Raw genomic sequence first — 1,086,216 nt, forward strand, 5'->3', positions numbered from 1 at the left:
CTGAACCTAATGAAAACCATATGGGGTGATTGCCTCTCGGAGACCATTTTTTATGTACATACGTTTTGTCTCATGTATAATTTTCTTTGTTTGCGAAGATTTTAAGTAATCATACAATAAAATGATGATGATGATGATAATACAGAAAGTCAATAAAAATATTTGTGCCAGAAATCAAACGGTGCTCAGATTGCACAATCAATACTCAATGTAAACTTAACAGAGTCAATGATCTTTGGCTAGGCATAGGCCAACTCTACAGCTAACCAAATTAGGGAAATACGTGTGTAGGGAGAAACACATGCGGGCAAAATACATAAGTGCAAAAAGGACCAAAATAATTTGGAAAAATAAAATAACTCGGGTTACAGGTCACTAACTCTAAAGAAAATATACGCCAACATTGTAGGAAGGTAGCCTCTTTCTAGCCTTGTTACCCTCACTTTTGGCCTGTTTGTGAGTATATGTCAAGGTGTTTTTACTGTCTCACTGGGATCCTGCTAGCCAGGGCCCAGTGCCCATAGTGAAAACACTATGTTGTCAGTATGTTTGATATGTGTCACTGTGATCCTGCTAGCCAGGACCCCAGTGCTCATAAGTTTGTGGCCTATATGTGTTCCCTGTGTGGTGCCTAACTGTATCACTGAGGGTCTGCTAACCAGAACCTCATTGTTTATGCTCTCTCTTTGCTTTAAAATTGTCACTGCAGGCTAGTGACTAATTTACCCAATTTTCATTGGCACACTGGAACACTCTTATAATTCCCTTGTATATGGTACCTAGGTACCTAGGGTATTGGGGTTCCAGGAGATCCCTATGGGCTGCAGCATTTCTTTTGCCACACATAAGGAGCTCAGACAATTCTTACACAGCACTGCCACTGCAGCCTGAGTGAAATAACGGCCATGTTATTTCACAGCCATTTTCACTGCACATAGGTAACTTATAAGTCACCTATATGTCTAACCCTCACTTGGTAAAGGTTAGGTGCCAAGTTACTTAGTGTGTGGGCACCCTGGCACTAGCCAAGGTGCTCCCACATTGTTAAGGGCAAACGCCCCGGACTTTGTGAGTGCGGGGACATCATTACACATGTGCACTGCATATAGGTCACTACCTATATGTAGCGTCACAATGGTAACTCCGAACATGGCCATGTAACATGTCTAGGATCATGGAATTGTCACCCCAATACCATTCTGGTATTGGGGGGACACTTTTATGCATCCCTGGGTCACTAGCATAGAACCCGGGTACTGCCAGACTGCCTTTCCAGGGTCTCTACTGCAACTGCTGCTGCCAACCCCTCAGACAGGTTTCTGCCCCCCTGGGGCCTGGGCAGCCCAGTCCCAGGAAGCCTCCCCCAACCTCTGGAAATGCTTTGATGGGCACATATGGTGCCCATCTCTGCATAAGCCAGCCTACATCGGTTCAGGGATCCCCCAGCCCTGCTCTGGCGTGAAACTGGACAAAGGAAAGGGGAGTGACCACTCCCCTGAACTGCACCTCCCAGGGGAGGTGCCCAGAGCTCCTCCAGTGTGTCCCAGACCTCTGCCATCTTGGATTCAGAGCTGTTGGGGCACAATGGACAGCTCTGAGTGGCCAGTGCCAGCAGGTGACATCAGAGACCCCTCCTGATAGGTGCATACCTCTTTCAGTAGCCAAGCCTCCTTTCTTAGTAGCCAAACCTCCTTTTTTGGCTATTTAGGGTCTCTCCTCTGGGCTATTCCTCAGATAACGAATGCAAGAGCTCACCAGAGTTCCTCTGCACTTCCCTCGTCGACTTCTGCCAAGGATCGACTGCTGACTGCTCCAGGACGCCTGAAAAACTGCAACAAAGTAGCAAGACGACTACCAGCAACATTGTAGCGCCTCATCCTGCAGGCTTTCTCAACTGTTTCCTGGTGGTGCATGCTCTGAGGGCTGTCTGCCTTCACCCTGCACTGGAAGCCAAGAAGAAATCTCCCGTGGGTCGACGGAATCTTCCCCCTGCTAACGCAGGCACCACACTTCTGCATCACTGGTCCTCTGGGTCCCCTCTCATCCTGACGAGCATGGTCCCTGGAACACAGGAGCTGGGTCCAAGTGTCTCCAACAGTACAGTGGCCCTTCTGTCTAAATTTGGTAGAGGTAAGTCCTTGCCTCCCCACGCCAGACAGCAAACCTGTGTACTGCATGATTTGCAGCTGCTCCAGCTTCTGTGCACTATTCAGGACTTCCTTTGTGCACAGCCTAGCCTGGGTCCCCAGCACTCCATCCTGCATTGCCCAACGCGCTGCGTTGGACTCTGACGTCGTGGGACCCTCCTTTGTGACACTGAGTTGACCGCTGTCCTCAGATCTTCTAAGTGCCTGTTCCGGTACTTCTGCGGGTGCTGCCTGGTTCTGTGGGGGCTCTCTGAGTTGCTAAGCGCCCCCTCTGTCTCCTCCTCCAAGGGGCAACATCCTGGTCCTTTTTGGGCCCCAGCAGCACCCAAAATCCTCAGCCGCAACTCTTGCAGCTAGCAAGGCTTGTTTGCGGTATTTCTGCATGGAAACACTTCTGCAACCTCCAGCACACCGTGGGACATCTTCTCACCAAAGGGGAAGTTCCTGGCACCATCCATTGTTGCAGAATCTTCAGCTTCTTTCACCAGAGGCAGCCCTTTTGCACCTTCATCTGGGGTTTAGTGGGCTCCTACCCCCCTGGACACTTGCGTGAATCTTGGACTTGGTCCCCCTTCTTTTACAGGTCCTCCGGTCCAAGAATCAGTTTTCAGTGCTTTGGTAGCAGTTGTGGTTTTTACAGAATCCCCTATCACGTCTATACTGTCTTTCTGGAGTAGTAGGGTAACTTTACTCCTACTTTTCAGGGTCTTGGGGTGGGGTATTTTGGACACCCTTACTGTTTTCTCACAGTCCAGTGACCCTCTACAATCTCCCATAGGCCTGGGGTTCATTCTTGATTTGCATTCCACTTTTGGAGTATATGGTTTGTGTTGCCCCTAGGCCTATGTCTACCTATTGCATCCTATTACATTACTGTTACTTACCTGTTTTGGGTTTGTGTACATATAATTTGTGTATATTACTTACCTCCTGAGTGAGGGTATCCTCTGAGATACTTTTGGCATATTTTCACTAAAATAAAGTACCTTTATTTTTAGTAACTCTGAGTATTGTGTTTTCTTATGATATTGTGCTAAATGATATAAGTGGTATAGTAGGAGCTTTGCATGTCTCCTAGTTCAGCCTAAGCTGCTTTGCCATAGCTACCTCTAACAGCCTAAGCTGCTAGAAACACCTCTATTCTACTAATAAGGGATAGCTGGACCTGGCACAAGGTGTAAGTACCACAAGGTACCCACTATAAGCCAGGCCAGCCTCCTACAAACATGGTGGAGTTTCTAATCCAAAAGGGCATTTCAAGGGGCATTGTCAAAAGGCAGAGAGGAAGATACCTCTCCAAGGGAAACTGCATTCAGGGACTCTTCATCAGCAAAGCATCTGATCAGCAAGGTATCTGCAAGCATCAGGAAAATGTCTGTCTCTGACCAAGACATGACTGGGACGCTTTCTACGCGAAGATCGAATATCTAATGCAATATTAATTCACATAAAACGTTCCGATTTGTCTAAGGTGTCAGTTCATATTATGTTGAAGAGGCATCGTCCAATTAAACTGACCACCAGACTACAGGTTGCAACAGTTTGACATTTTCCCAAGTCTGTCATGGGAACATCTCTCTTCCGTGTGAATCCAGACAGGTTGAAACATTTCTGTACGATTGAAGTCCAGGTTCCTGTACTACAAAGTTCTGAAGGACAAATGTGTATGGCTCTTCTACAGTTAAACAAAATACTTTTTTACAAACGGGTCTTTTCTTCTCATGGGAACAAAATCTGAACGGAGACTTCATGTTATGAAAAAAATATTCAATACTTTTACATGACTGCAAAATGCAAGCTCTGTAGGCCACAGTTATGCTAACACAAGGAAAATATAAAATGCACTTGATTGGTAAAACATACATAATAAGCAAACGTATAAATTCAGCATTAATAATATTTCATCATTACTTAATTTATTTTAAATAGAAAACCTTTGTTATTTCTTTGTTATTTAGTTATATTAGGTATAGCAGAGAAGTGCATTTTTCTCACTTGCCCATATTTTCAAAGTCATTAATCTTTCATCAAACACAATAAATTCAAATTTGTTTCTATAAACACTAGTAGTTTAGAGTCTAAATTACATTTTAACATCAATTTTAAGCTTCTAGCAGGTGATTTAATTAAAAACGCACCTATGTCGAACTGTAAAATACAAGCAAACTGCACATATAAAATGCGTGTCAGTGCAGCTTTCTACCCTAGTTCTTCTCTCATTTATGTTTAGAAACTTAAACTTGTCACAGTCGAATGACTTTAGTGACACGAGGGACAGAGCCAAAATGTACGTTCTATGAAGAGCGAATGAGAAGTTATGTGTCAGGAGAGAGAGGCCAGGTTTAGTTTTAGGAGTAAGCTCATCACGAAAAGAGGTCAGAATGAGTCAGTGTTTAGGAGTGAGAGGGGATGTGCTAAGAAAGGTTAGTTGGATATGTCTAGAGGTTCTGGACAGTGACTATAGGTTCCAGACAGGGGGTTAGAGAGGGAGAGGGTGGAGAAAAGGTTTTGGCTGCCTCTGGGGTCTATGGATCAGTGGGCTCTACAGTCAGGAGCAGTCTAGAGGGGTGGTTTGCTACCACAACACCACCATTCGAGGTTGATGATGTTCAGCGGTCCCTGTCAGGTTATTTTATGACCTGAGCATAACAGCAAGGAGTGAGGAGACAGTTTATAGTAGCCTCTCTGACACTGAAGGAAAACACAATTTCTAGACTTATGCCACCAGAAAACGTGGCTGAATGGTGAGTGTCTCATTGTGGGGTTTGTGATGGGGACAAACTGGGGGTGAGTGGGAATGGGAGGCATGAGGATGATGCTTTGTCCCTAGATTTTGAGGATAAATGAGAGGAGGTGGAAAAATGTGAGATTACAGACACTGGGGTGTTAATGGGTAACTGGAGAAATTTGAGGTGTGTAGGGATGTGTCTAACACTGGTGGTGTGGTGGTAGGCTCAGTGTATTACAAATGTCAAGGGTGGACAAGGCACCACTGATGATGCAAACAGAGAAGAGAAGATAGTTGGAAGAGTGAGGAAGCCATTATGAATTGGGATGAGAACGCCGAACCAGTTGTAAAAAGGCATGAGGAAATGGTGGTCGTTCTGGGATACAGGGGCCTCTCAAGTTAAAAAGTGTGAGTTGAAATTGGTGGGGGTGGGTGACGGGGTTGCGGAGACAGTAAAAAAAGGTTTATAGCTGTGTGAAGGAAGCTCAAAAAGGGACAAAGGATACAAAAGAAGATGAGAAGGAAAAAGAAGTAGAAACAGAATGGGTAAGGATAAAAGAATACCTTATAAGGACTTTATCAATGTCTTTGGGGGCTCACTTATTGGAAAAATGAAGGGAAAAATCTGTACATACGAGGCTGCATGTTCAAAAGGATCTACATGATTTACACAGAACTTTTTTTTTTTTAATAAACACCTTCATTGATTTTGTGCTGTAACAACTTAATAACAGGTCACATTTACACCTTTGATATGTCATAATTGCATTATTCCAGACAGGCCTTCAACAGAGCATTCCCTTGACACGTATATTCCAGGAAGTTCTACATTTAGCTGTCAATGTCATGCTCCCGAGACAACTCATTATTAGACACCATAAAATCATCTCTGTTTACCCCACACTTTGTTATACCTGAGTGGATTCCCTTGCATCTCCTAAACCAGTTTTTCTTTCTGAGCACACAAGTCCACCCCTTGTCTCCACCAGGTGAGCATTGGTGCTGCCTCCGAACTCCAGTTGGCAGCTATGTCACGCTTTGCAACCAGGAATGCTGTCCCCAGGAAGGCACGGGCCGCCCTGATACTCCCCACTCCTCCAAGGACATCCAAAAGTATTGGTAGCAGGGCCATCTCCACAGCCAGTACTCTGGAACGTTCATCTGTCACCGCTCGCCAGTAGGCCTCTATGCATGGGCAGGCCCACACCATGTGATAAAAGTCTGCTTTAGGTTGTGAACAACAAGGGCATGTGGAGTCAGGTTGAAGACCCGCCTTTTGCATTCTATCCGAGATAAGGTATGCAGCATGCAAGTAATATGTCTTCACCAAACGGAGGCGGAAGGCTATGGTCAGGCTCCTTGGGGCCATCAAGGCATCCCGCCAGCCCTCCTCCTCCATACACACCAACCAACCCTCCCATCGCTCTCCGAGAGTCATGAGTGGTTTCGCCGTATTGGTGATAAGGGTACAATATATTTGGGACACCACGCCCTTGCCTAACCCACCCATCAGGACCTTCACCTCTGCTGGGCTCAAATCAGGGAGGATCGTACCAGCCTGGATGTGTGAACTCAGTGCATGCTGTAGCTGCTGGTATTTATGGAACTGTGCCTTAGAGAGAGAGTATTGCTGTTGCAGTTCCTGAAAGCATGTGAGAGTCCACCCAGACATCCCCCAGCAGCAAAATGCCTATGTTATCCCATTTATAGAACCCATCCAAAGTGGAGACTTCACGGAGCCATGTTCCCCGCCACAGTGGGGTCTGCTGGGTGAGGTTTGCCCACCACCCTGTTTCTTGCTGCGCTGCTCTCCATCCCGTAAGTACCATCTTCATCACTTGAGGAATTTCCTTGGGAAGGTGGGAGCCATATAGTAGTCCTACGAGCTTGGGGAAACCCATGGTCAGGAGTTCAATCTTGTAGGCTGGGTCTGAGCATCTGCCTCCCAACCAGTCATTAAGTAGCAGCAGCTGTGTGGCTAGATAACATAAATACAGGTTAGACATTCCCAGTCCCCCTTCATGTATGTCACGCTGACAATTGTGGAGTGCAAGTCGTGGGCGGGAATTATACCACAGGAATTGTTGCGCCACTGAGTCCATTTCTTTGAACCATTGCTTGGGGAGCTGATAGGGGACATTCTGGAGAAGGTAAAGAAAGAGAAGTAGAATCATCATCTTATATAAGGCTATTCTCCCCAGGACATTAAGGGGTAGGGTCTGCCACCTCTTGAGGTCGTCTTTGATCTTCTGGGTGAGCGGTGTTATGTTAAGGGACCATGCTAGTTTGGGCAATAAGGCAACAGGTATCAGAAGCTATTGCGCCAAATAGGGATATTCTCCTGCCAATCATAACATTCCCTCGCTGGGTGCAACTGGACCAGTACAGATTTTCTAGGGTTAAGGACCAGGCCCGAGACATCGAAGAATAGTTTTATTAGTTATAGACATCGGGGTCCACTACTGACTGGGTTGGTCAAATAGAGGAGTACATTGTCTGCATACAAGGCGATGCGGTCCTCTCGTCCGGTGGGCCAGGCCCAACCATTAACCGGTGGGTCGTCTTTTATGATTTTCGCCAGCAGTTTAATCGCTAAGGGGAAAAGAAGTGGGGATAGCAGACATCCCTGGTGGGTCCCACAGCAGATAGGAAAGAGGTCTGAGACTACTCCATTTATCGTGTACAGGTTGGAGTAAAGGAGTTGCACCAGTCTCCGATACCTAGGGCCAATCCCTGGTTTTATTAGCACCTTGAATCAAATATATTTTTGAAGTCTATAAGGTGCAGCGCCAAGTGTGGGGACAGAGAACGGCAGAAGGCCAGAGCCGCATGGAGCCACCGGAGGCAGTGCAGGGTACCTGTAATTGGCATGAATCCGCATTGATCTGGGTGCATTGGGGGGGGGGGGGGGGCAGTACCTTATTTAGCCTATTGGCCAGTATTGTGGAGAAAATGTTTCTTTTAGTATTGAAGAGCGAAACGGGGCGGTAGGCAGAGCAATGCACTAATTGCGGGTGAGACTTCTGGATCACTACAATTGCGGCTTGGTTTAGGTCTGAGGGGAAATTCCCTGTCTGCTCAGCCTCGGCATACAGGTCCAACAAATGTGGGTCTAGGAGATCTCCATACTTACATACTTATTGTAAAGCTCCACCGGAAAACCGTTGGGTCCCAGAGTCTTACCTGGGGTCAGCGCTGAGATAGCCTCCCTGATTTCTGCCAGTGTTATGGGTTCATCTAGGTTCTTTTTTTTTTCCCACGGCAGAGATTCTGGGGAGAGACACGTCGCAAAGCAGTGGGGCCTCTCTTTCGACTGGGGTCACGCCCAATCGGCGTAAAGCCCCGCATGGTAGGTGGCAAAGACTTAGGCGATAGTCCAGGCCATCTTACAAGAGCTGCCCAAGGCATCAATGATTTCGTGGACAATTCTACCAGCTAGGGGTCGGGATGCCAGCCAGTGCAGTACTTTGCTATTCTTATCTCCCCAGCCATATATTTGGGTGGTCGAGGCACGCCACATGTGCTTTTTACAAAGTACTTATGTCATTTTGTAGAATAAGTAACTCTCTTTAAACTGCTTATAGTTACGATTTAAAAAGAACAACAAAAAGAAGAAAAAAAAACAATAAGTGAAACACATTGGTAAGTGCAATTGAAAACACCTGGGCAGACAAAAGGGACCCAGTGGCCTTCCAAGACTAAAAGGAGGCTCAAATATTTGAAATGCAAAAAGAACAGATGATGGACGGAATGCTGAACAATGTAAACATTCACCCGCAGTCACAAAGATCTGGGTTTAATCCATCGTTTTTTTTGCTCACTATGCCACCCCAGTTTGGACCCACCCATATGCAAATCAGTCTTGACCCTGTTCCTCATGGGAACAGTCCAGCCCGAACTGTCAAGCCAGGTCCTCCCCTGACCGGAAACAAGCATCCTAGTACCGGTTTCAGGGTATCACCTTTCATCAGCTAGGCTAGCTTTAATCCAGTGGTCCAAACTGGGGCCTTAGTCTACCTGGGAATGGATGCCAAGAAATTTGGCACTCATTCTTTCAAGGTTGGAGTGGCTTCCGAAGCAGCACAATTACGGTGATTTAAGTTCATGCTGTTTGTTTCTTTTCCCAGTATGGTTCTGTGTCTTTTTTTTTGCATAAGGGGCCTGGAGGCCGACAAAACAGTAAATTGGACAGTTGGACACTCTCTAATTTGGTGGGCAGCGAAGTCTGCTGACAGCTGTTCTTGGGGCCGCGCACTGAGCTGCCGAGTAGTAGGCATGAAGTTCTTTGGTGGGTTAAGTGTGGAATACGATGGGCGCAGCTATTGCCCTTCCTGAAGGAACTGTTCGTAGAGAGGGGATGTCCTGATCTTTTAATTATCCACTTGGGACAAATTGACTTAATCCAGCTGTCGGGTTTGTCATTATTGAAAGCCAGGAAGGAGGATGTGACAAGGATTTGTCAGTTATGGGCAGTCTCCTGCGTTGCATGGACTGCATTTGTGACCTGGTGACATTGGTATGATGCAATTAAGCATTCTACGGAGGATAAAGCAGGAAGACAACTTAATAGAGTGATTCAAGTTTTAACCCATAAGCATATTAAGAAAGGGGATGTGTGTTCCTTTAGCACAAATGGTGTGTTCATTTATCTGTGTTCTATAATGCGAATTATCTGATGGTGTTGTGGGAGCTCTGTCCATGTTATAAGAAGAAAAGGTTTGGTGTAAATGAGTTTGGTTGCATGGGGCAGGTGAGTTTTTTTCTGTTGTGAGGAAACTTTAGGGGTGGGTGTGGCAGGAAAATCACTTTGCAGGGTTTTTCTGGGTGGCATTAGACGAGGGATAGGGAGTCACGAGTGGGCATATCCACCCTTTGTTTGGAGGGGAGCACAGAGCAGGGCATGTTGGGACAACCCTGGAGGCTGTTGCAGCATGTAACGCTTGAGAGATGGAAGAGTTTGGTGGCATGCTTGGGTGACGTGGCTGTACCAAGAATGGGTGTGAGATACGAAACGGAGAAGGAAAGGGGCATGTGTGAGTTGTTGGGGTGAATTTGGTATATTGAGGGGAACTTTAAGGCAGGGAGATTTACTAGGTTGTTTACTATGTATTAGTAAAGATTGTTTTTTTTAAAATATTTATATGATGATATTGAAGTTGAATTACTACAGACCTGTATTAATAAAGTTTATTTTTCATGACAAGATGGTCTGTGGTGAATATGCAATCTTGCACAATGGTGGACTGGGAAGTGGGGGGGCTAAGGGCAATAGGCCAGTCTATCTCTCTGGGTAATTTGGGCAAGTGGAACAAACCACAGAGCCCTTGACCAGGATAGGTTAGTTAAGTCAGGGAGGGAGGGGTTTGCCAGGTAATATTTATAGGGTGTGGGTGAAGGGCCAGGGTGACCCTTGATTCATCGTACATTTGAGAGTAGGTGTGTTACAGGCAGTGCTTGAAATGGAAAAATAGAACCTGCATGTTTCTGAGAAGTGCTGGTACTCCCCAATTAAAAGTATTGCGTTTTTCTTGAGAAGTGCAGGTACTGCTGGAGTGTGACTTTTGTAATCAATATTAACATGAAACGCTTGCGATATAATGTGTAATGAAGCCGCATAGAAGATGTATTAACCTAGAGAAAAAATAATGTACGCGTTTCAAATGTGCCCACGGGGAGTGGCCACCAATGTATACGATGATTAATGAAACTGACTAATAATGAATTAACAATGTACTAATGTATGATTTTGTATTAGAATTAAGAACTATGTATTAAGGCTTTTGCTAAATTAATCACTAGGCCTTAGTTAGCAAGGGTCTGGGCCTAGCTGCCTGGTCTCATATTAATTGTATTTTCCTAACGTGCAATGTGCTACTTTCCTGAAGGACTAGAAGCTGTACTTTTCCAGATGGTAGAGATATGTGTGTAGCCGTAGTAAATTCTTTCTCATGGGACCCGACTTGCTCAAGGAGACATTCTTGCCGAATGCAACAGTGTAATTCGTAACAAGTGCAAGGTCGCCTGGACTAGGAGAAGACAGTGGAACTACTGACTGAAGCAACAAGTGTAACTTTTCTTACCTGACATTCCACCTGTTGAAGACGTCAATCACAGGAACCAAATCAACTGCATGAGAACTGTCTTAGGTGAAAATTCTACTAAGGTGTGTGATAGATTATTGGACAGAGATAACGATGCACCAAATATTGCCAATGGGAAATTAGAGACTTGTTCGACGACTTTGATATAAAGGCATGATCCGTGGAGAAACCAGCACTACTTTGCCCTTTACTGAGCCATTCTTGCCATTACCTTGCCGTTACTTTGAGAGACTTTTGTCTATTACTCTAAACCATCCTCTTTGCCTGATATTTACTTCTCCTCCTTATGAGGGAAGAGCCTCTTTCTTAACTATGCCCTGCTGAGACTTACCTGTTCTATCCTGGCTGATGGTGAATCGACTGATGTCCTTTGGATGAAGACTGACGCTGTATGCTGACCCATTTGAATGGGTAACTATCTGATGATATATTGTAATTGTCTGTTTGCTTTTTCTTTCTAGGCACCAACTGCTTTTTTGATAGAGGCCATAGTTAGATGTTTTTCCAAATTAGTGGTTGCTAAATTGTTTTGCATGAAGCCCAACATGCTGATGCTAATTTGAGGTTAGTTAAGGAGTTCACTAAACTGACGCAAATAGACAACTGACTAGATTTTTGCTTTGTTGAATAATGTACTAAATGAAACTCTGCTAAAAGCTGATTCATGTTAACGTTGTGCTTTGTTCTAATGTTCATGATCTATGCTTTGATAAAGTCTTACTCGAGTTGCCAGATTATAGTGGTTTTAATGTGCTTATTGATATTGCAACTAATAAATATGATGTTTGTTTGTAACTAATAGAGAATAAATATCCTAAATCTTACTAGATTTGTGTGGTTATTCATGGCCGCAGAGTCAAGGTGCGTTTAATTCTTATTACATGTTATTGACTAGCTCTATTGATTAGTATTGATGAATATTGATGAGGTTATTGTCTTATTGATTGCAATGCTAAACGGATATATCGTTCTGGGAAGTACCCAAACGTGGTCAAAAGATTAATTGGCCTAAAACGAGTCCCCTTGTAAGTTAAATTATTAAGGTTTGACCGCGTTATCAGTTCTCACTCTCGCAAAATAAAAAAGTGCTGGTACTCAGTACCGGACAGTACTGGCCCATTTAAAGCACTGGTTACATGGAATTCCTGAGGGAAGGTTTAAATGTTGATCCGCCCACCTGCCCTGACCTCTGGAGGCAACATAGAGGCACGTAGAGCAACTTTAAGAGTTTTTTGAAACCTTCGTAATGTGGGGTAGTTGCCAGCGAAGGACTGCTGCACTTCTATCTTTAGGTCAGAGGTAGATGGGGAGTCACGAGTGGGTGCATCACCCCTTGAAGGGGTGGGAACACAGAGAAAGGGTCTGTGGGGAGAACTTTGTGAACAGTTGCAGCATGTTAAGCTTGAGCGATTTAAGATATTTGGGGCATGCTTGGATGAAGTGGTTGTAGCACGAATGGGCGGGAGATACAAAACAGAGAAGGAATTGGGGCGTGTGAGGTCTTGGGGATTAATTTGGTATATTTGAATGGAACTTTAATACATATTAGTCAGGCTTGGGGGAGTTGATATGCATATGATGGTACTGAATTTGAATTACTACAGTCCTGTCCTAATAAAGTGGCATTTTTCACAAGCTGGCCTGTGGCGAATGTGTAATCTTGGTGAATGAGTAATCTTGCAAAATGAGTTACTGGAAGAAACATTTTATTTGAACTTCCACAGCAGGAACTGACACCCGCATCATTTCAGCTCCCCGTCTGTCTGACCTGCCCCCTCGGAAGTTTCTTCCGCAACTGTTTTCCTTGACCTGCATCCATTTCGCCGGAGGAGCTAGAGCAGAACTCAAGACTTCCCACAGTCATGGTATATTGTCATTCATTCTGAACTGTCAGTCGCTACGCTGCATTCAGACTGCTTGTGATCTGGTTGCATGTTCTTCGGTCATAATCCAGTGCTTCGATGTAACAGTCTCTCTCTCTGCTGGCGCTAGTTTGGCTAATTTCCCAGTTTAACTCATGTTTAGAATATTTGAGGGCGGTGTAAATCAGTTTAAGAGGTTAATCATTTACTGTTCTCTCTCCAGTCTGACAATATTTTAGGGAACGTTAAAGACTGCCTGAAGCCAATGAATCCAGGGATCTCTCTTCAGCACGGGCAGTTCTGCACCGACGGAGGCTCGGTGATTGCTGCTCCTCGGTGCTGATGCCCACTCTGCACTCCGCTCTTGATGGAGGGGCGGGGTTAACAGAGAGCTGTCAGCCGCGCAGAAACAATTCTTCTAGAAGCGGGCGGAGCGTCGAGCAGTCTGGTCTGGCTCAGGGCGCCGAAGACCTGCGTTGCCTTTAAGGGGCTGGTAGAGAGGAGGAGGAATGGGCGGTTTGGGCAGGGGCAAAGGAGGAGGAGGGTAAAAGGAATTAATTTGCGGTGTAGGAGGAGGTGGCCGGGCGCCATTTCCTGGGAGATTTCCATCTCTTTCCCTGTCTGGAGTTTGAGCCGGTAGCATCTGTTGCCGACGGGAGTCGAAGGGTCTCTCTCAGCACAAGCTGCCTCAAGGAGCCCCTAGCTGGGACCTCTCACGCCGCCTGGGCCATACCCACCTTAGAGGTAAGAGGTATGGGCAAGGGAGGTGCGGAATTAAGAGCGCCCCGCTGTGACTTTTCTCTACAGGTTGCAAATTGCTAAAGTCTGCTTGCTCCTTTAGATCCGATAACCGGCAAGTCAGCAGGCCCCACCCACCCTGTAGTGCATGCTCATCCCTGGAAACCACTTCGGCCTCCCCATCCTCAGGACAGTGTGCCACCGCAACTTTTCACGTGTATTGATGAGCGTGTGCACTGTTGTCCTTGAAGCTATAGTGATCTCGCAGAGTCTCTGCCCTACTTTCCCAGGACAAGCACGGTGTAATTAGTGGACGCGTCCTCGTCCACCCAGTGCAGGCTCAGGGAAGACTGCGAGGCTGTTGTCTGAGATGCAGCAGGCGTGACTGTCCTCGAAAGACTTCCCTTTGCCGAATCCGGAGGAGGCAGCACCTGCATTTCTGGCACCCTGTTTAAAGAGGAGTGCAACTGGCGCCAGTGCTCTCCTATGCATCGGCAGTACAGGAGAAACACACCCTGCTCGAAAATACAAGCACCCAAAATCCGAACAGTCTTTTTATTTTTTTGCTTCTTGATTCATTGCTTTGTGAACAGTTTGTTTCAAATGTGTTTCGCTTCTATGTATCGTTTGGAAAAGTATGGGATTTTTATTGATGAAATCTGAACCGTATCTCTTTATATTTAATGTGCCAGTGCATCAGTTTGCTTCTATCGATGCCTTGTGCTTTATCTGAGTGGGAGATGTATGAAGTAGTTTGAACATTTATATTCTATTTCTATCCAAACCGTCTTACAGTATGCATTAAATTGGTTTTAATAACTACCATTCACATGCACTCCAGTAGCAAATTTGACAGGTGGTGTTTCATTTTACTGCAGCATCGATTGGTCCACAGCAGTGAAACTGTTTTAGTTAATCTAGAATGATAACATGTGTATACTGACATGTAATCACGTTAAAAAAGGTACAGACCCTTTTAAATTGTGGGGGGAAATTGTTGTTTGCAACCTTTCTGTTTCGGCATATCATCTCTGCACTGAATAACACTTAGTAAATGTTGAAGCAGAAAATGACTAGCCGTTGTCTCTGTAAAAACTGTATGGAGGTAAAGACTTGGTTCTTGTCATACTTGGTGCGGGCCTAGTTTGGATTGCTAGCCCCCTGGGACCAGTGGACAAGACAAAGACACACCTCTTTTTTTTATTTTTTTAACAGTGACTGCATCCCATCTTTTATCTTTTTACAGTCCTGCTCCGTGTCTAGCTATAGTGCTGCATTTCCAAGATCCACTAACCTAGTACTAGTGCACTTGTGCAGGCAAATACAGTTTGAGGCAACCAATTAGCTTAACGTGTGTGTGATTTTTATATATTTTTCAAAGCGCTGGTCATAACTGTGGCCCATTTTTAAATATGCTGCTGTTCGCTTATAGCCTGTTTGTCGCGCTAGAGTGCCAAACATTCACAGATACGATATCTATTCTTAGATGCGTAGCGGCCCATTCCCTCTGTTAAGTTGACTGCTAATGCCCTTACTTGACACAGCTTCGTGAAAGGTGAACAAAACACTAGGTACAAGATTTTTAACTTTTCTTCCTAAGTGGTGATGCAAAGATCAATTCCACATAACATGTTCAGTGTTACTGGGTAATTTACAGTGCTAAGACAGTTTAACGAACTATCAATTGGTAATAGTTATCATCACCATAATCTAACCTTTCTAATAATTATTTGATAACAATTTTTTGTGTGGACTTGAATCAACCTAGCAGGTGCTTGATTTTGCGAATGCAGCCACTCTGTTACGCTTATCGTCATTCAGTGATGGCCCCTTTTCTGTATGATAGCAAGCGTCAACTCGGTATGCCAGCTTTGATATGTAATTTTGTACCAGACTCTTCATAGCTTTATTAGGTAACGTTCTCTTTATTAATGTTTAAATCTTTAGAAAGTAACCATTGTTGATTTCAGCCTTTCATACAAAAAGTCCTGTAAGTAATTACATTTCTCAATGGTTTAGAACCAACAGTTGTACCAAACGACCAATATTAATAATACTGGATTCTATGAGACGTGATCCTTTTCTTATTCCATGTAATTTATGTGCGTTAATTCGAAATGATCCTTTGTAAAAAAAAAAACTACTAGGGTGCAATTGCAGATACCTCATCCTCTGCATATAGTGCATTGCGTGATATCCTGTTTAGTGGCTCTAACGCTTCTTTTGGCCACACTTCATTCAAGTTAGCTTATAGGTTCACTGCTTCTTCTTATCTGCGTTAAACCAGCAAAAGCATTTTTTTTTTTTTTTGACCATGTTTGTGTCATGGTAGTTGTCTGCTCTTTAGCATTGGAAACTTTGCTGGCAACCTTGTCAGAGGTTGAAAACACGGAGGGTCTGGTACTCCTCTGCAACCTCTCAGAATTAAAATGGAACAGTAGCTTTGTAGAACAAATGACCTCACATATTTTATTGATTGCATGATGTGCCTCCCCCTGACATTTGAAAGACAAGTATTCCTTAAGCATGGTAGAAGTGAATGTTTTTTGTTTTTTTTTTTCCCCACTGCGTGTCTTGTTTTGACATGCCTTTTGTAACACTTTTGTTGTGGGAGCTGCCAGACCCTCACCATTGTAGCAAACACCAGCAAAAAGGTAAAAAAAAAGTTTTGGTCTCAAAAAGCACACATTGCCACCAGTGGCATAACAAAAGCCTTGCAGGTCCCCTCCAGGCACCCCCCTGAGCACAGCACCTGCCCTTAGTGAGTCTAGAGGGGGACCCACCATGTTATTTGCAGGGGGGGGGAAGGGCCTTCTTGTTTTGTTATGCCACTGATTGTCACAGTAGTTCCTGATACTGAACAAAACTACTTTGTGTGCCAATATGCTCCTTGTGGAAGAGCAGAATGCGATCACTCAGAATAAAGCCAGCCAATAGATAGAGAAATAGAAGTTTAATAAAAACAAAATGTCTGTTAACACAGACCTAATTAGGGACCCAATTCTTAAAGAAAGTGAGATAAGTGCACCCATGATATGTCTTTGAATTAGTGGCTTTCATGAATTCCATAGAACTTAGAGAAGGAGACCAGGAAATTGTACTCATAGAAAATATTTGTGAACTGTATCTTGGCATGAGGAAAAATGCATGTGTAGATTTTCTCATGTAAAAATCTATTTAGCATTTACAAGTTCACTTTCCCTCCATCCACGTTTTTCCAACCCTGGAAAAAATTAGACTTCTGCCTTTGTCAGGAGTAAATTTCCAACCTTTCTCATTACGGGAAATAATCAGAGAAGAGCTGGTGAAAATCCTTAAAACATGCACGCTAGTTGGTTTGCAGACTCAAAGGCATTCGAGCTCTGGAACTATTGCTTAATTCTTCCTCCAGCCCCAATATGTAGATCTGTGGAAAAGTGGCAAAATTCGGAAATTGCTATAGTAGGGACTGAAATTGTAAATATTCAAACCCCACCATAGTAGTAGTCCTGGCATAATTGGAGAGGCTATTATTCAAGATCTTACGTAATGAGGTTGCTGCTGTAACTTGTCACTGCACTACATGGCACCAAAGAGTCGTGTGTGTGTGTGTGTGTGTGTGTGTGTGTGTGTGTATATATATATATATATATATATATATATATATATATATATATATATATATATATATATTTTTTTTTTTTCAGGACAGGTAGATTTAAGAAGCAACCTGGAAAAAAGAAACACATGGGTAGTAAGGGTAAAAGATGCCGCACTTCTAGGCAGTAAAACAATAATTTTTAACAGATATATGAACAAGAGCAAAGTCTCGTGCAACCTGGCCCGGTGCCCTACTACCCAGAAGGCACCAAAACGGGTATCCGAGTACCCAAGGACAAAACTGGAACAATTTGGCCAAAGCACACAGAATATAATGTCCAATAGTGTGGCAAGGATGAAAATCCCTGACGGTGTGTTGGAGGTTAGAGGAAGTATGAGGTTGAAGAAAAGTCTTGAGTCTTGTTAGTAGATGATGCCTTTAACTGAGAGTAGTATGGCTGCCTGAGCAGCAGCAGGTGGGTTAGACGCTCCTAGACTGCTTATCGCGCCTCTCCGCCCGGCTTCTTTAAGGTTTTGACTCATGGCTTATCAGGGCCTGCTATTCCTGCTTTAACCTACGTGCTCAACACCTAACCCACCTGCTGCTGCTCAGGCAGCCATACTACTCTCAGTTTTACTAATCCAATAAGATCAATTTCACCTATTCTAGCCCACATAGTTGAGTATTATCTACCACTCTGGCCGGACTGCCCAGCCTTGATGAAGTCACCTGTGTGATGAAACACGTGTTGGCTGTTTATCTATGATGGTATTATGTTCTCTTACACCCACGAATAAAGTTTATATTGCTTTTTCTTGTTTGAGTTGGTCATTCTATGTCCCTGAGAACTATGCTCCTGAATTCTTTTACATCAGGATTTGTGGTAAGTCGACTACACTTGTGGCCTCTAGTATTTTTTTTCAGTCATACTTCGCTTTATCAGTGTGTGACTTTATAAAATATCTTCTTGCTTCAAGGACTAGATGCATCAGAAACTCACTTGACGTATGGAAAAACACACTTGTCCCATTGGGTTCCATGTAATGAGTTGAAAAATGACAGCTGCATTCTTAGTATATCAGGGCAATGATAATTTCGTCTCTGATAATGCCACAATTAATATTATCTTAGGGTTTGGATTTTAGTTCGGCTCTGATCATGCAACTTACTGAATATACCAGGGTTGTATTTATCTAAAAATATTATGGGCTAGCTAACCATCTAAGTTTGGCTTACTCACACAAATGTTCATTTTCTATTCATGAAAGGATTTAGTCTCATGAATATTTATCGCGAAGCACATATACTCACAAGGTTTGAAAGTTGTTGTTCCAATGCTGGAATGCCCCTGGAGTATGAGTGCACCCACAGACTTCCGTGTTTAAGGTTATTTGCCAACTTCTCTCTGATCCATTCACGCCCAGCAAATATACTGCTCTCAAGTGTTAAAGTAAAACGGTGGAAAGGGAGTTTATCCATGGAGGGCAATATTTTTCCATACATGTTTTAACAATTTAATTGGCATTTGCTCTGTAGGTTCCTGTTTACACATGTATCTTTTAAATGGAATTCAGAATATTTGGTAGGAGTAGGCTTGGAAATTTGCACTTGTAAGTTTCCAGGTTTACTTTTTTGTAATCTTATCAATTCCACAAAGGTAATAATTCTGCATCAATGCAAGTTCCTTGACCTGGAGGGGAACTTATGTGATTTTTCTATTAAAATTAGGCCCACATTAGTGGTACACTTATTTCAAACGCATGTATTTAAATGATGCTTTAGAGAAATGGTATTTAAAGCTGGCCTAAAAATAACCATAGTTTAGTACAACGGTCTTTGACCTTCATATTTTGTTTTATGAATTTGAAAATATTTTTTACTACATTGTTTGCTTACAAAATAAAATCCTTCTGTAGATGTTCAGTTTTGCAAACGTGTTGCCTTTTTATATTGAAATCTGCCATTAGTCCAATCTGTGCTTTGAACTCTGTATTTCTTGGAGCACTAAACCGAACAGTAGGCTTTGTGTTACACATATGGATATGTTACGTGTTTTAGTAGCAGACAGTCCAGATTCCCTTCAGTCATTCTGCAGCACTGTGTAAACTGGGAGCGAAAGGGTTTGTGCTGCAGTGTATTTAGCCTACTTGTCTCTTGGAAAAAATAAACTTGGAGACCTTCACATCAAACAATAAGTCTTGACCATTGGGTGATAGGGATTCTACATCCCTGCTTTGTACATTTTGCAGGTGAAAAGTTAGGGATGTGAAGGAAAAAATTGTGTTCCCTTTCTATTGTAATATTGACCTTCCTTCTTTTGTTAGTTGTATTTTGATCACACTTAACTATGTAAAGTCCTTTTCTTAATCACTTCATAGCATAATATGACTGTGCAATATCGCTCAGCCCTTAACCTCCATAATCAACCTTCCAAACATCTTCATAAACACTATATTGTTCACTTACCTACCTAAATGTTGACTTCACATAACCCTCCCACCACCTTTCCCTGTCTCTACTCACCCTCTTCTCTACATCCTGTGTCAAATCTTTATTTTACCTGCTTGACTAATGAGACAGCTGTACTGCCTCACCTCACTTATGGAATTGGCAGCAATACTTACTGGAGAACCAACTGGAACACAATCACTCGAGACTGGAAAAATATAACTAGCAAACCACTAGGTCACCACCCATCACTTCGTTAAACCAACACTCTTCACTGCTGCAAACTGACAGGAGATATTTCTGAACTGCAACACTGTGCTGTCTTGCCAGGAAAAATGTCAGCATGAAAAAGTATCTCCAGCCACTGTTCAACAGTGCCCATACAGGTCTGTGCATTATTTGCAACCATCAGCTAAATCTCCCAGTGCACTCCTTTGGTGGTCACCTCAGGTAGAGTTCGCCATAAAGCAATTACCAGTGATGCTGACTGTTGCCTTGAAAAGTGAGACTTCAGGAATGTGACCCTGTACAATGCGTTCAGCCACACTCCTGCATCTGCACATAGAGGATTTCTTTAAACCTCCCAATTTCTAAGGTAATGTATAAGACATTGGAATGCATACAAACCACCTTTCATGCTGCTTGTCAAAGTGAGCTCTTTGTGCAACAACCAATCACATGCCATCTAACTCCATTCTACACCTTTTCAACACGAAGACTTGGTTGGGCAGTGGTGCCCTATTTTACGCCATTCTATCCCAAAGGAATACATGGACTGCTACAGTTATCGCTTATGCAAGAAAAGGTGTGAAGGAACAGCGAGCGCTGGCATCATCCAAGGCCATGCGCCTCCAGAGTGCAAGTTTTTATTGATGCGTAGTGCACCCAATACACTCTTTCTCTGCCTCCTCCCTAGTCATCTGCTTACCACCTCCTTGCAACAAAGGACAATAACTTTCGTAACTCTTCTAGTGTTCTGTTTTGAACATATTCATTGACCACCAATACCCAAGATTCTTTGGTGACCTCAACACCTCGTTTTACAAGCTGAAACTACATCAGACCCCATTACTCATTTCTAACCTCTCTTTGACCTCCTCCAGCCTATTTCTGAGAGAACTCGTACTGCAGAACATACTTTTGTTGCATTCAGAGTTTTCAAAAAGCTAATCTCTGTAACTGGAAGGGACTTGATAGCATGGAGTAAATATCTCCCCATCAGCTTTGATCTCGGTATCCCAGTTGGGCCTTCTCGCCCCACATTCCTCCCAAACCAGTTCACAGACCAGACTGTGCAAAATCAGATCTTGGACACATTTATGGGCCAAACCATCTGCTAAACAAACACACAAAAGCTGATGTGAGGAACACATTCAATAAATGTTACCACTTGGCATCACCGGTGGTAGCATTCTAACCAGTCGTTCTTTCACCTAAGCCCATTCAAATTTAAAATATTTTAAACCTTGCATAACCACTTGATTTGCCCGAGTTATCAGGGGGGAAACCACATCCAGGGAGGAACTAAATTAGTCTGGGGAGTACTTCAGCTTTCGCCAGAACATTAATGGTTTTAATTGGGCCTTGTGGATCATGGCTTCCCCGTCCAGGTCATGATGAAGTGGTATTAAGGGGGTGTATTTTGTAAGATTAGTTAATGCTCTTAAACCATGTTCTCTGCCATCCCCAATTATATCACATCAGCATTACCCCACACCTCAGCCCAAAAAAGGGCACTGCTCTCAGCCTTGGCCCTATAAGACTGTAAAGCAGGTGAGATATACATAAATCGAGATGACTGGTTAAATCTAAGAAAGGCAGCAAAGTGCTGTGAGATTCAAGCTACTCCCCTCGACCTGGGACAACCATTACATAGAGCTAATTAACTTGATTCCTAAATAAATAAATTCAGAAACCTTATCCAGCAAACTGGCATCCAGCAGGATAGAACCCCTAAACAAGCTGTGGGTTCTGATGACCATGAATTTTGTTTTAGAGTGATTAATCACCAGGTCCGGTCAGAACAGAAAGCTGCAGACTTATCCGTTGGAAGCCACTAATGGTCTTTGACATCAATGAAGTGCCATCAGCAAATAATAGGAGAGGGAACTTAAATCCCGCCAGAGGCAGGGCATCATCTTGGGGTACATCTAGATGGTAGGCCACTTGGTTAAGGTATAACGAAAATAGGGTTGGGGCTAGAATGCTCCTTTGGCGAACTCCTCTGAAAATAGGGATACGTTCAGTAAGCTCACCACCTCGAACCCATCTGACTTGGGCTTATGTATCATCATATAAACAGACCAAAATGTTCCAAAGACTGTTGGGGATGGCATTATTTTTAAGGACCTCCCACAACTTTTCACGCGGTACAAGATCAAATGCGGACTTTTGGTCTTCGAAGATCAGATGTAGATGCGTCTTTTTTGTATAAGAACGGTCTAGATTAATAAAAAACTAAAAACTTGATCAATTGTACTTGCGCCTTTGCAAAACCCCGCATGGAAAGGAGAGAGGGCCTGATTGTCTTCGATCCACTCTTCCAGTTCCCCTAGGATTTGCTTAGCAAAGACCTTTTGGGCAACATCGATAAGGCTGATCGACCTGTAATTTAGGGGAGAATCCTGCACACCCTTTTTAAAGATAAGGATAATTTCGGCAGCCTTCCAGCTAGATGGAATGCTGCCCCCCCCCCCCACCCCCTTTAAAAATTAACTTTAATAAGAAATTAAAATACACAGCCCAGCCCTCGGTCAGTAAGAAAGAGATCACCTCTGACACCATCCGGCCCTGCCGCTTTACCTGGAGCAATTGCTTTTATTGCTCTGAAGTCACTCAATTCCATCCTAAGGTGTGTTGTTGCAGTAGGAGAGCCCTTTCAGCATTAACCCGGGGTATCTGCTTGTAAAGATTAGAGAAGTGTCTATGCTATACCTCCGGGGAAAGGAATTCGCCTGCAGCTTACTAGGACATTGGTCCTGGTTGGCCACCACTTTACAGAATCTTTCTGCATGACAGCTTTTATTTTTATTTTTTTATATATATTTATTCTCATATAAGGGACTCCCACTCCCTCCATGCTCTCAGTTGAACCAGTAGCATCATACGTGGACACATTGCACCTTAACCAGTGCTTGAGGTCAGGTCAGTTGTAATGGATTATACAGTGTGCATGTTCTAGCAGCTGGAAGCCTTCTGGTAATCGCATGCTTAACTTGTAACCAATTACTGTAGCCCTTAATGACTTACACAGGCTCCCAATGACCAGAACAATATCCTTTTAAGTTCTCTGTTCATTGCTCAGTTGACGATAAATAAAAATTACTTCTTTTTTCAAACCTCCAGACATACTGCCAAAGAACGACCGAAATCAGGAAGGCACTACTCCTGACCATACACACTTATTAGGAAAACGCAACTTTGTAACTTCCTCCTGAGGAAAAAATAACATGCTTGCTGGCAGTTCATCAAGGTGATGCACACCATTAATCAGTGGCTACTACACGAGCCCCTGTGTCCCATGTAGTTAGTACAACACGTGTGTTTTCACCTTAAACCGATCGCCACGTTGAGCCATAAGATTCAGTAGGCATGCTCTAGGCTGCTTTAGAGACCACCCAGACATCTAAGACAACCGTATATGCACACAATAGGAAGACAAATTACAGATCCTGTTTTACAAAAATTGTTAATATTTACACAATCTACTTGCCTGTTGTCACCCATGTTTATTGGTGTAAAGTGCAGTGTTCAGTTCTCCACAGCACTATTTGGTAAAATGCATGTGTTTAAATGTGAGTTTATGTACTTCTCTCAGGTCTCCTTTAAAGCTGTATTATTGTAATGTTAAACAGTCTGTACTCTTCAGTCTGTTACAAAGACTTGAGCTTTATTGCTTTATCATAGGATGAAATATAGAAATAACTTGTTGGAAATGTGTTTGTTTTTTTTTGGCTGTCTCTGTGAAGGTAAACACATTGAAACCTTGTGGCACTGTTAAGTATTTGAAAGGAGATACACGTCTGGTCCTTGGGCCAGAAAGCAGTAAGACAAGCCACAACTGAAGCTAATGGAGCAAGAATGTACAAAACAAGCTGGTGTAATTGCACGAGTGTGGTGGGAAAACTTGTCATTTGGACAACTGAAAGGTAGTTAAACTGTACATTGAAAATTACTAGTTGGAGTGATCTCCTTGTAGATGATGATCTTAAAGCATTTGTTTTCATTTGAAGCCGAGTTATTTACATCAGTTCATTAAAGTTCAAGCTTGCTCCAGGGGTTATCAAGGTCTTTCAAATGACAGATTAAATTGTTCGACTTCTGGAAAACTATTGTCAAAATATCTTCCTTCCTTTGTCAGGATTGCGCATAGAAAGTCGGTTGCGTTTTGGTAGGCTTGAATCAAAATTAGTCCAATGACCTCTAAATTAGAAATGGACATAAATACACATCTTTCCAGTGTATCTGTGCTCATGTAGCACATAGACCGTCTGGCTTTCAGCTAATTGCCTTTTGATCTTAGCCACATTTATGTGTAATCCTTTTTGATAAGATTTGATTTTCGGTCTCTTTGTGGTCTGATGAGAATACATTTCCCATTTGGATGCACTTACCAGAAGAAAGTGGAACAGAAGACTTTGAATTGATGTTGGATTTACCTGGCACATTTTCAGTTTGGATTATGAAATGTTGTGAGGCAAGTCTAGACTGAACAGTTTTGTTTCTTAAATTTTGGCCAGGTGGATGACTTGTGCAATGGGCATGTCTGAATATAAATATGAGATTAGTGCGCACTTTGAATGTTCAAACGCTGATCAATTTAGCTCCAGCAATGGAGAAGTTTTAGTGCCTCTCTGATGCAGATGTAAGTAGTCCAGGGTCTGTAATCGTCCAATCGTGTTTATTCAGCAGTGGAAACAATCCTGTGTACAAAGCTGTCCAATACGCTCCATCAGATTGCCATGGGGGTTATCTGTCAAAATGCTGCTCTTGACATGGGGTAATCTCTCCAGTGAGTTAGAGGAGACAGGGTAGCACCTTCTGCAAAGACCTCTGTAACCTGCAAGGCACATGAATGAGGTGTGGTAGATGGAGGAGGTGAAAGGACTTGAAGGTGTATGTAGTGGAGAAGTTGTGTATGACTCGAGGACAGAAAGCTGTGAACAGTGGAAGTGAGTCAGAAGAGTTTCTTGGCTGGTACCTGGGTGCCTGTTTTCCCTGCAGGCCACCGGAATTGTGTCAAGAGTAAGGTGGGGAGGAATGGTATTTTTACTTGGAAAAAAAAAAAAAACTCCTTGAGGTAGGTAATGTTCTTGGAGGACATAAGATGGTGCAATATAGCCAGCGTGAACATAGAACGGGGTTTGGCAGTTTAGTCTGTGTGTTTACCATCATGAAATGGAGGTGTTTTTGTCCTTGCACTCGGCCTACCAGCAACCCGTTGCTCGGGGTACTGCTCCAAGCTCCATCAGAACATCTCCATGACATGCTCATAAGTAAGGATGCCAGTTTAGCATGATGCAGTTGTTTAGGTTTGTGTGTGTAAATATTTTTACTTGTTGCTTGCACCATAAGAAAGATGTTTTTTAAATAGTGAAAAGATTGTGTGTATTTGGTAAGAACATGTGTATCTGATACAGACATCTAGTTGCAGATTTCTTACCTTAGAATTGCCCTCAGGCGTCCGTCTGGATCTGGAGAATTTTCTTGAGTAGTACCATTGCTTGCTGTTAAGTGACGTTGATCAGCTCTGCGTCTGGCATTCTCTGCGCCGGATATGACGTCGCAGGACCTATATAGGTGCTCCTCGGCACGGTGACGCCAGTTGTTTTCTTTCCGCTCCAGCCTAGTGCTGATCCAAAGATGAACTACCCCTCAGTCATTTTTGATTGCTCTTTTGACTTTGTTGATTATTTTTTGATGTTAACACTCCTGGTGCACAAAGGATATCTGGGTGTAAGACTGGGTTCAAGCCCTGCGGATCGTGCCATCGGGCAGTGTCCGTAACGGAACCATACCTTATGTGCCTGTGGTGTCTCTAGCATGACCAGAAGTCGTGCTCTGAGTGCCAGGCCATGAATCCAAAAGCTTTGGGGGAGCGGTCCCTAAAGTGCCCTTCAGCCCCGCGCTGGGCTCTGTGTAGGTCCTAATCTCAGTCAAGAGGAAAGTTCCAAGTATGGTTGTGGGAGCCCCTCCTTCATCGTCATCCCACTCAAAGTCCTCAGGACAATCTGTTAACTCAAGGAACAAGAAGAAGTCGAAGAAGAATGTGTTCTCCAACTTCACCCACTCTGTCAGCTGACGAAGGAAAAGGAGCATTGTCTTGCTAGGTCTCTGTCCACTGCTGCGTCTGGGTCAGTTCCGCGTCTCCCTGGGAACCAGGGTGACCCCTGCCCAACTGAAGGAATCTTCTGAGGCCCTGCTCCTCATCTTTGGACATTCTGACTCCTGGAGTGCCTTAGGACCTGCTGCTCTGGGTAAGAAGGGACCCCCCTCAGGTTGCTTTCCAGGGGGTACCCATGGATCCGTTCCTGGATTCAAACGGGCTTCGGTCGCACCACCTCGACCTTCACCCCCCCCCCCCACCAGTTCCTCATTCTCGCCCAATCCTCCTGCAACATCCAACAGGGGCCTTGCTGCCTATGTTAGATCCTGACCCTTATTCCTTTAGCGTTGGGGCACAGTGAGGAATGGGAGGGGTCGTTAGCCTGGATACTTCCCCTGACGCTGGCATGCTTTCTTCTTCTACTATGGCTACGGATGAGGGAACGTCCTATTCCATGGTGGTGCAAAGAGCGGGCGAAGTCCTGGGCCTTCAGCTGCCTTTGGCAATCAGGACTAACTTTATGACAGAGGTTCTTCAGCCTGGGGTTTCGTCCTCTGAACCTCAGTTGCCCTTCAATGAAGCCTTTACGGATGTCCTATTCGGTACCTGGTTCAAACCCAGCACGGGTGCCCCTGTGAGCAGTACTATTGCCAGCAGCCATAAACCTGCTCCAGCTGACCCAGCGTTCCTGATGCAACATCCCTTCCCTGATTGGTTATCGAAGCCTCTACATCTCCGGGTGCGTTCCCTTCTGCACCCCCAGAAGGGGAATCCATGAGGCTTACTCCAGTCTGGCATTGCGGTCAGTGAGTACCGCATGCCTTTTGGGCCTTTAATCCCACACGTTGTGGGATACAGTTGTGCAAGTGCTGCCAAAGGTCCTGGAGGAGGCCCAGGCTGTACCCTCTCAAGGTGTTGCTGATGGGAGAATTGCAGCAAAGTTCAGTCAGATGTGGACTGGACACAACCAACTCACTGGGCAGAGAGGTTGCAATGATGGTGGCCCCGAGTCGCTATGTCTGGTTGAGGATATCAGTCTCTTCAGGGGAAGTCCAAGCTCATCTTCTAGACATGCCCTTTTGATGGCACCCGTTGCTTCGGAGACAAAGCAGGCTTGAGAGCTTCAAGGATTCTCGTGCTACAGGCAGGCCTTTGGAGGAAAGGAAATGAGGGGCAGCTGTGACACCTAGTCTACTTATTGCCCCTTTTGTGACTACAGAGGAGGTGACCCACCATGTCTGTTTACCTTCAGCCACCATGCCACACTTGCTGCCCAGCCTCCGCGCGGCAGCATATGTGGGATCCATTGTCCTCGATCGTTGAGCCAGCAGTCTGGCCAGTCAACAGCAACCCCCCCCCACTCCCCCCCCCATCCCATTACCCCCTTGCCCCACTCCTACCCCAACCATGCTGTTGCCTCCAAACCTTCATAGACTTAGGATTTCTCACCAGAGGCCAGTTAAAGGCAAGATTCGCCATCACCTGCTGGCAGTCCACCACATCAAGCAGGTGGGTTTTGCAGATAGTCCGAAGGGGCTACTCCCTCCCCTTCAAGGCTACTCCTCCATCCATGCCACCATCATCCTACGATTGGATGATAGAGGATCACTTGGCACTTGGTCGCCAGGCGGTTATGAGACTCTTGGCCAAGGGAGCCATAGAGAGGGTTCCTGTGCCATAAGTAGGTCGTGGCTGCTATTCCCGCTTTTTTCTGGTGTCCAAAAATGACAAGGGCATTCGTCTCTCAATCTTCCTCGAAATGCTCACTCTGGCTCAGGTTTTCTCTGCCCTGGACCACGGAGACTGGATGGTAGCATTAGACTTGCAGGGCGCTTACTTCCATATTCCTGTCCTTCCTGCCCACGGACATTACTTGTGGTTTTACGGTAGGCCACGAATACTTTCGGTTCTCTGTGCTCTCCTATGGCCTTACCAGCACCCCTCAGTTGTTTACCACCTCTCAAATGGAAGGTAGTGCAGGTGTTCACGGACAACACCACCTGCGTGTGGCACTGCAGCAAGCAGGTCGGAGTTGCAGCTTGGACCCTTTGTCAAGAGGCTCTGCACCTCTGGACGTAGCTGGAACTGTCAAATGCACATATTTGCAGATACTTACAAATGCATTTACAAAGGAGTTTGACACGGAGAGCCGGAGTGAAAAATCAATGACCAAAGGTCTGTTTATTTTTGCTGCAGCAAAGAGGACAGGTTTACCACTGGCATCCCAGGCCCGAAGTAAAGTGTGCTGACATAAAGCGTTTAACAGTGATATTTATACTCATACATCAAAGGATACATAAAATGTGTAACTAATGATATACGTCATACAGATATTTTTAAGGAGTTAATCAGTATCCACACACTTGTTCCATTCCCAGCCTTGTCCTTGCCTCCCTTCTGCAGCTGCCTGACTCCCCACATTCTTGAGACCCTTCAAAGGATTACGTTGTTCAAAGGTATAGATATCAGCCTTTCCCTCCCCAAAATACCACAGCCGAGGTCAGTTAGTTATGTGAACACACAATTATAATGAATACAGTGCCCCAGTTAGGGAAAGAAACCAGCTGCAAACCCATGGCGTGGAACCAGGCTTATTTTACCTAAACAAATATACATAAGATAACATATGTGATAGACAGTGCGTTCAGAGACAACAAAAGCTCAAACTTACACGTGTAAAAGAAACGAAGCAATTCAAAATGAATTCTAACAATCGACCCTTTTTGAGTTTTTTTTCTTCTGAACATAATAAACGTTTGAATAGTTCTAAATTTCCTCATATATGTTGAATTTTACTCCCACTTCATTGAAATTTGCATTCATGGGGACATAAACAACCGATGGGTATGAGCAACCAGTATCTGCAGTGAGGACAGTGGGGTCAATAGCCATTAGGGAAGTTATCTCTTCTCTCTGCATCATAGCTCGATTGGTTTCTAGTATTTTCACTGGCGGAAGTTTACACAATTTTAAACAGGAACAGAGAGCAGGTAAGCACTGCACTAATAAACAACTTAATACAATAGCTATTATTATAAAAAGTATGTCTTTAAACAACCAGCCCCACCCCCCAAACCAAGACCATAACCATGATAAAGTCCAATCGCCTCCTTCATATTGGCCCCCCTTTTCAAATACCTGTACTGCTTCTTTTATTTTCCCAATATCCAATTCTATCTCTGATGACTTGTTGACGAAATAACAGCACTTTTGCTGGTACTGATGTTGGATTAAAACACATACTCCTCCTTGTTGTACTGTAATCAAGTCTAGGGCAAGCCGATTTTGTATCGCCAATTGGGCTGCAGAGTTTATCTCTACCTGTATACTTCCTATGGCCTCTCTGGTGGCATTAAATGCAATGGCTAATTCAGCTGACATATTCATCATTGCCAGTTGCAAATCGAAAATTCCAAATCCGGGAATAAGAACATGTAATACTTGAAATACCCAGTTCTTTCGCTCCTCCAGTATGGGTGTCCCTCGTTTGTACCTATGTGCAAAACTCCCCATGTTAAGGGGCTGGGAAGATGATATATTTGATATCACAGTAATGTTGGGTGCCAAATATGCCAGTGAACATATCCCTTCCCAGTTTAGAGGCAGTACTTTATATGCAGTTCTTCCACATACGAAGTACATGCCTCCCTGGATTTGTGAATTTATAATGCTGTATTTTATTCGAGGCAATCCTACACCCTCTGGGGTGTCATGCTCAGAATTATTGCAATATTTGTAATCTTCCCAGATTGTATTTAGCAATGATACATTTGCCCAGGGTGCAACATATGAACATCTAGCCGTCCAGAGGGGGCCAAGGAAAACCCGGGACAATATTACAGGTGAATTTTTCCCATTTCTATCTTGTTCTCTGGAGGGATCATATAACAATCCTTCTGGATCTACTAGAATCTCATTTTCTCCCACAGTCAGGTTCCAATAATTCACAGTGTAATTTTGATGAGTCCCATTAATTAACGCTGTCCAATTTCTGTCTATTTTCTCCTCTCCTTCAAGATCCCAATTCCCTGTTTTTATATCAAATAACAAAGTGTAAACACACTGTTCAGGAGGGATCTTTCCCATGTATTTTGCCTCTGGGTTTTGCCCATAAAAATAGGTACCAAAACATATGGGAAACATTTTAAGTGTGGCATTCTCTCCAGGCATCGGGGAGAGCTTGTATTCTGCCTGGGTATTAGGGAGCACCGCACACCTAGGGTACCATTGATATTCTTGTTGGTCACATCTCCAAGTGGTATTTGGTACAAGACACACTTCCCCTCTTTCATATTCGCTTGGTGATACTGGTACTTCATAAAGGCCTATAGGATCCTCGGGGTGTCTAGACAAGTGCCGGCAAATCCAACAGTCAGTGAGACTTAATGTCTCCGCTAATTTTCCATGAACCTTTATCAATGGATGTAAGGTAGGATTTTGCAACAATGATGCAACACCACTGGACATTATACATATTAACATAAGGGTCACTAGGTACTTCATTATGGTTTTGTAGAAATAGTTATAAGGCCACTCTTCCCTATTCTCTAGAGGGATATTTGTCCTGCCAAATGGATATATCTTCATAATTTTATTGTGCTCTTCTCCTTGGTCCTACAACTTTTCTATGATACCGTTTTACTCGTCTCAACCGCCTACGCGTGTTCAAAAATATACTCACACAATTACCAAATATGTAAATGCAAAATATTGATATCACTATACTAATAATCATATACGTATAGATACAGATAAGTAAATTTTTCCTTCAATGTTCACACCCACTAGGGTTCAGCACCGCCGTGCTTTACACTCTAGCAGTTAGGCTGCACTGGTTGGTCCAGGACAATAGAGGTTGGCTTGATCCTAGGTCCCTTAGCTTCTCCTTTTCAAGTTTTAACTCCTGGTGAGTCTCAACTCCCAGTGAGTAAGTCGCAATACTTCAAAGTTAGTCTTCAGTATAGTTTGTCAGTTTCGTTCAGTGTCTCAGCAAAATGAGGGCGGAGGCCAGCAATTTTCAACCAGATTAGTGATGTGCTTGGGTATTAAACAGAAAAAGGGCACCTTTCTTTTTTTTTTTTTTTACCGCTGGGACTACAAACCGCACCAACCCTAATGGCTGGCCGCTTCCGTAGAACTGGTACTTGTTTTTTTTTTTTTTTTTCTTTCTCGCCAGTCACAGAACTGTTAACTCCATTTACCCACTGATTGAATAGCGTTGCACAAGCTGCATCCCACTATACTTGTGTTCTCGTTGAGACAATTGTTCTGACCAATGTTCTGGTGTCGTTGCACAGGCTAGTCACCCGTGTTCATGCTGGAATTTTAGTCATCACAGTCATTTACAACCTCGTCGCCCAAAGTGTGCGTAACAACAGTGAGGATAGCTCGTTTTAATGCTGGTACATCAATGGCATCGGAAATGCCGGTGGCGGTGAAAGCGGGGAACTGTATTTCACAAAGGCAGGCGTGCCGTATTCTGCTGAGCAAAGGATTCCTTGGCCATTCAGAAGAGACCTCAGTTTGCAATTCCAAGCTAGGAGCTATCAGGGTGATGTAAATGTAGCTTTTCGTAGGGGTCACCACCTTACGCACCTTCAAAATTCTGTTCATTTGGATGGGCGAGGACGCAGGTTGTATCAATGAGTTTGTTGATCTTCAAACAGCAACTCTTCGTCACTGGGCTGCTGTGTCACCGCAGGAGCAGAAGTAGCACTTGAAACCTGTGGAGGTGTTTCCTGTCTCCCTACTTCGCTGTAATCAGGAGACAATGGTAATTCTGCTGTTAGAGTACTCTGTAGTGGAATTGGTGCACGCTTACAGTGGCTAGCATGTATCCAGTTTTTCCTTCCTTCCACTTTCACCGCTGTCTGTGTTGCAAGCAGTACCTGGGCTGGCCCCCGCCACCTGGGCTGAAGACTGTTGGTTCTTTGAAAATTCTTTGTCATAAGCCAATCCCCTGGCTTAAAAGGGTGACCAGGGCCTTCAAGAGGAGTCGGTAGGCTGGCCTTGACCTGTTGGTGGATCAAACGCAAATCTTTAGTCAATTGTTTACAGTAATCTACAAACAAAGGATATTGCACTTCAGAAAGCTTCTTTGGTCGTGGTACCCCCCAGATATTGGCTGGCCTCCCCATGACAACTTCATAGGGGGATAATCGTGACTTGCTACTGGCAGTCATCCTGATGGACATTAATGCTAGGGGCAAAGCATCTGGCCATTTTAAGTTGGTCTCAGCACAAATCTTAGCTATTTTGCTCTTCAAGGTGTAATTATACCTTTCTACAAGGCCCGCTGATTGTGGGTGATTTGCAGCATGAAATCGATGTTTGATGTTAAGGGCGGTACAGACCTTCTCCATTACCTCATTAGAAAAATGACTGCCATTGTCACTCCAGACTAATCGTGGCAAGGCGTATCTAGGAAAATATTCTTTTAGTAATATTTTGGCGGTAGAGAGAGCACCATTGTCTTTTAACGGGTAGGCCTCTATCCATTTTGAAAACATGCATACTACCACTAACACGTATTTCAGTTTGTTACACGGTTCCATGTGGATAAAATCCATCTGTATAGCTTCAAAAGGGAGATCAGGAGGGGCAAAGTGACCAGGGGGCGTAGGGGTCCCTTTTCCTGCATTGTGCACTGCACACACCATACAACTTTTAACCAGGTTATTAGCAGCTTTGGATATCAGAGGATTACTCCAAACATGGTCCAAAGTTGTCTTGATGCCTTGGGCACTGATGTGTGCAGGACTGTGGGCCATAGTAACCATAGCGTGTACATAGCAATTAGGTAACATCCATCTTCTTCTGTCTGTGTCATCTGTGTAACAACCCTCACTGTCTAGTCTACCGTTCTTCTCCCACTGTTCCCTTTCCTCTGCTGTTGCTTCTGCTTGAATATCTCTCACACACTGCATGGTATTTTCTAATACTTCGTACTGGGGCTCTCCCTTGATGCTACTCTCAACATATGCATTGTCAAATGGTGCTCGTGCTGTTGCTTTCGCTGTAGCATCTGCAAAAGCATTTCCTCGTCCTATATCATCAGTAATTTTTTTGTGGGCACTACACTTAATGATTGCGACCTGACGGGGCAGACTGAGAGCAGTCAAAAGTGTCACAATCAAGTTGCCATGCTGGATGGTAGTGCCATGTGACGTGATAAAGCCTCTATTCGCCCAGAGTCGCCCAAAATTATGAGCTACTCCAAACGCATATTGGCTATCAGTGTAGATGTTAACACTAAGATGTTCACTTATTTCACAAGCTCTGGTGAGGGCAATTAATTCTGCAGCCTGTGCCGAATTTTGCGGGATTCTATGAGATTCAACCACTGTTTTGACTGTGGTGACGGCATAGGCTGCAGTGGTCGTACCATCTGGTAACTTGAAGCAAGACCCATCTACAAACAGCTCTCCCTGTGGGTCAAATAGGGGAGTGTCTGTCAAGTCTACCCGTCCCTTAGTTTCTTCCTCAGTGGCAAAAATGCAATTATGATCAAATTCCACATTGTCCTGAGGGAGGGGTAGTAACGTAGCTGGGTTCAAGACATTGCACCGCTTCAAAGTAATATTTGGACTGAACAATGTTAATTCGTAACCCGTTAGACGAGCACTGGTGAGGTGCTGCGTCTGTGTCTTGTTTAACAAAATATCAACGGCATGAGGAACCATCACAGTGAGCGGATTGCCACCAACAAACCCTTCACTTTGTTTCACCGCAGCTGCTGCAGAAGCCACTCCTCTAAGACAAGTAGGCAAAGCTTGCGCCACAGTGTCCAAGGTGGAAGAGAAGTATGCACAAGGGCGTTGTCTCCCACCTTGGGCCTGTGTCAAAACAGACAATGTACAGCCATGCTTTTCATGCACAAATAAAACAAATGGTTTGCTGTAATCCGGATTACCCAATACAGGAGCAGAGCACATCGCCTTTTTTAATTCTTGAAAAGCCTCCTCACATTTGTCAGTCCAAGGTACAGGAGAGGGCACATCTGAAAGTGTCAGAGCAGTCAATGGTTTTGCTATAAGTGAAAAATTTGGAATCCACTGTCTGCAAAAAGATGTAAATCCCAAAAATGCTCGGACTTCAGAAGGGGTGCGTGGTGCAGTCATTGTATGAACCAATTTAATTCTGTCTGGATGTAATCTCCTTCCCTCCTTAGAGAGGAGGTGTCCTAGATAGGTGACCTCCTCTCTACAATACTGCAATTTTGGAAGGGACACCTTATGGCCCAGAGGTGCTAAATGATGTAATAATGCAACAGTATCAGTCTTACATTGTGTCATGGAATCTGAGGCAATTAAAATATCATCAATGTACTGCAACAACGCAGAGCCTGTAGGTGGATTGAATTGGTCTAATTGACGTTTAAGACATTGACTATATATGCTCGGGGACTCAACAAAGCCCTGTGGAATTCTTGTCATCGCGAATGATCTACCAAAAATCGCAAAGCTAAACAAATATTGAGATTCTTCGGCAATTGGAATGCTAAAGAAAGCATTCTTCAAATCGATTACGGTGAAAAAACACGCAGAGGGTGGGATCATGGTGAAAAGACTATTCATGTCTGGGACCACGGGAAACTGGGGAATTACTATTTTATTAATTTCTCGGAGATCAATAACTAATCGATATACTGTGTTATCAGTAAATGATTGCTCACCATCTAATCTATTAGCATCATTTCGTTTCTTTACAACAGGAAGGATTGGACTGTTACATGGGCTGCTTACTATTTCCTTTATGACACCTGCATGCACAAGATCAGATATGACTGCCTTGAGCCCTTTTTCGCTTGATTTAGGTAATTTGTATTGAGGCACACGAGGTAACCGGGCACCTGGTTTGATTTTTATTACAATAGGGTCGATATCCATAATGCCTACATCATTCTTGCCTTTGGCCCATAAGCGAGGGTCTATTTCCTGTAGCTCTGGGGGTAAGTCGTATTCCTGTGAGAACATGCACCGAGTTGGGGAAACACTATCCATAGTTACATAGACACCATCCATTGAACAGTGAATAACTGCATTTAATTTCTTTAACAAATCTAATGCAAACAAGTTTTCATTGCAACCTGATGTTAAAGAGAGTGGCGTGTGTACTGTAAATGGGCCTACAGTTACTCTCATAGGTGTTGAGATGGGGCTCACCACGGGGATTCCAGAAATCCCAATTGATGTGGTATGAAGCCCAGACAGGGGAGCCCCGGGGACTGCAGAATGTGCAATAGATGTTCTGGTGGCACCAGTATCTAGAAGAAACTTATGGCCCTCTCCTTCGATTTTTACATCAATGTAGGGACCATTTTGATCTACAGGAATACTTACTCGCCCCTGGCCCTGTCTGTGGCTGTCCTAATAATTGTAGGATTCAGAAAAGAAATCATCAGCATAATATTGTCGTTCAAATGCATTGTCAAAAATATTAGTGTTACGCGGGACCTGATTCTCATTCTGCGAATTCTGATCAGTTCTACCTCTTCCTCGTCCTCGTGCATTACCTGCCGCGTTCCCTCTATGAAGTGACATACTTTGCCTTCCTTCCAGTAATGGGCAAGTATCACGCCAATGTCCATCCTGCTTACAGTAGGCACATTGGTTGATATTTAATCGGCGGTCTTGGGGTGGTGCAGATGCACCTCGGCCTCGACCCCTTCCCCGTCCCCTTGGTGGGCCACCCCTTTGCTGAGGGGTTGCATCCCGCTGAGGGTATGCCTGCTGTAATAATACCTTTTTCTTCAATTCTTTTACTGACTTCTCATTCTTTTCTAATTCTTCCTTGTACCTGCTCTCATAGTATTGTGCCATCTGCAAAATCTCTGCCTGTCCCTTCGTCATCCACGAACTCTCTGTTGCTTTTAATTTTTGTGATATTTCAGGTAGAAGGCCATTAACAAAGCGTTCTACAAATAGTGTGACACCTGTTACGGTGGCGAGGTCTTGACCGCTAAAATCTATGAACGCTTGTTCAATTCGAGTAAAATAATCTGGGACATCTTCACCTATTTTCTGTTTATAAGTGGCAAGCTTTCCCCAATCCACAGTCTGAAGAGGTATAACAGTTTCTAACTTAGTCAATATCCGATTAGGTAAATCTAAAATATCCTGATGCGGCAGGGTTCCTGGTGCCCTTTGTGCTTCATGTGCTTCTAAACCCCCCCATGTATTTCCCAAAGTAGGTGCATCATCTACTCTTCTAATTTTATGCCAAACTTCAGGACCCAATAAAACACCAAAAAAATAGTCAATGTCTTTGAGTGTCATGGTTGTGGTGGAAATGGCAGTTCTAAGGTCCCGATAGAATCCAGCTGGATTCTTTCGAGGGTCTGGCAAGTCTTTCTTTATAGCCATTACCTCCTCCCTTTTCCATGGTATATGAACAAATTGGGCCACCGGCACGGGAGCTGGTTGTCCGGCGGCAGCTGCTGCTGCGACTGCAGCTGCAGTGGGCATATCAGGGTGCACTTCCCTCATTGGGTACCCCTTGTCATATCTATTTAGAACATCTTCCCTGGCTATGACACAAATGCGTACTCCCTCATTTATGCTGCTACTATCAAGAATACAAGCCCTACTGTCCCGCCATAATTGGTTTAATTCTTGTTCATAAGGGAGAGGGGTAGAATCTGTAATGCAAGACTTCCAATCCCTCTCCAATTTTTCAATCATATACAACAGTGCTAATTGCTGTCCAAAATGTGACATCTGTTGTATTGTGTCCATAATATCGGTGTGGGTGTAAATAAGATGTGACATCCAGTTATCTGACTGATCCTTGATAACCCGTTTTTCCCAATCCCCAATAGTGGAGCGGGTACCAGGGGGCGAAATCGACTTCATAGGTGTGCTCCATATGGGTGAAAGTGAGTGAGTGGCTGTGCACCGTCGGCGTTGTCCATTTGGGGTATTAGGGGCAGGGGACATTATTGGTAACCTTGCAGTGTTGGCTGGTAGTGGTGGGGCAGGTGGCGGAGGGATTAGGACTTGGGCTACTTGGGTGGCTTGAGCTAGAGGCTGTGGTGGCTGTGGCACATGCTGCTGTAGTGGTGCACCTGGATTTCCCAAATTGTGCCCTTGCCCTTGCTGCTGTTGCTGTGCCCCCATGATAGGTTGGGCTACTGCAGGGGGTGTGTAAGGTGGAGGTGCAGTAGGGCTATTATCTAATAGCTGTAGCATTACCTCATCTTCCTCTAATGCATGTTTGGGTTCTGTTGGCTTTGATACATAACTTCCCTCCACCTGGGCCCTATGGACTCTATCTTCAGACTCAATTCTTTTCTGGGTTTGGGAATGGTGGTACAGGGCGGCTTTCTGCATGATGGTTCTCCGGTTCTCCTTCTCTAACAGTTTATCTGACTTCGTTTTTCTTTTGGTGGCCTCAATTTCCCATTTTCTGTATACTTCAAACATATGTTGTCTAGCCTTTTTATGAAACAAACATTCCTGTAGGTAGGTTAGTTTCTTTAAATCAAAAGACCCATCCTCCGGCCACTGGAGGTCAGGACAATGTCTAGTATATTTGCGCCATATACTATTATACAAATTATTCTCTAAACCATAATCCTTTAACATGTCCCACCCTGGTGTTCCCTCTTTTGGAATGGGTTGCTTTTTATCTAAACGTGGCACATGATTTCGGCGAAAACAAAGACATAACCCTTGCCAACATTTCTTATTTCCCATATCTAACCTTTTAATTTGTTCAAAATGCAACACGCACCAAATTTCAAAATGCAACCTGCACCGAAAAAAAAAAAAAACCCTTTTTCAAATGTGCACCAAAGAAAACCTTTTCAAATATTTACCAACTTACAAATTGCTCCAGGCCTGGGCAAATTACTCAAACAAGAAAAACACATGTAATACAAATTGTCAAATGGTACCTTGTACAAATGCAAATTTACCAAGAACTAATCATTCCCAAAAATGATAAGTTATCCAAAAACAATTATTCTCTCAAATGCAAGTCAAAGCAGACAAATAGCCAGCGAGGAACAGTCTTACCTGACTATCTGCTTTTTCCTGGATTTCTCTCCGGCCGCCCGTGTCAGACTAATCCGTCAAGATAAACACCGATGTTTCAGAGACTTCGCTGGGACATCATGAGAAAACGGGGGGGAAACCTGCCCGGTGGATAAGATGCAGCTGCTTCAGAAACTAAGTCTTTGTGCAGGGGCCCCTGGAATCTACACCTCCGGAACGGCGTCCCCCCACTGGCAGCACGTCTCGTGACAGAGCTACTGAAGATATCCACTGGAAGGTCCCTTTTCGGGCGCCAAATTGTCAAATGCACATATTTGCAGATACTTACAAATGCATTTACAAAGGAGTTTGACACGGAGAGCCGGAGTGAAAAATCAATGACCAAAGGTCTGTTTATTTTTGCTGCAGCAAAGAGGACAGGTTTACCACTGGCATCCCAGGCCCGAAGTAAAGTGTGCTGACATAAAGCGTTTAACAGTGATATTTATACTCATACATCAAAGGATACATAAAATGTGTAACTAATGATATACGTCATACAGATATTTTTAAGGAGTTAATCAGTATCCACACACTTGTTCCATTCCCAGCCTTGTCCTTGCCTCCCTTCTGCAGCTGCCTGACTCCCCACATTCTTGAGACCCTTCAAAGGATTACGTTGTTCAAAGGTATAGATATCAGCCTTTCCCTCCCCAAAATACCACAGCCGAGGTCAGTTAGTTATGTGAACACACAATTATAATGAATACAGTGCCCCAGTTAGGGAAAGAAACCAGCTGCAAACCCATGGCGTGGAACCAGGCTTATTTTACCTAAACAAATATACATAAGATAACATATGTGATAGACAGTGCGTTCAGAGACAACAAAAGCTCAAACTTACACGTGTAAAAGAAACGAAGCAATTCAAAATGAATTCTAACAGAACAGCAGGGCATATATCTGGTGGTTCAACCTCTGGCGGGCTCCTTGAACGTCAGAGCAGATGAACCCAGCCGACAATGCTCCGTCAACCACGAATGGCCTCTCCCTCCTGAGGTGGCGCAAGGTCTCTTTCAGCAGTCGGGACAGCATTAGTTTGATGTGTTCACCTTTGCAGAGAACGCGCAATGTCAGCAGTATTGCGTGTTGGAGTTTCCTAGGTGGCACTCGCTCAACAACGCTCTGTGTCAAGTGGAGCTCAGGCCTCCTGTATGCCTTTCCGTCCATACCGCTTCTGCCCAGATTTCTCAAGAAGATAAAAAAAATCAAGGCCCAAGTAATCAATGTGGCGCTGGACTCTGCACGAAGAGTCTGGTATCCCAAGCTATTGAGCATGACCATCAATCTTCCATCCAGGCTGCCCCTTTTGGAGCAGGGGAGGGTTCTCCACCCAAACCTGTCCAGTCTCCTCCTTCTTGCGTGGAGATTGAGCAGCGGTAGTTGACAGATGCAACCTTCCTCCCGAAGACTGTATTGTTGTTTTGGTAGTTGGGGGTCCCTGCACCAAAACGGTGTATGCCTGTCATCTGAAAAAATTTGTGGCATGGTGCACCGAGACACCTGTTGCTCGTACCAGAGAGTTCCAGTGGATGATCAACTCTTTGTTAGTTATGTGGGTGCGAAGAAAGGTTGGGCAGTGTAGAAGAGATCCATCTCCAGTTGGGTTGTACTTTGCAATAAAATGTGCTACGCATTGGCTAAGAAACACACTGAAGGCTTACGTGCACATTCTACCAGAGCTAAAGCTGCAACCACTGCGTTAGCACGCAGTTCCAGTCCCGGACAGCTGTCGGGTGTGTTTCATAGCCTCCCATTATCTTAATGTGACTACTGGATTTGGGCAGCAGAATCGGTTGCACTGTGGGGGACTGAGTCTGAACCCACTACAGGTGACACCTGTCGGCCTAATCCGGGTTTTGTTCCGGCTAACTAGTAGTACCTCATCTCTACCCAAGAGCAGGGATGATTGGGCAACACAGGCAGCGTGGGAGCGAAGGGCATGCTTACCTTAGAGCGACGCAACAAAGCAGTCCAAGCACGTGCAGTACACGTTTCGGTGTCCACTCTTTGCATTCTAGGCATGGAGGGATTCCCAAGTACTCTGGACAGACCATCCGGCCACATCTAGTCACTCTCAGGCGCAAGGTGCGGTAAGTACCGAATGTGGAGCAGCCAATAATACGCAAAGTGCGCCTGCGCGCAGTAATAATACTGCTCCAAGTCCGGAGCAGCAAGCCCACCCAGTTCAAAAGGTAACGTCAGCTTCTCCCATGCATTCCAGGCTGTTTACCGGCCCATACCAAGCGGACCAAAGCAGAGTGAAGACACCGCAGGAAAGCCATGGGGAGGAGAAGAGGAAGGCTAACAAACAGATATAGAAATGTAGGCAGCACCACCATTTTAGCAATAGCAATACGTCCAATAAGCAAAAGTGGTAACGCCTCGACTTTATCCTCCAACCACGAGACAGCCTTCCCATAGTTGGCCCGCCAGAGCGCCTCTATGTCGCAGCTCAACCAAACCCCCAGATAACATACTGGGTCTCTCGACCAACCGATTGGGTACCGGGAAGGAAAGTCCACCACCTGCGAAGACGAGGGCATCACCACTGGTTAGGACCAGTTAATCCCGATCCCCAAAACTGAGCCAAATTGCACAATTTCATCCAGCAAAATGTCTAAATTCTTCAGCGGCTTGCGAACGTACAAGGCGATATCGTCAGCGTACATAGAGATCAATATAGGCCGCTGACGAAACAGCAGTCCCCTGTCATTATGATGTTGTCTTAGCCACGCCGCAAGAGGTTCCATCGCCACAGCAAAGAGTAACTGGGACAGAGGGCACCCCTGCCGAGTTCCCCGAGCCACCGGGAAGGGATCCGAAACACTTCCATTCAAGCGGAGTCTGGCAGTGGGGACCGAATATAACCAGCAAATAATTTTTTATAAAGCGCACACTCAACCCAACTCTAGCAAGCAGGTACTCTCAAGCCATCGAATCGAAAGCCTTGGTAGTGTCCAGAAACACTGCAGCCGCATCCCCTGCAGGCTCCATAGAGCTTGCGACAGCAAAAAATGTAGGCAAGTTGAGAGGTGGACCTGCCAGGCACATACCCGGACTGATCTGGCAATACCAACTTCGGGAGCAGCGGCTGTAGCCGCGCTGCAATCATCTTGGCCAAGATTTTATTGTCTGTGTTGATCATGGAGAGGGGGCGATACGAGTCACAGCAATACGGATCCTTGCCGGGTTTAAGTATCGTTACAATCAAAGCCTCCTGAAGTGATGCGGGCAAATGCCCAGTCTCCATATACTCTGCATACACCTCCAAGAGGTGAGGAGCAAGAATGTCAGAATACTAGTTATAAAACGCAGGAGTCGGTCCACCCAGTCCTGGGGACTTGTATCCAGGCAAACTGCGGATCACAGCAGCGACCTCTTCAACAGAAAAAGGAGCGTCAAGATAAAAGTGGTGCGCATCATCAAACCAAAGCAGAGCAATCTCTGAAAAGTAAGTCTGAGCCGCATCCCGGTCCAACCCAGCAGGTGCTGCATAAAATTTGTGAAGAACTCAGTAAAAACCTCCATAACACCCTTCGACCCAGCCACACACTCACCAGTCGCACTGTCAATTTCAGTCACAATTGCTGGTCCATGGCCTGCGCAGCATGCTCGCCAACGTACGTCCGGCCCCCTCCCCCTCTCCATAATGCCGCGCCCTGTCGTACCTCCCCAAAAAACAAATCTCCCGAAGAGAGGCCTCCTCATTTAAGGACACAGCCCCTCTCAGCTCCGCCAGCGCCGCACCTGACCACTCCGACACAAAGCGTCGCTCCAAAGCAGCTATCCTCCCCTCCAGATCCGCCAATTCCCGGCATAGCGACCTCAGCACACCGTGCTGCTTCGAGAGACACACTCCCATAAGGTGCCAGCCGAGCTCACAGATCCGCAGTTCTTGGCAAAGAAGTGTACAATGGCCTCACGTACCTCCCTGATCCCGAAGCGCCCCATGGGGCAACCGCCACAGGAAAGAGCGATCTAACCCGCATGGCATCATCAATATTAAGTTAACCGGCAAGTGATCTGACAATGCGCACGCCATATGATCCACCGACCAGAGCTCCACGTCTCTGGTGCCCAGCCAACGGTCAATGCGGGACCAGCTGTTGTGAACATAATTAACACACGTGCCTTCCCTTGCAGAGCCATGCTTTATCCTCCACAAATCCACCAAAGCACCCTCATCCATCACAGCCGACAGTGCTTTGTTCGCCGCAACATGCTGCACCCTGGCCGCACTCTCGCGGTCCACTGCAGAATCCAATATTGCATTGAAATCCCCACCCCAAATCACTGCACTGCTGCCCAGCGACTCCACCAATCTCCAGAGCACACGAAAGAACTCAGGGTCATCTGTATTGGGACCATAAACTGAGACCAGCCTACAAGCTCTATAGAGCAGCGTGCCGCCCAGCAGGAAGTATCTGCCACCGGGATCAGCGATGACTTTCTGAGCAACAGTATTGCCACCCCACGAGCATAGCGCGAATACACCGAGCAGTGATATTCATCAACCCACCAACCTTCAGCCTATCCTGCGTTGACCCCACTAGATGAGTCTCCTGCAGCATGCATATATCGATATCACGACGGTTAACATAAGCAGACATGAGGCGCACCTTTCGGCCATCATTCAAGCCACGCACGTTCCAAGTCCTACAACGAACCGTTGTCCTACTTCTCGTCTCCATCGCAGCTGCCTGTCAAGAGAGTAGTACATCAGCCACACCTCACACTGCCCGCCAGAAGCAATCAAGTCGGGGGGGAAAAAAGAGAAGGGCACAGAGAAGAAAGTAACCAAACATTAACCCCATCCCCCACCCACACTGATTTCCAGACCCCCCCCCCCCCCCCCCCCAAACGCATCAGAACAGAAATCCCCTCTTCCCCAAGCAACAAAAAAAACATTTTATAATGAAGGACTCATCCGAAGAGCGAGAGCCAGGCCACCCATCCCTCTTTCCAAAAGAGGCAGGGAAAGGGAGGGCAAAGGGCCTTACGAACAAACAGTACATCCGAGCTGCCAAAAAGTCAAAAGACACGTCTCATAGGCCCCCTCCTGGTGAACTGTAGCATAGCCATGGCCTATGATGTCATTGTCACTCGCACGCTCAGACCCAGAACCATCTGGGCCCGAAACTTCTAGGCACCGTCCTGGCAAACTTGGCTGCCAGCTTGGGGTCAGTAAAGAAAAGCAACTTCCCCTCATGCTGTACTTCTAGTTTGGCTGGATATAGTAGAGAATTTTGCACCAGTCTGGCAGAGCGTACGCTTAATCGGCGCAAAGGGCGCGACGCGCAGCCTGTACACCAGGGGTGTAAGCCGCATAAAAGTTAAGTTCAATGTTTTTGTTTACCACTGGACTCCGCCCCCGAGCCAGCCGAAGAACAGCATCCTTGCCCTGGTAGTTCAGTAGGTGGGCAATTATGGGACGCAGCGGGGTACCGGGGTTTGGGGTAAGGACCCAAGGACCTATGAACCCTTTTGACCACCAACAGCAGGGAAAGTTCTCCAGGAAAAAGTTCAGCGAGCATTCCTTGTACAAAGTCCACCATGCGACCCATAACTGTTGACTCTGGTAGACCAATTATACGTATGTTGTTGCGGCGGGACCGAGCCTCCAGATCTTTATTCTTATTGCGAATAACTTCCAATAAGCGCTCCATTTGTGACAGTTGTTCTCTGTCTCCATTGCGTTGGTCCTCTAAATCTGAAGTCCGTGACTCCAGATGTTCAAATCTGGGGTCCTGTTCGCCCACCCAAGCCTTAATGCTGTCTAGCTGCTCTGTTATATGGTCAAGCTTTGCATCTATACATGCAAGGCTGCTCTTAAGGTCCAGGAACATAGCCCTGATCGAGGAGTCCGAGCTCCTCCCCCCACGGGCTCATCACCATACAGGCAGGCTGCTGAGCCACCCATCCTCTTTCCATCCGCGAAGGAGAGCTTAGCTTGCTTCTGCTCAGTTTTGCCCATGCTCGACATCCCACCAGGGCGGAAGACCATGCACCACCTACGACCAGAGCAGGAGGCCCCAGTTCAGAGAATCCAGGAGCCAGAGGACCACCCCACAAGCCCAAAATGGTGGTTAAAAAGCTAGTCCCAGCCGCACCCCCCAAGCAGAACCGGTGATGAGCTGCCAGGAACCCGACCAGCCAGGCGGCCCCACCAAGCATGCCAGCCCGGGCGGGAGAAACCCCCCAGCAGCCATGAGGCCGCGGTCCAACTGGACTTCCGGTCAGTCCTCGGGAAGGAGACCATATAGCGCCCCACCTTATCCCCTCCCCCGTGCCGGCCGCCGCCAGCCCTGAGGGGCAGCACGCAAGGCGAGGCAAGCCCGTCTCCGCACCTGGCCGTGCCACGCGGCTAGGCCCAAGTCTGGGGAGTTCATCAAAGACGGCCCACCCCGGGACAAGCCGCCAGAATAAAAGACGGCACCCGGGCCTCAGGAGAGGCCAAGGTCAATTCACAAAGTCCAACTGCCGCTCGAACAGGATAAATTAGCAGATTCGGCCCTAAGGCCGGCAGACCCACACGGAGTGATGGCCATCTTGCCGGTAGGCCAGGCCACGCCCCAACCATAAACAAGTACTTACCTGCAAAGTAAACTCTCATAACTTCCAATTTAATTCCACTGTTTATGACCTGTTAATTCTCTTTCACTAAAGTCATATTGGGTGGGCGGCATGTGCGAGAATATGACCAGGCAAAATTCTATTTTATGTAGGTGGGTGGTTCTGTTAGGCAATCTCCCCACCCTATTTCTATAGAAAACCTGATAGGTTATCTTGAAAGGGGAGTATTCAGGCCTGAATGAACAGGTCTCCTGTGAAGTCCACAAATCAAGTGATTCTTGTCTCCAGAACGATCTCATTGTACACCGCTCAACTAGTGGCGACTGGTGACTTTTGAAAGGGATTTGGCAGGTAGAAGTTTAAAATGCTTAAAAGGACGGTTAATATTTTATAAATAAAATGTGCCCTAGTCATTCTGCAATGTAGAGGTGATAAGGGCACATTCTATTTATTAAGCATTTACCCCCGTTATGCTGGCAAAAATAAACATTGTCTTAGCTTGGGCGGACATCTAGATTCACCACACCTTCAGCTTGCAGCAACTGCAAACACCGAGATTCAATTCTCCAGCACCGTGCTGCCTCCTTGTAAATATGTGCCTGCTGATTCTTCAGAAAGTAAGCACCCCAGCCAGCCCATGCACTGCTTTAATATTGCTTATAGTGGGGAAACTGCATAAAAGCAGTGACAGGTTTAGCTGGGTCAGCCAAATACAATGCTCTGTTGGAAAACTATAGGGGATGTACCTCTGCTGTTCAAACTCCCTCGTTTATTACTTCTAGAAGCCTGTTAGACTGGCCATAGCAAAAACACTGGCCAATCTGATCTGCACAGTTCAGTTGACCCTGGCTCAGGTGCCCCTCAAAGTCACAATCGATTTGAGAGTGAGAGACCTATAGCCTCACCCCTAATGGGGGTTAAAATTAGCAGCAGTACGGGGAGGGAGTATTTAAGGGAAAATAATGAATCATTTCAAGTGTGGGGGGTTTGCAGTAAGGGTTCAACACCCCGTGGAGAAAACACCCCTACTCTGATATCTACCAGTCACTGGACTCGTTTAGCTGAGTGTCCAAGGAGGAAAACTAAATGGTGTCATCTTGAGTCCAGCACACGGTTGTAAAGAGTTTGGGAAAGCTATACAAGTATTATGCAGAAAACGTCTAGTAGCATCTCTTGTGCCATGTAGTGTTTGCTAAAGGCCAGCTTGTTTTAGGACTCCGTCATTGTTTGACAGTGTCCCCATTTCCTGTAGGTGTTTTGCCTACTCTGATACTCCAAGCGTGGAAAAAAAAAAAAAAAAAAAAAAGGAAAGTTAACAGCTAAACCGTTTCTATCCAGTCACTTCAATATATTAAATCTTGATCAAAAAGTCAAATGCTATTGGTTCTCCTAGGCCTTATGACAGCTACCTGAGGCTCAAAAGGATAACTTTCGTGCACCTTTAGCACAATTGCTGTGCTAACTCCAGCTCCTTCCGGTTTGTGAATGTAAGTTTTGGTTGTCTGAGGATGCCTTTGGGACTTGGCCTACATTCATTGGTTTTTGTGAGCGTATATACCTTTGAAATTAAGATAAACGTACTGGAGAAGACTACACTAAGTTCTCTAAAGTCCACTCCCAAAATTACGAAGGGCTTAAGGATTTGTTGCAAGGGTACAATGTGGCACATGTCCAGTTCATTATTATGAGCAGTCGTGTCACTGTAAAACACTTGTCATATGATGAACAAATCCTCTGTAGTTTGCTTGCCATGTTCGTCCTTCATCAGAACATTGCACCCAGCACTACACACATGGGTCATATTTGCTATGTTTTATGTATCTCTCATACTTTGACCATCTGCCGTCCACCTACATGATATCACTGTGAAAACAAACTAGGCTAAGATTTACTACCCATTTGTGTCCCTCTTTTTCAAAGCGCTGACTAATTCAGTATGAGAGCCAGGTGAAACTTTACGAACACCTCCACATGACGGCCATCTGATGCTGAGGAAGACATGTCTTTCATGTGCCGTTAGTGCACTTACAGTGCCAAATCCAGCTCCTGCCACTTTGTGAATATAAGATGTGGAGTGTTTGAAAATACCTTTGGGACTTGGCCTACGTTCTTTGAACTGCGTGAGCATATCTTCCAAACTAGGGGAATTAATTTGAAAGGCTACTTACCCAGTCAAGTAGTGGCCCATGTAGGGTTAGTATTCATACAAAGCCATTGTAAGATTCACACGGTCAGTATGATAGCCTCACGTAAGTCTATTTTCTACAACTTCACTTTTGTATGGAAGAAAGTAAAGCACATTAGAAACATAAGCTTTGCTGATTTGGGCACTGGGAACAAGAATGACTTGCCAGCCTCTTTCCTTGCATAGAGCAACTCTACATCAACGACCTGGTTGACTTTCTAGGTGTTCAAGGCACGCTATAGGCAAAGTAACTGTCTGGCAGCCTTGCAACACCTTTTGTAGCAGATGAAGTAGAGGCTACTGCTTCTGCATCATTAAGACTATCCATTATGACCACTAAACGTCAAGGAAAGACCATGTTCTTTCCCTGCTGGCCTGATGGTAGACAACATGCTAAATTGAATGTTGCCAACTGGATAGGGTGGGTAAATGACTTCTTATATCATGTGAGTTTTACTACTCACATTGTATGGCCGAAGTCCCTAAACATTTATCCATTCCGCCCATGTACTTGTTGTAATCCCGTAAACAGGTAGGCTTGTGAACATCTACAAACTTGCCCTCAATCCACGTCCGGGAATGAGTGCGTGTACATCCTGCCAGTCTGAAGATTTGACTGCGAGACGTTCACTGGAAATTGAAGGAGCTTGTTTGGAACTTCTTACAAACAAGCTCTGACCGGAATCCTTTGCAGCAACAACAAACTATTTCATGCCACAGTGCCAGCTTTGCAAATTATGCTGAACAGCATGATTCGTATGTTATTGGACAAGCTTTCATACAACCTTAACACTGATCCCTAGCATTGAAGGGAAACCTGTGGTATTTATTTTTTCTTTTTTAGTGGAATTCTTCCTTTCATATACTCTCAATCTGTATATATAAGCAGAAGAGCTCTCACACCGCATACACATTTTGATGCCTTAATGAGCTTTTTTGGTATGCACTGCGTCATCCGGCCTTTATACAGGATGAAGGACCCCCTAACAGCTGTATATTTTAAAGCAATATACATCTCTGGAAACCTTCCAGAGAAATGTTCCATGACTGGCCGAATTGTAAACAGCCTGTCATGGTCTAGAGGGTACTGGGGGTAATACAGAAGAATTATCATTGAAATGCTGCATATGATGCAGAATCAAAAATCAAGCTGTGCTCATGACTGGTGCAAGGCTGAGTGTCCAAACCATGTGTGTAGTCCCTTTGGACTTTATGCTTGATTGTTGCCCTATTACCGTGTTGACAATTAGGCCCAGAGTATTTTTTCAACTGCCCGAGCGAAATGAGGGTCCACATGTGTGCTCTAGAGTGATGACCAAGAGTGCCTCCATGCTCTCTCAGAAACTCTTGCAACGCAAATTTTGTTTGGTGCATAGTTTCCTCAAGGAATTCGACGTCCTGAAAGAAATGGACATAGTCAATAGGCATTCGATTTTCAGTATTGATTTTACATCCTGTGTGTGCAGTGAATTGGGGAAATTGTGTGTTGCCGAAAAATATACTGTTTGTTTTCGGTGCTGTACTTGCTAGCTCTTTAGTTTGTGCTCCCCTGATATTGTCTCTTCACTGCATAGGTTGTGTTTGCAAAAGGACATCACAACTGCCATGACCATGTTCCTCAGAGTTATTGGAAGACGAGCCATCGGATGTAACTCTACTGAGTTTTAATTAAAAAAAAAAAAAGAAAATGCTGCCCGATTCTGCTCCATTTTCCTCTCCTTCTATTGTTGTCTCAGTTTCAGATCTTGCATTAAAGCTGCCCTCCCCTACTCAAATTAGGACCTGGCAAACAGTCACCTACAAGGACACCATCTCTGACTACCTATAACCTGTCTCCATATGAAATACTATGTTCTGCGTAGAAGGCCGATATAAGCTAACAAATCAGTGAGTGGATGAGTGATATGTCAAAGACGTGGAAAAGCAAAAAAGTACTTGGTTCTAGGTTTTGTGATCCAAAAAACTTTTCCAAATATTTTCTCACAAATACGCTAAAAAAACAACAACAACAAAAAACAACTATTACTTCGACTTGCCACTTCTGCAGTACCACAGTAAATGCCATGAGACTAAAGGTGAGTTTGTTCCAGCCACTGTTCATTTATGATGGCACTCACAGGGTTGCCACCTTTCTTCTTTAAAAAATAAATAAAAAATACTGGGAGTTTAATTGACGTTCTGCAGTTCAGGATAACATTCTGCAGTTCAGGAACAGCCAACAGCTGGCTAAATAAATATAAATGAATGTAAAATTGACAGGATTCATTTTTTTTAAAACAAAGCAATTTATGTTTTCCTGCTGGAGTATCCAATAACTTTGAGTTCCTGCTACTTGCTGTAAGATTCTTCAACGCCTTGCCAGGTATAGCTCTATATAAATGCTGTCATAATGCTATACCATACGTGGCAACGTTTTGCTTTGAAACTGGAAAGAGGGCAATTTGTGTGTATATGCGGGGGGAGGTTCTTTTCACTATTAATTTACATAGCAGAGAAGAACATTTTAGGCAGTAGACGGCTAAAATAAAGCCATTTCCGAGTCAGACAAGGACAGAACCTAGGCCTGGACACCACAATAAGTGTTTGCGGTTGGCAAAGCCAGTAGGTTGGGTGTTGGCTGCCAGTCTTTTGGCTTTGTCAATGCTTGTTTTGTCATGGCTTTTGCAAAACGTTGTTGCTGGGGGAAGCTGCCTGGCAAGTGTTTTAAAAAAAAAAAAAAAAAAAAAAACATCTGCAAGTGGTGGCGGCTGACATTTGAAAGTTGTGGGGCGTAAAAGTTGGGTACGAGTGTTTTTTCCTGAGCGTGCAAACCAAGCATGGCCAACAGAAAGGGTTCTCATCCCGAGAAATTTGTGGCAAATGGTGCATTTTAAAACACACTTTTTTAAAGCAAGGAGGCTTATAAAGCAATTGAGAATGTGTATTCTTGAACTATTTGAACACCTTAAAAATTTCCCATATTTTACTGCATTAAATATGTTCAACAGTTACTGTAGTGTACAGATTGTACAGTACACTGAAACTATGGAAATGTCGCACGCAAGCAATCTGAAAACCCAGAGAAGGCAAATTCAGTTGTTTCAAATGTGAATGTCGCTGTCTACAGTTCTGAACAGCTTTCCCTTCAAGACTCATTATTTATGCTTACTTTTGCTGTGGCACTCCAGCATTCAGTCATGACCACGAAGAAAACCATTTAAGCTCAACATGTCTTCACAACAATAAAACCAGTAATTAACAGGGCTTTCAGTTGCAACAACAAAGATGTTCGGACAAATGCTAGTACTGGATGTTTTCCCTAGCAGTCATAAAAATAAATTCTCATCGCTTTTCGAGACTCGTTATGGTATGGTGCCCACTGTCCATTACGACTTCTAACCAGAGAGATGACGAGAGTTGGTTGTGCCCCTGTGGTCACTGTATTTGTCTTGCATATTGTCTGTCCGTATTCTGTTAGGGGAAATAGCTGGGAGACCCTCACCATCACTTGCGTAGCTGCTTAGAGGACAAGCTGCCTTCCAGGAGATGTACACCTTCTGAAACATGCACCACCCATCAAACACACAGGGTCCCAGCTATGCACATGCATTTTAACCCCCGGGGGGGCAGAAACCTCTAGGTGCCATGGCTAATTTCTTGTCTTTTTTGTGTGTTTTTTTTTTTTTTTTTTTTTTTTTTTTTTTTTTTTAAGGGTCGCTCCCCTGGAGGGGGATATTGTATTTAGCCCATTTCTGCCCGCTTTGGTGGCAGATCGGCCGATTTTAGGTCACTAGGCACCAGGGATCTTCTTCCCCTTTTTTTTTTTTTTTTGCGCCGTCACGCAAGGGGAGTGACCCCGTAGGCATGGGTCGCTCCCCAGGGGGATTGGGGGGAACATTTATTTTAGGCCGTTTCTGGTCCCCCCTGGGGCCCGCTGACCTAGTGGCCAAAATCCACAGGTAGGCACTGTTTTCGGTGAAAAAATTTGATGTGTCCATGTTGTGTTTTGGGCCATTTCCTTTCGTGGGCGCTAGGCCTACCCACACAAGTGAGGTACCATTTTTATCTGGAGACTTGGGGGAACGCTGGGTAGAAGGAAATTTGTGGCTCCTCTCAGATTCCAGAACTTTCTGTCCCCAAAATGTGAGGAAAATGTGTTTGTGTTTTGTTTAAGCCAAATTTTGAGGTTTGCAAAGGATTCTGGGTAACAGAACCTGGTCCGAGTCCCACAAGTCACCCCATCTTGGATTCCCCTAGGTCTCTAGTTTTAAAAAATGCACAGGTTTGGTTAGTTTCCCTATGTGCCGGCTGAGCTAGAGGCCAAAATCTACAGGTAGGCACTTAGAAAAAAGCACCTCTGTTTTCTGTCAAAAAATGGGATGTGTCCACGTTGTGTTTTGGGGCATTTCCCATTGCGGGCGCTAGGCCTAACCATACAAGTGAGGTATCATTTTTATCGGGAGACTTGGGGGAACATAGAATAGCAAAACAAGTGTTATTGCCCCTTGTCTTTCTCTACATTTGTTCCTTCCAAATATAAGAGCGTGTGTAAAAAAGATGTCTATTTGAGAAATGCCCTGTAATTCACATGCTAGTATGGGCACCCCGGAATTCAGAGATGTGCAAATAACCACTGCTCCTCAACACCTTATCTTCTGCCCATTTTGGAAATACAAAGGTTTTCTTGATAGCTATTTTTCACTCTTTATATTTCAGCAAATGAATTGCTGTATACCCGGTATAGAATGAAAACCCAATGCAGGGTGCAGGTCATTTATTGGCTCTGGGTACCTAGAGTTCTTGATGAACCTACAAGCCCTATATATCCCCGCAACCACAAGAGTCCAGCAGACGTAACGGTATATTGCTTTAAAAAAATCTGACATTGCAGGAAAAAGTTACAGAGTAAAACGTAGAGAAAAATTGCAGTTTTTTCACCTCAATTTCAATATTTATTTATTTTCTGTTATTTTCTGTAGGAAACCCTTGTAGGATCTACACAAATTACCCCTTGCTGAATTCAGGATTTTGTCTACTTTTTAGAAATGTTTCGGTTTCTGGGATCCAACATTGGTTTCGTGCCCATTTCTGTCACTGACTGGAAGGAGGCTGCAAGCACAAAAAATCGTAAAAATGGGGTATGTCCCAATAAAATGCCAAAATTGTGTTGAAAAATTGGGTTTTCTGATTCAAGTCTGCCTGTTCCTGAAAGCTGAGAAGCTGGTGATTTTAGCACTGCAAACCTTTTGTTTATGCCATTTTCAGGGGGAAAAAAAACAAGTCTTCGTCTGCAGCCCCTTGTTCCCATATTTTTTTTAACTGTATTTTGGCTTATTTCTTAGCCTCCTTCTGGGGAACCCACAAAGTCTGGGTACCTCTAGAATCCCTAGGATGTTGGGGGAAAAAAAGACGACGCAAATTTGGCGTGGGTAGCTTGTGTGAACAAAACGTTATGAGGGCCTAAGCGCGAACTGCCCCAAATCGCCAAAAAAAGGCTCGGCACAGGAGGGGGAAAAGGCCTGGCAGCGAAGGGGTTTTGCGATCTGTCTAGCCCAGAGTTCCATCTAGTGCCACAGATACAAACCTGCTCTGATGTCTGTGGCGTTAAGGGCAGAATTGATCACTTTGAAACTGGTTTTGAGTCCTGGCACCGGCTGTGAGTCTGGGCAAATCACAACCTCACATTACACAAGATCACATACATTTTTAGATAGTAACTGCTATGTTCTGCTGCAGAGCAGCGAGCGGTACCTATCTGAACAAAGGCACTTGCCCCCTTAGTCCCATGCATCCACTGCACTCTTTCAGAAATGCCCTGGACTGATCTGTGGCCCCAGGGGGCAGTTCTTCTATAGACTAGTTGAGGCAGCAGCCCAAAAGCACTGCTAATAGTAAGCACCAAATTGCAAGAAAACTGCATGTTGGTGAACGTGGAGGATTCCATTGGAAAATGCAAGTTTGCCTCTAAAATCCTTGCAACGTCATTGGGAGGTGTAACGCAGTTCGCTCCCCGCCAGCCGGCCTCCCTACAAAATATGGCGAGGAGACAAAGATGCCCTAATACAAGAACCCGCAGTGAGCAGGCCCTCATGAGCTACATCGTGTTAGGGGGCTTAAATTCCAGATGTCTATTTACTGCAACCTGTGCCCACAATCTGGGACGTAATATCAGTGCTATTTTATTGCACGTTCTTTCACTTCGATGTCAGATAAAGAGAGAATATTGGGCGGTGCTTGGGAGTCTCTCTCTCTCTCTCTCTCTCTCTCTCTCTCTCTCTCTCTCTCTCTCTCTCTCTCTCTCTCTCTCTCTCTCTCTCTCTCTCTCGTCTTCTCTCTCTCTCTCTCTCGTCTTCTCTTTCTCTCTCTCTCTCTCGCTCGTCTTCTCTCTCTCTCTCTCGCTCGTCTTCTCTCTCTCTCGCGCTCGTCTTCTCTCTCTCTCTCGCGCTCGCTCTCTCTCACTCTCTCTCGCTCTCGCTCTCTCTCGTCTTTGCTCTCTCTCTCGTCTTTGCTCTCGCTCTCGCTCTCTCTCGTCTTTGCTCTCTCTCTCGTCTTTGCTCTCTCTCTCGCTCTCTCTCTCGTCTTTGCTCGCTCTCGCTCTCTCTCTCGTCTTTGCTCTCTCTCGCTCTCTCTCTCGTCTTTGCTCTCTCTCGCTCTCTCTCTCGTCTTTGCTCTCGTCTTCGCTCTCTCTCTCTCTCGTCTTTGCTCTCGTCTTCGCTTTCTCTCTCTCTCGTCTTTGCTCTCTCTCGCGCTCTCTCTCGTCTTTGCGCTCTCGCGCTCTCTCTCGTCTTTGCGCGCTCTCTCTCGTCTTTGCGCTCTCTCGCGCTCTCTCTAGTCTTTGCGCGCTCTCTCTCGTCTTTGCGCTCTCTCGCGCTCTCTCTCGTCTTTGCGCTCTCTCGCGCTCTCTCTCGTCTTTGCGCTCTCTCGCGCTCTCTCTCGTCTTTGCGCTCTCTCGCGCTCTCTCTCGTCTTTGCGCTCTCTCTCGTCTTTGCGCTCTCTCTCGTCTTTGCGCTCTCTCTCGTCTTTGCGCGCTCTCTCTCGTCTTTGCGCGCTCTCTCTCGCTCTCTCGCGCTCTCTCGCGCTCTCTCGCGCTCTCTCGCGCTCTCTCGTCTTTGCGCGCTCTCGCGCTCTCTCGTCTTTGCGCGCTCTCGCGCTCTCTTGTCTTTGAGCGCTCTCGCGCTCTCTCGTCTTTGCGCGCTCTCGCGCTCTCTCTCGTCTTTGCGCGCTCTCGCGCTCTCTCTCGTCTTTGCGCGCTCTCGCGCTCTCTCTCGTCTTTGAGCGCTCTCGCGCTCTCTCTCGTCTTTGAGCGCTCTCTCTCGTCTTTGCTCTCTCTCGCGCTCTCTCTCGTCTTTGCTCTCACGCTCTCTCACGCGCTCTCTCGCGCTCTCTCGCGCTCTCTCGCGCTCTCTCTCGTCTTTGCGCTCTCTCGCGCTCTCTCTCGTCTTTGCGCTCTCTCGCGCTCTCTCTCGTCTTTGCGCTCTCTCTCGTCTTTGCGCTCTCTCGCGCTCTCTCTCGTCTTTGCGCGCTCTCTCTCGTCTTTGCGCGCTCTCTCTCGTCTTTGCGCGCTCTCTCTCGTCTTTGCGCGCTCTCTCTCGTCTTTGCGCGCTCTCTCTCGTCTTTGCGCTCTCCCTCGCGCTCTCTCTCGTCTTTGCGCTCTCCCTCGCGCTCTCTCTCGTCTTTGCGCTCTCCCTCGCGCTCTCTCTCGTCTTTGCGCTCTCCCTCGCGCTCTCTCTCGTCTTTGCGCTCTCCCTCGCGCTCTCTCTCGTCTTTGCGCTCTCCCTCGCGCTCTCTCTCGTCTTTGCGCTCTCCCTCGCGCTCTCTCTCGTCTTTGCGCTCTCTCTCGCGCTCTCTCTCGTCTTTGCGCTCTCTCTCGCGCTCTCTCTCGTCTTTGCGCTCTCTCTCGCGCTCTCTCTCGTCTTTGCGCTCTCTCTCGCGCTCTCTCTCGTCTTTGCGCTCTCTCGCGCTCTCTCTCGTCTTTGCGCTCTCTCGCGCTCTCTCTCGTCTTTGCGCTCTCTCGCGCTCTCTCTCGTCTTTGCGCTCTCTCTCGTCTTTGCGCTCTCTCTCGTCTTTGCGCGCTCTCTCTCGTCTTTGCGCGCTCTCTCTCGTCTTTGCGCGCTCTCTCGCGCTCTCTCGCGCTCTCTCGCGCTCTCTCGCGCTCTCTCGCGCTCTCTCGCGCTCTCTCGCGCTCTCTCGCGCTCTCTCGCTCTCTCGTCTTTGCGCGCTCTCGCGCTCTCTCGTCTTTGCGCGCTCTCGCGCTCTCTCTCGTCTTTGAGCGCTCTCGCGCTCTCTCTCGTCTTTGAGCGCTCTCGCGCTCTCTCTCGTCTTTGAGCGCTCTCGCGCTCTCTCTCGTCTTTGAGCGCTCTCTCTCGTCTTTGCTCTCTCTCGCGCTCTCTCTCGTCTTTGCTCTCACGCTCTCTCACGCGCTCTCTCGCGCTCTCTCGCGCTCTCTCTCGTCTTTGCGCTCTCTCGCGCTCTCTCTCGTCTTTGCGCTCTCTCGCGCTCTCTCTCGTCTTTGCGCTCTCTCGCGCTCTCTCTCGTCTTTGCGCTCTCTCTCGTCTTTGCGCTCTCTCGCGCTCTCTCTCGTCTTTGCGCGCTCTCTCTCGTCTTTGCGCGCTCTCTCTCGACTTTGCGCGCTCTCTCTCGTCTTTGCGCGCTCTCTCTCGTCTTTGCGCTCTCCCTCGCGCTCTCTCTCGTCTTTGCGCTCTCCCTCGCGCTCTCTCTCGTCTTTGCGCTCTCCCTCGCGCTCTCTCTCGTCTTTGCGCTCTCTCTCGCGCTCTCTCTCGTCTTTGCGCTCTCTCTCGCGCTCTCTCTCGTCTTTGCGCTCTCTCTCGCGCTCTCTCTCGTCTTTGCGCTCTCTCTCGCGCTCTCTCTCGTCTTTGCGCTCTCTCGCGCTCTCTCGTCTTTGCGCTCTCTCGCGCTCTCTCGTCTTTGCGCTCTCTCTCGTGCTCTCTCTCGCGCTCTCTCTCGTCTTTGCGCGCTCTCTCTCGTCTTTGCGCGCTCTCTCTCGTCTTTGCGCGCTCTCTCTCGTCTTTGCGCGCTCTCTCTCGTCTTTGCGCGCTCTCTCTCGTCTTTGCGCGCTCTCTCTCGTCTTTGCGCTCTCTCTCGCGCTCTCTCTCGTCTTTGCGCTCTCTCTCTCTCGTCTTTGCGCTCTCGCGCTCTCTCGAGCTCTCTCTCGTCTTTGCGCGCTCTCTCTCGTCTTTGCGCTCTCGCGCTCTCTCTCGCGCTCTCTCTCGTCTTTGCGCGCTCTCTCTCGTCGTTGCGCTCTCGCGCTCTCTCGTTCTCTCTCGTCTTTGCGCTCTCTCTCGTTCTCTCTCGTCTTTGCGCTCTCTCTCGCGCTCTCTCTCTCGTCTTTGCGCTCTCTCTCGCGCTCTCTCTCGTCTTTGCGCTCTCTCTCGCGCGCTCTCTCGTCTTTGCGCTCTCTCTCGCGCTCTCTCTCGTCTTTGCGCTCTCTCTCGTCTTTGCGCTCTCTCGTCTTTGCGCTCTCTCGCGCTCTCTCGTCTTTGCGCTCTCTCTCGTCTTTGCGCTCTCTCGCGCTCTCTCTCGTCTTTGCGCTCTCTCTCGTCTTTGCTCTCTCTCTCGCTCTCTCTCGCGCTCTCTCGCTCTCTCTCGCGCTCTCTCGCGCTCTCTCGCGCTCTCTCGCGCTCTCTCTCGTCTTTGCGCTCTCGCGCTCTCTCTCGTCTTTGCGCGCTCTCTCGTCTTTGCTCTCTCTCTCGCGCTCTCTCGCGCTCTCTCGCGCTCTCTCGCGCTCTCTCGCGCTCTCGCGCTCTCTCGTCTTTGCGCGCTCTCGCGCTCTCTCGTCTTTGCGCGCTCTCGCGCTCTCTCTCGTCTTTGAGCGCTCTCGCGCTCTCTCTCGTCTTTGAGCGCTCTCGCGCTCTCTCTCGTCTTTGAGCGCTCTCGCGCTCTCTCTCGTCTTTGCGCGCTCTCTCGTCGTTGCTCTCTTGCGCTCTCTCTCGTTCTCTCTCGTCTTTGCGCTCTCTCTCGTTCTCTCTCGTCTTTGCGCTCTCTCTCGTTCTCTCTCGTCTTTGCGCTCTCTCTCGTTCTCTCTCGTCTTTGCGCTCTCTCTCGTTCTCTCTCGTCTTTGCGCTCTCTCGCGCTCTCTCTCGTCTTTGCGCTCTCTCGCGCTCTCTCTCGTCTTTGCGCTCTCTCTCGCGCTCTCTCTCGTCTTTGCGCTCTCTCTCGCGCTCTCTCTCTCGTCTTTGCGCTCTCTCGCGCGCTCTCTCTCGTCTTTGCGCTCTCTCGCGCTCTCTCTCGTCTTTGCGCTCTCTCGCGCTCTCTCTCGTCTTTGCGCTCTCTCGCGCTCTCTCTCGTCTTTGCGCTCTCTCGCGCTCTCTCTCGTCTTTGCGCTCTCTCGCGCTCTCTCTCGTCTTTGCGCTCTCTCGCGCTCTCTCTCGTCTTTGCGCTCTCTCTCGTCTTTGCGCTCTCTCTCGCGCTCTCTCGTCTTTGCGCTCTCTCTCTCTCTCGCGCTCTCTCTCGCGCTCTCTCTCGTCTTTGCGCTCTCTCGCGCTCTCTCTCGTCTTTGCGCTCTCTCGCGCTCTCTCGTCTTTGCGCTCTCTCGCGCTCTCTCGTCTTTGCGCTCTCTCGCGCTCTCTCTCGTCTTTGCGCTCTCTCGCGCTCTCTCTCGTCTTTGCGCTCTCTCGCGCTCTCTCTCGTCTTTGCGCTCTCTCGCGCTCTCTCTCGTCTTTGCGCTCTCTCGCGCTCTCTCTCGTCTTTGCGCTCTCTCGCGCTCTCTCTCGTCTTTGCGCTCTCTCGCGCTCTCTCGTCTTTGCGCTCTCTCTCTCGCGCTCTCTCTCGCGCTCTCTCTCGTCTTTGCGCTCTCTCGCGCTCTCTCTCGTCTTTGCGCTCTCTCTCGCGCTCTCTCTCGCGCTCTCTCTCGTCTTTGCGCTCTCTCTCGCGCTCTCTCTCGTCTTTGCGCTCTCTCTCGCGCTCTCTCTCGTCTTTGCGCTCTCTCTCGCTCTCTCTCGTCTTTGCGCTCTCTCTCGCGCTCTCTCTCGTCTTTGCGCTCTCTCTCGCGCTCTCTCTCGTCTTTGCGCTCTCTCTCGCGCTCTCTCTCGTCTTTGCGCTCTCTCTCGCGCTCTCTCTCGTCGTTGCGCTCTCTCTCGCGCTCTCTCTCGTCGTTGCGCTCTCTCTCGCGCTCTCTCGTTCTCTCTCGTCGTTGCGCTCTCTCTCGCGCTCTCTCTCGTCTTTGCGCTCTCTCTCGTCTTTGCGCTCTCTCTCGTCGTTGCGCTCTCTCTCGTCGTTGCGCTCTCTCTCGTCGTTGCGCTCTCTCTCGCGCTCTCTCTCTCGCTCTCTCTCGTCTTTGCGCTCTCTCTCGCGCTCTCTCTCGCGCTCTCTCTCGTCTTTGCGCTCTCTCTCGCGCTCTCTCTCGTCTTTGCGCTCTCTCGCGCTCTCTCTCGTCTTTGCGCTCTCTCGCGCTCTCTCTCGTCGTTGCGCTCTCTCTCGCGCTCTCTCGTTCTCTCTCGTCGTTGCGCTCTCTCTCGCGCTCTCTCTCGTCTTTGCGCTCTCTCTCGTCTTTGCGCTCTCTCTCGTCTTTGAGCTCTCTCTCGTCGTTGCGCTCTCTCTCTCGCTCTCTCGTCGTTGCGCTCTCTCTCGCGCTCTCTCTCGCTCTCTCTCGTCTTTGCGCTCTCTCGCGCTCTCTCTCGTCTTTGCCCTCTCTCGCGCTCTCTCTCGTCTTTGCGCTCTCTCTCGTCTTCTCTCTCTCGTCTTCTCTCTCTCGTCTTCTCTCTCTCTCGCTCTCTCTCGCTCTCTCTCGCTCTCTCTCGCTCTCTCTCGCTCTCTCTCGCTCTCTCGCTCTCTCGCTCTCTCTCTCTCTCTCGCTCTCGCTCTCGCTAGCTCGCTCTCTCTCTCGCTCGCTCTCTCTCTCTCTCTCTCTCTCTCTCTCTCTCTCGTCTTGGCTCGCTCTCGCTCTCTCTCTCTCTCGTCTTGGCTCGCTCTCGCTCTCTCTCTCTCTCGTCTTGGCTCGCTCTCGCTCTCTCTCTCTCTCGTCTTGGCTCGCTCTCGCTCTCTCTCTCTCTCGTCTTGGCTCGCTCTCGCTCTCTCTCTCTCTCGTCTTGGCTCGCTCTCTCTCTCTCTCGTCTTGGCTCGCTCTCGCGCTCTCTCTCGTCTTGGCTCGCTCTCGCGCTCTCTCTCGTCTTGGCTCGCTCTCTCTCTCTCGTCTTGGCTCGCTCTCGCGCTCTCTCTCGTCTTGGCTCGCTCTCTCTCGTCTTGGCTCTCTCTCGCGCTCTCTCTCGTCTTGGCTCGCTCGCGCTCTCTCTCGTCTTGGCTCGCTCGCGCTCTCTCTCGTCTTGGCTCGCTCGCGCTCTCTCTCTCGTCTTGGCTCGCTCGCGCTCTCTCTCTCGTCTTGGCTCGCTCGCGCTCTCTCTCGTCTTGGCTCGCTCGCGCTCTCTCTCGTCTTGGCTCGCTCGCGCTCTCTCTCGTCTTGGCTCGCTCGCGCTCTCTCTCTCGTCTTGGCTCGCTCGCGCTCTCTCTCTCGTCTTGGCTCGCTCGCGCTCTCTCTCTCGTCTTGGCTCGCTCGCGCTCTCTCTCTCGTCTTGGCTCGCTCGCGCTCTCTCTCTCGTCTTGGCTCGCTCGCGCTCTCTCTCTCGTCTTGGCTCGCTCGCGCTCTCTCTCTCTCGTCTTTGCGCTCTCTCTCTCGTCTTGGCTCGCTCGCGCTCTCTCTCTCTCGTCTTTGCGCTCTCTCTCTCTCGTCTTTGCTCGCTCTCTCTCTCGTCTTTGCGCTCTCTCTCTCGTCTTTGCGCTCTCTCTCTCTCGTCTTTGCGCTCTCTCTCTCTCTCGTCTTTGCTCGCTCTCTCTCTCTCGTCTTTGCGCTCTCTCTCTCTCGTCTTTGCTCGCTCTCTCTCTCTCGTCTTTGCGCTCTCTCTCTCTCGTCTTTGCTCGCTCTCTCTCTCTCGTCTTTGCTCGCTCTCTCTCTCTCGTCTTTGCTCGCTCTCTCTCTCTCGTCTTTGCTCGCTCTCTCTCTCTCGTCTTTGCTCGCTCTCTCTCTCTCGTCTTTGCTCGCTCTCTCTCTCGTCTTTGCTCGCTCTCTCGTCTTTGCTCGCTCTCTCTCTCGTCTTTGCTCGCTCTCTCTCTCGTCTTTGCTCGCTCTCTCTCTCGTCTTTGCTCGCTCTCTCTCTCGTCTTTGCTCGCTCTCTCTCTCGTCTTTGCTCGCTCTCTCTCTCGTCTTTGCTCGCTCTCTCTCTCTCTCGTCTTCTCGCTCTCTCTCTCTCTCGTCTTCTCGCTCTCTCTCTCTCTCGTCTTCTCGCTCTCTCTCTCTCTCGTCTTCTCGCTCTCTCTCTCTCTCGTCTTCTCGCTCTCTCTCTCTCTCGTCTTCTCGCTCTCTCTCTCTCTCGTCTTCTCTCTCTCTCGTCTTCTCTCTCTCTCGTCTTCTCGCTCTCTCGTCTTCTCGCTCTCTCGTCTTCTCGCTCTCTCGTCTTCTCGCTCTCTCTCGTCTTGGCTCGCTCGCGCTCTCTCTCTCGTCTTGGCTCGCTCGCGCTCTCTCTCTCGTCTTGGCTCGCTCGCGCTCTCTCTCTCGTCTTGGCTCGCTCGCGCTCTCTCTCTCGTCTTTGCGCTCTCTCTCTCTCTCGTCTTTGCGCTCTCTCTCTCTCTCGTCTTTGCGCTCTCTCTCTCTCTCGTCTTTGCGATCTCGCTCTCTCTCTCGTCTTTGCGATCTCGCTCTCTCTCTCGTCTTTGCGATCTCGCTCTCTCTCTCGTCTTTGCGATCTCGCTCTCTCTCTCGTCTTTGCGATCTCGCTCTCTCTCTCGTCTTTGCGATCTCGCTCTCTCTCTCGTCTTTGCGATCTCGCTCTCTCTCTCGTCTTTGCGATCTCGCTCTCTCTCTCGTCTTTGCGATCTCGCTCTCTCTCTCGTCTTTGCGATCTCGCTCTCTCTCTCGTCTTCTCGCTCTCTCGTCTTCTCGCTCTCTCTCTCGCTCTCTCGTCTTCTCGCCTTAAGTAGTCTGGCCTCCCCCTGCCAACGCAACATCAGCCAATTGATTGCAAAGTACACTGTGCATCTATAGCAGGCATCCATGGCACAATTAATGAGTACTTTCTTCATAATCTTTACCTGTGCACATTCTGTGAATGTCAGGCTGCATGCTTGTGCAAATACCGATGTGTACATGCTCAAAAGTGGTACTATCTAGGCACCGAGACTGCTGTCTGGTCGAGTTTGGATGAAATTTCTAGTTCACGCTGACAAGAATCTAACAAATGCAGCAGCTGCTTTAGTGCTCTTTTCAGCATGAGAGAAGCGTTAGGATTTGATGGAGCAGGCTAACCCAGCGCTCCTTTTGAGACTGGGGCCCTGCCCCATTCCCTAGCTGTTGTTTTAACATGACTGTTGGATAGGTGCGGGCAGAAGTGCATGTATTGGGCTGACTGTCCGTCGCAAGACAGCCGGCCAATCCGACGTGTGTACTCCGCACTTTACATCTCATCCCTGCTGCTTCTGCTCTGCTGATCAATCTGAGAATCGTCTCACTCTCGCACATGCTGGTGGCATGCACAAACTAATAACAAGCATTTACAATGCGACGGGTCTCGCGTTTGCTCATGTTAGAGCTGATCGCGTTGTAAACTCTTAACCCGACTTTTCACCTATCGGGCAAAAGTGCATTTATGTACATTACCCCGAAAAAGTGAAATCAAGTATGTAAAGCGCTCGACCTCTGCCAAGCGAAATCGCGCTCTAAATTAAAGAAAAAAAAGTGCGCGAGCCTTGCATGTTTTCTGTACTTGGTCGCTGCGCTCGAGGAGGGCTTGTCACTGGAAAAGGCATGACCTATGCGTGCCTTCGACTAATGAAAGCAAGCAGATTTTATTAGGAACCAATAAAAAGCACTGACGTGAAGTTGACGGGGCTCCGAGCCCTTTTCTAAATACAAAAGAGTCTCCCTGCGATACGCATGCACGAGCGCATGCAACGCAGGCTCGACCCTAAAAATGGTAATGAGACCATATTATTTACGTTGGTTTACTTCTGCGCTTGCAGCAGGTGGGCGACGCTTCTCCGCCAAAATTGAGGATCCAAGACTGGTGTTAAGAAGCACACATCGCCATGGTAGGCTGGAAATGAAAAATCCTACTTCGATAATGGCTTCTTTAGAAAGAGCTGGGGGCAGTCACTCACAGTATAGCAAACAAATGACTGAAATGGGCTGACCATTGCTCCATCCTGTATGATGAAAGCTGTGGGTGAATGGATGAAGAGGGCTGGATACTAGATTTAGTAAAATCAATAAAACATGGCTAATGCAAGACCTAAAAAGAATGCCGTATTTGTAGACCGGGGCAGTTTGGAATTTTATAGACACATGCAGTATAGGTATGGAAGACTGCATGCATTTTAGCTTGCTGTAGATGATATTGAGTATATCAACAGTAAAATCCTGCGCTTCAAAATATATGTAGACATACAGCTGTATAAATAGGTTTGTTTTTCCTGTAGTTGCCCGATCGCTCTCACCTTGGGGACTGGATTGCTCTCGCAGGGTAAAAAAAATAAAATCTCTTTTACAAATTAAAATGTATACACCCCATCCTTTAAAATGGTTGGTCCATATGCCATTTGGGTCACTCCTAACCTCCTGCTGATTGCGACCTCCCCCCAGTCCCGCCACCCCCTGGAACTAAGTTCCTAAAGTCACAGAAAATCAATGTGTATTTTAAGGGGGGGGGGGTCAACCAGTGTGTCAGAGGGGCCATTCCCAACCCCCAAACAAACACTTGTTGGGGTCTAGTAGATTCCGCCATTGCACGCACGTGATCCACAAGCAAGAATTAGTTTGAGGAAGACACCGCTGGAAAGGGGATGCTATCCCCGTTCCAGCAATCCCTCCATTAAAGGGTCTGTGAATCCCTGCTGGACAGGCAGGAAGAAACTTGGCTTCTTCTTCCTCATTGTTCTTGAGGTTGGGGTTTGTACGAGGGAGCATTAGGTCACTGTGAGGGGGGGCAGCCCCCCTCCCCATCCCACACTCAACCCAAACATTTCTGAAAAATAGAGATCTGGAGGAGTCCAGGTTGTTATGCTGCGTGTGGATCTCACAAAGTTTTCTTATCCACAGTGCCCTGCAATCATCCTACTTTTGTCTGAAATGGCACATTTTGTTTGCATTTCTGTGATGTAAAGCTCCAGAATCAGCAGGAATCCACAACATTCCTACCATCTAGTGTTCCTCCACTTATCTTGATAAAAGTGCTACCCCACTTGTGTGACTTGGCTTAGCACCTTCGATGGGCACTAATCAAATTGGGCTCAATGAGAGGGGCTGCACAAGACTCCCCTGGGTGCCTAGTTTCCAGAAATGTTTGGGTTTGGTAGGTTTCCCCAGGTGGAGGCTGACCTGAGCCCGAAAACGGCAGTCATTCAGCATAGATGTAGAAAGATATAGGGACTTAGCCCAACTCTGCTACCCATATGTATGAAAAAAAAAAAACTTCTAATATCAGTTTTGAAGTCATTTTGAAAGCTTTGGCCAATATTCTAGCACCAGTATTCAGGCACTGATATGGAACAGCCGATATTAACACATTTTGGACTGGGAGTATTATTCTACTCCGGCACAAAAAAGTAAAAATAAAAATAAAACTGCAACACTAAAGACAGGTTGCTCTATCAAACGCTATAGGCATGATATTTGCAAAGAACATACTTGCAGGTCTCAGGTCAGGTTGAAGTGGAGAATATTTTGCCGCAGGGTTTTAGCCTTTTCAACTGCTTTTGACTACGTGGATGGCCCCCTTTTTGTGAGGAACAATTGGCATGGCTGGGAATCCCTCAGATTCTTGAAATTTTAACTGTCAACGTGGTGCAAAGTCTTGTTGGGGGGAAAAAATTGGGGGTGGTCTTATTTGATTCAGACTGAGAACGGATTGAAACAAAGATGCATACTGGTTGGTTCCCTTACCCTTTTCTCTTTATATAAGCAACTTGCCCAATCATTTTATTTTTATTAGCAGCTTTCTTCCTTAATAAGAAAATTTGAAGTGCTATTCTTTTATATTTTGACAATTTGAATTTATTAGGTCTCACTCTGGCTTACAGAGAAATTGCATTGTTTTATATGACTACACTACGACGTTTTCTTAAAGTTAATGTGCAGAAAAGCATAATTATGTATTTTGATTCTAGGAAGAACAGGTCCTTTTACTGGAAATTGGAGGATAACATATTAAGTCAATAGAAAACCTACCCAAAATTAGGTAGAATCTTATCACAAAACCATGATGCAAAGCTCCACATTGCACATGTATATTCCAAGGCTTTATGTAGTGGAGCAATAAATACTTTCTATAAAGTCATTTGTAAAAGGCACTTTATACATTTCATAAAACTGTAGAAGGCCAAAATTCCATGTACATTGTCTTCTGGGACAGAATATACAGCTTTTTGAAATAGGATTTTCCCCTCAGCATGAGTTAAAGATCAATATGTTATTTTGTTACTGAAGCACATAACACGCTAGTTCAGGCTCTGTGTTTAGAATTGGGAGTTCTGAGTACCTATGTTTAATTCTGTGCTGATGTAGGGGGATATAATATTTTACATTCTAAACGAGGAATCCTAACTTACGTTTTAAAGGAAGAGCTGCTTTCTGAGAAAGTGTCAAATGTTGTTAAACAAAATTTATATCCTGCTTTATCTACTTTGTGAATACCTTTTGAACTATTTATTAACTCAGAAATATAGCCATCTTAGACTTCCTTTAAAAGGAAACCAACTTTAATCTGAATAAAATACTTTGTTTTTCATTGAAAAAATACAATCATTGTAAACACACCATTATTTGGTATGATGCAATCATAATCATCAATGGCTACTGGTCATGATGTCAGAAGAACTATGTTTATGCTACGAGCAGATAAATTGCTTATAGCAGCTGTTTTAGGAGCTTGGAGTCATGGACTCGTGTTGAACTCCGAATCTGCCCTTTGTGTAACAATGAAATGTAGAATCTGGATCCCATATTTTGAAGGTGCCCAGATCTAGCTCAGATGGTGGATACCACTCGGAGAGATAAATATAAAAGAAAAAAAAAAGTGAGGAAGCAATAAAGGAGCAGGTGGGGGGAGTGATAGATGTGTAGGTCAATAAAAACTGCATTTTCAATGCAACAGGTCTCGCATTTGCTCGAGTTAGAGCTATTAGCGTTGTAAAGGGAAAAAACGCAGCACGATCGCACTATGTAAAATACAGCGTGATCGCACTGCGTGGAAAATAAACAGATAAAGTAGTCCGGACCCCAGGCTGAAAACATAAAAACTTATGTTTTTAGTAGTTTACTGGTGCTGTGTAGGTGGGCTAAACACAGGAAAAGGCATGACATATGCATGTCTTTCACAAATGAAAGCAAGCGGATTTTAAAAGGCAGGCCCACGAACCAATGTAAGTGACGGACGTGACATGGGCATGGTTTGAAGCCCAAAGAGACATTACAGAATGGACAGAGCGCTTTGTGCGCGCCCACAATTAAGCTACAGTCTGGGAGAAGGGTGCAAAACTGAGCGTGTGGTGGGGAGTATCCGATTGGAGAAGCAGTACATGAGAGAGACAGTAAATTGGAGGAGGAAAACAGAGCACTAGGGCGGGTATTTCGAGGATCGAAAGCAGCATGCAAGGGAGAGAGCTGCAAAACACATACTCTCATGGAGTGATTAGAGAGAAAAGCATCTTTCTACGTTGGAGAAGGAGAAGCCATCCAGTTAAAAAGCTGGTTTAGAGGCTGTGCTCCAGGGGCAGGACAAACAGGAGGAGGAGGCGAGCCATCAAAAAAGAAGTGATCAAATGAGTGAAATAGCCAATCAGTAGTAAGCAGTGGGTGGTTCCAAGCACACTACATTTTTGGTATGGTTCACATGTCCCCACAAACCACTAAAATGGGTCTGCTAGGCGAGACCGTAAAATTGCCAGTAGGCTTTATTTCTTGGCCACAATTTACCACTAAACTGCACTCTGTGGTATGCAAACTATCTAGTTCATTGTAATTTTAGATACAAACTCCCCTTTTTACGGTGTATCTTGTATAAACTGGTGGATAATCAAGTTGGAAATAACATTTGAAATGAGTGACATTTCAGCAGCTGCTTACCAGTCATCTTTTGCTATATGCATTTCAGTCTTGCCGCTCATGGAATTGTCTCTTTTTTTCGACCTTATTCAAATTAAATTAAATTAATGTATGTAGATGTTTTAATTGATCTCAGAGCTACCTGTATCCTTGTAGTTTCGATGGTGGCTCTGGCCACAGTTGTATGTTGAGGTGTCACCCCTGCCTTCCTCACTTCAGTTACCTATCTTAGTTTACCCTCTCCCCTGATCCTCAAGACCATTTTCGCTCTGCTCACATCTTCTTGGTGCACCACCGCACCCCCCCCCCCCTTTTTTTTCTTCCCAGAACTAGCTGGTGTCCTGGTAGAAGTCCCCACTGCCTTTTCCACCAGTAAAGGTCCCGTCCTCGCATGCGTCATCGAATGACTGAAAGTTAGCAACCAAAACCAGACTGATTAAGACCTGAATGTTATGTCACCAATCCGTACAGATCACATGGCCTATGTAGTGCCCATCTTTGAAAGGACTTTGCACCCATATATTACTGTGAAAAAAATCATCAAGAACACATTTTATTCAGGAAAAAAAGTAAACCGAAGGTATTTCTGTTTCCATCTAATGTAGCAATTATTTGCCTTCTGCAATAGAATAAAAATCAAAATGTTATGTCAGTCCACATGTGGAATGCACACCATTGAATGATTATTCCCACCAGCAAACACTGTCATACACTTCCCCACACACTTTGGCACACGCTATTGAAGTTGTTTTTATCATTTAGAAGACCTTGCCATGTGGGTAGTCCAGTTTGCACAGGGTGAAGCGTCTAATCTCTCACAAGTCCTTGTAAGGATAGTGTCTTTCTCTTGTTTCCGCCCTCTCTCTCTCTCTCGCACACACACACAGCAGTAAGCTTGTACTGCAGCTGCAAATTCTTAACTTGTTCTGTATGCAGTGACACATCAATGGCGTGTGTTGTAGCACTTCATGAGAAAATCGTGCATTGCTGCTTCAACTACTGTGTGTGAGGAAACACGCGTTACTGCTTAGTCGGTTGTACCTATTGTGTTTCCCTGTCTACCTTGCACTGCTCCTGCTGCAACAACCAGTCCTGTATCTGTACTTATGTTATGGAAGCTGCCTCTGTTGCCCACATTAAGTTTGTGTTTTGTGTAGGCGTTACTTAAAAAAATAAATAAAAGAAAATGGCCAGACAGAAGTCGGACAATTGGGTTGGCTAATGCCGGTCAAGAATTATTTTAATCGATTGCCAGAAAGTAGACCTAATAGGAGCAGCTCTGCCCTGTTGGTAATAGAATGTAACAGTTTCTGTACCTTTCTGGCCCATACTTCCATAAATTATTGCGGTGTCATAGAACTGTACATAAGGGATTGGTCTTCTACCAAACTCGGGGTTTTAAAAAAAAATAAAAAAATCACCCTTTAAAAGATAAAAGGCCGATTGAAACTTGTAACTTTCAGATCTGTGCATTGGGTCTATTTGATCATTCGTCTATCAATAGATCCTGCAATTCTTTTGGAAAATATTTAATACACAATTTTATTTTAGAAGAACATACTTTTATAAAAGCCACTGTGCTATGCATAACGTTTGGATAACGTTTTACATACTATATTAAAACGTGCTTTAATTACTGTTTAACATCAGTTTTTCCACTTTTACGCACTGTACAGAAATGATGTTGGTAAAAGCCAATTTATTGGAACTCACTTTGAAAGGATGAAGGGCAGAATTGGTCCAGCCGGCTTGCTTGATAAAGCGAATGGTTTTCTATTGAAGTTAAGAGCTTGCCCGTAGAAACCTTGAAAATTAAAACCAATCTTCTCCAATCCGAATTTTTTTTTTTTCAATTTCTCCCTTTTCATTTAGTCTAACTGTATTTTTCTTACGTTTCTACAATTTACTAACCTGATAACAATTCGACCTGCCACTGCTTTATTGATTAAGTAGACTTTTTCTGCGTGCACAGTTACGTACATTTCTCGAATCAGACGGTGCTTTATCATGTCTTTCTTGGACCCAAATACCCATATAACTTCATCTGAGGCAGTATGTCGAAAGTTGGGAAACTGAGGTTGGGACATTTCTAGTTCTCAGGAGCTTTGTTTGTTTTTGGGGGTTTTCTCAGACAGTAAGGCACGCCAAACGTGGTAATTGAAATAGAAAACCAGTGTCTGTGCATCTGTATATAAATATGCATTTACCACATACCAATGGCAAAGATATTAGTAAAACGAGCTGTTCAGCAAGGCTCTCGCAAAGAGCCCTCACGATCTTTCTGTGACCACAAGGCTTGGGAGGTCTGTTCCCAATGCACTTAAGATCCCCTTGTCCCTGCTGGAGGTTCATGAGTGGACATGACTCTTACGGTTGATTTGTTATGGTGCCTCTCTGTATGAGTGAGGCTTAGCTATCCTGGTTCAGTTGCCACCTTCATTTTGATTGTAGGCAAACCTAATCCTCAACTTCTTAAGCTGTCCAGATGCCCAGTCAACCACTGCTGCTTCAGTCAATTGATTTTCATAAAGATATCATTTGAATCTGTGGTCAGTGTGTTGTCCTTTTAATTTGACCATAGCAGGTCTCGGAGTACGAAATTAAGTTGACAACTTGTTAATTTTGTGAACTCATTTCGATGCTTTTAGAGTATTCATATCTGTTCTCCTTCACTAGCATCTAGATAGGAATCCGAATGACTCGTGCTAGCCAGTTCTCTTGTGTTAGCAAATTTACCTCTCTCCCATGTTTCTCTTGCCTGTTTTTATGTACAGCATTCTTATCGTCCCAGGGTCATTGCCCTGCGTTATGACGTCAGATAAATAAGTGACGCGGGGCCCAGTTGCAATTGTGAATATGTGCTTTCTCTCTTTTCAAGCTTAATGGAGGAGCTGGACCGTGTAGGAAGCGAGCCTTGTGTAAGCCTCGAGGGTCTGAAAGATGAAGCCACAAAGTCATCAGTGGTTGCAGTCCGACTTAGAACAACTGACTAGCGTGGAAATTGGGAGAAATATGGCTGCTTTTTGTTCTGCTGTTCCCCTGCTACTGAGTAATCTGCCTTTGGTACCCTGAAATTTATGCCCTTCTAAGCATTTATTTTCCAAAGATGTTAAGCATGCATTCCTTCCTAGTCACCCTTGGGTCTGCTTCTGTGAAATTTATCGTCATTTAGTGCTGCACCGAGTTTCAAATTATGTGTATTTTAAGATGTCTCCCTCCCTCCCTCTTTTCATCGAGCAATGTTCTACTTTTCTCAATAACGTGCCACTCCGTTATTGTTCAGTAAATTGTGATAATCGCTCAGAATTTGAGATCCCTATGGAAAGTGGGAACATTTACTGCTGGAGTGGCAGGTAAAATGTTGCCTGTAACTATAAACAGGTCGACGGACATTACTGCAGAGACTCTTCCCTTTAGCCGGGCCCCGCTGTCAGCACCGTTCCCCCACTGCCTGCTGGGAAGGCTTTTACATTGTGCACAGCAGGTTCTGACCCCTTCCCCATGAGCCCCTGGCCCAGGGTTTTCACTAACCACGCTGTCTGGAACTTCATGAGTGAAGGCATGAGACTGCATCGCTTTCTAAGATGGCAGATTTAAAGCGTTAGGTTTTCTGTCGTAACCCCCCCGCCCCCCCCACCCCCCCGCCACCTTGACCACTTGTCTTTGCAGGAAAATGTTCTCTGCCTGCTAGGCACCAGCACAACCCTAACAATTTTTAAACTTATTTCCCCGCCCGTGGCAATATATAACTAATATAACACTGAGTGAAGGCTCAGCTGAAAGCAGTGCATTGCTTTCAGCCAGCATTTAAGCAGTTTGCTTAATTTTTTTAATAAGCTGCATCACTGGAATTGTGTGGCAATTGAGAACCAAGTTATTTTTCACTTGTACTTTTTTGGTTTTATTGAGGCCAACTCTAAAAACCATAAAATAAGATAGAACATTGATACTTCTCAGCGCTCACCAGTTTAACCAGCGCAAACGCCAGCTCTGTATGACAAACTCATAATGCATCCATATTTGAAAGATAGGACACAGATTTAACAGTTGAAGCGAGATGAGTCCACAAATAGAAACCTGTTAAGTAAAAATGCATTGTCCATCAATAGCCCTAATTTCTGGCATGAACCTTTATTTAAGCCAGCAAGGTTCCCGAATAAAGACAAAAATTGATGCAGTATCTGGATACTAAAAACTTTCTTGTTATAACACCACAAGCTGTATGCTTGCCAAAGACCTAATGTTAATTTACAGTGGGTTTACAGCTCACACATGGCTCAAGTTTGGTTGGCTTTCTTGTGATTCTTATTTGGTTGCTCCTTGTTCAGTGGCTTGCCTGCCTTCCTTTTTAGGGTTGAGCACGCAAAGCGCTCTCCCTGTGGACCTTCTACGGGCTTGTAACCATGCCAATGTCAAGCCCATCAGTTTGGCTGGTTCGTGGGCTTGCCTTTTAAAATTCGCTTGATTTGATTAGTGGAAGGCGTGCATACGTCATGCCTTTTCTGGTGTTTAGCCCTCCTCTGGCGCACCGGCCAACTTCTGAAAACATACAAGGCTCTATGTTTTCCATGTGGTTTCTGGACTATCTTTTCTCTTTATTTTGTAGGCAGCGAGATCTCGCTGGGCAGTAGTGGCGCGCTTTACATTACATCAACCCTGTTACATGGCTAATTGCACTTTAGTAGTGACATGGATAGTTGCACTTTTGTCGATACGTTTCACTGCAAAAAAACTTCTGTTTCCTTTTGCTTCGTGCTCATGGCGGCCGTCGGCTTACTTATGTGAAACTATTTATCTTTTCATTTTCAGTTCATGTGGCAAGAAAAGTCCAGTTATTAGTTTACAACACTAATAGCTCTAACTCAAGCAAACGCGAGACCCATTGCATTGCAAATGCCTGTCTTGTTTGTCCCTCACCTGGAGCATTGCCGCTTTCCAATCCCTTTGATTGGTTGACTTGTTGCCTTTCACGGCTTGCATTTAGGAAACTACTTTTTAGGTTCGAGCCTGCAACGACCTGCAAGACATTGTTGGGTTCAGTAAAGGGCTTGGAAACCCGCCTGTTGCTCACCATTTGTTGGTGTGCGTGGTACTCTTCTTTACAGCCTCATAATTTGTCAAGGCATGTCTGACATTTCCATCCTTTTGTATGGAGCAGGGATCAACCACCAGTTGATTTCAACCTAATTAGTAGTGCCTGTCCGCTGCTCCAGACGTGTCTAGGTTCTATTTTGTCATAACTTCCAGTTCCCTGCAAACAGAAGCCTTGTGACTGGCAAAAAAACAAAATTGCAAAGTTTCATTTTTTTTTAAAGCTAACTTTATTTTAAGTCCTCTTTCCTCAGTCTCCACTCATGTTGTTGTGTGTTTTTTTTTTTTTTTAATAGGGGGTCCATTGCATTACAAATGCTTGTCTTCTTCTTCTTCTTCCAGCACTCCAACAAAGTGCTTTTTTTTTTTTTTTTTTTTTACTCTCTCCCTAATGTGCTGCTTTCAGCCACTACAAATACCTGCCGCCAATGTTCCCTCTAAGGTGCGCGCCTGGGTGGCCTCGCACACCGCAATCAATCTCCGCACAGGGGGCACACTGGAGTGCGCATTTCAAAGGACAGACCTTAAAGGTCTAATTTGCTAAATCTGTCAGAGGAGCAATAAAACAAAGGAGGTGAATTAAACATGAAAGGCAATCATTTGCATCTGTGGATGGGGCAATCTCCATCGTATTTGGCAGCATTTAACTTTTATTACAGTCCAGGACACAAAGACAAACGCTGCCAAATACGACAAAGATCATCCCATTATCTGGTGCAAATGATTACTTTTAAATATTTTCAGGGCTCTTGCAGGGGCGCTTCCCGTTTAATTTGTTTGCTTTCCCACCTGTACAAAACTTTGGTTTTAATAACTTATCCTGTGTAATTGTGGAAATCGTTCTCACTGTAGGGTAAAGCCTGTTTTTCTAAAATAATCTCATTCTGTGTTTTCTAATGTGTTAGCAATAAAAGTTAAAGATTGTCATTTTGGAAAAGGTGGCTGCAAGATTATTCACTGTATGCACAGAGAGGCTTGTCAAAATTTGCTGATTCTCTTCAAATTCCCTGCACACTACAGTAAGATTACTATTTCCACAGTTTCCTTTTTTTAACATGGGATCCCAAACCTTTGTACAAGTGGGTGAGCTGACAAATTAAAGGGGAGAGCCTATGCAAGAGTCCAGCCCTGAACATATTTAGCAGGGAAAGTCTACATCAAATGTCAAGTAAATATGATAAAAACCTCTAAAAAAAACTCAAAATGTGTATTTATTTAACATATGGAAGTTTTGACATTAATAATCAGATTATAGCACTGTTGAGAAGTACTTCATTTAAACATATACAATGAGTGAACTAGGAGGCAAAGCAATTTTCATGTGAACCCTGTATGTGGCTCAGGTAATTGAGCAATAATATAGTCTACTAAATCAAACATAGGTTTCTGTACAACTGATGTTCTGAACTCGCATATTGGAAAGTGCTTTTTTTACGCAATATTGAAGAAAAAAGTTTTGCTAAAATAAAATATTTCCGTAAGATCACACAATTTAAATGGGGGAAGCCACAATTTATTGAGGGTTCCTGGTGTCCATTTGTACAAATTAGGCAGTAAATTGGTATCTGTTTGACTTTTCTTATGTTAAAGCTTTCTCTTTACCTCTTTGTGCACTTTTCTGCAGTTTTCATATCGCACGAACATGATCCAAAGGTATTGGAGCAATTTACATGTGCACCAGTTACATTGTACAGTGTCACCATTCATTGATTATAGGCATGGGAAGATTAAGTGATTTGCCCAGAATCAGAAAATAATAAGTTTACTCTGAGATTTGAATCTGATTCCCCTGCTCCAAAGTCAACAACTCTGTTTATAACGTAACATCCAGGGTACAGGGAAGGGAGGCAGACAGACAGAAGCCGAGCTTCCATAAGAACCTTGAGCTAAGCCAGAACCTGGCTTCAGGCTCGAGTTTCAGTGATTCCTCCACCTATAATATTTTGTAAACATTTAATTACACTAGAAGCTACAATTCTTAGTTTAACCACCCAATAAACACAAACTGTATTCAGATTTAAATATTGTTATTTATCTTAATGTTCTCTCCTTTTTCTCAGTATTGTATATTTCTATTTGCCCTTTGTCAGTCTCTTTGTAAAGCACTCTGATGCCTGTTGAACCTTGTGTATGCTACACAAAGCTACAAAAATAAAAGCATGCACTTTTTAAGACCAAACAAAAAAATGATTCAAATTTTTTATACTAGTGGGGCATTGAATTCTACATTACTACATCACCTAAAAGCGTTACTTAGCTGGTCTGATAGAAAGGTTCAGAATTTATCATTGAGTTTTCAGTGCTCTAATAGCATATTTCTACATGTTTAGTAGTACCACATTCTCTTCATTGTCATGTTTTTAAAACAAAACAGAGAGGGAGAGAATGTATAAGTATTTGTATGACATTGCAGCACAGTTTGGTATTTCATATTATGACATTCCGAACATTTCCACTGCGGATCAGAGTCTGATTCAGTTTTGGAGAGTTATGCTGTCAGTAAGTAGCATGCAGGTGTAAGTTCTTATTCACTGTTACTTTTGGTGACCGGGTGAGACTGGAGTGCTATGCCATCTAAGGTTCAGGTGACACCCTGAACATGTTGCCTACAGTACTTGGTTGCTAGACCATGTAGAGGGTTATTTGGGGAAGAGCGTAAGAAGTTGAGTCTGTGCTCTGGGGGTGTCGCAGAAAGAAGCCTGGGTAGGGGACAAGCTGCAGTGAATTAGGAAAGGACCATGTTAAATTTAACAAAACTCCTTTCTGGATCTTCTGTTGGACTGCAAAGAATGGATTATTGCATTAGCTGCATGAGACCCTCTCTGAAATGTCACTGCTACCTATTTTAATTTAGACAATACAGTTATATTTTAAATATTATTATTCTAAGTTACCATTTGGTTAATTTGTGTAAATAATTAAATTATTTTACCCGACCATCCAAGAGATAACAGGCTTGCTTGCATTATGAATAATGGGAAGTTCCATTTGCACACACATCTCCAAATAATGTGCACAAAGTCACTGCACTGCCGCTCACCAAACAAAACAATTAGAGGGAACACTGCCTGCCGCCACTCTGGTCTGTAAAAGCACGACAACGTGGATATTTTTGTTGTGATAAGACTGAAGAGTACATTTCAATGGTTGTTAATATTTTGTCTCCTGCATTTCACATACAGCATGAAAGTACAAGCTTTAGCACCCATTGCCTTTTATGGTTTTGGGGAAAGGGCCATCTGCTGTACTCAGCTGAAGTGTGAGGCAAAATGTGTACTTAACATGGCACTTCTCCAGTAGGCTCGTATCTCTGCTCTCTGGGTTGCTATGGAGGACCAAACGACTGAATCCTGTGGAAAATAAATTTGGCCTAAGTAAGCATTTCCCTTTATTTTGTGACTCTGCCTTATTTATTTTACATTTTGTTAAGAGCCTCCAGAGCGAAAAGTATTTGGAGAAAAACATGCCATTTGTAAAGCTTGACAAAGTTGAATTCTAGGTAGTTTCGAGATCACCAAAACATGTGCTTGCCTTTCCTCCAGTATTTTGATTATTTGTCTTACTTTTTTTCAAACCATATTTTACCTACAAGCTTTGGAATCCAGTAGCTCTGCACTTGACATATAAAGGCAAAACCTAACTGCTTTGTCGTTGCTCATTTTAAACTGTTACCTTATGTAATCTGTACTATTATTTGAATACCATGCAGCCTCTGAAACAAATTCATATAAAAAAAGTAGGGCTATGCAATCCCGTAAAATAACTTGAATTTTCATTTTGACTACTTAGGAGCAAGGAAAAAGGTGAAAATGGTAACAGGGAGTGTTTTGCGGCAAGAATCCTGACTCATTAAGTGGACTCTAAAGTAGTTGTGGGTTACTCCTGTCTTGGGTGTAATTTACAGTTGAATAACCAAGCATGATTGACTAAACACAAACCTTTTTTTCTGAAGGTATGTTCGTCTTACTTGAGTAAGACACAAACACACTTGGACATTCGTAGCCATAGTTAAAACGTTTTGGACTTCATAAATCTTTTCTCGGTGCGTAAGCCTGTCTTTTATTCCTGGAAATATAAATGCAGGTTGCACCAAGGTTTTCACTAATACACAAGTACTCACAGAGAATACTGTATGAATGGTATCTGATTATTTATTGGATAATTTATACCAGTGGCTGGAGAAGTAAGGCACAACTACTCCTAGAAAAAGCTTTGTGCATTGGGCCCAGTGAATCTAATTTTCCATGTATTGGCCATCAACATTTTGGGAACATTCAGCACTGCATATGAATCCTCATAAAGATTACAAATGATACATTTTGAGTAAATGACCCAGATGCTCAGTATACAGCATATATAATACTCAGCACTAAAAATGTAAATGTATCTCCTAAACGGAAACTGCAGTACATAATGCTGAAACATCAGGAGATAGGAAAAAACCTAAATAGAAAAACGTTTGGTAGCAGTGGTCACAGAAATGCACATCTAAAGGGCATAGTTTGGGTCAAAGTAATTGTCATACCTGGGTAAGTTGAATAGAATGTGGTGCTCTCCTGGTATTCTACACTCTGCTACCACAGGGTGTGCCCTGATTGTGGGGCCAAAATCGTTCACAATCTAAACATTACTACGGAAAATCACAACAAAACACGCATCACGTGTAGTTCTTCAATAGATCAGTCATCCCTGACTGTTTCAGTAATCTAAGTGATTTATTTAAAAATGTCCCTAGGGTTCATAATGTTTTAAAATTCTATTCAAAAGCTGGCAGTCGACACATGTTTTGTCTTTAGGCATCTTTTTGAAGGCTTGATTTAATGTTCTAGAATTTGTATCATGAGGTATAGAAAGAATCTTTAAAGAAGTATTTAAGGATAACTTGGTTTATGCCATTTTGCAACACACTATTTCAAGTCTTAAGAGGGGGTTGGTCTAGGTATGTTGCTACGTTTTAACATCAAACAGTATTGGTACTAGGAAGCGTTGTAAACCTGTCGCCAATTTCACGTTCCAGATTAAGTGCAGGAATATTAACAGAGATCGGCCGTGATAAGCCCATCCACACAGGGATAATTTTCCTACTCAAGAACTACAGGTGACATGTGCCTCAGTGTCATTTTCCATCCCAGATAAAAGCCTTTTGGGCAAGTACATGGTGACGGTATTTGCAGATGATCTGTGCTTCAACCACAACATTCTGAAGCTTTGCCTGCAGGTTTGAACTGGTCTTGCAGATCACACTAGATGTCAATAGCAAGCAGGACAGCGCAAGGCAAGGGCAGCTGCCCACAGCCCCGCACTCAGACCTCCAACATGGGACCCCTTGCCAGTGGTTCCCTTGACTTGGGACTTGCACCTATTCTTCAGCACTGTTAGGCCCAAGGGAGGGGCACTTATCTCCTGGGCCTCTCAGCCACGTGTAGCACTACCATAAATAGGGTAAGTGGCCCTTAGGAATGACGAGCAGCTTTTACTATTTCACCCCTTGATGAGCCGTGAAAGAGATGCTTGTCCATGGGGTGGGGTGGGGTGTTGCCGCACAGTAGAGGTCCTGCACCATGAAGGTTCAGGATCATCTTCAACTTCTAGGATGCAAATAGGGTTGCCATTTTTCGAAGAGCAAAATACAGGCCACTTGTTGTTTTTAGAAGTCTGCAAAGGCCGGGACACAATATTAAATCTCGCTTTAAAGAAAACCAAATGTATTAATTTGTCACTAGAAGTTTCTGCCTTTGTTTACCTTAATTATTACTCGAAGATCAAACGCAGCTGTAGGACACATTTACATGTGTTTTCTGTTTTGATTATGTACAGATAATGGCTAAAAATAACAGCTTTAGGTGATTTGCTTATTTTTGTACATGCCAGGACATGAAACGGAGCAGATTTGGACAGTAAACCAGCCAGGTGGCAACCATAGATGCAAATAGCCTTGAGTGAGAAATTAAACCTATTTTTTTTTGCCGTTCTGTATAGTGCAACCCGACCCAAGGGTATTGTAGCACTTTACATGAGAACCGGTTAAATTAAACAAGGACATTTTCTTTTTTTAAGCACAGGGAATGTTAAGTGATTTGCCTAGAATCACAGGATCTTGAGCTGACACCAAGACTGGAACCTGGTTCCCGAGTTACAAAGTCAGCAGCTCTAGCTGTAAAGCCACATCCTGGTTAAACTTGGGGTGGCAAAAAAGAAAAAACACGCACCTCCTATTAAGATTCCAACACTGAAGTCCCTATAATGATTATTTAGGCGTCAAGCATGAACGTATACAGACAACGCAATTACTCAACATGATTATTTTTATTTTCATGTATGCATTAACTATCATTATATCGCTATCACAAAAAGATGGACCAACATTATTAATTCCCATAAAAAAAAACGCATACCTACATACTCTCCTCATTCTTGCCAATTAAAAAAGCTGTAAAAACATAGATGGCCTAATGGTTATTACTTCCATGCCCCTTCCCTGATAGGAAAAACTGTAAAATAGATTTTTAAATTTTTTGGATAGGTAATTTTCAAATATGACTCAAGGCATTGTATATTCATAAAAAATCTTTTTTGTATTATTGAGTCAATCCTAATGTATTGTTCACCTGTTTCGATGAATCGTTCTCCAAATGCCTTTCGTTTTATTGAATATATATTGAAGGATTTAAGAGGAGAAGCATCTCAGTCATATCCGGCCAAGGATCGTGCCGACCAGGGGGTCACATACCTTCCTCAGGGCACAATATTCGTATTTGATGTTAAAAATTGCACACAGGGAAATCTGGTCCTATCTTTAGCATATCTATAACCAAATGATATAAAGCCAAGATGACTATTTGCCTGATCAAAGTCCTATTTAGATTACTGTATCTTCAACCATACTAATTAATGAGGTAGATATGTGTGTGTGTGTGTGTATATGTGTGTGTGTGTGTGTGTGTGTGTGTGTATATATATATATATATATATATATATATATATATATATATATTCGCTTCATTTCACGGCAAACCAACACGTGAATCCTGTTCATGATCCGAAAAAAGTGACGTATGACGGACTCCTACTTATATGGTGCTCTCCCAATTAAAAAAAAGGATCCCAATATTTCATGCTCAAAGATCAATATTAATGAAGAGGAAAAAGAGATCTGGTAAAGAAAAAGTAACAAAGACTGAAAGAGAGAGAAAGAACAAATCTAACTGAAGAAAAAGGGAAGGGATGGAAAGAAACAGACGTGTAATGGCTCACCTATTGCCCCTTTGCAGTAAAGGTCTTATTCAGAGTGGCAAACTCCATTAGTTGCCACCCACTGAGGCTTCTAATTCAAGCCAATAAGGATCTAGGAACAGAAATAGAAATATAAATATATTGATCTTACTATTCCACTTCTTAGTTCACACCCTCTTTGTAGATTGGGGGAACCTAGACATCCACAACAGATATGCCAACATTTGTCCCAACAAAATTCCTCAATCTCTAGGACTCCACGTATAACATACTTAAAAAAAAAAAAAAAAAAGTGTTCATTCACTCAAGTTATTGCGTACCCTGGAACTGTAAAGTTCAACGGGATGGAGAACGGTGATAATTGAGTTATGCCATATTAGAGAAATATTTTGAATGGTGAAAACCGGCCCTTGAGCATCTCCGCTGTACGTCAAATCAGCGAAAAGCTCCTTCAGCTGGTGGAATATAGTCCGCGAGTCCTCTCGTCAGGCAGTATAGCAAACCTTTGAATAAGCGACAGAGCTCTACATGTTCTGTAGTTAAGTTGTCTCATATGGGAAGAATAATAATTCTAACAGTGATATCCGGCTTATCGGTCTCCCAGCCTTGCGCCATATCCCCACCTCCTAGTATCATTTCCGCGCACAGACTTTAGCCGTCTGATCAATATGACACACTCACTCAGTCCTCACCTATCAAACACCTTCACAGGGGTTCCAGAGGAGCGGGAGGGTGGGCAAAGCAGCTCCAGTCAGCAAAATCGAATCCCCAAGTCCTCTCGTTGGGCAACACGCCATCTCCCTTTCACGCCACCTCTCTGAGAAACAGCTTTGCCCAACGCCAAGCAGGCATATATTTGATCTCACCTGGTATCTATCAGAGAAGGTAGTAGAAATAGAAGGGGGTCTGCGTCGTGTTTCCCATGAAAAGTGGGAAACTGGACAGCCATATTTAAAGAGGAGATGTAAAAGGAAAGGGGCTATGATTTGAATAAAATGCCCTTTATAGGTGAACTAAGTTATTGGGTGGAAAATTCGATTTTACTCTTAATTTTGGGTCTCCATTACCATTCAATTATAGAAGATGTTTATCTTTTAGATACCCCATATCATCATGTTTCTCATGGGTAGAAGATGTTTATATGTTTAGTATCCCAGATACCACCTTAATTTGTAAATCTCGCTACTCGACCTACTTGAGGTATGCAGGGACTCTAAGGCAATCATGAGGCACTGGTCCAAGCTACATTTAAGTGCCTATAGCATCTCCCTTGGAATACATTTCACAAAATGTTGTCTAAATTTAAAATGTTTTCTCCCAAGGAATCCGGTCATTAAGACCTTTCTCTACAGAATCCAGAAAGAAAATCCATAAAGAAAATCTTGGGGTGGCAGGCAGAAGCCATATGAAAGCTTGTCTCTTTATGGACTTGCGGTTCAAACTGGACCTTGAGCGGAGTCTGAGCTGGGAGTATGCCTTTGGGTTCTGTTTCTCACATTAAGGCTGTTTCAAAGTGCTGCCGTATTGTCATATCAGTGGATGAGGCACAGGGAGAATATTATTTCTCCAGGATGAAACAGTTTGTTAAAATAGTAGACCTAGGACTGCAGTACAGTGCTACTTGGTATAAAGGCTATATATTTGCCACTGTACTGTATTTAGGTGACTATTAAACATGATTGAGCATCTCCCTTCTCTCAGGAAATATTGAGTACATTTTTATAAATCTCAGTGACTAGCAGTTTTTTACCTTGAGTCAAAGTACTCTGGGAGCAGCAGAACCAGTGGAATTGTGGCAGGAGAGAGTCTGGGATTGGTAAATTATGCACCAGTAAAAGGCATATTATGCGGCATAATTAGCACATTTTATGAAAGTATTACTTCATTATATTGTCATTTGTGCACTTGTTAACACTGCCTGGTCATTGGTTGCCCTTAATTAGTACCAGTTTGGATACCAGGGTTTATTTTCTAAACTTGTCGCTCAAAATTTGCAATTGCGAGCAGTCAAGGCTTACTCCAGGAGGATTAGAAATCAAATCTAGTATGAAGAGTAATCACGCTGGCTAAACTCCATCTCCAGCTGAGTAAACTTTTAACATGTCCTGTTTTAGAGGGGGTGGATTTAGAATGAAACCCCAAAAATCAGCTATGTGACTTAGTTCCCCTGCTCCCCAATAAACCTCTTCCAAAGTCTCTGCACACAAAATGCGTCTCCACACATGCCGTGTTTCTCTAAGGGCATAAATTGTCCTGTGAAGTTATAATGGAAATTGGCCACTCCACTTGGATCTTGCAGCGATGTCTGGGGAACATGTCTTTGAAGGGAAGGGATTCTCCTTCCCTGGGTCTAGCAGTCCCAGACCATGGATGTAAAGCCCAGGGCAGTGAGGCAACACTCCCATGGGCCTCACAGCTGTGGATCATGGTGGGGTGGTCCATCGGAGGGAACATCCTTCCCTTGGGCTTGCAGTGCTACACTATTGTTGTGAGACCAATGGTAAAGGGCTCTCCTATCCTGGGTTCCCTCTCCTGGGCCTCACAGCACTATACTATGGTTGTGAGGCATAGGGGAGAGGAGGCCCCTACCCTATGTCTCGTAGTCATGGTGTAGCATTGCTAAGCCATGGGGAGTGCCTCTTTTCCCTGGGCCTTGTAGTCATGCTTATGTGCTGCGAGGTCCATTGGTTAGTAGGCTCCCTCATCTAATCTTTTCAGTGCTACACCATGCCTGAGAGTACCAGGAGGTTGGGGGTGCCTCATGTTGGCCCATCCCCGGGCCCTATTGAAACTGTCTCACAGCTCTGTACCATGTCTCTGTGCATAGGTCAGTGTTCAGGTCCATGTCCTATGATATCATTTCCTGTGATTTTACTTTGAATGCAAATTAGAGGGGCCTAGCTCATTCCCTGTCTGCCCAGGCATAGCCATTGGTCAGGAGTATAGCCATCAATAGTGCAGCAGGTGCAGTGGGTCTGGGTCCAAGGGTATTAAAGGCTCAGTGTTCCTAAATAATGGCTTTATTTTTCTGTGCAGCCAGTGAGCAAGATTGGGGGACCACTTTTATTTTGCACCAGGACCCATGGCACCATTGCTGTGCTACTTGCCTCTTGTCCATCGGCATTGCAGTCATATTCCAGAGTTGTGAGGCCTGGGACAGGCCCTCCCTCGGGCATTGCAGCTGCCGTAGTTGGACACTCAGGGGAGGAGGCACCAGTCTATGAGAGGTGTGGCCTATTTCGGGGCTTCGGTCAGGGGTGTAGATATCAGTAGTGCAGCAGTTGCAGTGGCACCAGGGCTTATGGATGTTCTGGACCCAATGCACCCAGATTATGGCTGTTTTTTACTGTCTGGCATCATTTTCTTGCATCAAGGCCAATGGCTGCATTACTGTGCCACTGGTCCCTTCTCTCATGCACTGCCCAGCCATAATCCTGAGTTGTGAAGGGCAGGAAAGGTCCATCTTCCCCTAGGCCTACCGTCCATAGCCCATTGCTGGGAGGGTGCCTGCTGTTCTTGGTCTTACAGCACTGGTCTGTGGCTGGTCCATGGCTGCCCGAGGGCAAGAGGCCCCTCTGAAGGGCATAGCTATCAATAGTGCAACGGGACCGTGGCCTTATGGAGTTATGAGTCTAGTGCCCACAAATTATGGCTGCATTTTACTGTCCACAAAAAGTGATCGATGGAATGCTTGAATTAATCTGAGCAACTAGTAATTACTCAGGCTTCATCCCACTCCATTTGCACACCATGGCACCTAAGTTTGGATCCAGCCGTATGCAATCCGTCTTGACCCTGCTCCAAAGGGAATAGTCCAGACCTGACCCAAGACACAACAACCCATGACAAGTGTTGCCTTAATTAAGGCTCATCAGTCTGGTACAGCTTAGTCCCAGTGATCGTGAACACAGACCCACGTCTGGGCATACCCAACCCACTTACGGCTACTCAATAAAGTATACAAAAAAGTGAAGGATGGAATGCTTGAATTGATGTCAACCACTGCTGAGGTCTCCTATGGTAAATTGAGGATCTCCTTGGGTGCCTCGCCCAAATTAGAAGACCTCTGCTTACACCATTTGTCTCTATATTCTGTGCACTTCCAATTTGAGAGATTTTACTTCGCTGATGAGGCCCTGATATTTTGTTCTATATTATTATATCCCTAGAAGTTCTAGGGAAAGGTTTTGCTTTTTGCTGTTTTTTAGACATGAAAATATGATCCATGTTGTTACAATACTACCCAGACACAACCCTAGAGGGCTGGCTTCTCTTCCATGGGTCTTGCAGCTATAGCCAACACTGAGGCCCAAGGAAATGGACGAGTTAGTAAACCTGGCTTGCAGCATTATTTAATTGCATTTAAACATGTGTTCAAAATTAGGAGAAATCAAATCAGAAGAGCTGTATCTCAATTCTGTTAACTGAATCTGCAGCATACTAATTTACAAGATGAAATACATTCTGGAACCATATAAGCGTATACTAATAATTAGTATTGCTACATTTAAAGGCTTCAAGGGATGTTAAGGGTGTTGTAACCATGGCATGAAAGACTATTAGCCTACAAATGATTGTATTCTGATAGTGTAGTTTTTGGTATTTTTCACTGGCTATGGTAATACATTTAACATAAATCAAACTACTCTGTTCCACTATTTTATTTGCTTTCATATCTTTCTTCCACATTCCGTATCTTGCTCTGGGTATCTGGGAAACCATCTTGGAACTTTAATCCACACTGGCCACCTGAAGGGCATTCTACATGCTGCAGCATGCCTTGCACGAATAAATATGACCCCATCATAACTCCACTGGTCCTCCTTGCTGGCCCGTATCATCTTCAAGCTCTGCTGTGTTATCTGCACAGATATCACAATGCTTTTACGTCCACAAACCCGCTAGCTTTCCCATCTCTATTCAATTGTATGCTTGTCGTTGACCCTGTACAGTGCTCTCCTGCTTTTGGCTAAGTTTGCAATGCACGACTGACACCCATGCCTTCTAGGAGACAAGCTTGCCATCTCAAGTGACTTGCCACACACAGCAAGGACACCTTCAGCCAGAAGAAGGTGATGCTGTGCTAAAAAAAGAATAAGCAAGAAAAAGGCATTTCCCCATCTATGCCCCAAAGATCTGGGATGTTATTTCCGTATTCATCCGGACAGCCGAAGTTAACTCCAATTTAGGAAGTGGCAAATACTTCACTTCTTTAAAAATAAAAAAATAAATAATGGTCATGATCCACAAACCATCTGTTCCTATGTCACGTTGACTGTGTCTTTTATCCTGTACAGTGCTTAGCAGTCTTTCAGCTTGGTTTGCGCCATATAAATACCGCATACACATACATATCTAATACACTAACTTGGAAACAAATTGTTAATATTAGATTGAATTTACAAGTTTCGGAGAGACATAGGCAAAACTTTTCAATCCAGTGTGTCTAATGTAATGTATTTCCATTCAATTTAAGTGTAAAATATATGTGCTTATGTTGTTAATGTTAATATTTATGTTTTTGATTTCCTTTCTGCCTGGGGCCCCAGAAGACCTTAGACCAGTCCTTATAGCGAGCACTCAATTCTAAGCCACCTTGGCTGCTCAGCATTGTGCCAGTTTAACACATAAGATTTGAAACCTCTTCTTATCTGGGTGTTTTTTTTCTAGTGAGTGCACTACATGTGGTTTCTTTAATTACATTTTTAGATCGAGCTCGCAGGTGCTCGGATTTGTAATATATCTGTGGGATTTTAACCACACCCACCGCCTACCCATCATTATCACTCCTTCATGGGCTTGCCTTTCAAAAATCCTTTATCATTGGTAAATGCTTTACCTTTGTCCCTCTTTCGGGCAGTTTGGTTACCGTCTTGGACATCGACCCTGTTACATGGCTAATTGTGGGATTGCTGATATGTTTGACTGCAAGCAAACTTTTTTTCCTTTTGTGTCTCCTTCGCGCTCATGCTCACTGCAGCCATGGCGCTTTGAATCGGCTTGCCTATGTTAGCTGTTTTTGTTTTCATTTTTAATTTAAGTGGCAAGAAAAGTTCAGTTAGGAATTTACAACGTTACCAGCTCGAACTCCAGCAAATGCGAGACCCATTGCGTTGCAAATGCTTATTGTATTTAATGCCTGCTCTTCCATAGCAAGCCAATACCTCATACACTGAGGGCAATACTTAACGAACAAAGATTATAGCAAAGAACTTGTAAACTTATCGATTAGATTTGTGGTTTTAAGCTGTTTCTTTATCTGCTCTCCTCTGTTCTCTAAGGGTGTGATTTTGATTTTTTTTTTTTTTAACAGAGCTATTGGGATGTTTGGTTCTTGATAGGGTTAACAAAAGGAGGCATGGGTTAGGTACAGGGTATTCATTGTTGATCAAAGGGAGTTGCAGATCAGTGCAGGTCATGGAACACATGTTTTTGTACTTTTTGTAACTAGATGTTTCTCTTTTTATAGTTGAAAATAATGCTAACCAAAAATTGCATTTTAGCAGGTTGTGAATTATGCACATTCAAGAGTTAGGTTTTAAACCGATTAGGCAGTACTGTTGCTCTCCAACACAATTCTATATTCTCCTGGAAGAATTTATCAACATGTGGGCCAGGTCAGCTCTGCGCCAGGTAAAGAATAACATTTACTGACCCGTTTGTTTAATGTGTAGTTGCCACATCGGTGCAGAGGTAGGGTGAAAGTGATTTATTTCATATTTTTGCAGAATTCATACTTGTAGTACTTTCATCATAAAGAGTCAAACCTCTTTCAATAATTTCACATGTGTTTCCTTTAATTTAGTTAAGATGTTGAGGTTTTTCCGTCGTACACTGGGGCGCCGGTCCATGCGCAAGCATGCTGAAAAAGAACGACTACGAGAGGCACAGAGAGCTGCAACACACATTCCTGCTGCAGGAGATGCCAAATCCATAATCACATGTAGAGTCTCCCTGCTAGATGGAACAGACGTCAGTGTGGATCTGCCGGTAAGCATGCAAAGTCAACCTTTTTGAGTTGCTACACCTTCTCTCTTGTGACAGTTTAATGTTTTTAAATGCTCCTCTTAGGCCTCTTTCAGAGCTCAAATTGATTACAGTTCTTGAATAGACATGCGTGGAATAACTTGTGTGTGCTGATTGAAGCCTTTGTTGAAAGTTTGATAAAGTGCCTTGTCAACTAGAGATTTCTAAGCTCAGGCGACAGTCATAGAAGCCTTGAGAGTCGAGCAAAGAGACACACACGGTAATGGAGAATTTAGCAAAAGAAAAGTGCTTTAAGTTCATGGGCAAACATTCTTACTTTGCCTTATCTAAGTCAGGCATCATACCAAATAGTCGTGATAGGAGTGTAAAGTGATGGACATCGTGATGCAGGCAACTGTGCTGTAGCCCACAATATTAGTTTTGTTCATGCGTTTTGATGAGGTCCAGATATTTATGCAATCTGGAAATTGATCAAGGAAAAAGATTGAAAACGGGAAGGATAAGGCTGTTATCTTCCATAACTGAAACTTGTTAAATGCAGACCGATCAGTCACTTACCCGTTCATACAGTGATGGATGGGCATGTCTGTCAACTGTTTTGGTGGGGGATGCGGTCTGGGGAGGTGCAAGATGGCAGATGTACTCTAGCGGTACGCCTGTTCGGAGCCTGAAAATCCTTCACCTCTCGAGAAATATTGAGAGCCCAGAGCCTGACTCGTAGCACCGGGGGTGCCTGTTGGTGCTGGGCACTCGGCAGTTGCAAGAAGGGCAGACGCGATGTTGTGCCGGGATTATCATCTGGGAGGGGGTGGGGGGTAGTTGCTGCTATCTGCCATTACAGCCTGCTTACACGGCCACTACAGAGTTCCTTGTGGGCCTGGGTGGGGTGTGTAGGGGTGGGTCAGACTGGCAGCCCTAGCAACCACCTTCCCACCCATCCCAACACCGGTATGTTGTACCAGTCAGACACTCGCAGTGGCAGGTGGCGTGGGGAAGGGCTACAGCTGTAGTGTATCGGGGCCCTGGGTTTACCTCCAGATGCAGAAAGTACTTTCCAGGTGTAGGTGCAATCCTTTGCGATTCAAGAGGCTTACCGTGTGCATTAATCAGGAAATGTACAAATCCTAATGTGTCACTGCTAAATGCCACCATCTTTCACTGGATGCTGCTGAACTTTTGGCGATGAGGCCCTGTCTGTAGTTTTGGAGTGCCGGGGGGGGGTTGGAAGGGGAAAGAGATGCAGCATGGTGACTGTGGTACCTCAACGGAATAGATTTCTCCTTTAGCAGAGGCCACCATCGAGGGACACCCTTGTAGACTCACCTGAAACAACCCAGCTGGGCCTCCACCCCAAAGACGCATGCCATCAACCAAAGCTATGCACCTTGTCCTCATGGTGGCCCAGTGTGGGGCAAGACTACTTGTGCCTCACAGGCTGGACGCTGCCTGAGCTTGTGGCTGGGTAGGAAGTGTGGTCTCCAACCTGTCGACTGTACTCATAAGACTGAGCCGATTTATCACTCCAGATCTCCCAGAGCTGTACTCCTTTCTCTTTTTGACCTGTCGATGTCCGCGCTGGCAGAGTGATCTGTGAATCTGTGAGAGTCCTCTGCCAACTCATTGGGTGCCCAGCATTGGCAGAGCCCTTGATGGGAATGTTGTCTGAAAAACTGGACTTGATACTCTGTGCGATTGTGAACACCAGGTCAGATCTTGGGAACAAAGTGGACGCAATGGCATTTCTGCTGGGATTTTTTTTGTGACTATCTGCACAGGTTCTCAGATAGTTTTAAAAAAAAACCAAAAAAAAGAAACCTCTGAGTTAGCAAGACCTCCAGTCCGAGATAGTGGATTTTAGTAAATAGGTTACCGGACTCGCAGACGAGGTCCAATACATGGCGGGCAATGTAGGAGACGTAGAGGGGCATTCTAGATGTAACACTGTTCGCATTATAGTGCTTCCAGAAGGTGCAGAGGGCACCAATCCTACCACTTTCATTACAACTTGGCTTGTTGCGCCTGCAGCCTCTCTCCTCACTCTGTAACAGGCACAACGGGTACATGCCCATCACGCAAGGGGTGGACCCCTTTGGCTAATTATAGCTTCAATACTGAACTTCAGATATAGACTAAATCCTCTGCAGTACAAAAAAGATATGCTACGTAACCTTTGAAAACGCACATATACGAGTCTTCCTGCTTTACACTGATGCAATCCAAAGTCAGCGGTCTTCGTTCTGGAGTGTCAAACAGCAGTTGAGAAACCTTGGACTAAAGTGCTCACTGCTGTTTCCCGCTACATTGAAGGTGATTGTAAAACCACTGACTTTTTGTTTCACAGAATCCAATGACACGTGGGTCTCTGAGCAACAACACCCTGTGTCAGCAGTGGACAATGACTGCCTTTTGTATTAACCCAAAGCCTCCCTCTATCAAACATGATATGCGCTTGGTGCACCATCTAACTGGCTGACATCCAGTGCACCCTCACTACTCACAAGGCTGTTGCGCTGCAAGAGGATATTAGCCCTCACCACTGCGTCTCAACTTCAGAAATCTGAGATGCACTGTCCCCTGATGACTCTGACAGCGCTTCTTCACACTCTGAATCAGGAACATTGCAAATAAGCACTGCATCTATAATTCCACCCTTGATAATGCCTCAAACCACTGGCGACATAATTTGACCTATTGCACAGCTTGCACTTCGCTTTTGGGAGAGCCTACGTTGGTTATATACATTCCACCACTGCAACCCACATCCATGTTACACCCTCATATTGTTAGCATCCACCATCATCTGGGACAGCAATGGATGCTCCTAAACCGATTCAGCCTTGTGCGCTTAAACTGCCAAATAATCCTTCTTAATAATAGGCGGGCGGACTGGGTCATTGTGTTGGACACAGAACATCTGGTGCATGAACACTACTAAAAAATTATAATCAAGACGAGCATACCGTAAGCGCAGGGGAGCGCACATCGCCGCCTTATAGGACACCTACCTTGGTAATGGGGAGGATCATAGGATGCAGAAGTGGGAGGATGTTAGGGTACAGAAATGCTGGAGGTTACAGTGCTACTGCACGGTTCAATCTGCTTTGCAAGGGGACAATAATTTGCATCAGACCCTCAGACCTTTTTAAATACATAGACGTGCTGACAGACATGGAGGGGTACTGTGTGTTTGGTAGCATCTATTAGCCGAACACGGGTAAACTGCAGTTCTTGGATCTGTCTGTGCAACAGGTCTCACCTCTCCGGAATATTCGGCAGAAATTTTAACTGCGTATGAGACACTGCACTTGATAGGTGACATCCTCCCTTCCTTCGAGCACCCACATTTTGTGACAAACACCATCTCACACATCATCTGTCCCACCAGTTACTGGTAGACCGCTAGGAGAGTCTCCACCATGGCGATCTAAATGAACAGCTTCCTAAGCCGCCATGCCACACAGATGTTGGTGATTAATGCTGAACTCCAAGGTAGGCCTGTTTCTGATCACAGCCCCTTGCTCCACCAACTCTCCTATCAATGAAAGTCACCTATTAATGGTCCTGACCTGGAGGTTTCATCCAGCTGCCCTGGAGGACCAGCCCCTTTACCCGACCCTCTGTGAAACTATAACCCATTACCTATCTGAAAACAGTAACACAGCCTCCACACGTTTCATAGAATGGGATGGCCTTGGGGTTAGTGGGCATTATATGCACACACTTTTTGGGGCACGTGGAACAATCCGCCAAGAATTAAACCAACCATAAGACTCCTTGCATGGCCTGGGAAAAGCTGCTGTGATAGATGAACAGGCCCAGGACGAACTATTCACCTTACAGGAACACCATGCACAGGTGACGGAATCCTTACCCTGCATGTATTATTATGCACACCACGCTAAGGTACACGCAGAGGGGGGACAAACTGGGGTGCTTACTTGCGTGGCTAAGGTAAGATGCTGTCACCTTTGCCATCTTTCTCTTTCTGGAAAATATAGCATGCTCTCAGGAAGCCATGCACTGATCATTATGCACCCACTATCGAGCATTGCACTGTTCTATGGACTCTCCATGGTGCCCTGTTGATGAGGACTTCACCTCCATATCACCCTGCCTGTCAAGCAAAGGGACTCTCTAGATTGCCCAGTCACAGAAAGAGAAATCCCTAGCGCCATATGCAACTCTTCAACTTGCAAAACCCCAGGCATCAACAGACTGCTAATAGAAATTGACAAGACCTGTGACGATCCACTGATCCCAAAGCTGGCAGAAGTGTACAATTATGTCGCAGTATTCTGGTATCTATAACCATCTGGGTAAGGCCCTTCTAGTGTCTCATCCTAAACCACAGTACAAGCCACTTTAGGTCTCCTCTTACTGGCCATGTCGGTCAGCCATTACAAGATCCTTAGCAAAACACTAACAATGATACTGCTGGAAGCAATGCCCTCTTGGTCCACCCTGACCAAAATGGCTTTATTCTTGGTAGATCCTCAACCCTCAATATACGCTGGTTACACAGAAGAAGGTGCCACAGCATTAGACTTACTCAGCTTGCTTGATTTTGGTCTAGAAAAGGTCCATGCTGGACTGGAACCTTATCTTCACAGTTTTACAGGAGGTGGGCCTGCTGGGCCTAGGGAAACGGGATGCTAAGGCTACTGTGCTTTGAACCAACAGCAAAAGTGAAGATTGGTCTGTTGATCTCTGACCCATTCCCGGTGGGTAAAGGTACACGATTGGGGTGGCCTCTTTAGTCACTGCTTTTTTGCATTGGCTGTTGAGCACTTCAATCATTGCTTCCGCCAGTCGGGCAGAACCTGGGGCATACTGATTGCTGATGAGATACATGCAGTCACACTCTACTCAGATGGTGTTTTGATATGTGGTGATATTTGTGAGGGACGGGCGGACATCACGGCCATACTGGGGTCTTTCAGAACTGCCTAAGGACTGAAGGTCAATTGGCACAAAACAATATTATTTCCACCCCATACACCACATAGTGGTAAATGGCCAAAAGACCAAGTGGGAACTCTCCACATTCCAATACCTAGGTATCCGTGTATATCGTGGCAGCCAGGAATTGTTGGACTGCAGTTTATTGATGGCGATGTCTTCTCTAAGGCCTCAAATCGCATTATGGTGCTACCTCTGCCTGACAGAGCAAACCCAGGGTGCCCTCTCCAAGATGGTTATGCTGCCAAGACTTCTTTACTATTTCGCCAACTTGCTAATCCCCGTAACTTCTTCCGCACTATGCTGGAAGATTTGATCTGGATCAGTGGGTGGCTTGGAGTTGCCTAAATCAAGCTGTAACTTCTTACAGAAAAGGGTGTGTAGGGGCCTCAATATTTGCACATTACTATCTGGTAGCACAGCTCCAGTGGTCGCCTGTTTGCTGGACGGCAGCAATTTGTCTGAGGTGGGCAATAGCGATGGGCAGAAATCCCGGACTATCGCAAGGGAACTTTTTCCCCTGAAATCCGTATTGCCAACGCCCTCAAACAAGCTGCTACAGATGCCCCATAGCTGCTATGACAGTGTCCTGCGAGCTGCCTCATTGTAACACCATATATTCCTGAGATTCTGCTGCAGAGTATTTGCATGTTTCAGCCAGTCATTGGGTGAGAGGCTGTTGGGGGTTCATTGGAGGGAGCGGGATTAACTAACACAGATGATTAACTCCTGGGTAGAGCCCTAATCCGCTTTGATCTCTTATCCGAGCAAACGGGTCTACCACCGGGAGTGTGGTTGAGGAATCGCAACACTGAGCTGTCCGCCCACCCATTGCTGCAGGTACTTTTCAGCATTGTAACTTTCCGGAGGCTTGTCTCCTGCATTGCTGGAGCCATCCCAAACTGATCCTTTGGCGATACTCCACTTAAAATGCTAACATGACATGGGCTGTCTCTGGCACAAAAAGAATGGGACAAAGCAGTTTCATACCCACACAGTCTTTCGTAATGGACAATTTCAATACGTACAGCATAACATATGGCACAATGCTTGTTTGACCGCGGCCACGATCCACAACATTATCAAACTGCCCACGTTGCCACGCCTCACAAGCTGATTCATGTTCTGTTCTTGCTCTTTGATCCAGAACACATGGACAGAAGTTTCTACAGTTCTCTCCTTTACCACTGGTCAAAGTGAATTGAATTGCATCGAGAGCTGCATACTAGTGCTCCACAAGTAACAGAAAATCGGGAAGGTGAGGCTGACTAATTAATTCCTTCATCTAGCACTGTGATTGGGTAGGCGGACTATTACAGTGAGACTGCAGGCATCGTCCTTGCCTGGGGTCACCCAGGGGTAGGACACGGTGGTCCAGTGGGCAGGTAGTGTCAGAGTCGCTGCATCATGAGGCGGTGCAACGTCTTTGTAAATACCCTGTTGTGTCTGCATGGGACACGATTTGTTCCTCGTGTTCAAAAACACTAGACCTTTCTGTCCTATTCCATCACTCGTCAAACTGAACACCCCTCCTTCGATGGTGCTAATCACTCGATCATAGCCTCCTAATGGTTTGGGTGCTACATACCTGCAGGCGAACACACTTGAAATCTGACACTCCCATGTTTTTAACCTCACGTTTATAACCTGGTTGTTACAGTAACAAAAAAAAGTATTACACACTGTAGGAAGTTGGCTCTGTATATACTATTTCAAAGTAAGAAATAGGGTGCACAGAGTCCAAGGGTTCCCCTTAGAGGTAAGATAGTGGAAAAAAGAGATAATTCTAATGCTCTATTTTGTGGTAATGTGGTTGAGCAGTAGGCTTATCAGAGGGTAGTGTTAAGCATTTGTTGTACACACAGGCAATAAATGAGGAACACACACTCAGACTTACTCCAGGCCAGTAGGTTTTTATATAGGAAAATATATTTTCTTAGTTTATTTTAAGAACCACAGGTTCAGGATTTACAAGTAATACTTCAAATGAAAGGTATTTCACTGAGGTATTTTAGGAACTTTGAATCATCACAAAAGCATGTACAGTTTTGACAACAATGGCAATAAGCTATTTTAAAAGTGGACACTGCAAAAATCAACAGTTCCTGGGGGACGTAAGTAATTGTTACACAGTTCACAGGTAAGTAAAACACTTACAGGGTTCAATGTTGGTTCCAAGGTAGCCCACCGTTGGGGGTTCAAGGCAACCCCAAAGGTACCACACCAGCAACTCCGGGCCGGTCAGGTGCAGAGGTCAAAGAGGTGCCCAAAACACACAGGCTTGAATGGAGAACAGGGGTGCCCCGGTTCCACTCTGTCAGCAGGTAAGTACCCGCGTCCTGGGGGGGGGCAGACCAGGGGGGTTTTGTAGGGCACAGGTGGGGACACAAGCAGGCACCGAAAGTACACCCTCAGCGGCACAGGGGCGGCCGGGTGCAGAGTGCATACAGGGTTTTGTATTGAAACCAATGGGGAGACCCAGGGGTGTCTTCAACGATGCAGGCAGGCATGGGGGGGGGGGGGAGGGGGGCTCCTCGGGGTAGCCACCACCTGGACTAGGCAGAGGGTCGCCGGGGGGGTCGCTCCTGCACTGGAGTTCGGTTCCTTCAGGTCCTGGGGGCTGCGGGTGCAGTGTTGGTTCCAGGCTTGGGTCCCTTGTTACAGGCAGTCGCGGTCAGGGGGGATCCTCTGGATTTCCTCTGCAGGCGTCGCTGTGGGGGCTCGGTGGGGGGGGGGGGGGACAACTCTAGCTACTCACGGGCCTGCAGTCGCCGGGGAGTCCTCCCTGTAGTGTTGGTTTTTCACAGGTCGAGCTGGGGGGCGTCGGGTGCAGAGTAGAAAGTCTCACGCTTCCGGCGGGAAACGTGAAGTCCTTAAAGTTGCTTCTTTGTTGCAGGATGTTGAACAGGGCCGCTGTTCACTGGAGTTTCTTGGTCCTTGGTTGCAGGGCAGTCCTCTGAAGCTTCAGAGGTCGCTGGTCCCTGTTGGATGCGTCGCTGTTGCAATTTTCTTCGAAGTTGGGAGACAGGCCGGTAGGGCTGGGGCCAAAGCAGTTGTCGTCTCCGTCTTCACTGCAGGACTTCAGGTCAGCAGTCCTCCTTCTTTAGGTTGCAGGAATCTGATTTCCTGGGATCTGGGGTGCCCCTAAATACTGAATTTAGGGGTGTGTTTAGGTCTGGGGGGCAGTAGCCAATGGCTACTGTCCTTGAGGGTGGTTACACCCTCCTTGTGCCTCCTCCCTGAGGGGAGGGGGGCACATCCCTATTCCTATTGGGGGAATCCTCCAAAACCAAGATGGAGGATTTCTAAAGGCAGGGGTCACCTCAGCCCAGGACACCTTAGGGGCTGTTCTGACTGGTGGGTGACTCCTTGTTTTCTCATTATCTCCCCTGGACTTGCTGCCAAAAGTGGGGGCTGTGTCCAGGGGGTGGGCATCTCCACTAGCTGGAGTGCCCTGGGGCATTGTAACATGAAGCCTGAGCCTTTGAGGCTCACTGCTAGGTGTTACAGTTCCTGCAGGGGGGAGGTGTGAAGCACCTCCAGCCAGAGCAGGCTTTTGTTTCTGTCTTCAGAGAGCACAAAGACTCTCACCCCAGGGGGTCAGAAACTCGTCTCTCAGCAGCAGGCTGGCACAGACCAGTCAGCCCTGCACTGAAGGATTGGGTAAAATACAGGGGGCATCTCTAAGATGCCCTCTGTGTGTTTTTTAATAAATCCAACACTGGCATAAGTGCGGGTTTATTATTCTGAGAAGTTTGATACCAAACTTCCAAGTATTCAGTGTAGCCATTATGGAGCTGGGGAGTTCGTTTTTGACAAACCCCCAGACCATATACTTAATATGGCCACACTGGACTTACAATGTCTAAGAATGGACTTGGACACAGTAGGGGCATATTGCTCATGCAGCTATGCCCTCACCTGTGGTATAGTGCACCCTGCCTTAGGGCTGTAAGGCCTGCTAGAGGGTGTCTTACCTATGCCACAGGCAGTATTATGTGGGCATGGCATCCTGAGGGGGATGCCATGTCGACTTTGCCTGTTTCTCCCCACCAACACGCACAATCTACAATGGCACTATGCATGTGTTAGGTGAGGGGGGGGGGGTCCCTTAGGGTGGCACAACATATGCTGCAGCCATTAGGGACCTTCCCTGGTCACAGGGCCCTTGGTACTTTTTTTTTTTTTTTACATCTGTGTGCCAGAGATGTGGCAATTGTGGAAACAATGGTACATTTTAGGTGAAAGAACACTGGTGCTGGGGCCTGGTAAGCAGGGTCCCAGCACACTTCTCAGTCAAGTCAGCATCAGGCAAAAAGTGGGGGATAACTGCAACAGGGAGCCACACACTCACACTCACACTCACTTTCGACTCGTCACATGAGTGTCTGTGTACCTCTTTCATGGATATGTATAGCTAAAAACTTCTTAAACTATATGGGTAATCAGGTTTTTTTTGGGGGGGTAGAGGCTTGTTTGTGGTTCCCCCCACCCCCTTATTTATTTTTTTAAAACAAAATAATTTCAAGTGGAGGTCTTAATGAGGGTCGCAATTGTCCTTTTTCATAAAACTTTTTTGTTTTTGATTTTGTGATATATTTGATACAGCTTTATTGTAAAGGTCATTAAGTTATGAAACTGTATACTCTTATCACTTGTTTATTATAGATTATGTATTTGACACTCAGCGTCTTTACCAGTACACGTTTCAAGGTATTCCCTCGTGGGTCATCAAAAATTCTTGTTTATTTGAACAACCTCTGATTTTATAGATTTGTTTGTCTATGTTTGAACACCAATTCATGCCCATCAATAATCTTTTGTAAGTGGGAGCAGTCTCTGGTCTCTGTTGTGCAGTGCTCTTGGCCAACAGTGCCCCAAGGCTGACGAGGGTCTCCACTCATGCTATGACCATCTTCCTCCATTCTAGACAGAAATTCGGTGGGTATCTCGAACACTAGGCAGAGTATGTATAATCTTGAGCAAAAGTATCACAGTAATTGAGTCCGTCCTTGCCATATGAATACCATTGGCCACATTCTCTTGGAGTCTTTAGAAGGCTGTAAGCTCCCCGTCCTCCAGAGTCATCTGGCTGTAATAAACTTTTTGTACAGTTTTAAGTTCTACTAGTTGTGTGAAACAGTCTTTCTTCCAGCATGTCCTCAGTGCTGACACATGTCGTTGAGAGTTGGGAACGAGAGTGAAATAACATTGAAATTTACCCAAACCCTCAAAGTCATCAAAAGTGCTTCCTAGGGCTGAATTCGGGGAGATCCCACAATAGTGATTGGTAACTCTTGTGTGTATGTCTTACCCGAAGAGGAGAAAAGAACTGTTTTATGGAGGTCAGATTCTTACTGAGTTGTAGCAGAGGTTTTCATGTGACTGCTGTCCTGTACATCATCCAAATTGAATATCAGTATTCGGCCTTGCGTACTAAATACCTCTAGTTGTGTAGTTTATGCCAAAACATACGTGTTGCCATGGCAGAGTTTCTTGTGTAATTCTCCCTACCTGACAGACTTCGAAGGGCCTTCGACCAACAGACCACTCTAGTTTTGGTAACTGTGGGAAAGATCTTGAAATTGGAGGCCAATAGAAAAGATTTATCACCCACATCTCAGCCACCAAATTTCAGTGAGCTGGAATCTCCTGTGTCACCATAAAGCATGGTCACCTTTTTCTCGCCCCCACTGAACTTGTTGTGAATTGCAAAGAAGATCACAATGATGAGATGTGAGAATACATAACAGTGCCTAAGATTGAGAGGTGGAAAAAGATTAAGTTGACATGTGACAGTGTGATTGTGTACCAATCTAAGTTTTGCATCTAATGCATAGATTGCCAATCAAATTGCCCACTGTTGGGTTACCAGTAAGAAGCCCCTCTGTGCATCTGTCTTGTGGATGTTTTCCACTGCTGTCCTCCTGCCCTTGTATTCTTGGCAAGCCTGTAGTGCTGCTGAGCCACCAACATGCAAGTTTTTCTGGAAACTTCAATTTATTATGGGGAATCTGTTTCGTCAACAAATGCAATAGAAGCGTTTCTCACATGAGTTGGGCCTGTAACCATTTTCCTAATACCTTAGTGTTGTACCATTTTAGTAGGAAAAATCTAATCTGAAAAGTTAATGAGACAACAAAGTTATAGATTAGATTTTTAAGAGAATAAAAAGAATTATGAGGTACAACCTAAATTACTTGCTAAATGGTGGATTTTCTTCATTTTGATGTGTTCTTTGGCTTTAACAATGTATTTATTACCCAAGAAGGTAGATAGGTTTGTCTGAAAATCAAATATGGGGTAATGCGTACCTCGTATCAGCAGGCTCACCCTACAGTTAGTCATTTAGGCCCGTTAACGAAATCGTAATGCACTTTTGACAACTGCTGGAGGAAGAAAAATTTGTTTGATCCGTACAATAAAAATCATATACAAGTGATCCGCACTTTTGCTTTATGACTTAACGTTTTAGGACCTTTTCTAAATAAATATTACAGTAACACTTAAACTGGGAAGTGTATTTTATTTAATTTGGTTGCTTAAGTGCTGGAGATATGTATGGGGCCATCAAATGAGTGGTATTCTTTCCACTTTGACTTACTGTAGTCAAGTCGTACCACCCAACCAATATCCCAAAATCAGTTACCTTACCGGCGAACAAAAGGCTATCTGCTAAGGCTGTAAGATGGAAAAACGTCTTCTCGTTTGCATGAATTGCGTACAGTGAATAACTGTGGTTAAAAAAATCTAATTTTTCAGGTCATTTGAGCTCAGGAAATACTTTAATCAGGAACAGGGAGTACTTTTTTGCTCCCTAAGAAATGCTTTTAATTCCAGTTTATGACAGTTGGGACTAAAACTAGTCTGTGTTCTTGTTTAGTCATAAATTATAATTTTCATTGCGGTGTGTCTTTTTGGTTATTTCGATTGATGTAGCTTTAGTTAAAATATACCCACCCTAAATCAAAAGAAACCATCTTACCGTGTGCTGCTCCCTTAATGGATGCTGTGGACCTCTCCCACTCTCCTGGTCAATGATGTTCCTCTAGCTTTTTACCTATAAATAAACCTGACTGTTGTTATCTGGGTGTGTTCTGTAGGTTTTGAACTAACGTCATCATGTGCAACAGCATGCCTAGAGACCAGCTTGAATACTTGGGCCCCGATTATCATTCTGATGTGTGGTGTGCAGCAGTAAACCTTTGGTCCACTCTCTGCTACAAGTGACAGGGTGCAAGTTGAACTGCGAGTAGTGAGACAACCTCCACTGACCTTGGATCTTAAATCTCCCTGTTATTACTTGTTTTATTGACGGAGGTACATTTATACAGTCCCTTAGCTGGCCTGGTGTTTACACTTTCTGATGGACGGGTATGGACAGTAGAGTGTATATGAGGACAGGAAGTGACTGAATCATGTGAAAAGTAATGGGTGTTCGATGTTAGAAAGGCAAAGCGAAGGAGTACTATTAATTGTTAAGCCTGTGTTCAATTAAATATGTAATTAAATTCTGAAAAGGCATCCAAGTAGTTACACCTGTATGACAAGTTAATGAATTTACTCTTTATGCTGCGCTCTTTACAATAATGCTATTATGTGCAATTTTTTTGCATCTTTAATAAAAAAATCATTACAAACTATCTAATCAAAATTCCCAATTAAAAATCATAATGAAGTAATAGACAAAATGGCTATAGATACTGAACAGAATTAAATTTATACAGCAGATTGACCTGTAAAAATCACCAGGCACAGTAAGGAATTTGGTTTGTTTTTAGTAAATTAATTGAGTGACATATTATATATATCTATTATACATATATTTTTTTTTTTACAAGTTTGGTGGCTGGGTGATTGAAGTGAAGGATTCTTAAAACAAACAACTTATCTGCGGGACCATATATTCACAGCCAAAAATAGCTGTTTTAACAATGTAACTTTTCTTGAATGAGAAGTAGGCATAAGCATAGAATATGACTTAAGGTTGCCTTCCCCCGGTCAACTTTAGCAAAAGTGTTAACACTGGTCTGAACCTAGGACATTTGTGACAAACACTTTAAAGGAAATATGCCTAATATTTAAGATTTTATGGAACTCAGCAGCGTATGCGTAACTGGCCAGGACTGATGTGAAAATTATCTGATATATATATATATATATATATATATATATATATATGTTCGATGGCATGTGTAGCTGCAGATACACATGCTTTGCACATCCCGCCATCTAGTGTTGGGCTCCGAGTGTTACAAGTTGTTTTTCTTCAAAGAAGTCTTTTTGAGTCACAAGATCGAGGGACTCCTCCCCTTTCGGCTCCATTGCGCATGGGCGTCGACTCCCTTAGATTGTTTTCTTTCCGCCATCGGGTTCGGACGTGTTCCTTTTCGCTCCGCGTTTCGGTTCGGAAAAATAGTTCGAATCTCGGAAAATTCGATGGTATTGTTTGCGTTCAGTATCGGGTTAGTTACAACAGATCGACACTGAATTTTGAAGAGCTCCGGTGGCCCTTTGGGGTTTTCGATCCCCCGTCGGGGCCTGGTCGGCCCGACCACATGTCTCTTCAAGGCTAATAGAACGAACCCCATTCCGCTTCTGCCCCAAATGTGTCAACAAGTATCCTTATACAGATCAGCATCTGGTCTGTAACTTGTGTTTGTCTCCAGAACACAAAGAAGATACTTGTGAAGCCTGTCGAGCGTTTCGGTCAAGGAAGACATTAAGAGACCGAATAGCGAGAAGACTACAGATGATGTTGGCGCCGACAGGACAAAAACACTTGGAGGAGGAAGAAGAAACCTTCTCCATTGAGGATTCGGACTCGGACGAGGTCGATCTCGAACAGACGCCGAAAACCGTGAGTAAGTCGTCAACACACAAAACTCACGGGAAGACCACTAAAGCCCAGGGGACGCCACCGCCAGCATGCCATGGCTTAACCCGAAAAATAGGTGACCGATCATTGGCACCGAAAAAGGGCACGCATGTTTCGAAGACATCCGACTCCGGTCGAGATACCGGCACAGAGCAGACTCTACCCCGAGACAGTGGGTCAGAGCAAGTTTGGCACCGAGAGACCGGAACGGCGAAAATTTAAAAAAAGTGACGTCCGAGCCGAAAAAGACTGCCGAAAAAGTTTCCATACCGAAACATCCGGCCTCGGAACCGAAAACAAGTTCCTACACAGAGGAACAGGGACTGTCCTCACAAATGCAAGGACATAGGTTCGGACAAGAACTAGAGTCAATGGAGCCAGACTACACTCGGAGAAGGCTCCACATCCAAAAGGACACAGGGAAGATAAGTACTCTTCTCCCAATTAGGATGAAAAGAAGACTTGCCTTTCAAGAAAAAGACAAGCAGCCACTGGCAAAGGTGGCAAGACAAGTAACCCCGCCACCATCTCCACCACGCTCAATGCAGACATCACTGGTAGCCACTCCACCACTGATGCAGTCCCCAACTCTTACTACAATGAGTCAGGATGATCCCGACACATGGGATCTTTATGATGCACCAGTATCAGATAACAGCCCAGACTGTTATCCAGCGAGACCGTCGCCACCTGAGGACAGTACAGCCTACACACAGGTGGTGGCAAGAGCAGCGGCGTTTCATAATGTCACCCTGCATGCAGAGCCTATTGAGGATGACTTTTTATTTAACACACTATCCTCCACACATAACCAATACCAGAGTCTCCCTATGCTACCTGGAATGCTAAAACACTCCAAACAGGTGTTTCAGGAGCCTGTGAAGGGCAGGGCCATAACTCCAAGGGTGGAGAAGAAATACAAGCCGCCGCCAACAGACCCTGTATACATCACGCAGCAATTAACACCAGACTCTGTGGTAGTAGGGGCAGCTCGCAAGAGAGCGAACTCGCACACCTCAGGAGACGCACCACCTCCAGACAAGGAGAGTCACAAGTTCGACGCTGCGGGGAAAAGGGTTGCAGCACAAGCGGCCAACCAATGGCGCATTGCCAACTGACAGGCATTGCTGGTGAGATATGATAGGGCTCATTGGGACGAAATGCAACATTTCATTGAAAACTTGCCCAAAGAGTTCAAAAAAAGGGCACAACAGGTGGTGGAGGAAGGACAGAGTATCTCGAACAATCAGATACGCTCGGCAATGGATGCAGCAGATACAGCTGCTAGGACAGTAAATACAGCAGTGACCATAAGGAGACATGCATGGCTGCGTACATCAGGATTCAAGCTGGAAATACAACAAGCCGTGCTGAATATGCCATTTAACGGACAGCAGTTGTTTGGGCCGGAGGTGGGCACTGCTATCGAAAAACTTAAAAAGGACACTGATGCGGCCAAAGCCATGGGCGCACTCTACTCCCCACAGAGCAGAGGCACATTTCGTAAAACACAGTTTCGAGGGGGGTTTCGAGGACAAAGCACGGAACCCACAACCTCACAAACAAGGCCCACTTATCAGAGCCAATATCAGCGGGGAAGTTTTCGGGGACAATATAGAGGGGGCCAATTCCAAAAGAGTAGAGGGAAGTTCCAAAGTCCCAAAACTCCTCAAAACAAGCAGTGACTTGGACGTCACAAATGCCCAACACAACACCTGTAGGGGGGAGACTAACCAAGTTCTACAAACATTGGGAGGAAATAACAACAGACACTTGGGTCCTAGCAATTATCTAGCATGGTTATTGCATAGAATTTCTCAAATTCCCTCCAAATGTCCCACAGAAAACACACAATTTGTCAAAACAGCACATGAATCTTCTAGAACTAGAGGTCCAAGCATTGTTACAAAAAGATGCAATTGAACTGGTACCAATTCATCAGAGAGGAACAGGAGTTTACTCGCTGTACTTTCTCATACCCGAAAAGGACAAAACTCTAAGACCTATATTAGATCTCCGAACATTAAATATCTACATCAGATCACTTTCACATGGTGACATTACAGGACGTAATCCCATTGCTCAAACAACAAGACTACATGACAACACTAGACCTAAAGGATGCATACTTCCTTATACCGATACATCCTTCACACAGAAAGTACTTAAAGTTAGTATTCCAAGAGGTACATTATCAATTCAAAGTGTTGGCATTCGGGATAACAACTGCGCCAAGAGTTTTTTTACAAAATGCCTGGCAGTAGTGGCTGCTCATATCAGGAGGTAGCAAATACATGTGTTCCCGTACCTAGACAATTGGTTAATCAAAACCAACACGCAAGAACGGTGTTCACAACACACAAAGTATGTCATAGAAACCCTCCACAAACTAGGTTTCTCACTCAACTACACAAAGTCACACCTTCAGCCGTGTCAAACACAGCAATACTTAGGGGCGACAATCAACACATCAAAAGGGATTGCCACTCCAAGTCCACAAAGGGTACAGGCATTTCACAATGTAATACAGGCCATGTATCCAAAACAAAAAATACAAGTCAAGATGGTGATGAAACTACTAGGCATGATGTCATCATGCATAGCCATTGTCCCAAACGCGAGGTTGCACATGCGGCCCTTACAACAGTTCCTAGCATCACAATGGTCACAGGCACAGGGTCAACTTCTAGATCTAGTGTTGATAGACCGCCAAACATACATCTCGCTTCAATGGTGGAACAATATAAATTTAAACCAAGGGCCACCTTTCCAAGACCCAGTGCCTCAATACGTAATAACAACAGATGCCTCCATGATAGGGTGGGGAGCACACCTCAGTCAACACAGCATCCAAGGACAATGGGACACTCAGCAGAGACAGTTTCACATAAATCACTTAGAATTACTGGCAGTATTTCTAGCGTTGAAGGCATTTCAACCCATAATAAGCCACAAACACATTCTTGTCAAAACAGACAACATGACAACGATGTATTATCTGAACAAACAGGGAGGAACACACTCAACACAATTGTGTCTCCTGGCACAGAGAATATGGCATTGGGCGATTCCCAACCACATTCGCCTAATAGCACAGTTTATTCCAGTGATTCAGAATCAGTTAGCAGACAATCTCTCTCGGGATCACCAACAGATCCACGAATGGGAGATTCACCCCCAAATACTAAACACTTACTTCTAAAGATGGGGAACGCCACAAATAGACCTATTTGCAACAAAAGAAAACGCAAAATGCCAAAACTTCGCATCCAGGTACCCACAAGATCAATCTCGGGGCAATGCGTTATGGATGAGTTGGTCAGGGATATTTGCATACGCTTTTCCCCCTCTCCCACTCCTTCCGTATCTAGTAAACAAATTGAGTCCAAACAAACTCAAACTCATACTAATAGCACCAAACTGGGCAAGACAACCTTGGTACACAACACTACTAGACCTCTCAGTAGTGCCTCATATCAAGCTTCCAAACAGACCAGATCTGTTAACTCAACACAAACAAAAGATCAGGCATCCAAATCCAGCATCACTGAATCTAGCAATTTGGCTCCTGAAGTCTTAGAATTCGGACATCTAGACCTTACACAAGAATGTCTGGAGGTCATAAAACAAGCAAGGAAACAAACCACAAGACATTGCTATGCAAATAAGTAGAAAAGATGTCTTTATTATTGCCATAATAATCAAATTCAGCCATTACACGCATCTGCTAAAGACATCGTAAGCTACGTACTACATTTACAAAAGTAAAAGCTAGCTTTTTCATCCATTATAATACATCTTACCGCAATTTCAGCTTATCTGCAAATTATGCACTCAACTTCATTATTTAGGATCCCAGTCATAAAAGCATTTATGGAGGGCCTAAAAAGAATTATCCCACCAAGAACGCCACCAGTTCCTTCGTGGAACCTTAACATTGTCTTAACACAACTCATGGGTCCACCTTTTCAACCCATGCACTCATGTGAGATACAATATTTAACATGGAAAGTAGCGTTTCTCATTGCCATCACATCTCTAAGAAGAGTAAGTGAAATACAGGCATTTACCATACAAGAACCCTTTATTCAGAAACACAAGCATAAAGTAGTTTTACGAACTAATCGAAAATTCTTACCAAAAGTCATGTCACCGTTTCACTTAAATCAAACAGTAGAACTACCATTGTTCTTTCCAGAACCAGATTCTGTAACTGAAAGAGCACTATATACATTAGACATCAAAAGAGCTTTAATGTACTATATTGATAGAACAAAACAAATACGGAAAACAACACAACTGTTCGTTGCTTTTCAAAAACCTCATACAGGGAATCCAATATCCAAACAAGGCATTGCCAGATGGATAGTTAAATGTATTCAAACCTGTTATCTCAAAGCAAAAAGAGAACTGCCTATAACACCAAAGGCACATTCAACTAGGAAGAAAGGTGGTACTATGGCCCTTCTAGGAAACATTCCAATGACTGAAATATGTAAGGCAGCCACATGGTCTACGCCTCATACGTTTACCAAACATTATTGCGTGGATGTGTTAACAACACAACAAGCCACATTAGGACAAGCAGTACTACGAACTTTATTTCAAACAACTTCAGCTCCTACAGGCTGAGCCACCGCTTTTGGGGAGATAACTGCTTACTAGTCTATGCAAAGCATGTGTATCTGCAGCTACACATGCCATCGAACGGAAAATGTCACTTACCCAGTGTACATCTGTTCGTGGCATGAGACGCTGCAGATTCACATGTCACATGTCACTTACACTGGGTAAGTGACATTTTCCATATATATATATATATATATATATATATATATATATAATATATTATTTTTATATTTTTTTTTTTTATTACATGCTTAGTTTATCTTCTATTAGAAGGATGCTTCTTTTGTTTCAGAAGCTCATGGTTTTAAGTGATCTGGTTGTCAAAACCCATTGCTGCTGTGCTTTTACCATTAGTAGTACCGGATGTAGACAGTTTGGAGATCCTATTATTTGTAAAGACCCTAACTGGGTGTCATTGCAATAGTGAAATGGTCAACAGGGCAATAACAGTATGAGGGCTTAGGAGATGCAGCTAAAACATAAAAAGAGGAACTTGCAAGACCGCAATCCTAGATCAGTCGTAAAACTCGAGGATTGTGACCTAGATCTTTAAGAAGATATAAGTGGCAAGTCCATTTGAGGTGAGGTGTCAAGATGGTATTGAAGCAATAAGTCACTAAAATTTTTCATTATTGAGAAGATCTGGTTTTAGAAAAATGTGTTAAATGTGCTTTCGCATTAGAGAGTGAAATCAAACACATGTGCCTCTAAGTGGTGTTTGACTTAAAGCGATCTTGATGGAAGCCACATTAAAATTTTCTCCTTGGCATTTTTTTTTTTGTTGTTGTAAGGATTGTATGTTCATGTTGAATCATTAACAGTAGCCTTTTTAAAGAAATAAGAAAGCAAAAACACGTGCCCTTGGTGTAGACCTCAACTCAAGTGCCATGAAAGCATTAGTGACAGTCACTTATAGTTGTATGTTGAAGTGTGTTCTGATCTGCTCAAGCATTATGAAGCACGGTGGTGGGTATTGTGTGGATCTTGAACTATTGGTATATAGGGGTCTGGAGGATAGCTTGGACTTAAAGTGCTCAATTGTGCATCTATTAAGAGCACCATTTACTTAATTCTCGCTAGAGCTTAGCAGGGTTCATGTGTGCACTGTACAATAAAGAAGCAAACTCACTGGGTATTTACTCAATGTTTAAATCTGCCTCTAAGAAGGGATTCAATATATAGAAAATGTTTGTAGTCTCATTTATTGCAGTGGAAGATTTTTGGTGGTCACAGCACGGACCTTTTGCTCATTCTGTAGTTATTTTAAGATGAAATCCAATGAGAATCTGGGTTACTGGTTGAAGGGAGATGAAAGGCTACTCGTGCAGCTACCACTATTCTTGTCAGGGTGAGGCACAAGCAAACCCCAAATTAACCTGCGCTCAACCTCCTTTTAGCTTGCACAGAAGTGTCAGGCGTAACTTGAAGATAATGTGTAAAATATTTATGCAGCACTTCAAATAGTAGTAAAGTAAAATCACAAGAAAAATCCTACACCAATTTTAAAACATAAAGCAGAAATGATTAAATAAATTAAGCCCAAAATGACGACAAATCCAGTTGGTAGAACCAGAGATATGCACTTTTAAATATCTAAGTGAGAATATCACCAAAAAGCCTAGAGCTCTAATTGCAGCTATCTGGGCGTTTGAAACCGGGAAAAAATTCACACGTTCAGGCCTACCGCAATGAAGCACGTGTAAGATGCATGAACCTGGTTAGTCCAACTGAAAAATTACGTTTTTAGCCTAGCACAAAGAGTGCCATTCACGGTGGAGAGGTTCTGCGAGGAACATGAGTGTTCATGGACTGTGTGTACTATCATGAGAAGATCCTGTTGTCGTCACATGTGGTCGAGGTGAGGGAACTTGGCATTGGCGGGGCTGTGCAAGTGACAAGGTTTTAGCACCAACAAACCTCTTCACAGTGGCTCAGCTTCACTGAGGTCACACCAAGAGTCCAGGACCTGAGTGGCACCACTTGGAAGGGGCAGGGTGTCAGGGGATTGTTCCAGCTGCATCGGAGTTATGGTTAAGGTGATCAGGAGCCTGTTATGTCACGGTGGGTCTGAACAGAAGGCCAGCAGACTAGCCTTTGGCTATCGCTCTGGGAGCGCTGGTTTCAGGTGCAGGTGTAATCCCTCCGATTCGAGCAGCAGCCTAGCAGGGCAGCAGTCCTTTCAGCAGCACAGCAGTGCTTACTGGCAGAGCAGTCACAGGTTCAAACGTGTACTGAAGGGGTGGTACCTGAGGTGCAGTATTTATACCCAGCTGTGCCTTTGAAGTGGAGGAGTCTGGGAGGGGAGAGTTTCCAGAGGATTCCCTTTAAAGTGCACAAGTGTCCTGCCTCCCCTAGCCTTGATCCAGGCTAACTACTCTAGGTATGCAGACCTTTTGTATGGAGACTGGACACAGCCTATTAATGTGCAATTAGAGCTATGCCATTCTACGCCCTTCTATCCTGCCAGTAATGGCCAATCCAGGCACACCTAAGCTAAGCTCTCTATTGTGTGTGGCTATCTAGGAGGAATACACAAAGACCAACAGCAAACTACATGCTGTCATGTGAGCCAGAATCAGGCTGCAGATACTTAATGGCTAAGACAAAAAAAAAAGGCAGATTTCTAAAAGTGCCATTTTAAAAATTGTAATTTAAAATCTAATTTTACCGTAAGAGAGATGTTTTCAATACAGCTTTTCACTATCAGAACATGTAAAACTTGAAAGTAAATGTCCAACTTTTTAAATACAATGCATCCTGCCTTATGGGCTGTTAAGGGCCTACCGTAGAGGGGTACTTTATAAGTATTGATAAAGGTTTAGTCCTGGCAGGAGGTGTATCTTTCCAGTTTAAACTGCACACACAGGCTGTAATGACAGGCTTGAGACATGTTTAAAAGGCTGCATAAGTGGGTGGCACAATCAGTGCTGCAGGCCACTGGTTGTATTTAATGTACAAACCTAGGGCACAGGTAGCGTCACTTTATGGGCGTACAAGTAAATTCAGTATGCCATTTGGATTTAAGCCAGTTCTGCCATGTTATAAGGAGAGAGCACCAACGCTTAACCACTAGTTAGCAGTGGTAAAGTGTGCAGCGTCCAAAGGCAAGCAAAAACTAAGAAAAACAGGAGATTCATTTTTTTTTCCTTCCCATTTTCTCCCCTATCCCACAGTTAGACTCCGCTTTGAAGAAAGCTGTCACCATTTGGCGTTTTGTCACCACTGGGAGCAGTCATTACCTGTATACCTTTTTTTTTTTTTTTTTTTTTTTTTTTCCATTTCATAATAATGTGTAAAAAGTTCATTAGAGAATGATCGGCATTACATAGTTATACATCACGAATGATCTAATGAAAGAATCCTATAATCCTGTTCCATTTAACCTATGCTATGTGAAAATATTAGCTACTGTAAACATGTCTTAACGATTCAGATCCTTGACCAGCAACCACACAAATTGATTTATTGGGAAGCACAATATTATTCAATATTAACTCCTTCCCTTCCTTTGTCAAGTTTTTTTTGGCTATTTGGGGCAGTTTGTGCTTAGGCCCTCATAACTTTTTGTTCACATAAGCTACGCATGCCAAAATTGCGTCCTTTTTTTTTTCCAACATCCTAGGGATTCTAGGGGTACCCAGACTTTGTGGGTTCCCCTGAAGGAGACCAAGAAATTATCCAAAATACAATGAAGATTTTTTTTTTTTCAATTAAATGGAGAAAAAAGGGCTGCAGAAGGCGGCTCGTGGTGTTTTCCCTGAAAATGGCATCAGCACAGGGTTTGCGGTGTCAAGATCACCATCTTCCCAGCTTTCAGGAACAGGCAGACTTGAATTAGAAAACCCAATTTTTCAACACAATTTTGACATTTTACTGGGACATACCCCATTTTGACTATTTTTTTTTTGGTGCTTTCAGCCTCCTTTCAGTTAGTGACCGAAATGGGTGAGAATCCAATGCTGGATCCCAGAAGGCTAAACATTTCTGAAAAGTAGACAAAAATCTGAATTCAGCAAGGGGTCATTTGTGTAGATCCTACAAGTGTTTCCTACAGAAAATAACAGCTGAAATAAAAAAATATTGAAATTGAGGTGAAAAAAACAGCCATTTTTCTCCACGTTTTACTCTATCTTTTTCCTGCGATGTCAGATTTTTTTAAAGCAATATACAGTTACGCCCGCTGGACTCTTCTGGTCGCGGGGATATATAGGGCTTGTAGGTTCATCAAGAACCCTAGGTACACAGAGCCAATAAATGAGCTGCACCTTGCAATGGGTTTTTATTCTATACCGGGTATACAGCAATTCATTTGATGAAATATATAAAAAGTGAAAAATAGGTATCAAGAAAACCTTTGTATTTCCAAAATGGCCACAAGATAAGGTGTTGAGAAGCAGTGGTTATTTGCACATCTCTGAATTCCGGGGTGCCCATACTAGAATGTGAATTACAGGGCATTTCTCAAATAGATGTCTTTTTTACACACTGTCTTACATTTGGAAGGAAAAAATGTAGAGAAAGGCAAGGGGCAATAACACTTGTTTTGCTATTCTGTGTCGTTTCCCCCCCCTCCCACCCCCTCCCCCATGTCTCCCAATAAAAATGGCACCTCACTTGTGTGGATAGGCCTAGCACCCGCGACAGGAAATGCCCCAAAACACAACGTGGACACATTTTCACAAAGAAAACAGAGCTGTTTTTTGCAAAGTGCCTAGCTGTGGATTTTGGCGTGTAGCTCAGCCGGCACCTAGGGAAACCTAGCAAACCTGCGCAGTTTTGAAAACTAGACACCTAGGGGAATCCAAGATGGGTTGACTTGTGGGGCTCTGACCAGGTTCTGTTACCCGGAATCCTTTGCAAACCTCAAAAGTTGGCCAAAAAACCACTTTTTCCTCTCATTTCGGTGACAGAAAGTTCTGGAATCTGAGAGGAGCCTGAAATTTCCTTCCACCCAGCGTTCCCCCAAGTCTCCCGATTTAAAAAAAAAAAAACAAAAAAAAAATGGTACCTCACCTTTGTGGGTAGGCCTACTGCCCGCGAAAGGAAATGCCCCAAAACACCATCTGGACACATCAAAATGATCAAATACAAAACTACCTCTTTTTGCAGGGGGGCACCTGCGTTTTTGGTCCTGGGCTCAGCAGCCTTCTAGGGAAACCTACCAAACCCAGACATTTCTGAAAACTAGACACCCAAGGGAGTCCAGTGAGGTGTGACTTGCGTGGATCCCCCAATGTTTTCTTACCCAGAATCCTCAGCAAAGCCAGCACTTCACATCAACATCACATTCTACTCCCAAATCAATCTCCTACACAGAGTCACAATTAGTTATCTCCAATCCCATCTCTAGCTGCTTCAGATACAACCTTATCGAGGCACGTTTCTCAATACACAATTGGATCTAGAGTTGCTCAGTTCAACCCATCTTCAAACTTTATACTCATTGATTTCTCAGTTAACAGAAAACCATTCATACACAGTGAAGACTTTCATGCACCTCCTTGGGATGATTGCATCTTGTATTGCCATTGTACCTCATGCCAGACTTCACATGCGTCCTCTTCAACAGTGTCTGTCTTGCCAGTGGTCTCGAGCACAGGGTCAACTGGAAGATCTAGTTTTGTTGGACCACCAAGCTCATCGTTCTCTGCAATTGTGGAATACCACAAACCTTATGGAAGGGCGGCCCTTTTTCGCCCCTGTGCCTCAGATCATTCTCACTACAGATTCATCACAGTTGTGGAGCTCATCTCCACAACCTTTCAGTGCAAGGCCTATGGAATATCACTCAGCAGTCCTTACACATCAGTCACCTTCGATTGCAGTCTTCCTAGCAATGAAGGCGTACCTTCCACACTTGCAATGCAAGTAGTGATAGTATGTACAGACAACTTGACCGCCATGTACGATCTTCAAAACTGGGGGAGTGAGAGTGGAGGGCTCACATTCATCTCAGCTGACCCATCTTGCACAGACAATATGGAAATGGGCATTTTATCACCACTTTCACATAGTGGCACAGTATCTCACTGGAACGGACAATCAGTTTGCAGACCTACTCATCAGGATGCAGTAACAAATCCACAGATGGGGATGCCACACCCAAGTCCTCCAACAGTACTTTCTAAAGTGGGGAACAACTCCAATAGACCTATAGCCACCTTGCAAAACTCAAAATGCCAAAACTTCACATCCAAGTAACCTCCGTCCAAGAGCAATGCTTTATGGATAAATTGATCAAGGATTTTTGTTTACTCTTTTCTGCCTCTCACTCATCAGAATCCAGGACAAATAAGACCTCCAGACCCCAAGTCACTCAACCTAGCAATATGGCTCCTGAGGTCTTTGAGTTTGGATATTTACAACTACCGCAAGAACGAAGAGGCATTCTTAAAGAACTAAATAATGTTCTGCAACAAAGTGGAAACGCTTTGTCTGCAACTGCTAACTGAAAAACATTGACCCTCTCAAGCCAACCGTTCAAGAGATTATTTGTTACTTACTGCATTTACAAAAAGCTAATTTAGCTTACACTTTGATTTCATTTAGCGGCTATAGCTGCCTATCTTCAAAACAGCGTACTTCTTTATTCAGGATTCCCGTCATTAAGGTATTGATGGAAAGGCTTAAGAGTAATTCCACCCAGGGTCCCTCCAGCACCATCCTGGAACCTTAAGATTGTTTGCACTAGGCTCATGGGTTCCCTTTTTGAGGCACTACATTTGTGTCCCTTACGGTTCCTACCATGGAAGGTAGTTTTTCTAGTGGCTAACACTTCCTTTTAGACGTGTCTGTGAACTCCAGGCTTAACCCTGGAAGAACCGTTCTTTCAGATTCACAAAGATAAAGTAGTTCTTCGAAGTATTTTCTGTGGGCAGGATGGATGGGTATGTGAAAATACGCATCCTTGAGGTCTAAGGCTGTCATGAAATCTTGTTTTTGTAGTATTGGATGACATCCTGTAAAGTTACCATGTGAAAATGTTCTGACAGGATGTAAAGACCGATGGGCCTGAGGTATAATATTGGCCTGAGGGTGCCATCTTTTTGGGGAATTAGAAAGTATAGTGAATAAACTCCTGTTCCTATCTAAGACTGTGGAACTAACTCTATTGCTTGTTTGAGTAGTAGAGATTTGACCTCTTCTTGTAACAGAATTGTGTGTTCTGTGGTTAGTTTGTGAAACCTTGGTGGAATAGTTGGAGGGGTGTTTATCAATTCTAGGCAATAACCATTGTGGATAATTGATAGCACCCAGTTGTCTGTGGTAATATTTTGTCAATGTGTGTGGAACTGCTGTAGTCTTCCCCCCACAGGAGAGGTGTGGAGTGGAAGGGAGTGAGGGAAGTCACACTATTGGGTGTTTTACGGCTGCTTAGAGGTCTGGAATTTCCCTCTATTTTTGGAATATTGTCCTCTATATGTGCCCCTAAAATCAGCTTGTTGGTATTGTGTTTGGTAGGCTGGTTTTGTTTGAGAGGTTGTTGCCTCTGAGGTCTGAAACCACCTTGAAACTGAAGCTTACGAAATTAACCCCTATATGGTGTAGAATAGAGTGCACCCATTTCTTTTGCTGTGTCGGAGTCTTTTCGTAGTTTCCCAATTACGGTGTCTACTTCTGGTCCAAAAAGATGTTTTTTGGTCGAAAGGCATGTTTAACTCAGCTTGCTGTATTTCCGGTTTGAATCCAGAAGACCGGAGCCATGCATGTCTATGTGTAGTGACTGCTGTGTTGACACTCCTAGCAGCAGTGTCTGCTGCACCCAGGGCAGATCTTATTTGGCTGTTTGATGGGTTGCCCTTCCTCCACTACTTGTTGTTCCCTTTTTGCTGGTGCTCTTTGGGAAGATGCTGGATTATATCTTGCATCTTGTCTCAATGGGCTCTGTCATAACGAGCTATTAGTGCTTGTGAGTTGGCTATCCTCCACTGGTTTGCTGCTTGGGACACAACTCTTTTCCCTGCAGCATTGAATTTCCTGCTTTCCTTATCAGGAGGGGTGCATCTCTTGAAGACTGACTATTGCCCTCTACCTGGCAGCACTAACTACTACAGAATCAGGTGTTACCTGATCAGTGATAAAATTAGGGTCAGATGGTGTAGGTTTGTATTTCGTTTCTATTCTAGGTGTTATAATGCGTGACTTTACTGGTTCCTTAAAAATCTGATCTGCAAGTTTCACCATGCCTGGGAGCATTGGGAGGCATTGGTACCTAGAATGAGTTGAAGATAGTGTTGAATAAAAAATCCTCTTCTAGTGGCTCCGTATGCATAGCAACTCTATGATAGGCTGCATCCCTAGCGATGACTTGGTTATATACAGTACTATCCTCGGGTGGTGATGGTTTAGAGGGGTAGCTCTCTGGATCATTACTTGGGATGGGATCAGGGTCATAAAGATCCCATGGATCCATAGTGTCCTGTTGTGAATCATATGAATGAGAGGGCAAATGCATTGGTGTAGGGCTGGTGGGAGGAGAGGCAGGTAGGTGTGGAGAATGATGAGGAGAAGACCGAGGAGGGGGTGGTTTCTCCTTCTGTTTTGGCACTTTAGCTGGAGTCTACATAGTGTCCAATTCCTCCTGAAATGCTATCTTCCTCTTTGTTTTTAAAGGAGGTGCTGTGAGAATTCTCCCCGTTTCTTTATGGATGTGGGTCCTGGGTTGCCTTTCATCCATAATTTCCATGTTGTTCCTCTGACTCCTCTTCTGAGGTTTTGTGGCTTTCTTTGTCTTTTCGAAAGTCTATTCGCCTCTGTATATGTTGACTTTTTTTTGGCTCCGAAGCGTGTTTTTTTTTTCTTTTCTGGATCGAAAAAGATGAGGACAAGGATGTTTTCGGCTCCGAAACAGGTTTTCTTATTTTCGACTCCGAAAATTGGTGTTTGCCGGAGTCTGAAACTGAGCCTTTTGTTGTTTGAGGTTTTCGGAAGAGTGGCCTTTTTTGGTGCCGAACTGGGGGGGCGGGGGATTCAGTCACCGACTGTCTTTTTTTGGGCCGAGCCATGGCCTTCCGGCAGTAGCGTACCCAAGGCCTTTGGTTTTTTCTTTTGTGAGGGTGCAGGGGCAGACGTACTCACATGTTGTCCGGTTGTGACTCGTCTGTCTTCCTCCGATTCCTGCTCCGACTCCGAATCTTGGACTGAGACTGCTCTCTGCATTAATTCTTTCTCTTCTACGTCGAAATGTTCTCCGCTCTTCAATGCCATATCGAGCCTTCTTGCTCTTCTGTCTCTTGAAGTCTTTTTCGATCGGAAGAATCGACAGGCTTCACAATTTTCCTCCAGATAGTCTGGAGAAAGGCAGAGGTTGCAAACCAGATGCTGGTCTGTATATGGGTACTTCACATGGCACCGCTGGCAAAATCGTAATGGAGTCAGATTCATGAGGATCTCCACGCGGTCAGCCCGCGTTGGGTGCGCGTGCCCACCCGAAGGGCGAACAAAGTTGTTTTGACGGTACTGCTGTGTCAATGGAAGATTATAAATCCGATTGATGCAATACTGTCGAAATGAAGGTTTTTAAAGTTTTCCAAATCAAATTCTCGGAGCGAGAAGGAAACACGTCCGAACCCAACGGCGGAAAGAAAACAATCTAACAATGGAGTAGATCCATGCGCAATGTAACCAAAGAGGAGTCGTCACTCGATCCCGTGACTCAAAAAAGACTTCTTTGAAGAAAAACAACTTGTAACACTCCGAGCCCAACACTAGATGGTGGACTAATGTACAGCATGTGATTCTGCAACAGAACATGCCATGAACAGATGTACACTGGATAAGTGACATTATAATGTGTGTGTGTGTGTGTGTGTATATGTGTGTGTGTGTGTGTGTGTGTGTGTGTGTGTGTGTGTGTGTGTGTATATATATATCACCAGTTCAGGAAAACTAAACTACTTTTTGTGCCCTTTTTAATGCCCCACAAAGGAAACCCTATATCAAAAGCTAGTATAGCTAAGTGGATAGTCCAAGTGTATTCAAACTTGCTATGTTACTGCAAAACAAAACTTACCTCTCGCACCCAGAGTGCACGCTACTAAGAAGACGGATGCTTTAATGGCTTTCATAGGGAACATACCTATAGCAGATATTTGTAAAGCAGATACATGGTCTACATCACATACCTTTACAAAACACTAATGTATAGATGTACTAGCAAGGCAACAAGCCAATGTTGGCCAGGCAGTACTTGCAGCACGTTTTCAAACAATTGCAACTCCCACACGCTAGCCACTGCTTTTTAGAGGGACTGCTTTTTAGTGCATGCACAGCATGTGTATCTACAGCCACCCATGCCATCAAACGGAAAATGTTACTTACCAGTAAACTTCTGTTTGTGGCATGTAGTGCTATAAATTCACATGCACCCGCCCTCCTCCCTGGACACCTGCAACTGTTGAAGTTATGTTGATATGTAAATATTTTACATATGTAGATGTATCGCATGGACATCTTTCTCGCTTACTCTTTCCACACTACTTCACTCACCCGCCTACGGAGAAAACAGTCTAACCAAGGATTCATATCCATGTGTGCTGTCACCATGAGGAGGAGTCCCTCGATCCCGATACTTGAAAAACATTCTTCGAAGACAAACAACTTGTACTACCTCAAACCCGACACTAGATGCGACCTTATGCACAGCATGTGAATTTACTGCACTACATGCCACAAACAGATGTCTGCTGGTAAGTAACATTTTCCTTTTGCATTTTGCCAATGTTTATTTTGGTGAGGGCCCGGCAACGCCCGCCACCATTACGTTTGTTGTTGTTATTGGTTACAGTGATTTTTCAATTAAGATTATTTTGGGGAAATACTAGCTTGCTGTAACTCATTTTACTAAATGATGCTTCATAGAAATGGAACCCAAAATTTCATAGAAGTTAAGCAAAACTTTTTTTTTTTTTTTTTTTTTTTTCCAGAGTTGCATTTTATGAGCATTTTACTTAGAAAACAAATAATCACTCTTGCTTTCAAGCTTATGCAAATATCTGCGTCTAATCAGAGAGCATTCTGGGAGTATTGTACGTAACCTATGATTGTTAAACGTAGCAAACATGTCTACACAATTGTTTTTGATGGAACCATTATCAGTAGTACAGTCAGAACTTACAACATTTTCTCAGAGTGCTCACCCTAATAATAAAGGCTTTGCATTACTGAACCATAAATACAAGTTCAAATAGCATTCACATATGGGCACAAATATTATCTTGGCTGCAGACAGTGCCCTTCCGTGAGCCATAATGTGGTACTGTAAACTTGCAGCTAAAGGGTTGGTGCTGCAGGGGTTTGGCCTACTTGTCCTAAGGACAAAATAGACATTAAAACGTGTCCTTGACCCAAAACAATATGTCCTAGGTTTCGGGCTATTGGAATTCCACACCCCTGTACCCTTTTTTTAATCTGTTTCATGTCTGACCACCATATTGAAATTATGAAAAGCAGTTCCTACATCTCCTTAGTACTGCGATTTGAGCTTGGGAGTGGTGTCTTAAAGTCTTCACACCTGCCACTCCTGTCTGCACCTAATTCTGTGTATCAATCTCCACCACCGTTAGATAGTAAGCTCTGAAACATCAGATCTTACCCTTTCATAGTTTGGGGTTTCTCTTTACCTCTGATTAAATCAGCCAGGCCAGGTGTGACCTTGAGGAGCTAAAGTTTGCTGTCCCTTAGAGTAATTTTCACTGGTGAACATCTGCCATTATAGATAGCCACTGTTGTTTCAATTGCCATCTTGTTTGAGCTGAGGTTGACAGATGTCTCTTCTTGGTCTTGATTTCTGGGGCCTTTGTCTACATTTGGGTCGCTGTTCCCCTTATTTGTTTTCTCTGGTCTCCTGCTTTCAGCCAACCTACAGGCATTTTTCTGATCCTCAAAAAGACAGCATGCTGCTGTTGGTTATTATTTAGAGGCATGCTGTGAACTAAAGCACAAATATGACCCTTATGTCTCATAATTTGTGATTTAATCCCAGGAAAGTGGGCCTCTGATGATGCACTGCTGCAGTATAATTTAGGAAGTCCATGACCTTTTGTGATTGAGATCAAGTTTTACTAATACATTAGTGGCATAAAAGTTAGCATATGGCGACTTACAGACCTTCATTTAAATGTCTTACAGAGAAATGAACAGGAGATGTAAATTGTGCACATTTTGTATTATGATGGACAATGTTACCTCCATTTGATATTGTGTTTTACCGTGAAAGATGTGCATTTATATGCGAGTGAACTACTGACATGAATTAATAGTAAAAGTATTATTCTTAGAGGAATAGTAGAAATGAAGTATATTATGAGTATTAAACTAACATGAATTAATCATACTTATACTGATTTGAATGAATTTATTAACATGAGTGACGTATGCAGAGAAGTAAATGCACATTTAAACAGTTTCTAATGTCACCTGATTACAATTAAATTATGTGCTTTGCATATTTGCTTCACATTTTAAGGTGCGCAGTAGGATTTATATGTTAATAGAATTAATATGTATTTAGGCTTTCTTAGCTAGACTAGGCCTGAAGATTCATTTTTGCAGAAGTAGAGTGAAAGTACCAATTCATTCTCTTTTCTTTGACCTGAATTAAATCCCAGGTTGCTGATGTCTTGGTGAATGGCCTTTTGTATTAAAGACCAAGAACGTGTCTTGACAAATGTAAAAATATTTGTTCTAGCTGTCGAACAAGACAGGAAGTCTTATTAATTTTACATGTGAAATGTTAGCTCACAAGATGATTGTGTGGGAAAGAATGGTAAAGTTGCAATTGACTGAGAAATGTTGGCGGAACTGTATGAATTAATTTAGATAACTTTGCATCTTGCCTGAGAAAATCCAGAATAGTTGCAAACCTAATGTACGTCTACAGTTCTAATTGAATGTTGGTTAGTATGCTCAAGATGAGCCCACACAGTCAACCAATCAGAGCCTAACGGACATTTCTAGTTAGGGAGAGACTTTTGTAACGTTTAGGGAGTCTGTGCATTCTTCCTGGGGTACTCGTGCTGTCACCTCATGTTCCTCGCCAAGTCTTCTGACACATTTATTCTTTGTTATTACTTTCCCTTTTAGTCTTGCATGTCCCGTCATTTATGCTGTTCAGTACTAATAGATCCAATAAGATCTGAACTGCTGACCTGCCGTATGTGCCGCTTGTGTTTTGCACTGCCCTTGATGCTGCTGTCTATTAATGCTAAGAAACTGTGAACGACTAATCGTTCCTGTCTGCTGTCTCATGAGGAAAGGTATAATTTATAATGTGGTTTCTTGTTTTCTTTTCAGATTAGATGATTACACCAGTGTGTGTTTTTTTTTTTTGTGTTATCCTAGTTAGATGGTTTTTCCAAATGATTTCTTTTTTTTTTTTTTTTTTTTTTTTTGCCTGTTCCCATAGATGCAAGCCTAAAAATTCTTATTAGGGACAAGGATGGCCCAGCTCTGAAAACGGACCGTTATTTAATTGAATTTTGATGCTTCACTGATGTCGCAATCACTTTACAATTTGATTTTTAATGTGCATATTATAATTCTGTTAATTTGTGATGTCCTCTTTGGAGTGTTTAATAGCATTGATGTTTAGTAGGCTTAATCTTTTTTGACATTTTGGTCAGCCTATGGTTTTCATGTTTGTTTAACTTAAAAATAGGGACAGGTGTTTTGTAGGTGATGGAGCTCAGAGTCACACCAAAGATATAAACACAATAAATCTGTGCAACCGTGCCTCTGGCAGGTGAGATCCATCTAACTCCCCCCACCAACCCATAAGAGGGGGTCAGCAACATTATATAATAGTCCAAGTCACACGTTTCCAATAAAAAAAAAAAAGTCCATGCCAGTCTTTTTATATATTCTCCAATCAGTGTTGCTTTATTTCTTGTTGTGAAGTTCTCTTCGGATCAATACAATCACAGATCCTCACAATTTCTGTCACTGTTTCAGATGTTTCAGCCTACACGTGTTTCATCAAGCGAGAAACAATTTAAAGTTTTTGCTAGTTAAGTCCAACAGAAACGCTTTGGAATAGCATACACCTTCTGTTTGAACTAGGGAACTTGAATAGTCAGAGTCCATGTCCAGTACAGTACAAGAGTAGGTAAGCCGAACTTTGTCATTGGGGCAGCCACGCTGTCCCTTTTTTCAATGTTGTGACTTTTAACATTGAGCCAGAAATGGTGAGTGGATAGAAGATTAATAGGGGTACATGCACAAACAAAAACGTAAAACATCTTTAGCAAGATAAGACATGCATTTACACAGTTAGCGATCATGCTCTTTATTATGGTTAATATGCTATTTGATTGCGTGTGGACAGAAGACGTTTCGAGCATTTACGCACGAATGCGTAAAACATTCTTTTTCAACTAAGATATGCATGTAATCGGGTAGCGATCATGGTCATTATTATGGTTGGTATTCTATTTGATGTTTTGGTTGTTAAGGATCACGTAATCATATTTCTTTATTCATGATAATTTTAATTATAATTTCTCTTTTACTCATGTAATTCCAGTAGTAAGAAATGTGTGATTATACATACGGTCTCCAATGAATTACGAATGGTAACACTGAGGATATGGATAATAGTCAAATAACATGCCGCAGGACGGTACAATTTGGTTGTACACTTGCATGTATTTCAGATTCCACTCAATTTTGAGACCAGCACTTTCTGCCACTTGCTTTTCCAAGGTGAATTTGCACTTTTATATGTCCCGTCTTTCTTAGAGAATATTTTTCTCCTCAAGATATTGGGAATTAATTCCTCCTGTTTTGATGCTGATGACTCATGTGCTATGATGAACGTTTGTTTTATGGGTCTAGGGTTTCCACATGTATTAGCTTTCTCTGAAATGCTGGCACAAATTTGGTGAATGGAATGTACATCTTTTTATGGTTTACATGTAGAGTTTACAATGACAGTTATATATGTATGTTACCTTTTAGCCCTGACGAAGTCTCAGCGACTATTCTCGCTTGACGACACACATAACGGCTGAAACAGTGACTGAAATTGTGAGGAACTGTGATTGTCTTGATCAGAAGAGAACTTCACAACATGAAATAAAGCAAAACTGAATTGGAGAATATATAAAAAAGACTGGCATGGACGTTTCTTGAATTGGGAACGTGTTCCTTGGACTAACATATAAAACGTTTATAACTTAGTTTAGCACACCATTCACTTAACATTGACTTTGTGGTTGTAATAAAGCTATGAAACTTAATTCAATTTGGAGTTTGATTCTGTGTTTGAATTAGTCATGCTGTTTAAGTTTGTCTGTTTTTCTCATTTTATTGATTTAGGTTGAATTAATCCTATTACCTTACTCCTCAGTGAGCCCGGAGATCCTATCAACTTCTAATAGGTGGGGATAAGTTATGGTGTCTCATCAGAGCGTGTGCAATTTCTGAACCTGAGGCGGGAATTAGACCTCAGCGAGTGTTGCAGCATAAGCATATTAAATTCCAAAATATCCCACCCTCCTTGCTTTCTGTTGGAGTACATCTCTGTCCCTGTAGTTGAGGAACATTGCAATCACTGGCTTGGGAGGGGCCCCTGGTGAAGGTATGCTTAATAGTACCTTGTAGGCTTTCACTGTGAAGAACCCTGGAAAGTCCCTATGGTGCAACATTTTGTGAACGTAAAGTTTCCAGATATGTTACCATGCCCTACTATTTCAAATATTCTGGTGGTCTAACCATTCATACATTGTTTCTCAAAGACCTACCCTTCAAATCTTTTGCTCTCGTTTCTCCTAGAAATCAAATCCTTTCAGTGAGTTTTCAGCTCATTATGTATTTTTTTTTTTTTCTATACATATATTGTTCCATAGCTGTTGCTTGTGTTTATTTTTGTCAGTTAGTTTCCATCAAGCCCAGACCAACATGTATTACTGAACCCCTTTTGTTTTCAAGGGCCTTCCCTGTGGCAGAAACTGCTACCATTATATCTAGGTTGGCTTAGCTATTTGATTATGTTCAATTGCCCATTGTGTTTTTCTAACTGCTTTCCTGCCATATTTGTCTTATACTTTGGAAATTGGTGATCTGGTATTTGCTTATTTTCTGCAGTGATTCCCATTTACATGATTGCCCTGCATCATTTTGCAATGTGATTGTTCAGGTCTGACACTTTAAACTGTTATTATCTGTTAATGTGTGGGGCCATGCTCCCTAGTCAGCCTTTAAGCAGTGGCGAAGGGTATAGCTGCTTCTCTCAAGGTCTTATGTGATCTCATTGTGGCCGGGGAGCCACGGATGCAGAGGAACATTCACACCCAATCCTATTCACATTGAGCAATCACACAGGCAGTCTCTTGAAAGCTGTTTTTACTACAACTCATTGATAACTTCATGTTAGATTTTATTTTTTTCCATTTGCTGCTCTCGTCTCCATCAAACCATATCTCCAGCTGTCCCCATTTCCTCCCTGCTATCCACTCCTTTCAGGTGGCTTGCCGTGCCCCTAGCCACCCAATGCGTGCTCCTCCTGATTTCTAATCGTGACACTCTTCCACTTCACTGACTTCACAGCCACTTCCTTGTCTTGTGCTCTTCAGTTGTGGGTTGTGTACTGTACCCAGCTGAGCCTGACCCACTGATTACTGCAACTTCCCCCTTCTTCCACTCTTTTGTCCTGTCACCTGTTGAACAGAGCCCCCGCTCATCTCAGCATTCAGATCTTGTGGCTGCCATCTTGTTTCTAGAAAGGTGTTATGGTTCAAGAATCCCTGTAATTTGCTAAGACTTCTCTGCCATTGTTGCTGGTCAAAATGCGCCTTTTAAGCAAGAGACTCATCTTAAACCAGCTTTAATTGGCCACATACCCTCGTAGCTAACTTTAGTGCATAACTCCCTATTCACTGTTGGCAAAAGCCAGGGATTGCCAGATAAGCAGTCAGTGTCTCAAGAGTCCAGTTTGACTCTTCAATCGCAGTCAAGTGTTTTAGCGTTGCAACGCTCTCAGCAGCAAGATCCCAGGGGCCAATGGGATCGAAACAAGTCTTTTACACTCTGATAAGAGTGAAGCATGCTCCTGGTAACCTGTGGCTCACCACTATTTGCTGTCAATGACCTCTGGCCTGAACAGCATGGCACAAGTATTCCTGACAGCCCCTCCTGGCATATGTGGTTGCTGAACAGCTGCCACATAAGGCTTCAACCCTTACAGCACAGCAGTCTTTAATACTGGGGCTCCTCAGGTATATGGGATCGCTGATTTAGTCCTGCACACGAGGAATGACCCGATCAGTGCAGCAGCTGATATTTCACATCTTGCACAAAGAGTCCACTCGAAAGGGTTACCCACTGGACCTTGCGCCCTCCAACACTTGCCTCTTCCTCACAGGCCAGACTGATCTTGGCAAGCAGGCCGACCCTGGTGGTCCAGCTCCAGGGCAGGTGGTCTTTGATTCCCTGGGTGATGTCCTCTCACCCAGAGGGGACACTAGCAGCCCTTGACCCCAGTTCAGGTCATAAGCAGAAGTCTTGAAGAGCTTCGCCCTCCTCACACAAACTATCTGACTGTTTGGCAGATAATAATGTTTGGTGGATGAACCTCCCCTTCTTTCAGTCCACTTCTAGACACCAAATGTAGTCTAGAGTCTAAGTCTTTTGAAATTTTATGTTGAGGTTCTGCTTTTTTTTAAAGTATCTTCTTCTCTGTTCCCTCTTTCTTGAAAAGCAGTTTGTCAAACCAGGCGTGTCTCCAAAGCTGATAGTCCCATAGCATGTGCTATGGAAGAGACTACAGTTTGCAGCTGGATGTCAGCCACAGTGATGTTTCAAAAGGTTAACCCAGCGGTCCCAGTCCTACACTTTGGTTCTCCTGTAAGGTCCATCTCCTTCTCGACTTGCCATGTCCTCTTCCATGTGACCTCTCAATGAATTGAATAGCACCCTCTGAAGTGTACTGGGAAGGCCTGGTTACCCCCCCCCCCCCCCCCCCCAGCTATGTGTCCCATCCATCTTAGAGGAATGCAGCAATCTACAAATCTGTCTTGGTAGCGGGGGGGGCTCTATCTACCACCACTCCATGTTTCACCATGGAGGCCTGGAACAACCAAATTGGAACCCACAACCCTCAATGTATTGTACTATCCACAAGCACACATATACTGTACTGTAACCTCAAGGTACTGCACCAGTCACAGGCACACATACAACCAGTATATACACTTACCATGCACTCACTTCACAGTTCTGTATCCTTTATGTAGTGTACCACTCTCATGCACACATACATCCAACACATGCATTTAACATAGTCTCACTGCATCCTTCCTGTATTGCCCCACTCAGAGGAGCATATACGTTGAGCAAGTCCATCTAACATGCACGCACTGAATCCTTCATGTATTGTATCACTCACAGGCACACATACAGATAGCACATGCATTTATCTTGCATGCACTGCGCAGCACTACATTACTCATTTATTTTCTCACTCATAGGCACATGCTTACACCATGCACACACTATTCAGTGCTGAATTATCCCTGTATGGCACCATCCCCAGGCATGCATACGCTCAACACAGATGCAATTCTTCTGCACTGGGCAGCACTTCATGCAAACCTGATGTAGGCCAGTCGAGAGTTAAACACACAGCAGTGAAACCTTTAAAAAGTGAATCAGCTTGTAGGTCTCCCTCCAGTGCCACAGGTTAAAAAGAATCTGTTCACTCCTACTGATCACTCCACTATATGCTGCTGCTGCCACTGTTCTCGCACAGTTTAACTCCTGGTGAAGGCAATAACCTTCCACCATTGAGGGTAGCGCTTTGAGCTCCTCTCCCAGTCTGACAAGGCGCAATCTGTAAGACAGGCCTTTGTCATGGCGCACACAAGTTTTGTTTTTGCCTCTGACAATCAAAATTAGCATTGCGGATCCAGATATCAGTACATTTGAACACTGGGTGCCCCTCCGTTGAAGAGGACTTTCCGCCCCAAACACCTGTCTATCTACTAGACCAATATTACTTTGTGGGAAAGTAATATGCAGTGGTTGTAGGACCAAATATGTGGTGGTGTCAAAAATGTTGTAATCTAATTCAGGAACTGGAAATTACAGTGCTTCCACTATACCGACTCTGATAACTCTGATAACTTGGCTTCTTAATGTTCACAGTTGAAAAGAGAAGCTCCTTTAAAAGGACGCCTGTAAAGTTTAAGTACAATATACCGTTAAAATAACCCTCCTCCTATGTCAGACTCTCAGTAATTATAAAATCCCTGATTAATACCTACTTTTAAATATTATGTATAATGTAACCCAAACAGCAGCACTACCACATGTAAAAGCAAGAATAATTAAAATGTCTGATCGCCCCCTATGTCAATAACTCTGAGTAATTATGAATTTCCTGAATAATACCTACTATTAATCATTATTTATAATGTAATCCAAACAGCAGTATTACCATTTGTAAAAGCACGAAAAATAAAAATGTCAGCCTACAGCACCTCTTATAAATTTCGCTTGAAATGTTTGATCTCCGTCGACCTGTGAAAACTCAGAGCAGGATCAACACATTGATTGGGTAGGGGTTCATACTAATACCTGGGTCTTATTTGTATAGGCCTTCCAAGCACTTTGCATCTCTTTACTCCTTTTACGTTTCAGGTTTAGTTCTGGATAGACAACATATGTGTCCATATAACACACAGTGTTAGTGCTTGCACAGTGACATCCTAGCACACTAAGTGAAATATATTGTATTGTCAGTGATGCTTGGCGTAACGTTTTAAATCACATTTCCTGTTGTTTGGGCCTTTAGCTACTGAATAAAGTGTGGGGGCTGCGCTTTATCGGCGTAGAGCCTGTTTTTATGTGCCTGTTAAAAAAAAAAAAAAAAAAAAAAAAAAACGTGAATTGAACCCGACATTTCTGTGAGGCTGGGCATATTTTTGGATACCACTGCTCAGAAAAAGGCAATTATGATTTTTATTTTCTTGGAAAACGATCCAAAGTTAACAACATAACGCACTAATGCCGTTTGATATGTTTGTTTGTAACATAGGTTTTCATGCATACTTATGTAGCAGCCAAGCGCTATGTTATGTTCTAGGCGTGCTTTTCCCTGGCTGTTTGCATTTGCCATTGTGATTCACACGCAGTGCACCGCATGCTGGGTTTGTTTTGTGCCGGGTAGTCCCTCTCCGTAGACTCCTTCCTTAGCCCCCCTCCCGTGACGTCACCTAGCAGCTCCGATCTTTGTAGCTTTAATTCAAGCCAACCTCTGTGCTATCAGCGTGCCACCCTTCGCGTGACCCTGTAGGTTAACTTAGCTCCCGTCTCGGGCATTATGTGCCCATAGCTCTCATCTATCCAGGCGAGCTTTGTATGATCAGGAAGGGAGCTCCAGTACCCACCCACATTGTCTGTACTATTTGGGTGCTCTCCTGGCTGGCTGCGGTTTGCGTCTCCGCATTCTGGCTCTGGTGGTACTTTGCTTCCTGGAGCGCACACTCGCCCTCCTTTCCCACTGCCCTCATGTCGGCCAGTTCTCTGCTTCACAGTGATGCTCTGTCCTGTGTTGTCTATCAGCCGTTCCTTGCCTCCCGGCCACCGTGCCCTGTCCCGCTCAGATAAATTCACTGCCAGTTCAGCTCCAACGCAAATTCGTTTTCACATTTGAAGAGCCTTATAACGATTGTAACGGTTCCCACACTTTCAAAATGATGACCCGAGTGCTCCCACAGCTTTCCAGCTCGTGGGTGCACTTTATTATTGTGTCTGTGGGATAAACGCCTGAGTCGGCTATACCAGTAGTACAGCCTGCAAGCTTCTCGGAGCAGTGTCCTGCTGCTGAGCTGTGCGTTTAAGCTGCACTTTCAGATGGGTTTCCTCTCGGCTGTGCAAGAACTGCATGTTATCGGCTTCCGCATGCCGTACACGTTTTGTGTGAGGAATTCTGGTTTCGACACTCTCCAGTCGTGAAAAAAGTAGATAAAGTGGTGGAATGTTGGACGCTCAACAAACGAAGCGTTCATAAAGTGGAAAAATAGCATTTCCGGGATTAAGTATGAGTGCTGGAGACTTTAAAGATTTGTGGTAAGCAGTGGCTAAGGCAACATCTTGTCACTGTGGTAGATATTTCCTCCTGGAGGCACACCAGCAGCCTCCTCTGCGGCCCAATTTCCATAAAAACGCATTAATCGTTGCATTGGAGGAGGCTTAGATGAACGCGGTTGCGTGGTTCATAAATTCTGATGAGTACCTAATCAAATGTATGCTGTTGGTATTTTTCAGTGAAATTCTCGGTTGCTTGTTGGTACTGCACACAGTGCTCTGGAGTATGCATGGTTGAACTAGACAGTATCCCCCAACCCGCCCACGATGAAGTATGGAAGTTTACTGTTTATCGTTCCTTTCTGGTACGGCACGAGCTAAAGCTCTGGAGAGCAGTACATTTGCGCGTCTCCAGTGTAGAAAGATCTTTAGATTGTTTGAATTCCCATAATTTACAAGATTGTATCTATCCACGTTTAAAGAAGGAACACGCCCTCTCATGGAGTGTCCATTTTTCCCGCCCTTGCTCTTAAATTATAGCTGCGGGTAATCCGTCATGCAAGTGTATTGTCTGCATGTCCCGAACTGCAAACACAGAATTGTAATTTTTCCCTCAAGCAGATTTCTCCAGGTAAGACCTTGAGGATTTGGTGCACCAGTAATACTGTGGGTCAGTGTTAATTCTGCAACCAGGTTGACACGTTCTGAATGTCCTTATTTATGTATATTTGCTGCGGTTCAAAGGCACGAATTATTTAAAGTTTGTTCTTTACTTTGTGTAACAGACCAAAATGTGCGTTAAACTTTTTGTCGCACTTGCTAATGTATTATTCAAACATTTCTGCTGAAATCTAGTGTTGGTGTTAAACCACTTGTACGTTACTGATTGATTTTGCACCACGTGAATTGGGTTTTGTGCATGAAGCCAAGTAGTCCTAGCGCTGAAGTCTTACTGAGATCTGTCTGAAGAGCTCTTTATTGTAATGGTCGGAAGTTCTACAAAGCCGTTCATGTTGAAGTGGCTGACTCTGGAAGCGCTTTGGTAGATCTCTCCAGGGCTAAGGTTTTGGTCCACGTTTTGTAACTTTTTAATTTTTTAACTAGTTTTCAATCCCTAGAGGTCCGTCTTTGCCTTTCAGCTGCTAGAGTGTGCTGTCCAGCAGATGTGTGTCCCTCCTAGCTTTCCTCACAGTCCGAGGTGAGCTTCCTTTTCTGAAAGGATTTACTCTTGTTTTCCTTAATATATCAACTTTGGGTAGAAATCCATGTCCGAAAAACGTGTTATCAGCGTGGTTTGTATCGCGTTATGAATTTGGGGGTTTGGCAGGAAAATTAAACGAATTCTGCCCTCACATTTGTAACGGGACACTGCTCGGTATTATTGTGGTGATGTCTCAAGTGACTGCAGCTGGGGTGTCCTTACTACGTGGAGTGGCTGAAGGATGTGACACGTATGGATTAAGCGCTCCTTTCCCAGCTGAGGCAGGTCAGCATGTTTTCCACTGATTAGGCCTGTTCCCAGCAGTAAGATAACAGTGACTAAATATAGCTTCAAGCAACTGAATTTCTAAAACAGTTAGAGCCATCGTTGGTGAAGATAAAAATGTGCGCCCTAGAGGAGACCAGTATAACTCGGAACTTTTTTGGGATAATTCAGGTGACGCATCCCACTTTTCTGAAAGGCGTTTATATCATGCACTTTGTTCACAATGTAAAAATTGTGTTATGCTCAGTTAGTTTAGGCAGACGCTTTGTATCAACTTGAAATATGCAGTCTGCTACCAGATTCTGAAAACTGGTTGTGTATGTAGCAACATGTAAGTAGCAAAAAGTATCATAGCTTTCTGGTTAGCATGAATATCTGTACTGAAAATGAAATTATGAAATTAAGCGACGTTTACACTGTGCACACTATTTCATTGTGTTTTACCTGGATGGGACAATGGATATGATGGGTTCGAACTTAAAACCAAGAAAACATTTACTACACTTTTTTTTAATTAACCTTGCGCCCTGCTTTTCAATGTGGCCCGAGGATCTCCCCACCACTATCTTCCCCCAAATCATATTTCTATGCCTTATTTTGAAAGTTTTGGAGCCACTTCTATATCTTATACTAGCAATCCACCATATAAGGAATAGGTGTAATCCAGGCACACTTAAACGCCATGAAAAGTGGCATTTATTTTTGAGTAGTCTACGCTAGACTGCCGAGCATGTTCAGAGGACGTGGTCATTTTTTATATCTGCTTCTCGGAAACCTCATCATGATCCGATAATGGCAGAAAGCTTTCCACTTCCGGAAAGGAGATGGAGCAGTGTAACAATTGAAACCTTTGGCTTGCAGAAACCGCATGTCTAAATTTTACTTCGTTCATTAGTGACAACATCGGAGGCTACTTTCCCCAAGTTTGACCATCAGCTATGTGTCCTCAGAGTAAGTGCAGACTAATTCGATCCCAGCAACTGATGCCAATTGGACACTGAACAAAATGAATGACCGCCTTTCGAAGCACATCACGGTTTGAAAGGTAGACCTAGCTGAACCTTCAGAATGCTGCTAACTGATGTCACACAGTGCCCAGTTCGCTCCTTGTAGCTCTATCTTAATGCACACCATAAGCTAGTCTTAGCTTACGGTGCTCTGTATCAGAAGCAACTGACTTGTCTAATAAATAGAGAATCCTGGCAGCCGACTCATGTGTCCATAGTACTTTCACCCCATCAGCCAGGGCTGTTTAATTACAACAGAAGCCTCACTGTTTTTGTGTGTGCATGTTTTTTTTTGTTGTTGTTTTTTTTTGTTTAATTTTTACTCCGCAGACCTTCTACCCCACGTTTACTCCTTTTCTGGTACGAGGGAGGCTAGTGGTTGGTCAACTGCACTACATCTTATGTAGAGAGAGGTGTGTGTGTGTGTTTTTTTTTTTTTTTTTAAGAACAGTTTGAAAGCTACATTTCATGGTCAGAATTACTCTTTTCAGGGTGATTTACACTCCTATTAGATATAGTCTGAGTAGTGTTCTTGTAAATGTGTTGGTGAGCATCTTTTATGTACATCATCCAATACATGAGCAAATCTGTTTTTTTCTTATGTTTGAGAACAGGTAAACATAACTAACGAATGCTGTTGGTGAATTGAAAAGGGTGGTTAACAAAGCGGGTGGGAGTTACAAAACGATGAGTGGAATGGGGATGGGTGGTGGAAGCAGCGAATGATTGGAGGATGGTAAAGCAACAGGGAGGACCTGAGGGGACAAGGGATGTGATGGAGGGAGAAAACACATGCACTCCCATGGAGTGCTGAAAGGAAACGCAACAAACATTTTATGAAGCTAGTGAGGTCTAGCATTGTCAAACATGCAAAATTGTCTTTATTATTTTTTGCAAGCCTACGCCAACAGAGAGGGGAAATATGAAAATAAAGTAGTTACAGAGCAGCCCAGGTGTCGAAGTGCAGTCATTTGAGCTGCCTCTTCCCGTGGAATCAGGCTAAACGCATTCACTCACAGCACAGCCAATAAATTAAGTGAGCTGACCCATTGTTCCATGCTGTATTCTTTGGGAATGTAGATGTTTTGTGCATTTATGTTTGTTGAATATTAACAAAGAGCATCATTTGGATCTACACTCTAATTCATACAAATACACTCATCTGTTTGTCATAAATGATGATGCAGGGTAAACCGTAGTATAGGTGGAACAGGATAAGATTAACTCACAAGGTAGGAGTCTCAGTTTACAGGTAGACTATGTTTTGAAGGTAGCAGAAAGGCCACTGGGAGCAGTATCCTTGCTGCTCAGCAAACAGGATAAGATTTATTCACAAGATTCTGGTTGCAGGTAGAAATGTTATGAAGGTAGCAGAAAGGCCCCATCAGGAGCAGCATACTTGCTGCTCACCCATGCCTTCCAACTGATACTCACTCAAGTCATGCACATAGCAGCATTCTGTTACATCACAGTCCAGTGGCTGAGCAGCAGGGGACATATAACAAGGGAGAAAATGCATGACATAGAAATGAGGATACCACACGGAAGTTATTGTCCTCAAAAAGATTTTGATATGACTTGTTAATAATACTTTTTTTTGGCTTAGGCTAACTAGGCTTCAGCTCCATCTTGTTCCAAATGGATGCCTTACCCTACATGTCTGGTTATTATTTATTTTGTAAATAGTGAAGCAAAGCTATGTTTGTTTATTTACGATTGCCATTCTCATAGAAGAGTCTCTAACATTGGCTCAGTAATATAACGTTCCTTCAAGTGTTTTTCTGCTTGCTTGCAGTGTTGCGTTCATTCATAATAGTTCACATTGTGAGATAGTGCTTAGAGGTGGTAAAGTAGAGTGACACTAATTATTTTTATGCTCTGATTTGCTTAAATTGTATTCTTTTGCGCACAATATGATGAGTCTGTAGATTTCATTATTTTCTCCAAGAAGCTTTCCTATAAAAACTCCCAAATTTGAGTGTGAGCCATAGACCTTTCCAATGCTTCTAGGGATGCTCTCCAATTTCTTACTGATTTTGCAGCTTTTTGGGACCTGCAATATTTTTTTTTCGTACTATTCTGCTGTGCTCTATTACTGAGAGCCTTCTTAATAATGACCTAACATAATTGCACGTTGTCATTTTCGTATTGTACCTATTGGATTTTTTGTGACAACTTTTCTAAATATTCTAATTCTCCCCCAATGGTTACTTATTGAGCCTGTCCTTCCTTAATTGACTGTATTTTTAATGTGTTTTGCACCTTCTCTTGAGACACGTTATCTTACGAAATTGAGGGTTACCACTGTCACTGGTCCACCCACCTGTGGATGGGCTCTTTAGTTGTCCTTTGGGAGGGGGTAAGGTTTTAGGTGTTCACAGCACCCAAATGTGGAAGAAAAATGTGAATGACATTTGAACAGACCAGTGGATGAAGTGGGCTGACTGAAAAACTTCTTATGTTTTTTGGAAAACATGAGGCTGGTTAGACAGCTAAAGTTGCCTCTAGGCCAGGCCTAAACAGTACATACCTTCATGTGTTTAATGAAAGGATAAGTCGTCCAGTCACTGAGGAACAAAGATTGAAGCCATGGCTGCTCCTGATTTGTACCAATAAGGCACATCTGATTGATGAGAAAGCTGCCAGAATTTGTTTTAGTTTTGTGTAGCTATGCTTCGCTGTGTTTTACAAAGGGATCTGTACTACACATGAGTCATGTGACCCTCAAAAGAAGGTTCAAATCAGCAAAGAGTACAAGACTGAATTTCCTCTGAACTAATTGGAGGTAAGCCCTCTTTAAATCGAAAGCACAGCTTTCTGGTTTGCTAAAGAAATCTTGGAGACATTCAGAATTCTTTCCTGGGAATGCAGTCCGTTTGTTGCTTATCATTGGCTTTTTGGTTTGTAATTCACATTTTCTGGCATTCTATTTGCTAGCTTTATTTTTTTACGCTGTCCAAGTTCAGTTTGTCCCTCCCAAGGAGAAAAACCTTTTCACACTACCTCTCCTTGTATTCTTCATGCGTGCTCCTTTCTGCAAATAGGCCTGCAAATCTTGTTCTTATCTTGTCACATTGGCTCTGCATTCAGGTAGACATCAGATGTCAGGCTCTGTCATCTGAGGGACCTTGGCACTTAGGTTGCTTTTTATGACTTCAAAGTGAAAGGATTTATGTCCCAATCTTGCCGTATACTGGAGAAGAGAATATATATATATTTTTTTCTAGCAAACAACATTTAAACCGTGAAAGCATTTCAGAATCTATCGGAATTAGCAAAGCACCCATGAAGCACATTTTTTTGTTGATTCTGGAAAGTGTTTGAAGCAAATATTTTAATACAATCAAAATTAATCACTACACTAGGTGATGCCATTTTCACACATTGTTTGTGTGCTGTATAGTTTTAGCAGTAAAACAGTATGTCTGTGCAAATGTAATGTTCATTTCAATAGAAAATGTGTTGTCTGTAATGGGAGTGTGCCACCACACTATGCAGGCTCCACTCTACACCGCACTAGTGTAAGCCACTCCACTATACAACTCCAGTTTACGCCACTCCATGCCACACTGCGCTCTAAACCACTACACTTTATGCCAGTTCACTCTACTCTGTACCACTCCACTTACCTGCACTCTGCCAAGCCACTGTCCGCCACTGTAGTCTACCCTGCACCACTCCATGCCACTTCACTCTACTCTGAAATAATCTACTCTGTACTATTGTAGTCTACATTACTCTACACCACTGCACTCGAATCCAATGTCATCTACATCACTCTACACCACTGCATTCTGTCATACTACTCTGCCACTACACTGTATGCTGCTCTGCTCTGTGCCACTCTACCCCACTGCATTTTATGTCACTGCACTTCAATATTCACCACTCTAAATTTGCACCACTACATTCTGTGATGCTGCACTGTATGCCGCTGAATTCTGTGCTGCTGCGCCCTACGCTGCTGCCCTCTACACCACTCCACTGCATGCTACTGCACTCTACTCTGTGCCACTGCACTCTGCAACACTGTACTCCGCTCTGCTGCACTCTACACCACTTACCACTCTGCTGTATACCAATACACTATGCCACTGAACTCTACCCTCTTTACTCTGCACTACTACATTCCATACTTTACTATGCAACAGTCTGGCACTGCTGTCTGCCACTCTACTTTGCATCACTGTACTCTACACCACTCTACTCAATTGCACACTACTATGCAACACTCTAATCTGGGCCCCTGCATTCTAGAAAACACTGCATTGTGCGCCTCTGAATTCTATGCTGGCACGCCAATGCGCTCTAAATCAGTCCACTTTACTCAATGCCACTTCACTGTATGCCACTGCACTACATCCCAATGCATTCTAAGCCACTTTGCTCTACACCACTCTACACTAATGCACTCTGACACTGCTCTGCAGCACTGCTCTCTACGCCACTGAACTTTACACCACTCTAGTCTGCAACACTGTATTCTGTGCCAATGCACTCTACACAATTCTGCGCTGCATCACTCCACTCTGTGCCACTATACTCTACTGACCACCACTCTAATCCACTCTACACCACTCCTCTCTGTACCACTGTAATCTACGCCACTTCACTCTGCTATGCAACACTAATCTACGCTGCTGCACTCTGCGCCACTATACTCTGCAACACTACACCAATGCACTCTACTCTGCGCCACTCCACTGTACGCAACTGACACGGTCCGTCATCTCTGACACTCTAATCCACTCTTTGCCATTTCACTCTGACACTCCACACCACTCGCTTCTATACCACTTTTAGCCCTGTTGAACAGCAGCCCCACTGGTGTACATCATGGCTAAAACACATTGGCAAAGCAAGTAGCTCTTTCATATGAGATCTACTGGCTTGACCACTGCATGTTTTCTTAGGTGGGGGGGGGGGGGTCATTTAAGGTGTATTGGTATTTACATTCACTGACACAGGCCTGACAATGGCTTGCTTATCTGTTGCACAATGGGTAAAGGGTATGCTTCTTGGGAAACAATGGCACCACAAGGGAGGTGCTACAGGGAGATAAAACATGGTGGAAATTCCGTTTGATCAGCTGTTTTTTGTGCAGAATACGCCTAAGGGAGTGTGGATTTTTGGGCACCTCTGCTGCTATGAAGAACATTCCAGTTTACTTAATTTGTGTTTTGTAACTGTTTATTGACGTCTAATGTTAATTGGTTCTGAAGGTATTTCATTTACTAGTGCAATTTCCGTTTTTTTCCCCTCTGGACATCCGTAGTAAAGTGTTCAGAAATCCCTTTGATGAAGCTGGATCCACTGTTAACAACCTGAAGCTATAAATGCAGTTTCTACAAGCGAAATGGCAGCTGGTAACATTTTGAATGAAGAACTCCAACCTCTCGTTTGCTTAACCTAGCCTGGCAGTGAACACATACAGTGTGACAAAGTCTTCTATTTCTCTCCCCACTCGATGTTAATTTGGAATACGTATCATGGTCGGAAACCTAAAACAGTTCCCACACTCTATTTTACCTCACTGCCCGGCCAAGCATGGCTGCCCAGTGCGTAGTACCTGGCTTTAGCACCTGTCACCTTAATTTTCATCTGAAAGCTGTGTGACTGTGGATGAAAACCAGTGATTACACAATAGTTTCGGGATAATTTATTCAGGATTGTGACATTTATTAAAATATCTATTTGTCCACTGGATGAGTTGCTTTATAATTCTACTTATCCTGTAAAAAATAAAAACACTTGTCGCGTTGTTGCCATGTAGTGCAGCGATAAATGAAGGCGGTAATCTCATTGTACAAGTATTGATACTTGCCTCTCTGATTATGCCACTATTCTGATTATGCTAGAATTCAAATCCTACTATAATAGGGTGTGATTTCTAGTGATTCCTGCATTTTGCCACCTTTCCACAGAGCTACATACTGAGGCAGGAGGGTAACATTAAGCTATAGTTCCAGGTTTGGAATGTGCTTTGGAGTCTGTGCAAACCTACTAAATTGCATGTTTTAGGCGTTTTTACTAGCTCTTCTTTAATCTTTTCCCATACTGAGAAAGGTTGAGCATTCAGTCTTGGTCAGGGCAGAAACTTCTTCCAACCAGTTGTCGGAGGGAAAGTGAACTTGTAAACCTTCAACAGATTTTTCGCATGAGTAAATCTACACCTTCATATTTGATTTTGTAATGCAGTTCACAAATATTATCTAGGAGTACGATTTCCTGGCCTGCTTCTGTAAAATGTGAATTTTTTAAAGTTGTAAATCTGCACTAATGCAAAGGCATATAACATGGGTGCAGTGCACTTTTTTGAGTTGATTTATAATTTGGGCCCCTAATTAGGTCTTGGGTTAAGCAAGTAATTTTTGTTGTTGTTTTTTCTTTTTAAACATTCTGTCTCTCTCTTACCATCTGTAGACTGACTTCACTGTGAGTGGCAGCATTCTGCTCTTTCACAAGGAGCATATCTGCACACAAAGTAGTTTTTTCAATGCTAGAGACTACTGTAGCAATGCGTGCTTTTTTTAAACAAATAAAAACTATAAAATTGCTTTTGCAAACGCTTGTTATAATGCTAAGGGCCTGAAGGCTCCCACAGCAATAAAGTTTTACAAAAACTATGACACACATAGACAAAACAAAAAGGCTGACCGCCAGTGTCTGATCTATTGGTTTTGCTAGTGATTGTTTTTCATGTTTCCCATAATCTTGTTGAAACTGGTTGCATTGATTTTACCATATTTTTGGGAACTACTAGCACACATGAACATATTTTAGTGGATGATGCTTCAGAGAAATGGTACCTCAAATTTCATAGTGGTTTAGCAAAACATTTTTTTTCCTAGTTGCATATTTTTTTTTTACGAACATATAATTTGAAAGCAAAGACTCATCAATCTAACTTTTAGGCTTTTGCAAATATTTGCATCTAATCAGAGAGTATTCTGGCAGTACTATACGTAGCCTCATGTTAAAATTTGCAAACCTATGTTCACATTTCTATACTGGGACCAGTGTCAGAAGTGCAGTCCGAGCTTACAACATTTCCTTAGAGTGCTCACCCTAATAATAAAGGCTTTGCATTAATGAACCATAAATACAAGTTCAAACATCATCAACATATGGACACAAATATTACCTGAACTGCAAACAATGCCCTGCCTTGATCCATAATGATATACTGTAAACTGGCAGCCAAAGGATTTGCACTGCAGGGGTTGGGCCTACTTGTCCCAAGGACAAAACAAACATGAAGACCTGTTGTCCGTGACCTCAAACTTCGTCCTGGGAGTGGAGCTATAGTAATTCCACATCCCTGATAATGGTTCAGGGTGGATTAAAGGAGACGAGGTTGGTGTAAAGGGAGTGTGAACAGCAGTATTTTAGCGTTCCTTCCTTTCTTAGGTTGAAGCCTGCCAGAAAATGCAATTGTCTGGTAGGAGGGACATGTTGAGGACCTGCTGCAAGCTGTCCTAGCAATGCATTTCGCCCCTTGCTTACCTTATGGCTTTGCTTTTAACATCAAGATTTGCTTACTTTCTGTTCGCTGACTGTTTTTCTTTAGCCCATCCTGCTTGGTTTGTCTAATTTGCTCCTTGCATTCTTGCACAAGTGCTTGGTTTCCAGAAACTATTTTTTTGTGAATCACTCCATAAAATAGCATATTTTATCTCTTTCCCTTGTATGCCTTTCTCCCCTCCCCTCCTGTTGTCTAACTTCCTCGCTGCAGTGTGCTTCTGTGCAAACCCAACCAGCATTCCTCCTTTATCTCGTTTTTTTTTTTTTGGAGTCTTGTTTTTAGCATGAACTTAGAACTTTATGTGAGCACCAGTTACATTACAAATTGTCACATTCCCATTTTTTTTAAGCCACAGAGATATTATGTGATTAACCCAGAATTACAGGATGTTGAGCCGAGAATCTAACCTTCTTCCCCAGCCTTAAACTTCGCAGCTCTGACCGTAACGCCACTACTGCTTTGTTTCAACCCTTCTTATGACAATTATTATTATTATTATTTTTTTTAAACTCGCTTTTTTAAAGTCTATTTAAACTAACTGATCGGTAAATTAAAAACAAACACTAACTGAAAATCAAAACATTTTTCCTTTTTTTTTTTTGCACTGTAGACCTGTATTTTGATTGTTGGAAATTGTTCATTGTAGTGTATTCACTCAAATGTGTAAATCATGACCCCTCTGATACGGTTTGTATATTCTGGGACAGTGGCAGGGCTTGCAGCTCCTCACCTGACACCTAATTCACCAAATGTCCTAAAACCAGGCTTTAGCAACCGAGTGTCCATCCCTTCAGTTATACTGATTGCCTGTAAAGTGCCTAGATTGTGTTAGGTGTCTGCACTCTGGCACATGTAGTGTTTATTCTTCTCAATTTAGTACTGTTTCCGGCGAGAGGAGGGGTAGAGCACAGACGTTATGTAATGTTCAGTTCGTTTTTGCATCTAGTCTGCTTTGTAAAACGTATGTACATTTCATGCTTTTGGCAATCGTGAGACCAAATAATTATAACTTTTCACAACAAAGGTGTCAGTTATGTACCCCCTTTTGTCGATGGGAACACAATTGCACGTCCACACGGCACAGCCAGTCTAACCGTGTTAACGTACTGCGGTTTCTAGCAGCACATTCCCCTTAACCTTTTGCGGTTGTGGTCTCTCACATCTAAAATGAAATCCTCAAGCAGTGAGTTTTTTTTACAGCGAAACAGAAAAAACAATGCCAAAGCACTAGTGAAAATCATTCAATTTATAGTTCAGCCAGTATTTTCATTGCCTCTACCCTGAAAAATACTAGGGGTGTAACTTCTATTGGTGCAGCAGATGCAGTGGGCTCCTTCCCTTCCCTTCCCTGCACGCGGGCTTAAGACACACTGGTTATGCTACTGAATGACACTGATCTCTTGTGATCTGTGTGCCTTTAACTCTGGTGGGGATCTCAACTTGATTTCCAAGCTATTGATCAGCAGATTATCGAAACAAGCAAAGGATCCATATTTGCCCACCTGTTCTGGGTATTTTCAGACTTCCCTAAATGACCCTGAAATCTGGCACATGAGGGTAATTTTTTAGGTCTCACCTACCAGAGAGCTTCTAGTTTGTAGGCGAACGCCTCATATGGCTCATACCAAAATAAGTCAGCCTATTTCTTACCACTGGTTGGCTTTATTGTTGGTCATACTTTCTTGCTTCTTATGCAAAGGTTTAACTTATTCCTCTTGCGATTGTCTCTCCTCTGGATCATATCCCCTTTACCATACTTTTGATTGGTTGACTTGTATCCTTACACTATTCAAATTTAAGGATCTATTTTTTTCTTTGTATTTTCAGCACTCCATTAGAGTGCACATTTCCTAGCTCTCTCCCTTGTATGTTACTTCTCACCACAAATGAACCGCATCCACATTGCCCCCACTTCCCCCACTTCCTTGCTGCTTTTCTCTACTGATCCTTATTTTTACTTGATTCTCTACCAACCCACGGCCTAAATCTCTCTTCCAGATGCTCCCTCTGCTCACTCCAGTTGCGTACCCCATCCATTCCTTCATTGTTCCCCACCCTTCACTATCCATAAAGTGCTTTATTGTTTGAGGGCCTGACAGCTCCCATTTGCAGCTAAGCCATTCAGCTTTAAAAAAAATATTTTTGTGTAAGTCAACATTTTTTTTTTTTTTTTTTTTTTAATTTACTGCTACTAATGGAGTCCCCCATCTTCGATCTTTAAATAAATAAATAGTATGTTTGGTGGTACATGCACACGCCTACTGAATCATGCAGCAAAATGGGCATGATGCTCATGGACGCAGTGCTTAACTTGATCTCTTTTCTTTTTAGGTCCGTTGATTCTGTTTCGCATAGGCAAAATACATTTTGCAAAACCAATGTGCCACATAGGCAAGACCTATTGACTTTGCCAATGCTTTTTTTTTTTTTACCCTCATGCTGGTAAAGCCAAGAACCGCAGATCAGGACCAAGGATGCAACTAAATTGCCACACCCTATTTGATTTCTGTCATTGCCCTTACATGGCATAACACTGAATCTGTCAACAAATTATATAGATAATCCCTTACAAGAGATATTCTAGTTTACAATTTTACAACGTCCTCTGCACCGAAAATTATTTTGCAAAACAATTTCTTGTGAATGCATAATGATAATATTGTTACCCTGTTTTAATATGGGTCCGGCTATCACTGTGTTCTAAATGTAAAGTACAATCATCTGTCGACTAAATATAAAATAAAGTGTCCATTAGGCATGGAATTTACTGCTGTAAACGGTAGCATCCATAGCTGCCTCTACTAGTCCTGTTGTGCACTGTACGACTTTAGGGTAGGGGTCAGTTGCAGTTGGCCTCCAAGAGCGCTAGGGAGCTGCTCCACCAGCAAATGGCTGTCCCTCGCCAAGTACTTTCTAGTGCTGATATATTGATATTTGTAAAGTGAGTGAATACCTTAAGGTGCCTCAGCGCTGGCGTCTGCAGTGTACTGTACTGAGGCAACAAGAATATTAGAAAAATCATAGGGGAAGTGAAAACAGCCAGGTTTTAAGATGTTTTCTAAAGCATGTCCGATTTGGCTGACATTTGTGATGCCAAGGCAGATTGTTCCAGAGATGGCAGGTGGAGTACACCAAGCTACTACCACCCCATTACATGTTATTGATTTTTGGAACAATGACTGTCTTAGAGGCTGCTGAATGCAAAGATCTTGGTATGTACCATGTGAATTTCTTCCTCGGGTTCTCAGGGCCTATGCCATGTAGAGGTTTATGTGCCAAGCAGAAAGCCTGTGGAGCTCAACTAATGCTTTCAAAACTGACTTAAACTTAGGAATTCTCTTGACGGACGGCTGCATTCTGCAGTATCTGAAGCTTCTTTAGTGAGCCAGATACAGGACATTACAATAATCTAGCCTGGACAAGACTACTACAGTGAAGACTGATTTATGTAAGGGAATGGAGTAAATGATAGGATTTTTATCAGAATTATTAATGGAAAGAAACAGGATGAAGTAAGTTTATTATTAATCAGATTGATAAAAGAGAGTTTGTAATCCGAATTCCTGACTTTATATACTGGAGTGGGAGGGAGGCCCAAAGTCTGAGGCTACCAGGATTAGTTTGAAAAAGAAGTGTCCTTGCCAAAGATGAGAACCTCTGTTTTCTCAGAATTGAACTTGAAGGTGGGGTTGCTCATCCAGTTAACGACTAGCTATCAAAACAATGTGCAACTTCAACTGTCACTAGAGATCAACTCTGCAATTTCAGTGTTGTTAGCATAGACAATTGACGAGAAACGGAAAGAGCAGATCAACCTGGCTAAATCGGCCACATATATGTTGAAAAGTGTAGTGCTCGGTGATGACCCCTGAGGGATTCCACAAGGCAAGGAGAAAGATTTTGAAACCAATTTCCCAAGGGCGACAGACTGTTCTGTTGGTGAGAAATGAGCACAGGAGATTTTGTTTTCATGTAAAAGTTAAACCTCTTGTCAGCAGCAGAGGGGGCTCCACTGTCTCTATTTGTATTGCACATGTTGGGCTATGGCTGCACAGCCCAGCCTCACACATTTACAGTACGTAACTGACCTGCTGCACTAGCCTAAAGAAGTACAGCATGTCAACAGAAGGAGATAAGGGGCTTGTCAATCATGCGCCCACATGCCCAAACAGAAGCTGGAATAGTGAAGGTGGGTCTGCCTTCAACTCTATCCCTACTTCTGATTGGTTAGAAGGTCTCTGCTAGAATAAGGTACTGGTTTCTTCTGAGATGGTATTTGCAGCACTCTTGCTTGCAGTGAAGACCTTGTGTGTTGGTACGTTTCATAGTTTGTGTTTGTGTGCGTGTGCATGTTTATGTATGTATCCGTGTGTGCAAGCCTGTAAGTGTATGTATAATTGTGTGTCATTGAAATTGGCAGGCCAGGGCTCTGATCTTCATTCAAAAGTCACTATTTTGAGTCTTCAATATTGGGTTTCAATTTGGTTGTCCCCAAATCTCTTACAACAGAGGTTCTTCTAGTTACACGAACTCCATGGAAAGAGGGCTGGACTTTCATTGTCATCAGGGAACCTTTCTCTGTGACAGAAATCATTCTACTAGAAATGAGCGCACCAAATGTGGGGGGGGAGAACATCTACCAGAGCAGCACAAAAGTAGCAAGTACGGTAAAGTCAGAGCCAGCATGACATGACTGGGTCGAAGCAGAAAGGCTGCGCCATTGGTGCAGATCAGCACTCAGATTATAGTTCTAGCAAAAAGTGCTTTAGTTGTGGGGATTTAGAGACCACCGAGCTTTCACACGCAAAAGTAAATGCATAGATCTACTCAGATGAGAGAGTGCAGAAAATGGTGTGTGTATAACCATTACATGGATTTCTTTTAAACTCCCACATGCATAGATCTTTTTCTCCATTGTGGGCTCCTTTGATCTACCAGTTTAGTCCTGGTATGTCATACTTGGACAGGCAATAAGAGTGAGCGTACTATTAATGGCACTGGATAGTCCATATCTACCGATTATTGAAGTGCACAAATAGCCCGCTTAACTTGTGCTTGGCTCACTTCTACCGGCTGCACTGATGAAAAAACTCTGTGTAGCTCACAGTACTTCTGATGGGCCATAAGAAAGTAAACCGTAAACCATAAACACATGGTTTAAAGCAGTGGTTCCCAACCTTTTGATTTCTGTGGACCCCCACTTTAACATTAATGGAACCCCCACTGAATCATCATGGGAATCCCGGGCCCCCCCTCTGAGTCATTACTGAAAGCTGGGGACCTAATTTGTCAATATTTGTTAAAATTTTTTAATTTTCTAGGCTCTCGCGGACCCCCTGAGAAGGCTTCGCAGACCCCCAGGGGTCCCCGGACCACTGGTTGGGAACCACTGGTTTAAAGGGTTAGATCCATTCGAGGTAAATAAAATCTCAACCCATGAATATGCCATTATGTATATGAAAAGAGTCACTGGGTTACAACTGATGCTGAAGAAGTGCGCCCAAATTTTACTAATGGGTTCTGTACGTTTACAGGCATGTTGTACCTTGAACCACATGCTTGACCTCCAGCCATGGGCCTCATACTCACCACCAAAGTAACTAGATATTAGTCCTACTGAGTAAATGTAATAAATGAAATAGGCCTCAACAACAATTTTCACGTTTTTCTAGAATTTGCAGTTAGATTTTCCATGTGTTAATTGGGGTGCATAGTCTCCTTTTTAATTATTGTACGAAGCAAGTGACTCATAGCAAGAAGAGAAAAGTCAGATCTAATTGATTTTACAACTCTGATTCAATAACATTCCACGTGAGCATTGTCCTAATCTGTATCCTAGCAGGCACGTTTGGCACATCTAAAACGATTAAGCTGCTTTCAACGGCTATCCACTTAAAAATAGATGGCTACGTGAGTTAACACTTTGCACTGGCCTTTATTATCAGTCACAAGTTCACATGCCATTAAGACCAATGTACCCTTTCATCCTCCTGAGGTTGGTAGATTGGGTACCGGTAAACTGGATAAAAATGAAGTGGAGAACCTATAATTAAAAGCACTTAGAATCTTCAGACGTATGCTGTGGTGTGCTAACTAGCCTTAGTGCCTCCACCAGAGGCCTCGCTAATTCTGTGAAACACCAAGGGGCCGAGAACAGACTGAGGGGAAGCACTGTAAACTTGAAAATTTCGCTTCTCCAAGTGAACTGCAGAAAGCATCAGCGAGGAGCAAATACCATAGCTGTCAAGTAGGCGTCCTTCAAATCCAATCTGTGTGTCCAATAAGTTCTGCTGGGAGATTTCCCTGTCAAGTTATAGTGTATACCTTCAGTTTTAGAGTGGCAATAGATAAACCAGCCATTAAACTCCTGGAGGTTGACCACCCCACTCTATCACAAGGAGCATATCTGCACACACATTTTTTCTCAGTGACAGACTGCTGTGGCAATGTGTGCTTTTTGAGACCAAAAAATCTTATTGCTTTTTGTCAATGCTTGTTATAATGGTGAGGGCCTGCCACAACAATAACGATTTATAAAAACCATGTCCAAACACATGCATTGATAAAAACCAAAAGGCGGACCACCAATGTCAGACATATTGGCTTTAGTAATGATTATATATTTTCATGTTTCCCATAATCTTGTTGAAACTTGTTGCACTGATTTTCCGTTGAGTATTTCTGGCAGTACTAGCATCCAGCAACACATTTTAGTAGATGATGCTTCAAAGAAATTCTGCCTAAAATTTCACAGAAGTTTAGCAAAAAATATTTTCCTAGTTGCATGTTTTGTGAACATTTAATTTAAAAGCAAAGACCCATCAATCTTATTTTCAGGCTTCTGCAAGTATTTGCATCTAATCAAAGAGCATTCTGGGAGCATTAGCCTCATATTGTGAAACTTTGCAAACTTGAGTTCAGCATTTTTATACTGGGACTTCTGTCAGCAGTGCTTTCCGAGCTTAAGGCTTTGCATTATTAAACCATAAAAAGAAGTTCGAACAGCATTAGCATATGGACACTAATATTACCTTAACTGCAGACAATGCCCTTCCCTGATCCATAATGTGGTACTGTAAACTGGCAGCCAAAGGGTTTGTGCTGCAGGGGGTTGGGGCTACTTGTCCCAAGTGGGGACAAACTAAACATGAAACTTTGTTGTCCTTGACCCCAAACAGTATGTATTGGGAGTAGGGCTATAGGATTTCTACACACCTGTAGATATTTTATTAAATTCCACACCCCTGATTAGATTCCCATATAGTCACACTAACAGCTCATTATTCTTTTGCTGATTTTCTTTTATTCATTTATTCCATTGAATACCTTCTTATGATTACCCACCTATTTTACAGGTGATGTGCTCTTGAGGTTTCCCCTCAGGAATGACAGTCACCAAAACAGTTTTATCCTTGTTAAGGGCCAGTTCTTTCTCTGTCCTGAGAATTTGCTTACCACTCCTTTCTCCCATGCATATTGTGATGCCTCTAAATGAACATAAAGTAAATGAAATGAGTGGAGCTGCTGCTCAGGGCCCTTGTTAATTTTGGAGGCTTAAAGATAGCATTAACTCTTATTTCTTAAAAGCCTGCCGGCAGTGCATGAACAAAATCCAGTCAACAATTGGCCTTTTCAGTTTTCTGCCACGCCTTGGCGGTGTGCGGACAATGTTGTCGACATACTGATGGGACCTCTGCTGGGAGCCCGAGAATGAACACTCTTCCCCCCCCCCCCCCCCCAGTTCATTCTGCTATATATTTCTAATGGCCCTGATGATGCCTCTATAAGGGAATTTGGAAATGTACTTGGTCATAGCTGACATTTTACCCACATCTTGTTTGAAAACTAGATTTAGAGCAACTTAAACTAGTCCGACAAGTAGGTAATGAGATTTTTTCAGTCTTTGACCTTATTTGATGCTTTGTATTCCCAAACGAACTGGGCAGGTTTTGATGAAGGCTAGCTATAGATTTAGTTGGAGCTGGTTGGTGGATGTTCCTAAGTTTGCATTATGTAGTGATGCATTTTTCTTGATTTAGGACATTGAATAATTTTTTCAGTATTTGGAATAACGCAGGCACATCTGCAGGTACCATATCCATTACTGGTGGTGTAGACTTGCTGTTAGTATTTCAAACCACACTAAGCTTTGCATTGCAAAACCTAAGGATTGTTAAACCCTTGAGAAGCATGCAAGAATCTTCCATAAGGAGAAACCAGAACTAGTGATGTACTATATTCTGTAGGAGTGTCATAGCGAGTACAAGTTTAAAAAAAGAAAAACCTGCACATCGCAAAGTACTGTTAGAAATCTTACGCGGGTATGGCCTTGCCATGCAAATTTAGAGGTAACACTCTTAACAGGTTGTGCATAGCCTGAGAGAGACATCACACCAACACTTGTTAGTGCCTGACCCACGATGAGTATCTCGAGCTCTCAGTGCAGTATCTTCTTGCTTGTACAGTACACTGCACAGTTATTATTACTGCTAAGGAAAAGTCCTCAACCACATATTGTAAACAACGTGGACGTTTCCCACGCAAGCGTTAGCACGCTTGCCTAAACAATGCATGGCTGGTTCTGTGCGTTACCACGCATGTGCTGAACTATGCATGTGGTTAAGACAAGAAACAGCCATGCTTTAAGGAGAGGACGTGGTGAGGTAAGTGGGGCTGGGGTGGGGGGGCTTGGTATTTGTTTAAGGAATTAGGGTGGGGCTTGGGCTAGGGGCGGGAGTGACGAAGTCAGTGGGGCTGGGGCAGGAGTGGGGGTGGATTGAGGGATTCGGTGGGTGGCGGTTGGGAGGGTTGGGAGCTGTTTGTTTTGTTTTTTTGTTAAGGGGTGGGGTGTTTAGATGGGGGAATTGGGTTGGGGCGGAAGTGACGCAGTGAGTGGGGCTGGGGTGGGGAGTGGATTAAGGAATTGGGGTGGGTGGGGAACTGGGGGTGGGCTATTTTTTTTTTTTTTTTTTAAGGGGTTGGGGTATTAAGGAATTAGGGGGGGTGGTTGGACTAGTGGCTGGAGTGACCTGGTGAGGTGAGTGTGCAGGGGTGAGGTGGTGGAGTAAGGGATTGGGGTAGGTGGGAAGCGGGGGCTTTTTTTTTGGGGGGGGGCAGGGTGGGGGGGTTTGCTATCTTTTATTATTTAGGGTGGGGGGCGGGGTAGTTTATTTTTAAAGGGGGTGGGGAAGGTTTATGGAAGGGAGGAGAGAAGAGGAGTAAGGATCAGGAGAGGCTGCTGTGAAGTAAGTGGGATTGGGGCTGGGTTGGTGGGTAGTTTTTAGCTGTGGGGGCAAATTTAGGGCTTAGGGTGTGTGTTGGGTGTCAGGGTACTTTAGCTTTAGTTTTAAGGGGTGGGGGGTGGCCTTTTTTTTTTTTTTTTTTTTTTTTCTTTTACGGCTCGGTCGGTGGGGTTTAGGGTAATTTAGTTTTTGGGGGAACCATACATGGCTTCATCATACAACCTTGCTGCTAACACGTGCTGCACAGTTTCAAAACTGCATTTCATCATTCTAGGGATACGTGCGGTTAGTTGCGTGGCCTAACCAAGTAATGGGTTCTCATTTGCCCTCCACTGGTAACCAAACACTCATTGTAGCGGAGAAGAGCAATCCAAGGTCTACTCAAGGGAGGTGGTGTGGTTTGCTAATCACCATTCGCTGGCATGCCACAATAACACTCACTAAATAATCGTCCAATCTGTGTCTGTGCTTTTTTTCCTTTGAAAAACAAAAAGTACATTTATATATTTATATTTATATATATATATATATATATATATATATATATATATATATATATATATATATGTTCAATGGCATGTGTAGCTGCAGATACACATGCTTTGCACATCCCGCCATCTAGTGTTGGGCTCGGAGTGTTACAAGTTGTTTTTCTTCGAAGAAGTCTTTTTGAGTCACGAGATCGAGGGACTCCTCCCCTTTCGGCTCCATTGCGCATGGGTGTCGACTCCATCTTAGATTGTTTTCTTTCCGCCATCTGGTTCGGACGTGTTCCTTTTTGCTCCGTGTTTTGGTTCAGAAAGTTAGTGAAAATCTCGGAAAATTCGACGGTATTGTTTGCGTTCGGTATCGGGTTAGTGACAACAGATCGACACTGAATTTTGAAGAGCTCCGGCGGCCCTTCGCGGTTTTCGAATCCCCGGCGGGGCCTGGTCGGCCCGACCACGTGCATCTTCAAGGCTAATGGATCGGACCCCATTCCGCTTCTGCCCCGAATGTCACAACAAGTATTCTTATACAGATCAGCATCTGGTCTGTAATTTGTGTTTGTCTCCAGAACACAAGGAGGATACCTGTGAAGCCTGTCGAGCGTTTCGGTCCAGGAAGACCTTAAGGGACCGAAGAGCAAGAAGACTACAGATGGCGTCGGTGCCGACAGGACAAAAACACATGGAGGAAGAAGAGGAAACCTTCTCCATTGAGGATTCGGACTCGGAAGAGGTCGATCCTGAACAGACGCCGAAAACAGTGAGTAAGACGTCGATACACAATACTCACGCAAAGACCACTAAAGCCCAGGGGACGCCACTGCCGGCAGGCCATGGCTTAACCCGAAAAATAGGTGACCGAGCATCGGCACCGAAAAAGGGCATGCATGTGCCGAAGTCATCCGACTCCGGTCGAGATACCGGCACAGAGCAGACTCGACACCGGGTCAGAGCAATCTCGGCACCGAGAGAGCGGCACCGAAACAAGTCGGCACCGAGAGATCACAATGCCGAAGAGCAAAAAAGTGTCATCTGAACCAAAAAAAGCAGCTGAAAAGGTTTCGGTACCGAAACATCCGGCCTCGGAACCGAAAACAAGTTCCTACACAGAGGAACAAGGGCTGTCCTCACAAATGCAAACACATAGATTTGGACAAGAGCTAGAGACAGTGGAGCCAGATTACACCCAAAGAAGGCTCCACATTCAAAAGGAGACAGGGAAGATCAGTACTCTCCATCCAATACGAATGAAACGGAAACTTACCTTCCAAGAGAAAGACAAGCTGCCACAGGCAAAGGTGGCAAGACAAGTAAGCCCGCCACCATCACCACAACCATCTCCTGTAGCCACTCCACCAATGATTCAGTCCCCAACTCATACAGGGATGAGTCAGGATGATCCAGACGCGTGGGATCTTTATGATGCGCTAGTGTTGGATAACAGTCCCGACTGTTATCCAGCTAGACCATCACCACCTGAGGACAGTACCGCCTACACACGTGGTGTCCAGAGCAGCAGCGTTTCATAATGTCAGCCTGCATGCAGAGCCAATTGAAGACGACTTTCTATTTAACACACTGTCCTCCACACATAGCCAGTACCAGAGCCTCCCCATGCTACCTGGAATGCTAAAACACTCCAAACAAGTGTTTGAGGAGCCTGTCAAAGGAAGGGCCATTACTCCAAGGGTGGAGAAAAAATATAAACCGCCACCAACAGACCCTGTGTACAGCACACAACAGTTAACACCAGACTCAGTGGTAGTAGGGGCAGCGCGCAAGAGGGTGAACTCACACACCTCAGGAGATGCACCACCTCCAGACAAGGAGAGTCGTAAGTTCGAAGCAGCGGGGAAAAGCGTGGCGGCACAAGCAGCCACCCAGTGGCTCATTGCCAACTCACAGGCCTTGTTAGCGAGATATGATAGGGCTCATTGGGAAGAAATGCAACATTTTATAGAACATTTGCCCAAGGAGTTCCAAAAGAGAGCACAACAAGTGGTGGAGGAAGGACAGAGTATCTCGAACAATCAGATACGGTCAGCAATGGATGCAACAGGCACAGCTGCTAGGACTGTAAATACAGCAGTAACAATACGGAGACGTGCATGGCTGCGTACATCTGGATTCAAGCCGGAAATACAACAAGCCGTGCTGAATATGCCATTTAACGGACAGCAGTTGTTTGGGCCGGAGGTGGACACGGCTATCGAAAAACCTAAAAAGGACACGGATACGGCCAAAGCCATGGGCGCACTCCACTCCCCACAGAACAGAGGCACATTTAGGAAATCACAGTTTCGAGGGGGGTTTCAAGGACAAAGCACAGAACCAACAACCTCACAAACCAGGCCCACTTATCAGAGCCAATACCAGCGGGGAAGTTTTCGGGGACAATATAAAGGGGGACAGTTCCCAAAAAGTAGAGGGAAGTTCCAAAGTCCCAAAACTCCACAAAATAAACAGTGACTTCGATGTCACAAATCCCCAACACATAACACTAGTGGGGGGGAGACTAACCAAGTTCTACAAAAACTGGGAGGAAATAACAACAGACACGTGGGTCCTAGCCATTATCCAGCATGGTTATTGCATAGAATTTCTAGAATTCCCTCCAAATGTCCCACCGAAAACACACAACATTTCAAAACAACACATGGATCTTCTACAACTGGAGGTCCAAGCGTTGTTGCAAAAAGATGCAATAGAGTTGGTACCAATTCATCAGAGAGGAAGAGGAGTTTACTCACTGTACTTTCTCATACCCAAAAAAGACAAAACTCTAAGACCTATATTAGATCTCAGAACATTAAATATCTACATCAAATCAGATCACTTTCGCATGGTGACACTGCAGGACGTAATCCCATTGCTCAAACCACAAGATTACATGACAACACTAGACCTAAAGGATGCGTACTTCCATACACCGATACATCCTTCACACAGAAAGTACTTAAGGTTTGTATTCCAAGGAGTACATTACCAATTCAGAGTGTTGCCATTCGGGATAACAACTGCGCCAAGAGTTTTTACAAAATGCCTGGCAGTAGTGGCTGCTCATATCAGAAGACAGCAAATACATGTGTTCCCGTACCTAGACGATTGGTTCATAAAAACCAACACGCAGGAACGGTGCTCATAACACACGAAGTATGTCATAGAAACCCTTCACAAACTAGGTTTCTCACTCAACTACAACAAGTCACACCTTCAGCCGTGTCAAATACAACAAAACTTAGGAGCGACAATCAACACAACAAAAGGGATTGCCACTCCAAGTCCACAAAGGGTACAGGCATTTCACAATGTAATACAGGCCATGCACCCAAATCAAAAGATACAAGTCAAGATAGTGATGAAACTACTAGGCATGATGTCTTCATGCATAGCCGTTGTCCCAAACGCAAGATTGCACATGCGACCCTTACAACAGTGCCTAGCATCACAATGGTTACAGGCACAGGGTCAGCTTCAAGATCTAGTGTTGATAGACCGCCAAACATACACCTCACTTCAATGGTGGAACACTATAAATTTAAACAAAGGGTGGCCTTTTCAAGACCTAGTTCCTCAGTACGTAATAACAACAGATGCCTCCATGATAGGGTGGGGAGCACACCTCAACCAACACAGCATCCAAGGACAATGGGACACTCAACAGAGACAGTTTTCACCTAAATCACTTAGAAGTACTGGCAGTATTCCTAGCGCTGAAAGCATTTCAACCTATGATAATCCACAAACACATTCTTGTCAAGACAGACAACATGACAACGATGTATTACCTGAACAAACAGGGAGGAACACACTCAACACAATTGTGTCTCCTGGCACAGAAAATATGGCATTGGGCGATTTCACAACCACATTCGCCTAATAGCGCAGTTCATTCCAGGAATTCAGAACCAGCTAGCAGACCATCTCTCTCGGGATCACCAACAGATCCACAATGGGAGATTCAACCCCAAATACTAAACACTTACTTCCAAAGATGGGGAACACCACAAATAGACCTATTTGCAACAAAAGAAAACGCAAAATGCCAAAACTTCGCATCCAGGTACCCACAGGATCAGTCTCAGGGCAATGCGTTATGGATGAGTTGGTCAGGGATATTTGCATACGCTTTTCCCCCTCTCCCACTCCTTCCATATCTAGTAAACAAATTGAGTCAAACAAACTCAAACTCATACTAATAGCACCAATTTGAGCAAGACAACCTTGGTACACAACACTACTAGACCTCTCAGTAGTGCCTCATGTCAAACTACCAAACAGACCAGATCTGTTAACTCATGACAAACAATAGATCAGACACCCAAATCCAGCATCGCTGAATCTAGCAATTTGGCTCCTGAAGTCTTAGAATTCGGACATCTAGACCTCACACAGGAATGTATGGAGGTCATAAAACAAGCTAGAAAACCAACCACAAGACATTGCTATGCAATAAGTGGAAAAGATTTGTTTATTACTGCCATAATAAACAAATTCAACCCTTACATGCATCTGCTAAAGACATCGCCAGCTACCTACTGCACTTACAAAAGTCAAAGCTAGCTTTTTCATCCATTAAAAGTAGCATTTCTAATTGCCATCACATCTCTAAGAAGAGTAAGTGAAATTCAGGCATTTACCATACAAGAACCCTTTATTCAGATACACAAGCATAAAGTAGTTTTACGAACAAATCCTAAGTTCTTACCAAAAGTCATATCACCGTTCCACTTAAATCAAACAGTAGAACTACCAGTGTTCTTTCCAGAACCAGATTCTGTAGCTGAAAGAGCACTACATACATTACACATCAAAAGAGCATTAATGTACTACATTGACAGAACAAAACAAATTCGAAAAACAAAACAACTGTTCATTGCTTTTCAAAAACCTCATACAGGGAACCCAATATCCAAACAAGGCATTGCCAGATGGATAGTTAAATGCATTCAAACCTGTTATTTCAAAGCAAAAAGAGAACTGCCTAGAACACCAAAGGCACACAACTAGAAAGAAAGGTGCTACAATGGCTTTTCTAGGAAACATTCCAATGACTGAAATATGTAAGGCAGCCACATGGTCTACGCCTCATACGTTTACCAAGCATTACTGCTTGGATGTGTTAACAACACAACAAGCCACAGTAGGACAAGCAGTACTACGAACTTTATTTCAAACAACTTCAGCTCCTACAGGCTGAGCCGCCGCTTTTGGGGAGAGAACTGCTTACTAGTCTATGCAAAGCATGTGTATCTGCAGCTACACATGCCATCGAACGGAAAATGTCACTTACCCAGTGTACATCTGTTCATGGCATGGGACGCTGCAGATTCACATGCGCCCGCCCGCCCCCTGGGAGCCTGTAGCTGTTTGAAGTTGATCATGAACATTTGTAAATTTGTAAATATATCGCTTTAAACCACATTATGTACATACATATTTACTCAATTGCATGGGCACTAATACTATAATACACAACTCCTACCTCACCCTCTGGGGGGAAAACAATCTAAGATGGAGTCGACGCCCATGCGCAATGGAGCCAAAAGGGGAGGAGTCCCTCGATCTCGTGACTCGAAAAGGCTTCTTCGAAGAAAAACAACTTGTAACACTCCGAGCCCAACACTAGATGGCGGGATGTGCAAAGCATGTGAATCTGCAGCGTCCCATGCCACGAACACATTGCATGATCACTTTTGACCCCCAGAGCGGTCAAGATTAAGAAACCACATGTCAAAAAACATCATTTTAGGAGTAAACGCTATAAGGAAATATAACCATACGTGAATGCACTTACTACATTTAATAAAGCATATGCACTTTGAACACTGTCAACATTATTATTTCAATTAAGTATTTACAAAGGAACTTCCTACGGGTCTGTGTGCTTTTATTGCATTTTCATCCATTGAAAATGCAATTTTAAAAACAAACCCTAGAGTAATTTCCATTATCGCACAACATGTAACCAAAGACTTCACCCCTAGAGGGCATTGTATAAGGTATCTTTATTTAGACACCTGCAGGCCACAATAACTGTAGCTGTGGACTAGTGGGTACAGTACTCGCAGCTGTAGAGCACATGCTCCTAAAACTGAAAGCAGATTCTGGGCTGATCCTTCTTTTTTGGGACCCTCTATATTTATTGCCTACACAGTCATGAAATTTTTTTGGGGAGGCTGGACTTTTGGTATGGGTGGTGGTGCCTCAGCCATCTTGGCTCCCCACAAATGTGCAACATTGGAAAAACGCTGCAGGGCATTAAGGGGCGCTCTTCCGGAGCAGTGAATATTTAATGAGCGTCTCTCCCGCTATACCAGCGGGAGCTGTTGCTTTTCTTGACGTTTGTATTTATTTTTATTTTTTTCCTGCCATGCGCCCTCGCGCTGCACAGCTGTTTCTCTTTAATTGGTGTGCGCGGACCAGCATGCGCACAGACATGCCTCCTGATATCAGGGGCAGTTGAGGTACTCTAACCCTTGCCCCGACAGCACCCAGAGCAAGCAGCACTCCTCTTTGTCGTGGAAGCCGACAGGTTTGTTCTGCCATACCATGCCCTCTCCACACTTTTGGGCACTCTTAGCTTCTGGTTGCGCGGCCTTGCCACCGGGAACACTTTCCTCAGGTCTCCTGGCTTATAAGATGGCAAACTTTGCAGGGGGCTGGTTCCACTGGCTTTCTGTGCCAGCCTTTGTCCTCCGTTTGCTCAGGAGCTTTTTTCCTCCTTGGCGCAGAAGCCTGGTCTTAACCCAAACTAGATCTCAGGGTGTGTAAGGGGACCATCTACCCTTGTCCTGGGGAGATCCCCACTGGTACTGGTGGTAATTGTAGTCCAAGTCCATAGTCCAGGTCAAGGGGTTCCTCCTTCCAGTTGTCCAAGGCTGCTGCCTTCAGTCCCTGTGTCCAACAGAAAAAAACACAACCAAGAGAGCTTGTCTCCTTGCACAAGAATATTTATTTGGGGGCAGAAGGTTTTGGTAGCGAGGCACTTCTGACCTATCCTGTGGGGGCACATCATCTCTCCGCCCCTGTCCTCCTGCACAGCCACCTGGGACATTTTGAAATGGCATCACCCAGGAGTCACTAGTTACGCCTTCTATTGGGAGGCGTCAACTTCGTCCCTTGCTGACATCATCACTACCAGGGCCTTCCCTACCAAATCTTCAAAGGGAGCCTCCTCCTCTTGTCTACAGAGGTCTTGGCTCCCTCCTTTGTTAGGTGGGCTTAAGCAGGCGCATCCCTGGCACAGTGTGACAGATGATTGATGCAGATAATTTCACTCATCTCTTTCCTTCTCAGGAGATGAGTGAAGCACTGTTAAATGTTCCCTTTGTGTGGGGAGACCTTTGTTCCTGTTGCTGGGGAGTATGGTAATTAACTTGGCACAATAGGGTGACAAAAGGCCTGGGATGTGATTCTGAGCTGTGCCAGAGAAATATGACAATTCTTGATGAACCTTAGGATGCACAGACATTTTTATGGCACTTACAAAATTGATTTTCTCGCACCGGTTTCATGCCAATTTGATTAAATCTGATAATCTCTGGCGAAGCCTGTATTAAGGTTTGTAAAGGCTCCATCTATTTAATGAGCGGCTCTCCCGCTATACCAGCGGGAGCTGTTGCTTTTCTTGACGTTTGTATTTCTTTTTTTTTTTTCCTGCCATGCGGCCTCGCGCTGCACAGCTGTTTCTCTTTAATTGGTGTGCGCGGACCAGCATGCGCACAGACATGCCTCCTGATATCAGGGGCAGTTGAGGTACTCTAACCCTTGCCCTGACAGCACCCAGAGCAAGCAGCACTCCTCTTTGTTGTGGAAGCCGACAGGTTTGTTCTGCCATACCCTGCCCTCTCCACACTTTTGGGCACTCTTAGCTTCTGGTTGCACGGCCTAGAGGGGACAACTTAAAGCATTTACCAACAACAAGGGGTTTTTTTTTATTTATTTTTTTAAAGGCTGGCCCAGGAACCAGTGAATGTGATGGGCATGGTTAAAGCCTACAAACCAGATTACAAGATGTCAACAAGAGCAGCTTCCTAAAAATACAAGAGAAACAAAAATGATGGAGTTCTCTGTGTTACTTATCAGAGTCATCTAGAGTCCTGTTTATCTTCAGCCACTAAAGCCTTCTAAAATATGGGCTAGGCTCATTAGTCTACGACCAATGGTTCTGCCATGCCTTTTACTGAAAGGTAGCTCATATTTGAACTCTCTTGTCCTTAACCAGTTCATAAACCATCTCTGTTGCCTGTTTTTGTTAACTCTATCTTTCTTTTGGGTGGGAGTTGCCAAGCCTTTAGTTAATTAAGCTTACTTTGATACCCAGCTGTTTCCCGCCCACTATGAGCTGTACAACTGGTGCAGTGGCCCCAAACTACCACTTCAAGTTCCCCAACCAAATGGCCTCTGTTACAAATGGGATTCCTGGTGGGCTAGGGTAGGCACCTAAGCCAGGCAGGAACCGCCACTCTTGTCAGGGTAAGGGAGTTACACATCCAAGATAATCACCTCTCACCCCCTGGGTAGCTTGGCACGAGCAGTCAGTCTTATCCCAGAGGCAATGTGTAAAGCGCTAGCACAGCACACACAACCTAGAGACACAATAAAAACACCACAAAGTTATATTAAAAAATACTGTATTGAAAAAAACATCAATAGACTAAAAACGAGATGTATCAGTGGTATTCTGCTGCACAGGTAGTTGTCAGATTATCATGTAGGGTACGTATAATCTGCAAAACAAGCAGTTGTCTGGTCATCACACAGATTTAGTATTCTGCCAAACAAGCAGTTACCAGGTCATCATCACCATAATAAATGCACATAAAATTAATCATTCCTACATGTCATAAATCATACGAACATTACTCACCCTCCCTAGTACATATCATCTAGGCCCTGGGAATTTGTCACCAAACAAGGCAAGAATGATATAGTCCAGAAAGTTCTGTCCTGAACTACAGGGTAAGTTCTGTGGGGTAAATGAAAACATATCCTGGGGGTAAAGAACAAATACACTGGGGAATCGCCCCTTGGTCCCTCTTACAAGAGAACCACAGCGCAACTGTGTTTTTTCAGCATGAAATAAGATTATCCAGAACCCCTCCATCTAAGACACCTTGCACGCACAGGTTACAGCGCTTGGTGTATCTTTTTAAGGGGTTCGCAGAAGCTCCTTGGGATGCTGGGCAGGCACGGGACCTCCTAGGGTTTCCTCTCCATCCTGCCAGCTGTAAAATTGCTGCCGAAAAGATGCATAGAGGGCCTTACCCTTAAAAAACAATGCAGCCTGGCGGTGCGGTGAGCCTCCTGGCTCAGGCCGCGGCAGTGATTCCTCAAAAGGATTATACCCGCTTGTGCCCCAGGGGCACTGCAGGGAGCGCACTCGCCCATGCTGCATCCCAGAGCTCCCTACAACCGTTCCTACATCGGGGTGGGGGGAGCACAAACAAGATGGCTTGGTGCTTCCTTGCACATGGGGCAGCAAAAGTTGAGATCTAGCGCTCTTCACGCGCAGTAATAAAATAATAAAGTACTTCTTCAAGCACTGTAGCTCATAGAGTGCTCTCCACACGTTTAACAGGGGCCAGGGGCACTCCACTTGTGCCCAGCAGATGAAAGCACACCAAAGAAACAGAAATGCAAGGGGGCACACCACCCAGCCCCTGGAGACAGCTGCAGGGGCACAAAGCCGCAGGGCTCAGGCAACCAGGCCAGCCCGAGGGTCCAGAAAAAAGCAGTGGCAGTCCCTCTATTGTCCTAGCTGGTCACAGGTCAGCAGAACAGCAGAGCAGTCCCAATGTGTTTCCTGGCACGCCTTCCAGAAGCATCTAGGGTTCAGTCCATCAGTGTCTGTCTCAGCTGGGACAAAGTTAGGGAACAGGCTGGCAGCAAGGCAACAAGCAGAAAAGCAATCCAGATGAGTCCTTTGGGCCACTCTGTAAACACCAGGCAGCAGGGCAACAAAAGGAGAGCAGTCCAGATGAGTCCTTTGTGCAGTCCAGCAGTCTCTCTGGCAGAAGTTTGGTCCCCGTTCCAAAAGTGCTCGGAAAATCGGGGGAGCAAAAGCCCTTCTTCTTATACTCAAAAATACCTTTGTTAAGGGGTAATTTCAAAGGAGTCCTTTGAAGTCAAACACCATACCCTTTCAACCCAGCCCTGTCTCCAAACATCAGTAGGGGGTAATCAGTCCATTGTATGGGGCAGGACACAGCCTTATCACATGTAAGGTGTGAACGACCCTCTCTCTCCCCGGCTCAGGAAGACTCACTATGCAGATGCCTTTTCGGTCACATCCAGCCCCTCCTGTGTGATGGCTATTTGGAAAGTATGCACCAATGGAGCGGTCACTCAGCCCCAGGCGTGGATTTGGGCTGCAAAGCTCCTGTCAAAAGGACAGAGAAATGCCCACTTTCTAAAAGTGGCATTTCTACAGCGATAATAAAAAATCCACCTTCACCAATAAGCAGGAATTCTCACTACCATTTCAAACATACTAAACATGCCCACGCTATTCCTCATAGATCAAAAGATACCACATAGACATATGTTAGAGCATTTCCAATGCAATCCTGTGAGAGGAGAAGCACTCAAAGTAGTAAGAAACTAAATAAGTTGTTTGTTACTACTTTGACATGTCACACAACAAGGCACATGGCTTATCTCTTACCTACAAGGCATGCCCATAGGGCTAGTGCCTACCTTAGGGGTGATGTGTGTAGTAAAGTGGGAGTTCCAGGCATAGCAAGTAAATTTAGATGCCAGATCCATGTGGCAGTAAACTGCACATGCAGGCCCTGCAGTGGCAGGCCCGAAGCAGGTATTGAAAGGCTACTTCTGTGGGTGGCGCAAGCTGTGTTGCAGGCCCACTATTAGCATTTAATTTACAGGCCTTGGGCATAAGAGATACCACTATACAAGGGACTTACAGGTAAATTAAATGTGCCAATCAGGTGTAAGTCAATCATACCAAGTTTAGAAGGGAGAACACATGCACTTCAGCACCGATCAGCTGTGATAAAGTGCCCAGAGTCCTAGAGCCAACAAAAAGAGGTCAGAAAAGCAGAAGGAGGGAGGAAGGTAAAAAGTCTGGGCACGACCCTGTGAAAAGGGCCAGGTCCAACAGCTTCTATGAAAACTGACAAGATGATTAGGTTATTTTTGCATAAAAGTGTAAAACTCATGATCTTGTAGCCAACCCTTATAAAATGTCCAGCAACTGACATAATAGCTGGAGCCCAAAAGGCTGTTTATATTATGACCGGAAAATCATATGGCAGCCGAGGGCTATTTCGGCAGCGCATGGTCCTCTACCAGATTTTTAACAAGGTAGGTTTTTAAACATTCAGTACAGTCAGAGACAGAAGGTCTGTAAAGCTATTCAGACAATCGGTCCACCACGGATACAGTGTTTTAAATTAAATGGGAAGCAACTGGAAGGCAACCAGTTGAATGCTGGAGCAGCAGTTCTATACCATTATATTATTGGGCCTCTTTTTTAATGTTCTCAGCGTACTAAATAGGATATATTTTTGCCACAGAATTACATCCAGTTCATTGTAACTCTTTGTTTATCCAGCCATGCACAGAATCTTTGGCAATTATTGTGCGGGGCATATGATAACTTATTTCCATTTTTGTTTGTGTGCAGTTAGTTTAATATCTCCTCATAGCCCCGTTTCCCCCACAGTGCATCCTCTCTTCTCTGGTCGTATCGCAGGAGAGCCACCCAAGTATAGATGATTGTGTTTCTTTTAATTTGATTAGGTCTGCATTCCAGTGAGAAGGGTGGGGGTGAGAAAGCCTTTACAGGAGTTCACAATTAGCCTCTTTTCAAGTAATACGGCTAAAACCATTAGTTAATTTGAGCCAGTGGTTTCCGGTGCACTTATTTTTTAGGGCTGGCACTTACTTTTGTGCATCAGGCATTTACTGCGAGCAAAGGACACACATGGGAAAGACCGAGCAAAAGAAAAACGGTCAAAAACATCACAAAGGGAGAAAACAGAAAGCTGCAAGAGTGAGCTAAAGGGGCATGAAGTGGCTGTAAATGGATTAAAGAGGCCTGAGATGGCTTCAGGATTACGCTGCCTCACTATTCCGTTCTCGCACATTTAATTGCAGCGGTCGTGTGTTTCAGAGGAAGGCTTTGGGCACCGGCACGTTTTTATTTACAAATTAAGCACTAGCTAAAACAATAAATGTATCTTTATAGTCATTATGGTTAGTTTTCCTCTTACCCGATATCAGTCCTACAAGACTTGTTACGCAATCGATGCGTGCTTGTTAGTAAATCATTAAATGTGAGATGCTTCCCTCCTGTGGTTCAAGTAAGCGTCTATTTTGCTGCACCTGTACCAGTAATGGGGGGTGTTAACCCAAATTAAGCCGATGCACTTATTTGTATGTGAGGCTGTAATAGCCTGAATTTACTCTTACATTTAACATCCGTTGACAGCAGTCTTGCATGTAGCTGAGCCCTCGCCTGCTTTCACTGGTGAGATCTATCTGTAGATAGCAGTTACACGTTTTACCCTGGTGGTGTGCACTTTAGGATATGCCTTTTAGGAGTTTCATGAGCTTCCTTGAGACTACCACTGTTTTCCCAGCACCAGGTATTATATTTGTTCAGGGTTATGGACTATTTTTAGCAGGCCACTCACTGTTCGAGTCTTAATGTAATTCATACCCCACCTCCCCAAATAAACTGTTTCTTCCAAGTCCTCAAAACGAAATAATGTGACTACTCCAAACCTAGCAGTACATTTACTTTATAGCATTCCTGCATGTACCTTATATTTTTTTTAAAGCATTGGAACATTCTACAGTCTGTTTTTCCTCCCAGAGTCCCAAATCCTTTAGTTTCACTTTGCAGCATTCGTCCATACCTCTTGGAGGACTCCACTCTCCCAAAACGGCTGCACAATGGGGTCGTTGTAGCAGTGTCCCCTTTATACATTATGCGAGACCCGCTCTACCTGGTTGTGTTTTTTCCCATAAAAAGGCACAAATGTTAATGCTCCTGTGCTTTATCAGGCTTTTCCACAGACCTAATAGGGTCCTAACCCGCCATTAATGGGTGCACCGAAACGTTGATTGGACGTTTAATTAGATATTTCTTCAGCAATGTCGTGGGCATTCGAGTTGCCCATGATTGTGGCCAGACAGCTGGCGTTTATTGCAAAAGCATTTCCCCGATCCAATTATCCAGATTAAAAAGCTCTTACTGTATTGTAGAAATAATTTTCTGTAAGCCGTTACCTTTCATGTAAGTCGACGTTCCAGCTCGTGTATTAGCTGAGGTAATAACTTTGCAAGATTTTCAATTTGCCTTTGATGGTTAAGTAAAGTTGCCATTATTTATATAGAACGCTTCTGCCACATCCATGCCCCCTAGTGCTTTCGGAGTCTGGGAACACTTTCAGCATGTTTCTAGGATTTCTCGTCGACCCCAGTCCAGTTGTTCTGCCTTTGTGTTTGGATAGGGAGGGTTGATTTGTTCAGTATATTTTGTAAGTGATTCTTTTTCCCATGCTTTATTGGGGTGAATTTTTAGCTACTGTTGTAATGAATAACAAACGATTACTTTGTTTGAAGAATGTGTTGTTGTAAGCTGAAAAAATTGGTATCCGAATATGAAATTACTTGTATATACATAAGGAAATCATGGTTGCTCATATAACATGCTTATATGAGATTTTTTTTGTTTGTTTCGCTGTCGATTTGTTTGAAAATTAAATCAATTGTTCCTTTTTATAAGCTGAAGTAATTATAAAAAACTTTGAAGGAATTAGTGGCGACATAATTACAAAGGTCTGCATGTCTTTTAAATAGGTCTTGATTTGTGGTGAGTGAGGGTATTCGCTGTTTGTATTATTTCGAAGTAGGTGATTGCCTTCAGTTTAGGCCTTGCTATATCTAGAATCACCACCACGATATGCTTCCTAGTTCCGTGATTATGGAAATTCCTTCCTTGTTTAGGACTTGCGTGGCTCTGGGAGTTACACAAGAAAATAGCCAACTTTCCAAACTCTGTTCAAACCTGGCATATCCACCCATCTCCTCGTTGATTGCTTCCTGCTACAGTGAGGCTCCTGGACCCGTCCACCACTTGACCCAGAAGGTTGTTATTTGATACATGCATGCAGTTTTACATTACCAGCTCTCCTTCTCATCCACCATAGCCTTTATTCGCTCAACAAACTACATCAGAGGAGTGTATATTCTGGGCTGTCATTGCCTTCCCAGTCACACCCCTTGAGTTTTGCTCAGTGGAGTGCTGCTGAAACAGCTTTTGCCTGGTGTACTTGCTCTGCATCTTATAGCTAGATCACCATATCCCCAGTTAAATAAATAAAAGTGCAGAAGAGAGTTTTTCTAAGTTGCTCTGCTGTTGGACACCTGCATCTTCCAAGTTATTTCCTTCAAAACCGTCCCGGTATAGATTGTACTAGAAGTCAAATAGATACATGGGACAGGAAAGCCATAGGTGGCTGGGGTTAAGTATTTCAAACTGCATCATTCTACCCAGCTATCTGAAAAAAAAAAAACATAAATGTCCAAGAGGTGCTGTAGTTTGATCTCGGTGACACTTTACTCCGACTCAGAACAAGTGGAAACACTTGTAGAAGATAAGAGTGCCACCTGAGGAAGCACCAGAGGCTGCAGTCAGTATTTGCTAGATGGCCACTCTAAGCCTCATTATGAGTTTTGACGCCTGCCAAATTCTTTGGGTCGAAGACCGCTACTCCGGTCTTCCCTCCCGCTGGCCCTATTATGAGTTTCTCGCTGGGCCAGCGGGCAGAAACATCGTAATTAAGCCAGCTGCAATTTTGCCGCGCATAGAGTGCGACTGCACCAGTTGCTCTTTTCACTGCCTGTAAATCAGGCAAAAGATGGTTGACACAGAAGTCGTAATCCCTATGGCAGCACGTAGTGTGGAGGTCAGACCTCCACTTTAGCGGTGATCTGACAGTCATCGCAAGTGTGGCGTTAAGACCACCACACTCGTAATGAGGGCCTAGGTGTATTACCAACTTTAAACCTAGAACTCAGGAAGCAGTAGCCAATTCTTAGAAAACTGATTCTGAACTATTGACTCTGCAACACTCTAAAACAATAGAACAAATCTGTGTACTTTCATCATTGTTTGAAAAAAGTGTTTGTTTCCTGACTTCGTGTACTGGTTCTTTCTGCATAGCGCCCAGAACGTTCGCCAACATTCTTTAATTGTAAATCTGATGTTCTTTGGGGGGCGGGGGTGTGGCTTCGGGCGTCAAGATGGTGGTCGCACTTTGCGACTACTCCAGACCCCTCCGTCATATCGTGAAAGCCCTTTGTCCCTCGTCCCAGTTGTATCCAAGAAAATTGTGGCCCATCCTGGAGATGCAAAGAAGAACCTACGATGCAGAAGGTGGCTGACTGAGGTGTAGAGTGGCAGAAGCGGCGGCTGTCGGGCCGGGCTGTAGAGCCTGATTGGGTTGTGGGCTTGAGGAGCGGATCATGTGCGCGCGACCCCAAATTAGGACGACAGCCACTGAAGAGGGGTGTGCCTGGTAAGAGCAGTGTGCTGAGGAGGAGTTCCTGGTGAAAGAGGTGACAAAAGGAGCGGGGGCCCAGGGCGCCGTCTGGACCCATCTGCCAGTGAGGAGCGGCTGACCACGGTTGAGGGCTGCCGCTGCAAGGAGAAGAGTGGGCCTCTCCCCCCAGGAGGTGAGGAGAGGTGCGTGGAAGAGCCTATGTGGGCTGAGAAGCCTGGGAGCTGGAGGAGCAGCGGCCGCTGGGCCGGGCCGTCTTGAGGCAGCTAGCAGAAGTAGGGAGGAAAAGGTTCTCGCGCCGGCAGCCCAGGTCTGAGGCCACCGGGAGAACAGAGTGCGACTGATGACAGGGGTGAGTGGGCAAGGCGGGCCCCCGACAGGAGAAGTACCTGAGGAGGTCGAGACCCGGGTGAGGTCACCAGCCGAGAGCCAGGTGATGACCGGTGCAGAAGGTGAGCTCGCCAGCTCTTGGGGTCGGCCGGGCTGCGGCTGTCCTATGCGACCAAAGAGAGACGTGCAGGCCTGGATGAAGCAGAGAGCAGGGGAGAGGGGTCTCCAGTGAGAAGAAGTGATGAAGTAGGGCCTGGCCCTTGTGGCACACCCAAAGGCTGGAGGGAGCAGTGTAAACCCCACGCCTGAGGGGTTCAGCCCAGGCTGTGCATGGAGGGGCTAGTGCCCATCGGGTTGAAAAGATGAGACCGAGTGGCCGGGGCCGGGGTTGTGAGATGAGCACGGGCTTCAGCGACACTCCACGGGCTGGCGTCTGAGGTGAAGTGTGACCAGTAGAGATCCTGAGACAACTGCATCTATCTGGAAAGAGGAATTAGGTGGGGGCCACAGCAGGTAGTGATCCAAGTTGGAAGTATAAAGGGCAGGTAGAGAGATGCCTCCGTGGCTGGACTGGGCGACTAGGCCGGCCCGACCCACGAGCAACCACGGGCACGGAGAAGTACGGGTTGGAACGGGTGCCAGTGAGACTGGGAATAGCGCCACATGCCTGGCGATGAAGACGCTCAGTAAGCTGACCGTAGGGACAGGGGACAAACTGAAAGCTAGGCGACCCCTAGCGAAAATATTCACGAATGAGAAGAGGGGCCGAGAGGCCGAGTGACTGACTCTGGTGCTTGATGCACACTCTCCGGGCACCTGCTGATCTCCCTGTCGGAGTGTTTCTGGCCCCTAACATGGGGAAGACAAGTGCTAAGCAACCTCCCGCAACACAGCAATGAATTGATCAATATGCCACTTACTCCAACCCCCAAGGGGCCGGTGCTCTGACCTCTCGAGCACCGTCAGTGGAGGGACTGGACACTATCCTCCAAGCGATTCAATCCTCGCAACAGGCAATTGAGACCAAAATAGGCAAAGTGAGCGAAGATGTTGGCTGGCTCCGACAAGACCTCCAGATGGCAGTAGGTCGTATTAAGGAAGCTGAAGACTGGGTGTCTACGATTGAAGACGAGATAGTGGACCTCAAATCCAAGGTGGCCCAGTTGCTGACACGTACAGGAGAACTTCACCATAGAGCCGAGTACGCAGAAAACCGATCCCGGCGCAATAATTTGTGATTTGTGGGATTTCTGGAGGGTGCGGAGGGGGACCAAACAGCCGAATTCTTGGAGACTTGGATCTGGTCCTGGGTGCCAGAGTCAAAGTTGTCCTCTTGGTTTGCAATTGACTGAGCACATTGAACACTGGCACCCAAGCCTCTGCCAGGTTGGCAGCGGAGGCCGATCATTGCCAGATTCCTCCATTCTAAATACAAAACTTGGTGAGGCGAGGAAACAACCCGAGGTCTGTGGGAAAATTACAAAATTCTGATTTGGCCAGACTATACAAGAGAGGTACAAACCAAGCACCGCTCATACGAATCAGTGAAGCAGAAACTAAGAGCAATGCAGCTGCCCTACATGCTGTTGTTCCCTGCATGCCTCAAGGTCCTTTTCATAGACAAGTCCTTTTTCTTTGAGACACTGGGCTTCTCCCTCGGTTGGGAACTCTCGGCCACTCAGAAGAGACAACTCCCCGAGTCTAAATCAATGGCGGGGCGCACAGTATCTCGCTGTAGGCAGCAGCTTACAGAACCAGGACTCCCCGGGGCGGGGCCGGATGGATCCATGTCTCCCTCTAAGTCAGCTACGAAGGCCGCATGGAGCGTGGACAGGACCTGTCGACGCTGGAGGATGACCACTTGAGCCAAACCCCCTCGCTAACTTGACACAATGCAACCGATGTCCTTGATATGCTATGAAGTGTCGAAAGGGAGAACTTTTAATTCTGAGCCACTACTAGAAGCGGGTAGTGGCAGTCTTGCAGAACTCTGGCTCCACTCCCAATATGGATATTTGGGTTAAGGGGTCTTTGTTATGTTTTGGGGCAACAGATGCTTCGGGGGTAGACGTATGGGGTGGGGGTAGTTGGGAGGGGTTTGAAGGGGTTGGTTTTAACGTTTTGTACTTACTGTGTTTTAGCTGTGTTAACCTTCTTTTTTTGCATATGGTTGCGTCCCATCCCTATGTTCACATAACTGACATGCCTGCCCGAGCGAGATGCCCCACCCGCTGGCCCCCCTCTCTGGGATGCTAGTGCGCTTAAAGCCCTAAATATATCTGAATATGGCTTCTTTGCATGCCACTGGACTTCTTATCAAAGTCATCTTGTGGACAAGATCAAGAGATCTGTGGCTTTTAGTGCTCTTCGCCGCTCTGCCTCCTCGGGGTGTTGCTTCAGGAAACACACTTGCTGGGCACGTGTTGCCTGATGCTGTTGTGTAGCGGATTTCCCCACCGCTCAATGCCCTTTGTGATCACTGCAACCAAGACTGATTGACTGGGGCGTTAGGTTGCAGTGACGTTGCCCACCCCCCACCAGGGGCACTCTCACCCTTCCTAATGAATAGTGGTGTGACGTTCCCTGGGCTTGACAATCCTGTGACTTCAATGCTGTTTTGTGCCCTGAGACTGTGAGGTGTGGCTGACATGGCACCCCAGAGTGCGAGCGCACACACACTCTCTCACACACACTCTCTCACACACTCTCTCACACACTCTCTCACACACACTCTCACACACACACTCTCACACACACACACACACACACACACACACACACACACTCTCCCTCTCTCCCTCTCTCCCTTGCCACCATGGTGATACTTCGACAGGGAGTCTGATCATGCATCACTCTTGATGAAGATGAAGGACACTGGCTGGGCTGAGTGCCCTATGTAACGAATAAATGCCTGGTACCTTCAAGACAAAACTTATGTCCAAGCCATGCAGGGGGAGGGTCACACACTATTTCGAGCACAGTACTGGCACCGTGCAATTGGCGGGTGTATCATGGGCTGCCTGCAAGGCCACCATCTGGGGACACTCTAGGCATCATCTCTGAATGCGGGGGAGGAACCAGCAGGTGGCTGACCTTAAAACTCGGGAGCTGCGCCTGGAAATGCAGCTCTCACCCCCTAACCACGTAGCCCCAGCAGGCAACTGCGCTTGATCCGAGAGGAAATCTGTCCCCTTACGCTTGAGTCAACCAAGCACATATGGCGCGCCTCGGTGGCCCGCATATATAGGTGGGGTGATAAGAATGGTAAGCTACTGCACTGGCTGGCATCTCTGCCTCTGCTTGGTAGAATTGTCCCTGAATTAATTACTGACTCAGGTGTCCACTGTAAGATGCCCCATTATATCGCACAGGCCTTTGCAGAGTACTATGCCAGACTGTATGCAGAGCGGCTGTGACCCCAGGTAGAGTGGGAAAATCCCCTGTTGCATGACATATCCTTTCCAGGCCTCTCGGTTGCGTGGAGAGAGAAATTAGACAAACCCATAGCACTGGAAGATATTGGAGAGGCGATATCTGCTCTGGCCTTGCGTAAAACCCCAGGCCCGAACGGTTTTCCAGTGGAACTTTGCCGCTAATGTAGCGACCTCTTGGCACGTCACCTGTTAAATCTGTATGCCGAGGGAGAGCGAACCAGGAGCTTCCCCTCGGACCTTGATCAGGCCACCATTGTAGTGATTCTGAAATCCCAGGCACCCTCGACCTCATGTGCGGCCTACCACCCCATCTCGCTCCTAAACACTGAAATAAAAATTCTAGCTACAATATTGGCTAGTAGACTGAAGAAGGTACTACTCTCCTAATTCACCGAGATTAATGTGGGTTCATGCCGGGCAGAAGTAACTGGCATTGCCTTAGGCGGCTTCATGCAGCACTGGCGCGCCGCCATTTCCCCACCCCCCCACACACACACACCTAACGTTATTCCTCATAGACTTTGAGAAAGCATTTGATACAATGGACTGGTCGTATCTTTCCCAGGTACTCAAAGGCAGGGATAGGCCCTAGGTTTCGAGGGTTAGTGTGACTCCTCTATTCTAAACCAACAGCTCGGGTACAAGTTAACGGGGTGATCTCTGACCCTTTCAGCATCCGTCTGGGAACCCATCGGGGATGCCCACAATCACCTCTTCTCTTTGCCCTTGTGATCGAACCCCTGGCGAAGGTCATAAAGGAAGACCCACTCATCAAGGGGTGCGGTTGGTCCCCAGGGTGGGATGATCACATTGCTTTGTATGCGGACGACGTACTCATTTACCTATCTGACCCGGCAAGCATTAGACCCTGATGCCTACAGCTGTTGTAGCTTTTTTCGGAGGCCTCGGTCCTGACTATCAACCCAGGCAAGCCAGTGTTGGTCCCGCTGTATCCAGCCAGAGACTGCTACGACTGGCAGGATAGTTTCCCCATTAAGAGCAAAAGCTTCCGATACCTGGGGATCAATGTGGCCCTCTTGCCCGAGTTGGGATGGACACCTAATGTTACAGCACTGTGGGAAGCTGGCTCTGTATATACCATATCAAAATGAGATATAGTGTGCAGAGTCCAGGGGTTCCCCAAGAGGCTTGACGGAGGCAATAATAGATGATACTAATGCCCTATTTGTGGTAGTGTGGTCGAGCAGTTAGGCTTATCAGAGGGTGGTGTTAAACATTTGTTTTACACACACAAGCAATAAGTGAAAACACACACTCGATGACCTCAATGACTTAACTCCAGACCATTAGGTTTTTATATAGAAAAGTGTTTTTTTGTTAAATTATTTCTAGAACCACAAGATTCAGTTCAGAAATAATTACTGTTGCAGGTAAGTACTCAACACAGATATCAATATAACTTTGTTTCACCTTAGTAAAGAAAACAGTTTTTAACTAAACAGAGAATATGTATTTCAAAAGTGGGCACAGTGCATTTTCAGGACAGGTCCTGGGGGAAGAAAATAAATTACAGCTTTAGAGGTAAGTAGACGACTTAGAGTTCCAGTGTCTGGGTTATAGGTAGTCCACCATTTGAGGTTCAAGTTAACTCCAAACACCCACCACCAGCAACACAGGGCCAGCTGGTTGCAGAGATCAAAGTTGAGCAATTTTAACTGGGCTCCTATGGAGACTGGGTAATCTAAATTTGGTCTGCCAGCAGGTAAGTACCTGCGGCTCAGAGGGCAGACCAGGGAGGACTATAGGAGCACTGGAGGGGTCCCAAATAGGCACCAATGCCACACTCTCAGTGGCACTGGGAGGGCCGGTTGCAAGGTGCAAACAGGGCATTGGGTTTCCAATGAAACTCTGAGAGGACCCTGGGGAGTCACTAAGGTGCTGCAGGCGAGGTGCAGGGGGGTGTCTTGGTGTAGGAGGCTGGACTGGCTTGTAGTGAGTACCAAGGGGTACTTACACCTTGCACCAGGCCCAGGTATCCGTTATTAGTGTATAGGGTGTCTAGCAGCTTAGGCTGATAGATAATGGTAGTTTAGCAGAGCAGCTTAGGCTGAACTAGGAGACGAGTGAAGCTCCTACAGTACCACTAGTGTCATATGCACAATATCATAAGAAAACACAATACACAGATATACTAAAAATAAAGGTACTTTATTTTTATGACAATATGCCAAAAGTATCTCAGTGAGTACCCTCAGTATGAGGATAGCAAATATACACAAGATATATGTACACAATACCAAAAATATGCAGTATAGTATTAGAAAACAGTGCAAACAATGTATAGTTACAATAGGATGCAATGGGGACACATAGGGATAGGGGCAACACAAACCATATACTCCAAAAGTGGAATGCGAACCACGAATGGACCCCAAACCTATGTGACCTTGTAGAGGGTCGCTGGGACTATTAGAAAATAGTACGGGTTAGAAAAATAGCCCACCCCAAGACCCTGAAAAGTGAGTGCAAAGTGCACTAAAGTTCCCCAAAGGACATAGAAGTCGTGATAGGGGAATTCTGCAGGAAAGACACAAACCAGCAATGCAACAACGATGGATTTCCAGTCGAGGGTATCTGTGGAACAAGGGGACCAAGTCCAAAAGTCACAAGTAAGTCGGAGATGGGCAGATGCCCAGGAAATGTCAGCTGTGGGTGCAAAGAAGCTGCTACTGGACAGTAGAGGCTGAGGATTCTGCAGGAACGACAGGGACTAGAGACTTCCCCTTTGGAGGATGGATCCCCCACGCCGTGGAGAGTCGTGCAGAAGTGTTTTCCTGAAGAAAGACCGCCAACAAGCCTTGCTAGCTGCAAGTCGTGCGGTTAGCGTTTTTGGATGCTGCTGTGGCCCAGGAGGGACCAGGATGTCGCCAATTGCGTCTGGGGACAGAGGGGGCGTCGAGCAAGACAAGGACCCCTCTCAGAAGCAGGCAGCACCCGCAGAAGTGCCAGAACAGGCACTACGAAGAGGAGTGAAACGGTGCTCACCCGAAGTCGCACAAAGGAGTCCCACGTCGCCGGAGACCAACTTAGAAAGTCGTGCAATGCAGGTTAGAGTGCCATGGACCCAGGCTTGGCTGTGCACAAAGGATTTCCGCCGGAAGTGCACAGAGGCCGGAGTAGCTGCAAAAGGCGCGGTTCCCAGCAATGCAGTCTGGCGTGTGGAGGCAAGGACTTACCTCCACCAAACTTGGACTGAAGAGTCACTGGACTGTGGGAGGAGTCACTTGGACAGAGTTGCTGGATTCAAGGGACCTCGCTCGTCGTGCTGAGAGGAGACCCAGGGTACCGGTGATGCAGTTCTTTGGTGCCTGCGGTTGCAGGGGGACGTTTCCGTCGGCCCACTGGAGATTTCTTCGGAGCTTCTAGTGCAGAGAGGAGGCAGACTACCCCCACAGCATGCACCACCAGGAAAACAGTCGAGAAGGCGGCAGGATCAGCGTTACAGAGTTGCAGTAGTCGTCTTTGCTACTTTGTTGCAGTTTTGCAGGCTTCCAGCGCGGTCAGCAGTCGATTCCTTGGCAGAAGGTGAAGAGAGAGATGCAGAGGAACTCTGATGAGCTCTTGCATTCGTTATCTACCGAAATCCCCAAAGCAGAGACCCTAAATAGCCAGAAAAGAGGGTTTGGCTACTTAGGAGAGAAGATAGGCTAGCAACACCTGAAGGAGCCTATCAGAAGGAGCCTCTGACGTCACCTGCTGGCCCTGGCCACTCGGAGCAGTCCAGTGTGCCAGCAGCACCTCTGTTTCCAAGATGGCAGAGGTCTGGAGCACACTGGAGGAGCTCTGGGCACGTCCCAGGGGAGGTGCAGGGGAGTGGTCACTCCCCTTTCCTTTGTCCAGTTTCGCGCCAGAGCAGGGCTGAGGGGTCCCTGAACCGGTGTAGACTGGCTTATGCAGAAATGGGCACCATCTGTGCCCATGAAAGCATTTCCAGAGGCTGGGGGAGGCTACTCCTCCCCTGCCTTCACACCATATTCCAAAGGGAGAGGGTGTAACACCCTCTCTCAGAGGAAGTCCTTTGTTCTGCCATCCTGGGCCAAGCCTGGCTGGACCCCAGGAGGGCAGAAACCTGTGAGGGGTTGGCAGCAGCTGCAGTGGAACCCCTGAAAAGGCAGTTTGGCAGTACCAGGGTCTGTGCTACAGACCACTGGGATCATGGGATTGTGCCAACTATGCCAGGATGGCATAGAGGGGGCAATTCCATGATCATATACATGTTACATGGCCATATTCGGAGTTACCATTGTGAAGCTACACATAGGTAGTGACCTATGTGTAGTGCACGTGTGTAATGGTGTCCCCGCACTCACAAAGTCCGGGGAATTTGCCCTGAACAATGTGGGGGCACCTTGGCTAGTGCCAGGGTGCCCACACACTAAGTAACTTTGCACCTAACCTTTACCAGGTAAAGGTTAGACATATAGGTGACTTATAAGTTACTTAAGTGCAGTGGTAAATGGCTGTGAAATAACGTGGACGTTATTTCACTCAGGCTGCAGTGGCAGGCCTGTGTAAGAATTGTCAGAGCTCCCTATGGGTGGCAAAAGAAATGCTGCAGCCCATAGGGATCTCCTGGAACCCCAAATACCCTGGGTACTTCAGTACCATATACTAGGGAATTATAAGGGTGTTCCAGTAAGCCAATGTAAATTGGTAAAATTGGTCACTAGCCTGTTAGTGACAATTTGAAAGAAATGAGAGAGCATAACCACTGAGGTTCTGGATAGCAGAGCCTCAGTGAGACAGTTAGTCATAACACAGGTAACACATTCAGGGCACACTTATGAGCACTGGGGCCCTGGCTGGCAGGGTCCCAGTGACACATACAACTAAAACAACGTATATACAGTGAAAAATGGGGGTAACATGCCAGGCAAGATGGTACTTTCCTACACTTGGGCACACCATCAGTCGGACAGGGAAGAGGGCCGCCTGTTGATCGTTGCTATACCAGGTGTCGAATTCTCCAAGGCCTGGGGGCTGCGGTTGCAGTGGGTCCTTTGGCATCGGTTATCTTCGTCCAGGGCAGTCACGGTCAGGGGAGGTCCTCGGGACCTCCTCTGCAGGCGTTGTCATGGAGGGGTAGAAAGGCCAACCCAGGGTGGGCTCTTGGTCACCATCGCCTGGGGGTCCTCTCTTGGTCAGTTGGGCCACCTGGACTTTGGCCGTGGGCGTCGGGTGCAGAGTGGTTAGGATTCACGCTTCTGGAGTGAGGTGGGAGTCCTTCAGAAGAGGTTTCTTCTTATGTTTTTCTTTGGACAGGGCCGCTGTCCTCAGAAGTTCTTGATCCTCTGTGATGCTGGCAGTCCTCTGAACGTTTTTCAGAGTTTGCTGGACCTGCAGGATGCGTTGCTTTTCTTCTGCAGGTTCTTTGAAGCAGGAGACAGGCCGGTATGGCTGGGGCCAGGGTTGTTGTCTCCTTTCCTTCTCTGCTTCCGCTGAGCAGTCCTTCTTGTGAGGTCATCAGGAATCTCTCTCTGGGTTCAGGGAGCCCTTAAATACAAGATTTAGGGGCGTTTTAGGGTTAGAGGGCAGTAGCCAATGGCTACTGTCCCTAAGGGTGGCTACACCCTCCTTCTGTCCTCTCCCTTTGGGGAGGGGGGGTACATTTCTCTCCCTATTGGCCCTGATCCTCCAAGATCTGAGGTTTATGCAAGGAGGGTGTCACTTCAGCTCTGGACACCTTAGGGGTGGTCCTGGCTAAGGTGGGGACTCCTCCTTGTTTTTCCTAGTTATCGCTCTGGACTTGCCACCAAAATTGGGGGCTTTGTCTGGGGGCTGGGCATCTCCACTAGCTGGTGTGCCCTGGGGCATTGTAACATGAAGCCTGAGCCTTTGAGGCTCACCGCTAGGTGTTGCAGATCCTGCAGGGGGGAGGTGTGAAGCACCTCCACCCAGTGCAGGATTTGTTTCTGGCCTCAGAGCACAAAGGCTCTCACCCCAGGGGGTCACAAACTCATCTGCTAGTGGTATGCTGGCACATCCTAGTCAGTCCCACACTAGAGGATTAAGTAAGTTACAGGGGGCATCTCGAAGATGCCCTCTGTGTACATTTTTTAATACATCTCACACTGGCATCAGTGTGGATTTATTATTCTGAGAAGTTTGATACCAAATTTCCCAATATTCAATGTAGCCATTATGGAACTGTGGAGTTTGTTTTTTGGCAAACTCCCAGACCATATACTTAATGTGGCCACATTGTACTTACCATGTCTAAGAATGGACTTAGATACTGTAGGGGCATATTGCTCATGCAGCTATGGCCTTACCTGTGGTAGAGTGCACACTGCCTTAGGGCTTTAAGGCCTGCTACAGGAGTGATATGGGCATGCTTAGACGTGGGTCCCGTGCTTCCCATGCCACTGGATTCAAGCTAGCCTGGCTGATGAAGTGTGAAACCCCGAAACCGGTCCCAGGATGCTTGTTTCCAGTCCAGGGAAGACCTGGCCTGGCAATTCGGGCTGGACTGTTCCCATGGGGAACAGGGTCAAGACTGATTTGCATATGGCTGGGTCCAAACTGGAATGGCATGGGCAGCAAAAAAAGGATGGATTTAGGCCCAGATCTCTGTTCTGGGGGTTAATGTTTGACACTGTTTAGCATTCTTTTTGTATTATGGGTTTATCAGCAGCTTACAAGCCTGCCTGTTGCTTAACATTGGTTGGTTTTTGCGCTCTTATTTGCTAGTTTCTTATTCTATGGCTTTCTTTGTCCCAGGTTGCCCATCTTATGTTGGTTCCTCTCCATGAGCCTACACTATTTTATAGAATTCTTCCACTGCTCACTTTAAAGGATTTTTTTTTTTTTTTTTAAGCACTCCATGAGAGAGCTTGTGTTTACCAGCGGTCTCACTTGTGGGCTTCTCTCCTCCCAGGCTCCATGTTGCCCTCTCATACAGGTATGCTTCTCCCCTGCAGTAGTTTGCTTCTGTCTGTACAGCATGAACGAAAGGCTTTTGGGGAGCCAATAGGGCTCTACTGCGACCAACTGGCTTTGCCAGTGCTTGTTGTAATATCCTATTACCACATCTTCTACTCGTATAAACCCGGACACCAAGACTGATCTCACTACCTAAAATGTATTCTGTTCGGAAAAGAAAAAAAAACACGAATTGTCCTTTTGACATGCTCACCAAATCCTTCCAGTCGGCCAACAGTGGCACCTCTATCAGGTGATCTACCGGGGGAAGGGGGGTCGTTTTTCATTGCAGTACTACACCCTAGAATCCACTGCCTGATTGCATCTTCTCAGAGGCTAGTGCACTCCAATTTAGCCACCGCCCAGGAAGCCGACCTTTCTCATCAAGTCTATTTACTTGTATTTATTTTGTTTATTCTCGTTTGTATCAAACCATAATGTCTTGATAAATTAATTAACAATGTTACTGGGGACATTTTTGTTGAATCCTTAAGTGTTTATTTCTAGTATCATTACTGCTTCCTGAATATTGCTAGTCATTGCAGTTTTAACATTTGGTATTGTTTGCCTTTAAACATGATGCATATAAAACCCGCATGTGGCACGGTTACTGACTGCACAACACCCCTGTCCCCTGCTTCAGAGCACTGACCCTGGCCTCATTTGTTCATCACACTCTTCATCTTAGATCCTAACATAATTAATGCTCGTTCGCCGGCTCAGGAGTGAAATTTAAAGAAAGTTGTGTAAAAATTGTATGAATGTAGCAGAACTTCTCAATCTATTTACACACTTTACGCCTGAGGTGCAACATCAGTAGGCTTGGAAAACCACATATTGTTAAAGTGCAATTTGATAATTTATTCCATGAATTTCCACAAATGTGTTTACTCTAACAAATCTGTGATCATTTTGAAATATTATCAGTATTATACCTATGAATACTTTTTATATTTAAACTTCTTGTAATGTAGCTTCTAGAGGCAGAGCAAATGCCGAGGGATACTTCCACAATCGACCGGCAAGCGTAACTGCAGTTTAACTGACTCAAAGGTCGGGGTCCTGGCTACCTGGGGATGTGGGAGGCATTGCACGGCAGCCCACGTTAATGTTTGGCCCCTCAAATGACCCAAGCACCAAAGAGGTTCCTGCAAAAAACTATGTTAATTTAAACGAACTGCTCCCTCCATTGAATGTATGTAATGTGGGTCAAAAAGCACAGTGCCTGCCTTCACATTTGCTGCTTCATTTGTTAACTAATTCCGCGCTGCAGAGATAATTTTAGGAGCTCCACTAATGCCTGGTTCAGGTCTTAATTGTGACCAGGGAAGAAAACATAAGCTGTCGTTCAAAATAACACGCACTGACGAGAACACTGGTCGGGTATGTTTTCTATAATCAACCTTTATCTGTAACTTTTTTTTTTTTTCTGAACTGGGAAACATTTTTCTCCGTGGAAAATCCCTTTCCCAAAATACTATCGCATTGTTGGAGTTGATCCCAGGCCGATTATCACCTTTGGGAGAGATTTTCTCCTGACACTACAGGAGTTCATCTTTGGCTGTTTCCAGAGCATTAATGGGTTCGAAAAAAGTCCTCCTATATTGACGAAGTTTTCATTTAAAAACATTCCAGGGCATCCCCGCCCTTAAATGCCATTCCATGCCCATGCTATATGATTTACTTACTAACAGTAGTACACTGTAGTGAGCGAAAGTACACTAGTAAATAAATAGCCCACTGTAGGGGCACATTTTGTGACTATCTTGAAGACATTAATCAACCCATTTTCAAATGTAAGTTTATTTACATGTGCAAACGGCTTTGACAGTGGGCCCCATGGAGTGCTCAGAAACAGACTAAGATGAAGCGATACATGGTAACTGAAACTTTTATATTGTTTGTGAGAAGTATTGGAGAGCCAGTGATTATATGGATAAGGCATCTTCAGATTGCTTCACGCTCCTGAACAGGTCTGATCACACTGATGGCCAAAGGTGAAAGCTAACAATACTAGTCGTCAGGGTTGCGGTAAGTTTTAAGGTGAAATTACCAGTATTTCCATGTTGGGCTGGTAAGTGTGGCTGCTTTAAGAGTACTTCTTAAGTGTGACAACTACCATTTTAGTGTGATTAAAACAAATACTTATCGGCAAGGACAGTAGCAATGTTTCTCAGAAGGCCTCGTTCTTTCAGGGTGCAATGCCTTTAAAAGCTAGTCTGAAAGTCCTGCTGTAGATTTAATGACACGATATTAGTAGTCACATTTAAGAACCCAAGACCTGAAAGGGCATATTCTGAGCTCCCCTATGAACAACCACTTAGGGTATGGCAAGCAAGAGTTTCTAGTATGAAAATATTGCACGTTTATTTGACAGCTCCAGCCTACAGTCTTTGTAAGAGGTCTGGTCTCTTGTTGAATTTATCCTGATGGGTTATTGCACCTGCTCAAGAGATGTTTATTTTGTTTGCAAAATCTAGGTTGCGATCGGGGTGAGATTGTTTGTTAGGCTAATGAGCCTGCTATAGATTGTATGGTATAAATAATGGCATGTGTCAGTGTTATGAATTTGAAAACCCCATATATAACCTTCTATTTCATGGAAGGCCTGCTATACCGGACTATCTATCTTTAATATCCAGATAACTTTTCGAGGGTCACCACACCGTGGAATCCTCATCATTACCTTTGAGCCTGAAAGTAATTGTATTATAATTGACTTCTCAAAGTTTTTGTACATTACCAGCTAACCTTTTGTGATTTTTAAACACCATATTATAAGCTCTATGAAGTATGGAAGTATATCACTGCTTTTTACATTGATTGTATTTAATGACTCCTTTGAAATTAAGATTTTAATGTTTGTAAATTTTATTTTTATAAAAATGTCATGTACTTCATTGCTATTGATGAACCATGCTATTTTTTTTTGCATGAGTAAAATTTTTAATTGTTTAAACAATAAAAGAAATAGATTCATTGATGTACTTTGTTCCTGTCCACACTGATTGATTCAATTAACCAAGTGAGATTTATTTTTGATGCATTAGTTGCTGAAATATACAGCATACGTGTTTGAAGTGCAGCTTAGGAAATGTTCCTAAAAATAGCTCACTATTGGTACTACACACCAGCTCGGTTGGCCACATGGAGGCCGGGCAGGGATCCTAATTGCTGGAGACACCGTGGCCAAGTTGGTACCTAAAAACATCTTCTCTGCTACTTTCCCAAAATACAGAAGTTCTGGACAGATGTCTTCACAGACATTGACATAATGTATGACACTACGTTATCTAAATTTCCTAGTTGTATCCTTTTAGGCTTCCCGAATATTTTGATCTATCCACTGAAATCTGGGAGAGGGCGGGCTATAAAGTAGATTGACTTGCAGCTAAGCAGGTTTTGCTACCCCGCTGGGGTACTGATGCTCTACCGTAGGAACTCCTGGGGATGGAGAAACTTGCGGAGTGACTAACCACTCTCTACCACAATTCGATGAAACTTGGGGTCCCGGTATACAGTTCTTATCTGGTGAGTTCCAGGAGTTAATAAGTCCTATCTTTGCGTAATGCGATTCACACACTCAACCCTTTCAAGTGACTGATCCAATCCAAATTTGCTCTGTTTGCTCTCTTCCTGGAGAGTAGTGGGTGCCTTATCATGCAACGCTTGGGTCTGACGAGCCTGCTCCTTTTTGCCCATCCCTTCCTTTCCTTTCAACACTCTTGACTGTTTCTCAAGGGTGTTATTGGTTTCATAGGCCTGTGTATGTAGATGTAATTTGTTGTAGTTTTCTCAGACTAAAACAAATAAAACCGAGTTAAGCCATAAAGGTGAAGCTCTGTTATGGAAGTGATTGGGTTTCTAGGGTACTTGGCAACCACTTAACTGCTTCATACCTGACCTTTAGATGCACCTATAGGAATGCTGAACAATACCCCTTAAAGTAAATATTTTCCCTTTATAGTGTATATAGCCAGTTCTAATGCTTTCTACCTTCACCACTCAGAGAAGCACATGTCGTTTTGACTGGTGCTTTTGAACAGATGTAATTGAACTATTAATCAGCTGACGCACCTTCACAGTAAAACTAATTGTGGGGCCTGCCTCCTAAACCCCACACGCTGTAAAATTGCATTTAAATTACATTTAGGTTTCACTTATTTTCTCTAAGGTCATTGATGGATACACTCAAAGCTACCTGTAAACTTGTTTTTCATTAGAGGTAGTGCAGGTAAACTGTGCCCACACAATTGGGTGCAGTGGTGGAGTTGGGAACCTTCACCCTTTGCGTGGACAGATGAGGTTTTCAGCCTTTTCTTGAATTGAAGTTTATCCCGTCAGGCCCTCCAGGAGCAATTATTTCCTGAAACAGAATGTCCTCATTAGTACATCCTCCAGAATAAATTGCTTACTTCAGAGGCTAGACGTCCACCACCTCAAGTAACTGGTCGACGATGGGGTGTCTCCCACTTAAGGGCAGTTCCTATAAAAAAAATATTTAAAAAACGATCAAGCTTTGCTTTTCATGAAATTGAAGAAATGAGGGGGAAAAAAAGCAGCATGTCAACTGATACAGAGCCATTACATATCAACCGATGGTAGAGGTAGATCTTAAAATGTTTGACAATTCCTTCAAATAAAATAACACAAAAATTAACAAAGCATTAAAAACTGTTTGCTTTAAAGCCGTGCACACAGTACAGATTTCCCTACAAATACCAGCAGTGCTTAATTTGAGTAGGTGGGGGCCACAGGCACTTTTCTTTGGGGACCAGCACTTGTTCTCTGTAAATGTCTGATGCCAAAAAATGAGGTGGGGGGGAATAAAGCTGAAAGACTGAGGAAGAGAAGAGAGATGTCGTCATAAAGGAAGAAAGCAGGAACCTACAAAGTAATATAAAGGGGCAGGGAGTGTCTGGCAGTGGATTAAGAGGCGTGAGTTGAATTCAGGAATACACAGCCATTTAGTTGCACTGGACGTGGGCTGCTGAGCAGAGCTTTGGGTACTGGCGCTCATTCATCAAACTAAGCACTGAATACCAGGAACAGCATACACCCTAGCACCCTTTTTTAATGATGGCCATGCCCCTCTAGTCTTATATTTCTGGCTGTATGCATGTCAAGGGTACAGTGGTATCGAGTCTGTGTAAACCTCTAAGCATTTCCTTTGGAACTGGATGAGGCAAATGTTCATGGAATCAAACAATTGCACTTTGTGAGCAGTGGAATGATTTTTTTAGTTGTTTTCTGATCTAAGATTCTGATGTTACATCATATGGTCTCTTGAATTTATTTATTTATGACCGTTAATGGTGATTGCCACAGGAATTTATGATCCAAGGTGAAGACCATATACCTGTAAGCTTGAACTGTTGGAAGTGGTATCTTGCCAAATACCCTTTTTAGCTAAATGGTTTTTTTTTTTCATTCCTCAGTGTCATAACTTGGGTCCTATTGTTTCAAACCACTAAATAATTATTATATTAACCTTTTGGAACCATACTGTTTTTAAAATAATAATAATAATCTATGGGTTGTTCCAGCATAACCATGTAGTGTAGGTAGTATAATTCAGGTATGTACCACAAAACGTTGGCATAAACAACTTAGCACACACCTTCTCTTTTCAGTCACTAATATAGATGTTAAATAAGGTAAAGGCACGCATACATCCGTACCTCACACCATGTGAGAACTTTATCTAATATAGTGAGCCATTCCTCAGTAGTTTTAACTTTTGACCAAGTTTTAGTATGCACCTGGTGGAGAATATTCACTTTCCACAACGGTGCAGTCCTTGTTTACCTCCTTGGACGACAACCTATATATTCTGGTTCCCTTTATGAAATTCCACAGTAAGTGTCAGATAACGTGCAGTGGCGTAGTTGACTTCACCAAGAGGTGTCCACTCATCATAATTTGTGCAACTGCATTGTGCGTAGCACATCACAAAATGGAAACTTGGAAATCATTATGTTGGTTGTTACCTAGACAAGCAAGTGACTTATTACCATTCTGAAAAATCTTTCAGAGCAGAGCATTAGTCCTGGGTGCCCTCTACAAAGGAATGCGAACTGCACCTCTCAATCGTGAATGGAAATATTATAACTCGTCTTTTGTGACTCCACATAGCCAAAACCATTATTGTCTCACCAGTCGGACCCACTAAAGCAGGATTTCTTACTCTTTCCCTTCCCCTGCTTAGTAAGCTCATTATATTATCAGTCTAACATTTTGGTACGAGGACAGCAGTATCCCTTTTGCCCAAAAATTACTTGTTCATACGCCGTTGACAATGCAATGATCTCTCAACTTAATCTAGTGGTTTATGGGATGACATCACTGGGCTTCAGGTGTTAGTATATCAGTCACTGATTTATTTATTTTTCTTTCTTTCTTTTTTTTTTTTTTTTTTATTTTTTTTTTATTTTTTTTTTTTACAATTACTCTTTATTTTATTTTTTCTTGATAAAATGTTTCTTATTCTGCAGAGACCGTTCAGCCTAAAAACATTTTACAGATGGACTCAAACTAGTTAAGTGTTAGTAATACAAATTTCAAACATTTAATTATTTTAATCATCCACTCAGAGATTGCACCCTCTTATTCCACCCAGTTTTCTCAATACCTCAAATCAGTACTGAAGAGCACCACTGAGTTGAAATGTCAGCACATCTATGAACCTTTAAGCCATAGTTCCGCAAGGTTAACCAATGTTTTGACATATTGGTTCCACAGTGCAGTTCAAGGTATCCTGCTCTGTAACGCCTATCGGAGCCCAACTGCATTCTGGTGCGTTTGCCCTTCATGGGGATCATGATTTGATAAAAAAGTCAGGGCTTAATTGGGAATTGGTTTCTAACACAGTAAGCAGCTGGAATACAGATGTTATAGCGAAGAGACGTGGTATAACGGCTGATGGTTACTTGTGCATGAAACATCCTCCTCTTCTGACCTAGTGGACTTAAATGGCAGTCGAAAGAGCGCATGATGTAATTAGTGAGATCAGTTAAGAGAGTGTTGTTAGGAGTTGCATTGGCAGGAGTGAAAGACCTCCTCACTGGGCATTTAATGGCTGGTTGGGAAACGAGGGGGGATCAGAGATTCATTAACAGAGCATATGTAAATGGTATGTATGAGGGTAAACACTGTATACTCTAGTTCTGAATGAAGTTGAAGAGGCCCATGGGCAGCCTATTGGTTCTATTTATGAAAAACTGAAAAAGGTGGTTTAACAAACTTGTCTAATGTTCTCCTCCCTTTGATTGTTGACAGAAAAAAGCTAAAGGCCAGGAGCTGTTTGATCAAATCATGTTGTATTTGGATCTGATCGAGAAGGATTACTTTGGGCTCCGGTTCATGGATTCAGCACAAGTAGCGGTAAGTATAGTTGCTGAGCACTGGACTATAGATGCACGGTTATTTGGATATAAGTAACATTATGGTGAAATACATTTTGCCAGGATTTTAGATTCCACTTGTGTTTTGCTTTCTAATTCTAAACGATTTTAGCAGGCTAAGCACATTAGGTGCTGATACGTTAAGATGTACCTGACTTACTACAACAATGCATGGACATTACAATTCTGCAGCAAGTCTTCCCTCTTCCAAGAAAGGTATTGCCAGAATTGAAGAATTTAAGACAGTTGCTGTGCTTGTCTCTTGCGCCTTGAAAATATTTTTTCTGCTCAAACTATAAGCAAATCACTTGCTGTGAATATAAATGGACAACATGTCTTTTGAGTGGCCTTACTTTTATGCATCTGTTCTTTACAGTGACTTTTTTTGTTTGGCACATTCCAGAGATTCAGACTAGTAGTAGATGGAAGGCAATTCATTTTGAGGATAGACTGGTTTTAGTGTTGCGTTGCCTTTATCATCTCTAGTCAATAATTCTTGGTTTAAAAAATCTAGGGAAATATTTCAGTTCATTATGAAATGCCTTGGCATATCTTATTATAAACCTTTAGTGTTGTGAAATCTGTATTTGCAACGAGATATGAATGAACAGAATTAGCTATGATTGATTTTTTTGGGCAAGATGATCATTAATGCTTAGCTAGATATCGCATTTGGGAGCCTTTTCTTTCGTGAATGCGTTCTAGGCTATTAGCTGGCTCGGGAAGATTAGTTTTAAAGTGGCAATGTGTCATGGGGTGAACACATCCAGTTTTTTTGTCTGACATAGTTTTGAAATATTGCAATTCAGTTGCATAGTTATACAAACAGGTTTGTCCCTTATTTTTTCTTATCTTGTATGGTTAGTTCATGTACCGCGAGCTTGATTTATGTAATTAAATGATTGGATTATCGTTATTGCCTTGCAGTGGGATAACAACCTGTCTTATAAATTTGCAGAAATATGAAACAAGTGGCAGTACAGCACATGGCCTCCCACTGTTTCTCTCTGCATGCCCCTCCTTTTTTTTTTCTTGCTTTTGGACAGCTTGGCGACTGTCGGGAAACTATGAGATGACTGTCTGTTCCACGGCTGCTCCTTCTTTATCTGCTTCGGAGGAGGTTTCTTGGTGTTTGCAAAAGATCACCTGCATCACATTTTCTTAACAGAAGTATTGGGCTTTACCTGCGTGTTGTTTTGTTAGTCTACTTTCAGTGGCTGACGTTTGCAAGACCTACATAGGGCATTGGCACTTATGTCATTTTATCAGCTGGTTACTCCATCAGGGTGAGATTAAGTACCTGTATGGTGTATTCAGATTTGTGCTGCAGGAGACCTTGGCATTTTCAAATGCCAAAGACCTTTACAATGTAGAGGCATCAAGCACGGAAAACAATAGTATTGTCCGGGAGAGTGCCACCTTCTGTGATTCTTCCTTTCTGTTAGACATTCATGGGGATTATCCTTTCCTAATATGAAATTTCATGCTCTGAAGTAAGACTCCTTGGATACGAAAAAACTATTTACAGTTATGAAGTTCATGGTGTTTAGGGGGAAAACACAGTCTGGATTCCAGGCTTCTGTTAGATCACATTTCAGAACTAGTTCTATAAAGTGTTTATAGTTCCAACCTATATCTCTTCTTGCAGGTTTAATGGGCCACTGCTGGAAGACCCTGATAAACGCCACCAGCCAATTTCCTTCCTGCAATCCTAGTACAACTCTGGTACCAATTCACAAGATTAACCAAGCAAAGCACATTTCCATTGGAAAAGATCCATGGATAACTCTTAAGTTCTCAAAGTTAAATTGGTAAAAAGACCCACTTTCCTTGAGCATCTGAAAAGCATAAACGTATGAAGGGTGATAGTAAACTATCATCCCTTCATTGCATATTACCTTCTGTATATTGCCCAACCTTATAGTTTTTTGTAAAGAATTGGAGACTTTGGTGTTAACCTAAATGTTTTTTACTATTGGAATATGTCTAGAACTAAGTCAGTTGTTGGCAAGAAAATGTAATTGTCATAAAAGCCTTTTGTGGACCACTAGGTTTACTCTTCAACCACTTTAGATGGCAGTATATATTTTATTTAATATAAAATATATACTGCCATCTAAAGTGGTTGAAGAGTAAATATATATATATATATATATATATGTATATATATATATATATATATATATATATATATATATAAAATATGCTTTTTCATGAAACTTTCCAAACGCAAATTTACCCAACTCAGATCATTCTTGTAAGGTTTCGGGGTAGTCTGTCAAGCCGTTGCTAAATAAAAAGGGGTGTGTTCAAAAACATTTCTTAGTTTCCAAAACACATTTTGGGAAGCGATACAGACAAAACAGCTGAATGGAATTACATCAAATTGAGCAGAAAGTCAGAATTTTACTTGGTGTGCTTTTCACGAGTTGGTGTAAGTCTGGTCAGCTGTATTGAAGAAATGAACTTTTAACAGATGATTGAATGGTTCAAAAATGTGAATGTGGATGGTTGGTCCCATAGGACTAGCACAATACAAAATTTAAAAAGCAAGGGGTTTCTGATTTGCCAAGAGGGGTGTTTTTTTTTTTTTTTTTCTTCCTACGGTCTACCTTTTTGCTGCTGCAGGAACCGAGCAATATAATTGACTGGTTGCAACTGGAAGTAAAATGCACAAGCTTTTCTGGGTGACACTTACACAGTCCTGCGATACCAAGGCTGTGATGCTCGATCGCAGGAGTACTTCTGTTCTGCCCAAAAAAAAAAAAAATTATATATATATATATATATATACACACATACGTACATACACACACTTATGTGGAGGGAGCCATTGGGGGGGACTATTGGGATTGGGGACTGTGAAGGTTTGTACTCAGTTTTGTACGTAGGATCTGGCAAGAGGCCACCCTGTGCTCCTGACACCTGCTGTGCATTGTTGAAGAGTGCTCCCAGCGAGTGGTTTGCTGCTCCTGGGAGGTTGTGTTCCGGGCCTCGCCATGCATGGTAGTGGGGTTCACCTCTCCCGGGGGTGGGAGCAGGTTGTCAACAGCTGTTCTCAGCACAAGAATTTGGTCATCTGATTTAAAAAAAAAAAAAAAAAAAAAAGAGAGAAAAAAAAATGCGGCAGGGGTTTGTTGCCCGTGGTGGGGTTGGGGCCAGGACCTGGCCTGTGACCATGCATCCAGGGGTAGAGGGATGGGTCTTTGGAGGGGCTTGTGGTGGATTAAGCCAACTCCTTTCCTCCACAGGCCATGGCCTGTGACGAACCCACTGCTTCTCACAGCCAGGAATCAAAGCTTATTGTGATATTGTTGGGTGTTGATATAATACAAAAACTAATGTTTAAAAACATAAGACCACTGAAATTCACCATTTAGTTTATTGCGCTAGCTATAACATGAACCCCTAATATGTCCTACTTATGACGTCACATATTGCATCACTTATGACATATTACATTATTGAGGTCCTTTACTCATTGGTTCAAATGACTTCACTGACGTCCTTCAGCAGATATGACTGTTTACTATAAGCTTTTCATATTGGAAGGTGTCTACCTAGATACATGTAGAACCAGTTTTCCATAACCTCTGGAGAACCAATGGGTGTAAGCATGTTCTGACACAACTGCAAGCCCTCTGTGTGGTACTCCTTAAAGAACCCAGGTAAATTCTGAAAAGTTTATATAAAACGTGGAAGCATTTCACCTACATCAGATAATATTACTTAATTGAGAGATTATTAAAAGTGAAAGTTTTTAAACATGCATTTAGAAACATTCCTGTCTGACAATGCAAGGTTGTTTCTCATGAATAGTAAAGAGCCCTATTGTATAATGTCAGTTTCATCTCGGTGTCCTTGAGCTTGTTTCATGAGGACCTGAGGACTGAACGTAAAGCAGTACCATTGTTTAACAGCCTGGTTCTCATGAGAACTATGGAAATCATCTCATACCATGAGAAGGAATGCAGATTGCAGTGAGTGATCTACATTTGTTAAACTATTGGATTGTCATGGAAAGGAGAGACATCTTCTCACCAAACCTGGGAAATTAGATGTTGCAAACTCGACTTGTGCCTTAATTCCTATTGGACCTTGCGCTTTTTGCGTAATGTGGACTCAGCAAATTAACTAATAAAGTTGTTTAGAGTATTTTAATTAAGGGGAGGACTTGTAAGTTTCAGTGAGAGTCCCCTATAGAATCTTGGTCTGTCAACTTGCCCCTTGGATGTTTTCCTTACTTTCATGTGCAGCCCATGTTCTGCACTTTCCCCTGATGGTACTTCCAATGGGCTTTACTGATGACAAAACTGAATTCGATGTTGGGCCTAGGAGAGGTATATTCCAATGGATATGTTATTTTCCCTTGACATGCTTTTCTTGAGCAGAATTAGCATACTCCCAACTGCCTCTTTTGTTCTAGTTAATTTAACTTTGCCCGAGATAGATGACTTTCCAAATTATTTCTGTCTTGGCTTTTGACTTTTGCCCGCGTGTGTTAGCCCAACCCACACATGCTGGTCCTAATTTGTCTAGAAGTGGGGAGAACCTATGTCCAAATCCTGAATTACAATTCTTTGTAATCTGATTTGACTAATGTATTCACAGTATGATTTAAAGAATGTTTCTCTGTCTCACATTATCTCTTTATTAATGAATATGCATTATTTTCCTTGAATGTCTAATACTGTTGATGTTGAGTAGATTACACATGTTTCTTAGGTTTGGTCAACACATAGTGTTTATTTACCTTTACAATTTGCTTTTGGGCAGTATTTGCATAACTCTGTGGTTATAAAATAAAGCTTTGAAACTTTTTATTGAGTGGATCATTCTTCCGTGGCCACATGGGTCATGGTGTTTACATTTGTTTGAGTTTGAATTGATTGTATATGGCTACCACACTCTTCACAGGGTCAAAAGATGCCATCGACATCAGGGAAGCTTTTTTGAATCCTGTGAAGGATGAGAAAAATGTGTTAGCAAATCTAGTAGCAGAGGGACTGTTTAATCTCACGAAGAGGGAAACCATTGATTTGGATTAGTGTTAAGGGTGACAGATTTGGTAAAGGAGTTTTTCTGTGGATAGTTGAGGTTAATGATGTTGAGCATTGTTGAGCAAGGATTTGCGCTGTGTTGCTTTTACTATAAATTTTACTATAAATTGCGGTGAAATGTGATGTTGTGAGGTGATTGTGGAGTCATACTCTAAGACATTGTAGTGCTTTGTGCTAAAAAAAATGTCAGCAGTTGTTGGTGACTGGTCCATCTAGGCCTAAGACTCTGGAGTAACACACAGGTGTATGGAGACACTTGGTTCATTTATTGTCTGCAGTGAGGTATTGGTCGTGAGGCTCCATTGACCGTAACAGCACTTTTCTTTAAGTGAGTGTGAGTTGTTGGTTAATATTAGGTGAATCCTGAGTGCACGTGAAGGATCCATATAAAACAGGGTGAGCTTTGCTCCACATCAAAGCGTTTGAGTCCTACCCGTAGTGAGCAGACAGATATATATATATATATATTTTTTTTTTTTGCTTTTTTGTTTTTTTTCTAGTGCTCGCAGGGAGTGTGACGTCAGTTGAGCCACGTTGAGATTGGTTGTTTAGTTAGAAAGCCGGGTACATAGTGGTGGACAATGTTGCATTGCCATTGATTAAGAAGAGCTTGTGAAAAAAATTGTGGGATTGAAATTACTTTCTGGTTTCGTTGAAATTCATATTATTGAGTGAAATTAGTGTAAAAAAAGAATTTTTTAAAGCTTTAAGAAGTGCGCTGAGAGATGTTTATTCCATTTAGGGAGGGTGAACAGACCTCACCGGAAGGGAAACCAGCATATGAAGTGGCAGAGGCAAGAGGCGTTTGAGCATGCATTTGGGTTAGACAGTGGTGTAGGATCACTGAGAAAGGTTTATTGACTTTTCCATGTTATGGAACCCTTAATTTGAGAATTTTAGAAAATTTGAGGAGAATGTTGTGCTAATTAAAGCCTCCTCCTTTACCCACCCAAATTGAAGCTCTTGCTATTTGGTAACTTGGTGCTAGACAAAAAGAAACAGCAACATTTCAGAACAGAATGAGGAGAGCAGACACTAGCAGAAGGTAAATGGGTTGAGGAACAGAAAATGTGGAAAGGAGAGATGTTAGATGGGCTGAGAATGTTTCTAGCTATTACAGAAGAAGTTGTTGGGAGTGTAGGAGGCTGGCTCAGTATATGGTGTACACCTATGATGTGGCACCCTGTAACTGAGCGCAGACAACCCTTAGTTATAGTGAATAGGTGTCCAGATAGCAGAAGCTCTCTAAGGGTAGCTGTGGTGAGCAGCAAAAGCTCATCTAGGAGGAGTGTAAAGCACTTGCAATACTGCAATAGTCAGTCAGTAACTCTCACACAAGAAAGAACCACACCAGGTGTTGCAAAAAATGGTGTACTTTTTTTTTTAAACATTTTTTTTATAGCACTACGGCTATGCTAACATTGGTATTTCTCCAACTGGAGATATCTTCACCCAAAATATGCACTTAAAAACAAACAGAAATAGAATAGAAATACATGGGGTCCTATGGGTTGGGGGGGTGGGTTGCAAGCCGTATACTAAAGTTATGTAAGAATGGAGGTGCCCAACCCGGGTAAGTGTGTTAGAATCCCAGGGGCTGGAGGAGCAAGAAGGTACCAGAAATCCCACAAGTGCCAGAGTGCAAAGTCATCATTGAGACGGGTGTCCCATAGGCTAACAGAGGACTGTTGCGGTTAGATTTAGTTTTTTTATGGATTCAAGACCCTTCCCAGTGGACCCCGAGGAAACCAGTTGGCACAAAGAAGTTTGGAGAGTTCCCCCACACGTGGATACCCAGAAGACTGGAGTATCGGCACCTGGGTGCCCAGGTACATAAGGGTGAATTGGCATTGGACACCCTCGGAGTCTATGGAAACCTCGGTTGTCCAGCTGCTGTTGTGACTAGTGGACCAGAACGGTGGAACTCAAAGGCGGACATGATTAACTTGAAAAAGAATGGGACTGTGTCAAGACCACTCAGATGTGCAGATGGGCTATGCCCACCCACTTGGAAGTGAAGTTCCTACAGGACGGTGAAGGAAGGAGTCCCGCTGCAGAGTCCAGGGGTGCAGGAAATCCTTGGGGTCACCCACGAGCTGTTCCATGTGAGTTGCCATATCACAGGATGGTCAGTGGCCAGCATGGTCACCAACAAGCTTTGGCAAACGCAAATAGATGAATACAAGAAGGTCACCAACAAGCTTTGGCAAACGCAAATAGATGAATACAAGAAGATTGTAGGTTTTTGAGGACCAGCAAGGTCCTAATGACTCGACCTTTAGACAGTCAGTCAGGGCAGGCTTTCAGCAGGGAGAAAAGCCAGCTGGAGTCGGAGAAGCCCCAATGAGTGACCCACTGGCAGCAGGCACAGGGTTTCTCAGGGACGCCTCAGCAGGACAAGAAAATAGGAGTCCATGTTGCAGGAGCTGCAGAGTGGAAGCTGATCTTTGAGTTGCAGAGTGCTGGAGGCCGGGGCTTCTTGGAGCCTGAATATCTCCTGTAGGAAGATCCAACAAGCCTTGGCAAGAGCAACAGTCGCAGTGCACACGGGTTTAATTTCAGTGACTGGAGCAAGGACCCACCATCTCCCAAGATGATCAGAAGACAAGGGGGATCCAGAGAGGACCAGAGAACCACCCCCTGTGAGCAGAGCCTTTTCGTTGTCCGTGGGACAGCAGGGTCCACCAGCCGGTCGTTGTTTTGAGGTGCCTGTGAAGGCAGGGGAGTGACTCCTTCACTCCAAGAAAGATTGCTTCTTGGGTGCAAACCGAGTCCTCGTCACCCTGGAGGATGCACAGCCACGAATGTTGCAGAAATCTGCAGGAGCTGGAGAAGCAATGTTTCACTGGGAGCCCTCCCAGCAGGATACAGTCTTGTTTCAGTTCCAAAAGCAGACCACCAGTGGTTCTGGAGGCCAGCAGCAGACAATGTCTTGCAGAGTTCCTTTAAGAGTCTTGCTCGACGAATCTGAGGACCCACCCCTCAGGGGGTTGGGGGAGCATTAAGTAAAGCTAAAAAGGGGGTTGGTCACTCTCTGTAGTGACCCACCTATCAGAGGGGGTCAGGGACGTCATATACCTGGCCAAACCAGTCAGATGCTCCCAGGGCCTCTGCCTACCTTGTTTCTAAGACGGCAGAATCAACTGGCCACCTGGCAGAGTTCTGTGCACCTCCCTAAGGAAGGAACTGGACAGGTGGGTGGTCACTCCCCTTTCCTTTGTGTGGTTTCACTCCAGAGCGGGAACCTGGAATTCCTGAACTGGTGCAAACTGAGCTATGCAAGGAGGGCACCAAATGTGCCCTTCAAAGCAGTCTGGTGGCACTCAAAGACCATCTCACCCCAGCCCAGAGACATCTATTTCAAAGGGAGAGGTGGTCACGCCTCTCCCTTCAAGGAAATCCCTTGCTCTGCCTTTCCCTGCTTGAGTTAGGCTCTTCAGCAGGAGGGCAGACAGTGTCGGGGGAGGGCAGCAGCGTGGGCTGGCAGCCAAGGCTATACAGGCATAACTGGGGGAAATTCTGTAAGGAACCCCCAGAGTACATGGAATCATGCAACTTGCACTAGGATCGGTGTAGTTGCAGGGTTCCAACATGTTTGATAGCAAATATGCCTAGGTTCAGAGAAACCATTATGTAGTAGGACCACTTGTGTTGACCAGTGTCCATTACATACTTTGAGGTGGCCTCCCCGCACTTAGAAAGGCCTGGAATTGGGGTCTGTAGGGGTACCTCTGCTCATGCAGCAGTACCCTCACACTTAAGATAAGAACATGCACCCTGCCCTTGAGCTGAAGGGCCTACCAGGGGGTGACTTATAGTGTCCAAGTGCAGTAACTGTGATATAAGGCAAGCCATATATCCAGTGTGAAAGGCGAGTGCATCATTTCACGCAGACTACAACGGCAGGCCTGCAGACATAGTTTTCAAGGGCTCCCATTAGTGGAATAATACATGCTGCAGCCAATGGAAGAACCCTGGTGTACCAATGCCCTGGGTACCTTAGTCCCATATACTAGGGACTTACATGGGTGCACCAGTATGCCAATTTTGGAGTGCACAAGCTTACCAGCAACCACATTTTGTAAAGAGAGCACAGACAACCAGGTTCCTTATTAGCAGAATCCCAGTGTACTACAGTGTAAACACACTGGCTCCAGGCAAACATTAGAAGGGTTCTGCAAACAGAACCCAGCTCCCTACAAAGAGTACAAAACCTCAAACGAAAAAGAAGCAGACAGAAAAGACAGAGCAGACAGCAAATAAGGGTAAAAAGACAGCTACACATGAGAGTGACTCAGAAGATGAGTTTATAAATCAATTTTTAATGATTTGTCCCATGCCATATCATTTGGTTGACAGATCAGTTATTAGCTCTGAATGTGCCAACAGCTCCAGTTTCACAAAGTTCGATTGAGCTATCCTCAACTACACCTGTCAGTTCAGTGATACAGGTGCCCATAATTTATACACAAATTCCTGTTGTTAGCACAGCAATTTACAAGCCCGGTTCTGAATCAGGTAATGCCAAGTACAAAAATTATTCAGATGGGGACTACACCTAATGTGACAGCACCTTTGCAAAATTTTAATCAGAACCAGACTATGCCCATGTATAATCCAGTACAGACAAACCCAAGTATTTCCCAGAATCAATCAGGGCAGGCTTTCGGTACACTATTAACAGGTCAAAGTGCTGGGATGTCAATTACTCAGTCAGACAAATTTGACAGGACCAGGTGCATTGAAAGTCCCTCTAACCATAGGTCCAGTTGTTCCATTGTGTGCTTTAGGTAATTCTGTAATTAACCTTCAGACTCCAAATCCCGTATCTACATGAGTGTCACCATATTAAATACAGTGATCAGTATATTCAGCTAATTTGGATGTGGAGGTTATCTTTTTTTTGTCCCAACTTAAACTCCTACACAAATTGAAAATTCTAGCCAGGTGGTAAACCAGTCAGGACCAATAGCAGAGATGTCCTCAGGGAACTCCAATTCCCCACATGCTCACACCAGATCAGATTGGCAGTATATATTGCACTACCCCACAAAATATGACCGAGAGGAGTAATATTTGTTTGCAGGGTTTTTCAGCACAACAGTTAAAGGAGTAGTTAGACAATCTGAGTAAAAGAGGAGCAACAACTAAAGTAAACAACAGTGTCAGAAGAGACCCCAGAAAGAGACCAGACAGTGAATGTGCCCAGATTAAAATTAGAATTAAATGATTTAACTGAGGGAACACTTGAGCTAGAAAGATTGGAATTGTATAATAAAGAAGAACTGCTTTTTATATGCAAATGTGTCATAAACCATGCAGGACTGATTTATGAGAAATTGGCTGAAAAATATGATGTAGATTTAGAAAAGTCAAAGCCTTTAAGAAGGAGTTACAGATTAGAATGCAGTTCCAAAGACATTGCAAACATGAGATCACCCGGCACAAGGATGCACATGAAGAAACTAATTTTGGACATTCGAACATGGGGAGCATTAGATAAATGGGAAGGAAGATGGACAAAGGAACGATAGAATAAGAAAGCAAAGCAGAATTTGCCTCTGGCTGGAGGAAATCAAGCTGATAGTGTAAAAATGTTGCCAATGAGGGAGATTCCAGGTGGAGGTTATGTACATGTCCCTTGGAGCGGAAGTGACATATTGTCATTCATAAATGATTACCCGAGATTGAAGGAGAAACCAGTAGAATGTTATAAGCAAACAGAGAGGTTTGTGAAACTTTCAAAATGGCTGTGGGAAGATTTGAATACTTTAACATAGTTATTCCAGTGGATGTGTGGGTTGAGAGGTAGATGAGTGTTGCTTGTCCAACTCATGAACCGCTGAGAGATCCAGTAACAGGTGCGATGTCTGAAGAGGTGATTAAAGGGTATTACAAACTGATTGAGTTCCTGGAAGACAAAGTTTCCCCAAAAGATGTTGATTGGCATAAGATTGACAGGACAGCACAAGAAACAAAGGAGTTGATTCATGCCTATTATGAGAGATTGTTTCATGCATTCAAACAGCATAGCGGGTCAGAAGTTATTGAGCCGAAAGACATAAGACATTTTGTGTTAGATTCTTGCAAGAATTTAAACCTGAAATTGGCAACTTGATTCAGGATCATTTGATTTGTTGGCAGAATAAACTGATTGAAGTACTGCAGTGTGCTCGGTACTGTAGTGAGGAAATTGAGTTGAAACAGAAAGCGTTTAAGAAGAAATTGATGGTGATGAAAATTAAATCTGCCTAGACAGCAACACAGAGTCCGCGAATGATGGTGAACACTAGTGGGATGCAAGAGGTGCAACTGCAGGGTAACTGTGTTTCCGTTTAGAGGTAGAGGACGTGGTGTTCGGATAGACCAGAGTGGTAATGCGTTGATGTTCAGTCAATGAAAAAACTGAGTCCATGTCATGCTTGCAAATGTTTTGGGTGTTGGAAGCAGGGGGTGTCCATACAGTAATGTGAATAATTTGGTGAAGAATGGTGGTGTTGATCAGACTGTGGACAATAGCTAAGTTCAAATTCAAAGAATCCAAAGACCCTGAAGTCAAAATGTGACAGTTCCTACTGAATTATAACAGATGCATGTCCCCCAACAGATTCAAGTCCCTCCGCAAATGCAGGTTCCGCAAGCCCCAATTCAACAGCAGTAAGTGATGGTTCCTCAGCAAAACATGATTCAGAGAGCAACTACAAACGTGAATCAGTAACACTGTACTCCTTAATTGATTTTAGTGAGGAGGAGGTTTCAGAAACATAACAGTGAAAAAAAACGCTGAGGAAGAATGCATGTTAGCAGCATCTTTACAGGTGGATCAATGTGGTCCCTATTTAAATGCCAGTGTTATGGACACAATGTTTCATTCCTTGGTGACACTGGAGCAACATGTTTCACTGTCAGAACCACAGAAGTACCAAAATGAGCCACTGTCAGGAAGAAGAGTTCAGGAGGTAGGAGTAGCAAATCCGCAGTTAATTAACTTGATTACAGAACATACCCAGTTAAAATAGGGCCATTTGAGGACCGACACCAATTTGTTGTTTGCTATTCAAGTTTTGTGAGCTTGGTAGGACGCCCTATTACCACTGCATTTAGAGTATTTAATAAAAATGAGAGGTTTTTAAACATGAAATTAGAAACATTTCTGCCCCTTCCCGGATGACAGTGCTATTGGTGAACGAGGAAGCTAGTCAGGGGTCATTTGTACAATATATGTGGGCTAAATTCTTATAATGCATGGTGCAAAAGTTTATTACATCAAAGTTTTTTTTTTTTTTTTTTTGTACAGCACACATGCTTAAGTCACATGTTTGAAGGTGCTGTCATGTGATAATGAAGGAAAAAAAGGAAAAAGAAGGGTCAGTGAAATAAAAGATTTGCCTAGGATCACACTATTTGAGACCAATGTTTGGTCAGCAGCATTACGGTTAGGTCGAGTAAATTAAGTCAGAAGAAAGACCTGATGGTCTGATTACATTTTTATTATTTATTTTTCTAACCTTGCTTATGAATAGGGCTGTGAACTCAGTCGGACACGGCCCATACTACCTGAACAGAGGAACTGATCACTGGATACATCCGAGGCCATAACCTGCCCAGGATAGCAATGTGGTTTTAGTTAATACTCATTGGTCTCAAGCAGAGTTCTACTCCTGCAGGACCCTTAACACACCAGTGGCTTTACTACGAATGCATTATTTATTCATTTGTGCCTGGTAACTGGAGTTACTGGGCCCATCAGTATTGAGTATAGTGCTGCTCGTTGGTATTCCTTCCCATCGAAGAAGTACACCTGCTGAATTTGCTGATTCCCAGAAAACACAACTCCTTGCTATTTCCTTGCCTCCTCCAGAGAGTGTGATTACCTGAGATTTTTCCGCACCATTTGTAATAGTGATCTTCGTGACAAATTAAGACCGAATTTATGGACAATTTAACGTGAGGGGAGGTTCTTTTTCCTGAAAGGAATCTCAGCAGAATGGTCTCCTGGCAAAGGGTTGAGCTGAAGTGGCATTCCACACAGTTACATAATTGCTCATCATTAGCAGTCGCCTAGTAAGGGAAATGGTACCCCGCCCTTCATGTATATAGCAAGAGGGCACTCTACATACATTGCCTACATACACTACATTTACAGCTGTGCTAGACGAGTAAAATACTTGGCGCACCTCACGTGGCCTGGGATTTACGCATGACTGATTGGAAAAAAAAATGGTTGGAGGGTGCAACTCTCTTTAGGCCCAACAGCATCCAGTGAGAATCGCGACTGTAGCCCGATGCCCAATAGCTGCTAGGTTGTGTGACTTGCACTGTTTTACAAATCTTCATATTCCGGTGCTTTCTAGAAAGCCCCTTTACTATTTCCCATTCACCCCGTTAATTTGCTTGGTAGGATTACTTACTTTATTCTGACCGTTACCTCGTTACTCTTCTGTTGAGTATCCCGGAAGGTGGCCTTCTTTCTGTGACTAGAACCGTTCTGTTCACTTGATAATGGTACTGTTTTTTGCCACCGCATACCAGCTGCTTGATGGTAGCAGTGGTTGGGCAGAAACCTGTTTTTTAGATAGACTTCTGGAATTTCAAGGTTTGCCCTGTTACTACCAGGAGAGCTTGTGCGGGTGATTATTTTTACGATTAAAGGTAACTCCTTGATCCCTTGACAATTCGTTCTGAACGAGGAGTATGTGATCAGCTATTGTGGTATACTCTACATTAATGACGCTATATAAAGTATGTTTGTTGGCCATTTTCTTGTTTACTACCTACTTGTAGTTCTGTTTTCTAATCGGATTTAGTGGGTGGATTATTGTGAAAGAACTAACACACGATGCGATTTTAGTTTTACTATCTTTGTTTTGTACAAAAAAGGTTTAATTAAAAAATGCAATATTTTAAAAAGCCAGTGCTTTGCTTTCGCACAGCACGTGGTGCAGTGATGACCAGAGCACTTGTGCACTTTTTTCTGTAGTCATTCACACAAACATGCCTTTTGTTTTCTACATATTTTGCAGTATGTCCGTTTTGCTTGGGGAAACAAACGGGTTAATTCAGTAAAACATAATCGGCTTACATAATATGCCAATTCACCTTTTAGGTCTTATCGGTCCTCTGTGCCATTGGTTTAGCTTTAATCAGTCCTAGCCCTGCACTAAAAATAGCTAATATTTAATCTGTTGCACAGTCATGTGCCATTACACTATTTTTCTAAGCGTTTAATTTCGTAGAGCCTCTCTGGTAGGGAATGAGCGCTTCCTAGCTTCTGTTCCTTACTGTACCAGTCTCCGAAACTAGCACTTTGCCCCCTCCCGCAGGAATGCGGAGGAGATGAAAGAAAACAGAACCGAGTTGGAGAAACATCAGCAGTTTCTCCGAAAATACCCATTCAGAAACCTGCGTCCCTCAAACTCCCCTTCCTCCTTTCTCACCCTCCTCATTCCAGCACAGCACACCCTCCCATTTCCATTGCGCTAATCTCCAGCACAGCTGCAAGTTCTCAGCATTGCTCTTCACGGAGGAGGCGTGGTCTGTGGCCAGATCCACAGCGCCTCCTCCGCACGGGCAGTGTTGTGTGACAAAGTGAGTAACGGGGTAGCACTGGGACAGAAAATAGGCCTGGGCACCAAAGTTTAAGTGGCCCGCATTAGTGAAGTAGATGGTTATAAAAGTGGCCCATGTATGGAAAATTGCATGGATTTGAGCTTGTCCCATCCACGGTTTGTTTTAATATCGAGGAAATCAACAGTAAAAACCAGCCCAGCAGCCCTTAAAACAGGCCCACAAAAAAAAACATAATAGGGACCATATACTGACTTGTCAGACCAGCCCACCAGGCACTGCCTGCTTGCCTTATATATATAGGCCAGTCAGGTATGAGAGGTGACCTTTTACCTAAATCCGTCAATAAGCTCATTATTAAAGTTGGTTCATGCCAACTTTACAAATAGTTGGTATTAAGTATAATTTGGTTTAAGGCGCAAAGGTTTTGGGGGTTAAACTGTCTATTTCAATAGCATGAATGTTACCATTCGACTTCACTAAGCTTACTATTGAGGCTTCACAGTGACATGTATTTTAAATGTGTACGCACTGACACATTTTAAATGTGTATTTTGCTTGTAGGTCACAGTTTGCTATTGATGCCTGTTTAATCGTGTGCTAGAAGGTTAACGTTGATGTTAAAATATTATTTAGACTCCAAACTAATAGCAATAGCTTATGTAGAACTGAATTAGCATTCTTATTGTTTAGTGAAAGATTAATCAATCAATGAATCAGGTAATTTATAAAGCGTGCTACTCACCAGTCAGGGTCTCAAGGCGCTTGAGGGGGGGGGGGCTACTGGTCGATTAGCCATCTCTTGAGGCGTTTCCTGAAAGACGGGAGGTACTGGGTCTGGCGTAGATGGAGTGGTAGGGAGTTCCAGGTCTTGGCGGCAAGGGGAGAGAAAGATCTTCCGGCGGTGGTGCGGCGACTGCGGGGGACGGAGGCGAGGGCGAGGCTGGTGGACGGGGGGGTGGAAGGTGAGTCTGTCGTTAAGGTAGGCCAGACCTGTGTTGTGGAGGGCTTTGTGTGCTTGGGTGAGGAGTTTGAAGGTAATCCTCTTCGATACGGGTATCCAGTGTAGGTCTCTGAGGTGGGCAGAGATGTAGTTGTGGCGTGGGACGTTGAGGATGAGTCAGGCGGAGGTGTTTTGGATACGTTGCATTTTCTTTTGTAGTCTGGCCGTGGTTCCTGCATAGAGTGCGTTGCCGAAGTCCAGTCGGCTGCTGACTAGGGCTTTCTGGTTTCGACGGGAATCCACTTGAAAATCCTGCGGAGCATGCAGAGGGTGTTGTAGCAGGAGGAGGAGACTGCATTGACCTGCGTCATGCTGAGTGCTGAGTCCAGGATGATTCCCAGGTTACGTACTTGGGTGGTGGGCGCGGCTCCAAGGGAGGTAGGCCACCAGGAGTCGTTCCAGGCGGACGGGCTGCTGCCGAGGATGAGGATCTGTTTCATCTGTGTTTAGCTTGAGGTGGCTTGATTCGATGTAGTTGGCGATGGCGTGAAGTCCATTGTGGAGGTCTTTCGTGAGGGAGATGATCAGCTGGGTGTCATCTGCGTTGATGTGGTGGGCTCGTGCGATATTGGTGAGAGGAGCCATGTAAACGTTGAAGAGTGTTGGGCTAAGGGAGGAACCCTGGGGGACTCCACAGATGGTTTTGGAGGACTTGGACGGGTAGGGCGGAAGGCGGACTCTCTGGGTTCTGCCGGAGAGGAAAGAAGAGATCCAGACGAGTGCCTTATTGCGGATCCCGGCATTGTGGAGGCGTGTTCGAAGGGTGTGGTGACAGACGGTGTTGAAGGCTGCGGAGAGGTCCAGAAGGATGAGTGCTGCGCTTTCTCCTTCGTCGAGCATGGTTCTGATGTCATCTGTGGCAGCAATGAGTGCTGTCTCCGTGCTGTGGTTCTTGCGAAACCCGGATTGGGAGGAATTGAGCGCTTTGCTGTCTTCCAGGAAACAGGATAGTTGGCGGTTCATGATTTTTTCAATGACCTTCGAAGGGAAGGGAAAGAGGGAGAGGGGCCGGTAGTTTTTGGGGTCGTCTGGATCCGCTTTGGGTTTCTTCAACAGTGCGTTGACGTCGGCGTGTTTCCATCTTTCCGGGTAGGTGGCTGTCTCGAGGGAGCTGTTGATGATGGTGCAGAGGTGGGGGGCGATGATGTCGCTGGCTTTGTTGAAGATCTGGTGTGGGCAGAGGTCCAAGGGGGAGCCGGAGTGGATAGAGGCCATGGTGTTGATGGTGTCGTCATTGTTGACGAGGGTCCAGGACCATAGAGGGCTGGTGTTTCTTGGTGCGTTGAAAGAGTAACAACTTTGAAAATGAATGAAAGTGAGAAAATGCACTTCTCTTATACTTAATGTAATGCAATAACGACGTTTTTGCAATTTTTATAATGAAATGTTTTACTTACGTTGCTATATTAATGATGAATGAGTTTGCGTAGCAGGTGTTTTTATTAACAAGTATTTTTTCCAATGCATTTTATAGTTTCTTGCATTAGCATAACTAAGACCTACAGTTCGTGCATTTCACATTCATGTAGATGTGTTAAATTGTTTTTTTTCATATTGTGAAGTCTAACTTCAATTTTATTTTCCATGAGAAGCAAAGTCCTACTTGTAAAAGCCCATTGTCTAACCATGGACAATAAGCTTATTTGGCCTTGAAAAGTATATATTGCAGTAACATGGCATAGTTTTTTTTTTTTTTTAACTGTTTGTACTCACACTCAGAACTGAGATGATCCCATGGTAAAAACCTGTGAACCAAACTAACTGTTGCAAAGTGAAGTTGCCAATTAATTCTTATTGGATAGTGTTTCTTTAGCGTGACCCGAAGTGATGTCAGTGAACCAATCGGAACGTTATGGGATTTGAAATATCAATGGATTTGGAACTTTAGTCAGCCTTCAGAAGTTTGAGTTCCCCAGATGTCTCCTGATGCTTGCAGACGTCTTGCTGACCTGATGCTTTGCTGAGGAAGATTCCTTGAATGCCGTACCTCTTGGAGAGATAGCTTCCTCTCTGCCACTTGCCGCAGCCCCTTGAAATGTCATTTTAGGTTAGACTCTCCACTATGCTGATGCTTACTTAGTTTTTTCTTTAGTGTCCATAGTTATTCTATTTTGCCAAATAGTTTTTGTCCTTTTGGTATTTTTATATTTTTTCCACGTGTTACTCACTGCACATGTATGTCCCTAATTTGATTAGCTGTAGGGTTGACTTATGCCCAGCAAATGATTATAGACTTGATTGAATTTGAATTGACTAAATGATTGTACAATCTGAGCACCACATTATTTATGTCTCAGATAGTTTTGTTAACACTCATTCTTCTTGAATGCTTAGTTTTGTTAATGTTCGCCTAAATTTATTTCATCGCCTCTGGCAGCCCTGGTGATTATGTATCTTTATAACTTGGTTTTACGCATAGTCTACATCAGTGCTCCCCAACCTTTTTATCGCAGCGGACCGGTAAATGTTTGATAATTTTACCGTGGCCCGCTTGTTTTGATTGCAATGCTCTGCGCCTCGGCCGCCCGCCACAGTGAAATTATTTGAAGTTCCTCGGGCGGCCCGGTGGCGATTTATCCACGGACCGGCACCGGACCGCGGCCCGGGGGTTGGGGAACACTGGTCTACATGACTTTGAGCTTGTGTTTGTAATAAAGCTTTGAACTAGATTCCTGATTGGAGTTTTCTTTCTGTGGCCACGTGGGTCATGGTGTTAAAATTATTGGGGTGGTATTGAAGTAATTATTTGCAGTTCACCACATATTTTACTGGGTCAAAACATTTGTCGACCTCTGTGCATTTAATTCCTGTGAAGGATGAAAAATGCATTCACATGCATATTTACATGTGGGAGCAAATATGACTTGGCAATTCTTTGCAAATGGTGGTGTTGTAAAATTCCAGACCAATTATGATAGTAGTCCTATTCGGGTGCAGTAGAAAATCATCCCATCTTAATCTGGAGCATTTTAAAGGGCAATATGATCACAATATTATGTCCATTAATGTAGGGAAAAAAGATTCTCACTTTAAAAAGTTTAAATTGAGTTATATACATAGTAAACGCTACTAGGTATACGGTATAGCTCGAAGTGCCTCTTCATTCACTTGTGAGTTAGGTGCTCGTTACCTATGTCCCCATCCCATTCATTACTCATGAGGTGAATTCACCTCCTGAGACAGAAAAAAAGAACAGGAAATGCTTGAAAAAAGTGTCCATCCCATAGACAATAGCATATAAGGGTACACGTTACCCCACATTCCTCCTGTTCTTTCTTCTATCTTTCTCAAGACTAGAACTAAGGATGTTCGGCTCCCACCAGGTAGGAGTCCGCATTTAGGAATAACTCACCCGATGGTGGCCTCTTTTTGTATTAGGCACTGGGAGAAGAGAGGTGTGATGTTCCTTCATCATACGGACTTGCTAGGTGTTTACCGACGCTACGAATATGGACACGGAAAGAGCAGGGCTTCTTCCAGATTATTCGCCATGCATTCACGGGACCAAGGGATGAGCACACGTGTGTGATCCTGGAAATTGGGGCAGGGAAAGTACTTCAAGCTGCGTGTCGTGGTAAGTCTGCTTAGTGTTGTGTTTTTTTTTTTTTTTTTTTAATGTGTTGAGCTACTTCGATGATGGTGGATTCTACATATTTGACATTTAATTTGATATTTGATTTCTGCTCTGGGTCATGGACATTTGGTTGCTCCCTAGAATGGATAAACATTTCCTGTAAAAGGAGGCTTGTTGAGTCCTCCTCCATCAGTGATTCTTAAGTCTTTCCTCCTCCAAAGCGAGCTGCTAGGGAGGGGTAGGATGAGCGCTTCAGAAGGCTTATCAAGGAGATGCTGCTGGAACTTAATGTGCCAAAAGTGCTGCCAGGCCAGTTTTTGGGGAAGGTTCTGCCGATGTGTCCTCTTTCCGACAATGAGCAGCCTGAGCATAGGGGAAAGTATATTAGTAAAGACTTGCTCCCTGAGCGTCTGGTGCGTTTGAAACAAAACGAGGTTTCAGTGTGAAGAAGCTCCTGAACTATCTTCATTAGGTTGTGGCCTTTTCTGACAGTTTCAGCAATCTGTGCAGATGGATTTCCATTTGCATCTGGATGTCATGGGAGGTTTGCACAGAGAATGGCAGGACCCTGCATAGGATTTCCCTGCTGAGATTTATGACTAAATAGTATCAGGTTACAGATATGCAGACGGTCTTGCCTGATTCGATCCGGATTGATCCTTTTGTTGCCTAGTCTGGTGGCGTGCGCTTTTCTGACTGAAGACTGTTATTCGAGATCTTACTGATGAGGTTGATTCCTCCTTGAAAAAGATTTACTCTGGAGCCACCTAGCCTTGAAAGCCTGCATCTATGGCACTTAGGTGTCACAGTCCTTAACATCTGATATTTTTAGGTACTTTTTGAGGCAGTGGGAGAGGGGACTGAATGTTCTTCCTTGCTAGAGAGCATTGAACAGTAGGTTAAATACATGTCCAACATTTATTTCTTGTGTGGACTGGGCCACTTCTCTTTCATGTGGGATGTCAGCTGCTGCTCGCAATTTGTTTCTCAAAGATTGGTGTACGGATTCTGGCCAAGACTCTTATATGCCACACCTGCCCTTTAAGGGGTCCCACCTGTTTGGAGCTCATCATGATTCCAAGTTGCATAAACTCTTTAAGAAGAAGAAGCACTCCTCTCATCTCAAACAGGCATCCTTTCCCCCTTCAGCTAAGGCATTCTTGGTTCGTTAGTCCTCCTTGTCACCAATATCCTGGCAAAGAGAGCAGGTTTTGCCCCAGGAAGTTCAGGAGAAGCCAAAATTTCCAAAGAAACGAAGCTCATGACTATCAAAGAGATGGCCTGCCCTGATCTGAGGCAGGCTTTGTTTCTTTCGCACTGCCTGGATTAAGTCCACTTTAGACTCTTGGGTGTTGTCGATGATCCGTTTAGGTTACCGGAAATAGTTTGTGTCCCTTCCTCTGGATTAAGGAATGAGACCAACCCCTTGGCCATCTTGAAAGGAGAAGAGGCTTGCAATTCAGGAGAAAGCTGCAGCCCTATTGCAGAAGGAAGGCAATTTTAGAGGTTTCCTTTTTTATCCAGAGATTGAGGGTTCTATTCCATCATCTTTCTGGTTCAGAAGGTCACGGGTGGATTTGGGATGGCGTTGGACCTCAAGAATCTAAACCAGTTTGCACAAACTACTGCATTCAAGATGGAGTTACTTCAGAGGATTATTCTGTTGGTGTGCAGGGACCGTTGAATGGTCACCTTGGATCTTCAGAATGCCTACTTCCATGTGCCGATGTACCCAGTTCACCTGCAGTATCTATGCTTCTGTATCAACAACATTAATTATTAGCTCAATATACTGCCATTTGGTCTGAAGTCAGTTTCATGTGTCTTTTTACAAAGGTGGTGATCCCTCTGGTGGCATCTCTCCATCTCAATAATTGGCTTCTGTGGATATTGGAGACAGTGCTAGTTCAGGAGCATGGATTCCTGCTCAAATGGGACAAGTGTCAATGTCAGCTTGCACTTGAGAGTTATCTTCATAGGGGCTTGTTTCAGGGCTGACTTGAACAAGGTGTTTCTTCCAACCATTGCAGACAAATCTGTAGTAGGGATCCAATTACCATTCAGTTGGGGGCACTCAGGGCAGGGATACACGTCCATCACCATGCAAGATACTTTTCTATCCCAATAAGCCCTGCCTCCATCCTCCTCACTTAACTTTGTTTTCTAACGCTGTAGTCACAGGATTGCAGGCAATAAACATACTCTGATGGGGAAGCTGTTTCATCCTCTACCTTGTACTATGCTAAATCAGAAACCCCCATAATGGATCCCACTGCCTTCAGTATTCAGCCTAATATTCTCAGAGCACTGCTTCCATATCTGTATCACACAATCACTGTGCAAACATTCATTCAACATACAGACAGAATGCCAGTGCAAAAGTCTAGCTCATCATATGTTATTGGAACGTTATGTGAGGGAGTCAGTAGACCACACACTCACTGACACAGAAAAAAGGCTGGTCACACTATAACCTTAAATATAGTAGATTGCCACTAAAACTTTAGATGAATCACTTTTGATGTAGACACCAGTCCACTGTCTGCTCCAAGGTCATGCTCGGAATTCCCCTTCAGATGACAAGACAGGTGCTAGACCTCTGATTGTCAAGGACAAACCAAGGCCTTTGCGCACTGCTAGATTACCACGAGGCTAAGGGCCAAAGAAAAATCTGGATACTACAGTTGCATGCAGACACACACTAGGCCCATTAACCGTGCAAGGGTCAATCCTGTCCTAACCGCTGCACAGTAACTAGCACCCTGGTTGGCCATCGCTGAATGGTATTGTACATATATCATTGTAGTGATAGGTTGCTACCATGTTGCTTCTAGTCACAGTAGCAGTCATAAAATGGTAAAACAGTGACACATTATGGACATTAGCTTTGCAAGATTGTCACCCTTTTTTAAAATTAATTTTCTTATCAAGAAATTGTTCTATAATATAACATAAATTAAGAAAGAAAACATCTAATTACTCAACAAATGGCTTTTAAAGATAATGTTTGACCACAACATTGGTCTCTCTATATGCTTAAAATGAACACAGAGCGAGACACATGTATTTAAAAATCGTTTTTTTGAGGTTATTTAACAAAAAAGCAATTCAATAAAATGTGCTTCATATCAAATTTTAAGTTCAAGCTACAGAAACAAAGCCCATTTGCTGTTTGAATTGAAACATAAACTTGAACTGTTTGAATTAGACTTTTAAGGCCTTTTCCATGCAGCACTAAATCTATTGTCAGTCAAAGTTTCTTCCCGAAAATCTTGATCAGGAAGAAGGCTCGTAAAGTGAAAATTAAGTCAGCCCATAACAAATAAGAATGGTGCAATGCAGCCTTTCCTCTTAAGATAACACATCTGCGCTCATGCCTTTCAAACTAAATGAGGATATGATCACCTGTTCCAGTTTCTCATTGCTTCATTTCAACATGATTCTGTTGGTTAATGTGACAAGCCTGTGGTCAAGTCCATAGGTCTGATCTGTTTGTTAAAGAATTTTATGCCGCAAGTAGTATGCCTGATTTAATAATTATGAAAAGGATATATGAAAGTCAGTAGTGTATATTGTCATCACAGTGCACTTAAGCATGTAGATATGATTTTGCTATGTGGAATCTCATAGATTACCATAGTAGGCCATGAATTTTGGTTTTGGTTACACAATGTGACAAGCCTTCAGGCAAAAGATTTGTATTTTCAGAATCCTTGTTATGCCATTTTAGGAAAGGTTTGTATTTTTTGTTAACTGTAATGTACATATTTGGAATTTCTTGACCAAGAGGTTCCTTGTGGAAAACGTTATGCGGAATACAATAGACCTGTGTTGGTTATGGGGGCAAACCAGTGATAAAGCCCATGCGCCTGATTGTGTTACAGGAATAAGATATGTCAGAAGCCCTTGGTCTAATCTTTTTTTATTAATAAACGTGTTAACAAACAATGTTGGGATGGGAAGTCTTCTACATAGCTCTGGAAAATGTGCTTCCCAGTCCTATGTTGATCTCCTGACAAGTCACATGAAAGTACTGTAGGTTTTCTTGAACTCTACCTCTGTGAACATGATAATCATGCATACCCAGTTAGGGTCTTCTCGTTTATATGGCTTGAGACCCTTGAGCTTGGCTGAGGGCAAAGAGGCATGTATAGTGCACCATTCTTTTGTAGAGACTGGCTACTGCCCTTTCTACAGAGGTTGTTTTAGACTGACAGTGGTGGCAGCATTAGTCTTTACTTGGGGGTGGGTGCTCCCTAATGGCAGTCTGTACAGTTTCCCTTACCTGGGTTCTTTCTCCCTCAGTGGGATGTGTGTATAGGAAACCAATGGGTTCAGTGGGTGAGGATGGTGAGACGTTGTTTAATGTGAACCGAACTGGTATCTTTATGCTAGGCATTCCATCTCCATGTGCTTCTCCCTATTATTAGAAGATGCTTGGTGGGTTGGGCTGTGCCCTAGCTTTGTGTTTAGCTAAGACTTACTCTGCTAGGAGACCGTCTCCCTTTCTGTAGAGTGATAATAAGAGCATCTTGGTCTGGAGTTAATTAAAATGTCTCTCTGGCGGATAGGACAGCCAGGTACCAGGCGAGTGGGTGAGCAACCCTCACACGGACTGATCAGACTGATCACGCATTGAACATGCAGAAAATTTGCCCCAGGATTGGAGGGGCACTCAGGATAGAAAATAGCAGGCCCTCCGATTGGATTGATCTGTCACTCGGAATAAATCTGCCTCATCGACCATTCAAGGAGGTTCTCTTTTCTCATAAGGTGGTCGCTGAGATTTTGGAGTGGAGTCCAAAGGTTGGATTGCTATTCTTTTTTCAGATCTGGTTTTAGGGTTTATACTTGGAAGGTGTCTGACGGATTACATGCAAAAGGAATTTTGACAGTCTGACGAAAGGCAGTGTTGTGGCAGCACCATTGCCCTACAACAGCACATCGTGAGCATATGGGTGATTAATTCGTGAAAGAACCAGTGATGATGCCTTAGTTAGTTACTTCAAGAACATTGAATAGGAGAGTGGCTCTATCCCTAAGGGAAGACAACAGATGGTGGGAACCCTGCATTGTGCTTCTGCTTTTCCAGAATTTTTGTGGAGCGTGATCTAACCCGGCCTGACACCGGTACAGAAGACTGGGCATGGATTGCGGCATCAGTCAAAATCCATATTTTAAAGAGTTGGACATGTAGCACAACTGGCCAACAATTGAAACCTGTGTTAGTGGTTGTCATTGTAATATAAATTACACATAAGTAGTGCAAGTTCAGAGATGTGAAACAAGTCAGAACAGAACCTGATTGATCTCAGATTCAGACAGGTAGATTCAAGTGCAGTCTGTTAGCTATAGTCTTAGCCGGTAACTTTGCATCAGTTTTTGAGAGAAATAAGATGGGATGAGCTGCAGTAGTGGGAGGCCTTGCAGCGATTCAGAATTAAAATTATCAAGGTCTGGCTCATGTAAGTGAGATGGTTACCACTTTCAAGACTTACAAGTATGACAGTTGAAAAGTTAATTGGGCTCTTGGCGGGTGGTTCAGAGGTTTGCAAATAAATATAAATGTATAGAAGAATTCCTAGACAGCTGTGTGTAGTATTCTCTGTCCCCCAGTTCTCTCCAGGCCCAAGCTGGTGTTCGAAATGCCGTGAGTGAATGATGTATTAGAATGTTGGTGTGGAGGGGAACTAGGAGACAGGGACTGTTGGAGGGAGGGCGGGGCCCTGACAGAACCTACCTGTTGTTGCTATAACCTAGGGGCCTAACATTAAATGCATAACTTCAGGGGCGGCTCCTTCATTAGGGCAGAGGAGCGTTGCCCACCCTGCCAGCAGTGCCAGCTGCAATACCATTTCAAGAAAGACAAAAAACTGTGTTTATTATCATTTACTTGAAAAGGGGAGGCACATTGGGGGTGACAAGCAATTGAGGGGAGTGCACAGAGCAAAACACGCATGTACAGTAGGCTTTCTCCAGCCCGGCAACACAGTGGTAAAGAGGCGCGGCAGAGGAGATAAGTGTGTTTTTTTTTAATTTTTTTTTTTTTAATTGAATTATTTATGTTGCTTGCCCTCAGCAGGAGGTTAATTACCAAAAAAATTTCAACTCTTAACTTATGCATTGTAAAATTCTGTGGTTTATTGTTAAGACTCATCTATTGCACTCAAAATTTTAAAATGCATTTAGTCAGTAAAGATCAACCTCCAAAACAGCCACCATGTATCGAGATCATACTCTTTTTAAAGGCTGTTAAAATATAAATGAAATATACAGCACATCGAAGTGTTGACATTGTATAAAGACATTTTATTTAAAACTGTATCCATATAACTCTAATCCATTAAAAACAAATCAAAATGAGTCCACTATCCATAGTAACAAAAAGACTGAGTAACATTGTATGTATGTGTGTGTGTGTGTGTGTGTGTGTGTGTGTGTGTGTGTGTGTGTGTGTATGTATATATATGTGTATATATATATAATCTCGTGTATAAATGTCAGAACCAAATTGTTTGTCTTCATACCAACGGATAAATTGGATGATCAAATAATAACGCATGGCGTGTCACATCCTAGAAATGTCCACAAATTTCGGTTATCAAATCACTATCTTTAAAGCTCTCATTCGCTCTACATCTACACATCACATTTACACTTTATTTCAGTAGCCTTCAACTATGAAGATGTATAGCTCTTCTAGACGTGAATCTTGTATTACTTCATTAAGACCTCATCAGTTCCTTTATCACAGTAAGTTTACAGAACCCTTTTTTCTCACCTTTTATGCATATTTGAAACCAATTATTTGTCTTAGCACCAGGCCAATAGCTTTGAAAATTAATTATAATATATATAACTTATAAGGAACAATTGTGTGCTTTTCTATCTCACTCTTTGTAAAGACACCAAACTATCATTGTACTGCAGCGGTATAAAGGGGCTAGAACACGGGCAGTAATGTAGCCTAACATTTCATAAAAGGAATCCTATTCTATTGGTAAACTCGGATGCAATTTAGTATAACATAAAGCAAACAATAGCTAAGCCTGATACAATGCAAGAAGGAGGGGGACCAACCACCTGGATTATCGAAGAGATCATTAGGGGCATCCTCACATCTCTCTGATTCCCTCATTCTCAGACTAACACGCTTGGAGAAGATTGAAGAAAAACTAACTCATGTTTGGTCTCTGGGGAGGGTAGACATTCTAATCTATTGTCAATTAGAGAGGAGGGCAACTTTCCTACCACCTCTTCCCCTAATGCGGCTTCATTTGCATAGTGGTGTGGTTGTGACGGATAAGACAGGGCCTGATTACGACCTTGGTGGAGGGGATTACCCTGTCCCAGAAGAGATTGCTTTTACAAGTCCCATAGAATATAATGGGACTTGTGGCACAGCAGGCAGGATATCCGTCACATTTGGGCCCCTTAGTGTTTTAAATCCACCTCCATCAGGGGATCTGTCCTCACAGGGGCTCAGCTGACTTGGAGGGGGGAATAATTCTAGGGTGAAGTCCTTTAACTCCCACAGATCATTCAATTGGGATAATGAAGACTGGGACCAAGCTTTGGCATCACGGGGTCCATTAAGCAAACCTGCCAGCTTCTCCACAGTTCACACCCCCTCTTCCTATATTGCAGCATCCTCTCCAAGCATCCCTGTATGTGATGATACTCAAAGGTGACCCCCTACTGAAGCAGGAAACAAGGGAGGACCATGACCATCTGCTAAACCAGGTGGTACACTGGATAAATGGGAGAAAGAGGGCCCTAGTCTATTACTCAACCGGGTCAACTTCGTAGAAGAGTGGGCTTGGTAGGTATTGTTATCAATTTTAAAGACAGGACAGTTACTAAGGGTGTTTTGGCAAGGATCCACTTCTCTAGGCAACCACCCACAGAAATAGAGGAACTACTGTTGGGCTGCTTCTATAGACCGCAGAGGCTCATACCTTTAGCTCCTATGTCCACCTGCTACCCGGAACCCATTTCGAACACTTTCTTGCCTCATGCAGAGCTGGGTCAACAGGAATGACTTCCTGGCCGACCTTCCTCCTCCCCAGGACCGGGTAAAAACTGCTATCAAATGGAATATTGCTGGCCTGATTAATAAAATGGACTTGGAGGACTGGGTAAAAAAATGTCAAGAGTTCCTGGATAGTATGCATCCAAGAGACATGGTCGACGAATCCAGTAAATGTTAATGGCCTGTCCTTCTGCACTGCTGCAGTGCCTGCCAGATTGGGAAGGGCTAAGGGAGGCCTACAAACTCTTGTGTCCACTAGTTGTTTCCCAGAAGCAAAGGCCAACTCCTTAACATCCCCGTACTACCAAATTATACTGTTTTCTTTAGAAGGTAACCCCAAAATTCTAGTTATTAATTTCTAGAACCATGTTTTTGATGTAGTTAAATCTCTTGAAAGCGATCTTAACTTCCTTTAACGGTCAAGTAATAACTATTATATAATTGGGGCCAGGGACTTTAACATCACGGCATGCTCCAGATAGGTCTGTGGGTTTAACAATACTAGGGGAAACGCTATGGCTCATTTTATTCACAACCCTTATAAAATGGTACTTAATATCTAATTATGAAATATAATCCAATGAAAATCCACCATGCAGGAAAAAGAGAACATTACACCATCTGGTATGAGCGGTACCAAAATTAAGTGGGCTGATGTGGATCCCTATAGCTTTTTAAAATACTTAGTTACGGAAAACATGGACCTCTTCCTAATAGGTCTTGCACTAGAAGACAACCTTTAAGAGTCCAGGGACGCACATATGTAAATTTCAAACTAAATCAATCGATTGTTGACTGGGAAGCCAAAAGGCCAAAATTTTGAGGGTCGAGGGTGATTTCATCACGAATGCTCAAGAGCAGGGAGGCATTTCATGGACTTATTACACCAGCAGCCGAGGGACCCCCTTGGGGTGTGGGAAGCTAGTGCAACCTATAATTCAAAGAAAGAAAGAACTGCAAAAGGACGCCTGAGAGAACCTATTACAGGCCACAGAAACCAAGGATAGTACCTTGTTTTGGCAAACAATTGACGCCGCCTCACTGTTCGTCAAGGGGAACGTGTCCTGACTTTGAATCCTCTATTACACCAGCGCAATGGGTAGCCTGCTTTAGCACGATATTTTCTTGCACAAAAGTAAATGAGGTAAGCCAATTGCCTCTAGCAGCCCAATAAATATCCGCTATGGTTTTTACATTGGAGAAAGTGACGAGTGATTTATAAAAGTCTGAAGGGAAAGGCCCCTGGACCAGAAGGGATACCAATGGACATTTATAAATCAAATGAGACCCTATGGGCCCCACTGTTGACTAAAACTTTAAATGTGGCAGGAGGAATCCCCATCCTGGTTGCTATCACTCATCGTTCCCTCAGGGCTAAAGTCTATTTTGGGACTAAGGGAGAAGAGCTCATTTCACCTCCCCCCTGTTAGAGATAGGGAGAGGTATAAGGAAAGGGTTGTGTTATAGCTCCCTTCCCCTTTTTCCTATATATAAATGGTGTGAGTACGCAATGCAGGCAGTAGGTGCAGTAACCCCTACAGTCGGGAGGTGTCAAATTCCCATTCTGCTGACGATGCAGCTATTTTAGCCTTAACTACAAGAAATCTGCAAAATCTGATGAATAGTTTCTGTGATTATATAAAAGAGATTTGAAAATAAATATAGTTAAAACCTCCATTATGTGTTGCAGCCAAACAAGGGGCAGGCCAAATATCTTCCATAACATTCAACTATCTAGGGATACAGCTCTCTTTAAATTTAGATTGGAAACAACATAAAGAGATGTGTATATCCAATATGATTAGAAATAATTTAGTTTTTTGTAGGTTTGCTACCAAGTTAGGCTCCAGAACTATCAGAGAAATGCGAGCCCTATAAGGTGCTAAAACCATTTCAAAAGATACATATTGTGCAGTTATCTGGGGGTGAGAGATAATAAAACCGTTCAGAAGCAACAGAACAAGGTTCTCAGGGGACATCTATCCGTCCCCCGCTCGATGCCAGACTCCGTTATCCATTGGGAATTGGGTTTGGACTTCCTTGTGGATAGGTTAGAATGCGTCCCCCCCGCCTCCTTTTATGGCCCTCCGTATGGTCTAAGGAGGAACCCATTTCACCAGATCAGTCATTATGGGACTGTTTTGGCCTTGACCACCCCACTAAAATCCCTTGGCTGCAGTATGTCAGGCATAAGTTGAAGTGTCTAGGACAGACTGAGAGGGATCCCTGGGTGCCACTGAAGTCCATCATAGGGTATCGTAAAAAAAAATAATCTAAGGATTCACTCATTCAGAATCTGTCATGAGAACCGGGATCAGAGAGACGCTCTTAAGATATCTGTAGGTAGTTATCTTGCTTTGAACGGATGCAAACAGTACCTTATTTTTACACACAATACCCACCACAAATACTCTTGACGCTTCCATCTCCTCATCTTTCACCATATGGTTTAATTCCCCATCAAGGATGGGTGGGTCCCCTTGCGATAATAAATCAGAGCAGACCTCTAGGCATATTGTTATTTTTTGCAGATTTTACTTGGCATACAGGAAATTGTATTTTAAACCACTTTTTTAAATGGAGAATTTTATATCACCAGGTTTTTAAATTTCTATACGACTTGAAAGATACCTCTGTATGTCATCTGGAAGCCCTGTTCTTACCTAAGGTGCTTTATACTAGGGATCAATTCAACATGACGGAAAAGGCGCTGATTTAGCTTAGATTCTAGGCAACGTTCTTGAGGAAAAAGGTTTTTAGTTGATTTTAGTCATAGGGTTTCAAAATTTAGTTATAACTTTGAGTTGTAAGTATGGATGTTTTATAAATTTATTTTCGTAATTTTCCTAATGAAATTAATGTCTATTTGGTTTAGACCAAAAACCCTAAAAGCAAAGTTACTTGAAACAAATAATATAGATCTTGTATCATTTTATTAACACGTTATCACTTTCTTTATCACAGTAAGTTTACACAATCCTTTTAGCTCTCCTTTTATGCATGTTCGAAACCAATTATTTGTCTTGGCACCAGGTCAATAGTATTGAATGTTAATAATATATTAACTTTTAAATACCAGACATCAGCATTTTACTGTGATAAGAACAACAATGCGTTTTTCTACCTCATTCTTCAATCTTATAAAGACACCACACTATGATTGTACTTCAGTGGTTCCAAAGAAGTAGAATATGAGCAGCCATGCAGCCTAACATTTCATTTAAGGAATAATGTATAATATTCTATTGGTCAAACTTGGTTGCAATTTAGTATAACATAAAGCAAAGCACTTACTTTGAACACGAAAGATTCCAGAGTCCCTTATGAAGACCCCTCTCTCTAACTAGAACATTTTGTTGCAGTGCTCTCCTGATGTTCTGTGTACCTGCACCACCATGAGATTAATTCTGCATGGGATGTAATGCCATTTGGAGTGTTATTCGTATAGGTACACTAGTTTGAACCAGCGGTTGAGTGGAGAAGTAGTTGCCTTGATGGGATATTCTGTACATATATATGTAACTTATAACGGAACCTGATGTTATTAAACATACCCTAATCTCTGAATAAAGAAGCTACCTTTTTGTAATGCGGAGTCCAGACTAATAACTGTGCTTTGAAGACTGCACCAGTCACTGCCTTCCAGGACTCCTCAGGGGTATGTCATGAGACATTTTGCTTAAATGCTATTTCCTCAGTTCAGGTTTCAAAGCGGAGTACACTGGGCGTTGGGTAAAAGCAGTTTTTTTCCTGCTCGGGGAAACTATTTTTCCTGCTTCTGTACCCTCCTCCACTAAACACTGACGATCTTCCATTTGTTAAACCCTCCGCAGGTGTTTTATTATAGCCCTTTCCTGCTCCGAAGACCCAGGTAAAGAAAAGGGTCTAAGAGGGGTCTGTGAATGGCCACGCTCACAAGTTTGCCTCGCTCAAGTTGCTGTTTTGAAAAAAATGTTAAGTGTTGCTCTTTGAATTCATTGTACTCCTGAAACTGCTTCTAAGGCAGGCAGTGACTTATTTACACATTTGCTTCTGGAATGCTTTTTACACTCTTGCTTATGACGATTCAGTACTTAGTTTGGTCTTGCATGACATTTTGGTTCCTACACAGTTCTAAAGGGAATCAAACACTTTGAGTTCAAGCTTTCTGTGTTACATAAATCAGTACAGTACTTCAGAGACTGTCCTCTGCTTTATTTTCTTAGTTGAAATAACTATTTCCATTTTTACTTCTTTCAGCATTGGCTGGACAACACCAAAAGCATCAAAAAACAAGTAAAAAGTAAGTCTTCTCCAAAGTATTCCCCATTATCTGTTGCAGGAACCTCTTGGCCGCAACTGTTGACATACATTGATAGGTTTCATAAATCCTCAGATCACAAAAGTTTAATGGCTTATGTCAATGAATTCTCTGTGCCTCTTGAATGTAAAAATATATGGCAAGTAGGTAGGCACGATACTGATGGGAGTGCTGATGTCGGAGAACAGACTGCATAATCTTGTAAGTGCCTGTATTCTGTGTTACATATATTTTATATGCAAGTTTCCATGCATGTGAGTGCCTGAGTTGCATATACCTCTTGCGCCTGTTACAATGCATTCATCTTTAGGCTATCGTCATTGTCTTTATCAGTAGTGTTCAGGAGTTAGACAGTGATTTGTTGCAAGTGAACAGTTGTTTACAGGCAAAGAAAATCAAATTGAAGCATGCCTGTTCAAGAAGCTATAAAACACCTGTTTGTTTGCTTTAGACCACAAATTCTTTAATGGCAATAGCAGACACAGATATGAGCTAAAATGTTTGCTAGCAGAAAAAGGGATCTGAGGATGCGGTCACCTACAAGAGGATTATTGGGTTATGATGAATGCCACAGTGAGTCATATCTTCCCTACCCTTGGTTCATGCACAAAGATAAAACTTTATGTATTTGTTTAAAGAAATTTATAAATCCAACCATTAAATCATGTAGTAAAACCCAATTTATGAATGTAAAACAGCTTCAATCTGTAAAACTGTTACTTACAGCTAAGTAACTATTTTCTTACTAGAGTGTTCCCCACTCTTCTCTGCAGTAACCTTTTGTCCACAACGGTAAAAAAAAAATGTTGTCCTCCAGCCATTAACAGCTTTTCCTCCTGCCCCAACCCCACCAAGCCCTCTCCTAGATACTTTCTACCCAGAGCCAGCATTCTCTTCCACCCTGATTGAATTAATGGTGGATTCGTAGTTATCACTAGAAACATTTTTTTATATGCATCTGTTGTGTGTCCAATCGGGTTTTCATTTCAAATGTCAGAGGAAGGGCAAATGTATATTTAGCTTGAGGAGAGAGTTTACGATTGAGTGCTCTAATGTGGACACAAACTGTAAACTTCTGGTCTTTTCTTGTTGTGTGCATGAAACTTAATTAAGCTTGCTTTAAATTTTGGCCTGGGTATGGCGCTAGAAAATATCTGATCTTAACAGCGTTCAGAAAATATCCAAGTCAGCATAAACGTGGAATTTTGAAGATGTTGTAAATAAACATTAATTAGAGCAATCAAAAACCATTTTATTAAGTTATTGGAGTTTTGGGGCTGATTTTATAATTAAAGCATGGCTAATATAACCTAATTAATGCAAATGTAAGAGCAACTCCCATTTGTTCTTTAGTCGGGTCTCATCATAAATTAGGGGCTACAAAGACGTGATCTTTTATTTCACAGTATCTGCAACAAACCATTAAAGTTATTACTTAATGTATTTAGTGTTAATGGTGTACGTCCTCCCACAGTTTGTTTGTTTTTGAGATTTTGTCAAATCATAATTTAGCGGGTTACCAGTACACAGTGACTTTCTAAATACTGCAAACGGGAAGAAAGTTTAAAACCTCTCTAGGGAAAAACATAGCAAATGTGGTATTTTATTAAATGAAAATGAAATGTTAAGGATATGGCAGATTATAGACCGAATGGAAGTAAGGTTAACTGGCAAAAGGGCTGCCATCAATATTTTGGGTTGTAAATGCCAAATCTTTAATTTTGGCTCCCCAAATAACCTTTGGTTATATATACAAAACTCACATTTAAAAAGAAAGCAGGGGGTCTGTATTCAAATTTAGCAGTAAGGAATACAATTCAAAATCTTGATATGAATTGGCAAGCTCGGAGTTCTGGGCACTGTATCTTACCCTGAATTACTGATTAGTGTTCTCACCCAGTGTGGAGACCTGACCTTGTGCAGAACACACCAATACCATTGCGAAAACATCTAGCTGCTTGCCAGTGGATGAACCAATCTAATGGAATATAACTCCCTAATTCAATAATTGGAAAGAAAAAAAAAATAATGACAATATCAGAATGGGAACAATTGCGCAGAAATGGAGTCCAGGTTGGTCTTCTCAACAATGCCAGAGTGCAGCTGCTATTATTGCGGAAAAAAAATATTTGTTTTGATAAAAATCATTACAGTATTATAAAAGCACATGAATAAAATTGTCATTTTAAAAAAACAAAAGTACATAAAATGTTAAAAATATTGAGATTTAGATGGATGTTTTCCTGTACATCTACTATAGAAGATTTACTGTACCTGCAATTGAGTTGAATATATGGGGCATATAAGCACACAATCACTGCTAAGCCTCCAGTTCTATTGTTCATCGCAATAAAAAGTGGTTTAAGGGGACAACCTATTTCCTGCTTAAAATTGGGGCATAGGAATAACATTTCCTAAATGCAAATAGCACAATCTACAAAATGGATTAGGACCTTTTGTCATCTGTGGTAAAGTTCTGTTTCTTAATAGAAACTTACCAATTTGATGTTGTATCTGTGTTAGATTTGGTTTAATTCTATAGGTTTAACACATTTATTCCTGAACGGAGCAGCTTGTATGAATTGATATTCCATGCGTGGGACTGTTTAGAGAAGAGAGTTTATCTTCATTGCCATCTTCATTTATTTTTTTAGTTAGCTATGGATTTTTGTTTAAACCCAAAGATCTTCTAATTGCAGTAAATCATATCTTTAATTTTTTTAAGGTGTGCGTTGTTTTGATATTTCATACCAGTTATAATGTCTCAATGTGTTGATATTAGTGTTTTTTATGTTATTCAGTAGTTTGACGAATGCTAATTTTCTTTCTATCAACGGATTGCATAGCACAAATCTCAACCTTATCTAGCATTGGGAGGTGTTCAGTAGTAGGCAGAAAGTATTTCTATACAATTTTACAGTTGTTGTTTTCAGGACTTGGGCAAATGTGTGTTGTAGCATATTTAATCCTCCGCAGGAATCGCATGCTCACTGAGGTCGATGGACCTTTTGACCCAGTAAGTAATGTGGTTGAACCATCAACAAAATTTCAATATCCGCGTAAACTATTTGGACACCATGACTAATGTGCCACAGAAGGAAAACTCCAGTCAGAAATAAAGTTAAAAGATTTATTATAAACATAAGCTCAATGTCATAAGGACAGTGCGTACAACCAAGTTACAAAGATACATAATCAGCAAGGGTTGCCCAATATGTCAAAATGAATTCAGGCAAACTAATATTAATAAAGCTAAGCATTAAAGAAGAATAAGACATAACATCAGTAAGAATATCTGGGACACTAATATATCGAGTTGCTCAGAGTTAACAATCATCGTTCAAGTTTGAGTTAACAGAGTCAATCATTGGCTGGGCTCAGGTCAAACCTAGAGCTAACCAAATTAGGGACGTATTTGTGTGGGTAAAGCACAAGCGGACAAAATACAATTAGTACAAAAAAGGCAAAAATAATGTGAAAAAAGATAATTTTGGACTACAGGTCACTAACTAAATTTGGTAAAGATAAGTGGAAAGGGTCAGCATCTCAGAAGCTCAGTCAAGTGTTTTCTTAAAGGAGAAAATAAGAGGATTTCTGAATCTAAAAAGGGCATTTCAAAGGTAAGGGCAATTGGCAGAGAGAAAGATACCTCTCCAAGGGTACAGCATTCAAGGAATCTTCATCAGGTCAACCAGGCATCTGCAAACGTCTGTGTCTACATAGGTCTGCTCAAGAAAATGACGCAGACTCCTCATGACTGATCAAAGGTCAAATGTCCAATATTTAAGACTTAACCAAACATTTGGATTAGTCAAAAGTATTAGTTCATGTCACGCTGAATAAACATCATCCGATGGAAAATAATTGTATGGCTCCAAATTGAAACAGTCCAATTTCTTCCCAGGTCTGTCATGAGAATATCTCTCTTCCATGTACATCCAACCAGGGTTGATATTTTTTTTATACAAGTTCATTCCATGTTCCTGCAATGTTCTGTTTCCAAGGACAAATGAATACGTCTTTCCATGTTTAAACACATTATTTAAAAAAATGATAATAATTCAACACTTATACGTGACTGCAAAATGCAAGCTCTGCAGGCCTCACATATGCTAACACAATCACATTAATTCATTTAATATGTTTTAGTGAAATACATGTAATATGCAAACGTATAAATTCAGCATTAAAGTTTAATCAATATAAATAATCCATTACAAAATAGGTAAAACTTTGTTACTGAATTTCATGACGTACAGCAGAGAAGTGCATTTTTCTCAATTTGCACACATTTTTAAACTCATTAATAATTTACCAATCAGAACAAATTCAATATTGTTTCTATATGCCCTGTTAGTCTAGAGTCTAAATTACATTTTAACATTTATACTCCTAACGTGACTTAATTCAAAAGGAACCTAAGTTAAACTCTGAAATTCAAGCAATTGCATATTTAAATTGTGTGTCTGTACAGCTTTCTCTGTTAGTATTTCACTCTTAAACTTTCATCGACTTAAACTGTCACATCTTGATAAGTTTTGTGACACGAGGGATATTGCTAAATTTTAAGCTCTATATGGTGCTTGACCACAAGTTAAAGCTGTCTCTAATGTTCAAGAGAGTACTATGATTTGAAAGCTAAGGTCAATTAATTGGCTTAAGTTAAGAGGGCTTTGTGCTCCAAAAAAGGAACTGTGATGATCAAACATTATGCCTGATGTAAGTGAAATTGCATTTCAACCATTTTTTAGTAATAAACCAGGTACCTTGCTTTTTAATTTTCAGCCCTATTACTATCAAATTTGTTTTTTCAAGGTTGAGTTCCAGTTTATCTTTGAAACAATAATTTTCCAATTTGTTGAGTACTCTTTGTAGGCCTTGGGAATGTGGAATTAAATACAATAGCTACTTGTCCATGAGTCATAAATCTACGTGTCCTCTAAAATATCCTTTTGATGCCATGTAGTGCGACGGCAACTCAGGAATCTCATTATATAAGAGCTCTGATAATAGCCTCTTTGATTAGGGCTTGAATATTAATAATTTCCTTCTTTTACCACCTTTCTGCAGATCTACCTACTGGGGCTGGAGGAAGCAGTAATTAATAGTTTCAGGTCTGGAATGCCATTGAGTCTGTGCAAGCCTACTAACTCGAATGTTTTAAGGATTTTCACCAGCTTGTCTCTAAACTTTTCCCATACTCAGAAAGGTGGGAAATTTATTACTGGCAGGGGCAGAAGTGGAAGTTTTTCAAGGGTTGGTGGGGAGAGAAAGGGAACTTGTAAACACTCAAATGTTTTCGAATGAGCAAATCTACACATGCAGATTTGCTCGTGCTAGAATACAGTGTACAAATATTTTCCAGGTGTATTATTTCGTGGTCTACTTCTGTAAATTTTTAATGAGAGCCATAACTCTGCACTAATACAAAGACATATCCCTTGGGTGCACTTATGTGACTTTCTTTAAGAATTGGGCCACTCTCTATTCATCTGTCTGCTGGCTTTACTGTCAGTGATAGCATTCTGCTCTTCCACAGGGAGCATATTGGCACACAAAGTAGTTTTGTTCAGTGCTACTTTGTCAAATAGCCTAATAATAAAGGCTTTGCATTAATGAACCATTAATACAAGTTAGAACAACATTAACATATGGACACAAATCTTAACTCAACTTCAGACAATTATTTTCCCTGTAAACTGGCAGGCAAAGGGTTTCTGCTGCGGGGGGTTTTGGGCCTACTTCTCCCAAGGAAAAAATAAACATGAACATTTGTTGTCCTTGACCTAAAAAAAATATGTCCTGGGCATCTGGCTATAGGAATTCTACACCCCTGAGACCTTTTGGGTCTTTGCTCATTAGTATGGTGTTCTCCCTACATTACAATATGCGGACGTAGATTTGACCTAATTTTGGAGAGTCCACAGTACTTTATTTGTAAAACAAGGAATGCTGATGCCCAAATCTCTGCTGCTCCCGTAGTCTGCTCTATTAAATATCCATGCGCCAAATCCCATATCTTGAATTTACCTCCGGCCTCTCTAATCCACTAGTATCTATTTATCTCTTTCTTGCTGGTCCTTGCTTTCTACCTTTGTGACTGTTTTATCGTCCTTCTCTTCGTCATTTCTTATTTGTGTGTGTTATTTCTCTCTTGGTCCATATCTGATTAGAAAAAATCAGTGCTGGTTCCCAAAAATAAGTCCCTGTGGGCCCCACTAGCAACCATCAGCTCAACTTAAGGATAACATGTTACTTTATTTGGGACCTCATTAAGGTCAGCGATAAAACTTTTAAAGACTGATCGGGCAGGTACCCATTCTTGTTTTTGGTATGGATTTTTCGAGATACAACACCCTGGCTTCCAGTTGTGATTCTAACCCATGTTGGAGAGGAAATTAAATGTGAAGACATTGTGCCACCTTGGACACTCGTAGTAAACTGTACAAAATTAATATGTGGTGAAATGGCAGTGAAGGCCCAAACTTTGGGCTGACGCCAGAGAAGTGAGTTCCCTGGAAAACCTGTGTTTGTGAGCTTGAAGGAATTCATGATCTTAAGCACACAAGAACCTATTCTGTTGTCCCAGAAAATTACAAACGTGTTTGAAGAATGGTAGTGGTGAGATTGAATTAGCTTAGGGTATAGAAGAACTCACAAGAGACCTTAGGAGGGGAGTGATTAGCAACACCAAAAATACACCTGCATTCAAGAGTAGGAAATAGTTTAAGCATTGTTAGAACTGCAATATGAATGTCCAAGAAATAGATCAAAGGTTTAAAGGTCACCAGTGATGTGATTTTGTTACCAGTATGTAATTGCTAAACATTTTAGGAACCTATTGTAATTGTTGGTACTGCTATATAAGTGCCTGCCTGTGAAGCATTAAATTGAGACCAGCTGTCTACCTGTGTGGAGATAGCTAATCTCTCTACCGCAACAGTAAAAAGCGGTGTTATACCCTGCCAAGAGGAGCTTGTCTTTTTTTTCCTACGTTTTCACGCAACACCCACATGCTGTGTATAAAAGTTAAATAGTCTTCAATATCCATGAGTGAATCAGCCATTTGGTAGTTTTGCTCAAAGCATGTTTTTTCAAAGGCAGATATAAGGTTGATGAAGCTAGTGCAGTCACTCCCAACCTGTGGTCCAGGGCCCCTGGGGGTCCGCAAAGCTTCCTCAGGGGGTCCGCGACTGCTTAGAAATGTAAATAATATAGACAGATTACGTCCCTAGCTTTCAGTAATGACCTGGGGGCGGGGGGGCTCGTCCCCAGATTCCAATAATGATTCAGTGGGGGTCCCTGGGTCCCAGTAATGATAAAGTGGGGGTCCTAAGAAGTCAAAAGGTTGGGAACCACTGAGCTAGTGTATAGGATTGCTTTTATTAACAAGAGTCTTTGAGGTTAGATTTGAGAGGGTGGTGATGTTTTGAGCTGTTTCAGTGCCTCACGGGAAGACTGTCTTTGAGTAGAAGTATATTTAGGTCGTCTCTCCATTATTCCAAGTCTTGCTATGTGGGGCTTTGCAAATATTTTGCTTCAATCTCCAGTAGTGTGAATAGTTGGTAAGTTGTGGTGTTTGTGCGGAAAAGATTGGACCAGAAACCGAGACTGGCTTTAAAAAGGGCAGTTTGGAGACCGCTTGGGCTAAAGGCACTATCTTTTCTACCCTTTTTAATTTGCTCAAAATTCTTTGTACTAGTTTTTACAAGGGCCACCGATTATTCAATGTGACTAGTTTGTATTATTTGAACAGTCTTGGAAGTCGCTGTTTCACAAGGAGTTTGCATATTGACAGTCCAAAACTAACTGTAAAAATTAAATCCACCTATCTGGTAATATTTTGCAATTGCATTAATGTATGGTTGTGTACCAGCTGCTGGTTAAATAACACTCAGCTTGACTGTGTTCAGAATGAATGCAGTGTTTAATGCGGTCTCTTTTTTTCCAGCTGATTCTGGTATTGACTTGTCTATAGTATGCAAGAGTTCTGTGTGCAAAAATTCCTGATGTGCATCAGTCTTTTTGTGTTAGAGAGAGTTCTAAGAAATCAGTCTCCCCTCTTGTTTCACTTTGCACAAAAGAATCGGGCTTTCTTTTACCAGCTTTGCCTAACCCTCAAACGTGCACTTTTCACATTGAATTCTGAGACTATTTGAAAATGAATATTAGACTTTTCAAAACTTCACATCCGATATCCCATCTGCAAAATGAAGTAGACTTTCTCAAAGTTACTTTAACTGGGCTCTCCTCTTGTCTTCTCGCGTTGGTTTTCTGTCTATTGCATTTAATGCTTTGGGAGATATATAGATAAATAACTGTTATGCCTTGGGCACTGAGCACTGCAGTTCCATACTCGCGTTTCCCCCCATAACAGCCTAAATCTCTGCAACTAAACCCTTAGGAGGATACATGGTTTAAAGCCTGTTTATATTAGGAAGTCATTAACTGCTTTTCTGGAATCCTCTGTGTTTCCTTTTCTGTCTGTTTACCAGGAAGATGTGGAACTGGATTACATCCTCACTCTCTGTTCCAAAGGATGGGTGCAATAGTTCCCTTCGGCTGCGTCCCAATCCTAGATTCCTGGAATTCCGGTTACGTCACTTCCAGTCCTAGTACAAAGGGCTGTTGAATTCAGCAGAAGGTGTACTACGGTGCAGCTGACACTATTTTTCGAGATTTTATTCACCCCTGTTTTTCTTGTGAATTTGTCTTGAATTTAGGTCGCCTGCAAATCTCCTCATTCCTTGCTCTCCAATCCACTCTTTGGATTGTTTGATCTTCATATGACTCTGGAGGGTTTCTCCTTTAGGGCTTTCCTCTTTGTTTCTTGTCAGCACTGGCATACTATCCATTGTTTACTCTGTGTTATTGTGTCTACAGGAAGGGGTCACACCAACATCAGGCACCACTTAAATAAAAATAGAAGCCACAGTCCAGTTCAAATTATTTGGTCTATAACAAAGTTCGTGGAAACAGAAACGAAAATACCAGGTGTTCAACACTTCAAACTTTTAACAACTTGTTGAATAGTGAATATTTCCCCCAGTTTTATTCAATTTCTAACAATCAGTGACATAAACATCTAAGAATGAGATTTAGTTTTAGAAGACCACTTTTTGTCGTTTCCAGGCATAGAAAACAATTAACTTGCATAAAGAACATTATGTCCTGAGTTTACATACCTTGTAGTTGTATAAGGAATTACGTGGGTACTATGACATAAGATTAATTCTATTACTTGAATTACATCACCACAATGGCAGATTTGTTTCCCAAGCTAAGAAGTTTGGGGTTGATCCAGATGTACCTATTTATTGCCTTTTCTAGTAAGTGTTAAGAAATCAAGCCATCTGTGTAGTCCCCAAGCTTCCCATATTTTGCAGTCTTTCTGTGGGTCATCGCTAGTTTGATATAGCTGTGCCACCAGTCATACAGTGGTCTAACCCCTCGACCTAGTACTTCGTACTAGGTGCAACAGTGCACCACTTATGCATGATTTCTCTTTTGGCCATATTTAAGAGTACCAATAGTATATACCTATTGTCATCAGTTGGAGCAGGGAAATTTCCACTTTGTATATGCGAAGAGCATGCATCACTACCTCACGTTTAATGAAATGTAGTGTTTTGACTCCCACCTCTACTCGTATGACAATCATGCATGCAATCTAAGGCCACTGTCACTTTGCTGGACTGTAAATACTTGACAGTGGTGGTCGCAACACCAGTTTTAGTAAGGGCAAACAGTTTTACGTGTTGCTAGCAAGGGAAGGGGCCTACTTGCATCTCCCAGCCTTTTCATTTTGTCGAACAGTCGCCTACCACCAGGTTTGCCACCCATCTGTGTGGACTGGATGGTACATGTGTAAACTTATCTTACATGTACCAGAAGTGCATGGTGTGTGTGTGGTGCTTGTGGCCATGGCAACACTGGCTTCCATTTTACATGCCACAAAGATCAGTGGTACCAAAGATGAAGGGATAGAAAGACGAGGCAGATGATGTGAATTGAAAGTCTGTTTTAGATGTTCCAAGGATCATTGCAGTGTGCCAGTCTCTCTAATCTCACCATACCTTCCCCCACCTTTCCCAGTTAACAGATAGCTGAGTGGACCAGCCAGCATAACTTTTGTACCCCCGTTTTGGATGTCTTATGGAAGGAGACTACCATAACCCCCCCCCCCCCAGGAGTACGCCTCCGTTCTCTCACTTGAGAAAAACCATGGCTGGACCAGTCTCCATGGAAAATTTAGAATTGCCCAGAATAGGTCGCAGAATTGAAAATTGAAATGCCGGGATACAAACATTCGAGTTGTATCATGGGTCTACATTGTACAGTAAAAGGTCTGTGCCTGCAAGATGATATCTTTGCTTCAATTTGGAGTGGGTACCTAGCTTGTTTGGGTTGTAGTTTGAGAGTGGGTCACAGGAAGAAATACAAGACTCTTGTCTGCAAGTACCACACCCTCAACTCTGTCTCCTTTTTACCTGGCACTGCAGCTAGTGACCAGATTGGCAGTGCCAGTGCTCCAGGTGTAAGAGTATAAACCTGTCAACTGTGTTGGGATAGAGCCTACATTCTCTCCTCTGGGTGGGCCACGCTAGATGCACACAATCCGATTGGTGTGTCCCTGCTGACAGTGACGCCATGAGCAGCACCCTTCCTCCAGCTACCCACATGAACTTTGGCTGGACATGCAGGTACTGTGACTATTGCACCCAGACGAGGAGGGTGGATTCAAATAACCTATTGAGACTAACACGTGGCTGTTGAGTGAAATTAAGCTTTAAGTGCTACATGTAGTACCTAAAGATTCCCAAACAGCAAAGCAGAAGGCCAGTGTACTTTTACAGGCAGAGACTGACCCTGTGAGCACTGTGGGTACTGTTCCGATTAGGACGGTAAGAATAGGAATTATCCATCGGGGGTTAGGTCAGTGTTTCTGTTGTTGTGTACATTTTTATAAACCAAAGTACTGGCTGAACAGAGATTTGTTAAGTTTTGTTTGATATGCAAGTGATGAGTCTCTCACCCAACACCACCTTACTGAGTAAAACATGGACTGCTCGATTGGTGATGAGTTATGGGTACAGTAGCAGATATAATTTCTAGGGCATCAGTGGTAAACGTCTCTGATTCACACAAATTGAGCCCTGTAACCCCTTGGCTGCCCTAGGACTCCTGACCCATTTCCCACTGTGGCATGGTCAGTATTATGCAGGACTATCTTGCCAGCAGTGGGTGGGAACCCTGGCTCAGCCTGTTGGCTACTGCTGACAATGTGCAATGTCAGCACTTTTGAATAGACTACTCATCTACTGCGTGCCTTTGCACTGCTACCGCTCCTGCACTGTGTTCTGAAGAAGACCAGGAATCTCTGGGCCCAAGTCATCATAGTGTTTCTGGATTGGGCAAGGAGAATGTGGTCCCTAGAATTCCTAGGCATGATCCTCTGCTCTCTAGCCACCCTTGTGCTTTGAGAGTATCTTCTGGTGCAACAACACCAGCATAGAGAAGAAGTGGCAGGAGCTACCCACTATCCCTTTCCACTCTCCATCCTGAAGTTGTTGATGTTATCCTTGCTGCCAGGCGTCCCTCTACAATGTGTCTGTATGTTGGACCCTGTGACAAATTTGTGGTTTCTGTAGCAGGGGACTATTGCAAGCCAAACTGTGTAATGTTTTGCTGTTCATTTTGTCTTTGGCCGAACAAGGGCTTGCAGTGGGCATGGTTAAAGCTTTTTTAGTGGCCCTTTCAGACTTTTTTGTGTTTACCAGATCAACTGTCCTTATTCAAATCACCTTTTGTGATACAACTTCTCAGAGGTTTGACCCACATGTTTCCTCCTAACCCCATTGTCATGCCAAAGTGGGACCCTAATATGGACGTTACTTTTCTTATGTGTACCTGTTTTGAGCCATGCATAGCTATCCTCTGTCGCCTTCAGATGAAGACCGTCTCTCTCATCGGGATAACCTCACCTAGTCGCTTGAGGGAGCTTTAAGCTTTGTCAGTCCAGCTGACCCACACCGTCGTCTTTCTAGGCAAATTGGTGCAGAGGACTAAAAGGGCATTTCTGCTGGCATCCATCACTCTACTTACCTTTTTTGCCCTAACACCACACCTCGAAGAAGTAGGTTGGACTGCCTCGCTTGGACTCCAAAAAAGCAAGCCGCTTCTTCATCAGTCATACCCACGACCATTGGGTCGACGATTTGCGGTGTTCGACATGTCAGACATTGCACTGCGGATAAGGACTTTGTCCAGATGGCTAGTCTTCTGCATTAAGACCTACTACGCAGGGGCAAAGAAGCAGCCCCAGAAGGATTGAGGACCTGTTCAACCAGGACCAAGGTTGCTACCACTGCAATGGCATGCGGGGTACCTGTCATACAGCAACATTGGTATAGGTGCACACGTCCACAAAACACCACTGTCTTGAAAGGCATGTCTGACAAGAAGGGCCTTTTGGCCATTTTGGGCCTGCAGGACTTTTTGTTCTGAGTCATTCTGCAGACCCAGGACTTAAGGAGGTGGTACTTTTATATATATTCTAAGGTAGAAAAATCTGCAGTTAGAAATATCTATCAAAAGAACACAAGTTACTTATTTTTGGTAACTTTGTTACTGATGGCTACTCTATCTAATGGCAAATTCCTCAATGCTGTCCTACTTCCCTGTTCGGTGGAATGATTTCTTTTTCCATTTCAGAAGGTACCAAAATAGAGATATGCACACTGATTTGAACAGTTTAATTTTTGGTTCTGGTCTCCTCGTCTGAGGACGGTGTTAAGAAAGAGACTGACGTAAGCACTCTTGGGTGGACCCTCATTGTGGTCCCAATTGTCACTTCTGGGATGGAGCCAAGTCAACGTGGAGACGCTGGACTCTACCTACCAGTGTGCAGGGGCTATACTGAAAAGTTTTCTTGATTCAGTCTGGTGTCTGGGAATATTCTAAAGGTGAGTAATCTATGGTTAAATAGGGTATGCACCAGAAGGAGCGTCATTTAGCTGAACATTGAATAAAGGTTCAAGATTTGCAGGTGTCCCTAACTTTTCATACATTTGCACGCCTAGTTTGAGTCCACTAGGTGATTGTATGCACATTGGTGTAGATTTATTTAGAATTTATTACCACAATACAATCTTTTAGATCCGTGGTAAAATCGTATCTGCTCTGAATACAGATTAACATCACGTGCTACTACCAGAAAATTAAGAGTTTCAGAATAAGCTGTTAGTAGCAGGAGCTGTGGTTTTAGCGTTCTCAAGTGTTCAAGGATTCTTCTGTAAACTATCAAGATGTTCATATTTAGCATGATTTTTTTCTTGTGTATTGGTGTTAAGTTTGGGCATGACTACGTTTTTATTGTGCTGCAATCACTTTTCCTCTAAGCTTCCTCCTTTTTGTTTTAAGACCATTTTCTTCAGATTTTATCTTTCATAAAGCAGAAGATGCAATTTGAGGAAATTCTATCTGGTTAGAAGAGAATGCTGAAGATGAAAAAAGTGATGTCTTGCTGGTCTCCATAAGCTTATTGCTACCTCTTTTTCCCAATAAATAGTCCTTTCTTTATTTTTTAATAACCTTTATTTTTCATTGTCATGTAACAAACAGCAGTTCGAGAATCACTGTACACAGTACTTAATCGTGGTGGATAGGACAGACATTCAGCCACTTAACACTCCAGACTATCTCCAGCACCCCAGGCTGGCTTGCTGTCCACCAAGTTTGAGAACAGTCCACCCTAGCACTGCTGTAGGTAACTATCCCCTCCATCTGTATTTGTCGTCACCACACTTGTATTGGATCATCTTTATCAGTGGACTCCATTTCTGCATGCGGATCTAGAAACTCTTCACACATCCCTCCATACCTGAAGGTCATCCTGCAGTTTTTCATCATGTCTGCTCTTAGTGTACCTCCTCTGCTAGTGCCCACTCTTGTACATCCCTGTACCACAGTTACTGTGGGGTTGCAATGTCCCGTCCATGTGATGGTTAATCTATGCCAGACAAATACTAGTGCCAACTGTCGAAATGTATAGACCGTCTTACGACCCTTTGGTCTCTTAATGAAGGCCAGTAAACAGTGCGCTTTTCAATTCGTACATGCTTAGACCTCTTTAAATCAGTCACTGCCTGAATGCAGTAGTTCTGTCTGGCATTGCCAGGTACACCCGCTAGTAATGTAGCATGGGCAGCTGTCCAGTCTGGTGTCACGCAGTGGAGGCTTTGGTGGTTGGGGGGGGGGGGGGGGGGGGGGGTTGGGTTTGGCAAGTAAGTCCTATTGAGAGTTGTTGCGCACACCTTGAAGCAGACATTTCAGGATACTGTATGGGTGGGTTTCTGCAAATGTCAGTCCAAACCCTGTTTTCTAGTGGGGATTCCCATGCAGCATGTGCACTAAGTAGGGGACCAGCCACGTCCATTCTTATTCCCCTGTACAGAAGTGTAATCCGGTGTCACCCTGCCCCTCATGACAGTAAGATGTCCTGCGTATGTATGGTCGGTGGTGTGTTGGGATAAGAGGGTCAGGTCAGTTTGGCCACCTATGTTAGTCCAGAGTAGTGCAGGAAGTGCCCGGGCACAAGCTCAAAGTCCTTGCAGGTTTGTTTGAATAACATGAAATACTGGCCTGGATTAAAGTTCCCAAACCGGGCACTACCGCCTTCTCTCCAAGCCTAAAAAATACATATTTTCCATAATTTGCCGCACCGGCACCATTATCCAAATAAAAGTTCTGGTTGGAATATGCGTGCTTCAGTACCATTTCAGCAAAGCTTTGCCATATTTGTGCTGTCTGTGTTCCAGAAGGCCACTGACTTCTGTGGGGCATCAAGGGCCCTCTCCATATTAAGACTTAGCTGCTATCTTTCGGTACGAGCCACCTGCATCCCCAGATATTGAAAGTGTCCCATCTCCCAATGCAGTCCCAGGTTTGGGAGACTATCTAGTGGTCTACCAACCAGTTCAGCCAGGGGGAATAGCCAAGATTTGTTTCAATTGACGCGGACTCTGGACAGGTTCCCAAACTCATCCAGGAGTTGCAACAGCATGGGCAACGCTACACGCGGGGAAGCAAGATAGAAAAGCACGACATCCGCATATAGTGATATTATGTGGCAATTACTTTCTAGTCCTATTCCCAGTTCCAAAGTCTCTGGTGCACCCAAGTTGCCAGGGGTTCTATGGCTATCGCAAACAGAAGCAGAGATATGGGACAGTCTTGCAATGTCACTTGTTCCAGTGTTTACATCTCTGACCGGCTTTGACTCACGCACTCTCGCAATGGGGTGTAAGCATTTTGGGATGGCAGCCTCAGTCCACCGTGTTGAAGGCCTTTGCTAGATCGGCGAAGACCACCATCAGCTCCTCATTATGTGACTCCACCTCATGTAGGACACGCCCAAGATGTTTAAGTTTAATTTCCGCATTGATCATAGTGAGCGGCCTATAGGCAGTGGGATCATACTCATTGCCAGCTGGCTAAGGGAACTGTTGGACTTTTGCTTATGCAGGGTCATCCCCAGTCTTTTTGCCTCCTGCCTCCTATTTTTTTCTGACCTGTTGCTGTTGGCTTTTCAACTCTGAGCAATTTACCACTGCTAACCAGTGCTAAAGTGCATAAGCTCTCTGTGTAAATTGTATGTAATTGGTTTATCCATGATTGGCATATTTGTTTTACTGTTAAGTCCTTAGTAAAGTGCACTAGAGGTGCCTAGGGCCTGTAAATCAAATGTTACTAGTGGGCCTGCAGCACTGGTTGTGCCACCCACATAAGTAACCCTGTAATCATGTCTCAGACCTGCCACTGCAGTGTCTGTGTGTGTGTGTATTTTTACACTGTAAATTCGACTTGGCAAGTGTACCCACTTGCCAGGACTAATCCTTCCCTTTTCTTAAATGTGAGGCACCCCTAAGGTAGGCCCTAGGTAGCCCCAAGGGCAGGGTGCAGTGTATGGATAAGGTAGGACATATAGTAATGTGGTTTATATGTCCTGACAGTGAAATACTGCCAACTTCGTTTTTCACTGTTGCAAGGCCTGTCTCTCTCATAGGATAACATGGGGGCTACCTTTAAATATGATTAAAGTGTAGATTTCCCTAGAGAGTCGATGGACATGTGGAGTTTGGGGTCCCTGAACTCACAATTTAAAAATACATCTTTTAGTAAAGTTGATTTTGACATTGTGCGTTTGAAAATGCCACTTTTAGAAAGTGAGCATTTTCTCGCTTAAACCATTCTGTGACTCTGCCTTGTTTGTGGATTCTCTGTCTGGGTCGGTTTGACAGTTGGGTTGTTTTTCACCTTGCACTAGACAGTGACACAAAGGGAGCTGGGGTGTAACCTGCATTTCTTGATTAGCCATCTCTGCTAGGAGGGAGGGGTGGAGTGGTCACTCATCTGAAAGGACTGTGCCTGCCTCTGACAATGCCGGCTCCAACCCCCTGGTGTGTGTCTGAGGCCTTGCCTGGGCAAGGCAGGATTTCACAAGTAGGTGTGAGTCCCCTTTGAAGAAAGGTGACTTCAAAGACTAAAATGGTATAAGAAGGGCCCCCAAATCTACAGACTTTAGAAACACTTCTGGAACCAAGAGGAACCTCTACCTGGAGAAGAGCTGATAGCTGAGGAAGAAGTGCTGCCCTGCCTGTGACTGCTTTGTGGAGCTTTCCTGCAGTGCTGCTTCTGCCAGAGTAAGAGGGCAAAGACTGGACTTTGTGTGCCTTCCATCTTGTGAAGAAATCTCCAAGGGCTTGATGTAGAACTTGCCTCATGTTGTTTGAAGTCTCAGGGACAGCAAAGACTTTTCTCTGCCAAGCACCTGGAGTCTCTGGAGAGACTCCTGCTCTGACAAGTGGTGCCCTATCCAGTCCCTGGGCCCTTGAAAAGAAAGCTGGTGGAAATCCAAGGAAATAGACTTCGGACGACTCCGGACCGATGCCGCTGCTGAATCCGGTAACGCCGCCTGCACCCGACGCTGTGACCTTCGCTGGATCGCGACGGTCTTTGCAGTCCTGATGCCGCAGCAGCCCCGCTGAAGTCAGCAACTCCGTGGAAGTCGCCGCACCACGTTGTGACCGACGCCGCTCGAAGTGCGTGGATTCAACGTTTCGCACAGACGCCGCAATCCCAGACTTCGCGCATCGGCTTGTTTTCTCTCTTCACCAAAGGTACTGTACTTTGGGGTCTACACGACTCCGTGTCCGGCGCCGCTGGTGTCGGCTTGTTGGGAACGACTCTGTCCCGACGCCGTGTTAACATCTCATCGAAGCATTTTTGTTTCTAAGCACTGTTTTTGAGTTTAATCCCAAAAAATTCATAACTTGACTTGTGTAAGTCGGATTTTTGTCGTTTTGGTCTTGTTTTGTTTAGATAAATATTTCCTATTTTTCTAAACCGGTGTTGTCATTTTGTAGTGTTTTCATTAAGTTACTGTGTGTGTTGGTACAAATACTTTACACCTAGCGCTCTGAAGTTAAGCCTACTGCTCTGCCAAGCTACCAAGGGGGTAAGCAGGGGTTAGCTGAGGGTGATTCTCTTTTACCCTGACTAGAGTGAGGGTCCTTGCTTGAACAGGGGGTAACCTGACTGTCAACCAAAGACCCCATTTCTAACAGGAACATACAAATCTCTCCATCCCTCATTGATGGAGGCAGTACCCAGCTTTCGTGTGCCTCCAAAAAGGACCTCCAGGAGACTTTGCATAACCGTCCCAGAGAACACCTGATAGAACTCGGCAGGAAAGCCATTGTTGCCTGTTGTCTTTGCCCTATGGGAGCAGAGTGTAGTTCCTCCAGGCCGATCGAGGTGGACAGTGACTCTGCAGCAAGCAGTGCGAGTTGCAGGAGGCCCAGACCCTCCAAGAATGGTACATAGTGAGTCTGTATTATGCCAGGGTCTGCAGTATATATGCGCCATAAATGCTGCTGAAATCGCCCCACCACCCTGCCCCTGGTGGTAACCCTGGTGCCATCCATCATTGTCAGGTGCATAGTTAGTGGTGGTGGGTGCTCCCTACAAAGTATCCGGGCAGTAAACCAACCAGGCTTATTCCCTTTTTCGTGCAGTTACGGTCTGAATTGTTTAGGGGTTTATATATCTAGTCTGTCCCACTATTCATCTTTGAACTGTCTGCACCCTGCAATGTGTGTTGGAGTGAGATTGCTCCTCGGCCTGTAGCGAGGCCAGTGCTGCCTCCTCCCTACCTAGCTGCTGCTGGAGCTGCCTACATACTCTGTAAGTTAAACCCATACATGTGCCCCTCAACACCGCTTGTAGAGCCTCCCATTCAATGGCCCTACTGGTCGTGGTACCCCAGTAAATTGCCATGTAGTTCGACAATGCCTGTGAGAGTGCCTCCCTTCTAACTGAATCCTCCAGAATGTCCGCCAGCATCCTCCAGGACCTAGCCTCTTGTGCAGTTCCCCCCTATTTCACTGCACAACTGACTGGGGAATGATCCAACAGGAAGTATAGTAGATGACTCACCTCAATGTCCTCCACCCGCGGGAGTCCTATCAGCCACCTGTCTAGTCTGCTGTATGTCGATGTGTGGCAGAATAACAGGTGTACACCCATTGTGCCGGGTGTCTCACCCATCAAATATCTTTGATACCAATGTTTTGCATCACCCCACGAAGCACAGTTGGCATTCAAATTTTGGTACCCAAATGCCTTGTCCAGGTTGAGGTCCAATATACTGTTAGTCTCCCAGCCACAGTAGTGGTGTGTCCGACATCATGTGTTAATACTTCTTGGATGTTGTGGAAGTAGGTGGGGGGGGTCATCATTGTTCGAGGCATAGGTATTCAATATGGTCATGTCACGTCCGTCCAAATTCCCCTGAAGCAGGGCAAACGACCTCCTGGGTCAGCCTCCATATACGTGAGGGAGAACGGGTCCCCAAGGAAATCCAGATTAATGTGCTGCTGGCGTATGTTGAGTAGGAGAAATTAAATACTTATCCTTCCATCTTTTTGGCTAGGCGTGTGGCACCCGCATAGTCTAGTTTTTTCCAGTAGGCAGACTATAGTGATTTAATGCCAATTTAAAAAAAAAAAAAAAAACATTAAAATAAATGCAGGACCCTGTACCCCCTGGTATATGTTCCTAATACTCTGATGTTCACATCAGAAGTCTCAAGTCAGCCCCCATCATGGTGCATGACTTTGTGAAATGGCCTCCCTCCTCCACACCATGTGTTTCCCCACCCCTGACTGCTGGAAACTTTGCATAACAAAACCCTCTTCCTTCCCACAGACAAACACAGTTCAGTCGTGCGGCTTTCAATCCCCATCCCACACATGTGCCAGGACATGCACAGCTTTCCAACCAATCCAACAGGGACTGGCTAACTCACTCCACCGGTCAGCTTCCTGGCCAAACATTCTCCTTCAAGTGAAACAGAACTGTATCTGATCATCCCAGAGCCTGTTCTACCAGCAGTCACCTTTGCCCAGTCTAATTCCTGTCTGCAATTTACTGTGACCTGGTGGGCAGCTCATCGAGGCTGATCATCCTGTGGACACACATTGCGGTCAGACCCCACTTCAGCTCCCCAAGCCACCACTCATAAGCCCCCCCACCCCAATAATGCAGCAACACACTGTCATACAACTTCAGCGATAAGGCATCCACTCTCCCACACCGATATCGCCACTCCCCACATCATGTGTCGCCAGTGTTTTTGGTACAAAGGCCGGTGTGGGGCTCAAGGTCCCCGTCTCAGTTCCATCAGCCGCTTGCAGCATGTCGACATCCTGCACGATCCCCTGTGTCTCCATTGTGCTTAACTGCATGGTGCCATCCTCTTGGCCCAGGACTCTCTGGTCCACCAGCAGAGTGGTGTTAGGATCATCTCTAGCCAGGTCGCAATGTTGAGGCACCCCACCAGCTTGAGTGCCCCAGAGTCACTTTTGACTTGATCCTTTGTGTAATGGCATCACCTCTTTGGATTTCCAGCCACTCCAACATCTACCCTGGGCTGTCGAAGAAATGGGCCTTCCCCTGAGCTATGAGCTTCAGTTTCTCGGATACTGTAGCATATACTGAAGTTGAAGGACCCTCAGTTTTTGTCTGACTGTAATAAAGGACTTTTGTTGCTCCTGCATCTGCTTGGTATAGTCTGGGTAAATGGTTATCATGCTGTTGCCGAAGTGTGGGACTGGCGGCTTGCTGGCTGCCTGAAGGACGCCGTCCCTGTCACAATAGTTGAGGACTTTGGCTATAATGTTTTTCGGTGGAGCCAGCGGTGGCGGCACCAGTGCTCTGTGCACTCTTTCCACCACAAAGAAGTTGGAGAGCCCTGTGGATTTGAGTGCATTGTGCACCCAGTCCTCAACAAAATTTTCAGCGGAGCACACCTCTGCTCGCTTAGGAAATACCAGGACTCTGATGTTGCTGTGCTGGAAGCAGCCCTCCACATCTTCTGTTCGCTGTTACAGTTCCTTCGTGATGTGGTTATCTGGGCCATTTGGCGTTTGAAAGCAACCACCTCCCCCTGCAGATCGAAAACCATACCCTCAGCAGTCGCAACTTTGTACGTGACCTTCCATAGGTCCATCTGAAATAAATTCACGGTCTCTGTCTTGTGTTCTAGTGTGGTTCTTGATCCCTTTATAGCTTTCTGCTCGGGAGATCTCTTTGTCCCTTTCTGGTGCCTCCCCTACATCACTCGGTCCTTTCTGCCTTGTTATTCTTTGGGTGGGGTAACACAATGTGGTATATTGGCTTATGGTGTTCGCTTGGTTTGTGCCAGCCAGCTTGTCTTTGCCCATGATGCACTGAGAAGGACAGACCTCCCCACCTCAAGCCACGATCGGAGTTGACACCTATCCACACGTGCCTCCAGGGGTGCAGAACTATTTCTGTTCCTCCTGCTATTTCCCCAGCTCCAGGCATCTGGAGCAGGCAAGGCAGGGCAGTCCCACTTGTCAATGGGAGGCTTCAGTGCAGCCCATTCCAATCTTGCAACCACGCTTGTGCGCTCCTTGCAGTGCGGATTCAATACCACTGCGTCTGGTACACCGATAATCAAGTGAGGACAGTGGTGGACTGGGAGGGGACAAAAATTAACAGACCACACCCTTAGGTGCCCCGCTGCGTCCCCAGAGAGGAAGAAGAGGCTCCTGACAACTCTGTGCACAGCTAGAAGGTTCAAACTGCAAGTGTCCGGTAGTGATGTCTTTGGACCGTGGTATATCTTATGGCAGTCGTCCACCCAAAGGTGTTTGGGGGTACCCTCCAGGAAGTCCTTCTGATAGCACTAGCAGGGCTCAAGACAGTCTCGACCAATCTGTCCTCAACTGCCTCTCAGGTCCTCTTCCCCCTTGAATGAAGGTACCACATGCAGTCTGTATTATAGCTGTAGACCTTTGTCCTCTCTGTGAGCTATTGAGGAGTATAACAAGTAACACAAATAGATGATGACACTCACCAATCTGAGTTAAATCCATCGTTCTTTTGCTCACCATGCCACCCCAGTTTGGACCCAGCTGTATGCAAATCAGTCTTGACCCTGCTCCCCATGGGAACAGTCCAGCCTAAACTAACAGGCCAGGCCCTCCCTGGACCAGATAAAAGCATCCTAGGACCAGCTTCACGGTATCACTCCTCATCAGCCAGTCTAGCTTGAATCTGTGGTAACTTGGCGAGTAAAATAACAATGGATTAAACCTAGATCTGTGACTATGGGTGAGTGTTTGAAAAGTTTCAACACTTCGCCCATGATTTTATTTTGTGATGTGAGTGTTACAAAGACCCTGTGAAGAACATCCAAGCAAGTGGTGATGTCTGGGCAGGCATCCGGACACTCCCCTCCCCCGCCCCCCCCAAGAAACTCACCAGTGCTGCAGCAGATTCTACTTCATGGCAGCCAGTCTCCTACCTGGGCATCACGGCCACTGGTTCAGGCCCGCCCAGAAGGACTGAGGTGAGGTGAGGTGGATGCCGCTGTCTTTGATGACAGACAAGCCGCCTTTAAATCCGCGAACAGAGCCGCACTTGTCGTTCAGTTGCCCACAATCTGCAGGCTCACAGTGGTAGGTCCTCAGGATGCCCCCACAGGCCTGCTGTCCTATGCAGGGCAACAATGCCTCCCTGCACTTGACCAGGTCCCTTTACTGGCCGCGTTGTCTGGTGAGGCCGGGCCTCAGTGCTGTTAAGGTAGTTCGCTGCAGCAGTTACAGCACTTCCACCAGGTTGGTAGATCGGGCCTGCTAGCCCCCTGAAGGAATCCAATTCTCCCATATCTGGGGCCACCTCCTGCTCTGTTGCTTGATCTGTCATGCGGCCGCCGGGGTGGAGATCTGGGCCTCACCTCTAGTTTGTGTGTGCTTGGCGGGTCAGAACAGTGGCTCCTCTCCCACTTGGCACCCTCACCTTGCTGGCCAGCAGCAGCCGATCCCCAGTGCTGACGCTGGGCTTGTCTGAGTGCTTCAGTCTGCCTGCCTGATGTTCAGGCTGACTGTGGGGGTTAGACTTTTGTCTCTGCCCATTGTGGTGTAGGCCTCATCCATATCCAAGGGACGGCCAGCTCTGCTTACAAGGTCAGGACCTATTGCGGCCACCTCTCTTTTCTATTTCCTTGATCAGGATTGTACAGTATTAAATTAAAGGGCTCGCCAGGAACTCTGGGGCTTGAGTCCTGTCAGCCATGTTACCAGGGCACGGCCGTTAAATGGTCCTTCTTAGGTAAACGTTCCTACCTGTTATTAGTACCCAGAATCAATGACCGTGCCTAGTAAATCATCCTCTCCCGCATGTTGTGGCCTTTTCAGGAACTCTTAAGTCCAGCTTAGGTGACGTATGTCTCCGGGCATAACAGATGCAGTTGGTAGTGGTAATTCCAAATTAGCTTTCTCTTTTACCTCCATCCTACAGGTAAGCATCAAATTGTTGCCACTCCTAGGCTTTCTGCGAGGGCCTTGCATGCCTTCGGCATTAGCTCTGTCTTTAAGTTGACATATAGTTTTGAAGGAGTGAGATAACTGCAGTTTGTTTTCATCTAAAGTAAAGCATTTAGGCCCCCATTACTTATTGTAGGAGGATAATGTGTTCTGTTCTGAGCATGTAACGAAGAGGAAGCACATATGTTCTCCTGGTTGGCATGACAACTTGACCGTTTTACTTTTTTATTTTTAAACACTCATCCTTTCCAGCTGCATGACACGAAGTTGAAACTTACATACCCCTTTGGCAAAAAAAGCCTTAGTCTTTGGTTCTCTGAACAAGAGGTATCATCATTGTCACTAGAAGTCTTGTCTAAAAAATTTAGTCAAAGCTCATGAGCAAGGCTTTTTGAAGATGTGAATACCATCAGGATATGTCTGGGCAATAACGTTTGTTGGTTACTGTAGCCACCTTTGATGTAGCAGTTATTTTAGTACTGTCCCGCATGTCACAGTGATCCATTTATGACAGTTTATGCATTGTTAGTTAATGCACTAATAGTTTGAATGTAGAGACTGAGACGCCATGTTAACATGTATTTGCCTTAGACTACTCACTGAAACCTAGATGGTATTAAAAAAAAATTGCATGTTTGAAGAGTTGAAGAGTTTTTTTTTTTTTTTTAGATGAGATAGTAGAATTTGTATACATAGATTATGTTTACATGTGTTTTTCAACTTGGACTGGCAGAGGAAATAATTTGACATACATTTCCACCAATCTCCCTTCAACTAAACCAACTGAACTAAATATTCAACTGATTTCCTCACCCTTCCCACCCTCGGTAATTTTCCTATGCACAGAAGATCAGGATTTCTGAGCGCTAGGCATAGAAAACAAACTATCCTTCCCAAATTTACGAATCACAGATTACCCCCTTGCTGGGATGGGGTCCTGTCCCTCTGCGTACCTTCATATTTAAGCAAAACTTTCCTCTCTGGCTAAGCCAGCAAAGCGTCCTGTGCGTTTGTATCTTTTCTAGTTTTCCGTATGTGAGCTTCTTCCGCACCCGCCCTCTTAATCATATTTGACGCCCATGCTTCTCTAGTTGGGGCTGGTGAACTGAACTAGGGAATTGCAATGCAGAGCATTGGCCCCAGAAGGACATCGTGCCTACTGAGTTTCTTTTGCAGGTTCCCCGGAAGAAGACCTAGGAGGCATTTCTCAATAGTTTGCTGTATCTCCCATCCCGCAGCTCCCCTCAGCTGGAAAAGAACGTTTGTCCAATATTTTAGCAGGGCAGGATAATACCACACCAGATTAATAAAATCTGCAACCTTCGCATGAAACCTCCGGCATCTCTGGTCTCTAGAGGGGTGTAGAAGCATGTAGGCACTTAGGGGAGAGGTAGGTCATGTGTATGTAATTGTATTGTATCTGTTTAAATCAGTTACATTCTGCCACCCCTTTCATGGCTGCATGTATATTTGTCCAGTCTCGTGGGGTCAGAGGGCTCACGATGTGTTTTTGCCATGTGCTTTCTATGGATAGTGGTTGTGCCCTTTTGTTCAGCGCACAGCGCTCAGTATAAGTGTTATTATGCTGTGTCCCCTGCCTTCGCCAGAAGAGTAACTAGAGTTTGAGGCTGCTCTGGGGTGTCTGTAAATGAAGGCCACAGCTTACTGGTCGTCGCTGCTTTCTTTGCATACTGTAGGAAGTGACTGCTACCTAGATTAAATGACTTTTGTACCTCTTGTAATAAATCTGTCTACCGGGTAAAAGTCATTCAGCACTATGCATCCCCCTTACTGCCATCTGGCCACAGTCATTGTGGGTGCTATCTGTGCAAAGGAGGATAAAGTCCAAATATCCATGTCAGGGGCATAAGGTACCCTTTAAAGCATCTCTCTGACTACCCTCTCCCATATTCTTCCCATAAAGTGGATTACATATGGAAATGTGTGTGGTATTCTGTCTCCCTGCATCAGCAGTTCCCCCAGTTGCCATCACTCGTGTAAGCCCTCCAGCTTTGTCTGTTCCCAGTTCTGCTCACCATCCAAACAGTGTACAGCATGCTGTAGTTGTGTGGCCATGTAGTACATTTCAAGGTCTGGTACTTTTAGGCTGCCCTTTTCCCACTCTCGTCTGAGGGTGGATAAGATTACTCTGCATCTTTTGCTCTGCCATAGTTGTTCCATTACTAACTTGTCCAGCACCTTGAAGACGGCTCTCTGGATTTTGTAAAAGGAGCCTTGCATCACATATAGACATTTTGTTAGTACTACAATTTTCAAAAGCGCTATTTTCCCCCATCAAAGATAGATGTAGGGTGTTCCAAAACTGTATGGTGGGTTTTAGTCCTGCCATTACCCACCCCCATGTTGAGGTTGTAGAATTGCTTCTCCTGATAGGCGATGTGGAGGCCCAAATACCGAACTCCCTTTAACTGCCAGGGCAGGACCGCCACTGGCAAGATCTCCAGGAGGCAATCTGTCAGGCTCCCTAATGGGAACAAGTCCTGAGAACTCCCAGATTCTTGCATGACACTCAGGAAGATCAGACCGGATCAATCGGGTTGTCTCAAATATACCATGGTGTCATCCACATACAGCGATACTGTACGTTCTGTAGCACCCACTATTATTCCCCATCCTCGGAGGGTCTGTTGAAGTCAACACGCCAGAGCTCTATGACTATGGCAAAAATTAAGGGAGAGGGGGGACATCCGTGTCTGGTACCGCACTTTAAGACTAACTCTTCTGAGACAGTGCCCGTTCCGAGACTCGCCAGCAGACGTGCATAAAGCAACTTCATCCAGTTTATGTAGGGGGCACCAAGTCCCACTCTCTCCAACACCCTCCACACATACTCCCAATGAAGGGAGTCAAAAGCCTGTTAAATATCAAAGAAGGCCAGTGCATAGCATCCCTCCTGGGCTTGCAGTGTATGTATCACATGTGCCAAGTGCCGCAGGTTGTGTGAGATGTTCCTACGGGGAATAAACCCTTACTAATCCTTGTGTATCAGACGTGGGAGATACAGGAAAAGGCGGGATGCCAAAACATGATTTAGGAGCTTAAAGTCTATGTTCAGCATTGATAGAGGACGGTACGACCCTGACTAGGTAGTCCCTTCCCGGCTTAGGGATCAAAAAATCAGGACTTCACTCATTGAAGGAGAGAGTTCCCGTTATTCGTATGCCTCGGCATAAACTCCAGCCAATTAATCCAACAGTATAGCTGGGAAATATTTATAAAATTCTGTTGGCAGGCTATCCCTTCCCGGTGCCTTTTCCATTTTCATGGACTTCAGTGACACTAAAAGTTCCTGTTTCTTAATCTGGTCTCCCAGCATCTTTTGTTTTTCCTGGGATAAGGATGGCAACAGGAGCCGACTCAAATAGTTTGACATTTTCCTCCAGTTCTCCCGGTAAATATGGCAGCTCATATACTGTATGCATATGTTTGGCAAATGCATCATTTATGGCTTGTTGTCACATGACACCTTAGGCACTTATTCCCTGATTGGCTAAACTGTAGGGTTTTCCCTTGTCCAAATTTGCTAAACTTGGATGGTTTGAACTGCCTTAATGTTTATTAAAACTGAACACAGTCTGCTTTCAGTGCACTAGATACTCTTATAGATGTTTTGTATCGTATTTTTTGAATACCCAGTTTTCTTAATGTTAGTTTGCTAAAACTTTTTTCATTGCCTTTGTCAGCCCTTGGTGATACTGTGCCTGGAGAATTGTCTACATGACTTGGAACTTAAGTTTGTAATAAAAATGTGTTGTTTGGTTTTCCACAACCTTATGCTGGGATTAAATATCTGTTGACCTCGTCGAGCATTGATTCCATTTTGAGTTTTCCAAATAATTACATAATTGCCAAGAAGGTTCACCAACAACAAGGTACATGTAACTTTAAAAGGATGTATGATTTTTATTTGAGACCTACAGTAATATTGTAATTAGTGGTATTGTGCTGAACCCTATAACTGTGCAGCAATAATAATCCATTGTTAATGTGATGCTTTTTTTGCAAAACATGGATATGGTCATCTGATGCCAACCCTATATTTTTTTTGTATCATTTTTTCTTTTAGTTGGCCCACCATACTGCCTTCATCTGCGTGTGAAATTCTACTCCTCTGAACCAAACAATCTTCGGGAAGAGCTGACAAGGTACCAAATGCTGATTTCAGACCGGTTACGCGTATGTTGTTACTGTCCAAACCTGGACCTGCTTGGAGCCCTTTTATGGTTCTCATCTCCCTACTGTTTGGCTGAGATTGGTCTTTGCAAGCCTGATATTAATGTGTCCACTCAGTCTTCAGCTTTTGAATAGTCCTCATACACTGAACACAGCTGTGTCCATGTCATTCTTGGGCATATCAATACCACTATACTGTAGAATGTGCTACATAGTGTGCACCCTTTCATCGAGACTTTCCCCAGGTTCTGGGGATGCCATATTGAGAGAGTAGTGAAGAATGCCTGTTGTATTCGATTCCCTTAAGGAAGTGAATGGAACATAATACCTTTGAAATCAGTCTGGTTAAAGTAGAAGAGAACTGCAGTTCAATTATGATGTAAGACTTGAACCCTCCGTCCCCTTATGCATTTAAACGAGAATGTTGAGCTAGCTGTACATGAGAAATAGGGTTGAAATAACACGGATGGATCAAGGGGAAGAGTTACTGTTAACATGAAGCGTGTCTTCTCTTTAGCGTTCAAACTAAAATCGGAAACAACGAGATCATGTGACTGGAAAATAAAACAAGGGAACAGGGCATAACTGCTCAACTTAACTCAGTGGCAAAACTCTACCTTGTTATCTAAGTTTTGTAGAGAGTTTTCATCCGACAAGCTGTGAACAAGTGAAGATACACTAAAGTACACAATTAGGCTAGGGCTGGAATAGAAGTAAAAACGCAGCTGCTGTTTGCCTTAATGTGCTAAATCGATGATCCCACCTGCTGTTTACCTGCCTGTAATGAATTGCAAAATATCCTGCTGAAGACATATAAGTGAGCCACTGTCTTTTATGGTTTTTAAATATGAATAGGGTGCTACATTGGATTGTCTTTTTGTAGCAGTGTGATGTATTGTTAACCTGTTTAATTTCTCCAGTTAATTGATGTTGTTTGTCAATTGTATTTCCAAATAGATTGCAATGTTTGTTCTTTGCTTTGATATTGAAAAATCGCAGTTCCAAAGAATCTTAAATTGTGAATAGGATTTATCTGTTAGTCATTTTTGGTAATTTTATTAAACTCCATACGCTGCTTGTAGGACCATATATAATGATGGAAGATGATAAAGGAAGAGTAACTGAAAGTTAACGAGGCAACGAATTGCACCTTGTTACTGTATCCACAGTTCACTTTTCAGTGCTTTTGGGGGGGATATGGCCAAGAAAAGATCTGTTGGGGTGGAGGTGAGAGCATCGTAATTTTTGACTGATTTAGTCTTACCGGATGGTAATCTTTCTGTATTGGTGTATGATGTAACATTAAGTGGTGGGAGAAACAGGTTGTCTTTAAAGCTGCTGATTGCATTGGTTACTCACTTGAGTAGAAGGGAAAAGAAGCAGGAGATATTACATTTTTTTGCCTATCAATGCTTTGTGGTAAACTGCTCTTGATATTCAAATTAACGTCGTTTAAATCTCTCTGCCATTTGAAGGACTTTGTCTTCATTTACATTCTAGATTCAATTTAATAAACACCAGCAAGACTTTGAGCTGTTTCAGACAGTAGGTCATCAACTATCCATGACTTCTTTATCAGGAGAGCAAAGTTTCGCTGCAGTAACAAAGGACAAAAAAGAGGGATCCTCAAGAAAAACAAATGTTGCAGGGAAGGTATATGACATTGTGGAGTAGCAGCAGTGACGCAAAGATTAACAGCTGAAGTTAATGGATTCAGTTAATCCGTTCACAAGGATGGTCACAAATAGCAGTCAGAGACATAAAGGCACATACAGAGAACAAAATAGCCAAACGTATGGAACATTTTTAGAAGTCCCTAATTTAGATGTGTTTCTGAAATGACACTGCTGGACAACTGTAGAGAGGTGGGGGAATGTTTTCAAGTGGAGTAGGATAAGGTTGAATTACCCTGGCAATACACTCATAAAGATTGAAAGTGCTGATGAACCCCTACGAATGGACAACAGACTGAACTTGTAATCAGGGTTTAGTGCTATCACATTCATATGTGTTTGTTATTGTGCTGGCAAACCATCAGTGGTAAGCCATATGGTACCAAGTGATGGAATGTATAAACTCTTATTAGGAGCTTGCAGCAAGTTTGCTCAGTCCCTCATGTACACTGGAGAGTTTTGGAGTACTGGAGAAAAGGCAGGTGTACGTTGGCAAACTTTTTTATGGATGTTTGGAAATCAATTGAACAGCTACTCCGATAGAGACTTCTAGAAGCAAATTCCTTACTTTAAAATTACCCCCAGGGTTTTTTTCATGAGCAGCTTCCCTCTGGTGCCTCAAGGGCCATGCACTCCAAGACCTTGAGGGAGCCCTCTCTCAAGCTCCCTGCTGCTCGACGTGTGACGGTCTTGATCCCAGTCGAAAGGAAGGTTCACAGAGGCCAAGATCTTTGTCTCACTTAAAGTTTTCTTTGGGTAAGTTTCACAAGTGCAAGACGAAATCGAAGAGGTCTTTGACTTTACCATGTCCGTTGATGTCATGCAGCGAGATTAATCGTTCTAGGATTGGCTCCACGGTTGAGCCTCCCCAAGTTTCTGGGACCCAGAGCTACCTTTACCCACTTTGCAAGTTCTATGAGGCCATGCATTTTAAATGTGGGTGGCCCTTACCTGCTGGTTCTCCCAAGGGCTCCAGTGGTTTGGGAGGGGTTGGATGGGGGAGCTGGGGTTTGGAAGTTGCAGGGGGGCCTTCTAATTCTTCTCCAGCTGTTCCACACCTGGCTCCTGTCAGACCCCTTGGATCCACAGATGGATCCAGACTGGCTCTGCTCTTACAACTTTGACCTTCCCTGGTGTTGGTCCTGATGCTTCTGGCGGTGCCATCTCCATTCTCATCCCCAGCTCCGACACACAGCCGTAGGTGTATCACCATTTGGCGATTCCTGTGCCGACTGGACCCATGCCATCCTGAACATGCCTGTGCTTTATTCTTATGGGCTACAACTTGGCCAGGGTTGGGAGGGGTTTCTGGACCCTGATGAATACCAGCCCCTAGACCCCAATCTAGCCAGGTGTGAGGAATTGGTGGAAGCCAGTGAACTGGACCTCTCCAGATACTGTCATGGTCTCGGGGGAGGGAACCTTATTTGCTGTGGTGGTGAGGAGAGCGTCTGAGATCCTGGACCTTAACCTACCCTCAGTAGCAGTCAGCAGTGCTACATCCCGGGAGTGACCCCCTCAGACTCGCTTCTCCCATTTAATGAAGCCATCACTGATGTTGTGCTTGAGACTTGGTCCAAACCCAGTATAGGTGGTCATGTGAACAGGATAATTGCCTGCTGTCACCGCCTCACCCCAGGGGAGCCAAACTTCCTCAAGCAACAGCCTACCCTGAAGAGCATGGTGGTCCAAGCCTCCACCTCCCATGTAAATCCTGGCACATTCTCTGCTAGTCCACCGGTTAGGGAATCCAAGAGGCTGGTCACCTTAAGAAAGAAAATGTTTTCTTCCACCAACCTGGTACTGCATTCACATTCACGGAGTTCCTTTTGGGCCTGTTACTTCCACGCACAATGGGATTAGGTGGCACAGGTGCAGCTCATGGCCCCAGAGGAGGCCTAGGCCATACTTTCCCAAGCTATGTCCGACGGGAAAGATGCAGCAAAGTTCATGATTAAATGTGAGCCGGATACAACCAACCTGCTTGACAGAGCACTTTCTCCATAATTGGCCTTTTGGCAACATGCCAGGATGAGATTGACTGGCTTCTCTGAGGATGTCCAAGCATTGCTTATGGACATGTTCTTTGATGGCTCCCGTCTCTTCGGAGTCGAGGCAGACACAGTGCTGGAGCGCTTTAAGGATAGCAGAGCTACGACAAGGTTTTTGGACTTTTCCTGGCTCCCTCAACAACCCCCGTCCACCTTCCGCTCCTTTTGTGGCCACAGATGGGACTTCGAGCCATTGCTTTGCTTGTCCGCCACCATGAAGCGCAAGCTTTACAAACCCTGTGTGGTTGAGGTACCCACAGACCCCATTGTTCGGGGAGGCGGAAGTCAGGCCAGTCCACCACTCCCCCAGACGCGGCAACCTACAAGCCCCTTTAGTTTGCTCTCTTACCATCATGGGAACGCAGTGGGTGGCAGGATATGCCATCACATGTCCCACTGGATGCCTATAACATCACAATGATGAGTTCTTAAGATTGCCCGAAGGGGCTAATCCTTCCTCTTCATAATTACTCCTCTACCAGTGCCACCCACTTGTGACAGGCTGATGGAGGAGTATCTGACTTTGCTCTGCCATGAAGTGACATCTCTGTTGGCCATGGGAGCCATAGAGAGGGTGCTGACGCCAGGTGGTTGTCTTTGCTATTCCTACTACTTTCTGGTGCCCAAGAAGGATGTAGGCCTTTGTCCTATCTTAGACCTGCTCCCTCTCAATTTTTTACTCAAAGGAAAAGTTCAAAATGCTCACGTCCTGTCGACCGTGGACCCAGGGAACTGGATGGTAATGTTGGACAGTCTCATCCTGCCTACCCACAGGCGTTACCTGTGGTTCACAGTAGACACCAAGATCTTTCAGTTCGCTGCTCGCTGTGCTCCTTTTGGCGTTACCAGCGGCTCTAGTGTTTCACCAAGTCGATGACCGTGGGTGCAGCTTATCTGTGGATTTTAGGGGTGCCTGTTCTCGACGAGAACTGCAGAATATAAGTAATGGTGGCTAATGAACCATGATTCAGTAGCAGATCCCTCTTCGTTCCCCAACCAGATCGGACAGTGGTGACAGATGTGTCACTCCTGGGATGGGGCAGCGATCTGGGAGAGGAAGAGATCAAGAGGCTTCTGGTCTCCGGTGGAACCCAGAGTCCACATCAACCTACTGGAGCTCTGGGTGATCTGGCTGGCGTTGAAAGCCTTTTTACCCTCTATCAAAGGGAAGGCTATTGCTGGTGTTCATGGACCCCACCACTACCATTTGGTATTGCAACAAACAGGGTTGGGTGTGGTGGGGTTGTGGACCCTTTGTCAAGAGACCCTGCGTCTCTGGGCATGACTGGAACGTTGGGGCATTTCCTTGGTGGTACAACACATGGTGGGTTTTCTCAACGGCCAGGTGGACAAACTCAGTTTAAGATGCCTAGTGGATCATAAATGGCATCTCCATCTCGAGATGATGCAAGGTCTTTTACAGCAGTGGGGAGAACCTTGGTTAGATGTTTGCCTCCGCCAAGAACACCCAGTATCAGTGGTTTTGTACACTGGGGTTTCCAGGGTGGCTCTTGCTTCAAGACGCTTTTTGTCTGGAGTGGTGCTCAGACCTCCTGTATGCCATTCCACTCATACAACTCCTGCCCATAGTTCTTAAGAAGATCAGGAACAACTGGGCTCAAGCCACCCTTGTGGCTCTGGACTGGGCTCGGAGAGTTTGGTATCCTGAGCTGTTGACCATGATCATCAGTCCTCCAATCAGGCTGCCCTATCAGGAGGATTCTGTCGCAGGATCAGGGGAAGGTTCTCCACCGAACCAGTTGACACTCCACCTTCATGCATAAAGATTGAGCGACAACAGTTGACAGGTTTCGACCTTCCGCCCGAAGTCTGTAATGTTATCTTGGCAGCCAGCTGTTCCTGTATACGCCTGCCATTGGGGCAAGTTTGCGGTGTGTTTGCAGAGAAACCTATTGACCCTCTCTCTGCTCTTCTCTATCGGGTCCTTCTCTTCATCCTTTCTCTCGCTCTGGGCACCCTAAAGGTCTAACTTTCCGCCATCTTAGCTTTTCGGCGGTTACCAGATCAGTCCTCTTTCTTGAAATATCCTGTTGTAAATAGTTTCTTAGGACTGCAACACATTTTATCAACTTTGCACTTCATCATGCCTCAGTGGGACTTTAATCATGTCCTAACTTTTGGTTTTGTAATGGACGCTCCGTTTGAGTCATTAAACAAGTGTACCCTCAGACTCATTACCATCAAGACAGTCTTCCTGGTGGAAGTAAGAGCTTCCCGGAGGGTCAGTGAGCCTCAGGCTTTGTCACCCAATTCCCCATACTTTAACATCTACCCAGACAAGCTGATACTAAGCACTAGGGCCTCCTTTCTGCTGAAAGTAGTTGGTCCTTTTCATGTAGACCAGTCCATCATTCCACCTACTTTTTATGCCCAAACACATTGTTTCAAGGAAGGGAAGTGACTTCACTGTCTGGACCCAAAAGGAGCATTGTCGTTCTACCTTGACTACACAAGAGTTCTGGGTGGACAACCAACTCTTTGTGGGATATTCCGGAGCAAGGAAGGAAAAGGACGTGCAGGAACAGATCATCTTCTGATGGATCGTATTCTGCATTAAGAACTGCTATGCATTGGCCAGGAAGCAACCGCCTAAGGGTTTGTGTGCTGTTTCCACCAGATCTAAGGCTGTGACCACCGTGTTAGCACGCAGAGTTCTGATCCTCGACATCTGGGAGGCAGCAACATATACAAAACACTGCTGCCTTTACAGTCTGGTCTGTCGGGACATGCACTTTGCTTGTTTGGTCCTGCAAGACTTTAGTGTGAAAAAGTTTCATAGACCCCTTTCTCGGGCGGTGTTGCTTGAGCATCTATACTTAGGTAAGGAATCTGCGGCTAAAAGTCTATCAGTTACTTCCCTCCCTTCAGTAATGCCTTATCTGGTAAAGAGACTATCTACCTGCAGATTCCTTACTGCCACACCCATCCTTTTCGCTCTGCGAATGGATTTCTAGGGACAGGGCTGTTCCCCTTTCAGGGCCCTAGTTTTCCACACCAGTGGTCAGTGTGCTTAATGGCTCAGTGCTCCTGGCATGGAAAGTCACAAAATAAAAACGTCATCTCCCTGGGTTGGCATCTTTGTAGGCACCCCCACGCATGTCGCTTCCGGATCAGACAGTTCCACGTAGAGCCGATCAATAGCACTTACTGGAGTCCAGGGGTATTGCTCACGAAAACATTTCTGGATCCAGTCTGATGCCTGGGAATAATTCTAAGGTAAGGAGTCTACAGCTAGGTAGGGTTTCTATCAGATAAGGAGTTACCAAAGGTAAATAACTTGTTCTTCAATTATTACATCATGTAAAGCAGTTTGTGAGCTATAATGTGCAGTGTAAAATATGAATGACATTAACAATAGACAAGGAGCCACAAGGTTCATATTGTGTACTGAAAGTAACCTTATCTCTTGGGCTTGGTGTGCTTTAGAAATGGATATTTACATAACATAACCTAGGTGGAATTAGCCTAGAAGGGACAAGTTGGTTAGAGATCGGCTGTCTGTTGTGTAAGTTTCCTAGGAGGACTGAAGCATGCAAGTCCCATTTTCTGCTAATCAATACACTTTTGCCACAGAAGCTTAGCTTGTCCCCCCAAAAAATTGTTTAATTTGTAAAGAGAATATGTGGCCTTATTGCACAATTGTTTCCGGCCAAGGCATGATTTTGAGGCTCATAAAAGGGTGCTAGATTGTCCTTGGCACAGGAATGACAGTAAGTGAAGGAGGGCATACCAGAAGACAATTCACTAGATCCCACTTGGAAGCGCTGGAAAGATGGGTTTGAAGTGCAATGTTGTGGTTGACCGTAATCCAGCATTTTACAATGTGAGAAAGATGATGATTTCTTGTGAATAGTGGGTCTGAAGGCTACACACTTCCACATATGATTAATGGAAAGGACCTGCATTTTATAGTATGCCTGAAACACTACCAGTATAAAATACTACTATTTGGTATTGCAGCCATTGCCATTACACACCTGAAGAATAAATACTGTATATGTGTATTCATGTTTATACAAGTGGAAAATGGTGCAGTGTGAGGAATAGGTGAGAAGAGCAATACTGTATTTGTCTGGGTTTCACAGTTCACAAGAAGAAAGCAGTTTTACAACTCTTGCCAGAGGTAAAGTACCTGAAGGCAAACATATAGACTTGAATGGTAATTCAAGTATCTCTTACATAGGAAGAATTGTGTATTCACGATGACGAGATCTCCGACAATGAAGAAGGTTATACAAGTATTGTGTATAATATCATGCATTCAAGCTGTCTCACATTACAGAAACTGGGATGTGGGTGTTAATGGAAGTCTTAAGTCCCACAAGAAGTGTATTTAGACCAAGGTGCTACAGATGTGCTCAAATTAAGGTCAGTAAAGTGAACTTTAACATCATTCAGAAGGGCGATTATGAACAAGATGGAGCTGATCAAGTCAAACAACATATCACACAGTATTATGTAGGAAACATGGGCTCAATCCCATGAGTTGTTGACTTGTGCTTAGAAAAAGATGTTGGGTAGCTTACTTTGTATGGGGAAATCAGACAATTTAGCAGATAAACTGTGGACACTTCAAGGAAGTCTGCAGGAATTTAATAGCTCTTTATGATTTATCTATTTCAGAACCCAACTCGACTTGTGTAATTTTAATTCCAGGGTTTGGCAATGATGAATGAACTTGATGAATTTTATTCATACATTTAATGTTTTAAGTTATCAACTTTTGCAACCAATATAAACTTTTTAAAAGTTGTAGTCATGAAAAACACTTCTTGGTTTTCTGTTGAAATAAATACCCAAACGTTTCACCAGGTGAGTTATTCAGAGTATCAAAAATGTGCACTGCCTCATTTCACACTTTCTGTAGATATCAGCACTTAGAAAATATGATCTTTAGGCCTAGAAAAAAGCATATTTCTGACATTCTGTTACCATCTTTCTCAGTTTACCAGGAAGGCTCCTAGGATCGGGCAGAAAAAGGTGTGAAAAGATATGATCATATCCTGCAGTAGAACATGAAAATGGTTTAATATATTGATGCATAAACAGAAGTTGTTAACAGACTGATGTTAAGTAGTTGTTGTATTTGTGCATTTCAGGAAAGGAATTGGCTTAGCCTTCAAGAACTGAAAATTTAGTACTGCGTAGAAGTGATCTTACACAGTGAACCACTTTTGAGAATTTTGCTGATGCAGGCCTTGCTGAATGGGTGTCCTTCAAACAATAACCTCCTCATCTTAGAAATAATTTAGAGTAGTCCCTCCATTTGACATGAAGTATGGTTGATACATGAGCATACTTGATGGAAGCACACATTTCGAGTGGGATCCGTCAAAGCAAAGACTTAGGCATATGCAATTTGAAAAAAAAAATTGGCAGTGTCTGACACTTCAAAAGTTGGCCTTGCGCACATCCCTAGATTGATAAATTTAACATAAATGTAATGTATATATGGTATGGGACTTATTCCTTTGTTATATTGTAAAGTTTACATTTGGTCTACAGCTTTTGGCAGTCCTGACATGGGGATGGGAGTTTGGGTGACAGGTTGTTTCACACAAGAAAAGTCAATAACAGTGTTGACGGAGACTGGGATGTTGAACTGTCTGTGGGCCAACTGATGGAGAAGAGGGAAGACGATATACCAAATATGGCAACACATTTGACAGATTCCTGCCCCATATATAGCATTATGACTTAGAACGTATGGTGTATGGCTACGTCTAAATGCCACCAGGTGTACTACCTACGAATCAGGCAGATCCACATAGCGTACTTGAAAGAAGCCAACATGACTACCACAAAGCTTATTATACTCAACCACTGCTGGAGAGGTCAGATTGTTGGCACCTCCTATTTGGCATACGCACAGGGAGTACTTCTCTGGGTGGCGTAGGCAATGCAGTTGGCAATTCGTATGTAAGATGGTGGGCTCTGAAGGACACTGTTGTGGTGAAAGGGTCACTAGATGGAGCATCAATCACATGAGTGGTGCTGGCCAATTGCAATTTGTAGACAAGCTTCCCCCCACAATGATAGACGACCTGAATGTGCCAAAGAAATGAGGAGGGGACTTTAACTGTGCACACCACATTACTTTGGATATGTTACTCCACCTATTACACAGTACTTCAGGAGCCATAATTGCACACATCTTTGTAGACTGGCTGGGACACAGCCGCCAGCTGAGCATGTGGTGCTCTGTGCGTCCGTGCATCCCCTCCCAAGGGACTATACATTATTTTCATCAGTCGACCAATACATGTTCAAATGGTCTTTTCCTCTGTAATTCTAACAAAGTGCTGTTTGTTTCAGCCATTGAATATTTAGGCTTCATGCTTTCCAACAGTCCCCTCAAGATGACGATACACTGGGTAGATGGCGCGTTCCTGTACGCACCTGGAGGTTTTACACACACCGCACACCATACACACACCCCTACTCCCCCACACACACACCTTCTCTCTCTTTTCTCTTTCTCTTCCTTTCTCGCTTTCTTTCCTTCTTTCTTTCGCTCTTTCTTTCTTTCTCTTTCGCGCTCTGCCTCCCTCTTTCGCGCTCTGCCTCCCTCTTTCGCGCTCTGCCTCCCTCTTTCGCGCTCTGCCTCCCTCTTTCGCGCTCTGCCTCCCTCTTTCGCGCTCTGCCTCCCTCTTTCTCTTTCTCGCTCACTTTTTCTTTCTCGCTCACTTTTTCTTTCTCGCTCACTTTTTCTCTTTCTCGCTCACTTTTTCTCTTTCTCGCTCACTTTTTCTCTTTCTCGCTCACTTTTTCTCTTTCTCGCTCACTTTTTCTCTTTCTCGCTCACTTTTTCTCTTTCTCGCTCACTTTTTCTGTCTCTTTTCTGTCTCTTTTCTGTCTCTTTTCTGTCTCTTTTCTGTCTCTTTTCTGTCTCTTTTCTGTCTCTTTTCTGTCTCTTTTCTCTCTCTTTTCTCTCTCTTTTCTCTCTCTTTTCTCTCTCTTTTCTCTCTCTTTTCTCTCTCTTCTCTCTCTTTTCTCTCTCTTTTCTCTCTCTTTTCTCTCTCTTCTCTCTCTCTTCTCTCTCTTTTCTCTCTCTTTTCTCTCTCTTTTCTCTCTCTTTTCTCTCTCTTTTCTCTCTCTTTTCTCTCTCTTTTCTCTCTCTTCTCTCTCTTTTCTCTCTCTTTTCTCTCTCTTTTCTCTCTCTTTTCTCTCTCTTTTCTCTCTCTTTTCTCTCTCTTTTCTCTCTCTTTTCTCTCTCTTTTCTCTCTCTTTTCTCTCTCTTTTCTCTCTCTTTTCTCTCTCTTTTCTCTCTCTTTTCTCTCTCTTTTCTCTCTCTTTTCTCTCTCTTCTCTCTCTCTTTTCTCTCTCTCTTTTCTCTCTTTTCTCTTTCTTCCTTGGCTGTAGCGCTCAGACGCTGATAAACCAAAAATGAATGCTGTCAGAGACCAGACTGGAGAAATTCATAACACACAGGCAGACTTTTTCAGTTACTACAGCTTCTTATATAAGGAGAGGGAGAGCCTCTATTATAAGACTACTCAGATAGGTTACCAATCCCGTGACTTGACCCCTTACAATGCCACTCTCTTGATGAACTGTTGATGAGGTCAGGCTTGTAATTCACCAAATGGCACACAGGAAAAGCCCAGGGACAGATGAGCTTCTTCTTGAGTTTTACTCAATCTGTTGGATGATCCTTGCCCTAAGGCTACTCCAGATGTTTCAGATTGCAAGAGATAATAGTGATTTACCCACATCCTTGTGGACATGCTGATTGTGGTCCTTTCTAAACTAAACCGTGATCCACTGCAAGTGTGCTCCTACAGGCTGCTCTTCCTTTTGCATATGGACTGTAAGATCCTTGGAAAGATAGTCACAAATCAGTTGACGCCGGTCTCTTAACGCGCTGGCACACCACGACCAGAATGGCTTTATCCCAGGAAGGAATACGTTTCTCAATCTGAGGAATCTTTTACCTTGTGAAAAACTCTCAGATCTAGCACCACATACAGAGCTATCCGTAGACATCGTAAAAGCCTTTGATATGATGGGCTGACTCTTCTTACAGGGGCTCCTACTCCGAATAGGACTGGGACCCTTAGACATTGCAGTGTATTGACTTTTTGTATGCTGACCCAGTCGCACGGGTAGAGAAGTTTAAGCATGTTTTTTGGGTTGACATGGGCACCAGGCAGTCGCCTGCTCTCACAGATTATAGTCACTCTGGCAGGCTTCTTTAAGCAACAGGGCACACAATGGGGGGGGGGGGGATACCTAGTGGAAACATGTGGATAGCAGTCTTGCTCTATATAGACAGTTCCCTGGTGTATCTCAGACGTATGCAGGGACCTGCTCCAGGTGAAGGAAGTGCTGGACTCATTTGGAGCAATCTCTGGCTTGAAACTGAACTGGGTGAAGTCTTGCCTGTGTCCTCTGCGAAGACTCTATGGAACAAGAGCATGAGGCTCTCCACCACTTAGGTTTAATGTGGCAACATTACTTCTTCAGATATCAGTTGGTAAATGTCTATCATTCAGATGACGATTTAGAGCAAAAGAACCCGGGGGTGGTGGTGACTGGCGTGCACAACCTGGTGCTTACTTCAGCTACAGCACGGAGGGACTCAACAGTGGGATGCATGGACGCATAGCTAGACAAATTGGCGACAAAGCCATACAAGTGTCACCTTGAGGCCCTGCCCCACCAACTGCTATGCTGTTAAATGGCTTTTTTCAATAGCTGACAAACAAGCATATGTAATCACGTACTGGATCTTGGTGCCCTACATCCCACCCTCGTGCACAGTGACCAAAGCGTTACTGCTTTGAACCCAACCCATGTGCTCACAATGACTCCCTCCCCCATCCGAACAACATTGTGACACTTAGTGCTTCTATGCCCTCCCACGGACGGACGATAGATAGATTTCACTGGATTTGTGTTCTGTTTATGCCCTGTTTAAAGGAAGGAAAATTGTTTAGGTTATTATGAAACACAGATGTTGATCCTGATAAACTAATACTTGGGCAGTCCTACTACTATCTCCCACCGACCATGAAGGCTGGTGGAGAACATAACTGAACAACTTTGGTAACCAGAGGCATATGGGATCACGCATTAGATATATGTTAGGAAATATATATATATGCTCTGTATCTTAGTATTACTGTACTACAAACCCACACCATGCTTCTAACTTTGTGTGTTCACTTCAAAAATTCAAAAGAGACTATGTGGAGGGCACATACTAGTTCAGCATGTAAAGACAACTGTTTAGTAACGTTTCAACAAGTAGTTAAGGGCAAAACTAACAACAAATCAGGAATATCAAAGTGGAGTGCAATCACTTAAGTCATCGAAGTAGTCAAAAGACGATTTCAGCTACATTTATCTGTAATACCCATTTACTAGACTATTGCAGGCCAGCTACCATCTGTGGCCGACCTCTTTTTCATGGGAAACTCTGGTCCTATGTGCTGTATGTCGAATTCATATTAAAGAAACGAAAGTACGATACTGTACTTTTGGAACTTGATAGGTTGATTTAATTAAGGATGACGTTTAGAACTAAAGGCTGGCTTCAACAAAACTCTTGAATGTTAGCATCACTACAAACAGCCCATAGTCTACACCCTGTATTACTTATTGCAAGAAATACTTTATACGATTCTTCATACGCCCACTAAATGACAGGATTTATGCACCAGCTACCGCAAACCTTTCATTAGTGTTTTAAAGTAGATTGTGTTTTTTTTTTTTTTTTTTTTTTAAATCTTATACAAGCTGCATTATTCTCCAGACCTCACTCTTGTTGCTGGACTGCTATGTTGGCACAACTTAGAAGTCCTACCTTGTCCTGGTTTGATACCTAATTCTGTTGGTGGTTCCTTGTGATGTTTAATTTTCACATTGCTCGGCTCTTGTAATTTAATCTTTTTGTTCCTTTATCTCTAGGTATTTGTTTGTTCTCCAGTTGAAGCAAGATATTTTAAGTGGCAAGTAAGTTATTCCTATGCACGTTTTTCTGCTTTTTGATTTATTTTATACTACTGAATTTCAGATGAAGTCCTGGATCGTCTAGCTTACAGGGATAATTAAGATGTAGATTTGTTTTGTTTTTAAGTAATGACTGTTTTGTATGTCTATGCAGTTGAGGACCAAAGGCTGGTGGTAGAGTACAAAAAACTTGCTCAGTCCATTCCATGTTTAAAATGGAGCAAGACAAGGCCAACTGAAGCCCTTTGCTAGTGGAGGTTGCTTCAGTATTCCTCAAACATCACGGGTCATATTGCTGAAGAGGTGGGTTGTGTTTAAACTATAAACTATATTTTGAGTTTTGAAAACAAAAAACCATGTAAACGTTACTAGACATCTTGTACAGCAAGATGCTGTGCGTAACATATTAAAGCAAAAGTAGGCTAATGGGAGTGATACTAAAAGATTGTTTTTTTTTTCTCAGTCCTTCAAACACCTACATATTTTCTGAAAATAAGTCCACAGTAGGGGTTAGATAAATCCCCAAAATGTTTTAATAGGCTATCCATTATTTTCACAATATTTCAGTAGGTAATGGGAATTGGTGTATTTACTAAAAGAGAAGGGCTGTTGCTGAAAATATTCCATAATATTGTCTCAGTGCTGTTTTGAGCAGCTCCTGTCCTTTATCATTTGTTTACATTTCACTTAGCATAGAGGCCTATGGAGCAAGCCTGCCTTCCAGAAAAGCTGATCCAAAATTAGAAACCTAGTGTTTGTTTTAAAATCCAATTGTATGTGTTTTTCTATTACTCTTCTCCCTGAATTGATTCATGTTTGGCCTATGGGTAACTTAGAGGGCATGGGTGTGTCATTGTTTATGGATGATTGGAGCAACTTGTCTGGAAGGCAAGTCCATTCCCTAGGTTTTTATGCAACTTGGAGAGCGCCGAATTCTAACGTAAACTAAAGTTAAAGGGATATGTAATGTTATCAATTCACAGACTACTTACCTTCTGGAAGTGGCCCACTTTAGCCTATTTATTCTAGAGCCTCTCTTTAGATCTCGTGTTCTCTCCCTCCGATTGATAAAAACACAACCAGGTGGACATCACATGTATCAAAATGATAAAATTACTGTAATTTGAATGAACTACTTAAGACTTTAACTACATCTGACCACAGGGGCCTTACACCCCGAACAGTTACTCTGTGTGTTCACTTTTTTCCCAACATGAGTTTGTCTTTCTGATTCAGACCAATGTTTCACATTTGCAGTGTCTGTGTCTTGACCATCCCAATCAGTCAGACTGTGACCACACCATGGCATATACCCACATGAAAAACATAATCCACCACATCCAAGATAAAAAATAATCTGTTTCGGTCAAGCCTTTTTTGTTTTCTTATACTTAAAGATGAAACTCTATTTTGCAGCCTTGAAAAAACCTCAAGCCTGCTTGCCATGAGTGGGTGAAATTTGTGTTGGCTGTAATACTCTGGTACAGAAAAAACAAGAATTAAAGAACTCAACAACAAAATATGCAGCCTAATCGTCAATTCTTTATACTGTATATATTGGTTTGTGGTGATCTCATTTCTCAATTGGTTATTATATCCTGATGTAAAATTCTTAATGCAGACATTCCCTTCCTTATCCTTAAACTATAAAAAGTTTCCTAGAAGGAGTAAAAAAGAGAAACACTCAAGGTAGGCACCCATGTACATCTGGAACTTAACCATAGTGCTCACTAGTGAAAGGACCATTTGAATCTGTCACAAGGCTGATCTAAAATTTCTAACTCTAAAGACAGTCTTTGGGTAGCAGTCACATCAGTCCAGTTTGTAGAGCCTGTGAGCTACAAGAACTTGCCACTCGGGTATCATTACTTAAAAATACATAAGGACAGGGTGTTTATGAGAATCACCCCACATTTTCTTCTCAAAGTGGTGTCACTGTCATGTTACTCAAACTATAAAGCTATCAGCTATTTTTAAACAGCCAAAATCATTTACTAAAAGCCTTGCACATGCTAGACATCTGGAGAGTGGTCATGTTCTACCTTAAGGAAACAAAACATTTAAGAAAGGAAAAGCAGTCTGTCTTCCTTGCACCAAAAAGAAAAGGGATTCCACTGTCAAAGGGAACCATTGCACAAAGGATACTGCAGTCAATTCGAACATGCTACTGCAAGGTAGACCCGACTCTAGTGGAGAAACTTAAAGCACGCTTTACGAGAATGAAGGGAACAATCCTAGCTTTTCCGTCAAGTATTTCCATCAAAGAAGTCTGTATGGCATCTACCTGGTTCTCCATTGCACAACTTCAATAAACATTATTACTTAGACATTTAAGTGGAAAAAGGAAGATTAGTTAGGACACAAAGTGCTAAAAGACATTTTTACAAGTACTCATTAATGTCTAGCCAGCCATCTTAAAGGAGACGCATATAGCTACAAAATCAATGTGCAGCTTGTGAAATCTAGAAATGATTCTGACTGCAGGTTACTTATCTGTAGCAGTAGTTAAGCATCATGAAAATTATTTTGATTGTCATGCTTTGTATTGTCCGGAATTCACTTATTTTGGAGCAAAAAAACAACTAATTACACTTGCTATGAAGTGTTAAGACTACAGCAGAATATGGTGTTTCTTTATTGTATGGCAGGCTGGCCGTTGCCTGGAATCCCAACTGTTTCCGCTTCGTATTTCAAGTTATAAATAACTTGATTTGGTTTATACAAAAACATATACGTTTCACAAACCCATCAAACAAAAATGTTAATCGTCTAGTACATGAAACTAACATTGTTTATTAAATTTATATTAAATCATGTGAACCAAATTCTAATGCTTTATTATAAAATCTAATAATTAAACCATTCAATAAATCTACGTTGAGAGAATAATTTAATCACTTAGACTTTGAGTTTGACACTAGATTATGTCAACAATTGAATGCATTTGAAACGAGCATTTGCAATACAATGGGTCGCGCGTTTGCTAGAGTAAGAGCTATTAGGGTTGTAATCTCCTAACCAGACTTTTCTTGCCACGTAACTGAAAAGTAATACAGTTTCACAAGAGAGACGATTTAAAGCGCCACACCATGAGCGTGAAGGTGACTAATCAACAAAAAGACCGGTCTGGTGTCAGCTTTGCATGGTAATAATGTTTTTTTAAAACTGTGTAAAACCTTGAATTTGTGAAGGAGCGCTAGGATAAACAGTAGAATGAAACTGGTAGTCATTAAAAGGGCTCTATTACTGCCCAGCGAGATAGCGCTGCCAATGAAATAAAGAGAAAAAGTAGTCCAGAAACCATATGGAAACCATGGAGCCTCTTAGGTTTTCAGTCTTTAGCCAGTGCTTTCGAGGAGGGCTAAACACCGGAAAAGGCATGACCTAAGCATGCCTTTTTCTAATGAAATGAAACTAATTTTAAAAGACAAGCCTACGAACCAAAGAAAGTGATGGGCATGACCTGTGTTAGTGCGTCAGACCTTAATAAGTAAACTTACAAGGGGACGCAAATAGGTTGATTAACCTTTTGACTCGCAGTTAAGATGTTTCCACCATAGATCCAGTACATGCATATCAATAATTAATAACACCAATAATCAATAGAAGTCAGTTATTATCACACACCATGATCCTTCAGTCATGAATAGCCACACCTTTTTAGTAAGTTAGAATATTTATTTCCCTTTATTAACAATGCTATAGTCACGTAAGATAATCTCAAAATCAAATGATAAACATACAGAAACATCAGTGGCTGCCCAAAGCTGCGAAAGAAACGTAATCTAATCAAGGCTTGAATAGTTACACTTTCTAAGGTTATGGTGCAAAGTAATAACAAGAACAGTTGTGCAAACGATATCACATACATTTATATTCAGCAAAGGAAAGACATTGACTTTTACTCCCTATAGAAGACTCATCAGTGAGGATCCTTCTCTAACAGATTAGCATTAGCATGTTGGGCTTCATGCAAAAAACTTTAGTCAACACAAATTTAGAAAACATTTACCTATGGCTCCATCAAAATAGTGCATTTGGAAAAAAAGAAAGAAAAAGCAAATAGCATAACAAAACACATGCGTAACAGTATACCTCTCCTCAGTGGATCGGCAAGCTAAGATAGTGTTCGTCATCAGGACATCATTTTGGTCAGCAGGACATCAGGATTCAGCATCAAAGTTCAGGAAATGTAGTCTTTAAACAATTCAAAAGAATAGAGGTAAGTTGGCTCATTTCTGCACACTGTTAACGATAACAGACTTTTTAATGCTCCCAAAAACCTAGTGTGTGCCATTATCGGCTCAGGGACCTTTTATTAAAATGTACCATCTGCCTGACTTAGTCTATGATGCTATAGAATCATTGGTGCCAACCCTGCCTCTTGGTATTGAGTTCTCTTTCAAAGAAGTGGGCAAAGCAATTCAGTCCAATCCTGCGAATAAAGCCCAGGCCTGGGTGGGGTGCCTGTGAATCTATACAAGTTGGAGGTGGTCAGTTTCACTCTCAGATTCCTGTGTGATTGGCAGGTTCATCCTTAATAGATTAATGTTGTGGGTCACTGATAAACGTATTATTTCTGCTGTGCAGTGTGGGCTTAGAGCTGGATTGGGCACGCAGGAGCAGTCCCTCAAACTGCATTTCCTAATAAGTAAATATACAATAACCAGAAGGAGCCCTGTTTATTTAGCCTTCGTGGATCTCTTGTGTGCATTTGACAGTGTGGTCAAATCTAAATTATGGGCCATGTTAGAGCCCCTGGGGGTTAAAAGTGATTTGCTGTCTAATTTTTTTTTTATTTATTTTTTACAAGCACTTTATTTATATGTTACATCATCTGTTTGCATTCACCGTTAGGCCTGAATCTTTGTGTTTTGGTTTAGGACGAGGAGTGCGGCATGGGTGTGTCTTGACGCCTGTTCATTTTTATTATATGTTAATGGACTATACTCAATCTTAGCTAGTAAGGGAGGGGATATGCCAATCGTGAATGGTCTGCCTGTCCCTTTCCTATATGTGGATGATGCAGTTTTAATGTCTTAGGCCTAGCCACCAATTGAAAAAAAAAAAAAAACTTTATGGCTTTGTGCCCAGAAAATCTTAAGTCATGATGCATTGCGCTCCATGGTACCCCTATAACAAGAACGCATGAGTTTACTTTTCTGGGGTCACATTTGACTCACAGGGGCTGGTGTGCCTTGCCCAGAGAATATTGAAGTTTTGACACTCCTTTGGCTTTTTGTTTAGCATAGCCTCAAAAACTGAAAAAAGAACCTATTGTGCCACTCAGATATTTACAAAAAAGAGAGTGCCTATCTATCCTAACTTATGGCTCTGGGCTGTGGTACTACAAATCTGATTAAAGCTTGCAGGATGAGAAAAATAGACTGTGCAGGTGGATCCTTGATGTCCCACCTAGGTCTTTAACATATTCTTTCCATGAAGAACTTAGGCTGCTCTTCATCGAGGACTCTATTAAGCTGGCCTCTTTAAATTTGTGTTGTTTCATCTGGTGTAATCCAGAGGCTAGTTTTAATAGGGGGATCATTACTGATTGCCTCTCATGCAACAGGGGTCATTATATCCTTTATTTAAGATATATTAAGGATGTCTCTAGTCAGTTAGAGGCACCCTCTATTTTTAGGTCGAGCATGCAAGCGGGTTGACCTGTTTGTAAGTATTGTTGTCTTTTAATCACATCATGCCCATCACTTTCACTCGTGGGCTTGGCTTTCAAAAATCATGTGTTGTAATTGGTAAATGCTTTGTTTGTCTTTCCTTGAGGCTGTTTTTGTCACTCCTTGCAAACTGCCCCTTTTACATGGATTATTGCACGATTGCCAGTATACTTCAGTGTCTGCGAACTATTGTTTTCCATTTGTCTCCCCCCTATGTACTGCATGACGCCCATGGCGGTCCCAGCGAATGAGCACAACAGCGGGAACTCAATCAGTGGTATTGGAGCGCTGCTCATATTGTTCACAGTTACCTAATCAGAGTCATTTCTTGTGGCTTTCCCCTTAAAAGACTTGAACTTGGTAAATGCTTTGCGTAAAACAGAAATCCTCAAACCCAAAGCGGCTCTCTCGGCACAGAGAGCTGATACTACAATATTTACTGCGCTTGGGAAAACTTGATCCATAATGGTTTGCAAGCATTCTTTTTCACAAAATGTTGCCAAAAACAGCCTGTAGTGGTCCTAGGACAATGGAACCACCACCAAAATGTTCAACACAACTTGCCCTTGATGTCTGTCATCTTTGGGTCCCTAGTATGTTAGAGGGGACCCCAAATTAATAACTCCTCCCGCCTTTCAGTGTCTTTTTAAACATTATCTTGGCTAGAACTTTTGTTTTTCATCTGGAAATAACTAGTGTTTTAAAGGCCTTGCTTGTAATATAATTGTTATAGGCCTGCTATCTTTGAAAATATGTAATGCACTATGCCTTCTATGGTTACTTTGCATTATTTATTGCTATTTTCTTTTTGCATTATTTATTGCCATTTTCTTTTTGTGTGATTGTGCAGTCTTGGGGCTAACTATATACGTATATGACAATATTTCTTACAAATGCTATTTTCACTGTGATGTCTTCTAGTGGCTGTTCTAAGCATTACAGTCGTATCAATACATTAAAATGTTCATCAAATGGAACTTTGCCCCATAGTGCTTTGCAGGGCATAACTTTTACAAAACACTTTTGTTCATAACTCAGCCCGTTGTGGTCCTAAGACAATGGGACCACCTTCAAAGCATTGATCACAGTGTGCTCATTCTGTCTACATCATCTCTGGGCCCGCACACGATGTATGTTAGTGGGGACTCCAAAATAACCCCCCACCCCCGAGCATTCAATGTCTTTTAAACTTTCTCATGGCTAGAACTTTCATTTTATAGCTATGAGACGTTTTAGCTAGGAGAAGTTTTGTTTTAAATGTCTTGTTTGTAATCTCATTCTAGTAGGCCTGCTAGCCTTGAAAATGCTCTTTAGGGGCTAAGTATATGGTTACGCTGCATTACTTTCGCTTGTTCAGTTTTAAGGGGGTTGTGTCCTCTAGGGGCTAACAATATGGTTACATGACCATGTTTCTTACTAATGATATTTTTGTTATGTTGCCCCATAGGACTGTTTTGACTATTACTCCCTAATGCCAGAAATGTATTTCTGATAAAGGTTTATATGATAATTGTATGTGTTAATAATCTCTCCTTATTACAATTATGACCATGATTCAGGCCAACTTAACATCCTTATTACACAATGACTGTTTGAACACTCTTGATGTGACCCTTCTAGTTAATTTCTCCTCTTTGGCTGTCTTATGTCTTTTTTGGGGAATTGTGTTAGCCAGCCAGCAACTCTGATGGTGGGGTGGTGAAAGTGGTTTTCTATTGTAATTAGCATGGCAGATTTAATTTTAGATGCCAAATGGCAACATTTTCATTTTTTTGCTGCAGTTAGAGGAAGAGGGTAAATGGAAGTGTTTTAGTTATATGCAAATCAACTGGAATTATATGGCAGGAAAAGACTAAATTATGAGGCATGGATGACTAGTTTATGGGGCAAGGAAAGTCCAGCTATGAACTTAGAATGCCAATAGCTCTAACTCAAGCAAATGCGAGACCTATTGCATTGCAAATGCTTGTTTCAATTCCTGACAACTTAAACATTGCGGACAAATGCTGGGTTAAATCAAGTTTTATGGAGGTCAGGAAAGAGAAAAATGAGTGGGTTGAATTACGGAAGCCTACTAATAGAGTACTTATTGATCCAAATTGTTCCAGGTTTAGAGCTGTATCTTAAAATTGTACCTAATACCTGGGGCGAGTTACCTCTGACAAGATTGAGGTTTGGTTTAATTATATGTCAGCTGTCCTTTCCCTTGGGCGAATTTGCAGCAAAAGCTATCATTATCTGCCATTGCAAAGAGAATACTTTGCTAACTTTGGTGCACTTTGTATTTTCTTTTTCCAAAGTTGATTGTATTTATACCGAATAGGTTTCTTAATTCTGTTACTTAGGAGCACCTTGTTGACTAGATGCTCCTTGGTGTTATCATATTTACTGATGCTTCCAATCAATCAGTCATTTGATTTATAAAGCGCTCCATGTACCCGTGAGGGTTTCAAGTCGGGGGGGTTGGGGAGGGTTGCTGTTACTGATCGAAGAGCCAGGTCTTGAGGAGTCTTCTGAAAGTGAGTAGGTCTTGGGTCTGTCGCAGGTTGGTGGGGAGGGTGTTCCAGGTTTTGGCGGCGAGGTATGAGAAGGATCTGCCGCTGGAGGTCTTTCTTCAGATGCGGGGAACGAGGGCGAGGTTAGAGGAGCGGAGTTGACGGGTGGGGGTGTAGAAGCTGAGTCTGTTGTTCAGGTAGGCTGGTCTGGTGTCGTGGAGCGCTTTGTGAGCGTGGGTAAGAAGCTTGAAAGTGATGCTCTTGTCCACGGGGAGCAAGTGAAGGTTTCTCAGGTGGTGGGGGATGTGGTTGTGGTGGGGTACGTCGAGGATCAGGACCTCCGTCTTGTCGGAGTTCAGTTTCAGATGGCTTCTTCTCATCCATTCGGCGATGGATTTCAGTCCCTCGTGGAGGTCGATTTTGGCGGTGCGCGGGTCTTTGGTCAGTGAGAGGATGAGCTGGGTGTTGTCGGCGTAGGTGAGAATGTTGAGGTTGTGTTGTTGGGCCACTTGTGCGAGGGGGCCATGTAGATGTTGAACAGCGTCGGGCTGAGGGATGAGCCTTGGGGGATGCTGCAGATGTCGGTGGCTTCGGAGCAGGGGGGGGGGGAAGGCGGACTCTGTGTTCTTTTCCTTGAATTCTGATTTCGTGGAGGCGTGATTTCAGGGTGTGGTGGCAGACTGTGTCAAAGGCGGCAGATAGGTCCAGTAGGATGAGGGCTGATGTCGTCTGTGGCGGCGAGGAGGGCGGTCTCAGTGCTGTGGTTTCGTCTGAAGCCGGACTGGGAGGGGTCCAGGATATCGTTGTCTTCGAGGTGGCTGGTTAGTTGTGTGTTGATGATTTTTTCAATCACCTTTGCTGGGAAAGGGAGCAGGGAGATGGGTCGGAAGTTCTTGAGGTCGTTGGGGTCTGCTTTGGGCTTCTTGAGGAGGGCGCGGATTTCGGCGTGTTTCCATCTTTCCGGCAATGTTGCTTATTCGAAGGAGATGTTGATGACCTTCTGTAGTTGGGGGGCGATGGTGGAGTCGGCTTTGTTGTATACGTGGTGGGGGCAGGGGTCTGAAGGAGATCCGGAGTGGATGGAGTTCATGATCTTGCGTGTCTCTGTGTCATTGACATTGGTCCAGGAGGTCAGGCGGTTTGCGCAGGTGGAGTGTTCGGGGTGGGGTCTGGCGTGTGAGTGGCGTTGAAGCTGTCGTGGATGTTGGTGATCTTCCGGGGAAAAAGTGGACAGTGTGTTGCAGAGTTCTTGGGATGGAGGGATGGCGTTGGCGTTGGGGTTGGGGTTGGAGAGTTCTTTCACGATGCTGAAGAGCTCTTTGCAGTTGTGTGCGTTGTTGTCCAGGCGGTCTTTGAAGTGGGATCGTTTGGCTTGTCTGATGAGTTGGTGGTGCTTGCGGGTGCCGTCCTTGTGGGCTGTGAGGCTGTCAGGTGTGCGTTTGAGTAGCCATTCCTTTTTTAGCTTCCGGCAGTCCCGTTTGGAGTTTAGGAGCTCGTCAGTGAACCAGGTGGCTCTTTTTCTGGTTTGGTTGTCGGTGGATTTCTTGAGTGGCACTAGGGTGTTGGCGCAATCGTTGATCCATAGAGTGAGGTTGTGGGTGGTGGTGTCTGGGTCAGGGGTGGGTTCTGGGCGAGGGTGTTGGTAAGCTGGTCTTCCGTGACTTTGCTCCAGCATCGGCGGGGTGGTTGTTGGGTGCAATGGTGCTCAGTATGTTTCTTGTAAGTGAAGTGGATGCAGTGGTGGTCGGTCCAGTGGCGTACGGTGGTATGGTTGAAGGTGATGTGGGTGCTTGAGGAGAAGATGGGATCAAGCGTGTGGCCAGCGATGTCATTGGTGTGTTGACGAGTTGTCTGAGGCCATGGTTGGTGAGGTTGTCGATCAGAGTAGTAGAGTTGGTGTCGTTGTTGTTCTCCAGGTGGAAATTTAGGTCCCCGAGGAGGCTATAATCCGTTGAGGTGAGTGCGTGGGTGCTGGTGAGGTCGGCAAGGGATTCGCTGAATGGTGCTCGTGGTCCGGGGGGGTCTGTAGATGAGCGTTCCTGTGAGAGTGGTGTTTGGGTCGGTGTGGATGCGGAAGTGTAGGTGTTCGGCGGTCTTGAGGTAGTCGTCAGTGTGGGTGTCGACCTTGAGGGTGGATTTGTGGGCAATGGCTATTCCTCCTCCGATTCCGTTGGTGTGGTCCCTACGGATGATCATGTTGCCCTCTGGGATGGCTATTGCGATGTCGGGCGCCGAGGAGTCGTTCCACCAGGTTTCGGTCAGGAAGGCTACGTCTGGGGTGGTGGATTCGAGAAGGTCCCAGAGCTCGATGGTGTGCTTGCGTGCGGAGCGAGTATTGAGGAGTATGCAGTGTAGGTGGTTAGCTTCGGTCTTTGTTGGTTTCGTTGTTCTGTCGCAGGTGAATCTGCAGGTGCGGCATGAGAAGGGTCCGTTGGTGTTCCCCGGTGAGGACTGAAAGCATGCTGTGATGCGGCCAGGATTGAGGGCGTTGAGTTGGTCGGCCGTGTAGCGGTGTCTGGAGGTGCAGGGGTATCGCGGACCTGGGGGGGTGGGGTGGCGCTGGGCGCGGATGGGCGCAGACGGGCTTGCCTCCGGCGCGTCCGCTGCGCGGATGCGCAGCAACCGCCATTAAAAAGGGAGGGGGGAGGAAGGAGCAGCTGGGAGGTGGGAGGGAGTGGCGAATGGGGGCGCGAGGGGGGCGGGCCGCAGGGAGGCAGCGGCGGGGAAAACTGCTCAGAGAGAGCCGGCAAGGGGAGCGCACAAGGGGCAAAAGCGGCAGAAAAAAATGGAAAAAAGGCACAGAAGGGAAACTGAGAAATGAACAGCACACTAATTTATAGCACCGAGAACAAGTCACAAAAACATGAACGGCACACTAATTCAAGGCACAGAAAACGGGTCACAATAACAAGAACATCACAATAATTCAAGACAAAGAGAATAAGTCACAATAACTTAAATGGCACAAGGTCTAGTGAATCTTACCAGAGCCCACTAGACACCAGGGATGAGGCGCAGGCGGATGCCTGCGGGTGGAGGAGGGCCTCGAACACGCGAGCGGCATCGTGTGCGGGGTCAAGGACAAGGGCACAGCTTGGTGGTGCTGCGGACGTGGGCGAGCGATCTTCTGACCAAAAGCAGGTCAGGGGTCGCTCACCCTCGACGCGCAGTGTCGGCCATTAAGAAGGGAGGGGGAGGAAGGAGCAGCTGGGAGGCGCGAAGGAGTGGCGAATGGGGGCGCGAGGGGGGCGGGCCGCAGGGAGGCAGCTGCGGGGAAAACTGCTCAGAGAGCCGGCAAGGGGAGCGCACCACGGGCAAAAGCGGCAGAAAAAAATGAAAAAAGGTACACAATGGAAACTGAGTAATGAACGGCACACTAATTTATAGCACAGAGAACAAGTCACAATAACTTAAACGGCACAAGGCAGAGGTCTAGTGACGCTTACCAGAGCCCACTAGACACTAGGGAGGAGGCGCAGGCGGATGCCTGCGGGTGGAGGAGGGCCTCGAACACGCGGCTTGGTGGTGCTGCGGACGTGGGGGAGCGATCTCCTGACCAAAAGCAGGTCAGAGGTCGCTCCCTCCCGCACCTGAAATATTTGTATGCACCACACCTTTCTTAAATTTAGTCTTTGGAGACGGTCTTTATAGTTTTGGCTATCGTTTTAGATTGCCAAATATCCATTTTAAACAGATTACCTTTGGAATTGCTATTTATTGTCCTTTTTGGATTATTGATGTGATAATGTGCTTCTATGATTATTTCTTGTAATGATCATTTAATGATCCAGTGAAGCTATTGAATTTATTTTATGGTTAAGAAGTTTTTTTTTTTTTTAATGTGTTGAAAAAAATTCACAAGATGAAAAAAATCAATTAAGCCTCAAGTTGGTTTACTTAATTGTGCATTCGGTTTTGAACAACCGTAAACTCAAAAGTATTTTTTTCACAACAAGTTGTACCACACTGATGATGGAGTGAAAGAAAAGTGTATAAGATTTGACCATAAGATGGTTTAGTGAGTTAAGCAGTTGCTGTTCTGACATCAGTTCGAATTGAGAAGCTACATTTCGCTTCCATACTAAGGAGGTTGGTGAATGTAGTATTGTACCATTGGATAGTAGTAACACCCATTATTTGGGCTTCGAAGCTGGATAGACTGTTGTATGAAGCACTGTGTAAAAATACAATTTATTATGAACAACAATTTTCTTCTAGACGGGTTAGTAAGTTTTAGGAAAACTCATGGTTTTGAAATTGGTTACTCATGGTGAGTATTGGTGTATGTGTTTAACTGGAGGTAAATGGTGTGCAACAATAAAAACCTTGACTTTTGTTTTCAAGGACTTAAGGGTGGGTCAATAATAGGGACTGTAGACACATGGTGGACGCCAATATTTAGTGCAAACCACGTTTGCAGACAATATTAAGCTTACCAGTAAATACCATTTGTATAGATGTGCCTACTCTTGTTTGCCTGTTGCCTGTGCCTCAGGCTGAATTTGAGGAGTTATTAAAAAATGTATGTTTGTATTTTATTAAGTCTTGTTTTTGTTTTTTGTTTTAAGGTTGGAGTGCCCATTTGACACAGCAGTTCAACTAGCAGCATATTCCTTACAAGGTAAATTAATTTATCTGCCAGAGGATAATGTTTTTTATGTCCACCTTCTCAATGATGGGCTGAGAGGTTGTTTTAAAGAGGTTTTCTGATTGCTTAACTTGGTGTTTTCTGGCGTTTACAACTATTGAAAGCAATACAAGAGGCGTTATCCTTTTGAGAAACACAGACTGCATTTATTAGCCATTTTCAATCTAGGAACCAAAACTAGTATGAAAATTACTCATAATTGCATGATGTCTTTTTACTTTTCCCTGGAGCAGAGTGATATTTGATCGTCAATGCCTGATCAGGGAATATTTTTATACAGTGATTTGTGGTCTTGAGCGTATTTATAGATAAAAATAATTGTTAATTTTCAGGCTACTTTTTTCTATTTGCTGTAGGCTTAAAAGAATATCCTATCATTTGTCATTTAGTTGCTGTGGCAGAGAAAAGCTTGCTCCTTCTATCCAGCTAGGGAAACAGACGTTTTAAAACGGTGTTTAAAACTCAATTGTTTATTTTTTTTGTTTTTAAAGATTGGGACAGGCCGGTAACCCATTTTTATTTATTTTTAGCGGCTGGGCCATCAACAAAAAAAAAAGTTGCTCACAGTGTGGTGTCCAGTCGTTAATCAAAGAGCTGTAGGATACATAGGCAAGGTGGCAAGAAGCAGAGGAATTCTTGTCTGGAATTGGTCTGGGAGGGTGCCAAGTCACAGTGAACTTCTTTTCCATGAGTGTGAGAGAGGACATGCCAAAATCTATTGATCCACAGTGCTAATGCAGGGGCCTCTTTTTCTGACTAAAGACAGTGATAAGTTGTTTTGATGCTCATGTCATGTAGTTAAGGGTTATTTAGTTGGAGCCTGCCATACGCTTTAACTGAGTGGGCTGCAGGCCTAAAAGTAGCATAGAAGGGTCTGCCGGGATAGGGATGCCTAGCGTGTTTTTAATGTGGCCTAAGATTTCCTTTCAGAATGTTTGGATCTCTATGCAGGACTACCAGATGTGCAAGAAATCTCCCGCCACTTGGCTGCAGTGCCAGCATAGGGCGGAGGTTGTAGGAAACATTTTGTTGAGCTGAAGCATTTTTGGATACCATTGGTACATTATCTTATATGCGTTTTCCCCGTGAGGGATTCTTCTATGTGTTTTGGCTAAGTCTCAATAGTTCCTCCCACTGGTTAGTTGTTATGGGGGTTCCCACTGAGGTTTCCCAGCAAGTTTGAGACGGGTCTGTAGAGGCAGGTTTGCAATCTTGCAATGCCAGATATCTTTTTTTTATTTTATTTGATTTTTTTAACGAGTTGACCATTTTCTTAAATGGTGTTAGGATTCGAGCAGCAGCTAGGGCAGAGGAGGGTGTAGGGCCCAATGACATAGTTAAAAGTATTAGAAGTGCGGTATTTTGGATAGATGATATTCAGTTTTGTATTGATTTAATGCCCCCCCCCCCTCCTCCTCCTCCCCCTTAAAGAGATCGCTTGTTGCCCTTCTTTTGCCTAGCTCCTACTCAGGCAAAGAAGTTGGGACAAGCGCTAGTGTGTTCGGAGTTCTGAGCAGTCATGGTGTGAGGGGAGGAGGAAGTGGAAAGTACCAATTCTATAGCAAACTCTGACATGCTCTTAGGTAAACATGGCTAGTCAATTGCAGCCTGATTTCCTTTTTTTTTTTTTTTTTTTAGAAAAACAAATGATCTGGTATTTGTTTTTATGTAACAGTTCATATTTTGTCACTTCACAAGTATAGGCCTGACTACAAGTTGTGTAGCACTGGGTTAATTATACCATGTGGTAAATCTGCACCATATTGTGAAATTACGAGCAAAACCCCACGGAATGGCGGGAATGAGTTATACTAATGCCCTTCACATAACAAGGGATGTTCTACAATGCAGTTACACATGAGAACTCTGCCAAGGACCTCCCATTGTGGGTTAGACTAACACATTTTAGTACTGGTGTCGACATCACTGCACTGAAATGAGTTAATCACGCATCCATAGAATTCCAACCACCTGAGACACGCTGTAAAAACCTCTGCTGAAACTGCATCACTAGTCTTAATGTTAATACATGCTCTGTTATCCATTGGACGAATCAATCAACAGATAAGCTAATACCACACCGGACTTCTTGTCAGAACAATTCTGGGCCTCAAGCAGTCAGTGCCCATAGCCCCTTGTGGATCCGGGGGCGGCTCCCTGCCTGATGTTATTCTCCCGGCAAGGCACATTGCCTTCTTGCTCTTGACCGCCCAGGGTCTGACAGTCCAGCGTTGGACTTATTGACAGAGGCACCTGGCAGCTTTGATTTTCTTTGCCACACCAGCAGCTTTAGCGATATTTCCAGAATCACAGTCCAGATAAGCCAGATGAGCACCACAAAGCGCCAGTTTTATACTCTGGGAGCAGTGGTGGTCAATAAAACGTGCTGCGGACACAGTGCTGCGCTAGCCGCTGCCTAAGTTATCCATTAAGTGGACCATGTATGGAACTCCAGAGGTATCTTGGTACCACCAGATGTCACCAGCACCACCATCCTGCCCTGGGCCTTGCGACTGGCTGCACCTCCTACATGAGTCGGTGGAATGCTCTGGTCGGTAGTGGTGGGAAATCCATCCCCAAGGAACTGCCAGATTCCACCACTTTAAGAATCTCTTGGCTGCATGTGTTGAGTAACAGTTGAATGAGTTGTAGGTGGGGCGTGGGCCTGCCGTTTAGGTTTGGAGAAAATAAGTTACAATGGAAGCCCTCTTTAGTAGTGGGTGAAAGACTGGCATTATGGTTTGAGTTTGTGCTATGTAACACTTTAAATAAATTAAAAATCAGGTCAAGCTGCGCTAAGGAGGAATGGTGGGTAGCCCTGCAGACTAAAGCGTCATTATCACAATTCACCCATCTTTCACATCTGTATCAAACTGATGCTGCTGCCTAGAAAGAGTACACCGAGAGAGACAGAGGCTAGAGAAGTGAGCAAGGCAGGAGCTGCACTGAAAGAGGGGAGGTGAAGTAAGGGTGAGAGGGAAAGGAGGGGCATAATGAGAGAATGACAGTAGACAGATGAAAGTAAGTACAATGGAGACAGGAAGACAAATGTGAGAGTGTAAAGAAGGGAGCGAAAAAGGGTTAGAAAACGAGTAAGACAAAAACAACTAGAGAGGGTTTAAGAGAATAGTGGGGAAGAGAAACATACAATAGGAGAAAGATCGAAAAGAGAGACTGAGTGAGACATCATAGGATAAAGGGAGAATGTCAAAGTTGTTGAGCGGGAAGGAGAGAAATGAGGCATAAAATAGGAAGAGAGTTAAAGTAGAGGGACACAGCATCACTGCCTGAACTAGAATGCCCTCCATTAAAGCATTGGAGGACAATTTGCATCCCTGCCGCTTAAAGGTAGCATTGGAGAAGAGGGGTGCAAGTGGAGCTGTTTTCATAGCCAGACTTGCACCACAGTCGGGGAGAGTAATTATCTCACTTGGCTCTTCCCCTCACCCATTACATGATTGTTGTGTCATATCAGTCTTTTAGATCACCACCAGTGGCCCAGATTATTGTACTGTTGGCAATTGAGTGCCAACAAGTTTAAACTGGCCACACACATGGTGGAGCATCTTATATGTGCTCTAAACAAGGTAGACTGAGCTTTTCACCCTAGCAGAAGGGTTGGAAAATAATCTAAACAACTCTTGCAGTCAGCGTTTAAATTTACTGTGTGACCAATGTTGCCACACAAGGAAAACCCAAGGCCAAATAAAGTTAGAGTTGTATTGCAATTTCAAACAAGTTAATGTAGTTAATTCTTAGGACAGGGTTATAAAGATAAATTACCATTAGCTGTCCCAAGTGTTGGAACAATCGAAGCTTAACTAACATCCAACAAACTAAGCACACTAACAAAGTAAAACAGAACAGAAGTATCAAGATTTGGTAAATAGGGAATAAACTTCGACCATTTCTTCTAAACAGTTGCATTAGTTCAATCACTTAGTTCTTAAGCAATAGGATCTCTTAAAACTACAAGTTCCAATTTGGCTTGTGCTGAGCTACAAGACTTGAGGATGAAGAATTAAGAAAAAAAAAAAAAGCGATAAAGGACAAAATGAATTTGGAAAACCAACATCTGGGGCAGGATAAAGCTGACTAAAGTTGGCAAAAAGTGAGTAAAAACGGAAGGAGTCGGCATGTCAGAAGCTCAGTCAAGAGTCTTCTCATGGTTTCGAGAGAAATCTATCTCAGCATTAGGGGAAGTATGGGGTAAGGGCAAATGGTCTGTACCTCTCCAAGTCCAAGGACTGAGCTGAATGCCACTGCTCCACCAACGGAACGGTAAAATTAAAGTCCAAAGTCAAAGATGATTTTTCCATGGACCATATTGCATGAACAAGAAGGTTGGGTTGTCCTATCGTAATCCATCACACAACAGTCACTTGAAACATCAGGGAAGATTCTCATTACCAACATGGGGAAGGCATCCATCTTTTTTCTCCTGCATGTCTTTGCAACATTATACAGTGTCCATATTCACAGTTCCTCAGTGTACCAACGTCAAGGTTACTTTCTCTGGGTCACTATGCGTAAAACAATAGAACTGTTTCCAAGCTGACATTCTATGGAAATTAAGTCTGAAAGAAATGAGACCTTAGCAAGAATAACTGAACATTTTTCTACACATTTTAGAGAACAAGGCTTTGCAGGCCTCACATAGGCAAACTATAACAAATTAAAATGACACCTTCATTTTTTATTCAGGGGAGATATAACATTCAAAATCATGAATTCATCATTAATAAATCTTGTTAATGTTCATGGTAGTGATTTTAAAATCCAATCGGTTTGTTAGCACATTTCATTAGATACAATGGAGAACAATATTTTCGACTTAAACGTGTAACATTTGAAACATTTTCTTCTAGAAATTCATTATCATTTTACTGTAAACTATTAATTAACATCATAAAGAAACACATGGAATCAGATTAATGATTATACATGAAGTTTTAGGGCTATACAACATCATGTTAGATCACTATTCTACAGTGAATGCACATTGATTAGGCTTTCAGTGCACCACTTCACAGTTAACTTGTTAGAATTCCAATAAATAAAAGCCAAATATGGTGTCACATAGATGGCCCCTGTACCGTCAAAGTAGCAAGAGCATTTCTGCTACATCACACTTTAAAAACACCAGCCTGGTTTCATGGATGAGTGAGGAAGGATCAGAAGGTGAGGCCACTTAACTGGACAAGACATAGACCAGACTAGCTTACAGCCATTGCAGCAATCAGGGAAGCCAACCAGGCCTCTGAGCAATACAGGAGACATCTCCTGTAGCTCACTTGCCCCCCTGCTACCAGAGAACCCAGGCAAAGAGCTCTCTGGCTCAGCCTGGCACTGCATTGACAAGTTCTTCTAATGGCACACTTCAGAATCCACAAGCACTGGAGTGCAGAGTGGGGCCCTGGACATCATAGCTTAAAGGGCGAAGTATTCTGTAACTATTTTAGTATTTGATGTTCTGTGTTTATTTCAGTTTATGGTGGCACAATTGTTTTACAGTGAGATCATTTTAAAAAGCATTAGTAGGTTAGTGGTCTCCCATTTTAGGTGTTTTCAGGTGTTTTGCAGCTTTTCAAGATGTTTAGACCTTGCTATTGCTGAGAAGTGTGTAATTTCTGATATTTATTGCGTTCCATGTACTTAGTTTGATATTACTTGTTGGAAGAAAGTCACTCCAAGTGACTCACATTTGGTCTTTAAATGTCACTAGTAAGCACACTAAAATCACGGAAATGTCACACATAAGCATTCTGAAAACTTGGCAGCTGTGCACACCGCTTGGCTTGACTGGTTGTTCTGGGGACTTGAAAGTAATGTCTGATGGCTACGTGGTTTTTCTGAGGTTAGTGTGAAATAATTCGGACCTAACTACTCTCCGTCAGATTAGGTTACTAATGCATGATCACAGTTAAATGTATACTCTATTAGTATGTTTCGTGCTAATCCCTACCAATTCCCCCAACCGGCCAACGCGCCTAAGGGCTATGTTTATCATTTTGCTTAATTTGCTCATTCTCTGCAGCGAAGCCCGTAAATCGCATTTAATGGCGGCCAAAAGTCATTAGCCAAGGCTCTAGAAAACACTTAGTCTTGCGGTTCACCTGCAAAATGGTAACGAGTTGATGAAAACGAGGTGACTTGAAACAGAGTGGAATCATGGAACGTACACAAATTTCAAAATGTAGCTTTGAAAGCTGCTGGAATTTGTAATTATCTAGTGGGGAAAGGATTTCGAGGGACGAAAATGACAATCTAATTGCTTTTTGTCGTATTACATTAGAGTATCAAAGAAGAGATTACGTTATTCGTGTGACATTTGTTTAGTACAGCATTTATTTTCCAGAACTGTGAACCTGCTCATAATTCCAAACCGTGTTCGTGAAAAGTCGCTTTAATCTCCAGTGTTGGCTGGACGCCAGCAGAGCAGATTGCTGTTTTTTTTCAAGTGACCCGGAAACTAAAACTGAGAGGGCAGAGTTGCTTTCTTATTTGGTAACGGGTGCTGAGAGAGAAAAATGAAATCCACAGACTTCATTTTGTTTTTTGGATTGGTCATAAAAACTATTCTACATCTGATAAGATTTGGGTCCTTATAAATGCGAACTGTCAGTAACCTCTCCAAATGAGCGCACATTTCGGGAGCGTTCCAAGAACATTCTTCTGAATCGCTTTTATGAAGATATTTTCTTGCAGATATAGATAGGGCAAAGGAGAGACCAGTAATCCAGTTCTTTAAGATGGGGCTGCACGATGCATAGTTTGTCCTTCAGTGCAGTAACGCGTCAGTACTACACAAGGTGAGGATACTGAGAGGCCTAGCCGTGAGAGGCTGGAAGTCGGCATTGTCTTCCTCAGCTTTATACCTGCAGGTCAAGGCAGATGTGAGCAGCTTGCCACCTTGTGTACCTCATCGTTTTACTACCATGGCAATAAAGATTTTTACCATCTCCTTTGTACCGAAGGTAGCTTATTTAGGAGGTTAGTTAACATTTATTTCTGGAGCGTTTCTTAAGGTTTTAGGACTTTAAAGTGCCGGAAATCTAGCACACTGAAAACATCAGTGTCATTCTCTTGTTGAAACCCTCATCTAAGAGTTTTCCATTTAAATAGTGTGGGGAAGTTCCCCTTTTCTTCACTACCACATACCTTTTTATACTTGTTCCTTCCTTCCATTTAATTCTTCTCTTATTGGAACAGTTATGACGTTTCGACAATAAACTAGGACATTTCTTCCATTTTATTATGGCCTCTATCGTCTTGCTTGTACTCTGGGTTTAACTCAACACAGTTTGCAACATATTGCCCTGGAAGAGACACATCGCTAGCTCCTGCATCACTTATTAACCGTGCTTTCTTTACGTATTGGTGGGGTGTGACACAGCTTTTGTGATATCTGCAGTTGAGTCTCCACAGCCCCAGCACGTCAGAGATGTGATCTTGCCTTAGCGGGGATTCTTGTATCTCAAATGTTGTGTATAATCATCAAATACCCTCTGCCATTGGTCATATAGACCTTTGTTAGCGAACATGCAGGATAGATAAGAAGCTATCATTTACATTTGTTACCATAACAGTGAACACCAACTGGAACTTCACAGGAAACGACAAAGAGAATTGGAATGTGTTTAAAAGGAATTTATTAACACATTAGTTTAAGTAACTCATTAGTTCAGTACAGTAAGTTTTTTTAATTGTTTGTCATCATTTCAGATTCAGAAAATCTAAAAGTTTGTATTGCAAAATGATAAAATAGCTAATTGGCAATGATTACGAATAGAATGCAGAATATAACGCAAGTGTTGTTCATAAAGGAAAATCCCTAACCTAAATTAAACAAGGCTGTTCGAGAGTGGCATTTTATTTTAAGCAAAGTAAGGTTAACTTCAGGGAAAACCAAATGAAGGTTTCTAATGAGAGAATAGGAATGCATAGGCATGAAGCCTTAGCACTCAGGCATGGGAGAGTAGAGGATGAAAGACTTCTCGGCTCAGTCAGAAGGCATCTCTAAGATCTGCCTTCTCCTAGCCTAGGAGAACACATGTATAATTCAACAAAACTCTAATTGAACATTGCATCTTGACTTTCATTTCAGGAACCAATCATTCTGTTCCAAAGGCTTGGAGCAGGTAAACTCCCCAGTTTCTCACTTCTTTACAGTGGTTCGTACACAGCTATGTCCTTGTTTCAATACTTTTTACAGAATCTTGTGTCTCAGACAGCTCTCCCACGAGTCACCTGGCAACTTCCTTGCCTCCCAGTGTGAACCTTTCTGTCAGTTGAAAAATACAAAACATATGCATATTTACTACCTAACAGAAGGCTTCTGGAAAATGACAGGATCTGAAGAGGGAAGAAAGAGAAACATTTCTTGTGCAATACAGGTACATGAAAATGTAAACACGATGTGCTATTTCACCTTTCATTAGGTCTATGTTCTCAATTCTGTGCTCTTGCTCTATGTTCTAAACGTTCTAGAAAATGGCCATTGGGAGTTGGAGAGGTGAGGCAGCTGGTAGGAGGGCAAAGTTATTTTCTGGAATAAAGACCATCTTTTCTACTTGCTCTTTCTGCCCCTTGTTTATGAATACACCACACAGGCCCTTTAGCCTCAACTCTTAAAATCAACATTCAAAATGGAATCTGTTGTTATGCTTCCTTAATTCATTACAACATGTTAACTCAAGTGTTTGCTTATGATGGCTAACTGGGATTACCTACTACAAGTTTTGGGTTAGATGTGTATGTTTTTAACTTTATAAATTGAATTTTGTTAATACATTTACTTAGTAAAATTAGAAATTTCGCTCGACAAATCTCTGCTTTCAGTTCTGCAAGTTTGACTTCAGGGAGCCAGGTGTGCAGGTGGTCTTTTATGGAGCAGTGCTGCCTGCACAATAGCGAGTCGCTTTTCATCCTGGAAGTGCATCCCAACCTTACTGAGATGCCAGGAAGCTAGGTGTAGTGGATCTTATTTTTAATGTGAATCAGGTGTTTATCTCAGCCTTCTGGCTTGCAGGTCTGTGCCCCGTCACACAGTGACTTTTAACCTACTTAGCCAGCTCTGTTTTAGCACATTCATTTAATTATTTCTTCCAAGATGTCTGCTATGTTCATAGTTAGGAAGATGTTTTGATTTCACGTTATCTCTGTGAAGACGTCACTATCAGCGTCAAAGACAACTGATATGCATAGGTATTCACAACATGTCCCTTTTCCACTTGTGTGACAGGAATATGATGTACTTTTGGAGGGAATTGTTTATGTAATTGCCGCCCCAAGCATGCTTCCTCATCTATCATTTGGGAACATACCTGCGTCAGGGGTTCCTACAGGGGGTCCTACAAAATCTGGATAAATACATCTCATGCAGACAGGGTTATCAGAGAGATTCCTACTAGATGCCATCAAAGCTATCTATGCTACATGTCGCTTTGATGCAGACCTAGCCTTTGTGTCCCACCAGAGTCCGACTTACAGACCTCATTCCAAGGTAACGAGGGTTGTGGCTGCTTCTCATGAACATGGTATTGAAAGATAAGGTTTAACACACCTAGCTTTCTTTAGGTTGGAGATTAGGTTCTCCATACTAGGGTATTAGTGCTTATTTCACATATTGTTATTGCAAGATGGTTGGGGGGGTATCTTAATAATCACAACTCATTTTTACAATTCTGTTTCTTGCATTGTTCATTATCCTAATCATTGCAGCCCATGCATTTTACAGTAGATTGCACTCTTGTTAATAAAACCTATTGAAAACTTTACTGCATCTCCTTCATTGCCTGTTTGTGACTGAGACTTATTGTTCATGTGAGAAACTAATAATCTTTTAACCATGACTTCCCTGAGATGTCGCATTCTTGAGTTCATGCGTAAAGGCTGCAAAAAAAATCCCTTTTTACTGTTTGGGTTTTAGTGAAGTATTGCTTGTGAGCCAGGAGGGTTGGGCTGACAGTTGCGACTTGTTGTAGGAATGGTCTAGCCACCTACAAACAAAAGTGCTGTCATCCCTAAACCCGCAGTCTTGCCCAGAACAAGAGTCCAACTATGACATGGCACCACCAACAATGATGTTTTGGCACGAATTCACGGATGCTTCAAGTATCTCTGTCTCACACACAACATGTACCCTAAGTACCATTATACAGAGTCGCCTGTGGTCTTTGGGAAAATCCTCCACATCTGAAAAGGGAGCACCTAACTAGGCTGTAGGTTGTTCGAGATCCAACTCTTAAAAGGACTTCCTCCTCATTTGGTGTTCTGTCTCTTTACTCTTTTCATTATATGGCTAACGCCAGACATTCCTGTGAATGTCTGACATGCATTAACACTATATCTGATTGGGCATGGCTTAAGAGATGAGGGCAGGGATGTCACATTCATAGTAGAAGCTAATGAAGCTTACCAAACAAACATTTTTGTTCCTGGGTCACCCTTCCTGAGAACATACACATTCCATACATAAATAGAAACGTACCGCAGCAGTACCATGTTACATTCTCTACTCATCTAGCGAATGATACCGCTCTAGCTACATGTCCCATTCAGTGAGATGGTTTACTCTGATGTAATATGACTCATGTGGTCTCTTCTTCAACATCTTCATGTTGTGCAGGGGACATGGAAGTGTCAGGGGTGGATACACCCGGAGCCCTTAAACAGTCAACCAGATGATCAGTTCCTGAATTTTTCAGGAGTATATTGTCCTTTCACCACCTCTATATACAATACTCGCTGTTCTATTTCTGCCCATACCAACAATGTCTTTTTTTTTTTTTTCCATCAGTCTACACACGGACCTCTGGTAGCCTTCCAATGCATTGTTATGTCTTGTTTAGTTAGAATGAGAGCAAAGTCTAGGCATTTTGTAGTTAGTTTTAGTGTGGGCGCGGGAAACCCCCCAGTAGGTCATTCATAGGATTCGTCGCAATCTGTCTCTCCGTCACCTCATTTCTACAGTGGAATACTCCCACCCAAAAGCTCATCATCTACGGGCAGGCGCACATCACGTGAAAACGATTAGCTTTTAGTTCTGAACAGTGAGGGCAACAAATATTTTCTGCATGGATCATTCGCTCTATTCTACCAGGAGTGAGATAAGCTCTGTGCAGTATAAAGGAATGTATTAATTTAAAACGGGCATTCCTAGATATTGTATTTGTGTGTGATAAGATGGAGGACCATTTTATTTCATCTGAGAGGCCAAGATCACCTTCCCATTTAAGGCTCAGGGCATCCAGCGGGAGTAGTATGTCCGCCTGTGATGCATTGTGCAGTTGTGCGACTGCTTTGACCCTGCCACTTATAGTACACAATGTCTGGCAGCCCAAGTTAAGTTTGGGCTCTAAAGGCCCTGTTTCCCAATGCCATCTAATTTTAGTGGTTAGTGTTCTTTGTAGCTGGAATTGTCCATAATTGTCTGTCAGGACATCAAAGGGCATAAGGTGTCCATCTCTGTATAGGTCTCCCAGGGTGGCAATACCTTGTTCCTCCCATTTCAACACCCCCTTTAGATTCTGTCCTCCCAGCAAGGTTACCAAGCATCTCAACGGGACGTCAGGTGCGTAAAGAGATGTTGTCTGAGTACGCTGCAGACCTCATAGCTAGCAGCAACATATTACTTGTAATTCTGCAGTGTCGCTGGAGGAAGCCAGTTTGGGTGCTATCAAGATGCAAAGTAGTGCGAGGTAGGCAGGGACACCGTGGGGTACAACTCCATCCGTCAGCTGAATGCATTGAGCAATTGTGCAAACCATTGGAGTTGACCCGCCAAGTAATTTAGTTCCATGTCCGGGGCAGCTAGTCTCCCCTCCCATATAGGGCGCTGCAACTTGCTTAAAGCTACTCTGCGCCTACTCTTCTCTCTCTCCCCAGCTTCCCCCCCCCCCCCCCCCCCCAAAATGTGTTCAAGTAATATTGTGTTTAATTCCTGGAAGATGGATATTGGAAGGAAAATTGGTAGTGTAGAAAAGAAATAAAGCAGCCCTGGTAAAACCACCATTTTAGTTACTACAGTGCAGCCTGCTACTGACAGTGGGAGTGTTTTCCAGAATGTCACATTTCCTCTGTTTCCTGACTGCTGCACCCATATTCCCCATCTGCAAGTCACCTGGGTCATGATAAATTTGCACTCCAAGATAACGGAATGTGTGCTCCTCCCATTTTAAACCCTGTAAGTCACGTGGTGTGGATGTGTGACGATGCAATGGCAAGATGAGACTTTTGCCAGTTTATGCGGGGGTCTGATAATGTCCCAAAGTGTTAGAGTAGCGAGATAGCACCCCTCCGGTCTAAGTATGATTTACAGAAGAAAAGGATCATATCATCCACATATAGTGCTATTTTATGCAGTTGCCTATGTATTAACCCATCATAGTGATTTCCCACTCTGGCTGTGTGTACTAACCTTTACTGCAAATAGAAGGGGGTGAGGGGGCAACCCTGTCTCGTACCCCGGCCCACTATATAAGATTCTGAAATTGTTCTCATTTTAACGCAGGCTGTGGGTTCAGTATGCAGAAGGTTGGTCCATCTTATGAATCCTTGTCCCAATCCCATCTTATCCAGAGCCCTGTATGAATAGTCCCATCTCAGGCTATCAGACGCCTTTTCCTTGTTGACTGCTATTAGCTTTGCTCCTTCCATCTCTGGATGCTGAGGACTCAGGAGGGAGGCAAGGCGTTGAATGTTGGTGGCTGTATTATGGTTCGGGATGAAGCCAGTCTGATCTGAATGGAACAGGTTAGGCATGTGTGGGTGAAGGCTCAGGATCCTATATAGGATTTTGTAATCCATAATCAGCATGGACAAGGGGCAATACGACTGCACCTCCGTAGCTGGTTTGCCTGGTTTCAGTTACGGTACTACTAAGGCCTCCCTTATCAGGGATAGATAACCTCTCTCCAGTGCCTCAATATAAAGCCCTAACAATCTAGGAGATTACTCAGTACAAGATGTGCCATAGAACTACACTGGGATTGCATGTGCGCCAGGCAACTTACCTCTAAGTTTTGACAGCTGCTCTAACCTCTGAGATGGTGATCGGCCCTCCTAGGTCCTGCATGTCTTCCTCTTGGAAGCGTGGAAGGTTTCCCATCTTTAGGAGCCACAGGTGGGTTGGGAGGAAGGTCTGCCCCAGGTTGTGCATATAGGTAAGTGTTATACTCAGCAAATCTATCATTTAACATCAGTTTGACACAACCATTTGCGGTGTCTAGTTCTAATATCAGGAAGTTGTGGGGGGCTGAGGTCACCAACCATGCAAATAGAGTTCCAACCTTGACCGTCTCAACATGCTCTTGTGTTCTGTAAGATTTATAGTAAAAAATCACAGCATCTCTATTAAAGTTACGACCCCCTCTTTTGCTTCTAACTATCGCAGAGCCAGGGCAGGGTCTGCTGGCCTTTCACATTTCAACTCACAAAGAGTCTTTTCCTTGTTCTCAATTTACTGAACCAGAGTACACCTAACCCTCGCCACTTTTGATATGCGCCTGCCTCTGATTACTGTTTTAAAAGCTTCCCATTCTGTTAACCGGGTGGAGGTGGACACTGAGTTCTCTGAAAAAGTAGCCCTTTATGGCCACTTGGATAGTCTGGGAAACACTGTATCATCTAGGTTTTCTACTCTTAGTTGTCAGGTCGGTATACACGGGTGCTCTCTCTGCCATGCTAATAACAGTAGAGGGTTGTGATCAGACACCGTCCTGCATAAATACTCCGATGACTGTGCAGTACTGTGGACAGCAGGTTTAGTCAGGAATGAATCAAGCCTAACATGAAAGTCATGTAGCCTTGAGTAAAAGGAGTACTCCACAAATCCCCAATCATTTTGCCAGTCTCTGAATAATTTGGCTGCTCATGTTCCTTGGGAGGTATTCAGAGGAGGATGCGATCTGTCAAGGATAGTGTCTGATAAACGGTTGTAGTCTCCTCCCAGTATTATTGCTTGTGTCAGGAATGGGACCATAATCCCTGAACGCCTAGTGAGGAAGGTTCCCTGATCATAGTTGGGTGCATATATTCTCACTATTGTAAGGTCCTGCCCTGCTAATTGTCCAGAAATAAGGACATAATGGCCTTCCAGGTCATTCAGTTCTGTCGTAGCTCAAAAAGGTACCCCTGGACAAACCCATATGAGAACCCACTCAGCAAATGCAGTATAAGTTGTAGCAGATAGTTGGCGTTTCCATGGTCTCTTAAGCATGTCATGTTATTGGGCCGTAAGGTGAGTCTCCTGGATCAACACTATGTGGCTCGCTCTCCTCTTTAGGTATGACTGTATCTTGTACTGTTTTGCCATACTATTAAGCCCCCAAACATTCCAGCAGATAAAATTATATGTTAGGGAAATTGCCATGGGGACATAGGACCAGTCTTACCCAGGGTGATACGAAAGAGGCCTCCGTCTCGGGCTTGATGCAGTTAGATCATGTAGAAGCATGTGTAGACATAAGTGTAGAACAACTCAGCTTTCGCAACCTCAAATCCCATTAATGACAGTGATAGTGGAGTACCATCTCCTCAGACAATTTCATCTGAAGTTCCAGGTGTCATCACCGGCAGCTGGTCCTCAGAGTCATTAGAGAAGATCAAGGTGCGTTCCTAGTCTGAAGCATTGTCTGTGTTGCTCATTCCCTGGGACGGGATCCGGCTGGGTGCACCCACTGCGGCTGCCACTTCCACTGGTCTACTATGCTCTTGCAAGGCTTGGCTGTGTTGGAGCAGCATTACTCCTTTCCCTTGCAGCTCTCCGATCTTTCTGTTTGCTCTTAGGGTCTGGTTTATCGGGTTCTGTAGAGGCTCTCATCGGGGTTGAGTCCAGCCATTACCAGAGTTGTTGTGGGGTTTGTCTAAAAAAAAAAAAGTCTTGCCATCATGCGTTACTTGGAGTTTTGCTCGAAATAAAAAAGCATACAGGATTCCCAATGATCCCAGCCTCTGTTTCTGGACTTCCTTGGTAAAGTCTGGAAATATCATTACACAGTTACTTTCTACCTGGATTTTAGTTTTCTGTCATGCTTGAGATAAAATAGTCTCGGTTCTTAAAGTACAAGAGTTTGGCTATGAGTGGCAGGGGTGGCGGTCTGGTTGGCACACTGTGGGTATGCTTTAGGGGGTAATAGGGGAAAAGACCCTTAGTGGCAAAGTTGTCACAGATCCACTGCTCCAAAAGGTCTGTCATGTCTGTTCTCGGCCCCGTCAATTCTTTCAGGTACGCCGATTATTATAATATTACTCCTCTTAGTTCTCTTTCTGAGTCTTCTGCTCGGGCCACCAGCGATTTCACTTTGCATTCCAATGTGCTCATGCGCTCCCTGATTTGGTGGACATCAGATGCTGCGCTTTCTAGGGTACGCTCCGTTGAGGAGACTTGGCCTGTTAGCCTTCTGTGATCATCTTGTAAAATCCCCAAATCCGTTGCTAATGTATCAATTTTGCGTTCCAGCACCTCCCTGGAAGCCGCTATGGCCTGCAAAATGGTGTCCAAAGTCGTTTCGTTTGGCTGACCAGGGTGAGCGTACAAGGTGGGTACTGCATCTGTGGAGCCCGGCGAACGCCATCCTTTTGAACCCTCCCCCCTGCTCTGTGCCGCCTTTCTTTTTCAACGCTTTGCCATGCTGTTGGAGTGGTACGGTGTTGTAGCACTTCATTGAATTCGGTATGGTGGGTTAGCGATCTTCAATGTGTGCTATAAACTTCTAATTCTCATATATGTTGAGCTCATTTACTCGTGGTGGTGTCCCCCCCCCCCACACCCACCCCCCCCTCCTCCAGCTCAGAGCGCCCGATCTCCCCAGTGTTAATCAGTATGGTAGCAGTAACAGATTTGGAGTAATCTTCCAGAGCAGCGCAAAATTGGACAGCCGGCAGCAGTTATGTTGTATTTCTCAACTAGGGTCATTTTCCCTCCTCCTGGCAGTTTAAGTTTGGGAAGGCACAGCCTCCAGGGCCTCCAAGCGCAGGGCTCACCGAGGCTCTGTATCAACCCTTGCACGATTACTCCTTTGGTGGGGGGGTCCAGCCGTTCCTGCTACAGAGCCACACCACCTCGCAGGGCCACAGCAAGGTCCACTTCTTCCGCCTTCACCCCTTGCTGTTGAACATCAAATCAGCTGGGCCTCGCACCTCCTGTCTCAAGCGCTCTGGTCAGGGGGTATCCCAGGCAGGTCCCGTCCCCAGTCACCAGCTCTGGGCTGCCTGTCTGCTGCTGTGCTCCCCCCAAGCCAGGGGAGGGGGGGGGGAGAAGGTAGAGGGCTCACATTCCCCCCCGCTACTGGCCCCCCGCTGGCTGTCTGTCCACCACCAGGCGCCACCCTTTGTGTCCGAGGCCTCCGGGCACGCTGCACTTTTCAGCCTGGGGAACTCACTATATGGGGCCAGAGACGTGCCACCACTTCTTCAAATCCTCAGACGGCACCAACCCTCGGGGATATCTGTTGCCAGCAGGAAAGCAAGATTTACAGCAAACTGCAATTTGCATGCTACTCCATTTGTGTCAGGCCACACCCCCTCTCTTCTCAATAATACTTAGTAACATTAAAGGGAAAGTGGTAGCGTTGGCTATACACCAGCAGCTTTGAGAGATTCCACACTTCAAACAGGAGAAACAGCTACCGAAAATCATTTCTGATACTTATACTAGTATAGGATGGGATAGTTTGGGATCCAAGTGGAAAAAACCTGAGATAGAGTACCATCCCTAAGAAAGGTACCAAACAAGCATAGGAGGGATAAACACAAGCAAATTAAGGGCTGTCTAAGTCAGAGAGCAGACTCTCCACATCTGGAGGATTCTGAAAGGAGATATAATTTCCGAAATAGATAAAAACTCCTCACAGATATACTGATTCACATCCCTCTTGTTCCTTTCAGGGCGCACAGGATAGATGTAGTGAGAGTGGGCCAGTCAGAGCAGCATCCTGACTACGTGAAAAGAAGACTCCTCGCGGTCTTGAGATAACAAAGAAGATGAGTCCCAAAACAAAAGCCACAGTTAAAAAAATAAATAAAAAAAATAATATGGCAGCACTTTCAATTAAAAATGCCAGTAAAGTTGAGAACATTGCTGAAGAACAAGACGTGAGCTGTGACACTACTGGACATCATGGCAAAAGTCACAATATGTTGCTAGAGTCTGAAAGATCATCTGGATGCGACGAGAAGTAGTGACTTTATTGCAGGTGAGACTGCAGGTCGGACGCGTTCTCCCACCAGACAAGGTTTGATTTAAATTTCCAAATTGAGGGAGACAAACAGCGCACCATTAGTGTAATATTCTGGGAATAACTTAGTTGTGATATCCTATTGGCCAAAATAGACTAGCCTCCTGAACACGTCCTTAACTCCCGCATGAGGAAGATGTAATTTTGCCTTCTTTCTCCGATCTTGTTCCAGAAGCTGTAAAACACGCCTACGCTATCAAATGTGCTTTAGTGCAGGCACCTGTGTAATACTGCAACCATGTAGGTTGGGATAAGGCTTCTCCTTACAATGTAACACCGGTTAGGTATACATACCAGCCTCAGTCCCAATATCTTGTTAAACACAAAGCCAAAGCTCCAGTGAGGGAGATCCTCACTCAGCTTGAGTACTAGGGGGTGATTGAGCCCTGTGTCTCTGTAACGAATAACCCATTATTCCCCATTTCAAAACCTGACCATTCATATAGAATAGTCTTTAGATTACAGACACTTAGTTATAAACCCACATACGCAACACAAAATACACACAACACTAATCAACAATATAGTGCGTAAAAAATACAAAACAACCTTGGAGAGCTCAAATGCTTTTTTCTGCCAAAACTTAGTACACAAAACTCGGGACCTGAGTGCATTGTCATTTGGCTCACAAAAATGCTTCTGCAGTTTTCCGCAGGGCTACAAAACAGCCGAGGGCTGTTCTCAGCTCGTGTAACATACATTTTGTATGATATTTATCCTGAGACATTCTCATACGTGGATGACATCTATCTTACAGTTGACCTCAGCATTGATCTTGTCAGGGTCGATCGGATTGATTTGGGATTCGCAGCCATAGGTTACAAATTCAATTTCAGAAAAATTAAAATAGCCTTTCTCAGTGTATTGTTCCTGGGATATGAGCTATCAAACACGGGCATGAGCCTGGTCCCCCACTTTGTAAAAATTAAACAAAAATGTGCTCAACTCCAGCCACCAAATACTATCAAGAAACTACAGTCCTTACTTGGTTTCTTCAACTTTGGCAGAACTTACATTCCTGACTATGTATTAAATCACGGAGTGGCTTTGTGCGTGGTGCAGTCAGATTTCTCTAGTAGACACTTGACAGTAGAATCCGCATGCATCCTTGGAGGATTGCAACAGGATATGCCAGAAGCAAGACACACATGTGACAACAAAACAAATTTGGTCATCAGAATAATTGCTGGTGTCATTGGGTTCACTGATGTCACCTTTAGTGAAGGCGACAGAATGCCCATAACATATAAATCACATTTAGAATCCCATTGCAGAACAATGCTTTGCACCCACTGTAAAAAAAAATCTAACTGCAGTACAGATGGCTGTCATCAAAGAGAGGCCTCGTGCCCAAGGAAAACGCATTAGCCTGGTGCCAACCTTAGAGGCAGTCACCAAAGCAAGCTTTAACTAATGCAAATGCATTACATCCACGTTGGATTCAATGGGCAACCTCCCTGACTGCCACCGATGTTGATTACATCTTTGATCCAAAACTTCAAACACAATAATTTCTCCAATGCAAACAGGAGTACCCCGCACCTCTTGATATCTTGCCACTTGACAGATACCACACTGTCATTTACACTGATGGTTCAGCACAACCAGCTGTAGGTATTAAACATCAGTATTCAGCCGTTTGTGAGCCGTGAACGGAGTGATGAAGGATGGTATATTCCACCCTCACAATAACTACACAGACCCTGGGGAAATGCACAGCTCAGCTGGCTGAACTTAAAGCCCTTATATTAGAGCTAGAACATACGGATCCAGGACAACTCGCATTGTTTGTGATTCATACTACTGTGTCCAGTCCTACAATGGTGATCTTAATCATTGGCGAATGAACGGGTTCATAGAATCAAAAGGGTACACCATAAATCACAGAACTCTGTGGTCGAGGGTGGCTGATCTTAAGGATAAGCTACCTAATGTTCTTGTAGTTCATACATTGGGCCACCAACATGTAGGTGCACAGGTTATTGGCAATACTGTGGCTGGTGAATTGGCCAAATCAGCAGTAGCTACGGCTTCTGTTGCTGAAGTGATTCGTTCTCAGACAAATTGGATAATGACATTTTGGCCGCTGTCCCCACACTGGCTAAATTCAATAATTAGCGGTCCTTCCTAAACATCACTGAGGAAGAAATGAATGCAAATGTTCAGACTGCTACCTATAATTCTTCACTTTCCTGGCCCGGTGGGTGGTTATTGGGTGCCAGGTGAGTTTTGTTCATTCCTCAGGGGGTTTGAAGATTAGCCGGCCAGACCCTCGCTTTGTCTCAGGTCAACCCTCTGGTATAGTTACCACGTACAGTGTGGGTAAACTGTGGCAACAATAGTTACAGATTAAAACCTATGCAGCAGTTAAAGAAAATCTTAGTATGCTATCTAAAGACATAAACTTAAAAACTTTCTAGTTAGGTCCCAGAAAGCCATGCTCTAAACAAATCCTGTATACAATAAATAATGGGATCTGGAAGCGTTCTCAAATGGAACAGCTGCACATTTAAGGCAGATAGATAAAGAAAATTTGGAAACGGCTTTAGCTGTTGTCAGTAATGGCATGAACACTGTCCAACAGAATATACTTCCTTAATAACAGTGTCATCTGTGATAGACATCATTCAGAATGACATGTCCTTTTTACACTATGGACAAAGTCAACCGCATTCCATCATGCAGTTAGGTTTGCCACTACAGATTCTGAAAAATGGAAGCGTTCCATGGAAATATATAATGGTAGTGACTTGTTTGTTGCTTTTAATTTATCCTGGGAACAACAGACAATGACTAAAAGGAAAGCGAGTTTCACCACGTGTCATATAGAAAAGTTGGCTTTCACGTTTGGAGAAAGTCCATCAACAGAATGGCTCATACATGGCATAAATCTGCCCATTTCCACCTTTTGTTTTTCAAAATGCTTGAAACATCTTGCCAGGGGCAGATATGAGCAGCTAGGCGATAGCTATATTAAAGAAGAGTGGGAGTTGCCCTTTGAATGTAAGTGTCTGAACAGCGGAACAGAAGTCTTTCTCAGCAGAAGCGAATGTTAGACTACTGTTAGTCATTCAGTTATTAGCAAACAGGTGTCTCTTCATGGCCTTTGCTATGCTGTGTCGCAAACTAGGCCTGTTTTCTGAAGGGTATTCCTCTCCCTTTGATTCGTCCTGCATTTCATGTTCTTCTGAATGGCAGTTGTGTTCCTGAACAAACAGAAATGTTGCGGTATGAGACCAGGAATTGCCTATGCCATTTCAGTCTTCAAGATTGTAACTTGTTGCGGACGTGTTTTATTTCCTTCCCCAACAAAACAGGTAAGAGTAGCAGAAATGTGGCCTTACATTGATACTACTAATGTAAATTATGACCAGCTGAGCAAACTAAAGGTGCTACTGTTCCAGAAAAACGTTGCATTGGCATCTGCTAGAGAGCCGCATACTCTTCAGTCGAAATACAGTCCCTACTAAATACAAACTTCCTCAAGCACATTGGTGAGTTGGTATCCAGAATATTCAACCCTTTCAGTTTACCGGGATTGTGTACTTCTTTTAGGCGGTCAGGTCTAGATTCATGTCTATCTTCCAGACTGACGTAGGAGTCATTTCTTCAGCCATCCATTCACTCTTTTCAAGTGTGTTTGGCGGTTATCCTGTGACTTTGGCCTTGATCAGCAGGATACTGCTGCTGTTGTTCCTGATACTCAGCGGTTGTGCCTTCCCAGCTAAGCTGAGTACTGGAGCTACCACCACCAGCCCAGCTCTGCCGTAATTGCATGGTGTGGTTTTTTGGTGCTCTGTTGCTGGAAGAATTGGAGCATGATTGGTCACTTTCATTCCGACCAGTCTTATGGTGTGTGCAACCAGTCTTTCATTGCACCTGGTGCCTCTTTAAACATTTACCTTCACTGTGTCCTGCTGTTCCACCAGTGCCTCCTATAGACCGTGAAATGCTTATGTTCCCGATGAGGGTTCATTCAAGGTTGTGCCCTATGAGACCGAGGCTCATTTGCAAGGCCACGTACGAGCCGACCTTGGTGGACTGTCTAGCTCGTTCAGGCACTTGGATGGGGCTGCCCTCGCGGGTGAGTCTGTGCTTGAGGCTGCTGCGCAGTACTGCTCCGTGGATCAGTCTGCCAATCCGGTCATCGATCTAACATCTGACGATGTGGATTCATTCCTGGATGCCCTTCCTTTCAATTACTTTGGAGACATTTTTCAAGATCATGACTATTGTTAGATGAATTTGACCACTGGCTTTATTCTAAAATTTCCACATCATGCCAAAAATGGCCTTTTGATCAAATTAGCTTTGGCCTGCTGTGCTTGTCATGATCAACAGTTTATCTCTCTTTGTATGTTTTCACTATTTTAACTAGTTTTAAATTAGATTTTAATAGTATTTTAACAATATTTTAGTTTCATTTTAGTTCAGAGCATTTGAGCTTGGGCTCACGCACCTTCTCAGGCGTCATCACTGTGGTGTCCTACTTGTTCCGGCAATGGGGAGGGTGTAGTGGATCCTATTTAGTTTTAATGGGAATCAGAAATTTAGCTTAGCCTTCTGGCTTGCAGGCCTGTGCCCCTGTCACCTAGTGATTATCTACTTAGCCTGCTCAGTTTTAGCTCATTTATTTAATTTCTTCCAAGATGTCTCCTATGTTTATAGTTAGGAAGATGTTTTGATTTCACTTTAGCAGTGTCACTCTGTGAAGGCGTCACTGTCAGCGTCAGACAAGTGATATACACAGGTATTCACATCATGTCCCTTTCCCACTTACGTGAGACAGGGACATGATGTACTTTTGGAGGGAATTGTTTGTGTAATTACCGCCCCAAGCAATGCTCCCTTATCTATTGTTTGGGAACATACCTACCTCAGGGGTCCTACAAGATCTGTATAAATACATCTCACGCAGACAGGGTTATCAGAGGGATTCCTACCAGATGCCCTCAACGTGATCTATGCTACACGTTGCCTTGATGCAGACCTAGCCTTCGTGTCCCCACAGAGTATGACCTAGAGACCACATTCCATGGTAATGAGAGTTGGGGAGGGGGCTTCTCGTGGACATGACACTGGAAAATTAGATTTAACACACCTAGCTCTCTTTAGGTTGGAGATTATTTTCTACATGGTAGGGTATTAGGGCCTATTTCACATTTCATGTTATTGCAAGATGGTTGGGGTCTTTATATTGACGAGTACTCATTTTTTTACAATTCTGTTTCTTGCATTGTTCTTTATCCTAATCATTGCAGCCCGTCCATTTTACAGTAGATTGCAGTCTTGTTAAAAAAAAATCTATTGAAAACTTTACTGCATATGCTTCATTGCCTGTGTGTGACTGAGACTTATTCCTCATGTGAGAAAAGGATAATCTCAGTTCGCACTCTTGTCCATGCTAAAAGGCTGCCAGAAATCACCTTTAAGTGTGTGTTTTTGGTGAGGTACTGCTTGTGAGCCGGGAGGGTTGGGCCGGCAGTTGCGACTTGTTTTAAGATTGGCCTAGTTGCCTACAAACAAAAGTGCTCTCATCCCTAAACCATCAGTCTTGCCCAGAGCAAGAGTCCAACTACGACAGTAGGGATGGCCAATGTTTCCAGAGCTAACAAGCATTGACAAAGCTGGTGTACCTGGATTATAATAGGTGGATGATGTCATGCATGGATGAGTTCAGGAATGGTTTCCTCTGTCAGTCTGCTCTTTGGATCAGTCTTCTGTTCTGAGGGAGAGTTGTTTATGATTGCTAAAAATATGAAGCCAGTTACAAAAAAATGAGCAAACACTCATAAGCTGCATGCTTTTCAAGTGGATTTGGATACAAACCCAGTCTGTGTACACCCTGTTTACTGCGTCTCCATCTCATTGCATAGCTAGAAACTTAGATTGAGCAACATCACTTTTTAGGTAGGTTATCTTAAAACCTAAATACTTACCACCTGACTTTCAGGGTAGAATTGGACAATAAGTCTGGTGGTGTCTTTATTGTCACTGCCTTTAAGGAGTTTGTGCTTCCTCTTACTTGGTTACTTGGAATAGTTTTCAACAGATATTAAGAACACTTTGATATTGAGGATGTTGCCTTTTTTTTGCAATACTGGTTTTGCAGCGTGAATCTTTTCTGGATTCACATGCTGTGTATTATTTCGCCATCTAGTGGTTGGTTCCCAAACGTACTCCTTGTTTTAGTCCTCTCTTGCTTTTAGGTTTTCTTTTTTTTTCTTTTTTCCTCCAACAGTCCCCACCTTTTGGTGTTTGTTCCAGTGTCCTCTAAAATCAAACGCTCACCCCGGTTCCCACTCTTGGTCACTATCTTCAGATTCTTTTTTTTCTACCATCTGGTGTGGAAGCATCTTGAAGGTCTCCAAATACCAAGAGGAAGAAGTAAAGTGGGATTTTTGTTGAGGGAAAACATAGAAGATGGCCAAAGTGAATTAAGGGCGTTTTACCAAAAGGTTCCACCGAATTACAGCAAAAAACATAAAGTATAAACTGCATGAAGGAGAGGAGAATGCGCGGACTTGGAGCTCCCGGCTCTTCGTGAAATGGAAAAGATACCATTTCATTTCTGCCTAGAGTGCTACCATAAATTCACACAAAGGGACATCCAGCAGGTGTGCAATCTCTACCTGCCAACTGACAACAGGTCTGGTTCCTACAAGGCATGCTCATTGATGAAACCCAAAATGCTGAAGAGTAGAGAGAAACAAAGACGGCACACTACACAATGCAGGAGCAGAATCAAGCAGCTACACTCAAATCTGGGTCTATCAGGTAAAGAAGAGGGTAACACTGCCAAAAAACAAACCGAGAGGGCTCTGACACCGAAAGAGTTATCAAAGACATCAGAAAAGAACACAAGAGACCGAAGGAGAAATGCGAACAGGTATCGCCGGGGGGAAAAAAAAAAAAAAAAAAAACCCAGCTGGCGCTACCACAGCTGAAAAGTCGACACCAAAAAAGAGAGCAGCGCCTACATTGAAATTGACTGCAAGAAAAGACAGCTTGAAGCCAAAATGGCCACAATCCTTCAAAAGAAGACATTTGATGCCTCCCACCAAGGATTTCGTATACCATTGAAACCTCTGACAGAATGCACACAGGAGGATAAAGATTTGTGAGTACTGGAAGCCCCTTTGACACCAGAGGTGCAATAGGAGGAGGAACAAGAGCTTTTCTACGTGGAAGAGGACACAGAAGGACATGGGTCGTACCAAGACGTTGAAGAGTCAGAAGGTGTTGAAGAGCAGTGGCAAGACCTTGAGGCAGATTCACCTAAGGAAGTTGTAGACACTAATCCTTCAAGGCGGTCGCCTCTGGATCATGTTAGCTTGTACAATCAGCTGGTTAAGAACGCAGAAGAACGGAACAGAGTCCAACTGGATAAGGAAAAGTCACAAGCATGTTTCCTACTAGAGACACTGTTACTCTGTCAAAATAAGTCAATTCCTTGCAGTGCTCCCAAGCATCTTGGATCAGGGGAGGGATGCATTCAAAGAGTCAGCAATCTGTAGGTCAGTGACACCCAGGGTCGAGAAAAAATACAAATATTCCTACAAGGACCCACTATACATTCTGGGCTATGCGGTAGGGGATTCCATTGTTATATGGTTCCTGTGAATTAAGTAGGACTGCACATTTGGTCAGGGTGGAATTGAGAATATGGGGACTCATATACCATCAGTATGTGCTGACACAATTCCTAGTTAGCTCACAGTGCCCCCACCTGAGCCCCTAACCTTGCATAAACCGATTTGCGCCAGTTCAGAAACCCCTAGTTCCCTCTACGGCACAAAACTGCACAAAGGACAAGGATGTGACACCCCCCCCCAACCCGAACCTCTGGTTCCAGATACTGCGTGAAACTGCCCAAAGGACAAGGAAGTAGTGACTCCACACCTCTGCACCCTCCCCCCGTTCAGCTCCTCCCCTAAGAAGGTGCACAGAGCTCTGCCAGGTGGCAGCTTGATTCTGCCATCTTGGAAACAGGATGGACAGAGGCCCCTGAGAGCATCTCACTGGTTAGGCCAGGTAGATGACGTCCCTGACCCCCTCTGACAGGTGGGTCACTTCAGAGAGTGAGCAGCCCCCTTTTATAGTTATTTAAGGCATCCTCATGGGTGGGTTCTCCAATTCGTCGAGCAAGACTCTCCGAGGAACTCTCTAAGATATCTTCTGCTTCTGGCCTCTGGAACCGCTGCTGATCTGCTTTGGAACCAAAATATATGTGCTTCTGGTGGGAAGGCTCCCATTGCAATGTTGCTTTTCTGGATCCTGCAAGAATTCTGCAACATCTAAGGCTGTGCATTCCCGAGGATCACAAGGACTCTGTTAGCACCTGGAAGCACTAAAGAATCGCCCTTGGAATGAAGGAGTCACTCCCCTGCATCTGCAGGCACCTCAAGACAATGTCGACCGGCTGGTGGGGTCTGCTGTCCCAAGGACATCTGAAGATATTGCTTCACATGTGGTGTCTGTGACCTCCGCTGGGCCCTGCTTGTCTTCTAACCAACTTGGGAGACTGAGGGCCCCTGCTTCTGCCACTAGACTGGATCCCAAATGCACTGCAGCTGTTGCACTTGCCAAGGCTTGTTGACTCCCCTTCCACGAGATATGCAGGCACCAAGGGCCTCCAGCACTCTGCAACTCGAATATCAGTCCCTATCCTGCAACTCCTGCCACATGGTGCTTCTGTTTTGTTGTGCTGGTGAGGCCTCCTTGTAACTCCCTGTGTCCGTCACCTATGGTTTACTCGTGAGGGCTCCATCGACTTCTGCTGGCCTTCCAGCGTGCTGAGGGAGAGCCCTGTCTCCCTCTCAAGGGTAGAGTCTCCTGAACCTTGGTGGTCCCCAAAACTTTGCAAATACTTCTTCAGCTCCTGCTTGCATTTGGCTGTGCTTGTTGGTGACCTAGCTGGTCACCGACCCATCTACAATCAGGTGACTGAGGGGCAGCTCCTAGGCAACTGCTGGGATCCTCTGAAACTCCTGGACCCAGCAGCTGGACTTCGCCTTCCACCGATTTGCAGGAACTTCACCTTCAGGAGGGTGGGCATTGCAACATGCACCGCCTCGGTGCCTCCAAGGATGCTGGACTCTGTTCCCTTACTTTGCAGGTCTTCCACGTCCGGGATCTGTCCCTGGGTTCCACTGGCCTGGTGCATGGGTCGTGATAGAAGCTCGACAATCCGAGGCATCCAATGACTTTATAGAGAGTCCCTTCTGCATCTGGGTTCCCTGGTTTTAGGTACTCTGTCTTCGGGGTATCCTGGGATGGAGGTCCTCTCCAACCTTCCAATGGTCTGCTGGTTTCCTCGGGGTCCACTGGGGAGGGTCCTAAATTCCTCAAACTCCAACCACTACTCTCTGTGTTCCCCTATGGGACGACTGGGTCAGTAACTACCTTGCACCTGGGTGCTGGGGACACTTATAGTACTTACCTCTGGTGTTTCTATCTGCCTCCAGCCCCTAGCTAACTACCAAACCTACCCTGGTTGGGTTCACTATTTCACATTCCACTTTTTTAATTATACTGTTCGATCCTCCCATAGGGCCCTTATGTATTTCTATGGTATTTCTGATGGTTATTTGGTGTGTATATTGTGTGTAGCAAATGGAGCTATACCTATCTCAGTCTAATAGTAGTACTGTAATAAAGTAGCCTTTATATTTGCAATACTTGTGTGGTTCTTCCTTGTGAGTGAATTAGTTGTGAGTGAGTTTCTGTCTGGCTACTGTGGTACTGCAAGTGCTTTGCGTTCCTCCTGGATAAGCTTCAGCTGCTCACCTCAGCTACCCCTAGAGTTATTGCTATCTGGACACTTACTATCACTAAGGGTTGCCTGGCCTCAGTATAGAATGCCACACCATAAACTGAGCCAGACTTCTATAATATGCCAGGAACCAGTCTGATATATAGAACAGGTTATTGTCCTTTGCAGGATGGTGGTCGTGTCTGCAGGGCTGCATCTCAATCATAGTACAGTGGATTCCAGGATAATCCCAGCATAAGTGCTTCTCTGCCGAATGTAGCATAGTGGCAGTTTATATAATTAAGGCACTGTTCATATTGCACTGTCAAAGGTGCAGAGCTGATGTAATGGTTTGTCCTGATGCTTAGAGCTGTCTCCACCGAACAATCTGAATACAAGGGCATCATGCTGTGTGCCTAGCCTTGGACAGAGAAAAGATTACATTACATCAACGCTTACTAGGAGTAAGCAGCATGTACAATGTGTTCTCAGTACATATAGTGCAAGTGTAAAAATGTAAAGTCGTCATCAGAAAAAGTTGGCAAGCTAAAATATGAATTCTAAATTAAAGACTCAGCGTGGGCCCAAACATGCTTCCCCACACCTTCATTGTAGCCACTGTCAGGAAGCGAGCAAATATTCCAGCCACCTCCGGTCCACCTTCTGGTAAAGAAAGTAGAAGGATAGAAATGGTGGGAAGGAAATTTGGAAGAGGAGGAGCAACACAGTGGCACGTGGCAAATTCAGGTGCCCTGATAAACAGGTATGCCTGTCAGAACTGGTCAAAATGACAAAGTTAATAAAACACCTGCCAGAACAATATAAAAAAATAAGGAACGTTGCCAACACATGCTTAAAGTCAGCATTGAATGTTGTGGTCACAGCAATGAGACAACTGGTAACTGGAACTATCCTGAGGCAACATGCGTGGCTAAGAATCTCTGGGTTAAAAAATGAGGCGCAGGACAACATCACCACCCCTTTCAATGGAGAACATCTGTTTGGTAATGCAGCCGATGACGCACTGCAACAAATTAAAAAGGATAACGACACTGCCAACTCGATGGGATCCCCACAGTTTAGGGGCCATCAGAGAAGGGGAGCTACACCATTAGAAAACCAACAGGAAGAGTGGAGTTTCAAACCCTGTCAACACCCCAAACCTTCCAGCACACATGCCAGGCGCAGACAGCAACACCTCAGTGGCAATTCCACGTCCCACAGAGACAGGCCATTCATTGGTGAGGGAGGGGAGAATCCAGTCATCAAAAGGAGTGGCAACAACAAACAAGTGCCTTACTACAGTTGGGCTTCTACTTGCACACAAACACCTTCGGGGGAAAGAATAGGAGACTTCCTCCAGGTGTAGAGAGAGGTCACATAGGACAAATGGATCCTAAGCATAATTTAACCCCAGCCATTGCATAAAATTAGAATAACACCCACTAACTCGGGGCTTTAAACACAACACCCACACAAAGGAAGAAGTTGCTTATCTTCAAAAGCAAGCAAAAGAGCTGCTACAAAATAAAGTAATAGAAAATGTAAAAATAAGAGCGCAACCAAGGAGTTTACTCAACATAATACCTTATTCTGAAAGCGGACTGTAGGAAGCTGGCCATGTGTGTGGTGGGCACCTAGGGTACTTACACCTTATACCAGATCTGAGTATCCCCTCTCAGTGAAGTATAGGCAGTGTCTGGAAGCCAGGCTCTCTAGCGGTGGCTGTGGATGAGCAGCCAAGGCTCATCTAGGAGATAAGCAAAGCTCATGCAATACCACTACAGCCACACAGTACTCACACACAAGAAAGAAAACACTTGGTTGTACAAAAATCACAATACTTTACTTTTGGAACACAGTATCCGGAAATACTAGAGGCACCCCTACAATAGGAGGTAAGTAAATACTATATATATATATATATAGGCTAATAAACAGTAAGAGGCATCAACTGGTTAGAAAACAGTGTAGAATAGCAATAAGCAATAGTAGCTCTAGGGGGAGCCCAAACCATACACTAAAAGTGGAATGCGAACACAGGGCCCGACCTAGGTAAGTAAGTTGTGTAGTGGGTAGCTGGGAGTACTAGGAAACCACACAGGTAAGTAATGCAGTATCCTCCAGCGACCAGGAATGCAGGAGTAAAACAATATTTCCTGAAAACCACCCCAAAGGATGAAAAGAAAGAAAAGACACCCTGAACAGCCTGCAAGAAATTAGCAGTGAAAAACAAGATGGAGACCTGTGGGGAGAGAGGACCAAGTCCAGAAGTGTCTCTGGAGTCCAGGGGGAGTAGGAGATACTACCCACTCAGAGGTACCTTTTGGAATTGGTCGACAAAGAAGGAAGACAGGTCGGCACTGCAGCACAGAAGCTGAGAAGTTCCTGATGCGTGCAAAAGGTGTTCCACTCCGGAAGCTGGATTGCAGATGGATGTCTGTGAAGGATTTCCACCAACAAGCCTTGGTAAAGGCACATTTGCGGTTGGAGGAAAAGAGATGCTGCTGGGGGCCAGCAAGGTTCAGGAGGACTGTAACCCAGGAGGGTGAGTCACATCGGACCCTCCGCGTCGCAAAAGGCCCCAGGAGCAGAGGCAGCACCCACAGATGTTCCAGAGGACAGGGACACAGAAGTCGCTGTGCAGCCAACGCAGCACCACAGAAGTTGCTCCCATGTCGCCGGAGGATGTCTCAGAGTCCCAGGAGTTGCAAGAGGGAGTGCTGGAGCTACACGTTGCCTGAAGTTGCCCTTTGAGGTGAAGCAAAAAAGCCTTGGCGACTGCAAAGGATGAGGTTCACGGGGTGCTGTCTTGCATGGAGGGGAAAGGACTTACCACCACCAAAGTGTGACAGCTGATCAAGAGGACCTAAGGAAACTCTCCGGACCTCCACCCGTGATGCAGGACCCACATCACTCAGGATGAGGGGAGATCCACCCATCCGGTCATCAATGCAGCCAGGTACCTGTAGTTACAGGGGAGTGATGCCTTCACCCCAATGGAGATTCCTTCTTCTTGTGCAGGCTGAAGAGTTGCAGTCTTCTGAGGATACACGGCTGGGGAAATGTTGCAGAGCTGGCAGAAATTCTGGATACAATGTTGTAGTGTGTGTTCTCGTGGATCTGCAGCTTGTAGGTTCCTGGAGGGTCAAGTCACGGTTCCTGAGGCCAGAAGTAAAAGCAGAGGTAGCAGAGGAGTCCTGCTGGAGTCTTGCAAGCTGAATCGGAGGACCCACCCCAGAGGAAGACCCTATACTGCTCGAAGAGGGTGCTTGGTCACCTAACCAGGTAACTACCTATCAGATGGTGCCTCTGACATCTCCTGCCTGACCTGGCCACTCAGATGTTCCCAGAGTTCCCTGCCAACCGTGAAATCAAGATGGCAGAACCCAGGGACCCTCTGGAGTAGCTCTGGGCACCACCCCTGGGGTGGTGATGGACAGGGGAGTGGTCACTCCCCTTTCATTTGTCCAGTTTTGCGCCAGGGTAGGGACTGGTGCTCCCTGAACCAGTGTTGACTGGTTTATTCTCAGAGGGTACCAAATGTGCCCTTCAAAGCAAACCAGTGGCTTGGGGAGGCTACCGCTCCCAAGCCAGTTAGACCGATTTCCAAAGGGAGAGGGTGTTACCTCCTTCTCCCAAAGAAATACTTTGTCCTTCCTGGGCTTGATCAGCTCAAACAGCAGGAGGGCAGAAACCTGTCTGAGGGATGGCAGCAGCTGGGCTACCCGGGTAACTCTAAGACTGGTGGTAGCAATGCTGGGGGTCCTCTAAGGAGCCCCTAGAGTGCATGGAATCATACTTCCAATACTTTCAACAGTATTGGGGTATGATTCCAACATGTTTGACACCAACCATGCACAGGTTCAGAGTTACCATTATGTAGCTGTTCATAGGTAGTGATCTATGTCCAGTACACATAAAATGGCATCCCGCACTCACAAAGTTAAGTAAAATGGGTCTGGAGTTCATGGTTCACCTCTGCTATTGCAGGGGTGCCCTCACACACAGGTACCTGCACCCTGCCCTCTGGGCTGAGAGGGCCTACCATAGGGGTGACTTAGTGACCTGGTGCAGTGGCCTGTAGTGAAACTAGGTGCGTGCACCCGGTTCACGCAGACTGCAATGGAAGGCCTGCAGAACTCTTTACATGGGCTCCTTACTGGTGGCAGAATAACTGCTGCTGCCCATAGTGATCCCCTGGAACCCCAACGCCCTGGGTACCTAGGTACCATATACCAGAGACTTACATGAGGCACCAGTATGCCGATTGTGGGGAGAAAAGGTTACTAGCAACCAAATATAGAGGAGAGAGCATACTCAATGATGTCCTGGTTAGAAGGATCCCAGTGAACACAGTCAACCACACTGACAACAGGCAAAAAATAGGGGTAACCAAGCCAAGAAAGAGGGCACTTTCCTACACTGACAAATCACTTTGGCCCATAGTAGACCTCTGCTTCCTAAAAATGTTCAGAAGACAACTGAGGTTCAAAATGACAACTTTGCATAAGATTGTCCATCGGCTGCAAAAGGGGGAGTACATGGAAATCAGACTTAAAGGACACCTGTCCGCACATTCCAATCTCTGACAGTGAGGACTGTGTGGAGATTAAGAATGATGGTTTCCTGCATCCCTCTAATACCACATGTGAGGCTTCACATCAGACCGATCCAGGAGTGTGCCTAAAACCAATGGTCACAGGTGACGGGCAGTCGGGAAAATCTGGTGGTTGTCATGCAGACAGTTCAGGAGGAAAGGAGATGGTGGAACAAAGCAAGTCTAATTGCTGGAAGGCCTTTCATGATGCCAAGTCCAACAGTGACCATCACCACGGACGCCTCACATATGGGATAGGAAACTTATATGGAGAAACGCCACATGAGAGGATTAATGAAACCACAAGAATCAGTTCAAGACATACATTTACTGGAGTTGAAGACCAGGTTCTTGGCATTAAAAGCCCTTCAGGAACATTTGTGGAACAAAGAACAAATTCAAATGGACAGTACAACAATGATATTCTATCTTGACAGACGAGTGGGGGAAAAAATTATTTCTCAAGACTAGTGCAACAGAAATGGAGATGGACCATTCAGAGACAAATTACAGTAACCATGATAATATATACCAGGTGTAGACAATGGGGACGCAGACAAACTGAGCAGATCAGTTCCCACTCGTGTGAGACGGATGCTTAATCAGACAGTGATAAAGAAAGTGTTCATAGGGTGGGAAACTGCAGAAATTGACCTATTCACACCAGAAAATGCAATATACCAATACTTCACATGAAGTCACCCATACAGTCACTCCTTGGGAATGTGCTGTTGATAGACTGGTCAGAGAAATGTGCTTATGCTTTTCCCCAGATCCCACTAATCTCAATGGTGATCAAAAAATGCAGGTAGTCGCGGATCACACTCATGCTGGCAGCTTTTCAGTGGGCAAGACAAACTTGGTACTCAGATCTAATAGAGATGGCACACAGCATCCAGAAACTGCCAGTATCACACAACCTGCTCTCCATGCAAAGAAGAAAGATTATTTATCAAGAACAAACACATTGAGTCTAACAACGTGGCTTCTGAAGACATAAACTTTTGTCATCTGAGAAAGCCTGAACAAGCAACAACAATCCTCAAAAGCATGAAGTCCAACAATCTGGAAATGTTGGACACCAAACGGGAAAGATGTGCAGGATGGTGCTAGAGGTCTGGTTTGCTTCTAGCGTACACATGAAACTTCAGTTATCAGATATCTTGCACACCTGTTAAGAGAAGGCCTAACTTGTGTGTCATTAAAAGTACATCCGGCAACAATAGTAGCCTACACAAGGGGATGCATAAGGAGAAGTTTTTTCACTGCCACACTAATCAAATGTTTTCTGGAAGGGGCCAAAGAATAGCACCGTCAGGGAGTGTGCTCACACCCACGTGGAACCTTTGTGTGGTACTGACACAGTTGATGAGAGACCACTTTGAGATAATCTGTAAGGCCACCTTGAAATTAATCATGCTAAAACTGCGTTTCTAACTGCCACGACATCGCTTCGCAGTGTAAGTGAGCTACAAGCACTCACCATACAGGAACCGTACATGCAAATACACAAAGACAGGTAGTCATGAGGACTGACCCATGTTTCCCCCTGAAGGTCATATCACACTTCCACATAAATGCTACAAACTCAGTGCACATCATGTAAATCCAGAAAAGATTCATGCTGCAAAACAAATGGTTATTTACCTGTGGAAGTAGTTTTGCAGTTTAAAGAAGTTTCCGGATTCACATGCGTCCCACCTTCCTCCCTGGAAAATTGTCCGAGTCAAGTAAATAAGAGGCATTTAAAAAAGGGTACATCCAAAGGAAACTCAAGGAACATTAAATAATACAAACATGGGGGTAGTGAGTCAAATCTGAGCGTGGCGGTCAACAGTGGTTGTCGGGAGACTGGAACAAACACCAAAAGCAGAAAAGGACAAGGAGAAGGTTCTAGATGATGGAATAGTGTATGTGATGTGAATCCAGAAAATTCTTCAAGTTGCAAACTTGATCTTACAGGTAAGTAACCATTTTGTTAGTTTTTAGGTTTTGCCTGAAACGGTCCTCATGGTTGTCGTCAAAATCTTTTGTCACCATAAAAGCTTAAACACTGTCTTAAAGCCTTGCCCTTACTTACGATTGATTGGCTTTGTCACTCTTGTTTCCTTGCTTCTCATTGGTCAGCACTTGTTACTCGCCTCCTACTTTCTACTGGGCATTCAAGTGCTTGTCCATTCCATGGAGCATGGACCAAGTACAGTTTCCTGCCTGCTGCCAGAGTCCTTCCACTGGCTGTACACTTCTGCAAATACTTTTTCAAAAAGCATTTTTGTGTGTGCATATTCTATATGAGTTTAAGGCTTTAGCCCTCCCTTCCTCCTGCCAGTCATGCTCTTGCCCTCTGTTTGTGCTCTCGTTGTTCCCTCCCTCCTCCACACAACCTTGCGTTGCTCGCCACATCCCACTCCCCTCTGTTGTGTTGATGCTCACATCTCCTCCCCCACACTTTCATCATGTTGCTTGAAAAACTCGGACCCCTCCTGCCCTCCTTGCTGTTGCTGATCCCTCCTCTCCCACTTCTCCTTGGTGTTGCTTGATTCCCACCTCCCCTTTCTCCCTCCCCAAGTCCACTGTATTGCTTAACCGCCCCAACACAGTTCCTCTTGCACTCTCCAAACACCCCTGTCTCCTGCAAAAAACATTGAACAAAGCCAAATAACTCCTGGATGTGAGTGCTGTTTTGGTTTGTTTTTTAAAATGTTTTTAGACACATGGCACAGCAACGTGGGCTGCTGTGCAACATGGCCAGCAGAAAAAAAAAGCTGTGATGTGGTCAACAATAGTCGTCAGTGTTTTTGTGTTTTTTTTTTTTAAATCACTTCAAGCCATGTTTTACAGAAGCCTGTGCTGCTGTGCAATGTGTATATATAAAAAATATTGACAAAGCCAATAGAACTTGCATAGACTTGTTTTGAAATGCTACAGGAACAGGGCAAGGGATTTTAGACAAGTGAAACATGTTGACGTTTTGTTCCAGAACACGGAGTAAAAAAAAATAAAAAATGAGTTCCTTCATTTGTGCACTATATTCTAAGGTATCTTTAAAGGGAACTGACATTTGATCAATTTGTTTACCCGTTAAGGTTTTACTGTACACTTTGGAGGCAAGTAACAGTCTAATATGAGCAACTATCTGGAAAATAGGGTTACATCTGCTTGATTATATGGCTGTGAGGTGTGGAGCAGGGTACCCGTAGACGCTTTTGAGTTGATATTTTTAACAAGTGCCTTAGGAGTCTTGAATAATGAAATCAGTAATGTGGCGAAGAGAATAGAAGTAAAAAACGCATGTAATCTCAGGTGCTGTATTGACGTCTTATAACCTCTCTGGGCTGGGTGTTTCTGATGTGGACAAGCAAGCTGGGGCGTTAAGTATTCTGAATGTTTAGAGAGCCTTTGTTAATTGAATCAGCTGCTCTTTCCCTATTGTAGTATTCCTGCCCAAGGGATGAAAAAACATAACATTCCCCGCACTACGCCCTTAAAGCTTACGCTTGCTACCTACTCCTCCACTGGGACCGGTGTTGTGTCCTCACAACGAGACTACTGACAGTAACAGAGAGGAGATTAAGCTCAGTTGAGATATTTGTTAAAAATGTATTTGACAGGGTTTCTCTTTAAGGGACATTGAATCTATGTTACTTAATCTGACTGATTTAGTGACTGACATGAAGCCATCTTGTTCTACAGGACTGCATAATGTAGTTCATTAGGATGAGAAGATGTGAGGGGGTAATTAAGAATTGGCTCAGTTGTGTAACATCTCTTATGCACAGAGTTGTATAGCGGAGAAGTTAGAGGGGTTTTACTGTGTGGGAAGTATCTGAGCGTTGCAACTGACTCCCTCTATATATGTAATGTGACTTTCCCTACTGTTTGTTTTCCCCCCTCTCCTACCCCTGCACTATATCCTCCCTTGCAGATCTCATTACATTTACCCCCAGATGTTATCCCTTTTGTCATTCTTCTCAAGGAAGTTCATATTCTCCGAGCTGACACGAAGGAATAATGGCATGCTTTAAAAACACGTTTATTTCCATTGGCTCATGACATTTGATGGACATGTCCTTTGTTTTTATGAGGAAATCATCATAGTCAGAAGGATGTGATGGGTGGCTAACAGATGCAGAGAGAGAGAGAGCCAGGGTAACCGTATTGTGGTTAATTGCAGAGAGCTCTGCGTGGTTGCCAGGGTTGGGCTATCAGTTTTAATTTCAGATAAGCTTCCAGGTAAAATATTGTGGGTTGGCATGGATTATCCTCACTAGCAGTTGGTGTGTTTGGTCGCAATGACACATGTAACAGCTTGGCATTAATATTTGCAATAACCAGTTGGACCATCATAACTGACTCCGTTGTAAAGTCATCAATTCGATGAAATGGAACCATATATAGTGTAATACGTAAAATAGCGAAATCCTTTGTTTTAGAAAGAATTAATTTTTTTGCGTTCTACTGGTGGCCTTAAGGTCTCACTAAGCATTCTCTCTCCATGTATGTTGCCAGAAATCTGGGTGTTAAATTTGATACTGACCAAACTTTTCACCACCAAGTTATCGCTGTTGCAGGAAACTGTTTCCCAGTGATCAAGGATCTAAGAATATTTTTTGAACTTATCCCTCTAGAAGCTAAGAAAACAGTGGCCTATCACTTCCAGGATTGACTATTGCAACAGTCTTTACCTTGGTTCAGATAAGTGCCTGGTCAGGAAGCATCAGGTAATTCAAAAATCTGCAGTATGACTTGTACTTATACTTGGATCGCTAAAAGATCAAGGGAGCTTCACCAGCTTCCAGTAGAAAAATAGATTTTTTAAATCACCAACATCCGTTTTTAGAGCTGTTTACCAGTCTGGGCCAAAATTTCCTTTTGCTCGTTTCACACTATATGTTCCCCTAGAATTCTGCAATCGTCAGATGCCAAGCTTTTAGCAATTCCCAAGTTCAGGTTGCAGAACTAGAGCTAGATGTTTCTCTGTAGTTGGAGCAAAGGTGTGTAATCAGCTTACTCTTTCCTTGAGGGAAGATTAAAATGTTACCATCTTTAAAAAGCTCTAAGACCTGACTTTTCTCTCAGGCATAATTTGTGATTTCGGAACTTGACATTGTGGATTCTGTGCCGCGATGCCCCTCGGGGGAAGGGAGGGACTTGTACCCCTCAAATTTCAAATAGTTAACATATTATAATTGCTTTGGATCACGGTTTGGGAAAACACAGATACTAAGAGAAATTACTGCTCTAGGAGATTATAATGCACACCTTTGCAATCTCCCTTTCAAATTAGGATGTAGTATCTTAATTTAGTTGGGGGATGAGCAATCCATTGTCATAGTGACTTTAGAGTGTTTGACACCAGAATTTGCCCCTCTTCTTTCTTGGCACCAACCTTTACTAAAAATAGGATTTGGCGAAATATATTGTTTCTGAGGATTTGTGTTCTTTTTGCTTTGGTCTTTCTGGTTTAATAAATTCTGCCAGTGACCTATTGTCCTTCTGCCATGGGCACAGTATGACAGGTAGCAGAGAGGCTACCAGAGCTTGCAGTAGACCATGAAATGGGGGTCTCGCTCAAATGCACAAATATAAAGAGCTTTTGATTACTGACCGATAAGGTAGAGTTTTGAGATGTCTGAACGTTCAAGTGAAAGCCTCAGTAATTCTGAGTTTGATTCCGTTTGTGAAAGGACAAAGGCGTTTATGGGCAGTTTAGCACACACTTTGATGCAAAAAAATCAGCAAGTTTGACTCTAAATACTCCATAGTGCTGAAGAACGTTATGAGAACATTAAAACAAAGTCTACATGTTCTGACTGAGATTAAAGCATGCAGAACTGAATATAAATACACTCTACAGATCAGCAGGAAAGCAAGGGGGAAAATGTGTCAGCACGACCTTTACACCGATGACTCCTTTTTATTAGCTTGAGTGATGTTCGGGCTGCTGAAGCTGCTTGATTAGTTTGATGATTTTAGTAATGATTCAGACCTTCAAGCGAGATCTGTGGTCTCATGATAACAAAAACATGCCCACGTTCAATTAGTAGCACTGCGCACCTTCAACTACTTGGTGTTGCCTATGGATTGTGAATTTATTTGGCGCCATCTTCGAACATGTTAGGCGACGGCAGTTTGAGAGGTCACCTGAAGCAGTATCCAGGTGTGCCTCTAAATTACGCTTGAACCCCCTTGAAATGGTTGCAGCAAGACAAATGCTTGTCATGTTGAGCTCTGGAGCCGTATGCCTTCTTAAGACGATTGCTGGCTGTTTCACATAGTTGTGCCACTAGATTATTCGGACGCAGGTGTAACCTATTTAGAGGCTAGCAATAAATAATGCTCCTTAGCGTTATGGCAGTTTATTATGTCCGAGCCCGGGACAAGCTTCAACCATGCAGTGATTGTTGACTTGAGTTTCTATTATGGTCCCTGGGCTCCCTGGTTGAATTTCTTTAAAACATTCTGTGATTCTCTAAGTAAATTAGAGCTAATTACGAGTCTGGAAGGTATTAATTAATCTGTGAACTACACTTCAAAATCTCAATTTATGAATGGTGTGGTAAACTAAGGGAAACAAAATATTTTTTGTAAACAATCATTGTGAGCTCATTCTCCGCTTTCCACTACCAGTGCTGTATAACCGTACCTTGCACATGTAAGTAATACCAAACATAGATTTATCTTTTCTTGTTAAATATAGTTAAGTTTTTAGTTACTTTTCGGAAAGATGGTTTTTGGAAGGAGCAGTTATGACCTTGCCATGCGCTCAAGGTTCTTAAGTCCACGCTTGTTTTTTTCCGTCTATTTTATACAGGACTGAAACAAATCGGTTTTAGTACCTTTTTATTCTGTATTATGAATAGCAGACTGTCGGGATTTGCACCTATTTGTATCTACTTCATTTGTGCACATATTCTATCTGTGCAGATGTGTATGGTTTCGCTTTGCAGTATATTAGAATCGGGAGAGTCATGACAAAGAAAACAGCATGGTATTTATTACTGTGATGGGTAATTTGATCTCGAATGAGTCTGTGATATGTCACTACGCAATATTTCCTGATTGTTGCCATTGCTGTAAATGAATTACGTTACATTAGTCGTGATTTATTATAGGCCTTTTTTTTAATTAAAATATATATTTTAATTGTTATATATTTTGTTTATGCTTCTTTTTTGGCTCTTTCTTGCAGAATAACGTATTTTCTGACATTGAGTTGATATGAAACGCGTCAGCCCTTAGAGTAGAATTATGCAGTGTGCCTCAGGGACTTGGTTTGTGATTTACTTAAATGCAAGAGACATAGTTAATAAAAAAAAAAAATGCAACACGTAATTTTGAGTCATTACTGGGATAAGGACACTGCACGTTTTTATTGCGGTGTTAAACAAGCTTTAGAGAAACAGCCCTATACAGCCTAAGTGCCATCCCCCAAAGCAATACCAACACTTGGGAGAGCCAGTTTGAAACCACACTCGGTGAAAAATATGTGCAGTTGGAAAGGTAATGAAAAGGTCTCATTTGTGTAACTTTGAACGGCGTTGTAAGTCAGATCTCACACCTTTAAATACTGTGTGGAAGCGATTTATTAAGCCTATATTGTTGCAGAGTAACATGAAAGAAACACTAGTTGTCTTGTTAACTGCATGAATTCTGGAAAATATGGGTGCAGTGGCGCAATTTAGGATTTGAGCCTTAAGTTGGAGCTATAATCTACATTGTGTGATAGGTTGCTGTAAATAATAAGGTGGCTTAGTAAGTGGAGCAATAATAAATCGCTGTACAAACCAGCAGTATCTCAGAATGTGATAACTGATGGATTAATTATATTTAGGGTTGCAGTCTATTGGCTCATACCATGAAATAATTGTTGGTTAAAACGATCTTAATTATTTTGTAATGTAGTCTTTGAGGTATTTGCTTCCTCAAACTACGATCTTTTGTTATTAAGATGCCGGAGACTGATTTTGTACATTTGTTTATTTGTAGCTGAACTTGGTGACTTTGAACCTGCTGAGCATCCACCTGACCTTGTGTCGGAATTCCGGTTTGTGCCTGACCAGTCAGAGGAGATGGAACTGACTATACTAGAGAAATGGAAGGAGTTCAGGTATGGCATACATTGGTCTTGGAATACCCTGACTTTTTTTCTATTACTAACTATATGCATTTTTATATTTGTTGATATTGCAGAGACCCTACTTTTAGTCAACAAATAAAAAATTCATTTGCATGATTATTCATGTTTTTCTTTCTCTAAGAACTGACCTTCCCTTTTCAGAACAGATGTGTCGGGGACTGGCTTTTGTTCCTGACACAGACTACTTTCAAATATGTTCAACCATTTCAGATGCATTTTGCTGTGGTTGGAGCGCAGAACTATGCTACAGTGGACATGATTCCAGCAAAACGAGCAAGTAACCAGTAGAAAATATGTAGTAACACCCTTACGAAATATTTAAAAGAAGCTCTGTTTTTACGCTGGGAATATATTCATAAAATGGTGTCCATAAATGATAAAACTTTATTTATCTAAAAGTGTAGGTTGGTGGGACGTCTGAGGTTATTCCCAATAGAATGGGACAATATGTCAGGGATGAGATGCAAAAGTTCCCGCAATATGTCCCGCCGGAACACCAAAAAAGGGCTTAGCAGGTAGTTGCAGAAAAACAGGTTATCTCCAATAACCAGATTAGATCCGTCCTAGATGCAGCAGACACCGCAGCTAGGAGTATTAACACTAGCTTAATAATCAGGAGTCGTGCCTGGTTGGGGTCCTCTGGATTCTAACCGGAGGTGCAACAAACGGTCCTTAATACTCAGCTTAACAAACAGCAGTTATTTGGACTAGAGGTGGATACCACCATCGAAAAATTAAAAAAGGACTCGGACACAGCCAAGGCCATGGGTGCCCTTTACGCAACAGGTGTTTGGGGTACTTTAAGAAGGCCACAATTCAGAGGGGGGTTTAAACCCCAAACTTCAGAGGCCTCTACGTCCCAACTAAAGCAACAACAACAATATTACTCTAGATCAGCGATACTCAAAGTATGGCCCGCGGGCCTTATGAGGTCTCTCTGACCTTTACATGCAGCCCCTGGGGCAACAGGAGCACTGGGCAGCTATTTGCTCGACTCCGCACTAAAAAAAATATTAAATACACACATAATAAATACACACACAATCATTTATTTCAAACTTAATTGGTGTTTAAGAAAGAAAGTAACTAGGGACTCCTGCACTTAACTTTAGAAACGCCTTCATTTTTAAAGACATCTTGCAGCATAAGTGTAAAACTAAGGCAGTCTCTTCAAAATTAAAAAAGTATATTTAGTTAACATGCAGAACCTTTTCATCTTAGTACAATTTATTTTATCAGTGCATTGAGATGTATTCATTTAAAAGTGATTGTTTTCAAACATAAATTTGGAAACATTAATTATTCCCTTTACCCTGAGAATACCACCAATAGTAAATTAAAGAGGCAAGTCACTTGGTATGTGCACTTTATGGGCGGCCTGGGTTCCTATCATACATAAACAACATTATAGTTTATGAAATCAAACATAGAAGCAGGTTTTGTGCAGCTCTCACCATGAATCATGTATTTCGAGGTCATCTTAAATGTGATAATGCAGAAAAAGGAGGGAAAGTGACACTAAACATTTGCCTAGGATCACACAATTTGGAAAAGTGGGTAAGCTGGGATTAATTCCAGGTTTTCTGGTTTCCCATTGTTTATTTCAGCCACTAGATGTATATCCTACACCTACCTTGCCACCAATCCCCCTAGCCACCCCACCCGACCGCCACTGCCCTGGCATCAATGCGGCCCCCAGGCACGTCACAGACCAAACTTTTGTCCCCTGGGAAAATGTTTGCGAGTACCCATGCTCTAGATGATTTTTCAAAGGATCCTATAGAGGACACAACTTTAGAGGTAGGGGGAAATCCACTGCCACAAGAGGTGTCTCCACCTCATCAAAGCAGTGACTTCCTCAGCATCCCCACACAGCACACACACATCTCCTGTGGGAGGAAGACTGCAACACTTCTACCATCAGTGGCACAACATTACATCAGATCAATGGGTACTGTCAATTATCCACAATGGTTATTGCCTAGTTGCCTAGAGCTCATGTCCACTCCACCAAATATTCCCTCTCACCCAAGCTTTCTCCAGAACACCTTGTTCTGTTAAAACAAGAGGTACAATCACTTCTACTCAAAGGTGCAATAGAGGTAGTACCTATAACTCAACAAGGGACAGGAGTATATTCTCTATACTTCCTCATACCAAAGAAGGATGGCACTCTAGGACCAATCCTCGATCTCAGACCCCTCAATCAGTACGTTCTCTTAGAGCACTTCCACATGGTCACTCTTCAGGATGTCATCCCTTTACTACAAAAACAGGACTACATGACAGCATTAGATCTAAAAGATGCTTACTTCAATACTCCCTTATATCCAGCACACCGCAAAAACTTAAGGTTTGTGATAGCAGGCAAGCACTACCAATTCAAAGTGCTACCCTTTGTTTTAACAGCACCAGTGGTATTTACCAAATGCCTATCAGTGGTTGCAGCATACCTCAGAAGACAGTATATATGTCTTTCCCTATCTGGGCGACTGACTCATAAAAGCCAGCACCATTCAAACCTGTCAACAACACACACACAAATGCAATCAATACCCCACACAGTCTAGGGTTCACAATCAGTTACTAGAAATCTCACTTTCAGCCTGCACAAATAACAACATATCTGGGAGCAGTTCTGAGCAGTCAACCAGCATTGGCTTACCCAAACCCACAAAGAATTCAAGCATTCCACAGTCTCATATCTCAGCTACAATACAATCAAACTTACACATGAAGGTTTATTATGAAACTATAGGGAATGATGGCATTGTGCTTATCAATAGTGCCCAATGCACTTCTAAACAGGAGACCCCTACAACAGTGTCTTTCATAACAATGGTGTAGGGAAAATGGCTCCCTGTTGCAGTTACCTCCCACGTTTTGCCTGATATTGATGCTGACTTGACTGAGAAGTGTGCTGGGACCCTGCTAACCAGGCCCCAGCACCAGTGTTCTTTCACTAAAAATGTACCACTGTTTCAACAATTGGCACACCCCTGGCACACAGATAAGTCCCTTGTAAAAGGTACCAGTGGTACCAAGGGCCCTGTGACCAGGGAAGGTCTCTAAGGGCTGCCGCATGTGTTGTACCATCCTTAGGGACAACTCACCTAACACATGCACACTGCCATTGCAGATTGTGTGTGTTGGTGGGGAGAAAAAGGAAAAGTCGACATGGCATCCCCCTCAGGGTGCCATGCACACAGAATACTGCCTGTGGCATAGGTAAGTCACCCCTCTAGCAGGCCTTACAGCCCTAAGGCAGGGTGCACTATACCACAGGTGAGGGCATAGCTGCATGAGCAATATGCCCCTACAGTGTCTAAATCCATTCTTAGACATTGTAAGTACAGTGTGGCCATATTAAGTATATGGTCTGGGGGTTTGTCAAAAACAAACTCCACAGCTCCATAATGGCTACACGGAATACTGGGAAGTTTGTTATCGAACTTCTCAGAATAATAAACCCACACTGATGCCAGTGTTGTATTTATTACAAAATGCACATCAAGGACATATTAGAAGATGCCCCCTGTAATTTACCCAATCCTTCAGTTTAGGACTGACTGGTCAGTGCCAGCCTGCCACTGAGACGAGTTTCTGCTCACCTGGGATGAGCACTTTTGTGCTCTCTGAGGACAGAAACAAAGCCTGCTCTGGGTGGAGGTGCTTCTCACCTCCCCCTGAAGGAACTGTATAACCTGGCGGTGACCCTCAAAGGCTCACCCCTTTTGTTCCAGTGCCCCAGAGCATCCCAGCTAGTGGAGATGCCCGTCCCTCCGGCCACTGCCCCCACTTTTGGCGGCAAGGCTGGAGGAGATAATGAGAAAAACAAGTAGTCGTCGTCCACCAGTCACCTGCTTTTAGAAATCCTCCATCTTGAGTTTGGAGGATTCCCCAATAGGATTAGGGATGTGCTCCCCCTCCCCCCACACACACGCACACACAGGGAGGAGGTACAAAGAGGGCTACTGCCCTCCCAGACCTAAACACACCCCTAAATTCAGTATTTAGGGGCACCCAGATCCCAGGAAATCAGATTCCTGCAACGTGAAGGAACACAACCTCAAGAAACAAGAAGGACTGCTGACCTACAAGCCTGCAGGGAAAACGGATGACAACTGCTTTGACCCCAGCCCTACTGGCCTGTCTTCAGAGGACCAAGAAACTCCAGTGAGCAGCGGCCCTGCTCAAAACCAGCTACTTCTTTGCAACAAAGAAGCCACTTTCAAAGACTGCACGTTTCCCGTCTGTATCGTGAGACTCCACACTCTGCACTCGGCTTGAGATCCAGAGAACAAACACCACAGGAAGGACTCCCCGGCGACTGCGAGCCCATGAGTAGCCAGAGACGGACCGCCCAGAACCCCCACAGCAACACCTTCAGAGAGAATTCAGAGGCTCCCCCTAACCACGACTGCCTGTAATAAGGGACCTGACGCCTGGAACCAACACTGCACCTGCAGCCCCCAGGACCTGAAAGAACCAAACCTCAGCGCAGGAGTGACACCCAGGCGACCCTCTGCCTAGCCCAGGTGGTGGCTGTCCCGAGAAGCCCCCCCTGTGCCTGCCTGCACCGCTAGAATGACCCCCGGGTCACTCCATTGAATCCTGTTCAAAACCCGATGCCTGCTTTTGCACACTGCACCCGGCCGCCCCTGTGCCGCTGAGGGTGGGTTTTGTGTTCCTACTTGTATTTCTCCCCCCCCACCCCCAAGTGCTGTACAAAATGCTTAACACTACCCTCTGATAAGCCTACTGCTCGACCACACTACCACAAAATAGAGCATTAGAATGATCTAATTTTGCCACTATCTTACCTCTAAGGGGAACCCTTGGACTCTGTGCACACTTTCGTACATTGAAATAGTATATACAGAGCTAACTTCCTACAAATGGTCTGAGTCACGGTCAACTGTTGGACCGCCAGACTTGCAACTCTCTGCAATGGTGGAATCACACCAATTTATCAAAAGGGCTGCCATTTCAGGACCCTGTGCCACAAATACTTCAATGACAGGTTGGGGAGCCCATCTCATCAATCTTACTATACAGGGAGAATGGGACTCAATCCAGCAGATTTACCACCTAACCACTTGGAATTTCTGGCAGTGTTCTTAGCACTCAAAGCATTCCAGCCACAGATCACACACAAGACAGTGTTAATAAGGACAGACAACATGACAACGATGTATTATCTGCAAAAACAGTGGGCGGGGGTGGACACTCATCCCAATTGTCCCTTCTAGTACAGACAATTTGGAAGTAGACAATTCACAGTCGCTTTCACCTACTTGCAGATAATATCCCAGGGATACACAACCAATTGGCGGACCTCTTAAGCTGGACGCAGCAACAAAAACATAAATGGGAGATTAACCCACAAGTAATACAACAGTGCTTTCATATGTGGGGAACTTCAAACACAGACCTTTTCGCAACAAGCATAAACGCAAAATGCCCAGACGTCTCATCCAGATACTCACACCATTGATCCAAGGGCAATGCTCTATGCAACAATTGGTTAGGGATATACGCTTTTCCCTCTCTCACTAATTCTATTTCTGGTCAACAAGATCGTCACACGTCCCTCACTATGATACTCCTACATGGGCACGTCAACACAGGTACACAACCCTGTTGGATCTATCTGTAGTACCACATCACAAACTCCCAAACAGACCAGACCTGTTGACTCATAACAAAGGTCAAATCAGGCATCCCAATCCCAGTATGCTCAACCTGGCGATTTGGCTCCTGAGGTCATAGTTTGGTTATCTACAGCTTCCATCAGAACGTATGGACATTCGGAAGGAAGCACGTAAACCTACAACCAGGCAGTGCTATGCAGGTGAATGGAAACGTTTTGTATATTACTGTCAACCCTAAAACATTGATCCACTTAAAGCATCAGTACATGAAATTGTATGTTATTTGCTTTACTTACAAAAAGGATATTGTGCATATTTGTAGGAAGTTGGCTCTGTATGTGCTATTTCAAAGTAAGGAATAGCATGCACAGAGTCCAAGGGTTCCCCTTAGAGGTAAAATAGTGGTAAAAAGAGATAATACTAATGCTCTATTTTGTGGTAGTGTGGTCGAGCAGTAGGCTTATCCAAGGAGTAGTGTTAAGCATTTGTTGTACATACACATAGACAATAAATGAGGTACACACACTCAGAGACAAATCCAGCCAATAGGTTTTGTTATAGAAAAATATATTTTCTTAGTTTATTTTAAGAACCACAGGTTCAAATTTAACATGTAATATCTTGTTTGAAAGGTATTGCAGGTAAGTACATTAGGAACTTTGAATCATTTCAATTGCATGTATACTTTTCAAGTTATTCACAAATCGCTATTTTAAAAGTGGACACTTAGTGCAATTTTCACAGTTCCTGGGGGAGGTAAGTTTTTGTTAGTTTTACCAGGTAAGTAAGACACTTACAGGGTTCAGTTCTTGGTCCAAGGTAGCCCACCGTTGGGGGTTCAGAGCAACCCCAAAGTGACCACACCAGCAGCTCCGGGCCGGTCAGGTGCAGAGTTCAAAGTGGTGCCCAAAACGCATAGGCTCCAATGGAGAGAAGGGGGTGCCCCGGTTCCAGTCTGCCAGCAGGTAAGTACCCGCGTCTTCGGAGGGCAGACCAGGGGGGTTTTGTAGGGCACCGGGGGGGACACAAGCCCACACAGAAATTTCACCCTCAGCGGCGCGGGGGCGGCCAGGTGCAGTGTTAGAACAAGCGTTGGGTTCGCAATGGAAGTCAATGAGAGATCAAGGGATCTCTTCAGCGCTGCAGGCAGGCAAGGGGGGGCTTCCTCGGGGAAACCTCCACTTGGGCAAGGGAGAGGGACTCCTGGGGGTCACTTCTGCAATGAAAGTCCGGTCCTTCAGGTCCTGGGGGCTGCGGGTGCAGGGTCTTTTCCAGGCGTCGGGACTTAGGTTTCAGCGAGTCGCGGTCAGGGGAAGCCTCGGGATTCCCTCTGCAGGCGGCGCTGTGGGGGCTCAGGGGGGACAGGTTTTGGTACTCACAGTCGTAGAGTAGTCCGGGGGTCCTCCCTGAGGTGTTGGTTCTCCACCAGCCGATTCGGGGTCGCCGGGTGCAGTGTTGCAAGTCTCACGCTTCTTGCGGGGAGATTGCAGGGTTCTTTAAAGCTGCTCCTTTGGATAAAGTTGCAGTCTTTTTGGAGCAGGTCCGCTGTCCTCGGGAGTTTCTTGTCGTCGTCGAAGCAGGGCAGTCCTCAGAGGATTCAGAGGTCGCTGGTCCCTTTGGAAGGCGTCGCTGGAGCAGAGTTCTTTGGAAGGCAGGAGACAGGCCGGTGAGTTTCTGGAGCCAAGGCAGTTGTTGTCTTCTGGTCTTCCTCTGCAGGGGTTTTCAGCTAGGCAGTCCTTCTTGTTGTTGCAGGAATCTAAATCTTTAGGTTCAGGGAAGCCCTTAAGTACTAAATTTAAGGGCGTGTTTAGGTCTGGAGGGTTAGTAGCCAATGGCTACTAGCCCTGAGGGTGGGTACACCCTCTTTGTGCCTCCTCCCAAGGGGAGGGGGTCACAATCCTAACCCTATTGGGGGAATCCTCCATCTGCAAGATGGAGGATTTCTAAAAGTTAGTCACCTCAGCTCAGGACACCTTAGGGGCTGTCCTGACTGGCCAGTGACTCCTCCTTGTTATTCTCATTATTTTCTCCGGCCTTGCCGCCAAAAGTGGGGGCCGGGGCCGGAGGGGGCGGGCAACTCCACTAGCTGGAGTGTCCTGCGGTGCTGTGACAAAGGGGTGAGCCTTTGAGGCTCACCGCCAGGTGTTACAGCTCCTGCCTGGGGGAGGTGTTAGCATCTCCACCCAGTGCAGGCTTTGTTACTGGCCTCAGAGTGACAAAGGCACTCTCCCCATGGGGCCAGCAACATGTCTCTAGTGTGGCAGGCTGCTGGAACTAGTCAGCCTACACAGACAGTCGGTTAAGTTTCAGGGGGCACCTCTAAGGTGCCCTCTGGGGTGTATTTTGCAATAAAATGTACACTGGCATCAGTGTGCATTTATTGTGCTGAGAAGTTTGATACCAAACTTCTCAGTTTTCAGTGTAGCCATTATGGTGCTGTGGAGTTCGTGCAAAACAGACTCCCAGACCATATACTCTTATGGCTACCCTGCACTTACAATGTCTAAGGTTTTGTTTAGACACTGTAGGGGTACCATGCTCATGCACTGGTACCCTCACCTATGGTATAGTGCACCCTGCCTTAGGGCTGTAAGGCCTGCTAGAGGGGTGGCTGACCTATACTTGCATAGGCAGTGAGAGGCTGGCATGGCACCCTGAGGGGAGTGCCATGTCGACTTACTCGTTTTGTTCTCACTAGCACACACAAGCTGGCAAGCAGTGTGTCTGTGCTGAGTGAGAGGTCTCCAGGGTGGCATAAGACCTTCCTTGGCATCAGGGCCCTTGGTACTAGAAGTACCAGTTACAAGGGACTTATCTGGATGCCAGGGTCTGCCAATTGTGGATACAAAAGTACAGGTTAGGGAAAGAACACTGGTGCTGGGGCCTGGTTAGCAGGCCTCAGCACACTTTCAATTCAAAACATAGCATCAGCAAAGGCAAAAAGTCAGGGGGTAACCATGCCAAGGAGGCATTTCCTTACAATATTCATCTATTAAAATTCATTTAACAGCAATATCAGCCTCCCTCCAAAACAGCATACTTCTCTGTTTAGAATTCCTGTCATAAAAGCTTTTATGGAAGGCCTTAAGAGTTACTCCACTTAGAGTTCCACCAGCTCCTGCCTGGAATCTTAACATTGTGCTCACAAAGCTTATGGGTCCACCATTTGAACCCTTGCATTCTTACGCTCTTCAAATGCTCTCATGGAAAGTTGCTTTCCTGGTAGCACTTACTTCCTTAAGGAGTTAGGGAAATTCAAGCATTCACCTTAGAAGAACCTTTCTTCCAAATTCACAAACACAAAATAGTACTTAGGACAAATCCAAAATTTCTACCCAAAGTAGTTTCACCATTTTACATCAGTCAGTGGAATTTCCAGGCTTCTTTCTACCACCAGATTCAGTTGCTGAAAGAGCTCTCCATACTCTTGATCTCAAAAGAGCTCTCGTATTATATAGAAAAAAAGAAAAGATTTTAGAAAATGTAAACTACTTTTTGTGGCTTTTCAACAGCTTCATAAGGGTAATCCTATTTCAAAGCAAGGAGTGGCCAGATGGATAGTAAAGTGTATTCAAACTTGCTATCTTAAAGCTAAAAGGCAACTATTAGTAACTCCTAAAGCACATTCTACTAGAAAGAACAGAGCTTCAATGGCATTCTTAGGAAATATACCAATGGCAGACATATGCAAAGCAGCTACATGGTCCACACCACACACATTTACTAAACACTACTGTGTGAATGTGCTATCTCGCCAACAAGCAAATGCTGGTCAAGCAGTGCTTAAAACACTATTTCAAACTACTCCAACTGCTACAGGCTAGCCACCGCTTATTTTAGGAGGGGACTGCTTTTCAGTCTATGCAAAGCATGTGGAGTTGCAGCTACGCATACCATTGAATATAAATGTCACTTACCAAGTGTACATCTGTAAGTGGCGTGTAGTGCTGCAGATTTACATGCGCCCTCCCTCCTCCTCGGAAGCCTGTAGTCGTTGTGGTACTTTATGTAAATATGTATATACATTGCATGGACATCTTCTTTTCTTATTATATATGTACATATACATTTCTTCACTCCTTAATTCACCCTCCTGCGGGAAAACAATCCAACAAAGGACTCAGTGCTCATGTGCACTAGCACTGAGAGTAGTCGTCACTCGCTCTCGTCACTCGCTCTCGTCACTCGCTCTCGTCACTCGCTCTCGTCACTCGCTCTCGTCACTCGCTCTCGTCACTCGCTCTCGTCACTCGATCTTGTTTCTTCGAAGAAAAACAACTTGAAACACTCTGAGCCCAACACTAGATGGTTGACTTAAAGCATGTGAACCTGCAGCACTATATGCCACAAACAGATGTACACTGGATAAGTGATATATATGTGTGTGTGTGTTTGTTTATATATATATATATATATATATATATATATATATATATATATTCCACACTTGAGTCCATTTGGGTCATTAAGGTTTATGTTTTACAAATGGGTAATCTGTATTAAAGTAAGATTTGTGCAATTATCCACATGGTAACCAGTATAAATTATAGAGTGTTATGATGGAGAGTCCAATTGTAAAACAAATTGTTGGTAATAGTGATTGGGATTTAACATAGCGATCATGTGATATCTATGAGGGAAAACAAAATGGCGAATAAGAAGTTGATGAAGGTGGCAACGCCGAAACGCGTTCTTTCCTTTTGTGGCAATAAACCCGGATGAATTAAAATGCCCGCAGAGTGCTGTCTTTCTCTTTACCAAGGGAATCAAGTGTGGAATTACAAGCGAGGTAGCGCTCGGTAGCAGACGAGCACCGCTGACGTTTTGGAGCAGGATCGGCACGCTATCAGGAAGTTTATATATATATATATATATATATATATATATAATCATACGTAATATATACATTTGTTAAGTAGACCTAAAGAATATCTATATGTCTTTAAACTAAAGGATATGTATTTGTATAAGTAATTGCACATATCCAAATACATATAATCAAATTATAAATGTTTTCATACCCAGGGATAGGCTGTACATTTGTGTTTGAGTATAGTGGTTCTGTAGGAAAGAGGCAGCTCTTGAGTAGTGTTCTGAAGATAGTTATGAGTGGATCTTAGGTTTAGGGGTAGTGAATTACTTAGTTTGGCTCCTTGAATAGAGAAAGATGAACCACCCATTGGTTATTTATTCTTGTATGCAGGAGTTTTGAGCCAAAGTGCCAATCTCGAGATGAGGTTCTTTTGTTGAATGTATTTTTTGATTTTATCCCTGGTGAAAAGTGGTCCTGTTCCATGTCTTGCTTTGTGGGTGATACAAAGCAGCTTGAAGGTGGATCTTCTGCAACTAGTAGTCCGGGTAAGGCCCGCAAGACGAGGGAAATAAAGGTTTGTAACTTTACATGCAGGAGTAGTCTGGCAGCAGAATTCTGAATTATGTAGTATTTTCATAGTTGATAAAGATGATCCATTGTAGAGGCCATTGGCATAGTTAAGTTTAGACCGAACAAGATGGAACAAAAGAGATAGTAAGTAGCATTGACTTCGTGTGTAAATCCTATCTGGGAGAACATGCAGCCGAGAGTTTTCATAGTAACAAAGCTTGATCTTGCTACCTTATCCACTTGGACATTCATTGATAGTTTGATGTCCATGGTAAACCCAAGGTTTCTTACTTCTTGTGATCCCTGATTGTCAGGTAAGGCACTGAGTAGGTCATAATTTTTCCAATCACCGCATGTGAATATTTCCGTTTTGTAAGTGTCCAATTTGAGACCGCTCTGTCATCCACTGATCAACAGCCCTGAGACAACTGAAGATTTGTGAATTTCCAATGTCTTTGGGGCTTTCCAAATTAAGAAGTATTTGTCTGTCATCTGCATATTTATAGAATGTGAGCTGAAATTCAGTGATTATTGACTGTAATAACTTCTTGTAGATATGAAAAGCATAGGTGAATTGATAGTGTTAGGGGAGCCTTGTTTTTGTGAAATATGGTTTGCCTGAGAAAGAGGGAGTACGGCTGACATTCTGTTTTGAAGGAATGGTGTGATCCAGTCGAGAGCAGTCCCCTCTTTGTCATCTTTGTAGAGACTTCGGATTACAATGTTATGGTCATCTGTGTGGAAGGCAGCTGGGAGATCTAAGAGAGGTAGTGCAGCTACCCGGTTCCAGTCTACTGTGTTTATGGGTCATCTCAGATGGCGATTAGCGCATATTCTGTGCCTCTTCCTGGGCAGAATCCTGTTTGGACGTCAATGTACCGAGTTTTCTTCAATGAATTGTGACATCTGGGTGAATGTTGCTCTTTCCATCAGTCTGCCCAGGAAAAATCCATTTGTATTTGGTCTGTAGTTGTTGGGGGTCATGTGGGTCAAGTTTTATTTTATTTATTTTTTGTTTTAAATGAGTGTTTGTATGCCTTTTTGTAAGTCTTCTGGAAATATTACTGTAGTTAAATAATTATTGATGAGTCTTCTTAATGCTGTGGCAAGAGAGGTAGTTAAAAAAGTTCTTGAAGATTTGTGGTGGACAAGGGTCAGAAGGGCTGCCAGCTGGCCTGCTTGCTTTGACAAGATTCATTAATTCACTTTGTGTTTGTTGTTTGAAGGAATGCAGAAGCTGGATTGGGATTGTTGGAAACGGGTTGGTGCTGGTGGTTTGACTTTGTTTTAAATACAAGTCTAACATGTCCGCTTTGGTTGTGTAATGATTTGCTAATTTGTCAGCAAATTCTTGTATAATGGGATGAGCTGCTTTTATGAAATTCTTATTTGCACATTTAGCCTTTTGAATTCTGTCTGAATAGTACAGATTTCTCTTCTTTTGTTTCAGTATTCACTTTATACTCTGGTAACTTTGGAAAGGTGAATTTTGTCTTGATTGCTTTTTGTTTTGAGTCAGGTGTGTTGCTGCTTTGCAATTAGTTGTTTTATCTTCTTTAGTTCTGCATTCCTCCAAGGTACTTGTTTTATTGTGTTCTGTTAAATTGTTCTTAGTGGTATTAGTAGATCAAAAGATTCCTGGAACCACTCATAAAGCTTTTGAACAAAATGTATTGTGTCTAGATAAGCATTGGATGTTCGTTCTGTTTATAAGTATCCAAAATTGAGTTTGTTCTGCATTTGATAGGTAGATGCAAGTAAGGTGGCCATGGGTGTGTTGATTTGTGGTGTTTTGTGTTGGAAAGCTACCAGATGTTAGTCTGGCACATGACTGGAGTAATCTTTTAACAAGGTAACTAGTTCTGGATTTGCAAACAATGTCATATAGGAAGTGTCCAGAAATGTGTTTGTGGATGATCTGATGTAGATTGAGAGTGTCTAGGTCAGTTATGTTAGTTTTTGGATGAGGCATATTGGGTCTGTCAAACACTTTTAGCACAAAGTAGGCATTGTCATTAATTCCTTTACTAGTAAGGAGCTGTTTACAACTTTCTTTACACCATGGGCATTCTACAACCCACAATTTATCCAAACATGCAAGTTTGACTGTACTCACTCCAGACAGTTTGAGTATTAAAATGTCACTGGTGACAGATGTCTCCTACATAAATACCAGAAGTGACATAATTATAGGAAAAACTAAAACTCTACAAAAAGCTCTGGGGTGAAGAACTTTTACAGGAAAGCCACGAACATGAAGAATTGGTGAGCCAAGATGTAGGTTGCACTCTTCAGAGTGAGGGAAGCGCTACTCTGATGAGGTCAGTCAATAGGATATTCTTAGCCCTCCAGTGGCTGATGAGGCTCATTTCTCAAGTCCTCACCCAGCTGTTCTGTAAAATCATCTTGGCCTTGGTACCATAACTGGGTAAGAATCTCTTGGGTTGGGATAATCCATACAAAGTGGAGAATGCCAGCATATGGTTCCGTCACGACTGACTAGAATGTCAAAAGCAGACTGGTTTTAGACTTCGCCTTTTAGCCAATATTGTCACGGCAGAAAGACTAACAATACTGCTTCATATAAAAGAAATGCTATCTCCAGGTCGTTCTTTCTCAGAGTACAAATCGGGACTTGAAAAATCTACTCACCCACTCGCTGTGGTGAGTCATATTTTATCAGGGCCAACTATCTTTAGGGCCTATGGGTCCTTGCTGGTGAGAGAGCTTGAGCTGACAAAGGACAGGTGTTCTTTTCATTCAGAAAGTAAATGAGCAATAAAGATACCTTTACATCAGGTCAAGTCTAAGCTGATGTCTTCTTACAAATTATATTTTACTTTTCTTTCTATTATTGCAAATTAAGAGGATTTTGTAAAGTGAACTGTCTGACAAGGCAGTCTGTAGGATGTCAAATCTTTCTAACCCATTTAAATAGCTTGTAAATGAACTGTACAAACATTTTGTTAAATGGCAGTTAGGAAAACCTGTGTTTTGTAATTCTGAAGTGTAATGGAAACAATGGTTTTAATAGTATCAAAACAATCCAAACGCTTTATTTGGTTATGTAGAAATATTTCCTGAAAACAGATTTCCGCACATCGTTTGTATATATTGTTTTCTTCTTAGCAAACGTTTGAGGTTTGCAGAGGATTCTGGGGAACAGAACCCAGTGAGCCCCACAAGTCAACCCTTCCAGGATTCCCTTAGGTGTCTAGTTTTAAGAAAAATGCACAGGTTTAGTAGATTTCCCTAGGTGCCGTCTGAGCTAGAGGCCAAAATTTACAGCTAGGCACTTTGATTTAAAAAAAAATACGTTTTCATTAGAAAAACGTTGTGTCCACGTTGTATTTTGGGGCATTTCCTGTCGCGGGCCCTAGGCCTACCCACACAAGTGGGGTTGAATTTTTATTGGGAGACTTGGGGGAACACAGAATAGAAGAACAAGTGTTATTGCCAGTTGTCTTTCTCTAAATTCTTTCCTTCCAATGTAAGACAGGTGTGTAAGAAAGACGACATTTTGACAAATGCCCTGTAATTCACAATGCTAGTATGGTGTAATGCTATATGTATTTAATCACTGTCTCCATCTTGACCATTGACTCCCATTTTGTGCTGTGCTTAGCTTTACACACCGTCATGTAAATTGTTGAGCTCTGTGATCATTATTTCACTGCTGTGGTTATTTTCAGAATTTAACTTGTGTTACTGCCTTTGAAATAAAAGCTCATGTTATTGTCTCTTTGCATGAAACTTGAGAAATGTCTTAAATTCATTACTCAGCAGACTAAGAGTGCTGCATTCTTGGCATTCCTTTTGTCTCCTTAGTCTGAGGTAGAGCAGAACATATGGGGGACCCCCAAATCCAGATTTGGCAAATAACTACTGCTTCTAAACTCCTTATCTTGTGCCCATTTTGGAAATACAAAGGTGTCATTGATACCTATTTTTCACTCTTTATATTTGACCAAATGAATTGCTGTGTTTGATGGTATGTGTAGCTGCAGATACACATGCTGTGCATTATCCTGCCATCTAGTGTTGGGCTCAGTGTTACAAGTTGTTTTTCTTCGAAGAAGTCGTTTCGAGTCACGAGACCGAGGGACTCCTCCCTTTCGGCTCCATTGCGCATGAGCCTCGACTCCATCTTAGATTGTTTGCTTTCCGCCATCGGGTTCGGACATGTTCCTCTTCGCTCAGTATTTCAAATCGGGAAAGTTAGCTAATTATCGAAAATGTTACTGTATCGTTCGTGTTCGGTACCGGTTTAGTGTTAGGATATCGACACCGATAGAAGAAGCGCTCCGGCGGCCCTTTGGGGCTTCCGCTCTTCAGCAGGGCCTGGTAGGCCCGACCGCGTCCATCAATGAAACTAATGGACTGGACCCCCTTCCGCTTCTGCCCGAATTGCCATGCGAAGTATCCTTATACAGACCAACACTTGGTCTGTAACCTGTGTCTATCACCGGAACACAGGGAGGATACCTGCGAGGCCTGCCGGGCATTTAGATCGAAAAAAGACCCTACGCGATCGAAGAGTCAGAAGACTGCAAATGGCGTTGACACCGACAGAACAGATCGACGTCGAGGAGGAGGAAAGAATCTCCATACAAGGGACAGACTCGGACGACTCCGAAAGTGAGCTACCGACAACATCTCAGAAAACTGAGTAAAACTGCCCTTTCCAAGACTCACTCCAAGATCATAAAGGCCAAGGGGATGCCACCGCCAACAGGCCATGGCTTTACCCATCAAAAACCTTGACCAACCATCGGCCACGAAAAAGGCCTCACAACTGCCGAAAACATCCGACTCTGGTCGAGATTCCGGCTCCGAACGATCTCGACTCCGAGATTCGACACACCCAAAGTAAAGAAATTTGTTTCGGAAACGAAAAAGACTGTTTCCAAACCTTCAGTACCGAAAAAGGCAGCCTCGGAGCCGAAAGTAGGCTCTTACACGGAAGAGCATGGACTATCCAGCCAAATGCAACAACATAGATTTGAGCAGGAAATAAGTATGGGGGAACCAGACCATACTCAAAGGAGACTGCACATCCAGAAAGAGACTGGCAAAATTCAAACTCTTCCTCCAATTAAAAGAAAGCTGGCATTTCAAGGGTCAGAAATGCAGCCATAGGCAAAAGTGGCTAGAGACAAAACACCACCACCAAAGTTTTCGCCACAGCCTTCTCCACTACATTCGCCACAGCTGTCCCCAGTAACAACACCCCCAATGCAGTCACCAACACATATGGGGATGACGCAGGATGACCTGGATGCTTGGGACTTGTATGATGCACCGGTCTCTGATAACAGTCCAGATTGTTACCCGGCGAGGCTGTCCCCTCCAGAGGACAGCACTGCATACACGCAGGTGTTATCAAGAGCAGCTGCATTCCACAATGTAGCAATGCATTCGGAGCCAATAGAGGATGACTTCCTATTTAACACCTTGGCATCCACCCACAGTTCCTACCAAAGTCTGCCAATGCTCCCAGGCATGCTCAAGCACGCAAAACAAGTCTTCCAGGACCCTGTGAAAGGCAGAGCTATCACGCCTAGGGTGGAGAAAAAATACAAACCTCCCCCAACAGACCCTGTGTTTATAACACAGCAACTGACACCAGATTCGGTGGTCGTGGGAGCAGCAAGGAAGAGGGCAAAATCCCAATCATCAGGAGACGCACCACTGCCCGACATGGAAAGTCGGAAGTTCGATGCTGCGGCAAACGAGTGGCAGCAGAAGCAGCCAATCGATGGCGAATTGCAAACTCGCAAGCTCTACTGGCTCGCTACGACAGGGCACACTGGGACGAGATGCAACATATAATACAGCACTTTCCCAAGGAACACCAGAAACGTGACCATCAGGTTGTTGAAGGACAAGCAATTTCCAACAACCAGATAAGGTCTGCACTGGACTCTGCAGACACAGCAGCAAGGACAGTGAACACTGCAGTAACCATTCGCAGGCATGCATGGTTACGGAGCTCAGGTTTTAAACCGGCAATCCAGCAAGCTGTGTTTAAATATGCCTTTTAACCAGGAACAATTGTTTGGGCCGGAGGTGGACATGGCATTTGAGAAACTAAAAAGGGACACACGGCCAAAGCCATGGACGCGCTCCACAAAGCAGAGGCACTTTTAGAAGGCCACAGTTTAGAGGGGGGTTTCGTACCCAAACCCCAGAGCCTTCCACCTCACAAGCCAGACCCACCTATCAGGGGCAGTACCAGAGAGGAGGGTTTTGAGGCTCTTACAGGGGTGGTCAATTCCCATGAGCAAGGGGAAAATTCCAAACCCCTAAAACAACTCCAGCCAAACAGTTACTTCAATGTCACAAACCCCCAACACTTAACACCAGTGGGGGGGGAGACTTACTGCATCCTACAAAAACTGGACAAACATAACTACGGACGCATGGGTCCTAGCCATTATCCAACATGGTTATTGCATAGAATTCATAAATTTCCCACCAGATGTGCCCCCAAGAGCACACAATATGTCCAAAAAACACTTAGATCTGTTACAACTAGAAGTCCAAGCATTGTTACAAAAACAAGCAATAGAACTAGTACCCAACCATCAAAAAGGAACAGGTGTCTACTCCCTATATTTCCTTATTCCAAAGAAAGACAAAACGTTGAGACCCATATTAGACCTCAGAACGCTGAATCTCTACATCAAATCAAATCACTTCCACATGGTAACACTTCAAGACGTGATTCCCTTGCTCAAAAAACAGGACTACATGTCAACGTTAGATCTCAACGATGCATATTTCCACATACCCATACATCCTTCTCACAGGAAATACTTAAGGTTTGTAATCCAGGGCGTGCATTACCAATTCAAGGTGTTACCGTTCGGGATAACAACATCCCCAAGGGTATTCACAAAATGTCTTGCAGTAGTAGCCGCTCATATAAGGAGACAGCACATGCACGTATTCCCATACGGTTAATAAAAACAGCACTCAGCAACAGTGTCTTCTTCACACGCAATACGTTATAGAAACTCTACATAAACTAGGGTTTTCTATAAATTACCAAAAATCACCTCTGCAACCATCCCAGATACAACAGTACTTGGGAGCAACACTCAACACACAAAAGGCGATTGACACTCAAAGTCCGCAAAGGATACAAGCTTTCCAAAATATAGCATTAAACATGCAGCCAAACCAACACTACCAGGTGAAGTTTGTAATGAAACTTCTAGGCATGATGTCTTCATGCATAGCCATTGTCCCAAACGCAAGACTACACATGCGGCCCTTACAACAGTGCCTAGCAAAACAATGGACACAAGCACAGGGTCAACTCCAAGATCTAGTGTTGATAGACTGCCAGTGACACTTCTCGTTTCAAAGGTGGAACCCTATAAATTTAAAACAAGGGCGGCCATTCCAAGACCCAGTGCCTCAATACGTGATCACAACAGATGCTTCCATGATGGGGTGGGGAGCATACCTCAACCAGCACAGTATACAGGGACAATGGGACATTCAACAAAAACAACTGCACATAAATCAGTTAGAACTGTTAACAGTGTTTCTAGCATTGAAAGCATTTCAACCACTGATAGCCCACAAACACATTATTGTCAAAACAGACAACATGACAACAATGTATTACCTCAACAAACAAGGAGGGACACACTCGTCACAACTGTGCCTCTTAGCACAAATAAATTTGGCATTGGGTGATTCACAATCACATTTGCCTAATAGCACAATACATCCCAGGCATTCAAAACCAGTTAGCCGACAATCTCAGTCGAGATCACCAACAAACACACAAATGGGAAATTCATCCCCAGATCCTACAAGATTACTTTCGATGCTGGGGAACACCAAAAATAGACCTATTCGCAAAAAAAGAAAATGCAAAATGCCAAAACTTTGCGTCCAGGTACCCACACCCTCTGTCCAAGGGCAATGCGTTATGGATCAGTTGGTCAGGGATATTTGCTCACGCTTTTCCCCGTCTCCCACTCATTCCTTATCTGGTAAACAAACTGAGTCAAAACAGACTCAAACTACTACTCATAGCACCAACCTGGGCTCGCCAACTGTAGTACACAACACTGCTGGACCTATCAGTAGTACCTCACGTCAAATTACCAAATAGGCCAGATCTGTTAACTCAACACAAACAACAGGTCAGACACCCGAATCCAGCATCGCGCAATCTGGCTCCTGAAGTCTTAGAATTTAGACACTTAGACCGTACACAAGAATGTATGGAGGTCCTTAAACAAGCTAGGAAACCTACTACAAGACATTGTTATGCAAACAAATGGAAAAGATTTGTTTACTACTGCCACAATAATCAAATTCAACCACTCCATGCTTCTGCAAAGAACATTGTAAGTTACTTATTACACTTACAAAAGTCTGAACTAGCATTCTCTTCTATTAGGCAGATATTGCTGTGAGATGTATTCTATCTGCAGATTACACATTCTACATCGCTTTTTAGAATCCCAGTTATCAAAGCATTTATGGAGGGATTAAAGAGAATCATACCCCCGAGAACACCACCAGTACCTTCGTGGAACCTTAACATCGTATTAACACGACTCATGGGACCACCATTTAAACCCATGCACTCTTGTGAAATGTAATAGCTACTAGGAAGGCTACCTTCCAAGTTAAGTATCACATCTCTTAGAAGAGTAAGTGAGATACAAGCATTCACGATACAAGAACCCTTTATACAAATACATAAACATAAAGTGGTTCTCCGTACAAATCCCAAAAGTTATATCACCATTCCACCTAAGCCAAACAGTGGAACTCCCAGTCTTCTTTCCACAACCAGACTCAGTAGCCGAAAGAGCCTTACATACATTAGACCTAAAAAGAGCACTAATCTATTACATTGACAGAACAAAACTGTTTCGCAAAACAAAACAATTGTTTGTAACCTTCCGAAAACCTCGTGCAGGAAATCCTATATCCAAACAAGGCATTGCCAGATGGATAGTGAAATGTATTCAAACTTGCTATATTAAAAGCAAAACGAGATCTACCTATTACACCAAGAGCGCATTCCACTAGGAAAAAAGGCGCCACTGATTTTCATTATGAATATGTTTTTTGGAAATACCAGCATGCATCAATACATCTTACTAAATAATGCTTCAAAGAAATTGTACCTAAAATTTCACAGTAGTTTAGCAAAACATTTTGTTCCGAGTTGCCTTTTTCTGTGAACGTCTTTTGACAGCAGAGAATCCTCAATCTTGCTTTCAGACTTCTGCAAATACTTGCATTTAATCAGAAAGCATTTTGGGAGTTTCATACATAGCCTCTTATTGTTTCACTTTGCAAACGTGTACACTTTTCTTTTCATTTTTTTTTTTTTTTTTTCCTGGAACCACAGTCAATAGTGCAGTCCGAGCATACAACATTTGTTTACAGCTCTCATCCTAATGATAAAGGCTTTGCAATAATGAACCATAATGTTCTATAATGTGGTAATGTAAAGTGGCAGCCAAAGGTTTAGTGCTACATGGGGTTTGGCCTACTTGTCTCAAGGACAAAGTAAACATAAAATGTTGTTCTTGGCCTCAAACAATATGTCCTGGGCATCAGGCTATAGTAATTTCACACCATTTCTTCATCCAGTTTAACTGGCTCAATATATTATGCAGTCTGTCAGCGAAGTCTGGACAGACTGACCTTTCGTATCAGAGAAACACCTTCTATCTGCATCCCAGGCAAGAGCACACCTCCCTCACATCAAAAAGGCCAGAAGCTAAGGATGCTTCATCTAGTACCTTGCAGCCAGGACCTGGAATGACCTCCCGCAAGACCTCAGAACCTCTCCCACCCTCATGGTCTTCTGAAGTAACCTCAAGATATGGCTCTTGCAAACACAGGCATGATCTCTTCCTCCCCATTCAGGTTGGCAAGAGAAGTCTGGACACATCTGACTGCACCATTGAATAAGTGAGCACCAGAGAACATCCTAGTTAACAAACAAAAGACCCCAGATCAACCTTATATAAGCCAAATCTCTATGTATGTATGCATGCACGCCTCTTAGATGTGGTCATGTGGCTTCATATTTATATATTTTCCTCTCACTGCACAGAAGTAGAAAAATAGCTAATCTCCACAAACCTCATCAAATCACCACTATTTGACTAATCCTATTCCTATTCTAAAATATCCCCTGCCTCCTCTTTGACTAATTCCTAAGCTCTTGTACTACTCTGAACTCTCAAATAACCCTTCCCAAACTCTTCCCTCTTGTATCCATCCTTTATCCTGTCCATCCAATTAACATGCTCTAACTCCTCCTAAACCTCTTATAATTCTATGAGCTCCCAAATAATCCTTTCAAAATTCTTCTCTCCTCTATCCATCCTCTGTCCTATTCATCCAATTAGCAGGCTTGCATGTCTACCATTCCTAGTAACAATTTATATTTCCCTCTACAAATCCACCACTAATCCACCTTTGGGCTCCAGGGTAGCGTGCTACTCACCAAAAGCACGTCTGTGACTTGTCAGGAGTAATATGCTCTGTATTCATACATTGCAATATGTTTAGGTCACCATGAATGCATAGGTTGGAGTGTAGTGTCATCAGGTTTGAAACTGTGTCTGAGAATGTTGCATTGCTAGCTGGTGGTCTGTAAAGGAGGAGGAAGCTACTGGAAGTTGATGGTTTGCATCTGTTGATGAGGACCTCACAACCTTGTATGTAAATGTTGTCCGCTTTAGTGAGATTTGTTTCCTTGACTATAACAGCTAGTCCACCTCCCCTTTTGCCTATACACTTTTGTGTGACATTTTGGTAGCCCGGAGGAATGGCTTCATGCAACACTGGAGCCATGTCGTTTACTAACCACGATTCAGTTGTGAAGAGTAAGTCAGGTTGTGTCAGTGAGTAGGTCCTAGATGTGCTTGTTTTTAGAGAGTGATCAGGCATTGCTTAGTAGGTAGTCTATAGATTGTGTTTTGATGGTGTGACTTTATTTTTTAGAAGTGAGAAGTATTCTTTGCACTTATAGAAGGTGTATTATTAGTGCTGGCATTAACTGTATGAGGATAGGAATAGTATCGGAATCCCCATCCAGCTTAGAAGGCATGTGTAGGTGGTCGAGATGGTGGTTGAGAGTGAGTTGGTGAGCTATGTTTTTGTAGAGTAGTATTGTTGTCTGTCTAGTAGAAAAGAAGATGTGAAGTTGTAAAAGGTGGCATGTTTATTTTGTTTGTGTCTGTTTGGAGTGGAAAGTGTATTGGTTAAGGATGGTGGGGGACGCATGTGGGTTATGTTTTAAGGCTCTAAATTGTGCCATGGATGAAAGAGTGCATGAGAGTTGTGTTGGGGAATTTGTGGTAGGTGTTGATGAAGATAGAGAATTTGTGTGTAAAGATGGTTTAGAATCTGTATTTGTCTAGTCATGATGGTGGTAGTGGGTTTATGTTTCTATTTTGTATCTGAATATAGTATGACATTGTGAGATTTTGATGTGCTGGTGTGTGTGTTTTGTTTTTGTGAAGTTATTAAGATTGAGGTATTGATATAGTGAATTTCTGTAAATGATAAGTGTATAAGTACTGTTGGTGAGTGGAAGTTGAATGGTAAAGAGGGTGGTGATGTGCATTGGAAAAGAGTGTAAATGGTGTGTGTGAGAGGAGATGGACAGGAGGTATGAGTGTTTGAGTTGGATTTGATAGCTGGAAGAGATATGTGGTGAAGTGTAAGGTTTGTTTGGTTGTATTTGTTAAAAACTAGGAGGAGGGTGTTGGTGGATGATAATAGGGAGGGTTGAGTATAGGTTTGGTGGTGGTGGAAAGAGGTCTGTTAAAAGCAAGCAGAGGATAGAGCTGGTCTTTTGTATGAACAGGGAGTGTGTTTTAAGGGATTAAGGCTGTGTATAATGTGGGTTTGTCAGTGATGTGATATTGGAAAAGGACAGAATGGTGGTTTGTGAGTGGTGCTGTTGTATGGGAGTTGGGGGCAGAAGGGTGTATAGGTGTGGGTTGTGGGGGTTTGCTATGGTTGTCAAATTGAAATGTGGATAGGGTTTGTTTGTGGTAAATGAGTAGTGTGCATTTGATGAGTGCTATGTATGAGGATATTGATGGGTTGAGGTGTTGGCTGGTAAATGGTAAAAAAAGGTAAAAGGGCACCATTTCTGGACCTAGGCCAGACCCAGCCGAAACTGGCACAGACAGGCAACTGCCCCTAGCCTCGATGCCCGGGCTAAGATGCCCGGAGCCCTAGAGTTAAATAACTGAGGTCAGGTGACCTTTGGCCAGTAGGAGCTCTAGCCCCATATACTAGAACAAAGGGGCGGCCTGGCCCTATCCCCCAATAACAGCCGTAACACCCAATCAGAACCCAAACCAAAAGCCCAGGATAAAAAAAAAAAAAAACCTAGCCCTAGGAACCAAACAGAACCTTAGCCCTATAGGCCAACCAGATCTCAAACCCTAAATCCAATAGAAGCCCTAGAAATCAATCAGAACCTTAGCCCTATCAGCCAATCAGATCTCAAACCCTACGCCCTAAATCCAATAGAAATCCTCACTGTAGGAAAGTCACTCATTTTGGCATGGTGGCCCCCACTTTTTGCCTGTCTATCAGTGTGCTTAGACTGTCTTCAGTGGGATCCTGGTAACCAGGACCCCAGTGGTAGTGCTCTCTCCTCTAAATGTGGTTGCTTTGGTACCCTTCATACCCCACAATTGACATACTGGTGTACCCCTGTAAATCCCTAGTATATGGTACTTAGGTTGCCAGGGCATTGGTACACCAGGGTTTCCCCATGGGCTGCTTCATGTATTATGCCACCCATGGGAGCACATTGCAAACTGTGTCTGCAGGCCAGGCATTGCAGCCTGCTTGAAAAGGTGCATGCACCCTTTCACTGCTGGTCACTGCACCAGGTCACTGTCACCCCTAAGGCAGGCCCTCCTGGCCCAGGGGGCAGGTTCCTGTGTGTGAGGGCACCCCTGCTTGAGCAGAGGTGCCCCTATGAACTCCAGTTCCAATACACTGGACTTAGTACACTGGCAAAACGGCTTTCCCGCACTTACGGTGTACCTGTGGTCCAGATACATAATGGTAACTCCGAACCGGGGCATGGTTGGTATCAGACATGTCAGAATCATACACCAATACTATACAAATACAATACAGTTGCCCGTATGATTCCATGCACTCTGAGGGCTTGTCAAAGGGACCCCCTGTATCACTCCTACCAATCTTCCAGAGTTTGCGGGCAGCTGACGCTGCTGCAGCCCCTCAGACAGGTTTCTGCTCTCCTGTTGCTTGACCAGCTCAAGCATGGGAAGGCAGAGCACGATTTCCTGTGGGAGAGGGGATGCAACACCTTCTACCTTGGAAATAGGTGTTACAAGTTTGGGGAGGGATAGCATATTCCACTCCACTGGCTTGCTTTGAAGGGCACATATGGTGCCCTCTTTGCATAATCTGGTTTGCACCAGTCCAGGGACCCCACGTCACTGCTCTGGCGTGAAACCACACAAAGGAAAGTGGAGTGACCACTCCCCTGTCCATCACCACCCCAGGGTATTGCCCAGAGCTCCTCCAGGTGGCCACTTGATTTTTCCATCTTGGAAACAAGATGTAAAGAGGCCCCTGGGGATCTGGTTGGTCAGGACAGGTGACTGACGTTGGTGACATCCTTTTGATCAGTGGTCATCATGCAGAGTGGCCAAGCCCCCTGTTAGGACTTTTTAGGGTCTCCCTTGCAGGTGGGACCCCAGTTTTTGGCGTGCAAGACTCCACCAGGACACCTCTGCATCGACCTCTTCTCCTCCTGGCCACTGGAACCGCTGCTCGACTTCACAGGAACCAAGCCTCTCTCTGCAGGACTGAACCCCTGTGCACTGCAACTCTTGCAGGAACCAAGGCTTGTTGATTACTGCTCCGAGGGATCTTCAGGCTCCAAGTAGCCCGACCTCTAGCACTTCATCCTTGCAAGGACAGTCTTTCCTCTGCTGTTCCAGTGACGTGGGACTCCTCTCCAGGTGTGCTGACTGGGCCTCACTGCAACTTACTGTGCCTGCTGCCAGTGGGTTCCCTGTGGGGGCAACAACTGCTTCTGATGGCTCTCCTGACTGCTGAGGGTCAGCCCGGACTCCTCCAAGGGTTGAGTCCCCTGGGCCCTGCTGGTCCTCTTCTCAGCAAATTCTCGTCTGCCCAGTTTGCGTTTGCCAAGGCTTGTTGGTGGTCCTCATGACCCAGCATGGGACAACTTCTGCATGACTTCAGGGGCTCCTCTTCAGCTTCTGGGCTTTACAGCTGGCCTCCTTCATCCACTGTTGACCCGGATCTTCAACCACAAAAGGGTGGGTAGTGGCTCCCGCTTCACCTGGACACTCCTACATGGACTGGACTCTGTCTTTCTTTTGCAGGCCCTCTTCACCCAGAATCAACCATTGGGTTCCACTGGACTGGTCCTGTTCTTGCAAACCTCCTTAACCAAGTCCCCTTGTTATGGGAAGACCAGATAACTTACCTCTGCTCTCTCGGTCACTGGGGGTCATCTAGGTACTCACCTCTTGGGGTCCCGAGTTCTCCTTGCTGCCTTCTAACTATCCCACATCCTTGGGTGGGGGACCTAACTTTTCATTCCACTATTTTAGTATAGGGCCCTAGCTATTTTCTGCACTTTCTTGCCAATGCCTGTTATTTGTCTATGCTAATTCCTAATACTGATTGTGTGTATATATAGTGTGTGCTTGCCTCCAGTTTGTAGACTACCTATAAGTAATATAGTTCAGTGTTACTGTGATAAAGTACCTTTATTTTTTTTAACCCTTTGTGGTTCCTTTCATTGGACATAAGCTACTGTGTGACTACTGTGGTAGTGCAAGTGCTTTACACTCCTAGTTAAGTCTTGGTTGCTCACCACAGCTAACACTAGAGCCCTGGCTTTCTAGACACTGTTTCACTAACAGGGGTTGCCTGGACCCAGTATAAAGTGCAAACACCATAGGTGTCCACCGCACACCAGGCCAGCTTCCTACACTGGCTCTAGGAATCACTCAGAACCTTATCCCTGTCAGCCAATCAGATCTCAAAACATGAGCCCTATGTCCAATAAAAACCCTGGCCCTGGGAGCCAGTCCGAGCACATATGCATCGAACAGTAAGAAAATTGTATAAGGGGCATGTGACCTTAAGCACAAGCTGGTGTGCAGGGGAGCAAGGAGGTGCTCCTGAAGTCAGAATCTCATTTGGTAGAGACAGGTTCAGTCTACACTTTGTAGTTCCTGTTCAACTCTGGAGGTAAGGCCCAAAGCTAAAGCCACTAAAATAGCGCTATGTAAGTAAATGGTATAGTTCTGTAGCCAAAAGGCATCTGTGTCGTGCATGTCCCTTCAAAAGATCTGTGCCACTTCCTCTCTACAAAACCACAGTCTTTTGGCACCCCAGCTCACGTGTGCCAAACACCAGTGGTAGTCTACTTAGTTTTCTTGTCTCCCTCTTCACCTAGTGTTCTGAATTTTGAGCCGGAGATCTAAGATTAACACAGCTGTTTGGGTGCCCGCAAATGAGAAAACGTATACAACCATATAAGATAATACACACCAATGGTGTGTTTTGAGGGGGGTCACATGTCTGATCTAACGCCCACTTTTTCTAGGTACTTGTTCCAGGTGTTGTAGGGATTCCTGCTTGCTACATTGTGGTTAAGTGTGGATAGCAAGTCATTTTCTGCATACATCCATTTCTTTTTTTATAACCAACATTTTATTTATTTTGATTAGCAACCAATGGAACCATACAGTACAGACTGTCATCTACAACTGTATTAGCAAGGAAGGTGTTTATTCTTAACTTTTGTATTATGCACATAAGATTTTCTTCAGCTGAAGCACATTTAGCCCAGTTTCATCCTACAATATCAGAGGTGGCTTGTCATTATAGGCACTAGGGCTCTGCCTCTGTCCTTTTTTCAAAGCATGATGAGTGTCTGTGAGACTGAAGAAATGTCAGCCTGACCGATATATTCTCACTATGTCAGGGAGCTAGGTGCATTACATGTGCTAATGCTCAGGTGCCTGGCAGCCTCAGTCAAGCTTTTCTTGGCTGGAGATTTCACAGCACTGAGGATAGTGACCTCATCAGCACAGCAAAGACCTGTAAGGTCCTCCCCTTATTGTCGAGGGGGGCGCGTCACTGAGTGTCAGCACTTGGATATTTCAGGTATAAGCCCTGAAGTGGCCAGGGCTCACTGCCTATATGGAAATGCTTCTTTTTGTATGGTCACACCCAAGTTTCTTGACACATGCTGCTGATTTTGTGACTTTGAGAGTGCAGTGAGGCCTGCTAACCAGACATCAGTGTTCTGACTCTAAAGTGTATGTCAAATTGTTTGTACCCATTTGGAATAGGCTAACCTAACTGTAAGTCCCTAGGAAATGGTACCTGGTATTCAGAGCATGTAGGTTAGGGGGTACCACAGTGCCTGTAGCACTGTTTGTACCACCCTGTAGGTCCCCGAAGTAAACCATGTTTCCCAGTGCACCACTGCATATTGGTAGAGCAGTCATGAACTGCTAGCCTGACTTTGCCCTTGAAAGCAAGGGCAAAGCCACCACTTCCATATGACATCTGTGTAATTCTGGTAGGCTTATTACACTGTAAAGGCACAGTGCAACATATGACACAGACAGGACGTGTACTTTGACTGTCCTAACAATAAAAAAAAAAACTACTGTTTAACTGAGGAGAAACTTGGTTGCCAGTTTGGCGAGTACAGGGTTTCACGCAGATGTCTCACTGTGCTAACTCCTGATCGGTTTGCCCAAAGTGGGCTCTTCTAGGTATCAAGCAACTTGTAACATTTACCATTATTTGTTTCTCAAGTCGAAAGTAATGTAACTTGTTGCAGGGTGCAGCTTTAGTAAAGCTACCACTTTGTTGCCCTTAAAACTCCTGTGCATTCCCGGGCACTCATGGAGTCTGTTCCAAGAGAAAGCTTTCTGCCCTCCTGGAGAGACGTGCCATTGACTCTCAGGAATGAGAACATTAAAGGATTGCATGCCAGGGAGGTGTTAATTCCCTCCTTTAGGATGGCACTTAAATGTTAGCCACAAAAGGCAGGCTTTGAAGGGGAAGCTGCCTTTGAAGGGCAGATATACCACACCAAAGAGGAGGGACTGCCTCATTTTTTTAGACAAACAGGCTGGCGTGAGGAGCAGAGAGGGAAACCATTCCCCAAACAGCATTCTCCAGTGTGTAGCACTGAGGTTAGCACACCCTGGGGTAGGCTAGTGGGGTCTGAACACTGAGACAGGGGGCTTGCCGTCTTGGGAGTGGGCAGAATGGTGCATCCTGGGATAGTCAGATGCCACACTCCACAGGAAGTGGTCACCAGGTGTGAAGGAACCTGGTAGCCTATTAGCAACCAACCACATCCTACCCGGAGGGCACTTCCCAAGCATAAAGGGGGCATCCCTGGCACACATATCTCAAATCTCAACCGACTTGGAAGATGGACTGGAGAAGGACTGCCCTTCTGCACAGAGGGACCAGCAAAGAGAGGCTGTGCCAACCAAGACTTCACTTGATGGCTAACGCAGAGGGGGACGGTGCCTTTCGTGTCCTGCTCATGGAGAAGCGGTCTCCAGGGCTCATTCAAGACAAGAGAACTCCAAGGTCCAACTGACTGGTCTCCTGTTTGCAGTATAAGGACACAGCAGCTGAAGAAGCCTGCTGGAGAAAGTTGGTAGCCCAACTTCAAGTCACAACCACCGCCGTTGTGCAGCACAGAGAATCAAGACCCAACGCACCGAGTTACACACAAATTTGATGAACCCAGGAGTGCTGTCCACAGGGCTGGCTTTAGGGTGCAGTCACTCCTGGGGCTGACGTGTTGTGGGGCACTTTGTTTAAAAAAATAATTATTAGTTTAAAACCATATGAACATATTTGTGTGTGCAGCAGTTTTCTGGCAACAATAAAAATGTTAAGATAACTATGGTGATTATTGCTGCTACTAGTGAGAGATCAGTATTTCGTCTATTGGCAGTTTTGATTTATCATAAAGTAGCATGGAGGGTTAAAGTGCCTGTTGCAAAAAAAGTATACCATGCAGAACACAGAACTGAGAGTGAGAACTAAGAGTAGCACTATGAAAAAGTGGAATGTATAGTAGAGAGAGGATATGGAGAGATGAGGTGCACTGTTGTAGAGAGCTAGAATGGGAATTTATAGAGGAGGAGATCATGTGGGGCAACCAAAAAAGACTGTCTCACTGGGTGCCGCCAGCGGTAAAGCCGGCCCTGGCTTGAATTTTGTTTTAACAGCTGTTTTTATTGGCATGTTGTCCAAATTACAACACTAGGCAAAAGGCTTGCCAAGAGAACTAGGGGGAATAGTCAAACCGTCAGTGAATACATTACAGTACATAGTTGAGCAACATGCCACCACCCCCACAAAAACCATTGATCAACCAAATGTCCAATAACTCCAGTCTCTCCAAGGCACATGGGCTAGGTGTGTGTGTGTGTGTGTGTGGGGGGGGGGGGTGGGCAGGTCGCCAGGTGGGCTAGCAGCATCATCAGATGAGTTTGGGAATGTCATCCCCCAGCAAATCCCCCAGTAGTGGCCTGCTGGGGAGGGTTATCTCTTGGTCTTAGATATATCAGCAATGGTTCCCAAATGTTTTTATGGGCAGGAACTCAGTGGCATAAGCTCCCAAAATGCAGAGAGCTGTTCCTGGCAATATGTTGCGTCTTGAAGCTAAGTCTCAGCTTTCAGTGTCAGCTGTCTCCCCCAGTTTATCGCCACCCAACGCATGGCCAGGAGCATAAGTAGAGCGGTAAGGTGCCAAGACTCAGGGGGAGCGTCCATTACATATCCCAGAAGGCATACTAATGGCGTCTGCATCAGAAGGTGACTAGTAATCTGGTGCAGGGTTACAAATACTTCAGTCCAGAAACCCACCAATCTGACACTCCCAGGCAAGGTGTAGGAAGGTGGCCCGCAGGGCATGGCGGGGCAGACAGTGGTCATCATCGGCAAGGCCCATGCAAAGCACCTGCAGTGGGGTGTGACAGTCGATGGAAGAATTTAAAGTGGATAAGCTGGAGCCTATAGTTGGGTGAAAGGGCTGCTAGTTGTCCATAGCAGTATGACCACTGTGCGTCAGTGTTGTGTGGGTCTGTGTCAAGGGCCCAGGCCACTGGGATGTGCACTAGCTCCTTGTCTTGCATATTGAAATAGTCATGTGACAGATTTACCGCTCAACAGGTGGCCCTAAGTTGATGATATAGAAAGATGTCTAGTACTTGGGACTGGGTGGTTTCGTTGGCCACAAACAAGACTAGAAAGTTACATCTGTGGTATATGTTCGCGAATGTAGTGAGATGACGCTTAAGAGCTTGCACTCCGGTGCCATCATCCTGCACTGGTGGGAGCGTGAGGTTGTGCGCTAAAGGAATAAAGGGAGCGTAGATGCCAGAAAGCAGAATGTGGTGTCTCCTGCCATCCCCCGTCCACGGGACACACTGCACCTTCTGTCTTTGATTGCTTTTAGTGCTGGTAGAGGTTAGTGGCCAAGGGGCAGAGGCCTTCCCAATCCACCACTACTGCTGTGTGAGGCTGGAAGCTTGTGGGATGTAGTCAAAAGTGAATATATTGTGCCTGTGTGCATGGTGCATATAGTCATGTCAGGGGCAGCCAGACCTATTGCCGGAACCGCAGGATAAGCATCTCCTTGGCAATCTGTGGCTGCTACCTGCCCATACTAGTGTTCAAAGGTTGGAGTGTAGGCATTTGAGGAAAAGGGAGGTCAGTGGTATCTGCAAATTGAGGAATAGGTACAAGAATTTGGGTAATACTACCGTTTTACAATTGCAGTACTCCCCATAACTGACAGTGGTAACCAGATCTCAGCCCGTAGCTCTTCCTCCAGCCACTCCATGACCTGGTCATAATTGCCTCTCCAGAGTTCATCCAGGTCATGGCTGAGCCATGTTCCCAAGTACCGTACCGGTTTGGATGCTCATTGCAGTGGGTATTCCAATTCGAATAACTGTTTGCTGGCAGTTAGTGGGAATAGAATGGATTTGGCCCAGTTGATGTGGATGCCTGAGCGGCCCCCCAAATCTGATGACTGCGAATGTGCAGGGCATGATTGTTCAGAGCTCGGGACATAAAATGTCATATCGGCCACATACATGGACACGATCAGCAGTCGGGCTGTGAAATTAAGGCCTTTATGGGCGTGGTGCTGCAGAAGGTGAGCGACACGCGGCTTCAAAGCCATGACGAATAAGACCAAGGTAATGGACATCTGTGTCTGGTCCCATGAGTGACCAGAAATGGATTTGACAGCATCCCATTGAGCTGAAGGCAGGTCGTCGGGGAGACACAAGAGTTGTATCAGGCTGATAAAGCGCACACTGATCCCAATGAGTATGGAATAAGTATGGCCACTCTGAGTCATACACCTTTTTGGCGTCAAGCAGTGCAGTACTAGCAGTGAGCTGGGAGTTAACGGTATGCATGAGGGCAATCATTGTACATGGGGTCTGTGAAGTGGAGGGACCCAACACAAAACCCAGCTGCTCTGGACGGGCAACTTCTGGTAGCAGTAGGAGTAGACAATTAGTTAAGAGTTTGGTGAGAATTTTGTTATCTGCTTTGATCATTGAGAGTGGCCTATGAGTTGCTTCGGTTGTCTGGCTTAAGTACTGTCACTAGAACCTCTTCTCTCAAGGGTGGCTGCAGCATTCCAGTCTCCAATTAGTCTTTGTACGTTGCCAGGAGATGCGGGGCCAAGAGTGCTTCATACTCTCTGGAAGGAGGTGGTGAGGCTGTTGAGGCTTAGCACCTTATCAGTGGGAACACCCTGTCTGACCTGGAGGAGTTTCAAGGTGAGGCAGTGGGTGCGACCAAGCCAGACCAACTGGGATTGTAGGCCAGTTCCTCTGCGGCCGAGACCGTCAGTGTGCTGTAGAGCCGAGAATAGGAGGAGGCCATAGTATTCAATAGTCCAGTGGGGTGATCTGTCGCTCCAGTCCACAGCATATTAGCTAGCATCTTAATGGAACAGTCACCTTCTCAGTAATGGCATGCAGCTGCCTCCCGGTGCAGATACTGTCTCTCTTTGGGCCTTTTTGTTGTATTCCAGCAGTTTTTCACAGATTGCCATCATAGTAGATGTGCCTTTCATGGCATAGTATTCTAATTCCAGGGACTGAAGGCCCCCTTCAGACATAGCGAGTTGGGTCTGGATCGCCGCAAGAATGCTTAGTGATACAAACGCCATGGGTTACAACCTTAAAGACCTCACATTGTTGACTGGGAGGATACTGATCCCTTGTTTGTGGCAAAGTAGTCATCACACAAGTTGAAAGGGGCCAACTGCCAGGTAAAAGCCGGTGAGATGGCCAGCGGCGGAGGATCTCCAGCAGAATAGCGATTCCTCACCTCAAGGTGGGCTGTTTGGCTACAGCTTGAGGAGCCCCTGCGAGTGTTCTATTTCTTCTGTGTTTCCCTGTTCCTGCTTTTTGTTTCCTTGTAGCGCACTAGGCACAAGGTGGTGTCTGGTTCCTGTGCTCCTGTCCAAGTTGGTTGCCATCTTAGGTCAGTTCCGCCGGTTTTAATTGATACTATGGTTTCTTTCTGCACGTTTATTTTCTCATTATTGTTTTCTTTCTGCGTGTTTATTTATTATTATTATTTTAGCTATTTCACTTTATTATCCAGGTATCTCCACCTGGCAGGGTAGCCTACCTGGTAGGAGTGGAGTTTTGAGACTCAGTTCAGTTTTTATTCGAAAACCCCCAAACACCCCACTCTCTGCCTCCTGCTCCTCCCCCCAGTCTCCCGAGATCCTCAATAGCCACGACCTCCTGTATGCGGGCTACTTAATCATGACTGCTGCTTAGATGATTCCTCACCTCAAGGTGGGCTGTTTGGCTTCAGCTTGAGTAGCATCTGAGTGGTCTCGCAATTTCTGCTTGGTTTCTCTGTGTCTGCTTTTTGTTTCCTTGTAGTGCCAAAGGCACAGGGAGGGGTCTGGCTCCTGTTCCGGTTGGCAGCCATCTTAGGGCAGCCCCCCTGGTTTAAATTGTTTTTATGGTTTCTTTCTGCACGTTTATTTCTTGATTATTATTTTAGTTATTCCACTTTATTTTCCCGGTGTCTCCACCTGGCAGGGTAGCCTACCAGGTAGGAGTGGCGTTTTGGGACTCCGTTCAGCTTTTATTTTCCTCCTTCCCCAACCCCCCCTCCCCCAGTCTTCACAGATCCTGCCACACTGTTTCTACGCCCTTCTGTAGGCAGGCTGCTTAATCATGATAGCTGCACAGATGCACGTAGCGGGCGCTCCAAAGGGGTGCCAAAGGCAAACCCATCTGTGCCCATCAGTACCTGGAAGGCGCTAGGGTCAGGACCCTTGCCCGTTCAGCATCCTCCACCTTGCGCTACACGACAAACTAGATCTGCCTACTGGCCTCAGCCATTGCTTAAATCTGTAAACATACTATGGATCTTGCCAAAGATGACTCAAGGTGCATGAAGTGTGGTTTTACGCTCTCAAACTTTACTACCATGTGACCCAAGGACAGTAGTGCAGGCCATTCTGCCCACATAGCACGATGCTACCTTCTGAACTGTTGCTCCTTACCGAAAAGCATGTTGGAGATTTATAATTTCTCGGTAGACCACCAGCTGGACGCATTCTTTCTTCCCAGTCAGCCCCCGATATTTTCTAGGCCATTCCACAAGATTATGCTATTAGGATGCGCAATAGACCTTCTGAAAGGGAAGGGGTAATTGTGGATATTTTTAAACAGCATATTCCCTGCATTGTATCTGTAACAGAGATCACTAGCTGCAAAGCCGCCTTTTTTCACTGTTTCCATCCAGGACCTGCACCATAGCAGGTATCCTGATTTATAATCCTCCTGGTCCCAGTGACTCAGTTTTCCGCTGCACTAGCTGAAGTTGTTTCTGCTTAAGCAATACGCTACTCTAACTTTCTCATTTTAGGTGATCTCAACTTACAGTTTAAAGATGCTACTTGGTGATCGGCAGCCTCCCTTATATAAGATCTGAATGTTCGATGGCAGGTGTATACTGCAGATACACATGCTATGCATAGGTCCTGCTATCTAGTGTTTGATCTCGGAGTGTTACAAGTTGTTTTTCTTCGAAGAAGTCTTTTCGAGTCACAGGATAAAGTGACTCCTCCTCTTCGGCTCCATTGTGCATTGGCATTGACTCCATCTTAGATTGTTTTCTTTCCGCCATCGGGTTTGGACGTGTTTCTTTTCGCTCCGGTAGTTAAAGTCGGAAAAGTTCTAAAAACTCTCTACTTCGTCGGTATTGTTTTGATCGCGTATCATCTCACATCAACACTTTGGTACAGGCGGATCCAACTTCTTTACTCGCCCTCTGGGGCACCCGCACCCAACTCGGGCCTCATCGGACCGACCACGTGTTAGCCTCATGGACCGACCCCATTTTGCTTTTGTCCTCGGTGCCATGCCAAGTTCCCATCTACAGACCAACATCTCGTCTGTAACATCTGTCTATCTCCAGACCATCTAAAGGATACTTGCAAGGCCTGCAGATCCTTCAGCTCAAAGAAGACTCAATGAGACAGAAGAGCGTAAAGGTTGGAAATGGTGTTGAGAAGCACTGAACGTCTCGTAGTGGAGGAAGAGGAGATTATGCACACCGCAGTCTCCGTCCGAGGGTCCGATTCCGAGCAGGAGTCCGAGGACGACAGACCGGTCACAGCGGGTAGCACACGAGTGCTCCTGCCCCTGTCCAATCCAAGCCCAAACACAAGGCCTCTGGAACGCCACTGCCAGAAGGCCATGGCTCCACCCGCAAAAAACGTCCGGTGACCAAGCAACAACTTCGGCACCGAGCAAGGCCACGCCACCGAAGCCTTCGGACTCGAGCCGAAGCACAGGCTCCGAAACAGGCAAACCCCAACCCATTGAGTCGAAGCCTCGAAAATCCCTTTCGGAACAGAGGCCAACATCCACTCCCGGCCTTTCGATCCCGAGAAAACCGGCTTCGGAGCCGAAAAGACCCATCTACACAGAGGAGCATGGACTTTCAAAACAACTTAAAGAAAGCCATAGATTTTCGGTGGAACTCACACAAATGGAGAAAGTTGATGAAGGCAGGCCAGAATTCATATTCATAAAGACACTGGCAAGATTCTAACTGCACCTCCTCTGAAAACTGAGAGGAAGCTAGCCTTTCAAGGACAATTGAACACTGATCAGCCACCAGCTAAAGTGCAGAGGCCTAAGCAAAAAACTCCACCTCCACAATTTTCACCTCATCAGTCTCCTCCTCATTCTCCTCACCTGACTGTTTCTCCACCTACTACTCCTACACCTGCACAGTCTCCAGTACACTCTGCCGATTCACAACACAACAATGTCGACCCATGGGATCTCTATGATCCAGATCCCATTTCCGATAATAGCCCAGACTGCTATCCTTCCAAACCATCACCACCAGAAGATAGCAGTGCATACACTCAGGGTCCGGCTAGGGCAGCATCATACCACAACATAGCCATGCACAACAAGCCTTTTGAGGATGATTTTCTCTTTAATACATTATCCTCCACTCACACTACTTATCAGTCCGTTCCTGTGCTTCCAGGCACGTTGAAACACGCACATCAAATTTTTCAAGAGCCAGTCATAGCTAGGATCATCACTCCCAGAGTGGAGGAAAAATATAAACCACCTCCCTCTGACCCGGCATTCATTACCCAACGACTACCTCCTGATTCTGTAGTTGTCAGTGCAGCAAGGAAAAGGGCCAACTCCCGGTCATCTGGTGATGCCCCACCACCAGACAAGGAGAGCAGGAAATTCGATGCTGCTGGCAAAAGAGTAGCATTGCAAGCAGCTAATCCATGGAGAATAGCCAACTCCCAAGTACTACTGGCTAGGTATGATAGGGCCCACTGGGACGAGATAAGATATCATCCAGCATCTCCCCAAAGATCAACAAAAGAGGGCACATCAAATAGTCGAGGAAGGGCAGGCTATTACTAACAACCAGATTAGGTCAGCTCAATAATCAGCAGACACAGCAGCTAGGAAATCAATACTGCTGTTACCATTCGGAAACATGCATGGCTTCGGTCGTCAGGGTTTAAACCAGAAATCCAGCAGGCTGTTCTTAACATGCCATTCAATGAGAAACCGCTTTTTGGCCCTGAAGTTGATATGGCCATTGAAAAAATGAAGAAAGACTCCGACACCGCTAAAGCCATGGGTGCCCTGTATACTACACAATACAGAGGTTAATTTCGAAAGCCTCAATACAGGGATGGTTTTAGAGCACAAACATCTGAGGCATCCACCTCACAATCCAAACCATCTTAACAGCCTCAGTACCAACGAGGTGGGTTTAGAGGAACTTATAAAGGCCAATTCCCCAGAGGTAGGGGAAAATATCAGCCAACAAAACAAACCTCACATACAAAACATTGACTCACTCCACATCTTCCCTCATCACACTTCACCTGTGGGAGGAAGACTGCAAATGTTTCACAAAAATTGGTTACCCATTACAACAGACAATTGGGTATTATCCATTATCCGCAATGATTACTGCATAGGATTGGCACAGATTCCTCCAGATATACCTCCAAAACCACATAAACTCTCCTCCCAACACATCTCCATGTTGCAAGAAGTACAGTCACTATTACTCAAACAAGCCATAGAGCTTGTACCACAACATCAATTAGGAACAGGGGTTTACTCCCTGTACTTCCTTATTCTCAAAAAAGATGGAACCTTGAGACCAGTACTAGATCTCAGAACTCTCCATCTTTTCATCCTATCAGAACACGTTCACATGGTAACACTACAGGATGTAGTCCCACTGCTACAACAAGATTTCATGGCAACATTAGACCTCAAGGAGGCATATTTTCACATACTCATCCATCCAGTGCACAGAAAATATCTCAGGTTTGTAATACAAGGAAAACATTACCAGTTCAAAGTGTTACCCTTCAGGATAACAGCTCCCAGAGTATTTACAAAATGCCTGGCGGTAGTTGCAGCCTACCTAAGAAGGAAACACATCCATGTCTTTCAATATCTCGACCACTGGCTAATAAAATCCAACAGTCATACACAGTGTCAAAACCATACACATTATGTAATACAAACCCTACACACTCTAGGGTTCTCTATAAGCTACCAAAAATCCCACATGCAACCGGCGCAAATTCAACAGTATTTAGGAGCCACTCTAAATACGCAAACAGCACTTGCAAGCCCGAGTCCACAAAGGATACAAACATTCCACAATGTATTGGCACAAATTCAGTCAAACCAACAGTACATAGTCATGAAACTGTTGGGCATGATGGCATCATGCATCATCATTGTCCCAAATGCAAGATAAACATGCAGCCCTTACAACAGTGCCTTGCAAAACAATGGTCACAAACACACGGTCAACTTCAAGATCTAGTGTTGATAGACCGCCAAACACGCATATCGCTTCAGTGGTGGAATTCCACAAATTTAAACAAAGGACGGCCATTTCAAGACCCTGTGCCTCAAACCACACTTACAACAGATGCATCAATGATTGGATGGGGAGCACACCTCAACATTCACAACATTCAAGGACAATGGGACAACAAACACAAACATCTTCACATAAATCACCTAGAATTGCTAGCTGTATTCCTAGCACTCAAAGCCTTTCAACCTCTTCTTGTTCACAAACACATTCTGATCAAAACAGACAACATGACTACAGTGTATTACCTAAACAACAAGAAGGGACCCACTCATCGCAGCTGTCCCTTCTAGCACAAAAGATTTGGCATTGGGCAATACACAACAACATTCACCTTGTAGCACAATATATTCCGGGGATAAACAACCAATTAGCAGATGTTCTCAGCCGAGATCATCAACAAACACCCGAGTGGGAAATTCATCCCCAAGTGCTTCAAAGATACTTTCATCAATGGGGAACACCAGACATAGACCTATTCGCCACCAGCGAAAATACAAAATGTCAAAACTTCGGATCCAGGTTCCCACACCCTATATCCAAGGGCAATGCTCTATGGATCAACTGGCCAGGGATATTTGCTTACGCTTTTCCCCCCTCTCCTGCTAATTCCATTTCTAGTCAACAAACTGCGGCAAAACAAACTCAGACTCATACTTATAGCACCAACGTGGGCACGTCAACCATGGTACACGACACTGTTAGATCTGTCAGTAGTACCACACATCAAACTGCCCAACAGACCAGATCGGTTAACACAAAACAGACAATTGATCAGGCATTCAGATCCAGCAGTACTCAATCTAGCGATTTGGCTCCTGAAGTCTTAGAGTTTTGATATCTACATCTTCCAACATAATGTATGGAAGTAATTAAACAGGCTAGAAAACCCACTACCAGGCAGTGTTATTTTTCAAACAAATGGAAAAGGTTTGTGTTTTACTGTCAATCCAAACAGATTGCCCCTCTTTCACCATCAGTACAAGACATTGTAGGTTACTTGCATCATCTGCAAAAAGCAAATTTAGCCTTTTTGCCCATCAAAATACATCTCACTGCTATTTCAGCGTATTTGCAAAATATACCACGCACCTTTCTATTTAGAGTCCCTGTTATCAAAGGCTTCATTGAAGGACTAAAACATGTCATACCACCAAGAACACCCCCAGTGCATTCATGGAATTGAAATATTGTACTCACACGACTCATGGGGTCCACCATTTGAACCTATGCATTTATGTCAGATTCAGTACCTAACATGGAAAGTAGCATTCCTAGTTGCAATTAATTCATTAAGGAGAGTTAGTGAAATACAAGCTTTCACTATTGAGCAACCGTTCATACAAGTACACAAACATAAAGTAGTACTTCAGACAAACCCCAAATTTCTACCTAAGGTGATTTCACCGTTTCATATCAAACAAACAGTGGAACTCCCGGTCTTCTTCCCACAGCCAGACTCTGTAGCAGAAAGAGTGCTACATACATTAGACATTAAAAGAGCTATGATGTATTACATGATAGAACTAAATCATTTACGAAAACCAAACAGTTATTTGTGGTGTTCCAAAAAATACATACTGGTAATCCTATCTCAAAACAAGGACAAGCTAGATGGATAGTAAGGTGTATCCAAACGTGTTACCTAAAAGCCAAAAGGCAGCTATTAGTAACACCAAAAGCACATTCCAACAGGAAAAAAGGAGCAACAATGGCATTTTTAGGAAATATACCAATGACAGAAATCTGCAAAGCAGCCACTTGGTCAACACCCCATACATTTACCAAGCATTACTGTGTAGATGAGTTAGCAACACAACAAGCCACAGTAGGACAGACTGTACTAAGAACACTATTTCAAACAACTTCAACTCCTGCAGGCTGACCACCGCTTATGGGAGGAAAACTGCTTTGTAGTCTATGCATAGCATGTGTATCTGCAGCTACACATGCCATTGAGTGGAAAATGTCACTTACCCAGTGTACATTTGTTTGTGGCATGTTCCGCTCTCCCGCCTCCCCGGGAGCCTGTAGCTGTTTAAGTTAAAACATTCATTTGTACATATGTATATATATCTCTATTCCATTTGCATGGACATCTCTTTTCTTTACACTCGATCACTTCTACCTTACCCTCTGTGGGAAAACAATCTAAAATGGAGTTGATGCCTATACGCAGTGGAGCCGAAGAGGAGTCACTCGATCCCGTGACTCGAAAAGACTTCCCCGAAGAAAAACAACTTGTAACACTCCGAGCCCAACACTAGATGGCAGGACTTATGCATAGCATGTGATTCTGCAGCGAAACATGCCACAAATAGATGTACCCTGGGTAAGTGACATTTTCCATTTTGCAGTTCAGTTAACTGGTCCAGGGGTCTACACATCAACAGGGTCATATTTTGGACCCTATTTTGCTAATTTTACCAGTATAGGTGTTGCTTCCCCCATGCAGGTAGAGTGGTCAGACCATTTTGTTCTCCCCTTGCAATTGCCCCTGGGTCCCCCAGCACCTGTGCTGCCAGAAATGTGATGCCTAATAAGTCGGAAATGGTCCAAGGTCACCCTAGCTGCCTTTACGACTGCCTTGAGTTCCAATCCTCTGTTTCTCAAAGACTGCGTCAACCTAGCCAACACGAAGTAGAAACTTGGGTTTGTGGGGCTCTTGATAGCATTGCTCCCCTAATGAGCTGTGAAGCTGCTTACTCTAAGCCTTCATTGGAATGTTTCAGCGCTGAACTGTTGACTATGAAAAAGTCCTGTACATGCCTCAAGTGTATATGGGGTAGGAACTATTGTACTGCTGATAAAGCTAACTACCTTAAGTCATTAAAAGAAAATCACAAACATATCAGATGCACGTTCTGTCAATTTTATGCCTAGAGGGTTGAGCAAGCCAAGAATTCGTTGTGGGACCTTTTTCCAGCTAGTGAATTCTTTGTCCTGCTTAGAGCGGGTCTCCCAGTCTACTAGCCCCTTAGTTAACAATTGCAATTTAATTGGGCATTTTTTTTCTTACATAAGAGCTCTAAGATTTATGCTTCCTTCCCTAAAGTAGGGAGTGAGGTCTCAAGTCCTGCCATTTGGTCTTTACCCCCCAACTCTGCAGATGGTTACATAGCATAAACAGTCTATCTTTGATAGATTTACAAGCCCTTCTGCCTAAAGTAAAATCTAGGTCACTTCTAGACCCAGCCCAGCTGAGGATATTGGAGCGCGGTAGGAAAGTCATTCTGCCATTACTGTGCGAGCTATTTAACTGGTCCTTTAGTTCAGGTCAGCTCCCTTCTAAATGAAAACATGCCACCATTGTACTTTTCTTGAAGAAACCTACATTAGATACCACCAAACCAGTGCCCTTTAGGCCTATATCCCTTCTTTCTTTCTTTTCCAAGATAGCGCAAAAACATGTTGATGTACAGCTGATGAACCTTATTAAAGACAAACTGCTTTTGCATGAGACCCAACCTGGATTTCGCTCAGTTCAGCACAGAATCTGCACTGCTACTCGCCTCAGAGTCTCTTTAAGATGCATTGTGGATGAGGGAAAGACGGCTGCTCTGGTAATGCTAGACCTGAGTTCAGCATTTGCTGCTGTAACCCACAGGCTCCTTCTTGAATGACTCTGGCGGTGCAGTGTTGGAGTTCTTGCCTTGAGGTGACTGGCATGCTTTCTGCAAAATCACACTTTACAGATGATTCAACCGCCATGCTCATCTGAGGTCTTATCTCTGCAACAGGGGGTGCCACAGGGCTCCGCTTTAAGCCTGACTATATTCAGGTTTTGTATGCACCCTTTTGCTGATGTCATTGAATGCTTTCACCTTAAAATTGTATTATATGCAGATGATGCTCAATTAATCATCACCGTGACAGGATGAGGGAACCTCTGCAGCCAACTTTACTTCATGCTTGCTAGTGCTAGCAAACTGGATGGATCATAGTTGTCTTAAATTTAATGAGGAAAAAAAACAAGGTTCTGGTTATAGGTAAACAGCCTTAAATTTGGTCTTCTGCTTGGTAGCCTGGCACTTTGGACTGATTTCAGTCCCTAAACAGAGTTAAAAATCCCTGCATCTGCTTCGACAACACACTCTCTTGTGACAAGCTCTGTTGGTGTTGAGGTTGGATTATTGCAACATGCTGTATCTCAGAGACAAGCAGAGCAGCATACGGAGGCTCATAAAGGTCCAAAACACGGCAGCCCGGTTGTTGCTGAGCATTCCTAGATTTTCTCCAACTGGGCCAGCTCTGGTGAAACTATACTGGCTTACTGTAAAGGAAAGACTTCCTTTTAAAGGCCTATGCTTTTGCCACCAGATCTTGAATTTGAAAGGCCCCTGCTATCTTCACTTCTTGCTTTAGCCCTATCATCCTAGTAGATGACTCCGATCTTAGGGAACTTCTCTCACTGTGATCATGAGAGTAGAAAGTGTGCGAATAGGTGCTCGCTCTTTCAGTTTTCTGGCCGCCTAATTTTGGAATTCTCTTCCTGTTGACTTGGGGCAGGAACTTTCAGATTTAGCCTTTTGTAAGTAAACTCAAAACATGGTTCTTTAACAATCTTTCTAGGCCTCAGAAATATGGGACCACAGGGGATCTGGAATCCTAGGGCAGGTACACTCTGAGTGGAGTAACCAGACGCTCGCCAAATTTGCCATTACATCATTTGCTAACATAAGATAGGGTCATGGTCCGATATGGTGCGGGGTAGATGTGCAGCAGTGGCAGCTCAGGTGAGGACATCCTAAGTGACCAGTCAGTAATCTGCGCACAACCACACACCCCACACCACCGTAATGCATGTACCTTCGGCGCTAGGCGCTTGGGTCATGCGCAAGATGTCAGTGAGGTAAATGTTGTCATGAGTGGGTGAAGTTGAAGCCACCGCAGTGTGGGTGTTGGGGCTTTCGAGGTGCACCAGAGAGGTTTACACCGTGATTGAGGACCATGGCGAGCACAACAGCCAGATCCTGTCTGTTAGCTGGTTCGAGCCCAGGGAATCAGATTCATGCATCGGTCAGCAGAGCCCTGTTAAACAGCAGCCATCTTGTTGCTGGGCTCTCTAGCACCCCCAGAGCGCTGCCTCCCAATGCTGTCCGAGTTCATGGGTTCCTCAGCAAGTGAGTTACCAATCTAGGATGGATTGGCCTGTGATCACAACATTTGGTGACTGGTAGTCAGTGGCAACTGGACTTTGGCTAGACCAGAGAGGACCTTGTTGGGACATTCACCCTTCTACCAGGAAACCCTCACCATCTCCGTGGACCAAGGTATCACTGCAGGAAGACCCCTTTTGACAGTGTTGCATCCACAGCATCTTCAGCATCCTTCATCCCTTGCATCAGGACCACTCCTTACTAATCCATTGCAATGTGGAAAAGGGCCACGGACTGCTTGTTCTTAGAATGTTACTGCCCTTGAGGCCCTTGCTGATCCCCCTTGACTAGCCCCCTTCTGGAGTTGGTAGCTCTAAGTACTTCTGACGACTACATTGACTTTTACCAAAATTTTCCTTGAGAAAGGTTTTGTGTCCAGTTCATTGACTTTGCCAAGGCTTGTACGTGGTTGAGTGAAATAGCTTTGATTTATATTTGCTTATAATAGCAGTATCTCGGGAACCTTCCAGTGGATCTTTTTTGTTATAATGTCTAAATTGTTATAAAAAAATAGTCTATTTTTATAAACTGGTGTTGGAGTTTTTGAGTGCTGTTGATTTCTTAATTACACCTGTGCCTGCGTGTAAGTCTTATTGCTCAGTACCACAGCTACCCAGGACTGAGCTGAGGGTTTGGCAGACAAAACCTAAGGGTTCTAAAAGAGTTTGAGTGCATTACACGGTAAGGTTGCAGAACCATATCGTAAAATTTGCCCTATTTCTTCACACTATCAGTGACACTTCCTCACATAGTAGGGCGGGGTCAGCAATTCTCATTGACTCCATGCAACTCTCTGACTAGTTAGGGAAGGACCCCCTCTCATTGGCTGACCCATGACAAGGTCAGACAACGAGGAGTCAGAAAGATCTTCCACACATCTTCCCTCCCCGAAGCCGCCAGCAACTTCTGAGGCCTTTGTGAGTCTTGTTGCCACCAAGTGGTTCTGTGTCAGTGTTGCAACCTAGTAAGTGCTTATTGAACATTGTAGGTGTGGTGTATGTATTTGTGCATGTGTGCAGTGTGTGGTGTATATATGCTTGCGAATGGTGTGTGTGTGTGCTTGCCTGTGAATGTGATAGGGGTGTGTGTGTGTGTGTGTGTATGTGAATGTGGGTGGGCTGATGTGAGTACTTGTGGGTAGATGGGTGGGTGTGAACATGTGCGTGCCCACCCAACTACTCATCCATTTTACAAGCCACCACTGTACCTTAAAAAGCGCAAGGTAACTTTTCACCATTTGTCATTCGCAAGAAGGCGATAAGCTGATGTGCACTCTGTCAAACAAACATCTGAAATACAATTTGAGTACAATTATAAAAAGGCTATTGTCATTTTTGCTTCCTTTTAACCTGTGCACCAATCAATATCAGAGCAGCTCACAGTCAATAGCTGTTAATTGTCTACGCAGTGTTGGTGAATTCCAGGTACTTGCAGTTGAAGAAGTCTTCTTTACAGATAATTCAAGATAAAACGGTAATGAGAACACCCTCATAATTTGTTCTAAAGGTGCTTCTGGCTTTTCATAATAATTAAACTATATATTTATCAGTGTTTAAAAAAAATAATCCAGGAAAGCCTTACAGAAGTTAGTTGATAGTAATTGTTTTGCTATGTGGACTGGAATCCATTTTTGGGTTAAAGGCAGCATTTTGTTTTTCCTGTGACTTGCAAGGTTTAGGTAAGATGGTCTCAAAGGTTACATTCACTGTATGGATTGTAGAGGCATTCTAATCATCTTAGACATTGGCAGGCAACACGTGTAACAAGCCAAGCCATTTTCATCTACAGAGAAAAGTACTTCTTTAGCATGCATATGGAACGTGCTTTAACAGTTCTATGTGAAACCACGTGGTCATCTGTACGTAATAACTGAAGGTTTTAGTGTCCGTATTCAGTCCCACTAAGGGTGGCAGTACTCATTCAGAGTTTCACCATTTATCAACTCCTGCTCACTCTTCACACACATCCACAGGAGGGATACCGGTTCTATACAGTTACTGTAGAGCATGTGATTCTAGAGTAGGTTCACGGTGCAAAGGAAGATTTACTTACAAGGAGCAGACATTTTGCAGTATGAGACTAACCTAGGTTCACGTATAATCTTTCCACCTCCTTGGCGAAACAGTGTGTGCAAATTCAAGGACACATTTAACATTAACATTTGATTATCAAAAGAGAAAAAAGGTAGTTTAAGATGATGGTCATCTGGGTACGCTTTGCAAGTTTATTGTAGTTATGTGGCATGGTTGGCACCCAAAATGTAAACAAAATTTGAGCCAGTACTTACATGACTTATTTGAGATAGAAAACGTTTTTTTTTTGTTTTCAGAGGACAGATGCCTGAAGAAGCAGAAACAAATTATTTGAACAAAGCCAAATGGCTTGAAATGTATGGTGTGGACATGCATGTAGTGAAGGTGAGTACGCTTGAAGTGGTTGAAACGGCGATTAAGACCACACAAGTAGTCCCCTCCACAATACTTTTTTTAAATTCACTCTTGTGTGTTTGGGACAGCCTCCCACTCAAAGTTTAGTTTTCTTTGTCTTCATTCATTTTAATCAGTAATCGGATATGCGATTAATAATCCCTGTTGTATTTGGTGTTAAATGTAGACCGGGAGCATTTGCCTTATTCCTATCCTGGTGGAGCATAAATGTACAGGCTGCTTACTCCATGCGAGGGCATAAACGTGGTGCCCTTTAGGAGAGTCTTCTGTCGAATATGGCAATAGAAAGTTTCAGAAGGTTTCCCTTTCATATGGCTCAGTGTATTCTGTATTGTTGATTGATGCGACTGTGCTCTGTTTTCCCTTTAAAAAACGTACCAGTAAACGTCCTAGCCTCTTTGAAAAAGCAGGCAGAATGAGGCTCATAGATGGATCCCTGTGGTAAAACAGAAGCTTGGGTTCATATGATGAGGCCCATGCAGCAACAACGGTTAAATGTGTCCCTTCCTCACTAGAGCACCATGCACTGCACTAAAATTATTCATTGATTGTCTGTTGTAGCAAGAATATTTCAAGAATTCATTGTGTAAAGATTGATGTAAATAATGCATGAAACCCTTATTTACCAGGCCCGAGACGGAAACGATTACCACCTGGGACTCACCCCAACAGGAGTGCTGGTTTTTGAAGGGGAGACAAAAATTGGATTATTTTTCTGGTAAGTGTAGCTCAATTGATAATGGCTTAGCCTGAGTATTGTAGTTCTTTGTCATGTCTTCATGCATTTGTGGGCATGTATTGATACCATATTTTGATGAAGTCATCTTAATTATTCAAAGTTTAAGTACCAGAACTACGACCGTACTGAAATATATTGGAAAACGGTGAATATCTGTGACTAAAATTGACTTGCTGGTGTCATTCTCTGAGATTTTTTTGAAGGGCCAGGCTTTTTGTATTGAGCTCTTATGTTGTGGAGCTTTGGCAATAATCACTTCCAATAAACAACCCATTTGGTGAAGTATGCCAGAGAATAGTCAGCTTGGTTGTTAGCATGATGCAGTGAAGAGTTTGCTTCGATGAGCATCTTAAGCCAATATTCTAGTAAGATCACACCTCTCAACAAACCAGTGTCATTTTGATTTTTACCCAAGGAGACGGCCTGATATATACTACATTCTTGTATGCTGTTCTGTTTTTCAAATTAAAAAGGTATTATGTAACCTTAATTTGCGCAGTGCTTTTGGAATTTCCGAAGGCACACTGAATCCACAAGTATGTGGCACAACTACCCTATCCAGCTGATCCTGGCTTTGGAGGAACCAGCTCTGAGTCTAGAGTGCAGGCTTTACCTCAATGCTGTCCTCACCCTCTGCTCAGTCTTCTTCTTGGATCCTTTTAGTGGGGTGCAAAAGGCTAGAAAGCCAATAAGTCTGCTTCCATCACCACTCCTACTGACCATAGGGTGCTGCTTCCAATTCCCGAAGACGAACCTTCCGCACCAGTCTTCCTGTGTCAAACAGCATAATGTGTTATGATCCAGGTGCCAGTCTTTTGGACCATTCCATACAACTCAATTTTGGTCTTCAGGAATGGGTAATCACTCAAGCCGTTTAACAATATGCAGTCACCTTTATAGATTTGCACATAGATACCTCCTAGAAACCAAACAGGTTCCAGAGTTCAAGGAAACCTGCAGTCCGACAAATGGTTACCATGCAGTCATGGCCAAGGGGAGGGAAGTAAAGCATATACATGTATTGGCTGCATTGCACAGTGTAAACCCAGAAAACCTGGGACTAATCCCAGCTTCCCAACTTTCCCAAAATGTGTGACCCTAGGCAATTGTTTTATTCCACTCTCCCTCCATTACCACATATAATAGGACTCGAAATATAGGACTTCAGGATGCACGCTGTACTAAACTCTCATGTATTTGATTTAATAAGCTATAAAGTGTGTGAATGATAGGAACCAAGGCCACCCAAAGGGTCACCTCGCACATGACTTGCCTCTTAGGTCACTATTGGTATTGTTGCTGAGGTAGGGAAAGTATGAATGTTCCTAAATTCACATTAAAAAAATGATCACTTAAAAAAATAAAAAAATAAAACCAATTATCAGTGCACTGATGTAATTTATTTACTTCGGAAAAACAGTTCTGCATGCTAACGAAATGCATGTTTAATCAACTAACAAAATCTACAACAGAATAAAGCTGACATTGTCACAGCAAATTTCTTAGCGCCATTCAAGTGACCCTAACAAAACTACTTCCGGTGTTCCAGCCTGTGAAGGTACTACTTCACATATTTCATCACTCTGTCATCCTTGTGTTCTGGGTCCTAAAATTGAGCCGTTCCCCTTTTCCTAAGACAATAACTAGCATTTGAAGACGTTACTTTTTAGAGAGAACAGACAACTTCAGTGCCCCATGTCCCCTTCCTGGTGCTGTATCAGGTGGGCCAGTTCTCTTTTAGGAATGCTTTGTCGACACTACAATCACAGGGCCCAGGTGACAGTCAGTGAATGTATGGAAGGACTATTCTCAACAGCTGACAGGACTGGATGGATCTAGAGGGAGGACATTTGCTTAATGATACAAAACTAACACTGCCAGTGCAGGACATTGATATCTGTTCTCCTCTTTTCTCCTGTGTCTTTAGTCTGAAAGTTGAAAATGTAGCTGCTGTTGAGGTAGTCATTCAGAGCAGTGTATTCAGTGTAAACAATCTTTCTCGAGAAGCAAACTTTCAAACTTTGAGTCGATCTTCATAGTTAAAGCGCCAAGAAGTTCAGAAAGGTTCTATGAAAACTTGAAAAGTAAGGGATCAGGTATCTGAAAATACTGCATCAAAAGTCATAGCCATCATTAACACCAATGTCAAGACCAGCTGATTAGTGATTTCCACAACTCAAGGGTAGATGCATAATAACTCTTATGATCTTGCTACTTTCAGCCCAGATTTTATTTTCATTACCTTCAATGGTATGGGAGAACAGCTCATTAGTCTTCCAAGCTATGCTTCTTTACCCCCTCAAAAGAGCGTGATGTGCTCTGATTTGAACTACTGGGTGAATATGCAGCTCATTGAGGTGAACAGGTAGATTATTGGTACAGACTGTTCGCTCCACAGTGACAGAGAAGAATTGACGGAAACAAGTGATGCAGACATAGTGAAGGCCCCTAAAGATAGTTTGCATAAGGAGAGTCTGCAAACTTGATTATTTGCTGTGCCCCTCAAGGAAACACCACACCCTTTCCCTTGATACCGAGCCTAGGGAGAGGTCTGCAGGGAAGGAACTTAGATCAGAAAAAAAGTTGGAAAATTAGGAAGGTACTCAATGCAAAGCTACACATTCTGTATAAGGTCGAGTTAAAACCAGACAGATTTCTTTCTTCCCTGTATTCTGAAAGTGGAAGGACTGACGAGTCTAAAGAGAAAGAGAAGTGTTCATGAGGGCCCCATACCACTCTGACTAGTCTGCAATAGGTTGAAATGGTGTATGCTGTTTTAGGTGCATCAAAGAAGCCTAATCTGAAGGGAATAACAAAGGAAATAGGCACGTGTACATCAAGATGTGTTCACGTTACTGCCTCTCAAGCAATGTTTGTAGCTAGCAAGAGTCCCATAACAAGACCAGTGAGTTATGTAGAGAAGCTTTACTTCAATAGTAAGTTCAGCCTCAGTACATGAGGCAGGCCACACAATGCTTTTTCAGATGCTGAATACAATATTAAAGAAGGCAAGACATTCAAAACTCACGAGAAGCGATCATCTCCCTTCTGAATGTACAAATACAGCAGCACATCAAGGCAAAACAAGAACACTTTGCTGGTAGATTGTCGAATTGGGCAGTTCAGAAAATAAATCCGTAACAAAATAGTGAATTCAGTTTCAACAAAAGAAGTCTCTTCGATCCGAAGCAAACAGGTATATTATGAGAACAGGTCTTACAGCTCTGACATAGTTTGTTGGGATCAGACTCATGCGAGGTGTTTTCTAATCTCATCAGTTTAGGAAGTTGTTTTTCCTTATTTTAGTGTGTCACGTCAGTTTGCATTTTCGCTCTCTAACCTTCACTTGTATTTCCAAACTATTTTACCAAATCGTTTAAAGTAGAGAAATATTTTCCTTTCAGATCTTTTCTGGCATGTCTGTGGAGACTCAGCAAAGCATTATTAATAGCGGGAGTAGTAATACATCGTTTTAGTCATTAAAAACCATAAACATCAAAATACTCAGTCTCAGAATAATTTAGAAAAAGCGTTTTGCGAATAATCATTTCATAACACAGCTACATGCAAAATAACGAGTAAAGTGCAATAGTGCATGCACCCTGTCATGATTTATCATGAGCCAGTATGAAATGCAAAGGCAGTAAATCCTGATGCTTCCGTACATCCCACAGTGCCGTCGCACTGATACAGCCTTACATGGCCCTATGCTGTGGGCAGAATTACGCGTCAAGTGCAACAGTGCTGATGTTTAGTCAAGGGACTTGTCCAAATACGTTGGGGCAGCTATCAAACATGGCAAAAGAGGGACCCAAGAAACGCAGTTCATCCATTATCATTAATAGCAGAAGTACCATGACATCTGTAGTGACTATGGCAGAGCAGCCTTTAAATTAATATTCAAATGGGGTTATGTGTGTTGCTAACATTAAATCACATTTTTCAAAAGGCAAAAGTGGAAATTCTAATTTATTTTTATTTTTTTTACATTTTTCTTCGGGTATCAGTCACTTGGCGTACAATGCAAACCACGGCACCAGGATTGAGTAGGTTTTAGGGGGTCAGCAGCAGGCTATGGCCCCCATAACAGGATGGGGGTGGGTTTGAGCAGTAGACCACGGGGACAATAGAAATGCACAAATTCCTATACAAAAGTTTAAATGATCAGAGAATCCTGTGTGTTTGTGTTTGGCTGTTTGTTATCCATTATATTACTCAGGCCAGTGTTTTTCCTCGTCACAAGTGAATTACCTTAAAGTAATTTTATACAATGTCAGTGGGTTGTATGACACCATTAGAAGGCATCTGGGGCTGGGGTGATTTTAAATCCAAATCCTTCTGTTACCTTATTTGGGAGATCTGTAATGGGGAGGCCATAAGATCTTCCTGTCTGAGGCCACACTCAAAGGGGTTGCTATATGGTTTTCTAAGCACTTGGAAGTAAAGAATTTAACCTTGGAATCAGATAGTAAATGGTGCTGATGCGTGGGTGATTTGTTCGATGACCTCAAAATGTTATACTTTGGTTAACTGTTAAGCCTAATCAAGAGCGTTCTACAGCTTTTAAACGATTTTCTTCTTTAACTATACTGCTAAATAGTGAATTAATAATTTTTGGAGACTAACTTTAGATACTCCAACTGTGAATAGAAAGCAGATCAACCCCAAAGTTTTCAGCTTGATAACTAGCATTAAAAACATTGGATTTCATCAAACCTTGGTGACCAGTTTACCCCAAAGTCAAGGAATTTACCTGTACATTTTTGCGATTCACGTCCACTGCTGGGACTGTTTTTTTTTTTTTTTTTTTTTTTTTTTTTAATGTTATTTATTTCCAAACATCTTTTCAAATCATGCAGCACTTAAAAAAGAACTAGTCTCATTTTTAACAAGTCCTCAGAATTACAGGAGATAGATTAATTAACTGCTAAAGGACGAACAGTTTTCAGAATAACAGGACAGCATCTTTTTTCAACACTTTGGAATGGTTTTATATCAACTGTTCGAGGTAGAATTGTATCAAAGTACCTTGAGTTCTCAAAAGTAAAAGTAAAAAAAACAAAAAACAAAAAAAAACATTTTTGAGCATAGGAGGGTGCACCATATGTGCTCAGAATACCTGTATTCTTTCTGCCCTACAGGTAGGAAGCTGGGAAGCCGCAAAGAGTGCTTTGAAATGTTTGCTACAAAGATCAGGTGACTAAGGTGCCACTTTATCTCAACAGTGATATCAAGAGGAAGAATCCACTGAAAAAATTGTTACTTTGGTCAGCAAAAAAAGTTACAAGAATACATTAAAAATACCTATTTATTTGAGTAAAGCAGTGACAACTGACGCATAAGAGTCATATAATATTCTTGGACCTTTACAAAAACATCTACCAGGCAGAAACTTCCATGGCCAAGGAAGTAGTAGACTGGTTTGTAACACAGTCCCCTTTCCTCAGACATTGAAAATGAATGTAGCAGAAATGCTCTTCTAAGTATGAAATGGAATTATTACCAGAATTTCCCAGTGGGAAAGCCTGCGGAGAAAATGGAAACCCTGCTGAGTTTTTTTATAAAACATTTTCAGACATATCATGTCCTTATCTAAGCCACTTAATAGATTGCTGACGAAGGCAGTATTCAAACTTCGTTCCATTTTGGCATTGTGGCCTGCATTCTGAAACTGAGGAAGCAAGCAGAAGATGCGCTTTCCTGCTCACCATTAACCTTGTTAAGCAGTGACTACCAACTTGTTAAGAAAGCATTCAAAACAAGGATCGCCATGCAGGTTGCTGTAATAGCAGACAGGGTTAAGAATATCTCTGTTCCCAGACATTGGCTGTTTATCAATTATTCAATTACGTCCTTAACTCTTTTTTTCAAAGAAGCAGAACCTGGTGGCAGTTAAACTATTGAACACTGAGAATGCCTTTGACCTTGTGAGCTGGGTAACCTTATTAATCATTCTGAATGTATTCCGTATTCCTTCCCAGGTTACAAGGTTCTTGGCTTGCCTCTTTGGCAACTCAAAAGCCTCTATCGTGGTTAATTCAATCATAGCAGCTACCATAAAAATTGCCAGAAGTACTAAACAAGAATGTCCCATCCCACAAATGTGCTTGTTTTGTTTATAGAGCCAGTAGCCATCACCATTTCAACTCATTGTCTAGATAGTTCCTGTCATCGATTTTATTTGGTGATGGCAGTGTATTATTCTTGAAGGTAGACCAGGCAAAAACCTAACGTACATTAGATCAGATAATTCAGTCTTCAACATTAGGTGGATACAGAATTAACCATCAAAGTTTAGGGATCTCTGTTCAGTGCGTCCACTGAGGTTTTGCTCTTTATTATACCTGTTGGCTATTTGCAGAACCGCTAAAGATAATTCAGAATTATTATCAATACAAATTATGCTGACCTTTGAATTATATATTGCGTTGAAAGCAGTAAATAGGCATTAGAAAGGCTGGGTTGTGACCCTGTTTTGTAAATGATTGGTAGCTTCAATTTAAAAAGTCCACAATCTCTAAAAAAAAAAAAAGCAACAAAAAAAAAAAGCAAAAAAAAAACCTTTTTCAGTAGTTTGACAGTTCATTCTCACAGTTCACGTGGCAAAATAAGCACAATATCACTCCCAAACATAAATTATATTATTTTTCAGCTTTTGCTGCCTACTGTATTAAATTAATTGGGAAACGAATGGAAGACCAGCTGACTTGCTATTCTTACCTCAAAAAACGTTCTGTTGACAGGTGGTGAAATTTTGGCATTGCCCATACCTCAAATGTCTGTGTAAAAACTAGAGATGAGCCTATGAGCTAATAATTGAGCTTATAAGCCGGTTTGGGCTGTCATTTACACAAATGATCAAATCTTATGGTAGTCTGAATTCAAATTTAATAAAAATGAGGGATTCTGTGACTTGGTAGAATTGCTCCTTAATAATATTCATTGGGGGTATAGAGTTTTAGTATAGACATGTACAGAAGGTTTTTTTTTTTTATTCCTGTGGGAGTCCATTATAATATAGCTAAAAAATGGGGGAATTTGCAATTATATGATCTAGTGTTCCACAGGTTGTCAAGTTGATACTGTTGAAGATTAACAGCATATGGTTTGAACTCATCTCAAACTTTTGGTTTGCATTTTTAGATGCTCAAGTCAAAAATGGGACGAGAATTTCCCCCCAGATCCCGTAGTTGGATTACTGGGCTAAACATATTGCCCGCTTGTGGAGAGTTGCACGAATGTTCAAATTGATATCAGTATTAGGAGAAAGTTCTGTTATTACCAAACATTGTAAATCTCCCTGTTCACCATCTCTTGATAATGGCAGAAGGGAATGCTTAAGGCTCGATTAAATGAGTCTGTATGCACAGTACACATTTGAGAAGGTGTTAAGTTGGAAAGTGCATAGCTACAACCTTTTATGAACTACAGTTGCTACTAAAGTTTTTTTTTAATACTTTATCTTATTGTTTCATGATAATTGAAATGTTGCTCTCATATACTTTATAATAAAATTTCGTTTTTTCCCTAAAAATAATTTTTTGTTTACAGTAATCATAAAAATAAATGCTAAAACAAAAAAAAAAAAAAAAAAAATACAGGTGGGGTGTGGGAAAGAAATCTCCAAGGGTGTTCATTCAAACAACTGTTTGGTTCTACCATAGAGACGTGTTTGGATTAGAGGTGAACATCACAGCACTGAGTAGCTTTAGAGCAAGGCCTAGTCTTCTTAATTTCCTGCCCTGCAGAAATCGACAGTAACAGATGGGCCAACCTGTGCAGTTGTCTTCACTTCCTCCACAATTGTAAAATTATCCATGAAATGGTAGTCCTCCTTTTTAAGGCCTTGTGGCCATCCAGCCACAGTGGGTGTTGCTCCTCTGTAGAACAACAGATTTTTCTGTAAATTGTCCTCATGGATGTATGTAGTCCTACATCTCTATGGTGTGGCTTTGTGACATGCTGCATCAGGGTGTCCATACATGCCTTCTGTGGCTTGAGAAGCTCAGGGTTAGGTTACGATGAGTGATTCTAGTGGCTCTTGCTTTGCCTTTCCAAGTCTGGTTCTTGGATTTGCACAATCTACTGCAGGGTGACACCAACTGCTCAATTCAGCTTGTGTGTATGGTTCTTGTGATATAGTCTTAGCACAGCTGGGTCTCTCTGCAGAGAATCTGGCTTCTTGGAAGTGTTCCTTGAGAGATCAATAGAAGGACAGATTGCTGAGATTCTACTATATGGTGCTTGCAAAGGAGACCAGCTAACATGTTTACTGGTTGAATAATTATTTTTTACATCAAATCATATGGTTGAAACTGGGGCTCCAGTGGGTGCTTGCAAGATAACTCTTGCGGAATAAAATTATCCTGGAAAGTCTTTTGCCAAGTACGCTCATGGGCCTGATTCATCTGTTTTCTTTAAATCACTCAAGTCTCTTGAAACCTCACTTTTTTTCAGGCCAGGCTTACACAAAAACGTATTCAAACATAAACTTGGTGTGATCAGAAGCTTCATTTATGGAAAACCTATTTCGTGATAGCCATAATGTTGGCCAAGCACATAGGAGATGCAAGCCTTTTAGAAGCAATCACAGTATTACACCAGTATTAGGTGGTCATGAGGACTCATCCTTTGTCACAAAAAATATTTCACAATTCAACATGAATGAGGAGTTTGTTGTTCAGCCATTCCTTATACACCTTCATGCCTGACTCTACCAAACCATGATATCTGGTATGCTTTGTGCACCTGAGTTCTGATGACTATCCATGTGTAACTTTTGAAGACAGTGATGAAAGCCAAGCACCTGGGCCTTTGCCAAATGGTGAATATCATGTATGACCCCTTCTTATTGTTGTCCAGGCAAAATCCATCAAGCCCAAGGTGGCTTTTTCCGAGCACGTTCATGTTGGAGGTATATATCATGCAGATATTTTGATATACATTTTGCCAACACCACAGTTCTGAAGGTTTCCCTTGAGCAAGTCTTGGTTGAGCCATCCTGTTTCTGCAGGCCTGTGATGTGCTGTACAGTCTTGTCCTCCTCACATTATCATTCACACTTGCTTTGAAACCTACCCTAGAGAAAAAACATGACAGAGCATGGGCATACCTTTGGTACACAGAAAGACTCCCTTCTCCACCTGCCTCCTAAACCCCCGTACCATCCCCCCCCAAGAAAAGAGCTGACACAGCGAGTGAACTGTGCACAGGTGAATCTGTGGCACCATTGTCCAAAGCACAGTTTGAAAAGCTTTTTGTAGTACCTCTATTATTAGTTAAGTTACCCATAAGGTTGACATGGACAAGAGCCTACAGGGAATGAGCACTGGAGTCACAATGAAGATACTATGGGGATCCACATCCAATAAATCGAATTGTACTTCTGGGTTTAGGGACAATGACCTGAGTTGATCTTTATCTCTAGATTCAACAATTTCTTCAATGTCCTTGGCTAAACTACGTTATGGTACAATTTCCTGTTTGCTGATGTTGTTTCCTAGATAATTTATTGAATCGATTTCAGATATGGATTTTTCTTTGGTCATGTTAAAACATGGTTTCCCAAAAGTATGTTCCTTATTTGTTTTGGTGAATACAAAAATGCTGCCTTGAAAGTATAACACATTTTTTCTTTCTTATATATAGATCATGCATAAGCCTTTGAAACACCACATATATTGTTTTATAGCAATATGCTCCCTCTGGTGGTATAAAGGAAATAGAATGTTTAATTTCATCATGTAAAGCAATTGGTGGTATGCACTGGAGAGATCTAAAGTGGAAAACAGTGGCACCATTTACCATTGAAAACATTTATCCAGTTTTAGGTAATGGATGGTGATCCACCGAAACAGCATCATTTAGATGTCTCAAATCTACAAATAGCCTTTTTTTTTTCTATTAGACTTGTGGACTGCAACCTCAGGTGATAACCACTCTGACGACTGTTTCTTCTATTTATGTTCTTCTTACATAGTATGCCTAACTCTCCCTTTAATACTGATGGCATAGACATGGAAATGCTCCTTACCTTATTGACTTGAGGTATGGCATTTTCTTTTTAAAAATTATCTTGTGAATAAATGTTTTAAACAAACCTAACTAAAAAGCAAAAACCTTTGGAATTCAATTTTCCCATTCTAAGGCATTCTGATTGTTAACTTGTAAAATCAAATCCTCGTTGTTAGTCAATATAACTTTATTCTGTTGCTTCCATCATAAAGTACATACATTAAACATGAACAAACAAACAAAATCACCTTTTTATCCATAAAAGTGCATAGATTAAACACAAACAACTTAGAAATCATGATTTAAGAGAAGTATTGGTTGTTTTCAACCAAAAAGGGCATTGATCAAACATAGATAAGCTTGAAACCACCTTTTATGACCCACCATAAAATGCATGTAGTGAAAATCAAGAATGAGCTTGAAATCTCCGTTTAAAACTTGAGGTGCATGTTCAATAAAATTGCAGAACTATTGTGTGGAGGAGCCATTAAAATTAACTAATGCATTAAGACCTGAGTTATTGACATTCTTTGTGAGCCGACGAGTGCTGACTCTTAGTTTCTGGTCCTACATCTTTATTTGTATTGACTGTACACATACCTATGAGATGTGTTTCTGACGATGTACTGAAAAGCAGCCAGTCCATAAGGCTTTGGTTTTCATTAGAACCCTGATCACCTTCCCGACTGCTAGGGAGCATTTTGGAGTAGGGTATTTACTGTGGTAAAAATGTTGCTCTTCTGCACACCAATGAGATTGACGTGCCGGCCAGCCAGGTTATAACTGCTTTCCTACAAGTATGTATGTTCAACACCAAGAATGTTGGTTTAAGTAGTACCTTCCTGTAATCCAAGACTCTTGGGCACATGCACATTAGGTGGCTGAGTGATTCAAGCTTGTAGCCACATAAGCGGCAGTTTAGCTGTGTATTCGCGCCCTTCCATTATGGGAGAAGGTCCTTGGAGTAAAAAAAAGCTGAATTTGATGAGCATGAATTGCTGTTTTGCAGCTTGATGCAAGTGTTTGGCAATATATGCTTGTGGTTTCAAATTGGAATAAGAATTCAGCACAGCCCATGCGTGTCTCCGCTTTACGAGGATGTTCCTATCTAATATGAATGACTGCTGCTTTGATGTGAGGTGGCAAATCTTAACAAATGAGGTGTGTCCCATCTTGCTGACCCATGCTTCTTGTAGCTCTAGTTCTACAAGAGCTTTCTCTAGGTAAGCGCCCCAGTAGTTGGCTTGTTTTTTCTCCATTTGGGATTTTATCTCGAGCCAACATAAACTGTTCAAGGTTCCACTTTCAGCGGCGCAAAGTTTCCAGCACAGTTTCACAAAGGAGTTTCATTGTTGGAATTTCTGATATTGGAGGCCAAATTCCAGACGTACCTGAATGGGGGAAGAAACTTTGGAGCAACAAAAAACTGCTTTGTAGGCCTTTGTTTGCAGCTAATTTAAGATGGTGATTTCCTTATCATGCCATATTTCGAGGCCATACGTCAAAGAAAGTAGGAATTGAGCCGCCATCACTGTAAATAGATGGCTGTATGATGAACCGCACAATTTCTTTTTCAAAAGCTTAAAGGCAAATATTAAAGACTGAGATTTTGCCAGTAGTGAAATGGGGTGGTTGGTGAACTGTGGCCGATCCACGATGACTCCCAGATATTTGTCTCAACCTGCTGCCCTTTAATAAATCACATGTATGCCTTGTATTTGGAGTCTACTAGCCACACTACTTTTGTTTTCCGCAAATTTAGCTCTAGTCCTTGCTGCTCAATATAACTGAAGAGGCCATTGATCAGTCTTTGTAGGCCAAGTGGAGTTTGAATTATGACTGTTGTCTGTGTGCTGCAGGCACACTATCTTTTCTTTGGCCAAGATGGGAGGTTGGTAGTCTACTTCTATCGGGTAGGTGTTCAGATAGGCTAAATATAAATTAAATAGGTACGGGTCCTGGACGCAGCCTTGTTTCAGGCCAGTTCTGGTTCAAAATTTTGAGGTAGCTCTGCTGCTGCCACCAATTTTCACCTCGGCCCACCTATCACTGTATAGGGCACTGATTACATTGAGCATTTTCCCTGGCATGTCCCATGCGTCCAGTTTTCCCCAAAGGTGGTCAAGCGGTACTCAATCTAATGCTGATTTGAGGTCAATGAAACAGTCAAACAGCCTAGTTTGTTTCCTCATAGCATTTTCTGTCAATATGTCCAAAGTTACCAAGTTGGTTACTGTTCCCATGCCAGCCTTAATCCTTTTTGGTTTTTAGGTACAAGACATTTCTTCCCTGGCCAGGCTAAAAGATCTTGTAAAATGCAGGATGCATACAGTTTGGCTTCCACGTCTGTTAAGGCTATTAGCCTATATTTTTCTGGTGAGGTGTGGCTGCTGTTTTTATATATTGGGTGGAAAATGATCCCCTTCCAAGACGTTGGAACGATATTCCAAGAGTAGATGTGGTCAGAGAGGTCAGAGACTACCCACGTTGCTCAAAAAGCTGGGTGATGCGTAAACAGTGCATTGGGTAGACTGTTGTGTCCAGCTGCTCCCTCTATCGTCAGTTTTTTATGGTCCCCTCTACCTGTGTTGTATCTGTTAGTCTCTCTGTGACTGCTGGTCCTTGTGAGCTTATGATCTCCTGGGTCTGCAGGTGTCGATTTTCTCCAGTGTTCACCTCTGGTGCTGGGTGAGGTATACATATCTCTCACGTACACTGTCCAGGCTTCCTCTGCAATCCCTGCTTTTTGGTGACAGCCTGACCCTTCGTTAAGTTGATAATTATTCCCCAGAAGATTCTACTTTTGGGATGTTTTCTAGACCAAAGCACTTTTACCCACAGCTTCTCAATGTATCAGCTTTTTGCCAGCCGGCAGTTTAAAAATAAATAAAAATCCTCCCTTGTTGAGAGCAAATACGTTGTTTCAATTTTGTTGCCTTTCTTTACATTTGTTGTTAACCTTCTTATCACTCTAGCAATTTTCTGTTAGCTTTTGCACATTTGCCTGTTGAACCAAGGTTTGCTGCCTCTTGGCTTCTTGTTCTTAGTTCCCTAGAACTTCCTATGTTGGACCTATTTTGCTGGGAAGTTTATTTGTAGGACCTTTATTAGAGCAGACCATAACTGGAGGCACTGATCCTCTTATATTCCCCGTGTTTATTTCTGTGCCCATAGACCATATCTATAAGTTGGTCTATATTGTCTCCTCACCATCCTAATCTGTTTAGGTTGTGGCTTTCCGGTCTTTGGATCAACGCGACTGTTTTGCAAGTTTAATGCTATTTTAGATTACATTTTAGAACTTGTGAAATGTGGTTGCTTTTGTGACGTGGGTGAATTTTTTAAAAATAGCTCGCCAAAGGCAGTGTTTCCTCACTTACAAGAGTATAATCTATTGTTGATTGCTGCTTTCCGCTTAAATAAGTTAGTGCTGCAGGGCTGCCTTCATGTGATTTGCCCTTCAGAATCGTGAGCCCTTGAGCTCCCAGTTGTTTCTACAGTTTGGCAGCTGAGAGTACCGCTTGAGTCTTCCCATTTTTCAAGACGTTCCCAACCAGATTGATGTTAAAATCCCCAGAGAGAAACATTAGCTCATTCTGATTCAAATTTTGCAGCAGCTTTACTAGGTGCATGAGTGTCGCTGTTCTATCTTGCTTTCTTGCCCTTTCAGGGTGAAGATATATGTTTATTATAAGCAGGCTTGGGCTCACTGCTGCTTCCATTTGACTTTCAAATTTTATGTCTTGGATCCAGTTTACGCCTGAATCGATTTCTTTCGATGACCACTTATACTTTGTTGAAATGGAAATGGACATGCCTCCCCTTGGATGACCATAGTTTGAGATCATTTCTGCTGGTATTTGGTACTCCTGAAAGCCTACTGAGGGTTTTGACGTTATGGGCCATGTTTTTTGTAGTAAAATTACGTCAAATTTTTGAAAGAATTATATTGTCTCGTCATGCAACAAAAACCGTGGACGTTCTACGAGCAAATGTTAATATGCTCTTGTTTTCCTGTTGGCCATGTTGAGACGGTGGAAAGACTATCCTCTTTTTTGCCGCATGGCGACATCTGGATCAGCAGGAATCCAAGATTTTTGGTATCCAGGTCCAGTCCTGCATGACTTCTGCCTTGGAATTCTGCTGGGCCTGTCTGTGCCCATCTTTGGCTGGAGATAGAGACATTCTTACTAACGGTTCGGGTGTGGAACTTCTTGCTTCCCGCAAAACTGATTTGGGGTCTTTCTATGTAGATAAAGGCACGGGTGACCGCATCCTTTGTAACAGGGGGGTATGGATATTTGGGTGGTTGTCTTTTTAAAGTGTTCTCGAGGTTTCAAATGATGGAGTGAATGTACAGATCAGATCCATAATTTTAGTTGATTTCCTTGTTGTTAGTGTTAACTTGGTTTGTTGCCGATTGTCTATTGGTCAAAATTTCACTGTTAGCAAATCTGATAATTTGATTCCTCTTAATTCCGGAACCTCCCTTAACAGCCTCAGCAGGTTGTCCCTATTCAGAGTATCATGACTGTCTTGGCAGGGGGATGGGGGGGTTGGGTGGGAGGCTTACCGGTCTTTGGATCAAGTCAGCTGTTTTGCAAGTTTAATGCAACTTTAGATTAATTTTTAGAACTTGTGGAAAGTGATCGCTTTTGTGACGTGGGTGAATTTTAAGAGCTCACCAGAGACAGTGCGTCATCACTTACAATAGTATAATCTCTTGTTAATTGCTGCTTTCTGCTTAGATATTTTATTGTTTCTGGGTTGTCTTCATGTGACTTGCCGTTCAGAATCGCAAGCCCTTGAACTCCCAGTTGCATCTGTAGTTTGGCGGCTGCGAGTATCCCTCAAGTCATCCCATTTTTCAAGGCGTTCTTAACCAGATTGATGTTAAAATCCCTGTTAATTTTGTTAGTTTATGATATTGTGATGGGTGACTGGAGGAGTTTGCATCTGTGTGAGGTTAGACCTTTGGCTCCGTTCTCATGACCTGACAAGGGATTAACCATTGAGGTTAGTTTGGGAAACATTGTTTGACTTAAGTTTTGTAATGGAGTTGGGCGGCTCTTAAGGCCTTTATTTCCTTGTGCTGATTTCTGCCCTGCTGAGAGGTTACCAGAACTGCTTCCTGATCATTCCTTTATTGCATGTTTTGAGAGGAGGCTGTGAGGGGACCTCTGTTGTGGCCAGGGGGCTGGAGAAATATTGTTTTGCATTCTAGAGTTTGTAATAAATCAGAGTTATCCAATATTGACAACAAGTGAGACCAGGAGCCATAATTGTGGGTTTCCGGAGCTCCTTTGCTAAGATGGCGGTCTATTGTCATGTTACCATGCCACTTTTTGTTCTTCCTTAAAAACATCACCTTTGTCCCCCTCGCTGACATTCAAAGCCCTATTATTTTCTGCTGGTTTGTTTGTTCTCTGTGGCGGGGTGCTTACGTGTACCTGGGCGCTCACCTGTATTAATTTCCCTTGTATGCTGGGTCCCTGCTGGGTTCAAGTGCCTGCATTGTCTTCTTCCCCAGACTGCAACAGCTGGGGCATACTTATCCCCGGGAATTCTCAGTGGGTTTATTTGTTCCAAGGGCCTAATTTGTGGGAGCTTACATCAATGTTGGTTTTCTGTGGGATGATTGGGTAGGGTAAACCAGGTACCTCCTTTGGCATAACATATATTGTGGCCAATGGGTCTTGTAGAAAAGAGAATTTCTGCTTATGATTTATTTTTCCAAAATAGGAAACAAGCAGTTCAGGAAGTGGTACAGCAACTAGCCATTCTTTTTGTGTCTGTTTTTTACAAGAGCCAGTATCTTTTGGTGAGACTCGCCTGCGTGACTTGCAGGTTGGTGGCTGGCGAGACTTCCCAGATCTCATTCTTTTCCATGTACACGGTTTGTGTTAACTGCTGTTGCTACTGCAATTGATGGCCCCAATTCTCTTGGTGAGCCTGTTACAGGCTTTTTTTTGTGGTAGTGATTTTGTCTATATATCTTCCTGGTCTGTTTTCAGGGATGTGGCTCTGTTAGTTGATGTGGTCTGCAGATCTGTTCCTTTTTCCTTTTTTGCGGTTGACTACACCGACACACCTCCTCGTGGCTGTCCACCACAAAGGAGAGGCAGGGGCACTCAGTGTTCTGTGGCCAATAGCAAATACTTGCTGGTTGAAAGTTGTAGGCCCAGAGCCCTAGGGGATGCTTGTGGCAAGCAGGCTTAGGTGAGCCAGCATTGTGGGGGGCGATTCAACAGCTGAGTCGAGGAGCTTGCCCACCTTCACAAGCCACACCCAGGCCTGGCTGGGCCGCTTCCATGGATCCGGGCCCTACCCTGGGGCTCGAATGTCCTGTACAGTGGGAACTAACCAGTGTGACCTCTCCCTCGCAGCTTCCTCTTTCCCCAGTTATCCTCGCTTGTCTGAGGCTTGCTACTGGGCTAGGACTGAACTTGGTCCAGCTAAAATGACACTGAACTTGTTCTGATTAAAATTACGATGAAAGCTCCTGCCCTATCTGTCACAGCCAACTATTGCTGTGCCTGCGTCGAGCTCAAGCTCTTGGACTGCATTCTGCTCAGTGCACAGTGCTCCTAGGAGCTCCCCCGCGCTCATCCACCAAGACCGCCACGTTCCAGGTTCCGGTTACCAAGCACTGTGGGACAGGAGGCAGGGGCGGAGGAGCAGAGCACGGGCACAGGCAGGTGCACAGCGCAAGGTGTGCAGGGTTCAAAACATAAGGGGAGCGAGGCTTGAGTTTCCTGGATATGATCAGAGTTTTACCAAGTTGCGTTTCTTTCTTGGCTACTTGACTTGCTGCAACTACTCTGTCTCAGTCGTGATCCCACACCTGGCCCGCCTTGAACTTGGCCTACTTTCTGTCAGTGAGCTCACAGTAACGTTTCCGGCTATCCTTGAATCCAGTAGCTAGCAGCAGTAGTGGGTCGTGGCAGGCTTTGCGGCTTCGGCTTCCACACTCAGTGCATTGGGACGTCTCAGCAGCATCTCGCCCTCGCAATCTGTCAAGTGCTGGCAGTATTCACTTCATCAGTGATTGTCTAACTCACGATTGTGGGGGTGGGTTCAGTGCATACACCATCAGTGCCTGTGTTACGTGTAGTGTAGGAAATCCTCATAGGTTATTACTTGAATAGGATGATTTGGATTTAAAGTGATCATGAGATCTTTGTTGCGGCCTTACTAAAATACAGGACTCTTCCTTAGCAACATATATGTTTGTTTCAATGCCTTTCTCTCTCTAACTCAGTTAATTTCATTAAACATTATTTGATTTTTGGTCAAATCATAAAAGTGTACATTTCATTAACTAGCATTCAGCTAAACATTTGTGAGGAACTTAGAGAAATACACAAAAACAGTCAATAATGAAATAATAACCAAAAATGCCATAATTGTCGTAGTAAAGCTGGAGCCTATAGTTCTGTACTTGGTGACTTATAGATAGAACACCAGACAAAAAATAGTAAACAAAAAAATACGTTTTGGGTGTCGCTGAAGTAGAGATATGCAGGTCTAATCTGTCTTAATTGTTCAAAAAGCAGAAAAGGCTTAATACATTTATATTGGAGATTGTAAAACTTCAGGCAAATGAGCAATACATGCATAGTGTCCCAGATTGACATGTTATCGCAGTTGCAAGCAGGCAGATTAGATGGTTTTACAGACCCCCTTCGGGAACAAGAGCTGATGAAATATGTCCAACCTCAAGAATGGCAAGAAGCGACGTTGCCAACTAGGCATGTCCAAGAGGAGGTAGGGCTCAAATCCTGCTTACAGATTTAACCAGGACGTAATTGTGCATGGTCTGCTTTGCTAAAATGTAGAGTTCTCCTGATCGGCTGCTGTCGTCTGAGGGAAGGCCTGCTTGACCCACGCAAGATCACTTTCAAAATGTCCCCTGGGGTGGTAAATAATCCAGGTCGCCCTAGATCCTGAAAAGTTTTCGTGATACATTTTAACCACAGGACGTGGGCTACTTTATCTAAAAGAAAATAGCCCTAGGGAAAGGAGCCTGCTAAAATGTAATTCTTACTTATACCATACAGAATACCACAATAAAAGCGAGTGAACACGCATAAAATCTGTAATGAAAGACATGCCTCGTTCCTAGTGGATCATTTTGGTGGCAGCTTGCTGGCCCACAGCCAGTAGGTTTCTCAAACGTGTTTTCAATAACCTGGACATGATCAGTGTTTTCATACCCCTTAATTTCACCGCCAAAGGTGGCCATCAGGATGCTTTTAGTCCTGCATATATCTAATAAAAGTTTAGAGGGCTTATGCCCAATGCATCTGGCAAAGTTGTGTAACCCTGAGATGGCCCTTAGTAAAATCCCCCCATTTTCTTGTGATTAGAGGTTTCCATCTGAAACCCAGGTTAAGTAGCAGGCCCATATAAGAAGACTTTTCCAATCTAGATAGAAGTTGAACCTGTGCTGCCAGACTGCAGGAGTGTGTGTTTTTTGGGGCCCACCACCATAAAATATGATTTCTTAAAATTAGTAGATAAATCTAGACTATTCATAAAATTAATAAATGTATCTAACAGTCGTTGGAGGCTCTTAGCTGTACGAGCAATTAAAATTGTATCATTGGCATTTAAGAGTACTGGAATCGCTCTTCTGCCAACTTTAGAAACATCAGAGGCATTGTCTATGAACACCACCTCTAACCGATTTTGCATACATGATAAAAGAAAAAGAGCCAGAATGCAGCCCTGCTGGAAACCTTTTTTTAGTTCAAAGGACTGAATGCATTTACCATTAGGTCCGAATTTAACCACCCCTGTTAGGCCACTGTGTAAGTCCCTCATAAAGGAGACAAGTTTGTTATCCACCCCAAAGGACACCAGCTCAGTCCATCGCATGTCTTTGTTAACAGTCAGAGGCTGAGCCAAGGTACATAAAGGCCAGGTGAACAGAACCACTGGCCCTGATATCAGAAGAGGCCGTTCTAAATTCTGCTAAACTGTACCTCTCCCGGGCCTAAACCTATATGGAAGGTCAGCGATAATTTCCTTCTCATTAGCTGAGGTGGTGTGCCTCACCAGAATGACTTACCCTATAATTTTTACTTCATCGTTGACCAGGGATATTGTCCTGCAGGGGTGTGCAATTCCTATAACCTGACACCCAGGACCTATTGTTTGGGGTCAAGGATAGCAGGTTTTCATGTTTATTTTGTCCTAAGGACAAGAAGGCCCAGGGATGTGGAATTCCGATCGCCCGACACATCTTGTTTGGGGTCAAGGGCAACAAGTTTTTATGTTTACTTTGTCCTTGGGACAACTAGGCCCAACCCTCTGCAGCACAAACCCTTTGGCTGCCTGTTTACAGAGAGTGGAACGCTCTGCAGTTGAGGTAATGTGTTTCCAAAACATAATGCTGTTCGTACTTGAATTTATGGTTCATTATTTGAAAGCCTTCATTATTAGGGTGAGTGTTGTAAATAAATATTTGAAGGTCACACTTCACTACTAACGTTGGTTCCAGTAGAAAAAAAAAAAAAAAACGTGTATACACATGTTTGAAAAGTTTAGGCTATGAGGCTAAGTATAATGCTCCCAGAATGCTCTCCGATTAGATGCAAATGAAGTGTCATTTAGTAAAATGTGTTGATGCATGCTAGTATTTCCCAAAAATATTTCTAATGGGAAATCAGTGTAACCATTTTCAACACGAATATGGGAAGCATGAAAATAAACAAACACTGACAAAGCCAACTGGTCTGACACATTTTTATAAGTCTTTTAGTTTCATCAATGCGTGTCTTGTTTTGACATGGCTTTTGTAACACTTTATTGTTGTGGGAGCTACCAGGCCTTCAACATTGTAACAAACACTGGCAAAAACCACCCTAAAAGTTTTTGAATTCTGAAAGCACACGTTGCCACCAGTGGCATAACAAAGGCCCGCAGCCGCCCTCCAGGGGGGGGGGCCCTTCAGCACAGCACCTGCCCTGAGTGATTCTGGAGAGGGGCACCCTCCAGTTTTGTTATGTCACTGATTGCCACTGTAGTTCCTGACACTGAACAAAACTACTTTGTGTGCCAATATGCTCCTTGTGGAAGAGCAGAATGCGATCACTCACAGTAAAGCCAGCCGAAAGAGAGAGAAATAGAAGTTTAATAAAAACAAAATGTCTTTGTTAACACCAGACCTAATTAGGGGCCAAGACCCACATGTAGGTAGCTTTTTGCATGTCGCAAACAGCGACTTTCGCTGCTTGCGACGTGCAAAAAGCACATTGCGATGCACAAACCCAGTTTTGCGATACAGTAACCTGGTTACCGAATCGCAAAACGGGTTTGCGACTCGCAATTAGGAATGGGTGTTCCCTTCTTAATTGCGACTCGCAGTGCAATGTAGGATTGTTTTGTGACCGCGGGCGCAATCCAATGGCAGTTTGCACCCATTTCAAATGGGTGCTAACACTTTCGCAAAAGGGAAGGGGTCCCTTTGGGACCCCTTCCCCATTGTGAATGTCACTGTAAACATTTTTTCAGAGCAGGCAGTGGTCATGCGGACCACTGCCTGCTCTGAAAAAATGAAACGAAAACGTTTCATTTTTCATTTTTGTAATGCATCTCGTTTTCCTTTAAGGAAGCATTCACAGACATGGTGGTCTGCTGTCTTCAGCAGGCCGCCATCCCTGTGAGGGCCGCTATTCGCAAGGGGGTCGCAAATTGCGATCCGCCTCATGATTATTCACTAGGTGGGCATTTGCGAAGCCCTTGCGAATCACAGATGGTGTCAGGGACACCATCCTACATTCGGATTTGCGAGTCGCTCTGACTCGCAATTTGTGGGTCGCAAATCTGAGCCTACCTACATGTGGCCCCAAATTCTTAAAGAATGTCACAAAAGTGCACCCATGGTATATGTCGTACCCCTATAAAATATTTGTGAACTGTATTTTAGCATGGGTAAATACGCATGTGTAGATTTGCTCATGTGAAAAGTTTATTGAGCATTTGCAAGTTCATTTTCCCTCCGGCCACTTTCTTCCCAACCCTGGAAGAAGTTCTAATTCTGCCATTGTCAGGAGTAAATGTCCAACCTTTCTTATTATGGGAAAATATTAGAGAGAAGCTGGTGAAAATCTTTAAAACATGCAGGTTAGTAGGTTTGCAGACTCAAAGGCATTCCAGCCCTAGAGCTATTGCTTACTGCTTCCTCCAGCCCCAGTATGCAGATCTGCAGAAAGGTGGCAAAATAAGGAAATTGCTACAGTAGGGATTGAAACTGCAAGTATTCAAGCCCTACTATGGTAGTAGCCTTGGCATAATCAGAGAGGCTATTATCAGAGTTCTTACATAATGAGATTGCTGCCATAATTTGTCGCCACACTACATGGCACCAAAGGGACAAGTAGATCTTTTTACAGGACAAGTAGATTTGAGAAGCAACCTGTCCCCTGGACAAGTAGATATTTTAATAAATTCCACACCCCTGAGGCCCAACACTCTGCAGCACAAAGCCTTTGACTGCCAGTTTACAGTACCTCATTATGGATCAGGGAAGGGCACTGTCTACAGTTAAGCTAATATTTAGGTCCTAATGTTATGGTTCATTAATACAAAGCCTTTATTATTATAAATAAGGAAATGCAAGCTCGGATTGCACTACTGAGTAGTTTTATTATAAAAAAGTGTACAGACATTTGCAAAGTTTATCAATATTAAGCTATGTGTAATGCTCCCAGAATGCTCTCTGATCAGATGCAGTTATTTGAAGAAGCTTGAAAGCAAAATTGATTCTTTGCTTTCAAAATAAGTTTCATTGAAGAAGGCAACTAGGATAAAACATTTTGCTAAACTATTGTGAAACTTAAAGTAGCGTTTTTTTAGAAGCATTATTTAGTTAAATATGTTGATGCATGCTAAAATGGAGAATAATGAAAAATCAGTGTAATTATTTTTAACAAGATTATGGGATACATGAAAGTAAGCAAGCATCGGCAAAGCCAATAGGTCAAACACTGATGGCTAGTCTTTTTTGTTTTGTCAATCCGTGTCTGGTTTTGACATGGTTTTAGTCAACTTTTATTGTTGTGGAAGCTGCCGTGCCCACACCAATATAACAAACATTGGGAAAAAGAAAAAATATTTTTTGATCTCAAAAACTGCACATTTTTCACTATTCCCTGGCTCTGAACAAAGCTACTTTGTGTGCAGATATTCTACTTGTGAAAACACAGAATGCTGTTACTCACAGTAAGGCCAGCCAATTGATAGACAATTTCATATAATTTTAATGAAAGCAAAACGTTCTCGGTTAACATCAGACCTACTTAGGGGTCCAATTCTTAAATAAAGTCACAAAAGTGCATCCATGGAATATGTTCTTGCATTAATAGTGATTTATGGCTTTCATGAAATCACGAGAATTTAAAGAAGTAGGCTACAATTCCTAGAATTTTTCTGTAAACTGAATTTTGGCACCAGCAAATGTGAATGTGTAGATTTGCTCATTCAAATATCTGTTGAGCCGTTAACAAGTTCACTTTCCTCTAACCACTTTTTTTCCCCCAACCCTGGAAGATATTTTACTTCTGCCCTTGTTGTGTGTACATTTTCATCCTTTATCAGTATAGCAAAAGATAAGATGAGAACTGTTGAATCCCCCCACCCCCCCAAAAAAAACAAAAAAACATGCAAGTTAGCAGGTTTGCACAGATTCAAAAGGGCATCCCATCCCTGGAACTGTTGCTCATCGCTACTTCCAGCCCCAGTATGTGATCTGTGGAGAGATGGCAAAAGAAGGAAGTTGCTAGTATTCAAACTGTACTTTAGTATGATCCCTGGCAAAATCATAAAGGGTATTATCAGAGTTCTTATGTAATGAAATTGCTTCCATAATTGGCATTAAAGGGACAACTGGAGTTTTTTTTACAGGACAAGTAGATTTATGAGGCAGCCTGTCCCATGGACAAGTAGATATTTTGTTAAATTCCACACCCCTACCCAGCCTGTAGCATGCAGGATCTGCCTGGTCTCCTTTTTTTAATACAGGGTCTATTACTGACCGCTTCCAGGCCTGTGGCTGCGGACCTCTGATGGCTGCCATTTAAATGGCGAGTTAAAACGGGGGCTCAGAGCCCCCCTTATAATTTTAATAGGTCATCCATAACCCTGTTAGGGTGAAGCAGAGACTCCGATCACTCAGTCATAGAAGGCTGAGAAGTGGTTTACCCAGGCGTCAGCAGGGACAGAGACCCCTGGCCCGGCAGCCTTTCTTCTTTAAAAAAAAAAAAAATTGGAGTGGGTAAGAACCCCCCAAAACGTGGTGCTATGCTTTGATGTGCTGGCTGCTACCAGGCCACTTAACACATCGTTCTTAAGCTGTAGCTTCCTGTTAGCTACTGCTGCTTTATAACCTGATGTACACTTTTAGACCTCATCTCCATCTTGTGGGGGTACTTTAAGTGTTGTCAGGAGATACTCCTTCACCCTAAAGCAGGTTTACTCAACAGGCTGCAGGGTTTGGGTGGAACTCTTAATCCTTGGTTGGTAAGTGGTTTATATACTTGCAGATGGAGTCAAAAGCTGTAAGAATGTGGGCATCTAAGGTCTCATCAAGACAAATTCTAAGCTCATAACAACAACATATTAGCATTGAATTCCCCAGGAATAATATCTCCTAATTTGATCCTATGTCCACTGTCTTTGGTGGTGAGTAAGGTTTTATAGCGATCACTTATACCCCAGGGCTTATTCTCTCATGTAAAAATAGCGATCAGGGGATTGCAGTAGCTATTTGGATTCCATTCCGGGGTAAAAATTTAAGAGAAGAAAAAAGGCCCCTGACTACAAAAGTATAATCAATAATAATCCAACTCTAGGCCCCCTAAAGGTGGGAACACCCTTTGTGCGCTTAAGTGCTTGTATTGACTAAATAAATTAAAATTAGCAACTAGGTCATCTAGCATGTTTCCTTGAGTGGAATGCTTAACATGAATCTGTTCCACAGGAAAAACCTCTGAGTCCTTGGGGTCATATAAAAAGCAGCCCCTAGACAGATGTAAAGTCCCTAAACACAATCAACTCAATCTGTGAGTGGGAGGAGAAAAAAAACGCTTCTATAAACCTACCCACGTCATCCAAAACCTCTAAATTCTTTCACATGAATAGGATTGTAGATGTTAATGCAAAATTGGTTAGATGATGATCATAATTCAGTAAAACACCTGGAAAATGCGGGACATTGGTGGGAATCATCTAGGTGTTGCAGACAAAGCCTATTTTCATGAGTGTAGGTAGGCCCCCTTTAGCTCAGCCCCTTCGGGATGGAATGCCCTTTATACCAAAAGGCGCATATCCTTCTAGACAAAGTTCCCCTTAGAGTCTCATGAAGATTAATGATGTATGATTTGAAAAAAGGTATTAATTCAGGGTCCCAGGATATGCCCTGAACCCTTACTATATTCCAGCTCAGGACCTTTAGCAATCTCAAGGTCCTGCTATCATTTTAGTTAGGCAGAACGGGGTTAACCAGTTAAGATCCCAGTCAATCTTGCTCATTTAACCCATTTAGAGCTTCAAATTGATTATGCAGGGGTATAGAATGACTCTGTATCTGAGCTGTGTTAAATCTTACCACCATCCTGGAAGCAAAAATTGTTTGCTTCTAGCAAACTCCTCAGTCACCCCAAGAGGTTTATTTAAAAAAAAAAGGGGGGAAGCCCAGTGATTGAGCTAGGGGAAGAAGGGAGGGATGAAAATGCCCTCAGACTAGAACCCACCCTAAACAGATTAACAAAATTGACCACAATACAGTCACCGTCAATAGCCTTAAGACTGTTCCCAATCCATCCCTTTCTCCAAATTATTATTTCTTCAAATAGCTGCTGAAGGTTGAGAAATCTCCCTACTAGCCAATAGACTACCTCGTTTTTAGCATGGATGTAGGATTCTGCTTTAGTCTGTTTCAATGGAGGTACATTGGCCGTTCTAATACGTAGGGTGTACATGCTGGAGAGAGTTTGATGACCACCTTATTGGATGATAAGAGCCTGATGAGGAGGGAGCAGTAATTCCAGATGCCTGGGGTTGATATTACTGACAGACCCCAACCTAGAATCCTCCCCCCAGGGTAGTGTGGGCAGTGGATTAGCTACAGCCTGATTAGCTGTACTAGAAAGCGAGGTAGGGACTGAGGAAGGGGTTACTAAAGAGAGTCTTTTTGAACTGGAGGGTACCAGCTGGGCATGAGATAACCCAACCTCTTTATCAAGGGTACACACCATTCCTTCCAGTTTAGAAACTCTTAATACAAGGGCATCTAGGAGCCATATGACATTTCTTTCCATTTTTGAAAAAATCCTGAGATAGATTTTTCCCTTTCTACTGAGGTTCTACCCCTTTTCCTTCCTTCCACCTTTGTTTGGTTGGTATATTATCCATTGGAGATGTCCCCCTGGTGTTTTTTAGCCTCGACCCATCATCTAACACCCCAGACCCTCAACCTCTTCCCTGTTTATTCGAAGGCCTCGACCGAATAGTTGGTCTGCAGTGGGGAGGTTGGCCTGATTCAGGGGGTCAAGATGGAGTGACATATAACAGGGGGCTTTGACTTGGCTGGCACAGCAGCATCAGGACCATTAGAAGTGTAGCCAGTGATGGGGTGGTGCCTGAAGCCTGTTTGGTTTGAACAAATGGTTCCTCTACACTGGAGATTTCCTCTGTGAGTGCACCCAATGCACTAGTCAAGAAGGATATGCTATTTGTCCTGGGATGCTTATCCCTCATTAGTTGACACTACTTTCCTTTTGTCCATGTTTATTGTCTTGTGTGTCTTGGGGGAAAGGCAAGAGAGAACACTGATACAGATGGAACACAAAGTCCCCTGAAGTTTCCTGAGTCTGAGTGTGCTTGTGAGTTCCATTGCAGCAGTTGTCAAGCCCCCAAGCTTCTATTACTCAAAGTTGATTCGAAATATCCTAAAAATCAATTGGCTTGTTACCAAAACCCACCAATTTTATGTTTGGGGATAACTGTTTCACATAAAGGTAATAAGGCATCACCTATCAAAGTGTACTTTGGTTCTGAATTCGCCATGACCTGATCTTCTTTGCCACCAATGTGTACTGCACAGAATGGCACGTCTTTTCTGATTTCTTTTATTTTGTATACACCTAAAAAGTACTCTTCCGGAACTTAGCTATTCTCATGCATGACCTATCTGATTTGACTCGATGTATCCTTCTTGGCACTCACACTAAAGTTTTTGCTTGTGTTCTTGCTCCTACACAACCTAGCATAATGTCCTTGCCTTTAGAATATCTGCACACTTGACCACTTACAGGAGAAATCCTCTCATTGGATGCATGTCCAGGCAACCCACATTTAAAACAGACATAGGCCCTCATTCTGACCCTGGCGGTCAAAGACCGCCAGGGCGGAGGACCGCGGGAGCACCGCCGACAGGCGGGCGGTGCTCCAATGGGGATTCCGACCGCGGCGGTAAAGCCGCGGTCGGACCGGCACCACTGGCGGGCTCCCGCCAGTGTACCGCCGCCCCATTGAATCCTCCACGGCGGCGCAGCTTGCTGCACCGCCGCGGGGATTCCGACCCCCCCTACCGCCATCCAGATCCCGGCGGTCCGACCGCCGGGATCCGGATGGCGGTAGGGGGGGTCGCGGGGCTCCTGGGGGCCCCTGCAGTGCCCATGCCACTGGCATGGGCATTGCAGGGGCCCCCGTAAGAGGGCCCCTACATGTATTTCACTGTCTGCTGCGCAGACAGTGAAATACGCGACGGGTGCAACTGCACCCGTCGCACAGCTTCCACTCCGCCGGCTCGATTCCGAGCCGGCTTCATCGTGGAAGCCTCTTTCCCGCTGGGCTGGCGGGTGGTCTGAAGGCGACCGCCCGCCAGCCCAGCGGGAAAGTCAGAATTACCGCCGCGGTCTTTCGACCGCGGAACGGTAACCTGACGGCGGGACTTTGGCGGGCGGCCTCCGCCGCCCGCCAAGGTCAGAATGAGGGCCATAGTCTTTTTTTGTATAATGCTATTTAACCACATATAGTGATCTTGGGGTTTAGTTGTAAATCACCTTCTATTTTTACCAACATCTTTTTTTTCATACTACATGTATTTCCTCAGCCGCTTTATGGGATAGTTGCTTCATACCCAGCTTCATTTCATCGAACGTCTGTGCAATATCTATTGCCTTCTCTAGTGTTAGGTCATCTATCAATAGCATTTTTTCCTGTAACTTGGGGGTCAGACGTCTTATGTACCATTTGATTGCAAATCATTTGGTCTCAAAAAGCACCATAATTATATTTTGAAGACAACACCATTAATTGATATAAGCATCTGTTGATTCATTAGGTAGTTGACTGCTCCCTAAGAATGTGTGTAGCAACTGTTTCATTGACTTATTTTTTATATAAGCTGTTGAACTGTTTTATTTCAGTCTCATACACGTCTGGTGGTTCATCTTCAACATCTAAAACTAATGGTGGTAGACAATTCAACACCAGACACCCTTCTGGACCAGAACACAGTGTGCTTCAATATAGAACATTTGTGTTTATCAGTTTACACAACCCCACCAATGGATTCTAAATAGGCCTCAAAACCCTCATTCTCTTGACCCCAGTCTAATGTTGGTTCCCCATTATTCACTAAAAATGCTGGTGGTGCAGTGGGTCACTCCATGAAGATGACAAATACTACTAAATATACCAATTTGTTAAACTTATCTAATGTTGATGTACACAAAAAGAAAAAAAATATTTATCCATAGATTACTATGCACAAAACCAACATGTTATATAATTTATACTCATAATGATGTGCAAATTACCACTTTGTATCTTCATTCAACTGTCAATATGGCCGGCAGCCTGCACATGCAAGTGCACACATTATCATGGTAGTGTTCATAAGGTAGGCAAATCATAGCTCAATGTCTGCACCATCCTCAAATTCCCACCACCTTGAATTGTCAGTGTTTCATCACACCACTGGTCCCACAGTAGCTAGGTAGAGCGGCTCCTCCCTGCTCGGACGTTGAGACTTGCTCTCCACAGGCAGACTCAACACTTCGCCTCACACTCCATCTCTCTTTTAGCTCCGTGTGCTGACTTCAACACAGCTTCCCCGCATGCTTGCTTTGTGAGCTGTGCTATAACTAACAAAAGTACCTCCCAAATACCTCATGCCTGTAATAATGCAGTGGTGAGGCGAACTTAGCAACTGGCAAAGTGATCCACACTTCCACCAGGGATCCTCATGTTGCCTTGACAGAAGTGAGGAAATTTCAGCCCCGCAAGGCTCCAGGCTTCTTTCCATTTGACATGCTCATTGACAGTCTGGAGATCCACATCCAGTAAATCCAGTTGATATGTCCGGGATCAGGTAAGCAAGTTTGTTCCAGATTGAAATTAACTTCTTAGTAGAAAAGCCTGGACCAACTGACTCCACTGGAATTTCAGTATGAATTTTACATTGTCATTCCACACTGAGATTCCAACTGAGACACCACAGATACCTTCATCCTTTTGTATGTTTTAGCAGTTAGTCGTGCCTCTAAACAGCTACCATCTACTTTGCCACAATACCCCCCCCCCCCTGCTCTTAGCATTGACTTCTCTAAACTTGCTCCTCCTTCATAATCATTTGAATAGTCCTTTGTAGGTGCTAATTTGGTAAACTACTGTTATTATAAGGTTTTCTTAGGTAAGAAACTACTGAAGAAGCCCACACAGATGGTGGAAGAAACAAAAGCTCCATATAAAGGGCACAGGTAAATTGAACTGGTTTTCAAATTGTCCTGAAATTACAGAAAGTTGAAGCTTTTATGACAGTTACAAGCTGACTGTTCCATGCATTGGTGACACAGAAATGACCCAATCCCCAGCTATTACTTTCCTGATATGCTGAACTATCAGCAGGTGTCATTTTATGATTGAAGTGATAGAGTAAGAGCATATTTCAGAAGCATTCTTTGAAGAAACACTGATCCATAGATTGAACTGCTTTGACAATTCCATAGACATTAAAATAGATTATTTTTTAAATAGGAAGGCAGCGCAGCAGACAATGCATGGTGACATGATAAAGTATGTTTTTGCCTACAATTTAGGGCCAATCTAGAAGCCACTTTTTAGATCAATGTATTTTCCTAAGGAGATTGCATCAAAGGCTTATCTGGAGAAAATGACCAGTGTCCATGTACAAGGAACACATACAGAACACTACATATAGGTCTCCTAAAATATCTAAAATGTAAGCTACATACTTCAAGAAGTGAGAGGAACTGTGGAAGCAAAACAAGCCTTCTAGTAGAGACACAAAACCAGGAACTCGGATAATGAAATCAGCGTTCTAATGCAAAGCTTTGAGATTGAGGAACCAACTTATGAAGACTGATCCCCAAGCCCCCCCCCCCCCAATCTTTGTTTGGAAATATCCTAAAACCCACATTTTCAAATTAAACCTATGTAGGCACTTCGATGTCTGCATTTGTTACTGTTTTGCTCTCTAACAAGAAAAAATGTATTGGCATCTTTTCATACATGGTGAAGCCCCAAAAAAATGATTTAATATTGTGTTATGTATTCAATGACAAGCAAACGGTTTAAAACGGAGTTAGGATTCTGGCTCAGATATGCAAAACCGCTGAAATGGTATGCCACAGAGACATTGCATGCCATAACTTGCCTGCCATATTTAACTCTTGCTTGACTATCTCTTTAGGTCTGGCATTAGCCAATTCCTTTTGACTTTACAAAACAATTAAATATATATGCTTACACATATGGGGCTTTCAGCCAAGTCTCTTAATCCATTGGTCTGTTGTTCCATTCACATTTTGCTTCCGTCCAGTACAGTATATAGAATGGGGCAATGGGTCGGCCTACTTAAGCCACTGGTTAACTTAATTTTGAGGGACTACATTTTGCTCTCACCAAGAACACATCCACACATAAGCTAGTCCCCTTCAGTGCCAGTGTTTTTGTTTTTACTTTAGAATTACCTTTGTGCTTAACGCCTGATATGATTGTAGGACATGTCTGATGCACAATTCATCTTTCTCAGATCCCATTTCCTACCAGTACTGTTGTAAATGTATGTTCGATGGCATCTGTCGCTGTAGATACGCATGTTCTGCAATAGCTCGCCATCTGGTGTTGGGCCGGAGTGTTACAAGTTGTTTTTCTTCGAAGAAGTCTTTCGAGTCACGGGACCGAGTGACTCCTCCTTTTGTCTCCATTGCGCATGGGCGTCGACTCCATCTTCGATTGTTTTTTTTCCGCCATCGGGTTCTGACGTGTTCCTGTCGCTCCGAGTTTCGGAACGGAAAAAATAGTTAATTTCGGAAGATTTTCGTCGGTATTGTTGCGTTCGGGATCGGCGTACTTAGATTCCACACCGCATCGAAGATCGAAGAGCTCCGGTGCCCTTCGGGGTAGTTTTTCGATCCTCCGTCGGGGGCCTGGTCGGCCCGACCGCGTGCTGAAGAACGCCGATGGAACGGACCCCGTTCCGTTTCTGCCCCAAATGCCACAATAAATACCCCTACACAGACCAACACTTGGTCTGCAACCTGTGCCTGTCACCTGAGCACAGCGAAGACACCTGCGAGGCCTGTCGTGCGTTCCGGTCCCGAAAAACACTCCGAGACCGTCGAGCCAGAAGACTTCAAATGGCGTCCGCACCGACAGCCCAACGGGAGTTCGAGGAACAAGAAGAGGAAGGTACCTTCTCGATCCAAGACTCAGACTCCGAAGGATTCGACGATACACAAACCGTGAGTAAGACGTCGAAAACCACACAAAGAAACATTTACAAGGCCCAGGGGACGCCACTGCCACCAGGCCATGGCTCGACCCATAAATTCGGTGACCGACCGTCGGCACCGAAAAAGGCCCAAACAGTGCCGAGATCGTCCGACTCCGGTCGAGACACCGGCACGCAGCCTTCTCGGGACCGAGAAAGTGCTGGAGACAAGCCTCGACACCGAGATGCCGGTGTGGACACGTCTCGACGCCGAGACAGAGGCACCGAAACAGATCGACGCCGAGAGGTTTCGGCCCCGAAAAGGAAAAAAGTCACCTCGGAGCCGAAAAAACACGCAGACAAGGTTTCGATGCCGAAACAAACTGCAAGCGACCCAGCTTCAGGCTCTTATACAGAAGAGCACTCGCTAACCTCCCAAATGCAAAAGCATAGGTTTGAGGAAGAGCTACAAGCAACTGATGTGGACCATACGCAAAAGCGTATCTTCATTCAGCAGGGAACAGGAAAAATAAGCACCCTTCCCCCCCATTAGGAGAAAGAGAAGGTTGGAGTTCCAGACGGAACAAGCACCACAACCAAAAGTGGTGAAAAGAGTTACACCACCACCCTCTCCTCCGCCCGTGATTAACGTTTCACCAGCACAAACGCCATCACACTCCCCAGCTCACACCACCATGAGCCAGGGTGACCAAGATCAGGACGCATGGGACCTATACGACGCCCCAGTGTCAGATAACAGCCCAGAGGCATACCCTACAAAACCATCTCCACCAGAAGACAGCACCGCGTACTCTCAGGTGGTGGCTAGAGCAGCACAATTTCACAACGTAAGCCTCCACTCAGAACAGGTCGAGGATGATTTCTTGTTCAACACACTCTCCTCCACCCACAGCTCCTACCAAAGCCTGCCTATGCTCCCTGGTATGCTCCGGCACGCAAAAGACATATTTAAGGACCCGGTCAAAAGTAGGGCAATCACACCAAGGGTGGAAAAAAAGTATAAGCCGCCTCCTACGGACCCGGTTTTCATCACAACACAGCTGCCACCAGACTCTGTTGTTGTAGGAGCAGCTAGGAAAAGGGCCAACTCTCACACATCTGGAGATGCACCACCCCCAGATAAAGAAAGCCGCAAGTTCGATGCAGCTGGTAAGAGAGTCGCAGCACAAGCTGCAAACCAGTGGCGCATCGCGAACTCCCAGGCACTACTTGCGCGCTATGACAGAGCCCACTGGGACGAGATGCAACATCTCATTGAACATCTGCCCAAAGACTTCCAAAATAGGGCAAAACAAGTGGTTGAGGAGGGACAGACCATCTCCAACAACCAGATACGTTCCTCCATGGACGCTGCAGATACAGCTGCACGGACAATTAATACATCTGTAACTATCAGAAGGCATGCATGGCTCCGAACGTCTGGATTTAAACCAGAGATTCAACAAGCAGTTCTCAATATGCCTTTTAATGAAAAAGAACTGTTCGGTCCAGAAGTGGACACAGCGATTGAGAAACTCAAAAAAGATACAGACACTGCCAAAGCCATGGGCGCACTCTACTCCCCGCAGAGCAGAGGGAATTACAGCACATTCCGTAAAACGCCCTTTCGAGGGGGGTTTCGGGGTCAAAGCACACAAGCCAGCACCTCACAAGCAACACCGTCCACTTACCAGGGACAGTATAGAGGAGGTTTTCGGGGACAATATAGAGGAGGGCAATTCCCTAGAAATAGAGGGAGATTTCAAAGCCCCAAAACCCCTACTACTAAACAATGACTCACATGTCACTCACCCCCTCCACACAACACCAGTGGGGGGAAGAATAGGTCATTATTACAAAGCATGGGAGGAAATCACTACAGACACTTGGGTTCTAGCAATTATCCAACATGGTTATTGCATAGAATTTCTACAATTCCCTCCAAACATACCACCAAAAGCACAAAATTTAACAACACACCATTCCAATCTCCTGGAGATAGAAGTGCAGGCACTATTGCAAAAGAATGCAATCGAATTAGTGCCAAACACACAAATAAACACAGGAGTTTACTCACTGTACTTTCTGATACCAAAGAAGGACAAAACGCTGAGACCAATCCTAGACCTCAGAGTAGTGAACACTTTCATCAAATCAGACCACTTCCACATGGTCACACTACAAGAAGTATTGCCATTGCTAAAACTGCACGACTACATGGCAACTTTAGACCTCAAGGATGCTTATTTCCATATACCAATACACCCATCGCACAGGAAATACCTAAGGTTTGTATTCAAAGGAATACATTACCAATTCAAGGTACTGCCTTTCGGATTAACAACCGCACCAAGAGTCTTTACCAAATGTCTAGCAGTGGTCGCAGCACACATAAGAAGGCAGCAAATACATGTGTTCCCATATCTAGACGACTGGCTAATCAAGGCCCATTCGTTAATAGAGTGCTCAAATCACACAAATCATATCATACAAACCCTCTTCAAACTAGGGTTCACCGTCAATTTCACAAAATCCAAAATTCTGCCACGCAAGGTACAACAATACCTGGGAGCCATAATAGACACATCAAAAGGAGTAGCCACTCCAAGTCCACAAAGAATTAAAAATTTCAACACCATCATACAACGCATGTATCCAACACAAAAGATACAGGCAAAGATGGTATTACAACTCCTAGGCATGATGTCATCATGCATAGCCATTGTCCCAAACGCAAGACTGCACATGAGGCCCTTACAACAATGCCTAGCATCACAGTGGTCTCAAGCACAGGGTCACCTTCTAGATCTGGTGTTAATAGACCGCCAAACTTACCTCTCGCTTCTGTGGTGGAACAACATAAATTTAAACAAGGGGCGGCCTTTCCAAGACCCAGTGCCACAATACGTAATAACAACAGATGCTTCCATGACAGGGTGGGGAGCACACCTCAATCAACACAGCATACAAGGACAATGGAACATACATCAAACAAAACTGCATATCAATCACCTAGAACTTCTAGCAGTTTTTCAAGCACTAAAAGCTTTCCAACCAATAATAGTTCACAAATACATTCTCGTCAAAACAGACAACATGACAACAATGTATTATCTAAACAAGCAGGGAGGGACGCACTCCACGCAGTTAAGTCTGCTAGCACAAAAAATTTGGCATTGGGCAATTCACAACCAAATTCGCCTAATTGCACAGTTTATACCAGGGATACAAAATCAACTCGCAGACAATCTCTCTCGAGATCACCAACAGGTCCACGAATGGGAAATTCACCCCCAAATACTGAACACTTATTTCAAACTCTGGGGAACACCTCAGATAGACTTGTTTGCGACAAGGGAGAACGCAAAATGCCAAAACTTCGCATCCAGATACCCACACAAACAATCCCAAGGCAATGCCCTATGGATGAACTGGTCAGGGATATTTGCTTACGCTTTTCCTCCTCTCCCTCTCCTTCCTTACCTGGTAAACAAACTCAGTCAAAGCAAACTCAAACTCATATTGATAGCACCAACTTGGGCAAGGCAACCCTGGTACACAACGCTGCTAGACCTATCAGTGGTACCCTGCATCAAATTGCCCAACAGGCCAGATCTGTTGACACAGCACAACCAAAAGATCAGACACCCAGATCCAGCATCGCTGAATCTAGCAATCTGGCTCCTGAAATCCTAGAATTCGGACACTTACAACTTACCCAAGAATGTATGGAAGTCATAAAACAAGCAAGAAGGCCATCCACCAGGCACTGCTATGCAAGTAAATGGAAGAGGTTTGTTTGCTACTGCCATATTAATCAAATACAACCATTACACACAACTCCAGAACATGTAGTGGGTTACTTGCTTCACTTACAAAAATCTAACCTAGCTTTCTCTTCCATTAAGATTCACCTTGCAGCAATATCTGCATACCTGCAGACTACCTATTCAACTTCCCTATATAAAATACCAGTCATTAAAGCATTCATGGAGGGCCTTAGGAGAATTATACCACCAAGAACACCACCTGTTCCTTCATGGAACCTAAATGTTGTCCTAACTAGACTTATGGGTCCACCTTTTGAACCCATGCACTCCTGCGACATACAGTTCCTAACCTGGAAGGTGGCATTTCTCATCGCCATTACTTCCCTGAGAAGAGTAAGCGAGATTCAGGCGTTTACTATACAGGAACCTTTTATACAACTATACAAAAATAAAGTCGTCCTAAGGACCAATCCTAAATTTTTGCCAAAGGTTATTTCACCGTTCCATCTAAATCAAACAGTGGAACTTCCAGTGTTCTTTCCACAGCCAGATACCGTAGCTGAAAGGGCACTACATACATTAGATGTCAAAAGAGCATTAATGTATTACATTGACAGAACAAAGAACATCAGAAAGACTAAACAACTCTTTATTGCATTTCAAAAACCTCATGCAGGAAACCCAATTTCAAAACAAGGTATAGCCAGATGGATAGTTAAATGCATCCAAATCTGCTACCTTAAAGCTAAACGACAGCTGCCCATTACACCAAGGGCACACTCAACCAGAAAGAAAGGTGCTACCATGGCCTTTCTAGGAAACATCCCAATGCAAGAAATATGTAAGGCAGCCACATGGTCTACGCCTCACACATTCACCAAGCACTACTGTGTAGACGTGTTATCCGCACAACAAGCCACAGTAGGTCAAGCTGTATTAAGGACATTATTTCAGACTACTTCCACTCCTACAGGCTGATCCACCGCTTTTGGGGAAATAACTGCTTACTAGTCTATTGCAGAACATGCGTATCTACAGCGACAGATGCCATCGAACTGAAAATGTCACTTACCCAGTGTACATCTGTTCGTGGCATCAGTCGCACTAGATTTGCATGTGCCCACCCGCCTCCCCGGGAGCCTGTAGCAGTTTGGAAGTTACCTTCAATTATTTATATATGTATCATCTCAACCTTAAATAGGTGCATACTTAGTCACTCCATTGCATGGGCACTATTACTACAATTCAACTCCTACCTCACCCTCTGCGGGGAAAAACAATCGAAGATGGAGTCGACGCCCATGCGCAATGGAGACAAAAGGAGGAGTCACTCGGTCCCGTGACTCGAAAGACTTCTTCGAAGAAAAACAACTTGTAACACTCCGGCCCAACACCAGATGGCGAGCTATTGCAGAACATGCAAATCTACTGCGACTGATGCCACGAACAGATGTACACTGGGTAAGTGACATTTTCATTTTGGAATTTGTTTGCTTTTCTGACTGATGCTATTTCACAGCATACCAGATGGTGACAGTTGAAACTGTTCTGAATTTGTTGACTATTAAATCCTCTGTTTCCTTTCTTTTTTTCTTATCCTTTCTGACCTTTTCTTAGTTCTTTAACTTTCTTTCTTTCCCTCTTTTTGCTTTTTCGTGAATTTTCTCCTTCAACTCTTACCTACTTGTATTCTTGCCTCTTTTGTTTACTTCGTTCCCTTTTGTGTCTTTTTCCTTCCTTTTCTTTTTCTCTTGCTTCCTTTCATTCTTGCTTTCTCTCCTGCCTTTTTCTTCTTTCTTTCTTGCTTTATTCCCTTGCCTTTCTTTACTTTTGTTCTCCGTATTCCCCTTTATTTCTCTTCTTTCTTTTCCTTGCCTTCATTTATTCTTCCATTTCTTTCCTTCTTTTGTTCTCTCATTTTTTCTTTGTTGCTCTTATTTCTTTTTCCTTTCTCTCATTTTCTTTCTTCCTTTCTTTCATTCTTTCTCTCAATTTGTCTTTCTTTCTCTAGCTATGCCAGTACGATTGACAGAGGGGTGTTTTGTGCATGGCAAGTGATGCGAATTACAGTGTGTGTTGACCATTGCATACCATAACTAGTGAATTTTACTTTTTTGTGTTTGAGCCAGAACCATAACTCAGTTTTAACTGCATTTTTTTCAATGAAATGTGCTACACTTTATTGCCAACCCCAGCTACATACAGTCATCAGCCAAGTGTACCGGGTTGGCAGCAAGGTCTTGATAGCAACCAAGCCCTGCTTCCAACCCACCAGTGGTGGATAACCACTTCCACACCAATGTCAGGGGTTGGCCACAGAGAATGATCTGCAACCAGGTCCTGCACTAAACACCCACTATGCACAGCCCCTGATGTGCATATCCTTTGGCTCCTTCCCCTCTTATTTTTTCATATGCCTCTTGGTTTCTCTTACCCCTTTTTGTCCGGTAAAAGTTGTGAATTGAATCATTCACTTTTTTCATCATTGCAGCTCAGTTACTGGAGTTCTCCACACCTCTGGGTTCCCCTTCCTCCACCCTGTAATCAGACACTGGTTATAATACCAGATTTATTTTCCCCCACAGTGCTGAATTCAAAATCAATTTGCAATTCTAACGACAATTGTACAGTCCTTTAACAGCCAATCGTATTTGTGAAAAAAGTCATATTTGATTGACCTCAGTGACGAATCACTAAATTGGGGCAAGAAACAAAAGAAATCTGCAAAAGCATGAACTCTCTCTAGCCCATGTGGCACCTTTTTTCTAATGCCTATTTTTCGAATGACTGAATTCATTTTCAGAAAACCAAGAAAATAATTCTTTCTGAGTCAAGTTGTACTTTCATGACAAGTATGTTGTAAATCCGTTCAGCCGTTGCTAATAAAAACAGACAACATGACAACCATGTATTACCTCAACAAACAGGGCGGGACACATTAATCTCAACTGTCCCTACTAGCCCAAACAATAAGGAAATGGGCAATTCACAATCACATTAATCTATTAGCACAATACATTCCAGGGATAGACAATCAGCTGGCAGATCTCCTAAGCAGGAATCACCAACAAACTCACGAAAGGGAGATTCACTCCCAAGTACTTCAAAAGTACTTTGAAAAGTGGGGAACACCAGAAATAGACCTATTTGCAACTAACAAAAACGCAAAATGCCAAACTTTGCATCCAGACACCCACATCCTCTATCCTAGGGCAATGCTCTATGGATCAGTTGGTCAGGGATATTTGCTTACGCTTTTCCCCCTCTCCCACTCCTTCCATTTCTGGTCAGCAAACTATGTCAAACATCACTCACCATGATACTCATAGCCCCAACATGGGCACGTCAGCATTGGTACACAACACTCCTAGATCTGTCTGTAGTACCTCATTCCAAACTCCCAAACAGACCAGATTTGTTAACACAGAACAAAAGTCAAATCAGGCACCCAAACTCCAGTGCTCTCAATCTAGCGATTTGGCTCCTGAAGTCATAGAATTTTGTTACCTAAAGCGTCCATCAGAATGTATGGAAGTAATTAAACAAGGATGTAAACCTATTACTAGACAATGTTACGCAAACAAATGGAAAATATTTGTCTACCACTGTCAATCTAAAAACACTGAGCCACTTACAGCATCTATACAAGATATTGTATGCTATTTATTTCATTTGCAGAAATCAAATTTAGCTTTCTCATCCATCAAAATCCACCTCACTGCAATATCTGCTTACTTACTAACTATTCAACACACTTCTTTATTCAGAGTTCCTGTTGTTAAAGCCTTCATGGAAGGATTAAAACGCATTATTCCACCCAGAACACCACCTGTTCCTTCTTGGAATTTAAATATTGTGCTTACCAGACTCCTGGGCCCACCTTTTGAACCCAGGCACTCTTGTCAAATTAAATTTGTACAATGGAAAGTTGCCTTCCTTGTAGCTATTACTTCTTTAATAAGGGTTAGTGAAATACAAGCGTCACTCTTGAAGAACCTTTTTTCCAAGTACACAAACATAAAGTTGTACTTAGAACTAATCCAAACTTTCTACCAAAGTAGTATCTCCTTTTCACATCAACCAAACAGTGGAATTGCCAGTCTTCTTTCCACAGCCAGACTCTGTGTCCCGCCCTGCTTGTTGTGGCAAAAAGAGCTCTTTATACTCTAGATCTCAAAAGAGCTCTTGTGTACTATATACAGAGAGAACTAATGATTTTAGAAAAACAACTTTTTGCTGCTTTTCACCAACCACATAAAGGCAATCCTATATCAAAACAAGGATTAGCAAAGATGGATTGTTTAGATGCATATTAACATGCTATGTGAAAGCAAAAAATACAACTTTTAATCACTCCTAAAGCACATTCTACAAGAAAGAAAGGTGCGTCAATGGCATTTTTAGGAAACATACCAATGGCTGATATATGTAAAGCAACCACATGGTCAACTCCTCATACATTTACAAAACACTACTGTGTAGATGTTCCTTCACGGCAACAAGCAACTGTAGGTCAAGCTGTTTTAAGAACACTATTTCAAATAACTTCAACTCCCAACAGGCTATCCCACCGCTATTTTTATGAGGACTAACTGCTATGTAGTCTATGCATAGCATGTGTATCTGCAGCTACACGTCACAAACTGAAAATGTCACTTACCCAGTGTACATCTGTTTGTGGCATGTTCCGCTGCAGATTCACATGCACCCTCCCACCTCCCCAGGAGCCTGTAGTTGTTTAAGTTAACAACACTTGTACATATGTGTGTGTGTGTGTATATATATATATATATATATGTGTGTATATATATATATATGTTCAATGGCATGTGTAGCTGCAAATACACATGCTGTGCACTGTTCCTGCCATCTAGTGTTGGGCTCGGAGTGTTACAAGTTGTTTTTCTTCGAAGAAGTCTTTTCGAGTCACGGACCGAGTGACTCCTCCCTTTCGGCTCCATTGCGCATGGGCGTCGACTCCATCTTTGATTGTTTTCTTTCTGCCATCGGTTTCGGACTTGTTCCTCTTCGCTCCGTATTTCTAATCGGGAAACTTAGAAAATCATCGAAAATCGTCTGTATTGTTTACGTTCAGGACCGGTTTAGTTTCATCACATCGGCACCGACAACAAGACCGTTTCGGCGGCCCTTCGGGGCTTCCGCACTTCACGAGGCCTGGTCTGCCCGACCACACACGTTGTCGAAGACTAATGGACCGGACCCCCTTCTGCTTCTGTCCCAAGTGTCAGGCCAAGTATCCTTATACAGACCAGCATCGGGTCTGTAACCTGTTTTTATCACCCAAACACAGAGAGGATACTTTTGAGGCCTGCTGAGCGTTTCGATCCGAGAAGACTTTAAGGGATCGACGCGCAAGATGACTACAGATGGCGTCGAAGCCAAAACATCTCGACGTCGAAGAAGAAGAGATGCGGATATCCATCCAAGGATCGGACTCGGATGAATCCGACGGTGATTGACCTTCGGCGGCGCAAAAAGTGAGTACATCTGCCCCGTCCCACACCCAAGGTCAATACAAAAAACTAAAGGCCACGGGGACGCCACTGCCTGAAGGCCATGGCTCCACCCACAGAAAAGAAGGTGACCATTAACATTGGCACCGAAAAAGGCCAAAATTTTGCTGAAGACTTCCGACTCCGGTCGAGAAACTGGCACCGAAAAAAGTCAGCATCAAGTAATCGACCAAAAAAGACAATTTCGATGGGAATTTAGGTACCGGAAAAAAAACTGTTTCGGAGCCGAAACGGTCTTCCTACACTGAAAAGCAAGGGCGCTCTCTGCAGCTCAAAGAAAAACACAGATTTGAGCAAGAACTGGATTTAGAAGAGCTTGAACAAACACAGCAAAGGTTAGAAATCCAGAAAGACACAGGGAAGATACAAACCATCCCTCCGCTCAAGTCAAAAAGAAAACTGGCTTTTCATGAGACTGAACAACCAAAAGCCAAAGTGGTTAGAGAAAGGTCACCACCCCCACATTTTTCATCACAAACATCCCCACTCCAATCACCACAATTGTCACCAGTTGGTACACCAATGGCACAGTCACCCACACATACTGGGATGACTCAAGACGATGAGGACCCCTGGGATCTATACGACCCACCTATATCGGACAACCGCCCAGAGTGTTATGCGACAAAACCTTCCCCACCAGAGGACAGTACGTCCTACACACAGGTACTGGCCAGAGCAGCAACATTCCACATCGTAACAATACACTCTGAACCAGTGGAGGATGACTTCCTGTTTAACAGTCTGGCATTCACGCATGCATCGTACCAAAGTTTACCTATGTTACCGGGCATTCTTAAACATGCACAACAGGTCTTTCAAGAACCTGTAAAAGGGAGAGCCATCACGCCAAAGGTCGAAAAGAAATATAAACCGCCCCGTCGGACCCAGTGTTTATTACTCAACAGCTCCCTCCGGACTCAGTGGTTGTGGAGGCTGCAAGGAAAAGGGCAAATTCACAATCAGTGGATGTGCCACCCCCCTGATCAGGATAGTCGAAAATTCGACACAGGAGGGGAAAAAAGTGCCATCGCAAGCAGCCAATCAGTGGCGAATCGCCAACCCACAAGCCCTACTTGCCCGCTACGACAGGGCACATTGGGACGAGATGCAAGACATCATCCAGTACTTGCCTAAAGAACACCAAAAATGTACCCAACAAGTGGTTGAAGAAGGACAGGCCATATCAAACAACCAAATACGGTCTGCCCTGGACTCTGCTGATACAGCAGCACGGACTGTCAATACAGTAGTAACAATTAGAAGGCATGCATGGCTTCGAAGTTCTGGGTTTAAACCAGAGATACAACAGGCGGTATTGAATATGCCGTTTAATCAACATCAGGTGTTCGGGCCGGAAGTGGATACCGCAATAGAGAAAATTAAAAAAGACACGGACACGGCCAAAGCCATGGGCGCGCTCTACTCCTCACAGTACAGAGGGACATTTAGGAAACCACAATTTAGGGGAGGGTTTAGACAACAACCATCAGAACCATCCACCTCCCAAACAAAACCCACCTACCAGTCTCTGTACCAGAGAGGGGGGTTTCGTGGTTCCTACAGAGGACAGTTCCCAAGAGGAAGATGGAAATTCCAGCCTGCCAAGCCAAGCCCTAGCAAGCAGTGACTTCAGTGTCGCACTTCCCCCAACATATATCACCGGTGGGGGGGAGATTACCCAAATACTACCACAATTGGACACACATTACCACAGACACGTGGGTCCTATCAATTATACTACATGGTTACTGCATAGAGTTTACAACATTCCCTCCAGATGTTCCCCCAAGACCGCACAAAATGTCTCTACAACACTTAGACCTATTACAGATAGAGGTCCTAGCACTGCTAGCAAAAGAAGCAATCGAGCTAGTACCCTATCACCAAAAACGAACAGGCGTTTACTCCCTGTATTTCCTTATCCCGAAAAAAGACAAAACGTTAAGGCCTATATTAGATCTCAGAACATTGAATCTCTTCATCAAATCAGATCATTTCCACATGGTAACACTTCAGGACGTAGTTCCCTTACTAAAACAAGGGGAATACATGGCAACACTGGATCTCAAGGATGCGTATTTTCACATACCCATCCATCCATCTCACAGGAAATACCTCAGGTTTGTAATACAAGGCAGACATTACCAATTCAAGGTGTCGCCGTTCGGAATAACAACAGCCCCCAGGGTATTTACAAAATGCCTAGCGGTTGTAGCAGCTCACATAAGGAGACATCACATGCACGTAGTCCCATATCTGGACGATTGGCTAATAAAAGGCAACACTAAACGACAATGTCACGTTCACACGCAATACGTTATAGATACTCTCCACAAACTAGGGTTTTCTATAAATTACCAAAAATCACATTTACAACCATCCCAAAAACAACAATACTTTGGAGCAACACTAAACACACAAAGAGCAATTGCCACCCTGACTCCACAAAGAGTTCAGTCGTTTCAAAATATAACATCAAGCATGCAACCAAACCAACACTACACGGTCAGGTTTGTGATGAAACTACTAGGCATGATGTCCTCATGCATAGCTATTGTCCCAGTTGTAAGACTACACATGCGTCCCTTACAACAGTGCCTAGCAAAACAATGGACGCAGGCACAGGGTCAACTCCAAGATCTAGTGTTGATAGACCGCCAAACACACTCTACGCTTCAATGGTGGAACCCTGTAAATTTAAACAAAGGGCGGCCTTTTCGAGACCCAGTGCCTCACGCCATTATCACAACAGACGCTTCCATGATTGGGTGGGGAGCACACCTCAACAATCACAGCATACAAGGTCAATGGGATGGCCAGCAAAAACTATTTCACATAAATCACTTAGAACTGTTAGCAGTCTTTTTAGCACTAAAAGCCTTTCAACCCCTTCTAGCCCACAAACACATTCTTGTCAAAACAGACAATATGACAACAATGTATTATCTAAACAAACAGGGGGGGACACACTCCTCACAGCTGTGTCTCTTAGCACAAAACATTTGGCATTGGGCAATTAACAACATTCGCCTCATAGCACAATATATACCAGGCATTCAAAATCAGTTAGCCGACAATCTCATTCGAGATCACCAGCAAACTCACAAGTGGGAAATACATCCCCAGATTCTACAAGATCACTTCCACCACTGGGGGGCCAAGCATAGATCTGTTTGCAACAAAAGAAAACGCAAAATGCCAAAACTTCGCGTCCAGATACCCACACCCTCAGTCCAAGGGCAATGCTCTGTGGATCAGCTGGTCAGGGATATTTGTTTGCCTTTTTCTCCCTCTCTCGCTCATTCCTTATCTGGTCCACAAACTGAGTCAAAACCAACTCAAACTAATACTTATCGCACCAACGTGGGCTCGCCAACCTTAGTACACCACACTGTTGGACCGATCTGTGGTACCCCACATCAAACTACCAAACAGACCAGATCTGTTAACACAACACAGCCAACAGATCAGACACCCGAATCCAGCATCGCTCAACCTAGCAATCTGGCTCCTGAAGTCTTAGAATTTGGATATCTAAACCTTTCCAAAGAGTGTATGGAGGTCATTAAACAAGCAAGAAAACCCACAACAAGACATTGTTACGCTAACAAATGGAAAAGGTTTGTTTGCTACTGCCAGGCTAATCAAATGATGTCATTAGACACCTCCACACAAAACATTATAAGTTATTTACTACACTTACAAAAGTCCAATCTAACCTTCTCTTCCATTAAAATACATCTCACTGCAATATCTGCTTATCTGCAGATTAAACATACAAAATCGCTTTTTAGAATCCCAGTTATTAAAGCCTTTATGGAAGGACTAAAAAGAATCATACCCCTAAGGACACCACCAGTACCTTCGTGGAATCTTAATATTGTATTAACACGACTCATGGGCCCACCATTTGAACCCATGCATTCTTGTCAAATCCAATTTTTGACTTGGAAAGTAGCTTTTCTAATAGCCATCACTTTACTTAGAAGAGTTAGTGAAATACAGGCGTTTACTGTTCAAGACCCCTTTATACAAATACATAAACAAAAAGTGGTTCTCCATACAAATCCACAATTTTTACCAAAAGTCATATCACTGTTCCATCTAAACCAAACTGTGCAACTCCCAGTCTTCTTTCCACAACCAGACTCAGTAGCTGAAAGGGCATTGCATACATTAGACATAAAAAGAGCGCTAATGTATTACATTGACAGAACGAAACAATTTCGTAAAACAAAACAATTGTTTGTAGCTTTCCAAAAACCTCATGCAGGTAACCCTATATCCAAACAGGGCATTGCCAGATGGATAGTTAAATGCATTCAAACCGGTTACCTTAAAGCTAAAAGAGAATTACCCATTACACCAAGGGCACACTCCACTAGAAAGAAAAGCGCCACTATGGCTTTTCTTGGTAATATACCAAGGACTGAGATTTGTAAGGCAGCCACCTGGTCTATGCCCCATACATTTACTAAGCATTACTGGGTAGATGTGTTAGCAACGCAACAAGCCACAGTAGGACAGTCTGTATTTAGAACATTATTTCAAACAACTTCAACTCCTACGGGCTGACCACCGCTTTTGGGGAGATTACTGCTTTGTACTCTATGCAAAGCATGTGTTTCTGCAGCTACACATGCCATTGAACAGAAAATGTCACTTACCCAGTGTACATCTGTTTGTGGCATGATACGCTGCAGATTCACATGCGCCCTCCCCCCTCCCCGGGAGCCTGTAGCTGTTTTAGTTGCATGTAAATTGTAAATAAATATTCTTTTACTACACACTATGTACATACATTTCTACTCCATTGCATGGGAACCTCTAGTATCCTTACTTACCAACTCCTACCTCACCCTTTGTGGGGAAAACAATCTAAGATGGAGTCGACACCCATGCGCAATGGAGCCGAAAGGGAGGAGTCACTCGGTCCCGTGACTCGAAAAGACTTCTTTGAAGAAAAACAACTTGTAACACTCCAAGCCCAACACTAGATGGCAGGAACAGAGCATAGCATGTGAATCTGCAGCGTATCATGCCACGAACAGATGTACACTAGGTAAGTGACATTTTTATATATATATATATATATATATATATATATATATATATATATATATATTTGATGGCATGTGTAGCTGCAGATACACATGCTGTGCACATCCCGCCATCTGGTGTTGGGCTCGGAGTGTTACAAGTTGTTTTTCTTCGAAGAAGTCTTTTCGAGTCACGAGACTGAGGGACTCCTCCCATTTCGACTCCATTGTGCATGGGCGTCGACTCCATCTTAGATTGTTTTTTTTCCGCCATCGGGTTCGGACGTGTTCCTTTTCGCTCCGTGTTTCGGGTCGGAAAGTTAGTCAGAATCTCGGAAAAATCGTCGGTATTGTTTGCGTTCGGTATCTGGTTAGTTACAACAGATCGACACCGAATAAAGAAGAGCTCCGGTGGCCCTTTGGTTTTTTTTTCGATCCCAGTCAGGGCCCGGTCGGCCCGGCCAGGTGTCTCTTCAAGGCTGATGGAACGGACCCCATTCCGCTTCTGTCCAAAATGCCATAACAAGTATCCATATACAGATCAACACCTGGTCTGTAACTTGTGTTTGTCACCAGAACACAAGGAGGATCCTTGTGAGGCCTGTCGAGCGTTTCGGTCCAGGAAGACACTCAGGGACCGAAGAGCAAGAAGACTGCAAATGGCGTCGACGCCGACAGGACAAGGGTGTTTCGAGGAGGAGGAAGAAACATTCTCCACCCAGGATTCGGACTCGGAGGAGATCGATCCCGAAGAAACGCCGAAAACCGTGAGTAAGACGTCGAAACAAAGAACTCACGAGAAGACCGCTAAAGCCCAGGGGACGCCACCCCCAACAGGCCATGGCTTAACCCGAAAAATAAGTGACCGTCCATCGGCACCGAAAAAGGGCGAGCTGGTGTCAAAGTCATCCGACTCCGGTCGAGATACTGGCACACAGCAATCTCGGGCCCGAGAGAGTGGCTCCGAGAAGATTCGGCATCGAGACATCGGCACCGAAATGGGTCGGCACCGAGAGGGCATGACGCCGAAAGTAAAGAAGGTTTCGTCCGAGCCAAAAAAAGCAGCCGAAAAGGTTTCGGTACCGAAACATCCGGCCTCGGAACCGAAAATAAGTTCCAATTCAGAGGAACAAGGACTGTCCTCACAAAAGAAGAGACACAGATTTGAACAAGAATTAGAGACAATAGAGCCAGATCACACACAAAGGCGGCTCTTTATTCAAAAAGATACGGGGAAAATCAGCACTCTTCCTCCAATCAAAATGAAACGTAAACTTGCCTTCCAAGACCAGGACAAACAGCCACACGCAAAGGTGGCTAAACAAGTAACACCACCACCATCCCCACATCACTCTCCGCAACCATCACCGGTAGCCACTCCACCAATGATGCAATCCCCAACTCATACGGGAATGAGTCAAAATGACCCTGACGCATGGGACCTTTATGACGCACCAGTGTCAGATAATAGTCCTGAATGCTATCCAGCGAGACCATCGCCACCAGAGGATAGTACAGGCTACGCTCAAGTGGTATCGAAAGCAGCGGCATTTCACAATGTCAGCCTTCATTCAGAACCCATTGAAGACGACTTTCTTTTTAATACACTGTCGTCTACACACAGTCAATATCAAAGTATTCCGATGTTACCCGGAATGCTAAAACACTCCAAACAAGTGTTTGAGGAGCCTGTCAAAGGGAGAGCCATTACTCCAAGAATAGATAAAAAATATAAACCGCCACCAACAGACCCAGTGTACATCACACAACAGCTAACACCAGACTCTGTTGTAGTGGGAGCAGCGCGCAAAAGAGCCAACTCTCATACTTCAGGAGATGCACCACCTCCAGATAAAGAAAGTAGAAAATGTTATGCTGCAGGCAAAAGGGTGGCGGCACAGGCAGTAAACCAGTGGCGTATTGCAAATTCGCAAGCTTTGTTAGCCAGATATGATAGGGCCCATTGGGATGAGATGCAACACTTTATTGAACATTTACCAAAAGAGTTCCAAAAAAGAGCGCAGCAAGTGGTAGAAGAGGGACAGAGTATCTCCAATAATCCGATACGGTCAGCAATGGATGCTGCAGACACAGCTGCTAGAACTGTCAACACAGCAGTAACAATAAGGAGACATGCATGGCTGCGTACATCAGGATTTAAACCAGAGATACAGCAAGCTGTGCTGAATATGCCATTCAACGGACAGCAGTTGTTTGGGCCGGAGGTGGACACTGCAATAGAAAAACTTAGACACTGATACGGCCAAAGCCATGGGCGCACTCTACTCCCCGCAGAGCAGAGGCACATTTCGAAAGACACAATTTTGAGGGGGGTTTTGGGGGCAAACCACAGAAGCCACAACCTCACAAACAAAGCCCACTTACCAGAGCCAGTATCAGCGGGGAGGTTTTCGGGGACAATATAGAGGAGGACAATTTCAAAGAAATAGAGGAAAGTTCCAAAGTCCCAAAACTCCTCCAAACAAACAGTGACTTCAAGGTCACAAATTCCCAAGACATAACACCTGTGGGGGGGAGACTAACCAAGTTTTACACACATTGAGAGGAAACAACAAAAGACACTTGGGTCTTAGCAATTATCCAGCATGGTTATTGCATAGAATTTCTCAAATTCCCGCCAAACGTCCCACCGAAAACACACAGTATGTCAAAACAACATATAGATCTTCTAGGACTAGAAGTTCAGGCATTGCTACAGAAAGAAGCAATAGAATTAGTACCAAGACAACAATTAAACACAGGAGTTTACTCACTTTACTTTCTGATACCCAAAAAAGACAAGAGTCTGAGACCTATACTAGATCTCAGAACATTAAATACCTACATCAAATCAGACCACTTTCACATGGTTACTTTACAAGACGTAATCCCACTGTCAAACAACAAGACTACATGACAACACTAGACCTAAAGGATGCATATTTCCATATACCAATACATCCTTCACACAGAAAGTACCTAAGGTTTGTATTCCAAGGGATACATTACCAATTCAAAGTGTTGCCATTCGGAATAACAACTGCGCCAAGAGTTTTTACAAGATGCTTGGCAGTAGTAGCTGCACATATCAGAAGGCAGCAAATACATGTATTCCCGTACCTGGACGATTGGTTAATCAAAACCAACATGCTAAGACGGTGTTCACAACACACAAAATATGTCATAGAAATCCTACACAAACTAGGTTTCTCAATCAACTACGCAAAGTCACACCTTCTGCCGTGTCAAACACAGCAATACTTAGGAGCGACAATCAACACAGCAAAAGGGATTGCCACTCCAAGTCCACAAAGAGTTCAAACATTTCACAATGTAATACAGGCCATGTATCCAAAACAAAGGATACAAGTCAAAATGGTAATGAAACTACTAGGCATGATGTCTTCATGCATAGCCATTGTCCCAAATGCAAGGTTGCACATGCAGCCCTTACAACAGTGCCTAGCATCACAATGGTCACAAGCACAGGGTCAGCTTCTAGATCTGGTGTTGATAGACCGCCAAACATACATCTCGCTTCAGTGGTGGAACAGTATAAATTTAAACCAAGGGCGGCCTTTTCAAGACCCAGTGCCACAATGCGTAATAACGACAGATGCATCCATGATAGGGGGGGGGGAGCACACCTCAATCAACACCGCATCCAAGGACAATGGGACATACAGCAAAGACAGTTTCACATAAATCACTTAGAACTGTTAGCGTTTTTTCTAGCGCTGAAAGCATTTCAACCCATAATAACCCACAAATACATTCTTGCCAAAACAGACAACATGACAACAATGTATTACCTAAACAAACAGGGAGGGACACACTCAACACAGTTGTGTCTCCTGACACAGAAAATATGGCATTGGGTGATTCACAACCACATTCGCCTAATAGCACAATTTATTCCAGGAATTCAGAATCAGTTAGCAGACAATCTCTCTCGGGATCCCCAACAGATCCACGAATGGGAGATTCACTCCCAAATACTGAACACTTGCTTCCAAATTTGGGGAACACCACAAATAGATCTATTTGCAACAAAGGAAAACTCAAAATGCCAAAACTTCGCATCCAGGTACCCACAACATCAGTCTCAGGGCAATGCGCTATGGATGAACTTGTCAGGGATATTTGCGTATGCTTTTCCCCCTCTCCCACTCCTTCCATATCTAGTAAACAAGTTGAGTCAAAACAAACTCAAACTCATACTAATAGCACCAACATGGGCAAGGCAACCTTGGTACACAACACTACTAGACCTTTCAGTAGTACCTCATCTCAAACTACCAAACAAACCAGATCTGTTAACACAACACAAACAACAGATCAGACATCCAAATCCAGCATCGCTGAATCTAGCAATTTGGCTCCTGAAATCCTAGAATTCGGACACTTAGACCTCACACAAGAATCTATGGTGGTCATAAGACAAGCTAGGAAGCCTACCACTAGACACTGCTATGCAAATAAATGGAAAAGATTTGTTTATTACTGCCATAATAATCAAATTCAACCCTTACACGCATCTGCAAAAGATATAGTAGAATACTTACTACATTTGCAAAAGTCAAAACTAGCTTTCTCTTCCATAAAGATACATCTTACTTCAATTTCAGCTTACCTGCAAATTACGCACTCAACTTCATTATTTAGGATACCAGTCATAAAAGCGTTTATGGAAGGCCTAAAGAGAATTATACCACCAAGAACACCACCAGTTCCTTCATGGAACCTCAACATTGTCTTAACACGACTCATGGGTCCGCCTTTTGAGCCCATGCACTCTTGTGAAATGCAATACTTAACGTGGAAAGTTGCATTTTTGATTGCTATCACATCTCTAAGAAGGGTGAGTGAAATTCAAGCATTTACCATACAAGAACCATTTATTCAAATACACAAGAATAAAGTAGTTCTACGGACAAATCCAACATTTTTACCAAAAGTTATGTCACAGTTCCACTTGAATCAAACGGTAGAATTACCAGTGTTCTTCCCACAGCCAGATTCTGTAGCTGAAAGAGCACTACATACATTAGACCTCAATAGAGCGCTAATGTACTACATTGACAGAACAAAACTAATTCGAAAAACAAAACAACTATTTATTGCCTTTCAAAAACCTCATACAGGAAATCCAATTTCAAAACAAGGCATTGCTAGGTGGATAGTTAAGTGTATTCAAACCTGCTATCTTAAAGCAAAGAGAGAGCTGCCTATTACACCAAAGGCACACTCAACCAGAAAGAAAGGTGCTACCATGGCCTTTCTAGGAAATATTCCAATGAACGAAATATGTAAAGCAGCAACATGGTCTACGCCTCATACATTTACCAAACACTACTGTGTAGATGTGTTAACTTCACAACAAGCCACAGTAGGTCAAGCTGTACCAAGAACATTGTTTCAAACAACTTCAACTCCTACAGGCTGAACCACTGCTTTTGGGGAAATAACTGCTTACTAGTCTATGCACAGCATGTGTATCTGCAGCTACACATGCCATCGAACGGAAAATGTCACTTACCCAGTGTACATCTGTTCGTGGCGTTAGTCGCTGCAGATTCACATGCGCCCACCCGCCTCCCCGGGAGCCTGTAGCCGTTTAGAAGTTGAGCTTGAACATTTGTAAATTTGTAAATATATTACTTTAAACTTCATTATGTACATACATATTCACTCCATTGCATGGGCACTATTTCTAGCATACACAACTCCTACCTCACCCTCTGCGGGGAAAACAATCTAAGATGGAGTCGACACCCATGCGCAATGGAGTCGAAATGGGAGGAGTCCCTCCATCTCGTGACTCAAAGACTTCTTCAAAGAAAAGCAACTTGTAACACTCCGAGCCCAACACCAGATGGCGGGATGTGCACAGCATGTGAATCTGCAGCGACTAATGCCACGAACAGATGTACACTGGGTAAGTGACATTTTCCATATATATATATAATTGCATTAGCATGGACATCTCTTTTCTTTTTCACCTGTATACTTTATCACTCCTACCTTACTCTCTGCGGGAAAACAATCTAACATGGAGTCGATGCCCATGCGCAATGGAACCGAAGAGGAGGAGTCACTCGTGACTCACACTTCTTTGAAGAAAAACAACTTGTAACACCTCGAGCCCAACACTAGATGAGATGGCAGAAGTATAATGCACAGCATGTGAATCTGCAGCGGAACATGCCACAAACAGATGTGCACTGGGTAAGTGACATTTTATATATATATATATATCTCCAGCAACCTTCCCAAATCCTTTCACAGCGGCGAAGGAACAAAGCGGCACCACATACCAACAGGATTATCTTCTTTTCATTTTATTATACTCCACCAGCAGTGCAAAATTAAAGACAGCGGACTTGTTTCGGTGTTTCGCCTTCAACTGGACAATAGAGACCATACCAAATACATATGAGATCTAGATTGCACCAACTTCCTGACTTTAATAATTGGTTGTGTGTGTGTATGTGTATGTGTGTGTGTGTGTGTGTATGTATATATATATATATATATATATATATATATGTTCAATGGCATGTGTAGCTGCAGATACACATGCTATGCACAGGTCCTGCCATCTAGTGTTGGGCTCGGAGTGTTACAAGTTGTTTTTATGCTAATTGGTTATCAACTACTAATGCATTTGCAGAAAGTTGTTATCTCCTTTTTATGCCTTAAAGTGCAGCTGTTTTGTCAAGTGTATTCAGTGCCTATATGTGGAGCGCTATTAGAGGAGGTATATATCAAAACATGGCTTGGCAACCGCCATTGTGTGTAATACTCATTGCCTATAAAGTGCAAATCAATTTGGTATCTCAATTCTCAAAATAGTTTCTTAATTCCACTAGACTAATGTGTAGAGGTTCAAAAAAGTGCCTTCCTCGCCTGTAGCATTTGACCAAAGACATTCTCATAGCATCTCTAACATGCCAGTACAGTAAGAGAACCATATTAGGTTGCACACAGTTCCAATATTCCAGCAACTCCCCAACATAAAGCGTTGGTGCATATGTCTGAAACATCATACATATTCCCTGTGCATCTCCATACTTTTGACATCATAATTAAAAGTGCAAATGTGTTATATTGCAAACTTTCACTATTTGATTCCACCGGTTTCAAATGTTTAACATTATCATAAAAAGTACCATATATTGCCAGCATCACTTTCACTCATCTCCTTAGGTCTAACCTCTCAAATGAGATGCTCTTGTTCCCATGTATTGCAAACATAAATTACTTTCATCTCCATTGATCTCTTCAAAAAGTGCTGAGTGCCTATTTTTTCCAGAAAAATTTGTGTCCATATTTATTATTGAACACAAGTCCTAAAATTCTGTTTTTAATGTAATTAACATTAAACAACTAGTATCCCCATAAAAGAATCTGCAATTCTGCATCCAAGTTGTGTCCTAGAGGGTCTGCAGTTCCCATTAAAATCAGTCTGGATTCCTTTATCCTCAGTGCTAACTCTTGATTGCCACCTCTTTTTCCTGCTCTGATATGTTTAATTCCATAGTTCTTTTGTGTTTCCTTCATTTTTCTCCCAAAAGGTTTGGCTGTTGTGTAGGTAAAAATCTTGTGTTTTGCTTTTTTTTTAATGGCCTGTAGATTTGAAAGAATCCTGTGTTTTACCTTGTTTGTTATTTTCCCCACATAGTTTTTTTAGCAGCTATGTTGTAATAAATAGGTTGCATAATTTGTTTCACGTGTGATATGTTCTTTAATCTTTTGTTGTGTTTATAGTTCATATGTTGTCCTGTGTATCCCATGTTTATGTCCCCTACATTTTGGACTCTTCCGAAATCAGGGTTGGCTTAGTTCGTTTTTGTTAGGCAGTTCCACAGAGGGCATATGGCTTTGTGTCAATATATCCCCCAGAGATGCAACTTTTCTGTATGTTATCCTTGGATGCTCTGTGAGGATTTCATAAAATTTTTCATCTAGCTGTACAATTTTCCAATTATTTTGGATCATTTTCTTCAAATCTAGATGTTTGACATTATAGTCAATGGTCATTGTCTTTCTTCAGTTCTTTGTTGCGAATTAACAATAATTCCTCTCTTGTTTTTGCCCTGGCTCTATCCATGGAATTGGGAGAACTTAAGTAGGGTACCCTTTCTGTTCAAACCTGATATACATTTCTTTAACCTTGTCCTCAAAATCTACCATTTTCGAGCAGTTCCATTTCACTCCACTTTAGAGTTTTGGGGTGCCCACTGTTGGCATGCAATATGCTATTACATGAGGTTGCTTTACAGTAAAGTTTGCTGCATACTTTCATGTCTTTGATGTACATTTCAATATCTAGTGTGGGTGAATCTTAGATTATATTCGTTATTACTTGGGGACAATATGAAACTTTTAAGGCCGTATCATTACCCACCCAAATAATAAATAGATCATCAATGAATCTCTACCACAATTGTACATGTTCCAACAAATTTAGATTTGCATTAGTCCAAACCTCCTCTGCTTTCCAGTATCCCAATAGTAGGGTATGTGGGTTCAAAAGATGTCCCCATTGCACTTCCCTGCTTCTGCAGCTAATATATACAATTAAACATGAAGATATTATGTGTTAAGCAAAATTCCAACATCTCCAGTGATCGGTGTAACTTTCTGGCCTTGCTTTCAAAAAGTACTTCATTGCTGTAAGTCCATCACTGTGTTGGATCGATGTGTATATTGAGGCCACGTCTGTTGTTGCGATCAAGTATTTCTCCTTCCATGGAATTTCCTAGGTCGTATTTTGAAAATCCATAGTCTCTCAGATATGACGATAATTCTGTTACTTATTCAAATAAAAATGTATCAATGAATCTCTGTGTTCTCTAGTAGAGACCCTATTGAGCCTACAATCGGGCAGCCTGGTGGATTCTTTGAGTTCTTGTGCATCTTGGTAGGAAGTAGATGGTGATACAAGCGGATACTCAGTTTAAAAATATTTATAATCACACATTCTAGTAGTTCTTGATGATATTCTGTTGTCAGTTACTTCATTGGATTCTCATTTAGCCTCATATAGAGTTGTTAGATTTTCACTTGTTTTTCTGTTTCTGACATATACTTGGTGTGGTCTTGGATCACTATAGATACACCCTTGTCAGAGGCCTTGATCGCTATTTGTTGATCTTCCTTTAAACCTCCTATGGTTTTTGTTTCCTTATAGGTTTGATTGTCATTTTTTGTGTTTTTTTTACGGGCTGAATGGATGATATCTTATACTACTATTTCTTGAAATAGATCAGTTTTATTTCCAGATGCCGTCTGTGAGCAAAAATGTGACTGAGACTTGCAGCCACTTTTCCCTGATTTCCAGGTTATCACTACGTTCTGACAGAATTGTATATCTGGTGTATTCTGCAGGGACTCTTCTTTTCAGATCCTCAGATTCTTCTTCCAGTGCTGTCAGCACTTTCAAGTCAGGCAAATCATTAATTGTTATTATCAATTCCTTTATGTTGTCTGTTTCTCTTTCTTTAAGTCTTCCAGGATGTGCCAAAAGGTATTTCTTTAGTTTTAATTTCTGTGAGAACTTGTATTAATTTATTTTTATACTTGCAAGATCTAATTCAGCATCAGGGCAAAAAACAAGCCCCTGTATAACACCATTATTTGCTTCTCACACAGAATTTTAGAAGAGAAGTTGATTACCAGGTTCTCCTCCATCAGTTTTTTTTTTTTTGCTTAACTTTACTTTTTTTTCACCTCCTGGTTTTCTTCCTCCATCTTCTCTTGCTTCTCAGTATCTTGATTTCCCTGTCCATCTGTCTATTTTGGGGGCCCTTCATTTCCCCCTTATTGTTATACACATTTGAAATACTCATATCTCCAGAAAAGTCCAAGTTGATGGCAGAGCGGTCCTCATCTGTAGAGCCGATTTCCAAGCTATCAATAGTTTCTGGTGTCTCTTCATTTCCAAAGGTTGTGTTCATGGTATCCCTATTTCTCATGACATCAAACCTTCTCACAAATGTATAAATGCTTCCATCTGTGTAGTCTATTCAGGCTCTATTACATTTATTGCTTTTTTTCATTTCTACATCTGCCTCATGTGTTGATTTTCGTTTTAATTTGCTCCATGGCTTCCTTTTATTCTGCATTGGTTTTATATTTGTCCAGCTCCTGTTCTAATTCTTGAAATTACCTTTTACAGTTTCCTCTCAGCGTGTATACGTTTTCATTCATTTAAGTGAGCATGCCGTTCTGCCATTTTGCCAAATCTTAATCAGGTCTTCATCTAGATAGGCAATTCTTAATTAAGCCTCTTGATATTTTCTTGTGTTCAGTGTATTTTTGCAATGCAGTCGTCTCCCACTACTTGTTTCTGTCATGCGTGCATTCTCTAATTCTTTAATGATTTTATTCATAGTCCTCAGTTATTTTCAGTTTTTAGCCATTTATATTTATTTATTTTTTGTCGCCATCATTCAAAAGTTTACTTGCTGTTTGAGCCCTTGTCATTCTTCTATCTGACTTTTTTGTAGAGGGACTCAGACTTTACTTTTTACTGAGCTGTAATTTTTTATTTTTTTTATTGTTGTGTATAGGTAAGTCCGTTGCATTGCTAGCTCAGCTGTCCCTATCCTTCATTTCCTTTTTGTTTCAGTACATATATTCATTTTCGACAGTGGAGTCACTGGGAATATGCCCAAACTGCTCATGCCTTCAGGCACAGTATTATGCTTCAATTGTGCTCTTTGTTATGCTGTGTTCATCCAGTGAGTTTCCCTCATTAGAAGCAAGAGTTAGACCCCCTGTCCACCCCCCCTCTGAGGTGTAAGATGCAACGCTTCACCCTGCTTACCAATTAACCGGCGGCCTTGCTCACTGCTTACCGGTTATACTTCATTCCCATTCAGGTACGTTTACAGCAGTGGCGGTAGCCACTCTGTAGTTAGTTAAGGTGACCAGAGATAGATTTTTTTATATTTTTGACCCTTAATAATTTTGTACTTGTTTGAGGAATTTCCTCTAAACTTAACAGACCTACTGCCCCTGTTTCTGTCTTGTAGTCCTTCAGGTTTGTGAGGTTTCATCAAGGGGATGCAAAGAAAAAAGGGGGTCCCAAAACAAGTCTAACATCTAATTCATGTTGCATAGATTTTTGTATTTTGTGTTGTGTGAAATCAGTGATTTTTACAAGTTTTAGAAGGATTGTATATAATGGTGCGCAGTTGATTCTTTGGGGGTATTGCAGGCAAATAGGGTAAGTATTTATACTTTTTAAGTGTTTTAAATTTTGGTGGATCTGTGGCTTTAGTACTGCAGTACTACCAATGTATATAGTGATTACAAGTCTGATTGGCTAATAAGTGCCTTTTCTAAGTTAAAGGCAGCCATGTTGTTTTCAACTAGATTTGCCTCGTTCTGCGTTATGTCTTTCAGTCTCAGTAAGTGATAGGCTTGGTATTTTTCCCATACACATTACCACTTTATTAAAGTGGTTATAGGTAGGGAAAAATATTTATACATTTAAATATATATATTTTAAAATACATATTTCCGCTGTACTACTGTGACACCCCAAACAAAAAATTCCAGAATTGTGAATATACTATGACACTACATTTTATAAACATAGCGTGCTAAAGTGTATTTTCAATTTTTAACATATTTAAATATGTACCAAAACGTATACAGAGTAGCACACTAATTACTAAAAATTACCGCTCTACTTTAAAAAAGAAATGCAGTTCATAGTACACTGCTATAAAAACAATTGATAGAAAATGTTAACTGTACAGAATTTATTTGGGGTACTGCAATACTACAAAGTTCTCCGTATTTAAAAACACAAAATACAGAAATGGTTCAATATTATGTTTTCCCTATTACCACTTTACCAAAATCTTAATAGTTAGGCCAAAAAATAGCATGCCTAATACTTACCTACATTAGAAGGCGCAATGCAGAACACGGGCAAAGTGTACCTAAAAACAACATAGCTGCGTTCATCCTTTCTAAAGCCAATGACTAGCCGATCAGCTAATGGCTTCTAATCTCTGCACTGTGTTACTATCGCAAAATACCCCCATATTTCTTTAAGTAATATGACAACCGATATCACCAAGTTTAATTATGTTAAAACCTATAAATTAGTTGCACTACTTAACTAAACTGCACAAAATAATCTTCTGGGCACTAAAATATGTAATCCTGGTACATTAAAACAAAACGCTACTGGTGTTTTTTTTTTTTTTTTGCAACAGAAAATACAAACGTGTATATGAATTAGATTGCATTTAAACACATTTTGGGACCCGCTTTTTTTCCTTGGATTCCCTTAACTAAACATCGTGATACTTTTACTCCTTCCGCAACAAAACTGGTGGAACAAGTCTGCTAAATTTTGTGGACAGCAAAGGGGTCCAACTTTTTAAGGGACTACATTTTAAAAAATTCATAAGTTGATTATATGTACATATTTATGAACAAACAGTTAACCTATTACTATTGAATTAGAGTGGTAATACTTAATAGCAGTAAAACGTAATACTTAACAATATGTAACACCATAAGTCGTAAGTCAGCAAAACACGGACTGCACAATAATGCACATTTGTGATAAAAAGACATGTCTGATTTTTACGTTTGGTAAACGCAGCAGTAAACCAATCACATATGCAGTTGTGAGACCCATGTGCCATGTTATAACATGAACTTAGCACGGTATACCATAGCACAATATATAAGTACGTTTTATATGCCTTGCAGGTTTAACATTTTTTACAATATTTACATATACAACTAGAAAATGTACATATTATAATATATTTTGCATATATAAAATTGACAGCTTTTCACACACTTTAACGCTGAGTTTCCTTTAATTTATACTCTTCACTTTACGTCACTCTACTGTGTAACAATTCACTTTAGGGCATACAGCTGTATGCTACTCCACTTTACGACCCACCAGTGTACACCAGTATATTGTACACTAATCTATGGTTCGTTAGTCCACTTTACTCCTCTGAACTCCACTGTACTTCACTCCAGTCTACACCACTAGACTCTACGATATACTGTTCACTACTGTATTCTGTCACACTTTTGTGTATGACAGTTTCTGAACACCCCCCTACGTTACTGCTCGCAACTGTATAGTATTCATTGTACGCATTTCCATTTTAATGCTGTAACACTTCACAAGAATAGATTCTGCAACATTTCACTGTACATTACTAGACGCTATGCTTATATAATTAACCCTATTCCTTTGTACAATACTCTACTTTACGGTACCAAAATATGCCACTCCGTGTACATTGGAAGATTTAACACCACTAAATTAAACACTGAAGACTACTCAATTCTATGCTATTCTGATGTATAGCACTACACTTTATGCTAGTCCCGCATATGCCTTTGCTTTGTACCCTATTGCACTGTACCCCCACTGTAGTGAATGATATTCGACTCTGCACCACTGCACTGTAAGGCACTCCAATATACACCACTCCAATTTTAGTTTGCAACACTAAACTGTACCACACTCAACTTTACGTAAGCCCAATGTACACCACTAAGCTTTACACCACTCCGCTGTATGATAATTCACTGTACTCTACTCCAGTGTACGCTGTTCCACTTTGGTGCAGTGGAGTGGTGTACTGTCGACTGTGCTGCTCAATTGTACGCTATTTCAGTATGCAATATTAAAATATATGCTCCTGCTGTGTACAACACTCCAATTTATAACACTCCCCGGTATGCCATCATACAGTGAACTCGAATGAACTCTACAATATTTACAGAACATAACTCCACTTTACCACACTCCACTCTGCTTTCCCACTGTATACCACGGTAGTGTATGACACTACACTGTATACCACTCTAGTATATGCCATTGTACTGTATCCTAATTCACTCTGCCACTCCATTGTATGCCATTCCATGGTATGCCACTCCAGTATACCTGATTGCACTTTACTCCACTATGCCACAATAGACTGTAGTATAGTACACTTTACAACACTATCCCCCAGTATATTGTACCACACTCCACTGCACAAAATTAAACTGGACGAATATTCCAAATTTGTTACTAATAGAAAAACCATTGACATTCACAATAAAAAAGGTTAAAGATAAGTTATAGTTAGGAAAACGTTATATATGTTTGTTATACAAACTCAACTTAAACTACACACACTTTAGAAATCCTAAGTTATATTTTAAATTTACCATTTATGCACCACTTTCAATTGAATGTCATACTTATTGCTCACATTTATAATTGTACACCACCTTAAAATGTATATAACTTGTGCACCTGCGTACAGTCTTCTCAACTCACTCGCCACATAACATTAACTATAACTTGCCCCTTACCATACACTCCCAAATTACATAATTTCAGATAACATAAGTGTTATTGATGCAATCATTTCACATGTTTTAACTTCTATAATACACAAAGATATAGATAGGGAATGGAGAAGGGGTGAGTTATGGTTAGTGTAGTATGGCAAGTGAGGTGAGAAGATTGTGTACCGAGGTGCACAAGTTATATGAAGTTTCTTAAATTACATCCTTGATGACATTTTAAAGAACATCGTGATGGCATCATAGTAATGTACACCATAAAGTTACTGAGTGTACACATGTGGGCCCATAGCATGGAAATAACTTAAGTCTTGGAGGCAAGTCTGATTTGTGCATCTTGAAAGTTATCTGTTGGATTGTTTACAAATCATCAAAGTTTGGGGTGCAGTTAGAACTCAGTGTTAAACAAGGTAAAGGCTAAATGCACCTGATGTGGATGGCAAATGTATATTTTAGAGTAGGCTGTGGGATTAAAGCCAAAACATGTTGCAAAACATCTGTGAGAAAGGCCAAAGCTTATGTTAGCAATCGATTATCCACTTGCCAATATGTAGGCACAGTTGTAATATAGTGCTATAGACAAATACTATTTAGCAAGGATATTTTACAAGGTGTGGATATTTCTTCTCAGAACTTAGTCAAGACTTTGAGGCATTTCAGATAGTTAAATTATGCAGAATATAGGGATGTGCCCAAGGGAGGTATTTTGTCTTACACTGGTGCTTAAGCATGTCTCTGAGGTTATTACATAATGTATTTTACTAATCTACAGAGGGTCCTCCGTGGCAAATGTATATTTATCAATCTCTTGAATTAAACTTGTAAGTCACATGCATTCTTTAATAGGGTAATCCTATTAAGGTAATTGGAAGATTTGTGTTTTTTCAGTGAATTTTAGGTTTTTTTAAGGTAAGACCTTATTACCATACCTAACTAAAACATCACTTTGTATTTTTCAGTGCATTTCTGTGTTTGTTTGATCATGTGCATCCAACTCCCCCTGCTGTGCAGAGTTCCCTGCAGATTCCCAACCCACATTTTGTATATATCTTTTTTAAACCTACTATAGGGGGTACTCTCTACGTACCTGCTGCTCAAGCTTCACCCACAGGTACCACGCACAGTACCTTGCAAGCTTCCCCGTGGAAGCTTGCATGGTACTGCACTACTATGGGAGTGAAATGTACGTTGTGAGCACCATGGAAGTTCCACAGTAGTTCATAGGAGGACTGCATTGGGTTCTTCAGGAGCACCATGTTACCCATGGCACAATTGTGTGTGCACTCATTTTTTTATTTTTAACAAAAGTTGGCAGACTGGTGTGGGTGTTTGGGATGGATCTTTTTCAGTATCTACTCCCCCTCCCCCAGAGTGTCTGAGGACCAGGGTGTCCCTAACTTGCCTCCTTATAGTACTTTATGAAAATAGGTTCATGGCACGTGGACCAATTCACAGTGCCCTGTAATGATGGGTGCAACATTTCCTTCTTGGTTGTTGCCAGGCAGTCTGATGGCTTGATACTAAGGGAGCAAGACTATTTGATGGGAGAAAAAGCTCCCTTGACCAAACAGGGGGCTCTTTTTTTTTTAATTAACTTTATCTGTAGACCATCCTTCTAGAAATGCCAAACTTTTTAACACCTTAAAGCCCCACCTGAGCACCCCTGTAAATTTTAAATGGCTAAACAAATTTAAACCTAATAACAATAAATATGCTTTCTAATTAAGGTTCTAACTATTTGCCAGTTTTGGTGTAATTCCATTTAGATGTTTTTTCTGTATGAAAAAGCAAAACTTTTCTGGGCCCTCGCTTGATGGATTTGTGTTTAACTTATCATGAAGGAGCTGAGCTGAACTAACTTCTTCTGTGAAACATTTTGTCTAGGTTCATCAAATGGTGCTAGTTGTTAACAAAACAAAAAAATCTTACTATGGAAACTCTTACCTAAAAATAACTGTACCAGGGTGACTAACACTGTGATATAGCAATTCGATTTTTATAGAACGCTTTATAACACACTTCTGCATGTTTCTGAGCACTGGAAAATACCATGTATTGTTAATAACCACTCATGGTACTCAGTTTACCAACCTTCAGAAGGATGGAAGGCTGAGTTGACCTTGTCAAGATTCAAGCTTCTGATGTGATGGTCTCTGCTTTGCTCGATGGAGAAGTAAATAAACTAAATCTAATAAAAATGGCAAAAACCAAGGTGAAGGGTGGCAACAAACAGGCTTAGGGAGGGCAGGGATGTGAGGGAGAGTCACACATGGAAAGGAGAGTAAGAAAAAGCAGGCATTCCCTTGGAGTGTTAATCTCAGAAAAGAAAAAGTAGTTCCCTGAACGTGAACAGTCAAAAGATACATGATATCCGGTAAAAAGGAATGTAAAGGAGCTGTGCTGTATGGGAGGAATAAACACAAAAAGAGAAAGGAAAGGATTTCAATAAGAAGTGAGCAAAGTAAATTGACCGAACATCAAACCAGTGGTAAACAATATACTGGCCTAAGGTCCCTTCCAATTATTGGCCCTGTTCACAATCGGTCTTTAAAAAGATGATCTGGAAGCTTTATGAAGAGGATACCTAAAAGATATCTTCAGAAGGATGACTATAGGCTTAACTTGAAGTACAGCACAGAATAGTTTTAGTAAGTGCATTTGGATGTATTGGAAGTAAGGGCTGTGGAGCTAAAAATTTAACCACAAATAAAATGGAATAAAGAGTATCTGGATGTACGCAAAATGAGGACAGAACTGGATGCACATCACAATGACAGGTCTTTCAAAGATATATGGCTGCACTGCATGGAATAAGTGGATGGTGATAATTAATGCCACATGATCAGAAGGCGTTTTGGACTGAAATAAACGGACTTTGTGAAAATATTATTTCACACTGATTTATTTATTTTTTAATTTGGGGATTTTTTTGTATTGTGCTATCAAAGTACTTTTGTATGTTAAAGTATTCCCTTTTTGTTACAGCCGCTATAGGATATTTGTGCAGTCCCTTAGCGTATTCTCGGGATAGTGCCCTGTTGTTGGCCTGCGCCCAGGTACTCATGGAGAATAGCCAGCCAGGGTGAGGGAATTGGAAGATTTCCATTTGCCTGTAAGCAAGTAGTGTTGCTAGACCTATGAAACGAGCAGTGGCCCTGTTTTTCTTGGTGCGGTGCAACTGGTCCAGTAAGCAAGTTCACTAGTTATGCGGTATTGTCTCCCCTGCTTCTGGCCAGGGGGGCTGGGATCTCGCACTAGTACTTGGAGAGCAAAGGGCACAACCAGAACATCTGGAGTAAGGCTGCATCTATTATGTGGCATCGTGGACAGGCTGTGTCAGTGCACAAGAATTCCATGTCAGGGGTGTAAGGATAATGAATAACCCCTGATGAAGGGCAAAACCAGAAATGTAAGCAGTTATAAAAATATACCAAATTATGTTGTAATTTATTTTTGCCCAAATAATTTTGGCTAAATGTACGTTGAAATATTTAGCAAATGTAAAAAAAAAAACTAAAGCAACCTAAACCAAGAATGTTATTGTTTGAGTTTGTGCATGTGTACTGGGGTAAAAAAATCCTCTTAGTATACTTTACGAAATCAGCCTATAAAGTCTGAACAAGCACCTGTAGAAACCAGGAAGAGAATAGATCTGTAACATAATATGTATTACTGTAGTTAGGAAATTGTAAATGCCCTCTTCTCAGTGGTAGCATGAAGTACCTTCATTTGTATGACCGAACAGAAGTAAATCACATTCACTGACCTAAAGTCCCATAAAGCTGGGCAGTAGTTTCACTACAAAACCTAGTATTTTTTCATTTGTAACGGCCTGCACCTGCCCTAATCTAACGCATAATTCTTTTTAATCAGTTCACGTCATTCACAAGGACCTCCACCATCATTCAGTATGGTTTACTAGGGCACATACTTTATTTTTATTGGTTAATATAGAACAAATATAAATGTGAGCTCGTATTGATATCATGTATGATGAATATACATGATCACCTATGGCTACACGCCTAGTGAATATCAGTTGCCCTACCATGCAGTTTTCTACGCTAGCAAGTCTTCCTCCAGGAAAAATGTCAGATCTACAAAGTAAACCGTGAGTAAATTACACGAATGTTGTGAACAATATGAGGTGTTTTGAGAAGTCTGCACCCAGTTGTTTCTGTGTTGGTGAGTGGTATGTCATGGCCACATAAATAAAACTGAAATTCGATTTAATGTGTCTGCTATGGCCTTAGAGCCCGCTGAAGTGGGCTCTACTGGCCATTAAAGACCCGCTCCAGCGTTTGGTGAGGGCCTTCAACAAGGGAGCATGACTTTAATTGCTGGGATAGCCCAGCTATGAATGGCTATAAGGCTATTAGAACAAAGTCCTCACAGAGCCAGAGCGAATTGAAAATTACCTCAGGCTCCTTTGTTTACAGCTGTAGTTGCACAGCAGGAGAGCCAATACTACAATATTCACGTACTCTAGAAACTCCCCCTATAATGCTTTGCGGGGCATTTCTTTTTCAAAAGATTGTTTGCCCATAACTCAGCATGTGGTGGCTCTAACAATAGGACCACCATCCAAATATTCAGCACAATGCACTCTTTCTGTCTAGAGCCTCTATGGGTCCTCACATTAGGTTGGGGCTGTGGGGGGAGCAAAATATTACCTCTCCCATCATTCAATGTCTTATTAAGTTCTCTTATGGCTGTAACTATGGTTTTAAGGTTGGAAGTAGTTTGTGTTTTAAGGGCCTTGTTTGTAATAATAATGCAGTAGACCTGAAAATGTGTAAGGCACTATGCTCTCTAGGGGCTATATTTATGGCTATGCTGCATTATTTCCTGCCATTCTGTTTTCATGTCTTTATGCCCTCTAGGGGCTGACTGTATGTGGTTACATGACCATGTTTCTTACAAATATTTTTATAGTAGGGCCCTCTAGGGGTGGTTCTGATCATTACAGTCAAGATAGTACAATAGTTGCTGCACTAGTAAACTCAACCTATAATGCTTTGCGGGGCATTCCTTTTACAAAACATTTTCGCCCATAACTCACTGCACAACCTGCTCTTTCTGTCTAGAGCATCTTTGGGTCCCCAGCACTAGGTTGGGGGGGACCCCAAAATAATATTAAAAATGTAATTAATAGCAATATGTGCATTTTTGTTGCAGGTAAATGTAAGTGTTTGTTATATGCAGGGTATTATGTGGTAGAGAGGACCATTTTATATCACAAGAAAAGTTGTTATGCATTTACAGCGCTAATAGCTCTGTAAGCATCTTAAGCAAATGTGAGACATGCATTGAAAATGCTTGTTTCTTTTGCAGACATGTCTACTGTCAGTAGTCTCATGGCTAGGGTGTCAGTAAATTTGTTTTGATTTCTCTAGGTAAACAGTCACTTCTTGAGGCTTTATACAGGGCTAACTGCTTCATGACTCATTTCATGTGTGGGAGTAGGTCCCTCATACCTTTCTTTTGTAGCTGAGGTTACTGTGCTTAACTTTGCTTCCCTGACAGATGTACACAACAGTATCCTATCCTTGTTAGAGTTGACATGTGTTCCGAAATGCAGCTTATGCATTACTAGAGGAGAATGGGGTGCATCCTAGTGGGCTTATTGTGCCAACAGGCAATTAGCAAGGTTTCTTTTGGAGTTTTGTCTTTTATGTTCTTCGTTATCAAACATCCTGAGTTTTTTTTTTTTTAGCAATTCAGTAGACAGTTGTTTCCCATTTGATTGACTTGTTACTGTGGGGGCTGTTTTAGCTAACCTCTGTCCTCCTACCAAGTTTGTATAGGTCTCTGTGTAATACCATATGAACTGTGCTTGATGGGTGTATATATAGATCCCTCTTGTGACATTCTTCAGCACTTCCCAATCTATATGTATATCTACTACAGAACCTGTGTTTCCTTAGAGGTTAGTAGCTATAGATTCTCTTATTGTTCCCCCCTGAAGGCTTCATCAAGCAGACAACAGTTCGGAATGCATGTGCAAGGGCTTCCAAAGTTCAGAGTCCTCACTAAAGGTTTGTGGTCTGAAAGAGTTTTGTTGAGATAATATGTGGGGTGCGTCTGTGCAGGTCTGTGGCACAGAGGAAAAGTTGTAATCTAGTAAGGAAATCATAAATGTGTTTAATATCAATATTTTCTGTCAGCTTGCTGAATTTCTCTCCCGATTTACCCGAGGTTTCCTCCTTCTGCCCAGCCCTTTATGTAGCTGTCATTCTACCCATTGGAATTGGGGTGCCTAGACCTGTCCATAGATTCATTTGTTATGCATCTAAAATCCCAGAAAATCATAGGTGTGCTACTAACACCTTATATGGGAAGCAATAGTCTAGAAATTAAGATTTTATTCTGGTGGGGGCACATATACAGAGGATTACTGACATATTGCCTTCGGCTATCCCTTCAATTAACATAAATCTTCTGTACTCGTGTTTTCTGCTGGGTGGAAAGAGTTTTCTCTGCCTGATGCATAATAAGACCCCTCTTGTGGTTATGATGTGTACTTGTCCTCTCCATTTCTTTCTCCACTTAACGTCCTCTGAACTCAGGTGTGTTTCTTGTAACTGGGCGGCATGTGAAACCCCCCCCTATCAAGTAAGCGCAGACCCTGTGTGTGATGTACAAGTTCTTGAGACCTTTTACATTCCAAGTCAGAAAGGTGTATCTGGTAAATATAGCCATTAAAACGTGATCAGCCTTGCTACCTCCCAGATGCGTTGTCACCCCCTACATTCCATAATTAAAGGCACTAGACCACACCAGATATTTTTGACTTGCATATTTTCTGACTAGACGTTCCTCCATGTTGTTTTCCCTGGGCATCATACACAGTGATTAGTATTCTAGACGAGACTCCCCTTACAATTTCAACTAGAACTCCTCCTCCACTCTACCTGGAAAAGCATTCTAAACCAGTTCCAGGTTGCCATACATGTCGTAAACACTTGTTGAGGGAATGACTAACTTATCGCTCGGCCTAAGGCCAGTCTGTCCAGCTAGTACCAGAAGAGTCACCCTTTTCCAGCACCCTATTATCAATTTGTCAAATTTGTTTGTTTTTTGCCACCCGCCTATCACCATCAGTTTGTTCTTTATTGAAGCACATCCTCTATAGATCTAGGTGTGATATGGGAGTTTCCCCTCTGTCTGACTTGTAGTCCTCGGAGTGTGAGGTGGCCTCTGAGGTATTTGAATTGGAATTGATGAAAGCAGCAAGTCTGTGAGTTTGCTTGCCTCGGAAACTACAACACATCTTTATAATATTTCGCCATGTTTGGGCACCTGGTATGTTGTGTTTGCCATTTGTGCCTTCTCCTGTGCTGTATTTGAAACCAATTGTCCTAGCGCTTTCTGTGTGTGGCTGCCCATTGTGTAATCACTTATAAACTTCAGTTGAGTTAACGAAAAAGTTAGATTTCTCACCATCTAGGAACTTTCAATTTATCTTTGAAGGGCAATATTTATCGGAGGTGAACTGCAGGCTCTGACTCCTTGGATCCAGAGACGAAAATCCAGCTAAATGCCCAGTATTGTGACTAGATTCCTGACAGTTTGGGTCTGACTGGGACAGAAGATAGGTCTGGACACCAACTTTAAAGTGATACCCATTAGCAAGTCTGATAGCTAAAAAAGTAGCCCACATTTGCAAATCACGGTTGTTTAAAACTTGTGAGGAAAAGCTGTATAGGTGATTTGCAGCGTATGTGACTACATGCGTTTGTGCTAACTTCTGGCAATATTTGTGGGAGTGTTAAGGAAATAAAAGTAAAAACCGGCACATCAGAGCAGAAAGCAGGCCCACAAACAGCCAAAAGCAGCCTACACATTGACTGTGAGAGAGGCCCTTCGTGCACTGCATGATTGCCCTGAATGCCTGTCTGGCCCGGCGATGAGACAGTTCCCTTGCTTTCAGGAGCTCCCTTTTTCAGTCAGACGTGCATTCCTGGCAACATCGAGGCCAGGTGCTATCTCAGGAGCCGTGCTGCGATCCGAACAGAGGCTATCTCTCTTAAACTAGGCTTCCGGCCTCCTAGATTTCCCCACCCTTGAATTATTATTTTTTAATTTAACCTGTTTATTGTTTTCAGCAATGAAGAAAACACCGGTATGTGCACCACATGATGATCACTTCGTATAAATTGTAAAACAAGTGCCTCCCATACCATGAGAGCTGGTCAAGGAATTGTAAATAAATAGAAATTCCATTGTACAGTTACAGATATGAATTCCAATTCTGCTTATAATCCCACGAATATCCCCAATTCTTGGTATGCTTTTTATTTTGTTTAAATAGAATCCACGTCTCTGCTTACCAGTTCTTCAAACATGGCACAGTAGTACATCTTTTTTTCCATTCTCTTATCGAGTCAGCCACTTCTGGTTGCCAGTGCTTGGCAGTGTCTCTCCTGGCTAGTAACTGAGCCCACGTCGACAATAGTTCTAACATTATGTGAGCACCACCATTCATCCATTATACCCAGTTATCACCATTTTAGAGTTCACAGCAATTACTAGTTGCACTACCTCTCCCCAGGTGTTCGAGCCACTTGCCAGTATTGGGAAACATTCAGACACTTCTAATCACATTCAAATATGTGGCCCTGGAAATGTTATACATTTTGCCACAAGGGTCTTGAATTTTACCTATTTTCCATAGTTGCTCTGGGTTATAATACAATTCATGAATGTGTTTGCACTGAATCAGTCTGAGGGGAGAGAATATTGCCAATGTTCTTGCTGCCATTGTGGCTTATACCCTTTCTTGCTCATTCAAAGGGCCCACATCTTCCTTCCTTTTTTAATTTTAAATTAATTGTGGAATCTATGGAGTTAACCAATAATGAACATTACTTTTGATATACCATAATCTCCTCATTCCTCTACTACTAGTTTGTCCTCTAAGGGAGTTCAGTCAGACACCACTCTTAAGGTGCTACAGTAATGTTTGAGGACGTGCTTCAATTTTAGATACCTATAGAACTTGGATATATGAGGCGGAGTTGATTTAGTTAATTCAGCGTATCATTTTATATTATGGGACCAAATATCCCCCAAAGTGGAGATACTGATCAAATCCCATGCCTGAAGCCCAGTCAATTGAACTGTATATACTAGCCATGTTCCTTTCCTAATAGAGTGGTCTTCGTTAAGGTGTTGTGCTGCTTATGTTTCATTGCTTCATGCCAGCAAATTAACAGACTCCTGGTAACTGAGGGCAAAGCATGTGGTACAGTCGTACTGTACAAAATCACATAGTATTTATTTAGGATATCTAGTTCCATTCTTAAATCAGTCATGCCTTTCTCCATGCAGCCAGTCCTCTATTGGGATAAGTTGTGCAGCCCAGTAATACAATTTTTCTGCCCAACCTAGGTCTGTGTTCATACATACCCTGCCTACATTTAGCAAAGTAGGCTTGCAGGGTTTTATTATCCCACAAAAATGCTGCAATCCTAGGCAGAAGGCTCCTAAAAAAAAAGTGAGTGGTAGTATAAAGGGATAATTTTGCAACAAATTTACAAATCATAGAAGAGTAATCTCTTTAAACACAGTCCATCCTTTAATCGACAGTGGCAAAGTTGAAGATATCTTGCTTTAACTTATCAAAATAGGCGGTGAGAGAATGTTCAACTCCCAACACATGTGATACCTCAGTGTAATCTCCATGCCTAAGTAACACAAGTGAACCCCTAGTTCTCTCACAACCGCATCTCCCCGGCAATGGGGATGCCTTACAAAAGATGCACATGGGTAACTTTATTCTAATTTAATTTCTGTCAGAAGCGACGCCATACATTTTTAAGATGTCTATAATGTGTGGGATGTAAGTATTCATGTTGCTGCTCAAATAGGAGCATATCTACCGCATATAAGAGTACTCTGTCCTGCCACCAGGCCAAAGCAAACCCTTATCAGTGCATTGACTCACAAAAAGTCTAATCAGACGCTCCAAAGCATCAAACAACAACATGACAAGGCCACAAACCGTCCCAAAACAATGTTTGAATTTGTCAAAAATCAGACTAGTAGGAAAATTAATTTCCTTTTATCTGAGAATTTAATTATGAGAATGTAACTCTGCCCCGTTGCGATGTGTGCCTCCTTCTTTATTGAGAAAGTAAAAGTAATTGACACTGATATCCAAAACACTGTAATGCTCTTAACTATCGATGCCCCTCTACCTTACTTCCCCATAATTCAGAGAGAACACCCTGAAAACCCCTCCCCTACACTAAAAAACAATGCTTCTTGGTCCATCTTTAAAACTCTGGACGAATCTGACATCTTACAACCATTATCTTCTGTGAAATACTCTAACCACTTCAACGATCCCTTACCCTCCAAACTTCTCAATAAGATCAGACACTCCCGGCTTCCCTTATGGACCAGGATTATCAACACTTATCGAACACAAGGCTCCATACCAGGTTGTCTGAAAAATGGCTAGGTTACCCCTATATTAAAAAGAACCCAGCTTTGACCAGTCAAATCCTACCAACTACTGACCTATCTCCAATATACCAACTTTGGCCAAGCTCAAGGAAAAATGCGTACATCGACAACTATACAATCACATAGAGCAATTCCAGCTCATAGACCAATGCTTGTTACAGGCTGGATCACAGTACCAAAACTGCCTTGGTCCATATAGTCGATAATGCCATGAAATTTCTCAACCAGAATGAATCGTACTTATTAATCCTGCTTGTTCTATCAGCTGTGTTTCACACAGTTAAACACGAGTACCTTATGAACCGCCTAGAATGCAGGATGTCTCTCTCTGGTCCCATGTTAAAATCGTCTCTTTAATTGTGCACAACAGATCTCAAAGAGTTATGATCAACCATGCTCTATTCATCCCAACGTCAGTCACGATTGGTGTCCCTCCAGGCTCTTCACTCTCCCCCACCCTATTCAACCTGTCATGGAACCCTTGCCTGAAATCATCAAAATCTTTAACATCTCATGACTTGTGAGCTGCTGATACCCAACTCTACTGAAAATAGCCTCTCCTGAAAATATCAGCATCCTCTAAAACACCCTGACAAAAATTCAGGATTGGCTGACTCATAACCACCTCAAACTGAATGTTTTAAAAACTAAATTCCTCCAAATCACTCCACCCAACCACACTCCTAAAATCAAAGAATGTCTCTCTCATCGAACGGCCTGGAACTCTACCCTCTTCAAAGTCTTTAAGAAATAATCTTGGACAATCACATTTCAATGCAGGATTACATCAGCGTTGCAACCAGGGGTGCCAACTACCAATGGCACGCACTAAGGAAATTTAAAACTTTGAGATCTCAAGACAGCAGTACAAGCACTCCAAACTAGATTATGGTAGTGCTACCCTTGTGGGACTATCAAAAGCAAAACTGGCACCTCTGAAGGCAATCTTTAACGCAGCAGCTCAGCTCATCACAAGCTCAAAATAAACACACAAAAAACCAATCACATTACCCCGGACTTTAAAGCACTGAACTGGCTACCTTATGAGTCAAAGATCCATCTAAAAATAGCTTGCTTGACACATAGCTCTTCACCACAACATTCCAGCTTACTTGGCTAAGAAAACTCATCCTATCAGGTGAAAAAAATAACTTTATGAAGCACAGGCTCCATTATACTGAAGCCCTACAAATTAAAAAAACAACAACAAAAAAACAGAACCTACAAGTGTTCCTTCTCCGGAATTGCCCCTAAACTTTGGAATTCGCATACACCTCGGAGAAGATCCAACCCTTCAACTGCCCTCTTCAAATAAAAACTAAAGCAACTACTTCTGAACAGAGTCCTTTCCCAGTGAAGATGCAACCTTCCCAGGCTTTAACTTCCATATTTGACCATTCCACAAGACTATGACCATTCCGAACACGACGGTCAACTTGCTTTCTTGTAGTTACTTTGTTGTTCTACATTTTTATAGTCTTGTATGTTTACCTTTTGCTTTCCTGATGTACAGTGCTCTGATACTAGGTAGGGTCAGGTTCCCACTATATAAAACTAAATAAATAAACTATTTGCTCAAGGGTTCTATCACTAATGCAGGCAGAAAGGCTCCAAGCAAGCAACCCTTGAGGGACCCCCTCTTGATGGGAAACTGATCGGAAACCACCCCATTCGCCGGCACCTAGGCCCGAGGGATGTTATATAAAGTTTCCATGTATCGAAGAAATCGTAGACCAATATTCATTCACTATAACAATTGAAACATAAAGGGGCAATAAATCATATCAAAGACTTTCTATCTAGTAGTTGGTGGCCACTGTCATCGCCCACATGTTGTGCATGAGCCAACAGAGCCTGGTGCTCCTCTTGGGCACAAAGCCATTTTTATCCTCTTGGACAAACGTACGGATCGCTCCAGACAACTTAGTCACAAAAACCTAACCATGGTTTTTGTCTCTATATTAATAAGAGAAATGGGAAGATATGCCCTTCACTCATCAAAGGGTTTATCCTGTTTAAATATAACTAAAATTGTGGTCTCTCGAAGATCATGTGGGAGCTTTTTGTTATTATGGGCTCCATAGAATAAATCTAAAAGATGGGTAGTCAGAAGCGACCCCCTTGGATTTGTGTGGGGGGTGCTGAAGTGGGTCCAGCGCGGATGTAAAATAAGGATGATAATCTTGTCACGCTGTGGGCGTTGGCGTAGCTAAAACAAACTGAATTTTATTCCATCAGTTGAAGGCCGCATCTCACTGTGGCAAATTATTGATTAAATCACCGTTTTAAACAAGTAAATATGAACAAAATGTTTATTATTATCCTCTATAGGCATGGACTTTTCCGAAAGTAAAACCTACATTACACAAACTTGACATTATTTGTTTATGTAGCATTTTAAATTGGTCTTAGCAAGAGTAAAATAAAACATCTCCACCCACAAGGAGTATTCAGTGCTCTGATTTTATTTTTGCAATAGCTTCTGAATGGATTAGTTACCGAAAGTTGAGTAAATATGAGGCATGTGGCCAGTAATTCAGTTCAAGTGTAGAAGTTCAATAGAAACAATTAGTGACAATGTGAAAAATGGGAAATGCCCATGAAGGACTAATGTTGATGAAAAGTAGATACATTCCTTGTTAAATTAAAGAGCTGTCCTGGAGACACCAGCTAGTTTACTCTGGCTCCTCGGGGTAGAGGGCTCTAAACTTTGCTGCTACAAACATGGCCAAATCAAGCACGTCTGTCCCTCAAGCCGAAATTGTATTTGTTTAAAATTGCTTTGGAGTTAAGAGAATGGGAAAAAAGTGTATCAGTAATTATTATTATTTTTTATAACGATATTTTATTGATTTTGCAGGAGGAAAAAGGTTAAAGAAACATACACTTATTAACAAGGTGCCAACATGGCGCCTAACAGTAGTCTGTCTCAAGTCCCGGTTCCCAGGCACCGCAATGCAAATAAGAGTCACACATTGCCTAAAGTGGTTGCTGCGGCCTCCCACTTCCCCCATACACTATCATATTTATTTGGACATCCTCTGGCCTCGTATACCAGTTTTTCCCGGTGTGCACACCAATCCAACCCCGTCTCCATTTAGTAAGTGCTGGGGCGCATCTGGCTTTCCAGTCCACCATTATGTCCCTCTTAGCTACCAGGCATGCCATCCCAAGGAATGCTCGATCTGATCTTCTCAGGCCAGTGTCTCCCATGATCCCCAATAAGAGGGGTAGTGGTTCCCTTTCTATGTTTTCCTGTAGGACTCCTGAGATCTCTTGTACGATCACTCCCCAGTAGGGCGTTATAGTTGGACATGTGCATACCAGGTGAAAACAATCGGCTGCGGGGTTCATGCATCGCGGGCACTCCGCTGAGGGATTGGAGGCCTGCCCGGTGTAGGTTGGTTGGTGTGAGGTAGGCTCTGTGAAGGTAAAAGGTCTGTATTAACCGGAAGCGGGTGACCATTGTCAGGGTACGGGGGGCTATCAGTGCTTCACTCCAGTCCATCTCAACCATGGGGCCCACCCATCCCTCCCATCTCTGGCGGGGCCCCTCTAGGGGGCATGTTGTATTGGCGATCAAAGCACGGTATATCTGGGAAACACCTCCCTTACCCAGATTCCCCATCAGTACCTTCGCCTCCATGGGGCTATGTTCAGGTATGTTGTCCCCAGCCTGTACGTGTACTAGCAGGGCGTGGCGGAGCTGGAGATATTTATGAAATTGTGTCTTGTTTAAGGAGAAGAGTTTTTGGAGGTCTTCGAATGATCGCATATGTGACCCCTCCCATACATCACCCAGAGTAGAGATGCCTATATTATCCCACTTCTGAAAGCCCTCCAAGTTCGCCACCTCCCTTAGGTGTCTCCCATGCCACAGCGGGGTCTGCTGGGTAATGCGTCCCCACCACCCGACAGTCTCTGGGCCACCTGCCAACCCAGTAAAGTCACTTTGGTCACGTCTGGGATGTCCCGCGAGATCGGGCCTCCGTACAGGATATCGAAGATCCGCGGGTAGCCCAGCGACCGGAGCTCCAGCCGATATGCCGGGTCTGACCACCCACCCCCCACCCAATCATTGATCACAAGCAAGTGCATCGCGTGGAGATAATAATGGGTGTTGGACATGCCCAGCCTCCCGTCGTAAATGTGTCTTTGACAGGTTTTAAGCGTGACCAGCGGACGGGTGTCGTTCCACATAAATTGACGCGCCAGTGAATCCATCTTACCAAACCATCAGTAATTAGAATGTGTTATTGCATGTACAACTTGCTTCTCAAAGCCATTCACAAACAAGCATGAGCGACAGAATGAACAGTTTTTCATTCTAAAAGTTGACAGTGAACCTTCCTGTCTGTCTGCATAGTACAGTATACGTTCTGTAACACTGTTGGTCTGTGCCCCGGATCTGTGATGTATCTGAGGTGTTGCTTCAGAATAATCGATGAAGTGGCCTGACAGGCACAATAGAAGTTGATTTCATTGCTAATGACTTCTAAATGATCATTACAGAAGTATGCAATAATAATTATCGAAAAGGTGTGATGGCAGACAAGGTAAGGTTGAGACAACCTAGTGGTTAGTGTTTAGGAGGTGTAATGAACAATAGTGCGAAAGTAAGTACTAATAAAAATAAGTCCACTTTAAAAGAAAAAAATAAATACTGTTGATTTGTAAATTAACCTCACCGTTTAAGGTGTGTGTTTTCTGTACCTCTGAACCTTCCTGTATGACTCTGGGTCTTCTCTTCTCCTACATGTCAGTGTGTAGTTCTAATCCTTTAATTATTTCTCTCTCTCATGTGTATGAATTGTATGTCAACATTGTGCTTTCTTTCCTGATAAAGGCCTAAAATAACACGCCTGGACTTCAAAAAGAGCAAACTGACGCTAGTCGTGGTGGAGGACGATGAACAGGTGGGTATCACCTTTTTCTAGAGAGGGATGAGTTTTGACTTTGTGTTTTGGTAGTAGCTTTTTTAAGAGTAGGGGGTGAGGTTTGACCATGTATTTTGCAGCTTTTCAACTTGGAGATTTCTCTTGTGCTGTTGGCTTTTTTTTCCTTTTTGGAACTACGGTTATCCACCTGGCAAAATGTTTTAGCGGCTGAATTCTTTGCATCAAATACCCCCAATGTGGTGTAGCTGATATCAGCAGAGTTATTAAACTATGTTGCCTTCCCTGTTAGTACTGATAACGCCCTCTTGATTGTTTGCAGCTGGTTTATTTTGGCCTTATTACCCACCTTGTGTTTTCCACAGACCCCCCCCCCCCCCCCCCCCCACCCCCACCCCTTATTCCATTCCTTTCCCATTATCTCCCTATTTTTCCTACATACCATTGTTTTTAGAGCTGGGGGACACTTCTCTTCTTCTTTTAAAATAATTTTTCCCTTCTTGCATTTTCCTACTTTTGTGCACTTTTTTTTGCAAACTGCTTTGATGATTGTTAAATAATACGTATGTACCGCTTTGTATCCCAGAGGTCTCCTGGTGCTTTTCATATTCTCATTTCTTCTCGTAAATCTTTACCTGCGCTACCTTTGTCTCCATACCTCTTTCTTTCCCCTTTTATATTAGATTGCTGTTCTTAACTGAGATTTGCTAAAGGGTCCACCGCTCTTTATTTATTTAAATGTCTTATTTTTTTTATGTCTGGTGTTAGTAAAGACCTTTTGATCTTACTAAAATATGTATAAAATACTCACATATAAGGACTTTCAGCCATCTCTTTTTATCTCTAGGTGTTTTGTTGTCATTCACATTTTGCTTCCCCCACTACATGGTTCAGCCTACTTGAGCCACTGGTTAACTTCACTTTGAGTGACTGCATTTTGCTCTTTCACAAAGAGCACATCCGAACACAAGCTATTTCCCTTCAGTGCCACTGTTCTTTGTTTTTACTTCATAATTACGTTAGTGTTCCTTTGTTTAAAGCCTAATGAGATAGCAGGACGCTTCTGGTGCATTTTATGTGATTTCCATGAAAAATGCTGTGAATGACTGGACACAAGTGAATGTTTGAATCTTTTTAACTTTAATGGGATAGTAGACGGTTTCTTAAAAAAACAAAAAGGAAAAAAAAAAAGCTTTCCACGTTTACCACTGAGCTATGTGTCTAGTGGATTGACATTAACTTTACAGCTGAAAACCCTTAATCTGATAGCTATAGCAAAAACATCGGTTTCTGATTTGGTTAGTATCATCAGAGGTTGTGGATTAGTCCAAAATGCACTGAAGAAATTTTCAGCTTCTTAGTGTGCTTTTGGATCTTGATCTAAATGTTTAAGTTTGTCAGGCATGCTAAGGTGACCATGCGCTAGGTCTGGCTCTGTAGTTCAAACTTTCTGGCCCAGGAGAAAAATCTGAATCATTGTGCTTCAGCCAAAATTTGGGTGAATTTAGAGTCTCTTTAAAAGTTGGCAGTAAAATCACAGAAGGTGTGGATACTATAGCTGGCATACCTTGACCACACCTTTAGGCTTCATGGTACAGTTGGTTCCTTGAATGTTGGGATCAACAAAAGAGTCATAGAAATGGGTTGTGGGAAATAGAAAATGTTATAAATTCTAGAAATCAGGAATGCTTCCAAAGGTGTCCCAGACTGGCTGCATCTGAATAAGACTTTCGTTTGTCACATAGTGGTCGGACAGAAATCGATCTATGTACCATTTCCTTCCAGTTGAAAAAACGTAACTAGCGATATTTTTCGCTATTTCCCACTAGTTAATTATTCAAACCTGCCTCTGGTTGAGTCATAACTTTGACACTTTTTTTTTATAACGCAGTTCTCATGCATTTGTCACCCTGTTCCTTGCACAAAAACATGATTGTTAATGAGAACTATTATGAATGAGAATTCATTGGGAAGTACTGAAGGGGACTTGTATCCCCCTCTGGTCATGAACAGTGACGTGCAGAAGAGTTCCTTCTGGTGAACAGCGACCTTTCACAGCGAGGTTATTCAACCCGCTCAATGCCTCCAGTGTTCTGTCTAATTTCGGAGGTAGAACAGATATGCACTTTGAGGAATAAGCAAAGTAAGCCAAAATACTGTAGCCTAGTCGTGGAGTGAAGCTGATGGTAATTAAGAAATGAGTTATGAAATTGAGACTTAACTGAATCTGATAGCGGATGGCAAGAAATACTGGATAATGTTCGTGCAATGCATAACCCGCTGACGAGCTTGGAAATGTGTAGAGTTGATGAGCACACATGGAGAGATGATACAGGTATGCGTTTATGGTGCTCTGCTTCAGACGTGTTCCCATTATTGACTTGTAAAGGTTCCCGGAAGCCACTCTTTGTAATATTTGGACCAGGTTTCGAGATGTAGATGTTAGTGTCCCGTCTGTTCTTGAAAATATTAAACAAAAGCATTCAGTTCAAAACATTACTTTAGGTACAGAAAATGGATTCTACATAGACTCTTCCCTATGATACAAACTATTTTTCAGTAATAATTTGAAACGCACATGATGTAAAAGGGAAGTAGCCTGCACCCTCACCAACTAGCACACTTGTAGCATTACTCCACAGCAAGAGCCGGTCTGTTGGTTGTTGATGGTGAGCTCTTTAAGCAGGGTTACATTTTTTGAGTCCCTGAAGATTTTGGCAACATGTTTTTCGGAAAAATATGGTAACTCTGCAGAGAATCTAAACTTTACATAAACCCTGAATGGTGGATATTGAGACAGAAAAATTCTCCGCATCATAAAGGAAATGTACCCCTGGGCCCTGAGTGCCCAACTGTACCATTGCCTGGAGCCCTGATGTTGATTTGTTTTTCTGTAATAAGTAAACCTAGATCATATGAGTGCGCCATGACATACGATTGCGGTTTTGTTGGATCGGGAGGGTCACCCAGAGTGCTACGTTAATAGTGGTGGATGGCTACAGCCTGCACCATAAAATAAGCATCACAAGCGCAGTGGTGGCAGCATAAGTGTAGTAATCAGCACGAGTGAACCGGTCCTTTTCATCCTGTGTCACTGGAGTAAGGCCTGCAGCGCCTTCACTTCACTTTTTTTTTTATTTTATTTTTAAAGTTGTGCTGCTGTGTGCTTACCTCACCTCTTGGTGTACGTTTGTTACATGTAGAGTGCCTTGTAGCACAGGAGTAGTGACACTACCATGGATATATGTATGCCTCAGAAGGGCACATAACAGGGATAGAGCAAGCACTGTGTAGTGCATGAATGGTTAGTGCAAGTACTGAATGTTTGTATGCCTGCAAGGAATAAATCACATGAGATGTAGTGCTGCGCAATGTATGCGCGATAAAAGCATGTGCTGGGTTGCTAGAACTACAGTACACAAAGACTGAAGTGGTGTGCAGCATGCAAATGATGAGTGTGTGTGTGCGTGCTGGCAGTGTGTGTGTTTGTAGTGGCACAATGCATGGTGATAACGGTATTTGTGGATATGCGTGTTGTGAAAGTACACGGAGAGTAAAGTGTCCCTGCTTTAGTAAATTCCATGGAGGACCCTGGGTTCCATTTTGGGAAGCCCAGACCTGCTTGGGAAAGACATGAGGAGTAGAGTAATCCTCCCAGGCAGATTTGTTATTACTGCATTCCAAGTAAGTTGGGTAGGGCACACTGGAGGAAGGGAGAAAGACTCTTCCTTTACACTTCAAAAGGCTGCTCTTTGATTCAGTGATGGCTCACCAGGTAGGGGCATGTACACATCTCAGGAAGGAGATGGTGCTGGTAAAGGAATCATAAGGATACCGCTGGACAACCAGTAGTAACCTTTTGATGCACATATCACTGTGTCTGACACCCATGTGTGAACTCTTGCCACTCATACAAACTGTGTCAGCCTCGTGTATTTCCTTCTGTGAGAGACTGCTTTTCTAGAAGGGGAAAAAGAAAAGTGTACATTTCAAAAGAACCAGAACCCCAATGTAAAGCTAAAAGGACTCTGACCCCTAAATCACATTTGGTTTCTGGAAATAGACTAAGACGACGCGGTCGAGCCCCCCAAAATTTGTAATCTGCCAAACCTCTGATGGGCTGTGTGAGGCGGGGAAGCCCTGCAAGATTTCTACCTGTGAGCAGGACTGTGGTCCAAGACCTTCTAGTCTCCCTGGTCGATGAGGGGCCATTACCCAGGGAAACCAAGACCACCTGCTCTGGAGCCCCAGCACCTAACTGCTTGCGAAGAATAGTGTGCCCTGTGAGTAAGAGAGCATTGGAGGGAGGTCCAGTGGGGAACCCTGCCGAGAAGACTCCCGGTTTGAGGAGTCGGCTGTGCCCTGAAAGTGTTGTTGCTTGTGTGCAGGATCAAATCGATGACCTCCATATGCCAAAAGAGGGCTTCCGTGAATTTAGTGCTGTGCGGGGATTGTAAAAAAAAAAAAAAAAAGCTTGTACTGCCTCGTTACAGTGACCTTGTATGCCAGGAGGTGCTTTGAGAGGAGTTTGCTCCAGCGTTGGGACTCAGTTAGGAGGACGAAGATCACCCCCCTTCCTCCATGTGTGGGGAAGCCAACAGAAGCCAGGAGGACCTCCGATCAAGGTTGAATTTGGTTGCACCGCTCAGAAGAGTGCATACTGGGTGCTGCTTAATGTTCCACCTGCTTATCCACTCAGGTGTGCTGAAGTGGAGCATTGCAAGTGTCCACGGTCGGGACACCTGCTGAAACACTAAACGCTTCATTGCTGGAGCAAGTTAGACTTGATACATGCCTCTTAGGCCCCAGGCACTCTGCTAAAGGTGCTACAGCACCATAGGCATTTTTGACTGTTTCCTAAGAGTCCGAGTGGACTCTTAAGTAAGGCGTACTAGTGAGTGTTCCCTGGACGTGGCCACCAGTGTATGGGAAATAACCCTAAACACATTAAAAGGAAGAGGATGGGACAGGGATTTGCTATTAAAACACTGGAGCCCTGACCACAAAGGGATTGTGCTGTTGGTTACAAATGTCATAATACTTTGAATGCACAGTTAGAAATAAAGTACTTCTTTTTAATAATAAAACAAGTTTTAGACTGAACAATAATTGACATCACTGAGTGCATTTTAAGTTGAGTCGTGCTCACTAACCTGTATCTTCACTCACTCACCCGAAAGAACCCTTTGACTACCCGTCTACAGCTACCAATGAGTGTCAATGGCAGGAGGCATACTTGGCCCAGTTGCTCAGGATCCATAGTAAGTAGGGCCTCTGAAAACCAGGAGTAAAGGCCTTAGCCACCATGGCTGGGGCCCAGTAGACCCTGTGTGCCGTGTGGCCCTCTCAAATGGGTTCTGACAGTGGGGTACAAAGATCTAGGACATGAGAAATGTGTAGGTGAGGACTATGAATGAATGATTAATAGGTTGAATGATTAATAGCAATGTTTTTCTTCCTCGCTTTAGCTTGACTCCATATATTTTAGGGGCTGTGTTAGGAGTCCCGTCTTTGCTGTCAGTGTTTCTTCCCTTTCTCTTTGCTCACGTTTTCTTGGTTTGCCACCTATCAAGTATGAGCTGTTTTAGTTTTGTCACTTAGCATTTCACACACTCCTTCTCACTTCTGCAATGGTGCAGCTTGCCTCAAGATGGCTGTGTTCATCTGAGGTTTTCATCTGGACTCCGGTACTTTTGGGCTTCTAACTTGGCTGGGGACATTCTGTGGTTAGTGCATCCTGGAATCATGCTGAGAAAGTGGCTTTTGAGCAACAAGAGTTCATAGTGAGTCTGTCAAAGATGTAATGTTGAACGTCTCTTCTCCAGATGTCAAGGCTCTAAACATAAACCACAGAAAGATGCTGTTTCAAGCTAGGTTATGCCTCCTAGCAAGTTCTGTAAGGAATGGGATGGTAAAGGGTGATACCTCGATTGCATTGTAGGGGCATATCATTTGCTTAGTACTCTCATAAATGTCTTGTGTTGGCCAGATAGAATAAGCACAACACTAGTGCAGTGGGATTCCCTGGTGTTGTCTGTATAGAATAAGAACTTTTCAGTGGAATACCCTGGTAAGGGCTCAAGTAGGTCATCTCTTGATCTTTCCCTTTTGGGAGCAGCACTCAACCCTTTAATCCAGACCTCCTTGAGGTAGAGACATTACATTCTGGCTCCGTGCGCAATCCATTAGGGAAGAGCTACTTTCCATAACTTGTTCGTCAGATTTCAATTGGTGCAGGGTCAGGTCTTCCAGTGCACAAGATAGTGAATATGTGGTCATGTCCACTATTTTAGTTATTGGTTTACTTGGCGCTTGCTCCTGTCAATTCCAATAAATTCTACAGCACAAAACAGGCAGCACTTCATCTACGATGACCACGTCACACACTTTACTTATCCTCTGTAATGTTTCTACTATCTATGTAAGTGCTCTTTGGCTTTGTCAGGCTTTAAATATAAGAAGGTATAAATATGTTGTTATGCTTTCTGTGATGGGCATATAAATCCCAACCCTTTACTGAAATTTTGGTAAAATTTCTAATTCTTTCATTTCATTTTGCTGCCGGTTTCAGGGTAAAGAGCAGGAGCACACCTTTGTCTTCAGGATGGAGCACCCTAAAGCTTGCAAGCACTTGTGGAAATGTGCTGTTGAACATCATGCTTTCTTCAGGCTCCGTGGCCCGGTGCAAAAAAGTATGAGTGGTCCTGGATTCATCCGCCTTGGATCACGTTTCCGTTACAGGTTAGTTGTATGTTGCATTAGCCATAGAAACTTATGATGAAGGAAGGGAAACAGGAGAACAGTGTTATAGAAGGAAGAGGGTGACGAATGGATTGCAGGATGCAAAAGAGTCGAAGATATGGAGGTTACCAGCATTCAATAATGAAGTCAAGGATGTGTGAGGATGTTCTAGAAAGGGGATACTAAGACCAGGAGGTAATGAGATGCTTGAACAGCAGGAGAAAGGGAGTGGAATGATAATGTTGAAGAAAAGATTGACAGAATAGAAAGGAAAAAAGTACAAATTATGGATTTTGGGGGGGTGGGGGTGGAGGTCAGTGTGTAAAATGGGGACATGAGCATTAGCTAAAGAATCAGATGTGTATGTGAAATTGACTTCCAGGTTCCTTCTTTCATGAATAAGCATCTCATCCAACCCTGATGTTTCCTGTTCTTCCATATATTTTAAAGCTCAGCATTTAGAAAAGAGAAATTACCTGAATGGAAAGGAAAAACAAAACTGGGTGCACTACTCTCACCTAACATAGAAACATTTGGGGGCAGTGGGTAAAGCAAAGATTGCCTGATGGATTTCTTACTTGACTTGACACTGTTCATGCAGTTACTAGAATTGAGTTTGTCCTTCGTCAGTGGGTACGATACTTTAAATGTGGGCATGCTGACACCACAGCCCTTGTGGGTGAATTGTGTGCTTGCTGTTATGCCAGGCAATGTGCTTTCTTCCCCTGATAAGTTGTTGATCTCTGGGGTGCACTTGCGCTCTAGTTGTGGCACAGAAACCTGAGAACCTTGTTTGCCAGAGCCCATAAATTGAAGTTGTTATATTCTAATGCAGAAGGGCAAATATCCTGAAAGATTTGTCCAGATGTAGACCGTACTGTGTGCACCAACAATGGTCAATACTAAAGAAATTCAACTAAAGTAAGTGTTGTGCACTGCATTTACTACAGTTCACTCAGGTGAATTGTGTTCTTGTATGCCAGGCAGTTTGCTCCCTTCTCCATGTTTTGATTGTCTCCTTCTCATTTCACCCTCATGTTGCAACTGTTGACAGTTCCCGCTTTATTTTTCATCACTCCTGTAAATTTGTGTTTGATGGCATGTGTGGCTGTAGATACACATGCCTTGCATACTCCTGCCATCTAGTGTTGGGTAAAGAAGTGTGCAAGATATTTTTTTTCAAGTCACGAGGTAGTGACTCCTCCACTTTATGTTAATGCGCACAAGCATCAACTCCATTGTTGGATTGTTTTCTTTCTGCTGTCGGGCTTGGTCGTGTATCATTGTGCTCTGGGTGAAGACCGCTTTTGACTCCTTTCTGCTCGTGATCCACTCTTACCCACACCAATATTATCGAACACCTTCCCACCTTTGTGTTTCAAAATCGGAAAACCTTTGCGTGCTGAACTGATGCGCTCAAACAAAGGCCCTTTTGCAACCTCTGTTTGTCTCCAGACCACAGACAAGAGGACTAGGAGAGTTGCCAGTCGTTTTGGTCCAGAAGAACTCTGAGACCAAAGGGCAAGTTGCATTGAGATACAGGGGCGAGTGGTTGACGACCCGCCCAACATCTTCAGAGACCAGGATGTTGAAGAAGGAACTCCATGAGGTCTATACGGCAGAAAAGAGGCTTTTTCCATGTAGGGCTCCAACTCCAAATTAGAAATAAACCTAGAGATGCAGGATCTTCCACCTGGTCAGAGTACTGAGAGTGCTGATGTCCCTGTCCTGCCACTTTAAAAAACACATTCAGCTCTTGCTGAACATAAGGCTCTCAGGCTACCACTGCCAACGGGCCATGGTCAACACTGAAAATCTGATTCAGATGCCATACCCTGACCAATCACTGAAACACCAGCCAAAGCCAGACACTTTTTGTTGGCTAGCTGACCAGCTCCACCTTCGGGACTGACTACTTCGGCACCAAAAAAATAAATCCATCTTGGCTCCAAAGATTTTGAAATCTGCACCAAGATATTTCTCGGGTACTTCCGTGGACCATTTCTCCACAAGATGCAGGACAAGCTTAATGCCCATGAGAGGCAAATCAAATACAGCCTCACACTGGGTCGATTCTGGCTAAGACTGTGGTTTCTGCTCCGAATCTTCTTTGGATAGGCCGTTGATCTGCAAGTGCCAACCGAGAAGACTAAGATTGTTCCTGACTTGTACCCTGCTTAACCTTTTCCTCCTGATGACACCACCTCCCATCAGGAGCCTATTAGCAGGGCTGCAACAGACCATCAGGTACCACTCCACAAATAACATATTGAGGAATGTGTTCTGTTTTAAACTCTTTCCACAACACAGGGCAACACAATATCTTGCTATGCTCAAGGGTGTGCTATGATATGCTGGTGATATTTTTAAAGATCCTGCATCACAACGTATTATCACTCCTAGGGTCGATTATTTATCTAAAAAATAAAATAAAAAAAAACATATATATATATATATATATTTATCTATATATATCTCCTCACATTCTGCCCCTATTTATATGAGTAGACAAATTCAACCTGACTCTCTAGTTGTCCCAATGCCTATAAACGGGCTAAGCTGCCAGTGATCACTCCAGATAAGGAGAGTAAGCTTATTGATGCTTCTGGGAAAAGAGTTGCAGGACAGTCCGCCAATCACTCATGTATTGCTAATACCACAGGGTTATTAGCTGGATACAATTGTGCCCACTGGGATGAAATGAATGAACTCCTCCAACACCTCCTAGGGGAGCATAGAAAGAGGGGAGGAAATTGTAGCTGAGGGACAGCTCATTTCTAACACTTCAGTTAGGTGTGCCCTAGACTCTGCAGACACAACTGCCAGGGGCATTAACACCAGGTTTTTGTTGCGCCCCCATGCCTGACTGCACATATGTGTTTTCAAGCAAGAAGCCCAGCAGAGCCTCTTATATGTCCCCTTTGAGGTCCATTTTGAACCTCATGGTAACCATGCTCTTGAGAAAAAGAAAAAAAATACTGAGGTTGCAAAGTCCATGGGTGCACTACTAAGCCGGCCAAAGCTGGGCTCGGCCAAACCCTTTGGCTCCTTTTTTTTGCAGCCAACTTAATTAGTTCTCTTACATTGGTGAGACCATTTACCCTGAAGGTAAGATCTGATGGGGAAAAGGAAATCCACAGTGTTCTCCACCAAGGATCACCCATTAACTACCACCATCACAAGTTGTTTTACAACTTCTATGGGAGGGCTCAACAGTGAGATTGATTTGCATAGAGAATTGGCTGGGGGACACAAAAAAGCTCTGTTAATGAACCTGATTACTGGCACTATGGAGGGGTCCCTCACATCAAGCCTTGTTGTGAATAATGATGTAATTTTTGTAGATTGTAAAACGTTTATGTAACTGCAACCCAGTGATTGATTTTAATAATACTCAAAATGATTGTAATGAAAATGTAAGCCCTTCATCAGTAAAAAAGTCACAAGTAATACTAGATCTACAGCTACTTGTTCCAAAAAACTAGCAAGTACCATGAATGCTGCTCCTGCACAAAGGGTCCCTTTAGATGGTATGTGAAGGGTTTCCCTTGGGAAGAGCCCTCACTTGTGATGCTCGTTATGTCATGGAGACATCCTTGAAGAAAATCTTCAATCCAGTACTTGTGGTTCTTAGAGTATTGGTTACTTACTGAAAACTCTTGCTGATCAAAGGAATACCAAGGGGCTTGATAAGGCTAAAGGCCTTATTATCTGCACACAAACACAAAATGCTGGAACCACCTCTGATGGGCTTACTGTTTCGTCACAGTGGTCATAGGAGTAACAAAGTCTACTTGGGACCTACCAACTTTGCTTTATTGTGCAACAATGCCTCCGATATAAATGTAACTACCACCTCTGCAGCTTGAGATATGATCAGTGCCCTGGCGATAAAGGCAAAATTAGGACAGGTCAAGACCGTAAACAGAAAGAGAGATTGGATCTGAGAAGGGATCTCCAGATACCACCTGAAGCCACCCTGCGGGTGATAGTTCTAAAAAAAAAAATGCTCTACCCCTTCATCCTGGCCAGGCCGAGGATAATTCCCAAATTAAAAAATAAAGTAGTACATTGGTTGGCAAAAGTCATCAGATTTGTACAGCTGTGAAAACCTTTTTGGAAACATAATTAATATGCAAAGTGGGTTTAATCAAACTCAAAAGAGGGTTTGGGGTATTCCATTGTTATCAACTTAAGGACTGAATTTGTTGCTGGGTTGTTGTTGGAAAGGCTGTCCTCTTTAGTTTTCCCAGAAGAAATATGGCCGTACCCTTGCACTGTTTATACAGACCAGTTGTCACAAGGATATTGGAAGTTCCCTATTTAGGAGGCCCCTGTTTTTAGACCTCATGAGATATCAAAATGTAACCGTTTGTCACCTCTTAAACAAGTCGACTGACTGTCTGACATAGTGATTTCTTTGGGTTATGGTCCATGGTCTGGGCAACCAGAGGTCACAAATTCCATGTTTGATATTGAAGAACAACCACCTCTTGAGGACATTTATGTGGATAGAATCATTTCTCCCCTAAGATAGTGTGTCAGTGCTGAAGAAACAACAGAGTCCTTGAGAGGGGAGACCTTGCGCATAGTCCCTATAGTGGTTGAGCAGTCAGAAACGATCACTAATAACATCAACTCTTGTTGAAGCATTTCACACTGGGTCAAAGTCAGATATTGCGGTACAACTGGTAGAACCTAATCATGATTCTATACCAGATGTTGGTGTACACCCTGCTGAACTTAAATATGATTTTAAATGTATGTTCTGGAATGTGGCTGGCCTTCTTAGTAAGATGGAGATTGCTGACTGGAATAAATAAAGGATTTTAATTGTATCGTCTACAATCGACTCGGGTCTGTGAAAAAGTACACTTTGACGGGGCATCATTGAGGTGGTTTGTTAACTTTGATTTCAACAACTTTAGCTAGGAAGATTATTAAAAGCACCTCAACTCTCCCCTCATTTTCAAATTATCAACCTTATACATAAAACTAGGGAAATGCTCGTTATTGTCAATTTTTATCATAACTTCATCTGCAGCAATATAAATATAGCTGTTTCCCTCAAACCGACCATTAGTAATATCTTGAGTGAGCCCAACATCATCTTTATTTTATTCAGAGGGGGGACTTTAATTGTAGGCTGTGCCCAATTTCTGTCTGTGGGGCAATGTGTTGTGATAGAGGACTACTCCCATTTGGAACATAACCCCTGCTGAGAGATTTTTAACTCTATTCTGAATACGTTCTCTCTTTCTTACTATTAATCTTAAAGCTCACTCTGTAACAGCACTTTACTTAAACAGGAAGAGGACTGGGGCAGTCCTATTGATTTCATTGCGCTTTCTCAGCACTGCAAGCCTAAAGCCACTGATTTTTCAATTCTGCAAAAAAAATTAAGTGATCACTATCCTTTAATTTGATAAGGTAATGCGAAGCAACCAGGTACATATACCACTATGCCAATAATATGTAACAAAAATAAGGGCATCCTATGTAAATGAGCCAGTGGGGATTCCGGGGCTATATTGGAGGACTTAGTAGAGAGAAGCAGGGATCAGGTAATTGTTCTCTTGGGTAGTAAACTAGAACCCAAGCTTATGCTGCAGGTTTTTTTGGCAAAATCTTTCATACTGTCACTGACATTTTGATAATTGAGGGAAGGGCCAGAGAACCCATGTTTTGAAGGTGGTTTGATGGCATTTGTTCAGAGGCACATAGAAAACGTATTCGAAAGTGAAGCAAGTGCCTCGTTTTATGGGGTTGGTGAGACTCTTCAGGCAAAATTACAAACAAGCTATTCTGCACAGGAAGGAGGCTACTAGGCATGAAGCATGGGTAAACATTACATGAAGCAAGCATAAAGAATGATACATGCCTTGTCTGGAAACATTTTGATGCCCCTTATTTTGGAGATAATCACAACACACCCATTGATGCTACAGTTTCACCACATAAATGTGTTGAGCGCTTTTCCAACGTATATGGTAGTCATGTTCAATCTGAGGGCCACCTGGAGGCTTTGTTACGTAAACCGTCTGGGCACTGTCTGGAGCTAACACTACCAACTCCTAAAGAGGTAAGGCACACATTAAAACAGCATGCTAGAAACCAGGCCTCCGGTCACGATGGGGTGCAAGTTGATCTCTTTCTGGGAAAGTTTGGTTATGGGCCCAATTACTTATGATTATCCTGGGGAGTGCTGTTATTGATGGCCTACCAAAATCATGGTTAAACTTCATTATAGTTTCTATATTTAAAAAGGGTGACAGAGAAGACCCCCTATACTACTGCCCGATTTCCTTAATCGACACAACAAGTAAACTCATGGGTGGGACAATATTGAATCGGCTGGAAACCTTGGTGGATATAGAGGGCAGATTCTCTAATGTACAGTATGGAGTCACACATGGCCTTAGCACTGTGGAGCAGGGTCTTAGTCTCCACTTGGTCATCAGCAAATATACGGTGGCAAAGAATGGTAGTCTTCACTTAGCTTTCATATATTTAACCTCCACTTTTGACTGGGCAGATAGAGGGAAACGCTGACATTAAAGGATAGAAATGGGCATAGAAAAAGCATTAGCTCACTTCCTAGCCCAGCTGCACAAAGATGTCACAGGATGTGTAAGGTAAGGGACAAATGGAGAATGCACTGCTTCCATTTAAATGAAGCGTGGAGTGAGGCAAGGTTGTGTATTGGCACCATTTTTATTCTGCCTATATATAAATGATGTAGACTGATGCCTTATCCTTGAGGCTGATACACTGAGATTCCAGAAAACTTCCTGCCATGCTGTATGCTGATGATTGCATGCTAATGTCAGCAACTGGTGTGGGCTTACAGAAACTGTTGAACAAGTTTGTCCTGTTTGAGTGTTTTGGCATTAAAACAAATGCCGCTCAAGCACACTTCATGGTGGGAGGGAACACAAGTTCCATCCTGAGACCACACTACATTAATGGTGAAAAACTTCTTTATGTCCCAACATTCACTTATCTAGGCGTACTCTTTGACCAAAAAAGCACATGGTCACATTTAATTAAGGTCGGGAGGTTGTTTTGACGACACCAGTGAGGCCCTCTTTAGATATGCAAGGAAGCTTAGCTGCAAAGCCTTGGATGATAATATTAACATTAATACTGCCAGTTGCTGTTCCACTGTAATATCTGGAGTCGTGGTTTGGGGATATGAGGATGCTTCCAGTCTACAGGTTGGTGAAAGCTATTCTTGAGAAGGGTTTTTTCTGTTCCCAACAGCCTTCTCATATTTCTTTGTCATACGGAGCTAGGTCAAGGGAGTTTAGAAGATTAAGCTCGCACCTCTCATGTTACGGCATTCAGTCTGATCCAAACACAAAAGCCTTCTCGATTAAGAATTAATTAATGGCTGTCTATGCACTGATAATGCATACAGCATCCTGTGACTGAGACATGTAAAAACCCAACTTGCCATGCTAGGGAGAGCGGACTGCTTTCACACCCTACAACATATTGCCTCCTTCAAGTACCAGCTGAAACCATGATTTCCTAACTACATGTAAAAGGCTGAAAGAATGTAAGGAAATGTGAAACAAGAGGTTGGCTGTCGACCTCCCACTAGTAACTACAGATTTAATGGAACCCTATCTTTTGTTCCCATTCCAGCTTTCACAAAGATTTTATTTAAAAAGGTTCAGGTTTAACATAGCCCATTTTTTGGTTGCATACCCTAGCAATGCGTATCTTGATTCTGGACATGATCTTTGCCCTTGTGACATATTCGACACAGACTGTCACATTTTCTTTTTTTGCTGCTCTTACGAAAGAATTTTGAATTCCGTTGTTGAGGACTCTGATCATTAGACGATGTAGGTCAGCATTGTTTTAGTTGCAGCTTTACAGACTGAATATATTTGTAGAAAGATTTATGAATTGATTGTCGCAGACCTGAGATTGAGAAACCTAGGAGGGAAATAAGTGCCCCCACGGTAGAATGCAGTAGTAATTTCTGATCAAATCTGTTACACCAGAATGTTTAATGTACAAGTTATTTTATGATTTTAGCTAAGAGGGAAGCCATTCGGCTGGGTTTTTGATAATTATGAATATTTTGAATATATTAGTTGATTTTATCTTCACAGGGCACTTTTGATCTTAAGTGGCGGGAGGGACATGTTTGATCGAGTCTGCAGTAATTAGGAGCAGTTTGGTTTTTGCTTACATTTGCGCATAACACTTTGTTGTCTTAAATATTGAGGTGCCCTGTTGGGAAGAGGGAAATGCTGCAGTTCATAGCGCATGTTTAACCATGCGCTATGAATTTTAAAGAGACTGCTGTTTTCTATGATTGAAGTATATGGATTTGTTATTTTAATATGAAACAGTTTGCTGTGAGGTAATGTAGCGCTGATTTTTGTGTGTAAGTTCTTTTATGGTTTTTAACCTATTAAAGATTGATGATCTGACCAAGATAGAGAAATGTAGGCAAACTCACAATTTTGTGATCAATATTCTCCCTTAAATAGACTGGAGTAGTCTAGTCCAATGTGCAATCCGATCCTCTAAACAGGCAATCACTACACCATAATTCTCCTGTCAGAGCTCCTCCATATAAATACTGATCAAGATCATCAAATATTTAAGCACACAACTGACCCGTTTCAAGAGGAAACCTATATCAAATCATGATGTAGCAAGCATCTAGGTAAGGGTTCAGATATGTCCCATTTAAAGGTTACCTCGTCAGACTACCAAACGTAAGAAATTACTGTAACACTGATTGACCCCAGGCTCTTGAACGTCGATGATGACATTGTCAACTTACTTTGAGTCTACAAGTCTCTGATATGTTGAACTCCGTCTACACTCAGCATGGTGCTGTTGAAGCCAGACCACCAGTGGTTCCTTGACTATAGCAAGTAACAAGACAGTGGGCATCCCTGTTGGGGCCCCCAGCTGATTAAGAAAGCCTACAAGACAAAACTTTTTTATATGCACTGTTGGCTAGGCAGAACGCAACCTGGTCCACTGGAGGAAGTTCAGGGCTAAGGCCAGTCCTGAAAAGCAGGGACACTAGATACATCCACTTCAGCCAGTCAACAGGCTTGATGGCATCAAAACATAGCCCACATCCGAAGCTCAGGAGACAGCGAGTGAAGCACAGCGAACAGGGCACACAGACTATGTGCAGTGGTTCTTCTGGGCATGAACCCAGACTGATCCTTCTGGACAATATTGGGAAGAAGTGGGAGCAGTCTCTCAGTGAGAAATCTGGCCAGGATTTTTTTCTGTTAAACAGCTGCCGATATGTGTCAGAGTGGCTAGAAGTTTTGCTGCATTCGAATATCGTAAACAATAATGTCTCCCTCACAGATAGGGGTGCACAGCAGCCCTGACCTCTCAAACATAGCTTTCAAGTGAAGAGCCAAGATCTCAGCATATTCTTTATATAACTGATTGGTAAGACCATCCAGTCCTGGAGCCCTGCCACTGGGCATGCTACGTATGGTGCAGACGTTAACCTCCTCATTGAATGCCATATCAAGGTACCATCTGTAAACGTTGTCCAACTACAGAAATTGATTTGAATCAAAGTATTCAGTCACCTCATCTAGGAAAACAGTGAGGTTGAATCAGTACATTGTAGCATAATACTTAACCATTGCATGCATAATGTCTCTGGTGGAATGATACAACTGTCCCTAGTCATTCAAAAGGTCAGTAATTTAAAAACTGTACTGTTTTGTTTCTTAAGCAGAGACACTAGGATTATACCAGCCCTGACTCACTCCCCAATAGATCGTCGCAATGGCCTCTTTGTGTAAATAGTGAGTTTCCCTCTCAGCATTGCCATTATAGTGAGAACGTTTGCTGTGTAGCCGAGCTAGGATCCGTGCCTCATTGGAGATGAAGTATTGGGACTCGAGCCCCTCAATTCTTGCTCCAGTCACACAAGGTGCACTCTCAAATCCCATTGGACCATCAACTCTTTTGACAAACCTGTTCTGCGAATCTAGGCCTTAAATTGGCCCCAGAGCACTCCTGGGGGCTCTACAGACTGAATGTTATTAGCAAAAAAACTCTATAATGTTGGTTTTGATTGCGGGCGTAAAGATAGGGTCATTAAGTGTGCTCAATAGAAGCCTCCAGGTTAAAGGCACGCTCATCCACGTCTGCCAGTTCTAGTACCAGCTTAATAGGGCTGTGGTCGGAGAGTGTTCGAGGCATATATTCTGTTCACTTAGTCCAGATGCTGACATCTTTTGAAAGTAACCAATTTTCCATACACAAGTACGCGTTACAATAATGCCCTCAATAGTTTTGCGGTGCCTTTTGCACCATGTGTCAACTAGTTTAATGGGTCAGGATGGCATGTAGTTGCACAAATGCATATGGATGTGGCCTGGGTTTTGACGGGGATTTGTCATCATCCTGATTCAGCACTACATAAAAGCGCACTCCCCATCCCTCACCTAAGCTCGGGCCAGTGCTTCTCTTTTGCCCACGAGGATGACATGCAAAATAAAGTACCTCCCGCACTATTGCTAATAAAAAGTAATAGTTTGTGTAGAAAGCTGGCCTGATGTGTTGTGGGTACCCAAGGTACTTGCACCTTATACCAGGTCCAGCTATCCCCTCTTAGTGAAGTGTAGGCAGTGTCTAGAAGCCAGACTCTCTAGAGGTAGCAGTGGATAAGCAGCCAAGGCTTGTCTAGGAGACATGCAAAGCTCATGCAATACTGCTGTAGTCACACAGCACTTGAAAGAAAACACTCACTCACACAAAAATAAAGGTACTTTATTTTTGGAACACAGTACCACAAATTATTAGAAGGGCAGTCCTCCAATAGGAGGTAAGTAATACACTAAATAGATATATACACTAGTAATCAGAAATAGGCATAGAAAAGGTTAGACAACAGTGCAAATGGCAATAACCAATAGTGACCCTAGTGGGAGCACGAACCATATACTAAAAAAATGGAATGTGAACACAGGACCCCCACCTAGTTAAGTGGAATGTGTAGAGGGGAGCTGGGAGTACTAGAAAACCACAGGTATGTAACCCAGTATGCGACCAGGAAAGCAGGAGTAAATCACAGGATTTTCCCCAAACCACCCAAAAGGAGGAAAAGAAGAAGACGTCCTGAAAAAGACTGCAAGAAAACCTGCGGTGGATTCCTGAAGAAAGAAGACCTGTCGAGAGAGGGGACGCAGTCCAAGAGTCACAATGGAGTCTAGGAGGAGTAGGCGCTACTCCCCACCCAGCTGTACTTGCAGGAGTTGGTCGATGGCGATGAAGAACATGTCAGCACTGGAGCCCTGGAGCCGGAGAAGAGTTCCTGGTGGATGCAGAAGATGTCCCACGCTGGAGTGAAGATTGCAGATGGGTGTCAGTGCAGGAATTCCACCAACAAGCCTAGGCAAAGGCAAACTGGCGATTAGTGAAAAACTGTTGCTGCCAGGGATCAGCAAGACGCAGGAGGACCCAAGCCAGGAGGAGGAGTCACAGGGGACCCTCAGCATCACAGAGAGTCCACAGGAGCAGAGGCAGCACCCACTGGAAGTCCTGCATGATGGGGAGACAGAACTTGCAGAAGGAGCCCATGCAGCACTACAAAAGAGGATCTTGCGCTGCTGGAGAACCACGCAGGAGGCTGTGCTTTGCTGGAAGGAGTGCTGGGGGCTGGAGCTGCATGTCGCCTGAAGATCCCTTGGAGAGGTCAACAAGCCATGGGAGGTGCAAAAGACGCAGTGCATGAGGGTACTGTCTTGCGTGGGCAAAGGCTTACCTCCACCAAAGTTGGATAGTTGGCAGAGAGGACCAAGAGGACTACTCTGGACCACCACCCGTGATGCGGGATCTACACAGCTCAAGATTAGGGGAGATCCACGCAGCCGGTCGTCATTTGCTGTAGGTGCCTTCAGTTGCAAGGGAGTGACTCCTTCACTCCAAGGGGATACCTTCTTCTTGTGGAGGCTGAAGAGTTGCTGTCTTCTGAGGCTGCATGGGCAGGGAAATGTTGCAAAGCTGGCAGGATTCGTGGAAACAAGGTTGCAGAAGAGACTTCTTCGTTGCTTGGAGCATTGTCGGTTCTTGGAGGGTCCAGTCGCAATTCCAGTGGCCAGAATTCGAAGTGGGGGTTGCCGAGGAATCCTGCTGAAGTCTTGCAAGCCAAATCTGAGGACCCACCCAAGAGAGACCTTAAATAGCCCTGAAAGGGGGATTGGCCACCTAACTAGGCAAGTACGTATCAGGAGGGGGCTCGGACGTCACCTGCCTAGACTGGCCACTCAGATGCTCCTAAGGTCGCCTTCCAACCTTTGAAACAAGATGGCAGCACCCAGGGAACCTCTGGAGGATCTGTGAGCACCACCCCTGCGGTGGACAGGGGAGTAGTCGGTGCCCTTTCCTTTTTCCAGTTTTGTGCCAGAGCAGGGACTGGGGGTCCCTGAACCGGTGTGGAATGATTTATGCGCAGAGTGCACCAAATGTGCCCTTCAAAGCATACTAGTGGCTTGAGGAGGCTACCCCTCTCAAGGCAGTCACACCTATTTCCAAAGGGAGAAGGTGTTCCCTCCCTCTTCCAAAGGAAAGCCTTTGTTCTGCCTTTCTGGGCTTGATCAGTCAAGCAGCAGGAGGGCAGAAACCTGTCTGAGGAGTGGCAGCAGCTTGGGCTGCCCGAAAAAGCCTGTAAGACTGTTGGTAGCAATGCTGGGGGTCCTCTAAGAATACCCCAGAGTGCATGGAATCATATTTTCAATACTTGCAACAGTATTGGGGTGTGATTCTGACATGTTTGATACCAAACATGTCTAGGTAGGAAGTCTCCATTATGTGGTAGTGACCTATGTCCAATACATGCGTAAAATAGCATCCCTGCACTCACAAAGTCCAGGAAAATTGATAGTGTGTGGGTGCACCTCTGCTAGTTCAGGGGTGCCCTCACACACACACACACGCACCCTGCCCTCTGGGCTGAGAGGGCCTACCATAGGGGTGACTTACAGTGACCTGGTGCAGTGACCTGTAGTGAAAATGGGTGCATACACCTGTTTCATGCAGACTGCAATGGCAGACCTGCAGAACCCTTTGCACGGGCTCCCTATGGGTGGCAGAATAACTGCTGCAGCTCATAGGAATCCCCTGGAACCCCAGTGCCCTGGGTACCTTGGTACTATATACTACGGACTTACATGAGGGGACCAGTATGCCAATTGTGGAAAGAAAAAGGTACAGTGTACAGGAAAGAGCATAACTACTGGGGTCCTGGCTAGCAGGTTATCAGGTTTAGGAGGAGTATGTTGCAACATGTGCTTCACCAGTGCAATCGACTTGCAGTCTGTCCTAGGAGTGTTCCCTAAAGTGTGGAGCTCCTGGAGCAGTTTAATGCCAACATTGTGCCTCCTGAAATGCCTTACCTTTTGCCGGTCGCTCATACATCGTATGTTCCACAACATCTGCATTACTGCGGTGATCCTCAAGTCTAGCTCAGGGAGCCAGATCACCCATATAAGGATAGAGCAGAAGCATTTCCTTCAGTTCCAGCTGTACATACACAGACATTACACCAACACAGAGTACAAAAAGTATTTCAAGCTGTGATAAGATCTGTAATAACAGCAGTAACAGAAATCTCCCACCCTCCTCCACTTAACACCTCGAACCCATTGAAGTCAAAGCCCAACCCATTAATATACTAATTAGGACATTCAAATCCTTCCTTTAGAAATACCAATGGAGGTCAAGTGAGAACCATTCTGGGGAAGCGCAGTGAGATGGGCGAACCTCAGGTCACAAGAAAATCGAGAACAAATATTAAACCCTATATCCAAGGCTATATCTGTGAAGAACAGATAATGGGCAAATTCTAACAACCGGTGCAGCAGATTCCAGATCTGCCGGGAAATAAATGTCATATCTAGAAGCAAATCCATTTGTGAGCAGCAGCATAAGTAATAGCGCGCCACTCTAGGTTGTCAGCAAGAGCTAATCTTCCAGGTTAACTAAAGGCCATGCAACATGCACGTATTTTGATTTTTTGACAGATCTTGTTAAAGTTTCAAGTGAAGCATGTGAGTATTTTTTTTTATTTGTTTGTCATCACGGAGGTGATTCACAGGGCTGTCAGCAGTCGTCTTGCCCTAGTTTGTGGACATTTGGTACTGTCTGTTTCATAACTTAAAAGTTTGCTTACCTTGGAGTCAGTAAAATGCATTTTTCCCTGGACAGTGACCCATTATTTAGCTGGATACATAAGGTCGTTGGGCAGCCCCTCTTTTATCAGCAGTTTCTTTGTAGATACAAACTCTAAGTCCACTCTTAACAGTCAGTGAAGTCAAGTTAGATGCAGATTTTGCTTCCCCGAGGCTGAGTATCTCTCATCTTTCTCAGACGCAAGCTCATATCTTTGACTGTAGTGGAGGATCTGGGCAGTAATCTGCCTCGCCAGTGCCTCAGTAGCAGGCAAGGGCCCAGCCAACAATGGGTGTGCTCATTTGAGAATAGGCTTTGAAATGCGAAGCCCTTATTCTGAAGGTTTGTATTTCACGCTTTCATGTAATCTGGAGCCCCTGTAGCTGGAGCTTCTGAACCCCCGGCTGCCATTGAAACCACATAACATGCCCAGGCATAACACACTGCAAGGAGGAGAAAAGAGCGGTCTACCCATCCCAACACTGCTGGAGCTTAAACATGGCATCAGCTTGCAGTAAAGCATTTTACATTCATTGCGCATAGGTCATGTCTCACCCGCTGATGGTTTCATGAAACAATTGAATTTCCCATATATTTAACTTTCTAATCTCTAGTAGGCAGTTTAACTAAAACGACCCGACAAGACGAATAAAAGTAAGTCAATCTGTCACTCAGCAGCAGAAAATCCATTTAGAGTTCATCAAGAATCACAAAATTCCGTCAAATGGTTGTAATTATTCAGAATAAGTGTCAAACAAATTGTCGGAGGAGGAGGGGAAGCCATGGGCTTTGGCTTACGCTGGGAGACGGCCATGAATGCATCTCTGCACACAAAAGATGGATTTCTTCAAGTCTGTCGGCAGAGGAGGAGGGAAAGCGGTGGGCGTTGGCTCACAGAGAGTACAGAATAAACAAGAATCACAAGAGGCTCACATACAGGGTTGTACAGCCCTTAGTTCTGCTGTTCCCCAAGGCTGAGCTGCAAAAAAAAAAAAAAAAGATTAAAAAAAAGCTAAATATATATGTGTTCGATGGCATGTGTAGCTGCAGATACACATGCTGTGCACAGTCCGCCGTCTGGTGTTAGGCTCGGAGTGTTACAAGTTGTTTTTCTTCGAAGAAGTCTTTTCGAGTCACGAGACCGAGGGACTCCTCCCATTTCGATTCCATTGCGCATGGGCGTCGACTCCATCTTAGATTGTTTTTTTTCCGCCATCGGGTTCGGACGTGTTCCTTTTCACTCCGTGTTTCGGGTCGGAAAGTTAGTTAGGATCTCGGAAAAAAACGTCAGTATTGTTTGCATTCGGTATCGGGTTAGTTAAAACAAATCGACACCGAATTTTGAAGAGCTCCGGTGGCCCTTCGGGGTTTTTTCGATCCCCCGTCGGGGCCTGGTCGGCCCGGCCACGTGCGACTTCAAGGCTGATGGAACGGACCCCATTCCGCTTCTGCCCAAAATGCCATAACAAGTATCCGTATACGGATCAGCATCTGGTCTGTAACTTGTGCTTGTCCCCTGAGCACAAGGAGGATACTTGTGAAGCCTGTCGAGCGTTTCGGTCGAGGAAGACGCTGAGAGACCGAAGAGCCAGGAGACTACAAATGGCGTCCACGCCGACAGGTCAAGAACGTTTCGAGGAGGAAGAAGAGGCTTTCTCCGTCCACGAGTCGGATTCTGAAGAACTCGACGCCGAAGAAACACCCAAAACCGTGAGTAAGACGTTGAAAATCAACTCACGAGAAGTCCACAAAAGCCCAGGGGACGCCACCGCCAACAGGCCATGGCTTAACCCGAAAACTAGGTGACCGATCTAAGGCACCGAAAAAGAGCATGCTGGTGTCGAAGTCATCCGACTCCGGTCGAGATACCGCCACACAGCTATCTCGGAGCCGAGACAGCGGCTCCGAGAAACTTCGGCACAGAGACAGCGGCACCGAAGAATTTCGGCACCGAGACACCACGCCGAAAGCAAAGAAGGTTTCTTCGGAGCCTAAAAAGACTTCCGAAAAGGTTTCGGTTCCGAAACATCCAGCCTCGGAGCCGAAAACTAGTTCCTATACAGAGGAACAAGGATTAACCTCCCAATTACATAGATTTGGAGAGGAGCTTCAAGCTGTAGAGCCTGACTACAAGCAAAGGAGGCTTCATATTCATGAGGACACAGCGAAGATAACCACTCTTCCCCCAATCAAAATTAAAAGGAAACTTGCCTTTCAACAAAAGGACAAGCAACCACAAGCAAAGGTGGCAAGGAAAACAACTCCACCACCTTCTCCACCACCATCAACACATGCATCACCACCAACAACTCCACCACTGATGCACTCCCCAGCTCATACCACAATGAGTCAGGATGATCCCGATGCATGGGACCTTTACGATGCTCCAGTGTCTGACAACAGCCCAGACTCCTATCCTACAAAACCGTCACCACCTGAGGACAGTACATCCTACTCACAGGTGGTCGCAAGGGCAGCCGAATTTCACAACGTCACCCAACATTCTGAACCAATTGAGGATGACTTTCTCTTTAACACCCTATCCTCCACCCATAGCCAGTACCAAAGCCTTCCCATGCTCCCAGGAATGCTAAGACATTCAAAACAAATATTTCAGGATCCTGTTAAAGGCAGAGCCATAACTCCAAGGGTGGAGAAAAAGTACAAGCCACCGCCAACAGATCCAATCTATATTACAACACAACTAACACCAGATTCAGTAGTTGTCGGGGCAGCTCGTAAGAGAGCCAACTCTCATACCTCAGGAGACGCACCACCTCCAGACAAGGAGAGCCGCAAATTTGATGCTGCGGGAAAAAGGGTTGCAGCACAAGCAGCAAATCAATGGTGTATTGCCAATTCACAAGCACTTTTTTGGCAAGATACGACAGAGCTCATTGGGATGAAATGCAACATTTCATCGAACACTTACCCAAGGAGTTCCAAAAAAGAGCGCAACAGGTGGTGGAAGAGGGACAAAGTATCTAAAATAATCAGATACGGTCTTCCATGGATGCAGCAGATACAGCTGCAAGGACAATAAACACTGCAATCACGATACGAAGGCACGCATGGCTGCGCACTTCAGGGTTCAAGCCGGAAATCCAACAAGCTGTGCTCAATATGCCATTTAATGAACAGCAATTGTTTGGGCTGGAGGTAGACACTGCCATTGAGAAACTCAAAAAAGACACCGATACAGCCAAAGCCATGGGCGCACTCTACTCCCCGCAGAGCAGAGGCACATTTCGGAAAACACCTTTTCGGGGAGGGTTTCGAGGTCAACCCACAGAAACCACAACCTCACAAACAAGGCCTACTTACCAGGGTCAAAATCTGAGGGGAGGTTTTCGGGGGCAATATAGAGGGGGCCAATTCCCAAGAAATCGAGGAAAATTCCAAGGCCCCAAAACTCCTCAAAATAAACAGTGACTCACAAGTCACACAACCCCATCACATAACACCTGTGGGGGGAAGACTAAGCCAATTTTACAAACTTTGGGAGGAAATAACAGACACTTGGGTCTTAGCAATTATCCAGCAAGGTTATTGCATAGAATTTCTCCAAATCCCTCCAAACGTCCCACCGAAAACACACAATATGTCAAAACAACATATAGATCTTCTAGGACTAGAGGTTCAAGCATTGCTACAAAAGGACGCAATAGAATTAGTACCAAATCAACAAAAAAACACAGGGGTTTACTCACTGTACTTTCTAATACCCAAAAAGGACAAAACTCTGAGACCAATACTAGATCTCAGAACACTAAATACCTACATCAAATCAGACCACTTTCACATGGTCACGTTACAAGACGTAATCCCACTGCTCAAACAGCAAGACTACATGACAACATTAGATCTAAAAGATGCGTATTTCCATATACCAATACATCCTTCACACAGGAAATACCTAAGGTTCGTATTCCAAGGAATACATTACCAATTCAAAGTGTTGCCATTCGGAATAACAACTGCGCCAAGAGTTTTTACAAAATGCCTGGCAGTAGTAGCTGCACATATCAGAAGGCAGCAAATACATGTGTTCCCGTACTTAGACGACTGGTTAATCAAAACCAACACGCTAAAACAGTTTTCACGGCACACAAAATATGTCCTACAAACCCTTCACAAGCTAGGTTTCTCCATCAACTACGCGAAGTCACACCTTTTGCCGTGTCAAACACAGCAATAATTAGGAGCGACAATCAACACAGCAAAGGGGATTGCCACTCCAAGTCCACAAAGGGTTCAAGCATTTCACAAGGTAATACAGGCCATGTATCCAACACAAAAGATACAAGTCAGAATGGTAATGAAACTCCTAGGCATGATGTCTTCATGCATAGCCATTGTCCCAAACGCAAGATTGCACATGCGGCCCTTACAACAGTGCCTAGCATCACAATGGTCACAAGCACAGGGTCAACTTCTAGATCTGGGATTGATAGACCGCCACACATACATCTCGCTTCTATGGTGGAACAGTACAAATTTAAACCGAGGGCGGCCTTTCCAAGACCCAGTGCCACAATACGTCATAAGGACAGATGCTTCCATGACAGGGTGGGGAGCACACCTCAATCAACACAGCATCCAAGGACAATGGGACATACATCAGCAGTTTCACATAAATCACTTAGAAATTTTAGCAGTATTTCTGGCGCTGAAAGCATTTCAACCCATAATAACCCAAAAATACATTCTTGTCAAAACAGACAACATGACAACGATGTATTATCTAAACAAACAAGGAGGAACACACTCGACACAGTTGTGCCTCCTAACACAAAAAATATGGCATTGGGCGATTCACAACCACATTCGCCTAATAGCACAATTTATTCCAGGGATTCAGAACCAGTTGGCAGACAATCTCTCTCGAGATCACCAACAAACCCACGAATGGGAAATTCACCCCCAAATACTAAACAATTACTTTCAAATTTGGGGGATACCTCAAATAGATCTATTTGCAACAAAGGAAAACTCAAAATGCCAAAACTTCACATCCAGGTACCCACAAGATCAATCCCAAGGCAATGCTCTATGGATGAACTGGTCAGGGATCTTTGCGTACGCTTTTGCCCCTCTCCCTCTCCTTCCATATCTAGTAAACAGGTTGAGTCAAAACAAACTCAAACTTCTACTAATAGCACCAACATGGGCAAGGCAACCTTGGTACACAACACTACTAGACCTGTCAGTAGTACCTCATGTCAAACTACCCAACAGACCAGATCTGTTAACCCAACACAAACAACAGATCAGACATCCAAATCCAGCATCTTTGAATCTAGCAATTTGGCTCCTAAAATCCTAGAATTCGGACACTTAGACCTCACACAAGAATGTATGGAGGTCATAAGACAAGCTAGGAAACCTACCACTAGACACTGCTATGCAAATAAGTGGAAAAGATTCGTGTATTATTGCCAGAATAATCAAATTCAGCCATTACACGCATCTCCAAAAGATATAGTAGGATATTTACTACATTTGCAAAAATCAAATCTAGCTTTCTCTTCCATAAAGATACATCTCACCGCAATATCAGCTTACCTGCAAATTACTCATTCAACTTCACTATTTAGAATACCAGTCATTAAAGCGTTTATGGAAGGCTTAAAGAGAATCATACCACCAAGAACACCACCTGTTCCTTCATGGAACCTCAACATTGTCTTAACAAGACTCATGGGTCCACCTTTCGAGCCCATGCATTCTTGTAAAATGCAATACTTAACGTGAAAAGTTGCATTTTTGATTGCCATCACGTCTCTAAGAAGAGTGAGTGAGATTCAAGCATTTACCATACAAGAACCATTTATTCAAATACATAAAAATAAAGTAGTTCTAAGGACAAATCCAAACTTTTTACCAAAGGTTATCTCACCATTCCACTTAAATCAAACAGTAGAATTACCAGTGTTCTTCCCACAGCCAGATTCTGTAGCTGAAAGAGCACTACATACATTAGACATCAAAAGAGCACTAATGTACTACATTGACAGAACAAAACTAATTAGAAAAACAAAACAACTATTTATTGCCTTTCAAAAACCTCACACAGGTAATCCACTTTCAAAACAAGGCATTGCTAGATGGATAGTTAGGTGTATTCAAACCTGCTATCTTAAAGCAAAGAGAGAGCTGCCTATTACACCAAAGGCACACTCAACCAGAAAGAAAGGTGCTACCATGGCCTTTCTAGGAAATATTCCAATGAACGAAATATGTAAAGCAGCAACATGGTCTACGCCTCATACATTTACCAAGCACTACTGTGTAGATGTGTTAACTGCACAACAAGCCACAGTAGGTCAAGCTGTACTAAGAACATTATTTCAAACTACTTCAACTCCTACAGGCTGAACCACCGCTTTTGGGGAGATAACTGCTTACTAGTCTATGCACAGCATGTGTATCTGCAGCTACACATGCCATCGAACGGAAAATGTCACTTACCCAGTGTACATCTGTTCGTGGCATTAGTCGCTGCAGATTCACATGCGCCCACCCGCCTCCCCAGGAGCCTGTAGCCGTTAAGAAGTAGATCTTGAACATTTGTAAATATATTACTTTAACCTTTATTATGTACATATGTATTCATTCCATTGCATGGGCACTATTACTAACATACAGAACTCCTACCTCACCCTCTGCGGGGAAAACAATCTAAGATGGAGTCGACGCCCATGCGCAATGGAATCGAAATGGGAGGAGTCCCTCGGTCTCGTGACTCGAAAAGACTTCTTCGAAGAAAAACAACTTGTAACACTCCGAGCCCAACACCAGACGGCGGACTGTGCACAGCATGTGAATCTGCAGTGACTAATGCCACGGACAGATGTACACTGGGTAAGTGACATTTTCCGTATATATATATATATATATATATATATATATATATATATATATATATATATATATATATATATATATATATATTTATATATATATATATATATATATATATATATATATATTCAATGGCATGTGTCGCTGCAGATACACATGCTGTGCAATATCCTGCCATCTAGTGTTGGGCTCAGAGTGTTACAAGTTGTTTTTCTTTGAAGAAGTATTTTCTAGTCACAAGACCGAGGGACTCCTCCCCTTTCGGCTCCATTGCGCATGGGCGTCGACTCCATCTTAGATTGTTTTCTTTCCGCCATCGGGTTCGGACGTGTTCCTTTTCGCTCCGTGTTTCAGTTCGGAAAAGTTAGTTAACAATCGGAAAATTAGACGGTATTGTTTGCGCTCGGTATCGGGTTAGTATTAGCACATCGACACCGAAGAAAAGAGCAGCTCCGGCAGCCCTTCGGGGCTTCCACTCCCCGGCGGGGCCTGGTCGGCCCAACCGCGTGCGTCTTCAAGGCTCATGGAACGGACCCCATTCCGCTTCTGCCCCGAATGCCACACTAAGTATCCTTATACAGACCAGCATTTGGTCTGTAATTTGTGTTTGTCCCCCGAACACAAAGAAGGATACCTGCGAGGCCTGTCGGGCATTTCGGTCGAAGAAGACGCTACGGGACCGGAGAGCTCGAAGGCTTCAAATGGCGTAGACGCTGGCTGGACACCCTGATGTCGAAGAAGAGAAGACATTCTCCATTCCTGACTCGGACGAGCCCGAGAGTGAGCAGCCGGCGAATCAACAAACCGTGAGTAAAACAGCCCCGGCCAAAACTCACTCAAAAATTATGAAAGCCCAGGGGACGCCACCACCAACAGGCCATGGCTTTACCCGTAAGCACGGTGACCAAGCATCGGCACCGATAAAGGGCACACACCAGCCGAAGACATCCGACTCCGGTCGAGATACCAGCACAGAGTATACTCAGCACAGAGATACCGGCTCCGACCAAACTCGACACAGAGAGATCGGCACCCCTGAAAACTAAAAAAGTTGCTTCGGAGCCGAAAAAGACTGCTGAAAAGGTTTCGGTGCCGAAACATCCAGCCTCGGAGCCGAAACAAAGCTCCTATACCGACGAACAAGGCCTTTCCTCACAACTACAAGGCCACAAGTTTGGACAAGAACTAGAGATGGGAGAGCAAGACTATACACAGAGGAGGCTCCATATACAGAAGGACACGGGGAAAATAAGAACTCTTCCCCCAATTAAAGTGAAGCGGAAACTCGCTTTCCATGAAACGGAAAAGCAGCCAAAAGCAAAGGTGGCTAAAGAAAAAACACCACCACGTTTTTCACCACAGCCATCGCCACCGCACTCACCACAACTGTCCCCAATTGCAACACCCCCAAGGATGCAATCACCAACGCACACAGGGATGAGCCAAGATTACCCAGATGCATGGGATCTGTATGATGCACCAGTATCTGATAATATTCCGGATTGCTACCCGGCAAGACCATCACCACCAGAAGACAGTACTGCTTACATGCAGGTGGATTCCAGGGCAGCTACTTTTCATAACGTAGCACTGCATTCCGAACCTATAGAGGAAGACTTCTGTCATCAACACATAGCCAATACCAAAGTTTGCCTATGTTACCAGGCATGTTAAAACACGCTAAACAGGTGTTTCAAGATCCAGTCAAAGGCAGAGCCATCACACCTAGGGTGGAGAAGTACAAACCTCTCCCTACGGACCCGGTGTACATTACGCAACAGCTAACTCCTAACTCTGGTAGTAGGAGCAGCCCGGAAAAGGGCAAAATCACAGACTTCTGGGGATGCACCACCACCCAACAAAGAAAGTTGAAAGTTTAATGCAGCGGGGAAAAGGGTGGCAGCACAGGCAGCCAATCAATGGCGAATTGCCAATTCGCAAGCTTAATTGGCAAGATACGACAGGGCAAATTGGGACAAAATGCAACATTTCATTGAACACCTTCCCAAAGAGTTTCAGAAGCATGCCCAACAGGTTGTGGAGGAGGGCCAAAGTATCTCCAACAACCAAATAAGATCGGCTATGGACTCAGCAGACACAGCCACCAGAACAGTAAACACAGCGGTCACCATTCGGAGACACGCATGGCTACGCACCTCCGGATTTAAGCCAGAGATCCAGCAGGCTGTACTGAATATGCCTTTGAATGGAAAACAATTGTTTGGGCCGGAGGTGGACACAGCTATTGAGAAGCTAAAGAAAGACACTGACACGGCCAAAGCCATGGGCGCGCTCTACTCTCCACACAGCAGAGGCACCTTTAGGAAGCCACTCTTTAGAGGGGGGTTTCCGGCCCAACAAACAGAGCCTTCTACCTCACAGGCCAGACCCACATACCAGGGCCAATACCAAAGAGGAGGCTTTCGGGGACAATATAGGGGTGGACAGTTCCCTAAAACAAGAGGGAAATTCCAAAGCCCAAAAACCCCACAAACTAAACAGTGACTCCAACGTCACAAATCACCAACACAACACCAGTGGGGGGGAGACTCGCAGATTATTACCAAAATTGGAAACACACCACTACGGACTCGTGGGTCCTAGCCATTATCCAACATGGTTATTGCATAGCATTCCTACAATTACCACCAAATGTGCCTCCAAAAGCACACAACATGTCCATACAGCACTTGGATCTATTACAACTAGAAGTCCAAGCGTTGTTACAAAAAGATGCAATAGAACTAGTACCCAACCATCAGAAAGGAACAGGCGTTTACTCCCTGTATTTCATAATACCAAAAAAGGACAAAACACTGAGACCCATCTCAGAACACTAAGGCCCTCATTCTGACCTTGGCGGGCGGCGGAGGCCGCCCGCCAAAGTCCCGCCGTCAGATTACCGTTCCGCGGTCGAAAGACCGCGGCGGTAATTCTGACTTTCCCGCTGGGCTGGCGGGCGGTCGCCTTCAGACCGCCCGCCAGCCCAGCGGGAAAGAGGCTTCCACTATGAAGCCGGCTCGGAATCGAGCCGGCGGAGTGGAAGCTGTGCGACGGGTGCAGTTGCACCCGTCGCGTATTTCACTGTCTGCGCGGCAGACAGTGAAATACATGTAGGGGCCCTCTTACGGGGGCCCCTGCAATGCCCATGCCAGTGGCATGGGCACTGCAGGGGCCCCCAGGGGCCCCGCGACACCCCCTACCGCCATCCGGATCCCGGCGGTCGGACCGCCGGGATCTGGATGGCGGTAGGGGGTGTCAGAATCCCCGCGGCGGTGCAGCAAGCTGCGCCGCCGTGGAGGATTCTATGGGGCGGCGGTACACTGGCGGGAGCCCGCCAGTGGTGCCAGTCCGACCGCGGCTTTACCGCCGCGGTCGGAATCCCCTTCGGAGCACCGCCGGCCTGTCGGCGGTGCTCCCGCGGTCCTCCGCCCTGGCGGTCAAAGACCGCCAGGGTCAGAATGACCACCTAAATCTTTACATCAAATCAGATCACTTTCACATGGTGACACTTCAAGACGTGATTCCCTTGCTCAAACAACAGGACTACATGTCAACATTAGATCTCAAGGATGCTTACTGCCACATACCCAACATCCTTCCCACAGGAAATACTTAAGGTTTGTAATCCAAGGAGTACATTACCAATTCAAAGTGTTACCGTTCGGGATAACAACAGCACCAAGAGTATTCACAAAATGCCTTGCGGTTGTAGCTGCACATATCAGGAGACAGCACATACACGTATTCCCTTACCTAGACGATCGGTTAATAAAAACCAGCACTCAGCAGCAGTGTCTTCATCACACAAAATACGTCATAGAAACCCTTCACAAGCTAGGGTTCTCAATAAACTACCAAAAATCATATTTACAACCGTGTCAAATACAACAATACTAAGGAGCAACAATCAACACACAAAAAGGGATTGCCACTCCAAGTCCACAAAGGGTACAAGCATTCAAAAACGTAATACTAAACATGCACCCAAACCAACACTATCAAATGAGGTTTGTGATGAAACTTCTAGGCATGATGTCTTCATGCATAGCCATTGTCCCAAACGCAAGACTACACATGCGGCCCTTACAACAGTGCCTAGCAACACAATGGACACAAGCACAGGGTCAATTTCAAGATCTAGTGCTGATAGACCGCCAAACACACTCCTCGCTTCAATGGTGGAATCCTATACATTTAAACCAAGGGCAGCCATTCCAAGACCCTGTGCCTCAATACGTGATCACAACAGATGCTTCCATGGTAGGGTGGGGAGCACACCTCAACCAGCACAGCATACAGGGACAATGGGGCGCTCAACAAAGCCAGCTTCATATAAATCATCTAGAACTACTAGCAGTGTTTCTAGCATTGAAAGCATTCCACAAACACATTCTTGTCAAAACAGACAACATGACAACAATGTATTACATAAACAAACAAGGAGGGACACACTCATCACAGCTGTGTCTCTTAGCACAAAAGATTTGGCATTGGCGATTCACAATCATATTCGCCTAATAGCACAGTACATCCCAGGAATTCAAAACCAGTTAGCTGACAATCTCAGTCGAGATCACCAACAAATCCACGAATGGGAAATTCATCCCCAGATACTACAAACTTACTTTCAAAACTGGGGAACACCACTAATAGACCTATTCGCAACAAAAGAAAATGCAAAATGCCAAAACTTCGCGGCCAGGTACCCACACCCTCACTCCAAGGGCAATGCATTATGGACGAGTTGGTCAGGGATATTTGCTTACGCTTTTCCCCCTCTCCCACTCCTTCCGTATCTAGTAAACAAATTGAGTCAAAACAAACTCAAACTAATACTAGTAGCACCAACTTGGGCTCGCCAACCATGGTACACAACACTACTAGATCTGTCAGTAGTACCTCATATCAAACTACCAAACAGACCAGATCTGTTAACTCAACACAAACAACAGATCAGACACCCGAATCCAGCATCGCTCAATCTAGCAATCTGGCTCCTGAAGTCTTAGAATTTGGACATTTAGACCTTACACAAGAATGTACGGAGGTCATTAAACAAGCTAGTAAACCTAGTACAAGACATTGTTACGCAAATAAATGGAAAAGATTTGTTTATTACTGCCATAATAATCAAATTCAACCACTACATGCGTCCACAAAAAACATTGTAAGCTACTTATTACACTTATAAAAATCTAAGCTAGCTTTTTCGTCCAATAAAATACATCTCACAGCAATATCTGCCTATCTGCAGATTACACATTCAACATCACTCTTTAGAATCCCAGTCATAAAAGTATTTATGGAGGGTCTAAGGAGAATCATACCCCCAAGAACACCACCAGTTCCCTCATTGAACCTCAATATTGTATTAACACGACTCATGGGTCCACCATTTGAACCCATGCACTCTTGTGAGATGCATTACTTAACCTGGAAAGTAGCCTTCCTAATAGCTATCACATCTCTTAGAAAAGTAAGTGAAATACAAGCATTTACCATACAAGAACCCTTTATACAAATACACAAACATAAAGTGGTTCTAGGCACAAATCCCAAATTTTTACTAAAAGTTATATCACCGTTCCACCTAAATCAAACTGTGGAACTCCCAGTCTTTTTTCCACAACCAGACTCAGTAGCCGAAAGGGCATTACATACATTAGACATCAAAAGGGCACTAATGTATTACATTGACAGAACAAAACAATTTCACAAAACAATTGTTTGTAGCCTTTCAAAAACCTCATGCAGGAAATCCAATATCCAAACAAGGCATTGCCAGATGGATAGTTAAGTGTATTCAAACTTGCTATGTTAAAGCAAAAAGAAAACCTGCCTATTACACCGAAGGCACACTCCACTAGAAAGAAAGGCCCACAATGTCCTTTCTAGGAAATATACCTATGATGGAAATCTGTAAGGCCGCCACATGGTCTACGCCTCATACATTCACAAAACATTACTGTGTGGATGTGTTAACAACACAACAAGCCACAGTAGGACAGGCAGTATTACGAACATTATTTCGAACAACTTCAACTCCTACAGGCTAAACCACCGCTTTTGGGGAGATAACTGCTTACTAGTCTATGCACAGCATGTGTATCTGCAGCTACACATGCCATCGAACGGAAAATGTCACTTACCCAGTGTACATCTGTTCGTGGCATGAGATGCTGCAGATTCACATGCGCCCTCCTGCCTCCCCGGGAGCCTGTAGCCGTTACAAGTTGATGAAAATTATATGTTGATAAAACTTGTACATTTTGTAAATATATATCACTTTTAGACACATTATGTACATACATACTTACTCCATTGCATGGGCACTATTACTATATACACAACTCCTACCTCACCCTCTGCGGGAAAAACAATCTAAGATGGAGTCAACGCCCATGCGCAATGGAGCCGAAAGGGGAGGAGTCCCTCGGTCTCGTGACTCGAAAAGACTTCTTCGAAGAAAAACAACTTGTAACACTCTGAGCCCAACACTAGATGGCAGGATAATGCACAACATGTGAATCTGCAGCGTCTAATGCCACGAACAGATGTACACTGGGTAAGTGACATTTTATATATATATATAGTGTGAAAACGTAAAACAAATGACCCACCGGTAAAAGCCTACATGTAACTGGGGCTGTCCCATTGACTTGGGTAACACACCAAAAGGAGGAACAATTGTAAACAACTGCCCACAGAAAAGCGAGGATTTTTGAAGGGCACTCAAAGGAACAAATTACAAGAGGTGGGCGTGTCTATGCCCACAGATAAGATACACCATGCCTCGTAGCTGCAGCACATGCGCCGCCTTGGTGTGACATAAAAATGACTTTGTCCTCAACCTAGGTCTCTATTTATCCAATAGCGATGAATTCAGGTAGAGACAGAATTCTGATGTTTCTTTTGTAGTGGGCCTCCAGGTCCTCATTCTTGCCCTTATTAACCTCCAGCCCTTTATCCAAATGTAGCGTTAGTTCATTACACACTATAACCATCATCCCCAGTGTCTGACACTCTCAGTTCAAGTTAGCATAGGCGACCCTCATGCTTATTAGTCATCCAATTCAGCCTGTCGGTCTGGATGTCCATTGTGGAGTTAATAGCGCACAAACAGTCATATTTCTGCTAGCAGAGCTTTTATGTTTGGGTTTGCGCCAGCCTCATCAGAGTCTGTGTCGGGGGACTTGTCTCGAACCACATCCATACTGTCAGTCCACAGGTAATTTGTTTTCCTCAAAAGAGAAGCTCCGCTCAGTTTCCCCCATGTCGAGGTTGGCAGCCTGCTCAGAGTGAGGAGCCGCCTTCCCTGCCAGGGTCATTTCCAGGTCTGCACCCTCTTGTGACTCCAGCTGTTGCCCACCTCTGGTTCTCAGGCAAGTGGCAGGTTCCTCCTCCCCACTCTGATTTTGCATACCGGGTGCTACCTCAGCCTGCATTCCTTTTAGCGTGGACTGCCACATTAACAAAGTTAGGCTGCACACCACATCCTGGTTTCCTGGCCGCCAACGTTCCTTTTTCAAAGTGAAGGGTGGCGGCAAACCGGCTCGCAGGTCATCCTCCCCCTCAGGGATGCACCTCTATCTTGGATGCAGTGGGTTGGTTGGCAAAGTGGATGAATTTTGATCAGTTTTTCTGCCTGGCTGGCAGAGCCTCTCAAAGTGTTGCTCAACTTGCTGCTTGGCTTCGTAGTTACCGATCGAAGAGACCCATGCTTTACACAGCGGTTGAGCTGGTGAATATGGGTGGGGCAGTGCATTATGCTGCTTCCATTCGGAGCTGTATTATGAGAACACAAAGTTTTGTTAACACAGTTAAATCCGTGCTCTGTAATAAAAGATGGGAGTATGACAAGTCGATAAGCCAGTTTCACAGTGAACACAACACAGTAGCCTGAATCTGTAAATATTTTCCAGTTGCTTATATCCTCTTAGTCTCAAAAGACACAATTTATTGTAGCCAAGAGTGGGTTTCGAAAGAGGCTGCTACGTTTTTTGGCCTTCGTAGAAGCAGATGAGTCGGTCATGCACAATTACATTTCAATCGGGAAGTTGCACAGCAAAGTCTGTTTGCCGCTGGCCTGCCCCCATGCAGACCTGACTATACAGAGGCAGACTCTTAAGTGATGATAATCGTATACCGCTCCCTCCCATAATCTTGGTTTCACCTATGTCAAGAGATCCTTTGTAGTCACGTCTGGCACATCTGTTAGCATCCGCACGGGGTGATAGCAGAGTGACTAAGTAAATGGCACCATATGTATTATGATTTTTTTTTTTTTTTTTGCTCAATTTGAAAGAATCCATTGAAGATACGTAAGTTTCATGCATATAGTCTGTCTCAACAGGTTTGATTCTTTCAGTGAGTAAGATATTGGTTTCACTCAATTGTACTTAGAATAAGTAAGCAGAATATCAAGATTTGTTTAATACATAGTTGAAAGTTCACGCTTCCAGATGGTCCATTGTTCTTTTGTTACATATATATCTACACATGGTCTGTTGGAAAGGAGATCTCTAGTCATGAGTTTGTAGTAGAGAGCAAAGCATTTGGTTTCTAAGCTGCTCAACCTTGGTGCTGCCTTACTATCATTCTTTGCATTTAGTCTAACAATCAAACTTATAAGCTTGTAAAGGGTGGACAATTTGCAGTACCGTGACCTCCGTCATTTCGTCTGCCCAAAGGCTGTCATTAGTTGTAAATAAATCTAAAGCCAGGTATCTTTTTCCTTCACACACCAGACAAAAATTTACATAAAATAATATAACATGGCTCTTTCACAGGTCAATGTGTTGTAGAATTAACTATGGGTGGTGAGGATCCAAACACGAAGAGCAATTCTAAAGCATACTCTACCATTAAGGATGGTTAGACTTCAATGCTACTGATACAAGAAGTACCGTTGGATTTGAGTAAAGACTACAAAAAGGAGAAAAAATGTTAAAAATAAAATAATAAAAAAATAACACACCTTATCGTTATGTAGTAGACCTCAAGTTTTTATATGACTGCAGATCAGTTTTCCATTAAAGGCTACCTTCAACTGTTCCTTTTGGCTTTTTACCCACTCACAACTTTACTTTTTTTCTTTTTAATAAGTGGTAAAACAGAATATCAAACCACAAAGTCCAGTAAAACCAGACGGTCTGCCACATTTGAAAGAAGACCCAGTAAGCGGTATTCACGAAGGACGTTGCAGATGAAAGGTATGGATGACTGCAGCAATTAACCACATTTTACTTTTATGAGTTAAGTGATGAGGAACTTCTTAAATTGCCCCATTTTGCTTTTCTGTTGCTCATGCTTTTTCGTCTGTGACAGGTGGGTGGGGGGGCTAGGAATGTAACACTACTTATTTTGGTCCCACAATTGGTAATGAGCAGAATGCAATAAATTATAGGGCAGAAAAGTGTGAAAAATGCGGTAGTAAAAGTCACCACCAACATTTATATCTTTAGAATAGTTAAAAACGTAGAAGTAAAACTTTGGAATTTTTACTATTACTATGTATGAGAATTGTTCATTGACGTATATTAATAATTACAATAATTTCTCTGTTTCTTCATCCCTAACCCTAAACCTTTTCCCCTTACAGAATGTCTGTGATGTTCATGGAGGATAACCCCAGTATACCTCTAGTGCCTCCTGTGGCTCCATTTTTTCCTCACTTTTTTTTTTTTTTTAAACACCATTACCTTACTTAACTCTAACCTTAAATCTAATCCGTCCTTAAACCAATGTAAATTCAGACCTAATCCGGAACCAACCATAATCCTTTCAGTTACACCCTCCTAATCTTTAACCCATCCCCTGAGGTTTACTTAACCCTCCCTATCTCTTACCATAATGTTTACCTTGCCCCGACTAAGCACTTGTTACAATAAATCATGCCTGTGGTAATATCTCACTTTACTTTTACTTCCTAAATTGTAACATAAAGTTCTTCCTTACCCTGTCCTTAACTCCTGTATTTGTCAGTACTTTTCAACTACTTTGTACGTTCTGCTTTTATGGCTCTACATTTCATTTTTCTATCTTGTATCTCATTTCAACTGCAAATCTAATAATGACATCAAAACAGAGAGTTACCAGTCAGTTGAGGACCCCACATTCCATATAGACTGGTCTCATACTGAATCCACTTCATCCTGGCTATACTGACCTGATTATCCTACCCCCTATTCCTGCCCCAGAAATGACTATCATTTCTTGTATCTTTAATATCTTCTCTTGGACTTCTCTAAAATGGATCACTGTTTTGGCAGTGTGGACAGATTGATTCCAAGCTCTATAGATTTAATGAACAATACAGCATTTTCAGACCAACACAAATAACGTGCTTTTTGAGGGGCTTTTTAACTTTACATCAGTGAAAATATGAGAATGATTTCAAATACAACAATTGAACATAGATGAGGAGTGCAGAAGGCAAAAAGTGGTGTAGTTTTGAAATATTGTTATATCAAGTTACAATGTTTGGGAAGAGTTTGAAGCATACATTTCAGAACTCTGTAAATGGGCCTAATTTCTCTCGCTTATTCCAAGAAAAGACTGTAGTGCTGTACAACAAATTCTCTAACCAGTTTCAATGGCTTCCGTATCTGCTTTCAAATTTACTGTGGGTTTCTAATCGGTTCTTATTTCCTCACTTTATAATCTATTACTTAATGCAGTTTCCTGCTAATATGCTGGCATTTGTTGTTGCAACAAAGATGTAGCTTCGTAATGAGATTTCCAGAAGGGAAAAGTGGTAAATGTTAAAGAATTGCACATATTGAAATTCAAAAAGAGCTTTCAGAGTTATCAAGTACATTTTTGTACTTAATACAGCTCTTTATTTCGCACTTATTTTTACAGATTGACTGATTTATATCTGTATACCGTCTTTATTGTTTCTTGTGTTTGTTTATTTTCCCTCCTATTTTTATTTGGGTGGCTAGTTGTATTTATTATTTTAAAGATTTCAGTTTGTGGATTTTATTTTTTGTACCAAATTCAATTTTCTCTAGTGCCCATGAAAGAATTGGCTGTGATCTCAGCTGATAGGTGCCTGGAAGTAACCATAACGTTTAAATACTTCCATTTAAATTAATCTATGCCATGCCCTTATGAAACCTGTCAAAGAACTCAGTCTTTGTGTAGAATACATTAGCAAACTGGGAAAGGTTACTGTATCTAGTTAAGACGGAACAGTCTGACGTTAGAACATCAGTGTGTCTATTCAGCAACAGAAATAAGAGGAGAGATAGGGTGGTCGATTTTCAAGTTTGTTGATGGAGAAGAAAAATTGGTAGCCTTTGCATCACGCTCCCTTAAGGGTGGTGAAGTATATAACTTTGTGACTTTGTGACTAAGCCCAAGGTGCTTGCTTTTTTTGGTTCATAAATCACTTTGGTCTTCTTATGGGGTCTTGGTTTTGCAATGAGAAAGGACCATAGATTCCATGTGCACTCTCTCCTGTAAGTGTGCTGAAGACATCACCCCAAGAATTAAAAGGTGGTGGAGAAGTTAGAGGGTTATAATTTCCATGTGGATTATCTGCTTGAGATTTGTAATAAAGCTGTCAGTTGCTTCTCAGGTCTGGCTCTGGAAAGGACTGGTGGTGTTGCTGGAATGTGAGGAGTGCTGTGATTCTGTTTTGGTTCGACCAGACTCTGCTTGTGTCAGCTGCTTGATGTTGTGTTCTGGAGCCTGGAATAAAGCTCCTTACACAATTTTGGTGTGGTATGCTTTTGGAGGACTCATCACAGCAGCTACACGCCAAAATGGAGTATCCAAAGAGCTGTCTAGTAAAAGGCCCAAGCGGTGTTAAGCAGTTGGAACCCTTATACAAACACCCAAGCCCTGTATTTTCTTTTCCCATTTTAGTAGCAGTGCTTCCAGTGAAGGGTCGAATGACCAACAGCCACTGTAGCAACCCCTGTCTTCAGCAGAGGTGGTCATGTATACCGAGAATATTGAACATGTTACTGGGTACTCCACCATTACTATATGGGGAAGAAATAAAATGATTGTGCTTTTCCCAGTCGGATCTTTGTTGAGCTACTGGTCACAGGGCATTTTGAAGTTACTAGTTCATTGCCTTAATCTTGACTGTGTATTAAAGCTTCTAGGTGGATCTTAGCATGCACCATGTTCTCTTTCGTTCCATGACTAAAGTAGTGCAATGTCATTTCTAGTGACGTCATTAGGATGATTTGTAACTTTGAATCTCAAAAAAATAAGTCCTACTTCTTTTTAGTCACTATGTTGGAAAAGATGGTTGTATAAAAATCTCCTGCTCATCAGTGTCTCATTACTTGAGCTAGACGTATTTTGTCAAAAAAATCGTTTGCGACGCAATAGATTTTGAAATGTGATTGTTAATCGTTAGAAAGGAGCTGAGCATACAATGCATGTCTTCAGTAATACTGTCAGGTGCGAATCACAGTTCTGCATTAAGTGAGACCAAAAAGATTACCCTTGAAACGCCCCTCTGAAGAAACCATTGGCTGGGACAGGAACCCCAACTAGCAAGATTGGTCAAATGGGACCTAAATGGCATATCTGAACAGGGGGGGATCTCATATGAAGTCATTTCAGTAGCAGAAGGTAGAATTCTATTTTTAGTATTCAGTTTGATTGGTTCCTGCAACTTCTCCACACCCTGGTGTCCTATAGGGCCTCTTTTGGGGGACACTCCTGAGTACACCACAGCAGAGGACAAAATATTGATGGGGCCTTGTGAAGAGGCATTTTCAATATTTACAAATCACTAGTCATTAATTCACTGGACTTATCCATCCCTTTGAAAGCTAGCTCGGAATGGGCAGTGGGCCCCAGGAAGGATAGCGAGTTGAGGTAGGCCTGGATCGTATTGCCCTATGATTATGAAGTATTGGGCTGCTATCTTTAATAACCTTTTGTGTATTTTGAAAAGACCCCTTGATCACACACCACAAATTGCAATTATGAGTCTCCTGGTGGATTTAGGTGGTGAGAGATGGGGGCGCTCCCTCTTGGGGCTAGGCAACCTGATCGCCAAAACGGAAGTAGCATGTGCTTGGAACTCTGCTAATCTGCCTGCACTGACCACTTGGTGGGGTGCAGTCGACTGGTGTGTGAAAATAGAGGAACTTCTGTGGCACGATATGCCCCCAAAAACATGAGAAAATCGGTGGTGAAAGGTGGTTCTATTACGTGCCCGAATGATGATGATAATAAATTGTATTGTATAGTGCTCACTACCCCCTGACAATGCATCAAAGTGCTTTACGAACAGTAGCACGCTACCAGGGAGCCTACATGTTATTGGTCAGTCCATTGGTTATTGGGGTTAGTATTGCATGCTCATTCCATGCATTCAGTCCAGTTTCTTTGTGGTGCATTGTTGACGTAGATGTGAGTATTAGAGGGGGCTATGTGATGCACAATCACTAGCTGGAATTAATTAATAGATAATGTTGTGGTTTCCAAAGACCATTAAGGCAGATAGGCATGAGATTTTACATCAACTTGTATACAGAAGAGGGAGACTGAAGGTAGAAAGAAACAGGTGTCCATTTAAAAAAACATAATGTGATGGAATGTCAGTTTTTCATGCAGGATTTTAGGGAATATAACGGGTCGAGAATTTTTGCATGCAATTTGTGGATGTAAAACTGTTGAAAGAAACAGTTTTAAATGCTGTACCAAGGAAATGTAGTTTACACAATCTTTCTAGAGGCAATCCCTGAGGTAACAGATACTTCTCACAGTAAAAAAAGGAAGCATATTGCTTGTTGAGACCTCTTTACTTCAAGCAGTGTGACAAATAAGAGCCTTTTTTAATATACCCACTACAGTATAATTAATACTATAAAGTATTTAGTTAACGCAAATTATATACACCATAAACAATATATAATACAAAAATATTATTTAAACACTGACCAACTTAAAAATATAACAAAGCAATTGATAGACTCATTGCAGCAACCACTAGCGTAGTCACTGCTTGTTTTTGGCCCATTCCATGTCTGGTTCGGAAGGTGCTGTCCCCTGCATCCACCTGAAGAGCACCTCCACAGAAAAGACACCATGTTCAGCAGAATAGATGTGTCTAGGGTCACCTCCCCCTCTCAGGACCTACCTTTCCTCGCAGTGGTTCACACTTTGCCATAAACAATTATCAGTGAGATGCCATGAACTGTCTGCTTATTAATTGTAATGTACTTTGTTGCTTGCACTGTAATGTTTGTTGTGATATAGATAAATTGGTTTATAAACAAATATTTACCTTAATACTTTCTCAAAGTTTGTTTTCATTCAAATAGATGTTCTCCTATCCTTTTTTTTTTTTTTTTTTTTGCCCTCATCTCACTAATCCGTGCCAATAAAGAAAGGATCCACTACTCTTTGACCCCAAGTGTATAGCCCCCCAGTATCAACGGGCCACTCCACCTGGCGCTCTGTTCCATGGATCCCCCTATCACCTTGGCTAATCCTTCCCCTCTAACCGCCTAGTGCCCTACATGGGCAATAGGCCTAGATGCGCAGAAGGGGGGATCAGGTATAATCATCGGCCTTCAGAACCAAACTAAACACCTCCTATCAAGTAGAAGTTTGACAAACATTTTCCCATCCCAACCAAAAAATCTCTTTTACTAATAGGCCCGGCTCTGTCCAACTTAAATAATAAATCTACCGAGTTCTGCCACTCCTGCACTGTAGGAGGTAGTGAGCATATCCATTTATAACACATTTGCTGCCGGGCTGCAAGCATCAAAACAAACAAAAGACATTGCTGTGTTTGGTCTTTCAGATCGCAAACCCCAAATAAAACTAGAACAGAATTCAAAGCTATTTCTTCGCCAAATACCTTATTTAGGACATTCTGCACGGCTTCCCAAAAGTTAGCTAAACTGGGACAATCCCAAAACATATGAATATCATCCGCATTTGGGTCATCACATCATGGACAGTTTTTCTAAATTTTGCCAATACGGGATAGCCTTACTGGAGCCAGTACACTCTGTGCAAAGTAAACAGATGATTCCTCCTCATTGCCGCTGATTTAACAGCGGACCAAAGAATTGAACATGACTTTTGCCACAACTATATTATATCCATGGTTGGAAAATCCTCTCCCCACTTCTGGAGGGGGGGGGATCCTCCTCAGCTGCCTCCAACAAGGTTTGATACCAAAACGCAATTTCTTTAAGTAAAGGTCTCTGAATTAATTTCTCCTCCCAATAGGATCTACCAATTTCCCCTTCTTGTAACGATCTAATCCAACTAGCCAACTGATAATATTTAAATTTAGAAACTGACCCCCCGCTCTCTCCAAAAATGTCACCAATGGAATCAACTTCACACCCTCTATAATCTGTCCCCACCGTAGTACCCCACTCGCTTTTAGTGGAATTGATAATTTGTCAAGGAGACATACCGGGGTACCAGGTGAATCCCAAATTGGGGCTAGTCCAGAATAATAAGCTATCCCTAGTAGATAACGAATCTGTAGCCAGATCTTACAGGCCTGCCGTGGAATCTTAAGTCTAACTTTTTTTTAAAACCTTGGATGACCAAATTTATTTTAACAAAAAACTCGCCCCTTCCTCCACGTGTGCTGTCAGAGCTTCCCACATTGGGGTATATTCTGACTTTTTATTTAAAAGAATTCTACTATTCTTAAATTGAAAAGCCAAGTAATACTTGCAGAAATCAGCTGTTGCTAACCCCCCCCCCATTCCTTCTTCTTACACAGCTTTTTCCAGGATATCCTTATTCCATTATGTGCCCAGACAAACGAAGACAAATCTCCCTGCAGTTTGGTAAACCACTTACCCTTGAATTCTAAGGGGATAGCATTAAATAAAGTACATTTTGTCAAAATTATCATTTTCAAAATATTGGATCTACCTATTAGAGAGGGAGAGCCGCCCATGTTCTAAGGAGTTTTAGTCTCAAGGTGGACTTTCTCAAAGTTTATCCTTGCTAGGTCGCCCAAATCTTTTATAATCTGAACTCCTAAATATCTAATCTCTTGTTTAACTAACGGGGATTCATATGACATATTCCAACACGTAATCTCCGTCTTCTCAACATTGACATTATAACCTGACATTTTACCAAAACCTTCTATCACCAAATTTATTGGGGGGAGTGAAAAAGAAAGATCCCTAGTATAAATCATCAGATCGTCTGCGTACAATGCAACTTTCTTCTCCCAACTCTTGTACTGAAAGGAAAGGATTTCCCCGTTGTCTCTAAGCAATTTTGCAAGAGGCTCAATATATAAATCAAATAGAGGAGATAAGGGACAACCCTGACGTGTCTCGCTTTAAGAATGCCTACTTCTTGTGATAGCACATCATTAATCAAGATTCTCGCTGTTGGTGACCTATATAGCTCTTTAACTGCTCTAATAAAAGTGGTCCCTAATCCAAACCTCTCCATTACCACCTGCAGAAATAGCCAATTTACCTGATCAAATGCCTTAGCTGCGTCAAAAGTTAATATTGCCAGAGGGAGCCTCTCTGCTAAGGCCAAGTCCATTGCCGCCAGCAAGTCATGCACTAGTTCCTTTAGCTGTCTACCTTTAATAAACCCCTTCTGATCTGGATGAACTAATCCAGGAATGACTTTCCCCAGTCTTTTAGATAACAAACTTGTATACATTTTATAATCCGAATCTAGTAATGAAATAGGCCGATAAGAAGAACACTGTGTTGGATCTTTACAGGGTTTCAAAATCAAACAAATTACAGCCTCAGCCCAAGAACTCGGTGCATGCCCCCGTTCCAGAAACATATAGTTAAACAGTTTCAATAGAACCGGCATTAGTTCTTCCCTTAGTGCCAAATACAACTCGTTCGGGAGGTTATCTGGGCCAGATGCCTTTCCTCTCTTCAAACCCTTAAAAACTTCAGTTAATTCCATCCCAGTTAACTCTCCTTCTAACAAATGTAGTGCTGAGTTCTCCAGACACGGCAATCTAACTTTAGTCAAAAAATCCCTAATCTGCTCCTCAAGAGTTCCGCAACTCATCGGAATACAAGGTTTGAAAAAGGGAGACAAAAGCAGCTTCTATCTCTGACCTTTCTACACAAATCTGCCCAGTGACCTCGGACCTTATTGAAGGGATATGTTTCTTTGAGTGATCTGACTTTACTTTCCAAGCTAATAATTTACTACATCCTTCCCCGTATTCATAATGCGCATACTGACTAGCTTCCCATTTCTTCCTTTCTTGGCTTTCTAAAAAACACTCTAAATTCAAATATGCTTTTTCATATTGCTGCTCTAGTATCCTTAATTGAACCTTACTCTCCATTTTCTGTGCGGCCTGTATGGACTCCTGCAGAGTTGCCATTCTGGTCTCAATATTGCGTAATTTCTCTCTTTCCTCCCTACGCCTAAATGCAGCCAAGCTAATCAATCTTCCCCTAATATAGGCTTTGTATGCATCCCATACTAATTTGCAAACTAGCTGAACCCTGATTCAACTCAAAAAACTCCCTTGTGTCTTTTCTTAGTATCTCAATTATCAAGTCATTCAATAATAATGAACAGCTTATTTTACACCGAAGCCCAGGAACTTGCACCATGAGGGAGAGATACAACCTAACAACCGCATCATCTGAAAGATGTGCTGGGGCATGCGCTATATAGGAAACATTCCCTATCAGGCTATTTTGCAATACATTTTTTTTTTTAAAAAAAAATCTATTCTGGACCTGTGCCCATATTTCTTATTATAAAAAGTAAATCTGCTTCCCCCCCCCCTCTTTAACCTGCCACACATCGACAAGCCCCAAATCAATTATCGTCTGTTTAATCATTGACCTACTTCTAGGGGAATTAGCCGTCGCCCGGGTGGTGGATTTGTCCAGCTCCAAATTCAACAATATATTGAAGTCCCCTCCTAACACAACCGTATGCTTAGTTTTCAAAAGAAGATTATATAATTCTATAAACGGGGTAAAATCATCCGTATTGGGGCCATAATAGCCTGCAATCGTAAGCCATAGACCAAAAAAAACACACCTCAACCACCACCCATCTACCCTTTGAATCAACCTGCACATCACCTATACATAACCCCTTAGTTATTTTCTCTTTAAAAAGAATAGCGACGCCTTTGATCGGGCACAATTGATTAGTCACCATCCCCCGGGAGATCCACCGTGTACTTTTAAACACCTTTTCCCATTCTTCTTGTAAGAGATGCGTCTCTTGTAGAATAATCACATCCTCATCCTCCTGTCTAAGAAACTCCAAAATCTTTCTTCTTCTACACTCGACCCTTAACCCGTTGATATTCCATGAAATTATTTTTAGGAATAAACCCTCCTGTTTACCCATCCTCTAGAGAAACTTGTTGAATCCTCCCCTTCTTTATTTGTGAAAAACCCATTCTGAGGACTTTCATATTTTTATCTCCCCCCCCCCCTCCAATGCCCCCACACCCAAAACAACACACTCCCCACACCACACCAAACCCCCTCATACCCCTAACCCACCCACCCGTGGGAACCCTCCTTTCTTTTAATTGGACAACCATAGATATCCCGTAGAGCGCTCCGTGCACCGGGCTGTATCCAATCATACCAACATTATAACATTATTGCGACAACTTCATCTGTTCTATAAAGGCCCTAACCTCCTCTGGATCTCTTATGTTATGGGTTTTATTCTGCCACATAATCCGCAGGGCCGCGGGAAATCTCAACTGCACTGTTGCCCCCAAGGAACGAAGCTCTTGCATTAATATCCCCAGCTCCCACTGTCTGTCCAAGGTCCCTCTAGAAACATCTGACCGTATCCTGATGGACCAGTCATCTTTAACAAAATTACCCACCTTCAAAGCCTCAGACAAAATCTTTTCTTTTATTGAATAAGTGGCAAAATTCACTAGGATTCTTCTAGGGGATTTCCTACCCGCGTTCTTTTTGAACGGATCTCGATGTATTCTATGAATATCATCCTCCAGATGTGCTAAACCTGGCATTGTATCTTTTATCAGTGAAACCATGTATCCCTTGAGATCCGCTCCTTCCGTCCACTCCGGGACTCCAAGAACCCTAATATTGTTTCTTCTCATGTTATTCTCCAAAAACTCTAACTTATCCTGTAGGGTCCTCTCCCCACGTTTAAAATGCAAGATATCTTGAGAGTTGGCCAACACCTGACCTTTTTGCTGATCCATGGCCTCCTCGCCAACCCGATCTGTTAACTGATTAATCTTAGTCTCCAAAACCATACATGCTTCCTGTATCTTAGCTTGATTGCTCTCGGAAATCTCAAACTTTTCCCTGATCTCCTTCGTGAGGGAAAGCAAAAGTTCATAAACAACCTCATTGCTGGGCTCTGCAGGGGCCGAGGCGTTTGGCTCAAAAGGGGGACCCTGTAAGAGCAAGGAATCTTCCCTGCCCCTTGAAAAGCCACCCCTTATTTGAGAGATCTGGGCCATCTGCACCTCACACTTCTCCAGGGACTCCTGTTCCAATGCCTCTGGGCCCCCTAAGGCCAATTGTGCTTCCATAGGTGCAGGAGGAATCTCACTTACCTCCTCCACCCCTGACTGGAAATATTTAGTTATTGAGCCTAGGGTAGCACTTTTTCCTCCAGAGTCACCGCCTGTATAGTTCTCAAACTCCCCCAGACTCCCCTTTACTCAAGATTGGCCCCTCCTTTTGGTTAAGCATACATTGTCCACGGTTATAATATTCTCCAGCCCCCGAGATCCAGGCTTACCTTTTCGTGTTGCCTCAAGCTTGCCAGCGCCTACCTGAGGACCTTTCAAATAATGCTTAACCAGTGATATTAATTCTGATCCAAATGTCTCTCCTCCTTGCTTCTCTTCTTCTGTTAAATCGGCTCCAGAAAGTGTTCTTGGGCCTCGAAGGCTGCACCTAGAGGTGTAGCGTCTCCCTTGACGCACACCCCTTACAGCCTCGTTCAACACATGAGATGGGATGAGAACTCCAACGCCTCTCTCCAAATGCAGACGGGGACATGGCGGCCAGCTAGGCAGCTGAGCCGCGAGCGCTTTGCACAGGGGTGAGCTGACGCGACACACCAGGGGAAGAGGAGGGGCTTGCCGGGCGCGCCGAGTCCGTGCTAGTACCGGCGGCTCCCACGGGAGCCCGGTTTGTTTGTGGATTACTGTTGATCCTCGTTTCTTTCTTTCTTTTTTTTAAATTTTTTTTTTAATCATCTAATCTTATGCGCCAAGGAACTCTGGCTACCTGACATTAGCTGTTGGGCCTATTGGGATTTATGGATTTATGGACAATGCAGAGAATACATCTCTTACAAACATTTGGTATTTTACTTATGTAGAGCCTCCTTTCAAGGTGGCACAAGATTAAAGATCATTGCGCATTTGAGTTAGTGGCAGACTCCAAGGCGAGCCTGGCCATTTTGGGGGGGGCTTTTTGAACTTTTTTTTACTTTTTTGCTCTTTCTCTTTTCCTACACAGCGGGAGGTTAAAACCACGGCAAAACAATTCTGGCCTACACCTATGTTGCGGCCGCTGCTGCGGCAGAGAGAAGCGCAATTGATGTTCTCCTATCCTTGTTTTATTTTACATGTGTTTATCCAAGTTGATCAAACTAAGAAGTCACTGTTGCAGAGACTTGATGCCTGGTGAGGCCTAAGCACAGTAACCTAGCGAGTTTGCAGTTAAATAATCACCAAAATGCCCAGTTCATTCCTTGAGAGCTATAGGATGCTAAAGGTAGGAGGTGTCAACGTCCTTTCCCTCCTACCTCTTATGCAGTCTCATTGCCTCTTTACATTTGCAGCTGTAAACTGTTCGTATGTCAGTAAAGTGCTCCCTTTCAAATTTGCTGTAGTTATGAGGTGATTCTATTTAAATAATAATACAAAGCCATTGGTTATATTAACGACCAGATAGGCAAATGTTAATCAGCTTTGCGTTATAGTTCGCAATATTTTCTCATGCATTGTAAACCAACGTGACCAAAATATTTGTTGATCACAGAACTTTTTCTGTTTTGTTTGTAAAGAGTTCACAATCCCATGGTATGTTCTCTTTCTGAAGAACAAAGACTTCGATGTTTTTTTTTTTTTTTTTGTTAAACTCCCAGTACTAGTGAGCTTTGAGTTTATGAACCTGATTAACTCGTTTGTATGTTATTTGTTGTCTAATGTCTAGATTGAATAATTCAAATATCTCAAATCTTCTGGTTGCTCGATCGCCCCGTTTGCAAGTAAAAACTGTTAGAGGAATAATTTAGGACATCAAACGTTTAAGCACCTAGCTTTGTCTGCTTCATAATTTCTTCATTTATAAAACTGAATGACCATTTCATTTTTTTTTTAACAGCACATACTTCCAGACCCGATGTGACCAGGTATTTATTTATTCATTTATTTTACTGCTTTCTTAAACAGGTTCACATTAAACTTAATTATTATATCGCTATAACACAAAACCAGAGAATGGTGACATTTAGGTGGGTCGGATGGGAGACTTCGAAACTGGCGGATTGGTCGTGTAGGTCACAGTGGTCTTGTAAACTAACATTCATCATTCTTTTTAAGCACAGCTTAAATAGGTGGATCTTTGGTTATTATTTTTAAAGAGGCTTATTGAGCTGTGTAGTGGGGAGACTGAAGACTCCAGAGACACATATTTCTGATGGATACATATAACTGCAGGTGCCTGACCTTTTAAATTACCTTAGGCACAAGACTGAATCCGGAATTTATTTCTGTAACAATTCTGGCGTATTGGTGTATTGCACAATGGGAAACCTGGGTGGCCTCTTCCTGCCTCCAGAAGTCATGGCAAAGAGCTGTATATTGGCTCCACTCCTGCCTGCTGACAAAGGTTTCTTTTTTCCCCCCATGTCTTCACACAGGTCTGTAAGTGTACTACATTTTTTTTTTTGGTGTTTAGACTTCCAAAATATCTACTACGACAGAGTGCAATTGGGAGTCTGTCTCCTCCAAAGACAATAGGCTTTAAACTATGCTGCACTAGCCTTAAACAGATGTCGGTCATGGATCCGTAGGATGCCTACCTATGGTGCTTAGGCTTCAAACATGACTCGAAGTCCAGCGACAAATGCTCCCTGTTGCACTCTAAGGCTATCAAGGAGTGTAAGTCGCAGTTGTATCTCACTGAACGCAAGAAGTGAGGTTGGTCACTTTCACAGTCCTGCTACAAATCCAAGTCCTACTGTGGGCCTTCAGCTCCGGGTAAGTTCAAGACAAAGTCAAAAGCCAAAACTTGATGCAAACACAAATGAGAGCCCACCAATCCCGCTCCAGGGGCTGTTATGCAGTTGTCGTTCCATGGATCTGCCTCCACCGACATCGTCCCACACCGATCCCATTCGACAGTTGGAGCTGATGCATCACAAACTTCCTAGGACATCGGCTCTGCAACAGGTAGAGGACTTCTACAGATCTTTTCTGTAATTTTTTTCAGATTAATCCGTGTCCACCTGGAGTCTCTTGGCACCCATATTTCTGTTAGGGCCTCTAGTGGGACTTCCAGTGGTTGGCCCTTCGCCTCCAGTGACTGACCCCTTCAGTCAGTATTTCGACACATTTGACCAAGGTCATACCCATTCCAGCTGATTTGGAACTGACCTTGTCTCAAAGACAAGGGTTCTAGATCCTACTCTGCCAGTTTGAGATCCAAAGCAGTTTGTCTAGATCTCGACCAGTGTCACGTTAAAGTACCAAAGCCTAACTCTTGGTCTAGGAAGACTCCCCTATAATACACTATCCTTGACACTAGTATTATGGATGGCCGAAGGCTATTTTTGGATCTGATACGGATACTGTATGGGGCATTTAGCATGTTCCCCATGATGAATGCAATGATGAGGCGCCAAATAGTTTGTTCTTCCTCACTGCACTGATGCTGGTTTATACCTACAAAATGTGATTGGCCTTGACACCATTCTTGAGACTGATTTGAACTAGCCATTGGGCCCTACTGAAGAGAGCACCTTTTTTGCTGTGGTATATCGCAAAGCTGCAGAGGTGTTAACTACAATTGCTTACTATAGAGACTCGGGCAAATTTGCTTACAGAAATTTGCAGAAAAGGTCCTTCAACTTTTGAACTGGTATTGCCCTTCGATGAGGCCTCAATGGCAGCCTGGTCCTAGCCTTTTTCCACATTGGCAGTGAGACAAGCTGTTGCTAGGTGCCATAGCCTCGCCTGGGAGACTTCGACTTCCTGGCACTGTCTGATGCCTCAAAGCCTAGTTGTACATCCAGGGCCAGTAAGGGACAGGATTTTTTTTTGTCTGTCTGGATAGCATTGAGTTCCTTCAGTTAGGTGGGTCTTAAGTTACTCAAAGTGATTACATTCCCCTGTTTCTAGTTACTCATCCTTGTGTGCCTCCCTTCTTTGCTCAGACTTTGGTGGGCCATATCGCCATTCCCTAAGAAGAATAAAAACTGCTTGCCCTAGGGGTAATAGAGATCCCCCAAGACAGAGGGGAGCAAAGGCTGCTACTCCAGGTATCTTCATGGTCCCCAATTAGATGGCAGGCTGAGACACATCCTAGTTATTTGGTTTCTGAATTCCTTCCTTTGGAAGGGAAAATTCAAAGTACAGGCTGTGGCCCAGGTCCTCTGTGCTCTAGAGTCTGTTGATAGGATGTTTCCTTAGTCTTGCAGGATCTGTACTTCCCTGAGACTGTCCTGCAGTCCCACAAGCATTTCTTCCACTGCGCTGTAGGGCCAGAACATTTTCAATTCATTGTCCTGCCCTTCTGCCTCACTTTAGCCCCTCATATGTTCACAAAGGCAGTGGCAGTGTCAGACTCCTCTTTCAAGGTCGGGAGTTCACATGTTCTCATACCATTACAACAGGCTGTTGAAGGCTGGCTCACCAGTCTGTTGAAGACTACCTACAGTTGGTGCTCTTGGTGCTATCTTCCTTGGCTTTCAAAGCCTTTCTGACTTTATTAAGGACGTTCAGGTATGATCCCAATGCTTCAGGCTCCTTCCTGGTTCCGGCCTGAATAGTTCTGAGATCTTATTGTCTCCAGGCCTCATGCAGCTTTCTAGTGGCTCGAGGCTGTTGGCACATACAGGTTCTCCTGTGGAGCCTCAATCTGTAAAGGGCTCAACAGTAGTGGCAGGAGTATCTCAGACAGCATCCATGTTTCAGACGAGGCAGCTTGAGACATTCAATTGTGGATGAAGGATGCCAACTTGACACATGGTGACTGATGTATTATCTCTGGTTTGGGGAGGCCACCTAAATGAATTGGAGATCAGAGGCTTATGGTTTCTGGTAAAGCAGAGGCACCACATAAGTCTTTTAGAGCTATGTGCCGTCATGCTGGCCCTCAAGGCCTTTCTGCCTTCCGTCAACGTTGGCCTGTTCCAAATCTCACAGACATTGCAACCTCCATGTGGTTCTGCAGCCAGCAGGGCAGTGTTTGGGTCTCATGTGTTCTGCTAGAGTTTGCTCAGGCTGTGGCAATGGCTGGACCTACAGTCGTCACCTTACCCGCCATCATCTGGCATGATCTCTTGACACAAGGGCAGACAAACTCGGGGTTTAAAGCAGACCAGGAGTGGTGTCTGCAGTTGCATGTAGTTTACCCACTGCTTTGGGTAACTCTTTCTGCCACCGCAGAGAACACTAAGCGTTGTGCTTTTGCACCTTGGAGTTTCTGCCTCTGCGCTCCATGGGAGATGGGTTCCATTTTCTTTCAACTCCTCTCTGCCACGTGTTCCTCAATCAGTTCATTTGTAGAGCGTGTGCTGTCGCCCCTAGTGGTCTCTGGGTACTTTGGTGCTGTGTCTCTGTTGAAAAGCCAGATCTTGAGTTTTTTTCCTGAACTCTGTTAAGGAGAGTGCTGTTTGGAGGTGCGGGTGTAGGGAGTTTCAGGTCTTGGCGGCAATGTAGGAGAAGAGCAGCCTCTGGTGCTGTGGAGGTGGTTGAGGGTGTGTGTGAGGGTCAGAGGTGGAGCGCATGTGTCTTCCGGGCTGGTGGAAGTTCAGAGTGGTTGATATAAGATGGTCCTTGATTGTGTTGATGTTTTAGGCATGCATGAAGATCTTGAATTGACATCTCTTCTGGATCGGGAGCCAGTGGAGGTGATGTGGGGGAGATGAGTCAGATTGGGTAGGTCCAGGATAAGTCTGGCTGCGGTGTTCTGTATGGTCTGGAGTCTTCTGAGGAGTTGGGTGGATAGTTCGGTGAAGAGCGTTGCAGTAGCCCAGGCGGCTGGAGACGAGTTTCTTTGTGATTGGTTTTTCTGGTGTTGATGGGGATCCATCTGAAGATTTTGCGAAGCATGCGGAGGGTGTTAATCATGAGGAGGCAACTTTGTTGATTCATTGTTTCATTGCCATATGGCTGTCAAGAATGATGCACAGGTTGCATGCCTGGATTGTTGGTGTGGGCCTGGGTCTGAGTTCTGCTGTCCACCAGCTGTGGTCCCAATATGGTGGAGTTCTTACCGCAGATCAGTATTTCTGTTTTGTCAGAGTTAATCTTGAGGCAGCTGTCTCTCATCCATTTGATTACATCTGTCATGGCTCTGCGGAAGTTGGTTTTGGCATTGATTGGGTCTTGTATAAGGGAGAGGATGAGTTGAGTGTCATCAGTGTAGGGGATTGTTGAGGACATGGAATCGAACAGCGTTTGCGAGGGGTGTCATGTAAATTTTGAACAGGGTGGGGCTGAGAGAGGATCCCTGGGGTACTTTGCAGGTGATTTCCTTGGGTGCGAAGGAGAAGGGAGGCAGACAAAAGCTCTGTTTCGTCCTGAGAGAAAGGAGATGATCCAATTGAGGGTGTTTTGCTGTATGCTGATGGTGTGGAGTTGGTCCTGCCTTTTCTGCAGCTCCCTGCATTATGAAGGTGGTCAGTAGGATCCCGGATCATCTCATCCTGCTTGCTATGGATTGGGCTCAGAGAATCAGGTACTCAGATTTGCTTGAGTCTGAGCATCTGCCATCCACTCTTCCTCTTCAAGTGGACCTACTGTCCTAATAACAGGACAAGGTTTTACCTGCGAAGTTCCCCAACCTATAATTCTAATTGAGAAGATTTGCGGAACCAGCTGAATGCCTCTGATCTTTTCATGGAAGTGTTATTGGATTTGAAAAAGCACCTATCCCCCCTTCATAGTTGGGTATATTGGTGCTGAAGATTGAGCAGCAGCAGTTGTCCGCTCTTGGCCTTCCTCCCGAAGTCTGTAACATAATCTTGGCAGTCAGGTGTCCCTCCACCAAAATGGTATGTTATTGGAAGAGATTTGTGGCATGATGCACTGACCACACTGTTGACCCACTTTCTGCTCTTCTCTCCGAGGTCCTGCTCTCTGAGGTCATTTTACTTGCCCAGCAGGCTCTGCTCTGGGCATCATTAAGAGATGTTTGTCTGCTATTTCTGCTTTTTTGCAGTTGAATGATCAGTCTTTCTTGTTAAGGTGTTGTATTGTACATAGGTTCCTTAAAGGTCTTATATATCATTTTCCTTCATCTCCATTCATTATGCCCTAATGGGATCTGAAATGGGTTCTGACCTTTCCGATGTAGGCTTCTTTTGAACCTCTCCACAATTGTCCTCTAAGGCTTCTCACTTTCGAAACAGCCTTCCTTGTGGCAATTACATCAGCCCGCAGAGTGAGAGAGCTTGCAGGTATTATCTAATCTGCCCTACCTTTCTATCTATCCTGAGAAAGTGGTACTTCGCATTAGGGCCTCTTTTCTGCCAACAGCGGTTACAGCGTTTGATATAGGGCAGTCCATCACCTTGCCTACCTTTTTTACACATCCCCACATTCTTTTAAGAAAGAGGTAGAGGAGAGACTCCAATGCCTGGACCCAAAAAGAGTGTTTGTGTTCTACCTTGATCATACAAAATAGGTCCAGGTGGATGACCATATCTTTGTAGGGCATGTGGGTGCGAAAAAAGGTCAGGCATTGCAGAAGCAGACAATCTCCAGATGGGTAGCACTGTACATTATGATGTGCTATGCAGTGGCCAAAAAGCAACCCTGATTGTTGGTGTGTTCATTCTTCCCAAGCTAAAGCCTTAACCACTGCATTAGCTCAAGGAGTTCCGGTCCTTGACATCTGTCAGACAGCAGTGTGGGCATCACTTCACACATTTACCAAACACTACTGCCTGGACAGTCACTCCATATGGAAGGGCCCTTTGCCCGCACAGTCCTACAAGTCTTTCTCGTCTGAACTGTTCGCAAACCCACCTCCTAGGATGGTATTGCTTGTGTATCTATTCAAAGATAAGGAATCTGCAGCTTGAAATCTCTATCAAATGGTCAAGTTACTGACTTTCGGTAACACCTTATCTGGTAGAGACTATATCTAGCTGCCGATTCCTTACCAACCCACTCATCCTCCCCGCTCAGCTAACTGATTTTTAGAGGCAGGGACTCCTTTCTAGGGCCTTTGTTTTGCTGCGCAGGCTGTCTGTGTTCTTAATGGCTCTGTGCTTCTGGCATGGAAAGTTGTGACAAGAAACTGACAGCGCAGCTGAGGAGAGGTCTATATAGGATCCGCAATGTCGTATCAGGTGCAGATGATGAAGACGACAAACATGGAGCTGATCAATGCCACCTAACGACGCTCCGGGTACTGCTCACGAAAAACGTTTAATTTCCAGTATGACGCCTGAAGAGAATTCAAAGGTAAGGAAGCTTCAGCTTCATGTAGTCTCTACTTGCTGAAGGTAAGTAACTTGTCTGACGTCGACATGTGGCAGGCTATATAGGTGGCATCCATTCTCACTGACATCTGTTTCTTTCTGGACTACCAGTTACAGATCTGGACCTACCTCTCATTTCTTTTGAGAGTATCTTTTTCACCTTTTTAACATTTTTTACAGTATGCATGAGATAGTGTCAAGTTCCTAATCTAACCACGTGGAAATGTCACAAACTCATTTCTGTGACTGACCGCACTTGGTTGACCTGTGGGGCCTAAGATCAGACAACAAACATTTTAGCATTTGCATATCTTATGGCAGCAATCTGTATCAGTCTTTTGTTTTAAGCTCTCTTCGATAGTCCAGATAAAACCAACTGTTCAATGGCATGTGTGGCTCTAGTTACACGTGCTCTGCATACTACTCCCATCTAGTGTTGGATCTGGATGTGTTCAAGTTGTTTTTCTTCAAAGGAGTCTCAAGTCACAAGGCAGTGACTCTCACTCTTGGTAATATTGTGCATAGGCATCAACTCCATTGTTAGATTGTTTTCTTTCAGCCATCCGGTTCGGATGTGCTCTGGTTCAAGACCATTTTTGGGTCCCCTTCGGTTCTTTGTTAACCTCTATACCTATCGGTATTGTTTTCATTTACGTTCCACCTTGGTCTTTCTAAAACAGAAGCAATTATTTAGATTGTCAATTCGACGTTCTCCAGGTCCCGGCCTTTGGGCCTTCTTTCTCATCTCATCAGCTACAACGAACGATGCACTGCTAATGGACCGAACTCCTTTTTGATTCTGTCCCAACTGCCATGCGAAATACCTGCATGCAGAACTCCATCAGATGTGCAACTCATGTCCGTCTCCTGACCACAATGAAGAAAACTAGGCCTTTCGATCTTTCCGATCAAAGAAAATGTTGCAGGTCCATTAGCCTGTCAGAAAGAATTGCAGCAAAAAGTAATGGAAGCGACAACCAACATCTTTGGCCATCATGATATCTAACAGGCAGAGGAGGAACTGCACGAGGCCTCTGCAACTGAGGAGGAGGCCCTTTCCATACCAGGCTGTGATTCCGACATAATTTACAGATGCAGGACCTTCCTTCAGAACAGTGAGAGACAATTGGTTCTGATTAAACTTTGGCTCCTGGGCCACCACTACCTACTGGTCATCGTAGGCACTGAACATGTGCTAAGAATGCCCAACCCTTGGGCCTAGCACCGAAAGCCAAGCCAAAATCACCTACCACCAGACCAAGCCCACCAATCTCTGTGCCGAGCCGACCATCTGCCTCATCAGCTCTGAGCACCCCAGCTTCTGCCACTTCAGTTCTGACCACCTCTGCACCAAAACAAAGACCAAGTTCGGCACCAAAACCTTCCATTTCGGCACCAGAACTGATCCTCAAGACCATGAAGGAAAGGCTCAATCTGAAGCAAAAGAAAATACATATTCAACCTTATACTGGTCGGATTTTTGCAAAGGCAGTCCGCTCCTACTCCATTGATGCAGCAGCTTTCTTTGACAAGGATGTCGCACTACGTGTACCTCCTAAGCAAAAGGACATTTAAACCAGTCCTCTATTGCCACCTTTGCCTACTTCTCCTCCACCACCTCCTCCACCTCCCTCACCATCTTTTTCACCACATCATTGTTAGTGATATAGGAGGCATTACTCTACAGGGCTCTCCTACAGTCTTAAGCTGGGGATCAGGGGGAGGGGATGATATTGACCAACAACCCATAGATCAATGGGACAACTACAACATTGACTTAAACCACCCCCTCCAGGGGACAATAACCCAGAATTAATCTCCCCCCAGATGATGCTACATCCTTTCAGGAACTGATAGCTAGGGCTGCCGCATAGCATGAGGGACCCCCTGCACAAAGACCCTATTGAGGATGACTTTCTCTTTGAGATGCTTTCTTCTACCACTGGGGCATGCCAATAACTGCCTGTGTCCGCCACTCAGATGAGTGCAGGCGCGTATTATTACACAGAGTGGATAAGAAACACTAATCTGCACCCTCAGACCCACCCTATATCAAGCACCAACTCCTCCCAGACTGCCTGTTGGTATCTACTGCCCATAAGATGGCTAATTCTCAGACATCAGCAGATGCCTCTCCACCCAATAAGGAGTCTAACTAAACTCATTGATGCCTGGGGGGGGGGGGGAGGGGGGGAGAGGAGGCAGCAGCACAGGCAGCCAACCATTGGCGAATTGCCAAACCCAAGGGTTGTTGGGGAGGTACAAAAGAGCCCATTGGGATGAAACAGGGGAACTCCTCCAACATCTCCCTGAGGAGTACAAGAAAAGAAGCCACCAGATTGTCCAGGATGGTAAGCTAATTAGAAATAATTTTATCAGATGTGCCCTCAATGCAGCAGACAGCTGTTAGGGTCATATGTCTGCAACACACTCAGACCATTCTACATCTTTGTCAGCTGGAGTATACAATCAACATACAAAAGTCACACCTACATCCTTCACAGATTCAACCTTCTCTGGGGGCTATGCTCTGCACACAATTGAGATAAGCCTATCCAGATACAGCCAGAATTCACATTGCACCGCTGCTACATCAATTTCACCCAAATCAACACAACAGTCAGAACAGTCCAAAGAACTTCAGGCATGATGGCATCTTGTATTGCATTAGTGTCATATGCCAGACTACGTATGTGGCTAGTCAATGGTCTCAGTCACAGGGTCATTTACATGATCTAGTGTTGGTAGACAGCTGAACACATCTCTCTCTGCAGTGGTGGAACACACAGACTATCAAAGGGGCGTTCGTTCCTAACCCTGTTCCCCCAGATCATTCTGACAGTGGATGCATCTCACAGGATGGGGTGCACCCCTACAGGACCTCACAGTCCAGGGTCTCTGGGACACCAAAGTCTACTCGTCAACTACCTAGAGCTTCAGGCAGTTCACTTAGCATTAAAAGAATTTCTGTTTCACTTGACAGGCTAGGTTGTCTTGGTTCAGACAGACAACACAACAGCCATGTTCTGTTTACAAAAATGAGGGGAGGGGGCCGGCACACTCGAACTATTGAAGGGCAATGCTGTATGGACTAACTGGTCGGGGACATTTGCCTTTGCTTTTCCACCTCTCTCACTTATTCCGTTTGTTGTCGGAAGCTCAGGCAAACCTCTCACCCTCATTCTGGTAGCTCATAATTGGTCTCGATACCCATGTTTCACCATCCTACTTGAGCTCTCAGTAGTGCCGCATGTGAAACTTCCCCTCAACCCAGAACTTCTTACTCAGAATAATGGAGAAGTCAGGTACCCAAATCCAAAGGAACTCAACTATGCGATTTGCCTCCTGATGTCACAGAATTCAGATACTCAAATCACCAACCGGAATGCTTGACCATTCTCAAGGAAGCATGTAAGCCCACATCCAGGGAGTGTTATGCTGCTAAGTGGAAAAGATTTTTTTTTTTTACTGCTATGATAAAAAACGTTGTCCAACTTCGATGTAAAGGTTCAAAATATTGTCCATCTGCTTAATTTGCAGACTTCTGGCCTTGCGTACACTTCAGTAAGCCTGCATTTAGCTGCAGTATCTGCCTACTTGCAAAACATACATTTATCAATGTTTAAAGTACCGGTCATTAGAAGGCCTTAAAATAGTAATTCCACCCAGGGTTCTCCCTGTACCTGCTTGAAATCTCAACATTGTACTTACCAGACTCATGGGTTCACCATTCGAACCCTTGAATAACTGCCCCTTGAGTTTCTATCTTGGGAGATAGCCTTTTTAGTAGCAATCACTTCACTTAGAAGGATCATTGAGCTCAAGGCTCTAACCTTGGAAGAAAGTTTCCTTCATCTACACAGAGAGATGGTGATCTATCTAACTAACCCACAATCCCTACCAAAGGTAGTTTCCCCTTCCACCTAAATCAGTCAGTTGAATTATCTGTCTTTTTTTCTGCAACTTGAATCAGTTGCAGAAAGGTCACTTCATAGATTAGAAGTTAAGAGCATTAATGTACTATATCAACAGAACTAAAGAATTCCATAAAACCAAACAACTCTTTGTGGCCTTTTTGCCCACTCACATAGGAAAGCCCATATCAAAACCGGGTGTTTCCAGATGGATAATTAAATGCGTTCAGACATGTTATGCCAAAGCTAAAAGATTTTGCCCACACCTCTTCTTGTTTTTTTAATTTTTGTTTTTGTTCAGTACCCAAGAAAATACAGGTATAATTCATCAGAGTAAACAATCATGATATATCGCAAAAAGCATTTACCCAAGTATGCAATACCGCTATACAGTCATTTCCTGTTAGCTAACCATTCACCCAGTACCCCACATATATCTTGCCCTTTACGTCTCCCTCTTTTCCCTTTTGAATCATACAGGGCTTGTTCCAACTGAAATATTGCCAGGAGGCGATTTAGCCAATTTTGATATGTGGGGGCCATTTGATCCAGCCATGCGAAGAAATACCCAATCGATACACTGACATAGCTATGAAGATAAACTTGGAGGCAGATGACTCACTTAACTCCGAAACCCTGAGTATGACAACCCCAGGTGTTAATTCGATTTCTAATTTGGCAACCTCTTTAATAAACTGACCCACTTTAGTGTGCAAATTCACCAGCTTCGTGCAGGTGGCGAACCTATGAATTACATCCACTCCATGTAGCTGACATCTTGGGCAGTGCACCCCCTCTACCCGTCCCCTTTGCGCTAGTTTCCCAGGCGTAGTATACAGATCGACATTTTTTTTATAATGTTGTGCCTGAAGGGATGCTGAGATCAGGGAGGTCCGCGCTAACTCAAGAGACTTCTAAAAATCCTCCTCTTCCACATTCAACTTATCACACCACTTTTTGCTATACTTAGCCAGATCCTTGGGTAAATCGTCAGTCAATCTAGCATATATTGATCGTATCGTAATCTTATCAGAGGAGATCATCATCTCTAATAAAGGATTCTTTACAAACCCCGCTGCCCGCCGGTTTTCCGGAAAACAAAATTCCTTACTTGTAAATATTTAAAAAAGCCCCTTTGGGCTAAACCAAATTTCCCATGAAGATTTTTAAATGTGGTGATTGTAGAACCCTCAATAAAATCACCTAATCTTTGTATCCCCTGTTGATTCCACCTTTCCATGATATTATCTCGGAAAATCTCGGGGTAATATATCTACCGAGTCCAAATTTCTTCCGCCAAGGACCCCAGGCTTTGAAAGCAGCATTTAGAACTTTAAACCGAACCTTCTTAAAATAGCTGGGCTCCAAGAGTGTGAGCAATGCCCCACTTGCAGATGGGCCGATTAATAGCTCGTAAGTACTCGGGACATACTCCCCATTGTTTACCAGGCATCCGTTTTTAAACCGAGGTTGCATATACTGCATTGCAGCTGCCATCTGATACAACTTAAAGTTGGGAAGAGACCATCCGCCTTTTCCCTTGGTAATGTCATATTTACTAGCTCTACGTATCTTACCATACGACCAGACAAACCACATCCAATTTCCTAAACCAAGATTTCTCAAATTCCAATGGGATAGCCCGAAATAAATATAGCACTTTAGGGAGGAACATCATTTTTATCATATTGCACCGCCCCATAATTGTCCAATGTAAATTGTTCCATCTACAAAAATTTTACCTGGCATCATCTATATTAGGCTCAAGATTGATCTGGACAATCCCCTCTAGCTGGGGTCGGATATCAATCCCTAAATAGACCGCGTGTTCTACTTTTCGTGCATCCGAGGAACTGCAGTGTTCATTAAAAACTATCGGAGTCTTATCTTCATTAAGAAGATAGCCCAAGACTGCCCCCAAATTTTCTGCAGCGCCCTCGATTTCTTTAAGGGCAAGATCCGGGTTGGCGGTAATAACTGCAACATTGTCTGCGTAAGGCAGAATTTTTGTTGCCCAACCATAGCGAACGACTGGCTGAACATTACCATTCATTTCCAAAAACCACAGAAAGGGATCTAAGTATAATGCAAATAATAGGGGTGAACATGGGCAGCCTTGCTGTGTTCCCCGTTTGATCCTAAAGGCATGTGAATAGTCTCCCCCAATCTGTATTCTAGCCCTTGGTTTCTTATATAAAGCTTTGACAGCTGTAATAAATCTTCCTCCTAGGCCATATACCTGCAAAGTGTCCCACAGATACTCCCAGTTGACTCTGTCAAATGCTTTTTCAGCGTCCAGCAGAATCATAGCCATGGGCTCTGCTGCTATATGCGTAGCATCAAACAACGCTATCACCCTTCTAATATGATCAGTTGTGTCCCTACCGGGGACAAACCCATGTTGATTATGACTGACCAATTTGCTAACACACACAGACAATAGGGTCACAAATATTTTAGAGTAAACTTTCGCATCACTATTTATAAGGGTGATTGGACAATACGAGCTTAGACTAGTCTGGTTCCTGCCTTTCTTTAAAAACACTACAATATTAGCAGAACCCCAGGACAGAGGGGGATTACCCCCTTGCTGTACATGAATCATCAGTTTCAACAGCACTGCTAAGAGCATATTCTTAAAACATTTATATAGCTCTAAGGGAATACCATCCGACCCTACAGCCTTCCCTTTTGGAAGTGATTCAAGCACATCTAACAATACTTCCATTGTCACCTCCTGTCCCAGTGTTGTTGGATCCTCTGTAGTAATCCGATCACCCCGAGTCACCCTCGATGCGAGTTGCCTGGATGCCTTACCAGACTGGTGTCACTTCCGGGCCTGGCTATGAAGTAAAGTGGCTTCTTCGCTATGGTTGTGCAGAAGGTGGTGGATGTTCTTAATTTCCAGCTTCTCATCCACAATGTGAAGACCAGTATTTTGATGGAGGTGTTTTAACTTAGCCAAAACAGTTCTGTGTCCCTTTTCCCTTTTAATGAGGCACTTAAAGACACACTTTGGTTATCTGGGCCAACCCCTGTCGAGCCCTTTGACGACTACCATCTGTTTCGAGACCAAGCAGATTCAACAATGAAGCACTTTGAAGACAGTAGGGCCAACTGCACTTTCCCATTGTATTTCTGCGCCCTAGGACAGCTGCACCATCAGCTTCTACCCATCCTTGGCCATAGTAGCGGCTTTCAAATCAGCCAGTGCAGCATGACCCCCTGTGGCTTTGTATATACTATATCAAAATGAGATATAATTTGCACAGAGTCTAGGGGTTCCCCAGGAGGCTTGACAGAGGCAATAATAGATAATACTAATGCTCTATTTGTGGTAGTGTGGTCGAGCAGTTAGGATATCTGAAGGTAGTGTTAAACATTTGTTGGACACACACAAGAAATAAGTGAAAACATACACTCAGTAACTTAACTCCAGGCCAATAGGTTTCTATATAGAAAAATATACTTTTATAATTTTTAATTGATTTTTAGAACCACAAGATTCATTTAGCAGGTAATTACATTAAATGAAAGGTACTTTGCATAGTAATACTTAGAACTTTGAATGCAATCAACAACATGCACAGTTTTCTTTAAAATGGCAAAAAATCTATTTTAAAAGTGGACACAGTGCAATTTTCAACAGTTCCTGGGGGAGGTAAGTAAATTAGTTTTTGAGATAAGTAACAAACTTACGGGTTCAATCTCCAGGGCATAGGTAGCCCACCGTTGGGGGGGGTCAAGATAACCTCAAACACCCAGCAACACAGGGCTGGTTAGGTGCAGAGATCAAACAGGACCCAAAATAACAGAGACAGGGGGTACTCTGGTCTGCTTGCTGGTAAGTACCCCCATTGTTGGAGAGCAGACCAGGGGGGGTTTGAAGGAGCACTGGAGGGGCCCCAAGTAGGCACAAAAACCACACCCTCAGTGGCACAGGGGCTGCTGGGTGCAGTGTGCAAACAGGGCATCAGATTCTCAATAGAACTCTTTGGAGGGACCTGGGGGTCACTTAGGCGCTGCAGGCAGGGCAATGTTGAGGGCTGCATGCTGGTTGTTGCTGCACCAGTGATCGGTTTCTCTTGGGCCTGGGGGGGGTGTAGGGCTTCTCCAGGCAACGGATATCTTTGTCCTTGTTCAGAGTATTTGGGACTTGCGCTTCTGGAGTGAGGCGGGAGTCCCTTTAACTATGGTTTCTTTGTCTTCTTGTTGGGCAGGTCTGCTGTCCACTGGAGGTGCTTGGTCCTCGGTGATGCAGGCAGTCCCCTGGAGGGTTTTCAGGAGTTGTTGGTCCTGCAGAATGTGTTGCTTCTTCTTTTGCAGCTTTTTGAAGCAGGAGACGGGCCGGTAGGGCGGAGGCTGAGTCAGTTGTCTCCTCCTCTTCTCAGTGGGGTTTTCAGCTCAGCAGTCCTTTTTAGGGTCGAGCCTGCGTTGCATGCGCTCGCGCATGCGTATCGCAGCGAGACGCTTTAGGGTTTAGAAAAGGGCTCAGAGCCCTGTCGACGTCGCATCAGTGTTTTTAATTGGTTTATGAGCTTGCCTATTAAAATCTGCTTGCTTTCATTAGCCGAAGGCATGCATAAGTCATGCCTTTTCCGGTGGCTAGCCCTCCTCGAGCGCATCGAGCAAGTACAGAAAACATGCGAGGCTCGCTGTTTTCGGTCCGGCTCGTGGACTACTTTTTCTCTATTTTACTAGCGCGATTTCGCTTGGCTGAAGTCGAGCGCTTTACACAGTTAATTGCACTTTTTCAGGTTAGGTGCATAAATGCACTTTTGCCGATAGGTGAAAAGTCGGGTTAGGAGTTTACAACGCTATCAGCTCTAACATGAGCAAACGCGAGACCCGTTGTATAGCAAATGCTTGTTTCTTGAGGTCGTCAGGAAATCTGAAGAGCTGGGTTCAGGGTCGCCCCTAAATACTAAATTTAGGGGTGTGTTAGGGTCATGGGGCAGTAGCCAATGGCCTCTGCCCACCCTCCTTGTGCCCAACTTGCTCTGGGAAGGGGGGGCACATCCTTATCTCTATTGGCCCTAATCCTCCAAAGCAAGATGGAGGATTTCTCAAGGAGTGGGTGACTTCAGCTCTGAACACCTTGGGGGTGGTCCTGGTGAGAGGGGTGACTCCTCCTTGTTTTTCTCATTATCCCTTCTGGACTTGCCGCCGAAAGTGGGGGCTTGTCCGGGGGGCGGGCATCTCCACTGGCTGGAGTACCCTGGGGCGCTGTAACGCCAGGCTTGAACCTTTGAGGCTCACCGCCAGGTGTTACAGTTCCTGCAGGGGGAGGTGTGAAGCACTTCCACCCAGGACAGGCTTTGTTTCTGACCACAGAGTGCACAAAGGCACTCGCCCTCATGTGGTCAGAAACTCGTCTGGAAGTGCCAGGCTGGCATAGACCAGTCAGCAGTACACTAGCAGTTGGGCTAACATGCAGGGGGCATCTCTAAGATACCCTCTGTGTGTATTTTCAATACATTTCACACTGGCATCAGTGTGGGTTTATTGTGTTGAGAAGTTTGATACCAAACGTCCCAGTATTCAGTGTATCCATTATGGAGTTGTGGAATTTGTAATGACAAACTCCCAGACGGAATACTCAGTATGGCTACTCTGCACTTACCATGTCTAAGAATGGACTTAGACACTGTAGGGGCATAGTGTTCATGAAGCTATGCCCTCACCTGTGGTTTAGTACACCCTGCCTTAGGGCTGTAAGGCCTTCTAGATGGGTGACTTACCTATGCCACAGGCAGTGGTTGGTAGGCATGGCACTCTGAGGGGAGTGCCATGTCGACTTTGTCTTTTCTCCCCACCAGCACACACAAGCTGCAAGGCAGTGTGCATGTACTGAGTGAGGGATCCCTTAGGGTAGCATAATGCATGCTGCAGCCCTTAGGGACCTTCCCTGGCCTCAGGACCCTTGGTACCAGGGGTACCTTTTACAAGGGACTTAAATGTGTGCCAGGGCTGTGCCAATTATGGAAACAAAGGTAAAGTTTGAGGGAAAGAACACTGGTGCTGGGACCTGGTTAGCAGGGTCCTGGCACACTTCCAATCAAAGCTGGCATCAACACTAGGCAAAAAGAGGGGTGTGACCATGCCAAGAGTGTCATTTTCCTACCCCACCCCCCTTATTTTTTCATGCCTGTGGTTCCCACCGAACACATAACAAATAAGGGCAGTGTGCAGCCGAGTCTCCTGCTCAGCCAGTTGCCACAGCTACCAAACTTTTTCAGCGTGCCTTTTTCAGAACACAGCCACCTTGCTGGAGACAGGATGCAACATTTTCTGACCAGGTGACAGCTGATAACTTTGGACAACTGTGTCCTGCATATCGTCACATGGTTACTCTGTTTCATTCCTCTAGCCTCCTGACACAACGTCCACCATCCCCAGCACAGCTGATGGAGGATGAGTTATCCATGTTAAAGCAGGAAGTGGACACTCTCTTGTTCATAGGAGGCGTAGAGAGTGGTGTGCAGACTCTGAAAGTGGGACACAGATGCTATTACCGCTACATCTTGGTGCTGAAAAAAAGTGGTGGCCACCTTGATCTCCACCCTCTCAATGCGTTCCTAGGGAATAACAAATTCAAGATGCTCACCTTGGCCCGGGTCTTGTAAGTCCTCAGCCTTGGAGACTGGATGGTGGTGGTGGGCCTGTGGGAAACTTATTACCATTCCCCATAGGTACTACCTACAGTTCACGGTGGGCCATGAGCATTTGCAGTTCATCAGGCTCTCCTTCGGCCTCACCAGCACCCCTTGGGTGTTCACAAAAGTGATGGTGGGGTTTTCAACACATCTTTGGAAGTGAGTGATCCCAGTTGTCCCCTATCTCTACAAATGGCTGTTGAAGACCAGCTGTCCCTAGGCAGTGGTCACCCACCTAGGGACAATGGTATACCTTCTAACATTGTTGAGGTTCAATATTAACATAGCAAAGTCAATCACCAAGTCACACTGGACTCCTTCTCAGTCTCTCGTGTTCATCAGAGATATATTGGACACAATGCAGTTTTGCATCAATCCCCTGGGGCAGTGTATCCAGAGCATTCAAGCTATGATCCAGATGTTTCATCCTCTTTCCTGGATCCCAGTGAGGATGACTCCGAGGCGGCTGGGAACTTTGGCCTTCTGCATCCTGCTGGTCAAACTCGCTAGATGGCATATTTAGACTCTGGAATGGGAAAAGAAGTCCCAGTAGGCACAGCACCAGAGGTGCTTTCCAATCTGGTCTAGATTTTGGATGAGACTGCCACAGATCTGCATCTGCTGTGCTCGCTGCCAGATCAAGATTGAGTTAGCATCAGTCCCCTCTCCTTACCCCACCCAGAGCTCACAGTGGAGACTTATACCTCACTTCTGTGTTGGACAGCGATTTGAAAGAGAGGGAGATAAGAGGTATTGGGTCTCTGGCAGAGACCGAATTCCATATCAACCTCTTGGAGTGGAAAGCCAACCTTTTGCCATTAAGTCTTTCTGCCATCCATCAAAGGGAAACTAGTGCAGGTGCTCACAGACAACAACACCCAGCTAAATAGTACTGCAACAAGCAGGGTGGGGTGGTAGACCCCGTGGCAGCAGGTTTACTGTCTGGGTGTGTCTAGGCAGTCAAGGAATTTTTCTGCTGCCATCCCACCTGGCTAGCATCATCATCATTTGACTTTATTTTGGTAAGTAAAAACATACCATAAAAGTACAATGTGCATCAACATTTTTTAAAGAGCAAAAGAACACTGAAGATATAAACACAGTAAAAAAGTTAGAAAGATTAGAAGAAAATTTAAAGTCCAAACAAAAGAAACAAGGTGTGTGTCTCCTAATAATAAAAAAATTCTACTCAACGAGAGACCAGTTCCATAAATCCATAAATAGTCAATAGTATCGTGAACCATTATCGATATGCAACAAATTGAAAGCTAAAAGCATACATCCAAGTTCAATAAATATACATAAATAAATCTAAGAATTAGCTACCCAGTCTTGTTCCTTAAAATTGCTAATCTAAAACACCAGATTGATTTGAGAAATTTTGCCACTGGTAAAACTATCTGGATGGATGAATCCGATTTTTAAATTCTCTCAACATGAAAACAAGACCTTGCACCTATGTGTTTGCAAAGTGGGATGATCCAAAGAGCTCTTTGTTTGTAGTATGCATAGCAGTGAAAGAAAACATGTGAAACAGACTCTTCACTTTTGCAACCCATCGGGCAGAACTTAGATCTATTGATGGAACTGGACCACTTATGCGTTAGGGAGCACAAAGGGAGCGACCCTATTCTAAACCTAATAAAAAGGGCAAGTGGTGATAACGTTACGTCCATAAAGGGCTCAAATTCATAATGGCATTTGACTGATAAATAATTGTCAGACATAGACAACAGGACAATCTTGGCAAATTGAACAATCTGGACATTGTGCCAAAAAGCATCCTTCAGCAGCTGAACAGCGTTTTTAGGAATGGAGGAAGGATCCTGCCAATAGGACCCTAGGCCGAGATAAGTGAAGGATTGTTCGACGAAGGCGCACCATTTGGTTTTGATAATAGGATTACGGCCCACCAATTTAAGAAGCCCACAACGAAATGGAGTAAGGGAGTCTGTTGTCCATAGCCGAATCCAGAACAACAGGGGCCTTAAAGCAGCAATCTGCGAAATTGAGAAAAGGTTTAGGTCCATTTGGATGGGCAGAGATGGTGTGCTGGAGGGAACTTTTAGCAGCATTTTCAAGAACTGATTTTCTGCCCTTGCCAGATTCGCCAAATTACAGTGGCCCCCAAAGTTCAGCACCATATAGAGATTCCCCCCCCCCCCCTCCCCCCCACCCCCCGGCTTGAGATTTGTATATTTCAAGGGCAGGGGACATTGCAAATTTGGGCGATCTAGAGGCAAATCTTACAATGCCACCCGTCCTTTGCTTCAGGCATAGTAAAGATTTCTGGCGATGGGCATGCCAAAGATGAGTCTTCCAATTTAATGCCTAAATAATCAAAAGTGCCCAATCTTTCCAAGGGCGTACCTTCTAAATATACAGGCCTCTTCATTTTACGCCTGGTATCCCCAAAGACCACATATTTTGTTTTTGCTGAATTAATTTCCAACCCATGGTCGTTGCAAAATGCCGTAAATTTAGAGAGCAGTCTGGAAAGGCCCGTAGCAGTATGCGAGAGTAGCAAGATATTGTCCGCAAACAAAAGACAGGGGAGCTTCTGCCCACCCAAGCTTGGGGCATCACCATGGCAGTCTGAGAGGTATGGAATACATGCATTAATAAACAGAAGGAACGGGGTAGGCGCAAGAACGCACCCCTGTCTCACACCACAGGCTTTTGGAAAAGCTGGGGTCAGATCACCGGCCAGACCCCAGCGAACTTTGGCACAGTTATCAGAGTAAAGATCTTTGATAATGTTGATCATGGAACCCGGGACTCCAGTATTACTTAGGACCTCCCAGAGCTTAGTGCGCGGGATGAGGTTGAACGCAGATTTCAAATCAACAAAGGCCACAAATAAATGGCCTGGGTCTGCGTCTACGATCTTCCACTTGATAGTAAATCGGAAGACCTGGTCGATGGTACTGACCTTGTCCCTAAATCCAGCCTGGAGATGGCTTAAACCCTGATTTTTCCTTATCCATTGTTTTAGTCTGGATAGCAACTGGAAAGACAATATTTTCTGCAAGTTGTCTAATAGGCTAATGGGTCTATAATTCCCTGGGGAGCTCTTATCTCCTTTTTTATGAATGGGGACAATAATTGCCATCTTCCACGAGTCCGGGTTAGATCGAGTTGCCATGGCAGTATTCGATACCCTATTAATGTACAGAGTCCATACGGATAAATCTGATTTATACAGATCCGAGGGGATACTGTCTGGGCCGGGAGCCTTCCCTGTTCTTTGTGCACAAATTGCCAGCTCTGTTTCTTTTAAAGTAAAGGGCGGCACAGCAGGATGGCACAATAAAGAATCTGTAAAAATAATGTCAGAATCCGGCCAAGAGCCGTACAGTTCCCCAAAGTGGGAGAGCTAAGTTTCTGCATCAATGTGGCATTCAGGAATAGATGACAGGGCAGGATCTCTACGTGAAACCAGCATCCAAAAAAGTTTGGCATCACGAGCACTGGCCGCCTCCGCCAGACAATCCCATACATTTTCCTCATATTTGAGTTTAGATAACTTGCGAGTAGAAACGTAGGTTCGATGGCATCTGTTGCTGTAGATACACATGTTGTGCGTAGCCCGCCATCTGGTGTTGGGTCGGAGTGTTACAAGTTGTTTTTCTTCGAAGAAGTCTTTCGAGTCACGGGACCGAGGGACTCCTCCTCTTTGTCTCCATTGCGCATGGGCGTCGACTCCATCTTCGATTGTTTTCTTTCCGCCATCGGGTTCGGACGTGTTCCTTTCGCTCCGGGTTTCAGAACGGAAAGTTAGCTCAAAATCGGAAAATTACGTCGGTATTGTTGCGTTCGGGATCGGGTTAGCTAGCATCAACATCGAATCGTTAAGATCTCCGTTGCCCTTCGGGGTAGTTTTCGATCCCCCGTCGGGGCCTGGTCGGCCCGACCGCGTGTGACATCGACGCTGATGGAACGGACCCCGTTCCGATTCTGTCCTAAATGCCACAACAAATACCCATATACAGACCAACATTCGGTCTGTAACCTGTGCCTGTCGCCCGAGCACAGGGAAGAAACTTGTGAGGCCTGTCGTGCGTTCCGGTCCCGAAAAACGCTCCGTGACCGACGAGCCAGAAGACTGCAAATGGCGTCCACGCCGACAGGACACCGAGAGTTCGAGGAACAAGAAGAAGTAGAAGCCTTCTCGATCCATGAATCGGACTCCGACGAATTCGACGACCATGAAACAGGGAGTAAGACGTCGAAGGTAGCACACAAGAAAACTGACAAGGCCCAGGGGACGCCATTGCCATCAGGCCATGGCTCAACCCATAAAATCGGTGACGACCATCGGCACCGAAGAAGGCCGAAATAGTGCCGAGATCGTCCGACTCGGGTCGAGACACAGGCACCCAGCCATCTCGGGACCGAGATAGTGCTGCCGACAAAGATCGACGCCGAGATAGCGGAGCCGAAGCTGCTCGACGCAGAGACAGCGGCACCGAGGAGGATCGACGCCGAGAGGGTTCGACTCCGAAAAAGAGAAAAGTCGCCTCGGAGCCGAAAAAGAGCGTGGACATAGTTTTGGTGCCAAAACGACCCGCAACCGAGCCAACTACCGGTTCCTATTCAGAGGAACAATCACTGTCCTCTCAAATGCGAAAGCATAGATTCGAGGAAGAATTACAATCCACCGAGGTGGACCACACTCAAAAACGGATTTTTATACAGAGCGGAACAGGGAAAATAAGCAACCTTCCCCCTATTAGGAGGAAGAGGAGACTTGAATTCCAACAAGAACAAGCACCACAAACAAAACTGGTGAAGAAGGTAACTCTGCCACCCTCTTCTCCACCTGTAGCTCACATTTCACCGGCACAGACTCCGTCACATTCACCGGCTCACACCACCTTAAGCCAAGATGACCAGGACCAAGATGCTTGGGACTTATACGACGCCCCAGTGTCAGACAACAGTCCAGAGGCGTATCCTACAAAGCCCTCACCACCAGAAGACAGCACAGCATATTCACAAGTGGTGGCTAGAGCAGCAGAGTTCCATAACGTGTCTCTACACTCGGAGCCTGTTGAGGATGACTTCCTTTTCAACACCCTCTCCTCCACACATAGCACCTACCAAAGCCTGCCTATGCTCCCAGGAATGCTAAGGCACGCAAAGGACATATTCAAAGAGCCTGTCAAGAGTAGGGCAATAACACCGAGGGTGGAAAAGAAATATAAAGCACCTCCCACAGACCCAGCTTTCATCACCTCACAACTGCCACCAGATTCGGTTGTGGTAGTTTGCTCGCAAGAGAGCAAACTCTCACACATCGGGCGATGCACCACCCCCGGATAAGGAGAGCCGCAAGTTCGATGCAGCCGGTAAAAGGGTCGCAGTACAGGCTGCAAACCAGTGGCGCATCGCTAACTCTCAAGCGCTCCTAGCGCGATATGACAGAGCCCACTGGGACGAGATGCAACCTCATTGAGCATCTACCCAAAGATCTACAAAAGAGGGCGAAACAAGTGGTTGAGGAGGGACAAAACATCTCCAATAACCAGATACGCTCCTCTATGAACGCAGCGGACACAGCAGCAAGAACAATTAACACGGCAGTAACCATACGAAGGCACGCGTGGCTACGAACATCTGGTTTTAAACCGGAGATACAGCAGGCGGTGCTCAATATGCCATTCAATGAGCAACAATTGTTCGGACCTGAAGTGGACACGGCAATTGAGAAGCTAAAAAAGGACACTGACACTGCAAAAGCCATAGGCGCGCTCTACTCCCCGCAGAGCAGAGGCACTTTCAACACCTTCCGCAAGACAACCTTTAGAGGGGGGTTTCGGGGTCAAGCCACACAAGCCAGTACCTCACATTCAACACCGTCCACCTACCAGGGACAGTACCAAAGGGGAGGCTTTCGGGGCCAATACAGAGGAGGACAATTCCCTAGAAGCAGGGGAAAATTTCAAAGCCCCAAAACACCTACAACCAAACAGTGACTCACACGTCACTCATCCCCTCCACACAACACCAGTGGGGGGAAGAATAAGTCAGTATTACCAAGCGTGGGAGAAAATAGCAACAGACACTTGGGTCTTAGCAATTATCCAACATGGTTATTGCATAGAATTTCTACAAATCCCTCCAAACATACCACCAAAAACACAGAATATATCAAAACAACATTCGGACCTCCTAGAAATAGAAGTTCAAGCATTACTGCAAAAGAACGCAATAGAACTGGTACCAGATACACAAACAAATACAGGGGTTTACTCACTGTACTTTCTAATACCAAAGAAGGACAAAACACTGAGACCAATCCTAGACCTCAGAACACTAAACACATACATCAAATCAGAACACTTTCACATGGTCACGCTACAGGAAGTGTTACCATTGCTAAAGCAACAAGATTACATGACAACCTTAGATCTCAAAGACGCGTATTTCCACATACCAATACATCCGTCGCACAGAAAATACCTAAGGTTCGTATTCAAAGGAATACATTACCAATTCAAAGTATTGCCGTTCGGTTTAACAACCGCACCAAGAGTCTTCACAAAATGCCTAGCAGTAGTGGCTGCACACATCAGAAGGCAGCAAATACACGTATTCCCGTATCTAGACGACTGGCTAATCAAGACCGACTCACTGACAAGGTGCTCACACCACACAGATCAGGTCATATAAACCCTCTACAAACTCGGTTTCACCATCAACTATGCGAAATCACACATTCTGCCGTGCAAAGTACAACAATACCTAGGAGCGACAATAGACACAACGAGGGGAATAGCCACTCCAAGTCCACAAAGGGTTCAAAATTTCCAAAAGATTATACAACGCATGTATCCAACACAAAAAATACAGGCGAAGATGATATTACAACTCCTAGTTGATGTCCTCATGCATAGCCATTGTCCCGAACGCAAGACTGCACATGAGGCCCTTACAACAGTGCCTAGCATCACAATGGTCACAAGCACAGGGTCGCCTTCTAGATCTGGTGTTGATAGACCGCCTAACATACCTCTCGCTTCTATGGTGGAACAATATAAATTTAAACAAAGGGCGGCCTTTCCAAGACCCAGTGCCACAATACGTGATAGCAACAGATGCTTCCATGACAGGGTGGGGAGCACACCTCAATCAACACAGCATACAAGGACAATGGGATGTACATAAAAAAAAGCTGCATATAAATCACCTCGAACTACTAGCAGTTTTCCAAGCATTAAAAGCATTTCAACCAATCATAACTCACAAATACATTCTTGTCAAAACGGACAACATGACAACAGCCTTCTAGCACAAAACATATGGCAATGGGCAATTCTCAACTACATTCGCCTAATAGCACAGTTTATTCCAGGAAGCCAGAATCAACTTGCAGACAATCTCTCTCAAATTCACCAGCAAGTCCACGAATGGGAAATTCACCCCCAAATTCTAAACGCTTACTTCAAACTTTGGGGAACACCTCAAATAGACTTATTTGCAACAAAAGAGAACGCAAAATGCCAAAACTTCGCATCCAGATACCCACACAGGCAGTCTCAAGGCAATGCCCTATGGATGAACTGGTCAGGGATATTTGCATACGCTTTTCCCCCTCTCCCTCTCCTTCCATATCTAGTAAACAAATTGAGTCAAAACAAACTCAAACTCATACTGATAGCACCAACATGGGCAAGGCAACCCTGGTACACAACACTGCTAGACCTATCAGTAGTACCCCACGTCAAATTGCCCAACAAGCCAGATCTGTTAACACAACACAAACAACAGATCAGACATCCAAATCCAGCATCGCTGAATCTAGCAATCTGGCTCCTGAAATCCTAGAATTCGGACACTTAGACCTTACCCAAGAATGTATGAAAGTCATAAAGCAAGCTAGAAGACCATCCACTAGACACTGCTATGCAAGCAAATGGAAAAGGTTTGTTTGCTACTGCCATCATACTCAAATTCAACCATTACACGCATCTCCAAAGGATGTAGTGGGTTACTTATTACACTTACAAAAATCAAACCTGGCTTTCTCGTCCATTAAGATACACCTTGCAGCCATATCTGCATACCTGCAGATTACCCATTCAAATTCACTATTTAGGGTACCTGTCATTAAAGCATTTATGGAGGGCCTAAAAAGAATTATTCCACCAAGGACACCACCCGTTCCTTCATGGAACCTCAACGTTGTCTTAACAAGACTCATGGGTCCACCTTTTGAACCCATGCATTCTTGCGAAATACAATTCCTAACCTGGAAAGTTGCATTTCTCATCGCCATCACATCTCTAAGAAGAGTAAGTGAAATTCAGGCGTTTACAATACAAGAACCTTTTATCCAACTACACAAAAATAAAGTAGTCCTAAGGACCAATTCTAAATTTTTGCCAAAGGTTATTTCACCGTTCCACCTAAATCAAACGGTAGAGCTACCAGTGTTCTTCCCACAGCCAGATTCCATAGCTGAAAGGGCACTACATACATTAAACGTCAAAAGAGCACTAATGTACTACATCGACAGAACTAAAAACATCAGAAAAACTAAACAACTGTTTATTGCATTCCACAAACCTCACGCAGGAAACCCAATATCAAAACAGGGTATAGCCAGATGGATAGTTAAGTGCATCCAAATCTGCTACCTTAAAGCAAAAAGACAGCTGCCCATTACACCAAGGGCACACTCAACCAGAAAGAAAGGCGCTACCATGGCCTTCCTAGGGAATATTCCAATGCACGAAATATGTAAGGCAGCCACATGGTCTACGCCTCACACATTTACCAAGCACTACTGTGTAGACGTGCTATCCGCACAACAAGCCACAGTAGGTCAAGCCGTACTAAGAACCTTATTTCAGACTACTTCCACTCCTACAGGCTGAGCCACCACTTTTGGGGAGATAACTGCTTACTAGTCTATGCACAACATGTGTATCTACAGCGACAGATGCCATCGAACTGAAAATGTCACTTACCCAGTGTACATCTGTTCGTGGCATCAGTCGCTGAAGATTCACATGTGCCCACCCACCTCCCCGGGAGCCTGTAGCCGTTTGGAAGTTAGCTTCAACTTTGTACATTTGTAAATATATTAAATCCTAAATAGGTACATACTTATTCACTCCATTGCATGGGCACTATTACTAACAAACAACTCCTACCTCACCCTCTGCGGGGAAAACAATCGAAGATGGAGTCGACGCCCATGCGCAATGGAGACAAAGAGGAGGAGTCCCTCGGTCCCGTGACTCGAAAGACTTCTTCGAAGAAAAACAACTTGTAACACTCCGACCCAACACCAGATGGCGGGCTATGCACAACATGTGAATCTTCAGCTACAGATGCCACGAACAGATGTACACTGGGTAAGTGACATTTTCATTTCTTCTCGCATGTATAATAGCATCCTGGTTCTTTAACTTTAGACAGAAGGCTCTTTGCCTCCCGGCACTTCTTATCAAACCATTTGCAATTGGATACAGAGGGTTTCCTTTGGGTTATAGGAGATTTAGTAAAAAGCTCCTTAAGGTCCGCAAAGAGAGCTACATGGGAAGACATAACTTCTGAGGAAGATAATACAATAAAATCATCAAAGAGCTGGTGACAGGATACCAAGGCGCAGAGCTTATCGTTAAGCAGATTGGATTTCAAAAACGAAGGCCATCTCACCACACGCCTATTGCTGGACAATTCCAGCAAGTCATTGGGAGCATCCGGAACGTGGGGCGGTGCGTGCTCTGTAAATAGAGCTGCATTGTATACAATTTGTAAAGGGGCGTGGTCACTAGTACGCCAATAACCCACCTCTACATTAAATATAAAATGGCAAACTCGTAGATCAAAGATGGCGTAATCCAGAATACTGCTATAGCATCCTCTAAAAAAGGTAGGTCTAACAGGATTGTCATTTGGAAATCGGCTATTTCCAAAGCGAAGGCCATATGTTACTGCAAGATCTATTATCTGCGACACCCTAGGGGGAGGAATAAGTGGCGTTGATTTGAATTAAAAGCGGGGGAACATTCCACACTTCATCTTCAGCCCGAGTAGACTCTGCGAAAGCAGAGTCTAGTTCAATTTGAACATTAAGATCACCTGCATTAATGACACAATATTTAAAATGGAGTTCAGATAGAAGATTATGCAGCAGATGGATAGTGTCAGACTTTGATTAGAGGGGCCTGGTCTGTTATAGATATTAATGCATAACACAGGAGTACCTGAATTTGGCCATATTGTTATTGCTAGGATGTCATGTCGACAGCAATTTCCTTTACCCTGCCCACCTCAGACAGCTTAACCCAGGTACATAGTCCCCCAATCGCCCTTCCCCTAGGAGACTGAATCGCCTTTTTAGCAAAAGAACAATAGCCTTGCCTATACACACAATCCGTTGCCCAGGTTTCCTGAAACATGCAGATGGAGAAAGATTCGACATAAGCCCCCCACTCAGAATCAGACAATTTACTCTTAATGCTAGCCCCTTGAATGCCAGAAGGGACGAACAAAGCATTTGGTGTCTGTCAGATCACAAATAGCAGTCACATCTGGAGGTGGTGCAGGGTAATTTCTGCATATTTGGAAAACCCTACCTCAATCTTTTTGTGCTCGCAAAAAACACACAATGTCAGCAGTTACATATGTTTGAGTTTCCAAGATATTGCTCACTCTGAACCACTTTCCACATATAGTGGAACTCTGGACTCCTGTGTGCCTTCCAGCTAATAGCTCTCCTGCTCCACATTCTGACTAATAAAGACTAACTGGGCCTTGATTGGGTACAGAGAGCATGGTATCCTGAACTCCTGGGCATGAGCATCTGTACTCAGATTAGGCTGCCTCTTCAGGAGAACCTTCTGTCGTAACAGCAGGGTAGGGTTCTTCCCCTGAACCTGCACACTCTACACCTCCATACTTGAAGATTGAGAAGTGACAATTGAGTGCTTTAGACCTTCTTCCCAAAGCAGTTGATGTCATCTTGGCAGGCAGGTGCCCCTCATCCAAGTCTATGTATGCCTGCCGTTGGGATTAGTTTGTGGCCGGGTGTGCTTCCATACAGATAGACCCACTTCATGCCAAAACTCCGAAGCTTGCTTTGTGTTGTTGGTAGCCCAACATGGCCTTGTTTTGGGCACTGTTAAAGGTAGGCTCTTTTGATCTTTTACAGTTGCTGGATCAGCCTTTGTTATTCAAATCATCACTTGTGATACTTTTCCTCAAAAGGGATTTAAATCTGGTCCTCACATTCCTCATATGTGCACAATTTGAGAATCTACACGGATGTTCCCTCAGGCTCCTGACCCTCAAGACAATTTTTCTTGTCTCTGTGTAGCATTGGCTAGGTGAATGAGTGTTACAAGCCCTGCCTGTCAACCCACCGTGCCTGTCAACCCACCCTACACCACTTTCGAACCAGACAAGCAAGTTCTGCAGACTCAGGCATCCTTCCTTCTGAAGATAGTGATCCCCTTTCATGTGAGACAGAGCATTACTCTTCCGGCGTTCTTTGCTCCGCCTCACCCCTTTAAGTAGGAGAAGGAGAAAATTTACCAGCTGGAATCGAAAATGGCTCCCAGTTTCTACTTTCATGGTAGCTGAGAATACTGACTTGATAATAAGCTGTTTGTTGGATTCACAGGAGCAAATAAAGCACGGCAGTGCAGAAAAGAATCATCTTGCGCTGGGTCGTACTTTTCATTAAGATCTGCTACGCTCTTTCCAAAAAACAGCTCTCTGCTGTTTGCAGGCTCATTGTATTAGAGCAAGGCTGCTACTACTGTGTTGGCATGTTCAGTGCGTGTTCTGGACATTTGTCAGGTTGCTATTTGGGTATGCCTCCATATGTTTTTACGTCTGGAGGAATGTAAAAAGGGAATCTAGGGTTAGGCAGAGCATAACCCAAGGCAAGTGGCTTGTTCAACAGTTTTTCTTGATTCGTCTGGTACAGAACATTAATTTAGTATCCAAGCTTAAAGCCTAGCACATTTGCGTACCTGGTCAGGAAGCAGCTTGGTTTAGACCAAACCAGACACAAATAAGCTTTGCATTGGTACGTTGTGCCTTTATATAGAATTTTAAGGTTCGATGGCATCTGTCGCTGTAGATACGCATGTTTTGCAATAGCTCGCCATCTGGTGTTGGGCCGGAGTGTTACAAGTTGTTTTTCTTCTAAGAAGTCTTTCGAGTCACGGGACCGAGTGACTCCTCCTTTTGTCTCCATTGCGCATGGGCGTCGACTCCATCTTCGATTGTTTTTTTTCCGCCATCGGGTTCGGACGTGTTCCTGTCGCTCCGAGTTTCGGAACGGAAAGATAGCTAATTTCGGAAGATTTTCGTCGGTATTGTTGCGTTCGGGATCGGCGTAGTTAGATTCAACACCGCGTCGAAGGATCGAAGAGCTCCGGTGCCCTTCGGGGTAGTTTTTTCGATCCCCCGTCGGGGCCTGGTCGGCCCGACCGCGTGCTGAAGAACGCCGATGGAACGGACCCCGTTCCGTTTCTGCCCCAAATGCCACAATAAATACCCCTATACAGACCAACACTTGGTCTGTAACCTGTGCCTGTCACCTGAGCACAGTGAAGACACCTGCGAGGCCTGTCGTGCGTTCCGGTCCCGAAAAACACTCCGAGACCGTCGAGCCAGAAGACTTCAGATGGCGTCCGTGCCGACAGCCCACCGAGAGTTCGAGGAACAAGAAGAGGAAGGTACCTTCTCGATCCAAGACTCAGACTCCGAAGGATTCGACGATACACAAACCGTGAGTAAGACGTTGAAAACCACTCAGAGGAAGATTTACAAGGCCCAGGGGACGCCACTGCCACCAGGCCATGGCTCCACCCATAAATTCGGTGACCGACCGTCTGCACCGAAAAAGGCCCAAACAGTGCCGAGATCGTCCGACTCCGGTCGAGACACCGGCACGCAGCCTTCTCGGGACCGAGAAAGTGCTGGAGACAAGCATCGACACCGAGATGCCGGTGTAGACACGGCTCGACGCCGAGACAGCGGCCCGAAGAAGATCGGCGCCGAGAGGTTTCGGCCCCGAAAAAGAAAAAAGTCACCTCGGAGCCGAAAAGGGACGCAGACAAAGTTTCGGTCCCGAAACAAACTGCAACCGACCCAGCTTCAGGCTCTTATACAGAAGAGCACTCGCTAACCTCCCAAATGCAAAAGCATAGGTTTGAGGAAGAGCTACAATCAACTGATGTGGACCATACGCAAAAGCGTATTTTCATACAGCAGGGGACAGGAAAAATAAGCACCCTTCCCCCTATTAAAAGAAAGAGAAGGTTGGAGTTCCAAACTGAACAGACACCACAACCGAAAGTGGTGAAAAGAGTTACCCCACCACCCTCTCCTCTGCCCGTGATTAACGTCTCACCAGCACAAACTCCATCACACTCCCCAGCTCACACCACCATGAGCCAGGGTGACCAAGATCAAGACGCATGGGACCTATACGACGCCCCAGTGTCAGATAACAGTCCGGAGGCATACCCTACGAAGCCATCTCCACCAGAGGACAGCACTGCGTATTCTCAAGTGGTGGCTAGAGCAGCACAATTTCACAATGTAAGCCTCCACTCAGAACAGGTCGAGGATTATTTTTTATTCAACACACTCTCCTCCACCCACAGCTCATACCAAAGCCTGCCTATGCTCCCTGGTATGCTCCGGCACGCAAAAGAAATCTTTAAGGAGCCGGTCAAAAGTAGGGCAATCACACCAAGGGTGGAAAAAAAGTATAAGGCGCCTCCTACAGTCCCGGTTTTCATCACTACATAGCTGCCACCAGACTCTGTCGTTGTAGGAGCAGCTAGAAAAAGGGCCAACTCCCACACATCTGGAGATGCACCACCCCCAGATAAAGAAAGCCGCAAGTTCGATGCAGCTGGTAAGAGAGTAGCAGCACAAGCTGCAAACCAGTGGCGCATCGCGAACTCCCAGGCACTACTTGCGCGCTATGACAGGGCCCATTGGGATGAGATGCAACATCTCATTGAACATCTGCCCAAGGACCTACAAAATAGGGCAAAACAAGTGGTTGAGGGAGGGACAGACCATTTCCAACAACCAGATCCGCTCCTCCATGGACGCTGCAGACACAGCTGCACGGACAATTAATACATCTGTAACTATCAGAAGGCATGCATGGCTCCGAACATCTGGATTTAAACCAGAGATTCAGCAAGCAGTTCTCAATATGCCTTTTAACGAAAAAGAACTGTTCGGTCCAGAAGTGGACACAGCGATTGAGAAACTCAAAAAAGACACGGACACTGCCAAAGCCATGGGCGCACTCTACTCCCCGCAGAGCAGAGGGAATTACAGCACATTCCGTAAAACACCCTTTAGAGGGGGGTTTCGGGGTCAGAGCACACAAGCCAGCACCTCACAAGCAACACCGTCCAGTTACCAGGGACAGTATAGAGGAGGTTTTCGGGGACAATATAGAGGAGGGCAATTCTCTAGAAATAGAGGAAGATTTCAAAGCCCCAAAACCCCTACTACTAAACAGTGACTCACATGTCACTCACCCCCTCCACACAACACCAGTGGGGGGAAGAATAGGTCATTATTACAAAGCATGGGAGGAAATCACTACAGACACTTGGGTTCTAGCAATTATCCAACATGGTTATTGCATAGAATTTCTACAATTCCCTCCAAACATACCACCAAAAGCACAGAATTTGACAAAACATCATTCAAATCTCCTGGAGATAGAAGTGCAGGCACTATTGCAAAAGAATGCAATCGAATTAGTGCCAAACACACAAATAAACACAGGACTTTACTCACTGTACTTTCTGATACCAAAGAAAGACAAAACGCTGAGACCAATCCTAGACCTCAGAGTAGTGAACACTTTCATCAAATCAGACCACTTTCACATGGTCACACTACAAGAAGTATTACCATTGCTAAAACTACACGACTACATGGCAACTTTAGACCTCAAGGATGCTTATTTCCATATACCAATACACCCATCGCACAGGAAATACCTAAGGTTTGTATTCAAAGGAATACATTACCAATTCAAGGTACTGCCTTTCGGATTAACAACCGCACCAAGAGTCTTTACCAAATGTCTAGCGGTAGTCGCTGCACACATAAGAAGGCAGCAAATACATGTGTTCCCATATCTGGACGACTGGCTAATCAAGGCCCATTCGTTAATAGAGTGCTCAAATCACACAAATCATATCATACAAACCCTCTTCAAACTAGGGTTCACCGTCAACTTCACAAAATCCAACATTCTGCCGCGCAAGGTACAACAATACCTAGGAGCCATAATAGACACATCAAAAGGAGTAGCCACTCCAAGTCCCCAAAGAATTCAAAATTTCAACACCATCATACAACGCATGTATCCAACACAAAGGATACAAGCAAAGATGGTATTACAACTCCTAGGCATGATGTCTTCATGCATAGCCATTGTCCCAAACGCAAGACTGCACATGAGGCCCTTACAACAGTGCCTAGCATCACAGTGGTCTCAAGCACAGGGTCATCTTCTAGATCTGGTGTTAATAGACCGCCAAACTTACCTCTCGCTTCTGTGGTGGAACAACATAAATTTAAACAAGGGGCGGCCTTTCCAAGACCCAGTGCCACAATACGTAATAACAGATGCTTCCATGACAGGGTGGGGAGCACACCTCGAGCAACACAGCATTCAAGGACAATGGGACGTACATCAAACAAAACTGCATATAAATCACCTAGAACTTCTAGCAGTTTTTCAAGCACTAAAAGCTTTCCAACCAATAATAGTTCACAAATACATTCTCGTCAAAACAGACATGACAACAATGTATTACCTAAACAAGCAAGGGGGGACGCACTCCACGCAGTTAAGCCTGCTAGCACAAAAGATTTGGCGTTGGGCAATTCACAACCAAATTCGCCTAATAGCACAATTAATACCAGGGATCCAAAATCAACTCGCAGACAATCTCTCTCGAGATCACCAACAGGTCCACGAATGGGAAATTCACCCCCAAATTCTGAACACTTATTTCAAACTCTGGGGAACACCTCAGATAGACTTGTTTGCGACAAAGGAGAACGCAAAATGCCAAAACTTCGCATCCAGATACCCACACAAACAGTCCCAAGGCAATGCCCTATGGATGAACTGGTCAGGGATATTTGCTTACGCTTTTCCTCCTCTCCCTCTCCTTCCTTACCTGGTAAACAAACTCAGTCAAAACAAACTCAAACTCATATTAATAGCACCAACTTGGGCAAGGCAACCCTGGTACACAACGCTGCTAGACCTATCAGTAGTACCCTGCATCAAATTGCCCAACAGGCCAGATCTGTTGACACAACACAACCAAAAGATCAAACACCCAGATCCAGCATCGCTGAATCTAGCAATCTGGCTCCTGAAATCCTAGAATTCGGGCACTTACAACTTACCCAAGAATGTATGGAAGTCATAAAGCAAGCCAGAAGGCCATCCACCAGGCACTGCTATGCAAGTAAATGGAAGAGGTTTGTCTGCTACTGCCATATTAATCAAATACAACCATTACACACAACTCCAGAACATGTAGTGGGTTACTTGCTTCACTTACAAAAATCTAACCTGGCTTTCTCTTCCATTAAAATACACCTTGCAGCAATATCTGCATACCTGCAGACTACCTATTCAACTTCCCTATATAAGATACCAGTCATTAAAGCATTCATGGAGGGCCTTAGGAGAATTATACCACCAAGAACACCACCTGTTCCTTCATGGAACCTAAATGTTGTCCTAACTAGACTTATGGGTCCACCTTTTGAACCCATGCACTCCTGCGAAATACAGTTCCTAACCTGGAAGGTGGCATTTCTCATCGCCATTACTTCCCTAAGAAGAGTAAGCGAGATTCAGGCGTTTACAATACAGGAACCTTTTATACAACTACACAAGAATAAGGTCGTCCTAAGGACCAATCCTAAATTTTTGCCAAAGGTTATTTCACCGTTCCATCTAAATCAAACAGTGGAACTTCCAGTTTCTTTCCACAGCCAGATACCGTAGCTGAAAGGGCACTACATACATTAGATGTCAAAAGAGCATTGATGTATTACATTGACAGAACAAAGAACATCAGAAAGACTAAACAACTATTTATTGCATTTCAAAAACCTCATGCAGGAAACCCAATATCAAAGCAAGGTATAGCCAGATTGATAGTTAAATGCATCCAAATCTGCTACCTTAAAGCTAAACGACAGCTGCCCATTACACCAAGGGCACACTCAACCAGAAAGAAAGGTGCTACCATGGCCTTTCTAGGAAACATCCCAATGCAAGAAATATGTAAGGCAGCCACATGGTCTACGCCTCACACATTCACCAAGCACTACTGTGTAGACGTGTTATCTGCACAACAAGCCACAGTAGGTCAAGCCGTATTAAGAACATTATTTCAAACTACTTCCACTCCTACAGGCTGATCCACCGCTTTTGGGGAAATAACTGCTTACTAGTCTATGCAAACATGCGTATCTACAGCGACAGATGCCATCGAACTGAAAATGTCACTTACCCAGTGTACATCTGTTCGTGGCATCAGTCGCAGTAGATTCGCATGTGCCCACCCGCCTCCCCGGGAGCCTGTAGCAGTTTGGAAGTTACCTTCAACTATTTGTATCATCTCAACCTTAAGTAGGTACATACTTAGTCACTCCATTGCATGGTCACTATTACTACAATTCAACTCCTACCTCACCCTCTGCGGGGAAAAACAATCGAAGATGGAGTCGACGCCCATGCGCAATGGAGACAAAAGGAGGAGTCACTCGGTCCCGTGACTCGAAAGACTTCTTCGAAGAAAAACAACTTGTAACACTCCGGCCCAACACCAGATGGCGAGCTATTGCAAAACATGCGAATCTACTGCGACTGATGCCACGAACAGATGTACACTGGGTAAGTGACATTTTCATTATCTGTCCTATGAAAAATTTGCTGGAAATGAAGCTCCACTGACAAAGATGGTTAATGCAGCCTTCACGTGTACCACATACAGGGCCACGTGAAGGCTGCCCGCACCAGACACTACAAAAGTTTGATAGTAAAAATAGATTAGGTGTAAAATCTTCTGTCTGTAAGAAAAATGGCGAGTTGTCCTGAGAGAAGGGGAATCCTGTGATTCCTTTGCTAAAATCAGAAGTAAGGCCCTGCAGGTCATGTACTAAACTATAGCATTTACAGGGATGCGACCTAGACTATTGTTTTACTGGCACCCAGTTTACAGCTTTTATTCTTACGTTTGTTGTTCTGCCTCACTCTTTCATTAATAAACTTTACAATTATATAAATTAAATCTTTTTGAGGTACCACAGTTTGGTATTGTTACTCTTTGTGCATGGCATTTTCATCCTGCACTTAAAATGGGCATTTTATTATCACATCATCTTGTTTATGTACATTTAGCATCGTTTGTTCAATTTTCACTTGTCCAGTATGATGAGATTCAGCTCGTAAATATAGTAGTACCTCATAAAAGGCATGCACAGTAGTCACAGCTATAGATTATATGCGACAGTAATGCAAGCTTTGGAGAGCAGAATATGCCTGCACTCATTGGAAAATCTGTTTTGTTGCTTTTTTCCCATAGTTTTCAAAACAATGCAGTCACACAAAATAACGGCTCACAAGTAAGTCCAGTGAGTAGTACAGTTGAATGCAAATATATCAGGTTGGCGTCTTATTAGTTAAATAATATATTGCTTTTGTTTGCTGCCTAAGGCCTTTAATGTAAAACCAACACTGCCGGTGGTGAATGCCATCCCCTCTACACCTGTGCTCGTGGAAATTGAAACACTGAAGAGGAGTCCGGGAGCCAGCCAAAAGGAGAAAAAATGGTTTGTAGGCATGTTTACTTTCTGCGCCCTTTGTCTCCAATTGATCAGTATTTCTCTTTGATTTTTAAAAAAGAGTGAAATCACAAATAGAAATCAACTACTGCTTTTACTCTTTATTAAATGTGATTCCCTCTTGAAATGCTTGTTAAATTTGGGCCGTGCTGCTTTCTTTCTTAACTGCCAATCAGTTGATAATCAAGTAACGATTTTCCCAACCTGTTACTGTTTAGTTAATGGAATCTGCTAGTGGCCGTCGTCTGTTGCTATCTGTTCATGGGTAATCTCTTTCTGCTGCTTGGTGAAAGGGCTCTTCTTTTCAGTCTTCTGAAGATGATTTTCTCATGATCACATTCTGTCCAGTCCTGCAAGGTACTTGCTGGAATAGTAAATGCCTTGGTTCTGAATGTTTGACAAATTTGACCTATAAGACATACCCCAAATGTCTGCAGGTGTATGGTTTCTGCTAGCGATGCTGATTTTGGCATAGAAGACTGAAATCCAACTTAGTTGTAAGCAATGTGAATTTAAAAGTCATGAGTGTGTAAAGCTGTGCAAGATTCTACCCAGCCTGGTGTAGACTGTTGCATCACCTATTGACTTATAAAGCATTTAAACTGCTGCACATTTGGCCTTCTTTTTGTGGTAGAGGCATTTGGGTCAAAAGACATTACTACTTCACGAAGATGTTGTTGCACCAAATTAATCTTGCACAATGAATGTTCCTGTTTTTTGAATGAAAGCAACATATTGAATGCTGTAGGATGATAATAATCATTTGTTTTCATAGTGCTTCATACTTTACAGCTGCCGTTTTATGTACTGTAACAGGTATGACTTGCCCAATTTAATGGTATCTAATTTATCCATAGCGTAAGGGTTGGCGGATTGGTAGGTGTACAGGGATTCAAATTTGTGGCCTGCAGGTCACAGTAGATGTCCGTAGTAAAATTAATGGACCACCTTTTTAAGAAACTAACATTTACAAATCTCAAATAGCTTGCTGCAGTTTATTTTAACTTTGATTGTTATGCAAGATCTTCCTCACCCCTCAATCTTGAAAACCACATTCAGAAAAAAGCAGGAATAGCTGTATGTGTTCTGTGACTGTATTGCAGTATTTAGAAGTTGTGATGAAGGCAGGTAAACTCTTCAACCACGCTTTGTTTATGAAAGTGAGCTTGAATTGAACACAGCAAGGTAAAGCAGGGCTGGTAGTGGGATTTCGCTGCACTGCTTGCTGGTATGTTTACTCAGTTGCTGCATGCCTTTTCTCTTACGCATGTTGTTCTTCGTGATGATTTCTATCAAGCTCAATTAGGTTTGAGGTGCTTTGATCATTTTAGAGGTGTTCTTTGCACCCATTATGCCCATTTTTGCTGAATCCATTGGTTTGATGGCATGTGTGGCTGTAGATACACATGGTCTGTATACTCCTGTCATCTAGTGTTGGGTCCGGCGTGTTGCAAATTGTTTTTCTAAGAAGAAACATTTTTCAGAGTCACGGGAGTGAATGATTCCTCCTTCTCGGTAATACTGTGCATGGGCATTGACTCCTTTGTTATATTTTTTTTCTCTCCGCCATCTGGTTTGGATGTGTCTCTTCGCTCTGTCTTTTTACTCGATCTGGTTTGAAATCTTTGTTTTTGTCTTCTCTTTATCAATCGTGTTGTTTCTTGATTGCGTATTTCCATCTTTGCATTCGTCTCCACTTGCCAGTCTGGGCACCAACCATGCGGCGTCCGGGGCATCCTCGCCTGTTTGAGCTTACCTCATCACGCAGCATCAAAGATTATGCTTAACTGATGGAATGAACCCCGTTTTGTTTCTTTCCTCTGTGCCATTCAAAATTTCCCTAAACGTGTGTCTCTCCCCCGCCCCACCAGGAAGCTCCCTTCATTTCCTGAAAATCCTTCCAGTCGAAGAAGACCCTTTGGACCTGAAGAGCTTGTCAATTGGAACTGGCGCACAAGACTCTGGATGACACCCCAGACATCTTTGGGGAAGAGTATGCTCAGGTGGTGCCGGAACAAGAGGAGATTTTTGATCCAGGACTCAAACACCGAAGTGCAGTTGGACATCGAAAGCCATGAGTTAGCATCTGCACTAACTGTGAGTACTGTGGCACCTCCTACCCCACTGCAAGACTACAAGAAAGCCCTTGCAGAGGTTGCTGGACCGCCACTGCCACCAGGCCATGGCCGGATCCGAAAAACTATTTTTGCTCTCCTGCCTTCCAGCTCGTCTCCAAAAATAGCCAAGACAAAAAAAAGTATTTGGCTTAGACCTCAGACACCTCGGTCTGAGACATCTTTGTCATCTTGGTCCGAACTTTCTCTGAGTACTTCAGCTCAGAGCTGACCAGCTACCACGCCCACTTCTGATCTGACCAAATTGCACCGACCAAAAACTTTGGTGCCGAAAATCACAGAACAGAGAACATCGGAGCAAGGAGACTCTAGCCAGTCTCCAGCTACGTCTTCACCTGTGTAACCCATTTAGAAGACAATGGATGCTCGCAATTGCCGCTTCCATATCAGGGGGGACGGGCGCATAATTGCTTCCCCCCTGTACTTTTCAAGAGGAAACTGTCCTTCCAAGAGACTATGGACACGTCCCCACCTCTAAAGAAGGTTGCGAAGTACAAGGCTGCCACTACACCTCACAAGCCTTCTCCACTGCCTCCTCCTCCACCTAATGCTTCTCCTCCACCTCTCTCCGTTCATCACTCACCTGCCTCACCTACTGCAGGGAAATGTACACCTTAGGGATCCCCTGTACTCACTGGGGAAGATTTGATGGGACACAGCAGGTCCTCATTTCATATTGACCAATGAACCAGATTTGAACCCCCATCACTCTCCCCACCAGAGGATAGTACATCCTACCAACAGGTAGTGGCAAAGGCAGCTGTCATCCACTATGTAGAGCTGCACAGGGGGCCCCATTGAACAGGAATTCCTGTTGGGTACCCTTATGTCTACCTGTAGGGATAGCCAGTTTCTCCCTATACTAACTGGCATGCTTTGTCACTCGGACAACATTTTTAAAGAGCCCATCTGCTCTAGGGTTAACACCCCTAGAGATTATATAAAAATAGAAGCCGGCTCCCTCAAATCCAGTATACATTAGGTCACCGGTCCCTTCAGAGTCTGTAGTAGCCACCACTGCACGACAACATGCCAATAGCCAGGCCACAGGGGACTTTACTCCTCCTGATGAGGGTAAGAAGTGAGCTGCTGCCAGTAAAAGAGTGGCTGCACAGGCAGTTAACCAATGGTGTAGTGCCAATTCACAGGCCTTACTAGCCAGGTATGACCAGGCTCACTGGGATAAAATGGAGGACCTCCTCCAGATTCTCCCAGATAAACACTGCAAAAGGGGACAGCAAATTGTTGCTGAGGGGCAAACGATTACAAACCACTCCATATGCTGTGCCCTAGAAGCAGTTACAGCTGCATTAATACCACTGTTTTGATAAAGAGGCACGCATGGCTTTAATGCTCTGGATTAAAACCAAAGTTCCGGCAAGCGGTGCTTAACATGCCCTTTGATAAGGAGTATCTTTTTGTCCCTCAAGTGGATTCTACCCTTGAGAATCTGAAACAAGACAGACACACCAAATGCCATGGGTGCTCTACAGTCCCCCACACAAAGGGACACTTCATCGCCCCACCTTCAGAGGTGGTTACAGATCAACAACTTCTGCAGCGTCTACCTCCCAACACAGCCAGCCTTTAACCTCCTTTTCTAATGGTTTCTTTAGGGGGTCCTACAGAGGCAATAAAAAGGACAGAGGTAAGAGCACTACCTCCTGAGGCTCTACCTCTGCTGCAAAGCAGTAACTACCTCAGTGTTTCCCCTGCCCACAAACACACTTGTCGGGGGACGACTTCAACATTTTCATCCAGAACGGGTCAACATCTCCACGGATCAATGGGTCCTTTGCATTAGCGAACATGGTTATTGCTTGGAACTAATTACCACTCCTCCAAACATTCCCCCACGCTCTCACAGACTATCCCACAGGCACCTCATCCTTCTAAAGCAAGAGATTCAATTGCTGCTTCTCAAAGGAGCCATCAAGCCTGTTCCTTTACAACACCAGGGATCAGGAGTATACTCCCTACATTTCCTCATTCCCAAAAAGGACTGCTCTCTCAGGCCAATTCTGGACCTCAGACCATTAAACCACTACATTCTCTCGGAACACTTTCATATGGTTACTCTTCAAGACGTTATTCTACTTCTACAACAAGGCGACTTTGATGGCCCTAGATCTAAAGGATGCCTACTTCCAAATTTCCATCAACCCTGCACACTGAAAATACCTAAGATTTGTGGTTGCAGGCAAACATTAACAGTTTAAAGTCTCGCCTTTCGGAGTCACACTGCTCCCAGAGTTCTCACAAATTGCTTAGCAGTAATTGCCCTACACCGCAGAAGACAAAACATACACATGTTCCCTTACCTAGATGACTGACTCATAAAAGCCAGCACGCTAGTGCAGTGTCTATCACACTCAGATGACAGTGGACGTGCTTCACACACTCGGATTTACAATCAACTTTGTCAAATCCAATCTCCAACCCCTTTAGATACAACCCTATTGAGGAGTTGTTCTCAATGCAGAGTTGGGGCTAGCACACCCCAATCTGGCTTAGGTTTACAGTTTTCATTCTCTTCTCCCCCAGCTTCAGGAGAAGTGTACATACACAGTCAGGTCTATCACGCACCTGTCAGGGATGATGTTCCCTTGTGTTGTCATTGTTCTCCCATTCCAGATTCCACATACATCTCCTACCGCACTGCCTATCTTGTCAGTGGTCTCTGTCACAGGGTCAGAGTAAAAATCTAGTAATGTTAGACCGCCATACTCACCGCTCGGCAATGGTGGAACACCACCAACCTGTTGAACGGACTGCCTTTTTTCAGACCTTGTGCCTCAGGTCATTCTGACCACAGATGACTTTTTCGCTGCTTCACAAAGGCAGTCCAATATCCAAAAACAGCATAGCTAACTGGATAGTAAAATGTATACAAACAAGCTATGCTAAAGCAAAGAGACCGTTACCTGTTACTCCTAGAGCACATACTACTAGGAAAATAGGAGCCACTATGGCTTCTATTGGAAACATACCTATAAATCAAATTTGTAAGGCAGCTACATGTTCTACACCACATGCATTCACAAAGCATTACTCTGTGAATGTACTAGCATGTCCGCAAGCCAATGTAGATCAAGCTGTGCTATGAACACTTTTCCAGTCAACTGTAATTCCCACAGGCTAGCCACTGCTTTTATAGATGAACTGCATTACAGTCCATGTAGAGGATGTGTATCTACAGCTACCTATGCCATTGAACAGAAAATGTTAATTACCCAGTAAGCATCTGTACATGGCATATAGTGCTGTACACTGACATGTACCCTCGCTCCTCTCTGGATGGCTGTGGCCTTTCCAGTTACTTTATATTTGAATATACTTGTACATATGTAGTTACATTTTCATGGACATCTTTCTCTATACTTCCTCTACACTCCTTTTGTCACCTGCCTGTGGGAAAACAATCTAACAAAGGAGTCAATGCGTTTGTGCAGTATCACGGAGACGGAGGAGTCGCTCGATCCTGTGACTCGGAAAAATGCTTCTTCGAAGAAAAACAACTTGCAACTCTCCAGACCCAACACCTTAATAGCAGCAGTATGCTGAACATGTCACAAACAGATGCTTACTGGGTAAGTAACATTTTCCTTATGAAGACCAAGGGTCTGCTGCCCGGACTATGTTGATGGAGCTGTGGGTTACAATTCAGCAGGTGAAAGTATATTTCTCTCTGAATGTATAAATAGTTCACCGTGATGTGCCAATATCATTGTTCATTGGTATAGTAGGGAATTTCCTCATTTAACCTTAGGCATCGGCCACCCATGAATAAAACTAGATGGCCAGAACTAAGCCCTTGCTTTTCTGGATGATACCTTAAACATAGTTGCAGATTTGATCACACAGAAACCTTGCTTGGCTCTATTCACAGCCAGATATTCGAAGGTAATTCCAAGCAAAAGGTTCTACTGAGCAAAACTGTTAGTCAGAGGGATATTTCTGCCATGCTGACACTGAATTTGCTGTCAGCAGAGTCTGGCCTTTTGAGCATTCAACTACAGGATCGATTCTGTTGGACTAAATTGGAGATTGGCATGCACATGCAATGTCTGCCCTTAAAATTTGCTTAGGAACTCAGTTTGTACTTCTTAAGATGTGCACCTCATACCTGCAAGACATTCTTGAACTCAGTAGCTAGTGGTAGGGTGCCAGAGAACTGGAAAAAGGCAGATGTGGTTTTATTTATTATTGTTTTTTTTACAAAAGTAAAACTCTTGACCCTGGAGGTTGCCAGTTTGTAAAATGTTTTTCAACTGATATGTGAATTAATCATCCTAAAAGGGCTGATTCAATGCCAGAGTTTCAGAATAAAAAGACTGGCCATGTAAATTATTTCCGTTTACTTTAATTTCATATTTAATATCTTGGTTGGATAGCATGAAAATATTGCATAAATCTGACACTATGGAGCTACGTTGGACACTCCAGGGCTACAGCGCTGGTCTGCTGCAGGTATTATTGCAAAGTGAAGCACATGGGGGCGCATAACCATTGAGTACTGAAGTGTATTTGATTGTAGAATACAAAGGCCTGATTACAGCCTGGGCGGAAGGGATTATTCCGTCACAAACGTGACGGATATCTGTCCTGCCGTTTATGGAACGTGTAATATGGCAGAAGGAATTATCAGTCACGATTGTGACAGAGTAATCCTCTCCACCAAGGTAGTAATCAGGCCCTAGGTATCTAACCGCCTAAAATACTGAAATATCAATCATACTAAACTGGGGGTATTGTTCTGTGTTGGTCATCACGGTGTAAAACATATTGGTACGTAGAGCTTGGGTGCTTAAAATACACATAATGTAACATGTTTAGTCTTTGACAGGATGAGAAGCAATACGACAAAACCTAAATGACTCTTAAAAAAAATTATAACTAGAATGCTAAAGCTATTAAAATGACTTCTGGTGTACGTGGTAAAGTTTTGCATAAAGGGCAAACACCCTCAAAGCAGTTGTGTACTGAAACGAGCTCCATTTGAGATGGTTGGAACCTAATTACGTTAAAGATTCAAATATATAGTTCTGCAGTGTGGTGCAAAGAACATCTTTAGAAATATTTTAACTCATATGGGCATTCCATGACAAAACCGCTGTACTGATACCAATATTGCATGACCTACTTTAATAAAGCAAATTTTATGTTTTATGCTCAACAAAATCGCATTGAATCTTCTGGAAATGCACACTTTCCAGAATCTGATCATATGTGTTTGCTTTATCTTCATTTGAAGCAATAGTGTGCGATTCCAAGAGGAATCTGCTTTTTTTTTATTTTTAAATCTTGATAACTCTTCAATGAGAAAAGATTGCAGAAAGGTTGAGTCCTTCGGGGAATGGTAATGTAAATGCTTTCTGTACAACACTCCACACCTACAATCTTCTTTAAGTGTCTGAGAAAATCGGGGATTATTTTTCTTTATGCCAATTTACAAAAGAATCAGTTATTAAAAAAGAGCAGCTGTAAAAGGCATGCATTTTAGGCTCTGTAATCGATGGATGAATGTATGATCAGGTTCTTGAATCATTCTCTGCTCCTTAAAGTCTCCATGGAAAATGTAAAGATGTTTTTGTACTGTTGCACCCTTTGCCCTTACATTTTTACGTTTGCTGTTCCTTTCTGTTTTCTCTTACATAACACCTTATTTTAAAACCCTTGTGTGTTTTTATGGGTGGAGTCCAAAGAAGTGGTGTTTGATAACATTGTTTTCACAAACTTCAGTAATCTGATTACACCTCCCCTCCACCTAACTCCCTTTTTGTGCTAGACTGCTATCATTTGACCAAATAGACCACACCCTTTGTCAAATAATAACAACATTTCTCTTGTCTCACAGCTTGAGGTCAGCCAGTACTTGTGATGTAAATGAAAACAGCATCTTGCCATCTTTATCTCCTAATATAAAACTTAGTGACCTGATTGCCTGAAAGTAATGCTATTAGTGTGTTTCATCGCTGACCGTAGGGGTTTCTCCATTGATACTGCACTGGTACATAATCATTTTCTAAAAACAGTTTTCTATTAGCGCATTGTAGGAAGCTTGGTCTGTACGGTATATCAAAATGAGATAGTGTGCACAGAGTCCTGGGGTTCCCCAGAGGCTTAACAGAGGCTAAAGTAGATAATACTAATGCTCACTTTTTGTGGTAGTGTGGACGAGCAGTTAAGCTTATCAGAGGGTAGTGCACAGCATTTGTTGTACACATAGTCAATAAATAATGCACACACTTAATGACTAACTCCAGGCCAATGTATGTATATTGGAAAAATATATTTTGTTACTTTGTCTAGAACCAAAAGGATCTTATTGCTGGTAAGTAAATTTGCAAGTAAGTATCAAGCATATGTATCAAAGACACTTTGCTTGGATTTTGCAAATAAAACTGTTTACAGGCAAGTAACACTTTTCATTTTTAAAAGATGACAGTGCAATTTTCAGAACAGTCTGGGGTGGGGGGGAAGAGGGGGTAGAGAGTATTAGTGTAGTTTTGAGGTAAGTACTTGACTTACAGTAAAAGTCTCTCGGTGGGTTAGGATGTCCACTGGTCGGGCTTCAGGATGACCCCAAACTTGCACCATCAGCAACACGGGCCGGCCAGATGCAGAGGTCAAAGTTGAAGTTGTATTTAGAATGGGATCCTATAGAGACTGGGTGCACTTGGAAGCAGATCTGCTAGCAGGTAAGTACCCATGAATTCAGAGGGCAGACCTGGGGGTTTTAGGTGAGCAACGTGGGTGGCATAGGTCAGCACCAAACACACACCTTCAGCAGCACTGGGGCAGCCAGGTGCAAACACATCAGGCTCCCAGTGCTTTTCAAGAGAGGGACCACGGGGGGGTCACAAAGATGCTGCAGGCTGGTTCTGGGAAACTACAGCCTGGACAAGGAGGAGGGCCGCCTGCTGAACATTGCTGGACCGGTGGTCAGATTCCCGGAGGCCAGGGAACTGCGGGTGTAGGGGTACCTTTAGGCATTGGGAATCTCCTGGGGACCTGGTCTGGACCGGTGGGCTACCTATACACAGGCAGTGGGCATCTGAAGCAGAGTGGGCAGGACTCGCTGATCCAGGGTGGTTCTGGAGTCCTTTTCGTGGTTCCTTGTGGAGAGGGCTGCTGTCATCAGGAGTTCTTGGTTCCTCTAGTGGGCAGGCAGTCCTCTGGTGGTTTGGAGAGGTCGCTGGTCCTGCAGGATGCACTGCCTTCTGGTAGCAGGGCTTCTAAAGCTGCAGGCAGGCCAGTAGGGCTGGGGCCAATTCGGTTGGTGTCCAGAGTCGTCTTTGCTGGGGTCGGCTTAGCAGTCCTTCTCTTTGCTACTTTCTTTCTTCTTGTTGAGGGTGCCAGGAATCTGGGGAAGTAGGTTCAGGGGAGCCCTTAAATCCTAGATTTTGGGGCATTACGGAGGTCAGTGGGCACTAGCCAATGGCTACTGTCCCTGAAGGTGGCTACACCCTTTCTGTGCCTTCTCCCTTTTGGGGGAGGAGGGTATGGGGGGCGGGGGAGCACTCCTAACCCTATTGGTCCCTGTCCCCCAAACCAAGATGGAGGATTCTGCAGGGAGGGGGTTCACTTTAGCTCTGGACACCTTAGTGGTGGTCATAGCTGGAGTCGTCACCTTCCGCCTCTTTTACCTAATTTTCCCACCGGACTTTAAGTCAAAAGTGTGGCTTTGTCTGGGGGGTGGGCATCTCCACTAGCTGGAGTGCCCTGGGGCACTGTACCAGGACGCCTGAGCCTTTGAGGCTCACCATAGTTCCTGCAGGGGGAGGTGTGAACCACCTCCACCAGGAGCAGGCTTGTTTCTGACCTCAGTGCACAAAGCCTCTCAACTCATGAGGTCAGAAACCTGTCTTTTAGTTGCAGGCTGGCACAGACTGGTCAATCTTTACACTAAATGGTTGGTTAAAATACATAAGGCATCTCTAAGATGTTTGGTGTGCATTTTACCATAAATCCAACACTGGCATCAGTGTGTGTTTATTGTGCTGAGAAGTTTGATACCAAACTTTCCAGTCTTCAGTGACACCATAATCTAGCTGTGGAGTTCATAATGACAAACTCCCAGCCCATGTGCTTGATATGGCTACTCTGCACTTAAAATGTATAAGAATGAACTTAGACACTGTTAGGGCATTTTGCTTATGCAGATATGCCCTCACCTGTGGTTTAGTGCACCCTGCCTTAGGCCTGTAAGGCCTGTTAGAGGGGTGACTGAACTATTCCACAGGCAGTGTTTTGTAGGCATGGCACCCTTAGACGGGTGCCATGTCGGCTCTGACTTTTTCTCCCCACCTGCACACACAATCTGCAATGGCAGTGTGCATGTGCTTGGTGAGGGGTCCCTTGCGGTGGCATAATACATGCTGCAGCCTGTAGGGATCCTCCCTGGTCACAGACCCCTTGGTACCACTGACACCTTTTACAAGGAACTTATCTGTGTTCCAGAGGCGTGCCATTTGTGGAAGCAGTGGTACAATTTTAGGGAAAGGACACTGGTGCTAAGGCCTGGTTAGCAGGTGCAACATAGCTGTATTGAGTATATGGGGTGGGAGTTTGTCATTACGAACTCCCCAGCTCTGTAATGTCTTCAGGTATCAAACTTCTCAGCACAATAAACCCACACTGATGTCAGTGTTGGATTTATTGGAGAATGCACCCAGAGAGCATCTTAGAGATGCCCCCTGTAGGTTAGCCAAGCTGCTAGCGCAGGACTGACCAGTCTGTGCCAGCCTGCCACTTCCAGATGAGTTTCTGACCACATGGGTTGAGAGGCTTTGTGTCCTCTGTGGCCAGAAACAAAGCCTCCAGTGGGTAGAGGTGCTTCACCCCTACCCCTGCAGGAACTGCAACACCTGGTGGCGAGTCTCAAAGGTTCGGGCCTCTTGTTAGTGCCCCAGGGCATTCCAGCTAGTGGAGTTGCCCACCCCCTGGACAAAGCCCCACTTTTGGCAGCAAGTCGGTGGGATAATTAGGGAAAACAAGGATGAGTTGGGACTACCCCTAGGGAGGACCCTTCTCCATCTTGGTTTGGAGGACAGGGACCAACAGGGTTAGGTCTGTGTCCCCCTCCCCAAAGGGAGTGGAAACTGGAAGAGTGTAGTCCAAATCGGGGACAGTAGCCATTGGCTTCTGCCCACTGACCCCTGTAAAGCCCCTAAGTCCAGGATTTAAGGGCTCTCTTGAACCTACCTCGTCAGATACATGGCGACCTCACAAGACGAAAGAAGGACTGCTAAGCTGAATCCCAGCAGAGAAGAATGAAGACTCAAAGTGGCGTGGCACCAGCCATACTGGCCTGTCTCCGGCTTTTAAAGCCCTGCGAGAAGAAGGCGATGTATCCTGCAGGACCAGGGACCTCTGAAAAGCCTTAAGAGGACTGCCTGCAACCCAGAGGACCAAGAACTCCCAAGGACAGCGGCCCTGTCCAAGAAGAAACTCCCTCCAAGGACTCCAGATTGTCCCCGGATCCCTGAGTCCTGTCCACTCTGCGCCAGATGCCCACAGCCCGTGTCCAGGTGGCCAAACTGACTGGAGTTGGTCCCCAGGCGATTCTGAGCAAGAACCCGCCCTGGGTTGACCTCTCCTCTCCACGGCAACGACGCCTGCAGCCTGAATCCGGAGGACCCCCCCACGACCACAACAGAACCAGACAAAGATTTCCCATGCCAAAAGGTTCCAAGGCACCCGCAGCCCCCTGGCCTTGGGGAATCCGAGCTTCCATGCAGCAATGTCCTGCCGGCAGCCCTCCTCCTTGTCCAGCCTTTGGGTTCCCAGAACTAACCCCCTAGGCTTCACCTGCAGCATCTTTGTGACCCCGGGGTCTCCCTATAGGAAAGCATTGGAAGCCCGACGCTGTGTTTGCACCCTGCACCTGGTTGCACCAGCGCCGCTGAGGGTGTGTCTCTGTTGCTGACTTATGGCCCCTCCAGTGCACCTTTATTCTTCCCAGGTCTGCCTCCAGAAAACGTAGGTACTTGCTTGTAAGCAGGCCAGATTCCGAGTGCCCCCAGTCTCCATAGGAGCCCATGTCAAATTGACTTCAACTTTTACCTCTGCACCCGGCCGGCCCAGTGATGTGGGTGGTGAGTGTTTAGGATTCATTTGAACCCCCACCTCTGGACACCCTACCTTCGGTGACTGGAACTGTAAGTCTTGTACTTACCTTGAAACTTCTAAATGTTCTTCCCCCCCCTAGAACTGATTCTGAAAGTTGCACTGTCAACTTTTAAAACAGATTACTATATATTCAATAACCGTATAAGTTGCCAATTTGAAACTGTGGTATTGATACATGTTATATATTTACTTGCAAATGTACTTACCTGCAACTTGAATTTTGTGGCTCTAGAAATAAAGTAACAAAATATGTTTTGCTATATAAAAACCATTGGCCTGGAGTTAATCATTGACTGTATGCTTCATTTATTTCCTGTGTGTGTACAACAAATGGTTTGCATCACCCTCTAAAAGCCTAACTGCTCGACCACACTATCACAAAAGAAGAGCATTATTATTATCTACTTTAGCCTCTGTTAAGCGTCTGGGGAACCCCTGGACTCTGTGCACACTATATCTCATGTTGATATTATGTACAGAGCCAGCTTCCTACAGTTACCATGACTGATAGAGTCCTTCTTTAAGTATATTAAAGTAGACTCTCTGGCAATGGTTCACCTTTCTGTAAGCTATTGTGTGATTATTTAAAAAATATATATATATATATATATATATATATAATGAACTGAGATCCCTGTTCCTTTTTTTTCTTTGTCCTCCACTTGCATTCTGTGTGGCATAACAAAGCATGTTCAATTCTTATGGATGTCCTTAAAGACATGAAATTAAGTCCTCTACTATGAATTTATAGAAAGGGCAAATCTTTTTGGTACAGTCGATCTGTTTAGAGTCTAAAAGTCTCATTCCATATAGACGTGCAGTTTGATGTTTAGTAAACTATTTTAGGATCCTTTTCCTTAGTTTATATTTTTCTATAGATATATTGAGTAAAATTGTTATTTGCAATTGCACACTTTTTCATCTAAACAAAAGTTCACTTTTGTGGCAGTCATACACACATCTCGTATAGTTGACAACGTTTTTGATGTGGCAACCTCATTGTCTTCTCACTCGACTTGGCCACAGTCTGATTTCATGTACGTCTGGTTTGTGGTGATCTTGTGACTTGGGTGCAAAATACATTGATTTAGGTCCTGCTTTCCCTTTCTCTGAGCTCAGCTTTTACTCTTGCTAATATGTTACATATTTTGACCGTATTTGTTGGATTTCATTTATTGAAGATCATGTTATTGAGGTCTAATGTGTTAAATAACTGCGTAGTCATGTGTGGTAAACAGATCATTTCAACAAATTTAGAACAGAGGAAATTTGTGTTCCTATCTTGGGGTCCACAATCAACCTAGTTAAAACATCTGACATTTGTGTTTTGATTTGAGGCCTGATGCCCATGCACAATAAACTTTTACCTTGACTGATGAGTGCCACAATATTCTCTCATTGGAGAAAAAAATGTAACTACATTTCTTCTCTGGACTTCACAAAATTAGTGCACAAAGCACACTCTCAAATCCCTTTGAACAACTGTCTGTTCAGTTTTTCTGACCTCTTTCTGCCTTTTTTCCTCCTTTCTGGTGTTTACTCACTCTTTACACAATACTAACTGTACTCCTAATAATCCAGGCCACCTGGCGCCGGCAGCATTGGTCAGCATGGTGGAAACACGTGGACCACTGAAGCCCCATCCTCTTCCCTGGCTTACAATAGAAACTACTCTCATTTCGTCCATGAGCGTAACATGAAAAATGCAGGACTTCCCAAGAATGAGTTTGGTATTACTTTGGAGAGACCCATGACTGATCTATAACATCAGCCATTTTGACGCTTTGAACATTGCTCTACTAATCTACAATGTAACTGCCAAGGTTTTGAGTTTGTAAACCGCAATCTGGAGACTGGAACAGAAATGAAGACCAGCCATTCCTACAAACGGCCTCCTGAAGGATCTCCTTAAGCTGTGTTCATTAAGAAGTGTTGCTCTGCATCAGTATTTAGTTTTTATCCATAGAGTGGAAACAAGTTATGCAACTGTTATCCTTGAAGTTACTACAGCAACTTTGTACTCTCTCCGCTTGCCATGTTACAGTCAAAGGAAAATGTCTTATTTTCAATGAAGTTGCTTTTTTCTTTTACCACCAATTACAGGCACTACTGCAAAGGAAATTGTTTTGAGATTGTGCTTTGCATATTCCTAATCCTCGTGGTTTTGAAAGCATCATCTCTAGAAAAAGTGGCTGCATCAGCTATCAATCTCATGCAGTTGTTAAAGGGGAAAGTGCTGTTGTATGACTCTGCCAATGTCCTTGCACATAACCTCTGCTTTAGGGTTATGCCTACCACACTAATTATTTTCTTTTATTGTGCTCTTACAATATGTTAAATAACATTATTTTTTTTTAAGCATGACTATGGAGAACACTAAAGTATACCATGGCTTGGATTGAGCCACCATAGCTGTTTTTATTCTGCCATATTTGTAGTACATGTTTTCAACTGTTTGGGTCATGCCAGATTTGCTGACTAGTGATTAACCATTCTGTAAAGGATTTTTTTCTAGCATATGGTGGGATTGTACGTGAGTTCCTAGTGTGGCATGAGCATCTGATGTCCAAAGGCTGAGGCGATTGTGAAGCTTGGTACCTAGTAACAGGTTAGTAGAGGAAATGGATACCTCCCTTCTCAGAGTAAACTCCATATTTGGATCTGCTCTGTATATGATAAGATGGTGTTCTTAAATGCCTTTCAAAACAAATCTTATTCCCGACAAATACACATTCTGCTTAACCTGTTCTGTGGTTCATGCCCTCAGCTACAGATATAAAATATCTGGTGTAAGTATTTGGAGAACATCCCTGCAAGTATAGCCTCCCTTTATTGTGCAGAAAACATCCATAAAGCAGCGGTGTGTAAAGTTCCCTCTATCACAATTTTTTAAATATGGGTAGTTCTACCTGTGTTTTATTTGAAGAGGCAAGGTTTTATCTTTTTTTTTTTGTTTTGTGGTGAGGTGTAGTCTCTAAGATTCTGATCTGTAAATTGTTACCTACCGTCAACCTGATATATGTTTAGCAAGCATGTTTTTTTTTTTTTTTTGTATAACACGTTTTATTAGCTCTTGGACAATCTCTGGGGTGTTGAACATCTGAGGATGTCCTTATTATCAAAAAGTTTTAGTTTTGAGGTCAGACATTTACCAGAGGGCATGCACTTCCACTATTTCTGAATATGCTAGTTTTTCTTCTGCTCCTGAGGACGACATGTATTTCCACCTCCTGAAGCTGTTGTGATTCTAAATGGTTGGTCTGTATTTCCATACAGTTTAGGTTTAAAACTTTTTTTATTTAACAGTGAAAAGTTGGAAGCAAAATTATCACAGCAAGCTTGGTCAAGTTACCCATCTTTCATATGTCACATCTCAGAGAGACCTACATCTAAACGATAATTACAGCTTCCACTCAAATGAAAGACAGTATGTAGATCATTGTATCTTGAGGGCCCAGATCAGGTCTGTGCATCAGCTCAATTTGTCCTGTTAAGGCACAGCAAAGTGCATTCTTGTACTTTTGACTTTTGAAGTCCAGCAATATCAGGATCTTAGTCTCTGACAGTGTGGCCCCTACTTCTCTGCTGCTGGAGTTTGATGGCCTCTGTTGGAGGAATTGTTTAGTTCTGTGATAGTGGGTCTGGCACAGACCTCCCCACCCCCACACCACACACAATTCTCAATGGGGTTTTACACCACTTTTCAAACTCCCAAAATACAAATGCATACATACTTACTCTTTAAACAACACTACATCACTGCGTTAACTGTCCATAACCCAGCTACCTCTGCTGTTACTCATTAACGTCATGCTGGTCTCTGACCCCGTACAGCTCCCTGCTGCATTTTGGCTTGGTTTTCACTGTGGAAATATTTTATACATATGCATTTCACTATAGAATTTAACATTTCCTAGCATCTTAATAGGAAGTATCCATTGTAATAAGGACATGGAGACAAGGATCATGCACAGATCTTTAATTATTTTCTCCTGCAGCACTTCAAAGATCATCAAACATAACAAAGAAAGAAAGAAAACATCTTGAAACTTGATTTTCCACAACCAGGATATTACCTCATAAACCACAAATGAAAGCTACTCGATAGTTGTAATGAGGCGAAGATGGAAAATGGTTCAGGGCTGAGTTGACATAGCAAAGCTAGGAATATCTAGGTTCTGGCAGCTTAAATAAACTAATTCATTAATGAAGCCAACTAATGAGGGTATGTTCTCTAGCTGGGGAACAATCCAGTGAAAGAATGACCAACCAAAATATCTGACTGGAATGATCTGATATTAATGTTTGCCAAGCTGGTCTCTGCCATTTCTACCAGGAAATTTCCTATGTGCTAACAAGGCCTGTTCCCTACAGGATGATAGTCAAAGACTACACCTAGACCCTCTTCCCCAAGCACACCTGTACCTTTCAGCCATACTGCGCCCCCTAGCCCTTCCAGAAAGTGCCTCTACCTTCCCCAAAATTCCCTGGAGCTACCAGTAATTTTACTACCCCTCCACGCATGGAAACATCTGATACCAGCTACTTTGACTGTCCTGCTTATCTGTCAGGATGTTCCAATCAATAATTTATAAAGCGCGCTATGTACCCGTTAGGGTTTCGAGGCGCTACGGGGGGGGGGGGTGCTGCTATCGTTCGAAGAGCCATGTCTTGAGGAGTCTCCTGAAGGTGAGGAGGTCCTGGGTCTGGCGTAGTGAGGTAGTGAGGTCGGGAGTGCGTTCCAGGTCTTGTCGGCGAGGTAGGAGAAGGATCTGCCGCCAGAGGTCTTGCGCTGGATTCGGGGGACGATGGCGAGGGCAAGGTTGGCAGAGCATAGGTGACGTGAGGGAATGTAGAAGTTGAGTCTGGTGTTCAGGTAGGTGGGTCTGGTGTCGTGTAGAGCCTTGTGTGCGTGGGTGAGGAGTTTAAAGGTGATCCTCTTGTCCACGGGGAGTTTCCAAGGCAAGAGAAGGACTGTAGAATCCCAAAGCAGTTCCAGTCGGACTGGAAAACAAACTTGAGCTGTCCATAGAGTAGTAACCAGTACCCTGTTCACCTCCTGCCTTCTCATGTGCCACCACTGTAGGAAAAGGCATGATTGCAACTCTTCTCTCAATTCTTCAGCAAGATGTCCAGAGCATCTGGATGTCAACTGAAGTACTTTGAGAGCTGGCAGAAAGATTGGAGGCTCATTAAGCTGTTTGAAGGCTGGGTCCAGCATCTAATTTCTTGACTCTTGTAGATGTCTGGAGTCCTTGGAATCCAGAATGTTTTCTGCCGCCACAGAGATTCATTTGATGTGTGGAAAAAAGTCTTGACCAACTCTGCCAGCATTTTTGTCTTTGTATCTCTGAGGCAGTTGACATATCTGAATGCTTAGGCGTTGTCCATTTCTCAGAGGGCACAGTAAGCCACCTTGTTATTTGCCAGGTATTTCACCAGAAAGGAGGCAAACCCCCAAAATGCTACTAACTGGGTGGGCGTCAACTCCAATTGAAATAGTTTAAAAAGCTTACCCCTTAAAGGAGATTGATTGTGTACACCAGATGAGTTCTTAGACATACCCGAGACTGATCCAGCAAAAGGAGATTTTTTAAGGTAAATGGTCTATATCAGACTTCTGGCCCTGAGGAACTCCTCCACTGGCTTAACAAGGTTGGTTAAGCGCCAGGGTGCTGATGAAAGGGCAAATGAAATAATCTTCAATAAGAGACCTGAGACTGCCAGCGAAACTGAAGGATCTGATGATTGGGTCCAAAGATGGTCACTGTAACATAGGTCTCCTTCAGGTCAATCCTGACTATTCTTTCGTTTGTATGAAGGAATCTCAGAGTAGTTAGACTAAGCACTCACATTGAAAATGCTGAGGTTCATTACTCGACAGTCCCTTTTCCTTCTTTTGGACCAAGAACATGTTGTTCAAACAGATTCAGCGATGGAGGCTAAAAAGTATGCTCCATCCTTTAGCCTCCAGTTCCTCCGCTTCTCACTCTGAGCCTGCATTCTTCTTGTCAAAACCCAGGTTGAGGCCACGTACACTGCCTTGGGTAACCATGAAACTGTATAGAATCAAACAACTGTTGGCAGCACCCAGGTGTCTCCTGCTGTTGTGTGCCGGTGGGAAGGGAGTAGGTCAACCTTTGCCCCAGTTTTAGTTGAGGGAGAGGGAAATTGTTTCCCAAAAGTTTCCTAGGTGCCAAGGCTGTTCTTCTGATGCCCCTCTGGGCTGCACTTGCAGCAACCCCCTCTGTCAGGAAAGAAGTCTCTGATATGCTTATTTTGGTGGAAGTTTCCTCTTTTGTATCCTGAGCCTTTTGGGAACCTTGGAAGTTGGCCTTGCCACTGTAGCGCCACCAGCCTGCCAAATATTTTAGGCCCCAAGTAATTGCATATAGAGTAAACCCGGTGGTTAAAGGCCACATTGCTCTCCAAGGCGGGCTGTTATACTCAGCTGTGACCTTTATCAAGGCTTTTACGAATTATGTTGGTGACATAGTGGGACGTCTTGTCAGCTGGGACCAGTTCCAAGAAGCTTGGGTGGTTAAAGGCCCATGGTTCAAGATTGTATGAGTTGTGGACAGGTCCTACGAGAGCTCGGACGCCTCTCAGTATATAACATTTGCTGCTGGGTGGCAAGGACACAGTTCATTCTTTAAAAGTTAAAAGTTCTAAAATGCAACCCTGTTATCTCCCTCGTCAGCCCTCTGTAGTGTGGCTAGAGGTCACAGGTTGTATATGCTCTTCAAGAAAATATCCCTAAGGAAATCAAAGTTGTTGGAATGAGAAGCATCATCCTTTTGCATTTCACATTTCCTTTGGGTGGTAACTTAGGGCGTTTTATGTCCCCGCAGTTCCAGAAATCCCAGGATCATGAGAGGTTCCCCAACCCTCTGGAACTCCCTTCACCATCCCTGGATGGGTTTCAGAGCATCTAGTTGCCAAGAACTGAAGTTGCCTTCCCTAGGCCTCATGGGCCTTGAACTCTGTCCTCACTGAGGATTAATTTTCCTCGGGGATGTTCCTATCTGTGAGGTAGAAATACCTCCTCCTATACAACTTTATACAGGCTGCAATTTGGAAGCTCAGCTATGGAGACCTGAGTAATAATTTTGGTCAGGAGAACTAGAGGTCAGTTGAATTCCTTTCAGCAGAAGCAATTCTTGCACCATCAGAATGCCCTTTTAATTGATAGGGCTAGATTGCCCTCTTAAGGTGTCAAGTTTGCATGAGACACACCTCCTGTACAGACCCCTGAGGATGTTCTAGAGTAAATCCTGCAGGGCAATGAGCAACTAACCGTCAAGTGAATCAAATAATTTTCAGATCTCCTCAATAAAGTCTGCTCTTTGGCCATTGCACACATCTTTCATTTGTCAGCAATGAGTGCCGCCAACAGCAAGGAAAAACCAGATGTGAGTGTAGCAAAGTGCCAACTGTCTGCTCTTGGTCCTCACCACAGTCTTGGAACTAAAACTCTTGGAGGGGAGTCCTCTAGAGTTTTGGAGTCTTCTAGAGTCGAGCATCTGCCCCCCTTGCCCCCCACCAACTCTCAACATTACAGGAGGAACAGTGGAAGTTGGTAGGGGGCGGGTATGTTAAAGAATCATGTGAAAAGGATCACAGGTGGTCGAGTCTGATCCACTACGTCTCAGCAGGGACCGTAGCGCAAACTCTATATTCAACTAAAGGAGCCAGAAGAGTACTTAACTAAATAAGACAGGCTGCTTTGTGATGCACTGGATAATATGGAATATGATATTGTGAGACTGTGAGCTACTTTTTCATGTCCGGACCTTCTAGTTTCTTCCTGAGTTCTGAAAGTCCCTGAAAACCTGGCTATATGGCTAATCAACTGGACCATGCTAGGGCCTGGATACCCTCACAGGCATCCAGAAGCTCTCTACAAATCTGATTGATTGATATGTGATTGGTGCTTTTATTACTGATTTAGGATGATTTGTGCTGTTACGTGGTGTTGATCGGATCCGCATCCGTCAACATCAATGTCTGTTCCAGAAATGACTGTGCAGGTCCTATATGGGTGCCTCCCTGGTTTGCTGAAGTCCGCTCTTTTCTTTCCGTGCCAGTTAGCGCTGATCCAAAGAGAGCTACCCCTTAGTCACTTTTTGACTGACCTTTTTTCATCTTTGTCAAAGATTGTTTGTGTTTTCTGCTCCTGGTGCGTTGAGGATATCCTCATTTAAGTCATTGGGCGACGGATCTGCACCTCGTGTGTCTTTGGTGCCTGGGGCATGACCATGACCCGAAGTTGTGCTCTGAGAGTTAGGCCGTCCATCTGAAGGCTTAGAGGGAGAGGTCTCTGAAGCTGATGGCGGCCTGATGCTCGACTCTGCAAGTCGAGTTCCTGGTCGAGCGAAAGGTCCCAGAATCGGTTGCAGAGTCCTCCATCGTTGTCATCCCACTCCAAGTCCTTGGGACGATCAGGTAAGTTAAGGCACAAGGAGAGCAAGAAGCCGAAGCGTAGTTCGACTTCTCATCCATTGGCTGAAGAGGGAGTGTTGGGGCTCTAGGCCTCATTCCGAGGAACTTGTGTTTTGGCAGAGACTGCTCCTCCCTGAGTTTCTGGGAGCCACCCAGGCCCAACTTATGAGGCCATACAACTCATTTTTTGACAGCCCAACTCTTCTGGAGTCCCTTTGGGTCCCATAGAGTCGGAAGGGACCCCTACAGGTTCCATGCCAACAGGTTCGGCCTTGATACCAGGGGTACCCAATGATTCAGTCCTTGATTGGGACCAGCATCGCTCGTACCACCTCGATCTTCCCAAACACCAGTCCCGATGCAGACGCTTCTGGATGCCATCTCCATTCTCACTGCAGACTCTGACATGGAGCCGGATGGGCGTCTTACGACACTGACAGGAGCCTTGCCTCTTTTGTCAGATCTTGAGCCCCTGTCTTATGGGCTAGGTTATGGTGAAGAATGGAAGGGGTTGGTGGGCCCTCGAGAATATCAGCTCCAAGACCCTATGGACTGGTGTACAGAATTGAGTGAAGCCAGCGGACTGATTACTTCTCCAGATACTGCCATGCTTTCTCCTCCTGTTGTGGCTACGGACAAGGGGCCTTCCTACTCAATGGTGATGAGAAGAACAGCTGGGGTCTTGGACCTCGAGTTGGCTTCAGTGGCAGTCAGGACCAACCTCCTGACTGAGGTGCTTCAGGCTGTGGTTTCCTCCTTTGAACCCATGCACACCCCTTCATTGAAGCCCTTACGGATGTCCTACTGGGTACCTGGTCCAAACCCAGCACAGTGGTTCCTGTGGGACAATTGCATGCCACCATGGCCCTGCTCCAGGAGACCCAAACTTTCTGACGCAACACCCTACTCCCGAGAATTTGGTCTTCCAGACCTCCACTTCCGAAGGCGCGTTCCCTTCTGCACCTCCGGATAGGTGATCCAAATGTTTGGATACACTTGTGAAGATTATTTTTTCTTCCGCCAGCCTATCACTGCATCACTGTGAACACCTCATGCCTTTTGGCCCATTATTCCCACCCGCCGTGGGATACGATAGCGCAGGTGCTGTACAGGTCCTGTAGGAGTCCAGGGCTGTACTCTCTGAGGCAGTTGCCTATTGGAGAGACGCCGCAAAGTTCACTATGTTGTGGACTGGGCCCGACCGACTCGCTGAGCAGAGAGGTTTAGTCGACAGTAGCCCTGAGGTGCCATGCCTGGCTGAAAACATCTGACTTTTTGGGTGATTCCCAGGCTACCTAGATGGACATGTCCTTTGATGGCGCCAGTCTTTTCGGAGACAAGTCAGACCCGGCCCTCGAGCATTTCAAGGATTCTCATGGTACCCCCAGGTCCTGGGGCTTCAGGCGCCCCTCATCTTACCCCAATCTGCCTTTCGCCCCTTTCATGGCTACAAGAAGGGCCTCCAAACGTGTCCATTCCTGGCCAGACCCCTTGCTGTGTGTGCTGTCCAGCCTCTGCATGGCTGAGGATATGGGCTCGACCAACCTCGTGGGTCAGGGAGCCAACAATGTGTCCAATCCAATGACCCCCATCTCTACCCCCCCCAAACACACACACACACACACACACAGACACCCACACTCCTTCCCCACAACACCCTCTATGCCTTCCTAGTCTGACTCCTCACCAAGGGCCAGTTGGAGACAGAAGGAGAAGTTCAAAATACTTACTCTGGCTCAGATTTTATCTGCCCTGGGCACAGGAGACTGAATGATAGTGTTGGACTTGCACAACACTTATTTTCTTATTCCTGTCCTGCCTGCCCACAGAGGTTACTTGTTGTTCATGGTAGGCCATGAGCATTTTCAGTTCACCTTGCCCCCCCCTAAGGCCTTACCATCACCCCTCAGGTGTTCACCAAGGTGGTGGCGATGGTCGCAGCTCATTTGTGCAAATCAGAGGTTTAAGTCTTCATCTATATTGAAGATTGGCTGTTGAAGGCGGGCTTGCCCTAGGCTGTCATCTCCCAATTCCAGGCTACAGCGGTTTTCCTGCATTCCCTGGGGTTCACTATAAATGTGCCAGAGTCACACCTGACTCCCTCTAAGATGCTCCCTTTCATCAGAGCAGTTCTGGACACAGTGCAGTTTCACAATTATCCTCCTGAGTGGCGAGTCTAGGATATTCAGGCTATGATATTGATGTTTCGGCTTCTACCCTGCAGTTCGGTGAGAATGACTGAGGCTTTTAGGCCTCATGGCCTCCTGCATCCTGCTGGTGACACATGCCAAATGGCATATGCGGCTCTGCAGTGAGACCTGAAGTTTCAATGTGCGCAAAATCAAGTGAATCTCTCCGACAAGGTCCAGATCTCGGAGGGAACCGCACAAGATCTGCCATGGTGGTTAACGTCCATCGATTGGGTCAGAGGTGGATCCCTCTCCCTTCCCCAATGACATCTGACAATAGTGACAGATGTGTCACTCCTGGGATGGGGCAGCCATCTGGGAGAGATGGAAATCAGAGGTGTCTCATCTCTGGCAGAGTCTGGACTTCATATCAACCTGTTGGAGCTCTGTGCGATCCAGTTATCATTGAAGGCATTTTTACCCCCGTCAAGGGGGAAGGTGGTGCAGGGGTTCACGGACAACAGCATCACCATGTGGTACGGCAACAAGCAGGGTGGGTGGGGGGTCATAGACTTCTGTCAAGAGGCTCTGTGTCTCTGGACATTGCTGGAACAGCAGGGCATATCCCCGGTGGTACAACATGTTGCGGGTCTCCCAGAACACCAGAGCAGACTAACTCAGTTGAAAAGGTCTACCAGATCACTAATGGTGTCTCCATCCGGAGGTGGCAAAAGGTCTTATTCAGCAGCACGAAGGGTCTTCATTAGAGCGGTTTGCCTCCGCAGAGAATGCAGTGTCAGCAGTTTTGCATGTTAGAGTTTCCAAGGCAGCAATCGCTCCGAGACACTTTTTTGTCTCGAGTGGAACTCTGGCCTCCTGGACACCTTTCCACCCATACCACTTCTGCCCAGAGTTCTCAAGCGGATCAAGAAAGACGGGGCCCAAGCAATCCTTGTGGCTCTTAACAGGGCACAGAGAGTCTGGTATCCCGAGCTGTTGAGCTTGTCCATCGATTCTCCGTTCAGACTGCCACTTCGGGAGGATCTTCTGTCATAGCAGTAGGGGAGGGTTCTCTACACGAATCGGTCCACTCTCCACTTTCTTGCATGGCGATTGAGTGGCTGCAGGTGACAGCTTTTGACCTTTTGCCCAAAGTCTGTAACGTTATCTTGGCATCCATGCTTCCCTCCACCAAAACGGTATATGCTTGTGGTAAGAAATGGGTGGCATGGTGCACAGGCTAGTCTGTTGACCCCCTTTCTGCTCCTCTCTCTGAGGTTCTGTTGTTTATACTCCTTGGTCTAGCGTGGCTCTGCTGTGGGTGCACTCAAAGGTTATTTGCCTGCAATTTCTGCTTTTTAGAGTTTGTCTGATCAACCTTCTTTAAGTCCCCTATTGTACATAGGTTCCTTAAAGGCCTGACACATGTTTCCTCAATCCCCATTCATTTTACCCCAGTGGGATTTTAATGTAGCTTTGACCTTTCTGTTGTGTGCTCCTTTTGAGCCTCTCTCTACAATTGTCCTCTCATGCTTCTCACTTTGCAAACAGCCTTCCTTGTGGCCATTAGATCTGCCCGCAGGGTGAGTGAGCTGCAGGAATTGTCATCTAAGCTGCCCTACCTTTCCATCTATCCTGACAGTGATGCTGTGCACTTGGGCCTCCATTCTACCAAAAGTGGTTACGGCCTTGTATGTGTACCAATCTGTCACCTTGCCTACTTTTCCCGCACCTCACATCTTTCTAAGGAAGAGGAGAGACTCCACTGCCTTAATCCAAAAAATAGCTTTGGCATTCTACCTTGATCGTCTAAGAGTTGCGGGTGGAAGATCAACTCTTTGTTGATTATGTGGGTGTGAAGAAAGGTTGGGCGATGCAGAAGCAGACCATCTCCAGTTGGGTCAAGATCTGCATTAACATCTGCTACATGCTGGCCAAAAAGCAACCACCTGAAGGTTTGTGTGCTCCTTCTACCCAAGCTACAGCTGCAACCACTGCGTTAGCACGTGGAGTTTCAGTCCTTGACATCTTTCAGGCGGCAACATGGGCTTCGTTGCACACATTTATCAAACCCTACTGCCTGGACAGTCAGGTTTGTAGGGACGGGTACTTTGCCTGTTCGGTCCTGCAGGACTTTCTAGTATGATCTTGGTTCGCAGACCCACCTCCATGAATGTTATTGCTTGGGTATCTATTCAAAGGTAAGGAATCTGTAACTAAAAGTCGCTATTGGTTTAACAGGTTACCTATCTTTGGTAACACCTTATCTAGTAGACACACATTCTAGTTGGAGATTCCTTAAGGATCCACCCATCCTCCCCGCTCTGCGAACTGATTTCTAGAGACTTGGTCTTCTCTTTCGGGGCCTTAGTTTTGACACACCAGCAGTCTGTGTTATTCATGGTTCTGAGCTTCTGGAGTGGAAAGTCATAGAAAAGACTCTGACCCAGCGTGCCGGGTTGGTGCCTCATTTCCAGTGCAGATTGCACTAACTATGAACACGGAGCTGATCGATGCAACCTAATGACCCGAAGTTTTACTGCTCAGAAAATTCTCCAGATAAAACTGATGCTTGGGGGAAATTCAAGGATTCAAGGATTTAAGTAAGGAATCTGCAACTAGAATATTTCTCTACCAGATAAGGCGTTACCGAAGGTAAGTAACTTGTTCATTCTGTTTGATCATAGAACTTCTGCTGTAGGAAATAGAGAGATGCATAATCCTCACCTCTAACCTTGGCAAGGGACTTGTTGTGGAGTTCCTTGATTCTCTGAAATGGCTGCAGCAGGTCGCTGTATCTTGTTCTCTGAGAGTGAGAAATCAAGTATTCATATTGTAGCTGCCCTTCGTGTTCTAGGCCCGCCACATCCCAGTCAATGCTCCACATTTTTGCACTGTCTTTTAAAACATAATATTTCATCACTTTCTCACTGTTGAGCTCTACCATGGCCTTGAGCTGTGAAGACTTTTTTCTTACCCTGGATGAGGGTCTCCATTCAGCTAATCCTTGTTTGCAGTTTCTCAAAGAGAGCTTCCATTTTAAACACCCCCTTGTCTGGCGTACCCACTAAGGCACATGACTTTTCTAACAGTCCATTATTAGAGCTTCTCCAGTCTATGAAGTGGGTTACTCTGTGATCCTCTTGTTCTTCTCAATTTAGAGATATGCTCATACTCTTAGTGCTTTGAGTAAAAGAAAACGTCTTGCTTATCGTTAGTGCCTTTGTTTTTGTTTTCTTTTTTTTTTAATAAACATCTTTATTTGTAACCTAATTGGGACCCACTGATTGATCTGCAATGGGTGATCAATATAAAAAAGTGAAATAATGGTGAAACTGCATCTGAATCGTTTACAGTCACAGGAAGAAAATCATAAGACCGAACAACAAACAAAAAAATGTATCACCTGGGTGTTGCTGTTCAGTTCTCTATGAATCTTTTATTTACGCTTTAAAGTTGCTAAAGCAAGTAAATGTAATGTGCCATAAGTAATATGCTTGCACACTTAACTCTTCAGTGGTCCAGTCTGGTATCACTGCAGCATTAAAGTTCAGAACAACGGCTATTGTTACAAATAGGGCATATTTGGATCCTTAACTCTATGCTGAGCTTTTGCAGATGTCCTTTTTGATAAGGTGGTAAATATTCAGCCATTCACCACTCCTGGACATGTTCCTGTGCCCTTATTTTTAACCATAAGAATATTTTCTACAGGGATCAACTTTTTCATTTGTTTGCTGTGCATCTTCACTGATGTGGTACTCAGGACATGTGTAAATTTAGGCTTCTGAATCGATTCATTTGACTTTCTATCAATCAGGCTAGCTATTTAAAGGACACATAAGATTGTTGGTAGTATCACAAGATTTTAATGGATGTCAAGTTAGAAGACCCACGCTACTAGACTGGTGTATGCTCCTAACAAATTTGTAACTGAACAGCAGGTCCAACATTTTAATATTTCATATCTAAGATGTCAGATTGCATTCATACAAGTAAATAAATCTGTACTGGTTTTGAAAACCTGGTCATTGATTGTATATACACCTTTTCTGGTTAGGGGTCATATTCTTCCTAGGATTCGTTTGCATAATTCAAGTTCTACTCAAATAGTAGAACCACAATTTCTTTACAGCTGTTTGTGTTTTCGGAGTGAAATTATCAGTGAAAAAAACAGTTGAAAGTTAGATTAAGACGAAAAAGAATGGGTGCAACCCAGTGAGGACAAAATTGTTTACTATAGCGGTTTGTTCTGCAGGAACAATAGGCCTGATGTGTGTGAAGGCACCTTACTTGTGCCACCTTAATACTGGTAGTACCAGCAAAACTGGCTCTGCTGACTCTTGGACTGTGGCAACCAAGTTTGTATGATTCTGACCGCTTTGATCAAGTTTTATCTATTTTACGGTGATTTTTAATTTGTACTGCTGATGTTAATGAATTGCCTATGATGGGGATATTATTTACTTTTTGAACAGGGCTGCTATTCAAAGGAATATTTGAGACCTTTTGCACTTTACCTTTTAAAACTGTTATATTATTTTGTTGGTTTTACACTCTTAAATATGCTACTCTTCATGTGTAAAGAGTGCGCCAGCGATGACAACTATTTTTTTTCTCCTGGTAGACAACTAAAGGGTATACAATATAGTTGTCCATGAATGTTCTCACCCGTCACCTCTCTGAAAGGACCCATGCCATTGACTCACGGTGTGAGTGCACTAATCGCCTGCTGCAGGCGCGCTAAAGGCAAGCCTATCCGTGCCCATATGTCGGTCATGTGGCCAGTACCACACACACTATTGGGTTCTTCCCAATATTTGTACATGTAGATAGAGCCTCATATTCTTTTGGCAAGCTACTCCAGCTTAGTCCCTCCTTCACTGATTGTGGGAAACTGCTTGGAGGATCTTGGATGCACAAATCTTGTTGTTGTAAGGAGCATATCTTGCTATCCCAAAAATGCACAAAGACAGTAGACCACCACCAGGATGTCCCATAGTCTCAGGCATAGGCCCTATTCTGGAGCCTCTTTCCCATTTTCAGACTTCTTCCTTCACCCATTAGTTCAACATACATCACCCTATCTAAAAGATACAAGAGATCTTTTATTACACTTGAGAGGTCAACATTTTGATTCGACTGTGATCTGCTTGTACGACTTGATGTCGAAAGCCACTATACTAGCCTCCCACAAGATGCAACACTGCAGACTATTGAAGACTTTCTTTTTCAGGAGGAATGGAATTAAAGCACCCATCAACACTTTGTGTTAGAATGCTGTAGAATCCAATTGACAGATTTGTTTTTTTAAATGCAAAGATCAGAAATACCTCATGACCCACGGAACATGAATGGGTAGCACCTTTGTGCCATGTCTGGCGGGGTATATGTGAGTTAATTCGAAGGCAATCATGTGTTAAGTACATCTAATCCCTACAAACAAAATATTCAACTTTTGAAGCGATTCATAGACAACATCTTGATTATCTGGAGAGGCTCCACAGACACAGTAACAGAAATTTTAAGCTGGCTGAATACTAGAGCCCAATTTTTGAAATTCATGTGCACTATGCATAACTTGACATTGGATTTCTAGATGTCACTATTATTGGAGAAGAGATGACATTGAAAACTAAAACGTTTTGTAAACTTACAGCAAAGAACAGTTTGTTGCTATTTGACAGTTTCCATCCACGTTCCCTTGAGAGAAAATTTGCCTTAAACTCAATTCTTAGGGATTCGAGAAATTGCAGTAACATAGAGTTTAAGATCCAGGTGAGGGGGACCTTACCACCAAACTGGAGGAGAGAAATTACCCATCAATGATTGTGGAGAAGTGCTGAAAACTTGCAAGAAACCAGCATCCGTAATGTCTCCTAGAACCGTCATTGAGGCACACAGATGAAAACATACTCAAATGTGTTAGCACATATTCTGAAATATTTAAAAATATAATAAATAAACACTGGAACAGTATAGCATGAGGACATTTGAAATGACCAAAACTAAGATTTGCTTTCAAAAGAAATAAGAACGTACGGGATAATTTGGTACACACACGCCCAAAGAGAGCGCATAAGCACCCAACCACAGTTCTGTTTAATTGGGACCATCAACCCATCATTGTCCACTATCCATGTGGCTCATGCAGTGTTTGCCACTTAACGAAAGTCACCAAAACTATCAGGCTGGCTGAGAATCTGGAATGAGCATTGGGGAAACACACCAATTATAATTCCACGCATTTAATATACGTGATTACATGGCCATGGCAGCTAAGATACATTGGTATGACGAGTAGAAAAATAAAAGTGTGCATAGGGGTGCATCACAGTCATATTAGATGTCAGAAATGAGCAGTCATTTTTTGGCAGCAAAGCACACGGACAATGAGATGGAGTAGATTATACTTGAAATGTTAGATGGAAAAAAGGACAATGTCGACCAGGTTCTTTCAGAGGTGGGTATAGCGATTGAGGACCTTTGACGATTAATACATCCCTTGGCTTTCATTTGCCCAATGATACACATACCTGAGACGGGCCAGGTGATAACAGCTCCCTAGGACCACATAGGGATACTGTAAGCCTCCCTTAGAGAGCTGTTTTTACTACTTCAATTATTTCAGTGACACTCTTGTAGTAATCACTGGGACCAGAGTCTTATCAGAGAACAGCCCAAGAACTCTACGTTTTGTTTTCTGAGTAGGGAGTACTTTCTCAGTCTGGTACATCGGAAATGTTATATACAAATACTTTAAAATTATTTTTAGTCTCAAGAATGTTAAAGCATCAGCACTTATAATATGAAATATTAATGCTGAACACATTTTTTTCAAGCTTAGGGAATATAGATGTTGAATATATTGTTGAAGTTTAAGAACCAGTCATGTTTGAGAGTCAGCTGTGACTGTTTTTTTTTTTCTTCAAAGCAGACATGTGGAACACAACACTATTTTGACCACATTTAGCTAGTTTTCATTAGGAAGTCTAGGCCACCATACCAGTGCTGAGTGCTTGGCTGGGAAGTCCTTTTTCATTGTCTGACTTTACCCAGTAGAGCTGCAGGACACTTATCATCGTTGTGCAAACATTTGGCTGTTTTTCTTTTTTTCGGCTAACTGTGCCTGTACACCCTGGCTTCACATTTTTTACTAATTGGTTTGAGCTTTCTGTATTTAACCACAGCCACCTTCGCAATCCTTTTCACTTGGATCAGGATGGCATTACAGATCTTTGGAAGATTTTGATTGCTTCTCCAAAAGTAAATCTTCTCCTTACATTTGGACTTTTTAAAGGCTTCCTTTAAAGTCCAAACATCTATCTCAACACATAACTATTATGTGTGTATATATGTAATTTCCTACAGATAGAGGCCTTTACCTGTGGTGGTATGGAGGGAAAGCTCCCACTGAGGTATTTAAACCTAGCTTTTTGTATGTAGTTTCTCTGTCTATATTTTCCATTTTGACTGTTGTAGACCACCATCAGATGGCTCATGTTATCTGTGGACTCTACTCAACCAAGTTGACACCCTAACTGCCACTTATTCCTTTAAAAAAAAAAAAAAAAAAGCTTTTTGTTAAGTCAATAAATGCACATTAAAAAAATGGGTAATGACACCCTTATCTGATAGAGACTTCTAGTTGCAGATTCCTTACCTTGGAACTTACCCCAGGCGTCACTGGAACCGGAGATTTTTCTTCGAGCAATACCCTTGCATGTCGTTAGGTGGCATCGGTCGACTCCACGGGCATCGTTGGCATCAGTCTCTGTGATGACATTGGGAGAAGTAAATAGATGCAGCCTCAGCAGAGTGACATCAGTTCTTTTCTTTCTGCGCCACATACTGATCCATAGAGAGCTGCCCTGGTCATTTTTTTGACTGCTTCGACTTTTTATTGTGATTTTGGTGAAGTTTTGGTGCATCAAGATGCCCCGAAGACCAGATTCAAATCTTGCGAGGACTGTCACCGCTTGATGTCGATGACTGATCCGCATCAGGTCTGTTTGTGGTGCTCCGAGTGCTGGTCCATGCACCTGAAGGCCTTGAGGGAGCAGTCTCTCAAGCTTATGATGTCCCGGCGCTTGACTCTGCATGTCTCGAGACCGTTCGCGGATCCACCACCACTCTTCGTCGTCTAAGTTTTTGGATCACGGTAAGAAGAAGAAAAAGAAGTCAAATCTCATCACCCTTCAACTTCACCCTGTCGCTTGGCTGATGCAATGCAGGAGGAAAGTCAACGCTCTAGGCCTCTGTCCTCGGAGCCTGCTTTTGGGTCCTCTCCACACCCCCCAAGTTTCCAGGAGCCACAACGACCCCTGCCCAATTAAAGGAATTCTATGAGGCTATGCGCCTCAATTTTGGGAGTTCGACCCTGCTATGGTGCCTTTGGGCCCAAGGTGTTTTGTTGGAGTGCCTTCGGGTTCTGCACCCACGGCTCTGGCCACCGAGGTCTCCTCCGGATCAGTACCGATGCCGGTCATACCATTAGTCAGACCTTCCCCGGCCCGAGTTTGACTTTCGCACTTCCGACGCCGCCTCCTTCTTTGATGGGGCCTATTAACCCCAGGTTGGATTCTGACCCTTATTCTTTTGAGTATGATTATGAGGAAGGATTGGAGAGGTTCCTGAACCCTTATGAATACCAGGATGATCTTAACATGGACTGGGCACAGGAGTTGGGCGAGGCCAGCGGTCTGGATACCTCTTCAGACGCTGGCATGCTGTCTCCTCCTATCGTGGCTATGGCGGAGGGAGCTATTTATTCCATTGTGGTCAGTAGGGCGGGCGGCTGAGGTCCTCTACCTTGAGCTGCCTACTGTTCAGGTCTAATCTCCTGACTGAGGTGCTTCAACCAGGGGCTTCCACCTCTGACCCTCTCCTTCCATTCAGTGAAGCCCTCACTGATGTCCTTTTGGGTGCTTGGTCCAGACCCAGCACAGGGGCTCCTGTGAACAGGACAATTGCATGCAGCCATCTTCCCGCCCCGAACAAACCTAAATTCCTGTCCCAACACCCCACGTCTGAGAGCCTTGTTATCCAGGCATCCTCATCCTCTGGCGCATTTCTTTCTGCACCTCCAGATTGGGAATCAAAAAGACTGGACCAATTTGGGGAGAAGTTGTTTCCTTCCCCCAGTGTAGCACTACGATCATTGAACACTGCATGCCTTTTGGGTCGTTATACTCCCTCTCTGTCGGATACGGTCGTGCAAGTCTTGCCGCAGATACCAGGGGAGGCCCATGCTAGCATCTCCCAAGCTGTTACTGATGGGAGAGAGGCGGCAAAGTTCACTATCAAATGTGGGCTGGACACGACCAACTCTCTGGGTAGATCGGTTGCGACGACGGCCTTGAGGTGCCACGCCTGGTTGAGAACATCTGGTTTCTTAGGGGATGTCCAACAGACCCTTATGGACATGTCCTTTGATGGCACCCGTCTCTTTGGAGACAAGGCGGTCTCTGTGCTTGAGAGGTTCAAGGACTCCCGGGCTACGGTTCAGTCCCTCGGTCTTTCGACTGCTCCTCGTCCTCAACAGTCCACCTTTCGCCCCTTTCGTGGCCATAGACGGGGCTCCCTGTTGTCATTTTCCCAGCCAACGTACCACATATGTGGGTTCCACCCATGCGTGGCCATGAGACAGGGAACCAGAGGTTTGCCCAGTCCGCCCCTGCTGCAGCCCCCAAACCCTCCTAGTTCGTTGGCAGCAGGATTCACCATCACCTGCCCCACTGGGAATCATTCACTATGAACTGGTGGGTTTTGCAGATACTCCCAGCCATGCCTCCACCATACAGCCGTATAACGGAGGATCATTTGGCACTTCCCCGCCAGGAAGTCGTGGCTCTCTTGGCCAAGGGAGCCATAAAGAGGGTCCCTGCGCCAGAAGTAGGCTGTGGTTATTACCGCTACTTTCTGGTGCCCAAAAAAGACAAGGGCTTACGTCCTATCCTAGACCTTCAGGCCCTCAATCTCTAGCTCGAGAAGGAGAAATTCAGAATGCTCACACAGGCTCAAGTCCTGTCTGCCTTGGACCCAGGAGTCTGGATGGTAGCGTTGGACTTGCAGGATGCTTATTTCCATAGCCTTGTTTGCCTGCCCACAGACGTTACCTACGATTTGTGGTAGGTCACAGGCACTTTAAATTTATTGTGCTTCCCTCAGGCCTTACCCGTGCCCCATAGGTGTTCACTAAAGTGATTGCGGTGGTAGCAGCTCATCTGTGCAGGTTGGGGGTTTCAGTCTTCCCCTACTTTGACGCCTGGCATTCATTATAAACATTATGAAGTCACACCTGACTCCCTCTCAGATGCTCCCTTTCATCAGAGCTGTTCTGGACCCAGTTCAGTTTCGGGCCTATCCTCCACGAAAGTGAGTCCAGTATATTCTGTCTGTGATTACAATCTTTCAGCCTCTATCCTGGATTTGGTGAGAATGGCTCTCAGGCTGCTGGGCCTCATGGCCTCCTTCAGTCTGCTAGTGACACATGCCAGATGGCATATGTGGGCTCTGCAGTGGGACTTGAAGTTCCAGTGGGCGCAGCATCAGGGAAATCTCTCGGACATGGTCTAGATCTCAGAGGGGACTGCGAAAGACCTGCAGTGGAGGCTTTCAAATCTGCACTGGGTCAACAGCAGATCCCTCTCCCTTCCCAACCAGATCTGTCAAAAGTGACGGATGCGTCACTTCTGGGATGGGGCTGCCACATGGGACAGGTGGAGCTCAGCGGACTCTGCAGAGGAAAGGAACAATTGATTCTTTCATTTTGAAAAACCTAGTGAGATGTGTGGGGAAAATGGCTCCCTGTTGTAGATACCCCCCACTTGTTGCCTGATATTGATGCTGACTTGACTGAGAAGTGTGCTTGGGACCCTGCTAACCAGGCCCCAGCACCAGTGTTCTTTCACTAGAAATGTACCATTGTTTCCACAATTGGCACACCTCTGGCACACAGATAAGTCCCTTGTAAAAGGTACCAGTGGTACCAACGGCCATGTGACCAGGGAAGGTCCTGAAGGGCTGCAGCATGTTTCACCACCCTAAGGGACCCCTCACCTAGCACATGCACAATGCCATTGCAGATTGTGTGTATTGATGGGGAGAAAAAGCAAAAGTCAACATGGCATCCCCCTCAGGATGTAGCCACCCTCAAGGACAGTAGCCATTGGCTGCTGCCCCCTGACCTAAACACACCCCTAAATTCAGTTTTTAGGGGCGACCCTGAACCCATGAAATCAGATTCCTGCAACCTGAAACAAGGACTGCTGACCTGAAAGCCCCGCAGAGACGACTGAGACACCAACTGACTTGGCCCCAGCCCTACCTGCCTGTCTCCAGACTCAAAGAACCTGCACAGCGATGCATCCGACAGGGACCAGCAACAACTGAGGACTCAGAAGACTGCCCTGAACCCGAAGGACCAAGAAACTCCTGAGAACAGCGGCACTGTTAAAAAACAGCAACAATTTTGCAGTTTTCTTACAACTTCCAAAGAACTCTCTCTTCCTGCCAGAAGCGTGAAACTTCTCACTTTGCACCCGACGCCCCCAGCTCGAGCTCCAGAGAACTAACACCACAGAGAGGACTCCCAGGCGACTACCACAACGTGAGTAACCTGAGTCTACCCCCCTGCACCCACACAGCGACGCCTGCAGAGAGGATCCAGAGGCTCCCCCTGACCATGACTGCCTGGTAACAAGGAACCCGACGCCTAGTCCAAGCACTGCACCCGCAGCCTCCAGGACCAAGAGGAACCACCTTCCAGTGCAGGAGTGATCAACAGACGGCCCTCTTCCAAGCCCTGTCGGTGGCTGACCTGAGAAGCCCCCTTGTGCCCTGCATTCATCGCCTGAGTGACCCCTGGGTCCCTCCAGTGCTTTCAACAGCAAACCCGATGCCTAGTTAGCACACTGCACCCAGCCACCTCTGTGCCTCTGATGGAGTGTTTTGTGCGCCTGTTTGTCCCCCTCCCCACCCACAAGGCTCTACAAAACCTTCCTGGTCTGCTCCCCGAGGACGCAGGTACTTACCTGCCAGAAGACCGTAACTGGAGCACCCCTGTTCCCCATAGGTGCCTATGTGTTTTAGGCCCTGCTTTGACCTCTGCACCTGACTGGCCCTGTGTTGATGGTGCGGTGACTTTGGGGTTGCCCTGAACCACCAACGGTGAGCTGCCTATGCCCAGGAGACCAACTGTGTTCCCCCCGGGAACTGTTGATTTTTGCACTGTGTACACTTATTGCCATTTTAACTAAAACTGATTGTACTACTGCTTTGAATCAAAGTTCTATACATACCTGTGTAAAGTACCTTGCATTTTATCTACTTACCTCAAATCTTGAATCTTGTGGTTCTTAAAATAAATGAAGAAAATATATTTTTCTATTTAAAAACTATTGGCCTGGAGTTAGTCTTTGAGTGTGTGTTCCTCATTTATTGCCTGTGTGTGTACAAGAAATGCTTAACACTACCCTCTCATAAGCCTACTGCTCGACCACACTACCACAAATTAGAGCATTAGTATTATCTAATTTTGCCACTGTCAACCTCTAAGGGGAACCCGTGGACTCTGTGCACACTATCTCTCACTTTGAGATAGTATATACAGAGCCAACTTCCTACAAGATGGTTCTGTTGGCTAGTGCCATTGAGTTGTTAAACGAGGTTTGTGCTGTTGAATCATCATATAGATGCGTGTATGTATGTTGTGGTACTTCTATGGTACAAACCTATCAAAAAGGCAGATGAGCGCTGTGCCGGGTCAATGACAAGTGTAAAGTCAGAGTGATGAGAAGGGTAGGTGTCTTGTCGAATATCAGTTAATGCATTGTTTGAAAAGAGTCTTTTTTTCACTTTCCTAAGTTAGAGCTGCAGTTAGGTAGCCCTTTTGTATATGGGAATGTTTTTTTATGTCCTGGATGCACAGCTGAAAAAGGCTTGCTTCTTTGTTTTGATTTTTTTTTTTACACTTATTTTTCTGGTAATGTCCTGGCTTACAATGTGGTGAGGAGTCCGAGAGATGGTGAGCTGTGTATGCATTGTAAGCAGGGGGTTCTGGTTATAATGGCCTTGTAAATGATGCACCTGGTCTTGAAGATCAGCAAGGGGAGCCAGTGGAGTTCCATCAGTATGGAATGTCGGTCAATAAAGTGCATTTGTATTACTTGTTCTTGTTCGACAGAAAGAAATACTGCCACTGTGTTCCGATTCAGGTCTGCATCCTTGCCTACTTCAAAATCATGTCTACTAAGTCTTATTCTTCTGTAGTAATTGTATAAGAGCCAACATATGATAACCTTGAGGATATGAAGGTTAAAGGCTCAGTTTAGTACCTCCTTATACTTCAAGTTGGAAGTAGGCTCTTCAATGAAGTTTATTACTTGGATTATCCTGAAAAAATTGAAAGGAAGAATAAAAAGCGTAATTTTTGTATCCCCTTGTTATTCCCATGTCATCATAAGCAGTTTTATGCTGCCTTACTGTACACACTATAGGCTGTGACTTGTGAGCACATTAAATTTTCTTTTTATTTGTTAATGAGGAGTTAGCCTTTAACAGTTAACTTGTTATTCTAGAGGAATATTTGACAATGGTATTTAACTTGCCATATTCAAATTCATATGTTTTTAATTTTATGCAAGAAAATAGTAAATAGAATATTTCCTGCGTTTAGACAAATTCCTTAACACAGTAATGGGCCAGTAGCTTCTTTTCACATGTTCGTGCATGTTCTCCACTGTCCCACCAATGTTATGGGAAACGATTCTCTGAAATTTGTTAATAGGTGGAAAGTATAACCACCAGTTCTAATATGAAGCCAAGATGTATATTTTCAAGGTCTTTGATTCAGGGTGTAGGTGTGTACAATTTAGAGGAGAGACTTTGAAATAGATGTCAAGCACTTGAGTGCTGAAAGTATTTCTGAAGTTTGCGTGTGTTAATTTATTTTGCATCTCTTGTTAAATATTTATGGAATTTCTAAGTGGTGTAGTTGAAAATGTTTGCTAAATGCACAGCACATTTTATTACTCCACAATGCTCTGCTATTCAGAATTCAGACAATAGCTTTTGTTGGATTCCTGAGTTTTAAGTGATTGTTACCCTTTTCAGAGCACCATTGAGTTTTCCTGAAGCTCTACAAGTTGCTTAGAAAGTTTACTTGATAAGCACAAGCCTACAGTAAAATGTACATTTTGCTTCAGCTCATAACATTGAATTTGTTCTGTTACTTCCATAAAAGATCTATAACGAAAAGCCTTTTTATTTAAACTGATTTGTGTCCAGTATTTTTTCTAATATTACCAGTGGTGCGGTTATGTCGAAGTATGGGTGTGATGCTAATCTACATAACTTACTTGCATGGGTCCTCAGTATTCTGGATGATTAAGGACCTTATTTAGATATCGCCGGATGGCTTACTCCGTCACAATGGTGATGGATATCCTATCCGCTGAAATCTAAATTCAATAAAAAAAATGATGGGATTTTGATTTCAGCGTGCGGGATATCCTTCACGGTTGTGACGGAGTAACCCATCTGCCAGTATCTAAATCGGGCCCCAAATTTTTAAATAACTTACCAGTCTTCTTGCTGTACTTTCTATCCTCTTAGTTCTCGATGAGGATAGGATGAAAGCACAAACGCACCTTTAATCATTCTTCCCAGACTTTTTCTTTACTGCTGCAGTCATTTTTCTTCTAAGCCTCTTGCTCCCAAATAATGTTATACTGGGGAGAATGGAGTGATTGACAACAGAAGGCCTAAAGCAGGGCTGTGTATTGGCCCCAACTCTTTTAACCTGTTTCTGACAGATCTTCCACATCATTTACACCAGGTAAATACCCACACACCAAAATTGTGAGGATTTGGGACATCAAACCTCATATATGCAGATAATTTGGTCTTAAAAGTAGGCTAAACGTTGGACTGCAACGGCTCTTGAACACAACTTTGGACTAATAAAAATGGGCTAACCATTAATATGTAAAAGACCAGAACACTCATTTTCCAAGGGAAAAAGCGGGAAAAATATGATTGGGCCCTGGGCACTGAAAAAGCTGAACAAACAGATGTGTATAAATATCTGAGAGTCCTCTTAATCTCCAATGGAAGATTTGCTGCCCAAATTGAAGAAGTAATAAAAAAAAAAGGTAAAGCGCTTGGAGCTGGCCTTGGACTGCTCCAAAAGAAAATGAAAGGCTCCTTTTTCAGTCTGATACTACAGGTGGCCCAAGAAGGAGTCCTGTCTTTGTTAGCCTACGGGAGTGAGGCCCAGAGGGGCTGTGACAGTGGATGCTCAGCCTTACAGTCTTAAGAATTTGTAAGACAGTTTTCCGTCTCCTGAAGCACGTGTCCCCAATGCAAATCTGAATGGAATTTTACCTGATTAAACAAATCTTGGGTAGACAGGCGGCTTTTGTGAACTGCAGCCAAAACCTTAAACTTTGAAAGAGGGTAACTTACGTCATCATCACTGGATGGAAATACAGATGAGGATCAGATCATTTATGAGGAACTACCTATAAAGAGTACTCGTCACTTTAGACCTTTTGTCTATCTGGCTCCAGATATTGAGCCGTAATGAGGTGGAAAAAAAACCCAATACCAAAATAGTGTCGCTACTGGAAGACAAACAGGATTTGGCAAGATAAGACATGGATGGTTGATTCTCAGAAAATATAAGAAACCATCTCCTCAAAACTACTTAGCTTTAACTTATAGTTATCAGACAAAGGAGTGTTTCCAAAAATGTAGGTTCGGTGTGTGAGAAAGTAGCCTCTTTCTAGTATCACTTTGGTGACTGAAAACCTAGTGCATCCTGAACAACACATCATTGGACAACAGTATAAAATTATTGATGTCCATAACTCCACTAAGTTTCTTCCCTTAGCTATAATTCAGTTTAGTTGGGGTGGAGTTACTGGCCCTAAGCAGGTGGTGGTATCACCTAGCTTACCTGTAGACTGTCTCTTAGGTAATGACCTAGAGGCCTCAGGTTGGGCTGATGTAGAGTTTTATGCCCATGCAGCCATGCTGGGCATCCCAGAGGAATTGTTCCCTCTCATTTCTACTGAAATGAAAAAGTAAAGGAGAGAAGGCCTGAAAACTCAGGATCCCTCTCCATCAACAGGTAAAAAGGGTATCACAGTATCCCCTAACCACCCTACCATTCAGGATACAATTCCTGTGTTGGGAGAAACCTCTCCTGGGGTGGCACCTGTTCCAAGGGAATCATCAGTTGGCAAAACTGTACTCCCTGAGGTAGAAGTACCTCTCTGTGGGATAACTAACATTGGTGAGAAAAAGAGCACCATTTTAGTTGACATGGAGCATCCCTCCAACCCTCCCAGAGAAACTTTAGTGCAGAAAACCTGCACTGCCTCACAACACTTAGGACAGCATCCCTGCCCTAGTGTGGAGCTCATAGGACAGCATCCCTGCCCTGCTCCAACTCAAGAGAAACAGCATCCCTGTTCTCTCTTCCAGCCATATGGACAAAGTTTTTGCCCAGCTATGGCTTTATTGAGACAGCATCCCTGTCTGGCATTTCCATCATTACAAATAGGTTCAGTGGATAATTCCCACTGCTCTAAACTAGAACTTACTGATAGAAACTCTGAAAATACATCTTCACATTGTTGCTTAGCTAAAAATCTTCAAACAGGGTGGTTTACATCCCCACAGGGAAGTAACCATATAGTGGATGATAAAGGGAGTAACCAGTCTATTGCAGAGCTACTCTCTACTTATCACCACTTAGACAATAAAGTCTCAACTGGCCAAGGTTAGCCTTATTGTCCTTCGTTTGGGGGGGGGGGTTGTGTGAGAAAGTAGCCTCTTTCTAGCCTTGTTACCCCCACTTTTGGCCTGTTTGTGAGTGTATGTCAGGGTGTTTTCACTGTCTCACTTGGATCCTGCTAGCCAGGGCCCAGTGCTCATAGTGAAAACCCTATGTTTTCAGTATGTTTGTTATGTGTCACTGGGACCCTGCTAGCCAGGACCCCAGTGCTCATAAGTTTGTGGCCTATATGTATGTGTTCCCTGTGTGGTGCCTAACTGTCTCACTGAGGCTCTACTAACCAGAACCTCAGTGGTTATGCTCTCTCATTTCTTTCAAATTGTCACTAACAGGCTAGTGACCAATTTTACCAATTTACATTGGCTTACTGGAACACCCTTATAATTCCCCAGTATATGGTACTGAGGTACCCAGGGTATTGGGATTCCAGGAGATCCCTATGGGCTGCAGCATTTCTTTTGCCACCCATAGGGAGCTCTGACAATTCTTACACAGGCCTGTCACTGCAGCCTGAGTGAAATAACGTCCACGTTATTTCACAGCCATTTTACACTGCACTTAAGTAACTTATAAGTCACCTATATGTCTAACCTTTACCTGGTAAAGGTTAGGTGCAAAGTTACTTAGTGTGAGGGCACCCTGGCACTAGCCAAGGTGCCCCCACATTGTTCAGGGCCAATTCCCCGGACTTTGTGAGTGCGGGGACACCATTACATGCGTGGACTACATATAGGTCACTACCTATATGTGGCTTCACAATGGTAACTCCAAATATGGCCATGTAACATGTCTATGATCATGGAATTGCCCCCTCTATGCCATCCTGGCATAGTTGGCACAATCCCATGATCCCAGTGGTCTGTAGCACAGACCCTGGTACTGCCAAACTGCCTTTCCTGAGGTTTCACTGCAGCTGCTGCTGCTGCCAACCCCTCAGACAGGTTTCTGCCCTCCTGGGGTCAAGCCAGGCTTGTCCCAGGATGGCAGAACAAAGGACTTCCTCTGAGAGAGGGTGTTACACCCTCTCCCTTTGGAAAATGGTGTGAAGGCAGGGGAGGAGTAGCCTCCCCCAGCCTCTGGAAATGCTTTCTTGGGCACAGATGTGCCCAGTTCTGCATAAGCCAGTCTACACCGGTTCAGGGACCCCTTAGCCCTGCTCTGGCGCGAAACTGGACAAAGGAAAGGGGAGTGACCACTCCCCTGACCTGCACCTCCCCTGGGAGGTGTCCAGAGCTCCTCCAGTGTGCTCCAGACCTCTGCCATCTTGGAAACAGAGGTGCTGCTGGCACACTGGACTGCTCTGAGTGGCCAGTGCCAGCAGGTGACGTCAGAGACTCCTTCTGATAGGCTCCTTCAGGTGTTGCTAGCCTATCCTCTCTCCTAGGTAGCCAAACCCTCTTTTCTGGCTATTTAGGGTCTCTGTCTCTGGGGAAACTTTAGATAACGAATGCAAGAGCTCATCAGAGTTCCTCTGCATCTCTCTCTTCACCTTCTGCCAAGGAATCGACTGCTGACCGCGCTGGAAGCCTGCAAAACTGCAACATAGTAGCAAAGACGACTACTGCAACTCTGTAACGCTGATCCTGCCGCCTTCTCAACTGTTTTCCTGGTGGTGCATGCTGTGGGGGTAGTCTGCCTCCTCTCTGCACTAGAAGCTCCGAAGAAATCTCCCGTGGGTCGACGGAATCTTCCCCCTGCAACCGCAGGCACCAAAAAGCTGCATTACCGGTCCCTTGGGTCTCCTCTCAGCACGACGAGCGAGGTCCCTTGAATCCAGCAACTCTGTCCAAGTGACTCCCACAGTCCAGTGACTCTTCAGTCCAAGTTTGGTGGAGGTAAGTCCTTGCCTCCCCACGCCAGACTGCATTGCTGGGAACCGCGACTTTTGCAGCTACTCCGGCCCCTGTGCACTTCCGGCGGAAATCCTTTGTGCACAGCCAAGCCTGGGTCCACGGCACTCTAACCTGCATTGCACGACTTTCTAAGTTGGTCTCCGGCGACGTGGGACTCCTTTGTGTAACTTCGGGTGAGCACCGTTTCACGCATCCTCGTAGTGCCTGTTTCTGGCACTTCTCCGGGTGCTACCTGCTGCTGAGAGGGCTCCTTGGCTTGCTCGACGTCCCCTCTCTCTCCTGACGCAATTTGCGACATCCTGGTCCTTCCTGGGCCATAGCAGCATCCAAAAACGCTTACCGCACGATTTGCAGTTGCAAGGCTTGTTGGCGGTCTTTCGGCGGGAAAACACTTCTGCACGACTCTCCACGGTGAGAGGGATCCGTCCACCAAAGGGGAAGTCTCTAGCCCTTTTCGTTCCTGCAGAAACCTCAGCTTCTTCTGTCCAGTAGAAGCTTCTTTGCACCCACAGCTGGCATTTCCTGGGCATATGCCCATCTCCGACTTGCTTGTGACTTTTGGACTTGGTCCCCTTGTTCCACAGGTACCCTAGATTGGAAATCCATCGTTGTTGCATTGTTGGTTTGTGTCTTTCCTGCATTATTCCTCTATCACGACTTCTATGTCCTTGGGGGAACTTTAGTGCACTTTGCACTCACTTTTCAGGGTCTTGGGGAGGGTTATTTTTCTAACTCTCACTATTTTCTAATAGTCCCAGCGACCCTCTACAAGGTCACATAGGTTTGGGGTCCATTCGTGGTTCGCATTCCACTTTTGGAGTATATGGTTTGTGTTGCCCCTATCCCTATGTGTCCCCATTCCATCCTATTGTAACTATACATTGTTTGCACTGTTTTCTAAGACTATACTGCATATTTTTGGTATTGTGTACATATATCTTGTGTATATGTCCTATCCTCTCACTGAGGGTACACTCTGAGTTACTTTGGCATATTGTCATAAAAATAAAGTACCTTTATTTTTAGTATAACTGTGTATTGTGTTTTCTTATGATATTGTGCAAGTGACACTTGTGGTACTGTAGGAGCTTCACTCGTCTCCTAGTTCAGCCTAAGCTGCTCTGCTAAGCTACCATTTTCTATCAGCCTAAGCTGCTAGACACCCTATACACTAATAGGGGATAACTGGGCCTGGTGCAAGGTGCAAGTACCCCTTGGTACTCACTACAAGCCAGTCCAGCCTCCTACACGGTGTCATCCCAGTTCTAGAGCACTATCCACCATGGCGAAGAAAGGAGCATGCGAAACAATGCAGACTGCGGCGAAGCATCGGAGAGCCTCATTCATGTAATGAGCCTTTGTAAAGCGGTCTTTAATGAACGTTGCAAAATGTAGCATAAGGAGTTTGTGAAGAGGAATGAGAACCTGCAGAGGGGCTGCGGTTGCATGTTTTAACCCGGTCAAAATTTCTCAAGGGTGTGGGGAAGAAAATTGACCACAAAACCAAGAAAGTAGCAGTGGGGCACAACATTTTTAAGCAACCTGTAGTTTCAGTTTAATGATGTTTTGTTTTCGAAGCTTGTTGGGGAACTAGCTTGCTTTGTGATAGTTTTAAGAAAATGAAAGATGATTTTAAATGAATGCTATGTTATGTTTTTTCTTGTGGTGAATAAATTATATTGCAATGGTTTTTATTAACTAAGCAAATAAACTTGAACTTGGGTGGTTGGGTGCTGTGGAGGGTCTGTTTATATTCGATGTCAAGTTGCAACTATTCCATTTTCATGTGAGCAGTAGAAACCTTGCTATTTCTGTTTTTAAAAGTTTTTCTGTTATTTGTGTTTGCAGTTGCACATTATTCTGAACATCATTCCATTTACTACTGAACTAGTGATTGCATTCCTGTTACTTTCCTTCCATCTGCTATAAACACATAGGGTGCCTAGTTAACATTTATTGTATACAAATTGTTATTTACAATTGTAAGGTTAATGAGCCCACAACCATTTATTGTTTTTCAAATCACACCTTTATGTAATCACTTAAAAACACGAGCACATTCAACTAGCTAATTGAAAGTTTTTGGAATGTTGTATCTGCCCTGTGTGAGTGTCCAACCACTCGTTCATATTCTCCACAGGATCGCCTTAGAGCTCTGCATGCCAGTCTCTCAACTTCAAATGTTAGGCATACTTCTGTTTAAGTTTTGGGTCTGGCATCCGAACACCTTGAGTTTGCTTAATTAAGTTTAAAGGCAGGCTAGTATGGTGAACTGAAATTAAAATAGCAAGTATTCTTAATCCTTCAGCAGGATATGCAAATTCAGGATTCATGGTACAATGTACATTTCACAATCCCGGTTGGATTGGTGGCTTATATGCAAACCCAATACCAAAAAGTTATGATGGACTAATTCCTAACTGCAACTCACAGTGGAAAAATAGTTTGAGGCATGTGTGGCTGTATATATACATGCTTTGCATACTACTGCCATCTACTGTTGGATCCGGATGTGTGCAGGTTTTGCACAAGTTAGTGACTTTTCCTTCTTGGTAATACTGCGTGTGAACATCTGCTCTATTGTGAGATTGTTTTCTCTCCACCGGCTGGTTTGGACGTGTGCGTTCATGCTCAGTCGAGACTGTCCTCTGATCTCACTTTGTTCTATATCTCCTTACCATCCGTATTGTTATTGATTGTGTTTCTCGTCTCAGTGCTTCAGACCGTCGAGTTGATGTAACTCAGAGGACTTCGCCTTTCAGGGCCTTCGAACTCATTCTCCTGTGAAATCTCCATACAATGCCCTTCTGGGGAAGGAATTTACGGCCATTCCATTTCTACCTGTGTTGTTACAAAAACAAAATACCCACGAACCAGCTCCCATCAGGTCTGTAACCTGTCTCTCTCCTGATCACAGGGAGGCAAGGTCAGCTCACAATCCAACCTGGAGTTGAAGTTTGAATAACCAACGCAACCCTGGATTCTTGTGCGGTGTGTACAGTACCCCCAGCCCCACAGCCTCGAATTGTTAAGTCAAAAGGACTGACGCCCCCAGATCAAGAGGCTTTCAGACCACCACTGCTTGCAGGCTATGGTAGTCATCGAGAATCAAATTTAGACACCCACCTTTCGGCTCGTAGCCGAATCATGGTTTTACCAAACCTGAAACCATGGCTGCGATCTTCAGAGCTGAAACACAAACTCTGCTTGGAGCCAAAACCTTCGAAGTCGACACCCAAAAAGAATATTGAGGCAACAGTGGAGCCTATTCTCTACAACCTACAAGAGAAATAGATACAGATCCAACCCAAAACTGGACAGATGGCAGCTAATCCTTTGCCTTCTCTGCCACCATCTTCCAAAAATCAATTGTTTTTTCAAGAGACTTTGGATGTCCCTATTCCACTGAAACCCAAAAAGATGGACAAAGCCACTAGACCTTTGCCTCCGCTGCCACCACCACCTCCTCCACTACCACTACCAGACATGCCCTCTTCACCACCCTTATGCCTCCCCTCAGGGATCCCCGGGGGATGGTACTGGATACCCCGGTGATGGGACCGGTCCCCCTGATACTGGGGCCGACTCTTGTCATGTACCACCAGACTCTGACCCCCAGGACTCTTGACACTCCTGAGAAACAGACCCAGTCTTGTACCCTGCACGCCCAGCACCTCCTGATAAGCCCACCACATACCCATAGCTAGGAACTCATAGCTAGGGCAGCTACATTCAGGGCGTTCTGCTTCATAAGGAACCTCTGGAAAAGGGTTTCCTATTTGAGACACTATCCTCCACATCCAGAGGCATTCAGTACCTGCCTGTGCTCAAGGGGATGCTACGCCACATGGACGACCTATACAAGAAGTCAGTTAGGGGTCATATAATTACTCCCTGGTTTGACGAGAAATAGAGATCCTCTCCCTCAGACCCTTCTACATTGGAGGGTAAGCACCCCCTGATTCCTTAGTTGTCACCAGTATTAGGAAAAGAGCCAACACCGAAGCATCTGGCTGTACCCAGCCACCTGACAAGATAAGTAAAATTGACGCAGCGGGGAAAAGGGCTGCAGCTTAGTCCGCAGACCAGTGGTGCATTTGAACTAGATCGTGTTCCGTGACCTCGCTCACTGGGATGAGATGGAGTAGCTCCTCCAACGTCTCCCAGATAAGCAGAGGAAACGGGGACAGGAACAAGTTGCAGGGGGGAAACTCAGTCTGTGCAACTTTCACAACTATCAAAACATATGGAAATGTGCTCTGCTTCACAACATTCCCCTAATACCAGGGTATTTCCCAGCCACAGGCTTTGCAGACCTGCTAAGCAGGATGCAACACCAAATCTACGATTGGGAACTGCACACACAATTCCTACTTCCATATTTCCAGAGGTAGGGGTTCCCTTTTTGCAACTGCAGAAAACTCAAAATGCCCAAACTTTGCCTCCAGTTTCCCACACCCACTATCCCAGGGCAACTCACTATGGATGAGTCAGTCGGGGATATTTGCCTACTCTTTTCCTCATCTCCCTCTCTTTCAATTTCTGGTTTGGAAGCTACAGCAGAAGTCTCACATTGACTCTTGTAGATCCCACCTGGGCTCGTCAACCCTGGTTCCCTACACTACTTGACCTCTCTGTAGTTCTCCACGAGAAGCTCCCGAACAGGCTGAATATTCTCACTCAGAATTATGGAGAAATCAGGCACCCAGATCCTAAAACTCTCAACCTAGCAATTTGACTCCTGAGGTCATAATTTGGTTACCTTAATTTGCCACCAGGCTGTGGACATTTTTACAGAAGCCCATAGACATACCACTAGAGCTTGCGATGCAGTAAAGTGGAAATGTTTTGTCTGCTGCTTTCACTCAAAACAAATTGACCCTTTCAAAGACACTGTACAAGACATTGTCTGCTACCTGCTTCAATTACGAAAGGCTGGATTAGCGTTCACATCTATAGGATTACATCTTGCTGCAGTGGCTGCCTGTCTCCAAAAAAGGCAGCACCTTTTTTTTGTTCGAGGTACCAGTGATTAAAGCCTTCATGGAGGAGATTTAGAGTTATTCCACCATGGATTCCACTCACACCTTCATCTAACCTTAATTTGGTTGACACAAGTCTCATGGGTTCCCCAGTCGAACCCCCGCACTCATGCACCCTTCAATTCCTTTCTTGGAAGATGGCCTTTTTTCGTTTCTGTCACTTACCTTACACATGTTGGTGAGCTCCAGACTTTAACCTTGGAAGAACTGTTCCTTCAACTACATAGTGGTTCTCTGCACCACACCTATATTTCTCCCTAAAGTGTTTTCTCAATTTCACCTCAACCAATGGATTGAGTTACCAATTTTTTTCCCCACAACCAGATTCTCTTGCGGAAAGAGCTCTTTATACATTAGATGTTAACAGAGCCCTCATGGTCTATATTGATAGAACTAAAACTTTCAGAGCAGCGAAACCACTTCTTGTTGCTTTTTCACCTCCATATATCCAAATTGGGCATAGTCATATGGATAGGAGAATGCATTCAAACTTGTTATGCGAAAGCCAAAAGACCTTTACGTACTTCTCCCAGAGCACACTCTACAAGGAAAAGGGAGCACCCCTGGCTTTTCTAGGGAACATTCCCATAGCTGTCATATGTAAAGCAGCTACATGGTCCACACTGTACGCCTTCACAAAACCTGTGGATGTTTAAGCACGCCAACAAGCCAATGTAGGTATCGACAGTGCTACATACTCTTTTTCAAACAACTGCAACACCCACAGATTAGCCACCTCTAATGAGCTGGACTGCTTTACAGTCTATGCAGAGCATGTGTAACTACACCCACACATGCCTCAAACAGAATGTTACCCTGAAAGCTTCTGTTTGTGGCATGAAGTGCTGCAGATTCACATGCACCCACCATCCTCCCCGGACACCTGTGGCAGTTTATTCTACTCTTTCTCACATGAACATCTCATAACTTACATTTACTCAACACTCTATTCTTTCCCTCTTACGGAAAGCAGTCTAACAATGGAGTTGATGCCCATGCGCATTATCACTGAGAAGGAGGAGTCACTCCTTCCTTGTGACTCGAAAGCCTTTCTTAGAAGAAAAACAACCTGCACACACCCATAGCCAGCACTAGATGGCAGGGGTATGCAGAGCACCATCTAAATCTACAGGACTGCATGCCACGAACAGATGCTTACAGGGTAAGTAACATGTACCTTATATTAAAAATCTACTTGAAGAAATAAACTCAATTCAGTGGAATGCACAAGATGATGTAACCAAGCACAGTCACCTGAGTCTTGCTGAAAACTCTCACTTTAGCCCACCTAATATTGTGCTAGAGTTACATTTCTTTGTCATGCAAAAGATAGACTATTTATTATAAGATTTCTTTATTATTGTCAAGCATGGTTCTTTCAGTCAGTTCCCAGAATTATCTGCAGCATGAATTACAGTAGCTGACCATTGCATGTCCTTGTCAGGAAGGGAAGAAGGATTAGATATTTGAAACATGTTTTCAGTGTCTCAGTAAATGAAAATAAAGTTGGGCCTGTAGTATATTTCCATCACTATTGTAGGAAGCTGGCTCTGTATATACTATATCAAAATGAGATATAGTGTGCACTGAGTCCAGGGGTTCCCCAGTAGTTTGACAGTGGCTTAAATAGATAATACTAATGCTCTATTTGTGTGGTAGTGTCTTCGAGCAGTTAGGCTTATCAGTGGGTAGTGTTAAGCATTTGTTGTACACACACAAGCAATAGCTCAATGACTTAACTCCAGACCAATAGGATTTTATATAGAAAAATGTTTTGTTAATTTATTTCTAGAACCACAAGATTCAGTTTGCAGGTAAGTACATAAAATAAAAGGTACTTTGCATATATATGATCAGGACTTTGAATAGACTCAACAATGTTTACAGTTTTTCTTAAAATGGCTAAAAGCTATTTCAAAAGTGGACACTGCATTTTTCAACAGTTCCTTGGGGAAGGAAAGATATTACAGTTTTGCAGGTAAGTATATAACTTAAAGTTCTGATCACCAGGGCGTATGTAATCCGTCGTTGGGGGTTCAAGTTAAGCCCAAACACCCACCACCAGCAACACAGCCGGTCGGGTGCAGAGGTCAAAGAGGCACCAAATTAACGTGGGCTCCTATGGGGACAAGGGTCACATAGAACTTGGTCTGCTGGCAGGTAAAAACCCGTGATTTCGGAGGGCAGACGGGGGCAGGTAGGAGGGTGCGTTCAAGAGATCACTCGAGGGGGGGGGGGGCAATTAGCATGTAGGCACCAAACGCACATCCCCAGCGGCACTAGGGCGGCCGGGTGCAGGGTGCAAACAGGGCATCTGGTATTCAATGCAAATCTGAGGGGACCCCGCTGCAGATGAGGTCCAGTGGGGCTTCTCGGGCAAACTACCGGCTGGGCAGGGAGGAGGGCCGCGTGCTGGTCGATGCTGCACTGGGGGGTCAATTTCTCCAAGGCCTGGGGGCTGAGGTGCAGTGGTTCTTCAGGCGTCGGTTATCTTCGCCTGGAGCTTGCAGTCGGGGGGGGGGGGGGGTGTCCTCGGGATTCCCTCTGCAGGCGTCATCGTGGAGAGATTAACCCAGGGTAGGCTCTTGCTCCCAGTCACCAGGGGACCCCTTCCTGCAGGGTGGACCACCTGGACACGGGCCGTGGGTGTCTGGTGTAGAGGGGTCAGGACTCGCGCATCTGGAGTGAGGTGAGTGTCCTTGGTTGTAGGTTTCTTCAGATAGAGCTGCTGTCCTCTGGAGTTCTTTGTTCTTGGGTGCAGGGCAGTCCTCTGGAGTTGGCAGAGGTCGCTGGGCCTGCTGGACATGTCGCTAGTCTTTTTGCAGGTTCTCTGAAGCAGGAGACAGGCCGGTAGGGAAGGGGCCAAAGCAGATGTCATCTTCTGTCTTCTCTGCTGGGGGTTTGAGCCTAGCAGTCCTTGTTGGTCATCAGGAATCTTGTGAGCTGGGTTCAGGGAGGCCCGTAAATCCTAGATTTAAGTGCGTGGTAGGGTCAGGGGGCAGTAGCCAATGGCTACTTTCCCTGAGGGTGGCTATACCCTCCTTGTGCTCACTTTGTTTGGGGAGGGGGGCACATTCCTATCCCTATTGGTCCCTGTCCTCCAAACCAAGATGGAAGATTCTGCAGGGAGGGGGGGTCACCTCAGCTCTGGACACCTTAGGGGTGGTCCTGGCTGGGGTGGACACTCCTCCCTGTTTTCCGCCGGACTTGCCACCAATAGTGCAGCTTTGTACAGTGGGGTGGGCATCTCAACTAGCTGGAGTGCCCTGGGGCGCTGTAACCGAAGGCTTGAGCTTTTGAGGCTCACCGCCAGGTGTTACAGTTCCTGCAGGGGAGGTGTGAAGCACCTCCACCCAGGATAGGCTTTGTTTCTGACCCCAGAGTGCACAAATGCGGTCATGTGGTCAGAAACTTGTCTGAAAGTGGTAGGCGGGCACAGACCGGTCAGTCCTACACTAGCAGTTGGGCTAACATATAGGAGACATCTCTAAGATGCCCTCTTTGTGTATTTTTCAATTAATCCCACACTGGCATCATTGTGGGTTAATTGTGCTGAGAAGTTTGATACCAAACTTCTCAGTATTCAGTGAAGCCATTATTGTGCTGTGGAGTTCGTAATGACAAACTCCCAGACTGAATACTCAGTATGGCTACACTGCACTTACAATGTCTAAGAAAGGACTTACACACTGTAGGGGCATAGTGCTCATGCAGCTATGCCCTCACCTGTGATAAAGTGCACCTGCCTTAGGGCTGTAATGCCTGCTAGAGGGGTGACTTACCTATGCCACAGGTAGTGGGTTGTGGGCATGGCACCCTGAGAGGGGTGCCATGTCGGCTTTGACTTTTTCTCCCCACTAGCACACACAATCTGCAATGGCAGTGTGCATGAGCTGAGTGAGGGGTCCCCTAGGGTGGCATAATGCATGCTGCAGCCCTTATAGCCATTCCCTGGCCACAGGGCCCTGGGTACCATGGGTACCTTTTACAAGGGAGTTAACTGTGTGCCAGGGCTGTTCCAATTGTGTAAATAGGGGTACAGTTTGGGGAAATAACACTCTGCTGCTAGGGCCTGGTTAGCAGGGTCTCAACACACTTTCAATCAAAGTTGGCACTAACACTAGGCAAAAGGTAGGGCGGTAGCCATGCCAACAGTGGCACTTTCCTCCAACTATAAAATGAACCATCAACACTTTAATAAGTCCTCTTTGCTGCACAGTTCAGCATACTGACTTTCTGTGTGAGCCTGGCACATTGCAAAGTAAATGTTCCTCCTGAGTAATTTACTTAGCTTTGAATCACTTGAGAATGTTATTCTCCACTTAAATTGTACCTTGCTATGTAAGTTCTAAGGAAATTAAGCAAATAGTTTGTTAGTACTCCAGGAATGTATAAGAATTGGTTAAGCAGTATACATCTGTGCAGCCTGACTCAGAGGAGAGTATATATGAGATAATTATTGAATGATATTTGACCTGTCCTTGCAAATACAGCTCCAAAATCTATCAATTTTACCATTATTCAGCGCCATTTGAAATATTTTGATATCCTTTTTATGAAGGCCACTGGATATTTTATAGATACATTTTTTTGAGATTTTAGCATAAAGACAGAACACAATACATTTATGCATGTAAGGCATCTCAAATGATAGTGCACAGTAGGTTATCCATAACACTTGTAGTACATAACATGGAGGAGAAAAAAGGAAGATCCTGCCAGGGCCCCAGCATGCATTCTCCTCCCATTTCCCCATCACACATCAGCCACAAAATCACAAGGCTATTCATAAAGCTGGAACATCAGCTGTCTATGGGGGGGGGCCTGTGTAGTGTCCAATCATGTGGGGTTGAAATTGTCAGTATATTTGGATATATGTGTGTAGCGTGTCAGGAGGAGGGGGGATGGTACCTCCCTACGGGTGCCTGCCACATCAGTCGCTGGAGAGGGGATTGATCTCTTGCTCGTCATCCGGTACATTGCCTGCCAACCCTTCCAGCATGTCCTTCCACTCCTCCAAATCACTCTCTGCATTATCATTGTTACGCACCCTACGCAATCTACTTTCCTCAGCCTCTGCCCACTCCATGCAGTCTGTATTCCATTTATCCTATCTCAGCCTCTCCGAGCTGGCCCAGTGTATAGTTATGCGGCGCCGCACAAACACCAGTCCCAACTGCGCTATCAATATCATTTTGTCCCCCCCCCCTTTTTGGGTAAGGGTAGCAGGCTCAGGATGCAATGGTGAGCTAAGGATCCCACCATGTATGCCGTTACCCTATCAATTGCCAGCCCTACTTCATCCCACAATTGTCTGATTGTTGCATACTCCCATGCCACATGTCCAAACTCAGCCGGTGTTGTGTTGCACCTGGCGCAACAGGCCAGACACCATGGGTATGCTTTGTGTAAGCTCATTGGGGTAAGGTAAGCCCTGTGTATGAAGTAGAATGGCACAAGCTGAAAACCAGCATTACTGGCCACCTCTCGAACCTGCAAAAGGGTTCTGTGCCATTCTCCATCTGTAAGGGAGATCTTCAGTAATTCATCCCAGGCTGCGCAGCTGCGGATGAGACTAGTATGCCTATCGCTGTTCAGAGCGTTAAGGCAAGAGATACCACCTCTGGATGAACCAGGGTCTATAAGCAATTGCAGTGCCAAGGATTGTCTTGGTTCATCCGGGCGCGAGGTCCATATTTCTTGCACAGTGCAAGATATGCTCCAATATTGTAGAAATTGCAGTTTACTGCATACTTGATAATGGAGTTCTACGATGTCGCCAAGGTACAGGTTGCCTTCATTATGGCAGCCGCCTGTCATCCACGGCATAAAGTCCATAACTTCCCAGAGGTGTTGAAATGGTGGTAGCCAACCGAGTGGAAGAAGTCTAGCATATGGGGCGTGCTGGAGAATAATGCAGACCACCCTCTCCCACACTTGTCATCTGTTCAACTATAAGCGGTGCCTGTTCTGGTAAGTCTCTCCCACTCATCAAGAGTTGAGGCAGCTGGTGTGTTCCAGTGGATCCAGATAGCAAGTCTTTCTCCCAATTGGGATTGTTGTCACACCATAGTACGGCATGTTGCAGTCTCCCCGCGAAGTAATACAACTGGAAATCGGGGAGTCCGAGGCCCCCCTGTTCCATATCTAATTTTAGGATTTCGAGATGAACTCTGCTCCATTTGCCCGTCCAGACGAATTTCACAAAATGTCATCTATTTGCATAAACACCGATGCCGGCAAGGAACAAAACGAATTTTGCATAATGTATATACAGCGCTGCAGCAGGACCATCTTACTCAGAGCTATTCTGTCCATAACAGACAGCGGCAGCCTTGTCCAGAACCAGACGGATTAATGTAAGCCTTCCAGCAATCTACCCATATTGAGCTCGTATTGCATGTGCGGTTCGTGTGCAATCAGCAGGCCAAGATATGGAAATTGCTGCAACTCCCATGGGCCTACGGGAACAGTATTGTTTTGCGGCGGTTGACCACAAGCCCCGACACCCTCCATTACCTCTAACCGCTGTGGGATTGACCGTTCCGCACCCTACACATATACCAATGTATCATCAGCATACATAGACAAAATGTGGGTCTGGTCTCCTACCTGTATTCTCCCCACTCTTGTCTGCTCCATAAGGTATATCGCCAAGGGCTCTGTGGCCAGGGCAAATAGGAGTGGAGAGAGTGGGCAACCTTCATATCCACATTAAGCATTAAAAGTGGCCTATATGAGCTTTTATCAGCGGGGTCCTTTTCTGGTTTCGGGATCATGATTATAAGTTTCCCTCGTGTGTGTGTGGGGGTGGGGGGAGGAGGGGCAATGCCCAATTCTTTTGCCTCCAGTATGGTCTTGAGCAGGGAACGGAGTAGGCTGGCGGCATACCTCTTATAGTATTCTACCGGGAGACCGTCTGGCCCCAGAGACTTGTCATGGGCCATATCCCCAAGGGTATCCCCCAGCTCTTTCAACATAGGATCCACACCCAGTGCCACCGCCTGTTCCCTTGTTAGCCGCGGAAGTTGCAGCTGAGCTAGGAATCACAACATTTCAGCTCTGTCAACATCTCCTGGGGCTGAATACACCTGAGCCAGATGGACGCACAGCAGGTTCTCTGTAGCCCCCTGTTCCATTACCTGGACTCCATTGGGACCGTTAAGAGCCAGTATGAGGGGTGGCGGACGCTCCCTTTTAAGTAACCAGGCTAACATACCGCCCAGTCTGTCTCCCTCTCTATTCAAGTTCTGTCAGAAGTCTTTCCAGACATAGCAGTCCAATCTGTCCCAAATGGCTGCCACCTTTCTATAGAGGCCTCCTGCTTCATTCCCTTCAGTTCCCCTAAGCTCGCATTGCATTTCTGCAAGTTGCCCCTCTGCTGTTCCCAACTCCTTTTCCAGTGTCTTTCAAATACCATATGTTTTACTAAGGCGGACTGCTCGTGCCACAACCTTATATGCCCCCCACTCTGCGCCTCGCGTGCTCGCAGTGTTCCAATTTATATCAAACTTCCCACAGAGAGCCTCCCTCATATCCATTAGGTGTAATTTAGACATAGTGTTGCGCAATCATGCCATCTTATGAGGCTTTGTGCCCATTCACGGAGAGTCTATCTTGCTGACCATCTAAGATGCAATTAAAATCTCCTGCCCAATCGTAGGTAACCCCATGTACGGTTTTAGTTAAGTGGCAAGTGCAGTGAAAAATTCCCCGTTATCTGTATTGGGAGCATACACATTTAGCAGGCATATTTCCCCACCATCTAGCAATCCATGCAGCAGCATGTATCTCCCAGCGACTTCAAGCACATGTCCCTGCAGTTGGAAGGGGGTGCTCGGGGCCACCCACATATATAAACACTCCTCGAGCATATGAGGAATAGGTAGAGGAGTAAAGTCCCCGCCATTTTTTTTTCTTAAAGTTTTTGGACCTCGAGCTCCAGCAGGTGCGTTTCTTTAAGAACCACTATATTGGTCTGTTATCTCAAGGTATGTGTGAGTCCGGGATCTTTTCTGATTCATTCTAACTGTAATATTCATTACACAAGTGGTACCATACATTCCTTCATCTGTTGGACTCCTGCACCTGGCTCCCCACCTCCAACCATGTGGCATATTTTTGTTCCTCCTGTGCACATATTTTTCCAGAAACATCAACATAACATAAACCCCCACCCCTCTGGTAAACATTCTGAAACATAACTTGTGTTTTCCCAACCCTCAGTAGAGCCCAGCCCTCTTAAACAGAAACACTAAACTTCTCCAGGCCAGCTATGTATATCGGGGTCTAGAGGGAGCAAGCTCCATGTAATGTGTAACTGCAAGGAGGAAGAGGCGGTCCAACACTAGTGCGGCCCACTCCTCCTCCCTTCAGACCCACTACACTCTTAGGATTCCTAAGAGAAGAGTGAAGGATACAGAGGAGATTTAATCTGAACAACAAGAGCTGCAGCGGATAGGAGAAAACAAAGTGTCAACTTTGAGGGTTAACAAAATGGAAAATTCAAAGAGAGAGCATATATGGCCCCCATGTTACTTTGGCCCCCTCAGATCCCTCCCCACAATAACCTATACCTGCCATTGTGCCTCCCTATACTCCAATGCCATCTAGGAAGGAACCAAACTGTTGACCATCACCAAGCATGTAGTCAGGGTGGCATTATTGTAATCAGTAGTAATCTGCATCATCCATTGTATCTTCCCGTACAGGTGGTTGTCTTTCATGTAGGCGCATCACTGCTATCAATGCTGTCTACACTCCTCCACTCCGTCTCCACCTGTGACCGCAAGGGACTGCTCTGTCGGGTCGCTGCCCCCTCAAGTGACCCAGTGCAGGTGACTCACTCAACCAGAGCCCTCTCCTCCTCCCTCTCCACCCTTTGCGATTCAAGAAACAAGGAGCCATCTGGGTGCACTACTATCCTCTCTTCAGTAGGGGGTGAATTTCCTCCATCTCCGGCTGCGCCTGCGGGTTGAAGTTCCTGTGGGGTTGAGGCACTTGCCCGAAGATGGAGAGCAGCCAATGCTTCGTGCTGGTATCCGGTCCCACTCATGCACCTCCAACCAGTCCCAGGCATTCTCTGGTGTCAAAAGTGCATGCGGCCCTCGTGAAGTATCTTTAGTTTAGCAGGGTACCGAAGCATATATTTCAGTCCCATGGCTTTGTTTTTGCTTCACCCCACTGTAGGATTGTCTCTTATCTGCACTGCTCTGGTATAATCTAGGTAGATCGAGTAATGCAGTTCTCATACTGCGGATCTCCATGTGTACGAATCACATGTAGAATCTCATCCTGGTCTTTATGATTGAGCAAACGCTCTATAACAGTGCGTGGGGGTGCTCCTGACAAGGAGGGTGGAGCCAAGGACCTATGGGCTCATTCCATTGCAAAACAAATCAGTGAGATTTGAAATTGGGAGGGGTTGATGTAATCCAGTCTTCCAGAAAGGCCTCTGGCCTGTTCACCTCTTTCCTCTCAAGGAAGTCTACGAACCTGAGGTTGTTTCTACGGAATCTACTCTGTCTCCTCGATGCAGGCCTTAATTGCCTTTGAGCGGGCTTCAAGAGCCGTCACTGTGGCTTCAAGTGTTGCCATCTCGTCTTGCAGTTCGGTCACCTGCCTTTCTGTTTCTGTTGACCTCTCAGCCACCTTATGTAGGTCAGCCCGGAGTAGATTCACAACTAGTGCAATGGTGTTGATTTTCGTTTGCGTTGGACTAGGGCACTTCTGGCAGCTCTCTACCGCTGTCCTCTGCTGCTCCGCTGGCTACCACTCCACTTCATCAGGCCTGAGCCCGTCACGGCTAGCATTCGCTGATCCGGGGCGAGGAAGTCCAGGGGCGTCAGGATAATGCAGGATTATTGCACTCAGGGCAGGGCGCTGTTAGTGCTGCCATTCGGCCATCTTGCTGGCCACGCCCCCCTGGATATTTTATATTCTATAACAATTCTAAAGTGACTTACTTGGTTTTGCTAGCTTCTCCAAAAAGGATTAGGTAGATGGCTTATTTGTATTAGCTCTGATCACTGACCATACAAGTAGGTTATTTCTGACCATACCACTAGAGTTCGTATCAATGATTAAACTTTTGTCAGTGATGTAGTGAAAATGATTAGTACCCTGCTTCCTCGACCAACTTGGAGGGATGCCACTATATTGTGAAAATGTGTACCTATAACATTGTTAGCAAGTAAATTCTGTTAAAAACTGGCATGGCCTCATAAGAGGAGTGACAGTTTGTCTAACAATAAACACATTCACATTTGTGTTACTTTCTGTGCTCACCAAACTATTACAGAATCAGTCAGGGTTTTTAGCGCACACATCAGATCAAAGGACTAACTAGTGGTCTCCTCAAAACATAGTGTGTGAAGTGGGGGGGTATGAAGAACCCAATTGGTGTACAACAAGCCCAAGAATACTTTGTGCATTTTAGCTCTTATGCCACTGTGGTGGTTTGCAAGGGTAGTTACCCCAAATTTAAGAGGTCTACACTTCCATACTCTTGTGAGAAAGTTACTCTGTCACCTTGTTTGATTTCGTAAAAGTAGATGGAATTTGACCTCATACCTTGAACAAGCATTGGCAAAGTCACTGGGTCTCCGTTATACAAGACCTTTGTTTTGCCATGTTGTACACCAGTGTGGCTCCTGTTCAGCTTGGCTAAACGTTAGTGGTGTGGAGTGGGGGAGTAGAGTAAAGTGGATTTGTCAGAATATTGTAAAGTGGAGTAAAAGACTGAGTGTCGTAGAGTTGAGTATAGAGAAGAAGGATGTTGTGGCAGAGTGGGGTGGAGTGGGTTAAAATGGATAGAGTTCTTGGGGTGGATTGGACTGGAGTAAAATGTCGATTGGGGTGGCTTGAGTGGAGGGGTTCATTGTGGTGGATTGAAAAGGGATTAGGTGGACGGGATTGGGGTGATAGTGCTGGGGTTGGAGTGGGGTGGATTGGATTGGAGTGGACTAGTTTGGAGTGGACTGGATTGAGGTGGACTGGAGAGGGGTGGAGGGGGGTGGATTGGGGTGGGGTGGATTGGATTGGATTGGGGTGGACTGGATTGGATTGGACTGGATTGGATTGGGGTGGGGTGGACTAGAATGGAGTGGGGTGGACTGTAATGGATTGGCGTGGGGTGGACTGGATTGGCGTGGGGTGGACTGGATTGGCATGGGGTGGACTGGACTGGACTGGATTGGCATGGGGTGGACTGGATTGGGGTGGATTGGCGTGGGGTGGTGTGGGTTAGATTGGGGTGGTTTAGATTGATTGGGCTGGGGTGTGGTGGATTGGACAAGGGTGAATTGGTGTGGGGTAAGTTGCATGGGGGTGAGGTGGCCTGAACTGGGATAGGGTGGGTTGAAGTGGGGTGGATTGTGTTGGAGTGGGGTAGTCTGGATGGATTGGACTGGGCTGCTGTAGACTGAATTGCAAAGGGGTGGGCTGGGTTGTAGTAGAGCGTGGTGGATTGAAGTGGAGTTAGGTGGATTAAAGTTGGGTGGATTGGAGTGGATTGAAATGGGTTGCAGTGGATTGGATTGGGGGGGTTGTACTGGACTTGGATGAATTGGACTGGGTTGGATTTCATTGAAGTGAGGTAGATTGGATTGGCATGGCATGGGGTGGACTGCAGTGGGATGTATCGGAGTGGATTGAGGTGGATTAGGGTGTGGATGGGGTGGATTGAATTGAGTGGGTTGGGTTAGTGTGTGGAATGGGTGGATTGGATGGGGTGGATTGGTTTGGGTGTAGTGGATTGTGGTTGATTTGACTGAAGTGGGTTAGATTGGATTGGAGTGGGGTTGGGTTGCTTGGACTGGAGAGCGGTGTAATGGATTGAAGTGGGGAAGATTAAGGTTGTTTGGAGTGGGATGGATTTGACTGGAGTAGGGTGAATTAATGTGGACTAGATTGTATTGGAGTAGGTTGGATTGTATTGGAGTGGGGTGGACTGTATTCTAGTGGGGTGGATTGGGTAGCGGTGGACTTGATCGGGGTGGGCTCGGTGGGTTGGATTGGAGTGGGCTCGGTGGGTTGGATTGGAGTGGGCTCGGTGGGTTGGATTGGAGTGGGCTCGGTGGGTTGGATTGGAGTGGGCTCGGTGGGTTGGATTGGAGTGGGCTCGGTGGGTTGGATTGGAGTGGGCTCGGTGGGTTGGATTGGAGTGGGCTCGGTGGGTTGGATTGGAGTGGGCTCGGTGGGTTGGATTGGTGTAGGGTGGGTTGGATTGGTGTAGGGTGGGTTGGATTGGTGTAGGGTGGATTGGATTAGTGTAAGGCAGATGCTTTTGGATTGGCGTAGGTTGTTTGGCATTATAGTAGGGCAGATTGGAGTGGGGCAGGTTTAAATGGATTGGAGTGGGGCAGGTTTAAATGGATTGGAGTGGGGCAGGTTTAAATGGATTGGAGTGGGGCAGGTTTAAATGGATTGGAGTGGGGCAGGTTTAAATGGATTGGAGTGGGGCAGGTTTAAATGGATTGGAGTGGGGCAGGTTTAAATGGATTGGAGTGGGGCAGGTTTAAATGGATTGGAGTGGGGCAGGTTTAAATGGATTGGAGTGGGGCAGGTTTAAATGGATTGGAGTGGGGCAGGTTTAAATGGATTGGAGTGGGGCAGGTTTAAATGGATTGGAGTGGGGCAGGTTTAAATGGATTGGAGTGGGGCAGGTTTAAATGGATTGGATTAAAGTAGGGCAGATTTAAATGGATTGAAGTAGGGCAGATTTAAATGGATTGAAGTAGGGCAGATTTAAATGGATTGAAGTAGGGCAGATTTAAATGGATTGAAGTAGGGCAGATTTAAATGGATTGAAGTAGGGCAGATTTAAATGGATTGAAGTAGGGCAGATTTAAATGGATTGAAGTAGGGCAGATTTAAATGGATTGAAGTAGGGCAGATTTAATTGGATTGAAGTAGGGCAGATTTAATTGGATTGAAGTAGGGCAGATTTAATTGGATTGAAGTAGGGCAGATTTAATTGGATTGAAGTAGGGCAGATTTAATTGGATTGAAGTAGGGCAGATTTAATTGGATTGAAGTAGGGCAGATTGTTTTGGATTGAAGTAGGGCAGATTGTTTTGGATTGAAGTAGGGCAGATTGTTTTGGATTGAAGTAGGGCAGATTGTTTTGGATTGAAGTAGGGCAGATTGAACTGGGGCAGATTATTTTGGATGGGAGTGGGGCTGGTTGTTTTGAATTGGAGGGGGGCAGATTGGAGTGGGCTGGATTGGAGTCGGGTGGAGGGTTGGTGTGGGGTTTATTGGATGGGAAAGGGGTGTATTGGAGTGGGGTGAAATGGGATGGCTTAGGGTGAGGTGGATTAGAGTGGGGCGTATTGTTTTGGATTGGAGTGGGCAGACTGTTTTTGATTGTGGTGGGGCAGATGGGAGTGGAGCAGGCTGGAGTTAGCACATTGTTTTGGATTGCAGTGGGGCAGATTGTTTTGGATTGGAGTGGAGCAGATTGCAGTGGGACAGATTGTTTTTATTAGAGGGGGCCATTTGGAATGGTGCTGATTGTTTTGGAGTGGGGTAGATTATTTTTGATTAGAGGGCCACTAGAAGTTAAAAAGAACAAAATAGTACCTGGATCAAGTTGGGAGCAGCAGAAGGGCATTAATTACGTTGAATCAATTAGTGCTTTATCCCTGATCCACTCAGAGGAATGGAAATTATAAAGCATGCCTTGACGAATTACAAGAGTGCCACGCAAGCCAACAAATAGTGGGTGACAGTCCGGCTCCAAGCCCTGTACTTATCACAACAGTCTCACAAGCGAGACTCGTGTGCTAGTTCATGCACTCACAGGCTCAACCCTAAAAATGTGGCAGACTACTTTTCTATGTACAAAGGCAAGAATGTAGACCAACATAAATTATTGCACACAACCACAAGGTTTATCTTGAATGTAAATGAGTTTTTATGTAGCACATTACATGTAGCAAGTCTCAAAGAGCTTTTTAATTCGGAGCTGACTGGCTGGAGGTTGTTTGGTTGATGGTATGTAAATAAATACATGTTTTTGTTTTTTCTTGCAAATAAGGAAAAATTGTTCTAATCTTGGATCCACTGAGAGAGGTTTCCAATATTTAACCCTGCCAGTCTTTTTTTTTTTTTTTTTTTTTTTTTTTTAGTCTGCAGGTCGCCGGACAAGTGTTGGATTGCTCTTGTTGGAAGATTAAAGCACTACATTGGTCTTTGAATGTTATTGTATTGTAGAATTATTGCAAAGGAGTGCCATATTTATAGTAATGGGGATGTGTAGCCACTTAAGTTGGACCCAGTCCTCAAACCATAGCAGTGAAGTCATTGTCTGGGTATTGATCTATTACATTTCCTTAAGCTTTGAGATACTCAAACTCCACCCTTTTATGCTAACTGTATTTTCTCTCTGTCTTCACTCGTGAATACATGTAAGGAACGTGCTGACGTCCAAATAGAAAGATTTTCTTTGGTCTAGTCTGACGTTGATTACTGAGCCAACCATTAATCCCCAACGAGTTGGTGAAATAAGATGGATAACTTTGATAACAGTAAGAAGAAAATGGTGTTGATCATGGAGTTCATAGTGATGCTGACGCGTAGATTGTTAGCCTTTTTGTAAGCTGGTAAGATGACATGGTACAATAGTTCAGGCTTGAGCAGCTCTCTGGCTCCTAGGAAAGATATTTTCTTTTTCTGAATATTCTACTTCGTTTTCTTTCATCTGCACCATGATGTCTGTTAAACAGAGCACTAGTTGGTAAAATCGATTTTCTGACCCATTCAAATCTACCACCATCTAGGTGTTGTCTGCATATTTTTGATTTGGTAAACCTCTCATGAGAATGCTGTTAAATTGAGGGTGAATGTAGGTATTACATAGGCAAGGTGAATGTGGGGACCACAGAGAATCCACAATCATTTGCTGAAGGAGCGAATTTGCATAGCCAGAGTTTAGTTGTTGTTGGGTTCTTGGTACTTAAGATGAGTGTGTGATAGAGCCACTTGTTAACATTTCCTCTCTATTTTTAGTTGTAGAGAAGCTGCTTGTATGCCAGTTTAAAACAATATAGATGTTTAGTTTCTGACCGGGCCTAATATAAGAAATAAATATTGCTGCTCATCTATACCAGTTCTGCTCGAAGGCTATCGAATATTGACAAGGACGTAAAAAGGGTGACATGTATGCTTTGTTGTAAATTTAATTAACAGATGTGCTGGTAGGTACATTCAAAAAGAGATAACATGTTTGATCATTGGACATCTTTAAAGTGGCAATCAGCAGGCAGCCCTGTGAAATTATTTGATTGAGAAAACTAACAAACGAGGCTTGTGTTGCGAGGAATTTGAGATATCAGAAAACCAAGCAAGAAAACTGGACAGTGAAGGAACATGCTGCATCTCATCTTAGAATAATGAGTCTCTATTTCTTTCCGGTTTGGTTTGATTTAAAAATGATCCTCTTGATGAAAGATTGCTGGTGATGGGCTTATAAGAGACGAAGAAATTGTGGTTCTTCGATATTTTCTCTTTTGGAAGGAAAATAAATAAGACTGTGAATTGAGTGTGATTATTTAGTGAGTTAGTTTTCCATTTGAAGAATTTTAGGTTGGATCATTTCACTTTTGAGCTTTGAAAGCGATGAACTAATTTCAGGAGTACAAATGCATGTAATTTCCGAAATACAGCTATAGTTTTTTTGATTAGTATCTACAGAATGAAAACCTCTGCGTATCACATGGCCTTTGTTGCACACAGCCGATAGCAACAATTAATATTGTTGGTTATTTGTCAGGGGCAAAGATCTGTCCCTATGTATATCTGTGGCATTTCTACTTACAGCAAGTCACTTTTAGTTCTTACTATCCCTATATGGGACACTGAAGTGCTTATCCATGCGGGTAGCACTCTACACCCACTGGATGTGTGGTTGAAAGTGTATATTTGTCCAGAGCCTATGTAAGAAGTGTTTCTATGTTGTGCGTGATGACGACAGGGGCAGTTATAGTTTTATGGGACATAGTGCTTAGTGGTGTGACTAAGGGTGAGATAGATACACATATTTATGATTTGAGTTATGCTTGCTGCTCTAATTAACTGTGCAGGTCCCTAAATTGAGTTAGCTGTCTAACCTCTGTTCTTGATCTGATTTTCAATGCTGGAGGTCAACCACTCTCTGATCTTCTTGATCTGTGACTGGCAACAGCTGTTTGCAAAGGCTAAGGGGGGAGTTCTGATTGGCCTGAATATACCGCATTACAATCCTCCTTTATGCCATTGGCTTTGAGATGTCAGTTGAAGAGATTTCTGAAGATTAACCGAATTATCGTCCTTAGTCATTAAAGGATACAGCTGCTCAGATTATTTTACTATTTAGGATCTGCAAGGGTGGGCTAAGTTGGTGTCCTTCAGTGTCCAGCAATTGTGACAGATCTTTTGGGTCTTGGCAGGCCTGTCTGGTTAGTATTGAGTGGGTATTTAAGTGGGCTAGAATAGCCTGTATCAGTGCCATCCAGTTTTCAGCAATGTTCCACAGTCCTTCAGTTTCTACAGTTCATTGGGAGCTGGGAATAATACCCTTCAACAAAATAAGACACTTTGGATTCCCTTTTTTGCTCTCATGGGTGGAGGTGCCATAATTGAAATTAGAGAAGCAAGGGTTTATAATAAGGACATTGGGGAGTGCAGTGCAGGGATTACATTCTCTGTTGCTGTATCATTGCAGTTTCAGAAAAAATGTTTTCTTCAAAAGCACACTTGTAGAAAACATTGCCTGACTCTGGATATCAACTGGAAAAAATATGGCGAGTTTACCGAGTGAAGCACGTTTATGGATGATAAGTGTTTTTGTATTGGAGTTGATAGAATGCCTTGAGGTCTGTTGCATTTTACTTCTTATACTTGTTTATGTACATATACTTGCTAATGACTAAATCTGCGCATGAAGTGAATAATCCTAAATGAATAGTATTATATAACCAGAGGAAGCTAAACATTTTGGAGGATGAGCAAAACTGGGGAAATACGCGGACAGTAGTAGAACACTTCAGGGTGCTTCCAAAATAATATTTGGATCCCTAAAAGGATACATCAGTGGCAAAACACAAGGGTTTGGTAGAAATTGTCTTTTCAATCATTGATCAAATTATTAAATTCAGTTTATTGATTCATCAAGATTTTATTTTATCAAGCCATAGTCTTCTGCACGCCCCAGAAGAGCAGTTCAGCCTGACTTGTTTGGCATGCCCCTCAGGCAACCTCAGGTGCATTTTAGGTCAATTGGGTCTTCTCAATCAGTTGCAGCTTATGTCCAAAGATAAGAGAAGCTCAGGGTTCACTTGTGGAGGACCAGCCTACAGTATAAGAAAGGAAATGCTAGCCCCTCTACCGGCATGCCGGATTGATGCAGCCTGGTCCTCAGCCCGATCGGGAAGTGATTGTATGGGAAATAATTATATAGATGTCCGCAACCAGCAGTTATTGTTTTCACGGTTAGTTTATATAAAGTTAATAGCATCTGCCTACTCAACAATGACACTCGAGCTGCAAATTTGTGATGGGAGTAATGGTGCACCAATGAGTGTTGTCAAGTGACGCGCTCACCAATCGATGTTAAGCAGATTATTATCCTCTAAGGCCGCAGATGCACACTAGGATAACACTAGTAGAGTATTTTAAACGAGAAAGCACTGCTGGACATAGTTCGCAGATGGTTCAGAAGAAGAGCCAAATACGTGGGCGGTTTGCAGGTTGTGTTGCATAGTATATTGCACTATCATGTTATTATCCAGTCGAGTGGTACTGCGATAGTGACGCTACACAATGCATTGTGTTAAAATGTTGATGGTTTATATTTACGATGTAATGTTGTGATAAAATGTCAATAAACAGATTTAAGAAAAAGAAATAAGAAAGGAAATGCATGAGCCAGTCCTTCCTAAACGCTGAATTTCGGTGTGTAGCTTTCCATTCTGTCATTGAATATGGACTCGTATCTTTTCTGAATTTGTTGAAGTGGCTATGCTTCTTTTTACAAAATTAAAGTGAGTTGTTGGTTATTGTTCCAGTTGAGCTTGGTTGAGCTTGGGGAACTCACACTGTTTCCTGAGGCATTGCTCAGTGATAGTGCCACTACTCCAGCATCTCTACCTTGGTCTCCAAGTGTCATTGATAGACCTGTGTCTATTGGCTTCCTGGGGATATGTACACACAGTCGGGATGAATGTCTACCAGGGAACTGTAACAGCTTACTTTAAGGTTTGGCTAACTATGCTACAAGAATACAAAACCATATACTGTGTTATGCAGAACTCTATTTAGACTGAGATTCTGGTCATGAAACATCCACATAACCCATAAAACTCTGTTCATTTGCATGACTAATTGTACACGTTCCCAACCCTATATTTGGCAGAAAGAAAATTGACTCAGACCTCCGAGTTGAACCCCCCATTTCCAGGTAGTAAAGTCATGATTTTCCAACTTTTCTGTTAAAATATTTCTCACTGCCTTTCTTCCCTATGCTTCAGGAATGTATTACTTCCAAGACAATTGTTACAAGAAAAGTGTCCATTTGGACATCCCTGGCAAATATACTAAAGCAAACTGCACCGGTTGAGCAGATGCCAACAACTCTCCAAATCTTACAGTGCCTTTGAGTGCTGAACAGGATGAACTCTAAAGTTTTTTGTTTTTTGTTTAGCTCAAAAGACTGTATCTCACAAAATCATCTTTTCTAAACCAAGCCAGTCATTATCAAACCTACTGCTAATCTAACAACTAATTTCTTTGCCCAGTTTTTGATAATTAGGATGAGTAACAGACAAGTTACTGTCCAAAGCACTCTATCTTATGTAAGGAAGCTGATGCTTTTTGGTCCATCAAGACCTCTGTATGTGTCCTGAGCATTAGCAAACATTTCTACTCTTATACACTTGGCTGTGCTCTGCCAAGGACCTGGCGTGGTAGAGTATCATCCTGCACCCATTGCTTTTCATTGTTAGTTTCTCCAGTGGGATATCTTGTGTGGGAATACTGTCCATGTTTCATTGTGTTGTGTACACATGGCACTGCCTCACTCTTTGGGTCAAAATGCAACTGCTATTCAGGAATGGAGCTAATGTATTTTAAAGAGCTTGTTCATGGCTTGATTGAGAGATGGGAGTCTTCATATTTGGTACTGTATCCAATCTTGCTATGATTCCCAAGCAAACTTCAAGTATTGATTATGGATTTCAGTTGTTGGACATTTAGTTGTAGCCTCACCTGTGCGTTTATAAACATAAGCTCATCAAAGGTCTAAAAAAATAAATGCTTTCCAGTACAGATTCTTACCTTAAAAGGCACCAAACCTACATAAAATACTTTACTTGGTTTTATATAAGTCATTTAAAACATAAATTGGTGTTGCCTGACACCACTATGAATCAAGTATAACATTTAGAGAACTAAAATTATTTTCATCCTGATTGCTTAATGAATTAAAATCTATAACCCTAAAACAATTGGCCCTCTGGAGAAAATGATAGTAAAGCAATTCTGACTTAGTCTTGTGTAGACTGAATTTTCAGCTACTGAGTGTTGGTTTCAGGTTTTTAACCCAATGGCATTCTCGGAGGAGTGGTCTGCAGACCCCTGGTTTCATATATCAGTTTAATAGTGTTGGGTGAATGTTACCCACCACATGGGAGGCATACACAGCTAGGGTCTCAGCACAGTGCTTGGCAGGCAGGCTGCACTTTGGAAATCTAAAAATGAACTAGAAGCATGGAAGGAGCATTAATCAGACGAGCGTTGGCAAAGCCAATAGGTCTTGGTAATGCCTGAGCTGTTGACTGTCACTGTGAATGTCGTATAGTCATGCTGTCTAGCAGCACATCTGCTGTTCAGTATGGCTAAAAGTGTATTAAACTAAGCAAATTGTTCGAGTTGCAGTTTAAAAACGTAACCACTACCTGCAGGTTCCCATTATACCCTGTACACAGAGAAGACTTCAACGGCAGCATCCTGGGACATGGGGTTCTGGTCTGTTTATCTCAGCGTGCCTCTTGGAGTTCACGCCTTCGAGAGTGGAAACAGAAACAAGATAGTCACTATCGGTCAATCTCTATAGTGCAATAAATAATATTTTCTTGCACTGTAAAATTGGTGAAAAAAACACAAGCCCGGGGGCAGGGTAGAGTGTAACGTGCTCCGTTATGCCCTTACTGCACAGTACAAGAGTGAAGAGCCTGTGGCCAGAGCCGTTTTTTTAAGACGGTTTTACATTTTCAATGAAAGTAATACCACCTAAAAATAAAGCATTTTCAGCATTGTGAGCCCCACTCGTTCATTGATGTGCTGCTTACCTCATGTTTTACCTCATTTTATCGGACGCCATATCTGGGGGCACAATACACGTTATCGGTGCTGAGCACAAAGGCATGTTTATGGGGTGCATGAAGCAGTGCTAAATGGTCGCTAGACTGGTTACCTGCTCTCTGCTAGACACTGTTTACAACAGCCACTGAAAATACTGGCTGATTTCCTCATTGGAAGGTGTCTGGGAGACAGTTAACATAGAAGGTTTGGACGCACTTTAATGTGTTTAGGACCCTGCCTAAGAGTCTATATAGAGATATTATTTTATAAAATACTTTATAAAATATTGTTATGCTAGAAAATGGATTGTTATAACCACCTATATTGCGTGATTTTGCTAGGGTAATATGTTGTATGATAAATGGAATTAAACCAGATGTTGAAGCAGAGAACATGGTCCGCAGGTGCAGAAATTAACAGCTATCTGCTTAATGCCCCCAATCTTAGCATTTTATAGCCCCCATGGACTCACAGGAGAAGCAGCATTTGTGACCGAATAACAGCAAGATTTTCAGCCCTTTTTACAGAAACTGAGCACAGAGCGAGTGAGGGAATGGGGGTTGAGGGGGATTTAACACTGTAGTCACAAGCTGAATGAGACGAACCTCTTGCAGTTTATCACACACACTGGCGAACATAAACCTCATGTTGCCACACTGTTCCTAAGTCTGTAGAGATTTTTTCAATAAAATTACTTTTATATTGTAGGAAAATGCCACTGTTGGCATGGTTACCCCCTATCTTTTTGCCTTTTGTTCATGCCAGCTATGATTGAAAGTGTGCTAGGACCCGCTAACCAGACCCCAGCAGCAGTGTTCTTTCCTTAAAACTGTACCTTTGTCTCCCCAATTGGCATAGCCCGGGCACACAGATTAGTCCCTTATAAAAGGTTCCCCTGGTAACAAGGGCCCTGTGGCCAGGGAAGGTTTTTAAGGGCTGCAGCATGTATTATGCCACCCTGGGGACCCCTCACTCAGCACATGCACAGTGCCTCACAGCTTGTGTGTGCTGGTGGGGGAAAAATGACTAAGTCGACATGGCACTCCCCTCAGAATAACATGCCCTCACCCCACTGCCTGTGGCATAGGTAAGTCACCCCTCTAGCAGGCCTTACAGCCCTAAGGCAGGGTGCACTACACCACAGGTGAGGGCATAGTTGCATGAGCACTCTGTCCCTACAGTGTCTAAGCCAAACCTTAGACATTGTAAGTGCAGGGTAGCTTAAAGAGTATATAGTCTTGGAGTTTGTCAAACACGAACGCCACAGTTCCATAATGGCTACACTGAATACTGGGAAGTTCTCAGCACAATAAATCCACACTGATACCAGTGTGAGATGTATTGCGAAATCCACTCAGAGGGCATCTTAGAGATGCCCCCTGCATGCCAGCCCAACTGCTAGTGTTAGGCTGACCGGTCTCTGCCATCCTGCCACTTCCAGACTAGTTACTGGCCATATGGGGTGAGTGCCTTTTTGCACTTTGTGACCAGAAAAAAGCCAGTCCTGGGTGCGCAGGTGCTTCACACCTCCCCCTGCAGGAACTGTAACACCTGGCGGTGAGCCTCAAAGGTTCAAGCCTGGTGTTACAACTCCCCAGGGCACTCCAGCTAATGGAGATTCCCCCGCCTTCTGCCCCCCAAACACAGACCTCACTTTTAGCGTCAGGTCTGGGGGGTTAATGAGAAAAACAAGAAAGAGGCACCCTCCAGCCAGGGCAGCCCCTGTGGTGTCCCGAGCTGAGGTGCCCCTTCCTTAGAAAATCCTCCATCTTGGCATGGAGGATTTAGCCCAGTAGGATTAGGGATGTGTCCCCACCCCAAAGGGAGGAGGCACAAGGAGGGTGTAGCCAGCCTCAGGGGACAGTAGCCATTGGCTACTTCCCTCCAGCCCTAAACACACCCCTAAATTTCGAATTTAGGGGCAACCCTGAACCCAGGAAATCAGATTTCTGACTGCCTGAACAAGAAGGAGGACTGTTGATCTGAAAACCCAGCAGAGAAGAAGCAAGTCAACTGCTTCAGCCCCAGCTCTACAGGCCTGTCTCCTGATTCAAAGAACCAGCAACAGCGACACATCCTGGGGGCCCAGCAACTCTGCCGACTCGGAGGACTGCCCTGCAACCCCATAGGACCAAGGAACTCATTTGGACAGCGGCTCTGTCCAAAGCAACGAGAAGAAACCATCTTTAAAGGGACTCTCACCTCACTCCAGAAGCGTGAGTCCCCACCACTCTGCACCAGACGACCCCAGCCCATGTCCAGAGAAAACAACATCGCAGAGAGGACCCCCAGGCAACTCCAGTGACTGGTCCACCCTGAAACGACCTTCCTGCACCCCCACGACAACACCTGCAGAGGGAATCCAGAGGACCCCCCCCGACCGCGAACTGACGCCTGGAAGAAGCACTGCACCCGCAGCCTCCTGGCCCTTGAAGAACCAACCACCGGTGAAGCAGTGACCAGCAGGCGGCCCTCACCCTGGCCCAGTCAGTAGCTGGCCCGAGGAGCCCCCCTGTGCCCTGCCTGCATCATCAGTGACCCCGGGGTCCCTCCATTAATTTCAGTACAAACCCGGCTGCCCCTGTGCCTCTGAGGGTGTATTTTGTGTGCCTGTTTGGGACCTCCCCAGTGCTCTACAAAACACCCCTGGTCTGCTCCCGAGGATGCAGGTACTTACCTGCTAGCAGACTGGAACCGGAGCACCCCTAGTTTCTATATGCGCCTATGTTATTTGGGCCCCTCTTTGACCTCTGCACCTGACCGGCCCTGTGTTGCTGGTGCTGGGTGTTTGGGGTTGACTGGACTTGAACCCCCAACGGTGGGCTGCCCATACCCCTGAGACTGAACTTTCAAGTGCTTTACTTACCTCAAAAACTAACCTGTACTTATCTCCCCCAGGAACGGTTGAATTTTGCAGTATCCACTTTTAAAATAGCTTATTGCCATTTTATGCCAAACGGTGTACATTACTGTTTTGTATTCAAAGTTCTATATTTACCTATGCAAAGCGCCTTCAATTTAATGTACTTACTTGCAATCTGAATGTTGTGGTTCTAAAATAAATTAAGAAAATAATATTTTTCTATATAAAAACCTATTGGCCTGGAGTTAAGTCATTGAGGGTGTGTTCGCACTTATTGCCTTTGTGTGTACAACAAATGCTTAACACTACCCTCTGATGAGCCTAACTGCTCGACCACACTACCACAAATAGATCATTAATATTATCTATTATTGCCTCTGTCAAGCCTCTTGGAGAACCCCTGGACTCTGTGCATACTATCTCCCATTTTGAGATCGTATATACAGAGCCAGCTTCCTACAGATATTGTTATGCCAGTAAATAGATTGATAGTTATTATTAACATCTATATTGCATGATTTTGCGATGGTAACATGTTGTGTAAATAAGGGGGATGCAAGCAGATGTTAAGGCAGAGAACAGCATTTGTGACAAGATAAGAACAAGATTTACAGCCCTTTTTATAGAAACAGAGTTTTGGCCGGGGGTGGGGGGTGGCGCTAAGAGCTTTTGTGTAAAGTGCTCCAAACGAAAGAAGAAAAGTAGTTCATGAAAACATTTGTTAAATTGGGAGCAGTGGATATTTACAAGTACTTGGTCCATTCTCTGGGGGATGGCCAAATACAGGAGAGACATGACTTACTCATCCCATGGACAAATGGGGACATAGGATTTGAGAGCGATGATGACGTTTGCAAATGGAAAACCAGTGGGCGGGCTGAGTCCCACAAATTGAACACTACATGTCTCCTTGAGACAGTGCATATGCTGTCTAGCCGAGACCTGAAAGGAGGCAGAGAACTGCCAGCCATTACTTAATTTAAAATACTATATTTACACAGAAAAAAAGTGAGGGCAGTGCTGTACTTTTGTGGAGGGATTCAGTCATGTGCCACATACCTACCAACTTATTCCAACTTGCAACACAGTTGAAAAGGGATTGTGACATAATGGTGATCCAGCCAAGGTAAATTCAGCCAACCTAGTTTCTGGAGCCATGTTTTATGTTTACTGATGTTTGTGGTAAAGGCTAACGTGGGCATGAAGCCAAGACGTTTATAAATATGAAAGAAAGATGACCTAATTTATTTTGTACTTAGCATTAAGGTTGTTGCAACCAATCAGATATTAAGAGAAAAATGCTGATTTATGGGCAAGTGACTACTGAAGCTGTGATGCATTCATCTTTCCAGTAGTCTGTTTATTTGAAAGTGTCTTGCTTTTTAAACCTTCCACATGGCCTAACATTCTTTCTGTCCTTCATATCTTTTGTGGCTCTTACTCTCTGTTGACTGCGTCATACATAATACGTACTTAAGTGGTTGTGTTTATATTGGCATGTTTTATATCTTTGTGACCGTTTTGCGCGCTCTACCCTTGTCCCCTCTTACTTGAGAGCTCTCATATCTATTACCTTAGCTCCCGGAAAGCACCGTACTTCCTCTACTAAAACGCTGTGTTGTAAGCTGTTCTTTGTTCGTGGTATTCTGGGGCACCATACTTGAGACACCTTGTTTATTCACCATCTCTTGTTTGGCAACAATTTTCCAGAAGCATGTAGATAACTCTTTCAAAGAGGTGAGTGACTCAATTTAAAATGTTCGTTGAGGGTTTAACTTGCATTTTGGATAGCGTTGTGTCGGGGATACAGGAGGCAGGGATTGCAATAGTTTTGCAGCTTGACTTTTTCATGCTGTGGTAATTGTCATCTTGTGGTTAGTCTCAGAGTAATGTTTGAAAAAGTGGACATCCAGTATAAGTGTCTTCAAAAGCTCTATTTGATCTCAACCTCGAAAAGCCGTCTACAGACTTTTTATATGCCCTGAGGTTTTATGTGAATGTGACATTGGTTTTCGGGGGCCTATTAAAAGAACTTATTTAAAGCTAGGGGTACAGGGATGAGTCACTTACTACCAAGCTTTCAAAGGACAGTGTCCCACAAAGCATTGCAACCAAGTTTTTCCTGTGCGCCATTTTTCCATCTCTAGAGATAGAGGATGCCCAATTTGTGGACTAAATCTTCCACATGGATAATCATTATGTCTTTGAAAGATAAAACGGCTCTAGACTTTATGTACTGGAGCTAACGAGATACCAATGTCAAGTAGACTGCTTCCTTAAGCACTGCTTTACAATTTTTTGAAGAAGATGCTTATAGGTGCCCTTTTGTGGGAGGGTCTATGAGCATGTAGACCTGCATTTTCGCAGTTTATAAACTTTTAGTAAGACCTAGAAACCCACAAGAGCCATTGATAAGGCCTCATATCATTAAGCAAAAAGATGCTTTACATTTCAACCAAGCTAGTTTCCATAACGTTGCAGTGCTGTTTGTGTTGTGGCGTTTTGAAACATTGGTGCTATTGACTGTAAAACATTGATCAAACTCTATTTGAAATTGTTAATGATATAAAACAACTTGTTTAACATCAAAGGTGCCTCTTCAAATTGAGACGGGGATCTCTCAATGCTATTTGAAAACTGTATGCTTCAGTGAAGACTAGTCCGGAGTGATGGTGAGTTGTGAAGTTGCAAACTCCACTACTCTGCTTTGGCAGTGATGGGAAGACATGAAAAGAGGCTTATATACATACTGAAGAGGAAACGCTCCCATAGAAGTATTACTGTTTTTAATAGTCACTGCTGTAGCAAATAAATGATTGCTGGATTAGTACTCAAAGGTAAAGGCATAGCACTAAACATGTTCTTCCCTGGAAGTGATTTGTCTGCCAAGGAAGTTTTGCATTTGCTTACAGCCACTGTATCCATGACAGGACATTGAAGGCCATATTTATTGATGCAGTCTTAAAATAGACTGACTCCTACTCCCTCATTTATTGAACTTGCCATTTTGCCGTTTTCAAACTCATTTCCGTGCCCTACAAGTGCAAATGGCTGACTGTGACAGCTGTTTTTGTTTACAGTTCCAGCTTGAGTCCATGGACAATAAATCACCCACAACTGTTCTGTGCACTGATTCCCTCCCCCTCTATCTTGAAATGCTCTTCTCAGCATAGATGAAAATCGGTTAGGCACTTAAATTTAAACAACACTGATTTTTAGTTTAAACTTTACTGTGATATAGTGGAATTGGAGGATGAAGGAACTCTTTTTGATTTCAAAAGGTTTTTTTAAAATTATTTTATAATTTTCAAAAACAGAGGAGAGCTGTGTACAATAAATGCGTTGTAGTCCCAGGACAAATGCATCAAGAACGTTCCATTAGGGTTACATATATGAAGCTTTACTTATATTAATCTGAGTAGTACAGAAAGGAAATTAAAGAGTTGATAGAGTAGAGAGACAAAGAGAGGAGAAATGGTTTACATACGGGTGAATGGCGTAAGATTAATCATGATATTGCCGCAAAATAAGGGTTATGTACATACCTTTGAGGTGTTTAATGGTTGAAAGTAAGTTGTGTGAATTTCCTGTAGGGTGGACACAAGAAGTTTGTTCATGGTGGTTTGTTGGAAGCAACGTATTTGTCCAAGGAGCACCATATGTGATGAGTGTGATTTCCAATGGGATTTTGAGGGAGAAGTATTGTCTGCTCCCTGGATTTGAGTTATCCAGTTTAACCAGGGTGTAAAAGCAGTATTATGTGTGGATTTCCAATTAACGGTAATTGATTTGAATGCTGCTGTTACAAGAAGTAGGTGGTCTGATTGATTTTTCTTTTTATATTGGGGTCTAGAAAGCCTATGATTAAGTATGAGAAATTCTCTTCGGGTTTAATGTGGAAGAGTTTGGATATAAAGGAGAAAACTTCATACCAGAATTTCTTAACTTGTCTGCAGTGAAAAATCAAGTGAGGTAGGTCACCTATTTTCTTCTCGGCAGTTCCAACATGTAGGTATCTACTAATTTCATCATGTGTAGGCAGGATGGAGTCCAGTAGATAGTGTAGAACCAAAACCTGGTTTGTGAGAGTATAGTAGTAACTTTGTGAGGTAACTGATCTCCAAATATTTATTCATTCAGAATCAGAAATGTGAGTGAAATTGGCGATTCCAAAACTCCAGAAGCTTCCCAAATTTTGTAGTAGTGTGTGGTTGGAGGAAATGGTAGATTTTAGGTACTTTGTGGCCTAGTTTGGTGAATTTTGAGATCAGAGAGTGAATAGAGGGGTCATCATGGTGAGAGTTACATTTAGATAGTGCTACTTCGATTTCAAGAAAATTATAGAATTCCCGATCCTCAACATGGTTTATTTCTTGAAGATTCGCGAAGGTTAAGGGTTTGGAGGAGGCGCTTAGTTGTTTGGGGTAGTATATACCTTTATTTCTCCAGGTTTGCCAGCTGATAGTCTGACCTCTATATTTGATGTTTGGATAGTACCAAAGAGATTGAAGATTTCATTTTAGATTACAGTTTTTTGTCAATTTGGAGTAAGGCATTTTTGGTGTCCTTAAATATATATTTGGAGTATGGTAGATGTTTGTCAGTAGAGGTAAGGAGGATGGCTGAATAGCTTTTTCCAGTTCCAGCAATAGTGGAGTATAGTTTTCTCGGATGAGAGCCAGTAGGCCCTTTGTTTACCTAGAAAAGCTGTTTGTTAGTTTCTAAAATTAGTCAGGTTGAGGCCTCCTAAGTTCTTCGGTAATCTTAGTTTGTGTAATGTTATACTAGCTCTTTTACCTTGACAAATAAAATTGTCAATCATTTTATCCAGTTTATGGTGGAAGTCATCATTAAATGTCAGAGGATGATAATTAACAATGGGAGATATCATCATCTTAATCGTTTCAATGCGGCCCCACCAGATAATGAATTTTGGTGACCAACCATCTAGTAGCGGTTTAATTTTTTTGAAGGGTTAATTGTTGATTGTGGGTTAGGGTGTCAATCAAGTCTGATCCAAACTTGATGCCTATGTATTTTATGTATTTCGACTGTCAAAAAAGGCCTGAGGCACCTAAGAGGGTTTGTAATCCTATCAGGTTCAGAGATTTCAATTTGGGTTTCTTTATTTAGTTTGTAGCCTGAAACTGAGTACTGTTCATTTGTACCCATGAGGGCCTGTATGGATGAGTGGGGGTTGTCAGAGAGAATTAAGATGGCATCTGCATAGGCCGATAGTTAAATTGTTTTCCCATTAAAAAAAATAATTCCTGATATTTGACGGTTATTGTTAATGTCTAAAAGTAGGCGTTCCAGAGCTAGTAAAAAAAAGTGAAGCAAAGTGGGCATGTTTGTCTAGTGCCTTTTCGAGGTCAAATGGGAGGGATAAAAGACCATTCACAAAGTTACGTGCTTTGGGACTACATTTTTATAAAGCCTTCTCTGAGATTAAAAGTTCTGACGGACTCTTCTAGGAATGTCCAAGAGACTTTGTCAAATGCTTTTTCAACATCGAAAGCAATAGCTTTGGATGCTGAGAACTAGTTCCTTGCTCCCTCAATGACATGGCACAGAAGACGGGTGTTATCATTGCACATCTTATTTATTTTTTTAGAAACCCTACCTGAGAGTTACTGATTATTTTTCGGGAGGAATAGGTTGTCGTTTGGCTAGGATTTCTGCATAGATTTTACAATCCAGATTTAATAGTGAATTTGGTCTGTAGTTTTTCAGTAATAGTAAATCTTTTCCTCCTTTAGGGATGACAACTAGGTTTGTTGTATAAATTAGAGTGGGCTGGAGGGAGTGGGCAAATGTTTTATAAAATTTGGCAATGAAGCTATCGGGCCCAGGGGCTTTGTTGTCTTTTAGTGTGTTGATAGCCTCTGATTTCAATAATATAAGATTGGTTTGGCTAAGAAGCTTTTATCTTCTTCCGATAGTCGGAGTATTTGTAGTTTATTTAAGTACTCTAGACATTGTTCAGTTTTAACTTTGTTATCTTCAGAGTATAGCTCCTCATAAAATTGTCTAGATTTTTTTGAGGGTTAGTGTGGGTGATATTCAACTTATCTTTAATTGAAGTTATGTTCTTTTGGTTTTGCTTGTGTTTAAGATGTGATGCTAGCATCTTCCCTGCCTTGTTTGCCTCACAAAATGTAAGACCTTTGAATTTATTGATCCATACACCTGCTCTTTCGCAGAGTATTCGATTATATTCATATTTCTTTGTAGTAAGTTTGGTGAGGATCCTTTTGTCCATTGTTTTAATATGGGTGGATTCTAAGTGACTGATCTCATTCTCAAGATGCAGGAGGGATTTGTTTTTCATCTTGTTACTCCTTGTTTTCATTTGTATTAGTGTGCCTCTTAAGGTCACTTAAAGAGCGTCCCAAAGAGTTTGTTTATTTAAGTCCGGGGAAGAGTTATTTGCCATGAAGTCAAAAATGGAACTTTCAATCTGTTTTATATTCTCTTGGTCATTTAAGATCTCTATTTTGAAACACCACTTTTTTTTATGGGCTCTATCGTTAATCCCAGTTAGTAGTGTATTAATACAGGCGTGATCACTTTTGATGAAATATTTGTTTGGTCAATTAGGGAGAATAGGAGCTTGAGATGAGGATATAGTATATTTCCTTGTAGGAATTATGAGGTTGAGAATAAAAGGCATAATCTCTCAAGTCCTAATGTTGAAGTCTCCATGTATCTTTAAGATCATATTTGGAGCAGATATCTTTCAGGGTCCTATGGGATTTGAGAGGTGGTAGTTACATGTGGAATGTCTGTCTAGTGTGGTATCTAGTGGAATACTGAAGTCTCCAGTTACAGGTAGTAGGTCATCGGAAGGTAGATGGCTTATTTTTCCTGAAAGTGTATTCCAAAAGTCAGTCATCAGTGTTTGGCTCGTATACATTAACAACATGTATTCTAGCCTTGTCTTTCTTTAGAGTGCGCTTGGTTAGTCTTCCTTCAAAGGTGCAGGATTCAGTTAGTTAGCCTTTTTGGAGATCAGTGTAATTACACCATTTTTTTTTTTTTTTGTGGATTGCCGGAGAACAATGTATATCATGATTCCAATTTTTGTTTAGTTTAGAAGCTTCCCTGTCTGGAATCCTTGTCTTTGGGAGGAGAATAATATTCCTTTTGGTTTTGTATAGGTAATTTAGTATTTTGTGTTGTTCTATAGGATGTTTATAATCTTTACATTCAGAGAAACAATAGTGGTGTTGTCTATATTTGTGTGGTATATGCTGGTAATGTTGGGTGATGTACAATAAGGGTACGTTTAATAGAAGACCTAGATTAAGTTTATACCATTAGAGGAGTCGAAATCCACAGTTAGTCCTAAAATAGAGGTATATTTTTTTATGTCACATGGTCTATCGTTTGTATACAGCAGCTGAGTATGGTTGAATTTTCCTGTTTCATGATTAAGTGAAGTATTGCAGTGAGTGAGTGTTTTGTGTGAGAGGTCCATATTGTGTATCATCTACTCTCCTATGTGATGAAGTCTTAGGGTATACTATGTGGAGCAGTATAATTCTAGTGTGAATGTCTCACTTGTATCAACCCTAAAAGTCACAATATATAAGCGGGCAAGGGGAGGAAGGGGAGAAAGAGCAAGGAGAAAATAAAGAGGACGATAAAAGAAAATATTAAACCATTTCCACCCTCTTGTCCCACCACCTCACCCCACCAGCTTCCCACTATTGGCATGGAGTAGGTGACAAAGAAGAGCAAAACAACTCTCAAAGCGAAGTGGAGTTTACATTGTGATAAGTCCAGCACATGCCACTTATATGATGAAGTCCCAGAGGGAAGATCATATGTATGTATCTGAGAGAGAACAGTGGAAATGTATTGAAAATTAGAAATATTGAGTATACATATAATGCAAATGGCTTGATATAACATGCGAGAAACTAATAAGTGGTATTTTACCACACATAACCTATTAGTTAGTTGGCGCATTCCAAGGCTTAAGCAATCTAAACGGGATAAGTAAAACAGTATTTTGTCAGGCAACAAGATTAGTAAAACAAACCTTGGGGGATCATATTTCAATTGTATTCCTTACTTGGCATATCCTTTTCAAGAGTATTGTCATGTGTAGGAAAGTACCATCTTGCCTGGCATGTTACCCCCATATTTCACTGTATATATGTTGTTTTAGTTGTATGTGTCACTGGGACCCTGCCAGCCAGGGCCCCAGTGCTCATAAGTGTGCCCTGTATGTGTTATCTGTGTTATGACTAACTGTCTCACTGAGGCTCTGCTAATCAGAACCTCAGTGGTTATGCTCTCTCATTTCTTCCAAATTGTCACTAACAGGCTAGTGACCAATTTTACCAATTTACATTGGCATACTGGAACACCCTTATAATTCCCTAGTATATGGTACTGAGGTACCCAGGGTATTGGGTTTCCAGGAGATCCCTATGGGCTGCAGCATTTCTTTTGCCACCCATAGGGAGCTCTGACAATTCTTACACAGGCCTGCCACTGCAGCCTGAGTGAAATAACGTCCACGTTATTTCACATCCATTTTACACTGCACTTAAGTAACTTATAAGTCACCTATATGTCTAACCTTTACCTGGTAAAGGTTGGGTGCTAAGTTACTTAGTGTGTGGGCACCCTGGCACTAGCCAAGGTGCCCCCACATTGTTCAGGGCCAATTCCCCGGACTTTGTGAGTGCGAGGACACCATTACACGCGTGCACTACATATAGGTCACTACCTATGTGTAGCTTCACAATGGTAACTCCGAATATGGCCATGTAACATGTCTAAGATCATGGAATTGCCCCCTCTATGCCATCCTGACATTGTTGGCACAATCCCATGATCCCACGGGTCTGTAGCACAGACCCGGGTACTGCCAAACTGCCTTTTCAGGGGTTTCGCTGCTGCTGCTGCCAACCCCTCAGACAGGTTTCTGCCCTCCTGGGGTCCAGCCAGGCTTGTCCCAGGAAGGCAGAACAAAGGACTTCCTCAGAGAGAGGGTGTTACATCCTCTTCCTTTGGAAAATGGTGTGAAGGCAGGGGAGGAGTAGCCTCCCCCAGCCTCTGGAAATGCTTTCATGGGCACACATGGTACCCATTTCTGCATAAGCCAGTCTACACCGGTTCAGGGACCCCTCAGCCCTGCTCTGGCGCGAAACTGGACAATGGAAAGGGGGAGTGACCACTCCCCTCACCTGCACCTCCCCTGGGAGGTGCCCAGAGCTCCTCCAGTGTGCTCCAGACCTCTGCCATCTTGGAAACAGAGGTGCTGCTGGCACACTGGACTGCTCTGAGTGGCCAGGGCCAGCAGGTGACATCAGAGACTCCTTCTGATAGGCTCCTTCAGGTGTTGCTAGCCTATCTTCTCTCCTAAGTAGCCAAACCCTCTTTTCTGGCTATTTAGGGTCTCTGCTTTGGGGATTTCCTTAGATAACGAATGCAAGAGCTAATCAGAGTTCCTCTGCATCTCTCTTCACTTTCTGCCAAGGAATCGACTGCTGACCGTGCTGGAAGCCTGCAAAACTGCTACAAAGTAGCGAAGACGACTACTGCAACTCTGTAACGCTGATCCTGCCTCCTTCTCAACTGTTTTCCTGGTGGTGCATGCTGTGGGGGTAGTCTGCCTCCTCTCTGCACTAGAAGCTCCGAAGAAATCTCCCGTGGGTCGACGGAATCTTCCCCCTGCAACCGCAGGCACCAAAGAACTGCATCACCGGTACCCTGGGTCTCCTCTCAGCATGACGAGTGAGGTCCCTTGAATCCAGCAACTCTGTCCAAGTGACACCACAGTCCAGTGACTCTTCAGTCCAAGTTTGGTGGAGGTAAGTCCTTGCCTCCCCACGCCAGACTGCATTGCTGGGAACCGCGACTTTTGCAGCTACTCCGGCCTCTGTGCACTTCCGGCGGAAATCCTTTGTGCACAGCCAAGCCTGGGTCCACTGGACTCTAACCTGCATTGCACGACCTCCTAAGTTGTCCTCCGGCGGCGTGGGACTCCTTTGTGCAACTTCGGGTGAGCACCGTTTCACTCCTCTTCGTAGTGCCTGTTCCGGCACTTCTGCGGGTGCTGCCTGCTTCTGAGAGGGCTCCTCGTCCTGCTGGGCGCCCCCTCTGTCCCCTGACGCAATTGGGAACATCCTGGTCTCTCCTGGGCCACAGCAGCCGCCAAAAACCCTAACCGCACGACTTGCAGCTAGCAAGGCTTGTTTGCAGTCTTTCTTCAGGAAAACACTTCTGCACGACTCTCCACGCTGTGGGGCATCCATCCTCCAAAGGGGAAGTTTCTAGCCCTTGTTGTTCCTGCAGAATCCTCCGCTTCTACTGTCCAGTAGCAGCTCCTTTGCACCCACAGCTGGCATTTCCTGGGCATCTGCCCATCTCTGACTTGCTTGTGACTTTTGGACTTGGTCCCCTTGTTCCACAGGTACCCTCGTTTGGAAATCCATTGTTGTTGCATTGCTGATTTGTGTCTTTCCTGCAGAATTCCCCTATCACGACTTCTGTGCTCTTTGGGGAACTTTAGTGCACTTTGCACTCACTTTTCAGGGTCTTGGGGTGGGCTATTTTTCTAACCCTCACTGTTTTCTTACAGTCCCAGCGACCCTCTACAAGGTCACATAGGTTTGGGGTCCATTCGTGGTTCGCATTCCACTTTTGGAGTATATGGTTTGTGTTGCCCCTATCCTTATGTGTCCCCATTGCATCCTATTGTAACTATACATTGTTTGCACTGTTTTCTAATACTATACTGCATATTTTTGGTATTGTGTACATATATCTTGTGTATATTTGCTATCCTCATACTGAGGGTACCCACTAAGATACTTTTGGCATATTGTCATAAAAATAAAGTACCTTTATTTTTAGTATATCTGTGTATTGTGTTTTCTTATGATAATGTGCATATGACACTAGTGGTACTGTAGGAGCTTCACTCGTCTCCTAGTTCAGCCTAAGCTGCTCTGCTAAGCTACCATTATCTATCAGCCTAAGCTGCTAGACACCCTATACACTAATAAGGATAACTGGGCCTGGTGCAAGGTGTAAGTACCCCTTGGTGCTCACTACAAGCCAGTCCAGCCTCCTACATCATGGTGCTGAGTTAGACAGTAGACATTTTGCAATTATGAACTAACATTGGCATTTATGGAGTAAGGGTGCCTAAAAGTGGTTAAACTTCACCTGGTGGCACTCCAAAACATTCTAATAACTGTACCAATACACGCTTGGTAGGTAAAGATTATTAACGTTAGTCGATACAGCAAGTGGATATGGGATTTGTCCGTGGGTAATGTATATTATTATGTGCCCCTTCAGAAGGATGTGTTGTAGAAAAAGGAAGAACCAAAGCTGAGTGCTTTGGTTCACTCTGGTTCCATGACACTGGAGCACTTTAGGGGTCAAATGTCAGGTTTTCATTTTGTTTGACGAAGTTTTAGATAGATCCATCTCTTGGTCTGACATCTCAACTGGGAATGTTTTTAGGGCATTATGGTCGTCTGAGATGTGGTACCTCCCATCCATTGTGATTCTGAACTTCGCTGGACCTGCAAAAAGTAAATTGTATTTTCATGTCCTTGAGTCTGTCACATAGAGCCAAAAATCCTTTCCTTGTATTTACTGTTGTTTTGGAGTAGTCCCGTGAGATAGATTTTTTAGCTGTTTCAATTAACATGGATATTTTTTCACATGTAGAACAAGCTCGCTTTGGCATGTTGAAAATGCAGAGGTTTTCAAACTATTAGTCTTTGTTTAACCAAGTTCCTATTAGAAGGTTTCAATGTTGGTACCCTATGTGCTGTTTCTAGTTTACATTTTTGGGAAAATTGGAGGCTTGTGGCTTGAGCTAGCCAGATTTCAATAAAGGAGATGCACGAGTTGGGGAGCCATCCTTGTTTTCAGATCCTTCAGGAATCCCAAAAATACTTAAGTTACCTCTCCTATTTCGGTCTTCCAATTCAGCATTGTCTTTTTTTCATAGATTTTCTTTTTTTTTATTGTTTGTAAAGAGAAATGATGCTTGGTAGATTTATTCTGGACATCTTCCAGGTCACTGATTGTGTTCTGCTTCCAATATTTTGTTATTAACAGTGTTGATATGTGCTCTAATAGCTGTCAGTTCAAGATGTATTGAGTCAGTATATTTGGAGATTTAGCGAGGTCATGCACATCTGACAATTTTTTGAGGATGATGTCCATTGTACTAACTATATAGGCTTTACTTTTGATGGGTGAGTCTGGAAAGTTTGGCTCCGCTTTAGAGCGGTTAACACAAGGTTTATGTTCCTTCTCAGACATATTGAGTTCTGGTCTGCCTGTCAGATGTGATGGAGTATATGCAGAAATTGTTTTGAAGATCATCAGTAAGCGACAGTGCTTTTATTCCGATTTTGAGAGAAGTAGCTATCAAGGACTAGGTATGATCTTTGCACAGGTGACACAATCTCTGGGGAAATATGCGATTTGTAGCATTTAGGGCAGTTCTGACCTTCCCTCTAGGCAAAACAAGGTCAAAGTGGTTAAAAAAAAAAAATGCATAATAAAAAGAGAAACCAGCGTTGGCAAAACCACGCTGTCTCGCCTATGTGAGAGCTGATGGCTTTGCTAATGTCTTAGCCATGTTGTACAGCAGGGTAGGTGGTGTACAGCGTGGCTACAAATTATATTAAAAAATCAACCATGAAGCGGCACTGGGAAGCTTAAAAAAAAACAGTGATGGCACAGCCACACTGGGCAAATCATAGCACTTGTTTTTTTGTTTTTTTTGGCTATGGTGGGTGTGGATGCAGGGCATCACAAACAATGAGAGAGAAGAGGAAACACAGACAGCATAGGTGTGGGTGTGGGAGGGAAGAAGCAACACAAACAAGATGGGTTTTGGGGGTGGGAGAGAAGAAGCATCAATGACTGTGCTAACTAGAAAGAAAAATAGTACCTCGCTCACAGCAGCAGAAGTATCCTAATCAAGATGAAGCAATCAATACTTGGTGCATGCTGCAGACGAAAGAACAGGATGTGAAGCCTGCTTGCGCTACCTAATTAGAAGGCAGGAAATGATTGACAATGCTATGCAGTTGTCGGGCTGCAAGCCCCTTGTAGAAAACGATCTCTTTTGCAAGTGAGAGTGCATGCGTTAGAGCATGGACTGTCGCAGGCAAGATCTAACAGTCTGCTGTAGCACAGTGTGTTGCTTTTAAGGCTGCTAGGGCTGGGGACCTGTCTGCCACATGGCAAGGTATGAGGAAAGAAGTGTGCACCTCCCCTTGTCCCTGAGGCCTAGCAGTTCACTTGCGGCCCAGATAAGTGTACATGCCATCCACCCATTACTCACTCATGGTTTTCAAGTTACTCCCAGGGCGGGCCTCTAACACGTGTTGAGGTAGGCCCACAACTAGGGGGCCAATCTCCAGTGGGGCACTGGAGCTCCCTGCATCAGTCTCCACCTGACGTCTATTGAAAGATCAGTGTGTTTAAACACTGTTTCTGAAGGCTACTGGCACCCATGTCTGCTTTTTTTTTTCTATCCTTTCACTGTGACCCTTAATCTTGCCATTCTCAGCTTTCCTCTACTCCTCTTAAATTGTTAATACTTAAACAATTAAAGAGGGAGAGTGGGAGGAGGCACCAAGATTGGTTTTGCTCAAGTTGCTCTTTGAGTAGAAGCCTGCTTTGGTTACACATTATTCCTGAACCACTGTTGTTTTGGCCCCAGTATGTCTAATGTTCTGGTAATAGCTGGTTCATTCTTAACGCAAGATGAGGGAACATCTCAAAATACGCCCTTCTCTTTTTGGCTCATCTCTGGGTCTAAGCTGATGGTAAAACATTATTCTTTACTGACCCTTTAGACGCCTGGTCCTGGATGGAAAACCCAGGGATCGCTGGCTCTGGGCCTTCCTTCATCCCACGTGGCCAGTCATTGACGGCAGGAAAGAAATGCAAGAAACATGCACAGCACATGAACTCACCAGCCCCTTGAGCACACGGTTTCCCGGTTTTTGAGGAGGTCATTCATTAATGTCATAGAGCTACGCAAATGGCAGGGGATCTCTGTGATCCTGTATCCACACTACAGAGTGAACAAAGATAGCTCCAGATCGCCGAGCGACAATGACTCTTACATTTTACATAAGTCACCGAGCTCCAGTCGGATGCCCATGGTGACTTCTCAGACAGCGGATGACGTCTTTTGACTAGCCGATTTACTTGGTTAATGTAACTTACTCACCTGCCTTACCTCACCTAATTTGAGGTTTCTCTATGCACTGTTTTTGATTTAATGTGGCGGTGGTTGGGCTTGTCATTGCCTTCTACCTAACTCATGCAGACTCAACATGCTGTCCTTGATGCTTCTCTGTTTGCTTGCCTCTGTGCTCGGGGGGGGATCCAGGTGGTCACCCAATCCGGTTGTTTTTTCTTATTACTCAATGTGGGATGCAGCTACTACTCGAAATCTGGCTTTCGTAATTCCCCTCTAAACCAGCTTATTTCTACCAGTTCCTTTCATTCCCCCAGTTTGATTGGGCACCTGCTCTCAATGGTATTATCTGTTTTGTTTTATTATTGTTTAATTGTTATCTCATCGTTATGATGTGTATTAACTGTCATTTCAAATGCTTGATCGAATCAGAGGTACACACCTAGGGCAAACAGTATCTCTATGCTACTAATCAACACTTCATAGCCGTCACTAACGTCATGATTTGGAATGTGAGGGGTATTAATACCCCTTGCCATAGGTACGCCGTGTACTCTTACCTACGTCGTAAACAGCCACACATAGCCTACCTACAAGAGTTATACATCACAGGCCAAGAGTGAGCCAGGTTGCAGAAGAAATGGTGGGGACAAATGTTCTCCACTAATTATTCCACCTGTGCCCGAAGGGTCCTGATAGGAGTTCTGGCTGGAGTCCCCTTTGACGCTAAACACACAATCACAGATCCAGGCAGACAATACGACTTTGTGGAAGGCACTTTAGATGGCAGGTGTTTACTCCTCAGGGCCATTCATACCCCCAATGTGGACCAAGACCCCTTCTTTCATGCCCTCTCCGGTACCCTATCCAGATGGAGCAACGTCCTCTGGATCCTTGGGTGTGACTTTCACTGTGTCCTTGATGTTGGGCTTGATCGCTCCTTTCTCCTTTGTGTTTTAAGTATGCTGAACACACCAAATACTCGGACATGGACCGCCCAGGTACTTTATTGGCGTGGCTGAGGAGTATGGAGAATGACCAATGCCCTGTCCTGCCTATTCGTTCTGACAGATGGCAGTTACTCTACACACAGATGGATATACATGCTACCTGTACACACCACTACCCACAGTTAAATATACATCTGCACCCGTGTTGCTTTTGGGAGCCATTAGCGACTCCCTGACTGATACACCCCAACCCGGATCCCGACAGACTGTATGGATGAACTCAACAAGGAGATAACTGTATTTGAGATACAGAGGCAATTCACCTACTCGCCACTTTTAAATCCCCAGGGCTGGATGAATTTTACACAGTATTTGCACTGTTGCTGGCACCCCATCTCAAAACCTTAAATGACACAACCCTTATTGCAGGAGCTCTGCCTTCCACACTGAATGACGCCCTTATCTTCCTGCCAAAACATATTAAAGACTTACTTGAACTAGAGTCCTGTAGAACTCTCACACTGTTGAATATGGATTACAAATTCCTGGAGGCTCGGCTGGCCCCTCTGGTACCACAGCTAGTTCACTTAGACCAAAATGTTTTTCTGCCAGCCAGGAATACCTTCCCGAATCTCCTGCGATTCTTTTGACTATTTACACATGCCCCACAGCAATATCCCCACTCAGGATGCCTAGTGCTGGGTCTGCACAAGGCCTTTGTTTCTCTCTACTTGAAGCACTTGCCTGGTATGGACTGGGGCCCTGCTTCCTCCGACTACTCCAGTTGTTAATATACCAATCCAACAGCTGGAGATAAAATTGATTGCTATATCTCAGTCTTTAGACTCCAGCTGTCTCCCTTCCTATTCTAACTGGCACTGGAGCATTTAGCACACCGCCTACGTGCCCAGGACCAACATTGGGGGATTCCCTTGGGAGAAAGCAGACATTTGATCTCCCTCTATGCTGATATGATGTTGCTTTACTTTAAGAATGTTTGGTCTGTACCCCCTACTATTGGAGGCTAGCTGACTACCTTTGCCACCATCTCCAGACTTCAAGTCAGCTGGACCAATTTCTGTCTTACCCTTTAGCACACACACACCAGACCCGCAGTATGAAATGAATGGCATCCAACTTGTGTGGCAGCCATCCACATTTATCACATACCTGAAGACCTTCTGGGAAGGGATCTCGGTCATGCTGTCTGCACTGCGGGCGCAAGTGTCGTTTTGGCAGACCCTACCACTGTCAGTGGCGGGAAAGGTGGCATTGGTTAAAATGGTAGTCCTGCTGAGTCTTTTGTATTGTTTCGCTAACCTTCCTCTCTTTATACCTTGCCCCTTGTTTCGTTGTTTTGAATGGACAGTGGTGGGCTCAATGTTCCCAAACTTGAACATTGTTTGGCTTCCCAAATACAATGGGTCTCGCGCTCGTTTGAGGGTCACAAACTGGCGTACACAGCAACACACCACCCTACCTGAGACTTGGAGCAATTGCTTGCTACGTTCCATCCGCTCGCTAGGACCCCAATACAAAACGTACCTCTCATTCAGGTCACCTACCATTGCTACCGTAGGGCTGTATTACCCGCTCTACCAGGCTGTACACTCAAACGTTGTCATTCCTTTGTATGCTGCGTGGACCAATGATCCCTTCTCTTAGGGAGTGAACTCCGTGGTACACCGTGGGCTTGCATAGTCTGGATGACCTACACTGTGATCGAAATCTCCTTTCTATAGAGGACGATTAGCTGACTCCGGACTTCCTCTGGGACAATCTTTACTGCACGCTTCCTTTATCCGTGTGCTAAGCTACTCCGGGGAAGAAATACAATTGAAACCCACACAACATCTTGTTTTTAATACTTACACATCCTGGATGCAGGTGGTCTCCATACTTGATGGTTAGCTGGTGCCGCGCGACAGCATAGAGCAGTACCCCTCACCACATTGTGTAGTCATTGGAACGTGGACCTAGGCCGTGCTAGTATGGACAGCAAGTAGCAGCCTATTATAACCTACCCTTCCTTAGTTTCACATAATGCCTGTTTTAAACTAATACTCTACATACTGCACATCACCTACTTATCTCCCAATAGAATAAACTGTCACTTTTACTTACTGACGCTGCCGGTACCAGTTGTTAAACACATTATGTGGAATTACTATGCATGTTATGGATCTGCCCCTCACTGATCACCTAATGGAGGGATGTCATTACACACCTAACGCGCTGTACGGGTACCGTTGTGTCCTACTCTTGGGAGGGGTGCATCTTGGGGCTCTACTGCCAACTCAAAAAACACAGCCATAATCCGCTTCTCGGACCTGCCACTTCTACTAGCGAAACGACTGATTACCCATAATTGGAAGGTGGCAGATCCCCTGGCAGCCTCCGCATGGATCCTATCTCTGTTGGCCCAGGCAGAAAGTGCACGGTTACAAAGAGGAGATGTAAAGGGTCTTCACAGATAACCCATTTCTGAGAGGTGGGGTGTTCACTTGGAGAAGCTCCATGAGGGGGCACCAACTGCTTAACAACCCTCTTGAGGCCCCCCCATATACTATACTCCTCTTTCTCCTCCCCCCTTCACCCCCACTTCTTTCTTTTGTCGCACTACATCATATATTCACTGCAACACCTGGATCTTCTACACCACTTAACACTACCTTGTGTACCCTGATGGTGCCCTCTGTATATTCAATCTTTATATTGCTCTTATTTGTCAACTGCAATGAGTGCAGTCCTTGTTTAGTTCTTCACTGTTTTTACGCATTTATCTATTGACATTGTTGTATAACATTAATGACACTTGCATCGCTTGACCCTTCTGTTGTCCTGTGGTCTCTGTTTGTGTATTTTGCACTACCATTTGCTAATTGCAGTGTTATTTGTACCTTTGATCCTATTTGGCATATGTACATGGGCATGCACGCACCCTTCCGGGCATACAACTTTAATACACACCTCTCTGTAACATGTTGAATTATACTGTTTTGAACCTTAATACAAATTCTTATAAAAATAATTTACAAAAACAGAGCTGATTCATTCTTGTTGTAGCTGTGCACCTTGTGAGTCAGCATGGAGCTCAAGGTTAATAGTGGTGGGGGACTTCGGGTACATGCCTTGAGGACTCCCTGAATCCTTTTGCCATGTCATTCACTGAAATCCAGGCCTGGTATTACACACAACGTCCATGCAGGCAATTCTAGTAGTGGAAATGAGTGTCATCTGTGATGACAGTGGGTCGGGGGCCCTTCTTTAAAAACAAAAAAAAAATTGGTGTCCTGCACATATTGTTTTATTAAGCTCTAGGTGAGCCTTGCCATCACACCAGGTCTTCATTCCCTTCTTAAAGATAGCTGGCGTAGAGGCTGTCTGAAAGATGGAAGAGCTCATCCGTCTGTACGGGTGACTGAACACCTCATTCTTATTCATTGTGTGTCCTGACATGTAAGGTACAAGCATTGGGGAAGCAAATAGTTCTATGCGAGAGCTATTGGCTTTGGCAATGTGTTTTTGCCATGTTGTACAACAGCGTGGGTGCTGTTCAGCATGGTTAAAAGTTAGTGGGGTAGAGTGGTGTGTATTGGAATGGGGTAGAGTGGGTGGATTCGAGTTGGGTGGAGTGCAGTGAGGAGAGTGGGGGACGTAGATTGGAGTGAGGACGGGTGGAGGGGCTTGTTGTGGATTGGCATAGAGTTAAGTGGAGTGGTGTAGAGTGCAGTGACAGTGTGTGGAGTATTTATGATGTGGTATTGCACTGCTGTTACAGACAACACATTTTTCATTTTAATTGACCATTACATTTGCTCTGATGTACAGTTTTACTGTGCACACAGCGTGTTGAAATGCCATCACCTATTGTATTGGTGTTTTGATCATATTCAAATATTGTACACCACACTTCAGAATTACAAAAAGTGCTTCATTTGAACTTTTCGAATTCCGATATATTCTGCAATATCAGCACAGTTCATTTACTGACATTTAAATGTTGTTGTGTGCTAGAACAAAATATGCTGCTTCCTTCCTCCAGCACACTCCCAGTAGCCAGCCTGTTTGTCACATATATCCTCTCACTTGGAAGTTGGAGAAAGAAAAGTAAACACCAAGTTACTCATGAAGACAGACCCTGACATTTGACCTCTGACTTTTAATGCACAGGCAATGTGACAAGATAAGAGCTTGGTTACAGAAAGTGAACAATACAGAATACAGATGATTCCCCAGTGGAGGAACAAGCACAAGTTGGACAGCTTAAAACAAATAAAGCCAGAAAATAGAAACCAAGCAACTGTGAGTTACAAACCACAAAAGCAATGATAAGCAATTGGTGGAATGTATTTATTATGGAAGCGTTCAGAGTGCCCACAAAAAGACGTTAGCAACCAGACAGCTGCTCTGTCAGATAGGCTTCTACCTAAAAAAGAAGGGGAAAACAACTGAAAATCTAAGGAAAATCAGGAATATAAATTAAACACTCATTGTTAATGTATCTCAGTAACTCTTATTTCATGTACATATTAATATGGCACTGTTTATGCAATAGATTGGTATTTCCGTTTTGGCGCATTAAAAATTATGATCTTTATTTGGGCATTACACTGAAGAGGCTGCAATAAGATCAATAACAAAACTGAGATCATTAAACCATGGTTACATAGTAGGACTCCGAGTTCACACCATTTCGTGAACGTATTTCACAAGCAATGAATAACACAATGCTCCATCCACAAAGATAAGGAATACAAGGCTCTACCCAACCATAAGATTATTTAAATGCCTTTGTAGGCGTCATTCACCAACTCCTGAAAGAACAGCTCTGTTTTAGACCATATCGGAACGAGAGGCAAGGTCGCTCCCTCAAAGATGGTGCAGACAGGGAATGGTGACAAGTTCTACTTATTGGCGGTGTTAGATGAAGACTCAGTCGTCCCATGTTCAGTGTGGAATTGCAACAGTGTGTTCAAAGGTTAATGGCCCCACCATTTAAACTTGTGCACAGATGCCTAACCCTTTAGCACTTCGCGTCCTATTCCTGTATTACAACCCCGACTTTCTTACAGTGATGTCGACTGTTTTCAGCTGCTAAAGTCTGCAGGTGCAAGTAAACCAAGCCCAGTGTTTTCGCCCATCTCATAATTCCGATGGGGCTTGAAAGTGCCATTACCGGCCCCACCAGAATTAAAGGCTACTTGTAATGGTGCAGTTTTCCTAGCTAATTAAGCCGTTGAATTCCCAATTTATTTTGCGAATTATCATCCCATGTCCGAGACTGACATTTCAGGTGTTAGGACGGAAGTAATGATATTACCAAGTAGACTTACGAGGTGGATAGTAAACTGACTTTAGATTTGATGTAACCAACAACTTCAACGTAGGGTGCACATTCAGTCTGTGAGGCGGCAACTCCGTTGCCTTAACTGGTTCCTTATGTTTGCAAGAGGGGAGACCCGTGGAATCCCCTTCATGCCTTCACATACATGTTCCGGGGTTTATCAATGCCATGCGAGTAGCAGCAGACAGAGAAGACTCAATCAGTCAGTCAGTCGTGGATTTGTAGAGCGTGGCTAATCACCCATAGGGTCTCAAGGCGCTCGAAAATGTACCTATATAATTTCTGGACAAGCACTGTGATGAACACAAGGCTCATCATGTAAATATCCGAGTCAAACTAGAAGAAAAATTAGAATTAGCTGTTCTAGAAGTTTATTTTTTCTATTATACATTCAGAAGTGATGGTTAAATATTAACGTTTCTGTATTCACTTAACCTCACGCAGCACAAAGCTGGGGAGAAAAGCCACCGAAGATGGCAGTGTGGGACAGTGTTGGCTTTGGGTCACAGTGAGGCAAGCCGTACTGCGCACACCTTAGGTCCCTGCCGACTCTCTTCACTTGAGCGGGAAACAAATAATACTCGTAAGAGCCAAGCCACGCAGTAGCAGAATGATTCACCGCATCCGAGTCGGTTCTGGATAAGCTGCAAAACGTCTGCTATAAGGAAGTTCCTTTGCTTTTGCATTGCTGCAAGTTATTTTTACCAAAGGTTCAATGTAGATGCCGTGGTTTACGCCCCCGCAACACAGGGAATGCGTTGGTAATAAAGACACGATTTTGGACACTTGTGTTACAAGCACGTGGGGGGTGAGGGGCGGGGGTCTATGTTGATTTCTTCTCAAGGGCAGAGATGGGCTGGCTTTTTGTTTTTTGCAGTGTTGGTCACTTGAAACGGAATTCAAATAACACCTTTTTGCCGAATTGTCTTAGCAATTGTAAGTAACTTTATCCCCCTTGAAATAAAGAAATGATTAAATAGAAACATTTAATATATTTAAAATGTGAAATTATCCAAGTTACCACGCAGTATTTGTGTACTGTGATGTGGTCTTAAGAAAGAAAGCAGCATCGCTTGAATTGTGTAGTGTTTTCTGGGCTTGTTTTTCATCATCTTTCTGCCTCTTACAGCAAGCCTATTATTACTGATGTGCTCAGCAACAACGACTTGTTCGAGTCTTGCATTGGCGATGCCCTGGGGTTGTCTGGTACTGCTGCTGCTGTTGGTGTCCCTGAAGAGGCCAGCTACAGTTTCAATAACTCCGGCACCAGTGGAGCTGTGGTGGAAGGAAACGCTGCAACTGGTAAGCAACTCGTCCCACCGGTCTGCACTCTACAAAACGTACTGGCCAAGGATTCGCATTCGCATGAAGTCGTCTTTCAAGATTTACTAGAGTTCAGACACTACTAAAGCTGGGATGTGACCACAGCAAGCCCTTAGCATGTGTGATAAAGCGTGTTGTGGCAGCCAGGCTGCCTTTAGGGGACACGGGCTTCCATTCACGATAAAGCTGAAGGGAAGGTGGTGGATGGTACCTCTAGAGGCCACAGCGCTAAAGTTGTAGTATACATTAATACATGTTACCTGGAACACTGTTTTGTTCCCTTATCTATTATTTGGTTTTCTTTGCTGTCTCCAACAACTAAATGTGTATCTCCTTCTGGCACCCTCTCATCGTTGTTCTATATTGGTGTTGTGCCCCTAACATAATGTTTACTTGTCTTCTTTGCAGTGTTTGAAGACACAGCAGTAAAGCTGAAAAATCTTGAAACTGATGCCGTTCAAGTTGCTGCTCGTTTAAATGTAAACATTAATGTTACAAAACAGGTACTTTTACTAGCAATTTTGTTTGCTGCCGAGTTGAGCTAGTCAAGTCTTCAGTTATCACCCTGTTATGTTTTCCTCTCCTTTGTGTTTTGCTTATTTAGGGTCAAGCCTGCAAGAGCATGCGTCAGCGCATGTGTCTCGCTTGTGAGACACTATTGTTCACAAAAAAGGCTTGGGGCCCGCCAAGTGCTTATTTGTTGGCTACGGTGGCATTCTTATTTTTCAACCTCGTAATTAGTCACTAGCAGGTCAAGCATCATTTTGTTCATTTCTGTGGAGCAGGGAACAAGCACTGGTTGATTAAACTTAATTAGTGCCCATCCGCTGCTCTCAACATGATTTAGGTACTTCTTTTTAATTTCTAGAGCCCTGCAAAACAGGTGTGTGACTGGTAAGACATGCCAAGCAGGACAAACAAAACTGCAAAGTTTTATTTTCTATAGTTAACATTTTCCTTTTATTTTGCCAAACCTTCTTTTCTCACTTTGCACTCATGCTTGGATTTTGCTCATGGCTGCTAGCTTTTCTCAGAAGATGATTATCTTGTTCTAAATATTGCTGAGTATCATTGTGTCTTATGTGTAATTTCCTAAATTATGCTTTAACACATAATTGTGCAGTACACCCCAAACCACCCCACTCCAATCTGCCCCACTCCTTTCCACACCAATCCACCCCACCCCAATTCAAACCACTCATCCAATCCTCTTCATTCCACCACACTCCAATTCTCCCTACCGATCCCAATCCAAAACCCCATCCTGATCAAACCAGTCCACTCCAGTCACCCCCACACCAGTCCACTCCATCCAATCCACCACAGTCCAATCTGCCCCACTACAATCCAACCCGTCTCACACCACACCAGTCCACCCCACTCCACTTTAACCCAATTCTCCCCACACCAATCTAATCCACCCAACTCCAATCCAAAACAATCCATCCCTCTCCAGTCCACCCTGATCCAATCAACTCCAATCCAATCAAACCCACTCCAATCAGTCCACCCCACCTCAATCCACCCCACTCTAATCTAACCCACCCCTTTTCATTCTAGTACAATCCACCCAATTCCAATCCACACCAACCCACCCCACTCCATTCCCCCACTCTAATACAGCCCATCCAACTCCAGTCCACCCTACTCCAGTCCACCTACTCAAATCCATTCTACCCCATTCCACTCCAGTCCACCCATCTCACTCCAGTCCATCCCACTCCAACCAAATCCACCTTAATGAATCTGTCCAATCAACCTCACCTAATCCAATCCGCCCCACTCCAATTTAACCCACTGCAGTTCAGCCCAGGCCACCCATCTAATTCACCCCATTTAATCGAATCCGCCCAGTCCAGTCCACCCAGCTCAATGCAGTCCACCCCACTTTAGCCCATACCACCTCAGTGCAACTCACACCATTCTCCCACACCCTAATCCAAGCCACTCCACCCCAGTACAAAATCACACCACTCCATCCAGTTCATCCCACTCCCCAAACCAGTGGAGTTCACCCCACCCAGTTTAGTCCACCCCACTTCACTCCACCCACTTGAGTCCACCCCATGCCAATTCACCCACTCTATTCTAAACCACCCCACTCTACTCCAATCCATTCCACCCCTCATCAGTCCAATCCACCCCATCCCAGTCCTGTCACTCTAATCCAATACACCCTACTCCAATCTTATTCAATCCATCAAGTCCACCCACTCGAATCTACCCCACTCCACTCAATTCAACTAAATCCAATACACCCCACTCGCCCAATTTCACTTCAAGCCACTCCACGCTATGCCACTACACTCCGGACCTCTGCTGCTTAACCACTGAACTCTATTCTCCCCCTACGACACTATTCTCCCTCTGCAACACTATTCTCCCCCTATGACACTATTCCCTCCTACGACACTATTCCCCCCTTACGATACTCTATTTCCCCCTTCCACTCTACAACACTCTAACAGGTTCACTCTACAACACTGTACTCCCCCACTCCACCCTACGACACTTCACTCCACTAGCTTTTAGCCATGCTGAACAGCAGCAACACTGGTGTACAACATGGCTAAAACACATTACCAAAGCCAATAGCTCCTCTATAAGCGAGACATAATGGCTTTCCTAATGCTTGTTTAACTTTTAGTGCCCAGCAAATAGAAGGCAGCAGACTCGAGAATGTGAGCCCATGTTTAATGCAGGTAATAGGAATCGAACTGTACTTAACCCAGGGCTCAGGAAAATTTAACCCGCTTTTAGCTGCATGCCAGCATTTTTGGCAAGCCACAGAACTGAATCTTATTTTTCCAGGTCAGTCCGCAAATTTTTGAAGATCAGTCTGACTGGCAAAAACGTCTGTAGAAGGGCAGACAAAATTGCAAAGTTTTGTATTCTGTAGTTAACTTGATTTTGTTTTGCCTACTCTTGTGTTTTCACTTTGCAGACTCATGTTTTGTGTTTGCTCGGGGGCACTGTTCTCAAAAGATGACAATTATCTTCTTCTGAATATTGCAAACAACATTCTTTCATTTGTATAATTTATGAAATTATGCCATAACATAATGCAGTACACTCCAGTCCACCCCAATCTAGTCTCTCCTGCTTCAATCCAATACGTCCCACTCAAATACATCTCAATCCAATCCTCCCAGCCTAACCAACCCACCCCACCCCACTCAGTCCAGTCCACCCCACTCAATCTAGTCCACCCACACCAGTCCAGTGCACACCAGTCCAATCCACCCCACACCAGTCCAATCCACCCCACACCAGTCCATTCAGCCCCACTCCAGTCCAATTGGCCCCACCCCAATCTAGTCCACCCCACTCCAATCCAGCCCACACTAGTCCACTCCAGTCCGCCCCACTTCAATCCATTTTGCCACACTCCTATCCAATCCACCCAACACCAGTCCAATTAAGTCTTCCCCACTTTCAATTCAGCCTGCCTTCTCCAGTCCACACCAAACTGCCCCACACCAATCCAGTCTGCCCCACTCCAATCTATTCCACACCAATCCACTCCAAACTGCCCCACTCCAATCAGCCCCAAACCTATCTGACCCACCTCACCCCCAAACCAATCTGACCCACCTCACCCCACACAAATAACCCCAATCTAATGAAGTCCACCCTACATCAATCCAATCCACCCACTCCAGTCTAATCCACCCAGTCCAATCCATCCTACTCTGCCCACTCCACCCCACTTTAATGTGCTCACTCCATTCCAATCCACCCGACTCAGTCCAATCCACTCCAGTCAACCCCACTCCACTCCAGTACACCACAATACACCCCCTCCGACCTAATACACCCCACACCATATTCCAGTCCACCCCACCCCACTCCAATCCATTCCACCCACTCAAATACAACCCACCCCACTCCTATCCAACCCACCTCATTCTAGTTCAGCTCAATCCAATCCATTCATCCCACTCCAATCCATTCCATCCACTCTAATACAACCCACCCCACTCCTATCCAACCCACCTCATTCTAGTTCAGCTCAATCCAATCCATTCATCCCACTCCAATCCATTCCACCCACACCAATCCATTCAGCCCACTCCAATCCATTCCACCCCAATTCATTCCACCTCACTACAATCCAATCCACCCAACTCTAGTCCAGTCCACACCAATCCAATCCCTCACTTTAATCCACTCCAACCCACTCACTCAGGTCCAGTCCATCTTACTCTAAGCTATTCCACCCAATCCAACCCATTACCATCTGCCCCACCCCCACTCCAGTCCACACCACTCCAATCGTCGCCTCCCTCCACTCCAGTCCACCCACTCCAGTCCCCACTCCAATCCACCCAATGTACTCCAAACCAATCTACGCTACACTGTTCCAGTCTAGTCTGCCCTGCCCCAGTCCAGTCTGCCCCACTTGGGTCCAATCCTCCCCACTGCACTCCAGTCCAATCCGCCCCACTCCAAACTACCCAACATCAATCCACTCCAATGCATTATCCCATTCTCTGGTAAGCCCCAGGCCACCCCACCCCACACCACTCACCCCAGTCCAACCTACCCACAATTCCCATTCACCCCACTCCAATCCACACTCCAGTCTAATCCACCACACTCAGTCCAATCCAGATCACCCAACTCCAGTCCACTCCACTTCACTGCATTCAGTCCAACCAACTACACTCTAATTCGCCCCATTTTAACCCTCCCACCCCACTTCAGTCCGCCCCACTCCATTTCACTGCAAACCACCTTGCTCCAGTCAAATCAAATCCACCTCATTCCACCCATTCCTATTCAGTCCACCCCACTCCATACCATTCCACTCCAATCCAACCCTCCGTCCATCCCACTACAGTTCACCTTACACCAATCCAGTCCCCACCCCACTTCAGTCTAATCCAGCAATCATGTCCACCTCATTCCAGTCTAATCCAGCCATCCACTCCATCTCACTCCAGTTAAGTCCACCCTTCCCTGGTCAAGTGCACCCCTCACTCCATGACACTGAACTCTACTCCCACTTCTCCACTCTGATATTCTATCCCCTACTCCACTCTGCTACACTCTTCGTCACTCTACTCTTCCCACTCCACTTTACTACAGTCTAGTCCCCCCTACTCCACTTGGCGACACTGCTCCACTCTGACACAAACCTTTAGTCATGCTGAACAACAGCCACATTGGTGTACAACAAGACTAAAACACATTGCCACAGGAATAGTGCTTGTATAGGCACGACCTGTTGGCTTTGCCAGTGCTTGTTTTAGTATGTGGTCTGAGTGTATAAACTGTATTGTATTTGCCTCCAGTACATGGTTTGTACTTTTGTGCTTAGCTTTTAGGCTGCCTCCAAATCGATGAATGTCAATTCTAACAACATTTATTTTATGCTCTGGTTGGCAACCCCTTCGCATCATCCATGCCTAATTTTCTCACTTACTTTGGCCTTGACCATCTCTGTCATATCCCCTAAATCCGTGAAGCTCATCCTATTTGGATTTGTTTTATTTCACATTTTTCTCTCAGTTGCTCCCTGATACGATCCTCATAAACCTTAGTTTTCAACTTGCGCACCATCAAAGTCCGTGGGTCACTAAACCCTTTGCACTTCTTTTGCCTCTGTGCCCATGCTATCCTGGTATATTGAGCCTATGTTTTTTGTCTATTCTCTACACCCTTATGCCAGTCCGTGGATCCTGATAAATGTCATGATTAGCATTCTCTGTCTCCATCATTTTATTTCTCCCGCTTACATGACCGTTAGTTCCATTGCATTGCTTTTGCTTCTAAGCTCCCACCTTTCGTACAAACTCCTGCGTACATAGACTCGTGGTGAAGTATTCGCCTTTCACTCCTGTGTAAATTCTTCAGGTGTGAATAAGCCAATGCGTCCCTGTGTGATAGCTTTTTCCTGTATCCTGTACATAGTCATTACTTCTTCCAGTGTATCTAATTTCTCGAGCATTGCCTGACTGTGGTCACTCAGATTGTTTGGTCCCAGAGTCCGTTATAGCTCCCTTAATTCCATTCTGCCTTACGCGGACTACGAGAGGTTTTGCAGTGCCAATACTTTGACGTAAAAACAACACTTTCTACCCTAATATGTTCCCAGAGTGACAAGTCTGACGCAGTTGGTGTTGGCCGAAAGCGTCAAATCTGGACCACACTTGGCTTGCGTGCCACAATGGTTAGATGCGATTCTCAGCGTGGGAACGCTTTTCTTCCCTTAAAACGGTGGAAGTAGAGTATTAATTTCAGAACACATTTATCATGGTGAGTGATCCTTCAGAAACAGTACAGTGTCTTAGTCAGCTGAGACGACAGTGGAGATCTGCGCAGACTTGCCTGCCTTGTTTAATTAATGTGAAAGCTTTGTTAGTTCATTAGTTTTGGAAGAGAAAATTCCCATTCTCTTAGTACAAAAACTTGCATCAGACATTTCCATATTAGCATAATTTGTAGGGGAAAAATGATGACTCATTGCTGTTTGTGGAAATCAGTATGATTTATGTGGCTTTTCGCGTGTCGATAAGCGACAGTGTTGGATTGACCCTGAAGCCTTCTTTACCGATCCTTCCTATGTCTGCATAGAGAAAGTGATTGTGTGTTTATTCCACTCTGATTGCCTGTCCTCCAAGTGGCACAACAATTTAACTAAACAAATCTGGCAGTTTGTGACCAATGCTGACTGTGCTCAGCCGGAACTAAAAGGAAGGCAGGACTGTTTGCTTATATATTTGTGTTTGCCTCGCCTTTTCGGAAGGCTAATGGAAGTGTACCAGCTATGGTGATGATGCTTTTGACACAGTTCCTGCTGCTGTGGGAGGTTAGAAAGAGCACCTTCATCTACAGTAGCTGCCAGCAGAATAAATCAGTGTTTCATTTAATGAAAGGTTTGTAGACCATTAAAATATTTTTCTTGCTGAAATGTAACTGCAGTATAATTCATACATTGCAGCTACTGATGTGGCCACAACATTCAAATATTTGGTGCATGAATTTTCTGCAGAAGTTGATTGTGGCTATTTATGTTAAATGTTTCTCCAGTCTAAGTGGTTTTGAAAATTAAAGTTGCCAGGTATAAAAGATTGACTATTAAATATAACCTGGCCCAATACGGGGACAAATATGCATAGAAACAGAAAATAATCCAATAGATTTACACTCTTTTTTTTTTTTTTTTTTTTTTGAAGGTCACTTATTAAATAACAATAATGACCATAAAATCAGGTTGAACTTCATCATCTCTCTGTATACAAATGTATTCATGACACTAAGATCAACCTTAACTTATCAAACATAAAATATACAGGACAAACATTACATATTTTTTTTGTCTCTCAGTGAGTAATATGCAAGCTATAGTGGTGTACATATTGTTTCAATACAAACCTAGTCCACCAGGAGGAAGTTCATAATGAGCAAGGACATTTGATGAGGAACAATCTAAAAAAAAATCCTTTAGATGTCTTATTCACATTCCATTCACGTATTCTTTTCCATTGATTGGCTCGTATAGATAACATGTCTACTCATTTAAGCCCCACTCATTATTGACCACAGAGAGGCAAGAAAATTATATGCTGCAAAAGTCAACCAAGCAAACCTTTATGGTCATGGTCAAAGTTTGCCAGGATCATCACCTGCACTCAATGTGGAGTATTTTGGTTCTGCACAGGATCCCTCAAAACTTCACCAGCACCAGGAATCCCCCTGGTCTTCCTGAGCACAGATGGTACAAACAGTTTCTGAGTGATAATTGCTCTTGTATTCTAAACACCTACACTCTTTGAATATATATATATATATATATATATATATATATATATATATATATATATATATATACATTTTCAAAAAACGGTGCAACTCGATAAAGCACCAAAAGGCTGCACAATATCCAAAAGCTTGTGGAGAGTGAACACAATTATAAAAAATCATTCAAATGCACAATCGTCGGCTCCATTTTATTGAAAAAGTTCATATAATAAACAAAATTAAATAGGTGGCACTTCCAAAAATTACATCAAATGAAAAATCCATTAAGTGCCCACAATGAACAACAGACACAAGCTGTCCCGGCCAAATGTCGACGCGTTTCGGCAACAGCCTTCAACTGGACATTGGCGGACATTTTTACACCTAACTATTTAAATCTTCTAGTCCTTCTTTGATTTTAGCAGCATAGCTAGAGAAATGTGCAAAAGGGCGGCCATTTTATAACGTAAATAGTCTTAAATTCAAACTATCGATTTTAGTCCATGTACTTAGGTCAGATTCCAAATATCACACTCCATATGTCTCATATGATCCCTTGTGTCATCCTATTATAATATAGTTACTCAATGATGTATGTTCTTCCAATTATTGATAACAAATTATGGGGAAAAAAACAAACCATATATGAATATTTTCTTATGTGGATAATACCGAATTTTAGCTTTACTATTACAAATAATTTATATATAAATAGCTATATGCAATATAATATAAACATAGATCAATTTATAAATACAATCAGTATATGCATTCTATAAATAGAATAAATAATTCCAACCTGTATATACAAGAGATGATTAAAAAGATGTTTAAAGGAGACAAATAATGAATTAATTTACATTAATAACTACAAATATTATCATAATTAATGCCAACAATTAAATATCTCAATTCATCATAACAGTAATGCCAAATTCATATGTAAATTAACATTTAAATAATCCACAAAAAGGATTAAGACTTTATTTAATGTTAATCATGCATCGATCGAAAGTCATATTCTAATGTAGGTCTTATGACTCAAAAACAGGATCTCTATAAATGAAGAGATGAAAAAGGAAAGACCTATTTGTTCTAAACACGTGGATACAAATATAGACCGCCTGATCACCCAAAAGTGCTGCTTAAAAATAGTTTCAATATTGTGCAAAAGTGGTAGTCTGGGTGTAAAAAAAGAGAATATATATATATATGTGTGTATATGTGTGTGTGTGTGTATATATATATATATATATATATATATATATATATATATATATATATATATATATATATATATATATATATATATATATATATATATATTAATTAACTAAAAATAACCAATTTCCTAGTCCGGAACCAATATTTATAATCACAAAATCCAATAAAAGGTCTCATTATGATGTCAATTATTACTTAGTATATTTAGGAATTTCATTGCTTATAAATAGAGACTACAGAAGTTTAAATTTTCACAAATGTACATAGAGTTCCGCATCCAAATTATGACCCCACGGGTTTTCAGAACCTAATAATAGAATCATTCTAGATTCAGTTTGTCTTAACTGAGCAGTTCTATTGCCCACCCGGGGGTTGACAGCAATGGTTTTTATACCATAAAATGTCAAAGAGCTACAATTGTCTTCATGAACATCCCAGAAGTGTTTAGCTAAGGGATAAGATGGATCATGATTTTTGATTGCTCTGAGATGTTGTAGAAACCTCACTTTTAGTTTATGAATGGTACTGCCAACGTATTTTTTGTGGCAGCCACATTCAATCACATATACAACATACTCAGTATCACAGGTAATGCGATCAGTTATTTCACAGATTCTGCCCTCAAATGTAGTATATGAATGGGTATTTTGTGCGTATGAACAGGATTTACAATGACCACATTTCCAATATATATATGTGTATATATATATATATATATATGTATATGTTCGATGACGTGTAGCTGCAGATACACATGCTATGCACAGGTCCTGCCATCTAGTGTTGGGCTCGGATTGTTACAAATTGTTTTTCTTCGAAGAAGTCTTTTCGAGTCACAGGACTGAGTGACTCCTCCTTTTCGGGCTCCATTGTGCATGGGCATTGACTCCATCTTAGATTGTTTTCTTTCCGCCATCGGGTTTGGACGTGTTTCTTTTCACTCTGGTTGTTCGAGTTGGAAAAGTACTACAAACTCTCTAAATTCGTCGGTGTTGTTTTTGATCGAGTACCATCTATCATCGACATCTCGGTAACGGCGGACACAGATCTCTACTTGCCCTTCGGTGCACCTGTGCCCAACTTGGGCCTGGTCGGCCCGACCAAAAGTCTTGTTGAAGCCTCATGGACCGGACCCCGTTTAGATTCTGCCCTCGGTGCCACGCCAGGTATCCTTACACGGACCAACATCTAGTCTGTAACCTGTGTCTATCTCCAGACCACCGAGAGGATACTTGCGAGGCCTGCAGATCCTTCCGCTCGAAAAAGACTGAGAGACCGAAGAGCGCGAAGGTTAGAGATGGCGTCCAGAAGCACCGAACGCCTCGACGCAGAAGAAGAGGAGATGATCTACATTGCAGTTTCCGTTCCGGGGTCCGACTCCGAGCATGGGTCCGACAACGACTGACCAATAACAGCGGGCCAGCATGTGAGTGCGCTTGCCCCGACCCAATCCAAGCCCAAATACAAGGCCTCGGGGATGCCACTGCCAGAAGGCCATGGTTCCTCCCGTAAAAAAACTACAGGTGACCAAGCAACATCTTTGGCACTGAGAAAGGCCACACCACCGAAGCCTTCGGACTCGAGCCGAGGCACAGGCTCTGAAATCCTCAAGCACCGACCCATCGAGTCAAAGCCCCGAAAATCCCTCTCGGAGCTGAGGCCAACAACTAATCCAGGCCCTTCGATCCCGAAGAAACCGGCTTAGGAGCCGAAAAAACATACATATACAGAGGCGCATGGATTTCTAAGCAATTGAAAGAAAGCCATAGATTTGTGGAAGAACTTACGCAAATGGAGGCATTTGACAAAAAACAGGCCAGAATCCAAATTCATAAAGACACTGGCAAAATCCTCACTGCACCTCCTCTAAAAACAAAGAGGAAACTGGCCTTTCAAGGACATTTGGACACTGACCAGCCACCGGCTAAAGTGCCAAAACCGAGACAAAAATCTCTGCCTCCTCAGTTCTCACCTCACCAGTCTCCTCCTCATTTTCCTCACCTAACTGTCTCCCCACCTATTAACCCCACTGCACAGTCTCCAGTACACTCTGCACAATCACACCAGGGTGAGACTGACCCATGGGACCTTTATGATCCCATTTCTGACAATAGTCCAGAGTGCTATCTGTAAAGCCATCACCCCCAGAGGATAGCACCTCATATACGCAGGTTCTCGCTAGGGTAGCGTCATATCATAACATAGCCATGCACACAGAACCTCATGAGGATGATTTTTTTATTTAGTACGTTGTCCTCAACTCACGCCACCTACCAGAGTCTACCCATGCTTCCTGGCATGTTAAAACATGCACATCAAATCTTTCAGGAACCAGTTAAAGCCAGAGCGATCACTCCTAGGGTAGAAAAGAAATATAAGCCGCCTCCTTCAGACCCAGCTTTTATTACCCAACAGCTACCCCCAGATTTCGTAGTGGTCAGCGCAGCAAGGAAGAGGGCTAACTCCCAGTCGTCTGGGGACACACCCCCACCAGAAAAGAAAGTAAAAAATGTGATGCTGCGGGTAAAAGGGTAGCATCACAAGCAGCGAATCAATGGCGTATAGCCAATTCCAAAGCGCTAATGGCCAGATACGACAGGGCTCACTGGGACGAGATGAGACATTATCCAGCATCTCCCCAAAGATCAACAGAAGAGAGCCCAGCAAATAGTAGAAGAGGGGCAGGCAATTACCAACAATCAGATCAGGTCGGCGTTAGACTCCACAGACACAGCCGCAAGAACTATTAATACGGCTGTCACCATTAGGCGACACGCATGGCTTAGGTAGTCAGGCTTTAAACCTGAAATCCAGCAGGCCGTTCTTAACATGCCTTTTAACAAACACCAACTAGTTGACACACAGGTTGATACAGCCATTGAGAAAATGAAAAAAAGACGCTGACACTGCCAAAGCTATGGGGGTGCTTTACTCAACTCAATACAGGGGCTCATTTCGAAGCCTTAATATAGGGGAGGCTTTAAACCCCAAACATCTGAGCCATCTACCTCGCAATCCAAACCCTCTTACCAGACACAATACCAGAGAGGTGGGTTTCGGGGAACATACAGAGGACAATTTCCCAGATCTAGAGGAAAGTATCAGCCCTCAAAGCAACCCACGCATACCAAACAGTGACTTCATCCACATCTTCCCTCACCACACTTCCCCTGTGGGAGGAAGACTGCAAAAGTTCCACACACAATGGTTACCCATCACAACAGACAATTGGGTCTTATCCATTATCCAACATGGTTACTGCATAGAATTCGCACACATTCCTCCAGATATACCTCCAAAACCACACAAACTCTCCTCCCAACACAGTACAATGTTGCAAGCAGAGGTACATTCATTATTACTCAAGCCATAGAGCTTGTACCACATCATCAAAGAGGAACAGGAGTTTACTCCATGTATTTCCTCATTCCCAAAAAAGACGGAACATGACCAATACTAGATCTCAGAACTCTCAATCTTTACATCCTATCAGAAAGCTTTCACATGGTAACACTACAGGATGTAGTCCCATTGTTACAACAAGATTTTATGACAACACTGGAACTAAAAGATGCGTATTTTCACATACCCATCTATCCAGCGCACAGAAAATATCTCAGGTTTGTAATACAATGAAAACATTACGGGATAACAACAGCTCCCAGGGTATTTACAAAATGCTTTGCCATAGTCACAGCCTACATAAGAAGACAACATATCCATGACTTTCCAAATCTCGACGACTGGCTAATAAAAGCCAACAGTCAAACACAGTGCCAATACCATACACATTATGTAATAAACACCCTACACACACTAGGGTTCTCAATAAACTACCAAAAATAACACCTACAACCAGCGCAGATTCAACAGTATTTAGAAGCCACATTAAACACCCAAAGAGCACTTGCAAGCCCAAGTCCACAAAGGGTACAATAATTCCACAACATATTACCACGAATCCAGCCAAACCAACAGTACACAGTCAAATTTGTCATGAAACTGTTGGGCATGGTGGCATCATGCATCACCATTGTCCCAAACGCAAGACTAAACACGCGGCCCTTCCAACAGTGCCTTGCAAAACAATGGTCACAGGCACATGGTCATCTTCAAGACCTAGTGTCGTAGTTTGGACTCTTGCTCTGAGCAAGACTGCTGGTCTCAGGATGACAGTACTTTCGTTTGTAGGTGACTAAGTCTCTTCCTACAACTATTTGTAACTGTTGTCCAAACCTTACCGGCTTACTAGCAGTACCTCACCAAAAACACAATAGTAAAATGTGATTTGTAGCAGTCGCTTACGCATGGACTCAAAATACAATATCTCAGGGTTGTCGTGGTTAAACGGAAATTACCCTTTTCTCACTGATTTATTAGGTCTCATACAAACAAAGGCAATAACACAGATGCAGTAAAGTTATAATAGTTTTTATTCAACATAACTGCAATTTGTGATCAGTTGCATGAACTGCAATGATTAGGATAATGAATATACCAAGCAACAGTATTGTAAAGAGGAGAGTCATTGTTATAAAGACCCCCACCATTATGCAATATATGAAAGAAATATATGTATATGTAAAAGATGGAATAAGCCCTAATACCCTAAGGAGAGTAGGTCTAACCTCCTACCTAAAAAGGAAGAGCTGGGTTCGTTAAACCTAATCTGCCAAAACCGTGTCCATGAGAGGAGCCCCCAACCCTCGTTACCTTGGAATGATGTCTCTATCTCAGACTCCGCAGGGACACGAAGACTGGATCAGTGTCAAGATGACTGCAGCATCGGTATCAGCGATGGTGGCGATGCCCTCTGGTCGGAATCCCTCTGATTATCTGTCTAAAAGTGTGTTGTATTTATACAGATCTACAAGGTCCCCTGACATAAGTGTTATTCATAACAATAGATAACAGGCATGCTTGGGACGGCAATTAATATCAATAATCCCTCAAAAGTATAGAGAGGGAAAATCCCTAAGTGTGAATGCCTACTGTATGTTTGTCTTTCGTGCTTGATCTTGAAGCCTTGGCGCAGTGACACTGATAATAGAACCCATAACAAGTGGCCTAACTATAAACAAGGCCGCCATTTTAAAGGAAATAAATAATGAAATGGACTAAGCCAGAGCAAGCTAAGTAGGTTAAAAGTCACTGGGTGACGGGGGCACGAGTTTACAAGCCTACGGCTAAGCTAACTCCTGTTAACCCGTTAAAACAAACTAGGATTCACTGTTGATAGACCACCAAACACACATCTCGCTTCAGTGGTGGAATTCCACAAATTTAAACAAAGGGCGGCCATTTCAGGACCCTGTGCCTCACACCATTCTTACAACAAATGCATCAATGATTGGATGGGGAGCACATCTCAACAATCACAACATTCAGGGACAATGGGACACCAAACACAAACAACTTCACATAAATCACTTAGAACTGCTAGCGGTATTCCTAGCACTAAAAGCTTTTCAACCTCTTCTTGTTAACAAACACATTCTCATCAAAACAGACAATATGACGACAATGTACTACCTGAACAAACAGGGAGGAACCCACTCATCACAACTTTGTCTTCTACCGCAAAAAATTGTCATTGGACAATTCACAACAACATTCACCCTGTACCACAGTATATTCCAGGGATTCACAATCAACTAGCAGATGGTCTCAGCAGGGATCACCAGCAAACACACAAGTGGGAAATTCACCCCCAAGTACTTCACAAGTACTTTCGCCAATGGGGAACACCAGACATAGATCTATTCGCCACCAGCCAGAACGCAAAATGCCAAAACATCGCATCCAGGTACCCACACCCTCTATCAAAGGGCAACGCTCTATGGATCAACTGGTCAGAGATATTTGCTTATGCTTTTCCCCCTCTCCCGCTCATTCCATTTCTGGTCAACAAAATGCATCAAAACAAACTCAAACTCATACCTATAGCGCCAACGTGGGCACATCAACCATGGTACACAACATTGTTAGTCCTGTCACTAGTACCACACATCAGACTACCAAACAGCCCGGATCTGTTAACACAAAACAAGCAACTGATCAGGCACCCCAATTCAGCAGTACTCAATCTAGCTGTCTGGCTCCTGAAGTCTTAGAGTTTGGATATCTACATCTTCCACCAGAATGTATGGAAGTAATTAAACAAGCAAGAAAACCCACTACCAGGCAGTGCTATGCAAACAAATGGAAAAGGTTTGTCTTTTACTGCCAATCCAAACACAACACCTCTTTCCGCATCCATACAAGACATTGTAAGTTACTTACTTCATCTACAAAAAGCAAATGTAGCTTTTTCATCCATTAAAATACATCTCACAGCTATTTCAGCCTATTTACAAAATATACAAAACAAGTCTCTATTTAGAGTGCCTGTCATCAAAGTCTTCATGGAAGGGCTAAAACGTATCATACCTCCAAGAACACCACCAGTACCATCATGGAATCTCAATATCGTACTCACAAGGCTCACGGGTCCACCGTTTGAACCCATGCATTCGTGTCAAATTCAATATCTAACGTGGAAAGTAGCATTCCTCGTTGCAATCACTTCATTACGAAGAGTTGGTGAAATACAAGCAGTTCGATGGCATCTGTCGCTGTAGATACACATGGTCTGCATAGCTCGCCATCTGGTGTTGGGTCGGAGTGTTACAAGTTGTTTTTCTTCGAAGAAGTGTTTTCGAGTCACTGTACCGAGTGACTCCTCCTTCTGTGCTCATTGCGCATGGGCGTCGACTCCATCTTCGATTGTTTTCTTTCCGCCATCGGGTTCGGACGTGTTCCTGTCGCTCCGAGTTTCGGAACGGAAAGATAGCTGAAAACGGAAGATTTTCGACGGTATCGTTGCGATCCGGTTCGAGATAAACACATACGACGACGCATTGAACATCGAAGCGCTTCGGTGCCCTTCGGGGTAGATTTCGGCACACCGTCTGGGCCTAGTCGGCCCGACCGCTTGGAGAACAACGCCGATGGAACGGACCCCGTTTCGATTCTGCCCTGAATGCCACAACAAATATCCCTATACGGACCAACACTCGGTCTGTAACCTGTGCCTGTCACCCGAGCACAGCGAAGAATCCTGTGAGGCCTGTCGGGCGTTCCGGTCCCGAAAAACTCTGCGCGACCGTCGAGCGAGAAGACTGCAGATGGCGTCCACGCCAAAGGAGCATCGACAGTTCGAGACAGAAGAGGAACAGGAGGAATCCTTTTCCATCCAGGATTCAGACTCCGACGAACTCGACAATACAAAAACTGTGAGTAAGACGTCGAGATCAGAAATTAAAAAAGGCAAAAAGGCCCAGGGGACGCCACTGCCAACCGGCCATGGCTCAACCCAAATTCACGGTGACCAACAATCGGCACCGAAAAAGGCCCATTCAGTGTCGATCGTCCGACTCCGGTCGAGACACCGGCACGCAGCCTCCTCGGGACCGAGAGAGTGCTAAAGAGAAGCATCGACACCGAGAGTTCGGTGTCGACACGGATCGACGCCGAGACAGTGACGCCGAAGACCATAGAGGCCAAGATTTTTCGGCACAAAAGAAAAGGAAGGTTACCTCGGAGCCGAAAAAACAAACAACAGGGTTTTCGGAGCCGAAAAAAGCACCAACAGACCCAGTTTCAGGCTCCTATACTGAAGAACTTTCTATGTCTTGACAAATGAAAAGACACAGATTCGAACAAGAACTGCAATCCACTGAAGTGGATCACACGCAAAAGCGTATTTTTATTCAGCAGGGGACAGGGAAGATCAGTACCCTTCCACCTGTCAAAAGAAAGAGAACACTTCAGTTTGTAGCACGAGAGGCTCCTCAGCAACAAACAGCAAAGACGGTAACACCTCCTCCCTTGCCTCCACATGTAACTCCGGCTTCGCCAACTTACACCCCGTCACATTCGCCAGCTCACACCGCCATGAGCCACGACGACCAAGATCAAGACGCGTGGGACTTGTACGATGCACCAGTGTCTGATAACAGCCCAGACACATACCCAACTAGGCCATCACCACCTGAGGACAGCACAGCCTATTCACAAGTGGTGGCTAGAGCAGCTCAGTTCCATAATGTGGAACTAAACTCTGAACAAGTAGAGGATGACTTTTTATTTAACACCCTCTCCTCCACCCACAGCTCCTACCAAAGCCTGCCTATGCTCCCAGGCATGCTACGCCATGCAAAGGAGATCTTCAAGGAGCCAGTTAAAAGTAGGGCAGTAACGCCTAGAGTGGACAAAAAGTATAAGGCGCCTCCTACGGACCCTGTATTCATCACCTCTCAGCTGCCACCAGATTCTGTGGTGGTAGGGGCTGCCAGAAAACGGGCAAATTCACACACTTCTGGGGATGCACCTCCCCCAGATAAAGAAAGCAGAAAGTTCGATGCAGCCGGGAAGAGGGTCGCTGTCCAGGCAGCAAACCAGTGGCGCATCGCAAACTCACAAGCGCTGCTAGCGCGATACGACAGAGCCCACTGGGATGAGATGCAGCATCTCATTGAACATCTCCCAAAAGATCTACAAAAGAGAGCAAAACAGGTTGTTGAAGAGGGTCAAAACATTTCCAACAATCAAATACGCTCCTCTATGGATGCAGCAGACACAGCCGCAAGGACCATTAATACGTCGGTTACCATCCGTAGGCACGCATGGCTCAGAACGTCTGGATTCAAGCCAGAAATTCAGCAGGCAGTACTTAACATGCCAGTAAACGAAAAACTTCTGTTCAGTCCGGAGGTCGACACAGCCATAGAAAAGCTCAAAAAGGACACTGACACTGCCAAGGCCATGGGCGCACTCTACTCCCCGCAGAGCAGAGGATCTTATACCACCTTCCGCAAAACACCTTTTAGAGGAGGGTTTCGGGGTCAGGCCACACAAGCCAGTACCTCACAGTCCGCACCGTCCACCTACCAGGGACAGTACAGGGGAGGCTTTCGGGGCCAGTATAGAGGAGGGCAATTCCCTAGGAATAGAGGAAGATTTCAAAGCCCCAAAACCACTACCAACAAGCAGTGACTCACACGTCACTCACCCCCCCCACACAACACCAGTGGGGGGAAGGATAGGTCAATATTACGAAGCATGGGAGGAAATAACTACAGACACATGGGTCCTAGCAATTATCCAACATGGTTATTGCATAGAATTCCTGCAATTCCCTCCAGACATACCACCAAAATCACAAAATTTATCAAAACACCATTCACAGCTTCTAGAGATAGAAGTTCAAGCACTACTGCAAAAAAATGCAATAGAATTAGTACCAAGCACACAAATAAACACAGGAGTTTATTCACTGTACTTCTTGATACCAAAAAAGGACAAAACACTGAGACCAATTCTAGACCTCAGAGTAGTAAACACATTCATCAAATCAGACCACTTTCACATGGTCACACTACAAGAAGTGTTACCATTGCTCAAAAAACACAACTACATGACAACCCTAGACCTCAAGGACGCATATTTCCATATACCAATACATCAATCTCACAGAAAATATCTAAGGTTTGTATTCAAAGGAATACATTACCAATTCAAAGTATTGCCTTTCGGTTTAACAACCGCTCCAAGGGTATTCACAAAATGCCTAGCAGTAGTCGCTGCACACATCAGAAGGCAGCAAATACATGTATTCCCGTATCTAGACGACTGGCTAATCAAAACCAGTTCGCTCACACAATGCTCAAACCACACAAATCAAGTCATACAAACCCTCTACAAACTAGGGTTCACCGTCAACTTTGCAAAATCCAACATTCAGCCAAGCAAAGTACAGCAATATCTAGGAGCCATAATAGACACGACGAAAGGAGTAGCAACGCCAACTCCACAAAGAATTCACAATTTCAACAGAGTCATTCAACACATGTCTCCAAATCAAACCATACAAGCAAGAACAATACTACAGCTCCTAGGCATGATGTCCTCATGCATAGCCATTGTCCCAAACGCAAGACTGCACATGAGGCCCTTACAACAGTGCCTAGCCTCACAGTGGTCTCAAGCACAGGGTCACCTTCTAGATCTGATGTTAATAGACCGCCAAACTTACCTCTCGCTTCTATGGTGGAACAGTATAAATTTAAACAAAGGGCGGCCTTTCCAAGACCCAGTGCCATAGTACGTAATAACAGATGCTTCCATGACAGGGTGGGGAGCACATCTCAATCAACACAACATAAGAGGACAATGGAACATACATCAAACGAAACTGCATATAAATCATCTAGAATTATTAGCAGTTTTTCAAGCACTAAAAGCTTTCCAACCAATCATAACCCACAAATACATCCTTGTCAAAACAGACAACATGACAACGATGTATTATCTAAACAAACAAGGAGGAACACATTCAACGCAGTTAAGCTTATTAGCTCAAAACATATGGAAGTGGGCAATCCACCATCAAATTCGCCTAATAGCACAGTTTATTCCAGGGATCCAGAATCAACTGGCAGACAATCTCTCTCGATCACCAGCAAGTCCACGAATGGGAAATCCACCCACAAATTCTGAACACCTACTTCACACTCTGGGGAACACCTCAAATAGACTTATTTGCAACAAAAGAAAACGCAAAATGCCAAAACTTCGCGTCCAGATACCCACACAAGCAATCCCAAGGCAATGCCCTATGGATGAACTGGTCAGGAATATTTGCTTACGCTTTTCCTCCTCTCCCTCTCCTCCCGTATCTAGTAAACAAATTGAGTCAAAACAAACTCAAACTCATTTTAATAGCACCAACGTGGGCAAGACAACCCTGGTACACAACACTGCTAGATATTTCTGTAGTACCCCACATCAAACTGCCGAACAAACCAGATCTGTTAACGCAACACAACCAACAGATCAGACACCCAGATCCAGCATCGCTGAATCTAGCAATCTGGCTCCTGAAATCCTAGAATTCGGACACTTACAACTTAGCCAAGAGTGTATGGAAGTCATAAAGCAGGCCAGAAGGCCATCCACTAGACACTGCTACGCAAGTAAGTGGAAAAGATTTGTTTGTTACTGCCATCATAATCAGATACAACCACTAGACGCAACTCCAAAACATATAGTAAATTACTTGCTCCATTTACAAAAAGCAAAGCTAGCCTTCTCTTCTATTAAAATACACCTTGCAGCAATATCTGCATACCTGCAGACTACCTATTCAACTTCCTTGTATAGGATACCAGTCATCAAAGCATTCATAGAAGGTCTTAAAAGAATTATACCACCAAGAACACCACCTGTTCCTTCATGGAACCTAAACGTGGTCCTAACAAGACTCATGGGCCCACCTTTCGAACCCATGCACTCTTGCGGAATACAATTCCTAGCCTGGAAAGTTGCCTTTCTCATCGCCATTACATCTCTGAGAAGAGTAAGTGAAATTCAAGCGTTCACAACACAGGAACCTTTTATACAAATACATAAAAATAAGGTCGTCCTACGACCTAATCCAAAATTTTTACCAAAAGTTATTTCACCGTTCCATCTAAATCAAACGGTAGAACTACCAGTTTTTTTCCCACAGCCAGATTCTGTGGCTGAAAGAGCACTACATACATTAGATGTCAAAAGAGCATTAATGTACTACATTGACAGAACAAAGAACATCAGAAAGACTAAACAGCTATTTATTGCATTCCAAAAACCTCATGCAGGTAACCCAATATCAAAACAAGGTATAGCCAGATGGATTGTTAAATGCATCCAAATCTGCTACCTTAAAGCAAAAAGACAACTGCCCATTACTCCCAGGGCACATTCAACAAGGAAAAAAGGTGCTTCAATGGCCTTTTTAGGAAACATCCCAATGCATGAAATATGTAAGGCAGCCACATGGTCTACGCCTCACACATTCACCAAACACTACTGTATAGATGTGCTATCCGCACAACAAGCTGCAGTAGGTCAAGCTGTATTAAGAACTCTATTTCAGACAACTTCTACTCCTACAGGCTAAACCACCGCTTATGGGGAAATAACTGCTTACTAGTCTATGCAGACCATGTGTATCTACAGCGACAGATGCCATCGAACTGAAAATGTCACTTACCCAGTGTACATCTGTTCGTGGCATCAGTCGCTGAGATTCACATGGGCCCACCCACCTCCCCGGAAGCCTGTAGCAGTTCAGAAGTTACCTTCAATTTTGTACATTTGTATATATATTATTTAAACCTTTAATAGGTACATACTTACACATTTCATTGCGCGGGCACTATTACTATAGTACAACTCCTACCTCACCCTCTGCGGGGAAAACAATCAAAGATGGAGTCGACGCCCATGCGCAATGAGCACAGAAGGAGGAGTCACTCGGTACAGTGACTCGAAAACACTTCTTCGAAGAAAAACAACTTGTAACACTCCGACCCAACACCAGATGGCGAGCTATGCAGACCATGTGAATCTCAGCGACTGATGCCACGAACAGATGTACACTGGGTAAGTGACATTTTCATTCACTGTTGAACAACCCTTTATACAAGTACACAAAAATAAAGTTGTACTTGCACAAACCCAAAATTTCTACCTAAAGTCATCTCACCGTTTCATTTAAATCAAACAATGGAACTTCCAGTCTTCTTCCCACAGACAGACTCAGTAGCAGAAAGAGCGTTCCATACATTAGTCATTAAAAGAGCTTTAATGTATTGCATTGACAGGACAAAATCATTTAGAAAAACTAAACAGTTATTTGTCGCATTCCAAAAACCCCATACTGGTAATCCTATCTCAAAACAAGGCATAGCCAGATGGATAGTAAAGTGCATCCAAACCTGTTAGCTAAAAGACAGCTACTAGTAACACCAAAAGCACACTCCACTAGGAAGAAAGGAGCAACAATGACATTTCTAGGAAATATACCAATCACAGAAATCTGTAAAGCATCCACTTGGTCAAAACCCCATACATTTACCAAGCATTACTGTGTAGATGTGTTAGCAACACAAGCCACAGTAGGACAGGTTGTACTAAGAACACTATTTCAAACAACTTCAACTCCTACAGGCTGACCACCGCTTATGGGAGGAGAACTGCTTTGTAGTCTGTGCATAGCATGTGTATCTGCAGTTATATATATATATATTCCATTGCATGGACATCTTTCTTTACACTCTATCACTCGTACCTTACCCTCTGCGGGAAAACAATCTAAGGTGGAGTTGATGCCCATGCGCAATGGAGACGAAAAGGAGGAGTCACTCGGTCCCGTGACTCGAAAAGACTTCTTCGCAGAAAAACAACTTGTAACACTTTGAAGATTCTTCTATTTTTTTGCTTCTCAGACGTGGCTTGATGGAGACTTTGTAGGCCATGGCAGCAGGGCACATGACATTTTGAGTAAATCACTAACTGAGTTTGCTTCTACCACCATGCCTGCTAAAGTTTGAAACCTGTTAAATGCTCCCATATCAAGCTTTAACTAGAGATTAGTGTTCACTCCTTGACTCGTCTCTCCTTGAAGTATTGTTGCTGAGTGCCAGTACTGGTATTGTTCAACAAAGGGTACCAGATATTACTTGATAACTGGTTACATAATGACTGAAATTGTCCAAGAAGAATTCAGGTGGCAGTCTTGCTAATTCTGCTGTGCTCGTGGGCTAGATGACTAGAATATTAGCAGCAACAGTGGGGCACATGGTTATTTGGAATGAACGTCTTAATCCAGTTGGGTATGTAATGTGAACACAAGTTTAAAGTACAGGTCTTTGCCTCCTTTTTATTACGTAGTCTTCAAATATCATTTTCACAAAGGGCATGCCAGCTTGCTTACCCAGATGGTTGCAAAACAGATTCACATGAATATTCTCCTAAACATATTCTGCTCTTGAACAAGACCACACAATGAATAAGGAAACATACCATTATTCTGGTTTAGTCTTCCTCACTTTTTCCACTAAGTGAAACTAACATTTTATCATACTTTTTTTTTCTCATTTTTCACGTTCCGATTCACATCCTTGGCAAAATCCCAGTAACAAATGTGTACTAGATTGACATGCAATGATTAATTCTGCTACATGGTTGTTGAGTTTAGAGACCTCTTTTTGTATTTTTTTTTTTTTTTTTAAATGTTATTGAAAAATTGACAAGCACACTTTGCACTTTTTTTCCCTGCACAGAACGAGCCCCCGCCCAACACACACGCACTACCATCCCCGGGAGTCTCCAGCCCATCCCCAGTCTTTAGAGGTTATCCTCCAGGGCATGCGGACGGTCCCAGGCAGAGACATTATCTAGACATGGAGGAGGCGGGGTACACAGTCCTCCTCTGTATTCGTTCCATTTCCCCCACACCTTCCCCCATTTCGCCGGGAATCCCCAGCTCATGTAGGTGTGATCTTTTCTGCTAGCATGCACCAGTCAATGTCTCTTTTCCAATCTTATTATCTCTGGGACATCTGGTGAACCCAAGTCTGGCAATGTTTCTTTTTGCAAACACCATGCCGAGTGTTACCCAGAGTCTCTGTGACCGTCCCAGGTCTGTGGGTTCCCGTATGTTTACTAGACATCTATTGAAAGTGGCAGTTCCTCGCCCAGGAGAACACGGAGTCATGCCAAAACAGTCGTCCAGTAGTGTTGTATGTACTGGCATTCCCAGAGTATGTGTATGAAGGATCCCACTCTCCTGCATGCCCAAAGCTATTCGGGCCCTTCCCATCCTAAATCTGAGTGTGCATGGTAGATATACTCTGTGTAGCATTTTCAATTGAATGAGGCAGAAATTGGAGCGAATTGCCTCCTCCCTAAGGGAAGCCAGTGCCTCCTCCCATTCTTCATCATCAAGATCCCAAGCTCCCGCACCCACTGCTCCCTATGGTGTTGGAGTGTGTCTGGTGAGTTAATGATTATGGTTTTGTAGGAGAGGGAGATGCCCTTTTTATGCAAGATTTCCTCCAGGAGTCTGCGCTCCACGGGAGAGGCCTCCGGGAGTTGCACCTGCCTCAGATGACCGAATGTAAAGTGTGTCACACTTGAGGATAGTGGAAGTGCTCTGAAGGAGCTAGATCATACTCCTTCCGCAAGTCATTTAAGGGCTTGATGGCATTGCGCGGCCAGAGGTCTCCAATCTTGCAAATGCCGATAAGGTCCCACCTTGCAAATCCAGGGAGGTCACCCTGGGTGCCCAGTGCTCTGGAGTCCCATAATGGGGTGAGCTGTGTTAATCTCCCCCAGCCCATGGCCTTAAGTTTGGTGTGCCAGTAGATGACTGTTACAGACGTGGGTCCCAGGTGACGTGACGACTGGGTGGGGGAGTAAAGGGTCCTCAGGAATCCACCTAGCTGCGATAGCCTCCTATCCATCCAATAGGCGGGTTCATCTTGTGGAGAGTGCATCCAGTAGTTGACCATTGTCCACTGCACAGCCCAGTGATACTTCTTTATATCAGGGAGTGGGGTGGATTGGAGTGTAGTTGGTTGTATTGAATACAGTGGAGTGCATTGGAGTTTGGTGATCTGGATTGAAGTGGGGAGTGTAAATTCACCCATTGTACCAACCCCTGGTCAGCTTAGGGCAATTTTGGCCTGACCCCTGTTCCACAGGAGGGCCTGTAGTTCTGTTATTATTGCTTTGTAATAGCATGGGGGAACTGTATATGGGTTATTATGTAAATCATACAAAAAGCACTGCAACAGAAATGCTCTCTAGTTTTGTATGTCCAGCTTTAGTTGTCCCAGGAAGGGTGGCAAGTTATGGGAGTAGTAGTTGGCAGGGTCTGCTGTTACAAAAAATGCCTAAATATTTAAAAACCGTTGATTGTCATTTCAATCTCGCAATCCCGGGGGAGGCGAGGGGTGTTCTCCTTTGAGAATGTAAATGGCGAACTTCGCCCAACTGATCGTATATCCTGAGTATTGGTTAAATAGGGTCACTATGTGCATTATTTGGTCTAGGGAGATGGAGGGTTTTGTAAAGTATAGCTGAACACCATCTGTGTATAATGATATTCTGTCCTACTGTTAATTCCAAGTAATCCCCTTAACCAGGGGGCCTGTCCACTCCCATGCCACCAGTGGCTTGAGGGCCAATGAGAACAGCAGGGACGTAAGCGGCACCCCTGTCGAGTACTGCAGTGAACAGTAAATGTCTGCAACTGTGCACCAGTCACCACTACTTGTGCCTGTGGGGAGGAATAGAGTTGCCATATTCAAGCCCTGAAGTGGAGGCCAAATCTCATCCATTCCAGCACTTGAAGAAATATGGCCATTCGACTGAGTCAAAGGCCATGCGGGCATCTTGGGAGAGAATCGCCATGTCATCTAACAGGGTTTTTAGCTTGAGGGAGCACCACACGTACTCTCCTAAGGTTCAATGCCGTGTTACATCACGGCATAAACCCCGATTGGTCTTGGTGTATCAGTGAGGGCAACCATTTCAGAGAGGCCCACTCCTCTGATCACCGTTTTGTATGCTTCCCACAGAGTTTGCGCAGAGCGCACTGAGTTGGCATGTTAATCAGATTATTGCTTGGTTGTCTTCATTAGTGTCACTTTAACTTTTGGCCCCTTGAGGTACCACAGATTTATTACAATCTGTCGCTGATTCTTGATTAAGGGCCCTAGACCATCCACAAAAGGGATTTGTCAGATATGATACATGCCAAGTGGCAGATCTCTTGCATTCAAGGCAGTTGATGAATTGTCATAAGTAAATAATCAATGCAGGAGAGACTACTGTGGGCTGCCGAGTAAAATGTATATTGATGCTCATTAGGTTGGCGGGTCCGTCTCAATCCGTCTGCCAGAGGTTGCCTTGTGGTGGGAGTCAGTCGGGGGAGAGGGGGAATGCTGGTTGAAGAGCTCATTTAGGGTAGCATTAAGGTCCCCCCCATAATTAACTCTCCTGGGGGAAAGGCTTAATAGTAGCGCACCTGTCACTGGGAGTGTGCTTTCATGTTTCAGTGGCGGGATGTATATTGAGAGTATGTTGAGTACATTCCCCCCCCCATGTTCCTGAGAGCCGCATATAGGTCCTGGTCGTCTGACCAGGTTGGCCCAATATCAAAGGGAAGCGACTTTTTCACCAGTATGCCTGCCCCCCTAGAGGCGGCACTATATCCTGCGTGAAAAGCCATTCTGTATCCCCCACCTATCTAAAGCCCGATAGGTATTCCCCAACAGGTGAGTTTCTTTTAGAAGTACCACATCCGGGGAGTGGAGTTAGAGATACTGTAGGACCACCCCCCCTTTTGATTTTGTCCGTTAACGTTCCACAAAAGTGTCTGTTTCGCCATGTGGAAAGGGAATGGGGAAGTTCTAACCCTGTGTGGAGTGTAATGCATGGTGGTAGGTGCCATCCAAGCCCCGGGGTGTGGTGTGTTTTGTAAAGTACCCTCTTTTTGGCATGGTTACCCCCCCCCCCCCTTACTTTTGGCCTGCTGTCCGTGTGTTTTGACTGTGTTCACTGAGATCCTACGAACTAGGACCCCAGTGACTGTGCTCTCTCTCTCCCTCTAAATTTGGTTGCTTAGGACTTGGCACTCCCCACAATCGGCATACTGGTGCCCCCATGTAAGTCCCTAGTATATGGTAGTTGGGTACCCTGGGCATTGGGGCACCAGGGGTTCTCCATTGGCTGCAGCATTATTGTGCTATCCATGGGAGCCCATGCAAAATGTATCTGCAGGCCTGCCATTGCAACCTGCGTGAAAGGGTGCATGCACCCTTTCACTACAGGTCACTGCACCAGGTCACTGTAAGTCACCTCTATAGCACAATCCCTCCTAGACCAGAGGGCAGGGTGCAAGTACCTCTGTGTGAGGACACCCCTGCAAAAGCAGAGGTACCCTTACAAACTCCAGCTCCATTTTCCCAGACTTCCTAAGTGCGGCAAAGCCATTTTACCCACATACTGGACACAGGACCTGTGTCCAGCTACATAATGGTAACTCCGAACCTGGGCATGTTTGGTATCAAACATTTCGGAATCATACCCCAAAACTTCTGCCAATATTGGTTGTATGATTCCATGCACTCTGGGGGCTCCTTAGAGGTCCCCCAGCATTGCTCCTACTAGTCTTCTGGGGGTTTTCCAGGCAACCTGTGCTGCTGCCACCCCACAGACAGGTTTCTGCCCTCCTGCTGCTTAGCCAGCTCAAGAAGAGAATGGCAAAATAAAGGATTTCCTTTGGGCAAGGGAGGAGACACCCTCTCCCTTCGGAAATAGGTGTTACATGGCTTGGGGTGGTGGGGTAGCCTCCCTAAGCCACCAGTATGCTTTGAAGGGCACATTTGGTGCAAATAAACCGGTTTGCACCAGTCTAGAGACCCCTGGTCCCTGCTCTGGTGCAAACTGGACAATGGAAAGGGGAGTAACCACTCTCCTGTGCATCACCACCCCATGGGTGGTCCCCAGAACTCCTCCAGGTGGCCACTTGATTCTGCCATCTTGAATCCAAGGTGGGCAGAGACCCCTGGGAGCATCTGAGTGGCCAGGTCAGGCAGGTGACGTCACAGCCCCCTCCTGGTGACCAATCCCCCTTCATGGGTTATTTAGGGTCTCCCTCCAGGGTGGGTCTTCAGATTCAACATGACAGACAATTTGTGAAAGCAGAACCAACTTTTTAAAACTGCCATTCCTTTTCTCCCTGTAGGCAGTGGTGGGCCCAGCCTCAGTTTCAAAGTGGGGGGACTGGGATTGACCCGCGGTTGTGTTGCAATGTGTGACTGTACCCAAGACTGAGGGTTGCAGCAAGAGTAGGAGGTGACAGGGATCCCCATTCGCCCCTATAAAATGGTGCTTTCGGGGCACAGACTGAACGTGTGCTGCTTCATATGTGGCACACAATTAATGCTCCTCCTAACAGTTTCTTTTCCGCTTCATCTTTAATAAGGCATGGGTGCAGAGGCAAGGTTGTCCCCCATTTGCAAGAGTCTAAATGGAAGCACCCCGTGGAATTGCAGGATTGCCTCTTGTAAGTGAAGCACACATTTTGTGTTGCCATGAATGATCAGTATCCTAAAACGTACTGCTGGAAGTGATTGTGCTCCCTTGTGTAATACTAAAGTGACTGAGGGATGCAAAAACATGCACAAGTGCCTTTTGGCTCCCCAAGGTAATGTGTAGCATGGTTCCATGTGCCAATCTTATGCTTTTGTTTTATTGGAACATTTAAGGATTCAAACCCAGGCATGGGACAGCCAACACAACAGTATCAGGATTCAGCTTAGTGAGTGATATCCACCCTCAAAAATGCAATCACCTGTTATTTTAGTTATTTATGTATGTATTTTTTCACTTATGGCACAATATGATATTAAGCAGTAGAGAACTCAAACAGATCACCATCCAGAAGCAAAACAAATGAGAACAAAAAAATGACCTGGAGAGAGGGAAGACTGCAAAAGGGATTACACATTGTATTTGAGACATTTGATTACCATTTGGTAACTTCTTCACTGTAGGAAGCTGGCCTAGTGTGTGGTAAGTACCTATGGTACTTATACCAAGTCCACATATCCTCTCTCAGTGAAGTGTAGGCAGTGTCTAGAAACCAGGCTCTCTAGAGTTAGCTATGGATGAGCAGCCAAGGCTTATCTAGGAGACATGCAAAGCTCATGCAATACCACTGTAGTCACACAGTACTTAAACACAAGAAAGAAAGCACTTGGTTGTACAAAAATAAAGGTACTTTCTGTTTGGAACGCAGTATCAGAAAATACTAGAGAGCGAACCCTCCACTAGGAGGCAAGTAAATACTATATATATATATATATATATATGTTCGATGGCATGTGTCGCTGCAGATACACATGCTGTGCACAGTCCGCCATAACAAGTTGTTTTTCTTCGAAGAAGCCTTTTCGAGTCACGAGACCGAGGGACTCCTCCCATTTCGACTCCATCTTAGATTGTTTTTTTTCCGCCATCTGGTTCGGACGTGTTCCTTTTCGCTCCATGTTTCGGGTCGGAAAGTTAGTTAGAATCTCGGAAAAACCGTCGGTATTGTTTGCGTTTGGTATCGGGTTAGTTACAACAGATCAACACCGAATTTAGAAGAGTTCCGGTGGCCCTTCGGGGTTTTTTCGATTCCCCCGTCGGGGCCTGGTCGGCCCGGCCACGTGTGAATTCAAGGCTGATGGAACGGACCCCATTCCGCTTCTGTCCAAAATGCCATAACAAGTATCCGTATACGGATCAGCATCTGGTCTGTAACTTGTGCTTGTCCCCTGAGCACAAGGAAGATACTTGTGAGGCCTGTCGAGCGTTTCGGTCCAGAAAGACGTTAAGAGACCGAAGAGCCAGAAGACTGCAGATGGCGTCGACGCCGACAGAACAAGAGCGTTTCGAGAAAGAAGAGGAAGCTTTCTCTATCCAAGAGTCGGACTCGGAAGAGCTTGAGGCCGAAGAAACGCCGAAAACCGTGAGTAAGACGTCGAAACATAAGACTCACGAGAAGTCAACAAAAGCCCAGGGGACGCCACCGCCAACAGGCCATGGCTTAACCCAAACAAGCGGTGACTGAGCCAAGGCACCGAAAAAGGGCACGCTGGTGTCGAAGTCATCCGACTCCGGTTGAGATACCGCCACACAGCAATCTCGGACCCGAGACATCGGCTCTGAGAAATTTCGGCACCGTCACAGCGGCACCGAACAAATTCGGCATCGAGACACCACCACGCCGAAAATTACAAAGGTTTCTTCGGAGCCTAAAAAGACCTCCGAAAAAGTTTTGGTTCCGAAACATCCAGCCTCTGAGCCGAAAACAGGTTCCTATACAGAGGAACAAGGATTGGCCTCCCAAATGAAAAAACATAGTTTTGGAGAGGAACTTCAAGCTGTAGAGCCAGACTATACTCCAAGGAGGCTCCACATTCATCAAGACACAGGGAAGATAACCACTCTTCCTCCAATAAAAATAAAAATAAAACTTGCCTTTCACGAAAAGGACAAGCAGCCACAGGCAAAGGTGGCAAAGAAAACAACTCCACCACCTTCTCCACCACCATCAGTGCACACATCACCAGTAGCAACTCCTCCACTGATGCACTCCCCGACTCATACTTCCATGAGTCAAGATGATCCCGATGCATGGGACCTTTACGATGCTCCAGTATCGGACAACAGCCCAGACTCGTACCCTACCAGGCCTTCCCCTCCTGAGGACAGTACATCTTACACACAGGTGATCGCAAGGGCAGCTGCTTTCCATAACGTCACCTTGCATTCAGAACCAATTGAGGATGACTTGTTTAACACGCTAACCTCCACTCATAGCCAGTACCAAAGACTACCTATGCTCCCAGGAATGCTAAAACATTCAAAACAAATCTTTCAGGATCCTGTTAAAGGCCGAGCCATAACTCCCAAGAGAAAAAGTACAAGCCACCGCCAACAGATCCTGTTTATATTACAACGCAGTTAACTCCAGACTCAGTAGTTGTCGGGGCAGCTCGCAAGAGAGCAAACTCTCATACCTCAGGAGACGCACCACCTCCAGACAAAGAGAGTCGCAAATTTGATGCTGCGGGCAAAAGGGTTGCAGCACAAGCAGCAAACCAATGGCGCATTGCCAATTCACAAGCGCTTTTGGCAAGATATGACAGAGCTCACTGGGATGAGATGCAACATTTGATAGAACACTTACCCAAGGAGTTCCAAAAAAGAGCACAACAAGTGGTGGAAGAAGGACAAAGTATCTCTAATAATCAGATACGGTCTTCAATGGATGCAGCAGATACGGCTGCAAGGACTGTAAATACTGCAATAACAATAAGAAGGCACGCATGGCTCCGCACGTCAGGTTTCAAGCCAGAAATTCAACAAGCTGTGCTAAATATGCCATTTAATGAACAGCAGTTGTTTGGGCCGGAAGTCGACACTGCTATTGAGAAACTCAAGAAGGACACTGATACGGCAAAAGCCATGGGCGCACTCTACTCCCTGCAGAGCAGAGGCACGTTTCACAAAACACCTTTTAGGGGAGGGTTTTGAGGACAACCTACAGAAACCACAACATCGCAAACAAGGCCCACTTACCAAAGCCAATATCAGCGGGGAAGTTTTCGGGGGCAATATAGAGGGGGACAATTCCAAAGAGGTAGAGGAAAATTCCAAAGCCCCAAAAGTCCTCAAAATAAGCAGTGACTCACAAGTCACCCATCCCCATCACATAACACCTGTGGGGGGAAGATTAAGCCAATTTTACAAACATTGGGAGGAGATAACAACAGATACTTGGGTACTAGCAATTATCCAATATGGTTATTGCATAGAATTTCAAGAATTCCCTCCAACAGTCCCACCGAAAACACACAGTATGTCGAAACAACATATAAATCTTCTAGGATTAGAAGTTCAAGCATTGCTCCAAAAAGAGGCAATAGAATTAGTACCAAAACAAGAACTAAACACAGGAGTTTACTCACTGTACTTTCTAATACCCAAAAAAGACAAAACTCTAAGACCTATACTAGATCTCAGAATATTAAATACATACATCAAATCGGACCACTTTCACATGGTTACATTACAAGAAGTAATCCCACTGCTCAAACAACAAGACTACATGACAACACTGGATCTAAAGGATGCATATTTCTATATACCAATACATCCTTCACACAGAAAGTACCTAAGGTTTGTATTCCAAGGGATACATTACCAATTCAAAGTGTTGCCATTCGGAATAACAACTGCGCCAAGAGTTTTTACAAAATGTTTAGCAGTAGTAGCTGCACATATCAGAAGGCAGCAAATACATGTGTTCCCGTACCTAGACGATTGGTTAATCAAAACCAACACGCAAAAACAGTGTTCACGATACACAAATTACGTCATAGAAACCCTACACAAACTAGGTTTCTCAATCAATTACTCAAAGTCACACCTTCTGCCGTGTCAAACACAGCAATACCTCGGAGCAACAATCAACACAGTAAAAGGGATTGCCACTCCAAGTCCACAAAGAATCCAAACATTCCAAAATGTAATACAAGCCATGTATCCAAACCAAAAGATACAGGTCAAATTAGTAATGAAACTCCTAGGCATGATGTCCTCATGCATAGCCATTGTCCCAAACGCAAGGTTGCACATGCGGCCCTTACAACAGTGCCTAGCATCACAGTGGTCACAAGCACAGGGTCAACTTCTAGATCTGGTGTTGATAGACCGCCAAACATACATCTCGCTTCAATGGTGGAACAGTATAAATTTAAACCAAGGGCGGCCTTTTCAAGACCCAGTGCCACAATGCGTAATAACGACAGATGCATCCATGATAGGGTGGGGAGCACACCTCAATCAGCACAGCATCCAAGGACAGTGGGACATTCAGCAAAAACAGTTTCATATAAACCACTTAGAACTGTTAGCGGTGTTTCTAGCTCTGAAAGCATTTCAACCCATAATAACCCACAAATGCACTCTTGTCAAAACAGACAACATGACAACAATGTATTACCTAAACAAACAGGGAGGAACACACTCGACACAGTTGTGTCTCCTAACACAAAAAATATGGCATTGGGCGATTCACAACCACATTCGCCTAATAGCACAATTTATTCCAGGGATTCAGAATCAGTTAGCAAACAATCTCTCTCGGGATCACCAACAGATCCACAAATGGGAAATTCACCCCCAAATACTGAACACTTACTTCAGAATGTGGGGAACGCCACAAATAGATCTATTTGCAACAAAAGAAAACTCAAAATGCCAAAACTTCGCATCCTTGTACCCACAACATCAGTCTCAGGGCAATGCACTATGGATGAACTGGTCAGGGATATTTGCGTACGCTTTTCCCCCTCTCCCACTTCTTCCATATCTAGTAAACAAGTTGAGTCAAAACAAACTCAAACTCATACTAATAGCACCAACATGGGCAAGGCAACCTTGGTACACAACACTACTAGACCTTTCAGTAGTACCTCATATCAAACTGCCAAACAGACCAGATCTGTTAACACAAACAACAGATCAGACATCCAAATCCAGCATCGCTGAATCTAGCAATTTGGCTCCTGAAATCCTAGAATTCGGGCACTTAGACCTCACACAGGAATGTATGGAGGTCATAAAACAGGCTAGAAAACCTAACACTAGACACTGTTATGCAAATAAGTGGAAAAGATTTGTTTATTACTGCCATAATAATCAAATTCAACCTTTACACGCATCTGCAAAAGAGATAGTAGGATACTTACTACATTTGCAGAAATCTAAACTAGCTTTCTCTTCCATTAAAATACATCTTACGGCAATTTCAGCTTACCTGCAAATTACGCACTCAGCTTCATTATTTAGGATACCAGTCATAAAAGCGTTTATGGAAGGCCTAAAGAGAATTATACCACCAAGAACACCACCAGTTCCTTCATGGAACCTCAACATTGTCTTAACACGACTCATGGGTCCACCTTTTGAGCCCATGCACTCTTGTGAAATGCAATACTTAACGTGGAAAGTTGCATTTTTAATTGCCATCACATCTCTAAGAAGAGTAAGTGAGATTCAAGCATTTACCATTCAAGAACCATTTATTCAAATACACAAAAATAAAGTTGTTCTACGGACCAATCCTACATTTTTACCAAAAGTAATCTCACCGTTCCACTTGAATCAAACAGTAGAATTACCAGTGTTCTTCCCACAGCCAGATTCTATAGCGGAAAGAGCACTAATGTACTACATTGACAGAACAAAACTAATTCGAAAGACAAAACAACTATTTATCTCCTTTCAAAAACCTCATACAGGAAATCCTATTTCAAAACAAGGCATTGCTAGATGGATAGTTAAGTGCATTCAAACCTGCTATCTTAAAGCTAAAAGAGAACTGCCTATTACACCAAAGGCACACTCCACCAGAAAGAAAGGTGCTACCATGGCCTTTCTAGGAAATATTCCAATGAACGAAATATGTAAGGCAGCAACATGGTCTACCCCTCATACATTTACCAAGCACTACTGTGTAGATGTGTTAACTGCACAACAGGCAACAGTAGGTCAAGCTGTACTAAGAACATTATTTCAAACTACTTCAACTCCTACAAGCTGAACCACCGCTTTTTGGGGAGATAACTGCTTATTAGTCTATGCACAGCATGTGTATCTGCAGCTACACATGCCATCGAACAGAAAATGTCACTTACCCAGTGTACATCTGTTCGTGGCATTAGTCGCTGCAGATTCACATGCGCCCACCCGCCTCCCCGGGAGCCTGTAGCCGTTTAGAAGTAGATCTTAAACATTTGTAAATATATTACTTGAAACTTCATTATGTACATACGCATTCACTCCATTGCATGGGCACTATTACTAGCATACACAACTCCTACCTCACCGTCTGCGGGGAAAACAATCTAAGATGGAGTCGACGCCCATGCGCAATGGAGTCGAAATGGGAGGAGTCCCTCGGTCTCGTGACTCGAAAAGACTTCTTCGAAGAAAAACAACTTGTAACACTCCGAGCCCAACACCAGATGGCGGGATGTGCACAGCATGTGAATCTGCAGCGACTAATGCCACGAACAGATGTACACTGGGTAAGTGACATTTTCCATATATATATAAACTAATAAACAGTAAGAGGCATAACAAGATTAGAAAACAGTGTAAAATAGCAATATGCAATAGTAGCCCTAGGGGGAACCCAAACCATATACTAAAAGTTGAATGTGAACACAGGGCTCCCTTCTAGGTATGTAAATTGTGTGGAGGGGAGCCGGGAGAACAAAGAAACCACACAGGTAAGTAATGTAGTACCCCCAGCGACCAGGAATGCTGGAATAAAACACTGGATTTCCCCAAAACCACCCCAAAGGATGAAAAGAAGAAATGAAGATACCCAGAGCAGCCTGCAAGGAACCAACAGTGGGAAACCGAAGATGGAGACCTGTGGAGAGAGGGGACCAAGTCCAGAAGTGTCTGTGGGGTCCAGGGGAAGCAGGACATACTATCCACCCAGGAGTACCTTTTGAAGTTGGTTGACGAAGAAGGAAGACAGGTCAGCACTGCAGCACAGAAGCTGGAGAAGAGTTTCTGATGTGTGGAAGAGGTGTCCCACGCTGGAAGCTGGATTGCAGATGGGTGTCGGTGAAGGATTTCCATCAACAAGCCTTGGCAAAGGCAAACTTGCGGTTTGAGGAAAAGGGGTGCTGCCGGGGACCAGCAAGGTCCAGGAGGACTTTACCCAGGAGGGAGAATCGCAGGGGACCCTCACCGCACAGCAAAAGGCCCACAGGAACAGAGGCAGTGTCCCACAGAACAGGGACACAGAAGCAGCCCACGCAGCACCACAGATGTTGCTCCCATGTCGCCGGAGGACCACGCAGAGGTCCAGAAGTTGCAGGAGGGAGTGCAGGGGGCTGGAGCTACACGTCGCCTGAAGTTCCCCTTGGAGGTGAAGCAAACAAGCCCTGGCAGCTGCAAAGGATGCGGTGCACGGGGTCACTGTCTTGTGTGGAGTGGAAAGGACTTACCACCACCAAAGTGCGACAGTTGGTAGAGAGGACCAAGGGTGACTCTCCAGACTGCCACCTGTGATGCAGGACCCACATCACTCAGGATGAGGAGAGATCCACGCAGCGGTCTTCGATGCAGCCAGGTACATGTAGTTACAGGGAGTGATTCCTTCACCCCAGGGGAGATTCCTTTTTCTCGTGCAGGCTGGAGAGTTGCAGTCTTCTTAGGATACACAGCCGGGGAAATGATGCAAATCTGGCAGGAGTTCCGGATACAGTGTTGGAGAAGACTCTTCCTTGTGGATCTGCAGTTGTGGATCTGCAGCTTGCAGGTTCCTGGAGGGTCCAGTTGCGTTCCTGAGGCCAGAAGTTGAAGCAGAGGTTGCAGAGGAGTCCTGCTGGAGTCTTGCAAGCTGAATCTGAGGACCCACCCCAGAGGACGACCCTATATAGCCCAAAGAGGGGGCTTGGTCACCTAACCAGGTAACTACCTATCAGAGGGTGCCTCTGACGTCACCTGCCTGGCCACTAAGATACTTCCAGAGTTCCCTGCCAACCTTGGATTCAAGATGGCGGAACCCAGGGACCCTCTGGAGGAGCTCTGGGCACCACCCCTGGGGTGGTGATGGCCAGGGGAGTGGTCACTCCCCTTTCAATTGATCTGTTTCACTCCGGCGCAGCGACTGGGGGTCCTTGAACTGGTATGGACTGGTTTATGCATGGAGGGCACCACATGTGCCCTTCAAAGCAAAACCAGTGGCTTGGGGATGCTGCCCCTCCCAAGCCAGTCACACCTATTTTCAAAGGGAGAGGGTGTTATCTCCTCTCCCAAGGGAAATCCCTTGTTCTGCCTTACTGGGCTAGATCAGATCAAGCTGCAGGAGGGCAGAAACCCATCTGAGGGGTGGCATCAGATGGACTGCCTGTGAAAACCCTGTAAGACTGGTGGTATAAAATCTGGGGGTCCTCTAAGGAGCCCCCAGAGTGCATGGGATCATACTTCCAATACTTGCAAAAGTATTGGGGTATGATTCTGACATGTTTGATACCAAACATTCCCATCTTTGGAGTTTCCATTATGTAGCTGGACATAGGTAGTGACTATGTCCAGTACACGTGTAATGGCGTCCCTGCATTTGCGAAGTCCAGTAAAATGGAGTTGGAGTTGGAGCTGGAGTGCATGGGGGCACCTCTGCTAGTGCAGGGGTGCCCTCGCACACAGGTACCTGCACCCTGCCCTCTGGGCGTAGAGGGCCTCCTACAGGGGTAGCTGAAAGTGACCTGTAGTGAAGCCAGGTGTGTGCACCCGGTTCACGCAGGCTGCAATGGTAGGCCTGCTGACCCTTTTGCATGGGCTCCCTATTGGTGGCAGAATAGCTGCTGCAGCCCAAAGGGATCCCCTGAAACCCTAGTGCCCTGGGTACCTAGGTACCATATACCAGGGACTAACATGGGATCACCAGTATGCCACTTCTGGGGAGAAAATGTTAGTAGCAACCAAATTTGGAGGAGAGTGTATAATTACTGGGGTCCTGGTTAGCAGGATCCCAGTGAACACAGTCAAACACACTGACAACAGGCAGAAAATGGGTGTAACCATGCCAAGAAAGAGGGCACTTTCCTACAGTCACTAATATAGCTGATCCAATATTTTCCAGAATTGATCAGTGACTCCAATCACCAAAGTGATGTTTTTCGAGAATAACTTTGCTAGAGCAGGTTTTCACCAGTTGTCTAGTATCTAATTTCTTGTGATATTAAGTTGTCCAGTAAGAATGGCAGTGAATTATAAATCAGAACTAATCTTGTAAATGTTTACGAACCCGGCATACTATAGAGAACGTTCTCTTTAAAATAGCATCAAGTTACTGTCTGGGATCTATTGTAGCACATTAGCAAACATAGGCATTGTATGTATTTGCCCAGTATATAGAATAAATATTGTTCTAAAGCACAACTCTTACTGCAGACACTTCCCAATATATTGAATAAATATTGTTCTAAAGGACACCTTTTACTGCAGGCACATTGCTTTTAGAATATCCCAGGTGCCACACTGCATCTGGAAAAGTATTCCAGCAATGACTCATGTGTGCCGGCATTTTGTGTCATGTGGCTCCACGGCAGTCTTGTACCGCCCTGCAACTGAGGGAATGGGGCAGCATATAAGTACAACCCCTGTGCTCTGATGTTGGTTCCTTTCCCTTCGATGTCAACCTGGAGCTCCGCTCCCACTTTGTCAGTTCTCCGACAAGTCAAACATTTTTTTTACTGTGTGCTGGGATGATGTCTTCCCCCAAAGGCGACAGTATTCAAGCTATGCTGTAAATGCATGAAGTACTTGAATGTTACGGAGCTACACAACATGTGCATTTGGGGCATGGGCCCTGATCATGACTTGAAATTGTGAGAACAATGTTCTCCTGTATCAGATGGCAGTTTGTGAGTGGGAGGTAAAAATATTCCTTGCTGAGAATAAGAGGTTGCCTTCAAAACCGTGGTCTCAACATCCACTCTAAGACATGGGTTTTCAGGAAACTCGATGTTGAAAATGCGCCCTAAGCGGTAGAAAGCAATGCAGGACTCTACCCCATCCCACCACCAGGGTGACACAACAGTCTCCTCGCCTTATGAATCCAATCTTTTGCTACACTTGCTTTTGACACGCTCCAGATTACCCAGGCAGATGTTGACCCACTCCATATTATGGCCTTCAAGGAAGACATCCTTCTGATCTTACAGAAGCAGAATCCATATAGGCTTCCAGTTACACTTTTGCTCGTAGGTCCTCCCTCCTAGGGACCTGCTTCCCAGCTAATACTGACACTTATCTAATTTGCTGCTGTGCCTCTAAGATCCATGTTGAATGTTGATTGAGAGATTGTAGGAAGCTGGCTATGTAAATATTACATCAAAATGAGATAGTGTGCACAGATTCCAGGGGTGTCCCAGAGGTATAAAAGAGGCTAAAGTAGATAATACTAGTGCTCTCTTTTGTGGTAGTGTGGTTGAGCAGTTAGGCTTATCAGAGGGTAGTGCAAAGCATTTGTCTTACACACAGTCAAGAAATTAAACACACACTCAATGACTAACTCCAGGCCAATGTATTTATATTGGAAAAATATACTTTACTTTATTTCTAGAACCAAAAGGATTTTGTTGCAAGTAAGTACATTTCCAAGTATCAATCACATGCATCAAAGACATTTTGTTTGGATTTCACAAATAAAATGGTTTACGGGCAAGTAACTCATCACTTAAGAGTTGACAGTGCAATTTTCAGAACAGTCCGGGGAGGGGGGTGGTGTTAGTGTAGTTTTGAGGAAAGTACTAGACTTACAGTTCCAGTCTCTGGGGGTTAGGATGTCCACTGGTCGGGGTTCAGGATGACCCCCAAACGTACACCACCAGTAACATGGGGCCGGCCACCTGCAGAGGTCAAATTTTAAGTGAGATTTAGAATGGGATCCTATTGAGACTGGGGGAACTCGGACACAGATCTGCTGGTACCTGTGACTTTGGAGGGCAGTTTAGGTGACCACTGTGAGGAGAGAGACTGGGCGCAGGTCAGCACCAAACACCACCCTTAGCGGCACAGGGGTGGCTGGGTGCAGGGTGCAAACAGTGTTGGGCTCCCAATGCTTTTCAATAAGGGGACCCCAGGAGTCACAAAGATGCTGCAGGCTGAGTCCAGGGGGTCTGTACCGGGAAACCACAGGTTGGGCGAGGAGGGTCGCCTGCTGAGGGTTGCTAGACCGGTGGTCAGATTCCCCAAAGCCAGTTGGCTGCGGGTGAAGGGGTACCATTAGGCATCAGGAATCTTTGTCTGTTTCTGTCGGGGGTGTTTAGGCTGCAGGCGTTGCCCTGTTGGCCATGAGGGGGATCAACCCATGGTGGACACAAGGTCAAAATCACCTGGGGACCTGCTCTTACCGGTGGGCCACCTGGACACGGGCTGTGGCTGTCAGGTGCAGAGTGGGCAGGACTCACGGATCCAGGCAGTTCTAGAGTCATTAGTATTTCTTGTGGATAGGGCCGCTGTCCTCAGGAGTTCTTGGTCCTCTGCTGGGCAGGCAGACCTCTGGGAGTTTGTAGAGGCCACTGGTCCTGCAGGATGTCTCCTTTTTGGAGCAGAGCTTCAGAAGCTGCAGACAGGTCAGTAGGGCTGGGGCCAAGTCAGTTGGTGCCTGGAGTCTTCTCTGCTGGGGTCAGCTTAGGAGTCGTCCTTCTTGCTTCTTTCTTCTTGTTGAGATTGCAAGTAATCTGGTGAGCTAGGTTCAGGGGGTGCCCCTAACTACCAGATTTAGGGGCGTTACAGGGGTCAGAGGCCAGTAGCCAATGGCTACTGTCTCTGAGGGTGGCTTCACTTTCCTGTGCCCACTCCCTTTGGGGAGGGGGGTGGACACATTCCTATCCCTGTTGGTCCCTGTCCTTCAAACCAAGATGGAGGATTGTGCAGGGTGGTGGGGGTGGGGTGTGGGGGGGATCACTTCACATCTGGGGTGGTCCTAGCTGGAGTGGTCACTCCTTCCTGATTTTCCTAATTTTCTCATCGCACTTGCCACCAAAAGTGGGGCTTCGTCCAGGGGCAGGGATCTCCACCAGCTGGAGTGCCCTGGGGCACTGTAACAGGAGGCCTGAGCCTTTATGGCTCACCGCCAAGTGTTATTTTTCTGTAGGGGGGAGGTGTGAAGTACCTCCACCCAGAGAAGCTGGGCCTCGACTGTGGGCCAGAGGTAGATCCTAGGCATGGGGACGCCCTGGTGGAGGTTGAGAGCCTGAGGCCCCCCAAGGTTGACATCGATTTTACAGGTGCCCCGTTGGTCGGGACAGTGGTGGCGGAGATAGAAGCGGGCCCCATAGATGTGAAGGCTGTCCACGTCGTTGATGGGCTGATGGTGGCAGGCCGATTGGGCTTGACTGTGGCACTCAAGGAACCCTTGGCCCAAGGGGTGGACGGCGGCGCTGTCGCGGCCCCGCTGGAAGTCTTGGCGGTGAGGAGAAACGGGCCAGGAGGGGCCACCTGAAGGAGATAGCTGGTCTGTAAGGGACTGGAGGCGGTGGACTGACTGTGCCGGTCACACCCGTTGGGGAGCCTATGTGGACCTTCATAGGTGACCTGAGGTCCCAGTCTTCAAGCTATCCAGACCTCGCAATTGGCAGTAGAAGCCAAGGTCGGTGAAGTGAAGGAGGATGTGGGCCTCCTGCGTCAGGACCTGCGAAAGGCGGTAGGCCGCATCAAGGAGGTTGAGGACCGGGTCTTGCAGACCAAGGATGAAATTTCAGACCTTAAGATTAGGGTCGCCCAGCTGCAGACTCGCGCCGGTGAACTGCACCGCAAAGCAGAAGATGCCTAAAACTGCAAAAGCCGTAACAATTCGCGATTCGTGGGTTTCCCAGAGGGAGCGAAGACAAGCTCCGCAATTGAATTCTTGGAGCGTTGGATTCGATCATGGGTCCCGGACCAGCGGCTCTCTCCGTGGTTTGCCATAGAGCTCGCCCATAAGGCTCAGACGCCACCGCCGGGTGGGCCCTGGCAGCCGATAATAGCACGATTCCTCAATTTCAAAGACCTGGATGTGGTCCTTCGAGAAGCTAGAGACCAGTCAGATCTCCGCAGGGACAACCATAGGAGCCTCTTATTCCCAGACTATACCCGGCCCGGATCGTACGAGGGAGTCTAGCAGAAACTCTGGGCCATGCAGCTGACCTATATGCTCCTCTTTCCTGCACGGCTGAAAGTCTTGATGGATGAGAAATCCTTCTCTGACTCGCCGGAAGCTGCATGGGAATGGCTTAAGGAAGTGCGCTGTGTGACTCTTTTGGGGGGGGGGGGGGCGGGGGGGACTGATACGAGGAGCAATCTGCAAGAGACGGGCCGGGCTAGCACTCCGGGAGTGTTGGGGGGGGGGGGGGCGCATGCGCACCCAGTCTTGTCAGAGAGGGAGGAAAGACCCCTGTGGAGATTCGGCAGAGGATGAATGGCCGGACCGGGCCCCCGCTGGAGGTCGGGCTGAGCCAGATGGCTCTGAGGAGAAGAGGCCAACTTGAGACGTGGAGGGGGAGCGTCCGAGCTAATCTCCCTTGCTTTCCTGACTGACTCCTGGTGCTGTGACTATTTGGGAGAGTTCGGGCGAGCGCTCCCCCACAGGTGAGGGGAGGGACAGTGCCTGGCTGCATTGCAGAACTCTAACTTAAATGGAGGGGTCCACCATTCCACGTTCACTGTAGACATTCTGTATATACTGTTTGGGGTGACAGATGCTTCTGGGGTAGAAGTATGGGGTGGGGGGCAGTTGGGGGAAGTTCAGGGACTGTTTAGCGTATTTTTGCTACGGTTAACTCAATGTTTCATTTTTCAGGGTTGGCTTGATAGGTCACTTTGGAAGCGTTTGGTGGGTATATGGGATGTACTGCACTTGCTCTTTGCTTATGTCTGAGCCTGCTAATTGGGTATTATCCTGGAACGTAAACGGACTCCTGGATAAAATCAAACGGTCAGGGGTGTTTAGCACCCTCTGTTGTTTTGCGCCATCTGTGGTCCTGTTGCAGGAGACTCACCTGCTTGGCACTCGCTGCCCCATGCTGCTGAGAGGGGGGGTATGACAGGGTATATCATGCAGGCTTTTCTAGGGGCTCACGGGGGATGGCCATTTTGTTGCACCGTTCTTTATCCATGGTGTTGGCTACCTCTCACTCGGACCCACAAGGCCGGTACGTGGTGGTCTCCGGGCTGATGGGAGGGCGCCCCATCAACATCCTTAGGGTTTATGTCCCCACTCCCCACCCCCGGAGCGCTGCAGAGCTTTCTTATGCTTTTTCATGACCCTTAGGGAGGTGGTGGCTGGGCTCCCCCCGGGACTGACTATTTTGGGAGGAGACTTCAACTCGGTGCTGAACCCAGAACTAGACATTATGGGACCCTTGTCTTCTAGTCGGGCTGCCAGAGCGTCAGGGCTGCTTAATTGGGTGGAGGGTCTCAGTCTCTGCGATATCTGGCGGATGTGGCATCCCCATTTGCGGCGGTACACCCACACATCGTCAGCGTACCATACTCACGCCAGGATTGACCTCTTTCTTAGTTCCGCCTCTTGACGTACCTCTGGTTACAGGGGTGGAAATGCTTCCTCACGGGGTCTCGGATCACGCGCCGCTCTTGCTACGACTAGATAACGGTGATGCTGGCGGATTAATGCGTGGCTTCTTCATGATGGCGACTATGCACAGGCCATAGGAGAATGCCTGTCAGAGTATTTCTCTATTAACCTCGGTTCGGTGTCATCCCCAGGTACACTTTAGGCTGCCTGTAAAGCTACCCTTCGGGGCAAATACCTTCTTCGTGTGAGGGAGCGGGCGCGTAGTCAGGCGGTGTCTGTGTTGGAGGCCCAAGCGGTGCGCCTGGGGGGCCGACTCGCGGGGGCTGACATGAATTATCACAAGGCAGCTCATCCTGACGAGGCAGATTAGGCACGCTACTCTTGAGACAGCAAAGCATATGTGGCGAGCTTCTGTGGCCCGGGTTTATGGGTGGGGAGACAGAACCGGCAAGCTTCTGCACTGGCTGGCAACTGGCCCGATGGCGCGGAGGATAGTGCCGGAGATCATTGGCGAATCCGGGGTGGTTTCCAGGTCGCCTTGCGAGATTGCGCAGAGCTTTGCCACTTATTATGCAAAATTATACTGTATGAGGAGCGCCCCAGACCTCTGGCGGAGAGGGATGACCCTCTACTATAGGAGGTGTCCTTTCCAAAGATTTCTGTGGCTGACAGACCGGACTTGGAAGAACCAGTGGGTGTTGAGGAAATTGGAGCCGCCATCTCAGAGTTAGCGGCGGGTAAGACTCCAGGTCCTGACGGATTCCCGACTGAGCTCTATAGTAAATTTAGATATCTGCTCGCCTCGCACTTACTGGCTATTTTTGAGAAGGCAGAAAGGACTGGGGGGGTTCCTGCCGGGGAATGAGCAGGCCACTATTGGAGGTTTCGTCTTGGGAATTACTACGTCGCGGAGCTGCTCGGAGTATCAACCCATTTCACTTCTTACCACAGAGATTAGGATTTTTTCTACAGTCCTGGCAGCCAGGTTGCAAAAAGTGTTGCCCTCGCTAATACACTCGGACCAGTGTGGTTTTGTGACAAATAGAAATACTAGGCATTGTATCAGGCGGCTGCACGTAGCTTTGGCTAATCGAGCCCTCTTGGTCCCTCCACTGGCATTTCGAGAAGGCGTTTGGTACAGTGGATTGGTCCTATCTCAGAAGGTGTTGGAAAGAGCTGGGTTTGGCCCGCGATTTTGGGCATTAGTGAGGCTCCTCTACTCAAACCCTACAGCCCGAGTGCAGGTGAATGGGGTGGTGTCGGATTTGTTCCCCATCTGGAGAGGGACTCATCAGGGCTGCCCTCTCTCTCCACTTTTATTCACATTGGCGATGGAGTTGTTGGTGAAACTGGTAATGGAGGATCCCTTGATTGATGGGTGGGTGTAAGGAAATGCCTCCTTGGCATGGTTACCCCTTCACTTTTTGCCTTTGCTGATGCTAAGTTATGATTTGAAAGTGTGCTGGGACCCTGCTAACCAGGCCCCAGCACCAGTGTTGTTTCCCTAAACTGTACCTTTGTCTCCACAATTGGCACAACCCCGGCACTCAGGTAAGTCCCTTAACTGGTACCAAGGGCCCTGATGCCAAGGAAGGTCTCTAAGGGCTGCAGCATGTCTTATCCCACCCTGGGGACCCCCCTCACTCACCACATGCACACTGCTTCACAGCTTGTGTGTGCTGGTGGGGAGAAAAAGACTAAGTCGACATGGCACTCCCCTCAGAGTGCCATTCCAACCTCACACTGCCTGCAGCCTAGGTAAGTCACCCCTCTAGCAGACCTTACAGCCCTAAGGCAGGGTGCACTATACCACAGGTGAGGGCATTTGTGCATGAGCACTATGCCCCTACAGTGTCTAAGTAAAACCTTAGATGTTGTAAGTGCAGGGTAGCCATACGAGTAAATGGTCTGGGAGTTTGTCAAACACAAACTCCACAGTTCCATAATGGCTACACTGAAAACGGGGAAGTTTGATATTAAACTTCTCAGCACAATAAATGCACACTGATGCCAGTGTGCAATTTATTGTAACATACACCCAGAGGGCATCTTAGAGATACCCCCTGAATACCAATCAGACTTCTGGAGTAGGCTGACCAGTTTCTGCCAGCCTCCCATACACCAGACATGTTGCTGACCACATGGAGAGAGTGCCTTTGTCACTCTGTGGCCAGGAACAAAGCCTGTACTGGGTGGAGGTGCGTCTCACCTCCCCCTGCAGGAACTGTAACACCTGGCGGTGAGCCTCAAAGGCTCACCCATTTTGTTACAGCACCCCAGGGCATCCCAGCTAGTGGAGATGCCCGCCCCTCCGGCCACTGCCCCCACTTTTGGCGGCAAGGCTGGAGGAGATAATGAGAAAAACAAGGAGTCGTCACCCACCAGTCAGGACAGCCCCTAAGATGTCCTGAGCTGAGGGTGACCCCTGCCTTTAGAAATCCTCCATCTTGAGTTTGGAGGGTTCCCCCAATAGGATTAGGGATGTGCCCCCCTCCCCACAGGGAGGAGGCACAAAGAGGGTGTAGCCACCCTCAAGGACAATAGCCATTGGCTACTGCCCTCCCAGACCTAAACACCCCCCTAAATTCAGTATTTAGGGTCTCACCAGATCCCAGGAAATCAGATTCCTGCAACCTGAAGAAACAAGAAGGACTGCTGACCTACAAGCCTGCAGAGAAGAAGGAAGACGACAACTGCTTTGGCCCCAGCCCTACCGGCCTGTCTCCAACTTCGAAAACCTGCTCCATCGATGCATCCGACAGGGACTAGCGACCTCTGAAGCCTCAGAGGACTGCCCTGGACTAAAGGACCAAGCAACTCCCATGAACAGCGGCCCTGTTCAAAACCAGCTACTTCTTTGCAACAAAGAAGCAACTTTCAAAGACTACACGTTTACCGCCGGAAGCGTGAGACTTCACACTCTACACCCGACGCCCCCGGCTCGAGATTCAGAGAACCAACAGCTCAGGGAGGACTCCCCGGCGACTGCGAGCCCGTGAGTAACCAGAGACGACCCTCCTGAGCCCCCACAGCGATGCCTGCAGAGAGAATCCAGAGGCTTCCCCTGACCGCGACTGCCTGTAACAAGGGACCCGACGCCTGGAACCAGCACTGCACCCGCAGCCCCCAGGACCTGAAGGAACCGAACCTCAGTGCAGGAGTGACCCCCCCCCCCCCCCAGCGACCCTCTGCCTAGCCCAGGTGGTGGCTGGCCAGAGAAGCCCCCCCCTGTACCTTCCTGCACCGCTAGAGTGACACCTGGGTCCCTCCATTGTTTTCTATACAAAACCCGACGCCTGCTTTGCACACTGCACCCGGCAGCCCCTGTGCTACTGAGGGTGTGTTTTGTGTGCCTTCTTGTGTCCCCCCCCCCCCCCCACCAGTGCTCTACAAAAAAACCCTGGTCTGCCCCCAGAGAATGCAGGTACTTACCTGCTGGCAGGGTGGAACCAGAGCACCCCTGTTCTCTATAGGCGCCTGTGTGTTTTGGGCACCTCTTTGACCTCTGCCCCTGACCGGCCCTGAGCTGCTGGTGTTGTAACTTTGGGGTTGCCTTGAACCCCCAATGATGGGTGGCCTATGCCCCAGAACTGAGACTTGTAAGTCTTTTACTTACCTCCTAATCTAACCTTTACTTACCTCCCCCAGGAACTGTTGATTTTTGCACTGTGTCCACTTTGAAAATAGCTTATTGCCATTTTTACAAAGACTGTATATGATATTGCTTTTATTCAAAGTTCCTAAAGTATCTAAGTGAAGTACCTTGCATTTAATGTGTTTACTGCAAATCTTGAACCTGTGGTTCTTAAAATAAACTAAGAAAATATATTTTTCAATATAAAAACCTATTGGCCTGGAATTGTCTTTGAGTGTGTGTTCCTCATTTATTGCCTGTGTGTGTACAACAAATGCTTAACACTGCCCTCTGATAAGCCTACTGCTCGACCACACTACCACAAAATAGAGCATTAGAATTGTCTAATTTTGCCACTATCTTACCTCTTAGGGGAACCCATGGACTCTGTGCACACTATTTCTTACTTTGAAATAGTATATACAGAGCCAACTTGCTACAGTGGGCCTGGCCCACTGGGCAGGAAGATTGCATTGCACTGTACGCGGATGATGTACTGGTGTTTTTAGCAAACCCAGCTAGTAGCGGGCCGCAGGTGATGCAGCTCCTAGACCTGTTTGCGGATGCATTGGGTCTGGTAGTAAATTCTGGTAATTCTCTCCTGGTCCCGCTGAGCCTGACCAGGGATTGCTATGATTGGCAGCAAGATATTCCCCTCCGTCCTAATAGCTTCCGGCACCTTGGGACACAGGAGGCACTCTTGCCGGAGTTGGCGCGGTCCCTCAATGTGACACCCTTGACTAGGAGAATCAAGGAGGACCTCCAGCGCTGGCGGTCGCTCCCTCTCAACATTCTAGGGCCGAATTGCGCTGTAGAAGATGATGGTGCTTCCCCGACTCCTCTACGTGCTCCAAAATATTCCGCACCAAATTCCTAGGAAATGGCTTAGTGAGATGGAGGCGGTGGTGCAGTGGTTTTTATGGCATAATTTAAACGTCCTTGGCTAGCGCTCCGTACTTGTCAAGGGGATGTTTATGAAGGAGGATTGGGAATGTCCAACCTCTATCTATACTACCTAGCTATGCACCTATTAGTCATCCACGACTGGTTGGGAAGGGGGCTGGTCAGATCCAGCGTATCAATTAGAACTCTTAACCATGGGCTTCCCTAGTATGCTTGGGAGGTTGTACGGTGATCCCCTGCCGCGTAATGTTCCGGATGTGACTCGGGTGGTGTTGGCGGGGTGAAGGGCTGCACAGCGAACGACTGGGTGATGGGGCCGCCTTACCCAGCAGACGCCGTTGTGGCAGGGACGCTGGCTGGGGAGGTCTCAGTGCTTCGGGGGTTCCATAAATGGGACCTCATAGGTATCTCCCAGCTGGGGGATGTCTGGACTGGCTCCCGCATGAGATCGTTTCAGGAGCTCCAGGAGCAATTTAAGGTACTTAAGTCCCAATTACACAAGATTCTGCAGCTTAGTCACGCATTGCAGGTGCATATTCAGATAGGGTCAGAACTCCCGGAATTCAGCCCCGTAGAGGCCAAAATTATGATGGGCGCTCTAGGCAAAGGAGGAGTGTCACGCATCTACCGCGCACTGGTCAGTAACACCGTCCAGACCCTTGACAAGCTCTGAGAGCGATGGGAGCAGTGGGTGGGCCCTATCGATGATGGAGACTGGAGGGAAGCATTTATGGCTCCACGGTCTCTAGTTACGACCTTCCGCCTTCGAGTGGTGCAGGCACACTTTCTTCACACAGCATACCTCACACCTGACCAGTTGTATAGAGCCGGCCTGCGGCCCCAAGTGGACTGTCCTCGTTGTGCAAGCCCCAGCGCAGACTTCTTTCACATGGTATGGACTTGCCCCCATATAACCTGTTATTGGAGGGCGGTACTCCGAGAGATTTCGAGAGTCACACAGGTGGAAATTGAAGTGGCTCCACTGCTGGCTTTCCTGGGAGTGCTTGACGGGGTGGGTTCCAGCAGAGCACAGCGGACATTTGTGGGGGTGGCCTGCTTGGTGGCCAAAAGAGACATTGCAGCGAGATGGCAGGCGAGGCTGCTCCCACGATCGTAAAATGGCGTCAGGGGGTGGACTGGTGTGCACAGCTGGAGAAGGTGGTCTGCGAAGTACGAGGGTGCCCCGCCAATACACAAAGGTGTGGGGTAGTTGGGATGGGGCAACAAGCCTGGTTTCTCCATAAGGGGTTATGTGCAAACTGACATGGGGCGGTAGTCCCTGTGTGTGCATTAGTGTATCATGCGTTGTATATTGTATACTACTTTACCTGTGCTGATTGTACCAGTGACCTATTGGACTGTTAAGCCGTTTCACATAAAACTAATAAAAATGGTTTATTAAAAAAATAAGTTTATCAGAGGTTTGGCCAGCTTTGTCTTGCCCTTAAGGATGTTGCTTAAGAAAGGAAGCAAGTCTGTGTGATCCAATGAATGTGAGGAAGTGTTTGCGAATATTAAAGTAACAGGATATATTCCTAATTTGAACCATTATGATGTCACTAAGAAAACAATTCTGACCACAGATGCCAGCCTCAAGCGTCTGGGGCAGTGTTGACTCCGTTCGACAGTGGTGAGGAAAAAGTGATAACATTTGCCTCTCGCTCTTTGAAGGGAGCGGAAGGAAAATGTTCTGCCATAGAACGGAAGGCACTTGCGTGTGTATGGGCTATCCATCATTTTAAATTGTTTTTGTGGGGTCTACCTTTTGTCTTGAGTCTGATCACAAGCCTTATTCTTTAGTGCAGATGTTCATGTGTAAGGTGTCGGAAAGAGCTATTCCTAGAATTAAAAGGTGGGTGGAGAGTGTAATGGAATTCAATTTTAATATTGAGTATCTACCAGGACTTAGGAATGGGACAGCAGACTGCCAGTGGAGGGAAATGGTGATTTGCAAAAGGGGATTCCTGTGATGTGGGTGATGGAATCTGCCCTATGTCAGGAAGAATGGGACAAGGAAAATAAGAAAGATGCCAATCTTGTAGAAGTAAGACGCATGATAATTAGAGGTTGGCCTGAATGGAAGAGTTTGAATGTAGAGTTACAAAAATTTGGGGGAGTGAAAGATGAACTAAGTGTGATTGATGATCGGAGTTTTAGAGGAGATCGTGTAATAATACCACCTGAAGAACTGAGAGAGAATAAAGTGAATTTGGCACATGAGGGACACTTAGGTAGAAATCTTACTAAATCAAGGATAAGAGAAAAATATTGGTGGCCAGATCTTGACAAAGAGACTGAGAATTTAGTAAGAGACTGTTGGTTGTGTGCAAACAGGGATACGTCTAAGGTGGTAAGGACAGCATCCTTATCGCCCATAGATGTACCTAATGAACCCTGGTTTAAACTAGGGCTAGATATTGTGGGACCTTTTAATCTACTGAATGTTAAGGAAAGATATGTAATGGTACTTGTGGACTATAGGTTGAAATGGGTGGCTGCTTGTTGTACCGGTACAGTTACTACAAGGGTAGTCATAGAATTTTTGAAAGATGTTTGCTTCTGAAGGAATTCCTAAAATAATAGTCACAGATAATGGTGTTCAATTTGTGTCCAATGAGATGAAAGGATTTTTAGGGGATTTGTCTATTGAACACCATCGCACAGCCTTATATGCTCCTCAAGCCAATGGCCTTGTTGAGAAGATGAATGGAGTAATAGGGACTGTGCTCAGTTAGCCTTAATGAACAAAATAACTCTTAAATGGGTCCTGAGAGAAAAGCTATGGGCTCATAGGACCACTCCCAACGCCTTAACAAATGAATCTCCATGTTTATTGTATGAGAGGACTTGTGGCAGGATCCAAGTTGAATCCTAAATGGTTAGAATGGAAGAATAAAACAGGAAGTTTCAACAAGAGTGAGGTGTTGGCCTACTAACGAAGATACAAGGAATGATTTGATGATAAGCATAATGCTGTGCCATGTACTGGAGACTAGGGGAGATGGTACTAGTGAAAAAAACAAGGTTGTCATCTAAAGGGGAGTCTAAGTATATAGGACCATTTCGAATAAAAAAAATCAGGAAAAATGTTGTAGTGGAGAAGTATGGAGTATGTCAAGATTAGCCAAATACAATTGGAATCCTAAAGTGTCAGATGCCAACCAACATTCTGTTGTCTAGAAAATAGAAGGGAAACTAGTCATGATTTTGAAACCAATATATCACGCAGGAAGGTTTGCATAAAAAGGAAGCCTTTGTACCTTACACTACGTGTAATATCTCAGAGGACCTCACATCTGGTTAATATGAGGATTAAGTTTAGCATATCAGTACAATCTTTATTTAGGTTTTGCTTATATTTATTTTTGTTAAATTGTTCTAGAACAAATAAGTACATATAGGCATCTCTGTTAGAATACATCTTATGTTTCATTGTTAGATGTATATTTAATTATATATATATTTTAATTCAGTTTTACATGTTTTGTTAAGGGGAAGATGTGTTGTAATGACCCTTAAACTGTGATGGGCTTAATAGATTGTTGAGTGCATCACAGAGAAGGAACGTAGCTGAGCAACGGAGGGAGAATGGAGAGACGGTGGAGAGAGAGTGAGATGTTTGTGTGGTGGCTGTTTACATGTACTACTGAACCTAATAAAGTAATTAAAACATCCTGCTATGACCGGAGACTCTCCTTAACTGGTATTTACTGATACCCCTTAAAAGAACAGGCCCGAGGACACACCCCTGAAGTCACACTCTGCAATAAAAATATTACATATTAGGCTAATTCAAAAATATGCAACCCTCCTATTTTTCTCACTTGTTTGTTATGCATCTCGTAGTCCATCTACCACCTCAAGGATGCAGTGCCTCTGTTATACCTATTTCTGCTCTGTCCCACTTGCAGCGGTTCACTGGGAAGCAGACCATATTTTTCAAGGTCTCTGTGCTATTGCTGGTCCCTGCATGCTACTGCCTAATTCCACGTACATGCCTGGATGCTGGAAAATGTATTTTTCTTTACACTATGATACATGTGCCTACGCACTGTCCTTACTGACGTGTCGTGTGCATGCAATTGTCTTCTCATATGAGGATGATGGAAGTTGTAGTTCCTCACTCACTATTATGAACTTCTCGTTAGCTGTGGATTCCCATTGTCAAATACTATAACCACTGGAGGCACCTGCTTCCCAGCTTATTGCTAACTTATTTCTAGGTTGTCCACACTGTCACTCCTTTTACTAATAGAGTCTGTGCTAACAGTCTTTCTCTTATTCGTTATTTTGTGACAAATTTTGTACGAAAGTGAAGACCTTAACATTATTATATAGAGATGTAAATATAGCAAATACTCTATGGTACCATTTTTATCAGTTATATTCATAACTGTCATAACTTTATGGTGTTGACTTTGTAAAAGTTACAACATAAGGAATAAGAGCATGATTGTTAGCATCAATTGTATCAGTAACCCTCTTTTTTTTATCTTACTTGTTTTCGATATGCCATCTCATAGTCCATTTATCACTCCAACGCCTCAGTGCCTCCGTCATAGCCATTTCCGCCCTGCTCTGTCCTGCTTGTAGTGGCTCACTGGGAAGCAGCTTGTGATTTTCAAGGTTCCCTCGCATCGAGGGTCCTTGAGTGCTGCTACATCATGCTGTACGTATGGATCATTCCACGTAAGTGCCTATTGGGATGTGAGGAAATGTATTTTTGTTTCTGCTACAGTACATGTCTATGTACTGTCCTGATTAACATGTGTACATTGTGTATGTACATCTCTTATCTAAGGCGAGTCTCAACAGCAGATTTACTTTGAGGTAGAGGATGTCGTCCTTGCAGCAAAACCATCCTTCAGCAAAAACAATTTACAATAGGATCTGAAAGAAGTTTGCGGGCTGGTGTGGGACCTGTCAACTTGGTCCTCTGTAGGCCAAACTTTCTAATGTACTGCTTGTCAATGACCCAGCATGGTTTTGCAGTGACCACAATTAGGATTATAAGTAGGCCGTTTAGTCTTTTTTCTGTTTTCCACATTATACCTCCCCTTCCTGTTCTGCTGTTATGCACTTTCTGAAAGGTTTGATGCTCATAGTCACTCCAAAATCTTCTGTCAGTCATCCCACCATAGGACTTGAAGTTGCTCACCATATTACTCATGCACACACCATTCAAGCCAATGCATGACTCTTGGCAATCAAAACTGTCTTCTCATCTCAGTTACTTGTGCATAATGCAGGGCGTTGCAAAAGAGAGATAGACCAGGGAGATCCAGCATACCTGACCGGAGGGGTTTCGGGGAAGGGTTCTTAGGCGTTGACATGAAATGGTGTAGGGGAGTGTTCATGACACACTAACACATTATTCCTCCACCCTGCTTCTCAAAGAGCCTGCCTGAGCCAAAGTGTGAGGGTCTGAAGCTAGGTCTCTGCCTGTCTCAATCTCCCCACCTGCACCAACTCACATTTGATTACAGCTTAGGGTTGAAAGTACTGTACCTGTGCACATACTGAACACACAAGTGTCTGGCACACATTGAGTATTTTGTCCTGTCTGGTCCTGATATACAGAGGATCTACATTTTGAGATGCACTGCTTTGCTGGCTGGATTAGCCTTAAAATATACCTAATTCAAAATTCTAAAAATACATTTTAAAGGAGAACAAAGCTGGTGAGACACTAAAGAATACTCGGACTCCACACTTTGAGTTGGTAGACTACCACCCTCCCCTCCAATGCTGCCATTTTGATGGTAATCAGCTAATCAGGACGCTTGAACACCCAGGATGAATACCTCCTGCCCACCTTTCTTCAGCAAAACAGAAAAATACTTTTTTGCCCGCTCTAGGCAAAAGCGAAATGCTACTTCTTCTTATCTTGATCTTCCGACGTGTACTGACAGAAGAGATAACGAGAATACAATCTTGCCCAATATCCACATACAAAAATTCTGAAGAGACGAATAAAGATTTATGGTTCGGGACATATAAGTCTGACTAAGTAGAAGGAAAAATTACCTTAGTCACTGCACACTGTATATGGTATTGGCCAGTAATTTGCATGAACAAAATCTCACCATTGGCTTAGCCTTTTTTTTAGTTCAAAGCTTTTACAGAATTTTAACAAAACAAGTCAACTTAAACTGCAAACAAGCCTATTGTGGACACCTCCAATAAAGGCCAACTGATTTAAAACAACATACTACCCTACTTTTTACAATAATGATATAAAAAGTGTAAATCATCAAATTGAGCACCAAGAAACACTCATTACTGATAGCTATTGTTGCATAAAAAGTGACATTAAAAAACGATCTTCTGGTTTTTTTTTTCTTGCACTCCGTACACCATGTTATTGTTTGATTTCTTACACTCACTCTGATTCAAAGAAATGTAAAATCCCATGGGAGAGTAAGCTCACCATCTTGACTTCCATCCATCTCAAGACAGAAATTTCCAACTCAATTGATGGCAACAGCAAAGTCCTCATCTAGGCCTCTGATTTTCAACCTCTAATTGTTTGACTGCGTTTCAGATGCTCTAGTACATATAGAAAAATCTGAGTAGGTACTTTACCTCCTTAGGCAGTCGCCATTTCGCCAGAGTAAATACTCAAACGTTCAGCTCCTGCCATGCGGCTCCAGCTAACTCATGCCGACAAAGCCGCCCCACACCCCGTTGTCAGACTCCTGCAACATGTTAACGCCACCAAAAACTCATGATCTCCTAACAATGAGAGTAAGCACTTATCTTCTCCAACCAGAGCAAAACCCAGGCACCAATACCACGTCGTCCCAAAAAAAAAAAAACACGCTCATTTTGGTAATAAGATCAATAGACTTACCTCACATTGTCTGAAACAAAGTTCTCTGCCTTGGTGAACATGATTAGCCATCAACCAAGCACCCCCCTGGATGATAAAACCATGTAATAAAAAAAATCTTGACAGGAGAGCTACCAGGTCCCTGTCCAGAAAACACTGTGAGGACCTTCTAACAGAGTAGGACACTAAAATTATCAATAAAACCAAGAGAGCTTCCACTTCCTAGGTAATGGGAGCAGAGCAAGAAAAACACAAGCTAGTCGTTCAATCTGTCAGAAATAAAAACTTGTAGCTGTCTCAAGCCTCACTAATTTTTCTCCTCCTCAAAGTGCATTTTAGGTAATTGTAGATCTGCAGTGAAACAGGGAGTAGATAGCAGAATTAATTACCACCCACAGCCTAAATATTCCTGACGAACCAAACATTGTACACAATCTTGAACCTGTGATCCCAAAAGTTAACCCATCATCCATCTAAATAGAACTGATCATTCGTATAGATCCTTCTAACGGCAGGTTCCTTACCTTTTGAATATTCCCCAGCAATCCGACTGGATTTGTAAAATGTTCATAAGCTCCGCAGTACCCCTGCATTCCAGTAGGTAGCATCATCTGACTCTGCATTGATGTAATTCTTGTCTGGAGGTGACGTGCAGAGTCTCAAATAAGTGCTACCCATGTGCTGACATAAGTTCCTTTCTTTCCTCACCACTAGACTCCTTGCCTCTTTGAGATGTTTCTGCCTTTAAAAAACTGTGCTAGGAGGAATAACCCCTCCCCAAAAAACACAACAGGCTTCAAACCTTGTAGGGACTGTTTTAGTCAAATGTCTGTGACACAGCCCTGTCGGATTTGGCTGGGGTGCTTGGGGTCAGAGCATGACTCAAAGACCTGCAGCGACTGCACCTTGATGAATCCCAAGCATCCAAAAACCCCATGCTGTGACTGGTCGAACTCGAAGGTAAGGTTCCTATCTTGTAACTGAAGATGTTAGTGTGCCCGATCTTTGTCACACTCAATGTCTTGAGGTAAGTCAAAGAAGAAACATAAAAAGTCCAAGTAGGACTCGACCCTTAGCCCTACCACCAGGATGGCTGTGGTCTGGACACCACCAGACAATGGATTAGCTTCTCACTCTTCTTGGGGCCTGGGTGAAACCCTGTTCCGGACCTCCTGAGTACAGGCAAATTGCATGACACCATCACCTGGCCCTGAAGGATCCTAATGTAGTGTGACTTGCCACCCCATGCCAAAGAGCCCTGTCAGGTAGGCCTCAGCAAGTAAGGTCAACCCGAACGTGCACCGACCACTCCAATAGACAGAATTGAAGTGCTTGGAAGTATTTGGGAAGCCCATGTTTTCATCCTACACTTGGTGAATGCCAGCGGTGTCCTGGAGTGTTATATCCACAACCTTTGGAATTCCATTGCCCAAATTTTTCTAGGTCTCCTGGAAGATTTGCTTTCTACTCTTACACAAGCCATTGAAGATGGCCATGTTGTGGTTGAATTTATTATTCAATGTGGTCTAGACACCACAGCGGATTGCTTCAGTAGTATAATTGGCACCGTTGTGGCTGTTAGGCAACATGCTTGGACGAGGTCCACAGAGTTTTCTGGCAATCTCCAGTCCACTTTGATGGACATGCCATTTGATGGGTCTTGCTTACTTATAAGCTCTTTAAAAGTAGTTGTTAAATGGCACGTTCTTTGGGTCTCTCTGCTCTTTCATGTCAGCTACACAATCAATTGCGTACCCTCCATTGCTACAGTAGTAACTTTTAATACAGCCAGCAGACGCAACCAGTCCAGCTAACTCCTCAGCCTTTTCATGGCCATAACCTCTGTACCCGTAGGCCACATAGACAGCACAGGCAGTGTGCAGAATCATCATCCCCTCTGGCTACTGCAGCCTCAAACCCTCTTCATTGTGTCCTTCACTGTACACTGCCATCTTGTCTGAGGCAGGATCTAGCACTTTCTACCGGGGTGGCAGGCAGTGACTTTGGACAAGTGGTCATACGGATTGTGCAGTGTGGTTATGCCCCTCCATTCATTGCCGCCCAGGTGCACCTTCCACAATCCCAAAATGGTTGACAGGGGAGCATCTGTAAGAGGTGCAGGTTAAAGGGGCCATAGAGCGGGCTGCCAGTGTCAGAATTAGTTTGTGGGTGTTATTCCTGCTATTTTCGACTGCTGAAGAAGGACAGAGGCCTTTGACCTGTTTTAGACCTTCTCCGCTCAATGACTTCCTGCCAAAGTACAAATTCAAGATGCACATACTGGCCAGGTCTTGGTGCCCTCAACTCTACAGACTCGATAGTAGCATGGGACCTGCTCTATGCTTATTTTCATTTCCCTGTTCTGCTGAGCCACGGACGCGACCTGCAATTCAAGTTGGGCAGAAGCATTGCCAGTTTGTTCGGTTTTCCTTCGGCCTCACCAGTGTCCCTCGGGTGTTCATGAAAGTGATGGCGGATTCAGGGCATCTTCTGAGGTCAGGGGTCCCAGTCTCCCCCTTCCTTGATGATAGGCTGTTAAAGGCAGGCTCACCCCTGGCAGTCGTCCTCCACATCCAGACTAGGCCGAGCCTCCTGACAACTTGGGGGATCACTGTCCTCATGCCAGAGAGGCTCCTTACTGCTTTGGACGCTCCTTTTCATTTGAACCTTTCCAGACACGGTGCAGTTTGTGCTTTCCACTGAGAACGCAGAATCAAGGACATTTGGGCCATGATCCTGATATTTTAGCCTCTGTCTTGGATCTCAGTGAGAATGACTCAGGCTTCAGGCTTACTGCATCTTGTTGGTCATACATGTCAGGTAGGATATGCAGGCTTTGCTGTGGGATCTGAAATCCCAGTGGGCCTAGAATCATGGGAGCCATTCAGATTATGTCCCGATTTCAGAAGAGACTGCAAACGATCTGCAGCAGTGATTACTGGACTACAGTTGTGTGCACAGCAGATCCCTCTCCCCAGACCACCCAGAGCATACACAGTTGACTGCATTAGTTCTGGGGTGGGGAGCCCTTCTGGAAGGGGGTTGAAATCACAGGCATTTGTTCTCCAGTGACGGTCGGCTCCACATCAACCCTCCTGGAGCTGCAGCCTTCATTCTTGGTGTTGAAAGCTTACCGTGCATCAGAGGGAGACTGGGAAAGTGCTCTCTGATAACACCACTGTCAAGTGGCACTTCAACAAGCATGGTGGCATGGGGTTATGGACCCTGGGCCAGGAGGAATTGAGTCGAAGTGTCTGGAACAGCAGGAGATTTTTTTCTTGTTTCACACCACTGGACAGGATCGCTAAATAGAAAGGTGGACCCCTGAAGCCTTGCTGATCGCAAACTGCAGTTACACCTGCCAGTGGTGGAAAGCCTGTTCCGCGAATGGGGATACCCTTGGTTCAGTCTTTTCACCCCTGCTGAGTGTGTGCAATGTTAGCACTTCATCTCTCTCTGGGATGTTCTACTTCTAGAGTTGAACTCTGGACTCCTGTACACCTTCCTGCTGATACCACTTCTGCCCTGAGTATGAAGATCGGGAACAACCAGACCCAAGTCATCCTAGTGGTACCGAATTGGGCAAGGGGAGTCTTGGATCTGGAACTTCTTGTCAATGTGCATCTGTCCTCTGATCAGGCTGCCACTTCGTGAGGATCTTTTGTTGCAGCAACAGGGCAGGGTTGTGCATCGCAGCCTGCACAGTTTTCACCTCTACAGTTGGAGATAGAATGGTGGCAGTTGAATGGTGGCAGTTGACTGCTTTTGACCTACCTCTAGGGATCAACAATGTTACCTTGGCAGCCCAGCGTCCTTTGACAAAATCAGTACACTCAGCCATTGGATAGAGTTGTGAGTCGGTGTACTGACCACCAGATTGATCCACTTCATGCCACGCTGTCCGAAGTGGTGATGTTTGCATTATCTGTAGCCCAGCAAGAACTTGGGCACAGTTAAAGGGTATTTGTTGGCTATTTTATGGTTGCTAAATCCGTCCTCTTTGCTTCAGTCACCTGTTGTGATGCATTTCTTGAAAGTTTTACAAAAAGTATTTGTCCCACTGGGACTTGAATTTAATACTTTAAGTTTCTTATGTGCACTTCTTTTTAACTGCCGCATCGCTGTCCCTACAGACAGCGCATGACCCTCAATACAGTCTTTCTTGCTGCCATAACAACTGTTTGGTGGATGAGTTGGCTACATGCCTTCTGTCAGCCTGACATACACCATGTTTTACCCAGACAAAACTGGTCCTGAAAATGTGGGCCTTCTTCCTTCCAAAAGTGATGACCCCTATTTCACGTAAGGCAAAATCACTCTCTCCGCCATAACCCTCTAAGGAGGAAGAGATGCTTAATCGACTGGATCCTAAAATAGCTCTTAGCTGTTACATTGATCATACCAGAAAGCATTGTGACATCAATCAGCACTTTGTGGGATTCATTTTGAGCCAAGAAGGGCAAGTCATTGCAAAAGAGGACCAACACTGTGCATTGTGTTCTGTTTTAAAATCCGTAACCCCAAGATGCTTGGCGGGCTCATTACACCAGAACCAATACTGCTTCCTCTGCGTTGGCATGCAGGGTACCTGGTCTGAATATTGACCAGGCTGCTACGTCGACGTCAGTCTGTACATTCACGAAGCATTACTTCTGGACAGTGAATTTCATCACGATGGGCACTTTGACCACCCAGTCCTTCAGGTCTTTTTGGTTAGAGCCAATTCACAGACCACACCCACCCACCCATGGATTCTGCTTTGGTATCTAGTCAACAGGTAAGGATTCTGCAGTTACAATTACAAGTTACTTACCTTCGATAACTCTTTCTGGTAGATAATTGAACACTGGTCCAAACCAATCTCTTATTGGTCTCTGCGTCTGGGGATGATTACAACCTTGAACGTAACTGATGTCAGCGTGCATTGGTGGTTCTTATATGCAACGTCACTTGTCATTTCCAGAGCAGAATGATGTTGATGCAGAGCTGCATAATGGCACCTGTCTGTGCGCAGGAGTTCTGCTTTAAACTTTCTTGATCCACTTTGATGCCTGAAGATTATTCAAAAGGTGAGTATGAGGTTGGAGTACCTACCAGAAAGAGCATTACCAAAGGTAAGTAACTTATTCAATAGGGTGCAATGTGGCAATCGTACACAAGGATTCCATCAATTGCAGAAACCTCCTTATAGAACAAGACTCAATGTTTGAATGTCTGTCAATAGAAATAAAATTAATTTAACTCAGTCCAGTTAAGCTGCTTCTTATCTACCACCACCAGAAACAACACCTCCTTTGCTGGGCAACTAATTGAATTTATCACCGAGACAAGATCAGAGGTCACAACAACATTTATGTCTGGCATTTTAACCTGCATGAGGGCGACCAGAAAGTCACAAATGTTGCTCTTTGGCATTTGTGAATAATCTTGATCAAAAGTGCACTTTACCTACACATGGAAAAAGGCCCAACATTGGAGCTTCTTACTGTAAAAAAGAAAAAAAGAGGATAGCTGAATCTAGATTCCTTAAAGCCATTTCCGGTTTGATCACTCACAAATTCTTTTCTTGCTGAACAAGAAAAAAACCCTCTGTCCAACAAAAAAACAAAAAAAAAAAAAAACTATGCACTGGGTAAGAAACATCTTTCCTTGGTAGTGTTTGCAATACATGACAACCAATCAATGTGAAGATGGTTCAAAAAGAGCTGGGTTTTTAAAAGCAACCTGCTTTGGTGTTTATCCTGGACAAGCATTTGAATAATCATGTGAAGGGAGCATACTTTCAATTTGAATTGATCATAGGTATCAAAACAGTTGACCGTAGCTTGATTTCAGACATGTTGGTCAGGCTCTGGTACTGTCAAGAGAGTAATAATGTATCTCCTTAGTGTTATGGATTCCCAAATTAAACCTGGCATCCTCAAAACAGCATTACACATGGTCAGCTGACTGTTCTCAGAATCAAAAAAGCAAGTCATATCTCCTGTTCTAATCTTTTTGAAATGGCTACCCATTGACACAAGCAATGTGTTCTGTCATGCATCACTCTTTTGGCACTGCAGGAAGGCGCACCAAATTGTCTTACAAGGAAACCACAGATCTCAGCTCTACAACTGAGTAGCTCTGAAACCCTCCTTCTCAAGATTTCATCTACGCAAAAGTCTAAAACTTTAAAGCAGTCTTTCTCAGGAAGTGCTTTCAAGATATGGACTTCACCTCTTGGGATAGCAGGACAATAACTTTGTACTAGATGTTTTAAAAGGAAACCTCTTATTCAAACACTTACACCAAGGAATCCATAGGCCCCTAGGAATAATCTAATTGCAGCAATTTATCAGCTGGTCATAAGATCTAATTTTCTCAGTTAAAGTCTCGAAATTGTGGTCATGGCACCTTCAAGTTTCCAGTGTGCTTTATATATAATTAGTGCACCTAAAGCTGATCCTATTCTGAATCTTACTTGCAGAATAATCTTATTGATGTTCCCTTTTAATGATAGAACCTCTCCTAATTCATTGCTAACTACCTAATCCCTTGTGAAGTTGTGTAACACTCTGGTCTTGTCTGCACTAACAACATCATTAAATAAATAAATATATATAGGGTACGAGGAAATTTTAGCCATCTCGAATAGTCACCAGCCTGAAACCCAGCTCTTATTCCTTGCACGTGTCTTGTTTGAAATTATGGTACTTATGCCTTGTAAATCCTCTGTGTGGTACTACACTTGTAAAGATGCATGTCTTTCTTTCTTAGGAAGATGTAGTGAAGCTGACAGAGAAGTGTCTAAATAACTCTATTGAAAGCCCAGTGGTGACTTCTGTGCGTCTTCCTGCTGACATAAAGAGCAACATTCTCAAGGCACAGGTGGAAGCAAGCCACAAAGTAAGTGCCATTTGAGAGTGGTGGAATTATTTTTATGGAGGGTAATTCTAATCAAGGGATTTCTTTGCGCTGCACATTAGGAATGAGCACACATTCATGTGAAGCATGATACTGAGAGGTGCTTGCACAGCAGCCAGAGGGGGATGGTAACATAACACACAAAGCCTGGTGTAGTGCAATTACCTAAAAGCAACAGTGACTTCTAGAATACACAAGCGTGCTGTGTGAGGAAAAAAGAGGCAGAGGAGTGAACTAGATCTTGACCTAATGAGGAGTGAAAATGCTAATATGTTACCAGCTGCTCATGCACGATCTGCTGGTAGTACTGCAAGAGAATTAAATAGGAGCATTTGGGGTTCAAAAGTGAGACACTAAGCTGACATCACTTGTAGGAGCAGGCAGAATTTTTCCTCACATTAAACATTTCTCGTAATAACTACAAGTTTACGTGCACTACTAAAGTGACTTTGGAAGTTATTTTCATTACAAGATTCCTAGATTCTCAATCTGACAGCTTTCTGTTGTGATTGTCCAGTTTAGTAATGAGGCAAAACCATGCGAGGTAAACACATATGCAAAAAAAATAAACCTCCAGTTTTTTAAGTAGTGCTTTAACTGTTGCTAGGTCAGTCTTGGTGCACAATCCAGTTTCACAGTTCCCTCAGGACATTCCTGCCTGAACTATTTTTCGCACAAGTGGAAGCTATGTGGTTGTTGTTGCCATAAGAAAATCATGAAATTACACAATCAGTGGATAGTAGTATAAAAATTACACATGGCATAGTTCTTGCTATTAACAGTATTTGTTTTTATCTAGCACCTTAGTTGTCTTTTCAGCTACAATGTTGTCTTTCTGTTGAGAATTGTTGTCGAGATTGGTCTCGCATTGAAGTACGAATCTGGAGCTTCTGATGTCACATAGCATGCTGCACACTGTCACTCTTAGCTGCTTTGTGTGGATTTTTGAATTTCCTCTGAACAGGTTGTTCCTTTGTGTGGTTGCCTCATTTTAATGATTTGTTGAAATGTCATGCCCACTCAGGAGATAGTTCTCTATTTTAACACAAGTGCGCACCACCTCCTTCATTTCCTCCCCTCCATTGAGTGTTCACTCAGACACTACCTTCACCTCCAGGGTCACCTGCGCAGCTCTCCTCTTCCTCAAGTGTTCTTGGTCATTTGACCTGGGTCAGGACCATGGAAGTGTCCCAGCTTCCGGAGTCTCATGAGCTGGGGGTCACATCTTCAACCTTGCAGCACCCCAGATCTGTCAGGAAGACCTACTCTCTACCATTGTAGATTCTCCCTACCATTGTGCTGCAAAAAGTGTGCATCATAGGCCATAAAGGAGCACCCTAGTGTTCAGGATGGGAGGAATTGGCAAACCTCATTCATTCTCAGCTGTTGTCTGTCACTTAATTTGAAAGTTAAAGCCTGTGTTACCACCTTTTATAGCTGCTTTGCCTAGGCCCCATTTATTTGGACTAGTCCTTCGACCAGCCTAAGGCCCTTTCGGACCCAGCTGTCTGCCTCAAGACTCTGCCTTGTTGCGCTCCTCCACTCTCCCTCTTCCTTACCATTTGCTTTCCTTCGCTTTGACTCCTCTCGCTTCTTGCGCTCTTGCTTGTTTTCCTCATTATTGTGCCCGTTCTGTACTCCCCCCCAGCCCCATCCTCCCCCCCCCCCACCATCTTTTGTGCCCATTTTGTTACTCTGTCTCATCTTTTGTGCTTATTTTTGTGCTCTATCTCGTCTTTTGTGCACATCTTGTGTTTTGTGCCTGGCTACGTTTTTGTGCCTGTTTTGCTGATTTGACTTGTTTCTGTGACTGCTTTTCTCCTCCTTTCTCCCTCACTTTTCCCCTCACTCCACTGACATTCCCCGCCTCCTGCACTTTCTTGCCTGCCTCCTCCCCTCTCTCCTTACCTGTTTCTCCTGCGTCTTTCCTCATGCCTTTCTCCTGCCTTCAGATTACTCCCCCTTCCTAGCCCCCACTCTTGCCACACACTCCACTGCCTTCTAAGACCTACTTAATGGCAGCCACTTCACGCCAAAGGCAAGCCCAATGTATGGACTGCGCCCAGAACCATGGACTCTGGTCCTTCTGTTGCCACTAAACATCTTTCGACTTGCATGCACTCAACACCAGACACCAACATGACTGTTGCCTCCTCACCACACCTCAATACACTGTAGGACTTTTCTCATGCGCTCACTGCCACTTCTCTTGCAGCACCACTCCTAAATCACCCACCACACATGCCTCCTATCTGCTGCCATGCTCCTAAGCACCAGATCTCTCTGCAGACATGCCACCAAGGTCTGGTACCTCATCGACATACATTCCCTGGACATCCATTTTCTCACCCAAACCTGGCTCAACCCATCACCAAGGCTTTTCTTCCTGGCTAAACGATCACCCGCCGAGACAGGCATCACAAACCCAGAGAATCTTGCGATCAGCCACAAAAACACCATCACTTGCATGGCTTCAACAGAGAAACCCACTGAGTTCATGAAAAACATGCTTTTCCGACAACAGATCAGCCACCGCACGACCATCTCAGGCACTCATGCTTACTGAACTCCAAGACCACCCACCCCTTTAAGTAACCCCCTCAGCAACTTCATCACTTCTATCGCCGTCAGATCCAACAACATCTTACTGCTCGGCACCTCCAACCTCCTCCTAGACGACCCAACAGGCCCCAACTCCACTACCCTTCTAAAGAGCCTCAACACTGGACTTGCACAGCTCTTCCAAGGCCTGTTTCACAACAAAAGGTGCATCCTCGAACCCGTCTTCACAGCCAGCAACAAGATCACCTTCAGCTTCCTCAGCCTGCTCACATGGACGGACCACTCCAACGTACACATCAACACGACACGCCCCACACCAGCAAGCCAAACCAGCCAGATGGAGATGGAGAACCAGATAACACAACACCTCTAGAGATGCCTAAAATCTGCACTCAGAAGGTATCACGCCTAGATCAAGGGAGCCAGGAAACGGCCCTCATACTGAGACTGGAATCCTTCCCCAACTCAAGCAAAGAGCTTTTCAACATAACCAGAGATTTCTCCAACACATCTGCAGCCACCAACTCCTTTACCCCTTCACAGGACCTCTGCTATGTCTCCAGCTTCTTCCACAACAGAATACTCAAACTCTACAGTAGTTTCACCCCAACCCACCACAGAAGATATAATCACTCAACCACCCAGCACCACCATGAACACTCATAATCTAACAAACTGTAGCCCCTTCATCAGAGAAAACACCACTGGAATTACGAAGACCATCACTCAGGGCCCCCAAAAGACTCCTGCCCTCATCACATTTAGCACTTGGGAAGAACACAGATTAGCACCAACCTCACCACCATCATCAACACCTCTATCCCTAGGGGAACCTTCCTAGATAGCTGCAAACAGGCTGAAGTCACAGCGCTAATTAAGAAACTCTTTGCAGACCAAAAAGAATTCGGCAAACACAGACACATCTCTCTCCTACAATTCCCCTTCAAGGTAGTGGAGAAAGAGATCAACAGGCAACTCTCCTCCCATTTAGAACAGCACCACCTCCTGGACATTACTCATTCGGGTTCCACAGCACAGAAACCTCCGTCATGACAACAACAGCACTATACCGGGGCCATCATAGACAGAGGTGATACAGCTGCTTACATCCTCCTCGATGTCTGAGCGGCTTTTCACACCAGATCCGATAGGCATCCTCATTGCCAGACTCCATGACTCCAGAATTCGAGTCTGCTGTGAGACTGATCGCCTCCATCCTTTCCAACAAAACTCAGTCAGACTCTCTCTTCCCCCCTCCAGCCCCCTTTCACCTACGAACCCAAGAAGCTGATTTGTGGAGTCCCCCAAGGATCCTCCCTCAGCCCAACCTTTTTCAACGTGTACATGGCACCCTTCACTCACAACAGCCCACAACATCAACATTGTCTTCTGCTCTGACACACAGCTCATCTTCTCTCACTGTTGAGAACACCACCACCAGGTTTAACTTCACCTCCTGCATGGCCAACTAGATAAGGGAGAACTTACTAAAACTCAACATAGACAAAACTGAGATCCTGATCTTTGGAAACAAGAGCTCCCCCTGGGACTCCTCCTGTTGGCCAGCCGAACTAGGACCCACGCCCACAGACCATACCAGAAACCTCAGTATCATCTGAGACGATAAACTCACTATGAATAAAATGGTTAACACTGTGGCTGCATCGTGCTGACTCTTGCTTAAAATGCTTTGCAAGATTTTCAATTGGCTCCAAGCACACACATACACCCACCCCCAAAATAACCACTAGACTTGACTATGGCAATACGTTCTACGTCAGCATCTCCTACCAGCTCACCCCAAGACTCCAGACCATCCCAGACAATGCCGCCAGACTCATCCTAGACTTCCTCAGTATTGCTCACATCACTCCCTACCTCACTGATATACACTGGCTACCCATCCAGAAACTATTCCAATTGAAACTGCTCATCCACACCTACAAAGTCCTTCACACCACTAAACCAGCTAACCTCAACGACCATCTTCCATTCTTCCATCCACGCAGACAGGTACGCTCAACCACTCTTTCACACGTTCCCCTCGTATCCCCAGAAGTTAGTCAGGAGGACATTCCTACTCTTTCATTGCAGCCAAGACCTGGAATGACTTCCTCAACAAGTTAAGACAGCCCTTTCAATACTTAACTTACACAGGAAACTGAAGACAAGGCTGTTCAACTAGGAACTCCTCCCAGCATACATTCCTGCTCCAGCGTCGGTATACCCTCACGGGTGAAATTTGCCCCATAGAAATCAATATAACATAACATCATTTAACATCTGCTAGTGGTCCCCACAGTTAGAAGCATATTTCTGCAGGGTTGTATATTCACTCTTAAAGTTGGCTGCAGAAGCCTAATGAGATTGCATCTGACATGTTGGCCATGGTCCTAGTACTCTGTATGTAATGGTGTTGGATTGTTCCTCTAGGCTTATCTGATTAAATGGATCTAGACGCACAGTCAAACACCAAATCCTCCACATAGACACCATGGTGGTGTTGGACCTGATCAGACCGCTCCTGCACATTAATACAATTTCATGCTTGCAGGGACTTCCTCACTGTGTGCAACTTAGTTTATTTTGGTTGTAATACACACAATGCAGAATGAAATTGCTTCTATTCATAAATTGCATAGGTATATGTAAACCTATGAACCTTTCAAATTTCTCCTTTTTTACTGGTCATAGGCACAAGTTCAGGATTTTTTTTAGCCAGTATGTTTCGTTTCACATTTACATTGGTGGATATCTTTTCTGGATATTTTGGATTGTAAGCCCATAAAGACCTGCAAAAAGCAGATGTGTGTTGCTTATCTCTCACCAGCATACAGGGTCTGTATTTGCTAGGATACAACACCCTGAGCAGTTGAATATCTTGAAGAGGGTTGGCACCATACTCATTGTTTAAAGGGAGTGTGTGCCACAGATTTTAATTACCATTGCTTGATTCGGACACACCTACAAACTCCAAAAAGGGATAACAGCAGAGAATCTGCCTCAGTTTCTGAACTAGGTCATTCTCCTTGAAGCATCAAGTCTATAGAATGAAAATGTTAAATGACCGCTCCACTACTGATTGATATAGTAACAGCTCATATACTTTTTAGAATTTAAGGTTTATTTTTACTCTGCATTTATTTCCTCCTTTCCATACTTTTTCCCTTCATGATTTCATCTCATTGTTTGAATGTTTAGGAGAAGATGGAGGCTAATGGTTTATCTGGTTTTTATCTCAGGTCTCTAGAGAGGACAGCATGTCTGGAGAGAAAAACACAAATGTCCATGATGCAGCATCCAGGTAACACATCATGGTGGAACTCATTCCATGCAAGTGTACAGAACTCTGCGCAGTATGTCCCTAATTTTTTATGCAGGAAAATAATTGCATTATTGACTGTTGTTGAACTGTGAAATCACTTGCTCTTATCTAGGTAATGTAAGAAGATGACTCTATGTGGTGCACTGAAAAGAAGTACACCGTGCAGGGAGTCCAGTGAATCCCAAGTTGGTTTGCAAATGCTCTGTTTTGTGGTAGTGTGAGTGAGCAGTTACGCTTGTAGGAGGATGGTACTAAGCATTTGTTGTACTCAAAGATGCAATACATGAGACTCGCACTCAAAGAATAAATCCAATACTAATTTAGAAAAATAACAATTCTTTTTATATATGTTTCAAACCCAAGAACCTCGTAATCAGGTAAGTAGACTTTAAAGAATAAATACTTTGAAAATTGCACTTTCTATTTCTGAAACTGCAGAGTTCTGCCAACGTTATCCTATGGAGGAAAACAATGTTCCACAAACACAGGGTAAACAATGACTTACGAGGCCGAGCTCAGGGAGCAAAGTTAAGTACTAGGCACTGATCAAAATCACAGCAACAGGTCACACTGGTCAACACTGGGGAAGCCGGCTACAGTAAGACGTCGGGTACCCAATGGTTTCCTATGCGAGTGTGGTCCTTTTGAAGGCTGGCTGAAGGCTCTGGCTAGAAAGCCAGTCAGGAAAAACAAACTTGTAGGTAGTAGACTTGGGGTGCTCGGGCACATAGGAGCACCCTTTCTCCAGGGCCTAGGGGCAACGGATGCAGGGGTGTCCTTAGGCATCTGGTATTCTCGTCCAACAGCACTTACAGGTTGGGGGGGCTCCTGTTTGTTGAGGCTGCAGGTTTCGTTGATGAGTCTGGCAGGGGTGAACCCACGGTGGACTTGAGCTCTTGGAGGTGATGTGTTTTCTCGCACCACAAGGCAGCGGAGAGGGTGCCTCCATCCAGAGGCTGCAGACGTCTTGAGTGAATTCAAGATGGATGGGACCCCACTGGACTCTGTGTCTGGGCAGCTGGGGAACTAGGTTGGCACCGTTGGTTGGCTTCACCGCAGGTCGTAGATGTTGGTTGCAGTGGTCAATTCAGGTGTTGGGTCTTTGTGGTTCCAGCAGCCGCAGAGTCCTTTAAGTTTTTGTTCCTGAGCAGATCTGCTGCTCAAGGGAGACTTGAGTCATTTTGGAAGGCAGGAAGTGTTGACTTCTTGGGCATAGTCCTCTGAGGTCAGCAGACAGTCTGACGTGATCAGCTGCTGCTTCTTTTCCTCTTCTGTGGGTGCAACTCTTCTTTGTCTCGTCTTGTTAGGTCATCAGGATCTGAGTTCTAGGGTTCAGGGGTGCCCTCTAAATACTCCATTTAGGGGTGTTACAGGGAGTGCCAGGTGGTAGCAATTGGGCTGCCTGTCTTTAGGGTGACCATACTCTTTCTATGACTACTTCTGCTGGGAAGTGGGTAAAACCCTAACCCTAGTGATCTAATTCCTTCCAAACAAGATGGAAGAATTTAAAAAGTAGTGTAAACTTCCACTCGTCCACCTTTGGGGGGGGGGGGGGACGACGAACTGGCATGAAGTGGGCACACCTCCTAATCTAACTAATTTCCCCTCCTGTGCTGCTGCCAAAGTGGGGTCAAGACAAGGGGGGGGGTTGGTCATCCATCATCCGGAGAGACCTGGGTCACTTTACAAAGGTGGCCAGGCCTTTGAAGCTTTCTGCCCTTGAATGTCCATCCTACCTGGCTGAGGTGATAGCACCCCCACCCAGTGCAGGCTTTTGTCTCTGGCTCTCGATAGCGATGGCTGTCACCGTGGGGGGCCGGAAATGCGTCTGTGGTGACTGAACTGGTCAGGACCAACCAGTCAACCCTCTAGTATATGCCCTCTGGGTGCACATATTAAATCCCTCACTGGCATCAGTGAGGGTGTATTAATCTGAGATGTTTGATTCTAAACATCCCTATATTCATAGAAGCCATTGTGTAGCTGGGAAACACGTAGTGGCCAGTGTCGAGCACATGTATTTAAAATGTCTACCCTGGTCACTTACTATGTCTGAGAATCAACAAAGACATAGGGGCTTATCTGCTTATGCAGATATGCCCTCACATTTAATATAATGCATCGTGCTTTAGGGCTGTAACGCCTGCTAGAAGGGTGGCTTACATATATTGCGTGCAATGTTTAGGGGACATGGCACACAGGCTGTGTGCAGAATTGTTTTCAATTTTGGGAGCACCTTGTCACAAAGCGTGCAATGGCATTCTGCATAAGGTTGGTGCTGGGTCCCTCAGTTGTGCTGCAGCTCTGAGGGGCCCTCTTCAGTACCAATGCCCTAGGTAGCAGGGGTACCATTTATCACAAACGTACAGGCCCTGTAGGTCCTGGTCACTTGGGAATCAAGTGACCAGGTGTCTTGTTTTAGGGAAGGGACACTGGCATTGTGGACCTGGTTAGCAGGAACCCAGTGCATTTCAGTCAAAGTTGCATCTAAAACAAGCATTTGCATTGCAGTGGGTTGCACATTTACTAGAGTTAGAGCTATAAGCAGTGTAAACTCCTAACCAGATTTTTCTTGCCACATAAACCAAAAATGAAAAGTAAAAGTTTCACATAAGCATGCCAATGGCCGCCATGAGCGTGAAGGAGACACACTAAAGGAAACAAAAGTTCTCTCGCAGTCAAACATATCAGCAAAAGTGCAATTATCCATGTAACTGGCAAAAGGGCAATTATCCATGTAACAGGGTCGATGTCATGCAAAGTGCTTGACTACTGCTCAGTGAGACAGCGCTAGGTAGAAAATAAAAATGAAAAATAGTCCAGAAGCCCTGCGGAAAACAGAGCCTCGTATGTTTTCAGTAGTTGGCCAGTGCGCTCGAGGATGGCTAAACACTGGAAAAGGTATGACATACATGCTTGCCTTTCATTAATTAAATCAAGTGAATTTTAAAAGGTAAGCCCATGAACCAACCAAACTGATGGGCTTGGTTAAAAATCCGCAGAGATTACAACAGGGGCCAGAGCGCTTGTGTGCTCAACCCTAAAAACAGGCAAAAAGTGTTTTGGTGGGTGGGGGGTACAAAAAAACAGAACCCAGTTCCCTTCAGTACACATCTAATTTTCTAATTTCTGCTGGTGCTAGGTTTGGTTCATACAGAGAAATTCAGAAAGCCAGAGGGGTACAAACAAGACCTACGGAAAACAAAAATTGCAAAACAGTTGAGGAGAAAGATTAAAGAAAAGCATAAAAAGGAAAACCTGATTGTGGTTGTTTGTTGTAAGCTGCCGCCCTCAAAAGATGGAGAATCAGGGAGAAAAAAGAACAGGTAACAGATGGAGGCAAGAAGAGGTCTTAAAATGGTGGTAAAAAAAGGGGAGAGGAGCAGGCAGAATAATTGATGTTAGGGCTTTAGTTGTCCCAAAAATATTGTTGAGTGAAATAGGCTTTATGCAAGGTTGCAAAAACAGACAAGTTCAGCTAGCAAAGGGAGGGGTGTGAGGCATAGAAGGATTGAGAGATACATGGGGTAGGAACAGTCTCACACCCTTCCACTCTCCATAAAAACAAGTCAGCTGAATACAAAAGGGGACTAGGGTCAAGGCCACCGCTACAGTGTAGGAAGGAAATAATCTAGGTATCTGACCTGACCATTTGAAAATTAATTTTGTCAGGGAAAATGTCAGATTTGATGCTGAATTCTGCCAGTATAACATTGATCCATTGATTGTCAATATAGCCATTATACATATATTAAGTGTACTGAAATATTTATAATAAATGAAATACATACACATTTAAAAACTTGTAGAACCCGTCCGAGGCCTACTGCTATGTCTAAAGAAAAAAAAAAAAAATATATATATATATATATATATATATATATATATATATATATATACACACATATCATGTCTATTAGTAGTTTAGGATTGTAACTGTGTTTTTTACCCTTAATCTCGTGTTTTAAAAACGGGGAATTGCAGCCAGTTCGAAGGTTAAACACCTCCAAACTTAAATAGAAATTACTTTATTCGATTTATCTATTTATGGAAATTCACTTTCATTACCTTTGGTGGCTAACCAGGGGGAGGGGGGTAATTTCAGTTTTAATTGAGAAGTTCAGGAATGAGTGATTTTTAAGGGGCTAAATTGTCTCAGTCATTTCTCTTAATGATTCATGATTAATATTTTTTATACAATATAGTAATTCATCACATGCCTCACCTTGTGACTATCACCTGGTGCCAGACTGGATCGGTAAGATTTTTTCTTTTCCACCCTGGAAGTGACATTTGGAACTAGTCCCCTAGTGAAACTGCAGTGTTTAAATCTTGTAGGACAGTGGTTCCCAACATGGGTCAGGGGATCCCCAGGGGGTCAGCAAAGCCTCCCCAGGGGGTCTGCGACTGCTTAGAAAAGTGTATAAAAATAAAGTGGCGACATATACAACTGAAAATGTTTAAAAGTACTGTAAATGTCAAAGAATTTGAAATTGGAGGCTAAAAATTAAATTAGTATCCTTAGATTGATTTGTGGTAGCAGTACAGGTGCATCAAACAGAATATAGTATGGACAATGTGTGGCTTCAATTGAATGTAGAAAAGCGCCGACCTTCCTATTGAAATTAAATTTATAGACTTTAATTTATATTTGCAAATAAAATAAAATGTGTTATCTTTGTGTATGTGTCTGAATGCTTATTTCTTATTTCTGTATTTTTTTGTGTATTTTGCGTGTCAAATCATTAACATTGTTTAGGCCAAGGTCCCCGCTTCCAGTAATGACTCAGTGGGGGGTCCCCAGATTCCAATAGTGATTTAATGGGGGTCCCCAGGTTCCAGTAATGATAAAGTGGGGGGTCCATAGAAGTCAAAAGGTTGGGAACCATTGTTGTAGGTAGTGTCTCAAGCAGATGTCTGTGTCACGTTCTAACATGGTGTGTCTCTGGTGTTGGAGTTCAATTTATGACGATTCCAAGTCATGCAAGGACTGTGCCCTTATGAATCCTAAGACAATCCAGGAACGTAAAGCCAAGTTGTACATTGCGGAACATTAGAAGAAGTTGTAGAAGTTCTGTTTTCACTTGAGGTTGAGGGTGCAGACCAGTTCTAGCTCTTGGGGCCTTTCCCACACCATGTCATCTTTGCATTCCAAATCATTGGGTAAATCAAAGAGAAGACACAAAAAATTCAGGTATGAGTGGTTCCAGTGTCACCACTCTTATGGAGATGTAGAGGACATCAGGGTGTCCCTGTTCTCGCTGGGGGCTTCACTACGGTTCTTTTCTGGCCCGAGTCAAGAAACCAATTTGCACCTTATCTTGAGGCACACCAAATTTCCATATCCATCCGCAATGTTGCAACATATTGAGGTTCTCAGTGGAGTCATGTTACAAATCCAAACATCATACCCTGCAAGTGTCTACCCACTTTGGTGAAGCTCCAGGAACTGGTGCCTTCCCCAAATTTCCCAGCCATCATTGACTTTGCAGCAATTAGCAGCCTTCAGGTGGACCATGCTGCAACTGTTTCATATGATTCCGACTCCCTCTGGCAAGCTTTAGGGCCTCACAATCCACAGAGGTTTCATGACTGATTATTGTTGTAGTGTCCGTCCTGGTCTCCTTTTGCCTACTGAGCCCGTTTTGGGTTTAGCACCGACTCCAGAGCAAATTTCAAATCTGGCGCTAAGATCCATGCTGGTTCCTGCAATGTCTTTGCTGGCCTTATGCTGCCAAAACAGGAGATAGACACCATTCCTATTGTCCTTTCTGACTCCGAACCAAATTTGACTCAACCTTGACCTTTGCTCCCAGTCCCTGCTGAAAATACATTGCCTTTATCTAGGAGCCTACCCTCCATCTTTTCAACAACTTTTTGGATCAGACTCAGCAAAATCAACCAACTTTCGGTGATGGTATGGATGAATTAACTATGATGACAATTTATCCTTGGACCTGGGAGAGTCCACTGGTTTGGACATTTCCCCTCCTACTGGGTTAGCTTTTTCCTCTGGCCACGCAATGAAAGAGACAACCTCCTTTGCTGTGTTCATTAGATGTACCACTGAAGTGCTAGGCTTACAATTACCTATTATTAAAGTAAAAAACCAATGCCCTCGCAGAAGTTCTACAAACTGGTATCTGAGCGAAATCTTGTTATTGCTCACTTGAGAATAGGCAGGTAGACCGATGCCACAAAACTGCTGCAGGTGAACCTGCTTTTCTGACAGAGCACCCTTCACATGAGATCCTGGTAGTTCAGGCGTCTACCAGCAGAGTTAATCACTGTTGATTTCACTGGGCCCCACCAGGGAAAATAAAAAAACATTGATGCATTCTGCAAAAATATGTTGTCCACCTTTAAACATTTGGTCAGTCAGCGCCAACTGTTTCCTGGATAGGTATTCCCAAGCATTGTGGGACATGTTCTTGAGATCTTCCTGGAAATCACAGGGTAATTTTGTGCCATCTTACGCAAACTATTCGGGGAGGCCAGGACTCAGCAAAATACGTGGTCAGGACTGGACACAACTAATTGCTTACGCATTGCATTCAGGACTAGCATAGTGCTCCAGTGGGATCCACAGGCTTTTCTGGTGACTTCAAGGTGTTACTTATGAATATGCTTTTTGAAGTGTCTTGCTTGTTTGGTGAGAATGCCGATTCAACACGGGAGCAATTCAATGAAAGTAGAGTCACAGAGCTCCTTGAGCCTCCCGACATCTGTGAGGCAGTATACCCAACAGTTTTGCCCCTTCAAAGCTTTTTTGCGTTTGCCAGAGCAGCAATCCTTGTTCACATCATCTTTAGTAATGAGATTACTTAGATTTGACTTATGTTTCCCTCAAAAACTTTTGTGATGCCACAGTGGAATCTGAATTTTGTTTTCAGTTTTTTCATGTGCATCCACTACGAACCAATTCACAGCTGCCCATTGCTTCTTCTAAATCTGCCGAGTGTTTTGCTTGTTGTGATAACTTCAGCACATGATTAAGCTTCAGCATCTGTAGGTCAAGCTGCCCTAAACAACTTTTTTCCAGACAAACTAGTGCTGAGGGCTAAACCAGACTTTTTGCTGAAGTGTGACTCTTTATTATGTTGGACAATCCATCGCTCTGCTGGCATAGTTTCTCCACCTCGCTCTCCAAAAGCTGAGAAGATACATCGTTTAGACCCCAGAAGAGTTTTATGCTTTTACATTGATCACACCAAAGACCATTGATTGGACGATCAGCTGTTTTTGGGGCTTTCTGGGGCAAAGACATGCAGGGACAGTACAGAAAAGTGCCTTATCAAAATTGAGTCTGCCAAATTAATATCTGCTATGCATTGACTCTAAAGCAGCTCCCAGAATGTCTGAGATCTCTTCCACCAAGGTTGCTGGATATGTTATTAGTTATTGAAATGTCCAGGTATCACTTGGAAGGCACTGTCGCACCCTATATGGAGCTGACTAGGCTGTTTGAGAGGAGCCTATTGGAAGAGTCAGCTTTTCAGTTTGTTTCTGAATTAGAGGTTGGAACTAGTCGCTCCGACAAATAAGGGAAGCTCGTTACTGGTCTTTGGGGCAATGTGATGGAAGGCATGTTGCTCTGCTTTGATACGTCAGACTGGGGAGGATGTGGATGTGAAGCAGCCCAGCCAAGCAGACATGGAGAGGTGCCTGAGAGGGATGCCAAAATGGATGCAGTTGTTGAGGTAAGCTGGGACTAGGTTGTGTAAAGCCTTGTAAGTAAATGTGATGAGTTTAAAAAAGGGCACATGTCTGGATCAGGAGCTACTAGTGTTCCTTAAGCTACATTGTGTACTTAGGAGCAAGTTGAGTGCCTATGACAGTTGTGTTTTGTAATACTTGGAATTTGTTTGTGAGCTTGGCTGTAAAGCCTACACCGAGGATGTTGCTATATTAGTCTGCTGGTGATGAGGGCTTGTGTCTCAGTTCTGCAGCTGTCTAGTGGAAGCCATTTGAATATTTTCCTGAACATTCTGAGGGTGCAGAAGCTTGTGAATGATGGACCGTATTTCATTGGCGACTGTCTTGTTGCGATTGCTAAGCAGCAGGTCATTGTGGATCCCATGGCGTTGCTGGTCTCAGTGGTGGGGGAGTTGAGCGTGGAGCAGTCATGCTGGGAGGGGGAAAGTTGTTGGAAGTGGCCTTGATTTTCTCTGAGAAGTGGATGGATAGTTTGATGCATAGTTCCTGGAAGGGGTTGATGGCTGTGGTGGGATGTGAATGTTTTGATGATGGCAAAGATCTCTTTGGTGGAGGTTGAGCTGTTGACTATATAGGAGAATAGGGTCAGTCGCTTGGTTATTTTGAGATGCTGATGGTGGATGTGGAGGGTCAGCTTGTTGGAGACTCTGCCCTAGGTGCCACAGGTGTGGTGACCACATTGTTCCTGGTGTTTGCAGTGGCGCTTTGTATATCAAAGTTCCTCACTATGACAGCTGACCTGGGGCATGGCCTAGGGTTTACAGGTGGTTTGAGTAAATGCCAGGGAATCTGGGCTGGAGGCTATCCATGTAGTGAAGATGGAGAGGGTGCAGAGTAAATTGGTGGGCAGAGGGGTGCGGCGAGCAAGGAACTCAACGATTTATCCATCGTCTTAAATACCGTTCCATTGTCGTCAGGAGGTTCAGGTTTTGGTGGGTTCTGGGGGGTTTGACCTAGTCGGGCAGTTTGTCGAACTGTATGAGGTTCTGATCCTAGCGTGTGAGGTAGATGGAGTTTTCCATTGAGATATTAGGGAAGTTGTCAAAGATGGGGTCAGTGAGGTTTCCACCCACTTGGATGGGGGCTGATGACCCTGTGGGAGAGGCCCTGGATACTGAGGTCTTCTAAGAGGTTGGTAGAGTTGGAGGTCAGTGTGGTCTTCTAGGTGGAAGGTGTAGGAAGAAAGAGTTGAAAGCTATTGTCAGCAGAAGGATGAGGTATGTGAGCATGAAGCTGAAGCTGAAGTTTGAATTGGGTCCTCCATGAATCTATAGAAGGGCACGACCTACAGTAGAGGTATTGGGCATGTTGAATTTGAATGCCAGGTGCTCAAATATCAACTAGTGTCGACTGAGGTATTAGTGCTGTTGATGCCTTTGCGGTGGAGGATAGCTATGCCACCGCTGAGCTTGTTGGTTCTATCTTGTCTGATGATTTTTTAGTTGGGAGGTGTGGCAGTAGCTATACCTGGGGCTATCGCTGTCATAAGCCAGGTTTAGGAGAGAAAAACTTCAGGAGAGCTTCCCTCCAGCAGGTCCAAAACTTCAATGGCCTCGTAGATGAGAGAGCAGATTTTGAGGAGAAGGCAGTTGAGGTAGGGTGAGTTTTGGAGCAGGTGTCCTTTTGGGCAAAGCTTGAGGGGTGGTGCATGCATTGTGTGGAGGGTGGGTCAGCTTCGGGTTTGGCACAAGAAGTGTCATTTAGCACAGGAATAGGCTTGTTCCAAATGAGAGGTTGCAACAAAAGTCCAGTGTGGTGACGGTTGAGTTACAGGAGTGCCTGGGCAGTGAAGCAATGTCTGAGGCAGTGGTCCCGGAGCTCTGAACTTCCGGAGCACAAATGGGTTCATCTTTAGCACATTAGAGGGGAGCACCCAGGCTGCGGCCGCCACTTTGGCCCAGAGGAGGGGAAAAGAGATCTAGTGGGTGGTGGGTGGGGCTAGGTGTAGGTGCACAAGAGGAACACGAGGGGGAGAGAAAGGGCAGCAAAAAAAAGAGGGAGGCTCAATAGTGAACAAAAGGACAGAAAACAGGAGGGGCATAAAATAGAGAAAGACGGGGAAAATGTGGATAAAATGTAAAAAAAACAAGTAAAACAAAAAAGAGGCACAGAGCAGGTGAAAAGGAAATAGAGGCTGAGTCACTTCAGGAGGCGGCAGGAGTGATTTGAAAGGGTCACCACCTTGGCCAGAGGACTGAGACAATAACACCGAGGCAAGAGGTCAGGCAGGTACCGTCTTATGCATGTCTGTCTGGCCGCAAAAGTGGGCGTAAGCGCACATGTTCACGAAACAATACTGCCTCGACGGCCAGGTTCAACAGGAAGGGCAGTTCAGTACTGCTGGACTTTTTGATCTGAGCCATTCAACAGGCCCACTACCTTGAGGGGTACTGCTTTGGTATCTATTCATAAGTAAAGGAATCTGCAGTTAGAAGTAACAGTCAGAACAACACGTTACTTATCTTCAATAAATCTTTCTGCTGGTTACTTTCTATAACCCCAAATTCCTCACTGCCTTCCCACTTCCCCACTCTGTGGATTTCTTTTTCTTTCCATTTAAAAATGTCTCAAATTAGAGATGGGAACATAGGTACATCTAATTGATTGTTGGACTCTGTGTCCAAGGACACAGATAGGATCAAGAAAGAAAGTGACCTCAGGGCAAGGTGGTGATGCTTATGTGGTTGAATGTCACTTCCGGGTTGGAACGAAATCAGTATGAAGCTGCACCATTCCACCTACTGGGGTGCAAGGGTTATGCTGTAGAAGTATTTAGCATGCTCTGTAGTTACTGGAGGAATATGTGGTTAGCTAGAGTATGCACCAGAAACCACTTTACCAAAGGTAAGAAACAGTTTCTTTGATAGACTCCTTTTTAGATTAGTTACTATAACAAATAAACACCTGCCATTCAATGCCAAGATGGATGTCTTAACTCACAGCGGAGGGCCTGAATTATATGCCTGGTGGCATAATAACAAGCAATGATCCAAAGTAGAGTGGCCTTCCCTGAAGCCTCCCTGTAAAGATTGGTAGAAAAGTATTTTCCATTATCCATTCTTACAATTGGTAAAGCAAGTGAGATGATTGCTTTTATACTGATTTATATATCTATGTCTATATTTGCCAGAACAACAAGGTGATGGTTGAAATGCTTGAGTTAATCTTAGCCACTGGTGACTGCTTGGGCCGCATCACAATCAAATGTTTTAGTGCCCACCATGTCACCTCAGTTTGCACCCAGCCATATGCAAATCAGTCTTGACCCTGCTCCTCATGGGAGCAGGGCAGCCCATCTCCCAGGCCAGGCTCTCTCTGAACCGGAACACAAGCAACCTAGAACCGTTTTGTCCCTGGTTAGGGCTCGTCAGCCAGAAATACCCTGGTTCCAGTGGCACAGTGAGGCTGGGACCCACGTCTGCGCAAACCAGGTGCACTTAAGGAAGCAAATCCAAAAATAAGGTGCTGAATGGCATGCTTGAATTAATCTTAGCTACTGGCGATCATCTCAAGCTGCGTTCCAGTCCATCAGGTTATTCATTTTGTATTTTATTTTGTATTTTTTAAAATTATTTTGCAGTCACCCTTTTTATGTATATGTTTAACAAATGCATCCCTCCATGACTTTGGAATATTATCAGTTTCCACTAACCATTGATTAAAAAAAAGGCAGCAAATTTCCCACCAATCTCTTTTTTTTAAATAGTCTTAATTCTTTGCAGAACCAGATTTTATTATCAATTTATAATGACAAATAAACAACTGTAACCCATCCCTATTGACACACCGGAGTCCATATCCAGACAAACAGTACAAAATTGCCCCCTCCCTCAACCAAGGCAGCACTGCTGAGTCCAGGATAAGACGCCATTAACCCTATATCTGGGTATGCTTACATGGTCAGTCTACAGCTCAGTAAATGGGGTCTTCTCGTTTCTTTTTATTGTTTTTTTTTTTCTCCCAGAATCTTTAAAACACCCCTTTCATCCCTCCTGTATTTTGCATTGCAGGCTGAGAGCTTGTTATCCTCAAGGTTCTCTGTATGCCTACCATGCCTCCCACATCTTAGTCCTTTTTGGTGGGCAGCCCCTGCCTTCATAAATTTGCTGTTCGACCAGCATACACCAGTCCATGTCTTCCTTCCAGACGGTCACCTCTGACGACTCTCCTGCCCCCTGACAACCTTGCAGTATACCTCTTAGCCACCCCCATCCCAGGGCCATACATTTTGTTGTGTATTTCGGGACTCTGTCATCCCTCCAAATGTTCAGTAGCAATGTTTCACAGAACTGCATACTCTTAAGTCCCACCAGTTCCGTCATGCAGTCTCCTATCCCCTTCCAGTAGTCCCCTATCTTGGGGCATGCCCTCAAGGTGTGGATGAATGATCCTGCTTGGGTTCGGTCTCTAAGAAAGCTGTCCAAGTCGACCCTACCCATTTTTCTTCGCTTACACTGGAATAATACAATTAATGAAAGAAATGTAGTTGTACCAAGCAGAATCCAGATTTGATTACTATTTTTCACAGCGCTCCAAAAGCCTCCCACTCCACCTCTCGCGAAGGACCCAATTCTCCCACCCAGCCCCCTTTTAGCCTTTGGAGGTTTTCAGGGGAGTTATTTAGTATTGTCCTGTAAATCCGAAAGACTACTTAGTCTATTATAACTGTGAGCGTTATAGCAGGGATATTAGCAGGTTGACTTAATGGTATGAATTATTTTCTTTACTGTAGTGGGGGGAATAAATGCATTAAAAGATAGTCTTTCACATACATATTTTGATTAATCTTCATTTGTGGATATCTGTATATAGATAGATTATATGTTTTAACCACTTTTTCTCTGTAATCAAACGAGCAAGAGAAGGAGGGTTATTTTGAGTGCTACCATTCAATAACTTCGAAATTGTATTTTGGTCTTGATCGATCGCCTCATTCAGTGCCTCCTAAATCCTGGACAGGCTGCCCCTTTTCCCTAATTAGTCTCTTATAAATGTTCTTATGTTTGTTTATTTTGGGATTAGCATTTGAACCAGGAAGACAATTCGAATGGTTTTGCAGTTTGCAAATTTTACTACTGAAACTTCGGCATGACTGGTCAAGCCATTTTCTAACAATATTTTTTTTTATCTATAACATTATTACAATTTCTGTCCTGAAGCCTAGTTGATAAATGATCTACAACCACTACTTGTTGTTTTTTCATACCCCATAGATTTATCATCACTTGTTAAAAATGTATCAACTTTTGTGGAGACCCCAGAAAAAAGTTAACTGATGCTACTGTAATAAATTGATTCTTCCTATCGTTCTACAAATTGGAATTTCACTGCAGTAAGTCTAGTGTGCTGGGGGGAGGAGGCTCCATCTTACTATGTCTGTTTAGCCAGATCAGCACGTTTTCTCCCAGCCAATTGTACATATATTTTTCTTCAGAAGAAACAGAGTAAGAAGGAAAAACAGCAGCTGGAACTGAATGTGAAGCTTATAAGTCTCTAAATAGTCCATCATTTTTTTCTTGTCTTGTAGAAAATCTATTTTAAATGTACTTAGGTTTTGAATCCCCATCGCCGCCTCCCCTCCCCCCCCCCCCTCCCCCCGCCTGGTTTTGGTTCTGCATGTCAGTACAAGGTAGGGAGATTTTTTTCAACATAAACATTAAGGCTGAAGTAGTTATACTTAGTTTGTTAGTTTCATATGGATAACAATGATCAGAAGTAATTCATAGTTGATTTCGACTCAATTAGGTCGAGCGTAAGTGTGCAACCTTGTGAATACTTTGGTATACTCCTTTGTAAGCTGAATTCCCACCCACTCCTTTCATTTGTTTGTTTCAATGTCCTTTAAATACCCTTCCTTTCTAGTGGTCGGTACTTCCTCTTTGTCCCTCCAGTGGAGCCCCGGCCAACTACTATATCCCTGCGCTTTGTCAGTTCATCTGGTGTTTTGTGGGACTACTTTCTTCTTTGATTCCTGCTGGTGTTACTGTTCGCAGTGAGTTCACTTAATCTCCCAGTGCCATTTACGTACTGAGGAATGCAGCATTCGGATCTCTGCTCCAGGCTTCCTCCATAAACAGGCTTCTAAAGATTGCTCTTTTCATCTCACATTTGTCCGAGGGCACCCAGCACATGCTATTAATCCAGACTTGTTCCAGGCAGGGCTCTGTGTTTTCTTGCCATACACTTTGCCTGAGACCTCACCCTGCAGCAGGAGATGGTGGGGGTAGAACCATGAGTGCTGCGAGAGACAGAGTGGACATTAACATTATCTGTCCGTCTTTGGAAATCCTCTACTTTTGTGCCCCTTCCCCCTTTGTAGCAGGGTACATCAACCACACACCCCGCCGCTCTCCACAATCAGTATTTAGCTGAGGATGCTACACTAGGCTGACATGAATGCGTGAAGACTGGCACTGCACAGTGCTGGTCGGAGGAATGGAAACATAGAGCATGCTCTCTCCGGGGAAAAATAAACATTGCGTTTCCCTGCAGGCGTTTAACACATGTTCAGCCACGAAATATAGTTAGTCTTCTTTTTCTTACAGCTTTTTCATGAGAATGAATTGTTTTTACGGACTAACTCAGGTTCTGATGCGGTGTGTCTTATGATTTTGGTTTGGATGAAATTAAGCATCTATTATCACCCTGGGAGAAGGTCCAAGTACTCCATTTTCAAAATGTATAAATTAGTCTCTACCTTTAAAAAAAAAAAATAGCTACCTTGGTGTAAAAAAGTGGAACTGAGTCTATTACTTGCCACAATACAAATGTGGTTAATTAACTCACTCTCTTTGCGCCCCTCCCCCCCGCCCCCCCCCCCCCCCCCCATTAATATGGCTGTTTTTTTTTTTTTTTTTTTTTTTTTTTTTTAATCTTGATTAAAAAGTGAATAGCAGGAAGGGAATCTTATTACTCTGCCATCTGTCTCTGCTGCTGTCTTGCCTCCAGCATTGCACTGTAGCTGCCTAACTCAGCTCAGAAAGAGGAAGGGGGCAGGGGCATCTTGTGGTGCTCCCTATAGGCATTCACGTGAGGCACAACGGTGATGTGGAATTTACAGCAGAGTTTTAAACTTTAGAATGCAGCATCGGGATCACACATGTGCTATCAATCCAGGTAGGGCTCTTTATTTTGCTTCCACACACTTCGCCTGTGACCTCACTCTGCAACAGGAGAGGGCGAGTGTAGGAAGCTGGCTCTCTATTTAGTGCACTAAAATGAAGTACACTGTGCAGAGTCCAGGGATTCCCGATTGGTATTGCAGAGGCAAAAGTAGATAGGACAAAATCCTTATTTGTGGTAGTGTGGTCGAGCAGTTAGGCTTATCAGAGGGTAGTGCTAAGCATTTGTTGTACTCACAGAGGCAATAAATGAGACACACTTAATGTAAAAATCTGAGAACAATTTAGAAAAATAATTATTTTTATATGTTCAAACCCAAGAACTTCGTCTAGTAGACTTTGAAGCATACATACTTTGCATTTTCAGAAATAGTGCAATTTTCAGAGTTCTCTCAGTGTTATACTATGGGGGAAAACAATGTTCACGAAACACATGATTAACAATGACTTACAAAGCCAGTCTCAGGGAGTTAAGGTAAGTACTGGGCACTGTTCAGAACCACATCAACAGGTCACACTGGGCGGCACTGCGGCAGCCGGGTGCAGAGGTGCAATAAGGCCTCGGATGCCCAGTGGTTTCCTATGGGAGTTTGATCGTCATGAATACATGCTGCAGGCTCTGGCCAGGAAGCCAGTCAGGTAGTAGGCTTAGGGTGCTCAGGGGCGTAGGTGTACCGTTGGTCCTCTTCTCCTTTGCCCTGGGGTGACTGATGCAGGGGTGTCTTTAGGCATTAGATTTTCATGTTCTGGAGCAGATCCTGTGTGTTGAGGTTGCAGGTTTCATGTGAGAGTCAGGCAGGGGTGGACCCAGGAGGATGGACTCAAGCTCTTAGTAGCCAGGGGACGTCGTTGGCACTGGTGAACCACCTTGGCTGCAGTCCGGGGCCACGGGTGCAGTGGTTGCTGGAGCTATTGAATTTTCTCTCTCCACAAGCCTGTGGGAGAGGGGGCATGCCTGCAGAGGCTGCAGGTGTCTCAGGAGAGTCCAAGATGGGTGAGACCACACTTGACTCTGTCTCAGGGCAGCTTGGGCCCCTCATTAGCACCATTGGTTGGCTTCTTTTTGGGTTGTGGACATTGGGGGCAGTGGTCACATCTGGTGTCGGGTTTCCAGGGTTTTCCAGCAGCTGCAGGGTCTTTTCTTTGGAGTTTCTTATTGCAGGGCAAGTCCAGTGCCCACAGGAGACTTGAGACTTTATTGAAACCTGGACAAGTTGGCTTCTTGTGTAGGATTCTTCGAGGTCTGCAGGCAGGCTGGAGGGGCTGGGTCCAGGTAAGCTGCTTCTTATTTACCTCCTCTGCAGTTGCAACTCTTATTTGTCCGGGTCTTCTTAAGTTGTCAAAATCTGAGTTCTAGGTCCAGCGGTGCCACCTAAATACTCCATTTAGGGGCATTACAGGGAGTGCCTTGCGATAGCAAGTGGGCTGACCACCTTGAAGTTGACTACATCTTATGACCACTTCCGCTGGGAAGTGGGCATAACCCTAGTGGCATAATTCCTAACCGAGCAAGTTAGAGGAATTCAGGGTGGGACTGGCATGAAGTGGACACTCCTCTTAATTTAACTAATTTTCCTGCCTGTGCTGCTGCCAAAAGTGGGGTCAGGACAGGGGGACTGGTCATCTCTGTCATCTGGAGAGACCTGGGTTACATTACAAAAGCAGCAAGGCCTTTAAAGCACCCCTCCCTGGAATGCCCATCTTGCCTAGTCGAGGAGGTCACACCCTCTCCCCAGATCAGGCCTTTGTCTCAGGCCCTCAAAACCGCTTGCTCTCACCTTGAGGGCCAGAAATACATGTGCAGAAAATGAACTTGTCAGGAACAGTCAGCCAGCACACTAGTAGCTGGTAGATTTTCTGGGGGCACCTCTAAGGTGCCCTCTATGCGCATTTCTTAATAAATCCATCACTGGAACCAGTGAAAGTTTATTATTCTGAGATCTTTGCAACCAAACATCCCAGAGTTGAGATAAGCCATCTAGGGAACTCATAGTCACTTTAGTCAATCGCATTTAAAATGGCTTCCCTGTACACACAATATGTCTAGGAATAGACAGACATAGTAGGGGCATATTTGCTCATGTATATATTCACTCACATGTAATATAATGCACCCTGCTTTGAGGCTATAAGGCTGGCTAGAGGGATAACTTACACATATTGATTGAAGTTTTAGGGGACATGGCACACAGGCTGTTGCCATGTTGTGTTTTCAGTTTTGGGAGTACCTTATCACGCAGCCTGCAATGGCAGTCTGCATAAGGTTGGTGCTTGGTGCTTCAGTGGTACAAGCTGTGCTGCAGTTCTGAGGGACCCTCTTCAGTACCCAGGCCCTAGGTACCAGTGGTACCATTTACTAGGGACTAATAGGGGGCTGAATGGCCAGGTCACTTGGGGATCAAGTGGCCATGTGTCTTGTTTTAGGGAAGAAATACTGGCACTTGTTACCTGCTCAACAACAATCCAGTGCACTTGAATCAAAGTTGCTTCTTAAAATGAGGCAAAAAGTTGGGGGGTAGTGCATCCAGAATCCAGCTCCCTACAACATGCAAATACTTTTAGTCTGAATCCCTGGTTTAATCAGTGATCTAAAACCTTGTGTCATAGGACTCTATCTCAGTCATTTTCCTGTAATAAAATATTTAATTGTCTAAAATCAAACCTAAAAAACTACCTTCTTCCATATGTGTGAAAGCGTGCACATCTAACTTTATAATTCATGTTGCAGGAGTTTCCCTCATATTATGAAACACTATTAAAATAGGACGTTTCTCAAATAGGAAATAACATAATTATCAAAAGTCACTGCACTGTCATTTCTTTCAGTATTCCTGGAGACATCATTTCACAGGAACAATGCATACATTTTACATGTCTGAACATCTTTTGAAAGTTCGCCTATACCTTGGGTCTGCCTGTATAAAGGTCTGTGGTATCCTCTTAGATCTACTTAGCCAGAGATACAAAGAGAGTGAAGTTTGTTTTGGACAGAGAGACCAGACCGGTCTGTTCAGGCAATGTGAGTAACAGAATTCTGAGATGTGTCTCAGTTGGAGTCACCAGATATTATAACAAGACCAGTGTCATGTAATGGATCCTTTGCCATTAAGACTTTGGGTTCAAATTTGTTAAATGCTAAGTACAGATTTTAGATCCTAAGAAACAATATCTCTGAACTATTTAAGCAGATAACACATTTTAGATCTGTTTAAAGGTCTGTTTTCTCTTCTTTTGTCTTTCCATCATTTATCCCCATATACTGCTATGTCCTCTTCTATATTTTTTTCTTGGTTCAGTTATTACGGGAAAATGATTGTTTGGCATGTGTGCCTGTAGATACACATGCTCTGCATACGTTCGCCGTCTAGTGTTGAGTCTAGTAGGTTGCAAGTTGTTTTTGTGCGAAAAGTCCTTCAACTTGTGGAACAGTGACTCCTCCTGCTGGTAACGTGCATGGTCATCAACTCCATCATCAGATTGTTTTCTTCCGCCGTAGGGTCCGGTTGTGTTTTTCACTAAGCTCTGGTTCGGGGCTGTATTTGGCCTTTTCCATTCTGGAAACCTCCAATTCGTCTGTATTGTCATCGACCACGTTACTCCATTCCTTTGCGTTTCAGGACTGAAGAAAATTCCATTTGGGTTGTCGCTCTTCGATTGAGGCCCTCATGGCCATGCCCTTTTGGCTTCCATTTTCTCCATTCCACACCTTGGATAATGAAATCCTAATGGAACCTAATGGGTGCCCTTCTGATTCTGTCCGAAGTGTGACCCAAAATTTCTGTGAACAAATTCTACACCAGGTTTGCAACGTCTGCCTGTTGCTGGAGATTAGAGAAGAAGACTGAGACCTGCTAGTCTTGCTGGTTGAAAAGGATTCCGCAAGACCAGAGAGCCCCCTGCTGAGAAATGCAGAGGCAACAAGTCGAGGAAATGCCCAAAATGTTCAGTCTGCAAGACACCATGTCCGACACCGAACAGGTGCTGAAGAGGAGGTTTTCTTTATCCAAGATTTTGACTCCAAAGCCAACATATCTCTTGAGTTGCAGGAAATTCTTCCAGGTCAACTAACCGTGAGTAAAACTCCCTCTGCTGAGACTAAAAAGCCTACAATTACAGAAGTGAAGGTTATCAAGCCGCCATTGCTCTCGGGCCATGGCAGGCATCGAAGGACTCAATCGGACACACCACCATTGAACTTAGCACCGAGACCTAAGCATAAACCTTCTGCCTCCATACATAGCTGACGCCACCTGCCTCTGCACCAAAAGGTTCCATGTCTTACTCAGCACAGACTGTTTTGGCACCGAAAAGACTCCCTGCCTCAGTACCGACCACTTCGGCTTAGAAAGATAAGAGCGCCTGGGTGACGAAAACTGACTCTTACTGCAGCCTTAGAGTTGAGAGCATTTCCCGAACCCATACTTCATAGGATGAAGCAATAGCTCCATGCCAAGAGGTTACAACTGCGTATACTGCCACACACAGGGAGAGTGCTGGTCAAAGCTGTTGTTACTGCTCCTTCAAAACAACAATTTTCTTTTTAAGAGGCGATTGGTCCACATTTGCCTCCAGTAAAACAAACAAGAATGAAGAAAGACCTGGTCAATATCCACCCACCTCTGCCTACATCTCCAACACCAATCACTCCACCATCTGCTCCTCCGCGATCTCAAGTTGACCACCTCGACATCTCTCCACAGGGCTCACTGCAGTCTTTTCACAACAACCAGGACACGGGGTGACAATCTCCCCTTTCATTCAGACACCGACGCTTGGTCTCAATATGCTGTAGACACGTGTGTAGACACTGACAGAGGTCTATCCAGCTAGACCTGGTCAGTCAGACGATACAACTACTTATCAAGAACTCATTGGGAGGGCAGCTACATGCCATCAGCCCATTGAAGACGACTTCCTCTTTGAGACTCACCACCTCACATGAGTCCACACAATACCTACCCATGGTAAAGGGTATATTGAGGCATGCGGACGATATCTTTCAAGACCCTTCTACAGCACTCGTTATCACTCTGTGGATACAGAGAAAATATAAGACTTCCCCATCCGACCCAGTTTTTTATTAAAGGTCACATTCCTGCTGACTTTAATAGTGTGTAATGACCGGAAAAGAGCTAACTCACGAGCCGCTCATGAATCTCCGCCGTCAGATAAGGAAAGCAAGCTCATTGATGCTTCTGGCAAGTGTGCTGCTGCTCAAGCAGCCTGTAGAAAAGTACTCCTTTTGAAATGGTTAGCCTCCACTTTTTGCCTGGTTTCTGATGTGGCTTTGACTGTTAGTGCACTGGGTCCCTGCTAAACAGGTCTTCAGTGCCAGATGTCTTTCCCCAATACTGCACACTTGTTTTGCACAATTGACACTCTTTAGCTACCTACCACTGTAAGTCCCTAGTAATTGGTACCCCTAGTTCCTGGGGTAATAAAGGAGGTCTCAGAGGGTTGCAGCACCAATTGTGCCATCCTCAGGGACCTCTCGCCTAACCCACACAGTGCTGCCATTGTAGACTTTGGGGGTCTGACCGCCGTGCGGCCGCCAATGCAGCCGCACCCCACCACGGTCATTTGGAGATCCCCGCTGGGCCGGCGCCGGCCCAGCGGGGATCACGGCCGCAACATAGGAGCCGGCGGTGTTGCGGCCGTGCGACGGGTGCAGTTGCACCTGTCGCGCTTTTCACTGTCTGCATAGCAGACAGTGAAAAGCTGCATGGGGCCCTGTCAGGGGGCCCCTGCACTGCCCATACCAGTGGCATGGGCAGTGCAGGGGCCCCCAGGGGACCCACGACTCCCCGTTCCGCTAGCCTTTTCCTGGCGGTGCAAACAGCCAGAAAAAGGCTGGCGGTCGGGGACTCGTAATCCCCTGGGCAGCGCTGCAAGCAGCGATGCCCTGGTGGATTACAACCGCCGGGGCAAAAGTGGCAGAATACCGCTGGGGCAAAAGTGGCAGAATACCGCCGGCCCCGGCGCCGCGGTCGTAATATGCCTGGAAGCACCGCCAGCCTGTTGGCGGTGCTTCCGTGATTTTAGCCCTGGCGGTCTCGTACCGCCAGGGTCAAAATGACCCCCTTTGTGTGTTGGTGCAGGCTAAATTGAAAACAAGACCTGTGCCAGGTGTAAATCACCCATAAAGCAGGGTGCATCCAGGCACATGTGAGGGCATATATGAATGAGCAGATATGCCCCTGCTGTGTCATTCGATTATGAGGCATACTAAGTGTGTAGGTAGGCCAATTTAAATGCATGTGCTGGACACTGCTCATTAATAGTTGCCCAGCTAAACGATGGCTTCTCTGAATCATGAGATGTTTGATATCAAACATCTCAGAATAATTAACCCTCACTGACCCAAATGATGGGTTTATTAATAAATACACACAGGGGGCTCATTAGAGGTGCCCCCCGAAAACCTACCCAGCTACTGGTGTGTTCTGTCTGGTACAAACTAGTACAGCCACCCTAGACTGAGTTTTGGTCCCCTGAGGTCAGGGACAATGCTCTGAGTCCCAAAACAAAGGCCTTCTCTCGGCGGAGGTGGTAACACCTCATCCAGAGTAGGATGGACATTCCAGGGCGGGGAGCTTCAAAGGCCTTGCTGCCTTTGAAATGCAACCCAGGTGTCTCCAGATGGCAGAGATGACTGCCTTCCGGCCCTGAACCCACTGTTGGTGGCAGCACCGGCAGGAAAATTAGTGAAATTAGGGGGAGTGCTCACTTCATGCCAGTCCCACCCCTAAGGTGGACTAAAGTGGATGGGCTGAAGTGGACACTATTTTTCAGATTTCTCCATCTTGCTTGGAAGGATTAGGCCACTAGGGTTAGGATTATGCCCAGTTCCCAGCAGAAGTGGTCATAGAAAGTGTGTAGTCACCCTAAAGGTGGCCAGCCCATTGGCTTCCACCAGGCACTCCCTGTAACGCCCCTAAATTAAGTATTTAGAGGACACCCCTGAACCTTAGAACTCAGATCCTGACTACCTACGAAGAAGGACAAGGAAGAGTCAACCCCGCAGAAGAAGAGGAATAAGCAGCAGCTGACCAGGTACCAGCCCTTCAGACCTGCCTGCTAACCTCACCGGACTCTGCACAAAAACTCATCCTGCAGCTTCAAGAAACACAGGAAGCCTGTCTGCCTTCTAAATAACTTGGACTCCTGTGAGTAGCGAACCTGCTCAGCATCAAAGCATCCTACAAGGACTCTGCAGCCTGGAAACCTGACACCTGAAGTGACCTCTGCATCCAATAACCTTGACCCGGTGAGACGCCCACCAACAGTGACGACTGTCCTGATCCTGAGTCCACCTGTGTATCACCCCTTCTGGACTCATCCAAGTAGCCTGTAGCCCCCTCCTCCCACTGCCTGGTGGTGAGAGAAAACCCAACACCTACAGCAAACACTGCACTCGTGACTAGTAACCCCCAGCTGAGGTGGGTCATCTGTGCCAACAACATCCCCTGGCTCCTGAGAGCTCAAGTCTACCCTGGGTCCACACCTGCCAGACTCCCCCACGACACCGGATGCCTCAACTCACAGGACCCCCTGACCGCGAGTGCTCCCAGATTGGAAAACCTGACAGGACAACCCGTCGTCCCTGGGCACAGGTGAAGAGGACCAAAGTGCACCTACATCCCCGAGCACCGAAGTCTTCTACCTACCCGTTTGTTGTCCCCGATTGGCTTTCCAGCCAGAGCCTGTAGCCTGTTTGTCACAAGGTCAATCTCCCATAGGAAACCATTGGGCACTTCAACTCCCTGGCTTGTGTTACTTTTCATAAACCTCAATATAAATCAACCTCTAAGCCTTCTACATCTGAAACTTTGTTATGATAAATAGTAAAAGTCATCCTCCACCCATCCCCTCAGAGGATTTTATAGGGGTTCCTTTAGAGGGAATAACTACAGAGGTTGGGGGGGGGAATCCATCTCCTTGGACTTCCTCTACTGCCACCAAGCAGTGACTCACTACACTTTCAATTACCAAACACCTGTAGGAGGACGCCTTCAGTTTTTTTTTTTCTCCCAAAATTGGCCTGAATAAGATGCAGAAGGAGAGGGAGAGATGCAAACGCATAGGAGATTATAACTGACCAGCTTATCCACTTAACATTGCCCTTGAACTGAGGGTGTAGGAACCTTGAGGCTAAGTTTGGGCGTTTTGCATTTTCTTTTCTTGTGAAAATGTCTATGTCTGGAAATCCCCCACTTTTGAAAGTAGGATAGGACTCAGGGTGGAGTTCCCAATCCTGGACTTGTTGCTGCATCCTAATGAGGAGGTCTGAAAAATTGTTGTGTGCTCCTAAAACAACTTTTTATTGCTTTTTCTCCGACACATAAAGGCAAAACTGTTATTAAATCTACTATAGAAAGATGGATCATCAAATGTATCCAAACCTGTATGCAGAAGCCAAAAGGCCATTACCTATTCAACCTAGAGCATAGAAAAGGTGCATTTATGGTCTTTTTAGGTAACATTCCCATAGCTGACATATGAAAAGCAGCAGCACGGACTACACCACACACTTTCACTAAACATTACAGTGTGGATGTTTCTGCATGCCAACAAGCTAATGTAGGTCAAGCAGTGCTAGGTACTCTTTCAAAATACAACACCACCCACAGGTTAGCCACCACTTTTTAGGAGGCACTGCTTTAAAGTCTAGGCATAGGATGTTTCTATAGCCATACGTGCCTTCAAACGGGAAATGTTCCCTACCCAGTAAGCATTTGTTTGTGGCATGTAGTGTTGTAGACTCATATGTGACCGCACTCCTCCCCTGACACCTATGGCTGTAGTAGGCTTTTTTTTTTGTTTTACACGTTAACATGCATAGACATTTCATTTACTTTGCCTTACACAACACTCCATTCATAAACTGCCTGCGGGAAAACAGTCTGATGATGGAGTCTATGCCCATGTGTATTACCAGCAAGAGGAAGAGTCGATATACCTTAGGACTTGAAAGGCTTTTCAAACAAAAAGAACTTGCAACCTTCCGGACCCAACATTAGATGGTGGAAGTATGCAGAGCATGTGAATCTACACCACTACATGCCACAAGCAGATGCTTACTGGATAAGTAGCTTTTTTTAATTTATTTTTCTTATTTTTTTTACCTGGTCTTTTCACTGTAAGGGACTCTACTTGGAGAAAACCTCACTGACATTTCTTTACTGGAGAGAAAGTTTTTATCTCTTCTGGAGGTAGTGACGCATGGAGCATGAGCTTGTTAATCAGTTCTAAAACATTAGAGATGTTTCTTGTATTTCTTATAAATGATGTCTTAAAATCAGACTGACAGATTTGATCTTTTGTTTTAATATATTTCTGCTTTTCCTTCTTAGATCAAATGGTGTCTTTTTCTTATATTTTATAGGAGAATGTCTGATGGTAAATTTGTAGGAGTTTGTGATAAAGGCCATATGACAGTCTACAAACAGTATCACGTTTTCTTATTCAGATAAGTGAATGTCACTTGAACCGCTACCGCAGCTCCTCCATTGCGACTCACAGATTTAAGGATGGATGTTAGGCACGGGGCACAAAGACTGCATCACATTATATGCAGATGATGTCCTTCTGTTCCTTGCAGCTCCTCCGATAAGTGGCTGGCGTTGTCTCCAAATCTTTGGAGAGGCATCTGGTCTGCAGCTCAGCATGGCCAAATCAGTGTTGGTGCCCTTTTCACCAACGTGAGATTGTGTGGACTGGCAAACCGACGTACCTATACGAGAGTTGAGCTTCCGATACCTTGATATGCAGGTGGTGCTTCACCCTGAGCTCACGTGGTCCCTGAACATGACGTGGCTGACCCGCAGAATAGAAGAGAAGGAAATGGCAATCGTTTCTACTGAAGATTCCTATTTGTCTTTCAAGATTTTCTAAAATTACTGCCTCTCCACTGGTTCTAAGAGAATAATTCCATAGCAACTTTGTTTCTTTGGCACAACTCCAGGCCTCGACTGGCGCTTGCTCAGTGCCAATGGGTGCTATATGATGGTGGCCTTACCATGGCCAATCTCCATTTCTACAGCCTTGCTTCTCAACGCCTAGTAATGAGCGGTATGAAATGCATGTAGTGACTGGTTCAACTGGGTTGGACACCGCATGCTGGAGGGAGATGGCCTCCTTGGGGTTCCTCCAGATTATGGCCATGCCGAATGGTGCTCGTGTCCATGTGATTCTCCCGTCGGTGACTCGGGTGGCCTTCCTTGCCTGCAGGGCGGCGCTCTGCCACACTAAATGGTAATTCAAGCTCATCCTTCAGACTCCAATGTGTGGGGGAGGGGGAACATGGCTGAGGGAGGTGTGTCACTGGAGGGATTTGTGGGATGGGATACCATTAGCATCACACTACTGGGTGACATATGAGCCGGGACACACATGTGATCACTTCAGGAGCTCCAAGGCACTTATGGACTCTCCTCCTCGCAGTTCTGTAAATATGTGCAGCGGTGGCATGCTCTACATACTAACCACAGGACACGCCCCTTCCAGAATCCAGCCCCCTAGAAACCAAACTCCTGGTGGGTGCACTGCGGAAAGGAGGCGTCTCCCAGATCTATTGCACATTGATCATTAATGCCCCTGTAACTCTGAGCTACATTCAGGCCCAAAGGGAGTGTTGGCCGGGTCCCCTCACCTGGAGAGGGAGGACTGGCAAGATGCAGTGATGGCCCCTTGAGTTAGAACTATCTCCTCCAGACTGCGCCTAGTGCAGACCTACTACCTTTCGTGTGCCTATCGTACCCTGGAATGATTATACAGGGTGGGCCTCATCCCTAATCACATATCCTCTCACTACTCGCATTCTCCTTAACCCCTTCGCTGCCAGGCCTTTTCCCCTCCTGTGCCGAGCCTTTTTTTGGCTATAGGGGGCAGCTCGCGCTTAGGCCCTCATGACTTTTTGTTCACATAAGCTACCCACGCCAAATTTGCGTCCTTTTTTCCCCCCAACATCCTAGGGATTCTAGAGGTACCCAGACTTTGTGGGTTCCCCTGAAGGAGTCCAAGAAATTAGCAGTGAAAATGTTGTTTTAAAAAAAAAAAAAAAAAAAATGGGAAAAAAGGGCTGCAGAAGGCGGCTGGTGTTTTTTTCCCCTGAAAATGGCATCAACAAAGGGTTTGCGGTGGCAAGATCACCATCTTCCCAGCTTTCAGGAACAGGCAGACTTGAATTGGAAAACCCAATTTTTCAATACAATTTGGACATTTTACTGGTACATACCACATTTTTACTATTTTTTGTGCTTTCAGCCTCCTTCCAGTTAGTGACCGAAATGGGTGAGAAACCAATGCTGGATCCCAGACAGCTAAACATTTCTGAAAAGTAGACGAAAATCTGAATCCACCAAGGGGTAATTTGTGTAGATCTTACATGTGTTTCCTACAGAAAATAACAGCTGAAATAAAAATAAATATTGAAATTGAGGTGAAAAAACAGCAATTTTTCTCCACGTTCTACTCTGTAACTTTTTCCTGCGATGTCAGATTTTTTAAAGCAATATACCGTTACGTCAGCTGAACTCTTCTGGCTGCGGGGATATATAGGGCTTGTAGGTTCATCAAGAACCCTAGGTACCCAGAGCCAATAAATGAGCTGCACCTTGCAATGGGTTTGTATTCTATACCAGGTATACAGCAATTAATTTGCTGAAATACATCAAAAGTGAAAAATAGGTATCAAGAAAACCTTTGTATTTCCAAAATGGCCACAAGATAAGGTGTTGAGAAGGAGTGGTTATTTGCACAACTCTGAATTCCGGGGTGCCCATACTAGCATGTGAATTACAGGGCATTTCTCAAATAGATGTCTTTTTTACACAGTGTCTTACATTTGGAAGGAAAAATTACAGAGAAAGACAAGGGGCAAGAACACTTGTTTTGCTATTCTGTGTTCCCCCACGTCTCCTGATAAAAATGGTACCTCACTTGCGTGGATAGGCCTAGCACCCGCGACAGGAAATGCCCCAAAACACAACGTGGACACATCACATTTTCACAAAGAAAACAGAGTTGTTTTTTGCAAAGTGCCTAGCTGTAGATTTTGGCCTCTAGCTCAGCCGGCACCTAGGGAAACCTAGCAAACCTGCGCAGTTTTGAAAACTAGACACCTAGGGGAATCCAAGATGGGGAGACTTGTGGGGCTCTGACCAGGTTCTGTTACCCAGAATCCTTTGCAAACCTCAATTTGGCCAAAAAAACACTTTTTCCTCTCATTCCGGTGACCGAAAGTTCTGGAATCTGAGAGGAGCCACAAATTTCCTTCCACCCAGAGTTCCCCCAAGTCTCCTGATATAAAAATGGTACCTCACTTGTGTGGGTAGGCCTAGCGCCCACGAAAGGAAATGGCCCAAAACACAACGTGGACACATCACATTTTTCCACAGAAAATAGAGGTGTTTTTTTACAAAGTGCCTACCTGTGGATTTTGGCCTCTAGCTCAGCCGGCACCTGGGGAAACCTAGCAAACCAGCGCATTTTTTAAAACTAGACACCTAGGGGAATCCAAAATGGGTTGACTTGTGGGGCTCTGACCAGGTTCTGTTACCCAGAATCCTTTGCAAACCTCAAAATTTGGCTAAAAAAACACTTTTTCCTCTCATTTCGGTGACAGAAAGTTCTGGAATCAGAGAGGAGCCACACATTTCCTTCCACCCAGCGTTCTCCCAAGTCTCCCGATCAAAATGGTACCTCACTTTTGTGGGTGGGCCTATTGCCCGCGAAAGGAAATGCCCCAAAACACTATCTGGACACATCAAAATGATCAAATACAAACTTATCTGTTTTTGCAGGGGGGGCACCTGCGTTTTTGGTCCCTGGCTCAGCAGCCTTCTAGGGAAACCTACCAAACCCAGACATTTCTGAAAACTAGACACCCAAGGGAGTCCAGTGAGGTGTGACTTGCGTGGATCCCCCAATGTTTTCTTACCCAGAATCCTCAGCAAACCTCAAATTTAGCTAAAAGATCACATTTTCCCACATTTCTGTGTGGAATCACCGCACTGGGACACATTTCATACCACTCATTGTTCCCCTCAGTCTCCCGGTAAAAATGATACCTCATTTGTGTAGGTGGGCCAAGTGCATGTGAAAGGGAAGAGCCAAAAACATGTCGATATTGAGGGGAAACAAAGGGGGTCCAAAAGGGCAGTTTGCAAAAAAACATTTTTAGGCTGACAAGTGCAGCAGAATTTTTATCAGTATAGATGAGATAATGCTGGGTGGTAGGAATTTTGTGGATTCCTGCGGATTCCGGAAGGTTCCATCACAAAAATGTGGGGAAAATGTGATTTCCAGCAAAGTTGGAGGTTTGCAGGGGATTGTGGGTACAAATATGGTGCAGGTGCATGTGAAACACACCACCCTGGAATCACCCAGATGTTTAGTTTTCAGATGTGTCTAGGTCTTGTGGATTTTTCTACATGGCAGCGTCCCAAAGTCCATAAAGTGAAGCCCTCACCATTCCAAGTGAGACGATTTTGAGAGTTAGCCAAGCTCTCATGGCCCAAATGTAAAACTAAAGCCCAAAATAATCAAATGTCTTCTTCCTTGCTGTGGGATAAGATGTTTTAGAGTGCGGGGAGAGCTGAAAGACAGTCACCCCCTTCAGTTGAGGTGGGGGTGTAACCAGGCCCATACTGGTTGGTAGCCACCACCCTAATATTTTGTATTTTTTTAAAATTCCCTGGCATCTAGTAGACTTTCTGCCCCACCCCCGGGGTGTGGATCAGGGGTAATTGCCCCATCTGCCCACTGGTGGGCAGAACAACTTTGGCCCCATTTATTTGGGGTGGGGGATATGGCCATACTTCCCTGGCGGGCTTTCTGCCCCCCTCTCCCTCTTGGGGGCAGATGGGCCTTCCAAAAATAGGCCCATCTGCCCCCAATGGGGGGCAGATATGGCCAATAGTAATGTGCCCCCATGGGGAGCGACCCTTACCCAAGGGGCTGCTCCCCTAAAGAAAACACACGCATACACACACACCAATCCCTGGTGCCTAAGAGGTTTAGATTGGCCTAACAAAAATCGTCCGATCTGCCCCCAAGGGGGGCAGAAATGGTCTAAATACAATTTGCCCCCCAGGGTATCGACCCTTGACTAAGGGGTCGTTCCCACCTCTCCCTGGCGTCTAGAGGCTTCTGCCCCCCCCCCGGGGGTACATCGGCCTAATAACAATAGGCCGATCTTCCCTCGGGGGCAGAAATGGCCTAAAATATATTTGCCAACCTGCCCCCCCCTTGCCTACGGGGGTCGCTCCCCTTGCGTGACATTGGTGCCAAAAAAATCCCCGGTGCTTAGTGGTTTCTGCCCCCCTTAGGGCCAGATTGACCTAAAATCGCCCGATCTGCCCCCAAGGGGCCGATCTGCACCCAGAGGGGGCAGAAATGGCCTAAAATAAATTTGCCCCCCCAACCCCTCAGTGAGCGACCCTTGCCTACGGGGTCGCTCCCCATCTGTAAAACAACAACAAAATCCCCGGTGCCTAGTGGTTTCTGCCCCCAGATCGGCCTAATTAAAATATGTGGTAGTGTGTGCAAGTAGTTAAACGTATCAGAGGGTAGTGCTAAGCATCTGTTGTACTCCCAGAGGCAATAAATGACACACACCAAAGAATAAATCTTTTTATGTACGTTTCAAACCCAAAACTTAATAATCAGGTAAGTAGACTTCTAAGCATAAGTTCTTTGCAGTTTCAGAAATCAACACAATGCAATTTTCAGAGTTCTCTCAGTGTTATCCTATGGAGGAAAACAACGTTCAGCAAACAGTTAACAACGACATACAAAGCCAATTTAAGGAAGCAAAGGTGAGAACTGGGCACTGATCAGAACCACACCAACAGGTCACACTGGGCAGCACTGGGGCGCCCAGGTGCAATAAGGCGTTAGGTGCCCAGTGGTTCTCTATGGGAGTTAGACCTTGTGACTGGGCTGCAGACTCTGGCTAGGAAGCCACCCTGGGACAATAAACAGGTAAGTGGTATACTTGGGGGACTTGGACGTGGGTGCACCTTTGGTCCTCATCTCCTATGGGGGCGACGGATGCAGGGGTGCCTTTAGGTGTCTGGTTTTCTCGTGCTGGAGCACTCGCAGTCAGGGGGTCCCGCGTGTTGAGGCTGCAGGCGTCATCGGAGTCCAGCAGGGGTGGCGGCTGCAGTGGTTGCTGGAGCGGTCGGATATTTTCTCTCCACATGCCAGTGGGAGAGGGGCCTGCGTGCAGAGGCTGCAATCGTCTCTGAAGAGTTCATGATGTTTGAGAGCACACTGGACTCAATCTCTGGACAGCTGGGGTCCCACGCTGGCACCATCGATTGGCTTCACCTCAGTCATGGCTGCTGGGTGCAGTGGTCACTTCTGATGTTGGATTTTCAGGACTGCAGCAGCTGCAGAGTCTTTTCTTTGGAGTTTTTGCAGGGCAAGTCTGCTGCCCATCGGAGACTTAAGACTTTTTTGATGGCTGGAAGAATTGGCTTCTTGTGCAGGATCCTTTGAGGTCAGCAGGCAGACAGACGAGGCTGGTTCCAGGTCAGTTACTGCTTCTTTTCCTGGTCTGGGGTCCCAACTCTTTTTTTTTTTTTTTTTTTTGGTCCGAGCCCTCTTAAGTTGTTGACATCTGCATTCTAGGGTGTGCCACCTAAATACTCAATTTAGGGGCGTTACAGGGAGTGCCAGAGTAGCCAATGTGCTGACCACATGGAGGGTGACTACACACTTCTTATGACCACTTCTGCTGGGAAGTGGGCATAACCCTAGTGGCCTAATTTCTTCCAAGCAAGATGAAGGAATTTGAAAGCTAGTGTCCACTTCAGCTCGTCCACCTTAGGGGTGGGTCTGACATAAAGTGGGCACTCGCCCCTAATTTAACTAATTTTTCTGCCTGTGCTGCTGCTGCTGCCACAAGTGGGGTTACAATGTGGGGGTTGGCCATCTCTGCCATCTGGACAGACCTGGGTTGCATTACTAAGGCGGCAAAGCCTTTGAAGCTCCCCACCCTGGAATGTCCAGCCTGCTGGGAGAGGACACCTCTACCCAGAGCAGTCCCTCAAGAGTGCTGGCTCTCACCTTGGGGGCTAGAACAGTGTGTCTGTGGTGGGTGAACTGGTGAGGACCAATTTGCACACTAGTAGCTGGTAGGTTTTCATGGGACACCTCGAAGGTGCCCTCTGTGTGCATTTTTTTAATAAATCCATCACTTGGGTCAGTGAGGGTTTATTATTCTGAGGTGTTTGATACCAAACATCCCACGATTCAGAGAAGCTATCATGTAGCTGGGGAACTCATAATGGCGAGTTTCCAGCACATGCATTTAAAATGGCTGCCTTGTGGATTTACCATGTCTCAGAATCAGCAGAGACATAGCAGGGATATATCTGCTTATGCATATGTGCCCTCATATGTCTCTGGGTGCACCCTGCATTAGGGGTGACTTAAACCGGGCACATACTGTGATACGGGACCTGGCACACAGGGGTATGCGACAGGTTGTGTTTTCAATTTAGCCTGCACCAGCACTCTCAGACCACAGTGGCAGCACTGTGTGGTGAGGGGTCACGGAGGGTGGCGCAATTGGTGCTGCAGCTCTGAGACCTTCCTTAGTATCCCAGGCCTTAGGTACCAGGGGTACCATATTCTAAGACTTACAGTGGTAGCTAAAGAGTTTGCCAATTGTGCAAAACAGTTGTGCAGTTTTGGGGAAAAATGATTTGCCACTGGGGCTTGGTTAGCGGGGATCCAGTGCACTGACAGTCAAAGCCATAAACCAGGCAAAAAGTGGGGGTGTAACCATGTCAAAAAGGGTGCTTTCATACAAAGAATGTAACTCATTTATACTTACAGGCCTAAAAGAGACATTGCTTTCCTTTTGATCTGATGTCTGAGGTTGAGACCTGGGTGTCACCATGCTCTGATATTACTGATGGACAGATTAGAAATGTCTCTGGATCGTTCCTGGTCTTTTGAAACAAAAAACGGAGTACTTGGTTGAAGATTGCATACTGCATACTCTTTATTAGTTTCCAATTTACTGATAGCAGATAGTGGTAAGGGATTTTATTGTTCCCAGTAATATTTTAAGCACCTGTTCATTTTAGACATGTCTGCAAATAGAACAAAAATACATAAAACTCCACTGAAACCGAAATCATAAATTACTAAAAACAAAACAGGAGAAGAAAAAAACACTGAATACTATCCAGCATTCAGTCCTTAAAATCATATCCTCTTGTTCCTCGCTCACCAAGAAACTTGTACTGAGCGTCTACTGTGCTGTAGCAACACTCCCGTTAAAATTGAGGAACACCCTCTTTTAGATGTATCTAGGAGAGTTTCTTGCAACTTTTATTAGTGCATACGAGTGATTAAAGAGGTATGTGTACAGACTAAATGAGGATTTAAATAGTTAGGAGAATTAGTCACCGAATATGCTTTACCTGGACAAAGAGAATGTGACGAGTAAATGCACGCTATGGTAAATAAATAGGACTGCAAATGAGTGAATGGGGCAATAAGTGAATGATCAAATGTCTGGGACTGGGGAAATGATCTAAGGTCTGTGGGATTTATTGAGTGGAGATGAGATAACGGTAAAGTTAAGATATAGTTGAACAAATGGGTTAGTGGGAAATGTGAATGTAAATAAGACTAATCTGTTTGACTACATAGGAAAAATATTGTCTATGGAAGAATGACTGGCATTTTTCTGGTCTAAAATTATTTCATGGAGTGTGGATGAACACAAGTGAATGAATGGGCACGTGTTTTGAAGGGAAATCAATGCACGATGGCAGTGAAAACAAATGTGGCCCAAAAAGTCATTTTTAAAACAGGTGTAGTAATAAACACACATTTATTACTAGAGAGCAGAGGTCAAAATCGAGTTTATCATCACAGTATAGCACAATTGACATTAGAAAAAAGCTTTTAACAACTCTATTAGTCTCAAGGTCTCTTTATTGTGATTTTACCATACTGCACAAATGTATCCTTTGCATTTAGGTTTTGGTTAAGTTCTGTTTGCTGAAACAAGAAGCTTCTCTCCAAAGCCATGGCTCTTCCTCACACTTAGCAATGGAAATAACATATCACACTGAGCATCTGCAGACAGGTGTGTTTTTATAGTTAGATCAGCAGACACGTTTTTTTGTTTGTTTTGCTTACAATTTTGGCATCCTTTGCAGGCCTCGAAAAATCATAAAAATGTTAATAGAGCTGCAGGTCGGGTAACTTAAATAATATATTCGATCTAACTGTAATGTACTTGACCCATAAACGGGTCTCAAATTGTGTGATCCTAGACAAATAGTTTAGAGTCCCCTTTTTGTTCATTCTCACATATGATTGCACTTTAAAATATGTGAGCTCAGCATTTCTGCTGTAAACACTCAAATTTAATAAATATATTACTAAACCATTATGTGGTAGCATATTGGCATTTACACACAGTACATTTCCAAGAAATGTTCAAAAACCTTTCGACTAACTTTCAGCTTTACTGATAAAACTATATAATGTATTGACAATCTGTGAAAATTGGGTTTCAGAAAACATATCCTTTTTACATCAACAGGTAAAGTATTTTGATTTGTTTTCATCCTATTAAAATATTTTTTTCATCATACAGAAATATGAAAAATGGGCTTTCACAACTACTGAAATATATTTTGACATGTTTGTACAGTTGTCTTAGTCTTTTAAATGTTGTGTGTTAGGAAAAGCATGACACTCTATATCCTTTTATTTTACACTTTAAACAGGACATCACGCAGTTCACCTTACAAAGTCCTGCAACCCTGCAGTCAGAAGGGAAATTAATTGTAAGACAAACTGACTTTTGACCTCTGTGAACACAGAACAAATGTGACATAAGAACAAGATTTAAATGCATCTTGTATTGCCCCTCCACTTTCTGACTGAACAGAACACCTGCTCTTTGTCAATTCGCCAGAAGGGGCGAGTAAGTCCTAAAAATATCTCGACCTGATTCATTATAACTCGCGATAGCGAGTGGTCGAGTAGATTTTTCGAGCCCTGACTTGACGAATCCTGAAGAATCGTTCCAAAAAAAGCACATATACCTATATATATATATGTTCGATGGCATGTGTAGCTGCAGATAAACATGCTATGCATGATTCCGCCATCTAGTGTTGGACTTGGAGTGTTACAAGTTGTTTTTCTTCGAAAAAGTATTTTCGGAGTCACAGGACCGAGTGACTCCTCCTTTTCGGTCATACTCCATTGTTAGATTGTTTTCTTTCCGCTGTCGGGTTTGGACGTGTTTCCTCTCACTCGGAGATTTCGAATCGGAAACTTCAGAAAACTCTCTTATTTGTTGGTATTGTTTCGATCGCGTTTCCAGCTAGCCTCGGACCGATAGTACCTTTGGAATCTAGATTTTTTCCCTTCTGGGCGCGTGCGCCCGACTCGGGCCTGTTCGGGCCTACCACGTGGAAGCCTGATGGATCAGACCCCATTTCGATTTTGCCCTCGGTGCCACGCAAAAGTTTCCTACACATACCAACACTTGGTTTGTAATCTGTGTCTTTTTCCCGATCACAAAGAAGAAGATTGTGAGGCCTGTCCATCATTTAGATCCAAGAAGACCCTGTGTGATCGGAGAGTCAGAAGATTAGAGATGGCGTAGAAAAGTACAGAACATCTCGACGTCATGGAGGAAGAACAGGCGCAGACAGCAGTCTTTATCCGAGACACCGATTCCGAACAGGATTCAGAAGAAGATAGGCCTGTCACTGCTGGACAGCACGTGAGTACGTCTGCCCCTACGCCCACATATAAAAAACTATTGAAGGCCTCGGGTACACCACTGCCAGAGGGCCATGGTTCGACCAGAAAAAAAGACTCATCGACCAACTTTCGGGTTCAGCGCCGAAAAAGGCCACTCCGTCGACATCAGAGTCGAGTAAATCTGTAAAGAGTTCTGTCTCGGACTCGAGTAAGCGTCCTCACTCCTCAGAGTCGAAGCCTCGACGCTCTGCTTCGGAGCCGAAACCGCAGACTCCATTTTCGGGACCGAAAAAGATTTAATCTTTGGAACTGAAAAAATCTTCTTACTCAGAAGAGCAAGGACTTTCGAGCCATCTCAAACAGAGTTCGAAATCACTGCAGGAACAATCTTACAGACCTTCTGAGGACACTGAGATTCAGCCTTTCCTTGAGGTTATGGATGAGGCACAACCCAGGATTCACATCCACAAAGAGACTGGCAGAATAGTTACTGCTCCTGCTCTGCAAACCAAAAGGAAGTTGGCGTTTCAGGAACAATTAGACACTGCTCAACCACCAGCAAAAATGTATGAACAGAAGGAAAAGCTAACACCTGCACCTACTCCTCATTCACCACAGCTTTCCTTTTCACCTCCACACAGTAGCCCACCACCGTTGCCTTCAGCAGCGCATTCTCAGTATTCACATGGGGATACAGTAGGTCCTTGGGATCTATATGGCCCAGATCCTATTCCCGATAATGACCCTGATTTATACCCCTCCAAGCCTTCTCCACTGTAGGACACTACTGCATACATGCAGGTTGTTTAGAGGGCAGCTGCTTACCATGGGGATGCTTATGCACACTGAACCCCTAGAGGAGGATTTCCTATTTAACACTCTATTCTCCACCCACTCTAGATATCAGTGCCTTCCTATGTTACCTGGAATGGTTAAACATGCAGACCAAATTGTTAGTGAGCCAGTCAAAGCTAGATTAATTACTCCGCATATTGACAAAAAATACGAACCTGCTCCTACAGACCCTGATTATATGACACACCAAGTTCCTCCATATTCATTAGTAGTGAGTGTGGCTAGAAAGAGGGCTAATAGCCAGTCCTAAGGAGATGCTCCTCCCCCTGATAAGGAGAGTAGGAAATTTGATGCTGCTGGCAAGAGAGTGGCCACACAGGCGACAAATCAATGGCAAATCGCAAATTTGCAAGCCCTGCTAGCCAGCTACGATAGAGCCCATTGGGATGAGATGCAAGAACTCCCACAGCATCTCCCAAAGTAACATCAAAAAAGGGCACAGCCGATTGTAGAGGAGGGTCAGGCCATAAGCAATAATCAGATAGGGTCTGCCCTTGATGTAGCAGATACAGCAGCCAGAAGTGTCAATACTGCCATTACTATAAGGCGGCATGCATGGCTACGTTCTTCTGGTTTTAAACCAGAAATCTGACAGGCAATACTTAACATACCTCTTTATAAAAAGCATTTATCTGGTCCAGAGGTTGATACGACCATAGAAAAACTGAGGAAAAACTCACACTACCAAAGCAATGGGAGCATTATACACAACACCGTATAGAGGCTCCTTTCGCAGGCAACAATTTAGGGGCGGATTCAACCACAATCCTCTGAGGCTTCTACCTCCCAAACAAAGCAAGGACAACAACAATACCAGAGAGGAGGATTTAGTGGGTCTTACAGAGGCCAATATTTTAGAAACCGAGGCAAGCCAAGACTCAAAACAAACCACTACACCATCAAAACAGTAACACATCTCCTCCCCACACATCTCCTGTGGGGGGAAGACTACAGCAATTCCACTCTCATTGGCAAAACATCACCACAGACCATTGGGCGTTGTCAATTATCCACAATGGCTATTGCCTAGAATTGATATCTACCCCTCCAAACATTCCTCCAAGTTACCACAGGCTGTCCCCAGAACCCAATATTCTATTACAATAAGAGGTACAATTGCTACTACTAAAACACGCAATAGAATTGGTCCCACAGTCTCAATATGGAACAGGAGTATACTCACTATACTTCCTTATTCCTAAAAAGAATGGCACTCTTAGGCCCATCCTAGACCTGAGATCTCTAAATCTACACATCCTGTCAGAACATGTTCCAATGGTAACTCTGCAGGACGTCATTCCACTACTACAAAAACAAGATTACATGACTGCTTTAGACCTCAAAGATGCATATTTTCATATACCCATCCGTCCCGCTCACAGAAAGTACCTCAGGTTTGCCATAGCAGGAAAACATTATCAGTTCAAGGTTCTACCATTCGGCATAACAACAGCTCCAAGAGTATTCACAAAATGTCTAGCAGTAGTGGTAGCCTACCTAAGAAGGCAACACATACATGTCTTTCCATATTTAGACGATTGGCTAATAAAGTCAAGCAATTTTATACAATGACAACAACACACTCAATACGTAATAGAGACCCTACATTCACTAGGGTTCACTCTTAACTACCAAAAGTCTCATCTTCAACCAGCACAGGTACAACCTTACCTAGGTGCTATTTTAAATACACAAAAAGCCCTAGCATATCCAAATTTACAAAGGATACAGGCTTTCCAAAATCTCATACCACAAATACAGCCAAATCAACAATACACTGTAAGATTTATCAAGAGAATTTTGGGAATTATGGCATCTTGCATAGCAATAGTACCGCATGCAAGACTCAATATGAGGCCACTACAAAAATGCCTCTCACAACAATGGTCTCAGGCACAGGGTCAATTGCAAGATCTAGTAGTGTTAGACCGCCAAACGCACACGTCCCTTCAATGGTGGAATTTCAGCAATTTAATGAAGGGGCGGTCATTTCAACACCCTGTGCCTCAGACCACAATAACAGCAGATGCATCAATGATAGGTTGGGGAGCTCATCTCAACAACCTTACCATTCAAGGGTAATGAGATCGGAAACAGAAATTTTCACTTAAACCATTTAGAATTTTTAGCTGTGTTCCTCACCCTAAAAGCGTTTCAACCCCTTCTCAAACACATATGACAACCATGTATTACCTAAAAAAAACAAGGCGGGGCACATTCATCTCAACTGTCCCTTTTAGCCCAAACGATATGGAAATGGGCAGTTCACAATCACATTCATCTATTAGCAGAATACATTCCAGGAATACACAATCAGCTGGTGGATCTTCTAAGCAGGACCCACCAACAGAGACACGAATGGGAGATTCACCTTCAGGTACTTCAAAAGTACTTTCAAAAGCGGGGAACACCAGAAATAGACTTAGTTGCAACAAGTGAAAACGCAAAATGGCAAAACTTCGCATCCAGACACCCACATCCTTATCTAAGGGCAATGCTCTATGGATCATTTGGTCAGGGATATTTGCTAACGCTTTTTCCCCCTCTCCCACTACTTCCCTTTCTGGTCAACAAACTACGTCAGACATCTCTCACCATGATACTCATAGCCCCAACGTGGGCACAACAACATTGGTACACCACACTCCTAGACCTTTCGGTAGTACCTCACTCCAAACTCCCAAACAGACTGGATTTGTTAACACTAAACAAAGGTCCAATCAGGCATCCAAACCCCAGTGCTCTCAACTTAGCGATTTGGCTCCTGAAGTCCTAGACTTTGGATACCTAAAACTTCCATTAGAATATATGGAAGTGCTCAAGCAAGCACGTAAACCTACCACTAGACAATGTTATGATAACCAATGGAAAAGATTTGTTTACTAATGTCAATCTAAAAATACTGATCCACTTACAGCATCAATACAAGATATTGTATGCTATCTACTTCATTTACAGAAATCAAATCTAGCTTTCTCATCCATTAAAATTCATCTTACTGCGATATCAGCATACTTGCAGACTATTCAACACACCTCTCCATTCAGAGTTCCAGTTATAAAAGCCTTCATGGAAGGGTTGAAACATATTATTCCACCTAGAATACCACCTGTTCCTACTTGGAATCTGAATATCATTCTCACAAGACTCATGAGCCCACCTTTTGAACCCATGCATTCTTGTGAGATTCAGTTCTTGACATGGAAGGTTGCCTTCCTGGTAGTTGTTACTTCATTGCAAAGAGTTAGTGAAATACAAGCATTCACTCTCGAAGAACCTTTTTTTCCAAGTGCACAAACATAAAGTTGTACTTAGCACAAATCCCAAATTTCTACCAAAGGTAGTATCACCTTTTCACATAAACCAAAAAGTGGAATTGCCGGTCTTCTTTCAACAGCCAGACTCAGTTGCAGAAAGAGCCCTTCATACTCTTGACCTCAAAAGAACTCTAATGTAGTATGTAGATAGAACTAAAGAATTTAGGAAAACAACAACTTTTCATTGCCTTTCAGCCACCACATAAAGGCAATCCTATCGCTAAACAAGAATTAGCTAGATGGATTGTTAAATGCATATAAACATGTTACATTAAGGCAAGACGACAACTTTTGATCTCACCTAGAGCACATTCTACTAGAAAGAAAGGTGCGTCTATGGCATTCTTAGGAAACATACCAATGGCAGACCTATGCAAAGCTGCCACATAGCCCATTCCTCATAGATTTACAAAACATTATTGTGTAGATGTATTTTCAAAGCAACAGGCAAATGTTGGCCAAGCTGTCTTAAGAACTTATTTCAAATAACTTAAACTCCTACAGGCTAGCCACTGCAAATTTTTGGGAGGATTAACTGCTTTGTAGTCTATGCACAGCATGTGTATCTGCAGCTACACATGCCATCAAACGGAAAATGTCACTTACCCAGTGTACATCTGTTCGTGGCATGTAGTGCTGCAGATTCACATGTACCCTCGCTCCTCCACGGAAGCCTGTAGTCATTGTAAGTTTTATTATTTGTATATATGTAGATACATTTACATTTGCATGGACATCTATTTTTACTTACTGCTTTTATACAACATTTATATTCTCACTCTATCACTCCTTCCTACACCCTTTTTCAGGAAAACAATCTAACAATGGAGGCGATGTCCATGCGCAGTATGACCGAGAGGAGGAGTCACTCGATCCCGTGGCTCCAAAAATACTTTTTCAAAGAAAAACAACTTGTAACCTTCCGAGCCCAACACTAGATGGCAGAATCATGCATAGCATGTGAATCTGCAGCACTACATGCCACGAACAGATGTACACTGGGTAAGTGACATTTTCCGTTCGGTGGCATGTGTAGCTGCAGCTACACATACTGTGCATTATCCTGCCATCTAGCGTTGGGCTCGGAGTGTTACAAGTTGTTTTTCTTCGAAGAAGTCTTTTAGAGTCACAAGACTGAGTCACTCCTCCCTTTCGGCTCCATCGCGCATGGGCGTCGACTCCATCTTAGATTGCTTTCTTTCCGCCATCGGGTTCGGACATGTTCCTCTTCGCTCCTTATTTCGAATCTGGAAAGTTAGCTAAATTATCGAAAATTCGACGGTATTGTTATAGTTCGGTACCGGGTTAGTGTTATTGTATCAGCACCGACATCAAGAGCTCTCCGGTGGCCCTTCGGGGCTTCCGTTCTTCACTGAGGCCTGGTCGGCCCGACCACACCCGTCGTCGAAGACTGATGGACCGGACCCCCTTCCGCTTCTGTCCTAAGTGTCATTCGAAGTATCCCTATACAGACCAGCACCTGGTCTGTAATCTGTGTTTATCACCTGAACACAGGGAGGATACTTGCGAGGCTTGTCGAGCGTTTCGATCGAAAAAGACCCTAAGAGATCGACAAGCAAGAAGACTGCAAATGGCGTCGACACAGAGAGAGCAACTCGACGTCGGAGAAGAGGAAAGCATTTCCATCCAGGGATCGGACTAAGACGAATCCGAAAGTGACCGAACCTCGACGGTGCAGCGAACAGTGAGTAAACCTGCCCCATCCAAAACTCACACAAAGATATTTAAGGCCAAGGGGACGCCACCGCCAACAGGCCATGGCTTAACCCATCGAAAAGAAGGTGACCAAACATCGGCACCGAAAAAGGCCAGGGATTTGCCGAAGACTTCTGACTCCGGTCGAGATTCCGGCACCGAACGCTCTCGACACCGAGAGTTCGACTCACCCAAAGTGAGAAAAATATCTTCGGAACCGAAAAAGACTATAACTGAAACCTCGGTACCAAAAAAAGCGGCTTCGGAGCCGAAAAGAAGCTCTTACACATAAGAGCAAGGACTTTCCAGCCAAATGAAGGAAAGACATAGATTTGAACAAGAATTAAGTATGGAAGAACCGGACCATACACAAAGGAGGTTACATATCCAGAAAGAGACTGGAAAAATACAAACTCTACCTCCAATCAAATCTAAAAGGAAACTTGCATTTCCGGAGACAGAAATGCAGCCTAAGGCAAAGGTGGTTAGAGACAAATCCCCACCACCAAGGTTTTCACCACAACTGTCCCCACCGCACTCACCACAACTGTCACCAGTGGGAACACCTCCAATGCAGTCACCCACACATACAGGGATGACACAGGATGATGCTGATGCATGGGACTTATATGATGCACCAGTATCGTATAACAGTCTGGATTGTTATCCAACAAAGCCGTCACCTCCAGAAGACAGTACTGCATATACGCAGGTACTATCCAGGGCAGCTACGTTCCACAAAGTAGCAATGCATTCAGAGCCGATAGAGGATGATTTCCTGTTTAACACCTTAGCATCCACCCACGCTTCCTATCAGAGTCTGCCAATGCTCCCGGGTATGCTCAAACACGCAAAACAAGTATTCCAGGAGCCAGTTAAAGGAAGGGCTAGCACGCCTAGGGTTGCGAAGAAGTACAAGCCTCCCCAACAGATCCTGTGTTCATAACACAACAACTTACACCGGACTCAGTGGTTGTAGGAGCAGCAAGAAAGAGCAAACTCTCAATCGTCAGGAGACGCTCCACTGCCTGACAAAGAGATCACAAAGTTTAATGCAGCGGGTAAACGAGTGGCAACACAAGCAGCCAATCAATGGCGGATTGCTAATTCGCAAGCCCTACTTGCTCGCTACGCCAGGGACACTGGGACGAGATGCAACACATCATACAGCACTTGCCCAAAGAACACCAGAAACGTGCCCAACCGGTTGTGCAAGAAGGACAGGCCATATCCAACAACCAGATAAGGTCCGCACTGGACTCGGCAGACATGGCAGCACGAACGGTCAACACGGCGGTAACCATTCGCAGGCATGCATGGTTAAGAAGCTCTGGATTCAAGCCAGAGATCCAATAAGCGGTGTTGAACATGCCATTTAACCAGGAACAATTGTTTGGGCCGGAAGTTGACACAACAATTGAAAAGTTACAAAAAAGACACGGACACGGCCAAAGCCATGGGCGCGCTCTATTTCCCACAAGTCAGAGGCACCTTTAGGAAACCACAATTCAGAGGAGGTTTTCAACAGCAAACATCAGAGCCTTCCACTTCTCAAACCGGACCCACCTACCAGGCACAATATCAAAGGGGAGGGGTTTTGTGGTTCCTATAGAGGACAATTCCCAAGAGGAAGGGGAAAGTTCCAGGCAACCAAACCAAGCCAGACCAAACAGTGACTTCAATGTCACAATACCCCAACACTTATCACCAGTGGGGGGAGGCTAACTGCATATTACCAAAACTGGACACACATTACCACAGACGCATGGGTCCTATCAATTATCCAACATGGTTATTGCATAGAATTCACAAATTTCCCGCCAGATGTGCCACCAAGAACACACAATCTGTCCAAACAACACTTAGACCTATTACAAATAGAAGTCCAAGCACTATTACAAAAACAAGCAATGGAGCTAGTACCCAATCATTAGATTGGAACGGGCGTCTACTCACTATATTTCCTAATTCCAAAAAAGGAAAAACGTTAAGACCTATCTTAGAGCTCAGAACACTGAATCTTTTCATCAAATCAGACCACTTCCACATGGTAACACTTCAAGACGTGGTTCCCTTACTAAAAAAGGAGGACTACATGTCAACATTGGATCTCAAGGATGCGTATTTCCACATACTCATCCATCCTTCTCACAGAAAATACTTAAGGTTTGTAATGCAAGGCGTACACTATCAATTCAAAGTGCTACCGTTCGGGATAACAACGGCCCCAAAAGTATTCACAAAATGCCTAGCAGTAGTAGCCGCTCACATAAGGAGACAGCACATGCACGTATTCCCATATTTGGACGACTGGCTAATAAAAACCAACACTCAACAACAGTGTCTTCTTCACACGCAATACGTCATAGAAATAGGGTTCTCTATAAATTACCAGAAATCAAATCTGCAACCATCCCAAATACAACAATACTTGGGAGCAACACTCAACACACACAGAGCAATTGCCAATCCAAGTCCACAAAGGGTCCAAGCATTCCAAAATGTAACATCAAGCATACAGTCAAACCAACACTACCCAGTAAAGTTTGTAATAAAACTTCTAGGCATGATGTCTTCATGCATAGTCATTGTCCCAAATGCAAGGTTACACATGAGGCCCTTGCAACAGTGCCTAGCAAAACAATGGACACAAGCACAGGGTCAACTTCAAGATCTAGTGTTGATAGACCGCCAAACACACTCCTTGCTTCAATGTTTGAATCCTATAAATTTAAACAAAGGGCGGCCATTCCAAGACCCAGTGCCTCAAGCTGTTATCACAACAGATGCTTCCATGATAGGGCGGGGAGCACACCTCAACAAGCACAGCATACAGGGCCAATGGGACAATCAGCAAAAACAACTTCACATAAATCGTTTGGAACTGCTAGCGGTGTTTCTAGCATTAAAAGCATTTCAACCACTGGTAGCCCACAAACACATTCTTGTCAAAACAGACAACATGACGACAATGTATTATCTCAACAAACAAGGGGGGACACACTCGTCACAACTGTGTCTCTTAGCACAAAGGATTTGGCATGGGGCAATTCACAATCACATTCGCCTGCTAGCACAATACATACCAGGCATTCAGAATCAGTTAGCCGACCATCTCAGTCGATCACCAGCAAACTCACGAATGGGAAATTCATCCCCAGATCCTACAGGATCAGTTCCGCCGCTGGGGAACACCAAACATAGACCTATTCGCAACAAAAGAAAACGCAAAATGCCAAAACTTTGCGTCCAGGTACCCACACCCTCAATCCAAGGGCAATGCACTATGGGTGAGTTGGTCAGGGATATTTGCTTACGCTTTTCCCCCTCTCATTCCTTATCTGGTCAACAAACTAAGTCAAAACAAACTCAAACTAATACTCATAGCACCAACCTGGGCTCGCCATCCGTGGTACACAACTCTGTTGGACTTATCGGTAGTACCCCACATCAAACTACCAAACATACCAGATCCGTTAAAACAACAGATCAGACACACGAATCAAGCATCGCTCAATCTAGCAATGTGGCTCCCGAAGTCTTAGAATTTGGACATTTAAATCTTACACAAGAGTGTATGGAGGTCATTAAACAAGCAAGAAAACCAACAACAAGGCATTGTTACGCAAACAAATGGAAAAGATTTGTTTGCTACTGCCACACTAACCAGATCCAACCACTACATGCCTCCACAAAGGACATTGTAAGCTACTTATTACACTTACAAAAGTCTAATCTAGCATTCTCTTCCATTAAAATACATCTCACTGCAATATCTGCCTATTGCAGATTACACATACAACATCGCTTTTTAGAATCCCAGTCATCAAAGCATTTATGGAGGGACTAAAAATAATCATACCCCCCCAAGGACACCACCAGTACCTTCGTGGAACCCTAATATTGTATTAACACGACTCATGGGCCCACCATTCGAACCCATGCATTCTTCTGAAATGCAATATCTGACTTGGAAAGTAGCCTTTCTAATAGCTATCACATCACTTAGAAGAGTAAGGGAGGTACAAGCATTTACTATTCAAGAACCCTTTATACAAATACATAAACATGAAGTGGTTCTCCGTACAAATCCAAAATTCTTACCCAAAGTCATATCACCATTCCACCTAAACCAAACTGTGGAACTCCCAGTCTTCTTTCCGCAACCAGACTCAGTAGCTGAAAGAGCCTTACATACATTAGACATAAAAAGAGCACTAATGTATTACATTGACAGAACAAAACAATTTCGTAAAACAAAACAATTGTTTGTAGCCTTCCAAAAACCTCATGCAGGTAATCCTATATCCAAACAAGGCATCCCCAGATGGATAGTTAAATGTATTCAAACTTGCCATATTAAAACAAAAAGAGATTTACCTATTACACCAAGAGCACATTCCACAAGGAAAAAAGGCGCCTCAATGGCTTTTCTTGGGAATATACCTATGAGGGAAATTTGTAAGGCAGCCACCTGGTCTACGCCTCATACATTTACTAAGCATTACTGTGTAGATGTGTTAGCAGCACAACAAGCCACCGTAGGACAGGCTGTATTAAGAACATTATTTCAAACAACTTCTACTCTTACAGGCTAAACCACCGCTTTTTGGGGAGATTACTGCTTGTTAGTCTATGCACAGCATGTGTATCTGCAGCTACACATGCCACCGAACGGAAAATGTCACTTACCCAGTGTACATCTGCTCATGGCATGAGACGCTGCAGATTCACATGCGCCCTCCCACCTCCCCGGTAGCCTGTAGCCGTTCTTAGTTGAATGAAAATTGTAAATATGTAAATAAATATTCTTTTGATACACATTAAGTACATACATAACTACTCCATTGCATGAGCACCTCTAGTATACTCACAACTCCTACCTCACCCTCTGCGGGGAAAACAATCTAAGTTGGAGTCGACGCCCATGCGCAATGGAGCCGAAAGGGAGGAGTCACTCGGTCTCGTGACTCGAAAAGACTTCTTCGAAGAAAAACAACTTGTAACACTCCGAGCCCAACACTAGATGGCAGGATAATGCACAGCATGTGAATCTGCAGCGTCTCATGCCACGAACAGATGTACACTGGGTAAGTGACATTTTATATATATATATATATATATATATATATATATATATATATATATATATGTGTGTGTGTTCGATGGCATGTGTAGCTGCGAAACATCTGTATTGTATCTATCAGGTTTATATCCTTCCATCGACACAGCAGTACCGTCGGGAAAACAACTTTGTTCGCTCTTCGGGGCGCGCGCGCCCATCTCAGGCCTATTCGGGCCGACCGCGTGGAACCCTCATGGATCGGACTCCATTCCGATTCTGTCCTCAGTGCCATGCGAAGTACCCGTACACAGACCAGCATCTGGTTTGCAACCTTTACCTTTCCCCAGATCATCAGAAAGAAAATTGTAAGTCCTGTCGATCCTTCCGATCGAAAAAGACTCTCCGAGACAGGAGGGCACTTAGACTCGAAATGGCGTCGAGAAGCGGTGAACATCCCGATGTAGAGGAAAAAGAACTGATGCAAACTGCCGTCTCGGTTCGAGATTTTGAATCCGAACAGGAATCAGAAGAAGACAGTCCGGTCACAGCAGGACAACATGTGAGTATGTCTGCCCCTGTGCCCTCACACCTTGTGTACACCACTGCCGGAAGGCCATGGCTCGGCCCAAAAAAAGGCTGGTGGTGACCAGTTTATCAGTTCGGCACCGAAAAAGGCCACTCCTCCGAAAGCATCGGAGACAACAAAAAGCTCTGTCTGACTCCAGTAGACACCATTTTTCAGGGTCGAACATTTTAAAGCCACTTTCAGAGCCAAAACCTTCGTCTTCATCATCTTCGATCCCGAAAAAGCATGCTTCGGAGCCGAAAAGGCCAACTTACACAGAGGAACATGGACTTTCAAAAAGACTTAAGGAAAGCCACAAAACCTATGAAGAGGAGTTAAAGATACAACCAATACTAGAGGTTATGGATGAAAGGCAATCCAGGAGCCACATCCATAAGGAAACAGGAAGAATTCTGACCGCACCTCCTTTAAAAACAAAAAGGAATCTAGCTTTTCAGGAGGAATTGGACACTATGCAGCCTCCAGCAAAAGTGCCAAAGCAGAAGGAGAAACCACCACCTCCTCAATCTGCTCCTCCTCATTCTCCGCACCTACCTCCCTTTCCTCCTACTAGTCCTACACCAGTGCAGTCACCCACTCACTTATGATTCACAACAAGACAATGTGGATCCATGGGACCTTTATGACCCAGATCCCATTCCTAGTAACGATCCAGATAGCTATCCCTCTAAACCATCACCACCTGAGGATAGTACTGTCTATAACCAAGTTATAGCTAGGGCTGCAGCATATCATGGTGTAACCATGCATACAGAACCCTTAGAAGAGGATTTCTTATTTAACACTCTATCCTCAACATATTCTAGATATCAATGTCTTATGATACTCCCAGGCATGGTAAAACATGCAGATCAGATATTTAGTGAACCTGTTAAAGCACGTATCATAACACCTAGGATAGAGAAAAATAAAAACCTGCACCCTCTGACCCTGATTATATCACCCATCAGGTACCTCCTGATTTGGTGGTAGCTAGCGCTGCCCGGAAGAGAGCAAATAGTCAGTCATCAAGAGATGCACCCCCTTCTTATAAAGAGAGCAGGAAATTAGATGCTGCAGGGAAAAGAGTTGCGTCCCAGGCAGCAAATCAGTGGAGGATAGCCAACTCACAAGCACTATTAGCTCGCTATGACAGAGCCCATTGGGACAAGATGCAAGACATAATCCAGCACCTTCCCAAAGAACACCAAAAAAGGGCACAACAAGTAGTGGAGGAAGGGCAAGCCATTACTAACAATCAAATACGATCTAGATGCAGCGGATACCTCTGCTAGAAGTGTCAATACTGCGGTCACTATACGCAGGAATGCATAGCTCAGATCTTCTTGATTCAAGCCTGAAATACAGCAGGCTGTATTAAATATGCTGTTCTATTGTTTTAAAATAAATAAATAAAAAATCTTTTTGGGCCAGAAGTAGATACAGCCATAGAAAAATTGAGAAAGGACTCTGACACAGTAAAAGCGATGGGTGCATGACCCATACAGAGGGTCCTTTCGAAAACCTCAGTTTCGAGGTGGATTCAGACCACACCCCACTGAGGCATCCACATCACAGGCAAAGCCAACCTACCAACCGCAATACCAACGGGGTGGCTTTTAGGGGCACATATAGAGGACAGTACTCCTGAAACAGAGGAAAATTTCAGGCCTCTAAGCAGCCTCTACAGCACCCAAAACAGTGACTTCTCTCATTCCCTTCCACTCCACACCTCTCCTGTGGGGGGAAGGCTACAACAGTTGCACACAAATTGGCAAAATATTACCACAGACATTTGGGTGCTATCAATTATCCGCATTGGCTATTGGCTAGAATTAATACACACACTTCCAAATATTCCACCAAGGTCACACAAACTATCCACAGAACACACCATTCTATTACAAGAAGAGGTCCAATCTTCACTACTCAAACAAGCAATAGAATTGGTGCCACAGTCTCAAATAGGGACAGGAGTTTACTCACTATATTTTCTAATTCCCAAAAAAGATGGCACCCTCAGACCAATATTAGACTTCAGGTCCCACAATCTTTACATCCTGTCAGAACATTTTCACATGGTAACTTTACAGGATGACATCCCACTACTACAAAAACAAGATTTCATGACAGCCTTACACCTCAAAGATGTGGTTTTTCCTATGCCCATCCATCCTGCACACAGAAAATATCTCAGGTTTGTCATTCAGGGAAAACACTACCAGTTCAAAGTGTTGCCCTTTGGAATAACAACAGCTCAAAGGGTATTCACAAAGTGCTTAGCAGTAGTGGCAGCCTACCTAAGAAGACAACATATACATGTCTTTCCATATCTAGACGATTGGCTAATAAAATCGAACAGTCATACGCAATGCCAAATTCGTACACATTATGTAATACAAACCTTGCACACACTAGGGTTCTCAATAAACTACCAAAAATCACAACTTCAACCAGCACAAATAACAATATTTGGGCGCAATATTAGACACTCAGCAAGCTCTAGCATATCCAAATACACAAAGGATACAAGATTTCCAAAATATAATTACACAAATACAAACAAATCAACAATACAGTCAGATTTGTCATGAAAATTTTAGGAATGATGTCATCATGCATTGCAATTGTGCCGCACGCAAGATTAAACATGCTGCCCTTACAACAGTGCCTTGCACAACAATGGTCACAGGCACACGGTCAACTTCAAGATCTAGTGTTGATAGACCGCCAAAAGTACATGTCCTTTCAGTGGTGGAATTCCACAAATCTAAAAAAAGGGTGGCCATTTCAAGACCCTGTGCCTCAGACCATAATCACAACAGATGCATCAATGATTGGTTGGGGAGCTCACCTAAACAATCACAACATTCAAGGGCAATGGTATGTCAAACACAAACAGCTACACATAAACCACTTCGAGGTATTAGCTGTTTTTCTAGTACTCAAAGCTTTTCAACCTCTTCTCGCACAGAAGAATGTTCCTATCAAAACAGACAACATGACAACCATGTATTATCTCAACAAACAGGGAGGGACACATTCATCCCAACTGTCCCTTCTAGCCCAGAAAATGTGGAAATGGGCAATTCACAACCAAATTTATCTACTAGTACAATACATTCCAGGGATAGACAATCAATTGGCAGATATCCTCAGCAGAAATCACCAACTAACTCACGAATGGGAGATTCATCCTCAAGTACTTCAAAAATACTTTCAAAAGTGGGCAACACTAAACATAAACCTGTTTGCAACAAGCGAAAACACAAATGCCAAAACTTTGCTTCCAGACACCCGCATCCCTTATCCAAGGGCAATGCTCTATCGATCAATTGGTCAGGGATATTTGCAAACACTTTTCCCCCTCTCCCACTCCTTCCGTTTCTAGTCAAAAAATTGTGTCAAACTTCACTCAACATGATACTCCTAGCACCATCATGGGCACGTCAACCGTGGTACACAACATTATTAGATCTGTCAGTAGTACCACACTCCAAACTCCCAACCAGACTAGATCTTTTGACACAAAACAAAGGTCAAATTAGGCACCCAAATCCCAACACACTCAATCTAGCTAGTTGGCTCCTGAGGTCATAGAGTTTGGATATTTACAACTCCCATCAGAATATATCGAAGTTATTAAACAAGCAAGAAAAACCACTACTAGACAGTGCTATGCAAACAAAGGGAAAAGATTTGTATGTTACTGTCAAACCAAAAATATAGACCCTCTTACAGCATCAATACAAGATATTGTATGTTATTTACTTCATTTACAAAAATAAAATTTAGCATTCTCTTCAATAAAAATTCATCTTACTGCAATTTCAGCATATTTACCAAATATTCATCATAGCTCTTTATTTAGAGTTCCTGTCATTAGTGCTTTCATGGAAGGTTTAAAACACATCATTCCACACAGACCACCACCAGTTCCTTCTTGGAATCTAAATACAGTGCTTACACGACTTATAGGACCACCATTTGAACCTATGCACTCGTGCCAAATTCAATTTCTAACATGGAAGGTTGCCTTTGTAGTGGCAATTACTTCTTTAAGAAGAGTAAGTGAAATCCAAACCTTTACTCTTGAAGAACCTTTCTTCCAAGTACATAAGCATAAAGTTGTACTAATAACAAACCCAAAAGTTGTATCACCATTTCATATAAATCAAACAGTGGAACTGCCAGTCTTCTATCAGCCAGATTCTGTGGCAGAAAGAGCTCTACATACATTAGACATCAAAAGAGCTTTAATGTACTATATAGATAGAACTAAACCGTTAAAGACTAAACAACTATTTGTCGCTTTCCAAAAACCTCATACAGGCAATCCCATATCAAAACAAGGTTTAGCAAGATAGATTTTAAGATGCATCCAAACATGCTATATTAAAGCAAAAAGACAGCTTTTAGTTAATCCTAAAGCACACTCAACAAGGAAAAAAGGTGCTACAATGGCTTTTTTTAGGGAATATACCAATGGCTGAGATATGTAAAGCTGCCACTTGGTCAACACCACATACATTCATGAAACACTACTGTGTAGACGTGTTACCACGACAACAAGCCACAGTAGGCCAAGCTGTACTAAGAACAGTATTTCAAACAACTTCAACTCCTACAGGCTAACCACCGCTCATTTATGGGAGGTCAAACTGCTTTGTAGTCTATGCACAGCATGTGTATCTGCAGCTACACGTGCCATTGAACTGAAAATGTCACTTACCCAGTGTACATCTGTTCGTGGCATATTCCGCTGCAGATGCACATGCGCCCTCCCTCCTCCCCGGAAGCCTGTAGTGGTTGAAGTTACAAACATTTGTACATACGTGTTAACATTTACATTGCCATGGACATCTCTTACTTTGTACCTATACACTCCTTCCTTTACCCTCTGCGGGAAAACAATCTAACAATGGAGTCCATGCCTATGCGCAGTGGAACCGAAAGAGGAGTCGCCGCTCGATCCCGTGACTCAAACACTTCTTCGAAGAAAAACAACTTGTAACACTCCGAGCCCAACACTAGTTGGCAGGATAATGCACAGCATGTGAATCTGCACCGGAACATGCCACGAACAGATGTACACTGGGTGAGTGACGTTTCCCATATATATATATATATATATATAAGTTCTAGGTGATCTTTCAAGCGGGGATAGGAAAAGGGAGTGGGGCTCAAAAACATGGTTTTCTCCATGGAGTGTCTTATACGAATTGTAACAGTGATGTAGAAAAAGCAGCTGAACAGGATTGTCTGGCTGCAACATCGATAGCAATGTTACAGCAGCTATTTAAAGACTCCATCCCCATGTCCTGAGTTTGTTTAAAAAAGAAAAAAAGGAATAAGGGGGCCCTGGTAGGGGATTAGCCTGACCCCCTGGCACTTGTTTTGGGGGATGGGGTGGGGGGGGGGTTGAGCGAGATTGCCGGAGGGATCACCTTCTCCACCCCTGAGGGTAAAAATAATAATAATGTGGCCCTCTCCTACTGTATTGACATGGGAGTACAGCAGGAGACCGTTTTTAAATTTGCCGATCAGGTGTCTGAGGGGGAATTACACAAGCACAAGTGTTGGGCCAGGATCTGTGTTCAGGCCTTGCATCCAGCCCATACTGCACATTGTCAAAAGCAATGCTCAGTGAGGCAGTTAAGTAAATAGGATCAAAAACCCCAGAACATCACTGAAAAAAAACAAAGGCAAAATTAATGTTATATTTGGGTAAGGCAATGAGATCTTATTTCTAATACATAAAAAAACAGAACCGAAGTTTACAGAAAAAAAAAACAAAGGTTAGTGTTGTTACAGTTAGGGCTTTTAGTAAAATATAAACAATTGTTCTAAAACAGAAAAACAACTGAAATTCGCCAGTTGTAGTTTACTGAGCTAACAACTTGCGCGCCCACTGTGCACTACATATGACCTCACATATTGCTTCACTTATGTTTAGCGACGTCATTGGTGACTGCACTGATGACTTCATCCAATGAAGGTGACAGTTTGGTATATGCTTATGTTACTGGAAATTGTTCGGCGAGGTACATATAGACCAAATTTTTATGGGCTCTTTGTTGCTTATGGGTGTAATCTTTTGCAACATGCTTAGTCTAGGGTTTTTTTGTAACATAAACTAAAATCCCAGTACATTACCTAACTATAGCGTCACTTTATTCTTTGTGTTATCCATAAAAAAAAAAAAACATATGTATATTTTTTTTTAGAGTTATGATCATCTTGGTTCAGTTGTGTTTACAGCTGAAACTGCACATTTGGATTGCTAATGACCTTGACGCCGTTTGAGTTTGCATGATATTTTGCACCTGCATAATAAAACTAGCTTAAGCATGCATGGCAAGTTTTGTCCAGATCTCTGCAGAGGAAAAAAGTTAGAGGAGGGTCAAAAAAGTAGCATTTTCCATTGAAGTTCCTGCTAGTAAATTCTGCTTTCTGCTACTGCAAAAACTGATTTACACCAATATTGGCACGAAAGAAGAACTTTACCTTGAGATGAAATATTTTTGTAGTTTGGTGTAAATCCATTCAGTAATTTTCAGAGAAGAGATAGAAATTGTGAGGTCTTCGAGCCGTTTTAGTCCACAAACATTTAGAAGACACAAATATTTACAGATAGGGATTACTTTTGAATGGGAAGCAATTTGTTGTGTCATCAAATGCTGGTAACAGGCCTCAGGTTGGGTTTGCGAACCCAGGGCACTATGGCACAGCAACAGGGAAGTCTCTGTTGTATTTGCCATTTTAGGTTATGGTGCTCCATCTCCACATTCTGAAAATAAAAATGAAAAGAGCCTAAAAAGGTGATGGCATGCATCCCTGATTTCACCTCGCCACGTGCTGTATGAGGGTACAGGGTATTTGGAGACGGCGCAAAGTGATCAAATGTTTTTTTTTTTTTTTTTTTAAATGATAGCAACTTTAAAGGCAGATCAGCAAGTGAGGTCATACATGGGCATTTGTTCCAATCCTAGATTTGAGGGAATAAATAACCTTTAGGCAGTTGGGGCATGAAAGGATTTGAGATACTATATACTGTTGACATTAAACAAATGTGGTGTTACCTGTCATATAAAGCATACATCTGTGTAATTGCTGGGAAAGCCACAAATGTGTTTTTATTTCCGTGGGATGGCCTACCCAATCCTGATCTTGATAGCCCAGTTTCCCCAAACCTTTTTGAATTTACCGGGGCTCCCTTGGCTCTTGTAGACTAATATCTTTCAGGGGCCATGTACCAAGCCATGCCACTTATCCATTCTTGAACGTTAGCACTTTAGGGCTATTCAATTTTCTGGCTATCTCTTCTGTTACTGTGATGACCTGGTTGATAAAAATGTTTCTGGTTAGACCTGTGATTTCCTGTATCCTAAAGCAGCGTATAAGATTACCTCATTTCCAGGGCTAATGCCACAATCAACTCTAATTCCCTCCTCTTCACTCCCCAGTAGTTAGATTGCATACTGTGGAAGATATTGTCCCAGTGAGTAGCGACTGGGTATTTCCTCAGTCAGAGTGCCTTCTCTGTGTAGGGCTACACTCTCTGCTTGTGCCAGGTGAAGCATCGATCGTTCCCAGGCTATGACCGCTGGAGGTTCCAGGGATTTCCATCTGCGAGTGATGAGCCGTTTCGCTACTATGAAGCCTAAAGTCCTAAAAACAGGAGGTCACCCTTTGCCTCTTTTAACTGCAGAAGAGTCCCAGGAGGCATACATCCCATCTATGTAGGTCAGGCCGCTCAGTGCAGTCAGATAATTTAGAAGTGACACCAATACAGTATTCCTGTAGGCGGGGGCAATCCCAGAGCATATGAAATAAATCAGCATCTATGTGAGAGCAGTGTGGACAGACTGTGTCCCCTCTCTGTTAGAATGTATATTTGCTGGTGTGAGATAAGCCTGGTGTACTATATATAATTGAATAAGCCTGAAGCGGGCATTGTGTGGCACATGAAGCAGGCCATCCAACAAGGTAGCCCATTCGTTTTGGGTACAAGGGCTTGGTAAATTAGCTTCCTATCGATGTCTCAATAGGAGGAGCTGTGGAGTAGTGTGGCAACGGAGCGAGTCAGCAAACCAGTGTGTCAAGTGTTTGCCCCTGCCCATCACATGCAGTTACTGGATTGTGAGGTTTATAGGTAGTTCCGCAGACATGTCCCTCCAGTGACCCTTCAGTGTAGTGAGTAAACAGGTATGAAGCAGAAATTGACCAGGGGGGAGACCAGCTTCGTCCATAAGCATCTTGTATGTTGCCAATGCCCCAGCTCTGTATATGTCCCCTAGCGTCTATACACCTGCTGTGTGCAATGATGTCAACTCGCTTAGAGACATAGGTCACCTAGGCTGTGGTGTGCCCAGCAGTGGCATTCCCGGCACATAAGGGATCACGTCTAGTGATGTGTAAGCATCTACGAAAGTAATGATATGCTACCCCATGCAATAGTGAGTCTGGAGCCAGTGCTTTTGTTCATGGGTGAAACTAGGTAGTTGTGGCTGTGTCAGATAGATGCAGTCCTGCTATCCACTTAGCTGTCCATTGATTCTGGACGGCAAGCTATTACTGTTCGAGGTGGGGAGCAGCCAACCCCCTTTATCTAATGGTGCGCAAAGCTTCTTCAGTGACAACTAGTGTAAGGAAATGCCTCTTTGGCATGGTTACCCCCTAACTTTTTGCCTTTGCTGATGCTAAGTTATGATTTGAAAGTGTGCTGGGTCCCTGCTAACCAGGCCCCAGCACCAGTGTTCTTTCCCTAAACTGTACCTTTGTCTCCACAATTGGCACAACCCTGGCACCCAGGTAAGTCCCTTGTAACTAGTTCCCCTGGTACCAAGGGCCCTGATGCCAGGGAAGGTCTCTAAGGGCTACAGCATGTCGTATGCCACCCTGGGGACCCCTCACTCAGCACATGCACACTGCCTCACAGCTTGTCTGTGCTGGTGGGGAGAAAATGACTAAGTCGACATGGCACTCCCCTCAGTGCCATGCCAACCTCACACTGCCTGTGGCATAGGTAAGTCACCCCTCTAGCAGGCCTTACAGCCCTAAGGCAGGGTGCACTATACCACAGGTGAGGGCATATGAGCACTATGCCCCTACAGTGTCTAAACAAAACCTTAGACATTGTAAGTGCAGGGTAGCCATAAGAGTATATGGTCTGGCAGTTTGTCAAACACGAACTCCACAGTTCCATAAAGGTTACACTGAAAACTGTGAAGTTTAGTATCAAACTTCTCAGCACAACTGATGCCAGTGTGCAATTTATTGTAAAATACACCCAGCGGGCATCTTAGAGATGCCCCATGAAAACATACCCGACTTCCATTGTAGGCTGACCAGTTCCTGCCAGCCTGCCACACACTAGACATGTTCCTGGCCACATGGGGAGAGTCCCTTTGTCACTCTGTGGCCAGGAACAAAGCCTGTACTAGGTGGAGGTGCTTCTCACCTCCCCCTGCAGGAACTGTAACACCTGGCGGTGAGCCTCAAAGGCTCACCCCTTTTGTTACAGCGCCCCAGGGCATCCCAGCTAGTGGAGATGCCCGCCCCTCCGGCCACTGCCCCCACTTTTGGCGGCAAGACTAGGGGAGATCATGATAAAAACAAGGAGGAGTCACCCACCAGTCAGGAAAGCCCCTAAGGTGTCCTGAGCTGAGGTGAACCCTGCCTTGAGAAATCCTCCATCTTGAGTTTGGAGGATTCCCCCAATAGGATTAGGGATGTGCCCCTGGCTACTGCCCTCCCAGACCTAAACACACCCCTAAATTCAGTATTTAGGGCTCCCCAGATCCCAGGAAATCAGATTCCTACAACCTGAAGAAAGGAGGACTGCTGACCTACAAGCCTGCAGAGAAGGAGGAAGACGACAACTGATTTGGCCCCAGCCCTACCGGCCTGTCTCCAACTTCGAAAACCTGCTCCAGTGACGCATCTGACAGGGACCAGTGACCTCTTAAGCCTCAGGGGACTGCCCTGACCCCCAGGGCCAAGAAACTCCCGTGAGCAGCGGCCCTGCTCAACAATCTGCAACAAACTTGCAACTTTTCAACAACTTTAAAGACTTCACGTTTCCTGCTGGAAGCGTGAGACTTCCCACTCGCACCCGACGCCCCCGGCTCGACCTGTAGAAAACAAACACCTCAGGGAGGACTCCCCGGCGACTGCGAGCCCGTGAGTAGCCCGAGATGACCCCCCTGAGCCCCCACAGCGACGCCTGCAGAGAGAATCCAGAGGCTCCCCCTGACCGCGACTGTCTGTAACAAGGGACCCGACGCCTGGAACCAACACTGCACCCGCAGCCCCCAGGAGCTGAAGGAACCGAACTCCAGTGCAGGAGCGACCCTCTGCCTAGCCTAGGTGGTGGCTACCCTGAGGAGCAATCTCCTGTGCCTGGCTGCATTGTTGAAGTGGCCCCCGGGTCCCTCCATGGTTTTCAATCTAAAACCCGACGCCTGTTTGCACACTGCACCCGGCCGCCCCTGTGCCGCTGAGGGTGTACTTTCTGTGCCTGCTTGTCGTTTCCCCCCCCCCCCCCCCATCCCCTCCCCAATGCTCTACAAAACCCCCCCTGGTCTGCCCCCCAAGGACGCAAGTACTTACCTGCTGGCAGACTGGAACCGGAGCATTCCCCATAGGCGCCTATGTGTTTCGGGCACCTCTTTGACCTCTGCACCTGACAGGCCCTGAGCTGCTGGTGTGCTAACTTTGGGGTTGCCTTGAACCCCCAACGGTGGGCTGCCTATGCCCCAAACTTGAGACTAAGGCCCTCATTCTGACCTTGGCGGGCGGCGGAGGCCGCCCGCCAAAGTCCCGCCGTCAGGTTACCGTTCCGCGGTCGAAAGACCGCGGCGGTAATTCTGACTTTCCCGCTGGGCTGGCGGGCGGTCGCCTTCAGGCCGCCCGCCAGCCCAGCGGGAAAGAGGCTTCCACGATGAAGCCGGCTCGGAATCGAGCCGGCGGAGTGGAAGCTGTGCGACGGGTGCAGTTGCACCCGTCGCGTATTTCACTGTCTGCGCAGCAGACAGTGAAATACATTTAGGGGCCCTCTTAGGGGGGGCCCCTGCAATGCCCATGCCAGTGGCATGGGCACTGCAGGGGCCCCCAGGGGCCCCGCGACCCCCCCTACCGCCATCCGGATCCCGGCGGTCGGACCACCGGGATCTGGATGGCGGTAGGGGGGGTCGGAATCCCCTCGGCGGCGCAGCAAGCTGCGCCGCCTTGGAGGATTCAATGGGGCGGCGGTACACTGGCGGGAGCCCGCCAGTGTTGCCGGTCCGACCGCGGCTTTACCGCCGCGGTCGGAATCCCCATTGGAGCACCGCCGGCCTGTCGGCGGTGCTCCCGCGGTCCTCCGCCCTGGCGGTCTTTGACCGCCAGGGTCAGAATGACCGCCTAAGTGTTTTACTTACCTTCAAAACTAACCTTTACTTACCTCCCCCAGGAACTGTTAATTTTTGCACTTTGTTCACTTTGAAAATAGCTTATTGCCATGTTTACAAAGGCTGTATGTGATACTGCTTTTATTCAAAGTTCCTGAAGTATCTAAGTGAAGTACCTTACATTTAACGTATTAACTGTAAATCTTGAACCTGTGGTTCTTAAAATAAACTAAGAAAATATATTTTTCAATATAAAAACCTATTGGCCTGGAGTAAGTCTTTGAGTGTGTGTTCCTCATTTATTGCCTGTGTGTGTACAACAAATGCTTAACACTACCCTCTGATAAGCCTACTGCTCGACCACAGTACCACAAAATAGTGCGTTAGAATGATCTACTTTTGCCACTATCTTACCTCTAAGGGGAACCCTTGGACTCTACGCACACTATTTCTTACTTTGAAATAGTGTATACAGAACCAACTTCCTACAACCAGCATCTCAACTTGTGCCAGATAAATTTGCAGACATGTTTGCTAAATGTGCTGAAAAATATTCCCAGTATGTACACCCGCAAATTTGTAAAGAAATACAATAGGTGGGGTAAAACCACCATCTTACCCACCGCCACCTTCAGCGGTAGTGTGCTTCAGAAGTTCATCTGTGACCTTAACGATGTTACCAGGAGGCACGCCCATAATATATGGAAGAAGGTGCCTCTCTCAGCATCCACATAGGCATTTGCTGTTGCTAGCTCTCGCACACCAGTGCATTTGTACTCTGTTGTAGTACACCCGGTGTACTTTCCTGAGTTGATTAAGCCTAAAGCTTGTCTTCTTTTATTATCATCTTATCTGATAAAGACTTCTAGTTGCAGATTCCTTATCTTTGAATTTCCCCCTAGAAGTCCGACCGGATCCAGAGAATTTTCTGAGCAGTACCCCTGTGCGCCATTAGGTGGTGTTGAACGGCTCCACGTCCATCATCAGCGGTGTCCCTGACTGATATGACATTTCCTGTCCTATACAGGCACCACTTCTGTGCACTGACATCAGTTCTTTTATTTCTGCACCAGTTAGCACCAATCTGAAGAGAGCAACCCTCACTTTTTGACTTTCTTTTTTCTGACTTTTTCTGACTTTTTCTTGAAGATGTTTTGAGTTATATACTCCTTGTGAGTCAAGAGTGTTATTGAGAAAGACCAAGTTTAAGTCCTGCGGTTCCTGTCATTAGGCAATGCCCGTGACGGATCTGTACCTCATTTGTCTTTGGTACCTGGAGTATGACCACGAAGTCGTGCTCAGAGTGTCCGGGGGCTTTGAGGGAGTGGTCCCTGAAACTGATGGTGGCTTTATGCTAGACTCCATGCAAGTCGACATCCCAGTCAAGAGGAAAGTCCCGGGAGTGGTTGCGGGGTCCTCCAATATCATCGTCCCACTCCAAATCCTCGGGGCGATTTGGGTAAGTCGAGGCAAAAAAAGAAAAGCAAGAAGTTGAACTGTTCTTAGACTTCTTCGTTTGTCAGCCGATGAGATGAAGGAGCACTCTAGGCCTCATTCTAAGGAGCCTGGGCTGACTCCACACCTCCACGAGTTTCTGGGAGCTGGAAAGACCCCTGCCCAACTTTGAGAGTTTTGTGAGGCCATGCGCCTCATTTTTGGGCAGCTGGAGCACCTTTGGGTCCCGTGGAGTCGGAAGGGTCCCATTCGGGTTGCGCGCCAATGGCTTTGGTATCATGGGGCACCCAGGGATCCGGTCCTGCAACCGGACTGGTGTTGGTTGTACCACCCTGATTAGGCCCGACACCGATCCCAATGCTGATACTCCTGGCACCTCCCACGGGCGGCGCAATCCCCATTCTCATTGCCGACTGACAGAGCCGGAAGGGTGTTATATAACGCTGACTACAATGCCAGTAGGAGCCTTGCCTACTATGTCAGATCCTGAGCCCCTTTATTATGGGCTAGGTTATGGTGAGGAATGGGAGGTATCACTGGACCCTTTGGAATACCAGCTCCAAGACCTTATGGACTGGTGTACAGACTTGGTTGAGGCCAGTAGACTGGATTCTTCTCCACGTACTGGCATGCTTTCTCCTCCTACAGTGGCTACGGAGGAGGGGCTTCCTATTCAGTGGTGTTGAGAAGAGCAGCTGTGGTCTTGGACCTTGAGTTGCCTTCGGTGGCAGTCGGGACTAACCTACTGACTCAGGTGCTTCAGCCTGGGGTCTCGTCCTCTGAACTCATTCTCCCCTTTAATGAAGACTTTACAGATGTGCTGGTGGGTACCTGGTCCAAACCCAGCACATGGGTTCTTGTGAACAGTACAATTGCCCACCGCTATTGCCCTGCTTCGAGGACCCAAGTTTGTTGACACAGCACCCCACCCCTGACAGCTTGGTCATCCAAGCCTCTACTTCCCAGGGAGTGTTCCCTTCCGAACCCCAGGATAAAGAATCCAAAAGGTTGGATACACTTGAAGATCTTTCTTCCTCCAGCCTAGCATTGCGGTCCGTGAACATTGCATGCCTTTTGGGCCGTTATTCCTACATGCTGTGGGATACGGTTGTAGAAATGCTGCCTGAGGTCCCAGAGTAGGCCCAGGCTGTACTCTCTCAGGCAGTTGCAGATGGGAGGGACGCAGCAAAGTTCACTACCCATTGTGAACATGACATGACTGGTTGGTTTCATCGACAGTGGCCTCGAGGAGGTCTGGCTTTTCGGGCTGATTTCCATTCTACTTTGATGGACATGCCCTTTGATGGTACCTGTCTCTTCAGAGTCGAGGCACACTGCACTTGAGTGCTCCAAGGATTCTTGTGCTACGGCCAGGCCATTGGGTCTTGCGACAACCCCTGCTCCCCCTCCCGCCATACCCCCCTCCTCCCCCGCTGCCTCCCGCCACTATCTGCCTTTCAACTGCTTTTGAAGCTACGGAAGGGACCTAAAACGACCTCCCTTCCTGGCCAGCCACCGTGCTGCGCATGCTGCCCAGCCTCTGCGTGGCAGTGGGCATAGGAGCCACCGATCTTGTGGATCAAGGAGCCAGTGATCTGGCCAGTCCACCGCTTCTCCATTTCCCCCACATCCCCCTCCCCAGCAGCCTCAAAGTCTTCCTAGTCCGACTCCCCACCAGTGGCCATTTGGAGGCAGGATTCGCCATCACCTGCTGCACTGGCAGTCAATAACATCAGACAGTGGTTTGCAGATGGTCAGAAGGGGCTACTACTCCTCAATTCATTCCACCATCTTACGATCGGATGACGGAAGATCACCTGTCCCTTGTCCGCAAGGAAGTTATGGCTCTCTTGGCCAAGGGAGTGTTGGAGAGGGTTCCAGTGCAAGAAGTAGGTTGTGGTTGCTATTCTCGCTACTTTGTAGTGCCCGACAAGGACCTCCACCCTATCCTAGACTTTCAATGCCTCAATCTCTTCCTCAAGAAGGAGTTCAAAATCCTCACTCTGGCTCTGGTTTTATCTGCCCCAGACCCAGGAGACTGGATAGTGGAGTTGGACTTGCAGGACACTTATTATCATATTCCTGTCCTGCCTGTCCACATACTTTACTTGCAGATCATGGTAGGCTGCAAGCACTGTCGGTTCACCTTGCTCCATTTTGACTTACCAGTGTCCCTCCGGTAGTCACCAAGCTGATGGTGGTTGCAGCTCATTTGTTCAGATCAGGGATTTCAGTATTCCTTTATCTTGATAACTGACTGTTAAAGGTAGGCTCGCCTTAGGCTGTTGTCTCCCACCTCCAGACTACTGCGGACTTTCTGCATTCGCTGGGGTACACGATAAACGTGCCAAAGTCACAGCTGACTCCCTCTCAGATGCTGCCTTTCATCTGAGCTGTTCTGAACACAGTTCAGTTTTGGGCCTATCCTCCAGGCGAGTCCAGGATGTTCAGGATATGACATTGATGTTTCAGCCCCTGTCCTGGATTTCAGGAGCCCCATGCTAGGCCTCATGGGGCTCCTGCATCCTGCTGGTGACACAAGCCAGATGGCATATGCGGGCTCTGCATTGGGATTTGAAGTTCCATTGGGTGCAGCATCAGGGGAATCTCTCCAACAAGGTCAATATCTGAGGTAACTGTGAAAGATCTGCAGTGGTGGTTAATGAACCATGATTGGATCAGGGACAGGTCCCTCTTCCTTCCTCAACCAGATCTGACAATAGTGACAGATGCGTCAATCCTGGGATGGACAGCCATTTTGGAGAGGTGGATATCGGAGGCATCTGGTCTCCGGTGGAATCCAGACACCACATAAACCTGTTGGAGCTCCGTGCCATCTGGCTAGCATTGAAGGCATTTCTTCCCTCTGTCAAGGACAAGATGGTGCAGGTGTTCATGGACATCATCACCGCTGTGTGATACTGCAATAAGCAGGGCAGGATGGGGTCATGGACCCTTTGTTGAGGGGTTCTGTGCCTCTGGACGTGGCTGGAACAGCAGGGCATATCCTTGAGGGTTCAACATCTGGCAGGCTCTCTCAGTTGCAGAGCAGACAGTCAGCCAAAATGTCTACCTGATCATGAATGACGTTTCCATTCGGAGTTGGCGCAAGTGGGGAGAGCCTTGGTTAGATCTGTTCGCCTCCGGAGGGAATGCACAATGTGAGCAGTTTGTTGCTTTCGAGTTTCCAAGGGGGCAATCGCTCGGAGGCTCTTCATCTAGAGTGGTACTCAGGTCTCCTGTATGGCTTTCTGCCCATACCACTTCTACCCAGAGTTCTCAAGAATATCAAGAAGGACCAGACCCAAGTAATCCTTTTGGCTCCGCACTGGGTACTGAGAGTCCGGTATCCCAGACTGTTGAGCATGTCCATCGATTCTCATATCACACTGCCTCTTCAGGGGGATCCTCTGTCGAAGTAGCACGGGTGGGTTCTGCACCCAAACCTGTCCACTCTCCACCTTGTGTGGAGATTGATCAGTGACAGTCGAAGGCTTTTGACCTTCCTTCTGAAGTCTGTAACGCTGTCTTGGCAGCCAGTCTTCCCTCCACCAAAACAGTATATGCCTGTCGGAAAAATTGTGTGGCATGTTGCGCAGACAGGTATGTTGACCCCGATTCTTGGTGTGGAAAGTCGTGGAAAGAAACTTGTCAGCGCGCCAGGGTGGTGCCTACATAGGACCCGCAACATCCTATCCGGCACGGATGACGCTGACGACTGAAGCGAAGACGATCAACGCCACCTATCGGCACGCTGGGATACTGCTCAAAAGATTCTCCGGATCCAGTCTTGATACTTGTGCGGGAATTCAAATGTAAGAAATCTGCAACTAGAATATGTCTTTATCAGATAATGTGTTACCAAAGGTGAATAACTTGTTCTTTGAGTTTTGCAATAAACACAAATAAAATGTGTACTGCCTGGTCACGCCATTCATTGTCCAGTAAACACTCACACAGTGGGGGTAATAGGCTGTCCGCAAGAAAAACATAGCAAATACAAATTAGTATAACCTCTGTAGACACATAATCATAAGTCTCATAACCCATCACAAAATTACCACCTCCACACTTGTATTTCCTGGGACATCCCCATGAAAAATATGTGCTTTTCCCAGAAACACAAGAGGTCCTAATCTGCTCTGCCTGTCTCCACTTAGAGACAAAGTCTCTCTTTACCACCAGCTCCAATCTCAAAAGCGTTCTCCGCATCTGTGAACACTTCATCATCAACCATAGTGAAGAAGGGCCATTTTGGAGGAGACAAAAACTGACGGTTATACACTGCACTTAATGTGGAGTGGTTGGCATCCCAGTATGGGCAGAGAACTATGCAGTTCCACACAATATGCAGGAAGTCACCCATGCCACATTGCATCAGAGGCAAGCAGGGTCTGTCTCCTTATTCATACTCCAGAGTCACTGTGAAGTTAAATTTATATGATGGAGGTATTTGAACCGAGTGAGACATAACCTCGCAGTTACCACATCCTCTTAGGGTCCCATTAAGGCTATCACCCACGCGCCATTGTCAAACTGCCCAGTTTTTTCCCATTTGACCCTTAAGGCTCGGAAAGAAAATGGAGTGTTAAATATTATGGACTTGTATACAAAGAATACCTGGCCCGATCCAGGGGAGGTTCTCCACAATCCTCTTAGCTTCAATGTGGCTGTTTTCAGTCATGTCATGGTGGACAGTCAAGTACAACTTGAGCGCATGCCGCAGCCGCAAGTATCTAAAGAACTGGGAATCCAAAATCCTCCTGTAGGTCTTTGAATGTCTTGACCCCTCACTGGCACTTATAACATGCCCCAAGGATGTGAAACCCAGTAGGTCCCAACTCCAAAGTCCCTCCAGTGCCACAACTTCCTGCAGTATGGCACCATACCTTAAAGGAGCTGCACCTATTAGTCTACCCTTCCATTGGTCATCTCAGAGTTGGTTTCCAGATGTTCAGTGCTGCTGAAGTCAGAGGGGAGCATGCAATGGCAATTTGCCCCATACATATAATGAAAAGAGATGTGTTTATCAATAATAGTGTCAAGCTTATAACTGGGTCATCATCCACACCATAAATCTATTTGTTAATGAGCAAAAAGAGGAAGGCCCTGTAATAAGTTAGGTTGAACATTTCCTGTCCCCCATCGTAAATCGATTTACATCATTTTGCAAAAGCAACTCACTCTAGTCCACCCCCAATATAAATGAGGTCTGGACAGGGTCGCCTTGGAGTCGGATTGGGATCACAGTAAGGCTCGGGCTCTCCCAAAAAAACAAGTGGCCCACATTCATGGATCGCCATTTGCTTAGTCTCATTGCACTCATTTTTGTAGAATTGTTTGTTAAATTAAGCATTTTAAAGTTTATAGAGACAGTTACGTTGGTGTAGACTAGAAGCACTGCAGTTCGGCCGGGCTGGTGAGGTGATATAAAATGACCCATTAACCACAACCACTGATCTGACTAGGGCTGCCACCTTGCTAGTTAATTAACAGCATGGCCGGTATTTTAATGTCCTGACTGCTACAAAAATGAAGAAAGTCGCCCACAGCTGGTATTTTTTCCTCTGATCAGTACGTACTTTGAAAGCAAACTTAATGAAAAAACACATTCAAATATGTTCTAAAGGTGACTGATAGTTAAACCTACACAAAGGCAGAAAAGCCATGTTGATAAGGAATACCAATGTTTTTATAGTGAGTCCTCTTTTATTATTAATGGTTCGGGCCTTTGCTGAATATGGCTAAGTATTGTAATGTTTGTGTAGTTTTATATAGCGTGAACTGAGCCCCTAGGCACTAGAACTGTTTATTTTGAACACTAATTCTATTACACAAGATCAAATGTATTTTTGTTTTAGGCCTTGGGAGATTAAGTGATTTGGCTAGAATCACAGGATGCTGAGCCCATGCTGGGACTTGTATGTAGTTAACAGCCTCTCTATTTTTTTTTTGTCTGGTAAGGATGACCTTACCCTCTCCACTAGGACCCCAAGCCTCCAGCACGACTTCTGCATACTCCCTCCTCAGTCATCCATGGCTAGAACATGATTGCCCGGCGGGGAGGGGTCAAAGGAAAACACTGCTACTGGGCCGAGCATGTGGGGGCCCAAGGCAAGAATGGCCCAAGAGGCAGAAACACCTGTCCCCCAGCCTCACTCAGTTTGGGGGGGACGGTGTGGCTGAGGTGAAGACACATTCCGGTAGCCTACAAGACTCTAAGGCTCTGTGGACCGGTTGACTGAAACCCTAAAAAAAAAAAAAAACAGCTCACAAGTGACTCTGAGGCCCTGGTCCATCTCCCAATGCCCTCCGACCCACCTTGAAAAAATAGTGAGGACAGTTTTGTAGTGTATACAGTAGTAGTGGAAGAATTATAATTTTCAAGAGTGTGATGTGTCCCATCAAGGACAGTGGCAATGAGGACCAGCTCTGCTCATTGTTTTGCATGTTAGCCAACAGCACAACCAGATTATTGGCTCTAGTCAAGTCCCCTGTGGCCTTGATGTTGACTCTCCTAACTAGTGAAATCCAGTTTCCACCACAGTCGCTCACTCACACCACTGTGTGATCCGGTAAACTTATGGAGAATAATTGTGTCTTGGACCAATTAACCCGGAGTCATGAGTGGAGGCAAAAATGTGTTGAGAATCTCATTGACGGTTAGCCAAAAGATTTAGGGACTATCAAGATATATTAGAAGATCTGCTTAGAGGGATACCCGATCTTCATATGTCTGACCTGAAAGCCCCAAATGATGGAGGCAGTTTGAAGGATCTGTGACAGGGGCTCTATCGTGACAGCGAACAGGGATGACAAAGGGCACCCCTGTCGCATCCCTCTTTCAAACTGGAATGAAACCGATTTCACCCTTACTCACGTGCAAGGTCTGCCATAGAGCAGTTTGTGTCAGGTATTGGGGACTAAACTTCATACGCTCTAGCGAGTGAAACATAAAAGTCCATGCTACATAATTGAAAGCCTTCGGCCAGGGAGCAACCGCAAGTGTATTATGCAATCTATGGATATTGTCGCGATGTGATCTGCAAAAGCTTGTATTAATGTCAATTTTTCTGTGAAAGGAAAGTGCCTCCGGCCACACATGAATCTTCTAGATGGCGCACTTGAAAAAAACAATTGCTGCTCAGTTTCCTTAGGTCAATGCATGTGTTGTTTAGTAAGGTGGTGTATGTAAAGAAGACTGTCCTTTAGCACATGTTTTTGTAGAAGCCTGTTCTGTTGTGAATTATGTCACTTCACTGTCATAATATGTACATGTACCTGAAGCATGTATAAGCTGTAAATAGCTGAAGGTCTGAGAGTTGTGCCAATCATTTTTCACTTGGAGATGTGTGAGTGGTGCCTTGCAAGTATTGAGATCCCAATATTGCCCACCCTTTAAATACAGTCAGCGTGGTTAATTCTTTCAGGCTGCTGCCTACTCACAGTGGACTTTTTGGTGTTAGTCCTTTGCCCACCCTGTCCCTCTATTAGGTTTATGGAATGCTTTAACCATCAGTATTGTCTGATGGGTTGTGGTGCTGCAGGGCTTGGGAGTACATTCTAATATTGGGTAATGAGGTTCCATCTTCAAATGTGAACCTTTGGGGTTTTGCTAAAGCTATTCTTGGGTTCACCTTGCCCCATAACATAACCCTGGCCATCTCAGTTTTTTTTATGGAACCAGCCCTCCCAAATTGTATAAATTCTGATATGCGTGCAATAGTCTTGGAAATGCAGTTCATTTAAAAGTGCTGCCTGTGTGTGATTTCCGCTCCAAGGTAGTGTGTTTATATACTGTTACTGATCCCATCCTCAGACATTTAAGAAGTGCATATTGCAAATATTCCACCAGAAGCATTGAGAGATGTGGCTTGGATTCCCAACGTCTTAGTGGGGATGCTAGAGACTTATCCCAGTTGATAACAAAGCCCATGCATTTGCCATATATATTGAAAATGTGCTTATGTCTCTTCAGAGTCTTATCTGGCCCAGCTGTATAAAATATATAATCCACACAGAGTGAAATTCTCAAAAATGTGCCCATTGCCACCATCCCCACTTTCATTTCAGCCAATGGCTCATTGACCAGTGCAAAGAGCTTTACAGCCAGGAGACTTGCCTGTCTTGGCCCCTCCTATACATCAGGAAACGCCTTGAGTATGTGCTGTTTACTTTATGGACAGACAGGTAAAACACATGGGCTCCAAAACCCATTTTCTGAAGGATGTACGTTCTACTGGGGCAAAGGTATTGTTTGCATCAAAAGATGTGAAGAAAAGGTGTGTTTTTTTTGTGGTTTTGTTTGCAGAGCTTCTTCAAATGTAGTCTGCTAGACCTGTGTGGTATGAACCTTGACTGGTTGTGAGGAATCTGGGTAGTGATTACTAGTATCAACATACTAGGAAGCACTTTGGCTAGCATCTTTGTCTCACTCTTTTGAGTGTTAGGAATTACAATCCTTTCTTGATTTCCCTCATAATGAGGTTCTAGGAACATGTTCCACATTGGTTTTACTTTTCCTATGTTTGTTTATGAAATTATATAAGAAGCCATTGGGGTTGGGAGCTATCCCCAGTTGTAATTGTGAGACAGAATGTTTTGTTTAAAAACAGTGGTGCAAGGTTTGGAAACACCAGTATCTGGTTTGTGAACTTGAAAAGCCATTTCCGATGGATACTTCTAACTGCAGATTCCTCACCTTTAGACTATCCCATGTGCCAGGTCAAAATTCATCCAGTAATGACTTATGCACTGCAACACATGGTGCTGTAAGACTCTGCGGCCATCTGGTACTGCCCAAAATGACGAAAGGAACCACAGATAAGACTGTTACTGGACACCGATGTAAGTTCATTTCTTTCGACTGACCTTCAACTCTACTATGGAGATACTCTGCGAACTTTGTTGATTCTCCAACGACTCAAAAAACATATCAGATTGTGTGCTAGGGACACTGTCTCCCCTGCAAAAGCGAGAATTCCAGCTATTCTATGACTGCAGAAAGCAGATGTAAGTTATGGACCAATGCTTAATAGAGGAAGTCAAACGCCTACTAGCCAAGGGTGCTATTGAACAACTGCCAGACTGAGGGGTAATGGGTGCTACTCTTGCTACTTCCCAGTGCCAGAGGACAGATGCCTCCAGCATATACTGGAGCTCTAGCCAAAAACCATCTTCCTGAGAAATAACAAGCAGAAAAAAAAGCTCTCTGGTGCAGACCTCCTCTGCTCTGGATGCAGTACACTGGATGGTGTCTTGGACTTGCAGGATGCATATTTTCAGATACAGTGAAGTTGCAACACTTACAGTTGCCCATATTGACCTTCGGCCTAACATCAGTTTTTCTCGTGCCCATGGAAGCATTCCCAGTTTGTGCAAATAATCTTGAGAGGCTGAGAATACATGTATTCCCAACCCTAGACGACTGGCTGCTCAAGGCAGGCTTGCTGCAATCAGTCCGCAGACCACTGTCTTGAGCTTTTTTGGAGTTTTCTATCAGCGAGTCAAACACAGAATATTCAGTCAATCATTCAGGTTTCTTATATAGCATGACTACTCACCTGTGAGGGTCTCAAGTTGCTGAGGTTGGGAGATGGGTGATACGCAGATTACATGAAGTGCCAGGTCTTGCCCTCCTTTCTGATTTGCAGCAGCGTTGGTGATTGCCTGAGGTGCAGAGGCAGGAAGTTCCAGGTCATCGCAGTGAGGTAGAAGGATCTTCCTTCAGCCATGGTCTTGCGGATTCATAGGATGGTGGCCAGGGCTTGTTGGGCGGAGTGGAGATGTCGGGTGGCAGTGTAGAAGGAGAGGTGGTGGTTTGAGGTATGCATGTCTGGCATTATGGAGGGCTTTGTAGGTGTGCTTGAGGAGCTTGAAGGTAATTCTTTTGTTGTTAAGTAGTCAGTGAAGGTTTCTCGGGTGGCCGATGATGTGACTGCGGCATGGGATGATCAGGATTAGTCAAGCAGAACCGTTTTGGATGTTCTGTAGTTTCTTGAGGAGTTTCTGGGTGATGCCGATGTAGAGTGTGTTGTTGTAGTCTAGTCTGCTTGCTGACGAGCGCATGGGTGACCGTTTTTCTGGATTCAGTGGGCATCCACTTCAGGATCTTTTGAAGCAGATAGAGCATATGGAAGCAGGAGGACAAAATGGTGTTGATTTGGCAATTCATTTAGAGCGACGATTCCAGGATGATGCTGAGTTTTTGTGCGTGGTCATTGGTATGAGGGGGGGCCTGGGTGCTGCTGGTCACCAGGGGTTGTCCGAGGCGGCTGGGGTGGACCACAGGAGGAGGACTCCAGTCTTGTCAGAGTTAAGCTGGAGGCTGCTGTACTTCATCCAAGTGGCAACTGCCTTCATCCCGTTGTGGAAGTTGCTCTTAGTGGTTGTGGGTTCGTCTGTGAGGGAGAGAACCAGCTTGGTGTCATGCGCGTAAGAGACAATGTTGAGTCTGTGGCTTTTGAGAATGGCGTAAGCAAGGTCATGTAGATGCTGAAGAGGGAGGATCCCACAGCTGATTTCTATGGGTTCCGAGTTGAACGGTGGAAGTCTAACTCTGTGTTGTTCAGCCAGTGAAGAAGGAGGGGATCCATTCTAGGGCTTTGTCGTGAATGCCGGCGTCGTGGAGGCTTGCGCAGAGTGTGGTGGGAGTCAGTTTCGAAGGTGGCTGAGAGGTCCAAGAGGATGAGGGCAGCAGTTTCGCCCCGGTTGAGAAGGGTGCAGATGTCGTCTGTAGCAGGGAAGAGAGCGTTCTTGGTACTGTGGTTGCTTCTAAAGCCCGCTTGGGAAAGGTCCAGGATGTGGTTCGTTTCAATGAGCTCTGAGAGTTGGGTGTTGATAGCTTTCTCAATGATTTTGGCTGGGAAGGGAAATAGCAAGATGGGTCTGTAGTTCTTGAGGTCCGTCTGGTTGGCAGAGGGTTTCTTCCGCAGGGGGTTGATCTCTGCATGCTTCCTGTCTTCCGGGAAGATGGTGGACTCAATGGAGCGGTTTATGGTGCGGCAGAGTTCAAGTGTGATGGCGATGCCGGCTCTATTAAAGATGTGGTGAGGGCAGGGATCTGAGTGTAAACTGTAAAACTGTAAACTTTGCACTTCTATAGCGCACTACTCACCCGTTAGGGTCTCAAGGCGCTGTACTCATACCGCTATGGAACCCCTCCTGGCTTTTCCCTGTGAGGTGCCCACTCCTGGGCACCCCCAGGGTGAAGCCAGGCATCCAAGCGCTGTTGGGGCCGTTGTGGAGATTAAGCAAGCTATTGCCCAGAGTTGCAGAGTGGGACCCATTAATTAGATTAGGCACCGAGGCGAGAATTATCTGGTCCAAGGGAATTGAGCCCAAGACCTGCCGAAGTGGGACTTGAACCCTGGTCTTGAGCCAGATCTCTGCTTCAGGGTCTGCCGCTCTAACCATTGTGCCACACTTCTCCACGCTGGGGGCTCAGCGTGGATGCCCTTCATGATCCTGAGAGTGCCGTCAGAGGTGAGGGTGGTCCAGTTGGATAAGATCTGCTGGGGTCTGGTGTCATTGGATGCCGTGGTTGCGGGTGAGGTGGGTGGGTCTTGGGTTGCAAAGCTGTCGTAGATCTAATTTATCTTGCGGTGGAAGAAGGAGGCAAGGTTGTCGCAGAGGTTTTGAGAAGGGGGCAATGTCTGCTGTCTCTGTGAAGGGGTTTGGCGAATTCTTTAACTACGGCAAAGAGTTATTTGCCGTTGTGTGTGTTGGCACACTCCTGTATGGCTGCTTTCTTTGTTGCTCTAATGAGGTGGTGGTATGCGGTGACGGCAGTTTTGAAGGCTGTGTGGTTTTCCGCAGTTTTTGCTGCTCCTCCATCTTTTCCCAAGACTTCTGCACAGACTTCCATTCTTAGGGGCAGTTCTGGATACAGTGGTGTTCAAGGCTTTACCACCACCGGAGCGAGCCCGGGACATACAGGAGTGGTGGTGAAGGTGATCATGACGACCATGTGGTAGTGCCACAAAAAAGGCTGTGTGGGGTACAAATACATGTTTCTGGAAGCTTTGTGCCTTTTGAGATGATTGGCCCAGCAGCAGATTTTTCTGGTTGCCAACCACCTTGCAGAGTTCGTGACTATGTGAACGGACAAGCTGAGCAGGAGTCAGCTGGTTGACCATGAATGGCATCTCCATTGGGAAGTGGCACTCTGCATCTTTGAATAGTAGGGCCTGCCTTGGCTAGATTTAGTATTTGCAGAGTCAAAATATTTGCATGCTAAAGTTCCTGCAAGGGTGTTACTGGGAGGCGCTTTCTGCCTGCAATGGGGTATGTGTCCTATACACGTTCTCACCATTAACCTCTTGTGCCTCAAGTTCTGTAGACAGTCGAAACAGACCGAGCCAACTCATCTTGATAGCCCTAGAATGCTTTAGGAGGTTGTGGTACCAAAATATTTACCCCTAAATATTTGAGGTTATGGGACAAAAATATTTACCCCCTGATCGAGCTACCTCTTTGGGGAGGACCTTCAGTCCCACCAACATAGGTCGCAACCTATACCTCCATACATAAAGATTGAGGAGTGCCAGTTGGGTACCTTTGATTTAGGTAGTGGACAAAATTAATTTTCTTACTTTTTTTTTATAGTTTTATTTATTGCATTTTTCCAATTTTACAGTACAACAGAAGGACACTTGTATCATAGTTACACACTTTCATATGGTGTAGCCAATACCTGCATAGGTAAGAATGTGACATTTGACAGAGGCACTCATACCTCACCAGTTTCAGGATGTTAAAGCTATCAAACCGAACAGCATATGTACCAGATATAGGATATATAAAGGATGATGCTGATATAAAATGTAATGTCCAAGCAAGATCAATTACAACGGACAGCAAGTAAATGTCCATAGCGAAGCTAGTGTAGCTACATCTCTGCACATTTTACGAGTTGAAAACTTTTTGCCTTTGCTGCAAATAAGAAACACAGTAGACCCAGTATGTCTTTAGGTGTGGATTACATAGGCAGTTGATCAGCATGAAACCTCAGCTGTTTGTAGATAAGGGATTGTAACCATTTCTTCGTGCATGGTACTCTGCCTCACTACTTCAACCAGTTCATCAGATCACTTAATTCTAGTTGGGGGGTGAGGGGGGCCTCTTCCTGCTTGGACCTGTAGATTGATATCAGAAGCGTACGTGATTTGTCATCTTTTAACTTATTCTCAGACTCTGAGTGGTGCTGCCTGAGCCTGACAGCCAAGCATTCGAGCACCACTGCATTAAGCGAGAGGGCATTTCCCTTTCTCTTGCCACAAGCAGTAGGGATTGGAGAGGACAAATGACTTTATTCTAATGTGCACTGTTGACCGTGAAAAGGATAATTTGGTCCAGCCAATAAACCCTTAACAGCAACTCATTCTGTTAAGTACTCTGACTAGATATTCCCTCTTGAAGGAATTAAACACCTTAGTAAGTCCTAGGAACACTGCTGCCATCCTTAGATAGTGCACCAGGGCAAATGTACCAACATTTGGGGTATTTCACCTACCCAGGATGAAACCTGCTTATTCCGGAAGGACCAAGTCAAGAAGGAAAATAATTGAGTGGTTAGGGATGGCTTTGCCTAGTATCTGAATATCACAGTTTATAAGCAACAATGGCCTGTAAGATTCACATTTGTCTGCTGGTTTCTCCTGCTTCAGTAATGTGACCGATATTACTTCTCTTAGATTTGGGGGTAAGGGTTTCTTACTCTTTGCTGTTCCATACAGTTGAAGCAGATACATGGCCCTATCCCTGCATATTCTTTAATGAACTTGGGGGTAGTCCCTCAGATTCTGGAGCCTTACAAGTTATCACACTTAATTTCTCACCATTGATTTCCTCTAATGTAAACATTTGGTCGAGGAGCTGACTGTCTGTCCCTAAACCATAACAAGGTGGTATCTGCCTAGGAGCATCCTTTCTGATGTTCCAGCGGCTGTTATCAGAGGAGTGGTCAGATGTAGTCATCTACAAACGCATATGACTGACTGCTGTCCTGCTTTACTGTTATATTGTTCCTAACTCGGGGTTGCTTTGTCACGTTGGCTTGCATTTTTCCTAGACTCTCCCCTTTCCTGTATGTGTGGGCTTAAGGATGTCTGCCCCTGTATTCCCTTTCCCTCACTACCAGTTTGTTGTATTCTTATATTTCACTCCTGATTTCTTTATATTTATTTATTTTGTAAAATAAGTATCTTCTGACTAAGCATTTTAGCTCGGATTCAAGTTTGGATAGGTGGTCCAAAACATTTTCAGAATACAGTCTTTCTTAGCTTGCAACAGATCAGTCCATCCAGCTATGTCTGGTAGGCATGATAGATAACCATATGAGATCACCATGAGAGCCACTGCACAGTGAGCCCTACTGAGACTGTTTGGTCAGGAAATCTTTGACCCTTTGTGGGATCCTGGATATTAGCTGTTTGCCTTTGTGTGCTTCTCAGGTGAGAGGATTCACACTTGCTGCAGTTTCTTTTTGGCTAGCAGGAAATTCCTCCTCACGTAGGAGTGTTTCTAGGAAGAGTTTGGTGGAACTGTTGTTTTAGGAAGGGTTTTGCTTCTCAAATACTGAGTGCTGCTCCGCGTCCCAGAAGTTTAGAACCCTCAAAATTATTGGAGGGGCTGTCGACCCCGGCAGTGTTCTCAGAGCCAGCAACTGATAAATATGTTCTACTGTCAGCAGCTTGGAGAATAATTCTTCCCCAAACATGGACACCAGCATCTTCTTGATGTAATCTTCAAGTTTCTTCGGGTTTGTGTGTGTTTCTTTGATTTATACTTTTATTGTGAATGTGTTGTGGCCTCTTGCTATCTTATGCATTCTCCCCACAAGCTTAATGTTCCCTTCTGTTCAGACAGTGAGTGACGTCATTGTATGTTTGGAATGTTGAGTGTTTGTGCTTCGATGAGTGGACTGTTGGACTGCGAAGGGCTGAACGACAGGATGCTGTTCTCGGCACCTACTTCTTTTATAACCTACGACTAACCATCTTTGATTACAACAATGGTGATTACTGGAAGCTAACCTACTTGTGAAAGGAGTTAGGAGAGAAAGGAAAAAGTCTACAAGAAACAGAGAAAAGAGAAAAAATAAAGTAAAAAACTGAAGCTTGAAGAGAAGAATAACTCCCTGAAAGCTCCACCAGTGTCTTTTCAACCTGGCAGCCTGCAATCAGCATTTGACCTGTTCAGGGAAGTGTATCCTGATTTAAGGTGGTTTGGTGTCAACTAGTAGCACAAGGGAACAAAGAATGCAGTATTTGTTATGCAAGTGAACTGGCAGTGTGTAAAGTCAGCCACTTTGGGACTGAAATGCAGCATTACGGGTCTCCATTGTGAGCAACATTTGTCAGCTGGCAGTGAGTATATTTTGGATTCCAAATGTAAGGACTCAAAGGAAAGTACTTTTTGTGGACGCAGTATGTATGAGGAACATTTCAAAATAACTGCTGATGCGCTGTTAATTGCGTTGGGAGGAACTGACTCTGCAAGTGTGTCTGTCCCCAAGGAGATTTCTTGGTTCCCCTTGCAGTAGTATATGCGTGGTTAAGCTGACATCAGTGAAGAAGTGATCTCCTGTAGAAATAAGTTCAGAACAATGGCAACAATGTCTGCACACGTTGACGTAACAACCCCTACTTCCTGAAGAAACAAACGTAATGTGTGCACTGGCCGCCATCTTGGTGAATTAGCAAGTTTGATATTTAGTTCCACCATGAATACAATGTTGTATCCACTCTATAAACGTCTTCAATGCATCTCTATATTTGCTTATTTAAAACTTCGTTTTCTGTCATAAATTATTCAGCGACGATTGGTACATTCTGTCAGTTGGAGGAGCAAGACGGTGATGGGCACAGCTGAGAGCTGAGTTCCTTACATTGTAAGTGTCTAGAAGCATTACGATGAAGGGCACATAGACACTAATTGCGCAGAAGCAGTAAGTGCATGCATATCCTTTTGAAGCCTAAATAATTCTAGAACGTACTTGATTGTGTTTCCCAGCTATGTTCATGGTATTCTGAGAAGATTGGGATGTGTGCTACTGCTTTCATGGCAAACAAGTGGAGAGCTGACTGGAAATATAATCCTGCACAAGTTGAAGAGATCAGAACCTTATCTGGGGCGCAATTGAGCCTTGGGTAGTATATATGACTTTTGAGAAAAGCTTGAATTCGTATTGGTGGTATGATTTCTTGGACCTACCACTTGGGAGTAAAGGGTGCAGTGTTGCTTACCTGGGTGAAGGATGAGAGACTTGCCAGATACAAAATTTTAGTGTAGTGACCTTAAAAATGATGTTATTTTTAATGTTATACTAAAGGCTTATCTACTATACTTTATGGAAAGTTAAGCATGAAGTTGTGCTGGATGCCATACTGAACTTGTGAATGTCTTATAAGATTGTATACTAGAGTGCGCAATTTTCCTTGTGATTTATTTATTATCCTAATAGTTTGGATGAGTAAAGGTGTTACCCTTTGTCTGCAGTGGTTAAGTGAGAGTGTGGTTGAAAGATACCTATCTTCTTTTTAGTGTGGGGAGATTTGTCACTTGGTCCTTATTTGGCACCATGTTTTTGACCATCCTTCCTAAGGGGTTTAGGATGAAGGGGAAATGTGTTGTCTGAAGGTTAGATTTACCATCCTTCCTAGGGGTTTAAGATGAAGGGGCAGTGGGTTTAGCCCAATGTTTAAAGAGATGTTTTACCCCCAGTGATGTATGTCAATCCTTCCTAAGAGGTTAAGGATGTGGGGGCAGTGTGTTAAGCCCTGTGTTAAGGTGGTACGTTGTTATACTCCAGTGCAGTAGAGGGTAGGTGGAATCCTGGTCCTGTTTGAGTGTATAGTGATGGGGGTCTGTGATAGCACCCCAGTACAGTGGAGGGTAGGTTACACCCTGGTCCTGTTTGAGTGTATGGTAATGGGGGTATGTGCTTACACCCCATTGCAGTAGTGTGGAAGAAGCCCTAGTCCTGTTTGAGTGTTGGTTTGTGGAGGGCAACGGGCTGGTCCTGTTACAGTGTATGTGATGTGGAGGGAAATGGGTAGTTAGTGTTCTCTGTTGGATGAGCAGGGAAGCTCTGAGTTAGCTGTACACTTATATTGTAAATTTGGGTAACAAATTGATTGCCTGTGTTGTTTACCTTCTTACATCCCATTGTAGTATTGAAGTTATGCGTAGTGTGTTTGTTTAACCTTTTCTTTTTTTTTTCGTTGGGGTGGTACTAATAGTTTTGTAGTAAGTTTTGTGAGGGTGTTTTGCTGTCTTTGGTTCGGCTGAATTTTACATTGTTTTCATTAGGCGGAGGAGATGTGTTGTGGGCTCTTGCTGTCTTATGTATTCTCCCCACAATCCTAATGTTCCCTGCTGCTCAGCCAGTGAGTGAGGTCATTGTATGGTTGGAATGTTGAGAGTGTACTTGCATGAGTGGACAGTTGGACTGGGAAGGGCTGAGTGGCAGGATGCTGTTCCTAGTGGGGCTTTATCTGTAACTTACAACTAAGCTAATAAACCTACTTTTATAACCCTTGATTACAACAGAAGAGATGCCAGGAAAAACTGAGCGCAGAACTCAATACAACAAAAGTAGGAACCAGGTCACGTAGTGAGCTACTGCACGGATACCTATATCAACACAGACCACATCGATGCCTCCAAATATCCCAGTACATATCAGCAAAGTATGCAGCACATTGAGAATCTGACAAACCCTGGTCTGCTATGCGAGCACGCAGTTATGCAGAAATTCTCTAGCGAAGGCTTTCGGCCTTCACCAAGGAGAACATGAACGTAACTCCTGTCACTCATAGTCTGAGGCAGCCAGGGGGCATCATCCTGAGAGTTAGCATGCTCTTCACTCCAAGCTGCATTCCGCTGCACCAGCAGATTGTTCCACCAGCAGAGCCCAAATGTCCTTCGGTCAGGTGCATACAGGCATCAGCCCCCAGTAGGTGTCCAGTTGTTCTTGTCAACAGGTTGCATCTCACAGCCAACGGGCCACTTAATGCGCAGGACATCTGCCCCGGTAAAGAGCTACTCTAAACTTGACTAACAATAGCAAGGTAGTTGTGAGTTTACACATGCCTGAGGAGGTGTCCTTCACATATCTAAACAAAGCTGCCATTGGCGTTTTAGCACATTATCCCTAATCAGCACAATAATGTCAAAGACCTCAGATCAAAAATGTGCAACCATAGCACACTTCCATGCCAAATGGAAGAAACTAGCAATAAGCGCAGCACACCCCAAACAATGTGTGTTGACAGCCAGACCCAACCCATGTAGCTGCATGAATGTGCTGTATACCCCATGTAGGTATTTGAAATTAATTAAGCAAAGTCTGTAATTAGGGAAGAGGGCCTTGGATTGAGTACAACAGTAGCACCACTTTCCTCACTAATAGGAGATTCCAAGTCCTGGGGCAAGGTCAGTCGTACATTGGGTGTGCGAATCAGGGCACTCTTCTACATCATGGCATAAAGCCTTGTGATTAGCTTGTGTGGTAGCTGACCGGTTCCTCCGCCCATTTCAAGGAAAACTGTCTCAAAGGGTTGCGTGGCATCAGTGAGTGGAAATATGATAGATTTGAACCAACTGATAGTAATTCTAGCATGTCTGTTGAAAAGAATAATTTCCTGAATAATAGGAGCGATGTTGGTGTGGGAGTTGCGGATGTGCATGGTGATACAGTCTGCAAACATAGAGACCAAAATCCTCCTAGAAGTGAATGCGAGCCCACAGTGAGCATAATGTTGCCTCAGCCAAGCAGCTAGAGGCTTCCTGGTGACAGCAAAAAGAATTAGCAACAGGTGGGTAACCCTGTTGTTGCCCTACAAAATTGCAAAAGGGGAATGATCACACAGTTAGACATGCCGTCGGCAGACGGGCAGAGTGCAGAGTAGTTTAATCAGGTGTAGTAAATTGCCACTGACTCCAATACGGGTCCGAAGATGGAAAAGATACAATAACTCAAGCGAGTAAAACGCCTTAGTTGGCATCAAGCAGTACTGCCTCTGTGCAAAGATGGGGGGTTAACAGAATGGAGGAGTGCAAAGAAGGTGCGCAAATTACGTGCTGTCGAGCGACTGGGAACAAATTCTGAACAATATTTGGTAACGGGGAGGAGGCGGGAAGCAGTCCGCTTAGCCAAGATGTTTTTCTCTATATTAAGGATGGAAAGTGGTCTGTTGGAGTTTGCTGTGCTGAGGAGCCTTGTCTGACTTCAATATGGTGACGTGTGCCTCCCGGAGGGAAGGCGGGTTAGTGACTCTTCATACATGGCTAAAAGGTGGGTGGTGAGGAACGAAGCATACTCGTTATAAAAGGCTGCAGTTAGGTCATCTAGGCCTGGCACCTTATCCCCAGGAAAGCCAATAATGGATCTGCACTATGTACTTCGTCATTAAGACTTAATTTAAAAACTGGCGGTGCCTGTCATCCAGCCAGAGCAATTGCAAGTTATCAAGGTAGGAGGTCAGGTCAGAAGAGACATGTGGCAGTGAGGAGACATATAAATCAGAGTAGAATGTAGTCATAATGTGCTGTATAGCCTCGACATCCGCATGGCCAGTCTGTTGGTCTTCCACCAGTTCCACAATGTGATCACTAACCCATTGTTTGCCAGCAGTCCAGCCAGTGTCCTGTTCCCTTCACTATAATGCTGAGCAACCGCCTCCCTGCCAAGACAGTGCATCCCTCTAAGCGCTGCCTCATCATAATCTAATAGCTTATTCCTGAGGGATGCAAGAGTGGCTGCGCAAATGGTAGCAAACAAAAAGAATTGGAGTTGCAGAGCATGTATAGCCATCTCTATTTGTGCAGGCTTCCCGCGCGTCATCCAAAGTACACTAGCCTGTTTAGCAATGCATGCCCCTCGGCTCACAACCTTGAACATTTCCCATAGCATTGATGGAGAGTCAACAGAGTGCACATTGTGCTTGAAGTAATGAATGATGGCTGTTCTACTCTCAGCCCTGAAAACCTAGTCTGTAAGCACATTAGGGGGAAGTCTCCAGGAGAAGGCCTAAGAGGCAAGCTCAGGGGGCAATCTCCAACATCACACCAATGTGATCTGACAGCATCCTGAGGAGGTGTGTGACATTAGTTGTCCAAGTTACCACATATTTGGTAACTAGCCAGTAGTCTAATCGGATCAGGTGTTAGGAGTTGATGCTCTGTGTGCTACCTGCATGTATAAAGCGCCAAATATCTGTGAGCTCATTGTCTGATATGAGTGTATGCAGATGTGCAGCGGCCCCCAGGTACAGGTGTCAAGAATCATTGGACCTATCTGAGCAAGAGTCTTAAATCACATTTCAGTACCCCCTACACACACACACACACACACACTCTCTCTCACTCTCACACTCTCACTCTCACTCTCACTCTCACTCTCACTCTCACTCTCTCTGTCATAATCCAACAGGCGCTCACCGCTGGCCCTCAGGCAGATTAATTATTCAAGGCCACTGGCCAGGGTCCCCCTCGGACCACACCTGCGACAGGATATGGACAGTGCAAGTATCAAGTGGTGATTAGTTATTGTCACTTAAGCGGCCAGAACCGCCAAGGGAGAGTGCAGACTTTGTAGCCTGGACCCTCCTGCTGCCAACGCTTAGTTGCAGCCTTGGGGTCTGTGAAATGATAGGATTTACAATTATGGATGACACAAAGCTTGGCCTGGTAAATCAGTGAATATGTGGTGCCAACTTTTTGCAAGTTACTCTTAATTGGTACGAATTCATGGCGTGCAACTTGCACTGCCAAAGTAAAGTCTGGAAATAATTAGATGGCTTCCCCTTAATATTAAAGGGGTCGGTGTTCCCTGGCGAAATGCAGCCTAGTGTCCTTGTCCCTGCAGTTAAAGAGGCGGGCATTCATCAGACTTGCTGGAGTTCTAGGGGGTGGGCACAGTCCAAGAGATCTGTGCACCCGCTCTACGATTAGCATGGGAAAAAGATCGTCCCCAATGAGTGACCTGGGCATAGTTTCAAAATAAGTGCCCATTCTATCCATTGTCGTTTATTCAGGGATACCAAGAATGTGCAGGTTATTCTGGCAAGAGCCTGCCTCAAAATCTTCATTTTACTTATGCTAACGTCAAGGACTATGTCCATCTAGAGAAGCTGTTCCTCGGTGCATCTTCAGCATCATGTGGTGCTTCAGTTAATTTACGCACTCCTTGTCTGTCCACTTTTTCCTTTAGGTGACCCAGACCTTTCTGTGAGGCGAACAGTCTTTGAGTCAATGGTGTTTAAGCTATGTTTAAGGTCTAGGAACATAGATCTGATGTCCTGTGCAACTGAGGCATCATCACAGTCCTGAAAACCCTGTCCAGAGGACCGTGGGTTCCAGCTCCTCTGTGAGTGAGAGATCCTGAGACTAAAAAGACAATGTGGTCTGTTTATTGTCACTTTTACTCATGTTGCAGGCCAGAGGGCTTGGTGCAGAGTCAGTATTGTCAAGCGCCCCCAAAAAAACAACCGCAGAGAGGCAGGCTGCGCAATGAACGGGATCCCGCCATTCTCCAGGAAGCAGCAACTGGGGAGCATAAGCAGACTCAGTCTCTACATGAAGATGCCCTATATAGGCTCAAAGCATTAGCCTAGTCCAGCCCGAGGAGGAGCATGTCACTCGATGTAACCAGAGCAGGAGGGTCCCAAATCCAAGCAAGGAGTGTCCAGGGGGAGTGCCAGTCATCCGCCAAGCCCTGCCACACCCCAGTTATTCTCGATTGGGAGGCACAAGCAAGCCCAAGGCACTCAAAGGAACGAGGTTTGTAAGAGCAGCCCCAGTCCTCATCCATATAAAGGGTCCAGAGTACAGGTTAGAGGAGCAGCATGGCACACCTCTCCAGCCCCACCTAGACCAACACTCTGTGGGCATGAGGCCTTGCAGCCGACTCTCACAGTGGCCCCACATTACCTGCTAGGCTGTTCTGACGGCTCCTGCTGTCCCTCTGTCCAGGAAGCCAGGCTGTGCACCCCCGGTGTTGGTTCCAACTACCCACAGTTTGACCACCTCAGGTAGGACACAGCACCCAGAATCGCCAATCCCAGCACTGCTGCATGCCCAGGTATGCCTTGCTGCCAATGGCACTGCAATCCGGGTACTGACTTGCCACAGTTCCAGCCCGGAGGCACCAATTTGTTGTCAAGTAAGCAGGGACAGCGTCGGTAGTGGAGACAGATCAGATTCCCCATTCACTTCAGTATAAATACCGGATTGTGTTCCCTAGCAGGGGAGCCTCATAATGCGGTGGCCGTCTAGCAGCTAGGCTCTCTAGCGCCTCCAAGCTTTCTTGCGTTTGTTACCTCTAGAACACCTAGGAGAGCCATAGGTTGTTAGATATGGATCTTGCCTTCCAGAACTTCGTTCTTGGTGGCAGTGACGTGCATGACTCTTTCCATTCTAAGCCAATTTTTGTGTTTTTGAGGGAGGTATTGTTCTGTCTCCTAAATGTGATGTTCTGCCAATGCCAGTCTCGTCATGCTTTTCTGTGTTAGAGCCGATGTCCTCTATCATGCAATTTAATCTATAAACCTAATTGAGGCTGTCCTGCATTCCCCAAAGCAGGGCCTTGACATCCTCCCTTTCTTCAGTGACCATGCCGCAAGACGCACTGTTCACTTTTGCGTCCTTGGTGCGCTGCCAATCATCAAACTGCCATTTGGCTTGATTGGCATCTGCTTTCCCTGTGTCCTTATGCAGCGCGGGAACCCGGTCAGATGCCACTGAAGGAGGGAAAACCACTTTCTGGAATGCTTCTGGCTTAAGTCCAAGCCCAGACGATGGGGGAAGTTCAATGCTCTGGCGTCCACTCCACCAGCACACGAGTACCACCTCGAGTCCAAAACATAGTCCTATTTAATTTACACACCCATCAGTCACACAGATAGATCGCTGGTGGCAGCTGCAGCAAACTGTTTTAGGTCTATCCTGGAATACCAAATCCTCCGCCACGTCAGTCAGAGCACCAGGCTAACGTGTCCAGCCCAACCAGCAGACTGTATAGTGCCCGTGCTCCCCTCTGAAATCATATGAATCCTGCTGTCTCCCAAGCTTTCCACACTCCAGTGAGGTGGGCGTACGCAGGCCCTGATGCATCTGGCCTTGCAAGTGCCCAAGCTGCAGAGTCAACTACCTCCAGCATCTGCGTTTCTTTCTGTGGCTCCTCTGGCCACCCACTCCAGTGGAAGATGTCTGCCCAAAGTCCACCCAGACTGTCATTCGGCATGCTCTCAAACCTAGTGAAGCACAGCAAGGCGGGACACTCACTAGTTGAAGCCTGCATGGAAAACAGCCTAAGCCACTGAGAGCTGCATGAAGGCAGGCAGCGCAATTTACTTAAGTTTTGGTGCAGCCCCTGTACCCGCTTTCTTTCCAGACCTGTTGGTGCAAAGCCATCAGACTGCCTTCATGCTTAAAGCTTTGTCATCCTTTCATGTCGGGCAAACAGTTACCCTACTATTTATCATGCCACGCATTCCTTGGAAGAGGAGGAGAGACTCCATCAGCTTGACCCTAAAAGAGCCTTGAACTTCTCTGTTGACCATAAAAAGGACTACTGCATGGACAACCAGCTCTTTGTTGATTTTGATGAGAACAAAAATAATAGAGAATAGTGCAGGAGAGGACACAGTCAAGAAAGAATACTCTAAAGGCCCATTTTAACAAGGCAGAAGCCGCAACAGCTGTGCTGGAGTGCCTGTCCTGGACATCTGTCAGATTACACCATGGGTGCTGTTGCATATGCTAATGAATCACTACTGCTTTGAAAGCCAGGTCTGCAGATCGGTAGCGTTGTGACTGCACAGACCAGCAGAACATTCAGGTCTGCAGAGAGGTAGCATTTTAACTGCTCAATCCTGCAAGTCTCTCCACCTTTAGTAAGTGCTACTATGGCATCTAATCTAAAGATAGGAAAGCAGAACAAAACAAGTTGCTTACCTTAAGAAGCACCCTTTATGGTAAATGCTCTAACCACATATTCCTTATTGCCCTTCCGTCCTCCTTTCTAAGTGAAATCAACATTTGCACAACATAAGGCCCCAGAGTTAGATTTTGGTACTGTGCCACCTTCAGTTTGTTTACAGTGCTCCATGTCTGAGGGCGTGGTAGGAGAAAGATTATAAAACTGATGTCAGCTTTCATGTTAGTGTCTACATGTAGCCCCACTACTTGATCGCCACAGGGCTACATGGCAGCACCTGTTGACACATATGAACAACTGCTGGGAATATTTTCTGGATCCAGTTTGGCACCTTGATTGTTTTAAAGGTCATGAGAGTTGTGTTTTGATAGAGTATCCACCTTAGAGTGTTACTGCAGGTATGTAACTTGGTCATTTCGGACCGCAAACTTGGGACCAGGGTCCTCAAAGCAAATTTTATCATTAAAAGTAAAGGAGATTTGCAGTTCAGTCATGGATGACTGGTGGCAGGGCCTGGTTCAAGACCATGGGCAGCAGGAGACTGCCTGCAGTGGGCTAGCTGTCCGGAATGGGGTTGGGTGCAAGGGTTGGCCACATGGGAAACCCTACAGCTTAACCACTGTTACCTGTTGGACATGCAACTGGAGCTTGACTGCTCACAGACACTGGGTGAAGAATCTGAAAATTGAGCCTGTATTGCCTTTAGCAGTGTACAGCTGGGTCTGTCTATCCATGGGTGACATTAGGTGCTGTGCCTTGTCGAAGGCCAGGCCCTGCAGCTAATCTCTGATGCCTTTGGATTTCTGAAACTCTATAGGTCTGATGAAGAGCTTCAGGACTACATAACAGTACAAACAATAGTGAAAATGATTAAATTGATAAATCACTCTGTCAGCTGGCCCTCAATCTTATACCTGTCCATGCCTGAGAGAATTTCTGAATAGTGGGCATTACAGTTATGCCCCCTTTATAGATGGATTCTGTGGAATGGTTGGATTCCTCATTCTCGGAAAGAAGTCATAATTAAACCACCGCTTAAAAAAGGTAAGAGTTGACCCAGAAAGTTAGTTGTTTGTCATTTTTAATGGAAATTGCTTAGAAAATTGTCACTAAGTTTTCCTTAAGGTAGTAAAATGCTTGGTCTTCGGAAAAAAGTCTTGTTATGTTTAGAACAGGTGAACTTTAAAGTTGAGGAATTTCCCCCAGGCATATAATCAATTATTTGCTTTTTACACAATGTCAATTGTGGTAGGGTGGAGGGCCTAGATTAAAGGCAATTTATTTTATAGTTTCTCAGATGGAAACAACCTGAAGCAAGTCTTTTTAGTGCCCCCTACTGTATTTTGTTCATTTTCAGCTGATTTACGTGCCTCATTAATGTAATCTCCTTTTCCCCAAATTTTGTAAACTCTCATTTGAGCTCTTATCTTGGATCTTGCTTTGTGAAATAAAAATCCAGTAGGACTTGAGAAGAGGCTTGTTTTTTTTGTTTAAGGGATTTTGTGGCATTAACAAACTTAAGACTAAATGCAGCTAAAACAAAATAGATTTGCTAGAGGGCAATTTAAGCCCGACGATTATATCACTCTGGTCCCAAGTAGATTTGGATCACTCTGCAGCTCTCTGTGGCAGGGAGGGTGGCACTGGCAAAAAGGGTAATGCTACCCCATTTCCTAAATTATTTTGTGAACCTGCTGCTCATGATACCACCTCGTATATTTCGAATGTTGAACTCCTTGCTGACTGATTTCATACGGGGGAAAGGTCACTGCTGAATCAGTCTGATGAAACTACAGTTACCTCTCGACGTGGGTGTCCTAGTCAATGCCTACTGTATAGCGAGCCAACTCTAATGTTTATCCTACTGGCTAGTTGGCCATTGTATGAAAGAGATAAATTGTACAGTTGAAATGTTGAAGAAAGGCTTCGTACGCCGCTTGCTATGTCCTGGGCCCCCAAAATTACCCGCTGGTTCTACCTTGCGGCTGCGTACTGTGTTAACTGTGAAACTGGCTACGCAATACACATCCTCATAGACCCCATACGCGCCCAATATACCACTGTGTGGACTTCTTACTCCCTCAGGCCCTATCACGGCGGCTATGCTACAAGTTTGGTAACAGCAAGGACCCCTTACACTGGAAGACCTGTTTGAGGATGGCATGCTAATGCCGCACTCAGAATTTGTGCAAGCACATCGCCTGCCTGAAACCCTTTTTGACCCAAGCTAAAATATTGACCTGTGTATGCAACTTTTGGGTGCCGTAGGGTAACACACGAAGCCCTTCAGGTTTTTCAAACGATGGGACACCGTAGGCATCTTATTAGATGGCTGTACTGAGGGTTCCGTGCACATCTCAACACGTCTCTGGATCCTCTCAGCAGCTGATATAGGAAGAGACATTATTCCTTAAGGAATGGACCTTCCTACTACAATATGCTAAAAAAAAAAAAAAAAAGTAGCCTGCAACTCTACCTTCAAAGTGATATCATTTTACCTTTTTCATTGTGCGTACCTCACTCTACACACTTAATATGAATACCCCACAACAACTGCCCAGTGTCCTCGGTGTCATACTATTCTCCACATGATCTGGATGTGTCCGTCCCCCTCTCCGTACTGGTGTGCAATAGGAGCATCATTAACAGAGACCACAGGGGTAACTGTGGAACTGACACCCGCTTATTTTCTCTTGGGCCTATACCCTAGAACACAAGGCTCTACAGTAACTTCACGCTTGATGGACCTGGCTATGCTCTTGGCGAAGCGTCAGCTGACACAGCGCTGAAAGTCTCCCCATGCCCCATCCATTCTGTTATGGAGGGAGGAAGTTCTGCGCTGGAGCCAGGCTGAAAGTCTGGCTCTCAGGTGGGAAGAATACAGAGTACTGAGACGGCAACTGATAACATTGGAGTTGGCTACACTGGTGGAAACGTTAGACACAAAATGAGACATAAGGGTTAACACACTGAGACTAGCAGTGTCCCCAAAGAGAAGTTGTGGGCTAGGGAGGAGTTGGAATCCTCGGTTTTAGACACCTTCCAACCCAGGAAGCCTTCATCCTCCCCCCACTTCCCTTTTTCTCCACACTAACAAGCAGGTAACACGCAAATGATGTCATTATCACCAAGAAGACCACACGTGCAGGCCCCTACCTTATACGTGAACGCTTTCCGGGAGGCCAAATGGTACTTGCGACCCACATGGCTTTACTCAAATAATTGACAGAAGCGGGTTGGGAGTGTGGGAGTATGCCGGATGGTTTTGATGTTTTTTTTTTAGCAATGTTACATTTGACATATCCAACAGTCCAATGCTTGGACTGCTTGTCTCCACTACAGTTATACATGCCGATCTACCTGATATATACAATGTTTGTCAAACCGTAATAAAATTAAAAGCAAATAAAGTCTGTTAAAAAAAAAAAAAGCAGCTAAAACAAGAAATCTATTTTCACAAGAAAATTGATTAATTTGGTTGTTAGCAGCTTTGAAACTTGGGATAGTGAAAGAATATAAATATAGGCCAATATCTCTAACACCTTTGCAGTATTATGTAAAATGTATCAGCATTTTTGTTTAGTGTTCTTTTAAAAGCAATTGCAAGTTTATTATACCCATGGCACTATATTGTTGTGAAATTTTAAGATGGGGTCATCGATCAAAGAGATTTACTAAGGTATAGACAGGTGGAAGGGATCGGGGGGAGGGGAATACTTTTTCCTTTCAAGAGTCACAATGGTACAAGCTATTTGTCTGGAAATTAGGCTGTTTTTATAGGATTTGACCACTAAGAGTTGAGCCCTTAATTTTCTTCAAATTTCAAGGAGCATTTTCAGATAAAGGTTTCAAAGATTTGTTTGCAGTATAACCTGGATGCTTTTACCACATAAAATAATACATTTTTTCATTTGATATGTCTGATAACATTAGGTCTATAAGAAAAAACAAAATAAAAAAATGTGATTGTTTGGAAATCTTAAATGTGGAAAGCTCTTACTTGAAATACAAGTCATTGATTGTTTTAACTCATGACCATCTGAATGCTTCTAGTACTCTACTCTAGCTCTCCACAGATCACCGAACAAATGCCATTCTCAGATTGAATGGGTGTGACTCTATGGTGGCAAATGGAGGATATGCCAGTTATTGAGGACGACAAATATAATTATTTTAACAATTTGTTTAAAACTTGGACTCCTATTTTATTAGAATGTGGAGATTTATTTAAAGGTGCATTGATTGTTTTTACCGCCATTGTTTTTAAAATACTATTGTTTAACCTGTCCTGGATGTAAGTGAATATTTTGATGTGAATTATGCAATAGAGAATTTTATTTGAGCAGTGGAAATGTTTTTCTAATACGTTTTTGATATATTTGCTTATTAAGGGCTTACTGTATGAAATAAATATAAATAAAATGGGATTTTTACTGAAAAAAAAAGCTAAAGGTTCAGTGACACAAAACACACACCATAACTTCTACTTTTTGCTCTTGGAAAACATTTCTTTATTCCCATAGCTTCCCAAAGGAGTGCTGTGAGAGCGGAGGGGACACTGTTTCATGTGTATTTTCCATTGCATAACTTAACTGAAGAATCTAAGTGGTTTTGTGTTCACTGAACCATAACAAACCCATATTTCATTTCAGTGAATTCCAAATGTTTTAATTATGTACAGCGTCAAGCGGCAAATTCTGTGCATGATCATGAGTTGGCCAGATGGCCTTCGGCCAGGCCACATCCCGCATGTTGCTAACTACTGCTGCCCATGGCCACAAGAAGCAAGGGTTGGCCTTTGGCCAGGCCCTGTACCTTCCTTCCTATGAGCAGTCATTCACAGTTCACACTATCTTAAGCCTTACACTAAAGTGGTTAGTTGCACGTTCTAACCTTTGTGCGGACCCAGCCAACCATCCCCCAGCAGGAGGACAACCCCAGCTATGTGCATAACCTTCAGGGAGTGTTGACTGCAGAACCTGGCTTGAGGCCAAGTCCTGCCTCCAACAACTCAGGACTACCGGGCATGCCCCTTGTATTTTTTCAATGTTTTTTGTTTTGCTCCATGGCCCCAAGTAAGGCTTATCTGATAGCACTCTGGCAGGTGGTGCTGATAAGCTCTGCCTCTGTGTCATCTGTGGTCCGGAAGGCATGTGTGCGGTGCTCTTCAGGTCAGAGCAGATCTGGAGAGAACTATATCATGTCAATTTTTGACTGACTTTTTGTCCAACCTTTTTTCTGGACTTTATCTCCGTGTCGTAGGATTTCCTCAAAAAAGCAGTGGGGATTAAGCCCTGTGACAACCCCCACCCCCCACCTTATGGTTTACCATTGGTGCTTGGAGTCAGACCATGACTCCCAAGATTAGTGAGGACTGCTGCTGCATGTATCCCAAGGTGCTTATAGAGTGCTCTTTAAAGCTCCTAGTCACCCAAATCTGTTTGCTTCCAGAACGCTCCAGGCCCCAGTCGCGAGGAAGGTCCTGAGCCCATTCATGAAGTCATTCCAGGTGCTCGTGATCGCATTTGAAGCATATTGGATAAGTTCCATGGGAAATCCAAAAAAATCAACGAAGTTGAAACACTTTGCTTTCAATGCATATGTCCAAAACTTGGGACTAGGCAAGGGAACGACATCACTCTAGCTCTGAGTCAGCTCCTGCCTTCCTGAGTTTCCTGGAGCCAGAGCTACCCGCCCCCCTCTGAACATTTTACGAAGCCATGCATCTCATTTTTGGTGGACTGACACCTCTGGAGCACCTGTGAGCCCTATGAGATCTGCAGGTGCCTCTGCTGAATTTTTGTCAGCTGGTCTGACCCTCAGTGGCAGTCAAGATGAACGTCTTATTGATACTTTAGTCTGGAGTCATCCCCACAGAACCTCTGCTCCCCTTAAAACAAAAATTCCTCACTGACGTTGAGTTCAGGCCCTGGGCCAAGGCCTGCACAGGGCACCTGTTGACAGGAAAGTTGATGGCCGCCGATCACCCCACTCTTGGAGACCCAGCTTCCCTCACACAGCATCCCACCTTAGAGTCTGGTTGTCCGGGCCTCCATCTCCAAGGTCACCCTAGGCACATTCTGTACCACACCATTGTATAAGAAATCCAAGAACCTGGACACTTTAGGCAAGAGGATGTTCTTTCACCAGCCTTGTACTGGGGAGATGAGCACTGCATGGCTTTTAGGCTGATACAGCCACACAGTTTGCTGTCTATGGTCTTGGAAAAGGCCCAACCTTTATTGTCAAAGGCTTTTGCAGGTGGCAGACGCATTTAAAGTTCACCATTCACTGAGGACTGGATATGACCAACTCGCTAGGCAGAGCGATTACGTCATGGGTGGTACTCAGATGCCATGCCTAGCTGAGATCTACTGTCTTTTTGGGTTATGTCCAAGCATCCATTCTGGACATGCTTATTTGAGACAAGTCGGATTCAGCGCTGGAGGGCTTTAAGGACTGCCAAGCCACTGCCTGGTCCCTGGGCCTATCCTTGTCCAGACGTCCATCCCATTCTGCCTTTAGCCCTTTTCGTGGTTCCGGTAGGGGCTTCCATTCGCATTCATTCACACTCCTTCCTGCCCAGCAACCAAGGCCACCTTACCCCCCAATCCTAATGCGGCTGTGGATGTGGTTCCCACAAGCCTTGTGAAACACACCCCTAGAGATTCACCCAGCCCTCCTCCTTTCCAGCAGTCTCAAAATGCCTTTACTTTGCCGACGTATGATTATGGGCACCCTTCTGGCAGCAGGATCCATCATCTCCTCCCCTGCTAGCAGTCCATACCATTGGACAAGTGGGTACTACAAAATGTTTAGCAAGGTTACTCCATACCATTTGCTAGAAACCCCACTGCAGATTCCACCATCCTCAGACTAACTGACGTAGGACCACTTCTCCCTGCTCAGTCAGAACGTTCAGGCTGTCCTGGACAAAGAAGCCATCAAGAGTGCCAGCATCAGAGGTAGGTTGTTGTTTGTAGTCCCACTAATTTCTGGTGGCCAATAAGGACAGAGGCCTTCACCCTATTTTAGACCTAGACCCTCTCAATTTCTTCCTGAAGGAGAAATTCAAGATGTCCATGTTAGCTCAGACCCTGTATGATCCAGACCCAGGATGGAAGTGCTGGACTTTTAGGATGCTTATTTTCATATTCCGGTCTTGCCTGCTAACGTGTTACCTGTGGTTCATGGTGGGCAGTGAGCATTACCAGTTCGCTGTGCTCCCCTTTGGCCTTACCAGTGCTCTTCATATGTTCAACAATGTGGTGACAGTGGTTGCACCACCCCTGCAGAGTGATCAGGGGTTCCTGACCCCCTCCCCCTTTGTGGATATTGGCTGTTAAAGGCTGGCTTGCCCATAGTAGTTGTCTCCCACCTCCAGACTAGAGCGGACCTCCTGAATTCACTAAGGTTCGTTCACTATAAATGTGCCAAAGTCACACATTACTCCCTCTCAGATGCTCCCTTTCATCAAAGCTGTCCTGTATCTAGTTCAGTTTTGGGCCTATCCTACGGAATGGCGATTCCAGGATATTACGGCTGTGATTCTGATGTTTCAGCCTCTATCCAGGATTTCTGTGAGAATTACTCTGAGGCTGCTGGGTCTCATAGGATCCTGTATCATGCTGGTAACACATGCCTGTTAGCATATGCAGGCTCCGCATTGGGACCTGAAGTCCCAGTGGGCACAGCATCAGGGGAATGGACCTGGGCCAGATATCGAAGGAAAATGCAAAAGACAGCAGTGGTGGCTGATGAACCACAGTGACAAACCCTTCTCACTTTCCTAACCATAGCTGACTGTAGTGACTGATGAGTTAGTCTTGGGCTGGGTTGGCCATTTACTGGTATAGGCACCCTTCAAGACTTTGCACAGTTCTCCTTTTTGTTTGTTGTCCATATAAACAGCCTTACCAGTGGCCATTACATTTGCCAGGAGTGTTAGCGAACTGTATGCACGTTCTATGCACCCTCCTTGCACAACTTTCTACTCTGACAAATTGGTGTTGGGAGCACAGCCCTCTTTCCTACTGAAAGTGGTAACACCTTTTCACTTATGCCAGACCATCACCCTGCCAACCTTGTTTGCTCCACCCCACCCTTAGAAAGAGAAGAGACTCCACTTCTTGGATCCCCCCAAAAAACGTTGTTATTCTACATTGATCATAGCAGAGTGTTCCGGGTGGATGGTCAACTTTTAGTTGGGTTTATTGCGGCAGAGAAATGGAGCAATTGATTGTGCCCTTCATTAAACTCTGCTATGCATTGGCAAAAAGGCAATCCCATGAGGACTTGTGTGCTCATTCCATCAGAACTAAGGTGCTGCAACAACTGCATTAGCTTGTGGAGTCCCTGTCCTGGACATCTGTCAAGCTGCAACATGGGCATTCCTGCACATGTTTACCAAGCACTACTTCCTGGGCAGTCTGGTCCTTTGTAACAGGTACTTTGCCCATTCGGTCCTCCAGGACTTCTTGGAATAGTTATTGCTTGGATATCTATTCTGAGATAAGGAATGTGTGGTTAGAAGGGTAAGGAATGTGTGGTTAGAATTCTCTATTAGATAAACAAGTTATTTACATTTGGTAATGCCCTATCTGGTAGAGCCTCTATCTAGCAACTGATTCCTTACCAATGCTCTCATCCTCCCACCTCTGCAAACTGATTCCTCTACACTGGTACATCAGCAACCTTGGTGGCTCAGCGCTTCGGGTGTGGAAAGGTCGCAATAAGTAACTGATGTTAGTGCTCTGCGGTGCCGCCTGTGTAGGCACCGCTTATTACTTACGTCGTGGACACTGCTGATGCGGAGCGAAATGCCACCTACCGGCATGCAGAGGTACTGCTCAAAAAGTTACTGGATCAAATCTGAGGCCTGGGGGATATTCTAAGGTAAGGAATCTGCAGCTAAAATGTCTTTAACAGATAAGGCTTTACCAAAGGTAATCAGCTTGTTCTTTGGTTTCACAATAATGTTTGTTTTTGTTTTTTTTGGAAACTTCTTTATTTCTCATCCCTAAAGTAAAGAGTTGTACTGAGCAATGACATCAGTTACAATGTGTTTTGATATTGTGTATCTGACTTGAAGATTTTGATGATTCTTTTAGTTTTGTTTGCTGAATTATAGCTTATAACTGTTTTTGTCAGTCATATATATTTCTAATAAAATTCTAAATATCTGTTGGTCTAGTCCTCCTACCACCAGAACAATGGAGACGTAATAAAATACATGTGTTCTTCGACACGCAGTGACCACTTTATCTCTTAATTTCTTTCCAGAAGTATCTTTATGGGTGGAGTTGCTCAAAACAGCCCAGATACAGCCAGAAGGCTAGAGATTCCAGAATTACGAGAACTACCAAAACCACTCTCCACCTCTACTGCTATTTTACCGTAAGTTCTTAGCCAGAAACAGTGTGAATAATAAGAATGCAGAGATCAACTTCCATTCGAGCCACGTTTAGAGTTATAGAATGAACATGAAGGCCATGATTGTGAGTTTGTTAGAATTCAATTGCTTTTTATCGTACCAGATACATACTGATAATCATGGGGTGCGTTATTTATTGGGTGTGATAAATGTAATCTTTTACAACTTTCTGGGGAATACCATGCAGATTTTGGTGGTTATTGCACAGAAATCCACAATGTATGGGAAATACTGTACAATTTTATGCTATTAAATTCTGCATATTTGACCTGCTAAAATTTCACAAGTTGGTGGAATGAGCACGCAAGCACTCTGAATCTGTATTGAGAGGATCTCCATTATTCTAAAGTTGGAAGTTAAACTTTTCTTATTGTTTATTTTCCAAAGGCTCTAAACCACACGTAAGCCTACTTTTAAACATGTACTTCTAGTTGGCTAATAATGCAGGTTTTAGCACCCTTCCAATTCATTGCAGTCCGTTTGGGAAACAATATCACATTAATAAATGTACATTCTGATGGATACTTACAACTTTATTTTCCTCTGCCTTTGAATTTCCAAAGGCACACCACGGGATCCGGAAACTTTTGAAATAGTGCCAACAGACGGTACCATTGGCCTCTTTCATGACCCAGTCCCTCCTACTGACATGACGATACAGGGCTGCATATAGGTGTTACCCCTGTGCATGGATGTCCAGTCCTCTTTTTCCATGTCCTTCACGTGGATCTGGAGCTCTTTTCCTACTGTGTTTAGTGCTTTTTTTTTAGCCTTTTTGTTTCAGCAAATTACTTCGGCAGTGCGCAGGGATGCTGGCCTCAACGATGACAGGTTTCAGAACTTCATTGTACTTACTCAAACAAGTTTTGATTACAAGTTTACACAATGTCTGCTATGTTGCCTCTGAACCAAACATTACTCTAAGTGACAAATGATCCCTGATGCATCCAAAGCACATCAGAGACCGGGTAGTCAAGATCATACCACAATCCAGATCACAAGGCTGATTCCTCTTCAGATCTCCCTTGTCAGGGAAGTAAAAGGGAAAATCGAAGGAGATGTCAGAAGAAACACAAAGTGCAAGAATGACTCTTCGAATTTCAGGCACTCTCGAAAGAAGTCACAAGTTCAGGAAACCAGAATCCATGCATCCAGTGGCCAAAGGTGTGCAGATGTGTCACTAATTCCCCCAAGCCATTGTTGACTCCACAGAAAATGGATGTCATGCTGCAGATTTGAAAATTCAGACTGGTTCTCTCTGGTTGCTCCTTCTGGCTCCATATACCTGTTGGGGCCCGCAGGGAAATTTCCACAGGAAGACCCTTACCTGATATTGGCTAACCCTTTAAGACAGTCAGCCTTCTCTGCCTCTGGCACCAGGCCAGGCATTTATTCCTCTAACACAGATCTCACCAGTTACTCTTCTCTTAGATCTGCTCCAACAGCTCTGATTCTTACAGATTCAAATCTATCTGCGGCTAGAGGTCACCCTCAGGCACTTTTTACCATAAGCAAAGTGCAACAATAGGGAAAGAAAGAATATCTCCAGCATCTGTGCTTCTGCAGCATAACTTCCAAAGGATGGATGCTATTTTTGGATCAAACTTTGATTCTATACTGTACCATCTGGCAGTGCAGCCTGATGATGAAAAGAGGAGGTTTTACTCTCCCCACATCACATTGATGCTGAACCTCAAAAATACCAGTGGCTTCGAGACTTGCCTGAGTGTGCTCTAGATTATCTTTAAGGGCCCAAATGGAAGAAAGTGCATCATTTACAGTGGTGGTTTGTGGTGCATCAGAAGTGTTGTAGCTGTCACTCCCCACTTAAAAGACTAAGGCTAATCTCTTGACTGTGATTTTGCAACTATCAACCTTCCACTTCAAAGGTTCTATTGCCATATAAAGAGGCTTTGCCACACCCAGTTATGGCAGCTTTGCCAAAACCATTTTCTGCTCCAACCAAGAATAGTAGCATTGGTAAGCAGCATGAACTAGCACCAAGAGATCCTGAGTTTGTAATGCAGCGTCCTGCTTTGGAGAGTCTTGTGGCACAAGGTGCCGCTTGTAATGTCAATCCTATCTCTTTTTCTTCTTCATCTGACAGGGAATCAAAAAGAAATGAAGTGATGGACAAGGAATTTTTCTTTGGGTGGCCATGTGCTTATTGAATTACATCTCTCCTCTTGGGGAACACTACAGCCATGCCCTCTTGGATGTGGCACGTGAGGTTTTGCCATGTTAACTAAGGACATGTATCATGGTTTTACACAAACTGTCTAAGTGGGACACGATGAAGCCAAATTGATCCTCATTCAGGTCTGGGACCCATTGGCTCTTGTACTACTGGTACTAGTATGATTAGTAAGTGTTGGAAAGTTCCCACTTATTGGCATGGTTACCCCCACTTTTTGCCTGGCAGTCTGCTTAGATTGCTTTCACTGGGATCCTGCTAACCAGCACTCCGGTGATCGTGCTCTCCTCCAAATTTAGTTCCTTTACTTCTTGCACCCAAAAATTAGCATACTGGTGTACCCCGGTAAGTCCCTAGTATATGGTACTTGGGTAACCAGGCATTGGTACACTAGCGGTCCCCCATGGGCTGCAGGTATTATCCACCCAAGGGAGCCCATTCAAACTGTCTCTGCAGGCCTGCAATTTGCAGCCTGTGTGAAAATGTACATGCACCCTTTCACCACAGGTCACTACACCAGATCACTATAAGTCACCCCTATATTAGGCCCTTCCAGCCCTAAGGGCAGGGTGCCCGTCCCTGTGTGTGGGCACCTCTGCTTGAGCAGAGGTGCCCCTACGAACTCCAGTTCCAATTCCCTAGAATGCATAAGGGCAGGGAAGCCATTTTAGCTCTGTACTGACCACTGGTCACCACTTGTGGTCCAGCTACATAATGGCAACTCTGAACCTGAGCATGTTTGGTATCAAAACATGTCGGAATCATACAACAATACTGATTCCAGTATTGGTGACATGATTCCATGCACTCTTGGGGTCCCTTAGAGGATCCCTCAGTTCTGCTGGTCATCCAGGGTCTGCGTGCAGCACATGCTGCTGCAGCCCTTCAGACACGATTCTGCCCTCCTGCTTCTTGAACAGCAGGGGACAGCAGAACAAAGGATTTCCTGTAGGAGAGGGGTGCAACCTCCTCTCCATTGGAAATAGGTGTTAAAGGGCTGCCCATGCCACCGGGTTGCTTTGAAGGGCAAAATTGGTGCCCTCCGTGCATAATCTGTTTTGCACCAGTCCAGGGACCCCTGGTCCCTGCTCTGGCATGAAACCAACAAAGAGAAGGGGAGTGTTAACTCCCCTGTCCAGCACCACCCTCAGGGTGGTGGCCAGAGCTCCCCCAGGAGGCCACTTGATTCTGCCATTTTGAAAACAAGATGTGCAGAGACCTCTGGGAGCATCTGGCTCGGTAGGCCAGGTTGGTGACGTCAGAGACCCTTCCTGTTAGGTGGTCACTCTCAAGAGTGCTCAACCCCCCTTTTGGGGTTATTTAGGGACTCCCTTGAGGGTATGTCCCCAGATTTGTTGTACAAGATTCCATCAGGACTCCTCTGCAAAGACCTTTTCTGCTCATGGCCTCTGAAACCACTGCTGGGCACCGCATGAACCAAACAATACTGTAACACCTGAGAAGACTTCTCTTTGTAACATTGTTTCTGCAGCTCCTGTCAGCAATCTGCAACATTTCCACAGCTGTGCATCCTGTAGGGTCGGCAAGACTTCAGCTGCACCAAGAAGCAAGAATGAATCTCCCTTGGAGTCACTCCCTCACATCGGCAGGCACCGAAGGCAACGATGCCCGGCTGGGGGGGAACCTTCTGTCCTCTGGATCTGTGAAGATTCTCCAACACAGGTGGGGGTTCTGAGGGATCCCCTGGGTCATCTCTGCCTTGTATCCAACCTGGAAGATGGTGAGCCCTTGCCTCTTCCATCAGGACAGAATCCCTGTGCACCGTGACTTCTGCAGCAACCAAGGCTTGTTGACTCCTGCTTCGAGGGATCTTAATGCTCCAATTAGCCCCAGCCCCCAGCACTCTACCTCTGCAAGGAAAGTCTTCTCTCTTCTGCTCCTGCAACGTGGGACTCCTCTTCAGGTGTTATGACTGGGCCTCACTGCAACATACTGTGCCTGCTGCCAGTGGGTGCTTGTTGGGGCTCCGACTGCTTCTGCTGGCTCTCCTGTCTTCTGAGGGTCAGCCAGGACTTCCCTCCAAGGGTCAAGTCCCCAGGACCTTGCTGGTCCTCCACAGCTCTGCAAAATTGCCAAAGGCTCCTCTTATGTTTGCTTTTCATGACCACTAACCCGTCTGCAATCCTGCGACCACCAAGAAGGTGACTTCCGGGACTCATCTTCAGCTCCTGGACACCGCAGCTGGACTTCATCAATCACTGTCAACCCAGATCTTCAGCTACAGAAGGGTGGGCGTTGGTTCCTTCCCCACCTGGAAAGTCTTGCGTGAACTGGACTCTGTCCCCTTCTTTTGCAGGATGTCTTCCCCTGGAATCTGTCCTTGGGTTCCATTAGTCCTGTCCTGCTTCTGCAATTTCCAACCACGACATCGCCATGTTAGCCTATGGGAAAACCAAGTAACTTACCTCTCTGCCTTTGGTCGCTGGGAATCTCCTAGATACTTACCTTTTGGGGGTCCACTGTCTCCCAGTTGTTTAGCTACAGCAAACACACTGATGGAGGACACCCCTTCAGATTCAATTTTTTAGTATATGGTTTGGCCCCCATGTAGGGCCTTTGCTAATGTATGCTATTCCCAATTACTTACCTGTGTATATTTGTTGTATTCATACTTCCAGGGGGAAGTATACCTATGGTAGTCTAGTTTTGTGTGCCTATGATGAACTACCTTTATTTTTGCAACACTGTGTGGTTCATTTCATGTTTGATAAGTGACTGTGTATCTATTGCTGCTTCACATGCCTCCTAGATACTTTGTGTCTGCTCATCACAGCTACCACAGAGAGCCCTGACTGTCAAGACACTGTAACACTCACTTATATGGGTTTGCTAGGACCTAGTATAATGTGCAACACCATAGGTGTCCTCCACACAATAGGCCAGCTTCCTACAGTAGGCTTTCTGTCTCAATGAGCTCCACTGGGTTTTCCAGAGACATCCAGGTGTTGATGGATATGTCCTTTTAATGGGGGCTACACTATCAGGAAGAGGACCAATGTAACTTTGAAATGCTTCAGTAACAGCTTGAATAAGTCTTTCTCCTTGCAGTTGCCTTTCCTGGCCCACCAGTCCCATCAGCAATACAGAAAGTTCAGCACTTACTCTACAGGCCTCACTTTATGTCTACAGCAACCTCTAAAGCCCATCCAAAAGCCAAAAAATACTTTTTGTGGCACTTTAAAGGAAGTGACACATAGGGACAAGTGCTACCTCTGCTCCATCAATAATCTGCCTCTTCTTCTCCATACAACACTAGAACCTTTATTTCACTCTCGAGTGGGCACCTGGGCCTGGTAGAAGGTTGAATGCAACGTTGCCTCAATCACTCAGATCTGGGGCTTCTCTAGATTGCCCATGTTGGTTACATCCCCCTTTCTGAACAAAATTTCATCATTCCCCCATTTGACCCTGATGGGGTCAATGGGGAATAAGATACCTAGCAGGTAGCATCTGCAAAGAGGTCTTGCTTTTACATGCCATTGAAGCAGATGAAGCTGTGTTGGAGTCATGGTGGGGAAATTGGTCGTTACTCACAGAACTTCCTTATCCTCTAGAGCAACAGGCGCATAAAACTGATTCCTCAAAAAGGAAAAGTTCAAGGTGCCTCCCTCATTGTTCTGCTGGCCTTTGACTACAATCATTGAATGGTGTCCGTAGTCATGAAAGACCCTTATTTTCATATATTTGCCAGTCCTGCAGTCCCACAGGGTGTATTTCCATTTTGTAGTAGGATCAGCCCACTGTCAATTTGCTATCCTGCTTTTCTGCCTTACATCAGCCTGTCTGGTCATGTCAGGATAAACTTATTCTTTTATATCCAAGAGTGACTCTTGAAGATGGGCTCTCTTTTGCCAGTATCTGACTACCTGCAGCTAACTGTCGTTGCTGTCCACCCTGATGCTTTCTATTAGTGAGTCCAAATCTCATCTTAAGACCTCACAGAGTCTGCCCTTTAGTAGGGGGCGAGGTCACCTTGAAGGCATTTGAGACCAATACAGATCCCAGAGCCTGCTTGAAAGTTTTCAACTGCTTAGTACCTAATACCTACCTCGCTAACCACTGCAGCTTTGCTGCCCGAAAATAGTCAGCATCTGGGACTCCCAGTTTCCTTTATTGGTAACATTCTTTTTAAGTTGAATACACTTCTCTTGCTATCCCCCACCAGATCACACTCGCCATTAAGGAGGTTCATTCCTTAAATTGCCCAGGTAGCTTCACTGGAATATTAGTAAAATAATAGAATAGATGTAGAAGACCCATCATCTTTATTAGAGCAGTACTTTCTTGTACTGAAAGTGAAATATGCCACTGGAATATTGAGCTGCCAATGTTGCCAATTCAGTTTGATTAAGATTACCAAACTTTTTGTCTGCTTTCTTTTGATATATCCCAATGCCTCGGTATTAAACAGTATCAGAGCCCACTGTATCTTGACACCATCTGGATTTAAGTGAGATTACTGAAATCCTGCCTTCAGTGGGAAAAAAATGTGTTCCAGCTCACATATAAGGATGATATCTTACCCAAGTAATTAACAGACATAGTACATATCAGATTGCCTCTTTGGGTCATTCAGATACAGTAATATATAATTATCCTGTAACAAAATTGTATTTAATGCAATAGACTGTTCTGTCTTTGTGGTGTGGGCTCTACAAATCCACCAGGCCAGTGGCTCCATCAGTAAAGGGGGGGGACAGCGTCCTGTGCACCAGAAAGAAACAGAATTATTTTGTGGGGCAGGTGACTACCTCAAGGAACAACCACAATCCTTGTCAGAGTGAACCTTCAAAGTCATTCAGTAAACCTGAGAGTTCATCCACCCTGTGGTCATGGCACAGAACTGACAGGCTTAACTTAAGGTACTGTGTAAAGCCTTGATTCAGTACCAAAACAGAAATAAAGTCCACATATAAAACAATACAAAATCCCAAAACCGAATTAGACAAATATGCTAAAGTTGCTACAGGTCAGCTGAGCATTTTCCGGAAAGGCCTCTTGTAGCTTGTTGTATCACTCTAGCTTGAATAGGAAGACAACCTTATTACCCTTGGAGTCCACTATTTTGTCCTAGGTACTAGAGGAAGAAGATCCAGTCCTTCAGGGCAGGTGACAAACAGTTGATCCAGTCCTCTTCTGTTCCTCCTCAAGTCCAGCAATGTTCCTGGCTGTCAGAAGTTGGAGAATAAATGCAGAGTAGCCTCCATGAACTTCAGGGAGGGAAAAGGTGACTTTCTAAAAGTTACTTTTCCTAACTATTTATTAAATATTCAACATTACCATTGAATTAGATTTTTAATAACTATTAAAAATAGTTGTTTAATTATTTTTCTAGCTAGTCCCGTTCCATAGATACTGTATTAGGATTTTATTCTGTACTCTGGGTGTCTCCATACGAAGGTTATGCCTTCCACAGTGAAAAATAACTTTTGGGGGTGAGTCACTTTGAAGGCTATTTTAACGTTAAACTTCTACACGTCCTGCATTTACATACTATGCAATCTACCTTGTGGGCTATATTGCCTACTACATCAGAGTGACTTATGGTAGGAAGCTAGCTCTCTATATGGTGCACTAAAAAGTAGCACACGATGCAGCGAGTCCAGTGGTTCCCAATTGGTTTGCAGAGGCAAAAGTAGATGGGACTAATGCTCTATTTTGTGGTAGTGTGGGTGAGCAGTTAGGCTTATTAAAGAGTAGTGCTAAGCATTTGTTGTACTCAGACAATAAATGAGACACACACTCAAAGAATAAATCCAAGGCCAATTTAGAAAAATAACATTTATTTTATATATACTTTAAAGCCAATTGCCAGCTGGGGGACTTGTTGGAGACAACCAACAGGTAGGTCACAAACGTGGAGTGTTTGGGGGACGTAGGTGGAATTTGGTCTTCTCCAAGGCACGGGGCGACGGGTGCAGGGGTGTCCTTTGGCATCAGGTTTCTTTGTCCGGGAGCGCTCGCGGTTGGGGAGTCCTGTGGTCTGGGGCTGCAAGCATCGTCGGGGAGTCCAGGAGGGGTGAAACCACAGAGGACTCTAGCTCAGGAGAGCTGGGAGACATTATTGACAGCAAGGGTCCACTTCAACTCGGGTCGGCAGCAACAGATGCAATGGTTGCTTAAGATGTCTGGTTCTGTCACTGTAGTAGCTGCAGGAAAGGGCAGGGCTGTGTGCGGAGGCAGCAGGTGACTTCAGGGACTCCAGGATTGATGAAACCACAATTGTCTCAGACTCTGGACAGCTGGGGGGGGGGGCGGGGGTCCTTGCTTGCACCAGAGCTCCCTCTCGGGTCGGTGACGGCAGGTGCAGTGGTGACTTCAGGTTTCGGGTCTTTGCGGTTCTAGAGGCTGAAGAGTACTTTCCTTGGAGTTGGTTGGAGAGAAGGTCTGCTGCTCAAAGGCGACTTGAGTCTTTGTTAAAGGCAGGCAGTCTAAACAGGTATCTAGAGGCCCTCTAGGACCATGGCTAAGGGGTCATGGTGTCCCTACCCTGACCCCTTATCTTTGTGTTTATATGCTTTTTTCAGGGACTCAGCTGACTTAGAGCGCTAAGATCCATGCCAATACTTCCTTGTTGAAATGTTGGCAGCCAAGCAGATCTCAGCGCACGATCAGGAGGGTTCTCTGAGCCTTCACGTCCCTCTGTACATACAAATTTGGATTTTCTTTAATTTCTCAAAAAACTACTGAACGTATTTACTCCAAATAGCAAAATGGTTGCCTTCTGGGCCAAGAGCTACCTTTCTGAAAAACTTGGTGTCATGCCACCCAGTGGTTCAGGTGACATTGTGGTCCAAAATCCTTATGGAAAAGTGAATGGAGAAAGTCTTTTGGGACCCCAACCCCCCTTCTTCTTTTTTTTTTTTTTTTTTTTTTTTTATTTATTTATTTTTTTTTTTTCAGCCCCCGCTTGCCAGTTCACCCTAAAACTTTTCAGACAGCAACTCACTTGAGCAGCACATTTTTTGGTAACATTTTGTGCAGATTTGTCAACAGACTATAAAGATCTAGGCAAGTAAAAAAAAAAAAAAAAAATTTCTATAAAAACTATTAGCACCTTGTGGTGACTGCCACCAGGTTTTATATATATATATGTTCGATGGCATGTGTAGCTGCAGATACACATGCTGTGCACATCCCGCCATCAAGTGATGGGCTCGGAGTGTTACAAGTTGTTTTTCTTCGATGAAGTCTTTCGAGTCATGAGATCGAGGGACTCCTCCCCTTTCGGCTCCATTGCGCATGGGCGTCGACTCCATCTTAGATTGTTTTTTTTCCGCCATCGGGTTCGGACGTGTTCCTTTTCACTCTGTGTTTCGGTTCGGAAAGTTAGTTTGAATCTCGGAAAAATCTACGGTATTGTTTGCGTTCGGTATCTGGTTAGTTACTACAGAACGACACCGATTTTGGAAGAGCTCCGGTGGCCCTTCGGGGTTTTTTCGATCCCCCGTCGGGGCCTGGTCAACCCGGCCACGTGTCTTCTTCAACACTGATGGAACGAACACCATTCCGATTCTGCCCAAAATGTCACAACAAATATCCGTATACAGATCAGCACCTGGTCTGTAACTTGTGTTTGTCTCCAGAACACAAAGAAGATACGTGTGAAGCCTGTCGAGCGTTTCGGTCGAGGAAGACATTAAGAGACCGAAGAGCGAGAAGACTGCAAATGGCATCAGCGCCTACAGGACAAAGGCATTTGGAGGAGGAGGAAGAATAAAGTTTCTCCATCCAGGAGTCGGACTCGGACCGGCTCGAGCCAGAAGAAACACCTAAAACCGTGAGTAAGACATCGAAACATAAAACTCACGAGAAGACCACAAAAGCCCAGTGGACGCCACCACAAACAGGCCATGGCTTAACCCGTAAAATAGGTGACCGACCATCGGCACCGAAAAAGGGCACGCTTGTGTCGAAGTCATCCGACTCGGTCGAGATACTGGCACACAGCAATCTCGAGCCCGAGACAGCGGCTCCGAGCAAGTTCGGCACCGAGACAGTGGCACCGAAATGGGTCGGCACCGAGAGATCACAACGCCGAAAATTAAGAAAGTGTCGTCGGAGCCGAAAAAGGCTACCGAAAAGGTTCCCATTCCGAAACATCCAGCATCGGAACCAAAATCAGGTTCCTACACAGAGGAACAGGGATTGTCCTCCCAGATGCAAGGACATAAGTTCGGACAAGAACTAGAATCAATGGAGCCAAACTACACTCAAAGGAGGCTCCACATTCAAAAAGACAATGGGAAGATAAGCACTCTTCCCCCAATTAAGATGAAAAGAAGACTTGCCTTTCAAGAAAAGGACACGCAGCCACAGGCAAAGGTGACAAGACAGACAACTCCGCCACCATCTCCACCACCATCAATGCACACATCACCGGTAGACACTCCACCACTGATGCAATCCCCAACGCATACTGCAATGAGTCAAGACGATCCAGACGCATGGGACCTTTATGATGCGCCAGTATCGGATAACAGCCCAGACTGTTACCCAGCGAGCCCGTCCCCACCTGAGGACAGTACATCCTACACGCAGGTGGTCTCAAGGGCAGCGGCCTTTCATAATGTCACCTTGCATGCAGAACCCATTGAGGATGACTTTTTGTTTAATACACTATCCTCCACTCATAGCCAATACCAGAGCTTACCTATGCTACCGGGAATGCTAAAACACTCCAAACAAGTGTTTCAAGAGCCTGTGAAGGGCAGGGCCTTAACTCCAAGGGTGGAGAAAAATTAAAACCAGACTCTGTGGTAGTAGGGGCAGCTTGCGAGAGAGCAAACTCTCACACCTTGGGAGACGCACCACCTCCAGACAAGGAGAGTCGCAAATTTGACGCTGCAGGAAAAAGGGTTGCAGCACAAGCAGCAAACCAATGGCGCATTGCCAACTCACAAGCACTTCTGGCAAGATATGATGGGGCTCATTGGGACGAAATCCAGCATTTCATAGAACACTTACCCTAAGAGTTCCAGAAAAGGGCACAACAAGTGGTGGAGGAAGGACAAAGTATCACAAATAATCAGATACGGTCAGCAATGGATGCAGCAGATACAGCTGCAAGGACAGTAAATACCGCAGTAACAATAAGGAGACACTCATGGTTGCATACATCAGGATTCAAGCCGGAAATACAACAAGCTGTGCTTAATATGCCATTTAATGGACAGCAGTTGTTTGGGCCGGAGGTGGGCACTGCTATAGAAAAACTTAAAAAACGACACTGATAGGGCTAAAGCCACAGGTGCACTGTACTCCCCACCGAGCAGAGGCACATTTCGCAAAAGACAGATTTGAGGGGGGTTTAGAGGACAAGCTACAGAACCCACAACCTCACAGACAAGGCCCACTTATCAAAGTCCGTATCAGCGGGGAAGTTTACGGGGACAATTTAGAGGGGGACAATTCCAAAAAAATAGAGGGAAGTTCCAAAGCTCCTCAAAACAAGCAGTGACTTCCATATCACAAATCCCCAACACATAACACCTGTGGGGGGGAGACTAAGCAATTTTTACAAACATTGGGAGGAGATAACAACAGACACTTGGGTACTGGCAATTATCCAGCATGGCTAATGCATACAATTTCTCAGATTCCCTCCAAACGTGCCACCGAAAACACACAATATGTCAAAACAACACATGGATCTTCTAGGACTAGAGGTCCAGGCATTGCTACAAAAAGGAGCAATAGAATTAGTACCAATTCAACAAAAGAACAGGAGTTTACTCTCTGTACTTTCTCATACCCAAAAAGGACAAAACACTAAGACCTATATTAGATCTCAAAACATTAAATACCTACATCAAATCAGACCATTTTCACATGGTGACAGTACAAGACGTAATCCCACTGCTCAAACAACAAGACTACATGACAACACTAGACTTAAAGGATGCATATTTCCATATACCAATACATCCTTCACACAGAAAGTACCTAAGATTTGTATTTCAAGGGGTACATTACCAATTCAAGGTGTTTCCATTCGGAATAACAACTGCGCCAAGAGTTTTTAAAAAATGTCTGGCAGTAGTAGCTGCGCATATCAGAAGGCAGCAAATACATGTGTTCCCGAACCTAGACGATTGGTTAATCAAAACCAACACACTAGAACGTGTTTACAGCACACAAAGTATGTCATAAAAACCCTACACAAACTAGGTTTCTCAATGAACTACACAAAGTCACACCTTCAGCCGTGTCAGACACAGCAATACTTAGGGGCAACAATCGACACAGCAAAAGTGATTGCCACTCCAAGTCCACAAAGAGTACAAGCATTTCACAACGTAATACAGGTCATGTATCCAAACCAAAGAATACAAGTCAAAATAGTAATGAAACTACTAGGCATGATGTCCTCATGCATAGCAATTGGTCCAAATGCCAGATTGCACATGCGGCCTTTACAGCAGTGCCTAGCATCACAATGGTCACAGGCACAGGGTCAACTTCTAGATCTAGTGTTGATAGACCGCCTCGCTTCAATGGTGGAACAATACAAATTTAAACCAAGGGCGCCCTTTTCAAGACCCAGTGCCTCAATACGTAATAACTACAGATGCCTCCATGATAGGGTGGGGAGCACACCTCAATCAACACAACATTCAGGGACAATGGGACTCTCGGCAAAAACAGTTTCACATAAATCACGTAGAACTATTGGCAGTATTTCTAGCGTTAAAAGCATTTTAACCAATAATAAGCCACAAACACATTCTTGTCAAAACAGACAACATGACAACAATGTATTACCTAAACAAACAGGGAGGAACACACTCAACACAGTTGTGTCTCCTGACACAGAAAATATGGCATTGGGCGATACACAACCACATTCGCCTAATAGCACAGTTCATTCCAGGGATACAGAATCAGTTAGCAGACAATCTCTCTCGGGATCACCAACAGATCCACAAATGGGAGATTCACCCCCAAGTACTACACACTTACTTCCAAAATTGGGGATCACCACAAATAGACCTGTTTGCAACAAAAGAAAACGCAAAATGCCAAAACTTCGCACCCAGGTACCCACAAGATCAGTCTCTGGGCAATGCGTTATGGATGAGTTGGTCAGGGATATTTGCATACACTTTTCCCCCTCTCCCACTCCTTCCATATCTAGTAAACAAGTTGAGTCAAAACAAACTCAAACTCCTACTCATAGCACCAACTTGGGCAAGACAACCTTGGTACACAACACTACTAGACCTCTCAGTAGTGCCTCATATCAAACTACCAAACAGACCAGATCTGTTAACTCAACACAATCAACAGATCAGACACCCCAATCCAGCATTGCGGAATCTAGCAATTTGGCTCCTGAAGTCTTAGAATTCGGACACTTAGACCTTTCACAGGAATGTATGGAAGTCATAAAACAAGCTAGAAAACCTACCACTAGACATTGCTACGCAAATAAGTGGATATGGTTTGTTTATTATTGCCATAATAATAAAATTCAACCCTTACACACATCTGCTACAGACATCGTAAGCTATTTGCTACATTTGCAAAAATCAAAACTAGCTTTTTCATCCATTAAGATACATCTTACCGCAATTTCAGCTTATCTGCAAATTACCCCCTCATCTTCACTGTTTAGGATACCAGTCATAAAAGCATTTATGGAAGGCCTAAAAAGAATTATACCACCAAGAACACCACCAGTTCCTTCATGGAACCTCAACATTGTCTTAACACAACTCATGGGGCCACCATTTGAACCCATGCACTCATGTGAAATGCAATATTTAACATGGAAAGTTGCATTTCTAATTGCCATCACATCTCTAAGAAGAGTCAGTGAAATCCAAGCATTTACCATACAAGAACCATTTATTCAAATACACAAGCATAAAGTAGTTCTTCGGACAAATCCAAAATATTTACCAAAAGTCATATCACCTTTCCACTTGAATCAAACAGTAGAACTACCAGTGTTCTTCCCACAGCCAGATTCCGTAGCTGAGAGAGCACTATGTACATTAGACATCAAAAGAGCGTCAATGTACTACATTGACAGAACAAAACAAATTCGGAAAACAAAACAATTATTTGTTGCTTTCCAAAAACCTCATACAGGTAATCCAATTTCAAAACAAGGCATTGCTAGATGGATAGTTAAATGCATTCAAACCTGTTATCTCAAAGCAAAAAGAGAACTGCCTATTACACCAAGGGCACACTCAACTAGAAAGAAAGGTGCTACCATGGCCTTTCTAGGAAACATTCCAATTACTAAAATATGTAAGGCAGCCACATGGTCTACGCCTCATACATTTACCAAGCACTACTGCGTGGATGTGTTAACAGCACAACAAGCCACAGTAGGACAAGCAGTACTACGAACTTTGTTTCAAACAACTTCAACTCCTACAGGCTGAACCACCGCTTTTGGGGAGATAACTGCTTACTAGTCTATGCACAGCATGTGTATCTGCAGCTACACATGCCAGCGAATGGAAAATGTCACTTACCCAGTGTACATCTGTTCGTGGCATGAGATGCTGCAGATTCACATGCGCCCACCCGCCTCCCCGGGAGCCTGTAGCCGTTTCGAAGTTGATCTTCAACATTTGTAAATATATCACTTTAAACTACATTATGTACAAACATGTTTACTCCATTGCATGGGCACTATTACTATATACACAACTCCTACCTCACCCTCTGCGGGGAAAACAATCTAAGATGGAGTCGACGCCCACGCGCAGTGGAGCCGAAAGGGGATGAGTCCCTCGATCTCGTGACTCGAAAAAGACTTCTTCGAAGAAAAACAACTTGTAACACTCCGAGCCCAACACTAGATGGTGGGATATGCACAGCATGTGAATCTGCAGCGTCTCATGCCACAAACAGATGTACACTGGGTAAGTGACATTTTCCATATATATCTCCATCCAAACAGACAACTTCTGATATAGAAGAGAATCATGTGCACTCCTGGTGAGCACTCTTTTCAATGGGATTTTACTGTTGATAACACACCCAATGTGTCAACACTACACGTGCCTTGTTCGCACCTTCACCATGCATTAACTACCCCATATATTGCAACATTTATGGCATCTTTGATAATATCACTGAATATATTCACTGAAAAAAACAAAGGTTATAGGGATGTTTTAGTTAGGCTCACATTTTAAATGTGAAAAAAACATAGAACATCAGCTATTATAGCTCGTTATTTCAAGTAACTTTAACTCATTCCTTAAGGTAACTGTAACTCGCACCCTTGCCATGCACAGTTTTCTCCTCAATAGTTTTACTGCAGATATTACAGCTTTAGGCTGTACGCACCGGTGGTTGGCCACAGACCAACCTAGACTAGGACCTTTAGTGTGCATGTCCGAGACCTTAACCACTAGGACAGAGGGGACTCCTTACTGTGAAGTGTCCAGACTTAGCTGTGACATTTTATGCAAAGTAATATTTAATTACAATATGTTAATCCAACTGCTGCTGCACACGGCCTTTGGCTGTGCACTGTGGTGGGTTGGCGCCAGGGCATGCAACCAACCCCCCCTGCCCGCAGCCAGCCTCTTAATGCATAGCCTTTGACCGTGCACAGCGGTAGGTTGGCCGCAGGGCCTGGCCTGTGGTCAAACCCCCGCGTGTAGCCTGAGCCACTGTATGGGTGTGTGACTGGGTGTGTATGGTTGTGTTGGTATGTAAGTGGGTTTGTGAGTGTATGAGTTAGTGTGTGTGTGTGTGTGTGTGTGTGTGTGTGTGTGTGTGTGTGTGTGTGTGCGCGTGTGTTGAGTGCCTGTATGGGTCTTACACTCAGTGTGCGAATGGTGTTGTGTGTCTTGAGGGGGTGAGCTGGGGGTGTGTAGGTGGGTCTGTGAGTCGGTGTATTTTTTTATTTTATTAGGGTCTGGATCTGCAGACCTGTCGCAAATTCACATGGGAGGCCACGCTGAGCGCCGCAGAGGATCCTCATGTGCCCCTCCAAAAAATGCTTTTGGTCAATTTCTTGCCCAAGGTGTCAAGGTATCTACGCCCCTGACCCCTTAAATCACTCTTTAGTTTTATTCACTCAGTTACTCCTCTGACTAGGTGATGGTGGTCGTTACACTGGCTGCCTCCAAAGCTTTGCAGCCGATAATCACATCACTGACATCTAACCTCAGGCTCTTCTATCACAAGAGTACCACAGGAGTACCGAAAATGGTGACCTACATTAGAAATAAATATAGAAAGAAGAGCTGGAATGCAGGCCGTGGAAACAAATCACAGCTTTGTTAATGAGTTAAAGCCCACCTCCATGAGTGAGCACCTTGCCTTGAAAAACCCTGCCTGTGAGTTCCCAACAACAAACACACATGGAGGGGAAAAATATATGGAATGGTGAATAAGTGAAGACATAATTGGCGCACGGGACATTAACACTTGTTTACACCTTTCACCTGACTGCACCGGCTGCTGACCAGTGAGCAAATGATCGGTAAACCACACCGTGCACTTTTAATTGCAAAATGCTTTTGCAAACACTATTATATTATTTGAATTACAGTAATTAAGTGCTGAAAGGTACAAGTACAAGGATTCTCATGTCCGTCCATTTTTTAACTTTATTTTAAAAAAATCATTAGTAAGTAAAAGTACAGAAAGTACGCAATACAATAAGCAGCAGTATTCCCAAACACTGTTGAGTGCCAGAGCTTACCATAAAAATAATTAAATGAGGAATAATGTTGCACAGAAACAATACAAGTTGCAATGACACACTTCCGCTCTTTCCAATGTCTATCCCGGGAAATCTCTGCGTCTAAAGAACCTCTTTTCAGAATGAACGTCATTTACCACTATCAAGTGATAACACCACATTTTTCGTTGAATGTTTTGAGTTTGTCTTTTCGAAATTGATAATCTCAGACACCACCGTCTTCTTAGGTCATTTTAATCGTCATTGGGGGGGGGGGGAGATCACAACAAACCTGTGAAACTGTTCTCCTTCCTTTGTGACAACAACCTGTGGTAGTCTGATGTAACATACATACTATAAAATGTGTTTTGTATTCATAATATGTATTCTTTCATCTTATCGTTTGAGTGCATCCATCAAGTGTTCTCGGAGTTTAAGGTTCCAGTAGCAGTTGTCTTGGAACTGTGGATCTGGCAGGACACTGGCAGATCGGCTCCTTACTCTGAAAATAATTACTTCAATAAACCTTCTTGTATTATACCAGCATATTGTGTCTCTTCAATTGGATGGAATTGACTTCAACACAACCTCTTCCAACTCTTCCAGAAGGCTACTTACCTTAAGTGTTCCCCTCTCAACTTGATCTTATCGGAGGCTTCACTTCTAATTGCGGATGAGCCCATTCCAGTGATGTCAGTTGACATTAATGCTCTAGTTAGTTTGGCTTGCACTATCCATATCATCCCTCACTCCCAGCGCAACATCATTATCGTAACAGAAGAATACAATAAATACATGCAAAACCTGATTCGTGACCATGTCTCACTGAAAAGAAAGAGGTAAACTTCCAAACCTTGCCCCCAGTCCTTAAAGGATATTCATGCTAAAAGAAAACAACTGAGACTTACTGAGAAAATGTGGAGATTGGCACTCTTGTCAAGCACACCTAACCAAGCTCAGGGATGCTAGAAGAAAGTACACATTAAAAATGTTCTCACTCCTTTCTGGTCTGCCAAAATCCCATTTATCACCCCTTAAAACAACACTTTATGCAGTTGTCTGCTTTGTCACAGGCAGTGTTTTCACATTTCCTCTATCCTGCACTACCTACAGTGGCTCCCCATTGAAGCAAGAGCACTATTTGAGATGGCGTGCACTGCTCACAAACCTCATTACAACTCTGGTACCTCCTATCTGACTGGAAAGCTGAACATCTCTGGCACCCAGCAGGATTCGAGAAATGCTCAATCCCTTATGACATGCAAGTACTAACACTATATGAATACGGCTTTCTCTAGCAGCAGGGCAAGGATTGTGAACTCCTTCACCTCCAGCCTTTTGCTCTGAAATGAATCATGTGACCTTCAAAAAAGGACCTCAAAATCCTTTTATTGCAGGCATACTTAAATTATAGTAACTTACGTCCTTAGGAGTCATTCCACTCTGTTTGACTGAACAGTTTACTATGTTCTCTTGAGTGTTACCTAGCATTGCTCCAGAATGATTGTTTATTCTTATGACTACCTGCTTCTTTGTGAAGTGCTATAATTCCACTGGGCCACGTTTCAGTTACATAAAATCAGTTATTTGTCCCCATTGCTGCTCCTTTCTGGGTGCAGCCCTAACAGCTACATATTTCAAAAAGTCCTTAATCTCTTATGTTAATACACAGCATATTCTAGAGCTTTAAACTTGCCTGTGAACCCTTTCTTTTTTCACTTGAATTACACTAAAATCAATCAATCTGAGTGCACAGATATACTCAGCATGTATATTCTACAACGTAGGTTATGACCTGCTGACAGTAAGAGCCATGTTTATTTTTCCAATTACTAAGAATTCTGGGCGTGCTGTTGTTTTTCTGCAGCAGACAGCCACGTTTCTTTTTAGGTTGAAGCCTACTAGACAGCACAGCTGTTTGATTTTCTTAAGACATCTTGGGGACATGCGTAAAGCTGCCCTGTGAATGTGTTCTACCCATTGCTTACCATTGTTATTGTGGTTTGTAACTCCCATTCGCTTGGTCTCTGTCGGCTTTATTTGTTTTAGGCTGTCCAGCTTGAGTTCGTCCCTCTCACCACTTGTTAACTGTATCTTTCCACCCGTGTCTGATTTCTGTAAACAGGCGTTTAAATCTTCTTATTTTGTCACATTTGCTGTGTATTCAAAGACCGAGGTCAAATGTCAGGCTTTGTCTTCCGAGGAGACTTGTTATTTACTTTTCTTTCTCTGACTTAAAAGTAAACAGATTTATGTGTCAGTCATGCTGGCTACTGGAAGTGTGGTAGAGAAGGATAGGATGTTTGTTTTCTAGCACACAACAATGTTTAAAGGTATGTAAGTCAACTGTGCAAATATTTAAGAATATATAAGAATTAGGAAAGCACAATTGAAGCACACTTTGTGGTAATTCTGAGGTGCGGTGGAAACAAATATTTTAATACAATGAAAAAAAGAATCAATACAGTAGGGGATGACATTTCCACACATTGTTTGTGTGCTGTATACCTTTATCAATAGAACTGTATGTCTGTGCAGAAATAATGATCATTTGAATTGAAGATCTGTCGTTAGTAATGGCAGTACACTACCCTACCATACCATGCATGTAGGAAATAACATTTTTTGGCTTGGTTAGCCTCCACTTTTTGTCTGGTATCTGATGTAATTTCAACTGAAAGTGCACTAGGTTCCTGCTAACCAGGTCCCCAGTGCCACATCTTTTCCCCAAAAAATGCACAGTTGTTTCCCCAATTGGTAAAAACTTGAGCACCTACTGTAAGTCCCTAGTAAATGGTACCCCTGGTGCCTAGGTTCTGGGTACTAAAGAGGATACATAAGGGCGTCAGCACAAATTGTGTGACCATAAGGGGCCCCTGACCAAGCATGACAGGCTGCCATTGCAGGCTGCATGTCTTGGTGCAGATAAAAGTGAAAACATGACATGGCACACAACCTTAGTGCCATGTCCCCTAACACTGTAATTAATAAATATAAGTCACCCCTCTAGCACGCCTTACAAAGCAGGGTGCATTATATTACCTGTGATGGCATATCTGCACAAGCAGAAATGCTCCTGCTAGGTCTTAGTCGATTCTCAGGCATCATAAGTGACTGGGGAAGCCATTTTTAAACACATGTGCTGAACACTGCACATGTTCCCCAGCTCCACGATGGCTGCATTGAGGATAGGGATGTTTGATATCAAACATCTCATATTGGTGAACCAACACTGATGGCAGTGTTAGATTTACTAATACATCCACACAGAGGTCACTTTAGAGGTGCCCCCTGATAACCTACCAGCTACTAGAGTGTTAACTGTCTGGTTCTGACCAGTTCTGCCACATTAGCCATGTTGGTGACCCGCTATGGTAAGAGCCAACGCTCTCTCGGTCCAGAGACAAAAGTCTGCACTGGGCAGGGGTGTTAGCACTTCACCCAGTCAGGTTAGACATTCCTGGGAAGAACACTTTAAAGACCTAGCCGCCTTTGTAATGTGACCCAGATCTCTCTAAATGGCAGAACTGACCAACCCCCACCCCCTCTTTTTTTTTATTTTTTATTTAACCCAACTTTTGGCAGCAAGAAAGGCAGGAAAATTAGGCAGATACAGTGTGCCCACTTTGTGCCAGTCCCGCCCCTAAGGTGGACAAGCTGAAGTGGACACAACTTTTTAAATTCCTCCATCTTGGTCTGGAAAGGAATTTGGACACTAGGTTCAGGGATATGCCCACTTCCCAACAGAAGTGATCATAGAAAAGGTGTAGCCACGCTAAATGTGGGCAACCGATTGGCTGGCACCTACAGTGAATATTTAGGTGGCCCACCTGAGTCCCAGAACTCAGATCCTTGCTGACCTGAAGGACTATACCCCAGAGATGCAAAAGGCAATAACAGATATTCTGTGACGGAGTCTGTGCCAACCCTTCCAGCCTGCCTGTGGCCTTCAATAATTGTGAGAAAAGCACCTTGTCCTCCAGCTGCTAAAAATTCTAAAAGCCCATAGCTGCTCCCCTGCATCCTTGCAAGCATGAAGAACTGCTGAAGCGGACTCTGGACCACCGAAACCACCACCCGACAGCACCACTGCACCCCAGCCTCCCAGCCTGTGTTGAAGTGGGCCAACTTTGCCAACCTGATCCCCAGCCTCTCCAGCGGCAAAGTCCATTGTGGGTTTCCCCACTGCGACCTTCACACAGACACCTGCAGCCACTTTGTGCAGGCCCCCTCCTAACTACCTCCAGTGACTGTAACTCTGACGGTCCAGTCCACTTATACACCAGATGCCCCAGACCGAGAAAAAGGACCCCAGGTGTCACCACATCTCCTAGTAGAGTAAAACATGCGCCCACTTGTTTGTGCACCCGGACTGGTTCCCCAGTCTAGGCCTGCAGCCTGTTCTGTGGGCCTCCCTATATCGCCACTGGTGACGAACACCTGCCGGTCCAAAAATCCTCTGCCCCCAGACACATCGGACCAAGGAGAGGAGGACCACTAGTATACCTATGTCACTGAGCATCACAAGATTTGAACACACTCTGTGGAGCACCCAAACAGGACGGGCAGTCCTAGCCTGCAGCCTCTTTTCACAGTTACCTATCTCCATAGCAACGCTTTGGGCCCCCAGTGCTGTTTTGCACCCTGCACCCAGCCACCCCTTTGCTGCTGAGGGTGTACTGTGGGTGCTGCCTTGGACATTGCCCACTACTCACCTTAAACCCAGGAGATTGGTCCTGTAAGTTGCTGTACTCAACTTATTTGTTGAATGTGTTTTTCTACCATAGGTTAACATTGAAGAACTCTCAAATTGCACTGTTGATTTTTGCAAGTGAAACAAATTTATGCTTAAAAACGTTCTTACCTTTATAATAAAGTTCCTGGGTTCAAAGTATATATAAAAAATAAATGTTTTTGCCTCGGAGTACAACAAATGCTTAGCACTAACCTTTGATAAGCCTAACTGCTCACCCACACTACCACAAAATAGAGCATTAGTCCTATTTACGTTTGCCTCTGCAAACCAATTGGGGATCTACTGGGCTCTCTGCAGGGTCTACTTCTTTTTAGTGCACCATATAGGGAGCACACTTCACAATATGCCACTGCATTGTATTCTGCACCACTCCCTTCTACATCTCTCTACTCTGCATCACTCTACTCTATGCCAGTTCACTCTATTCAACTTTACTCTACTCTCCACCACTTCACTATTCACTACTGCACTCTACTTTGCTCTAGTCTAGGCAACTGCAGTCTACTCTATTCCAATGCACTCTACTCTGTACCACTCCACTCAATGCCAATCCACTCTGTGCCATTCTAAGTTGACCATTGGACTTCACCGTGCACCGCTGCACTCTGACAGTGTGACTCTCAGACACTCTATTTTGCCATTGCACTCTACCATGCACTGCTTCACTCTATGCCACTTCATTCTACGCCACTCGACTCAGTGTCACTGTACTGTACTTCAACCTACTCCTCGATTCTGTGCCATTCCAATCTACCCTGCTCCTTACCAATCTACACTGCACCACTCCAATTTACGCCACTCTACATGACTGCACTTTATATCACTATACTCAACTCTAAAACCCTCTAATCTATGCCACTGCATTCTATGCCAATCTGCACTGTACTACTGCACGCCACTATACTCTACTCTGCTACACTTCCATACACCACTGCACTCAACACTACTCTATTCTCCTCTGCACCACTACACTCTAGAACACTGCACTCTGCCACACTGCACCACTGCACTCTACTCTGCACCACTCAACTTTGTCACTGTACTCTGCACCACTCAACTCTGTGCCACCCTACACCAATGCACTCTGCCATTTTCCTGCGTCATTGTTCTGCATCACTCAACTCCACGCCAGTCCACTCTACTCTATTCTAAATTACTCTGCACTATTGCCACTCTGCCACTGTACTCATGCCACTGCAGCACTCTTCACAGCACCACTCCACTCTGCCACTGCACTTAGTCATTGCTGCACCCCTCCACTCTTCACCAGTACACTCTACCCCACTTTATTAGAAGCCACTGCACTCTACGCCACATTACTCCACTATGCTTAATTGTACATTATTGTATTCTATGCCACTCTGTTCTGCCACTGCACTTCACTGTACTCTGCAACACCGCACTCTCCGCCACTGAAATCAATGCCACTTGACTCTGCTCTACTTCACACTATGCCAATGCACTGTACACCACTTTATTCAAAACAATGCACTCTGCACCACTATTCTCTACTCCACTGCTTGTTATGACACTCTACTCTGCTCCACTCTACTACACATTACTGCAGTCTGAAACTGTAAAACACTGTATTTTTCGCAACCAAGTTCTGCACCACCGCACTCTGCCAATCTAATCTACTGTGCACCACCACACTCTACACCCCCTCTACACTATGCCACTCTGTGCCGCTGAACTGTCATGCCTCTGCCCTGTTGCACTCTACTCTGCATCACTCTACTCTTCATCAATGCACTCTACACCACCCTATTAAGCTCTGCATCAATGCTCTCTATGCCAAACTACTCTGCCACTCCACTCTTCCCTGCACAATTCCACTACTCTGAAACAATCTACTCTTTGCCAGTCTGTCACACCACTGTAGTCTAAACTGTTGCACTCCACACCACTTTACTCAAAACCAATCCACTGTGCCACTGCACAAATCTACCCTCAACGCCACTCAGCACCGCTACTCGCCACGCCCATCTCCTCTACACCATTGCACTGTGCCAGTGAACTTTGCCATTCTACATCACTGCACTCTGTGCTGCACCACTCAACACCACTCGACTTCAGAGTGCGCCAAAGCACTACTCTACAGCAATCCCCTGCACTCTATGCCACTGCACTCAACACAACTGCAATCTATGCTGCACCACTCCACTCTTTACCACTCTACACCACTTCACTCTATGCCAATCTACTCTGCACCACTGTGCTCTACCCTACTTCACTCTAGGCCACTCCACTCTTACACTGATACTCCACTCTGTAACCCTCAACTCCATTAAACTCTACTCCAGTCTATCACACTCTGCAGAACTTCATTCCCCAACTCTATGCCACTGCAACTCTACTCCCCTCCACGATAATCTGCTCCAGTCTGCCATTCAACTTGCACTGTACTGTACACAACTCCCTCTATGCCACTCCACATCACTTTACTCCACTCTGTACCACTCCTCTGCTTTATGCCTCTCCACTCTACAACACTCTGTCGCCCATCTGATAGAGACATCTAGTTGCAGATTCTTTACTTTAGAATTTCCCCCAGGCTTCAGTCTGGATCCAGAGATTTTTCTCTGGCAGTAACCCTGCACGCTATTAGGTGGTGTTGATCAGCTTTGCGTCACTTGTCAGTGTCGTCTGTTCCCGATATGACGTTGCGGGACCTATATACTTGCCAGCCCGGCACGCTGACGTCATTTCTTTTTTTTCTGCACCATCCAGCACCGGAAATTAAGAGCTATCCCTTTGTCCTTTTTTGGACTGGCCTTTTTCAACTTTTTGTCAAAGTTTTTTCAAGTTGTACAACTCCTGGTGTGTCGAGGATGTCATCTAGGAAGACTGGGTTCAAGCCTTGCAGATCCTGTCGTCAGGTGATGTCTGTGGCGGATCTGCACCTTGTGTGCTTTTGGTGATTGGAGCACGACCATGACCCAAAGTTGTGCTCAGAGTGTCAGACCAAGCATCAGAAGGCTTTGAAGGAGCAGTCCCTGAAGCTGATAGCAGCTCAACGCTCGAGTCCACAAAAGTCTAGGTCAAGGTCGAGAGGAAAGACCCAGTCGAGAAGAAGGTCCCGTGAGCGGTTGCAGAGCCCCCAACGTCGTCGCCATACTACAAGTCCTCTGGACGACTGGGTAAGTCAAGGCATAAGAAGTCGAAGAAAGTAAAACATTCTAGGTCTCCATTTGTAGAGCCTGCACCTGGGGTGACTCCACGTCTCCCCATGTTTCCAGGAGCCAGGACAACCCCCGTCCAATTAAAATAATTTTATGGGGCCTGTAACTCATTTGTGGGAAGATCGCCACCATTGGAGCACCCTCAGGCCCCGTGGAGTTGGAAGGGGCCCCTTCAGGTTCCATACTGGCGGCTTAGGTCTCGGCTCTGAGGGGCACACATGGATCCATGCTTGGATCGAGACCAGCGCAGGTCTATCATCTTGACCTTCCCCGATGCCAGCCAGATGCAGTGCTTCTGGCACCGCCCCTGGCAGTGCCATCCCCATCATCATTGCTGGCTCCGACACGGAGCCGGATGGGTGCTGTACTATGCCTACTTCTGGGCTGAGAGGCGCCGTTCATCCTATGTCGGATTCTGAGCCTGTTTGTTATGAGCTAGGGTGCGGTGAGGAATGAAGGGTCACTGGACCCTTTAGATTACCAGCTGCAAGACCCTTTGGACTGGCATGCAGTCTTGGGTGAAGCCAGTGGACTAGACACTTCCCCACATACTGGCATGCTTGCTCCTCCTACTGTGGCTATGGGGGACGGTGCTTCATACTCTTATAGTGCTGCAAAGAGCAGCTGAGGTCCTGGATCTTGAGCTGATTCTGGTGGCAGTCAGGACTAACCTCCTGACGAAGGTGCTTCAGCCTGGAGCTTCGTCATCAATGAAGCCCTTACAGATGTCTTTCTAGTTACCTGGTCCAAACCCAGCACAGGGGCTCTTGTGAACAGGACAATTGCCCGCCGCCATTGTTCTGCTCTGGGCATCCTAAGTTTCCTCATACAACACCCCATCCCTGAGAGCTTGGTTATCCAAGCCTCCACTTCCCAGGGCGCATTCCCTTCTGCACCCCCCTGGATAGGGAATCCAAGAGGCTGGACATATTTGGGAAGATGTTTTCTCATGCCAGCCTAGCATTGCAGTCTGTGAACACTGCATACGTTTTGGGCCATTAATCCCACACCCTGTGGGATATGGTTTTGCAAATGTTGCCACAGGTCCTGGAGGAGGTCCGGGCTGTACTCTCCCAAGCAGTTGCTAATGGGATAGATGCAGCAAAGTTCACGATTCGATGTGGACTGGGCACGACGACTTACTGGGCAGAGCGGTTGTATCAACAGTGGATGTTAGGTGCCACACCTGGTTGATGAAGTTGGGCTTTTAGGGGGGTGTCCAAGCTAATCTTATGAACCTGCCCTTTAATGGCACCTGTCTCTTTAGAGAAAAAACACTTGGCGCTCAAGCGCCTCAAGGATTCTGATCCTGCAGCCAGGTCCTTGCAGCAACCTGTTGTCCCCCCTCAGTCTGCTTTTCACCCCTTTTGTGACTACGGGAAGGGTCGCCCTACCACGTCCATTCCTGTCCAGCCTCTGCATCGCTGAAGATGTGGGATCCACCGCACTTGTGGATCAGGGAACCAGCGGTCTCGTCAGAACATTTCCCCCACCCCCCCCCCCCCACCCCCCACCCCCTCTGCTTCCAAACTTTCCTAGTCTGACTAATCTCCACCAGGGACCAGTAGAATCCACCATCACCTGCTCCACTGGCAGTCCATCACGTCAGGCGGATTTTTCAGATAGCCTAAAGGGGCTACTCCTCCCCTTCGAGATTACCCCCTCCATCCTTGCCATCATCCTACGATCGAATGACCACTTGGCACTTCTCTGGGAGGAAGGTATGGCTCTCTTGGCTAAAGGAGTTATAGAGAGGGTTCCTGTGGTAGAAGTAGGTTGTGGTTGCTATCCCTGTTACTTTCTGGTATCCAAAAAGGACAAGGGTCATCCCCCTATCCTAGACCTTCGGTCCCTCAATCTCTTCCTCAGGAAGGAGAAGTTCAAAATGCTCACTCTGGCTCAGGTTTTATCTGCCCTAGACCCAGGAGACTAGATGGTAATGTTGGCCTTGCAGGACGCTTATTTCTATATTCCCATCCTGCCTGCCCACAGACATTATTTGCAGTTCATGGTGGGCCAGGATTGCTTTCAAATCACTGCGCTTCCCTTTGGCCATACCAGCGCTCCTTGGGCGTTCAACAAGGTGATGATGGTGGTTGCAGCTTATCTGTGCAGGTCGAGGGTTTCAGTCTTTCCTTACCTTGCTGACTGGCAGTTGAAGGCGGGCTCTCCTCAGGTTGTCTCCTACCTCCAGACTACCGTGGACCTCCTGCATTTGCTGGGGTTCACTATAAATGTGCCAAAGTCACACCTGACTCCCTCTCAGAAACTCCCTTTTATTGGCGTTGTTCTAGAAACAGTGTAGTTTCGGGTTTATCTTCCAGAGCGGTGAGTCCAGGATATTCAGTCTGACACCTATGTTTCATCCTCTATTCTGGATTTTGGTGAGAATGACTCTGAGGCTGCTGGGCCTCAAGGAGCTCCTGAATGTAATCCCATTGGTGAATCATGGCAGATGGCATATGTGGGATTTGAAGTTCCAGTGGGTGCAGCATCAGGGTAATCTCTCAAGCATGCTCTAGATCTCGGAGGGAACTGCGAAAGATCTGCAGAGGTGGTTAACGAACTGCAAATGGGTCACAGGCAGATCCCTCTCCCATCCTCAACCAGATCTGACAGTAGTAACAGATGCCACTCCTGGGCTGGGGTGGTCATCTTGGAGAGGCAGAGATCAGAGGCATCTGGTCCCCGGCGGAGTCTGGACTCCACATCAATCTGTTGGAGCACCGGGCAATCAGGCTATCATTGAAATAATTTCTTCCCCTCTCAATGGAAAGGTAGTGCAGGTGTTCAGACAACTCCACCATGTGGTACTGCAGTAAGCAAGGTGAGGACGTGGACCCTTTGTCAGGAGGCTCTGCACCTCGGGATATGCCTAGAACAGCAGGGCAAATCTCTGGTGATTCAACATCTGGCAGGCTCTCTGAACGCCAGACCGTACAAACTCAGCCAACAATGCTTAGTCGTTCACGAATGGCGTCTCTAGCAGCAGGTGGTGCAAAGTCTCTTTCAGTAGTGGGGAGAGCCTTGGTTAGCTCTGTTTGCATCAGCAGACAAAGCACAATGTCAGCAGTATTGCGCATTGAAGTTTCCAAAGCGGCAATCTCTCAGCAATGCTTTTAGTCTCAGGTGGAACTCAGGCCTCCTGTAGGCCTTTCTACCTATACCACTTCTACCCAGAGTTCTCAGGAAGATCAAGAACAACCAGGCCCAAGTCATTCTTGGGGCTCCGGACTGGGCTTGGATAGTCTGGTATCCCGAGCTACTGAGCATGCTCATCGATCCTCCAATCAGACTGCCCCCTTAAGAAGATCTTCTGTTCCAGCAGCGGGGTAGGGTTCTCCACCCAAACCTGTCCAGCCTCGCCTTCTTGCATGGAGATTGAGCGACAACAGTTAACAGTTTTTGACCTGGCGCCTTAAGTCTGTCTCGTAATCTTGGCAGCCAGGAACCCCTCTACCAAAATGGTATAAGCTTTTCGGAATGAGCAGCTTAGTGAAGACAAGTCCTTTGACCTCCTCTCTCTCAAGTGCTGTTTATCCGTTTTCTGGCCCAGCAGGGTTCTGCTGTGGGCACTCTAAAAGGTTATTTATCTGCTGTCTCTGCATTTTTTAGGTTGTCTGGTCTACCTTCTTTGTTTAAGCCCCCTATTGTACACCAGTTCCCTAAAGGTCTTACACTTATGTTTCTTTCATCCCCATTCATTATTCCTCAGTGGGATTTGAATCTAGTCTGACATTGCTGATGTGCGCGCTCCCTTTGAACCGCTCCATAATTGTCCTGTCAGGCTTCTCGCCTGAAAAACAGCCTTCCTTGTGGCCATTACATCTTTCAGCAGGGTGAGCTTCGGACATTGTCATCTAAGCGCCCTAGCACTCCATCCAGCCTGACAAAGTGGTGCCTCTTTGCCAAAAGTGGTCATGCCCTTTTATGAAGGCCAATCCATCTCCTCATCCTTCTAAGGAAGAAGAGAGAGACTACCGCCTGGACCCAAAAAGAGCATTGGCGTACCATGTACCAAAACCTACAAAAGAGTTCCAGGTAGATGATCAACTCTTTGTCGGTTATGACTGTGTGAAGAAAAGGTTGGGTAGTGCAGAAGTAGAACCGATGGTCGTACTCTGCATTAAAATTTGCTATCCACTTGCCAAGTAGCAGCCACCTGAAGGTGTGCATGCTCATTCTACCAGAGCTCCAGCTGCCACCACTGCATTAGCTTGTGGCTTTTCATTTCTTGACATCTGCAAGGTTGCCACGTGGGCATCTCTACACACATTTACCCCAACACTACTGCCTGAGCAGTCAGGTGCATAGGGGCAGGTACTTATACTGTTCGGTCCTGCAGAACTTTCTAGTGTGATCTTAGTTCACACTCACCTCCAGGGATGGTATTGCTTAGACATCTATTCTAAGGTATCTGAAAATGGGGGTGAATTATGAGTGATATGGCGCTCCTGCCTCTATATATATAACACTAGTATCGTGATGCACGGTGCCAAATACTGGGGTTACACCCTCCAAATTCCCCTAAAGAAGTAACCCAATGTTACCTGTAATCAAATAAACGGTATTAGCACACATACAAATAGTATAATGATCAGTAAATTATCATACTAGTTTTGCATAAAATTATACACACTCCCAAATGAAAAACATATTTTAGTATAAGAATGACAGTCGCATAAATTGAATCCAAAAAAGTTCATCAAATTCCAGGTGAATGTAATCAGATTCCAAAATTGTTCATAGGTAAGTGTCTATCACATCGTCCCGCTGTCACAATTGCATAAATTAAATCCCAAAAGTTCATCAAATTCCAAAGTAAGCGTAATCCAATTCAAAAATTATTCCTGAGTAAGTGTCCATCCCATCGTCCCACTGTCAACACGTGTTTCATCCTGGTTATGGTCACCCTAGATGTGGTGGCATTGTATACAAGTATACAACATAAATCCGTTATTCAAGCATTAGAACATGTCCTGTATAAGAGGTCTGCTAGTTTGATGGAACATACAAAAATTATAATTAGTATGACAGAGTTTATACTCAATAACAACTATTTTCTATTTAAAAATGAATGGTATAGACAGAAACAGGGTGTAGCCATGGGATCGAAATTTTCCCCCTCATATGCCAATTTATTTATGGGGTGGTTCGAAGAATTTTGGATATGGGGTCCAAATGCAGCAGAATGGCACACCAATATTTTATACTGGGGACGATACATTGATGATTGTTTTATGTTATGGACAGGAGATGTTAGTACGCTGGAGGATTTTTGTAAATATTTAAACAGTAATGAAGTGAATATTAAGTTCACATATAAATATAGTGAGACAAGCTTGGAATTCCTGGACGTTGAACTGTTCGTTGAAAATAATAAAATAGAGAGTAGATTGTATCGTAAACCAACATCATGTAACAATATACTGCATTCCACCAGTGCTCACCCACAGCATCAGATTGAGGCAATACCGCTTGGAGAAATGATTAGAGCACGAAGAAACTGTAGCAAAAACAGTGATTTTCTCCAGGAAATTGGTAATATGGGACGTAGATTTCTAGCCAGGGGATACTCCGAGAATATTATTAAGAAATCAATGCATAAAGTGAAGAGAATGTCACGTGGACAGACACTAGGTAGGGCTGCACAAGAAGATGACATCCAAGTTAGAGATGAGGCTCGGAAGATTAGGATTATTTTAGATTACACTGAGAAATCGAAGAGATTGATTAGGAGTATGAAAAAATACTGGTCGATACTAACTCAGGATGATTTACTCAAGAAGCACATTGGTAATAGACCTGATGTTACATACAGGAGGGGTAATACCCTTAATAATATATTGAGCCCAAGCTACCCACTGGAGAGAAATAATTTAGATTGGTTAGGGAAGCGTAATTTAGGCTTTTTTAAATGTGGTTCTTGCACAGTTTGTAAATGGCCATGGCAGCCCAAGAGGGAATTTGTTGATTATTATGGTAATCTAGTGTCTATTAAATCACATATCGATTGTAATACGAAATTTGTGATATATATGATCATATGCAAGTGTGATAAGATTTATATTGGTAGCACGATACGTCCATTAAAGGTCAGAATTTCCGAACACTGGAGGGCAATTAATTTAGAAGATGAACGTTACCCCATAGCCTTACATATTAAGAATTGCCAAGCACAGGTCAAGTATAAAATGTTAAAAAAAATTGTTTTTGATCATTGTGCAGTTATCCCACGTGGTGGGAATAGGGAATTAGCCCTAAGGAGAAAGGAGTCCTATTGGATTTTGAAGTTTAGAGCTGTAGAGCAGGGTTTGAATACTGATTATGAAATGGAGTATTTCTTGGGAGACACTTAAGTAATAATTGGATAATACTATATATTAGATAAGGTTGGGCTACATTATAAATACTTAACAATATAATACGTAATAATTAATCTCATGTCTAATTTTTTTTTATTTATTGGTACATTATATTATTAAAAATATGACACGGATTATAGAGGGTTACATTTAAAATACAGTGATAATGATGTAATTCTAATTGGGGACTGAAGAGAGTTATAAATTAAAATAACCCATATTGCTAATATGGTTAGTTTCAGGATGTCCAGTATATTATTTGGAAATTAAGATGACAGTTTGTAATCTTAGGAGCTACATGGAGCCCTGATATTCATTTATATATAATAATGAGAACTCGTCAAACACGGGAGTCTTTCATCTATTTCCATCAATGGGGAACACATGGACGCTCTTACGTTGTTGTCCGTCTTTTATTTTTATGTTCATATCCGAGTGATGTATTTAACGCTGGCAGCTGCGGCGCCGCGGCTGCTAGTTATTGGACACTTGTCGGAGCAGCGTACTCGCGCGACGACGGCATTACACAAAAAAGCGGTAAGCGCTAGTAGAACCCAACCTTAGATATCATAAGATATGTAAACAAGTGCTTATTTTGAGAATGTATCTCAAATTGTATTCTGTATTACTAGAGGACCGTATAGTACCAAACAGATGACAAGGGATATTTCAACAATCTCACAAGTGGAACAATTAGTTAAAGGTATGAATACGGCATTAATTAAGTATAAGAGGTAATGTTGAATAGTAGGAGGTTGAGGGTCACGTGTAAACAGTAGTAGATAGCTTGCTTGATCACAGGATTGTTTTTGGTCACAGATATAATATGCTCACTTACTTTTGTGATAATCACCAATGACACACACAGTATGGGGTTTGATAAATTTTATTGATAATAATTGGGTTCTCACAATACACCTATTTAGATAATTATCAAATATTATATTATGACAGAATATATTTTGAGACTATATATACAATACTGTTGTAGGAGGTCCTGAAGAAATCCGTGGGCACTCCCAGGATGAAACACGTGTTGACAGCGGGACGATGGGATGGACACTTACTCAGGAATAATTTTTTAATTGGATTACGCTTACTTTGGAATTTGATGAACTTTTGGGATTTAATTTATGCAATTGTGACAGCGGGACGATGTGATAGACACTTACCTATGAACAATTTTGGAATCTGATTACATTCACCTGGAATTTGATGAACTTTTTTGGATTCAATTTATGCGACTGTCATTCTTATACTAAAATATGTTTTTCATTTGGGAGTGTGTATAATTTTATGCAAAACTAGTATGATAATTTACTGATCATTATACTATTTGTATGTGTGCTAATACCGTTTATCTATTCTAAGGTAAGAAATCTACAACTAGATGTCTCTATCAGATGGATACATTACTTACCTTCAGTAACGCCTTATCTGGTAGAGACCATATCTGGTTGCAGATTCCTTACTAACCCGTCCATCCTCCCCGCTCGGCAAACTGATTTCTAGGGACAGGGACTCCCCTTTTAGGGCCTTGGTTTTGACCACCTGTGAATAGTGTTCTTCATTGCTCTGCAATTCGGCATGGAAAGTCATCAAAAGAAACTGATGTCAGCGTGCCGGGGGTGGCACCTACATAGGACCCATTACATCATAACTGGTGCGTATGACAATGGACATGGAGCTGACAAATGCCACCTAAAAGCGCACACGGGTACTGCTCAAGAATAATCCCTGCATCCAGACTGTGGAGATTCTAGGGTAAAGAATTGGTTTGTCTCTACCAGATAGTGTTACCAAAGGTAAGTAACTTGTCCAACTCTCCATTTTGCCATCAACTTTTAGCCATGCTGAAGAGTAGCCACGCTGGTATACAACCTCACTAAAACATATTGGCAAGGCCAATAGCTCTTGCATAGGCGAGACTTAAAGGCTTTGCCAATTTTTTTTTATGATGGGTTTTCTCCTTGCCACCGGCTTTGAGATCTTCCATTTTATCTGTTAGATGATGATGATGCCGTCTAACAAATCTGCCTCTAGCTCTGTTCCTACTGCATTCAGATTGAGAGCATCTTGATCTTATACTTAATTCAAGGCATCGTAAATCCCAGTACATTATCATCTGACTTTGAAGTCGTACGTTTCTTTCTGAATATCTGAATGGGGGCAGGGTTAATTATTCACATGTACTTTAAGGTTTTTCTTTGATGGAAAAAAGCACAAGTCATAAACTGATCACACTACCATATATGACAAAATCTTTAATTGTTTGGCTATTTCCACTAAGTCATGGAAGCAAAGAACCTACAGCTTGAGTTCTGAATACACCCAATTCTAAATTTGGGGAATTAGGGTTACTAATTATACTTAAAAAAAACAGCCTCATTGCTTCCAACTTAAGAAGACCTCTGTTGATGGGGGAATCATATTTTATCTGTATTTCCGAACACGTTTTTTCTCAAGTCTGTAACATATTACTGTTGTACTGCTTAAAAGTGTCTCTAAATTGGTGACTCGCCTACATCCTGACTCATGCCTCTTAATGGTTTGAAGTTGAACTCTCATGGGTATGTTATTCATTATTAATTATGATCAGTAGTGCAAACCCTTGCTTCCATTGCATTAAACCAAATTCTGGTTAGATGTACGACCCATCTTAAAAAAGGCAGTTTAATCAAGAAGGCTTTGAGATCTTCCATTGTATCTGTTAGATGATGATGATGATGCTGTATATCAAGCGCAAATATTGAAGCGTGAATTTTTAGACAAATTTTGCTCGACTGTATTGGTAGCACCAGTTGTACTACTGACTTTGGCTGTGCATGCCGTTTGATAGCCACATGGACTAGCTGCAAGGCCAATTGCCTTTTCACTAACCCACAGCAGACACTCTTGGCCCACCCCCTTTGTTTTTTAAAGTTTTTAAAAAGTTTTTCTGATCCCACATGAAACTTGCTGGACACTGCGCTCCAGTTGAATTTCAGAAATGCTAATTCTTTAAAAAAGAATTGGTACCAGGCGTTCAGTATACCTCTGCCCAGCGGTTCCATCATACTTCTTTATTTGTTTTTTACTGCAAATAGCAGCTGCTTCATTTCTACCCATGTTTGGCCTGCCAGTCAGTGTGCGTTCCCACTGGAGCTTGCAGGGGCCTCTCATGCCTGGGGGAGCGAGATGACAAGTAGGGATAGGAGGGGAGAAAAGCCTCCTTGGCCAATCACATTGCTCAATTATTTGAAGTTGCAAGATCACAGGATTCACATGTTTGCAACAAACCCAACCATGTAGATATACAGATGTTTTGAACCGTAATATCTATAAAACTGCTGAATAGATTTACACCAAATAATAAAAAGCACGCTTTCTGGGTGAAGATCTAGCTTTCTGCAGCACACTTTCTGGATGAAGATCTAGCTTTCTGCAAATCTTGGTGTAATTCTTTTTTTTTTTTTGCAGTATTGCTGTTCAATTTTAAGCCTTATTTTCAGTTTTAATCCCACCCCTGCCAGGGCCTGGTGATGGACAGGCAATATTCTTTTAGCGGAGGGGTGCATCCTGCCCCTTTCCCTGAACCATTACATGGCCCCAAGGCACCCCATCCCACCTGTCTCCTGGGTCATTAAATTATGACCCTAGGAGTTACCATTATTTTCAAAGCACTCCAAGCTGGAACTGCATGCTCTTCAGATGTAGTGCTGCGACCCCTTGTGATTAGTTCTATGGCTGCATTTTGTGGCCTGAAGTGTTACATAACGACTCAACACAAGTTTATAGTTGTTCTAAGAAAACTGCTTTATTATGGCATGAATAAAATGAAAATACTTACATCAAATCAATACATTATAAACACGTTTCTCTACGTCAATTGGCGTATTTATTAGTCTCATATTATCTTACATGTTTTTCAGTTTTTTTTTCAAGGTAATCCGAAATTCCACCAAATGGGAAGGGAGGGTGGGATAATGTTAGCCTCTGTGTCTTTAATGAAATTCAGATTCTCTTTGCATTACATTAGGAGGATCTCTATTTCTTTACAGGACTGGAGGCTACTATCATTCATGTTGGTAGCCCTCCAGAAGCACATCAGACATGTGCTCATTTAGTCTACAATAATGTTTAGCAAATGTGGAAGCCTTAAACGAATCTGCTGCTTTCAAGATGTCTTCCAATCTTCTTCCTTTGCAAAAGCCTTTACTAGTCACAACACCTCTTATAGAATAAGCACACAAATTTAACAAAGCAATACCGGCCTCTTCCATAGTCCATTTCACTCACCTTGTCATGGTAGCAGTAGTAACCGCTTAAAAGGTTTTGACAAAAGAAATCAGTAATTGGTTAACACCATCAGGACGAAATTCACTCTTAAGGGAATCATGGGCCATATGTACGAACACATTGTCCCATTGACACAGAATGGGAAAAACCCTTTGCTACCTCTGGCCCCATATTCTTTCATGCAATCCACTACACACAATTTCTTACACAAATAATGTTTTGGTTAAAAGATTGTATCTGACATAGTCTTAGTTCCTTTAGTAATTTCAAAGATCACTCCAAAGGGGCCATAAAGTCTGCTACTTACTCTGACGCTTTAACATCTGAAACTCTTTGACAAGAGATCAGGAAAAGTTAAGTCGCTAGTTTCATTGTAAGTATCCTTAAATCCAAAAATATATTTCCTGGCCATGTACAAAACATGCTGAGAACCAGATTGACAACCCATAAAGTCTTGATATCTTGGTCTAGGCCGTCTTCTCAGTTTGAAGCTTTTAAGCACTCTACGTATCAAAACATTCTTCAATACAGTCTTGCCATTATTCATACTGTGAACTGCAGAGATTGCAGATCTATAAGTTAATGGTTCTATAACCAAGACACCCCTGTCCAGCTGCTCTGCCAGGAAGTTAACCACCTCCACTAAAGGAGCTTCATGGGATCCAAGTTCCTTTCCATGCACCTACATACCCATGTGTTCCAAAGTCCCTTGTACCTATATCGGATTCTGGGAGCCCAAGGTACCTCAAGGAGCTCTTCAGCTCTTCCCGAAAGACACAACATTTCTGAAGATCCCCAGATATTTTCCATGCAAAAAGGTTCAAAGTGGTTGTCAGGACCAGAGGATGTACCTCTCCTGCATCTTTCAGCAGACACTCCATAGCTGGATGAAAAAAATTGAATGTCACAAGCAAGTTCCAAGGTCATTGGGAACCATGCCTGAGAAACCTAAAACTGAGTTACTAGAACAAGGGAGCATCTCTCCTGCCTAACTTTCTGAAGGACCCTCTGAATCATGACGAAGGGAGGAAACACGTAAACATTTGTCCCTTTCCAGCTCTGAAGAAAAGCATTCACATCTAGAGCTTTTGGATCTGGAACCCAACTATAATACCTCTTCAGTTGATATGGCAGTCTCCTCGCAAAGAGGTCTATCTCTAATAGGCCCCAAAACTGGATTTGTTTCCAGAAACACTCTGTTGAATTTCCAATGGCTGTAATCCTTTAAAAAACCCTTAGATTCCAGTACGCAGAAACATTTGCCTTCCCAGGCAAATACTCCACCTGTAAGCTGACTTTGTGTTCTAATCAGAGCATCCAAAGTTTCTTGCCTAAAGCTTCAAGACCCAAGGATTTCTCAGCCCCCCCGCCAAGCAATTTATATAAGCTACAGCAGAAACATTGTTGATTTTTAATAAAACTGCTCTGCCTTTTAAACAGTGTTTGAAACTCATGATCGTAAAGACCTGCTGTCAGTTCTAAATAGTTTGTGATGTAAGTTCTGTTTTTGACCATAATTCACCAGTCTCCTGTACACCCAAGCGTGCACCCCTACCACTTTAACATGCATCCAAATCTAGAATAAAATCTGGTGAAGAACTAAAGATTGCCCAGCCATTCCATATGAAACCCAAACTTACCAGAAGTAACATAACCATGCCAGTCTCTCAAAAGCTGAATTTGACACTGCGAGAGGGTATTGTTAAAGTAAATGATCATGCAGACGCCTCTTATTCTAAGGTAGGGGATGCTACTGCCCTCTACTTTGGTGAAACGCCATTTTACTGAAGTACAGTCCAAAGGGTAGTGAATAAAACTGGTACAGACCACTCCGCCAGGTGAACGGACGGTAAGGTTGGAAATACTTGGCCACGGGAATTGTAAAATGGGCAGCCTTCAGATCCAGCTTCACCAACCGGTTGTTATTTTGGTACATTTCTCTTAACAGATGTATCCCTTCCATCTTGAAGTGTCTATAAACTACTAGTAAACGAGTACTTACAAAGACTCTTCACTCCTACACTAGCCCCTTTCATCAGCATAGATTTTACTTCCTTGTCTACTACTTTCTGTTGATCTACCTTCAATGCTAACTCTCTTGGATGGACATTTTTGACTGTGTTTCCATGAAATCTATTTTGAAACATTTGATGGTTTCTAAAAGCCAAAGATCCTGAGTAATGGTTTCCTAAACATGGGTAAAATATTTGAGACAGCCCCCACTTTTTCCTGGGGAAAAAAAGGAGAAATGGTTTTACTCAACTTTGTAACTTGAGGGATCTTACTCTCCAGGTTTATTTCCTCTTGCACGCTAATAACACCCTCTTTGGGGGTAGAAGGTTGCAGCTGCACCAGATTGCTATCCTCTGCCTCGGTCTATAGGTATTGTACTAGGCCTTTGAAAACCACGACCACCCGAAAGTCCCCTTCTGCCGGCCCAGCCAAAAACACCTGGGATGAAGACCTTGTGCATGTTGTTCTGTGCTTTGTCCAGGGCAATAAAAGTTGCAACATATTTGCACAAACTTTTCACTATATCTTCACCGAAGAGAAGACCTTTCAGATTCTCTGAGGCTTTCTTTTCTGTGAGATGCCCCAGCCTGGGATTTATTTTCATGAGGACTGCCTTGTGTGTCTCGGTATTCAACGTGACGTTTGTGTTACCAAGGAAAACAATTGTTCGTGGACTCCAGCCTCTCAAGCAATCCAAATCTATTGGAAGTTTCTTAAGGTAAGCCTTCTCGGGCATGTAAATAATTCTAGCAAGTGGGCCGACAATGTCCAATAGACGATCCTGGCAAACTTTGAGGGACTTCCTGAGTCTCTTCCAGGTGTCTCTTCTTACCTTGAAGAGAAAGGTAATAAGTTCTAGGTCCAGGTTTGGAGTAAGGCATACTTTGTCATGGGTGACTGGTCTTGAACATTCAAGCCTTGAGGGCATTTATAACTTATTTCTCAAGAGGATTCCTGATCCATCTTTTAATGAAATAGCCCACGTCTGGGATGCTTAATATTATGAGGCAAAAACATCTCCTCTCTTAGGAGATTCTTAATTATGTTTTTTGAGGCAGGAGACACAATCTCAGAAAGAAGGTCACCCCCAATGGAATCTCCTTGATTGAGATCCAGTACGGACTCGACATGCCCTCATCAACATTATCTTCCATAAACTGTCTCGAGCTTCCAAAACCTGTGAGACTCTAGGGCCACTCAAATCTATTGTGTCACATCAGACACCTGCCTCCTTTATGCTGCATCGTGCACCAGTCCCTTATGAGGTGCTCAGACCTCCCATCCTCTTTGAGGTGCTTAGACCTCACATCATTTTGGAAAGTTTGGACCCTTCTTCAATATGTTTGGTCTTTCTTCTTTTTCTTACCTGCTTTATTCTCCATAACGGGGTCAGACTCCAGAACAGACCCCTTTTCTTTATCTGAGCCCCCTGCTATCTCTTTTCCTACTCCATGACCTGGTCAATTTTCATCTACACAGCTACGCATTTCAAATTATATTAATTTTTAATAAGTTCCTCATTCATGTTCTCTTCTGAGATCACCAGGGACTGTGTGCTTTACATTTGGCACTTTGTACTTAAAGAGGCCTGTGATAAAGGTCTGAATAAGAAAAGAACAGAGCTTGCCTCGGATAATAATTAGTACAGCCAATTAAAGCTGAAAGCAGGGCTCTAGTATTACTAAGTTGTCCACATAAGCTGTCAGCGATCAGCTGTTGCCAGAGATACGGTAACTGTTAACTCTCATCCTGAGATATTACAGTATCTCTAAGCCACACCATAGAGGTATGTAAAAACAAGGGGCTTCAGCCCAAACCAATATGGCACCGAGTTATTGAGTTGGAATCATGATAATAGAGTTGACCAACGCTTTCCTCTAATGGGTGCTGTGGGGAAAAAATGCCTGCATCTGCTGCACACAAGCAATGGTCTTGCTGCAATGCAGAGCGCGGTGAAGAGGAGTCAGATTTCTCACACAGCTCTAGGAAGGAACCTGCCGGAAGCCCAAATGGGTGCAGCTGACCCGCAAACCAGCCCAAGGTCAGGCCGTTAGAAGCAAACCTCTCAGAGTTGGAAGCACGAAGCCAATACGGCCAGCACACTAAGCAGTGCAAAAGACACCACTTAGAAGTTATGGCAATAATGAGTAACTTAAGGCAAATACTAATAATATAATATTGCTATTAAAGGGGAAAAACGTTTCCATAAATTAGAATACAACAAAATAAACAGGAGTGAAAACTTAACAATAGAAAAGGGTAACTAATAAGCAAGACTTTAAAGAAAACCTGTTGCATCAGAATTAGATAAACTAAACACAATATAAAGAGTAAAGAAAGCAACTGCTACCTATTTGTAGGAGCAGCATTTAAAAGAGGAAGAAAACACTGTGCATGGACTATTTATATGTTAGCAATATTCTATTCTAGATTGCCCATGGTTTTATGATGTAATGTTTTTTCATCATAATTGCCATGTACATACATGGAAGTTTTTTGGATTATAGTTTTTGAGACATGACTACATTATTTAACACAGCCTCTAAATCAGCATTTTATATGTTGATGGGTTGATACATTGATAAAGCCAGCAGGCCGGCATTTTCTTATTTTGGGGCTCTGATCATTTGACAAACTAGTTGGCCTGCCTTACTTAATGTGACTCTCTTTAAAATGATAGTTGGCCGTGGGCGGTGGTGGATTGGGTGCAGCCAGGACATCTTATTAGACATCTTACATTATGTTTAAAAAAAAAACATAGAAATTAATTGAAGAAAAACTGAGGTAAAAGTGATGTTATAGTTAGGAATTGTAATACCTTACTTTATGTTTAAAAAAATAAAAACTTTCGAAATTCACAGAGAAAACGAAGGTTAAAGGGATATTACAGTTAGTTTCAGATAGTATAACTGACAATGTCACCTAACAAAACCACTGAAATATCCCAGTTATAGTTATCTCAAGTAACTATAACTTGTGCCCTAAGGTAACTAACTCACTCCATTTCTATGCACTGCTTGTGACTGCACAAATTACATCACTCGTGAAATGTTATCTGCATGGATAAGGAAGTGAGGGCTGTTCTTCACCTATCCTTCATAACTTTATTGGGGCCCAGATGATGGGATCCCCGGGGGAGAAAATGGTTTGGGGAGGGGGGGGGGGGGGCTGCGTGCCCTCTTTAAATACACTTAGCCCTTGGAAACATGGTCCCTGGTGCCCTACATGGGCTGGGGAGGCGGTGCTACTGATGCTCCCCTCCCCACATATAGTTTAAATAATTGTGGCTGCCATTTTCTTTGGGCCGTGATCATGTGTGGCAAAATATATATATATTTTTTAATTGGGCCCCAGGGGATTCCTCTGGGTCATCTGCCAATCTCCCGCAAACCCCCCCCCCCCCCCCCAACCAAAGTGGCATACAGGGGCAAGGTATCCATACCTTGCCCATATATATATATATATATATATATATATATATATATTTCAAGTACAGGACGGAGGACTGAGGCCCCAAGTCCTGTAATAGCAGCCAGCAAAATTTTTCTCAGCGGGACTCCCATGGGAGCGAATTGGCACAAGGCGAAAAAAAAATCTCCCTAGGACAATCAGAACGCTCTATATTTAAATTGGCGCTTCTGCGAGCCTCTCTTGGACCCAGTGGTCTTTTTATACAAAGATTTTTAAACCTTTTTTTAAAAAAACAATTACTGAACTAAATTACACCAAATCACAAGAAACGCACTTTGCAGACCAATCTAGCTTCCTGACAAATTTAGTATAATTCCGTTCATCAGTTTTTGCTGTAGACCTGCTCCTTAAGAAGTCTATGGAAAATGCATGGGTAAATTTGCTTTTTTTGATGTACTCCCTCCCCCATTTTTTTTTTTGCCCATGCTTGACCGATCATTATGGAACTTTCCAGGAAGGCGCTAAAGTGATTTATTTATTTATTTTTTACAAAAAATTGTGAAGATTCGTCAATCGATGCCAAAGTTATTGGCAAACCAAAAAACACATTTCCTATGGAAAAGCAGTCCTAACTAGTAACTACCCACCACAGGGAGATATAATATGTAGTGTTCCCTGAACGCACCTTATGCGTATAATTTATATACTAGGGGAAGGAAATACCATTCAAGGCCCATGTGTATGTATATATGTATACATAACATAGGCTTTGAAAGGTATTTCCTTCCCACAGTATATACATTATATGAATAAGGCTCTTTCACAGAACACATATTGTAGTGTTTTCTTTAGAAACATTTATTTGTATTTAGACAACAATGATAACTGAAGTTGATTGAAATTTGTAATTCGTTGCTCATTGTGTCATCTGGGAATCTTTGTTTAAATATCAAACCTACTGATTTATGCTTGGGAATTTGATTTATGGCTGACAACCACTCATCCATTCTCATAAACGTTAGTTGAAGGATGTTAGAGTTGTAGTTTAGGTCCGTTTTAAATGATTTCTCATTGTGCATATTGCCTGCGTAAATTTGTAACTCCACACCTAAACGTTGTTCGCCTGTTGGCTGTTAGTGTGATCTTTCATACAAAACTGAAAATATTACAGGTGCCGTCCATCCTGTAAGGGACTGACGTCCAGCACAGTGTGTTGTCAGAGATGGCAAAATCTTCATAAACCGTAGAGGTTTCAATATATTCAATTACAGTGTGTTGAAACGCAGTCACAGTTGTGTTCCCACCAGCATAGGAATCCTTTAGAATGGTGTTGCGATCCCTCTTGAGAAACACATGATCAGATTTTCTTCCCGAACACCTTGAAATCAGAAACTGTTGCCTGGTACAGTAACTGTGCATTTAAAATGTTCTCTTTTTCAGTAATGTGCTGATTGAGGAAAACCCTGCCTTACCTCTTGAAGAGATGATTAATCCAGTCGCAGTTGTTCCAGTAACAAAGGTGAACCCCTCCGGTGTCCTTTCTGAATCATTCCCACTTCTGTAAATCACTTGAAGTTCATTTCTATTTATTGTCAATTAGTTAAAATATGGCCAACACCTCTGGCACACTTGTGAAAGTCAGAACGGTTGGATTGTCATGCTTTGGGTTACAAGTTGGTGTTTAATTGAGGCAGAAGAAGCCCTGTGCAAAGACTCCTTGTGTGCAAAATTCCAAGGGATGTCTTCATTCACAGTTGTTCCTAATAGAAAGAAGCATTACAGATGCCATTCTTTCAAGATCTCTGAAGCAGTGTTTGAGCCTCATGTGTATAAACCTTGTTGTCACCACATAGATTGAGCTGTCATAAGATTATGCATTCTTCTCTTTTGATAATTTAGATGAGGTGTTGAGAAGAAGGCACACATTATTCACATTGCATAATCAAAAGCATTGAATCACAAGATAGTAGGAAAACAGTGCTTGGTTATTTGAATTTGGTTGGTGAAAATCATTGCTTTAAGTTAGTTGCCTAAAACTAGACATCTGATAATAGTTGATGTTGTTTGTTCTACATAGAGCTCCACTAATGAACTGGATAGTCTACTGGCTTCACTGACGGAGAACCTCATAGATTTCACAGATGCTTCTCCTCAGGTACGTATTACAGGTTCAGGTGTCTTGTATGTATATGTATGCAAGGGGTCGGATTCACTAGACCTTATAAAGATAAAACTTACACCCTTCACAAAAATGCTTGAGTTGCTTTATGCATAAATGTTTAAAAAGTTGATCATAAGACATAACCCAGAAACTCTGTTTGTTACTATTTGGCTTTATTATCCATCCCATTACTTTGGTGTGTTGGTTTTCAGAAGCCATTCAGAGTGTATTCTGCTTTAAACTGGCCATTTGTGTTGTGCTATGTTTTATTTCGGCAGTATTAGCAATAATACAGCCTCAACAGCAAAGTATGAGGTAGAATGGTTATGAAATAGATATAGGAGGGTTACCTTTTTTGGTCATCCCCCTATTTTTGAAGAGATCAGTCAGGAGATCCTAACATGCCTTTAGACATGTATAGGATCCTAATTTGGGTAAATTAGTGGGATCCTGGCATATCTTTAGATATTATAGAAGCATCCTCATCCACAAGTATCACCTGCGGCATGCTTCATCATTGGATCCTCACCCTCTTTACCTAGTGTGAGAGGGTGGCACAACGCAGTGTGTAAGCAGAGCTCTTATCTTAAAATGAGGGATATTGGGTGTAGATTAAAATTGCCTTCCGGATCCTATCTCCGTTTTGCTTTGAGCTCCTTCGGCAAGGTTAAAAACAATAGGATGTTTTTGGGTATAATGTACCATCAGCATCAGTGAGTCTACATGTTTCAGACTTCTACATCATGCCACTTGGGGTCAGGCTTTCTTCAGGACCAGAGTCTGTGTTCAATCCCTACAAACTAACGTTGGCACTACCAACACCTTAGTGGTACTCTTAAATATACATATATAAGCATGCAGGCAAAATACAGACCCTCATGGACCTTTTCCTCTATATGGTCTCTGTATTGAGAAGAGAAACCTATAATTATGCATCTTTATGGGGTCTTTTATTGCCCTGTTTGCCAGTGTCATCTCATGCTTCGGCACAGAATGCTTTGTGTATGCATCAAAGCATGCACACTTGAGATCACCCCCTTAAATCATGCTTATCCGTCATTTACCCTCCTTGTTGGACAACACTTTAAAAACTTTTTAAAACACACATTAAGGCAAATCAATAGGACAGACCGTGTACACAAACCCACACAAGTGCCCCGTGAAGGCCTATCCTGTGACCTGCACGTTGCGTATATGTTAGGCTTCATAAGACAGTTGGGGAGGGGGATCCCTGTAGTCACACATTGAGGGTTAAAGGAATTCAAGAATTGAGAACTTCCTTAGACAAACCAACATTCATCTACCCCAAGTCGGGCTCAAAAAGAATGCCCCGAGACTTGCTTCATCAAGGGACATCGTCCTGCTCCCCACACGCCTCGGATGTTAGCAGTTCACGTCTGCAACTATCCTTAAATTGGAGACGGAAGTGAGTGTAGCACGGCATGTGACCTTCATTCTCAGTGTCTAAGGGAGTGATCACGCTTGAGGACTGGTGGGAACTGTTGTCTCGCCTCCTGATTCATCCCGTGGCATTGAGGGGGATTCTAATCCCTCCTCCTGGTTCCTGCTACAGGCCTAGCGTCTAATAAATCAAAACGTGGGTGGAGAAAGGCGGTTAAAAGAACACTGTCTTTACCATTTGTTATTTATGCTCATTTTAATCCCAACCTCAGTTGTTGATCTCTCCTTGGCTGCTGATCCTGCATGCTGGGAAATGTAGTTCCTTAGAAGTAAAGTGTGACTCTTGGCATCAAACCTCTTTTAATTCATTCTTTCTAGATTATATCACATTGGGTGTAGTTGATTCGCATAGCGTGGGGGAAGGGTATTCTGAGGTATTCTTGATCTGTCATGATAGCAACCGTTGAGTTACCAAAATGCATTTTTACATCCTACCTTTTGTCTGTTTTGTTTTTGTAGCTTTGTATGGCATCAGGGATCTTAGCCAAAAAATATTTGTACATGAGGCGTATGTTGGGACCATTATGGCAATGCCATAAAGTGGGTTTAAAAACATATCATTAGCCTAACTCTGCTTTACAGATTGGTCTGTTCTCAGGTAGAGCCTCTTTTTTTACACAGCTTGATAATTGCAGAGTAAAACAGCCCAATACTAACACAAATAAGTTAGATAGCTATACGAATGACTGCAAAGCATCTTTGAGTTGAGTGCTACACAAATGTTTATGTAGGGAGTCATGGTTTGAGCTTGGACTGTAACCCAAGTAAGTATTTAGTATTTATTATGTCTACCAGGCATTGCAATGTTTTTGTGGTTAATTTACCCCTTATTGCCAACTTCAGACAATAGGTCTTGCCTTACAGAAAAAACCCACAGTGTAGACTGCATTATAGAATTAATCATGCATTTAGGTCTCATTTTCGTTTGATTGAGAAATGTCTCCAGAATTAAGTCTGATTGGCAAGCAACATTTTGTCATGAACACTTAATATATATATATATTTTTTTATATTGTTAGGTGCCATCGTATTCGTCCATTACGCCCAGGTGGTTAGTACCGGTATGTTTAACTTTTTGTCTATTCATTATTTGTATAATGAGCCGTCTCTAGCCTTCTCTTTTTTAGCTGGACCGTTTAACTGACTTGTTGGTGTAAATGTGCAGGAATATATCAACATTATCCGAAGCCATCTGCACTTCGTCGTAACATTTGAGCACTGAATTTGTTGCCCACATATTTCACAGTAACTAAGCTAACTTTCTTCTAGACACTTTGACCTTGCAATGGACCAAATTATTGTACAATTTGCATACATTTTGTAATTGGATCAGAGTGCATCAGAGAGAATGTTCAGCAGCTTGTCCTAAGGACAGGAGAACACGTCGACTGTATTGATGTTTGAAGGGTTTTGAAATGAAGCAGTTTCTGAATTTTAGTCTGCACACAAAGAAATACCCCATCTGGAGTTAAAGGTAGAAGGCAAAGCTTGGATCACCAGAAAGAATGATAATTAATGTAAATTTAAGACTTGCTTCAAATTAGACTCGTAGGACGTCATGGAACACCATGCTGCTTTGGTACGTGAGGTTGATGCTGGCCACCAGGCAAGCAGCCTCACAAAAGTCCACATTGAGTGATGCCATTCTTAAATTGGGAGATCACTTATGAAGGCATTCCTGTAGTCAATTCTGATAAAGTTCAGGGCTTGAAGTAATAGTTTTATGTCTTGCTTATGGAGGAATGCACTTTTTAAACTACCTCAACTGATATTGGGCTCCTTTCATGGTGTTTTTAACATTACATCAAAATGGAGCCTATCGAGGATGAAGCATTAGTATTTCGCCTTTTAAAAAAAAGTAAGTGATATTCCTATTGGAGTGAGAGATGTAAGCCAGCTTTGAGTATGGTAATTGTTATTTTCTGGTGCTAATGTCAATAAAATCTCAAGGGTTGTGTGGTGACATCCAGGATTTTATCTACGCTAGACAATTTACAAGAAACAACACATTTCAAAATACTTTATTTTAAGGTAAAGGGGAGTGTCAGCATATTGACGGCATTCAATACCAAGCTCATGTGGGTCCTTGACCAGAAGTTTCATATATAGGTTGCGCAGCAAAGGAGTTGGGGTGGACTATTGTGGTATCTCCTGCAGTATGGGGATGAAAAGAAAACAGTGACTGTTTATATGTATTTCTGTTTTTCCGATAGAAAGGTAGGATGTGAGCCATTTGTATCTGGAGTTCTCATTTGTTGGATATGGAGGAGAGTATTTCCGTCAACTGTGTTTTCAGGCAGCGGAGAGTTCTAGTAGGACTAGTATAAATTAATATCCACATTACCAGTGTTAGTACTATGAGCTTAAGTCAATCCTGACCAGAGGGGTCCTATTAAGTTATTTTCTAACTGCCCTATTACATAACGTTGTCCAGCTGTTTGGCTAGAAATGGAAGATTGGAGATGTCTGGTATTCAGGTCTGAACAGTCATTACCAGTATTTCTTCCAAGAGCATCTTTACACACAGTTCTTTAGGGAGGCAGTGGGGATCATCTGGTACAATGCTCTGTTCGATGGAATCGTTTATCAAGTTTCTACTTTTTGTACTGCTTGTTGAGACCTCAAAGAGCTCTTCATCTGGGCATCCAGGCAGACACCCAGTATTAGAGTGCATAGTTGAAGAAGAGTGTTTTTGCAGTGCCATCTAAAATGTAAATCTTTCATGTTGTGTGGGAGTGTGCTGTAAACTTTTCACAGCATGAAACATCACTCTGCATATGATGTAAAGTGCAAGAAAGGGTTTGTGGGTTAGTTTTAGTTGCTGCATACACAAACTAGTGTTCTTTAAGGTCACCTGTATTGTATTTTAGAAGAGCCCAAGTCTTTGTTGGTAATAAGAATAGTGTTGCTCCCCAGATTGCTATGGTCAAAGTCCAGCATCTGGAGACACTTTTAAACCACCAGTAAATCACTGTATGGAGTCCTCACAATTGCAATGAAGCTCAACCTCTGAAAGCACATTTAGATCACCTATAAAACACAGTAAAGGGGAGGGGGCGGAGTTCGCACGGCCAAGATGACAGCTGCCTAATATCTGAGCTCCAGGCCGGCCCACGGATAATCATGTTTTTTAACTGATAAAGGGGGGGCCCCCAATTGTACAAAAGTGAGGCATGGGCCTGCCCGAGCAGGGTCCTGCAGGCGGAGAAATCCGGACTACGCTGGCGGGCTTAATCGAGCTGACTGATCTGGCCTGAGAGATGAGGCGCCGGCCGTCAGAGCTGATGGAGTGCGGGGGGCACATGTTGCGATTGCGCAAGATTGGAGGCCCTGCTGAAAGCGGATTGCCCGGGAGGAGTGCTGTGGTGTGCTGAGCCCGCCTACGCGATCAGCAGGTGAAGGCTAGCGCTGTAAAAAGGAAACCCGGCCTAGAGGAGAGTGGGAGGCGGGCAGGGGCCTGGTCCTGCCTGCTGCTCCGAGTGGCAGAGCTGGGGAATTCCAGCCGAGGATCGATTTCCCCACTCCCCATTGCCCTCCCTCCCAACCCACCCCTGTCTGAGAGAGGATCAGTGGGACCGAAGGAATAGCCTACAGTGGAGAGGTGAGAGGTGCTGATAGGTAGACCGGGCCCCTCCCTGGGCTATTGTGGGAATTCTGGCCTGGTGGGGACTTGCCTGGGTCACCTGCAGGAGATAGCTCTGACTCGTGGATTGTACCCCCTCGCCCCACCCCCACTGGTATGGAATGAGTTCCATTGTAGGGGTGTCTGGGCTGGATTCCAGCGCTACATGAGGCCTCCTATCCCCCTCTGCTCTGGTAGACGAAGACAATGATCAGTGACAGGGGATGGACCTTGTTGGAAGACCTAATGACCCACGCCGCTTAAGAGGGAGTGGCATATCAGGGGAACCCCCTCAAACTTTAGTCCCATTTGTGGAACATTGGACCATCATTGACCCCTGAGTGGTTGACCTGCGAGCTGCTCTTGGAGCGGTCATAAAGCTGGAACACCTAGGGAGAGATAATGGGGCCCTATAGGATGATACATTGCGGCAGCATTTGTTCAAAGACTAGTGTGACCACAGGATGGGCTCTCCTCCACTGGGCCTAATTAGAGAGCTCTCTTATTGCGCAGGAGGCCTACAGGACTGGCAGCTGATGGAGCTCTGCGTTGGCGGGGGGGGGAGAATCACTCCACTCACTTGGACCCTAGATGTGGTGATGATAGCTACGAGTTCCATCTATTTACTGATATATGCTGACTGATGAAACCCAGACTTAAATCGCATGGGTTACCGTTGACGGAGCTTGCACCTGATTACCAGCTGATAAACACTGAAGCTGATACCCTGAACAGGATTCTAGGAGCGATTGAGGATACTAACTTGACTCTGAGCCAATGGACCATCACAAACTGGCTAGTAGGGTGAAAGTTACTGTAACGACCCTAGAGGAACTGCAACTTGCACACCAGGCCCTTAGGTCCCAAGTTACCCACCTCTCCGAACCAATCCAGAGACTCAAGCGCCACGCTGAGGATGCAGAGGGTCACAGTCAGCACAATAATGTAAGTATTGTTGGGATGCCGGAGGGAGTGGAGGGACCCGATGCGGTGACCTATCTGGAGTCTTGGTTACGCTTGCTTATGGGCGAGAGGCCCCTCACACCGTTCTTTGCATTGGAAAGAGCACATCAACTCCCGGCTCGTAGACCGGTTCCGGGCAGGCCGTCCCAACCAATAGTAGCAAAAAAAAAAAAAGCTCCTAAGTTACTCCCTCTATGGGTAGTTCTCCTCCCTTTACTGTCCTCTCCCATTTCGTCAATATCTCCTCCCAGGCTGGGGCAATGAATGTCTGGCGAATTCCACGTTCTTCCTCTCTTCTTAATACCTGCAATTCAGCTCTGGACCATTTCTCCACCTCACCCCTCCATTCCGTGAGCGTGGGGGGCCCAGAGAATTTCCATCCCTTTGCTAACAATTTCCTATATAGGACCAAAGCTAGATTTATGAATCGACTCCTCACTTTCCCACGTGGCAGTCCTGTTCTAATACCCAGGAGAGACACAGAAGGTTGATAAGGACAATTCCCTTTCAATTACTCTTGTTAGATCTGCCAACTCACCGCCCCAGCCTCATTGTATTTCGGGGCAGCGCCATACCATGTGGTCAAAATCTGCATCTACATTGCTGCACCTAGGACATGTCTTGGCTTTTCCCCCATACATTAAGAATAAGCGGTGTGGTGTGAGGCACGTCCTATGAGTGTAATTGTATTGGGTAAATCTCAGCCTCGTGTTTCTAGAGACCTCATTGGGGTGCGCTAGTATTTAGCAATGCGAAGGGAATCATCTCCTAGTGTCAAGAGGAGGTGTAGTATTTGATGTGTGGCAGGTTCCGCATTCACCGTCTCCCAGTGTTCATGCAAGTTGTGTTAATTTCTGATATAGAAGAAATTGCCCAGGAGGGACCCCCTCTTGCATAGCTAGGTCAGCAAATGGTTTCAGTATCCCATCCTGGAAGAGGTCACCCACCGCTTCCACCCCTGCTCTTTTCTAGATCCCGAGACCTGTGCCTGTCAAGCCCTCTTCTCCTGAGTCTATTAATAATACGGTCAGAGGTAAAGCCGGAGAATAAGAAGGCCCCACCCCCACTTGTTTAATGTACCTCTACCAGTTTGAAATGGCGATTTTCATCATCCTATGGTCTACCTTTTTGGCTACCTTCCTTTTCATCATTCGCGCTATGACCCAGTCCGTGCCCGCATCGCCGGTGGTACTCCATCTTTCCAGACATCCCTTCCCAGCAAGCCAGCTGGCAACCCATTGTAATTGGCAGGATAGATAATAGGTCTCGAAGTCAGGGACCCCCAGGCCTCCCGATAGCGCAGGTCTACAGAGGGTCACGAGCGCAGTATGTATGCGGCCATCGTCCCAGATAAGTTCCCTGAGTAATGTATTCAGTTCGCAGAACCAGGCCGGCGGGATCAGTAATGGTAGATTGGCAAAATAATAAAGAAGGTGGGGCAGCATAATCATTTTAGACAAGGAAATTCTGGCCATTATGGTTAATTTTAGTGAGCACCAGAACCCAACCGAAGCCCTCAAGGAGCGGAGCGCCCTCCCAATATCCCCGTCCCGCAAGTCTCTGATCTTGTGGAATATTTGTATGCCCAAGTATTTAAAGGTGCGTGGGGACCAAACCAAATCCTCCGGGCAAGATGAAGGTCGCCCCAGGTTTTGTGTTAGGGGGAAGACACATGTCTTGCCTCTGTTAAGGTGTAGGCCTGATAGTGTACCAAATCGGTCTAGCATTGTCAAAGTCCAAGGCAAGTCCGACTCCCCATCTTTGGCGTATATAAGGATGTCATCTGCATATAGTGAAATAATATGTTCTGATAGGCTCCAACTTATTCCCCAGCCCATCCCCCTGCATCGCATCTCAGCAGCAAGTGGTTCTATGGCCAGGGCGAACAATAATGGTGACAGCGAACATCCGTGTCTCGTGCCCCTGTGAATCGGGTAGGTGTCTGAGATCACTCTGCCCGTCCTTACCCTCGTCAGAGGTGCTGAGTATAGTAAGTCTACCCACTTTATCCAGCCCTTACCCATACCCAAGGTAGTCCCATCTAATTGAGTCAAATGCTTTCTCATAGTCTACTGCAAGCAGCATCCCCGCCTTGGGCTTCTCTTCTTCTGCAGGAGAGCGAATAAACGCCTCTGATTCAGGGAGGTACTGTGGTTTGGTACAAAGCCATTTTGATCTGCATGTACTAACCTGGTAATATGACATAATAATCTATTGGCCAGGGCTTTACTAAGGATTTTAAAGTCGTTATTTAGCATTGATAGCGGGCGAAAGTCAGTCACTGAGACCTCCTTTGACTTTGACTTGGGTAGGGGGACCACCAGAGCTTCTCTTAATGAGTCTGGCAAAGCTCCTCATTGCAGCGCCTCCATATACATTTCCACTAGTTGGGGGGTCAACAGTGTGGAGTATTTTTTTGTAAAAATCAATTGGCAGCCCGTCTGTGCCTGGGGCTTACCTGGGGCCAACTGCTTAATAGCTTCTTGTACCTGATCCTCCGTCAGCGGACCCCCTAAGCTGTCTTGTTCCTCAGGTGGTAGTGTGGTCCGAGGAAGTGGGCCTAAAAAATCGTCTAAGTCATCTGCCCTAAGGTCCCCCGGGTCTCTATAGAGATGAGTAGTAATCTTTAAAGGCGTTGTTTATGGGTCCCGGTCTACATAGACGTTCTCCCCACCTGTCATGCACACTCGTGATGGGGGCATTCTCCCCCTCTGCTCTTACCAACCATGCCAGCATTCTGCCGGAGAGTCCCTCCTCCGCTTGGAGTCAGGCCAAGTATTTCTGGAGGCTGTGACATCTAAGCTGCTCCTCAACCTGAGCATAGGACTTTCGTGCCTGATCGTACTTTTCTTGCTCCACCTCCACCCCCCCCCCAACCCTCCAGTCTCCCTATTGGGCTCCCCTTCATGCATTATCGTCTCTAAGTTAATTTATTCCTGTTCTAGGGTGCGTCTCACTCCCGCTGTTTGACTTAGACAAAAGCCTCTGATTGCCGCTTTAAGTGTCTCCCATTCAAGTGACCTTGAGGAGGCAGATCCCTTGTTGATTCTAATGTGATCGTATAGATACATGCGAAGGGCCTCTATATGTTTGATCTTCTAGCGCTGAGGGGGTTAGTCTCCATGTTGGAACGGGGGGGTCTGTCCAGTGTCGTCTTCCAAGTGACCAGCAGGGGATTGTGATCTGACGGAGTGCGAGCGAGGTATTCCGAACGAATCATGCCCTGCACTAAGTCTGCTGTGCACATCACTCTGTCTATTCTAGTATGCACTTTATGCAGTCCCGAGTAGAATGAGTAGTCTGTCTGCGGGGTGCTGTTCCCGCCATACATCTAAGAGGCCCCATGCTTTCATCCACTCCCTTAAATGTCTCGCTATCCTATGTGTCGCTGCACCAGTGAGTGGGGGAGAGGAGCGGTCCAAGTTCACGTCTAATACTCCGTTAAAGCCTCCTCCTAATTATATTCCCCAAAACTGTTGATATGTGAGGTGGCTCGACAGTCACGCCATGAAGGGGATTTGGTCCTGGTTAGGGGCGTACACGCTACCCAGCACCACAGGGGTTCCATTAAGCCTTCCCTCCACAATCACATACCTTCCCTCCCGGTCCACTTCTTTTGATATTAGTTCAAAGGGGACCCCTGCCCGAATCCAAATCAAAGCTCCCCTCGCATATGCTGAGTAGCAAGTAGCAAACACCTGTCCTCTCCATCTACGTCTTAATTTTTCTACCTCTCCCGTGATTAAGTGGGTCTCCTGCAGCATTGCTATTTGTACCCCTCTTCATTTCAGGTAAGATAGTATCCTGTGTCGTTTGGATGGAGAGCCCATACCACGTTTATTCCATGTTAGTATATTATGTTCCGATATATACAGTCTTGATAGCATTACCCCTTGCCAGATCTCGTTCTGCGGACATAACCTCCTTAACTTTCAGTGCATGTCTGAAATTCTCCATCCAGCCCATCCGGTGTACCATCAAACTGTATAACTGCAAACCCCAACTCCCTCTCCCCAGGGCGCCTTGTGAACAGAAGGTTGCCCAGCAAACTGTGCAACAGTGCAAGATATTGAATAAAGTCTTAGAGGTTCTCGTCATCCTAACTGTTTGGTCAAGGATTCAGATGGGGGGGGCCACATCCAAAGGGGCCTCATAGATATTCAAGTCACCTCACCTCAGTGCCAGTACACTTCTTCCGTGGTCAGAGTTCGTCTGAGGGGTTACCCTCGGGGCCTGCACCGAGGACTCCGAGCATCCTATGGAGGACACCGCCGTGCCATCCGACTCCACTCCGGAGCCCCCCGGGAAGATGGCTCTCTGCTCAAGGATGCCACCGCCTCCAGGGCCACCAGCCGTCCAATTCCTTTCTGCATCTGTGTTGGCCCTCCCCGTGAGCGGTCTCTGCTTCTCCGTCTCTTCGGCTACCTGTGTTCTCCGTTCTCTCTGGTATTGACTTCTGTCTTCCGGGTCGACTGTATCCCTTGGGCTTCAAGCCAGTCCCACTCTTCCTCTGGTTGCTGGAAGAACAGAGGTTTACCCTTGTGCATCACTCTCAGGCGAGCTGGGAAGAGGAGCTAGTACTGGATCCCCTCCGCTCTGAGGGCCTTCTTGACTGCATATAGGAGTTTCGTTTAATCTGGACTTCAAACATGAAATCCGGGAACAGTGTCACCTCTCCGTTCGCCACTGTGTATGGACCTGCCTCCCTCGCTCTTTGGAGTAGGTTATCCCTGTCTCTATAATGCAGTACTCTGGCAATTACTGCTCTGGGTGGTCTGCCCGAAGCGAAGGGCCTCGAGGGCACTCGTTTAAGTGTGAAGAACGGGGTCAAGCCCTCCGGCGATACCACTGTGCGCAACCAGTCCTCCAGGTATGTTAACATGTTGGTCCCCTCTATTCCTTCCGGCAGACCCACTACACGCACATTATTTCTTCGGTTTCTCCCTTCTGCATCTTCCGCCTTTTGCTCCAGTCGCTTCACTCTATCACCAAGGCTGTCTACTGTGGCTGTTAGTTCTTTCTGCTTGGGGGTAATGTCCGCAAGTGTTGTTTCAGTCTCCCTGACTCTATCTGAGAGTTTCTGATGGTCTGCTCTCAGGAGTCCCATCTCCACCGCTACTTGGTTGATATCATGCTGCAATGTGGCTTTAGTGTCCTCTATTGCCCCTAGTAATTTATCAAGGGTGTCTTGGACTTTCGTTTGTGACAGGTTCTGAGGGTCCCCCTCTTTGGGTTCAGCAGTTGCCAGGTGCTCTATGTTTTAGATTTTGTGTCGGTTTTTAGATGTCATCGGGTTAGCTATAATTTACTGCGATTGTAGTAAAAGAATGAGCAGCACCGTTATGGTCCGTGACAGTTCAACAGGTTGTCCCTCGTCGTTCTCATCGGTGTACGTGATCGAGGCAATCCACTCTCCCAACCGGATCTCTCATTCAGGGGGTCCCCCAGGCCCTGCCGCTGTCTCCTTCACTACCCGATCCTTGTCTTTGCTGTAGTTAGCATTCTGTGTTACTTAGGCCCAACAATTCAAGGTCTTCCCTGTGCTTTCATTCTCAGTGCTCGCAGTTTACTCCTTCTTTTTTTGTGCCGCAGGTCAGATCCCACTCCAGCAAGATCTCACCAGATCAGGGATTCTCAGTCGATATCCCTTGTGCCTGGTCACTGTATTGCCACCGCGTGCATCTGTGTTGCCTTGTTTGCTCTTGCCAGAGCACTGACCCAGCCTTCAGTTACCAGCGTAGTCTCCTCTCTGTGGGTCGATCACCCATTTCCTCACTGTTTTGCCCATGCTCTTTATTGCTGCGTCTTTGTTTCCGTGCTGGGGGTTTCCCCACTGGTAAGCTACCGTTATTGTAGGGTCTTTTCGGGTGTCGGAGACCCCTCCACGGGCCCGCTGATGCCCTCTTCCTTCTCCTGCTCTCCGGGGAATGCCCTTGCTGGACGGGGCCGTCCCACCTCGATAACCGGTGTGCGTCCTTCGTTTTTTCAGAGACGCGGGGGGGGCACGCTACTCCACCTCCCCGCAGCACCCCCTTGTTCGGGCCCAGGCCCGGTCCTCTCCACCGTTCCGGTCCGTGCTCTCCGCTATTTCGATGGTGCGGAGGGGGGGGAACCCCTCCCCTCAGCTTGTTCCTGTTTGGATCTGGCCCCGGCCCTTTCCACCGTTCCTAAGTGGCCGGCCCGTGCCCTCTGCTGTTGCAGTAGCGCGGAGGGGGGCACCCCTCCTCTTCTTTTGCAGCCTGTTCTTATTCAGGCCCAGGCCCAGCACCCTCCGCAGGCCTCCCCCGCCTCACGTGAGCCGGCCTCCGACCCGGGCTGCACTCTGCCTCAGCGCCGGCCGCGGGCCCAGTCGAGTCGGGTCAGCTGCGCCCAACCCACAAGGAGCGGATCCCCTCTTACTGCTGCCTTGTCACACGGTCCCGCCGCCGGGCGCAGGCCAGGTCCACCACGCACTCAGGTCTCCGGGCTCTCCAGCGCCCACTTTAGGCCCCGGCTTCAGTGCCGGCCACAGGCCCCACGACGTTGGCACGCCCGTGCCCCCCTGATGTCCGGAATGGGTCTCTACGCGTCCTTCTTGGGCTCAGCCCCCCAGACACCGACTGTAGGAGGCTGGACTGGCTTGTAGTGAGTACCAAGGGGTAGTTGCACCTTGCACCAGGCCCAGTTATCCCTTATTAGTGTATAGGGTGTCTAGCAGATTAGGCTGATAGATAATGGTAGCTTAGCAGAGCAGCTTAGGCTGAACTAGGAGACGTGTGAAGCTACTACAGTACCACTTAGTGTCATATGTACAATATCATAAGAAAACACAATACACAGTTATACTAAAAATAAAGGTACTTTATTTTTATGACAATATGCCAAAGTATCTTAGAGTGTACCCTCAGTGAGAGGATAGGAAATATACACAAGATATATATACACAATAGCAAAAATATGCAGTATAGTCTTAGAAAACAGTGCAAACAATGTATAGTTACAATAGGATGCAATGGGGAAACATAGGGAGAGGGGCAACACAAACCATATACTCCAAAAGTGGAATGCGAACCACGAATGGACCCCAAACCTATGTGACCTTGTAGAGGGTCGCTGGGACTATTAGAAAATAGTGAGAGTTAGAAAAATAACCCTCCCCAAGACCCTGAAAAGTGAGTGCAAAGTGCACTAAAGTTCCCCTAAGGACAAAGAAGTCGTGTTAGAGGAATAATGCAGGAAAGACACAAACCAACAATGCAACAACGATGGATTTCCAATCTAGGGTACCTGTGGAACAAGGGGACCAAGTCCAAAAGTCACAAGCAAGTCGGAGATGGGCAGATGCCCAGGAAATGCCAGCTGCGGGTGCAAAGAAGCTTCTACTGGACAGAAGAAGCTGCGGTTTCTGCAGGAACGCAAAGGGCTAGAGACTTCCCCTTTGGAGGACGGATCCCTCTCGCCTTGTAGAGTCGTGCAGAAGTGTTTTCCCGCCGAAAGAACGCCAACAAGCCTTGCTAGCTGCAAATCGTGCGGTTAGCGTTTTTGGACGCTGCTGTGGCCCAGGAGGTCGCAAATTGGACCAGGAGGTAGAGGGGACGTCGAGCAAGACAAGGAGCCCTCTTAGCAGCAGGTAGCACCCGGAGGAGTGCCAGAAACAGGTACTACGAGGATGCGTGAAACGGTGCTCACCCGAAGTCGCACAAAAGTCCCACGTCGCCGGAGAACAACTTAGGAGGTCGTGTAATGCAGGTTAGAGTGCCGTGGACCCAGGCTTGGCTGTGCACAAAGGATTACCGCCGGAAGTGCACAGGGGCCGGAGTAGCTGCAAAAGTCGCGGTTCCCAGCAATGCAGCCCAGCGAGGTGAGGCAAGGACTTACCTCCACCAAACTTGGACTGAAGAGTCACTGGACTGTGGGGGTCACTTGGACAGAGTTGCTGGATTCAAGGGACCTCGCTCGTCGTGCTGAGAGGAGACCCAAGGGACCGGTAATGCAGCTTTTTGGTGCCTGCGGTTGCAGGGGGAAGATTCCGTCGACCCACGGGAGATTTCTTCGGAGCTTCTAGTGCAGAGAGGAGGCAGACTACCCCCACAGCATGCACCACCAGGAAAACAGTCGAGAAGGCGGCAGGATCCGCGTTACAGAGTTGCAGTAGTTGTCTTTGCTACTATGTTGCAGGTTTGCAGGCTTCCAGCGCGGTCAGCAGTCGATTCCTTGGCAGAAGATGAAGAGAGAGATGCAGAGGAACTCTGATGAGCTCTTGCATTCGTTATCTAAAGTTTCCCCAGAGACAGAGACCCTAAATAGCCAGAAAAGAGGGTTTGGCTACTTAGGAGAGAGGATAGGCTAGCAACACCTGAAGGAGCCTATCACAAGGAGTCTCTGACGTCACCTGGTGGCACTGGCCACTCAGAGCAGTCCAGTGTGCCAGCAGCACCTCTGTTTCCAAGATGGCAGAGGTCTGGAGCACACTGGAGGAGCTCTGGACACCTCCCAGGGGAGGTGCAGGTCAGGGGAGTGGTCACTCCCCTTTCCTTTGTCCAGTTTCGCGCCAGAGCAGGGCTAAGGGGTCCCCTGAACCGGTGTAGACTGGCTTATGCAGAATTGGGCACATCTGTGCCCAAGAAAGCATTTCCAGAGGCTGGGGGAGGCTACTCCTCCCCTGCCTTCACACCATTTTCCAAAGGGAGAGGGTGTAACACCCTCTCTCAGAGGAAGTTCTTTGTTCTGCCATCCTGGGCCAGGCCAGGCTGGACCCCAGGAGGGCAGATGCCTGTCTGAGGGGTTGGCAGCAGCTGCAGTGAAACCCCAGGAAGGGCAGTTTGGCAGTACCAGGGTCTGTGCTACAGACCACTGGGATCATGGGATTGTGCCAACTATGCCAGGATGGCATAGAGGGGGCAATTCCATGATCATAGACATGTTACATGGCCATATTCGGAGTTACCATTGTGAAGCTACATATAGGTAGTGACCTATATGTAGTGCACGCGTGTAATGGTGTCCCCGCACTCTCAAAGTCCGGGGAATTGGCCCTGAACAATGTGGGGGGACCTTGGCTAGTGCCAGGGTGCCCTCACACTAATTAACTTTGCACCTAACCTTTACCAGGTAAAGGTTAGACATATAGGTGACTTATAAGTTACTTAAGTGCAGTGTAAAATGGCTGTGAAATAACGTGGACATTATTTCACTCAGGCTGCAGTGGCAGGCCTGTGTAAGAACTGTCAGAGCTCCCTATGGGTGTCAAAAGAAATGCTGCAGCCCATAGGGATCTCCTGGAACCCCAATACCCTGGGTACCTCAGTACCATATACTAGGGAATTATAAGGGTGTTCCAGTAAGCCAATGTAAATTGATAAAATTGGTCACTAGCCTGTCAGTGACAATTTGAAAGAAATGAGAGAGCATAACCACTGAGGTTCTGATTAGCAGAGCCTCAGTGAGACAGTTAGTCACTACACAGGTAACACATTCAGGCACACTTATGAGCACTGGGGTCCTGACTAGCAGGGTCCCAGTGACACATAACAAACATACTGAAAACATAGGGTTCTCACTATGAGCACTGGGCCCTGGGTAGCAGGATCCCAGTGAGACAGTGAAAACACCCTTACATACACTCACAAACAGGCCAAAAGTGGGGGTAACAAGGCTAGAAAGAGGCTACTTTCTCACACCGACCTACGGAGCCAATGGGTCCAGGTTGTGAGCAATTTTCATCGGATTAATTATAGGCCCCTCCGGAGCCGAGCACTCAAGCGTGCGCCATTTTAGCTGCTTGGCCACACTCCCCCCTTCCACAAACACACACATCATGTCCACTACTCTTTCCTCATATCCTTTCACAATATTAGCTTCTTCTACTTCCTCACTCCTTCCACCACGTAGTCCATATTGGCTTCTCCTCCCCTTTTACCATATGCTCCATGCCCCTTGGTCCTTCTTTTTTTCAGCATCCGCTCTACAGTATCATCTTCAAAACCCTCCTATCCCTACTTGTCAGTTGTACTAAGTTGTGTGTGGCCAATAGACAGGCCTTGAGCTGCTCTCATTGCTCTTCCCGCATCCTTTGCATTCTGTTTCCCAGCATTCAGCTTGGCAATTTGCCAAGGTAGTAACCCCAGAACCATAGACATGGTGAAAGTATATGTTCTTGTCTGGAAAGAAACTTGCTGAAGCTTCATAATTCTTCTGGTGCAGCATTAGTGAGTTGAAAAAATGTATAATAAGAAAAAATATCTGTTTCATTGACTCACACACTTGCAAATAGGATTTAAAGGAACATGCAACGGTAATGGCCATAGACAAAGTGTAGGTAGAATAACGCCAGGGCAGGCAAACAGCATGAACCAGTAAAACTTCACAGCTGGAAAGTATATATTGGTGGCTGAAAACTGCAGGTGAAGAAGGCAGCAGAGTGAACTAGCCAGTTGTATAATGGAGTGTAAATACTGGTCATGAAGTACAGAGCGAACATTGAGCCACATAGGACAACAAGTGCAGTACAGGGGAGGCGAGTGTAGGAAGTTGGCTCTGTATGTACTATTTCAAAGTAAGAAATAGCATGCACAGAGTCCAAGGATTCCCCTTAGAGGTAAGATAGTGGCAAAAAGAAATAATTCTAATGCTCTATTTTGTGGTAGTGTGGTCGAGCTGTAGGCTTATCAGAGGGTAGTGTTAAGCAGTTGTTGTACACACACAGGCAATAATTGAGGAACACACACTCAGACAATTCCAGGCCAATAGGTTTTTGTATAGAAAAATATATTTTCTTAGTTTATTTTAAAAACCACAGGTTCAAGATTTATAAGTAATGCTTTAAATGAAAGGTACTTTGCTTAGGAACTTTGAATTAGCAAAATAGCATATACAGTTTTCACACAAATGACATATAGCTATTGTAAAACCAGACAGTGCAATTTTCAACAGTTCCTGGGGGAGGTAAGTGTTTTAGTTTCTGCAGGTAAGTAAACCACCTACGGGGTTCAAAGTTGGGTCCAAGGTACCACACCAGCAGCTCAGGGCCGGTCAGGTGCAGAGGTCAAAGTGGTGCCCAAAACGCATAGGCTTCAATGGAGAAGGGGGTGCCCCGGTTCCAGTCTGCCAGCAGGTAAGTACCGCGTCTTCAGAGGGCAGATCAGGAGGGTTTTGTAGGGCACCGGGGGGGGGACACAAGTCCACACAAAAGTACACCCTCAGCAGCATGGGGCGGCCGGGTGCAGTGTGCAAACAAGCGTCTGGTTTGCAATAGGTTTCAATGGGAGACCAAGGGGTCTCTTCAACGATGCAGGCAGGCAAGGTGGGGCTCCTCGGGGTAGCCACCACCTGGGCAAGGGAGAGGGCCACCTGGGGGTCGCTCCTGCACTGGAGGTCGGAGCCTTCAGGTCCTGGGGGCTGCGGATGGGAGAGTCTTTACCAGGCGTCGGGTCTTTGAAGCAGGATTCCCTCTGCAGGCGTCGCTGTGGGGGCTCAGGGGGGTCAACTCTGGCAACTCACGGTCTCGTAGTCGCCGGGGCGTCCTCCCTGTGGTGTTTGTTCTCCACAAGTCGAGCCGGGGTCATCAGGTGCAGAGTGCAAAGTCTCACGCTTCCGGCGGGAAACGTGTGTTGTTTCAAAGTTGCTTCTTTGTTGCAAAGTTGCAGTCTTTGGGGAACAGAGCCGCTGTCCTCGGGAGTTCTTGGTCCTTCTAGATGCAGGTTAGTCCTCTGAGGCTTCAGAGGTTGCTGGACCCTGGGAACGGGTCGCTGGAGCAGTGTCTTTAGAAGTGGGGAGACAGGCCAGTAGAGCTGGGGCCAAAGCAGTTGGTGTCGCCGTCTTATCTGCAGGTTTTTCAGTTCGGCAGTCCTCTTCTTCTTAGGTTGCAGGAATCTGAGTTCCTAGGTTCTGGGGAGCCCCTAAATACAGAATTTAAGGGTGTGTTTAGGTCTGGGGGCTTAGTAGGAAATGGCTACTAGCCCTGAGGGTGGCTACACCCTCTTTGTGCCTCCTCCCTGAGGGGAGGGGGGCACATTCCTATCCCTATTGGGGGAATCCTCCATCTGCAAGATGGAGGATTTCTAAAAGCCAGAGTCACCTCAGCTCAGGACACCTTAGGGGCTATTCTGACTGGCCAGTGACTCCTCCTTGTTTTTCTCATTATCTCCTCCTGCCTTGCCGCCAAAAGTGGGGCCGTGGCCGGAGGGGACTGGCAACTCCACTAGCTGGAGTGCCCTGGGGTGCTGTAACAAAGGGGGTGAGCCTTTGAGGCTCACCGCCAGGTGTTACAGTTCCTGCAGGGGGAGGTGAGAAGCACCTCTACCCAGTACAGGCTTTGTTACTAGCCACAGAGTGACAAAGGCACTCTCCCCATATGGCCAGCAACATGTCTGGTGTGTGGCAGGCTGCTAAAACTAGTCAGCCTACACGGGTAGTCGGTTAAGGTTTCAGGGGGCACCTCTAAGGTCCCCTCTGGGGTGTATGTTACAATACGATGTACACTGGCATCAGTGTGCATTTATTGTGCTGAGAAGTTTGATACCAAACTTCCCAGTTTTCAGTGTAGCCATTATGGTGCTGTGGAGTTCGTGCATGACAGACTCCCAGACCATATACTCTTATGGCTACCCTGCACTTACAATGTCTAAGATTTTGCTTAGACACTGTAGGGGCACAGTGCTCATGCACTTATGCCCTAACCTATGGCATAGTGCACCCTGCCTTAGGGCTGTAAGGCCTGCTAGAGGGATGACTTACCTATACCTATAGGCAGTGTGAGGTTGGCATGGCATCCTGAGGGGAGTGCCATATCGACTTAGTCTTTTTAGCCCCACTAGCACACACAAGCTGGCAAGCAGTGTGTCTGTGCTGAGTGAGGGGTCTCCAGGGTGGCATAAGACATGCTGCAGCCCTTAGAGACCTTCCCTGGCATCAGGGCTCTTGGTACCAGGGGTACCAGTTACAAGGGACTTACCTGGATGCCAGGGTGTGCCAATTGTGGGAACAAAGGTACAGGTTAGGGAAAGAAAACTGGTGCTGGGTCCTAGTTAGCAGGCCTCCGCACACTTTCAAATCATATCTTGACATCAGCAAAGGGTAAAAAGTCAGGTGTTAACCATGCCAAGGAGGCATTTCCTTACAGTGAGGTACAAGAGTGACTAAACCGTGTGCTCACTGTATCAGTGGGAGCAAGGCCAGGGAGCCCATAGTTAGCTAGCAGTGTGCAAGATTGAGAGAGAATGGATCCCCCTGGTGTGGACTGGAGAAAAAAAGTACGACTAACAGACAGGATGAAGGAAAACAGGAGTGCTGGCAGGTTAGAGCATAGTACCAGTTGCGGAGGCCTGCAGGGAGGTCCTATGTCTACATAAGGCAGGGTTCTGGCATAAGACCTTGAGGTAGGGATGCCATTAAGCCTTGGTGAAATTTGAAGTGCAATGTCAAGGGCATGCTCAGAATACCATACGAAATGGGTCAATAGCTATATAAAGGCACAATATATAAAGGAACTCAGACTGTGGAGTGTGTGAGATGGGAAACAGCCTTTAGTACGCGGCCAGAGCAATGTGTAGCGTAGGACCACACTTGTCTGAACCACTCATTACCTGGTTAAGGCACCATTCATACGCATGGTTCAGGCACACGGTTTTGAGGACAGGGTGGGGTAGTTTTTAGGACAGGGTAGGGTTTAGGGCAGGGAGTCGGTGTGGTTTTTAGGACCGGGTAGGTTTTAGAGTTTAAGGCAGCGGCAAAGGGGTCAGGGGGGTTGTATCACACAACCACACATGACGTTACCACATATCCCTTTACTAAGCATGCTTTAATAACGAAAATCATTGTAAAGGCATGCGTGGTAAAGACACGGTCCTGACAGCATTAAGTCATGTGTGGTTCTGTCATATATCCCCAAAGGGAAACAGACTTTTCTACACAGCCGGAGCAATGTGTAACAAAGCGGCACAAGAGTTACCACGCTTTCCTGAACCACGCAAATAGGTGGTTAAGGCACTATGCATGTGTGTGTGGTTCAGGCACACAGCAGGAACAGCCGTAGAAGAGCGTGGCGGCCCGGTAAGTGGGCTGGGTTGGGGATTTTTAAAGACACAGTGGAGTAGGTTTTAGAGTTTGGGTAGATTTTAGTACAGGGTGGGGTAGGTTCAGGGTGGGGTTAGGGTAGATTTTAGGCATGGGGGTGGAGTCATTTTTAGAACAGTGTGGGGTAGGTTTTAGGATGGGGGGTCAGTAGTTTTTAGGACAGGATAGGTTTTTTGTGTTTAGGGCGGGGAGTCGGGTAGTTTTTTAGGATGGGGTGGGGTAGGTTTTAGGACAGGTTAAGTTTTAGGGTTTAGAGGGGAGGGTCTGGATAGTTTTTAGGACAGGCTGAGGTAGGTTTTAGGGTTCAGGGGGCTGTGTAGTTTTTAGGACAGGGTGGGGTAGTTTTCAGGACAGGGGTAGATTTTAGTGGTTAGGGTGGGGGGGTCGGGATAGTCTTTAGTACAGGGCGGGTTAGGATTTATGGTCGGGGTAGTTTTTAGGACAGGGTGGGATAGGTTTTAAGGTTCAGGGCGGGGTAGGGGAACTTAGTCATTTTTAGGATAGGATGGGGTATTTTTTAGGACAGGGTGTGGTAGGTTTTAGGGTTCAAGGCGGGGGATGTCAGTGTAGATTTTAGGACAGGGTGGAGTAGCTTTTAGGACAGGGTAGGTTTTAGGGTTCAGGGCAGGGGTGTCCGGGTAGTTTTAGGGACAGGGTGGGGTAGGTTCCAGGGTTCGGGGGGGGGGGGGGGGCAGTGTTGTTTTTAGGACCATGCAGGGTAAGTTTTAGGGCAGGGTAGCTTTTAGGATTTAGGGCAGCAGAGCTGGAGGGGTCAGAGTAGTTTTTAGGACAGGGAAGATTTTAGGGTCTAGGGCAGGGGATCGGGGTAGTTTTTAGGACAGGGTTGGTTTTAGGGTTTAGGGCAGAGGCGAGGCGGTTTTGGGGGGGGGGGGGTTGTATCACACAACCTCACATTGGGTTACCACATATCCCTTTACTAAGCATGGTTTTACAACAAAGTCCGTTGTAAAGGCATGCGTGGTAAAGACGCTGGCGTGGTTCCAAACGCATTAAGCCATGCGTGGTTCTGTCGCACAACCGCGTGCGATCAAACAGTTTCGGGACCAAGGAGGCAGTAATTGACTAGAGAAGAGCACAAAGAGAGAAACCGGAACTACTGCTTATGGGTCACGGATGCTGGGCAGAAGAGGATAGAGGCAGAATTTGCGAACTGGCCAGATTGCTCCATGTCTTAAGGTGTGCTTTCCACATCTGGTGCAATCTGCATGTCAGAAGCTGAAAACCTGATGAGAAAGACTGACTCTTTTATTATGTGGTTAGTAAACGGAGTGCCAGTACAAAGAGTAATAGTAAGGTTACAGCTGAAGTTTGGTAAAAAGTGTTATTTTAAAAACAAAGCAAGAAGATGAAGGTGGCAAACACTGGATAGAAAAGTTGTGCTACTTCTCAAGCTTAAGGAAGCCGTGCAGATAAAGGAAGAAGCGACATCGAGCCGAGGCCAAAGCTGAAAGGTTTAACGGAGGTATAAGCGAGAGAAGCACACTGACTCAAGGGAAGTGATTAATGGAGGTAGTGGCGACACAGTAGTACTGAGCAGAGGTGCTGTGGCAAAGGTCAGTGAGACTATGCACATAATAGTGTCTGAGCGTGAGAGGTCCAAGGCAATGGGGACTTGTATTGGGGACAACATGTACGGACTGTGGGAAGAGGAACTGCAGTGGGTGCAGCGGGCTCCATATGGCATCTGAATAGAGGTTACAGCGATAACAAATAGCTACACGAAAAGGAAAAGTTACAGGGTGCATGGAGACAGTTGAAAAGAGAAGAGGCAGAATCTGGAAAACGGCAAGAAGGCTTGCTGCTGGTGTCTCCTGTAATGTTCAGGCCACAAAAAAAATCCCAGCAAGGCAAACTCAGTTTTCAGTCTTTCCAAGGTTGGTAAATGGAGTGCTTTTAAAGTGCGCAAAAGTAACATTTTCTGCTCATAGCACTTAGAAATAGCAAAGATGTGATAAAAAGCTTTTAAAAACTTACTGTTGAGGGAGACTGTATTAGCCACAAACATATAGGTAAGCATTTAGTGGCAAAGCTTGGTGAAATATGAAGGGCGGGGTCGATGGCAGGGAGAGACGTACCAGAGGACGTGGTGGGAAACAAAGCTGGCATATGAATAAAATGGGTCTATTTCATGGAGTACCGACCCACAGAGGCAGGGTAGAAGGGAAGCAAACCAAAGAAATGGTTCAGTGGTTTCAAGTTCATCACCCACATATGTAATCTGCAGGTTAGTGATTGAAATCCTGGCAAGGAAGACACCACCTTCCGTCCTTCCAAGGCTGATAAGTGGCATTTCATTTAATTTGGCATAAGCTACATGTTATCTGTAGGAGAGCAGTGTGATACAGAGTGCTATTTTGAAAATAAACTACCGGTATTATCTATCTCGAAGAAGGCAAGGAGGGCAACTAATGGTGAAAAAATCATACTGTGACTCATGTTTAAAGAAATACTGCGGATCAGGGCAAAGACCATGGTTGGACGGGCACAAGGCAATATAGTCGAGAGAAGGGCATGATTTGAAAAATCACCTTGAGAGATGAGCAATTTCACCCGGGGCCATTTGGGAATCTGTGGGTGGGGATGCGGGTAGAGGAAGCACATGGGCTGAGCAGAGGTGCTGAAGAGAGGGTCAACCAATGTTAGGAAGTAGCAGCAGGATGAACCTGCAAAGCACTGGTGACCGGGGCAATTGAGGTGCAAAGATACAGATTTGAAGAATGGAGACAGATGTAGAATTGCAGAGGTTGGATGAGGAAGCTTTGTGGATGTTATATCAGTGGGGTAGTGATTTGAGATCAGACAGAGGGGTTGTACAGAGGGTACAGGGTTTTAAGGAGTGGTCAAGAGTGCAGAATAAAGTACTGTAAGTAAAGAAAAGGTGATCAGGTACTGGGCACAAGCAACGGAAGAATCTTGGTCAGATGAGAGCATTGAGAAGCTAAGCAGGTATCTAAGTTAACACAAACGCCAGTGGTATTTATAGATCAGAATTTCGACACAAGGGCTTGGGGTTGGAGAAATGAGAGAAGTCAAAGAAAGACCAGCGCCCTTAAGTTTCCTAGGTCCCTGAGCGAGTAGCTTATCCAGGCATGGATGTTTTCTTTGCATTGTGGGACATGTAGTCTGATTTTCTAATGGAATAACTGTATTATAAATCCAGAATACAAACTGAAAGACTAGTCTAGATAACTTACAAATCATCGAGGGAAAGTTAGAGCTGTGCAGAGACTGCAGCAGACAGAATCCAAGAAAACAGTGGCAAAAGGTGAAGCACTATGTGCACGTCCTGATTGGCTCAGAGACTGGTAATCTGATCAAGTGTGTGCTGACTGACAAGGACGGACAGGAAAAATAGGCGCTAGGAACAGGACACTGCGCGCCACAAAACAGAGTTTGACGAATCAAGTGTACCAGCCCGAAGGCCGAACCTTCCATTTTAATCTCCAACTCAAGTGCTTGTTGCCATACCATCAGGTAACTTGGAGAGGGGGGTGGTTGTGTTCAATCCCCTAGTTGCCTCCATAGCTAAGGGGAAACAAACCATGCTTTGTTTGCCACTTGACTTTCCTGTGCAGGGCTGCAGCCCCCCCAGCTCTCAGGGATAGATTTCCTCAGTATGTCTACAGTGTGCCCTGTGTACTTCCGTCTCTGGACCAGCTTTCAGTGATGAACAAGAGCTGTTTCAGTCAAGGGTGCATTTAATATCTTTCAGTTAATGAACTGAAGTGACAAGTTACCTAACCAAATAAGAGGAGGTACATTTGCACCACAGATGGATGATCATTTCCCACTGATTAATTGACTTTGAGCATCATGGCGTAAATTAACCTGTTAGCTTTGTGGCAATTCCAGGAAAGCAAGAGATAACATCTACTTGTCTGGTGGACTAAATGGATAATAAAATGTTGTGTCCCCAACAGGAATCCTCATTTCCTGGCCATCAGGCAATATACATTCTACACAGTTGAGATCCGTGTCCAAACATACCATGCTACAATGATGTTTTACATCAACAAACAGGGAGGAACTCAATACTTTGGTCTATCGGGTCTAGCGCAGGAGATCTGGAAGTGGGCTAATCAGAGACAAATTTACTAATCTTCCAGGGAAAGATGGTGTCCGAGCGGACAGGTTAAGCAGGCAAGCATCATCTTCCCATGAATGAGAACTCAGTTGAACAGTCCTCTAACAGATATTCAAATATTGGGAGACACCAGAAATAGATCTGTTAGCAACGCAAACAATCGCAAAATGCCAGTACTTTGCGTCCAGACATCTACACTTCCAGTGCCTGAGGAATGCTCTGTTGATAAATGGTCAGGGAGATTTGCATACACTTTTCCTCGACACCATTGTCAAACAGGGAAATCAACAAATGCAAACAAGACAAGTTGAAGCTAAGACTTATTGACCCTCACTGGTCGAGACAAACGTGGTACTCGGAACTAATACAAATGGCACAGGGCAACATTCAGAAATTATCAAGACCTGCTGTCGATGCAAAGGGGTAAAGTGCTTCATCCAGAACCAGAGACTTTGTTTGGCAGCACAGCTCCTTAAGACTTCGAGTTTGGACATCTAGGATTACCAGAAGATACAATGGCTGTTCTCAGAGAAGCTAGAAGGCCTACAACAAGAAAACAAAGTAAGAAAGATAAACAATGTGGTGCCAAAGAGTGAAAATACTAAGGACACTCTAGGAGGCTGGCTCAGTATATGGTATACACCTGTAGGTGATGCACAGAGTCCAGGCAGCCCTTCGTTATAGTGTAAGTGGTTCCTAATAACCAAAGCTCTCAACGGGTAGCTGCGTAGAGCAGATAATGCTTATCGAGGAGGGTGTAAAGCAACTGCAATAACCACAGTCAGTTAGTGATTTACACACGAGAAAGAACCACACCAGTGATAGAAAACTAAAGAAAACTAATGTATCAGTTTTTTAAACACAGACACTAAAATAATTTTTGTATAATTCATAACAAAACAGGTAGGTAAAAGCATAAAATAACACGGGCCTTTATGGGAGGGGGCAAACCATATACTAAACAAATGGGATGAGAAAGTCTCACCTAACCAAGACTGACACCCAAGGATCTTAGGAGCTGGAAAAGCACTAAAACACCAGAGGTACGTTTCAAGGATTTCCTTGGAGCCCATGTGCAGAGATGTTACCCCAGGGCAGGTGTCTATGAGAAAACAGGGGGAAGTCGCTGTTAGAGTTTAAGTGTTTTAGGACCCTTCCCACAGGAACCTGAGAAAACCCATTGGGACAAGGAAAATTCGAGAGTGCCCCCCACCCGTGGATACCCAGAAAAGTGAAGTACCTACACCATGGGAGCACAGGTGCATAGGAGTGAAGTAGTGTCAGAACCTCCTGTTGAAGTCAGTGGGGACCTTCGCTGCCCAGCTGCTGTCGTAACCTGGGGACCAGGTCGGTGGAATACAGGCTTGGATTCTGTGTGAGGAAGGCCTCAGGAAAGAGGGGACAGATTCCAGACTACCTGGAGATACCCAGGGGTGCAGGAGGGCAATGCCCCCCCTTCTTGAGATGCTTTCCTGTTGGACGGTTGTCATGGAGATGCAGCTGAGGCATCAGTGTGATGCAGAAGGATCCTAGGGGTTGTCCACGAGCTGTCCTATGCGCGTCGTCGAATTGCAGAGTGGTCAGTGGCCAGCAGGACCACCACCAAACCTTGGCAAATGCAAGAGAAGAGATGCAAGCAGAATTGCAGAAGGCGGCACCAGCAAGGTCCAAGGGACTCAACCTTTACAGATAAATCAGGGCCAGCCTTCAGCAAGGAGGAGATCCAGCAGAACTTGATGGAGACTCCAGGAGAACCCACTTGCAGCAGGCGCAGGGAGTCGCAAGGAGGCTTCAGCAGCACAAAGAAGATAGATGCTCACATTGCATGGAGGATGTCGGTCTTGGAGCTGTGTGATGCTTGGGGCCGGGGCTTTTTGGAGCTAGGAGGTTTTTGGGCTGAACAGCCTACAAGCCTTGACAAAGACAAGGTGCACAGGGGATCCATCCAAGCAGCTCCAACCAGAGGCCACAATCTTCCCAGCTGCAAAGACAATGCAGTGACAATGGATGTCCTTTATGCAGGCAGAGTTCTTGTGACTCTGGAGGATGCATGGTCACAGAAGTTGCGGAGTCCTTGCAACACCTGGGGACACAGTTGCAATATGGGTCCTCCTACCAGTCTTGTCTTGGTTCCCGGTGAAGTCCAGCAGCAGAATCTGCTGTCCACGGTGCAGAAGTGTCTCAAAGAAAAATCTTGCAGACAAATCTAGGGTCCCATCTTCAGGGGAGCCCTTAAGTAACCCAGGAAGGGGATTGGACGACTTCTGCGGTCCTTTGTGGTGGGGGAGAGGGGTCAGGGACACTACTCTGCTGGACTGACATGTCAGATGCTCCCAGGGGCCACTGCTCATCTTATTTCCAAAATGGCAGAATCAAGTGGCACCCTGGCAGAGCTTTGGGCACATCCCTAGGGGAGTAGTGGACAAGAGGGGTAATCACTCACCTGTACTTTATGTGGTTTCACACCAGAGCGGGAACCGGGCACTCCTGCACTGCAGGAAACAGGTTTTGCAAGGAAAGGACCAAATGTACCCTTCAAAGCAGTCTGGTGGGGCTCAGAAGCACCATCATCCTAGACTAGAAACACCTATTTCTAAAGAAGAGGTGGTAACACCTCTCCTCTACAGGAAATTCTTTGTTATTTCTTTCCCTGCCCGAGTTAAGCTCAGCAGCAGGAGGGCAGTACAGTGATCATGGTAGACGGAAGCCCTGGCTTGCACGCAGACTTTGCAAGGCTGCACAGGCAGACATGGCGGATTCTCAAAGGAACCTCTCAAATACATGGTATCAGGCAAATAACAGTGGAATAGGTGTTGTTGCATAATTCTAACATGTTTGATATCAAACATGACCAGGTTCGGTTAAGCCATTATGTAGTTGGACATCTCTTGATAACCATTGTCCACTACATACCTTAAAATTCCCCATACTTCCAAAGCCCATAAAATGGAGTCTGGGGCTTGTAGGAAGTACCCTCACACTTGGAACCATGCACCCTGCCCCACGAAGGGCCTATTTTAGGGGTGACAGGGATATAAAATAAACCTTTTAAGTCTGGGGTGAAAGGTGCATGCACCATTTCACACAGGCAACAATGGCATGCCTTTAGCTACTATGGGTGGCACAATCCATGCTGCAGCCCATGGGGGACTGCTGGTGTACCAAAGCACTGGGTACCTAATGCCATATACTTGGGATTTTCAGGGGTACACCAGTATGACAATTGTGGGCTGTAAGAATTACTTACCAACCAGATTTAGGGGCAACAACACTGACACTCTGGTCCTGTTAGTAGGATCCCAGTGTTTTACAGTCAAAACACACTGACACCAGGCAAAAGGTTGGGGTAACCATGTCAGAAAGATCCTACTTTCTTACAGGCACAACAGTCCTAAAATACCTTACACACATACTAGACTTCGAACTAACCTATGCATCGTTAAAGATACATCTAGCAGGGATTGTAGCCCACACAACAGGTCATATAGGAAGATGTTTCTTCAGAACCATAAACGATTGCGGGAAGGAGCAAAGAGAATAGCACCACTCAGACAGGTGCTGGCAACTACATATTACCTTAATCTAGTAATGACACAATTAATGAGGAAACATTTTGACCCTCTACACAAACCAACATTACAAATGTTCACATTGATAACGACCTTCTTGGTAGCAGTGACATCACTCAGCATGGTGAGTGAATACAGGCGCTTAAAATCCAAAAACCGTACCTTCAAGAACCATACCTTCAAGTCCACAAGAAAAGAATAGTCATGAGAACAGACAATCAATTCTTACCCAAAGTAATTTCGCATTTTCATGTAAATCAAACAATTCAAGTTCAAGCAGAAAGAGTTACACACATTTGACACAAGAAGAACAATCATATACTACATGGAAAGAACAAAGACAAGTAAGAAGACAAAGCAATTATTTATTTCTTTTGCAGACAACAATGTGGGGAAACCAGTGACTAATGGTACAGTTGATAAGTAGATTTCACAAACCATTTAAGTGTGTCACGCAAGAGCAGGAATCTAGTTAAATTCTAAACCAATAGCACACTCTACCAAGGAAAAAAAGAGAGCAGCTTTTTCCTTTCTAGTGAATATAAGCTTACTGGACATTTGCACGTCAGCAGCTTGGTCATCGGTCCATATGTTTACTAAACATTATTGCATAGACATTCAAATGAACACAAGGAAGCTCAAGTGGGACAAGAGGTTCTCAGAAATCTATTTACAAATTTAAGTTCATCTTCATCCCAAACACCACAGGATAAAGAAACCGCTACAAAATCAATGCACAGCATGTGAATTCAGGAAAGATTCATGCTGCAAAAAGAATTGGTTCCTTCCCTGTAAGGGGTGGTTTTGTAGCTCAAAACTTTCTGGATTCACAAGTGACCCACTTACCTCCCCAAGATGATGGGAGATAAGAACATTGAGACTGGCGAGAAAAAAAAAAAAAAAAACACAATCTGAAGATGGTGAACATGAGTGGGAGCTTCTGAGTAGGATGTAGAACTTTAAAGAAGGCTGGATAAGGCACCAAGTGGTGGGACCGTCGATGCCCAACAACAACAAAAAAAAGATTATAGAGGACTACTTCTATATAGGAGAATTCTTGACCCAACCTCTAGATGGCATAATAATGCACAGCATGTGAATACAGAAACTTCTTCAGGCTGTCAATACAGGTAAAAAAACTTTTAGCTATGAAAGCTGCTACTTTGACCTGCTGTTTAGAAAACTGGCCTCTTGTTGCAGTACCCCTCCCCCCCAACCTTTTGCCTGATATTTGATGCTAACTTGACTAAGTGTGTTGGGATCCTGCTAACTAGGCCCCAGAACCTGTGTTCTTTCCCTAAAACTGTACAAGTTTTCCACAATTGGCACCTCTGGCACACAGATAAGTCCCTTGTAAAAGGTACCAGTGGTACCAAGGGCCCTGAGACAGAAAGGGTCCCTAAGGGCTGCAACATATATTGTGCCACCCTAAGAGACCCGCCACCAAACACATGCATTTTGCGACTGCAGATTGTGTGTGCTAGTGGACAGAAAAGGCAAAGTGGACATGGAGCCCTTCTCTGGGTGCCATGCTTACCAAACCCTGCCTGTGGCATAGGTAAGTCACCCCTCTAGCAGGCCTTAAAGCCCTAAGGCAGGGTGCACTATACTACATGTGAGGACATAACTGCATGGGCAATACGCCCCTACAGTGTCAAAGTCCATTCTTGGACATTGTAAGTGCAGTAGAGCCATATTGAGTACATGGGCTACGGGTTTGTCACTACAAACTCCACAGCTCCATGATGGCTTCACAGAATGCTGGGAATTTTGGTATCAAACATTTCACCCAGTAAACCCTCACTGATGCCAATGTTGGATTTGTTGGAAAAATACACAGACAGTATCTTAGAGATGCACCCTGAAATTCACCCAACTCTCTAGTGTGTGGCTGACCGTTCTATGCCAGCCTACCACCACCAGACAAGTTTCTGATCCCAAGGGGTGAGGGCCTTTCTGCTCTCGGGGGTCAGGGATAAAGCCTGTTCTGGGTGGAGGTGTCACGCCTTCCCCTTACAGGAACAGCTACACTTGGCGGTGAGCCTCAAAGGCTCAGGCCTCATATTACAATGCTCCAGGGCACTCCAGCTAGTGGAGATGCCTCCCCCCTCCCCCTGCCCTCCCCCCCTTTCTCCCCAAGCCCAAGCCCCACGTTTGGCGGCAGGTCCAGGAAAATTAGTAAACACCAGGAGGAGTGTCCATCCCAGCTGGGACCACCCCTAAGGTGCCCAGAGCTGAGGTGAATCCCTCCTGGCATATTCCTCCAGCTTGTTTTGGAAGGTGATAGCCAATAGGGTTAAGTAAGTGCCCCCTCCCCAAAGGAACTGTGCACAGACAGGATGTAGCCACCCTTGGGGTCAGTAGCCATTGGATATTGCCCTCTGACCCCTTCAGCCCTCCTAAATATAGTATTTAGGAGCACATCTGAACCTTGCTCTTCAGATTCCTGGCGACCTAAAGAATGACTGAAGAGCCGGACCAGCAGTGAAGACTCCAGATAACAACTGACTTGGCCCCAGCACTACGAGCCTGTCTGCAGCCTCAAGATTACTGCCTCTAAAAGGCGACTCCCGCAGAGGATTGCCTGCCTTCCTTAAAGACCAAGATCTCCCGAGGACAGTGGCCCTCTTCCACAAAGAAACCTCGACCCAGGGCTCCAGAACACTCCAGATCTGTGAGTCCTGCCCATTCTGCACCCAAGGGCCATGTCCAGGTGGCCCACCTGACCAGAGAGTCCCCAGGCGATTCCGACCTTGAGTTACACCCTGCGTTGACCCCTTCTGGCCACCACGATGAAGATATCCAGTACCTAAAGTTACCATTGAAAAGCATTGGGCGCCTAACACTGTGTTGCACCCGGCCTCTCCTTTGCCAGTGAGGGTGGGCGTTTGGTGCTTAGTTGTGGCCCCCTGGTGCTAATCTAAACCCCTTAGGGTCCGTCCACTGAAACCACGGGTACTTGCCTGAAAACAGTTCACTTCCAAGAGGCCCCAGTCTCCATAGGATTGCTTTGGGCACCCAACACAAACTTTGACCTCTGCACCTGGCCGGCCTTGTGTTGCTCGTGGCGCACCCTTGGTGTCTTCCTAAACTTTGCCTCGTGGACACCCTAACACCCGCCCCACCCCCTCACCCCCACCCCCGGACTGCATTGCCTTCAATAAAACATGTCGACTTTTTAAATTGAAAAGTATTACTTACCTGAAAACTGTTTTATCTGTGAATTTGAAACAAAATGCATTTGATACTTGAAAGTGATGCATTCTTGAAACTGTATTTAGCTGCAACAAAGATCATGTTGGTACTAGGAATAAAGTAACAAATATTTTTTGATTCATGAACGTTGGCCTGGAGTTCGTCTGTGTGTACAACAAATGCTTAGCACTACTCTCTGATAAGCCTAACTGATCGATCACACTTCCACAAAAGAGAGTATTAGTATTAACTACTTTAGCCTCAGTAAAGTCTCTGGGGATCTACTGGACTCTGTGTAAACTATACCCTACTTTGGTATAGTATATAGAGCGTTAGCTTCCTACACTGATCTGCTGTGTGAATTTAGAGGATTTTTAGAAATGCTTTCAGTTAAAGCATTGTTTCCTGCTGTGAGAAAGTAGCCTCTTTCTAGCATGGTTACCCCCATTTTTGGCATGTTTGTGTTTGTCAGTGTGTTTTCCCTCTCACTGGAATCCTGCTAGCCAGGACCTCAATACTCAGTGTGTGGTCTATGTGTGTTGTCAGTATGCTTGACTGTGTCACTGAAGTTCTGCGAACCAGAACTCCAGTGCTTATGCTCTCTCTGCTTACCAAATTTGTCACTACAGTTGAGTGACTCCATATTCCAATTCTGATTGGCACATTGGACCCCCCCACCCTCGATTAACTCCATAGTATATGGTACCAAGGTACCCAGGGCATTGGGGTTCCAGGAGATCCTTATGGGCTGCAGCATTTCTTTTGCCACCCATAAGGAGCTCATAAAAACCTTTCTTCAGTGCTTTACTTACCTGCTAAACTAACTTGCACTTACCGCCCCCAGGAACTGTTGAATTTTGCAGTGTCCACTTTTAAATTAGCTTATTGCCATTTTTGACAAAACTGTGTACCTTACTGTTTTACTTCAAAGTTCTATATTTACCTATGCCAAGTACCTTACAATTTATGTATTTACTTGAATTCTGAATCTTGTGGTTCTAAAAATAAAGAAAATATATTTTTCAATATAAAAACCTATTGGCCTGAAGTTAAGTTTTTGAGTGTGTTCCTCATTTATTGCCTCAGTGTGTGTGCAACAAATGCTTAACACTACCCTCTGATAGGCCTACTGCTCGACCACACTACCACAAATAGAGCATTATTATTATCTATTATTGCCACTATAAACCTCTAGGGGGAACCCCTGGACTCTGTGCACACTATCTCTCTTTGAGGTAGTATATAGAGAGCCAGCTTCCTACACTTGCGTGTCGCTTTACTTTAATTATGCTAGGGGCCTATCTGTACTCCTGCTTAGGGGACTACCCTGGAACATAGAGCGCGTCATCATAGATACGTTTGGTTGCTACGTGTTTGCCGAGAGCACTTTGCACAGGCAATCTATGACTCTATTAGATGTATGTGGCCCAAATATAGGCAATCCTTCCTTCTTCGAGTTCTGGAGGCAGATTGTCAGCTTGAGCCACAGGGCTATAATCTGCGGTGGTGAATTTAGTGTGGTTCTGGACGACCAACTGAATCTTCAGGAGCCCCCAGACATCCTCATTCCCACACAGCACTGGCCCTTACTGCACTTGACCATGATAACTGCCTGCAGGATATGGAGGCATACACACACCGATATTAAGGATGGCACATGCTTCACAACACAATTGAAAACTTGGTCCAGAATTGACTATTGGTTGGTCTCCCATGATGTACAGACATGAACTGAGAGGGGGTCCCATTTACCGCGCACCCTATTGGATCATGTTCAGGTTAAGCATGTATTATCAATTCCTCTCGCCATCTCCCGCGCCTTTACTTGGCGGCTGCCATCGGCATGTTGTGGGACTCTGTCTTTGGAGGATATCCGTAAGGAGATCACAGAGTTTTTTTGCCCATAATGTAGAGACTCTGTACAATCACCCTCTAAGCAATGGGAGGTCTTCAGGGCTGTGATTCGGGGTGCCTGCATCGCAAAACAGGCTGGGGGTGCTTAGGGCCATCTGAGGAACATTATCCTGCTTTGCGCATGATATTTGCGATCTATAAGTGGAGTACTTTTGCTCCAACTATGCCACAATTCTGGCCACACTTTGGGGCAAGCTATCAGAATTCATGGAGGAGGCTACTAGAGAGACCTACTTGTACTGTGAAGCACGGGCCCGGCGCTGTGGAGGAGACCGCCTGGACAGAACACTCACAGGCCTGCTTTGAGCAAAACGGACACATACATACATGTCCAAACTGTTGGATGTTGACTCTAACCAGTCTCCATCCCTCAGAGCTAATCTCCATTATGTCCTCTTCCTACTCCACTCTATACACAGCCATATTGGCTCTTGTGGCGTCTGACCTGACTACATATCTGGATAATATCCAGCTGATAAGCCTGGATTGTGCCTACCATGCTTATCTGGACTCGCCTATAACAACCGAAGAGCTAGTCCAAGTTATTCAGAACTTACCCAAAGACAAGGTTTAGGGCCTGGACGGTCTCACCACGGCCTTCTATAAGGAGTACGCCTCCCTGTTAGCTCCACACCTAACGATTTGAGGCTGGTGCATTGCCCCATCCTTGAAGGAGGCAGTCCTTGACAAGCTTCTTAAACTGGTCAAACCTGCTTCATTGTGTGATTCCTATCAGCCCCTCTGGCTGATCAGTGTCGACAATAAGATCCTGGCCAAAGTCCTCGCCAACCACCTGCTGCTGCTGTTGCCCTGGAACATTCAGCCTGATCAATCCAGCTTCATCCCTTGCCGCTCGACATCACACAACCTCTGTATTATTCTCTCAACCATGCATCACCTTCCCCCCGAGGTCACAGCAACTGCTGCCTTACTGGATGCTACCAAAGCAATCTGATAGAGACAACTAGCTGCAGATTCCTTATCTTACAATTCTCCTCTGGATACAGAAACGTTTCCTCAGCAGTACCTCTGCGCATCTGTAGAGGGCGTTGATCAACTCCATAGCAACATCGTCCCAGGACATGTCGTCAGCGGAGTCCATATAGTCCTTCCCCTGATGCACTGATGTCAGTTTCTTCTTTTACACGCAGCAACACAAATCCAGAGAAGCAGTTCCTCTGGCCCTTTTTGTCCTTTCACGCTTATATAGTAATATGGTAGTGTATATGCCCAAGTCCTTGCGGGAACAGAGAATGAAGCTCCTGGTGGCGCAGGCGGAACAGTCTTCTTCACGGAGGTGTTGGAGTCCAACATCTTCGTGGTATTCCAGAGAGCGTTCTCAAAGTAATTCACATACCCATGCATTGGGGCCAGAACCCTGCTCCCACCATACAGGTGCTCTGACACGATCTTCACCGGTGGCTTCATCCTCTGTGCCCGTTCAGCCCCCTTGACTTCAACTATGGAGTCTGATCTGCACCGATCCACGGCTTCTTGCAGCCGCCTGATACTGTTTTGCCGACACTCTCCACTGCAATTGTGTCTCACTCAACTTCGCTCGACACCTCTATTGTTCTTTTTTCCCTAGTTGGAGGACACTGTTTCCGGGGAGGCTTCATCCCCTCGACGTTGACACCAATGCCGGGAGCGGCACTGTCAGATTTGGATGTTCTTACAGGGCTTGGCCCTCTTATTCCACCATCAGAGCTTCCTGCACATCCACAGCCTCCTTTTTCAGGCCCCATTCCACTTTCACAAATGGATTGGTTGACTTATCCATTGCCAGTGGCCTTGATTCATCACCGGCGTCCATCCTCATCTCGTCCCCTGGTTTGGCGACTGAGTCCAGTTCTGCTTTCGCAGATATGTTGAAAAAGGTGGCAGAAGTGTTAAACTTGCAGCTCACTCTTGTGCAATTGTCAACGGATCCATTACTGGATTTACATTCTGATCAGCCTTCTAGGGAACCGATCCTCCCATATTGTGAGGCTCTTTATGATATGCTCTTGAGTGTTTGGAATAGTCAGATTCTGTTCCACCTGTGGGAGCATACTATCTTCCACAGACACTGGCCAGCACCGCAAGATCCGTAATGTCTTTGCCGCCACCCATCAACTCAGTTTTGTGGTTCAAGCTGCTTTAGCAGCGAATTATGTGACACAAATACCTCCTGCCCCACAAGAGTGAGAAGCCAGACAGCTTGACGCTTCTGGTAGAAGGATGTTCGCCTCTTCTAGCTCTACGTTCCACTAGCACTTCCTGTGGGCTGGCTCGCATCTCCTATGTTCTATGGGATTCAGTGGAGTGTATGTTACCTACTTTATCTGAGGAAGCTTGGTCTGCTGCTATGCCCTTAGTAAGGGATGGTCAGCAGGTGGCCAAACTCATGATTCACTCTCGTATGGACACCACTGATTCCGTTGGTCGGCTAATGGCTGCATCGATTGCACTACGATGAAGGGTTTGGGTAGGACCTTCCAATTTTTTGTCTCCTGTAAGGATTCAATGCTTAACATGCCATTTGATGGCAAGCCTCTTTTTGGCATACATGCAGATTCGACTTTGCGCCGCTTCCGTGATTCCCATAGTGGGAACTGATGTTACAACCACCTCTGAGCTCATTCCAGACACCTACACACTTACATGATGTTTTAGGTTTCCAAGGTCCTTGCAGGTGTTTCTATGATTGAACAACTTTTGCAGTTCTGTTGTTTCTCACAATTGCTGTGGTCCTCTGGACGTCCGTTTACATTCAGTGTATGCTCCTGCTTGTTGCAGGTTCATTGTTCTCACAACATAGAGCCTTATATGGTGGACTTTTCCACTTGCAAATGTGGTGCTGTGCACCATTTAAGTTCTGCGGTTTTATAGCTGCATAGAATGGGTGCTGTACCTCAGGGGCATGGTCATGACCCTTTATTATCATACGATCTCCCAAAGCAGTGGATCGACTCCACACATCTTGGTTCTTTTCGTACCACATATGTTGGTTCTCTTTGTTGTGCTTTCAGGCTAAGTCTGCCTCTCCTTATTTCTACCTTTAGGTGGGTCACCTACAATCTGCTTTTTGTGGAGATTGGGCTTAGCAATTTGTCTTTTGAGCACTTTATTGTAAGCTATTTGCAACTTTCTTTGTACTCCAATGGGAGCAGTTTATTTCCTAAATATTTGAGGATTGCTGTCCATCAGCACTGTATTCCTCCCTTCTTCTACAGGAGATCTTTTCTCCCATTTTTTCATGGGATTTATATTGGATTCCTTTTCTGATATCTTTATCCGCCCTCAGGACCACATTCGGTGGTCTTTGAGGACTCTTATTATTATTTTCACCTTCCTCCTGTATTTAAAGGAGACTGTGTGTCACATACCTCGCTGTATGTTTAAAAAAAAAAAATGCATTAAATCAATTTACTTGATTATCCTATGCTCATATGTTCTTTTTCTGTACAACCCATGTCCAGTATAGTAGTCCCTTTCCGGACATTGCTTGGGATGCTAGTATTCACTGTGGTGTGGTGGTCATGACCACAATACTTCACACTGGATGATAAAGGTTCTGCCCAGGTATGTTTCTGCATGCATCCTGCCTTTTAACTCTTTATCCTATGAAGCGGAGTCATATACTTGATTTATGTAATTCTCTGTGTATCGATTGACCTTTTAATACCCTATATTCACTTCACTCACTTACGGGTTTCTCCGTGGACTTCCTATTTATTTCCCCATTGTCCACTATAATTGTTTATGTTGTATACCAGCATGCACTCTCAAATATATATGTATTACCGTTGCTAGTATTCCTTCCATGTATTCCTTCCATGTACAATGGATTTGTTGGGTGTTTGTTATCTGCTATATTATTTTGACCTGTTGTACACTCCTTTGAGACATGTTTCTTAACAGTTCACATCTCTATAGGTACTTTTTCCTATGCTTCCTCCCATGGCATTGCATGTTATTGAAGCTCAGTGGTGAGAAGTTAATTTTTTTCCTCTGTTCTCTAAGTGTCTTCCTTTCCATCCTTACAGGTTTCTGAAGGCGATTACTGTCCATTACAGAGACTGCCTTGTTATGGTGGTCTTCAGCATCACCTATTGTTCTCAACCTACGGTATTTCGATGACCTCATGGTCACGGTCACACATCTTCACTGTAGAAGATGGTATTCTATTCCATGTCTGTCTGTTGACATAACTCACCTTTAATTTCTTTGCTTCTTCTGCCCTGGTTTTACCTTCAGGTTTTCCACTGCTGTTTCGCTTCCTCCTCAATGGATTTCTTCCATTGCTTGCTCCTCTTGTCGCCAAGTGTTTTCTTGTATTCTGTTCTGTGCGGCTCAGTGCTGTCGGCCTTTGTCAGCAGATAGTTATTCCACCTTCTGTTACCCTTGATGGCTGCATTTGTTTCCTCTTCATTTCCGTTTTAATTGAAGGGAGCTTATTTCCTCCTCTTTATTTTTCTGTCCTGATATCTCAATGTATTCTGAGCACAAGGTGACACCATGTTCTTTAAACTTAATGCTCTTCCATTTCCACTATAGGGTTCTGTTACCAATCAGCCTATAGTGTTCTGTTTTGTCTACGGTGTACATGTGCTTTCACACATTTTGTGGCTGGATATCTTTGTTCTTCCCATTCTATCATTCTGTTGGGTTCTAGAGCTGGTCACCCATTGCTGTTGTCTTTGTACACCATATGGTGTTCTGTTTCTTTCCTTCAGTACATCATGTGTTTCTGTTTACCCTTTGCGTGTGCCTTCACACATATACTGTATTGGGGTTATCAATTTCAACGCGATATAGCAGTCCCTAGCACTGTAGTCCTTTTGGTACCAACATTGTTACCTACGACTTCTTCCCAGTTTAATCTCGAAACGTGGTCGCTTGATAAGTGTTACATGCCTTTCTCTCACAGTCCATTGGACATTTTTTACCCCTCTCTCACTCTGTTACCAATTGGCAACTCTGCTTGCCTCACTTTTCTTGGTCACTACCATGTTTCTTTCAGGAACATTTCTTTCCAGTCGTGACCTATCATATCCCCTGTTGATATACTGGTCATCTATTCCTGGTGGGTAAATTGCATTATCTTCTTACAGTGTATGTCTTGTGCTTGGCCTGCTTCCTATTCGTTGCCAGGTTGTTGATCGCGAGACTAGTGAGATTCGTTCGGAGCTCTCCTCCTGGGTTGATGGTGCTTTGGTATCTAATTTTAAGATAAGGAATCTGCGGCTACTTTGTCTCTAGAAGATGAACAAGTTAATTACCTTCGGTAATGCTTTATCTGGTAGAGACACAGACTAGCTGCAGATTCCTTATCAAGCCATCCATCCTACCCTCTTGCAAACTGTTCTCTTCAGTCTCACTTGGGGTACTCTATGTTGTATTTTCATTATTGTGAGTATAACATATTTTTCCAGCCTGGTTAGCATACACACTGTTCCACTGCCAGTTTCTATATGGCTCTGCGTTGTTGGGCGGATTCTAGTCACAGGAGAAACTGACACCCGTTTGTCGGGGTAGGAACTATATGGACTCAGCTGACATCTCCGGGGACCACATCACTACGGAGTTGATCGACGCCCTCTAACAACGCTCAGAGGTACTACTGAGGAAAGGTTTCTCGATCCAGTCTGACACCTGGGGCAAATTCTAAGATGAGAAATCTTGACTAGTCTGCGTCTCTACCAGATAAGGCATTACTCAAGGTTAGTAGCTTGTTCTTAAACACGCTGGAAATGCTCTCGCAGATTGATCTTAGCCCGCCTGCCTACCACGGCTGCTCTACACCCTGCCCACCACACGAGTGAGAGTGAATGGGTTGTTGTCTGACCCTTTCCAGATTACACAAGGCACAAAACAGGGCTGCCCACTCTCGCTGCTACTGCTTGTGAAAGTGATGGAGCCATTGGCGGCAAGACTCCGCCAGCATCACGCACACAACAGCAAAGGATTTAACACAAGCGAATTGGTGGTTTTCATGTATGTAGACGAGATAACCCTATATGTTTGCCACCCACATGCGAATCTGGGTCCTCTTACACAAGAGGTGGTAAGCTACGGTGAATTGTTTGGAGTCAAGAAACAGGTCCAAGTCTGTACCGTTTTCTTTAACGGACAGCACACACTCTTTTGAGACCAAACACTCGCTATCTTGAGCTCCAGACAGTGCGCTATCTCAGCATATGGTTTAGCCGCGACCCCAGCAAAGTTCTGCAAATAAATTATAACTGCACCATTGTTTGACTTGAGGACAGACTGCCGGTATGGACCAAACTGTCATTAGCTGGCAGTACAGCAATTGCAAAAATGGTGGTTCTCCAATAATTCCTCTGCTTCTTCCTTACCATTCCTGTTCCACTCACAGCCCAATTCTTCAAATGTTTGTTAACTGCCATGACTATGTTTATCTGGGAGATGAAAAACAACCAAGAGTGAACTGGGGAAATTCTCGTGCTTCTGCTTGTCCAAAGGTGACTGGCAGCACCCATTATGCAGTTGTATTCCTTATGCGTGCAAGCCAACTACTTGCATTACCGAGTGTACGCCATTCCAACCTAACGTCACTATTGCACTAGATCATGCTAGCCCTTATCCACTACGCTATATGCGCTGTATAAGGCCCCGCGGATGGAAATAGACATGGTTCCAATAGCAAGTTGGGCATAAGAGGGCCTCAGAAAGAGGGCGCGTCTGCCTTGTCTCTATGCTCCCTTCACCCCCCTTGCCAGTAACCTGTAACTACAGCAGTTACAGGCAAGAGTGTCAGATTGATGGCTCGCAGCCATAATATTGTAACATACTCTGAACACTACCCCGGAGAATCACTTTGAACCGCTGCGATGTCACACATTTACACCACCCTCTCACAATGTTAGATGTACTGTTTTATCATCAACTCAGAGCTACCTGCTGAGCCCTACACAATTCATTCCTGGCTTCCCCCCGCCCTTTCTACCCTGAAAATATCCTCACAACCCCATCTCCACACAGGCTGGTAACTAATCTTTGCACTAAAAGGCAGTCCTCAACACCTCTAGCTGTGACTGTGGCATTCGCATCCTGGCAGGTGACACAGATCCCCCTGTCCCTGACACTCAGTGGGTGTACTGCTTCGGCCAACTCCATGCATTTCCCCAAATTACAGACTTCGCCTCATTCACTTTAAATTCCTCCACCGACTATCACACCCCCATGCAACTTTTCAGAATGGAACTGGTTCCTGACCCCTGCTGCTTCCAATGCGCCCTACCTCAGGCCTCCTTTTTACATCTTGCCTGGTATTGCCTGAAGGTAGTGCTTTTTTGGACCGATATATTCTCGACTATCCACACAATCACAGGGCATCCACCACCCCGCAACCCACTGGTGGGACTGCTGGGCTATGTCAAAAACACGCCAGCCGAAGACCATTGACTTAACGCTATGCAGCTTCTAGTCGCCAAGCGAAGGGTAGCCATGCATTGGGGCAAGAACCCTGCTCCCACCATACAAGCATGGCTTAGGGGTGTAGTGTACCGTCAGGAGCAACTGTCCATCTTCTGGAAAGTGATGTGCTCGCATCCCAGTGACATTTGGGATCCTTTCCTCACTTATACTAGGCAGAAACCACCCATCTCACTGATCTCCCACATCTGACAATCTTGCACCCCCGGATGCCACTGCTGTTGCCCCTCTGACCAGTGTGTGGCTTCACCTGAATTGACCGCTGCGTTCTACCAACATAAGCCTCCACATAAGGAGCTATGCAACAGATGTTTGCAAGCGTGATAGTCTCATGCTGCCTCTTTGCAGCCCCACTCTTCTTCACAATGGTTGCCTCTCATTTCTATTGAGTCCTTGTGGGGAGGATATAATGGATGCACACAGGTTAATGATATAATTTTTTAAGCCATGTCACTCCTATACCCTTAAGATCTCCGAACCCTGAACCTTTTTCCTCGAGGGAAAACAAAAAAAGGAGTAATTAAAAATGCTCACGTTGACTTTGGTCCTGTCTGTCCCGGAAACTGGATGGTAACGTTGGACTTGCAGGACACATATTTCCACATTCCTGTTGTAGGAAGCTGGCTCTCTATATAGTGCACTAAAATGGTGTACACTGTGCAGCAAGTCCAGTGGATCCCCAGTTGGTATTGCAGAGGCAAAAGTAGATGAGACTAATGCTCTATTTTGTGTTAGTGTGGGCAAGCAGTTAGGCTAATCGGACAGTAGTGCTAAGCATTTGTTGTACTCAGAGGCACTAAATGAGATACACACTCTCAAAGAATGAATCCAAGACCAATTTTGGAAAATAACATTATATTTATATATATATATATGTTCGGTGGCATGTGTAGCTGCAGATTCACATGCTGTGCATTATCCTGCCATCTAGTGTTGGGCTCGTAGTGTTACAAGTTGTTTTTCTTCGAAGAAGTCTTTTCGAGTCACGAGACCGAGGGACTCCTCCCTTTCGGCTCCATTGCGCATGGGCGTCAACTCCATCTTAGATTGTTTTCTTTCCGCCATCGGGTTCGGACGTGTTCCTCTTCGCTCCGTATTTCGAATCGGGAAAGTTACCTAAATATCGAAAAATCGACGGTATTGTTCTCGTTTGGTACCGGTTTACTGTTATTGTAACGGCACCGATCGCAGAAGCGCTTTGGCGGCCCTTCGGGGCTTCCGTTCTTCAGCGGGGCCTGGTCGGCCCGACCACATCCATCGGCGAAGACTAATGGAACAGACCCCCTTCCGCTTCTGTCCGAAGTGCCACTCGAAGTATCCCTATACAGACCTACACCTGGTCTGTCATCTGTGTTTATCACCAGAACACAGGGAGGATACTTGTGGGGCTTGTCGAGTGTTTCGATCTAAAAAGATCCTACGTGATCGGCGAGCGAGAAGACTATAAATGGCGTAGACACCGAGAGACCAACTCGACGTCAGAGAGGAGGAAAGAATTTCCATCCAGGGGACGGACTCTGATGAATCCGAAAGTGAGCGAGCCACGACGATGCAGAAAACAGTGAGTAAAACTGCCCCTTCCAAAACTCACTCAAAGATCGTTTAGGCCAAGGGGACGCCACAGCAAGCAGGACATGGCTCAACCCATCGAAAAGAAGGTGACCAAACATCGGCACCGAAAAAGGCCAGAAATTTGCTGAAGACTTCTGACTCCAGTCGAGATTCCGGCATCTGTTTGGTGATATTTGAATGCTTTACACTCTGTCTCCTAAATTAAGCCTTGACGCTCGTTGCCAAGCTACCAAGGGTTGAGCTGGGGTTAATTTACTGAGACCTAACTGGACCTAAGTGGAGGTTAGTGGCTTGTTGCTAGGTGTAGGTACCTACCTGCCCTTACCAATAACCCATTTTCCAACAGTGTGCTTGACTGTGCTCACTGACATCCTTCTAACCAGGGCCCCAGTTATTATGCTCTCTATCCTCTAAATGTTGTTCCCAGTATTTCACCCAGAATTGTCACACTGCTGCACCCTTATAAGTCACTAATATGTGGTACCTAGGTACCCAGGACATTGGGGTTCGATGGGATCCCTATGGCTGCAGGATATATTTTGCCACCCATAGGGAGCCCATGCAAAGGCTTCTGAAGGACTGCCATTGCAGCCTGCTTCAAAAGGTGCATGCAACATTTCCCTGCCATTTACACTACACCAGATCACTCATGAGTCACCTCTATAGCAGGCCCTCCAGCCCTGGGGGTAGGGTGCAGAGTACCTGTGTGTAAGGGCACCCCTGCACTAGCAGAGGTGCCCCCATGACCTCCAGAACCATTATCCCAGACTTAGTGAGTGCAGGGATGCTATTTTACACGTGTATTGGACACAGGTCACTACCTATGGCCAGCTACATAATGGTAACTCCAAATAAAGGCATGTATGGTACCAAACATGTTGGAATCATCCCTCAAGGTTTTTGCAAGCAATGGTTGTATGATTCCATGCACTCTGGGGGCTCTTTAGAGGACCCCCGTATTGCCATTCCACCCTTCTGAGGTATTCTAGGCAGCCGCAGCTCCTGCCACCTCTCAGACAGGTTTATGCCCTCCTGTTGCTTGAAAGGCTCAAGCCCAGGAAGGCAGAACAAAAGATTTCCTTTGGGAGAGGGGTGTTACACCCTTTCCCTTTGGAAATAGGTGTTGCAGGCTTGGGATGGGTAGCCTCCCCAAGCCACTGGACATGCTTTGAAGGGCATATTCATTGCCCTTCTAGTATAGTACAGTCTAAACTGGTTCAAGGAACCCCAGTCCCTGCTCTGGTGCGAAACTGGACATAGGAAAGGGGAGTGACCACTCCCCTGTCCATCACTACCACAGGGGTGATTCTCAGAGCTTCTCCAGAGGGTCCCTGGGTTTTGCCATCTTGGATTCCAATTTGGCAAGGAACTCTGGGAGCATCTGAGTGGCCAGTGCCAGCAGGGGACGTCAGAGCCCTCCCCTGATAGGTGTTTACCTGTTTAGCTGACCAATCCCCCTTCAGGGCTATTTAGGGTATCTCCTTTGGGTGGTTCTTCAGATTCAGATTGCAAGACTCCAGAATGAATCCTCAGCATCCTCCACCTCACCTTCTCACTGAAGCAACTTCAACTGGACCCTCCAGGAACTCTACAAACTGCAACAAAGAAGCAAAGATGACTTCTGCAACATTGCATCTTCAGCTCTTGCCAGCAACTGCAACTGTTTCCCAGTTGTGCATCCTCAGAGGACAGCCTGTCTTCAGCCTGCACCAGAAGAGCGAAGGAATGGTGGAACCCTATAAATTTAAACCAAGGGCGGCCATTCGAAGACCCAGTGCCTCAAGATGTGATCACAACAGATGCTTCCATGATGGGGTGGGGAGCACACCTCAACAAGCACAGGATACAGGGTCAATGGGACAATCAACAAAAACAACTTCACATAAATCATTTGGAACTGCTAGCAGTGTTTCGAGCATTAAAAGCATTTCAACCACTAGTATCCCACAAACACATTCTTGTCATAACCGACAACATGACAACAATGTATTATCTCCACAAACAAGGAGGGACGCACTCGTCACAACTGTGTCTCTTAGCACAAAAAAATTGGCATTGGGCAATTCAGTCACATTCGCCTGATAGCACAATACATCCCAGGCATTCAGAATCAGTTAGCAGACAATCTCAGTCGAGATCACCAGCAAACTCACGAATGGGAAATTCATCCCCAGATCCTACAGGATCACTTCCTGCGCTGGGAAACAACAAAAATAGACCTATTCGCAACAAAAGAAAATGCAAAATGCCAAAACTTCGCGTCCAGCTACCCACACCCTCAATCCAAGGGCAATGCACTATGGATCAGTTGGTCAGGGATATTTGCTTACGCTTTTACCCCTCTCCCACTCATTCCTTATCTGGTCAACAAACTAAGTCAAAACAAGCTCAAACTAATACTCATAGCACCAACCTGGGCTCGCCAACCGTGGTACACAACACTGTTGGACTTATCAGTAGTACCTCACATCAAATTACCAAACAGACCAGATCTGTTAACACAACACAAACAGATCAGACACCCGAACACAGCATCTCTCAATCTAGCAATCTGGCTCCTGAAGTCTTAGAATTTGGACATTTAAACCTTACACAAGAATGTATGGAGGTCATTAAACAAGCTAGAAAACCTACGACAAGACATTGTTATGCAAACAAATAGAAAAGATTTGTTTACTACTGCCACACTAATCAGATTCAACCACTACATGCTTCCACAAAGGATATTGTAAGCTACTTATTACACTTACAAAAGTCTAATCTAGCATTCTCTTCCATTAAAATACATCTCACTGCAATATCTGCCTACCTGCAGATTACACATTCAACATCACTCTTTAGAATCCCAGTCATCAAAGCATTTATGGAGGGACTAAAAAGAATCATACCCCCAATGACACCACCAGTACCTTCGTGGAACCTTAATATTGTATTAACACGACTCATGGGACCACCATTCGAACCCATGCACTCTTGTGAGATGCAATACTTAACTTGGAAAGTAGCCTTCCTAATAGCTATCCCGTCACTTAGAGTAAGTGAGATACAAGCATTTACTATTCAAGAACCCTTTATACAAATACATAAACATAAAGTGGTTCTCCGTACAAATCCCAAATTCCTACCAAAGGTCATATCGCCATTCCACCTAAACCAAACAGTGGAACTCCCAGTCTTCTTTCCACAACCAGACTCAATAGCCGAGAGAGCCTTACATACATTAGACGTAAAGAGAGCACTAATGTATTACATTGACAGAACAAAACAATTTCGTAAAACAAAACAATTGTTTGTAGCCTTCCAAAAACCTCATGCAGGTAATCCTATATCCAAACAAGGCATCGCCAGATGGATAGTTAAATGTATTCAAACTTGCTATATTAAAGCAAAAAGAGATCTACCTATTACACCAAGAGCACATTCCACTAGGAAAAAAGGTGCCACAATGGCTTTTCTGGGGAATATACCTATGATGGAAATTTGTAAGGCAGCCACCTGGTCTACGCCTCATACATTCACTAAGCATTACTGTGTAGATGTGTTAGCAACGCAACAAGCCACAGTAGGACAGGCTGTATTAAGAACATTATTCTAGACCACTTCAACTCCTACAGGCCAAGCCACCACATTTTGGGGAGATTACTGCTTATTAGTCTATGCACAGCATGTGTATCTGCAGCTACACATGCCACCGAACGGAAAATGTCAGTTACCCAGTGTACATCTGTTCGTGGCATGAGACGCTGCAGATTCAAATGCGCCCTCCCACCTCCCCGGGAGCCTGTAGCCGTTATTAGTTGAATGAAAATTGTAAATTTGTAAATAAATATTATTTTAATACACATTATGTACATACATACCTGCTCCATTGCATGGGCACATCTTGTATATTCAAAACTCCTACCTCACCCTCTGCGGGGAAAACAATCTAAGATGGAGTTGACGCCCATGCGCAGTGGAGCCGAAAGGGAGGAGTCCCTCGGTCTCGTGACTCAAAAAGACTTCTCCGAAGAAAAACAACTTGTAACACTCCGAGCCCAACACTAGATGGCAGGATAATGCACAGCATGTGAATCTGCAGCGTCTCATGCCACGAACAGATGTACACTGGGTAAGTGACATTTTCCATATATATATATATATATGTTCGGTGGCATGTGTAGCTGCAGATACACATGCTGTGCACAGTCCGCCGTCTGGTGTTGGGCTCGGAGTGTTACAAGTTGTTTTTCTTCGAAGAAGTGTTTTCGAGTCACGAGACCGAGGGACTCCTCCCACTTCGGTTCCATTGCGCATGGGCGTCGAATCCATCTTAGATTGTTTTTTTTCCACCATCGGGTTCGGACGTGTTCCTTTTCGCTCCGTGTTTCGGGTCGGAAAGTTAGTCAGAATCTCGGAAAAATTTGTCGGTATTGTTTCGTTCGGCATCGGGTTAGTTAGAACAAATCAACACTGAATCTTGAAGAGCTCCTGTAGCCCTTCGGGGTAATTTCGATCCCCCGTCGGGGCCTGGTCGGCCCGACCGCGTGCGACTTAAAGACTGATGGAACGGACGCCGTTCCGATTCTGTCCTAAATGCCATAATAAATATCCTTATACGGATCAACATTTGGTCTGTAACTTGTGCCTGTCCCCCGAGCACAAGGAGGATACGTGCGAAGCCTGTCGCGCGTTTCGGTCGAGGAAAACGCTCAGAGACCGAAGAGCCAGGAGATTGCAGATGGCGTCCACGCCGACAGGACAACAACGGTTCGAGGAGGAAGAAGAAGAAACTTTCTCCATCCACGAGTCGGATTCCGAAGAACTCTACGCCGAAGAAACGTCAACCGTGAGTAAGACGTCGAAACAAAAAGCTCACAAAAAGACTGACAAAGCCCAGGGGACGCCACCGCCAACAGGCCATGGCTTAACCAGAAAAGTAGGTGACCGTCCATCGGCACCGAAAAAGGGCGAGCTGGTGTCGAAGTCATCCGACTCCGGTCGAGATACAGGCACGCAGCAATCTCGGGCCCGAGAGAGTGGCGCAGAAAAGATGCGGCACCGAAGTTGGTCGGAACCGAGAGGGCACGACGCAGAAAAGAAAAAAGATTCTGTCGGAGCTGAAAAAATCAGTAGAAAAGGTTTCGGTGCCGAAACATCCGGCATCCGAACCGAGAATTAGTTCCTACTCAGAGGAACAAGGACTGCCCTCTCAAATGAAAAAACACAGATTTGAAGAGGAATTACAAACAATAGAGCCAGATCACACGCGAAGGCGGCTCTTTATTCAAAAAGATCAGCACTCTTCCCCCAATCAAGATGAAAAGGAAACTTGCCTTCCAACAAGGAGACAAGCAACCACAAACAAAGGTGGTAAAGAAAGTAACTCCACCACCTTCTCCACCACCATCAACTCATGCATCACCGGCGCAAACTCCACCATTAACACACTCACCAGCTCATACCACAATGAGCCAGGATGATCCAGATGCATGGGACCTCTACGACGCTCCAGTATCGGACAATAGCCCAGAGTCGTACCCAACTAAACCGTCACCACCTGAGGACAGTACATCATATGCACAGGTGGTCGCTAGGGCAGCCGAATTCCACAATGTATCACTACATTCGGAACCTATTGAGGATGACTTCCTCTTTAACACCCTGTCCTCCACCCATAGCCATTATCAAAGCATTCCCATGCTCCCAGGAATGCTAAGGCACTCAAAACAAATATTTCAGGAGCCAGTTAAAGGCAGAGCCATAACTCCAAGGGTGGAGAAAAAATATAAGGCACCACCCACAGACCCTATATTTATTACAACACAACTGACACCGGACTCAGTAGTTGTGGGGGCAGCTCGTAAGAGAGCCAACTCGCATACATCAGGTGACGCACCACCTCCGGACAAGGAGAGCCGCAAATTTGATGCAGCGGGAAAAAGGGTTGCAGCACAAGCAGCAAATCAGTGGCGTATCGCCAACTCGCAAGCACTCTTGGCGAGATACGACAGGGCTCATTGGGATGAAATGCAACATTTCATCGAACACCTAACCAAAGAGTTCCAAAAAAGAGCGCAACAGGTGGTGGAAGAGGGACAAAGTATCTCGAACAATCAGATACGGTCTTCCATGGATGCAGCGGATACAGCTGCAAGGACAATAAACACTGCAGTCACAATAAGGAGGCACGCATGGCTGCGCACATCTGGGTTCAAACCTGAAATACAACAGGCTGTGCTCAATATGCCGTTTAATGAACAGCAATTGTTTGGGCCGGAGGTGGACACTGCCATTGAAAAACTAAAAAAGGACACCGATACAGCCAAAGCCATGGGCGCACTGTACTCCCCGCAGAGCAGAGGCACATTTCGGAAGACACCTTTTAGGGGAGGGTTTCGAGGTCAACCCACAGAAACCAACACCTCACAAACAAGACCACCTACCTACCAGGGACAATATCAAAGGGGAGGTTTTCGGGGACAATACAGAGGAGGCCAATTCCCAAGAAATCGGGGAAAATTTCAAGGTCCCAAAACCCCTCAAAATAAACAGTGACTCACAAGTCACACAACCCCTTCACACAACACCAGTGGGGGGAAGACTAAGCCAGTTCTACAAATCTTGGGAGGAAATAACAACAGACACTTGGGTCTTAGCAATTATCCAACATGGTTATTGCATAGAATTTCTCCAATTCCCTCCAAACGTCCCACCGAAAACACACAATATGTCAAAACAGCATATAGATCTTCTAGGACTAGAAGTTCAAGCATTACTGCAAAAGGACGCAATAGAATTAGTACCAAGTCTACAGAAAAACACAGGAGTTTACTCACTGTACTTTCTAATACCAAAAAAGGACAAAACTCTGAGACCAATACTAGATCTCAGAACACTAAATACCTACATCAAATCAGACCACTTTCACATGGTCACATTACAAGACGTAATCCCACTGCTCAAACAGCAAGACTACATGACAACATTAGACCTAAAAGATGCGTATTTCCATATACCGATACATCCTTCACACAGGAAATACCTAAGGTTTGTATTCAAAGGAATACAATACCAATTCTAAGTGTTGCCATTCGGAATAACAACTGCGCCAAGAGTCTTTACAAAATGCCTAGCAGTAGTAGCTGCACATATCAGAAGGCAGCAAATACACGTGTTCCCTTACTTAGACGACTGGTTAATCAAAACCAACACGCTAACAAAGTGTTCATACACACAAAGTATGTCATACAGACCCTTCACAAGCTGGGTTTCTCCATCAACTATGCAAAGTCACACCTTTTGCCGTGCCAAACACAGCAATACTTAGGAGCGACAATCAACACAACAGAAGGGATAGCCACTCCAAGTCCACAAAGGGTTCAAACATTTCACAAGGTAATACAGGCCATGTATCCAACACAAAAGATACAAGCAAAAATGGTATTAAAACTCCTAGGCATGATGTCTTCATGCATAGCCATTGTCCCAAACGCAAGGTTACACATGCGGCCCTTACAACCGTGCCTAGCATCACAATGGTCACATGCACAGGGTTAACTTCTAGATCTGGTGTTGATAGACCGCCAAACATACATCTCGCTTCTATGGTGGAACAGTACAAATTTAAACAAAGGGCGGCCTTTCCAAGACCCAGTGCCACAATACTTCATAACAACAGATGCTTCCATGACAGTGTGGGGAGCACACCTCAATCAACACAGCATCCAAGGACAATGGGACATACATCAAAGGCAGTTTCACATAAATCACCTAGAACTGTTAGCAGTATTTCTAGCGCTGAAAGCATTTCAGCCCATGATAACCCACAAATACATTCTTGTCAAAACAGACAACATGACCACAATGTATTATTTAAACAAACGGGGGGGGGGGGGGGACACTCGACACAGTTGTGTCTCCTAACACATAAAATATGGCATTGGGTGATTCACAACCACATTCGCCTAATAGCACAATTTATTCCAGGGATCCAAAACCAGCTAGCAGACAATCTCTCTCGGGATCACCAACAAATCCACGAATGGGAAATTCACCCCCAAATACTGAACACTTACTTTCAAATTTGGGGAACACCCCAAATAGACCTATTTGCAACAAAAGAAAACTCAAAATGCCAAAACTTCGCATCCAGGTACCCACACCACCAATCCCAAGGCAATGCTCTATGGATGAATTGGTCAGGGATATTTGCGTATGCTTTTCCCCCTCTCCCTCTCCTTCCATATCTAGTAAACAGATTGAGTCAAAACAAACTCAAACTCATACTAATAGCACCAACATGGGCAAGACAACCTTGGTACACAACACTACTAGACCTGTCAGTAGTACCTCATGTCAAGCTACCCAACAGACCAGATCTGTTAACACAACACAAACAACAGATCAGGCATCCAAACCCAGCATCGCTGAATCTAGCAATTTGGCTCCTGAAATCCTAGAATTCGGACACTTGGACCTCACACAGGAATGTATGGAGGTCATAAAACAAGCTAGAAGACCTTCCACTAGACACTGCTATGTAAATAAATGGAAAAGATTTGTTTGTTACTGCCATAACAATCAAATTCAACCATTACACGCATCTCCAAAAGATGTAGGATATTTACTACATTTGCAAAAATCAAATCTAGCTTTTTCTTCCATAAAGATACATCTCACCGCAATATCTGCTTACCTGCAGATTACTCACTCAACTTCACTATTCAGAATACCAGTCATTAAAGCGTTTATGGAAGGCCTAAAGAGAATTATACCACCAAGGACACCACCTGTTCCTTCATGGAACCTCAACATTGTCTTAACAAGACTCATGGGTCCACCTTTCGAGCCCATGCATTCTTGTGAAATGCAATACTTAACGTGGAAAGTTGCATTTCTCATTGCCATCACACCTCTAAGAAGAGTGAGTGAGATTCAGGCATTTACCATACAAGAACCATTTATTCAAATACATAAAAATAAGATAGTTCTAAGAACAAATCCAAAATTCTTACCAAAGGTTGTCTCATCGTTCCACTTAAATCAAACAGTAGAATTACCAGTGTTCTTCCCACAGCCAGATTCCGTAGCTGAAAGAGCACTACATACATTAGACATCAAAAGAGCACTAATGTACTACATTGACAGAACAAAACTAATTAGAAAGACAAAACAACTATTTATTGCCTTTCAAAAACCTCATACAGGAAATCCTATTTCAAAACAAGGCATTGCTAGATGGATAGTTAGGTGCATTCAAACCTGCTATCTTAAAGCAAAGAGAGAGCTGCCTATTACACCAAAGGCACACTCAACCAGAAAGAAAGGTGCTACTATGGCCTTTCTAGGAAATATTCCAATGAACGAAATATGTAAGGCAGCAATATGGTCTATGCCTCATACATTTACTAAGCACTACTGTGTAGATGTGTTATCTGCACAACAAGCCACAGTAGGTCAAGCTGTACTAAGAACTTTATTTCAAACTACTTCAACTCCTACAGGCTGAACCACTGCTTTTGGGGAGATAACTGCTTACTAGTCTATGCACAGCATGTGTATCTGCAGCTACAAATGCCACCGAACGGAAAATGTCACTTACCCAGTGTACATCTGTTCGTGGCATGAGATGCTGCAGATTCACATGCGCCCACCCGCCTCCCCGGGAGCCTGTAGCCGTTTCGAAGTTGATCTTCAACATTTGTAAATATATCACTTTAAACTACATTATGTACAAACATGTTTACTCCATTGCATGGGCACTATTACTATATACACAACTCCTACCTCACCCTCTGCGGGGAAAACAATCTAACATGGAGTCGACGCCCATGCGCAATGGAACCGAAGTGGGAGGAGTCCCTCGGTATCGTGACTCGAAAACACTTCTTCGAAGAAAAACAACTTGTAACACTCCGAGCCCAACACCAGACGGCGGACTGTGCACAGCATGTGAATCTGCAGCGACTAATGCCACGAACAGATGTACACTGGGTAAGTGACATTTTCCATATATATATATATGTATGTGTGTGGGTGTATATAGATTTATTTGATAATATATGGATATCATGTTTTTGCACGGAAAATAAAATTAACCATGAAATACCGGAAAAGAGAGTGCCAAAACATACACACAAAGCAAAGGACAAAGAGTCGCACCTGCAGAAGAGTAAAAGCAGCAGCAGCTGACTTGGAACCAGCCCCTCCTGCCTGCCTGCTGATCTTGACAGACTCTGCCCAAGAGACAACTCGTCCTGCAGCTGAGCCTCCAAGAAACCCAGGAAGACTGCCTGCCTTCCATAAAGACTCAAAGCTCCAGTTATAAGCGGCTCTGCTTTGCAACAAATTCTCAAGAAGGGACTCTGCGGCCTCCGGAACAGCAAAGACCTGACATCCGAAGTGACACCTGGACCTGACATCCATGACCCAAGGTGAAGCCAACCAATGGTGCCAGCACGGTTCCCCAGCTGTCTCGAGTCCAAGTCCAGTGTGGTCCCACCAAATTTGGTCCTCCTAGTAGCCTGCAGCCCCAGCATGCAGGCACCCTCTCCCGCAGCCTTGTGGTGAGAGAAAGGTTGCACCTCCAGCAACCACTGCACCCGTCGGTCCTGTCCCGTTATGCGGTGGGTGACTGGTACCAACGACATCCCCAAGCTCCCCTGAGCTCGAGTTCACCCTTGCCACATCTGCAGCCTCCGCATGCAGGACCTCCTGACTGTGAGCACTCCAGGATAAAAAAATTTTTTTTAAACTGATGCCTAAGGACACTCCTGCATCCGTCAGCCCTGGAGAAAAGGACCAAAGGTGCACCTACCTCCCCAAGTCTATAGCCTACCTGTTGTCCCAGACTGGCTTCCTAGCCAGAGCCTGCAGCCTGTCTTCACATGGACAGAACTCCCATAGAAAACCATTGGGCACCTGATGCCTTACTGCACCCCTGCCCCTGCTCACCCCAGTGCTGCCCGAAGTGACCTGCTGGTATGGTTCTGATCAGTGCCCAGTACATACCTTATCTCTCTGAAATTGGCCTTGTAAGTCGTTGTTAACTCTGTTTGCTGAACATTGTTTTCCTCCATTTGTTAACGTTGAAGAACTCTGAGAATTGCACTGTTAATTTTTGAATCTGAAAGTATTTATGCTTGAAAAACTACTTTACTGATTATGAAGTTTGTGGGTTGGAAACATATATAAAAAGAAGTGCTCTTTTTCTAAGTTGGACTTGGATTTATTCTTTCAGTGTTTATCATTTGTTGCCTCTGTGAGTGCAATAAATGCTTAGCACTACCGTCTGGTAAGCCTATCGGCACCCCCCATACTTCCACAGAAAAGAGAGTATTAGTCCTACATACTTTTTCCTCTGCAATCCAGTTGGGGTTCCACTGGACTCTGTACGGTGTACTTAATTTTAGTACACCATATAGAGAGCCAGCTTCCTCCACTCTCCACCAAGGAAAGGCTAGTGCAGGTGTTCACGGCAACACTATCCCAATGTGGACCTGAAATAAACAAGGTGGGTTGGAGTCCTAGATCCTTTGTTGAGAGTCCCTGTAACTCTGGACTTGGCTGTAACAACAAGTGCATTTCACTGGTGGTTCAACACCTGGCGGACTCTCCGAACAGAAGGGCAGACTAACTCAGCTGTCGATGCCTAGCATTCATGAATGCCGTCTCCACCCAGCAGTGGTGTAAGGTCTCTTTCAGGAATGGTGAGAGCCTTCGTTAGATCGTTTGGCCACCACCAAGAACGTGCAGTGATAGCAGGTTTACGTGCGGGAGTTTCCAAGACGGCTCATGTTAAGAGATGCTTTCCATTTCGAGTGAAGCTCAGGCTTCTGTACACCTTTCTGCCCTTACCACTCCTGCCCAGAGTTCTCAAGAAGATCAGGAACAACCAGGCGCAAGTGATTCTTATGGCTCCGGACTGGGCACAGAGTTGGGTACTTCAAGCTACTTGGTCATTGATCCACCTATCAGACTGCCCTTTTGGGAGGGTCTTCTGTCACAGCAGCTAGGGAGAGTTCTTCACCTGTCAATCTCCCTCGTCTTGCATTGACATTGAGCAGCGGTAGTTGACAGCTGTTGACCGTGTTCCCAAAGTCTGTCATGTTATTCTGGCAGCCTGGTATCCCTCCACCAAGATGGTATATGCATGCTGAAGGAATTTGTGGCGTGCATAAAAACATGTTGATCCTCTTTCTGCACCTCTTTCTGTTTAATTTGCTTGCTCAGCAGGGCTCTGCTCTGGGCACTCTTAAGGACTGTCTATCTTGCTTTCTGCCTTCTTGGGGATGCCTGGCCAACCCTCCTTTTCAAGGCTGCGTTTATACATAGGTTCCTAAAGATTCTTGTTCATCTTTTTCCTCCTTTGCTATTTACAATGCCTCAGTGGGATCTCAGTCTTGTCTTAACATTCTTAATGTGTGCTCTCTTCGAGCCTCTCCTTAGTTGTCACCTCAGGTTTCTGACTTTGAAAACATCCTTCCTTGTGACAATTACATCTGCCGGCAGAGTAAGTGAGCTGCAGGCCTTATCTAAGCTACCTTACCTCTCTTCTACCCTGATAAATTGCTGCTTTGCACAAGGGCCTCCTTTCTGCTAAAAGTTGTCACTCCATTTCATGTAGGCCAATTAGCCACATTGCCTACTTTTTTTTACTCCTCCACATCCATCTAAAGAAGAGGAATGACTGCACTGTCTGGACCCAAAAAGAGCATTGTCGTTGTACCTTGATCGAACAAGGGTTCCGGGTGGACGCCCAACTCTTTCTGGGGTATGTTGGTGTGAAGAAAAGTCAGTCGGTGCAGAAGCTACTATCTCTAGGTGGGTCGTGCTCTGCGTTAAAATATGCTACGCATTGGACAAGAAGCAACCTCCTGCAAGCTCATGCCACCAGAGGTAAAGCTACAACCACTGGGTTAGCACGCAGTTACAGTCTTGCACATTTTCCAAGCAGCAGTATGGGCATCTCTGCACACGTTTACCAAATAATACAGTCAGGTCCGTAGAGATGGGCACTTTTCCCATTTGGTTCCGCAGGACTACCTTGTTTGAAACTGATCTCTGCAGATCCACCTCAGGAGAGGTATTGCTCGGGGATCTATTCACAGGTAAGGTATCGTCAGCTAGAATTCTCTATCAGATGAACAAGCTACTTACCTTTGGTAATGGCTTATCTGGTAGACACTAACTGATTTCTAGGGACAGGGCTGACCCCTTTCAGGGCCCTAGTTCCCACCAGTGGTCATTGCACTTCATGGCTTCACACTTCTTGCATGGAAAGTCGTGAAAAGTAACTGACGTCATTGCACCCGAGTGGTGCCTATATTGGTACCACAACGTCATTTTGGCGTGAACAACGCGGACAATGCAGGCGGAGCGGATCAACACCACCTAATAGCATGCAGGGTTACTGATCACAGAAATCTTCTTGATCTAGACTGGTGCTTTAGAAATGCAGTTAGATATAGTCTCTACCAGATAAAGCGTTACTGAAGGTAAGTAACCTGTTATTTGGGGTTTTTCCAATACTGGGCAATGTCTCTTTTTTCAACTAAGTGTCATAGCCACACCAACACCATTTTGAGAGTCCAGATCAGTGCAATTGTGAATTATGGCCAGTTTAGGATCTGCACACACCGCCCAACCCAGTACCACCGCCAACGTGTTGAAGACCTCTTTCCAAGAAAGGTAAAGTTTGTTGCACCCTCAAATTGCATGCCAAAAAGTCCTGTCATAATCATGGCATCTCAAACACTGGGAAAGAGATCATTCTTCCCCTCCACAACCTATCTCTGGTGAAATACACTGTGTTTAGTTACTTAAGTTTAATGGGCTCATATCAATTAGTGGTAGCTGACTTTCTAGGGGATGCCAGCACTTAAATCCAATCCTCATCAGAGATGGGGACTAGGTCTTCCTCCCATGCTTGTTGGAGCACTTCAAAGGAGTCGGGGGCATTAATGACCAGGGATCTATAGGTTTGTTATTTTGTGAACTTTAAACTCTCCTATCAGCAATTACGCCTCAAGTGGATTAACGTTGGGAGTATCTCAATGTATGCATCATAAGGGGTATGTGCGTGTGAGAGTTGGAGGTACCAGAAGAACTTGAGGGTTTTCTGCAACCCAAAATCCTCCTGAAGTTCAATGAATTATTTAAGAATTTAACCTTCCAACACATCTCCCTCCTGGTCGAAACTTTAACTCTGCTCTGGATAGAAGAATGAGGCTACTGGTTCTGCTCCATTGTGCAAAGAGATTGCAGTCTGTATTTACAGGAGAAGCACAGCCAAACCCAAAAGCCAGTGATTCCTGGCAGTCAGATGTCCATGCAGGGCTCCTGCACCATGGCAGCCAAAACTCAACCTACAGTTTAGGCCAGGTGCAAAAAAAGCCAGTCTTGTACAAATAGTTCAGTGGCAGTCAAAGTGTACTCGGCATACCTACAGCAGCCAGTTTGATTTATCCTACGAGGGAGGATTTTATCAAGATGGTTTGGTCCCGGATAAGTTGCCCTAAGAAGCAGCTGCACCCTAGCGCCGCTCAGCAACTGCATTCAGTATATAATGTGCCTACAAACCTTCTGCAATGCCTATCTTTCTGCGATAGTGGGCAACATAAAATAAAGCTTTTTTCCTTACAGAATTATGGAAACAAAGGCTATTTTGATAGCTTACTTAAACCTTTCCTCCAGTTCTAAACCTCATAATTTGTTACATATTGATGTAGTTCTGTCAGTTGTGGCTGTTGGATCTTAAACCCTTTGTGAAGTGTTGCATTCAGAGTCTGCTGTTCAATTCTGGAATGTGTATAAGAAACCTGGAAAGTGTTTTAATCTGGAATCTACAGTTATTTTTTAAATGTCACTTTTTTTCAGCCTGACGTCTGATTAATTTTTTACTAACTCAGTCGCCGTTGTTAACTTGTCAGTTTAAAGATGGTACCAAATCAAGGGGCACTAAGATATGTACAACATTAGCTTGGTTTTGGTTAGACTTTTTGAACATAAATATGTAGCTATCTGATAGAGCCTTCTAGCTGCAGATTATAAATTCTCTTCTGCCATCCTACTGGATTTGAAAGATTTTTGGAGCAGTACCCCTGTGTGCCAGTGAGTGCCATCAATCAGATTCATGCCAGATATGTCACGGGTCCTATATAACCATCACCCAGGTGCGCTAATGTCAGTTCTTTTCTTTCTGCACCAGCAAAGTGCTTATCCGAAGAGAGCTACCCCTCAGTCAATTTTTTGACTGCCTTTTTTCAACTTCGTCGACTCCTTTTCTGGTTTCAAGGATATCTTCTAAAGAGACGGGATTTAAGCCCTGCTGATCCTGTCATTGGGCGATGTTTGTGACAGATGCGCACCTTGTGTGTTGAGACTGACTTGGAGCAGGATGGCCATTGTAGGAAAATGGCTCTCTGTTGCAGTTACCCCCCACTTTTTGCCTGATATTGATGCTGACTTCACTGAGAAGTGTGCTGGTACCCTGCTAACCAGGCCCCAGCACCAGTGTTCTTTCACAAAAAATATACCATATTTTCCACAATTGGCACACCCCTGGCACACAGATAAGTCCCTTGTAAAAGGTACCAGTGGTACCATGGGCCCTGTGACCAGAGAAGGTCCGTAAGGGCTGCAGCACGTGTTGTGCCACCCTAAGGGACCCCTCACCAGCACATGCACACTGCCATTGCAGAGTGTGTATTGGTGGGGAGAAAAAGGTAAAGTCGACATGGCATCCCCCTCAGGATGCCATGCACACAAAATACTGCCAGTGGCATAGGTAAGTCACCCCTCTAGCAGGCCTTACAGCCCTAAGGCAGGGTGCACTATACCGCAGGTGAGGGCATAGCTGCATGAGACATATGCCCCTACAGTGTCTAATTCAATTCTTAGACATTGTAAGTACAGTGTGGCCATACTAAGTATATGGTCTGGGAGGTTGTCAAAACGAACTCCACAGCTCCACAATGGCTACACTGATAACTGGGAAGTTTGGTATCAAACTTCTCACAATAATAAACCCACACTGATGCCAGTATTGGATTTATTACAAAATGCTCACAGAGGGCATCTTAGAAGATGCCCCCTGTATTTTATCCAATCCTTCAGTGCAGGACTGACTGGTCTGTGCCAGCCCGCCACTGAGACGAGTATCTGCCCCGCTGGAATGAGAGCCTTTGTGCTCTCTGATGACAGAAACAAAGCCTGCACTGGGTGGAGGTGCTTCACACCTCCCCCTGAAGGAACTGTAACACCTGGCGATGAGCCTCAAAGGCTCATGCCTTTTGTTACAGCACCCCAGGGCATCCCAGCTAGTGGAGATGCCCGCCCCTCCAGCCGCTGCCCCCACTTTTGGCGGCAAGGCTGGAGAAGATAATGAGGAAAACAAGGAGTCACCCACCAGTCAGGACAGCCCCTAAGGTGTCCTGAGCTGAGGTGACACCCGCTTTTAGAAATCCTCCACCTTGAGTTTGGAGCATTCCCCCAATAGGAATCGGAATAGGGATGTGCCCCCCTCCCCTCATGGAGGAGGCACAAAGTGGGTGTAGCCACCTTCCAAGACTGTAGCCATTTGCTACTGCCCCCCAGACTTAAGCACACCCCTAAATTTAGTATTTAGAAATCAGATTCCTGCTACCTACACAAAGGACTGCTGACCTGAAAGCCCCGCAGAGACGACGGAGATGACAACTAACTTGGCCCCAGCCCTACCGGCCTGTCTCCAGACTCAAAGACCCTGCACAGCGAGGCATCCGACAAGGACTAGCAACCTCAGAGTACTCAGAGGACTTCCCTGAACCCGAAGGACCAAGAAACTCCAGAGAACAGCTGCACTGTTCAAAAACAGCAACATCTTTGCAACAAAGAAGCACATTTTAAAGAACTCACTCTTCCCGCCGGAAACGTGAGACTTCACACTCTGCACCCAATGCCCCGGCTTGAGCTCCAGAGAACTAACACCGCAGAGAAGACTCACAGACGACTGCGACTCCGTGAGTAACCTGAGACGACCTCCCCTGCACCTCCACAGCAACACCTGCAGAGAGGATCCAGAGGCTCCCCCTGACCGCGACTGCCTGGTAACAAAGAACCTGATGCCTGGACCAAGCACTGCACCCGCAGCCTGCAGGACCGAAAGGAACCAACCTCCAGTGAAGGAGTGACCAGCAGGTGGCCATCTTCCTAGCCCAGTTGGTGGCTGGCACAAGAAGCCCCCCTGTGCCCTGCCTGCATCGCCTAAGTGACCCCCGGGTCCCTCCATTGCTTTCAATAGCAAACCCGACACCAACATTGCACACTGCACCCGGCCGCCACTGTGCCGCTGAGGGTGTGTTTTGTGTGCCTGCTTGTATCTCCCCAGTGCTCTACAAACCCCCCTGGTCTACTCCCCAAGGACACCTGTACTTATCTTCCAGCAGACTGGGACTGGAGCACCCCTGTTCTCCATAGGCGCCTATGTGTTTTGGGCCCTTCATTGACCTCTGCACCTGACCGGCCCTGTGTTGCTGGTGCTTTACTTACCTGAAAAAACTAACCCAACTTATCTCCCGCAGGAACTGTTGATTTTTGCAGTGTCCACTTTCAAAATAGCTTATTGACATTTTTACCTGTACTGTGTGTACTGCTGCTTTAATTTAAAGTTCCTTACTTACCTGTGTGGAGTACCTTGCATTTTATGAATTTACTTCAAATCTTGAATCTTGTGGATCTAAAATAAATTAAGAAAATATTTTTCTATATAAAAACTATTGGCCTGGAGTTAAGTCTTTGAGTGTGTGTTCCTTATTTATTGCCTGTTGTATGTGTACAACAAATGCTTAACACTACCCTCTGATAAGCCTACTGCTATACCACACTTCCACAAAATAGCAATAGAATTATCTAATGTTGCCACTATCAACCTCTAAGGGGAACCCTTGGCCTCCGTGCACACTATCTCTCACTTTGAGGTAGTATACAGAGCCAACTTCCTACAGCCATCATACAATCCCGTCTCCAGCGCCGGCAGGTTCCGTCTCCTCGTTCAGATCCTTAGCCCTTTTACTATGGGTTAGGCCTCTGGGATGAATGGGAGATGTTGCTGGACCCTTTAGAATACCTGCCCCATGAAGCAATGGACTTGCATGAGACCCTGGGTGAGGCCAGCGGACTGGACACTTCTCCAGATACTGGCTTGCTTTCTCCCCCTACTGAAGCTTTGGCAGATGGAGCTTCTTAAATTATGGTGGTGAGGAGGGCAGCTGAGGTCGTAGACCTTCAATTGCCCTTGGTGGCTATCAAGACTAATCACTTGACAGAGGAGCTGCAACCCGGGAGCCTCTACCTCAGAACCTCTGCTCCTGTTCAGTGAGGCCCTCACTGATGTCCTACTGGGTGACATGGTCCAAACTCAGCACAGGGCTCCTGTGAACAGGACGGTTGTCCACCCCCATCGCCCTGCACCTGGGGACCCAAGCCCAAGATTCTTGAAGCAGCAACCCGCCCCTGTGAGCTTGGTGGTCCAAGCCTCTACCTCCCAGGGCACATTCCCTTACGCTGCCCCGGAGAGGGAATCCAAAACATTAGACTCACTTGGGAAGATGTTTTCTTCCACCAGCCTTGCATTGTGGTCCGTGAACACCATATGCCTTTTGACTTACTCCCACACGCTGTGGGATACAGTTGTGCTAGTGCTGCCACAGGTCCCAGAAGAGGCCTGGGCTGTTCTCTGACCTTTGCTAAAGGGAGAGACGGAGCAAAGTTCACAATTTGTTGCGGACTGGACCCGTTGACTTGCTAAGCAGAGCAGTTTCTTGATGATGGCCCTGACATCTGGCTGAGGATGTCTGGCTTTTCAAGGGATGTCTAAGTTTAATGAACATGCCCTTCAATGGCACCTGTCTCATTGTAGACAAGACAGACTCAGCACTCAATTGCTTCAGGTTTCTGAGGTTACAGCCAGGTTCTTGGGCCACGTGGCACCCGCTCCCCGCATCACTTTCAAATTGCTTTTCGCAGCTACAGAAGGGGTTTCCAACTGCATCCATTCCTGGTCAGCCACCGTGCTGTGCATGCTGTGCAGCCTCTGCGTGGCAGAGGGCCCAGGACCCACCCACCTTGTGGGTCAGATGGTCAGTGGTCTTTTCATTTCACCCCCCTCCCTCTCAAGCAGCCTCAGAACCTTCCTAGTCTGACACCCGTTGTCCCCCCAACCTTGGGCTAGTTGGCAGTAGGATTCACCATCACCTGCTCTGCTGGCAATCCATTACGTCTGACAGGTGGATTTTGCAGATAGTCTGAAGGGGCTACTTCCTCCCCCTCAAAACGATCCATCTATCCATGCTCCCATCCTGCGATCCAATAATGGAGGATCATTTGACCCTTCTCCGCAAGGACGTTACAGCTGTCTTGGCCAAGGGAGCCATAGAGAGGGCACCTGTGCCAGAAGTAGGCTCTGGTTGCTATTACCACTACTTTCTGGCTGTCAAAAAGGACAAGGATCTTCACCTTGTCCTAGACCTTCAGTCTCTCAATCTCTTCCTCAAGACAGAGAAGTTCAAGGTACTCACGTTGGCTCATGTTCTATCTGCCTTGGGCCTAGGAGACTGGATGGTAACTTTGGGCTTGCAAGATGCTTATTTTCACATCCCTGTCATGCCTGCCCACAGACGTTACTTGCGTAGGCCACAAGCACTTTCAGTTTAACATGCTCCCCCTTTGCCTTACAAGCGCCCCTCTTGTGTTCACCAAGGTGATGGAGGTGGTTGCCACTCATCTGTGGAAATCATGGGTTTCAGTCTTCCCTTATCTCGTTTACTGGCTGTTGAAGGTGGGCTTGCCCCCGGATGTGATCCCCCACCTCAAGACTATGGATGATCTTCTGCATTCATTAAGGTTTGCTATAAACGTGCGTAAGTCACACATGATCCCCTCTCAGACGCTCCCTTTCATCCTAGCTGTTCTAGAATCAATGCAGTTTCAGTTTCAGTGAAGCCCTCACTGATTTCCAGCTGGGTACCTGGTCCAACTCCAGCATAGGGGCTTCTGCACACAGGGGTATCACCCGCTGCCATAGACCCACTCAAAATGACCCATTGTTCTTTACACAACACCGACCCCTAAGAGTTTGGTTATCGAAGCCTCCACCTAACAAGGCACATTCCTTTCTGCAACCCTGGATAGGGAATCCAGGAGGCTGGATCAGCTTGGAAAGATGTTTTCTTCCTCTAGCCTGATGTTGCGGTGTGAACATCGCTTTTTTTTTTTGGAGCCATTACACCCATGCTTTATGGGACACCGGTTTGCAGGTGCTGCCACTGGTCCCAGAAGATGCCCGGGCCATTCTCTCCCAAGCTGTTGCGGACTGTAGAGATGAACTGAAGCTCACAATACGATATGGGCTGGATACAACCGATTCACTTGGCAGGTCGATGCATCGACTGTGGCCTTGATGCGCTATGTCTGCTTGAAGACGCCTGGCTTTTTGAGGGATGTCCAATCCACTCTTATGGACATGCCTTTTTATGGCACCTGTCTCTCCGGAGACAAAGCAGACTCTGTGCTCTAGCACTTGAAGGAGTACCGGGCTATGGCCAGGTCCTTGGGCTTAGCAGCTGCCCCTCTTCCTACTCAGTCTGCTTTTCACCCCTTTCGTAGCTACAGAAGGGGCGCCCACATCATGTCTGTTCCCCTTCAGCCACTATGACATGCATGCAGCCCAGCCTCTGCGTGACCAGGGACGTGGGATCCAATGCCCTTGTAGATCAGGGAGCCAGCTGTCTAGCCAGTCCACACACACACCCTCCTTTTTCAGCAGCCTCCAAACACTCCTAGTCTGACTCTTCCCCAACAGGGACCAGTCAGAGGCAGGATTCGCCATCACCTGCCCCGCTGGCAGCCATTACATCAAGTGGATTTTGCAAATAGTCGTAAGGGGCTACTCCCTCCCCTTCAAGACTACCCCTCCATCCATGCCACCATCCTATGATCAGATGACGGAGGATCACTTGGCACTTCTCTGCAAGGGGGTCACAGCTCTCTTGGCCAAGAGAGCCATAGATAGGGTCCCTGTGCCAGAAGGAGGTTGTGGTTGTTATTCTTGCTACTTTCTGGTGCCAAAAAAGGACATGCACCTCCGCCCTATACTAGACCTTGGGTCCCTCGGTCTTTTCGTCAAGAAGAAGTTCATAATTCTTACTCTGGCTAAGGTTTTATTTGTCCTGAAACCAGGAAACTAGATGGTAGTGTTGAACTTGCTGGATGCCTATTTCCATATTCCTGTTCTGCCTGCCCACAGATGTTACTTGTGGTTCACGGTAGGCCACAAGCATTTTCAGTTCACCATGCTCATCTCTGGCCTTACCAGTGCCACTTGGGTGTTCACTGAATTGATGGTGGTGGTCACAGCTCATATGCACAGGTCATTGAGTCTTCCACTACCTCAATGACTGGCTGTTTAAGGCAGGCTCACCGCAGGCTGTTGTATCCCGCCTCCAGACTACAGCGGACCTTCTGCATTCCCTAGGGTTCACTATAAATGTGCCAAAGTCACAACTGACTCCAGCTTACATGCTCTTTCATCAGAGCTGTTCTGGACACAGTGCAGTTTTCACACTTATCCTCCCATGCGGCGAGTCCAGGATATTCAGGCAACGATACTGATGCTTCGGCCTACAACCTGGAATTTCTTGAGAATGACTCTGAGGCTGCTGGGCTTCGTGGCCTCCTGCATCCTGCTGGTAAAACATGCCAGATGGTATATGTGGGGTCTGCAGTGGGGCCTGTGGGTGTAGCATCAAGGGAATCTCTCTGACATACTCCAGATATAAGAGGGAACTGCACAAGATCTGCAGTGGTGGCTCTTGAACCACGATTGGGTCAGACACAGATCCCTCTGCCTTCCCAAACCAGATCTGACAATAGTGACAGACGCATCACTCCTAGGATGAGGCAGCCACATGGGAGAGGCAGAGATCAGAGGCGTCTGGTATCAGATGGAGTCTGGGCAACACATCAGTATTTTGAATCACCGAGCGATCAGGCTGGCATTGAAAGCATTCCTTCCCTCTCTCAAAGGGAGATTAGTGCAGGTTGTCAGACATCTCCACTGCCATATGGTACTGCATCAAGCAGGGTGGGGTGGGGTCATGGAGCCTTTGTCCAGAGGCTCTGCGCATCTGGACATGGCTGGATCAGGAGGACATATCCCTGTTTGTTCAACGTTTGGTGGGATTTCTAAATGCAAGACATGACAAACTCCGCTGAAAATGCTTAGCGGATCATGAATGGCGTCTCCATCTGCAAGTGGCACAAGGTCTCTTTCTGCAGTCAGGATGCCTTGGTTAGAGCTGTACGCCTCTGGAGAGAATATGCAATGTTAGCAGTTTTTCACATTGGAGTTTCCAAGGCAGCAATCACTTGGAGATGCTTTTAGTCTTAAGTGGAACTCGGGCCTCCTGTAAGGATTTCTGCCCATACCACTTCTATCCTGAGTTCTCAAGACGATCAAGAACGACCGGGCCCAAGTAATCCTTGTAGCTTCGGACTGGGCACTAAATGTTTGGTATCTCGAGCTGCGGAGCATGTCCGTTGATCCTTTGATCAGACTGCCACTTTGGGAGGATCTTTTGTTGCAGCAGCAGGGCAGGGTTCTGCACATGAACCTGTCCACTCTCCACTTTCTTGCATGGAGATTGAGTGGTGACAGTTGACAGCCTTTGACCTTTCTCCCGAAGTTTGTAACGTTATGTTGGCAGCCATGCGTCCCTCCACCTAAACGGTATACACCTGTCATTGGAAGACATTTATGGCTTGGTGCACAGACAAGTCTGTTGACCCCCTTTCTGAGGTCCTGCTGTTCATCCTTTCCCTGGCCCAGCAGGGCTATGCTATGGGCACTCTTACAGGTTGAGTGCTATTTCTTCTTCTTTTAGGTTGCCTGATCAATTTTCTTTGTTGTACATAGGTTCCTTAAGGGCCTTACACATCTTTTTTCCTCCATACCCATTCATTATGCCTGTAGGAAGCTGGCTCTCTGTATGGTGCATTAAAAAGAAATACACCATGCAGAGAGTCTAGTGGATCACCAATTGGTTTGCAGAGGTAAAAGTAGATAAGACTAGTGCTCTATTTTGTGGTAGAGTGGGTGAGCAGTTAGACTTATCAGAGGGTAGTACTAAGTATTTTGTGTACTCAGAGGATATAAATGAGACATTCACTCAAAAAACAAAAAAACAATCTGAGACCTATTTAGAAAAATAACACTTGTTTTTATATATACTTTACAACCAAGAACTTCGTTATAAGGTAAGTAAGTTTTCAAGCATAAATACTTTTTAGTTTAAAAAATCGACAGTGCAATTTGAGTTATTCAATGTTAACCTATAGGAGGAAAACACGGTCACCAAACAAACACTTATTGACGACTCGCGGGACCAATCTTGTAAACGTAAGGTAAGTATTGGACAAGGGTCAGTCCCACACCAAAAGGGCAGCACTCGGATGGCCGAGTATAGAGGTGCAGTACGTGTCAAGTGCCCAATGTATTTCAATGAGGACTGGTTTCTGTGGATTTAGGCTGCAGGGCAGGGGCAGTTGGGGGCAGCCAACAGGGCGGTCGCAAACCTGGGGTGCTTGGGGATGTAGGTGCACCTTCAATTCTCTTTTCCAAGGCCCAGGGGCAATGAATGTAGGGTTCTCCTATGACATCAGGTTTCCTTGCCCTGGAGCACTCGCGGTTGGAGGGGTCCTGTGGTCTGAGGCTGCAGATGTTATCATGGAGTCCTGGAGGGGTGAAACCACAGTGGTCTCGAGCTCAGGAGAGCCAAGGGACATTGTTGACACCAGGGGTCCACTTCAACTCAAGCCGGTAGCGACAGGTGCAGTGGTAGCTTTAGGTGTTGGTTTCTCTCACTGTAGTAGCTGCTGGAGGGGGGGTGGGCTGTGTGCAAAGCCTAGAGGTGAATTCGGGGAGTCCAGGAGAGGTGAACCCACAATTGACTCTGGACAGCTGGGAAACCTTGCTGGCACCAGACGTCCATTCCCACCTGGGTTGGTGACAGCGGATGCAGTGGTGACTACAGGCATCTGGTCTTTGCTGGTCCGGGTGTTGCAGAGTCCTTTCTTTGGAGTTGGTTGGAGAGCAGGTCCGTTGTTCATGGGAGACTTGAATCTTTGTTGAAGGCAGACTGTCCTTCCAGGTTTCTGGAGGTTCAGCTTAAGGATGAGGCTGATGTGGTCAGGAACAGTCGATCAACACACTAGTGGCTGTTAGGTTTTCTATGGGCACCTCTGGGTCCATTTATTGATAAATCCCTTACTGGAATCAGTGAGGGTTTATTAATCTGAGATGTTTGCTACCAAATATCTCTGGGTTCAGAGAAGCCATTATGTAGCTGGGAAACTTGTAGTGGCCAGTGTCCTGCACATGTCTAAAATTGCTTCCCTGTTCACTAATTATGTCTAAGAATTGACAGAAACATAGCAGGATCATATCTGCTCATGTATATATGCCCTCACAGGTGTCCTGATGCACACTGCCTTAGGGGTGACTTGGCACATGCAGTGGTAGAGGACCTGGCACACAGGGGTGTGTGACAAGTCATGTTTTCAATATTAGCGGCACCAACACACACAGTCTGCAATGGCAGCACTGTGTGGGTTTGATGAGGGGTACCCGGGGGGGGGGCACAGCTGTCAGGGACGTTTCTTAGCACCCTAGGCACCAGGGGATACCATTTACTATGGACTTACAGAGGGTGCCAAAGAGTGTGCCAATTATGGAGAACAACTACAGTTCTGGGAAAGAGCCCTGGCACAATGGACCTGGCTAGCAGAGATCCAGTGCACTTTCAGTCAAAATCACATCAGATACCAGGCAAAACATTGGGGCTAACCATGCCAAAAAGGGACATTTTTCTACATTGTCCCAGTGGGATCCGAATTTGGTTTTGACCTTTCTGATGCACGCTCCTTTCGAGCCTTTCCACATTTGTCAGCTAAGACTTCTCACTTTGAAAGCAGCCTTCCTTGTGGCCGTTACATAGGCCCGCAGGGTGAATGAGCTGAAAGCATTGTCATCTAAGCTGCCCTATTTTTCTTTCTATCCCAACAAAGTGGTGCAAAAGCAGACCATTTCCAGATGGGTCGTTCTCTATATAAAGATCTGCTATGCACTGGCTAAGAAGCAACCCCCTGAGGGTTTGTATGCTCATTCTACCCACGCTAAAGCTACAATCAGTGTGTTGGCACACAGAATTACAGTACTTGACATCCATCTGGTGGCAACGTGGGCATCTCTGCACCCATTTACCAAACACTACTGCCTGGACACTCCGGTCCCTAGGGACAGGCACTTTGCTTGTTCAGTCCTGCAGGACTTTCTGGTATGAACTTGGTTCGTAGACACACCTCCGTGGATGGTATTGGTTGGGTATCTGTTCTAAGGTAAGGAATCGGCAACTAGAAGTCTCTATCAGATGAACGTGTTGCTTACCTTTGGAAATGCCTTATCTGGTAGAGGCAATATCTAGTTGCATATTCCTTACCGACCCACCCATCCTCCCCGCTCTGAGAACTGATTTCTAGGGACAGGGACTCCCCTTTCAGGGCCTTAGTTTTTATGCACCAGTAGTCAGTGTCTTTAAGGCTCTGCCCTTCTGGCTTGGAAAGCTGTGAAAAGAAACTGATGTCCGCACACTGGGGTGGTGCCTGTATAGGAACCTTGATGTCCTATCTGGAGCAGACAATGTTGACGACTGGTGAGGAGACAATCAATGCAACCTAACGCGTGCAAGGGGTACTGTCCACGAAAATATCTGGATCCAGTCTGACGCCTGGGAAAAATTAAAAGGTGAGGAATCTGCAAATAAGTGTCTCTACCAGAAAAGGTGTTACCGAAGGTAAGTAACTTGTTCATCAGGACTAACCATTAGATGACAGGTTTCTGATGTTTTTGTGTTAAGTAAATGAGAAGTAAGACAAATATTAATGCTCTCTGCATAGTGAGATTGGAATCAGTGTCCAAAAGATGCTGGAATAGAGCTAGCACATATTGTATAGTACTATACTGTAATTTTATAGTGTTTAATGCCCCCTGAGTGATTTGTGGAGAGTCTCACTCAACTCTGGGACCTATGGTCTGTGATTAATCCAGCGATTATGGGTTATTGTTTCTAATTGCCATTCATCTTGTGCTCTCCAAGAAACCACTCCACTCCAGTTTTATGTAGTAGATTAAATTAATAGGACTTCGATGAGATTATTAGTGGAGGATACTTGAATTGATCCAATGCATCTACTTTGTAATATCCATGTTTCTGGCCTCCAAAGGATAGTTTTGCCAATCTCCAATTCTCAGTGCTGAAAACCAACTATCTATGTATCCTCATCTCCCACGTATGTGAAGAAACATAAGTTTGTAAAATATGTAGCTGGTCAGATAAAAGTAGTTTTGAGGTAATTGGTGGTTTAGAGTAAAATGGACCTGTCAATCAGTGATAATTTAATTTCTCTTTAAGAGTGGAACAATAACAAATGGAATTTTGGCAAGCAGCACATTACCTGCTGTTAACAGCGCAGAGACTTACACACCATCAATAACACCTCCACAAGCACAACCGAACATGGAAAATTTTCTAAGGTAAAAAAAACAAATTTTGTCCTTAAACGTGTGCATGTTTAGATTACACAAACAAGGAATTAGTCAAATGCATAAAAATGTAGCATTGGCTTTATAGTTGAAAAGCGAGTGATAGTTCTGTGTGCAGTCAATAAACCATTAAGTGGAAAAGGTGAAAAAGGCCGCTGAGTGCATGGATGACTTGCCATGCATCATATTGTGTATCCTGAAGCAAATTTTCAGTCGGCCAGTCTTTCTTCCAGTTACCCTCATATCTCTTTGCAACTCTTGGCCAGTGGCAACCATATCTATTTTTGCCTTGGGTCTTTCTCTTCATGTTGTAAAGCCATATTAAGTGTGCAAAGCCAGAAAGCACATCCATTACGTTCTGTGGAAGTGGGCTCTAGCTTTGAGTATACCTAACACAAAGATTGATAGTCCTTCAGTCTTTCCTTGGTAAGTATCAGCACTTATCTCTTAAGCCTGATATTATCAATGCATGTCTAGGCTAATTGCTCACCTTTTTTTTACCGCTTTCTGTCATCATACTAACAGATTTTGATTGGGGGTTCACTGATTTATATGTTTGCCCTTTTTGTTTCTCGGTAAAAATTAAGTGCTGATGGAAGGTTCAAACTAACTAGACTGCATACAAAACCCATTTCTGAAATAGCTCCAGTTCAGGGGTAGGTGGCACCATTGGCCAGTGTTGCCACTCCATCCACCTTTTTATAGGATTTAACAGAGTTTCTAATGGGTGTCACAGCTGCGGGCTGATTTTATTTCCACTTTTTCAGTATCTTTAGATGTGGATTTGGAGTTAAGTTCCAAAGCTTTTAGTCTTTTTGCCAAAGTTTTAAAAAAAAATAATCTTGAAGGTGTTTGCAGAACTGTCTTCAGCTGAGAGGACAGGTTTTAAACCATGCTCCACCTGCTGGAAGCAGGTGTCTTTCAAGGACCTGCATAAAGTCTGGCTTTAGTGTCTTAAGCATGAAATATCATTATACGTCATGTTATAAGCCATATTCTGCCACAGCACAGAAAGCTATTCCCTTTCTCTGTTTTCAGCTCAGTCTGTGATGGGGACAAGTCGACTTGTCCCTTGACCCCATCACAGACTGAGCTGAAAACTGAGATATTCCTCAACTTGTTCTGCCCGTTTCTGCCTAGCTATTGGTGAAAGATGATGAATTTATCTCTAGAGAGGAGATGATATTGCTAGCCAAGGACGCCATCCACCTTGGTCCTTAAGTGCAGAAGGGCTAAGGGAGTTAATGCTGGTACTTCAGTGTGCACAAGAAGGACAGGGACAGAGGCTTATTTTAGACCTCAGTCTCTTGAAATCTGTTTTGTAGTCGGGTTGGATCACTGCCATTTCATTGCCCTGCCTTCTGTCCCTTGGGTGTTCTTTGAGGTTGTCTGTTTGCTGCCCACCTTTACAGGTCAGGAATGCATGTATTTTTCTACTTCAACAACCAGCTGCTTCAGGCATGTTCACCCCAGTTACTCTCAGATTACCTTCAAAGACTGTCACAAGATCCTCCCTGTGATTCACTATTAAACAGCCAAAAACACATTGTCAGTGTGAGCAGAAAAGTCCTTTTAAAGGGGCCATTATGGACACAGTAGCCCCTTAAGAACTTTTCCACCTTTGCATCAGAGTTTCCTGTAAGAGTGCCTGTTCCGGTTTTGATTGTTCTGAGACTTCTTTAGCTTCTGGCTTTGTACATTCTGCTGGTGCTGCACCAACCTATTGGAATTAGCTGGCCCTCCAATGGAATCTTGAGCTCCAGTGGGCTAGCGCTAGGTTTGTCTTTAGAACAACATGCCACCCTGACTTCTATCAAGCTGTATTCCTTACCACTTTTGGAGCTCAAAGTGGTGGCTGAAGTCATTCCTAGGCCTGGGAGTCCACATGGACAATGTAGAGGTTAGAGGCTTCTGGTACCCGATGGATCTGCTTCATTTTATCAGTCTTTTAGTTCTACAGGCTATTTATTTGATCCAGAAGAACTTATTGCCGTCCATCAGAGGCAAGGTGGTCCAAGTTCTGACACACACTGACCTCTGTATAGTGGTGAAAGTAAAAAGGTGGTGTGGTGGAGGTCTCATTGTTTTGACTGGCGATGGCTTGCTCATCTTAGGATTTCCATGACTTTGTCACCTGGTGGATCCCTCAAGACGGGTGAGCTTAGCAGGCATCACCTTCCTGACCATGAGTTGTGTCTCCTTGGAAGTGGCTCGGGATATCTTTGCTCAGTGGGTCGTCCCCTCAGCAGATCTGTTCGCTACCTCTGAAAATACTCAGTGCCCAGCGGTTGGTGGCCTGGAGTTTCTCCCCTTGAGATTCCCTGGGAGACATGTTTCATCTTTGGGAGACTCCGGCCTACTACGCCTCACCACTGATCCCACGTGTCCTGAAGAGAGTCCAACGTGACTGAGCACAGCTCATTCTGACAGAGCTCAGTGAGTGTTATTGAAACTCCTGCATCTGCGCATTTGCCTTCCCTTTCAATTGGCCTCTTCTCATGGATCAGTGTGCCACTCGTGCCTTTGCGATCTACATCTCCATGCCTTGAGATTGAAAAAACTATTTGAGAGGCTTTGATCTAATACTGGAGGAGATGTATTTCATTGTGGCTGCTGGCCATCTTCCATAAAGACTGTGCTCTGTTTTGTTGGGTAAAATTGGAAGTCTGGTGTGAGGAGATGCAAGTTGACCTTCTACAGGCCAATCACAAGACCATTTTTATTTATGGAACAGAGGAGTCCAGTATTTATTTATCAACTTTTTTGGGGTCCTCCAGTGCAAAGAAGGGAATGGTGATCCAGAAGCGCACCTTATCCTGATAAATTGCCTTCTGTAAAAAATAAAATTAAAATTAAAAAATGTAATCTGCCTTGGCTAAAAGGAACACTCCTGAGGACATTAGGGCTCATTACACCAGAGCAGAGGCTGCCACTGTTGCTATAGCTCAGGGTGTTCCGGTTTTGGAAATCTGCCATATGGGTATCTTTCTGTGCTTTCACAAGATGCTATTGAATCAGTTTTCCAGTACACAGATTGAGCCATTATGCCTGCTAAATGTTTCAGGAATACCTGGTGTAATTTCCACTTCTGAGATCCACCCCTTAAGAAGGGAATATTGCTTTAGTTTCTACTCCCAAAGGAAGGGCTGTGCATTTAGAAGTAGCCAACAGAAGAACATGTTACTTACCCTTGGTAATGCCCATTCTGGTAGATATTCTAGCTACAGAGTCCTCACTGACGGTCATTCTCCCTATTCTGTGAAGTGGACTGTGAGGACCTAAGGTTACAAGTAAGATTTTGCACGCAGTCAGTTTTGTGGATCTTGTGGTAACGGTCTATATTTGGTGGGCCCAAAAGCCAAAGATTAAATCAAGGTCAGTGAGCAGGGATGGTCCCTATATGTGGCTCCTTATCGTTATGTCTTCATTGAATGTGGTGTGTCTCAGTTGGGAGCAAAGGAGCACTTGCAGAATGCCTGCAGCATTTTTTTAATGCAGCTCTCCTACTGAGCCACTCTGTTGAGGGTGGCATTTGTCCTTCCTATTAAAAAAAAAAAAAAAAAAAAAAAGTTAATGGAGCACCACAGTCCACCGTGTCCTACAAATGATAGTGTTTGTACTGCTTTTCCTTAGGAGGCTGACACTAGTCTCTAAATCCTACTCCTACCCCTGCTATTTACACAATCCAAAGTGGGATCTCGCATGGCAAGCTTGAACAGGGCACAGGGTCATAATTCAGTTATTTACGGGATCAACTTAAATTGCACTGAAAGTTCATAAGCCTGTGTGTCATGAAGGTCCAGTCAAGGAAGGTAATCCTGGCACTGATTCTTAAAACACTGAAGTTACAGAATTGCCTATTGTCTCTAACCAGAGCTTGCCCCAGTCAAGATAATGGGTTTGGTACTTTTACTTACACAGGGTTGAATTATCCTCTTGGGCCCCCAGCAGAAAAGAGTACTTCCTTGCATTGGTAATTAGGAAAGCCGCTGAGTTCTTGGTCCTACAACTGCCTTATCTGGAGATCAAGACAGATGTCCATTCTGCAGATTTGTAACATGTGCCAGCCTCATCTAAGCCCTTGCTTCCGTTCAATGAAGTGCTTACTGATACCTTAATAGGCACTTGTTGAAACTCTGTTCATGCCCACTAGTGAACAGGTAGAAGGCTAGATGTCATAGGCCAGCTGTTGGTGACCCTGCTTTCTTTACACTGCACCGACTCCAGATAGCTTAGTGATCCAAGCTTCCACCAGCAAGGTAAACTCAATTAATTTGATACAACCTTCCCGGATACGGAGGCAAAAATGGTTGAGACATTCAGGAAACTAATGTTCCCCTCCACCAGCCTAGTGCAGTGATCAGTCTCTATGCTGTTTGTTTATGGGGCCGATATGTGTACGCCATCTGGGTCATAGCCAACTAGACCTGTCCGGCAGTGCCAGAAGAACTGGCCTCATTGGCTCACACCATTCAAGATGGTCAGTAATCGACCAAATATGTGATTTGTGTTGGCTTTGATATTACTGATTGTCTGGGACAGGTGATTGGCATCGGTGTGGTGCTACGCCGCTATGGGCGGATGTGGTTCACAGGTTTCTCAGGAGGCATGCAGGCATCCCTTATAAGTATGCCTTTTAATGGTTCACGTCTGTATGGCGGCAAAGCTGATTCAGCCCTAGAACTCTTCAAGAAGGGTAATTTAACCCCTGAGAGGCAGTGTCCTCGCTTGTACAGGAAATCCCTTGGCTTTTCTAGGGGGGTGAGCTTCCAGGGATGGCTTGTCTTTCCTGCTGTTCCATGGCTGAGGATCTGGCTGGCAACTCGCAAACCATCCAGGATGTCAGTCCTTCTAGTCCCTCTTGCCAGCAGCAACAGTCTTTAAGCAGTTTTACCTAGCATTAGCAACGCACATCCACTCTGTGGGAGGCAGAATCAAGTACTTTCTTAGATAGAGGTGATCTTTCACATACAGCAGATGAGTTGTCTTTATCATTCAGCATGATGCACTACCATTTTTTTTTTTTTACCCACAGCACTTCACTCTGACACCAAACTGGCTGGTGGAGGAGGACCTGTCCATTCTAATGCAGAACGTATGAGATTTACTCTCCAAAGGAGCAATTAAGATGTTTAAGGTTTCAGAAATAGCGACTGGTTGGTGGTACTAGCTATTTCCTGGTGCTGAAGAATGATAATGTCCTCGTCCGTCTTAGATTGTTGCCCTCTGAATGCATTCCTATGGAAGGACAAAATGCTTGTGCTGGCCCAGGTTCTGTCTGCCTTGGAACTGGATGACGGACTTGGACCTGAAGAATTTCTATTTCCATATACCTGTCCTGTAGTCCTGCAGATGTTACTTGTGATTCAAAGTAGGCCAGGAGAATTTTCAGTTTCATGATCCCCTTCGGACTCAAGAGTGCCCCCCATGTTCATTCACGAAAGTGATGATGGTGGTGGTTGCCACCATCTTAAGATGTTGGGGATACCAGTTTTTCCCTAGCTCAATGACTGGCTGATGAAGTTTAGCTCCCCACAGTCAGTTGTAGACACTCTCCAGGTGATGATGAACCGCTTGACATTGTTTGGGGTTACGAACAACAAACAAAAGCACAGTTGACTCCTTCATAGAGCCTTCCTTTTATAGGAGCTGTCTAGAACATTGTGCAATTCAAGGCCTTCTTTCCATTGCAAGAAGTCCGATGTTTCAGCCTCAGTCCTGGATCGCGGTGAGAGCAGCTCTGAGGCTTCTTGACCTGTTAGCCTCCTGCATCCTGCTTGTCATCTACCCAAGGTGGCATATGCATGCTCTGCAGTGGAATCTGAAGTCCGAGCACACATTAAAAACAAAACAATCCATCACTTTTAAAAACATAAAGAAGGGTTCAAATACAATTTTGATAAAAACCAGCAGCAAGCAGTTCTCCCCAGTTACATGAATTGTTCATGTAGCAAAGGCAGTAAATTATATGCTAGCAGTTAACTTGCTTAACAGGTCGATACTTATAATTGAAACTTCTCATAATCCCATTACGCTAAAGGGGTGATACTAGGGTACTAAACCCCTTCCTTTGTGTTCTATGATACTTATAAAGTGCAAGGCATAGTGTCAAGATCCCAAAAATGTCTCAATAAAATGTGTAGAACTTCCATCCTAAAATAAGGCCTTCCAGTTAAAACCTTAATGTTTTCTTTCTATTTGCACATTTCAGGAAAGAACACATGTTAAGATTGGGGAATTAGTTGTTGGAGGTACACAGGGGCAAATCTAGTTGTCCTAATCACCCACTTTCATATAATTGGAATTAAGAACCTTTTTGTAAGATCAGTAAAACACATTACAAAACAGAGTAAGATGCAACAGGCTATGTGGGGGAGATTAGTCACATGGGCATGTCAAACCTTTAGAGGGCTCATATTTTCCAAGGGTGAAGCCAAGGTGCCACCTCACAAAACCTATCCTAAACCTAGTAGCCTTCCTCAAGAGCCATCAAGTCCACTCTATGTATGGTTCCAGGAATGGAGAAATGTAAATCTCCGCATACTCTTGCGATCTTCCCTGAAGGCTCTCGACCTTTTTTTAAATGTAGATTTGACCCACAAGAAATCATTTTTTCGTATGGTGGAGGGGTTGGTGAAAAAGGTCGGCATACTCGGCTTCATTAATTCAGTTTTAATGTAATCACATTTTCATGCCTCTCTGTAGGAAACTGGCCTGGTGTTTGGTGGGGTGGGTCCCTAAGGTACATACACCTCATACCAGGTCCAGGTATCCCCTATTAGTGTAGTGTTGGCTGTGTTTACAATCCAGGCTCTCTCTAGGGATAACTGTGGATGAGCAACCAAGGCTTGTCTAGGAGACATGTGCAAAGCTTATGCAATACCACTGTAGTCACACAGCACTTACACACAAGAAAGAAAACCCCCAGTGTTAGAAAAGTAAAGGTACCTTATTTTAGTGACACAATACCAAAAAGTACTAGGATCCAACCCTTTAATAGGAGTTAAGTAAACACACTAACTATGTACACTAGTTATCATTAATAGGGATAGAAAGTGATAGAAAACGGTGCAAATGCAAACAGACAATAGTGACCCTAGGGGGAGCCAAAACCATATACTAAAAAATGGAATGCTAACACAGGACCCTCACCTAGGTAAGTGGAATGTGTAGAGGGGAGCTGAGGGTGACTGGAAACCCCAAAGGTAGGTACTACAGTGCCCCCTAGCAACCAGGAAGAAAGGAGTAAATAACTACATTTTCCCCCAACCACCCAAAAGGAGGTAAATGAAGAGAATGCAATACACAGACAAGACTGCAAGAAACAGTGGTGGATTCCCAAAGAGGAAGGCCTGTGGAAGAAAGGGAGCAGGTTAAGAGTTCCTGAAGGATGCAGTTAATGCCCATGCCTGATTGCAGTTGGTCAGTGGCGTGGAAGAGCAACCAACAAGTCTTGTCAAGGCAGAAGTCACTGTGAAGCAAAAGTGGAGCTGCCAGAGGCCAGCAAGGTCCAGGAGGACTCAACCCATGAAAGGCAGAGAGTCCAAAGAAAGAGGCAGGTCCCACAGGAGACCATCTCGCCAGTGAACCATGAGTCACAGAAGAGCACTCCCAGCACAACTGGAAAAGGGTTCCACGCCGCAAGGAAACCAAACAGAAGGGTGTGCATTGCAGGAAGGAGGGCTGGGGCTAAAGGGAGCCTGAAAATCCCTTAGAGGAGATGGAAGCAATCCTTGGTAGATGCAAGAGACGCGGTGCACGGGGGTACTGTCCTGTGTCGGAAGGCAAAGACATACATCCACCAAAGTTGGACAGCTGGCAGGGCCAAGAGGACTCCTCTGGACCCCACCAACCATGATGCAGGATCCTCGCAGCTCAGGATAAGAGGAGATCCACACAGCCGGTCATCTTTGCACTTGGTGCCTGCGGATGCAGGGGAGTGACTCCTTCACGCCAAGGGATATTCCTTCTTTCTTCTTGTGCAGACTGAAGACTTGCCTCCCTCAGAGGATGCACCATGGAAACAATATTGCAAGCAGAGTCTTCATCGTGGATGCAGATTGTCGATTCCTGGAGGGTCCAGTCGCGGTTCCAGTGGCTAGCAGTCGAAGTAGATGTTGCAGAGGAGTTGTACTGGAATCTTGCAAGCCAAATCTGAGGACCCACCCAAGAAAGAAACCCTACATAGCCCTAAAAGGGGGATTGGTCACCTAGCCAGGTGACCACCTATCAGGCAGGGGTTCTGATGTCACCTGCCTGACCTGGCCAATGAGATGCTTCCAGAGGTCCCTGCCTGCCTTGGATTCAAGATGGCAGAACCTAGGGACCCTCTGGAGGCGCTTTGCACATACAGTGGCGTTCCCCCACTCACAAAGTCCAAGAAAATAGAACTGGAGTTTGTGAGGGCACCTCTGCTAGTGCAGGGGTGCCCTCACACACAGGTACTTGCAACCTGCCCTCTGGGCTAGGAGGGCATGCCATAGGGGTGGCTTATAGTGACCTGGTGCATGCACCCTTTCACGCAGGCTGCAATGGCTGTCCTGCAGATATTTTGCGTGGGCTCCCCATGGGTGGCATAATACATGCTGCAGCCCATGGGAATCTCCTGGTACCCCAATGCTCTGGGTAACATATACTAGGGACTTACATGGGGATACCAGTATGCCAAATGTGGGGTGAAAAATTGTACAAGTGACCAAGTTAGAAGGGAGCGAGCATAATCACTGGTGTCCTGGTTAGCAGGATCCCACACAGTCAAACACACTGACAACAGGCAGAAAATGGGAGTAACCATGCCAAAAAGAGGGTACTTTCCCACACTCTCACACACACAAGGCAATCATAAATGATCTCTCTATTAAACGAAGCATGTGGATTATCCCATGTAGATTACTACAAAAGCAAAGGAGACATTTTAATGGCATCCTCAGCATACTCTATCCCAAACTCCTGGTGTATAATATAGGTAGAGCATGCAAGGGAAACATCCAGAGGTTGCCTAAGCACCCTGTTTTGCTCCCCTATGAGTGGGTTAGTGTTTGAATATCCCCAAATTCCTGCTCCATAAGTTTGGACCGGGAGACACTTTCTTTTATAGGCTTCCAGTAGAGGGGCTACAGGTTTTTCCCAATGTGTTGGCCACGTTGAAAATGTGGCCCACCGAGCTTGAAAATGTCTGCCTCACCTTGGACATACATGGTCCTCTGTTACTCCTAGCATCCATAACTTCTCCTAAGTATGAAAACTCCTCAGACTGGGCTACAGGATAACCATGCAGATAGATGCCCCGCATCTGGTAGTTTCTGGGCTTTCAAACCCTAATAAAGGTCTTTGTTTGGCTAGTAACCAGGCACTGTGTCCCCATTAAAGATACAAATTCTTCAAATAAAACATTAAGACCATTGGGGGTTCTAGATAATAAAACTGCACCATCTGCATATAATACAACTGGGACCTCTCTCCTGCCAATTGATGGGGCCTCTGATACTGTATTTGAAAGGGTTGCACCAAGGCCATTGATGTACAAAAGAAACCATACAGGAACCAGAACGCAGCCCTGTCACACCCCTCTTCCTAGCTTAAAGCTATCTGTCCGTTCACCCAACGGCCAAACCTCACTGATACTGACATGTCATAATGAAGGGCTCTCAAGAACTGCACCAGAACATCCTCCACTCCTAGGTCAGATAAGATTACCCATAACTACGACCTGACCACGCTGTTGAAGGTGCAAGAAAGATCCATGATGGCCAGGCAGACAGTGCCCTTGGCTCAATATCAATCTGTCAGAGTTGCAGCTACTCATCTGGAACTGAAGGCCTTTCTGATGTCCGTCAAGAGGAGACTGGTACTGGTTCTCATTGACTGCACCATTACCCTGTGCTACTGCAACAAGCAGGACAGAGTGGGGTTTTGGTTCTGGGCCTCTGAGGTTTGCAGGACCATCCTGGCATATTTCTGATTTTGAACCATTTAGTGAAATCTTTGAATGCAAGGCTCAGTTGGTACCTGGCGGCTGACTAATGACTGCTGCATCCCAAGCGGGTGCAGGTTATCTTACAACAGTGTGGGAGGAAACCTGGCTAGATCTTTTTGCCACTATCTGGAACATAGAAAGTCCACATTTTTGCTCATTGTGGTGCCTTGAAAAACTCACAATAGGAGATGCATTCCGGCTATAGTAGAACACAGGATGCCTTTCCGTCTTGGCTTCTCCTGGGTTCTGAAGATGATCAGGAATGACAGGGCCACAAGCCATTCTAATGACTCCTGATTGGGCCTGGAGGATGTGGTACTCAGAGCTTCTATGCATACGTATCTGTCCCTTGATCAGGTTTCCATTCCCAGAGGATCTTCTGTTGCAGCAGCAGGGCAGACCAATGCACGCTTCCATGCATGAAGACTGAGCAGCAACAGTTGACTACACTGAATCTACCACCTGAGTTTGTGGCTGTTATCCTTCCAGCCAGGCATTTACATGGCGCTGGGACACATTTGTCACCTGGTGTGAAATCTACAAAACAAACACGTTGCAATCCAAACCGTAGGATGTTTTATTGTATGTTTTGTCTTTGGCCCCAGCAAGGCCTTACAGTGGACACTATTAAAGGTTATTTGTCCTTTCAACCTTTTTTGTGTTTACCAGACAACAGTCATTTTTTAAATCGCCTGTTGTGGTGTGGTTATTAAAGATTTAATACACATGTTCCCTCTCAAGCTATTTTTGATGCCTTAGTGGACCTTAACTTGGTCTTGACATTTCTTAAGTGTACTCCTCTTGAGCTGTTAGACAGCTGCTTGCAGCATCATATGACTTTAAATATCAGGTTAGTCATTGCTATCACTTCAGCTCATCATGTGAGTAAACTCCAGGCCCTATCGCTACAACCACCATTTTTCTGGACAAATTGGTACTGAGGACTCCGACTACCTTCTTTCTGAAAGCCATGACATCTTTCTACGTTGTCAATCTATCACTCTACCCACTTTACCCAACCTCACCCCTCGAAACAGGCTCCATTGGTTGGACCCCAAGAGAGCTTTAAGCCTTTGTTTTGATTTTACCAAGAACCATTGCTTTTTATGGCATTCTTCTTGGCAACAGCAGGCTGTGCAAAAGAGGACTCTCTTAAGGTGTTTAGTAATGTTATGCATTAGTCATGAAGTATTCTCCTGAACTTTTGAGACCTCATTCCACCACAGCTAAGGCCTCAGGCCATGCGGAGTGCCTGTCCCTGGATATGCCAGGCTGTAACTTGGACATCTGTGCACATGTTCACAAAGCACTACTGTCTCGTCAGCCAGGTCCAACAGAAAAGTCATTTTGCTCCTCTATCCTGCAATATTATTTAGTTTGAGTTTGGGACCTATTCTAAGATTCTAAAGATGAGGTGTCTGTGGTTAGAGATAGCCTTCAGAAGAACAAATTACTTACCTTCAGTAACAGTCTTGTAGATTCCTCACCATTTTCCGACCTCCCTGTACAGTGGAGTGGCTCCTTTTTACCATTTAAATGGTTGCAAATTAGAGAGCTGCACACTGCTACCGGTATTGGTTTATTGCTCCGTTTGCAAGTGTGAAACCGTTAAGCAAGAAAGTGACATCAGCATGCAGGGGTGGTGCTTATATATGACTCTGTTCCGTCCCTCCAGTTTAGAACGAAGTCTATTCAGAGCTGCACAGCGCCACGTTGAGGGACGCATGAGCATTGCTATGAAAAGATTCCAGTTCCAGTTTGGTTCTTGTGAAATATTCTAAACTTGAGCTAGAGTATCCACCAGAAAGAGCGTTACTGAAAGTAAGTAACTTGTTTATCTGTACTGTATGAGGGATAAAATGCGAGCATGCATTTCAATTATTTATAGATGTAGCCCCATATATTACTGATGTCAGTGGACCAAACGACTTAATAAAATGTTAACAGTAGTTTCTTGACAATTTAGCAACTGATTTAACATTAACTGTTTTTTTTGTTTTTTTTGTATTAGTGCCGTGACCCAGCTCACTGAACAGCATATGAAGACTAAATGTTTGCTAACTACTGAACTATGAAGGAAAAGTCTGTTCTCTAATTTTTAATCCCTGATGACTGGAATATTGTTTCATGTCTGCGAACATTCTTCTACAACGTTTTTCTAACAGACGTCTGAAGACGTGGATAACTTGCAAGAACTTTGCATCCATCCATCTGTTGAATTTGCTTTGAATTTGTTTTACCTTGGTTTGTCGAAAGAACGCTCAGAAGAGCTTGAGGAAGAGGTACCAGGTAAACCAATACCTGGCAAGCCTGAACTTGTGCTGAGAATGCCCCAACACAGATGCCTGTCTTGTTCCTTTGTGTTGAAGCATGCCTGTCTACTACTGTTTTCTAGGTTAATACACCTCAACCATCCTTTTGAGGTGGACTATCCGTGGCCCTTTGGTGTTCAGCTTCTGTGAAACTAGTCCAGGTAGAGCCACTGTATCATCCTACATATATATTTATATATATCAGTGTACTCCTCATGTTTGTTACTTCTGTTCCGCTTGTTTGATGGATTAGACCTTAGTGACTCTTCTGTGAAGTATTTTGCACATTTCTTGTGTATTTCACATAAAGATATGTAAGCAACGTAAAGAACCTATGTCTGAAGGTACTAGCTATGTAAGGTACCGTCATTTCCATTCTTTACTTCCACACGGAGGTGTGTATGGATATTTCTATATTGGTACTTGAATACTCAAAATGTGTGATCTGGGTGGTACCCTTACGCAACTCGGCGTTTGCACAGTTAGCAATATTGTTTGCTGAATCATACCCTGATCAGTGTCAAATCTTGATTATTTTGGGTCTGCACCTGACAAAGGCTGTAGATAGGCTAGGCATCCAGGATTATTAAATATAGCCAGATGGTGATTATCTGATATTTTATCATTGTGGACATAGCTGAAGGTCACTGTTAGCTTACGTTAAGGGCAAGTTTAAGAAGACGAAGACATTTCTTTTTTATTTCTTTTTTTAACTTCAAAATGAAGAGTGAGGTTTACTTGGTGCAGGTCATTCTGAACATTTGGAGTTTGTGTAATCAAATCTGCCAGGATCTTGTGCATTCTGGAGTTAGTCACCATTTATCAGCTTGCTAGGATTGGAATTGACACTATGGAAGCTAAAATTATTTTAGTAGATTTTGCCTGTAACAACACCTGCTATGTCTCGCCATGTTGCAACTCTGTAAAAACGGTTTTGTTTGCAAGTTTTTAGGTCAGTGGCCTGTCTCCCTTCTTCTTGAGCAGTTTGTAGTGCTGGTAAAGTGGTCTGTTGGCACTTTAGATGTGACCTTTTTTCTTAAAGCCCTGAACCTTTACATACTTAGTTTTACTTGAATGTTCATCAAAACCACACGTTTGATTAACATTCCAATTGTCCGTTTCAGCGTTGTATTCTTGGTGTTTGACAATAAATTGAGATGCAGTACTGTAGGTTTGAATGCTCCAAAAGTGAGACCGTAGTAATCCCGCAGGAAGCACACGTTAGTTAGCTGATAAGATGGAACATAATACTGTAATGCAGGTGAAGACTATGGCATGAGGTGTGCCAGAACACTGCTCGATTTCAACACTTTTGAGTATGTGACTTAGTTGTGTAGATTTGGCTTTCTTAAAATTCAATTTGCAAGTTGGAGTGATGTTGGAAATATGAAAAAAATGCTTTTTAATTTGAAAAGATTGATTTTCCCAAGACAGCTTCGTAGCAGCAAAGTACTGTAGTGATGTTTTTGCTGAGGCTATTGCGAACCATGTGTGGTGCAAAAAGCAGACAAACTTGTGTCATATATTTTTTTGTTCAAATACTTTTATTACATTTTTGCAATTGTGCAAAATAAAGAAAATACCAGCAAACAACATAAAATGTTGTAACGTGCAGCACAGCATAAAAGTAAAACACTTTATTCCTTCCACAGTTTAAGCTGCATCGAAACCTCTTCCTGCCTGACAGGTCTGCATGCTGCACTATCTTGCAAGTGATAACGCTTGGCTTTGTGGTGGCTCTGCGTTGAGGGAAGACATTATGGCATGGATTATGGTGTGCTTAGGTATTTTGTCTTCCTGCTGTTGACTTTGTGGGGTGGGATAATTGACAACAGGCCTGAATTGCTACGGAGGAGGCGTTCTATAATCACTTTGTAGATAGATAAAATCATGCATGGTATTCATTTGGTTCACAGACGCTGTGAAAAGCTGAGAGGCTCTAGAATGAATGTATGATCAGTCAGTCCGTCAACCATATCAATTTAAAGACTATTGGCTTTCAGTCCCTATGCTGCACTGTGCCTTTTCAAATGTACCGGACTGTGCCTTTTTCAAGTGTTAAGCACCGTGAGGAATGACAGCGACTGTTTTAGTGTGTTTTTTTTTTGAATGGCTAAATGTGTTTTCTATCATTTATGCAGATTATCGTTCAGACGGTTGTCTCCTAATTAAAAATCAACCGTATTTGCTTGCCCAGAATGATTAGTTCACAAAACATGGAAATGCATGGTCCTCCATCTTGTTTGGGGAAATGGAGTGATACAATTTGTGTATTGAATTCTATAATTGTGTCTAAAGCACGATTGATCCAAGTTAAATGCCGAGCAAAGACTTGGTTTCTAAATCTTGAAGACATTATTCAATGCCTTCAGCATTGTGCGCTTGATATATGTTACACATTTTGTCCCAGGAGTACTCGAGGGCCTACCTTATATGAGGTATACCAACAGCACATTAGACTGTCCTTAAGCATGAATATTGTAATATGTATTCTGCCTCTGGCAGAAGAAACAAACCACTCTTGATGGCAAGTTCCATATTGGAGCACTTGAGATTAAGGTGTATGTGGCATGCATTAAAATGAATGTCCCCAAAACTCCACAGTAGGTTCTTATTTGCATTACGTTGTCCAAGTGGAGGAAAAAATCTGGTTAATTTCTGTGATTTTTTTTTATTTTATTTTTATTGTAATTGTGTTTACCTAGTCACTTTATATTTTCCATATTTTCTAGCAGCTGCAAAATACATTGGTGTTTGAACAGTTATTCTTATCCTGCTCCCATAAAACACAGCACATTTAATTCCCGGAGATTTTTTTTTTTTTTTTTGGTGACGTTACAGTATGTCTTTAAATGGCTAAGATATCTCAATACCTTTGCAAAGTCTGAAAAGTGAATTATGTTTTTAACAAGTGTGAGCAAAATAGCACCGCATCTAGCAAAGATAATGAGTTCTTGAAGTAATTTCCAGTTTGCCTAGGTGTAAGACTAGAAAGTGAAAAATGGAGTGTGTTCTGACAATATTTTAAGAAATAAAGCAAAAATAAATTGTAGTTACAAGGTGGTTACCTAGAACAAGGGAAGGACTGCCTTGGTGAGCTCTGTCAACTTAGAGATAAACTAGAATGACTGGAAATTAAGAAAAGTATTGTGCTAAATAGGACCCTCACCGTTCGTAGTAGTTCACCTTGAGATTTACTGTATTTTTAAGTTGCAAGTTACCCGCTTGTATAAGGCCCCAGTGTGTGGAAGGTCATGTAGAGCCTTATCATAATTTACATTCCTGTACATTGAGTCAGTCTTTACTTGGTTAACCGAGTTAAGAATCCTTGGTTGTACCTCCTAATTTCTCTGACATTATGTTGTCTGCAATGATCTGTTCTTGATGGGAAATACAAGACAAAGGGACAACATGAACTTTATTGCAATACTTTTTCCTTTCTGAGACAAGGTTTTCTTGTTAATATTTCAACATTTCCTAGATACGAACTAATGTAGAATGCTATTACGTGTATTTTTCGAATTTTTTTTGTTCTGCTGTATTGTTTTAAACTAATGTCACGCCAGACTACTGTATTTTTATCTTTTATATGTGAAGCTTTGCAGTAGATCTTAGTGTAATTTATTTTTTAAACGCACCGTGCTTCTCTTTATATTTTTTCACAATTTGTAGTTGATGTATAAAGTTGTATTAGGGAGTCTACACTGAGATTTCTATTACATTTTGTAAATGGGAATAAGAACTGTGATTTGTACTCTACTCGATAAATGTTTTGTGAATGTGTATCTTTCCTAGAAATTTCAAATACATCACATCTATCAAAGCTTCTGTGGATTTATTTTTTTGCAATTTTCTGTGTAAATGTAACTTCTGTGAACATTTCTTTACTGTCTTGTTCTAGCTATGGTTGAGTTTTCATTGATTCTAACTAGTGTTAAGATTAGCCTCTAACACAATGCCTTAAAAGATCCGTAAATTAGCCTTACATGAACCTTACTTGATTTGAATTTGTGATTATCAAATTATTACTTTGGGAGTGCCATCTACTGGAGGCAAAAGAGAGGCTATAATGCCTGTAGTGATCATTGGCATTCTAGAACTCTGATGTTCAGCTCTCTGATAGCAGCAAAACACAACACACATTCTGTTAAGTGGCTTTTTTTCAATCCGGTGTCTCACTCTATGGTGTGGATTATTACTTGTTGTACAATCACTTTGCTATAGTATTGAGGAGGCAAGAGAAAGGGATCTGGAGAGAGAGACTATTTTGAAAAACCGACGGTGCGTAATGATTTTAAAGCACTGCTGGACCTTATTAGTTTGTGGTTAAGAGGCCTAGGAGACCTGTACTTTACACCAGGGCCATGTGTACTCATTTGAAACAGCTAGCATTACTTCAAAATTTCCAGCATTTACTTTTTCATAGAATGACAGTTGACTGCTAATGCATCGGTATATAAAATAAGTAGTTGTAGGAAGCTGGCTCTGTGTATACTATATCAAAATGAGATATAGTGTGCGCAGAGTCCAGAGGTTCCCCAGAAGCTTAACAGAGGCTAAAGTAGATAATACTAATGCTCTCTCTTTTGTAGTAGTGTGGTCGAGCAGTCAGGCTTATCGGAGAGTAGTGCAAAGCATTTGTTGTACACACACAGGCAATAAATGAAGCACACACTCAAAGACTGACTCCAGGCCAATCGATTTTATATAGCAAAAATATATTTTGTTTATTTCTAGACCAACAAGATTCGAATTGCAGGTAAGTACATTTGCAAGTAAGTATCCAACATATGTATCAATACCACTTTCTTTCAATTTGGCAAGTAATTTCAACTAAATAGCAATAATCTTTTTTAAAAGTTGACTGCAATTTTCAGAACAGTTCTAGGGTGGATGAATGGTTAGCACAGTTTCAAGGTAAGTGCAAGACTTAAGTTCCCGGGGTTAAGATGTCCATAGGTGGGGGTTCAAGTTAACCGAAAACACTGATCTCTGCAGCCAGATGGCCTGGTGTTGCTGGAGGTAGAAGTTTAGGTCGATTTAACATGGGCTCCTATGGAGACTGGGGGCACTCGGAATCAGGCTTGCTTGCAGGTAAGTACCTGCATCTTCAGAGGGCACACCTGGTTGGTTTAGTGGAGCACCAGGGGAGCTACAGATCAGCACCAAACACACACCCTCAGCGGCGGCTGGGTGCAAAGTGCAAATACAGCGTCGGGCAACCAATTCTTTCCTATAGTCACAAAGATGCTGCAGGCGAAGTTCACGGGATGGGACCTGGAAAACCAAAGGATGGACAAGGAGGAGGGCCACCTGCTGGACGTTGCTGCACCTAAGGTCGAATTCCCCATGGTCAGGGGGCTGCGGGTGCAGGGGTACCTTTCGGAATCTGGAATCTTCATCGGGTTCTGTCGCTGTCGGGGGGGGGGGTCCTCCGGATTTATGCTGCAGGCGTCATGTTGGACAGGAGGGGTTAACCAAGAATGGACAATAGGTCAGAATTGCCTGGGGACCAGCTCTTGTCGGTTGGGCCACCTGGACACAGGATGTGGATGTCAGGTGCAGAGTGGGCAGGACTTGCAGATCTGGGGCTGTTCTTTAGTCCTTTGCTGGAGTTTCCTTCTGGCCACTGTCCACAGAAGATCTCGGTCCTCTGAGATGCAGGCTGTCATCTTGAGGCTTTTAAGAGGTCGCTGGTCCAGCAGGATGACATCTTTTGTTTGCAAGGCTAAAGAAGCTAGACAGGCCTGTAGGGCTAGGGCCAAGTCAGTTGGTGTCTTCAGTCTTCCATGCTGGTGGATCAGCTTAGCAGTCCTTCTTTACTCCTTTCTTGAGGTTGCCAGGAACCTGCCGAGCTAGATTCAGGGGAGCCCTTAAATCCTGGATTTAGGGGCTTTACAGGGGTCAGAGGTCAGTAACCCTGAGGGTGACTACATCCTTCTGGTGTCCCCTCCTTTTTGGAAAGGGGACATGGACCTAACCCTATTGGTCCCTGTCCTCCAAACCAAAGGAGGACGATTTTGCAAGGAGTGGGTCACTTCAGCTCTGGACACCTTATGGGTGGTCCCAGGTAAAGTGGTCACTCCTTGTTTTCCCTAATTTTCCCACCGGACTTGCTGCCAGAAGTGGGGCTTTGTCTGGGGGGGTGGGCATCTCCACTAGCTGGAGTGCCCTGGAGCACTGTAACAAGAGGCCTGAGCCTTTGAGGCTGTAACAGTCCCTGCAGGGGAAGGTGTGAAGCACCTCCACCCAGTGCAGGCTTTGTTATGGCAACAGAGAGCACAAAGGCTCTCACCTCGTGGTCAGAAACTTGTGTGGAAGTGGCAGGCTGGCACAGACCGGTCAGTCCTGCACTAGAGGTTTGGCTAAAATACAGGGGGCATTTCTAAGATGCCCCCTGGGTGCATTTTTCAATAATTCCAACACCGACATCAGTGTGGGTTTATTGTGCTGGGAGCTTTGATATCACACTTCCCAGACATCAGTGCGGCTATTATGGAGCTGTGAAGTTCATAATGACAAACTCCCAGCCCATATACTTTATATGGCCACACTGCACTTACAATGTTTAAGAATGGACTTAGACACTGGAGGGGCATAGTGCTCTTGCAGCTATCCCTCCCCTCTGGTATAGGGCTGTAAGGCCTGCTAGAGGGGTGACTTACCTATGCCACAGGCAGTGGTTTGTTGGCATGGCACCCTGGTAGGGGTGCCATTTTGACTTTGTCCTTTTCTCCCCATCAGCACATACAAGCTTCAATGGTAGTGTGTATGTGCTTGGTGAGGGGTCTCCCAGGGTGGCATAATACATGCAGCAGTGCTTTGGGACCTTCCCTGGTCACAGGGCCTTTGGTACCCTTGGTACCTTTTACAGGGAAGCTAACTGTATGCCAGGGGTGTGCCAATTGTGGAAGCAATGGGACAGTTTTGGGAAAGAACACTGGTGCTGGGTCCTGGTTAGCAGGATCCCAGCACACTCAGTCAAGTAATCATCAATATCAGGCATAAAATAAGGGGGTAGCCATGCCAAAAAGGGCACTTTCCTACATCAATGTAGTAGTCCATTGATGTCACTTGGGTCATTTTGCTCTCATCAAGTGGTTGAATCCCCTAAAACCTGCTCCATAAGAGTTTTTCCAATTTTTCTTCTGTATGTAGAGCGAGGGAGATCAGTGTTGAGCGTGGCTTCTTACTATAAATAATTTTGTGAAGATCTACTTTTAACCTAAGAATGCCTTTCTTTGAAAGCTCTCAACCGCTGTTGAACTCATTGAGTGAGTTTAGCCTCAGTGAAGTTGACTTTGTGCACCAGCGGGAGCTGCTGTTTAACATGTCCGCAGTTGTCAAGAAAGCAAGTAGTTTGAAGTATTGCACACCCTCTTGGAACAAAATTGTTTAACTGATACTTGTAATGGCAAATTTCTCACCTTCTGAATATTCCCAAGGGGTCAGAATGGTTCTGGAAACTTTTAAACCAGTATCCCCGTGCACCAGTAGGTGGTATCATAAACCTCCACGCTGACATCTTTCAGCTCCTGAAATGAGCTGAACTTCATATACGTGCCATCTGGGCATGCTGATGTTGGCTCCTTCCTTTTCACACCACTAGACAGAAATCCGGAACTACCCCATATCTCTTCACAAGACGTATCTCTCAAATCTTTTCAAACAATCCACTGTACAGGGAAAAGTGTTGCGTCCCAAGATTACAGGCTTTAAATCTTCTAAGGGTTTGTTGCAAGCAAGTATTTGTGAGAGACCTGTAGGAAGTTGGTCTGGTTTGTGATGAGTACCTATGGTATTATCACCTTATACCAGGTCCAGGTATCCCCTTATTAGTGAAGTGTAGGCAGTTTCTAGAAGCCAGGCTCTCTAGATGTAGCTGTGGATGAGCAGCCAAGGCTTATCTAGGAGACCTGAAAAGCGCAGGCAATACCACGGTAGTCACACAGCACTTACACACATTAAAGAACCACACAGTGTTACAAAAAAAGAGATACTTTATTTTAGTGACATAATTACCAAAAGTACTAGATAGGCAGCTCTACAATAGGAGGTAAGTAAAACATTAAATTTGTACACTAGTAATTAGAAATAGAGATAAAAAGCAATAAAAACCAGTGCAATAGCAATAGACAATTGTGAGCTTAGGGGGAGCCCAAACCATATAATAAAAAAATGGAATGCAGATGCAGGACCCCCACTTAGTTAACTGGAATCTGTAGAGGGCAGCTAGAGGAACTAGGAACCCCAAAAGGTATGTACCACAGTGCCCCCCTGCGACCAAGAAGAAAGCAATAAGTTTCTGGATTTTACCCAAACTACCAAAAGGACTGAAAAGAAGAATAATGCACCATCCAGACCAGACTGCAAGAAACCAGCAGTGGATTCCTGAAGAGGAAGACCTGGAAAAGAAGGGAACCAAGTCCAGAACTTGTGGAAGTGTCTGGTGGTGACAGGATCTATTACCCACCCGTCTGTGGTTGCAGGAGTTGGTGGACGGTAGGACGAAGACAGTTAGCAATGGAGCCCTGGAGTCGGAGATGAGTTCCTGGAGGATGCAGTCGACATCCTAGGCCGGTTGGAAGATTGCATTCAGTCTGTGGTGTGGAAAAGCCACCAGCAAGCCTTGACAAAGGCAAGAATCGCCGTAGGCGAAAAGTGGAGCTGCCGGTGACCAGCAAGGTGCAGGGGGACTCAACCCACGGACTGTAGTCCCAGGGGACCCTCAGCAAGATAGAGTCCACAGAAGAGGAGGCAGCCCCCACAGAAGACCCACTGGAGGAGGACCCAGGAGTTGCAGAAGAGCCCACGCAGTGCAACTGATGAAGGGTCCCACGCAGCAGGAGAACCACGCAGAGGGCTGTGCATCGCAGGGAAGAGCGCTGGGGACTGGGGCTACATGGAGCCTGAAGATCCCTTCCAGGAGATGTCAACAAGCCTTGGTAACTGCAGGAGACGCGGTGCACGGGGGTACTGTCCTGCGTGGGGAGACAAGGGCTTACCTTCACCAAAGTTGGACAGCTCGCAGAGAGGACCAAGGAGGAACACTCGAGACCACCACCTGTGATACAGAATCCATGCAGCTCAAGATGAGAGGAGATCCACGTTTGGTCGTTGTTGCAGTTGGTGCCTGCGGATGTAGGGGAGTGAGTGCTTCACTCCAAGGGAGCTTCCTTCTTGCTTCTTGTCCAGACTGAAGACTTGCCGCCCTCAGAGGATGCACAGCTGGGGAAATGTTGCTGTTGCTGTTGCTGGAAGTAGCAAGAGAAACAGTGTTGCAGGGTGAGGTCGTCGATGGAGCTGCAGATTGTAGGTTATTTTGAAGTCCAGTTACGGTTTCAGTTGCCAGAGGTCGAAGTAGAAATTGCAGAGGAGTCCTACTGGAATCATGCAAGTCAGATTTGAGGACCCACCCAATAGGGAGACCCTAAATAGCCCTGGTAGGGGGATTGGTCACCTAGCCAGGGGACCACCTATCAGGAGAGGGCTCTGATGTCACCTGCCTGACCTGGCCACTCAGATGCTCCCAGAGGACTCTGCCTACCTTGGATGATTCAAGATGGCGTCATGGGACCTTCTGGAGTTGCTCTGGGCACGTGATGGACAGGAGAGTGGTCAATCCCCTTTCCAATGTCCAGTTTAGTGCCGGAGCAGAGACTGGAGGTCCCTGAACCGGTGCAGACTGGTTTATGCAAGGAAGGCACCAAATGTGCACTTCAAAGCATAGCAGTGGCTTGAGGATGTTATCCTGCCCTAGCCATGTAGCACCTATTTCCAGAGGACAGAGGGTGTTACCCTCCCAAAGGAAATCCTTTCTTCTGCCTTCCTGGGTGTGAGCTGGTAAAGCAGCAGGAGGGCAGAAACTCGTCTGAGGGGTGGCAGCAACTTCTGGGGTTCTGAAAACCCCAGAAAGCTGGTAGGAGCAATGCTGGGGTTCTCTAAGGAGCCCCCAAAGTGCATGGAACCCTACTTCCAATACTGGCAACAGTATTGGAGTATGATTCTGACATGTTTGATACCAAACATGCCTAGGTTCGGAATTACCATTATGTAGCCGGACATAGGTAGTGACCTATGTCCAGTACATGCATAAAATGGCATCCCAGCACTCTCAAAGTCCATAAAAATGGAGCTGGAGTTCATGAGGGCACCTCTGCTCCTGCAGTGGTGACTTGCAGTGACCTGTAGTGAAAAGGGTGCATGCACCGTTTCACACAGGCAGCAATCGCAGGCCTGCAGATACACTTTGCATGGGCTCCCCATGGGTGGCATAATACATGCTGCAGTCCATGGGGGGTGGGGGGGCAGTGCCCTGGTTACCTTGGTACCATATACTAGGGACTTATATGGGGGCACCAGTATGCCAAATGTGGGTTGTGTGTGGTCCAAGCAACCAAATTTAAAGGGAGAGCGCATAGTCACTGGGGTCCTGGTTAGCAGGATCCCAGTGAACACAGTCAAGATATACTAACAGGCAAAAAGTAGGGGTAACCATGTCAGAAAGAGGTTACTTTCCTACAATACCCTCCTCATCTTTGCCTGTGATGCATGGGGTTGGAACGCGATTAAAAAGCCTTCAGTAACTGTGTCTTGTTGAATCCCAAGAATATATGAGTCTGTGAGGCGAATCTCTGTCGCCCAACACCAAAAGACTCTGCTCCATGTCAGGCACTCAAGGGAAAGTTCCTTTCCCACTCCCAAAGTCTTACCCTTGGCCAATTGTAGCAGTTGAAGTCTTCAGGTGAGTTGAAGAAAAAGCATAGACAGTCCAGTTGGTCTCTGTCCCTTCCTGTCAGTCTGGAACTCCAGAGAAGGCCTTAGGGTGTCAATGTGCCTGCCAGTCTTGCTCCCGAAGCTGTTTGCCTTCGTAGAAAATTCTGACCCTTGTCCTGAGGCAGCCAGAATTTCCAAAGCAACACTGTAGCAAATCTAAGATTTCTGTGAAGCCGTGCTGCAGCTTTTTGGCACATTAGTTGGACTCTTTTGACCCAAGGAACCATGACGCCCTTCACTTTGGACTCTGCTAGTGATTTCGCCCTTGGGGCAAGCTGGACCCATTATGTGTTATGCACTGACTTCGTGGCAGACTTCAAACCTGGCACCACAGCCCATACTGGGCCCTGGAGCAAACTTTGGCACAGTGCAGAGATCGTCCAGATATGCACGAAAGGCCAGCGGGATGATCCTGGGAACAATAGGCTGATTAGTTTAATTAATCGACTTCAGAAGATCTTTTGCCGACAGGTCCTGGGAAAATTATCAGATTGGGCCCAGCTGAATAATATATTCACAAATTTGCAAGCAGGCGTTTGCCCAAAAGTCAGCATTCTTGACAAAATATTCAGCTTTAACCTGATTTATTGGAAAATAGTCCTGCTAGGAAAAGGCCATCTTCATGTAATTTTCGTTGACCTTAAGCCAGCCTTTGATTCAGGTCCTAAGATGCAAACCGTGGGAAATACTAGGAAGTATGGAAGTGCCAACAAACATCTTAACGTAATAATAAAAAGTCATGAGAATAACCAAGCACGAGTGACATATGGAAGGAATGGGGAACAAACTAATATGTTTAAAATGGAGAGGGGAATTTGGAAAGACTGGGTTTTAGCTCCGACGCTCATCTCCCTTTTCATTAACATTTATGCAGAAATTAAAAATTTTCCATACAATGATGCCCCTAGGATTGGTGCCACGAAAATACTGACATTATTACTCGTGGACAATCCCTTCTTATCTCAAAAACTCCAAAGGTCTTGCAAGCAATGTTAGGTTGTTTCTTGTTGTTCTGTGCTGACCGTGGCTGAGAACTTAATATGAGTAACACCATACACATGGTGGTCAATCCCTATAAATCGGCCCAAGCTAGAATGTGTCCACAATACTCCAATTGAGCGAATATCCACTTTTGTGTACTTGGGGGGGGGGGGTGTTGTGACCCTCTGTCACAATTACAGTTGGAAGGCTGAGACAACCAGAATTGCATTGAAACTACAGCAGGAGATTGGAGCAATATTGGAGTTGGCGAAAAAATTTAAGTCAACAACTATAACACCTGCGATATAGCTATGTAGGTTCAAACCAAAAAAATACCGCTATTTATGGGGAAGGGCTTTGGGGTCACTTTGCAAAAAATTAGATATCTGTGTTCGAGAATAAATTTACTAAGCACTTAACCAACCTTCCACTAAGCACTCCAACGCTTCCTTTGATGCAAAATTTGGGCTTGTTCCCCATCTCATTTACAATGCAGTTAAGACCCTTATTATTTTGGCATAGATTGTGGATAACACCAGAGCTTGAATCCTATAGATCTCCTCTTAGAGATGTTAATTTAAACTTAAGAAACATTTAAGGAGTTCATGGCTGTCCTATGTTCAGGGAATGTTGAAATCTCTCGCCCTCTTTGGGATAGCTCTGATGATTCTCATTTGATCCTGAGGCAGTTGATCAAGGTCCGATGTAGGGACTACCTCTGGTGCAAATCAACTAAGAATTGTAAACCAGGGAATTTATCAGATCTATTTTTAGGTCACAAGATCATCCCAGCCTATGAACCACCACTAGATGCCATTCAGGGTTCTCTTCCTACACAGCTATATTTGAAGTTCAGATACAGGACTTTTCCCTTGCTGGAGTTTACTGCGAGATGAGGGGAAAATGGAGTGAGTGGCCAGTACCATTTGCCCAGCTTGTCATAGAGCCCCTTAAGAATTGTTTTTTTTGTTTTTTTTTTGCATGGCGTACAGATTCCCAAGGAGGAAGTGGATCGTCCCAATGTGCAAACTTCTGTGCATAAGGTCTCTTGGGTCAGCCCTCAGGATACTAAAAGCAGACACACAAGAGGTGATTGATGTCAGTTTAGCCTTGCATGCGGCTTGGATTATTCGCAAAACGCAGGAAGATTTATCTGCTATTTAGCCAAACTTCAACTCATGTTATGATATCCCACAAAAGAGGCATGCAAGACCTGATGTTGTTTTAAAATGGATGTTGTGATTTATGGCCTGGGAATTTTAACTTGGGATGTTGTCTGTATTTGGATTATCGATCATTGATTATCCAGACTACTTACTTTTATTTTGGTTTTAACTAAGGGATGAAATTCTTTTTTCCCTCTTCTTTCTTTTCTTCTTTTAAAGCACTGTATTTAATATGCATGTTTTATGGATTGAAATATCAGAAATAAACATATTTACTATGAACAGAGGCCTACAAGTATATTAATGACTATAATCCAGTCACTCTCTGTAGGAGGCTGGACTGGCTTGTAGTGAGTACCAAGGGGTACTTACACTTTGCACCAGGCCCAGGTATCCCTTATTAGTGTAGAGGGGTGTCTAGCAGCTTAGGCTGATAGAAAAGGTAGCTTAGCAGAACAGCTTAGGCTGAACTAGGAGACGAGTGAAGCTCCTACAGTACCACTAGTGTCATATGCACAATATCATAAGAAAACACAATACACAGATATACTAAAAATAAAGGTACTTTATTTTTATGACAATATGCCAAAGTATCTCATTGAGTACCCTCAGTATGAGGATAGCAAATATACACAAGATATATGTACACAATACCAAAATATGCAGTAATAGCAATAGAAAACAGTGCAAACAATGTATAGTCACAATAGAATGCAATGGGGGCACATAGGGATAGGGGCAACACAAACCATATACTCTAGAAGTGGAATGCGAACCACGAATGGACCCCAAACCTATGTGACCTTGTAGAGGGTCGCTGGGACTGTAAGGAAACAGTGAGGGTTAGAAAAATAGCCCACCCCAAGACCCTGAAAAGTGGGTGCAAAGTGCACCTAAGTTCCCCAAAGAGCACAGAAGTCGTGATAGGGGAATTCTGCAGGAAAGACCAACACCAGCAATGCAACAACAATGGATTTCCAGACGAGAGTACCTGTGGAACAAGGGGACCAAGTCCAAAAGTCACGATCAAGTTGGGAGTGGGCAGATGCCCAGGAAATGCAAGCTGTGGGTGCAAAGAAGCTGCCACCTGATGGTAGAAGCTGTGGATTCTGCAAGAACGACAAGGGCTAGAAACTTCCCCTTTGGAGGATGGATGTCCCACGTCGTGCAGAGGTGTTTCCATGCAGAAAGACCAAAAACAAGCCTTGCTAGCTGCAAGGGTCGTGGTTAGGGTTTTTGGATGCTGCTGTGGCCCAGGAGGGACCAGGATGTCGCCAATTGCGTGAGGGGACAGAGGGGGCGCCCAGCAAGACAAGGAGCCCTCTCAGAAGCAAGCAGCACCCGCAAAAGTGCCAGAACAGGCACTACGAAGTGGAGTGAACCAGGGCTCACCCGAAGTCACAAAAGAGGGTCCCACGACGCCGGAGGACAACCCAGGAAGTCGTGCACTGCAGGTTAGAGTGCCGGGGACCCAGGCTTGGCTGTGCACAAAGGAAATCCTAGAAGAGTGCACAGGAGCCGGAGTAGCTGCAAAACACGCGGTTCCCAGCAATGCAGTCTAGCGTGGGGAGGCAAGGACTTACCTCCCCCACACTTGGACTGAAGAGTCACTGGACTGTGGGAGTCACTTGGACAGAGTTGCTGAGTTCAAGGGACCTCGCTCGTCGTGCTGAGAGGAGACCCAGAGGACCGGTGATGCAGTTCTTTGGTGCCTGCGGTTGCAGGGGGAAGATTCCGTCGACCCACAGGAGATTTCTTCGGAGCTTCTAGTGCAGAGAGGAGGCAGACTACCCCCACAGCATGCACCACCAGGAAAACAGTCGAGAAGGCGGCAGGATCAGCGTTACAAGGTCGCAGTAGTCGTCTTTGCTACTTTGTTGCAGTTTTGCAGGCTTCCAGCACGGTCAGCAGTCGATTCCTTGGCAGAAGGTGAAGAGAGAGATGCAGAGGAACTCTGATGAGCTCTTGCATTCGTTATCTAAGGAATTCCCCAAAGCAGAGACCCTAAATAGCCAGAAAAGGAGGTTTGGCTACTTAGGAGAGAGGATAGGCTGGCAACACCTGAAGGAGCCTATCAGAAGGAGTCTCTGACATCACCTGCTGGCACTGGCCACTCTGAGCAGTCCAGTGTGCCAGCAGCACCTCTGTTTCCAAGATGGCAGAGGTCTGGAGCACACTAGAGGAGCTCTGGGCACCTCCCAGGGGAGGTGCAGGTCAGGGGAGTGGTCACTCCCCTTTCCTTTGTCCAGTTTCGCGCCAGAGCAGGGCTGAGGGATCCCTGAACCGGTGCAGACTGGCTTATGCAGAGATGGGCACCATCTGTGCCCATCAAAGCATTTCCAGAGGCTGGGGGAGGCTACTCCTCCCCAGCCCTGACACCTTTTTCCAAAGGGAGAGGGTGTAACACCCTCTCTCTGAGGAAGTCCTTTGTTCTGCCTTCCTGGGCCAGGCCTGGCTGGACCCCAGGAGGGCAGAAACCTGTCTGAGGGGTTGGCAGCAGCAGCAGCTGCAGTGAAACCCCGGGAAAGGTAGTTTGGCAGTACCCGGGTCTGAGCTAGAGACTCTGGGGATCATGGAATTGTCTGGCATTGAGGTGACAATTCCATGATCCTAGACATGTTACATGGCCTTGTTCGGAGTTACCATTGTGACGCTATACATATGTTGTGACATATGTATAGTGCACGCGTGTAATGGTGTCCCCGCACTCACAAAGTCCGGGGAATTGCCCTGAACAATGTGGGGGCACCTTGGCTAGTTCCAGGGTGCCCACACACTAAGTAACTTAGCACCCAACCTTTACCAGGTAAAGGCTAGACATATAGGTGACTTATAAGTTACTTAAGTGCAGTGGTAAATGGCTGTGAAATAACGTGGACGTTATTTCACTCCGGCTGCTCTGGCAGGCCTGTGTAAGAATTGTCAGATCTCCCTATGGGTGGCACAAGAAATGCTGCAGCCCATAGGGATCTCCTGGAACCCCAGTACCCTGGGTACCTCAGTACCATATACTAGGGGATTACAAGGGTGTTCCAGTATGCCAATGTAAATTGGTGAAATTGGTCACTAGCCTGTTAGTGACAATTTGGAAAGAAATGAGAGAGCATAACCACTGAGGTTCTGAATAGCAGAGCCTCAGTGAGACAGTTAGTCATAACACAGGTAACACATACAGGGCACTCTTATGAGCACTGGGGCCCTGGCTAGCAGGGTCCCAGTGACACATACAACTAAAACAACATATATACAGTGAAATATGGGGGTAACATGCCAGGCAAGATGGTACTTTTCTACACTCTCAAAATGTGGAATGTGAACATGAACATACAATTTGCTGTAGACAACTTGATCGCTGTTGCAGGTAAATTACAAAATCAGAAAAGACCGAAATGAAGAAGATGTTGTAAGGGGATTTCTGCAGAAAACTGTAACTGAGAAATTGTACAACATCAGCTTGAAAATGCTTTTCCATAGGGAGATAGGTTCCTATGAATGCTGTGACAGGTTGAGCTCGGCCAGTTTGTACTTGAAATCAAGGGGAATGGCTTGTGGAAGTCTAGGTCTTGCAAGCACGTGAAACAGAGCCTTGAAGTCTTTCCCAGAAATTCAGTACCTAGCAGAGTTCGAGCCAGAAAGTACAGATATTGCAAAAACTAACATGCTGGATATTTACTATCAATGAGTCAACATGTGGAAAACATCTGTCTTTATGAAATAATTCAACACTATAGATACAAAAACAATATCACAGAAAATGTGAATGAAGGGACATATGCAGTAGTTGGTCGTGTCGGTTGGTTAGTTTGACACACAAAAGGAAGTTTAATAAACAACAGAACACCTAGTTGCCAAACTCCTGATAAGAGAGTTTTTCTATTTCGCACTTCTGCAATTGCTCAAGCCTTGGTGTCCTGAATTGGAGTTACTCTGACACTTTGACTACTAGGAAGATTCTTTCAGCTCTGTAAACAACAACATTCAGTGTTCAGTTTTTCCCAACTACATTAAAGTGTTAATTGATGAGATTGAACAAGAGGAAACATTTGCTGCTGAGGTAGCTAAAGACAGTTCACAAATCAGCCAAAGTTCCGGACCTCTAAGTCAAGATCCTCTTGGAAAACCATTATTGAAAATGAAGCTGCCATGGCCCTACATGTGGTGGAGACTACAATGCAATGCAACAAGCAAGACAAAGTGTTGATTTGGAATAGTAAGTTGAACAACTGAATGATGTGCATAAATAAATATACCTGGAGGTAGAAGAGAAAATAGAACATGGGTTCCTCAATGAGAAGAATAAATGTAAATGCTACCATTATATTTCAGTAGTCAAGCTGGCACTGGGAAAAGCTTTTTAATTGAAGTTCTCAGAACTTACCTCAGTACTTACCACAGCACTTACCTACAGAGGGCTACATACCCAAAATTGTTGGGTATAGTAACATCACCAACCATATTAGTTGCACACAGCATTAAAGGAATTACTTTACATTGACTACTTATGCTACCCCCAGAACATGACAATAAACTGGAGTACCAAAGTTATCTGGTGAAGCTTGTCATGAAGTCTCAAGAGTAATGAAGGAGTTGAAACTTTTAATCATCAATGAGATGAGCATTGTCTCAAACTTAATACTGGCCTTTCTACACTTGAGAGTGAAACCGATTCTGAAGACAGACTATGACATAATGTTTGGAGGAAAGCTTGTAATTGTTTTTTTGTCCTCATTTGTATCTCTGTAGGCTAAGGGAGCCCAGAAATATTGCAGGGAGAACTGCCCCCCCATCAAAAGCAGAGCTGGCACCTCCACTCGCCAAGAAGGCTCACAATCCACCTGCGACCAAGGCAAACCAACATAGGGGTGCTTTGAGGGAACCATCTGCTCAATCTTGCACCGGACAAAAATGTCAGTCTCAATACCTAATCATTGGACATATTTGACTATCCGCTACGTGCCATATCATTTTTCCCATAACTCCCAAAATGTAATTCTATTCTCGGTTAGATGCTCCTTTCTAATTGGTTAACCCTTATAAATAACAAAACCCAACCTCCCCTGGGTCTATTTATCCAAAACTGGATCAATTAGTACAGTAAAATCTCCCCCTAAAGTTAATTAGTATTTTCCTGGGATTCTTCCTATCTGGTTCCTTTTTAAATGGACCGCAATGAACTCTTTGAATGTCCTTCTCTAGGGCCATATACTCTGTGGATGGGATACATTACTTTAAGTCTATCACAAAGCTTTTAATGTTATCTCCCTCTCCCTCCTACGGGACGTTTAAGACTGTTATGTTATTTCTCATCATATTATTTTCTAATGTTTCAAGTTTCTCATGCAGTTCTTTTTCATCAGAGTTTAAGCCCTGCAGTCCCTTACAGTTTAGATACACCATCCTGTTCAGCTCCTCCATTGAGGCCTCCATGGGTCCCATCCTATTCATTAGTGTGTTTATTTTCATCTCCATAGCCTCACGTGCCTCCTTAATGTTTTACTTATTTTTCTCGGAGATCGCAAATTTCCCTCCTATTTTCTCTGTCAAAGTTACGAGCAGATTGTGCACACTTGATTGTTCTTCCCTCTTTAGAGGTGTCGAAGAATGCTGCCAGGTGGGCTGGGAATCAACCGAACCCTGAGCTAGCACTTGAAATATGTTTGCAGACTCAAAGGTCTTAGGCCCGTTCTCATTGGGATAATCCTGATCTGTTCTGGATTTTCAACACCCTTTGAATTATTGCCAACCTCTTTTTTTGGTGTAGGGCGTGGGGCAGCTGGTAGTTGTTTCTCTGGAACCCCTGCGAGGCAGCTGTGCCCTTTAACTTTGCTATGGAGAAAATATGCCCTCTGCCCCCCACCTTGGTCTTTGCAAGCTGATTTTTTAGCAAGTAGGTTTTGTTGGAGGGTTCAAGCACACTATGCGCCACTATTTCTGCCCCCAGACCAGGTCTAGTAACAGCCTGCCCTTTACCTGAGGTCCTTAATGTGAAGCCACTCAGGCTGGGAGATCTGAGTAGGTTCCTTCTTCCCTGACCTCGACCCCTTGCCTGTGTCATATTCTGCCCAGGGACGTGTACTACAGAAAAAGATGCCATCTGCCCTGTCTGCACCAAACAATGCGTCTCCCAACCTTCCCTGTAACCTCCAGGGCTGCCCGTGCTGTGACAGCTGTTGATACTGACTGGAGTGCCCTGGAACCATGGGCCAAGGTGCGTCAGTCTCATGAGAGACTCGAGGCGACCTCCACCCACAACCTGATGCAGCCACTCCAGCCTCGCCGACTCCACCATAAAGGGGAAGGAGAAAAGAATCATCAAATATAGCTAAAGTTAAAATCCGAACATTACAGAATCCTGTCCGTATTGTGCTCGGTCCGCTGCTTCACCGAGGAACATCACGTTTGGCATCCAGGAATCACGAGCTCCGACGGACTCCTTTAGTTGACCGCCACATTCACCCCAGGAATGTCTTTGTGGCATAGGCTTGCAATTAAAACAAAAAAACAGCCAAGGGAATCTACTACATTTTACCCCCGTCACAGGACAACCTGTGTTCAAGACGCTTCTCCATGAAGAAACATGGAATTCCTTGGGCTAAGCCTTGCGAAGGTGGAGACAAAGCTAGCGGGGATTGAGGGTGCAGCCTTAGAGTCTTATGGTGACTCCCACTTCCACCAACGTAAATTGCTTTTGGATTCGTTTCATGAGCTGACAGAGAGAGAGAGCGAGGCATTCCATTTGGGGAAATATGCTAGGGCCTGCAGATATGGTGAAGGTGAGCATCTAGGATGAACGTTGGCCTGTCTTATCTGCCCCTCGTACTTGTCTGCGTGCATATTAGAGCTCAAGAGAGAGGGCGGAACACTTGCCGTGGGCCTCTCAGAGGTCCAATCGGAGTTTTTCGATTATTACTCCCGACTGTAAGTGGCCGTATCCGCCTCCTGTGTTAACTGCTGCCCAACAGCAATTCCTCAGTGAGCCATTCACTGTAGAAGAAGTAATACAGGCCAAAGATGCCATGACGGTACCCATGCCCCCAGATTAGATGGGTTTACAGGGGTGTGTTATAAAACATATAAGGAACTTTTGGCACCACAACTTTTATCAGTTAATGCGGAGGTGGTCTTAGCTGGAGTGCTTCCAACAACATTGCTAGAAGAGGTCATTAGTCTGCTGCCTAAACCTGGTAAGGACACACTTGAATGTGGCGCTTACAGGTCCCTCTCTCTTCTAAACTTTGATAACAAAGTTCTAGCAAAGTTGATAGCCATGCGTCTCGCACTTCTTTTAGACCAAATCATTTCCCCAGCTCAGTTGGGCTTTGTATCCGATCGTTTCACAACTCTTAACCTCTGCACGGTCTTTTCAGTGTTAAACAGAGTATCTCCCACAATCCCAGCAGCCGTAGCACTGTTGGACGTGGAAAAGGCCTTTGATTCCCTTACTTGGCCATTCCGTCATGCCACTCTATGAAAGATCGGATTCCTGCAGGGCTATACGGCTTTAATTTCTCTAATATACTCGCAGCCTACTGCCGCTATATGGATTAATAGAACGCTATCCTCCTCCTTTCCCATCGAGCGGGGTACTGATCAGGGATGTCTGCTCTCACCTTCCCTGTTCACTATAGCGTTGGACCCTCTGGTGCGCCATATACAGGAGAAGCATATCCACAGAGGGTTACAATTAAACAGCGGCCCACTTCTCATATCATTATATGCAGACAATCTTGTATTGTTTGTGCATCACCCTGGAGATAACTTGAATCCCATTTTGGGCGAAATAGTTCACTTTGGCGTATTTTCAGGGTTACACATCAGCTTGGGAAAGTCTGAGCTCTTTCCACTCACTGATTCTACTACTCCTCCCTGTTCGGAATATCCTTTAAAATGGTGCAGTAAATTGACAAATTACCTTGGCGTTCACATTAATAAGGATAATGAATAGATTATAAGGTTTCATTGTTGGCCTGCAGTTGAAAGATTGACGGCACAGGTGGAGCACTGGGTGAGGCTCCCCCTGTCTCTGGCTGGCTGAATAGCTTTCATTAAAATAATGCTTCCACAGTTTCTTTATTTATTTTTAAATGTTCCTATTCGGTTTACTAACAACTTTTTCGGCACGCTCTGCGGCTTATTGACTCGACCTTTTTGGGCTGATAAGCGCCCTCGTATTCGGTGGGACGTCCTTGTTCTTCCATATGAGTGCAGAGGCTTCAGAGTGCCCCACATGAGACTCTATTTCCTAGCAGCATAGTGTCACTTCTCCTATCACTTGTTTCATCCAGATGTGCATTCCTTATGCAGTCCCAGAGCGGGACCTTTCTGCCCTGGTTTCTTTGCATACGCTGTTAGCCTGGGGCATTCTATTGGACCCCAGAGACGTTCAAACGTTAGCCACTATAAGTTGGACATGGTGTAAACTTGTATGAGTGCTAGGGTGTGATTTACTTTACTCAAACACACTGACAGTCCCAAACAATCCATATTTTCCTACCACGCAGGAAGCATTGATACTGTGCATGCTACAAACATATAATATTCGCAAATTAGGTAATGTTTTCCTGGATAATTGTTTTCTCACTCACAGAGGGCATGCGTTTTGCTGGCGCCACCCAACTGGAGCATTTTGTGCTATGTTGCTATCAGTGCGCTCTCCGATCTCACTTCCCTTCATATCCACTTGCCCCTGCAGTCTTCTCTCCACTCACATTAGTCATTACATCACGCTCAGGGGCGAATTTTGTCTCCAGACTCTACCAAGGGAGCGTTGCTCTTTTACCTGTAACTTGGCCTGTCACTTGGGTCGATCTATATTGGAAAGCATACGGCCTGTTGCCCCCAAACCCGTTTACATTTTAAAGTTTTGCATTGGCATATCTACCACCTGGTGCTATAACCCGCATGGATTCATCTAGAACCTCTGCCGGCCTTAAATGCCTTTTACCGCTAGCGATCTTCCCCCACATGACATGGACATGTCTCCTCATTCGTTTTTATTGGCACAAGCTGTTTGGCCTGCTATCACTAATGCTGAGCAGTACCATTAATCATTACCCACTAATGGCTCTATTGGGGTATCTGGGCGACATTCCTTAAAGCCTGCAGGGTTATGCCATTATCGAGCTCTTACTGGCCAAGAGAGAAATTATACTCCTCCGGGGAGCCAAGAAGGTACCGGCTACCAAGCGCTGGATCACAAGCCTACTTTATTGAGACAACACGAGTGAGGTTTATGCATCTCTCCAGCCCCCGGTGACGTGACTGCAGGATATTTGACAGCCACTAACAGATTATCTGCTCACCCTTGACACTAATCCGTCAATTTCCACACACCACGCAGACACGTGTTGAAGTGTGATATTGAAATTAGTTATTCTCTAATGTGCCTGCATGTCTTTAAATGCTGTTTTAAGGTATTGTCTGTTGTCCGGCTCTTTACCGATATATCTTCATGAAGAATATGCGTGTCATTTTTTTATTTTCGTTTTTTTGTGGTACATTGTATCTTAGCCCTCATTGCATTGCTTGCTTCTTTTCTATGACACTCCACTCACTTATTGCATTGCTGTATATTCTTGAACATTATATATATATATATATTTTTTTTTAAATAAACTATTTCCTGCAAACAAGACAGCACAGCTAATGTTCAATTTTATTGAAGAAGGCAAATCCATTGTCTTCCTAATGCCTACTCTTCATGGGGGCTCCTCTTTTAATGAACAATTAACACAATTGAAGAAAAAACACATTTTGGAACTTAATGCAATTGACAAAATGGAGCACAAAGGGGTGACAGTATTGGTAAATGAAAAACTGCAATCAAAATTGGATTTATTGGAGAAATCTATTTCCAGAACTGCGGGATTAGAAAAGTGTTTACGTGTTTGCAAAAACTGTAGGGTAATTTTGCAGTTTAATTTAATTGCTGAGGAAGGATTAGTTATGGAGCCATCGCTAAAATAATTGCTTTCATTTTGTTTCCTAACAGGAATGAGTTTGAATACCTATCAATTACATTTGATCAAGTTGAAGGTGTAAAACAGATTACAAAGTCTATTGCGCGTTTCTTGCTTATAAAAGACTTGTATGTTCGGAGGAAGCAGTTTCTACTGTCTATATCATATTCTGTAACTATTCATAAACATCAAGGTATAAGTGCAGATACAGTATTCATAAATATCTGTACTATTTTCTTAAAGAAGGTATGTCATATGTAGCCTTATCACTGGTTAAAGCATTAACTGGTTTGTATCTGGTAGACTTTGATGATACTAAAGTAAATGCTGATTCAAGTAGTGTCAAAAAGTACAATTGATTGTGAAGTGTTTATGTTCCTTATTTATGACAGTATCCGTTATATGCAAAACCTACTATCTGCCTGAAGTGAAAACTTTCAAAGGATCATAGTAACATAGTGATTTTGTTGAGAAGAAGTGTAAGAAAGAGAACCAGGAAAGTCTTATGAAAACAAATACTGATAATGCCAGTGATATTATTGGTTACCAGTTGTCAAACCCCTCTAGTGTCAACTGTTATGCCAATGTGGTTCTCGATGCACTGTTCTCTTTACATCATCTTTTTCATGCAATTGAACAAAGAAAAGTCAAGAGACTTACTCTGCACTGTTTGCTTTGTTAAAACGCCTGTGTAGTGATAGAACTAAAACATATTCGGCATCTAATATACAAGACCTTGTAGATGTGAGCACTGGATCTGTCCACTTTACTGAAAACACTCAACAAGAAGCAGAAGAATTCTTGATGGGAATTTAAGGCATCTTAGAAAAAGAGATGGTACCTATTGATGACTTATTTGGACTTAGATACTCATGGGACCATAACTGTGAAAATTGTTCTTTTTCATCAAAAACAGAAATTGGTTCAGAACAGTTCATTTACTTAACTCTACTGGACTTCAAAACTGCCAATTTTGACAGGTTGTTTAAAGAAGCTTCACAGAATAATTTATGTTGAAAATGTCAAACAAGTCTTTTATCAACTTTGCATTTACATCAACAGGATAAAGGGTGAATATTGGAGGACTGGCGCACATTTATGTGTTTCACACTATATCCCCCTCTATTATTCACAGTGCTCAGAAAGAGGATGTCCACTCTACAAACTCAGGGGTCACAACAAGACACAATGCCTCAAGTACATGCCAAAAAGTCCAAAAACAAAGTATTTGTATGACACACCAAATGTTCATTCGAGTTCATAGGTCTACTCTTTATTAAGAACACGTGTTTTGTCGATTGGGCATCTAGCCCTTACAACTTAATCAGGGCTAGAAATAAACACAAATAACTATTTTCACAAATCTTCCTCAAATAAAGACAACACCCTGTGTGGCGGGATGCCGGTTTGTAAGCACATCCTCTGGTTGGAACTCACAAACAACATAAAACTAATTTATTCCTAAGCTTCTGTGTCACATATCAATTGACCCTCAGCCACTTGTAGATATTTTAGCAAATTCATACAGTCTCCAACATCTCACTCCAATAACCAATGTGTGAATTTGCTAACCGTATATCATCACATAGCACGCTATTTTGTGTCAAAGTGCTTGCCCCAAGCACCACTCCTGTGTCACACCACTACCGTGTGACTCCTATGTTACTACCAAATGTAAAGATTACAAAATAAACTCAGAATCAACTCTGACGTAAAACCGTTCTCTACCCTTATCAAAAATCAGGGCAGAGTCTCTCCTTATTCGGTATATGTTAATGGTCTCTGTCAAAAAACATTGCCACAAGTTCAAATTTGAACCAAAAACTATTATTGCTTTTTCTACTCACCAAAGAATCTTCAACCTTCAATTCTGCTCTCATAATCCTTGTTATTTACAAGGTGTACGTCTATTTCATTATATAAGTCTATCTGTAAAGACATGATTTTCATGTGTATGTTTTGTGCCATCCTCCAAGTAATATATCTCCAAAACGCTATTATCCTGCCTCAAACGTACTCTCCATCCCTACTTCCCAAGCACCCCGCCCTGAAACGATCAGCCATCATCTTGTCCCGGTCCATAGTAGTCATATTATCATATCATGATAACACCCATTCTCACCCCCATGAAGCCACTCATGCACCCAGTTGCTCACCTATACAGCCAATCTGGTGCCTTCTTACTCACCCATAAATCCATTCACACACACACACACACACACACTCACCCATCATACACCCATTCACTCAGCCAAATAGGCACTCTGTCACTCACTGACCCACACACACTTACACAGATACTCCGTTATACAGCCACTGACACACCCACTCCGTCACCCATGCAGTCACTCACACAGTTATTCACTCCCTCATACTACTGATCACTGTCAGTCATTCACACATACAGAAAAACACACATACACCCATTCCCACTCTCATACAGCCACTCATGCACCCAGTCACTCATCCATGCAGCCAATCATGTGGTCCCCCACTCACCCATACAGCCATTCACATACTTTCTCACTCATCCACACAGCCCCTTCACACACCCGCTCACTCACGCATACAGCCACCCATGCACCCAGTCACCTACACAAACACTCACTCATTTACACAGCTACTGACATACCCACATATCCAGTCAGTCACTCTACCAATCAGTCAGTCGCTCAGACAGACACAAACCCATTCACACATCCACACGACCACTCAAGTTACTAGCCATACAGGCTAGCACGCGGCCTCATTCACTCATACAGCCATTCACACACACACACACACACACACACACACACACACACCAAATCACCCATGCGGCCATTCACACACTCATCAATACAACCACTCAGACACCCAGATAGTCATCCTTACAAACACTGACACAGCCACTCAGTCACTTATAGCCCCGTCAACACACCCAGTCACCCATACACTCACACTACCAATCATGCAGTCACTAACCAATGCAGCTAATCATACACCATATCAATTAATTATACATCCACTAATACATTCATTCACTCACTTATACATCCACTCAGTGTCGCACCCACCCATACAGACAGTCACATAGCCACTCACTCAGTCATATAACCACTCACATAGTCACTCACTCAGCCATACAAACCCATATGCACCCCTTTTAGTCACACATATACAATCACTCAAACATTCATTTAAACTAACATACATATAGACAGATACTGACTGGTGTGTGCAATGACTTATCGACAAAAAACATTCAGTTTTTCTTTCTTTTAACCAGATAAGACAGTTCTGAAAAGAACCTTTTTCTTTTTCTTTTCAGGAACTGTTTTCTAGTGCTGCTAAGAAATGTTTTATTTTTGAGGGTTTTTTTTTCCATTTAAAAAAATAACAACTGGAGAATACAACTAGAAAAACAACATGCACAAAATTCATGCATCTGGTTCAAACAAAACAAATTTAAAAAAAATAAGACTCGTGGCACTGTTACACTGCTAGAATTGCAGAAAACAACTGGTTCCCCACAGATAACACTTTTTTACATTTTCTGCATAAAATGCCCATATCTTTTAGGTTGGGTATCACTGCAGGAAAAACGTCTGCTCCAGGCACAACAATGCTGTTGCCAACTTGCAGTTGACCTGCTGCAGGTGCTGTGGCTGCCTTGCACTTTTGTTCAGCTCTGAACATGTGCCTTTTTAGTTGTACCTCTGGAAACAATATAAGCAGTGCATTGTGGGGGTGTAAGTTATAGGTGGGTCTGGTAACTATAACTTCTGGATTTCCATTTTTTTTGCACGAATGAAATCTGAGTCTACCTAAATTGTCCCTGTAACCTTTGGATTTTTTCAGTGAATACAGACATATACATACATACATATATATGGGTGTGTGTGTATATATGTATATGAGTGTGTGTTTGTGTGTGTGTGTATGTATATATATATAAATAATTATATAGTCTCATATCGATAGTCTTTCTTCCGTCTTTAACAGCCGCACCAAAGTGTGAGATTTTCACATCACCTACAGAAAGATCATGACGCTGCACAGCATTGTTCAATTCATTTATTGATTTGTGAAATTAGTGACTTCTAGAGGAGCAAAGCAAATCGATGTGTTTTGGCTAACAAGCCTTCCACTGGACTGTTCCCTTCCGGTGCACCACTACTAAATGCATATCGTTTGTCCTTCATTTCTTTCCACTTCCTTTCTGAACAAACAAAGTTCATGCTGTCATTCCCCATACTAATGTGGGCGCCATCTTTTAATGGTTAAAACAGACAACTGTATTCATATCTGATTTCAATAGTGGAGAACACCATTTCAAATCAAAGCACTGCCAGATAGTTCATATTCAAACATTCCATATTCTCATATATTGTTTTCAGTTATGCAGATCCCAAAACAAAATCATTTGTGCAACAAATATGACATTTTCGCAATAGAGTATGCAAAATTCTACATTGCATCAAATCATCATTGTATATTACCAGCTCTATACTTGGCATGTGCAATAAATATATATATAAATATATATTAGATATAAAGTGACAAGTTCTGTGCAAAATCAATCACGCTATGGGTTGATTTTATATATAATATTTTTAAGCATATTGTTAATGGCATTTAAACAACACATCTCCTAGGAATAACTATTATGCATAGTATACAGTTGTGAGTAATCGAGCCATACATACATTCAGGAGATGCATGAAACACAATTTTTAGACCATCCATACGACAAAAGGTAACACTTATTGTCTGCATCAAAATTATAACCATCATTGCTTCCCAAAGCAGTCCAGTCATATCAGTGTATACGTAATAGTGAGAAATGTGCTATTTGTGTAGAGCGAGTCCAACTAACTAGGATAGACTAATCCATATAAAAGAGGGGGGTAAAACGAAAACAGTACCCCGAACCATGGGGAGAGAGAACCAAACAAAGTGGAAGAAGATCCCCTTCCCTCGAACCATCAAAAACTGGGGGGCCAGTGCCTATTCATAGTAGAGCAAAGGGGGAAGTGACCTATCAGAGGGATGGGGAGAGGAATATGATGCATGGAATCATCACAGTCCTACTGACTGGGTAAGTATTTCAGTGCAGTGGGTCATGTCATGATGTATCAGGGGAAGGCAGACTACATGACGTGGATCCTAGCTTCACTAGGGCTGGGTCACCAAGTCAATCCACCAGGTTAGTGACCAGCAGGTGGTCCACCTCCCTCCTCGTGTCGGGGGGAAATATTTATATCCCCCATTGAAGGTGCTCTCCAGATCATTGGGGGTGTTGGTGTAGGACCCTTCAGGATTTTCCCATGCATCCAGGATCTCAGTCCAGAGGCCCACTATCAGATTTCTCCGAACCTCCTTAGCTTTGGAGCAATGCTCTCGCCTCAGCCCTAGCCCAGTGGATAACATATCCCACCCAAGTCCCCACCATTGGTCCCATCTTGGATTTCCACATCATGACAATTTGTTGCTTGGAGAACACCAGGGCAAGGTTTAGGAAACAGTTACCCACTCTGCGTTTGGGCAGGCTATCAAACAGTCCCAACAGACAGAGTCTCAGGGAGGGCTGAAGAGAGCGGTCTAGGGTGTTATTAAGTGCATCCATAACTGAGTCCCAGAAGCTTCACACCAAGGGGAGTGGATGGACTGTCTTCACACCATTGCTCCTTCTACTACCAGATAAATCAGGTTAGTGAACATGTGCAGGCTTCTGACAGTACCCCATGAAGCCATAGTGTGACTCATTGTAATTGGGAAGCCAGAAAATACAAATCAAAGTTGGGACACACAGTGCCCCTTCATCTACTGGATGATGGAGAGCCTCTAAGGAAACCCTCTTGCGGCCTCTGTCCCACAGAAGATCTCCAAAAGGTTGTTTATCTGGAAAAACAAAGAGACTGGGATCACAACTGGGAAACTGACAAAGAAATAAAGCAGTGTCAGCAGCATGACCATCTTGGATGAAGTGATCCAGTCGCAGAGATGCCCAGAAGGAAACACAGGATCCAAGAGACCGGAGGGTTTTTCCGAGGTTGCCCTCCTTCCGAGTGTGGAAAATCTGGATATTCTTATATCGAAAGGAAGTTTGGGAACCCCCAAATCCTGGGGGAGGTCCTGGGGTCTGTAGGCATCCGGAGACACAGGGAAAAGTTGGGTCTTGTTTTTGTTGACTTAGAGGCCAAAGACTAATTTAAAGTCTCAAACGAGAGTCAATGCTAGTATTGAGCCTGTAGTCCAGTCGGAGGGGTACTAGTAGGAGATAGTCTTCATACAAAGAGACGATGTGCTTACAATCCTCTATTGTCAAGCCTCTGCCTGCGTCCTGCTGGCACAGAAGTTCAGCAAGGGGCTCTATAGCCAGTGCAAACAACAGGGGTTTTAAGGGGCATCCCTGCCTGGTACCACAGTGTACTTTGTATTGTGTGGAGATTACTTTTCGTCTTAACCCGGGTGGTCGGGCTGTGTAAAGGAGTTGAACCCGTCTGTTCCAGTGATCTCCTAGTCCCATCTGCTGTATTACTGCAAATAGGAAATCACAGCAGATTTATGTAGGAACAGAGTCCAAGGATCCCCTTAGAGGATAGGGCTGGGATTCTGATTGGCTGTTGGTTCTAGGGCTGTGATTGGTGGATAGGGCTGAGATTCTGATTGGCTGTTGGTTCTAGGGTTGTGATTGGTGGATAGGGCTGGGATTCTGATTGGCTGTTGGTTCTAGGGCTGTGATTGGTGGATAGGGCTGGGATTCTGATTGGCTGTTGGTTCTAGTTCACAACTAACAACATTCCTGCTTCAAGCTCACATTATTCTACTTACCCTTCTCCTAAACAAAACAACACTACCACTAACACACCTTTTCTAAACTGCCAGCTCATAAATGCTCGATCACTCTCAAAAAACAAGCACCACATCTACGACCTGCTCACAGACACACAACCTGACTTACTATTCATAACTGCATCCTGGTTGGGAGATGATATGGCACCAGTGTTGCATGAAGCCGTTCCTCCGGGCTATCAAACCATCACTCAAAACCGTATAGGCAAGAGAGGAGGTGGACTAGCTATTATATTCAAACAGGCATTGAAACTCAGTAAAACAGACAACATGTCCATACAAGGTTGTGAAGCCCTCCTTACCAGATGCCACCCTACTCCAACTTCCTCCTGTAACTTTCTCCTCCTTTACAGACCTCCACCTAACAACTCCACATTCCCAGATGCTTTTCTAGACACAGTCTCAAACCTTATTACACTATACTCCAACCTATGCATTCTTGGGGATCTAAACATTTGGTTTGACAAACCCAATATGCCCCAACCTAAAGCTATCACCACTGGCCTAGTCGCATTGAACCTACATCAGATTGTACACAATCCTACACACATCGCTGGACACATCCTAGATGTCATTTTTGCTAAGCCTGAACTAGTTACTATTCATAGCATCACACCAATCACTTGGTCAGACCACCATATGATAACTTTCCAACATACAACTCCACAAATCAACACACCCCACAACTACTTACTTACATACACCTATCGACCATGGAGCAAACTCAATTTGGATCACTTGGAAACACAACTAACAGCAAACACAGATCTAGATACAATTAATTCTGTGCCAAAACTTTGAGTGGCTACAGGAAGCTTTTGATAACCTCATACCACTCAGAAAAACTAAACACAACAAAAGAAAACTAACACCTTGGAGAAATACAGAACTTAAAAAAGATAAAGCAACAAATCAGAAAGTTGCAGTGGACCTTGCTCAAAACAAACAGTCCAGACAAACTGCAGCTGCACAAACTTAACAGGATATACAAATCATCAATCAAAAAAGCTAAAAAAAGATACTACTCAGACAGAATTCAAAATGCTCAATCTACAACCAAGGAATTTTATAAAATTCTCAATGAATTTCGAAAACCTACATGCATGGAAAGAAGTCATCCCACTACTCAAGTTTTCACAAACAAATTGGCGAATCACTACACAACCAAGGCAGACACGTTGAACTCCTATTTAAAACAGAAGAAAACCATCAGCACCAACCCCTTTCCTAAAATACCCTCTTAGAATAAACCAACCCAACCTCTACAGTCCTTCAAACAAATATCCAAGGATGAATTTATGGATTTGGTCAAAGCAAGCAAACCTTCTGGTTGCCCTTCTGACCCTTGCCCACCACAAATCTTCAAGAACATTCTTCTATCTACTTCTGCTGCCACACCTGTAAGAAGAATCATCAACAACTCTTTAACTTCAGGAACTTTTCCTGTAGACCTGAAAAAGGCATACATACGACAGTTATTAAAGAAAACAAACCTAGACCCACAAAACCCCAACAACCACAGACCAATCACAAATGGACCTGTCCTGGGCAAATTGATAGAAAGAGCAGCATTCGCCCAGATGTCACAATTCATTGAAGACAATTCTATACTTTCAGACTTCCAAACTGGATTCCGCCCAGGAAGAAGCATTGAATCAGCACTCATAGCAATCTGGGATGATCTTAAAAACAGTCAACCGAACTGGAGTTGCTGCACTACTTCTCTTGGACCTCTCAGCTGCCTTTGATACGGTTGACCATGACACCCTAACTCAAAGACTCCACAAAGCCGGCATACAAGGGATTGCTCTCGACTGGAATACTTCCTATCTTAAAAAAAGATCGAATATCATCCATTCGCCCCCCCTTCTTGTCCAAACTCTACCTCACAAAAGCAGGGGTACCCCAAGGGTCAATCATCTCACCTTTGCTTTTCAACATCTACATGATATCTTTACCAGAACTGATCAATGATTTCCATCTCACATGCTACAACTATGCAGATGACACACAAATACTACTTAAATTAGAATGCCCCAAAAACATTGAAAACTCACAAATCTTCAGTTGCCTCAGAGCCTTTGATCAGTGGATGACCTGGAGCCATCTCAAACTAAATACCTCCAAAACAGAAATACTCATATGTGGTGACTGGAAAAATTATGACCCTCTGTGCGTCTGGCCTGACAATCTCGGACCACCTCCTCAATTATCCAAGGAAGTTAAAAACCTAGGAATCACCATGGATTCCAAGTTAACTATGAATGCCCAAGTGGACAAATTAGCACAAACAAGCTTCATCACCTTGAAGACCTTACGACGCATCTTCCCCCACCTCGGATTTCTTCACAAGGTGCAAGCTACTATCTCGCTTGTACTATCCAAACTGGATTATGCCAATGGCCCCTACCATGGATCATCTCTATCTGTTATGAAAAAACTACAACGTATCCAGAATTCCACAGCCAGGCTACTATTACATGTACAGCCGCAAGCCCACATCTCCCCTGCCTTGAGAGAACTACACTGGTTACCCGTAGCCAGAAGATGCACTTTCAAGCTGCTTTGTATCACCCACAAAGCTATGCATGGAACAGGACAGCTTTTTATCGGAAACAGAACTACCAAATACATCCAACAAAGAAACCTCTGATCAAGACTGGCACCCCGCCTTCGAACACCACTGTACAAGAAAAAAACTATAGGTGGTACATCCTTCTCCGTTTAAGCAGCCAAACTATGGAATTCATTACCCCCAACTATAAGAGCCACAGATAACTTTCTTGTCTTCAGAAAACTACTCAAGAGTTGGCTCTTTCCTTCATAACCACCATATTCAAACAACTATGGACTGCATATGCCTATGTTGATAAATATTGTTTACAGATTATGTGTATATTTCTAGTTATTTCTAGTTTCTTTAGAAAATATGTATCGCTACTATGTCATAACAATAAAATACACTCTTTAAACCTGTTTGACAAAGTATATTTTACCCATGGTTCTAATTATGTATTGTATGTGCATATCTGTGTGTATTCATGTGTGTGAGTGTGTATGTATGCATATATATATATATATATATATATATGTGTGTGTATGTTGTTTCTGTGCTTGGCATGTTCGTAGGTCATTGCATGGCTCCTGGGTGGGTTGTTATACTAGATATCTATGAATTCCTGCTCTCATCTTATCACACTTATCTACCCATCATCATATGTCATGTCTCTATCAAACTATCCTCCATTCTCACTCTGACTCATCCCAAATCCTTTCTACTACTTTAATCTCCTAAATAACTCTGCCGAAGCTCTTCCCGCCACATCTAACTCACCAAACCTCACTCTACTACCGTGGCCTCCCACACAACCCTACTAATTTCTCCCGCATTTATCTCACCCTGCTACTATGCTCTCCCTAACCCTTCCACATACTCTTCCCTCCTCCACCCCCCCTTTACTCATCCCAAGCCTTTGGGTTGAGTAAATTAAGGATATACTCCCAATTAACACTTCTGGATTTCTTCCCTCCTCCACCCCTCCATTACTCCAGTCAATCTAACTAACAAACTCTCATATAAGCGGCTCAAATTCACTCATAATAATACTAAAACTGTACTCATTATTTCCCGATACTAATCCATCACTAATTCTTGTTGGGTTCCAGAGTAGCGTGCTACTCACCGAAAAGCGATTTGACGCCTTGTCAGGGGTAGTAAGCGCTATTTAAATACGATTACAATACAATACAATAGTGTCAAACTTAGATAATACTAATGCTCTATTTTGTGGTAGTGTGGTCGAACAGTAGGCTTATCACAGGGTAGTGCTAAGCATTTGTTGTACACACACAGGCAATAAATGGGAACACACACTCAAAGACAACTCCAGGCCAAAAGGTTTTTATATAGAAAAATATTATTTTCTTTCTTTATTTTAGAACCACAAGATTCAGAATTCAAGTAAGTACATAAATTCTAAGGCACTTGGCATAGGTAAATATGGAACTTTGAATTAAAACAGTAATGTACACCGTTTTGGCAAAAATGGCAATAAGCTATTTTAAAAGTGGACACTGCAAAAATGAACAGTTCCTGGGGGAGGTAAGTAATAGTTTTTCAGGTAAGTAAAGCACTTACAAGTGCAGTCTCTGGGGCATAAGCAGCCCACCGGTAAGGGTTCAAGTTAACCCCAAACACCCAGCACCAGCAACACAGGGTGGTCAGGTGCAGAGGTCAAAGTAGGGCCCAAATAACATAGGCGCCTATGGAGACTAGGGGTGCTCCACTTCCAGTCTGCTAGCAGGTAAGTACCGGCGTCCTTGGGGAGCAAGCCAGGGGGGTTTTGTAGAGCACTAGGGGGGGGTCACAAACAGGTCCCCATAAATACACCCTCAGCGGCACAGGGGCAGCCGGGTGCAGTGTGTGAAGTAGGTATTGGGTTTTAGGTAGAAATCAGTGGAGAGACCCGGGGGTCACTCTGGCAATGCAGGCAGGGCACAGGGGGCTTCTTGAGCCAGCCACTGACTGGGCAAGGATGAGGGACGGCTGCTGGTTACTCCTGCCCTGGTAGTTGGTTTATCTCTGGCCTGGGGGCTGCGGGTGCAGTGCTTCTTCCAGGCATCGGGTTCTTTGTTACCGGGCAGTCGCGGTCAGGGGGAGCTTCTGAATTCTCTCTGCAGGCGTCACTGTGGGGGTGCAGGAAGGTTGTCTCATGGTGTCCACGTTGTGGGAGTCACCTGGGGGTCCTCTTTGCAGTGTTGGTTCTTCTGGGCACACGCTGGGGGCATCGGGTGCAGACTGTGGGGGACTCACGCTTCCGGAGTGAGGCTGGAGTCCCTTTAAAGATGGTTTCTTTGTTGCTGTTTTGGACAGAGCTGCTGTGCACGGCAGTTTCTTGGTCCTTTGGTTGCAGGGCAGTCCTCAGAGGTCACTGGTCCCACTGGATGCGTCACTGTGCAGGTTCTTTGAGCATAGAGACAGGTCGGTAGGGCTGGGGCCAAGTCAGTTGTCTCCGTCGTCTCTGCTGGGCTTTCAGGTCAGCAGTCCTTCTTCTTGTAGGTCATCAGGAATCTGGTTTCCTGGGTTCAGGGTTGCCCCTAAATACTCAATTTAGGGGTGTGTTTAGGTCTGGGGGCAGTAGCCAATGGCTACTGTCCTTGAGGGTGGCTACACCCTCTTTGTGCCTCCTCCCTGTGGGGAAGGGACCACATCCCTAATCCAATTGGCGGGAATCCTCCAAAACAAGATGGCATCAGTGTAGATTTATTGTGCAGAGAAGTTTGATACCAAACTTCCCAGTATTCAGTGTTGCCATTATGGAACGGGGGACTTTGTGTTTGACAAACTCCCAGACTATATACTCTTTACAGCTACCCTGCACTTACAATGCCTAAGAATTTGTTTAGACACTAGCGGCATAGTGCTCATGCAGCTATGCCCTCACCTGTAGTATAGTGCACTCTGCCTTAGGGCTGTAAAGCCTGCTAGAAGGGTGACTTACCTATGCCACAGGCAGTGGGTTATGGGCATGACACTCGGAAGGGAGTGCCATGTTGACTTAGTATTTTTCTCCCCACGAGCACATACAAGCTATGAGGCAGAGTGCATGTGCTGAGGGAGGGGTCCCCAGGGTGGCATAACACATGCTGAAGCCCTTAGAGACCTTCCCTGGCCACAGGGCCCTTGGTACCAGAGGTACCATGTACAAGGGACTTATCTGTGTGCCAATTGTGGAAGCAATGGTACATTTTTAGTAAAAGAACACTGGTGCTGAGGCCTGGTTAGCAGGGTCCCAGCACACTTCTCAGTCAAGTCTGCATCAATATCAGGCAAAAAGTGGGGGGCAACTGCAACAGGGAGCCATTTTCCTACAATATATGGTGGGTATAGGTTTTTGGGTGGAAAGGGAATTTTTAGGGTTCAGGGTGGGTATGGGTTTGTCTCGCAAGGGGTTTTTAGGGTTTAGGGTGAGTATGGGTTTTTGAGTGGCAAAGGTATTTTTAGGGTTCAAGGCAGGTAGGAGTATGTGGGTGGCAAGGGTATTTTTGGGGTGGGTATAGGTTTTTTCGACAGGTATTAAGGTTTAGGGTGGGTATGGGTTTTTGGGTGGCAAGTGTATTTATAGGGTGGCAATGGGTTTTGGATGACAAGAGAATTGTTTAGGTTTATGATGGGTATGAGTTTTGGGTGGCAAGAGATTTTATAGGGTTTAAATTGTATGGGTTTTTGGATGACAAGGGTATTGTTAGGGTTTAGGGTTGGTATGTTTTTTTTTGGTGGCAAGAGTATTTATAGGGATTACAGTGGGTGTGAGTTTCTGGGTGGCAAGGGTATTATTAGGTTTTAGCGTAATAGGGGTTTTTGGATGGCAAGGGTATTTTTAGGGTCTTGGGTGTGTCTGGGTTTTTGCGTGGAAATTGTATTTTTAGGATTTACGGTGGGTATGGGTTTTTGGGTGGCAAGGGTTTTTTTAGGGGTTAGGGTTACTGGGTTAACATAGCAAGATATATATATATATATATATATATATATATATATATATATATATTTATTTATTTTATATATATATATGTTTAATATTATACTTTGCTGATATAGGTAATGATTAACCCTATATATATATATATATATATATATATATATATTTATATGTATGTATGTGTGTGTATATGTATATATGTATATATATCCTTTCAAACAAGACGTGCTCACAGGTGGGCTCCAAACGGCCGTTAAAGGGTGGTGCGGTAATAACCGGCAGAGCGTTCTGGTTTAAATTTCATTCATAGTAAAAGTAGCCATAAGACCGCACACTCAGGAAATCATAAGTAGAGAGTATTTATTTCATACACAACGCGTTTCGGCTGACAAGCAGCCTTGATCACATGTATAATTCTGACCAATATACACAGCCTTAAATACCCAACAATACAGACATAGAAACAGGACTGAGTTTACTACCTTTCTTTATAAATAAATTAGAAATTGAATTTTAAATTAAATTAGATTGAGGAGCTGATTAAATAATTGGTCAGAATTATACATGTGATCAAGTGTATATATATATATATATATATATATATTTAAAAACCAACGTCACAAGGACCGGGCCACTCAGCAGGTTTAAAATAGCCAATTTATTGTAGAACACCAAAAATTATTTCGGCAAAAGTGCTTTTTTAATGTTGGTTACACAAACAATATCCATTAACAACCCGCAGGCTGGTAAGGGTGCACCGATCTCGAAACTCATGCACAGTGGCTTGAAAGCTAATATGTTTGAAGTCTTCTGAGAGCTAAGGAAAGCTGGGCAGAGAAGGTGATGCCGGAAACTGTTTGGTGAACTGAGAGTGTGGCTCCGCTTATAGTAAGACTTTGTTCCACACCGCATGCTTCACAGATATTGGCCTGGATGATGCAAGCATTTAGTTGTGTGCCAATTTTTGATTCATCTAGTTCAGTATTAATGCGTGGTATCCACAAGAGACTATTACGTAAGACAAGGTAGAATAAATATAACAATAAGTACAGATAGTGTGGTTGAATTTTGTTTGTTTAACAAGAATTGTGCGAATTGCCATTCAAGGGTCTCCTTGCAATCATTGACAGTTGCATAACCTAACATGAGTGGAACTACATATACTTATATCCAGTGTGATGAGTTATGTTTCTTAAGGGGTACGAACATTACATAATTAAAGTCCCCTCCGACGTATAAGTGATAACTTCATTACGTAGGTGTTAATGTTGCCAAAGTGTACTTCTGTATATTGATCCTCACAGAACCATAATCACCATTGGATTCTTATTGTAGCCCCTTACACAGTTCAGCTCAATCTTGAAACATGAGGAATAGGATCCCAGTTTCAGTCCTTTACAGGTACAGTGGGGGTAGTGTATTTCAGTAAGGGAGAAGGGGTTGTAATGGTGGCCAATGTATTTGTTCTTGTCTGTTCTATCAGGTCTCCCTCCCAGCTGTTCCCTTCCTGTCCTTCCCGTCCCTCACATGATCCTCTCAATTGGTGGACTAATTGAGCATCACGATTCTGAGGAGTTCATCTGGCTGATATTCAGGCTTGGTCCTGGAGCAGGTTCAAGATGGTGGGAGCCTTTTATGTCCCTATGGTTGGGTGCAGCAGTAGATGCTGGGCTCAATTACAGGGCTGGCAGGCTTCAGGCAGTAAAACAGTCCTTTCAGCTACAGAAGCAGTCTGGCAGTTTGCATAGCAGGTCACAGTCGCAGGCACTCCTCTGAGAGTCCTTCCACAGATCCAGTAGTGAACTGAAGAGTGGGTCTGAAGGCCATTATACTACGGTGCCCTTCTTATTGAAGGTGGGAGACGCTTCTGGAAAGGTCAGCTGAAATGCATTGAATTTCCTGACTCCTCTGTCGTGACTGCACACTGGTACAGTGATAATACAGGATTGTTAGGCCCTTTGTGTGAAGGCATAGCACAGGTTATTCAGGTGTAAGTGTGGCTGTGTTCAGCTCTGCACCCCTTCCTGCCAGCAGATGGCCCATTGTGTGAGTGCCTGGGAGGAATTCACAAGGTTTGTCACCTATATCCAGTCATGTGACCCAAGACAGGCTGCAGACAAACAGGACTGATGGCAGGAAAATGTTAACATTCTAAAAGTGCCATTTTCAAAATTGTAATGAAAAATCTGTATTTACCATTAAAGAGTGTTTATCATCACATGTTAAAGGTACCGAACATGACATATTGACAGCTCACAAATAGGAATTACAGAATATTAAATGTAATAAGGGATCCCTAATGCTATCATATGGGAAGGGTAGGCCTCACAGTAGTGAAAAACGAATTTAGGAGTTTTTCACTGCCAGGACATGTAACCCTTAAACATACATGTCCAACCTTTTAATTACACAGCACCTTTCCATATGGGCTAGCTAGGGTATTTCTTAGGGGTGACCTATATATAAAAGGGATGTTTATGGCTTGGCAAGGGGGTTTAAATGCCAATTCAACATAGTTTAAAACTGCATTGAGGTTGCAATGATAGACCTGGAACATATTTTAAAGTGCTACTTAAGTGGGTGGCACAATAAGGGCTGCAGGCCCCCAGGAAACATTTAATTTACTTACCCTGGGTGTACGGTATGCCAGTCTACAATGGACTTCTAAATAAATGAATGAGGGGAGTAAGCAGTGGTAAAGTACACAGAGTCCTAAGACCAACAAAAAGGGTACTCAGCAAAACATAGATGGAAAAAGGCTAAAAGTTTGACGAGGTTACCCTGCAGAGAGGGCCAGGAGCTACTCTGACTGAAACAGGATTTACTTCATATGTGTGTTGACACACTTCAGAAATGTAGGAACGCATCATTCATAACTTATTAGATGTGGATTCCTAAATGAAACTACTGTGAAGGTATGAGAATAATATGTGTGTGACTGTGCACTCAATAAATAAAGGACTACCTGAATGATTAGGAACTTAGGACCTGCTTTAGAAACTGGATTTTGGAATACTTGTCACAAACATGACAGCTATCCTGTCTGCTGTATTACGATCTCCAAAGGAAATAATGGGATCATAGTATGGCAGATGGGATATGCGCCATGTTTGTGATGGAGTATTCACCCTCGCCAAGTTCTAAATCAGGTCCTTAGTTGAGATTCAGAGTGATTTTGAGTGACTGTTCAGGATATCAGGAGCAATTTCTTACTCCTTATTTTGGGGCTGAGTAAGGCAGCTCAGGCAAAAAAACACAAAGAACTGGCAAGTTATTTATGCTATGATTTGATATGATTAATGAAACCCTAAATTTAATCTGTATTTTTCCCTAACAGAATTGAAGTTTCTTTTAAAATCTTTATTTTCAGTATTGGTGGTGGAACTGATGGGGTTAGGATAGCAACCCTAAGAAGCAGGCCTTCACCCAGCTCTCTTTGAAGAGCTTCAATGTGGAATCAACCTTTTCTCCAAAAGTCTGGAGCCATCAAATGTTATGTCCAATTGGGACACATGCACCTCCCCAAGAAAGTCACTCTCACACATCCAGGCATGATACATAATCACCACACTGGTGCCCATGGCTTGACATGTTGAAGATTTTTCTGGTGTGTAATTTTGGGTGACCGTTTATTTATGCAAATGAATAACTGTAATGATGCACAGTCGTAACTGAAGAATTTACAATATTGCATTTAAAACCATCTGACTATTTTCTTCAGTAGTGCAATTAATAATTTAGAATAATTATGCCATATTTTTGTGCGAGACCCTATTTATTTAAAATTGATGTAGCTGCTGCTCATCTTGCTACTGCTCATCACCCCTTCTCATCAGTATCCTGCTGCAAGTCATCTGTCCCCTAGTTTCCTTGGAGCACAAAAAGTTAAGACGCAAAAGGGGACGAGTATATTAGAAAGCACGTATTGTGAATGAAGCTTTCAATTGTGTACCTAATGGATCATTTGGAAGGATTTCCGCTGGACGTTCTGATGCAAGGATGCAAGAAAACATAATTCTATGAGCTATTGTTCGATGTAGGAAAGTCCTCTTTTTTTTTTTTGCCTGATCACCCCCACTCTTTTTGGATAGGTACTGGTGGTTACTGACTCTTGGCTGTGCCCTGGGTACTGCTAACCAGTCCCAGGGCCTGTGCTCTGTGTAAAATGGATATGCAAATTAGGCTAATTATAATTGGCTAAGTTAACCTACCTATAAGTCCCTAGTATATGGTAGGGCATGTAGGTTTAGGGACCACAGCATAGGTGGTGCACACCTAGGTGCACTGCTGAGGTGCCCAGTGTCATTTTAAAAGCAAGCCTGCCTTGCTGGCTGCTTTTAAATTAAAGTTATATGCAAATTCGACTTTGGAATTAAAGGTACTTCCAAAGTCTTAAACTACCTTATTTTTACATATAAGTCACCCCTAAGGTGTGCCCTATGTGCCCCTAGGGCTGGGTGCCATGTAATTATAAGCAGGGACTTTATAAAAATAGATTTATAAGCCCTGGTGAGGTAAAAACAGCCAAATTCGTTTTTCCCTCATTGAAGTAAATGGCCTTCATAGGCTAGAATGGGCAGACTTTATTTTAAATTTTAAAGTCTCCTTAAATGTTACATACCAAGAATTTGGTATCAAATTAATTGTTGTAATAAATCCCACAACTTCCAGTTGTTGGATTTAATATAACTTGTTCAGGTAAAAAGTTTAGACTTTACCTAAAAAGTTGCCAATTTCAGCTCTGCATTGTTTTTGCTGCTGTGCTCTGATTGGCCAGCCTGCAGCAGCTTCTGCCAGGCTACTTTGATGAGGTGTGAAGTGGCCTGGCTTCACACAAAGGAATGTGCTTGGGGGAGAGAATCTCCCCTCAGCAGATGGTGAGGCAGGAAGGGGGAGGGCTACCAAACTGGTCTTCAAAGGCAGAGAAGGACATCTGGAGCACCCAGCAACACCCCCACATCCTGCAACCCCAGACAGCTAGGTGCCCCCTTGATTAGATTAGGAGAGGGCAGGAGAGGGGTGTGTTTATAATTTTTAGCCACACCAGTGGGTGGGCTCAGCCAGATGTAACCTCCAAAAATCAGATTCAGCCATGTTGGATTTTTAGAGACTGTTGCCTTTTGGGATGGATTTTTGCCACACTTCCCAGGAAGTGGTCATCACAGGGGGACGACCCTGTACCTGATTGGAGAACCAGGGCCCCCCTGCTTTTCACCCAGGAGCAAGAATAAAACTGGCAGACCTGCCCCCACACCTCAGATCCCCGCCAACTTTCAAGAAGAAGGAACTTAAGGAGAAGAAGGACTGCCCTGCTGGACCCCTGGCCTGCACCTGGACCCTGCACTCAGAAGGACTGCACCAGCTGCACACTTGGGCTTCACCACAAGAAGGACTTTGCCTGGCTTCAACTGGTTCAAGGAGGGACTCCCTGTTTGCTACAGGTGAAAAATTGCTATCCAGAGTCCCCTGCACCAACTCCTAAAAAAGAGACCAGTTGACCACTGCCCAGTGGCCCAAAAGGAGTTTGCGCCAGGTGCATTCTGGGAGTTGAAGTCCGCACCCCCCAAGGACTATCACAGAACTTCTGGACCCTTGGGGTGAGCTGTGGACCCCAAAAGAACCTTAAAAGAACATCTGGGTGAAGCCCCAGAAGTTTGGAGAAGATTTGACATTTTGTAAAAAAGCTCCAGAGAGGGACCGACCCGCCGCGGAAATTCTAGCCGGCTTGCCTCAACCGCGACCCGGCCTGACTTCGTGGTTCGTCCCGGTAAAGAAAAACATCCGAAAAAGAGACTAAGTCCGAACGTAAAAAGTTGACCGGGACCTCCCAGCCATCGTATCCGAGAAGGGCTCCATGGACGTCGGATCAAGATCCAGGTTTACCCCGGTCGAAGGATTTTCATCTCGAAAAAACGACTAAGTCCGAAGGTAGAAATCACCACCGAGGAAACCCACATCGCGTATCCGGACAAGGGCTCCAGGAGGTCGGATTCAACTGGCAGGTTCGTCCCGGTGAAGGAAAAACTTCAAAATAAAGACTAAGTCAGAAGGTAACTTTTCAACCGAGGCCTCCCGCGACATCGCGGTCGGCCTGAAACTTTGACTTTGTCCCGGTCCTGGTGCAACCAGATGACCCGATTGGCGCTTTTTGTTTCTAAGCGCTAGAAAAATAATAATACTTTAAAAATTCATATCTCCGGTTCCCCTGAACCGATTTTAATCGTTTTTGTGTCATTTTAAAGATAAAAATATAAACTATTTTTATAAATTGGTTTTGGATTTTTAAACTGTTTCCTGTGTTTTATTTAATTACTGTTTTGTGATATTTGAATGCTTTACACACTGTCTCCTAAGTTAAGCCTTGACGCTCGTTGCCAAGCTACCAAGGGTTGAGCTGGGATTAATTTACTGAGACCTAACTGTACCTAGGTGGAGGTTAGTGGCTTGTTGCTAGGTGTAGGTACCTACCTGCCCTTACCAATAACCCATTTTCCAACATTTTTGGTGGCAGCGGTGGGATCCTGTACTTGTGTTCAGTATCACGTTACAGTTTAAGTAAAACAAATTAAAAATCCTTTAAATTGTCTTAGTGCAAAAAAAATTTTTTTTATTTTTTTATTAATTATTAATTTCAATTATTGAATTTTTTTAATTTTTCTAAATTCTTGTTTCCAATTTTTGCAAAAAGTTTTTGTTGACACAAAACTAGGGAACCATGGAGCTTGATCTGGCTAGCCTACCCACACTGACGGTAGTCCAGCTTAGGGGGTTGTGTATTGAGAGAGGGTTGCCTGCAACCACTGATCTCAGGAAGCAAATCCTGATTAAATCCCTGACAGCATGGGCTGAGGCCCAAGAGGTAGAGACAGAGGAAGCTCCAGAGGAGGAAGAAAAAGGGGAAGATGCTAACTCTAACCACTCAGGGGAGGGAAGGCATCCGAGCATAAGTGAGGAAGAGGAAGAACGGTCCTCAGTAGATACAGTCACTAGGGGCAGGCCCAAAGCTAGTGGTAGGAAGGGGGTCCCTTCAGGAGGAGAGAACCCATCCATCAGAGAAAGAGAGCTGGAGGCCCAGCTGGCATACATAGCTTTGGAAGCAGAGAAGCTGGCCCTAGAAAAGAAAAAGTGGGCAAGCAAAGAGAAAAGAGATGTTGGCAGCGATAAAGAGGCTGAGGTGTCCCAGGGTGGGGGTTTTGCCCCCAGATTACCCAAATGGGTGGTTCCTGCCTATGTAGAGGGGGATGACATAGATAAGTGGCTGGGGGCCTTTGAGAGGGCCCTCCAGATGAGGAAAGTCAAGCCTCAGTACTGGGGTTCACTTCTTTGGGAGTTAGTTCCCAACTCTGGGAGGGATAGGCTCCTAACCATGAGTGGGGAGGATGCAGACTCATACCCCAGTATGAAGAGTTGCTTGACTAAAAAGTTTGGTCTGACCCCAGAGCAGTATAGGCTCAAGTTTAGGGACACCCAAAAGACAAGCACCCAGTCCTGGGTGGACTTTGTGGACATTTCAGTAAAGGCACTGGAGGGCTGGATACAGGGCAACAGGGTAAGTACCTTTGAGGGGCTGTACAATTTGATTATGAGGGAGCACCTTCTAACTAATTGTGTCCAAGAGAGGCTCCGCCAGTATCTAGTAGACTCTAGGTTGACCAACCCCAGAGAGCTGGGGGAGGCAGCAGATGACTGGTTAAGAACTAGGGTTAACCAGAAACCCCCAGGGGGTGATCAGAAAAAGGGAGGACATGGTTCTTCTCAGGGGAAGAACCAGGGGAATGATGATAAAAAACCCAAAGAGTCCTCACAAGAGTCCCCAAAAACTTCTCATGGAGGGGGAGCCCCGAGCCAATTCACTTTTAAAGGGAAAGGGTATCAGGGAAAGAATTTTGATCCTGCTAAAGCAGGAAGGTTTCAGGAGCTTGCTAAGGCCGGCAAGTGTTTTGATTATCATCAACCTGGACATAAAAGAGGAGATGCTATCTGCTCCAAGAAGCCCCCCACTGGTGGGCAATCCCAGGGGATTGCTAGTGTAGGGTTGGGGGTGGAAGTTGGCCCAGGGGTGGAATCAGGGTACACTGAAGTCACCTTAGTATCCGTGGGTGGGGTGGACATTGCAACTATGGCCACTTTACCTCCCATCATGGAGAGGTATAGGCAGAGGCCTAAAGTCAATGGGACTGAAGTGGAAGCTCTGAGAGATACAGGAGCCAGTGTGACAATGGTCACAGAAAAGCTGGTTTCTCCAGAGCATGTCTTACCTGGTGTCTTCCACCAGGTGACTTATGCAGATACCAGAACCAAACTCCATCCCATGGCTATGGTGAGTCTGGAATGGGGAGGTGTGACTGGCCCTAAAAAGGTAGCTGTAGCTCCTGCCCTCCCAGTAGAGTGTCTGCTGGGAAATGATCTTGAAGCATCTGAATGGTCAGAAGTGGAGAGAAGGGTCCATGCACAGATGCTGGACCTCCCTGAATGGGTGTGTGCTGTGACCAGGTCACAGGCAGCACAACAGGGAAATGCTGGACACTTGGACCCTGGAACAATGGGCCAAGCCTCCAAGAAAAAGAGAAAGGGCACTGGGTCTGGATTGCCAGCCCCAACAAGTACAGAGGGTCAGGAAGAATCCAACCCTGAGGGGGAGGATCTGAACTCTGAGGGAGGGACACTTTCCCTGCAAACTATGCCTGATTTGGCAGAACTGCAAGGGGCAGGTGGGCCCACCAGAGAAGATTTGTGCCAGGGACAAAGAGAGTGTCCCACTCTTGAGAGCCTGAGGCAGACTGCTGCCAGGCAAGAACAAGGGGATACCAGTGGGTCCCACAAGGTTTACTGGGAGGATGGAGTTCTCTACACTGAGGCAAGGGCCCTCAAACCAGGGGCTACTAGGAGAGTAGTGGTCCCCCAGAAGTATAGAGAATTCCTCCTTACCTTAAGCCATGATATCCCCTTAGCTGGTCATTTGGGACAGACCAAGACCTGGAACAGGCTGGTCAACCATTTTTATTGGCCCCAAATGTCAGAAAAAGTCAGGGAGTTTTGCAGCTCCTGTGTCACCTGTCAAGCCAGTGGCAAGACAGGAGGCAAACCAAAGGCTCCCCTGATACCACTGCCAGTGGTTGGGACTCCCTTTGAGCGGGTGGGGATTGACATTGTTGGTCCCCTAGACCCACCAACTGCTTCAGGTAACAGGTACATTGTGGTGGTAGTGGACCATGCCACCAGTTACCCTGAGGCAATACCCCTCCGGACAGTCACTGCTCCCACAGTGGCTAGGGCCCTACTTGGTGTGTTCACCAGAGTGGGATTCCCAAAGGAGGTGGTCTCAGATAGGGGCACAAACTTTATGTCAGCCTATCTGAAAGCCATGTGGGATGAGTGTGGTGTTACTTATAAGTTCACTACCCCCTACCACCCACAGACGAATGGTCTCGTGGAAAGATTTAATAAGACCCTGAAGGGCATGATCATGGGTTTGTCTGACAAACTCAGGAGGAGATGGGATGTCCTCCTCCCATGCCTGCTGTTTGCCTACAGAGAGGTGCCACAGAAGGGGGTTGGATTCAGCCCCTTTGAGTTACTGTTTGGGCACCCTGTAAGAGGCCCATTGTGCTTGGTGAGAGAGTCTTGGGAAAAGCCTCTCAAAGAATCCAAGGAGAATGTGCTAGATTATGTACTGGGCCTGCGGTCACGCATGGCTGAGTATATGAAGAAGGCAAGCAGAAACCTGGAGGCCAGCCAGGAGCTCATGAAGCTCTGGCATGATCAAAAGGCTACCCTGCCTGAGTATCACCCAGGACAGCTGGTGTGGGTTTTGGAGCCCATGGCTCCTAGGGCACTACAGGCCAAATGGACTGGGCCCTATCCAATTCTGGAGAAAAAAGGTGAGGTCACATACTTGGCGGACCTTGGCACCCCCAGGAATCCTCACAGGATCCTGCGTGTTAACAGGATGAAACCCCACCAGGACAGGGCAGACATGGCCATGCTAATGGTCACTGATGAAGGGAAGGAGGAGGAGGGTGAACCTCTGCCAGACCTCCTGTCCTCAAAGGCAAAAGATGGGTCAGTGGAGGGAGTGGTACTCTCTCCCAAATTGACAGACCAGCAACAAAAAGACTAAGCAAGTTTTGGGACAGTTTGCTAGTCTGTTCTCCCTGACCCCAGGACTCACCAATTGGTGTGTCCATGATGTTGACACTGGTGACAGCTTGCCTGTCAAGAACAAGCTGTACAGGCTGTCTGACCAGGTCAAGGCCAACATCAAAGCTGAAGTGGCTAAGATGTTGGACCTCAAGGTAATTGAGCCCTCTGATAGTCCTTGGTCCAGTCCAGTGGTACTGGTGCCCAAAGCTAATCCCCAAGGTGGGAAGAAAGAATTGAGATTCTGTGTGGACTACAGAGGTCTAAACGCAGTCACTAGGACTGATGCTCACCCCATACCTAGAGCTGATGAGCTCATTGACAGGTTGGGGGCTGCCAAATTCCTGAGCACATTTGATCTGACCTCAGGATATTGGCAGATTGCCTTAAGTCCAAGAGCTAAGGAGAGGTCAGCATTTTCCACACCAGAGGGCCACTTTCAGTTCAAGGTGATGCCCTTTGGCATGAAAAATGCTCCTGCCACCTTCCAACGGTTGGTGAACAGAGTCCTATCTGGGTTGGAATCTTTCAGTGCAGCTTATCTGGATGATATAGCTGTATTTAGTTCCACCTGGAAGGACCACCTGGTCCACCTGAAGGAAGTGCTTCAGGCCCTGCTTCAAGCAGGCCTGACTATCAAGGCAAGCAAGTGCCAGATAGGGCAAAGCTCTGTTGTGTACCTGGGCCACCTTGTTGGTGGAGGCCATGTACAACCTCTCCAGCCCAAGATCCAGACTATCCTGGATTGGGAGGCTCCAAAAACCCAGACTCAGGTCAGGGCCTTTCTTGGCCTGACTGGGTACTACAGGAGGTTTGTTAAGAATTTTGGGACCATAGTGGCCCCTCTGACTGAGCTTACCTCCAAGAAACAGCCCAAGAAGGTCATTTGGACCCCAGAGTGTCAGAAAGCTTTTGACACCCTAAAACAGGCTATGTGTTCAGCACCAGTGTTACTGGCCCCTGACTATAGCAAGGAGTTTGTAGTGCAAACAGATGCTTCAGAGGAAGGGATTGGGGCAGTGTTAGCACAAGTTAATGAAGAGGGCCATGATCACCCAGTTGCCTTCATCAGCAGGCGACTACTCCCCAGAGAGAAAAAATGGAGTGCCATTGAGAGGGAGGCCTTTGCTGTGGTCTGGTCCCTGAAGAAGTTGAGGCCTTACTTGTTTGGCACTCACTTCCGTGTACAAACTGACCACAGACCTCTCAGATGGTTGATGCAGATGAGGGGGGGAAACCCAAAACTGTTAAGGTGGTCCATTTCCCTACAGGGGATGGACTTCACAGTGGAGCACAGACCTGGGACTGCCCATGCCAATGCAGATGGCCTTTCCAGGTTTTTCCACTTAGCTGATGAGGACTACCAGGGTGTAGGTTAGTACCCATCACCTTTCATCTGGGGGGGGGCAGTGTAGGAAAGTCCTCTTTTTTTTTTGCCTTATCACCCCCACTCTTTTTGGATAGGTACTGGTGGTTACTGACTCTTGGCTGTGCCCTGGGTACTGCTAACCAGTCCCAGGGCCTGTGCTCTGTGTAAAATGGATATGCAAATTAGGCTAATTATAATTGGCTAAGTTAACCTACCTATAAGTCCCTAGTATATGGTAGGGCATGTAGGTTTAGGGACAACAGCATAGGTAGTGCACACCTAGGTGCACTGCTGAGGTGCCCAGTGTCATTTTAAAAGCAAGCCTGCCTTGCTGGCTGCTTTTAAATTAAAGTTATATGCAAATTCGACTTTGGAATTAAAGGTACTTCCAAAGTCTTAAACTACCTTATTTTTACTTATAAGTCACCCCTAAGGTGTGCCCTATGTGCCCCTAGGGCTGGGTGCCATGTAACTATAAGCAGGGACTTTATAAAAATAGATTTATAAGCCCTGGTGAGGTAAAAACAGCCAAATTCGTTTTTCCCTCATTGAAGTAAATGGCCTTCATAGGCTAGAATGGGCAGACTTTATTTTAAATTTTAAAGTCTCCTTAAAAGTTACATACCAAGAATTTGGTATCAAATTAATTGTTGTAATAAATCCCACAACTTCCAGTTGTTGGATTTAATATAACTTGTTCAGGTAAAAAGTTTAGACTTTACCTAAAAAGTTGCCAATTTCAGCTCTGCATTGTTTTTGCTGCTGTGCTCTGATTGGCCAGCCTGCAGCAGCTTCTGCCAGGCTACTTTGATGAGGTGTGAAGTGGCCTGGCTTCACACAAAGGAATGTGCTTGGGGGAGAGAATCTCCCCTCAGCAGATGGTGAGGCAGGAAGGGGGAGGGCTACCAAACTGGTCTTCAAAGGCAGAGAAGGACATCTGGAGCACCCAGCAACACCCCCACATCCTGCAACCCCAGACAGCTAGGTGCCCCCTTGATTAGATTAGGAGAGGGCAGGAGAGGGGTGTGTTTATAATTTTTAGCCACACCAGTGGGTGGGCTCAGCCAGATGTAACCTCCAAAAATCAGATTCAGCCATGTTGGATTTTTAGAGACTGTTGCCTTTTGGGATGGATTTTTGCCACACTTCCCAGGAAGTGGTCATCACAGGGGGACGACCCTGTACCTGATTGGAGAACCAGGCCCCCCCTGCTTTTCACCCAGGAGCAAGAATAAAACTGGCAGACCTGCCCCCACACCTCAGATCCCCGCCAACTTTCAAGAAGAAGGAACTTAAGGAGAAGAAGGACTGCCCTGCTGGACCCCTGGCCTGCACCTGGACCCTGCACTCAGAAGGACTGCACCAGCTGCACACTTGGGCTTCACCACAAGAAGGACTTTGCCTGGCTTCAACTGGTTCAAGGAGGGACTCCCTGTTTGCTACAGGTGAAAAATTGCTATCCAGAGTCCCCTGCACCAACTCCTAAAAAAGAGACCAGTTGACCACTGCCCAGTGGCCCAAAAGGAGTTTGCGCCAGGTGCATTCTGGGAGTTGAAGTCCGCACCCCCCAAGGACCATCACAGAACTTCTGGACCCTTGGGGTGAGCTGTGGACCCCAAAAGAACCTTAAAAGAACATCTGGGTGAAGCCCCAGAAGTTTGGAGAAGATTTGACAAATTTTGTAAAAAAGCTCCAGAGAGGGACCGACCCGCCGCGGAAATTCTAGCCGGCTTGCCTCAACCGCGACCCGGCCTGACTTCGTGGTTCGTCCCGGTAAAGAAAAACATCCGAAAAAGAGACTAAGTCCGAACGTAAAAAGTTGACCGGGACCTCCCAGCCATCGTATCCGAGAAGGGCTCCACGGACGTCGGATCAAGATCCAGGTTTACCCCGGTCGAAGGATTTTCATCTCGAAAAAACGACTAAGTCCGAAGGTAGAAATCACCACCGAGGAAACCCACATCGCGTATCCGGACAAGGGCTCCAGGAGGTCGGATTCAACTGGCAGGTTCGTCCCGGTGAAGAAAAAACTTCAAAATAAAGACTAAGTCAGAAGGTAACTTTTCAACCGAGGCCTCCCGCGACTTGTAGCCGAGCAGGGCTCCATCGCGGTCGGCCTGAAACTTTGACTTTATCCCGGTCCTGGTGCAACCAGATGACCCGATTGGCGCTTTTTGTTTCCAAGCGCTAGAAAAATAATAATACTTTAAAAATTCATATCTCCGGTTCCCCTGAACCGATTTTAATCGTTTTTGTGTCATTTTAAAGATAAAAATATAAACTATTTTTATAAATTGGTTTTGGATTTTTAAACTGTTTCCTGTGTTTTATTTAATTACTGTTTTGTGATATTTGAATGCTTTACACAGTCTCCTAAGTTAAGCCTTGACGCTCGTTGCCAAGCTACCAAGGGTTGAGCTGGGATTAATTTACTGAGACCTAACTGTACCTAGGTGGAGGTTAGTGGCTTGTTGCTAGGTGTAGGTACCTACCTGCCCTTACCAATAACCCATTTTCCAACATTTTTGGTGGCAGCGGTGGGATCCTGTACTTGTGTTCAGTATCACGTTACAGTTTAAGTAAAACAAATTAAAAATCCTTTAAATTGTCTTAGTGCAAAAAAAATGTTTTTTATTTTTATTTTTTTTATTAATTATTAATTTCAATTATTGAATTTTTTTAATTTTTCTAAATTCTTGTTTCCAATTTTTGCAAAAAGTTTTTGTTGACACAAAACTAGGGAACCATGGAGCTTGATCTGGCTAGCCTACCCACACTGACAGTAGTCCAGCTTAGGGGGTTGTGTATTGAGAGAGGGTTGCCTGCAACCACTGATCTCAGGAAGCAAATCCTGATTAAATCCCTGACAGCATGGGCTGAGGCCCAAGAGGTAGAGACAGAGGAAGCTCCAGAGGAGGAAGAAAAAGGGGAAGATGCTAACTCTAACCACTCAGGGGAGGGAAGGCATCCGAGCCTAAGTGAGGAAGAGGAAGAACGGTCCTCAGTAGATACAGTCACTAGGGGCAGGCCCAAAGCTAGTGGTAGGAAGGGGGTCCCTTCAGGAGGAGAGAACCCATCCATCAGAGAAAGAGAGCTGGAGGCCCAGCTGGCATACATAGCTTTGGAAGCAGAGAAGCTGGCCCTAGAAAAGAAAAAGTGGGCAAGCAAAGAGAAAAGAGATGGTGGCAGCGATAAAGAGGCTGAGGTGTCCCAGGGTGGGGGTTTTGCCCCCAGATTACCCAAAGGGGTGGTTCCTGCCTATGTAGAGGGGGATGACATAGATAAGTGGCTGGGGGCCTTTGAGAGGGCCCTCCAGATGAGGAAAGTCAAGCCTCAGTACTGGGGTTCACTTCTTTGGGAGTTAGTTCCCAACTCTGGGAGGGATAGGCTCCTAACCATGAGTGGGGAGGATGCAGACTCCTACCCCAGTATGAAGAGTTGCTTGACTAAAAAGTTTGGTCTGACCCCAGAGCAGTATAGGCTCAAGTTTAGGGACACCCAAAAGACAAGCACCCAGTCCTGGGTGGACTTTGTGGACATTTCAGTAAAGGCACTGGAGGGCTGGATACAGGGCAACAGGGTAAGTACCTTTGAGGGGCTGTACAATTTGATTATGAGGGAGCACCTTCTAACTAATTGTGTCCAAGAGAGGCTCCGCCAGTATCTAGTAGACTCTAGGTTGACCAACCCCAGAGAGCTGGGGGAGGCAGCAGATGACTGGTTAAGAACTAGGGTTAACCAGAAACCCCCAGGGGGTGATCAGAAAAAGGGAGGACATGGTTCTTCTCAGGGGAAGAACCAGGGGAAAGATGATAAAAAACCCAAAGAGTCCTCACAAGAGTCCCCAAAAACTTCTCAGGGAGGGGGAGCCCCGAGCCAATTCACTTTTAAAGGGAAAGGGTATCAGGGAAAGAATTTTGATCCTGCTAAAGCAGGAAGGTTTCAGGAGCTTGCTAAGGCCGGCAAGTGTTTTGATTATCATCAACCTGGACATAAAAGAGGAGATGCTATCTGCTCCAAGAAGCCCCCCACTGGTGGGCAATCCCAGGGGATTGCTAGTGTAGGGTTGGGGGTGGAAGTTGGCCCAGGGGTGGAATCAGGGTACACTGAAGTCACCTTAGTATCTGTGGGTGGGGTGGACATTGCAACTATGGCCACCTTACCTCCCATCATGGAGAGGTATAGGCAGAGGCCTAAAGTCAATGGGACTGAAGTGGAAGCTCTGAGAGATACAGGAGCCAGTGTGACAATGGTCACAGAAAAGCTGGTTTCTCCAGAGCAGGTCTTACCTGGTGTCTTCCACCAGGTGACTTATGCAGATACCAGAACCAAACTCCATCCCATGGCTATGGTGAGTCTGGAATGGGGAGGTGTGACTGGCCCTAAAAAGGTAGATGTAGCTCCTGCCCTCCCAGTAGAGTGTCTGCTGGGAAATGATCTTGAAGCATCTGAATGGTCAGAAGTGGAGAGAAGGGTCCATGCACAGATGCTGGACCTCCCTGAATGGGTGTGTGCTGTGACCAGGTCACAGGCAGCACAACAGGGAAATGCTGGACACTTGGACCCTGGAACAATGGGCCAAGCCTCCAAGAAAAAGAGAAAGGGCACTGGGTCTGGATTGCCAGCCCCAACAAGTACAGAGGGTCAGGAAGAATCCAACCCTGAGGGGGAGGATCTGAACTCTGAGGGAGGGACACTTTCCCTGCAAACTATGCCTGATTTGGCAGAACTGCAAGGGGCAGGTGGGCCCACCAGAGAAGATTTGTGCCAGGGACAAAGAGAGTGTCCCACTCTTGAGAGCCTGAGGCAGACTGCTGCCAGGCAAGAACAAGGGGATACCAGTGGGTCCCACAAGGTTTACTGGGAGGATGGAGTTCTCTACACTGAGGCAAGGGCCCTCAAACCAGGGGCTACTAGGAGAGTAGTGGTCCCCCAGAAGTATAGAGAATTCCTCCTTACCTTAAGCCATGATATCCCCTTAGCTGGTCATTTGGGACAGACCAAGACCTGGAACAGGCTGGTCAACCATTTTTATTGGCCCCAAATGTCAGAAAAAGTCAGGGAGTTTTGCAGCTCCTGTGTCACCTGTCAAGCCAGTGGCAAGACAGGAGGCAAACCAAAGGCTCCCCTGATACCACTGCCAGTGGTTGGGACTCCCTTTGAGCGGGTGGGGATTGACATTGTTGGTCCCCTAGACCCACCAACTGCTTCAGGTAACAGGTACATTGTGGTGGTAGTGGACCATGCTACCAGTTACCCTGAGGCAATACCCCTCCGGACAGTCACTGCTCCCACAGTGGCTAGGGCCCTACTTGGTGTGTTCACCAGAGTGGGATTCCCAAAGGAGGTGGTCTCAGATAGGGGCACAAACTTTATGTCAGCCTATCTGAAAGCCATGTGGGATGAGTGTGGTGTTACTTATAAGTTCACTACCCCCTACCACCCACAGACCAATGGTCTCGTGGAAAGATTTAATAAGACCCTGAAGGGCATGATCATGGGTTTGTCTGACAAACTCAGGAGGAGATGGGATGTCCTCCTCCCATGTCTGCTGTTTGCCTACAGAGAGGTGCCACAGAAGGGGGTTGGATTCAGCCCCTTTGAGTTACTGTTTGGGCACCCTGTAAGAGGCCCATTGTGCTTGGTGAGAGAGTCTTGGGAAAAGCCTCTCAAAGAATCCAAGGAGAATGTGCTAGATTATGTACTGGGCCTGCGGTCACGCATGGCTGAGTATATGAAGAAGGCAAGCAGAAACCTGGAGGCCAGCCAGGAGCTCATGAAGCTCTGGCATGATCAAAAGGCTACCCTGCCTGAGTATCACCCAGGACAGCTGGTGTGGGTTTTGGAGCCCATGGCTCCTAGGGCACTACAGGCCAAATGGACTGGGCCCTATCCAATTCTGGAGAAAAAAGGTGAGGTCACATACTTGGCGGACCTTGGCACCCCCAGGAATCCTCACAGGATCCTGCGTGTTAACAGGATGAAACCCCACCAGGACAGGGCAGACATGGCCATGCTATTGGTCACTGATGAAGGGAAGGAGGAGGAGGGTGAACCTCTGCCAGACCTCCTGTCCTCAAAGGCAAAAGATGGGTCAGTGGAGGGAGTGGTACTCTCTCCCAAATTGACAGACCAGCAACAAAAAGACTGTAAGCAAGTTTTGGGACAGTTTGCTAGTCTGTTCTCCCTGACCCCAGGACTCACCAATTGGTGTGTCCATGATGTTGACACTGGTGACAGCTTGCCTGTCAAGAACAAGCTGTACAGGCTGTCTGACCAGGTCAAGGCCAACATCAAAGCTGAAGTGGCTAAGATGTTGGACCTCAAGGTAATTGAGCCCTCTGATAGTCCTTGGTCCAGTCCAGTGGTACTGGTGCCCAAAGCTAATCCGCAAGGTGGGAAGAAAGAATTGAGATTCTGTGTGGACTACAGAGGTCTAAACGCAGTCACTAGGACTGATGCTCACCCCATACCTAGAGCTGATGAGCTCATTGACAGGTTGGGGGCTGCCAAATTCCTGAGCACATTTGATCTGACCTCAGGATATTGGCAGATTGCCTTAAGTCCAAGAGCTAAGGAGAGGTCAGCATTTTCCACACCAGAGGGCCACTTTCAGTTCAAGGTGATGCCCTTTGGCATGAAAAATGCTCCTGCCACCTTCCAATGGTTGGTGAACAGAGTCCTATCTGGGTTGGAATCTTTCAGTGCAGCTTATCTGGATGATATAGCTGTATTTAGTTCCACCTGGAAGGACCACCTGGTCCACCTGAAGGAAGTGCTTCAGGCCCTGCTTCAAGCAGGCCTGACTATCAAGGCAAGCAAGTGCCAGATAGGGCAAAGCTCTGTTGTGTACCTGGGCCACCTTGTTGGTGGAGGCCATGTACAACCTCTCCAGCCCAAGATCCAGACTATCCTGGATTGGGAGGCTCCAAAAACCCAGACTCAGGTCAGGGCCTTTCTTGGCCTGACTGGGTACTACAGGAGGTTTGTTAAGAATTTTGGGACCATAGTGGCCCCTCTGACTGAGCTTACCTCCAAGAAACAGCCCAAGAAGGTCATTTGGACCCCAGAGTGTCAGAAAGCTTTTGACACCCTAAAACAGGCTATGTGTTCAGCACCAGTGTTACTGGCCCCTGACTATAGCAAGGAGTTTGTAGTGCAAACAGATGCTTCAGAGGAAGGGATTGGGGCAGTGTTAGCACAAGTTAATGAAGAGGGCCATGATCACCCAGTTGCCTTCATCAGCAGGCGACTACTCCCCAGATAGAAAAAATGGAGTGCCATTGAGAGGGAGGCCTTTGCTGTGGTCTGGTCCCTGAAGAAGTTGAGGCCTTACTTGTTTGGCACTCACTTCCGTGTACAAACTGACCACAGACCTCTCAGATGGTTGATGCAGATGAGGGGGGGAAACCCAAAACTGTTAAGGTGGTCCATTTCCCTACAGGGGATGGACTTCACAGTGGAGCACAGACCTGGGACTGCCCATGCCAATGCAGATGGCCTTTCCAGGTTTTTCCACTTAGCTGATGAGGACTACCAGGGTGTAGGTTAGTACCCATCACCTTTCATCTGGGGGGGGGCAGTGTAGGAAAGTCCTCTTTTTTTTGCCTGATCACCCCCACTCTTTTTGGATAGGTACTGGTGGTTACTGACTCTTGGCTGTGCCCTGGGTACTGCTAACCAGTCCCAGGGCCTGTGCTCTGTGTAAAATGGATATGCAAATTAGGCTAATTATAATTGGCTAAGTTAACCTACCTATAAGTCCCTAGTATATGGTAGGGCATGTAGGTTTAGGGACCACAGCATAGGTGGTGCACACCTAGGTGCACTGCTGAGGTGCCCAGTGTCATTTTAAAAGCAAGCCTGCCTTGCTGGCTGCTTTTAAATTAAAGTTATATGCAAATTCGACTTTGGAATTAAAGGTACTTCCAAAGTCTTAAACTACCTTATTTTTACATATAAGTCACCCCTAAGGTGTGCCCTATGTGCCCCTAGGGCTGGGTGCCATGTAATTATAAGCAGGGACTTTATAAAAATAGATTTATAAGCCCTGGTGAGGTAAAAACAGCCAAATTCGTTTTTCCCTCATTGAAGTAAATGGCCTTCATAGGCTAGAATGGGCAGACTTTATTTTAAATTTTAAAGTCTCCTTAAATGTTACATACCAAGAATTTGGTATCAAATTAATTGTTGTAATAAATCCCACAACTTCCAGTTGTTGGATTTAATATAACTTGTTCAGGTAAAAAGTTTAGACTTTACCTAAAAAGTTGCCAATTTCAGCTCTGCATTGTTTTTGCTGCTGTGCTCTGATTGGCCAGCCTGCAGCAGCTTCTGCCAGGCTACTTTGATGAGGTGTGAAGTGGCCTGGCTTCACACAAAGGAATGTGCTTGGGGGAGAGAATCTCCCCTCAGCAGATGGTGAGGCAGGAAGGGGGAGGGCTACCAAACTGGTCTTCAAAGGCAGAGAAGGACATCTGGAGCACCCAGCAACACCCCCACATCCTGCAACCCCAGACAGCTAGGTGCCCCCTTGATTAGATTAGGAGAGGGCAGGAGAGGGGTGTGTTTATAATTTTTAGCCACACCAGTGGGTGGGCTCAGCCAGATGTAACCTCCAAAAATCAGATTCAGCCATGTTGGATTTTTAGAGACTGTTGCCTTTTGGAATGGATTTTTGCCACACTTCCCAGGAAGTGGTCATCACAGGGGGACGACCCTGTACCTGATTGGAGAACCAGGGCCCCCCTGCTTTTCACCCAGGAGCAAGAATAAAACTGGCAGACCTGCCCCCACACCTCAGATCCCCGCCAACTTTCAAGAAGAAGGAACTTAAGGAGAAGAAGGACTGCCCTGCTGGACCCCTGGCCTGCACCTGGACCCTGCACTCAGAAGGACTGCACCAGCTGCACACTTGGGCTTCACCACAAGAAGGACTTTGCCTGGCTTCAACTGGTTCAAGGAGGGACTCCCTGTTTGCTACAGGTGAAAAATTGCTATCCAGAGTCCCCTGCACCAACTCCTAAAAAAGAGACCAGTTGACCACTGCCCAGTGGCCCAAAAGGAGTTTGCGCCAGGTGCATTCTGGGAGTTGAAGTCCGCACCCCCCAAGGACCATCACAGAACTTCTGGACCCTTGGGGTGAGCTGTGGACCCCAAAAGAACCTTAAAAGAACATCTGGGTGAAGCCCCAGAAGTTTGGAGAAGATTTGACAAATTTTGTAAAAAAGCTCCAGAGAGGGACCGACCCGCCGCGGAAATTCTAGCCGGCTTGCCTCAACCGCGACCCGGCCTGACTTCGTGGTTCGTCCCGGTAAAGAAAAACATCAGAAAAAGAGACTAAGTCCGAACGTAAAAAGTTGACCGGGACCTCCCAGCCATCGTATCCGAGAAGGGCTCCACGGACGTCGGATCAAGATCCAGGTTTACCCCGGTCGAAGGATTTTCATCTCGAAAAAACGACTAAGTCCGAAGGTAGAAATCACCACCGAGGAAACCCACATCGCGTATCCGGACAAGGGCTCCAGGAGGTCGGATTCAACTGGCAGGTTCGTCCCGGTGAAGAAAAAACTTCAAAATAAAGACTAAGTCAGAAGGTAACTTTTCAACCAAGGCCTCCCGCGACTTGTAGCCGAGCAGGGCTCCATCGCGGTCGGCCTGAAACTTTGACTTTGTCCCGGTCCTGGTGCAACCAGATGACCCGATTGGCGCTTTTTGTTTCTAAGCGCTAGATAAATAATAATACTTTAAAAATTCATATCTCCGGTTCCCCTGAACCGATTTTAATCGTTTTTGTGTCATTTTAAAGATAAAAATATAAACTATTTTTATAAATTGGTTTTGGATTTTTAAACTGTTTCCTGTGTTTTATTTAATTACTGTTTTGTGATATTTGAATGCTTTACACACTGTCTCCTAAGTTAAGCCTTGACGCTCGTTGCCAAGCTACCAAGGGTTGAGCTGGGATTAATTTACTGAGACCTAACTGTACCTAGGTGGAGGTTAGTGGCTTGTTGCTAGGTGTAGGTACCTACCTGCCCTTACCAATAACCCATTTTCCAACATTCGAGAAATGTTTCATACTATGTTTTACATCTCTGGAGTGCAGTTGCTGATGAAGCAGACAGAAGATTTCTCTTACCTTCAGAAATTAGTTAGTGCTCAGAAACTTTATTAACTGCATAGTTATCCTTTATTTGCCAATATGACCTAACCATGATCATACTATGCTGAATTTGCAGTTTTTTCTGTTATGCACAAATTGCGTATAAAAGCCCCTGGTTGTGAGGGTTCGGGCAACTTCTCAGTTTCCTGCTGAGATTCTGTCCCATTATTTTGAGACTTTTCCTCTTCAGCGATGCTGTCAGTACTCTATATGAGCTTGACACTCAGGCCCATATTTATACTTTTTGACGCAAGCCAGCGCTGGTTTGCGTCAAAATGTTACTGCGGGCTAACGCCATTCCTACGCACCATGCGGGTGCCTTATTTAAGGAATAATGTTAGCCGGCGCTGCGGACTGGTCAGAGTAAAAAAAAAAAGACTCAAACCAGGCAGCGCCGGCGTAGGGGAAAATGGGGGTTGTGCTTCAAAAAATGGTGGAAGTCAGGTTTGAGGCAAAAATCATGCCTCAAACCGGACTTGCATCATTTTTTGACGCACAACCCCCATTGAAATGACTCCTGTCTTAGCAAAGACAGGCGTCATGCCCCCTTGCCCAATGGCCATGCCCAGGGGACTTCTGTCTCCTGGGCATGGTCATTGGTCACAGTGGCATGTAGGGGGGCCCAAATTAGGCCTCCCTATGCCACTTTTAAAAAAGTTTAAAAAAATACTTACCTCAACTTACCTGTACTTACCTGGGATGGGTCCCATCCATGGGTGTCCTCCAGGGGTGGGTGAGGGTGGCAGGGGGTGTCTCTAGGGACAGGGAAGGGCACCTCTGGACTCCTTCCATGGTCAGAGACCGTGGAAGTGAGCCCACAGGTCCCTTAACGCCTGCCCTCACCCAGGCGTTAAAAAACAGCTAAGGCCCGCCGCCTCCTGTGCATCAAAATGATGCAGGAGTACAAATAAGGCGCACAGGCCTTGGTCTTTTTTTGGGCAGGAACGCCTACCTTGCATGTCATTAACACAAGGCAGTTTCCCGCATCCAAAAATGACCCACACTGAGGAATGTTGACGTCCGCGGCCTCGGGATGCAAAGTTTAAATATGGTGCACGGTTTGCGCCAAATGTGCGTCAATAGTTTGTATAAATATGCCCCTTAGAATGTTTCTAGATTTATTTGCAAACATATGGATTTGCTGTGTTCTATGATTTTGTATTACTGTATCTGAGCCTTCGTAGCAGATTTACACATTTTTCTGTATAGGTATTGTTACAAATTATGTAATAAATCTATTTTCCCTATTTTTGATCTAGAAGTCAGTTATTAAATGATTTTCAGTTTGTTATGATTTTTGCTCTGCTAAACTAATGTTTTACTGATGAAGAGTTTAGGGCCATATGTAAGAAACATTTGTCCAATGGCAACGGCTCATTTGCGACCAGAAAAATGCTTTTTCTGTGTACCAAAGCAAAATGAGACCCTGTAACTTGTTTACCAAATCACACTTTGCTTTTGCGATTCGGTATTCGGCATGTTTTGGTCATCCCTTCCTAATCCCGAATTGAACTGGCATGTAAAACACTCACAGCAACTTCAAGTTGCTGCTAACCTTTGCGCAAATGGGAAGCGTTTTCTAACAGCAGGTAGTGGTCCCATGGACCACTGCCTACTCTTAAAAAATGAAAAGAAAACTTTTCATTTTTCTTTTTTGAACTCATCCCATTTTCTTTTAAGGAAAACGGGCTGCAATTAAAAAAAATAAGATTGCTTTATTTAAAAGCAAACACAGACATGGTGGTCTGCTGCCCGCAGCAGGCCCCCATCCCTATGATTGTGGCCATTCCCAAATGGGTCGCAAAGTACGACCTGCCTCATGAATATGAATGAGGCAGGTCTTTTGCAACCCATTTGGGAATCGCAAAAAGTGCTAAACACACTGTTGCACATCCCAGTTTGCGATGTCTTAATAGCGAATCACAGGTATTCACTATTAGGAAATTGCAAATCACTTTTTTTGATACATTTGTCCCTCAGTCTCTTAACCCTAGAGTAACAAGACATTCTGAAGCTGATATGCCCAAGGTCAAAATTGGGATGTATAAAGTATTGGGATTCAGATGATTATTGAGGGGGTGCTGCCACAAATTTCATAGCAGAGGACGGTTAGCATTAGACCACATCCTCTTTAAGGTCCCCAAAAGATTTTTGTAGGTTTTGAGCTCTTAATGCCCAAATTAAAGAATAGAAGAGTTTTTTTTATATTTGTTAAATCTTCAGTGTTGGATTCTCCTGGGAAGTGACTAGCTTTGTTGCTGTGCATTCTTGAGCAAATCTGGAGTGTAAGTATGAATAGGGAATAACTGAGTTTGTGAATGTGTTTCAAAGTTGGAGTGTGCATGATAGATTTATTTTTTGTGCTGAGTTTGGATATGTGTTGATGATCATGAGGTCAAATGGTGGATTGATAAGTGCTGTGTTGATGTATTATTCATATTTATAAACCCATTTGAAGATAATTTTTTTCGTGGATAAGAACTGGATTCGTTGAAAACCCAGCATTTCAAGATACTGAATATTTTGGCTGTATTGTGGTGGTGTAGAGCGAGGAACTGCTTACACATCTTTAGTGTAGGCAAGTACCCTCTTTTTGGGATGGTAACCCCCACTTTTTGCCTGCTGTCAGCGTGTTTTGACTGTGTTCACTGGTATCCTGCTAACCAGGACCCCAGTGACTGTGCTCTCTCTCCCTAGATTTGGTTGCTTAGGACTTAGCACACCCCACAATAGGCATGCCCCCATATAAGTCCCTAGTATATGGTACTTAGGTCCCCAGGGCATTGGGACACCAGGGGATCCCCATGAGCTGCAGCATGTATTATGCCACTCATGGGAGCCTGTTGGACTTTTTGCCTTACGCAGGGTCATCCCCAGTCTTTTTGCCCCCTTCCTCCTGGTTTTTCTGACCTCTCGCTGTTGGTTTTAGGACTCTGAGAACTTTATTACTGCTGACCAGTGCTAAAATGCAGGTGCTCTCCCATCTAAAGTTGGTTTGATTGGCTTATACCTAATTGCTATATTTAATTTACCTATAAGTCCCTTGTACAGTGGTATATCTATACCCAGGGCCTGTAAATTAAATACTACTAGTGGGCCTGCAGCGCTGCTTGCGCCACCCACTGAAGTAGACTTTCAAACCTGTCTCAGGCCTGCTAGTGCAGAGCCTGTGTGCACAGTTTTCTGCCACAGGGACCTGGCATCTAAACTTACTTTCCAGGCCCAGAGCTCCCCTTTTACTACATGTAAGTCACCCCTAAGGTACGCCCTAGCTAGCCCATGTAGAAAGGCAATATTGCATGGCTTGTCCTGGTAGTGACAAACAGCCTAACTTGGTGTCTCACTGCTGTGAGTGCTGCCTTCTCATAGGATTGCATTAGAAATGCCCTGCCTTATGTGTAATGGGTATTGTCTGATTTATGAGGGGTAGCGTAGGCGTGTTTGGTATGGTTGTGATGGTGATAATAAATACTGCTTACTGGTGTAGGTGTATTTTTTATTACTATCACAGAAATGCCACTTCTAGAAAGTGCGCATTTATCTGTGCTTATGACTCTGGTGTTTTGCAGCTTGTCTCCAATCCACGTCTGGGCAGAGTGACAGTTGGGGCTTTGTGCATACTTTTCAGACAGCCTGTACACAGGGAGGGTGGAGGTGTCACAGAGGTGAATCTGCATACTGAATAGCCTTCCTGGGCTGAGAGAAGGGAGAGGCGGGGCACACCTACATTTGTAAAGGCTGTGCCCTGGCCTCACACAATAGGGTTGTTAACCCCCCACTGATATTTGGAGCCTGTGCTGAAAGGAGAGAGGGGGCACTCCCAGAACCAGTTGGAACTGGCTGGAACCTCCTCTCCCTACCATGGTAAAACACTTTAAGAACTGACTATAATTACAGGGGAATTTTCCCCACAATTTGAACATTCTTGTAACTTGAAACTGGACACAGAACGCTGATGAATGGACTCACCAGGAAACCACCATGGACTGCTGCTGCTGTGCTGACCTGTGACCTACCTGGTCCCTAGGATGAACTGCCACCATCTGCACCCCTTGTGCTGGCCTGTAGCTGGGCCCACCAGCCCTGTGCTTCTTCTTGTTTTGTTGTTCCCAGGGGCAGGGTGCTGTGGCCCCTGACCCCTGCCACGATCTCTACAGCTTGGCCTGAAGCGCTTAGAAAACGCGCTCTCTCTGGGACCTACTGTAGAGAAATCACCACCGCAGCCCGGGCTTTAGCTTTTGCCCTCAGCGCTCTGAAAAGCGCTTTACTTTTGCCCAATGACACCGCCACAGCCCGGGTCTCAAAACTTGATTTAGCGCTTGGGAAGCGCTTGATTTCCGCCCCCGGATCACCGCCGCAGCCGGGTTTGGTAAATTACACGGAGCGCGGGGATCGCGCTTCTCCCAGTGCCCCCGGGGCACACAAACAAAGGCACCGGAGCAAGCGTGCTCCTCTCGGTGCCCCCGAGGCACCTCCCACTCCTGGGAGCGCCCCCTGGGCACCAGCTGCCGCCAGCTCTTCGCAAAGCCTCCCGGCAGCCCAGGAGCAGCTCCGTGTACTCGCGCACCGCATCGGGTATACCCAGGGCCTGCAAATTAAATACTACTAGTGGGCCTGCAGTGCTGCTTGCGCCACCCACTGAAGTAGACTTTCAAACCTGTCTCAGGTCTGCTAGTGCAGGGCCTGTGTGCGCAGTTTTCTGCCACAGGGACCTGGCATCTAAACTTACTTGCCAGGCCCAGAACTCCCCTTTTACTACATGTAAGTCACCCCTAAGGTATGCCCTAGCTAGCCCTATGGGCAGGGTGCCATGTATGTAGAAAGGCAGGACATGTGCCATATTGCATGGCCTGTCCTGGTAGTGACTTATGATAATTGCGTTGTGTACAATACAGTATATTTTCATATAATCTGGTGTTGTGTTTCCTTTGTGATGGGGATATTGCGTCACGTGTGTTGTGTGTGTTGTGCAAACGCTTTACACATTGCCTCCGGGTTAAGCCTGACTGCTCGTGCCAAGCTACCAAGGGGGTGAGCAGGGGTTATCTTGGACGTGTAACTCCCTTGCCCTGACTAGAGTGGGTAAGTTCTGCCTGGCTGAGGTGCATACCCTAGCCAACCAGAAACCCCATTTCTAACAGAGGCCATGCAAAATGTGTCTGCAGGCCTGCCATTGCAGCCTGCGTGAAAAGGTGCATACATCATTTCACTACAGGTCACTGCACCAGGTCACTGTAAGTCACCACTATGGTAGGCCCTCCTATCCCAGAGGGCAGGGTGCAGGTACCTGTGTGTGAGGGCACCCCTGCATAAGCAGAGAAGCCCCTACAAACTCCAGCTCCATTTCACTGGATTTTGTAAGTGGGGGGAAGCCATTTTACCCATGTACTGGACACAGATCACTTACCTGTGTCCGGCTACATAATGATAACTCCGAACCTGGGCATGTTTTGTATCAAACATGTCGGAATTATACCTCGATACTCTTGCCAGTATTGGTTGTATGATTCCATTCACTCAGGGGGTTCCTTAATGGACCCCCAGCATTGCTCCCTCTAGTCTTCTGGGGTTTTCTGGTCAGCTTGCACTGCTGCCTCCCCTCAGATAGGTTTCGGCCCTCCTGCTGTTTGACCAGCTCAGGCAAAAGAAGGCAGAACAAATGATTTCCTGTAGGAGAGGGAGGTAACACGCTCTCCCTTGGAAATAGATGTTACATGGCTTGGAAGGGGTAGCCTCCCCAAGCTAATGGTATGCTTTGAAGGGTACAAATGGTGCCCTTCTTGCATAATCCAGTCTACACAGGTTCAGGGACCCCCCCATTCCCTGCTATGGCGCGAAACTGGACAAAGGAAAGGGGAGTGCCTACTCCCCCATTCATCACCACCCCAGAGGTGATGCCCAGAGCTCCTCCAGGTGGCCACTTGATTCTGCCATCTTGAATCCAAGGTGAGCAGAGGCCCCTGGGAGCATCGGAGTGGCCAGGTTAGGCAGGTGACATCACTCCCCCCTCCTGATAGGTGGCCTCTGTGCCAGGTGACCAATCCCCCTTTCTGGGCTATTTAGGGTCTCCCTTTTGGGTGGGTCCTCAGATTCTGCATGCAAGATTTCAACAAGACCCATCTGCATCATTTACTTCATCTTCTGACCACCTGGACTGCAACTGGACCCTCTAGGAACTGACAATCTGCAAATCCAATGACACATCCGCTCTGCTACATTGTTACTCCGGCTCCTTCCAGCAACTGCAACATTTCCATGGCTGTGCATCCTCTGAGGGTGACGAGTCTTCAGCCTCTACAAGAAGGAATCTCCCTGGAGTCTGGAGTGGTCCCCATGGTCCTTTCTACCAGGTGTCCAACTTGGGAGATGATAAGCCCTGGCCTTTCCTCGCAGGACAGTACTCCTGTGCACTGCAACTCTTGCACCTACCAAGGCTTGTTTGTTCCTTCCCCAAGGGATCTTCAGGTTGCAAGTAACCCTGGCCCCCAGCACTCCTTCCTGCAAAGCACAGTCTCCTGCCTGCTGCTCCGGTGACGTGGGAGTCCTCTTTATGTGTGCTGAGTGGGCCTCACTGCGGCTCCTGTGCCTGCTGCCTGTGGGATGCCTGTGGGGGCTGCCTCCTCTTCTTGTAACTCTCCCAGCTACCAAGGGTTGCCTTGGACTCCCCTCCTTGGGTCTAGTCCCCTGGACTTTGCTGGTCCGATTCAGCCTTGCAAAACCTTCCCCAACTCTTGCATTTGTCAAGGCTTGTTTTCCAGCACCACTGACCACCTGCATCACAACCACCATTTTCATCACTTCTGGAGCTCCTCTTCTGCACTGCTGACTTTCTTCATCCACCGTCTACCTGGTCCTGCATCCACAGAAGGGTCGGGAGTGGCTCCTGCCACAGCCTGACACTCCATCACGAACCGGACTTGATCCCCTTCCTTTGCAGGTCCTCTTCTGGCACCTTTTGTTTCTTCCTCTCTTGTCTGGGTCTTGCACAGTCCTTTTGCAAAGTCCTCCTGTTGATTTTGGAGAAACCAGGTACTTACCTCTTCTCCCCTGGTTGCTGGGGTGCACTCTGGCTTTCACCTCTTGGGGTTCCTGGTTCCTACAGATCCCCTCTACTGATTCAACTTCCTTTTGTGCGGGGCTGCTTTTCACATAACATTTTTTAGTATATGGTTTTGCTCCCCCTAGGGCCCTCACTATTTGCTTTTGCTTTTACCAATGTCTAATGCTTTTTCTGCTATTTTCTGGTTGCTAATGTGTATATAATAGTGTGTTTACTTAACTCCAGTTGGGTTAATGCCTTTCAGTGTTTTAGTACTTGTGTTGCCATAATAAAAAACCTTAATTTTTGTGTGGTTCTTTCATGTGTGTAAGTGCTGTGTGGCTACAGTGGTATTGCATAAGCTTTTCCATGTCTCCTAGATAAATCTTGGCTGCTAATCCACAGCTATCTCTAGAGAGCCCTTGCTTCCTTGACACTACCCACACTTCACTAATAAGGGATACCTAGACCTAGTATAAGTTGAAAGCACCGTAGGTGCTCACCACACGCCAGGCCAGCTTCCTACATATAGGGGCTGTGAATTAACAATTTCCTTTTCAGGCCTGGGAGTTTAACTTGAGTTATAGTGCTTACCCTATGTACATGGTGTGGAGTACACTGACTTGGATGTAGATTTCTGCTGGTCAGAATTTACCTAGCAAGAATTTTGTAGGTTGTGTGGTTTTCATTCTAGTCACTAATTGGATTTCTTATATTTCTTGTATTTGAGTTTCTAAAGTTTGCTAATGAGTTGCTTTACTTGATATGCTGATTTTTAATTCCTATCTAGGGTAACCAGACAAAGGGTTTATTGATTTTCTTTTTTTTCAATTGTTTTTATTGATGTACATGAGCATAAATCATGCATGTTCAGGCATTATATAATTATCAATTACACCTGTACAGACAGGTTTACTTCCTGAAGGTGATATCTGGAAATCTTCACATAACTGGTCCAAGTACTATTTTATTCTTCAAGCAGAAAAAACATCAACAAACAAACCAACTCCCCCCTAGTGCCTGATGTGACGAGGATAATGCTTTGCTACCATAAGCAATGAACTGACAGTAGTATTTATCTCTGAACCTGTTTAAGTAGACCAAAAATGGGGTACTTCTCAGTGGCCTATTGCTATCAAGCTGGATTTGGTGGTCAATAACAGTTACTCTATATTAGAAACTGTAGTGTGGGTGTATGGTGTCAGGTGCAAATAACAGTGGATGAATGTCATTTTTGATAGTTCTCTTAAAGTGCTTGAGGAGCATATCCCAAGCCTGTGATATGAAATATTTTCTCAGGCCTACTCATTGCTCCCTTTGTAATAGTGTGCTCTCAGCTCAGCCCCAGTCAATCACTGAACGGCGCCAGGTAGCTATCTTAGGGCTGCTAGTTTGTTTACATTGTATTGTGATAGATTTTTTTAGCAAGTATCAGAGCGTGGTCCAGAAATATAACTGCTAGCCTCTCTAGGGCACTGCGTGGAGGTAAGTAACCTGAAAGGATCCAATCAGAAAAGTTGATTATGGAGAGGCCAGTTGTGCATGAAAGTATTTGTAATATCCTGGTCCAATAATTCTGTAGTAAAGGACAGTCCCATAGCATGTGTAGAAGGTCTGCCTTTGCCTAAGTTACCATCACCAAGGTCTGCAGAAGAGTGGTATATATGAATTCCAAGATATCTGTATGTGACCATTTCTGTTGGCAGTCTGGGGTTGAGCCGCAGTTGAAGGGGAAAACTGCAGGTTTTTTGTGAGAAAGAAAATACATGGTTTATCCCTGTTCACCTTCTTTCCCAAAAGGGTCGCAAAATTGGAAAACACCTGTGCTATGGTGGAAAAGTTCATATGTGCATCATGGACATACAACAGGATATCATTAGCATATAAATGCAATTGCATGGGTCTTTCCTCTTATTGGTATCCCCCCATTCGGACCGTGTAGGCAGATGGAGGTAGCCAAGGGCTCTTTGGCCATGGTGAACAATAGCAGTGAAAGGGGGGCAGCCCTGTCTGGTACCTCTGCACCCAGGGCATGAAGCACGGCTACAGTTGCCTGAGTCCTATGCCAGCCAGAACACTTAGGGGGTCATTATGAACACAGCGATAAACACTGCCGTGTTCATGCTGGCGGTCTTTCCATGGACCGCCAGCCCCCTTGAGACCCTGCCGGCTGCAATATGAACATTCTGCTGTGCCAGGCGGAAACATTGTTTCTGCCCACCGGCCCAGAAGAATGCAGGGCGGGGACATTGCCTACGGCTCCACATCGAGCCGTCATCAATGCCTCAGTGCGGCGGGTGCAGGAGCACCCGTAGCCGATCACTGCCCATAAAGCGTTCAGTGACCTGCGTGACGGGGCACTGCACGGGGGTCCCTGCACTGCCCATGCCAAGTTAATGGGCAGTGCAGGGGCCCCCAGAGGGGCACAGGAGCACCCCTCCCACCAGCCTCTTCTGCCAGAGAAAGGCTTGTGGAAACAGGGTACATAATCCGGAAAGCAGCGCTGCTTGCAGCGCTGCCCTGTCGGATAATGTAATCCGCCATCGTCAGGCTGCCTGTCGGAGGTAGCCTGGGGGTGGCGGAGGGCCACCACAGACGGCCCTCCATGTGTATATTATATGGCTGTTCAGACCACCATGCCGGTGGCGGTCTTTGCCGCTGCCGCCGGCATGGCAGCCTGAACCACTGGGGTTCATAATGAGCCCTAATGTCTGGTAGTACTGGAAGTATGCAACTGACCAGAATTTTTATGAGAATCTTGTAATTAATGTTTCATAAGGATAATGGGCAGTATGCTGCCATGTCCTTCGGATCCTTATGAGGTTTCAAGAAAGTGGAAATAAGTACAGCATTTAGAAATAAGGGAAGAGAGCCTGATGTGTATATAGCTTGATAGAGGGTTTGTAATTCAAATGCCAGAGTATGAGCAAACTGGGCATACAACGTGGCTGGCAAGCCATCTGTACCCCGAACCTTTGCACGAGGTAGGTCCTTGTAATGATATTTATGTTTGGAACATTGACTCCACATTGCACTTAGCCTAGCAGCACACCATCAAATTGGTGACCACCAGCTTCATTTCGCCTATTGACTTTATTTTAGCGTTAGCCACTGCAACTTTAGAGGTGCAGATGTTAAAAGTGCAGAACCTGCAAATATTTTTCCGTGCACAGCATGTTATACAACATGTTTTTCGCTCATGTTTTTACTCTGCTTGTCCGCGTGTTCTTTCTCATCAAGGGTTAAGGCATAACATGGGAGTGGAAGGGAGATAATAATGTAGTAGAATGATGTTTATGGTACGGCAGGGAACGGTTTGGTATTGAGAGAGCACCTTGGCATCCTGGCCAGTTCCAGAGTGTTCCTTTCAAAACTGACTTGAAGTAGCCTGCATTTTTAAACAACAGCTTACGAAGCAGGATAGGTTTTCTAGAAATCTCCTCTTTGGCTTGTTTTAGGTATATAAGAAACTGAACCCAGGTTGACCAGGAAGTGAAGTGCAGAACTCTTGCAGGATCGGGATGCTGATGCCTGTCATCTTTCCCGTGAGGGTAGATCTCTTTCTCTTCACAGTCGATCTTGGGGTCAACGACCTGTTGTTAGTGGGAGAAAGATGTGGCGGATTCAACTGTGCCCCGTGGTAATTAATTTTTAACTCTTATTATCTGCTTTGCATTGTGCAGGAATATATTTGCTGTTTATAGACTTATGAACATATCGCCAGACATTGGTGGTTGGGGTGCCTGGAGGGCACTGTAAAATACAAGGAAGGCGGACCTGATGACTTGGTGAGTGTGGGTGGTGTCCACCAAAGGGATAAAGAAAGCTAGTGGGGTGGAGTCTATAAGGCGAGGGAAAATTACCTTCAATAGTAGGCGGCCGGGTTAGTCTCCATTATGGTTCCTGAGAATGTAAGAGGCGTGGTCATGATAACAGAACAACTCCTTTTTATTGAAAAGATCAGCTTGCACCACCTGAAGATCATCCAATTTATCTGGAGATTTTTCCCTGGCCTGTTCCAACTACCCGGGAGGTTTCAGCCACCAATGGTTCTCTGGCATGCACTGTGCAAACAGCTACTGTCATTTTGATACATAGAATCGTGACCACATTAAAATCTTCCCACTCAATCAGTAGGGAGGAAGGGGAGCCAGTGTTTTGAAGAAAGGAATCTATGTTTTTTAGAGCAGTGATTGATAAAAGATCATGTCTTTGAGCATTGTGGCTGAGGGCTTCCATGTGGGGACACGGGAAGGTGGACCCTCCTATGCCAGTTCCATAATCAAGGGGTATAGTCTGAGAGAACTCAGGGTGGTAGTGTATAGATAGTACTGTTGCATGAAGTGGTGTAGAACAAACAAATCTGTCCAATCAGGAGTGTAGTTTGTGGACAGGAGAATAAAAGGAAAATTCACAAGGTGTCAGATGTATAATGCACCATTTATCATCTAAGAAGCAATGAGCCAGCCTTTGTCAGAGATATAGGGTGTTAACCAGTCAGTACTGGGGGTGTTGAGCGGTCTACGAATATGTTGAGGATTCCATTAAAACACCCTCCAAAGACATAGGGGCCACTAGGGCAATCTGCTGTAGCAGTAGTTATGAGGAACCAAAAGTCTAAGTGATCAGTGTGAGGTGCATACATGACTGCTAGGTTCAATGGGCGACATTAAGAGCAACTCTGACTGAAAAAAACAGCCTTCACTGTCAGTGCCTCCTTTCCCAGCTCTAATCCACAGCGCCACCCCCGAGTGTATACCAAATACCCTGTTCTTAATACCTAGCCACTCCATTTGGATTACAATTTAGGCACCTCCGCCATTGCTAAATGAGTCTCTTGTAAAAGGACGATATCTGCCGTCTAAAGAAGCAATGCTGTGTGTAATTTTTATGTTTTTTGTAGATAGTCTGTAGCTCTGACATTCCACATGATCAGATTACAGGTTTCCAAGGACCATAACGTGATCGGAAACATGTGTGAGCCTATTGAGGAGTAATGGGCCCGAGAAGAGTAAATACCTCAACTAAAAAAAGAGGCACATGACAGGTGGAGAATAAGGTAACCATATCATCCCAGAGGAGTTGATCACTGGAATCGCAGGACAGGACAGCACAGACTACCAGAAATGCAGGGTAAGTTGAGGGGGGCCTATCTGGAATCTCACAAATGGCAGAAGGGGGAGGTACATAGAACACACTGAATGCATGCAAAAGGGTTGCCTCAGGACACAAAGGGCCAGAATCCAAAAGGCCCCATTGCCACCCAAGCCTAACTTTTATTGACTCTCTGGTGGTGCTATGCACTCTGACATATGCACAATGTGGTCTTAAGCCACTTAATGTGGCTTAACACCACATAGTAAATATGGCCCTTACAAATGCAGCATTTTGCCTGGAAGGGGCTTGCAAACAGTGTGGCTGTGCCACAACAACACCCATTGCATATTGTTGTTGCCCCAGATCCAAGACAACATGTTCACCAGAGACTGTGACTAAAGTCAACACCACCCCAGGGGTGGTGTCAGGATGGCGCAACAAGGCAAAATGCTTTCCATCCTCCTCGTATCATTGCCCTTCCCATGTGTGCTGCATCCTGCAGCACACATAGAAATGCCACCTTGCTATAATAGATTGTTTATGTGCCGGAAGGGACAACTTCCTGCATCTAAACAATCTAGCCCCTCAATGCAGGCACCCTTGCACTATGGTGCAAGGATGCATGAGTTGGTGTGGGAGATCAAATTTGCGCAGGTGCTGGGAGAAACGCAGAAAAACACGGAGCATCCCTGTGTTTCAAAAGTGACCCAGCGCGGTGCAGCTATAATTGCCGCTGCACTACTTCAGAAAAAATCAGGGCCTCAGTGTGCAACAGGTGGTTCGCAACCCTCACAGGGTGGCCCAACAACAACTCTCACACACCTCCATGCACCATTTGGGAATGGGCACAAAAGTGAACTCATATAACATATGAGGCATGTCTGTGACCATCATTTGGGCTGCTGTACAAGTAGCTTCAATTTCACCATTTAACAAGGTTGTCTGTGTTGTGTAAATGGTTGGTGTTGTGCATAAAGGGGCACCCTCATGAGTAAGAACAGGCACAAGTGGCTTCAATGTTGCACTACGGCCACAATGTCACTAGCCCATAATGCTACAGTACCATCATACAAATAGTTGCCCATGTGAATCCAAGCTGCCCATTCCCCTCATGACACACTAACAAAGTCTCAAGGAGGCGTGGCCACGGGTGTCAATATGGCGGTCGCACTCCAAGAGTGCTCTGGACCCCTCTGTCATCCGCCCGATACTGGCTGCCGTTCCTGTGCCCTGCTGACCCTTCTCGCCGGGACACCCTCTGCGGGAGGGCATACCGTGGCGATCAGAGAAGGGCGCCCTCGCTTTCGGCCGCGGCAAGGTCGACGGCGGGGGTCGGCGTGGTGAAACCGGCAACGTGTGGGAGGCTGGCCGGAGACCCCCGCGGAGCAGTGGTAACTACTGGGTGCCAAGCAGCAGCACGTGGCTGTGCCCTGCAGTGCTAGGGGCCCTGGGCCCCGTGGACGGACTGGGCAGCACTCTGCGGTGGCCTAGTGGGAGGACTCTGCCCCCGGCGCCCACAGCCTGAGGCCGTGCCGTGGCCTGGGGACAAGCAACAGCTGAGGGGGCCGGCGGCGCACAGAGTGATCAGGCCCGGGCAGGCCCTGGTTTCCCAGCAGACCCGCGGGCCAGGTCCAGTGGTCCGTCCTGCCAACCAGAGACGCGGCGGAGACGATGTGAGGACTGGCGGCTAGTGGCAGGCCCCGGGGATCACTGACCCAGACAGAGGTGGAGCCGGGCCTGAGAAACACCAGCGGAGAGATGCAGCGGAGCTGAGCGTGGCTTGGAGATTAGCAGTGCCCCCCCGGGAGCTCGGGACCCCCGCTGCGACAAGGGTGGCCTCTGAGTGCCTTGAGGGGCCTGATCCTGGTGTGCACAGACCCTAGACGATGATAGGGCCCAAAACTGTCTGCCCCGCCCTTGGAGGAGGACTGGGGTCCACAAATAGCCAAGCTGGAACAAATACCCCTGGTGCGGGGCACGTAGAATGGATGGCAGACGAGAAGCCCCGGATGAGACTAGAACGGGCCCACGGGGGTGAGCAGTGGTGCTGAAAAGACCCACTAGGACCGTGCCAGCAGACATCGTGATCCGGGACGAGGAGCAGACGATCCAGAGGTGCCCTGACTGCACACCCAGACACAGACTGGCAGCAGATATGGGGAAAGATAGGGCCAGCATGTAGCCTCCTGCGTTGCAGCAGCGTATTGACCAGTTCGCCAAGCAATCTGCGTCGCGATCAGTGGACATACCTGTGTCAGAGACCACTGCAGCAGAAGGAGTCACCACGATCCTGCAAGCCATCCAGTCCTCGCAGCTGGCGATCGAGACCAAGGTTGGTGAGGTGCGGGAGGACGTGTGCCTGCTGCGACAAGACCTGCGAACAGCAGTGGGACGAATCACGAAGGTAGAAGGCCGAGTCTTCCAGGCAGAGGACGATCTTGCAGATCTTAAGGTCAAAGTTGCCCAGCTGCAGACCCGCACCGGTGAACTTCACCATAGAGTAGAGGATGCAGAAAACCGCTCCAGACGTAACAACCTACGCTTTGTGGGATTTCCGGAAGGCGCAGAAGAAAATAGCATAATAGAGTTTCTGGAGAGCTGGATCAAGTCATGGGTCCCTGCTCAGAAGCTCTCCCCTTGGTTTGCGATCGAGCGAGCACATGGGCCTTGATTACCGCCCCCCCCAGGGCGGACCTTGCCGACTGATGATTGCCCGCCTCCTTAATTTCAAAGACCAAGATGTAATCCTGAGAAAGGCCAGATTACAGCCGGACCTCCGCTGGGATAATAATCGGATCCTTATCGTTCCGCACTACACCCATGAAGTGCAAGCTAGATGCCGCTCATACGAAGGACTGAAGCAGAAACTGAGAGCGATGCACCTGACTTATATGTTCCTCTTTCCGGCACGCCTTAAGGTTCTCATGGATAGAAAGGCTTTCTTTTTTGACTCGCCGGAAACTGCATGGGACTGGCTAACGGAAGAGAATCGAGGGATGCAATGAGGCCCCCCTGTCCGGGGGATGGCCCCCCAGTGTCGGACCCTGGCGGCCCCTCGGGACCACAGGGAGGGCGCAGACGTACCCGTTCCTGCCGGAGGAGGCGGAGCTACCCGGGTGGCGCTCCCGAGGCAGAGAAAGAGCTGAATCAGGGTCCTTCTGGGGATAACAATACACCATGAGACGCTGACCAGGATAACCCAGATGGGACTTTCGAGAAAGAGCATCTTAGCCAGTCCCCCCTGATCCCTTGAACTTAACCCGCAGATGTGTGGTGGTGCGGAGAGACTGATTTGGAGACATGTCCTCTGGCGAGGGATGCGGAGCGACAAGGAGCCAGATTGCAGAACTCCGACTTAAAGGAGGGGTCCACCACTCGAAATTTGCAGTTGACACGTTGTGGGGGCAGTTTAGGGCGACAGATGCTTCTGGGCAAGAAGTATGGGGTGGAGGGCTATTGGGGGGTCACGGGGAAACAGTTGATTGCAGTTGTTCACTATGGGGTTTACGTTGTGTTCTCTTGCCTTTATTAAGATGGTCATGGAGGTACGCCCAGACAGACACACTTCACTCAATACCATCCTCACCATGCACAACCTAACGCAGGCTAATCGAGTCCTCTCCTGGAACGTCAACGGGCTCCTGGACAAAATTAAAAGATCAGCGGTGTTCTCCTTTGCCCGTCGTTTTTCCCCATCCATAATCTTGCTACAAGAGACCCACCTCCTGGGTACCAAATGCCCCATGCTCCTGAGGGGGGGGCTACGACAAAGTCTATCATGCAAGGTTCACTAGAGGTACAGCTGTTCTGGTGCATCACTCCCTGCCCATGATGGTGACAGCCAACCGATCTGATCCACAGGGCCGATATGTGGTCGTCACCGGGCTTCTTGGGGGGGTAACCCATCAATATTCTCAGTATCTATGCCCCCTCAGGCGCGCAGGGGTGGCTCCTCGCTCATCTTAGAGACGTGGTGACTGGACTCCCCCCCCCCCCGGGTCTAACCATAATAGGGGGAGACTTTAATTCTGTTCTTCACCCGGAAATAGACACTGCTGGACCCACATCCTCGAGCCGGGCCTCTGGGGCGACTGGGCTGCGTAACTGGGTTGACAGTTTAGGTCTTTGTGACGCGCTGAGGTCTTGGCACCCCTATCGACAGCAGTACACTCATACCTCCTCAGCGCACCACACCCACGTCAGAATAGATCTCTTCCTCCTGCCGGCCCTTGATGTTCCCCGAGCCTCGGGAGTAGAGATCCTTCCTCAGGGGATCTCAGATCACGCGCCAGTACTCCTTCATTTCAATGATGTAGAGACAGCCAGACGCCCTATGTGGCGGCTAAATGCCTGGTACTTGCAAGACGCGGATTACATCCAGGCTCTTCGGGATAATTTCTCAGACTACTTTGCCTTTAATCTTGGATCCATATCATCCCCAGGTATGATCTGGGCGGCCTACAAGGCCACACTGAGGGGACACGCTAGACACCTCCTTCGAGTGCTGGAGCGTGCATGCCTTCAGAAAGTGTCTGCCCTGGAGGCCAGACCAGTGCGCCTGGAGGGCCAACTAAACAACACCATATCTCCATCAGCGACTCGCCAACTGACCCTGGTGAGGGAAGAGATACGACACACACCCATGGAGGCAGCTAAACACATGTGGCGTTCGTCAATTGCCCGCGTTTACGGATGGGGGGAGAAGAATGGCAAGCTCCTCCACTGGCTCGCCACTCGACCAATGGCGAACAGAATAGTGCCAGAGATTATCGAGGACTCAGCACCGTCTCCAAGACCTCATATGAGATAGCTCAGAGCTTTGCCGCTTACTACAAGAAACTTTGAGGAGCAGCCTAGACCCCGGGTTGAAAGAGAGGTCCCCTTGCTGCAAGAGGTGCCCTTTCCGACGATTTCGGCAAACGAAAGGCAAGACCTTGACGAGCCGCTAGACCTGCAGGAGGTCGCAGAGGCCATTTCTGGGCTGGCTGCCGGGAGGACGCCAGGTCCCGATGGCCTCCCAGCGGAGCTCTACCAAAAGTTTTGTGATATCCTTACCCCCCACCTGCTTACCATGTTCAAAGAGGCCAAGAAAAAGGGATGTCTCCCCCCTGACCTAGATTTGGCTACTATAGTGGTGATCCCGAAGACCAGGCCCCCCCCTCTCGCAGTGCCATGCGGCTTATCGCCCTATCTCGCCGCTTAATACTGAACTGAAAATACTATCTATCATCCTCGCTACTAGGCTGAAAAAGGTGTTACCCTCCTTAATTCATCCGGATCAATGCGGCTTCATGCTGACCAGGCGCACCAGGCACTGTATCAGGCCATTACATGTGGCCCTGGCCCACCGGAGCCTGCTGAACCCCCAGCTGGCGCTCCTCCTCTTGGACTTCGAGAAGGCCTTTGATACAGTGGACTGGACTTACCTTCAGCAAGTGCTGTTAAAAGTTGGACTTGGGTCGCGATTTTGAGCGCTAGTACGACTCCTATACTCCAATCCAACGGCCCGGGTGCAGGTGAACGGAGTGATGTCCGACCGGTTCCCTATTCGTCGGGGCACACGCCAGGGATGTCCCCTATCCCCGCTCCTGTTCACCTTGGTGATGAAGCTACTGGCAAAGCTCATCAGGGAAGATCCCCTGGTTGAGGGCTGGTCATGGCCTACCGGAGAAAAGGACCGTATAGCCCTGTATGCGGATGACGTGCTTTTGTTCTTAGCTAATCTATCTCGTAGCGGTCCTAGAGTGATGTGCCTGCTGGGGCTGTTCGCAGAGGCTTCCGGCTTGGTGCTTAACCCCAGCAAATCGCTCCTGATCCCACTCCACCCAGCCAGGGACTGCTATGATTGGCAGAACACAATTCCAATTCGTCGTAATAGCTTCCGATACCTGGGCGTACAGATTTCACTGCTACCTGAACTGGCCTGGTCCCTTAATGTTGAACCCCTGACACGGAGGGTTAAAGAGGACCTCCAGAGATGGCGGCCCCTGCCTCTCAATGTCTTGGGCCGGATAGCGCTTTACAAAATGATGATGCTCCCCCGATACCTCTACCTGCTCCAGAACTACCCCTACCCTATCCCCAGGAAATGGTTCAAAGAAGCGGAGACTGTTGCACAGCAATTCCTATGGTGCAACTCCCGCCCTGTGTGGCATTTTGCTTTTGCTAGGGTGACGGATATGAGGGTGGACTGGGGATGTCCAATCCCTATCACTATTACCTTGCGATGCAGCTATTGGTGATCAACGAACGGCTGGGAGGTGGCTGGTCAGATCTGGCCTATCGGCGAGAACTGGCGACACTCGGCTTTTCAGGTTTGATGAGGCTGCTATATGGCGACCCAATGGCTAAGAGGGACATTTCTGCTGGCTGGAAATTAGAGACGGTCCCAACTGTGGGAAAGTGGCCAGGGGAGTGGACTGGTGCGCTCAACAAGAAAAGCTTATGTACGAAGCAAGGGGCTGTCCCCATAGACCAATCCCTATCACTATTACCTTGCGATGCAGCTATTGGTGATCAACGACTGGCTGGGAGGTGGCTGGTCAGATCCAGCCTATCGGCGAGAACTGGCGACACTCGGCTTTTCACGTTTGATGGGGCTGCTGTATGGCGACCCATTGCCACGCACACTCCCAGAGGTTACGAGGCTTAAAGACTTCCCAACACTAGAGGGGTTCCTTAAATGGGACCTTATTGGCATATCACTACTTGGGAATGTCTGGGCTGGTACTCACATGCGATCATTCCAGGAGCTTCAGCAGCAGTTCTCCCTGGCCCCCCTCCCAATTCCATAAATATTTGCAACTTTGCCATGCACTACACGTACATGTTCAGGCCGGGACAGTCCTTCCTGAGTTTAGCCCTGTGGAGGCCAGGACGCTGATGGGTCGGTGGGCAAAGGAGGAGTGTCGCGCATATACCGTACATTGACAACCCACACAACAAGGCCCTTAGATGAACTCCGTGAGCGTTGGGCGCGCTGGGCGGGTCCGGTTGATGACGACGACTGGAGAGACGCTCTGATGGCCCCCCGGATGTGGACCATGACCTCCCGACTTCGTGTTGTACAAACGTATTATCTCCACACGGCATATCTCTCCCCTGCGAGACTCCTTAGAATGGGCCTCCGGCCTCAGGCTGACTGTCCGCGCTGCGCAACCCCAGAGGCAGACTTTTTTCATATGGTGTGGACTTGTCCGCACATTGTATCCTAGTGGCAAGCAGTGATGGCCGAGATTGCTGGGGTTTTGCATGAGGAGCTAGAAGTTGCCCCAATACACATCCTCCTGGGGGTCCTTGACGGGGTGGGTTCAAACAGAGCAGACCGGACATTTATCGGAACGGCCTGCTTAGTGCTAAGAGGGAAATTGCTGCTGGCTGGAAATCAGAGACGGTCCCAACTGTGGGAAAGTGGCCAGGGGAGTGGACTGGTGCGCTTAACAAGAAAAGCTTGTGTACGAAGCAAGGGGCTGTCCCCATAGACATGATAAGGTGTGGGGAAAATGGATGGGCTCATGGGGAGATGATACCGATGCGAGGTAACATACACTTGTCAAATGTGCTGTCTTGGTTCCTTAGATGAACATTTCGACCAAGAGTCTTCGTTATGTTATGTGCAATTGTCTGACACAATGCCTGTTTTACAAGACCCCTCCGCGACCTGTTGGGGCTTTATGTTGTTGTTGCTATATATAAACTCAATAAAAATGTTTATAAAAAAAAAAAAAAAGTCTCAAAACGCATACACTGATCCCTATTGTACATCCTTACACCAACATGTGCCTGTGGCAGATATGCTTTATGCAAGGAAATGTCTCTAATGTAGGGAGAGACAAACTAATGGGGCTGACAATCCATAATGATTGCACTGTGCCATCCAATCAGCACACGTGTGGGGCCTGCTAAAGGCAGATGACAAAGTAACACAAACATTGTAAGCAATGGACCCCCTGTGCTGTGCTGCACTAGTGCCATCATTCATGCTGCCAGTGCAGTAAAGCACCAAAATAGTGACAACACTGATTACACTAATGTGGGAATGTCCACAATGGTGAATAGGAACGTAAATGATGTTCTACCATGGTGTCAGTGGCTGGGTCAAGGGGCCTGCAAGGAATATGCTGGTGTGGGATCAATGCACAAAATACCTTGAAAGGTTGCCCCATGCGTAAAGCACAATGCAACACATAACAGCTAAAACCTGGGGTCTGTAACGTCACTGAGCCTCCAGTAGCAGGTAAATGATGAGCCCTGTTAACAGCCACTACAGTCAAAGATTGACATTTCATTATCTCATTGCAGAGGATGATGCCTTACCTCCCACCGACCTGCCTGTCCTGGATTTTACAGAAGACATGGATGACCAGCTGCCGATGAATCAATGAAGAGGCTCTCCAGGATGTCATAGGTTCCCTCCAGGCACCACCTCCAGTCGCAGGGAGGACAAACAGCATTGTCCGGTCTCCACATGAACCACCCAACTACCAACACACAGCACCAACCAGTCCTGCCACAGCCCTGGACTCCGAGGACCCAGACATCACCTGTCAGAGGACAGTGGTAGGATTCCAGCGGGAGCTGGCCAAGCAGAGGCAGGTGGGGATGTAGACCATGGCAGGCAGCCTAGAGGGAGTGCAGAGGTGCCTCAGTCCAAATAACGACAACTCAGCGGCCATCAGAGGCACCCACTCACCGCTACAGCAGTCCCTGGCCGACATAGCTGCTGTCATGAGGCAGAGGCTTCAACAACTCCCCCCCAAAGTGGGAGCAGCATGATGGATAACAGGCTGGAGGCTATACAAAATGCGCTGGAGTCAATACAGCAGGAAGTGGCTTCCCTCAGGGAAAACATGGCTGCCTACTACTGTGATGTAGCTGCGGTGTTGACAAATCAGTAGTTCCTCCTTGCTGCAGTGATGCCTTATGTGTTCCCACAAATGGCAGCTGCCGGGACCTTTAATTCCACAACTCTAAACCCTGATGCGTGTGTGTGTCCCTCAACTTCAACAACAGCACCCCCATGGCAAAGGAGGCATCACACACATCAGAGGATGAAGATGTGAAAGGAGCAACATTCACACGGAAAACCACCCGGTAGCACCAGTCTGTGCCACATGGACAGTATCTCCTTAGTTCTGTGCTTAAGATCATGCCAGTGTAGTGACAGCTGGCAATGTGCCATCTTCTGCTATAGACTGTCATTATCTCAGTTCCAACCTATAGTCAATTTGGACACATCCTCTCCTACCCATGTCTCATTACATGTCCCTCACCCTTGGACTCTGAATGTACAACAAATGGCTTTGGATCTCTCATGGGGTCTGTGACCTGGACATTGTATTGCTTTGAAAATTACACTTGCACATGCAAAAAAATCTAAATTTTCACATGTATCAAGTCATCTTTTACTGTGATCCATCATCTCATCTAAATGTATGCATTGTGTGAATCTATGTCGATGAGAACAGAACCTAGTTACATTTGTGGCTTACTGCCAGACACAAAGACACACACTAGGACTCTAACATGAAAAAGGTGACTGATGGTGTTTTGGGCTACAGCCAACTTACAGAGCCTTAAAAGCATGTACTGAACAGATATCCATGCAAGTTTACACATAGCATGTATGGTTCAGAACAAAGTGTCTGGAATTTTCCCTGATGAGAGTACCAGTACAGCTAATATGTGTGGAACAGAAGAGGAAGCATTGATCAGTGATGGGCAGCTGTCAGTGTGCCATGATACATACCGCAAATAAGGTGAAGTAATATCTGCTACACTTTACAAGATTATTTGTGACAGACCTCAGCGATGACAGTTGAAGTTCCATTCTTACCTATCCAAAATTTTGTATACATAACACAATGTGATACACATAGTCGTACATGTAAATCAATACAGAAAGCATACCCTAAGGCGTGCCTCTAACTTGGCCAGTGCACACATGAGAACACCCAGACACTCAATCAACATGGACACCTAATTGTCTTCAACTAACAGGATTTATCGGAACTTAAAAACAACACCTTATTAAAACCTAGCCTAGACACTATCCTACACTAAACTAACCTACACTAACTTATCTAAACGTATCCCCTACAGCTATCTATTCTTATCTAAGCTTATCTTATACATTTAAAGCCACACACTAAACATTGTCCCCCCCACCCGCCTTAAGAGGCAAGATACAAGTAGAACATTAACTAAAGCTACACATGTACAAACTTAACCTATATCCTAAACAAATATATATTTGTTTGTAAATCTTTTTATGGATTTTTTTTTATCATAGAGCCCTATACATAACCCCACCCGATCCCCCCCCAAAAATACTAAAACCCACCCCCCCCAACTAAACGTACTCTATCCTACAACTAACCTAATCTATTTAACTAACCATTCACTACCCACCTAAAACTCACTAAAACTAATTACAATATGCATCTGGAGAAGAGAAGGAACTGGAAGGCCGTGCATTTATGTGATTACAGCTTATTCAGCTTTTTTTTTGTGCAATATTTCAACACCTTGAAATAAATTGCGAGCATTGTCATGCTCAAGTCTGTCCAACTGCGCCATAATGGCTGTCATGTCCCTCCTCATGTCCGCCTCAAAATTTGAGGAGGCTGCAGGTGGCTGTTGAGGTGGCTGTGTAGGCGTAGGTGTTGTTGATGTGGAGGGGGTTGGACCAGCTGAGGCAGCCCTGACTTGTGATGTCCTGCCGAATGTGCTCTGCACAGTTGCCGCCTGTTTCGGTGGTCCCCCATGTGGGAAGGCAAGCCAAGCCCCGAATATTTTTCCCGCCAATAGCTCATAGCCATCTTCCGGTACCCAGCCTGTACCTCCATGATGTGGCAGAGCCTCTCTGCTCTTTTATCAAACGCACACTTCTGTGTTGTGGTCAGAATGGCAGCTAAAACATGAGGAGAACATAGCATCAAATACTGCACTGGGTAGAGGTATAACAAACATGCAATGTATACAGCATCCTCAGATTACACATGCTGTCCACCAGACGTTCCACAACAATCTCAATTACCAATTCAAGACTAAACTTCCTACCAGCCATCTACGGTATCATGTTCGTAACTGGTTAACAGATATACATTGTTGACCATTAGGGCCCAGAGGTAAGTAGACTAGTGCCTCCTTGCACCACATTTGTGTCATCATACTTGTGAGGATCAAGTGGCCCAACAAGTCCCAAATTCCTGTGCCATAGTCGCAAAGTGGCGCAATGCATGCATTCCACTACTTTGACACCCCTTGCACTACATTAAGCCAGGCATAAAGGATGCAAGGTGGGGTTCACCCTGTAGGCGGGCTGGAAAAATGGCACTGGGAATTCTAAGGAATGCCAATGCATCATTCATGTTTTCTTCAGTTAACACCTGCTCAGAGCAGGCATTACAGGGGGGGCATACAATTGCTTACAATGGGCCTCTAAGTACAGTTCAGGGCTATTGCCCATATTGTTTGCCCTAAGCCTGAACAGTGCATCTATATTGTCTACAGATTTTGCACCTATCGCCCCCTGTACCGTGGAATGGTGTGCAGAATATCTTATGCGGAGCACACCTTGTGGCTATACGGGTGCCCTAAGGGGCACAGGAAGAGTAGCACTACACTGGTTGCAGCAACAGTATTCCTTCTCATTGTACTACCTGTCCACATGCATGTTTTACATCTCCTAAGTACCAGGTATCCACATTCAATACATACGTGATATGACCAAGCTCACTCACAATTATCATGATGGGTAGATTATGTTAGTTAATCTGCACACATCTAGTTCGCTACAATCCATAAACATGTCCCACATCCATCTGGAGCAGAGTTGAAATTTTATTGTGTACTCAACTGACTGTTTCCCAGCACAATAAGGCTCTTTGTTCAGCCGCTGCCTCACTTAATTTCCGAAGAGTAGTGAGGCACCGGTGGTGCAAGTATGTCCCTCATAAGCCCCCTAGAGACCTCAACACATGTACATCATTTGTACCATGTCCTGAGTAACTTAAAGCAACATATGGCACACAATGCTATGACAAATAATTTGGCAACAGGCATGCTAATCAGATAAACAGCACCTCTGACACATATCTTGACTGATATCACTGTGTATGTGGGCATGCTTTCCTTTTCCTAACACACACAATTCCATAGCAGCACTCATTGGCACTTGTGCAACAATCAACCTTATCTACATCCTCAACATTGCATCAGACATGATGTCAATACCCTAACTCGGATGATGTTATCTCATTGGTCACACATGCCATTTCAACATTGTATTGCACACATCATACGTTCTCACACAAAACCCTGGATTGACACATGTGAAGCACAAGGTGACACTTATTGGCAGCATTGGGGTCTTCAAACTGGGACACCTCTCCAATTGTGTAGGGTGGAGGTCCACCTGCAAGACATGACAGGAACACAAAGCATAGTGATTTTTGAACATTTATGAGCATGGACAACTGTTACACATTTCAACTCTTTAAGCTGAGTGAGCAAGACAACTTTGTGTTAGGACTGAACAACTGCCAACCATTACTTTTCTGTCTGAAAGACAAAGAGACAGACTAAAGAGGCCCTGGCATCACACAGTATTCTCCATCAGAGGGGCATGCAATGGTTGTTGCAGTGGCTCTCTCATTGTAACACTCATTGCTTGGACACTGCCCCATATTTTGAAGACATCTTACTTGTTGCTAGCACCAAAAGCACAATCGAGAACGTGGGTAGTTCCTTCTCCAGTCGGGTAGCGTGCGTTGTTTCTTCTCTCCCGCAAGAGAGCGATGCATCGATCTGGACAAGCACCCCATGTCCGGGCAGGCTTTGCGTTGATTTTCTGTGCCCAGCGATGTTGCGTTGAAATCCGGTTGCACAGTGTCCAGAAATTGAGCTGCGAGGGGGCTTGCGTCATTGACAGCAGCCACTGCGGGTATTGTGTGTAATTTCTCCAGCCACTATGCAGATGGAGCTTTGATTTTAGCCACGAGACCAGGCGTCATTTATCAGCTGCGAGGCAAGTCGTGTGTAGAAAGTTTCTCGGCGGTCTTTGCATGGATTTCTGTCCTTTCACCAGCTGCACCTTTCAGGGGCCCAGAGACACGTTAGGGAACCACTTGGCAGGCAGGACTCTCAGCAGAAAGCCCATGTGCTGGCAGAGAGAAGTCTTTGATGTTCCTGAGACTTCAACAACAGGAGGCAATCTCAGTTCATGCCCTTTGAGATTTTTCACCAGTGGGAAGTCACACAAAAGTCAGTCTTTGTCCTCTCTCAGGCAGAAGCAGCTACTGCAGGCCAACCCAGCAAAGCACAATCACAGGCAAAGGGCAGTACTCCTCCTCCAGCTTCTTCAGCTCGTCTCCTTAGCAGAGGTCCCTCTTGGTTCCAGAAGTAATCAGATTTTCAGGGGTTTTGGGTGCTCTTCTTATACCCCCTTCTGCCTTTAAAGTAGGCCTACTTCAAAGAGAAGTCACTGTTGTTTTCAAGACCCTGCCGTGCCCAGGCTAGGCCCCAGACACACACCACAGGGTTGGAGACAGCATTGTATGAGGGCAGGCTCAGCCCTTTCAGGTGGAAGTGACCACTCCTCCCCTCAGTCCAGATAGCCCATCAGGATAAGCAGGCTACACCCCAGCTCCCTTTGTGTCACTGTCTAGAGGAGAGGTGCAAACAGCCCAACTGTCAAACTCACCCAGACAGGGAATCCACAAACAGGCAGAATCACAGAATGGTTTAAGCAAGAAAATGCTTTCTAAAAGTGGCATTTTCAAACACACAATCTAAAAACCAACTTCCCTTAAAGATGTATTTTTAAAATGTGGGTTCAGAGACCTCAAACGCCAACTGTCTATCTGCTCCCAAAGGGAATCTGCACTATTATAATATTTAAAGGCAGTCCTCAAGTTAACCTATGAGAGAGATAGGCCTTGCAACAGTGAAAACTGAATTTGGCAGTATTTCACTGCCAGGATATGTAAAACACATAAGTACATGTCCCATCTTCAACATACACTGCACCCTGCCCACGGGGCTAACTAGTGCCTAACTTAGGGGTGCCTTACATGTATAAAAATGGAAGGTTTAGGCTTGGCAAGTGGGTACACTTGCCAAGTCGAATTGGCAGTTTAACACTATGCACACAGACACCGCAGTGGCAGGTCTAAGCCATGTTTACAGGGCTACTAATGTGGGTGGCCCAACCAGTGCTGCAGGCCCTCTAGTAGCATTTGATTTACAGGCCCGGGGCACTTCTAGTGCACTTTACTAGGGACTTACTAGTAAATCAAATAATGCTAATCATGGATAAGCCAATGTACACATATAGGCCCATATTTATGCTTTCTTAGCGCTGCATTTGCGTCATTATTTGATGCAAAAACGGCACAAACCTACAAAATACAATTGTATTTTGTAAGTTTGTGCCACTTTTGTGTCAAAAATGACGCAAATGCAGTGCTAAAAAAGAATAAATATGGGCCATAATTTATACAGGGAACACTTACACTTTAGCACTGGTAAAGTGCCCAGAGCAAAAAAAACAGCAAAAACAGAGTCCAGCACACAGAAGCAACCTGGGAAGTAGAGGCAAAAAGTTAGGGAAGGCCATGCCAATGATGCCAGGTCTAACACATTCCCTGTAGGGAGATGGACCACCTCAACAATTTGGGATTTTCACCCCACATCTACATTAAACATCTGCGGGGCCTGTGGTCTGTCTGAACCCAGAAGTGAGTCCCAAACAGGGAGGGTCTTAGCTTCTTCAGTGCCCAGACCACGGCAAACACTTCACAGTCATTTGCAGTCCACCTACGTTCCCTGGGAAGTAACCTCCTGCTAATGAAGGTTACAGATTAATCTAGGTCCTCTTCATTAAGCTGTGAGAGTACTGCTCCAATACCATGCTCTGAGGTGCCTGTTTGCACAACAAATTACTTGGAATAGTCAGGTGCCTGCAGCACAGGTGCTGCACACATGGCAGCCTTCAGGACATCAAAAGCTGTCTAGCAAGACTCAGTCCAGATCACATTTCTGGGCTGTTTTTCAGAAGTTAACTCAGTCAAGGGGGCAACAATTGTGCCATATCCCTTGACAAACCTCCTATAGTATCCAGTGAGACCTAAGAAGGCTCTCACCTCAGTCTGGATCTTAGGGGCTCCCGAGCAAGAATGGTTTAAATTTTGGCTCTAGGTGTGCCACCTGGCCACTTCCCACCTGGTGCCCCAAGTACACCAAGAATCCTGCCCTATTTGGCACTTGCTTGCCTTAATAGTGAGGCCTGCCCTCTGCAAGGCCTCGAACACTTCACAGAGGTGTTGCAAATGTTCGTCCCTTGTGGAACTAAAGACAGCAATATCATCCGGGTAGGCGGCACTGAAATTATCCAGCCAAGCCAACATCTGGTTGATCAACCGCTGAAAGGTGGCAGGGGCATTCTTCATCCCAAAGGGCATCACCATGAAGTGGTAGTGCCCATCTGGTTTGGAGAATGCAGATATTTCCTTAGCCCCGCCTTAGATGTATAAAAAGGGAAGGATTAGGCCTGGCAGGTGGGCACACTTGCCAAGTCGAATTGACAGTTTAAAACTGCACACACAGACACTGCAGTGGCAGGCCTGAGCCATGTTTACAGGGCTACTAATGTGGGTGGCACAACCAGTGCTACAGGCCCACTAGTAGCATTTGATTTACAGGCCCGGGCACTTCTAGTGCACTTTACTAGGGACTTACTTGTAAATCAAATATGCCAATCAAGGATAAGCCAATGTACACATATAATGTATACAGGGAACACTTACACTTTAGCATTGGTCAGCAGTGGTAAAGGGTTCAGAGCAAACAAAACAGCAAAAACAGAGTCCAGCACACAGAAATAACCTGGGAAGTAGAGGCAAACAGTTAGGGGAGACTATGCCAATAATGCCAAGTCTAACAGGCACCAAACATGAATATGCTACACGTGCAAAGTGGAAATTGGCTTTTTGATAGCAATTAGCTGTAGGCAGAAATATAAGTTGACTCCAATAAAGGAACAGTATAACCATGTTGATATTTATTTGGGTCCCACCTGCAGCAGGAATACACAGCTTGCATTCCTCAGGCCTGGTTCTGCCGTCATGCGGCACCAGCCTTTCACACTGCCACAATGCTTTTACTTGTCAAACTTTTGACATATGGTTAGGTAGTAGTTGCCTCCATTGGCAACATTACCTAAAAATAAATTAGGCACTGATGTAGCATCATGAGGCAATCACTCCTGCTTACATTTGTGCAACTGTCAAGTCACTCTGCACATACATTACTGTCAACACACACACACACTCATTACTGACAACACTTCTGCATCATATTTCCCATCACTTCAACTTTAATTACCCCACAGCTGTAATGACCATGATGGGCATGTGCTTTTGTGCATAGGAAACATGTACCCCTGCACCACTGCACATGTGTCTGATATTTGACATTTCACAATGATGCACTATGTACACAAAGCAGAATGTGCAATTTGTCTGCACCCAGTGCATAGCTAAGCTCTCTTAAATGCTGTTTGCTTTATACACAAAACTTCCTACCCTTGACAAAACATGATGCAGTCAACCTTATGCCCCCTATGTCATGCAAATGAGGATGTTGTAATGTAAAAGAGGTACTTACCAACTGATTGGTCCACCAATCCGAATCACCAAGTTATCCAGTAGATATCCCTCTCATACAATGAGGTCTGCCCAAAGGCTTTTGATTTGGTGGTCCGTAGGCACAACACCAAAGATCTACTGTAGGTAGTGGAGCACCGTGACCCACTGCAGCGTCCGTGCCTCCGTTCAGTAGCCCTGGATGACCCGGCCACCTATACTCAAATTCATGGGGAGATATTGCGTGACCAGCCAGATGAACCAGTTCATCTCCACAGATTCTTTGCACTGTCCATTTCCCTGACATATTGCAGTTTCCCTCCACTGCAAATGAAATAGCCCCAAAAATAGTAAAACCCTACCCCACCTAACTCCAAATACCCCCAACAGATTATGCTACCCCAAGACAAGCACCTGACAAAACAATTTCTATTTCTCAGTCCACTGTGCACAAGCATCAGGCCCCTGACTGTGTCAAGAAACAATATAGCCTCAGCAGGAGAGTAAGGGGGTGTACAGCAGGGATCTACTTTCATCAAGATAGGTGTTCAGCAGCATATTGCGCAGTCCCATGCACCTGGACACCTGCACAAATGTTATCCCATGGCCTTGCATGTTTTATTTCCTTTGGGGTACTTGATGTCAGGCTTTCCCTATTGTGTACAGTGGACTGGATAGTTGTATAGCATATGTCCCATCATTTTGCATGGTTTGACACAAATGGTTATACAATTTTTGTGTTGTCCATCTGAAGCTTCGTTACGGCATGTATCTCAACTATAACTTGCTTATGTTTTCTGACACAGTGGACCGATAGTGACATCTGTCACTGCCTTCTGTCACAATAGTATGCAATGGGCAACTACATCGTTGTTGTTGTTCCAAACATGAATGGGTTATGTACTGACCTAGACAACCTCTGAGAAAATATGTCTGGTGATCACATGGTTACATTGTTGTGTTACACAGTCAGTAATGGTCTATGTGTGTACCTTCTCCAACAGTAATGGCATATCTTGTTTGGAATTGAGTTGGTCCTATGTTGCTAGCATTCTTTAGGCTGCTTACCCTTTGTACACATCTTCTACTGCAACATCGTCCGATGATACATGGACAAGATGGTAAGTGAAACTTTTGTACTTTGGAGATGTACACATCTTCTACAGGCTACGTGATAGTATCCCTCCCATTTCCAGGCTTTTCTAGATTATATGACTTCCACACACACATGACAGCACACCAGCCACAGCACTTGTGTAGTGTCCAAGTGACCGCTCCATGTTGTATCTCTAAGTGTCTGAGGGAGTCTCTCAGTTGTTCTTCCACATCCTTTGGTGTACATGGGCATGCACTCACATCTGCATTCCACAACCGATGTCACTTTCACCATGAGTGTATTTTGTTAGTGTGTGAAGTCATTTCAGCTACGATTATGTGATTTGCCACATGCAACACTTCGGTCACCTTCTTCACCCATAAAATTTGGATGGATCTGTGACATGTTTGGACACTGCTAGACGTTATATTTACATCCCAAACCGGATTGGCATGTGGGGAGAACTAGACATTTTAGGGTTTTGGTCCCAGTAGGCCACTTTCTCTTGTTCAGACATGTGAGTGTCAATGAGAGGTGTGTTTTCATATGTTGTGTGTGATGATATCATATAGACTATACTGGGTTACCTTGCAGACACAAACCAGCCACTGTAGGTAATTGCTAACCCTTTCTACCTAGGCCATACACCAGTACAGCAGTTTTCACATGTATTTCCAGATTAGCTGCAGGCATATGTCAAGACAATGCAATTGTGTGATGTGTCTAAGAATGTACACTGGAAGTGCTACACACTATGCCTACATTCCACCCACACATTTATGTGGTGGTGCATTCTCACATTTTATTGATCATTCCTGGCTATGGGGCATGTGTGTGGAGAGTGGATCAGCACCCATTACTGCTCCACTTGTCTTGCGACCCTTAACCCACTCCACAGCCAAAATGTGTGTGCTATATTGAGAGACAGCACACCATGTGGCAGGGTTGGGGCCAATAAAGTGCATGGTACGCAACGCAATTGATATATGGTGAAGAGTTAGGGCCAAACTTTTGGCTCTGACCAGTCCATGATGGTCCATTGATACCAATGGCGTTCCCCCTTGTCACACTTGCTCAGTGCTGGTGTTACAGCTATACGCCTGAGATCTGACACAGTTTAGTTCCTTTTTTTTTAAACAGCCCCTTCCGTATATACGCCCCCTTGTATACATCTTGCCTGGCGTAGCCATGATGTGGTGCGAGGGGTTGGAATTGGTGTAATGCCTACATTATGCCACTTAGTATTTCTGGCACCTGGATTTAGGCCTTTGAGAGCCACGTGAACGTGAGTAATGTGACGCTGATGTGCGATGTGGAGGTGCTAGACCTTCTTACATCACAACCTATGTACCAACATTCTTTGTAACTGTTGTGTTTTTTTCCTGTTCTCTGAGCTATGAGCAACTTTCCAATGGTAAATGTAGCAGAGAATGAGTACACCATGGACAATCTAGTGCAGTGTGACTCAATGGTGATATTTACAGGGTGTTTTTTGTTGTACAGTGTCTAGGTGTGAAAGTTCAGTACAATTTGTTGTCTCCAGCGTACTCCTGCAGCAGTGTTTTGCTGTTACCCCTCCACCTGTGCTGCACCATTGTCATCCTCCTCCTCATTGGGGGCATCTACCAGTTCATCCCAGGGGACATTAGTCCGAATACATATGTAATGCAAGATTGCACATACAAGGATCATCTTGCATACCAGGAGTGGTGCATACAACAGGCTTCCTCCTGTCAGGGCCAGGCACCTGAACCTTGGCTTCAGGAGCCCATATGTCTTTTCCACCACATTTTGTGTCCTTCTATGCTCACTCTTCTTCCATGGTCCGGTTTCTAAAAGGAGTCATCAGCCATGGCTGGATGCCGTAACCTTTGTTGGCTGCAAAGGAACCTGGGAACCTGTGTTTGTCATGCATATTTGTGGTTTCATATGTGTCATGGCAGATGTTAGTTTTAGGTGGAGTGGTGATTAAGACTTTCATCTGGTATTGTGTGTGTTCCTGTTTTGTTGAATGGTTGCATTGGTGTGTGGTGGTGAACATTACTATCCTGGCTGTGCCCCAGGGACCTGATGATTGTCAAATTGAATCTGGACTGACAGTTCGACCATGCAAATTATGTGTTGTGTTGTCCATATTTGATGATGTGTCCTAATGTTAGTGGAACCTACCACCTCCTTGCACCACAATATCTTAATTTGTACTAACACTATGGTAGCCCTACAAGGCCAAACTCAGGCCACCATGTTACTATGTGGCACTACGCATGCAGTGCAGCACTTAGTGAGACTTTTTGGCAGATTATGCCTGTGCCAGCCATCATGTGTACAAGGTTGAGATTAACACAATAGGAGGACTAGCAAAATTGGTGCCGTGGATTCTCCAAGGTTCCTAGACATGGTGTATCACAAACACTTTCAACACCTGCACAGAGCAGGCGTTAAGAGGGGCCACATGATAGTTCTGCATGGGTCCCTATGTACTGTGCATTAAATGGTCAGGTGTGTTCTCAATACTCCTACAGAGTCCAACTATGGCATCCATTATCTTGACACTATTGCACCTAATTTACACCATGGTGCACCATTTATTGTATATGGGTCCCACCCAGTGGCAGTAGGGTGCGGCAAAGGGGTACAATTACAGTGGCGCTGCTGTTGATGCTGCGCCACTTTCCAGACATGTGGTCCTCAGTCCCTTCACTTTAGACCTGCATATGAGTGATGTTGTGGGACTTTGAACCTATTTTGTCTGTTGTATGCCATGACACAGGTGTTGTGCCCTGTGTGTAGCATGTGATTCTCCACCCTGTTTCCCTTGGAAAAGCTCCCTAGCACAACGTTTTGTTGTTGGCAATTGCTGGCTGGCATACGTATATGCATGTGGATCATGGGTGCACCATTGTATGGCATTTTTAGTGATGTGTGCATGCATTTTCAGACACCTGTGTAACAGGAGAGGTAATGATGTGTTTTTCTGCACTGCCCTGCAGCACAAGACCAGTCCTGCTAAGTCCCATGTCTCCTCACTCAGATGCATCTCTGGCCTTTCCCAGTAGATTGTTAGTAGTTCAGCCCCCATAGTGCCCTGTAGGTACCCTGGTATCATGTTAGGGAGTTGTGGAATTACCAGGATTCATTGAAGGTGTGCTGTGAGGTGTCCATCCCTACACATGCTCTTTCATGGCTGGTGATTTTGTGTTCCTGTTTGTGTGGCACAATGCACCAGACAGGTGAAGGTGGACACAGTGGGTATGTCTGGTATGTTTAGGTGATAGGTAGTTGGTGATGGCAACACTTGGATGGCATTTGATATTGGTGTCACAGGAGGCTTCTACACCTTGACAAATGTGGGGCTGTGCCTATGTGTGACCTTCTTTATGTTGACATTGCCATTCACATAGCTGAGCTATTCCTTGTTAAGTGTTAAGTGTGGTATCTGTTTTTAGTTATTAACCCATGGACACTTGTATTGGTTTGGGCTCAGCTTCTGTATGCAAAGGGGAAATAGTTCCACTTGTCCTTCACGTGGTCTGCCAGCCAGGTTGTGCCTCAATTATGCATATATGGGTGTGTAATTTGCTATGAATGCAGTGTAGTGTGGCATGTGTGTTTAATGTGGTGTATGCATTGTTAGCCCTACAAGGTTGGTGTGTTGTCTGTGTAATGATTGGTATGGTGGCTACCCACAAGTAGGCCATTGCCATTTTGTCCATCCTGGAACTGCACTTTGATGGTGGAGTGCCAGAATATGCAGGCATCATAGACACTGCCAGGATATTTGGCTAGGACAGTTATAAAAATGGATGTGTTTTCAGTTCCTGTAGAGGTGTTCCGTTGCAGCAGATGGCACAAGTTGGACATGGGTGCAGTCCATTGCACCTAGTACTTGCGGGAACCCAGCAATTTGATAGAAACCTTGCTTCATCTCCTGCTGTAGTTGCTGGGTTTTAGGGAAGCAAATGTGGTGGGGCGTGAGGCAGATGATTGCGTCCAGAACCTTTGGAAGGAAGGCCGAGAGGGATGGTAGGAGTTGTCTGGAATGATGCTGATGCCAGCAAATGGTGGACAGCCAGGAGTTTGCTCATGGGTGGAATAGTTGTTTGAGTTTCCACCCTTGCTGTGAGGTCTGGCGCAATGTGGTGCAGCATGCATATAATGGATTCTCGCTTCAGATGGTAGCTTCTGATGACATCTTTGTCCCTGAGAGCGAGGATGGTTGTGCGCTGTCGAAATATTCTCTCCTGCCTTCTGCGCTGCCTTTGTGGCTGCTTTGGTGGTGTTTGGGGCTGCTGCGGCGGTGCTGGTAGGACCTGTTGTCCTCGCTGTCATCTGCGGCATATGCCAAGCTGGAGCATTAACAGTTCCATGCTGTCCATGGGGTTGCCAAAGCTCCTTCTGTGTGTTTTCCTTATGTAGTAGTGTGTGGGCCTCATTTTAATGCCTGGTTTGACCAGGCGTTAAAATTTGACACTAATCGGACTTTGTATCATTTTTTGGGACAGTTCCTTATTGTGCATCGTTTTTGCATTGGGCAGTAAATATGGCGCTGGAGGGTTAGCGTCATTTATTGGAAGGGAATGCCTACCTTGCATATCATTGCAAGGTGGGGTGGCGCTCCCAAAAAATGACGCTAACTCTAATATTTTGTCACCAGACAGGTCTGGCAGCAAACTATAAATATGGCGCTAGGATGGTGCAAAGGCGGCGCTAAGTTTTCTTAAATATGGGCCAGTGTTTGTTATCTGGGCCATCCTAGGAGCTGAGGAGAACGGAGACCATCTCTGCGACTGCTTGGTGAATGCTTCCCCCCAATCCCAGACCTCCTCAGGTGGGAAAAAAAGTGAGTGCTCTGGCCCTCATGGATCAGCAGTTTAACAGGGAATAACAAAGTGTATTTGCGACCAATATCTCAGAGCTTCTTCTAGCCCTGGAGAAAGGATGCCCTCTGATGCTGAAAACCAGCATACAGTTGAGGAAAAATACTAACTTTGCATTGTTGTAATGGATAGTACCATTGTCACGGGCTGCCAAAAGGCAGTCTCACCACCAGAGGCCTGAGTGGAACGCCTGGAGGTGGGCACCTGCTATGGGCTATGTTTGCACGTTTAATGACAAAATGCAGGGAGACTGTGGAAAGGGAGGCAATTTCCTTTTTTAACCAACGATCGAGGAATGTTACAGGACCTGACTCTTCTGTATTTTCCCGGAAGGCCAATGATGCAGATTTTGTTAAGACAGGATTGCCCTTCCACATTCTCGAGTTTGCTTTCCACTACACACAGTAGATTCATGATTGTTTGAGTTTGTTCAGTGACTGCATGCATAGGGGACTGGAGCTCTGCTATAGCTTCAGTTATTCCAAAAGCTTTTGTTGGTTTTCTTGGAGATTCACCAAACCGTTAGTGAAGGAGTCAAATTTGACCTCAAAAGCCTCTGTGGACTCCAAGTATATTGTCCAGCTTATCCTAGGGGGTAGTCACTGTTAATTGCAGTGCAGACGTCTTGCGAGGTCCAATTTAGAGACCATCAGATTATGTTTATGTTGGATTGTGATGGGGATTGTCGCTTGAGAGAGTTGGACCATGGAGTCGGTCCTGCCTTGGTGGCGCAATCCTCTCTGCCCTCCCACACAGGAGAAAGATAATTGTGGGGTGTCTCGGTCTCGACGCTGGCAACCATGAACGACCAATACGGGTTAAGGCAGAACAGCAACCAAAGAGACATGCCAAACCTATTCTGTTACAGAACCACAATTATACGGGCATGGCAATCATTGGGTCTTCAGGTGAGTTTTTGTCATGCAAAGCACCAAACTGAGGGAGCCCTATATAAACCACGGAGTTTGTATTATGGATAACACCAAGGCCTATATTTATACATTTTGACGCAAACCAGCACCAGCGCTGGTTTGCGTAAAAAATATTACCACCGGCTAACGCCATTCCTACGCACCATGCGGGTGCTTTATTTAAGGAATGACGTTAGCTGGTGCTGCGGGCTGGTCAGTGTAAAAATAAAAGACTCAAACCGGCATAGGGGCAAATGGGGGTTGTGCGTCAAAAAACGGTGTAAGTCAGGTTTGAGGCAAAAATCATGCCTCAAACCGGACGTGCACCATTTTTTGACTCACAACCCCCACTGAAATGACTCCTGTCTTAGCAAAGACAGGAGCCAATCCCCCTTGCCCAATGGCCATGCCCAGGGGACTTCTGTCCACTGGGCATGGTCATTGGGCACCGTGGCATGTAGGGGGGCACAAATTAGGCCCCCCTTATGCCACTTTAAATTTGTTTTAAAAAATACTTACCTCAATTTACCTGTGCTTACCTGGGTTGGGTCCCCCCCATCCATAGGTGTCCTCCAGGGGTGGGTGAGGGTGGCAGGGGGTGTTCCTGGGGGCAGGGAAGGGCACCTCTGGAATCCTTCCATGGTCAGAGACCATGGAAGTGAGCCCACAGGTCCCTTAACGCCTGCCCTCACCCAGGCGTTAAAAAACGGTACACATCAGGCTGTGCACAGTTTTTTTAGGCCCGCCCCCTCCAGTGCATCAAAATGAGTATAAATAAGGCACACAGGCCTTAAAGTAATTTTTTGGGCAGGAACGCCTACCTTGCATGTCATTAACGCAAGGCAGTTTCCCGCATCCAAAAAATAAGCACACAGAGGAATTTTGACGTCCGTAGGCTTGGGCGTCAAAGTTTAAATATGGTGCATGGTTTGCGCCGAATGTGCGTAAAACTTTTTTACGCATATTCGGCACAAACAGAGTATAAATATGCCCCCAAGTGACTCAGTTCTGCTTTAGTTGATCTCCCGCTGACGATCAATGGTATGAGAGCAAACTATTGCATTGGCGCTGGGTTCCAGTGCCTGGAGGAGACAGGCCACAAACATCAACCCAGAATGGCGCACCCTATGATCCTTTGAACAAGGGTAATCAAGTAATTAAAAAAAAAAATTCAATCAAGGAAAAACAACACCATATCAAGCAAGACATGAATATAACATGAATAAATCATGGAAAGCAAACTTCACCTTTCAGGGTAAACATTTAAAAAAAAAAAACTATTTTGCAAAAACTGGCATATTCAAAAAATTAGATATACAAAGATACCCAGATAGGTGCTCCCAGTGACGGCACAGTGAAAAAGTGATGTAAAGGTCAATGATTACACAAAATGAGTCTATACACAAACATGTACAATATCATACAATGCACCATAAGCCCATTCTTACAGGATTTAAGACTTAAAACCAACATTGTTCAAATAATCTAATATTTTAGAGATTACAATCCCGGAATGGCAAAACATTTGTCGACCTTTCGACCCCCTACTCAAAATTAACAAGGGACCAATGGCCACCTGGAGGAACCACACCCAGAGTTTATAAGGGGGGAAATCAGGGCAGAAGTCGAGGACGGGGACGAGGGAAGCACGAACAGCTGGGAAATGGGAAACGACAGACCAGGAGACAACATTGCCAATGGTAATCACCTCAGTGTCAGAGACTGCTACCCTTACGATGGCACCTAGTTTTAAATTTGTCTTATCTCACCACTAGCCATGCAGAATGCCTTGAAAAACGAAAGTTTCCATGTAATGGTTTCCTGATTTGTTTTTGAAGTTACCATAGTGCCCTTTATAGCACTCACCACCAACGGGTCCTTTTCAATAATCAGCAGAAACTTGCTTCTACTTCGTCTGTTGCATACGAGGACATGGTCCACTATACGAATGTCCCGCTGCTTTGCTCTCAGCTTTCTTGACATCTTGTCATTTTTTTGTACTCTCTTGGACAATGCCTCCTTTACTCAATCATGAAGTTCGGAGGGTTCTTGCACATAAGAAATAGTGTCTTGAACCTTCTGATTCATGCACAAACAGCTAGGTGTTTCCCCAGTGGTGCCATGAGGAGTGAGACCGTAGTCCCTTAAAAATGCATACACCTCACAATCAACATTGTGACTACCAGCGACAGCAATTCGCAACACTTTCTTGAGAATTCTCATGAAGCGCTTCACCTCACCATTAGCCTGAGGCCAACAAGCAGTGATCTTTTTGTGGAGGACTCCTAGAGAGCGGAGATAGTCAGCAAACTCTGGGCTGGAGAAAGGCGGTCCATTGTCTGTGCGTAGCTCCCTTATTAAGCCATGGGTGGCCATGATCTTTTCCAAATGAGGAATGATCTAAGAAGCAGTCATGCAGTCTACAATTTCCACAACAGGATATTTAGAGAAATAGTCTATCACCATTAGCATGTGACGACCATCTGGCAAGCTTCCAAAATCTGCACTGGCCTGAATCCACAGGACTGGGTTTATAGCCTCAGTTATCACCGGTGGGGGACTCTCGGCCAGTCCAACCGCTTAACACATTGCACAGTGCCACACTGTTCTTTCCACTTGATCATCAAGCCCAGGGAACCAAACCTTGCTTCTCAACCTGGACTTCGTCTTGAGGATTCCCTGGTGCAAAGAGTGTGCCAACTCTACTACCGAGTTCTGCAAAGAGGCAGGCATCACCAACCTGGGACCTCTCAATAAGCATACTTCCGGGGATATGGCTAGCTCATTCCTGACTTTATGCATGGAGGATAGCATCAGTCTAGCCTCATCCATCCTAAGAGTCACATTTTGAAGGACACTGTGCCACTTTCCAGATTCCACTGCTGACAGTACCAGCTGGAGACACTCATCGCTATCCGTGGCCAATTTGATTTTATCATTTTATCAATCGAAATAGGCAATGGGCTAGATCTTTCTACCACCAGCCTCACATACTCCTCTACTTCATTCATGTCAGCAATCTCTCTAGGAGTAGCTGGTCGGGCATGTCTTGACAGGTAATCAGCCGGGTTAATAGACCTAGGTCTGTATACCATTTGATAATGTTAATCCTGCAAATGCAGAATCCACTTTTCTATTCGAGGAAGTGGTTTGGTGGAAGATCCATTAAAAGGTGGTATTAGGAGCTTGTGAATAGCTTGCACTATGAACGATTGTCAATATAGATAGAGGTGAAAATGCCTGCAACCCCAATGCACTGCAATGGCCTCCTTCTCAATTTGGGAATAGCGTTATTCAGTCTCTGTCAACGCACGGCTGGCATAGGCCACAGGAGCCACTCTCCATCCAATTGTTTTTGCGCCAACACCGCCCCTAATCCAGGGGGACTGGCACCAACGGATAGCTATGACTCTTTAGAGGGATCGAAGTACACCAGTGTTGTGTGTTCTGATAATGATGACGTGGTGGCTTGGAATCAAGCATCTTGTTCAGGTTCCCACTCCCATACTGCACTGGCCTTGATTAGATCCCTGAGAGGGGCTGTTAAAGCAGTTAAGTTTTTAATAAAGCACCAGCAGTAGTTTATCATGCCCAAATAACTGCGGACACCAGATACATTGGTAGGGACTGCGACTGATTGAATGTCTTTTACCTTAGCCGGGTCAGGCATAACTCCTTCCCCAGAAAACCGGTACCCAAAGAAAGCTACTTCAGTCTGCAAAAAGGCACACTTCTCTCTGTGAAAAGTAAGGCCATTCTCTTGAAGCCAGAGAAATGTTGCTCGCAGACATTGCAAATGTAACTCTGTGGGGGGAGCATGCACAAGGATGTCATCACTTACGTTAAAAACTCTAGCAAACCAGCAAGCACTCCTCGAATGGTGTCCTGAAAAACCTCTGCCGCACTGGAAATTCCAAAACTCAGCCGTTTGTACCTTCTAAGACCCACATGAGTAGAGAAGGTGGTTATGCCTATAGAGTCTGGATGTAGCATGAGCTGATGGTATCCAGCACGCAGATCCATTTTCGAGAACCATCGTGACCCTGCAACCTCTGCAACGATGTCATCTACAGTAGGTGTCATATGACGTTCTCACTTGATGGCGACATTTGGCAGGCACATGTCGACACAGATCTTCACCTCTCCTGGCTGCTTGGGTTTCCGTGCAATTACAATGGGTGACACCCAGAGTGTAGGACCATCCACTTGTTTCCTGAGCTCTTCTTCCACCTTTTGTCGCAGATGGAATGCCACCTGTCGCTGTTTTAATGCTACTGGCTGTATGGAGTTGTCAATATGCAACTGTAGCAGGTGGCATTTCAGGCACCAAATTCCTTCAAAAATCTGCCTAAACTCGGTAAGGAGACTCTCCACAGTTCTGAGGTGCACACTGAAAGCAAATAATACTAGGTTGAGTTGCTCTGCCGTTCTGCAGCTTAGTAACTTATCAGACCAAGTCTTTGTTACGAACACTCTTGTGCGCACTGAGCTTTCTTTATGAGATAATGTGGTGGTGAAAACCCCTGCCAACTGCAACGGTTGTGATGACCTAAATGCATATACTTGTGTCGAGGTAGGCTGTAGATGAGGTTGGATGGGGAGAGTTTGCAACAGTGACTGCGCCAGGATGTTAATGGAAGCTCCACTGTCAATAAGCGCCTGAATATTGTGACCTGCAAGAGAGACAGAACATCGTGGTATTCGCTTACGAGGATGCCCTATGGGCTGCAGAGCATGTATCACATGGACAGTCTCTTCATCGTCATCCAGATCGTCGTCTTCACTTGTGACTACAGGCAGCTGCACTAAGTTGACAGTCTTAGATTTCTGCAATTTTGGACGTACAGACGATCAACACACCTTGGCAAAATTATTCATTTTATTGCAGCTTGAACATTTCTTGCCTTGTGCAGGACATTCACCTTGATGGGGGAATGGACCCCCACACAAAAAACAAGCTTGTGCGCTTGTGGCATCCTTTTGCCGATCTTTATTTTTCTCTGTGACTGCTGTGTTGATAGCATTCACGGGTTCCGTCTTGATCTGCATCTGTAACGCTGCGTCCATATCGGCTGCACATACTTTTGACAGTTCTTTGGATGGGCCCATCATCAGAATATTTAGCCATTGACATACCAGGTACTTGTAGGATGTGTTCTCGCAGCTTTACAGACGCACAGCGCTGTATGAACTGCGCACTAATTTCATCTTCGGCATCCAACAGTGTACATGTGCGTGCTAGTTCTTTCAACCTGGCATAGAATGTATTGACAGATTCATTTGGGAGTTGCCTAGCTTGCCTCAATAAGAAATGCTCATAGTCCGGATTTGCTAGCGGTTCGAAATGAGCGATGAGAGCTCGTTTTAGTGACTGGTAAGTAAAAGGTGGGCCCTCTTCTACCACAGACCTCCCAAGTTTATGAATAGTTGCACCTCCCAAATGCAAGAGCATGGGGCATTGTCTCTCCAGGTCCAGTGCCCATGGCTGCAAAATAGGTTTCCAACGTATCCACCCACTCCTTCCACCTGGCTGCTTGGGCAGAAGGAGGACCTTCCTGAGAAAACGTTCTAACATAGGAACTGACAACATGGCCATCTTGTTGTAAAAGTTTGTTCGTACAGCAACTTAAAGCTCAACTCACACCTGTGTTACACTTGGAGATAGAACTAGTATATGATGGCTCCTTCAGCGGGATTGCTCCACAACTTGCACGTTAAAGCACAAGTGACCTAGCATGGACATGCCATAGTGAAACGTTACTGCCACCCTATGACCTTATCATTCTGCAGTATGATGAATAAGAAACAGCTATGGCATGACACGTGTATCCTGTATTGCTTATTGTAACTGTTCCTTGAATACAGTTCAGTAAAAATATAGATCTTTCCTTTACACTCTGTGTTTTATTTGTGCCTAGCAATGTCGCTGCAGTATTTATTCGATGGTCTGTTGTTCACATATACTCTGTTTTTGTTTGTTTGTTTAAAACATTTTTTTTTAGCTGTTGTCCCAGAAAGTTTTGGGCGCGTTGGTCTTGCAGTTCCCAGCACCCCCGCTTACCCTGCTCTCGGAGCCGTCGTCAACGTGGAATTCAATTGAGTATTCGTTGGTGTTGTTCTGTTGCCCCGGCAACAACCAACGGAAGAAGCTGCACAGACTGGTGCAGCCAAGCACAAAGCCCCGCCTCCAGCACCATACCGTGCGGAGGCACGCCGACACTCTGGTGTGGCCCAAATACCGCTGATACGCCCAAGGCCCAGGCACAGCAGACATGCCTCCGTCGCCGCCCTCACAGGAATACTAGCAACCGGTGGGCCCTGCAAAGCAACACCCGCAGCATGAGCAGGACGAAAGACGCTGCCCCGCCTCCATGACCAAACAGCAGGTAGGGGCGTGAGGGAACAGGCACCCGCTCGTCGCCAGTTTGTTGTGTTTGTTTCAATGTTGACGCGTGTAATGCCTAACAGTATTTGAAAATGCTATAAGCATTAATAACTGGACAAGACACACAACGCTGTTTAATGGCCACGAGGGAGACACCCCGGGCCTTTTTATTAAGACCGGTTAACGTCACCGGTCATACCATTCAGTGCCCACACAGCAGGGGAGGCCGATTTAATCTCCCTCCACTAGTGTGCGTCATGGGCTGGCCCATGACGGACATAACATCCCGCCCCTTTCTTTCAATTTTTCTTTATTGTCTATATGTCTACATGCCTTGCTGTAGGACCTATGTTTGTTGCCTTTCTACGTTTGAAATCAGCATTCGGTGTATGGAATGGCATATGGGCTCTTGCATATATCAATATTAAAGGGGCTAACATGCGCACCAAGCATACACATACATATAATATTCTGTACAATGTTATTATTTGACAGGAGGAGCTGTGATATGTATGTCATTTACTTGTGGATACATGGTTACATCCTTCTTGGGGGCTTTTTCCATATGTTTTTGCTTATATATCTGGTTACTCCCCCTGTTTTCTGTTTTCTCGCTGTCTCTGTTGATTTGATGAGGCTGCTTGAAACTATGGAGATTTGACAGGTTAGCGATCTAGTTTGATTTACAAGTGAGACACGGTCCTGATTTTCGCAGGGAGGGATGTCTTGGCTCTTTCCGGTAGGGTAACGGTCTAGCTCTATTTCTCCAGTGAGACGTAGCCCTCACTTCCAGGTTCTAGGACATCTCTGTGCTGAATGGTCTAGTGTCCGCACACATGGTTTATATTTTACTTTAATGTTTCCCACGGTTTCTCCATACACAGCACTAGCGAACGGGACACTGGTGGTGAAAGAGGTGACCTTCCCACCTTTTTTCAATTGTCACGTTTTAGACACGCTTCAGTACGTGGCAGTGGTATGCACCCAGCACTGAGAAATTGTTTATGCATGCAGTGGTAGAATTGATTGGACCTGTAGTGAGCCTTTCTTAGGCCCTACACAGTGCATATGGGGCATCCTTTCAATAGGTAAGTTTCTCAGAGAGGGTTTTTGTGTCCAGGTCACTTGGTTCATGAAGTCTGCGTCTGATTGGCATATGTTGATTGGATTTTCTTGTCTTGGCAGTGCTCAGAGGTATTGGTAGTGGTATTCAATTGATACTATACAAACATGCTCACATTGGGTTTTTACCTAAGTTTAATTTCTCCTTTGGGTGATATATTCTTTAGGTTCACTCAGTTTTCCTCTCTATCTTATGAGCGTTTCTTAGCACTGTAACAATGTTTTTTTCTCCCTCCTCTTTGGTGCTCTTGGTTTGGGATTTGTTCCCATAATGAGCAAGCATGGTATATTTTTGTTTTCTCAGTAGAAAGAAAACTGGATGGAAGTAAAGCCAGGAGTTGTGTGTCCATGATCTTGTCTGGATTGGTGAGAAGTGTTTAACCAGATGCTGCTAAAAAGGACTGGTATAGTTTGAAAGTTGGCTTGTTTTGACCTCTTTGTTTTTTTTCCTGTTTCCTTTTTTTCTTTTTCTTTTGTAGGTGTTTATCTTTGTCCTGATGATGATCCCTGTGGATCAATTCGGAGTATGGGGTCGAAACGTCCAAATAATGTTTTGCCCTTCCAGGGCTATAATTTCTATTACACTGGATTATTTGAACACTGTTGGTTTCAAGTCTTAAATCCTCTAATCCTTAGAGGTATGGGCTTATATTGCATTGTATGATATTAAACATATTTGGGTATAAACTAATTTTCTGTAGTCATTCAACTTTATATCACTTTTTTACTGCACTGTCATTTGGAGCACCTATCTATGTATCCTTGTATATCTCATTTTTGGAATACACCAGTTTTTGCAAAAGAGGGTGTTATTTAATGTTTACCCTGAAAGGTGAATATTTTCTATGATTTAATCATGGTATATTCATGTCTTGCTTTATATAAGTTATTGTTTTCCTGGCTGGATCTTTTTTTTTGAATGACTGCAGAAGACAGGCAACAATGTGGTCCAACTTTATTATGGGTCTGTTCACTAGCCCAAGGAAGTTCACTGCTCCAAGGTGAGGGGGTGGGGGGATCTTGAGAAGATATGGCTAGTGTTGACTGGAGCTACTGGGGATGTAGCACGGCCTGATTTCCAGTGCTTTCTAGGAACCTCGCCTCTTACGTTGTGGCGCTAGCCCTTGCACATGAGGCAGTGTACCGTAAATGCCCCCCCAGTTCAGGACTTTGTTGGAAGAAGGGGGAGAAGGAGTGATAAGTAAGTCACCTGCAGGTGTCCTCATCACCTCTGTGTAACATTGTCCTGAGCCACTGCAGGCAGGATTACGGATCCTAAAAGCAATTGCTAGGGGGCATGTAGGGCAGCAGCCAGCACAAATAGCCCTGAGGGGTCTTGCAGGACAGAACTGACCAAACAATAGCAAGAAGGGCCACCCAGCTCAGTCCACGGCACCAGCCTCAAACAGTAGTCGCTGCCTGAATGTTCAATGTAGCCCGCCTGGTCACAATGCAGAGTATTGTATGCACACTTCCACCACAGCTCACCAATGGCCCAGTTAGTGGCAGTCCACGCAGCCCAGTCCCCAGCCCTGGTTTGAGATGTTGTTCTATCTCATAGTCCGTGGCCACAACCACCACCAAACCACCCTTGGTTGCAGCATGGTGCACAGGAGTGTCTAGACCACATGGATGGATGGGGGACCCAGAGAGCTCCTCTAAGTCTTGACTGTCATATTTGGCGGTCAGTCTATTCCTCCCAAGGGTTTTTTATTGAAATTGTTAAATTTGGTTGTGTAGTTGTTTTTCTGTTCACAAAGGAATCACACTGTGATTGGTTGCTCAGCCAAAGAGCTGCACCGGGATTAGTGTGATATAACCACACAGCTCTGATTGATTAGTTACTGGCACAGTCACGCTGTGATCAGTTGGCATGTGTCAAAGCTACACTGCCATTGGTGATTGTTTGCTAAGTTTGTTTACAGCAATGTATTGTGACGTTGCAGTTGTTTCAAGTTTGCTGAGGTATAAAACAGCAGTGGTGTATTCACAAAACTTTTCACAAAACTCAAACCTAAGGATGATATACCTAGAGGGAATCAGAAAGTGAAGAAACACATACTGCAATGCCTAGTATGAGTGGAAATAAGGTACTAGAGAACCAGACACAGGTTATACCTGAAAAAGCAGAGGTGATGGAAACACCACTTAAAGAAGCCTGCATTGGAATTCTAAAAATAGGACTAGAAGAAATACTTCAAGGAAATGTGGACTTAAAAAGATTACTGACTTATAATGCTCATGAAATTAAGTATTTGATAAAGAAGCAGCTATATATCCCAATGAAGCGCATGACAAATTGGAAGAATTGGCTGATAAATCAGAAGTTGACATTAGTAAAATGAAAAGTGTAAAACAAAATTTTAAAGTGGGTTAAACACATGATGAGATCAGGAAGATTTGCTTGCTTGCTTACTTTGAGAGCTCATATTAAAGATTTAATTGAGAAAACACAAGTTTGGAATGATTTGAAGAAACAGAGATAAAATGGAAGAAAGGGGCAGGTAATAATAAGAAGATGAAAGGAGTTGGGGTAAAAGGCAAGAAATATTGCACTTCAGGGACAAATTAAGTGACAGAATTCCACTTAAGAGAGGTGCACAGAGGAATTTGGTGCATGTCCCCTGCAGAAGGGCTAATTTGTATGCTTTTACACACAATGTCCCAAAATTGTGAGAAGACACAGCAAAGTGGTATGACATTCATAAGTTAACACATGTAGGAAAGTATCCTATTTCTTGGTATGGTTACCCTCATTGTCTGCCTGTTGTCAGTGTGTTTGACTGTGTTCACTGGGATCCTGCTAACCAGGACACCAGTGATCATGCTCTCTCCCTTTAAATCCGGTTGCTTGAACAACACACATCCCACATTTGGCATACTGGTACCCCCTTGTAAGTCCCTAGTATATGGTACCCAGGGCCTTGGGGTACCAGGGGATCCTCATGGGCTGCAGCATGTATTATGCCTCCCATAGGGAGACCATGTAAATTGTGACTGTAGGCCTGCCACTGCAGCCTGCATGAAAAGGTAAATGCACCTTTTCACTACAGGTCACTGTAAGTCACCCCTGTTAAAGGCCCTCCTAGCCCAAAGGGCAGCATGTAAGTACCTGTGTGTGAGGGCACCCCTGCACTAGCAGAGGTGCCCCCACGAACTCCAGTTCCATTTTCCTGGACTTCGTGAGTGAGGGGATGCCATTACCTATTGTCCAGCTACATAATGGTAACTCCGAACCAAGGTATGTTTGGTATCAAACATGTCAGAATCATACCACAATACTATTGCCAGTATTGTAAATATGATTCCATGCACTCTGGGGGCTCCTTAGAGGACCCCCAGCATTGCTCCTAGCCACCTTCTGGGGTTTTTCAGGGCAACCCACGCTGCTGCCACCCCTCAGACAGGTTGCGGCCCTCCTGCTGCTTGATTAGCTCAAGCCCAGGAAGACAGAACAAAGAATGCCCTTTGGGAGAGGGGGTAACACCCTCTCCCTACGGAAATAGGTGTTACATGGCTTGGAAGGGATAGCATCCCCAAGTCACTGGTGTGCTTTGAACTGCACAATTGGTGCTCTGCTCTGGCGAGAAACAGGACAATGGAAAGGGAAGTGACCACTCCCCTGTCCATCACCACCCCTGGGATGGTGTCCACAGCTCCTCAGGAGGGTCCCTTGATTCTGCCATCTTGAATCCAAGGTGGACAGAGGCCTCTGGCAGCATTTGAGTGGCAAGGTCAGGCCGGTGACGTCAGAGCCCCCTCCTGATAGGTGGTCACCTGGCTAGGAGACCAATCCCCCTTTCAGAGCTATTTAGGGTCTTCCTCTGGGGTGGGTCCTCAGATTCGGCTTGCAAGATTCCAACAGGACTCCTCTGAAACCTCTTCTTCGACTTCTTGCCACTGGAACTGCAACTGGACCCTCCAGGAATCGACAATCTGCACAACGAAGACTTTGCTTGCAACATTGTTTGCACAGTTCCTTCCAGCTTCTGCAACATTTCCCGGCTATGCATCCTATGAGGGTGGCAAGTCTTCAGTATGCATGAGAAGGAAGAAGGAATCTCCCTTGAAGTGAAGGAGTCACTCCCCTGCATCCGCAGGTACCAACTGGCTGTGTGGAACTCCTCTCATCCTAAGCTGCATGGATCCTGCATCATGAGTGGTCATCAGGAGTAGTCCACGTGGTCCTCTCTGCCAGCTGACCAACTTTGATAGAGGTAAGCTCTTGCCTTCCCATGCAGGATAGTACCCCTATGCACTGCGTCTCTTGCAGATAGCAAGACTTGTTGGAACATCTTCCAAAGGATCTTCAGGCTTCATGTAGCCCCAGCCCCCAGCACTCTTTCCCGCGAAGCACAGCCCTCTGCGTGGTACTGCTGCGGCTTGGGACCCTTCTCCAGTTGTGCTGCAAGGGCTCCTCTGCGACTCCTGGTTCCTCTTCCATTGGGTCTCCTGTGGGGACTGCCTTTTCTTCTGTGGCCTTGCTGAGAGTCATCCCAGGACCCGTCCATGGGTTGAGCCCTCCTGTACCTTGCTGGTCCCCAGCAGCTCCACTTTTGCTTCACAGCAACATTTGTCCTTGCCAAGGCTTGTTGGTGGCCTTTCCATGCCACTGACCGACTGCAATCTTCCTTCCGGCTTGAGACGTCGACTGCATCCTCCAAGAGCTCTTCTCTAGTTCCAGGGCTGCATTGCTGACCGTCTTCGTCCTACTGTCAACCAACACCTGCAGCCACAGATGAGTGGGTAGTGGTTTCTGCCACCATCGAACACTCCTGTGACTTCTGGACTTGGTACCTTTCTTCCACAGGTCTTCCTCTTAAGGAATCCACCGCTGGTTTCTTGCAGTCTTGTCTGGCTGTTGCATTGTCTCCTTTTCAGTCCTTTTGGGTGGTTTGTGAAAAATCTTTCTTCTTGGTCACAGGGGGGCACTGCGGCAGTTACCTTTGGGGATCCCTAGTTCCTCCAGCTCCCCTGTGCACATTCCACTTACCTAGGTAGGGGTCCTGCATTCGCATTTCATTTTTTTGAAATATGGTTTGGGCTCCTCCTAGGGTCACTATTGTCTATTGTCATTTGCACTGGTTTTTTTATGCCTATTTCTGATTACTAGTATACATATCTAGTGTGTTAATTACCTCCTATTGGAGGCTTGCCTTAAATACTTTTTGGTAATTGTGTCTCTAAAATAAAGTACCTTTATTTTTGTAACACTGAGGGGCATATTTATACTCTGTTTGCGCTGAATGTGCGTCCAAAATTTAGACGCACGTTCGGCGCAAACCTTGACCCATATTTAAACTTTGACGCCCGGTACAGTCTCAACTGGCAAGCCATTCAGCAGTTGCTGCGCAACATTGAGCCACAGTTGGCACCCAGCTTGCAGACACCCCACACCATTTCACCAGAAACCAAGCTGCTAGCTGTACTCCACATGTTGGCAAGTGGCTCCTTCCAAACCACTAATGCCCTGGTTGCCGGGATCTCACAGCCCTCATTCTCTGCCTTCCTACCTAAGTTACTGGATGCCATCATCCCCCTCACACCATCTTCTCCAACAAACAGCCGAAGCAGCAGGAGACCAAAGAGGGCTTCTTTCAAATCAACAGCTTCCCACACAAATACTTGGTGCCATTGACAGCATACATGTACGCCTTGTGCCACCTGCTGAAATCGAACATCTATACCGCAACAGGAAGCACACACACTCCATCAATGTGCAGGCCATTGTTGATCACTGGGGATTAATCACCGACATCGTGGCAAAGTATCCTGGGAGTGTACATGATTCAGTCATCTTCCGCTACTGCACCATCAATCAACACTTCCAGGATGGACGATATGTAAATGGCCTACTTGTTGGTAAGTACAGAAATCTACTTATATACACACAGCACAGCAACCCTGTAGGACACACAACACATACACCACTACATTGACACGTGGCCAGGAAGACAATGAGGTTGTGACACTGCTAAGCATGTGTGATATCCTGACCCATTTGGCTATACACTTATGTACAAATGACAGAACCAAATAACAACAGATGCTACTCCATAGACACAAGGGAACAATTTAAAACAACACAATAGCATGGCCTCAACTGCCAATACAACTTGGAAGATGAATCTTTCAATATCACATCAATAACACTCAATCAAACACCCTTCCAACCAGTACGTACTGTGTAAGGGGTGTGTAATGTGTTTTGCTGCAGGTCAAACACCATGACACACATAGCATGATGATGACTACAATGAAGGTGACATGGAATCATTGAGGCTGTACCAATATCTCACATCACTCCTGCTCTCACATTGCCCATTACCGATAAGCAGGTGGACTGTGCGAAGAACACATTTTGATGGGTCAATATTGAAAGTGCACATTCCTACACATACAGTTTGAGACAATTTCACACACACACAACAGATGTACAGGCATACGAACCTTCTGACACTCCAAATGACAACCTCACATCCAAGGTAGCCAGCTGAACTAAAACATGTTCAGTAGTATAGGTACATGTTAGAACCGGAGTCGACTTGGCAAGGGCAGAGAAATAGGTCTGCAGGGAATTTGTCACACATGTGAAATTTGTGCATAGTCAATTGTCAACATGTCAGTGCGTATGGAGATGTGTTGTACATTGTCACCTAGCCAAATCTAAGGGTCTCACTGATGTTTAACTAATTCTATTACATGTGTGAAATTGGATGGAATGTCCAGGGTATATAGATGCAACCGTGTTACCACCACTTTGGAATTGAGTCTGTGTATGGAAGTATCATGGCACCCCCAGTTAAGACACATGGACACCTCTTTCACATGACATAATGCAAGGGAGTATGCAATGTACTGCAAGTCTACAAAAATACTCCTGACATTCGGTCAATCAGCCAAACACCCATTCAGATAAGGAAACAACCTAATGCTGATGGTACATCCTAGAAGCCTAGGATTTCACACAATAACACAAACACAGATGAGTCACAGACAACACAAGAGAACAACTGCCATGCAAAGTGATAATCATGGTGCAAGCAACATCAACATGTTCTCACTCATTTTCTCTTTTAGCTGATCAGGGGTATGGGATCCAGCCATGGATCATGACCCCATTTGCAAACCCAAGCACAGCATCAGAGCGTGCCTATAATGAGGCACATCGGAGGACACGCACCATAGTCGAGAGGACCTTTGGCATCCTGAAGTCAAAATACAGGTGCCTCGACATCACCGGAGGCAGCCTCCTATACTCACCTGAAATGGTGTGCAAAATCATTTTGACCTGTGCCATCCTGCACAACATATGTGTAAGAAGGAACATTCCCCTATATGAACCCGACTCACAAATACCTGCAGAGGAGGATGCTGTCAATCAACATGAGGGGGACCATCCAAACACAGCTGCAGGATTGTGTCGGAGACAACATATTGTCCAAAATTTCTTTTAACTCTACTCATCCATCACCACTGTCTTACCATATGTCAATAAACACCTATACTATTCACTTTATCATGGTCTGGGTAATAATTTTTGCATAACATTATCCCTAACAATTAGAATCAGAGTGTAGTCTCATGGAGCATTACAGAAATACAGAATAGGATACAGAAAAATCCACATCATATTTGATGGGTGTGAATGTGCTATAGCATTGGTGACAAGACGGTATGACTAGCATTGCTCACAAGACATCCCCTGCACATGCCAGCCCAGGTCTTAAGTCCTTCCACTGCCATGTTCCCTGTCTCACCCCACCCTTCTTCAGAGTGCCCTGGAAATGGAATATGTGTACCCAGATAATCCCTCATCTACACACACCCAGACTCACATTCTGAATCCAGTGTGCGCTTCCCTCTTTAGTATGGTATGCCATAGTCATTGTTCTTCTGTCCGTATGGACTTCTGGTGGAATAACGCCTTGCCTTGTAGTCTGTAGGACCTGTAATCACCTGTACATTGCTTCCCATGTGAAAGGTACTGTTGGCCCTTTGAACTTGATTCTCACCTACAGGACTTGAGAGACTGAAGCTGCACACACCTGTGAGCACCTCCATGCAGACCAGCCATTTGAACATGCACTGCCCTTGCAGCTGCCTGAAACAGCATAGAAGCGGCCATTTTATGTATAACACTGTTATGCATTGCCATATAAACCACTTGTGTAACACAGGACTTAGGTTATTGTGTTACGTTCCAACACACAGGACAAATACAGTTTTCATTTTCCACAGTGTTGTTCCAGCTTTGACCAGTCTCAGTTTGCTCACTGTGTATTTGCCTTGTTAAATTTTTGTTCCTGATTGACCCTGCATCCTGTTAGCCTGACTGGTTCCTGTCTTTGCATTAACATAAAGGTTCCCTGTGGCTACATTTGTCTCATAGTTTCTTTCCAAGCCATCGCTTACCTCCTGGGATATTGTTTAAGGTAAGTCTACACTGAATACTCAAATACATTGTATAGCATAATCAGTTTACGTATCGTATCATGGGGTGGAACTTGTCTTCAAATAGCCTAATCACATCCCATCCCTTGTCTGGGTTTCATGTATGCATGAGTGACAAATAGTGACAGTGTACCATGGCTGTATGCATGGATTGGGTATGGGGCCTCCAGCACAACAACCAACGTCAGATAATGTGCACGAAATGTCAACACATGTTAGGACCCTGCCAGTCCACACGCTGATTCACATTGGCCCCAACATATTGATGGGGCTTGTGTGGTGAATAGGTGTGAGATTAATCAGCACAGAGGCACTGATGTTCCCGGCTGCAGTGGGAATTTTAGAGGTTACCCTGTGTACAAATGTTGTGAGTAAACCCACCGGTTTAAAATTCCTGATCCATTGACTTTGTCAGCACACCAAGGTTGCACTGTTGTCAGCCTCATAACACATCTGCAGTGCCATAGCTGGACTATCCCCATGTGTGTTCTCAATTCCTCTTTGGCTTTCCTTCAATTCAGCTGTGAAGGATACTTTGTAAATGAAGGAAATGGCTCCACAGACTCATGACTAGACCAGCACGTAACTGTGATAACATAGACCCCAATAATGACTCAGGATACACATGGCCCCACACACTTGAACCGGACACCTTTGTGCAATTAACCAATGGAAATATGTGCATATGTGCTACTTGGTCTGCTGGTCCTCCACTGCCACAGGAGAAACATGGTTCATTTACATGACTCCAACTGTGGCGTAACATGACATTTGTGGATTGTATTTGGTACTCAGTGTCACAAACACCGTACCCACATAGCATTATCCAATGCCTGACTCATGGGTAGTATTTCAACAAGTGCCTAGGAAGTAGTATCCAACATTCCAGGACATGTGATGGCTTAGTCTTGGAACAGTGCCATGATCAACCGTCTTCTATCTATCCTGTGCATGGTTTGTCATTGGTGATGCTTATGTCCCAAAAAACCTAGGAAGTTCACACAGCATTTGTTGCTACGTGTATGACAAACATATATCCTTTCTCATTTCCACACTGACTAGCATCTGATGGTTGGGCCATTGACTCCAAATGCATACAAGCAGATTTGATAAAACGCGACTTGTGATTTTCACACAGTGGGACAACTACATTAGTAAGAGCCAATTCACACACATTGACACATAGGCATTGAGTTACTGTATTGAGTTGCGTAGCCCTGCTATCCTCTACTGACGCAAAACATGCCCAAACTGGGTAATACCTATTTGTATTCCACACATTTGGCCATCTATTGCGTCAGTGAAGAGTGCAAATCCGGTACAACAACTAGAGGATCATGGTCCGGAGTAGTATGATCTGTCACATGTGCCCATATACCGGAATGCACAATGTAGGTGCAATCAGCTTATCTCTGTATTGTCACACCTGTTATGTACTATTACAAATGAGAAATTACCCAAACCCAGTCAAAGACAGAAATGTTGATGCATACATGTCGAAAAAGACTCACATCCATCTAAAATTGACGCATATGCGTCAAAAAATGACACTCATTGCCATGATACATCCATTGGCCCTGAGAGGTAATTCCCACACTGTACCCCATGAAATTGGTTAAGTATGAAACATATTTGAAAATATGGATGCAGGGTTATTTCTAAGCATGTGCGTAAAAAAAAAATGACGCACAGACTGTAAGCGTTATAATATTTTGACGCATAAGAATAAAAATACCCCGCATTTGAGGCAGGAAGTGATGTAATAGGATATCCTGTTTACAGAATTGGTTCAGTGGGTGTACTTTCACTTTCACTTTGCAGTCTGTAATATTTCCTGACTCTGTGGCTGTGTTTTGACTTGTCTCTGTGTGCATTTTGTGATTTTGTCTCCTATGTGGTCTTTAAATTGTCTGTTGTGTTTCCTAAGTGTCTGTGGTATCCTGAGTAAGTGTATTTTTTGTCATTTCTGGTGTATAAATTTGTCTTTGTACTGTTGGGTGTCTGTTGTGGGTAGTGTTAGTTTGGGGATAGTTGGGCTGTTTTTTGTTAATGTTTTTTCATTTCCCTCTCCTACTTTCCCTTCATTCTCCTCTGTACCCCTTTATTCCCCTTTTTTTTTTTTTTTAAAGCATGGTGGGTAGGCCTTGTCTTGGCAGGATGGGAGAGGAGGAGCTGGGGGGGATTTATTTGGCTGGTGGGCCACTTCCTATCCTTAATGATAGAAGCAGGTGGGCGTGTGATACAGGGGTATCACACAGAGGCAAAGAGGCTCCGGTGGGCAAAGGTCCTGTACCATCTCAAGCGAATCTACAACACACCGCGAAACGACCACCAGCTGCAACACCGTTGGGCTGACCTGGTTGCCAGGGAGCAAGACCTGCTGGGGATTGTGATTGGTGACCCTGTTGGTGAGTACAATTCAGAGTAATGAGCACATTTAAATGCTCTGTGGTGACACTAGCAGATTTGTTTGTATGCTGCAGGCAATGTTTTTGGACATGTGGAATGCAAGTTAAACATACAGTTGCCGTGAGTTATACAATAACTCCTACACATTACCGTAATTTGTCACGTCAATAGATGATGCAAATGTGGCTCTAACATATGTGTTGTGCATGGTCTGTGAGTGGACCAGGAAAGACATGTTTTTGATCCAGATATTTTCAAGAAATAATGTGTCCCTCAATTTTTTCGGATACATGTCTGAACTGGATTCTGACGCATACGTAACAAGTTATAGCAGACCTCAGGTAAAATCTTAGACTGATATTTGGACTTTGTTGTGACACAATTAAACTAGGGATGGATGCCAAAAGTAATGCACACAGGTTCATATCTCAATGTTTGGTGCAACTTACCATAGCTGTGGCACATAAAATGAAGCAAATGATACAACTTGAGGGGTAACAACTGTCCCTGGCCCTCTGTACATTGTACCTGTGTGTTTTATATTGGTCTTAGTCACAATAGCTGGGTGACTGGTATTGCAGTCCTCCAGGAAAGTGGCTTTGTATGTTTCTCATGGATACACATGATGAGAGGAATACTCTCCATGAATGAGTCTGCAAACAAATGATGGAGCATGTTTGCCACTACATGATAGTTAGGGCCACTGCATGTGTGCAGATATGTGTGTATCACTCACTGGAGTGCCCAGGTCTGTACATGTTTGCAGTGGTATGTCGGATGCAGTATCATCATGTCTGAGAGGCTTGACTTTCTGATTTAATCTTACACATAGTATTTGTATTTGGAAGTGTTGAACAGTGCACAGACATTGAGCACATTTTTCCCTTCCATACTTTACAGGTGGACCTGCCCCTACACTATCGGAGAGGTGGCTCAATTTGCGGACCCAGACATCTCCAGTGAGTGTTGATATTTCTGTTCTGTGTTGTGTTTGCTGCTGTTGTGTGATTGACTCCTGTGTGTTGGACACATAGCAAGGTGTGATGCGCTGGTCAATGATCGGATATGTTCCTTGAGGGGAGTATCATTTTTTTCCCATCTTTGAGTTGGACAATCATTAACGTATAGTCATAATTTGGGATTGTAGGGCAGTCCTGTAGGCACAGCCATGTGAATAGGGATGACTTTTGTGGATAAAACTTAAATTCAGAAAATGTAGCAGAGGACCATATTTGTGATTTAGTCAGCAAGTCAGACCCTGATTCTCACAGAATAGGGAAGCCAAAGTCTTACCCACAGATTTCAGCTTCCCTATTCACTAATGAACATGTTTGACTGTATGTTTGACTTCCTAGCAGCATGTAGCTCCACATGTTGTGCTACTTGTATGAGGCACTTAAGTACAATGGCCTAGGTGTGCATGCAGCTCATGGCTAGATATATGCTTGCATCTATCTGCTTGTTGTAAGTCATGTGTTACTGGTAGGAAATGATGTTGACAATTGTCTGCATTTCCAAACATTAGTGTGGATGGGATTGTCCAAGGTTTGGGTGTATCCTAGTTGGACATCCTCCTTACCTGTGGTGGACTGCCCAAACCCATGTACAGCTGTCCAAAGCTTCCTGGATGTCCTTGATGTTTGAAAGTACTTGTTGCTTTTCCACCCCATCTCCCCTACCCCTCCCCCAGGCACAGGCGTAGGGTTGTGAAAAGTGTACCTAGGACTGATGATCCAAGTTTAATACACAGACATGTAAATCTGTAAGTCACTTGACCAAACCTAGGATACCCACTCATGATTAGCAACTAGCAACTGCATTCCATCCTGGCAATTCCATTTACAACTCGCAGATCTTGTGGCCCTTGATTGTTATCCAGAAGATAGTCATTAGTTGGCCTGTCACTGGTAGAGAACTTGCAGCATTTTTTTTACGTGACAAGTGGCTGAACAATGATGCATAGGTCATTCAAGTTGTTACCCATCTTTTAGAGTATTGCTGTGCTGTTTGATAGGACATGTGTAGGCTGCATTGGCATGTACTTCCTCAGGGACAATCAGTGATCTGTATGATGATATGGGATGTTTCTGGTACATTAGATGTATTGTCTGATTTACTTCTGGAGCCATATCACACAATTAAGTACCTAATATTTGGTTTTATATTTGTTTTAACAGCTGCCAATATGAATTCCATCCAGATTCTGGAGTTTCAGCGCAGGGCGATGCGTTACTGACACATTCTGGATGTGGAGTCTGGGTTCCACAACATGGCAAGGCGTTATCGCCATGAAAGAGCCTCTGGAGTGTGGAGGGCATTTGCCCAAGGGGGCCCTTCCGCGTCCACCACAGCCACCACCACCAGCACTACCACCCAGGTAGCACCAACCTTAGCAGGCACCTTTGCAGGACAATCAACCTCCACTGCTCCAGGACCTGTCACAACACCACCTGCACCTCCTCCTACAGGCATGGCACCGATAAGGGGACATACTTCAATTGGGACCCAGACCACCCCTGCTGCAGTCATTGACCCAGCAGATTTTCAGCAGATACAATGGAACTTGGACCATATGTTGAGGAAAATGACCAGGCTGCAGCAGGAGGTGGCACATGTGAATAGGAGGGTGCGTGCCATAAAAAAGACCCTGCGGAGGGCGAACTTGTAAACAATATACCCTCAGCCATGATTCCCTCCCCTCCCTCCTCTTTCCTGGTTCTTTTCATTAGTGGGTTTAGGGGGCTTAGTGTTAGGTTAGAATAGGCTGTTAGTTTAGTTAGTATTAGTGGATGGGGGGGCGGGTATGATACTTTTAATATCTGTTTTTTTTTTTTTGTGTGTTGGATGATGTTGGGGTTTTGGTGTTAAAAAATACAAATATATGTTTGTTTAGTATAAGATAGTATGTGTTTAGGTTAGTATATGTTGTCCTCCATGTGTTCTGTCTTATAAGGGAGGTGGGGGCTTGATGTTTAGATCGTTTCGTTAAATGTGACAAGTAAGTTTAGCTTAGGTCAGTTAGGGCAAGTTGTGGGTAATGTGTAATTAGGAAAGGTTAGGTTAGGTAAGGTGTTTCCCCTGCTTTTTACTGTTTAATGAATATTTAGGTAACCCTTTACAGTAGGTGTCACATGCTTGGGGATCAGAGCCTTGGCATGAGTGAACAGTGTCTCTTTAGTATTAGCTTTTGTGTCCCATCCTGCAACCAAATCCCAACTGAGCTGTTATATTGGCAGCTACACCAAAGCTACTTTGTTAAGATTCTGCCATCCATTGCACCCACCACTCAAGGTTACTATGGATCCCAAAGTGTTGTTAATTTTTGATGTATGTTTTCAATGGCACATACTTTGCAACCAGAATTGGTATTGAGGACACTGTGTTAAGTCTGCCTGCAGCATGATGTCCAAGCGAATCCTTATAAGGTGAGTGGTAGCATGCTCTCATTTAGTATGGTATACATAACTCACAGCTATAATTTTTTGCAATGTTCAGCCTGGTTACATATTTGTACGTAAACTCATACACATCCATTCATGCAGCATGGTGTGTGTTAGGTAAAATGTGGGTCAAATGTCACATACATAAGTTTTGGCTTGAAGAAAAAGTTGAAGGCAGTAATTTGTGGCTTAGACATCCCTTGAGGAAGCGTTATTCTGTCCAACACAGCATTATGGTGTATAGTTTCTATTTTCCTCAGAATTAACCTTCAGGAAGGGCAGATGATGGTACAATCCAGACCACTGTGCATAGTTATCAGCCAACATTCTTTCAGGTCAGGTGTATTGACAATCTATAATCATTGGCCTGAGGTAAACATCACTGATCTCCCTCACGGTTGATGTATCACATTACACAGAGACAAAGTTATTATGTAAGTGCTATTTATTTGAAAGTGCTGTAGTGCAATATGTACATTGTCCATGATTGTCAGTCCATTAGTGTGACACCTTCCATTGTGATCCTACACAAGTGCAAAAGGACATGTCATTGGACATGCTGGGGTGAAGTGTCAGACAGTGCAGAGGGACAGGATTTGCCAATGAGTTAGTGAGAGACAATCACAGGGCAGGATGACAAGATAAACAGTGGGCTGAAGAACAGTGCTTGAGTACAGTTGTTGCCAGACTGGCATGTTACAAAGCACAAGACCTTGGCAATAGGTGGCCATGTGGCAGGGACTAGTGCTACCGGGTACTCTTACGGGTGAAGGTGATCTGTACCACGTCTTCATCTTCTGATGTGTGTGTTGTCTCCTCTGCCCTTGGTGGTGGTAGTTGTGAAGGGGCAACCCACACCTCAGTGTTTGAAGACATGGAGTCAGACATCCCCATAGCTGCCAACTGTGGGGCTATGAAGTGCAGTACTGCAGCAAGGAGGAGCTCCTGGTTCCTAAGTATAGCAGCCACATCATTGTGGTAGGCAGCCAGGTCGGCACTGAGGGGTTCAATATTGCATTCGTGCACACGTTGACAGGATTGTTATTGTAGGTGTTGTGTCAACTCTCTTACAGCTGTGCTGATTTCCTTCAACCTTTTTTCAAGTTCCTGCAAGATTGATGTTCGCCCTTGCATGGCTGCTGCCTGTTCTGCAGTTGACATCATGCACGAACACACCCCCTGTAGGCTGGCTGCGATATTTTCCACTGGCTGTGGGTGTTCTGATGGCACTTGCACAACACCTAACATTCTGGAACTGACCCAGTCTCTGATATTTCACATCCACCTATATGTTGCTGATACCTAGCATATACTATGTTTTGCACTGGCATGGCACGAAACGTGTGTCAGCATTGGTAGTGTGGACTGCTGATGTTGGGAAATGTATGCTACATCGGATTGCACTGATGGCTCTAGCAGTGTTCCATTTCCTCCTCTGACTGTGCGGGTGTATTTCTGTAGCCAGTTACATATGTCGTCCCCCTCAATGCTGTTGTCTGAGCAGTAGGACATTTGGGATGCTGCATGGTGTCATTGGAGCTATTGTGACCTAGGCATAGGGTGGACCCTGACATATGCAGTATGGGCATGACATTAGTGCTGTGTACCTCATAATGTTCATGACAATGGCTGATGTTTGTAGCAACTATGGACAATCACATTTGACAGGATTGGAGCATTTGTATGGATTTCAGGGGGTTGATAACATTACTGCCATTAGCTACTTGACCTGCACACACAGCAGAGGTGGTAGTGGCAACTGTTGTCAATGTTAAATTCCACTTGCAGATATGGCCTGAGATTGTTAATTGGGCCCTAGTTCATGCAGGGAGAGTACTGGCTGACGTGTGACAGCATGCCAGTTTTACATTGTACCCTACCCTCCTGGCCGGGCTTTACCTTTCCAACATCCTTGGCATGGCAGCATAACCCCATGCAAAGGTTTTTGGTGTAGTGTAGTACTGTGCCCCAGGTTTCCTCTGAACGGGCCATGCCCCCGTACCGTGCCCCTTTACCCTTGCCACTCCCTGAATATGATGACTTACATGCATTGTGTAGTAGGTATGTCCCCCCCTGATTGCAGTTAAAAATTAACATACAGAAATGGCAGGAAGGGATAAATACAATTATTAATTTGAAGAAATCAGTGATGAATCTGGGGACAATTTATTTTCCTTATTTATTTTTAGTCATTTTGTAAATAAAGGTAAGCAATGGATGTTCGATAAACTAACAATAAATATTAACATAAAAAAAGACATAAAATGTTGTCACATTCCAGACATTCTTTAACAAAAAACACCTCATTGGATTATGACAAATACACAAAAAGAAAAAAGGGTATATGCCCCTCGTACATTCTTTATCTTGTGGTCACTATCAAGAGAGTAAAGTTGTGATCCACTGAGACACAATGGCTGAGGACTTAAACCGCACCCAGCTGTCAAATACCTGTCTATTTATTACAAACGGTATTATATGGTGCATATCACATTTTGTTAGTACATTGACTTGTAAGCCCTCAGTCTCGTATATATTGGGTCGACGCGTTTCGGCCTATCCAAAATTGGCCTCATCAGGACTCGAGGAGGGCAACACCGCCTATCTAATTCTGATGGCATATGGAATATATACAAAAAGCCACGTCTATTATCTACAGCACACTTTGTTCTTTTATGTTATCAGGGGAAAAGAATGTCTGGAATGCGAAAACATTTTGGGGGTCATTACGACCCTGGCGGTCTGAGACCGCCAGGGCTAAAGTGGCGACCGTACCGCCAACCGGCTGGCGGTATGGAGACCCATATTTCGTTTCCCGCCATTTTAGCCCTGGCGGTGATAATAATTATGACTCCCCTACCGCCAGCCTGTTTTTGGCGGTTTGCACCGCCAGGAAGAGGCTGGCGGTAAGGGGAGTCCTGGGGCCCCTGGGGGCCCCTGCACTGCCCATCCCACTGGCATGGGCAGTGCAGGGGCCCCCTAACAGGGCCCCGTGCTGCTTTTCACTGTCTACATAGCAGACAGTGAAAAGCGCGACGGGTGCTACTGCACCCGTCACACGGCCGCAACACCGCCGGCTCCATTAGGAGCCGGCTCCTATGTTACGGCCGCATCCCCGCTGGGCCGGTGGGCGTAAACTAGGTTTGCGGCCGCTGTCCCAGCGGGGATGTTGTAATGGGGACCGCGGGAGTGCGGCCGCATTGGTTACAATGTTGTAATGACCCCCTTTATGTCTTGTTTTATGTTAATATTTATTGTTTGTTTATCGAACAACCATTGCTTACCTTTATTTACAAAATGACTAAAAATAAATAAGGGAAAAATATTGTCCCCAGATATCAGGATTCATCACTGATTTCTTCAAATTAATAATTGTATTTATCCCTTCCTGCCATTTCTGTATGTTTTTTGTATGACCCTGGGCAGTGTGGGGTTAAAGGGTGCCCTCTTTCGTTGATGCAGTTAACAATTAGGCATTTTAGTTCCCCATGCAACCTACCCTGCATCGGTGTTGTCTCCTGGTAGTCTGCGCTGTCCTGTCCTTGAATCCCTGTGACGATCTCAAGGATGACGGCCGCCACCATCTCCTCCATGTGGTCCAGGGCCTCCTGCGGTGCTGGACTCCCACCTCCATTCTACAGTGCTACCTTCCTGTTCCTGGCCATTTTTCCTTGATCCTGCGCTTGCAGTCATGCCAGCGTTTCTTGCACTCGATGACTGTTCTCTGTACTTCTGCCACACTGTTGATGTTGTCAACAATTTGTTGCCATATTGCCTCTTTCCTACTAATTGGCAACTTTGAGGTGACAAACATTTGGTGCTGGTGTTCCGTCACCTCTTTCACCAGGATGTCCTGCTCCTGTGCACTGAAGCAACACTTTATTTTCTTTTTCTCCCTGTCCTGGGTCTTGTGTGGGTCCTCCTGGCTGGTTCCTGGTCTGTTCTCATCTTCCTGGGGTCTGTGCAAGCATCTGCGATCCATTTTGGCTCTCCTTAGCACATTTTGCTGTGTTTAGGCCGCTTTTTGATGCAATTGCGTAAAAAAACAGCGCGTTTAGGGTTTGCGACATCGTAAACCGGCTCACAGTCATTTTTGCTGTGTTAACGTCATTTTTCTTTACGACGTGACGCATTGGTTTGAGTAAAAAAAAATGACTCACACCTGTGCTTTGGGCCACCATGCGTCAAAGTATAAATTTGATGCCAGAACGACGCAAAGAAATGGCGTTAGCCAGCTGTAAAATGTTTGACGCAAAACTGCGTTGGCACAGTTTTGAGTCAAAAAATGTAAATATGGCCCTGAGTGTTTTATCTCATGTGTGTAAGTGCTGTCTGACTACAGTGGTATTGCATGAGCTGTGCATGTCTCTTAGCGTAGCCTTGGCTACTCATCCACAGCCACCTGTAGAGAGCCTGGCTTCTAGACACTGCCAGCACTACACTAATAGGGGATATCTGGACCTGGTATAAGGTCTATGTACCTTAGGTAAACGCCACACTTCAGGCCAGCATCCTACATTGCTGGTGCAGTGGTGGGGTAAGCACTTGCAATTGCTTTACCACTCTGTCACTTGGTACTTTCCACTGGAATGACCACTTACTGACTAGGGGTACACGCTGTACTTAGTGTCAGGGAGTACAGACAAACAGCGCGGCGGTCACCGCCAACAGGCAGGCGGCAGACAATGTACCGCCCACACTATCATAACTCACCAATCCGCCACCTTTTCCGGGGCGGGAGCACCGCCGATAAAAACACGGCGGAAACAGACTACGAACGGGAAAACGCTCACCTCTACGCACTCCACGAGGACGGAGGACAGCATGGAACCCGAATTGAACATCATACCTGCTCTCGTCTACCTTCTCATCTACCACGAGTACGAAGTCCGGCGCAGACGACAACGGTGAGTACTGCACCTACGACACACGGGAGGGGGAGGACGAAAGGTTACGGGCACACACATATGCGACCCCCCTCCCCCCCCCAATCATGTACTCACCAATGCAGAGCACCAAGTCACAGTGACACCACCCAAACACCCCTGAAAATGCTAGGACATAATCATATTTGGAATAAATATTTATGTACAAAAAAGGTCCAGAAAATTAGCGTACAACCATGAAAGATATCCACAACAAAACTAATGACATACACATCAGTGTATGACTGAAGTACCAAGTCCTGCACATCCTACCAATTCAGCATGTCCGTGGGCCAAAGTCTTGAGAAACAAGGGCAAAGCCCACACAGGAGACCTGAGTCCTTTGGAGAGAACACTGCAGGGGCATCAGATGTAAAAACTACAGGCACCTCAGGGGGAAGGGAAGGGGGGGGCACCACAGCCACATGAGTCCACAACGCCAGATCCACGAGGAGCCACCATGCCCACCTTTCAATCCTGGGGAGTGCAAAGCCACAGTCTCTCAATGTCTCTACAGTTGGTGGGCTGCCCACTGTGCCATCCTGGGGAGTGCAAAGCCACAGTCTCTCAAGTCTCTGCAGTGGGTGGATTGCCCACTGGACCATCCTGGGGAGTGCAAAGCCACAGTCCATCATGTGGATGACAGTCTCCACTGGTCAAGGAGGAGGCATGGTGGGCACAATGAACCATCAACGGTGCTTGAGACGGCGGGGCCCAGCGGAGCGGTGCTTGAGACGGCGGGGCCCAGCGGAGCGGTGCTTGAGAGGAAGGGCCCAGCGGAGCGGTGCTTGAGAGGAAGGGCCCAGCGGAGCGGTGCTTGAGAGGAAGGGCCCAGCGGAGCGGTGCTTGAGACGGCGGGGCCCAGCGGAGCGGTGCTTGAGACGGCGGGGCCCAGCGGAGCGGTGCTTGAGAGGAAGGGCCCAGCGGAGCAGTGCTTGAGACGGCGGGCCCAGCGGAGCGGTGCTTGAGACGGCGGGGCCCAGCGGAGCGGTGCTTGAGAGGAAGGGCCCAGCGGAGCGGTGCTTGAGAGGAAGGGCCCAGCGGAGCGGTGCTTGAGACGGCGGGGCCCAGCGGAGCGGTGCTTGAGACGGCGGGGCCCAGCGGAGCGGTGCTTGAGACGGCGGGGCCCAGCGGAGCGGTGCTTGAGACGGCGGGGCCCAGCGGAGCGGTGCTTGAGAGGAAGGGCCCAGCGGAGCGGTGCTTGAGACGGCGGGGCCCAGCGGAGCGGTGCTTGAGACGGCGGGGCCCAGCGGAGCGGTGCTTGAGACGGCGGGGCCCAGCGGAGCGGTGCTTGAGAGGAAGGGCCCAGCGGAGCGGTGCTTGAGAGGAAGGGCCCAGCGGAGCGGTGCTTGAGACGGCGGGGCCCAGCGGAGCGGTGCTTGAGACGGCGGGGCCCAGCGGAGCGGTGCTTGAGACGGCGGGGCCCAGCGGAGCGGTGCTTGAGAGGAAGGGCCCAGCGGAGCGGTGCTTGAGAGGAAGGGCCCAGCGGAGCGGTGCTTGAGACGGCGGGGCCCTGTTCAGCGGTGCTCTTCTGCACCGCGGGCCCTGTTCAGCGGTGCCTATCTCCACGGCGGGGCCCTGTTGAGCGGTGCTCTTCTGCACCGCGGGCCCTGTTCAGCGGTGCCTATCTCCACGGCGGGGCCCTGTTCAGCGGTGCTCTTCTGCACCGCGGGCCCTGTTCAGCGGTGCCTATCTCCACGGCGGGGCCCTGTTCAGCGGTGCTCTTCTGCACCGCGGGCCCTGTTCAGCGGTGCCTATCTCCACGGCGGGGCCCTGTTCAGCGGTGCTCTTCTGCACCGCGGGCCCTGTTCAGCGGTGCTCTTCTGCACCGCGGGCCCTGTTCAGCGGTGCCTATCTCCACGGCGGGGCCCTGTTCAGCGGTGCTCGTCTGCACCGCGGGCCCTGTTCAGCGGTGCCCATCCAGCAGGTCAAGGGAGCCAGACCTGGCCTGGACTCCCTGTTCAGTCGCCCTCGGACCGTGACGTATCTGGACCCTTCGGGGACGGACTCCTGGCCTCCTTAGTGCCCTCCTTCCCAGCTGGGATGTGGCATGTGGGGTCCACCTTCTCCGCGCTCCTGCTGCCCTTCCGCTCCTTTGATCGGGCTCTCGGGCCCTTGCCTCCCCCAGATGGTGTGGGTGGTGAAGTGGCCGCACATTGCTCCTTGGGGGCAGCCCTGTCAGTCCTCGCACGGCGGTCCTTGGTTTTGCGGGTCCTCTTGCCGGGGGGGGGGCTGGACGTGTCCTTGCTGCAGCTCGATGTGTCACTGCTGGCAAAGGGTGGGCTCCAGAACCCAGGCACAACAGTGACACCCGAAGCTGGGCTGGTGGTGGCTGCGGTGCTCTTGGGACTCTTTGAAGATGGATGGGGGGGGGTCATCGGGGGGAAAGAGGTTAAGGTTAGCCAGGAAAAGTTTTTTAGGGCCAAGGTAAAGGGTAGGAGTAGTGGAGATGGAAGTGGAGGTAGAGGAGGTGGTTGTAGGAGAGTCAGGTGTGCTGTCATTGGGTGAAGGTGCTGGTGCTGTAGGCTGTCGTGAGGTGGATGGCTGTTGGGTGGGTGGCTGCCTGCGTTTGTGTGTCTTGGAAGAGGGGGTGACAGACACAGTGGGAGAGGACACAGGGGACGTGTACATGGCAGTGGGGGTGGTGACTGCACGAGTGTGGACTGTACTGGAGGGTGAGGTGGTGATGGAAGCACTGGCTGATGTTGGGGTGCATGCAGGTGTGAGTGTAGACGTCACAAGGAGGGAGGAGGGAGACGAGGAGGAGGGGGACACAGGGGTGGCAGTGGCTGTTGGCATGTCTGCATCTGGGTGTTGCTCGGGTGAGTGTTTGCGGGATCTGTGGTGCTTGTGTTTGGATGAGCTGCTCTTGGGTGTTGAGGTGTGTGCAGGCTGGTCTGATGGTGTGGATGGGATAGGCTGAGGAACAGGAGACAGAGACAGGCTGGAGGCAGTCAGAAGAGGGAGGCTGGAAACAGGGACAATGGCTGCCGTCAGTGCTGAGGCCAGAGCAGTGAACGCTCGTTGATGGGCAGCCTGACCCGAATGAATGCCCTCCAGGTACGCATTGCTCTGTTGCACCTCCCTTTGCACACCCTGGATGGCATTCAGAAGGGTCGTCTGCCCAACAATGAGCGTCCTTACCAGGTCAATGAGCTCCGCACTGAGGGCAGCAGGGGCAACAGGGGCAGGGGCTGAGGTGCCTGGGGCGAAGGAGACGCGCGCCTTCCTGGGCGAAGCGGCACGGAGCGAAGACTGAGGGGCTGCTGGGAGGGCGGGGCTGGTGCGCTGGGTGGCTAGGGAGCTCCCATCCGAGGACGTGTCGCTTTCGCTGCTCTCACCAGCGGTCCCCGTCGTGGTGCTCCCCTCGCCCTCCGGATCACTGGTGCCCTCGGTGTCTGTTCCTGGGCCCACCGGGGCCTTGTGTCCTGCAGCTCCCTCGTGCTCCGATGCCATATCTCCTCCGCCTGATGATGCTAATGCACACATGCACAAGAAGATGAAGAGAAAGGGTGGGGGGAGAAAAAAGAAGACCAGGTTGAGTGCATGCAATGTCAACACCGTTGGCGGAGAGGACAGACACAGGTGCCTAATGCACTAAGCCGCGCATTCGGGGTACACTACTCAGTACTACTGACTAAGACAACAGGCCAAGAGACGTCAAACGCGCACATGGGAGATGCTGGACCTTCAATGGCTGTACTTGTCACCCTACAGAGGTGGGGGCCGGGGGCACAGGGCCATGCCTAAGGGAGAGGACTACACTACAGAAAGCGCCCTGGCCTAATGTCACCCACAGCCCTCCTCCCCCACCCAGACGCCTCCACTGCGCAGAAAGATAGGAGAATGTGCTGATACTCACCCCCTTGTGTCTGCTGTGATGTCTTAAAGCGCCCATCCAATTCAGGGTAGGCCACCGCCAGGATCCGGGACATCAGGGGGGTCATGGTGCGACTGGCACCCCTCCTAGGTTGGGAGGCCATCCCCAGCAGTGTTTCTGCGGTCTTTCTTGTTCCGCGGCGGATGTCCTCCCACCTCTTGCGGCAGTGGGTGCCCCGTCTGTTGTGGACCCCCAAGGTCCGGACTTCCTTGGCGATGGCACGCCAAATATCGATCTTCTGATGGGCGCTGACCTATTAGACATGTACAGGGTGGAAAGGAGGAAATCATCAATGGCCTGCATGTTAGATGTAATTGGCCCCCCCCACCCACTTTCCCATATGGCACATGCTCTCATCTGTCGGGCGTTGCACTCCTCATTCGCCCCCCACCCCACCCCACCAACTTACATCCACCCCAATCCACACAGGCATAGCCCATTCCATTAGCACCCGGGGTACTCACTTGTTGGTCTGGAGGACCGTAGAGTAGCGCATACTGGGGGAGGACCCCATCCACGAGCTTGTCCAATTCTTCAGACGTGAAGGCAGGGGCCCTTTCCCCAGTCACAGCAGCCATTGTATCTTCCAGACCGAGGTCACAGCAGCACTTGCAGTATAGGTCCTCTCCTGTGGATGATCAGGTCTCGAGTGATTAAGCAGATAGAAAATGGCGGTCACGTCCGCGGCGGTGCGTACCGCGGCGGTGCGTACCGCGACCGCCGGCGCACTTCGTTATTGGCTCCTGAAACCCATAGGCTTCAATGTTAACCAATGCGGCTTTGCGCCGCGGTCTTCGACCGCCTACCGCCACGGTGTGCCCCGCCAGCGCAGTGACCTCACATCCCATTGTCCCACTTCACAGGTCAGGCAGCCGCCATTTCAAGGGCCCACATGGCTTAATTTTAACTGCGAAACACAGGCCTAGGCCTTGCATTGCCACACATACACGCCTTTCAACCCATTGCCATTCTTTAACTGTGCAAGCTGTCTGTACGTACCTGTGGTTTGGCTGACTCTGTGCTCCATGTTGTCCTTCCTAGGCACCGTCCGCTGGGACTTGGGATGAGAAGGAGGAATCCTCGCGTGTACCGACCGCTGGTGGACCTGTCGACAATGGAAGAACGCCATATAATCCTTTGATACCGACTTGACCGTGCCACTATCCATGAACTATGTGCCCAGCTGGAGCCAGCCCTGATGTCCCCCATCCGCCAACCCACAGGGATTCCCCCTCTGGTGCAGGTTTTGTCAGTCCTCCATTTTTTGGCCAGTGGGTCATTCCAGACCACAGTGGCCATGTCATCTGGAATGTCTCAGCCTATGTTTTCAAAGATTTTGAGCAGAGTGTTGTCTGCCCTGATGAAACTCATGCGGAGCTACATCATTTTCCCCGAGGAGGGTGACTTGCCCACAGTGAAGGGTGATTTCTATGCCCTTGGACATATCCCCAACATCATTGGTGCCATTGATGGGACCCATGTGGCTTTGGTACCCCCAAAAGACGATGAGCAGGTGTACCGAAACAGAAAGAATTATCATTCGATGAATGTCCAGGTGGTCAGTTTGGCTGACCAGTACATCTCCCATGTAAATGCCAAGTTCCCAGGGTCAGTGCATGACGCGTATGTGATGCGAAATAGCAGCATCCCCTATGTGATGGAGCAGCTACAGAGACAACGTGTGTGGCTAATAGGTGACTCTGGTTACCCCAACCTGCCGTGGCTACTGACCCCAGTAAGGAATCCCCGGACAAGGGCAGAGGAACGCTACAATGAGGCCCATGGGCGTACAAGGAGGGTGATTGAGCGAACCTTTGGCCTCCTGAAGGCCAGGTTTAGGTGCCTGCATATGACTGGTGGATCCCTAATGTACTCACCAAAGAAGGTGTGCCATATCATCGTGGCGTGCTGTATGCTTCACAACCTGGCTTTGCGACGCCAGGTGCCTTTCCTGCAGGAGGATGGTCCAGATGGTGGTGTTGTAGAAGCCGTGGAGCCTGTGGAGAGTGAAGAGGAGGAAGACTCTGAGGACGACACAGATAATAGGGACAGAGTGATACAACAGTATTTCCAGTAACACCCAGGTAAGAATCACCCACGCCATTTCACAATTGCTTCTAGCCTCCTGCATCTATACTTTCTGTAGTTCCCCACAGATGTTTTTTATTAATTTATGCCTTTCCCTTCCCTTCTCAGTGCTGTCTGACTCAGTACCTGACTTCTGCTTGGTTCGCCCATGAAATACAGCGTATTGACATTGGTATGTTGTCATGACTAATTGACAGAACAGAAATTGAACAGTAATATGTTATCCCTTTGTTAATAATACAGCATGACTCAAAACAGGTTTGTGTGCAAAATGTGATTTATTTACAGTGCTAGATACCGGTACATGTGATTCTAAGGGTGATGGGTGGGGGTGGAGGAATATCCATGGCAGAGTCCAGTTCTCAGTCTCACAGGTGCATTGTTCTTTTGCCTGTGGAAGGATGGAGCATAGGCAGTTCATGGTTGGACAGGGTGGCAATGTGGGACAGTGGGAAGAGTTCAGGGGGTATGTCCTGCTGGCGGGGGTCTTGACATCCTACTCTGTCTTTTTCTTTGGTCTCAGGCTCCTCTTACGGGGTGGTTGTTCTTCAGCAGGAGGTGGGGTTCTGGGGGGCTGTCGAGGTGTTGGGACCTCCTGTCCACTAGCGCCGGCGGAGGTGGTAGGCTGTTCCTGGTCCGGCCTAGTGACAGGGGCCCTGTGTGGTGCACCATGGTCCCGCAACGCGTCCTCTATCCTGTGGAGGGCCAGGACGATGGTCCCCATTGCGGTCCCGATGATTCTCAGCTCCTCCCTGAAGCCCATGTAGCGTTCCTCCTGCTGTGCCTGGATCTCAGTGAACCTGGCCAGTACCGTCGCCATCGTTTCTCTGGAGTGGTGGTAGGCCCCCATGAGGGTGGTGAGGGCCTCTTGGAGAGTGGGTTCCCTGGGCCTCTCCTCCCCCCCCTGTCGCACAGCAGCCCTCCGAGCTGCCCGGTTTCCCCCGGCCTCTGTCCCCTGGCCGGTGTGCCCGCTCCCACTGCCCCCAGGTCCCTGTTGTTGTTGGGGTGTCGGGTTAGCCTGGGTGTCCTGTAGTGGCAGACACACCGCTGATTGAGCTGTCCTAGAGACAGAGGCATGGGCCCGCTGGGTGGGAGCTGTGCTGGTGTCGGCAGAGGGGGTCGGGTCTGGTGTGGCCTGTGTCTGGGTGAGGGGAACCGACTGCCCAGAGGTCCCCGATGGTCCGGGCTGGTCATCAGGTTCACTGTCGACAGAGCTGCTATCCTCAGTGTGGGCCTGTTCCGGTGGTGGGATGGACACTTCTGGACCCTCCTGGCTGGTGTGTTGTCGTTCGGGTCCTGCATGGGGTAAGAGAGTTTGGTTATTGTTTCTGTGTGTGCAATAGCATGCGTGTTGTGGGTGCCCTTGTCCCCCAGTGCAGGCATTCCCTGGAGGGAGGTGTTGTGAGGGTATTTAGTGGGGGGGAGGGGTTAGTGCAGTGGTCATGCTTAGGTGATGGGTGCCCATGGTTTGTGTTGGCATGCAGGAGTTGGTGTTGGGATGGGTGGGTTGTGCTGGTGAGACATTGTCAGGAAGGATGTGTGCTGGGGGGTTGGGGGTGAGGGTGGGGGTGTGGGATGGCATGCTGGTGGGGTGTGGGGGATATAGTAGTTGAGATGGGACTTACCAGAGTCCATTCCTCCGGCTACTCCTGCGAGGCCCTGAGGATGCAGGATGGTCAAGACGTCTTGTTCCCACGATGTAAATTCGGGAGGGGTGGGTGGGGGTCTGCCGCCAGTCTTCTGGACCGCGATGTTGTGCCTCGAGACCATCGACCGGACCTTCCCCCGTAGGTCGTTCCATCTTTTGCGGATGTCCTCCCTATTCCTGGGATGCTGTCCCACCGCGTTGACCCTGTCCACGATCCGCTGCCATAGCTCCGCCTTCCTGGCTATACTGGTGTGCTGCACCTGCGAGCCGAAGAGCTGGGGTTCCACTCTTAGGATTTCCTCCACCATGACCCGGAGTTCTTGGTCCGAAAATCGTGGATGCCTTTGGGGTGCCATGGGGTGGTGTGGGTGAGGTGTGGGGTGGTGTATGTGATGAGGAGTGTGTTGGTGAGTGGTGCTTTGTGCTACTATGTGGTGTGTGTGATGGTGTAGTGTGCCTCAGTGTGTCTTCCTTTGGATTGTCTGCTGTGTCTCTCTCTCCTTCTCTCAGTATTTGGGGTCGCAGGGGTTTGTGGGTGATGTGGGTGTGTGTTTTATAGTTGGTTGATTGTGTGGGAGTGGTGTGTGTATGTGTATCAGGTGTGTGTTTTTCAAATTGTCCAATGTGGCTGTGTTTTGGTGATGTGTGTGTATTCTGACCGCGGCGGTGTGTAGCGCCAATGGAATACCGCGTTTGAATGACCGCCGTGTGGATTCGTGGGTCGTAATGGCATGGGCGTATTTCTGTTGGCGTGACGGTGGAGGTTTGGTCATCTCCAGTTTATCGCTGCCCGCCGATGTGGCGGGCTGCAGTGGAGGACGGATTTTTGGAGGTTTGGCCGTTATGGGTCAGAATGACCGTGGCGGTTGACCGCGGCCGCGGCGGTGTTATGGCGGTCTTCTGACCGGCGGTAAGGGCATTTTACCGCCGAGGTCAGAATCACCCCCCATGTCTTTACTGGGGATCACATCCGAGGCCATAGACTCAGCAAATGTGGGACTAACCTTCCAGGAGCTCAGGGAATTGTGCTCTAAAAGGAACCTAAAGACAGGTAGGAACCCTAAAAAGAGTCTGCTTCTGGGCCTGCTCCTCCAGGATGACCAGGACCATACTGATAGCCAGGAGGAGGGGGCGGAAGATGTAGACTCTAGCCCCCCCCAGTGTTAGTAAGACAGGATCTTGACACTGAGGAGGGTCAGCAGGGTCCCTAGGAGGAGCATAGAGTCCCTAGTAAACCCCCTAGCCTAGCTGGGAACAATTCAAGTAGTGGGAAGGGAAACCATACCAGTAGGCCCCCCTTTGTGGCCAGAGAGTTAGTTGAGAGGGTAACTAAGAACAGGGACAGATCCTCCTCTGCCTACTCTCATGCTACCTCAGTCTCTGAGGGGACACTGTTCAACTCCAGGAGAAGAATACCTAGAGAGGTACTCAGGCAGCTGAGACTGGAAGAGGCCAAGCTGAGGCTGCAACAGCTAGCCCTTGATAGGGAAGCCTTGGCAGTGGGGAGAGAAAGGCAGGGTTGGGGTTAGCACCTCATGGGGACAACAGTTTTAGATTCAGGGAACCTAGAGCCGGGGGGACTCTTTGGAATCCAGGAATCTAAACAAAGATGCCCCCCGTACAAGGTGGGGGATGACATTTGCAAATGATTCACTGCTCTGGAGAGGGCCTGTAAGGTACAGAGGGTCCATCATAGACAGTCGGCTGCTATCTTGTGGCACTCCTTCTCTGACAAGGGCAGGGACAGACTCCTGACTGTCAGAGAAGAGGATGCTGACAACGAAACAGTCCTAAAACAAGCACTTCTGGATGGATTTAGCCTCACCACTTTACAGTGCAGAATCAAGTTCAAGGAGACCAGGAAAGAGTCCTCCCAAGATTGGGTGGACTTTGTGGACTGTTCTGTTAAGGCTTTAGAAGGCTGGTTACATGGCAGTAAAGTCAGTGACTATAAGGGTTTGTATAATCTGATCTTGAGAGAGCATATTGTAAACAATTGTGTGTCTGATTTGTTGCACTAATACTCTGATCTGACCTCTCCCCAAGAATTGGGAAAGAAGGCAGACAAATGGGTCAGAACTAGGGTGAGCAGGAAAGCTCATACAGGGGGTGACAACAAGAAAAGAAGGAAGCCGGTAAGTCTCATGACAAGGGTGGGGACAAAGACAAAAGTAAGGAGTCTTCATCAGGCCCACAAAACTCTTCTGGGGGTGGGTCTAAAACCTCTTCTAACTTTAAAAAGCCTTGGTGCTATGTTTGCAAAAACAACAAAGGCAATGGGAATGGGCCAGGACATACATTCTGTCCCAAGAAAGGCACCAAGCAAACCACCACTACAAACCTCACTTATACTTCTAGTGCCCCTAGCAGTAGCAGTAGTAGTGGGACTACAAACAGTAGTCAGTCCAAGAGTGTAGTTGAGCTCACTTTAGGAAATGTAGTAGGGGCTGATCTAGCTAGAGAGACAACATAAGTTGTATTAGTCTCTAATTGGGGGCATTGATCTTGCCACCCTTGCTTCCTGATCCCTTAACATGGGTAAGTGTTGGAAAGTAGCCTCTTTCTAGCATGGTTACCCTCACTTTTGACCTGTTTGTGAGTGTGTGTCAGTGTGTTTTTACTGTGTCACTGGGATCCTGCTAGCCAGGACCCCAGTGCTCATAGATAAAAACCTATATGTCAGTGTGTTTTGCCTGTCTCACTGGGATCCTGCTAGCCAGGACCCAGTGCTCATAGTTTGTGGCCTAACGTGTGTGTTGTCAGTAGTGCTTATCTGTGTCACTGAGGCTCTGCTAACCAGAACCTCGGTGCTTGTGCTCTCTTTTAAATTTGTCACTATAGGCTAATGACTTCATTTACCAATTTCAATTGGCACACTTGACCCCCCCTTAAACGTCCCTAGTATATGGTACCTAGGTACCCAGGGCGTTGTGGTTCCAGGTGGTTCCAGGAGATCCTTATGGGCTACAGCATTTCTTTTGCTACCCATAAGGAGCTCCGACAAACCCTTTCACGGGACTGCCACTGCCTGCCTGCTTGAAATAGTGCACACACCATTTCACAGCCATCATTTTCACTGCACTTGAGTAACTTATAAGTCAGCTATATGTCTAACCTTCATGTACTGAAGGCTAGGTGCAAAGTTACTAAGTGTGAGGGTACCCTTGCACTAGCAAAGGAGCCCCCAAGTTGTCCAGGGCCAATTCCCTGGACTTTGTGAATGCGGGGACACCATTCCACGCGTGCACTACATATAGGTCAATACCTATATGTAGCTTAACAATGGTAACTCCGAATCTGGCGATGTAAGGTGTCTAAGTTCATGGAATTGTCCTCCCATTCCAAATCTGGTATTGGGGAGCCAATTCCATGCATCTTGGGGGCTTCCCCAGCACCCCTAGTACTGCCAAACTAGCTCTGTGAGGCTTTGCACTGCAGCTACAGCTGCTGCCACCTCACAGCCAGGGTTCTGCCCTCCTGGGGTCTGAGCAGATCAGTTCCAGGAAAGCAGAACAAAGCATTTCAATTGGAAATAGGTGTTACAAGATTGGGAGGGGTAGCCTCCCAGAGCATTTGGAAATGGTTTGAATGGCACAGATGGTGCCCTCCTTGCATAAACCATTCTACACCAGTTCGGGGACCCCCAGTGCCTGCTCTGGCGCAAAACTGGACAAAGGAAAGGGGAGTGACCACTCCCCTGTCCATCTCCACCCCAGGGGTGGTGCCCAGAGCTCCTTCAGTGTGTCCCAGACTTCGGCCATCTTGTTTTTCAAGGTGTGGGGACATTCTGGAGGCCTCTGAGTGGCCAGTGCCAGCAGGTGACGTCACAGATCCCTCCTGATAGGTCCATACCTGATAAGGTAGCCAATCCCCCTCTCAGGGCTATTTAGGGTCTCTCCTGAGGGGTTCTCTTCAGATTCTGCTTGCAAGTTTCCATCAGGAATCCTCTTAAACTACTACTTCATCCTCTGACCTCGGATCGACCGCAGACTGCTCCAGGAACCGCTGTAACAGCAATAAAGTATCCAGAAGGGCTACTTTTCCTCTGCAACTTCAGCTCCAGCAACTGCAACAGTTTCCACGGTGTGCACATTCTGGGGACTCCCTGTCTTCACCCTTGCCCAGAAGGACTGAAGAAATCTCCTGTGGAGTGACGGAGTCACTTTCCTGCTCCTGCAGGCACCTTCTATGATGACGACTGGTTATCTTGGACTCCACTCCTAGCAATGAGCGTGCTCCTTGGAACGCCGGTGGTGGACCCCTTCAACACAGACTGTCCTAAGGTCCTGCTGTCCAAATTTTGAGGAAGTAAGTGCATGCCTTTCCCGTTTGTGACAGTACCCCTCTGCACAGCGTCATTGTTACATCCTGAGGCCTCTGTGCACTATTTGCAAGAATCTTTCATGCACAACCTGACCATGATCCACAGCGCTCTAGCCTGCGATGCTCACCTCGCTGAATTGCCCTCCGGCTGCATGGGACCTTCTTTTGTAGTGCTGAAACAACCACAATTTGCACCTTCTTTTTCCCCAGGTCCTGGGACCTCCGTGGGTGCTGCCTGGTCATCTGTGGCTTCCCTCCAGTATTGGGAGCCCCCTCTGCCTACTCAGTCCAAGTTGAGGCCCCCAGGTCCCTCCTGGGCCCAGGCAGCACCACTTTGACACAAACTGCAACTTTACTTGAACCAAGGCTTGTTGGACGAATCCAGCGCCAAGACTCATCTGCATCCAACATCTCTTCGTGGGACATCCATTGCATCACGTGGGAACACACAGCCATCTTCCTTTGGTGCATTTCTGCAGTCTTCATCCAACTGGGGACTCTTCTTTTACACCCTCTTCTTGGTTGGCAAGGGCTCCTGTCCTTCCTGGAACCTCTTCCGACTTCTGGACTTTGTCCCCTCTCTTGCAGGTCTTCAGGTCCAGGAATCCACCATTTGTTGTTTGCGGTCTTGCCTGGTTCTAGCAATAACTCTAATCATGACTTGTAGTGTGTCCTAAGGAAACTTGCAGTACTTTACTCCTACTTTCCTGGGCTCTGGGGTGGGGTATTTTACTCACCTCTGTGGTTGTCTTACTCTCCCAGCGATCCTCTACACACTACACTTGTCTAGGGGGGAATTTGTGATTCACATTCCACTTTCTTAGTATAAGGTTTGTGTTGCCCCTAGACCTATTTTCTCCTATTTCATTCTATAGCATTTCCTATTGTTTGTACTATCCCATGTCTAATTACTTACCTTATTTTGGTGTCTAGTGTATATTTTGTGTAAAATACTTACCTCCAGAAGGAGTATTGCCTTTAAGATATTTTTGGACTTGTGTCACTGTAGGAAAGTACCATCTTGCCTGGCATGTTACCCCCATTTTTCACTGTATATATGTTGTTTTAGTTGTATGTGTCACTGGGACCCTGCCAGCCAGGGCCCCAGTGCTCATAAATGTGCCTGAATGTGTTACCTGTGTTATGACTAACTGTCTCACTGAGGCTCTGCTAACCAGAACCTCAGTGGTTATGCTCTCTCATTTCTTTCAAATTGTCACTAACAGGCTAGTGACCAATTTTACCCATTTACATTGGCTTACTGGAACACCCTTATAATTCCCTAGTATATGGTACTGAGGTACCCAGGGTATTGGGGTTCCAGGAGATCCCTATGGGCTGCAGCATTTCTTTTGCCACCCATAGGGAGCTCTGACAATTCTTACACAGGCCTGCCACTGCAGCCTGAGTGAAATAACGTCCACGTTATTTCACAGCCATTTTACACTGCACTTAAGTAACTTATAAGTCACCTATAGGTCTAACCTTTACCTGGTAAAGGTTAGGTGCAAAGTTACTTAGTGTGAGGGCACCCTGGCACTAGCCAAGGTGCCCCCACATTGTTCAGGGCCAATTCCCCAGACTTTGTGAGTGCGGGGACACCATTACACGCGTGCACTACATATAGGTCACTACCTATATGTAGCTTCACAATGGTAACTCCGAATATGGGCATGTAACATGTCTATGATCATGGAATTGCCCCCTCTATGCCATCCTGACATAGTTGGCACAATCCCATGATCCCAGTGGTCTGTAGTACAGACCCTGGTACTGCCATACTGCCTTTCCTGGTGTTTCACTGCAGCTGCTGCTGCTGCCAACCCCTCAGACAGGTTTCTGCCCTCCTGGGGTCCAGCCAGGCTTGGCCCAGGATGGCAGAACAGAGGACTTCCTCTGAGAGAGGGTGCTACACCCTCTCCCTTTGGAAAATGGTGTGAAGGCAGGGGAGGAGTAGCCTCCCCCAGCCTCTGGAAATGCTTTCATGGGCACACATAGTGCCCATTTCTGCATAAGCCAGTCTACACCGGTTCAGGGACCCCTTAGCCCTGCTCCGGCGCGAAACTGGACAAAGGAAAGGGGAGTGACCACTCCCCTGACCTACACCTCCCCTGGGAGGTGCCCAGAGCTCCTCCGGTGTGCTACAGACCTCTGCCATCTTGGAAACAGAGGTGCTGCTGGCACACTGGACTGCTCTGAGTGGCCAGTGCCACCAGGTGACGTCAGAGACTCCTTCTGATAGGCTCCTTCAGGTGTTGCTAGCCTATCCTCTCTCCTAGGTAGCCAAACCCTCTTTTCTGGCTATTTAGGGTCTCTGTCTCTGGGGATTCCTTAGATAACGAATGCAAGAGCTCATCAGAGTTCCTCTGCATCTCTCTCTTCACCTTCTGCCAAGGAATCGACTGCTGACCGTGCTGGAAGCCTGCAAAACTGCAACAAAGTAGCAAAGACGACTACTGCAACTCTGTAACGCTGATCCTGCCGCCTTCTCTACTGTTTTCCTGGTGGTGCATGCTGTGGGGGTAGTCTGCCTCCTCTCTGCACTAGAAGCTCCGAAGAAATCTCCCGTGGGTCGACGGAATCTTCCCCCTGCTACTGCAGGCACCAAAGAACTGCATCACCGGTCCCCTGGGTCTCCTCTCAGCACGACGAGCGAGGTCCCTTGAATCCAGCAACTGTGTCCAAGTGACTCCCACAGTCCAGTGACTCTTCAGTCCAAGTTTGGTGGAGGTAAGTCCTTGCCTCCCCACGCCAGACTGCATTGCTGGGAACCGCGACTTTTGCAGCTACTCCGGCCTCTGTGCACTTCCGGCGGAAATCCTTTGTGCACAGCCAAGCCTGGGTCCACGGCACTCTAACCTGCATTGCACAACTTTCTAAGTTGGTCTCCGGCGACGTGGGACTCCTTTGTGCAACTTCGGGTGAGCACCATTTCACTCTTCTTTGTAGTGCTTGTTCCGGCACTTCTGCGGGTGCTGCCTGCTTCTGAGAGGGCTCCTTGTCTTGCTCGACGCCCCCTCTGTCCCCAGACGCAATTGGCGACATCCTGGTCCCTCCTGGGCCACAGCAGCATCCAAAAACCCTAACTGCACGATTTGCAGCTAGCAAGGCTTGTTGTCGGTCTTTCGGCGGGAAAACACTTCTGCACGACTCTCCACGGCGTGCAGGATCCATCCTCCAAAGGGGAAGTCTCTAGCCCTTGTCGTTCCTGCAGAATCCTCAGCTTCTACTGTCCAGTAGCAGCTTCTTTGCACCCACAGCTGGCATTTCCTGGGCATCTGCCCATCTCCGACTTGCTTGTGACTTTTGGACTTGGTCCCCTTGTTCCACAGGTACCCTCGACTGGAAATCCATTGTTGTTGCATTGCTGGTTTGTGACTTTCCTGCAGAATTCCCCTATCACGACTTCTATGTCCTTAGGGGAACTTTAGTGCACTTTGCACTCACTTTTCAGGGTCTTGGGGTGGGCTATTTTTCTAACCCTTACTATTTTCTAATAGTCCCAGCGACCCTCTACAAGGTCACATAGGTTTGGGGTCCATTCGTGGTTCGCATTCCACTTTTGGAGTATATGGTTTGTGTTGCCCCTATCCCTATGTGTCCCCATTGCATCCTATTGTAACTATACATTGTTTGCACTGTTTTCTAATACTATTACTGCATATTTTGGTATTGTGTACATATATCTTGTGTATATTTGCTATCCTCATACTGAGGGTACACTCTGAGATACTTTGGCATATTGTCATAAAAATAAAGTACCTTTATTTTTAGTATATCTGTGTATTGTGTTTTCTTATGATATTGTGCAAGTGACACTAGTGGTACTGTAGGAGCTTCACTCGTCTCCTAGTTCAGCCTAAGCTGCTCTGCTAAGCTACCATTATCTATCAGCCTATGCTGCTAGACACCCTATACACTAATAAGGGATAACTGGGCGTGGTGCAAGGTGCAAGTACCCCTTGGTACACACTACAAGCCAGTCCTACCTCCTACAGTCACCCAAATAAACTACCTTTATTTAGTAACACTTAGTATTGTCTTCACTCGTGTATAAGTACTGGGTGACTATAAGTGGTATTGCAGGAGCTTTGCATGTCTCCTAGTTCAGCCTAAGCTGCTCTGCTATAGCTACCTCTATCAGCCTAAGCTGCTAGAACACTACTACATTTCACTAATAAGGGATAACTGGACCTGGTATAAGGTGTAAGTACCCATGGTACCCACTACAAACCAGGCCAGCCTCCTACAGAAAGTAAAGGCAGCAGCCCTTGATAAATGGTGTTCAAGCAGAGACCTGTAGGGACACAGGTGCCAGTGTCACTATGGTAACTGAAAAACTGGTGTCACCAGTACCAAGTCACTGATGCTCATAACAACACTGTATGCCACCCCATGGCAGTTGTTGATTCTAGCTGGGGGGAGGGGGAATGGGGGTTATTGGTCCAAAGAAAGTTGTTGTGTCCACAGACCTACCTGCAGAGTGTCTACTAGGGAACGACTTGGAGACTTCAGCTTGGGCTGAAGTTGATTTAGAGGCCCATGCAGCAATGCTGGGCATCCAAGGGCATATCTTTGCCCTGACTAGAGCAGAGGCCAAGAGGGAAAAAGATCAAGGAAACTTGGAGCCTGGAACAATGGCCCAGGAGTTTCCAAAACCTAAGCGTAGGAAGGGCAAAAAGGTGCCCCCTACCCCAACTTCCAGTGAGGATTCCCTGAGGAAGAGGAATCTACTCTCTTGGCAGAACCTATACCAGATGAGCTCTAGGCTGACACAGTTGAGCTCTTGGGTGCAGGGGGCCTGCCAGGAAGGAAGTTAGTATGGCACAAAAGACTTGTCCCACACTGGAGGGCTTGAGGTAGCAAGCTGTCCTTGCAGAGGCAGCGGACGTCAGTGGCACCCACAAGGTGTACTGGGAAGACAGCCTCTTGTAGTTAGAGCCAAGGGACCACAATCCTGGTGCCACCAAGAGATTGGTAGTCCTTCTGCAATACAGAAAATCTTTGTTGTCTCTGGCACACGATATTCCCTTGGCAAGTCACTTGGGGCAAAGTAAAACTTGGGACAGACTTGTACCTCACTTTCACTAGCCCCACATGCAAACTTCAGCCCATATTTATACTTTTTGACGCAAAACTGTGCCAGCGCAGTTTTGCGTAAAAAATATTACCGCCGGCTAACGCCATTTCTGTGTGCCGTGCGGGTGTCAAATTTATACTTTGACGCACGGCGGCGCAAAGCACAGGTGTAAGTCATTTTTTTACATACACCGCAGCATCAAGTCGTGGAGCAAAACGACGTTAACGCGGCGGAAATGACTGTGGGTCAGTTTACGACATCGCAAACCGGATATGCAGCGTTTTTTGACGCAATAGCGTCAAAATTCCCCGCAAACACAGACATTTCAACAGAGGAGAGCCAAAATGGATCCCAGATGCCTGTACAGACCCCAGGAAGATGACAACAGACCAGGAACCAGTCAGGAGGACCCACACAAAGACAGTTTTAAGAAGAAAAGAAAGTGTCGCTTCAGTGCAGAGGAACAGGAAATTCTGGTTAAAGAGGTGACAGAACACCAGCACCAACTGTTTGTCACCTCAAAGTTGCCAATCAGTAGGAGAGAGGCAATATGGCAACAAATTGTTGACAAGATTAACAGTGTGGCAGAAGTACGCAGAACAGTCATCGAGTGCAGGAAACGCTGGCATGACTGCAAGCACAGGGCAAAGGAAAAGATGGCCAGGAACAGGAAGGCAGCACTGCAGACTGAAGGTGGGAGTCCAGCACACCAGGAGGCCCTGGACCACATGGAGGAGATGGTCGCAGCCGTCATCCCTGAGGAGATCGTCACAGGGATTCAAGGACAGGACAACGCAGACTACTAGGAGACAACGCACATGCAGGGTAAGTCGCATTGGGGAATTAAATTGCACAAATGTTAACTGAAAGCGGGGGGGATACGGACCACAAAATGCATGGAAGTCATCATATACATGGAGTGACATGGGTAAAGGGATATGGCATGGGGGCATGGCCTGTACAGAGAGAAGCTGGGGCACACCATGCCAACGATGGAGCAAAGGTAAAGCCACGCCAGGAGGGAAGGGCACAACGTCAAACTGACATCCGGGCACATGTCAGCCACTATACCCCCTACAATAACTAGGGCCCAACTAACAACCTCTAGTCACACAGACAACTGGAATGTAACAGTGACAACAGTTGCCACTACCACCTCCGCTCTTTGTGCAGCTCAAGTAGCCAATGGCATTAACGTCCCCATGCATCATACACACCTAAATTGGAGGGTTGAGGATGACAACTTCAACAATCCCCTGAAACAAGACAAATGTTCCAGTCCTGTCAATTGTGAATGCCCATAGTTGCCGCAAACATCAGCCAATGTCATCAACATTAGGAGCTACACAGCACTAAGGACACACCCATGCTGCATATGTCAGGGTCCATCCTGTGCCTGGGTCACAGTGCAATATCCCAAAGGTCATACTGCTCAGACAACAGCACTGAGGGGGAGGACACATGTAACTGGTCACTGACATACACCTGCACAGTCAGAGGAGGACATAGGACACTGCTACAACTATCAGGGCAATCCAATGTACCACACATTCCCCAACATCAGCTGTACACATTACCAATGCTAATATCCATTTCGTGCCATAACAATGCTATGCCTAGGATAAGCTACATTTCAACTACATATAAGTGGATGTGAAAGATCAGAGACTGGGCAGGTCCAGATTGTTAAGTGTGCTGCTAGTGCCATCAGAACACCCACAGCCAGTGAAAGGTCTCACCATGATAATGGATGTAGAGGGAGGCTTGAGTAGGACAAGAAGGTGGCAAATCATTATCTGGCCTAAAACGACACTAGAGGAGATGATGCTGACAAGTCAAATAACTTAATACAATACATGTGACATGCAGGTGGGCCATAGGCCTGGGAGAATGCCCATCTGAAAGACTGGAGCAATGAACAGGAAACAAGATCATAATGTGAATCTGGGAGAATGCCCATCTGAAAGACTGGAGCAATGAACAGGAAACAAGATCATAATGTGAATTCATCACAAGGCAGGCATGTCACATCACAAATGCCACAACACAGACACACTAATTGTACCCTATTTCATTTCAGAGGACGATGGATCTCCTGCGGATATGCCTGTCCAGGAATACCCTGATGACATGGATGACGAGCTGACAAACATCCACCAGCAGACCATCCAAGATGTCCTTTGAACCCTCCAGACCACACCTTCAGTCACAAGGAGGAGCACAGGACAAGCAGCCATCGCAGAGGATCCACCCACCACCCCAATTGTAAGACCTGCCAGCTCCAATAAATCTGAGAACTCAGACGACACAGGCACCAGCTTTGAGAGAACTGTAGTTGGAGTACAGCGGGAGCTGGCCAATGAGGTGCGGGTGGGGATGCAAACTATGGCAGCCAGCCTAGAGGGGGTGTGTTTGTGCATGATGTCAACTGAAGAACAGGCAGCAGCAATGCAAGAGCAAACAACTATCTTGCAGGAAGTAGAAAAAAGGCTGAATGAAATCAGCACAGCTGCAATACAGTTAACTCAACACCTACAACAGCAATCCTATCAACGCATGCACGAATGTAACAGTGAACCCCTCAGGGCCGCCCTGGCTGCCTACCATCGTGATGTGGCTGCTATTCTTAAGAATCAGCAGATCCTCCTTGCAGCAGTACTGCCCTTAAGACCTTCACAGGTAGCAGCGACCGGGATGTCCGACTCCACGTCTTCTAACACTGAGGTGTGTGTTGCCCCTTCACATCCACCACCACCAAGAACAGAGGAGGCAACACACACATCAGAAGAAGAAGACATGAAACAGAACACCTTCACACGGAAAAGTACCCGGAAGTACTAGTCCCTGCAACATGGCCAACTATTACCAAGGTCCAGCGCTTTGTAACATGCCAGTCTTACAACAACTGTACTCAATGACTGTTCTGTAAACCACTGATAATCTTGTTATCCTGCCCAGTGATTGTCTCTCACTTACTCATTGGCAAATCCTGTCCCTCTGCACTGTCTGACACATCACTCCAGCATGTCAAAAGCATTTACCTTTACCAATTGTGTAGGACCACAATGGAAGATGTCACTATAATGGACTCACAATCATGGACAATGTACATATAGCACTACAGCACTTTTCAATAAATACCATTTACACATCAAATCTGTCTCTGTGTAATGTGACACATCAACTGTGCGGTATATCACTGAAATGTGCCTCCTGTCAAATTACGTAGCTTGTCAATACAACTGTCCTGAAATTATCAGATAACTTTGCACAGTGGCCAGAATTACATCATACTCTGCCCTTCCTGAGGGTAATATCTGATGAAGTGAGAAAACATACACCATCATGCTGTGTTGGACAGAATAATGCTTCCTCAAAGGATATCTAAGTCATCAAATAGTGGCAGCAAAATGTTGCCACCATGCAATACTAACACATATAACAGTGCCCACAAATCTAAGCAAACTCTCCAAAAACTGCATGAATGAAGGTGTCTGGGTTTCCATCCAAATAAGTAATCATGTTGAACAGTGTCAACAAAGATGTCTGTGAGTCACGAAGACGATACTACAAGAGTGCTTACGACCACTCACCTTATAAGGGTGTCCTTGAACATCACACTGCAGTCAGAACTAAAACAGTTCCCCCAATACTAAATCTGGAAGCACTGTTTGTGACTTTGAAAACATACTTATTGACAAAAACACGTTGGGATCCATATTAACTGTGATTGGTGGTTGCAATGAATGGTGGAATCTTTTCAAGGTACCTCTGGGGTAGCTGCCAATCTTACAGCTCAGTTGGGATTTGTTCGTAACATAGGACACAAATGTAATAGAACAAAATTCATGTACACTTATGCCAAGGCCCTGATCAACAAGCATTTAACACATACTGTAAAGGGTTCACTATATATTTATTAAACGGTAATCACAGAAGAGGAAACTCGGGGAAAAGTCTTACCTACCCTAATCTACCCTAACTACTCATTACCCACAACTGTCCCTAACTAACCTAAGCTAAACTTACTTATCACATGTAACGAAACATTCTAAACATCAACCCCCCACCCCCTTATGAGACAGGACACATGGAGGACAACAGATACTAACCTAAACACATACTATACTATCCTAAACAAATATACATTTTTTTGTATTTTTTGATATTTTTTAATTATTTTTTATTTTTATTTTTTTGTAAACACACAAGAACCCTAACATAGCCGTCCACCCACCCACCCACACACTCAAAAAGAAAAAATAGAAATAATCAGGACCCCCCACCGTCTAACACTAACTAAACTAACAGTCTTTACTAACCTAACACTAAGCCCCCTAAGCCCACTAAGTATAAGAACAAGGAAAGAGGAGGGAGTGGAGGGAATCATGTCCATTTTTAAAAGTATAGAGGTTGGCCCTCCGGAGGGTCCGCTTTATGGACTGCACACGCCTGTTCATATGGCGAACATCCCGCTGCAGGTGACTAATTTTCCGGAGGACACTGTCCATGTTTCTTTCCATTGCCAGAAAAGCCGCAGGGTCAACTGTACCAGCTGGGGCAGTCTGGGTACCAGCTGAGGATGTGTGTGGGCCTGTAGAGTCTATGCCTGTGGGCTGCCCCGAAGGTGTTCCACTGATAGGGCCTGGAGCAACTGCAGACGTTGGGACAACAGTCCCAGCTGTGGGTAGTGCCACCTGGGTGGAAGTGGTGGTTGTGCTGGTGGTGGCTGTGGTGGGCAAAGTAGGGCCACCCTGTGGGAAAGCCCTCCATGCTCCGGAGGCCCGTTCATTCCGGTATCTTCGGGCCATCAGTCTGAACCCCGACTCTACCAGCAGGATATGCTGGTAACTCATTGCCCGCCTCTGGAACTCACGGACCTGGATGGGTGTCATGTTCGCAGCTGTGAAGACAAAGGCAAACAATTTACATTAGGAACTGCATTGTGTGAAATGGCACAAGAAGTAAATCAGACAGTACATCTTCTGTACTTGTAACAGCTCATATCATCATACAGATTATGTAATGTCCCTGAGGAAGTACATGGCAGGGCAGCCTACAAAGGTCATATCACACATAGCACATCCAAATCCTACAAGATGGGTAACAACTGGCATTAATTTGGCTTAAGAGTTCTGCCAGTTGTCAGCTAACAATCATGCTGCACATCCTCCGCCAATGCCAGGGCTACAAATGTCAGTGTACGGGATGGAAATCTAAAGCCACATGATCTGCAAGTTGTAAACGGACTTGCTAGTATAGTACTCATGTACTATACCTGAGTGTGTATACTAGGTTCCGACCAAACATTCACTGATTTACATGTCTGTGTAACATACTGGTAGCATCAGTCCTAGGTACACTATTCACAAACCCATGCCTGTGTTTGAAGGTGGGGGGGTGGAGAAACAACTAACAATTCCAAACAACATGGACACCCAGGAGCCTATAGAAAGCTGGACATGTGTTTGGCTCTACACACACACCACAGGTAAGGTCTATCAACAAATAGGAGACAGCAAACCCTTGACCAATCCTAGCACCACACATATCAGGAAATGTAGACCTTTGTCCACATCATATACTTTCAGTAAGTCATGACTTACAACATACACAGAGTCGCAAGAACACCCATGATCATGATTTGCATGCACACCTAGGCCACAGCACTCAAGTGCCACATACTTGTAGCACTACATTTGGAGCTACATGCTGCTAGGAAGTTCAACCTACATTTTAATAAGTACTTTGGTGAATAGGGAAGCAGAAGTCTGTGGGTAAGCATTTTTCAGTCCCAATCTGGGAGAATGTGGGTCTGACAGGCAGACTAAATCTGAGATGAGTTCCAGTGCGACTCTTGTTGATACAAGTGTTATCCACATGACTCACCCCAGTTCTCATTGCGGGGCCTACAGGAATGACCTTCAATCCCTAGATAATACAACAGGATAAGCATTGGCCAACTCACAAATGGTGAGAAAATGAAATCCCACTCATGGAACAAGACAAATGATGGGCCAGCGCTTCATACCTTGCTATGTGTTCAACACACAGGAGTCCATCACACATCACCAGCAAACACAACACATAACAGACATATCAACACTTACTGGAGTTGTTGGGGTCCTCAAATGAAGCCACCTTTCCCACAGTGTAGGGTGACGGTCAACCTGTAAGGCATGGAAGGAAGAAATGTGCTCAAAATCTGTGCACTGATCAACAATTCCAAAGACAAAAACTATGTGTAAGATGACGAAAGTAATTAAAGCCATTCTGACATGACGATACTGTATCCAATATAGCACGGCTAACATGTACATAGCATGGGTCTCCTGTGACAGTTACACACATATCTGCACACTTACATAGGCCCTAACTATCATGTGGTTGCAAACATGCCCCGTAATTGGTGAGCAGAAAAAAATATGGAGTGTAATCGTCTCATCATGTGCATCCAAGAGAGACATCCAAATCCTGGTTACTTGAGGACTGCATTACCAGTCAAAAAGCCTATGTGGCCATGACACATTTATGACACATAGGTACAATGTACAGAGGGGCAGGGACTTTTGTAAGCCCTCATGTTGTTACAGTTTCTTCATTTGATGTGGCCCAGCAATGGTGATTTGCACCAAACATAGAGATATGAACCCATATGCATACCTTTGGACTGCCATCCCTAATTGGAATGTGACACTGAAACTCCAAATACCAGTGTACGATGTTAGCTGAGGGCACTTTACACCTTTTCCCGATGTTTTCAAATCCAGATCTGACATGTATCCAAAATGATGAAGGACCACAATAATCTCTAACATTCATAGAACTTCCAAAAACGCTTTCCTTACACACTCACCAGACACACATGAGACATATGTCTGGGCCACATTGCTATCATCAACTGACGAGAAGCCAGCACTAATTTTCTGCAACATGTAGTGTTTCTAAAGTCAGTCTAGCTATTGCGTCAACAAAGGTTGCCAATGTTTTAGTAAATCTATACTTCACTGGCAAATGTGACCTATATAGACATGATTGGCTCCTATTTTGTGTTGCTGTCTGACACAAAGGCGGCACCAAATTACATTAAGCAAAAGTATTCTGTAAGTTTGCAGAGCACGTGCTTCCTGACAGCTAGCAATTGTGGTCCTTCACATAGTCCATCAATGAACCTGTATGTTTCTGCAGCATTCCACGCAGTCAGCAACTTAGCCGGTAGATATTGTACAAATCATCTGATGTCACTACAGAGCTTTTAATTGTGCAGATTTACATGATTTATACTCACCAAGAGGGCCACCAATCACTATTCCCAGGTGGTCCAGCAGATCTTGCTCCCTGGTGATGATGTCAGCCCAGCGGTGCTTCAGCTGGTGGTCATTCCTCCGGCTCCCATACACGCACTGCAAGTGATGCAGCACCTTTCCACACCGGATTTGTCGCGCCTCAGTGTGATACCCCTGTATCACCCTGCCTCGATCATCAGTGTGAGGAAATGGCACACTAGCCATATAAACCCCCAAACTCCTCCTCACCCATCCTGCCAAGACGTGGCCTACCCAACATCTCAGCACCGAAAAGGGGAATAGGGGATAAAGAAGAAGAAAGGAGAAAAGGGGGAAAGTAGAAGTAGAAAAAATAAGTAAACTTAACAACTAAAAGAGCCCAACTGTTCCCAAACTAGCACTACCCACAACAGACTCCCACAAACAACAAATACATTACAATACCGGACAGTTGTAAACAAAACACACTCAGACAGCATACAACAACAATATTTATTTCACAAAGTAACAAGTAATGTAGCACACAGGACACAAAAGCACAAAATCCCTGGACAACACTCTGAACACAGCCACACAGTCTAGAAGAATCACAGACTGCAAAGTGAAAGTGAAAGTACACTCACTGTACATAATCTGTAAACAGGTTATCCTGTTACATCACTTCCTGCATAAAATGGCCGCCTTTTTTATCGTTACGCGTCACATTTTTTCACGCATACAGGTTGTGCGTCATATTTTTAGACGCAGATTGTGCGTCATATTTTTCGACGCACAGGGGTGAAAATTAGGCCGCATCCAAATAATTGTAAATAGTCTTTACAATTATTTGGATGCAGCCTAATTTTCACTCCTGTGCGTTGAAAAATATGACGCACAATCTGTTTGCGTGAAAAAATATGACGCATAACGATAAAAACGTCAAAAGTTCAGGGCATGAACTGGTTTTGGGTATTTTTTCCATTTTAACGTAATGTTACATTTGGGACACAACTGAGATAGGCTGATTGCACCCACTTTGGTGTTGATGATGTATGTTCACATGTGAGACATCTTACTGCAGCAGACCATGACCCGCTACTTCCTTAACAGGATTTTGATGCTTGGCTTACGCACTAGATGGCCATATGTGTGGCCCACATATATATATTGCACAATTTGGGCATGTTTGGCATCAGGAGAGGATAGCAAGGTGACGCACATGAGTACAATACCTCAATGCCTATGGCTCAATGTGTGTGCAGTGGCTACTAATGTATTAGTCGACCCAGTGTGTGCATCACAGGATGCATTATTGCAAATATGCTTGTATGGATGTGCAGTCAATGTGTCCAAACCTTAGATGCAAGTCATTGTGGAAATGAGAGAGGACATGTGCTAATCATACTTGTAGCAACATCTGTTGTGTGCACTTCCAAGATTTTGGGTAACGTAGACACCACAAATGACATAGCATGCACCAGATAGGTGGCAGACGCTTTTTCATGTCAAAGGTCCACAAGTTGCCCGTCCCATGTCCTAGATTTTTGGTCGCTGCTTCCTAGGCACTTGTAGGTGAACCCACAGTGAGTCAGGCACATGCATAGACGAAGTGGGTACCATGTCATTGGCCCAGACAGCCAAAGGTGAACCACAAATGTAATATGACGCCACAGTTGTGGTCATATGACGGAGCCACAACTCTCCAGTGGCTGTGGTGGACCAGCACATGAGGCAGCACGTGTACACATTTTTCCAGTGATCAATTGCACAGAGGTGTCTTGTTCATGTGTGTGGTCCAATGTTGATCCTGTATATTTTTAGGGGTGTATGTTGTCACAGTTAAGTCCAGGTCTCATCATGAGTCAGTGGCAGCTATTCCTGTATCTACTGAGTATCCTTCGGAGATCAATGTGAGTAAAGTCGATGAGGACATGAGAACCTACATGGGGATGGTCCCACCCTGTCACTGAAGATGTGTTATGAGACTGTCAACAGGGCAACCTTGGTGTGCTGAGTGAGATAATGTCTCAGGTGTCATGTTCTGGCAGGTGTCATTACAACATTTGTACACAGGTTGGCCTCTAAAATTCCCACTGCTTCTGGGAACATCATAGCCTCTGTGCTGATTATTCTCGCAGCTATTCACCACGCACGACCCCTCAATATGTTGTGAGCAATGTGATTCAGCGTGTGAACTGTTAGGGTCCTAACATGTGTGGACTTTTCATGGATATTATCAGGGGTAGCTGGTTCTGCTGGAGGCACTGTACCTAATCCCTGCATACGGCCCTGGTACACTGTCACACTTTGTCGTTCATGCATACATGAGACCCAGACAAGGGATGGGCCATGATTTCAAAGACAATTTAACAAATATGATACAATTTAAAGGCAGATGATGCTATACAATGTATTTGGGTATGCATTGATGAAGCAAATGACAAAATACCCTCTGAGGAATGTGAGGTTTGGTAAAGCAAGTGTGATACATATGTAGCCACAAGGAATCTTTAGGGTAACGCACAGACAGGTGCCAGTCAGGCTGACAGGATGCAGGGTATATCTGGATCCAGCAATTTCACAAGTTACATAATCATTGGTCTGACTAAGACTGGTCGGAGGAAGAACAGGACAGTTGACATGGAAGACTGTGTATGTCCTGTGTTTTTGAAGGTGACACATGAACCCAAGGGCTGTGTTACACAACTTAATTACTAGCAATGCATAATGGTGTATTTGACAAAATGGCAACTTCTATGCTGTTCCAGGCATCAGCAGGGGCAGTGCATGTTCAGATGGGTGGAGTGCATGGAGGTGATCACAGGTTTGTGCTGCATCTGTTTCTCACAAGTCCTGTATGTGAGTATTGAATTCAAATGGCCAACAGAACCTTTCCCATGGGAAGCAATCTACAGGTGCTAACAGGGCTTAGTAACTACAAGCCAGTGTATTTATTGACCTGACGTCCATGCAGTCAGATGTACTATGACAATGGCATAACATAGGAAAGGGTGTAGCACACAGGATTACTATTGTTTGTCTGTGTGTTTAGAGGAGGGAATATCAGGGTACACATATTACTATTCCAGGGACCTCTTCTGACAGGTGGGTTGTGACCAGGAGCATGGGTGTGTCAGGAGTTAGGAAATGGGCTGACATGTACATGGAATGTCATGTGCACAATGCTTGTCATATGTGTGGCACTGGTGCTGTCTATGTTCTGCTTATATGGAACTCTAGTCACAGATAGCCCTTGCAAAGATTAGATGCAGTTGGACCTACTGCTGTCAAGGGTCTGGTCATACATTTCTGTTACCAATGCAATAGCACATCAACTGCCTCATGTATGAGGCTTGTTTTCCCCTTATTGAGTGATGGTGTCTTAGTTGTGTGCCATATGCTGCAATAAACCATGTTTCAAACATGTACGTGTTAAATAGGTGTGGTCCTCTGCTATTGCCCTTCAAAGGTGAAATGTACAGGATATATGTCATTTACAGTGTTTGTATATGTGACTGTTGTATGATACACATCACAATTGCTCTGGGATTTTCTGTGACCTGATCGGTATATCAGCTATGCTCCATGAGGCTACACTCTTATTCTGATAGTTAGAGATAAAGGTGAGCAAAAATGATTAGCTAGACCATGATATGGTGATTATTATCGGTGTTTATTTATATAAGTTAATACAGTGGTGATGGTGATTATTTTTAAAAGAAATTGTTCACAATATTTTGGCGCCTACTCAATCCAGCAGCCGTGTTTTGTTGTTCCCCCTCATGTTGCAGGCCACCATCCTCCTCTTCCTCCTCTTCAGGCATGTGTGGCTCTGGTTCCAAGAGAGAAATGTTCCTTCTTATGCAAATGTTGTGCAGGATGGCACATGTTAGAATGATCTTACAGACCATTTCAGGGGAATATAGGAGGCTACCACCAGTGATGTCGAAGCACCTGAATCTCGACTTGAGGATGCCGAAGGTCCTCTTGACTATGCTGTGTGTCCTCCTATGTGCGTCGTTGTAGGCATGCTCTGCTGCAGTGCTTGGGTTTCCAAATGGTGTCATTATCCATGGCTGGATCCCATACCCCTGATCAGCTGAAAGAGAAAATGATTGGGATCATGTTGATGTAGCTTGCCCCATTAATATCACCTTGCATGGCAGTAGTTGTCTTGTGTTGTCTGTGACTCTTTTGTGTTATTGTGTTGCTTCATAGGCTACTAGGATGTACCATCTGCATTGTGTTGTTTCCTTGGCTGAACGAGTGTTTGGCTGCTGACCGGTTGTCAGCAGTATGTTTTGAGATTTGCAGTACATTGTGCACTCCCTATCATTGTGACTTGTGATACAGGTGCCCCTGTGTCTTCAATGGGGGTGAGATGACAGTTCCATACACAGATTCATTTTGACAGTGTTGTTAACACATTCACATCTATGTACCCTGGACATCCCATACCTTTAGACTTATGGAATGGATTAATTTAAACATAATTGACACGCTTACATTTTGCGAGGTGACAATTAGGCAAACCACTCCAAACATTGTGATCATTGATGTCTTAACATTAGACTGTACACTCATTTCAGATGTGTGACAGGTTCAATGCTGACCTATGAAACATGGCTAGCGATGTCACGACCTCAGTGTGTTCCTGTCGACATGTTGTTGTTGTGGTGTATGTGTTGTATGTCCTAGAGGGTTGCTGTGCTGTGTGTATATAACTGGGTGTCTGTACTTACCAACAAGTAGTCCATTGCCATACCATCCATCCTGGAAGTGTTGATTGATGGTAGAGTGAAGGAAGATGAATGAGTCATGGACCCCGAGGATATTTTGCCACGATGTTGGTGATCAATCGTTGATGATAGACAATGGCCTGCACATTGATGGAATGTGTGTGCTTCCTGTTGCGGTAGAGATGTTCAGTTGCAGCAGGTGGCACAAGGCGTACATGTGTGCAGTCGATTGCACCAAGGACGTGTGGGAAGCCACTAATGAGGTAAAACCCCTGTTTTGTTTCCTTCTGCTTCTGCAGTGTGTTAGGGAAGCAGATGTGGCGGGGTGTGAGTCCAATGATGGCATCCAGTACTTTGGGCAAAAAGGCAGAGAATGATGGCTGTGATATTCCTGCAACCAGGGCACCAGTTGTTTGAAAACAGCCACTTGCCAGCATGTGAAGTACGGCAAGCAGCTTGGTTTCTGTTGGGATGGTGCAGGGTGTCAGCAAGGTGGGTGCCAACTGTGGCTCTATTTTGCGCAGCAGCTGCTGAATGGCCTGCCAGTTCAATTGGTACCTCTGGATGATGTCATGTTTCCTGAGGCCATGAAGGGTTGTTCTGGTGCGGAATATCCTCTCCTGACTTCTGCGCTGCCTTTGGGGTCCCTGCTGGTGTTTTGGTAGCTGCTGTTGTTGCTGCTGGGCTCTGCGTCTGCGTGCACGCTGGATGAGAAGCACCTCCATGTCTCCCTTTTGCTTCTCTGCTGCTCTGCTGTTACTTCAGAGTTTTCTGATTAAATACAGGTGTGTTTGCCCCATTTTAACGGCTGCCCTGACCCAGGCGTTAAATTTTGATGCAAATCGGACTATGCGTCATTTTGCGGCTCCGCCTCCTGGCCGTGCGTAATTTTTTGCCCGAAAGCATAGATTTTAGGTCAATCTGCCCCCAAGGGGGGCAGAAACAACTAGGCACCGCAGATTTTTTTTGTTTGCGCCCAAGTTACGCAAGGGGAGCGACCCTTGCCTACGGGGTCGCTCCCCTTGCGTAACTTGGGCGCAAACAAAAAAAATCCCTGGGGGGTTGAGGGGGCGGGGGGAAAATTTATGTTAGGCCATTTCTGCCCACCATGGGGGCAGATCGGCCTATTGTTATTAGGCCGATCTGCCCCCACGGGGGTCAGAAACCTCTAGGCGCCAGGGCAAATTTTTTTTGTGTGTTTTTTTTTTTTGTTTGTTTGTTTTTTTAGAGATGGGGAGCGACCCATTAGGCAAGGGTCGCTCCCCTGGGGGGAAAATTGTATTTAGACCATTTCTGCCCCCCTTGGGGGCAAATCGGCCGATTTGAGGTCAATCTGCCCCCAAGTGGGGCAGAAACAACTAGACACTGGGGATCTTTTTTTTTGCGCCAATGTCACGCAGGGAGAGCGACCCCGTAGGCAAGGGTCGCTCCCTGGGGGCTGGGGGGGGGGGCAAATTTGTTTTAGGCCATTTCTGCCCCCCATGGGTCCGGCTGATCCAGAAGCCAAAATCCACCGGTAGGCACTTTGCAAAAAACACCTCTGGTTTCTGTGAAAAAATTAGATGTGTCCACGTTGTGTTTTGGGCCATTTCCTTTCGTGGGCGCTAGGCCTACCCACACAAGTGAGATACCATTTCTATCGGGAGACTTGGGGGAACGCTGGGTGGAAGGAAATTTGTGGCTCCTATCAGATTCCAGAACTTTCTGTCACCGAAATGAGAGGAAAAAGTGTTTTTTTGGTTGAATTTTGAGGTTAGCAAAGGATTCTGGGTAACAGAACTTGGTCAGATCCCCACAAGACACCCCACATTGGATTCCTCTAGGTGTCTAGCTTTAGAAAATGCACAGGTTTGCTAGGTTTTACCAGGTGCCGGCTGAGCTAGAGGCCAAAGTCCACAGGTAGGCACTTTGTAAAAAACACCTCTGTTTTCTGTGAAAAAATGTGGTGTGTCCACGTTGTGTTTTGGGCCATTTCCTTTTGTGGGTGCTAGGCCTACCCACACAAGTGAGGTACCATTTTTATCGGGAGACTTGGGGGAACGCTGGGTGGAAGGAAATTTGTGGCTCCTCCCAGATTCCAGAACTTTCTGTCACCGAAATGAGAGGAAAAGGTGTATTTTGGGTCAAATTTTGAGGTTTGCAAAGGATTCTGGGTAGCAGAACCTGGTCAGATCCCCACAAGTCACCCCATGTTGGATTCCCCTAGGTGTCTAGTTTTCAAAAATACGCTGGTTTGCTAGGTTTCCCCAGGTGCCGACTGAGCTAGAGGCCAAAATCCACAGGTAGGCACTTTGCAAAAAACACCTCTGTTTTCTGTCAACATACAGTATGTGATGTGTCAACGTTGTGTTATGACCCATTTCCTTTTGTGGGCGCTAGGCCTACCCACACGAGTGAGGTACCATTTTTACCGGGAGACTTGGGGGAACACAGAATAGCAAAACAAGTGTTATTGCCCCTTGTCTTTCTCTACATTTTTACCTTCCAAATGTAAGACAGTGTGTAAAAAAGACGTCTATTTGAGAAATGCCCTGTAATGCACATGCTAGTATGGGCACTCAGGAATTCAGAGATGTGCAAATAACCACTGCTTCTCAACACCTTATCTTGTGGCCATTATGGAAATAGAAAGGTTTTCTTGATAACTATTTTTCACTTTTTATATTTCAGCAAATGAATTGCTGTATACCCGGTATAGAATAAAAACCCATTGCAAGGTGCAGCTCATTTATTGGCTCTGGGTACCTAGAGTTCTTGATGAACCTACAAGCCCTATATATCCCCGCAACCAGAAGAGACCAGCTGACGTAACGGTATATTGCTTTAAAAAATCTGACATCGCAGGAAAAAGTTACAGAGTAAAACGTGGAGAAAAATGGCTGTTTTTTTCACCTCAATTTCAATTTTTTTTTATTTCAGCTGTTATTGGCTGTAGGAAACACTTGTAGGATCTACACAAATTACCCCTTGCTGAATTTAGAATTTTGTCTACATTTCAGAAATGTTTAGCTTTCTGGGATCCAGCATTGGTTTCCCACCCATTTTGGTCACTAACTGGAAGGAGGCTGAAAGCACAAAAAATAGTAAAAATGGGGTATGTCCCAGTAAAATGTCAAAATTGTATTGAAAAATTGGGTTTTCCAATTCAAGTCTGCCTGTTCCTGAAAGCTGGGAAGATGGTGATCTTGCCACCGCAAACCCTTTGTTGGTGCCATTTTCAGGGAAAAAACCACGAGCTGCCTTCTGCAGCCCTTTTTTCCCATTTTTGTTTAAAAAAAAAAATCACTGTATTTTGGCTACTTCCTTGGTCTCCTTCAGGGGAACCCACAAACTCTGGGTACCTCTAGAATCCACAGGATGTTGGGAAAACAGGACGCAAGTTTGGCGTGGGTAGCTTATGTGAACAAAAAGTTATGAGGGCCTAAGCGCGAACTGCCCCAAATAGCCAAAAAAAGGCTCGGCACAGGAGGAGGAAAAGGCCTGGCAGCGAAGGGATTAACGTCCTACTGTGTTTTGTTTACATTTCTCCAGTATTCTAGTGTTTTTGTTGTTTGTGGGAGTCTGTTGTGGGTAGTGCTAGTTTGGGGATAGTTGGGCTCTTTTAGTGGTTAAGTTTACTTTTCATATGTTTTTGTACCCCTACTTTCCCCCTTTTCCCCTTTCTACTTCTTTTACCCCTATTCCCCTTTCATTTGCAAGATGTCTGGTAGGCCACTTCTTGGCAGGATGGGTGAAGAGGAGTTGGGGGGCTTTATATGGCTTGTGTGCCATTTCCTACCACTGATGATCGAGGCAGGTTGATACAGGGGTATCCCACTGAGGCGCGCAGAATCCGGTGGGGAAAGGTGCTGCATCACCTGCAGCGCGTGTATGCCAGCTAGAGGAGTGACCACCAGCTGAAGCACCGGTGGGCTTACCTCATCACCAGGTAGCAGGATCTCTTGGACCACCTGGGAATCGTGATTGGTGGCCCTGTTGGTGAGTACTAATCATGTAAATGTGCACAATTAAATGCTCTGTAGTGACATCAGATGAATTGTACAATATCTGCCAGCTAACTTGCTGTGTGTAATGCTGTGGAAACATACAGGGTACTTGATGCAACATGTGAAGGATCACAATTGCTAGCTGTCAGGAAGCATGTGCTCTGCAAACGTACAGGATACTTTTCCGTTAAGTAAATTGGTGCTGCCTTTGTGTCAGACAACCAAACAAAATAGGAGCCAATCATGTCTATATAGGCCACATTTGCCAGAGAAGTAAAGATGTACTAAAATATTAACTAAATTTGTTGACGCAATGGCTAGACTGACTTTAGAAACACTACATGATGCAGAAAATGAGTGCTGGCTTCACGTCAATTGATGATAGCAAAGTGGCCCAGACAAATGTCTCATGTGAGTGTGGAAGGAAAGCATTCACGGAAGTTCTATGAATGTAAGGGATTATTGTGGTCCTCATCTTTTTGGATACATGTCAGATCAGGACTTGAAAACATTGTGAAAAGGTGTAAAGTGCCCTTAGCTAACATCTTAGACTGGTATGTGGAGTTAGTTGTGCCACATTCCAATTAGGGATGGCAGGCCAAAGGTATGTACATGGCTTCACATCTCCATGGTTGGTGCAAATCACCATTGCAGGGCCACATCAAATGAAGAAACTGTAACAACAGGAGGGCTTACAAAAGTCCCTGCCTCTCTGTACATTGTACCTATGTGTAAGAAATGTGTCATGGCTACATAGGCTTTTTGACTGGTAACGCAGTCCTCAAGTAACCAGGATTTGGATGTCTCTCTTGGATGGACATGATGAGACGATTACACTCCATTATTATTTCTGATCACTAATGACGGGGCATGTTTGCCACCACATGATCGTAAGGGCCAATGCATGTGTGCAGATATGTGTGTGTAACTGTCACAGGAGACCCATGCTATGTACATGTTGGCCGTGATATATCAGATGCAGTATCATCATGTCTAAATAGCTGTCATTTCGTTATTCAGCTTACACATTGTATATGTCTTTGAAATTGTTGGTCAGTGCACAGATTTTGAGCACATTTTTTCCTTCCATGCCTTACAGGTGGACCGACACCCTACACTGTGGGAGAGGTGGCTACATTTGAGGACCCCGACCACTCCAGTAAGTGTTGATATGTCTGTTATGTGTTGTGTTTGTTGGTGATGTGTGATGGACTTGTGTGTGTTAAACACATAGCAAGGTGTGATGCGCTAGCCAATAATTTGTCATGTTCCACGAGTGGGATTTCAGTTTCTCAAAGGTTTTGAGTTGGCCAATGCTTATCCTATTGTATTATCTAGGGATTGTAGGTCATTCCTGTAGGCCCCACAATGAGTACTGGGGTGAGTCATGTGGATGACACTTGTATCAACAAGAGTCGCACTGGACATCAGCTCAGCTTTAGTCTGCCTGTCAGACCGACATTCTCCCAGATTGGTACTGCAAATCGCTTTCCAACAGACTTCTGCTTTCCTATTCACCAAAGTACTTATTAAACTGTAGGTAGAACTTCCTAGCAGCATGTACTTCCACATGTAGTGCTACAGGTATGTGGAACTTGAGTGCAATGGCCTAGGTGTGCATGCTAATCATGATCATGGGTGTTCTTGCAACTCTGTGTCTGGTGTAAGTCATGCCTTACTGGAAGTATATGTTGTGTACCAAGCTCTGCATGTTCTGACATGTGTGGCGCTATGATTGTTCAAGGGTTTGCAGACTCCTAATTGTTGATAGACCTTACCTGTGGTGTGTGTGTAGAGCCAAACACGTGTGGAGTTTTCTATACACTCCTCGGTGTCCATGTTGTTTGGAATTGTTCGTTGTTTCTCCACCCCCCCTCAAACACAGGCATGGGTTTGTGAATAGGGTACCTAGGACTGATGCTACCAGTATGTTACACATACATGTGAATAAGTGACTGTTTGGTCGGAACCTAGTATACACACTCAGGTATGGCACATGGGTACTATACTGGCAAGTCAAGTTACAACTTGCAGACCATGTGGCTTTAGTTTTGCATTCCGTACACTGACATTTTTAGCCCAGGTAATGGCAGAGGATATGCAGCATGATTGTTAGCTGATAACTGGCAGAACTCAGTTCTTACCCATCTCGTCGGCTTTGGATGTGCTATGTGTGATGTGACTTTTGTAGGCTGGCCTGTCATGTACTTCCTCAGGGACATATAATGATCTGTATGGTGATATGAGCTGTTACAAGTACAGTAGATGTATTGTCTGATTGATTTCGTGTGCCATTTCACAAAATGCAGTTCCTAATGTACATTATTTGCATTTGTCTTCACAGCTGCAAACATGACTCCCATCCAGGTCCGTGAGTTCCAGCGGCGGGCCATGAGATATCAACATATCCTGCTGGTAGAGTCGGGGTTCAGGAGGATGGCCAGTCGATACCGCCATGTACGGGCCTCCGGGGCACGGAGGGCTTTCCCACAGGATGGCCCTAGTTTGCCCACTACAGCCACCACCAGCACAACCACCAGTTCTACCCAGGTGGCCCCACCCACAGCTGGGACTGTTGTCCCTACGTCTGCTGTAGTTCCAGGCCACAGCATTGCAACAGCTTCAGGACAGCCAACTGGCCTTGGCTCTACATGCCCACAAACCTCCTTCACCGGTACCCAGACTGCCCCAGCTCCAACAGTTCACCCTGCAGCATTCCACGAAATGGAACGTAAGATGGACCGTGTCTTGAGGAAGATAAGTAATCTGAGCCGGAATATATGCCATATTAACAGGCGTGTGAAGTCCATAAAGCGGACCCTCCAGAGGAACTACCTCTAGACTTTGGTGACAATGGACATGATTCCCTCCCCTCCCTCCTCTTTCCTTGTACTCATACTTAGTTGGCTTAGGGGGCTTAGTGTTAGGTTAGTATAGTCTGTTAGTTTAGTTAGTGTTAGTGGGTGGGGGGGTGGGGTCCTGATTCTTTCTATTTTTACTTATTAAGTTTGTGGGTAGGTGGGTGGGGGGCTATGTTGGGGTTCTTGTGTGTTTAATAAAAATAAAAAAAAAGAATAGAATAAAAAAATACAAAAAATATAAATTTGTTTAGGATAGTATAGTATATGTTTAGGTTAGTATGTGTTGTCCTCCATGTGTCCCGTCTCATAACGGGGCGGGGGGTTGATGTTTAGAATGTTTTGTTACATGTGATAAGAAAGTTTAGCTTAGGTTAGTTAGGGACAGTTGTGGGTAATGAGTAGTCAGGGTAGATTAGGGTAGGTAAGACTTTTCCCTCAGTTTCCTCTTTTGTGATTACCATTTAATAAATATATAGTTAAACCTTTACAGTATGTGTTAAATGCTACTTGGTCATGGCCTTGGCATTAGTGTACATGAATTTTGTTCTATTACATTTGTGTCCTATGCTACGAACAAATCCCAACTGAGCTGTGAGATTGGCAGCTACCCCAGAGCTACCTTGCAAAGATTCCACCATTTGTTGCAACCACCAATCACAGTGTTTTTGTCAATAAATATGTTTTCTATGTCACAAACAGTGCTTCCAGACTTGGGGCCATATTTGTACTTTTTGACGCAAAACTGCGTCGGCGCAGTTTTGCGTAAAAAATATTACCGCCTGCTAATGCCATTTTGGTGCGCCGTGCGGGAGTCATATTTATACTTTGACGCACGGTGGCGCAAACCACAGGTGTGAGGCATTATTTTTTACGCACACCGCAGTGTCAAGTCATAAAGCAAAACGGCGTTAATGCGGCGGGAATGACTGTGGGTCGATTTACGACCCGCAAACCAGATATGCGCCATTTTTTGTTGCAATAGCGTCAAAATAACCCGCGAACACTGCCATTTCACCAGAGGAGAGCCAAAATGGATCCCAGATGCCACTACAGACCCCAGAAGATGACAGCAGACCAGGAACCAGCCAGGAGGACCCACACAAGAACCAGGACACTTTTAAGAAGAAAAGAAAGTGTTGTTTCAGTGCAGAGGAACAGGAAATTCTGGTTAAAGAGGTGACGGAACACCAGCACCAACTGTTTGTCACCTCAAAGTTGCCAATCAGTAGGAGAGAGGCTATATGGCAACAAACTGTCGACAAGATTAACAGTGTGGCAGAAGTACGCAGAACTGTCATCGAGTGCAAGAAACGCTGGCATGACTGGAAGCGCAGGACCAAGGGAAAGATGGCCAGGAACAGGAAGGCAACACTGCAGACTGGAGGTGGGAGTCCAGCACACCAGGAGGCCCTGGACCATATGGAGGAGATGGTCGCAACAGTCATCCCTGAGGAGATCGTCACAGGGATTCAAGGACAGGACAGCGCAGACTACCAGGAGACAACGCACATGCAGGGTAAATCGCATGGGGAATAAAAATGCAATAATGTCATCTACAACCGGGGGGGGGATACCGACCACAAAATGCATGGAAGTCATCTTATACACGGAGTGGCATCGGTAAAGGGGCACGGCAGGGGGGCATGGCCCGTTCTGAGAAGACATGGGGCACACCATTACACAACACCAACAACAGTCCCATGAGGGCATGCTGTCATGCCAACGATGGAGCAAAGGGAAAGCCATGCCAGGAGGGAAGGCCACAATGTCAAACTGACATCCCGGCACACGTCAGCCACCATACCCCCTACATTAACTAGGGCCCTATTAACAACCTCTAGCCATACCGACAACTGGAATGTAACTGCGACAACAGTTGCCACTACCACCTCCGCTCTGTGTGCAGCTCAAGTAGCCAATGGCAGTAACCTCCCCATGGATCATACACACCTAAATTAGAGGGTTTAGGATGACAACTTTAACAATCCCCTGAAACAAGACAAAGGCCCCAGTACTCTCAAATGTCAACGCCCATAGTTGTCACTAACATCAGCCAATGTAAACAACAATAGGAGCTACACAGCACTAAGGACACACCCATGCTGCATATGTCAGGGTCCATCCTGTGCCTGCGTAACAATGCAACATCCCAAATGTAACACTGCTCAGACAACAGCATTGAGGGGGGGACACATGTAACTGGTCACTGAAATACACCTGCACAGTCAGAGGAGGAAATAGGACACTGATACGATTATCAGGGCAATCCAATGTAACACACATTCCCCAACATCTGCAGTACACATTACCAATGTCAACATCCATATCAGATCGTAACATTGCCATGCATAGGATATGCCACATGTCAAATACATGTAAGTGGATGTGAAAGATCAGAGATTGGGGCTGGTCAAGATTGTTAAGTGTTCTGCCAGGGCCATCAGAACACCCACAGCCAGTGAAAGGTCTCCCCATGAGAATGGATGTAGACGGAGGCTTGAGTAGGACAAGAAGGTGGCAATTTTCTATTTGGCCTAAACCAACACCTAGAGGCGATGATGCTGACAAGTCAAATAACTCAATAACATACATGTGACATGCAGGTGGGCCATAGGCTTGGAAGAATGCCCATCTGAAGGACTGGAGCAATTAACACAAAATAAGATCACAAAGTGAATTCATCAAAAGGCAGGCACGTTACATCAAAATTGCCACAACACAGACACACTAATTGTACCCTGTTTCATTGCAGAGGAAGATGGATCTCCTGTGGATATGCCTGTCCCAGATTTCCCTGATGACATGGATGACGAGCCGCTAAACATTCCCCAGGAGACTATCCAAAAGGTCCTTGAAACCCTCCAGACCCCACCTTCAGTCACAAGGAGGAGCACAGAACAAGCAGCCATCACAGGGATCCACCCACCACCCCAATTGTAAGACCTGCCAGCTCCAATACAGCTGAGGACTCAGACGACACTGGCACCAGCTTTGAGAGGACTGTAGTTGGAGTACAGCGGGAGCTGGCCAAGGAGGTGCGTGTGGGGATGCAAAATATGGCAGCCAGCCTTGAGGGGATGCGTTCGTGTATGATGTCACCTGCAGATCAGGCAGCAGCTATGCAAGCCCTAACATCTAACTTGCAGGAACTGCAGAAAACCCAGAAGGAAATCAGCACAGCTGTAATACAGTTGACCCAACACCTACAACAGCAATCCTGTCAACACGTGCACGAATGCAACATTGAACCCCTCAGGGCCGACCTGGCTGCGTACCATCATGATGTGGCTGCTATTCTCAAGAACCAGCAGATCCTCCTTGCTGCAGTACTGCCCTTAAGACCTTCACAAGGAGCAGCGACCGGGATGTCTGACTACACGTCTTCTAACACTGAGGTGTGTGTTGCCCCTTCACAACCAACAACAACAAGGACAGAGGAGGCAACACACACATCAGAAGAAGAAGACATGGAACAGATCACATTCACAAGGAAAATGACCCGGAAGCACTAGTCCCTGCCACATGGCCAACATTTACCAAGGTCCTGCGCTTTGTAACTTGCCATTCTTGCAACAACTGTACTCAAGCACTGTTCTGCAAACCACTGTATATCTTGTCACCCAACCCAGTGATTGTCTCTCTCCTACTCATTGGCAAATTCTGTCCCTCTGCAATGTCTGAAACAGCAACCCCAGCATGTCAAAAGCATTTTGGTAAAACCCTTGTGTTGGATCACAATGTAAGATGTCACCATAATGGACTCACAATTATGGAGAATGTACAGATAGCACTACAGCACTTTTCAATAAATAGCACTTACACAACAAATCTGTTTCTGGGTAATGTGACATATCAACTGTGCAGTAGATAACTGAAATGTGCCTACTGTCAAATTACGTAGCTTGTCAATACAACTGTCCTGATAATATGTAGTCAGAGAAATCTGCACAGTGCCCATAATTGCATTATACTCTGCCCATCTTGAGGGACAAATTGGATGAAGTGAGAAACCATACACCATCATGCTGTGTTGGACAGAAGAATGCTTCCTCAGGGGATAACTAAGTCATCAAATAGTGGCCGCAAAATGTGGTCAACATGCAAATATAACACAAATAACATGGCACACTAATCTAAGCAAACACTACTAAAACTGCATAAATGAAGGTGTCTGAGTTTACATACAAATAGTTAATCATGCTGAACTGTGTCACAATTGATGTATGAGAGTCATGAAGACAAGAATACAAGAATGCCAATGAGAACTCATCTTATAAGGGCGTCCTTGATCATCACACTGCAGTCAGACCTAAAACTCTTTCCCCAATACCAATTCTGGAAGCACTGTTTGTGACTTTGAAAACACACTTATCAACAGAAACACATTGTCATCCATATTAACTGTGATTGGTGGTTGCAACAAAGGGTCGACACTTTGCAAGGTAGCTCTGGGCTAGCTCCCAATCGTACAGCTCAGTTGGGATTTGTTTGTAGCATAGGACACAAATGTAATAGTACCAAATTTACATACACTGAATCCAAACCCACGATCAAGTACCATTCAACACATACTATTAACCGTTAACCAAATATTTATTACATGCTAATCACAATAGAGGAAACTGAGGGAAAAATCTTACCTACCCTAATTTACCCTGACTACTCATTACCCACAACTGTCCCTAACTAACCTAAGCTACACTTACTGCGGTGGGCAAAGTAGGGCCATCCTGTGGGAAGGCTCTCCATGCCCCGGAGGCCCGTTCATGGCGATATCGCCGGGCCATCCTCCTGAACCCCTACTCGACCAGCATGATGTGCTGGTATCTCATGGCCCGGCGCTGGAATTCACAGACCTGGTCTGGGGTCATGTTTGCAGCTGTGAAGACAAATGCAAATATTCTACATTAGTAACTGCATTGTGTGAAATGGCACAAGAAGTTAATCAGACAATACATCTACTGTACTTGTACTTGTAACAGCTCATATCACAATACAGATCATTGAATGTCTCTGAGGAAGAACATGGCAGGCCAGCCTACAAAGGTCACATCACACATAGCACATCCATAACCTACAAGATGGGTAACAACTGGCTTTGACTTGCAATCTGAGTTCTGCCAGTTATCAGCTAAGAATCATGCTGCATATCCTCCGCCAAGACCTGGGCTACACATGTCAGTGTATGGAAAGCAAAACTAAATCCACATGGTCTGAAAGTTGTAACTGGACTTGCCAGTATAGTACCAAGTGCCAAACCTGAGTGTGTATACTAGGTTGCAACCAAACCGTCACTTATTCACATGTATGTGTCACACACTGGTAGCATCAGTACTAGGTACCCCATTCACAAACCCATGCCCGTGTTTGAGGGTGGGGGGGTGGATAAACAACTATCAATTTCCAACAACATGTACACCGAGGAGTGTATAGAAAACACACACACCACAGGTAAGGCCTATCAACAAGAAGGAGTAAGCAAACCCTAGACCAATCATAGGGCCCCACATGTCAGGAAATGCAGAACTTGGTACACAACATATACTTCCACTAAGGCCTGACTTACATCAGACACAGAGTTGCAAGAACACCCATGAGCATGAATTGCATGCAGACCTAGGCCATTGCACTATAGTTCCCCATACTTGTAGCACTACATGTGGAAGTACATGCTGCTAGGAGGTTCTACCTACTGTTTCATAATTACGTAGGTAAATAGGGAAGCAGATGTCTATTGGAAAGCAATTTGCTGTACCAATCTCGGAGAATGTGGGTCTGAAAGGCTGGCTAAATCGGAGCTGAATTCCAGTGCGACTGTTGTTGATACAAGTGTCATCCACATGACTAACCCCTGTACTCACAGTGGGGCCTACAGGAATGGCCTACAATCCCTACATAATACCATTGGATACGCATTGGCCAACTCAAAACATGTGAGAAACTGAATTCCCACTCATGGAACCAGAGAAAAGCTTGCCCAACGCATCACACCTTGCTATGCGTTCAACACACACAAGTCCATAACCAGCAAACACAACCCATAAGAGACATATCAACACTTACTGGAGTGGTCGGGGTCCTCAAATACAGATGAAAAGTAAACTTAACCACTAAAAGAGCCCAACTATCCCCAAAATAACACTACCCACAACAGACTCTCACAAACAACAAAAACACAAGATAAATGGACAAATGTAGACAAAACACAGTAGTACAGTATACAGCAACAATATTTATTTCACAAATGGACTTTACAGATAGCACACAGGACAAAAAAGCACAAAATCTCAGGACACCACTCACTACACAGCCACACAGTCTAGAAGGATCATAGACTGTAAAGTGAAAGTGAAAGTACACCCACTGTACATGATCTGTAAACAGGATATCCTATTACAGCACTTCCTGTATGAAAAGTCCTGCCTTTTTCGCGTTATGCGTCATTTTTTGTCTACCAAAACTGTATTTGCGACATTTTTTTTGACGCACATGAGTGAAAATTAGCCCGCATCCACATAATAGTACATGGCCTGTACAAATATCTGGATGCGGGCTAATTTTTACTCCTGTGCGTAAAAAAAATGACACAAATACAGTTTTGGTAGACAAAAAATGACGCATAACGCTAGGAACGTAAAAATTTCAGTGCATTAACTGGTTTTGGCCAATTTTTCTTGTTTTTTTGTTATGTTACATTTGGGACACACCAGAGATAGGCTGATTGAAGACACTATGGTGTTGATGGTGTATGTTCACATGTGTGACGTCATACTGCAGCGGACCATGATCCGCTACTCCCTTCACAGTTTTTTTACGGTTGGCTGACGCATAGTTGGTCATAAGTGTGGCTTACATATATGTGTTGCACAAATTGTGCATATTTGGCACAAGAAGAGGATAGCAATGGCACGCACATATGTACAATACCTAAATGCCTTTGGCTCAAAGTGTGTTCTTTGGCAATTAATGTATTTGTTGACCAAGTGTGTCTGTATCACATGAAGCATATTTGTACATATGCTTGTATGAATGTGACGTCCATGTGTCCAATCCTTAGATGCAAGTCATTGTGGAAATGAGAGAGGGCATGTGTTAGTCATACATGTAGCAACATCCGTAAAGTGGACTTCCAAGATTTAGGGTCACGTAGACACTACATGTGACATACCATGCACCAGATAGATGGCAGACGCTTGTTCATGTCAATGGTCCACATTTTCAACATCCTATGTCCTAGAGTATTGGTAACAGCTTCCTAGGCACTAGTTGGTGAATCCCACAGTGAGTCATACACATGCATTGAGGAAGTGGGTACCATGTTGTTTTCACAGACAGACAAGGGTGAATCTCAAATGTATGATGACACCACAGTTGAGGCCATAGAAGTGACCCCCAACTATCAAGTGGCTGTGGTGGACCAGCATACAAGACAGCACGTGTCCACATATTTCCAGTAATCAATTACATATAGGTGTCTTGTTCATGTGTGTGGTCCAATGTTGATCCTGTATAGTTTTTTGGGGTGTAATTTGTCACAGTTTGGTCCAGAACTCATCATGAGTCAGTGGCAGCGATTCCCGTATCTACTGAGTATCCTTGGTTGATCAATGTGAGTAAAGCGGATGTGGACATGTGAAACTACATTAGGATGGTCCCACCCTGTCACTAAAGACGTGTAATGAGACAGTCAACAGGGCAACCTTGGTGTGCTGAGTGAGATAATGTCTCAGGTGTCATGTTCCGGCAAGTGTCATTACAACATTTGTACACAGGTTAGCCTCTGCAAGTCCCACTGCATCTGGGAACATCATAGCCCCTGTGCTGATTATTCTTGCAGCTATTCACCACACACGGCCCATCACTATGTTGTGAGCACTGTGATTCTGTGTGTGAACTGTCATGGCCCTGACGTGTGTGTATTTTTCATGGCCATTATCAGAGGTTGCTGGTTGTGCTGAAAGCCCCGTACCCAATCCCTGCCTACGGCCCTGGGACACTGTCACACTTTGTCATTCATGCAGAAATGCGACCCAGACAAGGGATGGGCCATGAATTTTGCTTTTCCCAGAGGATTTAACTCAAATGGTACAGTTAAAAGGCAGATGATGCTATCCAATGTATTTGTGTATGCATTGAAGAGGCCCATGCCCAAAACCCCCTGATGAATGAGAGATTTTCTAACGCAAGTGTGGTACATATGTAGACACAGGGATACTTTAGTGGGACGCACAGATAGATGCCAGTCAGGCTGACATAATGCAGGGTGATTCAGGATCCAGCAATTTGACAAGTTACATAATCAGTGGTATGCCTCAGACTGTTTGGAGGACAAACTAGAGAGTTGACAGGTCAAACTGTATATGTCCTGTGTTTCACAGGTGACAAATGAACCCGAGGGCTGTGTTACACAGCTTAATTAGTATCAATGCTTAATGGTGTAATTGACTAAATGGCAACTCCAATGCTGTTCCAGGCATCAGCAGGGGCAGTACTTTTTGAAATGGGTGGTGTGCATGGAGGTGATCACAGGTGAGGGCTGCATCTGTTTCTCACCAGTCCTGTAGGTGAGACTTGCATTCTAAGGGCCAACAGACATTTGCACACGGGAAGCAATCTACAGGTGCTAACAGGGCTTTGAAACTAGAAGCCAGTGTATAAATTAACCTGACGTCCATGCAGTCAGATGTTCTATGACAATGGCATACCATAGGAAAGGGTGTAGCACACTCGATTGCTAATGTTGGTCTGTGTGTGTGGAGGAGGGAATATTAGGGTACACATCTTAGTATTCCAGGGACCTCTTCCGACAGGTGGATTGTGACCAGGTGCATGGGTGTGTCAGGAGTTATGAAATGGGCTGACATGTACATGGAATTTCATGTGTGCAATGCTGCTCATATGTGTGGCACTAGCGCTGTCTATGTTCTGCTTCTATGAAACTCTGGTCACAGATAGTCCTTGCAAATATTGGATGCAGTTGGACTTACTGCTGTCAAGGGTCTGGTCAGACATTCCTGTTACTGATGCAAAAGCACATTGACTGCCTCATGTATGAGGCTTGTTTTCCCCTTATTGAGTGATGGTGTCTTAGTTGTGTGCCATATGCTCCGTTGGACCTTGATTTCAACATGTATGTGTGAAATAGTTGTGGTCCTCTGCTTTTGGCCTTGAAAGGAGAAATGTACATGATATATGTCATTAACAGTGTGTGTGTATGTGACCATTGTATGTTAGGCATTACATTAGCTCTGGGATGTTCAGTGTCCTAATCAGTATCTCAGCAATGCTCCATGAGGCAACACTCTTATTCTGATAAGTAGAGATGAAGGTGTGCAAAAATGAATAGCCAGACCATGATATGGTGACTATGGGCCAGATGTAGCAAAAAAAAAATTTGCGAGTTGCAAATTGCGAGTCCATGCGACTCGCAATTTGCAACTCGCAAATTGGTATGCAGTACGGTGTCTCAGACACCGTCTGCGACTCGCTATGGGGTCGCAATGACCCACCTCATTAATATTCATGAGGTGGGTCGCAAATTGCGGCCCCATAGCGAGTCCAGGCACTCGCAAACATGGAGGCCTGCTGTCGTCAGCAGACCTCCATGTTCGTGACTGCTTTGAGCAGTTTTTTTTTTTTTAAGTGTAGCCTGTTTTCCTTAAAGGAAAACGAGCTGCACTTAAAAAAAAAATCCGAAACCTTTAGTTTCGTTTTTTTTTCAGGGCAGGTAGTGGTCCCTTGGACCACTACCTACCCTGAAAAAATATTTGTGGGTCCATTCACAAAGTGGAAGGGGTCCCATGGGGACCCCTTCCAATTTGCGAGTGGGTTACCATCCACTTGAAGTGGATGGTAACTGCGACACCATTTGCGACCGCATATGCGATCGCAAATGGTATTGCATACCACTCAGAATCGCAAATAGGAAGGGAACACCCCTTCCTATTTGCGATTCTGAAATGCATATTGCGAGTCGGTACTGACTCGCAATATGCATTTCAGCATAGGGAAAAGCGAATAGCGAGTCGCAAACGGCAATTTTTGCCGTTTGCGACTCGCTATTTGTTTCCTGCATCTGGCCCTATAATAGGTGTTTATTGAAATTAGTTAACTAAAGTGGTGAAGGTGATTATATTCAAAAGAAATTGTTCACGATCTGTTGCCGCCTGCTTATACCAGCGGCCGTGTTCTGTAGTTCCCCCTCATGTTGCAGGCCAGCATCCTCCTCTTCCTCCTCTTCAGGCATGTATGGCTCTGGTTCCAGGAGGGGAATGTTCCTTTTGATGCAAATGTTGTGCAATATTGCACATGTTAGGATGATCCTACAGACCATCTCTGGCGAATATAGGAGGCTACCACCAGTGATGTCAAGGCACCGGAACCTTGACTTGAGGATGCCAAAGGTCCTCTCGACAATGCTGCGTGTCCTCCTATGTGCGTCGTTGTAGTCACGCTCTGCAGCAGTACTCAGGTTGCCAAATGGTGTCATAATCCATGGCTGGATGCCATACCCCTGATCAGCTGCAAGAGAAAATGATTGGGATCATATTGATGTAGCTGGCCCTATTGAAATGACCTTTCATGGCAGTAGTTGTCTTGTGTTGTCTGTGAGTCTTTTGTGTTATAATGTAGCATCCTAGGCTTGTAGGATGTACCATCTGCATTGTGTTATTTCCTTGGCTGAACAAGTGTTTGTCTGCTAACCGGTTGTCAGCAGTATGTTTTGGGATTTGCAGTACAGTGTGCCCTCCCTAGCATTGTGCCTTGTGATAGAGGTGTCCGTGTGTCTTCACTGGGGGTGAGATGATAGTTCCATACACAGGTTACAATAGACAGTGTTGTTAACATGTTCATATCAATGTACCCTGGACATCCCATACCTTTAGACTTATGCAATGGATTAATGTAAAGGTCATTGGGACACTTACATTTTGTAAGGTGACATTTGTGCAACCCACTTCAAACGCTGTGATCTTTGACGTCTTAACATTAGGCTGTACAGTAATTTCCGATGTGTGACAGGTTCAGTGGTGACCTGAGAAACATGGCTAGCGATGTCACGAATTCAGTGTGTTCCTGTTCACATGTTGCTGTTGTGATGTATGTGTTGTGTGTCCTAGAGGGTTGCTGTGCAGTGTGTATATAAGTAGGTTTTTGTACTTACCAACAAGTAGTCCATTGCCATACCGTCCATCCTGGAAGTGTTCATTGATGGTGCAGTGACGGAAGATGAATGAGTCATGGACACTCCCAGGATATTTAGCCACGATGTTGGTGATCAATCCCTGGTGATCGACTATGGCCTGCACGTTGATGGAATGTGTGTGCTTCCTGTTGCGGTAGAGGTGTTCAGTTGCAGCAGGTGGCACAAGGCATACATGTGTGCAGTCGATTGCAACAAGGATGTGTGGGAAGCCACTGATGAGGTAGAACCCCTGTTTTGTTTCCTGCTGCTTCTGCAGTGTGTTAGGGAAGCAGATGTGGCGGGTGTCAGTCGAATGATGGCATCCAGTACTTTGGGCAAAAAGTCAGAGAATGATGGTTGTAATATTCCAGCAACCAGGGCACCAATTGTTTGAAAAGAGTCACTTGCCAGCATATGAAGTACGGCAAGTAGCTTGTTTTCTGTTGGGATGGTGCAGGGTGTCAGCAAAGTGGGGGCCAACTGCGGTTCAATGTTGCGCAGCAGCTGCTGAATGGCCTGCCAGTTCAACCGGTACCTCTGGATGATGTTGTGTTCCCTGAGGCCCTGAAGGGTGGTTCTGGGGCGGAATATCCTCTCCTGCCTTCTGCGCTGCCTTTGGGGTCCCTGCTGGTGTTGTTGTAGCTGCTGTTGTTGCTGCTGGGCTCTGCGTCTGCGTGCACGCTGGATTAGAATCACCTCCATGTCTCCCTGTTGCTGCTCTGCTGCTCTGCTGTTTGTTCTGTGTGTTCTGATTAAATACAGGTGTGTTTGCCCCATTTTAACGCCTGCCCTGACCCAGGCGTTAATTTTTGACGCAAATCGGGCTGTGCGTCATTTTCCGGCTCCGCCTCCCGGCCGTGCGTCATTTTAACCCGAAAGCATAAATACGACACACGGCCGCTTAAGTAATTTTTTGGACGGGAACGCCTACCTTGCATATCATTAACACAAGGCGGGTTGCCGCATCCCAAAAATTACGCACATGGCGGAATTTTGTCGTGCGCGGGCTTCAAAGTTTAAATACGGGGCAACGTTTGCGCTGAATGTGCGTCAAAATTTTTGACGCACATTCGGCGCAGGCGGAGTATAAATATGCCCCTTGGATTTGGGGGAACAGTTCTAGGTGTGATGTTAAAGGACACTCTTATAAGATGAGTTGTCGTAAGCACTCTTGTAGTCTTGTTTTCATAACTCACATAGATCATTTGTGACACTGTTCAGCATGATTACCTATTTGGATGTAAACTCAGACACCTTCATTCATGCAGTTTTTGTAGTTTTAGCTTAGATTTGTGTGCACTGTTTTATGTGTTAGTATTGCATGGTGACAACATTTTGCTGCCACTATTTGATGACCTAGATATCCCTTGAGGAAGCATTATTCTGTCCAACACAGCATGATGGTGTATGGTTTCTCACTTCATCAGATATTACCCTCAGGAAAGGCAGAGTATGATGCAATCCTGGCCATTGTGCAGATTTATCTGACTACATAATATCAGGACAATTGTATTGACAAGCTACATTATTTGACAGTAGGCACATTTCAGTTATCTACTGCACGGTTGATGTGTCACATTACCCAGAGACAGATTTGTTGTGTAAATGCTATTTATTGAAAAGTGCTGTAGTGCTATATGTACATTGTCCATGATTGTGAGTCCATTATAGTGACATCTTTCATTGTGATCCTACACAAGGGGTTAAGGAAATGCTTTTGACATGCTGGGGTGATGTTTCAGACAGTGCAGAAAGCAGTACTGCAGCAAGGAGGATCTGCCGATTCTTAAGAATAGCAGCCACATCACGATGGTAGGCAGCCAGGTCGGCCCTGAGGGGTTCAATGTTGCATTTGGGCACGCGTTGACAGGATTGCTGTTGTAGGTGTTGGGTCAACTGTATTACAGCTGTGCTGATTTCCTTCAGGCTTTTTTGCTGTTCCTGCAAGATAGATGTTAGCCCTTGCATAGCTGCTGCCTGATCTGCAGATTACATCATGCACGAACGCACCCCCTCAAGGCTGGCTGCCATAGTTTGCATCCCTACCCGCACCTCATTGGCCAGCTCCCGCTGTACCCCAACTACAGTTCTCTCAAAGCTGGTGCCTGTGTCGTCTGAGTCCTCAGCTGTATTAGAGCTGGCAGGTCTTACAATTGGGGTGGTGGGTGAGTCCTCTGTGATGGCTGCTTGTTCTGTGCTCCTCCTTGTGACTGAAGGTGGGGTCTGGAGGGTTCAAAGGACCTCTTGGATGGTCTCCTGGGGAATGTTTGTCAGCTCGTCATCCATGTCATCAGGGTATTCTGGGACAGGCATATCCGCAGGAGATCCATCTTCCTCTGCAATGAAACGGGGTACAATCAGTGTGTGTGTGTTGTGGCATTAGTGATGTGACATGCCTGCCTTGTGATGAATTCACATTATGATCTTGTTTCGTGTTCATTGCTCCAGTCTTTCCGATGGGCATTCTCCTAGGCCTATGGCCCACCTGCATGTCACATGTATAGTATTAAGTTATTAGACTTCTCAGCATCATCTCCTCTAGTATTGTTTTAGGCCAAACAGTGAATTGCCACCTTCTTGTCCTACTCAAGCCTCCGTCTACATCCATTCTCATGGTGAAGGCGTTAAACTGGCTGTGGGTGCTCTGATGGCACTGGCAGCACACTTGACAATGTGGACCTGCCCCAGTCTCTGATCTTTCACAACCGCTTAAATGTAGTTGACATGTAGCGTATCCTATGCATAGCATTGTTATGGCACGATATGGATGTTGGCATTGGTAATGTGTACAGCTGATGTTGGGAATGTGTGGTCCATTGGATTGCCCTTATAATCGTATCAGTGTCCTATTTCCTCCTCTGACTGTGCAGGTGTATTTCAGTGACCAGTTACATGTGTCCTCCCCCTCAATTCTGTTGTCTAAGCAGTATGACATTTGGGATCTTACATTGTGACCCAGGCACAGGATGGACCCTGACATATGCAGCATGGGTATGTCCTTAGTGCTGTGTAGCTCCTATTGTTGATGACATTGGCTGATGTTTGCGACAACTATGGGCATTGACATTTGACAGTACTGGGGCCTTTGTCTTGTTTCAGGGGATTACTGGAGTTGTCATCCTCAACCCTCTAATTTAGGTGTGTATGATCCATGGGGAAGTTACTGCCATTGGCTACTTGAGCTGCACACAGAGTGGAGGTGGTAGTGGCAACTGTTGTTGCAGTTACATACCAGTTGTCGGTATGGCTAGAGGTTGTTAATAGGGCCCTAGTTAATGTAGGGGGTATGGTGGCTGACGTGTGCCGGGATGTCAGTTTGACGTTGTGCCATTCCCTCCTGCCGTGGCTTTACCTTTGCTCCATCGTTGGCATGGCAGCATGCCCCCATGGGACTGTTGTTGGTGTAGTGTTATGGTGTGCCCCAGCTTCTGTCTGTGCAGGCTATGCCCCCATGCCATACCCCTCTACCCATGCCACTCCATGTATATGATTACTTCCATGCATTTTGTGGTCAGTATCCCCCCCGCTTGCAGTTAACATTAGTCCATTTTAATTCCCCATGCGAATTACCCTGCATGTGCGTTGTCTCCTGGTAGTCTGCGCTGTCCTGTCCTTGAATCCCTGTGACGATCTCCTCAGGGATGACGGCTGCGACCATCTCCTCCATGTGGTCCAGGGCCTCCTGGTGTGCTGGACTCCCACCTCCAGTCTGCAGTGCTGACTTCCTGTTCCTGGCCATCTTTTCCTTGGTCCTGCGCTTGCAGTCATGCCAGCGTTTCTTGCACTCGATGACTGTTCTGCGTACTTCTGCCACACTGTTGATCTTGTTGACAATTTGTTGCCATATAGCCTCTCTCATACTAATTGGCAATTTTGAGGTGACAAACAGTTGGTGCTGGTGTTCCGTCACCTCTTTCACCTGAATTTCCTGTTCCTCTGCACTAAAGCGACACTTTCTTTTCTTCTTAAAAGTGTCCTGGTTCTTGTGTGGGTCCTCCTGGCTGGTTCCTGGCCTGTTGTCATCTTCCTGGGGTCTGTAGTAGCATCTGGGATCCATTTTGGCTCTCCTCTGCTGAAATGGCAGTGTTCGCGGGGATTTTTGACGCTATTGCGTAAAAAAACGCCACAAATCCGGTTTGCGGGGTCGTAAAACGACCCGCAGTCATTTCCGCCACGTTAACGTCGTTTTACTTTACGACTTGACGCTGCGGTGGGCGTCAAAAAAATGACTCACACCTGTGGTTCGCGCCGCCGTGCGTCAAAGTATAAATTTGACACCCGCACGGCGCACCAAAATGGCGTTAACCGGCGGTATTATTTTTGATGCAAAACTGAACGAGCGCAGTTTTGCGTCAAAAGTATAAATATGGCCCTGAGTGTTTTCTCTCATGTGTGTAAGTGCTGTGTGACTACAGTGGTACTGCATGAGCTTTGCATGTCTCTTAGCGTAGCCTTGGCTACTCATCCACAGCTACCTGTAGAGAGCCTGGCTTCTAGACACTGCCTACACCACACTAATAGGGGATACCTGTGCCTTTTATAAGGTGTAAGTACCTTAGGTACCCACCACACACCAGGCCAGCTTCCTACAGCACATATCTCCCCAATGTTGTGGACTGATTTAGTTTGTAATTCCTGATGATTTTTGGCTGGAATGTAAGAATGTTGTTGGATGGCTGGCAGAAGAACCACACAGGCTTGGCTCTAATAAATAAATAAATAAAATGCCAACAACAGTGATAGTAGACAAATACAAGACTGTGATTGAGTATTTGAAAAAGTAAATTTCAGAACGAGATATAAACCGGGAAAAGATATTGAGAACGACACAGCAACCCAGTGCTTACTATTACGAAATCTTAATAGAGTTTATATGAAACATAGCAGCGTTCAAAATCCAGAGAAGGGTGGATTTAACAGTTTTGTTTCTGCTTTTATGAATGGATTAAGATCAGATATTAGTAATCATATTCAACAAAGTGAATTGTGTTGGTCTACAAAGGGTATTGAGATATTGACGTTAGTGAAAAATAGCACTAATCCTTTTTTAGCAAGGCAAAAGAAGTTTAAGGAGAAATTGATGATCGTACAAACGAAACAGTTTGAGAAAGGGTCACAAAATCAAATGGGATCAAATACAAATTTTGTGCAAAATGGAATGAATCAAGTGATACAAGAAGCTAGAAGAGATGGATTGAATGCAACTGTTAAAAAAGAATACAGTGTGTCGTGGGAGAATCAGACAATGGAAGAGTATAGACAGAATCTTAATGGGATTCAGGAGAATTTTAAAGAAATCTAGCAGACACAGAGGAGTAGTGTGATGTCAAATGTGCAAAATCTAGCGCATAACAGAAAATCAGGAATAATTTTGAATGTTCACGCCAACAGCCTCAGTAATGCAACAAAACACGAGAAATAAAATGCCACCTAAGGCACGATACCAACAAAATACTATGATAAATGATGAGATGGTAGGGAGCAATGCCGGCGCCTGAGGGGGAAGGACTGCTTGCTTGGAGCAGTCTTAGATGTAGACCAGAGCGGCCCATATATTGACTGAGAGATCAATGGCCATCCCTTTTCAATTCTGATTGAAATAAGGGGTACCCTTTCTACAGTCCATTCTCTAGAAGTTACAAAACTACTCATCTCAAGAAGAGAAGTCCAAGTTGTAGGAATCAACAATAAACAAATTGTTAATCAGCATATGCTCCAGTTAAAACAGGAGAGATGAACAATTTATATTGTATCATTCAAGTCCTTTGAATTTGCTTGGTAGGGACCTTATTTGCAAAACGAACTGCGTGATATATTTCACATCAAAAGGTGTTGCAGTTAAACCAGAAGATGACAATTCCGTTTTTAAAATACATGTAGAAGACACAAGAGTTGAGTCATATCCAGTTTTGACAAATGATTACTGTAGGAAAGTACCATCTTGCCTAACATGTTACCCCCATATTTCACTGTATATATGTTGTTTTAGTTGTATGTGTCACTGGGACCCTGCCAGCCAGGGCCCCAGTGCTCATAAGTGTGCCCTGTATGTGTTCCCTGTGTGATGACTAACTGTCTCACTGAGGCTCTGCTAACCAGAACCTCAGTGGTTATGCTCTCTCTTTACTTTCTAAATTGTCACTAACAGGCTAGTGACCAATTTCACCAATTCACATTGGCATACTGGAACACCCTTATAATTCCCTAGTATATGGTACTGAGGTACCCAGGGTATTGGGGTTCCAGGAGATCCCTATGGGCTGCAGCATTTCTCTTGCCACCCATAGGGAGCTCTGACAATTCTTACACAGGCCTGCCACTGCAGCCTGAGTGAAATAACGTCCACGTTATTTCACAGCCATTTACCACTGCACTTAAGTAACTTAGAAGTCACCTATATGTCTAACCTTTACCTGGTAAAGGTTGGGTGCTAAGTTACTTAGTGTGTGGGCACCCTGGCACTAGCCAAGGTGCCCCACATTGTTCAGGGCAAATTCCCCGGACTTTGTGAGTGCGGGGACACCATTACACGCGTGCACTATACATAGGTCACTACCTATGTATAGCGTCACAATGGTAACTCCGAACATGGCCATGTAACATGTCTAAGATCATGGAATTGTTGGGGAGACAATTCCATGATCCCCTGAGTCTCTAGCACAGACCCGGGTACTGCCAAACTGCTTTTCCCGGGGTTTCACTGCAGCTGCTGCTGCTGCCAACCCCTCAGACAGGTTTCTGCCCTCCTGGGGTCCAGCCAGGCTTGGCCCAGGAAGGCAGAACAAAGGACTTCCTCAGAGAGAGGGTGTTACACCCTCTCCCTTTGGAAAAAGGTGTCAGGGCTGGGAGGAGTAGCCTCCCCTAGCCTCTGGAAATGCTTTGATGGGCACAGATGGTGCCCATCTCTGCATAAGCCAGTCTACACCGGTTCAGGGATCCCCCAGCCCTGCTCTGGCTCGAAACTGGACAAAGGAAAGGGGAGTGACCACTCCCCTGACCTGCACCTCCCAGGGGAGGTGCCCAGAGCTCCTCCAGTGTGCTCCAGACCTCTGCCATCTTGGAAACAGAGGTGCTGCTGGCACACTGGACTGCTCTGAGTGGCCAGTGCCAGCAGGTGACGTCAGAGACTCCTTCTGATAGGCTCTTACCTGTGTTGCTAGCCTATCCTCCTTCCTAGGTAGCCAAACCTCCTTTTCTGGCTATTTAGGGTCTCTGCTTTGGAGAATTCTTTAGATAACAAATGCAAGAGCTCATCAGGGTTCCTCTGCATCTCTCTCTTCACCTTCTGCCAAGGAATCGACTGCTGACTGCTCAGGAAGCCTGCAAAAATGCAACAAAGTAGCAAAGAAGACTACTGCAACCTTGTATCGCTGATCCTGCCTCCTTCTCGCCTGTTTTCCTGGTGGTGCATGCTGTGGGGGAAGTCTGCCTCCTCTCTGCACTAGAAGCTCAGAAGAAATCTCCAGTGGGACGACGGAATTCTCCCCCTGCAACCGCAGGAACCAAAAGAACTGCATCACCGGTCCTCTGGGTCCCCTCTCAGCACGACAAGCATGGTCCCTGGAACTCAGCAACTCTGTCCAAATGACTCCCACAGTCCAGTGACTCTTCAATCCAAGTTTGTGGAGGTAAGTCCTTGCCTCCCCACGCTAGACTGCATTGCTGGGTACCGCGTGATTTGCTGCTGCTCCGGCTCCTGTGCACTCTTCCAGGATTTCCTTTGTGCACAGCCAAGCCTCGGTCCCCGACACTCTAACCTGCCGTGCACAACCTCCTGAGTTGTCCTCCGGCGTCGTGGGATCTCTTTTTGTAACTTCGGGTGAGCCCCGGTTCACTCCTCTTCGTAGTGCCTTTTCCGGCACTTCTGTGGGTGCTGCCTGCTTCTGTGAGGGCTCCCTATCTTGCTGTCTCCTCACGCAAGTGGCGACATCCTGGTCCCTCCTGGGCCACAGCAGCATCCAAAAACCTTAACCGCGACCCTTGCAGCTAGCAAGGCTTGTTTGCGGGCTTTCTGCGTGGGAAAACCTCTGCAAGCTTCTTCACGACGTGGGACATCCATCCTTCAAAGGGGAAGTTCCTAGTCCTCTTCGTTCTTGCAGAATCCACAGCTTCTACCATCCGGTGGCAGCTTCTTTTCACCCTCAGCTGGCATTTCCTGGGCATCTGCCCAATCTCGACTTTGTCGCGACTCTTGGACTTGGTCCCCTTGTTCCACAGGTACTCTCGTCCGGAAATCCATCGCTGTTGCATTGCTGGTGTTGGTCTTCCTTGCAGAATTCCCCTATCACGACTTCTGTGCTCTCTGGGGGATATAGGTGCACTTTACACCTACTTTTCAGGGTCTTGGGGTGGGCTATTTTTCTAACGCTCACTGTTTTCTTACAGTCCCAGCGACCCTCTACAAGCTCACATAGATTTGGGGTCCATTCGTGGTTCGCATTCCACTTCTAGAGTATATGGTTTGTGTTGCCCCTGTACCTATGTGCTCCTATTGCAATCTACTGTAATTCTACATTGCTTGCATTACTTCCTTTTGCTATTACTGCATATTTTTTGGTATTGTGTACATATATCTTGTGTATATTTGGCATCCTCATACTGAGGGTACTCACTGAGATACTTTGGCATATTGTCATAAAAATAAAGGCCCATATTTATACTTTTTTAGCGCCGCGTTTGCGCCGCTTTTTGACGCAAAACAGCGCAAACTTACAAAATACAATTGTATTTTGTAAGTTTGCGCCGCTTTTGCGTAAAAAAGTAGCCCAAATGCGGCGCTAAAAAAGTATAAATATGGGCCAAAGTACCTTTATTTTTAGTATATCTGTGTATTGTGTTTTCTTATGATATTGTGCATATGACACCAGTGGTATAGTAGGAGCTTTACATGTCTCCTAGTTCAGCCTAAGCTGCTTTGCCATAGCTACCTTCTATCAGTCTAAGCTGCTAGAAACACCTCTTCTACACTAATAAGGGATAACTGGTCCTGGTACAGAGTGTAAGTACCCCTTGGTACCCACTACAAGCCAGGCCAGCCTCTTACAATTACCCACTTGATTTAAGACATCCTGTCAGAGAAGAGTAATGGGATTATACTGGTAAAGTGAATGGATTAATTAAGGGAGCAAAGCCAGTGAAAATAAAGATAAAACCAGATGCAGTATTCTATAGAAGTAGGAGTACAGGCTTATGAAAGAGGTAGAGGAAGAAATGAAGCCACTGAGTGAGAAAATGGTTGAGCAGGGAAGTCTCCAAGAAGTGCTTTGTAGCTCTTGCAGTTATGCAGTGATGGGAATTAAAAAAATGAAAGGCAAACAGAGAATTCTGCAAGAACCCGGAAAGATAAATAGAATTGTGGTCCGTTGTTGTCTGGTGGTACGCAATCCAGCAGTGATTTTGTTTCAAATTCTTTCAGAAGCAGAATGGTATACAGTTACTGTTGGAAATGGCCCTTTTTGCAGGGTTACCCCACGCATTTTGCCTTCCTCCTCCTGTTTTTCTGACCTTTTTGTTGGCTTTAGGACACTGGGCACCTTACCACTGCTAACCAGTGCTAAAGTGCATGTACTCTCTTCTCTAAACGTGGTATATTTGATTTACTTGTAAGTCCCTTGTAAAGCGGTAAACCATATACACAGGGCCTGTAAATTAAACAACAAGTTTTTAAGTTTATTTTGTCCTTGGGACAAATAGACCCAGCCCTCCTGCAGCACAAACCCTTTGGCTGGCAGTGTACAGTACCACATTATGGATCAGGAAAGGGCATTGTCTTCAATTGAGGTAATGCTTGTGTTAATATGTTAATATTGATCGAACTTGCATTTATGGTTCACTTATGTAAAGCCTTTATTAATAGGCTCAGCACTTTCAGAAAATATTGTAAGATAAGACGGCATTACTGACAGTGGATCCTGTATAAAAAACTGTCCACAAATTTGCAAAGTTTGACAATATGAGGCTATGTATAATGCTCCCAGCATGCTCTCTGGTTTGATGCAAATGTTTGAGGAAGCTTGAAAGCAAGATTGGTGATTTTTTGCTTTCAAAATAAAATGTCCACAAAAAATGCAACTAGAAAAAAACATTTTGCTCAGCTACTGTGAAATATAGATACAATTTCTTTGAAACATCATTCAGTTAAATGTGTTGATGCATGCTAAGATTTTCAAAACAATATTCCTAATGGACAAATCAGGGTAATCAGTTCCAACAAGATTATGTAAAACATGAAAATAAACAATCATTGTCAAAGCCAGTAAGTCCGACATTGGTGGTCAGCCTTTTGTTTCTGTCAATGCCTGACTTGTTTTGACATGTTTTTGTAAAATAGTATTGTTTTGGGAGCTGCCAGGCCCTCACCAACATAACACACGTTGGCAAAAAGCAAAAATAGTTTTAATTTCAAAAAGCACACCTTACCACAGTAGTTGCAAGCACTGAACAAAACTGCTTTATGTGCCAATATGCTCCTTGTGAAAGAGAAGAATGCTGTCACTCAGAATGCAAAGATAGCATTTTAATAAAAACAAAAAGTCTTGGATAACCAACTAGAGGCCAAATTCTTAAACACACATAAAATAAGTATAATTCCATTAGTGCAGGTTTACAGATTTCATGAATTCAGAAGGATTTACGGAAGTAGGATACGCAATCACACTCAAAGAAAATATTTGTGAACTGCATTTTATCACATGCAAATATGCATGTGTAGATTTGCTCATGTGAAAATCTGTTAATCATTTACAAGTTCTCTTTCCCTTTAACCACTTTTTCCCAAACCAGGAAGAAGTTTTACTTATGCCCTTGCTTGTCAGGAGTAAATTTGCAACCTTTATCTGTATGGGAAAAGATTACAGAAGAGCTGATGAAAACCCCTAAAACATGCAAGTTGGTAGGTTTGACAGACTCAAAAGGGCATTCCAACCACAGAACTAATGTTTACCCCTATTTCTAGGCACAGGATGTAGATCTGCTGAATGGTGGCAAAATAGAGGAATTGCTAGTATACAACTCCTACAATAGTATGAGCCCTTGCCTAATCAGAGAGGCTATTATCAGAGCTCCTATAAAATGAAATTGCTGCCATAATGTGTTGCCATACTACATGGCACCAAAGGGACAAGAGGATTTTCTTTACAGGACAAGTAGATGTATTAATCAACCTGTCCCATGGACAAGTAGTTATGTTATACAATTCCACACCCCTGTGGTTGATAGCTACACTTTGTGCATTCCTTCTAGACAGCCACCATTCAGGAAGGGATGGGTTTGACAGGGGATACATCTGCATACTGATTGCCTTCCTGGGCAGAAAGGGGGAGAAGTGGCTCACACTCACATATGAATATGTTGTGTTCTGCCCTCACACAAGAGGCTAATTTGGATTGAAAGCAATCCTGTGCACTTCAGAGAGTGCCTTTGGAGTCATCGCCTCAATCAAAGACACTTTTGGGTATAACTACTGGGGCTCTGTGTAGGATTTGTAACCATCTGCACATTGCAAGGAGGAATGCTATGCTGCCAGGAGAAACCACCAGTCTTGCTAACTGCTTTGGTGTGTTGGCCTGCTGATTGCTGGCTGATCGAGGGACTGCCACTTTGCTACTTATCTGGATGCGCTGGCCTACTGCCTGCTACCTGCTTTTGTGCCCCAAGTGTTCTCCAAGGGCTTATTGGCCTGACTAGGAGCCAGGACTGATCAGTCCTTGCTTTGCATTCTAGAACCAGTGCATGTTGAGTGCTTCATATTTCCCAAAGTTACAAGGATCAGTGTATGTGGGGCACTCGTGTCACACTAGCACGTGTTGAGTACTTCATACTCTGTTAATTAAGAGTGGCGCATGTCGAGTGAATCATTCTGCCGGCGCTTTCATCATGACCTAGGGTCCTGGGTTGTGAGACTGATGAGCAACGCTGAGGGAAGCTCTGTGAACGTGAGCCCATCTGGTTGCTGTGACAATAGCAGCTTTGTCACCACAGTGCTGGCCGCACCCATGTTCGGAGCTGATACTACATGCCAGCGGTGACCAAAGAATCCTAGTGATTTAACCCTAAAAGCTCTCTTTTGTGGTAGTGTGGGCGAGCAGTTAGGCTTATTAGAAGACAGAGTTTTGCATTTATTTCACACACGGAGCCAGTTGGTAAGATGCACACTCAATAAAGAACTCAAACACAAATCCTTAGGAATATCACGTGCATCAGGGGGCTCCAGGTCCCAGACTTCTTCTCAGCCAGGAGGAGGGCCTTGCATAGCTGACAGCACCATTGAGTGCAATTAATCAGCCCGATTCTACCGCAACACAGGATGCGCTTACTGTTTATCAGGGGACTCCATGTCCCAACTTCACCTCAGCTAGGAGGCAGGGGCCTGCAAAGCTGATAGCGCCATTGGGCCCATTTAATCAGCCCCATTCTACCACAGACAGGACGTGCCCAGGCATTGCCTAGGAAAAGCCTGGGCCAGGGGTAGGGTTGATCCTGCGCCTGCCAGGTCCCAAAAGAGGCACGGCGGGCCCACCCATCTTGGCCCAGGGTTTTTGGTCCATTTGTACTTGTGCCCTTGAAACTTGAAGGTACTGTTGCTATTTATTTTGTTCACTACTTGGTGTTTTAAGGATGAGGAAGCGAAAGGCCCATATCAGTCCTGTGAATTCAGCTGCTTAATCGAAAATTCCCACATTTCCCAAAACAGACAACCCATGCGGCTGTGAATTGTGTCACAAGTAAGATTGATACTTTGTTTGAAGACCTGGAAACTATTTTGAAAAATAAAGATGCAAATGGAGAGAGAGCAGCAAAAGATGAGAAGGTTCCAGACCTTTTAAAGATAAAATCCAGACCCTGGAATAATCCATCTATAACTTTCACTGATTCCTCCAAAGATATGGAGCCATTGCCTACGCAGTATCTAGGCAATAAATCCACCTCCACACTGGTCCATAAGGAGGACTCCCAAGTCCATATCAATATTGGATGTTCAAATATGGTTACTGCCTTACAGGAGCCTGATGACCCTGCTTCCCATCCACAGACTGCTACAGTTTCCTCTTTGCTCAATTATCCTACCTGGGACGCCCCCCCTCCCTCAGTGAAGCTATTGATCTATTTCCTGTTTTAAGAGACAAGGGCCCACATTTATACTTTTTTAGCGCCGTAATTGTATTTTGCAAGTTTGTGCCGCTTTTGCGTAAAAAAATATTTACAAGCGACCACTGCACTACTTGCTCCCTCATATCAAGGGCCTGTTCAAAATATTTGAAGAAACCACCATGACAGCTTGGGACGTTGTTCTATTACTATCTCCTATCTGCTTCCATCCGCTCCTGTAGGCCAGAGGTTGATCAAGCTCCTTCATTTTATCCAAAGCATCGATCTACTTGTAGCTCTACAACGGGGTCATGTTACCATGATTCACTGCCCCCTCTCAGGTGCCGTTTGTTTTAAGAGACTGCAGAGGTGCCCTCTGCCCCTAATAGCCCACACAGTTTATATTGAAAAAGTTCCAAAGTTGTCCCCTGGCTCTTATGAAGGAAGCGATTTATTAAAAAAATAAGGCCCTTCATTGGATGAGGCATGTTCGATAGTGCCTTTTGATTGTATAACCTGATGTTACCTATGTAAAATGCCTTACAGCACCTGCTGGCCCCAGGACTCAAAGTCAACCTAATTTCTTCTAACATGGCAATTGGCTTATTTTCTTTGGACCTACGGTTGTCTCCCCTCTCCCTCCCAATAGCTTGAAAATAAGCTTTAAAAATAGACTGCTCAATTTTGAAATATCAACGCTTAGGGAAAACGGTGGGAGAGAGTTATGTGGATACCTCCACAAAGATGAGTGAAACCGGTCAGCAACATGGGGCAAAGTGTGTCAGTCACCAGGAGAGCAGCCTGGTAGCGACTGATTGACTGTAGAGTGTCTGCTCTCTCATCCCTTGCAACCATCCACTTGTTCTCTCCATGTGGAGGGGTCTCCTACTTTGGATCCAGCAAGAGGGAGTCTATTCTATCTTCAAGGACCTTGACTTGACAACTAATCTCCTGCAGCCAATGCTGTCCTCTTTTAGGCCTCATCAGGCCACAAACAATTCTGCTTTTCCATCTCATTTTATTGCGGGAATTCTGTCTAAAAAGATGATGACTGGGGTTTGTTTATTGAGAAATGTGACTTTTGCATCTTCCAAGAAACTTGGGCCCGTATTTATACTTTTTTTAGCGCCGCATTTGCGTCGCTTTTTGACGCAAAACGGCGCAAACCTACAAAATACAATGGTATTTTGCAAGTTTGCGCCGTTTTTGCGTAAAAAAACGACGCAAATGCGGTGCAAAAAACGTATAAATACGGGCCTTGGGATCTTACTCGAGGACCAAGCCAGGGCTTCATAACATAAAGTATTGGAACTGTTCCGCCAGTAGAAGGCAGACCTTCAGGGGGCTTATCATATTGTCTAAAATTAAGGGTGCCATCAAGAGAAATTATATTGATTCCTCTGATCTCTTAGTTTGTTGCCCAAGTCTGGGTCCCCCTACTTGTTGATCAATATTTATATTAGGTCAACCCCTTTCATCAAGTTTTCTCAAACTTTTTTTGAATGCTTGTTTGGTAGACTTTGGCTCCAACCGAAACGTGATGATTGCAGGTGATTTTAATGCATGTTTTGAGCCATATACCCCTCTTTTGGAATTAATCAAGGGAGAAGATGAATCGTAGGGGATTCCCCCTTATTGTGCCCCCAGGAAATCACCTAAAATGAGTTCTGCTGCCCTTCAGATTATTGATATGGTAGTCTCTAACCAGAACGAGGTTGCACTCATGGATGGTTATAAGCGAGTACAACATTTTTAAATGCCAACCATACCTGGAGGCTGGGTGGTCAAAAGCTAATAAGGATCTTTTTATCAAACACCATTTTGGACTTATTCCTGGAGGCGCTCACCTACCCCCATGGGAACATACTGAAGCAATCTTCCAGTGTAGGCTATGTGGGTGTGGAGTGGAAGACATTACTCATCTGATTTGCATCTGAAATGGTCTGCTGAATGAGCGTAAGACTACTAAAAACAGCCTTTAATCAGAGGGGAATACGGTTCTGTAGAGAAGCGGTTATAGCTTGTTTTAAACCTTCTGACGATAGCCTAAACACCAGATTTATAAAGTTTATGCGTTTGGTAGTCAAAAAACTATCATATATTCATTAACCACTGTATACCAAAATACATGTTTGCTGCCCTCTAAATGAAGATCATGCCGTTTTTAAGTTTCCCCTTTCCGAATCCATGGAGGTATTTTTTGCCTTCAGTGTACAAACTAAACTTTAAATAATTTATAGTACAACAGTATAATTATTTAAAGGTAGAATGATATTGAAAACTTTTAGTAATTCAAAGAGGTTTTTGTTAGTAATGACAATTTATTTATAATATATATAGCTATGAAATGCAAATTGAGGCTCTCTCGGTTAGTTATAGAGAATTTATATGTTATAAATTTAAAAATTGGTGTGAGCATGTATGATGTAATGGTTTTTATTAACTATGCATTTAAATGAACTTGAACTTGATATAGTAGTCTCTCATGGTGTAAGGCCATGCAATGGCCGTTTCCCTTCAGATATTGCTGCCAAGCCAACATTTGTGAGGGGTAATTGTAAAAGTCATATTAATTTTTCCCTTTTGGATGTGGGTTGACATGAAAAGAACACTTATTTTTATATGAATTTAGATACGGAGATCATCAAAATCAGGTAAGCACTTTTCGAGATATGAACTTTTATACATTTCAAAAGTTGACAGAGCAGTTTCTGGAGTGGTAATGTTATCCTATGGGGAAAACATGTGTTGCCTTTCTGCACTTGTTAACAATTACAGGACTGTTCTTCAGGACCTGAGGTGAGTATGTGGCAAGGTCCAAGGCCACATCACTGCGTCACATTAAGTGAGCCCCAGGGTGTCTGGATGCAGAGGTATGTTATGATGACAGGAGTCCCATTCACTTGAGCACAACATTGGCATTTAAGCACGGTGATGTGCAGACGTGCTGCTGGTGCTCTGAAGGCACTCGAATGGGACCAGGGGCCAGGGATGTTGTCGGTGACAGGAGGGAGGCCACGTATCAGACTTAGTCTAGGCAAGAGATTATGGATTTGGAGCCTAAGGGGAGATATGAGGGAGTCACAGCTTCTGACCCAAGGTGGGGAGGGCCGTGGCACTTTGGTGAATGTAATGAGATGGTGCGCGGTTTCAGAGAGGGCTTATCACTATCTTTTAATATGGCACTCGCCAGAAGGACCAGGGTAGGGCACGAAGGGGAGGTTGCCCTTCAGTGTGCTTAAATCAATGCCCGGTCCCCTATTAAGCATAGTCTTAAAATCAGCAAGTTGATTACCTCAGCACACCTCGATTGTTTGTGTGTCATTTAACCTTGGGCTAGGGCAGACTCTGGACCTGACTTTGTCATCACTACTCCACCAGGCTATTGTGTGGTAAGACTGGATAGGACGAGGTGTAGGAGAGGGGTGGCCTAGCGATGATTTTTAGGGAGCGGTGGAGCTGCACACTTGATTCAATCTTCAGTCAGTACTGGTATTGAAGGAAGGGGAGCAGGACATTTTATAATTAACATTAAGAATGTTGTCAGGGTGGAAGGAGCCTTGATTTATCACGCACCAGGTTCTAAAAAACAATTTATCACTAAGTGGCACCAGGTACTGGAGCCATTCATTGCAGGCAACAACATCATTTTTCTGGAGGATTTTAATCTGTACCTAGAGGATGAGCAAGACTGGGATACCAGAGAGTTCTTAGATCATATGACCAGGTTTGGTTTGACCCAAAGTGTTTGCTCAGTAACTCATGAAGCTGGTCACCAACTTGACTGGTTTTGGTAGCCAAGAGGTCTTTATTACTTTGGAGTGCTTCCATTTAGGATGGACAGATCATAGGCTGGAATCCTTTAATGTCCAGGGGACACAGTCAACAGAACATATTCAAAGTCCTCAGAGGAGTAGAAGAAATTGTGGAAAAATTAAAAAAGAGGAGTTTGGCCATGGCTTAGAAAAATTTAAGATGATGATCATGTTAGAAAAAGGCTCCCTGGTGGCAAATGTTGATAGCTGGATTAGGTCAGCGGTGGAGAAGGCAGTCCCCATGACAAAACTTAACACAAAAGGTATGAGGAATCCTTCAGCCCAGTGGTGCTCTAAGGAGCTGAAGGAACTTCAAAGGCAGTGCAGGAAGCAGGAGAGAAAATGGAAACTCACCTCAGAACTGGTAGAGAAACCTAAACTCAGAGAGCTGACTGCTAAATATAACACTGCAATTAAAGAGGCCAAATTAGTCTTTTTTGCTCAAAAGATTGGAGCATCTCTGAATGTTCCAAGGGAGCTTTTTAATACAGTGCGCTCCCTTATGTCTCCTCAGCGGCACCAAGACATTCTCAAGTTTTCTGTAACAAAACTGCCCAGTACATCAAAGAGAAAATCTTGAAGATTCATGTAGAGTTTTCTGCTCCTTTGGAGGACATGTCTGACTCTGACACCCAGCCATGTCAGAGGGAAGGTGTGGCAGCCCTGGAACATCTTGTCCCCATGGGTTTGATGAAATTGTTTCTGCTGCCTACTTCTAAGATCAAGACCCTGCTCTCCGGTATTACCTCTAGCTTTCCAGATGACCCTTGTCCACCTAGTGTCTTGCAGGCAGTTCCAGAACTCATAAAGGAGGCCCTGGAAAGGACCTTTCAGGAGGTACTAGAGACTGGGGTCTATCCCCAGGTCTGGAAGGAAGCAGTGGTGATTCAGCTGAAAATGAAACCCAAGGGGGACCCTAGTGACATGAAAAAATCTTCGTCCAATCACGCTATTACCACCTCCTGCCTAAGATCTTGGAGAAGCATGTAAACCAGAATTTAGCTACATTTCTCCTTGATCATGATCTCCTGGACTTCTCGCTGAATGGAGTCAGGAAGAATCACAGCACTGAGAGGGCACTCATCGCCAAAGCAGACTTTAGTCACAGGCAAGTGGATCAGGGAGTTGCTGCTATCCTGGTACTGCTAGATTCATCAGTAGCCTTTGACACCATGTCTCCAGCTCTGATGGTGCAAAGGTAGAGGCAGGCGAGGCTGAGGGATGGGCATTAAAGCTGCTGGAATCCTTCCTGTGTGATCGATTACAGTGAGTTGTGGTGATTTCAGGGCTGCTCCCTTTCAGCTTCCCTGTAAAGTTCTTCAAGGGCCATCCATGAGCCTGACCTTATTCAACTTCTATGTGGCACCTCTAGCGAAACTAGTACAATCTTTCGATTTCCAGGTGTCTTCCTATGTAGATGATACCAGATCATCATTTCCAGCTCGAAGGACAAGGATAAGGCAGTGGACAGGCTTCGGGCCTGTATGGAGGAAGTCAGTGGATGGATAAAAACAAACTGGTTGAAACTGAATGGGGAAAAAACTGAGGGCCATATTTATACTTTTTGACGCTAAACTGCGCTAACGCAGTTTAGCGTCAAAAAAATTAGCACCGTCTAACGCCATTCTGAAGCGCCATGCGGGCGCCGTATTTATTGAATGGCGTTAGCCGACCGGCGCTGCCAGGTGTGCGTGAAAAAAAACGACGTACACCAGGCAAAGACAGGAGTCATGCCCCCTTGCCCAATGGCCATGCCCAGGGGACTTCTGTCCCCTGGGCATGGTCATTGGGCATAGTGGCATGTAGGGGGGGCACAAATCTGGCCCCCCTATGCCACAAAAAAAATACTTACCACAACTTACCTTTTCTTCCCTGGGATGGGTCCCTCCATCCTTGGGTGTCCTCCTGGGGTGGGCAAGGGTGGCAGGGGGTGTCCCTGGGGGCAGGGGAGGGCACCTCTGGGCTCATTCTGAGCCCACAGGTCCCTTAACGCCTGCCCTGACCCAGGCGTTAAATTCAGGCGCAAATGCAGGGTTTTTTGCCCCGCCCACTCCCGGGCGTGATTTTTGCCCGGGAGTATAAATACCACGCACATGCCTGGGAGTAATTTTTTAAGACGGGAACGCCTACCTTGCATCTCATTAACGCAAGGAAGGTGTTCACGCAAAAAAATGACGCTAACTCCATGAACTTTGGCGCTAGACGCGTCTAACGCCAAAGTATAAATATGGCGTTAGTTTTGCGTCGAATTTGCGTCGAAAAAAACGACGCAATTTCGGCGCAAACGGACTATAAATATGCCCCTGAAATTGTTGTGTTTGGAAGGGATAGCTCCATTTGGACAAAATTTGGGTGGCCAGAGAATTACAGCGTGCTACCCATGCCAATAGCTGCAGCCAAAAACCTGGGTGTGATGCTTGATAACGCCTTGACATTTGACACCCAGGTGAACAGAACGGTTACACCATGTTTCTGGATGATTAGAATTTTAAAGAAAATCCTACCTCTGTTGCCTAAAGAGCTCAGGGTTTCAGTGGTCCTGACTCTTATTTCATCTTGTCTGGACTACTGTAATGCCCAGTATTTGAATATCAATCAGCTCTCTCTAGATAAACTACAACTCATTCAGAATGTGGCAGCATGCTTAGTTCTGGGACTCCCTAAACATACCTCAATCTCAGAAGGGCTGCGTCATCTTCACTGGCTGCCGGTTAAGAAACATGTGTCCCTTAAAGCCCTATGTATGATGCATTAAGCTCTAAATTAGCAGGGCTCTGGCTACCTGAAGACTTATGTGAACTGATATGTGCCCAGGAGACATTTGAGATAAGCTGGACGATATACAGTGGTGGTACTATGGGCTAAGAAAGCCAGGTGGGTGGGACAGGCTTTCTCTGTAGTGGACGGAAGGCTGTGGAATTCCCACCAGGAATATATCTGCAGTATTGAGGCTTTTTTAGTGTTTCGTAACCATCTGAAAACACTGCTGTTTAATCTTTAGGAGTGGGTAGGGGTTTCGCTTAGGAGTTAGTATGGACAGGCCAAATTTTGTTTTTGCCTGATTTCTCCCTCTTCTTCTTATCGCTCTGATACCTTTTTGGTCTAAAGCGCTTTAGAAAAGCAACAAATACAATACAAATGTACTTCAATGGAGATCGGTCCGGTTGGCAAGAGGCCAGTCCGGGTGAACCCATGGGAAGCTCAGTCCTTGAGATGCTCAGGCATGCAGGAACGCTGTTGGTCCATTTCTACTCTGGCTGTAGGGCCTTGGGTGGTGCCTTTTGGTGTTCGATTCCGGTGCAGGAGATATTTGCGTCTTTAGGGCCCTGCAGAAAGCGGCTTTAGGCAGCGACAGGGGGACCAGTCTGCCCAAACCCACTGGAGGGCTCAGCTCCAGAGAGTCTCAGGTCTCCGTGGGCACCATTGACTCCCTTGGACTCTTGCTGTGGGCCTTGGGTGCAGAGGTGCTCTGAGGCATCAGGTCAGGGTGGTAGTAGACTTGCTGTGGATCTTGGTGAACTGGTGAAGTGGGGCAATAGGGCGGTGGTCGCTCTCCTGAATGGCCTAGTGGATCCTGATGTCCCTGGATAGTAGGTCTGCTTTGGTGCTGTTGGAATCCAGGTTGAACTACCAACAAGCCCTGGTTGCTGCAAGGGATCCAGTACCCCAGGTATAGGTGCACAGAGCCTCCAGGTGGGATCAGCATCTTTGGGCTTCAGTGAAGTAGCAGGCTGACCTATGGGCACCAAACAATCTTTGCCTGGCTCATTGTTCCCTCGGAGGGCCCAATGGCCAACGGGACAGAGTACCGACTTTGCACACTGTGCCTGCAAATGCAAATGCCCAGCCTGGCAGTGCAACACGTCTCCTACATAGCTAAATTTACTGCTTGTCCTGGTGCCAAATAGGCCTCAGGACAGGGGGTTGCCTCTCCCAGGCATGAGCGAAGCTGAGGGTAGCATACCGTGAAGTCCCTGGCCTTGGTGTGCAGATTTACTAGCGATCCTGTTTGCGGAGGTGATAGCACCTCCTGCAAGAGCAGGCATTGTCTCTGACCTCTGAGAGCAGGGTTCTTGCCTCCAGGACTCGTCTGAGGTGGCAGGCTGGTCGAAACCAGTCAACCAGCACACTAGAGGTCTAGTAGGTTTCAAGGGGCATGTTTAAGATGCCCTCTGGGTGCATGTCATAATAATTGCATTACTAGCATCAGTATGGATTTATTATGATGAGGTATGTGATATGTGATACCAAACACTACTATTTTCAGTGCAGGCATCATGTAGCTGGGTCACTCATGATGACCAGTGTCCAGTACATGCTTTAAGATGGCTGCCCGTTCACTTCCAATGTCTAGGAATAGAACTAGGCATCACAGGGGCAAATGTGCTCATGCAGCTATGTCCTCACATGTATTATAATGGGCTCTTAAGGCCTGCTGTAGGGGTGACATATATAATGCTTGCAGTGACTTTGGTGTGGCACACAATGTATGTGCCATGTTGTGTTTTCACTCTGATATGCAGTCTGCGATGGCAGGCTGTGTGCAATTTGTGTATGGGTCCCTTAGGATGGCATAATTTATGCTGTAGCCCATAGGGACCCTCTTTTGTACCCATGCACTAGGTATCAGAAGTACCATTTACTAGGGAATTACAGGGGTGTTAAAGTCCTGTGCCAATTGTGAAACAATCAGACATACTTGGTTTAAAGGAAGGAGCACTGGCGCTGAGGTCTGGTAAGCAGGCCTCAGTGCATGGTCAGTCGAAAACCAGCATCCAGTAGTTCTAAAACAGGGCAAAAATAGGGGGGCATCTGCAAAGAAGCTTAGTTTCCTACACCCTTGGGAACCATTGATCATGTGGTGTTTTAGGTCTCCCTACCCAACTGATCGGGAGAGCCATGGTACCACAGTATCTCATTGGGTGTAGTGCACTGATCCTCCTACATGGGGACATTTCATCTGCCTGCTTTTAAACATACAGTAACAAAGCTAAAGGCAGCTATTATATTTTTGAGAACTGTGATTACATTTATGCATTCATTGTGATACTTGACAATTACATTATTTGAAAAGTATATATATATATATATATATATATATACACACACTTGACATTTTCATACCTTAGCCATTTGGTGCCTGTCTCTAGTCACATGACTTGATGAAGTTGGCAAGTCCTCCTAGACAGCCACACACAATGGGAGCTAAGGCACATACACTTGAAAAGGCCGTGTCCTGTCCACACACAAAGGGCTTAACAACCCTGTATTGTCACACTAGCCAGCTTGGAGCCATGGCAGGATAGGAAGGGAATTCCTTGTGCTTCAAAGCCACTGTCTACCCACCTTCCAGAACTAGGGCACCAAGGTATAAATACTGGACCTCAGGCGCCACCACTTAAGTACACTTCTAGACCTGTGGATACTCTGCATGGAAGAAGGAATGCTGTGCTGCTGAAGGAGTGCCACTCTGCTGCACTCCTGCTTTGCTGTGCTGACCTGCTGCACTCCACCCGGGTGAGAAGGACTGGACCTGCATTACTTGAACCCAGAGTGCCTCCAAGGGTTAGCTGACTGCCCTCCTGATCTGAAATCTCAGGGACATAAAAGACTTCCAACTACCCTACTTCTGCATCTGGACTCTGGAATCTATGAGTCTACCCTGCCAAGCAGTTTTACTCCAGTCCTGGACCCTTGGAAGGAGGCCTAACGCACTTGCCAGTGAAACCAATGCATCCTCTCTGCTAAGCAATGCATCCTCAAGCAGAACCCACACATCGTCACTGTGCAGGGATTGCACCCATCACAAAAGACTTGCATCGTCACTGCATCCTGCATCTTGGGTTCGACAAATAACCTTTGAAACTTTAGCTGTGCAAACCTTCTCCGGCGCAGTTCCTTGCACCTATTTTTGACGGCAGTCTGAATGCTGAAAGCTACACATCGCAGCTTCATCACTCATCAGAACCAACATTTGCATAGCAAGCCCTGTTGACTGGATCCTGTTCAAAGATGCAGCAGGATGCTGACGTAACCACGATTCAAGGTACTTTGTTCAGCGGGTCTCACAGGGTCCCTATAGCCGGCCTGTGCTCCATTGCGGTTGGCTTGAACTTGTGACTTTGTCCTGGTCCAGCGCAACCAGATACCCCCAAAAGTGCTTTGTACTTCTTGATGCTATTTTTACTTAATCCTTTGAAAATCATTATCTCTGATTCTACTACTTGGATTGTTTTTGTTTTGTTCTTGCTTTATTTAGTAATAATCTACTCTTTTTCTAACTTGTTGTGGGCTCTTTTTGTGGTGTGTTTTCACTGTTTTACTGTTTGAAGTGTTGCACAAATACTTTACACATTGTCTCTAAGTTAAGCCTGATTACTCTGTGCCAAGCTACCAGGGGTTGAACACAAGTTGATTTGAGGTTTGCTTGTGTCTTATCCTAACAAGGATTGTGGTTGCTGCTTGACCAGGGTTCACCCCCCCCCCAATCAACCAACAACCCAAATTGTTACATGGTGGTTCTACAATGCTGGTCCAGTGGGACTGAAAAAATGTTTTGCAAACTTCATATATCAAGTCCCCAAAGCTTTGATACTGAAGCAGGCCAAATTCCAGAGAGTGCAATTGTGGAAGCTTCCATTTGGTGAACATTGTGCTTATTCTACCCATTAATCCATCAAACATAGTTAAGCTCACAAAACTGGTGGTTCTGTGGACACTGTGGCATGTCCACAAGTCTCTGAAGAAACACTCTCTAAACCAGTATCATATCTACTGTGAGTCTTTCAAGCAGCATGACATAACTAGTCATGCCCTTCTAAGGCTGCAGCAGGTCTTCCAGCTGAAATTGTGTTAGGAAGTACAAAACCTTCAGCTACTCACACAAGAGTGGGCCAGACCTCCAAGGCAAAGGAACCTCTGCTGTGGCTTGAAGGTGGGGCAGCCCTGCAGTGCACCAGTCAGGTGTACTTATGTCACATTCTTGCCCCGTGGAGAGGGACCTGGCTACAAGATAGGACATGACTCTAAAGTCAAAGTACCCCTGCTGCTGCTTGGAGGTGAGGCAGACCTGCAGAGCGCCAGTCAGTTGTACTTAAGCCACAACCTTGCGCCGCAATGTGGGAAGCGTCCGGGCCAAGAGCAGACCCTTCTGCGCCCAAGAGAGTCCGTAACAGGCTGGGCCACCTCCCTGTGGTTTATTGATCATTAGAGGTGGCTATGGGGAAACGTAGATCATCACCACAGCAGCTGGGTAAATAGAAACCCTCAACTAACAGCATCGTTTAGTTTTTAACTAGTGCGATGAGGATAATCATTCATTCAATCTCTAAAGTGGAGGAAAGACTAGTGAGTTTGCAACGTGATGTGAGGTCTGTGGCTACCTTTACGGAAAGTTTTCATATGTATGGGGATCACCCTTTGAATGCAGTCCCACCAGGTGTGTTTTAAAGAAGGATAGTTTGTGTTTTTTATTTTGATTCATCAGCTGTTGAACTTGCCTCTCCATCGGACACTGTGGCCCAGATTGTCAAAGGATTAGCATCGGGTTAGCTTTACTTATGTAATGCTAAACCGATGTGAAACTTTTTTTGGCATTCACAAACCAATGTAAGTTGGTATTTGCATTGGTTTGTGTGGCAAAGTAATGCAAAGAAGTGTGAAACGCTGATTTGCATTACTTTGAGTCAAGGGGGCATTGCATGGGTGGTACATGGGTGTACCTGTGATACCACCCATGCCTTATGGCGCTATACTCTCTTCTGAAACATCAGAAGAAATGGTTTAGCGCCAAAAATTAACGCCGCTAAATACAGGCGTTCAACGGAATTTTTTTTTTATTTCTCTGTGCTTTTCTGACTTTGTATGTGTGCTCTACAGTGCAGCACACATGCAAAGTGGGAAATGCATTTCTACTTGTTGAGGCATAGTATTTTGCATCAGAAGGGTATCCTTTTTGTACAAAACCTATATTAGAATCACGCACACACCCTAGCACCATGGTGCTAAGGTGTGTGCATGGTGCACAGCAGCTAAAATCAGCATCAGCACTAGGGAGATGGGAGGAGAGTGCAATATCCATGTGAATATGGTGCTCTCCTGCTCTCTCCATGTCATGCCGTGGAGCGTTTTGGCCTTTGCACTGTGCTGCGGGACACCTTTCAGAATCTGTGCCTGCACGTCTAATTCCACCCAAGAAACTTAAAGGGGTAGCATGGTCTATCAGGGGTAAAGACAAATTTATTACATGGCCACAACAGGGGTGTCACGGAAGGCTGGAAACTTACCATCAAGTCTTCGTTCAAAAAGAGAGGATATCACCGCCTTAAGGAAACACCTGACTGAATTTATGAGGGGAAGGGGGGCTGTTTAGTACTCTTGAACTCTTTATCAAAACGTCTTTTGATGATGTGTTTAAATAATTGAATCACTGGAGGCTTCTGTTAACACCAAGTACAACCTGATAAAACTATCCCTCACAAATAACTTGAGTGGGTATAGAGATGGCTACCACCAGAATTTAGCATTCACAGGTCTTCAGACCATTGCCCCCACTGCTAATTCATTTCTTGTTAAATAGGTACAGCCAGTCATATCAGAATCATGCTCTCCCTTGATGGATGATGTAGAAAAGTAGGATCTTTCTGACATGGCTACCCCCACCTATTGCCTGCTGTCAGTGTGTTTTGGATATGGTACACTGGGATCCTACTAACCAGGACCCCCCGTGGTAGTGTTCTCTTCCTTAAATTTAGTTCGTAAGTAACTCTTACATCCCACAATTGGCATACTGGTGTATTCCTGTAAGTCCTTAGTATATGGTACTTATGTTCTGTGGGCATTAACACGCCAGGGGTCCTTGATGGGCATCAGCATGTATTATGCCACCCATGGGAGCCCATGTAAACTGTGACTACAGGTCTGCCATTGCAGCCTGTGTGAAACAGTACATGCACCTTTTACTCCAGATATAAGGTTTACCTTATATCCTGGTCAATGCACTCTGATCCTATAAGTCACTCCTAAGATAGGCCCTTCAGCCCAAGGGCACGGTTCTAAGTGTGAGGGTACCCCTGCATGAGCAACGGTACCCTTACAAACCCCAGACTTATTTTCTGGGCTTTGTAAGTGCGGGAAAGCCCTTTTAATGTATCAAGTGGACACAGGTCAACACAAGAGGTCCAGGTTTGGCTTCACCGAACTTGGTCATGTTTGGTATCAAACATGTTGGAATCATGCAACTACACCGATTCCAGTGCTAGTTGCATGATACCATGTACTCTGGGGGTTCCTTAGGGGATCCCCCATGTCTGCCGGTACAGCCTTGCAGGGTCTGCCTGCAAGCCAGAACTGCAGCCAACCCGAGACACTGTTCTGCCCTACTGCTGCTGAGCTTAACTCAGGCAGTGCAAGGCAGAACAAAGGATTTCTTGTAGAGGAGAGGCATTACCACCTCTCCTTTAGAAATAGGTGACTCTGGGCTAGGGTATGGGTGCTCCTGGGCGACACAAGACGTTTTTGAAGGGCATGTTTAGGTGCCCTCCTTGCAGAAACCAGTTTATTGCAGTGCAGGAGCCCCCAGCTCCCGCTCTGGTGTGAAACCACACAGGATTGACCACTCCCCTGTCCGGCTCCTCCCCCAGGAAGGTGCCCAGAGCTCTGCCAGGTCGCCACCTGATTCTGCCATCTTGGAAATAAGATGAGCAGAGACCCCTGGGAGCATTTGACTGGCCAGTCTAGCAGAGTAGCCTTCTGATCCCCCGATAGAAGGGTAATTACAGAAGCTGTTTAATTCCCTTCCTGGCTCCTTTGAGAGTGGGACCACCAGATTCGTGCACATGAGAGGTCTGCAAGATTCTTCTACAATATTCGTCTGCAAGGCTCTTCTCCACAACACTTCTGCAACCTGGACACTGGACCTCCTACTAGACTTTTCCAGACCAAGACAAGACTGCAACTGGTAGGAGGACTCCTACTGCAACTTTGTCCCCAGGTATTGCAAGGGCTCTGCATCTTCAGTGGCCATTCATCCTCCGGAGTTACAAGGACTCTGCCTGCACTTAGGACTGCAGGAAGGAATCTCCCTTGGAGTGAAGGAGTCATTCCCCTGCATCCGCAAGCACCTCAACATCAAGGACCAGTTTGTGGATCCTGCTGTCCCACTGATTCTTCAAGGCTCTACAACACCGGTGGTGGTTCTGTGACTCTCCAGAGGTCTGACTTGCCTTCTTTGCAACTAGGAAGACTGTGGTTCCTCGTGGGAGCTGCTTTGACAGAACCCCTGTGCACCGCGTCTGTCATTGCCAAGGCTTGTTGGCGCTTCAGTCTGAACACCTCCTAACAACAAGAAGTCCCAGCCTCCAGCATCCCACAGCTCGAAAACCATGCCTTCTCTGTAAATCCTGCGATGTAGGCATCCATCTTCTCTGTGCTGCTGAGGACTCCCTACCACTCCCTGTGCCTGGTGCCAGATTGTCCTTCTGGGGACTCCATTGATTCCTGTTGGCTCTCCTGGATGCTGAGGGCTGGCTCTGACATACCTGTAAAGGTTGACTCACTGGGACCTTGCTGGTCTCCAGTTCTGCAACTCTAAGTGCAACCCTCCCCTTGTATTTGCCAAGGCTTCTTGATGATCCTGCGGACTAATGACCCCTCTGCAATTCGATGCCCGGCATGAGGCAGCTTGTGGACATCTCCGGAGATCATCCTGCATGGCCTGGACACCACAGCTGCCCCTTCTCAACCACTGTTCATCAGGAAAGCATCTTTAAGAAGGGTAGGCATTGCCCTCCTGTACCCCCGGGGCTCCTCCGGGTGGTCTGGATTCTGTCCCCTTTTTCCTTAGGTCCTCTTCATCTAGAATCCATGCCTGGTGCATGGGTCACAAAAGCATCTGGACAACCGAGGTTCCCATTGACTTCAAAGGCAGGTTTCAACACAAATTCACCCCTTTGCACCTGGGCTCTGGTGCGGATACTGCACTTCTCTGGGTATCCAGGGATGGGGGTGCCCTTGAACCTCCCTTGTCCCAATGGGTTTCCTCTGAGTAGGGTCTTAGAACATGAAAACTCAAACCGTGACTTCCCCATGTTATCCAATGGGTACCAGACCCAGGTAATATCTCTGCACACAGGCTCCTGCGGAAACTTTACAACTTATCTTTGGTGTTTTTAGTGTTTCCCCAGTCCTGAAGATCCTTGGACGGTAGTCTTGGTGACTTTCACATCCCATTTTTTAAGTCAAGCGTTAGCATTCAACGTGTTGTATACTTATACTGTGGGTTCAAGTGATTTCATTTGTTGGTTCCAGTGTCCTTTAAAAAACAAATCCTTGCTTGCTAGTGGTCAGTTCTGCCTCTTTGTCCTGCCCTTTTCTCTTTGGAAGCAGCACAAAGTACTGTAGAATTATGCTATGTCATGTTTATTCTGTAAGGGACTTTTTTTTATTAGTATTTGCCTGTTTGTCTGTGGGTGTGTGTTGAGTCCCTCCTCCCCACCAGCTCCCTCTGTAAACATAAACCAAGAGCACAGGGGGCCTTTTCCAGGGCCAGCTCGCCCTCGCTCTCTTTCTCTTGTTCTTTTCAGTCTGTGTAGCAAGAAAGGTCCAGTCAGTAGTTTACACAGCTAAGTGCTCTAACTCGAGCAAACACGAGACCATTGCATTCCAAATGCTTGTTCCTCTTGCTTTAAATACGAGATACAGCAAATAGTTTTGTGTAATTTACCTCCGAGTTTCTTACGAACCTGCACATAACATTTCAGTCCTATGGCACATTTTTGCATTTACAAAGACGCTTACATTACAGAAGTGTTGGCTCTTAGGGCTGCGCGCGCAAGCTCACAGTGCTTGCTGACCTAGAAACTGCAGCCGTCACGGCCGCATGCGATTTCTTATTATGGCGGAGCTATACGGGATACTACGTGTTTTAAAGCAAATATTGTATGGTACTGGGCATGCAACGGCTCATCACTGTATCTATAAAACATAACGATCTCCTGAGTGCTACGAATCATTTTTAAACACGCTCTCACTTCCTTTAAGCTCCACCTTTATCTTTGCTAAAATGGGTATACCTTGCTCTATATCGATAATTATATTGTATCACTCATATTGTTTTTACTGACTTCTCCATTAAGCTGGAAAACACTTTCGCCCCTTTCTTCGTAGTCTAGTTTGCACCATCAAAATAAATATTGAAGATGTTTCAAAACTATTGCCACTCAGGTGGACAGTGTCTGGAAGACGCTTATTGGAAACTGATACCCCCAGCTGTCTTTTCTTTTTAGTTACTCATCCACAGCTTCACAGTTTCTACGGTCTGTTCTTCAGGATTTAACCAGCTCAGTAGATGTCCTATTATAATATCTGCTGATGCTCATTTAATGATAATTTGCATTTCTCTGCCACTGTCTACATCCCATGCCTGTGGCTTACAGGATATACTAGAAGTGTTCTGGTAGATTAAATTACTATACAACAGTCAAAAACTGGTTTCTATAATGACTTACCACACGTCTGAAAGCCTGTTTATCACATGTCATATTTGGCACAGCCTACCGTTTTTGTAATTTTTTTTGCATCATTATATTTAGACGTCCTCATGATTAACTTGACAATGCTGCAACTTTGACAGCATGATAGGAGCTGTAATTTGCTTCGTAGGCACCAAAAACGATAAAATCACAAGTCCAATGCATATCATAGAATCATAGAAGGCCATGAAGTGACACACCTATATCTCATAGGTTGTTTCCTCTCAAGATGCGAACGGAAGACAATGGCGACCAGCAACAATTGTGGTGACCATCCCTTGGGTCATGCGGCATGCAGCAGGCTGTGTCAAAGTACACCCAGCAGTCTATAGTGGTCCACACCAAGCAGCTCCATGTACCAGTTTCTTCCACATTTTATTCCTTCTCAGTTTTGTAAAACTCACACTTGTTACCAGGGTTGGGGTGCATTGTTCTATGAATAATAAAAACCTAGGAGAACAATGCCAAGTCATAAAAACACTCCTGTATTTCAAGAATGCTCTTCCGGGAGAACAGAAAAAAATCACTACAGCATCACAGCTAATTTTAATTCTGCAAGCATCAGAATGTGAAAGATACCTTATGAAAAATAACAGAACAAAGCAAGAGGCGTCCCAAACAAAGATGCAAAGAAAGGGGCAACCTGAGAAAATAAAGCTGAGTTTTCAAAAACAAAAAAAGAAAGCAAGACAACACAATTTTACTTTGCATACAAATCACAAGTCACCTAGCTGTGCTTAGAGGCTGTATGAATGTTAAGTTTATGATGCTTAGGAAGTGGATAGTTGTATCTCTTATGTGTCTGCACCAGCCTATTAATCCGGACTACTTACTTTGCAGTGCCATCCATCCATCTAAAGAGGAAATGTATGACACTTGGACAGAGTCAGTCACACTATAAGGAGATGAATTTGCAATCCAATTCTGGAATTAGGAAGCCTTGCTTTATGCAGCAAACCAGATATTAGAGAGGTATTTGGGTCAGCCCATTGATTATCACTGGTTAACTTCCCTGTAAATCTCATGTGTTTAGTTCTGATTAGATGCATTTCATTCCTCTTTTTGTGTTTGCCTCTCCCCTGAAGCATAGCTTCTTTGCAGTCCTTTTGATTGGATGACCTGCTTCTCTCCACAACTACCTTTGTCCTTTTCTTTCAGCACACCAGGTCGGCACCAAACACACACCCTCAGCAGCACAGGGGCAGCCGGGTACAAAGTGCAAACACAGCATCAGGCTCCCAATGCTTTTCAGTGGGGGAACCGCGGGGGTCACAAAGATGCTTCAGGCTTGGTCCTGAGAGTTAACTGAAGAAAACCAACTGCTGGACAGGTAAGCATAGAGCGCACTAGACATTGCTGGACTGTCGGCTGAGTTATCCAAGGCCAGGGGGCTGCGGTGCAAGGGTACCTTTAGGCGTCGGGAAATCTTCACCCAGTCAGGGGGGATCCTCCGTATTTAGGATGCAGAAGTCGTCTTGTTGGCCAGGAGGGGTCACCCCAGGGTGGACTTGAGGTCAGAATCACCTGGGGACCTTCTCTGGTCCGATGGGCCACCTGTACATGGACCAAGGGGGTCGGGTGCAGATTGGGCAGGACTCACGGAAACTGGGGCAGCTCTGTAGTCCTTGGAGGTTTCTTTGTGGACAGGGGATCTTGGTCCTTGGGTAGGCAGGCAGACAGTCCTATGGGGGTTTGTAGAGGTCGCAGGATGAGTCGTCTTCTTGTAGCAAGAATCTCAAGGCTGCAGATAGGCAGGTAGGGCTGGGGCCAAGTCAGTTGTTGTCTGGAGTCTTCTCTGCTGAAACAGATCTTCAGTCCTTCTTCTTTTCAGGCCGCCAGGAATCTGAAGAGCAAGGTAAAGGGGTGCCCCAACATAGTAGATTTAGGAGCATTACAGGGGTCAGAGGGCAGTGGTCAATGGTTACTGTCTCTGAGGCTGGCTACACCCTTCCTGTGCTTACTCCCTTAGAGGAGGAGGACACATTCCTGACCCTATTGGCTAATATCCTCCAAAGCAAGATAGAGTATTCTGCCAGCAGGGGTTCACCTTAGTTCTGGGCATCCTAAGGGTGGTCCTAGCTGGGTTGGACACTCCTGTGGTTTACTAATTTTCCACTGGACCTGCCGCGAAGTGTGGGGACTGCTCTGGGGGGCAGTTATTTTCACTAGCAGAAGTGCAATGGGGCAGTAAAACAGGAGGCAGAAGCCTTCAAGGCTCACCACCAAGTGTTGCAGTTCCTGCAGGAAGGAGTTGTGAAGCACCTCCACCCAGAACAGGCTTTGTCCTTGACCCCATGAAGCACAAAGGCTCTTAGCAGGGGGTCAGAAACTTGTCTGTTAGTGGCAGGCTGGCACAGACCTGTCCGCCTTATACCAGAGGACTGGGTGAAATACAGGGGGCATCTCTAAGATGCCCTCTATGTGCATTTTTCAATAAATCTGAAACTGGCATCAGTGTGGGTTTATTTAGCTGAGAAGTTTGAAACCAAACTCCCCAATCTTCAGTGAAGGCATCATGGAGATGTGGAGTTTATAAGGACAAACTCCCAGCCCATGTACTCAATATGGCCAGATTGCACTTAGAATGTCTAAGAATGGACTCAGACACTGTAGGGGCATATTGCTCATACAGCTATGCCCTCACCTGTGGTATCATGCACCCTGCCTTAGGGTTTTAAGGCCTTCTTGAAGGGTGACTTACTCATGCTACAGGCAGTGGTTTGTGGGCATGGCACCCAGTGAGGGATGCCATGTCGACTTTACCTTTTTCTCCCCACCAGCACACACAAGCTGCAATGGCAGTGTGCATGTGTTTGGTGAGGGGGTCCCTTATGGTGGCCTAATGCATGCTGCAGCCCTTAGGAACACTCCCTGGCCACAGGGGCCTTTGTACCACTGGTACCTTTTACAAGAGACTTACCTGTGTGCCAGGAGTGTGACAATTGTGGAAACAATGGTACAGTTTTAGGAAAAGAATACAGGTGCTGGGGTCTGATTAGCAGGATCCCAGCACACACAGTCATGTTAGCATGGCATATCAGGCAAAAGGTGTTGGGGGAGGAGGACCAGATTCCTACACTCATTGCTTTGGCTAGTGTTGAGAGAAATATTCAACATATCCTGAGCTCTGTGAAAATAAAGAGAAATCCAGCAAGCTTAGTTAATAGGAACCATTTTTTTTTTATTTGCCCCCTGAGGCCACCCCACTGGTGATTGTCTTAAAAAGGGTACCATGCTTTAGGCCGGTTAGAGAGGACTGGTGTGATTTATACAATGAAGTGCAACATTAGCTGAGCACAAAAATGGGCAGCTTCAAACATTTACAGGAGGGTATCTGCATTGTGAGACGGGTTTAATGGACTGGGAAGAAACCTAAGTTGTGCTCAGGTGACTGTGTGGTGGTTAATTTTTTATTCAACTTCAAATACAGGCCACACCTCCTGTTTTTTGGCTTCACATTCTTCACATGAAAAGGAAATTATGGTGGTTCCTTTGGCTACTTCTATTTCCCCAGCACTGCCAATGAGGCAGCACGTTTGCAAGGGCGAGGTGAGGATGACTGACAAGGTGCTATGCGTACCCTCTTATGACCCCCACGGAGTAGCCTGCAGGATCAGGAATAACAGCCAATGAGAACTAGAGGAGCATGGGAAGCAGATAATGTATTAGCCAGCAATCAAGGGGATTTCTGGAAACCACATTCAGGGTTCTGTAATGCACCTTTCTCTACAGATTTAATAGTGTAGGACAATAGGTTGACGTAGCTATGCTGGAACTTAGCAGGGATAAAGAGAAAATTGGATAACTCAGAGTGGGTGAATCTCATTAGGAGTTATTTCGTACAGGAAACCTGGGCGATTGACCCTTACTATCTGGATGGTTACTCCTCCTTTTGTTCTTCTGCCAGCAGGTCAACTCAGTCAAAGGTGGTTTGGCGAATTTAATTATGGTTACTCTTGCTGGAACGGTTTCTAAACAAGCAATGGATGTCCCAAATTATGAATTGACTAAATATAACCTTAGGCGGGGCAGGGTCTTAATGGTAATTATTACGATAATATTTTTTCCTCCTCTAGTGCTAGTGTTGCGGTCAACCTTGTGAAGGATTTGAGGGGTTTCCTTGTCAAGAGGTTTTTATAATAGGGTTGGGTGACTTTAACATTGTCCCATGAGAAGAATGTTTGTGGGATGATTAATAATAATGAAGAGGGTTTGAATAATTTCTTACACACCACTTATGGGAAGGCACTTAATGGGTATTTTGTGAAGGAATTTTTTATTTTTATCAATGATGTTCATCCTTTACCGGCTACAGAACCACCAACCTACACTAGAAATGGTCGTGGAAGTACTATTGATTATATTTTAATTTCAGAGAATCATATCCTTTATATAAATAAATTCCAAATGTATATATCAAGTTTGAGTGAACATAACTCTCTATCATTGAGCCTAAAAAAAAATAAAGTGGATTTTAGTTCTTATCTGTATACCCTGGGGCTGCAGGGGGCTAGGCAAAATGGGACAACTTTGAAATGGGAGGTAGTGGATAATGAAATGCTGCTCTCTGATTTATTAAGGTCACATGCTAATTCCATAGCAATCTGCTTGGATGAAACACCAGAAGAGGACGCTTTAATTAAGGCTTTTAAAGAGATAGTGGTTTATATTCAACAAGCATTGACAAGAAGCTGTGGAAAACAAGCCAAAAAGCAAGGAATTGTGTGAGTCTAACTGTACCAAAGCTCACAATGCCTTAAAAAGTGCTTTACAGTGTAGGCCCTGAAATGTGGGATTAGTCAGGTCTTGTAGATGCATTAAGAGAATGGTCTAAGCATTAAAGAGCTTTGGATCCCTAAGGGGAAGCACATGCCTTCTGAGATAGTACAGCCTTTTGAAAGATAGTCAATGCTCCCTGTTTTAACAATGTGGATTTTCTGTCTGTTGATATGGTCATCATGGCAGAGGAGTGGATTCAGCATTTTGGTGTAATCCGTTAATCAGAGCTAACAGAGAAGCCTGAGGACTCAAAGATCTCACTAAAGTTCAGATTGAGCAACATAATGGGGCAATTAGGGCCAGTAGTAAAGGGAAAGCCCCAGGCCCGGATGGTGTTCACTAAACACATGCATTGATAAGAACATTTTCTGGGCACCTCTTTTTACAAATGTCTTTAGAGCCATAACTGAGTCTGGCCCATTACCGACCTGGTCACAGTCTGTTAATTTGTCTACCTTCAAAAAGGGGAATAAAGTGGACCCAAGTTGTGATAGGTCTATCTCATTACTGGACTCAACTCTTAAAGTTGTTGAAGGATTGTTTTAGCCAGGCTGGAAAATTGGGCAGATGAAAATAATATTTTAAGTTACATACAGTATTGTTTTAGTAAAGCATTAGGAATAGTGTAGCAATGCCTGAATTTGTATCTGTTGGTGAATAAAGATACAGTAGTAAAAAAAAGGGGTCCTTCTATATGGCCTTTATGGGCATTTTCCTCTGCATTCAATAATGTAATTCATTCAAAGTTTCGGGATCTTATGAAATATATGGGGCTATACAGGCAGCTTATTGATTTTTCTAAGACAACTGTACAGCTATACCACCGCAAGGGTACGTTTTGGGAGATGGGATGCAGGGAGAGAATACACTGATTTGTTTGAGGATAGCAGCAGTTTTAAGCAAGGGAGTATTCTAGCCCTGTCTCTGTGTCACCTTGTATATCAATAATTTGCGATTTTTGATACAGAAAAATCTTCAGAGCAGAGTCGCTGCTGTAACACTAAATTGTAGGTCTTCAAGATAAGAGTCTGTTCCAAAAATTCTTTGGACTTCCAAAAATGTCATGGTTGCGTAATCTGTAAGCTTCTCCTTCCATTAGTCTTTGGGCTTCTCTACGAGAATGAACCTGAGGCCTGTTTGTGGGTTATGGTGCCGCTGGCACTCTACCTGAAGCTGAAGAGAGAAGTGTGGCATTGGCTGTGGCTTTGGAAGCAGAGCATGGGATCAAAGCAGTATGGTGTGGACAGCGGCTTCGAAGAAATGGTCCTGTATAGCATTGGCTGAAACAGCAAAAAGAGTGGTAGACACAGTGGGTTCACTGACTAAAGGTGTGCTGGACCGCACCAAAGACTCCACAGAAACAGCATACTTTCTTTTGAGAAAGTCTGCTGGGTCTGTTCCTGGTGCCGGAAACTCAGGGAGAGCTGGGGCCAGTGGCTCGAGAAATGGTGGCACCAGGACCGGAGACTGAGGAGGTGGATGTCTATCCACACTCTGATCCACTGGAGGAGCAAAGCTGTACACAGGATACTCTGGAGGTATGTCAACTAACTCCAGTTCCGTGGACAAAGGTTCCGTTGGCGATGAAGAATGACTGAGACTTACCCCTGGAGTGTTTGTCTTTCTTTAGCCAGTGCATTCTCTTCTTTTTGCCTGAGATGACAATTGAGAGTGGGAACAGTTTTGGGAACATTTGACAGCGATGGTCGTCCTCTGCACATGCAATAAAAACTATGGCCTTGGGATGCATTGTGAGGTATTA

At 44.9% G+C, this 1,086,216-nt stretch overlaps 2 protein-coding genes across 3 annotated transcripts; one reads left to right on the forward strand and one right to left on the reverse strand.

The window, feature by feature from the left end:
• The first annotated feature begins 13,285 nt into the window (after positions 1–13,285).
• EPB41L5 (erythrocyte membrane protein band 4.1 like 5) lies at positions 13,286–886,739 on the forward strand. Of its 2 annotated transcripts, none has more exons than XM_069224616.1 (26): positions 13,286–13,582; positions 84,876–85,060; positions 177,816–177,920; positions 209,416–209,458; positions 236,480–236,558; positions 250,244–250,288; positions 263,027–263,079; positions 302,690–302,810; positions 347,907–347,994; positions 348,654–348,742; positions 423,550–423,619; positions 430,170–430,339; positions 460,493–460,599; positions 472,711–472,738; positions 508,244–508,283; positions 508,375–508,490; positions 599,877–600,049; positions 600,479–600,573; positions 660,704–660,832; positions 666,655–666,716; positions 758,922–759,035; positions 801,395–801,473; positions 802,032–802,109; positions 804,596–804,637; positions 870,498–870,619; positions 882,616–886,739. In XM_069224616.1, exons 2-26 carry the CDS (start codon positions 84,881–84,883, stop codon positions 882,677–882,679), a joined length of 2,292 nt encoding a protein of 763 aa, XP_069080717.1. In that variant the 5' UTR covers positions 13,286–13,582; positions 84,876–84,880; the 3' UTR covers positions 882,680–886,739. The 2 variants fall into 2 exon arrangements, with proteins under 2 accessions (XP_069080717.1, XP_069080716.1); XM_069224615.1 differs by having other exon boundaries at positions 13,405–13,582; positions 508,244–508,292.
• Positions 56,054–59,468, reverse strand: LOC138283573 (RNA-binding protein 25-like; the record flags this gene model as incomplete). The annotated part of the gene is made up of 5 exons (XM_069221511.1): positions 56,054–56,164; positions 56,322–56,678; positions 57,083–57,157; positions 58,538–58,624; positions 59,436–59,468. Coding segments are annotated over 5 exons (663 nt in total), but the record flags the coding sequence as incomplete, so codon positions are not given.
• Positions 886,740–1,086,216: the final 199,477 nt, after the last annotated feature.

The sequence above is a fragment of the Pleurodeles waltl genome, chromosome 3_1, assembly GCF_031143425.1.
Source record: "Pleurodeles waltl isolate 20211129_DDA chromosome 3_1, aPleWal1.hap1.20221129, whole genome shotgun sequence".
NCBI lineage: Eukaryota > Metazoa > Chordata > Amphibia > Caudata > Salamandridae > Pleurodeles > Pleurodeles waltl.

What these genes read in the sequence shown, in the direction of transcription:
- EPB41L5 (XM_069224615.1), top strand. Translation starts at nt 84,881, where the DNA reads ATGTTGAGGTTTTTCCGTCGTACACTGGGGCGCCGGTCCATGCGCAAG. An exon ending in ACATTAATGTTACAAAACAG is followed by an intron (nt 600,574 to 660,703) that starts GTACTTTTACTA and finishes TTTCTTTCTTAG; the next exon opens with GAAGATGTAGTGAAGCTGAC. An exon ending in CAGTTGTTCCAGTAACAAAG is followed by an intron (nt 801,474 to 802,031) that starts GTGAACCCCTCC and finishes TGTTCTACATAG; the next exon opens with AGCTCCACTAATGAACTGGA.